Raw genomic sequence first — 983,804 nt, forward strand, 5'->3', positions numbered from 1 at the left:
CGGGCAGGGCGCGAGTGGGGGAGGGTCAGCTATATTTCCCTAAAGCGACCTGGGGGCGGGGCCCACACGTTCGTGCGGGGGGACGCACACCCAGTCCGCCCATGTGGTGCGGCGCACTGGAGGGAGAAGTCCCCGGGAGGAAGTGACTGGTCTCGGAGCGGGGAAAGCAGCGTCCCACCCAGGGACCCGTCCCACCAGGATTTTGGTGGACGGGGGCGGAGCGTGAACGCGGTGTTCAGCTCTATATTCTGTGGTGCTACACTCCTAGCTCTCTGATCCCTCCCCCACCCTCCCCAGCCGGCTCTATTAACATCCGAATACCCGGAGCCAGAGGGAGAATTCAGATAGGGATCTGACTGCACTTTTTTTAGCTGACTACCTGGAAAATCTAGTTTCCCAGTGATGGCTCGGAGACAGCAGTCCATATCAAACCACATAAAGAAACAGACCATGACAGCTTCTCCACCCGCCCAAACAAAAGAATCAAAATCTTTCCCAAATGAAGATACAATCCTGGAATTATCAGATACAGAATATAAAAAACTAACTTACAGAATGCTTAAAGATATCACAAATGAAATTAGGATAAATGCAGAAAAAGCCAAGGAACACACTGATAAAACTGTTGAAGAACTCAAAAAGATTATTCAAGAACATAGTGGAAAAATTAATAAGTTGCAAGAATCCATAGAGAGACAGCATGTAGAAATCCAAAAGATTAACAATAAAATTACAGAATTTGACAACGCAATAGAAAGTCAGAGGAGCAGACTCGAGCAATTAGAATGTAGACTGGGACTTCTGGAGGACCAGGGAATCAACACCAACATAGCTGAAAAAAAATCAGATAAAAGAATTTAAAAAAATGAAGAAACCCTAAGAATCATGTGGGACTCTATCAAGAAGGATAACCTGCGGGTGATTGGAGTCCCAGAACAGGGAGGGGGGACAGAAAACACAGAGAAAATAGTTGAAGAACTCCTGACACAAAACTTCCCTGACATCATGAAAGACGAAAGGATATCTATCCAAGATGCTCATTGAACTCCATTTAAGATTGATCCAAAAAGAAAAACACCAAGACACATTATCATCAAACTCGCCAAAACCAAAGACAAACAGAAAATTTTAAAAGCAGCCAGGGAGAAAAGAAAGGTTTCCTTCAAGGGAGAATCAATAAGAATAAGTTCAGACTACTCAGCAGAAACCATGCAGGCAAGAAGGGAATGGGACGACGTATACAGAGCACTGAAAGAGAAAAACTGCCAACCAAGGATCATATATCCAGCAAAACTCTCTCTGAAATATGAAGGAGAAATTAAGATATTTACAGATAAACACAAGTTTAGAGAATTTGCAAAAACTAAACCAAGACTGCAAGAAATGCTAAAGGACATTGTTTGGCCTGATGACCAATAATATCAGGTACCAGCACAATACAACGTCACAAAACAGAACGTCCCGATATCAACGCAACTCAAATAGGGAAAGCACAAAAACAAAAAAAATTAAGACTTATTCTAAAAAATAAATAAATAAACAAAATAATACACATAACAGGAAATCATGGAAATCAATAAACGATCACAATAATCAAAAAGAGGGACTAAATATAGGAGGCGTTGAACTGCCAGACGGAGAGTGATACAAGGCGATATAGAAGGATACAAGTTAGGTTTTTACTTAGAAAAATACGGGTAAATAATAAGGTAACCACAAAAAGGAATATCAATTCCATAACTCAAGAAAAAAGCCAAGAAAAACGTAACAACTCAACAAACATAAAGTTAAACATTATGAAAATGAGGATCTCACAAGCTACTAAGAAAAACGTCTCAGCACAAAAAAGTATGTGGAAAAATGAAATGGCCAACAACACACATGAAAAGGCATCAAAATGACAGCACTAAAAACTTATTTATCTATAATTACCCTGAATGTAAATGGACTAAATGCACCAATAAAGAGACAGAGAGTCACAGACTGGATAAAGAAACACGATCCATCTATATGCTGCCTACAAGAGACACACCTTAGACTTAGAGACACAAACAAAGTAAAACTCAAAGGATGGAAAAAATATATCAAGCAAACAATAAGCAAAAAAGAAGAGGAGTAGCAATATTAATTTCTGACAAAATAGACTTTAGACTTAAATCCACCACAAAGGATAAAGAAGGACACTATATAATGATAAAAGGGACACTTGATCAGGAAGACATAACCATATTAAATATTTATGCACCCAATGACAGGGCTGCAAGACACATAAATCAAATTTTAACAGAATTGAAAAGTGAGATAGACACCTCCATATTTATAGTAGGAGACTTCAACACACCACTTTCGGAGAAGGACAGGACATCCAGTAAGAAGCTCAATAGAGACACGGAAGGCCTAATTACAACAAACAACCAACTTGACCTCGTTGACTTATACAGAACTCTCCACCCAACTGCTGCAAAATATACTTTTTTTTCTAGTGCACATGGAACATTCTCTAGAATAGACCACATATTAGGTCATAAAACAAATCTTTGCAGAATCCAAAACATCGAAATATTACAAAGCATCTTCTCAGACCACAAGGCAATGAAGCTAGAAATCAATAACAGAAAAACTAGGGAAAAGAAATCAAATACTTGGAAAATGAACAATATCCTCCTGAAAAAAGACTGGGTTATAGAAGACATCAAGGAGGGAATAAGAAAATTCAGAGAAAGGAACGAGAATGAAAATACTTCCTATCAAAACCTCTGGGACACAGCAAAAGCAGTGCTCAGAGGCCAATTTATATCGATAAATGCATACATACAAAAAGAAAAAAGAGCCAAAATCAGAGAACTGTCCCTACAACTGGAACAAATAGAAAGTGAGCAACAAAAGAATCCATCAGGCACCAGAAGAAAACAAATAATAAAAATTAGAGCTGAACTAAATGAATTAGAGAACAGAAAAACAATTGAAAGAATTAACAAAGCCAAAAGCTGGTTCTTTGAAAAAATTAACAAAATTGATAAACCATTGGCTAGACTGACTAAAGAAAAACAGGAAAGGAAACAAATAACCCGAATAAGAAACGAGAAGGACCACATCACAACAGAACCAAATGAAATTAAAAGAATCATTTCAGATTACTACGTAAAATTGTACTCTAACAAATTTGAAAACCTAGAAGAAATGGATAAATTCTTGGACCAATACTACCTACCTAAACTAACACATTCAGAAGTAGAACAACTAAATAGACCCATAACAAATAAAGAGATTGAAACGGTAATCAAAAAACTTCCAACAAAAAAAAGTCCTGGCCCAGACGGCTTCACTGCAGAGTTCTACCAAACCTTCAGAGAAGACTTAACACCATTACTATTGAAGGTATTTCAAAGCATAGAAAAAGACGGAATACTACCCAACTCATTCTATGAAGCCACCATCTCCCTGATACCAAAACCAGGTAAAGACATTACAAAAAAAGAAAATTTTAGACCTATATCCCTCATGAACATAGATGCAAAAATCCTCAACAAAATTCTAGCCAATAGAATCCAACAACACATCAAAAAAATAATTCACCCTGATCAAGTGGGATTTATACCAGGTATGCAAGACTGGTTTAATATCAGAAAAACCACTAATGTAATCCATCACATAAATAAAACAAAAGATAAAAACCACATGATCTTATCAATAGATGCAGAAAAGGCATTTGACAAAGTTCAACACCCATTTATGATAAAAACTCTTACCAAAATAGGAATTGAAGGAAAATTCCTCAACAAAATAAAGGGCATCTATGCAAAGCCAACAGCCAATATCACTCTAAATGGAGAGAACCTGAAGCATTTCCCTTGAGAACGGGAACCAGACAAGGATGCCCTTTATCACCGCTCTTATTCAACATCGTACTTGAAGTCCTAGCCAGGGCAATTAGGCTAGACAAAGAAATAAAGGGTATCCAGATTGGTAAGGAGGAAGTAAAGCTATCACTATTTGCAGATGACAGGATCGTATACATGGAAAACCCTAAGGAATCCTCCAGAAAACTACTGAAACTAATAGAAGAGTTTGGCAGAGTCTCAGGTTATAAAATAAACATACAAAAATCACTTGGATTCCTCTACATCAACAAAAAGAACACCGAAGAGGAAATAACCATATCAATACCATTCACAGTAGCCCCCAAGAAGATAAAATACTTAGGAATAAATCTTACCAAGGATGTAAAAGACCTATACAAAGAAAACTATAAAACTCTGCTACAAGAAATTCAAAAGGACATACTTAAGTGGAAAAACATACCCTGCTCATGGATAGGAAGACTTAACATAGTAAAAATGTCTATTCTACCAAAAGCCATTTATACATATAATGCACTTCCAATCCAAATACCAATGTCATACTTTAAGGGAATAGAGAAACAAATCACTAATTTCATATGGAAGGGAAAGAACCCCCGGATAAGCAAAACATTACTGAAAAAGAAGAAGAAAGTGGGAGGCCTCACCCTACCTGATTTCAGAACCTATTATATAGCTACAGTAGTCAAAACAGCCTGGTACTGGTACAACAACAGGCACATAGACCAGTGGAACAGAATTGAGAACCCAGATATAAATCCATCCACGTATGAGCAGCTGATATTTGACAAAGGACCAGTGTCAGTCAATTGGGGAAATAATAGTCTTTTTAACAAATGGTGCGGGCATACCTGGATATCCATTTGCAAAAGAATGAAACAGGACCCATACCTCACACCATGCACAAAAACTAACTCCAACTGGATCAAAGACCTAAACATAAAGACTAAAACGATAAAGATCATCGAAGAAAAAATAGGATCAACCCTAGGAGCCCTAATACAGGGCATAAACAGAATACAAAACATTACCAAAAATGATGAAGAGAAACCTGATAACTGGGAGCTCCTAAAAATCAAACACCTATGCTCATCTAAAGACTTCACCAAAAGAGTAAAAAGACCACCTACAGACTGGGAAAGAATATTCAGCTATGACATCTCAGACCAGCGCCTGATCTCTAAAATCTACATGATTCTGTCAAAACTCAACCACAAAAAGACAAACAACCCAATCAAGAAGTGGGCAAAGGATATGAACACACATTTCACTAAAGAAGATATTCAGGCAGCCAACAGATACATGAGAAAATGCTCTCGATCATTAGCCATTAGAGAAATGCAAATTAAAACTACAATGAGATTCCATCTCACACCAACTAGACTGGCATTAATCCAAAAAACACAAAATAATAAATGTTGGAGAGGCTGCGGAGAGATTGGAACTCTCATACACTGCTGGTGGGATTGTAAAATGGTACAACCACTTTGGAAATCCATCTGGCGTTATCTTAAACAGTTAGAAATAGAACTACCATACAACCCAGAAATCCCACTCCTCGGAATATACCCTAGAGATACAAGAGCCTTCACACAAACAGATATATGCACACCCATGTTTATTGCAGCTCTGTTTACAATAGCAAAAAGCTGGAAGCAACCAAGATGTCCATCAACGGATGAATGGGTAAATAAATTGTGGTATATTCACACAATGGAATACTACGCATCGATAAAGTACAGTGACGAATCTCTGAAACATTTCATAACATGGAGGAATCTGGAAGGCATTATGCTGAACGAAATGAGTCAGTTGCAAAAGGACGAATATTGTATAAGACCACTATTATAAGATCTTGAGAAATAGAAAAAACGGAGAACACATACTTATGTGGTTACGAGGGGGGGAGGGAGGGAGGGAGGGAGAGGGCTTTTTATTGATCAATCTGTAGATAAGAACTGCTTTGGCTGAAGGGAAAGACAACACTCAATACAAGGAAGGTCAGCCTAATTGGACTGGATTAAAAGCAAAGAGGTTTCCGGGATAAAATGAAAGCTTCAAAAGTCAGCGGAGCAGGGGCTGGGGTCTGGGGAACTTGGTTTGAGGGGACTTCTAAGTCAATGGGCAAAATAATTGTATTATGAAAACACTCTGCATCCCACTTTGAATTGTGGCGCCTGGGGTCCTAAATGCCAACAAGCGGCCATCTAAGATACATCAGTTGGTCTCAACCCACCTGGAGCAGAGGCAAAAGAAGAACACCAAGGTTACACGACAACTAAGAACCCAAGAGACAGAAAGGGCCACATGAACCAGAGACCTACATTATCCTAAGACCAGAAGAACTAGTTGGTGCCCGGCCACAATCGATGACTGCCCTGTCAGGGAGCACAACAGACAACTCCTGAGGGAGCAGGAGATCAATGGGATACAGACCCCAAATTCTCATGAAAAGACCATACCTAATGGTATGATTGCGACTAGAGGAATCCCAGAGACAATGCTCCCCAGAACTTCTGATGGCACAGGACAGGAACCATCCCCGAAGACAAATCATCAGGCATGAAAAGGACTGGTCAGTGGCGGGGAGAGAGATGCTGATGAAGAGTGAGCTAATTAACTCAGGTGGACACTGGAGAGTGTGTTGGCAACTCTTGACTGGAGGGGGGATGGGAAAATAGAGAGAGAGGGAAGATGGCAAAATTGGCACGAAACGAGAGACTGTAAGGGCTGACTCAATAGGGGGAGAGCAAGTGGGAGTACGGAGTAAGATGTATGTAAACCTACATGTGACAGACTGATTGGAATGGTAAATGTTCACTTGAAGCTTAATAAAAATTAAAAAAAAAAAAAAAAGGCTTTACCAAAAAAAAATGAAAAGACAAGCTACTGACTCGGAGAATATCTTTAGAAACCATATATCTGATAAGAATCTAATAACCAAAATATATATAAAGCTTCCATTACTTAACTACAAAAAGACAAATAACCCAATCATAAAATGAGCAAAGGACTTGAATAGACATTTCACCAAAGAGGACACTCAAAAGGCCACGAAACACATGAAAAGATGCTCGGTGTCATCAGCCACCAGAGAAATGCAAATCAAAACCACAGTGAGATACCATTTCACTCCCACTAGGATGGCTAAGGTAAAAAACAAAGCAAAACAAACAAACAAAAGCAGAAAATAACAAACGCTGGCCAGGATGTGGGGAAACTGGAACCCTCATCCATTTGCTGGTGGGAATGCAAAATGGTCCTGCTGTTGTGGAAAACAGTGTGGCAGTTCCTCAAAACACTAAAAATAGAACTAATATATGATCCAGTAATTCCACTCCTAGATATATACCCAAAAGACTTGAAAGCAGACACTCAAAAATAGACTTGTACACCATTGTTCACTGTAGCACTATTCACAATAGCCAAAAGGTGGAAAAACCTAAATGCCCATCAGGAGATGAATGGATAAACAAAACGTGGTACATACGTACAATGGAATACTACTCAGCCAGTAGGAGAAATAAAATCTTGATGTATACTGTAGTATGGATGGAGCTTGAAGATGTTAGGCTGAGTGAAATAAGCCAATTACAAAAGGACAAATATTGTACCATATCGCTTATATAAAAAGATAAGAAAAGGTAAATGTATAGAGAGTAAACTTTATTAGTGATTACTAGGTGTGGGAGGCGGGGGGAAGGGGTGAACAGTGACAGAATAATCACATTGATTAAGGATAGGGTTGCACAGCCAATTATTGTAATTACTATCAATAAATTGTACACCTATAAAAAGTTGAATTGGCAAAAAGTTGTGTGATAGATATATTTACAACACAGACAAAAAAAAAAAAAAAAGAAGGTAGCTGCTGAGGCTGTTTATGTACAAGCAAATACCTCATGGGATTTGGTTCCTTGATTTGCAGGTTTAGGGCCATGGTTTCATGGGACAGTGCAGTTAATTGGCCTGATAACGTGTTTAGGGCTTCTGTTCTACCTCCTAGTTTGTTGTGTAGTCCCTGGGGTCTTAAAAACTTTAAGTGTCCATCCAAGGCACAACAATTGGTCTCTATTCTTCTGGAGCAACAGAAGGAGAGTCAGGAATAGAAGGAGGATATGGAATGTGTGGCTAATTGCCTCCAGGAAGAACTGCCTCCTTTGCCATGAGACCAGAAGAACTGGATGGTGCCCAGCTACCATTACCGAACATTTTGATCAAAGTTTGCATAGAAGAATCCTAATCAAAGGGGGGAAGTGAAGTACAGAATTTAGAATTCTTATGGATTCCAGACTTTTTGGAGCCACAGAGGGTGGACAAACCCCTGAAACTATTGCCCTGAGATAATCTTTAAACCTTAAATCAAAAATATCCCTGAAGTCATCTTAAAACCCAATAGTAGTTTAGCTTAACTAGTAAAAAAAAGGTCTGCCAATTACAAAATTGTAATTTTGTAACTGTAATTGTAATTTTGATTTGCATTTCCTTTATTACTGTTAAGATTGAGTGCCTTTTTATGTTTATTGACTGCTTGGATATCATCTTTTGTGTAATGCCTATTCAAGTCGTTTGCCCATTTTTATATTTGAGTGTCTGCCTTTTCCTTATTGATTTATATGAATTCCCTATACATTCTACCCTTTGTTGGATATATATATATATGTATATATATATTTCAAATATTTTCTCCTACAAGAGAATGTCTTATCTTTTCATTCTTTTAATAGAGTCTTTGTTGAAGAGAAGTTGTTGTGCAATTTATCATCATTTCCTTTGTGGTTAGTGTTTTCTGTTTAAAATCTTTGACAGAAATCTTTGCCTATCTCAAAGTAATCAATTTGTTATTCTGTGTTCTATCAGAAACCCTGGTGGAGTAGTGGTTAAGAGCTTGGTTGTTAACCAAAAAGTTGGCAGCTTGAATCCACCAGGTGCTCCTTGGAAACCCTATGGGGCAGGTCTACTCTGTAGGGTTGCTATAATTCGGAATCCACTCAACAGCAATGGGTTTGATTTTGTTTTTGGTTTTATGTAATACTTTAGGAACTTAATTTTTTAAACTTGTAATACTTTAGGAACTTAATATTTTAAACTCACCCTTTTAGATATATGATTCACTTGGAGTTGATTTTTGCATATGCTGTAAGATGGGGTAAAGATTCATTTTTCCCATATGACTGTCCAAATGGTCCAGCAACACTGTTGAAAAGGCCATCATTTCCTCAATATTGTTTGGTGTGACATTTGTCAACATCAAGAATACATTTATGTGTGAGCCAGTTTCTGGGCTATTTGTCTAAAATTGCACCATAATGACCCCCATTTAATTAGGATAACCATATAATAAAACTTGATATCCAGTAGTGTAAGTTCTTTAGCTTTGTTCTTCTTTAAATGTTATGTTAGTTACTCTCGGTCCTTTGTATTTCTATATAATTTTAGAATCAGCCTCTCTATTTACATACGCACCCACACACACACACACACACACATACTGCTGGTAATTTGATGGGATTTCATTCGGGGTGAATGGGCATCTTTTTAATGTTGAATCTTCTCTCATGAACCTGCCGCTTCACTACAAATTGACTTATTTGATCTTGTGATTAAAATCATCCACATTCTCAGTCCACCACTCATCTGTCCGTTTGTCATACTGTGGTGGCTTGTGTGTTGCTATGATGTTAGAAGTTATGCCACAACTATTTCAAATACCAGCAGAGTCACAAATGGTGGACAGGTTTCAGCAGAGCTTTAAGACTAACAGACACTAGAAAGAAAGGCCTGGCAATGTACTTTCAAAAATTAGCCAATGAAAACACCATGGGTACCAAAAGAATGTTGTCTGATACAGCACTGGTAGATGAACCCCCAGGTTGAAAGGCAATCAAAATACACAGTGGCCTTAACAGTGGACTTGAGCATATCAGCAAACATGAAGCTGGCTCAGGAGCAGGCAACATTGTGTTCTGTTGTACATGGGATTGCCTTGAGTTAAAGTCAATCAGTGGCAATAATATATTCTCAGTGGTTGTTGATTTGCTTGTTTTGTTTGTAGATACTTCTTTAATTTCTGTCGGACTGTATTTACATTTTCTGAGGTCATATTATTAGGTTTATGAATTTAGTACTATTATATCTTCCTGTCAGATCAATGCTTTTATCGTTATGAAATGTTTCTCATTATTTCTGGTAATGCTTCCTTTTCTGATATTTTTATGAAGTTTACCTTGTTTTCTTTGGTTCTTATTTGCATAATATACTTCTTTCCATCACTTATTCTTTCAACATTTTGTACCTTTATAGTTAGGTGTATTTTTAGTATGTATTACATAATTTAGGTTTTTTTTTTTTTTTTAAATCCAGTCTGAAAATCTTTCTCTTTTAATTGGAATTTTTTTAATTTCTACTAAATTGGGTTTAAATCAGCCATCTGTATTACATTTGTTCAACCTGCTTTACTTTTTGCTCTTTTTTTCTTTGATTTCTTTTGCATTAATTGAGTAGTTTTATTACCTCATTTTCCCCTCTGTTAATTTATTAGTTACACGTTATTTTACTAATCTTTTAATGATTATCCTAGATAATACAATTTTTATTCTTGACTTATTATAGTCTAAATGGCCATGGGAAACCCTGGTGGCATAGTGGTTAAGTGCTACGGCTGCTAATCAAAGGGTCGGCAGTTCAAATCCACCAGGTGCTCCTTGGAAACTCTATGGGGCAGTTCTACTCTGTCCTATAGGGTCATTATGAGATGGAATTGGCTCGAATGCACTAGGTTTGGTTTGGTTTTTGTTAAATGGCAATGCACTTCCAGGCATTTTTCCACTTACCAGGCAATGCAAGCACCTGAGGACACCAACTCCTCTCACCATCGCCCTGGACTTTAGTGCTGGAAGATGTTACTATGTTGCCTCCAGCTTCCATTTTATCTGTTGAGAAGTGAGCTTTCATTCCTACTACTACCTATTTGATGGTAATGTGTCTTCTTCTTTGGCTGTTTATAAGATTTTCTCTTTTTCTTTCATTTTTAGCAGTTGTATTCCATGTGCTCAATCTGGTTTTCTTTGCATTTATTCAGTTCGAGGTTTGTAGAACTTTTGAACATGTGAGTTGAGTCTTTCTTCAGTTTTGGAGACTTGACCATTATCTATCCAAACATTGCTTTTGCCACATTCTCTTCCTCTTCTCCTTTTTGGACTCCAATTACATGTGTGCTAAACCTTTTCACCGTGTTCCATTTGTCTTTTCTGCTCTTTACTGTATTTCCCGCCCTTTTGCTCTCTATACTTTAGTCTGGATATATTCTACTGACCTATCTTACAGCTCACTAATTTTCTCTTTAGCTGTATCAATTGCTTTTAAACTCATCTGTTGAGCCATTAATTTCTATTACTGTATTTTTTTAGGTCTAGAATTTCCATGTGATTTTTAGAAATAGATTCTAATTCTTCAATGAAATTGTCTATTTTGCCGTTACTTCCCTGAACATATTACATAGTTTTTAAAAACTTCAATATCTGGATCTTCTGATAGACTGTTTCCATTGTCTGTTTTCTTCTTATGGTTTTTTCATTAAAGTATCTTTTCAAAATTAAGTGCAAGGCTATGTATGAGAAATTGTAGATATAATTTAAAGCTCTGTAGGATATTATCTTCTTCCAAAGGGTATTTTTTTTTTTTTTTTGACAGGCAAGGCAAGGCCAATCATTTTAGTCTTGGTTTGTTAGTATTTCATCTTGCTTTCTGAGGGATATTTTGGCACATATAGAGTTTGCAGGTAACAAATGTAGTCTATTTACTCTCAGTTGTTACTCCTAAGGTATAACCCTTTACAGGTCTCAGCTGAAGGCCTAGACTGTTTATCAGGACCACTCCGCTCTTCCTTGGCAGGCCCTGTAGTCCAATTCTGTCTCTCCCCTACCCCAGACCTATAAAAAAAAAAAACTATGGGACTGCTCAAATCTCTGCCCAGCTTCTCAGCTGCCATTTTCTTCTTAGCTTCTGCTCTAACTGGGATTCATTCTCTCTCTCCCTACAAATTGGCAAATGCCTAAATGGGAAAAGCAGCAACAAATTTGGGTTCAACCCTTTGCTTCCCTTCTCTCCTATATCTTAGTCCCTAATATCCTCCCTGCCTTGATAGCTCTTTGATGCCTTGAAAGAAGTGTTTTAAAAATATTTTATCTAGCTTTTCAAGTTGTTCTGGATGGGAACATGTTAGTCCATCATGGCCAGAGTAGAAGTTTGCGTCATTCAAATTTATGTGCTCATTGACAACATTAAATCAGAAGAATTCCTTAAGCAGGAATGGTTTTCCAAGAAACTCCACTGTGTCAATCTTATTTTAAAAAGTCTAAATACTGAGTTGTTTAAATTGAGGAGGTACAACATGGAGGTCAGAGATGTAGGTGTAATTTAAAAAAGATTTTCCTCTAAAAGAAAGTGTTTTGCTTATCTTACGTGTTGAGTTGGTTTCCATAGCCACCATATATTGAAATAGTTTAGGTTTTGAAACAGATAGCTCAGATAGTCTTTGATTTCAATAGTGACTTCCACGAAAGGTTAAATGTTAAATTTTATTTCTTTTCTCAAACTATTTACCCTTCTAGTTGATATACTCAAAACAGTATATTATAAATTCAAAAATTTAAGCCGGAAGTTTAAAATAACATTAAAAGCAACCCTAGACAAGATATCAGTCTAAGAAATAGAAGAAGAGGAATTTTATGTTCAATTTATGGGCATGGTACTCAGATTACAACTCTGAAATAAGCTCCACTTGATGACAGCTTCTTTAACATTTCATATTTTGGAGTCATGCCCACAAAAGACTGCGATTCCATAGGTCTGAGGATATCTAGATGATTCCTTTGTATGTAATCTGAAGACACACTTTGACAAATGCTGCTTTGTGTAGTTTTTTTAGTGGTTGCTCAGGTATTATAATATACATACATAACTTATCAAGCCTACTGATAATGATGATTTACCACATTGAGTATGGTAGAACTCTTACTTCCATTTAGGTCCTTTATCCTCCTTTCTTTTTAAATATGATTGTCTTAAGTATTTCCTCTAATTACATTGAGACCACATCAGATCACATCAGGTGGTGTTATAATTTGTGCTTCAACCATCGAATATGATTTAAGAAACTCATGAGAGGAGGGACAATTCTATTTATTTAACACTATTTTTACCCATTCCAATGTACTTCTTTCCTTTCTGAAGTTCAAGCTTTCTTCTACTATCATTTCCTTTCTGTTTAGAGAACTTCCTTTAACCATTCTTTAAGGATAGGTTTGCTAGTAACAGATTCTCTTAGTTTTCCTTCATCTAAAAAAAAACTAAGAATGTCTTTATTTCACCTTCCTTCCTAAGGGATATTTTGGCACATATAGAGTTTGCAGTTAACAGTTCTGTTCTTTCAGTACTTGAAAAATGTTGTGCTGCTTCCTTCTGGCTTGCATGGTTTCAGATGAGAAATCTCCTGTCATTCCAATTGATATTCCCCTACAACTACTGCACCATTTCTTTCAAGCTGCTTTCAAGATTTTTTCTTTGTCTTTAGTTTTCAGCCCTGGTGGAGTAGTGGTTAAGTGCTACGGCTGCTAACCAAGAGGTCAACAGTTCAAATCCTCCAGGCGCTCCTTGGAAACTCTATCAGGCAGTTCTACTCTGTCCCATAGGATCGCTATGAGTCAGAATTGACTCGACAGCAGTGGGTTTGGTTTTGGTTTGGTTTAGTTTTCAGAAGTTTAACGATGATCTGTCTCGGCATCAAGCAGAAGGATTTCTTTGGGGTTATGTTATATGGGGTTTTCTCAATTGTTGATTATGTGGGTTTATGTCTTTCATCAAAGGTGGGAAGTTTTCAGCCATTATTTCTTTGAATACTTTTTTCAGTTCCACTCTCTCCTCTTCTTGTGGGACTTCACTGATACAGATGTTATTTCTTTTGTTATTGTCTCACAGGTCCCTGACACTCTGTTCATCTTTTTTTTCCCCCCTCTCTGTTGTTCAGAATGAGTAAATTCTATTGATCTGTCCTCAAGTTCACCAAATCTACTCTGTGATTTCTACTCTACTGAGTCCATCCACTGAGTTTTTTTTTATTTTGGTTGTTGTATTTTTAGTTCTATAATTTCCACTTGGTTCTTTTTTATAATGTCTATTTCTTGGCTGAGACTTACCATTTTTTAAATTTGTTTCAAAAAATTTGTAATTACTTGTTGAAGCATTTCTATGGTGGGTCCTTTAAAATTCTTGTCAGATAACTCCAGCATGTCATATTCATCTTGATGTTGGCATCTGTTGATTTTCTTTCCTCATCCATGTTGTGATTTTTATTTGTATTCTGGACATTTTGGATATTAGATTATGAGATGCTGGATCATATTATATCTTTTTTTTTTTTTTTTTGAAGCAGGCAGTCCCCCTGTTGAAGTGTTGAGAACTGGGTTAGTATGTATGGTTAGCTTCCCCCGGGCCCTGCCAAACCATCCTGACAAAAGTGGTGCACTAACTCATACTGCCTCGTTGCAGAGGTGTAGGTAAGAAGGAAAATTGATTCCTTCTTTGCCCTGCTGACACCTTCCCTGTGAAAGTGGGGCACTGACTTTACCATCTTTATGCCACCAAATGAGCGTATAAGTTCAGCTCCCTACCGGGCCTCACAGTCACCAGGGAGAGGAGAAGCAGAGGGCTGACTCACACCACTTTGTTGCTGCTGGAGAGTCAGAAGCTCGGCTTTCCACAGGGCCCTGCTGAAACCATGGGAGAGGATGGGGGGGCGGTGCGGGGAAGCAGAAGGCCATATAGACCTACCTTCCAATACCTCGTTCTCCTTAGTTGTTGCTGAGTGGGTGGAGCAGCTCAGCTTCCCACTGGGCTCCACTGACACCAGAGATGGGGCTGAAGTAGAGTGTTAGCTAGTCCCAACTTCCACTGCCTTTTTAGGTCTCGTTGATGTCAGGTGGGGGTAAAGCCTCAGGTTGCTGCTGGACCCTGCTGACCCTATCCTGGTGGGAGAATCCAAGCACTGCCTGCTCCCACTAGGTGGGAAATGAAAGTTTAACTCCCTGTTCAGCCCCACAGATGCTACTGTGCAGGGAAATTGGAGCATCTCCACTGCTTCTGAAGGGACAAGGGTTGGGGAGGAAGATCAGTTGAAACCATAGGGGAAGGGAGATGCAGTCTTTCCATTACCGTTTGGCTGGAGTAGGGCTGATGCTGCCAAAAAAGGTTTTCTGTTATGAGTCCACCCTTTTTGCAGTCCTTTGACTAGGAGGAACAGGCTTTTTTTGGGGTGGGGGGGGGCTTTTTGGCTTGTGCCTATTTGCAGTTCCAGTTTGGAAGCTTCTGTGGCACTCTCTCTGGGATATGTGGGAAGCTGGGTAGCACAAATAGTTTGTGCCCAATTACTAACCTAAAGGTTAGCAATTCAAACCCACCCAGCAGTGCCATGGAAGAAAGTCCTGGCAATCTGCCTCTGTAAAAGATTACAGCCAAGCAAGTACTGTGGAGCAATTCTACTCTGTAACACATGGGGGGGGGGTATGAGTTGAAATTGACTCAACGGCAATGAGTTTGGGTTTTGTTGTTGAAGTTGATTAAAAAAGAAACCCAGGGAACTCACTGCCATATTGTTTCTCAAGTTCTGAGATCCATAGGCAGCCGTCTTTTTTCCTACCTTTCAGAGTCTTCCTATGGTTGTTGTGTTATGTTGGAATTTTGTCATTGTAAGTGGGAGGACCTGGGAGAGATAGGGCTGCTCCTTCTCGACCAGAACCAGAAGTCTGGTCTATACTTGATTTTTAACAGAAACAAATAGATGACAGATATGCTGATACCAACAGTTAATTCATATAAGCAGCTTTTCAGAATGTTATAGTTTTGCTTTAGCCCAATGCTTTAATGTTCTGCATCAGTCATATTTATTATACCACAGTACGTGACAAGAATTAGTTTTCAAAATGAAAATATTCTTTAAATAACTCCTGAAACATCAAAGAAAAATCAAATTATCTTCTCTGTAGTTTTGCTTGGGTGTATTTAGATGAGTTTAATTCTCTGAATCATGGTAGTTGTTTTCAACTTAACCAGAAACCCAATCTCTAATCAATTTGACTGAAGGAGATTTTATTGTGCATGGAAAATCTGAAGCAGAGTTGATTATAGCCCAAATATGAAGAAAGTTTTAAAAATAGCACCGCTGGTGAAAAAGATCTGAAACAACACTGAGGGATGAATATCTTTTTCAAATATGTAGAAGCTATTGTGTAGAAATCTCCACTGGGTAAACAAGACAAAACCTGCTTGAATTTCAACAAGAGGATGTTAAATTAAATTGCCTTCTTCCTTTCTTAAAATTATAAAATTAATACATGCTTCTGGAAAAATATTCAAACAATATATAAGTATAAAATGAAAAAAAAATGTATTGGTCCCTTCCTCCTTGCCCTTCAACACTCTCTCCACTGTTAACAGTTTGGTGTGTTTGATTACATTTTTGTGACAGCCTTCAGCAGTCAAAAGTTTCTATATGCAGGTGAACTTGAAATCCTTCACTCGCTGGAGATTTTCAAACCAATTGTGGGAGATGACTTGGGATAAATGGGGAAATTTCTCTCAGATGCCTAGCAGGTTTCAATTCATGAAGAGTTAAGATGTAGCTAGCTTTTAACACATGTGCACATTTTTCATTCCAGAAGACTTTCAGTGGTGCCTTCAAAAGTGTGTTTATTTCTGACTTTACATGGGACTTTAATGTTGTCGTCTCAGAAGTACGGCATGTGGCCCATAGTAGTCCTTCAATAAGTATCTGTAATTATTCCAAGAGGGAACAACATATCTGTTTTTGTTTTCTTCATTAAAAAAAATGACTAGGCTAAAAAATAATTTCACCAAAATAGCACAATAGACTAAAGCTTAATACTAATTGTTTCTCCCCAGTATTTTCTTATCTTTGAAGTCTCACCTGCCATCGGTAGTCCTGTCCTCTTTGCTAATTTCTTTGCAAAATTATGTCAGATTCATGAGTGCTGGGACTGGAAAGGAACCTATTAATCAATTAGCCCTTATAGGCTCAGCTGAAAATCTATAGACAATGAAGACTTGCTCAAATGCCTTAATAGGAAGAATACGCTCCCTTTTTCCAATTCTGCTCCCTCCCACCCACCCCCCAGCCTTTGTTTAAGACTTTTTTGTGAGGCTTAGTGTAGATCTTTGTGGTGGATGTCTCAGTTTGTGTATTGTATTGGACTTGAACTGCCAACCATTTGGTTAGCAGCCATAGCACTTAGCCGCTACACCACCAGGGTTTCTGTGTATTGTATAATATAGTGTAAATGTGTTCTTGGCGAGCAGGCACCGTCTCATTCATTCTGACATTCCCTGCTGTACCTGGTATAATGCCTTGAGCAGAGAAGGCATTCAATAACTATTGATTGATGAAGAGATTGAATAAACCACATTTTTATTCTAAGAGAGCCACATTTAGCCACTGTATTTCCTCTTGTTCATATCTATGTTTGCACAATAAGTATTGCTATTTTGATTCTATTTAGTTAAAAATTATGCCTTTTCGAATCAAAGAGTTTATTCACCTGAGATGTTTTGCTAAGTTATTTGCAAAAATGAGAGACTCAGAGCAAGTTTGAGTTTCCACATAGGTGAAAGCAAACCTTGGCTCTCTCAGAGACATCATCTGAAGTTCTTTGTTCAAAATCAATCACTGAGAACTGGTTGTCTTCTTGGTTAACGCTGAGAATTTAAATAATGTTCAGAGAGACCAGGTGGGTAAAAGACACTTTGTTGGAAATAATACACGCTGTGACAATAGGATCCTGTATTTTCCTAACATGCTACATCTCTTTGTAAAAGGTATATACATATCACATTCTCAGCATTATCTAGATCTTATACACTCACAAATATCTGAGAAAACAAAGAACATTTGTTCGTTATTAGTTGTTGCCCAACACTAATCTTAAGATTTTCGAAACCCTGTCTACATGATTGTGACTGAATCAGATGTTTTGGAAAGATGTGCTTGATCTAATCGTATGGCATCTATATGACATGGAGGAATTAGAGGCAATAAACTCACTCAAGACTAATTCTCCCAGATTTGCACAAGCCTCTTCCAGGTGAGAATGTAAGCAAACTTAACATTTAACTTTTCACATTTAGTCACAATAAGGGCTCATTTCCAGAATAGATCTAAGAGAAATCTGATTATACAAAGATATAAATTATACAATGATATGTTATGGTTTGGTATTTAAGCCTGAGGTGTGGACACTTCTAGAAGGAACCAGAACATTGAAGCTATCCTAATACTTATGGTTTCTGCCTAATGGGATCAATTTTGCCTTTTCTGTCACAATTTTGGAGAACCTACCAAATCAGCGTAGTTTACCTAAGGTTTTCCACTGCATCCCTACCCCCTCTCCTCACCCCTACACACTGCCTTGAGTTAGTAGCTTAGTGATGTGATACTTGGGTGGACACCAGAAATGATCAGTTATGCCAGTCAAAGAGATCAGGCTTGGTTTAGGATTTGAGGGCTCTCTCTCTGCACTCTCAGGAGTGGGGCTCTGGACTCTAATATCATGGAACAAAGGACTCAGAAAGAAGATGGCTATACCCATTAGTGCAGAGATGAGCCTACTCCATAAATATTTTCTGGCAGCTATAAATATTGAGAAATATTAAACAGCAACTAGAATCTCTCCTTGGGGAGTTGCATATTTAAACAGAGCTTGCAAAAGGGTTAACTGAACAGAGAGTACCCTTCTTGTTTACCCCTGATGAATGTTCTCACCTTAGGTCTAATCAATCATTGAAGGTATTTCTTTGATGATGTAATGCTTTGCTTTATTGTATCCTTTGGGTCATGCTCAGGTTTGCTCTACCACATCATGGTTTCATGGCTGATTCTTTTCTCAGTCCTTGAAGGTTGATTCCTCTCTCTAAAATGCCATAAGCCCCAGGCCTGTTTATCTGTATGAGTGCCAACATTTGTACTTAAGTAACGGTTAAAAAGACTTTTTGGCTGTTCCCATTTTGTTCCCAGAAGCACAATCTCTGATTCCTTCCCCTGCTTAATACAGATAATTGGTTGTAGGCAAAGTCTTTATTATTATTAATTTATGACGTTAAATTAGCAGCTATGAAGGTAAAATGAATTCATTGTTTCTAGTCCTAACCATAAAGACTTTGGAAATAATGACCATAAAATTGCTGTAAAGATTTTCCCTAAAACAACGACTTTCAGACTCTCCATGTAAGAACAAAGCCTTCAGCAATATATTTATGTATTCTAGTTTTATATTTGTGAGTAGATCACTGTTCTTCTTAGACTGCAATTTTGAAAGAGTTCAACAGCTGAGTGGGAAACTAGAGCCACCCTCTAAAATGTATAAATGAGATATGGGTGGTACAATCCCAAGAGCAAAGCCACTCCCAGTTTAGCGTTCTTTGGTTCCAGCTGTTGAGGAGAGTGAATTTAGATTATAACAGTAGGACCAAGAAATGCTTTTAATACAAATTCTTTGCATTGCATGTCTCTCTTTGATGAACAAGTGGACATTCTTGCAAACTACCAGAATAGGAGGCTGTTTGTCATTTCTCAGTTCAGTGGCTGTAAGTATATATGGAAGCCAAGGTCTCAGGAATTCTGTGGTGCATTTTTGTTTTAGTCTAGGCCTTTAAAAGCGTGCTCATATATGTCATTTTCTTTGTATCTTTCCATTCAGTGTTTCTAGTTTAGCATAATAAGCATATATTATTCTTACAATGGAGGAAGTTATTTTAGATTATCAATTGCATTTGCTGTGATTTTAAGGGGAAAATCAAAATGATAAGACACTTTATAGGTAGTGGACACTTTCATTAAGCATAATATGCTGTAATTGGGATGAAAGGAATATACAGACATAGGCAAGTCATCTTGAACTCTTGGCTACCTGTACAGTGATCACTGCAATTCCAATTTCAAATATTCTGTCTCTTGGTTCCTATAGGTTCATTTTTATCAACCTATCTATCTATATGGAGTCCCTGGATGATACAAATGGTTAGGTGCTTGGCTACTAATCAAAAGGTGGTTTGAATCCACCCAGAAATGTTCAGAAGAAAGGCCTGTGGATCTGCTTCCAAAAGATCACGCCCGATGGAGTACGGTTTTACCCTGACACACGATATCGCCATATGTTGGAATAAAATCAATGGAAATTTTTTTTTTTAAATCTATTTAGCCCTGGTGATGCAAAAGTTTAGGTGCTCAGCTGCTAACCGAAAGGTTGGTGGTTCAAACTCATCCAGTGGGTCCATAGGAGAAAGACCTGGTGATCTGCTTCCATAAAGATTACAGCCAAGACAACCCTATGGGGCAGTCCTAGTCTGTCACATGCGGTAGCTATGAGTTGAAATAGACATGATGGCACACCACATCTATCTATCTATCTATCAATCATCTATCCATCCACTCATCATTTGCTTTGTTTCATAAAATATTTGTGTCATCTTACAAAGATGGAAAAATAAAAGTTAAAATTGGATAATAGTTTAGCTTAACTAGTAAAGAATGTCTGCCTTGAGCATTGTGCTCTTTTAAGACCTATCTATATGGGATCAAACCGACAACACCAACTTGAAAGATTAGATAGGAACCTTAGGGGGAAGTGAGTTTATATTAATGGGGGAGGAACAACTTGGAAAAGGAGGGCGAGAATGGTTGCACAACTCAAAGAATGTAATCAATGTTGCTGAATTGCACTTGTAGACATTGTCGAATTGGTGTATGTTCTATTCTCGATAACAACAACAAAAAAATAAATTTTTTTTTAAAAAGTTAAAATTGGAAGAAAAAGAAAAATAAATAAAGTTGGGCATCTAAAATAGATCATATTGACTTACAATCACATTAACAGTTGGGCCACACATGCGATTTTCTAAGATTTTTCTCAGCCACCAGTGCAAGGGAAACCTGGTCGGTCACTTGATTGAGGGCCCACAGGTCAAAACAAACCAATTGCTCGTGGAAGTGCTACTGTTCTTGGTACAAAGCCAGACAGGAAATTCTTCCAATAGGCTCATAAAGAAGACAGTGTGTACTATGATGAATGCCATGACAATGTCCTCACATAGAGGCTGTGACCTATTTCTTGCCCAGTCCTTCAATATAAGCAGTTCAGCAAAAATGGATTCTGCAGCCAGCCATCAGTCTGGCTTCATCTAGAAGTTGGTCATATTGACCACACATTTATATAAAGTCTCAGGAGAGTGCTCAGTAAGTGTTGCCAATTATTATTGCTGTTACTATTATTGTTTGTCAGGTGTGCACCTGATGTTTAATTGGGAAGAGAAGGTCTATATTTGGTGCAGGTAAGTGGAAGGCTATCTGGAGTCTCTCTGAGCTCACAACTCTCATCTCCTACACAAGCCCTCTAGCACCTCTGCTGCTGGAAACATGGCCAGGCTTAGGTTGGAGAATGCCACATTTGGGCTCTCTGGGAAAGGCCGGCTCGCTCCAGGTAACACTGGAAAAACAGAAACTCCATAAATAGAGTTACTACCAGTGTGGGGAGCAAGCCAAACCTGAGCTAAGAGGAATACCTTCCAAGCAGGAACCTGCATTTCATTCTTGAAGGACGAACTCCTTTTAAGGAATTAAAACGTCTACCTAGAAATCCTTTGTGATTTCCCTAACTCACACCAGAATAGGGAGCAAAAATGCAGACTTTAGGTAATTAGACCCAGGTGACCCCAGGAGCCAGTAGAATCTTGTTCCCCTCCCCACTTCTATCCTCCTCTTTCTCAAAAATGCATGAAATGTTTCATCACAGTTGGTCCTATCACGTCAGAAAGCAGTGATTGCTGGAATCTGCTGAGAACAGAATCCACTTTGCGGTTCTATACCCACCCTCTGGGTTAAGCTCTTTGGTGGTTGCATGTAAAACACGGGGCAGCATGCGGCAGAGATTAGCCATGGTTTGGTATCAAATTCTGAGCACCAGGATGTGTGGGGGCCTTCATCCCTCTAGTCACGTCACTTGCTTCTTTTAATGAAAACTGAAACCCAGCTCCAGCCAGAGGGCAGTGAGGGTGAACAAATGTGTAGAGAAAGAAAATAGAAAGGTTTAGGAAGGCTGGCTCCCCCGACCTGTGGTCTAGTCAAGAAAGGGCCTCTCCCTCCCGCCTAGCCCGTGGAATGCAGGAGGGACAGGAGGCTACGATGAAGACTCCTGGGGAAGAATTAAGTGTGGCTCAGTCTGTTTGTGGCTTCTGTGTGAATACTGGGACACCTCCGAATGGAGGAACAGCTGAGATAAGTTACTGCTAATCCCCCAGTGCCGGGGAGGAGGCTGGGCTGCTCCCTTCCAGATCCCAGCAGATGGTGGATGAAACAGGCTTCCCCTGAGGCAAGGGCAGCGGGGACTGTCCCACCTTCTGTTCCTTCAGTTTGCCCTGCACGTCTCCCTCACGTCCTGACCCTACCAAGAAGGGCCTTGCTGGCCCTCGAGAGCCCTGGGGACATTCCCTGGCTTTGCTGTCCCACTGGGATGCACAAGGTCAGCCAGGCTGGACTCCTGCCAGCTCTGGCGGCTTGGGTGGCATCCAGCAAAGCTCCGTGAGCCTGGGGGAGAACAGCCAGGCTGTGCTGCCAAATTTCTTACCCTGAATCACCTGGGGAAGAAGGGAGGTGGCGTATTTAAATGCAGATTTCATCTTCCAGGGTGGAACTTGGGAATGTGAATTTCTATTAAGTATTCCAGGTAAAATTTGGCTGCAAGTAGTTCTAGCACCAAGCATTCAAGACGGATTCGGAAGAGGACGTGGAACAAGGGATATTATTGCTGATGTCAAATGGATCTTGGCTGAAAGCAGAGAATACCAGAAAGATGTTTCCCCGTGTTGTATTGACTATGCAAAGGCATTCGACTGTGTGGATCATAACAAATTATGGGTAACACTGCAAAGGATGGAAATTTCAGAACACTTAATTGTACATGGACCTAGAGGCAGTTGTTCGAACAGAACAAGGGAATACTGCATAGTTTAAAATCAGAAAAGGTGTGCATCAGTGTTGTGTTGTTTCACCATACTTACTCATCTGTGTGCTGAGCAAATAATCCGAGAAGTTGGACTATATGAAGAAGAATGGGCATCAGGATTGGAGGAAGACTCATTAACAACCTGTGTTATGCAGATGACACAACCTTGCTTGCTGAAAGTGAAGAGGACTTGAAGCACTTACTGATGAAAATCAAAGACCACAACCTTCAGTATGGATTACACCTCAATATAAAGAAAACAAAAATCCTCACAACTGGACTAATAAGCAACATCATGATAAAGAGAGAAAAGATTGAAGTTGTCAAAGATTTCATTTTACTTGGATCCATAATCAATGCCCATGGAAGCAGCAGACAAGAAATCAAACAATGCATTGTGTCGGGTAAATGTGCTACAAAGACCTTTTTAAAGTGTTAAAAAGCAAAGACGTCACTTTGAGGACTACGGTGCACCTGATCCAAGCCATGATGTTTTCAATCACCTCATATGCATGAGAAAGCTGGACAACAGATAAGGAAGACTAAAGAAGAACTGATGCCTTTAAATTATAGTGTTGGCAAAGAATATTGAATATACCATGGACCGCCAGGAGAATGAACAAATCTGTCTTGGAAGAAGTACAGCCAGAATGTTTCTTAGAGACAAAGATGATGAGACTTCGTCTCACATACTTTGGACATGTTATCAGGAGGGACCAGTCTCTGGGGAAGGACATCGTGCTTGCTAAAGTAGAGGGTGGCGAAACAGAGAAAGACCTTTTATGAGATGGATTGACACAGTGGCTGCAACAATGGGCTCAAGCATAACAACAATTGTGAGGATGGCACAGGACCAGGCAGTGTTTCATTCTGTATATGTACGGTCACTATGAGTCAGAACTGACTAGATGGCACCTAACAACAACAACAAGTTCTAGCATCATACTCTGAGAAAGAGCAGTCCAAGTAGACAGGAAGGCATTTGGGGTGGTGGGTAGTAACAGGGCTTAAAGTCAGGTTGCCTGGGTTTGAATCCACTTTACCATTTGCTCATTTATGTGACCTCAGGCAAAACAGGCCCAGTGGTTCCTTGCATTATAAGATATAATTTAGTCTTTATCAAACTGGATGTTGCAAAAGCCTAACACACTAACCAAAATATTGGAAGTCTGAGTCCATCTAGAGGCACTTGGAAGAAAGACCTGTTGATCTACTTTGGAAAAATCAGTCATCGAAAACTCTATGGAGACCAGTTCTACTCTAACACACGTGGGATCACCACGACTTGGAACTGACTTGATGGCAACTGGTTTACCTGGTTATTAAACTGCAGGACACAGCCATTCCTGAGTCTTGATATCAATTTAGTCAGTCATAATTGGCATTTTAAAATGAAATTGAATGGCATAGAAAACATTTTTTAAAAAATTAAAAGCAAATGTTGTTTCATGAAACTTTGATGTCCGTCCTCCACTGACCTACCCAGCCCCCAATAGGGCACACTGATCCAGGTGTGGGTGAGCTGGAATTGGTCTCCTGAGCCCTGGAATCAGTGCAAGGGATTCAGGTCATCGACTGTGGTGCTCAGTGTGCTGGACTTCCCAGGGGCATTTGCACATATGGCAGCAAACGTGGGAATCTCCCATCAGCCACTCCCAGGTAGAAATTGTCTCCCACACAACTGTTGATGAACTTCAGTTCTACCCTGCTTTAAAAACAATTAAATGACACTTCCTCAGTTAGGCTTTCTCTGAGCCTTCCTTCAGACCCCCTTCCCCTCTTTGGTGGCACATACCATAGCTCTCTCTTCAACTATTCTGTAATTGCCACAGAGGATGAGTCCTGCTCTGTTTTGTCTAGCACAGTTCTTGGCTGAATCAATGAATGAGTGAAATTGACCCGATTCTTCAAAAGTGCAGGCTGCTGTCTCAAAAAGCGTCATTATTATTGAATTGTAATGCTGACAATTTGCTTTGTATCTTCTACGTGCCTTGGATCGTTTGATTCTAATGATTATAATAATCATAAGAGAGAAATTGTTGGGTCCCTTTACAGAAGGGAAAATTGAAGCTCGTGAAGGTTAAGTGACTTGTCCAAGGCCAAAAATATAGGAAGTGATAGAGACAGGATTTGAACCAAGGGCAACCCTTTCCCCTTTTCTTTAGTTCATTCACATCTGCCTGGACCAAGGCAGCTCTACGATTTTGCACTCATTGTAAAATGCCTATTGCTCTGCAGGGCACGGACCCAGCCAGTCCTCTCACCTGGCTCTGTTGCACAGCTGTCCCCAGACCAACCCAAACATGGTTGGGGAGCTCAGGGGGACGCCTAGCATTCCCCGGTATGGACAAGTATCTCTAATCAGCAGGCCTCCTCAGCATATCAATCCAAGACCACTCTAAAGAGGGATGCCTGTGCCCAGTTTTCTATTTTTAACTGGTGTGAACTGGAGGAAAAACACAAGCCTTAAAAATCAATGTGCCAGTCAAGAACTGAGAATACAGGGCACGCCAGGGCAAACCAGTGGCCTGCATCCTTCTTAGGGCTCTCCCCGTCTCTCTGCCTCCCCCTTCCTCACTTCATGCAGCCTTTCCTTTTCCTCCTCAAAAGCCCCTGAGCTTTCAAAATATATTTTCCCTGAAGGAGTGGATATCAGTCATACATGCCAACGCTTCTTACATTTCAATGCACGTATAATCAGTTGGGTGGGGTGCAGGTCTTGCTAAAACACAGGCCTGATTCAGCAGTTTGGGTGTGGGGCCTGAGATTTTGCATTTCTAACTTGTTCCCGGGTTACGTGCATACTGCTAATCCACAGACCACGCTTTGTGTGGGTTTACACGTTAGTATGATTTAAATTGCTGTTATCATCCCGACCAGAGCACAAGTAGCCCCCGGGGTATGAACGTCTGACTTACATACAACTACTTAGGAACCAACCTCTGTAAAGTCTATTATATTAAAAATCCGAGGTATACACAATGGTTCATAATAGCAAACAGGTGCTATTTTGCGACTTGCATGGAAACATTATTATTCCCAAAAGCAAAGATGAAAAGGCGGAAGGAACAAGAACTGGACAAATGGACACAGAGAACCCAGGGTGGAAAGAACAAGGAAGATGGCGCTGACGTGTTGCCAGGATTGCAACCGATGTCACAAAACAATTTGTGTCTATGTTTTTGAATGAGAAACTAATTTGCGCTGTAAACTTTCACCTAAAACACAATAAAATTAAATATATATATATATATCATTATTACTGCATTATTATGTTAAAGATGTTTTAATGTACCTGGAAGTGTTGCCTTAATGTTTTTTAATGCATACAAAGGTACGCTATATGCTATATACTAAGACAAACATTTAACTAACTGAAGTTAGAGACCAAATGTACCTAACTGTTTCGATTTACATACAAATTCGACTTAGAGACAGATTTAGGAATGGAACTCATTATTCAGGGACTGCCTGTATTTGATTATTCAGTCTCATCTTTACTTGGAAGACAGGCTTTTACCTCTAGATTAAAATGTCCACCCGTCAGCAAGTAGGCAAGCTACTTCTAGCATTTCTTTCTTCATTTACTTTGATGACCAGGGATCCTTTTCTGGCTTAAAGACCAGAGCCTAAGTTTGAGCAAGTGTCTCCTTTCCGTCCACTTCCCAGTATGGATGAGGGATACCTCATATCTGGGTTGGGGTAAACCTTGTTCCCTTCTCCAGCAAGACTTAAGCAAGCTCTCACACCAGTCATTCAGACTCTGCCCTTCTCAGCCTCTTCCCTAGGGAGACCCTGAGCCATGCATGGGTTGAGGGCTAAGGTGGTGTTTGCTAATCTCAGCTTCTGACCTTGAGGGGCACAGCCCTAATTCCCAAAGTAAAGCCACCCAGGTTGGTGGGGACTAGATCAGAAGGTTCCCTGTCCCAGGGATCCTTTCCCAGCCACCCAATGTGCTGCTGGGGTGCCCTTTGTGCCCATGAGGACTGCCAGGGCTCTGCTCCTCCAGCTCCCAGTCCTGGAAGATGAGAAGCTGCTGTCGCTCTTCTGCTGCCCTGGCCCAGCTGTCGGGACCCCTCAGCAGAGGGCAGCACGCCAAGCCTTCCCACTTGTATGTATGTGGCTTATTGTCCTCTTAGGCTGGTGGGCTGGGAGGAACAAACCCACAGCACATCCTGGGAGCACCCAACCTAGCAAGGGGAGGGGGTGGGTTGGCGTCACTTTGTCTTCCCCTGCCCCCTACCCTTCACCGCCCGCCCCTCCCTAGTTCCCTATTTGGCCATCCCCCGGCTGCCCCCTCCCCTTCCTTACATGGTCTGGGGGGCCCCCGGCTGATCCTCTCCCCTGCCCTTGGCTCCATGAATGGCCTCAGCGCTCCTCGATAGTGCGAAGCCGACCAAATAAGGCAAGGTGGCCGGCCGGGCCCCCCACCCCTGGCCCCGGCCGCTCCAACTGACCCCGTCCATCAGCGCTCTATAAAGCGGCGCGCCCGGCGCCCCACGCCCCACACCCAGCGCCAGCCTCACCGGAGCCGAGCCGAGCCCGACCCGCGGACGCGGTGAGTCAGCCCGCCCCTGCGCCCTCCCTTCCCCGCCCAGCTCCGCGGGCTGCGCCGGACACCAGCCCCGCAGCAGGACCCGGTCCCCCGAGCCCGCCCTGAGCCAAGGCTTTGCGCTCCCGCTGCCCAAACTTATGCCCAAACTTTTAGATTGAGTTCTAACTGGCCCTGGGTCTCAGTCATCTCAGGAGAGGAGCGGGCGCACAGAGGGAGAGCCCTGTGCAATCCCACCGGCGTTTGGGGATCTAGCGCTCCGCGCGCTTTTTCCTCTAGCTGAGGCACCGGCATGGGGCGTGGTAGGTTCCCGGTTGGTGAAAAGACGCAAAGTTAAAGGGTTGGGGAGGACCCGCTAAGGGGCTGAGTCTCCTGGGTCTCTAGTACGGTCCCTCCTCGCACCTGGAACCGAAGCTGAGACTCCCGGCCAGGGAGCCTGGGTGGGTTCCTCTCCCCTTCTCTAGGCATATACCACCACCACCCACCCCACCCGCCTCCCGCCTTAGTCTCCTCTGAGCCTTCTCCCTCCTCCCCCTTCTGTATTTGCCCCGAGGGAAGGAGAGATGGCAGGCGTTTTCCCCAGGTACCCCTTCCCTTCTGTCCCCTCCTCCGGGGGCGGTAAGGCCAGCCTCCACAGGCACTGAGCATGGGCCACTCTGCTCCCCTCAACCTGCAGACCCCGCTGAAGCTGTGCCAAGATGTGCGACGACGAAGAGACCACCGCCCTGGTGTGCGACAACGGCTCCGGGCTGGTGAAGGCCGGCTTCGCGGGCGATGACGCGCCCCGCGCGGTCTTCCCCTCTATCGTGGGCCGCCCGCGCCACCAGGTAAACCTTCCCCTCTCCTGGCCTGCTCCGGCCTGGAGCAGGCCCCAGTCCCACTCCGTGCTCCTTCCCTTCACCTCCTTAGTTGAGCAGTCTAGGAAATGACTCACCTGACCCTCCTGTTCCATGAACACTTTAGGTCAAATAAGGAAAAGATGGATACGCTTGAAACCCAGGCCAAGACAAGCAATACCCATGTCAACCCCCAACATACCAAGGAATGTACCCTTTTCCCCCAATCGACTCCAGTTGCACATTTCTCAAAGGATCCAACTCAGTGGTCTGAAAAGCCACCAGCTTCTCCCCTCCACTCCCAACCTTCTGCATTTTTAATCCTCAGCATCTTCTCTTCTAACTCTTACACACTTCACTTCTTCCCTGCCCTCCCTGCTCAGTCCTGTTCGAAACTTACAATAATGTAACTTCTCTCAACCAACCAGGATCCAACTGAAATTCCTCCCTCTTGTTCACAGTTTACAGGGCTTCCAAAAGATGTAATCTATCTCCTTTCTGGCTGTTGCATTTTTAGAATCCAGGCATGACAGTGCCATGGTGATAGTGACATACCACCTTGTTTATTAAAAGAAATGCCATGCTCTCTGGGTTTGCAACATGCCTGTCCAGACAGGCTACGAGGGCAGGAGAGCTGCATTCCTCAGTGTCCGTGACTGATGGGTTCTCCAGGACAGCTCTGGGCAGGCTGGATTTCACTGTCAGGGTGATAATGGCATAGCTGTCCATCTTTTTAAGTTCACTTGATGAATGTCAAAACCCTTTCCTAGCAGAGATACAGTGTGCCATTAATTCAGTCATTCTAAAGTGTAGCCATCTATATTTTGGTTGGCATGGGTGATGAGATTACTAATTTAATGAAGGCATTACAGTACAGTATTTTTAAAATGAGGTAAGGACCTGCTTCTTCAGGGAAATAACCCAGACTCAGTACCCAAGTCCCAGTAATATTCTGAACAATAGAATTATACCTCTTTCAGAGGAAGGGGAGGAGAGGGTACAAGATTGATTTTAAATGATTTTTCTAAGTTGGTGTAAAATCCTACAGTCATTTATTATTGATGGTATTTATACTAAAAAAACTAGTTAGAAGTAAATTGGTAATTCATGAATTATATTAGTGACGTGGTCGAAGTTTGAGTTTTGCATCTTTTTTCTTCATATAGGGAGTTATGGTGGGCATGGGTCAGAAGGATTCGTATGTAGGCGATGAGGCCCAGAGCAAGCGAGGTATCCTGACTCTCAAGTACCCCATTGAGCACGGTATCATCACCAACTGGGACGACATGGAGAAGATCTGGCACCACACCTTCTACAACGAGCTCCGCGTGGCCCCTGAGGAGCACCCCACCCTACTCACTGAGGCCCCGCTCAACCCCAAGGCCAACCGTGAGAAGATGACCCAAATCATGTTTGAGACCTTCAATGTCCCTGCCATGTATGTGGCCATCCAGGCGGTGCTGTCCCTGTATGCTTCTGGCCGTACTACAGGTATGCTTGGGCTATGGAGACAGTCACTGATTAGTCACATTCCCAAGTCATTGGCCTTGCTGTGAATCAGTCTCTCCAGTTGGAGAAGGAATGGTCCCTTCCTCACATGCCCTGACATGACTTTTATCTGTGCTGAGAGAGTAATAACAATAGTACCCCAAAGTTAGCTTCAGAGCGTGCCCATTTCTAAGAGCTAGAGTATTTTGGGTTAGATTCTTCCCGTATCTAAAGTATCTGTTGTCACACATAAAGGCTCTGTATAATGTAGCACCCTGGAATGCAGCTGTCATTTATACCATCACAGCCCCTGGGCAAACATCTTCAGAGAAAATCCACATTCCCTACAAAGTGAGTGAAAAAAGAGAGAAGCGTGTAAGTTAGACAGGAGAAGGAAAAAAAAAAAAAGGACTGGATGCCTACTTAATGTGCTAATGGCTGATACCAGAGGTGGCCATTTGAAAGTGCCTGGGGGAAATTTTTTACAGCAGTATTTAAAAGGATGAGCTCTCGCCGGCTTCAGGTTTAGTAACCATTAGGCTCGTTTTTCTTTTTCATGTGTTAGAGATCTGATATTATCTAGATCAATGCTCAGTGCTTGCATCTCTTAGCCAAGGTTGAGCAGCAGGTTTTACCTTGTTTTGGTCTGTTTCATCTGACAGGCATTGTTCTGGACTCTGGGGATGGTGTAACCCACAATGTCCCCATCTATGAGGGCTATGCTTTGCCCCATGCCATCATGCGTCTGGATCTAGCTGGTCGGGACCTCACTGACTATCTCATGAAGATCCTCACCGAGCGTGGCTATTCCTTTGTCACCACCGGTGAGTCTTTGTACGTATGTGTGTGTGTGTGTCTGTGTCTGTGTGTGGCCTACCACAGATGTGTCTGCTTTTTCCTTTCCACGACGAATCCACCTACCTCCCCACAACTGACTTCATTATTCAGAGCTTGACTGTGACACCCTTTATTTCTGCAGCTGAACGAGAAATTGTCCGCGACATTAAAGAGAAGCTGTGCTATGTCGCCCTGGATTTTGAGAATGAGATGGCCACAGCTGCCTCTTCCTCCTCTCTGGAGAAGAGCTATGAACTGCCTGATGGCCAAGTCATCACTATTGGCAACGAACGCTTCCGCTGCCCAGAGACACTCTTCCAGCCCTCCTTCATCGGTGAGTTGTAGGGTCTGATGCAGAGCCACAGCCTTCCCCTGAGAATCTTAGGGTCTCCTGGAGTGATCTATCACAACCAGGAAGGATTAAGCAGTCCTTGAGTTAGGAGAAGTCATAGCTTTGAGTCCCACAGAGCTCAGTCTCAAGCTTTGATGTCACATTAAATGGACAGTCCATATTCTGCTCCAGTGATAAAATAAGGGATGACATACTGAGTTGATTTCAAATAAAAGATGAGACAGAGTAGTAAGTGAATATCACATATCTCCAGGAAAGGAGGGACAGTTAGTCAAGAGAGCTGACTTACTCCATTAAGTTCCAATTACCAAGTAGCTGGACTTTTCTTCTAAGTAACTCGTCATTAAATGCAAAAATCCTACTCCGAGTAATACATAGACATGTCTCTGTCACCAAACATCTTTTCATAAGGAATAATTTCCAAGAGGAAGCTTGTTAAGCTCTTATTTTAGTCCATAAATAAGAAATGCATTAATTTAACTTAAATATGTGTCTTGTCCTTGACCAAAGCATTCGCCATCCATCTGATGGTTACGGAAGTGTTTGCTCCAAACAGAGTGCTAAACACAGTTGTTCGTTTCTTGGCAGTCTGTGGTGGATTAACTGTCAGCCCTTTTAAGAAACACCTGTTCCACAAATGCCCTGGAGTGTATTTTTTAGGGGAACATATGTTTCGGAGACAAATGGTGACACAGAAGTCCTTTTCTCTTCCCCCCTACTCTGGCCTGAGTGCACTGTGATTTTTTTTTTTTTAAAACTTGTTCCTAGGTATGGAATCTGCTGGCATCCATGAAACTACTTACAATAGCATCATGAAGTGTGACATCGATATTCGCAAGGACCTGTATGCCAACAACGTCTTGTCTGGAGGCACCACCATGTACCCTGGTATTGCTGACCGTATGCAAAAAGAAATCACTGCCCTGGCTCCCAGTACTATGAAGATTAAGGTAAAGATCATCTGTAGGTGGGAGAGCCAAGGCAGGTCTTGATATTCCAAACAGAACTGGACTCTCAACTCCTTTCCTCCACACTTAGCTTCCTGTCTCCTATACACTTCACCTTTTAGCTTCTGCAGCATCTGGGTTTTCTAGCACCAGTTCCAAGATAGGAAATTTTAAAAATGCTTTGAAGCAGTGGATAAAAATATATCTTTGGAGGAAAAAAAAAAAGAAATCTTTGAACACATTTTAAAAGTCCTCAACACTTGGGCTAGCTTCCACCATACATAGTTATATGTAAGTTAATATTGCTCCGTTATACTCTAGTTCACAGAACAGGGGAAGTTCTTATTTTGTAGACCCTTTGATAATGGAAATGGTGAAATAGGGGGAAGTTCACAAAACTCAACCTGGCCATATTGTTTTGCAGTAGGAAATATCCCACATTACACTGAATCAATAACGAATATTTTCTTCTGCGAATCTTTCCTACGTTCCTCTTGCTCAGTTGCTGCGAACTTGGAAGTTCATTGTAATTCTTTTTCTCGCTCTGCAGATTATTGCTCCTCCTGAGCGTAAGTACTCTGTTTGGATCGGGGGCTCCATCCTTGCCTCCCTCTCCACCTTCCAGCAGATGTGGATTAGCAAGCAAGAATATGATGAGGCAGGCCCATCCATCGTCCACCGCAAATGCTTCTAAGGTGCCTCCCCTCAGAGTGTACGTACCATTCAGGATGACAACAGTATTATGCTTCTTGGAGTCTTCCCAGCCACCCTCCCTCTTCTCTCATCAATCATTGTACAGTTTGTTTACACACGTGCAATTTATTTGTGCTTCTAATATTTATTGCTTTATAAATAAACCAGACCAGGACTTGCAACCTACGAAAGCCTTTCATTTCTTTTTGGGGGTGGGCATGATGTGGGGCAGTTGTTTGCTTACTTCATTCAGCTTGTCAACTTGTACATGAATGGCTTGGACACCATGAGCAATGTACAGTATTACATTCCATTGTATATATTATACTGTATAGCATTACAGCACCATAAAGTTCATTGGATGAACTAGTGTGAGATTTAGCTGGGCGTTACAGTATTAAATTTTAATTTTACACTTTGGAACAGAATCAAGAATATATTGCATACCTGAAAAGTAGATTAGATTTATCTCCATATAAGCAAGAAATGGAATCGGATAAGGCAATTCTATGAGTTAACTTTTGGATGACACTAAAAAATTGTATTAGTGTATGTTCCAATTGTTTTTATCACTTTGCAAAAAACACACATATCTTGGTAATGGAAAAACAAGATTATTTTAAATGAGTTCACTTAAATTTTCAATTTTTTGGACATCTTTCTAGAGGCTAGGTGTGTTAATGGTGAAACGCTGATGTCAGCCGACAGTTAAGCCGGGCTGCTTCCCATTCCAAATGTCCTCTAAACAAATTGAGACCACTGGGCATGTTCAAAACAAGTGAGAGAAAACTATGGCCACCAGGTACTTCCTCCTAACCATGGGACAGAGATCCTCTACCTTCTTGTTTCTTCGAAATCTTGGAATCTTAGGTTGGGTGGCATGAGATTATGAAGTCCCAAGGGAGCAAGGGGAGGAGAAATCCATGATATTCACTTTCCTCCATGCTGGGGCTGTCTGCAAAATATGGGGGGCGGCATCAAAATGAATCACACTCTGTCCTTGAGGGGCTCACATACACAACACATAACGTTCCAATGTGCTAAGGGACACTGCTACCTTTTTTGGAGCTAGGGGTTGTCTGGGGGGCTTCAAGGAGGTGTGGACATAGATCTGGGTCTTGAAGAATGGTTTAGAATTAGAAAGGTGAGAAAGCAGGGGAGAAATATTAGCAGAGGGAAATTGGGGCAGAGGCCAGGGTACAAGGCACAGAGCAGGCTGCTGGGAGCAGAAAAGACATGCTAATGAATTTTAGGAAATCAAGTTGGAAAGGTAAATTTCAACCTGACTGAAGAATCCTTCAAATTTTTCATTTGCAAATTAGTTGTTCATGAACTGTTAGAGCCCACAGGGACGTTCAAATGAACTTACTTCATCTTTATTATAATGGAATCAAGACACAGAGATTAAGCAACTTATATAGTATTATACAGTTTGTGGAATAACCAGACCAGGAACCCAGATTTTCTGACACTTAATCTGATGGTGGAGTCCTGATGGCGTAATGGTTAAAGGCTCAGGCTACTAACCAAAAGGTGGGCAGTTTGAATCCACCAGCTGCTGTTTGGAAATTCTATGGGGCAGTTCTACTCTGTCCTATAGGGTCTCTATGATTTGGAATTGACTCGACTTTGACACAAAGGCAACAGGTTTGGTTTTGGTTTGAATCTGATGGCGCCTCTGAAACTATCTTGTCTTACTTTAGGCATAGTTTATCAGGAGTTATCCCATTCTTTCACACACCCTTTTGGGAGGTTAGCATCAAAGTCTGGAGTACATTGGGCTCATCAGACATCCTTAATAAGTTGCCACTGTCATTAGAGTTCCTTGTCATAATTGCATCTTTATGTTCATACAGAAAGGAGCTCTGGTGGCGCAATGGTTAAGCGTTCAGGTGCTAGCTGAAAGGTTAGCAGTTCAAATCCACATGGCAGCTCTGCAGGAGAAAGACCGGGCAATCTGCTTTCATAAAGGTTACAGCCAAGAAAACTCTATGAGGTAGTTCTTCTCTGTAATGTGGGGTAGGAATGAGTCAAAATCAACTCAATGGCACCTAACAAAACCAACACAGTGTGTAAGTCTTTAGTTAAAATATAACGTACAAAATCTACATAGATCATATTTCTTCTCAATTTATAATTAAAATAGTGTTTTTTAATAATTGCTAAGATCCCAAAACACAATTTCTTCCTTTTTTTTTAAACCAAGCAATTGTGATTACGCAAATGTGTTTAAATATTCAAGAGAGTAGAGTTAGAGGTAAAAAAGGAAAATTACTGAAGAAAATGTAGTATCTGGGGAGGTAGGGCTGATTTGCGGGATCCAGGGCCTCAGAAAATGTCACTGGTGCCCCACCTTTGTCTCCATTATTGGATGGCATCTCTCCACATGTTGAACATAATGGCCTACCAACTTACCAGTCCCTGGGACAAAAGAGTGTCTTCCCATGCAATTTCGGCAAAAGTTCCAGGGAAGTCTCTATGTCTGGCCGGGCTTGGGAACTGAGTCGTACCATCCCCACCACAGGTAACAATCAATATTATTGAGTGGGGAGAGGTGATTCTCCAAAGGAAGGGAGCAGAATGGCTCAAATACGTCATATCCAATACACTAGAGCAGGAGGAAAATGATGCAGTTTGAAGGGGAGGGACCAATTGTTGGAGGGCTCCAATATTCATATTCAGGAGTTTGATTTGATTTGTCAGGTCCTGAGAGGGTAGTGACTTTACTCACAACTAGGAGGCGAGATGAAGAACTTTTAGATAGTGGTTTATATAAGATTGACAATTTTTTTTTTTTGAACCCAATGTGGCCCAGAGACCCCGGAACCCCGTGATGTCTATATGACCAGATGAGCCAACTTTTTAAGAGAAAATAACTAATAAGTCAGTTTCACTTTATGGTTAACATGCTATAAATGCCATAAGTATTTTCTACTAGCTGATAGGCCTAAAACAACAAGGGTTGCCTACATTCACCTTAAGGTCTTTCAGGCTCTTTATATAAGGAATTCTTCCCCCGGGCAGAGTTTGGCTGTTGCCATACCAACCAAGCTCACCCTCTTTGAAAAAAGCTTGGAGGAGGCTATCAAAGCGTTCTGGTCACAGGTGAGCTTGTTGCTAGAAGATTTTCATTGCAGTTCACTCACTAGCCATAGATGCAAGCAAGGCCAACTATGAGGATAAAGAGCCTTAGTTCAAATAAAACTGCCCTAAGTCCTTCTCGTTCTGGGCCCGCTCCCCACCCTGGTGGAGGCCAAAAAAGTGGCGCTGAGTCAGGAGACAGTTAAGCAGGTGTGGTCTGCATGGCCTTCAGTATCTGTGTTGGTTTATTTTTCTGCAGCTTCTACAGAAATCAGGGGTGGGGAGGGGAGATTTAAAAAAAAATAGACCCAAGGGGAGGTTGTAGTAAAGCTGAACTAAACATGGCATTAATAGGAGATGAGAAGTGGACCCAGGAGTCAAGTGTAAGTGCACAGAAGGCAAGGAATTAGATCAACAAGTTGGACGTTTAACCCAGAACTTGGGGAACTTTTACAATACTACTGGATAGTGCAGGGTAGGCATCATGTAGCGATAGCACAGGCTTCCTGTAGGAAAGTTAAATGCAAATCTACCTTAGGCAAAACCATGAAATTTCCCCAACACATCGTGAACTCTAGAGTCTAGTGCTTGGACATGCCCAGCGTTTCTCATCCCTAGACACTAAAAAAAAAATTTAGCTACTAGAAACACTCCCTACCACTCTCCCATGTTGAAACTTACCTGTCCTTTCCTTGCTGCCCTTGGATAGCAGAATCTGCTAATCAAGGTATTACTTACCTAATCTATGTCCTTGGGAAAAAGCTAGAACAGATCTTTCTGCCAGTGAACACAAGTGTAATTTAACAATAGTTTCCTGCACGTAATATTTTATTAGACGAACTTGAAGTGTTGATGTTGCACTGGCTATGGGTGGAAATGTTTTGAGTTGGAATTCGAATCCTAGTGTTGCCACTGATTAGTTGAGTGAACTTAAGCAAATCACTGAGCCACTCTGAACCTCAGTAAACAGGGGCTAGCTGAAATTCTGTTCTTAGAGTTGTGATACGAATGTAATGATATCCTGCACTTAAAACACACAGTGCAGTGGTCAGCTCGGAATAAAGGGTTTATCAAAGTTTGCCTCCCTTCCTTCCCCTTTTTCTTTGTTTCTAGCATGGACTTTGGAGGCTGAATCTGGAGGGGGTGGATAGAAAGAAGTGTATTAGACTGGATCTTGATAGAGGTATTTCTGGAGAGGTGAATGCGTTGTCATGGTAGCTCTATAGATTCTGAGTCTTTCTTGAGCCAAATAATCAAAACAGGAAAATTGAAGGAATAGAAAGCTCAGGAGGGAGATAGCAGCTAAAGGGGATTTGAATGAGGAAGCAAAGGAGGGCAAGGTGGAAACCAGAGACCCTTTCGTGGATCCCTGAAAGATATTAAAGAGAATTGTGGTGGAGGCCAGAGAAGCAGAGTCCCTGTGTGTGTGTGTGTGTTTGTGTGTGTGTGTGCGTGCACATGCGCAACGATTGTACTCCCACACATAAAACGGGCTGAAACAATCAACAAAGAGCTAGGATGTTGGCCATGAGTATTTTTTTGTGCTCTTCATCTTCCACCATCCTCGTCGTCCCTCCTCTCATCCCCATTCAATAGCCTGGCTTTCCTCTCTTCACTTTGTGTCTATAGAATCAGATTAGATAGACAAGCAGATTCACTCAAGTAAAGCTGACATGAGAGGAGTTGACTCCCTAAACCAACTCGTTCAATGAACTCCTTCTCCAATCAACTGGGCTCGTGGAGGAGGTTTCCTTAGGGAGAAACATTGCCCCATCTCTAAGTTCACTCAGCTTCCTGGCTCTGTGGAACATTCCAGTGTCGTGGGCTTTCTCTTGATTTCTTGAGGGGTCGGATTCCATATATGGTGGCTCTAGGTTCTAGCCAAAGCTCATTTAGTGTCCAGGAACAGAGCATCCCTCAAACTAGATCAAGTTAGGAAGGGAGTTTATTGAATATAAATAAAGGAACTTCTAGAACCTGAGGATATGAAGTAGAGTAAGTCTTCACAGGAAATGAAAAGTTAACAACTGGAAGGCCATCAGGAACTGAGCTACCCCTTATATAGGAACTGTACCCATCTCACACACACTTACTCATATAACACCCCTAGGGATGGCCATAGGTAGGCAGGATTGTTTCATGCATGGCTCTAGGACTGATGGGACCAGAGGGGGATATATGTGATTGAGGACTTGTACTTTTTTCTATTTCTCTAGTTTGAACTAAGAGGCACAGACAATGCTGTTAGTTGTTCCTGGTGTCTGGAACTGACACATTGCAGGTGGTGGCTATGATGGGTTGAGAAAGCAAAGGAAGTTAAAACCTGTGTTGAGAAACAAGAAAATGAAGTTGTTATATCTCAGGAGACAAACACAACTACTTAAACCCATTTCTTTGGTAGGGGTTGTTTGTGTGTCTACATGAGATAGTTATTACGGGAGGGTTTAGGCAAAACACTATCCCAGGATCTTAAATCCCTGTCAGAAATTTAACTCAAAACACATTCAAACTTAAGAGTGAGTGATTGAGAGCAACTCATGCTATCATACTTCCTAGAGGATTTGTATTTAACTCCAAATAAATGAAGTGACTGTGGCGGGATTTCAGATATCTTTAAGCAAGTGGGAAGGACTAGTGTGTGTGTTGGGCTTCTAAAAAACTATTTCATTTCTTAGTAAGTCTGACTCCAAGGTTTTAATTCTATCACTTATATCTTTTCTTCGTTTTTCCCCAGACTAGTGTTTAGATCTCTGAAACTCAGACCCTGAATTGTCCAGATGCTCATTTATCCATATTTGGAAACATACCTTCTGTCATAGAGAAAGTACAGATGTTAGGAGTCTCTCCTTTATGTTCCCCTAGCATCCGGTGTTGGACTCTGCTGAGCACTTATCACATTAAATTATTATTGTTGGTGTACTTATGAATCCCCTCTAGACCATGGAGTTTTTGAGAGCAGGAGGCTATCTTATTCATATATTTATTCAGTATTATGAGTTGCTTAGTGAGGGCTTACTGAATGATATAAGACATTGACACTATCTTCATTATATTAAAGATGCTTATGAAAGGTATGTTGACATCTTATTCTGGGCTGCTTGGCTTAATTAATCCAAAGAGTCAAGGTATTTTCTCTTTTAGAAAAACCGTGAATATGGCTCTGTGCACTATCTGTGGTTTTGGGTAAAGAAGAAGTTATTCCACCTCCAGAACTGATTGAGAGACTGGCCAGACAGGATGAAACTTTGTCCTCCTGGACAATTGCAAATATAAAGCAAGCAGGCTCAGTTGTTGGCAGTGTAGTGGCCAGATAGAAATGTCCATTGACCTCAGACTTTTGGGGGAAATGTTTATTTCTCTAATGTCAGATACCTGGGTGTATTTTTTTTTTTTTCCTGTTGTTCTCCCCACCACATCTGACATTCTCAATTCTGAGTTCCCACAAGTTGTAAGAAGAGCTGGAGTGGATAAGAAAGGAAGCAACTTGAGGGCCTTAATGGCATCCCATTGCTTTTTTTATACCCCTAAAAACCCTACTCCCCTTGCCCAAACAGTTCCTTATATATCCTCTGAGCTGCTGAGAGGGCAGTGTTATCATTAGCAAGGGTAGCTGGTGTATAGGATATATTTTTGTTTTGCTGAATTAAATTGGGTAGGAGATAAAATACTCACATAGAGGGAATCTTTACTGTTTCCTGGAGTGAAATAGACATGGCTTCTCCGCTTAGGAGGTTAGTTTTGGGTCTTTGTGCTTCTCTCATTGGCTTCCTCAGACATAAACAACCCCATCAATAAACTGGGTGCCTAAAATAATGATTATAATAGTACTGCTACTAAGCTCTTCAAATATATCTAATTTAACTTTACAACAAAACAATGAAGTACTGAGACACAAAGAGGCTACTTGCTCTAAGTCACACTGCTAGTAAATGATGGAACCAAGATTGAAGATCAGAGTCCACATTCTTGAGGCCAGTCTACTTCCCTATCAGCAGCCTGGTGAATCTCGTCAGCAGCAAGGGTAGCTGGAAACAAGAGGACATGTTTTCAGCATGAATTCAAACCACCAGTAAGGAGTTTTTTGAATACCTGTCATATTCTCAGTATTTGGTCAGATGCTTTAAGAAGAAGAAAGTAACAATAATCCCTCTCAATCCCTTCAATCTATTTGGGAGGATTGTTTGTTTGATTGACTGATTAATTTGGTCAACATGTACTTATTGTGCTCCTCCCACTGGGTGCTGGGGACACTGTGATGAACAAAAGAGACATGGCACCTGTGCTCATGCGCCTGACAGTCTTGTGGGGGGACAGGCATTAGTCAAGTAAACAAATACACAGCCCATGGAGAGATTAACAGGGTGCAGTGATAAAAATGTGTTACTGAACCCTAAAAAGTGGGTCCTTGTCTGGTGCACTTAGACTTGCCAATTGTCTGGACACCAGTCTTTGAGAAAGAGACAGTAATTTTGTTGCAATGCACACAGCAAGAAGCCAGGAGGAAGTTCCTCACATCTGGCTCTCTGAGCTACAGGGAAGCAGGGCTTATATGTGATCTGGGGAGCAAGATGGTGGATGAGCAGGCGTACTGGGGAGGGAAAAATCTAGATGGTGGCCAGGAAACGGGAGGTGACGTGGTTCTTGTTGGACCTCTCTCTTCAGAACAGGGTCCGGGTGCTGATTTTCCTTCTGGTTCATTCTACCTGTTGCTGAGTCTTCTGCTGAAGTCTATTAGTGGTCACAGCTGGCTCTTCTGTGCGTGCAGGGTGGGCCAAATCTGGTTTGGGCTAGTTTAAGGACTAACAGAAATTTATTGGCATTCGTAAGGTCAGGTTACAAATGGAGAGGAGGGTAAGTTTGGCAGGAAAACCCTCTCTGAAAAGGCAACATTAAATCGGAGACCTCAAGAATGAGAAAAGCGGGCAGACGAAATAGTGTTTGAAGTGAGAGAAGACCAAGTGGATGGAAAGTGAGGGGGAAGTGAACTGAGTGACTCTGGAAAGGTGACTGTCAAAGGGCAGACCACATGGATCGTGTAAGAAATTTGGATTCAATTCTAATTAGAAACTAACAAAGTTGCTAAAGAGTTTTAAGCATGGAAGTGATGTCCAACATACATGTTCAAAGATCATTCTAGGTTGCCACATGGAGACCGGATTGGAGAAGTGAATGACAGTACCGCTAGGCTCTGCTGCTCCAAATCGGATGTGCGACATGGCAAATCTGCATTGTACCCTCAGGTCGTCCCCATTTTCTAGCTAGCCAGGAAGCCATTAGAAAAAGAGAACTAATAGCTAATATGGATTGCTCCGTAAACATCATGTCCTTCTCATCAGAATCTGAACACGTATTAGCACATGGAAAGTAGCTTTTATTACTTATAACAAGAACTGGACAGAATACAACAGAGGAACAGTGCCCCTGGCTCGAAAGCTGTCCGGGCAGAGATGATAATTTTTCCATGCCTACCCTACTTTGTGTCATGGATGAGACACTTAAATTGGACAGTAACACTACATGTTTCTGGGAAATGTCCTGCTGGAATTCTTCCATGCAGGCCCTGGGGACATATTGAGTGACACAATGGGAACCTACCTTCTGTCGGCCTCCCCTGGCCAGGTAGGCCCACTTAGGCTGGCTGTAAGCTTAATGTTGTGTGTGCTGCCCATTAACATTACAGCTGAGAAGACAAAGAAAACTACCTCTACCAGGTATTTTATACCCCCACCTAAGGCTGACTAATTTTCTTTTTTTTTAACCCTGCTAACAAACACCCTATTGCATCATGCTCTCCTGACTTCCTGAGGACTGGGAGTGATTAGCCTAGAATTGTCTCTTTTTTAACCCTGCTAACCAAAAGGTCAGCAGTTTGAATTCACCAGGTGCTCCTGGAAACCCTATGGGGCAGTTCTACTCTGTCCTGTAAGATCGCTATGAGTCGGAATCGACTCAAAGGCAACAGGTGTACGTGTGTAACAAGAATCAGTCCTCAAACAAGGTGAGGAACAGAGAAAACCATAGTCGTCCGCCTTGTCTGAAGGACTATCTCCTCACAAGCAGCAAGACTGGAGGCAAGTAAACCATTGGGAGGCTCTTATATTGATGCAGGTAAGGTCCACAGCTTGGACCCAGCAGTAGCTGTGAAGACAGAAACATGGACAGGGTCTAGATGTGCAGGTAAGCAGCAATTACAGCATGTGCTGGTGGCTTGGATGGGGGCAGGAAAGAAGAGGGAGGAACCAGGGAGACTACCCAGGCTTCTGACTTGAACAAGTGTGAGGGCTATATATTTACAATGGAATTCAAGGCAGCTCCAGTCCTACATCAGAAAGAGGGAGTAGCCTGATGATAGGATTTGTGCTGGGTCTTGAAAAGTGCTAAAGTTTTGCTGGGAAAAAAGGGAGAGAAGCTGTGTAAGTGAGCAGAGACATATTGGTTTGGGGGACAGGCAGATGGTATTGGGATGCAGAAATCAGGTATATTGGGACATGGTTTTAGAGACACAGGTGGGCAGTGTTCTTGCCTATAGAACATGAATGATGATGAAATCAAAAAACCAAACCCTGTTGCTGATTCCGACTCTTAGTGGCCCTATAGGACAGAATAGAACTGCCCCATAGGGTTTCCAAGGAGCAGCTGGTGGATTTGAACTGCTCACCTTTTGGCTAGTAGTGTAAGCTATTAACCACTGCCTCACCAGGGCTCCAGCACCTTTTATTCAGGTTTGCTGTAAGCATTGTTGTTGTTAGTTGCTGTCAAGTCGATTCCTACTCTGACCCCAGGTGTGATCAGAGTAGAACTGCTCTGTAGGGTTTTCAAGGCTGTGACCTTTCAGAAACAGATCAGCAGGCCTGACTTCAGAGGCACTTCTGGGTGGGTTTGAACAGCCAACCTTTCAGGTAGTAGCCCAGTGCTTCACCATTTGCGCCACCCAGGGGCTCCTACTGTGACTTTGCACATAGTAGGACCTTAATTAACACTCTATAATCATTGTTATTAACATTATTATGGGCCAACTGAGCCAGATTGTGGAAGAACTTGAAAGACAGCCACAGGAATTTGGATTTGATACGAGAGAATATATGTTTTTTGTTGATGACATTTTCTGAGAGAAGTGGTCCACTGAAATGATGTTTAAACAAGATGAATTCTGGCAATTGTGTCCAGAATAGTATGCAGGAGATCCTTATTAAATAATTTAACAGTCCAAGAGTCACTACTAGAAAATTCAGGGAGCAATGCCTCAAATACCATGAATGTAGAGCTAGTTTCTCCTTTGTCTTCCAAAGGAAAGACTGACCTACATAGCTTCTTGAAGGAAGAAAAACATGTGGCTTCATGATACAGGGTTTAAGGAGTTTGATTAATAATTACCATGACCTTACGATATGGGGCCTTTTATCTAAATTGACTTCCTGAATTCTAAGTGTAGGAAGCACTTTTCATACCGTTTTGAGTCTCCTCTCAGTTGAAGGAACTTATTTAAAACTGTTTAAGTTTTACAGTAAGGAAAGCCATATCCCCTTTTATATCCACTGCCCTAGAGTGTCAATGCCATTGTGTTATAATAACTGGTTAGATTTTAATACATAAAAGGGAGCTTTCGTCACTGAAATATGGTATAAGGATTCCAGTTTTTAAAAAGAAACCCGTAGGATGGTAGGGATGAGGGGTTCAGCAGGAAGAACTTGATGAGTGTTTACTCCAAAACCAAATCTTAATAAAAAAAAAAATCTTAATAGGGAGGATAAAAAAAAAAAGAAAGAAAATATATATCCAAACTGTAAGAGAAGGAAGCATGGTCTAAGGAATCCAAAATCTGCAACGCTCCCATGTTGAGTTGGAGCCTCCATCAACCTGGGAAAGGTCCCTGCAGACTTGAAGCATGAGTGAGAAACAAACTGTTAGCTTAACCACTTCAAAACCCAGCCCATTCTGTTAGTTTTCATCCATTTTGGACATTCACCCCCACTCCCCACCAGGATTTAAAAAAAAGTGATCTCATGCCAGCTGAATAAAATATTTAAAACAATAAATGTTATCCAGAATTTTTCCTGTTTCACTTGGGAGGGATGTTCAGGGTATCCAAAGTGCCATGTTGTCAATTTATTGGGTAATCTTATTTCATTTTGAGGGGAGGAGTTTTTCTTTTTTTGCTTTGTAAATATGAATGAAATAGAAAATATATCTGAAGTTACTCCAGGTACTCGATGAATCTGGTTGGTCCAGCATGGGTGACAGTAAGAAAGTCAAAATAAAGGGTTTCATCCAGTTTACTTTGGCCAAAGTTTGCACCCTAACTGGCTCATCATGGAATTATTTTTTTTTAAAAAAAAAGCTTTATTGATATATAATTCTCATACCATACACTTCACCCATTTAAAGTATATATAATTCAGTGGTCTTTAGTACATTCACTGATATATCCAACCATCACCACAGTCAGTTTTAGAACATTTTTGTCACTCCCCAAACCCCATATCCTTTAGCTATTGCCCTCTATCCCTCATTCCCACCAACCCCTGAACAACCACTAATCTACTTTCGGTCTCTGCACATTTGCCTATTCTGGGCTTTTCATATAAATGAATCATACAATATGTCACTTCTTGTGCCTGGCTTCTCTCACTTAGCATAACGTTTTCAAAGTTCATCCATGTTGTAGATGTATCTGTTTAACAGTTATAAGATATTAAGTATTATTACAGGTTCTTTGGATAATGGGATACAACACAAAGACACTCAGATAGATGAAAGACAAAACTCTTTGTTACTAATAGTTCCAAATGAGAGAAAGCTGCCAGGAGGGCCGCGCAGGAAGTTGTACCTGGTACAACTGGTAACAGCAAGTTGGAACTGGAGAAGATGGCTTAGATATGCAAGTAGGGTGGGGTTAGCTAGGTTTCATGGGCTTCCTGAGGATTGGGTATTTGGAATAATTCCATAGGCCCAAGGAAGAAGAGGCTGTCCCTGGATGTTAGGTCTCTAGGGGATCATAACAGCTGGATATGTGTGATGTGGCCTAGGGATGCTGGAGCCTGATAAGGGAAATAGTTGGGTTGCAGGCTTGGCAAATTACCTGCAAAGGGAAGTTTAGAGTTCTTAGCTGGGACCTTAGATCTGAGTCACCAACAAAAAAACAAACAACCCAATTAAAAAATGGGCAAAGAATTTGAGTAGACATTTCTCCAAAGATATATGAATAGGCAAAAACTAGGTGAAAAGATGCTCAACATTGTTAGGGCCTTTGTGTGATTACTTCCGTGTGGGCCTCTTTCCTTCTCACGATAGAGAATACCATTTGCATAGACAGGCCTCTTCCACACACCTCTTCTAAATTGGAATCCAGCCCCTCTCCATCCCCATTACATTGGTTTGTTTCCTATCTAGCATGTATCATATTATTTTTTGTTTTAAATTAGTTTTTTTGAGATGTCATCTATATATAACAAAATATACTCATTTTAAGTGTACAATTTCATGAGTTTTAGAAATGTATGTACCCAGTCACCACAACCTTAATCAAATTATAGCATATCTCATCACTCTCCAAATTCCTTCTTGTTCCTCCAACTTCAATCCTCTCCATCTCAACCCCAGGGAACCACTGGTCTGCTTTCTATCCCTATAGATTAGCTTTGTATGATGGTTAAGGTTGTGTAGCAACTTGGGTAGGTCATGATTCTCAATGGTTTGGCAGTTATATAATGATGTAATTACCTCCATGATGAGATCTACTATGAGCAGCCAATCAGTTGAAAGGGAGTTTCCTTGGGAGTATGGCCTGCATCCAAAATATATAGACTTTCTGGCAAAGCTTGCTGGCTTTTGCTCTGCTCTGGATCCTGCATTTGGCTCATCATCATCATCTGAACTCCAGTTTTGGGTACTTGAGCCAGCAGCCTGCCATCTGACCTACTGACCTTGGGTCCGTCAGCCCCTGCAGCTACATGAGTCAGGAGAAGCCTCCAACCTGCCTGACCCATAGACTTGGGACTTCCAGCCTCTACAACTGTGTGAGCTATTTCCTTGACATAAATCTTTCTCTCTCTATATACATATCCTTTAGAGAACCCAGCCTAAGCCACTTTGTCTGTCTTGGAATTTTGTACTAATCATAATTATTGTTTATTTCTTCTCTGTCTCTACTACTAGACTTTTTTTTTTTTTTTTCGAGTCAGCATTTTCCCAGTGTTTGGCACAGAGACAGTGCCAGAATATATGACTCCCAAAACATTTTATCTATCAACTTTGATTTAAAAAAATTGAACCACCTGAATATTGGAAGTTAATAGTGAGGAATTCATTGCTAGGGTTAACAAACAGGGGTCTCCTGTTCATCTCTTTTGCTTTCACTCCTTCCTTGCCCCACCTTTATCATCACAACAGTGTCAAAGGCAGCCTTCAATGGGTGAGAAAGTCATGGCAGGGGTCACATGCCTTTGCCTTTGGGAAAAAATATGTCATCATTTTGAATAAACAGGTAGGAATAGCCTCATTCAATTATAATGTTTTGAACTTTGTTGCACTTGAGAAATTAGTCCATGAGATTGTTTTGTAGATAAAGACATTTCTAATGGCAACTTGCAAATCCATGCCCTTGGTAACAGGACATGAGATCAATCCAAACAATATCCCCACCTCTGAAAATACATTCAAGGCATGTATCGCACCAGCAATGCCATAACAGCTCTGTTAATACTTGACAAAATATTTCTCTTACTACAGTATAATCAAACCTTGAATCATATAACTGCATTTCTCCAAAAGTATTTAAAGCCCATGAACTGGCATCTTTTATTCATGCACAAGGGAGGAAGGGGCCATGTTCGACAAGTCTATTTTGAGGATGGAGAAACTGAGATTCGGATGTCCTTTTATACTGTGCATTTTCTTGCTTCCCTTGCATCCATTCATTTCCATTTTGGCTGTATGGGCATCCTCCTTCAGCTGAAGTTCTAAATCTCTTTCTCTCTCAACTATCTAGGGCACATGAGAATTAACATACTCATGTAGATTACAGGGCCCCAACCCTCATTAACCTTAATTTTGAAAGAAATGCAGCTCTTGCGGTAGGAGAAGCAGAAATACCCTTCCACTCAAGACAAATAGCAACGTTTTCATGAACTAAGAATTGGAGTTTTTAAGGGGCTAGTTCATTCAGTGCAAATGTTTGTTTCCCGTTAGTAAAAATTCCACATATATAATGTTCTTGGATTTGTGAACCCATTTATAAAGCATTTAGAGTCCCTGGGTGGTGCAGTTAATGTGCTTAGCTGCTAACTACAAAGTTAGAGGTTTGAGTCCACCCAAAAGTACCTGGAAAGAAAGGTCTGGTGATCTATTTCTGAAAAATTATCCATTGAAATCCCCATGGATCACTGTTCTAATCTGACACATGGGAGGTTGCCATTAGTTGAAATTAACTCAACAGTACCTGTTTTTTTTTTTTTAAGAAGCATTAAAAAATTTAATCCCTGAGGTTATTTTATGATAGATCAAGGTGATGTCTATTCTGTATTTCTTGATGTCCTTTGAATTAATGGCTTGGTCCTGAAATTCTCCCCAGCAGGCATTTGACTGCTATTTATTGAAGGAATAAAGAACAGACAGTTCATTCTTAGATACTGGAGTCAAACCTATCCTACACCTCCTCCTTTACAGCCATCAGGCTCTGTGTCTGTACCTGCTTGCCCTGGTTTGACTTTTCTTTAATGGCTTTTAAGTACTGAGCAAATCTCAGTCATGTCCTCACACCTCCTCTTTGGTAGATGCTGCTTTTGTCGATGACACTGAGTTCAGAGAACATTTAGGAAGGATGGTGGAGGGTGTACACAGGACAGGACATAAATTCATAACCCTGGCATGTTAGAGGAATGCCTGAGGATACGCTGAATGAACTTTGGGGTGTAATAGTGAAAAAACGACAAGTCTGTTTAAATTAAAAAACAAAGTGTTTATTAAGGCAAAATGATGTTTTGCAAAACAGGGAAAACTCAGTGTCAAGATGCTCTTGACAAAGTGCTCCAGGGAGATGCAGTGATACAGAAGTTTATGAAGGAAAAAACCACAAACAGGAAGGTACAGATAAAACATTTGTGATTGGTTGATATTTACAGAGTTTAAAGAGGGTCTTAGGACATCTTCTTCTTCTAGGACAAGATTATGGAAAAGTACTGGGCTTTGTAAGGACTCAGGCACAGGTTAGGAAAACAGTTTTTGAGGGGAAGAGAAGGGTGAACTTTCTGAGAATCAGCTGACCTCCAAAGTCACATATTTAACACCTGTAATAGCTGAATAATCTTCTCTTTACATCAGCCATTTCTAACCACAAGGTCATCTTCTTAGACCTTCTGGAAAAGCAGAATAGGGTGGAAAAAAAGCACATTTTTTCTCTAGAATTGTTTGTTTCTAGGTCAAAGTTACAGTGGAGGTTTTTACAGAAGTGACAGGCTGCATTATATGACAAAAGCTTCATTTAGAAATTTAAAATGGAATGAGTTAGAATCTTTAATTCTGTCAAATGCCTTAATTTTAATACTCTTTATCACTACCCCTTTTTGATCAAGAATTCCTCTGGGAATTCTATGATCATATTTAAGAGTACTTTTTTCTGCACTGACTTAGTTTGTCTAAAGTTGGGATGGTTACCTTGCTATTAGCAGGGCCTCATCTTCAGGGAGAGCTAGTTTCATGTCACCCATAAAGGAGTAACTCGTCTTCTGCAAGTGTTGAGTGGCCGAATAGGTGGTCACTTATACTGAAGTTGTTTAAGACTCTGGATGCTTCCAGATGAATGATGGAGCTTGGATGTCACCAGATCGATAGATGGGCAGTTCCATAGGCATCTTTAATGTTGCTATGCCATTGTCAAAGAAATCAAAGAATTAGGAGTCAGGTTTAGGATTATTATGTAACTAGTAGCTTTTTGTCAAATTTTTCTAAGATTTTGTCCTACGTGTCTGGAGGTATTGATCTAGGTGCAGTATGAGGTGTTGGCTATAGCACAGAGCTTTCTTAGTTGTGCTACAAGGAAAATTCTAACTGATAAAACTATTTTAAATGTAGTATTAGGCATAGGGCAATGACTTCAATAGCCTGTATTAAACGTGAGGGATTTCAAGGAATAATATTAACTTGAGATGATATAGTAATCAAAAGGAGAATGGTAAAAGTATGAAACTGATTCTAAGAATATTGGTAACACAAAAGAATGCAATAGCAAGAAAACTTGAAAGAAAAAGAACTAATATGGATTCTAATTGTTTATGGTTACAAAGTATGTAATTAGTTTTAAAAGTAGTATTGATAAAAAGAGGGCTGAGCTCACAAGGGAAAATGTATTAAAACAAGGAATAATGCTTCTTAGCTGGAGTTTAGTGACAATAAAGAAAAGGATTAGGATAATTAGAAAATAAATTCTAAGTATTTCTACATGTAAATTCTTTGCTATTCTGAAAGTTTTTTATGCAACAAAAGTTATTTCAAAAGCAATGAAAATTTAAAAACTATTAAACATATAAAATAAAGCTGGATTATTTTAAACAAAAATTTCTAAAAAAAAAAAAACCCAGATAAAACATAATAATGCAATGAGGCAAAAAAAATGAGAATGATTATAACTATGAAGTGAATTGCAAATATATCAATTGTAATTCTTACCAGTCCTAATTGATCACATGCAGTAATTTCAAAAGCAAAAAAAAAAAAAATTATTACTAATTGTTAGAATAAAATTGTCTTTAGAGAACAAGTAGTACTAGTGAGGCTATTATTACTTACATGGAAAGGAAGGGAATTATAGGATAAAAGGGTAGCAAACTATTAAAATAACAATGATTTTTTTTAGCTAAAGAAGAATTTTTTTAAAGAAAAGAGTAAAACACTGTTTAATGATTTCAGATTAGTGGGTTTGCATACAGACCTGGTCCTGGAATCTTGGGAATGTATGCCAGCTTCTTCTCATCCTTGGGTTCAGCTGTTTTCCTTAAGATTGTCTGCTCTTGGTCTGTCTGCAATTGACTTTTAGTTTTAGTCCTTTACCAGGTTCATAAGTCCAAAAAGATTTATCCTTTTCCAGTAAGAATAGTTTCCAGACTAAATAGAAGGTAATTTAGATATACTTGGCTTTTGAGTGTCAAATGCTTCTTTGACCTGTGAAGGATACTTTTTAAAGTAAAATTAAGCATGGCTGTTGTAGTATTTTATAATAACAGAAATGATGAAAAAGATTTCAAAGTAAATTAGTGGCAATAACTCTTAAGATGAAAGCTAATTATTTATAAAATCAGTTAAGGAAGGAAAAGGATTGTTAAGATTCAGCATTAACAATCAGTTTTAGTAATGGCATAGGTGTCTCTTGGTGCAGTAGTAAAGATGTTGAGGGCCATTCAATTTTGAGGAACTATTTTTCTCATCATAGTTATTTCAGCATTTGTTTCTTGTAGTCTATGAGTGGAATAATTTAGAATATTCTGAGTATGCTGTTCTTCTATTCACAGGCTACAGGGTATCTTACAGATTAAAAGAAAATATACTCAAAGTGCTCCAAAGTTTTAAAATAATTGATTCTTATAAAACAAAAAAAAGGAAACAAGTTTTCTGTATAAAAGTAAAATACTGAATTCTAACAATATTTTCTTATAAGCCTTATAGTAATCCTTTTATTCTGTGCAGTCCTGAATTAATAGTAGTTTGAAAATTCCATTTTTAAAATCTTGATTTAGTCCAATAATTTCCATATTTGAACTATTATAATCCTTTCTATAAATTTAATATGGTCCAGTTTTGTTGAAATATTTTGTTTAGTAGTGAAGTAACATCTGTTTGTAGATGACAACTGAAAATGTTCATGGTTAGCTGTGACAATATTTCTCAAAAGAATTATAGAAGCAATGTAAAACTAAAAGGAATTTAAACAGAAGAAAATACCTTTGGACATAATGATTATCCCCGTTTCTTAAAGAGGTTTAGATATAACTTATAACAGTCTGAAAACACACTATATTATCATGTGCTCATATATCTGAAGAGTAATAAAAAAGTTATGGGTAGTGATGTTAATTCTTTAGTTAAACTATAAAAAAAACTATAGGACCAAATTAATAATTAAAATTATGTAATGCATTTCATGTAACATATTAATTATTTTTTTTTACTACTTATTTCTTTGTAAAACAGAAACAAATCTTTCATGGCTTTTTCTAAACTCGTAATGACTCTTAGAAATTAAAACTTGCTAAACTTTTTCTTATAAAATTTCAAAGTTTTCATGGGTTTATCACAGGTTATTGAAATATGATATTTGCTTAAGAACAAGAAACTCAACTCTTAGTTATTTGACATTAAGGCTCTTAAAAACTTTTGTAAATTAATTCATTAAACTTATAGTTGCAGTGAATGAGAATTTTGACTATATTAAATAAATCCCTTTTTAATAAACCTTTTAAATTTTCTTGTTTCTACTACATATTTTTATAGTATACTTTTTTAAGTGACAAAAATGAATATATTTATTACTAGACTTAAAAAAATATGGTCCTTTTCTGTGGCATAAAAATAAGAGCCTATATTATAAAACACAGTGGTTTTTGGAATAAAGTTAGTATAGTTTATATTATTTATTTTATTTCTTTGGTAAGCAGTTTAGTCTTCTTATTAATAAAAATTACTTTTTCTTTAAATAAAGCACATTTTATATAATATTTAGTTTAAGTTACTTAGAAAGCTTTTACTTTTAAGTTTTTTTTTTTTTTTTTTTTTGGTGAAAAGTAAGACAGTATACAATATTGGGGAAGTCTGCACAACTTCACCAAAGCGAATTCATGGAAGCTTCATGGACACATCCAAACTCCCTGAGGGACTAAATTACTGGGCTGATGGTTGGAGAACGTGGTCTTGGGGGTGCATAGCTCAGTTGGCATAACATAGTTTATAAAGAAAATGTTCTATATCCTGCCTTGGAGAGTAGGGATCTTAAAGCTTGTGAGTGGCAATCTAAGATACTCCACTGGTCCCACCCCATCTGGAGCAAGGAGGAATGAAGAAAACCGAAGACAAAATGAAAAGATTAATCCAAAGGACTAATGGGCCACAACTACCACAGCCCCCACAAGACTGAATCCAGCATAACTAGATAGTATCCAGCTACCACCACTGACCTCTCCAACAGAAATCACAATAAAGAGTCCCAGAGAGAGCTGGAGAAAAATGTAGAAAAAAATTCTAACCCACACAGAAAGACCAGAATTACTGGTTTGACAGAGACTGGAGAAACCCCAAGATTATAGACCTTAGACAGCCTTTTAACTTAGTACTGAAGTCACTCCTGAGGTTCATTCTTCAGCCAAAGATTAGACAGGCCCATAGAACAAAATGAGACTAAATGGGCACACCAACTCATGGACAAGGATGAGAAGGCAGGATGGGACAGGAAAGCTGATAATGGGGAAGCCAAGGTTGAGAAGGGAGAAAGAGTTGACACGCTGTGGGGCTGGCAACCAATGTCACAAAACAATGTTTATTTGTTTAGTAAGAAACTAATCTGCTCTGTAAACCTTCATCTAAACCAGAAACCAAACCCATTGCCATTGAGTCAATTCCGACTCATAGCAACCCAATTGGACAGGGTAGAACTGCCCCATAAGGTTTCCAAGGAGCACCTGGTGGATTTGAATTGCCAACCCTTTGGTGAGAGGCTGTAGCACTGAACCACTACCCCACCAGGATTTCCAAACCTTCATCTAAAGCACAATTAAAAAAAAATTTTTTTTTTTGCTTTTAAGGTTGATATAAACATATTTTTGTCAGAAAAAATTTGTTTTCATTTGTTTCTGGGACTGTTAGGACTATTTAACTTATATAAATGCTTATTTATCATTAAACTAATCAGAGTAAGTTCTTTGAAGAAATATTATAGTCTAATTTTTTTAATTTAGTAATACCATCGGACTATATAACTTATATAAATGCTTATTTATCATTAAACTAATCAGAGTAAGTTCTTTGAAGAAATATTATAGTCTAATTTTTTTAATTTAGTAATACCATCGGACTATATAACTTATATAAATGCTTATTTATCATTAAACTAATCAGAGTAAGTTCTTTGAAGAAATATTATAATCTAATTTTTTTAATTTAGTAATACCATCCTGAAGTGGGATGTTATATTTTTATAACTCTGTTTTAGCATGCATTATAGAATCCTTTAGAGAAGCAATTTAGAATAATTTGCCTCTTTTAAAGAAAAATCAGTTTTTCCCAGAAGAAGAAACAAACAAAAAATGTAAGATTTACAAGAGTGTTTTATAAGAAAAAACAAACAAAAAAACCTAGTGAAGGTCATGGTCCCCAGACCTTCTGTTAGCCCAAGACAGGAACCATTCCCAAAGCCAACTCTTCAGACAGGGATTGGACTGGACAATAGGATAGAAAATGATACTGGTGAAGAATGAGCTTCTTGGATCAAGTAGACACATAAGTCTGTGTTGGCATCTCCTGTCTGGAGGGGAGATGAGAGGGCAAGAGGGGGTCAGAAGCTGGCTGAATGGACACGAAAAGAGAGAGTGGAGGGAAGAAGTGTGCTGTCTCATTAGGGGAAGACCAATTAGAAGTATACAGCAAGATGTATATGAATTTTTGTATGAAAGACTGACTTGATTTGTAAACTTTCACTTTAAGCACAATAAAAAAAAAAGTATAGGTAAAAAATACCCTAGTGATTATCAGTCATGACTTCCTGAGATAAGACAAAACTTAGATATAAAATGAAACAGAAAAACCACACATATTGTTATGAAGTCAAGGAAAACTTGAGGAATATGCTATAAACCACACACACACACACACACACACACACAAGATAAAACTTTTTGAAATATTTGAAGGTTATTATTTTCTCTGATATCTTTTTATGAAAAATTCTGAAAACAAGTACTAGTTTCCAATTTTTCTGAATCTATATAAGCACACACAAAATTTTTTTTTATATAAGCATCCGGAATACATTTTTTAAAGTTTTAGTTCAAGAAGAGCTACAATTTTACTTTTCTTTAAAACAGCCAAATTTTAACTGTGAAGAAGATAAAATCAGTAAAATAAGAAACTTGAGAAATAGAAAAACCCACATGAACTCACTTATATTCAACATCAAATAAGACCAAACATATGGGGAACCCAGTTTCTTTAAAGTGATTACTGAGATTCTAAATTCAAATATATTTAAGAACCCCAAACCAGTGTCCTGGTAAGGGGGGGATCCAGGCTTATTTATTTGTGATGTTAAGAATAGGTTGAAATTTTGGTTTCCCAGTCAAATATAATTCTTAGCAAGTGTCTTGGTTATCTAGTACTGCTATAACAGAAATACCGCAAGTGGAGAGCTTTAACAAATAGAAGTTTATTTTCTCACAGTCTAATAGGCTACAAGCCCAAATTCAGGACAGCAGCTCCAGGGGAAAGCTTTCTCTCTCTGTCAGCTCTGGAGTAAGGTCCTTGTCATCAATCTTCCCCTGGACTAGGAGCTTCTCTGCACAGGAACCCCAAGCCCAAAGGATGTGCTCCGTTCCTGACACTGCTTTTTTGATGGTATGAGGACCCTCTGTCTCTCCACTCACTTCTTTTTTTATAGCTTAAAAGAGATTGGCTTAAACTGTGATTAGTCTTGTAGATTGAGTTTTCATAACTGCCGCTAATCCCATCTCATCAACATCACTGTATTTACAACACATAGGGAAATCACATCAGATGACAAAATGGTGGACAATCATACAATACTGGGAATCATGACCTGGCCAAGCTGACAGATATTTTGGGGGGACACAATTCAATCCACTGCAGCAAATGTCTTAGTTATCTAGTGCTGCTATAACAGAAATACCACAAGTGGATAGCTTTAGCAAACAGAAATTTATTTTCTAATGGTTTAGGAGGGTGAAGTTTGAATTCAGGGAGCCAGTTCCTGGAGAATGCTTTCTTTTTCTGTTGGTTCTGGGGGAAGGTCCTTGTCATAAATCTTCCCCTGGTCTAGAAGCTTCACAGCATAAAGACCCTGGGTCCAAAGGACACGCTCTGCTCCTGGCACTTATTTCTTGGTGGCATGAGGTCCCTCTCCACTCTACTCGATTCTCTCTTTTATATCTCAAAAGAGATTGACTCAAGATACAAGCTAATTCTGTAGATTGAGTTCTGCCTTATTAACATAACTGCCTCTAATCCTGCCTCATTAACATCATAGAGGTTAGGATTTACAGCATACAGGATAATCACATCAGATCACAAAATGATGGACAACTACACAATACTGGAAGTCATGGTCTAGCTAAGTACACATTTTGGGGGGATGCAATTCAATCCATAACACCAGGGTTTGCCACGTGGTTGTTGGTTTGTGGCTTAAAGACTCTGAGATTCCTCTGTAACAGGCATATGATACCTGGTTTCGTTCATTTGAAACTATCTTATTTTGCTGACAAAAGAAACTGAAAAGTGTGCTAAAAGATCTTTGTGCATTTAGAAAATTGAAAGTAACTTTCCAGCCATTTTTGGCTAGAGAAGCAGAAATTAAAAGACATTTGAGCAGTTTAAAAATGAAAATGATTAGCAGCCACATATTAGCTCTGTTCACATGACACTAGTTTGGAAAATTCAGACCCTATCTCTAGAGGTCTGAATAGATCACTTGCTGAAACATTAGATTTTCACCCTGACACACAAACTCTAGTTCTCAAGGCTCAGCTTCCGAAACCCCAAATCCTAGTTTTGAAAATCTCAAATTCTAGTCTTGAAGCTTAGCTTCTGAAGTTTCAGCTGCTGAAAATGCAGCAGGATGTAGATAGTGAACATAAAACAAAGGAGACAAAAAGAGAAGTGACAGGCGTCTGAGATTTTAATCTTCTAGGAAGGGAATTTTAGCATCCTGATGTTTTGGATGCCCCCTGGTACCAATCAAAAAGGTAGTCTTTATATTCTAATTTACTGTGTAGAAAAAATTAGTTTAGACATGTCAAAAGTTCTCCATATGGCTTGGTTATTTTGTTCTTCATATGTGGCATTTGTCCTTTAACCTGTCTCCCTCTCTTAAAGATAGATTTGTGGAAAATTAAACTGGTCTTCCTTAACTTTCTCTCACAAAAGTAGTTCCTATCTTTATTTCACAAAGATAGAATAGGTATGCATGCAAATTATCCTTTTAAAACCTGCTCCAGAGACTTGAAAGGTGGACAAGAAGACCTAAATTCACACACTGAACACTCCAGTGGTGTGTAAGGTGCCACCCAAGGAAATGAAAGCACATGGCAAGACCAAAACTGTTTGAAACAGTTTTTTGAAACAAAACTGCAGTGGCCAGACCAAACGCACAACCTTGTTAAGCTAGGCACAAAACGGACAAACTAGTGAACAGAAAATAAAGAAGATAGAATTTTGTTCAGTTAGGAAACAGAACTAGTGAACAGAAAATAGAAAAACAAAAACATTCCATAATAAACTGGAAAATCTCAGCACAAATACATGAGACCCTATCTGAGAGGTCACTCACCGAAGCTCCCCATAAATGTTCCAAAGTTGGGGAACCCAAATGGTTCCACTGGCCAAGCTCAAATTCTCCGGAATCTTGCCAGGGAGGGCGGGAGGGTTGTAGGGAGATACCACAGGAGAGTTTGGATCCCACTTCTGACACCAAAATTGTAGTAGCGGGAAAAAAAAAAAAAAAGAGCCTGTTTAAATTTAAAAACAAAAAGTTTATTGTGGTAACATGGCATTTTGCAAAACAGGGAAAACACAGTGTCAAGATGCTCTTGACAAATTGCTCCAAGGAGCTGCAGTGATACAGAAGCTTATGAAGGAAAAACTGCAAATAGAAGGGTACATTTGAAACACTTGTGATTTGTTGACATTTACAGTTTAGAGGGGGTGTTAGAATAATATTATGGAAAAATATTGGGCTTTGTAAGGACTCAGGGACAGGTCGGAAAAACATTTTTTTGAGGGGGAGTGAAAGAGGCATTTTCTGAGAATCAGCTGACAACCAAAGTCATGTGTTTAATACCTATAGTAGTTGAATAATCTCTTTACATCAGTCTTTTCTAACCACAAGGTCATCTTCTTAGAACTTTTGGACAAACAGAATAGGGTGGGCAAAATCACGTTTTTCTGTAGGATTGTTTATTTTTAGTCAGAGGTAGAGTGGAAATTTTACAGAAGTGACAGGTTGCATTATATGACAGAAACTTCATTTAGAAATTTAAAATGGAGTGCGTTTGGTCCCCAGTTTAGTTAGAGGCCTTAATTCTGCCAAATGCCGTGAATTTTAATACTCTTTATAGGAGCAAAATGAACCAGAGAAGGGAGAAACAGGAAGAGCAGGTAGGGAAGAAAACCTTCTTAGAAGCTGGCCAGACCATGACCTCTGATTGGAAATACAGTTTCTAGAACCCAATAAGCCCATGTAGAAAAGGTTGGGAGTCCCTGGGTGGTGCAAACTGTTTAAGCACTTGACAGCTAATTGAAGGTTTGGGTGTTGAAGTCCATCCAGAGGTGCCAAAAAATCAACCATTGAAAATCCTATGGAGCACAGTTCTGCTCTTGGCATATATGGGATCACAATGAATTGGAGTCAACACAACAGTAACTGGTAAGAAAGTTTTGGTAATTGGGCCATGTACATAGAATAGGTAGCTTGTGAAGTATTCTCATTTTGATAAGACCCTCCTAAATGTGAGTGAAAAGAAGAAGTTCATGAAGCCCGCTTGATCAAAATAAAAATTATTGAATTAACCCAGGCCCCTGATGCATTCAACAAAATTAGATCACACCTTTAACAATGCCTGACCTTTGGGCTCCTTATCTGGCTAGCAACCATGGTACCTAAGGAGATGTTTTCTCTGTGGTCAAGCCAGGATGTGGAAGGGAATGCATCCCAAGGAGAAGGTCTTGACACAAATACATTTATGTAAGATAGCCTTAAATATTCCTTCCTTGATAATCATGTAGAAACAAAATCTCAGGAAAATGCTTTTGTGTCAACCCATTACCTAAGTCTCCCAGGCAAGTAAAAGGATTTTTACTTTTCTAAGGAAAGGGACCCTGGCACCAATGCCTATCACAAGTCCTGATATTACACATCCCCAAGAAATGTTCTATATCAAACAAGACCTGCTCTGGAAGTATGTATTGTAAGCATCCTGTCACTGTGATTGTAACCTCTGTGCACACAATCACTCCTGTAATTAACTCCTGCAACCAATCAATGTGGCCCATTTATGATATGCATCCAATGGAATACCTTTCCAGATTCGCTTGACCTTCCCCCCCTTCTGACCTCAATGAATTTTTAACCAGTCAGTGATTTTCGTTGTAAATTCCTCTTCTAGCCCTATAACCATCCCTGATCAAGACCCTTTCTTTGGAAATTGCTAGTTCTCACTTGTGTGAGCTAGTGATTTTCCCCATTTGAATGCATCTTTAATACTGAATAAATCCTCTGAATTTTCATTTAAGTTTTGAGTGGTTTTCTCGCTACAACACAGGTAAGACTTTTTCAAGAAGACTGGGCAAATTTCCACAGCTGCTCCTTCTCTTTCAATCCTCCCAAAATAGCCATTTCCTCTCCTCCTGACTCAGGTCAACAGGCAAATAAATATTCAACTGCCCACCATTTGACACTGTTTAGAACTGTGCTTTTAAAAGTGGAGGTCATGACCCAGTAAGTGAGTCTTAAAATCAGTTGAGTAGGTTCCAACTAGCATTTAAAAAAAAAAAACAAAGCAGGGAAGGGAAGAGAAGAGAAAATATCAGAGCCTATTGTACACTGTGAGAGTAAATAGTGTTTTGTGGAACTCTGCTTTAGTGTATATGTATGTATACCAGGTTACAACAAAAACTGTCTTTTTGAGGATCATGGTGAAAAGAAATTTGAAAACATCTGCTTTACAACAATCAACTTTCGGATATACCTTTTTTTTTTTTTAAAGAATTTTATTGGTAATAATTATCATGAAACTGATGAATTAATAGTAACAAATATGGGGGAGATACAAAGAATCTAAAATCGCATAAAGTTGTAATAATGGTTACAGGTTCATAGTTCTTAACTCTCTTCTGCCTCTGACCTTTGCTTTTGTTTCTGCCCTGAAGTTGTGATCCAAGTAGAGAAAAAAGATCCTTCCTTGCCTCAAGGGGAAAATTTACATTTCCAAATGTAGTACCTATCCTGATAGCCCTCTTCCTCATATGTTCATTTCTTCATAGACTTTAGAAAAAAATGAAGTCCAACTTATTGAATTCACTGTTTTGAAATAAGATAAATGCTTGTGTGTTGGTCTCCATTACAGGAAAATAAAAAACTTTTATTAAAGAAATTGTCAAATACACATTAAAGTAGTGGCAATAGTTAAAAAAAAAAAAAAAAATTACCATCCAATGGATTCCAACTCATAGGACAGAGTAGAACTGCCCTATGGAGTTTCCAAGCTGTAGTCTTTACGAAAGCAGGCTTCTAAATCTTTCTCCTGCGGAGCAGCTGGTGGATTTGAACCACCCACTTTTGGGTAGCAGCTGAGTACTTAACCGCACCACCAGGGCTCCCCAACAATAGTTAAATGGACCCCATTAGATCCTCATTCAGACTCTAGATAGCCCTTTGTAGGTAGTACAATCCTACTCGGTTCCCTCAGTCATTTATTTTTCTTATTTCTTTACTCCAGACAGAATTGAAGTAATCCTTCCTGATGGTGGGAGTTGTAAATAACTGGAGACAATAGGTGAGAGACACCAGAGAAAAAGACACTTAGAAGCCTCAGGAAACCAGTGGGCAAAACAAGTTTGGGAGAATGCCTGAAGTCAACCTCAGGAATGCTGGTTACAAGGGCTCTGTGTCTCTTCTGGAAGAGATAGATCACTTGGTTGAGTTCAAAAGCTCCCTTCCTCCATCCCACTTTTACAGCATCCTTGGAGACAATGGAATTAGAGAATAGAGAAGGTTAGAGCTGGGCTGGACCTGGGAACATCTCATCCAACCTTTTTGTTTTACAGGTGAAGAAACTGAACTCTTGGGGTAGAAACTGAGTTACCCAAGAGTCTCTCGTTTAATGCTGTATCTAACATCCCCGTATGATATCAGGAGGATCTGGCACTGGAATTGCCCTTTCACAGACAGGAAGCCAAGATACTAGGAAGTCAAGTGCCTTTCCCAGAAACCAAAACATCATTAGTGAATCAGGAATAAACTCGAAGTCTCCTCCTTTCCTTTCAGGACTTTGGTTCATATGACTAGACTGAGCGAATCATTATTTGGATGTGGGGTGTGTGGGGGCTGGGGGATGGAGGAGGAAATCACCAATTTCCCTTGTGGTACTGCCCTTTCTCAAAGGCCACTTCTACCTGCAGCGACCCAGCCATATCATCAATATTGTTCCTTCCACCTCTATACAGTCACACTTTTTTAGGTTCTGCTAGACAACACTTGGAAACCCTGGTGGCGTAGTGGTTAAGTGCTATGGCTACCAACCAAAGGGTCAGCAGTTTGAATCCACCAGGCGCTCCCTGAAAACTCTATGGGGCAGTTCTACTCTGTCCTATAGGGTCACTATGAGTCGGAATCGACGGCACTGGGTTTGGTTTGGTTTTGGTTTAGACAACACTTCCAAGCATGTTATCCAAGAACAGCTCTAGATGGCTTTAGAAGTTACCTATAGAACTTGGTCATCATTTCATAAATACCAGCTCCATAGTGCATTGTGGAATTTGAACTACAGAGAGTGATCTAAACAGAGAAAACAAATCTGAACTAAACAAAGACTTCACAATATTGGAGAAATCATTTCAAGGGAAATCTGACTGTATGTAAAGAGATGGGTAGTGCAAATCATTAATGTTCTAGGCTACTAACCAGAAGATTGGAGGTTCAAGCTCACGCAGAGGTGCCTTGGAAGACAGGCCTAGTGATCTACTTCCAAAAAATCAGCCATTGAAAACCCTATGGAGCACAGTGCTATTCTGACACACATGGAGTCACCATGAGTCGGGATCAACTTGACAACAACTTTTTTTTCTTTTTCTTTTTTTTGCTTTATGTAAGGAGATAATGCATGTAAGGTTAAAGATTAGTGTAGTGCCTGCATATAGTAAACATGTAATAAAGGGTAGTCATTACAAATCTTGTACCTTAAGCTTTTGAAAATTACTCTCCCTGGTCTCCCCGTCCTTTTCTTTGTCCTTCATGACAAACTTCAAAAATAAAATAGAAGCCATGGGCTGAGATTCCCTCAGTTACTCACACCAAGCATGCAGGTTCAAGTCTTTCCCTTAGAAAATGCTCTGCCTAAGCCCCATGTGCCATTCCAGTGACTGCTGTCTTCTTTTCACAATCAAACCCCTCCAAAGGGCTTCCTCATTTCCTCACTCACCACTTGTAACCTTACTCCACCAACACAGCTCTTGCAGAGGTCTCCAATGGTCTCCATGTTGCCAAATCCAGATAACATTTTTCAATCCTTGTCACAACTGACAACTGCATGTTGTTGAAACACTCCCTTCCCTGGCTATACTCATGATTTTCCTCCAACCTCTAGCTTTTCTGTATTCTTTGCAGGTTTATCTTCTGTCTACCAGCCATAATGGAACTTCTCCAGACCCTGACTCAGGCCATCTTCCCATGCCACAGTTTCTCTGTAAGTTAGTTAGTTCTTCAAAATTCTTTCAGCAAGAGTCTCAAAAGCAAATTTGTATTTTGCCCTCTTTTTTTTTTTTTTTTCTTGAACATAATTGGGTATATAGGTATAGAAAAATAACTGCAAGGCAGTTTTCATATCTGAGTGGAGACACTACTAATAGTTTCTTTTTTAAAATACCTGCATATTCTAATTTCTCTATCCTGAATATTATTTGTGTTATTTCTTAAAAGTTAAAAAATACACACCAAAATATGATAAGACATGGAATGTTTTGATCAGTGGTTCATCAATCAATGCCAAGTCCTCATGTATTCCGGTCATGTTTCTGTGAGATTTTTCTTCAAAAGAACCACTGAAGGTGCTACTGTTGCCATGGCACCATACAAGCCGCCCCCTTAGATGTTAAAATGGAGGAGTCACGTCATTCTAGGTGCAGGTTTTGGCTCCTCTGGGCTGCATTTATTTGTACAACTTCGATGCAAATGTGTCCTTAATCTGGATTCCTACTTGATGTGAGAAAATCTCTTTCCCAGTGATGGAATGTGATGTCTGCCTTCATGGAAGACTTGAAGCTGGAGTGAGATGAATCATAGCCAGTGCCCATTGTACCTGGGAAGTGTGGCTACATCCCTTCTCTGTTTTCCACGCAGATTTTTTTCTTTTTAATGCAAGCGATGCTCCACTTGTCATTGAGAGCAGCATCTGTGCATGACAAGGAAATCCAGAGCACGATCCACGCCTCTTCTGGGGTCACCAGCATTCAAAGGACAGTAGTGACAATCAGGTATCTCAGGAGAGGTCACAGCTAGTGACATTGACCTAACATCTGCTTGGGAAATTGGTAAGGTGGAGAAATCTAAATTCTGTTCAAATAGAACTTCAGTTAGTATATTATTCCACGCTGCTGTTTTATTTTTAGCGGATTGTGTTTCGATTCTTATTTTCTCTTCATTTTAGGTTTTTTAATTTTTTTCCTGCTTTTATCATATTGAATCTACTTGTGTTCCATATTGTCTTCTTGGGTATTTGTAGTCAGTCTATTTCTTTAAGGGGGTGGGGGGGTGGGGAGGGAACTGAAACAACCATACAACTCCTGACATCAAAATCCATCTGGTAAGATGCCCTCCAAACTGGCCATGAGAGAATCAATGTAATGTAGGTGTGTTGAGTTACGTGTGGTAGGCTTTCAATACAGATGTACTGTTTTCATCTGATAATCGGTGTATTACATTTAGGGCTCTGCTATTAAAGAATACAGATGAATGCTTCAATGTAAAAAATTACATTGTAGGATATCCATATAACAAGAGGGGGAATAAGCACACGTGTTTACTTTCATTCCCTCCAGAAATCTCACTGCTATGACAGCAAAGGGATTTTTAAGTGAACATAAACCTGTAAGGACAAAGAGAACAGAAAGTTGGAAACAGATACACAAGTGATAACGACTTAGTAGTCAGCTGTAGAAAAAGCTGAGGAGCAGTGTGTTTTATACAGCAGAACCCTAACGGATCCAGGAACTTGGGGTGAAGAGGGGGTAAGGATGTAGCTGGGAAATAGGGCCTTGAATTCAAACTTCTAGCCTCCTAGGCTGTGAGAGAATACATTTCTGTTTGCCCAAATCATTCGCTTGTAGTATTTCTGTTATAGCAACACTAGATAACTAAGACAGAATTTGCTGTCAAGAGTGGGGTGCTATTCTAACAGATACCTACAATGTGGAAGCAGTTTTGGAACTGCATAATGGGTAGAGACTGGAGGAGTTTTAAAGTGCCTAATAGTAAAAGCCTAGATTGCCTTCAAGAGACTGTTGGTGGAATTATGGACATCAAAGACAATTCCGGTGAGGACTCAGGAGAAAGTGAGGAGAGCTGTAACACTGGAGACAGCACGGATGGTAAGAAGCAGCAGCAGAGAAATGGCAGCAGCAGAACCAGGAGGCTGGTGCAAGACACTATAGGAGCCAACTCACGGAGCAAGAGAGCTGAGTGCCTTTGCACAAGAGGAGTACTAGCAGAGTGGGGTGCCTCCAGGCACTTATCAGCAGAGCTAAAGAGCTTTGGAACACTTACATGAGCAGGGTACACACCGGGCTGGCCCAAGAGGCCTGAGCAGCTGAGAGGTCAAGGAACCAGGAAGCAGAGGCTGAAGAGATGTGGAACATAGGCAGCAGAGCTGCCTCAGTCTCAAAGGGTAAAAGCCATGGCCTCTGAGTCTTCAAAGGGTGGGGCAATAGCCTCTGGGATTTCAAAGAGTCAGATCTTCACCAACTTGGTTCCAAACTGTGGGGTTGCCTTTCATGAGGGCCAGCGGCATCAGGCCAGATCTGCTGCCCAAAGCCGAGGGTGCGGGGCTGCCATGCCAATGGAGCAGAAGAATGGGCCTGCTGGGCCTGAGGGAGTGGAGTCACCACTCAGGTGGACTAGGAGAATGGGACCACCAAAATGTGAGGGAGTGGTGTTGCTGTTCCAGTAGGCCTGGAGGGTAGAGCCGAAGCCCAGGGCCCAGGGGCCACCATCCAGAATCTGGAGGGTGTGTCCCACACCCAGAGTTTGGGGGCAGGGCCATTGCCTAGATGGTCTCAGAGAGCAGAAGATTATTTTCAAGCCTTGAGAGCTAATGTAAATCATTTTGCTGGATTTTTGACTTGCCTGGTCCTGGCTATCCCTTCTTTCCCTCCAATTTCTCCCATTTGTAATGGAAATGTCTACTTTGTGCTTGTTCCACCATTGTTCTTTGGAAGCAGATAACTTGTAGATTTCACAGATGAAGAGGAGTTTTGCTCCAGGATGGAATCTGCACTTGGAGTTGATTTAAGAATTTTGAGATGATAAATGAGGGGTGACCATGTTTTACATATGGCAAGGACATGAATTTTGGGGAGCCAAAGGGTGGAATGTAATGGATTGAACTGTGTCCTCCCAAAAATGTGTATCAACTTGGTTAGGCCATGATTCCCAATATTGTGTGGTTGTCCACTATTTTGTGATCTGATGTGATTATCCTATGTGTTGTAAATCCTAACCACTATCCTATAGGGTTGCTATGAGGCAGAATCAACTCGAGGACAACAGGCACAGGTACAGGTACAGGTATAATGTTAATGAGGCAGGATTGGAAACAGTTATGTTAATGAAGATTAGGTTGTATCTTGAGTCAATCTCTTTTGAGATATTAAAGAGAGAATCAAGCAGAGAGGAGATGGGACATCATAACACCAAGAAAGAAGTGCCAGGAGTGAAGCGCATCCTTTGGACCGGGTGCTCCTGCACTGAGAAGCTCCTAGACCAGGGGAAGGTTGATGAACTTTGCCTAGAGCTGACAGATAGAGGAAGCCTTCCCTGGGAGCTGGAGCCCTGAATTCAAACTTCTAGCCTCCTAGATTGTGAGAGAATAAATTTCTCTTTGGCAAAACCACCCACTCATGGTATTACAGTAAATAACTAAGACAAGTTCTATTCCCTTTCCCACTCCTTATAGCCAAGTAACTGCTGTCCTCCACCCTGGCAGAACATTGGATATTTAGCCTCTGGAGAAGGTCTCTGGGCTGGGGGAATATCAGCCATAGTTGAAGGTGGGGAAACAATATTTTCAACAAAGTGATTGTCTTAGTCATCTAAAACTGCTGTAACAGATATATCACAAGTGGATGGCTTTAAAAAAGAGAAGTTTATTCTCTTCATAGTTCAGTAGGCTAGAAGTCCGAATTCAGGGCACCAGCTCCAGGGAGAGGCTTTCTCTCTGTCTGCTCTGGAGGAAGGTCCTCGTCATCAGTCTTTCCTTGGTCTGGGAGCATCTCAGAGCAGAAACCTCAGGCCCAAAGGATGCGCTGTGCTCCTGGTGCTGCTTTCTTGGTGGTATGAGGTTCCCATGTCTCTCTGCTCACTTCTCTCTTTTATATCTCAAAAGAGATTGGCTTAAGACACGATCTAATATTGTAGACCTCATCAGTATAACTGCCACTAATCCATCTTATTACATCATAATGATAGGATTTACAATGCATTATGAAATCACATCAGAAGATAAAATGGTAGACAATCATACAGTCATACAAGGGAATCATGGCCTAGCCAAACTGACAGATATTTTGGGGGAACACAATTCAATACATGACAGTGATTTAGTGATATTTGCTTACTGATTGTTGGAACCACTAGCCCTCTTCTTCCATTTGGCTCTACCAGAGGTTGGCAACCAGGTCTGTACCCTCCAAGCAGGACATTGGTGGATTCTTGTCTGCAGAATCTGACCAGTCCAAGAGGAAAGATTAAACAAACACACCTAACATCAGGGATTTCCTACCTAAGTGGCCAGTGAGATACTCTACACCAGGGTTTCTCAACCTCCACCCCACTGACATTTTGGATTGGATAATTCTTTGTTGTGGGGGGCTGTCTTGTGCACTGTTGGAAGTTTAGCAGCATCCCTAGCCTCTACCCACTAGATATCTGTGTAGCATCCTCCCACTCTGGTCATAAAAATCCGCAGTGTTCTCTGTTGAGAAAAACTCTTCAGCCCTGGTGATGCAATGGTTAAACACTCAGCCGCTAACGAAATGGTTGGTGGTTTGAATCCACCCAGCAGCTCCATGGGTGAAAGACAGTGATCTGCTCCCGTAAAGATTAAACCCTATGCGCAGTTCTACTGTGTCACATGGGGTCGCTATGAGTAGAAATCGACTTGCTAGCACACACAACCACCACCCCTCACACACAACAACAACCCCTACTCTGAAGTTCACAGTTAGAAGATCCCACTTGTACACTCAAATTTCCAATCAGTTTCTTGGTGCCTTACTCTTAAACGCGAGCTCACAACCAAAGGTGGGCAGACACCCGAGGAAAGCCTCTAATGTGAAATATGGAGATCAAAACAAACTTAAAAAAAAAAAAAGCAATTTAGAAGAAACACAGGCTATGCATGGAGAAAGAAACTTCAAAATTTTTAATTACCCTGAGTGAGAAAAAAGACAGTGCCAAAAGAAATAAATCTATGACTACGAAAAAAAAAAAAATCAAACTCATTGCCGTTGAGTTGATTCTGACTCATAGTAACCCTACAGGACAGAGCAGAACTCTCCAACAGGGTTTCCAAGGAGTGGCTAGTGGATTTGAACTACTGACCTTTTGGTTAGTAGCCATAGCTTGCCTGTAGCTCTCAACCATTGCACCACCAGGGCTCCAAATATATGACTACAGAAATTAAAAAAGTGCAAAAAAGGGAATGCAGGAAAAATTGAGAAAATCTCCCAGAGAGCGAGGAGATGGAAAATTTAAGAGGAAAAACAAAAATGAGTAGTCCAGAGAACCAAGTTTCAAGTGATAAATTCCAGGAAGAGAGGACAGAAGAATGGGGAGGTTCATTCAGTCAACAACCAAACAGCGAGCATTTACTGTGGCTACTGTGGATATAGAGATGAAAGATACAACCCTTGACATCAAGTCCAAATCCCACCGAGGGAGGCAGACAAGGAAGCTGATGGTGCTGTATACATGTGCTGGGGGAGCACAAAGGAGGGAGAGAGAATAACGCTTCCTGAGTATTTACTCTGTGCCAAGTAATATGTCATGGAATCCTCCCAGCTGGCCAGCGATGCTCAGTGTTTTACAGTAGAGGAAGCTGAGGCTCAGAAAGGCTGAGCAATTTGGCCCAATTGCTAAACACTAGCTACAGAGCAGGATCTAGGCTCAAGTCTTTCATTTCTCTGACGTCATTCTCTCTTCACAAACACGTGCCCCTAATTAGGATTACCAAGCCAAAGCAGGACAAGGAAGAAGTCAAGGTCAGAAAATATTCCTAGAGAAGATGCCAGAGGGGAGATTGATGAATGTATTCAGCTGGTCATGGAAAAGCCTGGATACTGAACATCTCTCCCTCCTGGGCCAGTATCTTATAGCTGCTTTGTTTATGAAACCTTATTTAGCAAACACTGAAGTGCCTATTACATGCTAGGGACTGTGCTAGGTACTGACGGGTATTAAAATAAAATAAAAAAAGCAAAAAGAGTTCCTACGCTGGATGGGCTATTATATTACAACAGAGCCTGGAAAACAATAGCTAGGAGGGCCTCTAACACAAATGTGCAGGGGGCGTGGTGGGGCAGGGTGGCACAGAAGTCTTCTTGGAGGACATCCCTGCACTGAAGCGGCAGGGACAAGTAGGAGTCAGGAGAAGGCTGCAGCCAGGAAGGGCTGTATATAGAGGGCACAGCACATACCACCCTCTGAGGCTAGAGTGTTGTAGTAAATTTGAGAAGCTGCAATTAGTTTAGCTTGGCTGAAGCTTAGGATTTTTTTTTTTCTATGACAAAGTTTTTTTTAATTGTACTTTAGATGAAGGTTTACAGAACAAACTAGCTTCTCATTAAACAATTAGTATGCATATTGTTTTATGACACTGGTTAACAACTCCACGACATGTCAACACTCTCCCTTCTTCACCTCGGGTTCCCTATTACCAGCTTTCCTGTCACCTTCTGCCTTCTAGTCCTTGTCTCTGGGCTGGTGTGCCTCTTTAGTCTCATTTTGTTTTATGAGCCTGTCTAATCTTGGCTCAAGGGTGAGCCTCAGGAGTGACTACTTTATTGAGTTCAAAGCATGTCCGGGGGCCATGATCTCAGGGTTTCTTCAGTCTCTGTCAGGTCAGTAAGTCTGGTCTTTTTCTGTAAGTCAGAATTTTGTTCTACATTTTTCTCCAGCTCTGTCTGGGACCCTCTATTGTGATCCCTGTCAGGACAGTCAGTGGTGGTAGCTAGGTACCATCTAGTTTTGCTGGACTCAGACTGGTGGAGGCCATGGTAGTTGTGGTCCATTAGTCCTTTGGACTAATCTTTTGTGTCTTTGTTTTTCTTCCTTCTCCCTTGCTCCTGATGGGGTGAGGCCAGTGCAGTATCTTAGATGGCTGCTCAGAAGCTTTTAAGACCCCAGGAACTACTCACCAAAGTAGAGTGTAGAACACTTTCTTCATAAACTATGTTATGCTAATTGAGTTAGATGTTCCCCGATACCATGGTCCTCACAGCCCTCAGCCCAGCAATTTGGTCCCTCAAGGAGTTGGGATGTACCCATGAAGTGAAGCTTAAGATTTACGGAGAAGCCGTGAAAGATAAAGGAAACCCTGGTGGTACAGTGGTTAAGTGCTACGGCTACTAACCAAAAGGTTGGCAGTTCGAATCCTCCAGGCGCTCCTTGGAAACTCTAGGGGGCAGTTCTACTCTGTCCTATAGGGTCGCTATGAGTAGGAATTGAGTAGGAATTGACTCGACGGCAGTGGGTTTGGGTTTTTTGGGGAGGGCAAAAGATAAAACTGAAGAGATAAGCAACAGCTGGTTCAGGTAAAGCCTTGCATACCTTGCTAAAGAGTTCAGACGATTTTTTAAAAAATATTATTATTTTTTAATGGCAAACTATAGATAGAGAAGGACTGGACTTTGCAATGTAGAAAGATCACTCTGGTGGTAGTGTGAATGGTGAATTGGAGGGGAACACGACTGGAGACAGGGTGTCCAGTTAGGGGCCTGATGAATTGTCTGGGGAAGAAATGATAAGTGGCCTGAACTAGGGGAGTGGCAGAGAGATGAAAAGAGAGGATGGCCTTGAGAGCTTCATAGAGATGTTTTGCTCCCAAGGAGGCTTACTCTAGCCCCGCTAAGATTTCTGCCCAAATCCCCCTGACAGTTGCTTGTCTGGAACCTGTGAGAGCAGGAGGACTTCTTTGCAGCACAACTTTGTCCTCTACATGCCCTCATACATGCCATAGTTCACCACTGAGGTTAGAGCAGGGAAGGGGGTTTGGGACCAATGCATTAGAGGCCATTACTGGGAAAGGCGGGGGATGGGCATTCTCAGTGGAGGGAGCGGTACATGTGAAAGCATGGCTGTCTGCGAGAGGATGGTACACTGGGGACACACACAACGTTCTGTATGGTTAGAGTGTAGGGAAAGGGATAGGCAATGAGCCTAGATAGGTAGGTACGGGACAGATGCTGAGGATCCCTTCTTGTAGGCTCGCTAAAGAGTCTCACTTTACCCAGGAGGGTATACCCCCCTCAAAAAAAAAAAAAAAGAAAAGAAAAACAAACCCGTTGCGGTTGAGTCGATTACAACTCACAGCAACCCGGTAAGACAGAGTAGAATTGCCTCATATGGTTTCCAAGCAGTGTCTGGTGGGTTTGAACCGTAGACCTTTTGGTTAATAGCCGAAACACTGCCCGGTCATGAGCCATTTCACAATCGTTGTGCAGCCACTGTGTCAATCCACTTCGTTGAGGGCCTTCCTCTTTTCCTCTCACCCTGTACTCTGCCAAGCATGATGTCCTTCTCCAGGGACTGATCCCTCCTGACAACGCTTCCAAGTATGTAAGATGCAGTCTCGCCATCCTTGCTTCTAAGGAGCATTCTGGCTGTACTTCTTCCAAGACAGATTTGTTCATTCTTTTGGCAGTCCATAGTATATTCAATATTCTTTGCCAACACCACAATTCAAAGGTGTAAATTCTTCTTTGGTCTTCCTTATTCATTGTCCAGCTTTCACGTGCATATGATGGACTGAAAATACCATGGCTTGGGTCAGGCGCACCTAGTCTTCAAGGTGACATCTTTGCTCTTCAACACTTCGAAGAGGTCCTTTGAAGCAGATTTGCCCAATGCAATGCATCTTTTGATTTCTTGACTGCTGCTTCCATGGCTGTTGATTGTGGATCCAAGTAAAATGAAATCCTTGACAACTTCAATCTTTTCTCCATTTATCATGGTGTTGCTCGTTGGTCCAGTTGTGAGGATTTTTGTTTTCTTTATGTTGAGGTGTAATCCATACTGAAGGCTGTGGTCTCTGATCTTCATTAGTAAGTGCTTCAAGTCCTCTTCACTTTCAGCAAGCAAGGATGTGCCATCTGCATAACGCAGGTTGTTAATGAGTCTTTCTCTAATACTGATGCCCCGTTCTTCATACAGTCCAGCTTCTCGGATTATTTGCTCAGCCTACAGATTGAATAGGTATGGAGAAATGATACAACCCTGATGCACACCTTTCCTGACTTTAAACCACACAGTGTCCCCTTGTTCTGTCCAAACAACTGCCTCTTGATCTATGTAAAGGTTCCTCATGAGCACAATTAGATGTTCTGGAATTCCCAGCCTTCACAATGTTATCCTTAACTTGTTATGATCCACACAGTCGAATGCCTTTGCATAGTCAATAAAACCCAGGTAAACGTCCTTCTCGTATTCTCTGCTTTCAGCCAGGATCCATTTGACATCAGCAATGATACCCCTGGTTCCACGTCCTCTTCTGAAACCAGTCTGAATTTCTGGCAGTTCCCTGTTTTTTAATGATCTTCAGTAAAATTTTGCTTGCATGTGATATGAATGATATTGTTCTATAATTTCCATGTTGGGTTGGATCACCTTTCTTGGGAATAGGCATAAATATGGATCTCTTCCAGTCAGTTGGCCAGGAAGCTGTCTTCCATATTTCTTGGCATAGACGAGTGAGCACCTCCAGCGCTGCATCTGTTTGTTGAAACATCTCAGTTGATATTCCATCAATTCCTGGAGCGTTGTTTTTCGCCAATGCCTTCAGAGCAGCTTGGACTTCTTCCTTCAGTACCATCAGTTCCTGATCATATGCCACCTCTCAAGACGGTTGAACATCGACTAATTCTTTTTTTTGTTGTTGTTAGGAGGGTTGTTAGGAGGACTAAATATGATAGTAATGCCTGACTTAGTTACCTAGTGCTGCTATAGGAGAAATACCACAACTAGACGGCTTTAACAAATAAGCTTATTTTCTCACATTGTAGTATGCTACAAGTCCAAATTCACGGTGTCAGCTCCAGGGGAAGGCTTTCTCTCTCTGTTGGCTCTGGAAGAAGGTCCTTCTCATCAATCTTCTCCTGAACTAGTTGCTTCTCTGAGCAAGAACCCAAGGACCAAAGGACCTGCTCTGCTTCCGGCACTGCTTTCTTGGTGGTATGAAGTCCCCCTGTTTCTCTGTTCACTTCTCTCTTTTATACCTCAAAAGAGATTGGCTTAAGGCACTATCTAATCTTGTAGATCTCATCAATATAACTGCTGCTAATCCATCTCATTAACATCATAGTGATAGGATTTACATCACATAGGAAAATCATACCAGATGGCAAAATGGTGGACAATCACACAATACTGGTAATACTGGCCTAGCCAAGGTGGCGGTTACTTTTGGGGAACACAATTCAATCCATGACAATGCCTCGTAAAGTGTTTTGGAAATGCTAAGACACTAAGATACCAAGCAACATAAGGTGGTGGTACTGCGGATACTGTTATTGTAATGATATTGCTAAGAAAAACATTTTGAATAAGTAGTGAACTCTTCAGGGATGACTAGACCTGCGATGAATGGAAAATTCACCAAAAAAGCCATGTGGACTCCTGCCCCATCCCGTCAACACACATACCCTTAATGGTGTGACCGATATTTCAAAGTAGCTCACTGGAAGATCACACATTATAACGTACTGCCACCACCCAGAACATTTTAGGAACTCACCTGCTGCTTGTTATTTGTTTGGGGCTGGTGAACATGCTTATTAATATCTTCCAAAACCATTGCTGTTGAGTCGATTCCTACTCAAAACGACTTTATAGGACAGAGTAGTACTGCCCCATAGGGTTTCCAAAGAGCAGTTGGTAGATTTGAACCCTTTGGTTAGCAGCCAAGCTCTTAACCACTGCGCCACCAGGGCTCCTATTAATATCCTTAGCGAGGGCAAATCCATTCTCTGAGGGGGAATTTGATTTTGTAAATAGCCAAAAATCTTTCAGAATCCACTTATGAGCATAAATTGGGCAATCAAACGACTCATACAGGTCAAGAGGATTTTCTTATACGGCTAATAAGGATCTCTGAAGACAACTCACAAGAAAGGGACTCAGAAATAGTTTGGGATATGGAACCGTCTTTGGAGTAAATTTGTATTTTTCTAAGGAGACAACAAGGAGCCCTGCTGGTACAGTGGTTGAGCACTTGGCACCTAACTGAAAGGCTGAGGGTTCAAACCCACCAGCCACTCTGTGGGAGAAAGATATGGCAGTCTGCTTCCACAAAGATTTCAGCCTAGGAAATGCTGTGGGGAAGTTCTACCCTGTCCTACAGGGTCTCTATGAGTTGGAATTGACTTGATGGCAACAGGTTTAAGAAGATAACTTTCGTTTTTTGTTCCGTTCATTAGCATTTGCTTATCGACAGCAGTGTTGATCTCCTTAGTCCTATTTGATAGCTGTTACCACCTTTAAACAGTGTTATTCAAAAAAAATGACCAAAATCTCAGGGAATTCCCAAATAGTAACGTTTCAGCTTGCTCTTCTTCCTGTAAAGAAGGCTCCCTTCCACCTGGAGTTTACTCTGGCCTCTGCTGAGCAGTAGAACTCGGGCAAAACCTGAGTTTCTAAGACAAAAAAAAAAGTGTGCAGAGGAGGCCTGGCTTCCCTAATTGGGGGCCCACTTTGACCATTTTCTCTGAAATTACTAGGTGTTAGGGGCTGCCTTCCACAATATGCTTGGTGGACCTAGCCTTGTCTTGAACCAGCAAAGACCTTCCAATTTCTTGCATGTGCTACTCTTTCTTACCCCAGGGCCTGTTGACTGCTGTTCTCCCCTCCTCCCCTCAGAGTGCTCCTTTTCTCCACCTTTCACCTGGTTTACTGCTACTCTTCCTTTAGATCTCAGCTAAACAATGCCTTTCACCCTAATTCTTCCCCACAAACTAGGTCAGCACCTCCTTATTATATGATCAGGGCTGCTGCGTACCTCAGAGCTATCCATTAATGCTACTTATCACCATTTTTGGAAACCCTGGTGGCGTAGTGGTTAACAGTTAGGGCTGCTAACCAAAAGGTTGGCAGTTCAAATGCCCCAGGTGCTCCTTGGAAACCCTGTGGGGCAGTTCTACTCTGTCCTATAGGGTTGCTATGAGTAGGAATCGACTTGACAGCTGTGGGTTTGGGTTTTATCATCATTTTAAAATTATTTGTTATCATTTGATTAATTAGTATATGTCTCTCTTACTAAAAAAAAAAAAAACTTTTGTTTTTTTTCTCTTACTAGATTTTAAACTCTATGAAGTCAGGGGTCATGTTATTTTTCTTACTGCTATATCCCAATTTCACCTGGCTACTACCTGAAAGGTTGGCAGTTCAAATCCGCTCAGAGGCATATTGGAAGAAAGGCCTGGCAATCTGTTTCCAAAGGTCACAACTGTGAAAACCCTATAGAACGCAGTTCTATTCTGCAATACATGAAGTCACTATGAGTCAGAATCGACTTGATGGCAACTGGTTTTTAACTAGTGCCTTTTTTACCCTCCGATTTACCACAGAGATGAAGCTTAGAGAAATTAGAGGAACGAGTAACTAGTTCAGCTATTAGGTGATCCCTCTTGAATATCAATTGTCACAACTTCCTTACTAGTATAAATTACATGGGACAGATTTTAAAATGGAGGCCACTAACAAGTATTTGATGTAAGAAATTCTATGCTTTTGACTGAAATATTTATATTGGAGTGATCTGGCAGCATAATTGAAATTACATTGTGAGCATTAGCACATTTGATGTATACCCTGACCTTAAGGGAACACCATCCACCTCTGCGTGAAATAGAAAGACTAACTTAATCATTGACATCATGACAGAAGCAGTGATGCTGGGGAACAAAATTCACGGGCTGTTCTTCTTGTGCTCTGAACAGAAGATGTAATCGGATGCAATCATTTCATTAATACACACATGGCCCTGTAATGGGAATACAGAGGACCAGATGGCCATGAGTGAACTGAGATGAAATGAGATGGGTGTTTGCAGTTTAGCAACTAACTACTTAGCCTGGGTGGATTATCCTAAGTACTTACAGAACCACAGGAACACATTTTCAGAATGAAATTCTGGCTTTATATCCAGAAGCAGCATTCCCAGTACCAGGAGAAAGCCTGCTTTACCAGGGCCCTGATGTTCCTAAATAGTTGATAGTGTGTATGAACACACTAGTGTTCAAACTTGACTACACATTGGAATCACCTGGAGAGTTTTTTTTTTTTTTAAATACCAATGAGTGGGTCTCATCCTCAGAAAGGCTAATTTAATTGGTCTGGGGGATAGCCTTGGCATTAGAGTTTTCCAAAGCTCCCCGGGTGACTCTAAGGTGCAGTAAATTTGAAGAACCCTCCTGTTAATGTAATTCCTGTGTTTCCACAGTAGGACCACTTTATAGATCAATAAAAGAAGCAAGAGCCTATGTGGCGTGATTTGGGAGGGCTCAGAGCATCCCTTGGCCCAAAGTAGCTATTCTTTCCATCTGTACAGTACGTGGAAAACTATCCAGAAAATTTCATTTCTTTGAATGAAAGCTTTGCAACTTAAATGAGGATAATTCCTCTGAGAGGGATAATACATGAAGTGGTTATCAGTTATTAACACCCTGGTGTGTGTTGGTTTATCGGATTACTTTCCTTTACGGTGGTGGAGGGAGGACGGGAAAGTAGGTGGCGTACGATGGTGGGAGGCACAAAGGTCAATGCGGTGTGAATTCCAGGTGGGTTCCAGGTATGGGAGATTTGGTTGAGGGCAGTCTGCAGTCAAGGTGGAATGATGGGTGTATACCAAAAAGAAATTCAGTGTGAGGGATCTGAAGGTTAAAGAAGACAGAGAAACGGATTAAATGGGCAAGTTGGAGTTTGTGTTCTTGACAAACCCTTACCTGGTTTTCAAGGGAGATGGCCATGTGGTGAATGACAAGTGAGATGTAGCCCTTTTGCAGCCTTACCTCCAGCTCCAGAAATGAGAGGCTCTCCATAGCAGGCTGGGACCTCGGTGCCCAAGACTGACTGGAAGGCAGGGAGGTTGATAAGAACTGAAAAATGCCAATGGGCTAAGTAAAGCCTGAGCCCCAGAGTCCTAGCAAAAACAGAAATTGACTAAATTTCAGGAGGTAAAGAAATCAGGCAGCCAGGGGAATCCATATATGATGAGGAGAGCAAGGAAGGGCCTTGAAAATAAGCTCCAGGCCTTAGGAAAAGTTCCTTTGGGGACAGATACCAATTCTGCATCACTGTCTTGGCTGTAGATGTGAAGTACTGAGTGGAAGCTGGCGGATGCTGCAACTTTGAGCAGCACTCTCTGACCTGGAAGGAGTGCCGGAAGGGCGCAATGGGAAATCACATCTACCTTTCCAGCTTAACACTTCAGTGGAGAGCAGGTCCTGCAAGTTCCTCATTTCTATTATGCAGACTGGAAGCGAACTCGGCAGGAGCCCCAGCTGTATCCTGTAGGGCAGAAATTGTGGCTGGGACTCTGGGCTGGATGGTGACAATGGGAGCCCAACAAGACGGTGGATGAGGCAGCTGCCCAGACCCCAGGCAGGCTTTCTTCTGCACTGTAGCTGAATGGCTTTTGAATAGAGTTGACTTAAAAGAAATCTCTGCATGCAGGTTTAATGAGCCCCCCTGGGAAGCTCCCGTTGTGAACGGAATCACGACTTGACATCAAAGTGAAGGATTCTGTGTCAGCAAGGCTGATTTGATTCTTAATAGACTGTTAGTTTATTTGCTGTGATTTCACACCTCTGCTTTGGTCACAATGTCATATTACGTTAATCCCTGAGCTATTACTACACGTAGGTGTATACGGGGTGGGTGGAGAATGAAGAATTTGTACATATGATTGTTCTTAAAGGGGCACAATCTTTTATTCAGAGGACTAGGGGCAGAAAATGTTAGATTTCCCCACCATTTGGATACACTCTTGGGGCTAAGACATGACTTGGCATTTGGGTCCCTGAGATTGCAGATTTTTGAAAGCTACAGGCTCTGGGAAATCTTAGGCCTTCAGAAGGCCGCCATATTTAGAGCTATTTACAATTAGTGAGTTGGGTAGCTTTACTGCTTTAGGAAATATAATTCTATAGATATTGTCTGAATAGCAAAAACAAAAGTGTTTCCCTAAACATTTGAGCTGGGGTTTAAAACACAGGTAAGGAGACACAACAGAAAAAAGACAGAAATCACTTCTGTGCAGCTCTCTGGAGTGGGTTTAACCTGCCACTTACGCTCTTCTAAACCTCACAAGACAGGTTCGGTTTGCCCTTTCGGAAGACAATTTGGTGGCTTCATTAGGAAACAGATGTATGTAGGCCACTGGGAGAGGTAAAGCTCCGTTAATCCTAGCTGTTTGTGAATGAAATGTGGAGGACTTTAATGCAGAGACCAATCCCAAAAGGAATTCACTCCCTCCCAAGCCTCACAAATCCCAGGAGGCTACAGATGCTGGCGCTGCCTGAGGCAGATGCAAGTAGGGCTGTGATCAGCTTCCCAAGGTGGCCTTTCTGATGCCTCAGCCCAAGCCCTGCATGCTCAGTGGCATCCCTGGGGTAGTTCAGCAGGTGTTGGGTCCACAGTGAGTGAGAACAGCATGGAAGTGAGGGCAGGAGGCCAGTAGGAAAGCTTTCTGTTGAGGGCTCCAGGCTGCCCAAGTACGCAAGTACTTTCTCTTGGCAAAGGGAACCTCTCTGACTTCAGCGTTACTCATGGTCAAGGAAGAAAGCCAAGACCCACCTCTACTCAGGGAATGTGCAGCTCTTCCAGATTAAGGGGGCTTGAGAGCCAGAGTAGCTATCCTCTTCCTCCAAAAATCTTTGTGTTACCACATGCTAAAGGACTTTGGAAAACACTATGATGTCTAAAGCGCGCCCTCTGCTCCACAAGAATGTATCATCTAGTGGAGGAAAGGTCAGAGTCCCTGGGTGGTAGAAACAGTTAACATGCTTAGCTACAAACTGATTGGTTGGCAGCTTGAGTCTATCCAGAGGCACCTCAGAAGAAAGGCCTGACTATGATAAGAACTGGAGAAATAGTTTAAACAAAGAAGAAAATACTCTTTGATGGTTACCAGACGGGGGAGGGAGGGAGGAAGGGAGAAGGGTATTCGCTAATTAAATAGTAGATAGGAACTACTTTAGGTGATGGGAAAGACAACACACAATACAGGTGAGGTCAACACAACTGGACTAAATCAAAAGCAAAGAAGTTTCCTGAATAAACGGAATGCTTCAAAGGCCAGTGTAGCTGGGGCGGGGGTTTGAGGACCATGGTTTCAGGGGACATCTAAGCCAACTGGCATAATAAAGTCTATTAAGAAAACATTTTGCATCCCACTTTGGCGAGTGGCATCTGAGGTCTTAAACGGCTAACAAGCAGCTATCTCAGATGCATGAACAGGTCTCAACCCACCTGGAGCAAGGAAGAATGAAGAACACCAAAGACACAAGGTAATTATGAGCCTAAGAGACAGAACCCAGTGCCCTCGAGTCGATTCTGACTCACAGCGACCCTATAGGACAGAGTAGAACTGCTCCATAGAGTTTCCTATGAGCGCCTGGCGGATTCGAAGAGACAGAAAGGACCACATAAACCAGAGACTACGTCAGTCTGAGACCAGACGGTGCCCGGCCACAACCGATGACTGCCCTGACAGGGAACACAATAGAGAGCCCCTGAGGGAGCAGAAGAGCAGTGGGATGTAGACCCCGCAAATTCTCATAAAAAGAGCAGACTTAATGGTTAGACTGGGACTAGAAGGACCCCGGAGGCCACGGTCCTCAGACCTTCTGTTAGCCCAAGACAGGAACCATTTCCAAAGCCAACTCTTTAGACAGGGATTGGACTGGAATATGGGATGGACAATGAAACTGGTGAAGAACAAGCTTCTTGGCTCAAGTAGACACGTGATACTACGTTGACATCTCCTGTCTGGAGGGGAGATGAGAGGGCAGAGGGGGCCAGAAGCTACCCGAATGGACACAAGGAGAGAAAGTGGAAGAAAGAACTGTGGTATTTCATTAGAGGGAGAGCAATTAGGAGTATACAGCAAGGTGTATGTAAATTTTTATATGAGAGACTGACCTGATTTGTAAACTTTCACTTAAAGCAAAATAAAAATTAATTAAAAAAAAAAGAAGCAGTAGGTTGACACAGTGGCTGCCACAATGGGCTCAAACATAGCAACGATTTTGAGCGTGGCTGAGGACCTGGCACTGTTGCGTTATAAGTAAGGTCGATATTAGTCAGAGCCAACTTGACGGCATCTAACAACACAGGTTGAGGCTGAGAATAAAAACACTTTTTTTTTTAATAAAAAAGAAGAAGGAGAAAGGCCTGGCAATCTACTTTAAAAAATCCCCTACTGAAAACCCTGTGGAGGGGCACAATTTTTCTCTGACACACACGGGTCACCAGCTGGTTCGGATATTTGGTTAGGGGTGAGATCAGCAGATTAACTTTCATTCTTATACCTTATGTGAAGCCCCTGTGAGGTTTCATTTACCAAACAGTTCAAACTGCAACGCTGACAGGCTCACCTGGGAATCTGGCTGAGAAGAGAATGAAGTTCCAAGGGACATATGAGAATCAGGGTAAATCCAGATATACTTACGTAGTAAATTGGGTCATTGTTAGTAACTCTACCTTTCCTCCCTGTGTTAGACTATTCAGCCACATGCCGTGTACCTCTACAGCTCTCCCCACCAGAGGTGGAGAACATTTCCCTGTTCCATGACAGGAAATCGCTGTTTGGTAAAACACGGATTTGCAAAGCCGGAAGTCCAGGTATTACAATAAGCTGCTTCCAGGATGCTGTGTCCTCATGATCCAAGCCACCTTCATTGCCTTTTCTTCCTCAAGGATCACATTTTCCTTCCTTTAAAATTATTTTGGTTCTCTTTCCCAGGACTCTTAAACACCACTTTTATCATGGCTTTTTCCTTAGCTACTGTTTTTTTTTTTTTTTTTACCTGTCTAACTTTAGGCAAGCCACTTAATCCCTTTGGGTCAGTTCCAACATCTGTGAAAAGAAGGGCTGGGATTCCCTGATGTTTAGGAGCCCTTCCTCCTCTAAGATTCATGGAAATAAACCTCTCAAATATTGTTACCAGAGCTACTGGGGAGAACTTACTTAAAATGCAAATGGTTATGTACTGAATTATGTCCCCCGAAATATGTGTTGGGATCCTAACCCCTATCTATCCCTGTGGATATAATCCCATTTGGGAGTAGGGTTTTCTTTGTTATGTTAATGAGACCCTAACAGTATAGGTATGTTTTAAACCTAATGTCTTTTGAGATATAAAAAGCAGATTAGCACAGAAACAAGGGAACACAAATTGGGGAAGACAGAAGCACACGTGAGGATGGCCAAGGAACCCAGGAACACCGGGGTTACAAAAGCTGAGACAAGGATCTTCCCCCAAGGCGGACAGAGGGAGAGACTTCCCCTAGAGCCAGTGTCCTGAATTCCTCCTCCTAGCTTCCTAAACTGTGAGAAAAGATATTTCTGTTCTTTAAAAGCCATCCACTTGTGGTATGTCTGTTACAGTAGCACTAAGAAATTAAGACAGCAGGTATCTGGACCTCACTCTCGTAGATTTGAATTGAGCAGGATTGGGGTGAGGTCGCAGCATCAGCATTCTGAATGAGTATCCCTGGACGGTCTGATGTACACTAAAGCGATTTCTATGCATATGCTATAAAAGCTCCATTGTTTTTCATCCAAACCCATTATTTCAATAGAGTCGAATGGGTTTTTAAGAAGAGCTAAAAAGAAAAAAACTTCCAAGTTGACTTAAATGGGGATCTTCTTCCAGAGGGGAATGGCGACAGGGTCTAGCGGGGTGAGACAATGCCCTGAGGAAACTCAGAGATGCCCAGATTTACCCAGACCCTTCTAACATTTAAAGCAGCACAGTCAAGACAATTATTAATTGAAAGCGGAGTTGATTGGGCTCAAAAAAAGGAAGCACAACAAAGTAAGTGTACAACAGCTTATAAATAATTTTTTAAAATTAAAATAGTTAATTGTTTTCAATGTATAATGGTGAGAATACGGTTTTTATTTAAAAACAGGTTACTTAGTGTAATAGCAAGGGCACTGGTGGTTCAGTGGTAGAATTCTTGCCTTCCACGCAGGAGATCTGGGTTCGATTCTTAGCCAATGCACTTCAAGTGCACCTACCACCCATCAGTCAGCGGAGGCTTGCGTGTTGCTACGATGCTGAACAGGTTTCAGCAGAGCTTCCAGTCTAAGATGGACTAGGATGAAAGGCCTGGCAATCTACTTCCAAACATCAGCCAGTGGATCACAATGATCTGATCTGTAACTGATCACGGGGATGGCGCAGGACTGGGTAGTGTATCTTTCTGTTATGCATGGGCTCGTCATGAGTCAGGGGCCTAATCGAAGACAGCTAACAACAACAGTGTAATAGATTTGAGTCTTTTAAAACATAGGCTCCATGTATAGATGTTTTTGTGTGTTTACATATCTATATGATATACAAATATGTGTTCATATGTTGAATCTATACAGTACATTAAAGTATATTTCAAAACAATAAATGACCAACAACTCAGTCATAGCCTTCAAAAACCAAAAACCTGTTGTCTTCAGGTCAATTCTGAAAATAGCCACCCTATAAAAAGAAACCCAGTGGCGTTGATTTGATTCCAACTCATAGTGACCCTATAAGACAAAGTAAAACTGTCCGGTAGAGTTTCCAAGGAGCGCCTGGCAGATTTGAACTGCCGACCCTTTGGTTAGCAGCTGTAGCACTTAACCACTACACCACCAGGGTTTCCAATAGTTCAGAGTAAAACTGCCCCATAGGATTTCCAAGGAGCAGTTGGTGAATTCGACCTGCCAACCTCTTAACAATTTTGCCACAGGGCCCACTGTGCCTAGTGCTGGAAAACTGCATAGTGAGAACATTTAAAATGTATTTCCTGTGACTTATGTCCTTAGGATCACCACGCTGTTTGGGAGAACCAAGAGTGTACAACATAATAGTTGTGAGTTGTGAAGCCTGTTTGGGGACGTTTAAAGCGATGGAGCAGGTTTCCCTTGGGCCTTTCTTGCCCCATTCACTCCTTATCTGAGATCCTTTACTTGGAAAGTGTCTGCCAGAAAACGTGGGAATACAGGGAGCCAGGGCCGAAGGCAGCAGGAGAGAAGCTTGTGAAAACATAACAAGTCAGAGTTGGGGATCACCATTCCATCTAGTGGCCAGTTGAATAATAAAATACCTACCCATCCCCCACTCACACCTCCTCCCTGCCCAGCAGGTGACAAGACAAGCCTGCCTAAGCTTGCACCCTGTACCAGTCTCCAGTTTGGTGTGACTCTTTACTCCTGTGCAGTGAAAAGCCGCTTCCTTGGGGTAAATGGGTCAGTCCAGCATAGAGGAGTTCCCACTGATACCTCTGAAGCCAGGGTGTGCCTTTGAACTTCAGTGTATGCAGAAGTGCGTGATGAATGGACTCATGCCCACCCCCTGCACCCTTCTTCCCAGGCCCTGGCTACCAGCTACCCAACCACCTTGATCGCTCAGGAACTGAAGGGTCATCATGGTACGGCTTATGTGATATACTATGTGCTATGGTTCCCGTGGATAACTGGGATAGCACCATACCCTAGGATGAGTTACCAACCCTTTCCCAGTTGTATTTTTAAAAGGGTTACAACTACTTACCCCTTGTGCTTTTGGTACAATTCTACGAAACTGGTCCTGACTATTGTGTTTCTTAATACTGACCCCCGAGCTAGTTAGCAGCCTGCTGTGATTGTTTCAGTTTTCAACAACCAATTAAGCAGTTGCTCTAGACAGAACTGACAACAACATGAAAATTAAAAAACTGAAGCCAGGATCTGCTGGTTGAGAGGAGAAAGCCAAGACCGGATAAGGAAAGCGGGGGTGGGTGAGGTTGGTGAGGGGTTTTATTTCTGCCAGCAGAATACTGGGTCTCCTTAAATTCAGAGTAGGCCAGAGTTTACGAGGAAGACCCCTTCAACCCACACTGGTTAAAAGAAAAAAAAAAGAAGAAAAGAAAGAAAGAAAAGCAGGGTGCCTTGGTTTGCCCTGGGAGAAGCGAGACCTTTAACCACAACGACCGCACTGGCTCGCAGCTGGGCACCTGTTTGGTCCCCGTTTGTGTTTGGATCCCCGTTTGTGTTTGGATCCCCATTCTCAGAGGCACCTTCACACCTACTTTTACGTTTCAACCTAAATGGACTCTCATCAAGTCATTCTCGCTCCAGCATCAGATGCACGGAGGCACCGAGCCGCAGGCTCGCTCCTAGACTGATGGTCCTCTCCACGGAAGATTTAAAAGCGCCTCACTTGTCATCCTCCACTTCCACCCCCACCCCTCCAGCATCTCCATTTAGAGAGGGAATTTTAGTTGCAAAGGCAATATATGAAAGGCGAGGGATGTGCGAGAAAAGATAAACTACCTACTGAAACCCCTCCCCATTCACCCACGCGTCTGCTCCCGGCTCCCCCTCCTCTTGCTGGGGGCTGGCGGTCAGGTGAGGTTACCTGGGCGCCGCGAGAAGCCCTGAGGGGCGCTGCAGTCCTTCCTCTCGAAGTCGCCCCACTCCCCGCAGGGCCCCCGGGTCTCTTGCCCTCTCTCCCCCCGCGCGCTTTCCCTGCCCCTCGGGCTCCGGCGCGCAGCGACAGTCGCACACTGCGCTCGGCTCCCCTCCGCGGACCTGGCGTGACGCAGACGGAGACTACTTAAGGGCGGATTAGAGGCGGCGGCCTCGGATTTCTGAGCCCAGCAGCCCGCTCTGCGCGCTCCGCCCCGGCCTCGCAGGCGGCAGCGCGCGACTGCCCGGTGCCCACTCAAGCGCCAGGCGCGGGGGCTGCAGCCCCGGACCCTCCCCCGGCTCCCACCTCTCAGCGGCGAGCGGTGCAGAGAGACCTCTCTCGGGCGGGCGAGAGCTTGCGGACCTGCAGACTGCCAGCCCCTCCCCTCCTCCCGCCCGGGCATCCGCGGGATCGAGACCCGACCCCGGACGGCGCCCTAGATTCGTGCCGGCTCTCTGAACCGCGCCATCTGCCTTATTTGTCGGGACGCACTTGGATTTCTTTCCCCATTTCCCTCTTTTAAGTACAGTAAAAGGGAAAGGGGATTTTTTTTAAATTTGTTTGATTCTTTAATTGGGGGGCAATTCGCTCCCAGTCCGGAGGTGCGGCCCGGGGAGGGGCCAGGAGCGGGAACGTGCCCGGTGCTGCCCAGTCTTTGTCTGCTGCCTCCGGATGCGCAGCGATGGGGGAATGGACCATCTTGGAGAGGCTGCTGGAAGCCGCGGTGCAGCAGCACTCCACAATGATCGGGAGGTAAGGCGCTGAGCCGGCCTTCAGCGGGTCCCGTCGGGCGCCCCTGGGGGAGTCTCTTCTCATGTCCTAGATCAAACCCCACAGCCCCCTGCTCATCCTCTGCACCCTCCCTATCGCCCTTGGTCCATGCGCCTGCCCGTGTTCCCGGCGTTGAGGGATCACCCGACGCCCCGAGATGGCCCCCCTCGTCCAGCTACTCCTGATCAGCTCCCGCATCCCTTCCCTATGAATTACCACCGGGGTTCACTCTTCCCTCATCAGAATGAGTTGCTGTCTCAGCCTTGGTCCCCCGCTCTCCAGAGTCTGAGCCAATCTCCATCCGGTTCCCTGAATAGAATCTACAAGGAAGAATTGTATTGGGACAGAGACGGGCAAGTGGGAAGATGGATTCGTTCTTCTGAGCAGCTGTATCTCTTCCCAGTAGATGTTTATTAAGCTAAACTGAATTGGGCGTTAAAACTTACAATTTCAGGAACTCACACACCCTATTGACACATGCACACATGTAAAAGCTTAGATCTCTACATTATATAAAGCATTAAGTTCAATGTTCATGTTGAAAATAAACCGAGTATACACGTGGAGTGGCTCTGCACACACTGCACGTAGGTCTGGACACATGCACACTCTGTACAGACCTTCCGTGTGCATTTGCCACAACTGCAATGAAGGTGTATTTGTGCCTCTGTACATTCCACATAGATGAAATCTCTCTGTTGTGTACACACCATGTCCCGTGTATGGAGACGTGTACCTGGGATCCGTGTAATATGGAGTGTTCCCAGTCTACCAGCATTCAGGAGGGGAAGAGACAAAAGGGCTTTCCGGATCCAGTTCCCCACAGGGGTGGACAGCTCTGGAGTCAGAGGACCCTGTACATGCTCCGGCAGGGAGGGGAGGAGCCAGGGTCTCCTAAGCCAGTGACTCAGCCCATGAGAACCTTTCTCCCTCCCTCTTCCCTGCTCAGGATCCTGTTGACTGTGGTGGTGATCTTCAGGATCCTCATTGTGGCCATTGTGGGCGAGACGGTGTACGATGATGAGCAGACGATGTTTGTGTGCAACACCTTGCAGCCCGGCTGTAACCAGGCCTGCTATGACCGCGCCTTCCCCATCTCCCACATACGATACTGGGTCTTCCAGATCATTATGGTTTGCACCCCCAGTCTCTGCTTCATCACCTACTCTGTGCACCAGTCCGCCAAACAGCGAGAACGCCGCTACTCTACTGTCTTCCTAGCCCTGGACAGAGACCCCCCTGAGTCCATGGGAGGTCCTGGAGGAACTGGGGCTGGAGGTAGTGGTGGGGGCAAACGAGAAGACAAGAAGTTGCAGAATGCCATTGTCAATGGGGTGCTGCAGAACACAGAGAGCACCAGCAAGGAGACAGAGCCAGATTGTCTGGAGGTCAAGGACCTGACCCCACATCCGTCAGGGCTGCGCACTGCATCGCGATCCAAGCTCCGAAGGCAGGAGGGCATCTCCCGCTTCTATATTATCCAAGTGGTATTCCGAAATGCCCTGGAGATTGGGTTTCTGGTGGGCCAATACTTTCTCTATGGCTTCAGTGTCCCAGGGTTGTACGAGTGTGACCGCTACCCCTGCATCAAGGAAGTGGAGTGCTACGTGTCCCGGCCCACTGAGAAGACTGTCTTTCTAGTGTTCATGTTTGCTGTGAGTGGCATCTGTGTTGTGCTCAACCTGGCTGAACTCAACCACCTGGGATGGCGCAAGATCAAGCTGGCAGTGCGAGGGGCCCAGGCCAAGAGGAAGTCAGTCTATGAGATCCGTAACAAGGACCTGCCCCGGGTCAGTGTTCCCAATTTTGGCAGGACTCAGTCCAGTGACTCTGCCTACGTGTGAAAAGGTAGACTCTGGGAAGGACTGGGGGATGACAAGCAGCCCCAAGGCACATGACTGCATGAGGATGGCTGTATCTGCCTTCCTTTATGTGATTCTTGCCATTAAGATGTAGGATAAGCCTGGTGAGGAGAAGATCTTGCATCGATGGGAGAGGAGAGACCGTAGAACCATTACTACATGTCACACCATTCGCCCTACAGAGACAATTGGGTAGAGTGATGAGATGGACTTCTTTGGCCCTCGTCTTTCATGGCCCAGACTGATCCTGACAACAGTGGACTTGCATAGCTACTGTGTAGGACTCAGTTCTGCTGAGCTCTGTATCCTGGTGATGTGAGCCAAATACTTTATTGGTACAAAATTTGTGACCTATCTTAACAAATCCCTTCATCCTGGGCTGCAGGACAAACATCCTTGAGGCATCCTTCATGTAGCTCCATCAGCATGCCCCTCTTCCTCAACCCAGGATAGCATGCCAGCTTTTTCTGAATCTGGCCTTACAGTATACCTAACAGTTTTATCTGCCAGATAGAGGAAATTACATGGGGTTGCTTTTTGGAGGATGGCCATGGCAGAGCTTAGCATTAGAGCACGCTCAGACTGGCCGCTAGTCATTATGAAGACCTTAGGAATGTCTCAGTATTTCCAGTTTTCTAACTCAAACTGCACTGGTGCTGTTTATTAGGGTTGGGGAATGGGTGGGAGGGAGGGAATTGCGATATGCAACTACAACACTTCTGTGCAATGGTTATGGCACCGTTAGGCATGTGGTTATGAGGTTCAGGATATTTCTGCCTTCTAGATTGTGGACTTTGGGTAGCATTAAAAGGATCTCTTCTTCTTCTTCTTTTTTTTTTTTTTTCCTCAATATTGAAGATCTCTATCCTGGTGGCGTGGTGATTAAGTGCTATGGCTGTTAACCAAAAGGTCGGCAGTTCAAATCCACCAGATGCTCCTTGGAAACGCTATGGAGCTGTTCTACTCTGTCCTGTAGGGTCGCTATCAGTTGGAATTGACTCAACTGCAACGGGTTTTTTTTTTTTTTTTTTTTCACCCAAGCCACAGAGTTTCTAACTGGTGTATCTCACTCGTTTTCTTACAGTTTTGTTGTGCAACACAGCTGTGCTTCGTTTTGCCATGGTTTGAATTTACCTGTGTGCTCACACCAGAGACCTTAATCAGCACAAGTCAGTTGTAATTTACTGTTTTATCAGTTATTTTTGAAATACACAAACACATAGTAACCAGTTTAAAAAAAAAAATCTGGAACTAAACACTATTGGCTAACGTGTTTACGATGCTTATTTGAGAATATACCATACGATGCTTATTTGAGACATATACCAAAGGTTCAAAAACCTGTCCTTTGGACTGTGAATATGTTTCTTTTTCTCTGCTCTTATTAATTTAAGTGCCACTCCACTGTGTGTTTAGTTAAAGCATTGGCCAAGAGTAACATTTGGATAATGTGTGCTTATGAAGCCCTGTTTCCTTTGCATTATCATTACGATTTTTGATTTAGATACGGACATGGTGTAATACATGACTGAGGATTTATTTAAAATAAAGTTCTTGCCTTTTTTTTTTGTAAAATGGGAGGAGACTCCATTTTTCTATTTTGATCGTGGTTCTCTTTTTTAAAATAGATATTCGAAAATGTTACAACTAGCAGAACATTGGGGGCAGGAAGTGAACAAAGGATGAATAGCATTTAAGGGAGGAACCCATAAAACCATTGCCATCAGGTCGATCCTGACTCATAGTGACCCTATAGGACAGAGTAGAACTGCCCCATGGGATTTCCAAAGAGTAGCTGGTGGGTTCGAACTGCTGACCTTTGGTTAACAGCTGAGCTCTTAACAATTGCCCCACCAGGGCTCCAAAGGGATGAACAATAAGAGCCAATCAGCCGTGAACAGATGAGGAGAGATGGGTGTATATTATGAATGCTTGGAAGAATATGGTGAGATATTCAATTAGTAGTATTTACTGACTCTTTTCCATTTTGGAAATAGTGGTGGCGTAGTGGTTAGTGGTTAAGAGCTACAGCTGCTAACCAAAAGGTTGGCAGTTCGAAACTACCAGGCGCTCCTTGGAAACTCTATGGGACAGTTCTACTCTGAGTCAGAGTCGACTCGGGAGCAGTAGGTTGGGTGGGTTTTCCATTTTAGCCCCAAATTTCTCTGCTTGTCTAAGGACACTTTCTTGTTATACAGATGTCAGTGCTGTGTCATATCAGCCCATTCCAGGAGCAGAATTTTATCTCTTTCCACCACCCTTTTCCTGCCATGAATTATCACAGATCATGGGGTGGGCTGTGTTGCCCATAATCTCTTTACGGGCTGATGTTTAAAATGATGCTAACTCAATAATCACATAGGACCGTTTAGATCAGCCCTGTCCTGTGATGGTGGAAATATTCAACTATCTGTGCTGTCCAAATATGGTAACAACTATCCACACGTGATTATGTTGTTTTCGTTGTTAGTTACTGTTGAGTCAGTTCTAATTCATGGCAACCCCATGGGTGCAGAGTGGAACTGCTCCAAAGAGTTTTCAAGGCTGTGAACTTTTGAACGCAGATCACCAGGCCTATCTTCCGAGGTGCCTCTGGATGGGTTTGAACTACCAACCTTCCAGCTAGTAGTCGAGTGCTTATCCATTTGTGCCACCAAGGAACTCTTTTATGTGACTATAAAACCAAAAACTAAACCCATTGCCGTCAAGTCTGATTCTGACTCATGATGACCCCATAAAGCTCTTAAAATGTGACTAGTACAACTAAGGAACTGAATGTCTAATATTATTCAATTTTAATTAATTTAAATATGAATAGCCACTTGTGGTTAGTTGCTACTGCATCATACAGCCCAGTTCTAGGCTTTTAACCAAGCCTTTCTTATAGGGGTCTTTCAAAGATGGCTGATACTTTGCTTATGTCATAAGACCTTATGTTTTAGCCACAACGTCGTATTACTATCGTTTTTGGCGACTTGCCAAATGTGGTCCCAGTTCAGTGGGTTCATGCGCTTCCTCAATATGCTAATGTTTTCACCTTCTAATTCTGATGAGCACTTAGCTTTAACTTTGCAAAGTAACCATGGAATTGCCTAGATGATTGGTTCTTAAATACAATTCTTGCAGTCTTTTTTTTAACCTATGGCAGCACAGATGCTAATTTTAGAATGAAAATATGTTTATTTCAATCTATCAGTTTCTACCTGCAATATAAATAGGCAGTAGAAGATGATCATCCTTGAGTAAGGGCAGATCCTCCTCTGTTTGGCGTTTAAAAAGCTAAAAATATTTTAAGACACCTCCCAGAGATGGAGAAAGAGTATTGCTTGACAGCTCTCAGCATATGTTTGGGTGTGAAAGAAATAAGAATCTGTGTGGAAAACAAGGGCTGTTGTATTTATGCCTTGATGTAGGATTAGAAAAATGGTAGTGTTTCCTGATCGAAATGCATCCCAGATCAGTGGGGTTGATCTATTTCCGTTTCCAAACATCGGAAGATGACAAGATTATTAATTCATTTGTCAATAATGGAGATGGGAACTCCCCTTCTCAGCATATAGAGTCATCCCTCAGAATGACAGATGTGGGTAAGCCTCTGATTCTTTTGCTTTCTATTTAATAAAGAAGTATATTGATGGTTTGATGGTTCGTGTAACGATGTGATGGACGTGGCCTTAATCTACTTTGTGAGAGGGCAGTGCTGATATATTCTCTGAAGTTTAAGAGCCCTTCAGTGAAAGACAGGCCCTCTTGGTGTGTTGTGTGTGTGTATGTGTGTCCACATTGGTTGGGTATTGGGAAACACTGCATGAATCGGGTTTAAAAATTTGGATAATAGGCTGGAGAAACTGAAGTTACTTAACCTGGAGAAACTAAAAGCTAAGATATGGGATTTGTTAACAGTCCTTAAATATTTAAAGAGTTAAAAAATGTGAGGGATAGCAAATGTATCCTCTGACCACAGAGAATGGAGGAAAAAGACTGGATTTAAAAAAGAGGGTGGGGGAGGTGGGGTCTGGGGGTGGTTAGGAAAGCACTAGAAAGAACATGGTTTCTCTTTCACCTCTGCTTCTTCAATGCTGTTTCTTCTGCCGGAAATACCCTTCCCATTATCTCTTTTCACTGGGCTTTTTCCTCTTCACCCATGAAAAATCAGTTTAACTGTTCCCTTGCCAAGAGTTTATTGTCAGCTCTCCTCCTCTGGGCCTTCATAAAAATCTTCCTGTTGCTCTGCCTGTTGCCTGCTGTATGGAGATGAGAAGTTTCCAGATCAACGTGTGGTTCATTGAGGGCAGTGACTGTGACTTACCCATATTTGACATTTATTGCCCCATCACATATGCTATCAGAGAGCTAGGCACTTAAGTCTTCCATCTGGGGGCAGTTTTACAGACTCAGAGTGTATGAAAGCTGAAAAGGTCTTATGAACTCAATAAGGCAAGCCCTTTATTTTACAGATGAGGAAACTGAAATATCAAAAATCAAGGTGGTGAGTTTCTTGGAAAATGGTGTAAGCATTTATCTCGGAGAATTGTAGTATTTAGGAAACAATCAGATTGAGTTTACTTTCCTTATATTTTACTATTTTTAAATCTTTAAGTACTTTTATGAATAAACCCACACCGTTGAGTCAATTCTGACTCATAACGACCCTATAGAACAGGGTAGAACTGCCCCATAGAGTTTCCAAGGAGCACCTGGTGGATTTGAACTGCCGACCTCTTGGTTAGCAGCTGTAGCTCTTAACCCCTACGCCACCAGGTTTTCCACTTTTATGGTTAGGGGGACTATATTATTTATTGTATAAGCAGGGACACCTTTGAGAATGCAAATAAGGGGAAATAGCTTAATCGAAGGAGCCCTGGTGGTGTAAAGGTTCAGCACTGGGCTGAAAACCGAAAGGTCAGTGTTTCAAACCTACCAGCCACTCCGTGGGAGAAAAGACCTGGTAGTCTGCTCTAGTAAAAATCTCAGCCTATAAAATCCTACGGGCAGTTGAACTGTCATATAGGGTCTCTAGGAGTTGGAGTCAACTTGAGAGTACACAACAACAACAATATCTGAATAAAATACCAGGGCAATGGGTGTAGAATGGGTCTGTCCCAGCAAAGCAAGTTGTGTAGACCCTGTGCATATGACAATAAACAGCCGTTGAGCTTCTGCTTCAGAGCCTGGAACTCAAGATACAAGAATAATAGCACCTACTTCTCACTCTGTGCATCGGAACCCATGGCACCCAACAAGTCTCAGCTCCTGAGAAAGGCTGTCAAGGCAACTTGTCCAATAAATAGGTCAGAATTTGTGTCAATAAGAATGGAAAAATACTGATAATTGTAAAAGGTGAGTGTTGGATATATAGGAGTCAATTTAATCGTCTCTTTATTTTTGTGCATATTTAAAATTTTCCTTAATAACTCTTTTATTTTTTCAAACTTGCTGTAAGGGAAGAAGCACCTGATCAAGTCAACTCAAAGATAGCTCTCTTGGGGGAAGCATTTGACAGGGAGTGGAGAATGGGGAGAGGTTAGATAATCTTTGGTAGACTGGATACAGGGAACGGTGCCTACTTAAAGGTTGTTAAACCTCCTCTGTTGTTGTTACTCATGGTGACCCCATGTTTGAAAGTAGAACTGCTGCTTAGGATTTTCAAGGCTGTGATCTTTTGGAAGCAGATCACCAGGCCTATTTTCTGAGGCGTCTCTCGGTGGGTTTGAACTGTCAACCTCTTGGCCCCTTTGGGCCACCCAGGAATTCCAAATTTCTGCCAGGACTGGTTGAAGATCAATAGGCTTTTTCAAGGCTGACAGCTGGGGGCATTTTCCAGGAGGGACTCTTAAGCTTATTGAAGTCTACTGGGAACTTGCTAGAACATTTTATCAGGAATGCTGATTGCTTCCTCAAAGAGGAGCTAACCATATTGACTACAAAGCTTGTCTAGTTCTGGGTGGATCACTTTTCTGCCTCTGTCAGTGCTCTGGGAAAAGAGAGGGTAGAGGGACCCACAGTCTATGGACGTTCAAAGGAAGGCTTCCTTAAGGGTATGAAATCTGAGTTTTCTTGAAGTAAGATTTACAACATGAAGAAGTACAGTAGGTCATTCCGGAAAGGGCGTTGTGTGTTCAAAACATGGATCTTAAAAGGAACTGTAGAATCTGGGGGAACAGTAAGAAGATTAACCTGACTAGAGAGTGGAGCCCCCCAGAAGGCAATGAGGTGGAAAGATGGTCAGGACAGATTGTGAAGGGCATGTATATCCAGCTCAGAAAGGTGGGTTGTATCTTATGGAGAACTGTTGGTATGGGGTGGGGTAGGGGGCACAGAAACTTTCATGTAAGGGAACGAAAGCTTTGTTTTTTAGGGGGTAACTAGTTTCTCTGTAGGGGGTGGTCAGAAATGGGGTTGTTGGGGAGCCTTAGTTAGGAGGATGTTGTAACAGCGAAAATAAATAATGAAAGCTCAGAATAAGTTACTGTTGTTAGTCAGGATAGCGGAGGAAAAGGGAGGACCTCTTCAAAGTTAAATACCTTTTAGCTTTAAAAGTAATGCATATTTATAGCTCTAGAAAAAATCCAGACAGTACAAGGGTACACAATAAATAATCCTCTTTACCTACCAAGTCCTTCGTTTCCTGTTGGTAATCACTGGTGATCACAGATAAGTTTCTTGGGTGAGGCAGGGCTGGACTCCAGTGATTTTTATGATGAAGAATTGACAGTGTTTGGAGACCGACTGGGAGGTCGAGATGGGCTGCTGAGTTTTACAGTGTGGTTTCTCTCTCATGAGCACCTGGATGGGTAGCAACTTCCTGTAACATTTGATCCATTTCTTTTCCATTACTCCTTTTTTCTGGGGAGCACTCATGGTCTGCACTACACTGATAGAAGGAGAAACAAGTTATCACTTCTAGATGGATGAGAAAATGAATATCAGAGCCTACCAAGTCCAGGGGTTCTCCAAAAGAGACCATGGCTGTTGTGTGTGAAAGCATTTAGCCCATAACAAGTGTTCAGTAAATGCCAGATGAATCTGAAAGCCAGGAGGCCAATAAGCCAAGTCATTGTCCTGCATTGGTTCAACTCAGATGACTTGCAATAGTGAAGAATAAGAGATAGGAAATGCCATGAAACTGTAGAGGGGGCACCTGGCTGAGCTGACCTGGCTGGATAGAGAAGTGGTGTAGCCAGAGGATCATCTCCTTAGATAACCTGGGACTTACGAATCCACATCTCTGGGTTTGGACTCCAGAGGTCTGTACTTCTAATGAGTTTCTCTGGTGATGCTTCCATGAAGTGAAGTTTGAGCACTAGTGGATTAGAAAGTTCTGTGAGTCTCAAACAAACTCTGCAGTTACAGTGGTTCTCAGCTCTGGCTGCACATTTATCAGTTAATATCTAAAACATACTAATGCCTTGGCTACACCTCAGACCACTTAAATTAGAATTGCTGATGTTGTAACCCAGGGATCGGTATTTTTTATCTTACCATTTGTAGGGGATACTGATGTATAGTCAAGGTTAAGAACAACTGAGTCAAAAATGTTAGCATAATATCATGAGAATCAGATATTTGAAGGGGAAATTAGGAAAGGAGGAAAAGGGAAATTGAGGGGTTCTTATAACAGAGCTGTCCTTGTTTAAGTTGCATCAGAAGCTAGAGAAGAGAAACTATAGATGGACGACTAACAGCAGTTTCCAGAGCTTTGAGAGTAGAAGCAGTGGCCACGCTGGTGGTGAGAGAGTCTGACCAAGAATAGAGCCTGGGATGGACAGAGGAGGAGGAGAAGCCCAGGAAGGAGGCTGAAAAGAGCCAGCTAACAAAGAAAAGTTGGAAAGTGGTGTCATGAAATTAAGGGAAGTAGAATCTCAAGGAAGATGGCTTGTTATTAGTACTAACTGCCACAGAATAGCTAGACAAAAGACTCAGAAGTACCCTATAGATTTGGCAACTGGAGAGTCAACGTCAGCCATTGTAAAGCAGTTATAGCCAAGTAAGAGGGTGGAAGTCTGCGGGCTGGTGAGTGAGTGGGAAGTGAGAAAGTAGAAACAATGAGCTCAGGCTATCTTTGCCTAGATACCAGACCTCCTTAAGGCTGGATGGAAGCAATTAAAATAAGAGTAGGCAAAATGTAAATTATCAGCTCTGTTCTAGCCAATGCTCTGCAATTCACTCAGATGTGGCTAGCTAGCTTTGTGATTACTCAAAGGTTATGTTCATTTAGCAAATTGTATATTAGCTAAAGCAGAATCAATTGAACCAAGTCTGCATGAGCAGTTGTGGCTAAAATGTACACAGTGACTTTTGCCCACTTTGGTTCTTAAGGTCTATAGGCAAGGGCAAAAGCACATAGAGGCCTCTGGAAGGATGCTGGTGCTGAGTATCAACATATAACTTCCTACTGTGAATTTAGTTCATGTTCTGTCTCTGACTGCTGTGGCAAATGGAGTTGTGAGGATTGGACCAGTTCTTCTTCCTGATTGCTGTCTCAAAGACATGGGATGTCCTCTAAAATATGTTTATTTAACTTAACAGATCTATCGTCTATAAATATACTCCAACTCCCCAACTCCAGCCTTTTCTTTTGAAAGGCCTAATGTCTAACAACATCCAGCGGTAGAACGCCTTTCAATTTAATTCACTGGTCTCTTGAGCACTGATGGTGTACAAGACCCTGGACTGGGCATTAGAGGAAATACAAGTATGAAGCAGTCCTTTCTTTCATGGTGCCTGTAGTCAACCTGAGCGGAATAGGACAGTCTCATAAGGCGGAATGCGATCTGTGCCATATTCAAGGCTCAAAGTATCTAGTTTTGAAGAGGTGTATGTAGGTGAGTTGGGGGTGGAGACAGGTACAGAAAAGCTTCACAACAAGGTGGTATTGAGCTGGGTCTCCTTGAAGAGGATTGATGCGAATGGTTACGAAGATTGACTGCTAACTGAAAGGTTGGAGGTTTGAGTCCAGAGATGCCCTGGAAGAAATGCCTGGAGATCTACCTCTGAAAAATCAGCCATTGAAAACCCTATGTGCAGACATGGGGTCTCCATGAGTTGGAAATGACTGGATGGCAACTGGTACTAGTCTGGTATAAAGTTCAGAAAGAGAAGTAGTGAGACGTGAGTTTGGAAAGGGAGCTGGACCATGTTGTGCACCAGGCGTTGGAAGCCACACTGAATTTCATAGACAATGGGAAGAGACACCTTTCAACAAAGCCCCTTAACACTGTCCTTTTGAGTGCTTCCAGGTCCCCAGGCATCAACCTCATATTCCCTGTCTGACCATGCAGAGGCTTCTTGACCCATCTCAGGATAAGCTTCGGTTTGGAAAACACATTTCAATCTCAACAGCAAAGGATTGGAACAAATATCCAGGGTGATGGTTGGGGATTTGGCAGCATGGCCCCATTAACATTAGTGGGAGTTAGTCTGCTAAATCCCAGACACTGAACAGAATGTTCATGTTTAGTCACCACGATGACCTTTCTGCTGTAAATTGATATAATACTTTAGAATTACTTAGAACCGATTAAGCTTCGTAGCATCTCCCTGCCCTAAAAGGGAAATCTTTCTGAAAATTGCTGCTGTGTGCACTGAAATGTCCGTATTTGTGGGCAACTCTGGCCAGCAGGAACATATGGGCACCTAAATATGGAATGGGTGAATTTTGATACCTCTGAGACATTGGATCTGGGGAACTTTATCTGTTGTACCTGTCTTCAGGTGGGGGCCAAGCTTTTTGCAAATGATTGTTTCCTCCAAAGAACTTCCTTTTTGCACAATTTTACCAAAGACAATAAAAGAAAAAAAAAATCCCTGAAAACATATGAAATCTGAGTGGTTTAAATATTCTATTCCTGATCTCAATAAAAATAGCAAATATGTGTTATGTATTTGCCATGTTCCAACCCCCATACTTTACATGAATTACCTCAGTCAACCTTTGTAACAGCCCTGTAAGGAGAGTGTTAGTTATTATTACACTCATTCTGAAGATGGGAAAACCAAAGCATGCTGATGCTAAATCAACTTGCCTAGGTCACATAGCTGGTATTTGGTGGTGTCTAGATTCAGATGCAGGCAGAGTGATGTTGAAGCCAAGTTTTAACCACTTCATGATACTGTCCTCAAGAAAGCTCCACAGGATGAGGTATCAGAAAACCTAGCATATACATCTGCTTCCTTGCTTTCGGCACATCATTTGTTGGAACATTACTCCTACATCCCTGGATTGAATTGTATCCCCCCAAAAAGATAGGCTGAAGGCCTAATCCCTGTACCTGTGAATGTGACCTTGCTTGGAAGTCTGGTCTTTGAAGATGTTATCAGTTAACATGAGGTCAGACTGGAGCAGGTGGGTTCTAATCCCATCTAAGTAGTGTTTTATAAAAGAGGAGAGCAGACACAGAGACACAGAGAGAGAGAAGGATGGTCATGTGACAATGCAGGCAAACTGCAAACGCAAGCCAAGAAACGCCAATGATTGCCAGGAGCCACCAGAAGCTAGGAGAGGCATGGAACAGTTTCTCTCTCAGAACTCTCAGAAGGAATCAAGATGGCCGATACCCTAATTTGGACTTCTGGTCTCCAGAACTGTGAGACAATAAATTTCTGTTCATCAAAGCCACTCATTCTGTGGTTTTTTTTTTTTTTTCACAACAGCCCTAGGAAACTAATACACTCACCACCAAAGTTTCTTTTCTTGGTGTGTCTCCATACAGCACCAGGTTCTTCAGGAGAGTGCTGTGTTGTAGTCATCTTCATATCTGTAGTTCCTCGTGCATAGTGAGGCTTCACAAATGTTTCTTAGTCAAATAAGTACATGAAATGATGGAATCACAGGGCCTTAAGGTGGATGAGAAAGGAAGCACCTTGGACATCTCCAGCCCCTCCCCAAGAAATGGTGTTCTTGGCTGCTTCGTGGCCACACTGCAGGGGTTCCAGCTGGAGCTCAGGCTCTCTCAGGTCATGAAGAGGACCCCTGACTCCCACTCACCCTGAGTGCAGCTCCTTTGCAGGCTCTTTTCTCTCCCTTACAGAAGCCCATTGGTGCCCCGCACTGCATGCTCGTTGGTTAGCATTGCCCAGTGCTATTTAGAGGCTCTCTCCTTCCTCATTTTTACCAGCAGTATCCACTACCTCAAAGAGGATGCTATGCACATTCATTCACTCTTTTAGCACATATATACTGAATGCATATGTACTTGTCTGTATTTGACTCTGCCCTAGACACTAGGAGTATAGAAGATGGATGAGCGAAAACCAGGGAAAAGAAACAGAGGTGAGGGACAGCCAATAGTGGATGAAAAGAATAGGAACAATAAAGCTCTAGAGTATTCTCCCAAAGAAGCAAGCAGACTACATACATTTGACATTGATAAGGCAAATTATACATTAAACTGTGTAAGAGTGTAACCTCAGTTGATGCCGTAGGCCAAGGGTAGTAACTTGATGACCTGAACTTTAGGAGCATTCTTTCTCCCTTTCTAGAAACTTAAGTTAAATTGTAATCTCATCTGCTGTTTTCTTTAGTCATGAGAACAGTGATAATAATAATGATAACCATCATGACAGTGATAGTAAACATTTGAAACCTCTCCCTCATCTATTATCTTATTCGGTCTTTGCAACCTCTGTCTATAGAGTGGGAAGAATAGAGACAATGGGTAGTACTCGTTTTTCTTTCGAGGAGCAGTACCTCAGAACTTCACTTTTGGTGACTTGACCAAAACTAGTTAGCTCTGACCCAGGTAGAATTAGAATCGAATTCTATGACTTATATAGTTCAGAGCACTTTCCACTCTGCTTTTTGATTCATCAAATGTTAAGAACTAGATAGGTAATAGCCCTGGTGGTGCAGTGGTTAAAGCGCTGGACTGCTAACAGAAAGGTCGGTGATTCGAAATCACCAGCCCTTCTGTGGGAGAAAGATGTGGCAGTTTGCTTCTGTAGAGATTTACAGCCTTGGAAGTCCTATGGGGCCACTAGGAGTCGGAATGGACTCAACAGCAGTGGGCTGTCTATAGTTAATAGAGAAATCTAGAAATGTTGATGAAATATATGCATTCTCAAAAAAAAAAAAAAAGGTTTTCTATACTTCTGAAAAGGTTGTAAGGAGTAGTGGCAAGCCAGTCTTTAGAGAAGGATTGTGGACTTAGTCTCTTGGGAGTCAGAACACAGTGCTTCCCTCTAGATGGCAAACCAAGTGGAAGCTGGAGTGAGCACCCTGGACAGGCAGCCAGGTCTGACATGTGATCCTCTCCTTAGCTAGTTTTCATGGTTTCAAAAGATGAGAGAGGAAACTAAAAGCAGAGCCCTTAAAAACACACACACACACACACACACACATTCATTTTTTCCCTAATAACAAAAATGCTCCTTAGAAGCAAGGATGGTGAGACTTTATCTCACATACTTTGGACATGTTATCAGGAGGGAATCAGTCCCTGGAGAAGGACATCATGTTTGGTAAAGTAGAAGGTCAGTGAAAAAGAGGAAAACCCTCAATAAGATGGACTGACACAGTGGCTGCAACAATGAGCTCAAGCATAACAATGATTGTGAGGATGGTGCAGGACCAGGCAGTGCTTCATTCTGTTGGACATGGGGTTGCTAAGAGTTGGAACTGACTCAACAGCACCCAACAACAACAACAATACAACAATTACATATTCAGGGCAGAGAAAAGCATAACGAAGAAAATTCTGTCACCCAAGGAGAAATATTCTTAGCTTGTGTCTGCCTTGTGTTGTATACCTTGTAGAACTCCTATGAGATAGATGGATGGATGGACACAGAACCACAGATGTGGGTTTTTCAGTGATAGCATTACAGTGTACGTACTATTTTGTAGACTTTTTTCCACTCTCAAATAGATGGTTAATATTTTTCATGTCAACAACATGTTTTTGATTAATGGGTAAATGTCCCATGATAATGGTAGCATCGCAATTGCTTGAGCAATTTCCTATTTTTGAATATTTGGGTTGTTACCAGTTTTCACTATTATATACAGGAGTGGGGTGAACATCTTTGTCCACTTACAGATTGCTTCCTTAGGATAGCTAGATTACACAGTAGGCACTTCTTAATTTTTTTGTACATTTTGCCAAATCCTTTTTCAGATAGTCAATATGAGAATGTCAGCAGCTAATGAGAATGTTCAAGAAGCAGATAATTTCTGAGATTCTGGTAAAACTAGCTTATAAGACAGAAATGCTCAGAAAATCTCAAATTTGGTGGGGTGGGCAAGGATGGACAGAAAATGTATTCTTAGGTTCATTTCTGTCTTTAATTGAAAGACTCAGTAAGTGTGTGTGTGTGTGTGTGTAATGGAAGCCAACTCTCCAAACACAAGGTGTCAGAACAAAGACTCTGGGAGGCTGTGACTCATGGCTTTGAGACAGATACCTTGGTCCAGGGGTTGCCGATGAACGTGATGCTCATCCAGGTCAGGGCAGGCTCCTGGAGAACCCATGAAATGATGGCAAAGGGGTGAGTGAGAAAACAAATGAGTATAATTAAATTCTGGAGGCTAGCTCAAGTCATCGGGTCAGGCAGTAGCCTCAAAGGAATCATATCACTGGGACTACGCTGAGATATAAAAACCCAGCTGGTGAATCACAGGGACGAGGTGGCCATGGAGGTGATGATCCATCTCAGCCACAGAGCTTTTCTGTGCTTCCTATCGGGCCTATGCTGAGGCTAGACCCCAAAGGCAAGTGGCTGGGATGGAGACAAATACAAAAAGTTACTCAGGGATCTTTCCAATCCAGGTGTCACATGTCTGGAGATAAAAACCAGGTTAGAAGGACACATAAGATAGCCAGTCCTTATTAGAAGGAACAAAAATTTCCAAAGAAGCCCTTTTCTGTCAAGTTACTCTAAATTTATTTAAGTGAGGGTGCATTTGATAGAAATAGCATTTTCCTTCTCTGTGCCTGGGTGCTAATGAGCACGGCAGGCATTTGTTCCTCACTTTGATATATTTGCTTTCGTTACCACACCTCTCTCTGGCACTCCTAGGGTCTCAGGGCGTTGAAATGAGGGTGGCTGGTACTTAAAGAGACTTTCCCAGGTGAGAAAACGCAATGATGTAATGATTTCTTTTTTAAGGAGTGAGGGGAAAAGGGAGGTGGGGTTGGGTAGAAAAAGCAGTATTTTAAGGAAATCAGGAAGCAAACTATAACTTCCTTCTCTGCATATTTCGTGGGGATAGATTTCAGTATTGGGCCGTCTAGCATGTGCTTGGGGGCTTTCTGGGGTCAAACGCATTAAATGAGAAAAAATAGGAGGATGACAGGGAGCTGGAGAGTGGTTACAAGCACAAGCTTTAGAGTCAAACTGGCCAGTAAAAATAGTGGTGACCCATAATAATTGTAGTGTCCCATGATCAGCTCTCTCTGATTAAATTTGAATTTTGTTCCTGCTACTGACACTGAGCCTTGGCTGTGGGTAAGGCATTGAATTATCTTCTTAGCTCTTTTACTTTCTAGCTGTGTGATCTGGGTGCTTACTTAACTTTGCTAAACCTCAGTTCCCAGATCTGTAAAAGGGGATAATAAAAGCATCCACTCATTGGGTTATTAGAAATTTTAACTTGGTTATGTTTGTAAAGAGCCTTTCACAGTGCCTGATACCATCATGCTCAACAAATGCTGTTGATTTATTATAATAATGATTATTATTATCAATGGACTCTAGGTGATTGGAGGTGGCCACTGGCACACTGAGTTCATCACAGCCCTTTCTGCAAGACGATAGTGAAAGACGATACTGAAAGACGAGAAAGAACATAGAAGTGCGGGGCCTAGGGTGAAGTGGTCAGTTTTTTCTCACTCCACAGTTTTGTCTCAGCCCAGTGCTATGGGTCCACTGACTGGAAGCAGAAGGTGAGATACAGGGAGCATACGAAATAACTCCGCTTTGACAGCAAAGAGGGTGTTCTGGGAAACCAGGACGTCAGGTTCCTTGCTGAAGGAGGAGTGGTTAGGAAAAGGGTATGGAGGAGTGTGGAAATTCGTTTTTACTTACCTAGAATTTGGCTCTATTGTAAGATCTAAATGAATTACTTCCATTTGTGTTGCCCCTTGTAGTGTCTGACAAGACACCACCACCACATTCTGAAATGATCCTCCCTCAACAACCTTGTGAGATAGGGTAGAAACCATTCCTACCACACAGATGAGAAAGTGGGGTGTAGAGAAGCTTATTCTTCAACGTCAAACATCCAGGCACAGAGTCAGGGTTGAAACCAAAGGCTCCTCTAAACCCAGCTCTCTAGCTTCTAGAATGTTCTGCGGCTTCTAATACTGAACACTTTATAGTTCACAAAGCCATTTCCTGTGAATACTTGTGCTCTTCAGAAGACTGTGCTAGACAGAGGCAAACTCACTTTAACCTTGGCCTGACAAAAACATGATTAAATAAACAATTGAGGTTTTTTTGTTTGTTTGTTTTGAGACACTGCAAAGCACGTGGAACAAATTCTAAAAGCAGAAAGAAATGTGAAAATGTTATTATTGTTACTTTTTATCCATGCCCTTTAGCTTGGCATTTGGTGATGATAAGGAGGCGCTGACAGCAATTTTCCTTTATTCATGGACATTTTGGGTACTACCAGTGGACTCGCTCATTGAATTAATAGACATGAGGCTCTTATGGACAGTGTCTGACACGTAGCGTGTCTTCAGTGAACTCATGTATTGTTGAGTGAAAAACAAATAGCTTATATTTACTGAGTGCTTATTAAGAATCTTACATATAATAATAATGCATTTGGTAACAACAACAACCCATAAGGCCTGTTTTAGAGAAGAGGAAACTGAGGCCCTGAGAGATTACAGAATGCTAAGCATGTATGAACTCTTTATGGTCCACATATATTTGCATGTGGAAAAGTCATTCTTGAATGCAGTATTCTTGAAAGAAGGTATTTAGACTCAGTTTACAGGTGGAAAAACTGAGACTGGGTGGTTAACTTGCCCAAGGCCATAAAGAGAGTCATGAGAGTCGAATAGCAAAGCCTCTTGTTAATTTTGTTTTCCCCGAGTCTTGTAATAGCCTTAGAGGATCAGAAGGAGGTGGGAGGGCAGAGGTGAGAGCTCGAGTCATGGACAGTTAAAGAGAAAGAAGACTCTTAGTTGAATTTCCCTTCCCAGGAATAATCCTAGAAATACCACACTTTTTTGTAGGGGTGGGTGGGAGGGGAGTGTGGGGTGCAGACCGGGGCGGTGCTGGGCAGGTGTCAATCTATACTGAGAATGGCCAGGAAAGACTGCAAGATGATTGAGATGTTAAACAGGAAATATTTGTAAGACATATCCCACAAATATTTGAGAAATTCCGAAGACGTCTTAGCCCTTGTCAAAACTGGCTTCAAATAATTGCGGTATGGGTAAAAAATTTCTCTTAGTTTTTTTTCCCCCATCCCCCCCCTCTTTTTTTTTTTGTTTTGCTTCCCACTCAGTGATTTTATGGTCTTTTCACCTTTTCTCTCAGGAGAGGGAAAAGAAAGTTCTTTCAAGAACGAAGTTTTAAAATTATTGCTCCTTTCAAAAAAAACAAAAACAAAAAAACCTCAGAGAAACAGCAGTGCTTGTCCCAAAGAAAAAAAATTACCGAGGAGGGAATTTTAGGTGTCATTGAGGAAGATATTTTTAAGCAGGATTTTCAAACAGTAAAGGGGGCCTCCTACTTTTTGTTATGAAACCATTCAGCTCTCTCGTAGACTCAGAGACTCCCAGGGCTGGAAAGGACATTGTATTGTGTACAGCTAGTCCAGCCTCTTGGTGTACATTTGAAATCCCTGTACAGCATTCTTTCCAAGTAGCTGCCCATACCTGGGTGGTAAGGAACTGGTTCCCTTTGAGGGAGTCCACTCTATCTCCCAGAAGCTCCTATTGCTTCAAAGTTCTTCTTTAATGTTGAGCAGAAACCTGCCTCCCTGTAGGTGAAGCACCTTTCAGATCAGACAAGAGCCCAATAGACAAGGTATTTTTGGTCTTTGGTATCTTTCGCTATAAATCGGAATCGACTCAATGGCAGTGGGTTTGGTTTGGGTTTTGGGTATCCTTCTATTCAGATTCACTGACAGGATTCACTGCCTGAGGTAGAGTAAACAGCCACATGCTTTTTATTTTTCTGGAGAAGATTGTTACTGCTGTGATGCCTGATACAATGTGCCCAGTAGGGAGGAAAAGTCAAAAAGTTCAAGGATTTTGAATTGAAAAAAAGGCAAGGCAGGGAGTCGTGTGCTGGAACGTTGGTGGACAAACATACTAGATTTACGGATTCTCTCTTTGCCAGGAATAAAGATTTCGTTTAGAATAAATAGAAACAACTAATAAAACACAAATAGCAAGGGCATTGTTTACCCACACAGACAAGCAACAATAATGGTACCAGGTTCACATTTGGGGAAAAAAAAAACAAAATTTTTTTTTTTTTTTTTTTTTGCTTGTTCATTCAGCTCAAATTGGTATCAAATAATCGCAAGTTCCATATGTTGCTTTTTCTGTTTTGGTTGCTAGGCACAAGGAATTCATGAAGAGCTTGCTAAACAAGTTTGACACATCGCAGCATGTGAATTATAAACAGTGGCGGATTCTTTTCAGGGGAGGCTGTCATTCAGAAATACATCCTGAATGAAGCTCTTCTCAGGAAAGAGACTCTGGATTTCAGGCTGAATGAAGGAATGATTGGCTGTGGGAAGCAGGTCCCCAGGGATGATGCCTGAGTATGGGAAGTGAAAGTCCTTTAGGATTGCATGGCACCTTGCTGTGAACAAAACACCTCCCCATTCATAGCCTTATCTGATCCTCACAACTGCCCTTTGAGAGAGGTATTGGGACTGGCGGCTGCCTGCCTCCATCTCAGGAATACAGCCATGGGCACCCAAGCGATGTGATGGGAAGAGAAACCCCCGGATGGGAATCTCCTGAGAGTGACTCTAGCTCGTCTTGGCAGTTCTGGGGCTGTGCTCAGTCCGTGTGGGAAAATGCACTCGGTCACTCTGCTGAGCCCAGCCAGTTAGTTTCTTGTCTTGATTTACTCAACGCAGAGCCACTGGTGCTTACATAAATGTCCTTCTGTCATGAGTGGGAGAGAGAGAGAGAGAGGAGAGGAAACAGCAGCTGTCAGCAGAGTGTCAGGCTGCGGACCTGCCATCTCGTTGAGCAAAGCTTTGGTCAGCTCCAACAGTAGCCTGGGTGCAGGTCTAATCGGGGTGTTGGCATTGCCCCCAGGCTCAGGATTGCTTCCTGCCCTTAAAGAGAACAGGGAGAGAGGGTCCCTTAGCCGTTACCAAGGTGTAGCCTGTGAATCATTAACCAGGAGCAGAGAGGACCAGAGCGAGGTCAAAACAAATAAATCCTGATACTGAGGCCTCTCAAGACCATACCTCAGGTGGTAATATCTGAACATTAATCTTACCTGGTTATCATAAACATGCTATATGCTTGTGTAGGAGAGGCGAGCAGCTTTTTGCATTTCTTTTAACTCTAATGAGTCCCCCAAAATTTAGCATCTTCTGCTGGTGATCTAATCCATCCCCTTGCCTCTGGACGGCTCCGTGGACCATGTGGCTCCTGGCAGCTGAGCCTCTTGAGCTAGGTGTTTTTTTAAATTTTTCTGCAGTTCTTTGTGGAAGGAAAATGCACAGTCCCACCGCAGGCCTCGCTTCAATGCCTCAAATTCCCCAGTTTTCTTCCTGATGATCCACTGCTTGAAAGGACACCAAGAAACAAGAATGGTGAATGTGGATAATGGCTGAAAATGGTGGACCGGTTCATGGAGGTTCAGTATATTATTCTCTCTGCTGTGTGAGTGTTTGAAAATCTCCATTAAAAAAGTTAAAGAAAAAAGCATCAATACAATTGGACTAGACTGAATCACAGATTGGAAGTCTTGATACAAGCTGTGGAGTCAGGCTGGCCTGAAGTCAACTTCCAGCTCTGAAACTTTTCAAATGTGTAATTGGACAAGCTCCTTAACCTCCCAGAGACTTCCCGTCCTCCTCTGTAATATCAGAGAAAGATTGGCTCCGTCATCAGGTTTCTGTCAGCACAACCTAATCTTGTAGATTTGAGTCCTGCTTTGTTAATGTAACTGCCGCTAATCCTGCCTCATTAACATCACAGAGGCAGGATTTATAACACATAGGAAAATCACATCAGATGACAAAATGGTGGACGATACTGGGAAATATGGCCTAATCAAGTTGACACACATTTTTGGGGGACACAATTCAATCCATAACACCTACTTAAGTAAGAAACCCATTCCTGCATGTAATAGTGAGGGCCAAGAGCTGGCATCACACGTTGTTAACATGGAAGCTCCCATGGTGGCCATATGGATGGAGTTGGCAGGAAAGAATTCTCAGAAGAAGGGCAAGCAGTCTCTAAATGGTGGTCAAGGGTGGGAAGGTGGTGGTGCTGGAGAGACAAAATTGAGTCCACTTCAAAATGCTTAGAACATAGTAGTTGACAGATACGTATTAGGTCACATGCCTTTTAACAGATCCATTTTCATGCCTTCACTGCAAAGTCTTAGTTTATTAGCCCATATAGCAGGAAGTAGAGGAGAACTGTAATTGTGATTAGCAATTCTTTCTCTCACACCAGAGTGCCTCCTGGGTACCAAGTGAAGGGAATACAGCAGTGAGCAAAGGAGACAAAAATCTCTGCCCTTATGAAGCTTCTAATGGGATGATGCAATAACAAAAATTAATTAAAATGTATAATAAGGTGATGAGCACCTTGGAGAAAAATTAAGCAGGAAGGTGGGGTAGGAAGTACTGGGGGTTGTAGTTTTAAACAGGTGGCCAATCAGAAAGTGACATTTGAGCAACCACTTGCAGAGGGTTAGGGAAAGAAAAATGTGTCTTTTTGAGAGGAGAACATTCCAGGTAGAGAGAACAGCAAGTGCCAAAGCCCTTAGGCACCAAAAACAGCAAGAAGGCCAGTATAGCTGGAGTAGAGTGAGAGAAAGGAAGTCTAGTAAGACATGTATAAAACCAGTGACTTTCATCCTGACCTTCAGGAGTTTCCTACTTGAACAAGGGAAGGAGAGATGGGGTATTAGATCCTAATGTTTGATAGTCAGATCGTCGGTCTCATCCATTCTTTAGTGGCCTGTAAACAAACCATTTCTAATGGGAGACAGTCTGTGGTAAGTCTAAGACAAGGTCCCAGGCTGTGGAAAATTCCACTGCCTCAGGCAGCTTGCTTGGCACACCCTGTAGCTTTACATTAAAATCCTGGTTCCCTCTCCTTAACAGCCGTCCAAATTGAGAAGATATTGGCGGAAATCAGTTTAAGTACCATGTTGACATTCTGGGTAACCTTTTAGCTCATTAAGTGCTTCATACATAGTAACTTCCCTGCCTCTGGGTGGAGTTTAACTGCCATTTTCATAACACATAATGTATGAAGTTGTATATAAACCCCATTGCACCTGCGTAGTATGATTAAGAATGTTGCTGATGTAACTTGTATGAACTTCCTACTTGTAAACCCCTTAAAAGTAACCTTCTTCCTCACCCTCACTGAGCAGTCTTGGAGGCAGCAGCCCCAACTGTTCCTTTCCTTGTGCAACGAAATAAAGGAGCCTTTATATTTTCGCACCTTGGTCTCTCATTTATTGGCTAAGACAAGTCACAATGAGCAGAACCTGGGTTTTCCACCTGGGAACATTTCAGTTTCTCACACTGTAAGAATAACAGGAAACCATGGGCACGGCTGAAAAATGGAGGTCCAGTTGCATGGAAATGCCAGCACAGCCCTTACTTCCAAGGGGCTGTTCTTTATCAAGTAAAGGAGAGCATTGTTTAGTGCTGGTGGGAGAACTGTAATATTTGTGAGTAGTGAATGTCCTTTTGCACACAGATGGACCACTCAAGGAAGAGAACACAAGGCCAGTAGTTCCAGAAAGAAATAAAAATCCAGTAACAATTAGATGGTTGATGTAGTACCAGAGGAGAAACTACTGTTATATGATTGTGTACCACAGATCTTTGTGCAATAATCATGCTGAGTGTTTTGAACAAGGACATTAATTAATAAAGACTCAGGAGGAGATGAAAAAAGAGAGCCAGAGTTCATGTAAGAGAAAAACCAGTTGCTGCCAAGTCGATTCTGACTCATGGCGACCCCTTGTGTGTCAGAGTAGAACTGTGCTCCATAGGGTTTCAATGGCTGATTTTTCAAAAGTAAATCACTAGGCCTTTCTTCCAAGTTGCCTCTGGGTGGGCTCGAACCTTCAACCTTTTGGTAGCCAGCCGAGTGTATTAACCATTCGTACCACCCAGGCAGCCCTTCCTTACTCCCAAGAAATCGGTAACAATTCAAAGCCCATGCTGATGTGCTCTTCTCTTGAGGCCATGATCTGTACAGTTCAAGGGTAGACTCTCATGGAAAATTCAGTTTGCTTTCGAGCCTTGAACAGCTAAATACAAGAAAAAAAAAAATACAAGAACTTGGGGCTAAATGGGTGAGGGAGTCCAGAAGTTAAGCACCTGTCATGAAGCAGCTGGGCAGAATGAAAAAGGCAAATGTAATTTAGACAGAGGAAATGAATTACAAAGGGGACAAGCAAATCCAATCCTCTTGTAGCAGGTGGTCCAGGAAAGAACGGGGGTCAGGGGAGCAGCATAAGCCTCCTGAGGGGCCTAGATTAGTAATAATATTCTCTCTCCTTTAATAACGGATCCTGATGACCAGGAGAACAGGAAACTTCTTTTTGTAGTTTGGAATAGGTGGTATCTCCCTTAAAAAAGAGCCATTTCAAACAGGCAGTTTGCATTTACCCTTAAACTCAGGTGACAAAATGTGCAAACAAACCCCAAAATATTGGTAACTTCAAAGAATGGAATGAGGCAAGGAAGAGGAACTAAGGTACTTTTTCCATGGCTTTCTCATATATGTACATTTTGGAATGCTCACGCAATACTTGAATTTGTCTTTCTAATTGTGATACAGATTATGGTAACTATTATTCCTTCTCCTGAGAATACTCCATAGAAAGGACAGATGATTTTTAGGTAAAATATACCAGATCACAACATATCACATAACAGATCTACCTACCTACCTATCTGTCATCTATCAATCAAATAAGCAATAGAAACACACATCACAAAACTCAAGTGTTATGTAGTCTTTCTCCTATCCTGCCCACAGTCACTCTCCCTAGAGGCAAGAAACATTATATGCTTTACACATACATGCAATATATATACATTCCTTTGATTAATGGTGCCAAATATACTGTTCTCACATTGCTTTTTTTCATTTAACGCAGTAACAATGATATGGTTCCATATCACTATTGTGCCTTATTTTTTGAAAAACTACATAAACTCCCCTCAAAACAAACAAACAAAAAACCACTGCCATCGAGTTGATTCCAACTCATAGTGACCCTATAGGACAGAGTTGAACTGCCCCATAGAGTTTCCAAGAAGCTCCATAGAGTTTCCAAGGAGCTACATAAAAAAAAATACATAGTATTCTATTATTCTATGGTATGTTTATTCTGTAATTTATTCTCCTAGTAGTGAATTTTTCCTTCCTTTCCAAGCTTTTGTCAGACAAACAATATTCTACTTTTGGATTTTAGGCATTATGTAAAGACATCCAATTTAGAAACTGCCCAATTTGTTGATAGATAATGCTTAACAGTTAAACTGAAAATGCGGAGTGACAGTCTTGTGACTCTGCTTGATTTAATGAGGAGTAACAAACACTATGTTTTTCTACCATGTTACCATGAAATAAATGAACAATGTCAGGAGGGAAGAAGAGAAACATTCTTTTTTTTTTTTTTTTGTAAAATAATATTTTATTGTGTTTTTGATGGATGTTTACACAGCAGTTTCAATACAAATAGTTCAGTGACATTGGTTATACTTTTCACATTGTGTCAACATTCTTGTTATTTCTGTTCTGGCTGTTCCGTTTCCTGTAATCTAGCTTACTTGCCCCGCCTCTCCCTCCCCTTCTCATCTTTGCTTTAGGTTAAGTATTGACCATTTGGTCTCATATAGAAGATTTTATATATTGGTTAAGTGCTACGGCTGTTAACCAAGAGGTTGGCAGTTCAAATCTGTCAGGCGCTCCTTGGAAACTCTATGGGGCAGTTCTACTCTGTCCTATAGAGTCACTATGAGTCAGAATCGACTCAGCGGTACTGGGTTTGGTTTTTTGGTTTTTTTACATACACATTACCCATGGGTGATGTTTATGAATCACTCCATTATTTAGCTGAAAGGTGACCTCTGGAAATGGTCTCAGTTCAGAGTTTGAAGGGTGTCCCAGGGCAAAAACCTCAGGGGTTCCTCCAGCCTCCACTGGTCCAGTAAGTCTGGACTTCTTTTAAGAATTTAAGACTTGTTCTACTTTTTTCTACCATTCTATCTGGGACCATCTATTGTGTCCCTGGTCGGAAATCGCTGGAAGTGGTAGCTGTGCACCGTCTAATTCTTCTGGTCTCAGGATAGATAAGGCCATGGTACGTGTAGGCTATTAGCCCTATGAAATAGTTTCTTCTTTGAGCCTTAGGTTTGCTTCTTTCTCTTTTGCTGTAGACAAGTAGAGAACAATAACTACATCTTAGATACCCACTCACAAGCTTTTAAGACCCCAAACGTTACTCACCAAACTAGGATGTAGAACATAAACTTTATGGACTATGTTGTGTCAATTGAATGAGTCGTCCCACGAGACTGTGGCCGTAAGCCTTCAAACCTGCTAAACCAATTCCATGAGGTGTTCGGTTATGTCTGGGAAGTATCTGTGACTGTACCCCCTCTGTACTCTATTATATATATGAGTATGTATGCAGCATTCACAAACATGTATATACATATGCCTACATGTATATTTATACGGTCACACATTTGCCTTCCTGTATGAATTTATGCATACATATCTACCTATGTAACTACACATGTATTTTTGGATTGTTATTGTTGTTGTTGTAAAATTGTATATGTTATAATATTTACCGGATATGTCCCTTATTCTTCTGTACTTCTGTACTTCTCAGTGTCATCATTTACCTTTGTCAAGTTTTGATGATTTTACCCACATTTGATATTGTCGTTCCCAGAAGAGAAATATTCTTGACTATTATTTTTTTTTCTACTCGAAGGCACTGGGCTGGGTTTAATCAGTTTTAGATCTTCTCTTCACCTGGATAGGGCAAGAATAGGATGGATAACAGCTTTATGTATTCAGATTTAAGAAATATTTCTAAATTCTTTATTTAAGATTTAAGATTATATCTAGATATTTAAATGCAAGACACAGAAAAGTAATACAATATGTTGGGTTGTCCTGTTTCAACATGGTTTTGCTGGAAACTACATGGTACAGAGTTAAAGATGCCCAAAAAGAAACTTGTGTGAGATTTGGAAGACGGAACCTAAGCAGGAGCCATTACTCTCAGAAAGTTTCATGTTCATCATATGGTGATAGACAGAGCAGAGGTGTCTGGTAAATTCCAGGTGGTCCTTGCTTTGCGCTGCTCTGCTCCCAGGTCATCTTTTTAACTGTTGGCCCTGCTGACCAACAGTGGTCCAGGCCCCAAATAGCCCTGGTGGCGCAGTAGTCAAGAGCTACAAATGCTAACCAAAAGGTTGCAGTTTGAATCCACCATCTGCTCCTTGGAAATCATATGGGGCAGTTCTACTTTGTCCTATAGGGTTGCTATGAGTTGGAATTGACTTGACCACAATGGGTTTGGTTTGGGTATGGCCCCACAGATGCTGTAGCTACACAGAGGCATGTCCTCCCTAGAACCTCTTCACAAACCCAGTACCCCAGTGCCATCTAGTCGATTCCAACTCATAGCGACCTAATGGTTCTACCCTGGCAACTGAATATGCTTGGCTTTTAGGATTTCCCCCAAAGCTGCACATGTCTACCCATGCCAGCGCTTCAACTGGATTAGTTAGTGACTCTTTCTTTGACCTTCCAACTCTTCCATCCATAGCTTTCTCAGTTCCTCCCATACTGGTGTATGGTCTCATTCCTATAATAAATCCCTTAATCCCATAATAATCATCTCAGCTCTGCTTTCCTGACTGAACCCTGACTGATACATTCAAGAAATGCAAGGCACTATTACCTTCATGGAAACCCTGGTGGTGTAGTGGTTAAGAGCTACCACTGCTAACCAAAAGGTCAGCAGTTCGAATCCACCAGGTGCTCCTTGGAAACCCTATGGGGCAGTTCTACTCTTTCCTATAGGGTTGCTATGGGTCAGAATCGACTTGATGGCAGTGTTTTTTTTTCTTTATTACCTTCATCCTTCCTGAAATACCTTATCCATTTCTAGGTTCTGTCTTGTGAAAGACAAATGAGAAAGTTAAGAGACTAACGACAAGATGGTGGTGGCTTCCAATCTACCTATAATTAGGCAAGAAAAAAGGAGTGGTTTCAACTCCCATGTAAGAGATAGGTTAGACATCCAAGGGATCATTTTGAAGCTCTTCAGAAAAAGTATAAGTTCTCGACTTGGGATGGTTTAATTGTGATCCTGCTTCAAATCAAAAGGATGAATAAATGGTCCTGAAAGTGCTCTCTAGTACTAATGTCATACTGCAGCCACAAAAAACTTAAGAAATGCCACATTAAGTCAGTTCACTGGTTCCAGCACGGCAGTCTTTTTCTGCCAGTGGCCCCAAGAGATGTTTGTAAGATGATACAGTAGTACTCTAGTATATTACCAAAAGGTGAGGAATGCCCTCTAGCAGTCTTTTCCAAATGCTACCAACATTCTTTCCTCTGCCTCCTCTCTGATGTCACTGGTTATTAGTTAATTGCTGTGGTTTGGAGGAAAACCTTATTTCCCCATAGGATATTACTTGTCAAAATTCAAGTCTTGAAGTTAGGTGTTTTCAGTATGATTTTGCTAGGACAAACACTTAAACTTGCCTGTTGGCCTCTCCTAAACAATGCTATTTTTCTTTTCTGTGAGGTCTACTGGGTTGTCCAATTCTTTCATTTCTTAAGATCCCCAAGTCCTTCTGTTTAAGTTAAATATTATAAAGTTCTCTCTCCATGTTCTTGGGAATCTCCTTATGGCTTTATTTTATCTTAAATGTCACCCTAGGAAGAGGAAATGAGTCCAAAAAGGTAGGGACTTATTCAAACATGGCCCTCTAACAATATAAAATGGTAAAGAAATAAATTCAACAACATGAAGTTACTCTTTTGAAAGGCTAAGTAGTCTTCAAAATTACTACCATTCAAATGAAATGTCAATAAGAAATTTCTTTATATGTTTGTATTGAGACAGTTGAGGTCATCCCCAGTGCTGTCGAGTCGTGGTCATAGAGCTACTGATATAAATAGTATTTCAAGCCTACCAAGCTCTTGACTATCTCATAATGGTCAACAAGTACTTAAATGCATCGCAGTCCTCAGACAGTGGCCATTCCAAAGAAAGGTGATCCAAGAGAATGAGGAAATTATTGAATAATGTCATTAATATCACATGTAAGTAAAATTTTGCTGAAGATCATTCACAAGTGGTTGTAGCAGTGCATCAACAGGGAGCTGCCAGAAATTCAAGCTGGATTCAGAAGAGGATGTGGAACAAGGGGTATCATTGCTGATGTCAGATGGGCCTTGGCTAAAAGAAGAGACTACCAGAAAGATGTTTACCTGTGTTTTCTTGCCTATGCAAAGGCATTTGACTGTGTGGGTCATAACAAATTATGGATAACATTGAGAAGAGTGGGAATTCCAGAACACTTAATTGTGCTCGTGAAGAAACTGTCCACAGACCAAGAGGCAGTCATTTGAACAGTACAAGGGGGCACTGCTTGGTTTAAAATCAGGAAATGTGTGTGTCAGGGTTATATCCTTTCACCGTATTTATTCAACCTGTATGCTGACCAAATAACCTGAGAAGCTGGACTATATGAAGAACGAGGCATCAGGATTGGAGGAAGACTCATAAACAACCTGTGTTATGCAGATAACACAACCTTGCTTGGTGAAAGTGAAGAGGACTTGAAGCACTTACTGATGAAGATCAAAGACCACAGCTTTCAGTATCAATAACACCTCAACATAAAAAAAACAAAAATCCTCACAACTATACCAATAAGCAACATCATGATAAATGGAGAAAATATTGAAGTTGGCAAGGATTTCATTTTATTGGATCTATAATCAATACCCATGGAAGCAGCAGTCAAGAAATCCAACTACGTATTGCATTGGGCAAATCTGCTGCAAGAGACCTCTTTAAAGTGTTAAAAAACAGAGATGCCACTTTGAAAACTAAGGTGTGCCTGAACCAAGCCGTTGTATTTTCAATCACCTCATGTACATCTGAAAGCTGGACGACGAATAAGGAAGACTGAAGAAGAATGGATGCCTTTGAATTATGGTGTTGGCGAAGAATATTGAATATACTCCGGAAGTGTATTGAGTGTACTGCCAGAGGAACCAAGAAATCTGTCTTGGAAGAAGTACAGCCAGAATGCTCCTTAGAAGTGAGGATGGCGAGGCTTTGTCTCACGTACCTTGGACATATTATCAGAAGGGACCAGTACCTGGAGAAAGACATCATGATTGCTAAAGTAGAGGATCATCAGAAGAGAGGAAGACCCTCAACGAGATGGATTGACACAACGATGGGCTCAAAAGTAGCAACGATTGTGAGGATGGAGCAGGACTGCGCAGTATTTTGTTCTGTCATCACAAACAACTGGATAGCACCTAACAAAAACAGCAGTCCTTAGAAAATGAGAGTGGTAACATGTCGATGTACCTTTAATGCATGATTGATCTTTTTTGACATTTCTCTTCAGCTTCGAAGAAGACAGCTGAATTTGCTTATGGCTGCAATGACAGTAACTTATCTCTTTCCCTTTCATTCCTGAAGGGAAATGTCAAAATGAGAATTCACCATTAAATAAAACATGTACATTACAGATTTTTTCTTTCTGGGAGAAAGAGACTGACCTCAGTCAGAATGAGTTTCTACTGAGCAAAGAAAAAATTAGAACTAAATTTAGAATCTTGTTTGTTTTAACATTTGCTATCTTTTCTGCAGCAAGCAAACTAGTCCAGAGTGTACGACAACAGGAAAGTAGATGTTCCCCAACTAGGTAAGTACTATAGATGTAAAAATATTAGCACTGTAACTTGTATAATTTGGTTCATTTAATCATTTATTCATCCGTCCATCAATGGGTGCTACGAAGTGTCTACTTTGTGCAAGGTATTGTGCTAGGCAATGTCTGCTCTGTCGAACATGGTGGCCATTAGCCACATGTGACTTTATAATACAGATTAATTACAATTCAATAAAGTAAAAAGTTCAGTTCCTCAGGTGCTGTAGCCATGTTTCAAGTTCTCAATAGTCACATGTAGGTAGTGGCTACTGTATTGAACAGTCTAGCTAGTAGGCCATTTCCATCACTGCAGAAAGTTTTATTGGACAGCTCTGGTGTTGAGGTATAACGTAGTATAAGACAAAGTTCTTTCCTTAAAGGAGCTTGCAACCTGGAAGAGGAGACTATATTTGCAAAGAAAAGGAGTGCAATTATTGTGTCATTCTGCAATGTACGACAGCAATAAAATAGTAGTAGCTGTCATTTGTGGGCATGGACTATGTGCCAGGTATGCTAAATTCTTTACACTTGTTAGAACAAAAATATGTGAGTATCTGTCTTTTCCCTCTGCCTCCTCATTAAAGAGAGTCCTGACTTTGCTTGTGTGGCCTTTTCCTTTTTTCCCATCCTCCCAGTGTGTGTGGGACGGTGTCCTGCCATTGCCAGATCCGCACTGCAATACAGATTTACAAGAATAAGGAGGCAGATACAGAACTGGAGAGGGAAGAGGAAAGGGGTGGATAAGAAAGCAAGATCCTTGACTTCTAGGGCTGGGAGAAGTTAGTTGGAAGTCGTGAAAGGTCCTGAGCAGCTGTGGGGGGTAAGGGAAGTGTATAGAAAAAAGAAGAGGCATTGTAAATGCCTATATATTGGATCTATGCATGTATACAGATATGTGAGTAAAACTTAAGTTATTCGGAAGCAAATATTTTCTTATTAGACTGTGTTTCTTTGATTGTAACACTACTCTGGGACCATGTAAGTCACTGATAAGATTTTACTACCACTATTCTCATTAATATAACATTTACTACTTCTCTGCAAGGTAGAGTATCGTCATTTTTACTTTACTCATGAGCAGCTTGAAAGTCAGAGAAGTTAAATACCTACCTGGGGTCATACAGTTAATAAGTGGCAAAGTCAGATAAGAACCTAGGCATAAGTGACTCCAATGTCCAGGCTTTAATAGTTATGGCTTACTGTCTCAGTACAAAAAGATCACAGAGTATGTGATACAATGCCAAGAAAGCAGTATGGACAGTAATGAGGACTATCAAGCCAGATGAAATAGAGATGATAGTAAGCTGGAGTGACTAGAATGTGCTTCACGAAGAAGGTGAAATATAAACTGGACTTGGAGGAAGATCATTAGGATTTAGATGGCAAATGGAGAGAGGTGTATGTAAGCACATGTAAAACAACCAGAGATTCTGGCTACAACGGAAGGCTCGTTGTCTGATAATGACATTCTAGAAGCTGGACCAAATTAGAAAATAGATAGATGATAGATAGATAGACAGACAGGTAGGTAGGTAGATAGATAGATAGATAGATAGACAGACAGACAGACAGACAGACAGACAGACAGACAGACAGACAGACAGACAGATAGATAGATAGATAGATAGATAGATAGATAGATAGATAGATAGATAGATAGATAGATAGATAGATAGATAGATAGATAGATAGATAGATAGATAGATAGATAGATAGATAGATAGGTAGATAGGTAGGTAGGTAGATAAATAGACAGACAGACAGATAGATAGATGATAGATAGGTAGGTAGGTAGGTAGATAGGTAGATAAATAGATAGACAGACAGACAGATAGATAGATGATAGGTAGGTAGATAGGTAGGTAGGTAGATAGGTAGATAAATAGATAGACAGACAGACAGACAGATAGATGATAGATAGAGAGCCCTGGTAGCAGCCTCGGCTGCTAACCTAAAGGTCGGTGGCTCGAACTCTCTGTAGAAAGAAAGTTGTGGCTGTCTGCTTCTGTAAAGATTACAGCCTTGGAAACCCTATCGGGGCAGTTCTACACTAGTCCAACAGGGTCGCTTTCAGTCAGAATTGACTCACTGGCAATCAACAACAACAACATACACACACACATACACACATATATAGCTTGATAAAATTGCTGTTTAAAGATGATGCTAGAGATATTACTTAAATTTGAGACTAGCTGAAAATTCCTTAATCCTCCTTGGGAGTCTCCCTCAGGGGACAATATGTGTGGTGCTAGCTCCGTTTCCTCTCTCCATTAGATATTATGGCTTCCATGGTTGATCATGATAAAACAACCAATCGGGAAACTCAACTGTCTCGAATTCAGTGTCGGGCATAGGCATTCCTGCCCTCTCATACGTCTCTGGTCAGAAGCCAGAGGGACAATTATAGATCTGAATCAACAAGATCTAGAGGCTAAGGTTTGGGTCTGAGTGACCTTCGTATGCCCTAGCCTCGATAGTCTCCCCAGCCTTTTAGGCACAACTGAATCCAAACAGCATGACTTTTTAAAAATTATTTATTTATTTGTTGTTGTTTTTGAGAATATACACAGCAAAACATACTGCAATTTAACAGTTTCTCCTGTACCATTTAGTGACATTGATTATATTCTTTGAGTTGTGTAACCATTCTCATCTACATTTTCTGAGTTGTTCCTCCCCCATTAAAATAAATTCACTGCCCTCTAAGGTTTCTATGTAATCTTCTGAGTTGCTGTTATTAATTAGATCCCATACAATAGTTCTTTAAAGAGCATAATACTCAAGGCAGACAATTTTTACTAATTAAGTGAAACTGTTGTTTGGTTTAAACAGGGCTTCAGAGAATATTTTTTGTTAAAGGTTTAAAGATTATCTCAGGGCAATATTTTCAGGGTTCATCCAACCTTCATGGTTCCAGGAAGCCTGGAGTCCAGAAGAACTGGAAATTCTGTTCTGCATTTTCCTCCTTTTGATCAGGATTCTTCTACAGAATCTTTGAACAAATGTTCAGTAACATCAAAATGTTCAGTCCACCATCCAGTTCTTCTGCTCTCATGGGAAAGGAAGCAGTTGTTCATGGAGGCAATTAGCTACACATTGCAAAAAAAAAAAAAATTTTTTTTTGCATGTTGTTGTTGTTGTTTTTAGGTACTGTTGAGTTAGTTCTGAATCATAGCAACCCTATGTATAACAGAACGAAACACTGCCTGATGCTGTGCCATCCTCACAATCATTGCTATGTTTCAGCCCATTGCTGCAGCCACTGTGTCAATCCATCTCATTGAGGGTTTTTCTCTTTTTTGCTGACCCTCTACTTTAGCAAGCATGATGTCCTTCTTCAGGGACTGGTCCCTCTGGATAACATGTCCAAAGTCCATGAGACAAAGTCTTCCTGTCCTCACTTCTCAGGAGTACTCTGGCTGTACTTCTTCCAAGACAGATTTGTTTGTTCTTCTGGCAGTCCATGTTATACTCAATATCCTTAGCCAACACATAATTCAAGGGTATTAATTCTTCTTTGGTTTTTCTTATTTGTTGTCCAGCTTTCGTATGAATATGAAGTGATTGAAGATACTGTGTGTTGTGCCAGGCTCACCTTAGCCCTCAAAGTGACATCTTTAAAGAGGTCTTTTGCAGCAGATTTGCCCAGTGCAATACGTCCTTTGATTTCTTGACTGATGCTTCCATGGGTGTTGATTATGGATTGAAGTAAAAGAAGATCCTTGACAACTTCAATATTTTCTCCATCTATCATGATATTCCTTATTGGTCAGGTTGTGAGAATTTTTATTTTCTTTATGTTGAGGTACGATCCATACCGAAGGCTGTGGTCTTTCATCTTCAGCAGTAAGTGCTTCAAGTCCTCTTCACTTTCAGCAAGCAAGGTTGTGCAATCTGCATAACGCAAGTTGTTAATGAGTCTCCCTCCAATCCTGATGCCCTGTTCTTCTTCATATAATCCAGTTTCTTGGATTATTTGCTCAGCATACAGGTTGAATAAATGTGTTAAAACGATACAATCCTGATGCACACCTTTCCTGAATTTAAACCATTCAATATCCCCTTGTTCTGTTCAAATGACTGCTTCTTGGTCTATGTACAGGTTCCTCATGAGCACAATTCAGTGTTCTGGAATTCCCATTCTTTGCAATTTTATCCATAATTTGTTATAATCTACACAGTCGAATGCCTTTGCATAGACATTAAAACACAGGTAAACATCTTTCTGGTGTTCTCTGCTTTCGCCAGGATTCATCTGACATCAGCAATGATATCCCTTGTTCCATGTCCTCTTCTGAATCCAGCTTGAATATATGGCAGTTCCCTGTCAATGTACTGCTGCAGCCACTTTTGAATGATCTTCAGCAAAATTTTACTTGTGTGTGATATTAATGATACTGTTCAGTAATTTCTGCATTCTGTTGGATCGCCTTGCTTTGGAGTAGGCACAAACACAGATCTCTTCCAGTTGGTTGGTCAGGTAGCAATCTTCCAAATTTCTTGGCATAGATGAGCGAGCACTTCCAGCAGAGCATCTGTTTGTTAAAACATCTCCATTGGTATTCCGTCAAATTCCTGGAGCCTTGTTTTTCTCCAGTGCCTTCATTGCAGCTTGGACTTCTTCCTTCAGTACCACTGGTTCCTGATCATATGCTACCTCCTGAAATCATTGAATGTCGACCAATTCTTTCTGGTACAGTGACTCTCTGTATTCCTTCCATCTTCTTTTGATGCTTCCTGTGTCGTTCAATATTTTGCCCATAGAATCCTTCAAAATTTCAATTCGAGGCTTAAATTTTTTCTTCAGTTCTTTCAGCTTGAGAAATGCTGAGCATGTTCTTCCCTTTTGGTTTTCTAACTCCAGGTCTTTCCACATTTCTTTATAATATTTTGCTTTGTCTTCTCAAGCCACCCTTTGAACTCTTCTATTGAACTCTTTTACTTCATCATTTCTTCTTTTCCCTTTAGCTACTCTACACTCAAGAACAAGTTTCAGAGTCTCTTCTGACATCCATTTTGGTCTTCTTTTTCTTTCCTGTGTTTTTAATGATCTTCACTTATGATGTCACTGATGTCATCCTACAACTCATCTGGTCTTCAGTTATTAGTGTTCAATGCATCAAATCTATTCTTAAGATGGTCTCCAAATTCAGGTGGGATATACTGAAGGTCATATTTTGGCTCTTGTGTGTGTGGACTTGCTTTAATTTTCTTCAGCTTCAATGTGAACTTGCATAGGAACAATTGATGGTCTGTTCCACAGTCAGCCCCTGGTCTTGTTCCGAATGATGATATTGAGCCTCTCCATTGCCTCTTTCCACTGATGTAGTTGATGTGATTCCTGTGTATTCCATCTGGTGATGTCCACGTGTACAGTCACCATTTATGTTGTCAAAAAAAGGCATTTGCAATGAATAAGTCATTGGTTTTACAAAATTCTATCACACCATCTCTGGGGTCTTTTCTGTCATGAAGGCCATATTTTCTAACTACCTATCCGTCTTCTTCTTAATATCTTTAATATCTCATACAAGTAAAATTTTGCTGAAGATTATTCAAAAGTGGCTGCAGCAGTATATCGACAGGGAACTGCCAGAAATTCAGGCCGGATTCAGAAGAGGAGATGGAACAAGGGATATCATTGCTAATGTCAGAAGGATTCTGGCTGAAAGCAGAGAATAGCCGAAAGATGTTTATCTGTGGTTTATTGACTATACAAAGGCATTCAACTGTGTGGATCATAACAAGTTGTGGATAACATTGAGAAGAATGAGAATTCCAGAACTCTTAATAATTGTGCTCATGAGGAACCTGTATATAGATCAAGAGGCAGTTGTTCAGACAGAACAAGGGGATGCTGAGTGGTTTAAAGTGAGGAAAGGTGTGCATCAGGGTTGTATCCTTTCACCATACCTATTCAATCTATATGTTGAGCAAATAATCTGAGAAGCTGGACTATATGAAGAAGAACGGAGCATTAGGATTGGAGGAAGACTCATTAACAACCTGAGTTACGCAGATGACACAACCTTGCTTGCTGAAAGTGAAGAGGATTTGAAGCACTTACTGAAGAAGGTCAAAGACCACAGCCTTCAGTATGGATTACACCTCAACACAAAGAAAACACAAATCCTCACAACTGGACCAATAAGCGACATCATGATAAATGGAGAAAACTTTGAAGTTGTCAAGGATTTCATTTTACTTGGATCCACAATCAACACCCATGGAAGCAGCAGTCAAGAAATGAAAAGATGCATTGCATTGGGCAAATCTGCTGCAAAGAACCTGTTTAAAGTGTCGAAAAGCAAGGATGTCACCTTGAAGTCTAAGGTGCCCCTGTCCCAAGCCATGGTATTTTCAATTGCATCATATGCATGTGAAAGCTGGACAATGGATAAGGAAGACTGAAGAAGAATTCACGCCTTCGAATTGTGGTGTTGGCGAAGAATATTGAATATACCATGGACATCCAAAAGAACAAACAAATCTGTCTTGGAAGAAGTACAACCAGAATGCTCCTTAGAAGTAAGGATGGCAAGACTGCGTCTTACGTACTTTGGACATGTTGCCAGGAGGGATCAGTCCCTGGAGAAGGACATCATGCTTGGTAAAGTGTGGTGTCAACAGAAAAGAGGAAGACCCTCAACAAGATGGACTGACACAGTGGCTGCAACAATGGGCTCAAGCATAACAACCATTGTAAGGATGGCGCAGGACCGGGCAGTATTTTGTTCTGTGGTACGTAGGGTCGCTATGAGTTGGAATCGACTTGACGATGTATTCCTCTGTTTCTTCCTCCACCTCTGTTGTGGATTGAATTGTGTCCCCCTAAAATATGTGTTGTAAATCCTAACCTCTGTCTATGGTTATAAATCTCACTCGTGAATAGGTTGTGTTTGTTATGTTAATGAGGTGGGATTAGAGTGTATCTTGAGTCAATCTCTACTGAGATATAAAAGAGATTAAACCACCAAGAAAGAGGAGCTAGGAGAGGAGTGTGTCCTTTATACCTGGGGTCCCTGCACCGAGAACCTTCTAGAACCAGGAAACAAAGAGCTTTAACACTGGAGACGGCACAAGACAACAAGAAGTGGTGGCAGAGAAACAGCAGCAGCAGAACCAAGACACTGACACGAGACAGCGCAGTGGTCTGCTGACCCACGGAGCGAGAGAGCTGAGCACCTTCAGGCCGAAGTATACTTGTAGGGTAGGGTGCCTCTGGGCACTTATCAATGGAGCTGAAGAGATTTGTAATATGTCCCCGAGCAGGTCAGAGGCGGGGCAATTGGGTGAGAGAGAAGCCTGCTTGTGGGCATGGCTCAGAAGCTGTCCTGACCGAAGAACTGTATCCTGGGTAATTTCTTACTCTGAGTTGTAAACTGTTATGCCAGGACACATGGAGACCTCCAAAGAATGCCGGGCCCACAGATGTTGAAAGGAGATAAGGACCTTCCCCAGAGCCAACAGAGAGATAAAGCCTACAGCTGGCACGCTGAATTTGGACTTCTATCAGCTTAAATTGTGAGAGAATAAATTCCTGTTTGTTAAAGCCACCCACATGTTGTATTTCTGTTATAGCAGCACTAGATAACGAAGGAAACAAGGCCGTTAACCCTCTGCCATAAAGCCCATTCTTCCATGTCAGTCATCAAGTGAAAGTATATAAAATGTGAAATTAGAATCAAGTATATTATATTTATTTTTATAAATTATATATATATGGATAGAGAGAAGACAGCCAGTTGTCCCTGCAGTTGGCAGGACAACTGGCTGATGGGGAGAGCTTGGAGCAGGGAGGGGAAGGTGTTGCACTGGAATGCTAAAGCTCAACACTCAGTCATGCGCTCGATGCGCAACAGCTGAACGCGTGAGCTATTCAGATGCCATCCACGTTTCTTGAGTCTCTTATTTTTGGCTTGATTTGGCTTGGGTCTCTCTGAGCTCATATTGGGTGACACCTCCTTCCTTTGTGGTTTAGTGACTCCAGGACAGGCACTGGCAGCTGGATCTGAGCAATCCTTTAGGCATTTGACTTTCAAAGGGACATATCAAGAGACTGATTGATCCAAAATAAATCTCTTGGGCACACACTGCTATTCATCTCCTGGTTATCAGTTGAGAGCGGAGTCTCTTGGCATTGGAAGTTCAAAGTGGTTTAAGTCAAAACGAGATTCCTCTACTCTTCATACTCTGTTACCTTGGTCACTACCATTTAGTGAGATCTGTGTCCCATGGCTTCAATAGGGACAGCATAATTCTCTATAGCATGGGGGTTAGAATATGAGTTTTGGAGTCAGATCAGTTTTGTCTGAATTCCACTTATGCCACATCCAAGCTTTGACCTTGGTTGTATTCCTTCTTGAACATCAATGTTCTTTTTTTGTAGAATGAGGATGGTGAGAGAATCTATCTTCCTGAGCTGTTGTGAAGATTAAATATACAGTGCATAGTGTTGCAGCTGGTACAAAAAGTGCACCATAAATAGCACTATTACAATCATCATTATTATCTTATTATCATAGTTCGCATTACGTACATTAGCAACCACCATAAGACCAGGGTGAGAAGTTATGTCTGAAATTTCCTTAGGGACTGTAGTTAAATCTCACTTAAGTATACATGGTGTTCTGTGCAGGTTGCTTTGAGGTACTTTAAGTGCGAATAACACAGGCACCCGCTTCTTAAAAATAGCAAGTACGTTTACTTAAACACAGGCATCTCGGCTCCTGGGGAAATACTCTTTCTGAAGAAAAATGTGCAAGCCATAGCTGTCTTGGGTGATTCTTAGGAATAAGAGAACGTACAGCAACAAAATGAAAGTTCTAATGCAGAAGGATTTAGCATTGTATATACATTTATTTAAAGAAAGCTTATTCATTGCAATCATTTTTGAGCCATGCTCTAGTTCCAACCAAGTGCTAGAATGCATTTACTGTCCCCAGCCTGCTGAGTTTCCCTTTGAAAGTTCCAACTCGGCCCTTACTGGAATGAATGCCAGAGCTTGAAGGCAAAGAGTCTGAACCCCCTGATGCCAGGTTATTCTTGGCAAGAACCCACCTTGGCCCAGATGGAGTCCTGAGGCTCTGTCCTCTTTATTCAGGGCTGGGGCCAGGAGAGATGTCTTCTGCATGGAGTTATGCAGACAGGGCAATCTTACCTGGGCACTCCCAGGGACTGGGGCCGTCTTGTGGATAATGAAGGCCTGGGGAGGGATCATTATCATTTTCACTTTTTTTTCAACAATATTACTCTTTAACAAAAAATGAAGTTCCCCAACACCTAAGACAGGTGACAATGGATTTGCTCTGTTTGAAAAGGATGTATGTGGTATAAAAGACCCTTAGAGGCTGTATTTTTCTAGATGTCACTGCCACCTTCCTCCCATACACATACACGTATAGAGTCAGTGGTCTCTGTAGTTTGCCACCAAGAATCCCAAGGCTCCTTTGAACATCGTTTAAAAATCACTGCACTAAATGATTTCTAAAGAAGCTCTGGTGGCATAGTAGTTAAGCATTCAACTATGAACTGAAAGGTTGGCGGTTCGAACTCACCAGCCACTTCGTGGGAGAAAGATGTGGCAGCCTACTTCTGTAAAGATTACAGTGTTGGAAATCTCATGGGGCAGTTATACTCTGTCCTAGGGTCTCTATGAGTTGAAATCAACTCGATGGCAACGGGTTTGGTTTTTCTGGTTTTAAATGATCTCTAATGCATAGTCAGCTCCTGTTTTCCATTATACCAGTGAAGCAAATATGGCTTTGAGGGGGATGAATAGGAGTTACGTGCGCTGGGGTGAGGATGAAATAGAGTCTGTAAGAGAAGCCAAGGCTCAGAGAGAGCCTAGGGTAGAAGCAGAGAAAAAGCCGAGGGTCCGGGAAAGGGTGAGCATCAGTGGGACAGGTCGGGAGCCTCTTTAAGAGCAAAGGAGGCAGTAGGACACTGATTCTGTTCTCTGAGTCCTGAAACAAATGCCATGAGCTCGCCAAGGAGGCGTTTATCACCCAACCCTGGCTTGGAATTGTTCACGTGCCTCAATGTACCAAATATGTTTCCCACGCCCGGGCCAACAGAACATTTGTCCTCTGTGGTTTGATTCCCACGTAAGCCAGTAAGTGGGCCTGGGAGGTTGGCACAGGGTCGGACCAAGTTTTCATCCACAGAAGTCCAACTAGGACCCAACAACCCTGGGCCCTTGAATTACTTATTATTTACATCTATAAAGTGTGTGTTTGAGAGCATATTAGAAACGTCTAGTACTTCCTGTGGTGTTAGTGAAGAATACCAAATATACCGTGGACTGCCGAAAGGACGAACAAGTCTGTCTTGGAAGAAGTACAGCCAGAGTGCTCCTTGGAAGCAAGGATGGCAAGATTTCGTCTCACGTACTTTGGAAGATGTGTTATCAGGTGGGACCAGTCCCCAGGGAAGGACATCATGCTTGGTAAGGTAGAGAGAGGGCCAGCGAAAAAGGGGAAGACTCTCAATGAGATGGATTGACACAGTGGCTGCAACAATGGGCTCAAACATGGTAACAATTGTGGGGATGGCGCAGGACTGAGCAGTGTTTTGCTCTGTTGTACTTAGGGTCACTATGAGTCAGAACAGACTTGATGGCACCTACAGCACCAACAGTACTTACTCTCAGCCCTGGGATCTATAAGTCTGACGTTCAACCAATCAAAGATCCTCATTGACTAATCTTTAGAAAGCCTGAGTCTTAGAGAAACGATTGGTTTAGATAAAAATGGGGGGAAACATCCAGTAGAAATTGGGTTAGGCAGAGTCTGGCAGGATTAGAATATTTAGGGAAAAATAATCCTAACCACTTTTTTAAAACCAAACCCCCAAAATTCCACAAAAAACAAAAGCACCCCTTCCTCCTCCCAAATGTCGTAAATTTCACTTAAGGTATTTATCTATTTAAAGTTTTAGATTTATAAAACTTTTTTCACAGTCTCTAGTAAAGCCTGCAAGATGCTCTTCTCCGTGATTAAAATATGCATCTCTCTGGCTGGGAGGAAGTGAGGCCTCCAAAGAAGCTTTCAAACCATGGAGACTGAATTTAAAAAGCAATTTCATGTAGAAGTTGTGCTTTCTAACTCCAAGCCTCTGACTCCTGTTTTTAATTCCTTTTCCTCTCATCTCTGAAATATCTTGGGAGTGCAATCTCTGGGCTGCTCTGTCCAGTTCTGTGTAAACAGGAGATCAAGGGGTCATGGGAGGGGGAGGGACAAGAGCATAATCTCAGTATGGGGCACAGAGGAGCTGCTTCACTAGGCCTTCCAGCCACTGAAACTCCCTGAGAAGGAGCCCTACCTGGGGACAGTACCAGTGAGTTCACTTCCTTTTCCTCACGTACAGGTTGGTGTGGTAATTTGCACCTAATCACCAATTTCCATCTTGGAGTCTGGACTTGGGGCGGTGAATTTAGGTGGTACATTTGCTTCCGTGTGGAAGTCAGGGGGTTGGAAGAGGGGAGGTGGGAGGGCAGGAGGAGAGGTAAGGGGTGGGTTGGATTTGTAAGGCAGGTGAGGTAACTGAGGTGGCTTTTCCAGGTTCTAAACATCCCCTAAGTAACAAAATTGGGTTACTCAGAAGGGCCCACCTAAGAAATTCCACAGGCACCAGCAAGTCTAGTTGGGATGCTACTCCGGAGCCAGCAGGGACCTGGCTGCCTCTGTCCCGTTCCTTTCTCCTTAGACTACGAAGTGGAGTAGTGAGTGCAACTGTGTGGGCGCCCTGTGTGCCGCCTCTGCGAGGGTGCAGGCACCAGGCATCTGCTCTCGCCGCCTGCTCAAAATAGACTGTCTCGCTGTGATGGACTAATCCTTTGGCTTGGATCCTGCTCCGGTCACCAGCTCACAGCGGCCTGCTGGGAGGTGGGGGAGGGGAGGGGGCACTTAACTCATTTGGCATGTCCCCCCTGCTCTCCACAGAGGTGTCCTGCGCAGTTGCTCAGCCCTTAGGTAGAACCTGAGATGGGGCTGGCAGCTGGACGGGTGGGAGCCTCCAACAAGGAGATTGTTGCTTCCTTTTAAGTGGCTCATGTACCCCTGGGGGCAGAGAACCAAATTAAGGGAGCTCTTACTTTCTCTGAGATGCCCTGGTTAAAGCGCTCGGCTAGCCAAACCGGTCAGGGGTTCAAACCCACCAGGCTTCCTTCGCTCTTCCCCAAAGCTGTGACAGTCTGCTTCCATAATGATTACAGGCTTAGAAAGCCTGTGGGGCAGTTCTACTCTGTCCTATAGCGTCACTGTGAGTCGGAATCAACTCAACGGCAGTGGGTTTTGGTTTTCCTTACTCTGATCTCTCTGAGCGTTTATCTTCTATTTCCCACTTAACCTTTGCAAATTTCAACCTCCTTCTCTGTAAAATGGGTGTAATTATGCTACTTACCTTGTACCAAAAAACCAAACCCTTTGTGGTCCAGTAAATTCTGACTCGTAGCGACCCTATAGGGCTAGTACTGTGACTAAATGAGTTAATATACATAAAGTGCTTCAAAGTGTGCTGAGTCTACAATAGGTGCTTTGCAAATGTTAGCTAGGATTCATTATTATTCTTCTCTTATAATACATATAGCTTCTCATTTTATTTTATAAAAATTTGTGTGCATTTATAATCTCTGTTAAAAAGCCCCTTATGCAAGTGTTTAGGTCACTCACTTAATGTAGCACTCTTCATCCACCACCACGACCAGTAACAGCTGGAGTTGAGTTCACTGCAACTCATAGCGACACTGTATGTTTTTTGTAGGGTTTTCAACGGCTGATTTTTTCAGAAGTAGATTGCCAGGCCTTTCTTCAAGATGTTCCTGGGTGGACTTGAACCTCCAACCTTTTGGTTAGCAGCCGAGCTCATTAACTGTTTGCACCATCCAGGGACTCCATTCTGCTCATAAAACAAAACAAACAAAAACCACATTGCCATCAAGTCAGTTCTAATTCATGGTGACCCCATGTGTTACAGAGTAGAGCTGCTCTGTAGTATTTTCTTGGCTGTAATTTTTATGGAAGCAGATCACCAAGTCTTTCTTCCTCAGTGCTGCTTGGTGAGTTCAAACTGTAAACCCTTAGGTTAGTACGTGAGCACAAATTGTTTATGCCACATGAAGACCTAAAAAAAAAAAAAATACCATTGTCATCAAGTCAATTCCAACTCATAGCGACCCTATAGGAGAGCGTAGAGCTGCCCCATAGGGTTTCCAAGGCTGTAAATCTTTATGGAAGCAGATTGTCACAACTTTCTCCTGCTGACAGGCTGGTGGGTTCAAACCAACAATCTTTTGATTATCTGTTGGGCACTTAACCACTGTTCCACCAAGAACCTCAGGCAGCTTTAAAATTGAATATTCCAAAGTAAATTCTGTTGCTCTTTACCTCTTGAGATCATTAAGGTTTTGTGGTTGTGTGTCAACTTGACTGGGCCATGATTCTCAGTGGTTTGGCAGTTAGGATGTAGTTTGGCAGTCGTACGAGGATGTGATCATTACCATGATGAGATTTGGTGTAATGTGATCACCTCCATGATGGGATCTGCTGTGAGTAGCCAGTCACTTGAAAGGGAGTTTCCTTCTGATGAGATTAACCCAGCTGTGTCTAAAGACCCTTTGTCTGATATAAGCAGACATTCTGGCAAGGTTTGCAGCTTTTGTTTGCTTTGGATCCTGTAGCTGGCTCCTGTTCATCTGACCTCCGATTCTTGGGACTTAAGCTAACAGTTTACCTGCGGTCTTACCTGCCAGTCTTGGGATTCATCGGTCTTCACAGCCTGTGAGCAAGAGCCTTGCTCTCTGACCAGCTGATCTTGAGTTTGCCAGCACCCATGGCTACCTGAATCAGGAAAGGTCTCCAGCCTGACCCATGAACTTGGGGCATTCCAGCCTCTACAACAGCATGAGCCATTTCCTTGATATAAATCTCTCTATATATATATTTCTATGCTTTACTGGCTTTACTTTTCTAGAGAACCCAGCCTAAGGCATTTGGTACTGAGAGTGGTTATAGGGAAACAAAATTGTAAGGATGAGTTTTCTAAATTGATTCTAAAGTCTGTTTAGTCTTCAAGATGTTGATGACTCTGTTTCTAGTAGTAAATAAAAAAACAAAATAGGGTGCTGCTAATCCATGGCATGAGATGGCAATAGAAATATGCAAAATATCACCACCAATAGATAGGTATTGGTGAAAAGTAAAGCTCTGGGTGATCAAATGTTTGATACTTTCTACAATTTTTTCATAATGAGAAGTAAAAGGAAGCTGGTTGATTGGTCCTACTTTTGCTAGACAAACTGGTGAAAGAAAGAGATGAGCTCAGGGCTTCAAAGTCAAAGCTCAAGTGCTGCATAAATAACTTCAAAGTTTCTACTAGTGCCATGAAAGAAAGCCTTATTTCTTGTAGTAACAGAGTTGATATTGCCAAAAACCAAACCCAGGATCTTATCATAAGAGTGGCTAAATTACAAGAGCAACTCAATTCCCAACCTTGAGTGGTGCCTGATGTTAAAGTGAGGGCATTGATGGGGAAAAATGGGATCCTGAAACTTGGGAAGGAGACGTATGGGCAGATAATCAGGAAGCTGGGACACTGAGCCCCTAATTCTGTTGAATCACTCCTGCCCACAGAACCAATCCTCTCACTTCCATCTGAAAAGATCATGCCATCTTTGCTAAACCACCCTCCCCAGTAAAACCATTAGCCCCTCCACCCCCTTCTGATGAGATTAACCCAGCTGTGTCTAAAGACCCTTTGTCTGAGTAATTGTCTGGGGCCTCACCTGAGGCAGATGCCTTACAAGACTTTGCTGAATGTTCTCAGAAAACATCTCTATCACCCATTTTGGCTTCTAGACCTGTAACTAGACTTAAGTCTCAGCAAGCCCCAAAAGGTGTAGTACAAAGTGTGGCCCAGGAAGAGGTACGCTACACTCCAAAAGAACTGATTGACTTTTCTAATATGTACAAACAGAAACCTGGGGAATATGTTTGGGAATGACTATTAAGGATGTGGGATAATGGCACAAGGAACATAAAGATGGATCAGTCTGAGTTTATTGATATGGACCCACTAAGCACAGATTCTTTATTCGATGTTTAGCTCAAGAGGTTGGAAAAAGATCTAATAGTTTATTTGGTTGGGTTGCTGAAGCATGGATTACGCAGTGGTCTACACTAAATCAAGTTGAAGTACCAGACTTGCCTTGGTATACTGTAGAAAAAGGTATCCAAAGGCTTAGGGAAATTGGCATGCTAGAGTGGATTTATCAGGTTAAACCCACAGACCCTCACATGGAGTGCCCAGAGGACACAACTTTTACCGCAACTGGGAGAAACAAATTTGTGAAGGGAGCCCTAGCATCCTTGAAGACTGCTGTGATTGCTATTTTATGGAAGTCAGATTTGACAGTGGGAACTACCCTAACTAAATTAAGATACCTAAGTATAATTGGGCTGATTGGATCTCATAGTAGTAGGGGCAAATTAGCAGCACTTAATGAACAAACACAAGGTGGGCAAGGTTACCATAATGGACAGCAAAATCAAAGCAGCAATCAGAATAGTCTGACTCATGTGGACTTAAGGCGTTGGCAACTTAGTCATGGTGTCCCTAGGAGTAAAATAGATGGAGTCTTGGACATCTAGTGCTGCTATAACAGAAATACCACAAATGGATGGCTTTAACAAAGAAAAGTTTATTCCTTCACAGTTGAGTAGACTAGAAGTCCTAATTCAGGGCACCAGGGGAAGGCTTTCTGTCTCTGTTGGCTCTGGAAGGTCCTTATGATGCATCAGTCTTCCCTTGATCTGAGAGCATCTTAGCACAGGGACTTCAGGTCCAAAGGACACACTCTACTCCCAGCACTGCTTTCTTGGTGGTATGAGGTCCTGATTCTCTCTGCTTACTTCTCTCTTCCACATCTCAAAAGAGATTGGCTTAAGACACTATAACTGCCAGTAATCCATCGTATGACATCATAGTGGCAGAATTTATAACACATAGGGAAATCATGTCAGATGACAAAATGGTAGATAATCATACAATACTGGGAATCGTGACCTAGCCAAGTTGGCAGACATTTTGGGGGGACACAATTCAATTCATGACAGATGGGACATCTACTAAATATTTACTTGACCTGTGCAAGTGGATGAATTCTAGGTCAAGTGAACAGCAATCTAACTTGAGTAGCCAGAATAGAGAGTCACTGACAATCAATTTCCAGATTGGAGCAAATTTACAGACCCACAATCCCTTGAGTGAAGGGGAGGCCAGGTCCCCTTGAGGAAGGACTCCACTACACTGCCGAAAACTTACACTGTTAATATTTTTCCCAGCCTTCCCCGAAGAGATATATGGCCTTTTACAGGAGTGACTATTCACTGGGAAGAAGGAAATAATCAGATTTTTCAGGGATTACTGGATACTGGGCTGACACTAATTCTAGGAGACCCAAAATGTCACTGTAGTCCACCAGTCAGAGTGGGGGCATGTGGAGGTCAGGTTATTAATGGAGTCTTAGCTCATGTCCATCTCACAGTAGGTTCAGTGGGTCCCTCAACCCATCTGTTAGTGATTTCCCCAGTTCCAGAATACATAATGGGGATAAATATTCTCAGCAACTGGTGAAACTCCCACATTGGATCCCTGACAAATGGAGAAAGTGCTATTATGGTAAGAAAAGCCAAGTGAAAATCACTAGAACTGCTCCTACCTGGAAAGTAGTAAACCAAAAGTAATACCACATTCCCGGAGGGATTGCAGAGATTACTGCCACCATCAAGGACTTGAACGATGCAGGGGTGGTGATTCCCACCGCATCCCCATTCACATCGCCTGTTTGGCCTATGCAAAAAACCAGATTGATCTTAGAGAATGACGGTGGATTATGAAAATTTAACCAGGTGGTGACTCCAATTGCAGCTGCTGTTCCAGATGTAGTTTCATTGCTTGAGCAAATTTGTATATCTCCTGGTACCCGGTGTGCAGCTGTTGAGCTGACTAATGCCTTTTTCTTCATACCTGTTTTGAAGGACCACCAGAAGGAGATTGCCTTCAGCTGGCAAGGCCAGCAATACAACTTCATGTCCTACCTCAGAGCTACATCAACTCTCCAGCCCTATGTCTTAATTTATATTTATATGCTCCACTGGTTTTGTTTCTCTAGGGAACCTAGCCTAAGACACCTCCTGTCTTAAAAAGGGGGACATATTCTTCACCAGTGGGTAATCCTGAAGGGCCACAACAAAATGATATCTATTACCGATTCTTTGATTTTCTTCTTGGCACGTTAGTTCTGAAGCTTAGGAATGACCACAGTCAATTCGAAAGTGTTGCTCAGGGACCCACACCAGGGTCATCCTGTGTTTGGAGGGCTGGTTGGAGACTGGTCAGAATGGCAGGGTTTGAGTCCATCCTAGGTGTGGCCTTGAAGTTCTATTCAAGATTTGTTCTTGCCAGTCTCCTAGGACTGGCCCTTAAGTAACCTGATCTTGGAGGAAGAAGCAGAGAGTTATGCACCCAACACTTACTAAAAAGTTTATCCTTTCAGTGGGGTAAACTTCCTCCTTCCCTCACCATCTTTTTTCACCCCATCCAAAATGAGCAAGGAGGAAAGAGCCTGTCTGTAGTTGGTAGTAAACGTTCTAAACCTAACTGTGGAGATCTTAAGAGATACCGTAAAAAGGCCCTAGGGATCCCCTGAATGAATTCTTTAGGAATATCCAGAAGAGATTGCCTGCATCTAGCAAGCAAGAGAACCAGAAGGAGCAGCTTTGGGTTGGGTGTATGAACACTGTTTAGTCTCACACAGTGAGCATTTTGCTATTTTTGTATGGAATATTCTCACAAGCTCATGGGAGGGTATAAGACTTCTTCAGAAAGCAATAATTCACCTTGTGGAAGACTAAAGTTCACTTTGGGGGACCTTAAACAACCTTTGGCCCTGGCTCAGGAGGCTGGGGAAAGAAGAGGGGTTGTGTGATCCTGCGCAGCAAAAACAAAAAGCCAGAGGCAGGTGATTAGCATGATGGCTGAAAAGGCCAGTAAGGAAAGATGGCCCAAAGGCTTGAAGATTATGAGAGCATCAAATGCTGTTGGAATGGGTCAGGGGACAAAAGGCAAGTTCCAGCTCTGGCCCCGACCCTTCCCCTGAACTGAGTAGTTTCTGTCCCAAACTGACCTTCAATTTCACACAGTTTGGTCTTCTAGAATGGGGTTTGTGTAAATTCCCAGTTAGCTAGAAATTACAGATGAGTCATTGCGTATAAAGGGCTGTACCCTTTGTGCCACCTTGGGCAGGCACATTCTGCTGAGCAGGCTCAACTCCGTGGGTGACAAGTCGATTCCTTCTCGTGGAGACTTCCTCCCCCTGGGGCCTCTGCAGAGATGAGGGCAGGGCAGTATGTTGGAGCTGGGGAATGTGAGCCTGATCTGAGAAGCTGTGACTTTTGCTACCTCATGTGGAATTAGATGTAAAGATGGTGCCCTGACAGGTGTTCTGGACCCATTCAGGCTCTCAGGATTAGCTTTATGCACACACGGACACACACACACACCTCACAGCATCTAAGATTAGCTTCTGAAGCCCAGCCTGTCCTGGAGGAGGATGGAATCGCCCACTAGGACTAGCAAGCTGCTTCTTTAAGCAAAGCAACTGAGATGCACAGTCCAAGTACCCTTTGCGTGCAGACAGAACCCCAAAATAAAAATTAATTCAAATAAAATATTTGACATTCAAGTTAAAAAGAGGAGAGGCAGCCTGGCTCAGTGCCCAGAGAATCAAGAAGCTCTCAATCCTAAATCCAATTCTGCTGCTGGTGACCTCAAACAAATTGTTTCACCTCTCCGTTCTTTGATTCCTCTAAGGGTAAATCAGGAGCTATAATTCTGACTAGCCAATCAGCTATAGAGGAAACCTGGTGGCACAGTAGTTAAGCGCTTGGCTGCTAACCAAAAGGTCAGTGGTTTGAACCTTCCTGCTGCTTCTCAGGAGAAAGGTGTGGCAGTCTGCTTCGTAAAGGTTTACAGCCTTGGAAACCCTATGGTGCAGTTCTACTCTGCCCTGCAGTGTCGCTATGAGTCAGCATTGACTTGGCTGTAATGGGTTTTAATGGAGTCAGTTATGTGAAGGATAATTGGGGGTGAAGAGAATGTTAGTAAAATCCTTTTACCTATATGTTTTTGTTGTTGTGTACCATTGAGTCGATTCTGACTCATAGAGACCCTGCAGGACAGAGTAGAACTGCCGCATAGGATTTCCTAGGCTGTAGTCTTTACAGGAACAGCTTGTCAGGTCTTTTCTCCTGCAGAGTGGCTGGTGGGTCCCAACCACTCACCTGCAAGTTCACAGCTGAGCTCTTTAACCATTGTGCCACCAGGACTCCTTTTGCCTATATATGTGACACAAAATGTTAAGGAATGCTATAAATTAAGGAGCCCTGTTGATGCAGTGATTAAGTGCTTGGCTGCTAACCAAAAGGTTGGTGGTTCAAACCCACCAGCTGCTTCGAGGGTGAAAAACCTAGTGATCTGCTTCCATAAAGATTGCAACTTAGGAAACCCTATAAGGCAGCTCTTTTCTGTCACATGGGGTCGCTATGAGTAGAAAATCTACATATGGCCCCTAACAACAACATAAAGCATTCTTAGAGACATTCAGATATGCACGTTGTAACTTCCTTTCTCCATCACGTGCCTTCGGGCTACATGCTCTCACCAGCTGAAGCTGAAATACGCCCACCCCCCCATGCTGAACACCCCACAGACAAGCTTGTCCCAGTGGTAATGATGAAATAGAGTGTACCACCTGAGGTGCCCCAACCCAGAACTCATTTGCCAACTGATGGATGGGGCAAGTCTTAGTATGAGACATCAAATGGAGAGAGAGTTCTGGAAAACCAGGCACAGAAATCTCTGCTTCAGGCTCCTTGTTTTGCTCAGGCTTCGCAGAGATTTTGTTTTCTCCAGACTTCCACAAGTGCATTCTTCACATAAAAATTAAAAATTCCACCGTGCTATTAATTTTTGTTTAATTTACCTATGGGCTGATCACTTTGTGATTTGCATCTGGAAGAGTTCAATTATTCTGCACTTGTCAGAGGCAGAAAAAATGCCTTCTTCTGAGCATTACTTTCATATTCTGCTCGAGGGGATTGTGAATTACAAACCAGCTTTCATTCATTCCGCCCAAATCACATCTGCTATGAACCTCCTCTTAATGGTTTATGTATTTAAAATTGCATGGGGGTGAGGTGAGAGAGAGACTGAAGGATGAGCAAAAGATCTAGAACATTCTATCAAGGGAGGAGGAGAGTCACCAATGTAAAATGTTCATCTGTGTCTGATAACCGTTTGTTTATACAATGAGACCTCCACAGAGAGACTAATCTGGTATATTTCTAGTTCACTTAGGATCCAGGCTCCCAAACTTAACAGCTAAAGAAAGCTGCTTTGAAATAAAATTTGTTTCTCTTTAGCCATGGAATTATTCTCATTGACTTGAACACTCTGTGTGTCTGTGTTATTTTCTGCAGCATTTTCAATATAAATATCTAACAAGGTGACTAGAAATAAGAAGCTCTTGACATTTACCTCCCCATCTCAAATAGAATCTAATTACTCCCAGACACCAACTTCCCTGTCAGGAGAGTCCCACAGAGCTCAGAAGCAAGGACATTTTAGCCTTTACAGATTAGCAGAGTTGAGGAATTTGTACGTGTAGCTTTAAAATAGCTGAGGTGTCAAACAGGGGTCACTTTTCCCATAGGACATTTATGGTGAAGAGTCTGGTAAGTCGCTCACATTGCTTTGAGTATTTATTTATAGTAAATTAACTATTGCAAAGCTTGGTCCCGGGTTATTCCTGGTGCTGTGTGGAAGTCAACCTCACTTCAGAGGGGGGGAGGTAGCAGTTGCACAAACACACAAGCAGACACACACAGGCACGTGTGTATGTACACGTAACAGAAACAGACATCATCTAAACACCAGTTGAAGTTTATTCTACCTTCTAATAATGACTTAGAGAAATTTAGAGGAATGGTTTAAATCAAACGCCAGGAGAACTGATTTGGAAACAGGGTTTGTGCTTAAAAACAGAAGGATGTTTGTTGTTTTTTGTTTTGTTTTGTTTTTTAGCCATTTTGGTGGATTTGTGCCTACCTTAGTGTGGGTTTGCCTGGTCAGAGTAGGGAAGGCTGTTTCTTTAAACCTTCCCAATTCCCTGTCTGGGTCTCTTTACTCGTTTCCTCCTCCCATGTCATCCTATAACCATCACTTTCTTCCATATACCCAGAGCTCTCAGGAATGAAAAGCAAGCTGAAAAATTCGTGACCAATAAGATATTAAGGAGATGGTGTGGAACTGAGTTTAAGAGAACTTATATTTTAATAGAAGGAGCCTAGTGGTAGAGTGGCTAAGCACTCCACTGCTTAACCGAAAGGTTGGAGGTTCAAACCCACCAGCTGCTTTGTGGGAGAAAGATGTGGCAGTCTGCTTCCGTAAAGATTACAGGCTTGGAAACCCTATGGAGCAGTTCTACTCTGTCCTATAGGGTCTCTATGAGCCAGAATTGAGTCGATGGTAACGGGTGTTGGTATATGTTAAGACTAGAAAAGGTGAAATGTAGAAGGGTTATATTGCTAATGATGGAATTGTTGGGGTCCTGGCAGGATGGGTGGAGAAAGGTTGTCTTGGGGAGAGAGCCATTTTCCAGGTGGCCTTAAAAAATATAGTGCGACATACCTGCTCTGTCCTGTATGGTCACTATGAGTCAGAATCGACTCGACAGCAGCAGGTTTAGGTTTTTTGGATGTAATCGTCTATTCTGCTCACTTAAAAAACCATGGCTTGGCCACATAAATGAAAGGCAATTTCAGTGTTTTAAAAAGCTAAGTTCAGTTCCATATTGCTTGATTCTTCTCCAAAAGCACTTCACAAATGTGAAAACATGTTTATGGGTAAACATTGGACATGCTTTTAGCAACAAGCTGTCTGGTAAACCTTTTCAGAGTTTCTGGCAGACCTGCTTGCTCTGTGTACCCCATTTCTGTTCTATTTTTCTTTCCTAACGCAATTCGCCTTCTCTAGGAGAACCATCCCCAACCCAAAAAGGAGAACCACCCAGTCCTATCAAATTAGACCTCTCCTGGGCCAAGTGGATCAAATGGCTAAAGAGTCCAAGTTCAAGGAGAAATGTACATATTGTTACTCAGTCCAGTGATCTGCATGGGAGAACTTCAGACATGCCCAGGACCATGAGATTCCTGCCTGAGGGGGAAGGGTGTTGTTCTGAACAAAGAAGGACAGTGTGGCCACCAGGGAGGGCTGAAGGGCAGGAAACACCATTTGCTTTTCAATCTCTGTCCAAGTGGTCCCCACATCTGGCGGGGCAGAGATGGCTGGAGGCAGGGACGGCACGTCTGTTCACCAGCTCTGAGCCTCTTGAGCCATAGAGTTCAGCCACAAGGACACATGTGTCACTTCACACATGTGGCTTCCCTCACCCATTTACAAAAAGCAGAGTCCTGAGATGACTGTCGAGCATATGGATATGGATTTTCCAAGTTTAGCACTGAGTTTCATATTTAGGCACTCCCAGGGAAGTGTGTTAAGGTGCTGCACAGCAAGGTAAAAGGTGCGATTTAATTCAAATTGCTGAACGTGTTCTATACACTGTTGGTCTAAAAGGAATGATGGCCGATCCTCAGGCTCTTATTGAAGGTGTTTTTTTAAGTAGATGCAGCATCTTTTACCACCCTGCAGCTTAACGCAAACTCCTCTACCCCCAATTCCTTTTTTGAATGAACTCATTTTCTACGGATTATTTCTGTTGAATTAACTCTGCCTGGTTGACCTATTTTTTCTTTACGTTCCTTCCCACATAATTGATATTTCCTTTATGTCACTGAGGTAGAAGGTCTTAAAAGGCGTTGTTTGCTGTTATTATCTGTGTCTTGGTTGCAAACCATTTTTCATGGGACCCCCATATGATGTAGGAGCCCTGGTGGTGTACTGGATAAGAACTCAGCTGCTATCCAAAAAGTTGGCAGTTCAAATCCACCAGCTGCTGCTTAGAAACCCTATGGCACAGTTCTACTCTGTCCTGTAGGGTCGCCATGAGTTGGAACTGGCTCAACAGTACCTAACAACAACAACAACATACGATGTAGCTCACAGAGCCCAGAATTCTGATTCTACCTCTGCTGTTAGATGTGATTTGAGAAAAAGCCTCCCACCTTTCTGTGCCTTGGTTCTCCCATGTCTGAAATGAGGGTAGTTGCCTCCCCGGGGAAAAACTGAGGCTATGACACTAAGGTCCTCCAGGAAGGGGGGGTTGCCAGAGGAAAGTCACTTTGGCTGGAAGACATGGCGTGGCTTTATTTCCATCTACACAACTTCTTCAAAGGCAGGAGGGATCAGGCAGCAGCCTGGAATTGTGTGTGGTGTGAAAGGGGTCTTGTTATTACACATGCTCTACCGCCAGTGTGTTCACCCCATTTTGTGTTCTTCACCACTGGGTCCCCTAAACCTGGCACATAAGAGGTGTTCAATAAATACTTGCTGAATAAGTGACCAACTGAATGACTCCAAAAACCCTTTTCTGGACTTCAAGTACAGTGCCCTATCTACACACCAAAAAAACCTCATTGCCATCAAGTCAATTCCAACTCATAACAACCCTACAGGGCACAGTGAAACTTTCCTTTAGAGTTTCCAAAGGACGCCTGGTGGATTTGAACTGCTAACCTTTTGGTTAGTAGCTGTAACACTTAACCACTGTACCACCAGGGTGTCCCTATCTACACAAGACAATAAATGCTTGGTTGATGATACACTGTTGTTTCAACCCAGTTTATGAACAGAATTCGGAACCTGCTGTTGACTGCTTTGACATGGCATCTCCTTAAGATGATTGAGGGGCGGTGCTCAGAGCCACCTGCCCCACCACCGCATCAGCTGTAAAAAGTGCAGATTTCTATTCAGTGCCTGGAACTGTACCAGTGTTCTGTGGCTTCTGTGGCTTGCAGTGTGGGATTACAAGTATAACCACATTGCATCCTGTTTTCATTTGACAAAAAAGTCAACGTGTGGAAATTAGTATTAAAGGGGTAATTATTTTGGTTGCCAACAAATTCAATGGCCACCGTATCTGTTAAGGTGAGAGAAAATAGGCCAGAGAAGTAGGGATTCCAGTGAACAGAAAAGACGCCAGGTTTAAGGTCTTCATCATGAAATGAAGGCAAAACAGCATTGAAATTATGATACAAGGCAATGGGGAATTAGGACGGGATTCATGTAAAGTGATGTGCACCTGAATACAAGGATTTGTGAAAAGCTTAAGAATTTTTGTTTTAACCTCCAGCCTATTGGAATAAATATTTTATAAGCCTCTTAAGGAGGCTGCATAAACGTCGTGTCTCTTTCCAGCAAGATGAGCACAGCTTGCCTGCATCTCTGAGTTGTGATCGGTGTAGTCTAGCTGATGAGTGCTTCATAGGGACAATTAATATCAACTTACTGGAATAACAGTGTGTTTTCCAAAAGCTGCTCTGCCTCCTCTACTCCATCTGCTAACTATGCTTGGGGCATTACATGGTTCGGCATTTAGAACACTCCAATCATTTGAGGAGAAAATGACCTTCCCCCAGGCTGGAGAACCTTGTGCTGGGACCTAATGAGGACATCCCTTCAGACCTGAGAGCCAGGAACCCTGTCTTCTCTGGACCCCAATGTTCTCGTGCCATCTGTGAACCAGCTTGGCTCTCCCACTCCTGCGTATGCCTTCACGTGTAGTGGCCCAACAGTAACCAAATTATAGGCACCTTTTATATGTGCAATGGTTAAGTGTTCGACTAACCAAAAGGTCAGCAGTTCAAACCCACCAGCTGCTCCTCAGGAGAAAAGACCTGGCAATCTACTTCTGTAAAGATTTCAGCCCGGGAACACCTATGGGGCAGTTCTACTCTGTCCTGTAGGGTCACTATGATTTGTAATCAACTTGACAGCACACAACAAGTATAGTAATGAGGAGTCCTTGAGTGGTGCAAACATTTAAGCACTCAACTACTAGCTGAAAGGTTGGTGGTCCAAACCCACCTAGAGGTACCTGCTTCCAAAAGGTCACAGCCTTGAAAACCCTATGGAGCACAGCTCTACTCTGAGACACATGGGGTCACCATGAATTGGAATCAACTCAAAGGCAACTAACAGCTGCAATATAATAAGGAGGGTAAGCCCATAAACTACATCTGAAAATCAGTCTCATTGCTATAGTTACACATTGTTAAGTATTGAGTTGTGTTCCCCCCCAAATATGTGTTGGAATCCTAACCCCTGTACATGTGGATGCAATCTTATTTGGGAATAGTGTTCTTTGTTATGTTAATGAGGTCGTATCAGTCTAGAGTATGTCCTGAACCGAATCAGTTCTGAGTTATTAAAAGAGGAGATTAGTCACAGAAGAAGCACATATGGGGGAAGGCTGACTCTATCTGATCATCATGGACCAGACGAATCTACAAGCCCAGGAACTCCAAGGATTGCCAGACACTAGATGCTGAGCTAAACAAATTTAGACTGAATTTAGACTTCTAGCCTCCTGAAGTGTGAGAAAATAAATTTCTGTTCTTTAAAGCAACCTACTTGTGGTATTTCTGTTATAGCAGCACTAGGAAACTAAGACACACGTCGTATGCTGAAATGACGTTCATCTTTTCTCTCCTTTGAACTTATATGTGCCTCGTGGAAATGAGTCCTTTACCTGGTGTATAACACTCCCTCCTCCTTCCTTTCCATCCCTCGAGTTCCACTTAGCTCCAGCCTCTATCAGCGCAGACCTAGATGCTCAAAAAAGGAGTCTCCTTATTTCCTCCCTGCCTCTGGCCTCTGACCCTCCAAAGCCAGCCTGAACTCCCTGCTATATTAACCTTCCCAGGGCACTACTTTGACCATACGCTTCCCTATCATGGAACTGTCAATGAACCCAGTTGACTACTGATACAAGCCCCAACTCCAGGGCCTGGCATTTAAGAGTCTTCCCACCAAACTACCAACTTCTCTTTCTAGGCTGATGTCTATTTACACTGCACACTCCCATCAAACAGAGCTACTCACAACTTCCATACACACTTTATACTTTCCCTCTCCATACTCACCTAATTCCTTATCTCCCAGTTCCATCTTTTGAAATCTCCCCATCTTTCAAGGTCGAGTTCAGGTGCCCCTCCTCCACAGTCTTCCCAGGTTGCCTCAGCTTTATAACATAACTTATGTAAGTATTATATATTTGTTATGGAAAATAAAATATATTGAAACATGTTGTTATTGTTGTTGTTAGGTGCCATCAAATCAATTTCAACTCGTAGTGACCCCATGTGACAGGGTAGAACTGCCCTATAAGGTTTTCTAGGCTGTAATCCTTAAGGTCTTTCTCTGGTGGAGCCACTGGGTGGGTTCAAACTGCCAACCTTTCGGATAGCACTTGAGTGCTTTCTTACCCCTATCCCCCAAAGATAAGCTCATCTCTGTATAACATCTTGTCATGTCCACTTCTAGAACTTTTCCACATACACATACACACACATTTCACACACTCTATATCACCAAATTGCTTGGGTATTTTTCAAATCATAAATATTGCATGAAAGTAACACAGCCTGTACTAGTCTGTAATCTACCCACACTACACTGGTCTGTAATCCTCCACAGCACTGAGTAGAGAACTGTAGTGAACACAGTTATGTAAATGATTGTTGAAAACAATGAATAAATACACTTCCCTAAACAACTGGGGAGCCCTGGGGGTACAGTGGTTAAGAGCTCAGCTGCTAACCAAAGGGTCAGCAGTTCAAATCCACCAGCTGTTCCTTAGAAACCCTATGGGGCAGCTCCACTCCGTCCTATAGGGTCACTACGAGTCAGAATTGAGTTGATAGCAATGGGTTTTAAGGGTAAACATCTGGAGAAGCCTCAATAAACATTATTGGGCTCTTTTATTAGTTAAGGAGCTGTTATGAAAACATTTACTCCATTTATTTAATGCACTACTTTTATTAGTTGAGTTGTGATGAAATGTTCATGTTTTGAACCCCATGCGGGTCATGGGAGCCAATAAATTAAGCCAGGTGATAGTCTGCACTGATTGTTGAATTCTTAGCGGTTTCACAGGCACCCATTCTTAGTTTCTTAACTCAGGTGGGGAAGATCTAGGAGATGTGCCTGGGTCCTTGGTGGGCGTATGTTCTGGAAACTCCTGCTTATAGCCCAGATTTTAGTTTCCCAAATCAGGATGAACAACCCAGACCTTTCACAATTGCCAGTGCAATGTATGGATTTTAGTTGAGAAACGGAGGGTTCTAGATATCTTAAAGCACACATTTTTTAAAATACCTGGCCTTGTTTGGTACAGGAGTGAAATGGCCATTCAAGAGCTGAGCTGCCCAGTTAAATTTTTCAGATGTTTCATGTGGTAGGAGCTGAGTGACCTGAGGGAGCTGGCAGCCTGGGTGCAAGGCTGCGAGATGAGGCTCTGCCCTGGCATTAGGTTGCAACTGGAAGTCAGTGGTGTCACATTCATTTTTAAGAGCTGTAGAAAAATGGGGAAATTGCAGCTCCTAGAACCACTCTAAGCAACTCTTAGTAAGGGGAGAAGACTCTAGCATGGAATGGTTTGGTGTCTGAAAATGCTGATCGAAGAGGAAGGCCTGAGACTCCTGAACCATGAAAACTTTGATAGTCTGTTTTACTGGTGTTGCTGTGTTTGTTCATTTGTTTTGGAAAAATATTTTAAAAACAAAACAAAACAATTCAAGGTACAGAGAAAAAAGAGTAATTGTGATTAATTTAGAAAAAGTGTGTTTATGAGGAGGAAGAGGGATAATGCATTTACCACAAATGGAAGGTTATTGTTGCCGCTAGGCCTAGGATGCTTTATGTTTCTTTTAATGAATTTTCACGTTACTGCTATTTTGATCAAAAGATGACCTAGTAACATAAATCAGAAAAAGAGACTGCTCATGTTTGATGAGCTTTCAGAAAGCATGTCATTTTATTGGAGTTGTACCAAAGTCTAGAAATGCAGCGAGGAGTCACTTGTAGGTCATTAGGGTCTAATTTGTTTGTAAACCAAAAAAATAAAAAAACAAACCAGTTGCTGTTGATTCCAATTCATGGCAACCTCATGTATTGAACAGTAGAAGTGTGCTCCATAGGGTTTTCAATGGCTGATTTTTTCAGAAGTAGATCACCAGGCTTTTCTTCCCAGGCTCCTCTGGGAGGAGTTGAACCATCAACCTTTTGGTTAGTAGCTGTATCCTTAATAGTTTGTGCCAACCAAGGACTCCTAGTTCATCTGTCGCTCTTCTTCATTACAGGTCAATTTTTGTGTCATTACTGCGAGTGTTTCTGGTTTCCATACGTAGCATGGACCATCTCTTCGGTCCTGTAAATTTGTAGTGAATGAGAGAATTAATCAAATAGGAAATTAGCATATTTTCTTTCTCCTCTTGGATTAATTCTTCTTCTCCACTGGATTCCCAAGACATACTGTGTAAGTACGGGGCTCCTACAAGATGCTACATAAAGCAGTGTCAAGGCAAATGGGTTCCATGTCAAGTCGTGAATGCCATTCTTCTTTTAAGAAAGGACCAAAGAGGCAAATATATTCTGTCTACATGAATTAGGCATTAAAATACAATCTCAGTTACTCTGAATGCCCTTCATTTACAATGTGGACTATCTCCATGCACAAACATGTGCTTCAACAATACCTTGTAAGTGGCGATAGTAAAAACAAGCTGGCAGGGGCAGTATCGTGTTGTGCATCTTCATCTGTAAAATGGGAATGTAGACAGGAATGTATCTTAGAGCAATAAAACTTATTTTCTTATGGGTCTTATGAAATTTAGCTCACTGTTCTATAGAAGTATCTTATAGAGACATTACTATTTTAAAAAGTCTTGGAAGCATTAAGCAAAGTTCAAAATAACTGAATGGGAAACATCCACCCTCTTCTTTGGGGAGACAAACTCTGGTAAATTGTGATATTGGGGACAAATTAAAATAGATCAAAGTGTTACATAGATCTCAGCTATAGGGACTTGGCTGTTGTTTTGGCCTGAGCAATTCTGCAAAGGCTTGAAATATGCTGTTAGAAATTACAATTGATTCATTTGCCCAGGTGAGTCAGGAATAAAACCAAAAACCAAACCCATTGTCCTTGAGTTGGTTTCAACTCATTGTGAGCCTATAGGACAGAGTAGAGCTGCCCCACAGAGTTTCCAAAGAGCACCTGCTGGATTCCAACTGTCGACCTTTTGGTTAGCAGCCATAGCTCTTACCCACTACACCTCCAGGATTTCCTGTCAAGGAATACTATCCCTAAATGTCTCTGGGATAAGCAGTTTCCTTCTCAGAGGCAGTGTAGGCAGGAAGTTGTGTTTCCTGGAAACTAGTTCAGAACATGAAGCTTTCTGATCTCCTTCACCAGTCTCCTAATATTTATTAAGTAGTTGCTCTCTGCAAGGCACTATACTTGGTGCTGATGGTAAATGGCCTGGTTATTGGTCTTTCTTCCACCTCACCCTGGTTTTAAGGCTTTGTAAGCAAGTTACTAGGAGACAGCCAGACTTAATAAGTTCTGTTGAAATCTGCTAGGGTTCTGCGTCATAATGACCAGGTTCATGTGATGACAAAGAAGCTCCCTTAGATCAGACCTAATGACTGAGCAAAGGAGTTAATGACTGGGTAGGCAGCACAGTTAGAGGAGAGATGGGAAAGTCTGACGCCTAGTGGTCACCCTGGGGGGCCACAGCACTGACCACACATGATTCCAGGGAGGAAAATGTTTAAAGAGCATCCCTGAATCCGAGGTGTGGAAGGAACTTAAAGAGGACCATTTCCTGCTAAAAAATTAAAAAAAAATATGCCATATCTGAGATCTTGTCTATGCTTTAACTGTTGGTCTAGATAATGGGGTTGGTTAAATTGTGGTGGAGAGGACTGATTACTAGAAAAACAAAGAATTGTTAAAGAAAATCTAAAGCTTTTAACACTGGGCTTTTTGGATGTTTCATGTCAAATTGCAGATACTGTCCTTCAATTCAAAGAAGGACCGAAATGAGAGACTCTTGCCTTCTGGAATAAAACACCTTCTTTCTTTAATTTTCTCATCTATAAAAACTGAAGATGTGGACTGAGTAATTTCTGTGGGCCTCTCCAGCTCAGTGAGTAATTGAATGACTTTCAACAAGCCCTGAATCTTTCTACACCTTGGTCTCTACACATGGAAAGTGGCAGGAATAATTTCTATTCCCTCAAAACCTTTCTGGAGGGTAACTGGGCAATAGTTAACAAAAGAGTTTAAAAGTGTAAAAACCCTTTGTATCTAGGGATACATCCTAAGAAAATACTCAAACAAGTGGTGAAAGATGTACAGCTGAATTTATCGTAAAAAATTTTTAAATATTCATCAATAAGGGTTGATTAAATAAATTGAGCATCTTCACATAATGGAATACAATACAAGCATTTTTTTTAAAGGTTAAAGCAGGTCAATATTTTATAACTCTATAAAATACTGAGAATATCTGTGAAAAAACAAATTACAAGACAATATGATTTTTTTTTTTTTACAGTATTGGAATATATGAAAGGCTCGACACTAAAATGTTAGTCACCTTTGAATGGTGAGATCTTTTCTGCTCTTTATACCTTTTGTATTATCTGATTTATTTTTGGCAACAATTTTTACAACAAAAAATCAACAATAAAGCATTCCATAAATTCCATTCCTGTCCTTATATCATCAAGAAGATGCACAGACAACAGGAGATAATAGATATGAAAACCTGTAAGCTTTACTCTAAGGCACATGACCTCTTTTACTTTTACATATTTATGTTATTTATTCGGAGTAAAGAAGCGCTTGTAAATTTTGTAATATTTCACCAAGGCAAGCAGGGCTGGCCACAAGATCTGTCTTCTTTACAGATGAACAAGATAAGAAGGTACAACACTGATTTCAAAGACTTTCCACTGTCTACTCTTGGTGCTCTTGTCTTCAGGAAAGTTGTGATCTAGGTCCATTGGGGCTGGATGACTGGAAGCCCCCTGTAAATACTTGAAAGAGAGAAGAGAAAATAGAAAAAGTCATCTGCTGAAAATAAAGAGACTGCATTTCCCCCTTTCTATCAGTCTTTTGGTTAGGCACTGCACACTATAGCGAGAGTGGTTCCTATGCTCTTCCTTTCTGCTCCACCCAATGGAATGAAGGCGACATTCATTTTATCAGTCTAACTGCTGTGCTGAGCTTTGTTGCCTGAGTAGCACTCACCAGGAGATGTCCACTCATAATGAATGGCTCTCCAAGGTATTCTCCTGCTGTTGGGTGGAGGTGGTAAGGATGAGAGAAGAAAAGGAGAGTAATTCCTCTGTGAGGGAAGGAAGTCTGTGTGAACATAACATTCAGAAGAGGTTGAGTGGGTGTGATCATGATGTGGCAGGAGAGGACAGTGGCAAGAAGCAGGGAGATGGAACAATAGCTGTCCCCCAATGTAGAACATCTCACTGAAATAGAAGCATGAGTCTAAAAATGACCACCTTTGGGGAAGTAGTCAAGGTCCAGCAAGGTCATTGCCTAGAAAGATCTGAACAGAGCAGAGTTGGCTTTCTGTTGCTGTGTGGGTCCTCTGAACTAAAGTTTTGCCTCATTCCCATTTCAGAGATGTCAGGCACGAGGGAGGGACAGACATTCACATGCATTTCTCTTCAGTGTTTGCTTTGTAAGCTCTTCCCGGGCTATTTTGCTTATTGTTGGGAAAAACCCACTAAACAACTGCCATCAAGCCAATTCCGGCTCATAGCAACGCCATAAGGTTTCCAAGGCTGTAAATCTCTAAGAAGCAGACTGCCATATCTTTCTCCCGAGGAGCTGCTGGTGGTTTTGAAGTGCCAACCTTTCTGTTAGCAGTCGATGGCTTTAACCACTGCACCATCAGACCTCCTTTATTGTTGGGAAGTAGCTAATAAATCGAATTTCTCAGATTTCAGAGGTTTTTCTTTTCTTTTCTTCCCTTAAAAAAAAAAAAGTTAAGATGAGCTGCCCACCAAAAACAAAAAAAATCACTAAGGGAAACCAAATTCTGTGAGCATTTGTAAGCCTTGGGTCATGATCTCCTGTCTTTATAAGCATTGGTGGTAATGATATTGATGATGATGGTGATGATGCCCAGATAGGATATGCGCTAAGTACTTTTGATAATTATCTCTTTTAACCCTTATAAAAACTCAGGTGGAGCTAAACCCATCTTACAGATGCAGAAACCAAGGCTCAGAGAGATTGCCATAACCTTTTCAAAGTAACGCTTGTCTCTTCTCACCCAACTCTACTCCTGAATATATTATAAACTCCCCTTGAGTAGGGTCTCTGTCCTACCTACCCTGGACCTCTTGGTGCAACAGTCCAAGTTGGGCGAAACTGCTTCAAAATTGCTACTTCACAATCTAAACCAACTTTTGAACTTATGTCAGGAGTCAGCTATCAATAGCAGCAACCTGAGCAAATAACAGTTACTGGTCAAGATGAGAGGCAATTTAGCACAGTAGTAATGAGGTTCGCCTCTGAAATAAGAATTCTGACTCCACCACTTACTACCTGTCCAAGTTTGTGCAAATTACTTAATCTTTTATTTCTCAGTTTCCACAACTGCAAAATGAGGAATAGAGCCCCTACTACATAGGGTTGTTAGGAGGAGTAAATGAGTTAGTATCTGTAAAGTGCTCACCAGAGCCTAGCACCCAGTAAACATCAGTAAATGTTAGTCATTATTCTTACTATCATTACTATATTTTAATGCTTAGAATTTTGCATGCATTATCTCATCGAACCTATGGAATGATTCTATTTAGATTACGAAGCTAAGGCTTAGGGAGGTTAAATAACCAGCCAAAGAGAAGGTAGCTAATTGGTGGGAGGGCTGGGATTCAAACTCAGATCTGGTTCCAGAGCTCACACTTTTAACCACTACAATGTATACCTTACCAACGTTGCTTGCATAACCAAAACAATATCAAAATATCATGAGATAGAAGGGACTGTCAAAATTACTCCCACGTGAACATCTAGCTCAATTGGCATAACATAGTTTATAAAGAAAATGTTCTATATTCTACATTGGTGAGTAGCATCTGGGGTCTTAAAAGCCTGTAAGCAGCCATCTAAGATGCTCCACTGGTCTTACCCATTCAGGAGCAAGGGAGAACGAAGAAAACTAAAGATACAAGGGAAAGATTAGTCCAAAGGACTAACGGACCACTACCACAGCCACCACCAGACTGAGTCCAGTACAACTAGATGGTGCCTAGCTACCACCACTGACTGCTCTGACAGAGATCACACTAGAGGGTCCCAGACAGAGCTGAAGAGAAATGTAGAGCAAAATTCCAACTTGCAAAAGAAGACCAGACTTACTGGCCTGACAGAGACTGGAGAAACCCCAAGAGTATGGTCGCCGGACACCCTTTTACTTCAGTAATGAAGTCACTCCCAAGGTTCACCCTTGAGCCAAAGATTAGACAGGCCCATAAAACAAAATGAGACTAAAAGGGCACACCAGCCCAGGGGCAAGGACTAGAAGGCAGGAGGGAACAGAAAAGCTGGTAATAGGGAGCCCAAGTTCGAGAAGGGAGAGTGTTGACATGTCGTGGGGTTGTTAACCAATGTCATAAAACATGTATACTATTTAATGAGAAACTAGTTTGTTCTACTTCATCTAAAGTACAATTTTAAATAAATAAAATCTTTAAAGCCCCCAAAAAATTACTCCCACTTAGAAAGGTTTGTGTTTCAGAGAACTTTCATAGAAACACTCGAACTGGTTCCTGGGGCCAAAACTACGTGGTGTATTTTAAACATGCCCATGTAAGTCAGAACTTTTTCAATGCAAGAGATAGCAGCCTACTTTCAAAGATAGATCTACCCCCAACTTTAGGTGTGGCTAGATCTAGGTGTTCAAGGCATGCCATTATTTCTCTTTCCATTTGTCTTTCCTTCTCTGTTGGCTTCTTTTTCATGCAGCCTTTACCTTCTTAGTGGTAAGATGGAAACCAGGAACTCTGCCTTATATCTTAGTAGTCAGCATCTCCAAAGGAAAAGGACTTCTCTTTCTCGATTGTTCCAGCAAAAATCCTAGGATGGCATTTCACTGGCCTGGGATTCATATGCCCATCTCTGAACCTAACACTCTGGTCAGGGTGATGGAGTACTCTGGTTGGCCGGGTTTTGGTCAAGTGACAACCCCTCATACCCTAAACTAAAGCTTTACTGACATTTATCTGTAAAATGATGAAATTGGACAAGATTATCTCTAAGGTCTTTTTTTTTTTTTTTTTTTTTGCCTTGGTATTCTGTATTTAGAAAAGAAAGAAAGGAAAAAAAAAAGAAGCTTCTCAAAAGTCCCATTTTACTGTATTAAGAAATCATTTGGCACTCCACTCTGTTGAGAGGTTTCTGGGGTCTTAAACACTAGCAAGCAGCCATCTAAGATGCATCAATTGGTCTCAACCCACCTGGAGCAAAGGAGAATGAAGAACACCAAAGAAGTATGGTAAAGATGAGCCCAAGAGACAGAAAGGTCCACATAAACCAGAGACTACATCAGCCTGAGACGGGAAGAACTAGATGGTGCCCGGCTACCATCAATCACTGCTCTGACAGGGAAAACAACAGAGAATCCCCAATGGAGCAGAACAGTAGGATGCAGATCTCAAATTCCTATAAAAAGACCCAACTTAATGGTCTGACTGAGACCAGAGGAACCCTGGAGATCATGGTCCCCAGACCCTTTGTTAGCCCAAGACTAGAACCATTCCTGAAGCCAACTCTTCAGACAGGGATTGGATTGGACTATGAGATAGAAAATGATACTAGTGAGGAGTGAGCTTCTTGGCTCAAGTAGACCTATGAGACCATGTAGGACTCCTGTCTGGAGGTGAGATGAGAAGGCAGAGGGGGACAGGAGCTGGTTGAATGGACACAGGGAATACAGGGTGGAAAGGAAGAGTGTGCTGTCTCATTAGGCGGAGAGCAGCCAGGAGTACATAGCAAGGTGTGTATAACTTTTTGTATGAGAGACTGACTTGATTTGTAAACTTCCACTTAAAACACAATAAAAAAAAGTCCCATCTTACAATAAATGCTAACAGATTTGGTCTCTCAGTTTCACGCATTCTTATCTTGAGTGGATGTTCTCTCAGTGTATAAGCTGCAGCTCTATGATTTCTAAGTGAATTTTGAGTCTACCTTTTATAATAGCCAGAACACCAAGCTCTTAACTCGCTATCAATTTAGTTTTAGAAATCTAACGATTTCTTCGTACAATTGCATAAAACACATTATGTAATAAAAACTTGATAACTGAATACGATTATGAAGGAGCTATTTTTCTGCCTAATAATAACTTTTTTCATTGTGTCCTTTTAATGAATTATTGAGTAAGCATCAAACTGCCTTAAACATTTTCCTGCTTTAAGCTGCTTATCTGCGAAACCTACTTTCAGAACTATGCTTTGTCACTGGATGACTTCAGGTAAAAGCGGTCTATAAATTAATAAGTTACATCAGAGTGAAAAGCAGCTACTTAATGTTGAATAATGAATAAGGCAAAGACTTTTCAGGTGGGCAATTCAAGGTTAGATAAATAAAAATAGCCTGGAGGTGAAAAGTTAACTTACTTTAGATGGTTCAATCATATAAAAAGGTTCAGTATAGCCTTCGGTATAGATATGCCAACATTAAATGTAAATTCTGTTCAGTTTTAATTGATCCAGCAAAAAAATACTTAAACTTCTTGGTGTCTTATAGAAATTTTTATGTTTACAGAGTCTTCTGGCTGGGTGTTATATGTTCCAAATTATCCCCTTCTTGTTTGGTATGATTTGTTCAACCTTCCCACCAACATTACATATTATGATTTTTGAAGAGGTTACAACTGGTATCACGATTCTAATTATGTGTATGACATGCATGCAATTTTGTCAGTCCTGGAAAGAATTTAGCAAGCATGCCTAATGATTTCCTTCTGTAGAGCACCCTTCCTAAAAACACAAGAGTGGTATATATAATAATAACAATAAAAATAATGGCAACAAGTACTATTTATATCAGGTTCTGTGTTAAGTATTTTACTTACCTGTACTAACTAACACAATTCTAACAAGTCTGTGAAGTAGGTATTATTATACTCATTTTATAGATGAGGCTCAATGAAGCTCATTAAAATTCTCATAATCATACAGCTACTAAGTGGTGGACTTAGAATTCAGACCCAATCTATTTTTATAAAGTTTTATTCTGAGACTGACTTTGTCCTCGTGGGTTCAGATAAATTTACACTCTAGACTCTGACACAGTACCCTCTTGCCACTGTGTTAAGAGCATACAAGCTCTTGAACAGAGAAAAGTGTGCTTTTTTGTGACTTCCCAGGGACTATGAAGAGAGTCATAGCCCCTTTGGTCATCTTTTCCAGAAATAATCTTGGGCGTGAAGGAAGGTAACCATGGTTTGAGGCCTACACAGATCAGATGTCATGTTGAAACTGCTGTGATCAATGGGAAATTTTGCTCTTGAAACCCCTGGCATTGACTTTTTTAGTACAAAACACCACATGTATTATGCTGTCATCAGAGCCATCCTCAGAGATAATTGCAACATGCCAGCAATGAAAACACCCAGCCTTGGCTCTTGTGGCCTACTTCTGAAAGGAACTGTGTGGCTTTACAATGATCACTCAGACTGGCAGGGAGAAGGGGAGGGTGGGAGAGCAGCAGGAGAAGAGCTCTTTTCAATCTGGATGAACAGATGAGCTGCTGTGGATGCCATGCTGTGCTGGCCGAGCCAGGGTTCCTGTGACATCATGCCTCACTCTCATACTGTCAGCAGAATTCCCTGAGGACAACAGCTGCCGTGGCCCGCCTACAAGTGAGTGTTTCTGTTACTCCACTGGGGAAGGCATGCCAATTCCTCCTTTCCATGGGGTTGCCTGGCTCCTTCTTCTCCTAGGGTCCCCTCTCTCACTCAAAAGTCTTAGGTCAGTAAAGATGCATATGCTGGAAGAATTTGTTTTCATGAGACAGAAGACAATGGAAGAGGTGCCCAAAACTGGCCATCTCCAGAGCTTCCGTACCAGGGAGACACAGAGAGTTATCAGTGAGCAGAGATACCATGTCCTCTACCCTCAGGCCAGCAGGAAGGGGCATTGGGAGGTCAGAGCCCTAGCAGCCTCCTCCGTTGCCCATGCTTGCCAGGGTGTGAAAGAGTTTGGAACTGCTGATGAGATGGTTGGAAAAGACTCAAATATTATTACAGTTATCATTAATTTCAACAATGTGAAAATACAAAGAACCTCAAAGATGGCTAGATTATTTTTATTTCTTTGAAAATAGGGAGAGATGTCAGATATCTTAATTCTGCCTCTTCATTATTCATTTTGTGATCTATTATATGACTGCAATTATGCCCAAATAACCAGAAAGTGCCAAGGACCAGGTTTTCATTGTAACTGACTCAAAATGAAGATTCTTAAGCATAATTGTAGGGTACTACAGGATTATTGAAGGCCTCTTAATGTTTAAAGAATAAAATGTTTCCTGTCATTGTTGGGTATTTGATAGTCATCACATCTATCATGTGATTATAATCCATTTATGATATGACATTAGAATACTTTATCGCTATCGGCTTAACCCTTGAGAGGATATTTGCTTCTTCTTAGGGACTTTACTGGTAATTAAGGTAAGCTGCCAAGTTCTCAGTAATAAAACAGTGATTGTACCTTGGTGTCATGGATTGAAATATGTCCCCCCCCCCAAAAAAAAACATGTGTATTAACTTGGTTAGGCCATGATTCCCAGTATTCTGTGGTTGTCCTCCATTTTGTGATTGTAGTTTTATATCAAAGAGGATTAGGGTGGGATTGTAACACCCTTACCGGGTTATATCCCTGATCCAATGTAAAGGGAGTTTCCCTGGAGTGTGGCCTGCACCGCTTTTATGTCTCAAGAGATAAAAGGAAAGAGAGCAAGCAGAGAGTTGGGGACCTCATACCACCAAGAAAGAAGCGCCAGGAGCAGAGTGTGCCCTTTGGACCTGAGGTTCCTGTGCTGAGGTGCTCCCAGACCAAGGGAAGACTGATGACAAAGACCTTCTTCCAGAGCTAACAGAGAGAGAAAGCCTTTCCCTGGAGCTGGCCCCCCTGAATTTGGACTTCTAGCCTACCGGACTGTGAGAGAATAAAATTCTCTTTGTTCAAACCATCCACTTGTGGTATTTCTGCTATAGCAGCACCAGATGACTAAGACACTTGGTTATCAAATCATGATCTTATCAAGCAGGTTCTGTCATCAACAAGGTTAATGGGGCAATTACTATGTTTTTCTATACAATAGTCCTTAATTTTGTCTGAAAATTAAGCACGGCAAATTTAAAGATGCTGTATTTCCAAAGGACGATACCTAAGGAGGAAGTGTAAAGAAATTAGACTTATACTTGCTTACTAATCCTTAACTTCTGTCAACCAGGGCTTAAATCTGTTGTCTCTACACTGCAATCAAATGCTTCTTTCCTTCATTCTAAAAACAGATCATTTCTGGGAATTTGTCCATAGGTTCTGGTACTCCAAACCAGTTTCACAACAATAGTCTCTGGGCTGATTTTCCCAGACAACAAAACAACCTAACACTATACACATTTGACTGTTGGTTCTAAACCAACGCTCTTGCCACTGTCTTGGATTCCACCAGCCTTCCTCTTATTTACCTAACTGCAAGAGTTAGGACAGATTGTCATGTTAGTACTCCCTATATATGCAATAAGAAGCCCTGGTGGGGCAATGGTTAAGCGGTGTCAGCAGTTTGAACCCACAGTGCTCCACGGGAGAAAAGACCTGACAATCTGCTCCCATAAAGGTGACAGCCTAGGAAGCCCAATGGGACAGTTTTACTCTGTTATATGGTTGCTATGAGTTGGAATCGACTTGACGGCACACAACAACAACATACATGCAACATTCTCCCATGTTCTTTTTCCAATCAAGAGTTCTTCTGCTTGGTTTTCAAATCAAATTTCTTCTCCACCTCTCCCTTCCCACATTCATGAGTCTAGTTTCTAAATTGTGTTTACTAGTAGTTTGCATGTCCTAAGTAACCAGCAACTTGTCTGCAACAAAACTCTAGTTAACAAAATCTTAATTTACACTAGAAGCTATTTTCTAAAATCGCTAGTGTTCGAGAGTAGTGCTATACAAAGATTCTAAGGCACCTCACATATGGTAGATGCTAGCATCAATAAATATTAAAATACACAGATACAGCTTATATGATATTCGCTCTGCTGTCAATCAATACAAAATTTTAGACTGTATCATCCTGCACAGAACTCTGGGGAAATGGCAAGGTATAAATATTGCCTCTGCCTGTATTGAGTTGGCAATCTAGTTAGAATTAAAAACCAACACTTGGCCAGCAGTAAAGAATACCAAACTAATTACATCTTAGCCCAGCCTGTATGTATAGCAGAACGGGGAAGAAAGGCAGATTTCTTAAGACCTGGATCAGTCAAGTATGGGTTTACGGAGGGAGGCAGATAGGCCTGGAAGACTCTCAAACATAAAAAAAAACATAAGGAATGGAAAAAAAGGGGGGAGGGGCAAGAATCAACACAAAAACCACCCAGGCACTAATCATTCTCAAAAAAAAATTGTGGCTAAATTAATTTAATTCAACTTAAAAGGAAAATACATGATCACTTGATTAGGAAAGATCTCAAAAGACTACCTAGAGCTCCTCCTGTTTTCAAACAGGTTTTTCTTAGCCCACTCCCAAGCAAGTACGAATTGGAGCTATTTTTAATGACCTAAAAAGGCAGATTTTACAACCTCCTTAGGTAACCTGGCGTGCTAATAGCCCTTGCTAAGAAGCAAGCTCTCCTGAGAAAATAACAGTATAGTCCTGCTTCTCTAAGCATGTCTGTTTCTTGTTTTGGCCTCTATGGCATTGAACAGAAATACTGATTGCTGTTCTTTTGGTCAGGTACCCTACATGTAACTAAGTATTCCTCGGTTTTCTCTTCTCTTATTTGTCCCAAACTATTTCTATATTCCAGCATGCCTCTCCCTTTGCTGCGTGGTTTTCCCTTGTTCTGATTTTGGCAGTGAGAGGCCCCTGGTCCCCTCTATTCCCTGGAGGAATGAGGGCCTGGCTGAGTGAGGACAGACTCAGACCTCACTGTGCCAGGCACCGCGGGCACCCAGGAAATGTGGCAGATGAAGAGGGTAGTCTTGTTTCTAGCTATGGCTACAAAATGAATAGATTATAGCTGAATCTCATTAGCAACCTTTGGAACATCTAGCAAACCACATCATTGCAAATCTGAAAGCTGAGGGTTACAAAGCGAATGAGAACTGTGAAAGGAGGGAGAAATGCCTTCAGCTCCCGTTTCTGTGCTTCACATCTAGGCTACAGGAATGTGACTTTTCTACTCTATCTGGAAATGTTCGGTTTCATTAAGGTGTCTGTGGAATGAGAAGGAAGGTTCACCTTCGTTGGAGATGACCACAGATTTGTTTATGAATGTCCTTCATAGTGTTTCGTGACTCAGGATCATGGCAATGGCTTGCTTATGGCACCAAATTGGAACTCCTCTGCCTGATTTTCAAGGCATCTGGTAACCGAACCTAGTCTTCTCATCCAGCTACATTTCTCACAATTTTGTGGAGGGTTCTTTTTGCTCTACTGGTGATACCTACTCACCTATCCCAGCATAAGCTACTATTGCTCCTACCTCCATCCATCACTTACATGATGTGAAAAGCTCTCCCTTAACGCAATAGAGAATCCCTGGCAGAACAGGAGAACAGTGGAATGCAGACCTCAAATTCTCTTCAAAAGACTAGACTTAGTGGTCTGACTGAGATTAGAGGGACCTCAGAAGTCGTGGTCCCCAGACCCTCTGTTAGCCCAAGACTGGAACCATTCCCGAAGGCAACTCTTCAGACAGGGATTGAACTGGACTATAACACAGGAAATGATACTGGTGAGGAGTGAGCTTCTTGGCTGAAGTAGACACATGAAACTATGTGGGCAGCTTCTCTCTGGAGGTGAGATGAGAAGGCAGAGGGGGACAAGAGTAGGTTGAATGGTCACGGGGAATACAGGGTAGAGAGGAAGAGTGTGCTGTCTCATGCGTGGGAGAGCAGCCAGGAGTACATAGCAAGGTGTGTATAAGTTTTTGTATGAGAGACTGATTGATCTGTAAACTTTCATTTAAAGCACAATTAAAAAAAAAAAAAAAAAACTTCCCCTTCTTTTCTCCTCTCTATAAAATCCAATTATGTTCTTCTAGGCCCATTTCAATTTTCTCTTGGAATTGTAAATTCTTAAAATTGGGATCTTTAAGGTTATCTAACCCAGCACCTAGCTCATAGCAAGCACTTCATGTATCAATGTATTTGTGAATAAGTTAATGAGTCACACATCCCTTAAAAACCCCAGGCGAGATTCTCTCATGGATCATACCTATTCACAACATATTTGTGTATCAGGATGGAGATGAGATAGATTCTCCAGAATACCCACCCTGAAAAGGTTCAGTTCCACTCTTAAAGATATGAGAAAGGCAACTTATTTGATGGCTGGTACTGATTATCATAATTCACTATACTTATGGACATGCACAATAAATTGCATCAAATGGTTAGAATGGACTATGGAGAACACCCTGGGTCAATAAACTCTACATATATAATTTAAGAATTTTAGACCAAGAAATTATCTATCAAGGGCATTTACTCCTGCTAATTCTTTCACTTTCACAGGCACAAAAAGAGGACAGATAAGGAGTAGAGGGTGGTGTTATGGATTGAATCATGTCCCACCACATATGTATTGAATTCCTGGCCCTTGTACCTGTAGATGTGATCCTGTTTGGAAATAGGGTGTTGCTTTTGTTATGTTAATGAGTCCATACCAGTGTAGGGTGGGTCCTAAACCCAATCACTTCTGAGTTATAAAAAGATCAGAGTAGACACAGAGACTTACACGAAGGAAGACACACCATGTGAAGATTGTTTATAAGCTGTGATGCTTAAGATTGTGTATCAACTTGGCTGGGCCACGATTCTCAGTGTTTTGGTAGTTACATAATGTTGTGATCACTTTCCTGTTGAAATTCGATACATGATTACCCCCATGATGGAATCTGCTGAGTGGTACCAGCAGGGGTGAAATCTGTAGTGGCTCACCCACCCCTCAGCCTTCAACTCCCTGCCCTCTGCCGCCTACTTACTTCCTGCTTCCCTTGCCAAGGCTTTTGGCTTGTTCTCAACTCAGCAGCTGCCTCTTGTTCATCTGACCTCCGATTCTTGGGACTTGACCTAGCAGCTTACCTGTTGATCTTGGGATTTGTTGATCTTCACAGCCTGTGAGCAAGAACCCTGCTCCCCAACCTACTGATCTTGGGTTCGCTAGCCCCTGCAGCTACATGCATCAGGAGAAACCTTGCAGTCTTGCCTGCCAATCTTGGGATTTGTTGACCTTTACAGCCTGTGAGCAGGAGCCGTGTTCTCCCACCTGCGGATCTAGAGTTCACCAGCTTCTGTGGTTGTGTGAATTGGGAGAGACCTCTATCCTGATCCATAGTCTTGGGACTTTCCAGCCTCTACAATCACATGAGCTGTTTCATTGATATAAATCTCTGTCTACATGTATTTCTATGCTTTATTGGTTTTCTTCTGTAGAGAATCCAGCCTAAGACACAAGCCAGGGAATGCCCAGGGCGATTGACAAAGAAAGAATTGACAAAGCTGAGATCCTGATTTGGAAGTTTAGCCTCCAGAACTGTGAGAAAATAAATTTCTGTTCTTTAAAGCCACCCACATGTGGTGTTTCTGTTATAGCAGCACTAGGTAACTAAGACAGATGCCTTCACAGGATGTGACTGAACAGAAGTAATGTTTTCTGGGGAGGAAAAAATGGATGTGCCAGAGTCATGGGACAGCCTAGATATTCACCTGCAGGGATCTTGTGAACTATGGGGAAACAGAGGGTATGATTTCCTGTTCTATAGAGCTTAGTGATAAGTAGTTTTGGAGTGAGAATTCCTAGGTTCAAATCCTGCCTCTGCTACGGTGACTATGAACAAGTTACTGTGACTTAGTTTTCTCCTGAGAAAAGTAATTTGATGGGCTTGAATAATAGTACCTCAGGATTTTTAAAAAGAGAAGAAAATGAGTTGTTTCAGTAAAGTATTAAGCACTGTACCTTCCACATGGTAGCTTTTCATTAAACGTGAAACAAAAATTATTCATTTTATGGAAGGGAAATGATGGGCAGTAAAAGGAAAATAGTAAGAATGTCTTACTTTCTGAAATATATATCTCTTCCCACAGGCAGGGCAGAGGTTAAGGAAATTGGCCAAGGTAAAGCACGTATTTCGCCTGTGCCGTCCCTGAGCTCCTTAAGGGAAACGGACATTCTTCCAAGGGTGTGGGTGAGAATAAATTAATGATTTTGAGAATCATGAGACATGAGGTCATATGAAATGACTTGACGTGGTTTCACATTGACAGAGCTCAGTGTTGTACAAACAATATGGAAAGTAATGGGTGTTGTTCTTATTAGGTGCCGTCCAGTCAGTTCTGGCTCATAGTAACCCTCTGCACAACAGAACGAAACACTGCCTGATCCTCCACCATCCTCACAGTTGTTGCTATGCTTGAACCCATTGTTGCAGCCATTGTGTCAACCCATTTCATAGAGGGTCCTCCTGTTTTTCACTGACCCTCTATTTTACCAAGCTTGATGTCCTTCTCCAGGGACTGATCTCTCCTGATAATACGTCTGAAGTATGTGAGATGTAGTCTCACCATCCTTGCTTCTAAGGAACATCCTGGTTGTACTTCTTCCAAGACAGATTTGTTTGTTCTTTTGGCCGTCCACGGTATATTCAATATTCTTTGCCAACACTACGATTCAAAGGGGCAATTCTACTTCTGTCTTCCTTATTCATTGCCCAGCTTTCTCACACATACGAGGAGATTGAAAATACCATGGGTCAGGTGCACCTTGGTCCTCAAGGTGATATCTTTGCTTTTCAGCCCTTTAAAGAGGTCTTTTGCAGTCAATTTGCCCAACGCAATGGGTCTTTTGATTTCTCGACTGCTGCTTCCAAGGGTGTTGATTTTGGGTCCATGTAAAATGAAATCCTTGGCAACCTCAATCTTTTCTCTGTTTATCATGATGTTGCTTATTGGTCCAGCTGTAAAGATTTTTGTTTTCTTTATGTAGAGGTGTAATCCATACTGAAGGCTGTGGTCTTTGATCTTCATCAGTAAGTGCTTCAAGTCCTCTTCACTTTCAGCAAACAAGGTTGTGTCATCTGCATAACACAGATTATTAATGAGTCTTCCTTGAATGCTGATGCCCCGTTCTTCTTCATATAGTCCAGCTTCTCGGATTATTTGCACAGCATACAGTTTGAATATGTATGGTGAAAGGATACAAACCTGACACACACTTTTCCTGACTTTAAACCATGCAGTATTCCCTTGTTCTGTTCCAAATCCTTCCTCTTGATCCATGTACAGATTCCTCATGAGCACAACTAAGTATTCTAGAGTTCCCATTCTCCACAATGTTATCTGTAATTTGTTATGATCCACACTATGCCTTTGCATAGTCAATGAAACAGGTAAACCTCTTTCTGGTATTCTCTGCTTTCAGCCAGGATCCATCTGACATTAGCAATGATCTCCCTGGTTTCATGACCTCTTCTAAATCTGGCTTGAACTTCTGGCAGTTCCCTGTCAATATACTGCTGCAGCTGCTTTTGAATGATCTTCAGCAGAATTTGGCTTGCATGTGATATTAATGATATTGTTTGATAATTTCCACATTTGGTTGGATCACCTTTCTAGGAAATAGGCATAAATATGAATCTCTTCCAGTGGGTTGGCCAGGTAGCTGTCTTCCAAATTTCTTGGCATAGACTAGTGAGTACTTGCAGCACTGCATCCATTTGTTGAAACATCTCAATTGGTATTTTGTCAATTCCTGGAGCCTTGTTTTTTGCCAATGCCTTCAATGCAGCTTGGACTTCTTCCTTCAGTACCATTGGTTCCTTATCATGTGTTACCTCCTGAAATCTTTGAATGTCAACCAATTCTTTTTGGTACAGTGACTCTGTGTATTCCTTCCATGGGTGTAGGGTTAATGCATGTAGGATTAATACAAAGTGAGACCAGATCATTTGGAGGCTGGGGCTGGTGGTGCTGGCAGAACATTAGTGTTGGGAATTCTATGAAAGGCTTGAGGAAGGGAGAACTAGGACCATTCCTGGGTATGGGAATATGGGAGAAAAAAATTCAAACTTATTTTTATAAACCAATGGCCAAAAGGCTTAAACTCTCTTGGTGACCACTGAATTGGCCCATAACCCATTGCCATCGAGTCAATCCCAACTCATAATGACCATATAGGGCAGAGTAGAACTGCTCCATAGCATTTCCAAGGAATGGCTCATGGATTCCAGCTGCTGACCTTTTGGTTAGAAGCCAAACTTTTCACCACTGTGCCCATAGTAAATGCTTAAGCTTCTGGAAAATAGTGCATAGAGGAGATGAGGCAAGTAAATGGGGGTTGAAGGAGATAAAGGAGGAACACAATTGGGAGGCCAAGACAATCTCATGGGTTTAGGGACCCCAAGATATCATATTGTTCTTTGGTTGAGGTTTGATATTTAGAACATGGTATCTTAGGGAAGAAGTGGCCCCAGGGCCCAGTACAGGAGGAATTTGCCTGCCTTACTTTAGTGTTCCTCCTAGGGCATGGTCTAGGCAACTCAATGAGTTCTAGCAAGGCCTATATTTCTAAATTCATGTTTGGATACTCACATTCTGAGGTCACTGACACCTATTGGTCCATCTTTGTCCTTGGTAAAAGATTCTGCATTGTAAGCTCTGCCTGAGCTGGTCCCTGAGAAGCCATAAGATCAACAGATGTCAATGTTGGCTCCTTGTGAGAGGTCAGTTTGCTTGGTGAAAGAATATAAGTAAAAATAGAAGCCCCAATGTAGCCTCCTGGGCAAATGACTTATTCATGGGTTCTAAATTATTGAGGTCATTGAAGAGAGTGATATTTTTAACCTTTGGGAGAGAAAAGAGAGGGGTGAATTGGGTTTTAAGGAAGGCTGTACCTTTATAGGGCAAAAGGTAGAAGGCGTAAACAGTAACTGAAAGGCAAAGAGGGGGTGCACGCACCCTAGGATGGACAGTGGGTGACCCTAAGAAACTTCTGTTTGTAGACCAGCCTGCCTCATTTGCAGCCAGAGAGCCATGAGGAAGGGCCCTTTGCAGAGCTGGATTGGCATTGCAGTAGGTGCTTTATCTAGAGTGATTTTACAGAGTGCTGGGAAGAGGTATGGGCCACAACATGTCCCCACCTCTTATCATTGTTCCAGAACTTGAAAGCTTTGTTTTTCTCTTGAAATGCAAATGTTCCCCGGAAGAGTTCACACATTAATGGCCTATCAGGTGCTCAATTATTGGTGAACACCTTTGCAAGAAAATGAATCGATAATTTATTGCGAGCAAAATGAGATGAAGAATTGTGGATGGTGTGTAGGGTTTGGGAGAGGAGAGTTGCAGTAGATGAAGGGCAAGGACACTGAGAAAGGAGAGAGAAATTGGCCAAGGCAAACTTTTGTTTGAAAACATTGTATTTCCCCTACACTGCCCCTGAGCAACTTAAGCAATTCTAGACGATTTCTTCTTTTCTCCATTTTTCATGCTCTTATAACAACTTCTCACACAGACTTGATCAATAAGTATTTGTAGATAACCTACAATTTGTTCATCCTTATGTACATGTAGATTTGCTGGTCCTTTCGTTTAATATTTTTATTAAAATCCTTCTTTCTTGTTGCCCTCTGCCCATTTAGCATTCATTTTGACTTCCCAGTGTCGGAATCTCAATTCTAAGATTAGGAAATTCCCCAACTTATGAGTCAGAATTCACCTTCCATTATAGGAGTTCCCTTGTAGCCATGACCCACCCCATCCCAAACCTGAGACTCCACCCACTCTAGACTGATGACTTGGAAGTTGATGACCCAAGAAAGCAGATTCTACAGAATCCCTTCTGGGGTGAGCGGAGGTAGCTACCTCCAACTTCTAATGAGTACATCCTAGGTGTTGTATTGTGGCAACAGCAGTGCAAGCTGTATTGTCCGCCAGTATCTGTGCTCTTCGTGCCTATGTCTTCATGGGACCAGCTCTGTGGCCTGCCATCTATTTCTTCTAGACATTCTATGAGCTAGTATCCTTTTAACAAAGTCCAAAACAAAAAACGAATAAACAAACAAACAAAACCCATTGCCCTCTAATCAATTCTGACTCATAGCAACCAAATTGACAAGGACTAAGAGTTCTGATTTTTCATTTATTTAAAATAAAAAATTTTATAAAAAATCTTATAAAAATTTTTCTGTGTATGGGTGCTTTACAAGTATTAACTCATATACTCTCATACCAAGCCTCTGAAGTAGATACTATTATTACTCCCGCATTATACATAAGAGGTTTCCCTGGGGCATGCAAAGGGTTTGCACTCAACTACTTACCAAAAGGTTGGCAGTTCAAATCGACCTCATGGCAGTGGAAGAAAGACCTGGTAGTCTACTGCTGTAAGACTGCAACCGTTGAAAACCCTGTGGAGCACAGTTCTCCTCTAAAACACATGGCATTGCCATGAGTGGAAATCGACTTGATGTCAGTGGGTTTGGTTTTTTTTTTGGTATTATAGATAAGGAAACAAGGCACAGAGAGGATGTGTAATCTGCCTTACACAACTTAGTTGGTAAGCAGCAGAACCAGGATTCAAACCCAGGCAGTCTGTACTTTTAACCAGTCTGTTCCCCTGTCCCCTAGACAGATCTTTCTTCATTATCTTCTCTCGCAATTCCCGCTCTGATTCTGCCTGCCCTCATGCTTGGGTATTCCCCATTGTATATGTCTCAGATCTGCCTGGTTATTTCACCAACCCTAAGTCATTTAAGAAAGGGTAGATACTTTCTTCCTGAGACCTAAAAACTCTTCATTACAATTGTGAGAAATAATCTTCTGAAAAATCTTAATGTCAGCCTTAACTAAGTAGCTGTGAGAATGCCTACTACTTTTCAGATATAAGGAAGAAACACTACTGCCATTCAGGGAACAGCAAGGTCAAAAGAAATACTGACATTAATTCAATACAATTTATAAGACCCTGCCCTGCTTGCAATACCAACTCATAGCAACCCTATAGGACAGACTAGAACTGCCCCCATAGGGTTTCCAAGGAGCGGCTTGTGTATTCAAACTGCTGGCCTTTTGGTTAGCATCTAAATACTTATCCACTGCACCACCAGGGTCCCTGTGTGCAATAGACGATGTTAAAATTTGGAGTACAGTCAGTTATTTCTGTGTCAGAAATTGAGGAGAAATTTGTAAAAAGTATCAATGCTGGTTTGGATGGTTTTCCTGGTTTCTGTTTTTGATTGCCTCTTTGTCTTTCTCTTTCCAAGCCCTCTGTCTTCGCATTAATTGGCTCATGATCCTGAGCAAGGCACTAGTTTGTAGGTATCCTTTCACTGGGCAGGGAACCAAGGAAGGAGAACTGCAGTCCCAAAGACCTGTCAGTGCTCTGATGCCATTTGTTCTTCTGGACCTGTCAAAGCTTCTTAACAGCTCAGTTCCTCCTGCTGGCTGTTGCCAAGTGTCTATCTTCTCCTCTGCGGGGGATAAAAGCAAACTGGTTACTTTCCACTTAGGTCACATATACACTTGAGGAATTTGCTGGAAGGTGGCTCCACTGTGTGAAGGGACTTTCCATAAACACAAGGGAACAGTTGTTGAGGACTGGACAAGAGAAAAAGTGGTCATACACATGAGCAATGGGGATTTTGGTGAAAAGTGGTAAGGAATTCTCAGACAGTGAGAAGTAGAAAGGTATAAATATTGTACCAAGGGAGAATATGAAATCTCTTTCTTGGCCTTTTTAAAGAAAAATACAGGTCTTTGCCAGTAAGAAAGGATAGAATGGCCCTGTCTCAAATCAGGAGGGTAGATATCCCATTAGGCCACCTGAATTGGCACTGATAAGCTGAGGGAATATAGAAAGAGACAAGGGAACTGGGAAGGGAAAAGGAAAAAGGAAAAGAGTTGAGAATTAGGCGTATCTGCAATGCCAGATTGATCAGGGGAATTTTACATAATTACTTTTTGATAATGGCTGTGTTTAAACATCAGCATTCAAAATTTCTGAAAATTTATTAGTTGTAAGCCTGTGCAGGGCAGCTCCAGTACACCACTGGCTGTCTATCCAACATTCATTCTCCTTCCTTCCTTCCTTTTGTTCAAGTATCTCACCTCCTCCACCATCACTACACAGGCCTCAGAAGAAGATAACATCTTCTGCAGTTCTAGGGGCAGTTGACAGTGGATCTTGGTAAGACTGGGAATGGTGAGCCACGGGACTTTCTTTTTCTTTTCTGTTGTAAAAGGAAAGTGGGAAAGGAGAACGTTTGAGAGCAGAGGAGTTCTCAGGCTGATGGTTTTAGGAAAGTTTCATATGGAAGTTGAAAGCGTGAGAAGTTAGTCTCATAAAGCTTTCAATATCAGTTTAAAAAGTCTTCATTACTCCCAGCAGAAGCAAACCCTGTTTGAAAACTGCTATTCCAAGCCATGTACACCAAAAAAAAAAAAAGTGTTGCCAGGACAGTGAGTTTATAAGTTTCTGGATCTTCTTTCCTTCCTTTTCTTTCTCCTTTCCCTTCCCTTTCACCTCCCTTCTTCCTTCCCTTCCTCCTTCCTTTCTTCTTTCTTCTCATCTTGCCTCCTTCCTGTATCAGCTGATGAGGTAGAGAGCACTTGTCTCTCTTCCACTACATAATGGGCATTTGCCATACTTTATGGCTGACATTGAAGTCCCTGGGTGGTGCAAATTATTAAGCTTTTGACTACTTGCCAAAAAGTTGGAGATTTGAACCCACCCAGAGGCATCTCATAAGGCAGACCTGGTGATCTGCTTTCAAAATGTCACAGCTTTGAAAACCCATTAGAGCAGTTCTACTCTGCATACACAGGGTCAGAATTGATTTGATGGCAACAAACAACAACAACAGGGCTGACATACAGATTTCACAGAGGCGAATTTATCATCAAGCTCTCAAAGCTAAAGTGTCAGAGCCCTTCACTTTCATAACCTCCTCCAAGATTCCAGAGCTCTGGTGGTGCAGTGGTTAAGTGTTTGACTGCTAACCAAAAGGTCAGCAGTTCGAATTCACCAGCCTCTCTTTGGAAACCCTATGGGGGTAGATCTACTCTGTCCTATAGGGTCACTATGAGTCAGAATCTACTTGACGGAAATGGGTTTGGTTTAGTTCCAAGTTTCCAGGAGGGTCTCTAAAATGTGTTTACAATGTCATATACTTTTGTAAATTTTTCAGACTAAAGGCATTTCAGTATTCTCTTTCTTGAAGAAGACCCTTCAAACTGTATAAACTTCCCACCACACTAAGGTTATCAGATTTAGCAAATAAAACATAGTACACCTAGTTCAATTTGAATTTGAATGTCAGATAAACAAAGAATATTTTTTTATTATTTCAAGTATTGAATGGAACATACAACTTATGTATTTTGTTTGTTTTTATTTTTGTTTTTTAACTGCAATTCAAATTTAACTGGGTTTCCTGTATTTCATTCAGTAGCCCTACACCTCACAAAACCTGGATATTCTCCTGCTTGGATGCTGTAAAGGTAAGCCTTCCTGATCCAGAACCAGATAAAGATGTCTTTTGACTTCACATAGGAAACTCTTCTCAGATTATAGCTTGAGACTTAGAAAGGTCCATGCTGACGGATCTTATGCAACCTTGTTTTCTTGGCACATTTTGCTACCGAAACACAGATCAAAATAATTTCCCAACTCTGTGGGGAAAAGAGAAACTTGTTTGTTCTCTAGTGAGAGACAAGAGAACTGTGAAATATCACTGCTGTGCTTTGTGTTGGGATCCAGCATGGAACATGTGTGTTTGGAAAGGAGGCTCAGGAAGTGGCTGCAGAGAAGCAATAGCTATTGGGGAAGGGGAGGATGGGGGATCAAGAGGACTTTGGTTGAGACAGGAAATACTAGAGCAATATTTCTAAAATGTTTTGCACCCTGGCCTACAGTAAGAAATTCATTTTCCATAGTGACTGTCTCAGGCTGGGTTCTCTAGAGAAACAAAACCAGTGAAGTGTACATACCTATATATATATGGAGAGAGAGATATTTATCTCAAGGAAATGGCTCATGCAATTGTAGAGGTTGGCAAGTCCCAAGTCCATGGGTCAGGCATCAAGCTGGAGGCTTCTCCCGAGTCACATAGCTGCAGGAGCTGATGAATCCAAGATTGGTAGGTTCACAGGTTGTAGAGGCTGACAAATCCAAGATCAGCAGGCAATACAGCAGGCCGCCAGCATAAGTCTCAAGAACCAGAGGTCAGATGATGAGAAGCCAGATGTAGGATCCAGAGCAAGAGAACAAGCTTTGCCAGAACATCCATATATATGTTGGATGCAGGTCACACCCTCAAGGAAACTCCCCTTACAACTAATTTGCTGATCACATCAGATCACATCATGGAGGATGACTGCATCATTACATAAATGCCAAATTACATCATTACATAACTGCTAAACTACATCATTACATAACTGCCAAATCACTGAGAATCATGGCCCAGCCCAACTGATGTTCTAAGAGGCATTCATCCATTTATCCTTCTGTAAAAACAGCTTCGAGAAGGTGTCTCACCTCCTTGTGGGAGAAGGAGAACCAAGATCAACAGCCCAAGACTGATTCCTATGAAGTGGAAGTCAGACATGCCTCCTCTCTCGGCCATCTCTACGAATTCTGACACCAACTGTCCCTCCCACAGCACTCTCTACTGGGTTGATAATTCATTGCAATGGCCACAGAGAACTCACAGACCATACTAACAATTATGGGTTTTATTAGGGATGTAACAGTTACAATTCAGGCTGAAGTACACTTAGGATAGCCTCTCCTCAGCTGTGTTCACAGGCACGCCTCTCCCGGGCCCTCAGTCTCTTCCCAAAGGCACTCAGGTTTCTCTTTCCAAGGGCCAGGAAGCCCACTGTGTCATCTCCTGCTGCCGGGTCTCTGGGGTTGGGTATCTGGGGCTGGGTCTCTTCCATTGGTCTCTCCTTCCTTGGGGGTGGTGGATTCCTCCTCTTTGCTCTGGAATTGGTTCTCTTTTAAGGCAAAAATGACCAGTCCTCTTGATAGGCCACAATTATCCTATCACACAGTCACCTGGGTGGGAGTTATAAGACCATGGGTAGAAAGGCCGCATGCAAAAATAATTAATCCACCACACCTTCCTTCTCTCTCTTCATGCTCTGGTCTCCATCTCCTCTGTGCTCCTCGGGACCCTTGCTCCATGGGCGATCTCTTCTCTTCTGCATCATGCTAGTGCCCACATGCAAACTGTTTGCTCCTTATCGTGACAAGATAAGGAGCTTGCATGAGAACATAAATCAACTATGTCACTAAGGGCTCTATTTAGCTGACATTGTTCGCATAGCAAGATTTTCTCAATGAAGGAAACAGCTCATTGATTTACATTGTGATACAAGCTCCTTTTGCATAAGGGTTTTAGCAAGGTTTTTCTGCTATAAAATAAATCTCTACTAAAAAAACAATTGCCATCAAGTTGACTCCAACTCATGGGGATACCATGTGTGTCAGAGTAGAACTGTGCTCCATAGGGTTTTCAATGGCTGATTTTTCAGAAGTGGATCACTGGGTCTTTCTTTCGAGGCACCTCTGGGTGGACTAGAATCTCCAAGCTTTTAGTTAACAGTGAGCACTTTAACCGTTGGCACCACCCAGGGATTTCCTTTACAAAATTTTGTAACTGAAAAATTACCTCTATGCTTTTTTTGTTTGTTTGTTTAATATCTGTTTTCTTTGTTTAACCACATGACCCATGAAGTTAGTGGCTAGAACAGTACCTGAAGCATTAGTAAATGTTTAAATTATTTTAAATGAATGAATGAGGATATATGATGACTAATAGTTTTTAAATGCTATGTTAAATATTAACAAGCTATATCTCTTTCAGCTTGAAGCTTGCAAACAAATACACTTTACACAACGTATGCACACAATGGGTCAAATATTTGTTTCTTAGTGTCTACCAGTGGTGTGCTTGAGCTGCCTCATATGGGCTTGGGACAGCCGATTCTGGGCATCTCTTCCCAATTTCACGTTCAGTGACATCATGTTGGTAGCCATGGTGGGAATATTTATATCCCAAAAATCTGCAAATGCTACAAATGAGGGCTTTTTTTTCTCCCTTCAGAGAGTCAATTTACCAGCACACTACATCATGTTAGGTATAATGGAGCTACCATAAAAAAATAAGTCATATTTCTTGTCCACCGAAAGTTTCTAGTCTAGTTTAGAAAATATGAGATATGTTAAGAACCAAGAATCAGGGTGTAGTTGTGCAGTGCTAGTGCATTCGTGGTCAGAAAAGGATGAGACCAGTGTGGGCTGGAGTAGGTACCAGTGGACATCCAGGAGGTGGAACCAACCCTAGGACTGGTGGATGAAGAGGATCTCTGTAGCCGAACAGAACCATAGAGGACACTCCCAACAGAGGTACAGCAAGCATCCAGGGCGAGTAATGAGCCAGGGTAAATGTAGTTGGAATGGAGATGGGAAGAAGAAGAGGAGAAGGCTATCTTAGTGGAAAAACTTGTTCTTGAAATTTTCTTTTCAAATATAATTTTAGTAAATTGAATCATGTATTATTAAATGAAGAATTCCAAAACTGAAGAATGTTCAAGGTAAATTCTTTTTTTAAGGTAAAGTGTTTATAAGGTAAAACTCTTCCTCTGTTTCTCAGATTCAAGGGAATATTTTCTTGAAGAGCTTTTCCTTGAATCCATACATATCTCCACTGCGTCCTCCCAGTCATGTCTCTAACCTGCTGCATGCTCTAGCCACTGGAGGGCTTCCTTCTCCCTCTGACCCTCACTTTCTTCATCGGGGAAATGGTCCAACTTGTTGGTCTCTTTTTTGAAGGTGCTTTCTAATTCAGGAAAATCCCATGATTCTAAACCGTTACACAGTGTGAACCATATTTCTAAGTGTATAAAAAAGAAGGCCAGGAAAATACCATTCTGGAACATCTTTTCTGGTGATTAAAGGACTCTTGGGGAATCCATTTGGGGGGTACAAGGGGTGAAGTAAAATGACCCTTTTGCTACAGAGTTAGGTTTTTTTCTTTTAGCCAAAGAAGAGATTCGGCATCAAGGGATGGTAGGAGGTCTCAAGAGTTTTCCTCCTGAGTACTATTAGATAAATCTAGTGACCCTTTGACAGGGAAATAAGGTCACTATTTTTAAATCAAAAGGAAAAGAGCAGTGCAGCAAAATAGAAAGAGGATTTATCCTGTGGCCAGTGTGCATAAAATTGACTGGAGAAACTAATCGAATCAGACTTGATAAAGCTGATGCAGCCTTATACCCCCGGTGCCTAGAAGCCTTGTCGGAGCTGGTCTGCCACCAATCCTGACTAAGGATACAGGCTGACTGCTTAGCCTTTTCTAAGTAGCAATCAAGCTGCATACATTTCAATTATTGTGCCTTTTTAAAACATCTTTACTGTGAAGTATAGTAAAAGGCTTTCGATGATGCTAAGTAGTAGCAAAGGTTGGTATCTCTATGCAGGAGACCTGCTCCCCGTCACCCATACAACCCTCAGGTAGGGCTGGTTCTGGGCTCTTTAGGTCCTCTTTTCCCTCTCTCTCCTTATCTCCCTCACATCCCTCAAGGCAGGAATGGTTGCTGCCAGGTTGGCTTGTTCAGCTCACTCATCCCAAACCACCCTAAAGCTGCAGCACAGCAGGAAACTGGCCTGACATCATTTTCTCCATTCAGCACAGCCCAGCTGTGGCTCTGTGGAGCTACAGGCAGCCATCTTGACATCTGGCTCAGAGAGAGGCAAGGCTGAAGTCTTTCAGTCTGGAGTTACCCAGCTCAGCTGTCTGTGGCCGTGGCAAAAAATAAAGGTCAGGCATGGTTTCCCCAGAGGGTAACTAAACATTTGTTTTAGCTTGAACCTTTTGATCTTTTCAGTTGGAGAATGAAGACAGAAAAGATCTGGAGCTCCGGGATGGTTCAGTTCAACATATATTTAATGTGTGGAGCTCTGGTAGCGAAGTGGCTAAGAGCTCAGCTACTAACCAAAAGGTCAGCAGTTAGAATCTACCAGCCGCTCCTTGGAAACTCTATGGGACAATTCTACTCTGTCCTATAGGGTTACTGTGAGTTGGAATCGACTTGACAGCAATGGGTTTGTGCAAAGGATATAAAGATGAGTAAGGTGGGCCAAGGGGAATAAAGACAGAGTTGCTGCATTTGAGGAGCTCATCATCTAATAGGTGAAATTTTATATAAACAAATGCTTTCAATGAAACACAGTATGTGATAATATGAAGGTATGCACAGATTGCTATGGGAACCCTCAGGTGGGATCTTAGATCAAAAGGAGCTGTCACTTGAGCTATATTGTGAAGAAGGAAGAAGAGTCAGAGGAAACAAATTAGAATGAAAGTTCCAGACAGAGGGAAGTGCACAAAGCATAAACCACATGGAGGTGGGATGTAAAGTAGAAGAGCAGGCATGGGAGAGACACAGCTAGAGAATAAGGCAGCAGCTAGATAAAAAAATAAAAATAAAAAAATAAGATAAAGGAGGGACTTAATACTTGAATATCAATATGTGACAGTACACACAGAGTATTGACAGTTGGGAGGCTCACCTGAAACTCAAAGTGCAGAGTTTTTTGGGGGGTTTATCACCCAGGCATGATTGGTTGACTGAATGATTGGCTAATTAATTGTCCACATGACTGATCGCAGTAGCCAGGTTGACCTGGTGACCCAAGCCTCTACTCTAAATCACGTTGTTGATCTTTCTGGCTTAGCTGGTTCCCAACTTAAGGTGTGGCCAACCCTAACATAAATCATATTGTTAGACTATCCAGTGTGACCCAAGGCCTCCAGGTAAACAAAGGCATTCCTATTAGGCATGGCATTCCAAGGGCCTAGAAATCAATTCCCAATAGCAGAGATCAAAGCTATACCTTTTGAGGGGCAAGGTTAAAGTGTTTACTATAAAACAAAAGCTCCTGGTAAACTGTGATACCTCCATGCAATTGGTACCCCCATTATTATTTTTTTATTATTATTAAGGAAGCCCTGGTGGTGTAGTGGTTAAGAACTATGGCTGCTAACCAACAAATCAGCAGGTCGAACCCACCACACGCTCCTTGGAAACTCTATGGGGCAATTCTACTCTGTCCTTTAGGGTCGCTATGAGTTGGAATTGACTCGACGGCAGTGGGTTATTATTATTAAGGAGCCCTGGTGGCAGAGTGGTTAAGAGCTATTGCTGCTAACCAACAGATCAGCAGTTCGAACCCACCACACACTCCCTGGAAACCCTATGGGGCAATTCTACTCTGTCCTTTAGATTCGTTATGAGTCAGAGTCAACAGCAATGAGTTTGATTTTGGGTTTTTTTTTTTTTAATATTATTATTAAATATATTGAATGAGTTCTTGGCACATACATTGAAGGGAATAAAATAGAAAACAAAAAAAATCTGACTAAGAGGGTGCTCTGTGGTGTCAATTTTCTTGTAGATTAATTCTTTTGTCCATAGCATCAGAGACGTGGTACAGCTGATGGAGTCTCATTTTATGATGCAATAATGACAATATAATGGAGTAACATTGTTAGTAATGTAATGGAGCAACATTGCTCACTTCGGACACGTCGTCAGGAAAGACCAGTTGCTAGAAAAGGACGTCATGTTTGGTAAAGTGGCAGGTCAGTGAAAACAAGGGAAACCCTTAAGGAGATGAACTGAAACAATAAGCCCAACAATGGACTCAAACATATCAAAGATCATGAAGATGGCGCCTGAACGTTTAGTTCTGTTACACATAAGGTCGCCATGAGTGGGAGTCGACCTTGAAGGCAACTAACAACAAGTATGGAGTAACAGGGCAAAAAACAGCCAGAAGGTGTCTTATGCAACAGGCACAGGAAAAGTTTTATAGTGTAATAGTTTGGACTCTCAAGATCAAAGGAAGGAGATGACAGTAGAAATGAACCTGGTTGATATTTCATCTGCTAGTGTTGAAAGGCTGGTGACAAAGGAGTGCTATGCTGACGAGGAAAGTTTTCAAAAACAGAACGGCGCAACCTACAAAATGCTGTGAGAGAAGTTGCGGAGAGGCATGCAAAGGCCAAGGACCTAAAAAGGTAAAGTAGGCCTGGGGGGAATGGGGGCTGGAGAGGCAACAAACGTTTATGGAGCACGCAGCTGCTCTGTTGACTGCTTTCACAAGTCAAATCATTTAATCAGGAAGATATAATTTCAAAGCCATATCAGATAACATTTATACTTATAAAACAGAATTTATATTGCAGGCTAAAAGCGATATCAAGTTCTAGGGGAAGCAACACAATGTTTGCCCAAAAGAGAGATGTGGGAAGAAGAGCCATAGCAATGATTGAGATGACCCATAATAAATGATTCTTGGCCAAGGTTATTGGGAAAGCAGCAGATAGGCTGTGGTTATAAGCAAAGATTTATTGGATCTTATTAAAGAGCTAGTGCTGTGGAAACAGGGTGATTTCTTCCCCCTGTTTTAAGTGGAGGGGGCTACAGCTTCTTGTTCCACCAATTCCTCTTTCTCTTCTCCAAGAAGGGAGAGTAGCTTATATGATTGGTGAGCTTGGGAGAAGCTGAAGATGCCTGTCTCAGCTCTTTCCTCCTTCCTCTTTGGGGATCTGCTTGTCCACAGAAAGTACATGTTCTACTCTTTTCCCCCATGGAATCCAGTGGTACTGGTTAGGCCCCACAAAGGAGAGGCCTGCATATCATTTATAAAGAAAAGATAAGCATAATTTGGGGGCAGGTTCTCAAAATATTTTATTGATGGAATTCATGATCAAAACAGCATAAAGACGTCTAAGATACTCCACTGGTCTCATCCCTTCAGGAGCAAGGAAGAATGAAGAAAACTACAGATACAAGGGAAACATTAGAACAAAGGACTAATGGACTACATCTACCATGGCCTCCACCAGACTGAGTCTGGTACAACTAGGTGGTGCCTAGCTACCATCACTGACTGCTGTGACAGGAATCACAATAGAGGGTCCTGGACAGAGCTGGAGAAAAATGTAGAACAAAATTCTAACTCACGAAAAAAGACCAGACCTACTGACCTGTCAGAAACTGGAGAAACCCCAAGAGTATGGCCCTCAGATACACTTTCGGCTCAGTAATGAAGTCCCTCCTGAGGTTCACCCTTCGGTTAAAGATTAGACAGGCCCATAAAACAAAATGAGACTAAAGGGACATACCAGCCCAGGGGTGAGGACTGGAAGGCAAGAGGGGACAGGAAAGCTGATAATAGGGAAACCAAGGTCTAGAAGGGAGAGGGTTGACATGTTGTGGAGTTGTTAACCAATGTTATAGAACAATGTGTGTACTGACTGTTTAATGATAAACTAGTTTGTTCTGTAAATTTTCATCTAAAGTATAATAAAAAAAATTTTTTTTTTAAAGGAAAAAAAAAAACAGCTTAAAGACCACTAATTTATATTATAGTGCTAGTTGCAGGTCCAGTAGGTGTGGCCAAGACTTCCCAGGTCTCTTTGCCCTCCAGGGCATTCTAAAACAGAAGTGGAAGAAGACTGGGCAATTAAGAGGCAATTAAACCTGAAGTGAATCTTCCCAGACCTTCCTATTTAAAGTAGCAAGCCACGCCATTCCCTATGGAGTCCCTGGGTGGCGCAAACAGTTAAAATGTTCAGATGCTAACCAAAAGGTGGGAACTTTGAGGTCTTCCGGAGGCGCCTCAGAAGAAAGGCCTGGTGATTTACTTCTGAAAAAATCAACCACTGAAAACCCTGTGGAGCACGGTTCCGTTCTGACCCACATGGGGTTGACATGCATTGGAGTTGACTTGATCGCAACTGGTACCATTTCTTATGCCCCTCCCTGCTTTATGTTTCTCCAGAGCATTTATCACCTTTTAATATTTTATTTAATTTCTTTATTCATTCTGTTTATTGTCCACCTCCATTTTATCCTACTAGGCTGTAAGCTCCAGGAAGGCGGTTATTTTTGTCTGCTTTATTAATTGCTATATCCCTGAGGCTCAGAACAATGCCAGGCACATAACAAACTCAGTAAATGTTAGTTGAGTAAATTAATAAAATATCCATTACTCTCTGAGAAGCAATTCCAAGAACATTCCAGGCTTGTAGATTCTGTAGCAATTCTAAGACTCTGAGTTTTCAGAAGGGCTTGCCTTAGGAAAATTGCCAAGGTGGGAGGTCTTTGGCAGATTTCCAGCTCTGTTGACCACGTTCTCATAGCGTTTCCTGGCTTCCCACAGAGAATATGGTGTCCCACCATCCCCACTTCTGCCACTTGGGTGGTAGCGTGCTATACTTCCATCTCTCCTCCTTCTGCCCTGATTCACACACACCCTAAGTTTTTGTTTTGATTATCATTTCCTAATGAATCAATGTACTGCCCTGGGCCATCGAATTGGTTGTGATCAGGTGCATGCCTGCATTATAACCCATAACTGATCCAGCAATGCCTACGATGGGGGGTGGCATTGTAGGTTCCATGCATTTTGGGGAGTTTGGGGCATCCTTCAAGTCACCCTACCTGGGCAGCCACCATGCTGCCAGCCCTGACCCTCAGAGGCTTGCAGACCACTCACTTGCTGGCTGCTCCTGGGTCTTCCGGAATCGCTGTACTGAGAAATGGGCTGAAGACAATCAGTAGGCATCGGATAGGCGCTGCTATTCCTTGAGTGGGTCTTTACATGAAGGACCAAGGATGAAGTCTGGGATGCAGACTTCCTTGCACTGGGTGATCGGTGTCAACAGAGGCAGGGAAGGGAGTACTCACGGTGTGTTTCCTTCTGCTCTAGTTGGCAGGGAGTACTGGGCACACTAACCAGGACTGAACATAGTACCCCTTACACTCAGTCTTATGGGGTAAGATTATTGAAATCTCCACACGCCTGAAAACCAGTGACTTGTTTTTCTAGCCTGTGCTTGGTTTCTAAATAAAGCAACAGATGTTTTGTTTTTGTCTCTTTCCTCTCCATCCGTGCCTCTTAGCATGGTGATATTAACCAAGTGTGACAGGTTTCAGGTTTTTATTTATAGCAGTGGAAAACTGTTTGCAAGCAATTGCAGAGTTCTGGACCTCTGGGCCTGAGTCTTCCTACTGCCTCAACCTAAAACGTGAAAGGTGGGGATGTAAGAGACTTGAAGTTTTTAAAGGTAAGAAGCTGCATTCAGAGTGTAGAAGAGAACATGAGGACGCTGAAGAAACTTCCTTATCCCTTCATAATGGCATAGCTGGAAATGTGGGGCTTATATTTACAAAAATCTTTACGTTGTTAGAGAAAGCCTCTCATCCAAGCCCACCAACATTGCTAGCAAGACTGAAAACATTTATTAAATCGGGGAATCATAAAATGATGATGTCTCAATTATCTAGTGCTGCTATAACAGAAACACCAAAGTGGACGGCTTTAACAAACAGATGTTTATTTTCTCACAGTTTAGGAAGCTACAAGTCTGAATTCAGGGTGCCCGCTGTAGGGAAAGGCTTTCTCTCTCTGTCAGCTCTGAGGGAAGGTCTTTGTCTCTTCAGCTTCTGTTTCCTGGTTCCTTGCAGATCTCCATCTATCTTCCGCCATCTCTGCTTCCTCAATCTGCTCCTTTTATTTTCTAACAGATTAACTCAAGACGCACCCTATGCTAAGCCTGCCTCATTGACATAACAAAGACAACCCACTCCTAAATAAAATTATAACCACAGGCGTAGCGGTTAGGATTTACAGCACATATTTTTTGTGGGGGCACAATTCAATCCATAACAGATGCTGTCATAAACATTTTATCTTAGTTCACATAAATATTCACTTGCCAATCGTTTGATGTACAGCCAAAGCCTCTTGTTTTGAGATGAGTCTGATTATAGCTCTATATTATTTTTCTTACATAAGCCATACCTATAATGCATTTCCTTTAATTTACAACCATCATTTCTCTAAAGTAGAAAAATAACTTCAAAACACTTGCAAAGCACTCTAAGTACATCTTCCTCCTGGGTTTTTTAAAATAAATTCCACTCACCTTTCTTCATCATCAGACATATGCTGCCCAATCTTTAAGATTTATTTCTCCTGCACTAAACTGATAACACAGAAATGTAATTGATTTTCATATGTCGATCTTGTATCCTGTGACCTTGATAAACTCAGTTATTAGTCCTAGTTTTTTTTTTTTTTTGTAGATCAATTGTGATTTTCTACTTAAACAATCAAGTCACCTTCAAATTATTGTTAACTGCCATCAGGTTGCCCAATTCATGGCAGCCCCATGCACAAGAAAACAAAATGCTGCCCAGCCTTGTGCCAACCTCATAATTGGGTTTTCATTGGCTGAGTTTCAGAAGTAGATCATCAGATCTTTCCTCCTAGTCTTAGTCTGTTCAGCATCATAGCAACATGCAGGCCTCCACTGACAGACAGGTGGTGGCTACGCATGAGGTGCGCTGGCCAATAATTGAATCTGGGTCTCCTGCATGGGAGGTGAGAGTTTTCTACCACTGAACCACCAACAACCACCTCTTCACCTGCAAAAAGAGATAATTTTATTTATTCCTTTCAAATTTCTATGCCTTGTATTACTTTTCCTTGTCTTATTGTGGTGGCTAGGACTTCTAGTAATATGTTGAAGAAGACTGGTCATAGCAGACATTCTTGTCTTGTTCTTAGAAGGAAAACATTTAGTCTCTCACCATTAGGGGCTGAAGAACCAAAATCAGGTGGTCAGATGACAGGCTGACGGCCTGTGGGCTGTAGAAGCTGGTGAATTAGGTCAGACGGCAAAGTCCTGGCTCACAGGGCTGAAAAAGCTGGTGAATCAGGTAAGACAGCAGACTGTTGGCTCATAGGACTTCAGAAGCTTGCAAATCCCAGAATTGGCAGGTCAGATGATGACAAGCCAGATGAAGGATCCAGAGCAAGAGTGAGCCTTGCTGGACATTCATTTATACAGTGGAGGCAGACCACACACCCAAGGAAACTCCCTTTCCAACATATTGGGTGCTCACATCAGATCGCAAAATGGAGAATGATTACATCAGATCACAAAATGAAGGATGACTATGTAAGATCACAAAACGGATGACTGCATCATTACATAACTACCAAACTACATCATTACACACCTGCCAACCACTGAGAATCAAGACCCAGCCTAGTTGACACACAACCATAACCATCACATGCCCCATAGCATTTCCAAGGCTGTAATCTTTACAGATGCGTGTCTTTCTCCCACTAAGCCTCTGGTGCATTCGAACCACCAACCTTTTGGTTGGCAGTCAAGTGTTTAACCACTGCACCACCATGGCCCCTTTGATCTACAGGTATAAAACCTGTTAACCAAACTCGTTGCCATCGAGTCAATTCCTACTCACAGAGACCCTGTAGGACAGAGTAGAACTGCCCCACAGTGTTCCCAAGGCTGTAAGTCTTTACAGAAGAAGGCTGCCACATCCTTCTCCTGCAGAATGACCGATGGGTTTAAACATACCCATAGGCACCATCTTAGTGGTGCTACTCATTCTGTAGGACTTAATAAAGTAAACCCAATGCAGATAAAGATCACTGGTAACCAAGTACTGAGACATCGTGGAGAATAAAAATTTTAGAATTGAATGGAGTTTTATTTGAATCCTTGAAAAACTTCATTGCTTCGCTCTGATACTTGAAACAGAGGTACTCAACACTCCATATTCTACAACCGGCTGAGCAGCTAAGCGCTTAACCACCACGCCACCAGGGCTCCTATCTACAGGTGTAGGGGTTAAGATTTACAACACATATTTTTATGGGACACAGTTCAATCCATAATAACTGGAAACACCCATATTACCAGTACCCTCACCAGTGTCACCCAGAGGGAGGGGGCTCCTGACTTCCTTTCAGTCCTTCACCTTTCTGCCTCACTTTCCCTTTTGCCCCATGCTTCTTACTTAGCCATCTCAGTGGTTCTCCTTCATCACTTTCCTGTCTTTTTTTCCCATCACCATCAGTCCTCCAGTGATCACTCTGTTCACCTGCTTCTCTGACCCACTCATATATTAATCCTTTTCAAAAACACTAATCTAAATCTTTTTTTAAATCATTCATCTTAACTGCCTTGCTTTTGTGCCTTTTGGCGGAAGATATAGAGCTTCTGGAGCAGCCCAGATCAGCTTCTAGTCATCAGAAATATCTGATAAAGGACTTTTAGCTGTCTACCTTTTTCTTGACACCAAAATATGTGTTTCTAACTCAGGTCTTTCTTCCAAACATTAGAGGATTATAGAACTGCCAATTAGGCACAGTCAATTTGGATGACTGCAAAGCCCTCAAACCCTAAAAAAAAAAAAAAAAACCAAACCCACTGCCATCGAGTCGATTCCAACTCATAGCAACCCTATAGGACAGAGTAGAACTGCCCCATAGAGTTTCCAAGGATTGCCTGGTAGATTCGAACTGCCGACCTCTTGGTTAGCAGCTGTAGCACTTAACCACTGTGCCACCAGTCGAACCCCAAAGGTCACAGCTAATTCATATTCTTTTCTTTTACCTAGTCCCTGTTAAGCTGATGAACCTAATTTCTCATCTCAGTCTAAGGCCTCTGCTCTAATTGATACGTAAGTATCCAAATTGCCTATTGCTTCCTCTACGTGGATGTCTCACTGGCATCGCAAACTCAGTACATCCGAAACAGAACTACTGATTCCTAGCCTCTAGCCTTCATCCTTTACTAACGTGTCCTCCCTGTCTTCCTGACCTTGGTAACTGACACCATCCATTCATCCAGCTGCTCAAGGCAGAATCCTGGGAGTTATCTTAGACATCACCTTCTTCCTCTACTACACTTCCAGTGTGATAGTGTTTCTGATCCCGGGCTTCTATACCTTTCCAAGGTGTTTTAAACCTGTCCACTCCTTTTTATCTCCACAGCTTAGTCCAAACCCCACTTATATCCTATGTATTTTCATAGTACTTTGTTTTTATATGTAGCCCAATACCTATTGCACTATATTGTAATTTTTTTTTACTCGTTTGTCTATTCTGATAGACTATGTGTGCCTTAAGAGCAGGGAAAATGATTTTTATATCTTTATTCCTGGTGAAATATAGTTCCTGACACAGAAAAGATAGCCCATAAATGTTTGTTGAAATTGAGTAAATAGGTGAATGACTCAATGTACTGTGTAAATAGCAGAATTGAGAATTGAGAGCTAGGTGCTACTTTACTATATATTATTTAAAAACTTATCATTCAGCTCCACAGACTTCTATTTTCCATATCTTGCTGTGGATCCACAAAAATGCAATTCTTTTAGCACTCTTTTCCCAAGATGTATGAACAAAAACTACGATCGATCCCAGGTATCACACCCTTTACTTTTTAAGGCTTAACTTTTGCATCTTATTTAAGGTACGACCATAGGGACTTCCGCAGCCCTTTCCACACACTACCTCAGTGTCCCTTTTCTTTCTTGATAAGACAGACATGGAATTACAACTTAGAACACAAGGAGGAAAGTCAGGACACATTTTTATTTATTTATTTATTTTTCTATTTCACGGGCTACCATGTCCATGAGATTTCCTGCCTGAGAATCATTCTATGGGTCTATTAAACCTGTCATCTGGCCCAAGGCAGTCCTCCTCCTGAGAAGTGAGAAAGGAACCTAAAATGTATTCAGCCAGTTGTAAAATATGCAGTGGTGAATGCCTCTGTTTCAAGCGTCAAAGGAGAGCAACTAAGTTTTTCAAGGATTCAAACAAAACTCCACTCAATTTAAAAATTTTTAATCTCCACGATATCTCAGTACTTGGTTATCTTTATCTGCATTGGGTCTACTTTATTAAGTCCTACAGAATGAGTGGCACCACTAGGACAGTGCCAACGGGTGTGTATGGGATTGGATGGACTACCTGTGGGAGTGGGAAGCTGCACAGTTGAGAGCAGCCACAGTAGTTAAGAAAGTATGAGGCAGGTGTCAGGAAGTGTTAAAGGATCATTTTAAAAAGAGGATATAATCATGACCTTCACAGAGATATAAAATAAACGTGTCTCAAAGATTTAATTTAACTCACAAATGACTGAGAGAACTAGTAAGATGTTACAACCGGTTCAAATGAGCACTTGACTTAAAAGAGGACTTCTCTTACAGAGACTTATATTCCCTACTGTACAGAGCTTGTTTGCATTACCACATACAGGAATCATTTCTACAGCTATGAACGGGAAATATTTGTATTACTCTCAGTTTTCTACAAGTTAACTTCTACCTCTATAAACGTCATCAAGTCGATTCTGACTCAAAGCCACTTTGCAGGACAGAGTAGAACTGCCCCATAGAGTTTCCGACAAGCAGCTGGTGGATTCGAACTACCAGCCCTTTGGTTAGCAGCCAGTCTCTTAACTGCTGCACCACCAGGGCTCCATAGAGTTGTAAAATTGTTGTTTTTAGGTGCTGTCTTCAGATCTGACTCACAGTGACCCAATGTACAACAGAATGAAATATTGCCCAGTCCTCCACTGTCCTCACAATCGTTGTTATGCTTGAACCCATCGTTTGCAGCCTCTGCATCAACCAGCCTTGTTGAGAGTATTCCTTTTTCCTGGCCCTCTACTTTACCAAGCATGATGTCCTACTCAAGGGACTGATCTCTCCTGATAACCCGTCCAAAGTATGTGAGATGTAGTCTCACCAACCTTGCTTCTAAGGAGCGTTCTGATTGTACTTCTTCCAAGACAGATTTATTTGTTCTTTCGGCAGCCCATGGTATATTCATTATTCTTTGCCAACACCATGATTCAAAGGCTTCAGTTCTTCTTCAGTCTTCCTTACTCAACCTACAGCTTTTGTATGTATATGAGGTGACTGAAAACACCCTGGTTTGGGTCAGGCATACCTCAGTCTTTGCTTTTCAATACTTTAAAGAGGTCTTTGGCAGCAGATTTGCCCTATCCAATGCGTCCTTTGATTTCTTGGCTGATGCTTCCATGGCTGTTGATTGTGGATCCAAGTAAAATGAAATCCTTAACAACGTCAATCTTTTCTGTGTTTATCATGATGTTGCTTATTGGTCCAGTTATGAGGATTTTTGTTTTCTTTATGTTGAAGCTTAATTCATACTGAAGGCTGTAGTCTTTGATCTTCATCAGTAAGTACTTCAAGTCCTCTTCACTTTTAGCAAGAAAGGTTGCGTCATCTGCATAACACAGATTATTAATGAGTCTTCCTTGAATGCTGATGCCCCGTTCTTCTTCATATAGCCCAGCTTCTCGGATTATTTGCACGGCATACAGATTGAATAAGTATGGTGAAATGATAGAACTCTGACGCACACCTTTCCTGCCTTTAAACCAATCAGTATCCCCTTTTTCTGTTCAAGTAACTGCCTCTTGATCTATGTGGAGGTTCATCATGAGCATAATTACGTGTTCTGGAATTCTCATTCTTCACAGTGTTATCCATAATTTGTTATGATCCACACAGTCAAATGCCTTTGCATAGTCAATAAAACACAGGTAAACATCTTTCTGGTATTCTGTGCTTTCAGCCAGGATCCATCTGACATCATCAATAAAATCCCTGGTTTGACGTCTTCTTCTGAATCTGGCTGGAATTTCTGGCAGTTCCCTGTCGATAAACTGCTGCAGCCGCTTTTGAATGATCTTCAGGAAAATTTTACTTGCATGTAACATTAATGGTATTATTCGATAATTTCCACGTTCCGTTGGATCACCTTTCTTGAGAATAAGCATAAATACGGATCTCTTTCAGTTGGCCTGCTGTCTTTGAAATTTCTTGACATAGATGACGAGCGAGCACTTCCAGGTTTGCATCCGTTTGTTGAAATATCTCAACTGGTATTCCATCAATTCCTGGAGCCTTGTTTTTTACCAATGCCTTCAGTGTAGCTTGGACTTCTTCCTTCGGTACCATCGGTTCCTGATCATATGCTACCTCCTGAAATGGTTGAACGTCAACCAATTCTTTTTGGTATAGTGACTCTGTGTATTCCTGCCATCTTGTTTTAATGCTCCCTGCGTCGTTAAATTTTTTCCCCCGCAGGATCCTTCAATATCGCAACTCGGAGCTTGAATTTTTTCTTCAGTTCTTTCAGCTTGAGAAATGCTGAGTGTGTTCTTCCCTTTTGGTTTTCTAGGTCTTTGCACATGTCATTATAATAGTTTACTTTGTCTTCTCAGGCCACCCTTTGTAATCTTGTATTTGGTTCTTTTACTTCATCATTTCTTCCTTTCACTTTAGCTACTTTATGTTCAAAAGCAAGTTTGAGAAGTCTCTTCGGACATCCATTTTGGTCCTTTCTTTCTCTCCTCTCTTCTAGTGACCCCTTGCTTTCTTCACATATAATGTCCTTGATGTCATTCCACAACTAGTCTGGTCTTCGGTCATTAGTGTTCAATACGTCAAATCTATTTTTTGGGGGGGGGTGCGGAATTTAAAAAAAATTTTTTTAATTGTACTTTAGATGAAGGTTTACAGAACAAACTAGTTTCTCATCAGTTAGTACACACGTTGTTGTTTGACATTGGTTAACAACTGTATGACATGTCAACACTCTCCCTTCTCAACTCTGGGTTCCCCGTTACCAGTTTTCTTGTTCCCTTCTGCTTTCAGTCCCTGACCCAGGGCTGGTGCACCCCTTTATTCTTGTTTTGTTGGTGGGCCTGTTCAATCTGGTGTCAAATCTGTTCTTGAGATGGTTTCTAAATTCAGGTTGGATATGCTCAAGGTTGCACTTTGGCTCTTGTGGACTTGTTTTACTTTTCTTCAGCTTCAACTTAAACTTGCATATGAGTAATTGATGGTCTGTTCTACAGTCGGCGCCTGGCCTTGAGCTCTTCCATCATGTCTTTCCACACATGTAGTCAGTTTAACTCCTGTGTATTCCATCTGGCGAGATCCACTTGTATAAAAAAAAAAAAAAAAAAAACTGTATAGTTACCATTTATGTTGTTGAAAAATGTATTTGCAACGAAGAAGTTGTTGGTCTTGCAAAATTCTATCATGCGACTTCTGGCATTGTTTCTATCACCAAGTCCAAATTTCCCAACTACTGATCCTTCTTCTTTGTCTCTAACTTTTGCATTCCAATCACCAGAAGTATCAATGCACCCTGATTGCATGTTTGATCAACTTCAGACTGCAGAAGTTGGTAAAAATCTTCAATTTCTTCATCTTTGTGCTTAGTGGTTGGTGCATAAATTTGAATAATAGTCGTATTAACTTGACTTCCTTGTAGATACGTGGATATTATCCTATCAATGACAGCATTGTACTTCAGGATAGATCTTGAAATGTTCTTTTTGATGGTGAATGCAATGACATTCTTCTTCAAGTGGTCATTCCCTGCATAGTAGGCCATGTGATTGTCCGATTCAAAATGGCCAATACCAGTCCATTTCGGCTCATTAATGCCTAAGATATCAATGTTTATGCATTCCATTTCATTTTTGATGATCTCCAATTTTCCTAAATTCATACTTTGTACATTCCATTTTCCAATTACTAATGGATGTTTGCAGCTGTTTCTTCTCATATTGAGTTGTGCCACATCAGCAAACGAAGGTCCCTTGAGCTTGACTCCATCCATGTGATTAAGATTGACTCTACTTTGAAGAGGCAGCTCTTCCCCAGTTGTATTTTGAGTGCCTTCCAAACTAAGGAGCTCATCTTCAAGCACTGTATCAGACAATGTTCCACTGCTATTCATAAGGTTTTCACAGGCTGATTCTTTTCAGAAGTAGACCGCTGGGCCCTTCTTCGCAGGAGTAAAGTAAGCTCTGTCAAAGACAACCAATGGCAGAAGCCATTAGATGGATGAGCTAAACAAAACACCCACTTTTTTTTTTTTTTTTTTTTACCATTTCAAAGGCTCTCATGACTTTTCTTAATAGAAGCTCATGGGAAAGTATTGCACTCCTAAAGACAGACTGGAGAATGTAGGCCTTTTCCATATATTATTTCATGTTCCTTAATAGTCTAGTAAAGAAGGTAATACAGGCAGAAAAAAACTCACTGATGTTTGGAACCATGCCCAAGGACAGCTGAGTCTAGACTGAAAATTAAATTCTCACAGGATTTTAGGAAACTAGCATCCCTATCCCCAACTGTAGTTTTTGTATTTGGAGCAACAGGGAAGTTATGATTTTCAAGGTATTAAAAGTTCAGAACTCTGTGCTTACCCCTTTGCTTATCAGGTGTGGTGTCGAAAGAACTGAATTAGGAAACAGAAAAAATAGTTCTATTCTGTCATTACCCAGGTGTGTGATCTTGGACAAGTTGGTTAACTGCTGAGATGTTACTTTACTTTTGAAATGGCGGTGAAGGGGTGGAGTATCTGATCTACATAAGTTATGGAATTCTTCAAAAATCAATTGAAAAAAATATGTGAAATATTTTGGAAATATAAAATCTAGTGTGGGTGTTAGTTTTCCCTATTATTGAATTTTGAAAATGAAGGCAGATGCTGAAAGTGAGATAGTTAATGGAATGGGCTGTAGAAACCTTTGAAAAAGGCTAATATATATATTTGCAGCAGACAGCCAGCAACTTCTGAAAGAAGAGACTATCTGAAAACTGAAAAGCCCCAGAGGAATGCTGACAATGTCTCAGAACTCTTCAGCCCATATTAAAAATGAAAAAGGTGAAGTGGGTGATAAGTGTAAGTGGCTCCTGTACTTGGGCTCTCTCATGTTTAAATTATGGTGCACTCTGAGGCAGCTTCTGATTCTGATCTGTCTAATAACCTCCCCACAGCCCACACAGGGCTCAGCAACAAGCTGAACAAGGAGCTGCAATGGAGCCTTCAGCCCTCAAATCAAGTGGTGAGTAGTACCTGTGGTTCACAAGAGGATTGATTCTACAATGTGTCTGCCCCTGCTACATAGAACTTTCATGAGCATCTTAGCAAACTAAGCACAAAAGGTATTGTCTTAGCCCTCATAGCCCTTCAGCACTTTCAAAGCCCTGATAGCATAGCAGTTAAGAGCTATGACTGCAAACCAGAAGGCCAGCAGTTCAAATTCACTACGTACTGCTTGGAAACTTTATGGGGCAGTTCTACTCTGTCCTACAGGGTCACTATGAGTTGGAATCGACTTTATGGTAACAGGTTTTGGTTTTTTAAGCAGGAAAATTCCAGCAGCCTGGATTTCTTGGCCGGGGGGGGCGGGGGGGATTGCTGGTTCTATTTTAAGCCAAAACCAAACTCACCGCCCACCAGAAATTCCGACACATAGTGACCCTACAGTACAGAGTTGAACTGCCCCATAGGATTTCCTAGGAGTGGCTGGTGGATTTGAACTGCCTACCTTTTGGTTAGCAGCTGAACACTTAACCACTGCACTGCCAGAGCTCTCATATATTAAAAAAAAAAAAAAAATTAGGCAAGTTAGATATGAAAGCAATTAAATTTTCTGATAAAAGAGGTGTTTATTCCTATAAAGAGGATTAATAAGAAACGGTTTTCACTGAACCCTTTTGGACTTGTTTTAATTAAGAGAAAAAGGCCATGAAGAATAGGCAAGTACAATTCTACTGCCAGCACCTAGCAGTAATTCAAATTTGTGAATTCAAAAAAGGCACCCCTTGCATGCAGACAAATTGCAAAAGGTACCCCAACTGGCCATGGCAATTAGACATAGGCAACCCTCAGACTAATTAGAAAAAAGTGCCAATTCTTGTGACCTGCCCCATCCTTCCTCCCTCCCTCCTCAGTGACTGTCAGGGGCCCAACATGCATCTGAGAATCCTGCTGTCAATATTCCCAGCCTGTGGGGGTTACTGAGAAATCCCAGATTTGAGAGCACTCTTCTTACTACTAAGATTCCTGACCTTAAGGAATGTAAAAGTTTTGAGTAGGTGGAGTCAACCCCAATTATGAAGCTAACAGAAGTTACTGCACATAAAAGCAATGAAAACAAAACTAGTATCTAATACATTTTCTCTTATATTTATTTTACAATTTCCAAGTGCTTTCATCCATATTATTTCATGTGTGCCTCCCAGGAACTTGGATATTAGGCTCAAGAAGCAGTATCTCTATTTCACAGTTGAAAACACAGAGCACCTAAGAAACTTGTCCAAGGACACAAGACTGGTAAGTGGCAAAATCAGGATTCAAACCATGATCTCCTATCTTACAATGCAGTGCCTGTGTCTGACCTTCCTTTTTCCTTTCCCCTCTTCTGGGAGGAATGTTTAAGGAGCAGAGGGAGAGACAAGGGGATTCCTTGATAATGGGAATGGTGGGCTATCAAAGTGTCAGAACCTGGGTTTAACCACCAGTCTATATGACATTGACATCTCCCTGGCTCTGGGCCTAGGAAGTCTGAGGGAAAAACTCCTGAATTCTCCCCATCCTCAAAACATATATGAGGTACTATCACAGAAAAAGGAATTCTGAAGATATGCTATCTCAGAACTCTTCATCTTACCAAAGTGCTTCCCTCTAGATCTTTTTAAGTCCATGATTTAAAAAAAAAAAGGAAAAGTTTTAGCAGTGGAATCCTTTTTTCGAAAGGAGATCTCACACAGAATCAATGTGTATCTAAAGCAGGCCTTGTTGTTGTTGTTGTTGTTAGCTGCCATTGAGTCGGTCCCCGACTCGTGGCAATCCCAGGCACGATAGAATAAAATGCTGCCCGGTCCTGAGCCATCCCCATGATCAGTTGCAGATTGAATCATTGTGATCCAAAGGCTTTTTATAGGCTGATTTTTTGGAAGTAGATTGTCAAGCTTTTCTTTCTAGTCTGTCTTAAACTAGAAGCTCTGCTGAAACCTGTTCAGCATCTTAGCAACATGCAAGCCTCTATTGACAGATGACTGGTGGTTGCACATGAAGAGCGATGGCCAGTAATTGAAGCCAGATCTCCCACCTGGAAGGTGGGAACTCTACCACTGAACCACCACTCTACCACTGAACCACCACTCTTCCAAAGTGGATCTGCTTTGGTTGAATTGAATGTACAGGTCCCAGAGCCCTCACTACAAGGCATTCTCCTCCCACCTTCCACAACAGCCCCGAGACACATCTGCAGAATACTGGGCTCCATGGAAAATGGATGGAAAAGAAATCCATTTTTATTGAGGTCTTCATGAAGAGGTAACTCAAGGAACTTACATCATCTTTCATGCAGCTAAATTTCCTGAAGTACTATTTCCACAGACAGCTGCCATTTTTCTCTTCTTATAGTCTGAAACAATTTTAGCTTCTCTCTCAACTCATTGTAGCCCCCGTCTTCTCTGGCCTCATCTCCATGTTTACATCTTCCATTCTTCATCCCATTCTTATGTAAAGCAATCCCTCCCTCTCTGAAAAACAAAGTCCATTCCTCAAAACCCAGCCTTCTTGTCCTGTATATATGTATAAACCCATTGTTGTCAAGTCAATTCCAACTCAGCTGTCCCATAGGGTTTCCAAGGAGCATCTGGTGGAATCGAACTGTGGACCTTTTGGTTAGCAACCAAGCTCTTAACCACTATGCCACCAGGGCTCCATATACATATATATATATAGAGAGAGAGAGAGAGGTTTATATCAAGGAAATGGCTCACACAGTTGGAAAGTCCCAGACCCTGAAAAGTCCCAAGTCCATGGGTTAGACTGGAGGCTTCTTCTGCAGGGGCTGACAAACTCAAGATCAGTAGATCAGACAGCAGGCCTCTAGCTCACAAGCTGCGGGGACTGACAAATCCCAAGATCAGCAGCTAAGATGCTAGCCCAAGTCCCAAGAACTGGAGCTCAGATGAACAGAGTGAGAAAAAGCCAGAGAGCTTTGCCAGAAAGGTGCACATATATTTGATGTAGGCCACATCCCCAAGGAAACTCTCAGTTGATTGGCTGCTCATAGCAGATCTCATCATGGAGGTGATTACATTATATCAGATCGCATTATGGAGGTGATTACATCACTACGTAGCTGCCGAACTATGTCCTAACTGCCAAACCACTGAGGATCATGGCCCAGCCAAGCTGACACACAACCTTAACCATCACACTTCTTAAGAGGCTAATGATGGAGGATGGAGGGTGTATAAATAAGTAATACTTTTTCTTTCTACCATAGCACTATGGCTGACACAACTACAAATGACAAATAATAATGATAATATGCTCTGGAGAGGAGGAACAGGTGAGCGATGTGTCAGAGGGCTGGAGGAAGAGGGAACTTGATGGGAAAAAGTTCTTGGAGTAAGTGGACATTGAAATGAGATCCTAGGGGAGGGAGGTAGCAAGAGGAGAGAAGTCCTATGAATATGAACAACTTGGGCAAAAGCTCTGAAGTGATGAAGAGAAAGCCATTTGCGGAGGTCACAGGAAGGTCGGATTCACTGGGAGGGAGGGGCCATCAGAGCAGAGTTGGACCTAACATCAGAGAGGTGGTAAGCTAAAGAATGAGTACCTCAAAAAGGATGGTAGGGCCTTCTTCAACCTAATAGCCCTATTGCCTAGCACAGAACTTGGTTCAGCACAGTTGATTAATAGAGTTTTAGGCAGTGACAGATTGATCTGGAAGTCCCAGTGGTACAATCGAAGCAGCAGGTGGAGCCAACCCCTACTCTTTACATGATGGCCCAATTGGTCACTTCTACATTCACACTGCAGCACCCACACCTACCTGTGACTTCTGCACCTCCAAAACCCCCAGTTCAGATCAGTGATTTCAACCAGCCATTCCCAGAACTAAGTAAAATTGCTGAAACACCCAGGGGATGTATCTTAGTTATCTAGTGCTGCTATAACAGAAATGCCACAAGTGGATGGCTTTAACAAACAGAAATTTATTTTCCCACAGTTTAGGAGGCTAAAAGTCCAGATTCAGGACACCAGCTATAGGAGAAGACTTTCAATGCCAGCTCTGGAGAAAGGTGTTTGTCTCTTTGAGCTTCTGCTCCTGGATGATCTTCATGTGCCTTGGCATCTCTCTTCCATCACATCTGTTTTTCAAATGTTTGTTTAATCTCTTTTATATCTCGAGAGATTAACTCAAGATGTACCCTACGCTAATCCTGCCTCATTAATATAGCAAAGACAACGCATTCCCAAATGGGATTATAACCACAAGCATAGAGGTTAGGAATTACAACACACATTTTGGGAGGACACAATTCAATTCATAACAGAACGTTTAACAATATGATACTGGGTCTCCAGGTGCTTCTAATCATCAGCCAGGTTGGAATCATTAATTTAACCAATGACAGGCCCAGGAAACAGGCAAAGATGTGGAGCTTCTGTATAAGGACAGTGGGAGTTTGTTGACTTTGGACTCTGAGTCCTCCCTCCCTCTGGTTTTCCTGGTATCCTCCCCCTCCACATCACAGTTTCCGGCATTACCTAATGTCAAGGTTATAGCAGCATCTGGACTACTTCCGGATTGACAACCTTCAGGACCACAGTACATGTCAGCTGTCACTTTGGATTTGCCCTAGGTCACCAAAGTAATCCTCTGTGCAGAAAGGCAGCAGAGTGCTCAGGACCCAGCCCTCTAGAGTGGTTCCATCTTCAATCCTTCCTATCCAGGACAGCACCTGAGCCAAATCACTTTTCCCCTAGGCTATTTGAAAATCTTCCTCCCTCCTAACCTGCATAGTCATTACAGGATACTCCCAGGTTACAAAGGGCTATATTCTATAAATTACTCAGTTAATTAGATGTTTGGAACTCAAAGTACATTTCCCAGAAAAATAACAGCTGACAGATTCTTAGGCCCACGCATAAAGGTCTATTTAGCATACAGTTCATTAAATCATGACATTTTACTCTATTTGTTCCTCATTTAGTTGATGGGCAAACCAAGGCCCAGAGCAGAGAAGCCCATTACCCAACTTTATATGAAAGTAATTGAATTTTATTTTGGGAGTAGGGGAAAGAGTTCCCCCCATCACTAATTTTATAATGTGCTTCAATAATACTGGAAGGTACTTTCCGTTTACAAAATTAGGGGTCTGAATTAGGTGATTTTTATGATCCCTTCCAAACCTAAGATTTTATGGTCGACGCCTAATCGGATGATTTTATAGTTCTACTCTGTCCTATGGGGTCACTATGAGTCGGAATCAACTCGATGGTACTGGGTTATTTTCTTCCTTTCTTCCCTCCAGCTCAGGATATACCCCCATGCCTGAATCTATACCCAGAATTAAGTACTTGAGCTCAGCTCCCAGGGCCCTGCTCACACAGCAACCATAGGCCAATAATGAGAGGAGTGTCCCGCTACTGCCATCGGGGAGCACAGACATCAGGGTCATTGGATCTGAAACCTCTGACCTGGAGAGTCTGTAAGGGTGGATAGAATTTTAACACTGAATATCACAAGCTTTATCCCTCACTAAAGGCATAAAAAGACCCAAGGAATGTGCAACTACTATGTTGAAATTGCCATGGCAACTTACGCCGGGGTCATAAGCATCTGAAAGTTTCATTACCGTGTTCTCTGATTCTCCAGCAGCAAATTGGGTGATTGTTTCAGGAGAATGAAAGGGCAGCAATCCATACAGTTGGAACAAGTGTCTACCTTCCATCATTGCCCACCTGCACCATCATCTCTGATTTGAAAATTTCTCATGGCTGGGCCATCCATGACTGGACATACCCCTTCTTCAATGGAGGAGGAGGTGTTTTCCATTCATGCCCTGACTTGTGCTCAGTGTGTAGATGTCCTGAAAGCTGGGAGCCCCTTTGCTAGCACCTACCATGTGCCAAGTAGTTCCATTCTGTTTCCTTTAGTCCTTGAAGTTTGGTTTAATATGATTCTACCTATATAAAAGTAATTGAATTTTATTTTGTGAGTGGAGGGAAAGGGTTCCCTCCCACCACTGATTTTATAAATTAATATTTATTTTACAGTGTTTATGTCACAAGTACATAAAGAATGCCTACTATGTGCAAAACACTGTGGTAGGTTGTGAGTCGTGGCAGGAAGTAGGAAATGATGTGACTACAGTCCTTTGAAAGGGTTTTCAATTGAAATAGAGACTATATGGGCTGCAAAGCCTAAAATATTTACTATTTGGCCATTTACAGAATGGCCCTCACTTTAAATGAGTGCCTAATAGTCCATAATTTATTTTAATAGTCCCCTATTTAAAGATTTAAATAAATAAATAAGTGCTATGGCTGCTAACCAAGAGGTTGGCAGTTTGAATCTACCAGGTGCTCCTTGGAAACTCTATGGGGCAGTGGGTATTTAAAGATATGTAGGTTGTTTTGAATCTTCTGTTATGGCAAATACTGCCACAGCTCATATGGTAATAAACGTGTCATTCTGACATATGTGGGTATATCTGCATAAGTGCCCAAGAGTGGGATTGCTGGACAAAAAATATCCTATACTGTTTATTGATGTGTTTTTATAATCAAGTCCCACCAGTATCAACAACATTGATGAGGGCTGGGGGCCCGAGGACAGACGAACAGCAAGGATCAGTTGAGAACTCTTTGCTGCTGGAAGATGAAAGGAAGAATATTACTTCAAAGGAGAGTGAATGGGGGTTACTTTCAGCCAAACCCCCACAATGGGACCGTGAGAAGCCAATAGATGGAAAATATTTACTTCCAGTCAAAATAAACCTACTGATGTATCAGGATTGCAGAAACCAATGTGAGAGCATTCATTCCTGTTAAGGTCACTCTTTGTCCTAATTGCAAACTCCTCATCTCCCCCCACCCCCAACACCCCTGTTCTCATTTCCAAAAAGAGCTGTGTCAGAGCCTTGGAGGCAAACATGTGTGGTTGTTGGACCTGCAGCTTTTGGAGACAGCTGTGTAGCTCACTGGGATCACCAAAGGGTTTGACTTTGTGGGGACAGGTTCACTTGACTCTTGACTTTGTTAGCACAAACAGGCCTTGGCAATGTTGGTCTGGCTTCCTGGCCCTGAGAGGCCAGTTTCAGATCCTCCTTAGGAGAGGAGAACCTGGAATAAACAAACTTCGATTTTGTCCTAGGAGACTCAGAGGAGTCCAGATCTTCTGTATACTGAGAGGTAGAACCAAGGCTTAGGAACAACTCAGACTTATAATTTCACCTACTAGTTCCCTTCTATGTGCCAGACACTATGCTACATATGAGGATATAAGGATGAGTAAGAAAATTTCGCTGCCTGCCAAAGGGCTCACAGCCTAGTGGAGAGAAACAAATAGACCTGCAGTTGCCAAACCCTGCATATCTTTTAAATTTTCAAGGAAAACACAACAGAACTTCACATCTCTCAGATGCTGCATGAACATCTAACTCGAGGAAATTCACAGTTCCAGTACTGATCACATTGCATTCCTTTGGATAATGCCATATCTTTGCAAGGCTAAGTTTTAAGCCGTTGCCATGCTAAAAAGGAAGTACCATGCAAAAATCAATGTGGAACAGGAAATAAAGGGGTGGTCTTCATCTCGATTCCAAGCTAGAGAAGATATAGGTGCCAGCAGGTGCACCTATCCCGTTAGTAAGTGTGGTTATTTAAGAGTAAAATAGGAGGCGGGGCCAAGAAGGTGGAGTAGCCAGACACTTCCTGTGATCCCTCTTACAACAAAGACTTGAAAAAACAAGTGAATCAATTATATATGTCAATCTAGGAGTCCTGAATGTCAAAGTCAAAGTTGAGCAATCGGACTGAGCGGCAAGGGGAGGAAGAGAGGTTCTGAAGCAGCGAGGAGTTATCAGACCTGACCCAGTGAGAACTGGCTGGATCTGCTGGTGCAAATGTGATGAGGCAAGCCATGGCATTCAGACACGTTTACCACACTAGGACAGATCAAGTGGTGGAGAGCCCACTCATGCCTCAAGAATCAGCAAATAACAGCACTCAATCAGCAAAAGAGGAGTACATATGTCTAGTCTACCACATGGATCAAAAAATACCTCTTTGGGAAAAAACTCTCTCCCATTTACCTGACCCCGCCCTGATCTGCACCAGGTTCCGAGTTGGCTTCAGTGATAGCGACTTTCTCCAGGCTGGAAGTTGTACCCGTAGCACGCTCTGAGCCATTTTCCTGGCCTGAGAGAGGGAACAAATTAACAAACAGGGAAAAAATAATCTGCTGGCTCCCCTAAGCTGGGAACTGAGGGCAGGAACAGCTCCTTTGCCTAGGCATAGGCATAAGGGGTCCACAGACTTTGAATGCCTTTCACCCCTGCATAGACCTGTGTAGGCCCTTTCCAACAGCATAGGCGCTCATTAGCACACTAGAACAGGGTGTATACCTGAAGTCTAACTTCAACCATTTCAGCTACATGGTGGAGAGGAAGGTTCATGACATTTGACACCACTCTGCCTATTAAGCAGGGTCATCACCTACCCATATCAGGGGCCTGAGGACTGGTGGCACCACCCACACCACCTAGCCACTCATGACAGAGGTTCAAGGATAAGTGGTGCCTCCCAGTCCTTACAGCCAACAGCACTGGGTCCTCATAGTCCAGCTGCAGAACCCATCCAACTATGCTCTCTAGGGAGCAGGGATACACTTTCCTCACAGACACTCGGGGTGGTTGTCTGCCCCCCTACCTTGCTGAACCTGTGACCCCCTACTGCAGCCAGATACCTCTGCCTACACCAGTCATCCCTGCTCGACTAAGGCTGTAGGTGAGAGTCTGCACCACACACGTAGTGACCGACTACCTGGACACCTGAACTGAATCCATATAAGAAAAGTAAACAGGCTCCTGGGCTCACATACCTAGTAACAGCTCTAACCACCTGGTGATAGGACATTAGAGGTTCAAAGGCACCAATAATCAAACTAGCACACTCAAGCAGCCTATTTGGGCCTATCAAAACACAACAAGAAGCTAGGACACAGTAAGCAAACATAAAATAAATACATAAATAACTTTTTGATGGCTTAGAGACAACAGTCGATTTCAAATCATATAAAGAACCAGATCATAATGGCTTCAGCAAGCTCCCAAAACAAAGAATCAAGAAATCTTCTGGATGAAGAGGATTTCCTGGAATTACTGGAGATAGAATACAAAAGATTAATATACAGAACTCTTCAAGAGGTCAGTAAGGAGATCAGGCAAAACTCAGAACAAGCCAAGGAATACACAGACAAAGCAGTAGAAGAACTTAAGAAGATTAGAGAAAAGCATAATGACAAATTCAGTAGGCTGCAAGAATCCATAGACAGACAACAAATGGAAACTCGGAAGATTAACAATAAAATTTCAGATTTAGATAACTCAATAGAAAGTCATAGGATCAGAATTGGGGAAATGGAAGTCAGAATTAGTGAGATTGAAGATAAAACACCTCACACCTACTTATTTGAGAAAAAATCAGATAAAAGAATTTTTAAAAATGAAGAAATTCTAAGAATTATGTGGGACTCTGTCAAGAGGAATAACCTACAAGTGATTGGAGTACCACAGCGGGGAGTGATAAGAGAAAATAGAGAAAGAATTGAAGATTTGTTGGCCTAAAACTTCCCTGATATCATGAAAGATGAGAAGATACCTATCCAAGATACTCATAGAACTGCACACAAGGTAGATCCCAAAAGAAAGTCACCAAGACATATTATGATCAAACTGGCCAAAACCAAAAATAAAGAGAGAACTTTAAGAGCAGCTAGGGATAAATGAACAGTCACCTACAAAGGAGATTCAATAAGACTAAGCTTGGACAACTCAGCTGGAACCATGCAGGCAAGAAGACAATGGGATGACGTATATATGGCCTTGAAAGAAAAAAATTGCCAGCCAAAAACTATATAGCCAGCAAACCTGTCTCTCAAATATGAAGGCGAAATTTGGACATTTCTAGATAAACGGAAGTTTAGGGAATTTGCAAAAACCAAACCAAAATTACAAGAAATACTAAAGGGAGTCCTCTGGTTAGAAAATCAGTAACGTTAAATAACAACCCAAGACTAGAACACAGGACAATGCAACTGAATATCAACCCAGATAGGAAAATCACAAAAATAAATCAAAGCTAAAATGCTCAAAAAAGGGAAACAGTGATGTCATCGTGTAAAATACGACAGCATTAAAACAAAAAAGACGGACTAAAAAATGTAGTCATAGAGCTTTCATATGGAAAGGAAGTCAAGGCAATAAAAAGAAATACAAGACTGGCTTAAACTTAGAAAAATAGGGGTAAATATTAAGGTAACCACAAAGGAAACTAACAATCCTACACATCAAAATAAAAAACAAGAAAAACATTAAGACTCAGCAAGTTCAAAATCAACAGCAACGAAAAAGATGAAAAGAAAATACATTTAAAAAAAAAATGACTCAGCACAGAAAATTAAGTAGAAAAATGAAACTGCCAACAACACACAAAAAAAGACATCAAAATGACAGCAGTAAACTCACACCTATTCATAATTATGCTAAATGTAGGTGGACTAAATGCACCAATAAAGCGACAAAGAGTGGTAGGATGGATAAAAAACACGATCCATCTATACGCTGCCTAAAGAGACACACCTCTAAAACTCAAAGCATGGAAAAAAATATATCAAGCACACAACAATCAAAAAAAAAAAAAGCAGGAGTGGCAATATTAATTTCTGGCAAAATAGACTTAAAAGTAAAATCCACCAAAGGATAAGGCAGGACACTATATAATGATTAAAGGATCAAGACACTGGGAGGATATAACCATAATAAATATTTACACCCAATGACATGGCTCCAAAATACATAAAACAAACTCTAATAGCATTGAGAAGAGAGATAGCTCCATAATAATAGTAGGAAACTTCAACACACTACTTTCAGGGCAGGACAGAACATCCAGAAAGAAGCTCAATGAAGACATGGAAGATCTAAATGCCACAATCAACCAACATGGCCTCACAGACATATACAGAACACTCCACCCAACGGCAACCAATTATATTTTCTTTTCCAACTCACATGGAACATTCTCCAAAATAGACCACATATTAAGCCATACAGCAAGCCTTAACAGAATCCAAAGCATCGAAATATTACAGAACATGTTTTCTGACCATAAAGCCATAAAAGTAGAACTCAATAACAGAAAAAGCAAGGAAAAAAAAAAAAAAAGATCGAACACATGGAAATTGAAACACCTTTCTCAAAAACTCCTGGGTTATAGAAGAAATAAAGGATGGAATAAAGAAATTCATAGAATCAAAATGAGAATGAAAATACTTTCTACCAGAACCTTTGGGACACAACAAAAGCAGTACTCAGAGGTTGGTTTATAGCAATAAATGCACACATCCAAAAAGAACAAAGGGCCAAGATCAAAGAATTATCCCTACAACTCAAACAAATAGAAAGAGAGCAGCTAAAGAAGCCCTCGGGCACCAGAAGAAAGCAAATAATAAAAAATAGAGCAGAATTAAATGAAATAGAGAACAGAAAAACAATTGAAAGAGTTAACAAGACCAGAAGTTGGTTCTTTGTAAAGATCAACAAAATCGATAAACCATCGGCCAGACTGTAAAAAGAAAAACAGGAGAGGAAGCAAATAACCCGAATAAGAAATGAGATGGGTGATATCACAACAGACCCAAATGAAATTAAAAGACTCATAACAAAATACTATGCAAAATTGTACTCTAACAAATTTGAAAACCTAGAGGAAATGGATAAATTTCTAGAAACATACTACCTACCCAAACTAACACAAACAGAGGTAGAACAACTAAAGAAACCTATAACAAGAGATTAAAAAGGTAATTAAAAAACTCTCAACAACAACAAGAAGCCCTGGCCCTGACAGCTTCACTGGAGAACTCTACCAAACTTTCAGAGAAGAGTTAACACCACTACTATTAAAGTTATTTCAGAGCATACAAAAGATCAGAATATTTCCAAATTCATTCTGTGAAGCCAGCATAACACTGATACTAAAACCAGGTAAAGACACCACAAAAAAAGAAAATTATAGACCACTATCCTTCATGAGGAAACCCTGGTGGTGTAGTGGTTAAGTACTACAGCTGCTAACCAAGAGGTCAGCAGTTCAAATCCTCCAGGTGCTCCTTGGAAACTCTATGGGGCAGTTCTGCTCTGTCCTAAAGGGTCGCTATGAGTCGGAATCGACTCAGTGGCAGTGGGTTTGGTTTGGGTTTGGTTATCCTTCATAAACATAGATGCAAAAATTCTCAACAAAATTCTAGCCAATAGAGTTCAACAACGTATCAAAAAAGTAATTCTTCATGACCAAGTGGGATTCATACCAGGTATGCAAGGATGGTTCAACATTAGAAAAACGATCAATGTAATCCATCACATAAATAAAACAAAAGACAAGAATCATATGATCTTAACTGATGTAGAAAATGCATTTGACAAAGCCCAACCCCCATTCACAATAAAAACTCTCAGCAAAATAGGAATAGAAGGTAAATTAGTCAGCATATTAAAGGGCACTCATAGCTATGAGTCGGAATCGACTCAAGAGCAACAGGTTTGGGGCTTTTTTTGTCTGTTTGTTTAGTAAAGGGCAATTATACAAAGCCAACAGCCAACAGCATTCTAAATGGAGAGATACTGAAAGCATTCCCCTTTGAGAACAGAAACCAGACAAGGAAGCCCTTTATCACCGCTTTTATTCAACATTGTGCTGAAGGTCCTAGCCAGAGCAATTAGGCTAGAAAAAGAAATAAAGGGCATCCAGATTGGTAAGGAAGAGGTAAAAGTATCTCTATTTGCAGATGATATGCTCTTATATGCAGAAAACCCTAAAGAATCCACAAGAAAGGTACTGGAACTAACTGAAGAGTTCAACAAAGTATCAGGATAGAAGATAAACATACAAAAATCAGTTGGATTCCTCTACACCAACAAAGAGAATGTTGAAGAGGAAATCGCCAAATCAGTACCATTTACAATAGTCCCCAAGAAGATAAAATACTTAGGAATATGTCTAACCAGAGATATAGAAGACCCATACAAAGAAAACTACAAGATACTACAGCAAGGAACTAAAAGAGACCTACATAAGTGGAAAAAACATACCTTACTCATGGATAGGAAGACTCAACATTGTGAAAATATCTATTCTATCCAAAGGGATCTACAGATACAATGAAATCCTGATCCAAATTCCAGTGGAATTTTGTAATGAGATGGAGAAACAAATCACCAACTTCATACAGAAAGGAAAGAGGTCCCAGATAAGCAAAGCACTACTGAAAAAGAAGAACAAAGTGGGAGGCCTCACACTATCTGATTTTAGAACTTATTATATCACCACAGTAGTCAAAACACCCTGGTACTGGTACAACAACAGATACATAGACCAATGGAACAGAATTGAGAATCCAGACATAAATTCATCCACTTATGAGCAGCTGATATTTGACAAGGGCCCAAAGTGTGTTAATTGGGGGAAAAGACAGTTTCTTTTACAAATGGTGCTGGCATAACTGGATACCCATGTACAAAAAAAATGAAACAAGACCCATACCTCACACAGTGCACAAAGACTCAAAATGGATTGAAGATCTAAATATAAATTCTAAAATAATAAAGGTCATGGAAAAAATAGGGACAATACTAGGAACCCTAATATATGGCATAAACAGTATACAAAACATTACTAACAATGCACAGAAGAGAAACTAGATAACTGGGAGCAGCTAAAAATCAAACACTTATGTTCATCCAAAGACTTCACCAAAAAAGTAAAAAGACAACCTACAGACTGGGAAAACATTTTTGGCTATGATAAACCTGATCGGCGCCTAATCTCTAAAATCTACAAGATACTGAAAAACCTCGACAACAAAAAGACAACCCCGTTAAAAAATGGGCAAAGGATATGAACAGGCACTTCACCAAAGAAGACATTCAGGCGGCTACAAGATACATGAGGAAATGCTCATGATCATTAGCCATTAGAGAAACGCAAGTCAAAACTACAATGCGATGCCATCTGACACCAACAAGGCTAGCATTAACCCAAAAAACACAAAATAATAAATGTTGGAGAGGTTGTAGAGAGACTGTACACTGCTGGTGGGAATGTAAAATGGTACAACCACTTTGGAAATCGATTTGGCACTTCCTTAAAAAGCTAGAAATAAAAGTACCATATGATCCAGAAATCCCACTCCTTGGAATATATCCTAGAGAAATAAGAGCCCTCACAGTAATAGATATATGCACACCCATGTTCATTGCAGCACTGTTTACAATAGCAAAAAGATAGAAACAACCACAACGATCAACAGATGAATGGTTAAACAAATTATGGTATATTCACACAATGGAATACTGCACAATGATAAACAGCACTGAAGAATCCGTGAAACATCTCATAACGTGGATGAATCTGGAAGGCATTACGCTGAGTGAAATTAGTCAGGTGGAAAAGGACAAATATTGTATGAGACCGCTATTATAAGAACTCAGGAAAACATTCTTTGATGGTTACGAGGGTGGGGAGAGAGGGAGAGGGGTATTCACTAATTAGATAGTAGACAAGAATTACCTTAGATGAAGGGAAGGACAACACACAATATAGGGGAGGTCAGCACAACTGGACTAAACCAAAAGATAAGAAGTTGCCTGAATACAACCAAACACTTTGAGGGACAGAGTAGCAGGGGCGGGGGCCTGGGGACTATGGTTTTTGCAGACATCTAAGTCAATTGGAAGTGTATTAAGAAAATGTTCTGCAACTCACTTTGGTGAGTGGCGTTTGTGGTCTTAAAAGCTAGCATGAGGCCATCTAAGATGCATCAATTGGTTTCAACCCACCTGGAGCAAAGGAGAGTGAAGAAAACCAAATACACAGGGAAAATATGAGCCCAAGAGACAGAAAGGGCCACATAACCCAGACACTCCTTCAGCCTGAGGCCAGAAGAACTATGTGGTGCTCAGCTACCACCAATAACTGCCCTGACAGGGAACACAACAGAGAATCCCTGATGGAGCAGGAGAAAAGTGGGATGTAGACCTCAAATTCTAGTAAAAAGACCAGACTTAATGGTCTGACTGAGACTGGAGGGACCCCAGAGGACATAGCCCCTGGACTCCCTGTTAGCCCCAAACTAAAACTGTTCCCGAAGCCAACTCTTCAGAGAAAGATTAGACTGGACTATAAAACATAAAATGATACTGGTGAGGAGTTTGTTTCTAAGCTCAAGTAGACACATGAGACTATGTGGGCAGCTCCTGTCCAGAGGCGAGATGAGAAGGCAGAGGGGGACAGGAGCTGGTTGAATGGACACAGGAAATACAGGGTGAAGAGGAGTGTGCTGTCACATTGTAAGGAGAGCAACTACGGTCACATAACAATGTGCGTATAAGTTTTGTATGAAAAGCTGACTTGAATTGTAAACTTTCACTTAAAGCACAATAAAAAAAGAAAAAGAATAAAATAAATGTTTTCTTCTTTCAATTTATCCTTTTTTTTTTTTTTTTTCAAACTAAGTAGTTAGGATAGAAATATTTACGGTTTGGACCTAACTACTTAATAAGTGGAACTGTTGGGTATTTCTTTTGGCCTGTGTGAACTGAGAAAAAATTACTGAGACAGAGCACTGTAACCCCTAAAGGTTTGGGAAATTCTGAGATGAACATTTAACACTGCATACTAGGGTTGGAGGTCCCTGAGTGGTGCAAATTGTTTGCGTTTGACTATTAACCTAAAGCTTAGTGGTTTGAACCCACCCATTGGCACCACGAAAAAAAATCCTGGCACTCTGCTTCTGTAAAGATTACAGACAAGAAAACCCTATGGGGCAGTTCTACTCTGTAACAATGGGGCGCCATTGAGTCGGAATCAACTTCATGGCAACAGGTTTTGGGTTTCATTGACAATGGGATTTTGGAAAAGTTAATACCCTCGGCTCAATCTGTTTCCTCAACTATAAAATAGAAGTAAGAAGTGTAATTACTTTGGGGTCTATTATGAAGATTAAATTAGATCATGCAAGTAAAGAATTTAGCACAGCCTTGGTATATAATAAGTGCTTAATAAACTATTGTAAATCCACAGAAACCTGGGCACTGTTAGAGAAGTAGTACATAGCCCTAACTATGCTGATTACCTCATTCAAATTCATTTTTAAACTGCAGCTTCTCAAATGAAGTGCTGTTGCCATGGTGCTTGTAATGTCTGGGGATAACCAAGTCATTCTGAAACGAGGAAATTCACAATCCATCTGAGGCTTATCACGGTATCATATGAATGATTTTTATTGTCAGCCTTCTGTTAGGGCTTTCCTCCTTATATTAGTTCACAGATTGCTTTTTCTTCTTGTTAAAAATAAATAGGGTCTTAGTAAATCCAGTGATATTTTAAGAAGCAAATTTAAGACAAATTGCCTCAAAATTACTCTCTGTGTTTCTGAATATTTCTATGCTTCAAGATGCTCTTATCGTTTGGCTGTAGGATGGTTTTAGTGTGGTTCGCACTTTGTTAAAACTAATTTTGGATCTAAGATCTTTTTTCCCCTCAAAAGATAAATTTGTAGTAAGATTCATGACTCCTCATTTTAGAAAAAGAACAACAAAAACATTTCATTTTGGATACTAGCCTAATTCCAAAGCATTCATGAATATAGTGTTAATGACTGAATTGAATTGTGTCCCCCAAAAACATGTGTCAACTTGGCTAGGCCATGATTCCCAGTATTGTGTAGTTGACTTCCATTTTGTGATCTTATGTAATTACCTATGAGTTATAAATCCTAACCTCTACGATATTGTTGAGGCAGAGTTAGAGGCATTATGTTAATAAGGCAGGACACAATCTACAAGATTAGGTAGTACCTTGAGTCAATCTCTATTGAGATATAAAAGAGAGAAGCATAGAGGAGAGGGACCTCAAACCACCAAGAAAGAAGAACCAAGAGTGGAAGGTGTTCTTTGGACCCAGACTGCGCTGAGAAGCTCCTAAACCAGGAGAAGTTTGATGACAAAGACCTTCCCTCAGAACCGACAAAAAGAGAAGGCTTTCCCCTGGAGCTGGCGCCCTGAACTAGGACTCCTAGCCTTCTGGACTGCTAGAGAATGAATTGGGTTGGTAAAGCCATCCCCTTGTGGTATTTCTATTACAGCAGCACTAGATAACTAAGATATATGACTACTTTCCATCATTAAACAGAGCTTTCCTGGCCTTTCAGCAAAGCTGCTAACATCCTGCCAGTTCCAGGTTCTTTTTTAATCATTTTTTGTTGTTGTTGTTGCTGAGAATGTACACAGCAAAGCTTACACCAATTCAACAGTTTCTACATGTACAATTCAGTGACATTGATTATATTCTTTGTGTTGTGCAACCATTCTCATTTTCCTTTTCTGAGTTGATCCTCCCTCATTCACATAAACTCACTGCCCCTTAAGCTCCCTATCTAATCTTTCCAGTTGCTGTTGTCAACTTGACCGCATATAAAAACCCAAACCCAGTGCTGTTGAGTCAATTCTGACTCACAGAGACTCTATAGGACAGAGTAGAACTGCCCCATAGAGTTTCCAAGGAGCACCTGGTGGATTTGAACTGCTGACCCTTTGGTTAGCTGCTGTGGCACTTAACCACTACGCCACCAGGGTTTCTGGTGACCCCATATAGGTAGATCTTAGAAGAGCATAATGATCAAGGCATACATCCTTTACTAGCCCTGGTGGTACAGTGGTTAAGGGTTCAGCTGGTAACCAAAAGGTTGGCAGTTCAAATGCACCAGCCGCTCCTTGGAAATCTATGGGGGCAGTTCTACTCTGTCCTGTAGGATTGCTATGAATCAAAATTGACTCGACATCAAGGGGTATTGTTTGGTTTTAAGAAAACTTCAAGGGATATTTTTGGTTTAACATTTAAAATTATCTCAGGGCAATAGTTCCGGGGGTTCATTCAGCCACCATGACTCTAGAAAGTATGGCTTCTGTGAGAATTTGAAAACTTGTTTTTCATTTTCCTCCTTTTTGTCAAGATTCTTCTATACAATCTTTTATCAAAATGTTCACCAATGGTAGCCAGGCACTATCCAGTTCTTCTGGTCTCATAGCAAAGGAAGCAGTTGTTCATAGAGGCAATTAGCCACACGTTCCATATCCTCCCCCTATTCCTGACTCTCCTTCCTCTCCAGGTGAATACAAACTAATTGCTGTGCCTTGGATGGTTACGTGCAAGCTTTTGAGACCCCAGCACCAAGGAATCAAGTCCCATGTGGTGTTCGGTTGTATATAAGCAGCCTTTTCAACTACTCTTTTGTTGTTGTTGTTGTTGTTGCCATAAGTATATTTACCACACAACTTTTGCCAATTCAACTTTTTACAGGTATACTACTTACTGACAGTTAATTACATTAATTGGCTATGTAACCCTATCCTTAATTAATGTGATTTTTCCATCACTGTAAACTGAAACTCAGTACCTCATAAGCAACAACACCCCCTTTATCCCCTCGCTACTGCCCCTAGTAACCACTAATAAACTTTGGTCTCTATACATTTGTCTGTTCTTGTCTTTTCAGATAAATGAGGTCATACAATATTTGCCCTTTTGTAATTGACTTAATTCACTCATCACAATGTCTTCAAGCTCCATCCATTTTGTAGCATGTATCAAAACTTTATTTTTCTTACTATTATTCCTTTGTATGGATGCACTACGTTCTGTTTATCCATTCATCCATTGATGGGCATTTAGGTTATTTCCACCTTTTGGCTATTGTGAATAGTGCTGCAATGGACATTGGTGTACAAGTTTCTGTTTGAGTCTTTTGAAGTAGAATTGCTGGCTCATATTTTCAGTGTTTTGAGGAGCTGCTACACTGTTTTCCACAATGGCTGTACCATTTTGCATTCCCAGTAGCAATGGGTATGTGTTCCAGTTTTCTCATATCCTCACAAACATTTGTTATTTTCTGTTTTTTTTTTTTAATCTTAGCTATCCTAGTGAGAGTGAAATTGTATCTCACTGTGGTTTTGATTTGCATCTCTGTTGGCTATTGACGTTGAGTATCTTTTCATGTGTTTGTTGGCCATTTGAATGTCCTCTTTGGTAAAACGTCTATTCAAGTCCTTTGCCTATTTTATGATTGGGTTATTTATCTTTTTTTTTTGTTGTCTCCTGATGGGTTTTAAGAAATTATTAGGATTGTTAATTTAAGGAAAGACATATCAGATTTAGATAAGGCAGGGAAGAAAACCCACAGTATAATCGTCTATATCAGTGGTTCTCAAACAGGAGAGGGCAAAAGAATTTTACCCCCAAGGAGGCATTTGGCAATGAATGGCTGGAGACATTTTTGTTTGTCACAACTGGGTGTGCTAATGGCATCTAGGGGGTGGAGGCCAGGAATGCTGCTAAACGTCTTAAGTTGCAAGGGCAACCCCTCACAAAAAAGTATTATCCTGTCCAAAATGTCAATAGTGCTGAGGTTGAGAAACCTAGGCTGATACAGATATTATTATTTTTCTTCACTTAACCAGTTTTTGATTGTTCTTTCTAATACTCCTCTCTTAATCTATGGAGTGTTTTTTTGTTTGTTTGTTTGTTTAAAGGTTAGCTTCTCAGATTAGAAATGAGCAGCAGCAGCTGAAAAATGCCAAGTTTTTCTCCAAATTAGTGGTTCTCCACCCTTTCTGAAGGTTAGAATCATCTGGAGAACTTGCAAACTATGTCGATGTCTGGGCTCCACTCTCAGACCCATTGAATCAGAATCTCTGGGCCTGGGACCTAATCATTTGTTGTTGTTGTTGTTGTTAGTTGCTGTTGAGTTGATTCCAACTCATGGTGACCCCAAGTGTGCTGAGTAGAACTGCTTCATCGGATTTTCAAGGCTGTGTCCGTTCAGAAGCAGATCGCCAGCCCTGTCTTCTGAGGCATCTCAGAGTGGGTTTGAACCACCAACCTTTCTTTTAGTAGTCCAATGTTTAACTATTTGCACCACCAAGGGACTCCAAACTGATCATAGAATGTTTTAAAAGTTTCCCAAATGATTCTAATGTGCTGCCAGGGTTGAGGACCATTAATCTAAATAAATAGAAAAGTTATTTTCTATATTAACCATGCACCCACAAAGAGAGAATTCAGTTGTGGGAGGGGAAGATAGTGATGTCTTTATCATTAAGGACTTCTTTTTTTCCTAGGCATTATGTTGACTATTTGAGATTTTTTTTCATTTATTTGTCTTGATCACCCAGGGTATTCAACATTTTGTGGCTGATCCATGCATAGCCAAAGTTTTATTTATCTACAGATTCTCAAAGGTTTTTAATCTTTTTCACAAAATTACAAGGGCAAGAGAATTATAAAGCCCTGCTCTGATGCTCCAAAGCTAGACTTGAGTCTAAAGAGGACAGGATGACTCTGCTATGAATCTCTTGCACCAGTTGAACCTGGATGCCTCTGAGCATCCTGAAAGGCCATAGGAAGGTTTTCCACTTACGCTTTCTCTTTCACCCCCACCCTCAACCCCCCTAGCAAATACTGGTTAAACAGATGGTTTGGTGTGATGCCCCAGGGTCAACAGATGTGAATTCTGATGGAACAAGAGGACAGAGCTTTTCCATGCTGTACTCAAATCGATCACATGGTGTGCTCCCCAACAAACAAACAGTGCTTCATATGGCTGACTTTTAAATACACCACTCCATGGTCAAATGACTTCCCAAACTAAGAGGAGAAGTAGAAGGCATCAATAAGAAAGAAGAGATTTCAACATCACGGGAAACGAACTTCTCTTAGCAAGCAATCTTCTTATTTCTGAAAGGGCTCAGCACTCCATACTGTAGAGTCAGAGTCATTTATTACCAGCTTATGGCTATGCCCGATGCCATCCTTGAAGGAAAACAGATGTTTATTAAAATAGGTTTCTCTTTCCCTTTATGGTCTGTGATGGATCAAAAAAGAGTTTTTTTATAAATGGAATCCAGGTCTAGAGTTACATTCTCTGGGGCCGAGACTTTTGCTTTTAAATAAATATTGTCTCAGTTATCCAGTGATACTGTAACAGAAATATCACAAATGGGTAGCTATAACAAATAGAAATTTATTTTCTCATGGTTTAGGAAGCTAGAAGTACAAATTCAGGGTGCTGGTTCTAGGGGAAGGCTTTCTGTCTCTGTCAACTGTGGAAGAAAGTCCTTGTCTCTTTTGAGCTTTGCTCCTTATGTGATCTTCACGTGGCTTCCATCTCCACCCATCTCTGTTTGTTTCTCTGTTCTAATCTGCTCTTTTTATATCTCAAAGGTGACTGGCTTAAAACACACCCTACCACAGGTATAGGGTTTAGGATTTACAACAAATGTTTTCAGGGGACATAATTTAATCCATAACAAATATATTTAATATTGAGTTGCCATTTTATTCTAAACTGTATATTTAACACTTTGATCATCTGAGTAATCACCTTATAATTAAGTCCCCGCTCATCAGTGCCTGAGGTTGTGCTTTTGTTTACCATTGAACTCTACAAAAAACAAATGATATTACAGAGGGCTGCCCTCTCTTACAGGCTGATTAGAGAAAAGGTTAGGAGAATTGAGTCATCACATGCCACAGAGCACAGCAATCCTACAATACTCTTTGTGAGTGGACCCACTGCATAGATCCCAATCGTGTGTGTATCACCTTGAGACAACATGATAGTAATACTGAGTTACAAATAGGCAAGAAAGCATTAATTTATTCCTGATTCAATAAAAATGTTTGGTTATTACAACCCTCAACAAAATCCAAAACATTGAGTTAATACAAAGTATCTTCTCTGATCACAACACCATCAAAATAGAAATTAACAACAGGAAGAGCAAGGAAAAAAAAAAATCAGTTACAAGGAAACTGATTAACACTCTGCTTAAAAGCTACTGGGTAATAGAAGAAATCAAAGATAGAATCGAAAAAATCCTAGAATCACACAAGAATGGAAACACACCATGCCAAAACTTTGGGACACAGCAAAGGCAGTGCTTAGAGGTCAATTTATAGCAATAGATGCACACATCAAAAAGGAAGAAAGAGACAAAATAAAAACATTAGCTACAAAACTTGAGCAAATAGAGTACAGCAAAAGAAGCCCACAGCCACCAGAAGAAAGGAAATAATAAAGATCAGAGAAGAAATACATGAAGCAGAGAATAGAAAAACAATCAAAAGAACCAACAGAACCGAAAGTTGATTCTTTGAAAGGGTCAACAAAATTGACAAACCACTGGCCAGACTGGCAAACAAAACAAAACAGGAGAGGATGCAGATAACCAAAATAAAAAATGAAATGGGGACATTACAACAGACCCAACTGAAATAAAAGAGATCATAACAGAGTACTATGAAAAACTATACTCTGAGAAATTTGAAAACCTAGAGGAAATGGACAAATTCCTAGAAACACACTAACTATCCAAACGAACACAAAATGATGTTGAAAATTTGAACAGACTCATAACAAGAGAAGAGATTGAAAAGGTAATTTAAAAAACTCCCAACAAAAAAAAATAAAGCCCTGGCCCAGATGTCTTCACTGGAGAATTCTGCAAAACATTTAGAGAAGAAAAAAAAAAAAAAACTTTTTTTTTTTTTTTTTTACACCAGTACTACTCAAACTATTTCAGAACGTAGAAAAGGAAGGGATACTTCCGAATTCATACTATGAAATCAGAATACCCCTGATACCAAAACCTGGAAAAGACACCACAAAAAAAGACAATTACAGACCAATATCTCTCATGAATATAGAGGCAAAAATTCTCAACAAAATTCTAGCCAATAGAATTAAGCATTGTATCCAGAAAAATAATACACCATGACTAAGTGGGATTCATAGCAGGTATGCAAGGATGGTTGAGTGTTAGAAAATCAATCAACATAATCCAGCACATAAATAAAAGAATCACACAGTCATCTCAATTGATGCAGAAAAGGCATTTGACAAAGTTCAACACCCATTTGTAAAAAAAAAAAAAAAACCCTTAATAAGATAGGTATAGAAGGGAAATTCTTCAACATAATAAAGGGAGTCTTTATACAAAACCAACAGCCAACATCATTCTTAATGGAGAGAGGCTGAAAACATTCCTCTTGAGAACAGGAACAAGGCAATGATGCTCTTTATCACCACTCCTATGCAACATTGTGCTGGAAGTCCTAGCTAGAGCACTAAGCAAGAAAAGAAATAAAGAGCATCCAAATTGGTAATGAAAAAGTAAAACTGTACCTATTTGCGGATGATACGATACTATACGTAGACAACCCAAAAGACTCCACGAGAAAACCATTGGAACTAATAGAAAGATTCAGCAGAGTAACAGGATAAAGCCAAACACAAAAATCAGTTGGATTCCTATACACCAACAAAGAGAATGACAAAAAGGACATTAAGAAAAAAAATACCATTTCTAAAGCCCCTAAAAAAATAAAATACTTAGAAAATCATCTAACCAGCAATGTAAAAGACCTACACACACACACAAAAAAAAAAAAATACAAAGAAAACTACAAAACACTACTGCAAGAAACCAAAAGAGATCTATATAAATGGGAAAACATACCATGCTCATGCATAGGTAGACTCAACATTGTGAAAATGACAATTCTACCCAAAGCAGCCTACAAATACAACGCAATCCCAATCCAAATGCCAACAGCATTCTTTAAAGAGATGGAAAAACTAATCATTAAATTAATATGGAAAGGGAAGAGGCCCCAGAAGTAAAGCATTATTGAAGAAGAATGAAGTAGGAGGACTTAAAATACCTGACCTCAGAACCTACTATACTACTATGGTAGTCAGAACAGTGTGGTACTGGCACGATGACAGATACATTGATCAATGGAATGGAATTGAGAACCCAGATGTAAATTCATCCACCTATGGTCACCTGGGAAACCCTGGTGGCATAGTGGTTAAGTGCTACAGCTGCTAACCAGAGGGTCGGCCATTTGAATCCGCCAGGTGCTCCTTGGAAACTCTGTGGGGCAGTTCTACTCTGTCCTGTAGGGTCGCTATGAGTCGGAATCAACTTTACGGCACTAGGTTTGGTTTTGGGTACAGTCACCTGATCTTCAACGAAGGCCCAAAATCCATCACATGGGGAAAAGACAGTCTTTTTAACAAACGGTGGTGGCAAAACTGGATGTCCATCTTTAAAAAAGAAACAGGACCCGTACCTCAAACCATACACAAAAACTAGTTCATAATGGATCAAAGACCTGTATATAAAACCCAAAACTATAAAGATCATAGAAGAAAAAATAGAATCAACTCTAGAGGCCCTGATGTGTGGTGATACACGGCATTAAACGATACAAACCATAACTAACAACACAAACCCTAGATGATAAGCTAGATAACTGGAATCTTCTAAAAATTAAACACTTTTGCTCATCCAAAGCCTTCACCAAAAGAGTAAAAAGAGAACCTACAGACTGGGAAAATTTGGGGGCTATGACAAATCCAACAAAGATCTAATTTCTAAAATCTACAGGAAAATCCAACACCTCTACAACAAAAAGACAAATAATCCGATTAAAAAACAGGCAAAGGAAATGAACAAACACTTCACCAAAGAAGACTTTCAAGTGCCTAACAGACACAAGAGGAAATGCTCGAGATCACCAGCCACTAGAGAAATCCAAATCAAAACCACAATGAGATACCATCTCGCCCCTGCATTATGGGCATGAATCAAAAGAACAGAACAGAACAAATGTTGGAGAGGCTGCAGAGAGATTGGAACTCTTATGCACTGCTGGTGGGAGTGCAAAATGGTACAACCATTTTGGAAAATGATATGATGCTTCTTTAGAAAGCTAGAAATAGAAATACCATATGATTCAGCAATCCCACTCCTAGGAATATATCCCAGAGAAATAAGAGCCATCACACAAATAGATATGGGCACACTCATGTTCATTGCAGATTTGTTCACAATAACAAAAAGATAGAAACAACGTAGGTGCCCATCAACAGATGAACAGATAAACAAACTATGGTACACACACACAATGGAGTACTACCCAACAAGAAGGAACAATGATGAATCTGGGAAGCATCTCACAACATGGATGAATCTGGAGGGCATTATGCTGAGTGAAATAAGTCAATCACAAAAGGACAAATATTGTATGAGACCACTTTTATAAAAACTCATGAAAAGATTTACACACAAAAAGAAATAACCTTTCGTGGTTACGAGGGAATGGAAAAATACTATAGACAATAGATAAGCGGTAACTTTGGTGAAGGGTAAGACAGCACACAATACTGGGGAAGTCAGCACAACTTGTCCAAGGCAAGGTCATGGAAGCTCCATAGACGCATCCAAACTCCCTGAGGAATCAAATTACTGGTCTGAGGGCTCTGTGGACCATGTCCCAGGGAACACCTAGATCAATTGGCATAACACAGTTTATAAAGAAAATGTTTTACATTCTATTTTGGTTAGTAACATCTGGGGTCTTAAAAGCTTGTAAATGGTCATCTAAGATACTCTACCGGTCTCGCTGCATCAGGAGCAAGGGAGAATGAAGAAAACCAAAGACACAAGGGAAAGATTAAGCCAAAGAACTAATGGACCACAGCTACCACAGCCTCCACTAGACTTAGTCCAGCACAACTAGATGGTGTCCGACTACCACCACTGGCTGCTCTGACAGGGATTCGGACAGAGCTGGAAAAAAGGGAGAACAAAATTCTAACTCAAGGAAAAAGACCAGACTTACTGGCCTGACAGAGACTGGAGAAACCCCAAGAGTATGGCCCCCAGACACCCTTTTAGCTCAGTAATGAAGTCACTCCTGAGGTTCACCCTTCAGCCAAAGATTAGACAAGCCCATAAAATAAAATGAGACTAAAAGGGCACACCAGCCTAGGAGCAAGGACTAGTAGGTAGGAGGGGACAGGAAAGCTGGTGATTGGGAAACCAAGTTTGAGAAAGGAGAGTGTTGACATGTCATGGGGTTGGCAACCAACGTCACAAAACAACATGTGTACTAATTTTTTAATGAGAAGCTAGTTTGTTCTGTACACCTTCATCTAAAGTACAATAAAAAAAAAGTTAGAATCATCTATAGAAAAATCCTGATCAAATGGGGGGAAATGTGGGACAGATTTTCAAATTCACATGGAATCTAGACTTTATGGAGTCACGGAGGCAGCTCCCACCTGAAAGAGAGACAAGAAGGCAGATGGGGACAGGAGCTGGTTGAATGGACACAGGGGATACAGGATGGAGAGGAGGAGTGTGTTGTCACACTAGGGGGAAAGTAGCTAGGGTTACATAGCAAGGCGTGTACAAGTTTTTGTATGAGAAAGTGACTTCAATTGTAAAGTTTTACTTAAAGCACAATAAATTAAAAAAAAAATTGGGGTTTGGTTTTATATTTACATAGGAGCCAGAAGCATATTTATGTTAATACTTAGGTAATGTAAAAAAAAATTAATGCTTGAATTCTGTGAACACATTTGTTTCTTTTCAAAAGGACTCAGACATTGGTTAATTTTGAGACATACAGGACTAGAAGATTCCTTTTGAAAGTAGTCAAGGGGAAACCTCAGATTTAGACTAGATCTGTGCTTGGAGTCTGGCTGATTCAACTTAAATTATATTTTCCACTCTGTTAAGAGGATTTGAAGGCAGATTTTACCAAACTTCCACCATCTTGACGAAGGCAAAAGGCTGAACTTCCTTTCCATAATCCCTAGGTAGGACAGAGGAGCCCTGGTGGTGCAATGGTTAAGCACTCAGCTGCCAACCAAAAGGTTGGTAGTTCGAATTCATTCCAGCTCTCCAGAAGAAAGACCTGGCAATCTTCTTCCATAAAAATTACAGCTAAGAAAACGCTATGGGGAAGTTTTCTGTCATGCGGGGTTGTTATGAGGCACTCAACAACAATAGGACTGAGAAGGTGGGCAGTCTCTCTCCTACCTGCTAACTATCTTTTCATAATAAAGAGAAGGAAGAAAGAAGTAAATAAAGAAATTTTAAAAACCTGCAAATAACATTGAAAACAAGAAGACTATATATAGATCTTAAATTTTATTTACTATTGGTGTAATTTCAAAGCTAATACCCGTTACCCCTTTTTCTAAAGTCTCGGGTAACTTCTGTTTTTCTGCCTGATCTCAGCCCCTGCGAAAGTCCTCCTAACCAATTATTGCAGGATGTTTTCAGTCTTCCAGACTCTGGTGAAGACATCTGGTCAGGTATCATGTCCCGTTCGTGGCTGTTTTCCCCTCTCCTGGTAGCTCTGTAGCAACCAGTCCTCCAGTCAGTCTCAGGTGCCATTTTTGCTAGACATCACCCCGATGCCTTTGTTGTTCTTAGTTGCCTACTCCTGGTGACCCTGTGTGTGCAGAGTAGATCACCAGGCCTGTCTTTCAGGATGCCTCAGGGTAGCTTTGAACCATCAACATTTTGGCTGGTATCCAGTGCTAGGGCCATTGAGATCTCAAAGCAGTAAATTAAATGAGAATGCCTCTCTCTTTTTTTATGTAACATTCTCTTAGCAGGACCCCAAGGAACTATGGCCTTGCGCTTTGGTGCCTTTCAGAATTTCTATTTAAGGGAAAAGAAAAACAAAACAAAAACGTCTTTCATTTTTTACCTGTATCTTTCCTTTCCTAGGATCGAAGAGTAGAATTACTAGGTTAAAGGTAGAAAAATCTCTACAGTTCTAGTGCAATTATGCTAATTTCACTCAAAAAAGATGGAAGCAATTTGTATCAATCACTTCGACAAACCTTCAGTGAAGCAGTTTCCTACAGCCTTGGTGGCATTTAACTTTTTTTTTTTTATTATTATCTTACTTTATTTTGTAATTTTAAGTATTGTAACTCATGGTTTTATCTATTCACATTTACTAAAAAGTTACTGGGTTTCCAAGGAGCCGCTGGTGGATTCGACCTGCTGACCTTTTGGTTAGCAGCCTTAACGCTTAGCCACTGAGCTAGGGCTCCAGAAAGTTACTTGAAAGGTCGAAGTTGTAGAAAATGATAGCAATGCATAGGATTCTTGCCATAAAAATGTAATTTGTGCCTGGCAGAATGCAAATGAGTATTGCCTTGTGGATATTGACCAGTTTCATATCTATTAAGCAAATTTACTCCAGTATTCCTGATGGGCTTATGTATTTGTCTGCTCTTAGGATTCTCCTTTGAACTGAAAGTAATAGCTAACTTGTTTCCTGTTGATTAATGAGTTAAGTTTGACACATGTTCATTCTATATTTATATGAGAGGCACAACTTTATCTTTAAAAATTATCCTTTATTCTTTAACATAGCTTTCCTATGATCATTTTAATAATAATAGAACTGAATTATTTTGTTCTCCTCAGAGGTGACAGATTAAAGGGGGATGGGGCAGGGAAGGAAGGAGGTGAGGCATGGCTGGTTTTTCCAGATTTAAAGCCAACGGCAGTGCAGTAGGAAAAGAGCTTCGCTTGGAAGAACAAGGCTAGGTGGGGTAAGGAAGTTAACAACTCTAGGCCCCTCTGAGGAAAATTTCAAAACTAAGATAAGACTAGAAGAGCAAGAGGGGGTGGGTAAGTGGAGGGAGCAGAGTGGAAGCTGTGAAAGAGCTGTGTTTATGGACAACCAATGTAGTATTGAAGGTACTGTTGCAGTTTTTGTTGGTTGCCATCAAGCTGATACCAACTCATGGTGACTCCGTGTGTGCAAAGTAGAACTACTCATAGGGTTTTTGAGGGGCCGTTGGATGGGTTTGAACCACCAACCTTTTGATTAGTAGTCCAACTCTTAACCATTTGCACCACCCAGAGACTCCTGAAGTTCCAGGTATGCGGTACCAATCAAAATTCTAGGTGTAATCAAGTAATTCATCAATAAACTTACTTAATACCAAGTGAAACATTGGTTCCCACTACTTCCACCCCTCCTGGTGGCATAGTAGTTAAGTGCTATGGCTGCTAACCAAAAGGTCAGCAGTTCGACTCCACCAGGCTCTCCTTGGAAACTCTATGAGGCGGTTCTACTCTGTCCTATAGGGTTGCTGTAAGTTGGAGTCGACTCGATGGCAAGGGGTCACTTCCACCCCAAGTTCTGCATGGGCATCTTACTTGTACCATCTTGGGTTGAAGTGATGTGTTTTTGTTTGTCCATCACTAGACTATGAACCTCTCAAAAGCAGAGAGACTATGGCTTACTAAGGAGTGGCACCTAAAAGATAGCAGGCACTCAACAAACGTTTGTTGAACAAAGGATTTGGTAGGTGAATAAATTAATGGAAAATGCTACTTTAAGCCAAAAGATAACTTGGAGTTATTTCTGGAAGATTTTGACATAACTCTGTAGAGCTTTTTTAACCAGCTGCTGTCCCATCGATTCCAACTCACAGTGACCCCATAATGTCAGACCAGAACTGCATCCAAAACCAAAACCAAACACATTGCCGTTGAGTCTATTCCAACTCATAGCGACCCTATAGGACAGAATAGAATTGCCCCATAGAGTTTCCAAGGAGCACGTGGTAGGTTCAAACTGCTGATGTTTTGGTTAGCAGCCATAGTTCTTAACCACTACACCGCCAGGGTTTCCAAGGTTGTGGTGGCAGCCAGGCATCAGAGGGGAACAACACCAAAAGCCACTGCACATTCATCCGGCCATGGGGGAGATAATCTGCACCTTGCCCTAGTGAGGGTTTTGGAAGGAAGCTGCCCTAATGTCTATGGCTTCCCATCCCTGGGGTATCATTTAATGCTGGCAAGGGAGATGCTAGCTGAAGTAAAAGCTTTGCTCACTCAGACACATTTGTTGTTAAAAGGATAAATCTTTTCCCTTATGATATGCTTTTTCCTTGGGAGCTACTTCTTGCTGTGTAACAGTTTCCTCAGAACCACAGGGTGGCAAACTTTTCTGTAAGGGGACAGATAGTAAATAATTTAGGCTTTGCAGGCCATATACTCTCTATCACAACTACTCATTTTTACTGTCATAGAGCAAAGGCAGCCTCAGATAATACATAAGTGAATGAGCATGGCTGTGTTCTAATACAACTTCATTTGTGGACGCTGAAATTGAAATTTTATATACTTTTCATGTGTCACCAAGTATCTTCTTTTGATTTTTTTCAAACATTTAAAAATGTAATAAAACCAGTCTTAGCTTGTGTGTTATACAAAAACAGATGGCAGGCCAGATTTGGCCCACAGTCTGTAATTTACCAACCCTTGCCCTTAACCAATACCTTCTTCTCAGCCTTGTCTATTTTCTCTCCATGTCTATTCCTACCGCTCCATGATATTCATATGTGAATATTTCTAGGAAGCACTGCGCTCTCTCATCAGTCATTTACAGCTCAGTGTGAATAAATGTACACCCACTCATCACTTATTGACATGGTTAGGTGCCAAAAATCAGGTCATTAGGTGAACATCAGCATTATGTGAAAATGGAGGATAACCACATCACATCATAAAATGAAGGATGACTACATCATTACATAACTGCCGAATTACATCACTACATAACTGCCAAACCATTGAAAATCATGGCCCAGCCAAGTTGACACATAACCTTAACCACTACAGCCAGTATTACTCTTGCCTTACACATCAGTGTTTGTTTCTGCCAGATGTACATCGTTACAAACAAAACAATTGGATAGTAGATTTTTACCATTGTCATAAATGCAAAATGTCAGATAACAAGATGGTTGATAAGTGAGGAGTAGGTGTATATCAGGCTTTTCCTCAGAGACTGGGGAGAAAAATAAAGATCCAGGATACTCAAAAGGAAATAAGAAGACTAAGCTAAGTTTAAGCCAACAAACCTTTGTGTGGGAATAGCCTCCCTTACAAGCTGAAAAATTTTAGAGTTCATTTTGTTTGCTGCTCAGGTCAAGTTGATTTTTCTGTAAAAAAGAATGAACTATGAGGGAAGCCTTGTTTCTCTCATCAGAGTCAATGTTCTCATTTCAAATTGTGACGGTTCATTTTATGCGTCAACTTGGCTAGACTGTAATAGGGCCCAGTTATTTGGTCAAACACTAGTCTAAATGCTGTTACGAGGTAGTGAAACCAGTAAAACAAAGGCAGTTACTGTTGAGTCAGTTTTGACTCATGGTGACCACATGTTTGTCAGAGTATAACTGTCCTCCATAGAGTTTTCAGTGGCTGATTTTTTGGAAGTAGATTTGACCTTTCTTGGAGGTGTCTCTGGGTGGACTCAAACCTCCAATTCTTTGGATTAGCTACCAAAAGTGTTACTGTTTGTACCACCCAGGGACTCCTAAGAAGTCATTAAATCAGTTACCTTTCAGTAAGGCAGATTACCTTCCATAATGTGGGTGGGCATTATCTAATCAATTGAAGGTCTTACTAGCAAAGAGGGAGTTTTCCTAGGATGTAGTCTGCCTCTGGAATACAAATAGACATTTTGCCAGAACTCCCTTACTTTTCACTCTTCCTGTCTCCTGAACTATGGCTTTTGGACTTGCCAACTCCCCACAATTGCATAATCCAATTCCTCAAAATCCCTGTCTCTCTCTAAATATATATATATAAGCCCATCACTGTCCAGTTGATTCCGACTCATAGCAACCCTATAGGACAGAATAGAAATGCCCCCATAGAGTTTCCAAGGCTGTAATCTTTTTTTTTTTTTAATTGTGCTTTAGATGAAGGTTTATAGAGCAAACTAGTTTCTCATTAAGGAATTAATACGCACATTGTTTTATGACATTGGTTGCCATGCCCATGACATGTCAACACTCTCTCCTTCTCAACCTTATGTTCCCCATTACCAGCTTTCCTGTCTCCTCTTGCCTTCTTGTCCTTGCCCCTGGGCTGGTAGGCCCATTTAGACTCATTTTGTTTTATGGGCCTGTCTAATCTTTGGGTGTAAGGGTGAACCTCAGGAATGACTTCATAAGGGTGTCCGGGGGCCATACTCTCAGGGTTTCTCCCGTCTCTGTCAGATCAGTAAGCCTGTTTTTTTTTTTTGTGTGTGTGTGTGTGTGTGTGTGTGTGTGAGTTAGAATTTTGTTCCACATTTTTCTCAAGTTCTGTCTGGGACCCTCTATTGTGATCCCCATCAGAGCAATTGGTGGTGGTTGCTAGGCATCATCTAGTTGTGCTGTACTCAGTCCAGTGAAGGCTGTGGTACTTGTGGTCCATTAGTCCTTTGGACTAATCTTTCCCTTGTGTCTTTGGTTTTCTTCATTCTCCCTTTCTCCAGGGGTGGGACAAGTGGAATATCTTAGATGGCCACTCACAAGCTTTTAAGACCTCAGATACTACTCACCAAAGTAGAATGTAGAACATTTTCTTTATAAACTACGTCATGCCAATTGAACTAGATGTTCCCTGAGACCACGGTCCCCACACCAAGGCTGTAATCTTTACTGAAGCCGACTGCCACATCTTTCTCCCAGAGTGGCTGGTGGACTCAAACCACCAACCTTTTGGTCAGCAGCCTAGCACTTTTAATCACTGTGCCACCAGGGTTCCTCATATATATAGCTTCTTACTGTTTCTGTTTCTCTAGACAACCCTAAGACATAGACAAATGAGAAAAGCCGTTGGTGTTGTCTTGGGTCTCACACTTCTATGTGTGTGACTTGCTGACCTCAAAATCAGTGAATGCCCATGAGGGGATGGCCTGAGCCTCGGTGTAAGGGAAAGATGACTTACAACTGACATGATCTGATGTTGTGCCCGTCTGCACAGAATTAGAAGATGGATTATTGTGGATTTGTTTTCCTTTGGGAATTAGGGCTGGCACTGGCTTAGCTTCAATGCTGCTGAGGTATTAACTGAAATGCATTTCTATCTTAACAGCCACATCCCATTTAGCCATGGTGACTTTGGAGTGACTTCCAAAGCAATCTCATCAGAATGAGTTGGCAGATTAATGCTAACTTTCGTGTCAGAACTGTAGGCAACGAGAAATGTAATGCATTGTACAAGTCTTCCCACCACTAAAAATAAAGCCATACTGTGTGAGGTGGGCTAATGAATGTTGGTTGAGCTTGTAAACGGACCATTTTTAGTCAGTTAGTTACAAAAAAATTCAAAATAATATAAAACATTAATGCTTGAAAGCATCAAGCTTGAATCTCTCTTCATTTTTTTTTTTTTTTTTTTGCTATCAAATCTCATTTGAAGTCCCATAGCCTATCTCCTGAGCTGTTTGGAAAATTCACTAAGTTTAATTGGAGCAAACATGAATATGTACTCTGAGGACAGCTCCCTTATACGACCTTCCTCCTTTTACCTGAAATTCACTTAACCTCCAGGAGCTTTAGCTTCCTCATCTGAAAAATGAGCTCATAGTCAATGTCCCAGGATTGTGGTGAACTGCATAAAGGTAGCTTTACTAACTCTACAAATACTGGCTTTTGTTTTATCCTCTCTCTATGCCTACTAACCCAAACAGGAATATGTCCTACTCAGTTGACTAGAAGCTGGGGAGTGGACAGTTTTGAGTTAGCTACCCAGGGAAGAATTGCTCTCTGGTAACCTTTTTTCTTGCTCCCACCAATGTTGTCATTGTTAGGTGCCATCAAGTTAGTTCCAACTCATAGCGAGTGTATGTACAACAGAATGAAACACTGCCCAGTTCTGTGCCATCCTCACAATCATTGCTATGTTTGAGCTCATTGTTGCAGCCACTGTGTCAATCCATCTCACTGAGGGTCTTGCTCTTTTTTGCTGACCCTCTAGTTTACCAAGCACCGTGTCCTTTTCCAGGGACTGATCCCTTCTGATAACATGTCCAAAGTATGTGAGACATAGTCTAGCCATCTTTGCTTCTAAGGAGCATCCTGGCTGGAGTTCTTCCAGGACACATTTGTTCATTCTTTTGGCAGTCCATCGTATATTCAGCACTCTTCGCCAACAACACAATTCAAAGGCTTCAGTTCTTCTTAAAACCAAAACCAAACCCGTTGCCATTGAGTCAACTCTGACTCATAGTTCTTAGATCTTCTTTATTCATCGTCCAGCTTTTGCATGCATATGAAGCAATTGAAAACACCATGGCTTGGGTCAGATGCACCAACAAACACTTGTAAAAAGGGTGTGTGTATGGAGCGGGAGACAGATATTTTGTTTACAGAAATGTGGATTTCTTAAAGAGCTAAAACTGAAAAATTCTTTTTTAGATGAATGTCAATTCGTTAGTAGTGCCTCATTTTTACCTGTCCCATACCTACCAGGCAAATTTTGTGCAGATTATCTGTCCTTCTATACTTCAAATAATAGAAAATATTTTTAAAAATAATTTTAAAATCCCCAATTCACTATCATATAAATAAACATTACATACACACGGCCTGACAATAGACAGTAACTACCCATATTCTGTTGCATAAGGGTGTTAGCAAGGTTTTTCTGCTATAAAATATATCTCTACTAAAAACCAATTGCCATCAAGTTGACTCCAACTCATGGTGATCCCATGCGTGTCAGAGTAGACCTGTGCACCACAGGGTTTTTAATGGCTGATTTTTCGGAAGTAGATTGACAGGCCTTCTCCCTAATCCACCTCTGCATGGACTTGAACCTCCAGCCTTTTGATTAGCAGCCCAGCATGTTAACCATTTGTACCGGCCAGAACCTTCATCTCTCTTCTAACTTGGGACATATAACCTCAGTTCCACCACCATTAAGGAGTCATTCATTTAAATCATAGAATTTCTTTATCACAGTCTTTCTAAAGTAGGCAGCCAGAGGCTGCTTTGAGGCTAGTGGAATGGGGGTGGGGACATGGCACAGGATAGGAAGTAGGATACATCAAAAGAAGGAAAAAGAATCCCAGAAGGACCCAGCACTTCCTTTTACAGTTTTATCTCAGGCTATCCCTTATATCCACAAACTCCTAGCAAATATTTATTGAGTGCCACGTATAAATCAGGATTCTTGGTTGTAAAAGCAACACATTAATTCAAGCCAATTGAAACAAAAGAGGAGCTAGTTGATGTGATATTGAATAGCACACAGAATTACCCAGAAGGCCAAAGAATAGGGCTCAGAAACAGGAAAGAGTAAGGGAGCTAGAGTGCATGCAGGACCAGAGGCAAAACCACATCAGGGCAGGACTCTATACTTGCTAGTTAGTTGGTTTATTTTGAACAAGCGAGTAACCTTTGAGTCTCACCAGTCTCAGTCTGTCATCAGCTTCCCATCAGGACAGGAGCTAAAAATGTGAGGCAGATAGATCTGATAAGGCCCAGGGAGGAGACTCTATTACCTCAGGGTCCAGCTATTTCCCCCATAACCCATGCATTCACTTTAAATGTAAGCTACGTTCTTACTGCTGGCAGAGCCTTGCACTAGATTCTATGGGGGTCTCAGAAGCAATATAAGACACAAGCAGCACCCTAAAGGAAATTACAGTTGAAAAGAAGAAGGAAAGGAAGGCAAGAAGCCAACAAGTGTCTATTCACCCTAGAGAACAGTTACGATGCTCCACAAGTCATCACAGTATGATAGCACTGCATGGAGCAAAATGAAGGAAAACAAAGCATTGGACAGGATAAACCAGAGAAGGCTTCTTGGAGAAACTGATGCATGTGCTGGGGTTTGGAAAAAAATGCAGGATGTAGATTCCTCAGTACAGAAGAAAAGGAGGCATGTTCCAAGTTGGGGAATACCGCAGGAGCAAAGGCACTGAGGCAGAGGCAAAAAGGCAGTGGACAGAAACAGTTCAGAGACTGGCTTGACTTGAATCAGGTGGCTGTGTAGAACAGTAGCAAGAGATGAGATTGGAGAGTATGGTGGGCCTAGCCAATGAAGAACTTCAGTTACCATGATGGCTAAAGGAATTTTTGATGTAATGCCACTGAGAGTTCCTATGTGGGTAGATAGCAGGTCAAAATATATTCAAAGGAGATTAATTGAGGGATTGATCTGCAGCTGGGCAAGAAGAACTCAAGATCTGACCAACTGGGGTTAGCCAGTGTGATACAAGTGGCCAAGGGCCCAGAAAAGGGCAAGGGAGGTGGAACGAAAAGAAAAAATCAAACCCAAGAGCAAGTGTTCTTGATAGGATCAGAGTTTGGAGACAAAACCCAAAAAGTTCCAAGGGTTAGAGCCTAGGAATCTTGGAGAATGGTAGTACCTGTGACAACAATGAAGAAATACCAACTTGGGTGGGGAGGAAAGACTGGGAAGTCAGATTTTGAAATGTCATAAATGGAAATAATAGAAATTAATACGACCTGGACATATTACCTCTGAAGACCATACATGTTTCTATCCTAACTGTGGAGAGAGAGGGGGAGTTTATGGAGAAAGCCATGTTATTTTCCTGCTTTCATATTTGAGGATGAAACCCTCAAATATTCAGACTACGTGTTTTGATCTGTATAGGAACCCATCATTTCATATTAATCTCTTGCATTTGTGACCTACTTTATATTTTTCAAAAGTATTTCCCTTTGTGTTATTTCTTGTGAGTTTATAATAACTCTGTGAAACGAATATGGCAGGCATCACCAAAAATTAGTTCTGTTGGAGACTGAGATACAAGCAGGTGAAGTGGCTGGTCCAGAATCACCTAGCTAAGAAAACTGGTCTACTGATTTCTGGGAGTGAATTTTTGCCATTGACCCGAGTTGCCTATCTCATGGGGCATGGCCATACCAATTATTCTTTTACTACAGCAATTACTGAGAGCCTGGTATGGTCTGGCTGCTATGCTACTCCATCATTTAATTCTTCTACCAACCCTGAAAAGTAGTTGTTATTTTTATCTATTTCACAGATCAGAACACTGAAGTTCAAAGGGTTTAGGTAACTTACCCAATGTCATGTGCCTGGCGAGTGGCAGAGGCAGGATATGAAACCCAGCCTGATTCCCAGGTCTGTGTTCTTGGCCCATACCGTATTGCAAAACACCTTCTTCCGGCCTAGTGCCATTATGCATGTCTGCACTAAGTTCCTTTTTTTTTTTAGCCTTCTCTTTCTTTGACTAAACAAATCAAATCATTTTAGCTTTCCTCATAAGTTCTGCAACATTATCTTTTAATAATACTGAACTCAAAACTAGTTGGGGCTAGGTGGTTGGTGAATAAGCATTGCACACACACACACACATATTTGTTATATATACATACATATGTGTACATATAAATACGCTTCTAGAAACTTAAACCCTAAAAATAAACAACAGATACATAAAAACTTTTTTTTTTTTTTTTTTTTACTTTTTGGCTTACGAAGAGCTTAGATTTTACTTAACAATGTAATGTGTGAGCACTAACAAGGTAAGCATTAAAGAAAGGAAAGGAAGGAGTTAATGATTGACCGGCACTGGGCTAGGTGTTTTAGATATGTTATCCCATTTAATCTTTACAACAACTCTGTGAGTTGCTTTTATAGATGAGGAAACCAAGGATTAGAGAAATTAAACCACTTTGATAATGTCATGAAGCTAAAAAGAGGCAGAGCTGGGATTTGAATTTTGGGGAGTCTGGTTTCCAGGCCTATGGTTTTCCATTGTTTGACAATACCTCCAAATCAGTATCAAAGAGCTGATTTTTTAAATCTGCATAATAATGATCTGCATAATATAATTACATGTTGATGTTGTTGTTAGGTGCTGTCGAGTTGGTTCCAACTCACAGCGACCCTGTGTAGACCAGAAGAAAACACTGCCCCGTCCTGTGCCATCCTCACGATCTTTGCTATGCTTGAGCTCGCCGTTGTAGCCACTGTGTCAGTCCATCACATTTAGCGTCTTCCTCTTTTTCACTGATCCTCTCCTTTACCAATTATTACATGAACCCTGTGAAATGGAGCTGGATTTTATAGACAGTATTTTTTTTTTACTTGCTGTAGTCTGCAACCAAGGTGCTTGGGACTAGGGGATTTTGTGATGGAGAGAATGATTTTAATTTTCCTTTCCCACTTTTGAGGGCTACAGATCAGTCCACGATACTCTTTTTTTTTTTTTTTAACATATTTCTACTCTCTCTTTTTTTTCCCCAACTTTTCCTTCTCTTTCCACTACATTCCCAAAGCTGAAGCAAAAATGCTCATCTGCAATGATTTTATCCTCTAAATTAAAAAAAAAAAAATCATAGATTACTTCCTTGGCCATGTGTACCTGGTATCCAAGATTTGTATTGCAAGAGATCATCCTAAAAGGAAATGAAAGATCCTCATAAGCCTGGGGATTTATTTTCTAATATCATAGATCTGGTTGTTGCAATAATTAAACCCCTCTAGAATCTCCATTTCAAAAACCCCAATCCATCACTATCTCATTCTACCTTTTGAAGGGGGAGACGTCTCAGCGTCCACATCCTTTTACTTTCCTGTCTCTTTGTAGCAAACACATACCTAGTATATAGCATGGGCTATCTGAGTCTTGGAAACCCTGCTGGCATAGTGGTTAAGAGCTACAGCTGCTAACCAAAAAGTCAATAGTTCGAATCCACCACGCATTCCTTGGAAACTCTATGGGGTAGTTGTACACTGTCCTGTAGAGTCGCCATGAGTCAGAATCAACTCGACGGCAACCGGTTTGGTTTTTGGTTTCTTATCTGAGTCTTACTACAGTAGAATGGTGGCCTCTTTAGCTGCTACTTACTAGGCAAGTAAATTGAGCTCACTAAGCTTCCAAATGGGTATTAGAATGTATTTCATAGCATTGTTGTCTGAATTAAAGAAACCTTTTTTTTAACACAGTGCTGACCACTAGGAAACATTCAATGAATGGCTATTACCTGAAGAAAACACCAGAAAATAGTCCCCAGGTGTTACACACAAAATGGCTTTGGGGAATTGTCTGGCTTAATGAAGAACCCTATTGAAACTAGGTGTCTAGGAGTCAACACCAACTAGATGACAGTGTACAGATGCTGGTGAAGTTAAAATCCAGTAAGCTGAGTTCACACACATATCCCAACCTCACCCTTTTTTCCGAGAGCAGAACACATTCAGCCCTCCTTCGAGGCAGCCATGATGCCAGACTCAGAGCTAGGAGGCCAAGCACACAGCAGCTCTGCAGCCATGGCAACCCTGGGTCCACCTTTCCCGCCCCGTGGAGCCACAGAGTACACCAAGGCTAACACCAAGTTTGCGTTTTGACACTGGCGTCTGCTGAAATGAATGGATTGAAGCCTAATAGTGAATGGAGACAAAAAGGAAGTGTTCCGCTTTTCAGTCAGGGTTAGAAAACCCCAGAGCAGATGTTATTTTAGAAAAAGAATTATCAAATCTCTTCCACGAAAAAGCAAGCTGCATCATGAATGGAGTTAGCAAGGCCTCCATCCCTGCCTCAAAGGGTATCAGTTTCTCTGTTGACCAGAAAATTCTACCACAAGGAGCTTGGTGGCTTCATCAGCACTTTCCTAGGGCCTGTGAGGAGAGGCTTTCCTACCCCAGGGTGTGATAGCTGTCGTTCAGTGTTTGGAAGGCTGTCACGTGAGAGACAGAGCCACCTGTGTGACTCCAAAGGACACAAGTACCCATGCACTAAAATTACATAGAAGGCATTTTTCACTAAGCCTAATAAAGATCATTGTAAATCTATGCAGCCAAACAATTGCCAGGCAGTATAGTAACAGAGGAGCCCTGGTTGCGCAGTGGTTAAGAACTTGACTGCTAACCTGAAGGTCAGCAGTTTGAATCCACCAGCCGCTCCTTGGAAACCCTATGGGGCAGTTCTGCTCAGTCCTATAGGGTCACTATGAGTTAGAATTGACTTGATGCCAATGGGTTTCTTTTATAGTGGTAGAAAGAACACCTGTGTGATGCTTTCCAATTCCAATTTTCTTGAAGTCAATAAAGACTAGACTGCCTTGAGAGGACAAGAAAGATTCTGCACATCAGAGGGTTGTAAGTCAAACAGATGTTTAACGCTCTTTAACATCTAGAGTGTTCTCCTGTGAAAACCGAACAAACCTGAGAAATCCGGCCGGGTAGCATGGGCCTGGGAGACACAGCTTCCCTGGAACTGCACGTAAAATGCCCTCTGATCTGTGACTGCCTTGGCTCAAGCACGCTCACTAACCCTTCTGCCTGTCACCTGTGTGACTGACCTGTTTCAGCTCTGTCTGGAGCTTGTCTGGTGCCTGTCTCACCCTGCACTGTATAATGTCTAACCTGACACTTCGAGTAGGTCCTGCCTCAGCATCCTGAGCTCCCGGTCTAGTCCAGAGCTGCAGCCACACCTGGCCTAAAACTGAGTGGGGGGAAGTGTGGAGGGGATGTGGAAAGAGTGGTCCCTGACATTCAGAAGCTGACCTGGAACTCACAGCTGGGCCGTGCTGTTCTTCTATTAGATATGAACAGTCTCACAGAATACCAGCCTCAGGCAAGGCTACCCTGAGATCATAAAAAACAAAGCTACTTCATAATTTTGGAAGCCCTGATGGCGTAGTGGTTAAGTGCTATGGCTGCTAACCAAAGGGTCAGCAGTTCGAATCCACCAGGCGCTCCTTGGAAACTCTACGGGGCAGTTGTACTCTGTCTATAGGGTCACTATGTGTCTGAATCAACTCGACGGCACTGGGTTTGGTTTTTGGTTTACTTCGTAACTTTGTCTAAGCACAGACAAAAACAGGGTCACTGGAGCCCTGGTGGTGCGGTGGATAAGAGCTCAGCTGCTAGCCAAAATGTCGGTGGTTCGAATCCACCAGCCGCTCCTCAGAAACCCTATGGGGCAGTTCTACTATGCCCTGTAGGGTTACTATGAGTCAGAATTGACTCAACAGCAACAGGTTTTGTTTTGTTTTTCGTGCCGTCCACAAAATACCAAACATCCTCCTCTTCTGGCTAATGTGAGTGGCTGCTACTTCTTTACTAAATACAGCTTTAGCCTCACTCTCATCTACCTTTCTTATCAGTAAGATTTGTTGGATACAGAAACACAAAACTATCCCCATTTTCTGATAGCACCAAATCTGGAGCAAACCTCCACTTTGTTGAACCCAACCAAAGTCCAAATCCTACTACAGGTTCTTTCTTACACCCTCTTACTGAGATGCCCGAAGGTTCCCTAGGATGTGCAGTCTTCTCGCTGCAACGAGTAATAAACCTGACTTGTTCAACTATAGGTGTGCTCCTGGTGGTCTTGTGCTAGAGGATATCAACAACCCTTTAACTAGAGAATGAATACCAAATTTCCTGGTCACCATTATATTTTGCTTTTGATTTAGAGGTAGTTTCAATAGGACTGTGCCACCACCCAGTGGACTTAAAACTGATCATGTTAACACATACATCAGCACTGGTCTCATCCGAGTGTCCACTTCCACAAGCTGGCCTTTCTGTATTCATCATTTCTCCAAGCCATGCTACATTCATCAGCCAAAACCCCCTCTTCCATCAGGATTTGCAGTTGTTGATATCACTCTCATGGAATTATCTGATAAAATGAAACCAGAACCAGAATTCCCAAATCCTTGAATACTGTCCCATTACCCACCATTGTTGTCACTTCGTGAGGAGAATGTGTACCAAAGGCCCTCTAAACTGTGACTTGTTTGAGAATGTTTCCCTGTCTTATTCTTGCTTAGCATGGCCTCTGGGACATACAGTAACATAAAGAAAATAACATGTTAACCTTGCAAATCTTAGGTGGTATCATTGCTGTTGGGTTGGCTTCACTTCACGGTGACCTTACGCCTAACAGAGCAAACTGTTGCCTGGTCTTGGACTATCTTCATCCTCCTCGATACGTTTGAGTCTATTGTTGCAGCCATTTTGTCAGTCCATCTCACTGAGGGTTTCCCTCATTTTTGTTGGCCCTCTTCTTTACCAAATATCCTGTCCTTTTCTAGTGATTCATCTTCCTGATGACATGTCCAAAGCAATCAAGTTGAAGCCTTGTCATCCTCACTTCTAAGGAACTTCCTGGTTTGTTCATTCTTTTGGCAGTCCTCAGTATATTCAATATTCTTCCCCAACACCACAGTTGGAAAGCATCAATTCTTTTTCTATCTTTTCAAACTTTCTTGTTCCGTTATGTAAGTTTCACACGCATATGAGACAATTGAAAAGACCATGGCTTGGGTCAGATGCGCCTTAGTCATCAAAGTGACATCTTTACTTTTTAAATTTTTGAAGAGGTCTTTTGCAATAGATTGCCCCCAATGCAATGCATCATTGATTTCTTGACTGCAGCTTCCTTGGTCAAAGTAGAATGAAATCACAAAAACTTCAGTTCCATCTCCATTTATCAGGACATTGTTTATTGGTTGCATTCAGGTATAATCCATACTGAAGGCTGTAGCATTTGGACTTCATTAGTAAGTGCTTTGAGTCATCTTTATTTTCAGCAAGTAAGGTTGTGTCATCTGCATGTTGCAGGTTGTTAATGAATCAGTCTTCCTCCAACTCTGACACCATGTTCATAAGTGTTATTGTTGTCTTATTCCTGTTGTTTTGGATGCAAAGCATAAATGTCTCCCTCCTTGCTCAAAGGGAGGCATTTTGACTAAGGTTTGTACAAGTCACCAAAGTCCTTCTCTGATTACAGAAATTCCTAATCTCTTTCCAGTTTAAATTATTGTCCATCACCTCCTATTTCTACCACCCATCTATCAGTTTGTCATACCGTGGTGACTTTGTGTGTTGCTATGATGCTGGAAGACATGACACTAGTATTTCAAATACCAGCAAGGTCACCCATGGTGGACAGGGTTCAGTGGAGCTTCCAGGCTAAAACGGACTAGGAAGAAAGGTCTGGCAATCTAAGTCTAAAAATTACCCAATGAAAACCCCATGGATCCCAACAAACATTGTCCACTATAGTGCTGCAAGATAAGCCCCCTAGGTTGGAAGGCACTATACAATGGCTGCAACAATGGACTCAAACATGCCGGTGATCGTGAAGATGGCACAGGACCAGACACATTTTGTTATGTTGTAATAGGGTCACCATGATTTGGAGCTGACTTGACAGCCACTAACAACTACCTATTTACTAGGATAGGTTGCAGGTGAAATAGCAAATAAGAATGGCAAGAGTCAGCCTGTCAATATAATCTTCACCACCAATTTGGAGATGTTTGCCTTCAGAAATCCTTCTCCTTGAGAACCCTCAGCATCTTGTGACATATCACATGTTTTCCTCAGCTTAATTCACCTTCAGGCACCAAGGTTATCTCTGAGGTCCTCTCCAGTGTCTAGCTTCAACAGATCAGACAAACATAAGCGCTATGTATTAACTAGACAGAAGCCAAAAGCAGACTATTCTAAGGGGGAAAAAATCCTAGCAAGCTGTTTTGTTGAGTAAACAGGGAAATGCAAGATGACATAGGGATATAACTGTGTTTACTGCTGGGAAACAGAGGGAAGAGACAATAACCTGCAGCTTTGGCTCCAATCTTGTCAGCTTAATTGAAGATCCCAGTGTAGACTCCCCAGTTCTATTTGAAGCCACCGTCAATACAAGCAAACGCCCACCGTTTGTTATAGATTAGGGATTTGGCTCCAAATCCCTAATCTAATGAAGAATTGGAATCTAATGAAGGCTCCCTTTGCCTAGAACAGAGGAAATTCAGGTGGCTGGTTCCTTGGCTCCAGCTCTCTTCATTTCTCTACTCCACAGACCACAGGTATAGAAATTAGAGCCAAAATAGAATCCTTCTCCTTAAGCTTGGTCACCAAGGTTCCTTTTCTCTTGGCTCCACCCTGATCCTTCTAGGCCTACCCAGGATGGAGGGCAAGGATCTCCCCAAAAGGGCACAACTGAACCTCCATAATCAGTTACATTAATTGAGTGTTAGCCATGGGCCAGCACTATTCTGAGAGATTTATATACTTGAATTCATTTAACTCTAACCAAAACCAAGACAAATCCATGGCCATGGAGTTCATTCCAACTAATATCGACCGTATAGGACACAGTAGAACTGCCCCAGAGGGTTTCCAAGGCTGTAATTTTTATGAAAGCAGACTGCCATATCTTTCTCCCGTGGAGCAGATGGTGGTTTTGAACTGCTGACCTTTCTGTTAGCAGCCGAGCACTTTAACCATGGCACCACCAGGGCTCCTTAACTCTCTCATGCACCCACAATTATTCACATTAGTAAATTAAAGCACAAAGTTAAATAACTTGTGCAAATTTATAAAACAGATTAGTGGGATAACAGATTTAAACCCTGAAGCCTGACTTCAGGAGCCATACTCAGTTGAGACCCAGGAAAGGAATAAAGGAAAGAAAACGAATAATCCAAAAAAACTTTGCCCCTTGGCACTGTCCACGTGGGTGTCTTAGAGCGGAGGGCTCCATTGTGCCCCTGCCTTGGAGCAAAACTCCTCCGCAGGGTCAGGAAATGGTCTTCACACCGGTTTACGCAGAGGCTTACCGATGAATATGTGGGCACAGTTAGTTTTAAGGAGCCCAGTTTCCCTGTCCTAAATTTCCTAAAATGGATCTCTTGAGCACTGACAGGTGATGAGGTGTAGGTTCTCTCTCCCCACCTCCCTTACAGAACAGCCCTTCTCCCAGTTTACGAAAGGAAAGCACGTCTCTCAGCCTTCCCAAACACTGATAAGGTGTCTTCCTCCAGGCTGTAAACCTGTGAAGCACAAAGGGGCAATTGGAAATTTTGGAGTTGAGAAAGTGAATAACTCTGAAGACTGGCGAATGTTCTTTTGGAGATCAAATGGTTTCTAATTCTTTGCTTTTAATAAAATTGAAACAGTGCCTAACTGAGCTCATGGATCATTAAAAATAATTTTTGAGGCTAGATCACTACATGACTCTTGACATATAATTCAGGGGTTCAAGTAATGAGTGACAGTGCTATTACAATGCTCCTTTTCAGATATTTTTGTGAACAAGATTACTCAGTGCTTATATCTATTAAAAAATGGAAATAGAAATAGAATTTTTCATTCATTTGTAATACTCATCCATGGATATGTAATAATATCCATCTATATTTTTTTAATAGATATGTGACTAATTGCATTTCCAATGAAGTTTTATTGTTTAGTCTTTAGTAACTATCAAAATTTATAATATATTATTTTGATGTATTGCATACTAGTAGTCATTATGATAATAATTCAGAAGATTAAGGCAGAGATTCTCAAACTTTCTTGTTTCACGATACCCTTGGTGAATCGGCGGTAGTCCCACAACACCCCAAACCAATAGAAATGCCTATCAGTTGCATTTATTAACTGCTTAGACATAAACAACTTTAAATATTTATGTGCTAACAACACCACAGCCTTTTGAAAGAATAAAACACCTAAAGTGAAAGAAAAAAACACCATTTTTATTTCATTCTTAAATAATCACTATGCCTGTTGCACACTGCAGAACTTCTCAAACTTGGAGTCAGATTGGGCAGGACCACCCTCACTTCCTGTTCTGCTCTGGTTTTGATGCTCTTTATCACAGCAAATGCAAAAAAAACCAACTTTGCAAAAATATGATGATGTCATATTACCCTCAGTTGAGAACCATTCTTTTAAGAGGTATTTGAGGAAAAAAGGTATAAAGACTACAAGCTGAACTTATATGGGATGCAACAAAGCATAATCCTTAGGAACTCAGGTGTTGGAGCTTCTGGTCCTACTCCTACTTGCCTTGGCCAAGGTAGCTACTGTATCTAAGCCTATCTCTTTATCTGTAAAATGGGAATAAATTTTATCACCACCTTAGAGAGTTGTTGTGAGAATTAAATGAGAATATACATGTTAAATCCTTAGCAGATCCTGACATAAAATCGTTATTGCAAACACTTTTCCAGTGACTTACTTCCCTACAGAAGTAACTGTGTATTGCATTTTCTGCCTGAACTCATCTGTCTGATATTCACAGAGGCGGGACTCCTTTGCCTGATATTCAGACCTTTTACCCATACAGCTAACCTCATATCCAAGTAAGAAAGACACTGCACACAGACTCAAAATTATACGACCTAATTCCTTGTTCCAAGTCTAGTTCTGTGTTCTATCAAAGATCTCCGTGCCCTACTCAGTCTATCTCCTGTTCTCTCTCTGTGTTGTGAGTAGTTGCACCAGGTGATCTATATTGTCTCTTTGAACTTCAGAAGGACAAGGAGGAGGATAAGAAAAAGGAGGGATCATTCTGTAGACCCATCTCACACTGTTCTCTTAGAGGTCATACTCTTGCCTTTTTTTTGTGCTGCTCTCTGCTCCTCTCTGTCTGTTCCAATTTCTTCAGGGCCCTGCTTAGATTCCACCTTGTGAAAATGGTATGACAGAGGTGTCTGACCTCCTCTAACTTCACAAGAGGGAAGGAGAATCAAGATCAACAGCCCAAGGCTGATTCCTACTAGGCCGAGGTCAGACATACCTCCTCTCTCCAAACTTTTTACCAATCCTGACACCAGCCGTCCCTCCCATGGCACTCTCTACTTCTCTGCTGGGTTCAATAATTTGCTGCAACAGCCACACAGAACTCACAGACCATATTCACAATTACAGAGTTTATTAGGGAAGTAACAAGTTACGATTCAGGTTTAGGAGCGCTCAGGATACAGTTATCCTATTAGGACAGCCTCTTTCCAGCCATCCTACAGGCATGCCTCTCTTTGGCCCCTCGGCCTCTGCCCTGCTTGGACAAGTATTATAAAGCCCTTTCAGCTCCACCGAAAAGTGCCCGGAGGCACCCCTCTCTACCAGCAAGCCTCGGCTCTGGCTCTGTGGGTTGGCAAACCTAGCTCCACCAAGGGCTCAGAGGCACCCTATTCTGCCAGCAAGCCTCCTGCGCAAAGGCACTCAGTTTTCGTGCTCCGTAGGCCAGGAAACCCATTGTGCTGTCTCCTGCCAGTCTCTTGCCAGTCTCCTGCAGGTCTCCTGCCTCTGCTTCTGTCATTTCTCTGCCACCGTTTCTCGCCATCTTTGGTGTTAAAGCTCTCTCTCTCTGTCTCTGTCTCCTGGTTCCAGGAGCTTCTCAGCGCAGGGATCCTGGGTCCTTGGGATGCACCCCACTCCCGTCTCTTCTTTCTTGGTGGTGGCGAGATCCTCCCTTCTCACCTCTGGGATGGCTCATTTTAAGCCCAGCTGGATGGTAAAACTGACCAATCCCCTCAACAGGGTTCCATACACCTCATTCGCATGGTCCCACTCCATCACATTGTCCCTCCTGATAACATCTCCAAAGTATATGAGACAAAGTCTCGCCATCCTCACTTCCAAGTAGCATACTGACTGTACTTTCAATACAGATTTATTCTTCTGGCAGTCCATGGTATATTCAATATTTTTTGCCAACACCATAATTTCAAATGCATCCATTCTTCCTTGGTCTTCTGTATTCATTGTCCAGCTTTCTAATGCATATGGGGTGAATGAAAATACAATGGCTTGGTTCAGGGGCACCTTAGTCCTAAAGGTGACTTTTTTTTTTTTTTTAACACTTTAAAGAGGTCTTTTGAAGTGGGTTTGCCCAACACAATACCTAATTTGATTTCTTGACCACAAAGTTTAGCACTTAATCATACACTGTCAGGTCACATTGGTCTCCACTTGTTCCTGTGTCCATCGTGTGGTCCCATTGAGATTATAACTTTTGTAGGGCAGGGAGCATCTCATATCCTTTTTTTTCTTGTATTTGTTTGACACTCAAACTACGTAACACAGAGCTGAATGAATACCTGTTAATCAGTTAATTGTTGGGATCATCACATTTTGGTGTGTGCTACACATTCAGTGTATGTCCTAGAAGAGCTTCTTTGGAAATTATCACGGGGTTTGAAAAGAAATAGCTACTTATAGTTAAATAAGCATAATCAGACAGAGCTACGCCATGGTAACTCCCCAGTTGTTTCGCACTTAACACATCCTTCAGTGACTGCACACTGATGGGAGGGTCAGGGAACATTAGACCTCCAAGCTAAGCTTGTTCATGTGCTTTAATGGACTCTAAGAGTGCTCTCCTGAGTGATTCCCTCAACTGTGCTTCATTAACAGCTGTTAACAATCCCCTTCTGGCCTTAATTAATTACCTTGCCTTGGAGTTGGAAGGCGGAATGGTTGTCAAGGGTATTACTTGCTCAATTACCCAAAAGCTGTAGATAATGTGTGGTAATGAATTGGAAGACGGAACACTCAGCCTTTCTCTGATCCCACAACTCTAAAACCTTGTTCTGCCCTTTAAGGTGTGTACCTTCAGACCTTACAGAGAACTTGTATTCAGGGAAGTCCTAAATGGAATAAAAGGATATAATGTCTTCATTTCCCTTTCAACCAAAACACTGAAATTCCACACTAATGACAAGACTCAGCTTTTTAGTTAATTCAAGGATGAATTACCAAGGCTGCTTGCTTTTCTTTGTCTGCTCAAAACCCTCCTCATAATCTGCTTTTTGGCCACTTCATAGCCATTTCATAGCTGACTTCACCCATAGACCAGTTATAGCCTGTATGGTATAGTTAGGCCTTAGCTTAGAAGGCCTTCTGTTACAATATCACATTTTACTTAGGTTTGTGTTTAAAAATCATGTTCTACTAGGCTTGGGTTTATAATTATAAGAGAATGCTTTCTATCCTTTTAAAGAAAGGAGGAAAGTAATCTTCACCAGAGAAGAGGAAAATCTGATCTTGATCTTGTTTGAGATCGTTGCTAAGGAGATATGTGGTATCATGTTGGAAATAACAAAGCTTCAGGGGGTAAAGAGCTAAAGTTAAGAAAAGTAATTTAGAGACCAAGCACCTCTTCTATGACAGGGAAAATAAATCACAGCATTTCTTGTTGATATGCTTGTGTCTGTGCCCGAGACCATTCTCTTTTTACTTGAACCAAGGGAATGGAAAACGAATTTTTTCTGATTAAACCAGAAGCTGTCAGTAGTCTGTGGCTTCCTTCTACTCACCTGCAATAGATCTTGACCTGTAATTGGCTTACAGTCCTAGAACTATGACAGTTCTAGGGTCAACGGGGGAGAATGAAATTGGGTTAAGCAGTGGTTACAAACCCCTGTAGAATTCATGCCACTGGAAACGCTCTGATTGGGCACAATTTCTTCATATCATTATAAGGAAATTACTATTTAAAATTATGTTGTTGTTGTTGTTGTTAGGTGCCGTTGAGTTGGTTCTGACTCATAGCGACCCTATGCACAACAGAACAAAACACTGCCTGGTCCTGCACCATCCTTACAATCGTTGTTATGCTTGAGCTCATTGTTGCAGCCACTGCATCAATTCACCTTGTTGAGGGTCTTCCTCTTTTCCGCTGACCTTATACTCTGCCAAGCATGATGTCCTTCTCCAGGGACTGATCCCTCCTGACAACATGTCCAAAGTATGTAAGATGCAGTCTTGCCATCCTTGCTTCTAAGGAGCATTCTGGTTGTACTTCTTCTAAGACAGATTTGTTCGTTCTTTTGGCAGGCCATGGTATATTCAATATTTTTCTGCCAACACCACAATTCAAAGGCATCAATTCCTCTTTGCTCTTCCTTATTCATTGTCCAGCTTTCACATGCATATGATGCGATTGAAAATACCATGGCTTGGGTGAGGCGCATCTTAGTCTTCGAGGTGACATCTTTGCTCTTCAACACTTTAAAGAGGTCCTTTGCAGCAGATTTACCCAGTGCAATGCATCATTTGATTTCTTGACTGCTGCTTCCATGGCTGTTGATTGTGGATCCAAGTAAAATGAAATTTAAAATTATATGATATGGGTAATAGTAGAGACATGTCAACTTGCATTGCTAGCATTGAGAATGGGGTCCTCAGTTCTGTGGTGTTTGTGTGTGTGCTAGAGTGTGAGTATGTGTGTGTGTGTAGGGGATGTGTGTGGTATGTGTGTGAGTGTGTAGGAGATGTGTGTGGTATATGTGTTGAGTGTGCATGCATGTGTATGAAGGCTTCACTGAGAAAGTAACTCCTGAGCTGAGTCTTAAGAATGAGCTTTCCAGGTGAGTAGGAAGGGTCAGGACCTTGAGGGAGAATAAATAGCACTTCAACAGTTACAGAGATATTCAAGAAGCAGAGGGTAGGTCCTGCTAAAGCAAAGTGTGCAAGCTGGGAAATGAGGCTAGATGAGTGGATGCAGTCCAGGTTATAAATGGCATTGTGTGCCCATATTCAGGCAAAATACATGAAACTTCAGGAAAAAAGCAGTGTAGACTTTGATCAATGATCATACATCTATTAAACTGGTGTTGTGGAACTTGCCCACCTGTACTGAGTCTTGGGAAATTGTCCCTGGACCTACTGCTCCCTGTCTGTCTTCTTGGTTTCTCTGATGCTAATCTTACTCAATTTGGATTCAAACTTTGGTCGATTTACTTATTTGGTCAGTAGTGAGGTGTTTGGCTGCTACCCAAAAGATCAGCCATTCGAATCCACCAGTCGCTCCTTGGAAACCCAATGGGGCAGTTCTACTCTGTCTTATAGAGTGGCCATAGGGTTGCTATGAGTCAGAATCAACTCTACTGCAACGGGTTTGCCTTTTGGTTTTTTATTCCCTCCCGGCTTGGCAGACACTTTAGGCTCCAAAAGACACATTTGTATCCCATCTTAAGATAGCTGATTTCTAAATCATTCCCTTTGTGCATACCTCGCTTCCGTATCTTTTATATCTACCTCTTCAACCTAAATGTTCATTCTGGACATTCTTTTTAGCCCATGACCCAAAATTTTTTTATTATTTTTATAATTTTTATTGTGCTTTGAGTGAAAGTCTACAAGTCAGTCTCTCACACAAAAACTTATATACACCTTGCTTCATACTCCCAGTTACTCTCCCCCTGATTATACAGCCTGCTCCCTCCCTCCATTCTCTCTTTTTGTATGCATTTTGCCAGCTTCTAACCCCCTCTACCCTCTCATCTCCCCTCCAGGCAGGAGATGCCAACATAGTCTCAAGTGTCCACCTGATCCAAGAAGCTCACTCCTCACCAGCAACCCTCTCCTACCCATTGTCCAGACCAATCCATGCATGACCCAAACTTTAAATGCTAACCTGTTTGAATAAGACATTTTTTTTGTTTGTTTTTTATAGCACAATTAAATAAAAAACTATGTCTCCCCCTCCACCAACGATTAATCACATTTGGCCATTTAGACCAAAATGTCTCACCAACACTGCTCCCCCATCCTCTGTTCAGTCATGGTTAGGCACAGTCCTCCTTGAAGCTAGGACTTGATGAATTCAGAACCTACCAAAGTTTCTCCAGGTCTTATGAGTTCATGGTTTTATCCCTAGATTTAATTATCTGTAGCCCATAAACGCTACTGACAATAAAAGCTAAATAATACTTTTTCAATTATTTCTTTTCATATTTCTGATTCCTGTAGATCAGTTTTCCGTGCTGGAGGAAAGCATGTCAACACTCTCATAGAAAGAAGAAATGTCACCAGGATCTCACCTGCTGACACCCCCTGAGGATAATGAGTGCTGATACCCTGATGTCAGCATCAAGGCACCATCAGTCTGGAATGCTTGCTCTGGGGCTCCCTCATTCTGAGCTGTAATGAAAACAGACAGGCTTTCTGACTGCAGCCGATGTCTGCCATCCAAGAACTTTGACTGTTGTATTGCAAGGTGATTTTTGTCTCATGGCTCACATTGCACTCTATTTCAGCACCTGGTTCAGTTTTGATGGCACTGTCATCTTAATCACGGCATGCATGGCACAGTGCCACGGTATCCCATTTAGACTGTCTTGGATAAATCCACGTACCTGCCGTTTGCAAAATGAACAGGCCTCTGACATGATGGGGTTGAAGTGGTTTACCTTTCGTGGATAGTTGCATGAGATAGCTCACTTGTTTTGAGCTATGTGAGTGTGGGGTAAAGGTGCTTAGCGAGAAGTCCCCTGCCCTTTTCTATCCACAATATTTTGTAATAATAACTCCATTTCCAGTTTTGTCTCCTGTGTTTATTTGTTTTTTCTATCCATCTACCAATAAAATTCTTCTCTATAAGCTGCCAAAGAGCATCACAGATGGGCATTAGTTAAAATGTCAAGTATAAGTTGGTGTCCAAAGAAAAAAACATTTACAATGTTGGGTAAAATACATGTCAAGAAATGGTGAGACAAAGTTCAGAGACGATATGTAAGGAGGCTCCACTGAAAGATGGGGGAGTAAAGAATTGGGGGTAAGGGGCTGACTCCAGAGACCCAAATTTTGGGTCCTTTGTTGTTAGCTCATACATCGTACACCCAACTGAGGGAACTGCAATCACAAATAACACCTGCACAGAAGGAGCTGCTTCATGTCTGATTCCACTTCATAGTTTTATAAGGTGAGCTCTACTTGTCCATCCATCTCCCTATAAGCCCCAGGGAACAGCTTGGACTTGCTTTATCATGGGGTTGGCAGAGTAGGGGCTTCCTCAAACCCAGTACAAAGACCTTTTGCTACACTAATGTTCATTGCAGCATTATTCACAATAAAAAAACAAAAGCCATTGCCATCAAGTCAATTCTGACTCATAGCAACCCTATAGGACAGAGTAGAACTGCCCCATCGAGTTTCCAAGGAGCACCTGGTGGATTTGAACTGCTGACCTTTTGGTTAGTGGCCATAGCACTTAACCACTATGCCACCAGGGTTTCCTTATTCACAATAGCTGATGGAAACAAATCAAGTGTCCATCAACAGATGAATGGATAAAGAAAATGTGGTCTATCCATACAATAAAATATTATTCAGTCATAAAGGTAAGTGAACTACTGATACGTGCTACAACATGGATGAACCTTGACAACATCATGCTAAGTGAAATAAGTAGGCACAGGAAGAAAAATACTGTATGAGCCTACCAATAAGAGATATCTAGAATAGGTAAATGAGGAGAGACAGAAAGTAGATTGGTGGTCACCAGAGACTGAGGGCAGAGGAGAATGAGTGTTATGGCTTAATGGACACTGAATTTCTATTTAGAGTGATGAAAAGATTCTGGAAATGAACAGTAGTGTTGGTTACACAACATTGTGAATGTAATTAATGCTACTGAATTGTACATTTAAAGTGATTAAAATGGCAAATTTTATGTTACATATTTTTTACTGCAATTAAAAAAAATATGAGAGGGGAAAAAAGGTCTTTTGCCCTGTCCCTCTCTATGTCCTTTTTTGATATGGTTGTTTTGTTCTCTTAACAATTAGAAGTGTGAGAGGACAACTACATAACTTCTTAAAGAAGGCACCACTTTAAAGAAATTTAATTAGGGCTTGTGGTAGCTCATCTCCAAGATGGTCCCCAATGAACCCTGCTTCATAATATGCAGTCTATTCACACATTTGAATAGGGCTGACCTGTGTAACTAATAGGGTATTGCAGAAATGTCACAGGGAGACTTCCTAGGCTAGGTCATAAAAGACAGTGCAACTTCCACCTTGCTCTCTCTCTTGGGTCACTCACCATGGGGGACACCAGCTGCCATGTTGTGAGAACACATATGCACCCTGTGGAGAGGCCCACATGGGGAGAACTGAGGCCTTTGACCAATAGCCCTTACCAGGTGAGTGGACCATCACAGAAGGGGATCCTGTAATGCCAGTCAAGCCTTCAGATGAACTGAACCCTAGCTGACATCTTGAAATCTTGACTGTAGCCTCAATTCAGGACCACCTAGCTAAATTGTTCTTGAATTCCTGAGCCCACAACAACTATGCAAGAGAATAAATACTGTTGTTTTAAGCCACTAAGTATTTGGGTAATTTATTATGCAGTATAGATAACTACTACAGAATTTTCAAAATTCAAGTCTAACTCAGTAATTTAGATTTATCATAAATTTCCCAAAGAGATATCTAGAATAGGTAAATGAGCAGAGACAGAAAGCAATCTGTATATTCTTAAGCACTAAGCAATCTGTATATCCTTAAGCACCTGGCCATTACTCCTTCTTCAGAGCTCTCATCAAGATGTACTGTAATTATTTATAGATCGTTACTTTCTAGATGGAAGTCACAGAACATAGCTCTGGGGGCAAATTCAACTTGCAATCTGCAGGTCCGAATGATTGTTACATAACAGCATTTAAAAAAGATGTGTTTAGTTGCCAACATTTAAAACTGAGGAATTTCATTAAACACAGGTTTAGGGGTTCTCTTGTTTTAAAAATGGAATATGGCAACACTGAGCCTGTCTTCCATAATGACAACAGTGTGATGGAGCTGAGTAGTGGCTGTCTATTTAGATGGGCCATATGTTCTCTCCTTTGCCCACGCCTTACTGGTCCACTTAACTTACTTCCATTACTTGTCTAGTCTCCCTGAGTGTTGAGGCTTAGAGTACTGCACTGAGCTGTGAGCTTCTCCAGGTAAAGGGACATCTTTAGTCCTCTCTGTATCCCTAATTGGCTTATCCTCTGGCCCTTAATACATGTTCATCCAATGATAGATATGTAGTAATGACAATTTTGTATTGGGAACTTGCACTAATTTTAGACCTATTTGTCTACATAAATTGTATTAAAAGTCTAACTACTTACCCTTATATGTGGTTGCTATTGTGATAACTTATCCTAAAGCCTAAATGCTTCCTTCAGTCCCTCTTCAATTTGTGAATGTTCTTGTAACTTCTATGTTTGGTGTTATTGCGATGCAGTGGATCACTTTTGTATGGTCTTTCTTAGCTATGGTCTTGTAACTCCTACCCAGGTGACTGGGTGGAATTGTGCAGATAGGGTAATTGTAGCCCACCAAGGGGATTAGTCAGTTTTGCCATCCCGCTGCAGTTGAAATAACCCATCTCAAAACTGGGAAAGAGACGATCCCACCACCACCAAAGAAGAACAGCCAGGAGCCATTGTGTCCTTTGGACTCGGGATCCCTGAACTGAGAAGGGAGACAGAGAGAGAGCTGTAGCACTGAAGAAGATGAGAAGCAGTGGCAGAGATGCAGCAGCAGGAGATGGAGCGGTGGGCTTCCAGGCCCAAGAAAGAGAAAGCTGAACGCCTTTGGGCGGAGGCCATGGGCCAGGGAGGGTTGTGCCTGCGAGCATGGTGGGGAAGAGGCTGTCCTGAGTGTTCCTGAGCCTGAGTTATAACTGTTACTTCCCTAATAAACCCCATAATCGTGAGTATTGTCTATGAGTTCTATGTGGTCACTGCAAATCATAGATTCAAGGAGGGGAAATGTTAGTCCACCTCTTCGTGGGAGAAGTGGCTAAGTCCCATGGCAAAAACGTGTGCACTATGGAAGATATTGTTGTGACCATATTCGGGAGCAATTTATGCCTCTCTGAATTCTTTTAGGGATGAACCTGAATCTGATCAAGATTCTAGGTGTATCTTATTAATATCAATTAGCTGTTTTCCTTGTTGGACCCCTTTAGATGGTAGAAATGCCTTCATTATTTTGAGGTGAAGTCTGCCCCCCTTAAACTTGTATCTAGTGTCCCTCTGTATATCATTTAACACAGTACAGAATAAGCCCATACTTTTCTCTATTAAGTCTCCCCTTTTGGTCTTTAGGCCTCTACCGTCAAGAGTAAAAGATGTTTATAGACCCTTCGGGATTCGCATTCTTCTGTCTCAAAGTAAGCTCAAGTGTGTCAATGTATTTCTCTCAAAACGTGGAGCCCATAACTAAATAAAAAGGCTCTAGATATTGCTTGATCAGTACAAAATAGAGTGAGAATATTATCTCCTATAATTTGGAAATTTCCATCAAAAAAATGGCCTGAGGGTGTATAAAATTTTTGCCAGCCTCACCATGCTGTAAGTTCAATATTTGGATGAGTAATAAAGAAGCCAAATTCTGCTTTATAATAGCCTGATGGAAATACATATCCATGCTAAGCAACATACCATAAATATCTCTCCTTGGTAGAATATTCTGCATGGAAACTTTAATTTTAAAAAAGCACAGCATATTATCATTTTGCTCAGAACTTCAAACATGCAAGATGACCTACATTAATAAGGCTGATCAAGCTTTGAATTTAACAGAAACAATAGACAAAATGGGCCCCATATTACCTTAAATAAAGGCAAGCAGATTCTGACTACACATTTTACTTACAAAGTGTCTATTTCCCAAAGTTGTAAAATAAAGATCTTAAGACTGGGAAGAAAACTAAGGGATCACCAGGTTTCACACTACCATTTGAATGAGGATAAAACTGAGGCTCAGAGAGGCCAAGTGACTATCCCGGTGTCACACAGCCTGCTGGAGCTGGGCCTGGAGCCCTGGTTCCTGACCTGAAGCAAGCGTGTTGTATATGACACCATGTAACTGCACTGGTGCTCTCTGTCTGTGTACCTCTACAGTTTTTATGTCGCACAACTGGAAAGGTAGAGACTCTCCCATGTTCCCTTTCTGATCCCTGTCCCTCATTAACCTTATTGAAACCCTGGCATCAGAAGCGTTCCATCTTTTACACTCTCTTTAAATAAACATGGCCAGTGTTTGTTTGTTTTTCTCTTTAAATTTGGGACAGAGACAGTTTGCATGGCATAAAGTTACTCTTAAAAAATTGTGAGAAAGACAATGGAATACTATGCATCGATAAAGAACAGTGACAAATCTCTGAAACATTTCATAACATGGAGGAACCTGGAAGGCATTATGCTGAGCGAAATCAGTCAGAGGCAAAAGGACAAATCTTGTATAAGACCACTATAATAAGATCTTGAGAAATAGTATAAACTGAGAAGAACACATACTTTTGTGGTTACGAGGGGGGGAGGGAGGGAGGGAGAGGGTTTTTTACTGATTAATTAGCAGATAAGAACTGCTTTAGGTGAAGGGAAGGACAACACTCAATACATGGAAGGTCAGCTCAACTGGACTGGACTGGACCAAAAGCAAAGAAGTTTCCGGGTAAACTGAATACTTCAAAGGTCAGCGGAGCAAGGGCGGGGGTTTGTGAACCATGGTTTGAGGGAACTTCTAAGTCAATTGGCAAAATAATTCTATTATGAAAACATTCTGCATCCCACTTTGAAATGTGGCGTCTGGGGTCTTAAATGCTAACAAGCGGCCATCTAAGATGCATCAATTGGTCTCAACCCACCTGGAGCAAAGGAGAATGAAGAACACCAAGGCCACACGACAACTAAGAGCGCAAGAGACAGAAAGGGCCACATGAACCATAGACCTACATTATGCTGAGACCAGAAGAACTAGTTGGTGCCCGGCCACAATCGATGACTGCCCTCACAGGAAGCACAACAGAGAACCCCTGAGGGAGCAGGAGATCAGTGGGATGCAGACCCCAAATTCTCATAAAAAGACCATACTTAATGGTCTGGCTGTGACTAGAGGAATCCCGACGGTCATGGTCCCCAAACCTTCTGTTGGCACAAGACAGGAACCATCCCCGAAGACAACTCATCAGACACGAAAGGGACTGGATAGTGGGTGGGAAAGAAATGCTGATGAAGAGTGAGCTAATTATATCAGCTGGACACTTGAGACTGTGTTGGCATCTCCTGTCTGGAGTGGGGATGGGAGGATAGAGAGAGTTGGAGGCTGGCAAAGTTTTCACGAAAGGAGAGATTGGAAGGGCTGACCCATTAGGGGGAGAGCAAGTGGGAGTAAGGAGTAAGATGTATATTAACTTATATGTGACAGACTAACTTGATTTGTAAACATTCACTTGAAGCTCAATAAAAGTTAATAATTAAAAAAAAATTGTGAGAAAGAGAATAAACGTAAGGAAATTAAAAAAAAAATACAAATCTCTTGAAATGCACTAACTGAGAGGAGAAGCTAGACAATTAATGAAATATTCAGACTACTGGGGGTCTAGTGAGATACCTAAATGCTGGGGTAAAAAAATACTTCCTCTTTTGGGGAATATAATAATGACTAAAGAGATGTAACGAGATATTTAAGAAAATATATCAGAAAGTAGCATCCGATATGTATGAAAATGGACAAAGACACTCACAGTATTAAAACTAGAATGAAATTGCTTTTCTTGTTTCAACTAGGTTTCTCTAACTGACTGAGGTGCAGTAAATTACTTGACATGGCCGTTTTAGCCACAGTCTGTAACTCCCACAAAATGATTAGGTCAGACTATGTAAATCAGGTGCTCGTGGCCCACCAATGGAATTGGATAGCTTGCCAATCATGTAAATAAGGTACATGACACCCTGCGGGCGTAGAACCATACAAATAAGGTGTATGGAATCCTAACAAGGGGATTGGTCAGTTTTGCTATCCTGCTAGGCTTAAAATGAGCCATCCCAGAGGTGGGAAAGGAGGATCGCACCACCATCAAGAAAGAAGACCCAGGAGTGGAGCATGTCCTTTGGACCTGGGATTTCTGTGCGGAGAAGTTCCTGGGACCAGGAGAGAGAGAGAGCTGTAATACCTAAGACAATGAGAAGTGGCAGCAGAGAAAAGGTGGCAGCAGAGGCAGGAGATGGCGCAGTGGGCTTCCTGGCTATGCCTCAAACTTTTTGAGCTGCAACCATCAGGATAGCACTGCTAGGTTTATCTTTCCACAACACCACTTACTACCTACTTCAAGTTTTAAAGTTTTAGAAGAAAAAATGAGTACTGTGTTTGGCTGCTCAGAGCAACCAGGTCTGAGGTGTGCACAGGGAGGTGGCATCTCAGGTATGTGGCGACAGAAGCCTTCAAAGGAGCCTCCGCTTGCTGGAAAGGGTCAGGAGGTTCTGCTCCCGCTGGCAGTTGGAATAAATAGGTATGCAGTGTGACCCCACACATCCCTCCACCGTCCCCAAATCTTCAGTGCATGGGACTGCGTTCCTGCCTGGCCACTCTTCCCCTATATTCTTTCAAAGATGTTTCAAAGGTTTTTAGCTTTTGTGATTTCTCCCTTTAGTTTGTTTTTTTCAAGGAATTCACTTTTACTTGGTTCCACCTGCATAAACACAGGTGGGCCTCAAGAGGATATTCTACAGTGTGACGGATCTTCTCCCATCCACTTCCCTGCCTCTGCACAGAGGGAAGAAGGCTATTTCCTCTTCTCCCAGGTGAAGTTGCTGGCAGTAACAACTGGATGCAAAATGAAATTTGTTAAGAGCAGCTGTGATGAGGAAGGTGGCCAGCAAGCCACAGTAACTCAAGGAAAATGAAAATCTTTAGCTGAAATAACAGGAATCTAGGCAAGTGGCCTCATGGATGCTATTTTTATTTTAAGCATTTCAGGGTAACATAGATTGAGTTAATGATGTTTTCCCGTAGCTCCAAGGCAACTCAGAAATGGGAGGGCTCAGACTAGCAGAGACGCAGTTCCTGCAGAGTCAGAAGGGATGAGGGGCCAAACTAGGATTGTGCTGAGTCCTCAAACTGCAGATACAGAGAGAAACAGTACTATGGTTGGGATTTTCTGATTCCGTCCTTGGCACTCAGCAATTGGCACAGGTCCTCTCCTTGTCAGTTTCACTGCTTTGAATCAATTGCTCAATTTCAGTAGATAAGAGGTTTTTATATTGAAGTAACCTCAGAGGCTCAGTGATGGAAAACGAGCCATATTAGAGTAGGGGATCATTCAGGAATCCTGAATTCCATTTCAGCCCTGGTGTTTATGCTTTCCATGGGATAGATAAAAGTGTGTAGGTTCAGAAAAAGGAAATTTCAGAAACCCTACTGGGAAAGCTTGAGATGTTTCCTGCTGTTAAAAGACTGTTAAAGACCAAACAATAAGCTCAAAATGAGGTTCATTTTTTGGATGACTGGTAATTGTTATTTGGAGGTTTTGGGCCAACTTTTGGAAGTCATTGAAGGTTGGTAGAGGTACTGTGAAGTGTCAGCATGGCTTTCTCTTTAGAAATGTTTCCCCAAAGTTTGCCTTTTATGGAAATACTTAATTATTATTTTCAACATTATTTACTTATGAAAAAACCTGACTCATAATACTGCATAAACTTTGGGATGCATGTGTGCACACACACACCACATGCACATAAACTTCTGTAGGTTTTTCTAGATAAGTGTCTCCATTTGGGGTCATATTCTTTGGATTATAAGCTCTAAGAGGGCTACTCCTAGGTCAGTTAATACTGAACTCTACTATGTGGTACTCAAAGAGCAATATAATGGAGATAATGAAATGTAGAGCACCCTTCCTGAAAAGAGAAATGGAAATTTTTGTTATTGATATTAAAGTCTTATTTTATAAAAGCAAGCATTTGGGATAGATTATATGGTATTCATCCTTAGATAGCCTAGAAAGGCCGAAGTCATCACCATTTAGTCTTTGCATTCAGTCCTTGGTCTCCTGACAGCATCTATTCCATGTCAAATCTATGGCCTTTCATGCTCTTGCTGATTTTTGACCAGCAGATTCCACATCTTCTATTTGGGTCTATTTCAGTGGCCTGTGATCTTCGCTATTGAAATATCTTACTCTACGTTTGCTCATTCATTCACTTAGTCTTCATTTAGCCCTTACTCTAGCCTAGAAATAAGGGGATATAAAGCCTTTTTTTTTTACAAGGCATCTTGCCTGCTGTCAGGGAGCTGACAGTCTTGTCAGGAACAGGCATGCACATACATAATCATGATAGCAATGCGATAAGCGTCAAAATATACTCAAGCTACAATGTGACAGGGCAGTAGGAAGTAGGGGGTGCCTAACTGCCTAGGAAGGGGAATCCCAAGGAGGTTATGGCTGAGCCGATCCTTGAGGCATAAGCTTCACAAGGCCAGAGAAGGAGAAAGGAAAGTTCTAAGGGGTTTGCCGGTACAAAGGATTGGAAGAATATTCAAGTTCAGGAAACCACCAGTTTTTTTCTATGGACATAGAGCCTAGGATGTGTGGTGGAGCATGATAAAAGGGTAAGGGAAAGAGAGAGATGATGCAAAAATGCAGACAAGAGCCAGATATGAAGGACATTGTATGGCATGCTGTAGAAGAGGATGTGAATGGAAAATATAATGGGGCTGCAGATGGGGTAAGGAGGACAAGACTGAAGATATGGAGGACAATTCAGAAATTTAAATTGTCCTTATAATAGATAAATTGAGTAGGATGTTAATGATTCAAAAGATACATAGGGGTTGAATATATGTGTCTTAGCCTGGGCTCTCTAGAGAAGCAAAACCAGTGAAGCATATGTATAGAGAGAGAGAGAGAGATTTATCACAAGGAAATGACTCATGCGGTTGTAGAGGCTGTCAAGTCCCGAGTCCGTGGGTCAGGTATCAGGCTGGAGGCTTCTCCTGATTCACATAGCTTCGAGGGCTGACAAATCCAAGACTGGAAGGTCAGACAGCAGGCTGCTGGCTCACAGGCTGAGAAGGCTGATGAATCCCAACATCAGCAGGTAAGATGGCAGGCCACTGGCTCAAGTCCCAAGAACCAGAGGTCAGATCATGATGAGCTAGACATAGGATCCAGAGCAGCAAGCAAGCAAATTTTGCCAGAATGTTCATATATATTGGGTGCAGGCCACACCCCCAAGGAAACCCCTTTTGCAACTGAATGGCTGATCACATCAGATTACACCATGGAAGTGATTACATTGTATTACTTATGGGAGATCACAAAATGGAGGATAATTACATGAGATTACAAAATAGAGGATAATTACATAATACTGAGAACCATGGCCTAGTCAAGTTGACACATAACATTCATCATCACAATATGGGATCTGATGAGCCATTACAATATGGGATCTGATGAGCCATTATACAAGTGGCACATAGTGTAAGGTGAGGAATCCAGGATGTCTCTCATATTTCTGACTTGGGAAACTAGATGGATGGTGATGGCATTAAATTAGATAAGCAAATAGGTTGAAGAGCAAGCAATCACTCTATTGGTGCTAGTTGGGGTGGGGACACCAGGCAGAAGACAAGCAGCTAGAGAAGGTTGTGAAGTACCTACAAGATATATGTACGTATATACATATATATATAATATACACATATATATTTTATATATAAAAAATATATATGTATATATTATATATATATAAAAGATGTTTAGGGCAGTAGTTGGAAAAATGAGCCTGTAGCTGCAGAATGAGGTCGAAGGCAGGGCAACATAGATTTGGAAGTCACCACTGACAAGTAAAACTGTGGGAGTTGATGACATCACCTAGGCAGAGCATGCAGAGTAGGAGGGGATTGAGGACAAAACCCTGGGGAAGCCCAGCATTTAGGGTGAAAGGCATAGGAAGAGGTTAGAGGAGAGCCAGAAGAAAAAGAGTTCTTTAGCTGGTCAGGAAATGAGTTAATGAATGAAAACTGTCCGGTGAATTTGGTAAACACTTTGCTAGCCACCTTGGCAAGAGCGTTTTCAGTGGATTGATGGCTGTAGGACTCACATTGGAGTGACCTGAGAGGGGTGAGGAACTGAAAACCATAGTGTAGAATACTCTCCCAGAGTTCATTGTAAAAGGGGAGCAGAGGGTGGGAGGAATAGCTGGAGGAGCTGTAGAACTAAAAGAAAGATTGATGTTTTATTTATTTATTTATTTTATTTAGGGGGGGTGGATTGAGACAACTGTGTTTTCAGGCTGAAAGAAAGAAACCAGTGGAGGAGAAGAAATTGGAAATGGAGAAGGGAAAGTTGAAGGTCTTGAAGTGAAAAACTGTATGGGCTCAGAAGGCACAGTGAAGACATTAGCATTGGGCAAGTGGAGAATACCTTCTTCAAAGGCAAGGGGTTAGATCAGATGTTCTGGGGCACACACATCTCTCTTATGTAAGTACAATCATACTGTGGAGGCTTGTGTGTTGCTGTGATGCTGGAAGCTATGCCACCAGTATTCAGACACCAGCAGGGTCACCCACGGAGGATAGGTTTCAGCTGAGCTTTCAGACTAAGACAGACTACGAAGAAGGACCCGGTAGCCTACTTCCAAAACGCATTAGCCAGTGAAAACCATATGAATAGTGGTGGAACACTGTCTGATATAGTGCTGGAAGATGAGCCCCCCAGGTTGGAAGGCACTAAAAAGACAACTGGGGAAGAGCTGCCTCCTCAAAGCAGAGTCGACCTGAATGACATGGTTGGAATAAAGCTTTCACACCAACCACTAAGGCCAAAGATGAAGAAATAGAAGATTTTTATCAGCTGCTGCAGTCTGAAATTGATTGGACATACAATCAGGATGCATTGATAATTACTGGTGATTGGAATGCTAAAGTTGGAAACAAAGAAGGACTGGTAGTTGGAAAATATGCCCTTGGTGATAGAAACTATGCTGGAGATGGAATCATAGATTTTTGCAAGACCAACGACTTCTTGCAAATACTTTCTTTTACCAACATAAATGGAGACTATACACATGGACCTCACCAGATGGCACACACATGAATCAGTTAACTACATCTGTGGAAAGAAATGATGGAAAAGCTCGATATCATCAGTCAGAACAAGGCCAGGGGCCAACTGTGGAACAGACCATCAATTGCTCATATGCAAGTTCAAGTTGAAACTGAAGAAAATCAAGGCAAGTCCATGTGAGCCAAAACGCGACCTTGAGTATATCCCACGTGAATTTAGAGACCATCTGAAGAATAGATTTGACACACTGAACACTAGTGACCAAAGACCAGACGAGTTGTGGAATGACATCAAGGACATCATACATGAAGAAAGCAAGAGGTCATTGAAAAGAAAGGAAAGAAAGAAAAGACCAAGATGGATGTCAGAGGAGGCTCTGAAACTTGCTCTCGAATGTTGAGCAGCTAAAGCAAAAGGAAGAAATGGTAAAGTAAAAGAACTGAACAGAAGATTTCAAAGGGCAGCTTGAGAAGACAAAGTATTATAATGACGCGTGCAAAGAGCTGGAGTTAGAAAACCAAAAGGGAAGACCACACTCGGCGTTTCTCAAGCTGAAAGAACTGAAGAAAAAATTCAAGCCTCGAGTTGTAATAGTGAAGGAATCTATGGGGAAAATATTAAACGATGCAGGAAGCACCAAAAAAAGATGGAACGAATACACAGAGTCATTATACCAAAAAGAATTAGTTGATGTTCAACCATTTCAAGACGTAGCATATGATCAGGAACTGATGGTGCTAAAGGAAGAAGTCCAAGCTGCTCTGAAGGCATTGGCGAAAAACAACGCTCCAGGAACTGACAGAATATCGATTGAGATATTTCAACAAACGCATGCAGTGCAGGAGGTGCTCACTTGTCTATGCCAAGAAATATGGAAGATAGCTTCCTGGCCAACTGACTGGAAGAGATCCATATTTATGCCTATTCCCAAGAAAGGTGATCGAACCGAACGTGGAAATTATACAACGTCATTAATATCACATGCAAGCAAAATTTTGCTGAAGATCATTCAAAAACGGCTGCAGCAGTATATCGACAGGGAACTGCCAGAAATTCAGGCCGGTGTCAGAAGAGGACAGGGAACCAGGGATATCATTGCTGATGTCAGATGGATCCTGGCTGAAAGCAAAGAATACCAGAAGGATGTTTACCTGTGTTTTATTGACTACGCAAAGAAGTTCTACTGTGCGGATCATAATAAATTACGGATAACTGCGAAGAATAGGAATTCCAGAACCGTTAATTGTGCTCATGAGGAAACTTTACATAGATCAAGAGGCAGTTGTTCAGACAGAACAAGGGGATCCTGAGTGGTTTAAAGTCAGGAAAGGTGTGTGTCAGGGTTGTATCCTTTCACCATAACTATTCAATCTGTATGCTGAGCAAATAATCCGGGAAGCTGGACTCTATGAAGAAGAACGGGGCATCAGGATTGGAGGAAGGCTCATTGACAACCTGCGTTATACAGATGACACAACCTTGCTTGCTGAAAGTGAAGAGGACCTGAAGCACTTACTAATGAAGATCAGAGACCACAGCGTTCAGTATGGATTACATCTCAACATCAAGAAAACAAAAATCCTCACAACTGGACCAGTGAGCAACATCATGATAAATGGAGAAAAGATTGAAGTTGTCAAGGATTTCATTTGACTTGGATCCACAATCAACAGCCATGGAAGCAGCAGTCAAGAAATCAAATGATGCATTGCACTGGGTAAATCTGCTGCAAAGGACCTCTTTAAAGTGTTGAAGAGCAAAGATGTCACCTTGAAGACTAAGGTGCACCTGACCCAAGCCATGGTATTTCCAATCACATTATGTGCATGTGAAAGCTGGACAATGAATAAGGAAGACCGAAGAAGAGTTGACATCTTTCAATTGTGGTGTTGGCAAAAAATATTGAACTGCCAAAAGAACGAACAAATCTGCCTTGGAAGAAGTGCAACCAGAGTGCTCCTTAGAAGCAAGGATGTCTTACCTACTTTGAACATGTTGTCAGGAGGGGTCAGTCCCTGGAGAAGGACATTATGCTTGGCAGAGTACAGGGTCAGCAGAAAAGAGGAAGACTCTCAACGAGGTGGACTGTCACAGTGGCTGCAACAATGAGCTCAAGCATAACAAGGGCTGTAAGGATGGTGTAGGACCGGTCAGTGTTTAGTTTTGTTATGCATAGAGTTGCTATGAGTCAGAAATGACTGGAGGGCACCTAACAACAACAAGAAGACATTGTTCCTTAGGATTTTCCAGCAAAACTAGAATCCTGAGTTCATTGATTGCAGAGTTGTTAAGCAACCATGTCACTAGTTACCAAAATGGCCCGACACAGGAAATAATATTACTTTTAATGCAAATTTAACTCCGTAATCCACTTTGCCCACCCCCTCCCTTCCCCCCATAAATTTGGCAGTCTTTCCAAAAGGGAAATTTTGCCATTAAGCATATTTGTTTCCTTAACACTGAAATTTGTCAGGTCGTTTCGAGCATGATACAAAAAATAATACCCATGGCCAACCCAAAACAGAAACACAGAAAATTAAGAGTTGTTAGAGTGCTTTCATTAGAAACATTCCCACCCACTATACAGTTGCATCAGGTTTTATAACTGGAGAAAAACAGAATAGATTTGCCAAAGAGAATTAGAGTCAAGACTTAAGTATAAACATTTTTTATGAGTTTCAAGGGACTATTTTCTTCAGCACAGAGCGCAAGGTGGTGTGCAAGATTTGTTATTTGTGTTATTTATTATTAAAATGTCTGATAATAATGTACTTTGAGTCATACACTCAGATTTATCACATTTAATGCTTACCTATGGCTTTTTTTTTTTTAACGACAGTATTTCTAAATTGGAATGCAATCATTGGGGGAATGGAAAGGAAGCTAATATTGATTGGTTACCCACTGTAGTCTGGAAACTTTGCATGCATAATCTCATCTATCTCCCAAACCTATGAAATAGTCATTATCCTTAGCTATTTGACACATCTACGCTTATTAATTTAGGGAGAGGAAAATCTCCTAGAGTTGCTTCTGGGAGTATATGTTATTCACGACTGTCCTGTCTCTGGAAATCCTGGTGGAGTAGTGGTTAAGAACTACAGCTGCTAACCAAAACGTCAGCAGTTCAATTCCAGCAGGTGCTCCTTGGAAACTCTATGGAGCAATTCTACTCTGTCCTGTAGGGTCACTATAAGTTGGAATTGACTTGACCGCAATGGTTTTGGCTTTTTTTTTTTTTTTTTTTTTTGGTCTTGACTCTTTTTCCCACGTTTTCTAGTAGAAAATTCCTTCAACTGCGGAAGACTACATGATCTCTGCTGCGTGGACATTTTCATTACTCCTCGTTCTTTTCGTTCCTTATAGGAGGCCTGGTGGTGCAGTGGTTAAGAGCTCAGCTCCTAACCAAAAGGTCTGCAGTTCAAATCTACCAGCTACTCCTTGGAAACCTCTCGTCATGTTCTCCTAGTGTATTCCTGCTTTCTTACTTGCTAAGCAGTTTCTTTTACATGCCATGTAGCCCTGGTGGCACAGTGGTTAAGAGTTCAGCTGCTAACAAAAAGGTTGGCAGTTTGAATCCACCAGGCTCCCCTTGGAATTCCTATGGGGCGGAACTATACCCCGTCCTATAGGGTCACTGTAAGTCAGAATACACTGGACAGTAACAGGTTTGAGTTTTCTTTTTTTCATTATCTTTAAGGAGTACCTTTTCTTCAAGATCCAGCTAGCACTCCATTTTCTCCATCCGGCCCTCCCCAACAGCCCCAGAATTCCTTGATTGCCTGGTATGCTGAACTGCTAAGGCCTTCACAAAGACCAGTAACAAACAAAGGCTATCTTATCAACGGACAAGATATTCTGGGGCCATGGAATGCCAGTGGATAAGATATCAAGCCCTTTTATCAAGGCCTGACGTTCTGGGACTGTAAAACATCAACATGAGTAGAAGACCTTCAAAGCTGCCACGCAAGGTAAGTAATGATGCATACATTACATCTATTAAAGCCAAGAGGTTGGTATTAGTCCTAGACCCTGTATAAAAAGCCCATGAAGATGAAACTGGTGGGCAGACATTTCATTAAAATGAAATCTGAAGTTGGCATTTTCTTTCTCTGATCTACCCAAGTAGAACTCTCTGGCAAGAGCACCAACTTAAGGCTACCACTCTATAAGATTTACTAGTTGAATGAATCTGAGGGAGAAACTTGCTGAATAATGATTTCAGCTGATATTGGAACCCTGATTTATTGGTAACTGGTCCTTGTTGTAGGTTGAATTGTGTCCCTCTAAAAAATATGTTGAAGTTCTAACCCCAATACCTGTAAATGTGACCTTATCTGGAAATAGGGTCATTGCAGATGTAATTAGATAAGCTAAAGTCATATTAGAGGGCACTGGGTTTAAAGTCATATTGGAAACCCTGGTGGCATAGTGGTTAAGTGCTATGGCTGCGTAACCAAAGGGTTAGCAGTTCATATCCTCCAGATGCTCCATGGAAACTCTATGGGGCAGTTCTACTCTGTCCTATAGGGCCTCTATGAGTCGGAATCCACTCTACAGCACTGGGTTTGGTTTGGGTTTTTTTTTAAGGTCATATTGGAAACCCTGGTGGCATAGTGGTTAAGAGCTAAGTTTGCTAACCAAAGAGTCGGCAGTTCAAATCCACCATGTGCTCCTTGGAAACTCTATGGGACTGTTCTACTCTGTCATGTGGGGTCACTATGAGATGGAATCGACTCGATGGCAATGGGTTTATGGAAGGCCTTGTTAGAGTATACCACCAGGTACCATCGAGTGTATTCCAACTCATGGAGACCCCATGTGTTCAGAGTAGACATGCACTCCATAGGGTTTTCAAGGCTGCGACCCTTCAGAAGCAGATCACCAGGCCTTTCTTTCGAGGCTCCACTAGATGGGTTCAAACTGCCAACCTTTAGGTTAGTATTTGAGTGCTTAATTGTGTCACCCAGGGACTCCAGTACTGAAGTGTGGTGAGCCCGTAATCCAAGATGACTGGTGTCCTTATTAGAAGAGAAGAGACACAGAGCAGACACAGAAGGAGAACAACATGCAATGAGCAGGCAGAAATTGGAGTGATGCGTCTGCCAAGCAAGGAACACCAAGGATTGTCAGCAACCCCAGAAGCGAAGAGAGGAGCATGGAACAGCTTCTACCCTCAGAGGCTCCTGTAAGAACCAAACCTGCTGACCCCTTGATTTCTGACTTCTAGGCTCCAGAGCTATGTGAATGAATTTCTGTTGTTTTCAGTCCCCTGGTTTGTGGAAATTTGTTACAGCAGCCCTAGGGAACTCATACCTTCTTTGTCTTTCCTACATGAGAAATCTCAGGGCAAAATATATTCTCCCTTATCTCCTCAGTTAGAGTATTCCTACTCAAGGCAATGGCCTCGCCTTCTGTATCTTTGTGTCTCTAATGTCTAAGTTTGGGAATCATTCAACACGTACTTCAGGTTGCTGGCAATGACTGTTTCTAATCCCTCTATTTTAGGGTTCATGCATTCTAATCTATAAACTCACCTTCCCTCAAGCCTTTTTCAAGAGAAAGAGGCTTTGGAAAATTAACTGGCATCCGTCTAGTGGCAAATAACTGGGTTCTCAGAGATGCGAGTGTGTTTGTGTGTGTGTGTTGTGTGTTTTTCTGGTCTGTTTGAACAGGCTTCAGACTGTGTTCTCGTATCCCCTCTTCATCTAGATGAAGACTGAGTATGTTTGAGATCTAGTTTGCAGGAGTCCAGTTTTCTTTCACAGTCATGTCAAGCAGACTTCATTCTAAGCAAACATTCAAGAATAGGCATGCAAAACTAAGAAAAAGAAATTGATTTTACTATAGTGTCAAGAAACTTGGAAAATGCCAGTGCCTTTGTGATCTACAAATCTGTTTGTTTGCCCTTCATTACAGACTGATCTGTTAATAAAATGTAATGTGCTCACATGGATCCACTAGCTAATAAAAGAGCATGGGTTAGAGGACATGGTTGCCCTGTTTATGTACAAAAGTACCCTAAATTGAGAGATATTTTGCATTCCTTGACTCCCCTCTACTGGTAAATTCTAATATAGCTCTTCAAAAAAAAAAAAAAGATCAAATTGGTAGAATTATCAATTGTGTTTTTAAAACATTAAGAGCAAATAAAGTTGAAATTCATGAAAAATGTATTCAACATTTTCTTAAATCACATTTCTTTCAGTCTGAGACAGTAAACACTGTTTTTGAGAATAAACAGATCTTTGATTTATATAATTTATTTCTAATGCCCAGGCATATTTTCTTTTTCCATTTGTATGTGATGCTTGGTCAAGAGAATGGAGCCAGGTGGAACAGGAAGAGTGTCTTTGGCCATAAAAATTCAATTTGCCTGCAAATTGAAATACTATCTCACCATACCTTCTGTTTGTCATTTATATTACAAAGCTGTCTCACATACAATGTGTCATTTATTTCTTACAATAATTGCACCAGATAGTTATCCACATTCTAAAATCTAGAATTTATTCTTCCTAAAAAGCAAAAAGAGACCACTGGGGTCAGCCCTGGGTAAAATTTTGGAATATACTTATGAATTTGGTTCCTTTTTTACCATTGCCTTGCGTAAGCCCCTCTCTCTTCCTCAGATGACCCATGGTCTAATGCTGTCAAGATCTGCCTTTAGAAAATAAAGTATCTGAAACATTTATTCACAGTGTCTCATCCCTCAAGATTATTTGCATTTAAAAGAGAGAACTAAAGCCAAAGCAACCAGCCCCTAAAAGGAAATGACAGAGATTAGTGAAGGAGACATTTTTCGATGGGAAGTTTTCCAGTTGTCGCTGGAATCAAACGGTGGCTTGTAAATAATGGCTGCTCCGAAGTCCACAGGGAAGGTGGTATGATCAGCATTAAGATGTATTAGACTGAGCTTGGCTTTTTGGAGACAGGCGGACCCAGATTGGAATCTCACCTCTACTATTTAACAGCTCTAGAACCTTAGACAAGTTTCTTAAACTCTCTAAACCTCAGCTTTCTCATCTATAAAATGGGAATAATAATTACCCCACAGGGTTGATGGGAGGGTTAATGTCTGGCATATTATATAGAATAAATGCTAGCACCCTTTGCCTCTTCCCTTGATGGAGTGTCTCAGGCTGCAGTGTAATTTAAAGTTTTGCAAACAATTAAAGATAATAGCACAAATAACATCAGTTATGAGGTTATGCAAGTGAATTGGCTCTTTCCTAGGTACATTTCCTAGGGAATATTTCCTAGAAATGTTTCCAAAGCAGCCCCCATAGTTGCTTGCAGTCCAAGAATTCCTGTAGGTATGAAAGACTGCATTCTGAATGTGGTGTCCACATAGCTTCACATGTTTTTCTCCATCCACTTTCTTCCTGAGCTCTGAAGCTGCTGTCTTTGGTTAGCAACCAGTTCCAATTGGTGGGTGGTACAGAGGTACAGAGCCTATGCAGAGCTGTCTCTGCTACATTTTCAATGGAAGGACGGGTCATGCCTTTGAGCCAGTCAATGTCATAGACAGACCCAGGGGTCAGGTGACCAACATCGTTGAGAAGCCAGCAGCACTACCTTAACCATCAGCCCAGTCTCAAATGTGAAAAGATGCCTCACCCACTAATTGTATTATCACCTATCCCTTGTCTCTCCTTCAGTCTTTCTGGAAGGTTCTAAGGCAATACAGCTCCTCATCCCACCATTGGGTCACAATGAGACAGGATTCCGGGAGCATAAAAGGTAGTTCAGTGAATTTAAGACGGCTGGAAGGGGTTAAGCGAATTCACTCTCGTTTTAATTTGGCCGTAAAAATGGACTGAGGTGGTTCATTCTCCTCATCTTCTATAAATTCCGATCAAAAGCCGAGGCATTAGGATTTTAATGCCTCATATATTCTGTAGATTATAGGGATGTGCTTTACTGCAAAGACCTTTTCAATATTCGGTAATTTGCTTGACTGATCTGGAGCTCTCCTCTGTTTACAGCCTTATTGACCTCCATAGGAAGCACACAAATAAATGGGTAAACACACTAAACTCTGCAAGGGAAACTTGCAAAGGGGGGTGTCTCATACCAGGGACGTCGATCCAGCAGGGAAATGGGGCTGCTCTCCCTTTACCATATGTTTTAAGCCTTTGGAAGTGAAGTTCAACAGGGAAGATCTTCACCATTCTGAGGGGCAAGGAGAAGGGATAACATTCTAAAGATGCTGGAGAAGAGTTCTGTACACATTGTGTGGTACAATAAATAAAATAAAATAAAAACTAAACCCATTGCCGTCGATTTGACAGGGTAGAACTGCCCCATAGGGTTTCCACAGAGCATCTGGTGGATTCAAACTGCTGACCTTTTGGTTAGCAGGTGTAGCACTCAACCACTGTGCCACCAGGGCTCCCTATGGTATAATAAGTAAAGGCTTTCTCCCACATCGCAGCATTTCATCCACCTGTAACAATTCCGAGAGTTGAGGCTTCTGACCTTGTACCAGCTACAAGCTCATTTACAGGTAATCGTAACAGAGAACATTTATTCAGGTCTAACAACGTGCCAGGCAAAATGCTAAGAATTTTACAAGAGTTATGCTATTCTCACAACAACTCTTGGAGGTAGATACTTAAATAGTTTCCATTTTATAGATGAGGATTTTGGGGCTCAGCGTGGTTAGATAACTTTCCCACAGTTAAGTGGTAGAGCTAGAATTCAAACCCAGGTCACCTGACTTCACTTCCCGTGGTAGCCATAAAAACATACCACCCAGATTTCCTGCTGTAAGGAGCACAGCTGACCAACGGCCCCAGCTGTCACCCCTCTGGATCCACCACGGCATGTGCTCCTTGGGCTGCTTCAGCCAATGACTGAGGTTGCTGGTGCTGGCCCATTCCTGTGGGATGCACAACTACTCTAATAAGTGGCTTTGGGTCAAAACCAAAAACCAAACCCACTGCTGTGGAGTCAATTCTGACTAATAGCAACCCTATAGGACAGAGTAGAACTGCCCCAGAGGGTTTCCAAAGCTGTAATCTTTAAGGGAGCAGACTGCCACATCTTTTTCCCTTGGAGTGGCAGATGGGTTCGAACTGCTGACCTTTAAGTTAACAGCAGAACAGCATATCGCTTAAACACTACACCACCAGGCTCTGACTTTGGGTCAGCCTGGCCAAAACGTTTTTAGAATTACCCAGAAGTCTGAGATTCTTCCTACTCAATCTTTCCTCCCTTGTTGCCTTCCACAGGGTCATAGCTGCATAGGTCTAAAGGCGCTCCCTGCTTATTTCTGCTTCTCCCTTACTCTCCCAAGACACTACCCCAATAAATCTCTTGCACATCTAACCCTGTTTTGGCATCTTCTTCTTGGGCGATCCAACCAACACACCACCCTTGCCGTATTCTAGAGAGTGTCATATACCTGCCTATCCTGTCTGCTTACTCCAGGGGCCAAACAGGAATTGCCAGTAGATTTCAGATAGGTGGAATGTCTGTCTTTGGAAGGCCTCTGATGGTTTCAAATTATTTCCCTCTATATCTATTCTGGCAACCCTGGTGGCATAGTGGTTAAGAGTTTGGCTGCTAACCAAAAGGTTGGCAGTTCGAATCCACCAGGCGCTCCTTGGAAACTCTATGGGGCAGCTCTACTCTGTCCTACAGGGTCACTATGAGTCGGAATTGACTCAACAGCAACGTTTTTTTTTTTTTTTTAATACCTATTCTATCTCCTTCTTCTCCAATTGACCGTTGAGGGGGTGCATATGTGATGTACAATTATATCCAAGTTTTTAATACCTGAGAGACCACAGGAATCTGATTTAACCATGGAGACAGAGTGTGAGTGCAGTGACAGGAAAGTCCACTGTCTGAAGAGCAGCCCTGGAGGGTGTTCTCCATGGGCTTGTATGGCCACAGTGCAGAGTGCACCAAAGTCTGCTCCCCAGCCACCAGCACCTAATGCAATAACTGCAATAAAATAACTCAACAATCAAATACTGCAATGCACAGCCTAATTCCCTCGTCTTATTGGAAAGTCCCAGTGCACAACGGTGTGTTAGAGGCCCCTAGAAATCCTATGGCAACGAAACTGGTTTAAGTCCCCGTATTTATTTGACAAGGGGTGTCTTTTTAACATCCCACAGAACTATAGACCTGCAGGCCGTACGTTGGGACACACTGTCCTATAGTTTCCCCTCCGGCCCCTGTTCTTCCTCTGTTTCCTAAATGAGAATCTTTTCATTTTCATCTTTATGAGGTTTTCTTGATTTTTTATAAGAGTGTGGTTGAAAGCTGTCCTTATTAATAGGAATTGCTCATTCATTCAAAAAGCATTCATTAACAACTTCCTTCAGAGCTCTGGACTAGACTCTGTGTGGGGAGTAAATATGAACCTGGCCCCTGCCTTCTCTAGGGATTTCCACTTAGCAGAAAGGTAAGGTGTGCAAACAAATCACTGAACAGTAGCACTGTTTAGGGAAAACTGTGGACTCTGTACCTTAAGCCTGGTTGTATGAAAAGCAGACACTGAGGTGGAGATTTTGTAGAGGCGGCTTACTGGGAGAGCCCTTGGGATAATACCTGTAAAGGAGTAAAGGAAACAGGAAGCGGCGAGGGACAGGTTAGCTGTCATGCAGTAGCCACATAGGTCGCAACAGATCCTACAGGAAGCTCTGGAGCTGGGACGCCCTTGAGTGGCCCTGAATTGAGGCAAGGGGGTCAGGCCTTTGTTCCCCAACAGGGACCAGCGAAGCCATGCAGATTGTCCCAGGGACAAGGCGTCATCTAGGGTGAGGCAGCTCCCTTCAATGAGAGCAATTCTCAGAGGGGACTCAATTGCAAACTATCAGAAGCCAATTGTGGAAGTGATAAGAATGAGAGCCTCAGCCTTGGAGGGGGATCTAGGTGTCCACTGCACCGGTAAAAGCTCCAAAAAAAAAAAAAAAAAAAACCCATTTCTGTTGAGTCAATGTGGACTCATAGTGATTCTATAGGACAGGGTAGAACTGTCCTATACGGTTTCCAAGGCTGTAATCTGTATGGAAACAGACTGTCATATCTGAAATGGCTGGTGGGTTCGAACCTCTGACCTTTTGGTTAGCAGCTGAGTGCTTTAACCACAGCACTGCCAGGGCGCCTTACGGTAAGAGCTCCAGTGACCTGATATAATCGGTATTTAACTTTCTTAAATTCAAATTTAGCACAGAATATAAATGATACTTCCCCAAATGTTTGTTTTATTAACAAATGGAATCACAGTTCTGTGGAACATGCTGGGCCTGGAATAGCGATTCCAGGGGCAATCATTCTGGCTTTATAGAGAAAAGCCCTGGATCTGATTTGAGAAGCTGCACAAGTCATCTTATTCCAAGCATGGATGCAGGGAGAACATTGAGGGAGGCTCCCTGGCAGATACTTTATCAGCTGAGCCCACAAAAAAGGCTGCTAGCTGAGGTAATGTCCAAAGGAAATGATGTGTGCCATCTAGTGGCACTAATTAAAAGCAAAACCTAAATTTAAATAAAGGTGCTTTCCCTTTTCCCCTCCAAGGTACTCTTTTCAGTAATAGTGCCTTGCTACTTTTAGAAATAAGTGTGGAAGTTCACTGAAATGAGATAAAATAAAAAGGTGTAGGGCTAGAGAGCCACATGGAAAAAGATAAAATTCAATCCGTTCTTAACACTGTAAAAAAAAAAAAAAAAATTCCAAATGGATCAGAGATCTAAATACAAAAAATTGAAAGCATACAAGTACTATTTAAAAAAGTGTAAATTTCTTTATAACCTGGGAGTGTGGAAAACATTTCTAACTATGACTCAAAATCCAAAAGCAATAGGGAAGAGATTAATCACTTTAATTATAATCTAAACAAATGAAAAACAAAGGAAAAGTTGAATTACAAACTGTAAAAAAATTATTGCCAATTTACATCATAAAGGGCTAACATACAAAAGGCTTCTAACATTTTTTAAAAAGAAAGCCATCCTGATGGAAAAAGGGGCCAAAGATATGGAGAATGCAAATAAAAAGAAATGCAAACAGTCCTTAAACATGTGAAAATTCATTTATTTCAGTTTGTTTTCCATTGTGGAGGTTTGTCTTAGTTATCCAGTGCTGCTATAACGGAAACACCACAAGTGGATGGCTTTAACAAAGTTTATTCTCTTCACAGTCCAGTAGGCTAGAAGCTTGACTTCAGGGCACTGGCTCCAGGGAAAGGCTTTCTCTCTCTGTGGGCTCTGGAGGAAGGTCCTTGTCATAGGTTTTCCCTTGGATCTGGGAGCAACTCAGCACAGGAACCTCGGGTCCAAAGGACACGCTCTGCTCCCAGCTGTTTTTTTGGTGGTTATGAGGTTCCCAACTCTCTTCTTACTTCCCTTTCCTTCTATTTCTTGAGAGATAAAAGGTGGTTCAGGCCACACCCCAGGGAAAACTCCCTTTATATTGGATCAGGGATGTGGTAAGGGTGTTACAATTCCACCCTAATCCTCTTTAACCTAAAATTATAATCACAAAATGGAGGACAACCACACGATACTGGGAATCATGGCCTAACCAAGTTAATACACACATTTGGGGGGAGGGACGTAATTCAATCCATGACAGGGTTGCTTTTAACTTTCATTTTGTATTTTAATCATGTTAAATATTTATATGATTCCAAGGTCAAAACTATCAAACAAGATCTACTCAGCAAGAGCTAGCTTCTATTCCAGCCCCCTCCCTCTCATGTTCTTGCTCTTTCACCAGAGGTTATCACTTTTGGTAGATTTCGTTTTACCTTTCCATTGTGTATTATGTATTCACTGCCCCATTTCCACACCAAAGGTGGTCTACCATACACATTCTTTGTTCCTGGCTTTTTTTTTTTTAACTTCACAATAGATCCTGGAGATCACTTCATAGAAGTTAACATTCCATAGCTTAAGAGCTTCATAGTAGTTCATCGCATACATAATCAGTCAAAAAGATACTCCATCTCATTCATAAAAAGATAAATGTAAAGCTATACCAAATACTGCTGCCTACCTATCAAATTAGCAAAACTTCACGAGTTTGATAATCCACTGCGTCGGAGAAGCTGTGGAAAACAGAGGTGCTCATGTGCTGCGAGCGGAAATACAAAATTATACAATTTATAGGAATTTGGCAATATCAAGTAAAATAACATGTTATTTTACCCTCTGACCCAGCAATTCCACTTGTAGAAATCTATGCAGAAAATATTGATTCCGATGATATAAACATAATTACTCATTTGCTTTATCCATATATGTAAACACACATACATTCACCCCCACATACAGATAACAGTATAATGAAAATAATACTGGCAGACCTCGGCTTACAAACGAGATCTGTTCCTAAATCTGTCTCTAAGTCAGACTTGGAGGTAAGTCAGAACAGGTGCATATGGTTCCTATTCAGCGTCAGTTAGTCAAATGTTTGAAGCTCTGGGGGCACAGTGTTAAGCACTTGGCTGCTAATCAAAAGGTCAGCAGTTTGAATCCACCAGCCACTCCTCTGAAATCCTACGGGACAGTTCTACTCTTTTATAGAGTCGCTAATGAGTTGGAATTGACTCTATGGCAACAAGTTTGGCTTTTTAGTTAAATGTTTGTCTTAGTATACAGCACATATTTTACCTTTCTATGCAAAAAAAAAAAAAAAAACTGCACAATGTGTTCATGAATGTCACAAATAGTACGTGCACTCCTTATTATGAACCACTGTGTTTAACTCTTTACTGCACTCTGTTCTTAAGTACTAGTTGTCTGTAAGTTACCCGGAGGCTGCCTCTACTGCCAACATAAGACTGCTGAACGAAGTTCATTTGTGTGTACCACCATGTGTGGGTCTTTTTTTTTTTCTTCGTGTGTCTTAGGCTGGGTTCTCTAGAGCAAAACCAGAAAAACGTATAAATATGTACATAGAGAGGCAAAAAAAAAAAATTTTTTTTTTTTCTATCAAGGAAACAGCTGATTAGATCGTAGAGGCTGAAAGGTCGCAAGTCCATGGATCAGGATAGAGGTTTCTCCTGATTCATGTAGCTGCAGGGGCTGATGAACCCAAAATCAGCAGGTCAGAGAGCAGGGCTCTCGCTCACAGGCCACGAAGATCGACGAACCCAAAATCGACAGGCAAGACCACAAAGCTACGCCTGATTCACGTAGCTGCAGGGGCTGGAGAACCCAAGATCGGCAGGTGGGAGAGTAGGACTCTTTTTAAAAAAAAAAAAAATTTTTATTGTGCTTTAAGTGAAAGTTTACAAATCAAGTCAGTCTATCATACAAAAATTTATATACACGTTGCTATATACTCCTAATTGCTCTTCCCCTAATGAGACAGCACCCTTCTTCCCTCCACTCTCTCTTTCATTTCCATCCGGCCAGCTTCTGGACCCCTCTGCCCTCTCATCTCTCCTCCAGACAGGAGATGTCAACATAGTCTCACGTGTCTACTTGATCCAAGAAGCTCATTCTTCACCAGTATCATTTTCTATCCCATTGTCCAGTCCAATCCCTGTCTGGACAGTTGGCTTTAGGAATAGTTCCATATTGGGTTAACAGAGGGTCTGGTGACCATGACCTCTGGAGTCCTTCTAATGGAGAATAGGACTCTTGCTTACAGGCTGTGAAGATTGACAAATCCCAAGATCAGCAGGTAAGCTGCTAGCTCAAGTCCCAAATACCAGAGGTCAGATGAACAAGAGGGAGGTGCAGGATCCAAAACCAGCCAAAAGCCTTGGCAAGGCAAGCAGGAAGGAACTACGCAGTGGAAGGTAGAGAGATGAAGGCTGAGGGGCAGTGAGCCACCACAGGCCCAGCCTCCACTCGTACCACTCAGCAGATTCCATCATGGGAGTGACCACATATCAAATTTCAACAGGGAAGCGATCGATCACAACATTATACAACTGCTGAAACACTGAGAATCATGGCCCAGCCAAGTTGACACACAATCTTAACCATAACATGCTATATTTCACTGCCTCCCTGGTGGCACAGTGGTTAAGAGCTCAGCTACTAACCAAAAGGTCAGCAGTTCAAATCCACTAGCCACTCCTTGTAAATCCTGTGTGGCAGTTCTGCCCTGTCCTATAGGGTTGCTGCAAGCTGGAATCGACTCCAGGCTTTGCTTGTTTGTTTGTTTTTGCTATATCTCACTAGGAAAACATAGTCAGAAGGCTATATTTTAAAGGGACTGAGCATAATTGTTTTCTGTGGGTGTACATGGATGTAGTTTATTTAGCTAGGCCACCCTTGATGGCTATTTTGGGCTGTTTCCAGTCATTTGCTATTACAAAGAGTTGCTTGTGCATACATATTCTGTTTTTGCCCATATGTCTTTGGCACAGATTTCTATAAGCGGGATTGCTGGGACATGCCAGGAGGGGAAACAGCTATGCCATTTATTACATGACCTCTGTTTTTTGGAGGAAAAAGAGAGGAGAGGATGGGGGGGTCGGTAATAATCTTTGTCCTGCCTAATTCACAAGATTTTGTGAAAATTAAGTGCTATAAAATATATGAAAGTGATATGTCCATTTTAAAGCATTATTTTTTTTTTGTAAAGCATTATTCATTTTTTCTGGTTCTGAGAAGAAAAGTTCAGATGATAAAAACTACTTACGTGTCAGGTTCTTTTAAGCATTTTTTTTATTATGTTAAATATATATAACATAAAACATGCCATTTTAACCATTTTTAAGTGTACAAGGCAGTCTGTAACAGCTATTAGATTCGATTTAGGAAAACCCTGGTGGCTCTTGTGGTTAAGTGCTATGGCTGCTAACCAAAGCGTCAGCAGTTCGAATCTGCCAGGCGCTCCTTGGAAACTCTATGGGGGCAGTTCTACTCTGTCCTATAGGGTCGCTATGAGTTGGAATCGACTCCACGGCACTGGGTTTGGTTTTTTTTTTTTTGGTTTACCAGTTTCTTACTTTGACTAATGCTAAACTAAAGCTTCCTAGGAGTCCCTGGGTGGTATCAACGGTTAATGTGCTTGGCTGCTAATCCATAGCCTGGAGGTCTGAATCCACCCAGAGAGGCCTTGGAAGGCCTGGCAATCTATTTCCGTAAAATCAGCCACTGAAAACCCTAGGAGCGCAATTCTACTCTGACACACATGGGGTATAGGCTCCACGGTAACTGGTAGTAGGTAGATAAACCCTCCCAAGAAACGTTTTTGCAATTATTTTGACATAATCTACAAGTCTAGGTTCTTAAGTTAAAAACAAACCCAGGGCTACTTAAACATCTTTGGCTACTGTGCTGTTTGTATATAATGTTAATGTTAACCCTTGTTCTCCTTTAAGGGCACAGAAGGGAGATTAGCAAGTGTTCTATGCCTGAAGAAAACATGCAATACTCCATCCTTAACCACTCCAGAAAGCTTTCACCAACTAAATGGAACGGCTAAGGAGAACTTATACAATATGTTACTACGGCAATTTTTTTTTTTTTAATTCCTAGAAAACTACATTCTTTTTTTCTCTCCTTCTCAATCTCTTTCCTTTTCTCCCTCTCTCTGTTACCCTTCTTTGTTGTTAGTTGCCATCAAGTCAATTCCTATGCATGGGGACTCCATGTGTTACAGAGTAGAGCTGCTCCATAGAGTTTTCTTGGCTCTAATCAAAAGCAGATCTCCTGACCAACTTCCATGGTACCACCGGGTGGGCTTGAGTTGCCAACCTTTAGGTTAGCAGTTGAGCCAGAGGCATTATCGCGTGGTGGTTACGAGCACCAAACTCTGGAGCCATACTACCTGGGTTGGAATAATAGCTTTGCCAAATACTGCTTGTAACCTTGGGGAGGGGGGAGGTTAATTAATCTCTTTACTCCATTGGCACAGCTGTAAAATGGGGATAATAATATTAACTAACTCAATGCATGTAAGTGTTTGCTATTATTTTTGCACGTGCTCTAATGAAAGTACCAAACTTGTGTATGTATCTATTTAATCTATGCCCTGCACAGAGATCATGTGATCACTATAAAAGAAATAGGCAGAAAATCTTATCTCAGTGATGATGTGCAAAGAGACTGAATGATTTTGGAAGTTCTTTATCCTTGTGAGGTGAATGAATCCCTCCAAGAGCCCAGGGTTCCATTTACTATCATATTAAACATACGATCATGACGTTTCATAGACAGGTGACCTTGGCGCTGTGTTAGGCACTCCATAGAGTAGAACATCACAAGGAGAGGAAAGGAACCAACACACAGGTCACAATTCAATTTCTCCACACCTTACAGATATGCAACTTTATATTCAAAATTGTCACTAGACACTATTTCTGACAATTAATAGAAGTGGAAGAGACTGGAGAGTACATAAAGAGAGGTTGCTGAAGTCTGAATGAGAATGGAAACTTTAACAGGGAAATACAGACCAACCCTAAATCAGTGCAGATCATTCAGCTTATTTTTAATAGAACAAATTTTAAAGATCAATTTTCAACTATCTATACAACAAAATGTACCCAGTTAGAGAGAGATTCAGAGCAGAGTATACAGTATCAGATCAGTTTAATTTTCTCTTTCCAGTATTAGAATCTTGGACAGTGAAATCTCAAAAAAAGAATAACTGGAAAATAGCAAAAGTAAAAGATTCATTTAGATGTTCTCCACATTTTACTCTCTTTTTTATATCTTCAGAAGGATCCAAATCCAAGTAAACGCTCATTCTGTTCATTCATAAACACTAATTACTTTGCATCACTTATTTAACATGTTGTGACAAAACCTGACTGGATTGCCTTTGCATTCTGCTTTGAGTGCAGTGTATAGTGCTTTACACAGAGCAATAACATATAAACTTATTGACTGCATGAATTAATTTTTCTAATTATTTAGAGAAGAGGGTGTCTTCTAATTACAAGTCACTAGATATCCTTAGGAGTCCCTGGTTGGCACAAATGGTTAAGTGCTCTACTAACAAAAGGTTGGCAGTTCGAACCCACCCAGAGACACCTCGGAAGACAGGTCTGGTGATCTGCTTCTGAAAGGTCAGAGCCTTAGAAACTCTATGGAGCAATTCTACTCTTCATACAAGCGGTTGTCATGAGTTGGAATCAACTCAATGACAACTAACAACAAATATTCTTAGTTTCACTGCTAAAAAAAAAACTAAACAAATACTTCTCCACTCCCATAAACCACACCTCTCCAGGAAAAAGGAGGACATATCAAATTATTTTATCAACTATTAGATATCTCATTTTCAGGGATCGACTTAATGACCCAACCAAACCAGTTACTGTCTAGTTGATTTCGACTCATAGCAACCCTATATGACAGAGTTGAACTGCCCCGTAGGGTTTCCGAGGCTGCATCTTTACAAAAACTGACCATCACATCCTTCTCCCTCAGCGAGGCTGGTGGATTTGAACTGCCAACTTTCAGTTAGCAGCACAGTTCTTAACCACTGCGCCACCAGGGCTCAATGCCAATCAGGAGCAAATTCACTTACCTGATTGTATACCTGATTCCCACCTCTCTCATAAGTCATTTTTGGTGCTGCTTACTTTCACTGCAAATAGGGGAACTACCCTCCAGCAGAAATATTTGTGGGTCAAGTCAGAGCAGTCACAGTCACTCCCTTGTTCTTTCTTTTCAGGCTAAAGGGACATTTAGATGTCTGCCAGAAGCTGAAAGTCTAGAGGATTTAGTCACCTAAATCTCAGTTTGTTTTAGTCAAACAAAAATCCTACTACTGCTTTTTTTCTTTCTTCCTAGTAGCCGATTTTACCCACCTCAAAACTCAGGAAATTCCCCAGTGATTTCATTTGGGTAGTATGTAGTTTGGTAAATTGGGAATTGTGCAAAAAGGTGAGTTGTTGTATTACTAGGTCCAAGTTGTCTTCTCAATACCTGATGAACAGAGCACTGGGCCAGAGACTAGATAACACTGTTTCTAAGAGCTGTTACATGAGGTCAAGTCTAATTTATAGGGATCCCAAGTGTCAGAGTAGAACCCATAGGGTTTTCTCTTCTTCTTTTTTTTTTTTTTTAGTAATATTTTATTGTGTTTTTAGTAAAAGTTTGCACAGTAAATTAGGTTCCCATTTAAGAATTTCTATACAAATTGTTCAGTGACATTTGTTACATTTTTCACAGTGTATCCACATTCTCATTATTTCCATTCTGGTTGTTCCATTTCTATTAATCTAGTTTCCATGCCCCACCCCCAATCTTTACAGTGGCCTCATATAGATGATTTTTTAAAGGAGTACAGTACATGGGTGCAATGGATCACTTTTGTGTGGTCTTTCTCGCCATGGTCTTTTAACTCCCACCCAAGTGATTAGGTGGGACTGTGCAAATAGGGTAACTATGGCCCACCAAGAGGACTGGTCAGTTTTACCATCCCAGTGGGCTTGAAATGAGCCATGCCAGAGGTGGGAAAGGAAGTATCCCAACACCACCAGGAAAGAACAGCCATGAGCGGAACCCTTTGGACCCGGGATTCCTGCACTGAGAAGCTCCTGGAACTAGGAGACAGAGAGCTGTTAACACTGGAGATGGCGAGCAGGAGTGGCAGAGAAACAGTGGCATGAGACTGGCAGGAGAAACCAACAGAAGACGGTGTGGTGGGCTTCCTGGCCCATAGAGCTAGAAAGCTGAGTGCCTTTGGGCAGGAGGAGGCTTGCTGGCGGAATGGGGTGCCTCTGGGTACTTATCAACAGGGCTAAAAGAGCTTTGTAACACTTGCATGGGCAGGGCAGAGGCCTAAGGCTATGGAGAGGCCTGCCTGCCAGCACAACTGGGAAGAGGCTGTCCTGATTGACAAACTGTATCCTGAGTGTTCCTCAATCTGAATTGTAACCTGTTACTTCCCTAATAAACCCCTTAATTGTGAGTATTGTTTGTGAGTTCTGTGTAGCCATTGCCATGAATTATCAAATCTAGCAGAGAAGTAGAGAGTGCCACGAGAGGGACGGTTGGTGTCAGAATTCATAAAAAGTTTGGAGAGAAGAGGCATGTCTGACCTCTGCCTCATAGGAATCAGCCTTGGGCTGCTGATCTTGATTCTCCTTCAACCTTGTGAAGTTAGAGAAGGTCAGACACCACTACCACGTCATTGTTACAGTACTCAAGACATTTTTTTTTTTTTATGAGCCAGTATGTTGGGATGTTGTTTACATGAAAGGTGACCTCTCAGTGTAGCTTCAGTTCAAAGTTTAAAGGGTATCTCAGGGCCATAGTCTCAGGGTTTCCTCCAGTTTCAACCCATCCAGTAAGTTTGGGTTTTTTTTAAAAGAATATGAATTTTGCTCTACATTTTTCTCTTATTCTGTTAGGGTTCATCTATTGTATCCCTGATCAGAATGGTTGGAGTGGTAGCCAGGCACCATCTAGTTCTTCTGGTCTCAGGGTATATGAAGCTGTGAGTCATATAAACTATTTGTCCTAGAGTTTGTTCTTTGAGTCTTTAGTTTGTTTCTCTTTTATTCCAGAGTAGTAGAGATCAATAGTCGTATCTTAGATGGCTGCTCGCAAGCTCTTAAGACCTCAGTCAATGTTGATTGAGCTGCCCTAGAGTTTTCTTTCTTTCTTTTCTTTTTCTTCTTTTGCTACAAGAAGAAGTTTTATTTTTTCCATTTGGTCCATGGCTTGGGAGAGTGGTTCCAGGGCGGTTAAGATGCTGCCTTGTGGGTGGAGAGAGAAGTTCAGGCTGAAGCCTGATGACAGAAGGGGAATGCGGAGGGGCCCTCACAGGTGGCTAGGTTTCGGGGGCTCCTAGTCGTGTGCTTGAGCGTGACCCTCTCAAAGAGCTACTCACCCAGCACAGCCTGAAAGCCAGTCAGCCTGAGGAGGTTGGTCAGGTGGTCATCCATCTTCTTGAGGAGTTTTACCTCATCTAGGAAATGGTTCTCCAGAAAGTCACAGAGATGGGGGTCTGTGTGGGTAGAATCCATGGCATGCAGACCCAGAAGGGCCTGGTTCAGGTTCTTCTCTACGGCCAGGGCAGCTTGCAGGACATCCAGAGTTCTATCCCGCTCATCTCAAGATGGCTTCTGCACGTCCTGGAAGAGGGCGCAGCCGCCGCACTCATTTTGCAGTTTCAAGAGACACTCACACCCTCATGCTTCTCCTTCGCCATCTCACAGAAGAAGTGTCCCATGCTTTCAAGGCCACATTGTCGCAGTCAAAATAGAAGCCCAGGGAGAGGAAAGTGTAGGAGGTCTGCAGATGCGGGTTGACTAGGTAGTTGACACCAGCCTCCCTTTCGGGGAATAATTCTGACAGATCTTGGGAGCTCATGGTTAGTCAACAATTAGGGGCTAACCACAAAAAAACTGTTAGCTGGTCCTGGAAACAGGAGATGGCCAAGAAGATGGTCCTGGAAGTTGTGCCTGGAGAGGAGGTTGGAGGATAGTCCAAGGCTGGAGGTGGGGAGTCTTCAGGTCTGTTCCACCCAAACGCTGTTGAAACAAGAGACAGATCCACAGGACCACTGGGTGAGCTACCATAGGGTTTTCTTGACTGTAATCTTTACAGAAGCAGATTGCCAGGTCTTTCTCCTGTGAAGCCAGTCGCTGGAGTCCAATGTCAACTTTTCAGTTAACCATTACGTAAGCCTAAATAAATCATCCAAGAAATTGAAATTTAAAAAAAAATATGGATGCTGGCTATTTACTAATTTAAACAGGTTAATTTCTTTTTATTTCATTCAGTTGGTATTTTTGTGTTAAATCAAGTCTGAAAATACTCTACCCAAAATAGCCATAAATTGGTTGGTGAAATGAAAATGATGGAAAACATGAAAGTGACGATGTCTGCTTAAAGTCTGAGGCAGCCAGGAAGTTTTCCAATGAGCCCAGGGTATTTGGAAAAAAAAAAAAAAAAGATTTAAAGAAGGTTTAGGGCATGAAATAGAAAAGGGGACCCAAAAGCGCTTTGGAAGATGCCTGGCAATCTGATTCTGAAAGGTAACAGCCTTGAAAACCCTATGGAGCAGTGCCACTCTGCACACACGAGATCACCATTAGTCACAATTGACTCCATGGCAACTAACAACAAACAGGTTTTAAGAAAAGGAAACCTGGGACATGTAAAACCCAGAATGATGGGGGGCTATGTGTGGGTGAATGGTGCCAAAGATAGTAATTTTTAAAAGTTATGTCTGAAATAAGAAGAAAAGACAGGGAATATGCTCAATTTTGTCTCTGATGAGCAGGTAAAATTGATGGATTCGACTTCTACTCAGAGTGCTGTCTTAGGCTAAGTTCTGTAGAGAAACAAAACCAGTAAAGTGTATAAGTATATATAGAGAGATTTATATCCAGGAAACAGTTCACTTAATTGTAGGGGTTGGAATGTCCCAAGTCCTTGGATCAGGATAGAGGCCCTTCCCAATTCATGGAGCCACAGAAGCTGGTGAACCCAAGATGAGCAGGTTGGGGAGCAGGGCTCCGGCTCACAGCTGTGAAGGTCAAGGAATCCCTAAGGTCAGCAGGCAAGACTGCAAGGTTTTCTCCTGATTTAAGTAGCTGCAGGGGCTGGTGAACCCAAGATAAGCAGGTCAGGGGGCAGGACTCTTGCTTGCAGGCCATGAAGATCCATGAATCTCAAGATGGACAGGTAAGCTGCTAGCTCAAGTCCCAAAAACCAGAAATCTGACAAGAGACAGCTGCTGGATCCAAAACAAGCCAACAATCTTTGCAAGGCAAGCAGGAAGGAACTAGGCGGCAGAAGGTGGAGAGATGACAGCTGAGGTTGGTGAGCTGCCACAGGCCCCACGCCCGCTGGTACCACTCCGCAGATTCCATCATAGGGTGATCACATACCAAATTTCAACAGGTAAGTGATCACAACACTATACAACTGCCACGACACTGAGGATCATGGCCCAGCCAAGTTGACACACAATCCTAACCATCACAGTGACCTTATAGGATAAAGTAGAACTGCCCCACAGGGTTCCCAATACTGTAAATCTTTAGAAGCAGGCTGCAGCATCTTTCTCCGAAGCAGTGGCTGGTGGCTTCCAGGCAACTGGTGGTTAACTGCCAACCTTCTGGTTAGTAGCTGAGTGCTTTAACCACCGTGCCACCATTGATGCAATTACATAGTAATAATAAACCAAAGCTGTTGTCATCCAGTTGATTCCAACTCATAGTAACCCTACAGAGAAGAGTAGAACTGCTCCATTGGGTTTCCAAGGAGCAGCTGGCAGATTTGAACTGTCAACCTTTTGGTTAGCAGCCATAGCTCTTAACCACTGCTCCACCAGGATTCCATAAGTTACATAATAGGCACTCAATAAACAGTTGTTTAAATGAAGCAACATGACTAACTTAACATTTTGTTCCTATAACTTCAGTCAGAGAATCTTCTTTAGAATTGGGAGAGTACAACACCTAAGGACTTGAACTCCAAAAGGGACAAAACGATTTTAAGAAAACGTTCCCTACTTAAATTCATTCTTTCGGCAAAAATTCATTTAGCCTTTGCTACAGCTAGGTGAGAGAGACACAACAGTGGACAAGGCAGATAAAATTCTGTCCCTGTTCTTGGCAAGTAGGTTTACAAGGGGACAGAGTAGTAAATGTATACTATATTGCCTGTATTTAAATGAATACAAGTCTCCCGCCCTAAATGAACAATGTAATACGCCCCAGAAAACAAACAAAAATCACCTAATGGGATCATTGACTTTGAAAATGGAAAAGCACCCCGGAGGCAGGAGCTGGGCGTATTGCAGTCCAAACTGTCAACAGGTAACGAAGCTTTTAGCAATCTATGGGCCGGGAGCCAGGCTTTGCCCGGGTTTCCTAACTCCAGCTACCACCTCCCCCAGGCTTCAGATTCCTCCCGCACCCTATCTCCATAAGGGGTATTCAAGATTTGGGCGTCACCAACAGTCCCCCAAATATAGACCAGTTACCATACCCGAAGTTCTCACCAAAGCCCCTGGGTTAAAAAAAAAACTGAATTCAGCGTTTGTGACTCCTAACTCAGTCAACCTCAACTGGGGTCTCCTACATAGGGTTTCTCTGTAAGAGGGTCTTCAGCCTCAGCGAAGGTCAGAAAAAGGAGATGTCTACTACATTTGCCCGAATATATTCTCTGAAGCGCCCGCCCGCTGCGAAGGTCAGAAAAAGGAGATGTCTATTATATTTGCCCGAATATATTATCTGAAGCGCGGGCTCCCTATATTCAGTCACATTTTAAACAGTATTTCCTCCAAAACTATAGCTATGGAGGAGCAAGTGAAACTCATCTTTCTTTTCACGTTTCTTTGGTTTGCCTGCCACGCCCACTGCGGCCGCCCCGGCCTGCGCCTCCCCGGACAGGCAGCTTCTGGCCACCCTGCGGGGGTCCTGATTTTGAAAAGAGGAGCGGGCCAATCAGAGCGCGGAGCGCCGCTTGGCGCTGCCTTTTGAGCCTCCTCTGGAACTGCGGGCGCGGCGGCCACGGTGGCTCCGGGTGTGCGCAGCGGGAGTGGGGGTGGAGGCACGAGAGCGCGTCGTGGCTTCTGTGAGCGCACCAGGATGTGCAGGCCCGGGATCGGAGACAGGCTGACGGAGGAGGGACGGAGCAGCCTGTGAAACGGGGTGACGGCGGCGCCCAGCCCGGGCGGGGACCGGGACTGGAAGAGGCCCCGAGCAGCCGGCTGGTCCGGAGGCTGGGCTAGGGCGGGGTGGGGGGTGGGAACGGAGAGGCGGACGCCTAGCGGGGCCTGGGGGGTGGGAGGGGCGGAAGAAAAGGTCTTCTTTACGGTTGGGAGAGAGACGGAGAGCGCAAGGTGAGCTTTGGAAGTCGCCGGAAGTGGCAAGAAGCTGGCAACAGGCGGAACCGAGAAGAACAGCGAGAAAGAAGGGAGGTCTGTGTAAGTGGTTGAAAGGATCGAGTGACCAGAAAGAAGGTCGGTGTAAGTGAAGGAAGGACGAGGTGTGGCTGGATCAAAGGGTCAAGAGAAGAGGGTCAGTGTACGTGGGTAGAGAGGATCAAGGAAGGAGCCGTGGAAGTGGCCGCGGCCCGGGGCCGGAGGAGTTCCGGACGAGGCCTGAAGGCAGCGGAGCAGAGCGCAAACCTGAGGGTGTTTGGAAATTGGAAGGCTTGGTGGTGTACGAGGATCAAGACCCGGATCCTGCCTCAGAGAGTGGGCGAGGTGTCCGGGATGTGGGATCAGAGGCTCATAAGGTTGGCCGTGCTGCAGCAGCTCCGGGCTGTCTATGGCATTAAAGTCAAGGGCGGCCGTGGGCAGTGCGATCGCAGGAGGCCGGAAACAGCGGCCGCGGAAGTCAGGGTAAGTCCTGGGAAAGGGGATTTAGGTAAAAGGGCATACCCTCTACCACCACGTATTACCAGGTCTTGCTAAAGTGTTCACTCTGTATGGATCAAAGAGACAATGTGGGTTATGTCAATTTAAGTGTGTAATTCAATCCAAATGATCAACCGCTGAAATGTAAAGAATGACATTCTCGATTCTTTTCAGGAATTTGGTCATTGAGAGAAGGTTGCAGAGTTTAGAGCAGGGTTTTTCAATCTGAACAGTACTGACATTTTGGTCTGGTGGCATAGTGGTTAAGTGCTACGGCTGCTAACCAAAGGGTCGGCAGTTCGAATCCGCCAGCCACTCCTTCGAAACTCTATGGGGCAGTTCTACTCTGTCTTATAAGGTCCCTATGAGTCGAAATCGACTCGACGGCACTGCGGGTGGGGGAATCCTTTATTGGGAAGCGGGTAGGGAGGCTGCCCTGTGCGTTGTAGAATGATTAACAGCATTCCTGGGGCCTACCCACCAGATGCCAGTCGCATCTCCCTAGTTGTGACAATCAACAATGTCTCTAGACACTGCCAATTTATTGTATTTTGAACTAATATAACGTGGGAGTGAGGCAAAATCTACCCCAGTGTTATAGAGTGAGAGTTGTAGAGGGACCAGGGGACCAGTCCCTTTTCTAAATGAATCAGTAGATGAGGTGTGACAGGTAAGTAAATAAATAAGCTTCAGATAATACCTTCGAATAATAGCTCTACTACACTAATTTGGGAAAACAAGCTTTTTGTTTGGCCACATCATACGTTTGAGACATAGAATTATTTCTAAAAATGAGTAAAGGAGAAGCCAGAGTGGAAATGATTGAAAAGCTGTCGATGTTTAGGTGGTGGAAGTAAGGAGATCTTGAATGAGATTTTAATAGCTCCACCACATAATCAAGAATTTCATTGTGAAAAAATACAATCATTAAATATAAAGTATTTTCTTTTTAAATCTATTAAATGCCTAGTTACATGGTACTTTCTAGGTCCTTGGAGACAAAAACAAATACAACTAATTGTGTAGTTTTAAATAGTTCATGAATTCTGAAGAAGAAGCACTTGGAGAAGAAAACTAACAAAAATAATTTGTGTACCGCTTAATTTAAGTTCTGGAGAAATTGCTTTTTGTTTGCAACTTGGTGACAGCATGTGTGTTTATATTTAAAAACTACAGCGGTTGCTTCTGATTCTAAAGCTGTCTTTCAAGATCTCAAATATAACAGGTCTTGTAAGTATATGAAAACGTTTATATTCCCAGATTTTTTTTTAATAAGCAACTGACACCTGCCTTTAGAATTGATACACCTGAGTTTGGATCCTGCTCAACACCTATTAGCAGTGTGATTTGGGGCTAGTTGTTTAATTTCTTTAAGCCTTGGTTTCCTAGTTTATAAACTGGGGATAATGGTGTCTCTCCTTGGGTTGTTTAGGGGATTTAAAAACAATAACATCTGTGGATAGGCTTAGCTCAGAGCCCGTCACATGCCACTTGTTCAACTAATGATGGTTGTTGTGGTAATCAGCGGTCTGCGTCCTAATTGATAATCACAGTATATGAGTTTAGACGTTGTCATTGTTGTTGGGTGCTGCTGAGTTGATTTCAATGCACAGTGACCCCATGTGACAGTAAAACTGCCCCATAGGGTTTTCTAGGCAGTGATCTTTATGGGAGCAGATTGCCAGGTCTTTCTCCCCTGGAACTGCTGGGTGGGTTTGAACAGCCAGCCTTCCAGTTAGCAGCCAAGAGTGTAACTGTGCATTGTGGAATGCCTAACAGCATTCCTGGCCCCTACCCACCAGATGCCAGTTGCATCCCCCTAGTTGTGACAATCAAAAATGTCTCCAGACACTGCCAGTTTATTGTATTCTGAACTGGTATCACGTGGGAGTGAGGCAAAATCTACCCCAGTGTTTTAGAGAAAGAGTTGTAGAGGGACCAGGGGACAAGTTCCTTTTCTAAATGAATCAGTAATGAGTCAGGGCTCCTTATAAGTTTAGATAAAACTAAAAATTCCATTGCCATTGAGTCGGCCTGATTAAAATAGTCTAATAAAAAAACATGGAAGATCATTTTGTTATGAAGATGGGGTCTACCAGGATAGGGGATTTGAAAACGAGATTTCTTTAGCTCTTTGCTGTTTGTTAGCTAGTTTTTGAGCTTTTTAAGAAAAGTACTGAGAATCTCTTACAAAATGATATTATAAAGTGATATTCCAATACATTAAGTGCACCAAGCATGTTTTTAGTGTTATTTTATGAGATTAAATTATAGCAGTTAAGTGTGATGTCAATCACTGAGAACAATGGGACCTTTAAGGGGGAAAAAAACAATTCTAGCTCTGTGCAACAGTCGTGGTCTTATATTAGTTTTAGCATCTGACTTATTTTTGCATTGTTTTGTTGTTATTGCAGAAATTCTGATTTACCCAAATAAGGGGTTACCCATGCAAACTTTTTTTTGATAGCTCCCCTTGAAATGATAATCATAACAACAAAAATATTCTTTGAATGCTTACTCTGTATCAGACAGTGACAACGTGTTTTACTCGTTTTAATTTCTTTAATTCTCTCTACAACTCTGACTTAGGATCTATGTGAAGACACCAAGGCACAGAGAATGTTAACTTGATCAAGGTCACTAAGCTAATAAGTGGCAGAGCCAGGATTTAAAACCAGCCTATCTTGACTCTAGAAGCATGCTCTCTTGAGCAGTATACTGTACTGTCTTTCCGTCTTGGAATAGTCACCAATTAAATGGATTCAGGTGCTTGAAAGAGGACTAGTAAATTTTGTTACCATGTTGAATCATTAATGCCAAGTGATTCCTTATTGTAAATACACAGGTAAATACAATGCTTTTAAAACGTAAGAACACTCATGGAGAGCAGGTGTGTCTAAGGTAAATTAACATGTATGAGATTATGTGTACCCACTTACTTAATTTTTTATAACAGACATATGTGGGTTTGAGTTTATTTTTAAGAACAGTGAAAAGTCACAACCTTCCAAAGCAGCAACACATTTTTAAGAAGTTAAAATGCACGCACAAAGATAACAGATTCTTTATTCAGAGGTACACAAAAACACCCAAGTTAACCAACACACAAGTTTACTGTTGGGATCTTCAAAGTATTAAAATTTGAATGTGAGTAATACATTTGAATGTGAGTTTTTTAAAAGATGATTTCAAGATAGTTTTGTTTGTTTTTTTTAATGAAAATTGAATGTTTGTATAATCCGTGCCTTGGTTGCCTCAAAGCACAGTTTGAAAAGCAGTCTAATATAGAGTGTGAAAAAAAAATGATCAGGTTTAACCATGTCTCCTTTGCCATGAGACCAGAATTGGATGGTGCCTATCTACCATTACTGAACATTTTGATTCAAGATTCTCTAGAAAAATCCTGATCAAAAGGGGGAAAATGAAGAACAGAATTTCAAATTCTCATGGACTTCAGACTTTCTGGAGCCATGGAGGTGGATGGACCCCTGAAACTATTTCCCTGAAATAATCTTTAAAACTTATACCAAAAGTATCTCCTGAAGTCTTCTTAAAACCAAACAATAGTTTAGCTTAACTAGTAAAAAATGTCTGCCTTGAGCATTATGCTATTTAAAGAACTATCTATATGGGATCAAACTGACAGCAGCAACTCCAAAGACTAGATAGGAACCTTAGGGAGCAGTGAGTTAATGATAATAGAGGAGGAACAACTCAAAAAAGGAGGGTGAGAATGGTTGCACAATACAAAGAACGTGATCAGTGTCACTGAATTGTACATGTAGAAACTGTTGACTTGGTGTATGTTTTCCTGTGTATATTCTCAACAATGAAATAAAATAAATTATCAGGTTTAAAACTACTTCTGAGGTAATTTTAGGAAACCCTGGTGGCATAGTGATTAAGTGCTATGGCTGCTAACCAAAAGGTCAGCAGTTTGAATCCACCAGGTGCTCCTTGGAGACTATGGGACTGTCCTATAGGGTCGCTATGAGTAGGAATCAACTTGAGGGCAGTGGGTTTGGGTTTTTTTTTTTAATGAAGTAATTTTAGGAAGTACTCAATGAGTAACAGGGGTTACAATTTTTGCTTAACAGTTGACTTAGTTTAATTGTTTAAATAGTTGAGTATTTATAAGCTGACTAAAGGAAAGAATAAGTCCATATTTATAAAGTCACTGAAGGAACCTGTGGTATTTTTTTTTTTTTTTTTTTGGAAAATGTTAGTGTTTGGGGCCAAATTCTGTTTAAGAATTTCCTAATGAAGCACTGATAGGATTTATTTCTCTAGTATCATATTTAAGATGGAATTTACTAGAGAGTTTGAGGAAAATGATTTTATCTTGGTCATCTTTGCACTATTAGCACCTAGCATAATGTCTCATATAGTGGTTGCTTGTTACCAAATACACTGAAATGATTGTTTTGACTTAAAGTTTATTTCTGCTATTTCTTTTCCCCTTGTGGTTTTAATTTGCTTAATGTTTAAGAAAACTTACATTATGCCTGGTATTTGTCTTAGAGTAACTGAATTTGCCATTTTAGGGTAAAGTATTTGGAGTACCTTTTAATTCATTGCCCCATTCTGTTGTACCAGAATATGGACATATTCCAAGGTAAGCAAAGTTTGAAATGAAGAATAAAATCTTTCAAAATGATGTTAGGACTTTTAAAAATAGTTAATTAATTCAGACATTTGTTTCAAACTAACAAATGATTCATCTCTCTCAACACCAGCTAATGTAAAAAAAAAAAATTTTTTTTTTGTTTTAACTTTTCCATATTTTATTATAACTTGGTAATTTGTACTTATTCCCAGGATTAGATGTTAAGGGTCAGAAATGGATAAATGTTAGGAAGCAGATTATTTTTGTTCTATTACGTAAGAATTTTCATTTCTATCCTAAATTTTTGCCATAGCTCACATCTATAAAACACAGTAATAACTTTGATATTTTTTGTTGGTTTTAGAAATGTTAGAGAAAGGAATATTTAAGCTAAGAATTGGAGTATTTGTTAATATAAATTATTTAATAGCTCTTCTATGCCACTTACCTTTTATAAATAACCCTTTTGGACTGACTGCATCAGAAATTACTGGGGAAATGACTTTAAAAAATAACTTAAAAATTCATATAAAGAAACTATCTTGGATCTTACCTGATTCATTGGCTGTCTATCCAAAGTAGGGTTTAGGTTGGCTGGTCTCATGTAATAACCTAGACCGTAACTGGTACCTCATCCAAAAGCGTTTAGTGAACACCTTGTCGCCTTAGGATAGCTTTTCTCCCATTCATCCTACAGGCAGATCCTGACTCCCAGTGACCCTGTGTGTGTCAGAGTGGAACTGTGCTCCATAGAGTTTGCACTGGCTGGTTTTTTTAGAAGTAGAACACGAGGACTTTCTTCCAAGATGCCTCTGATTGGACTTGAACCCCCAAGCTTTCAGTTAGCAGCCGAGTTCATTAATCATTTGTATCACCCAGGGACTCCTTTCATTCAACTAATGGGGATAAAAGTCTGATTGGAGAGGGTTGAGTAGAGACTAGGATACGAAGAAGTGCGGGCAGTTAAGAAGTTAAGTCTTGTACCCTGAAGGAAATGACAGAAGAGTGATAGCCTGAGAAGGTTGTAGGATTGAGAGAGCTTATTGAAGTTGCATGGGGGAAAAAAAAAGATAGGCCTTAGAGAAGAATCTTAAGAAGCAACAGGGCCAGCTAAAAGTAACCTTTTATCACAAAGATTAAAAATTTGTGGCATCAGAGCCTCTGAAACGGGACATAGTACTTGGGCAGAGTAGGATTTGGTAAGATGTGTTTCTGGTCAGCTGAAAACGTTTCTCTCCTTAGCTTTCTTGTTGATGCTTGCACGTCTTTAGAAGAACATGTTCATACAGAAGGACTTTTTAGGAAATCAGGATCTGTTATTCGCCTGAGAGCACTAAAGGTAAGCATGTTTTTCAACTATAGTTTTTCATTTGTACCATTCTCATGTTCGGTTTTTACAATTGAAATGTTTAGAACAACTGCATGAATAATTAACCAAAATTAAATTGGTAAATAGCTTTTTTTCATGGCAGAAGAATCTTTTTTCAAAGGATATTACATATCCTTTACATAATTTCTTTAAAAGTTTACAGGGTACTTTTCAAATTATATTCATTTCTATAAAATACTATATGAAATGAAAAAAAAAATGTTAAATTTTATTGTTTTTAGCCTTCTAAGAAGAAACGAGTTATCATTGTTAGTTGCCGTTTGAGTAGTACTACTCCACAGGGTATTCAAGACTGTGACCTTTCTGAAGCAGATTGCCAGGCCCATCTTGCAAGGCACCTCTGGGTGGGTTTGAACCATCAACCTTGCAGCTAGTAGTCATGCGCTTAACCATTTATGCCATTCAGGGAGCCTCTAGAAAGGAGTAGTGTACGTTAAAACAAGTGCTAAGAGACGTTTATTAAAGAAAGCTTTTTATAGGCAAGGGTTTTATTTGTGATAAACTCTTAAATCCAAAATACGCTCAAGATCATTGCATTTATTTCAGAATAAACTGGATCATGGGGAAGGTTGCCTGTCTTCTGCACCGCCTTGTGATATTGCAGGACTTCTTAAGCAGTTTTTTAGGGACTTGCCAGAGCCCATTCTCCCAACTGATTTGCATGAAGCACTTTTCAAAGCTCAACAGTTGGGATCGGAGGAGAAGAATAAAGCTACATTGTTGCTCTCCTGTCTTATGGCTAACCACACGGTTGATATATTAAGATACTTCTTTAACTTTCTCAGAAATGTTTCCCTCAGGTAAGTGCTAATTAAGTCTTGGGACATATTTGTCAACTAGGTAAAGATTTACCCTTGTAGATAATAAATCGGATTTTATTTGGAATGGAAAGTTTTCTAGAAGGTATTACATATTTCCTTGCTATGAAAAGTATGTTGTTGGGTGACCTCACTGTTTTGCACTCATAGAGACCCCATGTGACAGAGTAGAACTGCCTCATGGTTTCTTTATCCCAGGGAGCCGATGCTTGCCTTTGAATTGCCAACCTTTAGGTTAGAAGCCGAGCACTTAACCATTGTACCACTAGGGCTTCTTATCCTGTATAATTTAACAAACAGGATACTAAATGATTTCATATTTCCTTGCCGTCTTAAAATTATCATTATGAATACCTTCATGGTTTATTGGTATTTACAGGACTCTCTGTCTACTGAAAGTCTTTAGATTACTGTTTTTAAAGTATTTGTTTTGCTTTTTAAAATTGCTTCATCCTGTCCCACCCCACCCCACCCTATCCCTCTCCTTCTCTTTAGCTTTCCCTTCTCCCTGGTGTTAGAGAGCCTGCTTATTCTAGACATATTTGCTACCTTCTAACACTTCCAGTTTTCTATGTGTGGGTTTGAAAATCAGATAAGTATGTTCAATTTGTATGACAAGCTGAGTATGGACCTGAAAAAACTCCATCTTTAGAATGGTTTTTATATGTTTGAACACACAGAATCTGTATTTCTAGTTCTGTCTCTTCTACAATCATGTGGTTCCTATATTTTGACTGGTGTGTGACTGATAAAGTAAGGAGTTATAAAAATGTTATCAGTGCATTATTTTAACTCTGTTTTCATCTTTGGCCCCATCCCATTAAATATTTCTATCTTTCAAGATCCAATGAGAATAAGATGGATAGCAGCAATCTGGCGGTAATATTTGCACCAAACCTTCTTCAGACAAGTGAGGGACATGAAAAGATGTCTGCTAACACAGAAAAAAAGCTCCGATTACAGGCTGCTGTAGTACAGACTTTTATCGATTATGCATCAGATATTGGTAAGATGTTGATATTGGCACTATTAAATGACAGGGTTTATTTAAATGAGGGAAGTGCCAGCTTCTTCCAAGCCAATTATGAAGACAACTGTTAGTTAGAAAAGTTGGTGTATACCATCTAAACGTTTTCTGGGCGATGGAGAAAGGATGATAATTGCCTCGCTTGTGAACATTTTCATTTAGGGCGTGTCCCAGATTTTATCCTAGAAAAGATACCGGCTATGTTGGGTATCGATGGTCTCTGTGCTACGCCATCACTGGAAGGCTTTGAAGAAGGTGATTATGAATCTCCTGGTGAATGTAAGAGAAAGCGACGACAAAGTGTGGGAGGTAAGCGGCAGTCCCAACTTGTGGAAGTACCGCGATAGACTTTGATCTAAAACCGTACTCTCAAATATGTCTGAACGTAAAGAAGCGTAAGTTATGCTGCATGTCTTTTGGGTGCATACAGCATAGTGGCGAAGACGTGGCATGCGTGTGAAGAGTTAAAATGGCAGTGCAGTCTAGTATTAAGTGCCAAATCAGTAGCACATGCATAAAATGTGTCCAAAGGAGAAAAGTTTCCTGGGCTGTGGTGATCAGCAGCCTCCTTAAAGAGGATGCTGGACTTAATTAAGCCTACTCAAAGAACGGGTAGAATCTGAGGGAATTGGGCGGGGGTCAGAATGCTTGTATTGTATTTTAGATGGGAAGGATGCTACAGAAGAAAGATGTGTGTAGGGAAGAAGTCATTTATGTCTGTGTCTATAAATAGACCAGCCTGACTTGAGTGCAACATTCATAATAAGGATTAGGATTGTATTACGGTGAGCCACGCTAAGGAATTAGAACATTAAATTAGGTATTGGTGAACCATGGAAGGTTTTTGACTAGAGGAATGACATGATTAAAATATTTTAGAAAATTACCTGATTTGAAGAATTGAGACTTGGAGGTAAAGAGGACAGGCAGAAATGTGCGGCAATAGTGCAGGTTCCAACTAGTTGTGACATGAATTACTTAGGAGCATAAACTAAATAGGAACCCTGGTAGCACAGCAGTTAAGCACTTGGCTGCTTACTGAAAGGTCGGCAGCTTGAATCCACCAGCCACTCCGTAGGAGGAAGATGTGGCAGCTTGCTTCCCTAAATTTACAGCCTTGGAAACCCTCTAGGGCAGTTCTGCTATGTCCTATATGGTTGTTATGAGTCCCTTTTGGGTTTCATTTATAAACAAAATAAGGAAGGAAACATTACAAAGGAAAAATAAAAAAAGCCAAAAGTTTCATCATGGGTGAAGTCAGCAATAAGAGTACTTATCTCCTTGATCAAGAAGATTTAGGCCATGCCTCCTCCAACTGCCTTAGGAAATTTCTTGTCTTCTGAGTTCCACAACCAGTTGTTATTGTTAATTATATCATTCCTTTTTTTAATCTTTTGGCTTACATGGTATTGCCTTCTTGTGTTTCTTTTTTGACTCCTTTGTAGATTCCCCTTAATCCTTCCTGCATCAAAGGTAGATGTTTCTTAGATACAAATCGTCTTTCACTCTTTCCCTTTGAGATCTCATTCATTCCTATAGTTTTCATTTATCAGATCCAAACAGAAGAACACCAGATCCCTCTCACTAACGGTTATCTGCCAAAGTCAGTTCCTCTTTATTAACTGTCTCCCCACTGGCCATCTTCACTTCTGCTTCTTGGTGCTTTAAGCTCAGCATTTTGAAATGAACACACCCTCTTAAACCTGTTCTGCTTGAATTCCATTTTCAGTTGATGGCATTACTGTTCCCTGGACACCTAGTCTTTAAAGCATGAGTTTCTAAACTTTTTTTTTCTTTTTTATCATAGTTTAGATGAAGGTTTACAGAAAAATCTAGTTTCTCATTAAACAATTAGTACACATATTGTTTTATAACATTGATTTACAACCCTGTGACATGTGAACACTCTCCCTTCTTGACCTTGATTCCCTATTACCAGCTTTCCTGTCCCCTCCTGCCTTCTAGTCATTGCCCCTGGGCTGTTGTGCCCGCGCAGTCTCATTTTGTTTTATGGGCCTGTCTAATCCTTGGCTGAAGGGTGAACCTCAGGAGTGACTTCATTACTGAGCTAAAAGAGTGTCCAGGGGCCATACTCTTGGGGTTTCTCCAGTCTCTGTCAGGCCAGTAAGTCTGGTCTTTTTTTTGTTTTGTTTTGTTTTTTTCCTGTGAGTTAGATTTTTGTTCTACATTTTTCTCCAGCTCTGTCCAGGACATTGTGACCCCTGTCAGAACAGTCAGTGGTGGTAGCTAGGCACCATCTTATACTGGAGTCAGTCTGGTGGATGCCATGGTACTTGTGGTCCATTAGTCCTTTGGACTAATCTTTGCCTTGTGTCTTCAGTTTTCTTCTTTCTTTCTTGCTCCCAAAGGGGTGAGACCAGTGGAGTATTCTAGATGGCTGCTCACAGGCTTTTAAGACCCCAGACACTTCTCACCAAAGTAGAATGTAGAACATTTTCTTTATAAACTATGTTATGCCAATTGAGCTAGATGTTCCTCAAGACCATGGTCCCCTCAGCCCTCATCCAACAATTCCACCCCTTAGGGAGTTTGGATGTGTCTGTGGAGCCACCATGACCTTGCCTTGTACAGGTTGTACTGGCTTCCCCAGAATTGTGCACTGCCTTACCCTTCACCAGTGTTACCACTTATCTATTGTCTTATTTAGTGTTTTCCCATCTCCACCCCTCCCCCCCCATAACCATCAAAGATCGTTTCTTCATGTGTGTAAACCATTTCATGAGTTTTTACAGTAATAGTCTCAAACGATATTTGTCCTTTTGTGATTGACTTATTTCACTCAGCATAATGCCCTCCAGATTCATCCATGTTATGAAATGCTTTGCAGATTCATCACTGTTCTTTATCGTTGCATAGTACTCCATTGTGTGTGTACCATAGTTTGTTTATCCATTCATCTGTTGATGAGCATCTAGGTTGTTCGAAACACTTTTTCTTCGTCTACATTTTATTTATTTCGTTGTTGTTGTTGAGAATATACGCAGTAAAACATAACACCAATTCAACAGTTTCTACATGTACAATTTAGTGACATTGATTACATTCTTTCAGTTGTGTAACCATTCTCATCTTTCTTTTCTGAGTTGTTCTTCTGTTAACATTAAGTCACTGTTCACTAAGGTTCATAGCTAATCTTTGGAGTTGCTGTTGTCAGTTAGATCCCATATAGATAGTTCTTAAAAGAGCATAATGCTCAGGGCAGACTTTTTTACTGGTTAAGCTAAACTATTGTTCAGTTTTAGGATGACTTCAGGGGATATTTTTGGGGGATATTTTTGGTTTAAAGATTATCTCAGGGCAATAGTTTGAGGGGTTCATCCACCCTCCATGGCTCTAAAAAGTCTAGAGTACATGAGAATTTGAAATTCTATTCCATCTTCTCCCATATTGATCAGGATCTTTCTATGGAATCTTTGATCAAAATGTTCAGTGTTGGTAGCTAGGCACCATCTGTTCTTCTGGCCTCATGGCAAAGGAGGCGATTGCTCATGGAGGCAATTAGCCACATATTCCGTATCCTCCTCCTATTCCTTGCTGCCCTTCTTCCTCTACTGCTCCAGGAGAATAGAGATCAATTGTTGTATGTGCCTTGGATGGCCACTTTCAAGCTTTTAAGACCCCAGGTACTATGCATCAAACTAGGAGGTAGAACAGACGTACTAAATATGTTATTAGGCCAATTAACTGGGATGTCCCTTGATACCATGACCCTAAAGGAACCAAGGAACCAAATTCCGTGAGGTTTTTGGTTATACAAAAGCAGCCTCAGCAAACTTACGGGGTGCACAGGGAGGCAGGTAGAGTGCTAACTATGGCAGCAAACTCCACTGTGGAAACCTTCTGTAACAGTTTGCAACAGCCTGGCAACCAGCAATTACCAGCTGGGGGAGGAGTTGTCACATTCTGGTCAAATCCCAATAGAAGCCTGCCTTGTTGCTATCAGAATCCCCCCGGTAGATTGTTGGCTGTGGGTGCAGCCTCCACTCAAGACTCCTGTCCCTAACACAAAGCAGCCTGTCAGCAGTTGTCAGCACCAACTGCAAGTGGGGGTAGACTAACTCTAATTGACCCTCAGGAAGGTTTGTCCTGTTGGTTTCAGAGGCCAAAGCTATGAGGTGCAGAAGGAGACAGGTAGGGTGCTGAGTATGGGAGCAGACTCCACTCAGGCCTTCTGGAGCAATTCGCAGCAGGCTTGCAGCTGACAATGTGTGGTTGGGGGAAGGGTTGTCGCACTTCAGACTGACCCCCAGGAAGGTCTACCTTGTTGCTATCAGAGCTGTCCCTGTAGTACTTGGCTGTGGGTGTAGCTTCCACTAGAGATGCCTGCTTCTTAGCACCAGCAACTTCAGTCAGCAGTCCTCAACACTGACAGAAAGAGGAAGCAGACAGACCTAAACTGACTCCCAGGGAGGTCTGTCCTATTTGTTTCAGAGGCCTGAGCTATGGGTTGTGCAGGGAGACTGGTAGAGTGTTTATTGTGGGAGCAGACTCCACTGCAGGGCCTTCTGTAGCAATTCACAGTAGGCTTGTAGCCAACAGTGTCCAGGTAAGGGAGGTGCTGGCACACTCTAAACAGACCCCAGGGGAAGTGTGCCTTGTTGATTTCAGGGTAGAAGCTTGGGGTCCTGTCTCTGCACTGGCAGGGGCTGTGGTGGTTAGGGAAGCAGGCTCTTTTTCTCAGGCCATTACCCTAATTCACAGCAGGGAGCAGCCTGCATGGCTGGGGGAGGGGCAGAGACTTGGGAGAAAATATTTTCCTACTGTATGCAACCCATTGTTAATTTGTTGATTCTTGTCTGTCTGCAGTTCCCTGCTGCTTTGTTCTACTCTCTGATTCAGAGTCCCTCAAAGCAAGCACCATTTCCTTGTTGCATTTGTGGGGGAGAGTCAGAAGGATGGTTTGTTTACATCATCTTCCCAGAATTCCTAAACACTTTACTGAACCTGAAAACTTCTCACAGTTTTCAGGCTCTGTAAGAGTCCATCTCTGAGGTGTTTACTTTATCCTTACTGAAGAATCCTGTGGTCTTTGTCTTTGTGTCTCTTCCTTGGAACCCTCTTACTTATTGCTATTAGGCTGACATTCTTAATGTATAACTTTAACACACACCCTTCAGCAACTTTTATTGATAACACTGATATTTATAGCCTGTCTTTTAAGGTCTTTCATAGAATTGCTTTAGTGTACCGTCCTAGCCATTTCCTGTCTTTCCTTTACTCATCCTATATTTTAGCTGAATTGCATTTTTTACTGTTACTCCAGATACTTTTGTTCATTTGCCTATATTGTTCTTTAATATAATTTTATTTCCCTCTACACTTGCTGTTCAAATTGTATTCGGTTATTAAAATTTAGTTTAAATGTCAAGCAAACTTCTCCTTTCTCGTATTTTTTTTCTCTTTGAGAAAATGTTCTTTCTGCTCTGACATTCTATAATATTTTGGAATTTCACAGTCTTTGTTTTATAATTTCCTTGAGCATGACTCTCTTACCTATTATATTTAAAGCCCTTTGAAGCCAGGGACTATGTTTTTACATCATTATATTCAGCCCAGTGTTTTTTACGAATTATTGAGCTGTTGAATGATTATAATGTGTGGAGTTATCAATATTTAGCTTGAAACTGCCATTTCTGAACTGGTGATGCCCAGATTTACCTCTCTAGTCCTGATCTTTCCACAAACTGCGGCATACTCATTTTGGTGTCTCATAGGTATGTCGTCTGACTCTTTCTTGCATAGCTGCCTTCTTCATTTGGTGGCACTGCTGTCCACTCAGTCATCAAACTCAGAACTTTTGGAGTCTTTTATCTATTCATTCTTCATCTCCACATCTCACTGATCTGCAAGTATTGTCACTTTGATCTCTTACATGCGTTTATTCCTGCTTCCCATTTCTACTGCTTCTTCCTCAGACCTGACCTTCATCTCTTGCCTGGCTGATTTCTACTCTTGCTTCAGGTGTCAACTAAAATATCACTTCCTCAGGGACACCTTCTCTGACTTCTCAGTCTAATCTACATCTCTGTTGTTATATTTTTACTTTTCTCAGACTACGTATCCTATTTGTAATTGTATATTTATTTCTTTATTATGTTTAATGTTTGTTTCCTCCACTAGAATAAATTCCATGAAGACAAAGACCGTGTCTATTTTGATCACTATTGTATCCCCGTTCCTAGCATTGTACTTGACACATAGTAGACACAAAATAAGTATTGTTGAATGACTACATACTTACAAGAGCCTTGAACTGGTTTACCTCTAAGGAGGCTTACACCTTAAAATTTATCTGTCACACTACTGCCAAAGTGACTTTTCTAAAATGCAGAACTGACAGTGTTGCTTCACGTTGCCTTTGGAAAGTCCAGATTCTTTAAAATGACACACAGGTCCTGTTCTACCTAATGTACAAGGCTCGTCTCTTATCACGTCCACACCCACTTTTTGCTCTCGCAACATCAAGCTGGTGTCCAGTGTACGTAAATCTTGTTTGTACACACGTGTCTTTGTATACACTATTCACTTTACCTGGAACCCTGCCTTCTTGTCTTACCCAGCTCTACTAGTCCCTCAAAACACTGTCTGGGTTTGACTTCCTCTGCAGTGCTCTTTCTCATGGCCATTTCTTCCCTTCGTCAATAAGTAATGATTCCCTCTTCCATACCCTTTCTGTACATTATATGTGCTTGATAATGTTTCATTCCATATTATATGTTTTTTTTTTTTGAGGAATTATGGGAGCATAAGTGGGGAATGGACTAAAAATATGTCCTTTAGTGTTTCTATCTTGAAACAATACCTCTTAAATGATATTAAATGACATTAAAATGTATAAGCAGATATTAAAGTTGGATGTTAAAAGAGGACCACAGGTAGCAATATTGATTACTAGTGGCAAAAGATAAGTGAATGTTAAGTTGTAATTAAGTATGCGATTACATGTGCCTTGCATTTCAGATTTTGTTAGTGGAGCGCTAAGTAAACTTAAATCTAACAGGACACCCTCTTTTACACCTCAGCAGGAAAGAATCGGTAGGTATTTTATGTATTTATTTAAATGAAAATTTGTCTAGTATTCTACAAAATAATTACAATAATGATTAACAATTTGATTTAGTCAAATACACATATTTTCAGTGGAGATGTTGTACTATGTATACTATCTTGTGACATTGCTGAATACGTATTGGATGCAATGGACTAGATGAGAATTTCTTTTAGTCTGTTGTTTTATCTTTAGTCTTCCTAATTATGCTTTTCTGTTGCTTGTAATTTGGATATTATTGAACGTGTGGACATAGCTCCGATGGACTGCCTGTCTTATTTACGCTCTTTCTAAAAACAAAGCATGTGCATTTAAACGCACACACGACTTCATTTTTGTTTTAGAATCAGAAGATGAATTCTAATATACCAATTTTTCATCCTAGTTTGCTTGTGGCTGAAATTGTCCAGCCCAATAGATGAACAGACTGTCATCTTTTATTTTGTTTTCCATATTGAAGGAGTAAACTGAAGTTAATATTCAGTTATGACGAAAAGCAAAAATAATACTTAGATTAGTTTTCTATTTGAACTCCTTCATTTTAATTCTTTCCTGCATTAATATTCTTTAATGTGTGTTGTGTCATTTTTTAGTCTATTTGGTTTAAGTTACTGCTTTTTTTTTTAAGAATCTTCCCTGTTTGTGGTGTCACTATTTTCATTTTAAGTAACTGCACAGAGTTCATTTAGTTGCACGGCATGGATTGACATTGTAAATGTATCCCTCCGCCCTTTTTGGTTAGCTCTAAGTAATAGCTTTATAAGAAGAAATTACATAAAAGTTTTCTATTTTATCAACTCTGGGAGAAACAACAAATTGGCTTTTTGTTTTTTTTTTCTTTCAGCCCAGGTGCCTGTATCACCAATGATTCTTACACCAAGTGCTAAGCGTAAACTGCCAGTAGATTCTTCTCATGGTTTCTCAAGTAAGAAAAGGAAGTCCATCAAGCACAATTTTAACTTTGAGTTGTTGCCAAGCAGTCTCTTCAGTAGCAGCTCTACACCAGTCTCAGGTAGCTAACAGAATTTACATAATTTGGTTATAAACATTGACATGCCTATTCTGGGCAAAGTCTATTTTATATTAATATCACCCTTTAGTAGCCAGAACTTTATTCCACGTTTTATCAGATCTCTAAATTTTTGTAAGGTCCCCCGTCCTTTAAAATGTTGTTGTTGCTGTTGTGTGCCGTCAGGTGGATTCCAACTTATAGCAAACCTATGTGACAGAGTAGGGCTACCCTATAGGGTTTTCTAGGCTGTAATCTTTATAGGAGCAGATCTCCAGGTCTTTTCTCTCATGGAATGGCTGGTGGGTTTGAACCACTGACCTTTTGGTCAGTATCCAAGCTCTTAACCATTGTATCACCAGGACTCCTATATACATTACAGTAATATTTATATTCATTATATTCACTGAAGTCCTGTAGTAAGTGATGGGGCAGATTTAAGTGTGTCTGGCTGCAAAACTTGTTCTTTCTCCAAACTGCAAAAGAGCCCACCCTCGCTTGTATTATTAAAAGAGCTTAAAGCAAAAGCCTTAACGGTAATGTTTAATCTGACTTTTAATCGGCAACTAAAAAGTGAGAAATAGATATATTTTTTTCTGTGTTGAGTTGGGTTAGATGGCACCAGAAGCCTCTAACCAGAAATTATGTGATTCTTGTGTTTGCCTGAAGGAGCCCTGGTGGTGCAGTGGTTAAGCACTTGGCTACTAACCGAAAGCTCAGTGGTTCAAAGCCATCAGCTTTTCCGCGGGAGAAAGATGCGGCAGCCTGCTTCCGTAAAGACTGCTGCCTTGGAAACCATATGGGGCAGTTCTACTCTGTCCCACAGGGTCACCATGAAACAGAATGGACTGGATGGCACTGGGTTTGGGGTTTTGGCGGTTGCTTGAGGGAGGAAGGTAGATTAAGGCTTTAAATCTTGTAAAATTGCTACTATTAATTGTTTATACCTTGAAAAGAAAATAAGTACGTGTGATATTATTACTTTTGGTTATTTTTATAGTTCACTTTGATACAAGCCCCGAAGGGTCATCTCAGAGTTCACTCTCTCCTGTGGCCATCAATGGAAACCAGATCAGTACTGGTGTCCAAAGGAGAAGTAAAAGGATTGCAGGCAAGAAAGTTTGCAGGTAATTTATCCAGAACATTTTCTTTTATTGCATAAATGTTTGGGGTGTGTGTGCGTGTGTGTGTACATGTACATATATATATCTTTTTAATGCGAATAATGGACTTTACATGTTTGACAACCATGCAACCCCCCCGCGCATTATTTTCGTAAGTGCACTGTGCTAATTTTTTTTTTACATATTACTGTCTTCAATTTCTATTTCTGATCACGTGTAAACCACTTAAGGTAGGTATTATCAACTTAAATTAAGAGAAACAAACTCAAACAGTTTTAATTGTTTAGTTTCTGATTACTGAGGGACTACCAAACTCATCCATGACTTCTTAACCATAGTTTATAGCTTTATTATGCAATTATGATCAGAAGTAACATTTTCAAATTAGTTTTATACACATAAGAGATTAAAGAAAATGAACAGAATGAAAGAAAATGATTTACCTGTAATATGGGAGGATGGGTGAATGAGGCTGAAACTCACTTCCGGAAATGTTAGGAGATTTGAGCGGTATATGCATGAGCATGCTATGCCAGAACTGTTTTACTTAATTTCGTCATTTCCGCATGTTATATGTATGGGCACATTATTTATGAACAAAATATAGTATACGTATGTGTGTGAGTGTATGTGTGTTTAATAAAACATTTTATTCATCTCCCTAAAGAGAATCATGTTTAAATTATTTGAACCATAATAAAAAATAATTTCCTGCTACCCTCATATTCGTACAATAATGAAGTGTTTTGTATATTTCCATCAGAAAAAGATTTCTAATCTGAGTTCACTTTACTTAAAATCCTGTTTTGCAGCACTGGGTTTTTGGTTTTTTTTATATAATTTTAAATTTTCCTGTTAGTTTAAAGCAAATCTATTCCAATGATCCCAGTTTAGAGATGACTAAGCTTAATGATAAACAGGAAAGATCATTCTTAAGTATATACAGTAAAACCCGTGAAAGCCAGAACCTGTATAAGGCAGAAACTCGTCAGAGAAGGAAAACTCAAAATATTTTTCACTAAAACAAGTGGGAGAAAAGTGGTACCTTGCCAAAGGTGAAAAACTTGCGAGACCTGGAAAAACAAGGCAGTCCCGTTGAGTTCCGGCTCTCACAGGTTTCACTGTATAAATGCAATGTACTCACATATATGTTTTTTTAAAGTTTAACTAATAATAGAAAATTATTGCTCTATTCAGTTATTACCAATATGATTTGCTGTAGATTTTCTCTCAGATTTCAAAGTGTAAGAGTTTCTCTGGTGTTTTATGCTCTAGGAATAAACTGACATGTTTAATTCTACTCTTTTTAGGGTAGAATCAGGAAAAGCAGGCTGTTTCTCTCCTAAAATCAGTCGTAAAGAAAAGGTTCGAAGATCTCTACGTTTGAAATTTAGTCTGGGGAAAAGTAACAGAGATGTGGTAAGTGTCTTTCACCATAAAAATGTTGGCTTGATGCTAAAAAGACACACTTTACCCTGCCTCTCCTCCAGCTACTGTCCCATTCTCTACTCCCCTTTACTGGACTTGATATCTCCAATTCCTCTTTGTCACTTTGCTTAAACCTATTCTAGTCAGCCTTTCATCATCAAAGTCACTGATGAACTCAGCCTTGTTCAAGCCAATGGTCAAATGTTGTTAGGGTGCTGTCTAGTTGATTTTTGACTTATAGCAACCCCATGTGACAGTAGAACTTCCTCATAGGGTTTTCTAGGCTGCGATCTTTACAGGAGCGGATATTCAGGTCTTTCTCCCATGGACTCTCCGGGCAGATTCAAACTGCCAACCTTTTATTTAGCAGCCAAGGGCTTAACCATTGGGCCACCAGGACTGCTTGGTCAAACATCAGTCCTTATTTCACTTGACCTGTCAGCAGCATTTGACACAGATGATTACTTCTCTTTGGTGTACTTTCTTTCCTTTCGAGGACACTGCACTCTCATGATTTTCTTTCTTCTTCACTCATTACTTCTCTCAGATTCCTTTGCATTGGAGTACCCAAAGCTTAGTCCTCGGACTTCTTTTTATATCTCCACTCACTCAAGGTGCTCATCTTATATATTTGCTGAAGACTTTATATCTTCAGCACAGCTCTCCAGAAGAGCTTGACTACTTTCTTACATCTGCCTACTTGACTTCCCAGTAGACATCTCAAATGTAGCCAGTCCCAAACAGAGCTCTGAGATGCACTTCTTTCTGCTGCCATCATCATCCCCCCATCAAAACACACTTCTCCTTGCACACTTCCTCCTCTGAGTTGTGGCAGGCACCTCCATTCTTCCAGTCATGTAGGTCAGAAACCAAGAAGGCATCCTTGACTTCTTTCACATGCCATGTCTAGTCCATTAGGGAATCCTGTCTGCTTTAACTTCCGTTTTCAAAATATATCCAGATTCTGATGACTGGTTCTTGCTGGTGCTACTTTTCCCACCTTCCCTACGTTCTGTCATCTCTCCTAGATTACTGCAATCAGCCCTACTAACTCCACTGATTGGTCTGCCTGCTTCCACCCTTGCTGAAGTACTGCAGCCAAATTTATTCTTTCAAAACCCAAGTTAGATCATGTCACTCCTGCTCAGAACTCTCCAGTGACTCCTAATTGCTCTGAATAAAAGCCAAAGTTACCGCCTTGTCCTGCAAAGCGCTGTATGACCTGTTCCCAGCCTACCTCTCTGACCTCTTCTCCTGCCTCTCCCCTTGCTCACTCTGCTCCATCCACCCTGGCCTCCTTACTATTTGTCAGACATGCCCGACCTTGCTCCAGCCTCAGAGACTGCGCAACATTTTCCTCTGCCTGGAGTGTTCTTTCTTCTTATAACTTCATGGCTCTCACTCTCATCTTCAATTCTTTACTCAGAAATCATCTTCTTCCTGATCTATTTCTAATTACACTCTCACTCCTCAATATCCTTCTTACCCTGCTTCACTTTTCTCTGTAACATTTTTTACTTTGTATATTATGTAATATAATTTACTGTATTTCTCGGTTTTGTCCAAGTCCTCATCTGGAATGTAGACTCCATGAGAGTAGAATTTTGCTCTGTTTTTTCACTATTGTGAAAAGGCCATGTCATAAAGTAAGCCCCCAGATTTGTGTTTTTTAATTAATATTCAAGCCGGTTTTTATTTTAATCAAAAAACAAGATATCAGCTTACAATTTTCCATAGCATGCAAGTATATTTATGTTTGTTATAAAGTTGTTTCCCAATTACATTAATCAGCAGTAGAAGGTTTTGATAAAAACAAAAAACTACTTTGTCTTAATATTTTGAATTAACCAGGGTTGTTTCTTAAGCGAACTCTTTCACTTTTTCTTTTCTGTACAGAATGGATGTTCCCGTCCTGGTGCCAATAGATGTGAAAATGTTGGTCGGCGACTTGCAGATCAACAAAGCTTACAAAATGGGATTGAATCTGTAAAAACGGGTCTGCTTTTTAGCCCAGATATTGATGAAAGATTAAGAAAGAAAGGTACATTTAGATGATATTGGAGTTTTACTCCAAAAGCCTATTTTAGTTGCTTTTGAATGGTAAAATACATTCATTTTCTGTGCTAGAAACTGAAAGTTCATGTTTGAATAGTGAAAACATTTGAATTGGCCATGTGTTTTCTCTCAGCAATTTGAGGATTCTAATAATATGAGAATATTTGATGCTTTTATAGTAAAAAATTATTTCTTCTAACACAAATCCTTAATTTATCAGAATTAAACACTCAGAGCCTTTATTTGTCATGTGTTTGGGTATTATTTCAGAACTAGGTTAAATATAAAGGATTAAAAGTACTCAACTGCTTTATTTTAGGTTCAAAAAAGATCAGTAAGTCTGAGGAAAACTTACTAACTCCAGAGCGACTGGATGGAACAAATTATCGGATGTCTTGGACAGCACCTAGTAATTCAAGTTTTCAAGAAATAGATGCAAGTGAAACATCTCTGATAGCAGGAAATCTCGAGGTGGAAAACTCTTCTTTGGAGGCCGACCTTGCAGTTGAAAAGTCACCTGTTACTTCACATGATCTCCCCCCTTCCGGTGTACACAGTAATAGCAGTGTGACTGGAAACACCCTTAGTGGGGATGAAACTAACTTGACCACAGAGACCTTAGTGAAAATTCAGAAAGCATTTTCTGAATCTGGAAGTAATCTTCATGAATTGATAAATCACAGGCAATTATCAATAACGAATGAGGAGAAAGTAAAATTGAAAGAAACATCTTACGTAGAATACAGCCCAGAGAAACATCTATTTGAAACTAATGATTTGACGGTGATAGAATCAGAGGAAAAGTATGAACGCCACCCTAGTAAAGATGAAAACAGTTTTTCAGAGAGAGACTTCTCACTATATCAAACTCCAAAATTGGGCAAAGAAACAATTATAAAATGTTATTCAACTCAGACGAAGATGGAACATGAAAAAAGTGTTTGTTCAGATATACCGCAAGATTACTGCAGCAAGCAAGAACTCCCCAGTGATGAGCAAATGAAGAAACGGGAGTCCCCAAGAGATCAGCTCCATACTAAATTAGAAGAGGAGGAGAATGTAATTAAAGAAAACTTACTAACACATGCATTTTCTGGGGCCGATGTGGCTAAATCACCTTCCTCAGAGCACACGACATGTCGCATAACAAACTTATCAAAGCCTCGGCCTGTGAGAATCGTCAAACAGCAGTCACTGGTGGGAACACGCGACACAATGATTTCAGGAAGTGTACAAGTGACAGAGCACGGCAAGGTTTCAGACCACATACAGTGGTTTAATAAGCTTTCTTTAAATGAACCAAATAGAACAAAAGTTAAGTCACCTCTTAAGTTTCAGCGTACCCCTGTGCGTCAGTCTGTCAGACGAATTAATTCTTTGTTGGAGTATAACAGACAATCTGTAAACCCTAAGTCGGTGAGTCATGGAGATGCTGCTTCTCCTCTGGTTAAGGCAGTAAGCTGTGACAGTGCTCTTTCTTGTATAGAAAATATGTCACAAGAGTCTTCTATTACATGTAACAAATCGGGTGCTAAAGAAGAGAAATCTACATCACACGAAGAGCCAAATGTTGATGCAATTTCAAAGTCAAGCATGGAGTTCACTTCTAAATCTTTCTCAAAGATGAAGAGGCACCGAGACCCAGTGAATGCTTCTCTTGGGTCTACTAGAATTTGTAAACAGGAAGTGGTATGTCGTGACCAAATTAAGGTTCCTTTGGAGGACCTGACTAATTATGATATATTAAAATCCGTTGTAAATAACAATATAGGCTTTTCTCCTGGGGTAAATAACAGAGTCCTTAGGAAACCCTCAGAAAGAGAAAGGGCTTGGTATAAAGGTTCTCCCAAAGCTCCTATCGGAAGAGCTCAGCTATTACCAACCAGTAAGCCTGTAGACTTGTGATTGGTGAATGGTATTCCTGTCATTAATGTGAAGAAAATTAGCAATCAGTGATATGACTTGCAGAATAATCTGCATGTTATTTGTAGCTGGGGTGATTATTAAGTCATAGATTTTTCTCTGAAACTTTTTTATTTCACTGCACAAGCAACTTGAATTTTATACGTGTATAAATGACAACTTTGTTTTTCTTAATTATGGCAGTATTTAAACTTCTTTTAATTTTACCATGATCTCTCAAGGCAGAGATTACACCTTAGCTTTTTAAAGAACTTGTTGACTGGGTTTATAAATAATTAGTGTTTGAAATATGCATGAATTTTATTTTTATGTGTGATGGGAAGAGTGGAGCGAGCCTCTTTGCTGTTATTCCTCCTATGTCAGAGAAAGTTTCTTCAAGAAGTTTCCAGACACGTAAAGGGAAAAGATAAACCCTGCACATTTCATTACTTGACTTACATAAAATTAATGTTTATTGTATTTACTCAAAATTCCTAGAAATTCATTTGGCCAATAGTATCCTAACACTTGATTCCAATTTGGGACAGAGTTATTTGGTTTGTATTGTCTATAGATTTGTGTAATATATTCATTTGAACTGGGAATGACTAAAACAGAATAATGATTAAAGTGTGCTCCCGAATTATGATGATGCAGAAGTAACTGATGACTTTTAAGCCATACTATGTTTAAAGTTAATTTGCACAAATACATTTGTATCTGTTTTGTCCAATATAGAATTTAAATTATTTAAGGAGGAATAATTAAACTTGAAAAAAGTTTGATCAAGGTGATTTCTTATATGCGGATGCTTGATTTTAGAATTTCAAATAGTTGATGCATCTGTGTATGTTTAGGATAAAAGTCTTCAATGGTTTTGTCTTGTGTGTAAATGTTATTTATTTAGCATAGACAGTAAAAAGAATTTTCTAGAATATGACTTGCCTGAGACTCTACTAGAAATTCAAAGTGCCATTTAATACTTGACCCCAAATGTCAAACAAATCTGTCTAAATTTACATTTTAAATTATTAAATGAAATCTGAGAAACTACAAACCTTTAAGAAAATAGTGTGATGACTAATAGAACATATTCTCCAGGTTTTGGAGGAAAGAACAAGCAGGCAGAACTGACCACTTACGATTGTTCTACAGGTCACTTGTCAGAGTGCCGTATGCAGATGTTGGAGCAGAGTAGAACAGAATCGCACCCCTGCTCAGAGCTACCAGACTTACACATGAGGAAGTTCAAGTCATACGTTTGCTTTACCAAGTTCTGCTTGGCAACAGTACATCTGTTTTATTTCAAAGCAGTTTCCTGTCTCTGTATTCCAAATCCATTGTCATTGATTGGATCCTGACTCACAGTGACCCTATAGGACAGAGTAGAACTGCCACCAGGGTTTCTATATTCATTCCATGGGAATTAACCCTAACTCAGAATTAGTAAGTATTTGACTATATAGAGTCTGTGAAAATCTGTAAACATCATGTTTACCTGACATCAAAAAGGGTTTATAATAAAAGACTGGGTATGCATTTCAGATCTTTGTGGTATTTCTAGTTGCAAGTAGAAATAGGAGATACTTGTGAACTCTGAGATATATGTTATCTAGTTTAAAGCAATTTTTTTTCAAACTTTCGAACCTCTTGGGATCCACTTTATATCATAGGGGATGGAATGAAATGTTGAGTTGGAGCGCTAATTTGGTAAGAAAGCATATGAAGTTAACTGTACAAATCAGCTGAAGTTGTGGCTTTTCTGATGGATGAATCAATAAAGATGTTTACAAAAAAAAAAAAACTACCCACATGTCACTCCCATTTTTGTTAGCTGAAAGCTGCAATGCAGAATAGGAAAATGAAAATGAATAGCTTGGAGGCGGGGTAATTAGAGAAAGCATCAGGAAAGTTGAGTTTTAGAATGGACAATCTCTGTTTTTGTTTTTTCTTATAGAAAATGGAGATGATAATGTCCTAGCTTACTAACCTCGAATGACATCGTAAAGGTACAAAGGTACTTCACCAAGTTTTACATATGCAGTAACTTCAAGGACTCTCTTCTCTTTACTCCTAAGTATAAATGAAGGTCTCGTATTAATCATCTTATGAGCAACAAGTGGTACAGTCACGGAGAACTTAAAGTAGTAGTCTGCTTGGCAACATTCTATCGCAAGTAAGAATTTAATATAGGATTTTGATAATCATCAAGCCCTGGGTATAGTTGATGTTTCTTTTTTTTTTTTTTTTTAATGTGAAATTTCACGTGGAGCATAGACATTTTAGAATATTTCAGTCACATCTCCATTTAACACAAAAGCAGTGAATTGTAATGACTTCTCCATATTCCCAAGCACAAAATGAAGAAAACAGTGCTTAAGTAAAATTCTGAATTGAAAAACTGTGGATAGTAAATATTAAGGCTCAGCACGGTCTTAGAGCCTAGCTCCATATATAAGTCCTGATGACTTAGCATGCACTGGAACAAGCAGGAGACAGCATCTGTGGGACAGAAAGCTCTAGGGAAGAGTTGCTTGGCTTCAGACCAAAAGGCCACGTGCTCATGAATGGCGTGGAGTCCCTGGGTGGCACGAATTAGCTAAGCATTCAGCTACTAGCGAAAAGGTTGGTGGTTTGAACTCACTCAGAGGCAGAAGATCTGCTTTTGAAAGGTCACAGCCTTGAAAACCTTGTGGAGCACAGTTCCACTCTGCACACATGGGGTCGCCATGAGTCAGAATCGACTCAACAGCAACCACCAACAGCATTCATGGCATAAAATCGCCGTTGGTGATAATGGATTTGCTGCAGAACGCTAAGGTAAAGAGCCTGGGGTTCTAACATCAGGTTAGTCACTCTCGGATCTCCTAGGTACCTGACTCATCTCCAGCCCTTGACTAATGAAATTTAAAGTACAGTATTATATGGCTTTACAGTTCAAATTTTATATTTGAACACATTTCAAATGTTCAAAACTGCACAGAGTAGGTGCTCTGTAAACCATTATTAACAGAAAAATCCTGCATCTACCTGGATATATTTTCTGCAATATGCTGTAAATCCTGGGTCTCTTCAGGCCAAAGTTTCCTAGAGGTTTTCAAGTGCTCTTGATGTATTATTAATTTTTCCAGCATTCTCTGTTAAATACCTTTCCAGTGTTCCTGATCAATGAATGGGGTCATGAAAGCAGTATGTCCCTTATCACGTCATTCCCACCATTAAAAGTTCTTAGAACCTCTCAGCTTGTTTCTGTCACACCTACCATTGCTTCTTCCCTCTTCAAGCCAAAGAATTTTTTTTTTTACTTTTTTTGGTACTTTACATGGTTCACAGAGCAGATTAGTTTCTCGTTAAACAATTACTACACATTATTTTGTGACATTGGTTGCCAACCCCACGACATGTCAACACTCTCCCCCACTCGACCTTGAGTTCCCCGTTACCAGCGTTCCTGTCCTCTCCTGCCTTCTTGTCCTTGCCCCTGGGCTGGTGTGCCCATTTAGTCCCGTTTTGTTTTCTGGGCCTGTCTAAGAATTTTGTAAGCTGTTCTATAATGGAGGAGGAGAGTCTGAAGGAGGTGTTCCCAGTGAAGAGGTTTGTATGCTGTTGTTGAGAGACCCATTTATCCCCGTTTGCGTCCTGGCCAGGCGGCTTCCACCTGCTGGAGGCGGGGCGCGGGCGGAGCTAGGATGCGGAGGGAGCTGACGCACGGCCACCCAGCTCCCCCGACTGCCGGCGCGACCCCGACCGAGGCCCAGACCGCAGCAGGCTCCCCGGCCGCCCCTCGGTGAGTACCCGCTCCACCTGCTGCTGCCCACCCGAGATCTGCGGCTCCTTGGGGATCGCGACTGAGGGAGGGCTTCCTGCTGAAATCCTGGAGCTGGATGGAGATCGGGGCCAGACAAAGGATGGGTGAGGGGTCAGGAAGATCAGCTATGTACCAGGGGAAAGGAGTACCGAGGGAGAAGATTGGGGGCTCATCAGATCAGAACGGTGTTGGCTGGGGATGGAAATAAGACAGACATCTTGGATTCAGAGCGAACTGGAAAAGACAGAAATGGACCGAGAGACTGGTGTCTGCCTCGGGCCTTTTCCATCACAACCGCAGGCTTTGCTGTTGCAGCAAAGAGCTGCCTTCAGCTCTTAGGGTAGCAAGGTTTTATATCTGCAAGTGACTAGAGGAAGACTTTCCGTTTACAGAAAAATATATAGGGGGTATGAATATTTCCATTTCAGGGAAGAAAATATGTGGTTTTGCCTCTTCAGCCATCCCCCTCAAAAAAAAGAAAAAAGAGAGGGGTGTTCAAAAAGGAGGGTTTGCTGGGCTGCTGCCTGGAGAATCCATCCTCAGCAGGGCAGGTGCCTGCAGAGGGCGGTTGTGTGAACACTGTCCGCTTGTTCTCAACGCATCTGCATAGGAGCCAAAATCTAGGACAGACGGACTCCCCCGACCAGGGTTCTCCCTCTCCCCCACCTGCTCTGTCTCCCTTCTGTCTTCACCACCCTTCCCCAAATTCTCATTTCCAGAACTGTAGCAATAAATAGGCCAGCCTGAGGTGATAGTGCCAACACAACAACAGCAAACATTAGAGGGGGCTCACTCTGCCTGGCATTGTTCTAAGTCCTCTTACGCGTGTTTGCACAATTACCCTCACAACAGCCCTATAAGGGACATACGCTTATTATCCCCTTTTTGCAGATGAGAAAACTGAGGCACTCACCCGAGGTCACCTGGCTAGTGCCAGGCTGAGCAGGAGTATCTCATCTCCCTGCCAGATGGCAGGGCAGGGCCTGAGTGTGTATATTTCCGTTCCTGTCAGGACCGCAAATATAATAGGTGTTTGATAAGCAAAAACGTTCTTTTCCACCATCCCCTGACCTTTCCACCCTGCTTTACCACTTGTTTCTCTGAAAGTCCTCTTCCTATTTAGCCTTTTCTCCCCTGAAATTGGGAAAACACAGAATATTGCTATCCCTCTACGTTTCTCAAAATCGAGGGAAGATTTTTCTTTTTTCCTTTTTATATTAGGACGAGATGGTGTGAGTGGTTGGGTTGAGGTAACGCAGAACATTCTGGGAGATGCAAGGAGAATAAAAAATGAATGAGCATGAAAACACTGTCTAGACCAAATTTACTTGCCCTGAAAAAAAAAAAAAGAAGAAGTAAATCAAAATCAGACTGCTCACATAAAACACTGCTTATCAGTGGGTTAATTTTTCATAAGACTAGCTAAGGGCTGAAATGAATGGCTGGAAACTGTTGATAATTTTGAAGCCGAAGTGTAATGTAAAGGTAGAGGAAAAGGTTACTTTGGAAAAAAATTCTCTGCCTTTCCCTGTTAGGAAAGGCAGACTGCTGATCTAGGGAGAATTATTAATCTGATAGTTAATCTAGGTTATAACTATGAACCAAAAATAATTATAAAGCAATGAATTGAATTCCAAGTATATAGTTGGGTGAATCTGATATCCATGCTAGATTAAACCAAAAACATTGCTGTCAAGTCAATTCCAGCTCTCAGAGACCCTGTAGGACAGAGTAGAACTGCCCCATAGGGTCTCCAAGGAGCGGCTGGTAGATTTGATTTGCCGACCTTCTGATTAGCCACCGTAGCTCTTAACCACTGAACCACCAGGAGGCCTGTGAATATTGCCAGCTACCATTTTTATGGCAGACTAAGCTTGTCTCATTAGGTCAAGACTGTGTTTTGTATGTATATATGGTTAAGTCATATGTGTAGAGTGGGTGGTACCCCATGTTTACTTTATATTTTGAAATACAAGTATATGTAAATGTAAATATGAAATTTTATACTTTGTAATACCTGATTCTTCTTACAGACCATAGTAACCAATGACATTTTTAGAGTTATGACAGAAATTTCTTAAATTTCCTAACTATTCCTGAGAATGGCCCAGAGTTCTCCACCTAGGCAAGCTTCCATCAACATGGGCAAATATTTATTGCCTTTGATTGTTCTGTATAGTCTTTAAGTTGCAAACAAGAAAATAAAGGCTATAAACATTAAAAGAAAAGGAAGGAGAACTGCTATCCCAGGCAAGCCTTCCCAAAAATGCAGGTACAGAAAGAACTGGATACCTCAGACTGTTTTTTTTTTTTTCTTTAATACCTTCCCACAGCAGATGTCCTGCATAGGGTAGACACTTAAGACAAAAGCAAAACTCTTAACGATTTCGTCACTGTGTCCCCTTTCTGGGTAGTCCTTGGAGTGGTTGCATGATTGCATTATCACGATTGCCAATTGCGGCCAATCTATCAATGTTTGGTCTTTTTTCTGCAGGTTAAAAATGGTCTCCCAAAGGGCGTTTGCCCTGCTATCTGGCCTACTGTTTTGGTTGGCATTTGGATGGACCCCGACATCTGCTTATAGTCCTCGGACCCCTGACCGGGTCTCAGAAACAGATATCCAGAGGCTGCTCCATGGTGTTATGGAGCAATTGGGCATTGCCAGGCCACGGGTAGAATATCCAGCTCACCAGGCCATGAATCTTGTGGGCCCTCAGAGCATCGAAGGTATTTATCAGTTTAAAGTTTTATTAGTGTATTTAAATTGTTAGTACATTTTAAAAAGATTCGATTTCCTCTCTCTACTTTCCCTTTCTTCTTTATCTACACAGTATATACACACACACACCCACACGAGACTCTAAATCCCATGAGGGCAGGGACCTTATCTAATTCCCAGCTCTAGCCCCAGGCCCCAGCACAAAGTCTGGTACATAATGGGTGCTCAATTAGTATGTGTTGAGTGAAAGAGGTAGCACCTAAAGATAAATTGGAACCCGCACCAAATGTTTTCACCCACTACTGATCTTAGGGAAATTTTGTCCCCAGCTAGTTGCCTCTTTGAGCCACTGCCAGCTGGAATTTGTAAAAGATTCCTGAAATGTAGGACTTGCAGGATCTGATTGGATTCTTAGGGCTGACTGCAGATACCCCCAAGAGGAGTATGAACCGCCCGTGATGCAGCATCAGACAGGAGCCTTATATCCGTGCTTTGCTTTGGTTCCTTTCAGATTCTGAATGATCTCCTTCCCCACTGAGGTGGAGCCTAAAGCAGTAGCTTGGTTAATTTAGGTTAAGCGCAAAGGAGCACTTCCTTACAGTTCAATTGTTTGCCTGTCAGAGGGGTCCTAGAGACAACATATTGAGGGATATGAATATTTTCTCAATATAGTCTCAAAACACACCCAGCTAAATGACATTCCCTATGGATCGATGATGCATAATTTTGCCTGAGTCTGTGATTGCCAGAAATGCTATCTGCCTTGAGGGCCTGTGAACACCATGAGTGTTATTGATACGTGATTCATATTTCTGTCTTGTAACCCAGTTTTTTCAAATTGTACTTTAGGTGAAGATTTACAGAACAAACTAGTTTCTCATTAAACAGTACAAATATATTGTTTTATGACATTGGTAACAACCCCACGACATGTCAATACTCTCCCTTCTCAACCTTGGATTCCCTATAACCAGCTTTCCTGTCCTCTTCTGTCTTCTAGTCCTTGCCCCTGGGCTGTTGTGCCCCTTTAGTCTCGTTTTGTTTTATGGGCCTGTCTAATCTTTAGCTAATGCGTGAACCTCAGGAGTGACTTCATTACTGAGCTAAAAAGGTGTCTGGGGCCGTACTCTCAGGGTGTCTCCAGTCTCTGTCAGGCCAGTAAGTCTGGTCTTTTTTTGTGAGTTATAATTTTGTTCTACATTTTTCTCCAGCTCTGTCTGGGACCCTCTTGTGATCTCTCTCAGAGTGGTCAGTGGTGGTAGCCGGGCACCATCTAGCTGTACTGGACTCAGTCTGGTGGAGGCCGTGGCAGTTGTGGTCCATTAGTCCTTTGGACTAATCTTTCCCTTGTATGTTTAGTTTTCTTCATTCTTCCTTGCACCCGAAGGGGTGAGACCAGTGGTATATCTTAGATGGCCACTCACAGGCTTTTAAGATCCCAGATGCTACTTACCAAAGTAGAATGTAGAACACTTTCTTTATTAAATCATGTTATGCCAATTGAGCTAGTTGATCTCTAAGAACCCAGATTTTTAAGCCACCGAGTAAAAATAACTCTCTAGGGTTGTTGTCTCTTTGGGTTGACATTTGATTTCAGGAAGGGACTAAAACAGACATTTTGAATCAGCAAGCATACAACCCTAGCATAGGGCTTGAATGAGAATAAATCAGCTGGGCTTTTCTCCACCTCTTTTGGGGAGAACCTAAATCCTTGCCAGCACCTGCCATCTGTTGCTTCAAGCACACCTATCCATTTCAGACCAGCTCTTTTAAGACAGTAAATATCTGCCCTTTTAACACAGTAAGTGCTTGGTCAGTCACCCCGCTGTTGTCACGGAGAAAGCTTTTCGAGTTTCCATTAATGCCTGGAGGCCTGATCATCTGTACTGGAACAGAAACTGCAGCTCCCTGGGCTTCGAAAGCCTGTGTTCACCCAGAGCCTCATTTAATCCACTAGGATCCAACTGTTTAGCCCCCGGGTGGCACAACCGGTTCACATGCTTGGCTACTAACCGAAAGTTTGGCTATTCAAACCCACCTAGAGGCACCTTGGAAGAAAGGCCTAGCTAGCTGCTTCCAAAAGGTCACAGCCATGAAAACCTATGGAGAGCAGTTCTACTCTGCAACCCATGGGGTCCCTATGAGTCAAAATCAACTCAACAGCAACTGGTTTCTACGCCAGACATTGCGCAGGAGTCCAGAAACCCTGGTGGTGTAGTGGTTAAGAGCTGCAGCTGCTAAGCAAAAGGTTGGCAGTTCAGATCCACCAGGTGCTCCTTGGAAACTCTCTGGGGCAGTTCTACTGTGTCCTGTTGGGTCACTGTGAGTCGGGATTGACTTGATGGCAACAGGTTTATTTATTTATGTTTTTGTGTGCAGGAGTCTGGGGCACCTCTGCCCCGAGAGATTCAGATTCTGGGGTGGGGGGGGGAATGTTGTTGTTAGTTGCCCTCTGAGGTGATTCCAACTCGTGGAGAGCCCATGTGTACAGATCAGAACTGTGCTCTGCAGGGTTTTCAAGCTGTGATCTTTCGGAAGCAGTTCACCAGGCCTGTCTTCCAAGATGCCTCTGGGTGGATTCCAACCTTTCCATTTGCACCCAGAGACTCCCGGGTAGGTGGTGGTGGTGATGGTGGCGGGGGGATATAAAAAGTTACTGTTTTGTATCACGGCAAGTGTTTGGGAAGATGTATAAGTAAGTGGCTGCCATGAAAGCAAGGAGTAGGAGTTAACTTATTCGGCTTAGGGGCGGATGGGAGTGGTTGTAAGGGAATGTTCTTTGAACAAGCAACATTTGCCTGGCTTTTGAAGTTTGAGTAGAATTCATCTGAGGTGGCCGGGCATTCTAGGCAGAGGGACCAGCAAGTGAAAAGGCATGGAGGTTTGGAAGAACGTGGATTAGGACAATCCAGAATTAAACATCTCCTTCCATTATTACCCATGGAATAATACCAGGGCCTAGCAATTCTGGGTCCCCTCTAACAGCCTCAGCAAGGAGTGAATGTTGGCTTGTGTTTTAGCTTTCTCTTGCTCTATAACAAATCAATCACTGCATCCTTCTCAGCGTGAAACCATACCCATTTATGACCTGTTTCAGTGGCACAGGAGCCATCTGGGCACAGGTTAGCTGGGTGCCCTGCTGAGAGTCTCCCCAGGCTGAAGTCAGAGTGTTGGCAGGGCAGCAATCTCAGCTGGAGCTCCAGGTCCCTCCAGGTCCTCGTCCACCGTCATTCAGGTTGCTGGCAGAATTCAGTTCCTTTTGGTTATAGGACTAAGAAAAAAACCCAACTCATTGCCGTTGAGTCAATTCCAAATCACAGCGACCCTATAGAGCAGCGTAGAACTGCCCCACAGGGTTTCCAAGGCTGTAATCTTGCAGAAGCAGACTGCCACATCTTTTTCCCATGGAGCAGCTGGTGGTTTTGAACCGCCAACTTTTCTGTTAGCGGCTGAGCACTTAACCACTGCGCCACCAGGACTCCCCTGGGTTATAGTAGTTCTTAAAAATAGAATTATAACTAGCTTTTAAGTATATGAGATAACGCCTGTATAAATTACCAGTAGGTTACTGAGGTATATAAAAACAAACAAAAAAAAAAAAAACAGTGCATATATCCCATTTTAAAAAAAAAAAAAATCTCTCTTTCGATACCATATTCCCTCAACCACCAACCTTTCAGTTAGCAGCTGAGCGTTTAGGTACTGCACCACCAGCCCTCATCTGTTATAGGACTGAGGTCCCCTTTTTCTTGCTCAGTCCCTCTTAGCTCTTAGAGGCTGCTTTCAGGTTGTGGCCCTCTCACAACATGGCAGCTTACTTCTTCAACACCACAGAGAGAATGTCCCTAAGGCTTGCTAAGGTGGAGTCTCATATAATATAACAATTAGGGAGTGACCATCCCATCACCTTTATCGTCTAACAAGGGAGTGCTATCCCATTATGTTCCCAGGTCCCTCTTTACTCAAATGGAGAGGATTACGTACGGCGTGTAGACCAGAGGGTAGGAATCGGGAGCCATCTTAGAATTCCGCTTACTACAGCCTAGATGGAAACCCTGGTGGCGTAGAGGTTAAGTGCTACAGCTGCTAAACAAAAGATGGGCAGTTTGAATCCACCAGGCGCTCCTTGGAAACCCTATGGGGCAGTTCTACTCTGTCCTGTAGGGTTGCTATGAGTCGGATTTGACTTGACGGCAACGGTTAACAACCTAGATGGAAGCTAACAGAAAATAGTCCAAAGGCATTGGGGGGAAAAGACACAACATAGGAAGTCCAATTTTTCCCAGTCTTGGGCCCTGGCGTTTATTTCATTGGGTATCTTATTCTGATTCATGTGCGTGTAGCATGGTTTCAATTCATCCGTTTATTTGCTCCACAGCAGTGGGTGTTCAGACATTCACTCAGGCTAATTCCCAGACTTCCATGTAAACAAACCCCCTTCAATGGATACATAGAGTTTCTACTGTACCCCTTCCAACATTTATTTTAGGATTTTATTATAAAGACTCAATTAGAAAGTATTTTCTAGTTTGCATAAAAGAATATACATAATACATGTATTCTGGTGCAAAATTTAATACAAATTTAGCATGGTAATTTTGAGCATAGACTTTATTCTTAAGATACCTGGATTCCAATGCCAGCTCCATCATTAATTAGTGGTGTGATCTTGAGCAAATTACTTAACCTCTCTGTTTGCATTTAGCCTGAAGGCAGGATTTAAATTCAGTCATCTGCAAGCAGATAATATTCCCGTTGTTGTCGAGTCGATCCCGACTCACAGCAACCCTATAGGACACAGTAGAACTGCCCCATAGAGTTTCCAAGGAGAGGCTGGTGGATTCCAACTGCTGATCTTTTGGTTAGCAGCCGTAGCTCTTAACCACTATGCCACCAGGGTTTTCAATATTCTCATCCAGAGAAGACAAAATAAAGTTTTAGCATGCATGACTGTACTACAGTGAAATCATTTCTAAGTAAGTCTTTATCGTTGTCACTGCAGGTGAGAATTTCTAGTTCCAGGTGCCTATTGAGTCAATTCCAATGTGTGGTGACTTCATGTGTGTCAAAGTAGAACTTCACTCTATAGGGTTTTCAATGGCTGATACTTTTCCTAAATAGATTGCCAGAACTTTCTTTCTACGTGTCTCTGGGTGGACTTAAACCACCAACCTTTTTGTTAGCAGTCAAACACATTAGCTGTTTGTACCACCCAGGGACTCCAGATGAGAATTACAGGACTTTTAAGTTCCTGGAGGGCAGTTTTCTGTACTATAAGGTCACTGAGTCAGAATCAAAACCCATTGCCTTTGAGTGGATTCTGACTCAGCAACATCGTAGGATGGAGTAGAACTGCCCCAAAGGGCTTCTAAGGCTGTAATCTTTATGGTAGTAGACCGCCATATCTTTCTCCCGTGGAGTGGCTGGTGGGTTCAAACTGTCAAATTTGTTAGCAGCTGAGTGCTTTGCCACTGCACCACCAGGGCTCCTCTGGATTATATTAGTTCTTAACAATAGAATTATAAATTAGTTTTTAAGTATATGAGATAGTGCCTATATAAATTACCATTAGGTTACCAAGGTCATATATCCCATTTAAAAACAAAAAACTCTCTCTTGATCCCATATTCCATCAACTTTTACTGTACTATTTTTCTGCTCCCCTTCACAGTGAACATTCTACATGTGATAATTATACTTACTCCCCTCCATTCTCTCCAAGTCCTTTGTAGTCCACTGTTCCCACTGCTCATTCATTACTTCCACAAGTATTTAAGTGTCAGGCACTGTTTTAGGTACTGGGAAATAATCCTAAACCTCAAAAAGTGGCAAGGCAGGATAAACAAATAAATAAAATACATAGTATGTCAGGTGGTTATATGTGCTTTTAAACAATTAAGCAGGGGTGAGGGCTGGAGGAAACAATGTAGAGGTTGGGAACTCCTCACTGAGAAGATGAGCAAAAATCTGAAAGAGTTGAGAGTAAACTGTGGTATGTGAGGGAAGAACATTTCAGCCTGAATTGTGTCCCCGCCCCCACCAGAAAATGTGTCAGCTTGGCCATGGATCCCAGTTACGTGTGATTGGCCACCATTTTGTCATCTGATGTGATTTTCCCATGTGTTGTAAATCCTACCTCTATGATGTTAATGAGGTGGGATTAGCGGCAGTTATGTTATGCTAATGAGATATAAAAGAGAGAAGCAAGCATAGAAACGGGGGACTTCATGCTACCAAGAAACGAGAGCCAGGATAATAGCGTATTTTTTGGACCTGTGCGTCCCTGTGACGAGAAGCTCCTAGATCAGGGAGAGATTGATGGTGAGGACCTTCCCCCAGAGCTGACAGAAAGAGAAAGCCTGGAGCTGGCACCCTGGAGCAGGCACCCTGAATTCAGACTTCTATCCTCCTAGACCGTGAGAGAATAAATTTCTGTTTTTTAAAGCCATCTGCTTTGGTATTTCTGCTACAGCAGCACTAGATAACTAAGACAGTTGTTGTTGTTAGGTGCTATTGAGTCAGTTCCGACTCATAGCGACCCTGTGCACAACAGAACGAAACACTGCCCAGTCCCGAGCCATCCTTACAATTGTTGTTCTGCCTGAGCTCATTGTTGCAGCCACTGTGTCAATCCACCTCGTTGAGGGTCTTCCTCTTTTCCACTGACCCTGTACTCTGCCAAGCATGATGTCCTTCTCCAGGGACTGATCCCTCCTGACAACATGTCCAGAGTATGTAAGACGCAGTCTTGCCATCCTTGCTTCTAAGGAGCATTCTGGCTGTACTTCTTCCAAGACAGATCTGTTCATTGTTTTGGCAGTCCATGGTATATTCAATATTCTTCGCCAACACCACAATTCAAAGGTATCAATTCTTCTTCGGTCTTCCTTATTCATTGTCCAGCTTTCACATGCATATGATGTGATTGAAAATACCATGGCTTGGGTCAGGTGCACCTTAGTCTTCAGGGTGACATCTTGGCTTTTCAACACTTTAAAGAGGTTCTTTGCAGCAGATTTACCCAGTGCAATGCGTCTTTTGATTTCTTGACTGCTGCTTCCATGGCTGTTGATTGTGGACCCAAGTCAAATTAAATCCTTGACAACTTCAATCTTTTCTCCGTTTATCATGATGTTGCTTATTGGTCCAGTTGTGAGGATTTTTGTTTTCTTTATGTTGAGGTGCAATTGCAATCCATACTGAAGGCTCTGGTTTTTGATTTTCATTAGTAAGTGCTTCAAGTCCTCTTCACTTTCAGCAAGCAAGGTTGTGTCATCTGCATAACACAGGTTGTTAATGAGCCTTCCTCCAATCCTGATGCCCTGTTCTTCTTCATATAGTCCAGCTTCTCGGATTATTTCTTCAGCATACAGATTGAATAGGTATGGTGAAAGAATACAACCCTGACACACACCTTTCCTGAATTTAAACCAATCAGTATCCCCTTGTTCTTTCGGAACAACTGCCTCTTGATCTATGTAAAGGTTCCTCATGAGCACAATTAAGTGTTCTGGAATTCCCATTCTTCGCAATGTTATCCATAGTTTGTTATGATCCACACAGTCCAATGCCTTTGCATAGTCAATAAAACACAGGTAAACATCCTTCTGGTATTCTCTGCTTTCAGCCAGGATCCATCTGACATCAGCAATGATATTCCTAGTTCCACGTCCTCTTTTGAAACCGGCCTGAATTTCTGGCAGTTCTCTGTCGATATACCGCTGCAGCATTCAATATACTGAATGACCTTCAGCAAAATTTTGCTTGCGTGTGATATTAATGATATTGTTCTATAATTTCCACATTCAGTTGGATCACCTTTCTTGGGAATAGGCATAAATATGGATCTCTTCCAGTCAGTTGGCCAGGAAGCTATCTTCCATATTTCTTGGCATAGATGAGTGAGCACCTCCAGCGCTGCATCTGTTTGTTGAAACATCTCAATTGATATTCCATCAATTCCTGGAGCCTTGTTTTTTGCCCATGCCTTCAGAGCAGCTTGGACTTCTTCCTTCAGTACCATTGGTTTCTGATCATATGCCACCTCTTGAAATGGTCAAATATCGACTAATTCTTTTTGGTATAATGACCCTGTGTATTCCTTCCATCTTCTTTTGATGCTTCCTGCGTTGCTTAATATAATATTTTCCCCATGGAATCCTTCACTATTGCAACTCGAGGCTTGAATTTTTTTGTCAGTTCTTTCAGCTTGAGAAATGCCGAGTGTGTTCTTCCCTTTTGGTTTTCCACCTCCAGCTCTTTGCACATGTCATTATAATACTTTGCTTTGTCTTCTCGAGACGTCCTTTGAAATCTTCTACTGAGTTCTTTTACTTCATCAATTCTTCCTTTTGCTTTAGCTGCTCAATGTTCGAGAGCAAGTTTCAGAGTCTCCTCTGACATCCATCTTGGTCTTTTCTTTCTTTCCTGTCTTTTCAGTGACCTCTTGCTTTCTTCATGTATGATGTTCTTAATGTCATTCCACAACTCGTCTGGTCTTCGGTCACTAGTGTTCAGTGTGTCAAATCTATTCTTCAGATGGTCTCTAAATTCAGGTGGGATGTATTCAAGGTCATATTTTGGCTCTCGTGGACTTGCTCTGATTTTCTTCAGTTTCAGCTTGAATTTGCATATGAGCAATTGATGGTCTGTCCCACAGTTGGCCCCTGGCCTTGTTCTGACTGATGATACTGAGCTTTTCCGTCGTGTCTTTCCACAGATGTAGTCAATTTGATTTCTGCATGTTCCATCTGGTGAGGTCCATGTGTATAGTTGCCCTTTATATTGGTGAAAGAAGGTATTTGCAATGAAGAAGTCCTTGGATTTGCAAAATTCTATCATTCCATCTCCGGTATTGTTCCTACCACCAAGGCCATATTTTCCAACTACTGATCCTTCTTTTTTGTTTCCAACTTTCTCATTCCAGTCGCCAGTAATTATCTGTGCATCTTGATTGCATGTTCGATCCATTTCAGACCGCAGCAGCTGATAAAAATCCTCTATTTCTTCATCTTTGGCCCTGGTGGTTGGTGCTTAAATTTGAATATTAGTCGTAGTAACTGGTCTTCCTTGTAGGCTAAGGGATATTATCCTATCACTGACAGCGTTGTACTTCAGCATAGATCTTGAAACGTTCTTTTTGATGATGAATGCGACACCATTCCTCTTCAAGTTGTCATTCCCAGTATAGTAGACTATATGATTGTCTGATTCAAAATGGCCAATACCAGTCCATTTCAGCTCACTAATACCTAGGATATCGATGTTTATGCGTTCCATTTCATTTTTTTTTGTTCTTAATAATATTTTATTGTGTTTTAGGTGAAAATTTACACAGCAAATTAGGTTCACCTAGAATAGTTTCTGGGATAATAGTTTCTGGTGGTGTAATAGGTAAGAGCTACAGCTGCTAACCAAAAGGTTGGCAGTTTGAATCCACCAGGTGCTCCTTGTAAACCCTATGGGGCAGTTCTGTTTTGTCCAATAGGGTCACTATGAGTTGGAATCGACGACAACGGGTTTTTGGTTTTTAATAGTTTTTATACAAATTCTTCATGCCATTGGTTAAAGTTTTTACAAAGTGTCCACATTCTCATTAGTTTCATTCTGTTTGTTCTGTTTCCATTGATCTAGCTTCCCTTCCCCTCCTTGCCATCTCATCTTTGCTTTTGGGTAAATGTTGACCATTTGGTCTCATACAGTTAATTGTTTAAGGGAGCACATTACTCATGGGTGGTAATTGTTTATTTTATAAGCCAATCTATTAGGCTAAAAGGTGACCTGTAGAAATAGCTTCAATTCCACGTTCAAAGAGCATTTCAGGGCAATAGTCTCAAGGATTACTCTAGTTTCCATTGCTCCAGTAGGTCTGGCCTTTTTGTGGAATTTGAGTTTTGTTCCACGTTTTTCTTTCATTCTATCCGGGACCTTCTATTGGGTCTCTGGTCAGAAGGGTCGGTAGTGGTAGCCAGGCACCATCTAGTTCTTCTGGTCTCAGGTTTGAAGAGACTATGGTTCCTGTGGGCTGTTAATCTCATGGACTTGTTTCTTCTTTGAACCTTTGATTTCCTTCATTCTCTTTTGCTCTGAATGAGTAGAGACCAGTAGTTATAAGGAAGGTGACTTTTTTTTTTATTAACTTTTATTAAGCTTCAAGTGAACGTTTACAAATCCAATCAGTCTGTCACATATAAGTTTACATACATCTTACTCCGTACTCCCACTTGCTCTCCCCCTATTGAGTCAGCCCTTTCAGTCTCTCCTTTCGTGACAATTTTGCCAGCTTCCCTCTCTCTGTATCCTCCCATCCCCCCTCCAGGCAAGAGTTGCCAACACAATCTCAAGTGTCCACCTGATATAATTAGCTCACTCTTCATCAGCATCTCTCTCCCACCCACTGACCAGTCCCTTTCATGTCTGATGAGTTGTCTTCGGGGATGGTTCCTGTCCTGTGCCAACAGAAGGTCTGGGGACCATGGCCGCCGGGATTCCTCTAGTCTCAGTCAGACCATTAAGTTTGGTCTTTTTATGAGAATTTGGGGTCTGCATCCCACTGATCTCCTGTTCCCTCAGGAGTTCTCTGTTGTGCTCCCTGTCAGGGCAGTCATCGATTGTGGCCGGGCACCAACTAGTTCTTCTGGTCTCAGGATGTTGTAGGTCTCTGGTTCATGTGGCCCTTTCTGTCTCTTGGGCTCTTAGTTGTCGTGTGGCCTTGGTGTTCTTCATTTTCCTTTGCTCCAGGTGGGTTGAGACCAATTGATGCATCTTAGATGGCCGCTTGTTAGCATTTAAGACCCCAGACGCCACATTTCAAAGTGGGATGCAGAATGTTTTCATAATAGAATTATTTTGCCAATTGACTTAGAGTCCCCTCAAACCATGTTCCCCAGACCCCCGCCCTTGCTCCGCTGACCTTTGAAGCATTCATTTTATCCCGGAAACTTCTTTGCTTTTGATCCAGTCCAATTGAGCTGACCTTCCATGTATTGAGTGTTGTCTTTCCCTTCACCTAAAGCAGTTCTTATCTACTGATTAATCAATAAAAAACCCTCTGCCTCCCTCCCTCCCTCCCCCCTTCGTAACCACAAAAGTATGTGTTCTTCTCAGATTTTACTATTTCTCAAGATCTTATAATAGTGGTCTTATACAATATTTGTCCTTTTGCCTCTAATTTCGCTCAGCATAATGCCTTCCAGGTTCCTCCGTGTTATGAAATGTTTCACAGATTCGTCACTGTTCTTTATTGATGCGTAGTATTCCATTGTGTGAATATACCACAATTTATTTACCCATTCATCCGTTGATGGACACCTTGGTTGCTTCCAGCTTTTTGCTATTGTAAACAGAGCTGCAATAAACATGGGTGTGCATATATCTGTTTGTGTGAAGGCTCTTGTATCTCTAGGGTATATTCCGAGGAGTGGGATTTCTGGGTTGTATGGTAGTTCTATTTCTAACTGTTTAAGATAACGCCAGATAGATTTCCAAAGTGGTTGTACCATTTTACATTCCCACCAGCTGTGAATAAGAGTTCCAATCTCTCCGCAGCCTCTCCAACATTTATTATTTTGTGTTTTTTGGATTAATGCCAGCCTTGTTGGTGTGAGATGGAATCTCATCGTAGTTTTAATTTGCATTTCTCTAATGGCTAATGATCGAGAGCATTTTCTCATGTATCTGTTGGCTGCCTGAATATCTTTAGTGAAATGTGTGTTCATATCCTTTGCCCACTTCTTGATTGGGTTGTTTGTCTTTTTGTGGTTGAGTTTTGACAGAATCATGTAGACTTTAGAGATCAGGCACTGGTCGGAGATGTCATAGCTGAAAATTCTTTCCCAGTCTGTAGGTGGTCTTTTTACTCTTTTGGTGAAGTCTTTAGATGAGCATAGGTGTTTGATTTTTAGGAGCTCCCAGTTATCAGGTTTCTCTTCATCATTTTTGGTAATGTTTTGTATTCTGTTTATGCCTTGTATTAGGGCTCCTAAGGTTGTCCCTATTTTTTCTTCCATGATCTTTATCGTTTTAGTCTTTATGTTTAGGTCTTTGATCCAGTTGGAGTTAGTTTTTGTGCATGGTGTGAGGTATGGGTCCTGTTTCATTTTTTTGCAAATGGATATCCAGTTATGCCAGCACCATTTGTTAAAAAGACTATCTTTTCCCCAATTAACTGACACTGGTCCTTTGTCAAATATCAGCTGCTCATACGTGGATGGATTTATATCTGGGTTCTCAATTCTGTTCCATTGGTCTATGTGCCTGTTGTTGTACCAGTACCAGTACCAGGCTGTTTTGACTACTGTGGCTGTGTAATAGGTTCTGAAATCAGGTAGAGTGAGGCCTCCCACTTTCTTCTTCTTTTTCAGTCATGCTTTGCTTATCCGGGGCTTCTTTCCCTTCCATATGAAATTGGTGATTTGTTTCTCTATCCCCTTAAAATATGACATTGGAATTTGGATCGGAAGTGCGTTATATGTATAGATGGCTTTTGGTAGAATAGACGTTTTTACTATGTTAAGTCTTCCTATCCATGAGCAAGGTATGTTTTTCCACTTAAGTATGTCCTTTTGAATTTCTTGTAGTAGAGCTTTGTAGTTTTCTTTGTATAGGTCTTTTACATCCTTGGTAAGATTTATTCCTAAGTATTTTATCTTCTTGGGGGCTACTGTGAATGGTATTGATTTGGTTATTTCCTCTTCGGTGTTCTTTTTGTTGATGTAGAGGAATCCGTGATTTTTGTATGTTTATTTTATAACCTGAGACTCTGCCAAACTCTTCTATTAGTTTCAGTAGTTTTCTGGAGGATTCCTTAGGGTTTTCTGTGTATAAGATCATGTCATCTGCAAATAGTGATAACTTTACTTCCTCCTTGCCAATCCGGATACATTTTATTTCTTTGTCTAGCCTAATTGCCCTGGCTAGGACTTCAAGCACGATGTTGAATAAGAGCGGTGATAAAGGGCATCCTTGTCTGGTTCCCGTTCTCAAGGGAAATGCTTTCAGGTTCTCTCCATTTAGAGTGATATTGGCTGTTGGCTTTGCATAGATGCCCTTTATTATGTTGAGGAATTTTCCTTCAATTCCTATTTTGGTAAGAGTTTTTATCATAAATGGGTGTTGGACTTTGTCAAATGCCTTTTCTGCATCAATTGATAAGATCATGTGGTTTTTGTCTTTTGTTTTATTTATGTGATGGATTACATTTATGGTTTTTCTGATATTAAACCAGCCTTGCATACCTGGTATAAATCCCACTTGATCATGGTGAATTATTTTTTTGATGTGTTGTTGGATTCTATTGGCTAGAATTTTGTTGAGGATTTTTGCATCTATGTTCATGAGGGATATAGGTCTATAATTTTCTTTTTTTGTAATGTCTTTACCCGGTTTTGGTATCAGGGAGATGGTGGCTTCATAGAATGAGTTGGGTAGTATTCCGTCATTTTCTATGCTTTGAAATACCTTCAGTAGTAGTGGTGTTAACTCTTCTCTGAAAGTTTGGTAGAACTCTGCAGTGAAGCCGTCCGGGCCAGGGCTTTTTTTTGTTGGAAGTTTTTTGATTACCATTTCAATCTCTTTATTTGTTATGGGTCTATTTAGTTGTTCTACTTCTGAATGTGTTAGTTTAGGTAGGTATTGTTTTTCCAGGAATTCATCCATTTCTTCTAGGTTTTCAAATTTGTTAGAGTACAATTTTTCGTAGTAATCTGAAACGATTCTTTTAATTTCATTTGGTTCTGTTGTGATGTGGTCCTTCTCTTTTCTTATTCGGGTTATTTGTTTCCTTGCCTGTATTTCTTTAGTCACTCTAGCCAATGGTTTATCAATTTTGTTAATTTTTTCAAAGAACCAGCTTTTGGCTTTGTTAATTCTTTCAATTGTTTTTCTGTTCTCTAATTCATTTAGTTCAGCTCTAATTTTTATTATTTGTTTTCTTCTGGTGCCTGATGGATTCTTTTGTTGCTCACTTTCTATTTGTTCAAGTTGTAGGGACAGTTCTCTGCTTTTGGCTCTTTCTTCTTTTTGTATGTGTGCATTTCTCGATATAAATTGGCCTCTGAGCACTGCTTTTGCTGTGTCCCAGAGGTTTTGATAGGAAGTATTTTCATTCTCGTTGCATTCTATGAATTTCCTTATTCCCTCCTTGATGTCTTCTATAACCCAGTCTTTTTTCAGGAGGGTATTGTTCATTTTCCAAGTATTTGATTTCTTTTCCCTAGTTTTTCTGTTATTGATTTCTAGTTTTATTGCCTTGTGGTCTCTGAAGATGCTTTGTAATATTGCGATGTTTTGGACTCTGCAAAGGTTTGTTTTATGACCTAATATGTGGTCTATTCTAGAGAATGTTCCATGTGCGCTAGAAAAAAAAAGTATATTTTGCAGCAGTTGGGTGGAGAGTTCTGTATAAGTCAATGAGGTCAAGTTGGTTGATTGTTGTAATTAGGCCTTCCGTGTCTCTATTGAGCTTCTTACTGGATGTCCTGTCCTTCTCCGAAAGTGGTGTGTTGAAGTCTCCTACTATAATTGCGGAGGTGTCTATCTCACTTTTCAATTCTGTTAAAATTTGATTTATGTATCTTGCAGCCCTGTCATTGGGTGCATAAATATTTAATATGGTTGTGTCTTCCTCATCAATTGTCCCTTTTATCATTATACAGTGTCCTTCTTTATCCTTTGTGGTGGATTTAAGTCTAAAGTCTATTTTGTCAGAAATTAATATTGCTACTCCTCTTCTTTTTTGCTTATTGTTTGCTTGATATATTTTTTTCCATCCTTTGAGTTTTAGTTTGTTTGTGTCTCTAAGTCTAAGGTGTGTCTCTTGTAGGCAGCATATAGATGGATCGTGTTTCTTTATCCAGTCCGTGACTCTCTGTCTCTTTATTGGTGCATTTAGTCCATTTACATTCAGCGTAATTATAGATAAATAAGTTTTTAGTGCTGTCATTTTGATGCCTTTTCATGTGTGTTGTTGGCAATTTCATTTTTCCACATACTTTTTTGTGCTGAGACGTTTTTCTTAGTAAATTGTGAGATCCTCATTTTCATAGTGTTTGACTTTATGTTAGTTGAGTCGTTACGTTTTTCTTGGGTTTTATCTTGAGTTATGGAGTTGTTATACCTTTTTGTGGTTACCTTATTATTTACCCCTATTTTTCTAAGTAAAAACCTAACTTGTATCATTCTATATCGCCTTCTATCACTCTCCATATGGCAGTTCAACGCCTCCTGTATTTAGTCCCTCTTTTTGATTATTGTGATCTTTTACCTATTGACTTCCATGATTCCCTGTTATGTGTATTATTTTTTTTTTTTAATTAATCTTAATTTGTTTTTGTGATTTCCCTATTTGAGTTGATATCAGGAAGTTCTGTTTTGTGACCTTGTGTTGTGCTGGTATCTGATATTATTGGTTTTCTGACCAAACAATATCCTTTAGTATATCTTATAGTTTTGGTTTGGTTTTTGCAAATTCTCTAAACTTGTGTTTATCTGTAAATATCTTAATTTCACCTTCATATTTCAGAGAGAGTTTTGCTGGATATATGATCCTTGGCTGGCAGTTTTTCTCCTTCAGTGCTCTGTATATGTCATCCCATTCCCTTCTTGCCTGCATGGTTTCTGCTGAGTAGTCAACTTATTCTTATTGATTCTCCCTTGAAGGAAACCTTTCTTTTCTCCCTGGCTGCTTTTAAAATTTTCTGTTTATCTTTGGTTTTGGCGAGTTTGATGATAATATGTCTTGGTGTTTTTCTTTTTGGGTCAATCTTAAATGGGGTTCGATGAGCATCTTGGATAGATATCCTTTCGTCTTTCATGATGTCAGGGAAGTTTTCTGTCAGGAGTTCTTCAACTATTTTCTCTGTGTTTTCTGTCCCCCCTCCGTGTTCTGGGACTCCAATCACTCGCAAGTTATCCTTCTTGATAGAGTCCCACATGATTCTTAGGGTTTCTTCATTTTTTTTAATTCTTTTATCTGATTTTTTTTCAGCTATGTTGATGTTGATTCCCTGGTCCTCCAGATGTCCCAGTCTGCATTCTAATTGCTCGAGTCTGCTCCTCTGACTTCCTATTGCGTTGTCTAATTCTGTAATTTTATTGTTAATCTTTTGGATTTCTACATGCTGTCTCTCTATGGATTCTTGCAACTTATTAATTTTTCCACTATGTTCTTGAATAATCTTTTTGAGTTCTTCAACTGTTTTATCAGTGTGTTCCTTGGCTTTTTCTGCAGTTTGCCTTATTTCGTTTGTGATGTCTTGAAGCATTCTGTAAATTAGTTTTTTATATTCTGTATCTGATATTTCCAGGATTGTATCTTCATTTGGGAAAGATTTTGATTCTTTTGTTTGGGGGGTTGGAGAAGCTGTCATGGTCTGCTTCTTTATGTGGTTTGATATGGACTGCTGTCTCCAAGCCATCACTGGGAAACTAGTTTTTCCAGAAAATCCGCTGACTGGTACGCTGGCTCCAGGCTCTGAAAACAATCGCTGCTTCCCCGTATTTGTTCGTTCTCCATCTCTAAATCTGTGTTTGTTGTTCAGGGTTCGTAGATTGTTATGTATGTGATCGAGTCACTTGTTTTTCCGAGTCTTTGTTGCAAGAGGGATCTGAGGTAGCGTCTACCTAGTCCGCCATCTTGGCCCCACCCAGGAAGGTCGTTTCATTTCATTTTTGATGATTTCCAATTTTCCTAGATTCATGCTTCCTACATTCCAGGTTCTGATTATTAATGGATGTTTGCGGCTGTTTTTTCTCATTTTGAGTCATGCCATATCAGCGAACGAAGGTCCCGAAAGCTTTACTCCATCCATGTCATTAAGGCCAACTCTACTTTGAGGAGTCAGCTCTTCCCCAGTCATCTTTTGAGTGCCTTCCAAGCTGGGGGGCTCATCTTCCAGCATTATATCAGACAATGTTCCACTGCTATTCGTAAAGTTTTCCCTGGCTAATGCTTTTCAGAAGTAGACTGCCGGGTCCTTCTTCCTACTCTGTCTTACTTTGGAAGCTCAGCTGAAAGCTGTCCTCCATGGGTGACGCTGCTGGTATCTGAATACTGGTGGCATAGCTTCCAGCATCACAGCAACATGCAAGCCCCCACAGTACAACAGACTGACAGACAGGTGAAGGTCTAAGACAGTAGGGGTTAGGAACTCCTCACTGGGATGATGAGCAAAAATCTGAAAGAGTTGAGGAAGTAAGCTGTGTAGTACGTGGAGGAAGAAAATTCCAGGCTGACAGAACAGCAAGTACAAAAGACATAAGATGGGAGTTATTTGAGGAAAAGCTAGAAGGCTGGTGTGGCTGAAGCCAAAAGATTCCAGGAGAGTAGTAGGGGATGAGATTGGGGTAATTGCAGGAAGGCAAAGTGGGAATTTGAGTGTGTGGGGACAGATCACATGGGGACTTACAAATAACCTGTTGCCCTTAAGTCGATTCCCACTCTATCGCGACCCTATAGGATAGCGTAGAACTGCCGCATAGGGTTGCCGAGGCTGAAATCTTTACAAAAGCAGACTGCCACATCTTTCTCTAGCGGACCGGCTAGTGGGTTTGAACCACTGACCTTTCGGTAAGCAACCGAGGGCTTTAGAGGCCTATAAAAACTGACTTTTCCTCTGAATAAGTGTAGCAATTAGAGGGTTGGACAGAGTAAAGTGAACAGCCTTCATTTAAAAAGGACCACTCGGAATGCTGTGTTGAAAATATACCTGTAGGGAGGGAGAGGAGGTAATGCCCCAGGCGAGAGATGTTCTAGCGTGGTAGCTATGAAAGCGAGGAGAAGTGGTTGGACTATGGATGTATTTTGAAGTTAGAGCCAACAGGATTTGCTAATGGGTTAGATACAGGAGCTGAAAGAAAGAGGAGTCAAAGGTGACACCAAGATTTTTGACTTGAACTGGAAAAATGGAAGACTGCAAGAGGGGCAAGTTTTTATGGGAAGATCAGACGTTCAGTTTTATGCATGTTTGATTTGAGATGCCTGTTAGATCGTTCATAACAAGATCAACAATTGCCATGCCAGATTCACCTATATTCTCTGCCTTCTTCAGTACACTTGACCATTCCCTTAAAACCATTTTCTTTCTTGGTTTTGATGCCAAGATATACCAAGATGGCATACTTTTGGCTTTATTCCTTCCTTTTGCTTTTTCCCTTTAATTATTTCTTCTCAGTTTTGTTTACTAGTTTCTCCTCGTCCTGTAATGCTGTCTTTAATTGCTAAGTTCTCCGGGGCTCAGTGCTCATCTGCTGCTCTTGTTCTCCTAAATTCCCTGCCCAGGTGATCTCATTCATTCTCCTGACTCTATACATTATATCTTTGCCAATGACTCCAATATTTGTATTTGCAACCCAGACTTCTTTATTATATATCCACAAGCTTGCATGAATCTCCAAATTACTATTCCTTAATCCTGATTTCTGCATCCACCACCTTCCCCAATCTGTTCATATCATTCTTTTATATCTCAATCAATAGTGCCACCACTTAGCTGTATACGCCATGCAAAAACCCCGGGAGTTATCTTTGATTTTCTCATCACACATTATACCCAAACTATAAGAATTTATTTCATTTCTCTCTCCCAGATGTATCTGTAATTTGCCTGTCCTTTTCTCTAGCTCCACTTGAAACACCCTGGTCCAAGATACCATTGTATCTGGTATGGATTTTTGAAATTGCCTTCTAACTGCTCTTCCTGCTTCTTCTCTTGGTCCTTTCCAAATTGTTCTCTTCAGGAAAGACAGAGTTAAATTTTTTCTTTTTATTATTATTATTGTACTTTAGGTGAAGGCTTACAGAACAAACTAGTTTCTCATCGAACAGTACACACATTGTTCTATCACATTGGTTAACAACCCCACAACATGTCAACACTCCCCCTTCTCAATGCTGGGTTCCCTATGACCAGCTTTCCTGTTCCCTCCTGCCTTCCAGTCCCTGCCCCAGGGCGGGTGCATCCCTATAGTCTTGTTTTGTTCCATGGACCTGTCCAATCTTTGTCTGAAAGGTGGACCTCAGGAGTAACTTGATTTTGGAGCTGAAAGGGTGTCCAGGGGCCATACTCTCAGGGTTTCTCCAGTCTCTGTCAGGCCAGCAAGTCTGGTCTTTCTTTCTGAGCTAGAATTTTGTTCTACGTTTTTCTCCAGCTCTGTTGGGGACCTTCTATTGTGATCCCTGTCAGAGCAGTCAGTGGTGGTAGCCAGGCAACATCTAATTTTAATGGACTCAGCCTGGTGGAGGCCATGGTAGATATGGTCCATTAGTCCTTTGGACTAATCTTTCCCTTGTATCTTTGGTTTTCTTCATTCTTCCTTGCTCCCTAAAGGATGAGACCAGTGGAGTATCCTAGATGGCCACTCAACAGACTTTTAAGACCCCAGACGCTACTCACCAAAGTAGAATGTAGAACATATTCTTTATGTTATGTTATGCCATTTGAGCTAGACATTCCCCAAGATCATGATCCCCACAGCCCTCAGCCCAGCAAGGTGGCAAACTTGTGCTGCCTTAGCTGATAAGGGACCTCTGCACGTATCTCTCGTCGTTCTCTGTTCTCTGTCTGTCTCTTATTCTATGCAGTGTTTGGCTGAGTGTTTTATCTCTTCATTTGACACTTCAGGTTCTCGAAATGACGTTTGTCTCTGTTTTACTTAGTTTTTCAGGTCTTTGCTGTGGAAGGACGGCATGGTGCTTCTGTCTATGGTGCCATGTTGGCTGGAAGTCCAGAGCTGCATTTTTTAAATAAAAGGTTTAAATCAGATCATATCATTCGCCTGGTTCAAACCTAATTGGTGGCTTCATACGGCACCTTGAATAATAGTAACACTTCTTGCCATGACTTATAAGGAGCCACACGAGCTGACGTCTCCTTTCCTGCCAGGCTCACCCTCTCATACTCTGTCCCAGGCACCCTGGCCTCCCTGCAGTGCTTCAGTCACACCAGTCTCTTCCCATCTCATGGCCTTCACACACGTTGTTCCTCCCGCTGTATCTTTCTTGTGTTTAGGTGTTGGCTTCAAAGTCACCTACTGAGAGAGGCCTGCCCTCACTGCTCTGAGTAGCCCCTCATTTTCTGTTAGAGTGCCCCATTTTTTAAACTTTCATAGCATTTCTTGTAATTAGCAGTTAATGTTTACTAACTCACTGTCCATCTCCCCCACTGGAAGGTGAGCTTCGTGAGGCTGTGTCTGCTTTATTCACTGCCTTATACCCAGTCACATAGTAGGCACTCAGTAAAATAAATTTGAGGAATGAATACATAATACCAAGGAAAAATAAATATTTCTAGTGACAGTAACACTGCAAAGAATGGGAATCCCAGAACACTTAATTGTGTTCATGAGGAACCTGTGCATAGACTAAGAGGCAGTTGTTCAAACAGAACAAGGGAATACTGTGTGGTTTAAAGTCAGGGAAGTGTGCGTCAGAGTTATATCCTTTCACCGTAGTTTTTCAATCTGTATGCTGAACAAATAATCTGAGAAGCTGGGCTATGTGAAAAAGGCATCAGGATTGAAGGAAGACTTATTAGCAACCTCCGATATCAGCAGTGGGCTCCAGCATAATGATTGTGGACATGGCACAGGACCGGGCAGTGTTTTGTTTTGTCGCACATAGGGTCACTATGAGTCAGAACCGTCTTTACAGCACCTAACAACAACTACTTGATATCTGCATCTGTTGAGACTTTTTTCATTTCCGTTCAAAGAAAATATTCCGTTTTTATTCTGTGTTAAAAAATAAAAAAATCTACCTGGAAGTCCTTGCAATGAGTTCAATGATATGTGCTCAGCAAAAATGTCTGTTTACGTAGACAGATTTTTGACTGTGATCATCACTGCGTGAGGTTTCTGCCCGTTGTACAGTTGTCTGTCTAGAAACAGGAAGGACATTTTGCAGTTCTGGACCCAAACCAGCAGAGGGCCAGCTAGAATAGAAGTTTATCCCGGAGGATTTCTGAAGCCAGGGAGCCTCCTGGTTGTTAATAGCTCTAAGTGGTCGCTGGAGGAAGCCATTTGCCAAAAACATCTAGAGAGGATTGGGGGTTATTTTGTACTTCTGGCTTGGCATCTTAGACATGGCTTGGTAAGCAGCATCTTTCACATGTATAAATTCTTAGCCCAAAGCAAAATAAAAACACGAAGACAAACAGGGGCCCACTTGGTGTTACACAGGGAAAATAGTATGTGTTTTGATGGCTAGGAAAACTAGGATTGAGTCTTGGCCATGCCATTTACTAGCTGTGTGGAATCTTGGCAACTTTCGTGAGCCATAGTTTTCTGGTGTCAAAGGGGGGTTCCAGCGCACTGTCTGGCACACAATAAGTAGGTGCTGTTAGTAAATGAACTGCAGATATACCTCCTATGACTTTGTGGATTATCAGCAGCAGGTTTTAAATCTTTAATGGCTTTCCCTGATCTTACTTTTGATTACTCACTCGGTTAGCAGTGTGGTTCAGGTATGGCGCAGTACGCTGTGTATTTCAGCAGTGCTCATCTCCCCCAAGCCCGAGCTTGCTCCTTGTCCCTATAACGTAGCTGAATGGCTGTTGTTATGCTATTCCCAGAGGCAGTAGAGCTACCAGCCATCCAAGGGACTAACTCAGAGAGCCATTCATTTTAACTTTAATTAAAAAATTTTTCTTTTCTGTTTGCTTTCCTGTCCCCTCCTGCCTTCTCATCCTTGCCCTTGGGCTCATGTGCCGCTTTAGTCTCATTTTATTTTATGGGCCTGTCTAATCTTTGGCTGAAGGATGAACCTCGAGAGTGACTTCAGTACTGAGTTAAAAGGGTGTCTGGGGGCCATACTCTTGGGGTTTCTTCAGTCTCTGTCAGACCAGTAAGTCTTGGCTTTTTTTTTCTTTTTTGTGAGTTAGAATTTTGTTCTACATTTTTCTCCAGCTCTGTCTGGCACCCTCTATTGTGATCCCTGTCAGAGCAGTGGGTGGTGGTAGGCAAGCACCGTCTAGTTGTGTTGGACTCAATCTGGTGGAGGCTGTGGTAGTTGTGGTCCATTAGTCCTTTGGACTAATCTGTTCCTTGTGTCTTTGGTTTTCCTTATTCTCTCTTGCTCCAGACGGTGTGGGACCAGTGGAGCTCTTAAGATCCCAGATTTACCAAACTAGGATATAGAACATTTTCCTTATAAACTGTGTTATGCCAATTGAGCTAGATGTCTAATTTAAAATTCAATGTTAGTTTCCTCCACAGTTTTAGGCCACCGGATATCTAGCACACTAATATCTATCGATATAGAAATTTATTCAATTTTAATGTTTGATAATTTTGAATAATTTTAAATCTAGCCAAACACAAGAGTACCAAAATTCCTTTGGCCTCCAAAATTTGCATATTAAAGTAATCAAGATTATTTTCTTAATAAATATCACATGGAGAAGAGTCCTTTGTAAGATACAGCCTGTTTCAAGACACAGATCCCCAGAAAGCCTCTACTAGCCAACGTTTGGCCTCCGTAAAGGGGCTGCAGTACCCTATTAAGCCACAGGGTGGTAACAATTGCTTCCTATTTGAAGGATGGAATGTAGGCTGAAGTGAATACTGAAGAACAGTATCTGAGCCTCCCTTAGTTCCTGGCTACTTTTCTCTGCAATTCAAGGGGAGGGCAGGGCTAACTCTTGACCCAGGTATCCTGACTAAAGCCTGTTTCTAGGCTATCCCAATCCTGGGGGAACCAACCAGAACAATGGAACTGAGGGGTACTTTAGGCTAGGCTGGGGTCTCCAATTTGGCCCATAACCTTTGTGATCACCTTGAGCCTACCCTTACTCGAAACCTTAAAACATCCCAGACCAAGAGGCACTTGTTTAAACAGAACAAGGGATACTAAGTGATTTAAAATCATAAAAGGTATGTGTCAGAGTTGTGTCCTTTCACCATACTTATTCAGTCTGTATGCTAAACAAATAATCTGAGAAGCTGGACTATATGAAGAAGAACGTGGCATCAGGATTGGAGGAAGACTCGTTAACAACCTGTGAAATGCAGATGGTACAACTTTGTTTGCCGAAAGTGAAGAGGACTTGAAACACTGATGAAGATCAAAGACTACAGCCTTCAGTATGGATTACACTTCAACATCAAGAGAACGGAAGTCCTCACAACTGGACCCATAAGCAACATCGTGATAAATGGAGAAAATACTCATTTTACTTGTATCCACAATCAACACCCATGGAAGAAGCAGTTGAAAAATCAAAGTACGTATTGCATTGAGCAGATCACCTCTTTAAAGTGTTGAAAAGCAAAGATGTCACTTTGGGGACTAAGGTACACCTGACCCAAGCCATGATATTTTCAGTCACCTCATATTCATAGGAAAGTTGGACAATGAATAAGGAAAACTGAAGATGAGTTGATGCCTTCAAATTATGGTGTTGGCAAAGAATGTTGAATATGCCATGGACTGCCAAAAAAACAAACAAATCTGCCTTGTTAGAGGTACAGCCAGAATGCTCCTTAGAAGTGAGGATGGCAAGACTTCGTCTCATGTACTTTGGACGTGTTATCAGGAGGTAACAGTTCCTGGAGAAGGGGATCATGCTTGGTAGAGTAGAGGGTCAGTGAAAAAGAGGAAGAACCTCAACAAGATATATTGATGCAGTGGCTGCAACAATGGGCTCAAACGTAGCAAGGATTGTGAGGACAGCACAGGACTGGGCAGTGTTTTGTTCTGTTGTACATAGGGTCTCTATGGGTCGGAACCAACTCAGCGGCACCTAACAACAACAACAGGGCTGTCTGTGTATGCCTGTTTAATGCAGTTGCGTTTTATGTGACTTTGCAATAGTGCAATATAAAATATTAGTGGTCTCACTGCATGCATAAAATGTGAATACGAGTCTTCCAAAAATAACAGTTTTGCAGTAACCACAATTTCAAACTAGTAGGCTTAGTAAATTGTAAACAAAGTTTATTGCATTTTAGCTGATAAGCAGAAATAGTCATCTTTGATCAGGGTTGTTTTTGAATTTTGTGAATTTTGGATCATGTGAGATCTTAAATTCATTCCTTAAATAAAATGTGAGTGTCATGTAATTGCAAAGAAAGGCACAGGAAGCACAACTACGGAAATAAAGTTTACTGTATAACAATTGTGCCAGTTGTCTGACTCTAGGACAGTCATTGTGAAGTGCTCACTGACTACTAAGACGTTATTTATCCCAGGCTCAGGGCCGGTCAGCCTGACTCCTCTTGCCTGCAGCTTGAGCCTTTTCTCAGGAGGTTTCTCAGTTCCTCCGGCAAATAGGTTTCAGGCAGTGTCCTCCCAGACACGCCAGTCTGTCTGAAACCCAGAGTAAGTTCAGGCTGGGGCCGCTCATTCTCGTCACCTGAGCTGTGCCGTCTGGAAACAGGGTGAGGCCACAAGAAGTGTGCTGAGTCACCAGAAAAGCCGCAAAGAACAATTTTCCACAGATAATTGACAAAGTGGATCATGCACATGTAGGAAATGAAATCGTGGTAACTAGATTTTACATAATATTTCATGGTTTGCAAAAATACTTTCCTGTACTCAGTCTCATTTGATATAACCTTTATAAAGGTTAAAAAAAAGTTTCCAGGTGTCCATAGTCACACAGCTTAAGCATTTATGAGTTTGTTGGTGAATCAGCTGTGTCAGACTTGAATGTCTGTCCCCAGCCAGCTGTTTTCCATCCCTGTAGACTTGTGTAATCCTGTGCTATTTAGCTGAGAAACTATAATGATGCTGGGAGTCGTGGTCAACCACATGTGGATTTGGTCGGATGGTGTTTCTGGGACGTGAATCTTCAGGAAACAAATACTCTGACAAACGGCCCTCTTGGAACAAATTGATGTAAATACCTTGGGCACTGCAGTTCATAAAGAAAGCTATTGAAGCAGGCTGGGCAGGTTCAGCAGACCACAGGTTGGCACCACAATTAAGCTGAGCGTGCACTTTTGACCACGGTGTGCCATGTGGTTTCAGTAGAGGTAGGGGTTCATGTGTGTCGAGGGGAGGTGGGCACATGCTGTAGTATAGTGGGAAGACCACTGAAGCAAGAAGCCCAGAGTTTCAAGTCCTGGCTCGGACCATCTATGTTGTACAGAGCAAGTCCCCTAAACCCTATGAAGTCCAGTTTTCCAGTCTGAAAATGGAGATGAGCTGTCCGGTCCATCTCACAGGATTGATACGGGAGTCCCATCAAATAATGCATATGGAAGTGGTTTGGACCTGTATAAGACAAGGTCATGGTAGCTCCATAGACACATCCAAACTCCCTGAGGGACTGAATTGCTAGGCTGAAGGCTCTGGGGACCATGATTTCAGGGAATATCTAGCTCAACTGGCATAACATAGTTTACAAAGAATATGTTCTACATTCTACTTTGGTGAGTAGCGTCTGGGGTCTTAAAAGCCTGTGAGCGGCCACCTAGGATACTCTATTGGTCTCACCCCTTTGGGAGCAAGGAAGAATGAAGAAAACTAAAGATACAAGGGAAAGATTAGTCTAAAGGACTAATGGGCCACATCTACCAAGGCCTCCACCAGACTGAGTCCAGAACAACTAGATGTTGCCCAGCTACCACCACTGACTGCTCTGACAGGGATCACAATAGAGGGTCACTGACAGAGCTGGAGAAAAATGTAGAAAAAATTCTAACTCAAACAGAAAGACCAGACTTGCTGGCCTGACAGAGACTGGAGAAACCCTGAGAGTATGGCCCCCAGACACCCTTTCAGCTCCATAATGAGGTCACTCCCAAGGTTCACCCTTCAGCCAAAGATTGAACAGACCCATGGAACAAAACAAGACTAAAGGGGTGCACCAACCCTGGGACAGGGATGCATGGAGGGCTCATGGCACAATTGAACATTTCCTCAGCCACCTATAAAGTTTTCCTTTGGATGAGACAGAGATTGCGGCTGAGGGGGCAGCCCGTCCAGATGGCCGGGCTGCCTGCAGAGGCCCAGGGGACCTTCCTGATGCCCTCGTTCTGGTGTGACAGCTCAACAGGCCTGTGTTAACCAGCCCTGCATGGTTTAGACACGTGAGTGACTGATGTTTTCCTCCAAAGCAGCAGGACTGGATGGGCCTGCTGGGAAGAATTCCTTTGCAGTTAACTCCCAAAGATGACTGTCTCCTGAATGAACCAGCGGGTTTCTTCTTCTGCTCTCGCTTTCTTTCCTTTTTTTTTCAAATCCTTCAGCAACTGATGGGAGGGACCATTTGCTGAGTCTGTCCAGACTCCCTGAATAGTCCTTGGTCGCTGAAGTGTGCAAAAACATGGCAACAATGCAGGTGCTATTATTGTCTGAGAATGTTTCCGAAGGGAAGGAGGAAAGAGCCTTGTCCTGACAGTAAATGATACATGATACTAACATTGGAAGGACTTTTTTTTTTGCATGCGTGGTCAGTGAAGAGAATTTTTTGGCAGTCAGCACTTAGTTAACTAGGTCTGTATACAGTACACTGGAGCCTGGTAAGCGCCTCTGGCATTTTTTGCAGGCAGAGTTTTGGTGCCTAGGGGTCTGGGCTCTGGACAGGCAAGATGTGTCTGCAGGCAGGGAGTGGTTAGCTAGCTCCCAGCTCTCCAGGTCCGTGGCTGTGACAAGTTCTTAGTACCCATGCCACCGCCTGCCTGCCTGCCCACCCAGGCCATCTTCCCCAATTGCACATGTCCTTGCTCTGAGGCGCGTCTGATCACCGCTGTCGTCCTCCGTCACAGCACTGAGGAAAGTGCATTAGTGACTGTCCTCCTTTCTGCACAAGGTAGCTAAGACACGGCTGATGGAGTGTAGTCTGAATACTGCCCCCTATAGAGGCAGGGGGGATTAGAGTATCTTGGGTTTAGAGTTCCACTCTCTCTGGATCATTTTTAATTTCTATGATCAGATTTATAAATAGGGCTCCTTTGGTGGAAGAGAGAAATATGAGCAAGTGAGTGAATGGACAAGCCCCCAAATCCTTCACGTGTAGCTTTGGTTGATAATCCAAGATGCACACACAAGACACCTGAGCTCATGTCTCCCTATGCCCTGTGCCCCCCTCCGTCTCTCTCCAGGCTCAGCCTTTCCACTGCAGGGCAGCCCCAGTGGGCAATGTCAGGGCAGGAGACCCAGCTTTTCACCTGTATTAATGCTTAGAATGTTCACCTCCAAAAGTCATTGATAATCAATAGTCTAGAACCAAAAATTCATTTTTTCATCCTAACAACCTCATATTAGAGCCTTAGAGCCTGAGAAGAACACATCAAAGCTGAATTGACTCTAAAATTATGTTCAAAATGGGTAACTAGATGTAACCAAAAAGTTAGAAAGCACTTTTTATAATACCTTGCAAAAGGAAATACAACATTGAGCAATAGTTTTCTTTTCTTTAAATATCGTCCTAGGGAACCATAGTTTCTACTATGTGCCAGATACTTTTCATATTGTTCTTTTGTCCTCAGAAATCCTATATGGATGATTCCCTTTTTGAAAAGAGAAAATTGAGGTTCAGAGCAGGTGAACAACTTGCCCAAGATCAAACAACAGAGGGGGACAGGCTCTGGATTCAGACCCATAAGTGTCTGACTCTTGGGCAGGGTTTCTTAACCTCAGCACTATTGACATTTTGGGCCATAGGATTCTTTGTTGTGGGGACTGCTGTGTGCATTGTAGGATGTTTAGCAGCGTTCCTGGCCTCTACTCGCTAGAAGCCTGCAGAATCCCCCCAGTTGTGACAACCAGAAATGTCTCCAGATATTGTCAGATGTCCCCTGCAGGTCAAAATCACCCCGGTAGAGAATTACTGAGACTTTGTTCTTTCTGCCATTGTACAGTCAGAAGGAAATGTTGGGGTCGCTTAAAGGTTCTAGTTACAGATTACTTATTTTATAGTACTTTTTCTTATTATAAAAGTAACAAAGGCCCTTGTGGATCTTTTGGTAGATAAATAAAATCAGTTGTTCATAACCTTACCACTTAGAGATACCCACTTGCAACTTTCAACATTTGAGTGTGTTTCCTTCTAGTCTCTCTCTCTCACCATCTTTCTCTCTTTATCTTTATTTATTTACCTATCTATCTTTCTAGCTATCTATCTATGTAATTTGTTACACTGTTCATATCATACTGTATGATACTTTATTTGGTGTTTTATATTTAATATTATACTAAAGAAAATGGTATGTCCATACAATGGAATATTATTTAGCCATAAAAAGAAATGAAGTTCTGATTGATACAGACTGCAATGTGGATGAACCTCAAAACATTATCAGAAGTGAAAGAAGTCACACACAAATGGTCACCTATTGTATGTGACCTAGATCATCGAAAATCAATGTAATCATCACTTTTAATAACCACATTTATCCCATTTTATGTTTATACCAGAGTTAAAGTTTTGCATTTCCCAGATGTTGGATGTTTAGAATTTTTTTCAGTTTATCCCATCATAAGCATTGCTTCAGTGAAAATATTTGCACATAAATCTCTGTGTGGACTCCTGATAAATTCTCTAGAGTCAAACTGTGCACATATTTTTGAGGCTCCGTTTACTAAAACCAAAAAACCAAACCCAGTGCCATCAAGTCGGTTCCGACTCGTAGCGACCCTATAGGACAGAGTAGAACTGCCCCATAGAGTTTCCAAGGAGCACCTGGCGGATTCAAACTGCTGACCCTTTGGTTAGCAGCTGTAGCACTTAACCACTATGCCACCAGGGTTTCTGCTCCATTTACTATGTACCATCAAATTGCTTTCCGTAAACGTTGGACCAGTACCTTTGATTTTTCTCTCACTCTGTTTGTGGAAATCTCTTCTTGCTTGCTCTGAGAAAAGGTTCTGTTTTCTGATCTTCTGATGGTCAAATTTACATGATATCTCGTTTTAATCTGATTACTAACGAAACTACATATCTTTCCATCTTTTTTGTTGTCATTGAGATAAAATTCACCAAACATAAAACTACCCAATTTTGAAGTGTACAACTAATCTGCTTTCTGTCTCTGAGTTTACCTCTTCTGGATCTTTCATATACATAAATGGAATCATAACAATATGTGATCTTTTGTGCCTGACTTCTTTCACTTCTGATAATGTTTCAAGGTTCGTCCACATTATAGTAATGTATCAATCATTCCTTTTTATGGCTGAATAATATTCCATTGCATGAATGTACCATTTTCTTTATTCGTTCACTTACTGATGTGCATCTGGGTTGTTTCTATCTTTCGGCTACTGTGAACAGAGCTGCTGTACAAGTCTAACCACTTAAGATTTTCTACTTTCCTTTTTCTCAATGCGAATTTGTAATTGAAGTTCATTAAGCTTTTTAAGAGCAATGGATGCTACACATTTATGTACAAGTATTTGAGTATCTGGTTTCAGTTCTTTCAGGTACATACTTAGGAGTGGACTTGCTGCATCAGACGGTAGTTCTGTTTAACTTTTAGAGGAACTGCCAAGCAGTTTTTCATAGCAGCCCATTTCACATTTCCGTCAGCAGTGCACGAGCGTTCCAGGTTCTCCACATCCTCACCAACACTTGCTATCCATCTACTGTTTAGCTATTTTGTTTCTTTGTTGCCGAAACACTTGTTCACTATATACATCGTTTCTTTATTTGATCTAATTTTGTCTAGCCACTTTAAGATTTTCCACTTTCCAGGTTTAAAACTGAAGCTCCTTAAGCTTTTTAAGAGCTTGTTAGAAATGTAAATTCTCAGCAGGAGTTCAAACTGGAACTAACCGGCTGGAAACCCTGGGTGTATGCCTGCTTCACTCCAGGTTGTGAGGACTGTTGCGTGCCATCGAGTTGATTCTGACTCATAGCGATGCTATATGACCGAGTAAAACCAGGAGTTGGGACCTGAAGAGATGGAAAGAGATGCTTTTAAATAATTTGGAGATTATATAAACTAGAATTAACTGAGCTCTGAAGTCAGAAGAAGTAAAGAGGAAGAATGACTTGTGCATGAGCTCCATAGACAGTGAGTGGGAGGTAGTAGAGGTATCAGGTCAGGGAGTTCCTGTGCTGGCCACCAGGTGGTGCCATGTGCCCAAGATGATTGACTGCTGTGGTGTGGGAGGGCCAGGGGAGGGTATCAGTAAGTGATCATAAGGTGGGTGAGTGATAAGGAGAGTGCCGTTCACACACACATAGTTCACAAGTTGGGTGTTTGTAATTGACCAGCTGATGTCACGAATAAATGTGTGTGTGTGTGTGTGTGTGTGTGTGTGTGTGTGTGTGTGTGTGTAGAGGGGGGAAGAGGGTCTAGAACTTAATACATATATGTGTGTATATATATCAAAAAAAAAAAAAAACCCAAACCCATTGCCGTCGAGTCGATTCTGACTCATAGCAACCCTATAGGAGAGAGTAGAACTGCCCCATAGAGTTTCCAAGGAGCAGCTGGCGGATTTGAACTGCCAACCTTTTGCTTAGCAGCTATAGCTCTTAGCCACTACACCACCAGGGTTTCCATATATGTATATGTGTGTGTATGTATACATATAAAATAGCTTTGTTGAGATATAATTCATATACTATACAATTCACCCATTTAATGTGTATGATTTAATCATTTTTGTATAGTCACATCATCGCAATCAATTTAAGACCATTTTCATTATCCCAGAAAGAAGCCCTCTCCCTTAGCCATCATTCCCTAAGGCCCCCATACACCCTTCATACGTAGCAACCACTCATCTACTTTCTGTCTCTATGGATTGGCCTATTCTGGATATTTCATATAAATGGAATCATGCACTATATCGTCTTTTGTGAGAGGACTGTTTGTCCCAGCCAACACTATACCAACTTGACTTTGTGGCAGGAGACACAAAAGTAGCTAGGCAGACAGCTTGTGTCTAGTGTAGAGCATTTCCAGGGCTGTGGGGACAGAGCAGACTACCTAGAACAGGGTCTTCCTGGCCTGAGGAATCACCTGGGAAGATTTTAAAACTAAGGATTCCTGGCCCTGAGTCTTTCTGCGTATATAAATGGGCTTTTTGCGGGGCGGGGGGGGGGGGGAGGTGTATTTATGATTTTTTTCTGTGTCCCAGATCATTCTCATGGTAGCCCAGCTCTCAGCCATTCTGATGAAGGCCTAGCTGTCACAGTGGGGAAGAGGAAACCTGGTTTTGAATAGAAGCATGAGAAAAGGCCTTTCTTTACAGACTGGCTCTGCCAGCTGCAGCTTCAAACCCAGTGCCTCTGTGGGAAAGGACCAGCCTCTCATTCACCACACCTACGTGCTGTGACACTGGCTTATGCCAGAGTGTCATCTTTGACTCAACAGGACAACAGTGCAGATCTGAAGCCAATACAACCAATGATGTCAGCCTTATTTCATAGTCCGCTGGCAGATATCTGCAGTATGGTGTAGTGGAAAGAACACAAAATTCCAAGTCTGAAGTTGGCCAGAATATTCCACTAAATACTCTGGGCCTATTGTGAGCATTAGTAACAGCAGGTGTGAGATGTGGCACACTGTGGAAATTAGGGCTTTGGGATTGCAGGACAAGATGCCCCTTTAGAGGGTGTCTTGTCCAACTGCCTTATTTCACAGAAGAGAAAGCTGAGGCCCTAAGTGGGGAAGTTCCTCACTGAAGATCATATACCAACTGTTAGTCCCTCAGTCAGGACTTGGGCCTGAGGCTCTGATCCTTGCCTCCTTCTCCTATGCCTTTCCCAGATCTCTCAGAAGTGAGAAAGCCTGCCTCAATAAGTTAAGAGATTTGTCCCTGGTTACAGAGCTAATTTATATTTGCTTTGGATGAGTGAGGATTAAGATGATGACCGATGGAAAATCCAAAATGGCACCCCTGGACCGCTTTTAAGAACAACCAGGAGCAGATCCAGGTTTTGTGAATCCTGAAGCTTATACAATTTGGAAACCTTCTTTAAGAAAAAATAATACAAAAATACAAATACAAAATTAGGTATGGGGCCTTAGAAGTGGCCTGTGCAAGGGAGTGAGAGGGGCCTGAGGCTTAAGTTTTATTTACTTCACTTCTACGAACAATAATAACTAGATCCCTAGTAAGGTGTATTCTGCTAGATTCTTTTATTTGCGTAACACAAATCCTGCTGAGAAACACTTAGTCACCTGCACTCTGACAGAATGGAAGTCGCTCAGTCAACAAATATGTACTTAGCATCTACTGTATACATATATATATATATTCCTTGTATATAAATAATACTGAGGAGGAGGTGGAGGTAAGGTGGTGACAGTCTAAGTCAGGAGATGAGACACAAGTGCATAAAGGCAGATAATGCCACCAGTCATACTGCCCAGCTGTGGGCTGGGCCAAGGACAGCGAAGAGAGTTTAGCCTTTATTTGTGTCTCTAACGTCGGTCTTGGAGACTCTTCTTCCTCTCAGAATCATATATCTTCCTCTGTCTATAAAATGGAAAGGCAAATGTTGACATGAATAAAAAGGCCTTTGGGGTTTCTGGATGAACGACTTTTCAAGATTTACATGACATTTTTGTGGTTGTGCCCCCCAAAAGCCTCTTAACTCTTAAATCACTGCCTTGAAGTGAGTGACAAGTGTACTTCTTCCTCAGGCTCACTTTTCTCTTCAGTGTCCCTAAAGCCCCTAAAACACTTAGAATAACATATGGATATTGATTAATCTGTGCATATTCTCCAGAAATTTATTCCCAATTTGGGAAGATAGGATCTCTTTATCCAGCTCTGTTTGTTTAAATGACCACATCAGCATTAGGTCTCATATTTTAAAAAAATGATAATAAAACAAAAGCCCAGTTTCTGCCATTTTTCAGAAACATACACCACTGAGACTCAGAAAAATCTAGGCTAAAAAAGGGCGGCTAGTTTAGAGTGTTTTTTAAATGTTTATTTTATGTCATTTTGTATTGTTACATATAGTTTTCTTGAATTCCTGTGAAGATGAGGAGGAGGAGTCAGGGCTGAGAGGTGGTAAGTCCCTTTCCACTGGTGGGAGACATGGCCAAGCCCTCGGTGTCATCCAAAACTCATTTTGCTTTTCATGACAGTTTTACTGTCCTTTGGAAATGAGCCTTCTGAAAGGTTTAAGCACAGAGGGGCATTAAAACCTTTGCAGGGTTTACAACATCTTCTCGAAGTACAGGGTGGAAGGTCCCAAGTCGATGGTTTGAGGAGTGCGTGGTTACTTCTGATGTCATGATCAATGCCTTCCCCCCGTTCTGAATCACGGATTTCAAACATCCTCAAAAGCGCTTCCCCGGTGATTCCAAAACTCTTAAAAAATCAATCCTAAGAAAAAATAAACAAATATGCAGAGGAGCAGAGAGATATTTACTACATGGTTTTAATTAAAATTTTTAAGTTTTCCTTCTCAAAATCTAGTATGCACCATTAAATATGGGGGAAAAAAAAAAAAAACCTCTGACTGAGTAGGAGAGCAATAAAGGTCATTACCGTTTACAGATTTTGAATTCTGTAATAATCAAGCCCGTCTCCTTTCCCCAAGTGCGTCTTCTTACCAGCACTAAGGGAGTCATGGCTGTTGCTTTAAAATACTAAGGATGGCTGTCCACTGTATTAGGCATACAGAGGAATAGGTCACATAAGATGCAAATACACACTCTGTTTATCAGCCTGTAAAACAGTGGACCCGCTTGCTGTTATATAATTCATAGCTAAGGAAATGCACAGGAAACACAACTAGTGGCTGCTATCAAACTGCCTGACGTGGGATGGAACCATCTAGATGGTTACCTATAGCATAGTTACCTTGTGACTATGCAGTTTGCCAGTTATCCAGGTCCTGTTCTCTATTCTGGAAACCCTGGTGGCATAGTGGTTAAGTGCTACTATGGCTGCTAACCAAAAGGTCAGCAATTTGAATCCCCCAGGTGCTCCTTGGAAACTCTATGGGGCAGTTCTACTCTGTCCTATGTGGTCACTGTGAGTCGGAATGGACTCAATGGCAATGGGTTTTGTTTTGTTTTTTATTCCGGATTCTGGATTCCTGGTGGTGCACTGGTTAAGAGCTATGGCTACTAACCAAAAGGTTGGCAGTTTGAATCCACCAGCCGCTCCTTGGAAATCCTATGGGACAGGGTCACTATGAGCTGGAATCGACTCAACTGCAATTGATTTTTTTTTTTTTTTTTTCTCTATTCTGCTCCACTGGCCCTTTGGCTATTTCTGTTCATTGGGAAGTGAATCCAGGGGAAAAGAAATGAACATTTGGTAAGTGCTATGTTTGTACCAGTTAATCTTCTCAAGGAAGTATTATTATCACCCCTGTTTTATAGAGAAGGGAACATTCAAAGAGTTAGAATAATTTGTACAGGATCGCACAAACGATTCAGGTACAGAACTTGTGCATTACAGTATGACAGCCACAGCTAACGTTTATTGAACATTCACTATTTGCCAGGATTTATTCAAAAAGTCTTACATGGTATTGAAGAAGAATAGAGTAGGAGGACCCACACTACCTGACCTCAGAGCCTACTATACAGCTACAGTAGTCAAAACGTCCTGGTAGTAGTACAACAAATACATTGACCAATGGAAGAGAATTGAGAACCCAGTTATAAATCCATCCACCTACAGTCACCTGATCTTTGACAAGGGCCCAAAGTCCATCAAATGGGGAAAAGACAGTCTTTTTAACAAATGGTGCTGGCACTACTGGATGTCCATTTGCAAAAAAGTGAAACAGGACCCATACCTCACACATACACAAAAACTAATTCAAAATGAATCAAAGACCTAAATATAAAACCAAAAACTATAAAAATCATAGAAGAAAAAATAGGATCAACTCTAGAGGCCCTAATACATGGCATTAACAGGATACAAACCATAACTAACAACACACAAACTCCAGAAGTAAGCTAGATAACTGGGATCTTCTAAAAATTAAACACTTACACTCCTCAAAAGACTTCACCAAAAGACTAAAAAGAGAATCTACAGACTAGGAAAGAATTTTGGGCTATGACAAATCCAACAAAGGTCTACAGGAAAATCCAACACCTCTACCACAACGACAACAAAAATAATCCATTTAAAAAATGGACAAAGGAAATGAACAGACACTTGACCAAAGAAGACATTCAAGCAGATACATGAGTAATGCTCGCGATCACTAGCCATTAGAGAAATGCAAATCAAAACCACAATGAGATACCATCTCACCCTGGCATTACTGGCACTAACCAAAAAAACAGAAAACAAATGTTGGAGAGGCTGTGGAGAGATTGGAACTCTTATGTACTGTTGGTGGGAATGCAAAATGACACAACCATTTTGGAAAACTTTTTTCACTTCCTTGGATGGCTCTAGAGATAGAAATACCATATGATTCAGCAGTCCCACTCCTAGGAATATATCCTACAGAAATGAGCCGTCACATGAATAGACATATGTACATGCGTATTCATTGCAGCATTGTTCACAATAGCAAAAAGATGGAAACAACCTAGATGCCCATCAACAGATGAATGGATAAACAAACTATGGTACATAACAATGGAGTATTATGTAATGATAAAGAGCAACAATGAATCTGCAAAGCATCTCACAACATGGATAAATCTGGAGGGCATTATGCTGAGTGAAATAAGTCAGTCACAAAAGGACAAATAGTGTATGAGACCACTACTATAATAACTCATGAAAAGGTGGAGCCAAGATGGCGGAATAGACAGACGCTTCCATCGAGCCCTCTTTACAACAAAGACCCGAAAAAACAAGCAAAATGAGTATATTTGTGACAAGCTAGGAGCCCTGAGCATCAAAGGCAAGCTTAAACAACAAACTGAGACTGTTCAGAAGTGGAGAGGAGTTGCTGGACCTGAATCGCAGGGAGCCCTCGGGCACCATTCCCGGAGCATTGGCGGCAGGGGGCTGGTCCTAGCGTTTGGGCTGCAGTTTCCTCAGGGAGAAGCAGCCAGCCACACAGCCCATTCACACCTCCGGAACCTGAGGAGAAGGGCGCTCTGGGCAAAAGCTAAGTACTTGCATATATTTTACCGTGCCCTCCCCACCCCCAAGCCAGCTTCAGCGGCTGAATCCCCAGGCCTGAGATAGACCCTGGTGAGCACCGGAAGCTGTACTCCCAGCCTTGGGAAGGAAAAAATTTCCAACTGGGGAGAAAAGAAAATTTGCTAGCTCCATTAACTGGGGGAGCTCAGGACAGAAGCGGCATCTGTCTAGGCATAAACCGTCCGTGGACCTTGAGCACCTTTCCCTTCTGCATGGACCTGTGTGGGCCTATTTTGGGAGAATAGGCCCTTGTTGGGAAACTTCAACCATTTCAGCGGTGTGGTGGAGGGGTGGGTGTTTGACATTTGACATTGCTTTGTCTATTAAACAAGGTCCTCACCTACCCACAACAGGGACCTAAGGACTGGTGGCTCCACTTGGGTTGCCCAGCCACCTGTGACAGGGGCCCAGGGATAACTGGTACTTCCCAGTCCTTACAACAAAATCTTTGGGTACCCATGGTCCCTCTGCAGAGCCGACCCAACAGCACGCTCTAGGGAACAGAGACACGTTTTCGTCAGAGACAGTTGGGGGTCAGTTCTCAGCCTCCTGCCTTGTTCAGAGCATGACCCCCTGCTGCAATCAGATACGGGTATATACACCAATCACCCCTGCCCCTCTAAGACTGTAGGACAGAGCCTGTACCACACACTTGATGATCAGCTACCTGGAAACCTGAGCTGAATTCATACAAGAAAACTGAATGGACTCCTAGACTGATATACCTGATAACAGCTCTAGCCAGCTGGGGACAGGACACCAGAGCTCCAAAGGCAAAAATAATCAAGCTAGCTCACTCAAAAGCAATCCATAAAAAAAAAAAAAAAAGAGGGTATACCAAAACAAAGCAAGCAGTTACGACACAGTAAGCAAGCATAAACTAATACAATAACTTCTAGATGGCTCGGAGACAACAGTCAATATCAAGTCACATAAAGAAACAGGCCATGATCACGTCAACAGGCTCTCAAAACAAATAATCCAGGGATCTTTTACATGAAAGTGCATTCCTGGAATTACCAGATGCAGAATACAAAAGTTTAATATACAGAACCCTTCAAGACATCAGGAAGGAAATGATGCAATACGCAGAACAAGCCAAGGAACACACAGATAAAGCAACTGAAGAACTCAGAAAGATTATTCAGGAACATAATGAAAAGTTTAATAAGCTGGAAAAATCCATAGACAGCAATCAGAAATTCAGAAGATTAACAATAAAATTACAGAATTAGATAACTCAATAGAAAGTCAGAGGAGCAGAATTGAGCAAGTAGAAGCTAGAATTTCTGAACTCGAAGATAAATCACTTGGCACTAATATAATTGAAGAAAAATCAGATAAAAGAATTTAAAAAAAATGAAGAAAGCTTAAGAATCATGTGGGACTCTATCAAGAGAAATAACCTACAAGGGACTGAAGTACCAGAACAGGGAGGGATAACAGAAAATACAGAGAAAATTGTTGAGGATTTGTTGGCAGAAAACTTCCCTGATATTGTGAAAGATGAGAAAATATCTATCCAAGATGCTCATCGAACTCCACATAAGGTAGATCTTAAAAGAAAGTCACCAAGACATATTATAATCAACCTTACCAAAACCAAAGATAAGGAGACAATTATAAGAGCAGCGAGGGATAAAAGAAAAGTCACCTACAAGGGAAAGCCAATAAGAGTAAGCTCGGACTACTCGGCAGAAACCATGAAGGCAAGAAGGCAATGGGATGACATATTTAAAAACTGAAGGAAAGATTGCCTGCCAAGAATCATATATCCAGCAAAACTGCCTCTTAAGTGTGAACGTGAAATTAAGACATTTCCAGATAAACACAAGTTGAGGGAATTCGTAAAAACCAAACCAAAACTATGAGAGATACTAAAGGGAGTTCTTTGGTTAGAAAATCAATAATATCAGGTATCGAACCAAGACTAGAACACTGGGCAGAGCAACCAGAAGTCAACCCAGACAGGGAAATCCAAAAAAAAAAAAAAAAAACAAAGCAAGATTTAAAAAAAAAAAAGCCCAACACAGGGTAACGGCGAAGTTATTATATAAAAGAAGACAACAGTAAAATAATAAAGAGGAACTAAGAAATGTAATCATACACCTTCCATATGCAGAGGAAGATACGGCGATACAAAGAAATGAAAGTTAGTTATAAATTTAGAAAAATAAGAGGAAATAATAAGGTAACCACAAAGGAGACAAACTATCCTACTTATCAAAATAAAATACAAGGGAAAAATACAGACTCAGCAGAAACAAAACCAAAAACAACAAATATGAGGAAAAGACAATATATAAAGAAAATCTACTCAGCACATAAAATCAAGTGGGAAAAAGAAGCTGTCAACACACAAAAAAAGACATCAAAATGATAGCACTAAATTTCATACCTATCCACTATTACCCTGAATGTAAATGGACTAAATGCACCAATAATGAGACAGACAGTGGCAGAATGCATTAAAAAACAAGATCCGTCTATATGCTGCCTACACGGGACACACCTTAGACTTAGAGACACAAACAAACTAAAACTCAAAGGATGGAAAAAAATATATCAAGCAAACAACAATCAAAAAAGAGCAGGAGTGGCAATATTAATTTCTGACAAAATAGACTTTAAAGTTAAATCCATCAGAAAGGATAAGGAGGACACTATATAATGATTAAAGGGACAATACACCAAGAAGGTATCCTAGTGCCTTCGAGTCGAGTATTTATGCACCCAATGACAGGGCTGCAAGATACATAAAATGAACTCTTATCAGCATCGAAAAGTGAGAAAGAGAGCTCCACAATAATAGTAGGAAATTTCAACACACCACTTTCGGTGAAGGACAGGACATCCAGAAAGTTCAATAAAGACACGGAAGATCTAACTGCCACAATCAACCAACTTCACCCTGTAGACATATACAGAACACTCCACCCAACAGCAACCAAGTATACTTTCTTTTCTAGTGCACATGGAACATTCTCTAGAATAGACCACATATTAGGTCATAAAGCAAGCCTTAGCAGAACCCAAAACATTGAAATATTACAAAGCATCTTCTCTGACCATACGGCCATAAAAGTGGAAATCAATAACAGGAAAAGCAGGGGAAAAAAATCAAACACTTGGAAACTGAACAATACCCTGCTCAAAAAAGACTGGTTTATAGAAGATGTTAAGGATGGAATAAAGAAATTCATAGAATCCAATGAGGATGAAAACACTTCCTATCAGAACTTTTGGGACACAGCAAAAGCGGTGCTCAGAGGCCAATTTATATCAATAAATGCACACATCCAAAGAGAAGAAAGGGTCAAAATCAAAGAACTATCCCTACAACTTGAATAAATAGAAAGGGAGCAACAAAAGAAATCCACAGGCACCAGAAGAAAACAAATAATAAAAATTAGAGCTGAACTAAATGAAATAGAAAACAGAAAAACAATTGAAAGAATGAACAAGACCAAAAGCTGGTTTTTTGAAAAACTCAACAAAATTGATAAACCATTGGCCAAACTGACGAAAGAAAAACAGGAGAGGAAGCAAATAACCCGAATAAGAAATGAGGTGGGCGATATTATAACAAACCCAACTGAAATTAAAAGAATCATATCAGACTACTATGAAAAACTATACTCAAACAAATTTGAAAACATAGAAGAAATGGATGAATTCCTAGAAACACACTACCTACCTAAACTAACACAAACAGAGGTAGAACAACTAAATAGACCCATAACAAAGGAAGACATTGAAAAGGTAATCAAAAACCTCCCAGCAAAAAAAAAGCCCTGGTCCAGACGGCTTCACTGCAGAGTTCTGCAAAACTTTCAGAGAAGAGTTAACACCACTACTACTAAAGGTATTTGAGAATATAGAAAAGGATACCAAACTCATTCTATGAAGCCACCATATCCCTGATACCAAAACCAGGTAAAGATACCACAAGAAAAGAAAATTATAGACCTATACCCCTCATGAATGTAGATGCAAAAATCCTCAACAAAATTCTAGCCAATAGAATTCAACAACATATCAAAAAAATAATTCACCATGACCAAGTGGGATTCATACCAGGTATGCAGGGATGGTTCAACATTATAAAAACAACTAATGTAATCCACCACATAAATAAAACAAAAGACAAGAATCACATGATTTTATCAATTGATGCAGAAAAGGCATTTGACAAAGTTCAACACTCATGATAAAAACTCTCAGCAAAATAGGAACAGAAGGAAAATTTCTCAACATAATCAAGGGCATTTATACAAAGCCAACAGCCAACATCACCCTAAATGGAGAGAGCCTGAAAACATTCCCACTGAGATCGGGAACCAGACAAGGATGCCCTTTATCACCACTCTTATTCAACATTGTGCTGGAAGTCCTAGCCAGAGCAATTAGGCTAGATAAAGAAATAAAGGGCATCCAGATTGGCAAGGAAGAAGTAAAAGTATCTGTATTTGCAGATGACATGATCTTATACACAGAAAACCCTAAGGAATCCTCCAGAAAACTACTGAAACTAATAGAAGAGTTCAGCAGAGTATCAGGATACAAGATAAACATACAAAAATCAGATGGATTCCTCTACACCAACAAAAAGAACATCAAAGAGGAAATTACCAAATCAATGCCATTTACAGTAGCCCCCAAGAAGATAAAATACTTAGGAATAAATCTTACCGGAGATATAAAAGACTTATACAAAGAAAACTACAGTACACTTCTGCAAGAAACCAAAAGAGACTTACATAAGTGGAAGAACATACCTTGCTCGTGAATAGGAAGACTTAACATTATAAAAATGTCTATTCTACAAAAAAAGCAATCTATACTTTTAATGCAATTCTGATCCAAATCCCAACGACATTCTTTAATGAGATGGAGAAACAAATCACCAATTTCATATGGAAGGGAAAGAGGCCCCGGATAAGTAAGGCATTACTGAAAAAGAAGAACAAAGTAGGAGGCCTTACTTTACCTGATTTTAGAACCTATTATACCGCCACAGTAGTCAAAACAGCCTGGTACTGGCACAACAGATACATGAACCAATGGAACAGAATTGAGAATCCAGACATAAATCCACCCACATAGGAGCAGCTGATATTTGACAAAGGCCCAAAGTGTGTTAATTGGGGGAAAAGACAGTCTCTTTTACAAATGGTGCTGGCATAACTGGATACCCATGTACAAAAAAAAATGAAACAAGACCCATACCTCACACAGTGCACAAAAACTCAAAATGGATTGAAGATCTAAATATAAATTCTAAAATAATAAAGATCGTGGAAAAAAATAGGGACAATGTTAGGAGCCCTAATTCATGGCATAAACAGTATAGAAAACATTATAAAGAATGTAGAAGAAAAACTAGATAACTGGGAGCTCCTAAAAATCAAACACCGATGCTCATCCAAAGACTTCACCAAAAGAGTAAAAAGACCACCTACAGATTGGGAAAAAGTTTTTAGCTATGACATTTCTGGTCAGCGCCTGATCTCTAAAATCTGCATGACACTGCAAAAACTCAACTGCAAAAAGACAAATAACCCAATTAAAAAATGGGCAAAAGATATGAATAGACACTCACTAAAGAAGACATTCAGGTAGCTAACAGATACTTGAGGAAATGTTCACGATCATTAGCCATTAGAGAAGTGCAGATCAAAACCACAATGAGATTTCATCTCACTCCAACAAGACTGGCATTAATCCAAAACACACAAAATAATAAATGTTGGAGAGGCTGTGGAGAGATTGGAACACTTACACACTGCCGGTGGAAATGTCAAATGGTACAACCACTTTGGAAATCGATTTGGCACTTCCTTAAAAAGTTAGAAATAGAACTACCATACGATCCAGCAATCCCACTCCTTGGAATATATCCTAGAGAAATAAGAGCCTTTACATGAACAGATATATGCACACCCATGTTTATTGCAGCACTGTTTACAATAGCAAAAACATGGAAGCAACCAAGGTGCCCATCAACGGATGAATGGATAAATAAATTATGGTATATTCACACAATGAATACTACGCATCGATAAAGAACAGTGAGGAATCTGTGAAACACTTCATAACATGGAGGAACCTGGAAGACATTATGCTGAATGAAATTAGTCAGTTGCAAAAGGACAAATATTGTATAAGACCACTATTATAAGAACTTGTGAAATAGTTTAAACTGAGAAGAAAACATTCTTTTGTGGTTACAAGAGGAGGGAGGGAGGGAGGGTGGGAGAGGGGTATTCACTAATTAGATAGTAGATTAGAACTGCTTTAGGTGAGGGGAAAGACAGCACACAGTACAGGGGAGGTCAGCACAATTGTACTAAACCAAAAGCAAAGAAGTTTCCTGAATAAACTGAATGCTTCAAAGGCCAGCGTAGCAGGGGCAGGAGTCTGGGGACCATGGTTTCCAGGGGACATCTAAGTCAAGTGACATAATAAAATCTATTAAGAAAACATTCTGCATCCCACTTTGAAGAGTGGCATCTGGGGTCTTAAACGCTAGCAGGCAGCCATCTAAGATGTATCAATTCGTGTCAACCCACCTGGGTCAAAGAAGAATGAAGAACACTAAGGGCACAAGGTGATTATGAGCCCAAGAGATAGAAGAGGCCACATGAACCAGCGTCTACAGCATCCTGAGACCAGAAGAACTAAATGGTGCCCCGCTACAACCGATGACTGCCCTGACAGGGAACACAACAGAGAACCCCTGAGGGAGCAGGAGAGCAGTGGGATGCAGATCCCAAATTCTCATAAGACCAGACTTAATGGTCTGACTGAGACTGGAAGGACCCCGGTGGTCATGGCCCCCAAACCTTCGGTTGGCCCAGAATAGGGACCATTCCCGAAGCCAACTCTTTAGACATGGATTGGACTGGACAATAGGTTGGAGAGGGATGCTGGTGAGGAGTGAGCTTCTTGGATCAGGTGGACACTTGAGACTATGTTGGCATCTCCTCCCTGGAGGGGAGATGAGAGGGTGGAGAGGGTTAGAAGCTGGCGAAAAGAACACGAAAAGAGAGAGTGGAGGGAGAGAGCAGACTGTCTCATTAGGGGGAGAGTAATTGGGAGTGTGTAGCAAGGTGTATATGGGTTTTTGTGTGAGAAACTGACTTGATTTGTAAACTTTCACTTACAGCACAATAAAAATTATTAAAAAAAAAACTCATGAAAAGGTTTACATGCAAAAAAATAATCTTTGATGGTTACAAGGGAAGGTAGGGGTAGGGATGGAAAAACACTAAATAGACAATAGATAAGTGGTAACTTTTGGCGAAGGGTAAGACAGTACACAGTACTGGGGAAGCCAGCACAATTTGTCCAAGGCAAGGTTGTGGAAGCTCTATAGACATATCCAAACTTCCTGAGGGACTGAATTACTGTGCTGAGGGCTGTGGGGACCATGGTCTTGGGGAACATCGAGCTCAACTGGCATAACACACTTTATAAAGAAAACGTTCTGCATTCTACTTTGACGAATAGTGTCTAGGGTCTTAAAAGGTTGTGAGCAGGTATCTAAGATACTCCACTGGTCTCACCCCTTCAGGAGCAAGTGAGAATGAAGAAAATTGAAGACACAAGGGAAAGATTAGTCCAGAGGACTAATGGGCCACAACTACCACAGCTTCTGCCAGACTAAGTCTAGCACAACTAGATGATGCCTCGCTACCTCCACCGACTGCTCTGACAGAGATCCCAGACAGAGCTGGAGAAAAATGTAGAGCAAAATTCTAACTCACAAAAAAAGACCAGACTTACTGGCCTGACAGAGACTGGAAAAACCCCGACAGTATGGCCCCGGAACACCGTTTTAGCTTAGTAATGAAGTCATTCCTGAGGTTCATGCTTCGGCCAATAATTAGACCGGCCCATAAAACAAAACAATACTAAAGGAGCACACCAGACCAAGGGCAAGGACTAGAAGGCAGGAGGGGACAGGAAAGCTGGTAATAGGAAACCCCAGGTCAAGAAGGGAGAGTGTAGACGTGTAGTGGGGTTGGTAATCAATGTTGCAAAACAATATGTGTACTAATTGTTTAAAGATAAGCTAGTTTGTCTGTAAAGCTTCGTCTAAAGTGCAATAGTAAAGGAAAAAAAAAAAAAGCCTTACATGGATTAGTTTATTTAATCCTCATACCAAACTCTTGAGGTTGGTATTATTGTTGTTGTTGTTAGGTGCCGTCCAGTCAGTTCCAACTCATATCGACCCTATGCACAACAGAATGAAACACTGCCCAGTCCTGTGCCATCCTCACAATTGTTGCTATGCTTGAGCCCATTGTTGCAGCAACTGTGTCAATCCATCTTATTGAGTGTCTTCCTCTTTTTCGCTGATCCTCTGCTTTACCAAGCATGATGTCCTTCTCCAGGGACTGATCCCTCCTGATAACATGTCCCAAGTATGTGAGACATAGTCTTACCATTCTTACTTCTAAAGGGCATGCTTGTTGTACATCTTTCAAGACAGATTTGTTTGTTCTTTTGGCAGCCCATGGTATATTCAGTATTCTTCGCTAACACCACAATTCAAAGACGTCAATTCTTCTTCAGTTTTCTGTATTCATTGTCCAGCTTTTGCATGCGTATGAGGCGATGGAAAACACCATGGCTTGAGTCAGGCACATCTTAGTCCTCAAGGTGACATCTTTGCTTTTCAACACTTTAAAGAGGTCTTCTGCAGAAGATTTGCCCAATGAAATGCGTCTTTTAATTTCTTGACTGCTGCTTCTATGGGTGTTGACTGTGGATTCAAGTAAAATGAAATCCTTTACCTGAATCTTTTCTCCGTTTACCGTGATGTTGCATATTGGTCCAGTTGTGAGGATTTTTGTTTTCTTTATGCTAAGGTGTAATCCATACTGAAGGCTATGGTCTTTGATTTTCATCAGTAAGTGTTTCAAGTCTTCTTCGCTTTCAGCAAGCAAGTTTGTATCATCTGCATAATGCAGGTTGTTAATGAGTTTTCCTCCAATCCTGATGCCCTGTTCTTCTTCATATAGTCCAGTTTCTCAGATTATTTGCTCAATGTACAGGTTGAATAGGTATGGTGAAAGGATACAACCCTGATGCACAACTTTTCTGAATTTAAACCATGCAGTATCCCCTTGTTCTACCTCTTGATCCATGTACAGATTCCTCATAAGCACAATTAAATGTTCCAGAATTCCCATTCTCTGCAACATTACTCATAATTTGTTATGATCCACACAGTCATATGCCTTCCCATAGTCAATAAAGCACAGGTAAACATCTTTCTTGTATTCTCTGCTTTCAGCCAGGCTCCATCAGATATCAGCAATGATATACTTGATTCCACGTCCTCTTCTAAATCTGGCTTGAATTTCTGGCAGTTCCCTTTCATTTCAAGATCTATCCTGAAGTACAATGCTGTCAGTGATAGGATAATATCCATATGCCTATAAGGAAGACCAGTTAATATGAAAATTATTCAAATTTATGCACTAGTCACTAAGGCCAAAGATGAAGAAATTGAAGATTTTTACCAATTTCTGCAGCCTGAAATTGATCTAACATGCAATCAGGATGCACCAATTATTACTTGTGATTGGAATGCGAAAGTTAGAAACAAATAGTTGGAAAATATGGCCTTGGTGATAGAAACAATGCCAGAGATCACATGACTGAATTTTGCAAGACCAATGACTTCTTCATTTCAAATACCTTTTCCACCAACATTAACGGTCACGATACACATGGGCCTCGCCAGATCGAATGCGCAGGAATTAAATCGACTACCTCTGCAGAAAGAGACTGTAGAAAAGCTCAAAAGCTTCAGTCAGAACAAGGCCAGGGGCCAACTGCAGATCAGACCATCAGTTACTCATATGCAAGCTTGAGTTAAAACTGAAGAAAACTAGAACAAATCCACAAGAGCCAAAGTATGACCTTGACTATATCCCACCAGAATTTAGAGACCATATCAAAAATAGATTAGTGTCGAACACTAATGACCAAAGACCAGATGAACTGTGGAATGGTATCAAGGACATTGTACGTGAAGAAACCAAGAGGTCATTAAAAAGACAGGAGAGAAAGAACAGACCTAAAGGGATGGAAGAAGAGACTCTGAAGCTTGCTCTTAAACATCGAGTAGCTAAAGCAAAAGGAAAAAATGATGAAGTGAAAGAGCTGAACAGAGGATTTCAAAGGGGGGCTTGAGTAGACAAAGTAAAGTATTGTTATGACATGTGCAAAGAGCTGGAGGTGGAAAACCAAAAGGAAAGAACAAAGCTGGCTTTTCTCAAGTTGAAAGAACTGAAGAAAAAATTCAAGCCTCAAGTTACAATACTGAAGGATTCTGTAGGGAAAATATTAAATGATGCAGGAGTGGAAGGAATACAGAGAGTCACTTTACCAAAAAGAGTTGGTCAACGTTCAACCATTTCAGGAGATAGCATATGATCAGGAAGTGTGGTACTAAAGGAATAAGTCCAAGCTGCACTGAAGGCATTGGAAAAACACAAGGCTCTGGGAATTGATGAAATATCAATTGAGATGTTTCAACAAACAGATGCAGCGCTAGAAGTGCTCTCATCTATGCCAAGAAATTTGGAAGATAGCCACCTGGCCAACTGACTGGAAGAGGTCCATATTTATGCCTAGTCCCAAGAAAGGTGATTCAACCAAATGCAGAAATTATCAAACGGTATCATTAATATCACATGCAAGCAAAATTTTCCTGAAGATCATTCAAAAGTGGCTGCAGCAATATATGGACGGGGAACTGCCAGAAATTCAACCTGGATTTACAGACAAGAAGATTCTAAGGGATTAAGTAATATATCCCAGGTCACACAGCTAGTGTGTGTGAAGATTCAAACTCAAGCAGTTGGATTGCAGAGCTGGCACCTTTGACCACCTGCACTTTTGACATACTCCTGATGGCACTGTGGTTAAGAGCTAGGGCTGCTAACCAAAAGGCCTACAGTTTGAATCTACCAGCTGCTCCTTGGAAACCCTGTGGTGAAGTTTTACTCTGAATTGACTCGGCGGCAATGGGCTTGGGACTCTGTATACCTGCACTATCCATATGGTAGCCACTGAGCACTTGAAATATTACTGGTTCTAATTTCGATGCACTGTTAGTGTAAACTACACCCCAGATTTCAAAGACTTAGTATGAAAAAAAAAAAAAAAAGAATGCAAACAATCTCATCAATCATGTATGTATTGACTGCATGTTGGGTTGACAATATTTTGGAAATGTTGGGTTAAATAAAACAGTTAAAATTAATTTCATTTATTTCTTTTTACTTTTTAAAGTAAGGCTCCAGACAATTTTAAATTATGTATGTGGCTTATATTATATTTCTATTGCACAGTGCTGCTATGTACTGCTCCAAAGAAAGAGAGATTGAAATTTACTAGGCCATTACCCTGGTGGGACATGGGTTAAGTGCTACGGCTGCTAACCAAAGGGTCGGCAGTTCCAATCCACCAGGAGCTCCTTGGAAACTCAATGGGCAGTTCTACTCTGTCCTATAGGGTCGCTATAGTTGGCATCGACTCGATGGCACTGGGTTTGGTTTTTTGGTTTAGGCCATTACAGTCTCTCATGAGCAGTTATAGTTAAAAATTTGGTTGGTGGGTCAGAATGGCAGTTGAAACCTTTTTTTTTTTAATGTAAGTTTTGGGTTATTTTTTAATTTGAATTAGTTAAGCTTTCTTCACCCCCATAAGAGTGGTTGAGTTTTTAAAGTTGAAATATTTAAGTTCTATTTTCAGCGTCCACCTGGAGAGCTTATATATTACCAGATGCCCTTTTCTGAACTTTGATGGCGTGAGCAGCTTACCTCTTTCCATGCAGCTCTGGAACGGCTTTTTCGTCCCTGTCTTCCAACACGCTATTGAGCCTTAGCTCCATTTACAGCACCTGGCACTTAGTTGGCACTCAGAAAAAAAGTAGCTGAGTGTTTATTGTCTTGTTTTAATACCTATTTCCAGGCAAGGATTGCATGGATTCAAAAGGAAGAAGTTGAGAGTATTTGTGTGAGATGGGAAAACTATAAGTCAGAAACACATTACCAAAGGTTGGCATACAATTTGGTCTGAGCAGCCCCAACTCCCTCCTCCTCCCACCCCCACACATATACCACCTGCCTTCCCATCCAAAGGCTGGAAAAAAAAATTTTTTTTTTAAGTAATAACTGAGTCCCAGACAGAGCAGGAGAGAAATGTAGAACAAAAATTCAAATTCACAAAAAAAGACCAGACTTACTGGTCTGCTAGAGACTGGAAGAACCCCCGAGACTATGACCCCTGGATACTCTGCTAACTCAGAACTGAAACCACTCCCAAAGCCCACTTTCAGACACAGATTAGACAAACCTATAAAACAAACAATAACACACATGAGGAATGTACTTCTTAGTTCGATCAAGTATACGAGACCAAAAAGCAAGGATGAAAAGGTAGGAAGGGACAGGAAAACTGGACCAATGGATGTGGGGAACCTGGGGTGGAAAGGGGGAGCGTGTTCTCACATTGTGGGGATTGCAACCAATGTCACAAAACAATGTGTGTATAAATGTGTATATAAATTTTTGAATGAGAAACTAACTTGAGCTGTAAACTTTCACCTAAAGCACAATGAAATTAAAAAAAAAAAGTAATAACAGCTAGAAACTCATAAATAGAAAAGAACGTCCTACCAAGAAATTCATCGTTTGTCCAAAACAAATGTTTGTGCCATTTATTTACTAAGGACACAGACTGATCTACAGCAGCTCTGAGTGGAGGAGGGGAAGTTGTTGTTAGTTCTGTTGAGTTGGCTGGAACTCATGGTGACCTTATGTATAACAGAAGGAAACACTGTCCAGTACTGTGCCATCTTCACGATCCTTGGTATGTTTGAGAACATCATTGTGGTTATTATGTTAGTCCATCTCATTGAAGGTTTCCCTTATTTTCAATGACCCTCCACTTTACCAAACATGAGGTCCTTTTCTAGCAGTTGGTCTTTCCTGATGACATGTCCAAAGTAAGCAGGTTTAAAGCCTCATTTCTAAGGAACATTCTGGTTTTATTTCTTTTAAGGCTGGTTTGTTTGTTCTGGCAATCCATAGTATGTTCAATATTCTTTGCCAACACCATAATTCAAATGCATCAATTCTTCTTCTGCAATTCTTCTGTCTTCCTTTTTCATTGTCCAGCTTTCACATACATATGAGGTAATTGAAAAGACCATGGCTTGGGTGAGGTGCACCTTACTCATCAAGGTGACATCTCTGCCTTTTAGAACTTTAAAGAAGTCTATTGCAGCAGATTTGCCCAATGCAATCCTTCACTTTATCTCTTAACTGCTGCTTCCCTGGATTTTGATTGTTGATTCAAATAGAATGAAATTGTTGACAACTCAAGTTTTTCTCCATTTATCATGATGTTTATTGGTCCAGTCACAAGGATTTTCTTTTTCTTCACATTCAGGTGTAATGCATGCTGTAGACTGTAGAGGAAGTAAAACCAAAAAGCGACCTATAGGACAGAGTAGAACTGCCCCCATAGAGTTTCCAAGGAGCGCCTGGCAGATTAGAACTCCCAACCCTTTGGTTAGCAGCCATAGCACTTAACCATTACGCCACCGGTGTTTCCACAGAGGAAGTAGGAGATGCTAATTAATGTGGATACCAATTTGTAAGGTCATAGGTGAGAAAGTGCTTTGTCATGGCCCAGAAGGCCTTCCCTGACTCAAACTGAGTTTCCTAGTCTTCGTCTATGGAGCCCTGGTAGTGCAGTGGTTAAGAGCTATGACTGCTAACCAAAAGGTTGGCAGTTCAGATCCACCAGCTGCTCCTTGGAAACCCTATGGGGGCAGTTCTACTCTGTCCTATAGGGTCACTATGAGTCAGAATTGACTCAAATGCAATGGCGTTGATTGGGATTGGTTGTCTTTGTCTACAGACTGATGGATGGAACCTCAGAAAGGAGACTGTCAACACTAGACTAGCTGATAGCAGGGCACTCTGGGCTGGTACCTAACAGCTCTGTCTGACCCAGGATGTGCCCATCACGGTCTCTGCCACCTCTTATTCACACCCTCCTCTCAGCTGTGTTCCCAGTGACCTGCTTATACCCTGTAAAGCCCAGGCTGGCTGGGAGAGTTCAGCCTTAACAGAAACCATCAAAGAGCCTTGGGTATGGGGAAGATGATCACCTGTTATCACAGTGACTTGGTGTTGATGCCATCTATCTGTTCTCCTAGTCATTGCTTCCCTGTTTCCAAAGCTTCTACCAGAACCAGCTGACATGGAGTCAAAACCAACTCTGGGGACCCCATGTGAATCAGAGTAGAACTGTGCTCCATAGAATTTTCAATGGCTAATTTTTTTTTTCTGGAAGTAGATTGCCAAGCCTTTCTTCCTAGGTGCCCCTGGGTGCACTCTAATCTCCAACCTTTTGGTTAGCAGGTGAGCATATTACCTGTTCGCACTGCCCAGGGACTTTTTCCCTTTTGTACTGAAACCTATCTCCTCGGACACTTGATCACTAGTTATTAACTTATACATTTACTGGCTCTAGTTTGGCCTCTGACATCCTACTTACCTTGATTTCTGCCTGCTTGTCAGGTTTGTCACTGCCATCGCATTTTCTCCTTACCCAAGAGCCTGACACAGCCTGCTTATCTCATTACTTGGTACATCAAACCAAAAAAACCCAAACCCACTGCCGTCAAGTTGATTCCAACTCATGGTGACCCTATCAGGCAGGGTAGAACTGCCCCATAGAGTTTCCGAGGCTGTAATTTTTACAGGAGCAGACTGCCACGTCTTTCTCCTGCAGAGCTGCTGGTGGGTTCAAATCACCAACCTTCCAGCTAACAGCCAAGCGTGCAACCACTTTGCCACCAGGGCTCCTTGTTGATATACCAGAGGGCCTGAAATTTCTGCTAGTGAATATGATTATGTCCAGAAATTCTCTAAGGTACAAATATACAGAGCAGAGTAAACCAAAACCAAAAACCAAACCCTGTTGCCGTCAAGTCCATTCTGACTCATAGCCACCCTATAAGACAGAGTAGAGCTGCCCCATAGGGTTTCCAAGGAGCGGTTGGTGGATTTGAACTGCTGACCTTTTGGTTAGCAGCTGTAACTCTTAGCCACTGAGCCACAAGGGCTCCAGAGCAGAGTAACATGTGTTAATTAGCATCAGCTGTCATGTTAGTAGAAAGTCCTACCCAAAGGAATGACATACAGGATGTAAAGTCCAGATCTTGGACAAAAAAAAAAAAATGTCATCAAGTGAGGTCCAGAAAGGAGGATGCACTAGCGGCTCTGAATAGCTGGAGGCAGCAAGATTCTTGGTGGAGCCAGGTGCTGGAGGACCTGTCTTAGTTATCAAGTGCTACTGTAACAAATGCCATGGTGGATGGCTTTATCAAATAGAAATTTATTTTCTCAGTTTGGGAGGCTAGAAGCCTGAATTCAGGGTGTCGGCTCTAAGGGGATACTTTCTCTGTCGGCCCCGGGGGAAGGTCCTTGTGTCTTTTTAGTTTCTATTCCTTGGCGATCATGTGGCTTGGCATCTATCAATCCCCCATATCTGTTTGCTTAATCCTTGCTAAATCTTCTCTTTTATATCTCAAAAGAGATTGGCTTAAGACACAACGTACACGAATACTGTGTCATTAACATAACAAAGAAAAACCATTTCCAAATGGGATTATAACCACTGGTACCCAAACACCCAAACCCATTGCCATGGAGTCAATTCTGACTCATAGTGACCCCTTGTGACAGAGTAGAGCTGCCCCATAGGGTTTCTTTCCAAGGCTGTAAATCTTTATGAAAGCAGACTGCCGCATCTTTCTCCTGCAAAGCAGCTGGTGGGTTCGAACTGCTAAACTTTTGGTTAGAGTTGAGAGCTTAACCACTGTGCCACCAGGGCTTCTCAACCACAGGTATCACCAAACCTAACCCGTTGCCATGATTCTGACTCATAGCAACCCTACAGGGCGGAGTAGAACTGCCTCATAGAGTTTCCAAGGAGCAGCTGGTAGATTCGAACTGCCGACATTTTGGCTAGCAGCTGAGCTCTTAACCACTGAGCCACCACAGCTCCACCTCACATATTTTTTGGAGGGCACAATTCAATCCACAGTAGGGCCCAAGTTCATATTTTGACTATTCCACAGTTTTGTCTATGTCCTCACCTAATCCCAACCATCACCACAATTTTGTTTGTATGTCTGATTATTTGTCGACAATAATTGAAAATTTTAAGCTCCACTCTGATCCGTAGCTAAGCCATATAATTTCAGCAGGAATCATAGAATAAAGTTTTTAAAGGAGCAAAAATGGCCTTAACCTCAATGCAAAAACATTCTTGGCCACCAGACAAATGGCCGAGTCAAACACTTCATCTCAGAGCTATACGAAGGGGCCTGGGCGGGCTACTGTAAATGACCTATTCTAAACAACTTCTTCAAACCCAACGAAATTCACAGCTCCCCTAAAAATATCTCATTTTCAAATTATTGTACTTTATTTTCATTTTGGGATGTGTGTGTGTGTGTGTGTGTGTGTTTGTTGGGGAGAGCTGGGGTTTGTGGTCACGGCAGGGAAATTAGTTAAATTCACAGAATAAAAGTTGAACTTTTGCAAATGAGTAAACAGCCAAAACAAACAGCACTTTGGAAAAAAATACACATATTCTCTTTTTGAAAAGCAGGCAGCGCCTCAGCAAAATACCTTAAAAGTGAACTAAAAAGCTTTTCTAAAATAAACAACTCTGCTTGTGATCCTAAATTGAGACCACATGGAGACGCAAAGCTACAAACGCGGTTCATTTCGCCAGTACTCCACACTTGTGCCTTCAGTGTTTGCCTGTCCCAGGGTGGATGACGCCTTTGGTCCCGGAGGAACTGGAGTTTTTTAGCTCCTAATATCGGGGATGGGGAGTAGAAGAAGAAAGAAAGGGAATGAAAACAAATGCCTTTCAAGACAAAATATCCTACCAAGGAGTTTCACTTTGCTTGCCTGCCAACTGGCTCGCCTCACTCCTGGTCTCTTCTGCACACACTGGTGGTGTGTTTGCCATGCTGGCGAGTGGGGAAGTCCTTGTGAAGGACCAAGCTCTCACTCAGAGCCTTAGGATAACTCTGGCACACTGCAGGACCAGCGACCTGCAAATCAAGCCATAAGCCAGTTTAGCCTAGATCTTGTCATTCCTTTGTTTCCCTCAACTACCAGGTGCTGTGTGCTTTGGGCTCACACTTGTCATGGGTTTAGAGAATGTGGGTATTGTAGCATAAGCCTTCACCATTCCAAATAGCTTAAACTAGATTCTGCTGCCGGGAGGAGGGAAACTGAGGCCATAACATCCGTCTCTACGTATAAATGATCACATTCTCGTTTTTCATTCTGAAACACATCTTAGTGTTCATGGCCTCTTTCACTAACCTGGTACTCACGTTAGATATGTATTTATGCGGACTTGCTTTGTCCCCTATAACTGGATTGTTAATTCCTTGAGATAAGGGATTAAGCCACCTGGGTGGGGATGGAGGAGGCCTGCCCTGACAAAAACAAGATGAGCAAAAGTAATAGTTTATTTTTCTTTAAATTGAGAAGGCGCTGATGTTCGCTCAGTTGTTTTGAGTCTCTTGTTGCTCACTGCCTCAAATAGAGTGTGATCACCAGAGTGAAAAATGTTAGCATCTTTAATTTGGGCTCTGTTAACTCTGCCGGAGTCACTGGTGATATAGTTACGTGCTCAACCACTGGCCGAAAGGTTGATGGTTCAAACCCACCCAATGGTGCCTTGAAAGACAACCCTGACAATCTGGTTCCAAAAGGTTACAGTCTTGAAAACCCTATGGAGCAGTTCTGTTCCGCACTTGCCAAGAGTCAGAATCAACTTGACAGCAACTAACAACTTTGCTGCTGTTAGGAACTGTCAGTTGAACAAGAAAAACAGCTAACGTTTATTGAGTACTCCCTACAAGCCAGGCACTGAGCTAATCATTTTACATACAATAGCTTACTGATCCTCCCCTACAAGGATGCTATCCCTAGGCTACAAAAGGAGATTTGGGATGAGATCAGCATCACTTACCTGTGTGACAGAATGTGGACTTGAACCTGGGGCCCTAGCAACAAGAAGCTGTCAAGATTCTTTCTATAGAAGATACACTGTTTATTGTGAGTCCTCTGTAAATGAAAATTAGTTGCTTTTTATAAATATGTTTGAATCTTAGGGCTTTTCTTTCTCACCAGGAATCAAGCAAAACAACAACAGCAACAAAATCCTAATACACAAAATTAATTTTGAGGAGGGACATGTACAGAAATTATTTTTAATTCTTTTCATTTCTTCCTTTCAGCCAGCTTAAATTATTTGGGTTGAAGGAAGCAAAAACATGGATGTTAAAATCAAAACCAAACCAAACCCTTTGCCATCAAGTCGATTCCGACTCTACTCACAGAGTAGAACTGCCCCATAGAGTTTCCAAGGAGTGCCTGGTGGCTTCGAAATGCTAACCTTTTGATTAGCAGCCACAGCTCTTAACCACTATGCCACATGAATATTAAAAAAAGAATCTAAAAATTTAAAATCGCACCTTTATGTCGGCCATTTCTTTCAGATGTTTTTTCCATTAAGAAGGGCTAATTTGTTTGTCTTTATCCAACTCTTTCTCCTTGCTTCTGTCTTCTCTGTTTCAACGAAGACAAGAATGTACAAAGAAACCGCCTAGGCAGATACTAAGAAAGATATATACAAGGCTTGGATTGTGCAAAAAGTAACTGATTAGTCTTCCAGTCTTTGGAGGTGATTGCACTTTTTATCAAATGTGTGTTTACCTCAAGTCGTGGACAAAACAAAACTTTCAGGGCAAGTCAGACATGCCTCAGTAAGGTCTTCAGGATTTCCTGGGACATTGGAGTCCCTGGGTGTTGCAAGCAGTTAACTGGTTCAGGGGCTCACTGAACGGTGGCAGGCACCTCGGCAGGAAGTCCTGGCAACCCACTTCTGAAAGGTCACAGCATTAAAAGCCTTGTGGAGCATAGTTCTACTCAGACACACATGGGGTTGCCATGATCTGGAGTCAACTCAGTGGTAACTGGGTGGGGCTCCTCTTGGTCTCCTGGTGCCCACCCTGACCGCATCCTGCCTCGTTGCCTTTCACACCTGGCCTCTGGATGAGATGCCAGTCACTTCATCTGCTCTACTTTACTTTCCCCTCCTCCTGACTCCTGCTGGAGGATCCTGTTCTGTCTCTCCACTTTTCTTGCCTCATTTCTTCATGTGCTCTTCTTCCCTTGCACCTTCAGCTCCCTCTCAGGAGTCTGAGGAAAGAACCAAAGGAGAACAGACATCAGCCTGAATAACCTATCTGAATGCTTCAGTCTCCCAGACTGTTAACAAAAGACAGACTGGCCATTGCTTTATAAATAATGTATTGAGACTTGCTGGAGAAATGAAGGATGAGACCGCAGTGTATTTTTAGCATCTGCAGCTTGTGGTAACATAAGTGAAAACTGCTGGAGCCTTTCCCCTTTGGCTGAATGGCACATTCAGGAGGCTGTGCCCACTCCCTGCCAGGCTCCCCTCACGGAACTCGCTTTTTATGAGGTGGGTGACTGGCTTCTTTGGCACCAGACTACCTCACCAGAATTCTTCATTGCCTGGTGCCAATGCCAGGTTGTATGGTTCTATGGAGAGCCCCAGCATGGGGTGGCAGGGGCGAGGGGCCCATGGATGAGACTCTGCTGGCTGCAAGCTTGTCAGGGTGTTACCAAATTGTGAGGCAGAGTCTGCAGGGCAGGGGCTGTGTCTGGATGCTGTAAACCTTTGGCATGGGGCCGGCGCTCAGACACGAAGAACCTCAGCAGTGAGGACAACGGTTGGCTTCCCATCTCAGAGTCATCCTGTAGGTGCCTGGCTACAGAGAGAGTGTGACTCCCTGGGCATTGACACTGTGGGTCCTCAGAGGGAGCTAGAAAATAAATATAAGAGAGGTTTGTTAATTTGTTTGAATAAGAAAACCAGTTGCCATTAACTTCGACTCATAGTGACCCGTCAGGGTAGAACTGTTCTCCAGATGATTTTCGATGGCTTTTTTTTTTTTTTTTTTTTTTAAGGAGGTTGCCAGGCCTCTGGGTAGACTTAAACCTCCAGCCTTTTGGTTAACAGCCATGCGCATTAACCATTTGAAATAAGGTCCTCATTATTCTGAGAGGCCATTCTACCAACTATAGCTCTGGAGCTAGAGCTAATCTTGGGAAGACGGAAACCCATGGTAAAGGGTGTTAATGGGCTCTGTAAGGCCCTGTCCTTGTGGAGTGGACACACTGCTGGGATCCAAGTTTCCAAAATAGCACCAACTCACTGAGTGGTTTTGCCAAGTACTGATCTTCCAGGATTCACTTTCTTACTTAAAATTATGAAGTAAAATTCTTGTCCCACTGACCTTGCTAGAAAGTTCTTAATAAAGATGTGAAAGCACTTTGAGGACATTGAAACCATTACATTTTAAAAAAGAGGGGTGGTGGTCCCAGGCCCCACTTAGTTTCTTGGTTGATGACCAACCTTAGCCCTCTGTAAACATTGTCCCAGCAGCTATAGCCAGGAGGGGATCCTGCATCAAGGTGTGATGCATCGGACTCCATGTAGGACATGGCTTGTACCTTGAGAAAGCTAGCATACCTTTAAGGGAGGTATTTATCCCCAATTCCCACAGAATTAGTGTGGATGAGAAAGCATGCAGTGGGGTCCCCTTCTTGTGAAATGTAGGTAAGTACCCCTTTAGAGTACAATCTTAAACAAACAGACTTCAACTGTAGCTCCAGTTCTTTTATCCTCTAGCCCCTCAGCAGCCGCACTGTTGTCACCCGGATGTCTGTGGGCCAAGATCATGGCCCCAGGGTCTCTCTGAGGCAATTTAATCTTATTTTACATTCTACTGTAATTTCTTATTAAGTATAATAAGCCTGGTTCTCTTATTTTCTAGTCCCTTCCTACTCAAAGTGTGGTTTACCTGGGAGCTTGTTAGAAACATAGAATCTCAGGCCCCCACCCTCCTTACTGAATCAGAATCTGCATTTTGACAAGACCCCCACCTGAGTGATTCACATGCACAGTAAAGCAAATTAGAAGGACTTCCAGAGCTCAGATCCACTTTTAATTTATTAATTTATATACAGGACATCAATACAAAAAGTATGTGGCACAGAGGTTAAGTGCTTGGCTGCTAACCAAAAGGTCAGTGGTTCTAACCTACCAGCCACTCCATGGGAGAAAGATGCAGCAGCCTGCTTCTGTAAAGACTTAAAGCCTTGGAAACCCTGTGGGGTGCTTCTACTCAGTCCTATAGGTCACTATGAGTCAGAATCAACTCAGTGGCAATGGGGTTTATGTAATATAAGGAGTAATGGCTTACAAGAAGGGAAGAGACAAAACTTTAAAAATCATAGTAGCTGGGCCATTTAATATAGTTATATCATTGTATACACTTTAATACTCTAAGGAGACATTGTTATAAAACTGAGTAGTCGTTGATATTCTCAATAATAGTCCCATATTATCAAGAAGAGGCAAAGTCATGTTCCAAAGCTTCCTTTTAAAGTATTTAGCTAAAATTTATGTGAATTTTTTCCTTTAAAATGATTAAATAAATGAATATTGATCTCTAAGGGGATGCTTCAGTGATCTGGGTACTCATATGGAAAACCGTATTCTCCAGTAAATAGGTTAAGTGAGATATTACTGTAATTGGAAACCTCAGTTAACTCATATTTTATTCTTTATGCACTACATTTAGGAGAGCCCAGTAGCAACAAGATAAGGTGTGATTGATAGTTCAGCTTAACTAGTAAAGAATGTCTACCTTGAACATTGTGCTTTTTCAGTATTTACCTAAATGGGATCAAATTGACAACAGCAACTGGAAAGATTTGATAGGAACCTTAGCGGGCAGTGAGTTTATATTTATGGGGGATGAACAGCTCAGAAAAGGAGGGTGAGAATCCTCGCACAACTAGAAGAAGGAATCAATGTCACTGAATTGTACATGTAGAAACTGTTGAATTGGTGTATGTTTTGCTATGTATATTCTCAACAACAACAACAAAAAATTAAAAAAAAAAAAAGTGTGATACTCAAGATTTACTTTAAAACTAAGGAAGCAAAAAGCCCAGCCAATACAAGGAAAAGCCCATGACTGGAGCCAGGTAAAAGTTTTGGGGTCAGTAGGGATACAATTTCCATATTTTCATTTACCAGAAGCTGGCCACTGATATTCAAAATCTCTAAGACAGGAAAATGAGTTTGAAACTGAAAGGAGCTTTTGATGAACCAGAAAAGTTAGTGTGCTGTTCTGGAAAAGCAAGTGTTGATGGAGCTGGACCTAGCCTGGTGGTCCTCAGGAGTTGTTATGGATTGAACAGTGTCCTCCCAAATTGTGTGTTGTAAATCCTAAGCCCTGTGTCTGTGATTATAATCCTATTTGGGAATGGGTTTTTTGTTACGTTAATGAGATACGATTAGTGTAGGGTGTATCTTAAATCAATCTTTTTTGAGATATAAGAGATTAAACAAGCAAGCTAGCAAGCAGAGACGGTGAAGATTGGTGCCAGGCCACATGGAAATTTCCAAGGAGCCAGGAAACAAGCTGAAGAGACAGGACCTTCCCCTAGAGCTGTCAGAGAGAGAAAGCCTTCGCCTAGAGCTGGTACCATAAACTGTGAGAAAAACAAAATTTCTGTTTGTTAAAGACATCCACTTGTGGTATTTCTGTTATAAAAACACTAACCAAGACAGGAGTCTTGCTGGGAGTTGCATAGAGTCCAGACAAGCACATGGGTTGCAAACCGTGGAGCTGAGACTGATCAGATAGCAGAGGCTAGGAAGAGACTGAAACCAACAAGGGCAACCACCCAGTTGAGATGCCAAATTAAAAGGATGGGCAGAGGAGGGAAAATGCAGCACAAAGAAAGGGGACTGGAATGCAAGCTGCGGAAGAGAGCCAGAACGTGGTTGGCAGCTGTTGGAGAAACTTCCCCAGTACAATTTATTGTGGTAGAGACTGTGAATGCTTTAGGAATTCAGGAAACAGGGAACCTTCCAGGAAAACCTCCATGGAGAAGATAGCACCTGAGTTACATCCTGAAAAACAGAATCAATCGATCTTTACAGGTGGCAAAAGGAAAAACGACAAGTGAGAGCACAGAGGTGGGCTCGAGCATGGGATATTTGAACCTCAGTCATGAGCACCACTGTGGGCGGGAGGAACTGGGCGGCAGGATAGAAAAGAGCCTTGGCAGGCTTTTACAGAGGGTTCATCAGCAGCCAGGACAAGACCGAAGGGTGCAGATTCAGATCAGACCAACTCAGGTGCCCTTGCCTTCTCCCTCACTCCCTCTCCTCCCATTGCTTCTAAGCAATACAACTGATTGACACTTCATTGCCATAAGAATACAAACGAAATCTACCAATGATTTGATATCTAGAGCTTGGAAAGAAAGAGCTGTGTGGTGCCCATTTTGTTTCATAAAGCAAAGTTTATATAAACAAAACTGGGCTTAAAACTTTTTTGGCAAACGTTAAATATTTTCCATTTATTCTAGAAACATTTGTAGAGTTCTGTGACTGTGGTGGAAACAGATAAATAAAACAATCACAGGATAGGATTAATTATTGCCTGAAATAATTTCAAAGCTGTCTTTACCGATGGCGTTATTTTCCCAAAGCAACAGGCCTCTAGACTTTGGAAACATCATGGATTTTTTTTTTTAATCGTGGTAAAATATATATAACTAAACACTTGCCATGTTAACCATTTTTAAGTGTACTGGATTGTATTCCATTGTAACTGTATTATATTCACTATAGTATATAACCATCACCACTAACCATTTTCAAAATTTTTCGTCATCTCAAACAGAAACTTAGTTCCTCTTAGACAATAATTCTCTGTTTTCCCCTCCCACCCGCCCCTGGTACCCACTAATAAACATTTGCCTCTCTGCATTCACCTAGTCTAGATGTTTCATGTAAGTGGGATCATACAGTATTTGTCCTTTTGTGTCTGACTTTACTCAGCGTAATGTTTTCAAGGTTCATCCATCTTATAGCATATATTAGAACTTCATTTGTCTTTATAGGGGAATAATATTCCATTGTATACTACATTTTATTTATCCATTCATGTCTTAGGCTGGATTCTCTAGAGAAGCAAAACCAGTAAAGTGTATAGATATATATATAGAGAGAGATTTATATCAAGGAAATGGCTCACTCGATTGTAGAGGCTAGAATGTCCCAAGTCCATGGATCAGTATAGAGGCTTCTCTCAATTCACCTCACCTCAGGGGCTGGGGAACCCAAGATGGGCAGGTCGTAGGGCAGGGCTCCCACTCTCAGGCTACGAAATCAATGAATCCCAACATCTGCAGATAAGTCCCAAGAGCCAGAGGTCAGATGAACAGGAGGCAGCCACAGGATCCAGAGTGAACAAAAGGCCAGAACATCTGCTTATGTTTGGATGCAGGCCACACCCCCAAGGAAAAATCCCTTTCAACTGATTGGCTCCTCACAGCAGATTCCGTCATGGAAGTGATCACATACAAACACTGAGAATCATGGCCCAGCCAAGTTGACACACAATATTAACCATCACAATCCATCTGTTAATGGACACTTGGACTGTTTCCATTTTCTGGCTGTCGTGAATAATGCTGCAATGAACATTGATAAACAAGTATCTGTTTGAGTCCCTGCTTTCAGGTCTTTTTGATGTGTACCTAGGAGTGGAATTGCTGGTTCATATGGTAATTCCGTTTAACTTTAGAAGGAACAACTAAACTGTTTCCATAGGGGCTGCACCATTTTTTTCATTCCCACTAGCAATGGATGAGGGTTCAAATAAATGTCAACACTTATTTTCTTTTTTCCTGATAATAGCCATCTTAATAAGTATGAAGTGGTATCTCATTTTGGTTTTGCTTAGCATTTCTCTAATGCCTAATGCCATTGATCTTCTTTTCATGTGCTTATTTCTTCTTTGAAGAAATGTATATTTCAGTCCTTTGTTCATTTTTTAATTGACTTTGCCTTTTTGTTGTTGAATTGTAGGAGTTCTTTATGTGTTCTGGATATTAGATCCTTATCTGATGTGTTCCCCAAATACTTTCTCCAATTCTGTATGTTGCCTCCTTACTTTCTTGATGAAGTGCTTTGATGCACAATTCTTTTGTGAAGTCCAATTTTCCTATTTTGTCTTTTGTTGCTCGTGCTTTTGATGTCGTGTCTAAGAATCCGTTGTCAAAAACTAGATCCTGAAGCAATACCTCTATGTTTTTGTCTAAGAATTTTATAGTTTTAGTTCTTATATTTAGGTCATTGATCCAGTTTGAATGAATTTTTGTATATGGTGTGAAGTATGGGTCCAACTTTATTCTTTTGTACTTGGAGATCCAGTTGTCCAAGCAGAAACCTCATGAACTCTTGACTAATCTCTCTGCACCACGTGAAGCCTCTCTGATTTCTACTCATGTTGCAGCCACCCTAATCCCAATACCTGTCACTTTACCATGAGCTTCAGCAATAGCTTTATAACAGACCATTTAAACTTCCCTCTGATTTACCTTCGTTCAATGGTCTCCAGAAGGTTACTTTCATACAGTGGATCTGGGTGGGAGCATCTGAATTTTTTAAAAGCTCCACAAGTGATCCTAATGTACACCCCTAGGTGGGAACAAGGGCTCTATACTGTTGCAAAATTAACATTCCACACAACTTTCAATTTTGACATCCATTCCCTGCCCAGAAACTTTTTGTGGCTATTTATTACCATATTAATGAATCTGCTCAGCATTAGCCTTCTCCCCTCCCGTCCAGCTCTTCTTCCCTAACCACGCTTGTCACTGATGCTCGCACGTCCCATGCTCACTTCCACCTCTATGCTGCCATTTGTGGTGTTTCCTTTTGTCACCTGTAAAATCAATCCTGTTTTTCAGGATTCTGCTTACCTGTCACCTTTTCCCTAGAGGTTTTCCTGGAAGCTTCTTTGTTTCCTGAATTCCTATATCATTTATAGTCTCTACTACAATGAATTACCATAATGAATGTATCGCTGTTATTTTCCACTGGCTTATTGTGTTTGTCTTGAATAACCAACTAGAGTGAATCACCCTGAGAGCAGGAACTCTGCCTTTCACATTTTACCTTCTGTAACACCTATGACGTCCGCCGTACCCATCTACATTATACGTGCATTACATCTGTCTGCACTGTAAGTGCTAGTTGCCTTTTGTATCTCTGTGAGCACTATAAACCCACATTTATGTGGTTCCTCATTGACCTTCAAGTGCCTGGTCCAGATCTTAATATATAGAATGTGCTGAATAAGTATTTAAAAAAAATTTTTTTTTCTAACAGACTATCTTGATCGTTGGAATGGTTTTAGAAAAACATTAAGTGTAAAATTTTTTATTATGAATTCTTTAACTGACTCTCATTTGCCCTGTGTGTCAGTCTCTCCCATTGTAAAATTAAAATTTATATGTATATCTACCTTGACCCGGTGGGAAGAGAATCAGTGAAGAAATGTGAAGGTGATCAAAAGTCTGAAAATTTATAATGATGCAGTCTCTCTCCTTTTAAAAAAGAATCCATAGTATCAGAGATGCCTTAATTGTCCCAGAGAATGAATCGAGTACTTTAGGCTGCATATATCAAAGAGGAGTATCTCATTTGATGAGTTTGGAATCGACTCGATGGCAACGAGTTTTTATATATGCAGCACACACAAATGTATATATACATATGCCCACAGATACACCTATATGTGCACACGTGTTTACTGGAGTATGCCTTTCTATACTTATATAAGCATCCGTACCTTCCATGTAACCGCACACATATTTTTTGGTTGTTTTCACTGTTGTTCCAAAATTGTGTATGGTATAGCATTTACTGAAATTCTCTCTTTTTCTCATGTACTTCTTAATGTTTGTATTTACCTTGGTCAAGTTATGCTGACTTCCCCCATGAATACTTTCAAAATTTTAGTAGCATTTTATTTAAACCAAGATATCCAAAATATTGTCATTTAACATATAATCAACACAAAAAATTGTTAATGTGCTATTTTACAGGGTTTTTTTTTTTTTGCACATCTTCAAAACCCAGTGTGTATTTTCAACTTATTAAAAAAAAACCCATTGCCATCGAGTTAATTCTGACTCCTAGCGACCCTATAGAACAAAGTAGAACTGCCCCATAGGGTTTCCAAGGAGTGGCTGGTGGATTCGAGCTGCCAACCTTTTGGTTAGCAGCCATAACTCTTAACTACCACACTACTGGGGCTCCAGCTCAATTTGGACATGTCAAGTTCTCAATAGTCACATGTGACTAATGGCTACCATCTCAATAAATATTTTTAATTGACTTAATAATTGATGATTTTTTAATGTGTGTTTGCTTGTTAGTGCAGTTAATGTAAGATGATTAAGGAGACTGGGACTAATGGACCTAATAGCATCCACAGCACCAGGACATTTTGGTAGACTTGGCTCTAGGTCTAATAGATCAGCATAAGCTAAACATTAGAATGAACTAGATAGCTAGCATCTGTTTGTCTACTCAGCTATATTATTTTCAAGTTATTATCTGTATGTAGTTACAAGCTCCTGGAGAGCAAAAGATAGCATTTTTTACTTCTACATGTTTTCCACAATGAGCATTTCTTAATTTGATGTCAGTAAAAGTGGTTTTCAAGGAGTCTGTGTTATAATGGAGCTACCTGGTGCTAAACATCTGTTGCTTCCGAACAAGTGCTACATTCAGTATAATAGCCCTGGTGCACAGAGGTAAATAGAGCCTTGGCAGGGCTTCTGTAAGGGAAACTGTGTTTGCTTCCTTCGTTAATTACTAATGGAGCGTTAACACATGCATTCTCCCTTGAGCCAAGTTGGATAATTCCTGGCACAACTTTCAAAAGTTGAGACATGTATTGACACACCAGAGAGCATGCCCTATAGCAAGCACAGTGGTGGCCAAAGTGCCAAGACTGTACTGAGCTTCAAATATATCAGCATCAAATGTATTGATAAACCTGTCTTACCTTTCCCAGTCTTGGGTTAATGTGGGGTACTAAATGTGAATCCCCAGAATGTCTCTGGAAGCAGCCACCCCAGTATGAATTAGACAAACTATCAGAAATATGCAGAAAGGTTAAAAATGAAAGGATGATCAAGGATTTGCCAATCAAACACAAATCAAAGGAATGGAAGTGGCAATGCTAATGGAAGAAATATGAATCAAAATTTGATTTTTCAGTTTATTTATGTTACCCACCAATTTATGTTACTTAACAGCCAATTAATGATACAATTAAAAATGAAGAATTTATACCTTTGGACATGCCAAATAGCACAGCATACAGCATAGCATAGCAAGGAGTAAAGCAAAAACAAATTAGAGACATACAGACATTTGTTGGTAGTAACAGATTTTAAGGAGTGCTGGTGGTATAGTTGTTAAGTGCTTAGCTCTAACCAAGAGGTCAGCAGTTTGAACCCACCAGCTGCTCCGTAGGAGAAAGATGAAGCAGTCTGCTTCTGTAAGAATTTCAGCCTTGGAAACCCTACGGGGCAGTTCTCCTCTGTCCTATACAGTTGCTTCGGGTTGGAATCAACTTGACAGCAATGAGTTTAGCTTTTTAGTGCATTTTAACATATAACCATCAGACTGAGAATTCAAATGCATAAAATATGAATAAGGACATAAAACAACAAAGCTAATGTAGGATAGTTAGCTACATTTAGAAGTTTGTGGGCTATATAAAAATACATCTTATTTTAAATATTCACATGGAAAAATTACAAAAATAATTGTACGGCAGAGCACAAAAGAAATGCCATTTTTAAAATGCAGACATTTTTCAGTCTATCCTCTCTCTTCACAAAACAATAAAATACAATATAAATATATAAGCAAAGCAACTCAGCCACTTGGTAGCATCTACATTTGGGGGCTGTAGGAATTTGGAATTAAAGGGAATAAGGTTGTCTTTTTAAGGCTAAACTTTCATCAGATACAATAAATGAAGACAGGATAATGTAAAGTCACCTCAAAGAGATAATATGATTCCCAGGATATTAAGATCTAGCCATGATCCTACTGAGTATATTGACATTGCCTGAGGTAAAAAAAAAAAAAAAAAAGTCAATCCAAAGGGAAGCTGGTTTAACAAACAAAAAAAAAGCAAGCCTCAGAGGCACACATTGGCAGTACCCATCCAGGCAAGACAGGAGCCTCATCCGACTAGACTTAAAATAATATGGCCCTATTGGCAAGACCAAGGAGCCTTGGTGGTGCTTGGTTAAGTGCTTGGATGCTAACCGAAAGCTTGGAGGTTTGACTCACCCAGTAGCTCTGTGTAAAGATTCCAAAACCAAGAATCCACTGCCATCAAGTCAATTCCGACTCATAGCAACCCTATAAAACAGAGTAGAACTGCCCCATAGGGTTTCCAAGGCTGTAAATCTTTACAGAAGCAGGCTGCCACATCTTTCTCCTGTGGAGTGGCTGGTGGGTTCGAACCACCGACCTTTTGCATTGCAGCCAAGTCCTTCAACCAGTACACCACCAGGGCTCCTCTGCATAAAGATTACAGCCTAGAAAACCCTATGGGGCAGTTCTACTCTGTCACACGGGGTTGCCGTGAGTCAGACATCGACTTGATGGCACATAACAATAATATTGACAAGACCATTTTGCCAATGGAGGTGGAAGCACAGAGTCATTTTAGCCTGAAATAGTTCTGATTTCTTGTACACCAAGGCATATTTTGATTTTATTTGGCCTCCGTGTATAGGTCCATAATCAGGGTGGCTGTGCATTAAGGGAGGTGTGAGAGTGAGGCCTCTGGGTCTCAATAAAAAAAAAAAAAAAAAATCTGTTGCCGTCGAGTCGATTCCGACTGTTGATAAACATGAATCTGTTCCAGGAAATGTTTCACTTTTGTGTATACAAGTAAAAGAAGTTACACAACGTCAATGGTTCTTGTTCACCGCTTTGCCTTGGTGCTCAGAGAGGCTTTTGGTATGCATGAGTGATTGAAATATTTGTTGAAGGAATGAAATCAGTGGGGAAGGACAGGCTCATTTAACAAATGCCAGTGGGATTATTGGTGAACTATTCCACATCAATAGCCATCACCCATTTGACAGTTTGTCATACTCTGTTGGCCTGGGTATCACTGTGATGCTGGAAGCTATGCCATCAATATTTCAAATACCAGCAGGGTTACTCATGATGGACAGGTTTCAGCAGGGCTTCCAGACTAAGACTGGAGATCTACTTCCAAAAATTAGCCAATGAAAACCTTGTTGATCCCAACAGAACATTGTCCAACTTGTATCAGGAGGGACCATTCACTGGAGGAGGACATCGTGTTTGGTGTAGTAGAGGGCTAGTGAGGGCTAAGGAGACCCTTGGTGAGATGGATTGGCACAACAGCTGCAATGATGGACTCGAACATGACGGAGAATGTGAGCATGACCCAGGGCCAGCAACATTTCTTTCTGTTGTACATAAGGTCACCATGAGTTGACATCAACTCAGCAGCAGTTAACAACAACAAAGCAAGTAGCATATGGTTTAAAGAGTTAGTCTAAAAAAAGTAAAACTAACAGAAATATCCAAATGTTGATTGTACTGCTGAAGGGACAAAAACTTTGTAAGCTAAGAAGGACAAGAAGAAATCACAAGGGCAAATAACAATAACAAATTTGACTACATAAATATTAAAAACTTATGTTAGCAAAATATAATCATAACCAGAATTCAGACAACATACTAAAATATTTGCAGAAAATGTGACAGCCAAAGGAGGCCTAATATCTTTATCATGTAAAACATGCCTTCAAATTGATAAGAGAAACACTGAAATTCCAAAAGCATGAAGACAATTCACAAAAAAGGAATGAAAACTAGAAAATAAGCACATTGAAAAATATTTGACCAAGCTGGTAATCAAAGACATTCAAAATAAAACTAAATTTTAAAGCCTCTTAAATTAGCAAAGAATATTAAAAAAAAAAAAAAAAAGTTTTAAACAAAACCCAGTGCTGGCGAAGATGTAAAAGTGGTATTCTCATATTTTGTTGTTGAAATTTTATAAATTGGCGTAAGCTTTTTGGAAAGCAATTTGGCAATATAATATTAAGAGCCATAAAAATGTTTATAGCCTTTGACCCAGTAATTTCACTTCTGGGAATCTATTCTGAGGAAAACCAATCCAAAATATGGAAAAAATTAAATGCCTTAGAGCAAATTGGGAAACACAAAATGTCCCACAATAGGGGAATGGTTAATATGTTATGGAAAAAAAAAATGGATAGAAAACCACTAGATAAAAAAATGCATAAACCCATTGTCCTTGCTGTCGAGTTGATTCAGACTCACAGTGACCCTATAGGACAGAGTAGAACCGCCCTGTAAGGGTTTACAAGTAGTAGCTGGTGGATTCAAACTGCAATCCTTTTGGTTAGCAGCCTGAGCTCTTAACCACTGCACCACCACGGCATAGCCATTTATCATTATGGGAATACAGAACATGCAGCCACATGGAAAGATGCTAATGCTTTAGTGTTAAGTGAAAAACAGAATAAAACTGTATATGTGAAAAGACATGCCAAGAAGAAAGGATTGAAGGAACTCACCAGATTTCAAGTGGTTGAGCTAGAATGGCGAGATATCAGGTGTATTATTTTCTTTATCACTTTTGTTGTTTTATTTCGGCCTGTTCTTGTGTCTGGATGGCAGTTACCTGCCTTTCTAGTGCCCATCCCCAACTTCATGTCCAGTTTCCACAGCCTACCTATCTGTGACTATGCAGTTCAAGTTCCAGCTCATCCAAGAAGCCTTCCCCATGCCACAGCCAACTGAAACTCTCATTCCTATGCCTCCATAATGCAGTGTTAACTTGTCTATTATAACCAAACCAAACCCATTGCCATCGAGTCGATTCCGACTCATAGTGACCCTATAGGACAGAGTAGAACTGCCCCATAGAGTTTCCAAGGAGCGCCTGGTGGATTCGAACTGCTGACCTTTTGGTTAGCAGCCGTAGAACTGAACCACTACACGACCAGAGTCTCCTGTCTATTATAGCATGTATACAATTTGCCTTGTGTGGAAATATATGTACAGTATGTTTCTGTTTCTCCAACTAAATTTTTTAATCCTTGGAGGGCAGGGTCTGTTCCATTCATTTTTCCTCTCTCCACAGCATAGAAGAAGATGCTTTGCCTTTATGGTGCATCTGAATAAACATGAGCTTAAGTGAATTTAAGTGAAATGAACTACTTCTGATTTCCTGGCAGGTGGCGCTCATGAAGGTCTGCAGCACTTGGGCCCTTTTGGCAACATTCCCAACATCGTGGCGGAGTTGACTGGTGACAACATTCCTAAGGACTTCAGTGAGGATCAGGGCTACCCAGATCCTCCAAATCCCTGTCCCGTTGGAAAAACAGGTAATGGACAAGCCCTTGGGTTCCCATGGAAGATAGAGGTTTGGGAGGAAATTAGAAATTCCAGCATCAGCTACTAATATTCCAAGAAGTATAATTTCTATTTGGATGAGCTCCTATGTATTTGCAAGTGGATGAGAAAGGGAAATTCATTCCAGAGCCCTTGTGTGAGTTCTGGTGTTCAGATAAACCCATGTTGGACTCACTTGCCAAGGTTTTACCTTCCATCTCTTTCCCTCTTTTGGAATTGATGCTCTTGTTTTGCATTTGCTACTTTTTTAATAAAAAGGGAGAAGATTTTTTTTTTTTTCCAACTCTTCTGCAATACAGCTGTTGCCTTTGGAAGCAGTTATTTAGTCTGTACGTTATCCATGTCCTTTTATTTTCCTCACTTCTCTTAACAATCAACATTTCAACTCTGTCACATCCAGTTACTACCTGCTTAAAATGTTTATTTGAAGGGGGGTGGAGTGGGAGAGAGGGGGTCCAGAGAGGTAAGAGATTGGTTAAGAAGAAGGTTGAAACTTTCCATACTATAGGCACTCCTGGGGTTACTAACGTAACTCCTACTTGCCCTTTAATGTTATGTAAATTCGCCCTCACTTTGAAAGGATTGAGCCAACTCCTACTCACAACAAAGCCTTGATCATGATTACCTTCACTTACTGCATCAGCAGCTTTTAACTTATTGAAAAGTCTTCAAGCCTTTTCTTGCACTAAAGTAGGCTAAATAAGAACTGGATGGACCTGTTCCGACTTACCTACAAATTTGACTTAAAGACACAGTTAGGAATGGATTTCCTTGGTAACCCAGGGACTGCCTGTACTCATGTGTCCCTCTCATTTTCTCCCCTTCTTACCCCTGATACCAAAGTGGATGGTAGGTGGGCTACACTTATGTTGGGCTTTCAGCAGCTTACCTTGATGGGTGAGAGTAGTGTCTCTAGACTCAGACTAAAAACCAAAAAACCAAACCCATTGCAGTCGAGTCAATTCCGACTCATAGCAACTCTATAGGACAGAGTAGAACTGCTCCATAGTTTCCAAGGAGCAGCTGGTGAATTCAAACTGCTGACCTTTTGGTTAGCAGCTGAGCTCCTAACCACTGAGCCATTAGAGTTCCAGACTCAGACTACCTGGATTCAAACCCAACATCAAGTTATGTGACCTTGAACCATTGTACTTGGGGTGTCTCATTTGCAAAATGGGGATTGTTACGGGAATTAAATGAAACTATCCATGTAAAGGACTTAGTACAGTACCTATCACACTGAATAAATTTCGTCCTGATTATAATTAGCTAAAGTTCCTTTGCCACTAGTAAATAATGGAGCAGTGGTTAAGAGTTACAGCTGCTAACGACAAGGTTGGTAGTTCAAATCTACCAATGGCTCCTTGGAAACCCTATGGGGCAGTTCTAATCTGTCTTATAGGGTTGCTATGAGTTGAAATCGACTCGACGGCAATGGATTTCTGTTTTCTTTTTTCTGTTTGGCTAAGGGGCCCTGGTGTTGCAGTGGTTAAGTGCTTGGCTGCTAACCACAAGGCCAGCTGTTCAAACCCACCAGTGGCTCCTCAGGAGGAAGATGTGGTAGTCTACTTCTATAAAGATTACAGCCTTGGAAACCCTATGGAACAGTTCTACTCTGTCCTATAGGGTCACTATGAGTCTGAATTGACTCAACGGCAATGGGCGAGGGTTTCTTTTTGGTTCTGTTGGGCTTGTGTTAACTTCTAGCACCAGAGTAATCTTTTCCCCCAAGCCCAATAATAATACAAGTTGGTATTTATCACCCCCATTTTACGTATAATAAGGAAACTGAAGCTTGGAGAGTAACTTGCCCAAGGCTATCCACGTATCAGTGAGCTGGGCCAAGACTCAAACCCAGGTCTGTGTGATTCAGGACTCTGCGTTCAACCATCATGACGTACTGCCTTAGTCTGCCATTTGCAACAGTCCTGGCCCCTCAGTTTTTCTTGAACACAGTGTAGGCTCTCTCTGAAAGACAGTGTTCCTCCTGTAGTTTAAGGTAGGGCCTGTATTTTCCGTGGGTCCTAGAGCCTCCTTCTTGGGACAGAACAACCAAAATTGTCGGACGTGGCCAAGCCAAGAGGGACTGCTGGCACAGGGCTGTAGGAAAATGTAAATCACTGTGCAGCTCCATCACTTCAGCCACATCTTACATACTTGATTGTAGGCTTTTGAATGAGTAAGAGGAAAGAACTGCTCAGAGTCTAAAGAGCAACAGTTTCCTTGGGGACCTGGTTAAATTGATTAGACACAGCGTACTACGATGGTTCTTAAAGTGTGGTCCCAAGACCAGCGGTATCGGCATTATTTAGGAACGGGGAAATGCATGTTCTCAGGCCTTACCCCACACCTATCCCTGGGTTTTGCAGATGGTTAGATACTAGGCTGCTTACCCAAAGGCTGGAAGTTCAAGTCCACACAGAGGCACCTTGGAAGACAGCCTTAGCCATTTACTTTAGGAAAATTAGCCGTTGAAAACCCTATGATACAGAGTTCTACTGTGACACACAAGGACAGATTACCCAATAGGCAAGGTAAGCACTGAGCTTAACTTGTTTACCAGATCGTCTGTAGTGAACAATTCCACATGAGTTTCACCACATCAAAGATTTCTGATGTGGTGAAGCCCATGTGAAATTGTTCAGTACAGATTAGTAAATACAAGTAAGCCTGTGCTCACGTTGCTTACTGGGTCATTTGCCCTTTTCAGAGACTGTAAATTTGAAAAAAGGCTTTGATACTGTAGGAAGGTGCTGTAGGGTTGGGAGAGAGACAAGCTACCAGCCATACCTAGAAGCGGAATCTTCGTTGTGGTGAAAAAATGTGTTTACCTTTTCCTGTTGGATAATCCTTCTCTGCTGACACATAGGGAGTTGCCATGAGCCAGAGTCAACTTGAGGTCAACATACCATGTAAAAACAAGAAACATATCTATATATCTCAAACAGATTACTATGTAATCATACACTACATACTGTGCACTTAGGGGATGCTGGGAGAGCAATCAAGATGGCTGATGTAGTTGGATAAAATCCCAGCCCTGGGGTCCTGTTTTCTCACATGTTGTCTGCCATTTCCTTTGGTATTCTTCCATTAAGCTAACATATTTCTCAATCTTTGTTCTACCACAGTTTGCATTCTGAAAAGGAAATCGCTTGCTAAATTTAGTAAATTTATAAGAAATTACTTGAACAGGGCTTTATCTCTACATCTCAGTCTGGGCCCACTCGAAAGCACTTGAGAAGCAATTATGCAACTATTGTAAAGCTGCCATATGCAGGCTGTCCCTGAACTCTCTCCGTTGGGTTTTCCTTTTCTACATGTTAATTGCTGTAGATGAAGAACTTAAATAGCTCAGTGAAAGTGGGGACACACTTTAAAGCCACATTAGGGATTTGTTCAAAATGCTAGTGACTTCCACACTAGCTTTGTACTTAGGGCTAAGAGCTGAGAGACTGTGGATGTTTAAAGTTGCTGCTCGAAGTCTTTGAACTGTCTCAAGAGACTAGACTACCTGGTCAACTGTAGATAGACCCTTTTCAGGATTTATTTTGATGCCTTGTTACCTTTTTGAAAAGGGAGCTATTTCCTTCCCCTAGCCCTGGATGAAATTCACACTCCCCCACCTCTTTTTTTTTTTTTTTTTTTTTCCGCTGTTGTCTAATTATTTCATTTTACTGACAGGAGACTAAGGCACAGGCATGTTATTATCAGAACTAGGGCCCTGATACACGAGTAAAACTCCTAGCAAATAAAACAGAGACAACTGAAAATGAGGCTATGGAATTTTTTTTTTTTTTTTAACTAGTTGAGCTCTCAATCTGGGGTCATTACTGATCTTCTGAGGTTACCTTTTTCCAAATAAGCTGTAGTAATCTTAACCTAAGAAACCCCGGTGGTGCAGTGATTATTAAAGCGCTCAGCTGTGAACCAAAAGGTTGGCAGTTTGAGCTCACCAGCTGCTCTGAGGGAGAAAGATGTGGCAGCCTACTTCTTTAATGATTACAGCCTAGGAAGCCCTGTGGGGCAGTTCTACTCTGTCCTGTGGGGTCACTATGAGTCGGAATAGACTCACAGCACACAACAACAACAACAAGACACAATAGAGATGGAGAAAATGACTCATCTCTAAAGCATTGTGCCTAGTAACTGTAGGGCTTAGAAAAAAGCAGCAGCCAAAAGGGATAAACTTCTTTCTTGGATTTCAGTGGAGAGCATGTTTTATTTCAAAGACCAGTCCTAGTACAAACTGGCATTTAAAGGGAGCCAGAAATAAGCTACAACATGTTGAGACCCTACTATGTGCTAAGTGCTCTGTGTATGATCACTTCTAATGTTCACAACAGCCCTGTAAGGTAAGTTTTTTTTATTATTCCCGTTTCACTGGTGAAGAAATGGACGTGGAGAGGCTAAGTTAACTTTCCCAAGGAATGAAGCCTATCTATTACTTACAAGCTGGGATTTGAGCCTTGAGCCCTGGTCTGTCTGACTCCAAAGTTTACCCCATTACCACTATAACACACAATGTCAAGTACTGCCTAGTGATTGTTATTGTACTTGTTGTATAATGTACTTTCTCTGACAAGCTGAAGTTGTTTCTAAAGAGCTCACAACACCCAAGAGAAAACAGTGAGACATGTAGGCTGGAAAGAAATATTTGATGTTAAAACAGACAAAAAAAACTTAGTGGCTTAACACAGGGGAAGTATATTTCTCACTTGTGTGAAGTCCTGCCAGAGGTGGGTGAGGTGGGGGTGGAAGGTTCAGATCCTACCGGAACCCAGGCTGCCATCTCCACACTTGGCTTCCGCAGTTGCCCTGGTCAGCAACATTAAGCAAGCAGACCAGCAGATGGGGCCAGAGGGTGGGCAGTAGAGGATCACGGGGAAGTTTTTATGGGCCAGGTCTGGAAATCAAGTACATCACTTCTGACCACTTTTTATTGGCCCAAACTCAGACATATGACGCCACCTCATTGCAAAGCAAGGCTGGGAAATTAGTCTAGCTGTGTGTTGAGGAGGAAGGGGAAATGGGTTTGGTAAACAGCCAGCCGGCATCTGCCACAGGTAGGAGGAGAAGTGAGAGGTTGGGATGAGCAGTCCCATCCAACAAGGAGACCAGATCCAGAGAGAAAGTCAGTGAGAGCAGGTGATATGAATGGAGTCTGACTTTTGGGTGTCTAGTTTCTTTAAATAAATTAACTCTTATGATAAAGATAAATGCCCTGGCCATTCCTCAAAAACCTTTGGCTGTTTGCAGTAGATGATGATGGATGTCTAGAAAACACCCCTGACACAGCTGAGTTCAGTCGAGAATTCCAGTTGCGGCAGCATCTCTTTGATCCGGAGCATGACTATCCAGGCCTGGGCAAGTGGGTAAGTCCAATCTTAATTCCCAGTAGATTTTACACTCTGGCGTGCTGAAGGTACTGATGGCAGAGATGAGCAATATGGGTGAGGGACTGAAGAAAAATTATTTAGAAGCTGATTTTTCAGAAATCTCTGGCCAAGAGGCACTTCAAGTCATTGCCATTCCAAACCACTCTTGGGCATCTAGACAGCAATCTGGACCAACCTCATCAGCTACAGTCTCCAGAGGCTTCTACTCTGGTCTACTCCACAGCCTGTATCATAACATAGTCTAAAGTCTCACCAGTGTCTCATGTAACTCTTACCGGATTTTATCCAAAACTATGATTTTTTTTAAAAAGGTTACTGAGAAAATTTGCAAATTTGATCTCTAGACCAAGGGAGGCGATCGCTGCAGAATCAAGGAAAGAAATACCAGAAGTTTAGAAACAGACATAATTCTACTTTACAAAAAGAGAAGAAAACTTGCAAAATGTGTAGTACTGACCTTGCTCTCTGTCCTAGGCAAGAATCTGTGGCTGTCGTTTGAAGGGTTGTTTATCAACACTTAACACTTGGAAAGAGAAATTATGACCATTTGGCATAGGTTTGCTAAAAACAAATCTTGTCAATCTAATTGTGTTCTTTTATTTGCCGAAGTTATTAATTTACTTGCCAGCTTGATGAGGGAATGAAGTGAGCACGGTGCACTTGTACTTCACCAAAGTATTTGACAAGAACTCTCATGATCTCCTATTGGGAAAGGTGGAGAGATACAGCCCAAGTGATAGAACACCACCAAAAGGGAGTTTGTCAACAGAGTCTACATCCACAAGGAGGGCGGTTTCATGTTTTATCCGCATGTCTTAGCGCTATCTAACTCCACATTTTACCCATGTTTATAATAAAAACATAGAGCAGGTACTTATTAGGTTCTCAGAGGATGACATGAAGTTGAAAGGGATAGCGCTGGTTGACAGAGTTGGGATTCAATAAGATTCTAACGTGTGGGAAGAATGAGCCAAAGAAGATCAAAATTGCATGGGGATATATCTCTGTTCCACATGGTGAAGCTATGTGGGCAAAGTGGGAAAATACTTTGGAGTGTTAATTCACAGATAATAGTAAGTGTTCAATACATCTCTGGAATGAGCGGATGAATAAGTAGATGAGCAGATACTCCAAACTACATAAGCCCTGCCAAAGCTCTCTGTCCCTTTTCAGCTCATGACTGGCAGATGACCTTGCTTCCTATTTTGCTGAGAATACTGAAGTCTCAAGCCTAAACTACCTGTCTTCCTTTTGTGATGTTTTAGAGCAAGATGTCCCTCCTCATTAATGACCACTTTCATTTTCTGGGCATCTTGCATCAACATTGCACTGAGTCAGTTCACTCTGCCTTCGACACGCACAAGTTTCCCATCTTAAAACAACAAAGGAACACCACCGCCTAAGTTAGTTTTACTTTTTCTAATATGCATTGGAGCCCCCAGGTGGTACAAATGATTAATGTACTTGGCTGCTAACCAAAAGGTTGGAGATTCGAGTTCACGCAAAGGCACCTTGGAAATCTGCTACTACCCAAAGGCCTGGTGATCTAATTCCAAAAAATTAGCCATTGAAAACCCCATGGAGCACAGTTCTACTCTGACACACTTGGGGTTGCCATGAGTGAGAATTGACTTGGCAGCAACTGGTTTTTAATATGCATTATTCTATTTCTCTTCGTAAGCAGGTCTGTTAGGCTGGTTTGTGGAGTCATTTTCAAGGCTACTGGTAAAGTTTAAACTTGTTGGAAATGAGCAAAATGAAGCAAGAGGGCTGCCTAAAAAAAGTCAGAGTGAGGGTGGAATGCCCGCTTGGTAATGTGAGGAGCAGGAGAGATATGGGGACTTGTCTCTTTCCAATTTTCCTCCTCTTTTTGAAAGCCTTTCCAGATGTCTTTCACCAGGTTCCACACACTTCTAGACCTTCAATAAGAGCCCAATATCTATACTTTATTCTTACCTTCTGTAAATAATGATTTTCCTCTGTCGTTCCCATTCATTGTCTACATCAGAGCTAAGACTGGAATTTAGAACTCTATGCAAAAGGAGACACTATTAGAGATCAATGGTCAGAAACAGTGTTTACGTAGCCTTTATTATCTGTAATCATGTGTTTGTTTAAACTGAAGTTTCCTTAGTTTATTTTCCCATTACCGCCTAGCCATAAAGCATGATTTGCTTGATCTTCACGTGGAAGTGTGAATTGAGTATGTTTTGCTTTTCTAAGCTTGGGCTCACAAGCCTTCAGCAGTGTTTATATAGCCTGATAGCGTCAAGCTTGTCCACAACATCCTTTACGTTAACAAAATAATTACCTTCTACAATCAAACTGCACACAAGGTCTTGATTCCTCATTTGCGAATATGTAATGCTGCCTTGTTTTTGACATTTGCCTAAGCTGAGTCTTCAGCAGTGATGCATAGATTATAAATATCACCGTCCATCTTGTTCCCTGTGTCTCTGTTCATGTATCAAGACACATTTAATAAATGCAGATTATGTGCCTACCAGAGCCTGTGCTAGATGATGAGAATACAAAGATGAATAATAATAAAAATCAAACCCATTTCTGTCAAGTCACTTCTGACTCAAAACTACCCTGTAGAAGAGTAGAACTGCCCCCATAGAGTTTCCAAGGCTGTAAATCTTTACGGAAGCAGACTGCCACATCTTCCTTCCCTGGAGTGGCTGGTGGGTTGGAACTGCTGACCTTTCAGTTAGCAGCTGAGTGCTTAGCCACTGCACCACCAGGACGTCTATGAATAATAATAGCAACTAATATTTATTAAGCACATACTATGTGTCAGGCACTATGCTTGATATTTTCCATGAATTATCGCCTTTCATCGGCCCATCCCTATCATTCTCATTTTATAGTTGAGAAAATGCAGGTTTGGGGAGGTTGAAGAGCCTGCCCAACACTCAGACCTGAGTATTGGCAGAGCTGGGATTTGAACCAGACCATCAACACCAGCACTCTTTAAAGACTAGATAAATCCCCTTGTCTTTTCATGGCTTATCCCTTGTAATGGGGTCCCAAGCTAGTCCTTATCTAGTCCTATCTAGGACTGATTGCCTTTTGGGCAGCCCATACACCCCGAGCATGGAGTGGCTATAACCAAAGACTAGCTATGTTGGTTACCCTCCTTCACACATCAGTTGCCAAGTGTTATGCTCTTGGGAAAAAGATGTCTCATAAAGTAAATGTTTTTCCTTTCCAAAATCTTTGCATTGAGGTCTCTTACTTAAACTGAAGCAGTTGATCATGGTCAGAACCTGAGCCATGGGTGAAACGAGGGGCAAGGACCCTCTTTCACTGCTGCAAAAATGCTATTCGAAAACAGGACGTGTGGTTGTGTCTATCATAAACAGGGAAGGCTGTGCCCAGACATCCCAGCCTATCATTTATTTGTCCATCTTAGGCAGCTGAACAGGGAGCCCTGGTGGTGCAGTGGTTAAGCACTTGGCTGCTAACCAAAAGGTTTAGTTCTAACCCATCAGCTGCACCAAAGGAAGGAGATGTGGCAGTCTGCTCCCGTAAAGATTACAGCCTTGGAAACCATATGGGGCAGTTCTAGTCCGTCCTGTAGGGTCATTATGAGTCGGAATTGACTTGACGGCAATGGGTAATGGGTAGGCAGCTGAACATGATGGTGCACAGAAAGATACCTCTGGACTCAACACACTGCCCCACCCAGCTTTGGCACTGACTCCCAGGACCTTCTCTGTGCATCAGGAGGTGTTTCATCTACAAAAAGGCAGCTACAGACTGAAGGGAATGAGCCTCACAACCATACCCTCATTCCTCAAGGAAATGAGCTGCACATCTGCCTTTCCTCCCTTCTAATATTCCCCGAGTGAGCAGGAGGGAGGGGCTGTGGCCAGACCAAGAGCAGCTTTGGCAGTGGCAGCTTCTTTGCTCCCTGGCACAGCCTCCCTACATGGCTGAGGTTGGCAAGAGCTACACATTGGAATTGTGGGTGGGGTAGATTTTAATGAACATGAAAATTAGGATGCTTATTCTTGGCATTTGTCATTTTCACCTCCAAATCTATCATCAAAAAATTTTTCTTATAACCAGACAGCTCAGAGGATACAAGCATTGTATAAACTGGCTCCTTACCAAAATGTTGTCCCCCCCCCTTTTTTTTTTTAATCAATATCAGGGTATTTTATTTAGAGTAAGATGACTCACCTCTGTTATACATTATTTCCCTTTTGATTAAAAATGCAAACAAATAAAACAGTGCAAACTAAGCCCCCCAGCTCCCCTTCTCCCACTCTGCCTTCAGGTTAAGCGCTCTGTCTTTTACAATATCAATAGAAGGGAAAATCTGTCGAGCATGTGTCTGATATTCTAGAGCTCATTTAAGTCCGCTGTGTGTTTGAAATCCAGCAATATGTGGAAACCCTTACACAAACTGTGGTAATGGAGCTCTCCTCCGGCCCCGCCCCCCAACATAACTTTCCTTTCTGCCAAGAAGTTTTTTGGCAGTTTTTAAAAGGTTTACTCTATTAAAAATGTTATAGACCAAATGGTTTTCTGATTGTCTCGACTGGGGGCACTGACTTCAGCCACAGAAGGAATGGTTGCAGAAGTCAGAATGTCTCATTTGTTGACATGGAGGATTGGTGTTCAGAGTCTGACAGTCCTCTAGAGAACAATTAACGTGTACAGTTTGTAAAAAGGGAGCAAGATACAAAAATACAATGAGATAAAATTGTTCGCTCTAGACAAAAGCTGGTCAAAGCGAGGAGATGGACTTCCAGTGCCCCTGTGTTTAGCATGTCGTATTTTCCTGTTTATAGGCTTGTCGATGACACTGGTGTGCCCCAGGGCTTTGGAGAAGACTTTATTAAAAGCTACACAACCACCAGCTTTCCCCCTGTGGCCTAGCTTTCTGACACGACATTCTTTTCATCCAGTTTTGCTCCCAAAATACATATATGCAAATGTCCAGGGGACTCACCAAGCATTGCTTTTATAATAGGCATTCACCGAATTTGATCCATGCTTTTCTGCGTTTGTGTTTTCTCTTCTCTCCACCCTAGAACAAGAAACTCCTTTATGAGAAGATGAAAGGAGGACAGAGACGAAGACGGAGGGTAACAGTTGGCCGGCCGGGTTGTTGTGGGGATCCCTGGAGCTTCCTGAGGGGCACAGTTGACAAGCTGCACCCCACAATTTTTGGCAATTAACAGAATCCTTTCACATGCAGCCCTGAGAACTCAGGCAGAAAGGTGGCTCTGTGTAATGACAGCGATGTCCAGAGAATGTCCACCCTTGGTGTCTGCCATGGTTTCCCCAAACTTTAGCACATGGTTTTTTTTTTTAATTTTTTATTGTGTTTTAATGGGTTTTAAGTGAAAGCTTACAAATTGTCAGTCTCTGACACAAAAACTTATATACACCTTGCTAAAAAAAAAAAAAAAAAAACCTTGCTACACACTCCCAATTACTCTTCCCCTAATAATACAGCCGCTCCCTCCCTCCACTCTCTCTTTTTGTGTCCATTTCACCAGCTTCTAACCCCCTCTACCCTCTCATCTCCTCCAGGCAGGAGATACCAACATAGTCTCAAGTGTCCACCTGATCCAAGAAGCTCAGACCTCACCAGCATCCCTCTCCAACCCATTGTCCAGTCCAATCCATGTCCGAAGAGTTGGCTTTGGGAATGGTTCCTGTCCGGTGCCAACCAAAGGTTTGAGGGCATGACCACCGGGGTCCTTCTAGTCTCAATCAGACCATTAAGTCTGGTCTTTTTCTGAGAATTTGGGGTCTGCATCCCACTGCTTTCCTGCTCCCTCAGGGGTTCTCTGTTGTGTTCCCTGTCAGGGCAGTCATCAATTGTAGCCGGGCACCATCTAGTTCTTCTGGTCTCAGGATGATGTAGTCTCTGGTTCATGTGGCCCTTTCTGTCTCTTGGGCTCGTAATTACATTGTGTTCTTAGTGTTCTTCATTCTCCTTTGATCCAGGTGGGTTGAGACTCATTGATGCATCTTAGATGGCCACTTGCTAGTGTTTAAGACCCCAGACACCACTTTTCAAAGTGGGATGCAGAATGTTTTCTTAATAGATTTTGTTATGCCAATTGACTCAAATGTCCCCTGAAACCATGGTCCCCAAACCCCTGCCCCTGCTACGCTGGCCTTTGAAGCATTCAGTTTATTCAGGAAACTTCTTTGCTTTTGGTTTAGTCCCACTGAAGCACATGATTTTTTAGTGGAACCACAGTCCTGCAGGGATTCCATCGCCTCCATTCCATTCAGGAAATATGTATTGCATCCCTCCCGTCTGTGTGGGAAATGCGGGAGGTCACCAGGTTATACCTTTCCTGAAAGGGTACAAGGGCCACTGGGGGCAACTGCTCACATATCTGCATCAATTGTATGCAAACATAGGGCAGGAACAGAAAGTGCTAACTTGCATGCCCCAGGCAAGAATTTGGAAGGAATTGGGTGCAGAAGATGGGGTGAACCAATCTCATCCCTCGTGCATATCTGTTTTTTCTCGGCCTAAACAGACTAACGTGAAATCTACTAAATCGATTCTGTTTGTTTGCTGACTGTTGAATTTACTGCAAGTGTATTGATTAACCTTCCCAGGACTGCCCAGTAGGGGACCTTGGTTTCGGTGCTCTGCATTTAGTTCCTATAATTTGCTTTGGGTTCCCAGTGCATTTCATGCCACTGAGCCTTAACAAATGATCAACGTCCATTCTGCAAATCAATTGGTACCTTACGTGACAGGGCCTGGCCACCTGTCATCATCATTTTCTGTTCAAATAGAGGGGAAAAAAAGCCCAGCTACTACATGGCAAGGGGGCAGTGGTGTATCGGTGGTAAAATTCTCGCCGTTCACGTGGGAAACCTGGCTTCGATTCCCAGCCAATGCACCTGATGTGTGGCCTCCAACCATCTGTCCGTGGAGGCTTGCATGTTGTTATGATGCTGAACAGGCTTCAGTAGAGCTTCCAGGCTAAGACAGACTAGGAAGAAAGGCCTGGTGATCTATTTCTGAAAATCAGCCAGTGATAACCCTGTGGACCACAGTGGTTCGATCCTGTTGTACATGGGGTCACCATGAGCCAGAGGCCGATTTGACAGCAATTAACAATCACATGGCAAAGTGCTAGGGGTAGTCACCATTTTAGTTAAAACATACAAATGGGAAACCATATACCAAAGGCCACTGTTTATTCAGAATAACAAGTGCCTGGATCCTGGCCATATTTGGGAATCTGGACCGCGGTCATCGTGGTCATTCTGAATAACTTCGCCTAATCCAGTCAGAAAGTGTTTTAAGAGGTGTGGATTTTCTAGCTTCAGCATTAATCTTCATGTCCCCACAGCAGAGGGTTCCAAGCCCCTTTGCTGCTTGACAAAACCCAGACGACCCACAGCCAGTTTTCTATGTGAGAAGCTGAACGTTTTGACTTCTGGAAACACATCTTCTTTGGGAGAGTTAGCTGGGCTATTAGGGGTTTTTCTTGGGTGATTACAGCTTCCAGTAGCAGGAAGGGTCGAAGGGTGTGATGTGGTCTTGAGAGAACCTCAAGAAATTCTATCCTCAGAGCTAGAGCAACCTGAATATCTCCATGGCACAGCAAGCACGTTTCCGAGTAAGACCAATGACTGACCCAAATGAAATGAATAAGCTCTAATCGTCTCTACTTCCTGGCCCACCATCCCTTTTGCCCTGACTTAGTGAGTGACTGTGGGTCACCATTTAGGTCATTTTTCCATGAAACCAGCGATTACCAAGACTCGGAATCTTGGTGAAGACGCGTTATACAGATTTTTAATTTAGCCTCAACTTCCTCTATACAGGAAAGGTTTTAGAATTTATGAAAATAAAGGTCACTTTGACCCGGAGGTATCAAGTTCCTCTTTTTCTCAAGCATCTACAAAGACCCATGCTCATGCCATAAATCATGGGCCTCTCGAACTTGATGGAGAAACAGAGTTGCTTCCCCTGTTATTATGGCTGAGATGGTGTTCCCATCTTGACTGAAGACCTTTACCACCCCCCTCAAGTCCATGAATCAACATAAAGAAATTACAGATTTTCTCTTTTTTAAAAAAAATCAAGGCTTCCTCCAACAAAGTTCAGCATCTTATGCCGGTTTTCGGAGGACATTCAAAAGCAAAGGTCCCATCCCAGTGATGCTTCCAGATGAAAATCCATGGTCTTTTGCATGGTACCTGAGGGCTGCACTTGGCTTTACTTGGATAAGTAGTTTGATCCAAAGCCTCTGTATTTTTATCTCTACAGTTGTGAAATGGGAAGAATGTTCTCTGTGTAACATAACTGGTCTCTGACGCAAGTGAGAAGATAAATATATAAGTGCTTTGAGTTCTTCAGAGGATAATTAAAGCCAAGTACCTCTATTATCATTACTGTTAAGTGTTGGATTCAAAATCAGTAGCTGAACATTTATCAAAAACATTCAAATGGTTGCTTCTTTTTTTCCTCATTAATTTACTTCCTATCTTCTCTAACCTTTAGAATTTCTGGGACTGGGCAGTGAGAGGAATATGAAAGTCTCCCATGAAAAGGCCTTACCATGGGGAATTCTCCCCAAAGTTACAACAAAGCCCCAGGTTTTATGTGACTTTTTATACTTATTCAAATCCAATTGAATTCCTAGTTGCTTCATGAATTAAAGGTCAAAAATCTATGTGGTGACTTTGCAAACTTTTAACTCTTGAGATGTATCTTGTTAACATTTAAGATCCACCATTTATCTTATTATGGGGGCAGTGATGATTCAGTGGTAGAATTCTTGCCTTCCATTCGATTCCTGGCCAGTGCATCTCATGCACAACTACCACTAGCCTGTCAGTGGAGACTTGTGTGTTGCTATGATGCTGAATAGGTTTCAGCAGTTTCCAGACTAAGATAGACTGGGAAGAAAGACCTGGAAATCTGCTTCCAAAAATGAACCATTAAAACCCTGTGGATCACAATGATCTAATCTGCAGCCGATCACAGGGGATAGCACAGGACCCCACGCTTTGTGCGTGGGGTCAACACGGGCCAACTGTACAACGTCCAACAACATTGATCTTCGTAAAAACCAACCTTTTAATCTCGTGCTTGATAAATATGAAAATCTCATATCCTCTTTTAATATGCTTGAAATTTCAGAATAAATATTACTAAAAATCAATAAAAATGTTTTTGATATTGAATATGCTTTTTCAGTCCACACTTGCTCCACCTACCCAGAGGTTCTGATGTGGTTCCATGGAGTGGGCCAGGCTACTCTTGTTGACAATCCCCAGTGTAATAGCGTTTTTGTTTTCCTAAATCTTGTAAAGATTACTTCCCAGCAAGATACTGTCTTTCTGTGACATGTCTCCTTTCAAAGACTTGAGGACATTTCACACTTTGTAATTTAATTAGTTCTCCACTTGTTGGTGATGCACCATAGTCTTGCAGAGTGAGTTGAGCCTTTTATGACTTATGCTTTTACCTGTCAGAGTACAGAAGGGTGTTCACAGATTCTAAACTCAGGCTCCATTCCTTCTCTTTTGGAGAATGAGTGCTCGCTCTTCAGAGGCAAGGGAGATCTCCCTATGAACGGTCTCCATTTGTTCACCAGGACTTGGCATGTAACTGGATAAGCTAATCATTTGTAAATACAGCTTCTTTCTTATATTTTTGTTGAGTTATTGGAGGTCATATTTAATAAACAAATATCTTCCAAAAGTTTTGAAATTTTTTTCTGCTTGCTAAAGACTGTGTTTTCAAGTTCCAATTACTAGTTCAAATCCAAACCTCGAGGAATAGATGTGTATTAGAGAAGGAATGGAAAGACCTTGAGTTACTCAGAATACTGACTGATGAAAGAGATTTCAGAGCGTGGAGCCTTGAGTCAAAAATAAAGGAGCCTTCTGGATAACTCCCTTCTTTTCTTCAGCTTTTGGATTTGGCTGAGGGAAGATGGAAATAAACGATCGCTAGAGTCCCCGTTGAATGCTCTTTAGCAAACTGCTGGCATGCAGGAATCCATCACAGCAGCGGGATGATCCTGTGACCAGGCTTCAGATGCTAATTCCCACATGACCCTTCCGTGTCATCTTTAGGACATTCTTTTTGTAAAAAAATTTAATGAATTTCAGATTTCCTTTTTTACCTAAACGGGGCCATAGAATAGGGTTTCTCCTTCACACAAGGGATTAGTATCCAACTTAAAAAAACTTAATAGCAAGAGTTTATTAGCTGATTCGCCCCAAATCTTTGCACCAAAAAAAAAAAAAAGCAAAAAACATTTCATCTGATAAAGAAGGAACTCTGTAGTTGTGTGGCAGATGCAATTAGACACATCCATTTGTCAATGTTTCTTAAGCCCCTAAGATATTGGTAAGTGCCCTGGAGTAATCATTTAGTAGGTGGTAGGTACCTCATTGGAGCCCTGGTGGCACAGTGGTTAAGAGCTATGACTGCTAAGCAAAAGGTCAGCAGTTCGAATCCACCAGCCGCTTCTTGGAAACCCTTGGGGGCAGTTCTACTCTGTCCTATAGGGTCGCCATGAGTCAGAACCGACTTGACAGCAGTAAGTTTGGGGTTTTTGTGGTGTTTCGGTTCCCCATTAACCTTGTCGTTAACCCTCTAATCCAGAAACAATTCTCTTTCACTTCTTTTGTGAGATACTTGTATCCGATGGTCACATCTAATATCAAACCATATATATTTTTTCAGAGTGTCAATCCATATCTGCAAGGACAAAGATTGGACAATGTTGTCGCAAAGAAGTCGGTTCCCCACTTTTCAGATGAGGATAAGGACCCGGAGTAAAGTGAAGATGCTGCATGGAAGCCCCCTCTGCCCCTTCGGCCTCAGTATTGCTTCTCTGCATGTGCTATTAAAGCCCCTGTGAATGGCAGCAGGTTTCTTCTTTAGATGATAAAAGCAGCTGTATTTTTGATATTACCTTGTCATTGACTTTGATGGCTCTGCTTTCTGCTAAACTAGGATAGAAAGCTTTTGCATGTGTGTGGACCCGCAATGAACATTAAAATGAAAATGCATATGTCAACAGCATTAAAAAAGCAAGACTGTGAAAATGTCCTCAGATATGTTGCAGTTTAAAATGGTGTCTTGGGCTGTACTATTTTGGCCGATTTTGTGAAAACCTGGCATTTGATTTTTATTATCGAGTTTATCTGGCCATTGGGCATTATTGCACACCTGTAAATGATATTGTACTCACAGGAAGAGCTGACCTGTTTCACTTGGCTATATCTTTTAAAAAATAATAATTTTTAACTGGTGTTTAATAATTGGTACACAATATTATGCACAGGTCTTAACTATTCAATCTGATAAGTTTTGACAATTGTATACACCTGTGTAACCACCGCCCCAAACAAGATAGAGAACGTTTCCTTCAGCTCAGAAAGTTCCTCCATGCCCTCTCTGGTCAATCCCTCCCCGTCCCCAAGAATGAACTACTTTCTGATTTTTATGGTCATCCTAAGTTTTTTTTTAAGTTAGTTTTGCCTGGTTTAGAATTTCGTACAAAGGGAATCATTTACATGAACTCTTTTGTATCTGGATGTTTTCCTCGTAATGTAATGTTGAGATTGTTCTGCTTAGCCATGGTTCATTCTTTTTTATTGCTGAGTAATATTCCATTGTCTGAATATACCACAATCCATTGATCCATTCTCTAAGTAGTTGTTGTTTGAGCAAGTGAATGAGGGATCTTGATGATCTGATGGGCATAGACCATCCTGGGCACTTGGAGGACAGCATCAGTGACAGCAGAGAATGGTTCGTTTGGTTGTCATCATGGACCCTCAGGGCCTAGGGGTTACTGATGGTAAATGGTCCCAGATTGACCTGGTATTTTTATTGCTTTCTTTTTCTCCATTGCTGTATGCTTTCTGCTCACAGTGTGCCTGCTTATGACATTTCTCTTTCTAAGTTTTGCCTTCTGTGTTGCAACAGAGCCCAGATAGCCAAACATCTTAGAATCATGTAAAAAATAACAGCAGATTTCGAGTACTGGTCTGAAGTGGGCTGTATTACGAGGACTGTGATATTGATTTGGACTGCTCTGAGGTCTTTTCTCCCCTTCATATTTCTAGTTCCTCAGCCATTACTGGACTATATCTTAATAAATGTTTATGCAAGCATTAGTGTGTGAAGTTTTTTATTTACAGTGTTATAAAAGCAATGTCTTTGTTAATAGTGCACCTTCGCATACATGATCATATCTGATCCTAACAATTATGCTGTGAAGTAAATGGAGGCTGGAGTTCCCCCCCCCCACAATATTTTATTGAGCTTTAGGTAAAGGTTTATAGAACAAGTTAGTTTCCCAATTTTTTTACATACAAATTGTTTCATGACATTGGTTGCCATCGCTGCAACTGTCATCACTCTCCATTACCACCCTGACTTGCCCGTGTCCGTTCATCCAGTTTTCCTGCCTTCTCATCTTTGCTTTTGGGCAGGTGTTTCCCTTTTGGTTTCACATAGACAGTCTTTCTAAGGAGCACTTTCCTCATGGATGTTATTGTTTATTTCATAGGCCTATTATTTGGGTGAAAGGTTATCTCCAGGAGTGGCTTCAGTTTCAAGTTAGAAGGGTGTCTAAGGACCATAGTCTTGGAGGTTTCTCCACCCTCTGTAGGACAAGGAAGTCTAGTCATCTATATGAATTTGAGTTTTGTTCTACATTTTTTCCCACTCTAACCGTGACTTGCTATTATGATCCAGGTCAGAGCAGTCATAGTGGTAGCCGGGCACCATCTAGTTCTTCTGGTCTCAGGCTAGTGGAGGCTGTGGTTGCTGTGGTCCGTTAGTCCTTCAGACTAAATTGCTTCCTTGAATTTTTGGCTTTCTTCACTCTACTTTGCTCCAGATGGAAAGAGACCAATAGAAGTATCTTAGATGGATGCTAGCAAGCTTTTAAGGCTCCAGACGCTACTCACCAAAGTAGGATGTAGAACATTTTCTTTATGAACTATGTTATGCCTGTTGACCTAGGTGCCCCTGGAAACTATGGCCCTTAGCCTTCAAACCCAGTAACTCAGTCCCGTGAGGAGTTCGGTTATTTCTAGAAAGTTTCCATAACTGTGTCCCCTATGTGCTCTATTATATGTATAAACATATAGCTCATACAAATATATATGTAGAAATATCCATAGCCAAACCTATATATGCATGCAAATGTACTCCCATGTGCCCTCCCACACCTTGCAGGATTGTATATTTTATAGTATTTACTTCAGTTGCTTTTTATTCTTACATACCTCTCAGTGTCTTCCCTTGCCTTGGCCGTGTTGTGCTGCCCTCCCCATTATTGTGTGTTGCCTTCCGCTTCAGCAAAGTTAACACGTGTCTACTCTCTAGTTAGTGATTTTCCCTCCCTCCCTCCCCCTCCTATCCCTGGTAGTCACCAAAGAATGTTTATTTTTGTGTGTCAACCTTATCTTCACTTTTTATGATACAATATTTGTCCTTTTGTGATTGACATTTCACACAGCATAATGTTCTCCAGATTCATCCATGTTGTGAGATGCTTTGCGGATTCATCATTGTTTTTTTATCATTGTGTACTACTCTGTTGTGTATATGTACCATAGATTGTTTATCCATTTATCTGTTAATGGGCACTTAGGTTGTTTCTATCTTTTTGCTACTGTGAATGATGCTGCAGTGAACGTGAGTGTGCATGTATCTATTGGTGTGACAGCTCTTATTTCTCTGGGATATATTCCTAGGAGTGGTATTTCTATTTCTAGCTTTTTAAGGAGATACCATATCATTTCCAAAATAGTTGTACCGTTTTATGTTCCCACCAGCAGTGCATAAGAATTCTAATCTTACTGCAATCGCTCCAACATTTGTTATGGTTTTTTTTTTTTTTTTTAGTTCATGCCAGTAATGTTGGGATGAGATGGTGTCTCGTTGTAGTTTTGATTTGCATTTCTTTAAGAGCTAGTGATCGCAAGCATTTCTTCATGTGTCTGTTGGCCGCCTGAATGTCTTCTTTGGTGAAGTGTCTGTTCATTTCCTTTGCCCGTTTCTTAATTGGATTATTTGTCTTTTTGTTGTAACGGTGTTGGATTTTTCTATAGATATTAGAGATTAGACTTTTGTCAGGTATGTCACAGCCAAATTTTTTCCCCCAGCCTGTAGGTTCTCTTTTTACTCTTTTGATGAAGTCTTTTGATGAGCATAAGTGTTTAATTTTTAAGAAGATCCCAGTTATCTAGCTTATCTTCTGGTGTTTATGTATTGTTAATTGTGGTTTGTGTCTTGTTTATGACATATATTAGGGCTGCTAACATTGACCCTATTTTTCTTCCATGATCTTTATAGTTTTTAATTTTATATTTAGATCTTTGATCCATTTTGAATTAGTTTCTGTGTATGATGTAAGGTATGGGTTCTGTTTCATTTTTTATAGATGGACATCCAGTTTTGTCAGCACTATTTGTTAAAAGGACTGTCTTTGGACCTTTGTCAAGATCAAGCGGCCATAGGTAAACAGATTTACATCTGGGTTCTCGATTCAGTTCCATTGGTCAATATGTCTGTCGTTGCACCAGTACCAGCCTGTTTAGACTACCATAGCTTTATAGTAGGTTCTGAGGTCAGGTAGTGTGAGGCCTCCTACTTTGTTCTTCTTCAATAATGCTTTACTTATCCAGGGCCCCTGAAAAAGATCATTCTTGGTTTCAATTTTAATAAGTGCACATTAAGTCTAAATGTAAATGATTTGTCTAATAGAAATGGCTTGACCATATTTAGTTAATAGGTGAGTTCATGTTGTCGTGACACAAAAACGAAGAAAAATATGGCCACCTTTTTCATAGCGTGAGGTATTATTCCTAGGGAGTTTCAGCAGGCAGTTTCTCCACACCACGTAGCATGATTTCAGAAGCACTCTTTCCACCTGCTTCCAAAAGATAGTTCCCTCACATTCTTGAGACATAGAGCTGGGAGGAGCTACTTTATCAACTGGGTAGTTTGTAGCTATTTTAGTTATACAGTTATACAGCTATTTTAGTTAGACAGGTATATTGCTGTCTGTTAGTGGAAAATATTTGAGTTTTCTTTCTCTGACAGGTTTCCACCTTACATAGGTTCCAGCTTCCTCAGGTTTTACTGTATTTTATACTAATCCTCATTCTCCTAGAAAATTCAAATGATATATTTTTCGCTGAGATTGGGCAGAAGGAAGAGAAAATAGCTAAAGACAGATGGCTTAAGGTCATGAGGAAGGAAGAGAAGTTATTACCAAAGGCACTGGTAGGTCAAGGAGGAGGCAGCAAGGCCAAACTGCCTGTGTTTAGCCTGTTTGCTCTCCTAAATATTCTTTTCCTTCCTGTTGCTGTTCTCTGAGCAGCAGGTTGGGTTTTCCAGGCTCCCTAGTCAGCTGTCTTCTAAATGGGTTTGATATGAGGTCACTGAGAGGAGAGGGTGGGAAGACGAGATAAACAAGGCCATTTTCTTTCTCTCTCAGTAGTCATTTCTTCTCTGAGCCTCCACCTCCTTCCAGACAGACCTGATGCAGCTCTTGTTCCTGCTAAGGTGACCCTGGCCCCTGGACTTCAGTCACATTGCCTCCTCCCTGGACCCTACAGCCTAGGGAGGCCATGGCTTCTGCCATATTGTTAATCTCTGAGTTGTTTCACCAATCTCTGTTTGGCTTCCTGTCTCTTCCATTACTTGTGCAACAAATTTCCTATATTAAATGTCCTCTTTTTGATACTGGAGAATTTTTTTTTTTGGAGAGAAGACTTAACACCACTACTACTAAAGATATAGAAAAGGATGGAATACTCTCAAATTCATTCTATGAAGCCAGCATAACCCTGATACCAAAACCAGGTAAAGACACCACAAAAAAAGAAAATTACAGACCTATATCCCTCATGAACTTAGATGTAAAAATCCTCAACAAAATTCTAGCCAATAGAATCCCACAACTTATCAAAGAAATAATTCACCATGACTAAATGGGATTCATACCAGGTATCCAGGGATGGTTCAACATTAGAAAAACAATCAATGTAATCCATCATATAAATACAACAAATGACAAGAACCACACAATCTTATCAATTGGTGCATAAAAGGCATTTGACAAAGTCCAACACCCATTCTTGATAAAAACTCTCAACAAAACAGGAATTGAAGGAAAATTCCTCAACATAATAATGGACATTTATACAAAGCCAACAGCCAACATCATCCTAAATGGAGAGAGTCTGAAAGCATTCCCCTTGAGAATGGGAACCAGACAAGGATGCCCGTTATCATCACTCTTATTCGAAATTGTGCTGGAAGTCCTAGCCAGAGCAATTAGGCTAGATTAAGAAATAAAGGGCATCAAGACTGGTAAGGAAGAAGTAAAAGTATCTCTATTTGCAGATGACATGATCTTATACATAGAAAACCCTAAAGAATCCTCAAGAAAACTACTGAAACTAATAGAAGAGTTCAGCAGAGTATCAGGATACAAGATAAACATACAAAAATCTGTTGGATTCCTCTACACCAACAAAGAGAATGTCAAAGAGGAAACCACCAAACCAATCCCATTTACAGTAGCCCCCAAGAAGATAAAATACTTAGGAATAAATCTAACCAGAGACATAAAATAACCATACAAGGAAAACTGCAAAACACTACTGCAAGAAACCAAAAGAGACATACATAAGTCGAAAAACTACCTTGCTCATGGTTAGGAAGACTCAACACTGTCAAAGTGTCTATTATACCCAAAGTGATCTATGGATACAATGTGATCCCAATCCAAATTCCAATGACATTTTTTAATGAGATGGAGAAACAAATCAGCAACTTCATATAGAAGGGAAAGAGGCTCCTGAAAAAGTAAAGCATTACTGAAAAAGAACAACAAAGTGAGAGGCCTCACACTACCCGATTTTAGAACATATTATACCACCACAGTAGTCAAAACAGCCTGGTACTGGTACAACAGTTGCATAGACCAATGGAATAGAATTGAGAATCCAGACATAAATCCATCTGCATATGAGCAGCTGATATTTGACAAAGGCCCAAAATCTGTTAAATGGGGTAAAGACAGTATCTTTAACAAATGGTGCGAGCATAACTGGGTATCCATCTGCAAAAAAGTGAAACAAGACCCATACCACACACCATGCACCAAAACTAACTCAAAATGGATCAAAGACCTAAATGTAAAATTTAAAACAATAAAGATCATGGAAGAAAAAATAGGGACAACACCAGAAGCCTTAATACATGGCATGAACAGTATACAAAATGTTGCTAACAATGCATAAACACCAGAAGAGAAGCTAGATAATTGGGAGCTCCTAAAAATCAAACACTTATGCTTATCCACAGACTTCACCAAAAGAGTAAAAAGATTACCTACAGACTAGGAAAAAGTTTTTGGCATGACAAATCCGATCAGCATCTGATCTCTAAAATCTACATGATACTACAAAAACTCAACTACAAAAAGACAAATAACCCAATTAAAAAATGGGCAAAGGATATGAACAGGCGCTTCACCAAAGAAGACATTCACGCAGCTAGCAGATATGTGAGGAAATGCTCACGATCATTAGAGAAATGCAAATCAAAACTACAATGAGACACCATCTCACTCCAACAAGGCTGACATTAATCCAAAAAACACAAAATAATAAATGTTGAAGAGGTTGTGGAGAGACTGGAACACTTCTACACTGCTGGTGGGAGTGTAAAATGGTACAACCACTTTGGAAATCGATTTGGCAATTTCTTAAAAAGCTAGAAACAGAATTACCATATGATCCAGCAGTCCCACTCCTTGGAATATATCCTAGAGAAATAAGAGCCTTCACACGAACAGATATATTCACACCCATGTTCATTGCAGCATTGTTTACAATAGCAAAAAGATGGAAGTGACCAAGGTGCCCATCAATGGATGAATGGATAAATAATTTATGGTGTATTCACATAATGGAATACCATGCAACGATTAAGAACAATGATGGACCCATGAAACATCTCATAACATGGAGGAATCTAGAAGGCATGCTGAGTGAAATTATTCGATTGCAAAAGGACAAATATTGTATAAGACCACTATTATAAAAACTCAAATAGTTTAAACTGAGGAGAAAATATTCTTTGATGGTTACAGGGGTGGGGAGGGAGGGAGAGGGTATTCACTAATTATATAGTAGACAAGAACCATTTTAGGTGAAGGGAAAGACAACACACAATACAGGAGAGGTCAGCACAACTGGACTAAACTAAAAGCAAAGAAGTTTCCTGAATAAACTGAATGCTTCAAAGCCCAGAGTAGCAGGGACAGGGGTCTGAAGACCATGGTTTCAGGGAACACCTAGGTCAATTGGCATAACAAAATGTATTAAGAATACTTTCTGCATCCCGCTTTGGTGAGTGGTGTCTGGGGTCTTAAATGCTGGCAAGCAGCCATCTAAGATGCATCAGTTGATCTCAACCCACCTGGAGAAAAGGAGAATGAAGAACACCAAAAACACAAGGTAAATATGAGCTCAAGAGACAGAAAGGACCACATAAACGAGAGACTCCATCAGCCTGAGACCGGAACATCCAGATGATGCCTGGCTACCACCAATGACTGTGCTGATAGGGAACACAACAGAGAATCCCTGATGGAGCAGGAAAACAGTGGGATGCAGACCTCAAATTCTAGTAAAAAAAACCAGACTTAATGGTCTGACTGAGACTAGAGAGACCCAGAGATCATGGTTCCTGGACCTTCTGTTAGCCCAAGACTGGAACCATTCCCGAAGTCAACTCTTCAGACAGGGATTGGACTGGACTATAAGTCAGAAAATGATACTGGTGAGGAGTGAGCTTCTTAGCTCAAGTAGACACATGGGACTATATGGGCAGCTCCTGTCTAGAGGCAAGGTGAGAAGGCAGAGGGAGACAGGAGCTGGTTGAATGGACACGGGGAATACAGGGTGGAGAGGAGGAGTATGCTGTCTCATTAGGGGGAAAGCAGCTAGGACTACATAGCAAGGTACATATAAGTTTTTGTAGACTGACTTGATTTGTAAACTTGCACTTAAATCACAATAATTTTTTTAAAAAGATTCCTCTATTTGAAACCTTTAGAGTATTTTCTCTTTTCCTTATTGGATCCTGACTGATATGGTTATCCATGGGGAAAATCAAGCTTTAAGTTTTGTGGGAAATATTTAGGACAACCACTGTGGGGAATATGACAGGATAGTGCTTCTTGATCTTTAATATGAACGTGACTCACCTGGTGATATTTTTAAAATGCATACTCTGATTCAATAGGTGGGGCCTTAGGCTTTGCATTTCTTACAAGTTCCTAGGTGATGCTGATAGTGTTGGAACACAGACAACGTTTTGAGTAGCAAAGAGATAGTGAATTAAGAAAAGGTGAATGAAAGTGGTTGAACTGCACAATGAGCCCAGTTTAACTTAGTCTGGCTTTGTAAGTACTCTATCAGCATTGTTTGATAACATTATTCACTTACTTAGCACCTTGGGAGGAAAAGCAAATGACGACAACCATTGAGAGTGAGTCCCATGGATATGGCACATGATAGAACATCAAGAAGTCAGAGAGTCTAAAACACCAGTGAAAGAAACACTCAAATGCCATTATAGACTTTAGGCTTTGTGGTGGGTCAGGCTGAGACTGATTATCTGAGAAAGGGCAAAAGAATGAAGGAAATGATATAAATCAAAATAAGCGTCAATGAATATGAAGAAAAAAGAGAAGGATAAGTCAAGGACTTGGTAATCAGAGGGAAGTTGGTTTGAATTATTGGCAAAGGAATAATTTCAAGTGACAATAAATGATGTCTAAGTTGTGACAATTACAGTGAGTAGTTGGAGTTGAAGAGCCCTGGTGGTGCAGTAGTTAAGTGCTTAGCAGCTAACTGAAAGGTCAGCAGATTGAACCCACCAGATACTCCACAGGAGAAGGATTTGGCAGCCTCCCTCCTTAAAGATTTACAGCCTTAGAAACACTCTGGGGCAGTTCCACTCTGTCCTACAGGGTTGCTATGAGTCCGAATGGACTCAATGGCAAAGAATCAAGTAAGAACTGAGTGGAGGTGAAGAGTCGTGGACTTCGGGAAAAAGAAAAGTCTTGAGGTCGGGGAACAAAGACAGAATCATGAATGTGGGAGGTGAAGTCCTCATGTTAGAGGGGAAGGTCAGGGTAGGCAAAGTTTTGTACAAAGTCAAAGCTGCCCAGCAAGCCTGTACAGTGTGGAGTAAACCTAAGATCCAAGAGCTTCTAACACTCAATAGAATTTTTTGTGCCTATGCACACAAAGGAGTCCCTGGGTGGTGCAAACAGTTAATATATTCAGCTGCTAACTGAAAGGTTGGAGTTTGAGTCCATCAGGAGGTGCCTCGGAAGAAACACCTGGCAATCTACTTCCAAAAAATGAGCCATTGAAAACCCTTTGGAGGTCAGTTCTTCTCTGACACATATGTGTAGGCATGAGTCAGAATCAACTTGAGGGCAACTGGTATATCCACATACGGATTTTTTTTCTTATGAAAAAGTTCCAGATTTTCAGAAGAATCCGTGACCCCAAAAAAGATTAAAAGTCACTGCTGAGAGAAATAGTATGAGCGATGTCAGCTGTCATGGAAAAATATAAAAGTTCATTATGAGGGGCCCTTGATAAAGAAACAAGAGGGTAGAATAATTATATTCTCTTACATAGATTTCAAAAGGAGATTATAATCGACAATAATCAATGGCTTCTTAAACCACTGAGTAAAAGACAGAGGGGTTAATTCCTAATGGATAGATCAGATTAGCAGCACCTAAGTCCTCTGATCAATCTTAACAACAAGAAAAAAGAGACAAGTGATGTTATGTGCCTCCTGGTGGGACCAATATGGAGCAAAGCAATGCAATATTTTTGCCAAAACAATCTAGCTTGAACCTCTATATTTAAATACCTGCTAATAGAAAATATGGAGCCCTGGTGGTGTAGAGGTTAAGAGCTTGGCTGCTAATCAAGTGTCTGCAGTTCAAACCCACCAGCTGCTCCTTGGAAACCTTATGGGGCAGTTCCACTCTGTCGTTTAGGGTCTCTGTGAGTCGGAACCGACTCAATGGTACCCAATGACAACAACAACAATAGGAAATACGGGAAGTAGAAAAACATGTTAAACACACCACGGAGACACAATCAGCAAAATCCGGAATGTGGGAAACTCCACCGGGCAAGTGACCACGTTTTTGTTTTGTTTTCTTGTGTTTTAGGTGAAAGTTTACAGCTCAAGTTAATTTCTCATACAAAAATTTATACACGTATTGTTATGCGACCCTAGTTGCAATCCCTATAATGCAACAGCACACTCCCCCTTTCCACCCTGGATTTCCTGTGTCCATTCAACAAGCTCCTGTTCCCCTCTGCTTCTCATCCCACCTCCAGACAGGAGTTGCCCGTTTAGTCTCATGTATCTACTTGAACTAAGAAACACACTCTTCAGAAGTATTATTGTATGTTTTACAGTCCAGTCTAATCTTTGACTGAAGAGTTGGCTTCGGGAATGATTTTAGTTCTGGTTTAACAGAGAGTCTGGGGGCCGTGTCTTCTGGGGTTCCTCTAGTCTCAGTCAGACCATTAAGTCTGGTCTTTTTACATTAAATTGAGTTCTGCCACAGTTTTTTCTTGCTCTGTCAGGGATTCTATGTGTGTTCCCTGTCAGGATGGTCATTGGTGGTAGCTGGGCACCAACTGGTTTTTCTGGTCTCAGGCTGATGGAGTCTCTGGTTTATGTGGTCCTTTGTCTCTTAGGCTAATATTCTCCTTGTGTCTTTGGTGTTCTTCATTCTCCTTTGCTCCAGGTAGGTTGGAACAAATTGATGGTAATCACGTTTTTTCGACAAATAAATGGGAAGAAAAAAAAAAGGGGGGAACTATTATAAATTTAAAAAGACTCAAGAGACATATAAACCAAATACAATCTTCTGTGGGCCTTATTTGTATCCTGACTCAAACAAGATAAATGAAAAAGACATTGATCAGACCATTGGGGAAATTTGAATAGGGACTGGATCTTTGATGGTATTTTTTTTTTTTTTTAGGTGTTACATGGTATTATGGCTACATTTTTAAAAGAACCCTTACTCTTAGGGATCAATATAGAACTATTTACAGATGAAATCATATGATGTCTGGGATTTCCTTTAAAGTAATCCAGTGATGGTGCTTGGGGTGCAGGGAGCAGATTGACGGTATAGATGAATCAAGATTGTCCATAAATTGTCAACTGTTGAAATGGAGTCATTGGTACATGGCGGTTCATTGTATTTCTACCTCTACATTTGTGTATATTTGAAATTTTCCACAATGAAACTACAATTGAAAGCTAAAAAGGAAGTGTAGAGGCCCATGGTGGACATCAGCCTGGACATAGCAATGCAGGGCAATGTATAAATCTTTACTGGATTGGAGTGTGGACAATGTGAGGCTGCAAAAGGAGAGATTAACAGAGTTTCCCTAGGGTACTGTGGAAGGAAGTAGCAGAGGAGTCCATAGGACAGAAAATCTGGTGGTGAAGCCAGGGGAGGTGGGCAGGGCAGGGTTTGAACTGGATGGTGAGGTGTCAGAGTGTCTGGAAAAAGAAGGCATGTTCATGGAAAAAGGAAGGAGACTTGGAGGCAGTAGAGATGGAGACCTCTATCAAACTGATAGACTCAAAAAGGACTTTTTTTTCTAGATGTAATCTGGACTTGCATCTGTAGCAGAAACACACTGGTTTTCCTGGGAGTGGGAGAAGTCCTTACCTTACCTCTTGGGGTCTATCAGTCTTTCTACAATGTTCCAGGCCAAGGATCTTTGAAACTGAGAAGTGGTTGTAGCCACATGTGGAAACAAAGAAGAGAAAGCCCTGCACAGTAGCTAGAAGGAAGGCATACGATGCTAGCACCATCAGCCATTAATCCTGATTGAACTCCCATTGTGAGTGTGGCCAGCTAGAGGCCCTGGGGAGCACTTACACAGCATAAGGATAGCCCCAGACTTGGAGGAGTTTACAGTGGGGCCATTTTAGAAGATAATTTCTTCCAGTCTTGCTGCTGGGAGACAACAACAACAACAAAAATGCTGCCCAATGTTTTCCACATGTGAGTCAAAAGCTAGTTACTTTCTCCTCCACCTCCAACCACATTCAAAGTGAGCCACGTGCCAGGTCAGCAAGCTGGGTCCCCTAAGGATGGCTCTTCAAAACGCCATTGCCTCCCACAACGCAGAATGTTCCAGGACTTACCTGGGATTCCGAGAGGACCAATTCTGAGCTTGAAGCATTTCTGCTGAGGAGATGGGGTCTGTCTGGGCTGGGCAGCCACCCGGAGGGGATACGATCTTGGACAACTGGTGTCCTCCACTTGATCCACAATCCCATACTCACTGCCCCACAAAGAGAAGCAGCATGACCACCACCCACACATCCAAAGCCTTCTGGGACAGAATTCTATTTCTTTATTCAGCCTTCAAGGAGTACCTTTCCAGTTTAACCAGTTAGGCACAAAGGCAGCAGAACCATGCTTTTCTCCTCCCCCTCCCTTTGAAATCTTTCAGAGACACCAGGCTTCACCTATAAATGTTACAGATACCAAGCATAGCCACAAGCCAAGGCCTGGGAACAGAAGTCTGTATCTGCCACAGAACAACATGGTGGTCACCAAGGTGCCGCTGCCTCGGCCAAGGCATTTGGAGCACCCCTTTCATTGAGGACCTGGGGGGTCAGTTCCATCACCTCTTGAAAGCAGCTCCTAGAATGTTCATGAAATCTATTGAAAGCCAGGCCTATTTAAAAAGGACTGTATCTTGAAAAAGCCAGAAAGCCTTCTGAGACCTGGGTTTACCAATGGCCTGGGTGCATCAGGATTTGGGGTTGCTTGTCTTCGCATACCTAACTTTCTAAAGGAAAAAGAGGACTTTATCATGACTTTCTGGCTGTCAGGCAGCTCTCTCAAAACAGTTTGGTGACTTAATTGTAGATGAATCAGAAACATATGGAACAAATTTCCTCCTAAAATACACATGGGTTTGGCAATTAAAAGAAAATGTGTTGAATAGAGCAGATTTGGTGGCCAGAAAACCCCGTGAGAAGGCAGGGGCCACTAAAAATTATCTTAACTATTTAGTGAAAACGTGATTGCTAATGGGCACAGAAGGAGGAAATTCGCAAGAGATTTGTGGATGGCACACCTCAGCTTTTAAAGTTTATAACCAAAGGCAGAGCATTTGCAAAGATTCTAGTGGAAATGTGCCCTTGAATGTGGGTTTAGATGCATATTAACTTACAAGTTATAAAGATTTTTTCTTTCTTTTCTTTTTCTTTTTTTTCTTTAGAAAAGAACAGCTACAGGATTGGCTGGAATGAACCAAAACACCAAACCCGTTGCTGTAAAGCCGATGCTGACTCATAGGGACCCTACCAGACAGAGTAGAACTGCCCCACAGGGTTTCCAAGGAGCAGCTGTGGATATGGAACTGCTAACATTTTGGTTAGCAGCTGAGCTCTTAACCACTGTGCCCCCAGGGCTCCTGGCTGGAGTAGACAGACCTAAAAGCACATCCTAATGGACTGAATGTTCTATTATTTGATGAAACTAATGTGGCAGTAGGACCTCCCAGTCAAGTCATTCCCCCCAGTAGAAACCAAAAATATGTACACAAGGAACAGAAGCTTTTAGAAGAGGCTGTTGAACACATGAGGGGTGAGAAACATCTTAATAAAGTCATTTGGCAACTGCAGTGATTTCCCCAGAAGCAGGCCATCATATGAATTCTTTATCTTGTGCTATTACTTTCCTTGGTAGGACTCATCACAATACCTTGTTTGGTGTCAAATACTGATCTATGCTCTGGAGTTTCGGAGTCTTATGCGAAAATGTGTTAAGATATAGATACTTCCGTCGTGTACTTCATAGCGTGGTTGATAAAAACAACTGTTCAGTAAAAATACATTATCATTATGTACTTGATCCTGTATCATCACAGTGCAAGGGAGCAGTTAGGAGCAAAAACTTTGTAATTGGATTTGCACTTGACCTTGGTTTCCGCCACTCGCAAGGTGTGTGACCTTGAGCAAGTTCTTTCACCTCACTAAACCTTAGCTCTTTCATCTGCTTAATGGGAAAAATGATACCTGCTTCATCATGTGAGGATAAATTCCCTGCATTACTGCACCTGTATTGAACCTCAATTTGGATGTCAAATTCAGAATTAGTCAGGTATCAGTGCAAGAAATAAGTAATTTACTCTATTTCCAATAAGGGAACCCTGGTGGTGTAGTGCTTAAGTTCTAGGGCTGCTAAACAAAAGGTCAGCAGTTGAAATCCACCAGGCTCTCCTTGGAAACTCTACGGGGCAGTTCTACTCTGTCCTATAGGGTCGTGGGTTTTTTAACGGGTATTTCCAATGAAAGGGATTTAATGCAAGGAATTAGGTGCTTACAAAATCACTGGACAATATGGAGGGGCAAGAGGCAAGGAGCTACAGCTGGGTTTAGCCAGTTTAAAATCATCATCATATCTGGGACCCAGAGATCAGGAAGTAGAGGGCGATTCCATTGCCACCACCATACTGCTACGAATGCTGTGTGACACCCCCAAAACCAGTGCCTTGACACAAGAATTCAGCAACTGTCTCTCACAGAAGAAGCAGCAGCAGAAAAATACCTTCTTTTTCTTCCACCTTCAAAATCTTGAGCGAGTGCATCTATTGGGTGTTCCAGTTTGCGTCCAGAGTTCTACCCGTCAGGAAGTCAGGTAAATGTAATTTTTAGCTTTCTATCCGCTGCAAACAGAAGGCACATAGAAGGGGATGGAAATAGATGCTGAATACCAGTATCTAAAGAACTTCTTGTAGAGCTCAGGTCCCTGGGCAGTATGAACGGTTTGTGCTCATCTTACTAATCTAAAAAGTTTCACGGTTGGAACTCACCCAGCAGTGCCATGGAAGAAAGGCCTTGTGATTTGCTTCCGTTAAGATTACAGTCAAGAAAACTCTATGGAGCAGTTCAACCCTGTAACACCTGGGGTCAGTATAAGTTGGAATTGACTCCATGGCAACAGGTTTGGTTTGGGTTATCACAGAGTTGTGTATGATAGGGTCTTAAATGATAACTGTTTTCATTAATGAAGTCCCAAGGTAGTGGGTTTTTTTTTTTTTTTTTTTTTAAGGTAGTGCAAATAGTTAATGCCTTTGGTTAAAGACCAAAACGTTGGAGGTTTGAATTCACCCAGAAAAAAAAAAAAAATTTTTTTTTTTTCACCCAGAGGCACCTCAAAAGAAAGGCCTACTGATCTAATTCTGAAAAATTAACCATTGAAAACCCTATGGGTCACAGTTCTACTCTGACTCTACATGAGGTCACCATGAGTTGGAGTCAACTCCATGGCAACTTTTTAAAAAATTATTATTACTATTAATAGATATACATATTTAAGCCAGCATTCATCTAGTATTCTTAGAAATGAAGGCAGCCCTCAGAGTTTCCTCACTTACCCTGTCAAGCATGTTGTTGTTGTTGTTAGGTGCTGCCGAGTTGGTTCCGACTCATAGCGACCCTATGCACAACAGAATGAAACACTGCCCCGTCCTGAGCCATCCTTACTATCGTTGTTCTGCTTGAGCTCATTGTTGCAGCCACTGTGTCAATCTACCTCATTGAGGGTCTTCCTCTTTTCCACTCACCCTGTACTCTGCCAAGCATGATGTCCTTCTCCAGGGACTAATCCCTCCTGCCAACATGTCCAAAATATGTAAGATGCAGTCTCACCATCCTTGCTTTTAAGGAGCATTCTGGTTGTACTTCCTCTAAAACAGATTTGTTCATTCTTCTGGCAGTCTATGGTATATTCAATATTCTTCACCAACACCACAATTCAAAGGTGTCAATTCTTCTTCGGTCTTCCTTATTCATTGTCCAACTTTCACATGCATAGGATGCAATTGAAAATACCATGGCTTGGGTGAGGCGCACCTTAGTCTTCAAGGTGACATCTTTGCTCTTCAACACTTTAAAGAGGTCCTTTGCAGCAGATTTACCCAGTGCAATGCGTCTTTTGATTTCTTGACTGCTGCTACCATGGCTGTTGATCGTGGATCCAAATCAAATGAAATCCTTGACAACTTCAATCTTTTCTCCGTTTATCATGATGTAGCTCATTGGTCCAGTTGTGAGGATTTTTGTTTTATGTTGCGGTGCAATCCATACTGAAGGCTGTGGTCTTTGATCTTCATTAGCAAGTGCTTCAGGTCCTCCTCACTTTCAGCAAGCAAGGTTGTGTCATCTGCATAATGCACGTTGTTAACGAGTCTTCCTTCAATCCTGATACCCCATTCTTCTTCATATAGTCCAGCTTCTCAGATTATTTGCTCAGCATATAGATTGAATAGGTATGGTGAAAGAATACAACCCTGACACACACCTTTCCTTTAAACCAATCAGTATCCCCTTGTTTTGTCCGAACAACTGCCTCGATCTATATAAAGGTTCCTCATGACCACAATTAAGTGTTCTGGAATCCCCATTCTTCGCAATGTTATCCATAATTTGTTAGGATCCACACAGTCGAATGCCTTTGCACAGTCAATAAAACATAGGTAAACATCCTTCTGGTATTCTCTGCTTTCAGCCAGGATCCATCTGACATCAGCAATGATATCCCTGGTTCCACGTCCTCTTCTGAAACCAGCCTGAATTTCTGGCAGTTCCCTGTCAATATACTGCTGCAGCCGTTTTTGAATGATCTTCAGCAGAATTTTGCTTGCATGTGATATTAATGATATTGTTCTATAATGTCCACATTCGGTTGGATCACCTTTCTTGGGAATAGGCATAAATATGGATCTCTTCCAGTCAGTTGGCCAGGAAGCTATCTTCCATATTTCTTGGCATAGATGAGTGAGCACCTCCAGCGCTGCATCTGTTTGTTGAAACATCTCAATTGATATTCCATCAATTCCCGGAGCCTTGTTTTTCGCCAATGCCTTCAGAGAAGCTTGGACTTCTTCCTTCAGCGCCATCAGTTCCTGATCAATGCCACCTCTTGACGTGGTTGAACATCGACTAATTCTTTTTGGTATAATGACTCTGTGTATTCCTTCCATCTTCTTTTTGCTTCCTGCGTCGTTTAATGTTTTCCCCATAGAATCCTTCAGTATTGCAACTCGAGGCTTGACTTTTTTCTTCAGATCTTTCAGCTTGAGAAACGCCGGGCTTGTTCTTCCCTTTTGGTTTTCCATCTCCAGCTCTTTGCACATGTCATTATAATACTTTATTTTGTCTTCTCAAGACACCCTTTGAAATCTTCTGTTGAGTTCTTTCACTTCATCAATTCTTCCTTTTACTTTAGCTGCTCGACGTTCTAGAGCAAGTTTCAGAGCCCTCTCTGACATCCATCTTGGTCTTTTCTTTCTTTCCTGTCTTTTCAATGACCTCTTGCTTTCTTCATGTATGATGTCCTTGATGTCATTCCACAACTCGTCTGGTCTTCGGCCGCTAGGGTTCAGTGCGTCAAATCTATTCTTCAGATAGTCTCTAAGGTCAGGTGGGATGTACTCAAGGTCATATTTTGGCTCTCGTGGACTTGCTCTGATTTTCTTCAGTTTCGGCTTGAACTTGCGTATGAACAATTGATGGTCTGTTCCACTGTCGGCCCCTGGCCTTGTTCTGACTGATGATGTTGAGTTTTTCCATCATCTCTTTCTACAGATGTAGTCAATTTGATTTCTGTGTGTTCCATCTGCTGAGGTCCATGTGTATAGTCGCCATTTATGTTGGTGAAAAAAGGTATTTGCAATGAAGGAGTTGTTGGATTTGCAAAATTCTGTCATTCGATCTCCAGCATTGTTCCTATCACCAAGGCCATATTTTCCAACTACTGATCCTTCTTCTTTGTTTCCTACTTTCACATTCCAGTCGCCAGTAATTATCAAAGCATCTTCTGTCAAGCATACAATCAAGAAATATTATCCTGTATATTTTCCATCTAGGGGTAGTCAAAGCACAAGTAAGTTGAATGCTCTTGCAAAAGTCGGTGTATGTACCGGTTGTTTTGATTCTCAGTTTAGCCATCAATTCACTAGATTACGTTGAACCCATCTTGTAATAGTTTCAAAGAAAAAAGTGTGGGCAAATTATAATTGGTAGAGCTTTAGAGACTATTTTCTCCAACTTTCTTGTTGGATAAAATAAGAAAATGTATTATAATGAAGATGAGTAATTGTTCAAAGTTGTGCATCCAATGCACAGCAAAGATGTAAATCAAACCCAGTTTTTATCTTTAGTAATGACACAGGAATCCCTCTACCAGATATACATGATGTGAATAAAAAAGGTAAAGATGGAGCCTGATATTTATAATTTTTCAGTATGTTTTGGTTTTTTGTTGAGTTTGGGGTTGTGCTTTTAACTTGTTTATCCTTCACAGCTTTTGGAAGATTTCCGTTTGGATAATGCTATTTTAAGAGTTGTCTGACAGGAAAATAATGCATTATATTTAGCTGGCACCAGTTATCCAAGAAGGACTTTACAATTAGTTAATCATATCTCTGAGAGAGGCTGGTCCAGGGGAGAGGGAGTTATTTTATTGTAACAGCAGATGAATTTAGGGAGTGACAGGGGCCAATAGAAAAGCTAGAAAGAGAATAGAAGGATACCCCCACGCTGTATTCACTTGCTCCACCAACAACCAGTGCAATGAGTCCAAATGATTTTTTGCATATACCTTGACAGTTGATTCATCAGAGTTGTCTTCAACAGATTCACACTCAAACCACATTGCAGGATTTTTTTTTAATAAAGAGGATTGAAAAACGTGAATATAGTCTTCTATTTTTACAAATAGATGTATTCAATACAAGACACTGTCAGCAGCTAATACTTGTTCATAAGTCAGATTGTGATGGTTAAGGTTGTATGTCAACTTAGCTGGGCCATGCTTCTCAGTAGTTTGGCAGTTATGTAGTGATGTAGTTTGGCAATTAGGTAATGCTGTAATTTGGCAGTTATGTAATGATGTAGTCATCCTCCATGATGGGATCCGATGTGATCAGCCAATCAGTTGTAGGGGAGTTTCCTCAGGGATACGACCTGCACCCAATATACATATGGACATCCTGGCAAAGCTTGTTTGCTTGCTCTGGATTCTGAATCTGGCTTGTCATCATCTGCTCTCTGGTTGTTGGGACTTGAGCCAGCAGCCTGCCACACTGCCTGCCTATCTTGGGATTTGTCAGCATCTGCAACCTGTGAGCCAATGGCCTGCTGTCTGGCCTGTCCATCTTGGATTCATTAGCCCCTGCAGCTATGTGAGTCAGTAGAAGCCTCCAGCCTGATGTCTGACTCACAGACTTGGGCCTTGCCAGCCTCTACAACTGAGTGAGCCATTTCCTTGAGATAAATCTCTCTCTATGTATTTTTTTTTTGTATATATACATATATATACATACATATACATTTATGTATATGTATATATATATACGCTTCACTGGTCTTGCTTCATCTAGAGAATCCAGTCTAAGACACAGATCAATAAGGTGCACAACCAAAACTGTAACATTCCAGAATAAAAGATGTTCAGATACTCTTCACATGAAATTTGGCTTCTCGCACACCATAAGAGAAAGGGCTTTTTTGGATATATGTTGTGAAAACTAAACACACAGAGTAAACAACTTTCTGAACAAGCCAGCGTGTTTTCCTCCTGATTCACTGTGGATGTTGTTATGGATTGAATAGCATCCCCCAAAATACGTGTTGTAAATCTTAACCCGTATACCTGTCATTACAATTCTATTTGAGAATGAGTTTTCTTTGTTATTTTAATGAACATTACTAGTGTAGGGTGTGTCTAGAGCATCTCTTTTTTTATACATGATTTTATTTATTTTGTGGTTGTCTTTGAGAATATACACAATTTCTACATGTACCATTTAGTCACACTGATTACATTCTCTGAGTTCTGCAACCATTCTCATACTCCTTTTCTGAGTTGTTCCTCCCCCATTCACATAAACTCTCTGCCCCCTAAGGTTCCTATCTAATCTTTCAGGTTGCTGTTGTCAATATGATCCCATATAGATAGTTCTTGAAGGAGCACATGCTCAGGGCAGATTTTTTTTTACAAGTTAAGCTAAACTATTGTTTGGTTTAAGAAGACTTCAGGGATATTTTGGTTTAAGGTTTAAAGGTTATCTCAGGGCAATAGTTTCAGGGATTCTTTTGACCTTCATGGCTCCAGGAAGTCTGGGGTCCATGAGAATTTGAAATTCTGTTCTGCATTTCCCTACTTTTGATCAGGGTTCGTCTATGGAATCTTTGATCAAAATGTTCAGTAATGGTAGCTGAGTACCATCCAGTTCTTCTGGTCTCATGGTAAAGGAGGTAGTTGTTTGTGGAGCCAATTAGCTACACATTTCATATCTTCCTCCTATTCCTGACTCTCCTTCTTCCTCTGTTGCTCCAAGAGAATAGAGACCAATTGTTGTGCCTTGGATGGCCATTTGCAAGCTTTTAAGACCCCAGGCCTATGCATCAAACTAGGAGGTGGAACAGAGGCACTAAACACATTGTTAGGCCAATTAAGTGGGAAGTCCCATGAAACCATGATACCAAACCTCCAAACCAAGGAACGAAATCCCTTGAGGTTTTTGGTTGTACATAAGCAGCCTCAGCAGCTACTCTTTTTTTGTTTATTTGTTTCGTTGTTGTAGACATAACTATCACACAGTTTTTGGCAATTCAACTTTTTTACAGGTGTACATCTTATTGACAGCAATTACAATAATCTTCTGTGCAACCATGCCCTTAATCAATGCCAATCTCTTTGGATATATAAAGAGAGAAGGTTAAGCACAAGCAAGCACACAAGCAGAAATGGGGGAGGAAATAGATGCCAAGCCACTTGAAGATCACCAAGGAGCCAAGGAATAGAAGCTGAAGAAACAAGGACCTTTCTCCATAGCTGACAGAGAGAGAAAGCTTTCCTCTCAAGCCAGCTCCCTGAATCAGACTTCTAGCCTTCCTAACACTTGTAGCATTTCTGTTATAGCAGCACTAGATAACTAAGACAGATGTTTATAAGAATATTTCCTTGTAAGGTAAAGCAAAGGTACAGCAGTTAAACATTCAGCAGCTAACTGAAAGCCTGGCTGTTATAACTCACCCAGCCTTCCCACAGGAGAAAACACAGCCTTGAAAATCCTATGGGCAGTTCTACTCTGTCACATGGTGTCACTGTGAGTCCAAACCAACTCAACAACAACAAGCTAGGACAATTTACAGATTCTTCCTACAGAATCAATTTACATATTTTTCACCACCTCTATTTAAAAAAAATTTTTTTTAATATTTTATTGTGTTTTAGGTGGAAGCTTACAGAGCAAATTAGGTTCTCATTCAACAAAATTGTATACAAACTGTTCCATGGCATGGATTGCAATCCCCACACTGTGTTAACACTCTCCCCATTTCCTTCTTGGGTTCCCCGTTTCCTTTCATCTGGGTTTCCTACTCCTTCCTCCCTTCTCATCTTTACTTCTGGGCAAATGTTGCCCTTTTGGTCTCATATAATATTTTGTTCTACAGGGCATGTTCCTTTCAGGTGTTATTGTTTATTTTATAGGCCTGTCTACTGCATGGCTGGAACGTGGTTTCCACTTGTAGCTCCAAGTCAGAGGGGAGTCTTAGGGCCATAGTCCCAGGGATTCCTCCAGTCTCTATTAGGCCAGTAAGCCAGTTTTTAAGATTTTGATTTTTTTGTTCTACATTTTTCTCCTGCTCTGTCCAGGATTCTCTATTGTGATCCTGGTCAGAGCTGGGAAAAATCACCACTATTTTTAATAAGTAACTTTTCTTGCTGAAAATGTATTTCACTTTGTCCCAATCTCCCCGTGATGCTTGGAGAAAAAGAACAGTTCATTTAAAACACTCTTGTTTATGATGGATGAAACCACAAATTTTTTGTGACAGACAGAGAATCTGAACTTCAAAATATTTTATTGTTTATTTGTTTGGAGAGAAGACACACCAAGGAGAATGGGCTTATTTCAATTCAATATTTCATAGGAAGGAAAAGATCAAGGAAGAGCTGGTCTTAAAACTGTCAAAATATGAGAATTTGATGGGAAGAAAGAAGGAAAACAGAACAGTTGGAAATGCAAAGATAAAAGAGTTGGATCCAGACATGTCTATGTAATTTCCCAGAAATGGAAACTGTGCTGGCAATTTGGAAAGAGATATCGAGAAACAATATGCATTAAATGTTGAGTGCTTCTTGCAACAATGAACTTGGAAGGCTCTTAGAACACATGGCATAATGGCCTTGTGACTCATCTACATATGGCCTTATTCTTAGTGACTGACGAGGGGAGAGACCATGCTTCATAAGGAATGAAATACAGAAGAGGAAGCTAAACCATAAAAACAGAAAAAAACTCTGGTAAGCTTCTCAGGTCATCAACCTATTAAACTCACATTGCTAAAGATCTCATATGTCATCTTTAATTCTTCAACAATTCTGTGATGTAGGTGTCATTTTCCCTGTTTTTCTGATAGTCCAAAAGCTGCCTTGTCTAAAGTTGCTTAGGTAGTTGGTGGCTGAGCACGGGTGCAGATAAAATTGTTTCTACTTCCCCAGTGATTCCCAAACAGGCTGCTTAGCACAGTCATCTGGAGAGCTTTGTAAAATACAGATTCTTGGGCCCCAGGCCAGGAAATTTTGATTTGGTAGATCAGAGCAAGGTCTGGGAATCTAATTGTTGAAAATTTCCTCCGGTGACTCTAATACACAGTAAATTTGGGAAAACACTGCACACAATCATGACCAGAGATGGTGTGAGAATGAATGGGTGAACATACGAGCACAGGAGGGAAGGGGGTAGAAAACAGGAACTCCTCTGCTTTATGATCCAACTGGCTATTTGAATCAGTAAGCTGCCTGCTGAAATACACCAGCTAATAGTTTTCTTGAGTAATTGCCATTGTTGTTTCGTGTCGTTGAGTTGATTCTGACTCATAGCGATCTGATATGACAGAGTAGAACTGCCCCGTAGGGTTTCTAGGCTGTAATCTTTATGGGAGCAGATCACCAGCTCTTTTCTTCTGCAGAGCTGATGGGTGGGTTCAATGGGTGGGTTCAAATAGTAGACCTTTCGGTTAGCATTAGCCATTATACCACCAGGGCTCTTTTCTTGAGTAATTAGTCTCACAAACTTCTACCAGATCTGAAAAATACACTTTGGCTTCACCCGAATCTATCTCTAAGATCCCCAGATTTTCTTAGCCAGCCCACCTCCTCCCAGATGGTTACCAGATACTCCTGTGGTTGGGAACTGTGCTTTCAGGAGCCACAACAACCATGATAATGCTGTTGCCACACGCTGTTCTTGCAAGATTAATTAGGATGAGATACTTAGACCCTCATTAGTAAATAGTAGAGGAAAAGGCATTTGGAACTATGGATGCCCTTCAAATGTATAAGGCTAGTTATTTGACCCTGTTTCGAAAAAGTAAATAAAATCAGTTGCAAAATGTGGATTATTCCTGGCCACATATCCAAATGTTCTTTCTCTTATTCAGTAATACCTTCTTCTTTTGTGCCCTATTTCACTGGCTGAGAAAACAAAAACAGTTTTAAGTTTTCCCAGAAACATAAGGGGAATGTCGTTGTTAGTTGCCAGCAAGTCAGCTCTGACTCATGGTGACTTTGTGTATAACGGTACGAAACCTTGCCCAGGCCTGCGCCATCTTCATGATTTTTGGTATGCCTGAGCCCCTTGTTGAGGCTATGGTGTCAACCCATCTCACTGAGTGTTTTTTTTTTTTTTTTTATATTTTCATTGACACTCTGCTTTACCAAACATGGATGCCCTTTTCTATCAATTGGCCTTTCCTGATGACATGTCCGAAGTAAATGAGCCAAAATCTTGCTATCCTTGCTTCTAAGGAGCATTCTGGTTGTATTTCTTCTATATATACTAGAAGAAATATATGAGGGGAATAGGGCATTATTAATTTCCCACTGAACTTCATTGTGATCATTTTAATGGCATAGATCGTATCCTATCTGACAGCCATGAAACTATACTCCTCCCACCTAACGAAACCAAACTCATTGCCATCGAGTTGATCCTGACTCATAGCAACCCTATAGGACAGAGTAGAACTGCCCTGTAGGGTTTCTGAAGCTGTAATCTTTATGGAAGCAGACTGCCACCCACATCTTTCTCCCATGGAGCAGTTGGTGGGTTCTAACTGCTGACCTTTCAGTTAGCAGCTGAGCCCTTAACTACTGCACCACCAAGGCTCCTTACTCCTCCCACAGCCCTCCCCAAATACTTACTCTCTTCTTTGGGGTCTTAGGAATGTTGTCTCATGATTGGTTTTAAAAGTAGAACTTATGAGAGATGTAGTTGAAGTCTGTAGAGCAAGTCTAGGCCATCATTGCCGTGGCTGTTATTCAATGGGTGGGGCACACGCAGAGCCCGGAGCTGTGCTGTCTGACTCTGCAGCAAAGCCAAGGACTGAGGCTCCATTTGAGCACTGGGATCCAGGTACCATACCTTCCACATTACTCCAGTGAGTTCCAGTTAAAATGCAGAAACCAGAAGCAGGGGAAGGAAAATGGGGTGCAGAGCAAGGCTTACACCATGAAGGAGAATGATAATGACTCTGCACTTTATGTGTGTGTGTGTGTGTGTGTGTGGTAAAAATACATATACGAAAACACTTGGCATTTCAAACTTTTTTACGTGTACAATTCAGTAGTGTTATGTTCACCATGTTGCACAATCATCATTATCCGTTTTGCACTTTTTATTTATTCACTTGACAAATGTTTCTGAGCATCTTTTGTCCAAGTACGATGCTAGAGGCTGAGAGACAGTGAACCAGACAGAGACAGTCCCTCCTTTCATAGAGCTTACAGCATGTGGAGGATATAGACGAAAACTAAGTAAATTAATAAGTAAAAAGTTTGGTAAGCGCTAAGGGGAAAGGGTTTTAGGCAAAGAAAGGGCAAGATCTGATATGTGATGTTAATAGTTTACTCTATCTGCTGTGTGTCAGCAACAGTGGAAGTGGGGGGAACTGAAAAGAATTGATTGCAACAATCCAGATGAGAAAGGATGATGACCTGGACTAGCCTGGTGGTAGTGGAAAACAGATGAGATGGACTCAGATAAACACCTAAGCTGCCACCAGCAATCAAATTTTGGGTGAACCGTATCACTCAGTACTTCTGACACAGTTCCTATAGATGACGGAATAAAATGGAAGATTGAAGCAGAAATGATGAGGAGATTTGGATCACTTCGTTATGATTCAACTCTGCCTCCTTTATTTTAAGCTAAACCCTCGCTTTTGGTTCAACAAGTATTGACTGAAAGAGCATCTTCTTTGCTAGACCCACGGGAACTCAACAATGAGGAAAAAGATCCTTCCTGCATTCAAGGAGTCGAGGAGTCTACATCCCATTAAAGAAGATGCATGAAGTATACAAATAGCTACAATAAAGCAAAAATGTGGTAAGAATCATAGAATATTCTAAAGGAAGAGCTGGAATTCAGCAAGAAGAGATGAGGATGGGAAATTTAAAGTGGTGGGTGCAGCAGGAACAAAGATATGGAGGTGGGACTCTGTGGGATGTACTCCAGCATTAGATTTGCAGAGAGAAGTTAGACTGAGTCCATTAGGCAAGCATTGAACATCAGGGTTAGAAACTGTGCTTAATGCCCAGCTACTGGTTCCTTTGCCATCTTTTGTCTTAGGTTCTGAATTTTCCCCATGAACCTGAGTGTGTGTGTGTGTGTGTGTGTGTATAGTGTATGCATGTACACTTGTCCACGCTGGGGCTGTGGTAACAAAACAGGAGGAGTTCAAGGAAGAGATTTGTTTCTGTTTCAAATATGGGAAAGTAGAAATGAATGGAATTGTCCGTGGCTGCTCTAGTAAGAGTGTTTTTTTAATAGATATAACATTATTTGATGAAAGAAAAATTTCTTCTTCTTTTTCATTAATCGTGTCTACTGGTGCCCAGATATTCAACCCATGAGGCAACAAAACATCAGTGTATGCCTGGTGGCTGTGTCACTCAGTGAATAGCAAAGTACTCAGGAAAGTAAATTAAAAAAGGCATCTTTAGATGCAATCTTGAAAATTAAGCACACAAAATAATGGCGACTGTTACCAACAGAAGAGCTTTTCTTTCTTTCCTTCCTTCCTCTCTCCCACCCTCCTTTCTTCCCTTTTTTGTTTTTTGAAGATTGGAGACCTAACATGGGGCTCAGGCTAGTGACCCGAGGTCTTGGGTAGGCGGGCTTCTTGAGATTGCTGGTGCCAAGAGGCAGCACAAAGACTCTTCTTGGGGAATCGCATTGTAACCAGGCCACAGGCATTCCTGTATTATTCTGGCAAGCAAAGTGGCTGCTGCAGGATCATTATGATTTGCTTTCAGAAGGTTTTTCTTCTTTGTCTCTACCAGAGTCACCAGGAAACCACAGCTCCAACTGGGAGGTTCACGGGAAATCATCTGGAAGCCAATACCTGGGGACGCGTACCATGTTGTCCTCTTGTCCTATTGACATTATCATGTTGTCGTTCTTTTTCTTGTCACATAGAAAAGTAACAAAAAGTATAGAAGAAAAAATTACAGACAAAGTTACCTAGTCACCTTAGGAATGCTTTCCTTCATATGTCATAGACTTCAGCATAGGGGAAAATGTAGCTCTACGCTCATTTGGGAGATTCCCTTTCACCGTTATGGATGCGAGTATAAAGAAATTTCTCTTACCATTGGTTTCTTCCTTCTCTGATCCTCTCTCCAAAGGCACCGCATTTCTCTAGAGAGTGTGTCCCAAATGCCTTATGTCTATGAAGCTCTTTACAAACATTAATAGACGAATGGTTAGTTTATATAAAGCACACATGTATTGCTCTGACATAAGCAGTGAGGAGCCCACAGTTTACATTTTTTGTCTATCTTTTGAAAAGGAATGAGAAATCATATTCCAGATGATCCAACCTTTCAAGCTGGAGAGGGAAGGGGGTGTAAAAGGAACCCAGATTTAAAAGAGGTTTAAATTTGGACCCTTTGTGACCCGAGTGCAAATATGAAGGCTGGCATCCAGGCTCACACTGATCGTTAGAAGCATAAGTAGATCTCAAAATCATTTTCCCACCTTCAGCTCCATGCTTCTCTGCCTTGAAAAGATCCCAAAATACTGCACTTATTTCTGAGCTCTTAATTAAACACACACACACACACACTGATACAGTCACTAATAATTATAATGGCAGTAAGGCAGGCTTGAGTTTTTATACAAAAGCCAAGAAGACATGGTATCACTGCATATCTCAGCTTTATTCTATTGGCCATGTGTTCGGAATTCTTTATAAGTCATGTGGTATGCAAACTCATGTTTTACATATACATCTTCATATTTTACACAACCAAATGTCTTGACAATGCCAGCTATTAAATTATTTATATCACTTGAAATTTAGGAATTTTTTGGTGGAAAGAGTGTGGTGTTTGAATTTCAACTCTAACACAGTGTACAGTGTAAAAGGTGAGTGTAAGGGGCATATGTGTCAGCCTGGCCACGAATTCCTCCTCTGCCTCAGAGAGCTGTGTGCCTTTGCGATAGGTACACAACCTTTCTGGACAACAGTTTCCTCAACTTCAATAAGAGCAAATAATAATAGTACCTCACAGGATCATTGTGAGGATTAAATATGATAATACATGTGAAACCTAGTGTTTGGTACATATTATGTAGTTCACGAACACTTCCTTTGTCCTTGTTGTTAGTTGCTGTGGAATTGATTCCAACTGACGTGACCTCACATGTGCAGAGCAGAACTACTCCACGGGGTTTTCAAGGCTGTGAATTTTTAGAAGCAGATCACCAGGCCTGTCTTCTGAGAAGCTAACTTTAAGAAATATTACATATATATATACTTATATTTCTTGTTGTTGTTGTTGTTAGGTGCCATTGAGTCGGTTTCGACTCATAGTGATCCTATGCACAACAGACTGAAACACTGTCCTGTGCCATCCTCACAATCGTTGTTATGCTTGTGCCCATTGTTGCAGCCACTGTGTCAATCCATTTTGTTGAGGGTCTTCCTCTTTTTCAATGACCCTCTAATTTACCAAGCGTGATGTCCTTCTCTGTGGATTGATCCCTCCTGATAACACAATCAAAGTATGTGGGTGTAGTCTGACTATCCTTGCTTCTAAGGAGCATTCTGGTTGTACTTCTTCCAAGACAGATTTGTTTGTTCTTTTGGCTGTCCGTGGTTTATTCAATATTCTACACCAACACCACAATGCAAAGATATCAATTCTTTGGTCTTCCTTATTCATTGTCCAGCTTTCACACGCATACGAGGCAATTGAAAACACCATGGCTTGGGTCAGGCGCACCTTAGTTCTCAAGGTGACATCTTTGCTCTTCAAAACTTTAAAGAGGTCTTTTGATTTCTTGACTGCTGCTTCCATGAGTGTTGATTGTGGATCTAAGAAAAATGAAATACTTAGCAACCCCAATCTTTTCTTCGTTCATCATGATGTTGCTTATTGGTCCAGTTGTGAGGATTTTTGTTTTCTTTATGTTGAAGTGTAATCCATATTGAAGGCTGTAGTCTTTGATCTTCATCAGTAAATGCTTCAAATCCTCTTCACTTCCAGCAAGCAAGGTTGTGTCATCTGCATAACGCAGGTTGTTAATGAGTTTTCTTCCAATCCTGATGCCCCGTTCTTCTTCATATAGCCCAGCTTCTTGGATTATTTGCTCAGCATACAGATTGAATAAGTATGGTGAAAGGATACAACCCTGACTCACACCTTTCCTGATTTTAAACAATGCAGTATCCGCTTGTCCTGTTCAAATAATTGCCTTTTGATCCAGGTACAGATTCCTTACAAGCACAATTAAGTGTTCCAGAATTCCCATTCACCCAAATATAATCCATAATTTGTTATGGTCCACACAGTCCAATGCTTTTGTGTAGTCAATAAAACACAGGTAAACATGTTTCTGGTATTCTTTACCTTCAACCAGGATCCATCTGACATCAGCAGTGATATCCATGGTTCCATGTCCTCTTCCAAATCTGGCTTGAATTTCTGGCAGTTCCCTGTCGATATACTGCTACAGCTGCTTTTGAATGATCTTCAGCAAAATTTTGCTAGCATGTGATATTAATGATATTGTTCAATAATTTCCCCATTTGGTTGGATCAGCTTTCTTGGGAATAGGCATAAATATAGATCACTTCCAGTTGATTGGCCAGGTAGCTGTCTTCCAAATTTCTTGGCATAGACAAGTGGGCACTTCCAACACGGCATCCAATTGTTGAAACATCTCAACTGGTATTTCATCAAATCCCGGAGCCTTGTTTTTCAACAATGCCTTCAATGTAGCTTAGACTTCTTCCTTCAATACCATCAGTTCCTGAATATATGCTATCTCCTGAAATGGTTGAATGTCAACCAATGCTTTTTGGTATAGTGACTCTGTACTCCTTCCATTTTCTTTTGATGCTTCCTGCCTTATTTAACATTTTCCCCCATAGAATCCTTAAGTATTGCAACTTGAGGCTTGACTTTTTTCTTCAGTTCTTTCAGCTTGAGAAATACTGAACGTGTGGTTTTCTATCTCCAGGTCTTTGCACATGTCATGATGATATTTTACCTTGTCTTTTCAAGCATCCTTTTGAAATCTCCTGTTCAGCTCTTTTACTTCATCTCTTTTCCTTTTGATTTTGCTACTCAACATTCAAGAGCAAGTTTCAGAGTCTCTTTTGACAATCATTTAAGTCTTTTCTTTCTCTCCTGTCTTTTCAATGACCTCTTCCTTTTTTCATGTATGATGTCCTAGATGTCATTCCAAAACTTGTCCTGTCTTCGGTCATTAGTGTTCAACGCATCAAATCTATTCTTGAGATGGTCTCTAAATTCAGGTGGGATATACTTAAGGTCGTACTTTGGCTCTCGTGGACTTGTTCTAATTTTCTTCAGTTTCAACTTGAACTCGTGTGTGAGTGATTGATGATCTGATCCGCAGTCAGCCCTGGCCTTGTTCTGACTGATGATGTTGAGCTTTTCCATTGTCTTTTTCCACAGTTGTATTCGATTTGATTACTGTGTATTCCATTCTGGAGGTCAATGTGTATAGTCACCATTTATGTTGGTGAAAAAGGTATTTGCAATGAAGAAATCGTTTGTCTTGCAAAATTCAATCATGTGATCTCTGGCATCGTTTCTACCAAGACCATATTTCCCAACTACCAATCCTTCTTCTTTGTTTCCAGCTTTCAAATTCCCATCACCGGCAATTATCAGTGCATCCTGATTGTAGGTTCGCTCAATTTCAGACTGCAGAAGTTGGTAAATACCTTCAATTTCTTCATCTTTGGCCAGTGGTTGGTGTGTAAATTTGAATAATAACCCTGTTTAACTGGTCTTCCTAGCAGGTGTATGGATATTGTGCTATCACTGACAGCACTGTACTTCAAGATAGATCTTGAAATGTTCTTTTTGATGATGAATGCAATGCCTTTCCTCTTCAAGTTGTTATTCCTATTGTCTAATTCGCAATGACCAATACCAGTCCATTTCAACTCACTAATGCCTAGGATATTGATGTTTGTGTGTTCCATTTCATTTTTACTATTTCCAATTTTCCTAGATTCATACTTCGTAATTCCAGGTTCTGATTATTCATGAATGTTTGCAGCTGTTTCTTCTCGTTTTTAGCCGTGCCACATCAACAAACGAAGGTCCCGAAAGCTTGATTCCATCCACATCATTAAGGTCGACTCTACTTTGAGGAGGCAGTTCTTCCCCAGTCACATTTTGAGTGCCTTCCAACCTGAGGGGCTCATCTTCTGGCACTATATCAGACAATGGTCCACTGCTATGCATACAGTTTTCAATGGTTAATCCATTTCAGAAGTAGACTTCCAGGTCCTTCTTCCTAGTCTGTCTTAGTCTGGAAGCTCAGCTGAAACCTGTCTGCCATAGGTGACCCTGCTAGTATTTGAATACCAGTGGCATAGCTTCCACCATCACAGCAACACAAAAGCCCCCACAGTAAGACAACCTAACAGATGTGTTCTGTTCACCTCTGTACACATGGGATTGCCATCATATATGTGATACTTCATATATGTTTTTGTTGTTGTTAGGTGCCACCAAGTCAGTTCCAACTCATAGCGACCCTATACACAACAGAATGAAACACTGCCCGGTCCTGCGTCATCCTTACAACCATTGTTATGCTTGAGCTCATTGTTGCAGCCACTGTGTCAATCCACCTTGCTGAGGGTCTTCCCCTTCTCTACTGACCCTGTACTCTGCCAAGCATGATGTCCTTCTCCAGGGACTCATCCCTCCTGATAACTTGTCCAAAGTATGTATGATGCAGTCTCACCATCCTTGCTTCTAAGGAGCATTCTGGTTGTACTTCTTCCAACAGATCTGTTCGTTCTTCTGGCAGTCCATGGTATATTCAACATTCTTCGCGAACACCACAATTCAAAGGTGTGGACTCTTCTTCAGTCTTCCTTATTTCATTGTCTAGCTTTCACATGCATATGATGTGATTGAAAATATCATGGCTTGGGTCAGGTGCACCTTAGTCTTCAGGGTGACATCTTTGCTCTTCAACACTGAAGAGGTCGTTTGCAGCAGATTTACCCAATGTAACGCGTCTTTTGATTTCTTAACTGCTGCTTCCATGGCTGTTGATTGTGGATCCAAGTCAGACGAAATCCTTGACAAATTCAATCTTTTCTCCATTTATAATGATGTTGCTTATTGGTCCAGTTGTGAGGATTTTTGTTTTCTTTATGTTGAGGTGTAGTCCATACTGAAGGCTGTGGTCTTCGTTCTTCATTAGTAAGTGCTTCAAGTCCTCTTCACTTTCTGCAAGGAAGGTTGTGTCATCTGCATAATGCAGGTTGTTAATGAGTCTTCCTCCAATCCTGATGCCCCATTCTTCTTCATATAGTCCAGCTTCTCGTAGTATTTGTTCAGCATACACATTAAATAGGTGTGGTGAAAGAATAAAACCCTGGCGCACACCTTTCCTGACATCAAACCAATCAGTATTCCCTTGTTCTGTCCGAACAACTGCCTCTTGATCTATGTAAAATTTCCTCATGAGCACAATTAAGTGTTCTGGAATTCCCATTCTTCATAGTGTTATCGATAGTTTGTTATGATCCACAGAGTTGAATGCCTTTGCATAGTCAATAAAACACAGGTAAACATCCTTCTGGTATTCTCTGCTTTCACCCAGGATCCATCTGACATCAGCAATGACATCCCTTGTTCCAGGTTCTCTTCTGAATCTGGCCTGAATTTCTGGCAGTTCCCTGTCAATACACTGCTGTGACCACTTCTGAATGATCTTCAGCAAAATTTTGCTTGCGTGTGATATTAATGATATTGTTCTATAATTTCCACATTCGGTTGGATCACCTTTCTTGGGAATAGGCATAAATATGGATCTCTTCCAGTCAGTTGGCCAGGAAGCTATCTTCCATATTTCTTGGCATAGACGAGTGAGCACCTCTAGCGCTGCATCTGTTTGTTGAAACACCTCAATGGATATTCCATCAATTCCTGGGGCCTTGTTTTTCACCAATGCCTTCAGAGCAGCTTGGCCTTCTTCCTTCAGTACCATCGGTTCCTGATCATATGCCACCTCTTGAAATGGTTGACTATTGACTAATTCTTTTTGGCATAATGACTCTGTGTATCCTTCCATCTTCTTTTGATGCTTCCTGAGTTGCTTAATATTTTCCCCATAGAATCCTTCAGTATTGCAACTCGAGGCTTGAATTTTTCCTTTAGTTCTTTCAGCCTGAGAAACGCCGAGTATGTTCTTCCCTTTTGGTTTTCCATCTCCAGCTCTTTGCATATGTCATTATAACACTTTACTTTTTCTCGAGAGGCCATTTGAATTCTTCTGTTCAGTTCTTTTACTTCATCAATTCTTCCTTTTGCTTTAGCTGCTCAATGTTCGAGAGCAAGTTTCAGAGTCTCCTCTGACATCCATCTTGGTCTTTTCTTTCTGTCCTGTCTTTTCATCAACCTCTTTCTTTCTTCATGGATAACGTCCTTGATGTCATTCTACAACTTGTCTGGTCTTTGGTCACTAGTTTTCAATGCGTCAAATCTATTCTTGAGATGGTCTCTAAATTCGGGTGGGATGTACTCAAGGTCATATTTTGGCTCTTGTAGACTTGCTCTGATTTTCTTCAGTTTCAGCTTGAACTTGCATATGAACAATTGACGGTTTGTTCCACTGTCGGCCCCTGGCCTTGTTCTGACTGATGATGTTGAGCTTTTCCATCATCTCTTTCCACAGATGTAGTCAATTTGATTTCTGTGTGCTCCATCTGGCGAGGTCCATGTGTATAGTCACTGTTTATGTTGGTGAAAGAAGGTATTTGCAATGAAGAAGTCGTTGGTCTTCGAAAATTCTATCATTCTATCTCTGGCATTGTTTCTATCACCAAGGCCATATTTTCCAACTATTGATCCTTCTTCTTTGTTTCCAACTTTCGCATTCCATTCGCCAGTAATTATCAATGGATCTTGATTGCATGTTCAATCAATTTCAGACTGCAGCAGCTTATAAAAGTCTTCTATTTCTTTATCTTTGGCCCTAGTGGTTGGTGCATAAATTTTAATAATAGTCGTATTAACTCACCTTCCTTGTAGGTGTATGGATATTATCCCATCACTGACAGCGTTGTACTTCAGGATAGATCTTGAAACGTTCTTTTTGATGATGAATGCAACACCATTTCTCTTCGAGTTGTCATTCCCAGCATAGTAGACTACATGGCTTCATATATCTATGTATATATGATACTTCATATATATACATATAGATATATATAAGCTCATTGCCACTGAGGTGATTCCAACTCATAGGGACCCTATAGGACAGAGTAGAACTGCCCTATTGGATTTCCAAGGAACTGCTGGTGGATTTGAACTGCCTACCTTTTGGTTAGCATCCCAGCTTTTAAGCAGGGAGCCACCAGAGCTCCATATATACATGTATATGTGTGCGTGTGTGTATATATATATATATATATATATATATATATATATATATATATATATATATATATAAACAAAATCAAACCCATTGCCATCGAGTCAATTCCGACTCATAGTGACCCTGTAAGACAGAGTAGAACAGCCCCATAGAGTTTCCAAGGAGCACCTGGTGGATTTCAACTGCCAACATTTTGGTTAGCAGCCGTAGCGCATAACCACTATGCCACCAGGGCTGTTTGAACCCACCATCTATTCTGCAGGAGAAAGATATAGCTGTCTGCTTCTGTAAAGATTACAGGCTTAGAAACCCTATGCAACAGTTCTACTACTCTGTCCTATAGGGTTGCTATGAGTAAGAATTGACTTGAGAATATTGGGGGTTTTGGTATGTGTATGTATATATATATATATTTGAACACTAGTGACAGAAGACCAGACAAGTTGTGGAATGACATCAAGGACATCATCCATGAAGAATTCAACAGGTCATTGAAAAGACAGGAAAGAAAGAAAAGACCAAGACGGATGTCAGAGGAGACTCAAACTTGCTCACGAACATCAAGCACCTAAAGCAAAAGGAAGAAATGATGAAGTAAAAGAACTCAACAGAAGATTTCAAAGGGCGGCCCAAGAAGACAAAGTAAAGTATTATAATGACATGCGCAAAGACCTGGAGATGCAAAACCAAAAGGGAAGAACAGGCTCAGCGTTTCTCAAACTGAAAGAATTGAGGAAAAAATTCAAGCCTCAAGTTGCAATAGTGAAGGATTCTATGGGGAAAATATTAAACGATGCAGGAAGCATCAAAAGAAGATGGAAGAAATACACAGAGTCATTATACCAGAAAGAATTAGTTGATGTTCAACCATTTCAAGAGGTAGCATATGATCAGGAGCCGATGGTTCTGAAGGAAGAAGTCCAAGCTACTCTGAAAGTATTGGTGAAAAACAAAGCTCCAGGCATTGACAGAATATCCATTGCGGTGTTTCAACAAATGGATGCAGTGCAGGAGGTGCTTACTCGTCTATGCCAAGAAATATGGAAGATAGCTTCCTGGCCAACTGACTGGAAGAGATCCATATTTATGCCTATTCCCAAGAAAGGTGATCCAACCGAATGTGGAAATTATAGAACAATATCATTAATATCACACGCAAGCAAAATTTTGCTGAAGATCATTCAGAAGTGGTCACAGCAGTGTATTGACAGGGAACTGCCAGAAATTCAGGCCAGATTCAGAAGAGAACATGGAACCAGGGATGTCATTGCTGATGTCAGATGGATCCTGGGTGAAAGCAGAGAATACCAGAAGGATGTTTACCTGTGTTTTATTGACTATGCAAAGGCATTTGACTGTGTGGATCATAAGAAATTATGGATAACATTGCGAAGAATGGGAATTCCAGAACACTTAAATGTGGTCATGAGAAACCTTTACATAGATCAAGAGGCAGTTGTTCGGACAGAACAAGGGAATACTGATTGGTTTGAAGTCAGGAAAGCTGTGTGTCAGGGTTGTATTCTTTCACCATACCTATTCCATTTGTATGCTGAGCAAATAACCCGAGAAGCTGGACTATATGAAGAAGAATGGGGCATCAGGATTGGAGGAAGACTCATTAACAACCTGCATTATGCAGATGACACAACCTTCCTTGCAGAAAGTGAAGAGGACTTGAAGTACTTACTAATGAAGATCAAAGACCACAGCCTTCAGTATGGATTGCACCTCAACATAAAGAAAACAAAAATCCTCACAACTGGACCAATGAGCAACATCATGATAAACGGAGAAAACATTGAAGTTGTCAAGGATTTCATTTGACTTGGATCCACAATCAATAGCCATGGAATCGGCAGTCAAGAAATCAAACTACGTATTGCATTGTGTAAATCTGCTGCAAAGAACCTCTTTAAAGTGTTGAAAAGCAAAGATGTCACCTTGAAGACTAAGGTGCGCCTCACCCAAGCCGTGGTATTTTCAATTGTATCATATGCATGTGGAAGGTGGGCAATGAATAAAGAAGACTGAAGAAAAATCAACACCTTTGAATTGTGGTGTTGGCAAAGAATATCGAATATACCATGGAGTGCCAAAAGAACAAACAAATCTGTCTTGGCAGAAACACAACCAGAATGCTTCTTAGAAGCAAGGATGGCAAGACTGCGTCTTATGTACTTTGGACATGTTGTCAGAAGGGATTGGTCCCTGGAGAAGGACATCATGCTTGACAAAGTACAGCATCAGCAGGAAAGAGGAAGACCCTCAACAAGGTGGGTTCACACAGTGGCTGCAGCAATGAGCTCAAGCATAACAACGATGGTAAGGGTGGCTCAGGACCAGGCATTGTTTCGTTCTGTTGTGCATAGGGTTGCTATGAGTCAGAACCAACTTGATGGCACCTAACAACAACAACAACAAATATATATATAGGAAACCCTGGTGGCATAGTGGTTAAGAGTTATGGCTGCTAACCAAAAGGTCAACTGTTCAAATTCATCAGGCTCACCTTGGAAACCCTATGGGATAATTCTACCCTGTCCTTTAGGGCCACTATGAGTCAGAATCAACTCAGTGGCAATGGGTTTGGTTTTTTTGGTTTAATGCTCTAAAAGGGAAATAGTTAAAAATGTTATAGTTCATTTATATAAGAAATATTATACAGCTGTTAAAATGATATTTTTGAAGGATTTTAACAATGCTTGAGAAAAAAATTATGATATTAAGTGAAGAAGTTACATAAAGCACTTTATTATATACAGCATGATATTTCTCACACACTCGCACACTTCATATAACTGTAAGGAAATATATATGCATATGTATATACACACACACCACAACACGTCTGTCTGCTTGTCATACTGTGGTGGTTTGTGTGTTGCTGTGATGCTGGAGGCTATGCCACCAGTATTTCAAATACTAGCAGGTTACCCATGGTGGACAGGTTTCAGCTGAGCTTCCAGACTAAGACAGAGCGGGAAGAAGGGCCTAGCAGTCTTCTGAAAAAATTGGTCAGTGGAAACCTTATGAATAGCAGTGGAACATTGTCTGATATAGTGCTGGAAGATGATCCCCTCAGGTTGGAAGGCACTCAAAATACAACTGGGGAAGAGCTGCCCCTCAAAGTAGAGTCAACCTTAATGACATGGATGGAGTCAAGCTTTGGAGACCTTCATTTGCTGATGTAGCACGACTCAAAATGAGAAGAAACGGGTGCTAACATCCATGAATAATCAGAACATGGAATGTATGAAGTATGAATCTAAGAGAATTGAAGTCATCAAAAATGACATGGAAAGCATAAAGATAGATATTTTAGGCATTAATGAGCTGAAATGGACTGGTACTGGCCATTTTGAATCACACAATCATATAGTCTACTATGCTGGGAATTGTAAACTAAGGAGGAATGGCATTGCATTCACCGTCAAAAAGAACATTTCGAGATCTATCCTGAAGTACAAGGCTGTCTGTGATGGGATAATATCCATACACCTACAAGGGAGATCATTTAACACTATTATTCAAATTTATGCACCAGCCACTAATGCCAAAGATGAAGAAATTGAAGATTTTTACCAACTTTGGCAGTTTGAAATTGATCAAACATGCAATCAAGATGCATTGATAATTACTGGTGATTGGAAACAAAGAAGAATCTGTTGTTGGAAAATATGGCCGTGGTAACAGAAATGATGCTGGAGATCACATGATAGAATTTTGCAATACCAATGACTTTTTCATTGCAAATACCTTTGTTCTACAACATAAACAGAAACTATACACGTGGACCTCACCAGATAGGAAACACAGGAATCAAATCGACTACATCTGTGGAAAGAGACGATGGAAAAGCTCAGTAACATTGGACAGAATAAGACCAGGGACCAACTGCGGAACAGACCATGAGCTGCTTAAACTTGCTTAAATGCAAGTTTAAGTTGACACTGAAGAAAATTAGAACAAGTCCACAAAAGCCAAAGTATGACTTTGAGTGTATCCTAGAATAGATTTGATATGTTGAACACTAATGACCAAAGACTGAAGGAGTTGTGGAAAGGACATCATACATGAAGAAAGCAAGTGGTCATTAAAAAGACAGGAAAAAGAAAAAACTAAAATGGATGTCAGAAGAGACTCTGAAAATTGTTCTTAACATAGAATAGCTGAAGCGAAAGAAAGAAATGACGAAGTAAAAGAGCTGAAGAGATTTCAAAGGGCAGCTTGAGAAGACAAAGTATTACAATGAAATATGCAAAGACTGGAGTTAGAAAGCCAAAATGGAACAACACGCTCAGCATTTCTCAAGCTGAAAGAACTGAAGAAAAAATTCAAGCTTCGAGTTGCAATATTGAAGGATTCTCTGGGCAAAATGGAACCCTGTTAGCATAACGGTTAAGATCTCGGCTTCTAGCCGAAAAGTCAGCCGTTCAAATCCACCAGTTTCCACTCCTTGGAAACTCTATTGGGCAGTTCTACTCTGCCCTATAGGATCACTTGAAGTCAGAACTGACTTGACAGCACCTAACAACAACAACAAGAACAATGGGCAAAATATTGAATGACACAGGAAGCATCAAAAGAAGATGGAAGGAATACAGAGTCACTATACCAAAAAGAATTGGTCAAGGCTCAGCTATTTCAGGAGGTAGCATATGATCAAGAACTGGTGCTACTGAAGGAATAATTCCAAAATGCACTGAAGATATTGGTGAAAAACAAAAAAAACAAGGCTCCAGGAATTCACAGAATACCAACTGAGATATTTCAACAAATGGATGCAGTGCTGGAGGTGCTCAACTGTCTGTGCCAAGAGATTTGTAAGACTGCTACCTGGCCGACAGAAGAGGTCCATTATTTGTGCCTATTCCAAAGAAAGGTTACCCAACAGAATGTGGAAATTATTGAATAATACTACTAATATCATATGCAAGTAAAATTTTGCTGAAGATAATTAAAAAACAACTGTAGCAGTACATTGACAGGGAACTGCCAGAAATTCAAGTCAGATTCAGAAGAGGATGTGGAGCAAGGGATATCATTGTAGATGTCGTGTGGATCTTGGCTGAAGGCAGAAAATACCAAAAAATTGTTTACCTGTGTTTTATTGCCTATGGAAAGGCATTTGACTGTGTGAATCACAACAAATTATGGATAACATTGCAAAGAATGGGAATTCCAGGACACGTATATTGTCCTCATGAGGAACCTGTGCATAGACCAAGAGGCAGTCGTTCAGTGGTTCAAACAGAACAACAGGATGCTGTGTGATTTAAATTCAGGAAAGGTGTGCGTAAGGGTTTCATCCTTTCACCCATGCTTATTCAATCTGTACCCTGAGCAAATAATTGGAGAAGCTGGGCAATATGAAGAAGAACATGGCATTAGGACTGGAGAAAGGCTATTTAACGACCCTCAATATGCTGATGGTACAACTTGCTAAAAGTGAAGAAGACTTGAAGCACTTACTGATGAAGATCAAAGACTACAGCCTTCAGCATGGATTATACTTCAATATAAAGAAAACAAAGATCTTCACAACTGGACCAATAAGCAATATCGTGATAAATGAAGAGAAGATTGAAATTGTCAAGGATTTCATTTTTCTTGGATCCACAATCAACGCCCGTGGAAAAAGCAGTCAAGAAATCAAACGATGTATTGCATCGAACAAATCTGCTGTGAAAGGCTTTCTTTATAGTGTTTAAAAGCTAAGATGTCACTTTGAGGGCTAAGGTGCACTTGACCCAAGCCATGATATTTTCAATCACCCATGCATGAGAAAGCTAGACAATGAAAAGGAAGACTGAAGAATAATTGATGCCTTTGGATTATGATGTTGGCAAAGAATATCGAATATACCATGGCTGCCAGAAGAATGAACAAATCTGTCTTGGAAGAAGTATAGCCAGAGTGCTTCTTGGATCGAGGATGGTGAGACTCTGTCTCCTGTAATTTAGGACCGGTACCTGGAGAAGGACATCATGCTTGGTAAGGTAAAGCATCAGTGACAAAAAGGAGGACTCAGTGGCAAAAAACAGGATGCATTGACACAGTGGCTGGAACCATGGGCTTAAACATAGCAACGATTGTGAGGATGGTGCTTGAATGGGCAGTATTTCATTCTGTTGTGCATAGGGTCACTGTGAGTTAGAATCAACTCGATGGCACCTAACAACAATGACACACACACACACACATATACAGTGGTTATTTTGGGGGTGTGGCATTATAGGAGATTTTAATTTTCTTTATACTTTTCTCTATTTTCCAAGTTTCCTCAGATGAGTTTGCAATCTTTCAGTAAAATTTTTATAATTCTATAAAACCTTGAAAAAGATTTAATGAACCAGTACAAATGACTCATTAGGACGGTTACAGCCAAAGCAAAATTACATGTATACTTACAAGTTTAAAAAAGGGACAAAAAGAGTGAGAAGATAAGTCCTAAACATTTCCTAGTAAAGAGCAGAGTCCTCAAAGGGATCAAAGGCTGGAAACGAGTTAAATAAGCCAAAAAATAAAAAATAATAAAAAAATAAGGAGAGGGCAGCCCCAGACAATGGGGTAAAACCCAGAGCTTTTCAGTTTACTAAGCACTTTCAGCAGATCTCCAAGGCACTGGTGTCTTAAAATTGCAGAGGAATAAACCCTGATGGTGTAGTGGTGAAGAGCTTGGCTGCTAACCAAAAGGTCAACAGTGCAAATCCACCAGCCGATCCTTGGAAACTCTATGGGGCAGTTTGACTTTGTCCTATAGGGTTGCTCTGAGTCGTAACCCACTCGATGGCACCTAAAGTTTTCTTGGAAAGTGTACCCCCCTCCAAAAAAACACAAGATTTAGAAAATGAAGAACTACAGTAGTTCAAGCTCTAAAGGAAAGCAGGAAGTCAATAAGTGAGGAATTCCCATCAATTTTTTTCTAAAAGAACTTGAAACAAACAGAAATTTTCAGACTTAACAAAATTCACCCACTTTGCAGACAAGGATGGAAGCCTCATTTGGAGCGGTTTCCATTATATTAAAGCACTGGTAAGCAGCTTTTTGCTGAGGAATAGGGTCCTGTCTCTGCCTGTCTGGTTCATTTCACTCCCAACACGCCTGTCTGCAGTTCTCCGTAGGAGAGCTCCAGCCTCTCTTGCTGCATGTCCAGCCACCTGCTGCTGTTTTTCTCTCCTGTTCTGTCACTGCAGCAGAAACATCCCCCAAACTAACTTTGGTTAAAGTGATTCTTAAGGTACAGGCAGAAGAGAGCCAGAAATGTTTGCTGTTCTTTCTGCCTGTGCCCCTCTGTGGGAGTTATACCCGTTAACTACTAGCCACCCAGAGGAGCCTTGGAAGATAGGCTTTGTGATCTGCTTTGAAAGGTCACAGCCTTGAAAACGCTATGGAGCAGTTCTACTCTGCACACATGGGGTCACAATGAGTTGGAACAGACTCTAAGGCAATTAACAACTGGTTTTAGCAAAAATTGGAGAAGTTACTGTGCCATCTTCTGGAATGGTGTCACTCATTTTCATTTATTTTTTTTCCTTCCTCCTTTCCTTCCTTTCTCCTTCCGTCTCGCCCTTCCTGCCTCCCTCCTTCCTTCCCTTCTTTTCTTCCTTATTTCCTCCCTTCCTTCCTTTCTCCCTCCCTCCCTCATTCATTCATTCATTCACCTATGCAAGTACTATCTTAGTAACTTTATCAAGCACTTACTGTGTGCCATCTACCGCGCTACGCACCAGGAATATAAAGATACATAAGACATGACCCATTGCTGATATTGTATTTTTATTGTCTTTGCTTTAACTCCCAATGGGACTCTAGTATCCATGCAGACAGTGAGGTTTATTACGTATCTGTTATATGTCAGGTACTTTCACAGAGCTTATCTTACTTAATTCCATCACCCACCCAGAGGTAGATATTAGTACCATTCTCTAATACAGGTGATGAATTTAGGCTCAGAGGGTTTAACTGTCTAACCCAAGGGCACTCAGTTCCTATGAGCAGGAGTCAAGCTGTGATTCTAATTTCTCTGACTTCAAGTTCAGTGCTTTTTCCACTGTGCCTGTGTTTTGGCTATGACGACCATGTTCATACCTTCACGCTTTTACCTTTTGTATACTGGGCTGCCTATGTAGTGTGCACAATTCATACATGTATGGAGTCAGGCTTCTTTCACATGGTTTAGAATTTGCACACACACATGCATTTTTCATATTTAGGAAACTGGTAAAGATTTTACTACTTCAGTGTACAGAGCCAGGTACGTAGGCAGGAGACGACCTCAGGCAGATCAGCAAACATAAACACACCAGGGGAGGCTTGTACGTGTTCTGAAGACATACCCGCCCTGCTTGGAGCTGGTTACAGAGGACACACGGGCAGGAAACTTTCCCAGTGTACGAACGATGACCAGGATCACTCTTGAAATCATGACAGAAAGATCAGATTCTTCATTTTAATTTTGACGAATTACAAAAAAAAAAAAAAAACCAAGATGTACAGAGAATATCATGACCCGGAAACGAAAAGTGTCATTTTGACATATTTGAATGAAAAGCGTCATTTGTCATATTTGAATGAAAAGTGTCATTTTGTCATAGTTGTCTCAAGATTTTTAAAAAACAAACGAACAACAACATTATGACATTGAACTCTCTTTTGTCTGCCAGTCCCCATCCTCCATCCACCCACTCCGTGCTGGTGAGCACTGTCAAAGGTCTGGTTTCTGATCCACTGTTTGACACATTTACGTGAACATGTATGTTTTCATTAAAATTTATACTATTGTTTCGTGTGTTTATTATAAAATATACAGAATGGTGTCATGCTACAGCTTACATTTTCTTTAACATAGCACTATGTTTGAGAGCTCTATGCCGAAATATAAAAATCCAGTTCATTCCTTTTAGAAGCTGTAAGCATTTTGTCAAATGAATAGAAGAATTTCCTGTGTCTCTTCCTACCCCTGTTGATGGACACTAAGATTGCTATAAACGATACTGCAATAGAAGAGCTCACACAAATTTCTAGTCCTCATAAAAGTGTTCAAGTTCCTGTGTTTACCTAGACCTGGGTGGCATGCTAGATTCAGGTTTAATTTTATCAAGTACTGATAAATTACCTTCTGATATAGCCGTATACCCCCATTAACACTGTCACCAGCAATCCATTTGAGTATATGTTCTCTATGCCCTTTCGAATACCAGATACTGTCAAACATTTCAGTCTTTGCTAACCTGATAGATGAGCAAAGGTATCTTCTTAAGTCAGATTGCATTTCCTCAAATTACTGGTGTGAGCATCCTTTCATATGCTTGTTAGTTGTCCAGCTTTCTTCTTTTTGTGAATTTCCAGGCTTTGTCAATTTTTTTTCCATCTGTTTGTTTATGGGTATGTGTTTAACTTATAAGATGAATCCATTCTAGATATGAATCATTGAACTGTCATTTGACTGCTGCAAATATTTCCTTCTCTAACCACTGTCAAATTTATTATCATTATTGTTTTATTTAGAAAGAGCATACAAGGTCAATACCAAATGTATAAAGGGCTTTATTCTTTTTAATCCAGTGCAAAATGGCACACAGAGTCTCTGCACTTGGGTGAACACCCATAAGCGGCTTCTGCAGATCCAAGCAAAAACTTCCCTACAAAAGAAAAAAGGCCTTCAAAATTCATTCCCCTGGAGATCAGGCCTCTCTTAGCATCTTGTGAGTTGGATGGAGACAAATATATTCTATACGTAGGTGAGCAAACCAAGTGGAATGCACTTTACTTTTACAAGCCAGTAGCTGAGCAGGATCTACAATTCTCACAAGAGCCCCAAAGTAGTTTGAAAGTTGTTTCATTAAGTAAGATAAAGTGGCCTTTGTTTAGGCACCTCAGATTTAACATTTTCACCTTGACAACATCTAGTCCTTCCTTGTAAGTGCAGGATTCATTATGTAATTGTGCCTGAAGAGGCCTGAGGAGTTTTTACTCCTGATTGGATAATGGTTGGCACTGACTGATTGAGAGGTGTGAAAATACAAATATGAGACAATCAGCTGGAGTATCTATGGCGATGCAGATATTCTAGACTTAAAGTCTGTGAAGTCAAGGTCTGTGTCTATTGTATGCTCAGCATTTGGCTCCGTTGATACTCCAGCAGTCAGTGGGAACGTATTGAACATTCTCAATCCATAACTATTTATTGAATCTCAATTCTGAGTGAGGTACTCTGTGATCTATTGCCTGATGTCATCAAAGTGACCAAGATGGAAAAAGTCTCTGCCCTCATGAAGCTTAAGTTTGAGGGGCAGTGAAAACTATGCTACCAGGGCCAGATAAAAGACCACGAAGGAAAACGATGCACTAACACAGGACCGAAAGTTGTGTGTGTGTGTTTCTATTGTTCATAATGTGTTCTGAGTACCCTCCTGAGGTGGGTCATAGTGATTATCAACATTTAGGTAAAATCCAGTTGTTGTGGCATCACTTCCCACTCACAACAACCCCATTTATGTCAGAATAGACCTGTGCTCCGCAGGGTTTTCAACGGCAGATTTTTTGGAAGGAGATCACCAGGCTTTTCTTCCAAGACACCTCTGGGTAGACTTGAACCTCCAACCTTTCTGTTAGCAGCAGAATACATTAACCCTTGCACCACCCAGGCACTTTGAGATAGAAATATATAAAACTGGCAACAGGGTGATTCTAACTCAGGAGCTAAGTGCCACCCCTTTCAATTTTTATTTGGGTCAGGTTATATGAGCCTTGAAAAAGTTTTTTTTCTATGAGCCTTGAAAAAGTTTTTGACTAAAACACTGAGTTGTGATACATGCTACCATCTGAAGAAGTTAATGGATTTGTGAAATATGCTCCCTTTGGGGAACAGTTTACATATTGAGAGAGCAGCTGGTGGTGGGCTTTGGCAGAACTGTTAGTTGTATATTTCTAAGTACCTATCTCTCTGAGAGCCCACGCCCACCAGAACAGGTCTCTAAGCCATGTTGAATGTTCACATCCCGCAGGCATCTATAAGCTATGGCCCACGAAATATTTTCACAAGAAATTATTGAGAAACTCGTAAAGTGGAGCACTGAGCTCATGTATGAAAATTGCTGTTTGCACAAACAAAAAATTCAGACGACTAGGATTCTCTAGCGATTAATTTAGTACAGACTTCCTTCTTGCTTCAAATACTTAAAAAAAAAAAAAAATCCATTTCAAGTTCCTAAGAGTGTTCAGTAGGTGTTCAATATGTGACTTGCCCCTGCTTCCTAGTACCTACTCAAGGAGAAAATATCCCGTGTTCTTTTTTTCTTTTTTCTCTCCCTTTAGCCACGTACTTAAATCACAGATGTTTCACAACTACCTTTTGAAGGAATTCATTGTTTTGTTTATTTTGCTTTAGTCAGAACAGACACCTTTAAATTTCCTTGTATTACAAATCTTTTTCAAAGTCAGCGTCTGACCTGGCTAATGGAGCCGGTTTGCAGACCTTGCAGACGGGTTGATTTTTGCTTAGACCGTAACTTCGACACACAAAACTCACGGCCTCGTTGAGGAACGCATGCTCAAGCTGAGAGAACAAATGAAGTGTTCGCTCAGCTTTCGAAAAATATTTATACGCTTGACATATTCTTCAACCTTATTTCATCGAGCTCTCAGTGATCAGCACAGAACATGACATCGGCTTTCCCCTACGTAGGTTTTTGTCTGAAATTTCTGGAAAGTTATTTTCTCGTTTAACGTTTTGTTTCCCTAATTTATTCATCTTTAACGTGCTACTTGAAGAAAACCCCTTCTAACCTAGCGATTGTTCTCTTCCTTTTTTAAGATCGCTTAGCAATGGAAACCTTGACTTTTTGAGAGTCCTTTTAGGGTTTTTTCTCCCCAGTTATTGCCCTCTCTACACTCACAGACGAGGTTGCCGGCCTCGGAGCTGAAAGGATCTTGGCGGGCGAGGAGAGGAGGGTGTCACGTTGGCGACGGGGCTCTTGCTGGCGGCGGGCGAGCACGCCGGGGTTAACCGGGGCACCGGGGTCAGCGCCCTCGAAGTTGGAGGCCTAGGGCGGAGCCGCGACAGAGCCGCGGCGACCGCTCCATCACAGGGTCCCGCAGCCCCGCTCCCTCCAAGGGAAAAGAATCGCTTCATCTGTCCCGATCTCACAGGGATCTTGCTCTTCCCAGGGCAGGCTCCGCGACAGAGCGCGTCGTGGGGCCGGCGCAGGCGAAGCTGAGCGGGCGAGAGGAAAAGCCCAGGCCTGGGGCGAAGGAGGAATGAGGGGCCGGGAGCCGGGGGAATTTCCTCCCGCGCTTCCCCCTCCAACGGGAGCGGAAAATGTGATTTGCTGTGCATTCCAGGCGCGGTTCCCTGGGGTGACCTCTCCCAGCCGGCCCGGGCGGGGGGAGCAGACAAAGAGGCGAGGCGGGCGGAGAGGGGACCCCGCGGGGAAGCAGGAGGGGTGCAGGGGGCGGGGGCAGTACCGGGAAAGGGGGCGGATAGCGGGTCCGGCGGCGGCGGCGGCGCCTGGCCAATGGAGAGGCGCGGCTCCGGACGCTGCGCTGGGCCGCCAGCATTTAAACCCGGGACGGCGCGATGCCCGGCACTCGGTGCGCCCTCCGCGGACCTGGCGACCCAGTGCGCCACGGGTGCATCGCTCCCCGTCCGGCTGACCCCGCGCCGAGCCCCGGCGGCTCAGGCCGCGGCCGCACGCAGCGCCACGCGTGGAGAGCGCAGGCCCGGAAGACCCGCCGCAGTGACAGGTGAGTAAGGAGGTCAGGGACTGGGGTGGGGTCCGCCAACAACCGGCGCGCCCCGCTCGGTGCAGCCCTCGGTGCACGCAGGCCCAGGCCCCCGCGCGGCGCCGCTGGGTCTTTCATGCTGAGGTCGCGGCTGCCTTGACCTCGCGGTGCGCCGTCTGCAGGCAAAGGCGGGGAGAAAGCATGTCAAGAGAGGGCGGGATGACCCCACATCCCATTTTGACCCCTGGAGCCCCGTTAGCATGCCTTTGGTGCTAGTGGGAGCCACGCCTGCGAGAGCCGTCTGCACTGCAAGGCCGCGAGCGGGGCGGTGGGAGCGCGGGAGAAGCCGGAGAGCGAGCGGGAGACGCGAGGACCTTGCGGATTCGCCGCAGACGGAGCGGCAATTTGCGCGGAGAGGGCTCCCAGGTGTCTGAGGCACTGTGCGGGGGCTGCTGATATCTTGGGCGCTGGTCAGAGCCCGATGCTATCCAGCTGTGGACCCGAGGATCCGGAGAATGGGCGAATTGGCCCATTCCCCCATCCTCGAGGTGAGATGGAGAAGCTGGCAAGAGCGCGCTGGAAAGAGCGGAGCCGCCGGGTCCGGCCGCGGTAAAAACCCGAGAGTCGGGTAAGTGGACAGCGGGAGAGCGCTGCACGGCCCGGATGGGGTCCCGCGAGCCCGCAGTGCTCACCCGGCACGCCCGGCGTACACACACGTGCTGGCTGGGCACACGCGAGCGCTCGTCCCTCTTCGGGGACTGTCCCGGTTCCCCGAGTGCCGTGGCTGAACGACGTCAGGAAAACCACATCCAGGCGCTGGGCAGCGACAACCGGCCAGGTCCTCCTTGCGCAGGTACCATAATCTCTGTCCTAGAGGCCCCAGCCTCGTCTCGCTGTGCTTTGCTGGCGACGGAAGACGTGGGACTGGCGGTGGGAGGCTGGTGTGCGGCTCAGACGCCCAGGTCGCCCCGCGTCCTCACGCGCCGCCTGGCCTTGCCAACCCTGCTGAGTCCTCTGCAGTTTGAGGAGTAAAGCTAGGGGTCTGTCTGGGCTGTCACCTCTCTGGCCGGAGATATTTGTAGACTACAGGCTTGGGAAGAGCAGACGAGTTCGCCGCTCTCTCGCGGCATTATCGTCTTAGTCCCCCAGCTCCACTTTGGGGGCTCCCCAGCCAGCGTTTCTCTGCGTCTGGCTTTGGCGACCGTCCCCGGGCGATGCGGCGGGTGGACTGGAGGTGACCAGCCTCTGCTGTGAAGCCCTCCGCTCGCGTCCAGACCTGGCTTGAATGCACTCCCTTCGCCGAGCCCGGCTGTACCTCCCCGGCCGGCTCGGAATCTGGGCTCTCTTAGACAGAGATCTAACTTCGAAGTTAGGGGTTAAAATCACTTCTTAAATCGTTCCGGGGGCAAAGGGGCGACCATCGGTAGGTAATCGGATCTCCTGTTGGAGAGAGCAAATCCAAGCGGTGTACGCCTGTTTATATTTCCTTTTGAGATGGTGCCAGGACACGAGTTGAGTAAAATACAATCTACTGTGTTAAGTGGATCACCAGGGTTTTAAGCTGTCCCAGGGACCCCAGAGTAGTGGCTTTTTTTTTTTTTTTCCTGGCTGTACACACAAGTTAAATAAATAGCTTAGAAGAGGTTAAGATAACCCCGATCCTAGGGTGAGGTGCCTTCTTTCACTCGTATGGCTCTCCCCCATCCCTTTTATTTTTTCTTTTTGGAAGGGAGGGGGGAAGGGGAACTTGAGATGGACTTTTCAAAGCAAGCAAGCAAAGATGTTAAGAAAACTACAGATTCTCATCTCTTCCAGCACACCCCTCAAATCCACAACAGTAAGTAATTTGATTACTGTCACTGGGTAGGCTTAGTTCCCGCAGAGTCCATTCCCAATGGTTAGTATTAACAAATTATTGAAGCGTTTTTTTTTTTTTTTTTTAGAACTGTAGTTGCAATGTGTGTGTGTGTGTGTGCTTAACCTCTAGGTCATTGCAGGAATTAGAGTCTTTTGTAAACTTTGTAATTTCACAGATTTCCTATCTTCTTTTTATATATATATATAATTTTTATTGTGCTTTAAGCGAAAGTTTACAAATCAAGTCAGTCTCTCACACAAAAACCCATATACACCTTGCTACACACTCCCAATTACTCTCGCCCTAAGATTTCCTGTTTTCTTTAAAGTTCATTGTGAACCAAATATTTTGGTAACGTACCATCTGTAGGAAGTCCAGGTGGGCTCATGTGGTCCTTATCTGAGTGGCTACCCAGGGAAGAATAGAAGACTCGGGACCTATTCTGTGCCCCCATCTCTGAATGAGCCCCCGTCTGCCCTGTCTTCTAAACTGAAGGTGAAGATGCGTTCACTAAAAGTGATTATGTGTAAAGTTACGTATTGACTTTTAATTTAAGTGATAAAATGCCAGGAATTTTTATGTCACGGACCCGTTCTCCCAAGAAATTCTTGTCGACAGGAAAGCTGTGGAGCAAGTCCTAGAACGGAGAAGACAGAGGGAAAACCTAGCCTTTTCTGTAAAGGAAAGGGGAGGGGCGGGGAAGGGACTGCACCGTCTAACCGAAGGCAAGTGTTATCAGCCTCTGCCTTACATCTGCAAGGGATTTTCTCTAGTTTTAACATATGCTCTTAGAAATGCAGAGTACAACAGTAACGCTGGGGGCTAGAGCAGTCTTTTTTCTTCACATGTGAGACTGAAGCTCCAAAATAGATGATTATTTGATTTACAATATTCCTCAAACCCCACTGCATTAGAAAACAAATCCATGTGTCCCTTCTTAAATACTGTGCTGGATAGAATAGTGGTTCACGATATGCGTTTAGGGGTTAGACAGAACTGGGTTCACATCCTGCCCTCTCCCACTCACGTGCTGTGTGACCTTGGGCCGATGCCTAGCCTTATCTGAGTCTGGATTACCTGATTGGTAAAAGAGGAGACAATTTTATCCACCTCATAGGTTGTTGTGGAAAATAAATGAGAAAATTAAGTCAGAATTTTAGCATAATGCCTGGCATGGTAAGGGCTCAGAAATAAAGGTTAGGTCTTGTAACTAGTGGTGGTGTTGGCAGAAATAGTAACAGTATACATCACCAGTATGTATTGCAGAATTTTCTGGAATCGAATCCTGAATCCCACTCACACCATGATTAATACACATCTTTCACTATACTACAGACCTGTAAGTTGGTTGCCTCTCAGTAGTGGTGTTCAGTGGACATTTACTATTTATTACCTTCTAACTTGTTTCCTGTTGACCTCAAGGATTGTATACAATCATTAACTTCACTAAAAAATCTTCTGATGAACATAGAGCTCCTGAGATATTTAACTTGTTTCCTGTTGACCTCAAGGATTGTATACAATCATTAACTTCACTAAAAAATCTTCTGATGAACATAGAGCTCCTGAGATATTTAACTACCAGGTAGTCTTCTGCCTGCTGAATGGATGCTGGGCCCCAGCCTGATTTAGCCTGAGCCTCGGTGGCACACTGGTTAAAGTGCTTGGCCACTAACCAAAAGGTCAGTGGTTCAAAAACCATGAACGGTTTCTCTGGAGAAAGATATGGCAGTCTGCTTCCATGAAGATTTACAGCCTTGGAAACCCTGTGGGCAGTTCTACTTCATCCTATAAGGTTGTTATGAGTTGGAATCGGCTCTGTGGCAGTGGGTTTGGGTTTTTTTGTTTTTTGGGGTCTTTACAATAGGAAGGTTGTGGTTAGGGCACTCTAGAGATGTAGGTAGAGAATGAGACTTTATCCTCCTCCACCACTAGTGTTCCAGCCATTAGCTTTTCTTATCACCTGGGTAAGACTTGTCTGGGGTGGGGGGGTGAGGAGAAGAAAAAATCAACCCAGTATATAATTAAGAAGTTCTCCCCTTAATTTCTAAAAGTTGATTATCTTTTTTAAAATTAATGATGAAATTAAAAATAACCCACATACTATCTCCTATCTACTTCTACTTTGCCCTTCTCTAAGATTTAGTCCTAAGAGCAGGTTATACTAAAATCTGGCCTACACTTAGGGCACTTTCCGTCACTTCCATTACATTTTATGTTGGAAGAATAATTTGATGGCCTGTATAATGTCTTTCTAAAGCTTGATTCATCAGGAGAACTTAATTAGAAATTCAGGCGCAGACTTCTGGTTTCCTGACCATTCTCTCTTTACTGTAATCCCTATTCAAAACTCCATTTAACTGATCATGAGTGGGTTTGTTAGTTAACATGAGAAATATGATGAGAACAGTGGAGAAAGGAGCTGGCCTGAACTTTACCTAAGACATCAGATTCCACTCTTGTGGAGTCAAGAGCACTGGACACAGGCCACATATCCTATTTTTTATTTCTGAGTTCCCCAGAAGTAGAAGATGATGCTCTTAGAGATTGGAATAAATCACTCAACCTGCAAAGGACAGAGGTGATTAATATGGCTTATCTTGCCTGCAGATGTTTACTCTTGATCACTAAGAGAAACCGGAAATGGTCAGGGAGAGAAGACTTAAAAAAAAAAATACACTTGATCACTAAGAGAAACCGGAAATGGTCAGGTAGAGAAGACTTACTTTGAGAATATTTATGTCCTCTGGGGCAAGTGAATTGGAGGGAAGGAGAGTGGTAAAAGAAAAAAGAAAAAAAATGTAGGGGTGAGGTGAAGCTTGCTGGTGGAGAACAGTTGTGGAGAAAGCTCACCATGAAAATATGATCATATTACTTGCAGAAGCAGACATGCATTAAGGGGAAGTTGAGTCAATATTTGAAAAGGATAATACTGTCTGCAAAGGAGACTCAAGGGAAGGCTTTGGGGGTCATTATGATGTGCTCTGGGTCCATGAGATACAGCTGTAGCTTAATGATGTGGGTCATTTCATGAATAGAAATTACCAAAAAATGTTTGCAAATCATGGTTGGGTATGGGTGATAATTGATAGGAACCTAAACCTGGATCAGCATTTGGAATGGTTTTTTTATTATGGGGCACCCTGTTAGGCGTTGGTGTGGCAAACAGTGAGAAGACAGTCTTTGTCCTCAGAGGATTTCCACCTTCCTGATTTTCTCCATGCCTGTGATACTTACAAACTGCAAATTGTTTGGTGGCAGTACAGTAGGGACTTCCAAAGCAAAACGTTGCTGTTTCCATCAATGAGTAATCAAGACCAGTTTGGAGGTGGGGGGTGTAGGGTGACTTGACCACAATGAGTTGACAGAACCCTAGTTCCAGTACTAACTATAGCCCCCATCCCCTTCCTCTTACTCGTTAACATAACCAGTACCCTTCAGAGCACTGGTGTTCTCCCAAAAGTTAAGGTCTCTGTTGATTAAGATTCTTGAAGCTGGCCTTTACTTCTGACTATTTAGAATGTTTGAGGACTCAAAGGCTTCACAATCAGTGCCTGAGATCTTTAAAGAGCAGACATTTTAAAAAAGAAAAACCATTTCGTAATATTTTCCAGAGCTAATAAATCTTATTTTGAGAAAAAATTTAATTTTTGTAAAACAAACAAAAACCAGCAGCCTGTCACTCGAGATCCCTTTGGCTTATGGGGTATGTTTGCTCCCATAGGAACAAGAAGTCTGTCCAAATTAAAACCGAAAACCACAATTGACCAATTTTTGAATTTACTGCTTTATTGTTGGTTTCAGCCATAGTGGAAAAAATTACTTCAATTAGAAAACAAAACCCACAGCATCGAGCTTGAGACCAAGTGAAAAACAAGGGACTCTGGAGTTTTCCTAGAAAAATGAAGGCAAGTATTAGGCTGCTCCCTAGTCGGGAAGGGGTTTGCCATACTGTGGGTCAGAAACCGGAAATATTGCATTTGGCTTCACTGCTTATTTACATCTGTGGAGCCATCTTAAAAGGCAAAGAATGGAAAACCTGAAAATCATTATGGTCCACAGAAGTCATTCATTAATGAGCCCCCACTCTGTATGCCAGAAACTGAGGCAATGATGATGAACAAGACTTCATGAATCCTTATACAAGGAGAGATGTGAAAATGCCAGAAAAGAAAGGTTGAATATAAAGAAGGTCCTCAGCTTGTCTGAAGAAAGAAAATTGCATTTTTGACAGATGTTTGAGGGAAGGAATGGCCTCATGAAGTGAACCCGACATATACAGTAGACATTCCCAGTAGGGCCATGGTCTAGGAATGCTGAGTTGGCCGGTTGGCCATGTTTAGTGTGTGTGGGATAAGATCATGGGCCTCTACCTAGGGCCAGTTTCTGTACTCCTCCTTTGAAATGGGCAGTGATTGAATTCTGTTTCGGATTCTGGCCCCAAATTGTGTAAACAACAGAAACTTGTGAAAGCCGCTCACATTTACAATGTATTTGTCCGGGAGATGGGTCAGTCACAGCTCAAGTGATCCGGATCTCTGGAGAAAATCAGCACTCTTTTATAACCGGACTTTTTTAATCAGTGATTTTTTAAAACGGCAAAGCAACAAAATTAATTTCTTGTTCCTATTGGGCAAAAAAGGCTCTGTTTGAAGAATGGGGATGTTGTAATATAAACTGACAAAAACCGGGGAGCCTTAGAGTCAAAACAGGAACTAAATGTCACATTATCAGCTCCAAACTTGAACTTGCCCCAGTGTATTAGGCGAATGTTGGGAAGATGGTGCCATCTAAGGATATTTTGATTGTCATGTTTAATTATCTTAATTCCACATTATTCTTGAGCTGGATGGCTTTACTTGCCAGGCCTGTCCTTCATAGAACACAGATTACACACGGCCTTTGTCTGTGGATAATTGCTGTAGCTAATAATGCTAACTTGTACAGTCCAGGGAGGGAGGGGATGATAAGGTTACTATTAAATTGCACTGAGTGGTTATCATAAGGAGCCCTGGTGGCTCAGTGGTTAAGCGCTTGGTTGCTTACCAAAAGATTGGCGGTTTGAACTCGCCAGCAGCAACTTGAGAGAAAAGGCCTGACGATGTGCTCCCATGAAAATTACAGCCTGGGAAATGCTATGGGGGCAGTTCTACTCTGTCCTCTAGGGTGGCTATGAGTCAGAATCGACTCGACGGCACACAACAACAATAGTGATTATCACGTGTAATATTGCTGCGCAGAAAGAGGGCAGGGATATAGGTACTTACGGTTGTGTTCTTAGGCTTGGAAAACCATGGGAGGGAAAGGGAATGGGAAGATTCATGTCAGACTGGTGTGATGTCCTGAAGAGGGAGGCCCAGTGATGAACCTGAAACGCACTCATTGAAAAGAAAAGGCTTCCACGTTTTAATAATTTCTTCTGTGCCCCCTGCAAGCGCTATAGGTCTTGCTACTCAGAGCTTGTTAGGACGGTAGACCTACTGAATCAAAACCTGCATTTCAGCAGCCACCCCAGGTGATTCATCTGCACTTTCAAGTTTGGGAAGCACCGTCTTAGGCCAATCTGAAGAATCTGGACACTTCTCTATAGCACCCTCCTTTGCAAAAATACACACCTCTCCCCCTTCCTCCTCCTCTGTCTGTCCTACTTTCTCTGAACACCTTGCCTCTAGAATAGTCCTTTTTTTTACATCCCTGGGTGCCACTAACAGCTTGCACTCAACTACTAACCTAGAAGTTGGTGGTTTGAACCCATCCCGTGTCACTGCGGAAGAAAGGCCTGGCAATGTGCTTCCGTAAGAATTACGGTGAAGAAAACCCCATGGAGCAGTTCCACTCTGTAATGTATGGGGTCACCATGAGTCAGAATTGACTTGTTGGCAATGGATTTGAGTTTTTTTTCCCTCTGATTTATGTTCCATTCCTTTTTTTCTCTCCATCTTTGTTTTCCTGCTTTGTTTCAATTTTCTGTATACCTCCCCCTCCCTTTTTTTTTTCTTTTTGCCACTGTTTGTACAGCATTGCCCTTTCTGACCCATATCTAGCTCCAGGCTATATATATGTTATATATATGTATAAATTATATATATGTGTGTGTATATACATATGTATATGTATATATGTCACTATGAGTTGGAATTGACTCAACAGTGAGTTTTTTTTTTTTAATATACGTATATAAATCAGAGCCCTGGTGGCACAGTGGTTAAGAGCTATGGCTGCTAACCAAAAGGTTGGCAGTTTGAATCTACCAGCTGCTCCTTGAAAACCCATGGAGCAGTTCTTCTCTGTCCTGTAGTGTTGCGATGAGTCAGAATCAACTCGATGGCAGCAAGTTTGGTTTGGTTTTTATATGCATCATGACGTATTTCACACTGAATGACATATTTCACAATTTAAAAGGTAGAAAAATGTATATGTTGTTTTTTGGTGCTGTCAAGTTGATTCTGACTCACAGTGACCCTATAGATAGAGTAGAACAGCCCCATAGGGTTTCCTAGGCTGTCACCTTTACAGGAGCATATCACCAGGTCTTCTCTCCAGCAGAGCAGCTGGTGGGTTCAAACCACCAACCTTTCAGTTACCAGCCAAGCGCTTAATCATTGTGCCACCAGGGCTACTTAGAAAAATTACATATCATAGTATAAAGAAAAATATAATGAATGCCTGTGCCTAGTTCCAAGATGAGAATATGCGAGGGGTCAAGGAGCCTTATAAATTAGGTGATCTTCCTGGTAGTAATCCGTTCCATCTGTAATACCCATCTCCTATTATGGTTAGCTCTCAAATTACTTTTGCTTTTATATCCAATTTGATCTTCACAGCCTGTCTGGGGAGGTGAGGTATTTGTGTCTTTGCTTAGATGAAATCATTTATTGAAGAAGTAAAGTGACTTTCTTGAGCTCAGATAGCAGCTGGAAGGCTGGTCTTGACTTCCGGGAATCCAGTGTTCTTCCTGTTAAGTTGTTCTCCCTCTGACAAGTGCTTCCTGGTCTTCTCCACTGGTCTCTCCTTCCCTCCCAATGCCTGGTAACAATGGAAATTCTTATAAGCATTCAACCAACTGAACAAGGCACAGCTCAGAAAACACTCAGGCTGGCTGAGGAGATAGGCCGAGACTTTCCTGGACAATGAGGCCCTCTAGGCAGTGAAGTTAACTCATCGCGTTTATAAAGCAAGGTAGGCACAACATGGATGAACATTGAAAACGTCTTGCTGAATGAAATAAGTCAGTCCCAAAAGGACAGATATTGTGTGATCCCACCTACATGAAATGTCTAAAATAGGCAAGTGTATAGAGACCAAAGTTTATTAATGGTTACCAGCGGTGGAGCAGGAGTTAGGGGAGAAGGGAGACTCCTTGCTTAGAGGACACTGAGCTGTTAAGGTTAATGAAAAAATTTGGAAACGGATAATGGTGATGGTTGAGCAACATGATAAGCCTGTCACTGAACTGTACATGTGAGGAATTTTGAAATGGCACCTGTTTTGTTACATGTGTATATTTACCACAATAAAAAAAAAGTAGCAAATATGTTCCCCCCAAAACTCCTGAAAGTAATATGGTACCAGTATAGTAGGAGCTCACTAGATATTGTCATATACATGAGTGAATACAGTTATGTGACTCTAATACAAAGCCAAAGACGGGAAGGAGAAATTCCTGTGGAAGTACAAGCGTTGAAGAGATAGTCCCTGACTGAGTTCAAATACTGGCTTATTACCCTGCGTGACCCTGGGTAAGTTACTTCATGGCTTTATGATCAAGAGAGCAGTAACATAATAGCAATAAAAATAATGGTATTGAATTCATAGAGATATTGTGAGATGTCAATGAAATATTTTACGGAAAGTGTTTAACAAGTGCCTGAGAAAAAAGTTGAAAGTTCCTGGGTGGTGCAGACAGTTAACTTGGTTGGCTGCTAACTGAAGGATTGGAGGTTCAGTCTACCAAGAGGCTCCTCAGGAGAAATGCCTGGCAATCGACTTCCGAAAAATTAGCTATTGAAAACGTTATGGAACACCATTCTACTCTGACACATGCGGGGTCGCCATGAGTCAGAATCAACTCAAAGGCAACTGGTTTTTGGTTTGATAGAAATGTTAGCTGCTGTTACTCATTTTGTAATGAACTAACTTCTCCATTTTTCATGTCTCCCCGCCTGTGCTTCTCTCCTTTAGCATGAGCCGCACCGCCTACACGGTGGTGGCCCTGCTTCTCCTCTTGGGGACCCTGTTGCCGGCTGCCGAAGGGAAAAAGAAAGGGTCCCAAGGGGCCATCCCTCCGCCAGACAAGGCGCAACACAATGACTCAGAGCAGACTGAGTCGCCCCAGCCGCCAGGATCCAGGAACCGGGGAAGGGGCCAGGGCCGGGGCACTGCCATGCCTGGGGAGGAGGTGCTGGAGTCCAGCCAGGAGGCTCTGCATGTGACCGAGCGCAAATACCTGAAGCGAGACTGGTGCAAAACCCAGCCCCTTAAGCAGACCATCCACGAGGAGGGCTGCAACAGCCGCACCATCATCAACCGCTTCTGCTACGGCCAGTGCAACTCCTTCTACATCCCGCGGCACATCCGGAAAGAGGAAGGCTCCTTTCAGTCCTGCTCCTTCTGCAAGCCCAAGAAATTCACCACCATGATGGTCACACTCAACTGCCCAGAACTACAGCCGCCTACCAAGAAGAAGAGGGTCACACGTGTGAAGCAATGTCGTTGCATATCTATCGATTTGGATTAAACCAGCACACCCAGCCTGTCCTGGGGATGCAGCCCCAGGCGGGCTCGTAGCCAGACATACAAGCTGATTCTTACTTGGCTTAAACCTAAGGACACGAAGAACCACCAGCTGCTTCTTGGCAGGAGCCTACTCGTTTGTAATTTGTGTGCATGCGTGCATATGGGTGCCTGTGGGTGTTTAGAGACACCAGAGAAAACGCAGCCTCTGCTAGAGGGCACTCCCTATTATGTAAACATACCAGCTTGAATCGGGGATGGCAACAAAAACCCACACTGCCCTGAGTCACATGCAAAGGGGCAGGGCTGTGATCCGGTTCTGCCTTTCCCAGCATGTGCCTTCCTGGGGACCAGAATCTCCCTTCAGAATGAGCATTAACGGAAAAGGCTACTCTGGGCGTGAGAGACCTGTTTCAGTGCCACAGTAGACTTGGAAAAGTTATTTCCACCTGTGCTTGCTTCCTGCCTTCTTCTCCCTTCCACAGCCTTCCCCTTCTTAGGTTCTCGGTGACTATTTCAGTTTAATTCCATGTCTGCCAAGGCCTCTAAATTAATTGACTTGACTGGATGTAAATGTTTTCCATTTTGTGAAGATCCTCCAGACCCTGGGGAAGGCTGGTCAAGAAGGATGAGAAGGATAGAGGAGTGACAAAGGAAGGGATTGAGAGTGAGGCCAGGTTGGGCTCAGCAAAATTGTGCACAAAAATGTGCAGAGGCTTAGCAGGCAAACCCCAAAATACAATGAGACCTGTGGTCTCCTGTTTTGTTTTACCTTTTTTTTCCTGGTTTTTAACGGAACCCAAGGGAACACAAGAGAAATGAAACTAGTCCAGAATCATTAACTTTGGCTGACATTGTGATCTGCTAAAAGTAGCTGTGACCCAACACCAAACTTAAAACATAAGTATGGACCACTCCTATTTTCAGAACCAAGTAGGGAGCCAAACCAAAACAGCCCCACCTGCTTTGCCCCTTAGGTGGGCAAGAGGTGTAGCTCAGAATCCCCTACACAGGCAAAAGACAGAAACCTCTTAGGCAGAAGGTCCTAATATCTATCCTTTTTCTTGGTTATAATCACCTCTTTCCCAGTTCATTATTCTGCATAATGTTTCTGAGAGCCAAGACTCCGTATTCTAAAGGTTCTGTTTCTTGTGAGTGTACCTGATATAAAAGAACCCATCAAAGATTATGGAGTTCAAGGCCTGCCCTATTATGTTTCCAGTCTTTTTATTATTTTAAATAGAGATAGAGCCAGAGAGAAGAGGACAGTAAGGAAATAGAGAAGTAAGGAAATAACTACTCCTGTGGCTAAGGAATAAACCAGTTCCAGTCAAGTTGACTCCTACTTATGCCACCCCATATGTGTCAGAGTAGAACTGTGCTCCATAGGGTTTTCAGTGGCTTATTTTTTCAGAAGTAGATTGCCAGGCCTTTTTTCTGAGGCCCCTATGGGTGGGCTAGAACCTCTAATAATACGCAGCTGAGCTTATTAACTATTTGCACCACCCAGGGACTCTGGCTAAGGAGTTATTGCCGTCGAGTCAGTTCTGATGCATAGTGACCCTATATACAACAGAATGAAACAGGAGTAGTTAGCTCTTAATATCTAGGAGATGGTGTGAGGGATATGGAAACCCCTCTTCAAGCAGATTATTTGGGTGGATTAACTGTCCACTGCTGCTGGTGGGATCCATGTAGCTTTGTAACTATTCAGTACCTACTGATAGGTGCTCTTCTCTGATTAAACTGGGCTGCTCTCAGTGCCTACTTAAGCTGTATCTAATGACCAAAGTGAAGGATGTGTTAACCTTTCTGCACTTTGGATTTGGCTAGCCTGTTCTGTTCAGATCTGTTTTATATGTAAATCCGCGAAATACACTTTTTGCCTTGTATCTTCTCACCTCACTATCCAAGTCATGTGTAATATGGGAAACAAACACCACAGACTTGGGATTCAGTTGCCAGTTGTGGCTCTGGCATTCAGAGAACCATTGAAACCAAAGAGGCTGTTTTTGTTTTGGTCCAGTGCTTTCCCATCTAACAACAGGAACCATACTTTGAGGCAGCAGTTATCTTGAACACCCAAAATGTTGGGTCTAATTTTGAACCTTTTAAACTCACTACTGATAATTCTGCACCGGGCAAGTTTGTACAGACGCATAGTCTGTGCGTTTTGTATACACTGTATGCCCCTGTCACTTCTCTCAATCTTTGTGTCACCCACATCCTCCAACAATAAAGCACAGAATGGATCTAATTAAGCACACAAACGCTAAGCCAGAATTTTGAGAGCGGGGGAGAGGAAGAGAAAGGGCAGGGAGCTGAAAACGTAAACCCACACCAGAAAGGAAAAATGACATCTAGCACCAGCAAACATTGAATTTCTTTTGTTGTTTTAAGTCTGCCACAAGCATGCAATGTTGTTAAAAAGAGATGACTTTAGTTGGCAGCAGTAATCTTCTTTTAGTAGCTTGTACCATGGTCTTGCATGTAAGTCAGATTTGGCTCAAGTAAAGAGAATTTCCTCAAAATTAACTTTACTGAGATAATCAGCAGCATAACTACCCTAAAGCATTAGCCAAAAAGAAATGTCTGCTTTTCTTACTGTGCCTATATTAAGACTAACATGAGTATGGTGTGTCTTCCAACATTTATTGAAAATGCCATATCTGTTACATATTGTATTGGAGTCACAGATGAGGTCATGATATATTTTTTTCATTATTATAGTAGATTTTTTTTTTTATGGCGAGATATTTGTGATCTCAATCTTTCCTAATAAAATAATGCCAAACACCAAATATGAATTTTATGATGTACGCGTTGTGCTTGGCATTAAAAGAGAAAAACACATATTGTAAGCCTGTAAGTTGTTTCTTTGTTGTTGCCGCTCTTCAAAGTTGAAAAATGTAAGTGAAAAACCTAGAAGAAAGGATAATTTCCACTGTGTGGAATGTGAATAGTTAAACAAAAAGTTATGGTTATTTAATGTAATTATTAATTCAAAGCGTTTGGTCACTGTGATTTCAAGCATTTTATTTTTTCTCTTTTATGTAAGTTCCTGAGTTGGGCAAAGAAGCTGGCACCTTGTATGTTGTGGGAGGCTTTTAACCTGAGGTTTCAGGTCAAGGAAACTGTAAATCCTGACACATCTGAACGTGTGTTACAGAGTAAAGACCTGAGTTTTTATTTGTTTAATTGAATGTTCCTTAAAAATGAACATTTCTGAAGAAATATTAAGAGCAACTTTAGATGTTGTTTTGGACGACTTATGATGTGCGTTTATGCAAATAAAGAGCAGATAACAACAAATAGTTCACAAGTAAAGTCCTTTTAAGGAGAAAATTTAAAATGGAAAGGGTATGTACAGAACATTTATAAATGACCAGTTAATGCTTAAGAGTGAAAGTAGTTCTATTAAGTTGTCATCCACCCCCCCAAGATATTTAATATCAACTGCGTTATGTATTATGTATGCTTTAATCATTTAAAAACAACAAAGGATCATATAGATTATGACTGAGGTACCTTGCTCTGTATGAGGTTTAGAAGGGAATTGATAGTCTTATAAAAGCTAATTGGGTTTAAAGTAAAGTTTTATGCATCTGTAACTAGAATTTAATTTTCACCTCAATAATGTTCTAAATAATCTTTCCCAATGAGCAGCCAATAAATCAAACTCTTCTCTTTGTTTCCACTTTTCTTTTTTTTTTTTTTTTAAACTGGTAGTGTTTACAGGGTAAGGGTGGAGCGGGGACTCATTTGTCATGGGAAAACCCAAACCACAGTTATGATTGAGTTGATCCAACTCAGGGTGACCCCACGTGTTGCAGAGTAGAACTGTGATCCATAGAGTTTCCATGGCTGTGACCTTTTGGAAGCAGATCTCCAGGCCTTTCTTCTCTGGGTAGGTTTGAACCGCCAACCTTTTGGTTAGTAGTTGAATGCTTAGGCTTTTGCACCACCCAGGGACTCCTTTGTCCTGGAAAGGGAGAAAGAAAAGAGAATTAGGTTTGTTGTGGGGTTTATGCATTTTACAAACAGAATTTATCCCTTCCACCTAGACCTTTCAGATAGTGCTTAATTTCAATAGGACATCTCAGGCTGTGGTAGTTAGAGGCAGGGAAAAAGCTGGTCTGTAATTGATAGCACCAGTCTCTTGCCCAGAGCACAGCTAGAAAGAAGAGTTAGAGAACCTTACGAAAGAGGCCTTCACAGGGTAGAAAGGCCACATAGAGATGACAGTAGCCTTATTTTGAGTTGTTTCAGAGGGAAAATGGAAGAAAGAATCAGAAAGAAATGCTTTCTAAGAGTGACAGTGATTCAGCAATGAAATTAGCTGCCCTGTTTGTGAAATATCTAAACATAAACCAAAAAACCAAACCCACTGCCGTCAAGTTGATTCTGACTAATAGCGACCCTAGAAGACAGAGTAGAACTGCCCCAGAGGGTTTCCAAGGAGCGCCTGGTGGATTTGAACTGCCGACCTTTTGGTTAGCAGTCGTAGCTCTTAACCACTACTCCACCAGGGTTTCTTTTAAACATATAACCCAGTGCTGTCAAGTCTATTCATATATAGTACATAATATTTGTTAGGAATGTGAGGTAGAGTGAATTATTGCCCTGGTATACAACTGGGATACAATTGAAGAATGCATTTCTGAGACCCTTTCCTACTAGGCCATGTAATACAGGATTTCTACTAGGTACTATTGCTGCGGCAGTGATAATACTGTAAAAATCCCAGCAACTATGTGTGGAGTGCTTACGCCAGAGGCTGTGCTAAGGATTTTATTTGAATTGTTTCTCACTTAATCCTCAGGGTAGCTGTATGAGGTAGGTACCATTTTTACCAGTGCCAGGAAAGAGTGAACTCAGATGGTTTTCCTGCAGATTCCGTGCCCTTAACCACTATGCTAAATTGTGAAAATTTTAACTTTGCTATCAGTTCCCTCTTTTAAGGACAGACTGCAGCACTCTAAAAACAGATCCAACTCTTCATTATTCACATCTGTTGATTAAGGCCACCCGGAGGTTGTAGTTGAGGCATTGGTGGTTCAGTGGCAGAGTTCTTGCCTTGTATATGGAAGACCTGGCTTCATTTTCTGGCCAGTGTTCTTATGTGTAGCCACCATTTGTCCGCCAATGGAGGCTTGTGTGTTGCTATGATGCTGAACAGGTTTAAGCAAAACTTTCAGACTAAGACAGAATAGGAGTCTATCTACGTTCAAATGTCACCCAGTGAAAACACTGTGGATCTCAATGGTCTGATCTGCAGCTGATGAAGTCAATGGCACAGGACAGCATTTTGTTCCACTGAGCATGGGGTCACCTTGAGGCCAACTTGAGGTAGCTGACAACAGCAACAAAGGTTGTAGTTGGTGTCATCAGAAGCCCAAGCTCTGGAGCACTTAGTAAAAGCCTCCTTGCCACCTGTCTTTTTGTTATGGCCTCCTTGGGCTTGGAGGAGACAAATGGCAACAGGGACAAGGAAAGGTATCGACAGAGAAACTACAGCCAGAAGGTAACATCTGAACAAGGCTTGAAAGCTGTGTGGGACTTGATGCAGATGGGTATTCCAGGTAAAAAGGATGGCATCTGGAAGGAAGTCAGTGAAAATGGTGGAGTGGGGACCTCTAAAAATTCCTCCATAAAAGCAATAAGAAAACTGGCAAAAAAAAAAAGTTGTCCGAATCAAATTTCTGAGAACTCTGGAAATTAAACAAATGCTTTCAGAAAGAAAACCTCCTGAATATCAACAAGAATACTGAACTTTGTGTCATCGTAGTTTGCTCTAGTACCATTCCCCTTTCTCTAGCTCTAAGAAGCCTTGAAAACCAATAGCCCACAATCGCGGTGGGGAAAAAACAACAAAACCCCAGCCTTCCAGCTGTCAGAGGGGGCAGAACAGGGTGGGTGCTCCTTTAAAGCCTCATTTCCATAGAACTGTCAGTGTTTGAACTGACTGTTGATTTCTTGGAAGGCCCCACTGGCAAGGCTATCATTATTCGACCTGACTTGGAGTTTAATGTGAAAAGCCTTGTTGAAAACAATTAGGCAATTGATTATCTTCTTCATTGCCTGAGTCAGTGAATTAACAGTTGGGGAAAACAACAGGCTAACCAAAAAGCTTAGAAGAAAAAGCTGGGGGATAAGATGTTCATGTTGTTGTTGTTGTTAGGTGCCATCAAGTTGCTTCTGACTCATAGCGACACTATATACAACAGAACGAAACACTGCCTGGTCCTGTGCCATCCTCACAATCATTGCTACATTTGAGGTTTGAGCCCTTTGTTGCAGCCACTGTGTCAATCCATTGCACTGAGGGTCTTCCTCTTTTTTACTGACCCTCTACTTTACCAAGCATGGTATCATTCTCCAGGGACTGGTCCCTCCTGATAACATGTCCAAACTACATGAGATGAAATCTCACCATCCTTGCTTCTAAGGAACATTCTAACTGTAGTTCTTTCAAGACAGATTTGTTCATTCTGTCTGTCTATGATATATTCAATATTCTTTACCAACATCATAATTCAAAGGCATCCATTCTTCTTTGGTCTTCCTTATTCATTGTCCCGCTTTTGTGTGCATGTGAGGTGAGATGTGCATAGGGGCTTTGAAAAGCTCCAATATATTACTAGAAATCTAGAAGGCCAAACACACCAGTAGGATTGTGTGCATTCCCTGGGCTGTGTGCGTGCTTAAGAAAGACCTGAGGAGGCCGTATGTTCTCATATTGATCTGACCTTGAGGGTCTGCAAAAGCAGGAAGTGAAGGCAAACGCAGAGTTTTCAACTACCTGGCTGAGTGTTGGAGATATGCCCCATCATGCACACGGAGTCCCTTGGAAAACACTGGTAGACTTATTGATTCTTGGTATTTAAAGAAATCTGTTTAATCATTAACTGCCTACTAAGCTAACCAGGCAGAGATTCTAGTGGCCACACACAACAAACAATTCAGACTTTACAGAATTAGTTCAGAAAAGTCACAAAACAAAACAAACAAACAAAAAACAAGCAAACAAACAACAACAAAGAGCAACAACAGCATACCCTGGAGAAGGGGGGCCCTGAATTCTAGATTTGCCATGTTATATTACTTAAAATATCTAGTTTTCAACAACAAAAAATTATAGGACATGCAAAGAAACAAGAAAGTATGGTCCAACCCCTCAAAAAACTTATTGCCATAGAGTCAATTCCAACTATTAGTGACTCTATAGGACAGAGTAGAACATCCCCATAGGGTTTCCAAGGCTGTAATCTTTATAGAAACAGACTGCCACATCTTTTTCCAGTGGAGTAGTTTGTGGGTTCAAACCACTGGCCTTTTAGTTAGCAGCTGAGTGCTTTAATCACCGTGACACCAGGGCTCCATACACAGGAAAAAAAACTGTTCCTGAGGAAGCCCAGATATAGGACTTACTAGACAAAGACTTTAAAACAGCTATTTTAAAAGTGGTCAAGAGCTAAGCAAACCCATTTCTACATAACTAAAGGAAAGTACGAGACTAATAATATTTTGCCGAATAGAGAATATCAATAAAAAGATGCAACTGTAAAAAATAACCAAATAGAAATTCTGGAGTGGAAAAGTATTAGAACTAAAAAGAAAAATTCACTTGAGGTGCTCAACAGCAGATCTGAGCAGGCAGAAACCAGATTCCTGTTTCTCAAACTGAATAATCTTAATGGCCATCCATAGAGAACTCCACCTTACAACAGCAAAATACACATTATTCTCAAGTGCACATGGAACATTTTCCAGAACAGACCACATACCTTAAGATAAGTCTCAAAAAATTTAAAAGGACTGAAATTGTACAAAATCCTACAAAATGACCACAATGGAATGAAATGATAGATCAGCAATGAGGAAAAAAATTGCAAATTCACAAATATGTGGAAATTAGAGAACATACTCTTAAATAACAATGGGTCAAAGAAGGAATCACAAGGGAAATCAGAAAATATTTTGAGATGAAACAAAAATACAACACACCAACGTTTGTGGATGTAGTAAAAGCAGTGCCCAGAAGAAAATTTATAACTATAAATGTCTATATTTAAAAAGATGTAAGTGCTCAAATCAATAAACTATTCTCTACCTTAAGAAACTAGAAAAAGGAAGAACAAAGTAAATCCAAAACATGCTGAATGAAGGAAATAATAAAGATTAGAGCAGAAATAAATGAAATGGAGAATATGAAAACAATAGAGAAAAATCAATAAAACCAAAAGTTCGTTTTGATCAACAAAAAGATCAGCAAAACTCACAAACATGTAGCTAAGCTGACCAAGGGGGGGAAAAAAAAAAGGAATAAGACTCAAACTGCTAAAATGAGAAGTGAAAGAGGGGACATTATTGTCAACTTTACAGAAACAGATTATGAGGAAATGCTGTAAACAAGCGTATGCCAACAAATTAGATAACTTAGATGAAATGAACAAATTTCTAGTGTAATAAACAGCTTGACTCCATTTTATGAAGTTTGACCACTCACATCTTTTAAGCCTTGCCCACCTCACCCCACTCTTCTTCTACCCCACATCTGGGCAACCTGACAAGAGACCCTGGGTGCTACTTCCTTCATTGTTGGTAGGAGGATCAAGCCATGCAAGCAGGCACTTAGGAACCGTCATCCTTGCCCCTCCTTCTAACCAGCGTAAAAACCCAAAGCCGGTCTCCTTTCTATGCTCTCTCAATCCATTTTTGAATCAGATTGGGAGTCCTTCCCTGTTCTCCCCCAAATCCTCATTATATGAATATAAACTTTTTCATACTCTCTTGGTATGAGTGCGGTGTCATCAGTCTCGACATCCAAACCAAATTTAGGTAGGGCTTCATCTTATTTCTGAAGGTGGCCACATACCTAGAAAGACACTGAAAGTACTGAAACTGAGTCAAAAAGAAACAGAAAATCTGAATAGACCTATAACAAGAGGCTTAATTAGTAATCAAAAAAACTTCCTAAAAAGAAAAGCCCCAGGACCAGATGGTTTCATTGGTGAGTTCTACCAAATGTTGAAAAATAATCAACAAACAATCCTTCACAAAGTCTTCCAAAATATAGAAGAGAAGGGAACTCCTCTTGACTCATTCGATGAGGCCAACCAAATACATTACAAGAAAACAAAACTAGAGACCAAAATCCCTTATGAATACAGTTGCAAAAGGCCTCATGAAAATACTAGCAAACTGACAACAACGTATATAATACAAATTGTACATCATGACCAAGTGGGACTTTCCCTAGGAATGCAAGTTTGGTTTAACATATGAAAATCAATCAATATAATGCACCATGTTAATAGTACAAAGGACAAAAATCTGTGATCATCTCCATGGATTCAGAAAAAGTATTTAACAAAATCCAACACTGTTTCATGATAAAAATACTCAACATGTTAGGAATAGAAGGGAACTTCCTCAACCTGAAAATGGATATCTGTGAGACACCCATAGCTAACGTCGTATTCAATGGTGAAAGACTGAAAGCTCTTCCACTTAGATCAGGGACTAGCAAGGATGTCTACTCTTGCTATTTCAACAATTCTGAGAGAAAGGCAGAACAGATATTTAAATGATCCCTACTCTTATAGGTGAATAAGCTGAAATCAGAGATGAAAAATGATTTGTTCAATGTTACCTTAGTGCATTGCTTTCCTTTAAATCCTCTATGGAAATGTTCTGGAATTAAATCTAAAGATGACAAGGGCAAGCCAAAGGAGAGAGGAAAAGTTGTCTATTTCTGGGAGTGGGGGGTGTTGAGGGTGATGCAGTACAAGGAGTTCAGAAAAACTAGGATTTGTGTAGCACTGGAGTAGCCCATCCACAATCTGGGATTTTTATACAAATGGGTAGTTGTGGTAAGTGGGTCAGGAACCCATTTAGGAAGACTTTGGTGCTCATCCTCATCCTCCTACTTTAGACCACACTGCTCTTTCTGCTACTTGATCCATGTGCTGAGATGTGAGAATTCTTTCCCACAGCCCTTTGCAGGAGCCTATTTTGGCTGTGCTTGTGGATAGCGACAGTTTCAAAGAGGAAGAACCCATAATGTCTCCCAGGCATACTACAAAGGAAATATAAGTCAGCAGATAGTTGGATCTGGATCTGGGCCAGGATAACTCGACTCTTCTTGTAGAAGGTGCCATGGGATCTATAGTGATGGCAGGTGGTAGAAGAAGTGGGTCCCCTCAGCTTTATGTCTTGCCTGAAAGATGATAACCATGCTAATAAATTTAGTGCCACATTCTTTACAGTGTGCTCATGCGACCCCTAGAACAAGGCCATAAACCATAATGGGGTCCATGATGCTTTCAATTATTAGACTTTCATTTCTCTGCTCTTCATTTTTTTTTTCCCCCCTCTTCTTCCAAAATTTGGCTTTATTGGTTTTGTTTTCTGGATGGATGGGAGAGGGCAGGGGTGGAATAAAGGCCACTTTTAAGAAATCTGAGAGAACTTACATGTCTTTGATAATAAAACTTAGGCTCCCTAATGGGGGAAGACATAACATTTTTGTCATCGTATCTGCCATAAGTGCATAGACATATTAGACATATCCTAATGAAAAGAGCTGGTTTGGGGCCATTCCTGGGTCTTTCCAGAGCCATAGGCTATTTTATGCTATCGATATCCTAATTAAGAGAAGCATTAAGCTTTTCTTTTAGTGGCTAATAGTTTGGATATGTACAACTCTGTCCCTCTAACATTTCTGAGAGCAGCAAGGCATTCAGGAAGTAGTTTATGGGATACAGTGTGGTACTGAGCCCTAGAGAGAGGTTGAGACTTTTTTTAATGCAAAAAGAACAGAAATGGGTGTTAAAGAAGATAAATTATTTACATTTCTTGCCCTGATACTACACATGGAAAAAATTGTCAGTTGTTGGAAAGGAGGCCGGAAGAGTTAGTTTTTTTCTGCTAGTCTCTTCCTCTGTATTTTATTAAACATTTCAACTCTTCACTTCCTCCCCAGACACACTGCCAACACTAGAATGCCAGACCTATACCAAATTCTCACCACTGACACTCCCCCATGATTCAAAGGAAACTGGGCACTATTTACAAAGTAGAATTAACGAGCCATTCATATTGATGAAATTTCTAGATGGAAAAAAATCACAATTCCTACCTCCTCCAGGAACTGAAGACCCTCAAATACCCTTCTACTCTGAGACTCCATCATACTAATCAAATTAAAAATTCCCCATTCATTTATTTTCACTCAGCATAATGTTTTCAAGTTTCATCCCTTTTGTGGCATGTATCAAGACTCCCTTCCTCTTTATAGCAGAGTAACAGCCCATTGTATGCATATCCCGCATTTTACTTATCCATTCTTCTGTTGATGAGTATTTGGGTTGTTTCTACTTTTTGGCCATTGTGAATAGTGCTGCAAGGAACATGTATGAAGTACCTAGAATTGGCAGATATATAGAGATCAGAGTTTAATAGTGGTTACCAGCAGTAGGAGGGAGGGAGAATGGGGGGAATTATTATTTAGGAAGCACTGAATTTTCATTTATGGGGATGGAAAAATTGGCAAAAGATATTGGTGATGGTTGCACGTGATTGATATAAGGGGTCTCACCTAATTGTATATGTAAAAAATGTTGAATTGGCAAATGTGTAATCTATATTTTTATGACAAAAAAACATTTAATAGAAAAAAAAATCAATGAGATTAAAAAAAAAAAAGTCCCATTTACTCTTAAGTCTCACAGAAGATTCTTCATGTTTGTGAATGACAGTCTTTCATCAGCAACAAAATGGGCATAGCTAGTTGTAAAAGAAGAAAAGACTGTGAAGGAGAATCACATCTCTTGGAGAAGATTATCCAGCTACGATTATACCAAACCTGATGATTTTCTTTTTTAAACTTTCGGTTGGCAGAGAAACTTTCAATTGAAATATTGGGGTAAGCGAGAATATGTGAGAAGGAGAGAAAGTTTAGGTGAGAAGTGAAGACAGAACACTTTGGTTTGTTTTGTAAGCTTCTGGAAGGCTCTTACAAAATCTGTGGATGGAAACTGTAGTGGAAGAGAAATATGTGAGTGGGACTGAACAATACCAAGTAACCTGGTGGGGACACTACAGTGGAAGCCTTGTCCATTGTATTGGAGAGTGAGTGAGGCAGGTCAGTGTTTACAAATATTGCTGGAAGCTTTATCTGATGTCCTCATGAGAACAAATGAAGTCAGAGCCAGGTACTGATTCAAGAGCTGCTAGTCTTTTCTTTCTTTTTTTTTTTTTTTTAGTCTTTTCTTTAGTGTGGGAGTCGGAATCAACTGGGATATGAAAAAAAAGGCCTTTAAATTGCTATAATTCCCCTATCTAGGCTACAAGGGAGAATTTATGCACATAATTTTAAACTGACTCCTGTATCAAATTTGTACAGACATTAAGTAAATTTCTAGGCCAAAAGTCCAGTTGACCTTTCTTACAAAACTGTTGTTATGAAAAATTTGGGGTAAGACAAATCCACGCTTCTATAACCAAAATGGAGGAAAAGGAGCACACAAGTTTTCAGCTAAACGTTCAGTGACTCAGCCCGAAACTGTGATTCAGGCAAAAAACAGATTCAAATAATCTAACACGGATGTGTATCCTCAAGTATGAAGCTAGCTTTGGAAACCAGAACATTGGAGCTTTGGGGGATGGGGCTAGAGAGGAGTGGTTGCTGGGCTGGGCCATGAGAACACTGTGTAGCCACGGCCTTGGGCTCTTGGAGGCCTCACAGGTGCCCAGAGGTGCAGGGGGTTGAACTAGTCTACATATTTATATGATCCCATGGAGCCTCTCTCTTTTCCAGAGAATTAGAAGGTTTGACTGATTCACTCAGTGTACTTCACTGGGAGCTGAAAAGGCCACGTTCTCTAGACCCCAAAACAGAGGGTGGATGAACCCAGCGATTGGTAGGTAACGTGATCTGACTTTTGTAGCAAGCCAGAAGCCAGATGTCCCCTCCCCTTTGATCTGAATAACACTTTAGGCTGCAGACAATAAGATTGGTTTTAAATTTATTGTCTCTTTGATTTCTGCATTCTAATGCTTTTTAAATTCTTTACACAAGACAGGGCTATATATAGGCAACTTGGGGTGGTTCGACAGAGGCCAAAAACATGCCAGTAGCTTATGAGAAGTGCTGGGCACAACCCCGTGCACATTTCTCTGCAAGGAAACAAAGCTGACTGACTTGGGGGCAGGAAATTTTTTTCTTTTCCAGTTGTTTCACTCCAAAATGAAGCTTCCCGCTTTTGATTCCAGCCATAACTGTGGAAAGTTTCTTGGGGAACAACCCTCTTAGCAAAGCACTATAGCAGAAGAATCCAATTGAAGTGAAGGAAGCTAAATCCAAATGTCTTCCTTCTCTAAGCCCTCTGTCATATTCACCCAGCTAACGTTTTATTGCTGTCCTTCTTGATGATGCAGCCTGTGTTGGGCAATCAGCTGAGGCCAAGAAGGGGATTTCACCAGACCTGTGGATGATGGAGATGCAAATGTCTGAACCCGACCTCACCCTGGCAAAAGGAGTTAAATGACATTCGGGAATCTCCTTCAAGTCATATTAAGTGACTACATATTGATGAGGCACTCAATTAAAAGAGTAAACACATTTGGCACAATTCCTATCCCCAGGCGGCTCAGACCATGGACAATAGCACCAAAAAAGGCAGGCTGTCCTGGGAAGAACACTAGTTCAAAGGCAGGAAAAGGGATGCAAGTCTCAACATGCTTTCATAGCAGCAATGTGACGTTGAGAAAGTCATGGCTTCACCTCCTGTCAGTTTTCTCATCTGGAAAACTGTAAATTTACATTGACCTAGCATTTTATTAAATTAAAAAGTACTTTCACAGCCTGAAATCTTATCTGAGTCCAATAAACCACCTCGTACAGTAGCCAGGGGCATACCTGGGTAGTGGAATTGTTAACATGCTTGGCCACTAAACAAAAGGTTGGAGGTTTGAGTCCACCCAGAGATGTTTGGGAAAGAAAGTCCTGGCAATCTACTTCTAAAACATCACCTATTGAAAACTCTGTGGAGCACAGCCCTACTGTGACACACGTGGGGTCACCGTGAGTCGGAATCAACTCAACAGCAACTGGTTTACAGTAGCCAGGCAGCACTGCCTCCATATTTTAGGATGAGAAAGCAGAGTTCAAGGGACCATGGGAGTTGCCTGAAGCTTCACTATTTGTCTGAGAAAGAGGTGAGACTAGAACCCAGATCTCCTGACACCTTTTCCAGGGCTCAATCCACTTAATAAAACTTGCCCTGCCTCTCTGCCTCTCTACCTACATACCATGAGGAGCCAAGGAGGTTTCCTCTGTGCAAGGGATTTGCAAACAGATATAGGAATCACAGCAAAACTCAGATCCTTCTCACCAAGAGTCCCCTATGCACTTCTCCCAGAAGAAAGAGCAAGCCAGGAAAGTACTCAGTGAGCTGAAGATTGAGAAAAGAGAGCAGCAAACGCTGGCCTTTCTTTTGCCTTCTGCGGGGAGCTCACCTTTGCAGCCAGGGAGCTGAGTTCCAGAGCAGGGTTGGGGCTGGCCCTTTGTGTCAACATTGTCTATCAGATTTTCCAGTAAGTTTTCAATCAATTCCTTGGATATCAGGTATTAGGCCATAAAGCACTTCTTTCTACTTTATGGTTCTGAAATATGAACTGTGGCCACAGCTGAAGCTTTTAAGTCTGGTCGTGATGGCTCCCAAGAGAGCCTCTTCAGAAACCTAAAGGAGAGTTAGGAGGGGGTGTGAAGCTGGAGGAAAAGCATTCCCCTATCACAACGGTCTCCCTGATATATCAGATCTCCCTAATCTATTTTTGCAGTGGGCACAAAGCTCTCTACTAGATGTTTTGAAGAAAATATAAGACCTGGTCGGTACACTTAAGCGCATTACAAACAAAAACGGTAAGAAAAACATTTTTTAAAAATCTGTGAAGTCAGCCACTGTAGGATTATATTCAAACAGGTATACACAGAGCTATACATACTCACGAGCAGTAATGGAATGGCTGATGTGACTGGCTTCACTCATGTTTTGAATGTGGTTCTTAGTTGCCATGGAGTCCATTCTGACTCATAGTAACCCCATATATACAGAGCAGAACTACACCCCATAGGTTTCCAAGGTTCTGACCTTTTGGAAGCAGATTGCCAGGCCTGTCTTCCTAGGCACCTCTGGGTGGGTTTGAACTGTCAACCTTTCTGTTCATAGCCCAGCACTCAACCATGTGCACCACCCAGGGACTCCTATGTTTTGACTGGAGGTTTTTAAAGGTGATTGCCTCAAGGTGTCCTCTCAGATTTGGGGCCCACCTGCCTCTTCTCTGAACTTTGCATCCCTTTCCAGAAACCTTAGAATTCATCCTGTCTGAATGAAGACTTCCAATGTGTTCAATGAATACCAAAGAGGTTCTAACTACATGATCAAATTGTTAGTGAGCTTGAAAAACCATTGTATAGGGAATATTGGATTTTATCCCAAAAGACCAGAACTCCTCTTTGTACTCAATGCCTGAGAATGAATATCAGTTCTTAGTTCAGACATGCAGGCTCCCCCCTCTGGCTCCCCAAATGGCAGATGGATGTGGGTACTTTCAATGGTGAGGGCTGGTCAGACACAGTGGGCTATGGGAGGAAAGCAGGGTGCTACTTCTGGGATTCTCCATGTGGGAGACATCACTGCTGGGAGCTGAGACTTTATTTGGATACGGACTTTCCAATCCTGGAATTCAAATGCACATGGGGTTTATAACGCACATCGTCAGGCCTGACGAAACAATCGCCCTCCCTTGGTCTAGCCCAGAACAAAATACGAAGAAAGTATCCGTAGATACCATACAAAACTTGTTGCCCTCGAGTCAATTCTGACTTGTGGCAACTCTATAGGAGAGTTGAACTGCCCCTTAGGGTTTCCACGGAGCGGCTGGTGGACTTGAACTGCCGACCTTTTGGTTAGCAGTCATAGCTCTTACCCACCAGGGCTCCACAGACACCATAGCAAGTTGAAATCATCTGCTGTCCACAGCATGTTGTCGTTAGCTGCCTTCTAGTCAAATCCAACTCATGTGACATAAACAGGAAAGTGCTCTACTACTAGCTGGAAAGTTGGCAGTTAGAATCTAACTTAAGGTGGCGCAGAAGACAGGCCTGGTGATCTGCTTCTGAGAGATCACAGCCTTGAAAACCCTATGGAGCGATTCTGTTCTGTACACACGAGTTACCATGATCCATAAAAAATAGCATGTGATATTTAAACATTACATTTAAAGCATAAAGGATATTCTAGTAACACTATCTTACATTTGTATAGCAACTCATTCTTTCTAAAGTGCTATTTATCTGACCTCATTTGATTCTGATAACTTCGTGACATAGGAAAACGAATGGAGTTCCTTTTTGTGGCCTTTTGCCTTGGTTCTTTGGAAAAACAACTTGAGAGATTTTTCCTCTAAGCCCTGAGGAGTTACCTTTGCCCTAGTTTTCTACCCCAGAGGGCCTATTACTTTTGCCACCTTGATTGACATTTCCTGGGTAAGCTGTAAACAAGTTGGTTTGATACTTTTTATCTGGTTGTAGACTACAGCCTGCCTTGTGATTAGTGTGCGGCTTACAGGGATTGGTCAATAAACCATGCAAATAAGGTGAGTGGTAGCTCAGACAGGCCTACTATACAAATGAAGTGTCTGTGGCCTACTGAGAGGGGATTGGTCAGTTTGGGGCCCTAGTGGGAGTGCCATGCCTTGAAATTGACAAGGAGTTTGTGTATTTAAAAATCCAGTCCCATGAAGTTTTTTTGGGAGACAGAAATAAACAAGAAGAGAAGCAGCAGGAAGAAGCAGCAGGAAAAAAAGCAGAAACAAGAAGCAGACAGAGGAGGTAGGGAACTTCCTAAAAGGGCTCTAATACTGGTCAAAGGCTATAGCATTGAAGGCAGCGAGAGGCCTGAAGGTGGCCCAGCAGCAGAGCTCGCGGTGACAGATGGCAGGGCCAAGAGGAGCCTGTTCTCAGGGGACTCAGAGGAGCCTGTCCTCAGGCGGCTGAGAGGAGCTGAGAGAACTGTCCTGCACTGAAAAAAGGAGACTCTGCCTACATGCCTTCTGATTCTGATCCTGGGTTGTAGCCTGTTGATCTTGATCACGAGTTGTACCCTATTCCTTAATAAACCCCTTAACTATAAGTATGTTCTGTGAGTCCTGTGTGGCCATTGCAATGGATTAGCAAACCCAAAAGAGAAGTAGAGCGTGACAGGGGAGGGACAGCTGGTGTCAGAATTGGTAAAAATGTTGGAGAGTAAAGGTATGTCTGACCTCTACCTCATGGGGATCCTCCTTGGGCTGATCTTTTTTTTTTTTCTATTTTCCGTGATAGTAATGGTATTCTTTTTTTTTTTTAATTGTACTTTAGATGAAGGTTTACAAGACAAACTAGTTTGTCATTAAACAGTACACATGTTGTTTTATGACTTTGGTTAACAACTCCATGACATGTGAACACTCTCCCTTCTCGACCTTGTGTTTCCTATTACCATCTTTCCTGTCCCCTTCTGCCTTCCAGTCCTTACCCCTATACTCGTGTGCCCATTTAGTCTCATTTTTTTTTTTGATTTATGGGCCTGTCTAATCTTTGGCTGAAGGGTGAACCTCAGGAGTAACTTCATTACTGAGCTAAAAGGGTGTCTGGGGGCCATACTCTTGGGGTTTCTCCAGTCTCTGTCAGGCCAGAAGTCTGGTCTTTTTTTGTGAGTTATAATTTTGGTCTACGTTTTTCTCCATCTCTGTCTGGGCACCTCTATTGCGATCCCTGTTAGAGCAGTCAGTGGCAGTAGCCGGGCACCATCTACTTGTACTGGATTCAGTCAGGTGGAGGCTGTGGTAGTTGTGGTCCATTAGTCCTTTGAACTAATCTTTCTCTCGTATCTTTAGTTTTCTTCATTCTTCCTTGCTCCTGAAGGGGTAAGACCAGTGGTGTATTTTAGATGGCTGCTCACAGGCTTTTAAGACCTCAAACACTACTCACCAAAGTAGAATGTAGAACATTTTCTTCATAAACTATGTTATGCCAATTGAGGTAGATGTTCCCTGACTTGGGCTGATCTTGAATCGCATTATCCCCCCTGAAGTTAGACAGGTTCAGACAGTACTATTACTACTGCTACTCCCACACCATTTTTACACTTGCCTAAAGATGGCGCAGTGGTTTGAACCCAACAGCCACTCAGTGGAGAAAGATGTAGCAGTCTGTTTTAGTAAAGATTTACAGCCTTGGAAACCCTATGGGGCAGTTCTACTCTGCCCTATAGGATTGCTATGAGTCAGAATCAACTCCATGGCAATGAGTTTGGGTTTTTTTTTTTTTTTCCTCTTTAAGTTACAGTAGAACTAAATCATGAACCCAGCCTCCTAATGCCTAATTTAGTGCCCCTTTTTCTTTCTTCAGAGTCTGATTTGTATTGACCTCCTAGGCTCCCTGGTTTGGCATGACACTGTGGCTCTTATGTTTTATTTTTTTTTTATGTTTCATTTGGTTCTGTTCTTTTTAAAATTTCTTGTTTAAAAATCATGATGCATTATACATACAGAAAAATATATAAAGTAGAGCATATGCAATTATCATAAAGCAAGGACCTGTGTAACCTTGCCAGCACTGTGGAGGCTTTTTTGCCTGTGCCTATGCAGGGCTAGCTTCATACGTGTGGGGCCTGTGTAATAGCACAGGACCCTGGGCTTAGAAGGGCCCTGCACTTGGTTTAATGCTCTGCTGTCGCTATTTTGAAATTCTTAATTTATGAACAAGGGGCCTTGTCATGGATTGAATTATGTCCACCCCAAAATCTGTGTATCAACTTGGTTATACACATGATTTCCAGTACTCTGTGGTTGCCCTGCATTTTGTGATTGTAATTTTATGTTAAAGATGATACAACCTGATCCAACGTAAAGGTAGTTTTCCTGGGGTGTGGCCTGCATCAACTTTTGTCTCTCAAGAGATAAAAAGAAAGCAAGCAGAGAGTTGGAGACCTCATACCATCAAGAAAGCACTGTTGGGAGCAGAGCTCGTCCTTTGGACCTGGGGTCCCCGCGTAGAAAAGCTCCTCGACCAGGCAAAGAATGAGGACAGTGATCTTCCCCCAGAGCAGATAGAGAAAGCCTTTGCCTAGAGCCGACGTCCTGAATTTGGACCTTTAGCTTACTTTACTGTGACAAAATAAATTTCTCTTTGTTAAAGCCATCCACTTATGGTATTTCTGTTATAGCAGCACTAGATGACTAAGACAGCCCTCATATTTTCATTTTACCCTGGGTTCTGCAAATTATGTAGCCCGTCACCCTCTTACCCAAACTCATTCTCTCCTCTTCCTCCAAATTAACCGCCGACATAACTTTTATGGTAACCTCTTCCGCACTTTATGATTTTATCACTTCATTATGCATTGTAAACATGGTAGTTTATTTGATCTGCCTTTGAATTTTGTAGAAATGAATCATATGGCACAGTATCTTACATAGATGGTTTCTTTCACTCAATCTTGTTTGTGGGATTCATCCACGTTTTTACAGGATTCATCCATGTTGTAACTGTCGTTGCTGTATGATATTCCTATACATGAATGCGTCACAATTTTTTAAAAAAAATTCATTTTACTTTTGATGGAGATTTTTTTTTTTTTTATTACTACTTGTTGCTGTCAAGTCAATTCTGACCCATGGCGAACTTATAGGACAGGGTAGAACTGCCCCATCGGGTTTCCAATTCTGCAAATCTTTACGGAAGCAGACTGTCACATCTTTCTCCCTCAGAGCAACCGATGGATTCAAACTGCTGATCTTTCAGTTAGCAGCCGAGCACTTAACCACTGTGCAACCAGAGCTCCCTTATTATGACTAAGGTTGCTATAAACATCCTTGTATGTGTATCTTTGTGCAAGAGTGCGCTCACTTCTATTGAGCATTTACCTAAGAGTGGAACTGCTAGGTCATAAGGTATGCGCTTGCTCAGGTTTAAAAGATAATGTCAAATTGTTTTCCAGTGGATCGTTTGTTTTACATTCCCCGCAACAGCTTAACAGAATTTTCTTGCTTCACATCCTCACTCAAACTGCTATTACCTTTTTAATTTCAACCATTCTGGTGGGTGTGTAGTGATATCTCAGTGTGATTTTACTTTGGATTTCCCTGAGCTGTAATGAAGTTGAACATCTTTAGGAAAATCTGTTGGCCATTTGGGATATCCTCTTCTGTGTAGTTTTTTGCTGATTCTTTTGTTGTATTATTTGGGTATTTTTCATATTACTTTGCAGGAGTTCTTTATTTATTCTGCACAGGAGTTCTTTATCAGATACATGTATTATAAATACATATTTGCATTTGTGCCTTAAAACCTGCACCTTAATGGTATCTTTTGATGAAGAGACACTGTTAGTTTTAATGTAATAAAATTTATCAGTCTTTATGGTTAGTGTTTTTTGTGTTCTGTTTTAAAATCTTACCCTTTCCCCAAATCATGAAGATAGTCTTCTAAAAGCTTTATTGCTTTGCTTTTACATTGGATCTATAAACTACCTGGAACTGAACCCTGGGTACAGTATTGTGTAGAGGTCAAGTTTTCTTTTTCCTATATAAATATACCATTATTCAGGCACCATTTATTGCAAGTATTATCTTTGCCCTGCTCCTCTGGAGTGCCACCATGTCGTAGATCATATGTCTATATATGGGTCTGTTTCCAGGCTCTCTATTCTATTCTATTTTCCTATTTATCTATACGGCACCAATACCACACTGTTATAATTAGTATAATTTTTAAAAACCTTGGTACTTGGTAGAATACGTTCTTTTACCTTGTTCTCTTCTTCACGAGTGCCTTGGCTATTCTTGATAGTTTGAAATTACACTCAAATATTAGAATTGTGTCACAAATCTGTTAGAATTTTGGATGGGATTGCATTGCATCTATTTATCAGTTGAGAATGAATTTATACCGTAAAATACCAAATGCATAAATATGCTTATATCCTGTTATTTATTTAGATCTTTACTCCCAGTACTTATTTACAATTTTCTATATAGAGGCTCTGCACATATTTTGTTAAATTTGTTCCGGGGTACTTGGTATTTTTTTATGGCATTGCAAATGGTATTTTTTAAAAAATGTTTTGTTTGTTGCTGATATATACATATATGTGTGCATGTGTATATATGTATGTGTTGTATTTATATATGTATGATTAATATATATTTATATATGTGATATGTATAAAAAAAAACAGTGCCATCAAGTCGATTCTGACTCAGAGGGACCCTATAGGACAGAGTAGAACTGCCCCATAGAGTTCCCAAGGAGCGCCTGGCAGATTCGAACTGCCGACTCTTTCATTAGCAGCCATAGCACTTAACCACTATGCAACCAGGGTTTCCATGTGATATGTACACATGATTTTTATATGTTTACTTTGTATTGTACCCAGCAACTTTATGTTCTTATTAATTCTAATTATCTATAGATTATTTTGGATTTTTATATATGTTGTTGTTGTTAGGTGCCATCCAGTTGGTTCTGACTGATAGCGACCCTACGCATAACAGAACGAAACACCGCCCGGTCTTGCGCCATCCTTACAATCATTGTTATGCTTGAACTCATTGTTGCAGCCACTGTTGTCAATCCACCTCATTGAGGGTCTTCCTCTTTTCCGCCGACCCTGTACTCTGCCAAGCATGATGTCCTTCTCCAGGGACTGATCCCTCCTGACATGTCCAAAGTACCTAAGATGCAGTTTCGCCATCCTTGCCCTAAGGAACATTCTGGCCGCACTTCTTCCAAGACAGATTTGTTTGTTCTTTTGGCAGTCCGTGGTATATTCAGTATTCTATCCCAACACCACAATTCAAAGGCGTCAACTCTTCTTCCATCTTCCTTATTCATTGTCCAGCTTTCACATGCATATGATGTGATTGAAAATACTATGGCTTGGGTCAGGCGCACCTTAGTCTTCAGGGTGACATCTTTGCTCTTCAACACTTTGAGGCATTCGACTGTGTGGATCATAACAAACTATGGATAACACTGCGAAGAATGGGAATTCCGGAACAATTAATTGTGCTCATGAGGAACCTTTACATAGATCAAGAGGCAGCTGTTCAGACAGAACAAGGGGATACTGACTGGTTTAAAGTCAGGAAAGGTGTGCGTCAGGGTTGTATTCTTTCACCATACCTATTTAATCTGTATGCTGAGCAAATAATATGAGAAACTGGATTATGTGAAGAATGGGGCATCAGGATTGAAGGAAGACTCATTAACAACCTGCGTTATGCAGATGACACAACCTTGCTTGCTGAAAGTGAAGAGGACTTGAAGCACTTACTAATGAAGATCAGAGACCACAGCCTTCAGTATGGATTACACCTCAACATAAAGAAAACAAAAATCCTCACAACTGGACCAATGAGCAACATCATGATAAACGGAGAAAAGATTGAAGTTGTCAAGGGTTTCATTTGACTTGGATCCACAATCAACAGCCATGGAAGCAGCAGTCAAGAAATCAAAAGACGCATTGCGTTGGGCAAATCTGCTGCAATTTATATATATATACAATAACATTATCTGTGAATAATATGTTTTATTTCTCTCTATTCGATACCTTTTCTTTCATTGTAGCTGATTAGGGCCTTTATAAAGTATAAAACAAACAAAAAAACCAAAATACAGTATAAAGGTGATAGAAATGATGACAGTAGCATCCTTGTCCTTTTCTCAGTCTCAGAGGGAAAGCTTTCAACATTTCACCATTAAGTATACTATTTGCTCAGTTTTTTTTGATAGATATTTTTATCATTTATTCTAATTCTAGTTTTGTAAGTATATTTTTTCATTATTAATTCATGGTATATTTTATCAAATGCTTTTGAGGGGCATCAATTTTCCCCTTTATTCTGTTAATATAGTGGATTAAATAATTTTCCCGTATTAAACAACCATAGCATTCCTGGAATAAAAAACCCAATTTAACTATGGCATTTTATCTTTTTATATATAAACTAGATCCAGGCTGCTCATACTTTGCTTAGGATTTTTGGATCTAAAGTTATGACTGAGAGTCATTTGTAATTTTCCTTTATTGTTTGTCATCAGATTTTAGGATCAAGACTATTTTGATTTGAGAAGTATTTCTTCCTTTTTTATTTCCTGGAAGAGTTTGTGTACAACTGATGTTATCTCTTCCTTAAACGGTTGATAGATTTTACTAGTGAAGGCTTTGGAGTTGGAGTTTTTGTTATGGTTCAATTTCTTTAATAATTTTAGGAATATTCAGATACTTTATTCTTATTCTTACATTAGTTTTGGATAGTTGGATTAAAAAAAGATTTTGCCTATTTCAACTAAATTTTTAAAATATACTAGTGCAGTGGTTAAGGATGTGTATCACCTTGGCTGGGCCATGATTCTCAGTGGTTCGGCAGTCATATGATATTGTGATCACCTCCATGATGGAATCTGCTATGAGTAGTCAATCAGTTGAAAGGGAGTTTCCTTGGGTGTGTGGACTGCATTGAATATAAGTGTACATTCCAGCAAGGCTCATGGGCTTTTTGCTCGTGCTGGATCTTGCAGCTGGCTTCTGTTCATCTGACCTCTGGTTCTTGGGACTTGAACTAGCAGCTTACTTGTGGTCTTCCCTGCAAATCTTGGGATTCATTGATCTTCGCAGCCTGTCAGCAAGAGCCCTGCTCTCTGGCCTGCCGATCTTGGGCTCGCCAGCCCCTGCAGCTACATGAATCGGGAGAAGCTTCTATCCTGACCCAAAGATTTGAAACGTTCCAGCCTTTACAACTGCGTGAGCTGTTTCCTTGATATAAATCTCTCTCTATATATATTTATATGCTCTACTAGTTTTGCTTCTCTAGAGAACCCAGCCTAAGACAACTGGTATAAAGTTTTTCAAAAATAAATTATCTTTTTATCTTCTATAGATTCTATAGTGATGTCCCTTCTTTCATTCCTAATTATTGATATAGGTTCTCTCCCGCAACCCCATTGTTTGATTCAGTCTTGCCAAAAGTTTAAAAACTGTATTGGTCTTTTAAAGAATCAACTTTTGGCTTTGTTGCTCTTCTTTATTGAATTTATTTCTTCATTCTATTTTCTTTAAATTTGATTTACCGTTCTTTTTCTAATTTCTTGGGATGGATATTAACTCATTAATATTTAACCTTTCATTGCAATTATGCATTTAAGATGATCTCTTTCCCTCTAAACACGTATTTTGCTACATTCCACAAGGTTTTATGTGAAGTAATTCTATCACTCAGTTCAAAAGATTTTCTAATTTCTATAGTGATTTCTTTTTGCCCATCAATTATTTAGAAGTATAGTTTGCAATTTCCATACATAAAGAAACTTTATAGGTTTAAGAAAATGATTCCAGTTTAATTGCATTAGATTCACAGAGCATATTCTAAAAATTCAGTTCTTTAGAGGTTGTTGAGTCTGCTTTATGGCCCAATACCTGCCAATTTTTGTACATGGTCTGCCTGTGCTTAGACAGTTTTTGGGTGCTGTGTTCTATATACATCAGTTAGGCCAATTTATTAAGCATGTTGTTCAAATCTTCTCTATCCTTCTTTCTTTCTCTGTGATCTATCAGTTCCTAAGAAAAATGTGGTAATTATTTCCTACAATATTTTTCTTCGGAGTTCTATTTTTCCTTTAAGTACTTTGAGGTTATGTCATTAGAGAAATACTATATAAAATTGCTTTAACTTCCTGCTGAGTTATACCTTTATCGTTGTGAATTGTGTCTTTTAGTCTATAATAATACTTTTTGCCATAAAGTTTCCTTTGATATTAATATAGCTATACAACTTTTGGAAACCCTGGTGGTGTAGTGGTTAAGTGCTACAGCTGCTAACCAAAAGGTCAACAGTTCGAATCTACCAGGCGCTCCTTGGAAACTCTATGGGGCAGTTTTATTCTGTCCTATAGGGTCGCTGTGAGTCGGAATCAACTTGATGGCAATAGGTTTGGTTTTTGCTTTTTTTTATACCATTTCGGAGCCCTGGTTGCACAGTGGTTAAGCAGTATGGCTGCTAACCAAAAACTTGGCAGTTCAAAACCACTAGCAACTCCTTGGAAACTCTTTCGGGCAGTTCTGCTCTGTCCTATGGGGTCAATATGAGTTGGAATCAACTTGACAGCAATGGATTTAGTTTTTTATTTTTATACCATTTTTAGAGCAGGGCTTCTGGTGACAATGTCTCTCTTGTTTTGTTTGTGTGTTATTTGAACACTGAAGAAATCATGCCATTATTTTCTGGATTTCAGTTTTTCTGTTGAGAAATCATGTGTATTAATATATGTTAATCAGCTATTCATCTAATTTTTACATCTTTAAATGATGTATTTATTCCATCTTTTTACTTCCATCCTCCTTGAATCTTTATAATTTAGGGGTTCTGGGATCTTGTCAATAGCTATAGATTTTTTTTCTCAAGAAATCCAATCTGACAGAAATTGTCTTTTAATTGGAGTATATAACCCATTTAGTTTTCATTTAATTACTGATATTAAAAAAAAAAACAAATAAAAAAACATATTGCTGCTGAGTTGATCCTGACTCATGGCAATCCCATGTCTTACAGAGTAGAACTGCTTCATAGGATTTTCTTGCCTGCTTTCTTTACAGAAGCAGATCACCAGGCCTTCTTTCATGGTGCTGCTGGGTGGGTTCCAACCACCAACTTTTAAATTAGTAGATGAGTGCAAACAGTTTGTGGCACCCAATAGGTTTAAATATACCTTCCTGTTATCAGGCTGCTTTGATTTTAATGTATTTTTCCTTTGGATAATTTTAAGATTTTGTTTTTGTTTTTCTTAGGTTTAACTGATATATCTAGGAGTGAATTTCTTTTCACTTATGCTACTTGGGGTTCTTACAGCTTCTTGAATCTGTTGGTTGATGTCTTTCTTTAGTTTTGGAAAACTCTCAACTCTTAATTCTTCAAATATTGCTTTATTCACCTGGATTCTTACTCCTCTATATTTCTTACCTTCTCCTAGAGTCACCATAGAGTTGCTATGAGTTGGAATCGACTCAGCGACAATGGGTTTTTGGCTTTGTCATTTTGGATATTTTGCCTTCCAGTTCATGAACTCTTTATTAAATTGTGTCTAATTTACTGCTATATCCATCCATTGCATTCTTCATTTGAATTATTGCATTCTTCAGTTCAGTTTTTATCTCTCCCAAATCTGCTCTGTAATTTTTTATGGTTTTCAGTCACCTGCCAAAATTTTCAATCTTATCTTTTTTCTTCTTGAACGTAGTAAGTTTTTTTTTTTTTTTTTTAAAGTATCTCTGTTCCAATATCTGGAGCCTCTGCATATCTGTTTTCATTGAACATTGTTCCTACTGATTCTCATTCATAATTTTTGTTTCTTTTTATACTTGTTTATTGTTCTATGTTTTGAGTGCTTCTATATGGATAATGTTTTATTCCTCCAGAGAGATTTCCCCCCCCCCTTCTTCTGCTATAGGGTCGCCATGAGTCGGACTCTACTCAATGGCAATGGGTTTGGTTTTTTTTTTCCAGGCATTTGCTGGCACTAGTAACCTGAGATCTCCTTAACCCAGGGTTTCTTAACCTTGGCACTATTAATATTTCATGCTGGATAACTCTTTATTATGGGAGGATGTCCTATGCCTTGTAGGATGTTTTGCAGCACCCCTGATCTCTCCCCACTAGATGCCAATAGCACTCTTCACCAGTTGTGACAATAAAAAATGTCTCCAGATATTGCCAAATACTCCCTGGTGGGCAAAACGGACCCCACTTGAGAACCATTACCTTAACCACTGAGCCCTGGTGGGGTAGTGGTTAAGAGCTCGGCTGCTAACCAAAACACTGGCAGTTCAAATCCACCAGCTTTTCCCTGAAAACCCTATGGGCAGTTAGTTCTATTCCATCCTATAGTGTTGCTATGAATTGAAATTTGCTTGACAGCAATGGGTTACCTTAACCCAAATCAAGGGGACTTTATCAGGTTTAAATATGTGGACCCTGATCTCCACTTTTGTCTAGCACATCAAGGCTGTCAAAAGTATAGCCCAACCTCTCAGGCATCTCTTTTGTAATCCCCAGGTGGAAAGCTACACCAAATGCCATGTTTATCTCTTTGGTTTTTAATATTCTCTCAAATATTAGTCCAAAATTTTTTATAACCTCTCCAAAGTTTTCAAGTAGATTAAAAAAAAAAAAAAGTTTTATCCTTCTTTTCTAATTGTCCTCAGCAAAGGGCTCATCCACATTACCTACCATGCCTTGACATAGAGACGCATAGGTGTACACACATTCCTGCTGCCTAGATAATATTCGGCCGTATCCTTTGACTTCTCTGCAACTGTGGATATGGGCCATCTGCCACCTAGTATAGGCTCTCTTTTTCTTTGCCACACCGAAACCCTTTTCACTATTGAAAGATTCAAGACAATTTCCAAAGAACCAATCTTCCAGTCCCTAAATTCCATGACCCAGTCTCAAATATTAACAAGTATTTATTGCATCTGCCTGTCCATTTTCATTAGTGGTATGTTTCCCTTGGTATATCTCAAGTCTTGAAGACAGGGCTCATAGGGTGCTTTCTATAATACCTGTTCGCAGAGAAAGGCGGGATCTTAAAAATCGTGTAGCTTGAACATACGTGGGAATCGAAGGGCAAAAAGCCCAAGTGCATGACTAATATACTGTTGTAACATAACTAGATGTGGAAGATGATACCATCCCTACAGGGCCCCTAATGTGTGTTCTTATGTTACAGAGGGAAATCATGTTTATTACTTTGTGCCAGAAATGTTTGCATTTTTTCTTTTTACTCTTGACAACCTTATGCAATCTGCTTGAGATTTTTTTTATCCCTACTTTTAGATGAGGAATTTGAGGCTTAGCATGCTGTATCTTTCCTCAGGTCACCAAGTTAGTAAGTGGCAGAGCTGGGATACAAGCTTGACTCTGGCCTCAAAGTTCATGGTCTTTTCTTATGCTTTGCTGCCCCTACAGTTCTTTTAGGGTCATGACTGATCATTTGAGGACATGTAAATAAAAACGTGCATCCCTGGGTGGTGCAAACGGTCAATTCGCTCAGCTCTTAAACAAAAAGTTGGAGGTTTGTGTTCACCCAGAGGTGTTTTGGAAGAAAGGCCTGGTGATCTCCTGAAAAAAATCATCCATCGAAAACCCTGTGGAGCACAGTTCTGCTCCGACACACATGGGGTCACCAGGAGTCGGACTTGATGGCAACTTTTAAAAAATGTAAATGTGTATTTTAGGAGACCATCCTTATTTAAGTTATTGTTGAGTCTTAGAGGGGATCCAGTGGGAAGAGGGGACTTCTATTATATCAGAAAGATTCTATGGAGGGGCTGTCAGATGGTCACTGGGAGAGCCGGGCAGGATCCTTCATATCCTCTCCCAGAAGTGGAAGCTAACGAGCAGAGGGGCCGTGACTTTCTAGATCTGCACTCTTTCTCCACTACTTAGGCCCATGTTCTTCTGTGGGACAAATCCCCCGAAATGCAGTGATTTCTCAGAGGTGGCCAAACCACTGTAGTGTTTCAAACTGGGCTGGAAGTCCTGGAAGATAAGGCAAAGTGACTGGATATTTTGATAACCCTGGATGTCTCCTAGAAGTTGAAGTATGAGGGAGGGCATTACTTTTCTTGAAGCATTTTTTTCTTGCCTTTCATGTCTGGTTCTGGCCAGCGTAAGTAGACTGAGTACAACTATCTGTTCATTTGTGGTTCTTTCACTTACAGTAACACGTTCTTCCAACAGAAAGATTTAATTTTAGCAGGAAATATCTTCAGAAATGACCCTGAATGACTCTGGGTCTCAGTTTGGCTTCAAACAAGCAATGGACATAGCCACAATATTGGTAGATGTGTCTGGGAAATTCTGAGCAGTATATGATCCACTTTTTTTTAAACATTCTTTTCTGTGGAAAGGATACTGTTCTACCTTGTCAGATACATTTCCACACTGATTCATTATGAGGTTATGTCAGGATAACAACTCAAAGGTTGACAGGATGACTGCTCCTCTTAGTCCCACAGTATTCCCCATACGGTTCTCATCAATTTCTGCTCACTTTTTGTATTGTGTTATACTTTGCTTCTCACCTATAGAATGAAGAAAACTCTGGCAGGTGTGTATTAACTGTTCCTTGAAGGAGATTTGAAATATATGTATACCCTGGTGGCGAAGTGGTTAAGAGCTTGGCTGCTAACCAAAACATCGGCAGTTTGAATCCATCGGCAGTTCCTTGGAAACCCTATGGGGCAGTTCTACTCTTCCTATAGGGTCGCTATGAGTCAAAATCAACTTGAGGGCACACAACATATATGTATATGTATGTATATATATATAACATGCACCAGACACCCATACATATGTGTATATCTGTATATACATATACCTGTGTGTGCATGTACACACACACAACTCTATTAATTTATTTGGATTTTACCTAAATGCTGGTGTCTCTAAAACTCTTGGGCTAGGGATATTTAACTTGCTCACAAAAATACACTAAGGTTTGAAAGAGCAGTGATTTATGAAAAAGAAGCATTTACTTAGATGATAGATTTTCACCGTATCTAAAAAATGAAATTATATGACAATCCATATGTCGAGACTTTATAATATTCTTCTATATGTCCTTCTTTCTCTTGAATCAGCAAATTCTATTTCTATGACCTTTAGAGATAGGATTGTGGCTGACAGTGTTTCTTTGGAGTGTCCGAATCCTGATTTCAACATTTACCAATTGATGGGAAAGTTACCAAACTTCTCCAAGGCTGTTTTCTTATCTGTAAAATGGGGGTAGTGGTAATCTTTACCTCATAGTACTGTTATGAGGATTAAACAAATTAATGCGTATAAAATGCTTAGTATAGCACTTTGCATATAGTAAGCCCTCAATACATACATAGTGTTATTATAATAGTTAAAGAAAGCTATTCTAAACCATCGAACAGGTGTGCTTTCATTTACTTATTGGCCAAGACCCAGTTTCAGTAGGGATCAGCATCTGTATTATTCATATGATAAATGCAGACTTAAATTTTTGGAGTAAAATTTCAGAATCATCTTTGAGTCTGCCCTTTCTCCACAGTGTTAAAGTCCCAGTTGGTATATGCCTCAGACTTTTTAAGATAAGGAATGTTTTTATTTAGGAGAGCAAAAAAAACTTGTCTGTGTTCTGATTTGCAGGCAGAGGGAGAAAAGATTTGGGGACAGGAGGTAGGGAAAATCTTGAAAAATAAATCTGAATTTCAATTTTAGGACAAAAGTAAAAACAAAAAAAAGTCAGGGTGGAGGAGGTGGAAGAACAGAGGGAAAGAACAGGGTAAACTACTGTGAAAGATTGTATTTTCCAAAGATGGCTTCACCAATATATATCCTATCCTACATGCTCTTCTCACAATCTGGTATTGACATCCCTCCATCAGGTCAGGTCTATGTTCCCTCCCCCCTGCACCTGAGCAGACCTTTGTAAATGCCTCAACAGATAGAATATGGTGAAAGATACAATGATTTTTTTGACATAGGCTCAGTATCTTTCACCTTGATCACTCAAGCAGATCTGTGGAGAGGCCCACGTGGAGAAGAACTGAGGCTCCCCAACCTACAGCCAGCACCAAGTTGCCAGACAAGTGAGCCAACCGCCTTGGAAGTGCATCTTCCTGCCCAAGTCAACTTTTCAGCTTTCAGATGACTGTAGACTCAACTGATGTAGAACTACAACTTCATGAGAGACTCCAAGTGAGAACTGCCTAGCCCAGCTCTTCCTGAATTCTTGACCAGCAGAAACCGTGAGAAATAATAAGTGATTATTGTTGTTTTAATCTGCTCGGATTTGGGGTAATCCGTAATGCGCCATTAATAACTAATAGGGTTACCTTTTCTTATCACTCATCATCACAGAATAATGGGTAGGAAACAAATGTTACTTTGAGAAGGCATTCAATGTGAAAAGCAATGCAGACTGCCAAGTCTTTTATGAAAGTGGGCAGCTATCTAGGGTCTGAAATGGCATTTTGGCTTAGGAATATATGGCCTGTTGGTAAGAACCATCATACATAGAGTATTTAAAGCATAGGCAAAAATGTATACATACAAATTCAGTAAGCATCAGGCTGCCTAGCAACAGAGAGTAAATCTTCATTAAGATTTACCACAGACGAGGTCCTTCCCAAGGTGGGTTAACTTTCTTCTCCTACACCTGGCACAGTGGTTAAGTGTTAAGTGTTTGGCTGCTAACCAAATGGTCACCAGTCACTCCCTGGAAACCCTGTGGGGCAGTTCTACTCTGTCCTATAGCGTGACTATGAGTTGGAATCCAGTCAATAGCAATGGGTTTGTGTGTTTTTCAGATTCTTATAATGCACAGGACCCCACCCTCTCCCAGGTACTCTAATTCAGAACAGAACCGTACTAATATTTTCTGCAGGCTGCTAGGAGCTTCTGGACTCTTTTTCCAAAGGAGAGTTCTAGAACATTTCTCTATATTTTGATGAAGAGAGAAGTCTGATTTGATGAATGAGTCCAGCAGTGGAAGAGCTTTAGTCTGGGTGTCAAGAGATTTGAGTTCTAGCCTTGATGTGCTCGCTAACACTGAGTGTGTCTTTCAGCAAGTTCCTTAGGCGTTGAACTTCAGTTGTTTTTACTGTAAGACAAGGAAATTGTTGTCTCCAATGTCTGAAGATTTCTGCAGCTCTATGACTCTGTGATTTAAAAGATCTCCAGGTGATGAAAAGTCTCCTCCAGATAAAAACTGTTCATTAAAACACACACACACACACATTGGGACATACGTCAGTAAACATCTCAGAACTCAACAAGGCCTGGCTTTCAGGAACACTGAACAAATGAACCAAAACACACACACACACACCACACTTGTATTTACAGAGAAGAGCATTTTGCTTAAAATGTTTGTTTTTTGTTCATAAAATACCCACATGCTTCAAATCATCTCTCAAAAAGAATTTGTACCTTGTATTTTATGCCAGAACACATACAATTATACTTCTGTTATGTTTCCCTATTTTATGTTTTCCCAACCCGTAACTCCATGTCCCCAATCCCTGTGTTGCTCCTTGGGCACTTTATGTTCAGGCAGTGGTTGCTTTTGGGTCAGCCTAGCTGAGACAGTGCCTGGCTGGGTTTGTCTGTTTGTGGTTAGCCTTCAATGCACAGCCAGACTGCCCGCTGTCAGCAGTGTGGACAGAAGATAAATATGAATGATGAACTTACTTACACCCAGCTCCCAGAGTTTAGCAGCAGTAATGTACCTGATCAATAATGCACGTTAGAAATGACTGGTAATCTCCATACTCGGAGTATTATTGCTGGGATATTATTTTAAATGCAAAGAGATGCTTCTTGAGAACAAATCTGCATTGCATGCCAGATAGACATGAAACCAAGATTTATTAAAATACCCTTAGCATACTTACAATTGGAAGCCATGAATGCAATTCTCTGCAAATTCCAAAAAATATAGTTCTATCTCTTAAAACGAATTAACAGAGGTATCAACAGATTAGGATATAGTCTATGACAGAGATAGAATTCTTTGAATAGACAATCTACATTATTTAACCAACATATATTATGTACAAAAATACACTTGACATGACCAGTAGTGCCGAGGAGGAAAAAATGGCATATGTACACAAATAGTTTTCATTATGTACAAATCAATTTTGGTTCTTTCACCCTTTCTTTTTAAAAATAAATACCTCATTTCGTTGCAAATGACATTTACAAATTCAACTCATGAGCATGCCTCAGCTTTGATAAAAATTAAATATGCAAATTAGAAATACATATTTTTAAAAATTTAAAGGGAAAAAAAATACCTGAATCCAATTAGCTTATTACATTTCAGAATATCCAAGAGCATGAAAGCAAGGTTTCATCCTTCTTGCCTTCTCCTTTCTCAAACTGTCTACATTACTGCTTCTAATTCTTTATGATTACATCTACATATTGTTCTCATACTTAATGAAACAGCAAAGCCAACAGGTCAAAGGGTTGACTATGTAGGACAAGCTTACACTTTCTAAGTACTTTAAAGAGTGCAACAGTTACTGTTAATCTGAAAATAACTACACAGTGTCAACATCCTGAGTCAGGTCTGGGGTAGATGCTTGAATCAGGAGTGGTGGTAACAATAGAGTGGTGATTAAAAAAAATCCTTATGATTCAAAAAGTTTGCACAGAATTAAGTCCATTTGTCCAGCAACATAGGAAGCCATTTGAGATTCAAAAAATTTAGCCTTATGCACCATAGATGGTGACCAGGACTGGTTAATAATTTATCATAAGAATGACTTCTCATTAGACAGTTTTGAAGTAAAATCTGTTAGAAACTGAGAAGGACTAGAACAACCCTCCCCTCAACCTCCTTAAAATAAAGTACAATAAAAAGGAAACGCATTTCCCATCTCCTTTTTGGATTTTCCCCTCTTTGGCTAAGTGATGAGATGGTACTGATATTAACAGAGGCACTCACAGCAGTGTCTTACGTGGGCTCGTTGGTGACAGCAGTGCTCCCTGTCCAAAGGGCTGAGGGATGGAGCAGAAGGTGTGAAAGAATGGAGTCGGGACAAAGGGAGACATTTGGTTCTCTATGATGGAGAGAGGTGAAAACGCTAGGTCCTGGAGAAGCTGTACGGGTAAAGGAAGAATGGCTGTGTGGTGTGAAGGAAGGGGAGCTGGAGGAGAAATACTGAAAGGAGAAAATGGAAATGAAGCCAGATGCCCACATGGCTTTTGGAAAGGCAAACAGGAAGGCCACGAGCAACCATTCCCATGGGAATGAATCCAAAGTTGAATAGTATCATTAAGCCAAGAACAGGCCAGTCTCATTAGGGTACCTGCCTTTTCAGCATGTTGTCTGGCACTGGCCAATACAAGATACGGGGCACCCCCATTTGCTTAATACAGATTCCTTGAGTTTCCATTGAAACCCTGCCAACATACCCCATGGCAGAAAATCACCAGCTCTCCAACAATGTGCCACATCAGCAAACGTGCACTTGTCCAGATTTTCCTTCTCCCCCATCTCCTGTTTTTCTCCATCAGCCCATTGCTTGCAATCTCACAAGGCCAAGTGGAGACAAACAACTGCATGGCTCAAATGCAGTCAGTAATCAGTGTCTAAGGTGTTGCTAAGGAAGTTAAACCCTGAAGGACTTGAAATAATTTACATTTCTCTTGGGCCTAATTAGTATTAGCATGCTGACTGATTTCACGTAGGTTCTGGGCATGCAGACCAGTGCTTGTTTTCCAGGCCAAAGCACAATTCCCTAAATCAAAGTCCAGGGGTACCTTGCTTCCCATGCTTGTTTAAATTAAAACTCAATAAAAGGAAAAGGTTATGATTAATCAATGACATGTTTTCTCCACAGTCTTAAAAATTATTCAAGTTTAAAATTTAAAAAGTTTACAAGTTGTAAAAGTTTCTGCCTTTTGAGGAACATCTTAGATTGTTTCTCTAGAGGGAAGTCCTTTTTTCTTAATGCTTATAAATTTGAAGATTACACATCCAGCCAACTGACAGGAAAGTCACATTATTTATATCTTGGGATTCTGTATAATTACAGGATTATAAAATTAATGATTTAAAATAGTCTCTTTGGTAGACGGCCCCCGCCCCCCCCAAAAAAAATCCTATTTGTGTCACCCTGGGCAGACAGGAGAAATGATACTAGACCCCTCCCCCACCCATGGATATGTTTCCAAAGGAAATGGACATCTTTGGGTTATGCAGAGTAAAAGCTCAGTGGAGCTGAGACTGCCTTCTTTATGCCTTGGTGATCAGATCTGAAGAAATAAGATTACAGGAAGGGATACGTTGCCAAGAAGGGAAAAAAATGAGCTATTTATAGTTCACTCCAACTTATCTAAAATGTAAAGATTTTGAATCCACTTCTAGTCCCTTATTTGGAAGAGTAGTATTTTTGTATGCTATATACCTCTTTTATACAGCTAACAGAAAAAGTTTTGGAATTCAAAATCCATTCCAAGACTTCCCAGGGAGTTGTTCATTCCTGAACACATCCATTGTCCATGTCATGGCGAGGTAGACAGCAATCTCTCCGTATACTCAGTGGCCCGTGGGATTTGCCTTTCATGTTGGAAAGGTGGACCTGGGAAGCTGACCTAGCTGAACAATCAAGAATACATTTGATTCACAAGATGAGGATGGAAGGACCTAGAAGAGAACCATGAAGAAAAGTAGGTACGACTTTGCCAGAGACATTGACTTCACCTGAAAACATTTCGTTCCTTTCTTGATCTGCTAAGATAATGCACTGAAAGCTCATACTACTCATGAAGAGAAATGTCAATTTTCTTTTCACACATTTTTACAGCTTCAAAGAGAGAGGCCATTGGTATCTGCACAGATAGAATATAGGGAGCTGTTCAGCCTAGTTGGCAGCCTAAGAGTGGTAGGATGCTGTTTACTCCACGAAGGATGCCAAATTATTTGGAGGTGAATCTCCAAATTTGGAAGCTGGAAGTGACGGCTTCATTTGCATTTTGCTAGCACAATGCTGTCAGGTTTCACAAAAAAGCAAGGAAAAAAAAAAAAGTCCATGAACTATTTTGATCAGTCTATGGAAAAGGAGACATACTGGAGTTTCTTAGCCTATTTAAGAGAAGATTAAAAAGAGAAAATTATATGAACATACATGAAGTGTAGAAGAATAAATTGATGGCTTTATCCATCACTTCCATATAAAAAAACATTAAGTCAGCGTGCCCAAGGTCTTAGATTGGAGAAGATATTCACTAACAAGTACTTCAAAGATGTAAGGTGGAATAAAGTCTGGAGTTCATTTGAGCTCTTTACTGAAGTGAACCACCATGTCATGGAATGGAAGAATGAGGAGGACAATGTCCTGTATGCTACCTTTACCACCAGGGTAGCTGGGAGAGGGCTGAGGGTAGAGAGGGAAATGAGTGCCATAAGCTCCAGTTGAGGACAGATGACTTGGTGAGTAAGGCTTGCTTTGCCTCCCTAATTTCTTCCTTGGTACCTGCGTGGTGAGTTATGAGACAGAGTCAGCTAACGCCATTTTAATATCTTCATGCTTCCAAATAAGTTAACTATGCAAATTTCCCAAATGCTAAATTTATATCACAGTGTTAAGAGTCTTGGAACAAACAAGACTACCGAATTGGCTTCAAGTCTGACATGTTAGAACTCTCTTAAATTTACTACTTTCCTAGCAAAGTGTTGATCTGAGAGAGCTTGGTAGATTGCCCAACTCCTTGGGAGGAGAAACGAATTATGGAACTAAAATTCAGTGTCTTTAACAAGGTGTCAACAGCTGACAGGGTGTGCAGAAATGACCAAAATGGGCCTCTCAGTCACGCACAACTCTGCAACCGAGCCTGGTTGTAACTGGATTAAATTGCTAACGGAGTTATAAATACTGTTATGTAAAATCTAAAGGAAAAAGATCTGTTGAGGCCTGTTTCTGCAGGTGCTTTCCTTTAAGCCACTGCTGCACAAATAATAAGAGAAGTTTCCAAGTGGCTGGATTGTTTCTCGCTATAGAAAAAAACAGATTAAAAACAGAAAGATATCCAACAAGCTATCTGCAGTTTGGAAATGCTAAAAATTCTCTGTTCTTTTTTAATCCTAACAATCTGTCCACATAGACTTGTCTCACTTTTGTTGCAGATTTCTATTTGAGGACAAAATAGCAGACATGAACAAAAGTTCATTTCTTTATTCGATCTTCTTGTAGTTACTTTTTCAAAAGTAAACTATTCAGGTCAATCCTTGGCTCTTTCAGATCCACACTCTAAAAGATGACTGGTTCAGGGTGAAGGTGGGCAGTAGACAGCTCTGACTTTGTTCATGTCCATCAGCCATCACAGCTGTTCAAATCCTTATGTGCTTAGTTAGGACTTCTACGATGCTGGATTTCATAGTAGAGAGACATGCAATCACAGGCCAGTGGGCAACACTTTACTAAAAATACATTAGAGTTTTTCTGCTACATCTGACTGTGGTCCTTGGAAGAACCTATTGACTGATTGCTTCTCTATCTGGCTGAACTGTCCAAGACTACTAGAGTTTTATTCCTTCCATCAGTTCCAGCTTCCCCATCAGGAGCCCATAAGCTTTTTGTTTAAGAAATGCCCTTCTTTATGGAGCTTCTGGACAAAGGAGGGGCTTGGCAGGCTTGCAGCTTGTATTATCCATACTGGGGAAAAAAAAAAAAAGATCAGCACCCAATGTGACATTCAACTCCTCAACCATGTTGGCAATTTGTTTCGGCTAGACCATTTAAAGATGTAATAGCACCATGAGGTTCCTTATTCTGCTTCCTAGATTTCAGAAATTCTCTCTCCCGAGTTCCTAAGTAGTTTCAGGAAACATCTGAAGAGACATCAGAGACATAATCTCAAGGATTCAAAAGGCAGCTGTTTGACAGCGGGCCACGGTGTGTGACCTCTGGGCCTTCCATCATCATCATCCACTTCCATTTCTGCTTGGCCACACTTCTCCTTTTTTATTTTTATGATAAACTGCCTCTTCTTAGATTAAAAGCCATACAGCATACCTCCTTCTAACCTGAGCTTTGACACCTCCTGGGACTGATGATTTCTACCCAATATGTTTGAATATCTCAATGCTTCAGCGCTAATATATAAAATATCCACATGCTTGATGATTACTGCCAATTGCTCCTACAAGAATATGAATTACTATCCAATTCTACCCTCAGATTTAATGACTCCTGGACAGGAAGAGATCAAGATGTGCTTAAGTTATAGTTTATTACAGTCTTACTAGTAGTAAGTCAGGTGTGTCTGGTTAAACACAGGTAGCAATCCTGGCCACCCTGCTTTCTAGTTCAGGGAGGGTTGTGCCCAGAGGCAGCCACTTAAACCCCACTTGCTTGAAATGCTCACGCTCTGAAGTCGTCTCCCAACCACCTCCTTTCCATGAAAAGTGCAGAGACACCTCTTGTATTTAACACAACCCAACTGCATTTTAGAAGGATCATTTTAAAGGGCTCCAAATTGTTTTAGATGGCCCACCTTGAAAAGACTCTTGCGAACCTTTACTGAGCACCAACTTAAGTTTGACATGAAGGCTGTGTCAACTATGCAGTGCACCTGTGCAGTTGGGCGGGGCATCACAGAAATCTACTGCATGGTTCGATGGTGTCTTAAAGCCCTAACACTCTTTGCTATATTGGACTAGTGTTACAAAGCCACCAGGCTTCCCTGACAGAGGTAGGTTCCTTAAAAATAGGCATTATACTGCCAACTTCTACTCTGTCAACTAGGATGAAATCCAACTTGGGTTGCATTTGTCTAACTTTCAAATTAAATGTTTCCACTCCTTATTTTTCAGCATTGGTTCCCTGAGAGCATGTCCTTGCAGGGTTATACGGCCAAGGTAATATGCCTGCTTACCTTCAATGGTTTACTTGTGAACATCTTATTTAAGAAACCTGAGTGGATCACAGTGATTCCACTGAAAACCTCCTGCTGCTCTCTCCCGTATGGGTCTAGGTCCTTATGGGTCTTTATAGAGACCCATAAGGACCTAGACTTATACCCATCTCATTGAACTCAGAGTTGATTTCCATGGCATGGGTAGGATCTGGTACTTTTCTTCTGCATGATAACACTAGAAGGAACGTCATGAAGCACAGGATGGCTCTAAGTGGAATTTGTTTTAAATCGATGTTTTCCCTTGGCTTTCTTCACAGTTAAGTGAAAATAAAGAGAAACCACATAAGAAAGCAATATGAAAATCTTCTCACTTGGAAGCAACGTCAAGCCTTTTTCGCCACGGAAGTTCTATACCAATTTTTCTATCTTGCTTTTCTCTTCTCGTTATTTTGAAGAATAGTAATAAAAACCAACATGTCATCATATTCCGTTCTTTTGAACTGCTGGAGAAGGCGTTAGCACCTGCATGAATATGGCTTCTGGGATATGATTTCATCCTGATTGTGCACTCTTCATTCTGGAGAATTTCATTAGATTAGAACACAGTGCTGTTCTGATTTGTTGAGTCTATTATAGTGATCCCTGAGGGGGCTGATGACTAGCAGGCATATCCTGGGGAAGCACCTGGTAAGTTAATAGGCTCTGAAAAGATGCTGGGGCAAAGGGAAGGCTACATGCGGCAGTGGGATAGGGAGGAGAGTCAAGGTCCTTGCTCATCTCTAGCCTGTCCTCCACCAATTGGAGGAGAAAGCTTGGACCCCTCTCCCTTCAAGGCCTAGAAATGACAGCCTTTGAACTTGTTCTCAATTCACACTCAGTCCTCTTTTTTCCTCCCTGACAAGACAGATTCAAAGGGTGGTACTTGTTTAAGGAGGAACATGTCAGAGGAGCTGTCAAAGGTGGTTACTCTCTGTGACTCAAGAGGCAGTGGTTATACAGGTTCCAGGGCCAGGAAGATCTGTCCATGTAAAACATTCTACCCAAAGTTTAATATTAAAGTAATCACCTTCTTTTCATTTTGATGTAATGAACTTTTTTTCCTGAACTTATTTTTTTCGACATCAAAGACCTCTGCATCACCCTACTTCACATGTCAATCAGCCAAGGTCATTATCGAAGACTTTGAGTAGCATTTGTTCTCCTGTCTGGAAACTGCCTCCTGGGTGTGGAGGGAGGGGTCCAGCCACACAGTCACAGAATAGGATGTCTGTGGAGATGAGCTGTACGTCAACAAGGCATTACCCATTCACAACTGGCCTGAAATGTAAAAGGTGCTTCTATCACTGGGTATCTTGTCCAGCAGGTGCACTGACCCCATGGCTGTCCTGGCTCAGGTGTCACCATTTCTCCTGGGAGTTGGGGCGCAGAATCCCTGCTGGTCCAGAATACCACATTACACTGGCATAAATAAAAACAATGAGCCTCATTCATTGGCTGATGTCCACTCCCTGTATCATAACTCATTCTTTGAGATGAAGTATATGGCTATTTCTCCCTCAATTCCATTTTCTCTCCCTTCCATTAAAAAAACCCATTACATGAACAAAATACTTCTCTAGTCTGCAAAATACACTGACTTAGACTTCTTAAGAAATAGTTTTGGTAAAATTTCATCTTTTTTTAGTGAAAAAGATCATTCAGGATTTGCTGCAACAAAATTAAGATAAAAATTAAGACTAATAATCAAAACAGCAATGTGTAAAAATCTGAGGCTTGAAATATCACAAGCCAATTGTTATAAAGGGTCCTTCTCTTCTTTTGTGACAAGTTTACATATATCAAGCTTGGGTTAGAGAGGTTGATGTCTCAACTTCTTCAAAAATTTGAAAAACCTTGATATTTTCTCAGCTCTTATACCGGAGTAGATTTTGGACTTCTCCAAGAAACAAATATTAAATACTACTGCAATGTCCCCTTAAATAGCTTTTCATTGTTCCTATGGCTTAATAAGGAACTTCTTTAAGAAGGCATAGGGTGCTCTCCTCAGATGACTTCAGAAAGAGATGAACAAAACAAACATTTAGTGACAATCTTTCAAGCACTCCCGTGCCACTGTTGTTGCGAAGGATCATGCGAGGAACTACATCCCCACTGTCAGCACTTCATGAATCTCTGCTTTAGTTGGTGGTCACACTAGCTTCCTTCTGACGCAGTCTTTCTTTCTGTTATTTAAGAAAAAACAAGAGTTTATTATCAATTCTCTAATTTTTCATCTCTCACAAATTCGGACAAGCATATAGTCTAGAATGGTGAGTAGAGTTGTGCCAAACACCCTAGAGATGAGAATATCTCTATCCTTTCCCTAAACCCTTGGTTATCTGCCCTCCCAACCTATCAACCTTATTTTCCAAGCAAGCAAACAAGCATGAAAAAAAAAACAACCAGTCGATCAAGCAACTATTTCCCATCAGAACACCAACCCTTACCATGTCAGCTCAAGAGCTGGTGGGCTGCTTTATTCTGTTCTCTTCTTTTGGGACAAAGACCCTAAATGGGTAGTGTTATTCAGGGACCAAGCCCTACCCACCCACTGATGGAATTAGGGTATGCTCAAGAAATAGTTTCTATGGAGACTAGATATGAAAAGTCACTATTTCCAAGTTGAACATGTCTGCATACAATCAACTTGGCAGAACTGAACAAAGAGCATATGAAATGAAAGATGACCAGGTTTAGTGTATGCGGAAGGGCAGAAGTTCCCATTTTGTTATGAATGTTCTGCTCTGCTCTTTCTGAGCTTCCTTTCCCAGGGACAGTCTTCTGAAGAAGAAGAGGATGGAGGTTTGTTGGGAAGATGTAAAAATAAATGAGTATACAATATAGAAACACAGACCATCACTGTTTCTATGACTCTAGAGAAGTAAATGTATTAAGCATGGTAAGGATGAGTGTGTCCTGCTCTTTGGGAAACGCTAATAGAAAAATAAAAGGAAAAGGGAAAAGTATATTCCTTGGGAAAGAACAGAGGCAGAGAGAAGTCCCTTGAGAACTACATCCTCAGTTGCTTCTGATCTATGAGATATAATGTTGCAATGAATTACTAAATTGGCCTAGATATAAATTTAAAATGATTTTTTAAACATCCATCCTGGACTTGTGAACTTAAATTTAGGAATCAGTTTGCAAACACTTCCCGACTTCCACCAAAACCAACCAATCAACCAGCCAACCAACCAACCAACATAAACAAACAACAAAATAAAAGGTCCTAACAAGCTGAGGATCACAACTAGGAACTTGCTCAGAGTGGAGGTCAACATATGAAAGAATGCCACAGCATTCTCCCTTTGTCTACAGGGATGACCCCACTTGCTCTGCCTTGGGGAATGAAGTTTGACTGTAAAAAGTTAGGTTAGGGGTCTATGTAAAGGGCCTGGGGGAAGGAGTAGAGGCCAACGAAGAAGGACGATAAAAATCAGAGTTGCCACCATGGATGTGTCCATTCAGGTAGGGTCTGTGTGCACCAGTCTCACCTTTGTCTGACCAGGCTGTATGGCCCTGGCTTCTTCTTGGTTTATTTGTCATCCATCAACCTTAAGCAATATACATTTAGCTGTTGATAGGGTTGTTATTAGAGCCACCATGGTCAAATAATCTCGCTTTATAACTTATACTCCACTTAGATCTTCAAAGGAATTAAAGAACCTTGCAAAAAAGTACTTGTCACACAAAAGGATAAAATAACTAGTCGTGGGACATCAGGGCATAGGGAAGGTAGGGTTGAAAATCAAAGTGAGCGGAGTGAGTGATACTCCCACTTAACATTCATTGCTGTTCTGCATTGCAGGGTCAACAAAACTGCTAGAATTTGTAATAATAAGAAAAATATTTAGCATTTACTGAGTTCCTCTTAAGTGCTAGGCATTTTACATGTCTTTTCTCAGTTAATACTCAAAATAACTCTACCCAAGAGAAACTGAGGCCCAAAGAAGCTAAGTAACTTCACTAAAGTTTTACAACTAGTAAGTGACAGAGCTGGAATTTGAACCCAGGCAGTTGGCTCTTAATGATTAAGTTATTCTGACTGCTGGTTGCGACATACATGTGAAGATTCATTGTGATCCTTCCTGACAATTGGACTTCGGAGAACAATTTTCCCTCAAGGCTAGGAGGGCCAACCAGCCCATGTATAGACACCAGGGAACCCAGATTCTGGTACTAGCTTTTATTATCCATTGCCAAATGACCCCAGGTAGGCTGTGTCTTTCTGCATCTCAATTTCCCCAACTATTGAAAGATGGTAACTTCTTCCCTTTTCTTTAACAGGAAAAGGAAATGATAAGTGTGAAAATACTCAGATGAACATTTCAGGAGAAAAGAGCTTTGAGATAAAAAAGATCATGGGACAGGGTGAGGAGAAGAATGTGAAATGGAAAGTGACTAAATTTGGTTGATTCGAAATGACCTTTTCTGAGTTTGTAGAGAGAAAACACAAAGCTTTGTTTTGCTTTTTTTTCCTACATATTTCTTTTTACCATAGCCTACTCTGTGGGGAAAATGAGATTTTATATACTACCAGATTCTGGATACTCTCCAGATTCTCTAGATACTACCAGTCATTCTTCTGAGTTTACTCCTTTAAATTCAGACACTCCTGGGTGCACCTCACTAATAATTAAAAATCTTGAGATCAGGTTGAAAAATCCATCTCACCAGACTAGCTGTGGGATTGATTTTCTTCGTCTCCACTTTCTTCTCCGAAGTCAACTTGCTAACTGATTCCTGAGCCATTTTCAATCTGAAAAAATAGAAACACGAGTGGGAAAGGGGAGAAGGAAAAGAAAGGAAGAGAGAAAAGGAGAAAGGAAAAAGGAAAAGGTCAGGTTAAACAGAAATCCAACTGCTTTTGAATGAACCAATCAAGCAGTTTGAAAACATAGGAATGGTTTTCCAATGTTTTTCTTTAATAAATTCAAACTAATTAGGTCTGTAGACTTCTCCTCTTTTATCAAAACAAAAATTCTTTCACTGGCTAAGAGACTCACCTAGCTGACCTCAGGGAAGTCTACATTTTTGTGAACAAGTAGCTTCTGATAAACAGAATATGTGTGTTCACTTTTCTCCAAGTGAACACTTCATGGCTATCTGGCTTGTGATCTACTTGGCAGGTATACTGAAGCAATTTTGGAAATTAAATTTTAGAGAAAAATTTATAAAAACTACAAATATTAAAATTCACCAATTCACATCATACAACAGAACGGGAAAAATATTTGTAAATCATGTATCTGATATATGATATATATTAGCATACATGAAGAACTCTTACAACTCAAGTAAAAAGACAACCCAATTAAGAAATGGGCAAAGGATTTGAATAGATATTTCCCCAAAGAAGACATAAAAATGGCCGATAAGCACATGAAAAGATGCTCAACGTCATTAGTCATTAAACCAAAACCAAACCTGTTGCTGTTGAGTTGATTCCAACTTGTAATGACCCTACAGGACAGAGCAGAAGTGCCCCGTAGGGTTTCCAAGGTGCGCCTGGTGGATTCGAACTGCCAGACTTTTAGTTAGCAGCTGTAGCTCGTAACCACTATGCCACCAAGGTTTCCCATTAGTCATTAGGGAAATGCAAATAAAAATCACAATGAGATACCACCTTGCATCCATTAGGGCAGCTAAAATAGACAAGACAGTAACAAGTTGGAAGTGAGGATGTGGAAAAATTGGAACCATCATATATTGCTGGTGGGAAAATGGTGCAGAGACTTTGGAAAATGGTTTGACAGTTTTCTCAAAATGTTAAACAGAGTTACCAGATGACCCAGCAATTTTATTGCTATATATATATTCATATTCCCTAAGAAAACTGAAAACATATGTCCATACAAAAATTTGTACATGAGTGGTCATAGCAGCACTATTCATAATAACCAAGAAATAGAAACAATCCAATAAATGGATAAATATAATGTGATATATCTATACAGTGGAATATTATTAGGCCATAAAAAAGGAAAGAAGTGCTTATACATGCTACAACATGGATGGACCTAGAAAACATTATGTTAAGTGAAATAAACCAAACACAAAAGGGCAAATCCATAGAGACAGAAAGTAGATTAGTGACTGCCAGGGGTTGGCGGGAGTGGGGAGAATGGGGAGTGACTGCTAATGGGTGTAGTGGTACTTCTGGCATGATGAAGATATTCTAAAATTAGATAGTGCTGATGGTTGCATAACCTTGTGAATCTACTAAAAACCACTGAATCTTATACTTTGAAGAGGGTTAATTTTATTGTTATATGAATTATATTTCAATAAACTTATTATTAAAAAAAAAAAAAAAAAAACTACTGCCCAGGCATGATCAGTAACCTGAAATTTGCCTCCAAAAATGGAAGGTGCTGAAAGATTGAAGAAAAAGGCAGGCAACTCCAGGGTGGCAGCAAAGAAGTTTTATTAAGGAGATTTAAAGGCCCGGCCCTGGGCAGCAGCAGGACCAGAGCACATATCTGCATGCAGTGGGAGGGCAGAGGTTTTGTAGTGGTAGTGGACAACAGCGGCTACATGCCAGGGACTTACATAAGGATCTGACTTAGCAAACTGTAGTGAACTAGTGGACCACATAAGGGTGCTCGTATCTTGCCTCACAAAGCCTGTTTCCCCTTAAGTTCACCCCTGGAGGCCAGCTCTTATAATCTGGCACCCTCTCCTTCTTGTGCTGCAGCACGATTCTGTTCCCTCCCGGCTGGGAACAGATATAGAAGTGTAGTTGGCCAGGTGCCATATGGTGCCCATGCATATGTAAGAAACAGAGAAAGTTACTGTGTGCCCAAAACAGGGTGAAGCCCTTCTCTGATAAAGAGAAGAAACCAGGAGAGAGAAGGTAACCCAATTCCCAGCCTCCTTATCTGAGACTGGAAACCCTGGTGGCTTAGTGGTTAAGTGCTACGGCTGCTAGCCAAAGGGCTGGCAGTTCGAATCCGCCAGGCGCTCCTTGGGATCTCTATGGGGCAGTTCTACTCTGTCCTATAGGGTCGCTATGAGTCGGAATCAACTTGACGGCACCGGGTTTGGTATGTCCTTGGTTTATCTGAGAATACTCTGGGCCTAAGGCCTTTACTTAGGCAGCGTGGATGAGATGTGTAGAGGCAGACCATTTCCCCAACAGAACACCCCCAACTCCCCTCTAGGTGCCAGAAAAAGAAGCAAAGCAGTACCAAATACTGGTATGCACATCACCCATTCTGGACATTGAGCTGAGCAGCATGTCCATGGTTTGCTGCATAACTCTGTTGGATGCTGTATCTGTGCATCATTTGAGGCAGCATTTAATGAGGGTTACTAGTAGGACTGTCCCCAGCAGATCAGGCCTGCTTGGAGGAGAGATCCCAACCGGCCTCCCCAGTGTGGCTTACTCTAAGCTTACTGAACACATCAAAGGGTGCATTTGTCCAATCATATGTATGTATAACATGTCATGATAACATTAGAGTCCACATCCGTTTTAGAGGGCAAGGCTATGTCATGTATATTGGTATGACAAACCAAAACACCAAACCCATTACCACTGAGTTGATTCCAACTCAAAAAAAAAAAAAAACCCTATAGGACAAGGTAAAACCGCCCCATAGGGTTTCCAAGGAGCAGCTGGTGGATTTGAACTGCTGACTTTTTGGTTAGCAGCCTGGTATGATAAAAAAAATAATAATAATTTTTTTTTTTTTTTTTGGTATGATAGTAGGTCTTAAATAATGCTTTCACCTGAAAAGAGATTGACTGATGGTCATTCGGTTGGTCCAGCTACCGTATCTACCGACCTACCTACCTACCTATGTATATAGGTCTTCAAAAACTGTGGTAAGGTGTCATATGCCTGCTGATGAAACTACGGTGGCTGCTGTTGCTGGTTGCATTAAATTCACTCAGAATCAGTGTTCTAGCAATTATGTTGGAAAAGTCTGGAATAGAGATTGCAAACTGGAAGTCTGCAGTTTGATCAACCACAGAGTTTAAATACATTTAAATTCAGTTTTGATCAATCATAGGAGGTTTAAATAAACTTGAATTCAGTTGCTAACATTTGTGAATATAGATTTCACATAAGAATTCACATTTCTGGCCTCTCTGATAAAATTGGAAGGTCTGGCAACATTGCATGGCATTATGGGGAGGAACAATCAGAGGGGGCAGGAGCTTCTCAGTTCTTGGCACTTCCCATCACACTCTGTTGTATCCGAAACCCCGAGGTTGTTCAGCGGTGCCATCTATCAGCTTGTTTGCACCTAGCGTAATTCATTCATGTTGCCTGTCTCAATTCTGCAAGCTTTGAAGTTATGGACGTGTCTTGGGGAGGCCAAGAGACTTGTTGAAGGATTACTGTGATAGTCCAGGACTGAAGAAATTAGAGCCTAGACAGCTGAAATAGTCTTCTAAATAATTTAATTCTCCCCAATCCACCCTACTGATTAAAATGTTCTCAATCAACATGTGTAACTCTGAGAATGTCACTTTCCTTTTCAAAAATTTTCAATGACTCAATCAACTATAGCAGGGGCTGGTAAACTTTTTTTTTTTTTTGCCAGCTAGATAGTAAATATTTTATTTTTAGGTTTTCATATGGTGTCTGTTGCAACTACTCAACTCTGCCATTGTAGTGTGAAAGCTGCTACAGATAACATGTGAATAAATGGGTGAGGCTACTTTCTAATAAACTTTACTTATGAAAACAGGTGGTAGGACAGCTTGGTCTGAAGGCTGCAGTTTGTTGACCCCTGAACTATGACATATGACTCAAATTCCTTAGTCTAGCAATCCGAGCTCCTTCTCTTCTAAACTCAGCTTACTTTTCTATCTTACCATTTCAGGTGCAGACCTGAGTTCATACTCATACTCTGTCAGTTTAATTAGCTGGGTGCCCTTGGACAAGTCACGGAATCTCTCTTAGCCTCAATATCCTCATCTTTTAAAAGTGAGAATAATACCACCTAGCTAACACAGTTGCTCTGAAAATTAAAGGAAATGTTGTATGTGATTACTTATCAAGTATCCGTTCTTTCGCTTCACTTCACTGGTACACGGTGCTTCATGCATCAGCCAAACTACTTAAACCACTTTGGGCTCATGGCTTTTTTTTTTCGCCTCTGCATCTTGCTCTTACTGTTCCCTCAATGACTTTCTCACTCATTTCCAAGTGTTCAAATTCTTCCCATTCTTCTATTCCCAGCTTAAGTGCCAAAGTCATGAAAGCTTCCTTCATCTCTCTTAGCCAGAAGTAATTGCTCTTTTCTGAAGTGAAAGGGCATTTTGTGCCTCTCTTAAGGCACTTAGCACTTTTCATCTGAGAACTGTGTAGGTGTCTTATTTCCCTTAAACCACTGGAACTACTTGAGGGCAATGATCACATCTTATCCGTATCTGGGTCCCTTGCTGTTCCTGTTATCTAGCACTGTGCTGTGTACAGGTTAAAAAAAAAAATTAGTTCCTAGCAAATATCTAAGTGACAAACAAATGCCCTGCATTCATAGCTTTTATTTTCTACTTTAAACAAGTCTAAACGTTTAGTTAATACTCAGAGTAGTTGAGCAGTTATCTTTTGCATTTATCCTTGGGGGAAGAAAACTACAAACACGCTAAAAAAAAAAAAAATCTAATTCCAGTTATTGATTAGCTGATTGAGTCCTAAATATGGAAAGAGAAATGGTGCTCCAGGCCACCCAAATGTGCTGAATACTTATATGTGTCACCTTATGTATACATTCTAGGGTTCTAAAAATATCCACATGACTTTGCCCACGAGGAGACTGAGGCTCAGAGGGGTTATATAATCGGTCCCAAATCTGGAATTGGACCTTTTTACTTAGGAGGTAAGAACTTTTCTCCATTTAGTCAGAGAACCCTCTGGTTACACAATTTCTAGCTACGTACATGCACAACCTCCACCTTGGCTCCCCAGATATTTGTTGTATTTTTGCTTCTGGTTTAAATATTTGCCTCTAGAATATCACATGAGGTTGTTCGTAAGTACTCACAGACAAGTACCTAGGCTTGATCTTAAAGGTTATACAGCACTCTCTCTCTAAAAAAAAAAACACACACACACACACACACACACACACAAATATATGACAAATATAGCTTCAACATGCTAGAGAAAGGAAATAAATTCATAAATGTCTCAACAAAATTGACTTCTGAAAACTTAATCTCTTCTTTTTTTTCACTATGATGCACATACCCTCTAAGGAATTATTGGGGTCCCACTAAATTGCAATTCCTGCTAAAGTCTAGAAGAGTAAAGACAAAGTATGAGTTGGCAATGTCAAGAAACCCACTGAGACTCACGTCTAGTTCTTACTCTACAGACGTGGTTTGCAACTTTGGTTTCATATTAGAACCACCTGCGGAGGGAGTTTCGCTTCCAGTTAGGATGTAGAAAGCTGCAAGAGAACGTAGTTCCTATCCTAACAATGAGAAAAGCTGGATAACGTATAAAATCACATTTTTTCCCTTCAACTTATCAGAGAGCTGAGGTCACACAGCAGCTACATGAACTGCATTCTAAAGAGGGACACACCTTTCCATGTAGAGGCTCAGGCTCCCTGCTATTCCAACTTTATTTTCTGGGGAGACCTTAAAACTGGGACAACCTAGGCTTTCCACAGGAAATCTATACCAGCAGCTAGATCAAATCAATTCAGAACCCTGCCATCTGTGGGAACTGACAAAGTACATCTGAATTCTTTTGACAATCCAGTATTTCATCAGTTTATGGTGCACAAGGCAGAAATCCTCATCAAGTTTATAATAACAGGAGTACCTTCATTTTTAGCCTTAGGACTTCAGCACTCTGGCCAATAGGGAGAATGAGGAAGATACGAATTCAGGCTGTTTTATACTCGCTGTCACTAATGGTAAAGCCAATAGCTTAGAGCTGTGTTTTCATAAACTGTGTTCTAAAAAGCCTTAACCTTCAGAGGAGGTGCTTCAGTGCAAGTCCCTGCTTCAACCAGAAAAGCTTTACTTTATCTCTTTTATATATTGGGGTTGCATGTACATTTTCATTTGAAAAGAGCCCTGTTGTTAAAAAAAAAAAAAAAGAAAGAAAAAGAAAATTGGAAAACCACTGTGCACGGAACTGAATAGAAACTATGAAACTCCAAGGGGGAAAGAGAAAATAAAAATAAACAGCTTTCCTCTCCAGGAGAGTGACAGCCAACAGAAGCCTTCTTCCTTTCTTCCTAAAGAACTGCCCAAAGATATCTTGGAGATGAACAACTGGTTAAGAAGATTAGTTCTTTTAAAAGAACTAATAGCCCCAGATTCCAGCTTCTGGGCTCTAATAAAATCTCAAAAATCAAAACATGGCAAGCTCTTCCACTGTTGCTTTCGACAGCCTCAGAATGAAAATGAAATGGATCTTTTTGGTCATATCCTGCTGAAAGTTCTCCCCAATATAATTCTGAGACTGCAATTAACATTTTTTGGGGGGGGGGCATCTGTTCTCTCCTCTTTGCTTTCTTTCCCACTCTGAATTGAAAAACAAATGAACCAATTGTCTCAATTGTAGCAAGGCTGCCAATCTATTAACTTTTGAATAACTCTTAAGTATGCGGCTGAGTTATATTTTGTATTAGAAAAGGTCACCTAGGTAATTAGTTGGTATCTGGACACAACTGATCTCAAATCATGGTTTAGGTTGGGGTCTACGTTATAAATGGTAGGGTTAATTTTAGTTTTAAAAATGGGTAAATGACTTTCCCCCCAAATTCCATTTTGTGTTAAACTCCTATTGGTGATATTTATTAGCCATTCTCTTAAGTGATGATAAACAATTCACTTCAGCCAAGAGGAAAAATACGATCTGGTAATATTACCAGGGCATACTCGTTAACAAACCACTTATTTTTGTAATGCAGACAAAAGGAGCAAGGAAGTGACTTGAGGGGCAAAGAGGTAAAAGTTTGGGCCTGTAATGGCATTAGCTTCAAAAAGGAAGCTCTATTAGCCATGCAGAACAGAGTCACCTAAAAACATTAATCACTGCACGACCTAAACAATGCACACATCTACATCCAAAACATTCAAAGTAAATGGCGTTGAAAACATTGGTGGGTGAAGGCAAAGAAGAGAGCGCCATTGCAGGGAATACATCTCATAAAATGCGTGTTGGGAGAAGCATGAAATTTGACCAGCTGCAATGAGAATCTGTTTTAAAGAAGACATAGTATCACTCATCGCTAAAGAGAGGAGGTCAAAACAGTCCAGACAATGGACAAGACAGGCTCTGTGTGCCAAAATGTACAATAATGTGCCTCTAGGTTAGTATGCCACAGGGAATAACCAAGTTCCCTAAAAAGCAGGATGATAAAAGATGAAGGTCAAAACCACTGTGCATTAGATTTATCCTAACATTTAAAAAATGTGAACCAGAATCTTTCCAACAAATAGAAGAACGCTTTAATCTGGTGACTGTTGTGATACATTATGCTGGAAATATGTAGACCAACAAAAGAACATGAGATAAACATGCCTTTGTCATGGGCCCAGTAAATTTGGGCCTACGGTTCTTTTGAATGGTAGATAAGGTTTTGTGAGATGGAAAAGGTGCTGGTACCTACTGTTGACCACACCTGTAACATAAGTGAATCGCCAGTCTTTAATCCTGCTCCCAGTCTGACTACCCAGTATGACTGGCTCTTCCAGTCATTAGTAGGGACAACTTCTCCTATAAGCAAATGTTGATACTTTTATGATCTCTCGTTAGGAGAAGAAAGTCAGAGAATGGGTATAAGAAGCTGTAAAGATGACATATCAACTGGCTATCCACTTCTTTACCCTGATCTCCTTGTAGCTCTGAACCAAGTAGCATCAGGCCCAGGCACAAAGAATACCATACAAAGAGACTCTGGGGGACGTGTGGGGGTAGCTTCCTTGTCTAAGAAAGGTCCATGCCACCTACTTTATGGCACTTTATATAGTGCTTTTTTTTTTTTTTATATATAGAGAGAGAGAGAGTGGCATATATATACAGAGAGAGAGAGAAAGAAAATTGAAGCAACAACTTGATATTTTCCTCGTTAGCATTACCTGAAAATAGGTAGTATTAACATTGTAGAGGCTGTTTTTAATTTTGGGCTTTCAGAAGGAAGTAGCCATGTCTGGGTATCCCTCCAGTCAGTTGCCTGGTAGCCTGAATGTCAGAAGCAAAGTTTTATCCATTCTGTGGAGTTTGTTTGAATTATGTAGACACTCCCCAAGTCTCTGCAAGGTACAGGTCCCAATTCATTGAGTCAGGCTGTTTCTTTACAGCAAGGAGGAAAAGCAACTAGTGCTCAACTTTGGTTCTAAATAAAATGCAATCATGAAGACCTATCAGGGGCTGCTGAAACCGTTCTTATTACTATCCAACTTGACAACATTCCCTTACCAGATATTTTTGATACAACTACTGCACGTAGTTAAGAGTTGTGAACATCAATAAAATAAGTAAACTCGCTCCTCACTAGTGACAGTAAAGAACAACCAACAGAAAGACCAAACTCATTAACTCATTGATGTAATGAGAAATTTCTTTCTCATTGCAACGGCTGATGAAAACATCACTGATTAATCTATGTGGAATGCTTCCAAAGGGTAAGTAAATGAAAGTCAAAAAAACAAGTCCTGGACAGTATGAAACAATGCTGTGGTTGTTACTAGGTACTGTGGAGCCGGCTCCAACTCATAGAGACCCTACCTACAACAGAGCGAAACACTGCTTGGTCCTGCACCATCCTCACAATCCTTCTTATGTTTGAGCCCATTGCTGCAGCCGCTGTGTCAATTCATCTTGAGGGTCTTCCTCTTTTTCGCTGACCCTCTATCAAGCATGATGTCCTTCTTCAGGGACTGGTCTCTCCTGATGACATGTCCAAAGTACATAAAGTCTTACTATCCTTGCTTCTAAGCAGCATTCTGGCTGTACTTCTTCTAATTCAGATTTGTTTTTCTGGCAGTCCGTAGCATAGTTAATATTCTTTGTCCTGTTGCGCTGTTTTTGAATAATCTTCAGCAAAATTTTACTTGTGTGTGATATTAATGATATTGTTTGATAATTTCCATTCTGTTGGATCATCTTTCTTTGGAATGGGCATGAATATGGATCTCTTCCAGTTGCTTGGCTAGGTAGCTGTCTTCCAAATTTCTCAGCATAGACGAGTGAGCGCTTCCAGAGTTGCATCTGTTTGTTGAAACATCTCAATTCCTGGAGGCTTATTTTTTGCCAATTTCTTCAGTGCAGCCTGGACTTCTTCCTTCAGTACCATTGGTTCCTGATCATATGTTTCCTCCTGAAATGGCTGAACACTGACCAACTCTTTTTGGTATAGTGACTCTGTGTATTCCTTCCATCTTCTTTTGATGCTCCCTGGGTCATTTAACATTTTCCCCATAGAATCCTTCACTATTGCAACTTGAAGCTTGAATTTTTTCTTCAGTTCTTTCAGCTTGAGAAATGCTGAGTGTGCTCTTCCCTTTTGGTTTTGTAACTCCAGGTCTTCGTACATTTCATTATAATATTTTACTCTGTCTTCTCAAGCCACCCTTTGAAGTCTTATGTTCAGCATTTTACTTCATCTTTCCTTCCATTTGCTTTAGCTAGGGTACATTCAAGAGCAAGCTTCAGAGTCTCTTCTCACATCCATTTCGGTCTTTTCTTTCTTTCCTGTCTTTTTAATGATCTCTTGGTTTATTCATGTATGATGTCCTTGAGGTCATCCCACAACTTGTCTGGTCTTCAGTCATTACATCAAATCTATTCTTGAGATGGTCTCTAAATTCAGGTGGGATACACTCAAGGTTGAAGACCAAAGACCAAAGACTGCACCTCAACATAAAGAAAACAAAAATCCTTACAACTGGACCGACAAACAACATCATGATAAACGAAGAAAAGACTGAAGTTGTCAAGAATTTCATTTTACTTGGATCCACAATCAACAGCCATGGAAGCAGCAGCCAAGAAATCAAAAGACGCATTTCATTGGGTAAATCTGCTGCAAAGGACCTCTTTAAAGTGTTAAAGAGCAAAGACGTCACCTTGAAGACTAAGGTGCACCTGACCCAAGCCATGGTATTTTCAATTACATCATATGCATGTGAAAGCTGGACAATGTATATGGAAGACAATGGCACCTTTGAATTGTGGTGTTGGTGAAGAATATTGAATATACCATGGGCGGCCAAAAGAATGAACAAATCTGTCTTAGAAGAAGTACAACCAGAATGCTCCTTAGAAGCACGGATGGCGAGGCTGCGTCTTATATACTTTGGACATGTTGTCAGGAAGAATCAGTCCCTGGAGAAGGACATCATGCTTGGCAAAGTACAGGGTCAGCGGAAAAGAGGAAGACTCTCAATGAGGTGGATTGACACAGTGGCTGCAACAATGAGCTCAAGCATAACAACAATTTTAAGGACAGTGCAGGATCGGGCAGTGTTTCATTCTGTTGTGCATAGGGTCACTATGAGTCGGAACTGACTCGACGGCACCTAACAACAACAACAACATACTTAAGATTGTACTTTGGCTCTTGTGGACTTGTTTTAATTTTCTTCAGCTTCAACTTGAACTTGCATGTGAGCAATTGATGGTCTATTCTGCAGTCAGCCCCTGGCCTTATTCTGACTGATGATATTGAACTTCTCTGTTGTCTTTTTCCACAGATGTGGTGAATTTGATTCCTGTGTATTACACCTGGAGAGGTCCACATGTGTAGGTGCCATTTATGTTGCTGAAAAAAGTATTTGCAATGAAGAAGTCGTTGGTCTTGCAAAATTCTATTGTTCAATCTCCGACATCATTTCTATCACCAAGGCCATATCTTCAGCTACCAATCCTTCTTGTTTCCAACTTTTGCAATCCAATCACTAGTAATTGTCAATGCATCTTGACTGCATGTTTCATCAATTTTAGACTGCAGAAGTTGGTAAAAATCTTCAGTTTCTTCATCTTTGGCCTTAGTGGTTGGTGTGTAAATTTGAATAATAGTGGTATTAACTGGTCTTTCTTGTAGGCATATGGATACCATCCTATTATTGATGCCGTACTTCAGAAAAGATCATGAGATTCCCTTTTTGATGATGAATGCAATGCCATTCCTCTTCAATCTGTCATTCCCAGCATAGTAAAGTATATGACTGTCTGATTCAAAATGGCCAACACCGTCCATTTCAGCTCACTAATGCCTAGGATATAAATTTTTGTGCATTCCATTTCATTTTTGACAACTTCCAATTTTCCTATATTCATACTTTCGTACAATTCACGTTCCAGTTATTAAAGGATGTTTGAAGCTGTTTCTTCTCATTTTGAGTTGTGCCACAGGTGGCTCTATCTATGTCATTAAGGTTGACTCTACTTTGAGGTGGCAGCTCTTCCCCAGTCATATTCTGAGTGCCTTCCAACCTGAGAGGCTCATTTTTTGGCACGATATCAGATAATGTTCCACTGCTATTCATAAGGTTTTCACTGGATAATTTCCTTAAGAAGTAGATTGCCAGGTCCTTCTTCCTAGTCTGTTTTAGTCTGGAAGCTCAGATGAAACCTGTCCACCACAGGTGACCTTGCTGTATTTGAAATACCAGTGGCATAGCTTCCAGCATCACAGCAACATGCAAACCACCACAGTACAACACACTGACAGATGAGTAATAGATAAAACAACGGGTAACCCCCAAATCATTTATCTCGTGCAGGTCAACAGGGCCACATTCTTAGACAGGCACAGACACTCTTCTATGCTTAGTCATTTTCTCTTCAGAGTTTGACCTCTGACCCTGTCCAGCCCTCCACCCCCTAATGACATTCTCCCCAGGTCAGTCTTACTAGCAGCTCATGGGAAGGCAGGTCAGCAGGAAGTAATAACAGGTCTTAGGTTTAAAAGTTAGCTCCTTACACATTAGAATCTAGTCTCTAAAAGTTAGTCTGTGATAAATTATCCGATCATTCCTACTTCCTAAATTTGACACTTTTCCTTATGTCCTTCCTAAATAAGGCATTTTTCTATTTAAAATGAAGAGAGTCCTCGTGGAGACCAAATTTCACCAGCCACAAGACCTGCCACTTCATAGTTTTGGTGGGCTATCGCTTGTAGTACCCAAACACATTTTGACTTAAAGTGATTAATTGCAGAACAAAGCCCGCTTCCGTTTGTAGAGCTTCTCCCCCAAGTCACAGGGGAGTGGAAATGGGGGGGGGGGAGGGGAGGTCCCTGGACTTGCCCTGGAATGCAGAATCAGTTAGAGCCAATCACTCTGCACTGGGTAGACATAACACCCCGCGCCCGCCCTGCGATCTAGGTGCAGAGTGAGAGCTGAGCGCATTGCGTTTCCTTGCTCAGGGACAGAGAGGCGTCTGGGAGACAGCCTGAAAACCCAAGTCGGCCCCGTGTCAGAAGTCTGCAAACTTAACTGCAATGCATGGCTCGACTTGGGAAGACATTTCCCATCCTGATAATGAAGACGTGCATGTGCCTGCAGACGCCAACTCCCCCCTTTTTGGTTTTGAAACCTATACCACCTACCGAGTCTCACCAAAGCCCAGAACTGATCAGAGCCTGTGTGAGGGGTGACTAAAACAAAGCGTGAGGAAACAGGGGAGATTGTCTGGGGCAGGGAGCCTTTCTGGCGCCCCTCAAATCACACTACTCAGGCAACCCCCTATCCATCTATGCCCAAGGCGGGAGCTGTCATGAGTCCCACAGATAAGTGATTTAGAAATATTCTAGCTGAATGAATGAGGCTCACTTTGGGTTTCCATGCTCTCTGCCAAGCTAGGGAAACAGAGTGCAGACAGATACTCTCTAAGCTTCTTATGTGAGCTCCAAAGAAGTCTGAGGCTTGGCACAGCCATGAGGTCCCAATGATCTCCACTTCCTTGTTTTCTTCCAGTATTTTTTTTTTTTTAAACAAATTGAAAGTAATCTTGCCAAGAACAGAGAAGGTGATTGTTTTACCTCATTAACTAATCTTTCTTGTTCTGAAACATGTCTATCCTCTTTAACAAAGCTATTAAGGTTTTAGATGCTTGGGCAAAAGCAAGCCATATGGGATATATTTGGGGAATCCTATTTTTTTTACCACTAAGATCCAAATAAATAAAATGTCTCATTTAGCAGCAGACAGCAAATCCTGTAATCAGTTTCAATATGGGAACAGAAAACAGTGTTTATTTGTCCAACAAATATTAACTGAGCACCTACTATGTATAAGGAAATAAAGGTGCTAGAGAGAAAACAAAGACATAAGAACTTGCCCTTGTCTTCAAGTGGACTATGATTTATTTAAGAGTCCCAAACCCTGGTGGCGTAGTGGTTAAGTGCTGCGGTTGTGAACCAAAAGGTCACCAGTTTGAATCTACCAGGCACTCCTTGGAAACCCTAGGGGGCAGTTCTACTCTGTCCTATAGGGTGGCTATGAGTTGGAATCGAGTCGATGGCAACGGGTTTGGTTTTTTGGCTTGGTGCTGGTGCAAATGGGTAAGCCTTCGACTACTAACTGAAAGGCTGGCTGTTCACGCCCATCCCCAGGAACCTCAGAGGAAAGTCCTGGCCATCTGCTTCCAAACAGCCACGGCCTTGAAAACCCTATGAAGTGCAACTCAACTCTGCACACAAGGGGACGCCATGAGTCAGAATCGGCTCAATAGTAACTGGCTTTGGCATGACTTAAGGGAGAAAATATCTGTAAGCAAAGGAATGAAAAATGAATCAGTAAATGCCAAAATAGAAGAGACACCAAATCCCCAGAATTTTGGAGAAAAGACAGCTCACAGAGATTGGGGAACCTTCACGAAGGAGGCAGTATGTGATCACTAGATTAAATTCTCCCAGAATAGAGTCTCACAACTTCTATAGCACTTGATACATAACAGATCTTTTACAAGTGTTTGACTCAAACTGCTCAGGTGCTGCAGATTTGTATAGAAGGAGTGCTGAGAAGTGAGAGGCTGGTGTGCACAGGGCACCCAGAAAAGGACTCACAGAGCAGGGGAGGTTGGGCTAGCCCAGGAATAATCACACGAGTGATGCCTCTAAAACGTGCGTTCAGTTTCCCAGGACTACATCTTTGCCATACGATCGCCCAGAACGTCCTCGCTCCTTTCTTCTCTAAGTAACTGAATTCATCTGCTCTGTCAATGCCCAGTTCATCTCATGCCTAAAATCTCAGGAAATCAGGGTTCAAGAGCACCTAAGTCTGGCAGTTCCTAAACCTGGCTGAACATCATAACCATTGGGATATTGTCCTCCTCCCTCCCACCTGCAAAGCTTACCTGATGTTCGGCCAAGGCATGGGCAAAGCCAAGGCATTTATTGAGGCAACCAAACACAGATGTGTTCTTGTTCTACATCTCTGTGGGGAGCCTTCGATTCAGTAGATCTGTTTACATTGTTATAAAGCTCTCCAGGTGATTTGGAAGATCTGCCACGTTTGGGAGCCTCTGATTTCTTCCACTCCTCCGTTGGCTTTTGAATCCCTTCTACAACTCTCTGCTAGGGGCTGGCCCTGTTGATGGCCAAAGTCTTCCCAAAGCTATCTCTAGCCTCCACCCTTCCTTGTGATTACCTCCTCCTCCAATCTCTTACACCATCCAGGATCTTCAATGCTCATGTAGTATCACTTTGCACTCGGTTGTGAAGTCCTTTCTATGTCAATAAACACATATCAGGCACTGTGCTGAAGAATGTACAATGCAAGATATAACGAGGAATGGGTTTATGTCCTAGAGGTGGAAAAAGACACATAAACCACTAAAATAACAAGTTGGAATGAATTAAGTGCTAAAGGATGGTAAGAAAAACATGCTGTCAGAGATCAGAGGAAGAGGTGGTTACTTAGGGGAATTTCAGAAGATTTCTAGAGGAGCTGGCTTTCGAAGTGGTCCCTGAAGGATGACTATATTTGGAGCAGCAGGAAATAACCAGGGGCATTGCAATATAAAGGAATTATCCACAAGGCAAGAAAAGTACATGTACAAGAAGCAGTTAGTGGTCATTATAGTGGGGGCATGAGGGACATGAAGAGCTATAGGGAGTGAGGCTGGAGAGGTGAGTCAAGGGCGGGTTTCTGGAGGATCATGCTATAATTTGAGAGGGAATATGGAATACCTGAAAGAACTCAATCTTTAGAGTTAAAAAAGGCTTAGGCTCTTCTCCTTCTGCCACTTACTAATGAAACTGTGACATGGGCAATTCATTTACTTTCTCCTTTGTTTATCTGTGAAATAGCAATAAACCTTCCTTTTGGGGTTGTTGTGAGGACCCAACAAGTTAATGGATTAGTAGCTAGCATGACTAATTCTCTTCCCTTTATTTCATCAGCACTGGAAAACAACTGAATACTTTTAAAGGAATAGGTGTGATCAACTTCTGTTTCAGAAAGACAACTGAATGCAATATTAGCGGAACATTAAAGAAGAAATAGAGAAAACACAGGCAGAGAGAACAATCAGAAGGATGCTTCAGTAATCTAGGCAAGAGATGACAAGGTCCTGAATTATGGCAGTATCACTGGGAATGCATAGCATAGAAGGACAACCATCAAGGAGGTGAAACTCAGAAGGGTTATCAATGGAGAAAATTAATCTTGAAGCATTGAGGATGACTCAGGTTTCCAACCAGCCTGTGTTACTTATAGGAGAATGGTGGTACAACTGACAGGGAACCTGAGAGGAATAGGTCTTAGTTGAAGTAGAATAAATTCCATCTGGGATATGCTGAATTGAGGATGAAGTTTGGGCATCCTGTAAGAATATTTAGTGTGCAAAAGATTTAGGTCTAAGACTTCCTACCAGTTTTGGCCTCCCAAGAGGTAATAGCTGGAGCTGGGAAAACGGGGGGGACTAGCTATGGAGAGAGTATAGAGCAAGAAGAGAGGAACACGAATCTGAACCCTGGGAGAATGTCCAGAATTAGGAATAGAAGAAAAAGAGAAACTAGTGAAGGAGACTGTCACCTATGGAGAAACAGACCCAGAATACTATCAGGGCAATGAGGCATTTCAAGATGGAAGAGACTATAACTAAAGCCAAAAGCTAGTGTGCCAAGGAGTTTGAAGGAGCCATTCCATTTCAAAATTAGGAAATGTGGCAAAGTTTTGGCTCCCAGTTAAGCCTACATTTCCCACTCTCCCTTGAGTATGACCATGAGACTAAGTTCTGCTCAATAGGCTAAGAATGGATGTGATGTGTGAACCTTCCAGTTCATGTACTTAAAAGGAGGTGTACTCTTCCCACTGGTAAGAGGAAGCCAGCAGTAGTGGCAGTAGTGGATGTGACATAAGCCATCTTCAACGTTGTGTAAAAAGGACCACATTTTAAAGATGGCAGTCCCAAAAGAGTAGGGTCCCCAACCTTTAAACAATTTGTACTCAGACAAGAGAAAAATGATCTTTGTTTGTTTAAGCAGAAACTATTCTGGTCTTTGTTATGGCAGTCAAGCCTTACCCTTACTGATAAAGAGTGAACATGTGGAAGGAAAAGAAAGTGAGGAATTGAATATAAATTATTCTTTCAGGAAGCTAGAGGGGAAAGGAAAGAGATGGAATGATAGTTTATAGAGGAAACAGGGCCAAGAGAGGTTTCTTGGTTTTTTAAAATCAATGATCCTGTCATTCTTACCATTTTTAGTCCACTATCTCCCCTCCTTATTCATGGATATTTTTAATTTTGTGAAAGTAGTTTTACAGTTTGAGAAGTAAGTAGGGTTAATTCTTAATGATTTTGATACTCCCATTTCTAAGTTAGGCCTTTGGGACATTTCTATATTTGTACAGAACTTTCAGATGTAACTTAGGGAAATTAAAAGTTTTGCCAATTAACTAGAGGGTGATTATTTGTATTATTAAAAACCCACTGCCATCGAGTCGATTCCAACTCATAATGACACTACAGGACAGAGTAGAACTGCCCCATAGAGTTTCCAAGGAGTGGTTAGTAGATTCGAACTGCCAACATTTTTATTAGCAGCTGAGCTCTTAACTACTGTGCCACCAGGGCTCCAATCTGTATTATTAAGGGAGTACTTAAAAATATTAAGCTTCTTAGCAGTTAAGTGTATATAAACCATCTGAGTATATAACAGAGCTAGGGAAGAGAAAGTTAATTTACTAGAAGTTACGCAATGATCACACATGTATGTCAGTAGAACAGCAGAATTGAATAAATACAAATTTTAGCATATGGAAAATGTTCCAGGATCACTTTATCATAAAAAGAAAAGAATTCCTGCAATGTCTACACTGCAAGCAATGGCTCCTCAGCCCCCAACTCCTGGTCCTAAAGTAACCTGAGCAGTAGGGGACCCTGAAGACAGCCTTTGGGATATGCCCCACAACAGCACCGGACTATCTGCTGTGGCAGGTAGGGTAGTTGTATAATTAACCATAATAGTTGCAAGTAACTTAAAACAAAACTCCACTGGTATTTAGCTGGATTAAAAAATAAAGTAACTATCCATTTTCTCATGGTGTAAATTATAGCTATATATAATGAAGTTTCTTGTTTGTATTTCACATAAAATTCATCAAACTTCTCAGTCACTCATTACTTTTCCATTACGGGTTCTTTAAATGGCACTTTTAAAGTCTGCATTGGTTCAGGGTGATTATTTACCGAAACTTTACTCCTGGAGTCATGACTTCCCTGGAACTTCTTTACCTTTTGCAAATTTGCAGCCCATTTTGTGGGTTGTGGTGGTGGTGGTGTGGGGCCCCTATATGTGGGCATATGTGGAGGGCAGTCTTAAGATATCCTAAATGGTGGAATATTTTACAAGGAAGAGTCCTATATCCGAGAGTAATTAAAGAGCGACAAAAATAAAAATGGCAGAAAATGAGTAAAGAATAGCCAATAAAGGTAGCCACAAAAATTAGTTAACCTCCTTTAAATTATGCATATATTTGACAATCTGTAGATTTAATGGGTAAATGTGGAGACCCAGAGTTCATTGTATGTTTGGGTATCAAGAGGCACAAATGTAAAAGTGCAGGAGATAGTAAAATTGAGGCAAAGTTGCCTCTGAGGATAAAAACCTTGATGAACTATAATAAACTGTAATTATGATGTTAGATATAGATAAGCAGAAGAAAATACATTTTGCATTTGCACTCTCAATAAAAAATGTGATCTTCAAGACCACCATTAGTATTTTATGGGAAGAATTGGAGGAGGAGGCAAGGTAGTTGTAGACATCTATTAATGCCAAGAGGGCAGTGAAAATTCTCCCTGTCACCAAGTGTTTCCTCTACTCACCTACCAGACCTTGGCTTGAAATGCCCTCCAATACAGTCTCTAATGAACTCCAGTAAAGGTGAGGGGTATTATCTTAGAAATGAAACACATAACCCCTCAGAATATTAAAAAGGTCATTTCTAGATTCATAGAAAATTCAAGCTAGAGGAGATCTTAGTTCCTACTTCATCCCAATACACACATTTTACAGATTTGACGACTGGGTCCCCTAGGCAGTAAGCGATTTGCCCAAAGTTGCACAGCATGTTGATGGTGGAGAGAAGGATTAATATGCTGATTTTCGGCTCTCTGTCTAGAGGTCATTTTTTTTTTTACACAACTGAATACTGCTGAGTACTCAGAAGGGATAAGATGAAAAAAAAAAAAGAGAAGGGACTGGTATATTTCACTGGGGAATGAGTCCCAGTGCTACGGGCAGCAGAGGGACTGGGTTACAGGCTGAAGGGCTAAGAAGATGGGGCATTCTGAATTTGTGCCTACATACCATTAAACCAGTTGCTGTCAAGTTGATTCTGACTCATGGTGACCCCATGTGTGTCACAGTAGAGCTGTGTTCCATAGGGTTTTCACTGGCTGATTTTTTTTTTTACCATACCTTTCTTCTGATTGCCTTTGGGTGGACTCAAACCTGCAATCTTTTGGTTAGCAGCTGAGTGTGTTAACATTTGCACCACCCAGGAACTGTGCCTAGACACAGAAATTTATTATTTTGCCTAAGATTGGCTTAAATGCCAAGGAAAACGTAATGCTGTAATATACCATTATATACTAGGTTGCCCTTCTACTGACATGGGTAACCTGCAGGTAAACCATATGCCCAGTGAAATACGTCTCCCCTATTCAAACACAACTGTGGCTGACATCAGATTAATGACAGGGTTTATTATGCAGTTACATGGCACAAGAACACTGAAGGCTATTTATATAGTCATGCGTGTGTTTAGAGAACGTTCCAGGGTAGTTGTTACCCTGTATGGAGACACATCCATCTCAACTATGCATTAAACTAATATGTATTCACAGAAAGAAACCATGCTAAACAGAAAAAGAAGTAAATATTTTCTACCACCTAAAAATAGCCTCGAGTGGCCTAAATTAGTTTTCACCACTTCCATTTTATTTGGAAGTAGAGTTTAAATGAAACATCATTTGCCATGGAATCTGTTCCTTTGAAAATACTATTATTAATCCTTAATTTTTCCCAATGATTTTTGCAGTTTTTAGTTGGCTTTCAAATAAATTTAAAAATCAACTGGGTTAAACTTCTTCTAATGGGATCCAGAATGATAGTTTTCTTTTCTAGTAATTATAAGCTATCATGTTTCAATTTGGTTATGGATTTCATTTTTTAGGATGTCTTTGAACTGTTCATTTTAATGCTGTTAGGTTACCTCCAGATATTTAGTGTTGCTTAGATTTACTGGATTTCTGGGAAAAGCATAACTTAAAATCACAATATCAAACGTCACTGAATGGATATTAAAACAAAGCAAACATCTTGTTTCTCATTTAATTATTAACAGAAGAATTCAAGTTAAGTTACCTGTTTTGCCACAATGAGTACCTGATTCTAATGGTCTAAAAGCTAAAATCTTAAAAAAGAGCACAATTAAAAAAAAAAATCCTCACTTCATAGGAAAATCCTGGGTATTAATCAGTTTGTTTAACCAGATAAGCATTAATATACACAACGTGCTAACATTTCTTAACCAATAGATTTTTCTAAACGAGCTGCTTCCAAAAATATTTAATTAGCCATCATTAACTTTCAGAGATGTTGTGTTAGGTTGGAAACCCTGGTGATCCATCTCGCAAAGCGTGGCTGGAATGAAGAGACCCCTGAAATTGCTCAATGGCAAGAACTGAAAAGGGTCCTGTGAAGTCATGACCCTTTAAAGGTGTTGGTTTACAGAGTGTGAAGCAGGCAATTCGCCAGCTGTACCCAGGAAGCGCCACTGCAAATGTCTGTCGCTGGGAATCAGAGAAAATGTCATTCTGAAGGACGGTGGGATACCACCGCCACCCACCACGGTCGACCCACAATTAGTGTGGACCAATGTCTCTAACAGGGGAAAAAAAAAAAAAAACAGGGAAGCACTCCTTAATTTGGGACACAGTTCAGTATTTGAAGAGAAGATTATTAAAATGAAAAACAATTACCCTCTCTGCTGTGTGTGTGTGTGTGTGTGTGTGTGTGTGTGTGTGTTTAAACCACTTTTAGGGTTCCAACTACAAGGACAAATTCACTAAAGATTGTGTTAAAAACTTGAGGTGCAAATTCTTAAGCAAAGACTGCACATTAAGGGCTCATTGCTGGGCTTTCAGGCTGTAGCATGTACGCATGGAGAACTGGCTGGTCAGCGGTTCTACTGTTACGCGAAGAGGACCTTGATACTACCACTCTTAAAGGAGGCTCGTAAAACACAGAATTTATTCCACAGAAGCCTACTTTTGCTTACTTTAAAGGGCTAGAGAAGTAACCGCAGAGCAAGAGCAAGAGTTGAGTGTCAACATCTTTAGGACTTTTTCATACTATTATGAACAACCTATTTTCTTACTAAGGTCACTTAACTTTCCTCTGTCTCAGTTTACATACACAATGGATATGCTCAGTTTAATTCCTGGGTTCCCCAGGGGTAACGGTGGGAAGATGTGCTGATGAGTATTTTCAAATCTTACTGATTTCTTTGGAATGCAAGAAAGTTTTATTTTTTTTCTTAATTCCCTGAGAAAATATTTAGAGATTCGGTAATAATGGCTCAAAATCTCTAAATTCTGATGTCCTTCAAAGCAGCTTCCTAAGGTGAGGCATATTAATGTTTGTGTGTATGCATATGTTATTTATATACCTTTCCTCTGATTACAAAATAAAGAAAAATACTGGCATTATGAGATTTCAAGTCTCAATGTTTAGTAAAATATAGATGCTATATTTAAATAAACTGTTTCCCATACTTTGTAGTGTTTTTTTTTTTTTGTCTCCTTCCACTCCACTTTGAGTGACATTCCTGTACATCTGTTCTGCAGGAGTAGTGGAAAGACCTGTTTGAAGTTGAAATCCATGACACCCTTTATAGAACAGTGGCAACCTGATCAAAACAATGATCAAGTAGAAGTGCTTTTTCTTCTGATCAACAGGGCCAAACTCCGTCTCTCTCAGGAGAACACACACCCATACCTACACACCCACACCTCATATCGGAGATGAGGTGTTCCCTCAACCCCCAACTAATAAAATCAGGAGGCTGCAATGAGGCTGAGCGGCACGAAGTTTGATGTCCTCAGCAGGATACGGGGAGTCAGAAGTGGCGCTGTAAATCCAGTACGGGGCTTCAACACTGTTAAGTGTGGCCTCAGTCTCAGGGATTTCCCTTTGATGCAAGTTGAGTATATTAATGGGAAAAGCATTCACTTTTATTTGTCCGTACTGTCTGCGACAGCAAGGCTACCTCATTTAGACTGGGCCAACGTGAAAATACGCAGAGAAGCAATCTGTTGCAAATTAGCACGACTCCCCTTTCATTTACTAGCTAGTAATTGGAAGGGGTTAAGAAAGTGTAACTTATCAGATCACGTGAGCGTGACTGCTGTGTGGACAGCAAGCCTTCACCGAGGTTCCCTATGAACACCCAGGCAATAATCTTTTCTCGGTGTCCACTTGGTCAGAAGGAAGACACCGACGCCTGGGAAATACAGGAGAACACTTCATTAGGTTTGAGAAGGTGGTTTCCTCAACTTTATTAGAACCTTACCTTTCTTTAGATATGTTTTTACTCTCCCTTTTCCAAATCGTCTTGAAGTCACTGCAGAACTCGTACCACACGGTAAACACATAGCTGGGCGTGATCTCCTTCTCACCAGATTTGGGCTTCATCCCAAAATATCCTACTGTTGTTTCAAAACTGCAAAAGGTAGGGAAAAAAAGGGAGTGAGGTAGAGGGTGAGAAACTGTCAATGCCAAATCCCATTAGGTTGGCGGAGGGGGCGGGGGAGACAGGAGGGCAGTTTCCTGAAGGTCTGTTATTTAACACAGCAGCCCATGCCCATAGTTCCCATAGCTCACCCTAAGCCTCAGAAAACCTACTTGCCCAAATCAATGTGCCAAGAAATGTAGCTTTATTGGGGATATTCTTGGCATGTTTTGTCTGTCTAAAAACTAGCGTGTATAACTCCAAGGCGTATGCAGGTTAAACCTTTTGAGTTTGGTCTTCACCTCAAGTCCAAGTCATTTATTTGCTCTTCCCTTGATGTTTAATGGTTTCCTGTAAGACTGATGACATATTGATTCTGTAGCATTAGCAGTGGTCAGTTAGATGGCCCATTGGGAATAATTAACCTAGTGAATGCTTTATGAAAAAATCAGGAGAGTGTTCTATCTTTACTCTGGCATGGGTGGACTTTGTAGCCTTTGCTTAATCACTCAGCATCTCTGACTCTCAGTTTTCTCAAGGGTAGAACAAGAGACTGACTATATGATCTTTAAGGAGGGGGTAGGAGTCCCTGGGGGCACAAATGGTTAACCGCTTGACCACTTGCTGAAAGGTTGGTGCTTAGAGCCCGCCTAGAGGTGCCTCAGAAGGCAGGCCTGGTGATCTGCTTCTGAAAGATCGCACCTTGAAAACCTGGTGGAGCAGTTCTACTCTGCACACATGGGGCTACCACGAGTCAGAATTGAGTTGATGGCAACTAATAACAACACATTTTAGACCTTGACATGCTCCAAGAATATAAACCACCAACTGAAACCAAAAACAAAACCCAGTGCTGTCGAGTCAACTCCGACTCATAGCGACATGCTATAATAAACTGTGGGCATAGCAAAGTTTGATAAAAGACCCTCTCTGATTTTGAAAAAACATCTCCAATCTGGTCAGAAACAAACCCAGGTTTGCCAAAGTGTTACCCAAATATCAGTAAGAACCTCCCAACCTACTCCATGAAGGCTCACTGTATACCAGACTGCCCAGGCCTCCCAAGCAGCCCTTCTTGGAGGCACTAGCTTTGCAGCAATTTATAGCTCTGAACTCAGTCTTTCCCCCTCACCCCCACCCGGCCCAAGCCTCACAAGCTCATTTGCCATGAGCAAGAACACTTAAATAAATGGCCCCCTTTTCTAGGGTGTTGGAAACTAATCAAAGCAGGAATGGCTGGCCAGGTTTATTACTTTATGCTCTATCATCTGTTCAGACACAGCGTGTTTTGTGGCCATCCTGAATACAGAGTTTCTAATGGAGCTCTATTCGATGGTGATTGTAAAACCCTGAAGCCCCGTTACGATTATGGAGCATACTTTCATCTCGTTTGCAGTTATTGGGCAATATGTATCTCATAAGATTTTATCACATTTCACAGATGAACTGTTAATTGATTCCATGGCTATGATCAGGCGAGATCCAAGCTGGAGCTGCAGCTCCCAGGCCCATAAATTCTTCGTGCTTCTGTAAATAATAAATCTGTTTTTAATGCAAATTAAAACTACTGCTCAGGGAATTTTGGCTTCTAGTTATTAAAAGACTGGAAGTGCATAAGTGGAGAAAGGCAATAACTGCAGTAATCTCTTAAGGGACCCACTTATAATTCCACACCTACATATTTCAATTGTTGGAGCAAAACTAGTAATGGAAGAAAGACTTGATGCTCACTTTCACCCCTGACAGGACTCTTAATTCTGTGGCAGTCAAAATACTGTTAAAATCAAAGTATACTCTATCGCATACACCTTTATTTCATTCAACATGAATGAAATTTATGCAAAATATGAAAATTATATTGCTTGTAGCCCAGAAACACATAAGTAGAGGGTTATGTAGTCTATGGAAATAGGCCACACGTTTCCTAGAGAGTCATTGGATTTTAGAATTGGAAGAGACAGGTCATCTCGTCCCATTTTCTCATTTTGTAGATGAGAAAACAGAGACCTGGCAAGGCTGACTGGCCTTATTCATTCGCAGAACTGGGACTAGACCTCAGGTCCCCTGATTCCCACTGAAATGTTCTTTCGCTCTGTCTTTCTTTTGTTCATGCTTGCTAACAGGCATTTATGGAATAAAATAGTCATTTTAGGGGGCGGGATTGCTACTTTAGACATAATTATCCTCTGTGTAATACCCAACATACATTAACCCCACTTAAAAAACAAACAAACAAACCCGTTGCCATTGAGTAGATTCCAACTCATCGCAACCCTATAGGACAGAGCAGAACTGCCCCATAAAGTTTCCAAGGAGCACCCGGTGGATTCGAACTGCTGACATTTTGCTTAGCAGACGTAGCTCTTAACCACTGTGCCACCAGGGTTTCCTGGAAAATTCCACTAGACCACATCTTACTACTTTTTCTCTTCTTTATGCTTATCTTCTATACAGATACATTTTTATTAGTATGTTAACAGAAGGGAGAAAGTCATTCACTTTTTTTATTTGATATATAACTAAATTTATCATAAAATGATCATTACTATAATTATATTCTGCTACAGGAGGAAATATATAGTTCCATAAACAGGGCATAATACATTAGTTCTTTTTTTTTTTTATTGTGGTAAATATATGTAACAAAACATTTGACGTTCCAACAAGTAATCCATTTTTTGTATTCAGAGTAATAAATTCTTTCCTTATTCTCCAGCAGGAGACAGGAAGGAGGACAGAAAGACCAGCTGTGCTTCACGGATCACCCCAACAGTCCTGGGGTTACTTCCAACATGTTGCAAATACTGCTATAGTTACAGAGAATGACAGTGCTGTTTGGTTGTTATCACAGGGTCTGAGAAAAGCATGTCATCATTCCTGGGGGCCTTACTTTTCCCAGCTCTCAATCGAGGCTAACCACATACCCTCACCGCCTCTCCCCATGGGGATTTGTGAAGCCCTCCTTGCTAACCCTCAAAGGGGGGTGAAGACTAAAGGAAATACTGAATTTCAGCATTTTTTTCCCTATGTGTTTTGGAAACTAGGAAAGCAAGCGAACCTCTTCAGAGGAACCAAAGCAAACAGATTGTCAGGGGATGGCCTCGTTTTGGCATGCTGCAGCTTGGGTGAAGATGAAGTTGCTCCAAGGGTGTGCCTTATTTGATTTCAGTGTTATCCCTTTGTTCAAGAAAAAGCCAAAAGCTAGAATATGGACCTACAACGATCTCATAAAGTCTACACTATCGTACTCCTCGAACAACTTCTCTTCCTTTCATATTCAGCTTTGATTCACCGAAGGCTAATCACTGAAAATCTTCTGAAACTTGGGACAGAAAATTGTTGATAATTAACGACCAGGCGGATTTTTCTCCGACAGACAGGAAACAAAGGGGCAGTCACGCTTTCTGAGATTTCTATTTGTCAGCAGATAACTCTAAAATAGCCTTCAACTTTCAAAAGATCAATTTCTAATCATATGTTTTGGTTTAGACAACTTTTTTTTTTATTTCACTCGAAACTATTCCCTGACTCCCTTTCTCTCTGCTATAATTCTTTGCCTGATTTGTATCTTTTTAACTTGGCCAAGCATTTTTAAAGCACAGACAATGATTCTATCAGAGAGCCCATAGCAAAGTGAGCTGTTTTACTTTTGCAGGGCTGGGATGGCAAAGCGGAACACATTCACTTATTGTTTTACATGCATGCTTTCAGAAACTGCTTAGGAAAAGCAAATATTCCTTAGCCTCAGAGTAAATTGTTTCTCTTGAGAATAAAACACAGGAATTTACCAAATCTCACACGAATATTGCAACACTGACCACCAACCTCCTTAAAGAGTGTAACCAAACAACTGTGGTTTCTACATTAAAGATGGGATCTCACATATTTCATGTATGACATGAAAGTTAGACTACCTTCTCCACAAAGCCACGGAAAATGCTGACAACCAAAATTTATGACCCCCCTCAGCATAGCTAATGCACAGCAGCAGCCGCGGCCCCTCTAAGGTGGGCCCCCTTTTCCTTAACCAAGAATCTTGAAAAAAAGTATTAGAAATTTGACATCTTCCCTGGAAGCAGCATTTCTCTTGGGACTGATACCCATAAGCCCTTGTTGATGATCTCTTCTCTATCTGTGGGATGTTTCCATATGACAGAAACACTAGTCTTACTCACTGAGGAAGGAAAGCTTAATGTGGGGATAACCAGTTGCTATTGAGTTGAAGCCAACTCACAGTGACCCCATGTGTGTCAGATTAGCACTGTGACCCATACAGTTTTCAGTGGTAGAATTTTTGGAAGGAGATTGCCTGGCCTTCTTCTGAGCCACCTCTGGGTAGACTCAAGCCTCTAACTCTTTGGTTAGTGGCCGAGTGTTTTAACTGTTTGTACCACCCTGGGACTCCAATATAGGGAGGGATGAGATCAATCAAAGAGCACAAAAATCTAAAAAATATAGCCAAGTCATTACCTTGGTTTTCAATGATTATCAGGATAGGATGGCAATCATAATTCAAGAACATGTTTGCGCTTAGAAAAGTCCAAGATTTGCCTCCACCTTGCTTTCATCTACATTTCTTCCCATTGGCAGTTGCTGTGGGAAGCAGGGTATGATGTCCCTGTCTATGTGGGGCAGCCAGTCCTCTCTACAGGCTTCAGAGCTCTTGGGCACTGTGACTAGACACAGCCTGATGGTAGGAGGAAATGGCTCACTTCTAGAGTTTGTTCACTTGCATTTAAAATCCTAACTCCTCTCTCCATGTACCTGTAAAGCACATTTTTCCTTATATGCCGTTTCCTCTCTCTACTTCTTATTTAATTTCTAGTACTTTTAGAGTCGGCACCAGAAAAATGAATCTCAGCTTTCTGCCCTGACAATGAGAATGCCTCAGTGTATTCTCACTCACTCCTCTAAGAGGGGGGATTGTTGCCAAGCTGACTACATCGGCCAACTGACAAACAGAAAAACCCCTGCGGGATCAGGCTCCATGATTACTGCTTTCTGATGGGTACATGGTTCCATTCTGATGTCTACTGAGAGAAGGAGAAGTGAGGAAGAGACCTAAAGTGAGCTGAGAGGTTGAACAGAGTACCTCTGAGGTCTCTTCCAACTTCTGGGAGAGTTTTCCATACATACAGGTCAGTCTCCTCTCCCCTCCTATCCCTCTTTTACCTCTACCCTGGTCTGTTTACAATATACTCTAGGATTTGAGGAAAGACTAAGTCTTTTAGATGTTTCCAATAATTGGTTTAGTTTAGTTATAATAATAAGGAGCTCTGGTGGTGCAATGTTTAAGCACTCAGCTGCTTAAGGGAAATGTTGGTGGTTCAAACCTACCCAATAGGTCCATAAGATAAAAACCTGGCAATCTGCTCCTGTAAAGACTACAGCCTTGAAAGCCCTATGGGGCAGTTCTGCTCTGTCACATGGCATCACTACGAGTCAAAATCGACTCAATGGTACCTAACAGCAGAAACAGTTATATGATAAGAAGGATCAAATTGTTGCTTACTTCCTTGAAGCTGTCAGGAAGACAGTGAAGGAGAAGAGGCAGACACATGGCAATGGTGGCGTGAACTGTGTGTGAGGTAGGTGACCCAATTCTGAAGTGTCCCTTGCTTCCTAAAAAGCATATCCCTGACTCCTGTTATAGTGCTTCCATTCCAGCTCCCAAGAGAATTTTATGAGTTATGGGACCAATGCAAGAATGGCTATTCGAAGAAAAAACTGGTACCAAGCAGGGTTGCTTACCTCTTCTGTGCATTCTCCAAGTGACCTTCTTCCATTTTATGTTCCTTTTTGGCTGTGAAAAAAAAGTAATTACTATTACAACAGCATCTTCTTCCATTATACTCTTTGCTTCATCTTACTGCTTTGAGTATATCCATTTATTGTTGCAGTAAGTCTGAATTCAGGGCTGGCAACCCTGACCACGAGTCCTGGATAGAGCTACAATTTGCTACATGTACCACCTGGCTTTCTGATAATGGCGATAGCTACAGGTGACCATATAATTTATTGTTCTAGGTGGGACATTTCTGAGAGTGAAAGGCAGTGACATTTAAATTGGAACAATCCTGGGCTACCTGGGACACGTGGTCCTGTAGCGACAGCTGGCCTCCTTGTGAGCCTGGGCATGTACTCAGCATCTTCTCCTTCATCCCAGTGTAATATACCAATTAGCATTTCAGCAGTTCTGCTCAGATTCAAACAAATTCATAGAAATCCTTGTACGTACTGCTACCAGACCCACTGGCAGTCTGGGGAAGCTTATGAACTCCTTCTCAGAATGAAGTTTTTAAATGCATTAAAAAACAAAACAAAACACTAGATTACTAAGGAAATCAAGGATATTGAGATACAATCCTAAATTTTCAGATTAAGGACCCATGCTTTGTAGAGAATATTTACCTAAGCGATTTCATGTTCTTCCCTCTAATCGGAAGAAAATATTAAGTATGATAATATCATCTTTATACCTCAAAAATGTCCTGGAAAAACAGGCAAGTCATATCATAATTTATATGACCTTAAGATTCCTTTATTTTACACTACTCCAAGAAACCAAAAGAGACCTATGTAAGTGGAAAAACATACCCTGATCATGGAAAGAAAGACTCAACATTGTAAAAATGTCTATTATACCAAAAGCGATCTATAGATACAATGCAATCCCGATCCAAATTCCAATGACATTTTTTAATGAGATGGAGAAACAAATCACCAATTTCATATGGAAGGGAAAGAGGCCCCGGATAAAGTAAAGCATTACGGGAAAAGAATAACAAAGTGGGAGGCCTCACACTACCTGATTTTAGAACATATTATACCACCACAGTAGTCAGAGCAGCCTGGTACTGGTACAACAACAGATACATAAACCAATGGAACAGAATTAAGAATCCAGGCATAAATCCATCCACATATAAATAGCTGATATTTGACAAAGGCCCAAAGTCAGTTAATTTAACAAATGGTGCTGGCATAACTGGATATCTATCCTCAAAAAAAAAAAAGAAAAAAGACCCATACCTCACACCATGCACAAAAACTAACTCAAAATGGACCAAAGACCTAAATATAAAATCTAAAACAATAAAAATCATGGAAGAAAAAATAGGGACAATGCTAGGAGCCCTAAAAGATGGCATAAACAGTATACAAAACATTACTAACAATGCACAAACACCAGGAGAGAAACTAGATAACTCAGAGCTCCTAAAAAACACCTATGCTCATCCAAAGACTTCACCAAAAGAGTAAAAGATTACCTACAGACTGGGAAAAAGTTTTTAGCTATGACATTTCTGATCAGCGTCTGATCTCTAAAATCTACATGATACTGCAAAAACTCAACTACAAAAAGACAAATAACCCAATTAAAAAATGGGCAAAGGGTACAAACAGGCACTTCACCAAAGAAGACATTCAGGCAGCTAACAGATACATAAGAAAATGCTCATGATCATTAGCCACTAGAGAAATGCAAATCAAAACTACAATGAGATTCCATCTCACTCCAATAAGGCTGGCATTAATCCAAAAAACACAAAATGATAAATGCTGGAGAGGTTATGGAGAGACTGGAACACTTATACATTGGTATGGGAATGTAAAATGGTATAACCACTTTGGAAATCGATTTGGTGCTTCTTTAAAAAGCTAGAAATAGAACTACCATACGATTGAGCAATCCCGCTCCTTGGAATATATCCTAGAGAAATAAGAGCCTTTACACAAACAGATACATGTATACCCATGTTCACTGCTGCACTGTTTACAACAGCAAAAAGATGGAAGCGACCAAGGTGCCCATCAACGGATGAACGGATAAATAAATTATGGTATATTCACACAATGGGATACTACACATCGATAAAGAACAATGATGAATCCGTGAAACATTTCATAACATGGAGGAACCTGGAAAGCATTATGCTGAGTGAAATTAGTCAGTTGAAAAGGTCAAATATTGTATGAGACCACTATTTTAAGAACTCAAGAAATAGTTTAAACAGAGAAGAAAATATTCTTTGATGGTTACAAGAGTGGGGAGGGAGAGAGGGAGAGGGATATTCACTAATTAGATAGTGGACAAGAACTATTTTAGGTGAAGGGAAAGAAAACACATAATACAGGAGAGGTTCAGCACAACTAGATGAAACCAAAACCAAAGAAGCTTCCCTGAATAAACTGAATACTTTGAAGGCCAGAGTAGCAGGCGTGGGGGTTTGGGGACCATGGTTTCAGGGGACATCTAGGTCAACCTGCATAATAAAATCTATTAGGAAAACATTCTGCATCCCACTTTGGTGAGTGGTGTCTGGGGTCTTAAATGCTAGGAAGTGGCCATCTAAGATGCATCAATTGGTCTCAACCCACCTGGAGAAAAGGAGAATGAAGAACACCAAAGACACAGGGTAATTACGAACCCAAGAGACAGAAAGGGCTACATAAATTAGAGACTACATCAGCCTGAGACCAGAAGAACTAGATGGTGCCCGGCTACAACCGATGACTGCCCTGACAGGGAACACAACAGAGAATCCCTGAGGGAGCAGGAGGGCAGTGGGATGCAGACCTCAAAGTATCATAAAAATACCAGACTTAATTGTTTGACTGAGACTAGAAGGACCCCAGAGGTCATGGTCCCCAGAACTTCTGTTAGCCCAAAGCCAACTCTTCAGATAGGGATTGGACTGGACTATAAAACAGAAAATGATACTGGTGAGGAGTGAGCTTCTTGGCTCAAGTAGACACATAAAGACTATGCAGGCAGCTCCTGTCTGGAGGGGACATGAGAAGGCAGAGTGAGAGAAAGCTGGCTGAATGGACATGGGACTACAGGGTGGAGAGAAGTGTGCTGTCTCATTAGGGAGTGAGCAACTAGGAATACATAGCAAGGTGTATATAAGATTTTGCATGAGAGACTGGCTTGTAAACTTTCACTTAAAGCACAATAAAAATAAAAATTAAAAAAAGAGCAAAAAAAAAAAAAAAGGATTCCTTTAGTTTAAGTCTACGTGACATGAATGAAACAAACATATCTAGTCTACGCTGTGATACTCCATGGAAAGGTATTAAAGGATTTTTAAACACTATCACTTTATTAAGCCTGGCTCTGCTGCTTACTAGCTGTGTGAGTGTGGACAAATGGTTATCGACGGCCTCATCTGCGATATGAGAATAGTCACAGTGGCTACTCCTATACTATTAAAAGACTAAACGAGATAATATATGTGAAGTGCTTAGCACTCAATACACGCTCAATAAATTACGGCTATTATCAGCACCTCCTCTGCCTCATCATCATCACTGACTTTAAAATGCATATCTTATCAAATGACTTCCCTGCTCAAAACCTCCAAACAGCTTACCATCGCCCTTGACACACAATCTAAACTCTTCACAAAGTCCAACAAAGCCTTGCAAGTCTGGTCCACGGCTCCTGCCGGACATCTCCTCTTCCCCTCTGCCCCTTCCTGTCCAGCCTCGCTGGTCATCTTGCTGCAGCTTCAGCAAGTTTCCCAGTTAGAGTTACAGTGATGAGAAGGCTCCAGTTATTAACTTCCATGAAGCTGTTCAGGGGCAGAGTGATGGAGGAGAGGCAAACAGATGGAAATTGTGTCCTAAAACCTGTGTTAGGCAGGTGAGTCCCTTCTAGGTTATTCTCTGCATTGGAGGTTCTTTGCTCTTGCTGTTCCCCCTTCCAGAAATGCTCTGCCCACCGTCCCTGCATGGCTGGCTCTCTCACTTCATTCAGGCCTCTGCTCAAATACCACTTTCCCTCTTGTTGCTGTTAGGTGCCATCCAGTCGACTTTCAGTTCACAGAGGCCCCATGTGACAGAGCAGAACGGCTCCATAGAGTTTCCCAGGCTATAATCTTTATGGAAGCAGATTGCCTGATTTTTCTTCCTTGGCGCCAATGGGTAGGTTTGAACTGCCAACCTTTCAGTTAGCAACCTAGTGCTCAACTGCTGTGCCACCAGAGCTCCTTCACCTTCCCTGACACCTCTAAATTAGCATCTATCTACCTGATGGGCTATTTGTTTGCTCATAAACAACTGAATGTAAGTTCCAGGAGACAGCAGCTTCATTTGGCTTGTTTTCTGCTGTAGCCTCAAAATGTGGAAAAGTACCCACATGTTCAATAAGTTATTTCAGTTTAAGAATGAATATGCTGCAGAAAGTCTGCTTAAAAGGAGAGATCTTAGTTTTCCTAAAAATAAAATGTTCCATTTAAAATATAATCATAAGCTAAAGAAGAAAAAAAAAAAAAGAAGACTGAGGCTAAAATCACACATTGTTATCTCTAAATGTTATAAATTTCAACTAATAACCACGGTTCTTTTACATTAAAACTATTTGTCTTTGATAAGTACATCATTTTATGCAGCTAAGGCATAGACATGGCCATCTTTTGTTGTATGATTTTCCCGATTCTCCCAGCAGGAATGTTTTTGAATTAGTCTGGCACTTAGCCAATCAGATACAGAGAAGTGACCTGTGTCTCTCACAGGCCATCAAGTTCTCCAGAAGGACACAGTTACAAAATGTGAGGTCAACTAGTGGTTTGTTTTTATCCAGCGATTTTAAATTATACGCAGAGCCAAACGGGAAGAAAAATTCCTTTGGTGCCTGAGTGATCTTTCTGGAACACCTCTGCCGTTCTCTGTCACCAAATGGTTTCTAACTGGCTACTTACATGCTGTGTTAAGGAGCCTACGGCCAAGTCATCATCGCCTATGATGGCAGTGACAAGAAGTACCCAATTCAAACTGAATTAGGCAAAAGATTTGTAATAGCACTATGAATACGGTGATTTGAAAAAAAAAATACATCCAAATTCAAAAAGATGTATTATGAGCCAATGTGCACTGCAGAATCTCTGAGGGTTTGGGGAAAAGAACCTTCACGAAAATGAGAAGAACCTGGACATCTCAATTTTTCTTAAACAAAGGGCTTACATGCAGACAGAAAAGGTAGCCACCTCCATGGTGTGATATGGAAACTCTATCAGCCTAAAGTATTTCTCCTGCCACAGTGTATGAAATTTCCAACCCATGGCATGATACATTTTAAGTCTTCAAATTGATCTAAGCAAAATGTGAATATATTACCTAGAAAGAAAATGTCTTAAGACTGGAGCCACAAACTCAAATATCTAATGTCCCCAACGAGAAAGGTAATTGTGGGCCAAGGATAAGAATCCTTATATTCTAAAATTCTATTCCTGGTTTCTCAGTTCTGGAACTGACACAATCTCATTGTGAGAACACCAACAGAGAGTGGTAGGGTAGTGGGAAGGCTGTGCCCCATCAAAGAGAGGGTAGTCATTGTTACCAGATCTCCTACTTTTTCAAGAGAGGCTAGAAAGGGATTTTTAAAGTGAATGTTCCAATTCTCAAAAAATGTTTTCAAACACTATGTAGGGCAAAAAGAACATTCCTGCTGGCCATATCTCCCTGAAACCTCTAACATAAGTAAGCCTTTAGTGTAGCTATCTATATGATGACATAGATTGGTTTATTCTTTCATCCCATGTGTCAGACCCTATTCTGTCTATGTGCTTAGGATCCACCAATGCAGAAAACAGTGGAAGTAATTTTTCATAAGGGGCAGCAAAAATATTCCAAAGCATAGATTGCTGCCTATAGAAAGAGACTCATATCTGGGTTGCTGAAGGAAGGGTGGCCTGGGCAGCCAGAGCACGTCGCATAGGCACTAGGCACAAAAAAGGACAATGTTTAAATTGAAGATGACAAGTCTTAGATGAAAACTGCCCTTACTCTACAACTTTGACTAGCAGTGGCTCTGAACCTACGTGTGGGATATACTTAATCTTCCATTCTACAGGAAACCCTGGTGGCACAGTGGTTAAGCGCTATAGCTGTTAACCAAGAGGGTGGCAGTTCGAATCTACCAGGCACTCCTTGGAAACTCTACGGGGCAGTTCTCCTCTGTCCTATAGGGTCGCTATGAGTTGGAATCGACTCGACGGCAGTGGGTTGATTGGTTGGGTTGGTCCAATCTACAAAGCCACATTGACAGTAGTATTTAGGTGCTTCTTTTTTTGGTCCAAATTGTAGTGCTATTAGTGTGTGTAGAGGGTAGGTAAAAACCAAAAAACCAACCCCAGTGCCGTCGAGCTGATTCCGACTCATAGTGACCCTAGTTAAGCTTCCTAGAAAAATAAGTTTGGAGGGGTTGTCAGATACTGACACAGCACTGGGGAAAGAGAAACAATACATATCCCTGACTTTAGTCTTCTCTCTCTCTCTCTCCACAAGAATCTGTCTTGTTGTCTGCAATGAGTTAAATATAGTTCTCTTCCAAATCAGGGCACAAAATAGCTTCTTGGAATAACAGTGTCACATTTTCAAGATAATACAAGTAAAACAAATCAGGGCACTGAAATTGAGAAATTTTGCTGTACATGAATCCTCAGTCTTCCAAATGTCTTTATCATGGCCATGAACAGACTTGATGGTGAAGCCCTGTAGATGCTTGGAGAACGCTGAGTTGTAAGTTTGCTTGATGACCTACCTATGGGATGCTGTCATTTTTCTGTTATTGGTAGAACTCTGATGCTTTTCTTGGACATTAATTTTATCTTTTAAAAAACAATATTTACTTTTCATGATTCTATACCACAGAGACAGTAATCTGGCTTCTTCAGAAGGTGTTTTTCATTTAACAGATATGTGGATTTTATTTAATGCAGCATTTACTGAATAAAGGGGCCCCGGTATATGGAGTTGCTATGAGTTGGAGTCGACTCAATGAAAATTGGGTTATTCTTTGTTTTTTGGTTGGTAGCACAGTGGTTAAGAGCTCAGGCTGCTAACCAAAAGGCTGGAGTTCAAATCTATCAGCTGCTCCTTGGAGACTCTATGGGGAAGTTCTACTCTGTCCTACGCGGTTGCTGTAAGCTGGAATCAACTCTTGGCAACAGGTTTTACTGAATAAAGACCGCTTGCTTTTGTGTAAATCTTTAACGCCTTAGGATTCTGTTCCCTGGTTCATTTGATGGCCATTGTTTCATTATTTATCATAAAACCACTCCCCAATGATAATTCTGAAATTCATAAGTACTGTGGTCTACCAACTGAAGCAGAAATGCACTTTCAATTCAATAGTTGGGGGCCCAAGGACTGCAAATCAGAATTTGAGATATTTAAATGCTGAGTTTAAGCCTAGTTCTGTCATTTAAAAGTGTTATGGAAAAGTTACATGTATCCTATCTTTCAGTTTCTTCCTCTGCAAAATGGAGAGGATGATACCCACCCTCCATGTAGTTAGAAGGGTTATTGAAATAAACATGTGAAAGTATCTTGTTAAGTCAGAATCTTTTCAGTCATAAATTTGATGATCAATGTCATGTTGAGGCTGCTGAGCATTCAAGCTTCAGTGATGTAGGGAATACTCTTCTGGAAAAAAGCATCACAAAGCACGGTAAGGACATTGGCCTTATGAGTGAAATGGGAAAATATTGTGAGGTTTTGAGCAGAGAATACTTGATCTGACTTGAGCAGGACCACAAGCAAATTTCTCGTCTACTGAGAGTGTTGTGGGCATTCTAAAGAAAGAAAAGAATTTTGTATGAAAGTTTCATCAATTCCCAAGTCAGAGAGCTGAAATAGTGACTGGTACCATTTGCTTCTAGTCAGTCAGTAATAAATGGTTGCCATTTTGCGTACCCATCGCATGCTCGTTGTTGTTGTTAGCTGTCACTGAGTCACCTCTGAAGCATGGCGACCCCATATACAATAGAAGGAAACGCTGCCCAGCCTTGTGCCTTGTGCTGTGATGCTGGAAGCGATGCTGTTGATATTCCAAATACCAGCAGGGTCATCCATGGCAAACAGGTTTTAGCAGAGCTTCCAGACTAAGACAGACTAGGAAGAACCTGGTGATTTACTTCCAAAAATTATCGAATGAAAACCCTATGGATCACAACAGAACATTGTTTGATACAGTGCTGGAAGATCAGCCCCTAGGTTAGAAAGAACAACACAGGTTAGAAGGCACTCAGAATACACACTGGCTACAAGAATGGACTAAAGCACATCACTAATTGTAGAGATGGCACAAGGCTGGGCAACATTTCCTTCTATTGTATATGGGGTCGCCATGCTTCAGAGGTGACTCAGTGACAGCTAACAACAACAACGAGCATGCGATGGGTACGCAAAATGGCAACCATTTATTACTGACTGACTAGAAGCAAATGGTACCAGTCACTATTTCAGCTCTCTGACTTGGGAATTGATGAAACTTTCATACAAAATTCTTTTCTTTCTTTAGAATGCCCACAACACTCTCAGTAGACGAGAAATTTGCTTGTGGTCCTGCTCAAGTCAGATCAAGTATTCTCTGCTCAAAACCTCACAATATTTTCCCATTTCACTCATAAGGCCAATGTCCTTACCATGTTTTGTGACGCTTTTTTCCAGAAAAGTATTCCCTACATCTGACCTAAAGTCTTTTTATTTGCAGTTTTAGACAATTTTGTTTTATTTAGCCCTCAGGAGAGGGAGAGAGAAATGGATTTACAATTTATAAATTACATTTAAAATACCCAGAAGTCAAGGGGCGTATGAAGGTTGGGTTCTTTATGATTATTTTTACCTAATTCTTTTTTTCCACTTAATGATCACTGAGTTATGTAATCTTTGACCTGGTTAATTGGGTCACTTCTCCAACACCAAAAGAAAGATAATGATGCAAGGGTCTATTTTTAAAAAGGTGAGTTTTCTGAGAGCCAAGATTCCTTAGTTAGGCTCTAGCTTTCATTTAGTGACCTGTAACAAGTTCTCTGCCCTGTACCATGAATCCAGTTCTCTGCATTGCTACCAAAATTGCCAACTTAAAATGCAAAGTGAATTATATCACTTCTTTGCTTAATGATTTTCACAAACTAGTACTGGCCCAAATGGCTAAGGGCTTAGCTACTAACTGAAAGATCAGTGGTTTCAGTCCATCCAGAGTCCTGTGGAAAACGGGTCTGGTGATCTACTTCTGAAAACTAATCAACTGAAAACTCTAAAGAGCATCAGGACTGGAGGAAGACTCATTAGCAACCTGCGATATGCAGATGACACAACTTTGCTTGCGGAAGTGAAGAGAACTTGAAGCACTTACTGATGAAGATCAAAGACTACAGGTTTCAGTATGCATTGCAGCTCAACATAAAGAAAACAAAAATCCCCACAACTGGACCTATAAGCAACATCATGATAAACATAGAAAAGACTGAAGTTGTCAAGGATTTCATTTTACTTAGATTCATAATCAACACCCATGGCAGCAGCAATCAAGAAATCAGATGACATATTGCAAAGGGCAGATCTGTTCCAAAAGATCACTTTAAAGTGTTGAAAAGCAAAGATGTCACTTTGAGGGCTAAGGTGTACCTGATCCAAGCCATGGTATTTTTAATTGTCTCTTACGTGTGCAAAAGCTGGACAATGAAAAAGGAAGACTGAAGATGAATCAATGCCTTTGAATTGTGGTGTTGGTGAAGAACACTTAATATACCATGGACTGCCAGAAAAATGAACAAATCTGTATTGGAAAAAATACAGAGTGCTCCTCAGAAGCGAGGATGGTGAGACTTTGTCTCACATACTTTGGACATGTTATCGGGGGGATCAGTCCCTGGAGAAGGACATTATGCTTGGTAAAGTAGAGGGTCATCAAAAAAGAGGAAGACTCTCAGGAGATGGACTGACACAGTGGCTGCAACAATGGGCTCAAACATAGCACAATGATTGTGAGGATGGAGCAGGACCAGGCAGTGTTTTGTTCTATTATACACAGGGTTGCTTTGAGTCAGAACTGACTCCATGGCACCTAACAAAAACACAGGATCAAGTACATTTGCACTGCTCAGTAAGCCCTTCACAAGCTGGCCTCTGCTTAACTTGCTGACCTCCCTCTTGCTACTTCCCATTAGGCACCCAGTGCTCTTTTCCCTTGGGGCTCCTTCCCTGTACTCACCTGGTTCTCTCTTGCCTCTATTTTTGGGGACACTGCTTCTTCCACTTGGAATGTCTCCTCCTCCCTGCCCCCGTCTCTTCCTCTACCCTACCCCTCATTGCAAATTTCCACTTTGAAAAATCAAGCTTTATAGTCACCTTCTCTATGAAGACTTCCTTGTCTCTCCCCAGAAAGTGGTGAGCCACTCTTTCTGTGGTGCTCCAATAGCACTTCATTCATACAGCCTCATGTCTCAGCACCTGGGACACTGTCCTGAGGTCATCTGCTTGCAGTCTGCTTCTTGAGGTTTACAACCAAAATTGATTGCACAGTGTTTCTCTCAACTAACGCCTAGTAGACATTGTACTTGCTTCACAGGTGGATGACTGAGGCACGTGTACTAACAGAACACAGTCACTGTTGTCTGTCCATTGGAGGACCAGAGCTCATTTCTTGGCATAATTTCTAATCTTCCATTTTTGTCTTTGCAACAACATAGTAGAGTCTAGTAGAATGAAAGGGCATTATGCCCTGTTATATCTTGTCTGAGATTAGTACAATTTTCACAGGAAGAATGTAAAAGTTCACCTAACCAGGGAGGCACAAATAACATTAACCCTGAGTTTCATCTGTATCAGACTATGTTTTTAAAACCTGGTAATTCTGCCAGAAATTACTACTGAAAAAAGTAAAGTTTACACAAATGAAATTATACTTCTGGAAAATATTCATACTGTGAACATCCATCAACTAAATAAACTAAACTATCTAATGTCTTATCCTCAAGAGAGTAGCACTCACACCACAAGAGTGGCCAAGGAAGGAGGTCACTCTTCAAGGAAACTGGGATTTTTATGCCAAACATAATTAAGCCATATTTATGGATACCCATCTAAAAGGTAGTAAATTGTGAAATGAGGGCAAGGGATGGAGGGCTGGACTATCTTCCTAGTATTCTTTACACAGTCTATTACACTTAAATATACCATGGTTTATGGACCTGACATGGTTGGTATAAACCAACAGGACACACAGTAAAGAAGCTGTTTTTATTACAGCTCTACAAATGGAGGTGATGCTAATGAGGAAACAAAGGGACTGCGCTCTACTTCATGTGGTATCCATCTGATATGAACGCAGCAGTCATTTTTCATTTCTTAGAAAATCGCCCCGTCATGCACTTCCCAGGAGAAAAGAATGCTTTTCACCAACAGAGGCAACAGCACACTGACATGGGAAAGAGGGAGGGCTTTTTAAAATTTATTTGAGAGGAAGAAAAAATACAAATATATGGCATCACTGAATTATGGAGATCTTTGACCCTTATATTTTTTCTCTTGGTATGCTTGTCCATGGAGAGTGACCTTCTTATCTAGTCTTCCTATGTTGGTAGTTTTCCTAAAGGTGGTTAAATTAGAAGAATGATCATTTCTGCTTGGTCACAAAGTTAACATTTGCAAGTGTCTGGCAGGATGGTAGAGCTAAAGAACATAAGGGGTCATTCGTGGGACTTTCTGTTTAAATTGGTTGTGGGATTATTTAAAGACATGGTATTAAGGATCTCAATGTATAGGTATGAATAGATTTCCAGGTCACCTGCCTAAGGCTAAAGTGACCTGGCTATTTCCTAAAGTGATCAAAATTACCACTGTATCAGAAGACTTTCAAGAGGTCTTTAGAGCTATAAAGTCAGAGAAATCTAGATAAAAAGAGCCTTAAAAGTCATTTAACCTAAAACCTAGGCTGATGTTTGAGCCAAGATCTTCTTGGGTTCAGACTTTCCAGATCTCATAGATTTTATCATTTTTATCTGCCATTTTCAGTTGTCTTTTATAAATGAGTTTGAATACTTTTATGGGCATCAAAGAAAAGCAAAATTGTGGTATCGCCTAACTTGACCACCTGGAACTATTGTTAGCCAGGATCCTTGATCTCAACAGAGAACACAGAAAATGATTCCAGAGGCTATTTTCTCAGCTTCCCCAACACTGCACGTAACTAGTACCATTCTAAATGCACAGAAGAGACATCATTTCGTTACACACAGTGATGGCCCCAGGGCATTAGGGCTTAATTCTCTTCACCCATTGAAAAAGGTGAGTCCTGATGCAGTCAAGCACACAAATGACTTATGATCTTAAGTCATTTACATTTTTATACTTCTAAATCCATGCATGATAATATTCAAATTCCTCATAAAATATCTTATTGGTATAATAATTTGAATCATAAAATACTATAAAAATCTCCCTACTTAAATCTGATGAAAAGAACTATATATTTTTTTATAGTCAATGTTGACACTAATAATTATTTGTGTAGGTGAGCACAGTTTAAGGTATCACAATATAATCTTAAGTATTCATCAGATTATATATCTAGTCTGTGATCCATAGTAGCTACTGGGGAAGTAAAATGCTTTATCAAGTCACAGTTCTAGGAGGCAATTAGACTACAAACATAACTGGGGTCTAAATAAAGTAGATTTATCCACACTTCCCAAGTCAACCCACTTTAAAGGCGTTATGACTATCTTTTTTCAATACATCTTCACCTCAGATGAGATTTTTGCTACCATGGGTGAGTTTTTCAACCATATACAATATTGACACAACACTCAGAACTTCAGGCTTTATAATGATTTCAGTTCCTTTTTCTTGAAGGCAACTATTTTATTAGCTGTTTATGTTCTATTACCTTTTCTCCTCTGTTTCTGCCTAGTCCAGTGAAATCCCTCAATGCAGTACTGCTACCTTATAACATCTATTCCTTTTGCTGGGTACCACTTGGCTTTTAGGTGATGCAGATTCAACTACTCGAAAAAGCGGCAGGGATGGTGAGTCTCTCAGCTATAATGTAGTCCAACCATTTAATCTTACAGATGAGAAAATGGACAGCCAAGTTGATGAAGTGACTTTCCTGGGTCACGCTAACAGTGGCAGAATCAAGTCTCTTGAACCATAATCAGTACATGTCCCAACACATCCTGCCTCTGTTCAAGTGATGGTGTGTTCTCCAGAATCCCCAGACACTGAAGTGGTATCTCAGAAACCCTGGTGGCGTAGTAGTTAAGAGCTACGGCTGCTAGCCCAAAAGTCGGCACTTGGAATCCATCAGGCGGTCCTTGGAAACCCTATAGGGCAGTTCTACTCTGTCCTATAGGGTCGCTAGGAGTCGGAATTGACTCGACGGGAGTGGGTTTGGTTTTTTTTCAAGGTGATGTCTAAGAGCTGCACTGTACTGCACATTTTCTACAGGAATATACACATGAGAGAGAAAGTTCAACATGGAATTTCAGCTTTCACTCTAAATTTCCTGACTCTTGATGCTTTAAAACAGACCATGGGGGTAAAATTTTAGAATGACCTGGTGAGAGGCTCATTAACATTAATGGGAGTCAGGTGGTGGCATTCTCCAACAGGGCCTGAAATTCTCCAAGTCATGCCATCTTCTAGGCCCATATATGCCTTTAACTTATCAGCATTAATAGAAGTGACATGCCTTTTCGTGAAAATGCTTTTTCTTCCTAGTTATTTTTCTCACAGATACTTCTAGACTAGCATATTTATAAAATCTGATTTTCACTTAGGAAATAATTTGACATAAATTCTGTGTCCTTGTAATGCCTACCCTTGTCTCCTGGCCTTCTCATTCCCAATGAGAGGGTCAGACCTGCCACAAAGCTTTAGAATTTTTCCAGGTGTATGTTGGGATTGTGAGCCCTGTAGCCTCACCATTCTGGGACACCAAATAAATCACTGTTTAGGAAATATTAGGAAGTGCATAAAAGCTAGAACAGGAACTTTGGTGAAATTCCAAAAGCAAAGGGATTTAGAGTCATGGCCACGATTGGCAGAAAATTTTCTTTCCCAAGCAACTCTTGTCCTATCTTGGTATCATCACTAGCTGAAAGGGGCACAATTTCTAAAAGGCATGAACTTAGCATTTTTTTTTTTAAAACACTGTATTCAAAATGCTTAGCATTTGACACTATAAACCTTGTTGTTGTGTGCCGTTGAGTCAATTCTGACTCATAGCAACCCTATACTGACAGGGTAGACCTGCCCTGTAGGGTTTCCTAGGCTGTAATCTTTACGGGAGCAGACTGCCAGGTCTTTCCTCCCATGGAGCCACAGGTGAGTTCGAATGGCTGACCTTTCGGTTAGCAGCCAAGGACTTAACCATTGCGCCGCCAGGGCTCCTTACTATAAACCTAGCATTTGTAAATCAGCAATTGTTGCACCATTAATTAGTGAGAATGACTACAAAAGAAACTGCTAGTCTGAATTTGTAGCAGGTTCATGGGCAAAGTGGTAATAGGCTACATGCTCCCTTTTCTCTTTACAGTAATGCTCTTCAATAGCAAGGCCTCATCTATTTGTTTTTTTATCTTATAGTGTTTTAGTATTTTACAGTCAACAAAACTAAAGAAAGTAGTTAAATAGTTAAACACTTTCCTAAGAAAGTGTTTTAGTATTTTATAGTCAACAAAACTAAAGAATGTGTTAAACTTAAATGGGAAATCGTCCGTATTAAAGTCCTGCATTTACACCACACACAAACACACACACGCGTGAAATTTTATGATATCTATAAAGTGATCATCCCATATAGCTTTATAATTTGTCCAGAAAAATATCAATATGAGGAATGTTTTTAATCCCCTTATAAAGAATAATAAAAATAAAACACCATTTTGCAAGGTCAGAGTTTTAAATAGCTTAAGATTGGTCTTAACTATTCAAAAACTAAGAGAGGGGGAAAAAAAAAAACTCATGGTCTTAACTATTCATTCCCACATTTAAAAAGAAATTCTACAACCAGTTTTGGGTCTCCCATAAACAGTGCCGCTGATGATTATTCATGTTATTTAGGGCCATTTCTTGATTCGTTGTGCCTCAACTTGTTCATTTGCACACTAGATAAAATAAAACCTTATGCCTGATAACTCTGAAGCTAGAAGAAACCTAAGAATTACCTAGTGTCAATCCCTCATGTAACAGTTTAAAAATGAGCTAAGTTAAATAAACCAAAAACTAAACCAAAGCCGTTGCTGTTGAGTCAATTCCGACTCATAGCAACCCTACAGAACGCTGCAGAACTGCCCCATAGGGTTTCCAAGGAGTGGCTGGAGGGTTTAAACTGTTGACCTTTTGGTGAGCAGCCACAGCTCACTGTAGCTCTCAACCACTGCACCACCAGTGCCCCAAGTTTAACAATACGGGGTTAAATAAATAAATATTGGCTTTTCAGATTGCAGAGTAGTGTACCGGACCTGCTACTCCACCTTACCACCAGCTGCAGCTAGTAACTGCTGAAGCGGCCTGATACAGGCGCCCAGAATAATCAGACTGCTCGTGGCGGTCGTAGCGGTGGTGGTGGTGATAGTGGTGGCTCCCTGAGTGCTCAGTGTATGTCAGGTTCTCTGCTAGTGATTTATATCAATCACTTCATCATTCCAACACGTCTACAAGGGGGGTTCTACACTGTGGATAAGAGCGGGAGCCAAAGTGTCAAACTGCTCCATTACTTTCTAACTACTTGCCTTGGGCAAGTTGTTTAGCTTGGCTAAGACTCAGTTAGAGCCCCGGTGGCACAGCGTTTAAGAACTCCGCTGCTAACCAAAAGGTTGGCAATTCAAATCCACCAGCTGTTCCCTGGAAACCCTATGGGGCAGCTCTACTCTGTCCTATAGGGTCGCTAACAACAACAAGACTCAGTTTTTTAATCTTTAACTGGAGATAATAATAAGACTTATATTAGATAGTTGCTGTCATAATCAAATGAGATGTTTGTAAGGTGTTCAGCCATCGCACCTGGCACATGAGTTCAGTAAATACTAGTTATTACAATTACTGCTACCATCATCAAAGCAATTCTTAGTCATCCAGTGACATTTGGTTTTCCAACTTCTCTTGGGTTCCTGTAATACTCGTCTAAGTGGGCATCCTGTTTTCCTTTAGTAAGATGTGTATCCTTACAATAAACTCCCCAAGACTTGACACAAACTTAGCAGAAAAAACATGTACCTCAAATCATGCTTTGAAAAAATATCCTTGAAAAATGATATGACGTAATTATAAGTGAAAAAAAACTCAGCATACAAAGCAGTAGATATGGTATGACTAAAATTGTATTAAAATGTATATCACAGAAATAAATACCACAGATATGATCAACTCGACGGCACTGGGTGGGTGGGTGTGAAATATAACATAAGGTGATATCTCAAAATACTGTAACTGCTATTTCTGCCTCCCTAGTTGACAAGAATTTTTTTGTTTGTTTAGTACCATTTAATATAATCAGAAACAATGCACAACCCAGGGTGTTTGGAGGCAGAAACAGAGATACTTAGAAAGTGAGTGACTTCCCTAAGGGCATGTAGCTAGACTTGGGCAAAACAGAAACAACTTTTCTCCTGACTCCAGTCTGGTTTCTGCTATTCCACACTATTATTCTTTATAGGTTCCTGCTTAAAAACTATAAAACTGTATTTCATTACAGAGTGGAGCAATAGGGAAAAGAGAAATCATAATTGAAAAATGAGCATTTGCGTGAATGTGTTAAACTTAAATGGGAAGTCATCCGTATTAAAGTCCTGCATTTACACCACACACAAACACACACACACGTGAAATTTTATGATATCTATAAAGTGATCATCCCATACAGCTTTATAATTTGTCCAGAAAAATATCAATATGAGGAATGTTTTTAATCCCCTTATAAAGAATAATAAAAATAAAACACCATTTTGCGAGGTCAGAGTTCTAAATAGCTTAAGATTGGTCTTAACTATTCAAAAACTAAGAGAGGGAAAAAAAAAACTCATATATATACTAGGTAAAATATAATATGGAACCCATACCTTTACAAAGGGGATTTTTCTTAAATCTAGTTTGTTTACACTAAACCTCTGACATCTTTGTAGCTTAAGATTTTTGTTAAATAATGAAAGCTCACCCTGTAGAAAAGTAAACATTCAGATATTTAGCCATATCAATGAATAGAGCACCAGAAGGTCCCCTTGCGACAGTCTTCATCCAGAACCCTGGCAAACACTAAGTGTGCTCAGGACACTGTGGATATACAGGGCCACTGTAACTGGGGTGGAGGTGGGGGAAACTACCTTTCCTGGTACCTGCTATTGCTCTGAACATAAAAAAAATACTTTCAAATCTGTTTTTCCTTCATATGGTCAAATATTTGTCATAGCTGGGTGTTTAAATAGGACCACTAGAAATGGCACCCAAGAATTACCATGACTTAGTTAGGGGAAACCCTGGTGGCATAGTGGTTAAGTGCCACGGCTGCAAACCAAGAGGTTGGCAGTTCGAATCCACCAGGTGGTCCTTGGAAACTCTATGGGGCAGTTCTACTCTACTCTATAGGGCTGCTATGAGTCGGAATTGACTCAACCGCAGTGGGTTTGGAATTAGTTAGGATGCTACCAAGAACTGATGTGCAGAGGAGGCAGCTAATAGTGTGTTTCTTGGGAGTTATTTCCAAGAAAAGAAAATACTGGGATTCTAAAGAATATGCTGCATAAGATATATTCCAAATGAAAGCACCTTCTATCTGTTCTACTGGTAGAAGAGATGCAGAACCACCAATGGCACAAGTGATGATTATCTGAGCCAGTAAAAGGAAACAAAGAAAAGAGGCTTAGTTTTAAAAGTGACCACACCACTTTTAAGTCTGCTGAGGCAAAAGTGCTAATGGTGAATTTAACAGAATGTGAGACCTCATTCCTCCAAAGCCACTATTCAACACTATCTGTCATACACTTGTAGGAAAAAGCTTTGCTGAAGAACAATTTGTACAAACATTGAGTAAACACATTGTTATGGTAACAAATTAACATTGATTCAACCAGAATAAAAATTATAATGGGTTACCCCATTTTAACAAACCTTTGTATTTTTTCCTGGACTTTATAGGTTACAAATGTTCACTGGAGAAAGAATAAATAACAAAAAATAGTGTATTAGGCTGTCTCTGAGTAATGGCCTCTATTAATATTTTTTATTTATTTTCTTAAATGACGATTATACATATATGTATCATCATATTCATTTGTGCTTTGAAATGATACTAAAAATATAATTCAGTTTTTTTTCTTGCTTTTTCATGTAACTTGTCAAGGTGTAGGTCAACTTTTAAACTAATATTTTATAATTTCTAATTTCCAATTAATGATTATCTAAAAATAATTGAGAAATAAAACCTTTATATCAAAGTGAATGTGGAACCTATCCAAGTAAAACAAAATAATTGTCTAGAAATCCAAGAGAGCATTTCGAAGTAATTTTCTGACGGTATTTGTTAAGTGAAATCTTACAGGAGAAAAATGTTTAATTATGAAGCACTATTAAAATTTTACCAACTATAATAAAAGCAGTTTTTATCTTTTAATTTAATTGGAAATCAATCCATTGCTTTATCTCTTAATTTTCTTCTTTTTGTTGCTTAGTACGGAAATGTTTTTGATGGCTATAAGTACTAAAATAGTGTTAGTACTGCGGAAAAAAAAAAAGCTAAAATTACTTTTCAATATGCTTAAATCTAATATACCTGTTCTGTATTTGGAAAACGTATAAGATAAAGGAATTTCAATAGTAGGAGAAAATAGTGAAGGTCAGTATCTTCCTGGAAGCCCTTGTAAGGCATTTAGCATATGACTAGTTTCACTAGTGTTTCTCTCTCTCTCTCTCTCACACACACACACACAGAGAGAGAGAGAGAGAGAGAGAAAGAGGACTTGGTGGGAAATAGGGAAAACTGAGAGAGGTGGAAATGTTCAAACATTAGGTAAATTAGAGAAGTGCCACCAGGCTCCTTTAAAGTAGGGGCCTGAAGCCAATTGTGCAAATGGTATGAAGCTGATTTCAGAAAGGAGGAAAAAAAAAAAAAAAAGCTCATGAAACCAGAGGCTTGAAATGTTTTACTGGAGAAAAACCATAGCATTACCTCCTCCTGTGGGATGATAACAATGATTTATGAAGCTGAAGTCATTTCTTGAGATTGCGCTTTGGGGAGATTGGTTTCACATGATCGTGGAGCCAGGCAACGCGGGCTGAAGAACAACCCCACATGTTCAACGGAGGCTCAGCTCTGCCCTCTTCAAGGGGATTCCAGAGCTTGAGGAGGGGGAGGAAAAGCTGTTGCTTTTGGATCCATGCAAACCACCTCCCCCACTCATCCACCCCACAGACTCATTAGGTGGACGCGCGGCTCCCTGATTTTCTCCTTTTTAAAAGCATTACTACTTCTGCTGGGTAGGAGTAGAAGCTCATTGTAAATTCACAGCAGGATAGGAGCAAAGCTGAGATTAATTCCCCATGGATTTATATGGGGCGTTCTCACCCACGATGACTTGTAGTGTTTCAAAGGTGCTTATGCTGCCGTTTTTATTGCTGGTCACTAACTTTATTCTGGCATATGGCGGCTGGCGCCATGACACGAAGCGGACATTTTATACCTGAATTAAAGTGGCTATTTGACAGTTTCTGTCAGAAAGTTCAGAGCAAAGAATTTGTGAGACAAGATTTATTGCATATTTTATATAGGACACATCTGTTTCTTTGCTAGCTTTGTTCCTTGCCTTAAAAAAATTTAAAGACGTTTCCTAAAGAAATATAACGACTGACGGGGGAGGGAGGGAATCCCAAGCAGAAGAAAAAATGTAGTCAAAAATTGGGTGTTTAGGACCTAACTTGGAAAAAAAAATCACTTCTCATTTTGAGGGGGAAAAATGACTCATAGTCATGTACAAAAAGCTCAGTACAACACTGCTGTTATTATTGGCAATAATTTTATGGTTGATTTAATGCCATTTATATAACGAAGCTAAACATTTCAGCGCACAACCTACGGTTTTCTCCATACTTGAAACGGGGCCGGAGAGAATGATGCACCTTTGATGTGCGTTTTAAGATTTCACCATCCCAAACGGTGGGCTGAAAAACCACACCAGTGTTAAAGCAAGGAAATTACAGATCTTTAAACATTTAAAATTGATATGCCTAAAGATAAACGCAGGCAACTTCCAACCAAAATCCATCAACACAATGTGAAGGGTGTGTATAAATTCCATTCTCATCTTAAAACCCCTCCTATTGTAGCGAGTGAACACCATAACAGAGACCCGTGATGACGTAAACACTGGACTCAACCTGGAACCTTGTGTTAACAGGCTACTATTTCTTTTTAACTGCTAAGGGACAGACTTTGATTCTGAATACTCTAAAATTGAAAATAAAACTTCCACTTCTACAGATTTTGAAAAAAATTAATTTTTAATTACTTTAGATAATACACAAATGCATTCTCCTTGTAAAAATATTAAGCTTTACAGATGAAGTCCCCTTTGATAGCCCTCTCTGCCTCCCCACTACCCCAAACACACATTCTAGTCCTCTCCCAAGGACTTAACTACTGCCCTGGTGGCACAAGGGATAAGCACCAGGCTGCTAACTGAAAGGATGTGCAGTTCGAACCTACCCAGGGGCTTCAGGGGGAGAACAGACCTGGTGATTACAGCACAGGAAAGTTTATGCGGCACCTCTACTCTATCCTATGGGGTCTCTATGTAGGGTTGTTATGAGTCGGAATTAACTCAATGGCACACAATAACAACAACATCAGTTTGGGATTTATCCTTCCAGAACTTCTACAAGTGTCCCTGTGCAAATGAGCAAGGTTTCTCTAAGATAGAAAGCGACTTGCTTGTGCATCAGGTATGCACAAGTTTTAATTTTAGTTGAGACTGTCAAATAGCCCTTCAGCCAATACATGATACTATCAGACTTCCTAATTTTTGCAAATAACATATATTTTGATCTTGCTCTTATACAAATTAATTTGTAGTCATACATGTAAACAGACATATATTTATAACACACACACATATATATATATTTGAATGGTACACATCCTTGGTTACATTATGTTTCAAATACTTTTCCCATGCTGTTGCTTTTCTACTCCTAAGGTTACTAAGATACCCTATGTTTTCTTACAATACTGCTTATATTTTGGTCTTTGCATTTTATTAATCATTTGAAATTATGTGAGGCAAGAATCTTTTTTTTTTGAAAACGGTGCAAAGGACTGGTCAAACATCATTGATTTTCTAAAAAGATATCAGAGTATGCAAATAATTGCTGTTTTTCTTGTCCTTTCTCATATTTAAATACCATTTCTTTTTCCTTCACATTGACCTGGCTAGGGCTTTCAGTTGGCTGGGTAAAGTTGACCTATTCTTATTCATTGTGAATATGAATGTTTTGGGACTTATCCCCACCATATTTATCTTGCAGTTCTATTTACCAGGCTTTCTGGCCATTTCCTTTTTCTCCTTTTCCTGACTTTTGTTGGATTGATTCACCAAATTTTCCTCCTTCCATTTTCCCTTTACTGGTTTAAAAATCGTAAATTTTAGTTTCTTGACTAGTGAATATTTTTAAATTTCAACACTCATAACACAAACATCTATGATTCTAAGAGTATCTGGACTTAATTACATTACCTATACTGTAACCCTGAACATCCTACGGTCACATCTCATGTTGATATCAACTACAGTTTTAGTTCCAGATTATAAAAACAAATGTTTTAGAATAATTATGTAGATTTAACCATCATTTTATGACTTTCTTTGCTCATGTTTTGTACTCCATTTCTTCCTGGATTCATTTTTCTTCTTGAAGGAGTGCAACCTCAAGAGTGGATCCATGAATAGTAAATTAGCTAAGTCTCAGCATGTCTCCAAATAATTTACTTTTCTCTTTAATGACAGTTTGGCTAAATGTAGAATTCTAAGTTCAAAATTATTTTCTCTCAGCATTCTAAATTTATTGCTCCATTGTGTTCTTCTATCCAGTGTTGCTTAAAAGTTTAGCCCTCAGAATTTTTCGAAATTCTTGATTTCTTAAAGTTCATTGTGAGTTAAGGGTGTGTGTATATGTGCTTTATCTTGTATTGTCCTGGTGGGTTCTTTCATTAAAATATGCAATGACTTTTTTCATTTCTAGGAAGTAATCTTTATTACTTGAGCATTTCTTTCTCTCTTCTCTTGACTTGCATTAAATAGGTGTTGGAACTCCCTAATCCTCTTCTTACATCTCAGAATTCTTCATACTTTACATCTATTTATCTCTTCACGGTCAATTGCAGAAGAATTCCTTGGTTGATCTATCTTTGAGTTCACTAATTTGTTTTTTAACAATGTCTATGTTTTTTTTTTTTTTTTTTTGGATGTTACCATTCCTACCACCCACCTGTTTGTTGTACTGTGGTGGCTTGCATGTTGCTGTGATGCTGGAAACTATGCCATCAGTGTTTCAAATACCAGCAGGGTCACCAGTGGACAGGTTTCAGCAGAGCTTCCAGACTAAGACAGACTAGGAAGAAAGGCCTAGTGACCTACTTCTGAAAATTAGCCAATGAAAACCTTATGGATCCAACAGAACCTTATCTAATTTGCTTGCTTTGGACATGTCCTAAGGAGGGATCAATTGTTGGAAGGGGACATAATGTTTGGTGAAGCAGAGGGCCAGTGAGGGTGAGGGAGACCCTTGGTGAGATGGATTGGCACGAAAGCCACAACAATAGATTTGAACATGCCTGCAATTATGAGGATGATGTAGGACTGGGCAATGTTACTTCCTACTGTACATAAGTTCACTATGAGTCTGAGTCGACTCGATGGTACCCATCCATCCATCCATCCAATCTATACTACCTATCCGAGCTATCTCCTCATTCAATCCATCTACTGAATATTTTTATTTCAACAACAAAACTTTCATTTCGATCATTTCTACTGGATTTTCTTTTCATGGAGGTGACCACCTCTTCTATTTCTGATACATTAAAATACACGTCTTGAAGATCTGTTCTGTCTATGTGCTTTCTTAGGTATAAGTACAGCTATTTGTTGCATTTTTTAGCTTCCCTCAAAATGTTTGTTGATTATGGGTAACAAGCCAATCCCTGTAGTTGAGTTCCCCATTAAGTACAGGGCTGGAATATTATGCTACAGCTTATATTCTAGCTGTTTAGGGTAGATTAGGGGATAGGCAAAACCAAGAATTCACCTCAAATCCTGAAACATCATCAGCCACCCACGGCCTTTCTCTGACTCACCCACCCAAGAGCCCCTCTCACGGCCTTGTCTCAGGATAGATACTTTACATTGTGGTTGTCTACCCTAAGGTGTGACCGAAGGGGTTGTGCAGAATCAATTCATCAGGCTGCTCCTGCCAAGATGCATTACAAATCACCCAGGTCCCCTCTTGCTTCCAGGAGTTATTTCCTCAAGGCAGGGATCACTCTTGGAGTAATCTCTACCTTTTTAATAGTACTCTCCTCCAAAGCAGTTGACTATGGTTTCCTTCTTCATTCTGATCTTGTTTACTTTATGTATTCAGGGATTCCTCACAGCTTCTGGTCCTTGATTCTGAGGGCATTTATGTCTTGAAAAATATTTTCTATCATTTCTAAGGATGTAGAGTGGAAGGACAAAGCTGTAGTATGTACTTGGTCATCTTGAAACAGAAGTTAACATTTGAAGTTTATGATAACATCTCTATGTTCAAAAGCAGATTGTTTAAAAGACAGAAAATGGTTAACAAGCACCCACGAGTGCTGTATGGTATAATGATGTGGTAATTAAATAACTCTCTGACCAACTTCTTTCAACAATCAGGATATGGGTAACATGGTGATACAGGCTTTCCGTCTTTTTTAAAAAAGTCATCTTCTAGAACCTCACAATTTCCTTCATATCTGTTGGCAAGATGCTCTCACATATGTCTGCTGAAGCAACAGGTAGGCTATACTTGTAGCTCTTGGCACTGCAGTGAGTCCTGCTTATCAGATCTGCTCTCTCTCCTTCTGGATTAGCTCCGGTTTTCAGCCTTGCACGGTTAAAAGTACCTTGCTGGTTGTTTTACTCACCAACAACAGACTGAGTTGTTTCTAGTCCCGAGGACTCAAAAGTAAAAAAAAAAAATAAGGCAAGTAAAATCCAGGGTGTGGGCAGCAGATAGAGCCTGGACAGCCAACTTCTAGCCTGAAAGCTAGTAATTACATTCATAACATTAATATGGCTTACACATAGGACAACCCTCAGCTTGGTTGTGATCCCCATGTTTGAATATATATATATATGTATATATATATATATGTATATACATATATTTTTAAATCAACTTTCTTGAATTATACTTTTCATACAATAAAATTCACCCATTCTTAGTGTATAATTGTGTATGTGAGTTCTGACACACAAATACAGTCATGCAACCACCACCACAATCAAGATAGAGAATACTTTCAAAAAGTTCCCTTGTGCTCCCTTACATTGAATCCCCTCACCCTGTACCCTGTCCCTGCCCTGATCCGCTTTCTGCCACTATAATTTTGCTTTTTCTAGAATCTCCTATATATGAGATCACACACCACGCAGTCTTTTGTGTCTGTCTCACTTCTTTCATTTAGCATAATGCTTTTGAGCTTCATCTTGTTGTTGTATGTATCAGTATTTCTTTTTTTTTAATTGCTGAGGAGTATTCCCCTTGTACGGGTATGCCACAAACTCGTTCATTCATTTGACAGTTACTGATAATTTGGGTTGTTTTCATTTTTGTCTGTTTTGAATAAAGCTGCAATGGACATGAACTCACAAGTCTTTTGTAGACATATGTTTTCTGTTCTCCTGGGTAAACACCTGAGAGAGAATGCTGGATTATAAGTAAGTTATTGAAGTAGTTGTCTCACCATGCATTCACATCAACACTCTAGGAGAGTTCCAGTTGCTCCACATCTCCACCAACATTTGTTTTTTTCAGTCTTTTTAATTTTAGCAGGTACATAGTAGTATCCCCATTAAGATTTTAATCTGCATTTCCCTAATGCTGTTGAGTGGAGCCCTGCTTGTGCAGTGGTTAAGAGCTACAGCTGCTAACCAAAAGGTTGGCAGTTCAAATCCACCAGCTGCTCCTTGGAAACTCTATGGGGCAGTTCACTCTGTCCTATAAAGTCACTATGAGTTGAAATCAACTCAATGGCAATGGTTAAAGATGTTGAATACATATGTTTATTTGCATTCATATGTCTTCTCTGGTGAAGTGCCTGTTCAAGCATTTTGCCGCTTTTAATCACGTTTGTCTGATTAAGTTATAAGAGTTCTCCATATATTCTAGATACAAGTTCTCTACCAGATGCATATTTTGTAAATATTTTCTCAGTCTGTGGTTTACCTTTTCATTTCTTAACAGTGTTCATTTAAGAGCAAGTTTTTTATTTTGATGAAATCCAATTTATCAATTGTTTCTTTTATGGTTTGTGTGTTTGGTATCACATCTAAAAACTCTTTGCCTAACCCAAAGTCAAAAAGACCCTCTCTGATGTTTTATTCTAGCAGTTTTTTACTTTTAGCTCTTAGGTGTAGGTTTATAGCCCATTTAAAATTAGTTTTATATTTGGTAGGAGGTAAGAGTTGATGTTTATTTTTTTGCATACAGATATTTAGTTGTTCTAATACCTTTAAAATAATTAGAATTTCCTTGTCCCTATTGTACTGTCTTGGCACCTTTGGCAAAAATCAGTTGAACATAATGTGGGTCAATCATATAGAGTTAACAGGATCTCCATTCTATTCCAGCAATCTATACCTCTACCCTATACAAATACCATACTGTCTTATTACTGTACCTTTATAGCAGTGGTTCTCATCAGGGGCATTTGACAGTGAGTGAAGACAATTTTGGTTGTTACGGCTTGGGAAGTGAGGTGCTACCGGTGTATCTAGTGGGTACAGGCCAGGGATGCTGCTAAACATCCTTGAATGCACAGGACAACAAAACAAAGAATCATCCAGTCCACAGTCCAAAGTGTTAGTAGTGCCAAGGATGAGAAACTGCTTTATAGTAAGTGTTGAAATCAGGGAGTGTGATTGTTTTAATTTTTCAAAGTTATTTTCATTATTCTAGGTCTTTTGTATGTTTACGTGAATTTTCAAATTAATTTATCAATTTCTATAAACAAGTCTGCTGGGACTTTGACTGGGATTATGTTGAATCTACAGATCAATTTGGGGAGAACTGATATCTTAACTATGTTGAATCCACTAAGGTGATATGTCTCTTCATTTATTTAAGTCCTCTCTAATTTCTCTCAGAAATGCTTTATAGTTTTTAGTGTATAAGCCATATACACAATTTGTTAAATTTACCCCTAATTATTTCATATTATTAATGCTACTATAAATGGCAACATATATGTGTGTGTGTGTATATATGTATATATACATACTGACCTCATATCCTGCCCTCTTACCAAACTCACTTTGAACATACTTTTTTTTTTCTAAAAAAAAACCCACTGCCGTCGAGTCGATTCCGACTCATAAAATTTAACATGCTCAAGTTACCTTTAGAAATAGTTGGTTCAGAATTTAATGCGTTGCTGCCTGTTATGGATTGAACTGTGTACCCCCAAAATGTGTTAACTTGGCTAGGCCATGAGTCCCAGTATTGTGTGGTTGTCCTCCATTTTGTGATCTTATGTAATTATCTTGTGTGTTGTAAATCTTACCTCTGTGATGTTAATGAGGTAGGACTAGAGGCAGTTATGTTAATAAGGCAGGATACAATCTACAGGATTAGGTTGTATCTTGAGTCAATCTCTTTTGACATATAAAGGAGAGAAGCGAGCAGAGAGCAGAGGGACTTCATTACCACCAAGCAAGAAGAGCCAGGAGCACAGCGCATCTTTTGGACCTGGGGTCCCTGCACTGAGAAGCTCCTACACCAGGGGAAGATTGATAACAAGGACCTTCTCCCAGAGCTGACAGAGAGAGAAAGCCATTTCCTGGAGCTGGCACCCTGAAATCAGACTTCCAGCCTCCTCAACTGTGAGAGAATAAATTTGTTTGTTAAAGCCATCCAATTGTGCTATTTCTGTTGTAACAGCACTAGATAACTAAGACACTGCCCCTGAGCAGCTGTGTTTGTGTATCTGTTGTTTTCTTGTTAATGATGGGGTTGGGGTAATACCTCAGAAACAGTGGTTGAGAAGTTTGAGGATTGTACCAAAAAGGCTCTAGACTGGAAACTTACTTTAATTGGTCTCATAAAATACCAAAAGTCTGTCTCTGGAGAATGAGAAAACTCCTGAATGGTTAAAATTCCAAGAAACTGCTTACATTTCAAAACTCAAAGTCTTTCATTTCTTGACCCTTAGATCAATGATGTTAAGATAGATCATGCATGCTTACAGCTTTTAAATTATTATTGTTGTAAAAATATAACATTTGCTAATTCAATATTTTTCACGTGTACAATTCCGTGACACCAATTGCATCAATCACATTGTGCAACCGTCACTGATATCCATTGCCAAATTTCCATCATCATAAACAGAAATTCAATGCTTCCTAAACAATGGATTTTAAAACCAAGCAAAAGTCCAAAGTAGCAAGCTTACTATTACTATCTTAAGTAATGATGTGGTGATGTAAACAATCAAAATTAACCTTTTAAAAAGTAACATCTATTTTAGAAGAGTTAGCTGGAAACAATGTCCCTGAGATATAGTGTTCCAACTCACACTGGAGGTCCAGCCACACAGATGGTACAGAATGCTTTATGGGTAACTTTCACATTCAAAAACTATTCTTCACAGAATAGTTTTCTCTGAACTTAATAGGGAGAAGGCATAGAGCCTGGAGCTGTAACATCCTACTGCAGAAACAGTGGAAGGCCATGTTGGAGCTGTGTGCCTCTACCAAAAGCCATGTGCTTGCTTTTTTACAGTTCTATAAAATGGCATCTGTGAGTAAACAAGATTTCATTTGAGTGCTGGAAGCCACACACAGTTTGAACGGGGGTTGGGGATGGCAGCACATGCCACCACCAATGGACACCACATTCTAGTCACTGGGAAATTTGGGAGTGGAGTAAGAGAAGGGGTAGATAAAGAAGCATTAAAAAATTACCTGGCCACTTTATTAATTGTATCATCAAATAAATGTGAGCATCATTTGAAAAGAGGCATGTCCCAGTTCTTTCATGCCATTAAATGCAAGTCTACGATGGTAGAGCCTGGAGTCCTGCAGCGATCTGCAGAGGCTCAAATCCTTACGTACTTTCCTTAGTTCCACACATCATACACATGATGGCTACATCACCACATAAAATTTGACAAGTTACACACAAACTTGGAAAAAGAATTTTTTTTTAAGTAGTTGAAAAACAATCTATGTCAGATGGACCTTATCTGAATAAAATTAAAAAACAAAAAACATGGCCTATTCTTAAGAATCTCAGTATATGAAGCCAAGTTGCTCTCATGATGCATTAGCTATATCCAAAAACCAAACCAAACCCAGTGCCGTTGAGTCAATTCCGACTCACAGCAACCCTATAGTACAGAATAGAACTGCCCCATAGAGCTTCCAAGGCACGCCTGGCAGATTCGAACTGCCAAAGCTTCGGTTAGCAGCTGTAGCACTTAACCACTATGTCACCAGGGTTTCCATTATAGGTAATGCTTTATAGTTTACCAAACACTTTCAGAAGCAGTATTTCTCTGATTATTGTGAAAGACAGAACACTTTTCAGTGGCAAGTCAGGCAAGTTCATGCTTAGTACTAGTCAAGATCTCAAACATTCTGATCACTTTCTCAGTCCCCTCAACTGGCTCCTCTTTTTGCATTTTTTAAATGCATTCACCCCCCAAGGCTCTTGCTTGACTCCCTTCTATCTTCATATAATCTGTTTTCATGAACACAGCTACATACACAGCTATCATTCTTTTGCTGATGAATCTCAAATCTGTATCTTCAACTCCAAACTGCATTCTCAACACAAAATGTGCATTTTTACTGCCCAGCTGGACACCCTAACATAAGTAGTTGTCCAAGACTTCAAATCACCTTCTGAGATCCCTCCATTAAATAAACGTGTCCCTTTCATGATCCTCCCTACTTTAGTAAATGGCATCATATCCACTAAGATGATTAAAATCTGGGAATTATTTTCTGTTCCTCCTTTTGGCTCAATTCCTATGTCTAAATTGTTATCAAGCTTCTGTCTTTTCTTTTTCCAAATACATCTTGAATTCGGCCATACTTTTCTATATCAACTGCCACCACCCTGGTCCAAACTGCCACCATTCTTCACCTGAGTTGCTTCATTCATCTCCTTATATATACTCTTGCCCCTTACCATTTATTTGGTAATCAGGATATTCTTTTAAAACATAAATCCAGCCAGGTTACTTCCACTTTACAAATTCTTTTAAAGCTTCCCATGGAATACTGAATAAAGTCCATATTCCTTCCCAAGGTCTTCGGGGTTCTTCATGGGTGGCCTGCCTTCAGCTGCCATGATCCAGATGTACTAGCCCATTTGAGTTTCTCAATATGTCAAGTTCTTACCCATCTCAGGGGCACCACCCATGATATTCCCGCTGCTTGTGATGTTTTCCATCCTATGTGTCCCATGGCTGGATCCTTCCGTGGCTTAAATGCCATCATTACAAAGGGGCCTTCTCACTCTTTTAAAGCAGGCTTCTTAAAACTCTGTCCCCACCAATCTTAAACTTTCCACAATTTTAAATTCATTGGGCTACAAATTTGTTTGCCCCTTTCTCTTGCTAATTTTATCTATTTTATTCATGACTATACAAACTGCTTAGCACAGTACCTGACAAACTGTGGGCGCTTAAAAATTGGTTGAATGAATTTTCTCTATTATTCTTTGCACTGCAATGGCCCTACTATACAGTCATCTGTTTAGAAGTAGCTCTCCCTGCTAGATTGTGAGGTCTTCAGGCCAGGGATCTATCCCCTTCCTTTGCTTGGCATAGTATCTGACACACTGTGGGCCTATACATAAAGAATGAATGGTTAATCTTAGGTACAGTCATCCTTTTTCAAACTGTATTAGACCTCACATACAAAGTCACCTTGGGACATGTTGTTTAGCATAGGTAGTCTTAAGTGGTAAAAAAAACAACATTGCTAGAAATCAGAGGCCAAGATAATCATGGATAGGGTCTGTTCGGATGACAAAACTTAAAAGATGGAGCATCAATTGGTCCCAATGCACTTGCATCAAAGGAGAACGAGGAATACCAAAGACACAAGGCAAATAACAGCCCAAGAGACAAAAGATCCATATAAACCAGAGACTCCACTAGCCTGAGACCAGAAGAACTAGATGGTGCCCAGCTACCACCAATGACCACCCTGATAGGGAACACAACAGAGAGTCCCTGAAGGGGCAGGAGAAAAGTGCTGAGCAGAACTCAAATTCATGTAAGAAAGACTAGACTTAATGGTCTCACAGGGACTGGAGGAACCCCCGAAACTATGGCCCCTGGGTGCTCTGTTAACCCAGAACTAAAACCATTCCTGAAGCCCGCTCTTCAGACAAAGATTAGATAGGACCATACAACAAAAAATAATACTTGTCTAAAAAGAAAAAACTTAAAAGATGGAAATAAGTTTGAAACAGTAGTTAGAAGTAACTCAGAAATACCCAAGGGAGCTGACATTCACTCTGGATGTCTGAGTTGATCACTGATGCAGTGTGGTCTCTGGAGAAGGAGCATCTCTTAGAGCATACTTTCCTCCTATGCAAGAGGCTGCTTCTTCCACAAGGGAAGTGGAGGACAATGAAAGGGTACAGTGTCAAGTGCTCTGCAGGCCACTGGAGAAAAAGTTCTGTGGAGAATGAGACACTGCGAACCCTGCCTACGGTGGCCTGAGAGGCTATACACCAATGGTGACGGTGCTGGAGAAACTGAAGTTTAATTCCCTGGGGAAAAAATATTTCCCTAAGATTAAAAAAGAGAAAGGATCTCAATAAAACATGGTTTATTCATGCAATGGAATAATCTATAGTGGTTAAAAGGAGGGAGGAATAGAGGGAGGGAGGGAGGGAGGGAGGGAGGAAGGGAGATAGACTGTCATGCATTGAATTATGTCCCCCCCAAAAATGTGTGTATCAACTTGGTTAGGCCACGGTTTTCAGTATTGTGTGGGTGTCCTCCATTTTGTGATTGTAATTTTATGTGAAGGGAATTAGGGTGGGATTGTAACACCCTTACCCAGGTCACATTCCTGATCCAATGTAAATGGAGTTTCCCTGGGGTGTGGCCTGCATCACCTTTTATCTCTCAAGAGATAAAAGGAAAGGGGAGCAAGCAGAGAGTTGGGGACCTCATACCACCAAGAAAGCAGCACTGAGAGCAGAGTGTGTCCTTCGGACATTGGGTCCCTGAGCCTGAGAAGCTCCTCGACTAGGGGAAGATTGAGGACAAAGACCTTCCTCCAGAGCCTACGCAGACAGAAAACCTTCCCCTGGAGCCAACACCCTGAATTTGGACTTGTAACCTACTAGGCTGTGAGAGAATAAATATCTCTTTGTTAAAGCCATCCACTTGTGGTATTTCTGTTAAAGCAGTACTAGATGACTAAGACACAGACCAAAAGGGTATGCTCAGAAACTGATGGAATGGGTTGATGCTATCAGATCAAACCAAGGAAGATTTAGTGAAAAGAGAGCAAAACAAAATCAAAGGGTACCAGGGAAGCACAGACCAATTTAAAGAGAAAAGCAGGGAGGCAGTGATAGAAACAAGGGTAGAGTCTCTTGTCAGTCTTCCTAAACCCACTGTTGAATCCAGACTTCTTGATGTTTAACTCTAATGATTGCCCCATTTCTAAGTCATGTCTAACCAATGAGTTTATACTGAAATTTTCGTGTAGGAATCAAGAGAGACCCACCTTACATTAGGACATTAGGAGATACATACATAACAGCTTACTTAAAAGGTTCCTGGTGGTTTTCAGATAGCAACAAAGCTGTGGGTATACTATTGTATAGGTACTTGCCAGTTTTTTTTTTTTTTTTTTTTTTAGTGTTGTCTCCTTCCAAAGTTACTTATTCTTATCTTCTTCAACAACTTTCTGGATAAACAAGTTCAGAGAGTACAAACTTCTGCCTACAACTGATACATTCACCCTGTCTTGAAACTAAATAAAACTAAAAGGGAATTAAAAGAGAGGCTGAAGGGATGGCATTTCCCTCAGGCCTGCTGCCATGTCTCCATTAGGGTCTCGGTATGTGTTTATTTTTATAGCTTTCTTTCTTGAATACATGATGTGGGACAGAAGTCTTATTTCCAAGGTTCATTTTACTGAGTAGCCTCTAGTTAAATCCTTCCAACAAGAAAGACGGAAAATTATGGTTCAAGGAGCATTACTGTCCATCTAGGGACCAAGGAGAACTCTGGACCTCATCCACTCAAGAGCTTAAACTATCATTTATGAGCAGCATCTTGGGTCCTAGCAGCATTACTGTGGGCTGAGTTTGCAGCATTAAGGCCCAGCTCATCATATTTATCTAGCTTTACATTCTCATCACTTTCACGTATGGACTATCACTACTGGTATGATTTAAACAGGAAAAAAAAAAAAATGCTGGAGGAATCTTTTCCTAGATGGAAAACATAAAGTATAATAAAGTATAATTCATTTTGACATATGTACCACTCCGTAACAAAAGAGTTTTAGTCATTTCATGTAGCATCTTGTGTATCTCTCTAACCTCCCAAGGAAGAAGAAAGGGTATACAGATTATTGCCTGTTGTTTATAGTGGAGGTCCAGATCATTGTGACTAACTTAAAAACAGAAGGAAAAAAGGATAAAGAAAAACATGGTTAACTCATACCCCAGAATAATCCATAGCGGTTAAAAAGTAACTTGATCCATATGTATCGATGTGGATAAATTTAAAAACAATTTTGATTGAAAAAGTAGGATGCTTAATGATATGTCCAGTATGATTCATCCTATCTATTGTACTTTTATTGTCTTCCCTGAGAAAGCCAGGACTTCTTATTCTTAATTTGGTCAATTTTGATCAATAAAAGTCATCCAAAGGGAAATTCAATTTTCTGAATTAATGGAGTAAAAAGAAAAAAAAGTAATTTCTTAGCTTTTTATCATTTAGCATTTTCTTTCATCAGTAGGTTCTTGTAATAGTGAATGGTGTTTTCCTGGATGTAAGATCTAACAACGTGGGTGATAGTTCTGCACAGGACCTACTGTATTCTGTAGAGGACAATTCAAAGAGGCTGCCAACTGCTCTGAGAATAAAAGATAAATATTTGTGGTTAAAATATTGTCAAGATTGTCAGATAAAAGGCGAGATTTAGATCTACCACTTGGTTCATGATCCCTTATAACCAAACCATGATTTTTCAGTAACTTAATAAGATAAACTTAGTGGTGAAAGAAAACACAGTCTCTGACGACTAGGAATACTGACACAATAAATGAACACTTCAGTAGTTTCAATGTCTTTTATTTAAGGGTTTCAGAATTCCTTCATATGCTACCTTTTCCAGTGAACAGAGAGATATGTAAGTAAAACATAGCATTTCTCAGTAGGTGGCCTGAGGCAAACCTCTTTATCTGCTGGTGCATTTATACATGTGGCACATATCACATACTTTGTCATTCCTTGGAGGAAAGGCCCTGGTCAATGGCAAGCATGCTAATATTTGCTTTCTTGTAGCAACAGTTGGCCACTTGGTTGCCAACTCAAGACAGTTTGTAAGAACACACAAACAGGACAACAAAACTCCAGCTAAACTGAAGAAAAACTTCCTCCTCTGCTTTCTCAAGGTGTACCGTAACTTAATGTAACTAGCCAGGCATCCAACAACATAGATTAGTTATGCAACGCCAAGCTGAAGACTGTAGGACAGTTTCTGAGACTAATCTGATTGCCTAGCCCTCTGCCTGGACTAGGTACGCCATCTGCTTTCCAGCTGCTAGTGTTTCCAGCTGGTGAATAACGCAGGCCCCACCACAGACGAGTTGGGGATTGTTTTCTAAAAATGAAAAATGTCCTCCAACTTTTACTTTAATTAATATTAAGGACCCCATACATGGCTGCCGGAGTAGAACGGTGGGAATCGACAGTGCAGCCCGTGCCTTGCTCTGAGGCCAGCTTCCTGGCACTGGCTCTCAGCACCTGTATTGTACAAACTGAAAGCGTATGGATGCTTTCACATTCCAAGCCACCTTATCTGGTGTCCTTATGGGCTGGGGCTATTGTTTCAGCTTACAAAAGCAATAAGGATTCTCAGAGCTCTACCAATCCATGGAAATCACCCTTTCTTCTGTTTAAAGTGTAGGATTCTTAAGTGATAAAAATACTTACGACTGTCACAAACAGTTTGAAAGATTAAAATAATCCTGTTGCTGGCATATAAGACCATGTTCTACATCTAGATACAACTCTCCAAGGTCTGAGACCTTAGTGGTGGGAGGAAAGGGGAGATTCAGAGAGATACCCTCACAGAAAGGGGGGTGGGGGTGACATTTCTCTCACGTGTCAAAGTTAGGAGGTGCTGAATCCAAATTCTGTACTTACGTGGAGACCTTACGCTGACTGGGAAGAAAAAGAAAAAGAAGTAACTAAATAAGCATTAATTTTATCTGCAACTCACTGTAATGTTTCTTTTATTTTTAAAGGCAACTGGACAAGTGAAGGGAACTAGATTTCTCTGGGCAATACAGGATCCTCACTCAGGTGACCCAAAATTACCGAGAGGCGGAAGTTATTAGACATTAATTATGTAACAAATGATGAGCTATTAAAATCTCATAATCCTTGTGTCTGACTAGACACTGACCATTAGATAAACACAAATTTTTAAAAATCACTCTGTGTCTTCGCTGTAGGGGGTAGTCGTTCCTGACTCACTGACTCCATTTTTCATTTTTTTTTTCTTCCGTCCTGATCACATCTTTGGCCTTGTTCTTCTGGGAAGACAGTGGTAAGAAGAGTGTGATTTTCCTTTATAAATCTTGTTTTTAATCTCAAGATGAATTTCTTTCCTTTTATGATCTGAATGAGGAGTGGGTTGTAGCCTCTAAATACCTCTTACCTATTAGCTCTCTCTACTCGCTCCACCTCTATTCTAGTCCAAGTCACCGAAATCCCACACTCAGTTCTTTGTTCTCCTTGGGGTCCTTCTTGGAAATTGAATAGATACAGCCTGTCTGAGTTCAGTCTCCTCATCTGTAACATGCAGAATAATAGTAGGGCTTTCCTCCAGAAGTTTCCATGAGAATAAAATAATTCATTAATATCAAACCTGGCTGATAGTATTAAACATATGTTAACACTATTTTTGTTATGCTTAATAATAAATTACAAATATAAAAAAAAGCCTTGGAAATTTCTGTAGAAGAGGTGAGACTTGAGGGCAGTTTTGAAGGATGTATGTACCTTGACTAGAAAAGGCAAGTAGAGCCTGTTACTCAAGGAGTCACGTGACCAAGACCCTAGACAAGGCTGGAGGCAAGAGTGGCAAGGTGGCATGTGTGTACTTGTACGTGTATTTGCGTGTGTATGTGTGTGTGTGCAGGGTGTTGCAAGGATTGGGGAGGCAATAGGGAGACTCACTAGACTGGAGAAGAAAAAATCTTTTGTGGGAGCAGTAAGCTTGGAAAAGTCGAATAGAGTCCATGAATATTATTTCCCAGAGAGTGACACAAATAATTCACTCATGCAAATAATCCCAAAGAATGTAGCTTTCTTTCATCACTAACTTCTGATTCTTGAGGGTAAGGGGTGGGCAGGGTGGTGTAGTAGGGCAGGGATGCTTGCTCCTGAAGTTAATAAATAAAATCTTCTGGTGAAGAAATATTTTGAATATAATTTGTAAGAAAAGCTTAGTGTTCTCCAAAACGGGGTAACAACTGGTATCAGGGATTTCCATATATTTGCCTAGAAATCCAGGGCTTTATTCTATGGTCCATTTGAATTTTTGCAACTCTTTAAAGCACCATCTTTCATGAACGATTTCAGACTCTGTTGAAAAAGCTTTTCCATAGGTCAGCACCAGACTAACAACATGGGGTTCCTGTGACCACTTATGATCTAAAACACAAACTCAGCCTTTGCGTGTTTTTAAAAGTCATTCCTGTAACTATGGGTTGTTTAAAAATAGCTATACCCCAAAGAGTTTATTTTCAACATCTGACATGATTGCATTTTACAGCGATTTGTTATGTAAATAATGGTAGCAGAGGAGAAATACGAAAAAAAAATTGCCCCTTCTCAAAGCCTGATGGATTTAACGCTTTTGTGAACTCTGGATTCCAAATCTGGGGGTTGTTTGTTTGTGGTGTATAATGTAAAATACCATATGCCTGCCTCAGCTTTTCTTCTGATGCTGCAGCAATTTGCAAAGGAACTATTGTTTCTCTATGGCTTCCTTGACTTTTCTTCACAGAAAAACAACTGGCTTCAGCGTGGAGAGGGGTTTCAGTACAGTGGTTGTTGAGAGGATGCTGCGAGTATTTTCAAAGCAAAGGGAAGAGCTTTTTGAGAGGGTGAGTCAAGGAGTGTTTAAAACTGCCGATAATTCAGGGTTTGATGATATGTAAGCTACTCGCTGTCGTTTCTCTTTTTTCAACTCTTAGCTGTGACCCAGGGTTACCTGAATATGGCGTGCTTTCTGATTTTTTTTTTCCTTTTTTTGTGAAAGATGAGAGGTAAGGCAAACCTTCTATTCTTATATTGACTGTCAATGAGAGAAAAGTAAGGGAAAGACTTTTTTGCTCAAATTCTGTCCTTCTGCCAAAATACTATCTTCCCCTTCGCCACTTACTCTTGTCCTTCCCTCCCCTCCTCTCCCCTTATTCTTCCCTCTACCTTTCTTCCTTCCTCTCCCTTCTTGCTTCTTCCTCTGCCCACCCCCCATCATTACTGAGTAGACACTGAATAATGGCTTAAAATGTGGTCCCTTTAATGGATGCTACCACTTCTAGATCAGACGTAGTGTACAATTCTCTTAGAGGATGAGTAGGAAAGACATCTGGGGGAAAAATGGTTTGGTCTTCCAACAGATAAGGGGAAACTTTGGTGAAGGGTGAGACAGTACACAATACTGGGGAAGCCAGCACAACCTGTACAAGGCAAGGTCATGGGAGCTCCATAGACACATCCAAACTCCCTGAAGGACTGAATTGCTGGGCTGAGGGCCAAGGGGACCATGGTCTCGGGGAACATGTAGCTCAATTGGCATAACATAGTTTATAAAGAATTATGTTCTACATTGGTGAGTGGCGTCTGGGGTCTTAAAAGCTTGTGAGTGGCCATCTAGGATACTCCACTGGCCTCTCCCCTTCCAGAGCGAGGAATAATTAAGAAAACTAAAGATACGAGGGAAAGATTAGTCCAAAAGACTAATGGACTACATCTACCATGGTCTCTACCAGACTGAATCCAGTAAAACTAGATGGTGCTCAGCTTCCACCACAGACTGCTCTGACAGGGATCACAATAGAGGGTCCTGGAGAGGGCTGGAGAAAAATGTAGAACAAAATTCTAACTCAAAAAAGACCAAGCTTGCTGGCCTGACAGAGACTAGAGAAACCCTGACAGTATGGCCCTTGAACACTCTTTCAGCTCAGTAATGAGGTCACTCCTGAGGGTCACCCTTCAGCCAAAAATTGAAGAGGCCCATGGAACAAAGCAAGACTAAAGGGGCGCACCAGCCCTGGGGCAGGGACTGGAAGGTAGGACAGAACAGGAAAGCTGGTAATAGGGAACCCAGGGTTGAGAAGTAAGAGTGTTGACATGTCGTGGGGTTGTTAACCAATGTCATAGAACAATGTATGTACTGTTTGATAAGAAGCTAATTTGTTCTGTAAACCTTCATCTAAAGTACAATAAAAAAAAATGGTTTTGGTGTTCAATTAATGTAACTCATAAGGAGAAAAGGGTTTGGGTCACGAGATTGTCTTTTGAAACAATTGCTCTGTTAAGGGGTTTGTTTGGAGAAGTGGGACGAATCCCATATTGATGAGAGAGAAGACCCACAGAAAGCCAACTGGTATCAAAAAAACAGAATCAAAAAGCCAAGGGCAGGGGAAATAAGCCTTCTGACCTAGGTCATCCAATATGCCCTGAAATTAGCCCATGGGGGAGATGGAGCAATTTCCCAGGGAATGGCTTGCTACCCACATCACTGACCTACAAATGTAATGGACTTTGCTTTATGATATAGCTGAGTTAAAGGGGTTAACAAGTCTGAATATTTCTCTGAAATCTAAGGAAATATCTGAGCATCTCCTTTCTGAAGGTCTCCAGAAAAGTAGTGGAAGATGGTATTTTCATATTTCTCTATGAACCAAGTACTTTTTTTTTTTTTTTACTTTCAGCAAATAATCATAGGTTTTAAACTTATTAAAGACCTAACCCAAGTTGAACCTCTGGATTCCATAGGGAAAAGGAATTTAATTAAATATGAATTTTGATATCCATTCTCATTTTCTCAGGCTTCTTAATCAGGACAAATCTTATACTAAAAGGCAGATACTTCTGACACTACAGTAGCATTTTGAGAATGAGAGCCCTTCATAACTTTTTTTGGTTCTTAGGATCTCCTGGCATTTATTGCCAACACAGCTCTACATGATCTCATACTCTGATGAAAACCAAATTAAACCCTTGGATTGTGAACTCCCTCTTCTTAAGCTTCTGCTTTTTCTTCACAGAATTTAGGAAAAAATGATATTGATGACATATCAACCAAGATCTTGAGTCCAGCTCAGGATCCTCTGTCCCTTGACAAACAATCTGAAGAAGCTACCTAACTTGTTTTAACCTTTCTCATCCTCCCACATGGCTTCTGGGACAGAACTTGGGCTTCCCCAAGTTTTGGTAGTAGAAAATTGAAGTAAACCTTTAATTATGTATGTATCTCATCAAATGTCGGCTCTGCTCCTTCATCCTTTCTTTTCAAGCTGCCTCAAGGAGGGGAAAGAAAAAAGTACATAACAAGCCACAAATAATCAACAAAAAGATAGAAGTCAAAACACCAAATCAAGACTACAGATAACTTTCCCTAAGCAAAGAAACTCAATTGTCATTCCCCAAGCTCTACACACCTGATTCCTCCCTCTCCTCCAAAACATGGCTGAAATCCATCTATCTCCTGGCCTTTTCTCATGCCCTTTCTACCATTATTATTTTCACCCTTTTTTTTTTTTTTTTAAGTAGAAGAAGCAACATCAAGAAATGAGCAGATACAACAAAAGACTTCTACAAAGAAGTACAAAGAGAGCCTACAGACAGGGAAAAATGTTTTGGCTACCAGATATTTGACAAGGGTCTAATCTCTAAAATTTATAGAAAACTTCGCCACCTCTACAAAAAAAGAGACAAATAATCCAATTAAAAAGTGGGCAAAGGATACAAACAGACACTTCACCAAAGACGACATTCAGGCTGCTAACAAACATATGCAGAAATGCTTTCAATAATTAGCAATCAATTGAGACATGCAAATCAAAACTACAGTGAGATGCCATCTCACCCCAACATTACTGGCACTAATTTAAAAAAAAAAAACAGAAAATAACAAATGTTGGAGAGGTTGTGGGGAGGTTGGAACTCTTATACACTGCTGGTGGAATGTAAAATGGTACAACCACTATGGAAAATGGTATGGTACTTCCTTAAAAAGCTAGAAATAGCAATACCATATGATCCAGCAGCCCCGCTCCTAGGTATATATCTTAAAGAAATAAAAGCTACAACATGAATAGACACAAGCATACCCATGTTCACTGCAGCATTATTCACAATAGCAAAAAGGTGGAAGCAACCTAAGTGCCCGTCAACAGATGAATGGATTAACAAACTGTGGTACATACATACAATGAAATACTACACAAGGATAAAGAATGATGACGAACCCACAAAACATCTCATAACATGGAAGAATCTGGAAGGCATCATGCTGAGCGAAGTAAGTCAATTGCAAGAGGGTAAATATTGTATAAGACCACTATTATAAAGTAAAAACAAAAGATTTATATATAAAAAAAAAAAAAAAAAAACAACTCTTTGATTACCAGGGATGGGAGGGGAGTGAGGGAGAATTACCAAAAAGAGAGTAGACACATGTTAATAATGGTGAAGGGAAAGACAATACACAATGTGGGAAAAGTCAGCACCATATGACCAAGGTAAGAGAAAGCACTGAGAGGAAAGCAGAAATAAAGGACAACAATGGTAACTACTGTAGCATAGACAATACTGTAACAGTGGTATTAACAATAATCTTCAAATGGATAGATAGATAGATAGATAGATAGATAGATAGATAGATGATAGATAGATTAGATAGACAGATGATAGATAGATAGACAGACAGACAGACAGACAGACAGACAGATAGATAGATAGATATGCCAAGAGGTGAGGGAGGGGGTAAGGGAGCACACCCACCAGCAGATACAAGTTTGGTGGTGGAAATTTCTAAGTACATAACTGTAGGTGCTCCTCATATATTAGCATAGACAATGGAGCACACAAGTGGCACAGTCAGGGAAACCTCATAGACATAATCAAACACCTCATGAGATGAAGCTCCTGGGCTTGAAGGCAAAGGACCATAGACTTAGGGGATATCTACATCAACTGGCACAACATAGTTCTTAAAGACAATGCTATATATCTTACTTTAACGAGTAGTGTCTAAGGTCTTAAAAGCTTGCAAGCAGCCATCTAAGATACAACTATCAGTCTCTTTTAGTCTGAAGCAAAGAAGAGTGAAAAAAAAAAAACTAAAGACTCAAGGGAGCAATTACTCCAAAGGACTAATGGGCCACATGAATCACAGTCTACACAACGCTGAGACCAGAAGAACTAGGTGGTACCCAGCTACGACTACTGATTGCTCTGACTGGGATTACAACAGAGGGTCCCAGACAGCAGGAGGAAAATGTAGAAGATCAAATTCCCAAAAGCGACCAGACTTAACTGGTCTGACAGAAACTGAAGGAACCCGTAGGACTATGGCCCCTGGACACCCTTCTAACTCAGAACTGAAGCCACTCCTGAAGTCCACCTTTCAGCCAAAGATTACGCAGGCCTATAAAACAAGCAATTACACATGGCAGGAATGTCTTTCTTAAGTCAATCAAGTATACAAGACCAAATGGGCAAAAACAAAGAAGGCAGGTAGGGACAAGAAAACGAGACAAATGGAGCTGGGGAACCCAGGGTTGGAAAGGAAAGGGGGAGAGTGCTGACACATTGCAGGGATTGCAACCAATGTCACAAAACAATTTGTGTATAAACTTTGGAATGAGAAACTAATTTGCTTTGTAAACTTTCACCTACAGCACAGTTAAAAAAAGAAATGAGCAGATAAAGGTAATCTAGATAGCACCTTTCTCTGAAAAAACACTTTCCTTTTTTTTTCCTATTTCTACTGATTCTGAAAATAGAATCACTGTTCAAAAAAAAAAAAAGGAGGGCCCTAATTCACCACTGGTTGTCTTTGTTAATTTAAGAACAGTTGTTTCTTAGTTCCTGCATAGAGAAGTCTGAAGCTTTTACTCATTTAAACCCTTCAAAATGCTAACCTTATGATACCAAAAATGTTCAAAGCTTTGCCTCATATAAAACTACCATCAAGTTGCCAGTGTGGCTTTTGGACACTTGAAAGGGAAAGGCATCACCTTCGTTACAATTTGTGAATCTGAATTCAGTAGAGACCGTTTGGAAGAAGAAAAGCATCAAGAAATCCTGGTTCTTTCTTCTTAGAAGTACACACTGCTAGAAAACCCATAAAGAAGGGTTGGAGAGGAGGGTGGAGTGTAGGGGTGTCACCCAGCCTGCCTAGGATCCATGTCAGGCTATGACCACATAATCACAGACACTTATAGGCAAGGGATAGTAAATCATTCGGGTAAAATGAAAACTGACTGATTTTAAATCAAAGATTTATTAAATCATGACTTTCAAAAATAAACTTATAATTATTTTCCTCTTCTAAACTAAAATACCACTTCTCTTCCTGGCTCAGACCACCAACCAGGTTTCTACCACTGGAAATGGGGAAAGTACTGGAAACCTTATCAGGAAGCCTGATTGAATGCCCTATTTTTTTTGTTTGTGTGTGTGGTCTAAATTGCAACCTCAAAAAATTTGGCAGTTTTCTCATCAGGGACTGTGATCTTGATGATGTGATGGTTAGCAAGGGTTTTGTTTTCAAATAGATGTTATGGACAACTCCATGGCAATCTTATTTGAATCCCCATGAATTTATAACCTTTCCTTCTTAAGTGTAACGTTGGGGCCCAGATAACCTTGGGACACAGACAAGGGCTCTCAGTGGTAAACATCTGTCTGGTGCAAGGGGAGAAGAAGAAAATAAAGCTTGTAGATTCACGGAAATAAGAAAGAGAACTTTTCATGTATTGTCTGTCCTTCCTCCTGCTCTTTCCATTAGGATATATAATTATTTCCATATTTCCTCCTATTTCACTTGTTTTCTTTATTGTAGTTTATAATAAAAATAATTTATCTCCTCTTTTTAAAAACAATTTTACTTATTTTGTGCTGTTGTTGAGAATATACACAGCAAAACATGCACCAATTCAACAATTTCTACATGTATGACTTAGTGTCACTGACTACATTCTTTGAGTTGTGTGACCATTCTCATCCTCCTTTTCTGAGTTGCTCCTCCCCCTAAGGTTCCCATATAAGCTTTCTAGTTGTTGCCGTCAATTTGATCCCACATAGACAGTTCTTAAAAGAGCATAATGCTCAAGGCAGACACTTTTACTAGTTAAGCTAAACTTTGTTTGGTTTTAAAAAGACTCCAGAGGATATCTCAGGGCAATAGGAAGTTTGGCTCCAGGAAGTCTGGAGTCCATGAGAATTTGAAATTCTGTTCTGCACTTTCCCCCTTTTGATCAAGAGTCTTCTATAGAATCTTTGATCAAAATGTTCAGTAATGGTAGCCAGGCACCATTCAGTTCTTCTGGTCTCACGGCAAAGCAGGCAGTTGTTCATGGAGGCAATTAGCTACACATTCCATATCCTCCTCCCACTCCTGACTCTCCTTCTTCCTCTGTTGTTCCAGGTGATTAGAGACCAATTATTGTGTGTGGATGCTCTCTTGAAAGCTTTTAAGAGCCCAGGTACTACACAACGAACTAGGAGGTAGAACAGAGGCAATAAACATGTTATTGGGCCAATTAACTGGGATGTCCAATGAAACCATGACCCTAAACCTTCAAACCAAGGAACCAAATCCCTTGAGGTATTTGGTGGTACATAAGCAGCCTTAGGAAACCCTGGTGGCATAGTGGTTAAGTGCTAAGGCTGCTGACCAAAGGGTTGGCAGTTCAAATCCGCCAGGCGCTCCTTAGAAACTCTACGGTGCAGTTCTACTCTGTTCTGTAGGGTTGCTGTGAGTCCGAATCGACTCGACGGCACTAGGTTTAATTTTTCTTTCGGAAGCAGCCTCAGCAGCTATTCCTTTTTTTTTTTTTTTGTCATTACTATTAATATATCTATCACACGACTTTTGCCAATGCAACTTTTTACGGGTGTACAACTTATTGACAGCAATTACAATAATCGGCTGTGAAACCCTACCCCTTACTCAATATGGTATTTCCATCTCTGTTAACTATCCCCTTGACCCGTCCCTGCCACCCCTGGTTAGCACTAAGAAACTTTGATCTCTATACATTTGCTTTTTCTTGTCTTTTTATGTAAGTGAGGTCATACAATATTTGTCCTTTTGTGATTGATTTATTTCACTCAGCATAATGTCTTTCAGCTCTATCCACACTGTAGCATGTATCTAGACTTCATTTCTCCTACTGGCTGAGTAGTATTCCATTGTATGGATATACCATATTTTGTTTATTCATTCATCTGTCAATACACACTTAGGCTGTTTCCAACTTTTAGCTACTGTGATTAGTGCTGTGATGAACATTGGTGTACAAGTCTGAGTCTCTGCTTTCAAGTCTTTGAAAGAAGTGGAATTGCTGGGGCATATGGTAGTTCCTTTTTTTTTTTTTTAATGGTAGTTCTATTTTTAGTTTTCTGAGGAACCACCACACTGTTTTTCACAAGGGCTGTACCATTTTGCATCCCCATCAGCAATGGGTACGGGTTCCAATTTCCCCACATCCTCACCAACATTTGTTATTTTCTGGTCTTTTTCTTTTTTTTTTTTTATCTTAGCCATCCTAGTGGGAGTACAATGATATCTCATTGTGGTTTTGATTTGCATCTCTCTGATGGCTAAAGACACCAAGCATCTTTTCACGTGTTTGGTGGCCATCTGAATGTCTTCTTTGGTGAAATGTCTATTCAAGTCCTTTGCCCATTTTATGACTGGGTTATTTACCTTTTTTGTTGTTAAGTTGTTGGAGTTTTACATATATTTTGGCTACTAGGTTCTTATCAGCTATATGGTTTCTGAGGATATTCTCCCAGTTGGTAACTTTTTACTTTTTTGGTAAAGCTTTTTGATGAACAAAAGTTTTTAATTTTTTTGAGGTCTCATTTATTTTGTCTTTTGCTGTTTGTGCACTAGGCCTGACAGCACTGCCCCTGCTTTTTCTTCTAAGAATTTTATGGTTTAGTTTAGGTCCTGTCTTAGTTAAGTAGGTATCTTTAGCAAACAGAGATTTATTCTCTCACGGTTTAGGAGGCTAGAAGTCTGAAATTCAGGGCACCAGCTCCAGGGGAAGGCTTTTTCTCTCTGTCAGCTCTGGAAGAAGGTCCTTGCCATCAATTTTCCCGAGTCTAGGAGTTTCTCAAAGCAGGGATCTTAAACCCAAAGGATGCATTCCACTCCAGGTTCTTCTTCCTTGGTGGTAATGAAGTTCCTCTCCTTGCTTTTCTCTTTTATATCTCAAAAGATGCAACTTAATTCCATAGATTGTGTCCTGCCTCGTTAGTATAACTGCCTCTAATCCTGCCTCATTAACATCATAGAGGATGGGACTTACAACACATGGGATAATTATGTCAGATTACAAAATGGAGGACAGCCACACAATATTGGGAATCATGGCCTAGCCAAGTTGACACACATTTTAGGGGGACATAATTCAATCCATAACAGGTCCTTAAATCATTTTGAATTTGTTTTTGTGTATGGTGTGAGTCATGGATCTTGTCTCATTTTCCTGCATGTGGAAATCCAATTTTTCCAGCACCATTTATGAAGGAGACTCTTCTTTCCCCATCTAATGGACTTAGCACCCTTGTAAAAATCTGTTGACAATAGACGTATGGGTTTATTTCTGGACTCTTAATTCTATTCCATTGGTCTATGTGTCTGCTGTTATACCAGTACCAGGCTATTTGATTACTGTAGCTATATAGTATGTTTTAAAATCAGGAAGTGTGAGTTCTCCTACTTTGTTCTTCTCTTTCAACATTGCTTTAGCTATTCGGGGCCTCTTGCATTCCACATAAAGTTGAGGGTTGGTTTTTCTATTTTTGTAAAGAAAGCTGTTGGAATTTTGATCAGGATTGTATTGAATCTATAGATCACTTTGGGTAGTACTGACATCTTAACATGGAACATCTTTTCATTTATTTAAATCTTTTTGAACCTCTTTAAGCAGTGTTTTATAGTTTTCATTGTGTAAGTCTCTCATGTTCCTGGTTAGATTTATTTCTAGGTATTTTATTCTCTTAGATGCTATTATAAATGAATTGTTTCCCTAATTCCCCCTTCAGATTTTTCATTGCTAGTATACAGAAACCCAACCAATTTTTGTTTGTTGACTTTGTACCCTGCAACTTTCCCAAATTCCTCTAATTAGCTCCAGAAGCTTTCTTGTGGATTCTTGGAGAACAATAATTTATATTCTAATTTAGCTGTCTTTTAGCAACTCCTTTTTCATCTTATCTTTGGTCTCAGTACTATAAATGTCTAGGTGCTCTCTCCCCATAACCAAGTCTTTCACAACGTTCTACCTAAACTGTGTAAGTCTCACAAACTTTGCACTTGATTAATGCTAAATTGTCTCCCTTATTTGGTCAAGAACAGGATAAACCCATTCCTCAAGCACATGTCTCCTTTGGTCTCTGTATTGTACACCTAATCAGTAAGAAAACACTCAAGATTTTACCCACCTCACCAGAAATCCTGATGGTAAGGCAAAAGCGCTTCAATTTAGCAACATGACAACAGTAAGAACCGAGCGGGGTCCTGCTGTGATGGGGTGACTGCGGTGAGTGAGAGTAATGATGTCTACGCCACACAGCTATGCCCACAACAGCTGCTTTGTGCCTTTCTAATTTGTCTTTTAAGCCCCTCATCGAAGTGTAGTCATATAATTGAAATCAAAGATGGCAACTTTTTTTTTTTCTTTTGTCTTCTTTGAATAGTAACAGTAGACAAATGCTTTAAGGTTGCAAAAAGCATGTCATCAGATTTATTTCTCTCTGTAAGGGAAATAACACTCTTCTGGGCATGCTTGGGTCTGAGATACAAACATGTGCTTGATCAAGAATCATCAGCCAACAAGCAGCCATCTAAAATACATTAATTGGTCTCAACCCACCGGGAGCAAAGGCAAAGGAAGAACACCAAGGTCACACGACAACTAAGAACCCAAGAGACAGAAAGGGCCACTTGAACCAGAGACCTACAATATCCTGAGACCAGAAGAACTAGTTGGTGCCCGGCCACAATTGATGTCTGCCCTGTCAGGGAACACAACAGACAACTCCTGAGGGAGCGGGAGACCAATGGGATACAGACCCCAAATTCTCATTAAAAGACCACACCTAATGGTATGATTGCGACTAGAGGAATCCCAGAGACAATGCTCCCCAGAACTTCTGATGGCACAGGACAGGAACCATCCCCGAAGACAAATCATCAGGCATGAAAAGGACTGGTCAGTGGGGGGGAGAGAGATACTGATGAAGAGTGAGCTAATTAAATCAGGTGGACACGGGAGAGAGTGTTGGCAACTCTTGACTGGAGGGGGGATGGGAAGATAGAGAGAGAGGGAAGAAGGTAAAAATGGCACGGAACGAGAGACTGTAAGGGCTGACTCAATAGGGGGAGAGCAAGTGGGAGAAGGGAGTAAGATGTATGTAAACCTACATGTGACAGACTGATTGGAATGGTAAATGTTCACTTGAAGCTTAATAAAAATTTAAAAAAAAAAAAAAAAGAATCATGGGCATGGCTATGGAACTATTAAAGAATAATATGATTTAACTACTGCCTCTTGAGCCCAGAGATTAGACTCCTCCTGTAATTACTATCAATACTGTACTGACAAGTCTGCCACTCCTATCACCAGTCTCCACGTTCTCATATACTCAGTTTGGCTTTTGTTGACATGCAACCCCCCACCTTCTTCAACCTCTTTGCAGTAGTTAACATTGCTGAGAATCAGCTCCTTGGAATTCTCTTCGCGTTAGTGCAGTGTGCTGCCTTAGGCCGTCTACTATATCTTCAGACCCGTTTTCTTCTATCTCTTATGGTATGTCACCAACCCCAATTCTCTCTATTGCTTGCTTCTTTCTCTGCTGTTATCTCTCTTTTCAAACTCATTATAGCTTCATTATAATCCCAATTATATGTGGAACCAACTATGAGTGCTGGGCTCAAGTACCCACTGCCTGCTGAACATATAATTCAGTATATTTCAAGCATGTTCCTAGATTGAAGTCTCACCAGGATGTGATCATTTTCCTGCATTTACTTTTTATTTTAATGGTATTCTATGCATTCAGTCACTTAAGCTCTAAGTCTCATTGTCATTGTAAGCTCCTGCTCTCCCACTTCTAATTACTCATCTATTCAACAAATATTTAGTATACCTATTACATCCTGGGTACCAGGGATACGGCAGTGAACAAAACTGAGACAGTCTGGTATTTATGAGATTTATATTCAATCAGCTGCCTAATCCCTCGAGACATGGCCATATTCAACATTTCATATTCTTTCCCATAAAATGTACACTAGTTCAAATCCTTATCATCTTTCCCTTATATTATTCCTATGACCTCTTAAATGATCACTCTACTTCTAGTCACTATCCCTCCCACCTCTAGTTCATTGTACATACTGATCAGGATCATCTTTTTATTCCTCAGTCCTTATCATATTAGTTTCCTGTTCAAAACTTCAACAGCTCCTTATTACATATAGTATACAGTTCAGATCATTTAGCCTAGCATTCCAGACTCTCCACAATGTAGACATATTTTTCACTTTCTGACTACTTCTTATTAAGCTTTTCCAACTCTATTTCCTACTACTCATCAGTACATAGAATGTTATAAATAAGATAACAGAGGCTAAGAGAAACTAAGTATGTAAAGGAGTCAGTGGAAGGAAAGCCTAACATGGAATGGAGAACTTAAGAGGTGAGGTTCAAAGATGGGTGGAACTTAGGTAGATGGAAGGCTCTGATTGATCCAGAGGTGGAATATCATTTTTTAATTTTCAGTTTTTTAGAAGTATATCTAGATGGCTACAAACCACTGATTCAATCTTCATTGCTTCTCTATCTACTTCCTTTCATTCACCTCAAAGTGATTCTTCAGGTAGTTGTGCCAAGAACACCCACTGGTTCTATCAGAGGCCTCCCGTTTTTTTAACCTCCCTCTGGATCTAACCCTGGTTGATCAGAAACCTGATATATGCAAGAAAAATGCACCTAGGTGACAGTGGCCAGAAAAAAAAAGCTGAAATTACTTGGCCTTCTGGCCTATACCCAGGACAACTGGGACTTTGGGTATATAATGCTCTAGCCACACTGACCACGTTCACTGTACAATGTATTTGCTCACGGAGGCAATTCCCTTGCCATATTCTTCACATTCCATCCATTGATGCTTAGCTCATAAACCACCCACTCTCCTGATTTCTTTTACCTCTGAGTTACATGGTACCTTGTACGTACCTCCTTGAAGGGACCTCTTTTATTCATTAACTGATTCGAAATTATTATGGTATGCTCACTATATGCCAGGCATTGCTAAAAAAAAAAAAAAAAAAAAAATTTTTTTTTTTTTTTTTTGCTAGCAGTGAGTAAAATAAAATTCCTGTTCTCAAGAAACAATACATTTTGTGGAGGGAGACAGAAAATAATCAAATATATAAATACTTTATACGGCAAGACTGCTATGAAGCTATGTAATACAGAGAAAGGAGGAGAGAGAGTAACAGGGTCAGATGAAGTGATATTTTATACAGGGTAGTTTCTTTGACATCTGAGCAAAGACCAGAATGAAGTGTGAGAGCGAGTCATGTGGCTACCTGGGGAAAGTGCATTCTAGCCAGGGGGAAGAGCCAGTATAAGGCCCTACAGCAGAAGTATGGTGGCCAGGCTCAACGAAACAGCAGGAAGACTAAGGGTGTGGGAGAAGAGAGAACAAGGGGAGTGGTAAAAACTGAGAACAGTGAGCTAGTGGTGGGTCAGATCCCATAGGGCCTTACAGGTCTTAATAAGGACTTTAAACTTTATGATAACTGAAAAGACTCTGGAGACCTTTAAAAAGGTGGCTTAATCTGACATTAATTTTAGAAGAATCTGAAGGGCAGGGCTGGAAGAAAGAAGACCAGTTAGAAGTCATTACAATAGTCCAGGCTAGAAATGATGGTGGCGTAGACCAAGGTGGTAATAAGAGAAGTAGAGAGTACTTGTCAGATTCTGGGTATGTTTTAGAAGGAAGAGGTGACAGGATTTACTGATGGATTGGTTGTGGAGTGAGAACAAAGGCTGTGAGTTTCAAAGATTTTTGGCTTGAGTATCTGAAAAAAATGGCAGTTCCATTTACTAGGGGAAAACTGATGTGTGAGGGCAGTGGCATGGAGTAGGAAAATCAAAGTTTGGTTTTAGACACAAAGTTTTAGGTGTTTATTTAACATTCAAGTGAAGATGCTGACCAGGCAGTTAGATACAGAAATCTGGAGTTCAGCGGAGAGGTATGGGATAGACATAAATGTGGGTGTCACTGGAATAAAATGGTGTCACTGGGTCCTCTAGAGAAGTAAAACCAGTGAAACATTTATACATATATATAAGCCAAAACCAAACCTGTTTCTGTCGAGTTGATTTCTACTCATAGCAACCCTACAGGACAGAGTGGAAATGTCCCCTAAATATAGATGTATAGGAGCCCTGGTGGCATAGTGGTTAAGAGCTCAGCTTCTAACCAAAAGGTCGGCAGTTCGAATCCACCAGCTGCTCCTTAGAATCCCTATGGGGCAATTCTACTCTGTCCTATGGGGTTGCTATGAGTCGGTATTGACTCCATGGCAATGTTTTTTTTTTTTTTTAATACACACACACACACAGATCTATTTCAAGAGAATGGCTCACCTGGTTTTAGAGGCTGGCAAATCCCAAGTCCATGGATCCGGTGTCAGGCTGGAGATATCTCCTGACTCACACAGCCACAGGGGCTGACAAATACAAGACTGGCAGGTAAGATAGCAGGCTGCTGGCTCACAGGCTGCGGAAGCTGATGAATCCCCAAGTCAGCAGTCAATATGGTAGGCCACTGGCTCAAGTACCAAGAACTGGGGGTCAGATGATGACGAGCTGGATACAAGATCCAGAGTGAGCAAAAAGACAGCAAGCTCTGCCAGAACATCCATATATACTGAATGCAGGCCACACCCCCAAGGAAACTCCTCTTATAACTGATTGGCTGATCATATCAGACCACATCACTGGAGGTGATTACATCACTACATAACTGCCAAATTACATCATTACATAACATGCAAACCACTGAGAACCAAGGCCCAGCCAACTTGACACACAACCTTAACTTCACAGATGGTTCATTTAAAGCCTTGAAGAAATCACCTGGTAAATACATGATATTTCAGATGATGATAAGTGGTATGAGGTAGAGAGAGGAGGAATTCAAAGGCTGAGTCCTGAAGCTCTTCAAAGTTTAAAGAAGGAAGATAAGGAGAAACCAACATAGGAAGTTGAGAGGCAGTCATGAAGTAGAAGAAAGACAAAAGACAGTAATGGCCTAAAGCCAAGAGATGGGAAAGTTTTCTAAAGGGTGAAGTGCTCAGCTATTAGAATGCTGCTGAAAAGTAGAGTAGGATTTTGTGTTAGAGCTATGGAGTTCCTGAGGCTAGAACTTCTATTGATTCATCTTTTTATCTCTCAGGGCTTCACACATAGGAGATGATCTATAAATGCTGAGTGAATGACTGAACAAAGAATAGCTGTCGTAGGTCACAGAGAACAGGATGCTCTCTGTCGTATCCCCGCCCATCAAGAGATGCCTGTCCTAGGGCAAAATGGGGGAAAAGATGACCACCTTCAAAGTTCTCATGCTGGAAGGATCACCAAGTGCTCCTGCCTCGGCTATGTGTAACATTCCAGAGACACTCCCAGTCTGAGGAACCTCAAAGGTTCTAGGAGGTTGAAGTGGAGGGCTGGGGGAAGAAATGAATACAAGAGAGAAAGTGGTGAGGAAGAAGAAAAAAAAGACCAGACTAGCTGGAATGATGCTGAAGAAAGATACTTATTCCTGGATAAGAAAAAAAATCTGGAAAATAAGTCACAAGAAACCAAAAATATAAGGAGGGTGCAGAGGAAAAACAAGAAGCTATGAAAGAAGGCTGAGAAAACTGAGGTAGGGGGAAATGGAAAATCAAAAGCAGAATGAGAGAAAGAAAAAAAAAAAAAAAACCCTGAGGGGGTGATGTTGATGTCTGGAGAAGAGCAAACAAAACACAGTGCCATCAGCTTGTCATGCTCAGAATGGTCTGGGTACTGTGGGATTGGTGTCGAATTTCTGTGCACCTCAAGAAAAGACAAACGGTAAATTGAGGGGAAAAAAAAAGCCTCTAGGCATTTTGAATCCAAGAAGAAACACGCTGGCCAGGGTGAAATGCTCAAGTAAACACAAATGGCAGCAGCCCCAGGGCTACAAGTGACCTGACTGCATGTTCTACAAGGCCACGGGTGGCTAAGCAGCCCAGCAGGCTCTAGTCACGACTCACCCTCCTCTCCTGGCCTCCAGTGTGTGTGGACAACATTCACAGGCTGCTTAAAGGGGGAGAGGAAAAACTGCACTCAACTGGGTGACCTCTCTTGTCAGCATTCGGCTAATTAAGGAAAGATATTACCTACAGAACTCTATGTCTCAGTCCTATTTCCTGCTCATTAAAAAAAAAAAAAAAAAAAAGATTTAATGAAAAATCAAGGCAACAGAATATAAATTGTTTTCTTCCAAATGAGCTGAGTGGCAGTGGTTGCTGTTGCCAAACGTTGCTTGAACAATAGGATTTTGACATGAAGGCTGAAATCTAAACAGCATGAAGAGATCTCAAAAGCCGAGCAGTCCCCATTATCTCATGCTTGCACGACTCTAGGCCAAAAGATGAGTGATCACTCCCCATTTGTGCAAGCAGAGCAGTGGTCCAAGGCCCTGACAGGGCCACTAATTGCCCATCTGATTGTTTACAAAGCCCAGAGATGGTGACCTGACAAACAGCTCATTTCCCTTGAAATTGGATCAAACCAGAGGGAGGGGGCTATCCTATGTAACAGACGAGGAAAGGAAGAACCCTCATGGGAACACAACTCCAGATCAAAGCAAAGGGCCAGGGAGTTGAACAGAAACTGGATCACACAGTTGGCTTTCCATAAGCAGCTTTAGGTATACCACTTTCCGCACCCTATCCCCTCTAACGTGTCCTCCCCATTACAAGCTGTCTTAGTCATTTAGTGCAGCTACAACAGAAATACCACAAGTGGATGGCTTTAACAAAGAGAAATTTATTTTCTCGCAGTCTAGTAGGCTAGAAATCCAAATTCAGGGTGTCAGCTCCAGGGGAAGGCTTTCTCTCTCTGTCTGCTCTGGAGCAAGGTCTTTGTCTTCAATCTTCCCCTGGACTAGGAGCTTCTCTACGCAGGAACCTCAGGTCCAAAGGACATGCTCTGCTCTTGGCACTGCTTTTTTGGTGGTATAGGGTCCCCAACTCTCTGCTTACTTCCCTTTCCTTTCATCTCTTGTTTAAGGATAAAAGGTGGTACAAGCCACACTCCAGGGAAACTCCCTTTACAGTAGATCAGTGATGTGACCTAGCAAGGCTGTTATATCCCACCCTAATCCTCTCTCACCACAGGCAGAGATTTTGATTTTATAACACGTAGGAAAATCACAAAATGGAGTATAACCACACAATACTGGGAATCATGGCCTACCCAAGTTGACACATATTTTGGGGGGACACAATTCAATCCATGACACATGCCCTCTCCTCTGCATAGGGTGGACTCCCCGCTCCCTGAGGTCAGGGAACTTTGATATATTCATATGTAAAAAGCAACTGGAGAGTGTCATCCCCAAGCTCACTTCTGGGCTTCTGCATCTAAGATGATTCTATTCAACTGGACTTCTTACCTCTTTCAACCTTTGGCTTGGCACTTAGTACGTGCTACACTGTACAACTGTTTTTCATTTAGTGTCCTCCTTGTTACCTAGACTGTAAGCTATTTGAGGACAAGGACCCCGAATACCATAGCAAGGTAATGTCTATGGTTGTTAGTGATGATTAATGACTCCTAATATAGCTTATGCATTTTTTTCTTTGGTTACATTGAAGGTTCGTTTCTTGAGACAAGGGATCCAGCCTTCTTAGTTAAGCCTTTGGCTGACTGTGGAGATCGATAATGGTTGGCATCTAATAAGACGATGAAGATTCTTTCCAGACCTACTTCTTGAATGAGATTGGGCTTAAAAAGAAAGAAAAAATCTACCTCCCTAATGCCCAGTCCCTAGGTATGGTGCTAGTGAGCACTAATATGGCCATGAAGTAGGAAGCAACAAAAATGTCCTCAATAACTTGCTTCTGCTTACCCAGAACTAACTATGTGTACACTGAAAACTGTTTACTCAAGGGGAGAGGAACCTACTCTGGTAAGCCAATCACACACACTTCACATTTTGCCCTCTGAGCAATTGTTGTTGTTGTTGTGTGCTGTCGAGTCCATTCCAACTCACAGCAACCCTGCAGGACAGAGTAGAACTGCCCCATAGGGTTTCCAAGGAGCAGCTGGTGGATTTGAACTGCTGACCTTTTGTTTAGCAGTCTGAGCTCTTCACCAGTTTACCAATCTGAGCAATTGGAGAGCCACATATTAGGAATTTAATAATTGAGTGTTGAACACGCCTGAGAATGGACCTCCTAGGGAAGAGGTCTGCAGCCCAGGAGCTCACAGCAGACTAAGGCGAGTGGCAGCCAGGGGTCTGTGGGTAAAACTTAGCAGTCCCAGCTGAGCACACCACTCACCAGCCAACTCTGAGCCTTCTGCTCATCACTGATGGGTCCCAGGCCTTGGTGAGCATCCATGCGGCTCCAACTTTACTATTGGAGCAGCTGTGGCAGTGAGAGTGCAGGGGAAAGTTCTTCCTCCAGCTTTCTGGAGAGAGCTGAGGACTACGCTGCCTGCAGTATTATATTCACAGAAGTTGTGATACTACGTGCAGATCTTGCTGATAGTAACTTTTTTTCCCAGATCACTAGTAGAGTGGGAGGGTTTGGTATCAGTACCTTAAAGATGCCTCCAAGACACAGCATGATGAAAAGAAAATCAAACCAAGCTCATTGCTGATAGCAGATTCTGACTCATGGAGACCCTATAGGACAGAGTTGAACTGCCCCATGGGGACACCAAGGTTGTAATCTTCAAGGAAGCAAAGTGCCACATCTTTCTCCTGCAGAGTAGTTGGTAGTTTTGAACTGCCATCCTTTTGGCCAGCAGCTGAGCACTTAACCACTGTGCCACCAAGGTCTCCTGTAGTAGCATGATTACAGCCTCTAATCTGCCGATAACTGTGTGCGAAATGACTAAAGCCACTTTGCTCCAAATGTACAGCAGCTGTGTGAAAGGCATTGTAAATATCTGGGATTCAACACTCAGGCAAGTTACAGGGAGCCCTGGGCTTTGTTATTTCATTAAGCACCAAAGCAAGGACAGCTGCTTGGTGGGAGAAGCAGTAGTTTGGCAGTGCAGCAATTCTTAGGATATCTAGGACAGTTATCCAAGAGGGAGATGGAATGCAAGGAAATAGTACAAATACAAAAGAAAGTTGTGCCAGTTGATCTGCATGTCCCATTTGTACACAGCAATGAGTGTGTTGTGGTTTTGGACAACTAGGGTACCAGAAACAGAGTATGTGCACATCCAGTTAAATGCTAATAGAGTGAGAAATCACCTCTTAAAGAAGAAAATACAGTACAACAACAGACACATAGACCAATGGAAAAGAACTGAGAACCCAGAAGTAGATCCACCTACCTATGGTCTGCTGATCTTTGAAAAAGGACCAAAGTTCATTAAATGGGAAAAGACAGTATTTTTAACAAATGGTGCAGGCAAAGCTGGATGTCCATCTGTAAAAAAATGAAACAGGACCCATACTGACACTATACACACAAACTAACACAAAAAGGATCAAAGACCTAAACATAAAACCTAAAATGATAAAGTTCATGGAGGAAAAAGTGGGGACAATACCAGGGGCCCCAATACATGGCAAAAACAGAATACAAACCATAACTAACAATGCACAAACACCAGAAGATAAATTAGATAGCTGGGAACTCCTAAAAATTAAACACTTATGCTCATCAAAAGACTCTGCCAAAAGAGTAAGACGGGAACCTACAGACTGGGAAAAAAAAATTCACTGCAACATATCCAACAAGGGTCTAATCTCTAAAAACTATAGAATACTTTTAACACCTCTACAACAAAAAGACAAATAACCCAATTAAGAAATAGGCAAAAGATATGAACAGACACTTTACCAGAGAGGCTAACAGACACATGAAGAAATGCTCAGGATCATTAGCCATTAGAGAAATGTAAATTCAAACTACAATGAGACACCATCTCACCCTGACATTACTGGCACTAATTAAAAAAAAACAGAAAATAACCAATGTTGGAGAGGTTATGGGGAGATTGGGACTCTTACGGACTGCTGGTGGGAACATAAAATGGTACAACTACTTTGGAAAACAATATGGCATCTCCTTAAAAAGCTAGAAATAGAAATACCATATGATGCAGCAATTCCACTCCTAGAAATATATCCTAGAGAAACAAGAACCTTCACACAAAAATACATATGCATATTCATTGTAGCATTATTCACAATAGCAAAAAGATGGAAATAATCTTAGTGCCCATCAAAAGATAAATGGATAAACCAAGTTTGGTACATACACAGTGGAATACCATGCAAGGATAAAGAACAATGATGAATCTTTGGAACATCTCACAACATGGATCAATCTGGAGGGCATTATACTGAGTGAAATAAGTCACTCACAAAAGGGCAAATATTGTATGAGACCACTACTTTAAAAGCCCAAGAAAAGTTTTACATACACGCACACACACACAATCTTTGATAGTTATGAGGGAGGGAAGTGGTGGGGAGAGGAAATCACTAATTAGATAGTACACAAGTGTTAACTTTGGTGAAGGGAAAGACAACACACAATATAGGGGAAGTTGGCACAACCTGATCAAGGCAAAGTCATAGAAGCTTCCTAGACACATCTAAACACCTTGAGGGACCCAGTTACTGAGGCTGAGGGATGGGGATCATGGTCTTGGGGGACATCTAGATCACTGGCATAACAACGTTCATAAAGAAAATGTTCAACAGCCTACTTTGGTGAGTAGCACCTGGGGTCTTAAAAGCTTGCAAGCAGCCATATAAAATACATCTATTGGTTCCATCATATTTGGAGCAAAGGAGAATGAAGAAAACCAAAGAAACAAGGGAAATATCAGTCCAAAGGACTAATGGGCCACATGAACCACAGCCTCCACCAGCTTGAGGCCAGAAGAACTAGATGGTACCCAGCTACCACTGCCAACCACTCAGTCAGGGATCACAATAAAGGGTCCCAGACAGAGCAGGAGAAATATGTAGAACAAAATTAAAACTCACAAAAAAAGACCAGACTTATTGGTCGGACAGAAACTGGAGGAACTCCTGAGACTATGGCCCCAGCTAGCTCAGAACTGAAGCCACTCCCAAAGTCCACCTTTCAGCCAAAGATTAGACAGGCCTACAAAACAAACAATAACACAAGTGGGGAACGTGCTTCTTGGTTCGATCAAGTAGATGAGACCAAATGGGCAACACCTGCTCCAAAGCAACGATGAGAAGGCAGGAAGGAACAGGAAACCTGGATGAATGGACACGGAGAACTCTGGGTGGAAAGGGAAAGGGGGAGAGTGCTGGCACATTGCTGGGGTTGTAACCAATGTCACAAAACAATTTGTATATAAATTTCTGAACGAAAAACTAATTTGCACTGTAAATTTTCACCTAAAACACAATAAAACTAAAAAAAGAAAAATGAAATACGACTTTTCCATCTGCCTCAATTTTTGGAAGAGTCACAGAGACAGGAGCGTCATACAATACAAAAGGTTTATATAACACAGAAACTGTTGCTCAAAGAGGGACTTACGTACTCAGAGGAACAAAATTTAAAAACAACAAACCTCCAACATTTATCACGGTTTACCCAGCCAGAGGTTTTCTTTATCCCTTTGGCTATTATTTTAGATATTCTTGCTTGGAATTTTTTTTTTTTTTCCTGACAGCTCATTGATTTTGGGTTTAGATCACAGCTTATGGAAAACAACACAGGCTACTTTTTTAGCCTGTTGCTGCTTAGATGCCTCTTGGATGTTGTCCATTTAATATTTCTGAGTGTGTGTATATATATATACATACACACACACACACACACACACACATATGGTATTCTAATCTCAGAATATATGTTGTATGGCCCTGGAGAGGAGGTCACATATATCCAAATGAATAATTTCATTATTTTAAATTAAGACAGGTGGTGTTTCAAATCAATCCACCTGGAACATGTAATCAAAACTCATAAACTTTCATATGAATTCCAGATTCTGGTTTCTTATGTATATTTTCTATAACAGAAAATCGGTAGACAAACTAGTAATTGAAAAACAAATTGTTTTCAATGTGATTTAGAAATGGCTCTTAAATTATACATTCCATCAACCCCTCCCTTGCCCCCATCCCAATCAGAAAGCATTTTGTAGTGTTTGAATGCATAGTGTTGATTATATACGAAGTATAATTGGTCAGGTTTATTTCCTCTGTTATTCAGTAGCTCACAGTTAAGACTCAACTACAACAACCCTGACAAGTATAGAAAAAAACTCATTTAAGTACTAAGGACATATCCTGATCCTACATGATGGTAATTGCCTGCCACAGCTAAGCAGAGCCTTGGTAAATCTGTCTTTAAACATTCTTTACCCTCTGGAGAAAAAAAAAGTCAACTCTACGGATTTATATGTAACCACAATATGCAGCAGCTGGTGGTTTCCGCTTTCCTGGCAGTGGAACTTTGCTTTGGCCCTGTCAGAGGCACAATCACCAACCTGGCCATTCGGGTGCCAGTCAGTAAATTGAGATCTACTGGAAATACATGTAGAACCTACCACTGGGCTTCTGAACAGGCAATCTTATTTAAAGGAGGAGTACAGACAAGGAAAGGCCCAATTTTCCATTTTGTTCCCCAAGCCAAGCAATACCTGGGCCAACATCTTGTCAATTTTCTAATAATTTATTCCTTTGAAAGGTGTAAAAATAGTTAAATCTGGATGTTAGAGTGAAAAACATTTATACTGACAAGAATGTGATATACTAAACTTTCTCTTTTCTTTCTCATGCCTATGCTGCAAAAGTTAATTTTCTATGCACTGAATTTTTTAAAAAGTACACTGAACTCTATTTAAAATAAGATATATGATCACAGATCTAAACTATATTTAAAATAAGATTACATGATTATATATGATTATATGATCAAAACAAGAAAGAGTCTAGAGGAGTAGATTAAAGGCCCTGGGAAGTTAGGGAGAATAAAGTCTTCATAAAGTCAAGTGTATTCAGTGTTGAACCAACCAAAAAAAAAAAAAAAACACCAAACCCAGTGCCATCAAGTCGACTCCGACTCATAGCGACCCTATAGGACAGAGTAGAACTGCTCCATAGAGTTTCCAAGGAGTGCGTGGCCAATTCAAACTGCCAACCCTTTGGTTAGCAGCTGTAGCACTTAACCACTATGCCACCAGGGTTTCCAGTGTTGAACTAGGAGAGGACATATATATATATATTTATGCTCCAACTACAAGGAGACTATCTCAAAAGACATGGAGTAGAAATTGCACCAAATGAAACTTTAAGTCCCAGGAAATACATTTGGATTGACGGTGATAGTTTTCAGATGATAAAATAGGTGTGTAACATGCGGTCACTTTGCAGTCAGATTCATTCTTCCTCCCATGTAGTCACACAGAGAAATAAGGAGTTTTGAGGAGAGTGGTGAAGTCTCGTTCCCTGGAAACACCATTTGTCCTGAAGAAGTTATAAGGATCAGAGCAACCACATCTATATTTTGCTATCTGTTATGGCTTAAATTGTGTCTCCCTAAATGTGTGTCAACTCAGCTAGGCCATGATTCCCAGTATTGTGTGACTGTCTACCATTTTGTCATCTGATGTGATTTTCTTATGTGTTGTAAATCCTACCTATTTGATGTTAATGGAGCCCTGGTAGCGAAGTAGTTAAGAGCTACGGCTGCTAGCCAAAAGGTTGGCAGTTTGAATTTACCAGCCACTTCTTGTTTTTTTTTCTTGGTGGGGCAGTTCTACTCTGTTCTGAAGGGCCACTATAAGTTGGAATCAGCTTGAGGGAAACGGGTTTATGATGTTAATGAGGCAAGATTAAATGCAGTTGTGTTAATAAGGCAGGACTCAAAGCTACAAGATTAGGTTGCATCTTGAGTCAATCTCTTTTGAGAGAAGTGAGGAGGGAGATAGGAGCACCTCATACTACAAAGAAAATAGTGCCAGAAGCAAAGTGTGTCCTTTGGACCCTGGGCCCTTGCACTGAGAAGCTTCTAGACCAGGGGGAAAACTGAAGGCAAGGACCTTTCCCCAGAGCTGAGAGAAAAGCCTTCCCTTAGAGCTGGCACCCTGAATTCAGACTTCTATCCTCCTAAACCGTGAGAGAATAAACTGCTTTTGTTAAAACCATCCACTTGTGGTATTTCTGTTATAACAACACTAGGTATTTAAGACATTAAGTATCTGAATCCTATAGGCAACACAGCTCCCTTTTTCCTAGGGCAAGGACTAATGATCAGGACTGCAATCTTGATGGACCAATTAAGTAAAAGCCAGAACCTACTAGTTAAAGAGTTCAGATATCAACAGACAAGAACATTAGGAACAACCAATAATACACTATGGGAACTTATCTCTAAAATGGCCACTATCAATTCTTTGCTTCCCTGCTCATATGTCCTCTTCTTCCATTGAGAAACGGAGTCTATTGCTCTACTCCCTTGAAACTGGCTAACTTGATTTATTTAACCAAAAGTGACACTATGCCTTATCCCTCTGCGGTAGGAGGATTCCAGCAGCTCTCATTCCCTTCCTTTTGGAATGTTTGCTCTGGTCATGCCACCAGGCTGTAATTTCTACTGACAGATATAAATTTCAGAAGCAGAGATTATGTTCATCTTGCTCACCACTGTATCAACAGCAATTGGCACAGTGCCCAGAACATAGTAAGACCTTAATATTTGTTTAATAAACACTTTGAATAACTATATCTGTGCTAGAATGGGAAAAGAAAGACCCATGGTCAACAAGGTATTTTAGATGAAATTAAATTCTGATTTTGTCTAAGAATCGTAAGTCACAACAAAACAAGGAACCATAAGGGGAGAGTAAAAGTAAAGCAGAGAACAAATATTGTATATGATTAAAAACCAAAAAAAAACACCCCAAACTCGTTGCTGCGGGGTTGATTCCGACACATAGCAACCCTATAGGACAGAGTGGAACTGCCCCATAGAGCTTCCAAGGAGTGCCTGGTGGATTAGAACTTCTGACCTTTTGGTTAGCAGCCATAGCACTTAACCACTATGCCACCAGTGTTTCCTGTAAATGATTAAGCACTCAACTACTAACAGAAAGGCTGGTGGTTCAAATCCATCCAGAGGTATCTCAGAAGGCTTGGTGCTCTGCTTCCAAAAGGCCATAGCCTTGAAAACCCTACAGAGCACGGTTCTTCTCTTCAACACATGGGGTCTCCAATGAGATGGAATCCACTTGACAGCAACTTGTTTGGTTTTTGGCTTTTATGTTAGATATTATTGTGGGTAGTTGACATATATTATCTGATTTGACCCTCACAATACCCTTATAATGTTGATATTATTACCTCTAAAAGTAGAAGGACTCAGTTTGGATGACATTTCCCAAGGTCAGACAGCCAAGGGAAGAGATCTGAACTTGAACTCAGGTTTGTGCAATTCCAAAGCCACCCGCTTTTCACTACAGTCTTCCAGGAGACTACCACAGAAACACTGCGAAAACAATTTGAAAGATGCAAAACCCACCCCCAGAATCTTACCCAGGACTACCTAGATCTATTAACTGCCGCCAACATGTTGGAACCTATTTCACCACATGAAGCTCAGACCAATTACAATTAATGCTACAGCCATGACGATAAACTGGCAACCAATGCCAGGAGGCTTAAGATTAAGAAAGCAGATGATCACGTGCATATGTTATGTTAGTAATTAGACCTAATCCTAGACTTATGAAACCTAAGGGAAAAAATTAAGGGAAGGATAGTGCCCTCCTTGTAAGAACAGAAATTGCAAATAGATTTTTCAGTGGATTTCCGTATTAGCTACCTGATTATGTACCACTTCCCTAGAATTACTGTAGAATTATTAGACTACAATTACTCATCCTGTACTTCATCTCTTATTTCGGCAAGGAACTGGGATGGTGTGAGGAGCTCAGTAGGCAGATGGTTTGTTCATTTCAATGAATAATTTGAATGTCAACAAGTTGGTAGAAGTTAGGGGGAGAGGCAGAGGGGAAAATAACAAAGATCCTGGTGCCTGATTCGGGGGCGGGATAAGGACATGCTATCAAGGCCCGGCAATTCAAGAAGCTAGGCACTTAATATTTGCTAAATTTGTAAAAGGACGCAAGCTGACAAAGTGAGATAACCACTGCTGAGCCCTGTTTAGACCCATTCTGATCTACTCAAACACACGTTTACTTTTCAGAAGAAAAATGGCATACATAAACCAAAACTTACATTTGAAAAACTGGTAGAAAAAGGAAGGCTCATTTCTTCTGTATTCAAATGATTAACAAAATGAGTAAGGGATTAAATGATTACCTCCTCACCTTACAACTTCTTAAAGTTGCAATTTCTCAAAAAAAAGGAAAAGCAAATCTGATTCTCTCGTCTGCTAGAAAGCAGAGTTTGAGTACCATGGTGACGAGCAATTATCGAAGATATTTAGACCTGTTTACTCTAGTGGCATTTACTGTTATTTTCTACAATGTAGCCACTGGGACAAGGTACTCAGACTCTTGGTGGGTCCCAAGGATCATGTGGAAGCCCTGGTGGTATACTGGTTGAGAGCTATGGCTGCTAATTAAAAGGTCAGCAGTTCAAATCCACCAGGCGCTCCTTGGAAACCCTGTGGGGCAGTTCTACTCTGTCCTTTAGGGTCACTATGAGTCAGAATCAACTCGAATGCAAGGGAAAGTTTGGCTTTTTTGGTTTAAGGATCACGTGCTCGCAGTTCAATTCAGCTGCCACTAGATGGTAATATTGTGGATTTTGGTAGCCATAGTATGTGAGCCATAAGACATGCCATCTTTAGTGGAATTATGTAAGTCCCTTCTGGCATTAACATACAACTACAGAAATTACAACAATGCTTGAAAATAAAAGACTTTAATGACAAACGAATGCAATTCTGTAAAGAAGCTCCATGCATATCTGGTACCTTTCAGGCTAACTCTACTTACTGATTTTCACTCTAATTACATACTGGTGGTCTATAAATTGTAATTAACACAAAAGGGAAGGTTCAAGTTCTAGAGGAAGCCAGCTTATATTCATTGCTTTTGGCTTTTAGAGGAGATAAATAAGATGAACACGGCTTTCCTTGTAGTACTTAAGACCTTTCTCTGTGATTAGTAATTATTTGAACCCGAATTGCTGCTATTCTCACCCTTGGGAAAGTAAATCTTTGTGACTGACTTTCTAAGCATGCCCCTCTGAACCATCTCATCAGACCGTGATAAAATGACTGAGAATGTAACAGCAGTAGCAGCTGACATGTATAAAGCAAGACTGTGCTATATATGCGCCGCATACATTATCTCATTTAGTCCTGAGCTCCTATTAGTGCTGCCATGATTCCTCTAAAACCAAATGAACTCTGCAGGAGAGAGAGGCCTGTATTACTTTAAAGACTGAGATCTTTCCATTGTCTGCAAAACTACCTAGCATATGTATTCTACAAAATAACTCACAGAAGGCAATCTAGGTGTTAAGTTCTCCCATTGCAGAGAAGACAATAATTGGATAAGGCGAAGAGAAGTCATGTGATAGCAAGGGCAATCAATCACTGATTAAAAACTCGATGACAGTTGTAAAGAATCCAAAGAGGAAGTGGTAGCTGGGCCAAAAATTACATGAAGCAATTTATCATGAAAACAACTATTATGCAAGAATGCAGGGCTCAATACTGATTCCATAAAATACTTGTCACCACAATTCTTTACAAAGAACAATCAAAATCTTTGTTGTTATTGTTGGAAAGGTAGGAAGGTGTCTATTAGGACTCTAGGAATTTGAGTCCCTGGGGCTAAGCTAGATGGAGAGAGGAAACACTTATTTCTATTTACCCACAGGGATCTTGGTAAAGAGAGAAAATAAGTGATTTTCCAAGTTATCAGGATAGGACAGTAACAACACCGGGATTGTGATCACACTGATCTTGAGTAAGTTACTTAAATCCTCAGACTCAGTTGCCTTACTGGAAAGTAAGAATGACAAAATCAGCCTCACAGGATTGCTGCAAAGATGACATGAAGCACTATGCACTGACTGTTGAATCCAAGAAAATTCTGAATTGAAAACTCAAGAGGGAAGTTGGTGTTTCTCACAGAGGGTGGTGATGAGATAATAAACATATCAATGAAATATGAAATGGGAGAATTGATAAGTGGACAAGAAAGCCTATACATAGAGAGAGAAGAGTTTGGCTCACTTGGCTCAATCCCCTACACTTCTGTTCTACCAGGGGGATGTTCTACTCATCAAAAAGGGGTTACTGAAATTGCAGCTCAAGAATTTCATCAAATGATCTTGGATTCTGCCATGACAAAGGGAAATGAAGGGATTATTTAACATTACCACCACGAGGTGGGCCCTAGTAATACCTAAATGGTTAAAGGTTCTACCTAAACTTGTAAATTATCAATTTAAGGAACAGTCTTTGTTCTACTAAAGCAATCTGGTCTCGTGAGCTTAGAGCCATCATTTGTGTGTATGGGGCGTGTGTGCGTGTGTGTGTGTGTGTGCGCGCGCGCGCAAGTGTATGTCTAAATATCTGCTGTTCTGGAAAAGGCTCTACAAAAATTTATGATTTTTGTCCTTACAACTATTAATAACAATTAACAGGCTTTCTGGTATCATACCATGTTCACATTTTGGGAATAAATTTCATTTGTTCATGAAATGTGCTATGTTTTATTTAAGATTTTAAAACTATAAAGTGAAATTGGTCTGTAGTTTTCATTTTATTTTGGTGCACACTGGTTGCCAACCCTGTGATGTGTCATCATTTCTCCCCTTCTCCCACCGCAGGCTCCCCATTTTCATTCGTCCAGTTTTCCTGTCCCTTCCTGCTGTCTCATCTTTGCTTTTGGGCTTGTGTGCCCATTTAGTCTCATATACATGACTGAACTACAAAGCACGTTCCTCACATGTGTTATGGTTTGTTTTAAAGACCTGTCTAATCTTTGGCTGAAGGGTGAATTTCAGGAGTGACTTCAGTACTGAATTAAAAGGATGTCTGGGGGCCATACTCTTGGGGTTTCTCCAGTCTCTGTTAGACCAGTAAGTCTGGTTTTTTTTTTTTTTTTTTGTGAATTTGAATTTTGTTCTACATTTTCTCCAGCTCTGTCTGAGATCCCCTATTGTGATCCCTGTCAGAGCAGTCAGTGGTGGTAGCTGGGCACCATCTAGTTGTTCTAGGCTTAGTCTGGTGGAGGCTGTGGTGGTTGGTGGTCCATTAGTCCTTGGAGCTAATCCTTCCCTTGAGTCTTTGGTTTTCTTCATTCTCCTTTGCTCCAGATGAGGTGGGACCAGTAGATGTATCTCAGATGGCCACTCTCAGGCTTTTAAGACACCAGATGCTACTTACCACAGTTGGATATAGAACATTTTCTTTATAAACTATGTTAAGCCAGTTGATCTAGATGTCCCCTGAAACTATGGTCCCCACAGCCCTCATCCTAATAATTGGTTCCCTCAGGGAGTTTGGATGTGTCTATGAAGCTTCTATGACTTTGCCTTGGTCAAGTTGTGCTGGCTTCCCCAGTATTGTGTACTGTCTTATCCTTCACCAAAGTTATGACTTACCTACTATCTAGATAGTGTTTCTCCATCCCCAACCCTCCCCTTCCTCATAACCATCAAAGATTGTTTCTTTCTGTGTGCAAACCTTTTCTTCAGTTTTTATAATAGTGGCCTCATATTCTGTTTGTCCTTTTGTGATTGACTTATTTCACTCAGCATAATGCCCTCAGATTCATCCATGTTGTGAGATGTTCTGCAGATTCATCATTGTTCTTTATGCTTGTGCACTATTCCATTGGGTGTATGTACCAAAGTTTATCTATTCCTCTGTTGATAGGCACTTAGGTTGTTTCCATCTATTTGCTATTGTGAATAATGCGGCAATGAACATGGGTGTGCATATGTCTATTCGAGAGACGGCTCTTATTTCTCTAGGATATATTCCTAGGAATGGGATTGCTGGATTGTACAGTATTTCTATTATTTCTATTTCTAGCTTTTTAAGGAGGCACCATATAGTTTTCCAAAGTGGTTGTACCATTTTACATTTCCACCAGCAGCGCATAAGAGTTCCAACCTCCAACATTTGTTGTCTTCTGTTTTCTTGATTAGTGCCAGTAATGTCAGGATGAGATAGTATCTCATTATAGTTTTGATTTTCGTTTCTCTAATGGCATTTCCTCATGTGTCTGTTAGCTGCCTGAATGTCTTCTTTGGTGAAGTGTCTGTTCATATCCTTTGCCCAGTTTTCAATGAGGTTATTTGTCTCTTTGTTATAGAGGTGCTGAATTTTCTTACGGATTTTAGAGATTAGACCTTTGTTGGATATGTCACAGGCAATTTTTTCCCCCAGTCTGTAGGTTTTGCTTTTATTCTTTTTTTTTTTTTTCAGGTTTTAATATCAGTATTACATATACATAAAAATAATTTAGAAGTTTTTCTTCTTTTTGCAAAATTTTTCATTGGCAAGAATGAAAAAGAAGAGTAGAGTTACTAAGAAGACAAAAACTATTAGATGCCTAGCCAGAAATGTAGAGGGGACAAAGGGAGAGAGAGAGAGGGAGAAAGGGAAACTGACAGGAGGGGAGGAGGAGGAAGGAGAGGAAGAAGAAGGAGACAGGCATAGACTGCCTTCCTGGGAACAATACAGTCTCTTTGCAAAAATCTGGAAAAAAAAAGTGATTCAAACTGTTTCAGATAAGAGTCCTCTTAATAAACCTCTGATAAGATAGGTTTCTCCCCTTTCCAAGTGTCTTGATCATCTAGTGCTGCCATACCACAAGTGGATGGCTTTAACAATGAGAAATTTATTCTCTCACAGTAAAACAGGCTAAAAGTCCAAATTCAAGGTGTCAGCTCCAGGGGAAGGCTTTCTCTCTCCACCAGCTCTGGAGGAAGGTCCTTGTCCTCAATCTTCCCATGGTTGAGGAGCTTCTCAGGTGCAGGGACTCTACGTCCAAAGGACACGTTCTGCTCCTGGCACTGCCTTCTTGGTGGTATTGAGACAGACAGGGTTAACTGTGCCGGTGGCTGAACAAAAGAGCTTTTAAAAGATTATCATCTAGAAGTTGGGTAAACAGGAACCACATCCTATCTATCTTGAGACAGATAGGGTTAACTGTGCTGGTGGAACAAAAGAGCTTTTAAAAAGATTACCATCTAGAAGTTGGGTAAACAGGAACCCACCCTGTCAACATGAGATAGGATTGGGGCAGCCCAGTGAATTACAATCTCCTTCTTAGTGTCTTTCTAGTCCCGTCCTCCTTTGCAGGCTCCCTATGCGCAGAGGAGCAGAGTGTGACTGCTGTGTGACCTTCCTTAACTATCTGAAGATGGCGATGTAGTGCCAAAGATCAAGTGCACGTGCGCTATATCCCATTAGTGATGCCAAGGGCTGCCGAGAGGACTCCATCTTGAATATCAGTGGGTTCCATCTTAGATTCCAGATGCGCCCACAACCTAATTAACATACGCCACCATTCTCAGAAGTACCCGCCCCTTGAAAGAAGCCCACTAAATATTCATTACTCTGTTGTCTCCACCGAACCCATATAAACCCTAGCCTTGCTTTCCTTTTTGAGTCAGTCTTTTGGAGAGGCTTAGATCTCCCCTGACTCCTTCTGCTTGACTCATGCAAAATAAAGCTTGCTGAAGATAAAGTTTGTCTTTCGTGTGTATTCTTACTCAGGAAAAGACAAGGATGCTTTGTGTGAGATTGGCAGTTGGTAATAGTATGAAGTCCCCAACTCTCTGCTTGCTTCCCTTTGCTTTTGTCTCTTTAGACATAAAAGGTGGTGCAGGCCACACTCCAGGGAAACTCCCTTTACCTTGGATCAGGGAGGTGACCTGAGTAAGGGTGGTGTTATAATCCCACCCTAATCCTTTTAACATAAAATTACAATACAAAATGGAGGACAACCACACAATACTGGGAAACACAGCCTAACCAAGTTGACACATATTTTGGGGGGGACACAATTCAATCCATGACACCAAGGATTACTGCTTGTTTACTTCAGTGATCCAAAGATCACAACAGGTCATCTTCAGTGTTGGTCATTTGATGATGGTTTAGAATATCCATGCTTGTACTTTCTTGAATGGCAGTGAGTTACTCAAGAACCCATTTTGGCCCATGCAGAGCACATGTTCTCCCAGCCATAATTCTTCCTTCTATGTGCTCTGCAAAGAATGCAAGAGCTATTTCCTCTCACAGGTCACACTGTCTGGACCATTGACTCTTCCTGATCTCTGTAACCTTAATGCTTAAATATAACGACTCAGATGGTTTTGTTTCCACATTTTTGGGAGATGAACTGAGGAGATTGCCTAATACCCTATTCGTATTCTGCAGTTTGGAGGTTCAATTGTGGCCTTTGTCAATCTAATCTGACCTAAGCATTTCTTAAGAATGGATTATATGCATACACCAACATAGAAAGATGTTTTGGCATCCAAGAGGGCTGACTACAAGGTATGCATTCATACCAAAAATGCATCTTACCAGAATCTGGAATGATTTACCAACTCTGAAAGGATTTAAACAGGAAACGTACAGAGGGAGAAAGCACACACACACACACACATATGGTGTCTCCAGGCACTTTACAAGATTTGGGCTGTTTGTTCATTAATTCAACAAATGATTATTAACACCTGCTGTGGGCTGCGCTGAGCATATAGTATGTTGGGACAAGAAAGTGAATATGACAGGCAGATATGGCACCAGCCATAATGGAGTATTCAGCTATTTATATAATTCTCTTTGCAGCATTCGATGTAGGGGGGGACACCTTCCCCGCTTGGTAAGTTCGTTTATTCATTCGTTTTTTGACTAGAAAACAGTTTCTTGAAGTTAAGAACGTCTCTAATCTCAGCCGGTCAAAGCACCTTAGAGGGCAGAGTTGATAAATGCAGACCAGCCTGGTTCATTCAGACTCATTTTGAGTTTGGTTCCATTCATGAATGCCAGGTAAAATTAATGCAGGAGATAGGGCCAAATGTGGGAGTGCTGGCGTTAGAGCCAGTTTAGGTTCCAGCCCTCCCTGCCAAAGCTATAAATACAAATGACCAGTTTAACAATGCGAAAAGACCACCTACAAGATCTCTACCTGGGGTGTAATCAGTTACTCTGCACTTTCTTTCAATTACAGAATCCCTGCCATGTTTATGGGGACTTTTAATGTGAGCATCACATTTTTGAAGGCCATATCATTATGACCATGTTTGATCTGAGGCTGGGAAAACATAAGCCGAAATAATGCCTGCCCAGGGTGACTCTGGCCAGAGCTGTAAACTGGAATCAACAAGAGCCTACTGTGGAAAAGAAAAACATGTAAGGAAGAAGGCTTAGATGCCATGGAGACAGCAACTCTGAAAAGTGTTGCCATTAAAATTACTTTCAATTCTGCTCAGGAAATGAAATTAGCTAAGGACAAGCACCATGGTTTTGTTGAACAACACTATTTAAGGGCATTTTTGAGAAGGGAAGGACAAGACAGACACAAGTGTAGCAACAGGATATGATTTGCAAAAGAAAAATTAAATCATCATGATTGTTAAAAGAACTGAATTGCAGCTCATGTAAAAATAAGCCTGTCCATGAATCAACTGAGTCACAATGCATGTGATTTCTCAGGCACGAATAACGCAATTGCTAAAGAAGTTATGAATGATCCAAACAAAAAAATCCATTACGGTCGAGTTGATTCCAACTCACAGTGACCCTATAGGACAGAACAGGACTGCCCCATAGAATTTCCAAGGCTGTAATCTTTACAGAAGCAGATTGCCACAGCATTCTCCCTGGTAGTGTTTGGTGGGTTTGAACCGCTAACCTTTTGGTTAGCAGCCAAGTGCTTAACCACTGTACCACCAGGGCTCCTTTTATGAACAGGGGCCCCTAACAGAAAACTAGTGTTCCTGACAAATACTCTGTATAAGCTGTTCTATAGAAGCACAGGAATCCCTTCTCTGAATTGTGGTTATTACATTATACCCTGTGCTCAGATAGTCCAATGCTTCAGGGACCTTCTCATTCTACACTCCTTCTTGAGGGCTGTCTCATTCATTCCTATGGCTTAAACTGCTACCTTTAAAGTCTCATTCGGATCTCTTCCAGCAACTCAACAACTATACTTGTGTGTGTCCCATATATATGTCAAAATTAACATATCCAAAGTTTACCTCCAGATGTTGAACTCCATCCCAAACCTGGTCTTCTTTATCAGTATCCAGCCAATTGTATATGCAAGAAAATGGGAATTATCCTTTTCTCCTCTCTTTCCTTTCTTCCAATGGCTTATCTAGTTCTGGAACTCCTTTTAAAAGCTTTATAAGTATGTTCCTTCCTTATTTTTACTGTTACCGCTTTTGCTCAAGTCCTTACCATCTGGTGTGGATTGAATTGTGTCTTCCAAAAATGTATGTCAACTCAGCCTAGGTGACGATTCCTAGGATTGTGTGATTATCCACCATTTTGTCATCTGATATAATTTTCCTATGTGTTGTAAATCCTACCTCTATGATGTTAATAAGGCAGGGTTAGAGGCAGTTATGTTAATAAGGCAAGACTCAATCTATAAGATTAGGTTGTATCTTGAATCAATTTCTTTTGACATATAAAAGAGAGAATTGAGCAGAGAGAAGGGGGACCTCATGCCACCAAGAATAAAGAACCACGAGGGGAGTGTGTCCTTTGGACCCAAGGTCCCTGCACTGAGAACCTCTGAGACCAGGGCAAGATTGCTGGGAATGACCTTTTCCCAGAGCTGACAGAGAGAGAAAGCCTTCCCTTGGAGCTGGTACCCTGAATTCGGACTTCTAGCCTCCTAGACTGTGAGAGAAGAAATCTGTTTGTTAAAGCCATCCACTTGTGGTTATAGCAGCACTAGATAACTAAGACACCATCATTTGCCTGGATTGCTATAAAATAGCTTAATGGACTGATCTCTTACTTTTCTAACCCTTCTTTAAATTGCTGTCAGGACAACAGCAACATGATCCCCCTCTCAAAGACAAACAAACCCAATGTGACCATTTCACTCCCATGCATACTATTTTTCATAGGCTCTCTGTTGCCTACAAGCAAAGTTGAGATTTTTTAGCTAGTCATGTAGACTCTTCCCTCCATTTCTGGTCTCATGGTCTTCCCATATGCCTTGTGATCTAGCTACACCGAATCTCTTGCCATGTCTTTCATCCTTCTAAGACATGCGGTGCTTTTCCTCTGCCTGGGATTCCCTTCACAACTTTGTCTGCTGAGACCTTCTAATCCTCAGTTTCCTTATCTGTATGGTAGGGTGATAACAGCGCTTACTTCAGAGGGTTGTCATGAGAACTAAATAAGAAAGGTGACCTGCTCCCCACAGCATCCTCATATAGAGGCACTCAGTAAATGTTAGTTATCATTGTTGTCATCATCATCATCTTTGTTCTTTTTCAAGTATGAAGAAAAATATTTCCTTTGCTGAGAGTCTTCCCTGACTTACTTGGAAGTATTAGGCATTCTTCCTCTCTGATCCTATATACATGATAATAGTACCGTATTTCATTAATTCCAAAATTGATGGAATTTTTACATTTTAGCATCTCTTATAATCTATGAGATACCACAGTTTAACTGGCAGCAACTTTTCCCTCTTAGTGTTGTTGTTGAGTGCTGTCGAGTTGATGACAACTCAAGAGCAACCCCATGTGTCAAAGTAGAGCTACCCCATACGGTTTTTGGGGGTGTAATTTTTGTGTAAGCAAGTCAAGGTCTTTCTCCTGTAGAGCCACTGGGTGTGTTCCAATAGCCAACCTTTCAGTTAGCAGCTGAGCGCTTAACCATAGTGTCACTGGGGCTCCTTATTTCTTAGTAGTACATATAATAATGGTGCCTCTTACAATGACTGGCATCTTATACTACATGAAATACTTAAGCTGCATAATAATTACTGTAGTAATATTTTAATTATCCAAGGGTGGATAGTACATATTTGTGGTGGGGTGAAAATCTTAAAATTTCTATGAATCAGTGAAATAGCTACATAAAAAGGGAGTATTATTTGGAACTCAAGAGTAGCCATGCAATATTTTGAATATACTGCAAGTTGGCAAAGCCTCACCCTCTGAATCATCAGACTCATATCCCGATGAAGTAGAATGCCATCTCCTCCCTTAGTTAAGTGGACCTACTTGAGAGCCAAACCATGGCCAGATCCAGAGCAAAAGTGGAAATGGGGTTAGTTCATGAAACACTGCATTCTAACAGCCCGAGTTCCAAGCTGACAAAGTGGAGAATAATGTGACACAGAGAGTGAAGGAATGGCATGAGGAAGGCCTAAGGACCATGTCTCTAGACCAGCATTGTCAAGAGAAATATAATGAGTCACAAAAATAATTAAAAAATTTCTGGTAGCCACACTAGAAAAAGTAAAAGAAATAGGTAAACTAGTATTAATGATATATTTTGTTTATTTAACCCAACAGATCTAAAATATTATCCATGCAAGTAAATAAAAGAGCCTTTATATACTTTATATACTAGAGGCTTGCTATGAGTTGGAACTGACTTGACGGCAATGGGTTTGGTTTGAGTTTTTTTTATATACTTTGGGAAATTCCTATCCAATCACCTGTCATTTTCAAAGCTAGCATTCTGGAACTTTTACTATAAGCAAAGCAACAAATGTATCAGCCCTATACTGATTTTAACATGTAATCGATATTAAAAAAATAACGAAATATTTTACTGTTTTTTTTTTTTTTTTTTGTACAAAGTTTTCAAAATCCAGTATGTGTTTTGCACTTTCAACACATCTTGATTCAAGGCAGCCACATCTCAGTTGTTCATCAGCCACATGTGGGTAGTGGCTGCCATACTGGACTGTGTTTCTGACCAGCTCAGTTAAGAAATGAGATAATAGTAACAGGCTATTGGACAGTGGTCCTTTTCATTAAGCAATTTTGAGATGTTTAAGATTCCTACAATATTTAATTTTTATATTTTTAAATTCTTTCATAGAATGGTAAACGTTTCCTTTAAATTCCTTTTGTGCCAAAAATTCCTTTTTTAACTGATTTTGTTTTAATCACGATTTGTACTTATCCCGAATATCCTTCCCACTTTCCCTTCATTATGTTGGTTAAAGGGGAGCTGATTGTATTCAGTTAGTCCTTGGGAGAGGGATAGGAAGTAAATGATTTGTCTTAGTATTCCCATTTTCTACCACAGCGCCTAACATGTAGCAGGTTCTGAACAAATACCTTTGAATACACATTAAAAAGTGAACTGAGCTTGACAACAGTGGTTCTGGACTTGGGCTTCACATGGGAAGGGAAGTAAAAAAAAAAAAAAAATGCTGATGCTTGGTCCCATCCCCAGAGATGCTGGCGGCAGTAGTCTGGAGTTTGGCCTTGGTGTCAAGATGTTTTAAATATTCCCCAAGTGATTCCAGTGTGCAGCCAGGGTTGAGAAGCATTGCTCTAGGGCTTTCTTAGAGCAGCTCTCTGTGGCCACACCCTTGTTTCCCTAAAACACAATCCAGTTTGTCTCACCAATTTCTTCTCTCTGAGCACAGCAAAAGTTTCTTAAGAAACTTAGCAGAGAAGAAGCTAACGTATAACTCCAAACTGTGATTTGCAAATTATTTACCCAAGTCACTGAAGATGATTTCCAAGGTTCTGAATCTATCCATATTTATCTTCTTTTTTAATAAAAAGGATAAGATTCACACTACAAATGCTTTAAGATGCTAGCCTGTTTGAAGAAAAATATTACAAAGGCATTACAGCATACAGGCAGATAACACCCAGGTATACATACATACACACTGCAGAATTATTCAGACAAAGAAAACAAGCAATTAAAAGTAAAGATAGAATCTAAGTACGAGTCTAATTTCAAATTAATTCTACGTATGTCAGAAGCCGAAATGATTAATTAGGGATAAGCAAAGAAAAATATTTTATATGTTTCTACACACCATTTAGGTTGTATTTACATATTATAAAGCATTATAAAGCAATGTGCTTACTTTGCTAAACCAGCTATAAAACCTACTAATTATAGTCACGTAGCACCTAAGTGTTGGTATCCCTGCTTGCTCTCAAGATGGCACTTTGCCTGACAGCATGACTTCCATCATATATGAGGTTCCACAATGGCCAGAAGAGAACTCTGACATCTCTGGCTTCAATGCTAACATGCGCTCATCATGCAGGGGCTGAATGACCTCCACATCAAGGCAGCAGCTGGAATGGAGTTCCTCTGACTCAGGGACTGAGAATTTCTCCGCCAGTTCCCAAGGTGGTTTGGCCATAATTCATGGATTCACCCTGATTAACAGTTTTGTTGATGGTGTGGTATCGTGGCCTTATTCAGTAAGAGAAACAACATGCTGACACATCCCCAAATGTTCCTACATGCATTTCCTCTAGCTTTCTAGCAAAGACAAATGCTCCCTCCAACCACTCCACACTTTTATTTTTGTTCCACATCTTAAGTAGAATTTGAGAAATTAGAATAGGAAATATCCAAAAGGCATGAAACTTCAAAGCTCACTAACAGTGATCAGCAAAAAAGTTCCCAGTTTTGCCAAAATCTTGGAGGAAGGCACGTAACCTGGTAAAATTTCTAAATAACGCACTGGGTCTCATGTATATCACTTCCATTGACTAACTGCAAAGGGCTGATGTGTGCCGAGTGATTGGCTATGTGACATCCACCTGGCCCCAATTGTCCTTTCTGCAAAGGAATGGAAAATACAACACAAGTCTCCAGGCTGCTAAACTCATAAAGCCAGGAAGGTAATTGCTACCCACCTGTCCCTGACTGTATCAGCCTTGCATGTACATCACATGTCAGTTAACATGGACAACTCCATCCACACTGAGTGTGTAACCACTATGGGAAGATGGACGAATGGAATCATTACAACTGTTTGAGGTCAGCCGTGGTGCACGGGGCAGGGAGCCTCAGAGAAAGACCTGTGCAATAGAAGATATTCCAAAGTATCATGGGTGTGCAGCTGACAAAGATTCCTACCTTTCTGGAAGAAGTCTTCTAACTTGTCCTTGAAAGGCTGGAGGTATTCCTTTGGAGACTCCTTGCATACCACCATCATCTGCTTCTCACTGGCTGTGAAGAGAAGCTCAGAATTAGGCTTAGTGAAGAACACCCATTTGCTGAGTTCCTACTATGAGCCAGGCATTGGGCTTTTTAGCGCTTGAGTACCAATTGTGCAGAATTCTTATCAATGTTCATCCACATTCCAGAAAAAAAGCACAAAACCAGAAACAACATGAACAAATAAGCCCTAAGATAAACAAACAAGTAAACAAAGAAATAATAATAATAAATTTACTCTACACCTCTCTTCAGGAACGGGGAAATGAATCACCTTCAGCTTTCCCTTAAAGATGCACAAAAATCTCTGACTTGAGACAGGTGAAAAGTATTCTGCTCGTGGTTGCCCCCAAATAAAGAGAGGCAAAACTACTTCAGGAGTGTCCCAGGGAATTATGAGCCCTAATTCTCTTCAGATTCATACCCCAAAAGTAGCCGGAAATAGTTTTTGCAGAAATTCTTAGGCATCCAGGTTGTATGAACAGTCAAATTGGCAACCCCTCAGGGTGACAGACACACCTCAGAATGAGAACTGAGGCCAGCTTAATCAGTTACTCAGGTGTCACTGAGTCAACTTCAACTCATGGTGACCCCAAGTGTATCAGAGCAGAGCTGTGCTTCACAGAATTTTCAATGGCTCATTTTTTGGAAGTATGTGGCCAGGCCTTTCTTCCCAGGTGCCTCTGGGTAGTCTTGAACCTTCACCCTTGCAGTTAGCCACTGAGCTCATTAAACGTTTGTACCTCTCACAGACTTCGGAGGCCCGGTTAGAGAGGACCATATCTGCTCTTCATGTTTCCCATCTACCTGTCCTTCCCATTAGAATTTTCCCAACACACTTGAAATAATTTTATATGTGCTTTATTTCAGACACTTTTTATCTGGAATTTATAACAGAATTGCTTTTTTCATAATCAAGCCACCTCACAAACTGGATAGTTCTGATTTGGCTACATGGAAACTATAATAATGCACAGTTCATTATCACAAAGGGTATATAATCCACGCAAGAAGCATTTCCCCAAGGTTTTTAGATGCCTGTGTCAGCTGCTGAAAGAACTGGGGAAAGAAAGACTTCATTCCTCCAAAGCTATAGCAAGCATTATAGATTTGTCTGTTGACCACCGTCAGAAATTACTGACCTGTCCTTGTGCAAGGGTGCATACTGAAACTTTGGATTTTCACCATAAATAAATAATGCCACCTGATTAAAAAAATATAGAAACACTCATTCCAGATTTTGGAGGAATCTACAGAAGCACAGGGGTAACATATTTTGGACAAAAAGGGTTGGAAAAAAGAGGTCTTCATTTACTCTGGGAAACTCCCATTCGATAATTTGGCATTTTCAAAACTAGCAACCTGGAACATTACAACATTAGCAAAGCAACACACATGTAAGTCCCAGAGCACAGAAAATTCAAAAGAGGCCACTCAAGTGTCCCATGAAATTAGTTACCTGCCACTTTTATCATGTAAAATTGCCAACTACATTGCTGAAATCCTACATAATTCTGGGAGTCTGTAAGACTGTGCTGAAGAAGACAGCACGACTCGAGGGAGCCCTTTGCCATTTTCTGAGTCAAATTCAGAAAAACCCACACTCTCAGAGGTTATCCATCAGATAGGTCAGGAGACATGCATGCTAGATCTCAGCACAGGAGAGTCTAAATTCAGGCCCTGTCTACTGACATTGCTATTTTCTAAAGGTTTTAAATACAGTGTGCCTCAGTTATCTAGTGCTGCTATAACAAATATAAGTAGATGGCTTTAACAAACAGAGATTTATCCTCTCACAGTCTAGGAGGCTAGAAGTCTGAATACGTGGTGCCAGCTCCAGGTGAAGGGCTTTCTTTCTCTGTCATTTCTGGGGGAAGGTCCTTGTCATCAGTCTTTCCCTGGCTTAGGAGCTTCTCAGCGCAAGGACCCCAAGTCCAAAGGATGTGTGTTCCTGGCTCTTCTTGCTTGGTGGTAATGAAGTCCCCTTGTCTCTCTGCTCACTTTTCTCTTCTATGTCTCAAAAGAGATTGACTCAAGATACAACCTAATCTTATAAATTGAGTTCTGCCTCATTAACGTAACTGCCTGTAATCCTGCCTCATTAACATCATAGAGGTAGGATTTACAACACATTGGAAAATCACATCAGATGACAAAATGGTAGACAATCACGTAATACTGGGAATCATGACTTAGCCAAGTTGACATACATTTTGGGGGGACACAATTCAATCCATAACATAGTATATTCTGGAATATCTGCTATTAGCTATCCTGATAAACATTCCACTGTCCACTGGGATGCAAAGATTGATTTTTTTTTTAATGGCCTACCTTACTAAAAAGGCTCTGGTGGAACAATGGTTAAGTGCTCAGCTGCTATATGAAAGGTGGACATTTTGAACTCACCCTACAGCTCTGCAAGAGAAAGACCAGGTGATCTGCTTTTGCTAAGATTACAACCAAGGAAGTCCTATGGGGGGCAGTTCTACTCCGTCATGTGGGATCACTATGAGTCGAAATCTACTCTCGATGCCACAACATCTAACAAGAACAATCACCACCTTACTAAAGAAATACAAATCCTGCCTTGGAACAAATGAGAAACAAATCACTCAAAACCAGCAAATCATCATTTCAAAACATTGCTTTTTTCCATATTCTTATCTTTCTTTGGGATTCTTCCAACAGAAACACAGACACTCTCGAGCAACCATGAAGGGATTCGAACCCTCAATCTTCTGATCCGAAGTCAGACACCTTATCCATTAAGCCACATGGTCCCTTTCTTTAGTAAGCGTATTTGTCCTTTCTGCAACAATTACTTTATAACCTCTACTATTATCAGACCTTCCTTCACCTCTTTCCCAGGAGATGGATCTGTAGTTGAATGAGAGCTACGGCCTTCCCACCACTAATCTCTTCTCAAAGCAGTGGTACTCTGGACTAGAGTGGTAGCAGAGGAAAGAGAATGTTACAGTAGGAACAAACGACTTTATCACAATAAAATAAAGAAAATGCCAGCTGATATAGTTTTGAACTTTCTTTTAATTACAAAATTAATACCTGCCTGATACTAATTATTTAGAGACATTTAAGAAAAAAAAAAATCCTTTCCTGCATTACTTGAGTATATTAGTTTGAAAAGAACAGACATCTGATGAACAGTAAATATTTACACCCAGGTATGCGATAAGTCTCTCGATTTATCTAGTCCTTATTTTATGTTTTTCAATAAAATTTTATAGATTTATTATAAAGGCCTACATTTTTCTTATATACTTTTTTACATAGTTTATAATTTTGTCATTTTGTTTTTTACCCATTTCTAACTGACTACTTTTGGCAAAAAGAAGAACTATTTATATTATACTTTTGTCTCATATTCGATTTACTGAATTTTAGTATCAGCCCTGATATTTCTATTTGTTCTTTCCAGGTACAAGTTTTGAGTCTTTAGCTATTACACACCAAAACTCTGTTGTTCATAACAGAGTTTTAAAAAATTTAATTGGTTTATTTTTAACTGTTATTTAGCTCTCCTTTGTATAAACTGAAGCCCTGGTGGTACAGTGGTTAATAGCTTGGCTGCTAACCAAAAGATCAGCAGTTCAAATCCACCAGCCACTCCTTGGAAACTCTATGGGGCAGTTCTATTCGTTCGTATAGGGTTGCTGTGAGGACAGCAATGGTTTTTTTGGTTTTGTATAAATTACATATAATTTCTACTGGTAATACAATTAAGTATTAATTATAAATTAAGTGGAAACCCTGGTGGTATAGTGGTTAAGAGCTACAGCTGCTAACCAGAATGTGGGCAGTTCGAATCTACCAGGCTAGGGTCGCTATGAGTCGGAATCAACTCGATGGCAACGGGTTTGGTTTTCGGTTTTTATAAATTAAGTATTTCTTAAATACAATGCATCTTCACTAATAATCTCACTACATCATCCCATGGGATTCTGTTTCTCTCATAAAATTACGTCGGTTAATAGGTGGAGGACTCTTTCTAGTAGCAAAAGAAAGGCGAGGACCTGAGAGTTAAAAGATGCACTTGGCATCTGAGCAAATCACAAAGAGGCAGCTTAGCTTTACATTCTTTAACCCTCCACTACATTCAAATTTCAACAAGTCCATTTACAGAGAGCTGTTTTTCATAAACACAAATAATAAAAGGTAAGGCATGCCTGCACCTGGGTAACAAGGATATAACCGAAGCCAGGACGACAATTTCTTCCAGGTTACTTCTCCTCGCCAAAGCAAAGCCAGAGGAAGAGATTATTTTCCCAACTACAAAAGCAGAACTTCTACTCTGGCTGGATTAAAGAGCTGGTCACCGTAGCTCTCCCTCTGTCACAGCTGTGGTGACAGGGCCTGTGGGGTGCCCATCAAACCTCTCCAGACTTCACGGGGCCTTAAGTGGGGTGGGGAAGAGCTTGTGCTTGGAAAGAGGCCTACCTGGGCTCGGGTTCTGACTGCTCCTTATTGGACAGTGGAGACCCTGGGCTGTGGCTTGTTTTTTTCATAAGCAAAGTTGGGACCCCCTCAAAGACATGATAAAACCCAAACCAAACCCACTGCCATCGAGTTGATTCTACACATAGTGACCCTGCTGGACAGAGGAGAACTGCCCCATTGGTTTTCCAAGGCTGTGATCTTTACGGAAGCAGACTGCCACAACTTTCTCCCACGGAGTGGCTGGTGAGTTTGAACTGCCTATCTTTCTTTCTGGTTAACAGTGCTTAACCACTGCATCAACAGGGCTCTTTCAAAGGTATGATAGGAGAATTGAATGAGATATTGCGTGTAAGTGCTTTTCAGGATGCCTGGCACTAGCAGCCACGCCCACTTATTGTATGATTCAGTAAAATTGGTTAGGAAACAAGTCACAGTGAGAGTTATGACAAATCATTTCATAGATGCTGTGTGATATTTATGGCAACAGGCCACATGGTGAATCTCCTGCTTAGAACACAGGGACAACGATTTTCATGCCTTTACTGAAGTGCCACCACCCCATTGTGAGAATTCACTGAAGAATGTGGGCAAACTCCTGGGGAGAGAATAAGCAAATGTAAAACAAGCCCCCAGGCCTCTGAGCCTCATGGTCTTGAAATCAGAAACTAAAGCCAGTACAAATGAGAGCAAGTACCACTGTTGAGCTCGGTGGTGGCGGTCCTCTCTGTACCGCCACAGGTTGGGACTCCCATGTGGTCTGCTAGAATTAGACTTCTCCACACGATCAGAGAGCCCTGCCCTCTGACTGTCTCCACACAGCCACACGTTCTGGTGGCCGGGCAGCTGGTCCTGCTCCGATTTATTAACTCGGCTTAGCCCAAGATGCTTTCTAGCAGACAGATGGGAGACCTGAAGACTAATTAACGATGACAGTGGAGACTGGCAGTGCAGAAAGGAGAGAGGTCATAGACGAACCCACAAATACAGTTTACTGTCCAGTTGGTAGACACGTATGCAGTATTGCTAGACCACCAAGGTTGCCTCAGACACTGGCTATGCCAGGAGTTCCAATGTTAAAAGTCAAAGTCACCATAGGCTCTTTTTTTCTCTTTTCTTTCTCTCTCTATAAAAATTTTGAAAGAATTTTAAATACACACTAATTCCTAAAATTAGCTCCTAATAAGTGATCATTGTGAGAGATGGCAAGAGATCAAATGTTACAAACCAACATATAATGAAATAATAGGGACTAAATTTAGAGTATATTCCTTAAAAGTTAAGCACTTGGGAATCATTTCAGTGAAAAGAACCTGATGTGGCTGGACTGTCCTAAAATCTCAGATATTAGACGGTTAAGGCCATAGGTGGTGGTTTGTTGTTTGTTTTTCATCACTACGAAGAGAGGAATAAAATGTATTGAGCCACTTAAAAAGTATGGGTACTACCTTACACCATACATAAAAATTAACTCAAAATGGATCAAAGACTTAAATGTAAGAACTAAAACTGATAAACTATCAGAACAGAACATAGGAGTAATGCTTTGTGATCTAGTTTTCAGCAATGGATTCTTAGATACGACACCAAAAGCACAAGCAGAAAAAGACAAAAATAGATAAATTGAATTTCATCAAAATTAAAAACTTCTGTACATCAAAGAACTTTATCAACAAAGTGATGAGACAACCTACAGACTGGGAGAAAATACTTGTTATCTAATAGGGGTTTGATATCCAGAATATATAAAGATTTCTTACAACTCAACAACAAAAAGACAAACAATCCAATTAAAAAATGGGCAAAGGACTTGAATAAACATTTCACCAAAGAAGATACACAAATGACTGATAAGCACATGAAAAGATGCTCACCATCATTAGTCATTAGGGAAATGCAAATCAAAGCCACAACAAGATGCCATTTCACACTCACTAGGATGGCCATTATTGGAAAAGCAGAAAATAACAACTGTGGGTGAGGATGTGGAGAAATTGGAGCCCTCATCCATGGCTCATGGGATTGTAAAATGACGCAGTTGCTGTGGAAAACAGTATGGTAGCTTTAAAAAAAAAAAAAAAATAGAATTACTATAAAAAAAAAAAATGACCCAGAAATTTCATTCCAAAAGAACTGAAAGCAGGGACTCAAATAGATACTTGTACATCCATGTTCACTGCAGTATTATTTACAACAGCCAAAAGTGAAAACAACCAACGGCTCCATTAACAGACGAATGGATAAAAACTGGTAGATCCACACAATGGAATATTATTCAGCCATAAAGAGAAATGAAGTCCTGATACATGCTACAGTACAGATAAACCTTGAAAACCTTATGCTGAGTAAAGTAAGTCACAAAGGGACAGATATTATATGGTCCCATTTATGTGAAATATCTAGAATTTTTTTTTTTTTAGCTAGAATAGGCAAATGTACAGAAACTAAAGTTCATTAGTAGTGGAAGGGGGAGATGGGGAGAAACTGAGTTTCTGTGAAGGTGATGAAAAAATTTAGGAAAGCATAGTGGTGATCGTTGCACAACATGGGAACATAATACCACTGAACTGTACTCGTTAAAATGACTGAAATAACAAATGTTTTGTTACGTATATCTTCCTGCAATTAAAAAAACGAACAAAAAAAAAACTGCATGGGTAAATTAGATATAATTAATCAAAATCTAAGACATGTTTAACTGCTTTAACAGGACAAACATACATGGGCAATTTTTAGGAGTCAGAAGGTCCTTAGTGGCTAAGTCAAACATATCCTTAGAGAAAAGAAGGGATTTACGTAAGTGCTCCACTTGTCTGTGTGGTGCAAATGGTTAAGCGCCTGACTACTAGCCTAAAGGTTGGTAGTTCAAACCCACTCAGAGGCACCTCAGAAGACAGACCTGGTGATCTGCTCCTGAAAGGTCAGAGCCTTGAAAACCCTATGGAGCAGTGCATGGGGTCACCATGAGTCCGAATTGACTCAACGGCAACTAAAAACAATAAACAATCCACTCTTCTAATCTAGAATTCTCTCTTTTCTTCTCTCTGCTTACCTAATTCCTATGCCCCTCGTTTTATGGGTCAGTGCCAACTCTATCTCTTCTTCATTTTTACAAGATCCCTGTTTTTTCCAAGAGCTCCAAGCTAAAAGGACCATAATAGAGGATTGTTGTACCAACATACAGGACTATTTGATTAAAGTAAGTTTTTGTGGGATATCAGTGGGGTTTAGGTGAGATGCACTGCTAAGAGTCAGATTACAGAAAGCCCAGACTGCTGGGTTAAGTAGTTTAAGCTAAAGGAATCTACCATGGGTTGAATTATGTCCCCCCCCCACCCCCCCAAAATCTGTGCATCAACTTGGCTAGGCCATGTGTGGCTGTCTTCCATTTTGTGATCGTAATTTTATGTTAAGAGGACTAACACCACTCCTTACTCAGATCCAGCGTAAAGGGAGTTTCCCTGGGGTGTGACCTGTACCACCTTTTATCTCTCAAGAGATAAAAGGGAAGGGAAGCAAGCAGAGAGTTGGGGACCTCATACCACCAAGAACGTAGCACCGGGAGCAAAGCAAGTCCTTTGGACCTGGGGTCCCTGCACCTGAGAAGCTCCTCGTCTAGAGGAAGATTGAGGACAAAGACCTTCCTCCAGAACTGACAGAGAGAAAGCCTTCTCCTGGAGCTGATGCCCTGAATTTGGACTTTTAGCCTACCTTACTGTGAGAAAATAAACTTCTCTTTGTTGAAGCCATCCACTTGTGGTTTTTCTGTTACAGCAGCACTAGATAACCAAGACAGAATTCATTCAATACATTCATCAATTCACCAAATACTTGCTGAGTGCCCACTATGTGCCAGTCATTGTAGTAGACATCATCACCCTTAACATGTATGAACAAAAGCAGGCGAAAATCTGTGCCCTCAGACATTGTCCCGAATGGGTCAGCATTAAAAATTTCTAAACGAGTATGTCATGTAGTAACTATTGCTTCTAGTGATCGTAACTGCATTCAGACATGTGCTGTTGATGAATTCTCTCCTTTCATATCCACATATTCTACTCGAATCTCTCTTAGTAAAACAGGACAGTACAGTATCCTCCCTAGTATGTTTGTGACATCAGAGAAAGATAGAACTTGTAGGTTTTTATCCAAAATACACTTTTATTACAATAAACTTAAACACGAACTCAGAAATCAAACTTGCAACCTAAGCACAACAAAGCTACCTAAGCTTTTTTCAACGGTATCAGTATTTAACTGAATGGTTAGGAATTACATTAAAGTCAATGATTTCAATGTACCAAAGCAGTAAACAAAACAAAGGCAATATTTTATCTTGTCAAGCAGCAATTCAGGGACTTCTGTGGATGGAGAAAATGATACATAAAATAGTAAAATATTAGTTTTTTTATTTGCTTATTGAAAATTAGTACAAATAAGAGGTTGCTATTTTGTGGCTATCATCTGTATATGAGATATACATGTACATATATATATATATTTTAAGGCCAGGTAGAAAAGATCACAGAAAGGAAGTTTTCAAGTTGATTTAAGTCAAAAATAAATTATAGAAATTTGAAATAAAAAGCACTCATCTCAGGTTCTTAAGCTCTGGTGCTCAATACTAGGGCAAGTTAAAGTTCAGTGTGGAGAAGAGTGCTGAGCGGTGTTGGAGGGAACCGGGACTGGGGGTACAAATAGGACATCCACTCTGGGTGAGATTTACATAGATTCAATTTCAAAGGAGACACTTGACCCATTTTCTGACAAATAGCCCCTGAAAGACCAAATTTCTGGGCTCAAATCAGAAAACTGGATTAATGACCCATGAATTAAAAAAAAAAAAAAAACTACCTATATATAATTAAACGTATTTTCATTCTTTAACTTTGGTTTAGGGATAATTAGCTGAAATAATTATCATGCTCAAAACCTTTTCATTTTTCCAAAAGGTAGGAAGCTGTATTCAAAGTGGATAAAAAACTTAAAACGGGCAACTGGGTATTAGGAGTTATAACACAGGCCTTAGACACATGGCACATGGGTCAGAAATGCTACCTCAGAATAAAGCAGGTGCACTGACGAACTTAAACGCTCCAGTGTCCGTTTGTCTTTACACATGAAGTATCTGGGCCTCAAAAGCTAATGAGGCATTATGCTATGTGAATGAAGCCCGTCACAAAGGACCACACATTGTATGATCCCATGTATAAGAAATATCCACAACAGGCAGGTCTTTAGAGACAGAAAGTAGGTAAGTGGTTGTCCACAGCTCGAGTGGGGTGGGGGATGTGGGACAGAGGGATTAGGAGGGTGATGGCTGTGGGGAGAGGCTTTTATTTTTTGGTAATAAAAATGTTCTAAAATTGATGGTGGCAATGAGTGTACAATTCTTCGAATATACCACGAGCTACTGAATTATGTAGTTGAAGTGGGTGAACAATATGGTGTGTATTATATTTAAATTAAAAACAAAAACTCAAATCCATTGCCTTCCAGTGGATTCCAACTCATTGTGACCCTACAGGACAGAGCAGAACTATCCCATAGGGTTTCCAAGGAGCAGCTGGTGGATTTGAACTGCTGGACTTTTGGTTAGCAGCCGAGCTCTTAACCACTGCGCCACCAGGGCTCCTAATCCTGTATTTCAATAAGGTTCTTAAAAAGTTAGTTGGAGAATCTGAGCTTTAAAGTGGAATTATATGATAAATGAAGAAATGTACTATTTGTGCTTCTCTTATACATTATAGTAATTTTTCAAATCTTAGGTGAAACTGGCTTACATTATAAGAGCTGTAATATTTATTAAATCAGGGACCTGAAATGGTGAATTGGTTTGAAACACACATATAACTGAGAAATCAAACACACTACGCCTACTCTTCATTTGTCTGCTATCTCCTTATCCGACATTTTGCATTTACAACAACTTTGGAAAAAATTCTCAAGCTTCACCTCTGATGGTCTGGGCCCTAAGAAGAGGCCTGGCTAGGCCCTGGGCACCCTCTGTGGGTCACCCTGAATGATATACCAGAGGACCCGGTGACAACTGGGCCACCTAAGGGACGGTGGCTGACCAGCTGCAGGACGCATTCTCCCATTTGTCTGTGGCGTTTTGGTCTGGACACGAAGGGTGCAGGTGGCAGCAGCATGATGCGAGGCCGGGCAAGGGCCCTAAGGTGCCAGGGAGGCCAGTGGGGGAGGTGGGAAGGGAGCTACAGGGCTGGGGCAGACGGAAGACGAGCAGAATCCCTGCCCAGAGCAGCAATGCGGGGGAGACAGTGGGCGCAGGTGGCAGGGAACACCCAACCACTACCACCACCACCCTTAACCCCCATGGGCTCCATGGTGGTGAGGCAAGTGTGGTGGGAGGGGGGCCCACCATGCCCTGTGCATCCCAAAATGCGTCAGTAGCGTCTGATGGGCAGTGAGCAACTGGGGGGACGCTGTCACTAAAGACGGGGCGAGACCTCCAACTCATGCATAACACCGATTTCACGTTAACAACCCAATCTTTGGAACCTAACTATGCTGATTAAGTGAGGAGTGCATGTAGTCTATCTTTAAAAGATACCAGTACATGTTATCAAAATAAAAGACCTATTGAACAAATATTTGGTCTTGACAAAAGAAATAAAAGCAAGACATTTAAATTAAAGAATCTGGTAACTTTTAAAAAATAAAAACAAGATCTTTGTTATCCTTAATTGCAGGATATAGCTATGTGTATGTGTGTCCATACATGTATATTGGAATTGACTCTATGGCAGCTAACAACGGTATATGTTGTCCTAGTTACCTAGCGCTGCTGTAACGGAAATACCACAAGTGGGTGGCTTTAACAAACAGAAATTTATTTTCGCACAGTGTAGGAAGCTACAAGTCTGAATTTAGGGTACCAGCTCTAGGGGAAGGTTTTCTCTCTTCACTGGCTCTAGAGGAAGGTCTTTGTCTCTTCTGAGCTTCTGCTCCTGGCAATCGTCACGTGGCTTGCGATGTGTCTTCCCCCATCTCTGCTCTGCTTGCTGGCTTACTTGTCTGAATCTCTTTTAGATCTCGAAAGAGATTGACTTAGAACACACCCTACACTAATCCTGTCTTATTGATATAACAATGAAAACCCATTCTCAAATGGGATTATAAACACAGCCATAGAGGTTAGGATTTACAACACATATTTTCGGGGACACAATTCAATGCATGACACATGTATATATAATTTACACATACGTATTTTTATTTTTAACGAAAACATCTTGCTGGGCAGGGGGGAGGGTGTGGTTGGTAAGCAAATGTAGAAGGTATGCATTATTTGCATAAAAATACGCTATACATCAATAATCAATACATTACAAAATTTTCCCTATTTGAACTACTTGTTACGGATTAAATTGTGTTCCCCATAAAAATACGTTGAAGTCCTATCCCCAGTACCTGTGAATGTGATCCTGTTTGGCAACAGGGTATCTGAAGATATTATCATTAGGTTAACTCGAGGTCATACTGGAGTAGGGTTGATCCTAATCCTACATGATTAGTGTTCTTGTAAAAGAGAAGATACACAGAGACAGGAAGGATGCTGCTCTGTGATGCGGTAGCAGCAAGCCAAGGAATGCCTGCAGCTACCAGAAGCTAAGACAGAAACAAGGAACAGATTCTCCCTCAAAGCCTCAGAAGGAATCAACATGGCTGACACCCTGACCTTGGACTCTTGGCCTCCAGAGCTGTGAGACAATAAATTTCTGTTGTTTAAAGTTACCCACTTTGTGGTATTTTGTTACGGCGGCCCTAGACAACTAATATACTACCCTTAGCCAAAGAATGTACTTATTTATTCTTAGTATTCCACAACAGTATTGGTTGGGATGGTTCATATATCTCCCTTTAGTTTCATGATATAAAAACCTCAAGAGGACTAAAATGAAATGTACATGAAAAAGCACTTTGTATCTTAAAATAGGAAAATGCTATCCAAAAATATTCTTTCAACTTGTAAAATATTCAAACAGTGCTAAGCCTGGCTAGATAACATATTGTAAATGGGATTATTCTTTTAGCTTCCAAGAATAGCTAAACAGTAACAACAATCCCACAAACTCTTTGAATAAGTTGACATTCATAATATTTATGTGCTTAGAAAACAAATCATGATGTTATAAACAGGCTAATACCTTTAACAACCAAACCATCTTGAAAAAATTGCCCATATTCCTTTTTTCTATTGGTTATTCCCCAATTACTTCTAGACCCATTGATATTTATTTCACCCCCAATACGACAAGGTAAAAACTCTCTAAAGCTACCAATAAATGCCTTTCGTGATCAGTGTCCTTTTTTTCTTTTTTGGTATCTCATCTTGCTTGACACTTCCTAGCAGTCTTCTACTGTGTTGACCACTTCTCCCTTTCTTGACTATTTCTTCCATAGCGTCTATGTCCACCACTCCTGGCTTTCCGTCTACTTCTCTACCTCCTTTGCAGTCTCTTCTTCCTATATTTAGCCATTGAATATTGTTGTTGTTGGTATGTTCCATCTAGTCGATTCTGACTCATAGCAACCCTACAGGACAGAGCAGAACTGCCCTATAGGATTTACAAGAAGCAACTGGTGGATTTGAACTGCCGACCTTTTGGTTAGCAGCCTAAGCTCTTAGCTACTTCGCCGCCAGGGCTCCTACTGAATATTAGGATTTTAAAACAGCACAAGTTTATCTTTTTCTCATGGTATACTCTCTCCCTAGACACTCTCATTCAGGTAAATAATTCAGTAACCATCTCTAGAAACTGACTCTCGAGTTTATATGTCTAGCCCACAATTTCATCTCCAAAGGAGACCTTGAATTCATCACTCCCTGTCACAATGCTGCAATGCCTTCCTAACAGCTCTTCCCAAATCCACCCTTGTCACCTTTTGATTTGTTCTCCACATTGAAGTCAAAGTGACTTTTATAAAATACTCATCTGATCATGCCAGTCCCCTGCCTGAGCCCAGCAGTGCCTCCCATAACTCTTAACGATGGTCCGCAACTGTCATGGATTGAATTGTGTCCCCCCAAAATATCTGTCAATTTGGCTAGGTCATGATTCCCAGTTTTGTATGAATGTCCACCATTTTGTCATCTGATGTGATTTTCCTATGTGTTGTAAATCCTATCCCTATGATGTAATGAGATAGATTAGTGGCGGTTATATTGATGAGATCTACTAGATAGCGTCTTAAGCCAATCTCTTTTGAGATATAAAAGAGAGAAGTGAGCAGAGAAACATAGGGGACCTCATACCACCAAGAATGAAGAGCAGGTGTGCGTGTTCTTTGGACCCAGGGTCCCAGTGCCGAGAAGCTCCTTGACCAGGGGAAGACTGATGACAAGGACCTTCCTCCAGAGCCGAGAAGAGGCCTTCCCCTGGAGCTGATACCCTGAATTTGGACTTGTAGCCTACTGGACTGTGAGAGAATACATTTCTCTTTGTTAAAGTCATCCACTTGTGGTATTTCTGTTATGGCAGCATTAGATAACCAAGACACCAACCCTCAAGCTGACCTATAATGCTCTGTATGGCTGGCTCCTGCCCATCTCCCCAGCTGCAAGTCATCTTTCCTGCTGAACCCCATACTCAATCACAGTGGCCATCTATCAGCTCCTCAAACACGCTAAGTTCCTTCCCTCCACCAGGATATTACTTTGGTCAGTGACTTTTTTCTCTGCTTCCTAGTAACCAGGGCCTCCTCGCTAGTCGCTATTCCATCTAAGCTCAAAGGTCATATCATTGAGACTTCTTTTCTCCTTTGTTGCCCAGTCTTATAGCACCGTACACTTTCTCTCTGCTGTAACTTTCACTATCATTTGACCACCTCCCCTATTAGACATAAAAGGTGTATTTTGCTTACTGTTATATCCCCAGCATCTAATGCAATGTCGAGCCCACAGAAGACACCCAATGAACATTTGCCAAATAAATGAATAAACTAACAAATAGGAAATAGAAAGCTTATATACATGTAGCACAGATGTTAGTACCTTGGGAGAATCTGGCTCCAGTGTACGTGTGTACATACATATATACACCCACATAAGCATGAATAAATATATTCTCTTTATATGTACATGCATAATACATGTAGATGAATGCAGGATCTGGAGAAAACACGATACCATAAAAAAAAAAAGAAATTAAATACCATTCCATTATCATTCACATTTATTCATTCATTTAGATAGAACATAATATGTATTTTTAAAAATCTCACCAGCTAAATTCAGAATTGTGAGGAAGGAAACAGTGATGTATGATTATATAGTATAGTATGTCAGATGGTAATAAGTGCTGTGAAGAAGAAAAGAAGGGAAAGCAGGCTAGAACGTGCCACAGAAGCAGGGGGTTAGCAATTTTAAATAAAGTGGTCAGGAGAAGCCTCATCATGAAGATATCTGACTAGGATCTTAACCAGAGTAAGAGAGGGAGCCAAGGGGGTATCTGGGGAAGACTGTTCCAGGCTGAGAGAACAGAAGGGCATGAGCTTTGATGCCCAGTAAGGAGGCAACGTGGCTGATGTGGAACAGCACAGGGAAAGTGGCAAGGCTTGGGGCCAGATCATGTGGGGTCTTTTCGGCCCTTTTCCTGACTTTGGTTCTTACTCTGAATCAGGCGAGGCCTTGTGGAGAGTTCTGATCAGAAGAGTGACATGACCTGTTATAAAGGAATCACTTTGGTTATTTTACTGGTAACAGACTACAACAAAACAAAAAAACCTGTTGCCATCGAGTTGACTTCGACTTATTGTGATCCTATAGGACAGAGTGGGACTGCCCCCCATGGTCTCCAAGGCTGTAATCTTTACGGAAACAGAATGCCACATCTTTCTCCCACCAGAGCTGCTAGTGGGTTCAAGCCACCAACCTTTTGGTTAGAAGCTGAGCACTTAACCACTGTGCCACCAGGGTTCCTAACAGACTATAAGGGGGCAAAAGCAGAAGGAAAGCAAGCAAGGTGAGAGATGCTGGCCTTGACCAGGGTGTCAGCAGACACAAGGCCAACACGGCTGAAGCGTGGTGAATGAGGGAGAGAGTACAACCTGCTAAGGTAGGTCAAATTGGTAAGCAGGGTAGGATATTATGGGTTTTGTAGGCCAGGATGAGAAATGTGGGTTTAATTCTGAGACCAGTAGAAATTAACTGGATTTTAAGTAGGCTTTTGATGGATGTTGGTGCCATTAAAAATATGGGGAAGACTAAAGAAGGAACAAGTTTGAGGGAAATAAACCAATAGCTCTCTTTAGGACATAATACATTTGAGATGTTAATTATCATAGTTTTCCACAATGAGGCTACATAAATAACACGCCCACACATACAATGCTGCAGAAATAACTAAATTAAGTAAAATGGTTCTGGCATATGTGCCCATGCATATACTGCACACGTCTTGTGACATTTCCAGAAGTGAATTCCTCATTCACCCATCTTCCCATATTACAGGTAAATCATACCATTCTGTTCATTTTGTTTTGTTCTGTTCATGATCTTCAATCTCCTGCTTATGTCTATAAAAATAGTCTGAAGGTGTTACTTTTGACCATAATTATATAATAAAGGTGTAAGCCATGGTCAACAAGTCACAGATCGACTTTGGTAGTTCCTGGGAATAGGTAAATAAACTATTGAAACTTCTGTTTCTATTAGGTTGATAGTCATAGGGTATTAGCTCCACAGTTGAATGCAAAAACCTTATCACACAGTCTTAAGCGAAATCATTAGCTTATGTTAAAAACCAAACCAAACCCACTGCCCTTGAGTGATTCCAACTCACAGCGACCCTATAGGACAGAGTAGAGCTGCCCCCATAGGGTTTCCAAGGCTGTAATCTTTATGGAAACAGCCTGGTTTGCCTATTTCATAGTTTAATTATGTCTTCTTAGTGTCACTTGAAGTCAGCAACATGTAAAAAAAAAAAAAAAAATTGGCATAGTGTGTTTATGAAAATAACGCACAAGGGGAGGGTGTTGTGCAGCTGGCAAAAAACGTACAACGTGCGTGTTATTTGCAAAAACAATACAGTTTACTCTAGCAGTCTGCAGTTCTATGGTAGGAATATAAATGTACACTAGGGAGTTGTCATGGGTTGAATTGTGTTCCCTCAAAGATGTGTGTATCAATCTAGCTGGGCCATGATTCCCAGTATTGTGTGGTTGTCCTCCATTTTGTGACGGTAATTTTATATTAAAGAGGATTAGGGTGGGACTGTGACACCCTTACTAAGGTCACACCCCTGATCTAATGTAAAGGGAGTTTTCCTAGCGTGTGCCCTGCACCCCTTTTATCTTACAAGAGATAAAAGGAAAGGGAAGCCAAGCAGACAGCGCGGGACCTCGTACCACCAAGAAAGCAGTGCTGGGAGCAGAGCACGTCCTTTGGACCTGGGGTTCCTGTGCGGAGAAGCTCCTAGTCTGAGGGAAGATTGATGAACAGGCCAACAGAGCGAGAAAACCTTCCCCTGGAGCTGATGCCCTGAATTTGGACTTTTAGCCTACATCACTATGAAGAAATAAATTTCTCTTTGTTAAAACCATCCACTTCTCGTATTTCTGTTATAGCAGCATTAGATGACAAAAACAGGAGTCAATGTCATACAATTGGTATTTAAAGCCCTGGAAATAGTTGAATTGCTAGGCAGAGACTGTAGCCAGAGAAGAGAAGCGGCCACAAACAGTGAAGGAGGGGACAGCAGAGGACAGAGAAGGAGCAGGCGAGTACAAAAGCAGGCGTGTGCGGCGACCTGATCTGAGAGGAAAAACAGTATTACAAGAAGGGAGGAGCAGTCAACCCTTTGCAACTGTTGAGATGTCAAGTAAGACAAGGACAGAAAAATGATCACTGGGTCTAGCAACGTAGGGGTCACTGCTGATCTCAAGTGGTTCCAGCGGAGGGAGGGGGGTGGGCAGGGAGAAGGTGCTGGAGAAACCCAACTGGAGATGGGTGAGGAAAGTGAAGTCAATTCTTTAGCCATTCGCTTAAGAAGTTATGCTACAGAGAGAAGAGCGAATGGGGGAAGTAGTTAGTTAGAGGTAGGCCTACAAGATAGCTCAGTTCCCCTGCCAAGTGTTAAAGGGCAAAGGAGGCCCTGAACGGCCTGCTTTCTTGTTAACAGAATCAGTTCTCGTCTGCCCTGGGTGTTTTAGATGTAGTCTCTTTGGCAACAGTAGGATTCCTTAGGAAGATTCTTCTTTAAATCCTTCAAGGAAACTATTAAAGCCTCATCTCATGAAAATCATTCCCTACGAGAAGATAGTCTCTAGGGCATCTCTGTGCCTAGAGGAGGCATAACCCTCCAGTGAGTGGGCGTCCCTTTGCCCAGAGGTAGCTGTGTGAAAATAAACCCACCAGGAAGCTTGAACCCAGGGGAATCCCATGATGCTGATTCACTACCCAGAGGGAGGCTGACTGAGATCAGATTCACCTTAATGTCCCATGATCATGAGTATTCTCCATGAAAAAATTTAAGCAGAAGTGACAGGGCCAAGTGAGGACATGCCGACATGCTTTAAGACTTTTGGGAAGACTTGCGAAGCAGGGCACCGACTACAGCCTTTCCACAGAATTGTCTAAAGCATTATTCAAAGGCCTCTCCTATCAAACATCACAGCTGAGTCAGAATTTCCACTGTGATGATTACGTGGTTATGGACAAAGCCTTGGTCTGGGAGACATTAGCATGAAAAATATTCATTAATCACCTACCCATGACGAGGCCTAAATATAGATGGATTGGGCATGGTTTGATTTATAGGGTATAAGGAGAGCCATCCATTTATTCAAAAATATCCCATCCACTGGTTCCTGTGGAAATGGTCACCAGTAGAACTCTTCCATTGAACTGAAGACACGAACTGCAGAGGATCTTTTTAAAAATGCATACGTATTAATTGAAAAAAGAAACCGTATAAAAGAAGAACTCATTAACGCTTTTGTATAAATTTCTTTGTCAGATTAGGCTGGACAGGCTAGGGATTTCAAAGCAATAGACAGGAGAGTTGTGTTATAATGGAAGGAGAAAGGCAGAGTTAGCAGGCTGTCATCTCTAGGTGGACTGTACTAGGAGGCCCTAAGCAGGCAACCTGATCCACAAAGCTCCTGGGCATCTGAAGGGAAAGGGAACTGAATTTGGGAAGGAGAACACCAATCAGTTTCTAAGAAGCATTATGAAGGAACCACTACCAGAACACAGCCACCATTCAATACTTCAGTACATTTCTTTTTGTGTTCCCATCCCAATATTACCTCCCCTTCCCTGTAATTTTATGGGAGTTGCCTTTATATACCTTTTCTTATTGTTATAAAAATATAGGTAAGACAACTTTTCCCAGTTCAGCATTTTTGCACATGTACAATTCAGTGACACCAATTATATCAATATATGCCCTTTTTAATATACCTATATTCAATGAAGACATTTTTGTACCTTTTTTTTTTTATTGTACTTTAGGTGAAAGTTTACAGCTCAAGTTAATTTCTCACACAAAAATTTATATACATGTAGTTACGTGGCATTAGTTGTAATCCCCACAATGTGACAGCACACTCTTCTTTCCACCCTGGGTTCTGTGTGTCCATTCATCCAGTTCCTGTCCCTTTCTAGCCTCTCATCCTGCCTCCAGACAAGAGCTACCCATTTGGTCTTGTGTATCTGATTGAACTAAGAAACACTCCTCATGTGTATTATTTTTTGTTTTATAGTCCTGTCTTTGTTTGAAGAGCGAGCTTCGGGAACAGTTTCAGTTCTGGGTTAAAGGTGCTGTTTTAGGGATTCCTCCAGTCTCTGTCAGACCATTAAGTCTGGTCTTTTTACATGAATTTGAGTTCTGCTCCACACTTTTCTCCCACTGTCTGGGGCTCTCTGTTGTGCTCCCTGTCAGGGTGGTCACTGGTGATAGATGGGCATCATCTAGTTCTTCTGGTCTCAGGCTGGTAGAGTCTCTGGTTTCTGTGGACCTTTTGTCTCTTGGGCTAATATTTTCCTTGTGTTTTTGTTGTTTTTCATTCTCCTTTGTTCTAAGTGGTTGGGACCAACTGATGCACCTTAGATGGCAGCTCACAAGCAAAGTGGGATGCAGAACATATTCTTAATAAACTTTGTTATGCCAGATGTCTCCCGAAACTATGGTCCCCAGGTCTCAGCCCCACTACTCCATTCCTCAAAGTGTTTGGAAGCATCCAGGAAACTTCTTAGCTTTTGCTTTGGTCCAGTTGTGCTGACTTCCCCTGTACTGTGTGTTGTCTTTCCCTCACCGAAGTCGATCCTTATCTACTACCCAGTTAGTGAATTTCCCTCCCTCTCCCTTCCCACCCTTATAACCATCAAAGAATGCTTTTTTCTGTGTTTAAATCTTTTCTCAAGTTATTATAATAGTGGTCTCATGCAATATTTGTCCTTTTGTGACTAATTTCACTCAGCATAATGCCCTCTGGATTCATCCATGCTGTGAGATGTTTCAAGGATTCATCATCGTTCTTTATCACTGGATAGTATTCCATTGCGTGTGTGTGCCATAATTTGTTTATCCATTTGTCTGCTGATGGGCACCTTGGTTGCTTCCGACTTTTTGCTATTGTGAACAATGCTGCAATGAACACGGGTGTGCATTTGTCTATTCGTGTGACAGCTCTTATTTCTCTAGGATATATTCCTATGAGTGGGACTGGTGGATTTTATGGTACTTCTATTTCTAGCTTTTCAGGAAGCACCATATCGTTTTCTAAAGTTGTTGTACCATTTTACATTTCCACCAGCAATGTATAAGTGTTCCGGTCTCTCCACAACCGCTCCAACATTTATTATTTTGTGTTTTTTGGATTAGTGCCAGCCTTGTTGAGGTGAGATGGTATCTGATTGTAGTTTTGATTTGTGTTTTTCTCTAACGGCTAATGATCGTGAGCGTTTCCTCATGTATCTGCAAGCTACCTGAATGTCTTCTTTGGTGAATGTCTGTTCACATCCTTTGCTCATTTTTAATTGGATTGTCTTTTTGTTGCTGAGGTGTCACAGTACTCTCTAGATTTTCGAGATTAGATGCTTGTCAGACACGTTGTAGCCAAAATTTTTTTCCCAGTCTGTAGGTTGTCTTTTTACTCTTTTGCTGAAATCTTTCGAGGAGCCTAAGTGTTTGATTTTTAGGCGGTCCCAGTTATCTAGTTTCTCTTCTAGTATTTGCGTATTGTTAGTTATGGTTTGTACACTATTTATGCCATGTATTAAGGCTCCTGGCGTTGTCCCTAGTTTTTCTTCCATGATCTTTATTGTTTTAGATTTTATATTTAGGCCTTTGATCCATTTTGAGTTAGTTTTTGTATGTGGTGTGAGGTATGGGTCCTGTTTCATTTTTTTTGCAGATGGACATCCAGTTACGCCAGGACCATTTGTTAAAGAGACTGTCTTCTCCCCATTTAATGGACTTTGGGCTTTTGTCAGATATCAGCTGCTCACAGGTGGATGAATCTATGTCTGGGTTCTCAATTTTATTCCATTAGTCTGACATTTTTGTACCTAGATTTTTTCCATTAAAAACGTCATAAGCACTTTTCCAAATTATTTCACAAAATCCACAAGCATCATGCTTAACGGCCATATAAAATTTCAGCAAGTGGATATGCCATAGTTTACTTAACAATTTCCCTGTAGTTATCTACTAAAGTTCTTTCTACTTTTGCCATAACGACTCAGACTTTGAGTAACATCTGTGTCCATAGAAATTTATTCTAAATTTAGGATTAGTTATTTAGGATAGATTTAAGAAGTGGAATTGATGGGTAAAATAGGAAGAACATTTTTAGAGTTCTTGATAAATAGTCACTAAACTGCTTTTCCTATGGGTTGTATCAAACTAGCAGAGATAAAGGGGAGAGAGACTGAAAATAAAATCATGCTTTCTGTACTGCTCTGCAGAGGTGGCTGGCTCCATACAAGCTAGATCTATCCCTGTCACTATAATATAAGGGCTATGGTCCCTGTATTGGAAGTGAGTACAGTCTAGATTAGAAAATAGTAATACACTGAGGCGCTTTACACAAATGGAGAAGGATAACTGATGATATAAAAAATCTGATATAAAATAGTCTGGGTCAACCACAGCGTAAGACTAGGTTTGAGGCATGTCCATTGAACAAGCTTTTTTGAAAGACCCTAAAGTACCACATATAAGCTGAAAATAAACTAAACCATTGTCAATACCAGTGGAGCAACGTGGTGCGGTAGTTAAGAGCTATGGCTGCTAACCAAAAGGTCGCAGTTCGAATCCACCAGCCACTCCTTGGATACCTTATACCCTGTAGGGTTGCTATGAGTTGGAATCGACTCAATGGCAACAGGTGTTTTTGTTTTTGTTTTACAGGCAAATTTTCTTCAAACACTCAGATTTCTGTCACACACATTTATATAAGTCCTCATAATTTTAAGATGCTTGGACCTGTCAATGAAAGATATCAAGTGATGATCTGGATGCTTGATTTTGATTCAAACCATCTGAGCAGAAGAGACAGAGCCTGCATTTTCAGGGGACCAATTAAGTGCTATTTAAAATGCACACATACCATCAGTGAAAATCAGTGGGGGCAAATTAGCCGTGGCTGATGGAATCAGAAAAGGAAAAGCAAAGGTCTGTGGGGTAGCATGCCTTACTCCCACAGAAATCACACCTGAGATACAGCTATACATCCTGACCATGGCTCAAATCATGTAGCTGTTTTCTACACGAATGCTTAATTATAAAACACCTCCTCAGGAGCCAAAATGGTTATTTCACAACAGTTTTTACTAGAATTAAGTGACAGACTCTCTTATACCAGACCTGCCTCTCTCTATGATTCAAAGAAATCAGTAAGTGGAAGAGGCAGCGATACTGATTTGAGGGCTATTTTCCAGCAACGTAACACAGCTGGCTACAAAGAGGCCAGTTGTTTAAGAAACATAAGACCATTAGCAAGAAGCAACCTGCTTCCACACTGCTCAACCAGGACAGCTGCAAACCATCTACCACCTCTCCAACCTCTGGGTCCACGTTCCCATTCCAGCCTGTGCTGTTAGTCACATTCACTGGAATCTTCTACTCTGCAAAGTGTTTATAGCTAAATGAACCACGAGGAGATAGAGAAAAGGCAGAAGGAGAAGAGAGAAAAGAAAAGGATGGAAAGTTATTTTAAAACACGTAAGCTAAACTACAGGATGGATTCTGGCATCTGGCCTTGGCTACAGGAATCACTGGCAAAGTGTGAAGCTGGCAACTCCTGCTAATCAGTTTGCCACTGTCTTCAGATTTAATGTAATATTTGGCTCAGAAGTTAAAAAAAAAAAATCCCCTATTCCAGCTAAAATATTTACAAAGTCCTATGTGTCTCACTTAATGCCTGTTAGGCAATCGTCTTTTTAAAACTCCACAGACACTTGTAAATCTGTCAGGAGAACTGTAGCCTATAAACAAGGCTTCACATAAAGAGGCTGCATTGTCAATTTGCTGGGAGTCAGGATTTCTTAGGATGTGTTGGAAAACAAGATTGAAAATCAGAAATAGTTTAGAGGGGGTAACAAAGTGGTCAATAGCCTTGCTCACTGGATGCTGTTAGTGGTATTAACGGGAAGGCTCCTGACAATGACCTCAGCTATTTAAAGCCATGCTCTTCGGTAAACCTGTCAGTGATCCTACCTCCCTCTTGAGTTATGGCCCAGGGAAAGTTCCTGGTCCAGTAGCCCCTGGTAGTTGGCACCTCTGAGCCTGGCAGGTTAGAGAAGGTGGGTTAGTGATGTCTGTAACAGGGGCTTACTATCTGGTTACATGGGAGGTAGGTTAGAGTGGTAGGAAGGGTGGGGGACAGTCCTAGTTTAGTTTCCTAGTGCTTCCATATCACAAATACCACAGTGGGGAGCTTTAACGAACAGAAATGTATTTTTTCACAGTTTAGGAGGATAGAAGTCCAAATTCAGGACTGTGGCTCTAAGGAAAGGCACTTCCTGTCAGCTCTGGGGAAGATCCTTATCTCTTTCAGCTTCTGTAGCTCCAGATTCCTCAGGTCCTTGGTCATCTTCATGTGGCACCTGTCTTCCCGTTTATCCTCACTTCTGTGTCTAATCTGCTCTTTTTGTAACTCAGAAGTGATCAGGTTTAGGATGCTACCTACACTGATATGGCCTTATTAACATAACAAAGAAAATCCTATTCCCAAAAGGATTACACCCACAGGTATAGAGATTAGGATTCTAACACATATCTGGGCGGGGGGGGGGGGGGGGGGACACAATTCAATCCATAGCAGGGCTTTTAGGGCAAAAGGGTAGACACTGAGAGAAACAAGTGGCCTGAAATAGTGACAGATAAGAAGTTTATCTCTTGGGAGGGGCTGGTACAATGGATTCTGAAATGCCTATTTTCATCTCATCCAGTCTCAGCCCTGCTGTTAATGACCCTAAGGGGTAAAATTCAAGGGCAAGGGAAGCCCATCAGAGCTACCTCCTGCTGTCCTGGGAACCCCAGAGAATTGTCTCTGATTTGAAGACAAACCAGGCACCTGATATGACTTTCAGAAAATTGTTCAATCATTTAATTATTCCTATTAGATTTTTTTTTTTTTAATCCATTTCATTGACTCAAATGTACCACTGATGGATTCACAATTAATTTGGTAAGAGTTTTCAGGAGGAAAAATAAAATAATACATTAATGCACACATTTATTTTAAAACTCAGCTCAAGCTTAAAACATTAAATTTTGGAGTGGAGTTGGGGGGCTAGGGGAAATACATCCTAAAATGAAAAAAGAAAAAAATGAAGTATTTGTAATTTCAAGATCTACCACTTGACTGGCAGTTCATTATACGGTGACAGCTTGTGTGTTGCTATGATGCTGGAAGCTATGCCCCTGGTCTTTCAAACATCAGGAGGGTCACCCATGGTCAGCAGGTTTCAGCAGAGCTTCCAGACTAAGGCAGAACAGGAAGAAAGGCCTGGTGATCTAGGCCAGTGAAAACCCTATGGATCATAACAGAATACTGTCCAATATAGCGCTGGAAGATGAGCCCCCCAGGCTGGAAGGCACTCCAAATAGACAGTGGATGCAACAGTGGACTCAAGCATACCAATGATTGTGAAGACGGTGCAGGAACCGGGCAGCCTTTCATTCTGTTTACATGGGGTCACCGTGAGTTGGAGCCAACTCGACAGCAACTAACAATTCCAAAGTATGAAAAAAAAAAAAAGTATAGTGCCTTGAAAAACAGGAGGCGCTAAATATTTGCTGATTCTCCTTCAAGTATCACAATTAGGAAGGGCTTCACAAATATTTTTTTTGTGAATCTGCAGAACAGCTGGAGAGCAAACCCCATGAGCCTTCTCACCCGTGTCAGAAGAGGGGGAACTTTAGTCACTGTTTGTAGTGACAGTAGGACTCCTGTTCCTGGCAGAAGTCAGAAGACCAAGTGGGAATAAATTTCTCCCCTAAAAAATGGGGGTAACACTTGCTCTGAAAATGTGTTTATAAATGATTGGTATTTTAGTGAGTTTATTTAAAACAAGCAGCTAACTCAGTGCTTTGAGTAAATATTTGCTGAACAAATGACCTGACTGAAAAGGCTACACAGGGTTCCTTCTCATATTTTGATTTTTTTTTTTTTAAATACCTGGAGATCTGATGGGACCTTTAAAGGGAATCAAAATAGCCAGGGAAAGCAGCTTCAGAGCACAGCCACATTAGCAGCTCTAGTTCATCAGCAGCTACAGATTTTCCTCGGGCTTTTTCTCTTCATATTTGCTTGGACATATTGCCTTTTCTCTCTATAGCCAATAATTCCTCGCAAACCATATCAAATTCTCAACTTGTATGACTGAAAACAAATGGCCTTAGTGGTCAAGAGTATCTTGGGCCCAGTCTGCTTTACCTGTATTATCTCATTTTAGTTTTTACAAGAACTCTATGGGCTTGGTCCTGCCATTATCCCCATTTTTAGGTGAAGAAGAGTAAAGTCACACAGAGAAGTGGCTGAGATGGTTTCTGAACCCAGGGGTGTCAGACCCCTGGCCTTGTGCTATTCTGCCTCCTGCCCTACCATCTACAGGGAAGGTCTACTAAAAATGTGCGTACCTGTGAAAGTGCTTTGTCAACTGTAAGGAACTAAGCAAATGTAGCTAAAAATCCTGAAGTGCTAGCATTGGAAGAGGCTATAGAAGACAGATCATTTGACCTTTCATTTCCTTCCTTCCTTTCCTCCTTCCTTCCCTCCCTCCGTCCTTTTCTCCCTCTTCAAGTAGATTTTATTTTTTAGAGCAGTGTAAAGTTTACCGAAAAAGTGTATAGAATTACAGAGTTTCCATACACCCTTCCTGAGCACAGTTTCTCCTGTTATTAACACCTTGTATTAGTGTGGTATATTGGTTATAATTGATGAGCCAATAGTGATACATTTTTATTAACTAAAGTCCATAGTTTACATTGTTGTTGTTGTATGGTTGACACGTGCAGACTCATAGGGACCCTATACGACAGAGTAGAACTGCTCCCTTAGGGTTTTCTAGGCTGTAATCTTTATAGGAGCAGATCACCAGGTCTTCTCTCCCTCAGTGCTGTTGGTGGATTCAAACTGCCTACCTTTCTGTTAGCAGCCAAGCACTTAACTGTTGTACCACAGGGCTCCTTATATTTACATTAAGGTCCACAATTTCTGTTGTACAGTCCTATGGGTTTTGACAAATGTATAAGGTCATGTGTTCACCATTACAATATCATGAAGGATAGTTTCACTGCCCTAACAATGCCCAGTGCTCCCCCAGACCTCTTCCTTTTAAATGGGGAAACAGAAGGTCAAGGGGAAGTAGGTGGAGCTTAAGTGATTAAGTGGTACAGTGGGGATCTGAGCAAGGCTGCTGATTTCCAGGTGGGTCGATAACCTTCCCATAAAAAAACCAAACCACACCCACTGCCGTTGAGTCGATTCCGACTCACAGAGACCCTATAAGACAGAATAGAACTGCCCCATAGAGTTTCCAAGGAGTGTCTGGTGGATTCAAACTGCCAACCTTTTGGTTAGCAGCCATAGCACTTAACCACTACGCCACCAGTGTTTCCAACTTTCCTATGGGTACCTGTAAAGCAGAGTCACAGTCCATGGCCTCTATTCATCTAAGAGCCACAATGAGGCTAAGAAATTTGGGGGAGAATCAGATAAGGACATTAGCAAAAAACCCAACCCCCTGTGCTGGGGCTAACAAGGTTGCCCTCTAACTTTACATGAAGGCCTGTGATTGTGAATTGTGAATCTTCCATGAAGTCCAAGATACACAATTTACTTGGGCAGAAACTCATTTTAATATTCACAAAACCACCCACAAATCTATTTCTGTGAAAAAAATGTTTTGACTTGACACAAGTTTATGGTAATGTAGCTGAGCTCTGGTTTGACAATCAAAAATCCAAGTCCTGTGCACGGCCGGCGGGTGAGCCTGGCTGTACTGCTTCCTACTCTGGAGACCCTGTTTTCTCCCCTAAATATGCCTGCCCTTCCCACTTCAAAAGAAGAAGCTCCATACACAGGTAAGGTATCACCATCATAAACACATTAATACCTTTTTCTTTTTTTTTTTTTTTTTATAAAGTTTACACTTTCGAATGGGAAATATAAAAGATACTCTGTTAATAAAAACCAAATCTGTTGCTGCGACATCGATTCCGACTCATGGCAACCTACGTTTTACAGAGTAGAACTGCTCCCTAAAGTTATCTGGGCTGTAACCTTCACAGAAGCAGATTGTCAGGCCTTACTTCCATGGCACTGGTGGGTAGGTATGAACCATCAACCTTTGGGCTAGTAGTCACGTGCAGATCCTTTGCACTACCCAGAGTCCCTGTGTGGTACGAACAGTTAATGTGCTAGGCTACTAACCAAAAGGTTGGTGGTTCAAATCCACCAGAGGTGTCTCGAAAAAAAAGGCCTGGTGATCTCCTTTTGAAAAATCTGCCACTGAAAATCCTATCGTGCACAGGTCTACTCAGACACTCACAGATGAGGTCATTGTGAGTCAGATTTGACTTGATGGTAATTTTTTTTTTTTTTTTTTCCATTCCTCCTACCTGATTCCTGAGGCATACTAAAAGCTTGCAGTTAAAAGCCTGTTATCTGGTTTCCCTGGGCATTTCTTCCCACTGCTGAGTAAAATCCTTATCAAGGGAAGTTGTGCTGTTTACAAACTTGTTCATGCCAGTTATTGGTTTTATTGCAATTACATACTTCAATTAATCAATGGCAAACTGTAGAAATACGACTGTGAAAAAAAAGATTTCTATAAATTTAAATGGAAGAAGATAAAATATTTCTGTTAAAAATAGGTATGGAAAACCAGTGGAGACCTGGGAGACAGGAAGTAAATGCAAAGCAGATGGAAAAGAAAGAGGACATTAATGGAAAAACTGACAAGATCCAAATAAAGTCTGAAATTTAGTTAACAGTAATGTATCATTGTTAAGTATCTTAGTTTAGACAAGTACATCATGGCAGCGTAAGATGTTAGCAATGGGGGAAACTGGGTAAGGGATATTGAGAATTCTCTGTACGGTTATGAGTTACGGCAGTTCAAATCCACCAGGCGCTCCTTGGAAAACCCATGGGGCAGTTCTGTTCTGTCCTATAGGGTTGCTACGAGTTGGAACTGACGTGATAGCAATGGGTTTGGTTTGGTTTTGGTTCTGTACTATATTTGCCATTTTTTGGTAAATCTAAAATTATTCCAAAATAAAAATTTAAAAAGTTCATTTAAAAAATGGGTGTAGGCAAGACAGTTCCTTAAAGATCAAGCACAACTATAAATATCTAGAAAGATTTGGTGGTGATATTTGCCATAGCCATCACTCCAGTTAAAAGGAAAATACAGGGAAACCACAGATGATCTGTTACGGACGTGGAGCATGTAGAGAAGACCCACAGAACTCCATTCAACAGATCTATAATTCAAGAAAAGGCCTCAGTTCTTCATCAAAAGACAGACATACGATGCCACGTTTAACTCACTTTCATTTAAAAGGTTAAGGGGTGCAAGTATCATTTTCTTTGGTTCTTGATTTTGGCCAACTTTTTTTCCACTAATCAACCACTCTATAAAGAGCTTCTACTCTATAGAGATCACTTCTAGATAGTATCAATGCCAGAATTTTTAAGGCATGAACTAATTCAGATCTTTATGGGTCATTTAGGAAAAAACAAAAACAAAAAAACTTGATAGCATTGCACAGCTGAATTTTATATCCTGTAAATTCTCAGAATTCTAGGGGTTTTTAGTTGGTTTGATTAGCTAAGTCTATGGAAGAATCCAATCACCCTTACTGAATAAGGGGAACTGTAGAATGCACTGGAGCCCTGGTGGCAGAGCGGTTAAGAGCTTGGCTGCTAATCAAAAGGTCCATAGTTCAAATCTACCAGCTGATCCTTGGAAACCCTACAGGGCAGTTCTACTCTATCCTATACGGTCACTATGAGTCAGAATTGACTCAACGGCAATGGGTTTTGTTTTGGTAGAATGCGATGAAATAGCACAATAACAATCTTAGAAACTCAGGGTTGGAATGTACCTTCAGGATCCTTTAGCACAGCTACTTTTCTAATCACCTCTACCCAGTATGCAGTCTTCCAGTCAGTAGTTAGGATAAATCAGTGGTGAGGCACCTACTATCTCATAAAGCTATCACTTTTTTTCCTCTGGACGGCTCTAAAATCTGATTCCCTGTACCCACTGATGTTCATTTGACATCTTTGGCCATAAGGAAGTAATTTAGTTTCTCTCCAATAAAAGGTCAGCAATTAGTTGAAGTTGAGCCTTTTCTACCATTTATTCATTGGTCCATTCATTCATTCAGCAAACACTGACTGAGTACCTATAATGTGGCAGGTACTGGCTGGTGTTGTAGATATAAACAATAAAAAAGACATATTAGATCCCTACCTTTGTGGAGAAGGTTTATACTCTGGTTGGGAGAGGAAGAAAATACACAAATAATAAACAGAAAATAGCAACACCAAAATAGGGAACGTAATACAGAGTGATGGGTGGCTGCTTTAGATTGGGTGATCAGGAACGGCCCAAGACACTGGAAAATCTCAGAGAAGAGCACTCTAAGCAGACTGAATAGCTACTGCAAAGGTCCTAAAGAAGCAAGCTCATCAGGTTGGAGTAGGAGGAAGGTCTATGAGTCTGGAGTGTCGTGGGCAAGACACAGAGTGGTAGCCTAGGACGAGACAGGAAAGGCAGAAGTGGCCAACTCATGTAGAAACTTGTAGAGTGTGGTTATGAACCTGGAATGTATTCCAAGAGGAATGAATGTGAAACAACAAAGTGGCATGATCTGTCTGGTAGATGGGGACTAGATTGAAGGGAGGGCAAGAGTAGAAGTAGGGAAACCTGTAAGAGGTCTACTGGCCAGGAAGGTGGTGGTTTGAACTAGAAACATGTGAAGCTAGAACACAACGGACTGATTCAGGACATGTTTTGAAGGTAGAGTTAACAGGACTTGCTGACAGTCTGGATGTCAGATATGAGGGCACAAGGATATGTACTAGGTTTTTGGCTTATACTCTGCAAAGGGGTTTCCTTCATATGATCCCAGTTACTCCTCAAGAATAATCAGTGAGGCAGGTTGTAATGCTCTCATTTTTATACGAGGATACTGAGGTGAAGGCAACAAATGACTTGCCAAGGGTTAGTTACACAGCTTGTGAATAGACCTTTGAGTTCAGGACTTCTGACTCAGACGTTTCCATGATAGTAGCTTTTATTTCAGTACTTTGTTTGTCAAAAGGGGGGGTAAACCCCAACACGATAAATTCTATTAGCCATGCTGATTTATAACATACAGGGTAGAAAGAGAGAGTGCAAATGGAGAGGAGGAAATCAAGACAATATAACTCATCCTTCCCACCTAGAGATGTCAAAATCATGGCTTCAAAGGAAAACACAAACTTCTTTCATTAATTAAATGGATGAATCAGGTTTCAGTTTCCGTATTCTCTCTCCTTTCTGAGCAATCTGTCTCTGAAGGCATTCCATTTGGGAAATGTGTGACCTTTACCCACCAGGCTGTACTTAATTGAATGCTTTGCATCAAAAGTCACCATGCTGATCAACATTTTACACCCACCGCCTTTCTGAAATGCTTAACCCAGTTCCTTAGGTCTGTTTTGTTGAAATCGTTTTACAAAAATAAATCATATCAAAAGTTTTTCTTTTATTATTTCTAAAACTTTGCTTGCAAAACTAAATATTTTTAACACCATGGCAACATGGTCAGGAATCTGGCTAATGTACCCGGTCTCGCACCAGAGTTCAGACTCAGCGGACTACAGGCAGTCCCCAGGTTATGAACGTCCGATTTATGTACAACTCATAGTTACAAACAACCCCCCCAGGGCGGCCCAAAGCCTATTATATTAAAAATTCGAGGTACATACAATGGCCCATAAAAAAAAATTGGTGCTACTTTGCAACACACATCAAAACATTATTAATGTATTATTAATATTAAAGATATTTTAATGTATCTGGAAGTGTTTCTTTAATGTTTTTATGCATAGAACTGTACACTATATACTAAGGCAAATATTTGACTAACTGACGTTAGATTATGAACTGTACCTAGCTGTTCCTACTTACGTACAAATTCAATTTAAAGACAGATTTAGGAACAGAACTTGTTCGTAATCCAGAGACTGCCTGTACAGCCACAGACAAAGGGCCTGCGAGAGAGAGGAAAAAGCTAGTAAATTAGGTAGTCAATAATTATTCAAGTCATGTCCTCCGAAGCTTCCTAAAAGGTGATACGTGAGCCAGACTTCTCCTAATGGATCAGCCCCTTTCCCTGCTTTAAGACACACCAGTATGCATTGAGCAAACTGTGTGGCTTCTGAATGAGTTTCAATAATATTTCCAATACCTTCTGAAGTACTTCCTTATACACGATCCCATCTGATCCTTGCGATATCTCTTTAAAGTAGGCACAGTAGAGAACTCTGATTGCCTCCACTTTCTCAGATGAGGCTCACAGAGGTTAAGTGATTTGTCAAGAGTCGGGTGGCCTGTCACGTGGTTACTAAGTGGGAGAACTAAACTTTAAACCTGCATCTCCTAAATCCCAGTCCAGTGCTAATTTCAACACGCCAGCCTCTGCTGTTGAACCTTAACTAAACTACCACTTGAAAATTCTTTGGCTTATTGCTCTTTTTGTTTTCAACTGTATATTTATCAAAGTTATATATACAATAAAATCTAAAACGATAAAGATCACGGAGAAAAAATTGGGACAACGTTAGGAGCCCTAATACATGGCATGAACAGTATACAAAACATTATAAAGAACGTAGAAGAAAAACTAGATAACTGGGAGCTCCTAAAAATGAAACACTTATGCTCATTCAAAGACTTCACCAAAAGAGTAAAAAGACTACCAAGAGACTGGGAAAAAGTTTTCTGCTCTGACATTTCCGATCACCATTTGATCTCTAAAATCTACATGATACTGCAAAAACTCAACTACAAAAAGACAAAATAACCCTATTAAAAAATGGGCAAAAGATATGAATAGACACTTCATTAAAGAAGACATTCAGGTAGCTAACAGATACATGAGGAAATGTTCACGATCATTAGCCATTAGAGAATTGCAGATCAAAACTACAATGAGATTTCATCTCAGTCCAACAAGGCTGGCATTAATCAAAAAACACAAAATAATAAATGTTGGAGAGGCTGTGGAGAGATTGGAACACTTCTACACTACTGGTGGGAATGTCAAATGGTACAACCACTTTGGAAATCGATTTGGCACTTACTTAAAAAGCTAGAAATAGAACTACCACACGATCCAGCAATCCCACTCCTCGGAATATATCCTAGAGGAATAAGAGCTTTTACACGAACATATATATGCACACCCATTTTTATTGCAGCACTGTTTACAATAGCAAAAACACAGAAGCAACCAAGGTGCCCATCAATGGATGAATGGATAAACAAATTATGGTATATTGACACACGGGAATACTACTCATTGATAAAGAACAGTGAGGAATCGGTGAAACATTTCATAACATGGAGGAACCTGGAAGGCATTAAAACATGCAGGAACCTGGAAGGCATTACGCTGAGTGAAATTAGTCAGTTGCAAAAGGTCAAATATTGTATAAGACCACTATTATAAGGACTTCAGAAATAGTTTAAACTGAGAAGAAAACATTCTTTTGTGGTTACGAGGGGGATGGGGGAGAGGTATTCAGTAATTAGACAGTAGATAAGAACTACTTTAGGTGAAGAGAAAGACAGCACACAATACAGGGGAGGTCAGCACAATCGGACTAACCAAAAGCAAAGAAGTTTCCTGAATAAACTGAATGATTCGAAGGCCAGTATAGCAGGGGCAGGGGTCTGGGGACCATTGTTTCAGGGGACATCTAAGTCAATTGGCATAATAAAATCTATTAAGAAAACATTCTGCATCCCACTTTGAAGAGTGGTGTCTGGGGTCTTAAACGCTAGCAAGAAGCCATCTAAGATGCGTCAATTTGTCTCAACCCACCTGGATCAAAGGACAATGAAGAACACCAAGGACACAAGGTGATTACCAGCCCAAGAGACAGAAAGGGCCACATGAACCAGAGACTTACATCAACCTGAGACCAGAAGAACTAGATGGTGCCTGGCTACAACCAATGACTGCCCTGACAGGGAACACAACAGAGAACCCCTGAGGGAGCAGGAGAGCAGTGGGATGCAGATCCCAAATTCTCATAAGACCAGACTTAATGGTCTGACGGAGACTGGAAGGACCCCGGTGGTCATGGCCCCCAGACCTTCTGTTGCCCCAGGACAGGAACCATTCCCAAAGCCAACTCTTCAGACTTGGATTGGACTGGACAATGGGTTGGAGAGGGATGCTGGTGAGGAGTGAGCTTCTTGGATCAGGTGGACACTTGAGACTATGTTGCCATCTCCTGCCTGGAGGGGAGATGAGAGGGTGGAGGGGGTTAGAAGCTGGCGAAAAGGACATGAAAAGAGAGAGTGGAGGGAGAGAGCGGTCTGTCTCATTAGGGGGAGAGTAATTGGGAATGTGTAGCAAGATGCACATGGGTTTTTGTGTGAGAGACTGACTTGATTTGTAAACTTTCACTTAAAGCACAATAAAAATTATTTAAAAAAAAGTTATATATGCACACAATTTAAAGACTGAATGCACTCTATGCCTTCAAAGAAGAGCAGTTCCTTATCTCCATCCCAACACCTTCCCCTACCTTCTCCTTCCTAGAGGCAGCAGCCATTTCTACCAATTTTGCCTGACTAAAAAAAAAAAAAAAAAAAAAAAATTTTTTTTTCATTTGGTACTTAATCCCATATCTCCAACAAACTTCTATCAGTACTTCTTTGATTTTTCTGTTTATGTACTATAAAGGATGCCGCTGTCTTTCTTCTCCCCAGTCCCACCACACGTATGTACCTGTCTCATCCCTTACCATCCAATATGGCACCACCATGACTTAGTTAGACCAGGATTTGGTGCTGACATTATTATGAGTGTGCAAAAACAACTCGAAGTACCAGTGGATACATGTAGTTAACTCTGATTACTTCTCCTTTCCTGCACATTTTACCCCAAGTCTCCTCCACCTCCATCCATGGAGTTAATGATTTTTTCCCCTAAATTTCTCTGTTTTGTATGTATTCTTCACTAAATGAAGCTCAGACTCATCACCAGTTGGGTAAATCTCTTGTCAAAACATTCAGCTACATATGATGCATTAATTGCTCATTCCTTAGGAAACTTCTCCAGGATTCTTTTTACCTAATCTGGAACATTTGCTCTTTGTGTCTGTTCTATCCTGGAGATTCCTTTATCTCCCTTCTATGTTAGATTTCTTATTTCCTGTAACCTGGGTCTTCCTCTGTCTTGGTAAAGCACATTCTCTAGTAGCATCCTAAGGATAGGTGAATGGGAGATAAGTTTTTTCAGAATTTAACATGTTTGAAAATGTTTTTAGTCTGTCCTCATATTTGATTGATAGTTTGGTTGAGTATTCTAGAGTATGAATAATTTTTCTTCAGAGTTCTAAAGATAATGGTCTATTACTAGCACCCAGTGTTACAGTTGAAAAGTCTAAATCCTTTCTGCTTCCTGATTCTCTGTGTGTGATCTATTCTCATACATATCCCTTTCCCTTTCTAGAAGTGTATAAGCTTTTTTTTTTTAATCTGAGTATTCTGAAACGTCACAAGAATAGTATGGATCTGTTCTGCTCTACTGTTCTATGTTCTCTGTGGGCCTTTTAAAATTGGGAACTCGTGTCTATCATTTTGGCTAATCCTCCTGAATTACTTCATTGATGATTAACATATTTATGCAAAAATTTGTATTCTCTTCTGGTAAAACTGGACTGCTTCTCAGACTTCTCCACTCTTGGGTTGGCTAATTCCTTTACCACTTGCCCATCTACTTCTTGAGCTTCAGACATTTTGTGTTTTGTGGCTTTCTTTCTCATTTTCCCTCTGCTTTTGAGTTTTTGCTTTTGAAATAACTCACTTTGCTATTGTTTTAGTAATTTGGGGGAGGGACTGAAATGCTAGATGTGTGTTCAATCAGCCATCTTTTCTCTAAGTCTTCTAGAAGTTTTCAAAGTGATTGTTCCCTCTTTACTAGAGCCGTTGTGCTCACAGACCATGTTTCAAATGAGTAAAGAAAATATTCTCTCATCAGGAGGTCAAGTTCTTCTTTCTCTCTTAGGAAAGACTTATACTCTTGTGGAGAGAAAGCCACTTGGTAATGGTGGTGGTAGAAGTCATGAATCTTGCACCCAGTCAGGGCTCCTCCTGAGCACAGGAAGAACAATCTGTTTTGAGTGATGTGACCAGTCCTGAAAGGTCTCCTCATCCTCATCTACGTCAGAACCCCATGACATGTAATCTCCACAAATGGAAGAGATAACAAAGGAGTCAAAACCAACCAGGTTGCCTAGTGGTGGCCCTGGCCTCCTCTGCAATTAGTGTGGGTAACCACATCCCACTAGTTTGCTTATCTTCTGGGTCAGGAAGGGATAAAACGTAGGCTAGACAAAATGTCAGAGAGGGAAACACAGACAGAGAAACAGATTGACAGGTAGGAGGTGAGAGGATAGAGATAACAACAGGTAGACTGGTTGGGTGGTTATAAGTAGACATGACAAAATACCTAAATTCAATTCATGTGTTACCTTGTAGTATCTTTATAGAAGCCCTGGTGGTGCAGTGATTAAAGTGCTTGACTGCTAACTGAAAGGTCGGTGGTTTGAAACCACCAGAGGCTCCTTGGGAGAAAGATGTGGCAGTCTGCTTCCATAAAGATTTACAGCCTTGGAAACCCTATGGGAGTCACTGTGAGTCAGAATTGACTCAATGGCAGTAGGTTAGTGGGAGTATCTTTAAAGAGGGCAAACTAGAGAAATAAAAGGGGCTTACAAAACAAAACAAACCCACTACTGTTGAGTGATTCCCACTCATAGCCACCCTAGAGGACAAGGTAGTACTGTCCCATAGGGTTTCTAAGGCTGCAAATCTTTATGGAAGCAGACTGCCACATTTTTCTAGAAGTGTCTAAGTGGCTGATGGGTTCAAACAGTTGACCTTTTGGTTAGCAGCTGAGTTCTTTAACCACTATGCCACCAGGGCTCTAAGAGGGGCTTATTCTTCAAGATTTATCATTCCAGATCACATTGCTAGTGATTGAGGAGTGGGCCTATAAACAGTAAGAGAATAAGCATGGCACAATGGAAAGAGTACAAGCTTATATTCTAACAGGCCTGCTTCAAACCTCAGCTTTGCCATTACTAGTAAAGTTGCTTCAACTTCCTTACTGTTAAATTGCCAAGAAATAATACTTCTTTGAAGTAGTTTTAAGAAATGGAAATGAGATAAGCACACTGGCTGGTATTTAGCAAGTGCTCATTAAATGGTAACTGCTGTCATTAACGACAGTGGAAGTAGATACCCACCACACTAGTGACTGCCGTTCCAGAACGTGCGCCCCATGTCGGCCTTGGCAGGGAAGAGTATTTTATGACTGACGTTGTTTAGAATTGCCAGTGCATGCTGATAAAGAAAAACACAAACCAACTTGTAGCTGGTTTTATTATTGCTTTTAAATTCTCTACAGACATACAAGATCAGAGACAGGACACCAAGTTAAAGGTGAATTTAAGATAAACAAGGTATAGTTTTTTTAGTATAAGTGTGTCCCATACAATATTTGAGATACACCTGTACCCCCTAAATTCCTTGTTTATGTGAAATTCAAATTTAACTAGGCCTCCTGCATTTTTATTTGTTAATCTGGCAGCTCCAAGAGCATCCCCACATTGCCTACACCTGGGTCAGAATGCTCCATTAAAGCCCCCTACTTGTGGGGGTAAGGATTCCCTGGGTGGCACAAACAGTGAAATGTTTGACTACTACCCAAATGTTGGTGGTTCATACGGAGGTGTCTTCGAAGACAGGCCTAGTGATTTCTCCTGGAAGGTCATAGCCTTAATAAACCTAAGGAGCAGTTCCACCCTGCACACATGGGGTCGCCATGAGTCAGATCTGACTGGAAAACTAACCACCACCACTACCTCTGGGTAGGCCCCTGGCAGCATCTATTGTAAATTCCAAGGGACAGCTATCACAAAACTTCTTTAAACTGTGTCCTTTACATCCTAAGATAGTATTAACCTAAATTCCATCTTAGGCTCAAAAGTACTGACTTCTAGGTCAAGTGAATAGAAGTCTAACTTAAACCACCAAATCAGAGCCATGGCACCTTAATCAATTTCCAGACTTGAGCTAGCTCACAGACCCAGAGTCACCTGAATGAAGGAGAGACCAGGTCCCCTTGAGGAAGAACCCTTCTACACTGTCAAAAACTTATACTGTGAATCTTTATCTCAGCCTTCCCCAAAGGGATCTACAGCCTTTTATCAGTGTAGCTGTGCACTGGTGAAAAGGTGATCACACTTCTGGGGGATTACTGAATGCTGGCTCTGAGCTGACTAATTCCAGAAGACCCAAAACATTATTGTGGTCATCAGTCAGAGGAGGGGCTTATGGAGGCCAGGAGCTTTATGGAAGTCAATGGACTTTTTTAGCTCAGGTCCATCTCATAGGGTCCTGTGGGTCCCCAAACACATCCTATGGTTACTTCAGCAGAATGCATAATTGGAATAGACATAGTCAGAAAATGGCAGAATCTCCATAGCCAAAGGCCATGCTTTGGTTTGAGTGGTGGACAGATACATCGATTCCTGACCAAGGAGACACCAACATGGCTGTAAGAAAGCCAGAGTCAGAGGATAGTGATAACGCAAACTCACATTAAAGAGCTGGACAGGGAAGCAGTGACAGAATCCTTCTCTTCTCCCAATGACACCAACCTGAGTATCCATTAGTAGATTAGCAGTATCAGTTACTAGCTTTGTTATAGTCAACCGTTGATTAACTAGGGTGTGATCATTAAGGTTGTGTGTCAACTTAGCTGGGCCATGATTCTCAGTGGTTTGGTAGTCGTATGATGTTGTGATCACTTCCATGATGAGAATTGATATGATATGATCACCTCCATGATGAGAATTGATATGATATGATCACCTCCATGATGGAATCTGCTGTAAGTAGCCAGTCAGTTGAAAGGGAGTTTCCTTGGGCGTGTGGCCTGCATCGAACATAAGTAGACATTCTGGCAGGGCTCGTGGGCTTTTGCTCGCTTGAGATTCTGCAACTGTCTCCTGTTTATCTGACCTCTGGTTCTTAGGGCTTGAGGTAGCAGCTTACCTGCAGTCTTGTCTGCTGATCTTGGGATCTGTTAGTTTTCACAGCCTGTGAGCAAGAGCCCTGCTGTCTGACCTGCAGATCTTGGATTTGCTAGTCCCTGTGGCTATGCGAATCAGCAGAAGTCTCCAGCCTGACCGAGATTTGTGATGTTCCAGCCTCTACAACCTTGTGAGCCATTTCCTTGATACCAATCTCTTTAAACAGACGTTTAAACATTTTATTGGTTTTGCTTCTCTAGGGAACCCAGCCTGAGGCGTGGGGTAAGAGGAAGCAGGAAGGACATCACAGATAACCCTCAAATCAATATGAAAACAAAATTAGTCAAGGGCAAGATCAAGCACAAAATGATGTGTGGACTTGTTATGCTAACTAGTCCCTCTTCCCTCCCTATCACCAATGCTACCGACTCTCCCGCAGGCAGCTCCCCGATGTCATCAGTGCTGAGTCTCAAACCCCACCTCCCACATTTCACCCTTCATCACTTCACTAATATTGTCTCATCAACTTATTTGCCCAGACACTTAATTTGTTCGTTAAGTTAAATGAGCTAAATGGTAAAGGAGATGACTTTTTCCACCCTGCAGGAGAAACAAAAGGGAGTCTATTGCTTACCATGTGGTTTCAAACAGTAAAGGGTTTCCAACATGTAAACAGTTTAGCTGACTCATAGTAATTAATGTGAAAAACGTTTTTTTTAAAAAACCATTGCTAATCCTCAACCTCATTAATTTACCTACCTATAATAAAAGCTGATGGTAATTTATTATTTTAACCTAGTTTTGTCAAAATTTCATATGCATATTTAAATAGTTCAACTATTTCCACTACGCCAGTCTCTGCCCAGGCTCATGATAAACTACCATTTAAAAATGTTCTCCTTTCCTAGTTTTATATAAGTAGGTTTGTGTATATGGACAGATTTAGTGATCTTCGTTTCTTAAAATTTTTTATCAAAGCTCTACATACACATAATTTAGTAAATCTAACATTCTTTAAGTCCTTTTTTTGTTTGTCTGTTTGTTTTGTTTTTTTTTAAGGTAGTTCCATGCCCTTACTTCCTAACTCCTTCCTCTCATTTTAGCTGATTATATTTGTATTACCCTTATGCCTCTACATAACACAGTGCTATTTTTTTTTTTTTTGTGGGCCTTTGAAAGGGAGCAGATTTAAAGGAATGAATTCAATCTGCCATTTTCATATAAAAGATATGTGGACTACAGCTTAGAAGATCTAACCAAAATAGAAATACCTTTCTTTTCTTTTCCTTGACTTTTCTTTTTTAAATTGTACTTCAGATGAAGGTTTACAGAGCAAATTAGTTTCTCATTAAACAATACATTGTTTTGTGACATTGGTTGTCAGTCCCATAACATGTCAACACTCCCCCCTACTCAACCTTGGGTTCCTCATTACCAGGGTTCCTATCCCCTCTTGCCTTCTCATCCTTTCCCCTGGGCTGGTGTGCCCGTTTAGTCTCATTTTGTTTTACACGCCTGTCTAATCTTTGGCTGAAGGGTGAACCTCAGGAGTGACTCCAGTACTGAGTTAAAAGGGCATCCAGGGGCCAGAAACATCTCTTTCTAGAGCTGTTAATGTATGAATTCATACCCTCTTGCAATTTAGATTTTGAGATAGACTGTTTGGGGACGAGTCTATACAAAACAGAGGTTCATCTGGATGGCTCCGGCCTAATCCGGTCACTCCACTAAAATACGGGCACAGGGATTGAAAATGCCCAAAGAAGTGATGGGTGTACTTCGATATGAAGTTAGTCTAGAAATATTACTACTCTTCGAACTTAGAACGAAGAACTTAACATTTACTGAATACCTGTACTATGCATTTATCACAGTTTCTCAGTAATGAAGGCTTAAAAGTGTTAGGATATACATATATAAAGCGGTAACAGATATCAAGAGATCAAAAGAGACTCTTGTCTTTCCTAAACTTTGTAAGTACACTACCAGATACTTCTAGATGATGCATAAGAAAGTATATGCTCAAACATATAGTCTTAAAAATTTAGAGAAGACATCAGAATCATTTAAAAATCAAAACACACATATAATTGTGACTCTCAGCCAATGTTCTCAAACGTGTTTGAATATCTTGAACTGAGGGTTAACCACTAACTACATTTTCCCTATTTCTATAAGCAATAACACAGCTAATAATGCAAGATTTTGTAAACAGTTGATAAAGTAGCCAGTCTTAATAATATGGGATACTAAGTAACTACTGTTAACTAATAAGGGCAATTTATTTTTATTCTTAGATAAACCTTCCAGAGTGTAATGACTTCTCAACTGCTGTCTGAAGAGTTCTTGTCTCGTACACCAGCAAAATTCATTGAACTTTCCTACTTTCATAGCCAGGATGAATTTTTCAGGATAATATGCTGTCACTAGATTGTGTCAAACAAATGTGCATTTTCAGGAGGTGACACTAGAATAATTTTGAATACTACTGTTATTTATTTCAGGCCTCAAGACATCAGAGAGGATTTGACCCATTCTGTTTATTTACGTGGACAACACACCCACTAAGGACAGTGTAGCCAAAGGAGTATTAAAAGCAATACTAAGGGTCACAGGTTGTAACTGTTTGTCTCAGGTTCTCCTATTAGGGTCACCCTATGATGATCATTTCATCAACAACTGTGTTCTCAGAGACACTCTATTTTATTTAATTAACTTTTATTAAGCTTCAAGTGAACATTTACAAATCCAATCAGTCTGTCACATGTAAGTTTACATACATCTTACTCCGTACTCCCACTTGCTCTACCCCTATTGAGTCAGCCCTTTCAGTCTCTCCTTTCGTGACAATTTTGCCAGCTTCCCTCTCTATCTTCCCATCCCCCCTCCAGACAAGAGTTGCCAACACAATCTCAAGTGTCCACCTGATTTAATTAGCTCACTCTTCATCAGCATCTCTCTCCCACCCACTGACCAGTCCCTTTCATGTCTGATGAGTTGTCTTCGGGGATGGTTCCTGTCCTGTGCCAATAGAAGGTCTGGGGAGCATGGCCGCCGGGATTCCTCTAGTCTCAGTCAGACCATTAAGTATGGTCTTTTTATGAGAATTTGGGGTCTGTATCCCACTGATCTCCTGTTCCCTCAGGAGTTCTCTGTTGTGCTCCCTGTCAGGGCAGTCATCGATTGTGGCCGGGCACCAACTAGTTCTTCTGGTCTCAGGATGATGTAGGTCTCTGGTTCACGTGGCCCTTTCTGTCTCTTGGGCTCTTAGTTGTCGTGTGGCCTTGGTGTTCTTCATTTTCCTTTGCTCCAGGTGGGTTGAGACCAATTGATGCATCTTAGATGGCCGTTTGTTAGCATTTAAGACCCCAGACGCCACATTTCAAAGTGTCTATTTTAAATTTTTGATAGTACTATCAACATCCCTTCTTAAACTATATTTCACAGAATGCATGTTCTGTGAAATATTACTAAGTATTCAGTGAAAGGAAAAAAACCCCAATGTTTCATGCTTTAAGTTAGGAAATGCTGCTTTATTAGGGTTAAGCATTCTCAGAGCCTTTAATAAGCTCACGCACACTATGAATCCCTATGATAAGATTTTAGACCTGAACATTTCCAGGTTTATGTGACCATAAAACAAAAACTAAATCCATTGCCACTGAGTCGATACCGACTCATAGCGACCCTACAGGACAGAGTAGAACTGCCCCATAGGGTTTCCAAGAAGCGCCTGGTGAATCTAAACTGCCAATCTTTTGGTCAGCAGCCGAGCTGTTAATCACCGTGCCACCAGGGGTCCTATTTGACCACAGAGCTCCCTTTTAGAGAGCACCAACTTTACATTTCATGCAATACTGGTATGTACCACCACTTGGGAAATCCTATGAGTTTAGCAATGATGTCTGTGTGTATGTGTGTGTGTATCACTGTTATTAACCGACACAATCAGAATGAAGGATTTGTTGCATAGTGTATTAGTTTCCTATTGGTGCTGTAACAAGTTATCACAAATTTAGTGGCTTAAAACAACACAAATTTATTATTATAGAGTTCAGTATGTCAAAAATCTGATATGGGTCTCATTGGCCTGAAATCAATATGTTGGCAGGGCTACATCCATTTCTGAAGGATCTAGGGAGAGTACTTTTCCAGTTCTAGAGGATTCATTCCTTGGTTCATGGCCCTCTCCCTTCATCTTTAAATCCAGTAATATCGCATCTCTATGATCATTCCTCCGTTGTCACATCTCCCTCTGGCCACAAGGTCCTATCCTTATATGATTAGATTGGGTCTGCCTAGACAATGCAGGATAATCTTCACACCTCAAGGCCACATCCTTAGTCACATCTGCAAAGTCCCTTTTGCCACATAAAATAACATAGTCTCAGATTCTGGGGATTAGGGTGTGGACATTTTTGAGGCCGTTATTCTGCTTAGCGCACATGGGTTGGTAAGAATACCTTGAGAGTTCTGGCCAGAGAACAGGTCAATGAGTTAAAAAAAAAAAAAAAAAAGCAACTATTCCCAGCTCTCCCCCAACCCCAGCTGTTGCTTAAAAAAAAAAAAAAAAAATAGCATCACAATATCCAGGAATTAAAAAATCTTGTCTGATTCAGGGATGGGGAACAGTAAGTTATATATGGAGCATGTTACCAGGCACCAAAAACTTGGTTCTGGCTTCACAATGTACAGAAGACAGCACAAGTGCTCTGAGAATTGAATACAAACACAGCCAGCTGGCCCCTCAACAACATGGGCCTGATTCTACAAACCATGCATTTTCCAGTCAAACTACACACCCTAATGAGCTTTACTGAAGCTTCCTTTACTAAGGGACCATGCGTTTATTATCTCCCACAAGGTAGATACCTTAATTGTCCCACTTTACAGGTGAGAAAATGAAAACTTTTCTACGGTTAGATTACTTGCCAAGATCTTCTTTTCATCAAACCAATAAAAAAGTACACATCTGATTCCAAAGCCCAAGTTCTTAATCCTATGCAATGCTATGACTATTTGCTTTAACAACCTGTCTACCGTGTACTTCCCCTACCCTACCCCAATCAAAATTAAGTTCTTTTCTGTGTCTCCTTCTGAGTGTCTACATATGTGGTCCTGGGGGAGAGTGAGAGAGTGTGCATGTGTGTGTGTGTGTGTGTGTGTGCTCGTGTGTATGTGCGTGGGTGTGCACACATGTGGGCGTGCATATGTATGTGTGTGCACGTGTGTGTGCATGTATGCACGTGTGTGCATGTTCCAGGATACTATTTATGTCACTTGTATTTTCATGAGGCTTTATGCCTCCACTATACGCCTTTCTATTCTGATCTTCAGTCAGATGTGGAGACTTTTAGGCCAGAAGCAGGATATATTATAGAGCTGGTACATGCTTTAGAGTCATATCCAGTTTCAAAAGTTGGCTAGGTCACCACTGGTGAATCCCTGGTAAGTCACCTGAGCACCATGAACTTCAGTTTCCTCACCTTAGAAAAAAGATAATAATAATATCTGCTTCTTAGGGTCACTATAAGGATTAAAAGAAATGACATCTGCAAAGCTGACAGATAGTAATTACTCAAATTGTAGTTGATATCATCACTTCCTCGCTAGTTTATCTGCATAAAAATGCTATTCAAAACTCTTGTCTTCCTGAAAGATGTTTATTGACAACTCCACATTTATCAATGACCTTTATGTGACCCATACCATAGTTTAGTTCACATCCTATAGTTAAGCCGTGGTTAACATGATTCACAACAATTTTCTTCAAAAAGGCTGTGCCCGTCTAGAGAACTGGGGCCTGATACTTCTTGAAATTTGCTAATCACATCTGGTTTAGCTTTAGACATTTTCTGGGATTTTGCCAGCAGCCACGGCATTTTAATGGCTACAATAAACCTCAGAGCCTCATCAAATCTTTGCTGTATGTGTGAAAATTATGTCCTCTTCAATTAAACATGCAGCCTAAGCTTAAACCAAGGCCTTATGGAAAAGGGGGTTAAACCTGAATGAGAACATTAGATGAAATGAACCGCCACAACTCTGGTCATCTTGCCAGATGGTATTTAGAAGAAAAAGAAATTCATTAGAGAACCAATGGTCTGTATTTTCTTTAAATATTTACTGGGTACCTTTCATGTGTTAAAAACACTGGCATCTCTAAAGATTAGCAGGGCATTTTTGTTTAAATACGCAATGTGTGTGGGAGGGAGTCATAGCCTACTCAATCGCCTTTGTGGTACTTCAGATCTTTTGGTGGCGTCCAGTACAGAGAAAGAAAAAATAACTGAGGCAATGTTCAGTTTTCCTTTTTTTTTTAATAAGGCAGCTCCACCAGCTTCAGGAGCTCTTGTATTTCCTTAAAACTGACTGGGAAAGTGTCAGTTGTGTACTGGAAGATCTGAATGACACCTAAGAGCCTCCCTAGACAAAACAAAGTATACCAAAGGGAGGAGTTTCAGGGGAGCCCCTACCTCTCTGTGCTCTTCCCAGTTCACTCATCTTACTCCCCTTCTGGAAGCCATGGATGGTGCAAATGGTTAAGGTGCTTGACTGCTAACTGAAAAGCTGGAGGTTCAGGTTTACCCAGAAGTGTCCTGGAAGAAAGGCCTGGCGATCTATTTCTGAAAAATCAGCCACTGAAAATCCTATGGAGGGCAGTTCTACTCTGACACACGTGGAGTTGCCGTGTGTTGGAATTGACTCAACAGCAACCTGGGTGGTACAAACAGTTAATGTGCTTGGCTGCTAACTGAAAGGTTGGAGGTCTGTGTCTACCCAGAGGTACCTGGGAAGAAAAGCCTGGCGATTTACTTCCAAAAAACCAGCTACTGAAAACCTTATGGAACACAGTTCTACTCTGACACACACAGGGTTACCATGAGTCCAAGTCAGCTCGACAGCAACCAGTTTTTAGTCCCCGTTCTATTTATCCTCAAAGTCTCAGGGATGTCAAGGGGGAGGCGGCTGAGCCTGGGTATCTGAAAAAGGCAGCCCCTGGAAGCAGGGCTGGAGAAGAAGAAAGATCAAACAGAGATCAGGTTTCTGCTCAAAAGACTATGGAGAGGGCAGGCTAAGGGTTTTACAGGGGCCAAGAGACAGGAGGGGATGGGCATTCAGTATGCCTGTAAACAAGCATGGCTCTTCCTGACCACTGCTGACCCTTCAGCTGTCCCGAGAACTGGCCTGGGCCCTAATTCTGCTGCTGGTGGGAGAGAAAAAACTGCTACCCAATGGCTTACTCTACTTTTTTACAGTAAGAATCAGTGCTTCATCTTAGACAAAGATAAAACTGTTGGTTCTTTAGTAGAGGGAATAAAATGACCACAAGTTCACATATCATATTCCTAAATGGAGCATCCATTTGGTTGAATTCACTCTCTCAACCACATCAACTGGAGGGGGGGAAAAAAAAAAAAAGAAACAAAACCCACATGTTCCTTTAAAAATAATTTACAAGGTACAAATATTCACTTGTAACCACTATCCTTATTTAAGCAAGTTTTATGCCCAAAGTAAAAATAAATGGCTCTCCCCACCACCAGGAGCAGATCTTTCCCACTTTCCTTCCATTTCCAAGCTGTTCTTGGTCTAAGACTTAGGTTTCTGAGCACCCTTTCACAATAAACATTTTAAAAATGTTTATTTTATGTCTTAGTGTAAAAATATTCCTGGTTGCAGCTCTTCATTTCCTCAAACTCTCCTTTTGGCACTCTGGGCTCCATTTCCACATTAACACGCTCCCTAAATCCTCTGCAGAGCCCTTCAACTGGAGTTAGACAAGCTCCAAGGCAAGTATTTATATTCTTGGACAAGGAGATGTCTCCACAGTGAAAACACAAGCCTCTAGAAATGCCAAAGGAAAATTCCTGCCCAAGCGAGACATATTTGCACCTTTTAAAAAAGCCAAAAAGGGGCTTTCAACATTTGGTTTTGAATAATTAAAAATGTAAATCAAACTAAAATAGAATATTTTACTGTGGGTCTTACCATCATTATCAGACTCATATACATAAACCAAGTATACAAAGGGGCGTGTATGTGTGTGTGCGTGCACATGCGAGAGTGAGAGAGAGAAGGCAGCATAGTAAACTAAGAAAATACATTAATTCTAATCAGACACACCTGATCAGAGCTGGGATTTGAACCCTATGTGGCCATAACTTGTCTGTCTCATTTTCCACATGTGTAAAATGGGTTTAATACAGTTTTCTATCTATTAGGGTTGTTATAAGAATTATATGAGGCAATTCCAGAAGCACAATAAGTTCTTCATAAATGATTGCTGCTATTATTATTAAATTCTCACTATCAAACGTGGGCAGACGCACCTAGGTTCCTAGGGAGTGTACACAGTTTGTACCTGGCTACTAACTGAAAGGTTGGCTGTTTCAACCTACCCATTGGAGCCTCGAGAAAAAGGCCTGGTGATCTGCTTCCATAAAGATGACAGCCAAGAAAACCTCATGGAGTTCAGTCCTACTCTGTGACACATGGGTCTGCCATGAGTCAGAATCACCTCAAGTGCAATGGCTTTGGTTTGGCTTTTCTGGTGTGGTGGGAAAATGTCGGTAGATAAAACAAGCAAATGAACAACACTAATAAAAAGAAAAAAAATAAAATAAAAAGAAGGACTGGTAAATACAATGCCCTCCAACGCTCCTTAGAGATAGAAAGTTTCATGGGGGCTGCAGTGTGCCTTAAAGGAACTCCCCACCAATTCTACTCCACGAGACGATTGTAAACAATTCACTTAATTTTTTTTTGTTTTCAAAAATAATCTTAGCTATTATCATAATAATGGAAAAGTTCTTCTTACCTTCTAGTTGCCTCTTCAGTTTCCTCAAATCTTTTATGAGATCTTCAAATTTGACTTGGGAGGCCAGAAAGAAATCTTGTGGCTCAGGCAGGGGGAAAATACTCTTTTCTGTTCCCGCTTCCTAAAAGATATACAAAAGTACGTTATACTTCCCAATCATCGCTTCCTGTTGAAATTCCAAAGGATCAGTCACTCTCACACACACACACACCCCCCACAGTCTTTAATGGATGTCTGAATAAGAATCATAGCAATGTTCCTCTTCTGTTCCTAATTAGGACTGGTTATGTCGAAGTGCTTTCTTACCTTTCACACCGTCCTTTAGGTCTTGTTGACACTGAAGGTGGCTATGGCATGGGCATCTATTTTGCTTCATGAGTCAAAGAGAAAATTGTCAGCTATGCCCTGATCTTGGACACTACCTTCCCGTGGAAAAAATGCACAGGGAAACATGTGAACATACTTAAATTTTAAAGGCCCTGCTTGCATTTCACATGTGAGCAATTAGGTAAATCATCTCAGGGATATGCCAACTGGTGTGAATTGAAAGGTGCTGGATTAGAAGGCACCGCCATGGGAGAAGCAGTCACCCACCTGTACACTTTTACCCACCTTCTACAGCTCAAAGCTTTGTGTGTGCATGGGTACATATGACCACGTGCCCGTACATCTGTAAAGCTTTTCCAAATTTGTTCAGCTTATTTTAAGAGACATTTACTGAGGGCATGGTGGGTATAGTTTTGACAAGCTCCACAGCTATACCTAATAGAGGATCTTAGCTAAGAAACATCTTGAAGGACAAAACCTACAGGCACACTGAGGAAGATAAGCTGAGCCTCAAATGTCTTTTCCAGCCTAGCTGCTTTCTCCCTGAGTTGTTTAACGTAAGCTTTGTATCTTGCATATCTCAGGCAGTCTTCAGTTATTCCTCTCTCTACTCAGGCTGCTTTGCCAGCTTCCCTTCGCATTCCATCTTTCCTACTGCCATTAGGACTATTTCCAAACTCTAAAATTGCTTTACAAGGCACTTTATGATCTGGCCTCTGTCTACTTCTCCCGTCTTATTTCTACCTTCCTTCTATTTCCAGCTCATTCCCTCAAATTTCTGTTCAATAATAGAAGAGGCCATGATCTCTTGCCTCTAGGCCTTTGTCTGAACTGTCCCTCTCCAGCCCCTCCCAGACTCTCCACACACCTCCTAATTATACTCATCCTTCAAATCTCAAAACAGATGTCACTTCCTCAAAGGTTTCCTCTAACCCCAGCACTTGAGTGTTTCTCAAATGTATTCCAAGAGCCCCTGGTACTTACCATTATCACAGTGCTTATCAACATACACTTAAAAATTGTCTTGTTAGCTTGTATGTCTTTCGCACTGCATTATTAGCACGTTGAAGGCAGGCACTGCGTCTTGCTCTCAGTAAAGTATCATATTTTTATGCAAATAGCACGTACCTTCTACGTTTGTTTGGTTGCCAAATGTAGAAGACGCACGTTATTTGGGTAAACACACAGTATATGATGTCTGGCATATCAATAAACTTCGTGTTTAGTTGGTCAGCACCATTACTGAGAGCCTATAAAACACTGTTCAGGAAAGTCTGGCATCTAATTTATCATATTTTCTTTTGGTTTTGGAAATCCCTTGGGCCCTTCCCCTTCAAGAACTTTAACTTCACTTGGAATGTTAGGAGAAGGCGGTTTTCTTCATTTAACAGGACAGACATTTTCCGTGATCAATTTACTTATTTTTTCCTCATCTTTCTATACTTATTTTACTTCTTTAAAAACAATGGAAGAAGCAGTCTAGTCTGAGTGCCAAGATGGAACGACATCTAAGCTGCTTACCAGAAAGCTCCAAGGTAATCTACACTGGAGGGACTCAGGAATAATCTCTTTCTAGTTTCCAAAATTTTTTTTATCAGACTCAGTCCTGGTTTCAATTTTTTTTTTTAAGCTGGAAAAAGCGAAAATGTTACTAAGCAAATCAGCTTGGTAGCAGCTCTTGTGAAAGCTGCTAAATTAGAGTTCAAAAGACAGGGCTTAGACAGGTTTCTTTAAACTCCACAGACCTAGGCTTGGACCAAAAATCCGGCATGAGTGGAAGGAAGCTTGGAGCAGGATCTACCTTGCTTCAGCTAATTGCTCATCACCACTAACCACAAAAATCATCGCTTACACTCTTGGGGGGAGGGGATGGTTTAATAAATCATACAATTCTACACTCCTGCTGAGTGCAACGTGTTCTGCACAGCAAAAGCCAAGAGAGCACTGCAGAAATGTGAACTTTATTTTTCCTAGACTGGGCCATCCCATGTTTGAAAATATTCTTATTGTGGGATTTTCCTCTGTCTAGTTGATTCTTTTGGGTTCACCTCTCTTCAGTGAGAGTCATACTTTAGAGGCAAATTTCAGCCTTCTTATGCAATCCATTTGATTTGGCTGAGGCAGGCACTACCAGGTAAATTTGCTGATGCCAAGATGCCAGATGCCAAATTAGGACTAGAAAATTCACTTCCCAAGATTCTTCAGGATAATTTTTCTGCCACACTGGAACCTGCTGTCAGAACTTAGGGTATGCTCTCACCTCCTCAGGCCTAGTTCTTTACAGAGGCCACTGATTACACACTTGTAGATATTTACAGTGCATTCAATTAGGCAACTGTTTATTAGTATCTACATTATAAAACTAAAAAAAAAAAAACCCAAACCCATTCCTGTCGAGTCAATTCTGACTCACAACGACTCTATAGGATTGGGTAGAACTGCCCCATAGGGTTTCCAAGGAGCACCTGATGAACTTGAACTGCTGACCTTTTGGTTAGCAGCTGTAGCTTTTAACCACTGTGCCGCCAGTGCTCCCATTGCTCACAGATAACTATGTAAAGGGCAGAATAAGATGCATCATGAGAGAAGCCCAAATAAAACGTTCCTGAGCTTTATAAGACAAGGAAATGAGTAAATACTTCATGGAAGAGGTTGCATGTAATACTGGACTTGCAGTCTGGCTAAATGATTTTTTATTATGTGTATACGTGTTCATTACACTTGGTAATTGAACGAAAGAAGAAAATGAAAATCTCTTAAAATCCTATCATCTAGAAATAATCAAATGTTTTAACATATATCTTTCCAGATTTTTCTGTGTTTGTGTGTATTTATATTTACATGTTCTATATATTCACCCTGGTGGCATAGTGGTTAAGTGCTACGGCTGCTAACCAAAGGGTCGGCAGTTCAAATCCTCCAGGCGTTCCTTGGAAACTCTATGGGACAGTTCTACTCTGTCCTATACGGTCACTATGAGTCGGAATCGACTCGACGGTACTGGGTTTGGTTTGTTTGGTTTATATACTCACAAGCAGATCAAGAATACTTTCCAATGCCTCTCAATTTTCTCCTACACACTTCCCATGGCAGTATGCCATTCCATTGCATGGATCTACCATAATTTACTTGACCTTAGTGTCTACTGCTGGACATTTAGGTTCTTTCCAATGAGTTGCCATTATAAATTATTATAAAGAAAATGATACACATCCTTATTTATTTCCTTTGTATAAAAATTTCTAGAAAAGTTTTACATCTTTCTCTGGCTTTTGATAGAGAAAGGTCAAAAATCATGCTAACCCTTACAGCACCTTCGTATGAATTAGGAAGAGGTACCCCTGTAGGGAAAACACTGGTGGCACAGTGGTTAAGAGCCTATGACTGCTAACCAAAAGTTGGGCAGTTCAGATCCATCAGGCACTGCTTGGAAACCCTATGGGACAGTTCTACTCTGTCCTACAGGTCACTATGAGTCAAAATCGACTCGACAGCAATGGATTTGGTTTTTGGTTTGACCCCCTGTAGGTAGGCACAGATCCTTGGGAACACCAAATGACAAGCAGATGACATCATTTGTGAATTTTTAAAAGTGCTCTTTACAGGGTCAGAGTTTGGTGAGTCAAGGGCAGGCTAGATATGAGTCCTATTTGACCTAGAGACCCTAAACAGAATAACCTGGTCAACTGTATATGATGGCCCGAGAAATGTTTGACCAATTTAGATTCCTATTTTCCTTTATCTTAGCAATATAGGGCTTTATCATTTTAAAACAAACAACAAAAAAAGAAACCTTTCCCTATTTACTAAGTAAAAAACTGTATTTCATTATATTTATGTATTTGATCTTACTACATTACTTAATTGGCTATTTCTATCTTATATATGTCTTTTGTAAGTTGTGTGTGGTCTCTTTTGACTTTTTTTTTTTTTTACAAGAAGAGGCAGGTTGTTTTTTCTTGCCGATTTTGAAGCGCTCTTTATGTATTATGCTGCAAATATATTCTCCAGTATGTATGTAATTTAGCATTTAGCTTTGTTTGAGTCATTTGTGAGATGCTTAAGTTTTTTTTTAAATTTTAATTAGGTATTAAAGTTTTTTTACTTTTATGCATTCAAAGTTATTGATCTTTCCTTTTATGATTTCTGCCTCAGCTTGAATGTTTTGAAAGAACTTTGCTACCCTAAAATCAGATAAATACGTATTTGCCTATTTTTTGGTATATCTTTTATGATTTTTTTTTATGATTTCATTTTTTGTTTGTTTGCTTTTTATTTTTAATTCATTCATTCTTCAAAATTTATTTTAGTCTCTGTGATGAGGTAGAGGAAATAATTTCTTCCTCTTCCTGCTTACTTGAAATTTCTCTAGCTCAGATCCATTTCTGGGATTTCTATTTGGTGTCCTTGATTTTTTTTTATCTGTTCTTCTGTCATGCCATCATTTTAATCATTATATAACTTTACGATATATTCAAATACACAAATGTATAAAAATATATTATTTTTAAAAATATGCATCAAATTATGCCCAATTATTTTCACATATAATATTTAGAATCATTTTGCCAATTTCTAAAAATTGATGAGAATTTTGACTAGGGCAATATTAAACACATATTTAGAAAGAACTGACTGTTTATGAGTATTTCCACCAAAGAATATGATATGTCACTCTTTTTAAGTCATTCTTTATATGACTGTCAGTAAAATTACGTATATTTTTTCCTAAGTGTCTGTACTTTTCTGGTTTATATATATATATCAATCACTGGGAACTTTTTCTCAATAGATCTTTTAATTTATTATTTCCAGACAGAACTCATAAGAAAAAGGGGAGATTTTATAAAAAGACTAGAGGCAAGGATAGTTCTAAGTAGACAGACTATTAGAAGTAAAAGTACATTAATAAGGAAATACAGGGTGTGTTTGGAAAACATCAAGTCTTTAGTTAGATCACAGAATACGGGTAAAGGGAAAATAAAAAAGCATGGTTATAAAAGATAGGAATTGCATACAGTCTTAATTCACTGGAAAATGGGGAGCCCTTTGTTTTTTGAGTGAGAAAGTGATGTGATCACAACCACACACACAAAGAGTAATCAGGCCACAGGGTGTGGGATGGACTGGAACAGGGAGTAGCTAGAGGTGGGAGGATGGGCTGAAAGCCTATTGCCATTCTCTAGGTGAGCCATCTTAAAGCCTGAATAAGCCGGGGTCAGTAGGGATGGGGAAAAAAAAGGAAGGACATAATTTAGTTAAGGGACAGAGAGAAGCCAAAGGGAATACAAGGCTTCATGCCTGAATGACCAAAAATATGATATCCTTAACTCTTTATTTACTATTGGTTTAACAGTATACCAGCCACTATCTATGCCTCTGGACCTCGTCCGTACATAGTATGTTATTCCAGTTCTAATGCATTCAGCATCAAGATGGGTCCCTTCTGAAACATGTGAAGCTCAAAAGGCTGGAGCTGGAGCTTCATCCTTGTGTAGGTTGAGCATTCTATTAGGTGATGCTTCCTGGATGTGTTAGTTTTGTAAACTTTTGCCGTTTTTTCCTTTATTCTGTGAGATAAGGTTTGCAGGCATATTTATGGCATTCTTGTGTGATAGTTAGGGAGGCTGATGGGTTTTTTTGGGTTTTACTGTGTCATATTTGGAAAACCATAGGTTCCCCATGCAACCGAATGGAAAGGCGCCCACAATAAATTCTCTATTTAGTTCTCACTGATATACTGTCATACCACAGATCAGTGGCACCAGAGCACCACTCGCCTTATTGGTGGCTTGTGTTATCAGATCGTATTTCTCAAAATCCATATTACCAACCAAAATTTAAACACACTCAATTAGTAAGCATGTATACCAATACAGAAAACATATGCCATCAAAAAAAAAAAAGAAAGAAAGAAATTGGTAAAGAAAGAGTTTTAATATAAATAGGGAAGAAACTGGGGAGAGGTAGAAAATAGTAAGGCTGGCTGTAGGTATACTGAGAACTGTTAGATAATTCCACCAAGAGGTAGGAAAAATTAAAGTTTCTCCATTATCTTTCATCAGTGCTTAGACTGTCTTCTGGATGAAATTGTAAGCCTTTGAAAACAAGGCATTACGTCTTTACTTTTCTCCCCTCAGCGCCTAGGCAAAACTCTGCTTACATGGATAATTATGCAGGAATCCTGACAACATTTTCCTGAGACTTTTCCACTCATACTGATTGCTGTATTTTTCAACAACTTACAACAGGACCTCTTTCTTCTCAAAGTTAGGACTCCTCGTTCTCAAATGTTATCCAAGCAGAGAGGGCAGATTTCAAATTCCATGTCAACTTATTCACAGATGAAGATTACTGATAAAATACTGGGCATTACTCATCTTGTTGTTGTTAGGTGCTGTTGAGTTCATTTTGACTTATAACAGCCCTATGTGGCAGAGTAGAACTGTCCCATAGGGTTTTTTTGGTTGCAATCATTGCAGGAGCAGATCGCCAGGTCTTTCTCCTGTGGAACTGCTGGGTTGGTTCAAACTACCAATCTTTCGGTTAGCAACCGAGTGCTTAACCATTTCACCACCTGGTTTCAACTATAACTGATTATTGAATGGCTCTAAATTTCATAAAGTACCTCACAATGTGGTCGTCAGGCTCAGGGGTAACTTGGGGTCTCTTTGAAGAAGTATTACATAGTGAATTGAGAGTCAGTAAGCTTGTGCCAATGAATAATGCTTCTCTTTATAAGAGTCAACTAAACCCTCTTGGCTTCAATGTCCTCATCTGTAAACCAATGAGGCTGGACAGCTCTCCAATTCTGTGTTGGACTTGAAATTCATCCATCCACCTATCCATCATCCAACTTCTGAATGCCAACAATGTGTAAGAGTTCAAATGCCATTAGGGTAGTTTTCCACAAAATGCTGTATCTTACCTGGTCATAGTAACGCAGGTAATACTTCACAACATAATCCACCAGATTAATCCCAGTATTCTAGGTTTAAAAGAGAAACAAATGAAAATTATTCACACGTTACATAAAAATCATTCATACATACATGTTATATAGGGAGAGCTGAAGTCTCAGTCTGTGATCCAATACTTCTAATTTGTGATACCTGTTCCTAATTCTGTTTGAGGCTAGCAAGATTTTCCTCCTTCTTCTTTGTCCTATCCCTTTTTTTCACGCAATCTATGCAAAGAAGTTTTATTTTATGCAAAGAAGTAACACTATACCACCCTTTATGGAAAGAAAAATAAACAGATAATCCATAAAACCTTGGAGGTAATGGCTAAAACAAACAAACAAAAATGGTCCCCTAATATTTTCTGGCATAAAGGCAAGATAGAAGGGGGTGAGGAGGGCTAAAGGGAACCAAGGACTAGAACAGAAAACTATCCCTCCCTTCCCACCTTTAAAAAAATGGTGTGTTCTTAATGGCGTGAAAAAAAAATCAGGGCAGCTTAAAAGGGACGCCATGCCACTTTATGACCCTGGGCGGCAAGGGGTGAGCAGGCCCTCCCACAAGACAGCCTTTGTGTCTTGTTCACATGGGCTTAATTCTAATTTGCCTGTGCGTCTCCCCTCCCTCCCTCCCCCTGACCCCCATGGGACTCCTAGATCTGGGCTGGTTGTTTCTAAAGAAGTAGCTCTGCAGGGGTGTGGAGCCAAATGATAATCAGGCTCAGGGGGTTTGACAGTAGACCCCCAGCCCAATTGTTGTTGTGGGCAAAAGAATAATTCAAATGCTCAGCTCAATTGGTGATTCAGCACTGCTCTGCCGCTCAGGAATGACCAAATTACAAGTAGCCGGTGCTAATTCAAACTGACTCAAGCCTTGTGTTACAGCCAGCATTGTACTTTATCTGTTTTCTGCACTCACTGTAGTAGCAGGTCTACACCTAACAGTGTATTTCAGAGCAAGCGAAGGCTGGAGGTTTTCCCAACGAAGATAAATGAAAAACCTATCTTTATCCAGAAGTTGAAAGAGAGCCAAGAAAAAGCTGCATGCTCTAAAATAAATGACTGTGAACGGAACCATTCAGAATATTTTTTATAATTAAAAGTACAGAAGGAAATTAATAATAGATCATAAACACTTGTTATGAAGAACGAATAAATACTTAACCCGACTTTTGACATCCTTGAGTTTAGGCAGAATTTCTAAGCTGTATCCATCTGCTTGTCCCCGAGTCCTGTTTCCTCCATTCATATAATTTCCAAAAGCCAGAATGAGAGCTAAAATATCCTTCACACTCTTCATGTGCAGCAAACCCTGTGACGGCAAATATCAATTATCGTGGCGTTGAATTCCAAATGACAAAGTACCTATGTTCATTCAACAATGAATATTTACGGAGTGCCCAGAGGCTGCAGCGGGGCTTATACCAACAGGATCAGTAGCTGGTGAGATGGAAAATACACTTTACCAAGCCGTAAGTCTTAAAAAATACATTCACAGCATTATTTCCTACCCATTAAATGAATTAATTAGCAACAGTCCATGTTGTAATATTGAGGATTAAATATCGGAGTTCAAAGTTCCAACTGAGGCAGTTTTATTCTTTTTTAAATAGTTATTTTAAGGAATGTGTAAGTTGAAAAAAAAAGAACTGTTATACTTAGGCTTAATTAAGCTTCTAAGTAGAAAGTGGTTTAGGGTCATTTACCGATCTGTCTTGGGACTGTGCATCTATAAAAATATAGGAATAGTCTATTTAAACGTAAGACAGATATAATAGTAAGTACGTTCTTCCCTCTCCCTGGTATAATCCTCAGGAAAGAACTAATAATAATGTGTTTTAAGGCAACAGGCTGTGTTTATTAAGTGTTTGCTGATATGCCTATTAACTTGTACAGTTTCAAGCTGCTTAGAGTTTTCTTCAGCTCCCAATCTCATTTGTTTTCCCTCTCATTTTTCTGCTCCAAGTGGGTATTTTCAAATTGGAATTCTCCCCATCCCTATCCTTCCCTATGGTCTTGGTTGATTTTCTTTTCTTTTCTTTCTGGGTAAAGAAAGAAAGCAAAATTCAGCTCTAAACAGACTGCTGCTCTTCCTTTTCAGGGCGTTACGAGGGGAACTTTACTATACTTTGGTAATATTTATGATTTCTTTATTGAAATCTCTAATATTTTAGAGGACAAAAAACCATGCTCCCAGAAAAGTAACTAAATACCCGCAATATCTGGAAAGAAGAATCTCATTTTCTTAGGGAACTGGGTCGTTGTGAGGAAAAAGCCAAACCCTAGAATTTAACTTCATAATGACTGCCAGTGTGGTTGAGCCAACAAAATTTTATTTGCCAGTCATTTATTATCATTATTTCATTAGTCAATTCTCTAGAATCATTTATTTTACCATGTAGACACATGGTTTGGGTAGAATGCAAAATCTCATTTGCAATCCAGAAAACAAGCTAGACAATTTGGGCTGGTTTTAAGAGGCCGGAATGTACATTGGTACCTTTGTGGAATATTTAAGAAGAAATCTCTTAAAGTGTCATTTTTTCCTCCTTCTTTTCCCCAATCTCAGTCTCCATCTCCTTTTCTCTCTTATAAACTCACTCATTCTCATACTTGAGCAGGATAACCATCATAATTATACTTAGAAAAACACATACTCTTAAGTTCAAAAGGTTTTCTGCAGGGGATTCTAGTCGGTCTCTTCCCCCTCCCTACTTCCTCCCTTACTCCCAATGAGGGCAAGGCTATCTTTCAAATTAAACAACAAACATACCTTAGAAGCTCCTGTGATGATTTCTACCTTTCGGTGCAAGGAGGTGATACCCTCAGAAAAGACAGATCTGAAGATTATACACTGGGCACGTTCAGCAAAATTGGGGATCTGGGCTAACTCGTGTAAAAATCTGTAAAGATAAGAATGAATTATCTAGCTTCATATAGGCTCTCAAGGAAAAGAAAAAGGCCAGCTGGAAAAACAAAAGGTATTATAGGCAGACTCAAGAAACTTTGAGGGTATGTGTTCGGTTAACAACAGAGCTACTTTTTCATGGGTTTCTATGATGATGAATAAATAGATGGTAGATAAATGATTTTAGGAACAGAAAGTTAATGAAAGTATACGGAAGCACAACAACTTATCTCCTGCTACTCTAGTCTTTAGTGTATGAGAAAAATTACACAATAAACTTTCTTTATAACACGGTATTCTCTCAGGGTGTCTTTATACAGGAGAAGTAAAGGGGTAAAGGGAAGACTTGAGGCAATAATGAATGAGTTTCCCATATATGGGTTTACTTTCCTACTGCAACTCAGCTGTACAGACATAGTTCCTAGCTCAGTGCTTAGAACAGAACACGCACTCGCTGAGTGGACACAATCTAAAGTTTCTTAAAAACTATGGCAAGACGGATCTTAAAGGCTAAAGGTGGGTACTGACCCTGCACACAGTAGCTCACTGTCTGAGCGGTCGGGCACTGGTGCCCTCTGCAAAATTACGTTGGAACAGCTATATACTCTCCAGTCCAAGCATCAGAAGAAGGGGTATAAACTAAAATTGGTGGAAACTGCTGGACACGAATTCAGCAGAGAGAATCAACTAGCAGCCATTAATTTCATTTCAGAGTTGAGATGGCTAACAATTATTTCTGAAAGTCTCGGTCAATGCATAATGTCATCGCCCTGACATTCTGCAGTCTTTCACCAAGAATGCTTTTATACAGGAGCAAAGTTGGAATACCCTTCTTTGCATATCCAATGAAACGTCCTTGACTCGTATTCTTTGCCTCTTTTATCTTTAGGAAGACTTGGGTTTAATAAATTTCTAATTACCAGCTGTTTTCCTTACTTATTCTAGGAACCCTGGTGGTGCAGTTGTAAGCTCTTGACTGCTAATTGAAAGGTGGGCCGTTTGAACGCACCAGCCACTCCCCGGAAGAAAGATGTGGCAATCTGCTTTGGTAAAGATTACAGCCTTGGAAACCCTATAGGGCTGTTCTACCCTATCCTACAGGGTCACTATAGCCGGATCATAATCCTTTCTTCTTTTTTTAAAGACAGTTACGACGAAACAAGAAATAAAAGAAAACATACCTTATTTTAAAGCTCTACAGCTCTATTTACGAAAATCACATGATGAAATATGAAAGCGGAAACCCACAGAAATTCTGTACTAGGACAAGGAAAAAAATTACATATTTTGCTCTATGCATGAATTTTTTTTTTCCCCATAAAAGCAGCATTAAACAACTATTCCCAGGGACTGAAATTAGTGGTATCACCAGTTTTCACAAATGAGTGGGAAATAAAAAGCTCGTGGAGCTGGTGGCACTTGGTCCTGTGGTTATAATCAGATGGTAATAACAGCTGCCTTGAAGGTAGCACCCTGCATTTTTCTCCTTTCATATGTGACCATAAGACACTACTGCCCAAGCAGAACCTGAACGGATGTATGCTTCCTGGTTAAAATGGACACACAGTGAGGGAAGCGTTTTCCTGAGATGGCCTAAGAGAAGACATAGATCAGCACCTCAGCTCATCAACAAGGACAGGGATAAAAAGGAAGACATGCTGGATGCACGATTACTTTAACTAGTATCAAGACAGGAGGTTTAGGACCAATATGAAGACCACTGGCTCACCAACCTCTGCTGTCCAGGAAAAAGCAAAAGGGGCAGCACTGCAGGGCTCCCTAAGATTAAATCCTGACTGAGATTGGGCAGGCTTTCGGGGGGAGCTTAAATTCCAATGTCTTCTGCAAGGAGAAGGGTCAGAAACATATAAACAGAGTTGGAGGAGGAAGGGAAATTCAGGAATTTTGCATTACTTTTGTATAGGACTGTAGGAGATGTGTCACTGAAAATTAATTCTAGACAGCATCAGTCCTCAGGAGTTTCAGTGAAGCACTCACTGTGTGTTAGGCACTGTGTTAAGACCTGGGGACATAATCCTAATTAACGCACAATCCCTTCATGAAAACCTGAAAAACAAACCAATGGTTACCATGGAGAGTGAGTGGTTAAGTGGCATCGCTGATGGAGTCTATAATGGGAGCTTGAGATGCCATACACCTGCACGTAAGGCGGAGCCCTGGAGGGAGGATGTCAGCCAAGGCTTCCTGCAGCCCCCTGGTCCTTGTGCATGGCAAATGTGAGAAACTGCCAAGCAGAGCACAGGCAGGCTGAATGATATTTGTGGGAGCAGTGAGTAGAGGTTGGGTGCTAAAGAGGTTTTGTGTTCTAAAATAAGAAGTTGAAAAATTTTCTGCATGAATGAAGGGTTTTAAGAAGAAAAGTGATACTTCAAGCTTTTTGTTTTAGAAAATCACCATGGCAGTGGCTGGGCTGATTGATTGGAGGTGGTGACGGACTTGAGGCTGGAAGACCTATTCAGCCTTTCCTAAAATGTTCCAAGAGGGAAGTAAGAAGGCCTATACGGTGAATGTAAAGGAGCAAATGGATGAGGAAGCTATCGAAGCACAAGACCCAGAGTAAAGAACAATCAAGGCCTTTTGAGAAGAATCTAGGATGACTTGGGGGTTTCTGGCTTGGAAGATATGAAATACTGGAGGAGAAAATTTGGAAAAATATGATTTTCTGTCATTTTCACCCAAAAATAGCCATGCAAAGGCTTGAGGAAGATCATCATAGCTCCTTTCCCATTTATCTGGGCAAGTCCCAGAAGTATAGGTTATCTCAAAGGCTGTGAAGCAAGGGTCTGATAACTATCTTATCTCTCCAACTGTTTTAAACTCTACCTTTATAGGCAGAGAGAATAATTCTCTTAAATATCCCTAAGCATAAAAAAAAAAAAAATTTTTTTTTTTTTTGGAATTTAGAAATATTTATAGATTGATTTTCTTGGGTTAGCCTATCTTTATACCCTATGGGCAGTAACAGAGAGGACTAAATATCCCCCCAAGAAGCCACAAGCAAGGGATCTTTCCCTTCTTTCCCCAGTGCAGACCTACTTCCCTAGGCCTGTAACTTCAGTCTGTGTATAAGAGAGAAGTTCTGAGCTGTGGGTCACACATTCCACAGCAGCTCCTCGGCTGATAAGTGTATTGATGCAATGTGACCCACTGCTTCTGAGGAGCTAACACTTGGTTTATCGTTCTCTAAACTCCTGAGTGGTATTATCTCAGGTGTGTCTTTTTAGTTGAGGCTGTGCATACAGCATCGTTTCATGTTGTAACCTATGTCTGTCTGTGGATGAGTACACTAATCAAGCCTTGTTTTACAAGTCAATGTGTCTTCTTTGTGGGGGCCCCAGGGCAGCTGTGGACTCTGAATGAAGCACCCCAAACCCAGCAGAACCTTGCCTCACTTTACCATCAACACAAGACATGGAGCGAAGAGAGTCGAGGACCATCCCTGCAGGAGGTGGTTTCTGTCAGGCTGGTCTTAGGCATACGACATCTCTGTGAGAAATGGTCTTCTAAATCTGGCACTGGGGTGTAAGAGAGCTGATGAGGTGAGTGATGAGGACAGCCTCTCCACACTATAATTTACAGGTCCGGGCACCGCAGGGCTCAGGAAATTGCAATGCTAAGACTATAAATGATTCATATTTTCCAGTATGTAAAACTTGCTTATAGTCAACTTACTGGAGCTAATGGCAAATAAATTGCCAGAGAATCAGCCTCTGGTATAAGTCAAACAAATGCTTCACTGTGCACCAAACATGGCATTCATTCCATGTGACTTGGCCCAAGCACATCACCTCACCAGTGCAACACACGAGTCCTCTTTGTTGCAATGGCTTTTACTTGTTCAGAGAGCCATTACGATGACCAATACTAACTTTTTTTCTATCAAGATCATCAATAGAGAAAACAGCAAGAATAAGTTGTCTGTTAATTTTTCTGTGTCCTGGAAATTAATCTTGAAATATAATGCTACAAAGGCAAAGGGGAATACTTCAGGTAGCAGAATAGCACAATGCCTCCCCCACTGTTCGCTTTGCTGGGTAGGCCACTCCCATGGCTTGAAACAGGGATTGGCAAGCTACAGCCCACAGGCCAAATCCAGCCTATAAAAAGTTTTTGTATGGTCCATGAACAAGGAATGGATTTTGCATTTTTAAATGGTTGGGGAAAAAATCAATAGGGAGATAACATTTTATGACATGTGGAAACGATAAGGAATTCTAATTTCAGTGTCCATAAATAAAGTTTTATTGGAACACAGTCATGCTGATTTTTCTATGTGTTGCCTATGATTTCTTTCATAAAATAATGGCAGGGCTGAGTATTATAACAGACTGTATGACCAACAAAGCTTAAAATATCTGGCCCTTTACAAGGAAAGTCTGCCAACTGCTGGCTTTAGAGTATGACTGCCCAACTTGATACAGCTGGCACTAGTGAAATGCTCGATAGGCCCAATTGTCCCCAAACACTTCACCATGGCCTAGTTGGTGTCCAAATATCCCATTACTAGTCACTTCATTATCAGTCATCAGCACATTAGCAGGAATTAACTTACTATATTAAGAGCAGAGCACAGGATTGGTGGGGGTGGGAGTTGGTAAGAGAATGGTTTCAGGAAACTGAACAGAGGGGCATAAGGACCCCATCTGCACTGATTCACAAAATTCCTAGACCATGAACTAACTTTGGTGGGGGATGGGTTCTGGCCCACACTCCATGTGAGAGCGACTCATCCAAGGCTCCCAACGTCATCATGAAGGTTGTCAATACCTAAGTAAACCTAGATGCCACTGCCACTAGTCACTTAGAAACGTTCTTCTGGGCCTGAATGTCCAGGCCTCCACCAGTAGTGGGGAAGCTTTAGAGAACCCAAGGGCAAGGTATGAAGGCGTCAGTGCACTCCACATAACCCTGGACACCTCTAGAGCTGGCATGTTACCCTGAACCTGATCACTCAATTTCTTCTTTCTTTTCCACCTCTGTGCCTCATCTCCAGGTTGAGAGGAGTGATCTGAAGTGGACATGAGGCATTCAAGGCAGCAACAAGCAATGGAGCCTCTGGTCACTCTGGACCTATTCTAATTCTTACAGAGTTCTGGGTCCTGAAAGGCTGGGTGGGGTCCAGGGGCTGATCTGTGGCTTGCAGGCTCCAGGAAGTCCAGCCAAGGATAGGAGTCACGCGCTAGAGTTTTGAGATTACGAAGAGGGTGGAATGACACTTCAAATATAGTAAACAGATCTAAATAGAGGAGGGACAGAAGAACAAGCACGTGCAAAGGGACGATGGAAAAGTCACATTTAAACTGGGCATAGCAGGTGGAGCCACTGAGGGAACGCTGGCTCATTTAGGCTGCATTTACCGGATAGGGCATTTAGGAAAATTAATTTGAATTCTGTGGCTCTGATGTCATCTTTTTAACTGCATCAGCAGAACCTTAAACAGAGCAATGCCTTCTCCCTTCCTTGGTTACCCTTTTGGCCAAAATGTTTAGTCTAGGAGGAATTAACAAGTTGCAAGAACAAGAAAGGGGAGTGATGAGGGGGCAGAGGGAGGGGGTGAGATAGAGTATCCAGCAGCTCAGATCTCTGGGCTGTTTTCCTGGCAGCCGGGTCATGCTGCTGCATGCAATAGGTCACGGGCATGACGTGTTATGACTTAGCTCACAGCACAACTTAGCCTTGGTTATTCCAGGCTCGGAGGCAGGAAGATGCAGACCACAGCTCTCCTCTTGGCCTAACAGAAAAGTGTTCAAGTGTCCTTACTGTTCAGGTTTATCCAGCAGTTTCAATTCTTCTTCTTTGGATGTCTCATAATACTTTCTTATTTTAACCAATTCATCCTCTTGGGCTCTCTGTATTGAAATAGAGAAGGAAAAAAAAAAAAAAAAAAGGCCACTGAGAATCTGCACAAAGTAGTGATCTTAAAGTTTGGTCCCTTGACCCCTGTCACGCATCACCTGTCATTTGTTAGAAATGCTTCAGCATAACTTGTTAGAAATGCAAATCACTGTCCATACCCCAAACAGAAGAAAGAAATTCCGGGGATGGGCCCAGCAAGCCCTCCCATGCTTCTGAGGCATACTAACGTCTGAGAATCACTGGTCTGATGCAAATGGTCCTAACAAGTGACCTGAGCTGGACGCAGAGGCCAGGGCATCTGATGCTATCTTGGAATCCCCTGTACACAGATATAGGGCAAGTTGTCCATAGCATTTGTTTCCTTACCCCCAGAACAGCCATCCTGACTTACACAGATCCTCGATTCTTTTATTTCTAGTCACCATTGTCCCTTTTTCTGCATTTGGAAAGCACTCATTACATAACTTATTTTGGCATTTAGTCACACACTTTCTCAATTTAGGGGCCCTGGTGGTGCAGCAGTTAAGTGTTTGGCTGCTAACCAAAATGCCAGCAATTCAAATCTGCCAGGCGCTCCTCAGAAACCCTACAAGGCAGTTCTACTCTGTACTATAGGGTCGCTATGAGTTGGAATCGACTCCACAGCAATGAGTTTTGTTTTTTGTTTCTCTTCCCTCAATTTCTACAACTGTTTCAGTTGTGTGCAGCTTGCCTCTACTATGAGCTAACAAGTACTGACCATGTGCATGGCGCCGTGCCCACAGTAATGACAAAACGTATCTAGAAGACTTTCACGAAGTCCTTTAACATCTATTGTTTCATCCTCATTTTATAAATGATTCCACTAGGGCTTGCTCTAAGTAACTGGTAAATCCCACTTTCCCCTACTATACTGGGCTGCCCTCCAGGTGCTCCATAAACGCACTATTAGTCCCTGGTGGTTTGATGTTGTGTGGTTTCCTGTCTATTCATAGAAACCTCACTAATAGAAATTAGTGAGGAGTTCCCACCCAGATATACCAAACGGCTCCTGGTATATATAAAGGGAGGCACCCTGGTGGCTCAATGGTTAAGCCCTTGGCTGCTAACTGAAAGGTTGGTGGCTCAAACCTACCCAGTGGCTCCACAGGAGAAAGACTTAGCAATCTGCTTCTGTAAAGATTACAGCCAAGAAAATCCTATGGGGCAGCTCTCCTCTGTCACATGGAGTTATTACGAGTCGAAAAATCTACTCAAGGGCACACAACAACAATATATATAAAATGAGCAGGGAATTGGCAATCCCACCAGGCCTGGAATATTACACTATGGATATTTTCTACAGAAGAGACTTAAGGTACCAGGGGACCATAAATATTGAAATGAATCATTTTTTGAGCTCATAGTGACCTCAGCACACTACAGAGCCCCAGGCAGCTTCCTGGGAAACACCATTACTTAAGTAGAAGAGGATCTGGTTCAATCCGTGTTTTCACAGTTAGTACATCAGAACAGGTAACAACTGTGGGCATTCTGACTCTCCTGTGTCATCTTAAGAGAGCCTAGAGGTTCTACTGGTTATTTCTACATATAATCCAAATCAAAAGACCTTATATGTGTACAGTGCTGTTGACTTTTCAAAACACATTGCTACTGCTTTAAATATTGATTTCTCATTTAATACTCATATACACACAAAAAATTAGGTAGAACTCATTACAATCCCCATTGTACGAATGATCAAACAGGCTTAGGGAGTTCAGGTAACTGGTCCACTTAGACTTCAAGCCTAAGATCCCAAATACACACTCATCATTCTATACTGCTTCCCACATTCAGCGTCATCAGCTCATTCGATTTGTAGTAATCATCCAAGCTGGTACTAACACCCCCACTCCTCGAAAGGAGACACAAGTGTATAGTGACATTAAATAGGTAGCTTAACTTCACTGTGATGGTAAGTAACAGGGCTGGGTTCCATGGCATGTAAGTGGTCTTCACCTTGAATCACCTGTAGGTGTGCAATGAGATTTCCTAATCCAGATCCACAGTGGAAGCTAGGAACCCAGCCCTCTTCTCACGCCTAGTCTCATTCAAACTTGTGTTTCTGTACTGAAATTTCTTATGCAAGGTGAGAGTCCTTACTACCAAAGAATATGAATGGCTCAGTGATTTTTCAGGTGGAAGGAGTCACGTAGAATCAATTTTTAGACCTTAACATTTCTGATTGGTGAAGATGTGGCAGGACAGAAGTGTCAGCTTTGTACGTCTTTGACACTCACGTTTTCATACAGGGCCGCCAGCGTCTCCAGATCCACCACAGAGTCATCCACATTGAAAATGGCTGCCAGACATCCAAAAAGAAGAAGAAAAAAGGAAAAGGGATTTGGTTAGACCTCCCATACCAACACTTTCTCCAAGTTCAGCTTCCAAGCAATATGATAACACACTTTGTTACACATGTTGTGCCTTTCAACATGTTCCAACTCCCCTTCGTTTTGCATCAGAGGGCACAAATGAAAAGAATCAGAATGGTTCCTATCAACGGCCTGAGCCTTGGCCCTGCCTTGTTTAATTCCTCAAGCTCTGTGTCCTTTCTGCAGCTTAATTTAGGCTCCACAGGAGAAGTGTTTGTGCTTTAAAACTAAATCAGTTTGTAAGTTTGAGGCACAATTTTAAATCTTCCTTCCCAGCTGGTAATTGAAGAGATTTAGTGCCTAATGCACCAGAACTGACTCTTGCCCATTACGAGGAAAGGGTGGGGGGAGAGACAATGTTAGCAAATTAAATGAATTCGGGCATGTGATTTGAGGCACCTTTCCATGGCCATTGCCAACATCTTGTTTGGGTTAAAAAGATAAGAAAAAACAATAATTGCATCAATGGCAAATTAAGATTATGGAAACCTCCCATGAGCCAGTCTTTAAGGCAACTTCTCATTCCTACGGTTTTATTAGGATTCTTGTTATTCCGTATCTTAAATAACTCACTTAGCTATTAATTAATGTGCATATTATTTCATCTAGGGAGGCTCTTACCCATATGTACTGGGGCACAAACACTGAGATTTTAAAGCCATAATGGCTTTGACTCTCAAAGATGTTTGGAATGGGCAAAGTCCACATCTTTAAATAATTATTCAAAACTAATAAGGTTTGTTCCTTCAACTCTACCTCTCTTCTCTGACTTTACACTGTGAAATTAACCAGCACGCTAGTAAATTTTCTCTGTGGCAGGCTAATTAATTTTATTAAAACAACCGGTGATATTTAGAAATGTCTTAAAATTTTGCTTGTCCACCATTACTCTGTTCACTGGTATTACATGTGCTTTTTGGAGAAAGTAGGGGTCAAGGTAAAGGGTTGGTTGGTTGTGGATTGTTTTGCTTCTTCTGTAGTTTAGAATCATATAAGCCCCTTTATATCATTTTAACAAAGTTAATCAACTGAGCTGAGGTCAAACTCTATACAAAACACTGAGAAATGTACTTAAAATTCCTTCACAGGCCACCTTCTCTAACTTACGAGTTAGTCAGCAAGCTATTCCCAGATATGTGGGGTTGTGAGAAAAGAAGGGGTTAATATGCTCATGACAAAGTGAGTCCTCTCAGATTCCGCCAAGACAAAAGGAAAATTACACTTCCAAACAGGCCAATCTGAAACCACTAAAGAAAAATGTAGTCTGAGGAAAAAAATGAAAGAATTTACCCTCCCAGGACTGTTATTTTATGTGTGGAGATGATACGAACTCACTAATCTATCAGACAGACTATAGATGTTTAAACTTCTAATGCTTTAAGACAAAAACAAAATGGCCAGGAACAATTCCTGCTTTATGGAAATTCCAATATTCTCCTACAGAAATCAGCTAACATGAATGCAAAAGAGAAGATAAAATTCTAAAAATAATTTATCTGAAGTTTTTACATCTAGACTAATCACTATGAATGGGAACCGACTTGATGGCAACAGGGTTTTTTTTTTTTTTAACTAGTCACACATCCTAGGTGCTATACACGAACTACAAGCTTACGATATAATCATGGAATCTTAATTAATGAGAAAGTGAATGATCTGTGGGTATCTTTTCTCAGTAAGTAGATCTTTGGTTTTAAAAAGCTCATCAGCCTGGATCTCAGATACACAGTTTCATGAGATATGTAGTTGGTCAGCAAGTTTTCCTCCAGTGTGCTAGGTAGTAGAAAGAAAAACAAACAAAATGCCTAGTGAGGATCAGACCAGAGGTTAAACATGGGCCTTGGAGACACTGATCCACCCATTCACCTACCTATCCCTCGAATAAATAATTACTGAACGTATACCGATGTCTAGAGACTGCTCCAAAATGCTCTGGATACAGAAGCGTATACGGCATGTAAAGTACTTTGTCTCATGGAATTTATATTCTAGTGTGTGGAACAGAAAATAAATGAATAATTTCAAATGATGACAGGCTATGAAGGAAGTAAAATAGGAAAAGGCACAACATGAGATAGGATGGTCAAGGATAGCTTCTTTGAGGTGGTGCCGTTTAAGCTAAAACCCAAAGAGGTCAGTTTGTGAAGACCTGGGAGAAGGACATCTAGGCATCAGTTCTTTTTTTCTGATGAAGGAACAGAAACAGGCACAGAAAAAGGCCAACACGGCTAAGGGCAGAGGGTAAGAGAGTGTAAGGAAGTCCTGGTCAGAATATTCAATCCCTTACTCACTTGCTATGTGATCCTGGTAGGTTAAATTGTCCAAGCTTCAGCATATCTGTAAAATGGGGTTTACACAATGTACTGCAAGTACTGAGGTCCTATGTACAAAGTGCTTAGCAAATCACATGGATCATGCTATGAACTCAAAATGGTAACTATGCACTATGACTACTATGATTTGAGACATACACATTGTTAATGTGCTTTAATGTTTGTTAGTGCCTTATCTCCCTTAACACATGTAAAGAATTAGAAAAAAAAAGACTGCAAATGCTGAGTAGTTGAGTTATGCTATAAATGCAACTTTCAAGAATTCTGGGATGCTTTTTTTTAGATAAGAGTAGTTGCTACTAAACCCATTCTGTCCTTTAAGACTTCACTGAAGGTCCAACTTCAGCAAGTATTATTGAGGGCAGAGTCAGATACACAAATAACTCCAATCACAAAAAATAATGTATCAAATGTTTTAAGAGAAATCGCATACCTCTGGGTCCACTGAGGAAGTCACCTAATTTCTACTTCAGCCTTTCCCATCAATCCATCCCTTATCATACCACCAAGTTATTATTATTATTTTTTAAAGACAGAGTCTCAAAGTTTGCTTTGCTGTTTAAAGCAACTCAGAGGAGTCTACTTTAAATATTGGGTGAATTCCAAACTCCCTGGGCTGCTTTTTAAGCCCATTCCTTGCCTGGCCCCAAGCTATACTTCCAATCTCATCTTGCACTACTTCCTCCATGTGCCCTATGCTCCAGCCACATTGGGCAATTCCCCATTCCTGGACACTCCATGGCTTCCGCCCTTCCCACATCACATCCTCCAAGGCCCAGGTCAAATGTTCCCTGCCTTGTAAGGGGACCCTTGGCCTTGGGTTTATTAAATTCTCACTCCTGTCCTCCGCCGTGGCATTCACTCATATCTGACCCAGGGTGAGGGCAGTAGATTTTAAGAACCTGTATTATGGCACGCTGTATAACTCACAGACTCCCTCCTGTGCTGTGTGAGCCTTGTAGTGAAGGATGGTTTCTTATGCATCTTGATAACCCCAGCACCTAGCATAGTACCTGCTATTTAACGGACATAAAATAAAGGTTTGTGGATGGGACAGATGTCACAGGACTCCCAGAGAACAAAACCCTGGCCTGAGTGTCAGGAAAAGTTTCTTGAAAATGAGCATATAGGCGAAAGAAGGAGTCACTGCTCAAGGGGCAGGAGTTTCTGTTAAGGATGATGGAAAAATTAGGACAGAGATAGCAGTGACGGTTGCACAACGTGATAAACATAATTAACGTCACTGAATTGTACATGTAAAACAATGTTAAAATGTGAAATGTTCTATTATATGTATTTACCACAACCGAATAGTTTTTTAAAAGAGAGAGAACACAGGGATTTTACAAGGGGACAGAATGTCATCAGATGAACATATTACGGGGGTGGGGGGAGGGCGGGTATCTGAATTGAGGTTGTTCCCCTCCCCTCTACATTTTCCCATTAAAAAACAAAACAAAACAAGGTTTAGTCAGTGGAGGTGAATAATCATGTCCCCGGCCATATATTCAATACAATCAAGTTTGCCTGAATAGTCCATACCAAAAGATAATGAAGTGTAACAAATGAATTTCCTCATTTTCAATGACACCATTTCCTTTAGTCTTACCTCTAAAAAAAGCTTTTAAACAGCAGCATCGCATTAGACAAAAAACGTCAAAAGCAAAAGTTCAACTGTTACGTTGCTGCAGGCAGACAGCCCTTGAGTAAACCCCATGAATTAAGCCACGCTCGTTCTAAGCAACGAGAATTTGTACATTTCCAGTGAGTGCCAACGAGCATCAGCTGGAAGACCTTCCAAGCAGAAGAAGCAGATATAGAAATGCTCACGGAATGGTCAGGCAATAGCAGGCAGTCCAGTTTTGGCTTGAAGACAGAATTCATTAAGGCGACCAGGGATTTAACGCTCCAAACAAATCTCGGGGCAAGAATGTGTAGAATTTTATGCCATGATAATTTTATGCATTCAATGTTTTGCAGGGACTTGTTGAGGAGTTTCAGGTCGGGAAGTAAACTGAACCGATTTAGGTTAAACCCGCTACCTGCTGCCGTCGAGTCGATTCCGACAAACCCACTGGCGTTGAATTGATTCAGCTCTTGAGCCCACGGGTTACACAGTGGAACTGCTTCATTTGGTTTTCTTGGCTGTAATCTTTGCAGAAGCAGATCACCAGGCCTTTCTTCTGTGGTGCCACTGGGTGGGTTCAAACTGTCAACCTTCAGGTCTGAAGTTGAGTGCAAACCACTGGCACCACTCAGGGACTTTATGTTACATAGGGCAGGTCAAAACTTGGAAAGACCAGTTTAGAACCTACTGCAATCAATGAGCAAGAGGTAGCAAAAACCCAAACAGTGTGGGCAGAAATAATAGGACAGAGGAGGAGGACTCCATATTGCAACTCACAGTAATATTACTAACTAGCTACGGGAACCGAGGAAACTGGAATGTAAGGCCATTCTGAGATTTTAAGCCTCGATCTGGGGAAAGAGCTTTGTGGCACCCACAGAAATAAGCAGTCATGCTTAAGAGTTGGACATAACAGTTGATCTTTTTCCCAGAGACTGGGGGAGGAGTGGAGCCCTGGTGGTGCAGTGGCAGTGGTTAAGAACTCAGCTGCTAACCAAAAAGGTTGGCCGTTCGAATCCACCAGCCACTCCTTGGAAACCCTATTGGGCAGCTCTACTCAGTCCTATAAAAATGCTATGAGTCGGAATCGAATGACAGCAACAGGTGTGGCTTTTTTGGCTTTGTGGGAGAAGTGGGGTGGAAATACAGGACTGGTGAAGCAAGAGGTAGATAAAGAGATTAAGGCCAATGCCAAGTATTCCACCAAGATTTTATCCTCTTCCCTAAAAGGATATTAAAAAAAAAAAAAAAGTAAAATAAAATTCAAAGGCAGAAGAAGCAATATCAAGAGATTATCTGGTTGGGCCCAGAAGCTTAAGGAAATTGGTTCTATTATTTCTACTCTACAGAGTGGCCAAGGAAGGTAAGGTCATTGGCCAAAGGTCTGAGAGGTAAAAACTCTCAAGTCCTAGGAATCTAGGAGACTTGTCTTGCATGGGCACAATTCTGCCTCGGGTTCATCAAACATAGTTTCAATTCCTAGAGGGCCAGACCTGATAATTCTTTCTATTTCCAAAGTACTGGAATAGTGTATCAGAAAATCAATAAATGCTCTCTGATTAAATAATTCTCGAAGACACAAACTTATAAACCATTAAATAAGCCCATTTAATTAGTTAATGCATAACTACAATGTAGACAGAAATCATTCTCTGAATAAAATATTTTTGGAGTCACCTAGGATCAGCCAGACCCTTCCATTTTACACTTTAAAAACTCTCTCAGAAGGAGTGTACTGTCACATTGTAGGTAGAGCAACCAGGGTCACATAACAATGTGTGTATAAGAATTTTGTATGAGAAACTGACTTGAACTGTAAACTTTAACTTAAAGCACAATTCAAAAAAACTCTCAATCTCTCCCTCTCTTAATCTGCCTCTCCCTCTCACACACATACACAAACACATACCTTTTATTTTATAAGCTGAATAAACAAAAACCAGCCTACACAATTCTACAGCAAGCCTCAAAGCCCTGATACAGTAATTCCAGCTTTCGTTCCCATCTGTATAGGGCTCATTATACCAACACTCCTGCAGATGGTGTCAGAAAGGTGAAGTGTCAAATCCACAAAGGGGAGACCCCAACAACTCATTGCTACTGCAATATCAATCATTGCTGGTAGTTTTTACTTTTATCTCCCTCTCCGCTTAGTTGTCCCCGCTCACACTGTCAGTTTAGTTAGAATATTTCACCTACACCTCACAATATGTCGAAAGGAAGTAGACACACGCTGGGAAAAGCTGGTAATTTTATTGGGTTCCTTTACCTTTAAAAATCTGTTACTTGGTCAAGTCTGGTTTCTGGGCTCCTTTTTTGCAGGGAAATTGAGGCAAACATTTTTATGTGGCCCTCTGGTGCCTGCTCTGTACTACAAGAATTATATACACAAGGATCATTAGAGTAGCGTTTCACCCATTAAGATATAATAACCGTCAGCAGAGACAAAAAACAGATCAGTATCACAAATTCAAGCTAACAGGCGCACATAAAAACTACGCGCCTGCTTCAGGCACACGCACGGGGTCAGGGTCTTGCACGACAGGCAAATTCCCTCTCTGGTGTGGAGACTGCTTTTCAGGAGACCAGGGTAACTAGGAAGAACAGGCAGGAATTCTCTCAGCCCTCCAGCCATTTTTTAACCCTTAATACTTTCCTATCCTCAGGTGCACCTTGTCCAAATAAACAAAGAATGATTGAGCATGCTGTTTGAAGGACTCCTAATTTGTAAAAACCAAGCAGAGTTATTTAAGTAAGCTGTTCTTTTTGACTTGGCCTTTGGGCACAAAACACTGGGGTAGGAGAGGCACACCCCTTAGCCTGTCAGATCAGCCAAAGTAAATCTGGTCACACAAGGTGTGGAGGATGTGACAGACAGATGGGGTTGGGTTGGCTCACCAGGCTTTGGCCGATACTGGTTTTAACAGTAAGCCCTATGTACCTGTTCCATGCTTCTCTGTATTTCCTTAAGAAGCTGACGGGTCAACTTGCAAAAACTGAGTGTGGAGTCACTATTTGCTGACTAGATTCATTCCCAATCCAGGAAAGCAAAGATTAATAGGATTATTTGACTTCATGAGTGGAAATTATTTTGTTAGCAGTGTTAACTTCCAAATAGCTAACAAATTAGCTGTATTGTTCAAATTACTAATTACTTTTCAGGCTCAATAAAAACTCAATTTGGAAAGAAAAGAGAGTGGAAGGGGAAAGTCACATAGAAGCTCTCAAGATTTAAAACTTCCATGTAACCCGCCCCACAAAACTCCCACAAATCTCCCCTGACTTCTATCAAGGAAAAGGAAAGGAGAATGGAGGAGGGGGAGGGATGAGAAGGGACAGTGGTAGGATCTGAGCACTGAAGAAAGGGAGAGCAGGAACAGCTTCCCATAGTCTCCACCTGCTAGGAACAAGGCCATCAAGGGACAGAAGCCGGAGTTCATGATGGGAATTGGGCAAAAGGCGAAAAGGGGGCGGGAGGCAGAGAGGTATGCGGAAGGCGGGAGAAGAAGCACTCAGAGACCAGGACAGGAGGCAGCACAGTCCTGCCCCCACTAAAGAGCTCTGTAACCCGGTCTCTTCATTATGGTCATAGCTCTATGGAAACTCTCCTCAACAGGTCCTGCTATCCCCTACTGGCCACTAGGGCCCACCTTCAATCAGTCACAGATACATGTATTACCTCATTCTATGCATGTATACGAAAGAAATGCTAAAGGGCACCAGTTATGAAGTAGCTTAAAGGAATCTCTGTGAACTACATCAGACAGTGGGCACAGCAAAATAAAAAACCAAACCTGTTGCCACCGAGTTGATTCTGACTCATAGTGACCCTAATAGACAGAATAGAACTGCCCCATAGGGTTTCCTAGGAGCAGCTGGTGGATTCAAACTGCTGACCTTTTGGTTAGCAGCTGAACACTTGACCACTGTGCCACCAGGGCCAACCTTACTAGGGATTAATTTCTAATAATTAATAGCTAGCACTTATTGGGAAACCCTGGTGGCATAGTAGTTAACTGCTATGGCTGCTAACCAAAGGGTCACCAGTTTGAATCCACCAGGCAATCCTTGGAAACTCTATGGGGCAGTTCTACTCTGTCCTATAGGGTTGCTATGAGTTGGAATCGACTCAACAGCAACAGGTTTGGTTTTTTTTTTTTTTAGCACTTATTGGGTGTCTCCTCTGTGCCAGGCATTGTTCTATGTATTTTACATTTAATTGTACCAGGTAAGTACAAGTGTTGGCCTCAGTTGGGGAGATAATGAAACTGGGGGCACAAAGTTCTACACCTTGATTTCCCAAGCCCAAGTTTGTAACGACCCCACTCTCCTCCAAGGCAGTGGGAATTTACTGGACTGAGACTGTACTTCTTTCATCTTTTATAAGGCTGAGGTACAAATAATCAGTCCACTAATTCCGCACCACCTTAAAGGAAAAAAAAAAAAATCAATGAACCAACAAATTACAAGAATTTACATGGAGACCTTGGCCTCCAAATGGAATCACATGCTTTTTATATCAATAAGCGGTATCTGAATGGGAGCCACATACAGCCCATGTTATGAAAACTTCAGTTGAGTACTGTATACGTTCATAACTCCCCCATTATCTAATTATCACCAATAATTCAATTCTAATATGCTATTTCAATATCTGTAGTAAAATGATTCAACTTAATCTTTGTTAGCTATTTGCGGTTGAGGTCGTACCAAAAAGGATTTCTAAAAAAAAGAAAACTGGAACCTAAAAAGGTTTTATTTTGAATAAAAAGAAAACAAAGTCCACATAATATAAATTCTAATTTTCTTGAAAAAAAAATCTTGACAAGATAGGAGTAATTGCAATTTTATACTACATGCCAGCATTGATTAAAAAGGAAAGTACAGCCACACAAAAAATGAAGAGGCACAGACAAAAGATGCTTCCAGACACATAAAGAATAAGAAATATCAAAGGATTTTACAATCTTAGCTACATTGCTAAATGCCTGCTGGTACAATGTGTTACTTGGTAAAGACCTTAATTTGGGCTCTGATGGAATAGGAGGCAAGTGTAAATGACACATTAAACTGGAGCTGGCTGGGAGGTGGAAGAAATGACAGTCACAAAAGAGATACTTTTCTAATATATTCCAAAAGCTCAAAATCACTCAATCTTTTAAAGCAAAAACTCCATCTCTTACCTAGGTCCAGGCATGTACTATGCCCGAAGGTGCCCAAGGTACCACTTTATAGGTACTATTTAAATTGTCCATGGTTCAAACCTCAAAGAAGGGCATACAGCATAGAATTCACAAAACCTCCCCCTTACATCCTCTCTATTCTCTGTAGGGCAGTGGAATGAGAAACAGTTTGTGTTAAGCTGCTTCTGTTCTTCCATTAGTTCTGGTTCTTTTAAACCAAAATTACATTCCAGGCAGATTGGATGGTTTTAGCCAGTTGCCTGAAGGTAAAGTACAAAGAAATACCACCCTCTGCTTTCTGGACTCAGCTCGGTGAGTGAAGGAATGCACAGTGGTTTAGAAAAAGATGGGTGGGATTCCTGCTGCTCAGGTGGTTTTGACTCAGTGGGAGGAAGACAAAGGTGGGAAAAGAAAGTATTAGAACTATTTTTATTTATTTTATCTGAAAAAAAAAAGAACGCTTCCAATATTTAACATATGGATTGACGCTGGCACCCTCGTTCAGCCGTACATCAGCAGATCACGATCACACATCATGTTTGGTGGGTAAGCGCCTTCATCTGTGGCACCCCCAATTGTTTGCTTTCGCAACCTGCAGGGTTTTTTTTTTGTGTCCAATTAAATGAATTTTTCAGATTCTAAAGTCTGGTTTTAACTAGATTAAACTTCACCAAACAAACAAATTGGCTTCAAAAGATTCCTACAGGGAAACTCCAAATTGAAGATAATCCGTCAACAATAAGGAAATGGCAGAGCTGACACTTCTGTTGCTTGTACAAGCTCTTCATCAGTCATGGAATGAGGTAAAAGCAAGGACAATCAAATCAGATTTGCCAAACAGTTGCCCCCTTAAAAACAACAGAATTGATCAAGATGGAAATGTGACTTCATATCCACTCTTGTTAGTAACGAGCCACCTCAACTTCTAAATCGAGCCTTGAGATGTTAACTAAAAGCCATCAAAGTCAGAAAGACGTTTAAAAATATTATAGATCCCCTTTAACTCACACTTCAGCATGTTTTATAATGAATGTGTCAGTTACACAGCACATTTACAGAAAGTACATGTTTTAGAACACATACACTGAGATGCATGCTCTAAGCTTTTTGTAATAGAGGTGCAAAATAAGAAAATTTGGAGGCCACTGTCTTTAAGGGTAGGTTCTTCCAGGCTGGAGTCAGACTGTTCCTCTGAAAGTCCTAGGCAATTCACAGAGAATTTCAGAGGCCTGGTCAAATTCATTACGTTTTAGACCGCTAGCATAAACCCTGACAGAGATTTCTGGAAATTATTAAGCCAAAAAGCAGTGAGGTCCAGTGGGCATTCTCAGATTTGGGACCTTGGGTTTTAGACTCTGGACATACAATTAAATTGTTTGTCTCTCTCACATTTTGAATTGAGAGTCCTAAACAGAAAGATAGTCTTTGATGGAGATAAATTCCAAACTGAAATTCTGAACCAGCAGGAACTAAACTGAAAAATGTTTTATTTTGATTTTAGGTTAAATATTATAAATACGAATTCTGAGTGTACGGGAATTTCCAAATGAACGCCAGGAGGTTTCTGGCACCTAGTCTGTTGCAATGCACATGGAGGTTTATATCAAGAATAGTCAACAGCAATTTTCCATTTCCCCTGGGAAAAGAATAAGAGGAAATCACTAACATGGAATGAAAACACTAATTTGCAATCATGTAGGCAGTTAGTGTGTCCAAGGATGTCAAAATGCTTTTAAATACAAGTCATCCCCATTTAGCAGATGGAAACACGCAGTTAGTAAATCACTTATTCAGAGTCTCTCCTGGACCAAATACAAGAGCTGTGGGTATTATGGTCAGCCTCCTGAAACCATTCTTCCCCTACAATCAAGGACTTTCTTTTAGTTATGCAGTGTTTTAAACTTTAGTCAGGGTAGGGATTTGGCTTTCTCCCACAAGATGTCAAACATCATCTTGGGTAGAGAGAAACAGATAAAAAGGGTTACTTTCTTAGAGATGTTATGTCTTCAAATTATCCCTATCCACTTAGCACCAGACTAGGATTTTCAGAAGCTTATTGTACACTTTAACATAAATGTCCCCAGTCATCTCAGCCAAAATAGAACTGTTTTCTACTTCTACCACTGTGTCTTTTCCTCTACTTCTAGTTTCTACTTTTGGCACCATTATGCACAGAGTTGCTGAATCCAGAAACCCAAGGTACATCTAAGACTTCTCCTCCATCACTTCTTGCATCTCATGTGCCTAATTCTAGCAATTCTCTCTCCAAATACCCCTTGAACATATCTCCTTTACCTTTCCTGTACATTTCTCCTGTACCTTCCTATCCACACTTCTGCAGACACAGCCTTAGTTCAGGTTTTTGTCATACATAATCTGAACCATTAAGACAGCAGACTTTCTGCCTCAGTACTAGTTGTGTTTATTTATTCAACAAACACCTGTAGATCATCATCTATGTGCCAGGTACAAGTATAAGACGCTGGGGACACATCAGTGAGCAATTATCTTCTTCAATCTACCTTTTGGAGCTCATATTCTGGTGGTGCAGGTAAACGAAAACGTACATAGAAGAACACATAAAATAAGTGCTATGAAGAATTTAAGAGAGAATTGCCTAGGTGACTTACATTAGGGAGAGGTGTCTGGGTGGGCCTCCTTGAGGTGACATTTAACCTTAAACTCCAAACAAGAAAAGGAGCTAGCTTTGGACATGTCATCAGGAAAGACCAATTGCTAGAAAAGAACATCACATTTGGTAAAATGCGACAAAATCCAACGAAAATGCTGGAACCCTCAATGAGATGGATTGACACACTAGCCTCAACAATGGACTCAAATGTATGAATGATCATGAATATGGTGCAGGATTCAGGCAACGTTTCATCCTCTTACACATAAGGTTGCCATGAGCTGGAGCCAACTCAATGGCAACTAACAACAACAACATATAAAGAGTGGAACGGAAGAGCATTTCAAATAGAGGGAACAGCACACTCAAAGATACAGAAGAAAGAGAGTTTGACAATTTTTAAGGACCCAAAGAACACTGTAGCTCGAATGTAGTGAGGGGGAAGCAAATACAGCGAGGTGAAGTAGAAGATACAGGGCGTGGCCAGAGCACTCGAGGGCTTGGAGGTCAGTCAGTCTTCCATACTATAGCCTGATGTATATTTCTGTACTCAGGATCAGATCAAAGCACTTCCCCCCTGATATTTCTTCTCCCTGTTACTGATAGGATAACATCCAAATGTCTTACCGTGAGATTCAGGGCCCTTCCTGGTCTGGATGCTAATTATGCTTCTAGCCTTGTGCCCTGAAACAACCCACATTCACATGCAATCTATACACTCTAGCTATGCCTCCTTTTCACAGGCCTTATTTTATGCTCTTTCCTCAACTGGAAAAGCTCCTTCTCTGGGTGATACGACCTCTGTGAAGATCTTCCCTGAATTTACAGGTAGTGTCAGTCAAGACATTGCACTCTCATTCCACAGCCAACTCTACTGTAATCTTGGGCTACTTGAATATTTCTCAGCATCCTGTGAGCTCTTAAGATGAGAGTCTGTATCTCACGTGTTGGTGTAGTCACGGTACCCGATACAGAGATGGCACTCAATACATGTTTACCGAAAGAATGAATTCATGAATGAAGTGATGGTAGTTTTGCCCAAATGTACTGGGATGGAATACGTGACTTTATCTGATTTCATCTAGTCTAAAGTTTAGTCTATTTTTTTTAAAGAAATCCTATCAAATTTAGTGAACATATTGAATGTCTTCTATATGCTAACCCAATTAGTTATAAACAATGTTCAATTATCAAGAACAGAAAAAATCCCTAGCAACATGACACAAAGGAACAGACACTGGCTCTGCCACTCATGATCTGTGAGGTATAGGGTGAAGCTTCTACTTCCTGAATGTGCATTATAGGCAGTGCCTAGTGAGCAATGGAGAAGTTGCATATGAGGAAAAGAAGGCTGTTCTTAAGGAGCTGAACCAGTAAAAGCCAGATTATTCATCTGTGGGAGAAAAGAGTGGACTAAAATATCCAAAATGGTTATCAAGATACCCAAGCTGTAATCTCAGCGAGCCAGAACTGAAATGTCGGTGTCATTTAGAAAATGGAATGCTTGAAGTCCTCCGGGATGCCTGTAGACACTTCTCTTTCTACTGAGTAATATGCTTTACAAGATTCAGGTGTTTTGTTTCCAAATTTGTTTATGCCTTTCTCTTTATACTCATGTCTCCATCTCTTCAGTTGTTCATGCATTCATTCAAAAACTACCTATAATGCATGTGACTGGCATAGAGTGATGGAATTGACATTTTAACGTAGAAACTAGCAAAAACAAATTGATATAGTCAAGTAGAGGTAAGTGATAGGAAGAAAATAATGAAAACAAACATTTTAGTCATGAGAAAGGAATAGTCTCCTCTATAAAAAAATGAATACATTAGCTTTCTGGTTTATACATCTTCTTCTGAGTTAGGAAAGTACAAGTTAGTGGTTCTGCTTTTGTGTACTCACAAAGATGAATATGTGACAAAGGGGATAAAGAGCAGCCTCAGAACTGTGGTCATTTCACCATGGTTGATGTGCTGTGAGGCCTTGCCCAGGCTGCCAGCTGGCCTCCCCTGAGCCCATCTCACTGCACCCCCCTTCACATTAAAATAAACATCTTAAGCCAACGACAGCACAGGGAATCCTTTCATCAGGATGACAACACAAGGCCAAGTGCATTCCATTCACGACCAGACATGGATTCAGAATGAAATACAACTGACACAGCTCGGGCATCTAAGTGACCTTCAGATGCCAATGTCAGTCAAATGATTCCAAAGGAAGATTAAGCTCTGGTTATATTGCCATATTCATCTGGAATGTATTACTAAATGAAGAAATGGAATGGAGTTTTTTGTTTTAGAACTTAGGAGCCAGATCTCTGAGGTGGATAGCAGAGGTGATTGAGTCAGAATACAGAATTACAATGGTGCCCATAAGTCCTCAAAGTTTATGACGCTACAACTGACATTTCCAATGCTGAAATAAAAGTTCACTTCTAACTTCGCGTAAGCCTATCCTTGGCCAGAGAAGAATACTGGAAAATGTCTGGGTGAACTAATTTTCTATTCAACTCACCATGAACATTCAGTCCAATAAGACTGGGATGCCACGGAAGATGGTTTGTGGTCCTGATCTGGCAACTAACTAGAATATCACATGGCTGGGATCACTCTTATCCATGTGGTTGTCTGATACACTACAGCAGAAAACGCCTAAAAAGGACGTTCTTGTTACTGCTGCTGTTAGGTGCCGTCGAGTTGGTTTCTACTCATAGAGACCCCACGTGACAGAGTAGGATTTTCCATGAGCAGATCACCAGGTTTTTCTCCAGCAGAGCTGCTGGGTGGGTTCAAACCACCAGTCTTTCGGTTAGTAGCCAAGCTCTTAATCGTTGCACCACCAGTGCTCCTTAAAAAGAACATGATGTTAATAAAGTCTAACGTGATGTTGCATTGGGAAGACTCATATCCATGGTGTTTCACCAGATTCATGAATAGTTATTGTTTACGACAAGAATCTGCCGCTATACCTCAAGAATCCCTAATTTCAATGCCTACATCAAAAAAGTTAGTACCCTTCCCAAGTAACTATAAGCTTCTCTGTCTAGACTTTTTGTTTCATCTTTTTTTTTTTTTTAAACCCTAGAATCACATTCTTCTGGTTTAAATTCACCAGAAACTCAATTCTTTCAGAAGATATAACACCTAAACTTACTGAAAGATTTCTCTGGGTCGACCTTTTTGCCACCCTTTGCCCCAAACTCAGATCAACTACTAGAAACATATTCTGAAGCTTAATATTCACACTTATATATTCAGTTCTATTAAAAAACCTATTACTGATTTTAAATACTGAAAATTGACCAGCTTATTTGAATACCGTGTGATTATCATCTAATTTAGGAGATTTTTAATTTTCTGTGGAATTTGTACAGTTTGTAATACACCAAAATTTTAAGCCACCTCCCCCAAAAGAATGTTCCCCTGAAAGGAAAAGTTGTATGTGAAAGTATGTGTCTTATGGTTCTGAACCTATGGGAGTCTTCTGCTGTGAACCAGAGTAAAATACCTTTGGGTATTCACAGACTGAAACCTAAAGGGCAGTGTGGTTTGAGAGCGTCTCCGCTGTTGAACCCATGTTTAATTCTCCTGAAACCATCTAAGAGAGATCGTATTACAACTCAGACTATATTATAAGTGACATGTCAAAATAAAGATTTACATTTAGTTCATTACTGAGAAAGGGGAGTATTGTTTTCATGCAAGACACAGATTTCAAAAAAGTAGGATGGCTGCTGGTCCACTTTTCTAGAGACTAAGGAAAATATATACAAGTAAAATTTCATCTTTTAAAATGCATTTTATTTAAAATTGAGCCAAAGATAACTAAGTAGAAACAGTCTCATTTGGAAAAAAAAAAAGGGCGGGGGAGGGGATTAAGAAACAATGACATAACCAAATGGTTGATGAAGGAAATTGTCTTTCCATAGAAGTAGTCCAGCTAATGAAGAAGAAATGATGGCATTAGTACAACATTGTTCTGCAAACTTCTAATGAAATGATGGATCTGGGCAAAGATCATTACTAACATCACATAAACAGACAACCAGGAATTATGTATATCCTGATAGAATGTGAAACATCTACAAGGTATTCTTCTTCCCAAATTAAACCAAAATCAGATCAAGCTAACAGTTCACAGGAAACACAGGAGTAGAGGAACATGATAAATGTTAACACGACAATGCAATCAGCAAAACTGAGGATGTGGGAAATTCTATAGGACAAGTGACTTGGTTTCTTCAACAAATAAATTACAAAGAAACAGAACAAAACAAAAGAAAAAAGATGAAGGGTAGGAACTTCTAGATTAAAGAAACTGGACAGACATGCCAGTCAAAGGCATGCATGAAACTTGTTTGGATCCCCATTCAAATTAATCGGAAGTGAATGGATGAACAATGAATATATGGACAATCAGGGAAATTAGAACTACGTATTTAATGATACTGGGAAATTATTGTTACTGTTTTTAAAAGCATGATAATGGTATTTACTGGTGTTTGAAAAAGTATCCTTATCTTTTAGAGATAGCACTAACATTTTTAAAGGATGAAATTACAAAACGTGTGGGATCTGCTTCATAATAACCCAGTTGGGGGGAAGCTGCTTTTGATGAAACAAAATGAGTTGATGATTTTGTGGCTGGGTGTTGGGAACACAAGGTATATTATAACACAGGTTCATTTTAATATTCTCTGCATTAAGTTAGAAATTTTTCATGAGAAAATGCTAAAAAATTAAAAAGTTGGAAAAAAGTGACGGAGGAGACTTACCCTGCTGGATGTCCTTCATTTCTAAATGCAAACTAGATATCAAGATCCCCACAGCTTGAGACCGTTTTCCGTCCAACAACTTGATGATCTGGGATTTTAAAGACATGAACACAAGCTGAAAAAGCCATGCACTCTTCCAGAAAGCATACCAAAAATGTGAAGGCTTTCAGTACCCTGGCGGATGAGCTAAACTGATACTACAGGCACTCTGTTTTAAATAATACTTGGATTTGAAAGTAACTTAGCCACAATAGACATTTTAGAAAACAAAGAAAAAACAGCATCCAAAATTCCACCAGCCTAATACAAGCATTACAATCTTTATATTTTCCTCTTATCTTCTTACCCAAATGCATCTTAACTAAGTCGTAACTGTAATACATGTTCAATTCTATCTAACCTTTTCACTTATCAGAGGCATATGTTCATGCTGCTACTTCTTTACTCACTTCATAACCTCTGACCTTTTGGGCTATGTTGTCCACTGAGTGGTTTAGTGGAAAGAACATTCTGATCTTGCCAGCCCTAAGACCCTGGGAAAGCGACTTAACTCCCAGGAGTTTGACTTCTCCATCCTGAAGCACAAACTTCCCCGTTATTGGACTTGACTGAACTGTTGCTTCCCATTTGTGCTATTATTAATACAAACAGTGTAAGACTTTGCACATAAAGCTTTGAATTTTAAATTGTTTAATATTGCTCTTGTATAATAAACTTTTACAAGCTTTTCAGAAACTTCAAATACCTCACTGACAATTTTTTCAACCTTCATGAATATCCCTTGGAGAGCTCTTCCCAGCCCTGTGTTTCTCTAGACCTAGTAGAATGAATCAGCTCCTGATAACATATCACAAAGGACTCACTAAGGAAAAAAAAAAATGATCTTTTTTCTCATGTGGCAGAGCTACAAAAATCAATAGAAAGTACACACAAGCCATCACCAAACCTTATAAATGCTTCTAATGCACTTTGCTGGATAAAATGCAAACTCAACAACCACGTTACCCCTCCCGCTTAGGTACATGCAGACTCTCCAAAATTCAGCAAAGATGAGACTCAACAGTAAGAAGCCCCTATATTTATACTGGTACCAGATTATCACAGTTGTCTGCTGGTTGGACAGTAAGATATAACATGAGTTTGTTCTAACTAAGATTATCTAATTGTCTAATTACCTATCTAGCCATTGAAACTGAATCAATTACTGTCTGTCCCTTGTTTTTTCATTTCCTGCTCAGAACGGCTACTTTCACATAGCTATTAGACCTAAAGTAAACACTAAGTTTTATCAAGATGAAAGGAAAATTTGATTTTTCAGTTCAATGTGTTTAATCATTTCAACATTAGCTTTGGAGAAAGATTCTCAGGGGACACAGTTTTTCAGAAGTTTTAAATAGAAATAAGCGCTTAACTATTTTACAAAAGGAAAAGCAAAGGAGGGAAACATTAGGCACAATCAAATATATTCTTTAAAAACTCAATTTCTGGCTTTTTAGAAATTGAAAACCAAAAAAAACCAAACCAAAGCTGCTGCTGCCATGTCCATCCCAACTCACAAAGACCCTAAAGGACAGAGTAGAACTGCCCCGTAGGGTTTCCAAGGCTGTAAATCTTTACTGAAGCAGATTGCCACATCTTTCTCCCACAGAGCAACTGGTGGGTTCAAAGTACTGACCTTTTGGTTAGCAGCTGAGCATTTTAACCACCAGGGCACCAGGTCTCCTTCTTTTAGTAGATGTTGTTGTTGTTAGGTGCTGTAGAGTCGGATCCGACTCATAGTGACCCTACATACAACAGAATGAAACATTGCCTGTCCTGCACCATCCTCACAATCGTTGCTATGCTCGAGCCTATTGTTGCAGCCACTGTGTCAACCCATCTTGTTGAGGGTTTTCCTTGTATTCACAGGCCCTCTACTTTATCAAGCATGATGCCCTTCTCCAGGGACTGATCCCTCCTGATAACATGCCCAAAGTATGTGAGACGTAGTCTCTCCATCCTTGCTTCTAAGAAGCATTTTCGTTGCACTTCCATGACAAACTTGTTCGTTCTTCTGGCAGTCCATAGTATAGTCAATATTCTTCGCCAACAGCACAATTCAAAGGCGTCAATTCTTCTTTGGCCTTCTTTATTCATTGTCCAGCTGTCGTGTACATATGAGGCGATTAAAAACACCACGGCTTGGGTCAGACGCACTGTCATGGATTGAATTATGTCTCCCCAAAAAGTGTATATTAACTTGGTTAGGCCATGATTCCCAGAATTCTGTGGTTGTCCTCCATTTTGTGATATTCCTATGTGTTATAAACCATAATCTCTGCCTATGGTTAAAAGGATTGGGGCTGGATCGTACCACCATCCTTACATCTCCCTGATCCAATGTAAACGGAGTTTCCCTGAGGTGTGGCCTGCACCACCTTTTATCTCCCCAGAGATAAAAGGGAAGGGAAACAAGCAGAGAGTTGGGGACCTCATACCACCCAGAAAGCAGTGCTGGGAGTAGAGTGAGTCCTTTGGGCCTGGGGTCCCTGTGCAAAAGAAGCTCCTAGTCTGGGGGAACTGGTGAGAAGGTTGACAGAGAGAGATAGCCTTCTGGAGCTGATACCTTGAATTTGGACTTTTAGCCTGCTTTACTCTGAAGAAATAAATTTCTCTTTGTTAAAACCATCCCCTTGTGGTCTTTCTTTTACAGCAACACTAGATAACTAAGACACGCACCTTAGTCTTCAAGGTGACATCTTTGCTTTTCAACGCTTTTAAGAAGACTTTTACAGCAGATTTGCCCAATGCAATGCATCTTTTTTTTTTTTAATTATACTTTGGATGAAGGTTTACAGAACAAAGTAGTTTCTCATTAAACAGTTAGTACACATATTGTTTTGTGACGTTGGTTAACAATCCCATGACATGTCAACACTCTCCCTTCTCAACCTTGGGTTCCCTATTACCAGCTTTCCTGTTCCCTCCTACCTTCTAGTCCTTGTCCCTGGGATGGTGTGCCCCTTTAGTCTTGTTTTGTTTTATAGGCCTGTCCAATCTTTGGCTGAAAGGTGAACCCCAGGAGTTACTTCATTACTGAGCTGAAAGAGAGTCCGGGGGCCATACTCCCAGGGTTTCTCCAGTCTCTGTCAGGCCAGGAAGTCTGGTCTTTCTTTTTGAGTTAGAATCTTGTCCTACATTTTTCTCCATCTCTGTTTGGGACCCTCTATTGTGATCCCTGTCATGGTAGTCAGTGGTGGTAGTCGGGCACCATCTAGTTGTACTGGACTCAGTCTAGTGGAGGCCGTGGTAGATGTGGTCCATTAGTCCTTTGGACTAATCTTTCCCCTGTATCTTTAGTTTTCTTCATTATTCCTTGCTCCTGAAGGGGTGAGACCAGTGGAGTATCGTAGATGTGGCTCACAGGTCTTTAAGACCCCAGACACTACTCACCAAAGTAGAATGTACAACATTTTTCTTTATAAACTATGTTTTACCAATTGAGCTAGATGTTCCCTGAGACCATGGTCCCCATAGCCCTCAGCTCAGTAATTCAGTCCCTCAGGGAGTCTGTATATGTCTATAGAGCTTCCATGACCTTGCCTTGTACAAGTTGTGCTGACTTCTCCAGTACTGTGTACTGTCTTACCCTTCGCCAAAGTGTCTTTTGATTTCTTGACTGCTGCTTCCATGGGTGCTGACTGCGGAACCAACTAAAATGAAATCCTTGACAACTTTAGTCTTTTCTCTTTTTATCATGACGTTGCTTATTGGTCCAGTTGTGAGGGTTTTTGTTTTCTTTATGCTGAGGTGTAATCCATACTGAAGGCTGTGGTCTTTGATCTTCATCAGTAAGTGCTTCAAGTCCTCTTCACTTTCAACAAGCAAGGTTGTGTTATCTGCATATCACAGGCTGTTAATGAGTCTTCTTCCAATCCTCATGCCCCATTCTTCTTCACACAGTCCAGCTTCTCAGATTGTTTGTCCAGCATACAGACTGATTAAGTACGATGAAAGGATACAACCCTGATGCACACATTTCCTGACTTTAAACCATGCAGTACCCCCTTGTTCTGTTCGAACGACTGCCTCGATCTATGTACAGGTTCATCATGAGCACAATTAAACGTTCTGGAATTTCCATTCTTCTCAATGTTACTCATAATTTATTATGATCCGCACAGGCGAATGTCTTTGCATAGTCAATAAAATACAGGCAAACATCTTTCTGGTATTCTCTGCTTTCAGCTAGGATCCATCTGACATCAGCAATGATGTCTCTGGCTCCATGCCCTCTTCTTAATCTGGAATGAATTTTTCTGGCAGTTCCCTATCAATGTATTGCTGCAGCCGCTTTTGAATGATCTTCAGCAAAATTTTACTTGCGTGTGATACTAATGATGTTGTTCGATAATTTCTGCATTCAGTTGGATCACTTTTCTTGGGAATAGGCATAAATGCGGATCTCTTCCAGTCGTTTGGCCAGGTAACTGTCTTCCAAATTTCTTGGCATAGACGAATAAGCAGTTCCAGTGCTGCATCCATTTGTTGAAACATCTCATTTGGTATTCCATCAATTCCCAGAGCCTTGGTTTTCACCAATGCCTTCAGTGCAGCTTGGACTTCTTCCTTCAGTAACATCGGTTCCTGATCATATGCTACCTCCTAAAATGATTGAAAGTCGACTAATTCTTTTTGGTATAGTGACTCTGTGTATTCCTTTAGTAGAGAGGGAACCCGAATTTAATGTAAAATGATTAACAAAAAGCCCAACATAACATGAAGGAAACACACATAAGTCTCATGTAAATATTCAGCCTTGAGTTCATTCAGTCAATAAATGTTTGCTGTGCACCTGTTATATGCCTGGCACTGCTGTAAGATCTCAGGGTACAGAGATGACTGAAACAGACCCAGTCTTTACCCTCAAGAAGTCTGTCGCTTAGTGACTTAAGGAATCCCTTTGGTAAAATTGCTGTTAAGGGTCAATAAGGCTAATAATATCAACACCTGAACCAACTGGGGAGCAAATTCACAAAGAGAAGGGCCTTGAGGATTGAGTAGATTTATTCTGAATGTCCAGGATAGTGACTGACACAACCATAGTCATGGTATATACTTAGATGTAAAGGAGGCAGACACAGGAACCAAATTCATGACAAGATTACAAGTGAGTTGCAAAAGTTTCTTCAAAAAAACATGGGCCAAGCTATCCAGTTAGGGCTGTGAAAACCACTGGTAGCACATGTGCCTACAGGAGAGACAATGTTCAAATGCAAGCTGTTCTAATAGCCAATGAAAACAGGAGATATGGTATCGAATTGACAACTCCAACTTGAAAGATTAGATAGGAACCTTAGAGAGCCATGAGTTTATGTTAATGGAGGAGGAACAACTCAGAAAAAGAGGGTGAGAATGGTTGTACCACTCAAAGAATGTAACAATGTCACAGAACTGAACGTGTAGAAACTGTTGAATTGGTATGTGCTTGCCGTGTATATTCTCAACAGCCACAACAAGATGTATAAATAAATAAAAGTAGGTGAGAAAGCAGCCATAAGAGCTGAGAAAGAACTGAAAGAGAGATTGAAATTGAGATTCTGTCTGTGTTTGAGCATAAACAAGCAAACCTATGCCTACTTCAGTGTTCAGGCAGGTTGAACTACTAGAGAGGCTAACTGGCCCCCACCTTCTTATTCTAGCAATGTGGAAGGGATGTTACTCCCGTCAGCCACCCCTTAAATTTCGCCTAGTGACTTGGTGTGGCAGGTGTTTGGAAACAGGGTGTTGCCTTTAACTGGACTAAAAACTTATAGAGAGTTTTTTTCTGAAACGTGATACTGCCTCTCTTCCCTACCTCTGATTAGCCTGATGCCGTCCAGTAGATTCTGACTCATACAGACCCTACAGGACAGAGGAGAACTGTCCCATAGGGTTGCCAAGGGTGTAATCTTTACAGAAGCGGTCTGCCAAATCTTGCTCCCTCAAAGCCACTGGGAGCTCAAACCGCTAGCCTTTCAGTTAGCAGCTGAGCATTTAATCACTGTGCCACCAGGGCTCTCCCTACCTCTGATTAAAACCAAACCAAACCTGTTGCTGTAGAGTCGATTCCAACTTGTAGCAACCCTATAGGACAGAGTAGAACTACCCCACAGGGTTTCCAAGGAGCAACTGGTGGATTTGAACTGCCGACCTTTTAGTTAGCAGCCACAGTTCTTAACCACTGTGTCACCAGGACTCCTACCTCTGATCTGTTGTTGTTGTATGCTGTCGAATAGATTCCGACTTCTACTGACCCTACAGGACACAGGAAAACTGCCCCATAGGGTTTCCAAGAAGCAGCTGGTGGATTCGAACTGTTGACCTTACAGTTAGCAGCCTGAGTTCTCACCACCGCACTACCAGGGCTCCAACCCCTACCCTTGATTAGACTTTAAGAAATCACCTTCTAAGTCTCCACACACTTTTATTAATTGTTGGATAATACTATGTTTCTCAAAACCAGCTAAAGTGGCAGGAACACAATGGACCGAACGGATGTATGTTCTAACTCCTTAGTTTCTGAGAGGCAGATGGTATCTTATCAGTGGGACTGAGAAGCTCAAAGGGCTGGGGCCCAGCAATCAAATTCTCAGTCACCAGTGGGCTTGAATGGCTCTGGCAGTAGTGAGTGTAAAAGTAGACCCATGTGAAACTGAGTAAGGCTCACCTGAAAGAAGCCTGGCTTCCCCTGTGTGACTGATGGATAATACCAAACAAGTGACAGTGGGAAAAAATGAGGAGTGAATAGGGAGCAAAAAAAGAAAGGGTGGAATAAATATATATTTTAAAACACCCTTCCTAATCAAGACCAGGTATGCAAAAAACTAAAAGGAAACAGAAAAAAACAAGACATTAGATTAATAAACTGACTAAAACCAGGTAAGGGTTCAATCAGCTTAAAAGGCATTTGTCTGACCCAAGACGTTGGTATATATTCAGATCTTTCTGAAACTGGTCAAAGATTGGGCACTGCTGGTGGAATAGGGGAGATATTTGAAGACGGGGGAAAAGAGGGAGGAAAAAAAGAAATTTGAGGACTGAAAAGGAGAAAAAGAAAAAGAGAGGCTTTGTGGACCTCTGGTCACATTTTATTACCTTCCGGAGGTCCTAGGTGGTGCAAACAATTAAGCTCTTGACTATAAGCCAATAGGCTGGCAGTTCGAATCTACCCAGAGGTGCCTCAGGAGACAGGCCTGGAGATCTGCTTCTGAAAGGTCATGGCCTTAAAAACCCAACGGAGCAGATCTACTCTGCACAGATGGGGTTGCCATGAGCTGAAATCGACTCTACAGCAACTAACAACAACGAGTCCCAACCAGCTTGGTCACGGAAGCACAGCCTGGGATGCAAGCGAGAGTTTCTTCATTCAAAACACACGCGTCAAATGACTGCCATTTCCCACGTATTGAGCTAGGAATGGAAGATGTAGAAGGTTCTTCCTCTGGAGAGGTGCCAAGTTCACAAATACATTCTATTTTTTCTCTTTTCTTTCCTGTGCATCCATGAGTTTTAATTACAAAAGCAATAAATGTTCACTTAAAATATATACATACAAATATACAAGCTATGTTGTTGATTCCAACTCATAGCGACCCTACGCACAACACAACAAAAGGCTGCTCGGTCCTGTGCCATCCTCACAATCTTCGCTATGTTTCAGCCCATTGTTGCAGCCACTGTGGCAATCCACCTCGTTGAGGGTCTTCCTCTTTTTTGCTGACCCTCTACTTTACCATGCATGATGTCCTTCTTCAGGGACTGGTCCCTCCTGATAACATGTCCAAAGTATGTGAGATGAAGTCTCTCCGTCCTCACTTCTAAGGAGCATTCTGGCTGTACTTCTTCCAAGACTGATTTGTTCATTCTTCTGGGAGTTCATGGTGTCTTCAATATTCTTCACCAACACCATAATTAAAGGCATCAATTCTTCTTCGATTTTCCTCATTCATCGTCAAGCTTTTGCATGTGTATGAGGCGATTATAATACCATGACTTGGGTCAGGCACACCTTAGGCCTCAAGGAGAAGTCTTTGTTCTTTAACACCTTAAAAAGGTCTTTTGCAGATTTGCCCAATACAATATGTCATCTTATTTCTTGACTGCTGCTTCGATGGGAGTTGATTGTGGATTCAAATAAAATGAAATCCTTGACAACTTCAATCTTCTCTTCATTTGTTATGATGCTGCTTACTGATACAGTTATGAGGATTTTTGTTTTCTTCATGTTGAAATATAATCCATTCTGAAGGCTGTAGCCTTTAATCTTCATCAGTAAATGTTTCAAGTCCTCTTCACTTTCAGCATGCAAGGTTGTATCATCTGCATATCATAGGTTGTTAATGAGTCTTCCTCCAGTTCTGATGCTGCATTCTTCTTTATATAGTGCAGCTTCTCGGATTATTTGCTAAGCACACAGACTGAATAAGTATGGTGAAAGGATACAATCCCGATGCACAACTTTTCTGATTTTAAATCACACAGTAAAACTACACAGAATGCAAAAAAAGTAAGAAGTAAAAATACTCTTTCTTTCCAAATGGAAAAAATGATAAAGTAAAAGAGCTGAACAGAAAATGTCAAAGGCGGCTCAAGAAGTAAAGTATTTTAATGAAATGTGCAAAGACCTGGAGTTAGAAAACCAAAAGTGAAGAACATGCTCAGCATTTCTCAAGCTGAAAGAACTGATGAAAAAATTCAAGCCTTGGTTGCAATTCTGAAGGATTCTATGGACAAAATACTGAATGACACAGGGAGCATCAAAAGAAGATGGAAGGAATACATTAAGTCACTGTACCAGAAAGAACTGGTCAATGTTCAACCATTTCAGGAGGTGGCACATGATCAAGAATCAATGGCACTGAGGGAAGAAGTCCAAGCTGCACTGAAGGCATTGGTGAAAAACAAGGCTCCAGGAATGAACAGAATACCAACTGAGATGTTTCAACAAATGGATGCAGTGCTAGAAGTGCTCACTCGTCTATGCCAAGAAATTTGGAAGGCAGCTACCTGGCCGAACGACTAAAAGAGATCCATTTTGTGCCCACTGCAAAGAACGGTGATTCAAGAGAATGCGGAAATTATTGAATAACGTCATTAATATCACATGCAAGGAAAATTCTGCTGAAAATAATTCAAAAACAATTGCAACAGTGTATCCACAGGGAACTGTCAGAAATTCAAGCCAGATTCAGAAGACGACATGAATCAAGGGATATCATTGCTGATGTCAGATGGATCTTAGCTAAGAGCAGAGAACACTAGAAAGAGGTTTACTTGTGTTTTATTGACTATGCAAAGGTGTTCGACTGTGTGGATCGACAAATTTTGGATAACACTGGGAAGAACGGCAATTCCAGAACACTGAATTGTGCTCACAAGAAACCTGTACACAGACAAAAAGACTGTCGTTTGGCCAGAACAAACGGATACTGCGTGGTTTAAAGTCAGGAAAGGTGTACGTCAGAGTTGTGTCCTTTCACCACGCTTATTTAATCTGCATGCTGAGCAAATAATCTGAGAAGCTGGACTACATGAAGAGGAACGTGCCATCAGGACTGGAGGAAGACTCATTAACAACCTGTGACATGCGGATGACACAATCTTGCTTGCTGAACGTAAAGAGGACTGGAAGCATTTACTGATGAAGATCAAAGACCACAGCCTTCAGTATGGATTACGCCTCAACATAAAACAAAAATCCTCACAAATGAACCAATAAGCAACATCATAACAAAGGGAGAAGAGTTTGAAGTTGTCAAGGATTTCATTTTACTTGGATCCACAGAAATCAAATGACGTATTGTGTTAAGAAAATTTGTTGCAAACGACCTCTTTAAAGTGTTAAAAAGCAAAGACTTCACTTTGAGAACGCAAGCCATGGTATTTTCAACCGCCTCATATGCATGTGAAAGCTGGACGATGAATAAGGAAGCCTTTGAATTTTGGTGTTGGCAAAGAATATTGAATATATCGTGGGCTACCAAAAGAATGAACAAACCTGTCTTGGAAGAAGTAAAGCTAGAATGCTTCTGAGAAATGAAGACTTCGAGACCTGGCCTCATATACTTTGGACATGTTGTAAGGAGGGACTAGTCCCTGGAGAAGGACACCATGCTTGCTAAAGTAGAAGGTCAGCGAAAAAGAGGAAGAACCTCAACAAGATGGATTGACACAGTGGCTACAACAATGGGCTCAAACATAACAACGACTGGGAGGATGGCACAGGACTGGCCAGTGTTTCATTCTGTTGCACACAGGGTGGTTGAGCCTGCTTGTGTAGGGTCTTACCTTTACAAAAATGGCAAGCTGTACATTTTGTACTGAAACTTTTTTTTTTTTCATTCAGAAATATAGTACTGACATCTTTCCGTATCAGCACAGGCAGAACCACTTCTGAGCATGTCACATATTTATTTAAGTATTCCCCTATTAGTGAACATTTACAATTTTTCCCAGTTTTGTCAATTACTAGCAATGCTCCTGTTAATGTTCATGCAGATCCATATCTGTAGTCGATTGTGCTTCTTCCTACAGGACACGTTTCCAGAAGTGGGTCAAACAATATGCCCTTTTATTGTCAAATCGTTTCTAAAAGGCTGTATCAATTTACACTCCTGCCAAGTACTGGAGAGTGACTGTTTTCCTGTTTCCTGAACCCATCTGTGTACTATTAATTAAAAAAAAATTTGGCCAATATGATAGGTAAAATGGTTTTTCACTATTTTATTTTGCATTTTTAATTATTTATTAGTAGGATTAAACATTTGGCTTATTGGTCACGTCTTGTGAACTGTTGGTTGATTTCAGTTTTGCTATGTTTTAGAATTACTAAATCCATTAGGCTGGCACAGTGCAAAGGTATTTAATAAGGACAAGGAGGAAGATGGACATTTACAAAGAGACTGCTGTGGGTAAGAGGCAGTTTCTAAGGAAGGAAAAGGGAAGAAAAGTACCTTTTACTGCCCCCCTACTAAGCGCTAGGTATTGTGCTCCTCTATATAGTGGCCCATCCAAATGGGCCACAATGTCCTCAGCTGTAAGCTTTTATTCCTTTACTGGCAGCCTGTGGACTTCCAGAGCCATAACAATACTTCATTCTCAAGAGTCCTGTAAAAATAAGTGGGGCCACCTCAGTGGTAGAGGATTAAAGCAATGGGTACAGAATGGCTCCCTCCCAGAAACAAGTGCTTTGTCCTGCTAACCCAACTGTCATTTTTGATCTTTGTGACCCTTACCCAGATATAGACCTATCATCTGAGGCATTTAACTTTACAGCAGAGTAGCTGGGAACAAACATTAGAGAGGGGAAAAGACAAGAGCGAAGAAAAGTGATGGAGAGATCAAACGAGGAAAAGAAGAAGGGAGAGTAAAGATTTGGAACATAACAAAAAACTTTTTAAAAAGATGCGCAATAACCCTGGTGGCACAGTGGTTAAGAGTTTGGCTGGTAACCAAAAGGCGAGCAGTTTGAATTCACCAGCCACTCCTTGGAAACCTATGGGGCACTTCTACTCTGTCCTATAGGGTCACTACGAGTTGGAATTGACTCGACGGCAACAGGATTTGGTTTTATTTTTATAATTTTTTTCCCAGAATTATTAAGTTTCAAATAACAGAACTCAATTTATGTACTGAAAACTACCCTGGTTTTGCTTTTATGGCATTATATTCATACTTGGTAAGCTAACCTCTAAAAAAATAAATTTCAAAAATTCTGCTCTGAAGAGAAAGGCATGTGACTAGAATTTAAACTAATATAGGGTATTTATTCTCCCAAATCCACTGGCTTCTCTAAAACATCCTGGGTTTGGAAGGAAACTAAACTCAATCAACTATGCCTTTCATGTTTAAATATTTAGTTATGAGCACTGTGGACTGGTGAGCATAATTATTACCTGGAAAATCTTCAGAATCCTGAGATTCCCCAATATTTAATATTCTGCTCTATTCATGTACAAAATTTAACTGATATATTAAAAGAAAATTAACCATGTGATTTCAAACACAAAAGTTACATCAAACTTCCAGTAATCAAAAACGTAATTCATGAATACCAACCCATTCTTCAAACGTTCTAATTGTTATCACCCTGTGCTATTTTAACAATTTTATTTTTCAGTTGTATGGCCTAATTCAAAGGTTCCTGACAACATAACAACCTAAGTAGAAATATAAATGAAACAGGAACTATATCCATAAAGACAAGTCATTCCCACCTGCTTATATGTAACTTTAGCGTGCTGAGCTGTCATGGTCCCTTGCCGAGCTCTGAAAAGTGATAGCATCATGCTCTGGTGTAGTAGTCGTTAGGAGGAAAGTCAGGAGACCAGCCCCCTATTTCCAGGCCTGCCCTTACTCATTATTGCACCAATACTGAAATGCAGTCAGCCCAATTAGACAGCACTTATAGTATGCAAACTTTTATGTTGCCCTTGCCATCAAGTTGATTCCAACTAATAGTGACCCTATACAACAGAGCAGAGCTGCCCTATGGGGTTCCAAGGAGTGGCTGGTGGATTCGAACTACTGGCCTCTTGGTTAGGAGCTGAGTTCTTAACCACTGCGCCACCAGGGCTCCATATATATATATATATATAAAAACACACACACACATATATATATATAAAACTCTGATATATAAAAACACACACACATATATATATATATATAAAACTCTGATATAAGAGAGGTAGTTATACGGATCAGTAACAAAAACAGCTTCTAATTGTTCCTTAGGAGTCTTGGTGGCACAGTGGATAAGTGTCCACGAGCCTCTCAGGAAGAGTAAAGATTTACATCCTCGGAAACCCTATGGGGCAGTTCTACTTTCTCCTACAGGGTCGTATATGAGTTGGAATCAACTTGATGGCAATGGGTTTTTGGTTTTAATTGTTGCTTAGGTATGTGGTCCCTGAAAATGCCAGGACTCCTACTGAAAGTGGGAGTTTGTAACCACACGGCTGTTCCTGGCACAGTCTTTCTCTGGGTAGCCTGAAAGTATTCTCAAAAGAGTGTTACGTTTTCCTGAAGCAGAAGTCCAGGTATCACCTTCAGAAAACCTCTCCATGAAGAAGAGCTGAGAGATGATACAGTCAAAAAGCTTTGTAGAGCAAGAACCTCAAACCACACTGTAACCCATGTTCTGGTCATCCATAGAAAAATGGCATCATTTCCATCCTGCATGGCCACCAGGATGAAGATGCTTCCAGGAAATTAGGACCAGTCAGCACTAGGGGCTTTCATACTATAGAGAACCACAGGGTTAGTCCACCACATTTGAGTGTTGGAGATTGGTGAGATTCCTGACTTTATCAGTCCACAGCTTCATAGTACGAATGCCAAATTAACGGACTTTCATGCTTATGTAGAACCAGCAGGCAGAATTTACACCTTGAAGCTCCCAACATGATTTTACTCCATGTGGGTTCATGAAAAGAAGTGCCTACTCCAAGCTGTTTGGGAAAACTATTTAAGAAAACATTTACTGGAGATTATAAGTAGTTGTAAAATTCTGTGCATCCAGCATGTACTCTATAGGGTCGGTATGAGTTGGAATCAACTCGACAGCAACAGGTTAATGTGTTGTCTGGTTGAACAGGATTTTGGAATCATTTAATGCATAGTATTGAAGACACTGGGAAATACTGACTAATTCACCCTTTGGTCTTTGGGATGGTTCAGAAGCCCAGGCACTTAAGGATGAACTTTACTTTAGAAGAAGGTTCACACTTTTAAGAAATTATTAAGGTTACATTCATACATACATACATTCAGACATTCTCTAACAGCAAATAAATTAAAAAACAGTCCTACCTCCGCTTATGACAAACACAAACTAAATTTTGTATCCTATTCCTTATCTACAACCCCTCTTAATGCCCATTTTTAATTCTTCCTTGTCCTCATGTACATATTACTTGACCTGTAAAAACCCTCAAAACCATTTTGCAGTATTAAGTAATTTTTGGTGCTGGACTGTTTTACTTTACATCTGACTCGAATTCCTCATGCTTCCATTTCACACCATCTTTTTTCTGCTCTCCATGAAGGCAGACAACAGCTGGTCACCATCCCCTACATGCACTTCAAGGCCATCATTTGTTTAATAAGACATGCTTTACATCAAATCCTGAAAAAGCCGTTCTTAAAGAATGTTAGCAAGCCCTCAGTTTATCTTATGCCTATCTGGAGTCAGCTGAACTTGGCAACACATGGGCTTCTCCCGGGTATAATTCCAGTCTGGAGGAGAATGCAATTTGTATAGCGTTCCGCTGACCTACGGGCTGACCTTGTGCAGGGGCTAATTCACAGGTTGCGTTAAACCCCATTAGACATGCCTAGTTTGAGGCAAAGCCTTTCCAGACTCTCGCCGCATGCCAGGATTAGGGCATGTCACACATGCGGACTATTACATCGCCTTCCAGAGAGGGAAACGCAGGCCCACACCCCATGCTGCCTAAACCTGTGCCTCGAGCCAGTGTATCCAAATGATTATCATTTCTCAAATATGAGGATTAAGGAGAAAAAAACAAACAAAAAAAACCTGCCTCTTTGAATAGGTATTAAGACAGAAATGGAAAGACTAATTTCCTACACTGGAAAAACCTACACCCTGGCCACTCAGCTTGAAGAGCCTTGCCAGGCTGAGAAAGAATTCTTGCCACGTCTAGTGATATTTTCACATCTACAGATAATCCATATATGTTGTCAGCTTTCTGCCTGAGCTTGGCAGAAGTAAAAATAAAAATATATGATTCTGAAGAGGCCATGAATGCTGGAAGCACGCTGGGCCCTGTGAGGTTGACACAACCACGAAATGAAGAGAAGCATAGAGGCCTTCTTCTTTCAGGGAAGACTTCCCCGTCAGGAAAGAAGTGTGATTAATTTCTACACCTTTGCTAGTAATCAATACATTGAAATCTGTACAAGAGCAAGTGGATTATTTTGTTCTTTGGCTTAGTTCTCACATTTGAACTTTCTCAGATTTAGCAGATTTTCTATCTTTAGTCTATTTTACTGTAAAAGCCTGGATAAAACACAGCCAACACATATTATCACCAATAAACGGATTTTGATCACTTCAGGCAAATAAATGTATGTGATAGTTTCTGCCATTCCTGCCCAAATCACCCTCCCTCCACCAAAGACAAATAAATGAAGGATCCCCACATGTGGGCAGATAACATTGGTGACTATGTAGAACAAATGGGCACAATGCTTGCCTCTCTCAAGGAGATTTAACATGTTGGAGAATACACAGAAGGTAAACAAATTAACTCTCCAAAGCCAACATTTTAAATTACATAACTCCTGTTTCTGTGCCATCAGACTGGCGTTATCTTCTGCTCATACTTTATATCTCTGAATTCTGCTACATGGCAAAACTGCAGACATTAAGGGGCTTGTGTGAAGTACACGTGCTACTGATGACAAGTCAGGTTTTCTCATTAAAAGTAATCTTCTATGTTTCTAAGTCACTGGCTTCCAAAAGTGGTGTCACACTGACTGTTGCATTTGGCTGTGAGATACTCTTGTAGACTGTTACTCTTTGAAAGCACATAGAATTCAATGTTAAAGATGTGGAAATTGATATACCTATCCAAGAGCACTACAAGCTCAGATGGCTGAGCTGATAATGTACACCAGATACTTCCAAAGCACAAATACAAATGAATATGGGGTCGGAAATTGGTCTGGATTAGAGAACAGCATCTTCTAGGGATAAAATACAGAATATCAGGGAGCTGATAAGTTTAATTTTTATTCTCATTTAACTGTCACCCATCTACATACCCCCACACTGAAAAATCTTATTCTATTAGTAATAGAAAGCTAATTTGGAAAATAAGAGTGAGAACTTCCCAATGAAGAATCCAAGAAGTGACATAAGATGGCACAAGGCAATGAAGAGAGGTAACCCATAATGGGGGGAATCAACTGACACAATCACCACATTATAGCTGTGGCTATTCCTGTGCTTCCCTGCCATTGCCAGTGACTGGAGATGGGACAGGTAAGCAATTACTCTTCCCAGCCCATGCCAGGAGCAAGTGCCAGCTGGAGGGGAATAGTAGGACCAGACTTGGCAGCCATCTTGCTTTCTCTCCTCAGGTAGAACGAGCGCTCTTTTGGAAACATGCGATCGTTTCTTGGCAGGTGCCTGGGAAAATGAATGCTGACTCAGGTTCCTTGTCCCCCTGCTTCTCCCGTGCTCCACCCCCTGCCATTCTTTGGCATCACACCCAGAGGCGCCCGTTGGCTGGCTCCATGGTGCCATATTATGAAATGTCATCTGACTTGGTGCAAACAAGCCCTTGCTGCTGATGGCCAGCACAGCCTGGTATGCTTCTGGGCAGAGGGCTCCGTCAACTAGCCTGATAACCCCATTAAAATAAGCTTTCCACACACAGCCTGATAATCTTTCCCATTAAATGTCTCAAGGAAAACTAAGCTTAACTGTTCTGTCAAACTGTTAGGTCTGAATCTCCTCCATGGCCTTATTTTTGGGGACACATAAAATTGCTCAGACAAAGTTTACTTTAAGGGTTTTTAGGCCCTTCACCAAGAAATGTGAAAAGGCAAATTGTCGTGCTGTCCTGCATCTGAGAATGTGTTTGGCACCCCATCTCCACACTGATGAGAAAAACCCTTTTATTAGTTTTCAGGCTAATGAATGCAATTCAGAAAGCAAATATAGACGAGGCCACAGCAGTGAAGGCTGTGGCTGGGGTAGAGGGGGGCTGCAGCAGGGAGGAGGGGAGCTGCAGCAGGGTGGAGGGGGGCTGCAGCAGGGTGGAGGGGGGCTGCAGCAGGGTGGAGGGGGGCTGCAGTAGGGTAGAGGGGAGCAGGGGAGCATGGGCAGGAGATGCCTCTGATGGTTCTAGAGCTTTGTGTCACGCAGAAAACCAGCCCCAAAACAAAGTCACATGCACTTTCCCACACCATCACAGACAATTTGGGATGGAAATGACCAGGAGGCAGCAGCACATTCATTGCCTCGTCTTCCGATAGGACCAAGGCCACCATCACAGAAAGCTATAGACAAGAGTAGTCATTCTATTATTTTTAGAGTTTCAAATCCGTTGCTGTTCAGTCAATTCCAACTCATGGCAACCCCATGTGTTACAGAGTAGAACTGCTCTATAGGTTTTTCTTCCCTGTAATCTTTATGGAAGCAGATTGCCAGGCCTTTCTCCTTGCCATGCTGCTGGGCAGGTTTGAGCACAAACCATTTGTACCACCCAGGAACCTTCCAAGGCTCCTGAAAGAGCATTTGCGTATAATGAACTTGAATTGGTTCTAAAAGGTCCTAAAGCACTGACAACTAACCTAGTGAGAAGCAACTGGGTAGAGGGATCCATGGCAGGAAAAAAATGAAAGAGAATAGAAGACTATGTGGTATAGAAAGATTCAAGTTCCGGTTAAAAGCAAAAAGCAGACAAAAATCCAGGCCAACCCATACAAGACTCTGACTTTCACTGCTAAACCAAAATGGCCAGAAGGTGGGTGGAAATAAGGACTCACTTTGGCAGAGATGTTAATACTATCAGGATATCCTGGAAAAATCTGATTCCCTACCCTCAGGTGGCCTCCAAGCATCATGGCTAAAATTTCCACGGCCAGAAATTTCTTTAAAGTATATAATTCAACCTTTAGAAACAGGATGAAGGGTTTATTTATTTTGTTTTAAGAGGGATGGGAGTACTGCCTTATCTCTCAAGATATACCTGAGACAAGGCTTGCTTTTTTAAAATTTCTGTATTATGATCTCACCTAAAATTCCTGTCCCAACCACCAATCTGCATGGCTATCAATGACAGGTAGAGGTAACGTTCTCTCTCTCCCGCTTCTCACCCTACTGGACTTAGCATCAAGAAGATACTTGCTTGGAGAACATCCCCATCCTACATACCTTAGAGAAGCCTGGGTGAAATGCTAGAAAGCTGTCGACAGTATAAGGCAATTAAGCGTTTGCAGGATATCCTTTAAAAGTTTAATGTGCACGTGAATTAACAAAATCTTGGTTAAAAATACAGATTTCAAACCAGTAGGTATGGAACGGGGCCTGAGTAGTGAGGTGGCTGCAAGTGAATATTTATTTTGCTTACTTTCACTGAACCATAGCACAGTGCCTGAGATATATGCATGTATTATATCATCATGGATTCTCGGAGCTTTTTCTCCTAACTAGCTGGCTGGGAATGAGCCCCTTTCTCTATCAGCCTCCATGGTGTCTTCCCTAAAGCTATGTGGTTAGTCAGGAAGGATGATCTTCCCACAGGAAGCCAATACCAAGCATGCAAATAGCCACACTGCTGCCCTCCTAAATCCTTCAGATGACAAAGTTGGCATGACCTTTGGGCTTCCTGCCTTGTCTATATAATTTTTCACTTAATATGAAGACCTTAACCCAGTCTCATATATATATCCTTGGTGGCTCAAACAGGGCTTTTCTTTCCAATATTTAGAGTGTGTTGGGCTTTTGAAAAGAACACATGCTAATAATTACTCCAAGCTGGTCAGAGATAATGGACAACAGAAAAGTTATTATCTTCAATGTCATCGCATGTCTTTGATATGATAATCATTGCATTCAAGATATCAGAAATGATGGATGGCCTTTGATTTAAAGTGTATCCATGATGCAAATTACCTAGCTCTTTCCCACTCCTGCTCAGAAGGTGAAGAGCTAGCGACAGTGAGCACTCCTAGCTAGCTTCAGGGCCTCAACCCACTAGACGGCAAAATCTGTGACAGAACTCAAAGGGAAACACTTCCTTCTTAAAAGCCTACTTTACATTCTCCTTTTATGGACAGACTTCATCTAGAACAACCCTGCACGTACTCTTAATTTGCAGCATTGGCTTGCAAAATGTACACTGTTTATAACCCAAGTCATTCTCCTCTATTAACTTTCTGGGTGACAACCGTTGACATAAGTACTATACTCATGTCATTGAGTTCCTTCCATAAACACATGAAGATTCCAGGAAATGTTAAAAAAGAGAAGAAAGTTGAAGGGCATTGCATATATAGCTTCAAAACTGCTGCCAGATTCTGTTAAGGCCCATCCTTCTTACTCTGACAGCACCTCTGTCACAGGAAGCTAGCACACGTTAGATCCTTCAGTTTTCCATGGGAATGGAGTACATAGGGACCCAGAATGTCTGCTCATCATCATCCATGGTGAGTGAGCCCCTGCCTCCGTTCTAAGAGAATCACAAACAATATGTACCCTGAGGTCCTCACATATGGACAAGTCACCTTTTGATAAAAGAAGAGCGTTTAACACACATGTCGTAGGTGATTTCCCCAGTCACCCAGGATGTTGGAATTCTATTGCTCCGTCCTTTCCCTAAGGAGCCCTGGTGGTGCAGTGGTTAAGCGCTCTGCTGCTAACTGAAAGGTCAGGGTTGGAATCCATCTGCTGCTCCATGGCAGAAAGATGTGGCAGTGTGCTTCCATGAAGATTACAGTCTGGGAAAGTCTATGAGGCAGTTCTAGTCTGTTCTACGCGGTCACTAAGAGTCAGAATCGACTTGACAGCAGTGGGTTTGGTTTTGGGTTTGGTTCTTTCCCTTAAACTACATCTCACTCCAGCAGAGATGTACATCCCTGACCAGTCATGTTGCAACAATGCAATAGCCTCCCAGACATGAAAGTCAAAACCACTTTGAGTTTTACAACAGCAGAGTAAAGGCCTTTCTATATCTTTTTCTCCTATAAAGTCAGCCCCAAATTATAAGACTGAAAATCAGAAACACAAAATCTGTCTTCAGTGGGACTAGACAGTATATGTAATCTCAAAACAGAAAATATGAAGGCATAAGTAGTTGGAGGAGTGGCAAATTCCTTGGCAGAGTGGTGGAAGGACAAACCTAACTGCAGAGGAAGGCAGAAGCCTGGACGTGTACCAATTAAACCCATCATGTGCTGGGGAAGGCAAAATCAGTGGGGAGCTAAAAATAAGGTGCTTACTTAAATGTTTGTATACAGAGCAAATGGGTACCTGACCATAATTCCACCTACCATGGTCAAAAAGTATAGTTTCTAGGAAAATTAAACCTGACAGGCTTTGGGCTCAGTGACATCAGGCACAGCCAAGGGGTGGGCTGGGGTCTTGTATTGGAATGGGGTGATTAATTGAATTTTTTTTTTTACTTGGCTTCCCTCTGAGAATGCTGGCAGGCAGGCTGATACCAACTCCCCAGCCCCCAGTCATCTTCCTGTAAGAATTCCATCTGGAAACACTCATCAGTCTACTCTCCATTGCTTTTTTTAAAAAAAGTTTTATCACAAATGTATGATTCCATATAATTCTTTAGTTTTTCCTGTTTTTGAACTTCAGAGCAATGGGCTCATTCTTTGGTGACTTGCTTTTTTCACTGAAGATCATGTTTAAGAATCAATGAGGGTTCTTGCAGCTGCAGTTCATTCTTTTTCAAGGCTCTGTAGTATTCTACCATGTGAACACACCTCAGTTCGTTTATCTATTTAATGTGGATGGCCATTTTTGCAGATTTTTGCCATTACAAGCAAAGCTTTTTAAAACATTCTCATAAATATCTCCTGATTCAAATGTGCAAACGTTTTGGGTAGAGGATGTTCACATTAACCAGATGGAGTCAAATTGTTTTCCAAGTAGTTGGAATAACCGATCCTTCCACCACCAGTAGTGATGAGCATTTCTAAGCTCCACACCCTCTCAAGATTTCATAGTGCTAAACTTTTTAATTTTTGCCAAGCTGGTAGGTCTAAAACAGTATCTTCAATATAGTTTTATTTGCATTTCCTAATTCCGATTTTTTGATCATCTTTTCACATGCTTACTGGCCATTCATTCCATGACAAGCCTGTTCTTACCTTTTGCCCATCTTTCTATTTCAATCTGGCCTTTTTATTACTGATTGGTAACAATTCTATATATATTTTGGACAGTAATTCTTCTTCAGGTATATATATTACAAAGTCTTTTCTAAGCTTGTGGCTTTCTTTTCATACTCTTCATGGTGTGGGTTTCTTTTATTATGATTATAAAAATATATATAGCACAGAATTTGCCAATTCAACATTTTTCACGTGTATGATTGAATAACACCAATTACCTCAATCATGTTGTGCATCCATCACCAATATCCACTGCCAATTCTCCTTTATGGTGTTTTTTGATGAAAAGAGTTCTTTCTTTTAATTTAGTTTTATTTTTATGTGGTCATATTTCTTATTTGATTTGTACTTTTTGTGACTTTTCCACATGAGTACAAAAGATACGTTCCTGTATTTTTTCCCTAAAACAATTAACTTTTTCCTTTCTCATTTATGTGCTTGGTACATTTGGAATGGATTTTCATGCAGGATGTGAGGTAGGGATAATTTTCCTTCTTTTTTTTTTTGCCATGTATATACATTTGATTTTTAATATACTTTTTTATAGTCCACTTTTGCTCAGATCTGCAGGACCACATTTGTTATATATCAGTTTTCACATATGCATGGATCTGCTTCTGAACCCTCAATTCTTTCTACTGATCTTTGTTTGCTTTTTTTATGTACCAAATACTACAATACCATAGCTACCTTAGTACCCATTGCCTGTTTTTCCTTCTATCTTTTTTTAACCCATTTCTCTTGATAAGAGGTAGAACAAGCCTACCATCTCTTTTTCTTCTTCAGGAGTTCTTTGTTGTTGTTATTTTGGAATCTTTGTATTTCCATTCAAATTTTTAGAATAAGCTTAAAATACTATTTAAATTTGACTGGAATTACTTTGAAAGAAGAAGTCAATTTAGGGATGACATCCTTATAATATTGGTTTTCCTTTTCAAGAAAAAAAGTGTGTCTCCTCTTATTTAAGTCTATTTTGATGTTTTTAGTAAAATTTAATAATTCTCTATATTTTTTATTTTCTTTTCTATTGTGCTTTCGGTAAAAGTTCACAGCTCAAGTTAATTTCTCATACTAAATTTTATAAACGTATTGTTTTATGACATTGGTTGCGATTCCCACAATGTGACAGCATGCTCCCCCTTCCCACCCCGGGTTCTTGTGCCCCTTGATCCAGTTCCTGTCTCCTCTTGCCTTCTCATTCTGCTTCTGGACAGAAGCTGCCCATTTGATCTCATATATTTGACTGAACTAAGAAGCAAGTTCCTCACATGTGTTATTTTTTGTTTATAGGCCTGTCTAATCTTTGTCTGAAAAGTGGGTTCGAGAATGGTTTCAGTTCTGGGTTAGCAGAGCATCTGGGACCCATAGTTTTGGGGGTTTTGCCAGTCTCTGTCAGACCAGTAATTCCGGTCTTTTTACTTAAATTTGAATTCTGTTCTCCATTATTCTCCAGGACTCTCTGTTGGTGACTCCTGCCAGGGCAGTCATTGGTGGTAGCCAGGCACCATCTAGTTTTCCTGGTCTCAGGCTGGTGGAGTCTCTGGTTCATGTGGTCCTTTAGTCCCTTGGACTAACATTTTTCTTGTGTTTTCTTCATTCTCCTTTGCTCTGGGTGGGGATCGGCCCAAGAGAGGTATCTTAGATGGCCTCTCACAAGCTTTTAAGACCCCAGGCGCTGCTCACCAAAGTGGGATGTAGAACATTTCCTTATGTTATGCCAATTGACGTAGATGTTCCCTGAGACTATGGTCCCTAGGCCTCAGCCCCTGCTACTTGGTCCCTCAAAGTGTTTGGATGTGTCTAGGAAACGTCTACGCTTTTGCTTTGGTCCAGATGTGCTGACTTCCCCTATATTGCATGTTGTCCTTCCCTTCACTGAAGTTGACACTTGTCTGCTACACTAACTTGGCTCTCTACCATAATACTAAAAAGAAGAGACAGAAGTGGGCATTCCTATTTGGTCATGACTTCAAAATGAAAGCTCTCACATTTTCACCAAATAAGAATTTTGGCATATGATTTTGTTTTTCTTTTTTGTAGAGGCTCTTCATGGGGCTATAGATGTTTACCTCCATTTTTAATTAGGTATAACATTTCATTGTAAATCATTATCATATTTAAGCAAATACTTTGAAATTATCTTTTGAGACAATACTCTGGTTTTTTCTTCCCTTAATCCATTAATATCTACTAATTTATGGGTTTCTTAATTTTGAATCAAATTTGCCTGCCTGGAATAAACTCTGTTTAGTCATCAAGTAACTCAATTTAGTCATCAGTCTTCATACAATCCTAGAATGAATTTGCTAATATTCTGTTTAGGACCTTCACCTCTATATTTATGAGAAATTGGCCTGTAATTTTTCTTTTACTTCCTGTACATGTAGTGCTATCAAGATTATATAACAGCCTTGAGCGTAACTTCCATTTTCTAGTCTCTAAAATATTTTGTGTAAGAATGAATTATCTGTTCCTTAAATATTTGATGTAATAAAACCATTTGGGCCTGGTACTTTCTTTGTGTAAAGATTTTAAACCACTGATCCAATTTCCTTAATACTTACAGAATCACTCAGGTATTTTATTTCTTCTTGAATCTCCTTTGGTAATTTTAATTTTTCTAGAAATTTCTTTATTTCATGTGTTCTTCACTTATTGGCAAAGTTTGTTCAGGGTATCCTCGTACCTTTTACATTTCAATTGCATCTGTAGTTATGTTCACTTACGCGCCTAATATCTTTAGTTATGGCTGTAAACTTTATGTTTATTTGTTTTGCTCACTCTTGCCAAAAAGTTTTCAATTTTGTTATTTTTTTTCCAAAGGATAAACTTTTGGCTCTACTGGTCCTCTGTCTTGAGTTTTTTTTTTTTTTTTTAATTAAATTTCTACTCTCATTTTTAAAATGTATTTGGTGGAGTTATATGAAATTGCCAATATTTGACCACATCTGACCTGTAAAAATGGTTTTTTCATGTGGGTCAACCTAGTAATTTCTTCTAATTTCTTTGGTTTATTCTGTTTTTCTATTTCCAGCTATTAATTTTACAAGCTTAATTTATTTTTGATCTATCTTTTTTCTTTTCCAATATAAGCATTAATGACTATACATTTCTGTTGAATCCTACGAGTCTTGATAACCAGTGTTTTATTCTTCTGTTGTATTTTTTTTTTAATTTCAATATTATTTCTTCCCTGACACATGACTTATTTACAGCCATGGCTATACATTTTTATAACGTAAGGGGTTTTGTTACAGACATGTTTAAATTGTCTTTTTAAAAAATGATATATGTTTTCTAATTTAATTTCATTTTGATCACAGGGTATGGTCTGTATGAAAGATTTCTTACAGTTTATTGAGATTTGCAGAACCTTGGTTTTTTTCTTAAATCTCTTCATAGCATTTGACATTTAAAATTATATCCATGTAGTACGTTGATAAAATCTAATAAAGTTTAATAGCTATATATTTATTAATAAAGAAAACCAAACCCCCATTTCATTATTAATATAGAGACCAACCTAAATTAGTATTATACTTTAAGAGCCTCGCTGTCACCCAAATCAGCCATTTTATATGTTCACATGTACATATTTATAGCCTATCAAGTTCTAGAAGGATTTAAGGAGTTCACCTTATGTTACATGCCAACACCTGGCACACTTAAAAAAAAAAAAAAAAAGGGAAAAAGCACTAGAAATTGGAGGCAAATATTATCATTTTGCTCTCCTGATTGTTTTCTTTTGGCACACCTTGAATGCATGTATCTCTGGGCATCTGGCTAAAATTAGTTTAACCACTTAGTTGCGTTCAACTGGACACACACACACAAAAAAAACTGACAGAGTAAAATAGATCTTAGGTAGCCCTCTAGGAGACCAGAGAAGGAGAGACGGGGCTTCTCATTATGTTCAACCTTCTGTTCGCTAATAGGGGCGATGTTAGAGGCTTTTTGATGAATCTTATTCCTATTCCTGATGATAGCAATGATGGTGGTGATGACAGTTCAGGGCAGTAACCATTTATGCACTGGCACCAAGTTAAACACTTCACTTAGATGATTTATTTTAATCCTTACAACAACCCTGTGGCGTTGGTATTATTACTATTCTGACTTTACTGATGAGGAGCCTTAGAAAGTTCTGCCCCGCGGATTAAGTGATGTCTCAGAAACACAAAGACAAGCCCGGTGGTCTCCAAAAACCCCTTGCTGCACCACACGCTATCACACTCCGTACTTAGACTAGTCGTGACTCTCAGCATGCTGAAGAAGCAGCTGGTAAGAAATCTGGAGTCCGAGCCCCTGCGACTGCCTTGTCACTAGCTTCCTGGTGGCTCTGAGGCAAACATCAAGACAGTGGTTGATAGACATGAACTGCTTGTGCTGGTTTTTGAGTTTGTCTTCTTCTCCGTTCACTTACAGTCCCACGGGCTCATTTCTTCCTTTGGTGAAAGCTGAATGGCTGTGTCCTCTAGGGCTGAATATTTCAGGTATCTGATCACGACCACACTTCACACCCCAAGAGTATATGTACGCAAAACAAAACAAATCACATGGCCCCGTTTCCCCATATCTTAGTAAGGCATACCAAAGCACACTCTGCTTTAGGCCATTTACTGCTACATTCTGAATCACATTCTTCTCTGAGCAACCATCTCAGTGTCTCATTTTTTCCATTAGTAAGATGATTATAGTACAGAATGATCTACTTATAACGAGGCCCAGCTCAAGTGATGTGGCTTTCAGTTGGCCTCCTTTTAAATAAATCTTTCTTTGTTCACTATCGTACCTTATCCCAGTGTTGTAAATAACATTGACTGACGTTCCCGAACTGAACAGGGAGGAGGAAAGCCACACCCAAAGTGGAGGATCCAGAATCTTTAGAATCAATACGAATGCAATAACCCTTGGAAAGCAAAGTCTGAAGTTTGTTTTGGTACTTGTTTTAAGCTATGGAAGTTGTACATAGTCTACAAGAGAGTAAAAAGTGCTGTGATAATTAGGTCATAAATTAACCCCCTGGTGCTTGCAGCTCCACAGTATTTTTCAAGACCTCCCTCTCCTTCTCACCTCCTAGGATATTTTGCAAATGCAAAATGCCTAATGTGACTAACAAGGTACCAAGCGTAAAGTTTAATTAATGAAAATGAAAACACTAAAGTTCACGTTAGTTAGTAACCAGGGCCTGGGAGCCATATTCCAGTTAAACCATTCTTATGGTGAATGAGGAAACCCCAGTGGTATAGTGGTTAAGTGCTATGGCTGCTAACCAAAGGGTCGGCAGTTCGAATCCGCCAGGCACTCCTTGGAAACTCCATGGGGCAATTCTACTCTGTCGTATAGGGTCGCTATGAGTCAGAATCAACTCAAGGGCACTGGGTTTGGTTTTGATGGTGAATGAAGGGCTCAGAATGCCCAATAGATTTCATCTGGCTGTTCCTGTGGGTCAATCAAGAGCATCATGTCCCATATCAAATTAGCCTTCCACCCTCTTCTTTCCATTCCAATGAGGAGCTAAGGACAGTCCTTCTCGCACTGTACTGGGGAACTCCCAGGCTCTCCCACTCACATGTAAGGGGCCTGGCAGCTCAGGAATCCAGTTGGAAGAAAGCATGATTCACTAGGTCTTCATTGCACAATCCCTTTTGTCATTCATTCCCCTGGAGGGGCCCCTAACCCTCCAATCCCATTTGTACCCCACAGAGGAGATCTGATAATGGTCCTGGTAGAGCTGTGGCTTTTCATAACTTCTGGCAGGGGCCTCACTGACCCATAACAGGGCTACACACATGATTTCTTCTCATACTGTCTTTGTAAATTGACCATGGTTAACCTTACTGCCCTAATCAGATCAATCGGAATAACATTTCTTTAGCTGGTGCGTGCTGGCAGCCTCCTGGGCTGAGGCATGACTCAGAGTCAGCCTTGGATACTGAAGGCAGATTTTTGAGTTTCCAGTGGTCTCAGATTTCCTTTGCTTTTATCACAGTTGGTGAGCTTGGTATGGCCCGTGTTTACGGCCATGCAAATTAGCCTCAGCTGGAGAGGAATCAGGTTAGGCCTAAATGAAATCGAACTCTGGGCCAAAGGGTATTTCATCAAAAATTGTATGGGGGTCAAGTCAGACTATCTGAGGAAGCAAGCTGGCAGTTCTGTCTGGTGTAACCTGAACACCTGGCTTGGCCTCCAGGCCCTGGAGACTGCTAAGGCATGGAGGGAAGGCCACGAAGGGTCACATCAACTAGATGGGAGTGACCAACTAACCAATGGCGGCTGCTGCCGCCAAGTGCATTTTTGCCAGACAATCGTGAGGAGGGCAATATTCTATCTATGAAGGAAAACACATTGTGGCTGTGAAGCAGATTTGTAGTGTATCCCGTCACTCACTGGCTAAGTAAGTTCCAAATTCATAGTCTGATTCTACCCACACACTTGGACACATGCAGCATGAAAATACACATGTGAAAGTGTCCACATTTGGATATGATCTATTTTGTACCTGGAAAGCATCTGAAGCAACATCCACTCCAGATGCCATGTTCGCTATAGAAACAGCCCAGAGTGGTTACATGGTTAGACACACAACAATGACTATTTCCCTTCAGAAGAGGCTCTCTCATCTCCTGATTTCCACTGCAGAGTTTCCCCCCATGGTATTTTCAGTCCTTTGATACCAAGGCACGTAAAGAAACTGGGTTTATTTAAAAATAATTCTCCATTCGTATGCCTCTTAAAATTGGGAATTTATTAAATTCATAACAATTATTCCCTGAGCTACACATACCCATGACCTCATATGACATGCTGATGGTTTAAGGCAGCTTGATCTACCAGAGTGAGGCTGGATCTGAGAGCTAAGATGTCTATTCACATGTGATTCCCTTGTTGATCTCTCTCTGATAGGTAAAATGAAAGTTGGTGGATCTTGAGTATCTCCAACTGCAAAGTAGAAGCAATGACTAGATCCTTGGAATTCATCTAATTAAAGTTTATCTTTTGACAGATGAGCAACCTGAGACCCAGAAAACTGAAGGGACTTGCCCACAATTCAATAGTTGGCTTACGGCCAGAAACAGAACTGGAAATCAAGTCCACTGATGACAAAGCCAGGGCTTCCTTCACTATATGATGACCAGGAAATAAGCTACAGACTTCATCACATGAATTTAAAGTCAGGACTCATAGTTAAATTCAGACAATTTGTCAAGGAATTAAGAGCACAGGCTCTGGGATTGTTGCTTGATTCGTTTCTTTGCCCTGTGAGTGAAGAGCTGTATGATATTGGCCAAGCTATGTAACCCTTCTAACCTCCATTTTCCTCACCTGCAAAATGAGAATAATTACAGTAACCACTTCACTGGGTTCTTGTGAAGATTAAATAAGTTAATACATATCCATCATGTAACCAAAAACCACTCACTTAGCATTATTATCATTAATATTGCTTGCTAGTGAAATCCTCTGATATCTTCAATTGAAGGACACTAAATAAATTCAAGGTTACTAAGATTTCTCTCTGTTCATATTAAACAATTTAGTTACCCCTGAGAGCATGTGCGCATCAAGGGCTATTCTGACCTTTGTGTTTCTTGGAGATACGTTCGCTTTGCAAGTATTTATGAGTTCAGTCACAAGAGTCTCCACATAACCTAGATTTGGTGGGAATGCATAAGCACATATATCAGATCTTTTCCTATTCTTGTTATATCCTCACACACTTCTAGCTCAGAACTGGAGGCCAGGGTGGCGGCGTATCTAGGGTATTGCACCTGCCCTGGGTGCCTGGCACCACTGAGCAGTTTCTACTAAACAAGTACCACCCAACGTCCTTCCTCAAGCACAGTAATGTGTTAATTAAATGATTAACAAGCTTAACTTGCATTTTTGAGCCAATGTTACGTTAAAGGTATCTAAAACAGGGGTGTCAGGTGTCTGGACAGGGACACAATTTCAGTGCTTGCTATAGATGCCATTTTCCATAGACATGCTGCTGGCTGTTATGGATTAACAGAAACTGTTCAGTGGTGGCACGTCCCCAGGGCTGGTGCAATACCTGCCATACCTTAAGTTATGCCTCTGTTAAGTCACCTCTCTCATCAGGCTCCCATACAAGCACTCCTCCTCATGTCACTGTCATAGCTCCAGCCCGTGTCAGTCTTAAAAAAGGGCCTGGTATTCAGGATAAATGGATGAGGTCCAGGAAAATACAGGCAAGGCTATAAAACTGTCCTCCACTAAGAGAAAGATACTTTCTTAAAAAATACAAATACTCAGAATGGTCCTCTCATTGCATATTTTGTACTGTTTAATCAGCTTCTCTGTGTTTGCTAATTAAAAAACAAAAAACCCATTGCCACTGACTCAATTCTGACTCATAGCAACCTTATAGGACAGAGTAGAACTACCCCATGGGGTTTCCAAGGCTGTAATCTTTACAGAAGCAGACTGCCACATCTTTCTCTCTCGGAGTGGCTGGTGGGTTCAAACCACTGACCTTTCAATTAGCAGTCAAGCACTTAACCACTACCACCAGGGCTCCCTGTTTTCCAGTTGAAACCAAAAAACCAAACCTGCTGCCGTCGAGTCAATTCCGACTCATAGCGACCCTACAGGACAGAGCAGAACTGCCCCATAGGATTTCCAAGGAGTGGCTGGTAGAGTCCACTGCCCTTTTTGGTTAGCAGCCAAGCTCTTAACCACTGCGACACCAGGGTATTCACATAAATTTTCACTCTCTTTAGATATGGAAGATTAAAAAAAAATATGTGCATGTATGGTGGGAATTCCAGAATCAGTCCCCAAGGGACAAGGTCGATGCTGCATACATTGTCTAGGCACTGAAGTATGCCTACTAATGATTTCTAGTCTACTAATACGCACAAGGAAACGCTGGTGGCATACTAGTTAAGAGCTAAGGCTGCTAACCAAAAGGCTGGCAGTTCAAATCCACCAAGCGCTCCTTGAAAATTCTACGGGGCAGTTCTACTCTATCCTATAGGTTCACTATGAGTCGGAATCGACTTGACAGCAATGTTTCGTTTTTTTAATACCCACAAACCTTTAATGTTTGCTTAGCTTCCAGTACTTTCTGTGGAAATTTTGCTGTGAAATTTGGCCTCATGGGCCACAATTAAGAGGTTTAAGGAGACTGAAGAGGGTACTGAGGGGCAGGTACTCTTCTCTAGGTTCCCTTTCTCTGTGCTCTAGGATAGGCGCCAGCTTAGCTTTGTATCTCAGCATTCTAAGGCGCCCTCTTGTGGTCTGGGGTAGTAATGAGCATCTCAGTGATACTGCAGCTGGCTTGAGGTACAAATTGGAATTAAGTTACTTTTTAATGGCTAACGAGAGAAACATACTTGAACTCCAAAAATAATATTCAGATTCAACATTCTGAAAGAATCATTGATTTCCCTACTTGACAAGTTCTAACCACTTTTTTTTTTTTAAATAAGCAAATAAAATAAAAGTACAACTTAACTTTTTGGGCCATCTTATTTCCAAATAAAATTTACAAGGTAGTTTTTTTTTTTCTTCCCTATAAACCGGTGCCTGTCATGGAGTAGAAGCTCCTGTTTCCTTGGGTAAGTTTGGCAAGTCAAGGGCCTTGAAGCCGTAGAAAAGGAAAGCCCTGATCTCTCCAGATACCACTCAAGGCCATTTACTGTTGCAGTCAACACAACCCTTTGACATCAAGTTGATTCTGACTCATAACAACCCTATTGTGACCCTACAGGACAGAGGAGAACTACCCCATAGGGTTTCCAAGGAGTGCCCGGTGAATTCAAACTGCCGACCTTCTTGTTGGCAGCCAAATGCTTGGGCCCCGTAATCAACACAAGGACAAGTTATTTCACTCACTTCTATAGATGATATCTCTTACCCCCACCACCTGTCTTTCAAACACGTGAGAAGTCTGTAGGGTTGACAAACTCATCCCTACCCCTGAGGGGAAAAATAATGCAAAGCACACACCTTACCAAGGCAGCCCTGAAGAATTATCTTTGAACACAAACAATGAAATTACATAAACTTGGAAGACAACAGGTTATGAAAGCTCCATAAATTTATGCTCAGGCTTCCAAACAACGTTCTCCCCTTCCACCCTCCTCTCCTCCTAAATAAACTGAGACATGAAGTCTGTGATTCAAGAATTACAGCCATGATCCCCACCAAAGTGACCAAATTACAATCAGTGCCGAAGGCTTTTGGCTCCAGGGAGTTTTAACAGACCAGTGTCTGCAGAGCTATCACGCTCCCCACCCCTATCCACCAAAGTGCTGAAGGAATAGGCATTATCTCATTAATTATTAAGAAATATCTACTAAAAAGGCAGAGAGAGGGAGGGATTCTTTTACATGTCATACAGGGGAGGAAACAAACACAAGAGATGATTTATATAATACAAAGTGAGATCCTGGCACCTCAAGAGAGGAGAAATGCTGGCAGGTCATACTGATGTCCAGAAAGTTGTTGGGCAAGTTGAGAATGCAATTGGAAAGTTTATCTGAGTAGCTGCTTCCTTGACAGGCACCAGGAGAAAGAATCTCAGACAACAAAAGGAGATTTCTGGCTCCTTGTCAAGGTATTGACCTACCTCGCCCAGGAGAAATATAGCTTAGAAACAGTGTAAATATGGGAATATTGACAGTGGAATCTCTTATTTTGTAGTGCAAGGGTACTATATAAACTAACTGGAGATGAACCGTTAGATGTCCAAACATGTCATTAGGGAAGTTGTAACATTTTCCTGAAAACTGAAAACAGGAATGTTCTAGAGATTACCACTTGCAGATAGTTTCATGAATGAAGTGACGTTTTAAGACCCTCAAAAACCACGGGAATCAATGGTTCTCAAGAATTTCTTCTCAAAGCTTTCCCATTACTTCATAAACTAAGAGTAATCTTAGTTTAATCTTAATATATGAAACTCTAGAGAATACTTTAAGTACTTTCGTAACCATAATTTCATTTTATCCTTATGACAACCCTGTAAAGAGCTGTTATACCCAATTTTATAGAAAAAAAACCAGCACAGGGAGGTTAATGGCTTTCTCTGAAGGTTATGAGGGAGAAAACGTGAGATAGTACCAAGCATTGGTGGTGCCACCCAGGGCTGATGTTCTGATCTCTGGCTACAAATTTGGTCAACATTCAACCATTTCAAGAGGTAGCATATGATCAAGAACTGATGGTACTGAAGGAAGAAGTCCAAGCTGCACTGAGGGCAGTGATGAAAAACTAGGCTCCAGGAATTGATGGAATACCAACTGAGATGTTTCAACAAACAGATGCAACGCTGTAAGCGCTCACTTGTCTATGCCAAGAAATTTGGAAGAAAACTACCTGGCCAACTGACTGGAAGAGATCCATATTTGTGCTCATTCCAAAGAAAGGTGATCCAATGCAATGCAGAAATTATGAAATAATATCATTAATATCACACACAAGTAAAATTTTGCTGAAAATAAGTCAAATATGGTTGTAGAGACACCTAGTAGGTGCTTAATAAATGTTTGCTAACTAAACTAATGCTTCTCTAGGATACCTCATAGATAACTAAACTAATGCTATGATCTCTACGTTCATTTTCTTTCTTCATCTGTGGCTATCCTTTGAAAAAAATGACTGAAATTACTTAATGATGTCAATGTCTTCTGTCCTAGGCAGCCATTTGAGGGGTCTTAGCATTCCTCAGGTGACCACCAGATTTGCATTCCTATGAAAACTCTGCTTCTCTAGGATACCTCATAGAGTTGTCATAATACAACATGATAACAGATACATAGGTAAAGAACCTAGATTTTACCCTTGTTTTGTGAAAATCTATTTGTGTGACTCTTGGTAGCCTTCCTTTTCTGGGTCTCAACGTACCATTGTGGTGAAGAGTATGCGCTCTGGAATTAGTCTGCCTGGATTTAGATCTTGATTTAGTTGAGGGGTTTTGGGAAAAATATTAAAACTCTCTTTGTCTTACTGCACACTTTTGCAAAATGGATATAATAAGAGTATCTACTATACGGGAGCCCTGGTGGCACAGTGATCAAGAGCTCAGCTGCTAACCAAAAGGTTGGCAGTTCAAATCCAGCAGCCGCTCCTTGGAAACCCTATGGGGCACTTCTACTCTGTCCAAGAGGGGCACTATGTGTCAGAATCGACTCGACAGCAATGGGTTTGGTTTTTGGTTTTAGTTTGTGTTTGTAGTAGAAGCCCTAGTGGCACACTGGTTAAGCGCTCAGCTGCTAACTGAAAGGTTGGCAATTTGAACTCACCAGCCACTCCATGGCAGAAGGATGCGGCAGTGTGCTTCCATGAAGATTTACAGCCTTGGAAGCTCTATGGAGCAGTTCTACTCTATCCTATAGAGTCACTATGACTAGCAATCAACTTGACGGCAATGGATATTGTTTATGTTTGTAGTGGCAGGGTTTGGTGTCACTTATAAATGAGATGGCACCTACAGAGTACGCAACATAAATTTATCATAACTAGTATTTATTTTATTATAGCTAATATTTAAAATGGAGTTGAGAAAGACAAAGAAAAACAATAGCTCTATAGCAAAATCTGGAGCCCTGGTGGCACAGCGCTTAAGAGCGTGGCTGCTAACCAAAAGGCTGGCAGTTTGAATTCGCCAGCTGCTCCTTGGAAACCCTATGGGGCAATTCTATTCTGTCCTACAGGGTCACTATAAGTTCATATCAACTAAACGGCAACAGGTTTGGTTTTGATTTTAAAGCAAAATCTAAACGTCTCTTGGTTGCAGCTATATATTTGGCTTCCTTTTAGAAGACTTTGAAGAAAACTTTGGATAATTTCACAATGTGGAAAATATTTCAGATTTGCACAAGTGTAACTATTTTATCAATGACATTATTAATGGCTACTCCCACTTAAAAATTTCAAATCAAATCATTCTAATAAAACTTATTACCATCATCAATGTGGCAAATTATTATTTAAATAAAGAAGGCATGTATACGTATGATGAGATTCTTGTACATCCCCTCAAGTGTTCACCGTTATCAATGTCTTCCCAGTTAAAAGGGTACAAATCCTATAAATCACTTAATCCTTTTCTAGGCCTCATTTTCTCATATGCAAAATGTGGGGATTTAATGAGATGATCAGCAAAGTTCCTTCTAATTCTTAGGTTACATGATATTACAGAACAAGATCACTACGCTGTTGCTTGTGTGTATGTGTGTGTACACATACAGATTATAATACACACACAGATCTACCCATCCATCCACCCATCCACCTAACTACATACACAATTGTGCTGTTAGTTGTCAAGTTGATTCCGACTCATGGCGACCCCATGTGTACAGAGTAGAAATGTCCCACAGGATTTCAAGGCAGATCGCCAGGCCTACCTTCTGAGGCACCTCTAGGTGGGTTCTAAGTGCCAACCTTTCAGCTAATAGTCAAGTGCTTAGCCGTCTGTGCCACCAAGGGACTCACACACATCTCGCTGACAGGCTCGTTTTAAATCAATACCAGTAATGGAAACTTTAAATACTATTAGGGAAATTGAAACTAGTGACTAACTTCAGCAGACTCCTCAGGGGCCACCAGCACCATTCTGGCAGTTGTTTCCGAAATATGAATGTGGAAGGAGCAGAGGGATCAAGACTGGCTCCATTTAAAACCTCACTTAAACACACATATCTTTCAAAGTTGACTGAGCCCCTACAGCCAAGAATCGGAACGCTGGATGTTTTCATCTCCAACACACACAGTTCTTCCTCTACTTCAGCCATTACATATAAAAACAAAAACAAACAAACGAAAAAAATGATTTGGCAAATGTTGTTCTAATCATCTCGTATGGGAACCATTCTCTGGCTGAGCTCAAGGAATTGGGCTCCAATACTAAAACTCCTCAGCTGCTCATAACCTCTAAAATTCACTTGCATTTCCAGAAGAAAGAAAACAAACATCTGACCTTTGGAAGAGATCAAGGGATCCATCCTGATGTTGGAAATCTGGTCACCAGGGTGTAGCACAGGCTTACAGGAGGCAGGTTTGGAGTTTTATGGCATTGATTCGTTATTTTCTTTAAAACCCAAAACTTCATCTCTAAGGTAGGCCACAAAGCTTACTGAAAACTCCGAGCATCTTCATGACTACAAAGCCCAGTAAGTCTACATTTCTGCCTTCACTTAAAGAAAAAACTAGGACCACACATGTGTAAATTCTATGGGGTAACTGCAACCTCACTGTTCAGTAAGATTAGGGAGTTCAAGTGAAGGGTATTTTTCTTCCCTCAGACAGAGAAACAAAATAAACACATCAAGTACTAACTGCCTTAGTTAAATCCTTTGTTGAACAGGCAAACAACTATGAGATTAAAAAAAACAGGAATACATGACCAAATGCTAAGATGTTTTAAAAACAAACACTTTGATGTTTTAAAAGCAAATACTCATTCACTAAAACAGAAATAATTAGTTTTATGAGTAAACAACATGTTACCAAGCATCCAGAGAGAAATGAAAGGATTAACAGAAATCTACTGAGAAATACAGAACAAAAGCAAACCAAATATGATATTGCATAAGAAAATGTTCGGTGGAGTTTCCCGTTAATCGGAGAAGTCTTCCTGGAAGAGGCTGCCCTGTCCCCAGCCACTAGCTCTCACTATGCCACCATTATTTTTTCTTTCTTTTCTTTCCCCCTCCCGCCTAGCCCTGTATGCTACCTCTCCTCCCTTCCCACTGGTCCTCAGGTCCACCCCACCCCCACTCACTGGCCCCTGCTATGCAGCCAGTTCTTTATTTTAAATTAAAAAAAAAAAAAACAAAACTATTTTTCTTTCATTTCTCCTTCTTCCTTTTCTTTCTCCCTCCCACCTAGCACTTTATGCCACTTCTCCCCCATCCTACCAGACCCCAGCGCAACTAGAGAACAACCGGCACACTGGCTTACTGCTGCCCTGGGTTTGTCCCACCCCAAACTGCGACCCCCCCACCATGCCACCATTTTTTTCTTTCTTTGCTTTCTCCCTCATACCTAGCCCAATAAGTCATCTCTGTAGGCCCCCACTGCAACATCACGGAAAGAGACACACTGGCCTGCTGCCACCCTGGGTTTGCCCTGGCCCCACCCACTACCCCCACCATGCTGCCATTCATTTTATCATTCTTCCTTTTCTTCCTACATCCTACGTAGCTCTGTACACTGCCTCCTCCTCATTCCTGCAGGTCCCAAGATCTGCCTTGCCCCACCCCCCAGATACCTTTCTTTTCTTTTCTTTGTCTATCTTTTCTTTCTTCCTTCTACCTATCCCTGTACATAACACCTCCCTTCCTGCTGGCCTCTGCCATTCCACCCTAGCTAGAGTATTCCCAGTTTAGGCTCAGCGCCACACCAGGCCTGCACTTCCCCTCCCCTCCTGCCACTCAACCAGCTGCTGAATGGAGGAAAATGAGCCTGTACCACTCCCTGTCTGACACCCCTGCCTATCAGCCTAGCAGCTGTGAATGCTCCCACACCTGTGGACTAACATCAGGAGGTAGACAGTGCCTGCTAAGTCTGCCCTCAGTTACCTCATCAAACCAGTGTAGGCCAAGGAGGCTTGCTATGCCTGCTGCTGCCCTACCCGCCTAGACAAGGTGGTGAGAGCTATTGTGCCCACAGACGAGCAAGCAGTGAAGCATGCCTGGCCTGCCCACCCTGACATATCAAAACAAAACAAAGAAGTCAGATGAAACAAATGAACACACAATCAATGAATATAGAAAATAATACCTAAATGTTTTGGAGACAGCAGACAATACCAAACCATAAAAAAGCAGGACAAGATGGCTCTAGCAAGTGACCAAAATAAAGAATCAGGTGACCTTCCAGTAGAAGAAAAGGCAATGGAACTATCTGACATGGGATTCAAAAGGCTGATATTCAGGGCTCACCAAGAGATTAGGAATGAGACCAAGAAAAATGGCCAAAATCAAGAAAAAACAGACAATAAAAGAATTCAGAAAAAATAAGAACAAAACGTCAAAAAAAAATTAAAAATCATACAAAAACAGCAACTAGAAATGGCAAAAGATAAAAAACAAAATTTCAGAAGCAGACAACTCAATAGAAGATTTTAGGAGCAAATTTGAAACAAAGGAAGACAGAATTAGTGAAATGGAAGATAAATCCATGGTTGCTACTCTGAGGAAAACTCAGAGAAAAGAATGAAGAAAACCTAAGAATTATCAGGGACACAATCAAAACCAAAAATTTTCATGTGATCAGGGTTCCAGAGGAGGGGGAGAAATGGAAACACAGAGAAGACTGCTGAAGATTTGCTGGCAGAAAACTTCCCAAAAATCATGAAAGACAAAAAGCTGACCATCCAAGAAGCTCAATGAAGCCCAAATAGGGTAGACGCCAAAAGAAAGTCACCAAGACATATCACAATCACACTTGCAAAAACCAAAGACAAAGAAAGGATTCTGAGAATAGCCTGAGAAAAACGAAAAGTCACTTACAAAGGGGCAACAATAAGACTAAGCTCTGATTACTAAGCAGAAACTAAGCAGGCAAGAAGGCAATGGGAGGGCAAATATAAAACCCTGAAAGAAAAAAACTGCCACCCAGGAATAATACATCCTGCAAAACTCTCTCTCAAATATGATGGTGATACTAGGACATTTCTAGAAATTAAGGGAATTCATAAAAACAAACCAAACTTATAAGAAATATTAAAGGAAGACCTTCGGTTAGAGAACAAACAAAATCAGACAACAACTGAAGTCTAGGACACAGGACAGCATCAGCCAGATACCAACCTAGGTAAATAACTCTCTCTCAATAGTAAAACGATGCTAAAAGACTTAAAACAGGGAAATAGGGACATCAATACGTAAATGACAACAACATCAAAACAATAAAGGAGTGACTAAACGGTGTAGGTACAGAACTTTCAAATGGAGAGGAAGTCAAGTTGATATCAAGTAATAAAAGGCTGGGTAAAACTCAGGAAGAAAATGGTAAATTTCAAGGTAACTACAAAGAAAGTTAACAAACCTACTCATCACAATAAAAAAGAAAAACAAAGATTTAGTAAACACGAATTCTATAATAATGAAAGAAAAGAAGAGAAAATCCACAAACAAAAGGTACTCAGCACATGAGAGTAAGAGGAACAAAGAAAATGTCAGCACCACACACACAAAAAAAATGCACAACAATATGACATCAATAAACTCATGCCTATCAATAATCACACTGAAAGTAAACAGCTTAAACACACCTGAAAAGAGACAGCGAGTGGCAGAATGGATACAAAACATGATTCATCAATATGCTGTATATAAGAGACACACCTTAGACACAAAGACATAAATATATTAAAAATCAAAGGATGGAAAAAATATATCAAACAAACAGTAATCAAGAAAATTAGAGGAGTAGCAATACTAATCTGACATAAAATAGACTTTAAGGCAAAATCAGTCACAAAAGACACGGAAGGACATTTTATAATGAATAAAGGGAAATATCCACGAAGAAGAAATAACCTTAATAAATATCTATGCACCTAACAACAGGGCTCCAAAATACATAAAACAAACTCTAACAGCACTGTAAAGGGAAAAAGACAGTTCTACAATAATAATAGGAGACGGCAACATGCCACTCTTGGTAAAGGACAGAACATTTAGAAATAAACTCAACAAAGATTCAGAAGATCTAAAGACCAAAATCAATCAACATCACCTCATAGACATATACAGGACACTCTACCTAACGAAATCAAACTATACACACTCTTCCAATGCATATGGAACATTCTCCAGAATAGACCACATTTTGGGTCACAAAGCAACCTTCAATAAAATAAAAAACATCGAAATAATACAAGCATTCTCTCTGATCATAACATCATAAAAGTAGAAATCAATAACAGAAAGAACAAGGAAAAAAATAAAATACATGGAAACTGAATAATATCTTGCTTAAAAACAACTGGGTAAGAGAAAAATAAAGAAGTAATCAAAAATTCCTAGAAATCAAATTAGAATGAAAACACATTATACCAAAACCTTTGAGATACAACAAAGGCAGTGCTCAGAGGTCAAGTTACATCAATAAACATATACATCAAAAAAGAAAAACAGACCGAAATAAAAATGTTAGCCCTACAACTCGAACAAACAGAAAGAACAGCAAAAGCAGCTCACAAGCATCAGAAAAAAAGGAAATAATAAAGATTAGAGCAGAAATAAATAGAGAAAAGAAAAACAATAAAAAGAATTAATAAAACCAAAAGTTAGTTCTTGGAAAAGATCAACAAAATCGACAAACCATTGGCCAAACTGACAAAAGAAAAACAGGAGAGGAGGGAAATAACTGAAACAAGAAATAAGGGGGGACATTACAACAGAACCAACTGAAATAAAAAGGATAATAGAACACTGTAAAAATTGTACTCTTAACAAATTTGAGAACCTAGAGGAAATGGACAAATTTCTAGAAATACACTACCTACCTAAACTAACACAAACTGAGATAGAAAATCTGAATAGACTCATAATAAGAGAAGAAATTGGAGATTAAAAAAACTCTCAACAAAAAGCTCTGGCCCACCAGCTTCACTGAAGAATTTTACCAAACATTCAGAGAACAGCTCACACTAGTAATACTCAAGCTGGTTCAGAGCAAAGAAAAGAATACTCCCGAATTCATTCTATAAAGTCAGCATAACCCTGTTACCAAAGCCAGGCAAAGACACCACACAAAAAAAGAAAATACAGACCAGTATCTCTCATGAATATAAATGCAAAAATCCTCAACAAAATTCCAGCCAACAGAATTCAGCATCATAACATAAAAATAATACACCACAACAAAGCAGAATTCATACCAGGTATGCAAGGATGGTTCGACATTAGAAAATTATTCAGTGTAATCCACCACATAAATAAAAGGAATCACATAGTAATCTGAATTGATGCAGAAAAGGCATTTGGTAAAGTCCAACATCCATTCCCAATAAAAACTCTCCAGAAAACGGGAAAAGAAGGGAAATTCCTCAACATAATAAATGGTACCTATACAAAAATCAACAGCCAATGTCATTTTCAGAGAGAGGCTGAAAGCATTCCCCCGAGAATGGGAACAAGCCAAGTATGCCCTTTATCACCATTCCTATTTAACATGGTGTTGGAAATCTTAGCTAGAGCAATTAGGCAAGAGAAAGAAATAAAGAGCATCCAAATTGGAAAGGAAAAAGTAAAACTATCCCTATTCACAAAAGATATGATCCTATACATAGAGAAACCCAAAGATTCTACAAGAACACTATTGGAACTAAAGAAAGATTCAGCAGAGTCACAGGGCACAAAGATCAACACACAAAAATCAGTTGAATTCCTAATCATTAACAAAGAGAACTTCAAAAAGGAAATCAGGAAAACAACACCATTTATAGCAGCCCATAAAAAGATAAAATACTTAGGAATAAATTTAACCAGGGATGTAAGAGACCTATACAAAGAAAACTACAAAACACTACTGCAAGAAACCAAATGAGATCTACAAAAATGGAAAAAACATACCACACTCATGGATAAGAAGACTCAAAATTATGGAAATGTCAATTCTACTCAAGGTGATCTAAAAATATAATGCTATCTTGATCCAAATACCAATAGCATTTTTTTAAGGAGATAGAAAAACTAATTAGCAACTATATATGGAAAGGAAAGGTGCCCCAGATAAGCAAAGCATTATTGAAAAAGAAGAACCAAGTAGGAAGCCTCACATTACCTGATCTCAGAACCTACTATACAGTCACAGTAGTCAAAACAGCCTGGTACTGGTACAATGACAGACCCACTGACCAAAGGAACAGAATTGAGAACCCAGACATAATTCCATTCACCTATGATCAGCTGATCTTTAACAAAGGACCAAAGTCTGTTAAATAGGGAAAAGACAGTCTTTTTAACAAATGGTGCTGGCAAAACTACGTGTCCATCTGAAAGAAAAAAAAAAAAAAATGAAACAGGACCCATACCTCACACCATACACGAAAACTATTTACTCAAAATGGATCAAAGACCTAAGTACAAAATCTAAAACACTAAAGATCACGGCAGAAAAAATAGGGCAATACTAGGGGCTCTAATACATGGCATAAAGAGAATATAAACCATAACTAACAATGCACGAACACCAGAAAAGAAAACAGGTAACTGGGAGCTCCTAAAAATTCAACACTTATGATCATCAAAAGACTTCATCAAAAAAGAGAATCTACACGCTGGGGAAATACTTTTTGGCTACTACATATCCAACAAGGGTCTAATCTCTAAAATCTACAGAATACTTCAAACCTCAACAAAAAAAGACAAATAATCTAACTAAAAAAACGGGCAAAGGATATGAATGGACACTTCATCAAAGAAGATATTCAGGTGGCTAACAGACACATGGATAAATGCTCACTATCATTACCCATTAGGGAAATGCAAATCAAAACTATAATGAGATACCATCTTACCCTGACAATATTGGCACCAATTAAAAAAAACAGAAATAACAAATGCTGGAGAGATTGCAGGAGATGGGAACTCTTACACACTGCTGGTGGGAATGTAAAATGGTACAACCACTATGGAAAACAATATGAACCCTCCTTAAAAAGCTAGAAATAGAAATACAATACGATACAGTAATCCCACTACTAGGAATATATCCTAGAGAAGCCTCATCACAAAAATAGACATATGCATACCCATGTTCACTACAGCATTATTCACAATAGCAAAAAAGATGGAAATAACCTAAGTACTTATCAACAGATGAATGGAAAAACAAATTATGGTACATATATACAATGGAATACTACATAATGATAAAGAACAATGATGAATCTGTGAAACATCTCACAACATGGATGAATCTGGAGGGCATTATACTGAGTGCAATAAGTCAATCACAAAAAGACAACTATTGTATGAGACCACTACTACAAAAACCCAAGAAAAGGTTTACACGCAGACAAAAAACAATCTTTGATGGTCAAGAGGGAAAGGAGAGATAAGGAAGGGAAATCGCTAACTAGATAGACAAGTGTTAACTTTGGTGAAGGGAAAGACAACACACAACATAGGGGAATTCAGCACAACTTGACCAAGACAAAGCCACAGACGCTTCCTAGACACAACCAAATACCCTGAGGGACCAAGTTACTGGGGTTGAGGGCTGGGGACCATGGTCTTTGGGAACATCTAGGTTAATTGGCATAACATAGTTCACAAATAAAATGTTCTACATCCTACTTTGGTGAGTAGTGTCTGGGGTCTTAAAAGCTTGCAAGCAGCCATCTAAAATGTATCTATTGGTCTTATTACGTTTGGAGCAAAGGAGAATGAAGAAAATCAAAGACACAAGGAAAATATTCATCCAAAGGACTAATGGGCCACGTGAACCACAGCATCTACCAGCCTAAGCCCAGAACTAGATGGTACCCAGCTACCACCACTGACTGCTCTGACAGGGATCACAATAGAGGGTTCCAGACAGAGTGGGAGAAAAATGCAGAAAAAAATGCAAATTCTCAAAAAAAAGACCAGACTTACTGGTCTGACACAGACTGGAGGAATCCTGAGTCTACAGCCCCCTGATAACTTTGCTAATTCTGAACGAAACCGCTCCTGAAGTCCACCTTTCAGCTAAAGACTAGACAGGCCTAGAAAACAATAACATACATGAGGAACATGTTTCTTAGTTCAATCAAGTATAGAAGACCAAGTGGGCAACACCTGCCCCAAAGCAAAGACGTGAAGACAAGAAGGGGCAGAAAAGCTAAAAGAATGCATAGTGGGAATTCGGGATGCAAAGGGAAAGGACGAGAGTGCTGACACATTGTAGGCTTTGCAAACAATGTCACAAAGCAATTTGTATATAAATTTTTAAATGAGAAACTAATTTGTGCTGTAAACTTTCACCTAAAACACAATTAAAAGAAAAAAGCCACCAGCCTAGCTAAAAGGCACACTTATCTCAATCTTGTATCAACCTCGTATCAGTTGACTTCTTGATCGGAACTTACTGCTTTATTAGAAAAATTCAATTTCTTCTGTGGAATATGCGATCTTAAAATATTTGCTCTCATGTTTATTTATTATTGGGGTCATTATTTTCCTCATGAAAATCCAATTCCAGCAAACTTCAGAGGTGAAAAACATTCATCAGGATTTTCACCCAAAATTCAGGCCAGTGGGAAAATCTGCTTTGATTCACAGAAAACAGCATTCAGACTTTTTCCACGCTTTGCACTGTAAGGCGCAATTGCTTTCATAATCATAACATTACTTGATATATTAACCAATGAATTAATCCCTACTGTATAATTTTAAGAGGGAATGACTAGTGATAACGGTATCATCAGATACTACACACTTCAGAGCACTTCCTCAAACCCTCTGAGATTTGAACTTCACAACACCCTGCTGGGTCAGGTAGACTCAGATATTGTTAATCCTGTTTTATGGAAAAAGGAAACCGTGGCCTAGGGAAAGAAGACAAGCCCAAGTTTACACAGCAAGTCAACAGGAGAAGCAAGTTCGATACTTTTCCTGCAACTCTGCACCAATTCCAACTCCTCGCAACCCTGTAGGACGGGGTATAACTGCCCCACAGGGTTCCCAAGGCTGTAATCTTCGTGGAAGCAGACTGCCCTATCTTTTTTCCACAGAGCGGCTGGTGGGTTTGAACTGCTGACCTTTTGGTTAGTAGCTGAATGCTTAACCATTGTGCTACCAGGGCTCCTTCCACATCTGTGTTACTATCCATACGGTAACTCAGAAAAATAGCATCAGTGGCAACAAGAACAGCAAAAACAAGAGCAGTTAGCATTTGCTGGGTGCTGACTGTGTGCCAGGCACTATGCTGAGTGTGACATAAATGACTTCATTTAATCACCGCTTAGAATAACATTATGAGTAGATGTCATCTTGTGTTATGGTTAAAGGACAGAGAATGAAGGAATTTCACTCAGATCACACAGCCAGTAAGTGGCAGAGGTGTGATTTAACCTCAGGTCTAACGGCTTGAGACTCTTCAACCTGTTCTCTGGCAGATGGCTGCTGGTTGTCAGATTTCAAGTTTTTGCTGAGAAGTCACTTTCTCAATAAGGTCTACTGTGAACACTTAATTAAAAAATGCACCTCCATCCCCACCCTGCCAAGGCTGAGCCTCCTTATCTTGCTCTACCATGTGATTTACTATTTTTGCTTCTAATGTCGATTGTTGATGTAAGTTTCTCAAGGGCAGGGACTCCCTCCTCCTGCCACCAACACACCCCAAATGCTCAGACAGTGTTGTCTACTAGAACCTTTTGTGATGATGAAAATGTTTTACATCTGTGCTATCTAAAAGAGTAGCCCCTAGTCACGACACTTGAAATGTGGCTCATGTAACTGAAGGACTGAATTTTTTATTTTTATTTTTTATTTAAATTTAAATAGCCACAGGGGTTACCATACTGGGATGTTGCAGGCCTAGAACAATGCATAGCACAAATAAACCCCCAACGAACATTTGTTGAGTGAATAAACTTATAAATACATGAGTAAGATCTATTACAGATAGCTTACAGACTACTTTCACTAAATACAAATTAAGTTTTATACTTTTTTCCACCAGAATAAATTACTAAAAAAGTCCAGATTAAAATTACATTAAGAAAATAATCTGAAAATTCAGATGATATGACCAAAACAGCAAGCACGAAGGTCTCAAATGATTCGCTTTTTTTTTTTACCATGGCGACTCAAAAACTTCCCATTTTCTGAAACCAGAGAGAAAGCAAACCAGCAGCACATAATGAATTCCCATGCAGAACAAAAAACATATATAATTATGACTATTATTATAATCACTCAATACCTTTTTAACCTTGTTTTTTTTCTCATAGGTCTCTGACAGGGGTTTTTTCTTCTGCTGAGTTGTGTCTTTGGAGAATAAATACTCAAATTCGCTAGTATCCCGAATATCAGGTTCTTCTAAAGAATCCCATAAGGTTGGTGTAGCATTTTGGCTTAAAAAAGAAAATGACAAGTGAAACTGAAGAACTGAAATAGAAGAGAATATAATTAAATTTTTCTCAATTCACTTTTTTTAAAAACAGAAAAAATCCTAATAAAGCTCAGAGAAAGCATCCTCTAACATTATAAATTTCTTTATAAAAGTCAAAATATACTACAGAATATTAAAGCAAACACACATTCCCCAAAAAGGACAAGCGGTAGATATCATCAAAGAAAGAGGTCTAGAGGAATCCTGTAGGACACGACGCCCCGGGATTCAGGCTGTGGGGGCCAGCCACACCGCTCCTCCCTCAGTTTCGCAGCATATCCACAGTGCCTTCTCCGTACCCTTCCCTAAGCTGCCCAGAACCTTCGCGACCTCACCTGAGCAGCCCATAACACGCTGCACGCTCCAAAACTTCCTCTCACTCTTTCCCAATCAAGATTCCCCTTCCTTGGTGCAGCTGAGACAAGCACTTAACATCCATGATATTCTGAGTTTAAAAATGAAGTGAGGTGACTGGACGAGCAGGATGTCTCTTTCCCATTCTAGAACCAGGTTTAACAGTCACCCAAGAATACCAAATGGCAAAAGAAAAAAACCAGTTCATGCTAATTTTGAAAAGCAGTCTAAGTGGACGAGAAGCAATGTACATATAAAATCTGTATTTTGTTCCTGGTCTCCAGAAGATCAAAATATATAATGTGCCCATTATACAAAGTGCTTACCCTTTTGGGTGCGTGAAATATCAAGCACCATTTCACCTCCTTTAAAAGGACACGTCTAAATTAAGTTTATTTCTGTCCGTAAGTGAATATTACTATCCAGAATCTTTAGAGCACTATAGCTTAAAAGAAGTAGCAGAGCTTAGGGGTACAAAAACATTTTGAGGATCCATAATAAATCAGACATGAGACGTGTGGTTGCCAGCAGGAAGTGGCCATGTTGAAGTCTTCACATGTGAGAGAGGGGAATCCCCCCCCATTCTCCATCCCGAACTCAGGCTCAGAGCTGACACATTCACCAAGCAGGGCTCTCCTGATGTCCTGGATTGGGAATGTTACATACATTCATCTACTTTGCGTTTGGCTCCAAGCTGAAGGCCTAGACTAAGGTGAAACCAGTTAGAGTTTGAGAATTCAATTGCTCTCCTCCTCAAAATGGCAAACTGAATAAGGAGGAAAAAATGGAGAGGATGATTATCTCCACCTGAACGGTGGGAGAAGGGTCCATATCTCCTAGTGGTACTATTACACCGCTGCTATGGCCTACGGTGTTGGTCACTCAATGAAGTGGATGCAGGCTAGTGGGCCCCAGGTGTGGGACAGTAACATGTTGCTGGAGCCTTCCACTTGAGGGCCAACAGGTGGGATTTGTCAGCTTGGAATGACCGCTCACTAATTTGAGAACACTAATAAGGGAACAAGACTCAAAATAAATATTCTGGGAAATTCTTTCTTAGAAAAGTGTCACCTGAGTTTTGAATGGGAAAAGGAGCATATTAAGACTTTCGTTAATGGTAGGAGCTATTTCAAGATCATCTTATGTTTTCTTAGCTATTCTTTTGGGAAATTAAAAAGTATCAAGATTTTCCAAAAAATAAACTCTTGGCCCACTCTTCTTTTGTGAGAGGAAATCAACCTAGGTTCACAATATGCTTAGTTTTAAGGTATTCCCCACTCCTTCTGTAATGATTTCCAGTCGCTTTATAATTGTGAACTGCATGTTATTTTGTTCAGTACTCCTCCTGTCCCCAAGGAAAATTCTATAGAAATTGAAAAATTTACCTATACACCTTGATTTAGGGAATAAGCTCAAAAACTGAAGTTTAAAAATGTGTTCTGTATTTGCTGTTCATTGCAAACCAATGGACTTGAAAACTAGTGAGTGGTCACCAAGCAGCTCACTATCCCTCTGCTATCCTCCTGATAGGCTCAGAAATGAGGCAGAATAAATCAGATTCGAATCTGTTTGAATGGAAGTTGCCAAACAGCCACATCTTGCTGCCTTAGAGACTCAGCTTAACAAACTATACAAATGCAAAATGCTTGTTAGCTACTCACACAACAACGCTTCCTCTGAAGGGCAACAAGGGATACAGATGTGAGTGCATTTACCCTTTAAGGGAACCAGAGTTCAAGAGGAGAGAATTTGTATTTCAAGGTGCCCCTCTGGCCTAAGACTTAACGACTCAGCTACGTCTGGTTCTTTCAGTAAAAAATGAAAAAAATACACAAATCTGTTAAATATCCAGATCATAAGGTTGATGATACCATCTAAAGACAAGACAATGAATCATAAAAGATACTCTGACCATTTTCAGTAAGACTATCCTATAGATTTAGCTCAATTCTTTTATGATTACCCACTAATTGCAGGGATGTTGAAGAGGGCCCTAGCTTAGCCCTGGACTCTGCTTCAGTCTGTAAAATGGAACATTTTACAGATCTGAGACTAAACACTCCATTTCTCCCACCATCAAACCACAGGAAAGAGAGAGAAGACCTGATGGAGACAGACATTCTCCCCCCAACACTCCAAATGTGTTTACCCAAGGCATTCATTACACCACATTTGAGAATGAGTGCTGTACTAAGCAGATACTGAGCTGGTAAGAATAAAACATCACTTGGGAAAAATCCTGGGAATTCACAAGCTGCAAATTGGCCAGGGGAGTTAGCTTACCTCCTATCACTTATCTGTATTCTAGTCCAATACAAAGGCTTCATGGGACAGCTGGGCTCAATGGCTGGCTTTCGAGGACACTGGCTGGAAGGAGATCCAACTCCAAAGAAGAGTCCAGGAGGAGGTGGGGGTACAAGTCCTGGGGGTGTTGGAGCAGGAGGGGGCCCCCCGCTGTTAGGCAGAGGAGGTAAGTTAGGAAGTGGAGGCGGAGGAGGAGGTGGGGGAGGCCCAGCACTTGGAGGTAGAGGAGGTGGGGGAGGCCCAGCACTTGGAGGTAGAGGAGGTGGGGGAGGCCCAGCACTTGGAGGTAGAGGAGGTGGGGGAGGTGGCGGTGGTGGCAGCCCAGCACTCACAGGTGGTGTAGGAGGTGCTGGTGGCAAAGGTCCCAGTCCAGGTGGAAGTGGAGGAGGGGGAGGGATAGGGGCTGGCAGAGGTGGTGCAGGAGGGGGAGGTGATGCCTTCTGCTGATTAGATGAGATGCTTTCCACAGACTGAAGTGGGGCATGGATGTCTTTGTTGTCACTCGTGGGAGAGAGCTGGCTTAAAGAGGAGATATTCAGCTTTTTGGGTATTATTTGGTTACTTTTGGTTGTCTTGCTTTCACCTTCGCAGGGTTTGAGGAAGGTCTCCCTATCTGTCTGGACGCACACATTTCTGTAGGTCTTTGGAAGGCTGTCGTCGTCGGTGGAGATGCACGCATCTCTCATCTCTCCACACCCTCCTCGCCATCGGTGTTCTAACTCATGCTTGAGATTCTCAATGGTCTCTTCTAGTCTCGCCGTTACCGCTGCGTGCTCGCCCCGGATATGAAAGGCTTTAAGTTCAAATTGGGTCTGGAGGGGTATCAGTGGGAAAGAAAGTAAAGAGTTTATGAAAAACAAATACAAAAAAACACAACACCACTCCTGTGTCACTATGGCACACCCCAGGTAAATGAGGGACACACAGAGACATTCTTTCAAGAATCCAAAACGGTATAAATTTCACTTTATGAATTTTCCAGGGACTTAAACAGTTGAAGTGGAAGCGTAATTTCATCCAATCTGACTGACCTCACGGGGAATAATTACCATGGATTAAGGTTTAAAATAAAACTTGTCACTTAAGAACTTTCACCCGGTTTTAATATCAAATACAAAACTTTTAATAAAGCTTTAGACATGCTTGCATACATCTTTTTTAACTTCTGGTTTGGGTTTGGAAAAAGAAAATCGTAAGAAAAAAGTAGGTTTGGAGATCCTTCTGGCCTGAAGCTCCTATTCTCACAGTCATCCTTAGAATGCTTGCCTTTATGGGGTTTCCAGGCCAGTAGAGCAGAAACAAAAGGTGCAAAGAGCAAAAATATACATTTATTTTTTAAAAGTCACCATATCAAAGCTCCTCGTGGTCAGTATGTGTGCCTATTTCATCATCATTTATACTGTAGTAATAAATAAGCAATATAAATGATATAAATACATATAAAGTATGAGAATAGTAAAACTTGCTACTTTTTCTCTTCTACATACTGAATGTATTTTAAACTATATTTAATAAGACATCAGCCTTTATGATACACATTCCTTCAGTTATTTTAATACCTTGTTTTTGGTTTTATATTTATTAGCAGAGCTGGTGTACTCTCAGTAATTAGCTCGTCTATTTTCCAGCACTCAAGGCTGTTTAGCCTATTACAGTTAACTAGGAATCAATCAAATTTAGAATTTTACGAGAGTTTCCACAATCCAATTTGACAGTAAGTGTTTTTGGTGAACTTATTTAATTTATTCCTCCCTCCTCAGATTATGAACTCCACAAGATATAATCAGTGACGACAGTATGTTTTTACTTCTGCATCCCAGCAGCTAGCAACAGCAAGTACACAGCATTAAATGGATAGATAAAAACCACTGCAATAGCGCTGTCCACCTTCATTTCCTCAAGAATCATCCTTATGGCTAACCAACACTTTCTTCAGCTACAATTTCAGCCCACAAATATTTAAAACACAAAAGTATAAACAAGCGCAGTTTCCTTTCACATTGAAAAAGTAAAGAAATATTTTTAAAGCCTAGTCAGGCAAGGTAAAGAATCAGGAAACTTCTCCAGTTCCATTAACAATAATTTTAACTTTTTTTTTTTTTAACTAGGTTTGCCTTTTACCTAATATTCATTCTCATGAAAACCCAGTGCCGTCGACCAGCTCCCAAATAGCTGTGATCACTAGAACTTAGGGACAAGTTTTTTTTTTTTTTCCTAACTGTAATTTTCCCATATGGGGACAAGGCTGTCCCAAGCCAAGGAGTTGAAGAGCTCAGGGCACTGTCTATTTCTGAATAGCACAAAGGGCTAAGGGCCTGAGATTCAGATTCAGACCATCTGGTTCACATCCTGGATAAGCTATTTAACTAGCTCTATGACCTTTGGCAGAGAACTTTGTGTCACCATGCCTGAGTGTCCTAAGCGTAAAATCAGGGTAACATTGAGCCATCTCTAAGGCTTCTATAAAGATAAAATTGTTACCAATTGCCAATCTGACAGAAAAGGTCCTTGTCCTTTCCCAAGTAAGAATATAGGCAAAAGGTAAACTTTATCTTCAGCAAGCTTTATTTTGCTTGAGTCAAGCAAAAGGAGTCAGCAGGGGACTAAGCCTCTCCAAAAGGCTGACTCGAAAAGGGAAGCAAGGCTAGGGATTACATGGGTTCGGTGCAGACAAGACAGTAACGAATAGTTAGTGGGCTTCTTTCAAGGGGCGGGTACTTCTCAGAATGGCGGTGCATGTTAATTAGGTTGCATGCGCATCTGGAATCCAAGATGGAACCTGCTAATTTTCAAGATGGAGTTCTCTCGGCAGCCCTTGGCATCACGTATTATGGGATATAGCGCAAGCGCACTTATCTCTGACAGTACATCACCATCTTTGGAGGGCTAAGGAAGGTTCAACAGCGGTCACACTTTGTTCTTGTGAGCATGTGGGAACCTATAAAGGGGGAAGGGACTAGAAAAACACTAAGAAGCAGATAGTAATTCACGGGTTGTTTCAACCTTATCTCATGTTCACAGGGTACAGTTCCTGTTTACCCAACTTCCAGATGGTAATCTTTTAACAGCTGTTTTTTTTTTTTTTTTTTGCCAGCACAGTTAACCCTATCTGTCTCAAAATGACAAGACACCTCATGCAAAGCATTTGTCAGCCCCAAAAATGTGTGTATCAATTTGGCTGGGCCATGATTCCCAGCATCGTGTGGTTGTCCTCCATTTTGTGATTGTAATTTTATGTTAAAGAGGATTAGGATGGGATTGTAACACCCTTGCTCAGGTCACATCCCTGATCCAATGTAAAGGGAGTTCCCCTGGGGTGTGGCCTCTCGGGGTGTGGCCTGCACCACTTTTTATCTAACAAGAGATAAAAGGAAAGGGAAGCAAGCAGAGAGCTGGGGACCTCATACCACCAAGAAAGCAGAGCTCGTTCTTTGGATCTGAGGTTCCTGGGCTGAGATGCTCCCAGACCAAGGGAAAACTGCTGACAAGGACCTTCCTCCAGAGCTGAGAGAGAGATAAAGCCTTTCCCTGGAGCTGGCACCCTGAATTCGGACTTCTAGCCTACTGGACTGTGAGAGAATAAACTTCTCTTTGTTAAAGCCATCCACTTGTGGTACTTCTGTTATGGTAGCATTAAATGACCAAGACAGTTGCTAACCAAAAGGTCAGCAGTTGTACGCCACCAGCCACTCCTTGGAGACCCTATAGGGCAATTCTACCCTGGTTTTTTTTTTTTTTTTTTTTTTTTTTGGTTTTCATGAATTCTACAATCAATTGCCTGAAAGTAATTTCAAACTTTATTCAACTATGTGGTCAAGATGACCTTTCTCTCTCTCCTTCCCCCAACCTATCCCCGATTTCTACCCTGAACTACTGGCCAAAAATTTAAATTTATTTTAATGACTAGTTCAGTTCTGCCAAAACAAACTTAAACTCTTGGCTGTTGTTCCCAACAAAACCTTATTCCAAGAAGGTAAAGACTCAAGTAATTTTGATGAACCAATAATTTTGTCCAATCCTCAACTTCGTAATTATACGAAAAATTGCAAAGACATGTTCCACAGAAAAATGTCTTTAGCAGACAGCTGACCTGTATCTACAATAAAGGCCTTGGTCCGCACCTTTCATCCTTTCTATCTCTCAACCATCCATCTACGAAGCTGCTGAAGCCAGTGTGTATTCCTATGTATTATTTTGGTGGCTCCAACTTAATGCATTATTTAGTGTCATAAGTAGAGCACAAATTGAGGAGGTTACTTAACCTTTCTGTATCTCTGTTTCTCATAAGTAAAACAGGGATAACAATAGAATCCATTTCACAGGTAGTTATGAGAGGTATTTAATACATGTAAAACAACATATAAAAGAGCATTTGGAACACAGTAAGTGTTGTACAAGTTTGCTATCGTTGTTATTGTCTCATCACTCTCTGCCAGATCATAGAAGCTAGTGGCCACATCAACTTGCTTTGAACTCTTTGCATGCTTCCCAGACCCATGTTCTATCCACACTGTTCTATCCATGTAAAGCAAAAATTGTTGTTGTTGTTAGCTGTCACTGAGTCGGCCCCAAGTCATGGCAACCCTATGCACAACTAAACGAAACTCTGCTCAGTGCTGCCCAATCCATTCCTGTGAAAGGTTGTAGATTGGAACACTGTGATCCCTAGTGTTTTTACTGACTGATTTTCAGAGGTAGATTGCCAGGCCTTTTTGCCCAGTTCATCTTAGTCTGGAAGCTCCACTGAAACCTGTTCTGCATCACAGCAACGTGAAAGCTTATGCTGACAGATGAGTGATGGCCGCACATATGGTGCATTGCCAAGGAACCAAACCTCGGTCTCCCGCGTGGGAGGCGAGAATTTTACCACTGAACCACCACTGTCTCAATGGCAAAAATAGATACCAAAATGCTACTTTAAATTCTCTGTCACCCTTTCTCTTTCTCACCTTATCTCTTCCTTCACAGCAGAGCTTTTTGAAATACCACTGAAACCCTGCTTTATCTACTTTCTCATCCACTCACTTCTTAAACAATTACAGTTGATTTCCATCTCCACTGTCCTATTGAAACTCCATAATCTGATTGCTACATTTGCTCAGTATTTTTCAGTGACTGCCCTCTCAGTCACATTTGTTAAAGCTGACGGTTGCCCGTGCCTTGAAATTCTCTCTGCCTCCCTAAGCTTCTGACATACTCCTCCCTTTCCGTCCCCTTTTCCTCCAACTTCTCTGCTCTCTTCAGTGTACCAGTGGACTCTCTTCCTCCAGGCACCCCTTAAATGCTCCCCAGGCATCTTCCTCAGCATTTTTTCCTCTTCACACAGTCTTTCTAAAACCCACAATCCAAGACCACTGCTGTTGAGTCAATTATGAGTCACAGAGGCTCTATAGGACAAAATAGAACTGTCCCATATGGTTTCTCTTCCAAGGCTATAAATCTTTACAGAAGCAAACTGCCACATCTTTCTCCTGTGAAGTGGCTGGTGGGTTTGAACTGCCGACCTTCTGGTTAGCAGCTGAACTCTTAACCACTACGCCACCAGGGCTTCGAGATTACTGATAATGATTTGCTGAGTCCCACACAAAGGGTTAGAACTTTCAGTATAATATCCATGTACTCTCAGACAATCGTTGCTCAGGACCCTGGAAATCTTTATGAAATGGCAAGCTCAGGCCTCTATAGCCAAATCTGCAGAAGAGGCGGGGTCAGGTAAATATAATGCTTTCAATCCTGTTGACTCTTTTACTTTCACATTGAATACAGTGGTTGTACATGGTAGATGAAACAATTATAAATCCATCATTCATTTTTGGATAAATGTTCTTTAGAATATATAGAGCTCATGAGTTTCCCTCTCTCCCTCTTCCCCACTCCCCATCTGCTGTTTTCCTGCATTCACCCCAACACATCGTTTGAAAGAAGACAGGTACTGAGATTTGACATCTTTCTAGTCTTTCCCTCTTGGACTTCACCCAGCTTTCACCTACATTCTTTTACTCAATAACTTGTTTGCTGCTGTTGCATTCATTTTTAATCATATCTTCTTCCTACCTGCAATAGTCTGTTGCTAATCCATATGCATTTTTTATCTAAGCAACATTCAAACACCTAATCTTTAAGAGCTTCATCCAAATTAAATCCATTCTATTCCATTCACTCTTTTCCTTCACTGGTACTATTTTTAACTAGGGCCGCTATGAGTTGGAATCGACTCAAAGGCAACGGGTTTTCTTCCTTTTTTTTGGTTTAATGTAGTGGTTCTCAGACCTGGGTCCTAGAAAACTTTAAAAAGAAAAAAAAATACTGATGCTCAGGCCCATGCCCAGTGTTCCCGATTTAACTGGTCTGAGAGGGTGTCCTTGTAGTAGTATCCTTAAAGCTCCCCAAGGGATTCCAACACGCAGCCAGAACTGAAATCACCAACAACAGCCAACATACCTGAGAGAATGTAGCCCCATGCTCACAGCAATATCAGTTGATTCTCTGGCAGTGATTCTTGCTTGGGTTATTTCAGAATCTCCGAAGAGGCATTACTTGAAAAAGCCCCTTCCTAAATGTGGTATGTATGTTGTCATAAAGGTGATATCCCTTCATTACCCATATTAAGAATAATTATTCTACACAGCAGACAATCCTAAATTATTTTCATGATATTCATGGCTTTCAAAAACCTGGTCTCTGCCTAAATTTTCAGGCTCATTCTCAGACACTTCCCACAGTCTCCCTATATTGTGCACTATGGACTTTCATGTATGTTACATGAAGAAAGCAAGAAGTCATTAAAAAGACAGGAAAGAGAAAAGACAAAAATGGACATCAGAAGAGACTCTGAAACTTGCTCTTGAATGTAGAGTAGCTAAAGCAAAAAGAAGAAATGATGAAATAAAAGAGCTGAACAGAAGATTTCAAAGGGCAGCTATAGAACACAAAGTAAAGTATTATAATGAAATGTGCAAAGACCTGGAGTTAGAAAACCAAAAGGGAAGAACACGCTCAGCATTTCGTAAGCTCAAAGAACTGAAGAAAAAATTCAAGCTTCGAGTTGCAATAGTAAAAGATTTTATGGGCAAAATACTGACTGATTCAGGAAGCATCAAAAGAAGATGGAAATATACAGAGTCACTGTACCAAAAAGAATTGGTTGACGTGCAATCACTTCAGAAGGTAGCATATGATCAAAAACTGATGGTACTGAAGGAAGAAGTCCAAGCTGCACTGAAGGCAATGGTGAAAAACAAGGCTCCAGGAACTGATGGAATAGCAATTAAGATGTTTCAACAAACAGATGCAGCGTTGAAGTGCTCACTCGTCTATGCCAAGAAATTTGGAAGACAGCTACCTGGCCAAACAGCTGGAAGAGATCCATACTTATGCCTGTTCCAAGGAAAGGTGATTCAGCCGAATGCAGAAATTACCAAACAATATCACTAATATTACACACAAGTAAAATTTTGCTGAAGATCATTTAAAAGCAGTTACAGCAGTACATTGACAGGGAAATTCAAGCTGGATTCAGAAGAGGATGTAGAATGAGGAATATCACTGCTGATGTCAGACGGATCCTGGCTGAAAACACAGAATACCAGAAAGACGTTTTACTGACTATGCAAAGGCATTCGACTGTGTGGATCATAAAGAATTACAAATAACATTGCGAAGAATGGGAATTCCAGTACACTTAATTGTGCTCATATGGAACCTGTACACAGATCAAGAAACAGTCATTCGAACAGAACAAGGGGATCAAGGGGATACTGCATGGAAAGGCATGTGTCAGCGTTGTATCCTTTCACCACACTTATTCAATCTGTATGCTGAGGAACTAATCTGAGAAGCTGGACTACATGAAGAAGAACGTGGCATCAAGATTGGTGGAAGATTCATTAATAACCTGCAATATGCAGATAATACCACCTTGCTTGCTGAAAGTGAAGAGGACTTGAAGCACTTACTGATGAAGATCAAAGACTACAGCCTTTGGTATGGATTACACCTCAACATAAAACAAAAATCCTCACAACTGGACCAGTAAGCAACATCATGATAAACGGGGGAAAGATTGAAGTTGTCAAGGATTTCATTTTACTTGAATCCATAATCAACACCCATGGAAGCAGCAGTCAAGAAATCATATGACATACTGCATTGGACAAATCTGCTGCAAAAGACCTCTTCAAAGTGTTAAAAAGCAAAGATGTCTAAGGACTAAAGTGCCCCTGACCCAAGCCATGTTGTTTTCAACTGCCTCACATGCGTGCAAAAGCTGAACAATGAATACAGAAGACCGAAGAAGAACTGGCGCCTCTGAATCATGGTGTTGGTGAAGAGTACTGAATATACTATGGACTGCCAAAATAAAGAATAAATCTGTCTTGGAAGACGTACAGCCAGAATCATCCTTAGAAGCTAGGAAGGCGAGACTTCATCTCACATACTTTGGACATGTTATCAGGAGGGACCAGTCCCTGGAGAAGGACATCATGCTTGGTAAAGTAGGGGGCCAATGAAAAAGAAGAACACCCTCAATAAGATGGATTGACACAGTTGCTTCAACAATGTGCTCAAGTATAATAACAATCATGGGGATGACACAAGACCCAGCAGTGTTTCGTTCTGTTATACATAGGATCGCTATGAGTTGGTACCGACTCAATGGCACCTAACGACAACATGCACTGGAACATATGACCAACTCCCACATCTTTAGGATTTTGTACATGCAGTTTCTTCTATTTATAACACTCTCTTCAACACTCAATGCAAGCCCCAAAGGAAACTTTGGTCAAGCTCAATTGTAAACTTCTGGCTTTAACTTTCCTCAGCTCTTCTTCTCGACAAAAATTTTCCCTTGTCTTTGCTGCCAAAGAACTTTCTAGGTTCACATTGTATTAAAGTTATTTATGTTTATCTTCTTTGTAAATCTAAAAGCTTCAGGAAGATGAGGACCACACCTTATTCATATTTGAACTTTCAGAACCTTGCACACTGCTTTGTTAGTGATTCGCAAATGCTTCTTGAACTGAATTAAATTATTTCTTTATGCTTAAATGTGAAGACTTCCTGTGCCTCTGTATTACCCATTCAACTAGACAGGACTCCAAACCGAAACCAACTTCGTTGTTGTGTTGATTCCAACTCATTGCGATCCTATAGGACAGAGAACTGCCTCATAGAGTTTCTAAGGAGCAGCTGGAGGACTGGAACTGCTGACCTTTTGGTTAGCGCCACCAGGGCTCCAAGACTAGACTCACCCTCCCCCCGAAAACAAAACAGAGAGGCACAGCCCCCTTCCTGTTCTGTATTCAGATGCACGGTATAAACTATAAAACCAGCTGCCGTCGGTGCCGACTCCTGGCGACCCCGTGGGTATCGGCGTAGAATTGTGCTCCACAGGGTGTTCAGCGGCTGGTTTTTTTGGCAGCAGATCCACAGGCCTTCCTTCCGAGGTGCTTCTGGATGGACTTGAACTTTCAACATTTAGGTTAGCAGCAAAGTATGCTAACCTGCTTGTACCACCACTTCATAAGTGTTATCGCTCAGAAAATTCAGGTAAAAGACTCAGGTTTTTTTTTTTTTTTTTTTAAGTGCAGGCACTATAAAAATGAGGTTGATCCTACTTGGTTTTAGTGACTCAAAACATTTAATATAGATACATGTTCTCTCCACAGAAAGCTCGAAGGCTGCTCCCATAAGTGTAATAAACTATCTGGTAGAATTGAACCACATTTGTGATTCTAATCTGATTAGGAATCGAGCTCTAGGCAACTTCCCCAGCCTCCTCGGGGGCTAGTCCTCCCTTCCCCTACCAAATCCTCATTATTTTTTAATATCCTCCACATTACCACTGCTGAGAGATATCATCGAAGGAACACACTGTACTGAAACCCAAGCAAGAGAGGGAGACTTTTGCTTGTCTGGTCCCCACAAGCACGTCTGTCAAAAAGAAGGTGGAAAAAATGCCTGCTGGTGAAAGACATCATGTTGGTGCCAAGCACTGTGGAAAAATCATCCATTAGTATTTTGTAATGACTGTTCTTTCCCAAAGATGCTGCCAGAGCTAGTAAAAAGTCAGGTTATCTGCTGTACAGCCTGATTAAGTCAACCTTCTCCAGGGATTCTTCCCAGCTCTACATCCCTTGGGTCTGGGAAAGCTAGACAATTTCCTGGGGGCTGTGCAGAAGCACAAGAAAGCCTTAGCACTTCAGAAGAGTGTACTGTGAGCGGAGGTGAGGAAAGGAAATGGGACTTGATAGCATTCAGTTCTAACCGTACACCCAGGTTTTTCTGTTTTGTTTTTAAAGGCTGTGCAAAAGATTTCGACAACCCTCTATTTAATTGGTTTACACTTTGCCACTGTTTAAAAAAAAATTCTATATTAATGAAAAGAATGACACTGGGTTTAACGAAAACCCCATAAATTAACAATACCTGATTTTAATTAACTATTATCAATAGATATTTTATTCTTATCCGAAATTAAAGCACATCATGTTACAACTAAAAGGCTATCTCAGGGATACTCAGAAACATGAGGCATACTTGATATATCACTGTAATAAGAACTTCTTAAAAGAGGAGCCCTGGTGGCCCAGTAGATAAGAGCTTGGCTGCTAACCAAAAGTTCAGCGGTTTGAATCCATGAGCCCCTCCTTGGAAACCCTATGGGGCTGTTCTACTCTGTCCTATAGGGTTGTTATGAGTCGGAATCAATTCGATGGCAATGGGCTTGTTTTTTTACGAAAGAAATAGAAAAATTGGGCAGGAAAAGAAGAGCAATTAAAATGACAAAATAGCACTTAAGTTGATTCTGGAAACAAAACATTGTATGCAATGCCAAAGGGCACAAAGCTGAATTATACCCCCACCCCTCAAAAAACAAAAACAAAAACGAATCCACTGCATTGAGTTGATTCCAACTCATAGTGACCCTATAGGGCAGAGGAGAACTGCCCTATAGGATTTCCAAGAAGAGGCTGGTGGATTCAAACTGCCAATCTTTTGGTTAGCAGCCGTAGCTCTTAACTACTATACCACACGCTGAGTTTAAAAAGAAGAAAAAAAAAAAGGGGTGCTGCTCTTCAGTAATCTTTATCCAGACTGAGAATTATAACAATTATAAAAACGGCACGGGGGAGGTGTCTAACCTCCCCAAACCCCACAAGGGGGAAGGAGAACCAAGATCAACAGCGCAAGGCTGATTCCCATGAGGCTGTAGTCAGACATGGCTCCTCTCTCCACCATCTTTATCCATTCTGACATCAACCGTCCCTCCCATAGCACTCTCTACTAGGTTCGATTATTCATTGCAATGGCCACACAGAACTCACAGGCTACACTCAGGATTATGGGGTTTATCAGTGAAGTAACAGTTACAATTCAGGCTCAGGATAGCCCCTCCCCAGCTATGCTCACAGGCATGCCTCTTCCTGGCCTTCAAGTCTCTGCCCAAAGGCACTCAGCTTTCTCTCTCTGTGGGCTGGGAAGTCTGCCACGCTGCCTCCTGCTGCTGGGTCTCTCCTTCTTTGGTGGTGGTGGGCTCCTCCTCTTTGCTCTGGAATTGGCTCTCTCTTAAGGCAAAATTGACCAGTCCCCTTGGTAGGCCACAATTACCCTAGCACACGGTCACCTGGGTGGGAGTTACAAGACCATGGCTAGAAATGCCACACACAAAAGTCATGAATCCACCACAAGGAGGGAGACAGAATTGACAATGAGTGAGTACGCCAGATGCCGTGTACCAGGTGCCTTCATTTAATCCCTGCAGATCTGTACGGTAGCTACTGTGGGAGAGGCAGTAACTTACACAAGATGCCACAGCTTGAAAATGGTAATAACAGAGCTAGAATCCTCATTATTTGATAATAAAATACATGCTCTTTACACTGTACCACCATTTTGAGTTGATTATCAATTGACTCATTAACTTGACATTAGGTAAATTAATAATACTAATTTCTAACTAATAACATTATATACTACTTATGGTTTGCAATGCATTTGTATCTCATTAGTGAAGAAAATTATTGCAACAACCTATGAGATTGCTAGTATTATGCTGTTTTCCAGATGAGGAAAGGCAAGCACAGAGAAATTAAGTGAAACGCCAGTAAGACAGAGAGACTCAAATTCAGACCTTCCCACTTCAAATCTAGTGCTCTTTTCACCTCTTCATAGATCCTCAGTAACTAGTAACTCTTCCCATTTTATACGCTGTAGGAAGTCAGACTGTCAACAAAAATAGATACACTTTCTAATCAAAACTGCTTTCTTTAAAATATTTGCCCACGTACTTCTGGGAAATAACTCGAGTCATTCAGTAAAGAATAAATCTAAAGTTTATATATACAAAAATTTATACACATATTGTTATGTGACCCTGGCTGCAATCCCTATAATGTGACAGCACACTCCCTTTCCATCCTGGATTTCCCGTGTCCATTCAAGGAGCTCCTATCACATTCTGCCTTCTTATCCCGCTTCCATACAGGAGCTGCCCATTTAGTCTTGTGTATCCACTTAAACTAAGAAGCACACTCTTCATGAATATTATTTTATGTTTTATAGCTCCGTCTAATCTTTGTCTGAAGAGTTGGCTTTGGGAATGGTTTTAGTTCTGGGTTAACAAGAAGACAGTGTGGGGGCCGTTTCTTCTGTGGTCCCTCTAGTCTCAGTCAGGCCATTAAGCAGATCTGAAGTTGTTAGTTTCCAGGTATGTGTTAAGAAAAGCATTGGCTAAGAGTCAAAAGATCTTGATTCTACTCTAGGTTATCCCAGTCATTAGCTACTTGCCTTTAGCCAAATCACTTACTTTCTCTCAGCCTCATTTTATTAATGTTGAAATGAGAGGTTTAACATAGATAATCACTAAGGTTTCCTCTAGTTTTAAAATGCTAATGATTTCCACACCCCTGACTTTATATCTGTTTCTCTCAAAACTTCCTTGAGTACTGCTCTGCTCATGAATGCTTCATAAAGGCTTAAAGCACAGTATAACCTAAGACAAAAAAGAAGGTATTGCAACTCGAATTTTTAATGCAAATGCCCACACACAGGCAAACAGACTCATTAAGGTGCTCTAAAATCACACCTGTGGCTGAATATACAACTCAAATAAAAATTGTTTATCATTTCTGAAATGTGACAGTTATTTCAATTATTCAGGAAAACACTTTCAAAATAAACAAGCAAAGGTAATTATGGCCAAATCATTTGAGGAAGTAGTGGGAATGTAAACCAGAAAACTTTTCAAATCTGGACTGAGTTTCCTACTTGGGAAACAACACAAAACCAGTCTGCAGCCAAAGTGCATTTTGTAAAATAAAAGAAAGACGTCATTACTCATAGGGAACAACTTTGGTAACATTTGAAAGTTATTAATATCACCAAATACAGTGTAAGTCACAGAACAGGTACACCTTGGGATGCCATGGAAATAATTTTCAGACTTCATTTTTTCCAAAAAGTAATTTTAAACCGTAGAGCAAATCCAAGACTGCACATTTTTAGGCCATGAGCCAATATACTAATTCCTTCTCTATTAGGAGAAAGGACTTGGAATTGTATGTATTATTATTACCCCTGAAGTTACAGCTAATCCAATGAGTTGTGACCCATTCCAGAACACATGTGAGTTCAGAGGCAACAGACGGTAAACTCTGGTGTTTAATACTGTGACAGATTGGGGTTCTCCAAGTAATTACAACAATCACTTTAATATTTCTCTCTCAATTACTTGAGAGTTTGTCTATTAAGGGACACTATCGTCCCTGTGCCCAACAGTATCATTTTGAAAACGACGACGTGATTTCTTCAATTTTGTTTGCCCCCATATACTCTCAACTTTCTATTTTCTTTTTTGTAATTGGAGAGGGATAGGAAATGAAAAATATTATTAGCTTACTGATAATGAAAAATATTATTAGCTTACTGATATACCTTTATCAAATGGGTGCCAAGAAGGAGGGGCCAGTTGTTGAGTTCTTTCTGATATAAAAATGAAGACAAAACTTTCACATAAGACAAAATATTATAAAATAATGCAAAAGTTTTTTCTTTGCTTTTATACCAGAAAGAACTATTTTCTACATCTTTTCAAATAAGAGAGCTCTCTGGTAGAAAAGAGAGGCTCAGAGGAGTGGTAATGATAAATTCCCTACTTATGTGCTTACTCTTCATAGAGGTGGTGTACAAACCGGGTCTTCATGATATCAACATGAGGCGAGACTATCCTTGCTCTACCATCTAACATTCAAACAAGAATTTAGTGGATATCCGCAATGTACTAGTCTTATGAAAACCATCAGAGAAACGATCATAAATGAGAATTGACACTTCGAGAAGCTCACATTTTAGGTGAAAATAGCAATATGTTTGTGAGCTATTTCTAACTTTCAAGATGGTTGAGCTGGTATGGGTTTCACAGTCTTCTTATTTCTGTTATTGTTGTTATTATTATTATTCTTCACACATAACTGATTCCTTGACAACTGAAGAAAACCAAGGACAGGTTGATTTGTCTGGCAAAGGCATCCCATGTTGTCTGTGCTAGTTTTATGATGCCAGTCACAAGCCACACCAGACCCAGACATTTATAACCAACCTCGTTGAATATATTTTTATGAGTAAGGAAGGAGGTATTTGGCTTCCTATCTTCATTACTTAATCAAATGACCAATGATGTATGCCTAGGATACAACCACCCTCTCCTTGCAACTTCAAGACTCCCGGGGATTAGTCACTTGATAAATCTGCCATTGAATAGGTTAAAGATTACAGGCTATACCAACAGGAAAACAAACAAGACGGTTTACATGTTTTTCATTATGATCTAGCTCTGGCTTAGGACTCCTGCTCTAGAGGAAGCTAGGAAGGGAAATGTCTTAAATTTCCAAAGATTGCTCACCCCAGCCAAAAGGCACACTCATTGTATAATATGTAAGTTGAGAGGCCAGAAAAAGGCTCACAAAATTGAGCACAGTCTTCATTGCCTAAGTAATGGGCCTAAGGAGAAATAATTTCTGCTGCAGTTTGAGAGTCTGGGTCAGGTAATGGAAAAAACACTAAAAAAGTGGTCAGAGTGCCTGGATTCAGTTTAGTATAAGGCTGCTGTATCACCTTAAACTTTTTTCATATCTCTGGCTCTCATTTTTTCATCTGTAAAATAAACAGGTCGGAAAAAGATCAGGGGGTTTGCAAACAGCGTTTTCAGGGATCCATGGTGGTACTTCGGCTCTGCAAGCACTTTGTTTTAACATTATTTTTGGAAGAAAAAAAAATTAGCCTTAAAAACAACTATGACTTAAATTAAAAAATGAACACGTAATAGTTACACAAAAAATATCACACATTTGGATACCACTAACACATTCACTAGTAGGATACTTGTTTTGGACCTATTTGGAAATCTTAAACTCTTGTATTGATCTATTTGGAAGTCTTAAACTCTTATATTGATCAGGGAAGTAGTATCTTTACTTTTTTTCTGTTAATTCAGGCTTGTGTATACACGGGCACGTATACTGCTATATGTAGTCCACATACACCATATTCAATTAAGCACCACCGAAGGCTCCGAACCCTCTGTTCTGTGCAGGCCCCTGTTACGGCCAAAGAGTCAGCTGTGCAATCACAAACGCATCACTGTGTAGAGTAGCAGTACTGCTTAAACTTCTCCTTAGTGCTTTTGGACTGAGTAACGTTTACGATCAAAAAAAAGACTCAAGCAGTTAACTGCTATTGCTTCAACTGTAAAATAATTTCCTACGATGCACGTTTTAATATTTTAAATGAAAATAACCCTGGGATTATTAGTATTCCTTAAAAACCTGTTTCCATATGTAACTACATATTTTGTAAAATGTACTTTTAGAGGTTTTCTATTACTGAAGTATAATATAGAAATGAATTGGACACCATGGCTGATAAGACTCAACAGTTGAAAACCCCTAAATTCAAATGTGTGTTAACCAAAAAGCATCTTCATAAAAACACAGGAGAATATATATGACCTTGGGTTAGGCGAAGTATTCTTAAAGATCCCATCAAAACCATGATCAATTAAAAAAAACTGAAATTGGACATTACCTAAATTAAAATCTGCTTTTTGCAAGACACTTAAAACAATGAAAAGAGGAGGCATGGACTAGGAGAAAATATTTGCAAAACACGTACCTGATAAAGAACTTATCTCCAGAGCATATAAAGAACTCTGTTAACACAATAAGAAAACAATCCCCCCCAAATAGGCAAAAGATCTGACAGACAATTCACCAAAAAAGAGATATGGATGGCAAATAAGCACATAAAAGAAGTTCAAATCATTTGTTGGCAGCTGTCGTTGAGTCAGCCTCTGACTCATGGAGACTCCATGCACAATGGAAAGAAATGCTGCCCCATCTGTGATCAGTTGCAGATCTGACCATCATGATCCACAGGATTTTCACTGGGTGGTGGTTTTGCACATGGTGCACTGGCCGGGAATCGAACCTGGGTCTCCCGCCAGAATTCTACCACTGAAACCACCAACGTCCCCATTCATTAGTAATTAGGGAAATGCAAATTAAAACACAGTGAGATACCACTACATGCCTACTAGAAAGGCGGGAGGGAGGCTGACTGACCTGACAATATCAAATTTTATTCAGAAATAAAAAGGAATGGCCACAACAACATGGATGAATCTCAAATGCATTATGTGAAATTAAAGTAGTTAAACTCAATACTACATGATTCCGTTTATATGAAATTCTGGAAAAGTATAAGGGCAGAAACGACATCAATGGGTACCAAGGGCCAGAGGTCAGGGGAGGGGCTGCCTTGAAAGAGACACAGGAAGTTTTTGCAGTGATGGAGCTGTTCTGTGTCTTGACTGCAGTACAGCTCAACTGTAGTATGTGACTGACAGCATGTGTTTGTCAAAGCTTATTGAACAGTACACTAAAAAAGGGTGACTTTTTACTGTATGTAAAATAATATCTCGACCAAAAAACTTCTGAAAGATTCTCATTATAATAAATAAAAGATAAATTTATATAAATTTAGAACTGTAAAATAAACCCATATTAATAAAATGCCACTTATTGGAATGCCTTCCAAGCAAGATTTTGCTTGCAACGAAGTCTTCTCTGTTGAAAAAACACATTACCAGACAGTAGAGTAATGAGTCCCAAAAGCATCTAAAGAAGTGTCTATGTCTTAAAGAAATGTCAATGTCCAGATTCTCTGAGGTAAAAGTTTAAGCTTTTTGATCAATACTACACATTTTCACTCCTATGGCCCACTTTCCAGAGCTCTTCTGGCTTTCTAGGTCAGGGCTGGGACAAGGTTAGTGGTAATCATTTATGATGGTACCCACATTCAGCATCATTTTACCATTACGGCTAAGTGGACAAATGGGCAGGGAAGTGAGTGAATGACTATTAAAAGCTCATAGCATTAGGCAGAATGTTACGTTGCCTTTAACATCGTGATGTCTCGTATCTTCCACTTTCTCAAGGTCTGTTTCCTAGCACATTACTTACAATGCTCATATTTTCTCATAGCAGTTGATTAATAAACTCTTTCAGTAAGAAATGTCCTAATCTGATTCTGTAAGGAAAACGAACCTAACGTCTTCTATTCCCAGGGCAACTTGAAGAGTTTTCTTTATTAGTGTGTGTGTGTGTTTTTTTTTTAAAGCCAGATTCCAATGCCAGGATCAAAGTATTATGTTGAAAGAGTACCCTGAGCATTCCATTTTAGGCAAGAGATTCATGGGTTTTTCTCAATTGCAAGGAATACCACCTACCGAAACAGTCTATTCCCCGTTCAATTAGAACAGTTTCCTCCTTTATAATACGGGGTATCCAAAGGGATGGTGACTATTTTCCCTCAGTATAGTAAACTGAAAACTCTCCCTTGGCTTCCTATTCTGTAAAATGACGGTGACTACCCCTTCCTTGCTTCATAATATGCTTCTCATGGGAAGTAAATGAAAGAAGTAATGTCTTCAAAAAAAGTAAAAAATACTCTGACTGAAAAACCTGTGCAGAGTTTATATAATACAACAAACTAATATTACTTGAGTTTATAGTGTCTTCTAAGAAACTAACAACCCAGGCATCCTTTATGTATAGGTTTATATGCATGTTTAGATGGTGGCCTTAGAGGAAAAGAAGGGGGGGGCAGAGAAAAAAATACCATTATGGCTAAATAAAATCCAAACTTTCTTCTAAATAAATTGCATTAAATAGTATCCATATGTCATGAGAATGTATATTGAAATAAACTAGCATTATGTCAAATGATGTCATGGATTGACTTGTATCCCCCAAAAATATGTGTATCAATTTTGCTAGGTCATGATTCCCAATATTGTGTGATTGTCCACATTTTGTCATCTGATGTGACTTTCCCATGTGTTGTAAACCCTACCTCTACGATGTTAATGAGGTGGGATGCATGGCAGTTGTGTTAAGGAGGTAGGACTGAATCTACAGGATTGGATTGTGTCTTTAGCCAATCCCTTTTGGGATATGAGAGAGAAGTGAACAGAGAGATGGGGGCCCTCGTATCACCAAGAAAGCAGTGCCGAGAGCAGAGCACATCCTTTGGACCTGGGGTCCTTGCGTGGAGAAGCTCCTAGTCCAGGGAAAGACTGATGGCAAGGGCCTTCTTGCAGAGCCAACAGAGACAGAAAGCCTTCCCCTGGAGCTGACACCCTGAATTTGGACTTCTAGCCTACTAGACTGTGAGAAAATTAATTTCTCTTTGTTAAAGCCATCCACTTGTGGTATTTCTGTTATAGCAGCACTAGAAAACTAAGACACATGACAAGATGCTAGTACATCACTTATGTACAAGACACACTGATGCTTATGTTGAGATTTTTCTCGTGATTTTTTTACATAAAAAGTACTCAAGTCCTCCTTTCCTCTCATACTTGCCCCCTCCCCAAAAAAACCAGAAGGTTTGCCTTAACTGTCACTTCCTCAAAATAACATCTCCTATTGCGTTCATTGACAAACATTGCTCCAAAAGATTTATAATTGCCTTGGTATCTTTACCATACCCTTTGTAGGATTTCCCAAAAACTTGGTTTAGACTGCCACCATTCTACTGAAAATACTCACTAAAATCACCAATTGTTTTCTAAATTACCCAGCTTAGTGATTTTTTCCTCATTCTCTTTTGGAACTCTACAGCTCAACTTGAAAAGGGCCTCTCGGTTTCTCTAACAATACACCATCCTGGTCTTCTTTCTATCTTTGTGATTATTCTCTCTCTTCCCTTTCTCCTTCTATCATTTAAACATGTCAACTTTACGAGGACTCACTTTTTTGTCTCTTTTGATCACTAATACCATGAATAATGCCTGGTCTGTAGCAGATTGTCAGATATTTGTTGAATGAATGAATGGATGAATTTCCCAAGGTCCCTAGCAGACCACTTAGAAGTCCCTAAAGCTATTCTGCCTAGGAATACTGAGTTCAGTTAGCAAAAAAAGAGAAAGGGGAAGAAACTATTGAGTTGCCACCACACAAGGCCCATTACATATAAGATGAAACCCTCTAATTTGTATAATCACTGCTATTACCCCCCATTTAATAGAGGAGAACACTAGGCTTATCAAGGTCATAGCTGGTAAGTGCACAGCTGACTGAGACTACATTCATTCCAACAAACATCATGAAACCTTAGCAGGTACAGGTCAATCTCCATACAAACCAGGTACATTCAGTGGCCCTCCAGACTGAGTTATCCTACAATACACACAGGGCTCAGGTGAGAGTCGACAAATTGACCCCAAAGGAGTCAAAATAAACATCCTACACCAAAGACATTAATACTGCTGTCGTGGTGAATGCATGCCACGTTTTCATTGGTGAGAATTTTTATAATTCTAAATATATTTCTGTTTCAATATCGTTAAGGAACCCAGAAAGGTATTTTATTCCTCGTGTTAGGAGTTATTTTCCAACCCACCCTCTCTGGGATACACACCAGAACAACTGGAACACGGCCACGGAAGTGTCTTGAGCCACCAAGAGAGCCTTGAAGCAACACCCATGGTGGTGTGGATGTTGGGTTTCTTCTTTGTGGCAGCAGGGCTTTTTTTTATTTTCTGCCCATAAGCAATCAAGCTTACCGGACATCTCCAGTTATGGATCTATCCAGGCAGAGGCAGAAATGTTTTGGAGCTGTACTTGTTTCACTTGGAATACTTGTAATTGAGGATGCATTGTGGGATGAGACTGCACAAGTGATAAAGTGCATCCACACCACTTAAACTCAAAGGCTTGAAAATGACTCAGAATAATGGTGCTTGTGAATAACAACAGAATTCTGAAACCCCCCAAAGAAGGTTTCCTGACCATAGGGCATCGATACCCATCATTTTTCTAAACAGTTTTGGCAAAGGATCACACTGATTTATTTGAGCTCACAAAGATCTGATGTAATATTTAAAAAACAGATCTCTTCTTCGTGTAAACACAGATTAAGAAAAATGTAAATCCTCCATCTAGATTTATTTTTTTAAGTAGGGACTTTAATTATATATTTATAAATCTAGGGTACTCAATGCCTTAAACAGTTAAGATAATAAATGGAATCTGGCAGAACATTTGTTCTGATTACTAGATGTTTAATGATACTTGGAACATCGAGATACATGTGAAATTACATTCTAGTTCGATGTACACAGAATAACTTTGGAAAGGATCAGATCTCATTCTGACTTGGTTTTTTTCTCCTGGAATACAGACAAACCACATTCTTGTTTTCCTCCCATACCCTCCCCTTAGATTAAACTCTATTACTTTTGATTGATATTCATTTCCATTATTTGTGCTTTGTGAAAGGATAATTGTTACAAAAATTACATATTTCAGTTTCTTCCAGTCACTATTCTATTCCCTAACATAAAATATAATTCATAAAATGCTTTCAAAATAAATGTTTAAATAGTCTAGGCAAAGTCTATCTAAATGCCACTTCAAATTTGGTTTGACAAAGGGTTACAGATGGCTGTAATTGTTTCTCTCTAGCAATTTTTCTATTGTAAATGTTACAGCCACACGTATTAATAACGTGGAAAGACAGGTAAAGTATTCCCTGAAAATGCATATATAATTTCTTCATGAAACATTCAAAGGTTAATGACAATAACTAAGTATACAGGTCAATGACGACACAGGGTCAGCTGTATAATGTCTAAATCAACTCTCACGGCTGCTCTAGTTTTTCATACCATCAACATGTTGCTGTTTTATGGAACGTGTATGTCAGTTACAAGAGATTATACATGCCAGTTTTGTGCCATGCACCCTTCATGAAAAAATGAACAGGCTCAAGTATCCACCCTAGTCATCTATTCTAAATAATTACAAACTACTTACACTCTAAATATTTACATTACTAGGAATCTCAGTGTTGGACCATCACCTTTCCCCTCCCCTGGACATCACAGCAATAGCAGCCTTTCTGATTACATGTCCTTGAACACAATATTAATACACCATATGAAACTGATTAGAATGGCTGAGGTGTTTGAAAGAAAGGAAATGTGATTTTTATAAAGAGTGGCATGAAGATCATTTTTCTTGGTCCAGGTTTATTTTGTTGAAACACACACCCCCATCTCAATTGTAGTTTCCACGTGTAAAAACAAATGCCCATTTTCTTCAGACTCACTTTCTTTTGTATATTTTTTCCTCTGTGTGTTTTTCACATTTTCATGTCGACATGATATAGATAAGAATAAAAGTGTATAATTAAGTCCAAACGTGATGTACCTGTCAGGAGAACACTTAACAGCCCAGTACTAAAAACTGGAGTTAACGATGCACTTGTCTTTCAGCGTCTCTGGGTGTAATTGGTTTTAAAAGCAGATCTTTTGGATCACTATGCAAAATCTTCCAGCACCATGTGCAGCTTCTCAGTAGTGGTGCTTTTAAGAAGGCTTTGTTATATGTGGCGCTTGGTTGCAGGTTTGGGGAAAAAAATATGAAATCGCTCCAAGAGGCATTCCTGACAGCTGGCAGCCTCTCTGTCTCCCCACCTCTTTTTTTAGGTAATTAGTTTGCTAATGAGTGAGAAGTGAGTGATGCTGTTGGAGCCCAAGGTTTGAGTCTGGGTCACAATGGATTAGAGTCAATCTAGACACCAATCCATATCTCACAAATCTAGAAAATCTAGTCCGAGAATTATACCATAATCCCTTAAGCTTCTATTTATAACCTCTGGATTCAATTCTTATATTTATGGAGATCAAGAGTTAGGAAAGGAAAACAAAAGTATCAGACAACTTTCTGACCTTAAAAAGCAACAAAGTTGAAATTAAATTAAATATGAAAAATGTAACCTTGATTTGTACATCAGAGAAACATGTTTACTTTTGTTCATATGTCTGAAGGTTTTCTCTTTACAAACAGCTATTTTAAACCCCAAAGAGACATTCTCAGCACCTACCACTATAGGCTACCTGATGGTTTTTCTTCACACCATTTAAATCAAATAGTTAACCCTTTCTTCACCTTTCACAGAGTGATCAACATAAGGTATAAACAATGGAGCAGTGAACTAAGAGAAGACCTGGCTTCCAGTGTGTTTCTATCAGCTGGCCACACAGTCTTGGACTCTATTATGGCTAACAGACAGTGAATCTCAATGAGTAGGTAGCACGATCCCTGGCGGTGGTCTTCATTCTCACCAGAGTGAACACTCTTGCCCATAAACAAACTCATATATTAGAAGCGTGTTGCCTCCCTTAGGTACATAGAGGAAGAAAAGGATGACAACCATTGAGCCAGATTCTAAGTCCAGTTCATTCAGCCTTCAGTTCCTCACCTATAAAATGAATTATCTCAAAATATCTCAAATACTTATGAGTCCATATTATTTTCACCTAAAACTAATACAAATGATCACTCACCATAAGCTGTCCAAACACGCAACATCTGATCGATGTGCATTTAAGACAAGCAAGATTAAACCCCATTTACCCAGGGAAAAGTAATAAACTATCAACTATCTTGAAAAAAATCTGGTAACATAGTTTTGCTAGTATAGTTCTCCCATGTCTCTGAATTTGAAAAACACTGTGCAATAACTTGGTTTAAATCCAATTTCCATTAAGTGAAAAAAAAAAAAAAAAAAGGAAAATCAACGATGAATTTATGCATTAATATTTGTAATACTGTGATCTATAACTATTTGCTATTTATTAAAGGTTTATGCCCAACATGGATTCAACACTGGAGGTGAAAGGGAGGGGGAAGTACCTCTGCTTTCATGAATAATAACTTGAGAGTCTGCTAAGTGTCTAAATTGGGCATAAGGAGTCTGAGATTCCAGAGCAGAGAGCTTGGGAAATCAGGGTTGTTTTCACGGGTGGTGTGGCATCCTTGTTGGGCGTTGGGCCACAAAGGATTGGTGAAGGTAAAGCGGTAGAGTGTGAACAATCCAAGTGAAAGAAAAAGGCATGGCAATGGAAAATGTAGGGGAGCAATGGAAGAGAATACTAGGAAGATAAATTGAAATCTGATTTTAAAGGGCTTTAAATAACAGGCTAAGGACTTAATTTGAAAAGCAGTAACAAGAAATTAGAGGTGTTTACCAGTTACAGACTGCTATATTACCAATCTGTAACTAACTTATAATAGGGCTTCAATGTGGGCAAGGTAGGATAAAGGTTTAAACGAGAATTATGGCAGTAAGGTGCCAAAGATCAAGTGCATATAAGAGACCATGGTGTTAAAATTAACATAATTTGTCAATCAACTAGATGCAGAAGCCAAGGGTGAGGAATTATCAAAGATACATCTGACTTTTTGGTCTGGACTTTTAGGAGAACAGTGGGACTTTGAATACACAGGGCAGCTGAGAAAAGAGACAGTTTGGTGTTGTGTTTATATTGGGTGTAGGGAAGGTCAGATGGAGACAACTAGATGAAACTGAGAAGCCCTTTCAACCCTAGGATTATAAAATCTTTCTGATGATCTTGGCTTTGGAATTTTTAAGTCTGAGATCCTGAAAAATATCCCAGTGTACTTTTCCAGAAAAAAAAAGTTAGAAATGTGCAACGGAAGTTCAGAAAAAGTTTGAACCCAAATAAATAAGTCTGAAAAGCATTTATATAAGACACAGTTGCAACACTAAATGAAATCTCCAAGGGACAAAGGCAGACGACCAAAGGTCACCTTCTGGAGGGTCACATTTGGGGGGTGTTGTAGGGGTCAGGACTGAGGAGGTAGCAAAGGAGGTGGAGCAGCACACTGGAAGGAAAAGAAAAGGATGCAGGGTAACTCAGTGTTGAGGGAGGAGATCGAGGATTTCAACACAGACACTTCCTCTAGAATCAAGGTCAAGGAAGACTGACAGGGAGCCAGTAGCATTTGACAATTACTTCATCTGTGGTCTTGAGAGCTGGTTCAATAAAGTGGTAACAGAAGGCAATGGCAGAAGAATCAAATGCATGTAACTAATGTTTGAAAATATTTGCTGGTGCGAGGACAGAGACAGGAAGCATAAAAGCTCAAGGAAGCAGTACAGTCAAGGAAAGGGATTTTAAAGTAAAGGATACTTGAATGTATTATTAGAAACAGAAGATACCGCCTGCCAGAAATGGAACAGTGAATGAGAAAAAGGGAAGAAGAGGCAGTAGAGGATTAATAGCTAAGAGACAGTGTGGAAAAAAATCAAGTGCTTTGGTTTATTTTTCTGTGGAGTGGGGAGAAGGCTAAGAACCACGCAAAGAAATAAAGGTGTTAATAGTTCATACATAATGGCACCCATTCTTTAATTTTTTGAAGGCTAATTTAGCCTTCTGGTTAAATTGTCTCAGAGCCAATTTAGCCATATTTTAGGCTTCAAATTTCATTTAACTGATCAAATCTGGTTCTCTGATTTCACCTTCTTCCATATTCTCAAGAACATTTTTTTTTTTTTTCTTAATTCACTCATCTCTGGCTGGCTTCCCCTTTACCTATTCAGGTCTCCTGTTAAAAATCCTGGACTGAGTGGGATGCAGACCCCAAATTCTCATCAAAAGACTTAATGGTCTGACTGAGACCAGAAGGACCCCGGTGGTCGTGGCCCCTAGACCTTCTTTTGGCCCAGGATAGGAACCATTTCCAAAGCCAACTCTTCAGACAGGGATTGGTCTGGACAATGGGTTGGAGAGGGATGCTGCTGAGGAGTGAGCTTCTTGGATCAGGTGGACACTTGGGACTACGATGGCATCTCCTGCCTGGAGGGGAGATGAGAGGGTGGAGGGGGTTAGAAGCTGGTGAAATGGACACAAAAAGAGAGAGTGGAGGGAGGGAACGGGCTGTCTTATTTGGGGGAAAGCAACTGGGAATATGTATCAAGGTGTATATAGGTTTTTATGTGAGAGACTGACTTGATTTGTAAACTTTCACTTAAAGCACAATAAAAATTAAAAAAAAAACAAAACACTGGACTGCTCAGGCTGGTCTTATGTCTAACCTAGGTCTAGGGCATAGCCTGCCTCACTGCTGGACAGTAACTTCGCAGATACTGCTGCTGTTGTTAGCTGCCATTGAGTCTGCCCCCAACTCATGGTGACCCATGCACAATGGAACAAAACACTGCCTGGCCCTGCAGTATCCCCACAACTGATTGCAAATCAGAGCACTGTGAGCCATAGGGTTCTCATTAACTAATTTTCAGAAGTAGATCGTAGTCCTTCTTAATTTGGACACTCCACTGAAACCTGCTCAGCATCATAGCAACATGCAAGCCTCCACTGACTGGCAGTGGTAGATACACGAGGTGCATTGGCTAGGAATGAAACCTGGGTCTCCTGCATGGAAGGTGAGCATTCTACCACTCAGCCACTAATGTCCCCACAAATATTGCCCTATCTAATCTGAACAACACCAGTGAAGGCAGGACTCTCGTTTTATTGACTGTCCAAAAACACAATCCTAGGAAGTGTCAGGGCTATGACTCATGCTCAGGTCTTCTGACACTCAGTCTTGTATTCTTTCTCCTATGTTGAACTGTCTTTTGATTCTTGTCAAGACTCCATTTCTGTCTAAACATTATAAAGTACCTAGGTGGCTGTCAGAGACCAAATTTTAAATGGGTGAAATAGCTTGATAAATTGTGTGAAAATTTTATGGTCCTTCCGTCAGACACCATAATTTATTATCACATAATACACAGTTAGAAGAACCAAAAGAAACCATCACAGAAGGGCAAACAATGTGGAGGTGATGGCCCTTTGACACTCTAAGGCCACAGGCATTATATGGATCCAATAAGAAAGCTGCTTCTATGAGCGAGAGAACAACCTCTTGATCTTGCAAAACGTTTTTGGACACCTAAAGGCTCTTTTATTACTGTGGCTGATTAAAATGAAAAGCTTAAACGACTAAAATGTTCTTTTTGATGAGTTTTTGCCATGAACTATGGACCTTGTAGTCCAGTGGGATTCCAGCCCTTTGATCCTGGCACTCACATAAATTCAGGGTCATAAAACAACATTGGATTTGATTTTACTAGCGTGGCTGATGTTGCCAGATTTGTAATGCAATCTTGTTTTCTCCCCTCCTCACTTTCGGGTCCATCCACCATTATTTTAAAGCAAAAGGAAAAGAATTTCAGTTTGTTTTTGGCCATCAGGGCTTTAAGATTAAGCCACTTCCCCGAATGTCAGGGTTTCACAGAAAAATGACGACACTGTATTATACTCATCAACACTGAAATCAGTGTTACTCTATGTGCTGAAAATAAAACCTCCTTTCTGACTTAAAGTAATTAAAGATTTTTACTATTCAAGGTGGTTAGAAGGTACCAGTTTTGAAGTAGGCAAAATATGGTCAGATTCATAGTTTATAAATTTCCAGCAGAACTGAAGAAATATTAAAAAAATTAAAAAACGAGTTATTTGTTAACCAACAGCAAGCCATTATCTTAGTTCTCAAACTTCATTTAACTAAAAATAATTAGTATGTGTGGGAGAAGTAAAGAAAACATTCCATGAGAGGTTTATTTAACAAAGAGACAAGAAATATATTAGATGTTTAAGTTCATTTCCTTTCCTATCTCCTGAACATTTTCCTCTGTATGAATGTGCATCACAATATCATATTGCTTAACTCCCAATCTCAGAAATAAAATTGGTACTATAAAAGGTCTACTAAGGAACAAGAATATAAATAATTTTGCAATGACCTGTATCAGTAAAAAAATAGTGGGCCCTTCGTTATTCATGTAGTGAAACATCAGTTTGGCTTCAGTTAGAAAGATCAATAATATATTTAGCCTCTCCGCTAGGCCAGGGCATACTAATTTAAGTATGTAAATAAATTTAAGAAAACAGTTTTCATTAATTTTATTTTTTTTACAGAACGGAAAATTGCTCACCAAAACTGTTCTAATTTGAAGAGACACTCTCCGTGGAATGTGTGCCTCACTCTCCTCCAGTGACTGCTGCGTGGCATTTCTAGCTGCAAGCTCTTAATCCTCGCTTCAGGCCCCAGTGAATATTTCAGAGTATGGTCCACCCGGAGGAATGTAACTCCATCTCATGTGCACCTCCTTGCCTTTTGGTGTGAGTATCTTAGATTGGGCCAGAAGAAATTGCCATTTTATAAGTCAAAATAGGTCAAATGTCAGCAATTTCCTACACTTCAACTTATCAATTTCATTCATCGTACTTGAAAAACCATTATTCTGTTTTCTCAATACTCTAAATTATGTTTATTGTATCTGCTTGCAACAGATATAAGTCCTGCCACACATAGGAGTAAAACAAAAATGAATAGCCCTTTATTACACAGATACCTCTAGCAGCTTCCAGAGATGGTACAAGACATTGCCACCTTCTTACGAAGGGAAGTAATTGTCTTTGGCTGTGTGCTTATATTCAGCTACGGTGAGAGAGAGGTATGCAGGTAACAAGAAAGAGCTCTCTCATTTCTGGCTCAGGAGGGTAATATACTGCCAGCACCTTCTTCTTCCCTATTAATTAATTCAACAAATATTTATTCAGTGCTTATTATGTGCCAGGCAGTGTTCTAGGCACCAGAGGGAGAACCAAGCTACAAATATTTATACAGAAGCAACAATGACAAAACTTTTTCTTAGTTCCAATTTTAGTAGAAGCAACCATCAGCAACTAATACAAAGTCAATGCTTGCCCTAAAAGAGCTGTGAATTCTCTCTCCCATGCCCCATACCCTTGTCCAAGCCACCATCGCCTCCTACTTGGACTATTGCAGTAGGTTCCTAACTGTCCTCCCGGCTTCCACTCTTGCCCCACTACAGTCCACGCTCTACAACAGCAGCAAAAGGAGTCTTGTGAAAATGCAAATCTGCTCGTGTCACATACTACTCTGCTCAGAATTAATCAGCAGATTTCTCATCGTTCTTAGGATAAATTTGAGAAACCTTAAAAAGACCTAAAAGACCTTCAAGAACCCAGTCTCTTGCCTTCCTCCACTGCAGTGTTTTTATAACTGAGGACCATGATCTCCTAGTGGAATAGCAAATCAATCCACACTGTTATTACCAGCATTTTCTAAATAAAGGAGAATTGAATATATCAGAGTATATATCACATTTAATTAGTTCTGTTTTAGTAGAACTCTTATTTCACACCCATACACGAACATGTCATCTGCATCTAGATGTAAAACCCATTTCTTACTCTAGGTTGCAGTCCAAAGAGTTTGAAAAACACTGCTCCAGAGCTTCATCCCCAACCTTTCATCTAGTTGTCACTTATTGGGCCCTGGCTACACGGGCCTCACTGAAGTCCTTCAAACAAGCCAAGTTCCTCTTCACCCCTCAGGCTTCTGCTTAAGTGTCACTTCCTAAAAGTATCCTTCCCTGAGCCCCCAAATCTAAACTATATCCTATCATAGCATCTTGTATTGGATTCTTCTCCACAGCACCCGTTTATGTCTAGGTAGTGATTATTTTATCAATATTTGTCTCTCTGTCTAAACTGCAAGCTTGAAGAGAGGAGAGAACATGTCTATTTTGTACCCTGTAGCACCTACCCACTGCCTGGCACCCAGTAGGTACTTAATATGTGTTGAATGAATGAATGATAGACCTCTGATTTCCTTCTGATGACATTTTTTTTTAATTGTACTTTAGATGAAGGCTTACAGAATAAACTAGCTTGTCATTAAACAATTAGTACACATATTCTTTTCTGACACTGGTTACCAATCTGACATGTCAACACTCTCCCTTCTCGACCTTGGGTTCCCTACTACCAGCTTTCCTGTCCCCTCATGCCTTCTAGTCCTCGCCCCTGGGCTGGTGTGCTCCTTTAGTCCTTCAGTCTGATTTTATTTTATGGGCCTATCTAATCTTTGGCTGAAGGGTGAACCTCAGGAGTGACTTCGTTACTGAGCTAAAAGAGTATCCAGGGGCCATACTCTTGGGGTTTCTCCAGTCTCTGTACAGCCAGTAAATCTGGTCTTTTTTTGGGAGTTAGAATTTTGTTCCACATTTTTCTCCAGCTCTGTCTGGGACCTTCTATTGTGATCCCTGTCAGAGCAGTCAGTGCTGGTAGCCAGGCACCATTTAGTTGTACTGGACTCAGTCTGGGGAAGGCTGTGGTAGTTGCGGGCGGTCCATTAGTCCTTTGGACTAATCTTTCCTTTGTGTCTTTAGTTTTCTTCATTCTCCCTTGCTCCAGATGGGGTGAGACCAACAGTGGAGTATCTTAGATGGCCGCTCACGAGCTTTTAAGACCCCAGACGCTACTCACCAAAGTAAAACCTACAACATTTTCTTTATAAACTATGCTATGCCAACTGAGCTAGATGTTCCCTGAGACCATGATCCCCATAGCCCTCAGCTCAGTAATTTGGTCCCTCAGGGAGTTTGGATGTGTCTATGGAGCTTCCAAGACCTTGTCTTGTTTGTACAAGTTGTGCGGGCTTCCCCAGTATAGTGTACTTACCCTTCATCAAAGTTACTGCTTATCTATTGGATGACACCATTCATAGATGAAACACAAATGATTGATGTCATAGCCTGTTGTCATGTAGACTGCTCATGGATATATGACTATAAATACATACTATATTGCTTCCTTAAGTACATTAAAGCATTATTATGACCACGAGTATAGACCTATATACATATATCTGTGCATGTTATTCTGCAAAATAAAGAAAAAAATTTTTTTTTCATGTGTTTAAAGCAAAGCTCTTTCCTTAGCATAAAACTGGAAGGCTGTCTCCATCAAAAGAAAATCTGCTTGGCGTTTTATTCAGAGAAAAAAGATCGAGCTGACCTCTAGTGGTAAGAGGGAAGAATGACTTCTAAAATTACTGTCAAACACCCAGATTACCTCTCACAGACCCATGTATATATTCAATAGTGCTGCCAGGAAAATTTGAGACTTGACAAGCCTCTCAGTTGAGACAGAAGACCTGAAATTAACAAATTCCATAAAAAGCAGATAATTTAAAGATGCTAACACATAATCTTTCCCTTTATTAGCCTCTTAGTAACATTAGGCACTTAGTTTAAACTGTCATTATTTAGGAAACCCTGGTGGCGTAGTGGTTAAGTGCTATAGCTGTTAACCAAGAGGTCGGCAGTATGAATCCACCAGGTGCTCCTTGGAAACTCTATGGGGCAGTTCTACTCTGTCCTATAGGGTTGCTATGAGTAGGAATCGACTCAACGGCAGTGGGTTTGGTTTGGTTGTTATTTATCCTTTATGGTAAAAATTCTGCTTCCCCAATTAAACAATAAACCCTCTGAGGGAGCGTGTATGTGAAGATTAAATCAAATGATCCATGGAATATGCTAAGTACAGTGTCTGGAACATAGTAATAGACAACAAATGTTAGCTTTTATGATGTTTCTTATAATCATCATTACAATGACTTATGACAACAACATAGAATGACTCCTCCCGAGCACATCTCTTATATTTGATAAGTACCCAACTAGTGCTTATTGACTATAAAAGAGATGAAGTATAAAAAGTACAGTTATGCATATGAAATTGTATCTTAAGAAATTAGTTTTTATAGCAAAAACAATTTTGAAATGCAACATCTTACTTAGGGGCCCTCCAAGCCTGTGCTATAACTCTTAGGAGTACTTTGATATATTCGGATGTTTCTTGCATAAAATCATGGCAGCAGCTATGGTTCCGTTAACAGGCAGTAATGGAAACTAGGTGTCACACCTTTACAACAGAGTGAGGGAACTGCATGTAGTGCAAAATATTTTCATCTCAGGGTAGCACGGCTGCTTTCCTTTGCCTCCATTTTGTAGATTGACTCAGAGAGTGAAAATTCACCTTAATATTAGTCTGGACAAGAACAATTTGGGATGTAGGTCTTATGTTGCCGAAACTATATGCTAAATTCTAACACAAATATTTGAATTTATGTTGGTTTGGGTTGTCCGTGATGCTGTCCTCTATTTCCTCAGGTGTGTAGATGGGTGACCCTTGACCAAATCCTGCAGGGTACTTTTAGAACACTTCCTTATTTGGACTTTGGCTTTATTCTCACAATGGCTTTATTCTGGTTTTCTTCTACTAGAAAAATCACTCACTTCCCCCTTCTTCAAGTCCTCCTACCAAGAGGGATAGAAACACAATCACTGCCATATGCCCCATATGTCATCCCTGTGCCTACAGAGATTCGCCCATTCTCAAGAGACAGCCAACATCGTCAGTGCTAACCCATTGCTATCTTACCATATAATCACACACTCTTTGCTCCCTGACTCACCCATCTAGTTCTTTTCTAATTGGCCTCGCTATTTACACTGTACACAACGATCAGCTTTTGAGTAACTCAGGGAGTGGTATGTGTGCTGTAGTGAACTGCAGAGACAGGACAAGGGGAGCAATGCCAGCTGAGACGGGAACGGAAGAGGCCTTTAGAGAAAGCAGTAGATGAGGCCTTTCACTGATCTCATCTGCACCAGTACCCCACTCTCCTCCCTGAGCTATCCTCTCTCACTGACTCCCTGTACCACACCAAATTACAAAAACTCTAAATGGCTGCATAAATAATGCTACTGTCCGTGTGCAGTAAGAATATAAACAAGTTCTCGCTTCCTAGAAATGGGAACGAGAATGGTCCACCCAAGAACCAAGTGTTTAGTTGTCTTTCAGAAAAAAAGACAAGTAAATCCAAAATATCTTTATCATCATCATCATTTCCATTGATTAATCTTTTGTGTTCCTAGATGAGTTTAGCTAGACATACAGGCAGAGTGTCTCTCCTTCCTGAAGCTTGTCCCGAGACTCTCAAGTGCCCACTCTGAGAAAAGTGCTAACGGGAAATGCTTCCCTGTCCTGTACCCTCTGTTGTCCCAGGTCTGTTTGCTTTCATGCTGATAAACCAAAACCCGTTGCCATCAAGTTAATTTTGACTCATAGCAACCCTACAGAACAGAGAACTGCCCCACAGGGTCTCTAATGCTATAATCTTTATGGAAGCAGATGGCCACATCTTTCTCTTGTGGAGTGGCTGGTGGGTTTGAAATGCTGACCTTTCAGTTAGAAGTCAAGCACTTAACCACTGTGCCACCAGGGCTCCTTTTCATGCTGATAAGTTGGCATCAAATACCCATAACTATTCAAATTTGGTGTAACAGAAATCATTTCAGGTTATGCATCAGAAAACCTGGGATCTAGTGTCCTTTCCAAAACCAGCCACATAGCCTTGAGAAGCTAATTTAACATCTTAACTCTTACCATTCTCATATGTAAAATAGGACTACAGCTTCATGATCTTTCTACCTCACGAGGTTGTAGTGAGGATTGAGTATATGAGAAATTACTTGTAAATTATGACATGCATTAGATATATAAAGCCGTATCATTACTGATTTCTTTGGGAGCATGCCCTGTTACAATGCACCTGTCACCTGTTCAAGGGCATGCTTAAGAATAAACCATGAAGAAATAACTTCTTTCAGAATTTCAGAAGAGCACTGTAAGAAGCAGAGACATAACTCCTTAGGAAATTTGGCTACATCTAACTGGTAAGGGTCTGATTTGTAATAGCTTAGTTTTAAAATACCAAAGAAACCAAACCCATTGCTGTTGAGTCTATTCCAATTCACAGCAACCTTATAGGACTGAGTAGAACTGCCCCATACGGTTTCCAAGGAACAGCTGGTGGATTCAAACTGCCAACATTTTGGTAAGCAGCCAAACTCTTAACCACTGCGCCACCAGGGCTCCTGCAGTTTTAAAATAGCTATGAAAATCATCATTCCATGTGCTCCAAGGGGAAACCCATAAAGAAAAGGCAAAACCTATAAAGGCTTTGAGAACCTGAACTGTGCTGACCAAGAAAACGCCTTCCAAAATAATACACAATAAAAGCAATGCTCTTTGAAGTATTAGATACAACATTAAGTGCAGAATATTTTTCTGTTACACAGGCACATGGTTTGTATTGAAAGATGTTTACCATCAAAAAAATGCACTTTGAAAGCCAGTGAACTTACGGTAAACTAAACGTGCTGCTCTCAGAACAAACGTGAGAGTTATCATTCACTGGCTCTCTACCACATACCATTACACCTCCCGTCCCATACTTACATGTCACAACAATCGTTACAATCTGTGTCTTAACAACCATGTTGTGAGCAATATCACCACGCCTACTTTAAAAATGAGGCTCTGAAGCTCCAAAAGGCTTAAGGAATTTGTTCATAAAAACACATCTAGCAGGCAGTGGAGGGAGGATTCAAACTGAGGGGAGAGTCCTCACCTGTCTTCCTACTCAGCTCTCCCGACTAGAGTCACACTGCATTTCATTCAGTGAGTGTTTAGTCATCTTCATTACATGAGTTCACTTTTTTGCATGCTCTGTTGCTAATGGCCATCACTCTAAAGAACTGGTCTACCCAAAGACGGATCACGGTAAATGGTAAGCAAGTACCAATGCCATTGTTACTCTTCCTCCAACAGGGTACCCAGCAAGTTAGAACACAGTGCAGGGAAACAGGCAAAGCACACACAGGCGTGAGCATGCGCTCACACACACATTAAATTCACGCTATGCATTCCAAAGTTCCTATGAGGCTGGAATTGTCAGAAGAGGCAACACATGCAAATTACCTTACCTGGGTGCATCCTAAAACTACGTAACAGCAGAGGGAACACAGCTAGATCCCTCCTTTATGCTCCTTAAGGGATCAGTACCACCAGGTCGTGGTGGGGGAGATAAGGGGAAAGACAGCTGAGGAGCACCTCTATTCAAATTGAGGAAATCATAATGAAGAAGTTAAGCAGCTCTCAAGGCACATAGAAGTTTTGCCCCAGTATCATCTTACTCAGTCTAGGATCTTGGAAATAGACTTCTCTGAAACTCAGGTTTCAAATCTCTAAGATGAATACAGTTAAGTCCCAGGGTTACAAACTTCTGTAAAGTACAGACAACTTGTACTTACCCTTTAATGTTACGTAAATTTGCCCTCACTTTGATATGACTGAACCAACCCCTATTTACAACAAATTCTTCATCACAATTACCTTCAGTTGCTGCACATGTAGCTTTTAAATTATTGAAAAAGCTTTGAGCCTTTTTTTGCACTAACCAACCCGAAAAAAATCAAACCCATTGCCGTTGAGTTGATTCCGATTCATAGCAACCCTAAAGGACAGAGAAGAACTGCCTCATAGGATTTCCAAGGAGTGGCTGGTGGATTCGAACTGCGGACCTTTTGGTCAGCAGCCTGAGCTCTTAACCACTGCGTCACCAGGGGGCCTCTCGCACTAAAGTAAGGCTAAATAAGAATCATAAGCAATTGTTCCAACTTACCTACAGATTCGATTTAAAGACACAGTTAGGAATGCATCTTGTTTGTAACCCAGGGACTGCCTGTATAGACCAGTGTCAAGATTACAGTGATAAGTACTAGATGCTCTTCCTCAAACTGGGCTCAGGACTACCTATGAGCTGGGGAGAGGAAGATCTACTTTCTACTCTTCCCCTTTAACCTTAGTTCTTTTATGTCCTGCCTGCTGCTCCTTTCTTCTATGCCTATGTCTGAAGAACATTTTGTCATTTTTGAGATCAGTAAGATACAAAGGACTAGTCTATATTTCTCCTTCCCAACACCACAGATGTGTCGTCATTGTTTTATTACCATTTGGAAAGCTTGTGTAGGTAAGAACAGGGGGTAATCTGCAGAGGTCTTTGCCACAGGGTGAGGGAAAGAAAGAAAATTAAAAGTTAGGAAACCATCATAATAAAGATAATGAATCAAATTAGTTGACAGAGGAAAAAGAACAGATTCAGAAGTCGGACCTAGTTAGAAAGTCTACCCATCCCACTAACCAGCTGCAAAGCCTCAGAAAGCCCTTCAAGTCTCCCTTGATTAGCGATGATTGATATGAAGCTCTTAGCAGTGCCTGGCACAGAGTTGGTACTTCGTATTTGGTAACTACGGTTATAAACATCTCCTACTAAGGCAGAAAGCACAAGGGACTTGGCATTTAATTTTTTAAATCCACAAAATTCCTTTCTATCCCTTTGTAATTATGTCCAAGAACACAGAAAATACACTTTTTTTCTCTAAGCGCTCACCTTTTCAATACCGCTGCCCTCTCTAAGCCATTGGTAGATCTTTCCGGAATAATAGGAAGGAGGGAGAGTGAAAAGGCAGGATGAAGGGGGGCGGGGAGGAAAAGAAATGCAAAATTCCATAAAGATCTAAAAGCTCAAGGGACTCTTGCTTGGTATTACTGAGATCATGGAGAAAGCGGATGAGCACATTCTTACTCAGTGTCCCTATCCACTACACCAGAGTTCAAAAACTCAGATGTCTATGGGGACAGGCAAGCAACATAAACAAGCCCAGATGTAAGACAAGAGGAAACTAGAATGTATATCCCATTAAAAACCCCACTGCTGTCGAGTAGATTCTGACTCATAACCACCCCATAGGGCAGAGTAGAACTGCCCCATACGGTTTCCAAGGAGCAAGTGGTAGATTTGAACTGCCAACCTTTGGTTAGCAGCTGAACTCTGAACTAGTCACCATCATGGCACTGGAATATACATACTCATTTAAAATTATTCAAAAGCAACTTTTTAAAAGGACACTCTACTGCGTGTCACAAACAGAAGAGCTCAACTACTAACCGATAGGTTGGTGGTTTGAATCCACCCAGAGAAGCCTGGAAAAAAGGCCCAGTGACCTGCTTCCAAAAGCTCACAGCCTTGAAAACCTATGGAATGCAGTTCTACTCTGCAACATATGCAACACATTGACCACCGTGATTCAGAATTGACTCAATGGCAACTAGTTTTTTGTTGTTGTTTTGATGCTGGCCAAACAAACTTTTGGGGGCTGTGTTTGATGGCAGCCACCAGTTTAAGGACTGTGGCTCTCTTCATGATACCTTCAAAATACCACTCGACCTAAATAATGTGAGTCATGAAGGAATTTATAGCAATGCCCGGTCATATCAATCAACAACTATTCACTAAATTTCAACTTGTTGGTTAGCCCTGGTACTAAGCGCTGTGGCAGAAGGGGATTTCAAAGATGTTTGGATCAAGTTGAGAGAGACCCACTCTCTCCCCAGGCCAGAGATAACAGAACTTTAAAGCTGGAAGGAAACTTACACCACCACCTACTCCTATACTATTATTTTAAAGCTGAAAGACCTAATGTTTAGCTATGATACATGATTGTTCAAAACTTGCAGAAGGTGTGAGCAAAGCGGGACAAGTCTGAAAAGAACTGAACATTTTCCACAGTGCTCTACCACATCTCACACTCTCCTATTTCAAAAAGAGTCAAAAAACAAAAGTCACCTGTTTCAACATCAGCCTAAAGTCAAAAAACTATTGAACAAAAATGGTCACGGCCCACATGTATTGACTCACGTTCAGAGTAAGACTGAGCAGGGACAATGGAAGCTGATGGTGCACGAAGGAAACATACGAAACCAGCCAACTGCCAACATGATGCAAATGATTAATGAACAGATTCTTCTTCATTCTACAACCAGCTTCTATCAGGAAACACAGCTTGACATAATACCTGAATTATGTGGGACAAGACAGCACCGTGAAGACTGAGACACAGAGGTCCTGGGCTGCTAAGTCAGCTAGGGAATTAACTGTTACCTGTTATGCACCAATATTCACCTCCAAATGTATCTGTGAGTTTTTAGGTAGCTAGTGCCCAAGAGATGACTCAATACCAGTAAGCTAGCAAATCTACTGAACTTAAAATATCTTATTATATAGCCATAATGAAATGAGTTAAAATGTTTCTCAACATTTAATTTCTTTTTTCTTTTTGGCATTTCAGTAATGAATTAGACTAATATCACTGTTTAAGGGGAATACCATGGTTGTTTTATGAAAGCATCATATTTTATATTTCTGAAAGTTTTGTTTATTGGTCTACAAATTACTACTGTTCGCTTGCAGTATTCTCCAGGAATTAAATGATTTAAATAAATCGTGTTGACAACAATGAACACAACAAATGGCAAAGGCTCAGGATTTATATGTCTTGATAAACATAGCTGTAACAGCTCCAGAGTAGTTTCTACTCAATTTCATCAGCAATGTGAAATCTATTATAAATGGACCAGTACGGCGGGTTAGATATATAAAAGAAAGGAAGTCTTTTCTTAATGGAGGCTGACATACCATTTGGTTCTCTTAGGGACAATGAGATAAAACATTTAGTTAATGTTCAATTTGGCATCCATATCTGGCTCATGTTGCAGTGGGAGCTAGCATTGCACAATGAGCAGGGGCCTGCCAGAGGTCACCACTCAATGAAGCTTCCCCCTCAGTTAAGGACTGTGCGTGTGATAAACGGGGTAGATGAAAAAGGCTCCCTATCGGCTGGTTCTTCTTCTTCTGTTCTACAACCCAAAAGAACGCTAGTTAAAAACAGACAAAACCACTGTCATTTCCACAGCACCTATTTCTAAACTGCTCAGAGTGCTAGTCAATAACAATACTCTTCAATTATCCAGCTCCTTACAAACCAGAAAAGGTGGCTGCACTTTTTCCCTATCTTTCAAAATAGAGGTAATTGAGAGTCAAAGCAGTCATACCCATCCCACGCTCCTGGCTTCCCTCCTGTCATGAAGAATGGGGCCTCCTACGGAACTTCCACCTACCATTATAAGAACTGCACCACCTCACTGAGTAGGACATCTGAAGTGCCAACAGAGTGCTAGGGTGGTCCATTCAGAATATAACCAAAAGCCTGCATACACTGTTCCAGAGATTCGAGCAGAGTCAAGAGACAAGTCTCCCTGTTAGAAAAGAGAAGCTCTAGAAGTAACTAAAAAGGGGGAAAAAGTGTGTGCGTATGTGCAGAGGGTGGTAGATAATATTTAGAAATTCTGAGTCAGATCATTCTAAGGCTTAAAGCACAGTGTGGTAAATAAAACTTTTTTTTTTTTTTGGTAGTTGATGGTACCAATAATAAATTCAAAGGATTATAGATTATATGGCCTGGTCTCTCATTTTAGAAACCAGGAAACTGAGCCCAAGGCACTGCCTCAAGTTTACGCTGCCATACTGCCAAATATCAGACTAGAATCTAGACCTTCTGATTCTAAACCTAATGTTCTAGTCATTAAAGCTGCATTGATTAATGGAAGAGGATAAGCTTCAAAATCCGACCGACATAGTGTGGGTTCAAACTCAGTTTTCCCTTACCTGCTAGTCAAGAACTTCTGACAAGTCACAATCTCTGAGAGTGTCGTTTTTCTTTTACTATCTGTAAAAGGGAGACCAACCTATTTCTTTGTTTATATTGCTACATTTGCCCTTTATAATACTAATGTTAAAAGCCTAGAACAGAGGTTGGCACAGAGAAGGGATAGGATCAATATCAGGTTCTATCATTTTTCAATCATATATTATTACAGAAGAAATATTTGTGTATTATCTGTATACCAAGCACTTTGCTAGGTACTCCAAAGGACGTGGAGAAAAAGAACACCATCTCTTCCTCCAAGAAGCCTACAATCCAGTACATTAACTCAACCGATTAATAAATAGAACCCTTGTAGCATGAAAAGGATAATGAAGCTACTCAAGAATTCAACTTGAACTCAGAAAATGGATATACAATGAAATAAGATTATCTGAGTCAATCTGTAGCACTATTAAAAAAAAATTCAGGTTATCTGGGGGAAAAATTATGTGGTCAAATTCAGGGAACATGCTATACGGTTTTCTCTGTTTTAGTTCTTTATACATCATAAAGCTTTAGGAAGAACTAAGGAAATTTCTCTAATTTATTTGACCATGAAATCCTTTTGTTAGGGAGTGCCATGGATTGAACTGTGTCCCCCCCAAAAAATGTCTGTCAATTTGGCTAGGCCATGATTCCCAGTATTGTGTGATTGTCCACCATTCTGTCACCTGATGTGAATTTTCTGTGTGTTGTAAAGCCTATCTCTATGATGTTGATGAGGTGGGATTAGCGGCAGTTACGTTAATGGGGAAGGACTCAATTTACAAGATCAGGTTTTGTCTTAAGCCAATCTCTTTTGAGACATAAAAGAGACAAGCAGGCAGAGAGACATAGGGACCTCATACCATCAAGAAAGTAGTGCCAGGAGCAGAGCACATCTTTTGGACCCAGGGCCCCTGTTCTGAGAAGCTCCTAGCGCAGGGACAACTGATGACAAGTACCTTCCTCCAGAGTTGACAGAGAGAGAAAAGCCTTTCCCCATAGCTGGCACCATGAATTTGGACTTCTAGCCTCTAGACTGTAAGAGAATCAACATCTGTTTGTTGAAGCCATCCACTTGTGGTACTTCTCCTATAGCAGCACTAGATAACTAATACAGGGGGTGCTGCAAAAGATCACGGCAGAGTGGAACGAGCTTTGGGAAAGCCTGATTTAGAACATTCTGATATAGACAACAGAGGCAGAAGAACAGCAGAAACATTAGTTAAACAGTCATCCTCAAAGGTTAAGGCAAACCTCTCAAAGAAGTCCTCAACCAAAAAAGCCCAAGGGCCACTCTAAATTTGAGTTGCCTAATCAATATTTTTTTTTTAATCATAAAAAGAGACTTATGACATGTACTGAGCATGTGGTACATAACCTGTACCATTGGGTGTACATCATATTGAACAATCCTAGAAGGAGTAGCATGATCAAAGAATTATTATTATTGTACAGTTGCTAAAACTGACAAAACTAAATCCCAGAGAGACTGATTAATTTTCAAGATCACAGTACAATGTCACAGTGCAAGAATTTGAACCCAATTCTAACCCCCAAACTCAAGTTCTTTCACACTGTATTCATGCTGCCATCCACTGAGGTCATTACTAGATCCACTGAGACTGGGGGAACCCCCAAATCTATTGCCCAGATATAATCTTTAAACCTTGAAACAAAACTATCCTATGAAACCATAGTTAAACTAAATAACAGCTTAGCCCAATTAATAATGTGTATTTACCTTGAGCACTGTGCTTTTATAAAGAATTAGCTATATGAGTTCAAACTGACAACAGTTCATCTAAAGTACCGCTTAAAACTTTAAGGGGCAGAGAGTCTAAATTAATGGTAATTAAACAAATTGGGTAGAGATAGTGAAAATGGTGACACAATGTGAAGTATGTAACAAATGTCACTAAACTGTACATGCAGAAATTATGAATGGATGTATGTTTGGCTGTATATATTGCCACCAAAAATAAAGAAAAATCATTGAATCTCACGCATAAAATAATACCATACCTGATTGTCTGGCTACAATATAGGAAAAGATCAGATACACAGGGAAAAAAGAAAAAAAACAAACCCACTGCTATCAAGTTGATTCTGACTCATAACGACCCTATAGGACAGAATAGAACTGCCCCATAGAGTTTCCAAGGAGTGCCTGGCAGATTCGAACTGCTGACCTCTTGGTTAGCAGCCGTAGTACTTAACTACTACGCCACCAGCGTTTCCAAAGGTTTTATAAAACATCTGTGATTGTGATTTTCAAATCCTTTCTCCTAAGCTACCTCAAGGAACTATTTGTTCCTTGGGAAAATTAGTTTTATCATACGTCTTAGTATGGCTTGTCTGAACTGTGTTTCTATGGTGTAGGAGCCCCCAAAACTGAGGCACTTGACCCTAACAAAATGGCTAGTCTGGCTCTGAGTCAGGACTCTAAATGTCTACTAACTTCTCTAACATTCAGTGGCTTTTGTACAGACTTAAAAGCCTGTAACTAGGAAACATTTCTCTTCGTGAGTAAGCCAAGAATAAGGGAAGAATGTTCCTTCGAGGGTCCTGATGCCCTTAAATTTACCAGACATGTCCAGAGCCAACTGCTCTCAAAAAACGTATTGTTCCCCTAGCTGTTTTTTTAAACCTAATGTCCTCGGAAAGAAATACTTCATAATCATTTTGTGGCCACTGTACACCACTATAGTCACTACTTCTGCGATTATCCTGTATAACCAACCCAATAACCCACATATGTACTCCAAACCAACACCCCTTGTTTTCCTGCTTTGAGATACCCTGCCTCTAACTATTTTACCTCACCAAGCACCAATCACAGAGTTGCAGTTAGTTCCTGATTTTGCCAGAAATTGTACCCTTTTCCCCTCCCCTTCTCAGGAGCATTTGTTTCACTTTATGAGATCAGATGTGCCATGGATTGAGTTATGTTCCTCCAAAAATGTGTGTATCCACTTGGTTAGGCCATGATTCCCAGTATTGTGTGGTTGTCCTCCATTTTGTGATTGTAATTTTATGTTGAGAGGATTAGGGTGAGATTGTAACACCACCCTCACTCAGGTCACCTCCCTGGTCCAATGTAAAGGGAGCTTCCCTGATGTATGGTCTGCACCACCTTTTATCTCTCAAGAGATAAAAGGAAAGGAAGCAAGCAGAGAGTTGGGGACCTCATACCACCAAGAAAGCTGTGCCAGGAGCAGCACACGTCCTTTGGACCTGAGGTTCCTTGCTGAGATGCTCCCAGACCAAGGGAAGACTGATGACAAGAACCTTCCTCCAGAGACAACAGAGAGAAGCCTTCTCCTGGAGCCAGTGCCCTGAATTCAGACTTCTAGCCTACTGGACTGTGAGAGAATAGGCTTCTCTTTGTTAAAGACATCCACTTGAGGTATCTCTGTTATAGCAGCACTAGATGACTAAAACGTTTCCCGGGTCCAAACTGCTTTCCAACCTTCGACAAATCTCTGTGTTTTCACTCCAATAGAGTACACATTCATCACTACCCAATGGTCATGAACTTGCCGAGTAATGGGCAGCACATGCAAAAGACTTCTCAGGTAAGTTAGACCCTGCCAAGGTAAGGTGTTGCCTTCTCAAAAATGAAGATGGTAGCACAGAAGTATCCAAAATTGAAAAAATGAGCCAGATGATGCTGAGTTTCACGAACTGATCACAAAGCTCCAGGAACACTTGGCAGAGTTAGAGCTTGCCCAAGGAAGGGCACACTCAGTCAAATTTCAAGAAAAAATTTTGCTGCGGTTACATTATAAATGACATGAAATAGTGAAGAAAATGTTTGGCCTGCCTGCACTCTCCCACTGGAGATTTGAATAGAAAAGTCAGCCAAGTGCTTTGAGGTTGTGTATAAGGTATATAAACACAAGGCACTAGGAACTGATTCATTCAAGTCATCAATAAATCTTGGCTTTTGAATTATGAAGGGAACATGTATGTAGGTTGCTATGCATTTTGAAAAGTTGGTCCCAGGGCCAAGCCCCATGCCCTTTCCACAGTGGAGCACTCAACATTTGTCAGCTGCAGAGATGCATGAGATTAAAAACTCCAGCCTCCCCCATTTACCAGCCTTGGGACTTTAGGTTAAAATAGTCAAACCCCCTCTTAAATTATTTTAGGTGGTAAGGTTTCCATTTTGCGTGTGGGGGAGGGGGGAAGCAAAACAAGTGACTTCCCTATAAATCTACGGACAAAGGGAGAATAGAAAGCTCATTTTTGGTTCTTTCTTTATTGACTCATGCGGCTTCTTTAAACTCTGAAAACATTCCATATGCTAAGCAAAGTAAGTCAATCACAAAATGCCAAATATTGCATGATTTCACTTACATGAAATGCCTAAGATAGGCAAATGTATAAAGACCAGAGTCTATAGTGGTAATCAGGTGCAGGAGGGAGGAGACAACGGGGAATCATTGTTTAGGAGGCATTGAATTTCTGTTCATGATGATGGAAAATTTGGCAACAGAGACCGTGATGGTTACACAACATGATTAACATAATGAGTTTCACCAAATTGCACATGTGAAAAATCCTGAATTGGCAAGTGCTGGGTATATTTTATATATATATATATATCTTTACGACAATAAGAAAGTTAAAAACAAAAAATTAAATATGATACATATCAATTTTTGTATATGATGACTACTTTTTCCAAGTGTTTTAAACTGGAAACCCTTCTTATTATAGAAAGGCGTGCGACCTATAGGCAGAGAAAGAAAATTTAACTGGCAATGAAGGCTACAGATAGACATCACATAAGAAAATGAGAATCAAAACAGCAGTTCTACCACCCATTGTCTTCCATTAGTCCTGTAACAAGAGATAGACTTTGTTATTTTTTAGCATAAAACAGAGATTATATTCAGTGAGTACTTTTTGTCGTTTGCTTTATGAAGTGCATCTCTTCTGATTGGTTGCTGTTGCTATCAATATAGTTGGGTTTTGTTTGGGTTTGGTTCGGTTTTTAGATACGGGCCGAGAACAGGTGTTAATTAAAGCGTAGGGCCAGACAGGTGAAATGGCCCAGAGTCGGGACAGTGGCAAAGGAGACAGCACGTGGTCCGGCTGGAGTACATGCTTGTGACTCAGCCTTAGCAGGTAGAAGTCACACTGGAAGACAAGACCACTGCTGCCAGATTTTCCAGAATTTTAGCAGTTAGAAATCCAGATTTTTTTTTATGCAGAAATCTCTGTATGTTAAAATATCTACTTCTTATTCAATGTTTAAATGCTGTGTTTGCCAAACAAACACTTCTCTGTGTCAGATCAGGGGTAAGAGTTGCCAGTTTCCTACAGAGGGTTGTCATCTGGGAGAATTCCAAACAAGGAATAAACTGTACAGATTGGGTAAACTGGGTACAATCACCACCCCCACCACATGGCAAGACTTTTGGCAGTTAGGTATCAATCATAAATATGGAGCAAAAAAACATATTTTCAAAGTGTACTGGTAATATCAATAAGGCAGATAACTCTTTAGAGCATATCATTCTTAAAGCTAAAAAAGAAATAGAACATAATTATCAACACTTTCACATTTACTGGAGTCCTGGTGGTGCAGTAGTTAAAGCAACTGACTGCTAACCAGAAGTCTGGTGGCTCAAAACCACCAGGTGCTCCATGGGAGAAAGATGTGGCAGTCTGCTTCCGTAGAGATTTACATCCTCAGAAACCCTATGGGGTCACTGTGAGTTGGAATCAACTCAACAGCAGTGGGTTGTTTGGGTTTGGTCACCTTTACTATTGCCCATCATACCTTGGTCTAACCCATATTCTAAATTTGATCCACATCCTCTTTGCCTTCCCATCCCCAACCTTTTCTTAGTTTGAGATGTAAGATCACAGGGCTTCTGTAGAGATGACACAACGTAATATGGGTAATATGCCTAGACAATGTCTAGCACACAGTAACAACTCAAAAATTGTTAGCAACCACTGTTACTGTTACTGTGAATATTTTTTAGTTATCAAAGCCCTCACAGGCTTGTCTACAACTTGGAGAAAGCTATGGCGAAGTCTTACAACTCAGCTGTTATCTAAAAGTGCTTGAAGAATCACTTTTAGAATTACCCTCTTTAACAATCTGCTTCTGAAATTATTCCCCATCAATTTTAGTCCCTCTGAGACAGCTGAGAACCTCTTACACATCAAAACAAAGACAAAGACAGAGAAGCCTCTGTAGGACATTTTGCAACAAGGAGGTAATGGTCTCCACCTCTCTGTTTCCCTCAGGAGACAGAAGTACTTTTCTACTTTTTTTGTTTCTTTTTGAGATGGACGTGTTCCCTCCTTCTAATTATTACTTAAATCATGCTGTGCAGGTGTGGCTTGAACCCATCCACAATACTACATGACTTGCAATAACTTCACGTATAACCCAACACACAGCATCTCCAAGATCCCACAGGCCCTCCTACAAGTTAACCTGTTTCTTTTAAAAGAAAAAAAAAAGTGTATTATCACTTAATAAAAAGAATATTTGATCCACAAATTCATTAAATTAGCAAGGAATGAAGGTAGCACTAAATAAGCAAGAAGATTTGTTTAATTTTGCTACTGTCACTCCCGATTCAATAATTAGTTTACTTGAAGGTAAGACTCTGAAGTTCCTGTCACAGGCACTGCAAGCAAATGCCAAACACAAGGCAACGGCAATTAGATGGCAGGCCAAGGGGAGGATCCGTGAGTCTTTCTGGGCTTCACAAAGGAGGGTCAAGTAGGCAATTTCCAGGCATCCCCTGGGGATACTGAATGGCTCAGCACAACTCAGTCCCCTTACTGGGATTCCTTTTTTAAGGGCCTCAATCTGTGTGGCATCAAATTGCAGGGATGTAGTGAGACACGCTGGCTTAGGCGTGAACAGGACTAAGCCGAACCAAGTAATTTACACTGTGCATAGGAAAAGCCACTTCGAAGACTACTTCATACAAACAGCAAAGTCTAAGTACTCTCTTTCCTTGTCTTCTTATTGGTTTTAAAAATAAAACAATTGTTTTCCCAATCAAATCATATGCATTTACAGAATTTTTTCAAAAAAAGGAATTGAGATCTATTAAAAACAGAATTCAAGGCTTTCAACCTCAGGACAGATCCAGTGCCCACGGGCAGGTGTAGACGGCAGATGTTACCTAGTTAAAACTTCAACAAAAGGCATATATTCACTTCAGCACAAGAGAAAGCTAAATATCAGTCTCACATAACCAGTTCAGTAGAATCAAAGAGATATACCTGCAGGTTTTCAATTTCTTGTTTGTGTTCTCTCTTCAAGTGTAAAATAGCAGCTTGGTACTCTGTAAGATCACAAAAGAAGCCAATTACAAAGAAGCACAAAATTCAAGTGGCATCTCCGAGATGCTCTCTTATAAGTAAACTGAGCAAATAAGTGCCACAATTAGACATTAGCTGGGCAACAGATGTTGAAAATTGAGGCAAGTGGCTCAGAAAAGAACCAAGTTTTCCTTCCTTTCCACAAATCCTGAATTATGAGAAGGCTGAAATTAAGTAGACAGGAGAGGGTTAAAAAAAAAAAAGAAAAAAAAAATGATGGGTGTTCCAGATAAAGACTGGGTCACATGTTTGTCTTCAAGGAGGAGATGGAAGCTAAGGCCTCACAGAGAACAAATACAGACGTGTTAAGAGCAGACACACAGGAAATAAAACTTTCTATGTGAGATCACACACTCTATTTTTACCTCTGTTTCCCCCCAAAATAAATAAATAATTTAAATAAAAAATCTCTATTTGAATGCAAGACTAAGTAAGCATCTAAGGGTGATTTTAATCTTTAGATAGCCTCATCAAGTCAAGACTATTTGTCATTTTCATGGAGACTCTAGGGTGGGTTGAAGCTGAAAGGAGGACGAAAATAGATTTCTGGTCCAATTTTAGTCTCAGTCTAATCATGTTTATTCCAACATAAGTCCGACATGTGCACAAGAACTTCAGCCAACCACTAAACTTATCATCCACTGGTTAAGCATTTAGTAGCCAAGGCAACTCTATTTCCAGCAGAGCGGCTAAGCATGGTAGGGTCACAGAACTATCCAGGCTGCAGAGAACCACAAAGCAAAATGCCAGCAGTACACATTTTTGTGGGACAGGCCAGTATTTCACAAATGTTTTTGGAGTGGTAAATATGAGTAAGTAAGAAGTCAGTTACACCTCATTTAAAACATGTGGAAAGAGCCTATTTCTCCAAGTGAATTTCAGAAATCAGGCATGAATGTTTAGGTTCCAATTCAATAGTGGATGAGGGAAATATCTAGTAAAGCCACAACAGGAAAGGGGTGTTGCTGCTGATAGTTAGGACTAACCCCACCACTGCTTCTGTGGGGAATGTGCTTCACTGAGCTGTGAATCCATCACCAAGTTCTGTGGGCTCTATATCCAAACCATATCTTGAATCAAACCACTTCTCAACATTTCCACGGCCACCATTATAAACATTACCACCATCATCTTTCCTCTGGACTGCTGCAGTAACCTTCTAATGTGATTTGTCTGCTTTTACTCTTACCAACATGTATAATCCATTCTCCTCACAGCTGCCTGAGTATTCTGTTAAAGACATGAACCAGATCATCTCATCCCTGGCTTTCCAAAGCATTTAGACTGAAATCAAAACTCCTTTCTGCAGCCCATAAGGCCTTTCATGACCTGTCTCCTATGTGCCTCTTCCCTGTTATTTCATACCACTCTTTCCCCTTGCTCATTATACTCCAGGCATACTGGCTTTCTTGCTATTCCTTCAACTTGTGAAGTTCTTTTCCACCTCAAAGTCTTTGCTATTATTGGAGACAATAATAACAGATTATATTTATTAAGCATTAATGATATATCAGGTATTAGTCTAAGTGCTTCACATTTATTAACTTCTTTAACCCCAAAATAATCCTATAAGGTAGGTTCTATCATTTTTCCCATTGCAGATGAGGAAGCTGATTCATAGAGAGGTTAAGTAGATTGTCCAAGAACGCAAAATGAGTTGAAGAGGTAGACAATATGCGTAATGGGGTGGGAGTAGGAGGAAAAGTAAAGAATGATGTACTCCTTTGTACAATGCCTAGATCTCCTTCAAGTTTGTTCTGAGAGACTTCTGTTACCAGGAATATGGCAGGTTAGGTCACCCACTAACCATTCCACTGAAATTCTTAAAAGAATTAAAAGGAGTTCACAAGACAATAAAGAATTACCAAGCCAAAATCTAGAGGAAAATGGAATCTTAGGTAATTTGAGAAGTGAAGCTGCTTTTGCCACTGTGGCATGTGGCACACCTGAACTTTGGTTTTTATGGCACTGCAGAATAACCAAGTCAAGAGGCAAAGTCCAGGCTCTTCTAAACACTGTGAGTCTACAAAAAGAACCTTTACCCTAAAACTGGGACCCAAAAGGGTTATTGCCTCAAAATAAGCCTGAATCAGAAATAAACCTGTTCCACCCACTCCCTAAAAAAATAAACCAAACCCACTACCATCAAGTCAATTTTGACTTATAGCGACCCTACAGGACTGAGTAGAACTGCCCCACAGAATTCCAAAGGAGCACCTGGTGGAATCACACTAATGACCTTTTGGTTAGCAGCCACAGCACTTAACCACTATGCTACCAGGGTTTCCACTCACTCCTTACGGGAACACCCTCACTTAAGGAATGTGAAAGGTTATCCTTAAGGCAGAAGGAAAGAGATTCCAGAAAGAATGCCTGATTTTTAAGAAAATAAATAGTAAAAAAAGTACTAAATAAAAATATATAGGTCGATCTAAATACACATTTACTGGGTAACAGAAAAACAATATTTTGTAATATTTAAAAAAAAAGATTCAATTTAAATTGTGATGATAATGGTAACTAAACTGGAAGAGAAAATACAGAGTTAAAGTGTTCTAAGGAATTTTCTAGGGTGATGGTAATAATATTGACTACAGATAACTTCAGATTTTTATAGGCTAAAGAAGCATGTTATAATTTCTAGGGAAACCAACTGAAATAACAGAAATATAGTGCATACACTCAAATTTTTAGAGAAAGTAAATAAAAAAGCAATCAATTCTAAATAAGGCAAGATGAGAAAATAAAGATACCTAGGCTAGGTAGGACAAATAGAAAGTATAATAAACCTGTTGCCTTCGAGTCAATTCCGACTCATAGCAATCCTATAGCTACAGAACTGCCCCATGGGGTTTCTAAGGAGCGCTTGGTGGATTCAAACTGTCAACTTTTTGGTTATCAGCCATAGCTCTTAAACACTGCACCACCAGGGTTTCCGAAAGCCTAACATATGATGTAAATATACACTCAAATCTATCCATAACTACAATAAAATAAAAAATTACAATAAAAGTAAGTGGATCAAATATCCTGAAGATAAATATTGCCAGATGGATATTTTTAAAAATATACATACACAAATATAATATATATATAGTTTATAAAAAATATGGCTAAAACATGAGGGTACAGAAAAATTGAAAAAAGGATAAAATCATGTACCATGTAAACACTAACCCAAGAGAGCAGATATAACTATAGTAATAATAAAAACAGACATTAAAATTTAATGCACCTCATGAGTCGGAACTGACTCAACAGCAGTGAGTTATTTTGATTAAAAAGTTTAATTCACCCAGAAAATAAAACAATTTTAAACTGCACACACTTAATAACACAGTCTGAAAATAAAGTAGAAATCAATAGAAGTAGGAGGAGAAATAGACATATCTATAATTTTAGAGGAAGACTAACATACCTCTTTCATTGTCTGACAGAACAATCACACAGACATGTGCACATGTGTGTACTCACAAAGGATATAGAAGATTTGAATAATTCTATTAACCAACTTGACATAGTTGATATGTACTCTGCACCCAACAATTGCAGAATATGCATTTTTTTTCATGTTCCCATGGAATACGTTGATAGATTGATTGTATGCTGAGCTATAATGCAAGTCTCAACAAATTTCAAAAAAAGAGACAATCCAGAATAAGTTCTATGACCATAAGGCAATTAATAGAAACTCAGTAATTCATACATAGTTAGAAAATATTTATATGTTTAGAAATCAAGTAAAACATTTCTAAATAATTCCTGGCTCAAACAAAAAGTTATAACTGAAATTAGAAAATATTTTGAACAAAAAAGTGATAAAAATACTACATAGGAAAATTTTTGGATACAGCTAAAACTGTGCTTAGAGGTAAATTTATAGCTTTAAATGAATGTATCTGAAAATAAGAAAGTCTGAATATCAATGCAGAAATTTAAGGTTGGAATAATGTAAAGGAATCAGGGTGGTTCACACAATCTCATAATAAAGGAGAAATACCTCCTTTAAAGAAGAAACATAAAGGAGAAATTTGCTCAATACATACATAAAAAGCATTTGTTAAAATTCAACATTCATTCTTTTTATTCCTCCCCCCATGATTATGGGGCTTATTAGGAAAGTAACAGGTTACAATTCTGGATTGGGATCAACTTGGAGCTAACAGAAACTCAGGATACAGGTCTTCGACCAGAACAGCTTCTTAGCTGTGCCTGCAGGAAGGCCTCTGACACTGGGCCTTGCTTGGGCCTGGACTCTGCCCTGTCCAGGAAAGCGTTACAAATCTTTAGCTCTGCTGTAAGTGCCCCAAGGTACCCCGCTCTACCTGCACGAAGGCAGCTCAGCCTTCTCGCTCCATAGGTTGGCAAGCCCATGGTAGCCACCTTGCTCTGTGTGCCAGGAAGCCCCGTGCTGTCTTGAACTGGTCTCCTGGTTCTGCTGGCACCATTTCCCTGCCACAGGACTCTGCCATGCTTGCTGCTACTTCTTGTTGTCTGGTGCCATTTCCGGTGTTACAGCTGTCTGTCAGTCTGTCTCCTGGGTCTAGAAGGTTCTCAGCGCAGGGACCATGTGTCCAAAGAACATGCTCCGTTCCTGGCTCTTCTTCTTGATGGTAGTGAAGTCCTCCCTGAACCTCTAGGATTACCTCTTTTTAAGCCCAGGTGGATGGCAAAACTGACCAATTTCCTACAAGGGTTCCATGTACTTTATGTGCACAGTCCCGCCCAATCATTTTGTGGGAGTTACAAAACCATGGCTAGAAAGGCCATATAAAAATGAGATTCACTGCACAACAGTGGTATCTATTTGGCAGTCTATATTTAATTTTCTCCATTTTTCCTAAAAATATCATTTATAGAATAAATCTTACCAGAGACGTAAAAGACCTATACAAAGAAAGCTACAAGACATTACTGCAAGAAACCGAAAGAGACCTACATAAGTGGAAAAACATACCTTGCTCACGGATAGGAAGACTTAACATTGTAAAAATGTCTATTCTACCAAGAGCGATCTATAGATGTAACACAGTCTCCATCCAAATTCCAATGACATTTTTTAATGACATGGAGAAATAAATCACCAACTTCATATGGAAGGGAAAGAGGCCCCGGATAAGTAAAGCATTACTGAAAAAAACAAAGTGGGAAGCCTCACTCTACCTGATTTTAGAAACTATTATACCGCCACAGTAGTCAAAACAGCCTGGTACTGGTATAACAACAGATACATACACCAATGGAACAGAATTGAGAACCCAGATATAAATCCATCCACATATGAGCAGCTGATATTTGACAAAGGCCCAGTGTCAGTTAATTGGGGAAAAGACAGTCCCTCTAACAAACGGTGCTGGCATAACTGGATATCCATCTGCAAAAAAATGAAACAAGACCCATACCTCACACCATGCACAAAAACTAACTCAAAATGGATCAAAGACCTAAATATAAAATCTAAAACGATAAAGATCATGGAAGAAAAAATAGAGACAATGCTAGGAGCCCTAATACATGGCATAAACAGTATACGAAACATCCCCTAACAACGCAGAAGAGAAACTAGACAACTGGAAGCTCCTAAAAATCAAACATCTATACTCATCCAAAGACTTCACCAAAAGAGCAAAAAGATTACCTACAGACTGGGAAAAAGTTTTTAGCTAAGACATTTCCAACCAGCGTCTGACCTCCAAAATCTACGTGATACTGCAAAAACTCAACCGCAAAAAGACAAATAACCCAATTAAAAAATGGGCAAAGGATATGAACAGGCACTGCACTAAAGAAGACATTCAGGTAGCTAACATATACATGAGGAAATGTTCATGATCGTTAGCCATTAGAGAAATGCAAATCAAAACTACAATGAAATTCCATCTCACTCCAACAAGGCTGGCATTAACCCAAAAAATACAAAATAATAAATGCTGGAGAGGCTGTGGAGAGACTGGAACACTTCTACACTGCTGGTGGGAATGTAAAATGGTATAACCACTTTTGAAACCTATTTGGTGCTGCCTTAAAAAGCTAGAAATAGAGCTACCGTATGATTCAGCAATTCCACTTCTTAGAATATATCCTAGAGAAATAAGAGCCTTTACACGAACAGATACGTGCACACCCATGTTCACTGCAGCACTGTTTACACTAGCAAAACAATGGAAGCAACCAAGGTGCCCATCAACAGATGAATGGATAAATAAATTATGGTATATTCACACAATGGAATACTACGCATCCATAAAGAACAATGATGAATCCGTGAAACATTTCATAACGTGAAAGAACCTGGAAGGCATTACGCTGAGTGAAATTAGTCGGTTGCAAAAGGACAAATATTGTATGAGACTACAAGTATAAGGACTCGAAAAATAGTTTAAACAGAGAAGAAGATATTCTTTGATGGTTACGAGAGAGGGGAGGGAGGGAGAGGGGTTAATTAGACAGTAGACGAAAACTACTTTAGGTGAAGGGAAAGGCAACACACAATACAGGCAAGGTCAGCACAACTGGACTAAACCAAAAGCAAAGAAGTTTCCTGAATAAACTGAACAATTCGAAGGCCAGCGTAGCAGGGGTGGGGGTTTGAGGACCATGGTTTCAGGGGACATCTAAGTCAATTGACATAATAAAATCTATTAAGAAAACATTCTGCATCCCACTTTGGAGAGTGGCGTCTGGGGGTCTTAAATGCTAGCAAGCGGCCATCTTAGATGCATCAACTGGTCTCAACCCACCTGGAGCAAAGGAGAATGAAGAACACCAAAGACACAAGGTAATTATGTGCCTAAGAGACAGAAAGGGCCACATAAACCAGAGACTACATCAGCCTGAGACCAGAAGAACTAGACGGTACCTGGCTACAACTGATGACTGCCCTGACAGGGAACACAACAGAGAACTCCTGAGGGAGCAGGAGAGCAGTGGGATGCAGACCCCAAATTCTCGTGAAAAGGTCAGACTTAATGGTCTAAGACTGGAAGGACCCTGGAGGTCATGGTCCCCAGACCTTCTGTTAGCCCAAGATAGGAACCATTCCCGAAGCCAACTCTTCGGACAGGGATTGGACTGGACTATGGGATAGAAAATGATACTGGTGTAGAATGAGCTTCTTGGATCAAGTAGACACGTGAGACTATGCGGGCAGCTCCTGTCTGGAGGGGAAATGAAAGGGCAGAGGGGGTCAGAAGCTGGCCAAATGGACACGAAAATAGAGAGTGGAAGGAAGGAATGTGCTGTGTCATTAAGGGGAGAGTAACTAGGAGTAGATAGCAAGGTGTATATAAACTTTTGTATGAGAGACTGACTCGATTTGTAAACTTTCACTTAAAGCACAATAAAAATTTTTTTTAAGAATGTCTTTTATAGCAGTGATTTTAAGATCCAGAATTTACTAAAGGATCACCCATTGCATTCGGTTCTTGTCTCGTTAGTCTCCTTTAATTTAGACCAGTTTCCCTACCTACCTTTGTCTTTCATGATATTGACATTTGCTTTATAGAATGTCCCACAATCTGGATTTGTCAGGTCAGATTAAACATTTTTGGCAACAATACTACATAGATGATCTTGTGTCCTGTGTGCATCAGATTAAAACCAAACCACTTGCTTTGGTTAATTCCAACTCAATGGTGACCCCATGTATTGCAGGGTAGAACTGTGCTCCATAGGATTTTCAATGGCTGTGACCTTTTGGAAGCAGATTGCCAGGCCTTTCTTCTGAGGTACCTATAAGTAGATTTAAACCACCAACCCTTCTGTTAGCAGCCAAGTGCGTAACTTTGCGCTATCCAAGGACTCTTGTATATCACATTACGAAGCACACGATGTCCTTCTGTCCCATTATCAGAAATGTTAACTTTGATCACTTGGCCTGCCAGACACTCTCACTATGTAAGTACTTTTTCTCTACCGTGATTAATAAAAATCTTAGAGGGTGGCACTCCGACTCCGTGACTCTCCTCTTCCCCAACAACCTTTTACCCAATGATTTTAGCAGCCATTAATGATCTTGACTGTACCAATTCTTTTTTTTTTTTTTTTATTAAGGTTAGAGATATATTTATTTTTCGTCTAGGCTGTTCTTAATGTTTTTGCTATACAGGCCATCTACAGAGAAGCAGAAAAGACAAATAACCTTGGGAAATCCTCACTTCTATCTATCTGCAATACCTTTCTGGGGTAGGCTGCAGAGCCTAATGTAAAGTGCTGACTTTTTTTTTTTTTTTAATAGTAGTTTATTGAGTTTTTGGTGAAAGTTTACACAGCAAGTTCGGTTCCTATTTGACAATTTCCACATAAATTGTTCAGTGACATTGTTGCTGTTATTAGGTGCCGTCGAGTTGATTCCAACTCATAATGACCCCGTGTACAATAGAATGAAATACTGTCCCGTCCTGTCCCATCTTCACAACTGTTGTTATGCTTGAGCCCATCACTGCAGCCACTGTGTCAAACCATCTTGTTGAAGGTCTTCCTCTCTCTCACTGATTCTCTACTTAACCAAGCATGATGTCCTTCTCCAGGGACTGGTCCCTCCTGATAATATGTCCAAAGTACATGATAGGAAGTCTTGCCATTCTCACTTTTGAGGAACATTTTGGCTGCACTTCTTCCAAGACAGATTTGCTCGTTCTTCTGTCAGTTCATGGTATACTCAATATTCTTTACCAATACCGTAATTCAAGGGCATCAATCCTTATTCATTGTCCAGCTTTCACATGCATATGAAGTGATTGAAAATATTATGGCTTGGGTCAGGTGCACCTTAGTCCGTGACATTAGTTACATTTACCACAATGAGTCAACATTCTCTTTAATTCTGTTCAGTTTGTTCCCTTTCCAATCTCTAGTTTCCCTGCCCCCTTATCTCCTCATCTTTGCTTCTGAGTAACTGTTGAACCTTTTGGTCCCATACTGATGGTGTTTAAATAACGTATCGGTCTTATAGGTAATATCCTTTATTTTGTGTGCTACTAAAAAAAATTTTTTTTGGAGGGTGGTTCTGCTATTTTGCTAAAAGGTGATCTTGGGACAGGCTTGGTTCTAGTTTTAAAGAATGTTTCGGAGTGACAGTCTTAGGGAGTTCTCTGTTCTCTACTGTTACAGTATGTCTGGCTTCTTTTTCTTCTCCTTTTTAATAAGAATTTGAATTCTGCTCCATATTTTTCTCCTATTCTATCTGAGACCAACTACCGTGACCCTGGCCAGAATGGTCAGTGGTGGTAGCTGAGCACCACCTAGTTCTTCCGTTCTCAGGGTAGATGAAATCATGGCTTGTATTTCTTCTCTGTGCTTTTGGTTACCTTTTTACTGTTCTTCTCCTAGCAAGCAGAGACTAGAAGTTGAGTCTTAGATGGTTGCTCACAACCTTTTAAGCCCCCAACTGCTACTCATATTTCACTAGAATGCCGAACATGGCTTTTTGTAAACTATGTCATGTGAACTGACTGAGTTGTGGCATGAGACTATGGTCCTAAGCCTTCAAACCCAGAAATCAGTGTTGGAAGGTGTTTGGTTAAGTCTGACAATTATCAATATTTGTATATCCATATTTGCACCTTCAATGAATATATGTCCCTGCAGCTACATAATTTTATTTGCACATACTTACAGATACTTCTGTTTTTACCTTATGTACACAGCTATGCATACCAATATGCCTATACCCATCCATATGTGCTCAAACATTCATTTTTACATTGGTTGTGCTGTGCTTACTACATCTACATTTTGTGTCACTTTTCCTATCAACACTCATTCTCGATTAAAAATGAAAAAGTCCTGGCACACCAGAACAGAAGGGACCCTCCTTCACCTGGTAAATGCTGTCTCATAAAACCACCTGTATATGTTTTCTTGCCAGAGTGTCAAAAGCAGCCAGGTTCTGCTACCAAGCACTGTGCAGACCGTGAGATGCTGCAGGACCTCCCAGACTTCCTTACATGGATCCCTCAGCTTCTGCTAATAGCGTTTGTTCCCCATTTCTAGTTCTTGAGTGGTCTTCAGCACTCCACTTGCCAAGGAGATGTGCTCACCACAGTGGCAGCCTGTATTTGCAGCACCACTAGTCTCTGATGAGAAAATATCACCTTGAGTTTTGAGTGCTGGGCTGAATTTCTCTAAGTTCTTCACAGTCTACAAAAGACACATTAAATGAGGTGTCATTTAAAAATGATCTGTGGAGGTTTCGGTTCTGGATTAAGATGGAGTAAGCCACTATGACCTATCTCTCCCATTGAATGTAACTAAAATCCCTGGACAGAATGCATGGAGCAGTTATCTTAGGACTCTGGAATGTAAATGGCAGCAGACAGATGGGGGAAGGAAATCAGAATTCAAAGTTCAAAGTATCCAGTGGTGCTTTTGCTTTGTTTTGTTTTATCCTGCATTTTCAGGCCTGGATTCTAAGCAGAATAAACAGCACAACTGTATACTATGAATGGACAGAAACAATTCCCAAAGAAGCCCCCTCTTTCATCCAAGGAGCTGGAAGGAGGACCCCTATGGGACAAAGAGAGTAGGGAAATCCCTGTTTTGTTGTTGTTGTTGTTTGCCTAGTCTCCAGGCAGGCCCTATTTCAAAAATAGCAACTCTATAGTGGCAGAGATTGGAGAAGAACCTAAACCCTGACAAAGAGGTATCCTTCTCTTTAACCAGAGAAATGGTGGGAAGAATCCTGTTTTTATTTTTTCCCCCATCTCTGACCTTCTGTCACTTGGTATTTGAGGCTAACGCAGTTGCAGAGAAATAAGTAGCAGAGGGGGAAAACTAAAACGGGAGCTTTCCGGCCACAGGACCAGATAATGACGCTAGTGGGAGCCAGAGAGTTTCAAGGAGATCATGGAGAGCAGGGAACTTGAGAACAGAATCCCACAAAACTGTGAGCTCCTGAGATAGTATCTGTAGATGATACCTTAAAAAACCATAAAAAACATATCAAAGGCTTTAAGAATGAAACTGGCTCTGTCTCAAAGTGGCCACTGGGTGTTACCTACACAACATTACAAACCTGAATACCATTACTAAGTCCTTGAAAACAAACTGACATTGGAACCACAGCCCATAGGAAGTAGCTTAGAATTTATGTCCTAAATCAAACCAGGTCATTGCCTGCTAAAACGATAATAATAAAAGCCCTCATAAATAGATACAAAATTCATAGAACAAAAGTTAGCAAACTAAATTAATTTTCAGTATATAAAAGAATAATAAATAACAATCAAGTGGGATTTTTCCCAGGAATTTAAGGCTGGCTCGACATTCAAAAAATCAATCAAGGTAAGGTAATCCACCATATTAGCAAGACTGAAGAAGAAAAATCACCACGATCATATCAATTGTTACAGAAGAAGCACACCACAAAGTTCAACACTCATTCATAATAAACTCTCAGCAAACTAGGAATATAAAGGAACTTCTCTATCCCGATAAAGGGCATTCACGAAATACTACCTATAGCTAACATCATATTTAATGGTGACAGACTGAATGCTTCCCCCCTACAACCAATAACAAAACAAGGATACCTACTCTTGCAACCCCAGCAACATACTGGGCATCCTAGCCAGTGTAATAGGGGAAAAAAAAGAAATAAAAGGAAAACTGGTCAGAAATAAATAACACTGCCTATATTCACAGATGACATGATTGTCCATGTAGAAAATCCCACAGAATCTACAAAATTAAAAAAAAAAAGTCTTAGAACTTATAAGTGAGCTTAGCACATTTGCAGATTATAAGGTCAATATACAAAGATCAACTGTACTTCTAAAAAAAATATACTAGCAATAAACAATTGAAAACTAAAAATTTTTAAAAAGTTACTATTTACAATAGCTCTCCAAAAATGAAACATATACGGATAAATCTACCAAGATGTGTATAGGACCTGTATGCTTCAATCTTCAACACATTGATAAAAGAAATCAAAACAGGCCAAAACAGGTTCACGGATTGGAAAGCTCAACATAGTTAACTACGTGTCAACCAAATTGATCTATAGCTTTAACGTAATTCTGATCAAAGTCCCAGCAAGAATTTTGGCAATACAGACAAATGACATTAAGTTTATCAAAAGGCAACAGAACTAGAATAGCCAAAACAATTTTGGAAAAGAGGAAGAAAGTTGGAGAAGTCACACTAACTGCTTTTATGACATGCCATAAAACTACAGTAACCAAGACAATGTGATATTTGGTAAAGTAAAGAGGCACAGACCAATGGAACAGAACAAAATGTCTAGAAATAGACCCACACAAATATGGTGAGATGACTTCTTATAAAGGTAAAAAAGCAATTCAATGGAGAAAATATTGTCATTTCACCAAATGGTGTTGGAACATTTAATTGAGCACCCATATGCAAAATATTAACCTTGACATATACCTCATACCTTACACAAAATTAACCAAATGGATCACAGACCTACATGCAAAGCATCAAATTATAAAGCCTGTAGAATAGGAGAAGATCTTTGTGATACTGGGTTAGACAAAAACTTCTTAGAAGTAACACCAAAAGTATAATCCATAAAAAAGAAAAAAAATTGGTAAATTGTACTACATCACTATTTAAAATGTTTACTCTGAAAAAAAACATAGAAATGAAGAGACAAGCTTCAGTGGGGAGAAAATGTAAGTCACATGTGTGTCAAAGAACTTTTATAGAGAATATATGTAAAGAGCTCTCAAATTATCAGTAACAAGTAAAAAAATATGCTGAAATTTTTAAGGCAAAAAATATGGACTATTCCCTCGTGAAAATACATTCAATAAAGAGCTCAGCAACACTAGTCATTATAGAAATGAAAACTAAAACCTCAAATATATATGACTGCATACTTTTTAAAGTGACAAAAAAAAAAAAATAAGCAAACAAACAAAAAACCCTGACAATATCAAATGCTGGTGAGGATGCTGGAACTGGAACTCTCATACACAGCTTGGAAATGCAAACAGTACAGCCACTACAACAATATACCAAACTTTTTCCAAAGTAAAACATACACTTTTCACATGACCCAGTAATGCCACTCCAAGGTATTTACCCTCAAGAAATGAAAACTTATACTTACGAAAAATCTGTCCACAAATGTATACAGCATCTTTTTTCATAGTTACCAAAAAGTAGAAACAAGCCAGATGTTATTCAGTGGATAAATGTATAAAGAAACTGTGGTCTACCTACAGAATGAAACACAACTCATCCATAAAAAGGAATGAACTATTGATACATGCATCAACATGGATGAATCTCAAAATCATTACACTGAGTGAATGAACGAAGTCAGTTTCAAAAGGCTAAATACTATCTTATTCCACTTTTATGACATTCTGGAAAAGACAAAGCTACAAGGATGAGGAACAAAACAGAGCAGTAGTTTCCAGAGGTTAGAGGTTGGGTGGGGTATAATTACAAATGGGCAGTACAAGGGAATTTTGGGGGCGATTATTACACAAATCTATGCATGTGTTAAAACACATAGAATCGGGTGCCAAAAACCAAAAATGTTAATTTTATGTTGTTGTTGTCAGGTGCCATCGAGTCAGTTCCAACTCATAGCGACCCTATGCACAACAGAATGAAACACTGCCCGGTCCTGAGCCATCCTTACTATCATTGTTATGCTTGAGCTCATTGTTGCGGCCACTGTGTCAATCCACCTCGTTGAGGGTCTTCCTCTTTTCCGCTGACGCTGTACTCTGCCAAGCATGATGTCCTTCTCCAGGGACTGATCCCTCCTGACAATATGTCCAAAGTATGTAAGGCACAGTCTCACCATCCTTGCCTCCAAGGAGCATTCTGGTTGTACTTCTTCTAAGACAGATTTGTTCATTGTTTTGGCAGTCCATGGTATATTCAATATTCTTCACCAAGACCACAATTCAAAGGCGTCAATTCTTCTTCGGTCTTCCTTATTCATTGATTATAGTATATAAAAAAAAAAGTCCCTCAAACATTATATTTTGAAATATTTTCCCTAGGGGATGCAGCATAACAAAATGATGCTTACTACTACCATTTCTACTCATTATTATTCTAGGATCCTAGCACATGCAGTAGGACAGTGTCATGGATTGAATTGTGTCCCCCCAGAATATCTGTCGGCTTGACTGGGCCATAATTCTCAGTATTGTGTGACTGTCTACCATTTTATGTGATTTTCCCATATGTTGTAAATCTTATCACTGTGATGTAATAAGATGGATTAGTGGCAGTTACATTGATGAGGTCTACAAGATTAGGTGAGAATAAATTTCTCTTTGTTAAAGCCATCCACTTGTGGTATTTCTGTTATAGCAGCAATAGATGACCAAGACAGATAGAAAAAAAAGAAATAAAACATGCATGGATTATAAAAAGAAATGTAAAATAATTATTCACTACGATTGTGATTTAGAAAATCAAAAAGGTTCTACAGATAAAATATTAGAATTGATATACAAGTCTAGCAAAATTGCTGGATATAACATTAGTATACAAAAATCCTAATACCAGCAATAAACACCTTGAAAAAGAAAACTTAAAAGATAACATTTATAATATCTCTGAAAATATGAAGTACGTAGATAGAAACCTCACAAAAATATATAAGAAATCATATGAGAAACAGTAAAAATTTGAAATACATTACCAAGAAAGAAAATGAGCATACCATGTTTTCTGTTTCTAAAACTCAATAATATAAACATGTTAATTCTCCCCAAGTTGAGTTATAGATCCCATGCAATTGCATTAAAAATTTCTTCGGCATTTTTGTCTGGGCCTAAGAAACGCATTTTAAAATTTATATGGAAGCATGGAAGTGCAAAAAGCCAATAAGAGCCAAGACAGTCTTTAAAATATACATAAAGGCGAGACAACTTGCCTGACCACCTAAGGTAAAGTAGTTTTTAATTATTACAACACAATTAAGGTAGAGTGGTCTTGACAAAGGGATAGCAAATACACTAACGGAATATAATGGAGTGGAATATACCATGAATTTATGAACACTTAAAACATGTCAGAAGTAGAAATGAAGAACTGTAAAGAAAAAAAGACTACTGGATGGAAAACTGAGTATTCATATGGAAAAACATGAAACTGGATGCCAACTTTATATCATATACTAGTCAATTCCAAGTATATTAATACCAAACTAAAACCAAACCTGCTGCCGTCAAGTCGATTCCAACTCATGGCAATGCTACAGGACAGAGTAGAACTGCCCCATACAGTTTCCAAGGAGTACCAGGTGGATTCAAACTGCTGACCTTTCGGTTTGCCCCTGTAGCTCTTAAGCACTACACCACCAGGGTTTCCAGTATATTAATAACATTGTTAAAAAGCAAAACTAAGTTTTTCAGAAGATAATATTGCATAATATTTTTACAACCTCAGGATAGAAAAGATCTACAAGATCTTAAATAGTACTCAGTCATTACACATAAAGGAAAAAAAACATAAATCTGACTACATTAAAATTAAGAACTTTTTAATTAGAACACTTAGATAGCACCAAAACGGAATCAAAATACTCCATGGGGGAAAAAAGAAGCTACCAAATGGGAGAATACACTTGAAACATATACAACTGACAACAATCTAGTATAAATATATACATAGAGCCCAAGTGAAAAATGTGCAGAAAACATCAAAAGGTACTCTAAAAAGAGGACATACAAATAATAGACAAATGTATTTAAAAAAATATTCTAAAGCCTGACGAAACTGTTGGTAAAGATGTGGAGCAACCAGAAAGCTCATACACTGATGACAGTAGTGAAACTGGAACAATCACTACGGAAAACTTTGGCATTTTCTAATACAGTTGAAGATAATCAGACCTTCCTACTCAGCAGTCCTATGTACAAATAAATGCTAGACCTATAAAGGAAATACTAACGAAAGTCAGGAGAATGACAATCTCCAGTGGAAGCACAGGTTGTGATTGAGCAAGGTGTTTTTACATGAGTGTTGAATGAAAAATTATCCTTCATGTATGTTGTATGTAATTTTATTTATATATATTTAACATTAAAAATATAAGATATTCTCTTCTGTATCAAATAAAATTATAGAAGCATAACAGTCTCTGAATTCATAAAATAAAGAGCATAAACAAATTATTAGTCTGAGCCTTGTATAAATCATAAGTCCTAAGCCATGTACTGATGAATATCTAAACCCTAATCAATTCCATGACTCAACAAAATAGTCGAAGGAAAGCTAATTAGTTAAGCCAATCCTTTTTGCTAAGTTCATGCACCTTGGGAGTAACATCTACATTCTAAATAGAAATTACAAAGAATCTATTTTGAAATGACTGATTTTGTGTAAATTGTACCTGTAAGAGTGTGACAGATATATTTATGACTGATTCATTAGCAAATCGATAGAGATTATCACAAAACTAACACCTGACAAAATATGATTCATCTCCTAAAGCAAATATTTTTTGCCAACAGTCCCAGGGTAACAGGGGGCAGGAACACACGCTGCAATTGCTGACAAGGATGACAAAACAGAATCTCCAGACAGCATGGAGAAGAAGGAAGTTAATCCTCATTAATGGAATGCTTACTTCCTCACTTTGAGGGTTTATAAGAGTAAAAGATATAGAATAAAACAGTACAAAGGCTATTGAATAATGTTCATTAGTCATGGGGAAGTTGGTCGTCCCCAAATGTGTCTTGTTTATGACAGTCCCCTCTCCCACATTTTTAGGTTTGCAAATGCCTTGGAGTGGACCAAGGCAAGTCCTCATCAACTCTCAGAGGTGAGAATGGTGAGACAGAGGTGTCAATTCAAGGCCAGTGATGTTTGTATTTGTTGAAAAGAGAAATTGGTCCTAGTTTTCAGTAGCTCTGAGACCCTGTGAATGTGTCAGTAGGAGGAATAGGAATTTTGAACATCAGGTCTTAAAGGCAGGCAGGCCCATTTGAAGTCGTATTCACTCCCAGTGGAAATTAATGAAGCCAGTAAGTGAATTAAAATAGTCTAGTTCACAAGAAAGAAGCTCAAAGAACATCTTTCTAAGAAAATAATATGTTGAACAGAAAGACAGAAAAAGGAAAAACGCTCCTGAATGACAGGATTCAACATTAATATATGAGAACGTCCCTCTGTAAAAAGAAAAACAAAACAAACAATAAAAAAAAAAAAGGCAGCTCTTTCTAGTCAAACTGGTCTTAGTCTAACTTAGTCTAACTGGTTACTTAGTCCTTACCCTGTTCATTGCAGACTTTCCATTTTGATCAACTCCCAGCCACAAATCATCCTTTCTACCAGGAGCCATAGCAGAGTTCGTGTCTTACAATTCATCAAGAGCAGCATTAAAGATGATTTCACTAACATGAAGGACATATAATAACTACTGCTGCAGTTCACGACTGAGTGAATGACTTTCTCTTAATTATATGTTGGTACATTTTTTTATAGATAAGATTTTTGAAGACAGAAAAAAAATTGATACATTTGAACTGTAGTGTTGGAGAAGACTACTAAATATACGTACCACAGACAGCCAGAAGAACAAACAAATCACTCTTAGAAGAAATACAACCAGAATGTTCCTTAGAAAGAAGGATGACGAGACTTCAGCTTGTTTACTTTGGACACATCATCAGGAAAGACCAGTTGCTTGAAAAGAACATCATGGATGGTGAAGCAGAGAATCAGAGAAAAAGAAAGAAACCCTCAAGGAGATGGACTGACACAACATCCACAACAATGGACTCAAGCATGCCAACGATCATGAAGATGGCAGAGGACCCAGCAGGGTTTCACTCTGTTATAGATAGGGTCACCATGAATTAGAGCTGTCTCCACTGGACTCAACGGCAACTAACAACAATAAAAAACAAAAAAACAACAATAGGTAAGATTAAATAGGTAACATTACTGAGTGTTATATCCCAGGAACTGTTGTATGCACTTCACACAGATTAACTCATGACATCCTCACAGCAAACTTATGAGATAGACCCTATTATATCAACTAACATTACATCTGAGAAAACTGAGGTGGCATGGGTTGAACAATTTTCCTGAAACGACAAAGCTGTTAAGTATCAATGGCGTCATTCAAACCCTGTGCTGCTTACTTTGCAGAGTATTTGTTGTTTGCTTTCTTGGTTTTGTTTGTTATCATCGTTGTTTGTATGGTTGGGTAAGCATCAGGTGCAAACAAAATTTAAAATCCCTGGAAACTTAAAGGTTTTATCCAATCCCTAGAAATCACTTGTAAACTTGTGAAATATTTTCCATAACTCTTTAAAAGGACCACAGGAGTGTGGATACCCAAGTGGTCTGTTCATGGGATTGTTAGTAACCCAAGGGACGAGGGAAAGACTAGTCCAAAGGACTAATGGACCACAACTACCACTCCCTTCCGCCAGACTCAGTCCAGAACAACTAGATGGTGCCTGATTACCACCACTGACTGCTCTGACAGGGATCACAATAGACGGTCCTGGAGAGAGCTGAAGAAAAATGTAGAACAAAAATTGTAACTCACAAAAAAAGACCACACTTACTGGCCTGACAGAGACTAGAGAAACCCCAGGAGTATGGCCCCTGGACACCCGTTTAGCTCAGTAATCAAGTCACTCCTGAGGTTCACCCTTCATCCAAAGATTAGACAGGCCCATAAAACAAAACGAGAATAATGGGGCACACCAACCTAGGGGCAAGGACTAGAAGCCACAAGGAGACAGGAAAGCTGGTAATAGGGAACCCAAGGTCGAAAAGGGAGAGTGTTGACATGTCATGGGATTGTTAACCAATGTCATAAAACAATATGTACACTAACCATTAAATGAGAAGCTAGTTTGTTCTATAAACCATCATCTAAAGTATAATAAAAAAGTATTACAAAGAAGACTGCAAAGAAATTCATAAAAATTTTAACAGCTATTATATCTGGGTATTAGGATTTTGAAAAATTGCTATGTGCTTCTTTTTACTTTTAAAATGTTCCTAATTTCCCACAATGTTACTTATATGGTAAGAAAAATATATTTAAAAATAAATGCATTAAAAAAAATAACTACTTTGGGAAGGGACATCCCCTTCTGGTCACAACAAAACAACTGGTTCAGATTAGTCCTCCCACAATTATCAATCATACTGAATGAAATACAAGGCAACAACTTTTAGTACTAGACAACAGGCGGTATAGGACTATAATTCCCGAGAGAAGGGAAACTCACGAGGTAAGCCGCATTCTAGCCCCAGCTCCCTATCTAGAGACAACTTCCTAGCTGTGCCACAGTGACCGAGAGCATAAGCAGAGCATGAAGGTTCTACTGAACTAAAAGCAGAAATCAAGAGTTCAGACCTGCTGAAGTGACTGAACTCTTTAAGGCAAAGCATCACAGAGAAGGTAACTGTACAGAGTAGGTACCCAGAAGTATGTATGGGGGATCCCTGCAAGTATCTGGCGAAGGATTGGCCTTCATATGCACAGGGCCAGACAACACAAGCCTTTCTAGACAATAGCTGCTATGGGACTGTGAGGAGAGTGAAGACACAAAAGGTCTATCAGTGCTGGGAAATATTGAATTTCAACTCAGCTAGAACAGAGAGACTTCTTTGACACCGCAGTCATCCACTGAGACATAAGAAAGGCCACTGTCATGGACTCAATTATGTCCCCCAAACAATGTGTGTATCAGTTTGGCTGGGCCATGATTCCTGGTATTGTATGATTTCCCTACATCTTGTAAATCCTGCCTCTATGATGTTAATGAGGGAGGATGGGTGGCAGTTGTGTTAGTGAGGCAGGACTCAATCTATAAGATAAGATTGTGTCTTGAGGCAATCTCTTTTGAGATATAAAAGAGAGAATCAAACAGAGAGATAGGGACCTCATATCGCCAAGAAAGCAGTGCTGTCCTCTGGACCTGGGGTCCCTGAGCGGAGAAGCTCCTAGTCAGGAGGAAGATTGATGAGAAGGCCGACAGAGAGAGAAAGCCTTCCCCTGGAGCTGATGCCCTGAATTTGGACTTTTAGCCTACTTTATTGTGAGAAAATAAACTTCAATTTGTTAAAGCCATCCCCTTGTGGTATTTCTGTTATAGCAGCACTAGGTGACTAAGACAGCCATACACTAAGAGTAAGGATATACTCTAAATGAAGGCCTACTCTAAACTTACCCTAACAAAGCCTCACGCAAACCATCAACAATGTTCACAAAGGAGAAAAAGTTTGGTGGTTCAGTCCTTGCAGATGATGAGCCCGTAATTGCCTCAGACTCACATCCACCATTTTACTCACGGGGACTATACCTCCCAAGATGCAATGTTTTACCCTCACTCTCCTCTACTCCAATTTCCATCTCTTCCTGGAGTTAAAGTTTCTGAATGGATACAGCATGGAGGATTGTCAGTGAGGGGGAAGGTGGGGAGGAGTTCGTGAAGAGTGAACATTTTTCTAGTCTCATCAAAAAGCAGTACCAACTTATGAACAGGATGGCTACCTAGTTTCCTGTTAGAGACACTGGGTTTCTGTGCCCAGTGACAGACAGTAGGGGAAGGAACAATATCTTTCAAGTCAGGAAAGCTAAAACATGAATAGACCCTATTTTCCATACAATCTTCCCATCTTCAACTGTTCTTGGTATTTTCTAGTCCAGGAGACTCTAATTTTACTCTTTCCAGGAAACAGTCCTCCAGTTTTCTATCAGGGTGGGAAAAGGCATTCTACTGGCTATTCTGGGAATGGAAGAGAGCTGGGGTTATGACTGCTTCTTAGACTTTGAACTGCTTCTTAGACTTCCAGCTTCCAGTTTTCAGAATACCAGAATGGCTAAGAATTGCAATCAATTCTTAGCCATTCTGGTATTCCTTCACGTAACTCAGGTTGCTTACCTGTTCTCTCCACTTCCAACTTAGACGTCACCTTTCTCCGATCTGCTAATTCAGTTATTACTAGAGCACTGACTTTTCACATTCTGAAATGTTTATTTTTTATTACTTGTGTGTCCCTTCTACTCTTTTGTCCTTACAGGCTCTTACACTTCTTTTTTTTTCCTTTATTATTGTTTTAGAGATATTTCAGGAGGGAAAAAAAGCTAATGCCTCTGTGTTTAATCCACTGTCTTTAATCAGAAGCCCTCCTATTCCTTCCTCTCTTTAGCTTTTTAAGCACTTATAATATAGTGGAAGGAACAAATGATAAATATTAGCCAGAGGACCTGTCTTTAAGGTCTATCCCCAACAACTGTAGACTATGTGATTCTCATCAAGAAACTTCAAGAGTCTCTGTTTCCTTATCTCTGGTTAAAAATCCTACATAAGCAGACCCACATCATGAAAAAGGATGAACAGCGAGTGCTGGTGAAAACATGGAGCTGCCACAATAGTCGAGGCTGAGAAAGCATGACTTGGCACAACAACTCTGAAGAACCACTTGGCAGCATCTCCTGAGACTGAACACGTGCATCCCCCAGGAGCCAGCAGTTCCACTAGGTGTACACTCAACAAATATGGGCAGTTATGCCCACTGTCTCAGTCATTTAGTGCTGCTATAACAGAAATACCACAAGCGGATGACTTTAACAAACAGAAATTTATTCTCTCACAATTTAGGAAGCTAGAAATCTGAATCCAGGGCACTAGATCTAGGGAAAGGCTTTCTCTCTGTTGGCTCTAGGGGAAGGTCCTTGGGTCTTTTCAACATCTGTGGGCCCAGTGTTCCTTGGAGCTCTGCATGTGTCTTGGCATTCATCTTCCCCCGGGTCTAGGAAGTTGTCAGCGCAAGGACCCTGGGTTCAAAGGATGCGCTCTGTCCTGGCTCTTCTTTCTTGGTGGTAGTAAGGTCCCTCCCCTCTCTGCTTGCTTCTCTCTCCTCTTATCTCTAGTAAGATAAAAAGTGTGACTCAAGCAAGGGTGTAACTTGAGTAAGGGTGTGACTTAAATAAGGGTGCGACTTGAGTCACACCCCCTTGTAAGGCTGTGACTCAAGAGACACCACACACTCATCCTGCCCATTAACATATAGAGGTAACAATTTACAACACATCACAAAATGGAGGATAATAAACATCAAATCACAAAAATGGAGGACAACTACACAATATTGTGAATTATGGCCTAACCAAGTTGACATACATTTTGGGGAGACACAATTCAATCCATGACACTCGCCAAAAGACATGCACAAGAATAATCTTAAAAAGTACCATTCAGAATAACCCCAAACTGGAAACTACCCAACTGTCAAGCAACAGTAGAATGGATGAATGAATGGATGAATGAATGGATGAATGAATGTGGCATATTCAAGCAACGGAGCCCTGGTGGCACAGCAGTTAAGAGCTCAGCTGCTAAACAAAAGGTCAGCAGTTCGATTGTACCAGCCACTCCTTAGAGACCCTACGGGACAGTTCTACTCGGAATCAACTTGATGGCAACAGGTTTGGTTTTGCTTTCTTCAAGCAACAATAGGGATAAATACCACAAACATAATTTTGACACAGAAGAACATATACCATTTGATTCCATTCACATAGAGTTCAAAACTAGGCAAAATCTGCGGTATGAGAAGTCAAGATAGTAATTGCCTTCGTAGGAGAAACGTGATTAGAAGGGGATATAAGAGGGCTTTGTTGGGTGTGGTAATAGCTATTTTTCTTGATCTGGCTGCTAGTTATGCTAGTATGTTCACTTTGTGAAAATTCATTGAACTGTATACTTATGATATATGCACTTTTCCATATACACATGTTACATTTTAATAATAATTTTAATTGCGTGGGATCAATGGAATAATTATATGAGAAAATGACTGCAGCTTTCCCTAGTTTTATCTCCCTTGTGGATGTATGCAAAGGATACCTGAATGCTCCTCACAGCCAGGCTAGGTCCTGGAGCCTCACAAAGCCAGATCTTCAGAGGAGCTTTCTCATCCAACATGCTCACAAGATTCATGGTTGTTTACTAAGTTTATTCTCAGCATAAAGATTTGAGGAGTTAAAAAAATAAAATAAAAACAGAAGAGAAATTGACTATATCAGAAGTTAGAGCAATTATATAAAACAATATACTGTATGAACAATTATAAGCACTATTTAGTCAAGTTGTATGTTCAATCTTGTGGTGTAGTGGTTAAGTGCTACGGCTGCTAACCAAGAGGTTGGCAGTTCAAATCTGCCAGGCGCTCCTTGGAAACTCTATCGGGCAGTTCTACTCTGTCCTATAGGGTCACTATGAGTCAGAATCAACTTGACGGAAGTGGATTTTGGGGCTTATGTTCAATATAAAGACATAGTTCAAGAAATTATCACTAAACTAAAAAGTAATGGATGCCACCTTCAGAAAATAATCATTAAAACCAGAAATAAACTAAAAATAACACTTTAAAGCACTTGAAAAAGTATACCAGGAACCTATTGCTACAGAGACTGCTTGCCCTCCACCCAAATCCAGGTTCTGTCCTTCATCCTAGACACACAGCAAGGCTATATTTTCCACCTCCCCTGAAGTCTGGTGTGACCACGTGATGAAGTTCTAGCCATGGGGTATAGGTAAAAGTTGGTACTTCTAGGCCTTATTATATAAACTTCCTCTATATGCTCTCCCATGCCTTTTTTTCCCTTCCAGCTCTGTAGGATGGAGAAAACCATGGTGAGTTTAGAAGCCATGTGTTAAAGATGGCAGAGCCTCTTCCACCCTGGATCCCTGAGTGATTGTGTGGAGCACAGCCACCCTGAAAATCTGCTAGCCAGTTTAGTACTGATCCATGAGAGAAGATAAACTTTATCATGATTGAACCTATAGGTTTTGGATCTAATTGTTAAAGCAATTCAGTACTGTTAGGCAACTTAGCTAAAAAGGAAAGATGTCAATGTCATATAATGAAACTAAGACATTTAAATCAAGAGGGTTTGGCAAGACACCTAAGTTTGAAGCGTAATTATTGACCTAACTGATGTCTGTGAATGCAGCTAAACCTAAGATTCTATTATTGTATGTACCATATTAATGCACATATTTAAGGAGAAAACAAAAAGTATACCTGTTTAGTAATTTGAGAAAAAGAAATATAACTATCAAGAGGATGAGATCCATTTGTTCGGAGATCATGGTATTCTCTTCCTGTAGGCAAGTCTACCTGGAAAGCTCAACTTTAATCACAGTGAGGTTTGATGAGTCTGGAGTCAGAGCGTGTGGTGTAAATTATAATGGCTGGTACCAGCAATTAACATGATTATGATTTGTCCATCCTTAAACGATAGGGACTTCCAGGCTGGTATTTACCAGTTTCTGCAATTAAATTTTATTTTCATTTATATTCCCTCTCATGCATCTATCCCTGCCCCCACCACACACACATGCAGGCATACATACACACACACTCACACTCACCCACACACCACTGGCAAAACTGGATTACACACACACTTTGGAATAAAACAAAATTTTTAATTTCGCAACTGAATGAGAAGTATGGCTCCAGTCCTGCCCTTCAATTCTGATATCACTTCCTGTGCTTTTTATTAATCATTGTCTCACTTTGTTTAAAAAAAAAAAAAAAAAAAAAACATTTTGAAGGGCATACTTTGTTTTTTAAAAATTTTATTCTCAGAAGAAAGGCCTGCCAATGAACTTCTGAAAACACAGCCACTGAAAACCCTATGGAGCACAGTTCTACTCTGACACACATAGGATCACCACAAGTCAGAACCAACTTGTTGGCAACTGGTTTTTATTCTTCTAAAGCTATTTTAGGAACAGAGAGAAACAATGGGCACCTGAGAGCTGTCTCCTTATTATCCGAACATACATGAATCAGTATGTAGCAAGTAAACAATTAGTTTTTCCAGTAGGCTGCATAGTGGAGCGGAAAGAATTTTGCAGTTGGAGAAATGCAGTACTTAGCCCCAAATTACCCTATGTACGACCTTGAGTAAGTCACCTAACTTCTCTGACGCTCAGGTTCCTCATTTGTAGAATGGGAATTCTCCAGCTGCATCAAGAACTATCATAAACACTAAGTGGGATTAGAGACAAGAATGCCTCTAGCACAGTGCCTGGTACACAGTGGTCTTCTACAAATAGGTTTCTCTCCCACTCTTAACCCTGCTGACCACACCACGCAACTGGTCTCCTCTAACAGGCAGGGACAGAGAGGACATTTCAATCCCTGTGCAGGTATCTGTTGTTGTTGTTGTTGTGATGGTGGTTTAGTTTGTTTGTTATTTTTGTTGTTGTTACTGTTGTTGGGCTGATGGCAAGAGAGATTGGAGATGTGAGCTGAACTGGAAACGCTTAATGGCACAGGGCAGTACTGACATGGCTTTATGTGAAGTATCAGAATTCCATCAACATTCCAGGAATGCACAGGAAACTGGGAACACGGGCAGACTGTGAAAAGAGTGGATCAAGCAGAGAGCTCAAAATTAGGCAAGTGGAATCAACTTGACGACAACGGGTTTGGTTGTTTTGGTTTATGGTTATTCAGTGAGTCACCTGGAATTTGAACACTGAGAAACAGGGACTGGAGGAGGACAGCAACAAATGGGAAAGGACACTATCAGACGAGCTTCACTGCCCCCAAGGAAACGACAAAAACAGAGTAAGAGTACATGTCGATATGAACTGTTTTGGTTGTGAAGACATGGCTCTAACTGAAAGCTTATATGCCCTTAGAGATATGTGTGTGTGAGAGGGCAGCAAAACAACATTGATCCTAACTCACTGCATCCTTACAACTCTGTCTTGTGTCCATACTAAGTGTCACACCCTCCAGATTATCAACTACACCACTTACTACTCTCAAAACCTTATTTTACAGGATCATATCAAGAATTGTCACAAACTATAAAACATAAAATAATACTTGTGAAGAGCGTGCTTCTTAGTTTAAGCAGACACACGAGACCAAATGGGAAGCTCCGGTCCAGAGGCAGGATGAGAAGGCAGAAAGGGACAGGAGCTGGTTAGATGGAAATCTGGGTGAAATGGGGGAGTATGCTGTCACATTAGAGGGATTGCAACCAATGTCACATAACCATGTGTTTAAATGTTTCTATGAGAAACTGAGTTGTAAACTTTCACCTACAGCACGATTAAAAAAAAACTGCCACAAAGTATTTTTGGAAAAAAAAAAAATGTGTTAGGTATGTGAAAAATTATACAGCGTTTTCTAGTATAAAAATATGCTATGCCCATACTTTGGACTGCAAGTTGATTTAGGTTTTTTGCCTAGATTAAAAAGCACCATATACTTCATAGGACTGAGCGTGATAGTCTGAATTAGTCATTATAGTGGTATAAATGAATAGACTGAGTAGGTCACTGTGCACTTATTTCTCATTGTGCATGGAAACCTTTTTCTCTACCTACAATTCCATATTGGTTTCAAAATCAGTATTTTATACTCATGAAGTGCTCACAGCCCAAATTCTCCCCCAGGAACTACTGAGTCTTCTCCCCTGGCACTTCTACTTTTCACAAAAATACACACAGGACATTCTGCCTAAGAAACATTTAAAAGTCCCCCAAAATTCTCTCTTCTTAAAAAACCATTAGAGATGAAAACATGCATCCTTCTCTAAAATGTTGCTTTTGCCCTTGCTTAAAGGGAAGAATCAAGAGGAATTTGTGCAGCATTAAAAGGCAAGCTTACTTAAATATCAGCTTAAAGGATCCCGTACATCTTCTTGTAGAATTGCAGTGAATTTTTTTCCTACCAAGTACAATTTGTCTGAATTAGTAACTGAGAACCAACTGCATATTGTGCATGGTAACCCTTTTAGTGTACCCCCTTTGCAAAGTTACTGGTGGGTTATTAAACAGCATCACACGGCTGAGATTCCCAACATTTTTAGTGCTGCAGTTTGATTTCATTACAGCTCCCCTCTAGTTCATGTACGTTAAATTTAAAATTGATTGTGAGCATTTGGGAATGAATGTCCTCCTTACCCTCAGAAATAATGATAAACATTTTGGAAGTCCTGAGGTCAGGGCTAAGAATCTCTGGAAAAAGATGTTTTAATGCCCATAAATAATACTATTAGTTCTACTACAAATAACAACTAGTAAATTACCCCTACTCCTATTACTACTAGTACTATTACTACTAGTACTATTACTAATACCACCACTTACTGATCCTCAACTGTATGCCAGGCACAGTACCAGGTGCTTTACATATATTATCTTTCCTTGCAAGGTATTATTAGTCCAAATGTTAACAGACGATGGGTCTGTGCGGCTCAGAGAAGTTATGTGTTCCAAGGTCACACTGCTGGTGTGACACTTGTCCATCCAACTCCAAAGCTACCACAACACACTGCTTCCCAGAACCTATATACCCTTTCTAACAGGAGCAAATTGTCAAAACTGAAGCTTTGGGTCTGGGCAAGAGGGCCGTGCGTTGGAGAGTGGCTGGAAGCCAAGTCAGGAAGGGAAATGAAGCACGTGTGGTTGGAGCCAGTGGCTCTAGTGACTCTTATTGTTAGCTACCCAGTAACAGAATAAACAACTTCAGCATTAATATATATATTGTTCTTATCATTGAGAATACACGCAGCAAAACATACACCAATTCAACAGTCTCTATGTGTACAGTTCGGTGACACTGATTATTCTTCGAATTGTGCGTCCGTTCCCACTCTCCATTTCTGAGTTGTTCCTCTCACATTAACATAAACTCACTGAGGTTTCTATCTAATCTTTTTAAATGGCTCTGAATTCTATTTGGAGAATACCCAATCAGTGTATACTTAGCACATATACCTGTGGGTTAATAAAGTCATTTTTCAGTAGTGGCTAGATTTCATTTTGGTAGTTGTATATTTGTCTTAAAGTGAATTAAAAAATCAAACTAGCACAGAAAATCCATGACTTCAGAGATATTATTCCTTTAAGTGTTGATCAGAGTTTGCTCCCTATGTTGGCAGCATCAGCATCACCTGGAACTTCTTAGAAATATAAATTCTCAGACACTGCTTTAAGTGAAAGTTTACAAATCAGGTCACTCTCTCATATAAAAATTTACATCCATCTTGCTACACACTCCTAATTGCTCTCCCTCCAATGAGACATAACAGTTCTACCCTCTACTCTCTCTCCTTGTGTTCATTCGGGTAGCTTCTGGCCCCCTCTGCCCTCTCATCCCCCCGCCAGACAGGAGCTGCCAACATAGTCTCATGTGTCCACTTGATCCAAGAAGCTCGTTCTTCACCAGTCTCATTTTCCATCCCCTATTCCAGTTCAAACCCTGTCTGAAGAGTGAGCTTTGGGAATGGTTCCTGTCGGTGGCTAACAGAAGGTCTGGGGACCATGGACTCCAGGGTCGCTCCAGTCCCAGTCTGCCCATTAAGTCTGGTCTTTTTACGAGAATTTGGGGTCTGCATCCCACTGCTCTCCTGCTCCCTCAGGGTTTCTCTGTTGAGTTCCCTGTCAGAGCAGTCATTGGTTGTCCTGCCCTGACCTTTTGACTTAAAAACTCTGAGTGACTTTAAAGAGCCGCCCAGGTAATGCTGATACATGTTAATGGTTGAGAACCACTGCTTTAAGATAGGAAACCCTGGTGGTACAGTGGTTAAGAGCTACAGCTGCTAACCAAAAGGCTGGCAGTTTGAACCTACCAAGTGCTCCTTGGAAGCTCCATGAGACAGCTCTAGTCTGTTCTGTAGGGCTGCTATGAAAATCGGAATCAATTCGATGGCAAACGGTTTTTTACGGGCCTTACGGTTAATTTTATTTAGGAGCCCTGGTGGCGCACTGGTTAAGAGCTCAGGCTGCTAACCAAAAAGTTGGCATTTCAAATCCACCAGCCACTCCTTGGAAACCCTGTTGGGCAGTTCTACTCTGTCCTATAGGGTCGCTATGAGTCAGCATCAACTCGATGGCAATGGGTTTGGTTTGTTTTGTGTTTTGGGGTGGTGGTTTGGTTTGTTTCTACTAGCCGAGTAGAACAAACCCACCCAGAGACGCCTCTGAAGACAGGCCTGGCGATCTGCTTCTGAAAGGTCACAGCCTTGAAAACTCTATGTAGCAGTTCTGCTCTGCACACATGGGGTTGCCACGAGTCAGAATCAACTCAGCAACAACTTTAAGTGCAAAAAAAGGAAAAAATAAATTGACTTAAAGAAAAAATTAAATAGTGGTACAAGAAGCACAAGTATATGTCAAAAATCAAGAAGCTGGTACATAAAAGATGACATTTGGGAAAACGTGCTAAACTGCCAGGAGAGGAATACACACTCAAGCAAACTCATCCATGAGTGAATGCAGAAACTCTATTCAACCACCTCTCACATTAACAAAAAACAATAATGGTCAAGGCAAGCAGAGTCGCAAACAATTTGTTACAGTGCTTAAGAATACAATCATATTTGAGTTCTCATATCTAATAAGCTAAGAAGCCAAAGTGCCCAGCCAGTTTTGCACAGAGTAGGCCATCTATGCTGCTTTCCTCACCAGATGTCTATGAACAACACAGTCCATAATACAACACCGTTTCCAACACCGCCCACTCATTGCAGTCTTGGGAAAGGAAGAGGTACTTTTATGCCTGTCAAAACAGTAGAGGAAAATTCAAAGCAGCGAAACCAGGAGTAGAGGTTGGGTGTAATCAAAGTCAGGAGCTGCCTGCTGGGCTTCTGAGCAGTGACTCAGCCTAGCAGTTGGTGGGAAGCCATCTCCTGCAATGTCTATACAACACCTTTTATCAGTGGGCCTTCAACAACCACACAGACAGTAGGAAAAGTGTAATTAGGAGTCTGACTCCAGTTTTTTATGTTTGACTGCTGACAGCTTTTAAGCCTTGCCCCTTGCTCTTCCTTTCTGCTCTACATTTAGGCAGACTGATAAGAACGCCCACCTGGTGTTCTCTCCTTTGGCATCTGCTGGAGATTCAAACCACACAGGCCCCTGGGCCTTACCTGGGAACCCTCAGAATGGCCTCACCCCCTAAACATCATAAAAACCCTAAGCCAGTCTCCTATCTTTGTGCTCTCAAGCCATTTTCAGAGCAGCTTAGGAGGCGTCCCTGCTGTGCTCGGAAGCCTTGTTATGTGAATAGTAAACCTTCTCATACCCCTTGGGGTATACATGTGGTGTGTCACCAGTGTCCGCATCTCAATCAAATTTTGGGTGAGACTCCATCCTGTCTCTGAAGACTGGTCACAACAAAAAGAATAAAGCCACATAGAAAGGAAGTGAATAATCAATGCGGCTACCTATTATGTTGTTCTATATATGTATGGAGCCCTGGTGGCTCAGTAGTTAAGAGCTCAGGCTGCTAACCAGAAGGTCAGGGTTCGAATTCACCAGCCGCTCCTTGGAAACCTTATGGGAAAGTTCTACTCTACCCTATAGGGTCGCTATGAGTCAGAATCGACTCGACAGCAACAGGTTTGTTTGTTTAATATATGTATAGAAGGGAGAGAACTAGTTTCCATATAAGAAAAATGCGATATTGAGCAATAGCTGAAAAATATCCCTAAATCCACAAAATTTAGGAATTATAAGGATTTTCTCAGGAAGAAATGTAAAAAAGCCAGTATTAAAAGATGGGGGGAAGCCTGCCTCTCAACTCCAAGCCCACCACTTTTTTATGATGCTTGGGAGCCTCCTTCATTCATGTGGCTTGGTATCTCTATGAGCTAGGCACTGAGCTAAGCATTTGGGTATGTGAAAATAAACAGTGCACACTTCTAGCCTTGAGGGCTTCTTAGGGTACACATCTTTGAAATGTCTAAGAAGCTCTCAACACTCATGCTTCGGTGTTAACTCATTTAGCCAATGTTTTCTTAAAAGACTTTATTTGATTTCACCCAATCGTTTTATATGCAGGTGTGAAAGACTGGGGCACTGTTCAGCAAATACTCATTCACATTCACTCCTTCTTATGCAGGTGCAGGGAATACTTCCTCTGACTTTAGGCTTGGCTGTGTGACTTGCTTTAGCTAGTGGAATGTAAACCGACATGACGCAAGGAGAAGATTTTAATTTGCACACCTGCTATTTGACCTGCAAAGAACATACTCTAGGCAGCCAGTTCCCACTCAGCCTTGGTCCCTGAGAGAGATCCGTGGAGCAGACCTAAACCCTAGCCACATCTGACAGCCAAGTTCAGTCTATTCACAAAAGGAAAAAGCCCAGCCTAGATCAGCTGAGCCACAGGTGACCTACCAAAACCCAAAAACAAACCTGTTGCCACTGAGTCCATCCTGACTCATGGTGACCCTATAGGACAGAGGAGAACCGACCCATAGGGTTTCCAAGCAGCACCTAGCAGATTTCCACGGCCAACCTTTTGGTTGACGGTTCAACTCTTAACCATTATGCCACCAGGGTTTCCCGGTGACCTACAGACCTGTACAAATAAATGCTTGCTACTGAAAATTACTAAATTTTGGCAGGGTTGGTTATACAGCATAGTATCAACAATAGCTGAAGAATACATGTGGTAAGTTTCCAGCCAAGTTTAATATTTGGAAGCTCATGTCACTTTGGAGGCTTTGTATAACTAGAATGGAGTCACATTAATCAATACAGGTAGAAATGGGTCTAAGGGAAGAGGATAAAGGGTTAAAAAAAAAAAGAGCATATTAATATCCCTCAATATACAAAAAATTAGCTCAGAACAGCAAGTGAGTGTTAATGTCCTGAGGGAATGGTATAAATGGGTGCAAAGGTCAGGAAATTCATGGCTTATGTCTCCTCGAATTTGTCCAAAGCTAAGTATTCAGGACGAAGCACCATTTGACTGTCAGCTTCACATGGAGAAAACAGTCACTGAACCAAGTCCTAGCCGTCACTGTTTGATTAACTTGTCTTTTCACTGTGTTCTCTTACATTTATTTTCTGTCCTTTCAGAATGGAAGTGTTAACCATTGTGAAACGCAAGCTCCCTAAACCTTATATTCACCTTTCTACCTATGTAGCTTTAAAAATCATAGTCAACAATTGAATAATCACCTTAGAAACAAATCTAGAAAGGCACTCACTGGTTAGAATAAAATTTAGGTTACAACAGAAACTGCTGATTCCCGCCACTAGGTGGCAGTCACAATACTTATTTAAGCTTTACCGAAGGACACACGAACCAAGAACTGAAGGATTTGGTAGGGGGTGGGAGGATGGGGAGAGGTAAGCGTGGGCCAAAACTGTGAAATTACGACTTTTCTTCGACATGAAAGGTTGACTAGTAAGAATATGGTTAACTATCAGGAAAAACTAGAACAAGTAAGGGGGTATTTTTAGTCACGTTTCCACACAGTTACAAGTGACCCAGTAGAGTCCAATTGTTAGAGGTTCACAGAGGTTCATATTTTTTGAGATCCATCTCTAGGGTACCCTCAAAAACAGCAACGAAAAATACAATATAAATCAATGAAATTAAGAGTCATAGGCCAATATCAAAACAATAACATCTTGGGGGAACAGAAATAGACCAGTAGAGTGGCACTTTGGGCCTGAACCTCTGGGCCTGCAGTGTCCTAGTTCCAAAGGCAGCCAACATCATCCTTAATGGAGAGAGCCTGAAAACATTCCCATTGAGATCGGGAACGAGACAAGGATACCCTTTATCACCACTCTTATTCAACATAGTGCTGGAGGTCCTAGCCAGAGCAATTAGACTAGATAAAGAAATAAAGTGCATCCAGATTGGTAAGGAAGAAGTAAAAGCATCTCTATCTGCAGATGACATGATCTTATACACAGAAAACTCTAAAGAATCCTCAAAAAAACTACTGAAACTAATAGAAGAGTTCAGCAGAGTCTCAAGTTACAAGATAGACATACAAAAAGAACACCAACAAAATGAACATCGAAGAGGAAATCACCAAATCACTACTATTCACAGTAGCCCCCAAGAAGATAAAATTCTTAGGAATAAATCTAACCAGAGACATAAAAGCCCTATACAAAGAAAACTACAAGGTACTACTACAAGAAACCAAAAGAGACCTACGTAAGTGGAAAAACATACCTTGCTCATGGATAGGAAGACTTAACATTGTAAAAATGTCTATTCTACCAAAAGCCATCTATATACAATGCAATTCCAATCCAAATTCCAACACCATTTTTTAAACAGATGGAGAAACAAATCCCCAACTTCATATGGAAAAGAAAGAAGCCCCGGATAAATAAAGTATTGCTGAAAAAGAAGAACAAAGTAGGAGGCCTCACTCTACCTGATTTTAGAACCTATTATACCACCTCAGTAGTCAAAACAGTCTGGTACTGGTACAACAACAGACACATAGACCAATGGAACAGAACTGAGAATCCAGATATAAATCCATCCACATATGAACAGCTGATATTTGACAAAGGCCCAGTGTCAGTTAACTGTGGAAAAGATAGTCTTTTTAACAAACGGTGCTGGCGTAACTGGATATCTACCTGCAAAAAAATGAAACAAGACCCATACCTCACATCATGCACAAAAACTAACTCAAACTGGATCAAAGACCTAAACATAAAGTACAAAACGATAAAGATCATGGAAGAAAAAATAGGGACAATGTTAGGAGCCCTAATACATGGCATAAACAGAATACAAAACATTACTAAAAATGACAAAGAGAAACCAGATAACTGGGAGCTCCTAAAAATCAAACACCTATGCTCATCCAAAGACTTCACCAAAAGAGTAAAAAAACTACCTATAGACTGGGAAAAAGTTTTCAGCTATAACATTTCCGACCAGCGCCTGCATCTCTAAAATCTACACGACTCTGCTAAAATTCAACCACAAAGAGACAACCCAATTAAAAAATGGGCAAAGGATATGAACAGGCACTTCACTAAAGAAGACATTCAGGTGGCTAACAGATACATGAGGAAATGCTCTCGATCATTAGCCATCAGAGAAATGCAAATCAAAACTACTATGAGATTTCATCTCACTCCAACGAGGCTGGCATTAATCCAAAAAATAGAAAATAATCAATGTTGGAGAGGTTGTGGAGAGACTGGAACACTTATACACTGCTGCTAGGAAGATAAAACGGTACAATCACTTTAGAAATCAATTTGGCACTTCTTTAAAGAGCTAGAAATAGAACTACCATATGATCCAGCAATCCCACTCCCTGGAATATATCCTAGAGAAATTAGAGCCTTTACACAAATAGACATATGCACACCCAAGTTCATTGCAGCACTGTTTACGATAGCAAAAAATTGGAAGCAACCAAGGTGCCCATCAACGGATGAATGGATAAATTATGGTATATTCACTATTATTTAATTCACACAATGGAATACTACACATCTATAAAGAACAATGTTGAATCCATGAAACATTTCATAACATGGAAAAATCTGGAAGACATTATACTGAGTGAAATCAGTCAACTGCAAAAGGACAAATATTGTATAAGACCACTATTATAAGAACTTGAGAAATAGTTTAAACCAAGAAGAAAACATTCTTTTGTGGTTACGAGAGGAGGGAGGGTGGGAGGGTGGGAGAGGGATATTCACGAATTAGTTGGTAGATAAGAACTACTTTAGGTGAAGGGAAAGACAACACACGATACAGGGGAGGTCAGCACAACTGGACTAAACCAAAAGCAAAGAAGTTTCCTGAATAAACCGGATGCTTCAAAGGCCAGTGTAGCAGGGGTAGGGGTTTGAGGACCATGGTTTCAGGGGAAATCTAAGTCAATTGGCAATAATAAAATCTATTAAGAAAACACCCTGCATCCCACTTTGGAGAGTGGTGTCTGGGGTCTTAAACGCTAGCAAGCGGCCATCTAAGATGCATCAAGTGGTCTCAAACCACCTGGAACAAGAAGAATGAAGAACACCAAACACACAAAATAAATATGAACCTAAGAGACAAAAAGGACCACATAAACCAAAGACTACATCAGCCTGAGACAAGAAGAGCTAGATGGTACACGGCCACAACCGATGACTGCCCTGACAGGGAACTCAACAGAGAAACCCTGAGGGAGCAGGAGAGGAGTGGGATGCAGACCCCAAATTCTTGTAAAAAAGACCAGACTTAATGGTCAGACTCGGACTGCAGCGACCCCAGAGGCCACGGACCCCAGACCTTCTGTTACCCCAGGGCAGGAACCATTCCCAAAGCTAACTCTTCAGTCAGGGATTGGACTGGAATAGGGGACGGAAAATGAGACTAGTGAAGAACGAGCTTCTTGGATCAAGCGGCCACAGGAGACTATGTTGACATCTCCTGTCTGTAGGGGAGATGAGAGGGCAGAGGGGGCCAGAAGCTACCCGAATGGACACAAGGAGAGAGAGTAGAGGGAAGTAATGTGTTATCTCATCAGAGGGAGAGCAATTAGGAGTGTATAGCAAAGTGTATGTAAATTTTTATATGAGATACTGACCTGATTTGTAAACTTTCACTTAAAGCACAATAAAAACTAATTCAAAGAAAAAAAAAGTTACCAATGAAACCCGCATTAGTATACTACAGGAGAAAACTCTTTTATCATTAGAACAGACATGAAACTATTGGTAAAGCTCAACTCTCATTCTTCACATTAAAAAAAAAAAAAAAACCCCACCTCTTAGCTAATTTAAAATAGAAGGGAATGTTCTAAATCAGATGAACAGTATTTACCAAGAACTTACAGCAAACTTCAAACTTAATGGTGAAACTTCGGAAGGCAAAAATAACAATGCCCACCATCTACCATACTTTCTTACATTATTCCAGAGTTGCGAGTCAGTAAACCCCCCCGCCCCCAAAAAAGACACCAAGAAAAAAAAATGAGACCTAATGGTATGATCGTCAAAATTTATACTATGATACCATTATTACTGTTGTTGCTGTCAAGACAATTTCCACTAACAGTGACCTTATGTGCGCAGAGTAGAACTGCTCCACAAGATTTTCAAGGCTGTGACCTTTTGGAAGCAGATTGCCAGGCCTGTCTCCTGAGGAGCCTCTGGGTGGGTTCAAACCACCAACTTTTGGCTGGCAATCGAGCGCTTAATCGTTTGTGCTACCCAGGGAATCCTACCACTTTTAAAGGGTTTAGATAAAGCATTATATACATTGCCTAGGGATACATGTATAGTCAGTTGTAAATGGAGTTCTGCCTGGTGGTGGCCCCTGCACAAAAATGTCAGGAGAATGATGACCTCTGAGGAAAGAAGCAGACAAATTGGGTCAAGGAAGACTACAAAGGGGGCCTAAATTCTGGTTTTAAAAATCCAAAGAAAAACAGCAAATGGTTTTCAAGTGTAGATGGTTAATACAGAAATGCTCATTCTTGTTTCTCTATTTTTGTATTAGTTTGGAATTATTTGGGATTTTTTAAATAAATGATATTGAATATGTCCAAAATATCAAACATGTTTATATATACACATTTTGAAATAGGATTAAGTTTGGTTTTACAGTCTGTGAGAGAAAAACTGCCTACTTCAAACAGAATGAATACACAAATTACAAATAAGGAAAAATATATACTCTTCGTGTGGCACATATAAGCATTAATTGACTTGACTGAAAATTCTCACTCAAAAACTGACAGAGCCCTTCATTTTAGGCCAACAAAATCAATCTCAGGAGACGGAGGTGAAGGTTAGTCTCTGGAGAGGTAGGTGAAAGTCAGCCAGCTTTAACTTGAATGAGAGTGGAATTTTCTCCATAAACCAGGCCAGACAAGTACCCAGGAGGCTAGGCCACCTGCCCAGGTTTCTAAGTGAGACAGGATACTTGTGTTTCCCACATGGTGGAAAAGTACTTCAAAATACAATGTCTTATACTGACCACTGGGTTTACTGCCTGCCTCTGGGATAGGCATAAGCTCTTAACTTCAATTGCTTCTACCATTCAGAATTAAGAATTAAATGCTATTTTTGCTATTTTCAAGTTTGCATCCCTCAATCCTGACACTATCTCAATCCTGTCACTCATCACAGCAAAACCCAGTCAGGAGACTATCCTTCTTCCCCAGGGCCTCACAGTTTGAGGGGAAAGGCAAACTCTTGATTAGCTCTATTACACAAAATACAAAAACTCCTTAAATTTTTTCAAATGCCTCCTTCCTGTTGATATAATAACAGGCCAAACAATAAGAGATCATTTTCACTAGTAAAAATAGAATGAAAAAGAAAAGGGATCAATTACCGTCACACACACAAAAAAATAATATGCCTTCCTGGCTTCTAGGCAAGTAAGGTTTTTCCTCATTAACGTAAGAAATGACATAGTCAGAAGTAATCTAAAATTAAAGCTAGTTTGAAGAACATAGGATACTTAAATAAAGTCACAGATTCTTAAGGATGGAATTTTAGAAGGCACTTGGGCCAGCAGCTCCCAACGCAGACATGAAAAAATCAGTATCCAAATAAATCACGTCATCTGCTTTGCAGCATCCAGTCTCAGGTCCTTATTCAGGTAGGAACACATTTTATGACCACACAACAACAACAAAAAAAAAACACACGGCTGGTCAGGAGAGTGCAGGTCTCCTACTACTAGTCTAATGCAATTCCTACCATAACTTGAAGCCTCTTTATCACTTACAAATGAAAGAAGACATGGAAAATATTTGAAATAGAAGCTGCTGAGGAAAGAGGAATGCAGACTAGAAACACATATTAAGAGTCTGTGGGCGCAAAAGCAGTGCTCAGAGGCCAGTTTATATCGATAAATGCACACATACAAAAAGAAGAAAGAGCCAAAATCAGAGAACTGTCCCGACAACTTGAACAAATAGAAAGTGAGCAACAAAAGAATCCATCAGGCACCAGAAGAAAACAAATAATAAAAATTAGAGCTGAACTAAATGAATTAGAGAACAGAAAAACAACTGAAAGAATTAAAAAAGCCAAAAGCTGATTCTTTGAAAAAATTAACAAAACTGGTAAACCATTGGCCAGACTGACTAAAGAAATACAGGAGAGGAAACAAATAACCCAAATAAGAAACGAGATGGGCCACATCACAACAGACCCAACTGACATTAAAAGAATCATATCAGATTATTACGAAAAATTGTACTCTAACAAATTTGCAAACTTAGAAGAAATGGATGAATTCCTGGAAAAACACTACCTACCTAAATAACACAATCAGAAGTAGAACAACTAAATAGACCCATAACAAAAAAAGAGATTGAAATGGTGATCAAAAAACTCCCAACAAAAAAAGCCCTGGCCCGGATGGCTTTACTGCAGAGTTCTACCAAACTTTCAGAGAAGAGTTAATACCACTACTACTAAAGGTATTTCAAAGCATAGAAAATGACGGAATACTACCTAACTCATTCTATGAAGCCACCATATCCCTGATACCAAAACCAGGTAAAGACATCACAAAAAAAGAAAATTATAGACCTATATCCCTCATGAACATAGATGGAAAAATCCTCAACAAAATTCTAGCCAACAGAATTCAACAACATACCAAAAAATTAATCCACCATGACCAAGTGGGATTTATACCAGGTATGCAAGGCTGGTTTAATATTAGAAAAACCATTAATGTAATCCACCATATAAATAAAACAAAAGACAAAAACCACATGATCTTATCAATTGATGCAGAAAAGGCATTTGACAAAGTCCAATACCCATTTATGATAAAAAGTCTCACCAAAATAGGAATTGAAGGAAAATTCCTCAACATAATAAAGGGCATCTATACACCAACATCACTCTAAATGGAGAGAGCCTGAAAGCATTTCCCTTGAGAACGGGAACCAGACAAGGATGCCCTTTATCACTGCTCTGATTCAACATTGTGCTAGAAGTCCTAGCCAGAGCAATTAGGCTAGACAAAGAAATAAAGGGAATACAGATTGGCAAGGAGGAAGTAAAATTATCTCTATTTGCAGATGACATGATCTTATACACAGAAAACCCTAAGGAATCCTCCAGAAAACTACTGAAACTAACAGAAGAGTTTGGCAGAGTCTCAGGTTATAAGATAAACATGCAAAAATCACTTGGATTCCTCTACATCAACAAAAAGAACACTGAAGAGGAAATCACCAAATCAATACCATTCACAGTAGCCCCCAAGAAGATAAGATACTTAGGAATAAATCTTACCAAAGATGTAAAAGACCTATACAAAGTACTACTACAAGAAACTAAAAAGGACCTACTTAAGTGGAAAAACATACCTTGCTCATGGATAGGAAGACTTAACATAGTAAAAATGTCTATTCTACCAAAAGCCATCTATACATACAATGCACTTCTGATCCAAATTCCAATGTCATTTTTTAATGTGATGGAGAAACAAATCACCAACTTCATACGGAAGGGAAAGAAGCCTCGGATAAGCAAAGCATTACTCAAAAAGAAGAAGAAAGTGGGAGACCTCACTCTACCTGATTTCAGAACCTATTATATAGCCACAGTAGTCAAAACAGCCTGGTACTGGTACAACAGATACATAGACCAATGGAACAGAATTGAGAACCCAGATATAAATCCATCCACATATGAGCAGCTGATATTTGACAAAGGCCCAGTGTCAGTTAACTGGGGAAAAGATAGTCTTTTAACAAATGGTGCTGGCATAACTGGATATCCATTTGCAAAAAAATGAAACAGGACCCATACTTCACACCATGCACAAAAACTAACTCCAAGTGGATCAAAGATCTAAACATAAAGACTAAAACGATTAAGATCATGGAAGAAAAAATAGGGACAGCATTAGGAGCCCTAATACAAGGCATAAACAGAATACAAAACATTACCAAAAATGACAAAGAGAAACCAGATAACTGGGAGCTCCTAAAAATCAAACACCTATGCTCATCTAAAGACTTCACCAAAAGAGTAAAAAGACCACCTACAGACTGGGAAAGAATTTTCTGCTATGACATCTCCAACCAGCGCCTGATCTCTAAAATCTATATGATTCTGTCAATACTCAACCACAAAAAGACAAACAACCCAATCAAGAAGTGGGCAAAGGATATGAACACGCACTTCACTAAAGAAGATATTCAGGCAGCTAACAGATACATGAGAAAATGCTCTCGATCATTAGCCATTAGAGAAATGCAAATTAAAACTACGATGAGATTCCACCTCACTCCAACAAGGCTGGCATTAATCCCAAAAACACAAAATAATAAATGTTGGAGAGGCTGCGGAGAGATTAGAACTCTTATACACTGCTGGTGGGAATGTAAAATGGTACAACCACTGTGGAAATCTATCTGGCGTTATCTTAAACAGTTAGAAATAGAACTACCATACAACCCAGAAATCCCACTCCTCGGAATATACCCTAGAGAAATAAGAGCCTTCACACAAACAGATATATACACACCCATGTTTATTGCAGCTCTGTTTACAATAGCAAAAAGCTGGAAGCAACCAAGGTGTCTATCAACGGATGAATGGTTAAATAAATTGTGGTATATTCACACAATAGAATACTACGCATTGATACAGAACAGTGATGAATCTGTGAAACATTTCATAACATGGAGGAACCTGGAAGGCATTACGCTGAGCGAAATCAGTCAGAGACAAAAGGACAAATATTGTATAAGACCACTATTATAAGATCTTGAGAAATAGCATAAACTGAGAAAAATACATACTTTTGTGGTTACGAGGGAGGGAGGGTGGGAGAGGGTTTTTTTACTGATTAGTAGATAAGAACTACTTTAGGTGAAGGGAAGGACAATACTCAATACATGGAAGGTCAGCTCAACTGGACTGGACCAAAAGCAAAGAAGTTTTCGGGATAAAATGAATGCTTCAAAGGTCAGCGGAGCAAGGGCGGGGGTTTGGGGACTATGGTTTAAGGGGACTTCTAAGTCAATTGGCATAATAAACTCTATTATGAAAACATTCTGCATCCCACTTTGAAATGTGGCATCTGGGGTCTTAAATGCTAACAAGCGGCCATCTAAGATGCAGCAATTGGTCTCAACCCACCTGGATCAAAGGAGAATGATGAACACCAAGGTTACACGATAACTAAGAGCCCAAGAGACAGAAAGGGCCACATGAACCAGAGACCTACATCATCCTGAGACCAGAAGAACTAGTTGGTGCTCGGCCACAACCGATGACTGCCCTGACAGGGAGCACGACAGAGAACCCCTGAGGGAGCAGGAGATCAGTGGGATGCAGACCCCAAATTCTCACAAAAAGACCATACTTAATGGTCTGACTGAGACTAGAGGAATCCCAGCGGTCATGGTCCCCAAACCTTCTGTTGGCCCAGAACAGGAACCATTCCTGAAGACAACTCATCAGACATGAAAGGGACTGGACAGTGGGTAGGAGAGAGATGCTGATGAAGAGTGAGCTATCTGTATCAGGTGGACACTTGAGACTGTGTTGGCATCTCCTGTCTAGAGGGGGGATGGGAGGATAGAGAGAGTTGGAAGCTGGCAAAATTGTCACGAAAGGAGAGACTGGAAGGGCTGACTCATTAGAGTGAGAGCAAGTGGGAGTACAGAGTAAGGTGTATATAAACTTATATGTGACAGTTTGACTTGATTTGTAAACGTTCACTTGAAGCTCAATAAAAGTTAATAAAAAAAAATAAAGTCTGTGGGAAGCATTGAGGGCCCACTTGTAACTAGAGACCCTAAGTCCATAGTAGCAGAGCCTTCATAGTTGTATAATTTTCTCCAACAGCTTTTGTAGTCCAGAAATAAAGGTAGGAAGAGGCAAATGTTTGGATCTCTTCAAGGCTGGGATTTGCCAGACAACTGCTAAGGAAGGCAATGGGGTAAAGAAATGAAGGGGTTTACCAAGAATGGGACTATAGGCATATATACATCACAGACTCTAAATGCCGCAGAAAAGGTAGGAAAAACAAGAGGGGCTGACAGACATGGACAACAATGAATGGAGTCAAGCCCGTGAGAAAGATAAGGCATCGGTGTTTTGGAAGAACTGAGGGAGGAGGCTGAAATGAAGGACAGGTGGACAGGAACTGGGATGTTATAATTCATCTTTTCAAAAGGAAAGTTCTCTTGAGTAAATTTAAGGTCTAGGATGTAAAAGCAGATAGTATTAGCCCACTGAAATGGAAAAGAATACCACTGGAAGTGAGGAAAGATCGAATTTGGAATGGATTACCCATGTTGGTGGTCACCAAAGGGACCTGGGACCTAGAGGCCAACAGATAAGAGTAATAAGAAAAAAGTTACATAATGCTTCCCTGAAGCCCAAAAAAGACCAGAAAGGTTGTGTGACTTTTTATGGATCAGCGTTCTGACTCACTGGATTTTTGTTTTTGAGAGCTCTCACAATACAAGGATAAAGGACTTGCAAAAAAAAATGTGTTTGGTAAGGAGCCCTGGTGGCGCAACAGTTAATCGCTCGGCTGGTAATCGAAAGGTTGGCTATTCAAACCTACCCAGCACCTCCACGGAAGAAAGATCTGGCAATCTGCTCCTGTAAAAATGTTGTTGTGCGCCATCAAGTCAAATTCCAACTCGGAGACCCCTATAAGGCAGTGCAGAGCTGCCCCATAGGGTTTCCTAGGCTGTAATCTTTAAGGCTGCAGATTGCCACGTCTTTTCTCTCATAGAGCAGCTGGTGGGTTCGAGCTGCCAACCTTTCATTTAGCAGTCAAGTGCTTGATGACTGCGCCATCAGGGCTCCTTTTCCTGTAAAGGTTACAGCCTAGAAAATCCTATGGGGCTGTTCTACTCTGTCACCTGATGTTGCAATGAGTGAAAATTGACTCCAGAGCACCTAACAACAACATCTGTTTAGTACGGTTATTAAAGTCTGATTGTGATGGATCAAGTCTACCCAGAGGTGCCTCGGAAGAAAGCCTGGTGATCTACTTCTGAAATGTCAGCCACTGAAAACCCTATGGACCACAGCTCTACTCTGACGTACTGTATGTTTACACAAATAGTGCATGCCTTCTATGTATGTTTGCCAACAGTGCCCTCCCCAGCGAGGTATTTCTGTAAATGTGCTATGATAATTTTTTTATAGCAACACGTTAAAAAAAATTGGCATGGTGGTGCTTATATAAATACCTTGTGGGGGGGAGGGTGCGGTTGGCAAACAAATGTAGAAGGCACACATTATCTGTGTAAAAATACAGGACATGGGTCACAATGAGTCAGAATCAACTAGACAGCAACTGGTTTGGTTTGTGATTATAAAACCAAATAAATGATAACTAACACTTATGTAGCATTTTCTATTGCCAAGCCATGTTTTAATGCTTTATTAATAAAATGTTTCCTTTAAAGTAAGACACCGCTGACTCTAAGACACATCGGTATTTATGTGTCACACGGAAACCCTGGTGGCGTAGTGGTTAAGTGCTACAGCTGCTAACCAAACGGTCGGCAGTTTCGAATCCGCCAGGCACTCCTTGGAAACTCTATGGGGCAGTTCTACTCTAGGGTCTCTATAAGTCGGAATCGACTCGACAGCACTGGGTTGTTTTTTTTTTTAAGAAAGAAAAAATGCGGCCAATTATAATTGTAAAATGCCATCAGTTGTAAAACACACGCTAACCAGATATTTACATAGAAAATGTGCATCATACATTAGATAAAACATATTATTAACTTATTTTATTAGTATTATTACCCTTATAGTAGAGGCAAGGAAACTGAGACACAGAGAGGTTAAGTAAATTGTCCAAGCTCACACAGGTAATAAGGAAGAGAGCCAGGATTTGAACCCAGGAAGCCTAGTACCAGAATCTATACTCTTCATGTCCACACCACACTACCCCAGCTCAATAAATATTCATAGAGGAGAACAAAAAACATCATGATACACAAACCAAAATTTTCTACTATCACTACCAGAGAAGTCAGCATTGTGGAGCATATCTGTTGCTGCAGACATGGACGCCCTAGACAGGACTGGCATTCCACAGGACAGACCTGACACAGTCTGGTCCTCTCGAGAGGCTCCGCCTCAATTAGTGGTTTCCTGAAAAATAGCCCTTGTGACACCATCTAGTCAGCGCAGACTCATTCTCACATGTCCACAGGTTTTTTCCACTTGGACATTGCTATATCCACTACATTTCCAGCAATGTTTACTCCTTCCTTGCTTCAAGTTGTCATAGTCTGTGCTTCATTTCATGAAGGCCACTTCTAAAGCCACGTTCACAGCTGCCTCTAACAGAGAACCCACAGCTGAATAAGCACCCAGATGCATCCAGCCACCGGATTATACACCCTCAGTCTGCTCCATCCCCTCCGGCTTCATGACCAGTAAACTGGTGGCCAAGTTCCTGAAATTTAAGCATTCCCTTTTTAGCTCACCGCCTTGGTTACTGTGGTAACAGATGTCATGCAATTAAAAAGTCACAGTCATCGTTTCCATAATGTCCTGTGTAAAAGAAATATGAACATCCAATAAACATGAACAAATGCTCAACCTCACTGTTAATCAAAGACATACTAATTAAAATGGTAATACAGCATTTTTATCCCCCGATTTTGCAAACATTTTTAAATCACAACAATCAATGTTGTCTAGGAAGCAATAAATATCATGAAATGTTAACATCATTACTAGCAACAGCTGCAAAAATAATTCCTGCTGCCAGAACTACTGTTACTATTAACATTTATTGACTATCTTCTATGAACCAGGCATTGTGCTAAGAAGCATTTTATTTAACTCACTTTCTCTAATTCACAGAGGTAGCCAACACAGTGTTTCATTTTGTAAGAAGCTGAGGTACTACCTTTTAGGAGGTCATTTTGGCAATGAGTATCAACAACTTAACTTGTGTATGACAGTTTTAACAATTCCTCTTTGGTGAATTTTCCCCCCAAGGGAAAACATGCAAAGATTTACATTCATCACAAGGGTATTATAATGGCAAAAATAAATCCTAACTTGAAAGTCCATCAACAGGGAACTCATTCAACAAATATCTTGTATCAACGCTGTACTGCTAGATAGTTATTTTTAAAATGGACAGTAAATAATTTTTATTTTCTTCTGTCTGTATGTACACATTTCCCAATTTTTCTACAGCAAATGTGTTATTTGTATAATTAAAATAACTTACAAAAATTATTTCAGGTTTACGAATGTAATAGCTGTGATTCTAGTTAAGAGCTGATTCCACTTGGTAAACAAATCCTTACTCCTGTCTGATGGATTCACCAATTTGAAGCACTGCAGCATCATGATTAAGAGCAGACTCTGAACTCAAAAAATCTGGTTTGAATCCCAGCTCTGCCACTCACTGGCAGTGGACCCGGGGTGAGTTATTTCACCTCTATGGGACGTAATTTCCTCATCTGTCAGTAGAGAGAATGCTGATTCCTATCACACAAGGTGGCTATGAACATTAACAAGCTAATATTTGCACAGTGGTTAGAGCAGGATGTGGCACATAGGAATATAATGTTATATATTGTTAGCTGTTGTTATTATCATTATTATGGTGTTTCAATCTCATTCTTAATTGGTAACTTTGATTCCTACTTCACTGACAAAATTGAAGCAGCAAGAAAATTTCCACATCCTCCTGCCACCCCATCCTCCTACCAACCAACATCAATACCCACATTCTCTGCCCTTGGAACTATTATTAAATATGGCTTTCCGTACAACCAAAGCCAACCTTTCTCCTAATACACAAGATTCTGATCCCTCTCGCCTAGTTCACCAAGATCCCCATCCATCTAACTATCAAATTTACCCTTCCTACTAGACCAAATTTTTCTGATCATAATGAGAACAAAAAATCCTTCTTGAGATCCCATTTGACCCACCAGCTACCATTCCATTTTCCTGTTCTCTTTTTAGAGCAAAACTCCTCAAGAAAGTTGTCTGCAATTGTCATTCTCTCTTCAGCCCACTCCAAATTGGATTTTTATCCCCGCCACTGCACCAATATCCTTCAGTATGAAGATCACCAATATTCTCCATGCTTCTAAATTCAGTGGTCAATTCTTAGTCCTTTCTTTACTTGCTCTACCATTTGGGACAGTCAATCACTCCTTCCTTCCTTGATACACTTCTTCATTTGGTATCCAAAAAAAAGCAAAACAAAAACTAAACCTGTTGCCACTGGGTTGCTTATGACCCATAGTGACCCTAGAGGACAGAGCAGAACTGCCCCATAGGGTTTCCAAGGAGCAGCTGGTAGATTTGAACTGCCAACCTTTTGGTTAACAGCCTTATCACTTACCACTGCACTGCCATCAGCCTCCACCAGCCTCCACCCAACATTTGGTATCCAAGACTCCACAATCTCTTGGTTTTCCTCCTACCTCACTGGATGTGCTTTCTTAGTTTTCTTTGCTGATTCCTCCTCTTTGCTCCATTCTCTTCCTGTTGGATATACCCAGGTCAGTTCTGGTTCTACTTCTATATCTACTCTCACCATCTCATGGGGTCCCAGAGTTTTAAATACCAACTTTTATACGTACAGATGACTCCTAAATGTGTATCTACAGCTCAGATGCCCTCTTCTCAAACTCCACATTCATATATCTAAATGCCTATTAAACATTTCTTCTTGCTTGTCAAACTGATGTTCCAAGTTTAACGCATTGGAAACAATGCCTGAGCTTCTCCCTACAAACCCACTCTACGCATAGTCTCTTCCTTCTCTGGTGGATGGCAATTCCATTCTTCCATTGCTCTGGTCATAAATCCTGAAGTCATCCCTGACTTTTTTCCCTCACATCCAGTCTGTCAGGAAATCTCAATGGCTCTACCTCCACACTAAATCCAACCTGATTACTTTTATTGCCTCTATCACTACCACCACAGTTGAAGCTATCATCTCTTGTACAAATACAATCACTTCCCCAGATCTCCATAACCACTGGCTTTCCCGATGGCACTGCATCCACATGCCCAGTCTATATGTCAACACAGCAGCTAGGGTGAGCCTTTCCAGACACAAAGATAAACCATGTCACGCTCTGCTCAAAATTCTCTAATAGCTCATCATTTCACTGAGCACAAAGCCAAAGTTCTACAACAGCCTGCACTGGTCCACAATGCCCTACAGGGGTTCCTTCATCTTTTCTGTGCTACGAACCCCTTCTTACAATGTTTTTAACTTTGCAAAAAAAAAAAAAATGGATTGCAGAGGAAACTTTTTTTGTAATTCAGTTGTCAAAACATTTTAATTGTGATACAGTAATATATGTACTTCCTTATTAGCCCGTTGAATAATAAGATCTAGTTTTTTTTTTTTTTTTTAGTGGTAGGTCTAATAACTAACAATTTTGAAATGACGATGAACATAAATGATCTTTCAAGATTGGAACAAATATAATGTGATATAATATCTGTCATATGCATTGATGACAAGGTCATAGGTTCTATTAAATTACTGAGGTTTATTGTCTACATTCAAAATTGCAGCAAATGTTAAACTTCAGTTAGATGTTATTAAATATAAAAGTGAAGCTTTTTCTTATCCAAATTAACAGACCCATGAATCTATAAATGAACCCCTTGGAAATCCATAGACCCTGGAAGCACCTCTGGCTCTATATAACTTCTCAAACACTCCTTCCTGGCACTCTCTCTCTTAATAACTACTTAACCACTCCAGTTATTCAGAGTACCTAGACTTAAGGCCTTTGCACTGGCTGTACCTTTTTCCTGAATTCCCTTATCTCTTTCCAGTCTTTACTCAAACATCACCTTCTCCATGAGGCCTGGCCCAAACACCCTATCTAAAACTACAATCCGCCCTGCTAAACCCCTTTATCCTGTTTTAATTTCTTTTCCATACCATTTATCACTATCTAACACACTCAGCTCCTAACAAAAAGCTCAGCCGTTCGAACCCACCATTTGCTCCTTGGAAACCCTATAGGGCAGTTCTACTCTGTCCTATAGGGTTGCTATGAGTTGGAATCGACTGAACGGCAAAGGGTTTGCTTTGATTTTTGGTTTTAAGATATTATACGGAGTCTCTGAGTGGCACCAACAGTGAAGCACTCAACTATTAACCAAAAGGTTGGCAATTCAAACCCAGCTGCATCTTAAAATAAAGGCCTGGCAATCTACTTCTGAAAGATCCTAGCCACTGAAAGCCCTATGAGGATCACAGTTCTACTCTGACACACATGGGGTCACCATGAGTGAGAATCAACTTGATAGCAACCGGTTTGGTTTTTGGTTTTAACATACTATGCAGATATTTACTACTGTTTGCATACATCCCCTGGAATGGAAGTTTCTTGAGGGCAGGAATTTTTTTGTTTGTTTTGATCCATTTATGTAATTCAACAGAGCCTGGCACATAGGAGGTACTCAATTATTACCTCTTAAATAAATGTATACATTTCAAACAAAATTATATGTGAAGCCCTTCCCCCACACATAACAATTTCATATAAGAACATGTTACAATTTATCCATTTATCATTATGATAGATCCAATATTCATTTCCCTCAATTCATTCAAAAGTGACTCCCCATTTTAAATCTCAGAAACGTCCCTTTATTTATTCTGAAAGGGATTAGCATGGCCCCAGGTGTGAAATGACATGTCTGTCAGTATAGTTTAATGATGAAAAACAGTAGTTCTGGAGTCAACTACCAGGCTTCAAATATTGGTTCATCGATTTACTAGCTCTGTAGCCAAGAAAAATTGTATAACTTCTCTAAGATTCAATATCCTTATCAATAAAATGTGGACAAATATTTACCTCATGGCATTCTACCACAACACCAGTTGTCGTCGAGTAAATTCTGACTCTCAGCATAATCCAAAACCAAACTTAACCCAGTGCTGTTGAGTCAATTCCGACTCACAGTGACCCTACAGAACAGAGTGGTACTGCCCCATGGGGTTTCCAAGGAGGGGCTGGTAGATTCGATCTGCTGCCCTTTTGGTTAGCAGCCGAGCTTTTAACCACTGCACCAACACTACTTCACCACCAGGGCTCCCATAGCATGATAAAAAAAGTCAGGATAAAATTAAAGTGTTTATCCATATACATCATTTGCCTCATTTCCATAGGATTTGGCGGATGTAAAACACGGTATTCATTGTCGTTGCTATTATTGTCAATGAGATATGGAAATGCCCTCTTACAATTCAAGCGGCTGAGTATCCATTTGTACCATTGATGAGTGCACAGTGCCCCTCTCTCAGAAAGAATAACTTAATCTAGAAAATATTTTTAAATTGTAAAAGCAATAGAAGCATGCCACATACAGTTTAGCAAACAAAGGAAAATCCACCCTCTAAGCTAACCACTGTGGTATTTTTTTTCAGGGCTGTAATCGGCAGCAACTGACTTCTTTAATTCTGATGCCTACTGAAAATTCACAAGTAAAATAAATGAGACAGAAACTGCACTCCTTTCCTGCCAACCTCGCAGAGACCAGCCTCAGAGTTCTGGAACACCAGCTCATAATCTGGGTGCAGAGGCTGAAGGACTCTCCAGGTATGGCACAATAGGACAGAACTTCTTTGCGCCTGAGAGAGGCGTCTGCGTTCCCATTCACCCCCACAGCCTCATCCCTTCAAACACCCTACAGCTGGCTCAGAACTTGGGCAAGGAGGGGAAAAGAGGCAAGGGGGTTTGGAAGAGAGTCGGAAACATTCTTATCTGAGAGCCTGTAAAGGTTGGTGGGGCTGCACAGGTGTGGGGCGGGGGGGGGAGGGGAGTGAGTTCTCGGAGCATGCTCATATTTGAGGAACTTGGCTGTGTCCCTCGTAACCATAGGCTCCAGTCAAAACCAACGAAAACCAGGCAGCCAGCCACAAAGTGAAAGGAACTTTGACATGCCCCTAGGAAAGACAAACAAACTGACATTTCTGTAGACATAAACCAGCCACTTTCACTTGCTTTGGCACATAAAAATAGAGCAATAAATGTCTGCTAAAAAAAAAAAAAAAAAATTTTTTTTTTTTTTATCATCCTGCGTGTTCTCATTCCTGGATGAGATCCAGTAAGTTACATTGGTAACATGGCCACAGGTGACTCTGACACAGTAGTTTTCACAGTGTGAACTAGAACTGGCCCTTTTGCTCATGTGCTAACTAAAAATTTTCCAAAAAATAACATGCTCCTCACACATTTTTCAATTGACATCTAAAATGCTTCATTATAAGTTTAAATAGTCGCGAAGAATAAATTCTGAGAAACAGATAAATATTGATAATTTAAAATGAAACCATTATATCACTCTTAAAATGGAGCCAATGGAAGCTAACGTGATTTGCCATCCAGCATTACCCTTTTATTAAAAAAAAAAAAAAAGTGTATACAAACTCTGCTTTAACTAAAATGCAAAAAATTTCACATGGTTCCTTTTTATCCTTTAAGACATATTTCAGTTTCATTTTCTCACAGACTTTATCATAAAGTAACATAAGCCTTTTATTAATCACCCTCTCATAATTCGCATGCAATGCAAATATAAAAACAATTTGATTCTTTGAAATGTCCTGTGTTAACGAGAATTTTAGTGTTGCTTTTACTTCTGGATTGAGTTCTCTTTATTAGCACAAAGGAAACCCTGGTGGCACAGTGGTTAAGTGCTACGGCTGCTAACCAAAAGGTCGGCAGTTCGAATTCATAATGTGCTCCTTGGAAACTCTATGGGGCAGTCCTACTCTGTCCTATTGGGTCGCTATGAGTTGGAATCGACTCGATGGCAATGGTTTTTTTTTGTTTGTTTGTTTAATCTATGAAAGGAGCCCTGGTGGCGTAGTGGTTAAGAGCTTGGCTTCTAACCCAAAGGTCAGCAGTTTGAATCCATCAGCCCTCCCTGGAAACCCTATGGGGCAGTTCTACTCTATCCTATAGAGTCGCTATAGGTTGGAACCAACCTGACAGCACAAGATAACAATCTATGAAAACAAAATATTAAAAAGTTTATAATTATTAATCATAAAAATTAAAATTTTAGTTAAAATGTATCTTTTGCTAAAAATGGACAGGATGGGGTTTTGGTGCTGTAATAAAAAGGCATCCCAGATACCATTATTTGGAATTAACCTTTCTTTGGCCTCCTGGGGATTTTTAAACCTGAGCAGGATATCATAGCAAGATCGAGAATGGGTTTAAGACTCAGCTCTCTCCTTTGTACACTGGGCATAAAAGTTTCATTAGAATTAAGAGTACTAACAGAAGCTGATGATCTGAACATTAATTTGACCAAAATTATCCATGCCTCCACTGAGCTCAAGGAAAGGTCATTCTGCGTCCCTCAGTTTGAGGCCTGCTGACCTAGAACCCAATTACAGTAAAACCTGTGAAAGCCGAGGCTTGTCTTAGGTGGATGCCTGTTACAGAAGAAAAACTCAAGTATTTTCCACTGAAACAAGCAATAGAAAAGTGATAAGACTGTACCCTGTCAAAGGCGAAAACTTTTGAGACCTAGAAAAACAAGGCAGTCCTGTTGAGCTCTGGCTCTCACAGGTTTCACAGTATACCCAAAATACCTGGCCATGTTGTCAAAAAGGCAGATTCATCGACCCCAATCTGTCTTAGAAGAAGTACAGCCAGAACACTCCTTAGAAGTGAGAACAGTGAGACTGCATCTCACATACTTTGGACATATTTCAACAAACAGATGCAACACTGGAAGTACTCACTCGTCTATGCCAAGAAATTTGAAATACAGCTACCTGGCCAACTGACTGGAAGAGATCCATATTTTTGCCTACTCCAAAGAAAGGTGACCCAACAGAATGCAAAAATTATCAAACTATATCATTAATATCACATGCAAGTAAAATTTTGCTGAAGATTATTCAAAAGTGGTTGCAGCAGTATATCCACAGAGAACTGCCAGAAACACAAGCCAGATTCAGGAAGAGGACATGGAATGAGGGACATCACTGCTGATGTCAGACGGATCTTGGCAGAAAGCAGAGAATACCAGAAAGATGTTTGCCTGTATTTTATTGACTATGCAAAGGCATTTGACCATGTAGATCATAACAAATTATCAATAACATTGAGAAGAATGGGAATTCCAGAACACTTAATTGTGCTCATGAGGAACTTGTGCTTAGGCCAAGAGGCAGCTGTTTGAGCAGAAAAAGGGGATACTGCATGGTTTAAAGTCAGGAAACACGTGTGTCAGGGTTGTATACTTTCACCATACTTTTTCAATCTGTGTGCTGAGTAAATAATCTGAGAAATGAGTATATGAAGAACATGGTATCAAGACTGGAGGAAGACTCATTAACAACCTGTGATATGCAGTTAACACAATCTTGCTTGCTGAAAATGAAGAGGACTGGAAGCACTTACTGATGAAGATCAAAGATTATAGCCTTCAGTACGGTTTACACCTCAACGCAGAAAAAATAAAAATCCAGAGGTGAAGCCAAGATGGTGGAATAGACAGACGCTTCTGGTGAGCCCTCTTTACAACAAAGACCCGAAAAAAAACAAGCGAAACGAGTATATTTGTAACAAGCTGGGAGCCCTGAGCTTCAAAGGCAAGCTTAAAAAATGAACTGAGGGGTAGGGGGAGGAAGAGAGGTTCAGAAGCAGAGAGGAGTTACCGGACCTGAATCGCGGGGAGCCCTCAGACACCATTCCCAGAGCAGTGGCGGGGTCGGGGGCGGTGGCGGCGGCGGTTTGCAACTAGCATCCGGCTGCAGTTTCCTCAGGGAGAAGCAGCCAGCCACACAGCCTACTCATACTTCCAGAACCTGAGAAGAACGGCACTCTCGGCAAAAGCTAAGTACTTGGCGTATATTTTAACACGCGCCCCCCCCCCCCCACCAAGCAAACCAGCTTCAGCGGCTAAATTCCCTGGGCCTGAGATAGGCACTATTGAGCACCTAGAGCCATCCTCCCAGCCCTACCCAGCAACCCAGTAGAAGGAAAAACTTTGCATTTGGGGGAAAAGATAATTTGCTAGCTCCACTAACTGGGGGAGCTCAGGATAGAAGCAGCTCCTGTCCAGGCATAAATTGTCTGTGGACTTTGAGCACCCTTCCCTTCTACTTGGACCTGTGTGGGCCTATTTCGGGAGACTATGCCCTTGTTGGCAGACTCCAACCATTTCACCTGTGCGGTGGAGAGGTGGGTGTCTGACGTTTGACATTGCTTTGCCTATTAAACAAGTCCCCACCTACGCACATCAGGGACCTAAGGAATGATAGCTCCACTCAGGTCACCCAGCCACCCGCAAGAGGGGTCCAAAGATAACTGGTACCTCCCAGTCCTTAAAACCAAAAACTTTGCGTGCCCATGGTCCATCTGCAGAACCCACCCACCTGCATGCTCTGGGGAACAGGTATGTGCTTTCCTCAGAGACACTCGGGGGTTGGTTTTCAGTCTCCTGCCTTGTTCACAGCGTGACCCCCTGCTGCAATCAGATACCGTACATACGCCAATCACCCCTGCCCCTCTAAGATGCGAGGACAGAGCCTGTACCACACACTTGATGATCAGCTACCTGGAAACCTAAGCTGAATTCATACAAGAAAACTGAATGGACTCCTAGACTGATATACCTGATAACAGCTCTAGCCAGCTGGGGACAGGACATCAGAGCTCCAAAAGTGAAAATAATCAAGCTTGCCCACTCAAGCAACCCATAGCAGTATACTGAAACAAAACAAAGCAAGAAGCTATGACATAGTAAGCAAGCATAAACTAATACAATAACTTACAGATGGCTCAGAGACAACAGTCAATATCAAGTCACATAAAGAAACAGACCATGATCACAACAGGCTCTCAAAACAAAGAATCCAGGGATCTTTTAGATGAAAGTGCATTCTTAGAATTACCAGATGCAGAATACAAAAGTTTAATACACAGAACCCTTCAAGACATCAGGAAGCAAATGAGACAATACGCAGAACAAGCCAAGGAACACACAGATGAAACAATTTAAGAAATTAGAAAGATTATGCAGGAACATAATCAAAAGTTTAATAAGCTGGAAAAATCCACAGTCAGGCAGTAATCAGAAATTCAGAAGATTAAGAATACAATTACACAAGTAGACAACTCAACAGAAAGTCAGAGGAGAAGAATTCAGCACGTAGAAGCTACAATTTTGGAACTCGAAGAGAAATCACTTGGCACTAATATATTTGAAGAAAAATCAGATAAAAGAATTTTTAAAAATGAAGAAACCTTAAGGATCATGTGGGACTCTATCAAGAGAAATCACCTACGAGTGACTGGAGTATCAGAACAGGGAGGGATAAAAGAAAATACAGAGAGAATTGTTGAAGATTTGTTGGCAGAAAACTTCCCTGATATTGTGAAAGATGAGAAGGTATCTATCCAAGATGCTCATCGAACGCCACATAAGGTAGATGTTAAAAGAAAGTCACCAAGACATATTAGAATCAAACTTGCCAAAACCAAAGATAAAAAGAGAATTATAAGAGCAGCGAGGGATACACAAAAAGTCACCTACAAAGGAGAGCCAGTAAGAATCAGCTTGGACTACTCAGAAGAAAACACGCAGGCAAGAAGGCAATGGGATGACATTTTTAAGAAATCGAAGGAAAAAAAAACTGCCTGCCAAGAATCATATATCCAGCAAAACTGCCTCTTAAATATGAAGGGGGTATTAAGACATTTCCAGACAAACACAAGTTTAGAGAATTCGGGAAAACCAAACCAAAACTACAAGAGATACTAAAGGGAGTTCTTTGGTTAGAAAATCAATAATATCAGGACTAGAACACCGGGCAGAGCAACCAGAAGTCAACCCAGACAGGGAAATGCAAAAACACAAAGCAAGAGTATAAAAAAATAAATAAATAAAAGCTCAAAACAGGGTAACGGCGATCTTATTATATAAAAGAAGACACCATTAGAATAATAAAGAGAGACTTAGAAATGTAATCATACACCTGCCATATGGAGAGGAAGATATGGCAATAGAAAGAAATAAAAGTTAGGTTTAAATTTAGAAAAACAGAGGTAAATGATAAGGTTACCATAAAGGGGGACAAACTATACTACTCATCCAAATAAAATACAAGGGAAAAATACAGACTCAGCAGAAACAAAACCAAAAACAACAAATATGAGGAAAGGACAATACATAAAGATAATCTACTCAGCACATAAAATTAAGTGGGAAAAAAAACTGTCAACAACACACAAAAAAAGACATCAAAATGATAACACTAAATTCCTACCTATCCATAATTATCCTGAATGTAAATGGACTAAATGTACCAATAAAGAGACAGAGAGTGGCAGAATGGATTAAAAAACAAGATTCATCTATATGCTGCCTACAAGAGACACACCTTAGACTTAGAGACACAAACAAACTAAAACTCAAAGGATTCAAAAAAATATAGCAAGCAAACAACAATCAAAAAAGAGCAGGAGTGGCAATATTAATTTCTGACAAAATAGGCTTTAAAGTTAAATCCATCAGAAAGGATAAGGAAGGACACTATATAATGATTAAAGGGACAACACACCAAGAAGATATAACCATGTTAAATATTTATGCACCCAATGAGAGGGCTGCAAGATACATAAAACAAACTCTATCAGCATTGAAAAGTGAGATAGACAGTTCCACAATAATAGTAGGAGATTTCAACACATCACTTTCGGTGAAGGACAGGACATTCAGAAAGAAGCTCAACAAAGATATGGAAGATCTAAAGGCCACAGTCAACCAACTTGACCTCATAGACATATACAGAACACTCTACCCAACAGCAAACAAGTATACTTTCTTTTCTAGGGCACAAGGAATATTCTCTAGAATAGACCACATATTAGGTCATAAAGCAAGCCTTAGCAGAATCCAAAACTTTGAAATATTACAAAGCATCTTCTCTGACCATAGGGCCATAAAAGTGGAAATCAATAACAGGAAAAGCAAGGAAAAGAAATCAAACACTTGGAAACTGAACAATACCCTGCTCAAAAAAGGCTGGATTACAGAAGACATTAAGGATGGAATAAAGAAATTCATAGAATCCAATGAGAATGAAAACACTTCATATCACAACCTTTGGGACACAGCAAAAGCAGTACTCAGAGGCCAATTTTTATCAATAAATGCACACATTCAAAAAGAAGGGCTAAAATCAAACAATTATCCCTAAAACTTGAACAAATAGAAAGAGAGCAACAAAAGAAACCCATAGGCACCAGGAGAAAACAAATAGTAAATATTAGAGCTGAACTAAACGAAATAGAAAACAGAAAAACAATTGAAAGAATTAACAAGACCGAAAGCTGGTTTTCTGAAAAAAAATCAATAAAACTGATAAATCATTGGCCAAACTGACAAAAGAAAAACAAGAGAGGAAGCAAATAACCCGAATAAGAAATGAGATAGGCGATATTACAACACACCCGACTGAAATAAAAGGAATCATATCAGATTACTATGAAAAACTATACTCAAATTTGAAAACCTAGAAGAAATGGATGAATTCCTAGAAACATACTACCTACCTAAACTAACACAAACAGAAGTAGAACAACTAAATAGACCCATAACAAAAGAAGAGATTGAAAAGGTAATCAAAAAACTCCCAACAAAAAAAAAGCCCCTGGTCCGGAGGGCTTCACTGCAGAGTTCTACCAAACTTTCAGAGAAGAGTTAACACCACTACTACTAAAGGTATTTCAGAGCATAGAAGAGGATGGAATACTACCAAACTCATTCTATGAAGCCACCATATCCCTGATACCAAAACCAGGTAAAGACACCACAAGAAAAGAAAATTATAGACCTATATCTCTCATGAATATAGATGCAAAAATCCTCAACAAAATTCTAGCCAATAGAATTCAACAACATATCAAAAAAAAGAATTCACCATGACCAAGTGGGATTTATACCAGGTATGCAGGGATGGCAGGGATGGTTCAACATTAGAAAACCAATTAATGTAATCTACCGCAAAAATAAAACAAAAGACAAGAATCACATGATTTTATCAATTGATACAGAAAAGGCATTTGACAAAGTTTAACACCCATTCATGATAAAAACTCTCAGCAAAATAGGAATAGAAGGCAAATTCCTCAACATAATAAAGGGAATTTATACAAAGCCAACAGCCAACATCACCCTAGAGAAAGCCTGAAAGCATTCCCATTGAGATCCGGAACCAAAAAAGGATTACCTTTATCACCGCTCTTATTCAACATTGTGTTGGAGGTTCTAGCCAGAGCAATTAGGCTAGATAAAGAAATAAAGCGCATCTGGATTGGCAAGGAAGAAGTAAAAGTGTCTCTATTTGCAGATGACATCTTATACACAGAAAACCCTAAGGAATCCTCCAGAAAACTACTGGAACTAATAGAAGAGTTCAGCAGAGTATCGGGATACAAGATAAACATACAAAAATCAGCTGGATTCCTCTACACCAACTAAAAGAACATCAAAGAGGAAATCACCAAATCAATGCCATTTACAGTAGCCCCCAAGAAGAGAAAATACTTAGGAATAAATCTTATCAGAGATGTAAAAGACTTATACAAAGGAAACTACGGTACGCTTCTGCAAGAAACCAAAAGAGACCTACATAAGCGGAAAAACGTACCTTGCTCATGGATAGCAAGACTTAACATTATAAAAATGTCTATTCTACCAAAAGCGATCTATACATTTAACGCAATTCTGATCCAAATCCCAAAGACTTTCTTTAATGAGATGGAGAAACAAATCACCAACTTCATATGGAAGGCAAAGAGGCCCCGGATAAATAAGGCATTAATGAAAAAGAAGAAGAAAGTGGGAGGCCTTACTTTATCTGATTTTAGAATCTATTATACAGCCACAGTAGTCAAAACAGCCTGGTACTGGTATAACAACAGATACATAGACCAATGGAACAGAATTGAGAATCCAGACATAAATCCATCCACATATGAGCAGCTGATATTTGACAAAGGCCCCAAAACAGTTAAATGGAGGAAAGACAGTCTTTTTAACAAATGGTGCTAGCATAACTGGATATCCATCTGCAAAAAAATGAAACAAGACCCATACCTCACTCCATGCACAAAAACTAACTCAAAATGGATCAAAGACCTAAATATAAAATCTGAAACGATAAAGATCATGGAAGAAAAAATAGGGACAACGTTAGGAGCCCTAATACATGGCATAAAGAGTGTACAAAACATTATTCAGAATGCAGAAGAAAAACCAGATAACTGGGAGCTCCTAAAAATCAAACACCTGTACTCATCCAAAGACTTCACCAAAAGGGTAAAAAGACTACCTACAGGCTGGGAAAAAGTTTTTAGCTATGACATTTCCGATCACCATCTGATCTCTAAAATGTACATGATACTGCAAAAACTCAACTACAAAAAGACAAATAACCCAATTAAAAAATGGGCAAAAGATATGAATAGACACTTCACTAACGAAGACATTCAGGTAGCTAACAGATACATGAGGAAATGTTCATGATCATTAGCCACTAGAGAAATGCAGATCAAAACTACAATGAGATTTCATCTCACTCCAACAAGGCTGCCATTAATCCAAAAAACACAAAATAATAAATGTTGGAGAGGCTGTGGAGAGATTGGAACACTTATACACTACTGGTGGGAATGTCAAATGGTACAACCACTTTGGAAATTGATTTGGCACTTACTTAAAAAGCTAGAAATAGAACTACCATACGATCCAGCAATCCCACTCCTCAGAATATATCCTAGAGGAATAAGAGCCTTTACACGAACAGATATATGCACACCCATGTTTATTGCAGCACTGTTTATGATAGTAAAAACATGGAAGCAACCAAGGTGCCCATCAACGGATGAATGGATAAATAAATTATGGTATGTTCACACAATGGAATACTACGCATCGATAAAGAACAGTGAGGAATCTGTGAGACATTTTATAACATGGAGGAACCTGGAAGGCATGATGCTGAGTGAAATTAGTCTGTTGCAAAAGGCCAAATATTGTATAAGACCACTATTATAAGAACTTGAGAAACAGTTTAAACTGAGAAGAAAACATTCTTTTGTGGTTACGAGAGGAGGGAGGGTGGGAGAGGGGTATTCATTCACTAATTAGTTGGTAGATAAGAACTACTTTAGGTGAAGGGAAAGACAACACACAAAACAGGGGAGGTCAGCACAACTGGACTAAAACAAAAGCAAAGAAGTTTCCTGAATAAACTGAATGCTTCGAAGGCCAGTGTAGCAAGGGCAGGGGTTTGGGGACCATCATTTCAGGGGACATCTAAGTCCACTGGCATAATAAAATCTATTAAGAAAACATTCTGCATCCCACTTTGAGGAGTGGCATCTGGGGTCTTAAATGCTAGCAAGCAGCCATCTAAGATGCATCAATTGGTCTCAACCCACCTGGATCAAAGGAGAATGAAGAACACCAAGGACACAAGGTCATTATGAGCCCAAGAGACAGAAAGGGCCACATGAACCAGAGACTACATCAGCCTGAGACCAGAAGAACTAGATGGTGCCCGGCTACAACCAATGACTGCCCTGACAGGGAACACAACAGAAAACCCCTGAGGGAGCAGGAGAGCAGTGGGATGCAGACCCCAAATTCTCATTAAAAGACCAGACTTAATGGTCAGACTGAGACTGGAAGGTCCCCGGTGGTCATGGCCCCCAGACCTTCTCTTGGCCCAGGACAGGAACCATTCCCGAAGCCAACTCTTCAGACATGGATTGGACTGGACAATGGGTTGGAGAGGGATGCTGCTGAGGAGTGAGCTTCTTGGATCAGGTGGACACTTGAGACTATGTTGGCATAGTCTGGAGGGGAGATGAGAGGGTAGAGGGGGTTAGAAGCTGGCGAAATGGACACGAAAAGAGAGAGTGGAGGGAGAGAGTGGGTTGTTTCATTAGGGGGAGAGTAATTGGGAGTATGTAGCAAGGTGTATGTAAGTTTTTATGTGAGAGACTGACTTGATTTGTAAACTTTCACTTAAAGCACAATAAAAATTATAAAAAAATAAAAATCCTCACAACTGGACCAATAAGTAACATCATGATAAACAGAGAAAACACTGAAGCTGTCACGGATTTCATCTTAATTGCATCCACAATCGATGCCCATGGAAGCACCAGTCAAGAGATTAAACAACACATTGAACTGGGCAAGTCTGCTACAAAAGACCTCTTTCAAGTGTTAAATAGCAAAGATAACCACTTTAAGGACTAAGGTGTCCCTGATCCAACCATGGCGTTTTCAGTTGCCTCATATGATTGAGATTTTTGCTGAAAATCATTCAAAAGCCGTTCCAGAAATATTCTGCCAGAAATTCAAGCCAGATTCAGAAGAGGACATGGAATGAGGGATATTATGGCTGATGTCAGATGGATCTTGGCTGAAAGTAGAGAATACCAGAATGACGTTTACTGGTGTTTTATTGACTATGCAAAAGCATTCAACTGTGTGGATCATAAAAAATTATGGATAACATTGGAAAGAATGGGAATTCCAGAATACTTAATTGTGCTCATGAAGAGCCTATACACAGACCAAGAGGCAGTCATTTGAACAAAAGAAGGGGATATTGTGTGGTTTAAAATCAGGAAGGGTGTGCATCAGGGTTGTATTCTTTCATCATACTTATTCTATCCTGTATGCTGAGCAAATAATCTGAGAAGCTGGACTATATGAAGAAGAATGTGGCATCAGGATTGGAGGAAGTCTCACTAACAACCTGCAATATGCAGATGACACAACCTGGATTGCTGAAAGTGAAGATGGCTTGAAGCACTTACTGATGAAGATCAAAGACTACAGCCTTCAGTATGGATTGTACCTCAACACAAAGAAAACAAAAATCCTCACAACTGGACCAATAAGCAACATCATGATAAATGAAAATACTGAAGTTATCAAGAATTTCATTTTACTTAGATTCACCATCAATGCCCACAGCAGCTGAAGTCAAGGAATCAAATGATGAATATAGGGAAAGTCAGCAAAACATGACCAAGGGAAAGCCACTGAAGCTTCCTAAAACACCTGGAGGGACCAAGTTACTGGGGCTGAGGGCTAGGGACTATGGTTTCAGGAGACTTTAGGTCAATTGGCATAACATAGTTCCTAAAGAAAATGTTCTACATTCTACTTTGGCAAGTAGCCTCTGGGGTCTTAAAAGCTTGTGAGCAGCCATCTAAGATATATCTATTGGTCCCACCATGTTCAGAACAAAGGAGAATGAAGAAAACGAACGACACAAAAATATTAGTCCAAAGGACTAATGGACCACATGACCCATAGCCTCCACTAGCCTGAGCCCAGAAGAACTAAATGGTACCCAGCTACCACCACTGACTGCCTTGACAGAGGTCACAATATAGGGTCCCGGACAAAGCAGGAGGAAAATGTAGAACAAAATTCAAATTCACACACAAAAAAAAAAAGACCACAACTTAGTGGCCTGACAGAGGCTGCAGGAACCTCTGAGACTATGGTCCCCAAACACCCTAACTCAGAACTGAGGGCACTCCTAAAGTCCATCTTTCAGCCAAAGATTAGACAGGCCTTTAAACAAAGAATAACACATGTGAGGAACATGCTTCTTGGTTCAATCAAGTATACGAGACCAAACGGGCAATACCTGCACAAAAGCAAAGATGAGAAGGCAGGAAGGGACAGGAAACCTAGACGAATGGACACAGAGAATCCAGGGTTGAAAGGGGAAGGGGGAAAGTGCTGACACATTGCAGGGAGTGCAAAACAATATGTGTACAAATTTTTGAAGGAGAAGCTACTTTGGGCTTTAAACTTTCACCTAAAACACAATTTAAAAAAAGAAATCAAAAGATGTATTGCATTTGGCAGATATACTGTAAAAGACCTCTTTAAGATGTTAAAAACCAAAGATGTCACTTTGAAGACTAAGGTGCACCTGTCCCAAGCCATGGTATTTTCAATCGCCTCATGTGCATGTAGCAGCTGGACAAGGAATAAGAAAAAGTGAAGAAGAATTGATGCAATTGAATTACAGTGTTGGTGAAGAATATTGAAGATACCATGGACTGCCAGAAGAATAAACAAATCTGTCTTGGAAGAAGTACAGCCAGAATGCTCCTTAGAAGCAAGGATGGCAAGACTGCATCTCACATACTGTGGACATGTTATCAGGAGGGGCCACTCCCTGGAGAAGGACATCATGCTTGGTAATGCAGGCGGACAGCAAAAAAAAAGGAAGCCCTCATCAAAATGGAGTGACACAGCGGCTGCAACAACGGGCTCAAGCATAGCATCGATTGTGAGGATGGTGCAGGACCCGCCAGTGTTTCATTCTGTTGTACGTGTGGTCACTATGAGTCGGAACCAACTGGACAGCACCTAACAACAACAATCCAAGATATCTGAATTATAGCAGGCTGCATAGATCTTTTTCCCCCTCTCACTGAAGATTGAAAATGACTGCACTGAAGGAATAAGATAAATGCATAAAAAGTTAAGAAATGTAAGATTTGGAGAACAATTCAACAATGAAAGAGCTATTACACAGCAATACCTGATGGGTAAAGAAATTCAGAAAGGCTCATGAGAGGGTGGGACGGTCAAAACTTTTATTAAAGGAAGCAAAACTGGAGCTGAGGAAAAGATGGGTAGAAACTGGAAGATGAAAAGGCAGAGGCAAAAAATTTGCCAAGTTTGAAAGGTATATGTAATTGATTTTATTGGTTTGATGGAAAAGTTGATACCCTCAGAAGGTATGTGGCTTATCATGAAGAGACCCTGGTGGAATGGCAGTGGATCATTTAATCTATAAACAATAAAGTCTGTGTTATATATATGATAATTACTTATTGTTAAAAATAGAAATGAGTTATTGAACAAATTAAGTTTTAGGTAATTTGGTTTTAGACAACTGGCTTTATGTAAATGAGTCCATCTGAGGCAAATCAACCTAGAGCCAAACATATTTTATTCAAGACTTGGATAACTCATAAAAATAATAATACATCACTACTAAGTCATACATTCATCCAGGCAGGGCAATGAAATGAGAGTTTAAATTGAAAGTATCCCATTTTATTCTTCTAATAGCGCTGACAACAGGTTTAGCAAGAGAAGAGGAATGAGGCATCAGCTAAAATGCAACAAAAAGTATCTATAGATCTGTATTATCTCTTATCCCACTACCCCTCAGTATCATGAATTACAAACATTTTTTAATATATCTGCTCACAATAAAACAGAAGTCATTCATTGCCTCTCATCAGCTATCCGGTAGACCACTGCAAAGAACTCCAAACTAGTCTTCAGACTTCCCCACCGCAGCCATTCACCCACCTCCAGACCCATATTCATCATCAATAGCTCTAGAGAAACCCAGCACCCAGTGCCGTCAATTGGATTCCGACTCACAGCAACCAGCTCTAGGGAAGACTTAACAAAACTCACATCCAGTCCTGTTACTCCCTGCCTAAAACCTTTTAATGACTCCCTGCATTGTCTACAGCTCAAGGTCCTTAGCATGGCATGCCACACAGCCCCCTTCCCTATAAGACCTGGCCTGTTTGAGTCTCTAGGCATATCACCCTTGCAATTCCATCCCTCTTGTCTCCCATCTATCAATCCTAATAAACTACTTGCAGTTCTTCAGACAAGCCCTGCTCTCTCCTTCCTCTACATGTTTGCTCTTCTTGGCCTCCACCTGACCTACGTGGTTTAATATTGTCTTCCAACGCTGCTTAGGGGGCCTATCCTAATCGTATCTGGTAGGGCTGACGACACTCTCTTTTGTGATCTACTATATGCTATACAGGGTCACTATGAGTCGGAATCAACTCAACAGTAATGGGTTTAATGGAGTCCTGGTGGCGTGGTAGTTAAAATGCTTGGCTGCTAACCAAAAGATCAGCAGTTTGAATCCACCAGTCGCTCCTTGGAAACCCTTTGGGGCAGCTGTACTCTGCCCTATAGGGTTGTTATGAGTTGGAATTGACTCCAGGGCTTTTTTTTTTTTTTTTTAATAAGAGCATCTAGAATTTCTCATTGCACTTAATCTGTGTATATTTCACCTCTCCCCCACTCTACCCTTCTGCCAGCTCCCTCCTTTCTCCCACCCCGCCCCCAATACTGAACTATGAACTAAACCCAGATAGGACAGAGTAAAACTGCCCCACAGAGTTTCCAAGGAGCACCTGGTGGATTCGAACTGCCCAACTTTTGGTTAGTAGCCATAGCATTTAACTTGTACACCACCAGGGTCTCTGAGCTATGAGCTACTTGAGTACAATGACCTTGTCTTATTAATCCCTATATTCCAAGCATCTATCACACTTACAAGCACATAGTAGGAGCTCAGTATATATTTGCTAAATAAATTAATGAATACTTTATTATTTGTAATAGTGAATTAACAACAGCACCAAGAAATCAGACACTAATAATGTGATTGGTGTTATTAAATGAGAGGTACGATCTTAGGAGCATCAACAACTCTGATGTCATGGCCATTTACCTGCAACTTCTAAGATTACAACACAAGATGAATATGTGTTCTAACTAAGTCAAAGGAAATCCCCTGGGAGTCATCCTAGCTGTGCCACGCAGCTCAACACACAATAGTAGCTTTTTTAAATCAAAGTTCACTTCTGCTTATCTTGAATGGTGGTACACTAAAGGGGGAGTCTTAGTGTTGAGAAAAAATAACATCACCAGACGACAGCACAGAGGACACATCTGAAAATCATTTGTTTGTTGTTTCTATTTTAACAAATCTAGTGTTTCCACTACTAAGTACACTGCATACTTTGTTATTTAAGATGCTGAAAATGTCCCCTAGTTTCCTTTAGTTTCCCTTATCTTGAATTCACAAAGTTGATTATTTTTGGCTAAGACTGCCTTATTTAAAATGACCAGAAAAATTACCAAATCAAACTTAGTGCTTCATCACGACCCAACAGGACGTATCTCAAGAATGCAGTGACGGTTCCACTCTCATCTGTAATGTAAATGACTTAGATAATCAGACTTAAGAAGAAAATCACATGGTCATTTCAACAACTATACCCCTAAACCATTAAAACCAAACTTCTTTCTTTGTGATAATAACACTTGGGAGCCTGGCTGTATAAAGAATCTTCCTTAACTTGATGAAGGTTATTAACTAAATATTTCCAACAGAGGTGTAATGTAAACTATTTACAACTTTGTTTTGGAGGTCCTAGCTAGCCACAGGAGAAAAGACGTGGCAGTCTGCTTCTGTAAAGCTTAAACCAAAACAAACCCACTGACACAGAGTTGATCCCCAACTCATAGCAACCGTATAGGACAGAGCAGAACCACCCAATGCGGTTTCCAAGGCTGTAATTTTTATGGACGCAGACTGCCACATCTTTCTCCAGCGGAGCAGCTGGTAGGTTCAAACCGCCAACCTTTCAGTTAGCAGGTTAAAATAAGTGAATCAAGAGAAAATGATAAAGGATGTAGAAATAGACTAGCATATAGAAAGGTATTTGTAATATGAGAGTTGGTCCTATCTACACAGTAAAAATGAACCACTTGCTAAATGTCAGGACAATTGGTTATAATTTGGAAAAAACAAAACTAATAATAGCGGCTTACATTATTTTGGTTTTGCTATGCGCCAGACACCGCACAAGGCTCTTTAAATGCATTATTTCACTGAATACTCAGAATCGCCTTTTTTTTTTTTTTTTTACAGATAAGAAACCTGAGGCACTGCCAGGCTAATTAACTTGTGTGGAGTCAGTAACTGTTGAAGTCTGAATTTGACTCTGTGACATTCAATTCCATAGCTCAAGCTCTCTAATCATTACAGCATACTGCCTCTCTTTAATGCATCCTTACCTATATCACATACAAAAATAAATTCTACCTGGAATAAAAACCTTAACACACATATGTGTGTATATTAGTTGAAAATACACATATTGTTAAAGTTTAGGTTGGTGAAAGCCTTAAGACCAAGAACAATAACAAATCCAGATACCACAAAGGAAAAGTCTTGACTACTGGAACATGAAACTTCTGTAGAATGACACCATGAGATTAAAGACGTGACAAGCTTTGTCTTGCAATATATACAACAGTCAAAGGACTAATTTCCTTAATATATAAAGAGTTCCTTCAAAAGTAAGGGAGAAAAAAAAAACCCCAAAGGGGCAAAGAACCAACAAGCAAGTCACAAAAGAAGAAATCCAAATGGCCAAAAAATATATGAAAAGACTAGTATCACAGAAATACAAATTAGAAACAATAGTATGTGTGTCCGTTTTTTGCCCAACTGATGGGCAGAAATTTAACGAGTGCTGGTGAGATGTGGGGGGAAGACATTCTTCTTTTGAGTTAGTATTAACAGGTTCAGTATTTTGAGAGGACGATTGCACAGTATCCACCAGCGGTTAAAACGGGCAGGGTACACGTAAAACTGGTAACAATGGAACCCTACACAGCATGAAACTAAATGGACCACAGGTAGACGCAGCACCATGGAGGGTCCTCCCGAGCGTAATGTGGAAGGAAAGAAGCCAGACACAAAATGAATCCCTTTATGCAAAGTTAAGAAATAGGTGAAACTAATCTATGGTGTTAGAAGTCAGGGCAGTGATTTCCTTTGAGGAAAAGGGAAGGTGCAGTGATTGGAAGAGGGCAGAAGGTGGGCTGCAGAGATGCTGTTGTTACAACAACACTGTTGTTACATTGCCACTGAGTCCATTCTGACTCTCACAGTGATCCTGTACGTGACAGAGTGGAATGGCCCCAAGGGTTTCCTATGCTGTAATCTTTACAGGAGCAGATCGCCAAGTCTTTTCTGTCACGGAGCCACTGGTGGGTTTGAACCACTGGTGGGTTTTGGTTAGCAGTTGAGCTTAGCCGTTGTGCTGCCCCACTCCCAAACAAAACCCACTGCTGTTGAGTCGATTCCAACTCATAGCAACTCTATAAGACAGAGCAGAACTGCCCCACAGGGTTTCCAAGGCTGTAAATCTTTACAGAGGCAGACTGCCACATCTTTCTCCCATGGAGGCGCTGGTGACTTTGAGCCACTAACCTTCAGGTTAATAGCAGAGCGCCTTACCACTGTGTCACCAGGGCTCCTTAAAAAATGTGGCATAATTAGAGGAACACAGATTAAAACTACGATGAGATTCCACCTCACTCCAACAAGGCTGGCATTAATCCAAAAAACACAAAATAATAAATGTTGGAGAGGCTGCGGAGAGATTGAAACGCTTATACACTGCTGGTGGGAATGTAAAATGGTACATCCACTTTGGAAATCTATCTGGCGTTTCCTTAAAAAGTTAGAAATAGAACTACCATATAACCCAGAAATCCCACTCCTCGGAATATATCCTAGAGAAATAAGAGCCTTTACACGAACAGATATATGCACACCCATGTTTATTGCAGCACCGTTTACAATAGCAAAAAGCTGGAAGCAAACAAGATGTCCATCAACAGATGAATGGATAAATAAATTATGGTATATTCACACAATGGAATAGTACGCATCGATAAAGAACAGTGATGAATCTGTGAAACTTTTCATAACATGGAGGAACCTGGAAGGCATTATGCTGAGTGAAATTAGTCAGAGGCAAAAGGACAAATATTGTATAAGACCACTATTATAAGATCTTGAGAAATAATTTAAACTGAGAAGAGCACATTCTTTTGTGGTTACAAGAAGGGGGAGGGAGGGAGGGTGGGAGAGGGTTATTTACTGATTAGATAGTAGACAAGAACTACTTTAGGTGAAGGGAAGGACAATACTCAATACAGGGAAGGTCAGCTCAACTGGACTGGACCAAAAGCAAAGAAGTTTCCTGGATAAACTGAATGCTTCGAAGGTCAGCAGAGAAAGGGCGGGGGTTTGGGGACTATGGCTTGAGGGAACATCTAAGTCAATTGGCAAAATAAATTCTATTAAGAAAACATTCTGCATCCCACTTTGAAATGTGGCGTCTGGGGTCTCAAATGCTAACAAGTGGCCAACTAAGAGGCATCAATTGGTCTCAACCCACCTGGTTCAAAGGAGAATGAGGAACATCAAGGTTACAAGAGAATTATGAGCCCAAGAGACAGAAAGGGCCACATGAACTAGAGACTTACATCATCCTGAGACCAGAAGAACTAGATGGTGCCCGGCCACAACTGATGACTGCCCTGACAGGGAGCACAACAGAGAACCCCTGAGGGAGCAGGAGATCAGTGGGATGCAGACCCCAAATTCTCATAAAAAGACCAGACTTAATGGTCCAACTGAGACTAGAAGAATCCCGGCGGTCATGGTCCCCAAGCCTTCTGTTGGCCCAGGATAGGAACCATTCCCAAAGACAACTCATCAGACATGGAATGGACCGGACAATAGGTTGGAGAGAGATGCTGATAAGGAGTGAGCTACTTCTATCAGGTGGACACTTGAGACTGTGTTGGCATGTCCTGTCTGGAGAGGAGATGGGAGGGTAGAGAGGGTTAGCAACTGGCAAAACAGTCACAAAAGGAGAGACTAGAAGGAGGGAGCAGGCTGACTCATTAGGGGGAGAGTAAATGGGAGTATGTAGTAAGGTGTATATAAGTTTATATGTGAGAGACTGACTTGATTTGTAAACTTTCACTTAAAGCACTATAAAAATTATTTAAAATTAAAAAAAAAAATGTGGCATAGGCTATGGCATATCAAACTTCATTCTCATCTCCCTGAAAGAGGCTTCAAAGTGGATTTGATGGGCTGGTTCTACTTTCTCTAAGATACAATAAAACTACTAAAATATAACCCATTCCAATGCATAGCAACGCTACAGGACAGAGTAGAACTGCCCCGTAGGGTTCACAAGGCTGTAATCTTTACTGAAGCAGATTGCCACATCTTCCACCTGCACAGCAGCTGGTGGATTCGAACCACCAACCTTTCAGTTAGCAGCTGAATGCTTAACCACTGCACCACCAGGGCTCCTCACTAAAATATACAAGGATTAAAATAAAAAATGTTTGTTCATGTTGACTTAAAATTAGGCCTACATGGATCACGCACTTTAGCAGAGAAGCTGTAGCTCAACAGAGGTTAAGTCAATAAGACCCACCAGAACTTCATAAGGAAACCCTGGTGGCGTAGTGGCTAAGATCTCCGCTGCTAACCAAAAGGCTAGCAATTCGAATACACCAGGTACTCCTTAAAAATCCTATGGAGAAGTTCTACTCTGTCCTATGGGGTGGCTATGAGTTGGAATTGACTCAATTGCAATGGGTTTGGGTTTTTTTTTTTGAACTTCATAAGGCTCCTCAGACCACAAGTATTTTGACTTGCTTTAAGTTACCCTCCCTAGTACTAAAATATCATTAATAGTCCCCTCTTTCATTTTTTTTTTTTATATGAGGGGTCAAAACGGCAGCATGAAATGACCAAGTCGGTTTCTGCAGATGTGTCCAGTGAGCCTCAGATGTTCTCCTTTATATCTCAGATTTGGTTCACTCAGGTCCTGTCATTTTTCATAACCCACATAATTCTTAAATACTCCTGCCCCCACCCCAGTGTTTTCCTTGCTGGATCTTTAAATGACGGTATAAAAAAGTTAAAAAAAAAATCCACTGCCATCTAGTCAATTCCAACTCATAGTGACCCTACAGGATAGAGCAGAATTGCCCCATAGAGTTTCCAAGGAGCACCTGGTGAATTTGAACTGCTGACCTTTTGGTTAGTAGTCATAGCACTTACCCACTATGCCACCAGGATTTCCAAATAATGGTATAGTGGCAGGAAAAAATCCATCACTCTCCACCCTACCCTCCCCCGCCACCACCCCCCCCTTGAAACTGCAGTCCTCTCCAAATCGTAATGCCAGCTCTTTTATTAATTACGTGTGTCTTTCAACAAGTCATAACCTCTCTGGCTCTCATCTGAATGAATAGGATGAACTAAATGATTTCTAAGACACTTGCAACCCTAAATTTTTAATATTCTACAAATCCTGACTCAGTGTTTTAATCTCTTGGTCCTACCCGCTTGTGCCGAAGATCTTTAGTAGTATTTCCCTGAACAAACTATGGGATTCCTCAGTTGCTGATACACACACACAATGGGATTCCCTCTCCTTAACATCAAACTTTAACCCCTGTTTGTATAGGCAGAGTCAACCTGCCCCTCTCTACAGCTTCCAGCTAGATAGTAAGCCAGGCTTAGCATTGTCACTTGTCCTCCAGTTTCCCAATATAACTCCTTCTATGCCCACAAGATACGAAGTTCTCCTGGTCTTTAATCTGTGTGGCTTCCTATTTCTGGTCTCTCACCATTACTCCATGCAAGTAATGGCAGCATGTCACAAAGATCTAAACAATACACAGTGCACACACCCATTGCCTAAACTGTGAAAGAAGACACTTCGGACAATTTATCTGGATGCGTGACCCGAAAGGAAAATTCATTCATAGCTAATGCAGCCTGTTAGCTATGAATGGAGGAATTAAAACTCAAAGTACAGTAGGGTAATGAAATAGTCTGAGATATTTATAGCTCTCCCTGGCTGGTGAAGCAAGGCTGTCTGACTCACCAGGAAGGGTGGTGAACAGCTCTATTACTCTGCAATGAAAGGAACTCAAATTAGAACCAAACCAGAATGAAGGTGGACTTGTACTAAGCTGAGGGATGGTTATTTCTCTATCAATTCAATTCTCAATTCAAAATACTCTAAATAGGAGCATTTCTGAGGTGCTCCAAGGTTCTGCTCACTCACAATAACCACAACAGCCCATGCTAGGTCCCCTTTTCGACAAGAGCCACAGTCCTCATACAGCAAGGCAGTCCTCACACCATCGTCTCCCAGGCCCAAGCCAGCTCTGAGGTGCAAGTGGAGAGAAGGAGAACATCTCCTGAAGCACATTAGAAGAGAAACCAAATATGCACAGTTTATTTTGTTTCAAAAGACATGACAGCTTTTCTTCTTTGTATTTTCTCTTTCTCATTCCATGGGCAATTAAGTTACCGCAGGTTCCCCAAATAGTACCATTTTAATCCCACAAACATTAACCTCATTTCCCCTCAGGATTCTGAGGCACACACTACGACAATATGTATTTTTAAATGTCTTAACAGATAATGAGAAATTTCAGGCAGTCTGTCATAATACGAAATAGGAGGTGAACAGGAAAAGGAAGCCCAAGTGATGGGCTGAGCGTTTGGACAGGGGTTCTTCATGTCAACTGGGGGGGGGGGGGCGGGGGGGCAGATGGCGTGGGGGGGCAGGAAGGTCTGAAACATCTGCAAAATGTCTGCAGTATTTTCTTCTGTAGCTTTCTATCACCGTCAGGTTTTTTAAGGAGTCTCAAAACATTAAGAATCATTGTTGTTAGGTGCCAGCAAGTCGTTTTTATACAGAGTAGAACTGCCCATAGGATTTTCCTGGCTACAGTCTTTATGGAAACAGATCACCAAGTCTTTCTCCCATAGAGTGGCTGGGTGGGTTCCAACCGCCAACCTGCCAAGCACTTAACCATCTGTACCACCAGGACTCCTTAAGAATCATTAGCCAGGGTAAAACAGGGGAAGGTATCCGCTAAGGTCATCAGTCAGTCCAGATGTGTGTCACTCAGTCAAGACCTGGCCCTGGAAAGAAAATCACCTATAGCAAAGCCAGTATTCTTGAGTCACTAGATTCTTCGGAATATTCTCAGGACTTTTAGAAAAAAGAAACAAATCACAAGAAACAAAGTCATACCATGTACTTATTAAAAAAAAAAAAATATGCCTGGGACTATACTTAGAAACAAGTATACACTATACATAAATATACAATTTTTGTATATACTTACGTATAAAAATATATATATACATATAACTTTTAATTCACTGAAGGGCATATAAGAAAATGTGACTGAATAGTTTGATAAGAAAATGTTTCTAGGTAGAAATACTAAGCATTTTAAAGTTCTCAATCGTCAAATTAACTTATAACTGTGGTTTGGCCAACGGGAGCACTGCCCAGAGGAAACAGGGTATTTATTCCCCCAGCGTTCTCCCCACCAGGTCACCATGGATGGGCTGTGTCCCTTTCCTGAAGGCCACAGCTCCTGCATGCAGCTCCCTCCATACTGCCCAGCCTTCCTCTGAAGTTCTGAGGTCCTGGTCACTGCTCCCTTCCCTTAGCGTTGTCTTTAGTATCCAATGATAAGTTCTGAATAAAAGAAAATCTAAGCAGTGACAAGCCCAAGGTGGCTGAGGGCAATACAAGGACAGTGGGGGTTCGGGGGAGGACTCATGGTGAAGAAACACATCTCCTTCCCAGGTTGGCCACAGACTGGGCTTCCATGTCAACATTAAAGAAATCCAACAGCACACTTGAAATCTGAATGCCAGAGTCCTGACCTCCCATTTCACTGATTTAATAGATAACACACTCTAAGAAAAAATAAAGCACGCTGAGGATGTGAAGGCACAAGACTTCAGACACAGAGAACTTCAGATACCTTGAGGTATCTTGAATCTAATTTCTCCGTCTCAGTGTTTCCTACAGAGTGGCAAATTCTGTGTTTCCCTCAGACAGGAAAATCAATGGAAATATGATAGGATGCGTTAAATTTCAAGTTAAATGCTTGTACGACTCCAGTCTTCTGAACGACTGTTTTAGAAAACCAGACATAATGCTAACTTCTTCAAAATGAGCAAAAAAAAATGGCAAGGTAACCCATGCTGGTTTCAAGTAACAGGTTAAAAATGAGTTTCCTCTAGGCATGGGGCATCCTGTTCTTCAGTATTCCCAAAGTATGTTAACAGAGTACTGAGCACCTAGAAGGCTCTCAAGAAGCTGAGCACCAGACCCAGGAGCATGCTGTGCCTGCCACAGTACTGCCAATCCAAGGAGGCTGGCTGGGGAGCTAGCTGAAGTCTCCAGACAATGGCCGGCCCTCTCACTGTGTAAGTGTCTCTTCAGACCACCCAATAGAACCTTTACTGTCTCCCTCCCTGTTCCCATCTCACCCAAGACCTTAGAAAGCTCTCAGAACACATTTCATTACTTAAAAAAAAAAAAAAAAAAGGACTATGAAAGCCAAGGTAAACTAATGTGCTCCTCTGAGACTCTGGAAATGAAGACAGAAACAAGGATGGCAGAATATGCAAAGAGGTATAAAAACCAGTCACCGCTGAGTCAATTTCGACTCATGGCCACCTCGTGTGTCAGAGTAGAATGTGTTCACAGAATTTTCAATGGTTGATTTTTCGGAAGTAGATCACCGGGCCTTTCTTCCGAGGTGCCTCTAGGTGGACTTGAACCTTCAACCTTTCAGTTAGCCGCTGAGCTCGTTAGCCACAAATTCCCCATTATTACTTGAAGTTAACTGAAAAACCATTTATAAATATATTTATAACTAAATGTGACATTTATTTCATTCTCTACTCTGCAAATATCTTATCATTACAAGGAAAATAGCTATGATACACTAGTAAGCACAAGACAAAGGTCACCAACAAAAATTAGGAAGAATTCACGAGATTCTGATTTTTTTATTAAAGCATACTTCAGTACTTTTAATCATTCAAACTAAACCAGATCAAGAAAACAATTACTTAGTATGTCATCCCATATTGCAATCATAGTCATTCCAATTTTGGAAAGTCAAATGTGAGCAAGAAGATTGAGCAGCAAGATACATTATCGTTAAGGATATGATGTTTTCAATCTATAAATCAGGCACTGCATAAAAAAATGCTATGAAGTAATTAATGCCTTGGGGAAGTCCTAAGTTAGCAATTGTGTAAATGGAGGCTGAAAACCATCAGGTTGTAGACCTTGAGATTCAACTAGCATGTTCTCAATCATTGAAGTGATTTGATAATAATGCAGAAAAATCATACATTACTGAACCACCTGTACTTTGATCCACTTACGTCCATCAAAGAATAAACACAGAATTATTTTCCTATGAGCAGACAGATTGATCTTAATATGTACACATACCTAAGACAACCAACCAAATATAAGCCATTTATTGATAATCTTCAAAAAAAAGGAAAAAGGCAAAGGAGTTTCACCAGCGATACATATATGCACACACACATAAAATGAAGATATATGCGTCCTCTCATTTTTCAGTGTTTTTTTAACTTCATGTGAACTTTTCACTTAAAAGAGAAAAAAATATCTCAAGCCCCATTCCATTTAAGTAGATTCAAGTCACGTTCTCGGGAAGGTTTCCAGAGAGTTAGATTGCTTTAAATTGGCCATGCATTAAATAAAGCTTTGTCTAACAGTAGTGGAGGAATAACTGATATGGTATCCGTGCGTTCACTCTGGATGAGGTTCCTTTAGCTCAAAAAGCATTACTCAAAGACAAACAGCAAAGCAGATCACAGCTCTCCAGAGTCATACTCTGCCTCTCTCAGCAACACTGCCAGCTCACACCAACATTATATGAGGGCCAACCACCTGCTTCCTAAGGAATTTGTAATCTACCCTGTCCATTAGCTCCCAAAAGCTTCTCCTACTTTACACGCAGCCCCCTCCTTCGTTCATTCCATTACGCTCACCTTTCATCTCTAAGAGATTTGTTAACAATAAATGTGTAAGGTTCACTTGAACGGCAAAACCGAAAAGACAAGACTTTAGTGTTACATTTTAATAAGGAAACAAAACCCAAATTCTGAGAGTCTATTGAACTAGAACTAAAAGCCATGACAGCAAGAGATTCATTCCTGGGTCCCTGGCTTCCTTTCACTTTACCTGCTTCAGTGTACTTCAATCCCACTTTTTCTTCGGTGTCTTTTGTCTTTGGGGGTGGCCAGACAGCTTGGAGTCTGCCAGGAGTCCTGTCGTCCTGCTCTGTGGGGCTCTGGTCTGGCTGTTGAAAAAACAGGCAAAGAAAAGAATAACTTAAATGAAATATGGCCAGAGTCAATGAATTACTGAAAACAAACATGCTAACTCTAATTCTAAAATTAATGTTAATGGCCAGTTGCGTATCGCTCTCATTCATTGTCACTGAGACCATGTCTTATGACAGTACGCTCCTTTCCCAGAAATATAAAAGTTATCAGTAGAGGTCAACACCAAAAACAATTCAAAGCTAAGCATTTAGAACACTTAACAGATGATTTTTATCATATAACTATAAAAATCACAAACTCACTCTGATCTGGTACAAATGTACCATGCTCAGGTATATTTAGAGGAATGTTTTATAATGTATCCCAAACAACTCCAAGGCTCATTATAGTATAAGACTATTTTGCATTTTCCATGAACATTAGTTATGGGCTAAGACATGCTTCTCCAAGAACTCTGTACCTGTCATTTCAGGTTTCTTTTTTTTTTTTTTTTTCTTTCCTATAAAATACGAATGAGATAGACTTTGTGTTCAAGTTATTTTTTTATGGGAGTTGATATTTACAACTAGGATAATGCTCTCTGTATTGTGCTTAGCTTAGATTTGTTTGGGGGTTTTTTGTTTTGTTTGTAGCTGAAACTTTAAGATAATTTTTCAAGGCTTTTCAATTTCAAATGTTTGAACTAGACAAAACCAAAATCCTGTTGCAGTCCAGTTGATTCCAACTCATGGCAACCCTATAGGACAGAGCAGAACTGCCCCACAGGGTTTCCAAGGAGCAGCTGGTGGATTCAAACTGCAGACCTCTTGGTTAGGAGCAGAACACTTTAAGTACTACGCCACCAGGGTTCCTTTAACAGAATATATTAACTTAAATATACAAAGGAAAATGACAAGCTTACACTGAGTTGATATTAAGCTAGAAATTCTATCCACTGCTCTTATGAACATTTAGTATCCACTGGATAGGTGCTTGCTAGTCTTTACAAATTACCTGAACCAGTGTTCTTTGGATAATATTAATAACAAAAAAATTATTTAAAATATTAATAAAATATTAATAACAGCTCCTATTAATTGGTTGCTTACCATATGCTAACTTTATTTAAATCCTCACAACCACCCTAAAAAAACTTGTTGCCATCGAATCAATTCCGACTTATAGCGACTCTATAGGATGGAGTAGAGGTGCCCTATAGGGCTTCTAAGGAGCAGCTGGTAAATTTGAACTGCTGACCTTTTGGTTAGCAGCCAAGCTCTTAATCACTGCGCCACCGGGGCCTCTTCTTTCCCTCATTCTGTAGATGAGGCAATTGAGACTCAGAGATGATCAAAGTCACTCAGTCAGTAAACGGCAGAGTTAGGATTAGGATTAAAACCCAGTTATCATCCTAAACCCAGGGCTCAGTCAGGATGCCTACCAACCAACATGTCGCATTTCAATCATATCATGAACATGCACTTTGCCAAACGGCGGACTTTCAAAGGAAAAATAAATTTTTCAGAGAGGTGTAATCAAGTGGTGAGGAAATCCCTGTAAATCTGGGTTATACTTCCATATTACATTGCTTCCTCACACTGCTTAGTTTTTATAAGAACATCTACTATAACCGTTTAAGCCCAAAGTCTCCCACTCATACTTTACATTTACCCCTCTATATCAATCCAGAAAAATATGAAAAGAAAAACAGTACTGTACAATTCCATACTCCTTACAAGCTCCATTTAATTTCAATATAATCACCTTTCACCCAAAAGAGGGTCGCTAACAATAGGTAACTGGGATTCACTTTCACAGAAAACTGGAAAAGAAATATCGCAGCATCATATCTTATGGACAAAACGCAAAACCCAATTCTACATACGCTTTTGGAATCAGAGGGACCCTCCGCTGGCCTTGACTTGGACCTTTCAAAAACAGCTCTTAGTGACTCCTTCTCGTGTCTCATCTTGCGCTTGAGAGCTTCTAGCTCAGAGGTATCGGTGGTGGTCCCCTTTTTGGGGGGACGGATGAATAAGGCTTTAAAGGCCTCCAGGGCAGTCTCTGGTGGCTTTGGCTTGACCTCTCCACCCTGGGTTTGGGCTTCTCCAGGGCCGCTCTGGCTCTCCTGGTCAGTGCTGCAGCCCATCTCTCCTCCCCTTGATGGCTCAGGGTCTTCTGCCTTGAGTTCGGTTTTGGGCACGTCAATGTTGAGCAGTTGAGAGAGTTGCTCCAGGAGAGTAGGAGCTGCCTTCAGTTCAGTTGTTTTTTCCCCATTCTTCACTGGCAGCAGCGCTGCCTGAGCTAGGGATTTCTGAACAGGCTGGGTCAATTTGAGCAAAGCCAGGTCCCCATCCTTTGGTTTAATTTCGGTGATGGTCTCTCCTCCCTCAGTCACAGCCCCTTTCTTTAGCACACGAAGCCCACTAAAGAAAGCTGGAAGCTGGAACGTCTTCTCCCCAGGGACTTTTTTGGAAGAGGTACTCTCAGTGACTCCAACGCTAACGCTCTGATTTGCTGCTCCAGGTGGGACGTGGGAACCTTCTTCTCTAGCCTTGGCCTGGTTGGGGCTGTGCTCTGACTGAAGGCCACCATCACTAGATTCTGACTTGCCACTTATCTCAGGTGGAGTCCTTTGCGGACCTTCTGCACAGCGTCCCGCACTGTCTGGCTCTCCAGTGGCAATCTTTTCCCTAGAATCTCCTGGGATTTCTTCAGGCTCTTGGGATGGCTCGGATAAAACAACACCAGAGGTCTTTGAGCTGCTTCCCTCTTCTGGCTCCTGGTCATCATTATCAGTGTCCGAATCACTGGTGGTGTGGACGAGGGTCCCACGAACCAAAATGACATCAGCTGTGTTAACACCCAACGTAGGGAGTGGAAGCTCTTGACCAGGGAGAGGAGTCCCTGCTTCTGCTTTTCCCGGGCTTCCCTCTGACTCAGTCTCCTCCCTTCCAGGATTCCCATCATTTTGGAGGTCAGGTGGAACCTGAGCTTCTGCCTCCTGCTGACCCGAGCCACTGCTGGGGTCATCCTGCCCAGGTGTGGGATCCAAATCTAAGCTTTGGAATGCTTTTAGCACAGCATCTTCCTCTTCTGGCTTCACGGATTCCAATTTACTCGTAAATCCAAACAGGGATTTCATAGAGAACTTACTCAGGATGGACTGAGCCATTTCAAGTCCAGTTTCAGGTTTCTCAGGTTCTGAGACATCACTGCCATTCAGAGAATTACCAACGTCCTCCATGTCTCAGCAATGCCCTCAATGGAAGTTCGGACTTTTGTTACCTTCCCCTGTTTGCTCAGTTCATCCACTCCACCCGCTCTTAATTTACAGGACAGAGAGCGATAGGACCAGGGAGCCAGACTCCTTGGCTGCAGAGAGAGCACACTTGGTTGCTTTCAGGTCACTGTGCCCTCCTTCCGGTTTTGGCGATGAAGGAAAGCCCAGGGCAACTGTAGCAAAGTCTGCGGAGGTTTACCACCAGCAGCAGCGGAGGCTGCGCACCTTACTACACACGGGCCGGGAGGCTGCTCTTCTGGGACTTCTGTATTTATCCCCGTGGATAAAAGGCTTTTTGTCCTAGGGAGAGTCAGCCTGCCCCTGGTAATCCCAGCCGAGAACTTCACCACAAGCTCCGCCCCAGTGCCTGCCCTTCTCCTGGTTGCTTTCAACTTCCTTATTGGCGAGCAAGTTGCGGCTCCTGAAAGTGCTGAGCCAGCAGCGAGCTGATCCTTACAGTCCTGATCCCAGGTCCCCCCCCCACCCCCCGACAGACCCGGAGATTCAAAAGTGATTCAGCAGAAAATTGCTGAAACACATCTTATGGGACCTCTCTTTTCTCCATCTGGATTCCGTTTTGGCCTTTGAGGCCAAAAAAACTAGCAGAGCACCCAGATAAAGAACCACTTAACAAGTCCAAAGCAAAGGAATAACAGTAAAGAAAGAAACTGATCATCTCAAAACGCCCAGAACTCTCAAAGCAGTTAATTTATTGCCCTTGAAGTTTCTTTTTTTTTTTTTTTTTTTTAAGTGTTTTCTCGGCTTCCCTGCAGGTTTCATCTGGAATGCAGATTTTAGCTTGGGGCCAAAGGCAGAAAACCAACTTGACTGGTTTTAGGTTACTGCCCCGGCTGTCTGTGTTCTACAAACAGGCACTTAGGCCAGCATACCCACCACGCCCAGTGTCCACCAGCCATAGGGGTGGTAGAGTCAACAGCCCCAGCCCAACAGGAATGACTACCCTCTACACGCCCTGTGCCAACCTCAGGTCTCCGCTTAGCAGCTGTGGCGTCCAGGCTTTCTTAGGAATCCTGGCAGCAGTAGGGCACTCCTCAATGCTTTATCGTTCTGACCAACTAAATGCAACCTGGTGTGACACAAGGTGACATACAACCTATGCCTTGTTAGGCAGAGTAATTCACCAAAGGTCCCCAAGGATTCACATTCCCCCAAAAGGGCAAGCCATCTGAAAGGTCTTACCTGTCAGGTCTCCATCACAGATCCAATTTGCCTAAAACAAAGCTGAACGGCCAAAACTACTACCAAACATCGCCTCAATGTAGTTTCCACCACTCTGATTAAATGCTGGCAACTAAGCCTGGCAACTAAGGACATGAAAAAATTGCAGCTCTGTTTCCTACCTGCATAGCTGCCTCTTGAGACAGTTTCCTGCTGTACCTAAAGATCTCAGTGTTTTTCAAATCCAGTCCGGTCAGCACGTATTTAATGAGTGCCTGGGATAGTTTTTTTTTTGGGATGGGCAGAGCACAGTCCTGCGCTGGGAAGAGAATCACACTTGCTTAATGGTAATTGTTAGCTCTCTTTGAGCAAAGTGTCGGGAAGACCACGGCCAAGTGTTAAACATAAACAGCAATTTATTCTGCAAAACAGAAGTAGTAGCCACAAGCTAAAAAAGTGTTCATCTGCAGCAGGGAATGGCTGCGGGTCACACACTGATGACTTGAGCCATGTTCCTCAGCCCTAGAAGCAATGAGGATAAGTATGAATTCCGATAAATTCTGATTGCTTTAAGGCATGTCTAGCAATGTGCTCAAAAGTAATCCTCATACCAAAAAAAAAAAAAGATTGTGCATATTATTATACCCCACCAACCGCTATGAGAAAGTTAACAGAGAGAGCACCTCTTAGTCCCTGATTTGACCTGGTGTCTAAATGGACACATTTTTGTTTCTTCCTTATCCTAGCATATTTTGGGATTATTAACTGAGGCATATTTAATGAAAAGGCTGCTAGGACACTCCAGAAAAATTCAGTGGTGTCATTTCAGTCTTAGAACAAGCTTTGTATCTAAAGGAAATACCTACTGATAAAATCAGACTTCTGCTTCTTCATGATTGAGGAAAGAAGGAATCGTCAAAACAAATCAAATAAGATTAGTCTTCTTAAGAGCTACACAAGCCATACAAGAAGGGGGTGGGGGAAGAGTCGTGGCATACACTTAGAAGTAAGATGGAAGGGGTTGGCGTCCCTTCTATACCACAGCATGCAGCAGAATTATAAAGGTTCCCACATCCTCTTGATACCCACAGATGCCAACATAATTTCAGGGTAGTGGGGGAAATCTTTGGTGCCAGAATATTTGATCTTAGCCCCCTGGCTCTAGGTAGGTAAGGCATTATTAGCCTAATTTTAAAAGTTAGGCAACCATGGACAAGAGAAGTAAAGTAACTGATCAAAGTTGCACAGCCAGTCAGTGGGAAGTAATAACAACATCTAATATTTATTGGTTGTTTACTATGTGCCAAGCACCTTCTAGGTGCTTCACATATATTAATTGATTGGATGCTCATAACTACTATATGAAGTTGTTATATTATTCTTATTTTTCTATTAGGAAACTGAGGCATACAAAGATGAACCACCTTGCCCATGGTCACAGAGGCAGTAAGTAGCAGAACTAAAATCTGAATCCGAGAAGCTGTTCTTTAGAATTTACACTTTTAATCACACATCTAAAACCCAGAGCTTCCACTTGCTGTCAAAGTAGGACACCATGTACAATTGAGTCTTGATGTGCACAAGGTCTTTCAGCCCAGTTAATTAGTGGTCTCTCCGAGGAAGTGAAATGAACTTTACCCTCTGAAATGACACAGGAGACTCACCTCATAAAACGTATGTTGAGAATCCCCTCCTGTAACTTTAGGGGAAAATCTAGAGGGATGGGTTAGAATACTAAGCAAAAATTCTAGAGACACTTTGCTTGTTTGTCTACTGCACACACATAAGACACAGAAACCTCTGGATTCATAAACACCTCAGGAGGCTTTCCAGCTTACCCATACCATTCTCCTTCTCTTATGAAGCATGCCTCCTATTACAAAGACTTGTTTTCCTAATACAAGACCTATTCAGTGTGCCCCTCCAAAGATGTTCAAGTCGTAGTCCCTGGAACCTGTGAATATGTTACCTTACATGGCAAAAGGGACTTTGCAAATATGATTGAGATGTGATTGAGACCTTAAAATGGAGGGACCATTGTGGATTATCTGGGTGGGTGCTATGTAACGGCAAACGTTCTGTCAATGTAGAAGAGGGAGGCAGAGAATCAGTGTCAGAGCCATACAGCATGAGAAAGACTTGACCAGGCATTGCTGACTTTGAAGATGGAAGGCCACCATAAACCAAGGAATGTGGGCAGCCTCTAGAAGTTGGAAAAGGCAAAGAAAAAGATTCTCCCCCAGAGCCTCTAGAAGGAACACAGCCTGGCTGATGCCTTGATTTTAGCCCACTGGGACCCGTTTCAGACTTCTGACCTCCTGAACTGTAAGAATAAATTTGTCTTGTTTTAAGCCATTAAGTCTGTGGTAATTTGTTAATAGCAGCAATAGAAAACGAGTACATTCATCCAACAATCATTAATGAGCACCAGCTATGTACAAGGCTCCCTCCCTTTACCTTCAAGAAACAGGTAGTTTAGTAAGGGAAATCAGTCAATAAAGTCTGTTAATATACTGCAACAAAGTACTTTATACCCAAGACTCAGGCTAAACGGCAATAGATGGACCAGAAAACAATTTCGGGTGAAAGCAGGCAGTGATACTTAAATACGAGGATTAGTAAGAAAGAACAGCACAGTAACTCAAACAGATCTTTGAACACTTCCTCCTTCAGGCCACTGGTTCTCGTGACCATGAGAAATGCTACCAACACGAAATGAACTGAAAAACGTTTCAGGGCATAGTGTTCAAATAAATAACTTACAAACCTGACCTAAGTTGGTTGGTCTTGAAAAATGAGTCAATTTAAAGTTTTAGCATTTTGAGGGAGAAAATCATCACTTCCTTTGGTCGTTATTCATCCCAGTGTCTTATTCTGTGTTCAATACTTAGTAAGCACTGTCTACACAAAACCATGAGTCAGAATCTACTCAGTGGCAACTAACAACAATAACATCACCAAACCAGGGACAGTCAAGACTTTCATCCTTTACAACCTGCTACAACCTCAACTGATTCTCTTGTATTCTAACCTCAAAAGACACTTAAACTCTTTACTAGCCACATCTATGCAAAAAGCTAGGTTAAAAATTATCTACCTTAGACAACTAAAGTAAAACCCAGAAAAAAAACAAAACAATCAAACCCAGTGCGGTCGGGTCGATTCCCACTCACAGCAAACCTATAAGACAGAGTAGAACTGCCCCATAGGGTTTCCAAGGAGCAGCTGGTAGATTCAAACTGCCGACCTTTTGGTTAGCAGCTGAGCTCTTAACCACCATGCCGCCAGGACTCCAAGGTAAAGCACACACAATAAATAATTAGGAAGCATTTAACACACATGAAATTCTCTATAAATATGCGTAAAACAATCGGTAACCAGCTACTTAAAATTTGAACACAGTATCTGTGTTGGGAATTCACTACCAGTGAATTCTTCGTGCTTTGCTCATCTCACAGTCCTCACAGCTGCTCCTAGTTTGAAGCCTGAGGCAATTGTACCTCATGGCAATAAGCGTCAGCCCAAAAAAGCAGATACCTACTTAGAGAAGCCTAGGAGAGAGATTACAACAAAAGGAACAACACCTCCTGGTAACAGGAGAGCCTAGCTCCCATAAAAGTGAAGGCAGCATCACAAACATTTTGTTTTGTTTTTTTAGTCGGTTTACAAAAATTGGACATTGCCTAAAAGACACTTTCTAAAGCAACTCTTACCCTTGGTAGCCCCCTCCCCCATATTATTTAGTTCAGATAAACCCCTCCCCCCCACACACACATTCTCATAATACCCCAAAAGCAAAGGGAAAAGTAAGGCAAAGGAGATTCTATTTTATTTTGTTAGACTACTTAATTCTCAGGTTTCTCTTTGTCCAATGTATTTCGAGTTCTGGGCTGACTTTAACGGCTAATTGTTTCCAGCATCTCAAAATGGTTCAGCTAGTTTCACGTGACAATTGCTTGAGATAACAAGTAGAAATGGACTTAAAATTAGTAAGGGTGAGTAAGGGTACAGTAACTATTTCCGCAGAAGAAAGATTTAGAGATAGACTGGGAAATGTAATTATGGGAAAGGTATAAGTGGAGTAGTTGGTGGAGATGGGATTCTTGTTTGTTTTTGGTTCAGAGAATGTTTTATCTTACCTGGTAAAGTCTGGTACAAGACGGGAGATCTGGGCAAATAATGACATCATAAATATTCAAAAACATTTGTAAAGGATGAGGCATTATATATGACAGGAGTGTGAGATCATAAGAAGAGTTGGGAAGAATCAGGTTTTTGGAGGCTGAATAGGACCTCAGAAATATTAGAAACCATCCAGCTTAATCTTTAAAGAAGACATCTGAAGTCAAGAGAAGCTAAATGACTGTACCAGGTCATACTGTTCAAGTGCAGCATCAAATTGGGAAATAGGGTATCCTGTACCTGTTCAGGAGCCCTGGCGGTGACCATGGTTAAGTGTTTGGCTGCTAACCCAGAGGTCAGCAGTTCGAATCCACCAGCCACCCCTTGGGAACCCTATGGGGCAGTTAGTTCTACTCCGTCCTACAGGTCACTATAGGGTCGCTATGAGTCGGAACTGACTCGACGGTTTGGTTTTTGTTTTTTTAACATCTGTTTACATCACCCCACCGACATGACATGAGGTCTTACCCACATCCTCATCAGCATCCTCCTTATGTTCATTTTCCACATATTCAAAATGGAGACAACACCTTGCTTCCACCTAATTCACAGGAATATTTGAGGCCAAATGAAAGAAAAAGCCAGAAGCCCCCAGGACTGCTTCTTCTAGTTTTACGGCACCTCCCAGGCCTTCATAAGGTAGTGTTTCCCTGCCATCTGATGCAATGCTTACCACAGCCCCTCTGGGTCAGCCTATCAAAAGCTAGCAACTGTTTTTCCTAATTCATTAAAAAGAAAAAGGAATGGAAACAGGCTTCACCTGCCTATTGCAAGGACCATGTCCACTGATTAAGGCCTTTTCCTATTGCGCTGTCTTTGTGTAAATATTTTTAAGACTGGTTCCACCGAGCAGAACCAAAGCTTCCTTGGAAATGAACTGAATGTCAATAACAAACTAGAAGACTCTAAAAAGGAAAAGAGAAACTGGGGCATTCTTATGAAGTTGGAGGAAATGAAGAGAGCAGTGGGTACGTGATTTTTCGATTATCAAGAAACAAGGAGCAATGTGGCAGAGTTCTCAAGAGCCTGGCTCTAGAGGCCTGGGCTCACACTCTGCTGTCTCGACTAGAAGTTTAACCTTAGGAAAGTTTCCTCACCTGAAACCTGGGAATAAGAACAGCACCGACTTCATGGGTGTTAAAGGGATTAAAAAAGCCAATATGTGTTTGTCACTCTCAATAAAGCCTGGCACATAAGTACTTTATTTGTACGATGTATTTTCACAGGAAAGGAACTTTCTCTGGGACATCAATCAGCATCTAACAATTTTTTTTCTTTAACCTTGTCAATATGAAACAAGTATTTACTGATGAGCTGACAGCCCAGCCAGGAATTTACCCTCCCTCCCATTCCCTCCTGTATTTACGCTTGGACAGAGGGGCCCTTTGGTCTGAACAACAGGATTGAAAGGCCTACTAAACATGATGCCCCCCACTCTCCAGCCACATCCACACCGTAAGTGAATTAATCTCCAAAGAAAACACTTTCACGGGATCCTTTCAGGTTTTTCAGGGCCAAAGCTCTTGGGATTGGTTTTATCCATTTGTGTCATCTGAAGAGAGTAATTAGCTTGAAGTTTTCTCAGGTGGCCACTCTAGAAACTGTGTGTCAAAGTTCACCCTAACCCATATTACTTTTTCTGGGCTCCAAGATGATTTTTAAATCAACTCAATCATTTCAGAAAAAGATACCCTACAGATTTGGGGTTTCTTTCTATCTTTTCCTCAAGAGTTGTGTGGAAGCACCCTGATAACAACACTGTACGTGTCGTCCCTCAGCATGGTGAAAAGTCTGTTCCCAGGAAATGCTGGGCCTAAGAAAGAGCATAGACGATCAGCAACAGGGCATTGACCGTTTTCTTCTATTTGTCTTTAGGCTATCTCATTAGACTTCAAAGGCACTACCTCATTTAAAATTTTCTTCTCACAAATGCAAAAATCAAGCTTGAAATAGTACTTAGCTAGTTAGTGTCTTACTGTGAAATATTTCTAAGACTGGGTTCCACCAAGCAGTATCAAAGGTTCCCTGGAAATGGATTCAATGTTGATAACAAAATAAAATAATGTGAAAGGGAGAAGGGAAGGTTATAACTCAACTTGTTGAAACTGGAGATGAAAATAAAAACAGAGCCGTCTTTAAGCTGCAGATTTTCCTGGGACACATTTCTGAAGGTTGAGCTTTCCCAAAGTGAAGAGAATCCTACCGACATCCCGTGGGAATAATGACAACAGACAGCATGGGGACCATGGAGAAAGAATTTCACTGTGGCTGAAGCTGCTCTTGATAAAAGTTCTAGATGCAGCCTTGGAACCTAATAAACTCACAAACCTATCTGACCATACTCACTTTCTTCCCAAGTATTAAAACTAGACAGCTACTGACTACTGCTATAACTGGCTATCTTTTTTTTTCTACCTTAATTTTTTTTAATTCAAAGTTATCTTGAGAATATTAATATAATCTCCAAAGAGCCACGTATCCTTATTCATATTTATTTATTTACTTTAATTTAAAGGAGGTGATAGAAAAATTAGGGAAAGTGGCAATTTCCCTGAAACGAAATTCAGGTTAATGAGCAGAGCAGGTATGCAGGGAGAGGAAGGAGAAAACATACATTTTTAGTGTGCCATTGTTGTCCCAAATAGGCACCACGTTAGGTTCTTTATGCAAGACTTCCTGTACCTTAATTCTCCCCTTAACTATATGAGGAAGTTATCATCAACCGCATCTTATAGCTCAGTGCTGTCTGTGGAACTTTCTGCAATGAAGGAATACAGGAACTTTCCGTATCTGTGTCATCCGGTGTAGTAGATAATAGCCACATGTGACCTCTGAGCACTTCATTGTGGCTAATGTGACTGAAAGGAGCCCTGGTGGCCCAGTGGTTAAGCACTGAGCTGCTAACTGAAAGGCCAGTGGTTCAAACCCAACAGTGGCTACCTGGGAGAAAAGACTTGATGATCTACTCCCATAAAGATTACAGCCCAGTAAACCCTAAGAGCAGTTCTACCATGCACATAGGGTTGCTATGAGTTGGAATTGACTTAATGCAGTGGTTAAGCACGGGCTGCTAACCGAAAGGCCAGCAGTTCAAACCCAACAGTGGCTACCTGGGAGAAAAGACCTGGTGATATGCTCCTATAAAGATTAAAAAAAAGATTACAGACCAGGAAACCCTATGGAGTAGTTCTACCCTGCACATAGGGTTGCTGTGAGTTGGAATTGACTCGATGGCACACAGCAGCAACAATTGTGACTCAAGATCGAATTTTTTAATTGTCTTTACCGTATTTTTACATAAATAGCGTACACTTTCTACGTGTGTTTGCCAACTGCTCCCCCTTCTTGAGGTATTTTCACTGCTAATTTTTTTTTACAGCTTACACGTAAACTGGACACTGCTGTAGCTGTTAATAATAAAGCCCAAAGAAATTAGGTAAATTCCAAGATTATATAATCAATGAGTAGCAAAACCAGGATTTGAAACCAGATCAACCTGATTCTAAATATTTGTTCTTTTCATTACAATAAGCCACACTGTATTTTATAACAGTTCTTTTTCATATTGAAACATAGGCCAGCAGGCAAAATAAATCACCTCATTACCAGAATGAAATGGTTAATGAAATTAGAATAAATTTGCAGAGAAAAGAAAGGGCACAAAGATTATGAGCCCTGCTTTTGATGGGTAATGGTTCCTTGAACTTTATACCCATAGAATGAATTTAGTCATTTTAACAGAAAACTGCGGGAGCAAACGTTATTGCATGAAATTACAGAGCAGAAAGTAAAGCTAGGTGTTGCTGCAACTATGATCCTATTCTTGAACACAATTAAAGAGGAAGCAGGAGGGGGACAAGGGCTATGGCTTTAAAGGGGGACGTATTTCGGTTCAATATGAGATATAACTTACTAGTCACACAGTTGCTGTGTTATTTTAGGCAAGTTTCTTAACATCTCTGAGCCAGTGTCTACATGTACAAAATGGAAAAAATAATACTTAACTCACAGGATTATTCTAAAAAATAAATGCGTTAATATTCCCAACCCAGTACATGATTGATTCACCAAAGACAATATGTGGTGGCCATTGTTATTATGGAGTGTGCGTGGTTTCAGGGAAAGGAACACATTTCTAGCTTTGAAATGTATTCACTATTGTCTCCACTTGGTACATCATTTTAATTTGAGATTTAAACAAAACATGTATGTATAGCGCTATTACCATTTTCGACACTTCAAAAAGTATCATGAAACATTCTGGAGAAAGTTATAAAATGTCCCTAGAATCAAGGCCACCTACTTTCTACAGCTGGAGAGGGAAGTTTGTGATGTTCATACACAGGACATTATGTAGTAGCCGCAGTCCTTAATACAATTTAGAAATAATGGTGTTAATAAATCAGCATGGCTTAATTAAAAGTCTGTAAAAATCAAAAGAAAAATAACTGGACCATAAAAACCTGAAACTTTATGTTAACGCAGAAGTGTTCTCAAACATCCTCTATGCAAATACGACTGCATTCTCATTCTAAATGTGTCAGTGAGATTGTAATTTTAACCACAAAATTCCCATTTTCATCCTGGCGAAAGAAGAAAATATTTTTATAAAATCCATACATGGAATATGAAAGATATGCGTAGAAAGAGACCAGGGTTTAAAGAGACCATGGGAAGCTTGTTGCACTCTTAGGTCCAATAAATGCACACAGAACTGCAATATTAAGACAGAAAAGGAAGACTAAAAATATGGAACTTGTCCAAAGAAGGTGTCTTAGTTTGCAGTACTACAGTAACAGAAATACCACAAGTGTGTGGTTTTAAAGAACAAACATTTATTTTATTGTACTTCAGGAGACTAGAAATCTGAAATCAGGGCATTGGCGTGAGGGGAAGACTCTCTGTCCACTTTGGGGGAAAATCCTTGTCTAAGCTTTTTATCAGCTGCTACAGTCTGAAATTGATAGAACATGCAATCAAGATGCATTGATAATTACTGGCGATTGGAATGCAAAAGTTGGAAACAAAGAAGAAGGGTCAGTAGTTGGAAAATACAACCTTGGTGATAGAAACAATGCCAGAAATCGAATGATAGAATTTTGCAAGACCAATGACCTCTTCATTGCAAATACCTTCTTTCACCAACATAAACGGCGACTATACACATGGACCTCGCCAGATGGAACACACAGAAAACAAATTGACTACATCTGTGGAAAGAGACAATGGAAAAGCTCAATATCATCAGTCAGAACAAGGCCTGGGGCCAACGGTGGAACAGAGACCATCAATTGCTCATATCCAAGTTCAAGCTGAAACTGAAGAAAATCAGAGCAAGTCTACGAGAGCCAAAATATGACCTTGAGTATATCCCACCTGAATTTAGAGACCATCTGAAGAACAGATTTGATGCACTGAACACTAGTGACTGAAGACCAGATGAACTGTGGAATGACATCAAGGACATCATCCATGAAGAAAGCAAGAGGTCACTGACAAGACAGGAAAGAAAGAAAAGACCAAGATGGATGTCAGAGGAGACTCTGAAACCTGCTCTTGAGCGTGGAGCAGCTAAAGCAAAAGTACGAATTGATGAAGTAAAAGAACTGAAAAGAAGATTTCAAAGGCCTCTCAAGAAGACAAAGTATTATAATGACATGTGCAAAGAGCTGGAGATGGAAAACCAAAAGGGAAGAACACACTCAGTGTTTCTCAAGCTGAAAGAACTGAAGAAAAAATTCAATCCTCGAGTTGCAATAGTAAAGAATTCCATGGGGAAAATATTAAATGATGCAGGAAGCATCAAAAGAAGATGGAAGGAATACACAGAGTCATTATACCAAAAAGAATTAGTCAATATTCAACCACTTCAAGAGGTGGCATATGATCAGGAACCGATAGTACTGAAGAAACAAGTCCAAGCTGCTCTGCAGGCACTGGCCAAAAACAAGGCTCCAGGAATTGATGGAATATCAATTGAGATGTTTCAACAAACAGAGGCAGTGCTGGAGGTGCTCGCTCATCTATGCCAAGAAATATGGAGGGCAGCTTCATGGCCAACTGACTGGAAGAGATCCATATTTATGCCTATTCCCAAGAAGGTGATCCAACCGAATGTGGAAATTACAGAATAATATCGTTAATATCACACGCAAGCAAAATTTTGCTGAAGATCATTCAAAAACGGCTGCAGCAGTATATCGACAGGGAACTGCCAGAAATTCAGGCCGGTTTCAGAAGAGGATATGGAACCAGGGATATCATTGCTGATGTCAGATGGATCCTGGCTGAAAGCAGAGAATACCAGAAGGTTGTTCACCTGTGTTTCATTGACTATGCAAAGGCATTCGACTGTGTGGATCATAACAAACTATGGATAACACTGCGAAGAATGGGAATTCCAGAACACTTAATTGTGCTCATGAGAAACCTTTACATGGATCAAGAGGCAGTTGTTCAGACAGAACAAGGGGATACTGATTAGTTTAAAGTCAGGAACGGTGTGCGTCAGGGTTGTATTCTTTCACCATACCTATTTAATCTGTATGCTGAACAAATAATATGAGAAGCTGGACTATATGAAGAAGAATGGGGCATCAGGATTGGAGGAAGACTCATTAACAACCTGCGTTATGCAGATGACACAACCTTGCTTGCTGAAAGTGAAGAGGACTTGAAGCACTTACTAATGAAGATCAAAGACCACAGCCTTCAGTATGGATTACACCTCAACATAAAGAAAACAAAAATCCTCACAACTGGACCAATGAGCAACATCACGATAAACGGAGAAAAGATTGAAGTTGTCAAGGATTTCATTTTCTTGGATCCACAGTCAACAGCCATGGAAGCAGCAGTCAAGAAATCAAAAGACGCATTGCATTGGGTAAATCTGCTGCAAAGGACCTCTTCAAAGTGTTGAAGAGCAAAGATGTCACCCTGAGGACTAAGGTGTGTCTGACCCAAGCCATGGTATTTCCAATCGCATCATATGCATGTGAAAGCTGGACAATGAATAAGGAAGACCAAAGAAGAGTTGACGCCTTTGAATTGTGGTGTTGGCGAAGAATATTGAATATACCACGGACTGCCAAAAGAACAAACACATCTGTCTTGGAAGAAGTGCGGCCAGAATTCTCCTTAGAGGCAAGGATGCCAAGACCACGTCTTACATACTTTGGACATATTTTCAGGAGGGATGAGTCCCTGGAGAAGGACATCATGCTTGGCAGAGTACAGGGTCAGCAGAAAAGAGGAAGACCCTCAATGAGGTGGATTGACATGGTGGCTGCAACAATGAGCTCAAGCATAACAACGATTGTGAGGATGGTACAGGACCAGGCAGTGTTTTGTTTTGTTGAGCATAGGGTCACTATGACTTGGAACCGACTCGATGGCACCTAACAACAACAACAACAAAGCTTCTTTACCCCTGGTTTTCTTCTATTCCTTAGAGATCTCCATGTGGCATCTATCTTCCCCCTCACATTTTTGCTTGCTGGTTTCTGTGCCTAATGTCCTCTTTTTATATCTCAAAAATGGTTAGGTTTAAGACACAAGCTAGGATAGCCACAGTAGTCAAAACAAACTGGTACTGACTGGTACAAGAAGAGACACATAAACCAATGGAACAGAATTAAGAAGCCTGAAATAAATCCATCCACCTATGGGAAGTTAACCTTTGACAAAGGGTTGAAATCTATTAAATGGGGAAGAGATAGACTCTTTAACAAAATAGTGCTGGCAAAACTGGGTAACCATTTGAAGAAAAATGAAACAGGATCCATACCTCAGACCATACAAAAAAACTAACTCAAGATGGGTCAAAGAACTGAACGCAAAACCTAAAACCGTAAAGATCATAGAAAAAACAATAGCAGCAAACCTAGGAGCCCTAATTTATGGTATAACTAAATTTATAAAATATAACTAAAAAAGCACAAACAGCAGAAGATAACCTAGATGATTGGGACTTACTGAAAATCAATACTTATGCACATCAAAAGACTTTTTCAAAAGAGTAAAAAGGGAAACCACAGACTGGGAAAAATTTTTGGCTATGACATCTTTGTCTAATCTCTAAAATTTATAGAAAACTCCAACAACTCAACAACAAAAAGACAAACAACCCAATTAAAAAATTGGCAAAGGACTTGAACAGACACTTCACCAAAGAAGACATCCAGGTAGCCAACAAATACATGAAGAGATGCTTGTGATCATTAGCCTTTACCCAGAATCCAACCAAACCCGTTGCCATCAGGTCAATTCTGACTCATAGTGACCCTATATGGCAGAGTAGAACTGCCCCATAGGGCTTCCAAGCTATAATCTTTACGGAAGCAGACTGCCACAGCTTTCTCCTGTGGAGTGGCTGATGGGGTTAAACCCCTGACCTTTCGGTTGCCAGCCAAGCACTTAATCTCTGAATAGCCAGGGCTCCTCATTATCCATTAGAGAGATGCAAATCAAAATTACAATGAGATACCATCTCACACTGTTAATAACACAACTGATCAAAAAACCAGAAAACAAATGATGGAGAGGCTGTCGGGAGATTGGAACTCTCATACACTGCTGGTGGGAATGTAAAATGGTACAACAACTGTGGAAAATGATATAGCACTTCCTCAAAAAGTTAGAAATAGAAATACCATATGATCCAGCAATTCCATCCTAGGAATATATCCTAGAGAAACAAAAGCCATGACACGAATAGACACGTGCACATCCATGTTCGCTGAAGCCTTATTTACAACAGCAAAAAGATGGAAACAGCCTAAGTGCCCATCAACAGATGAATGGATAAACAAACCACGGTACATATACACAATGGAATACTGTGCAATGTTAAAGAATGACAACAAATCCACAAAACATCTCACAACATGGCTGAACCTGGAGGACATTATCCTGAGTGAAATAAGTCAATCACAAAAGAACAAATATTGTATGAGACCACTGTCATGGACTGAATTGTGTCTCCCAAAAATGTCTGTCAACTTGGTTAGGTCATGATTCACTTCTATGATTGTCTACCATTTTATCTTCTGATGTGATTTCCCCATGTGGTAAATCCTCTCACTATGATCAAATAAGATGGATTAGAGGCAGTTACATTGATGAGGTCTATAAAATTAGATAGTGTCTTAAGCCAATCTCTTTTGAGATATAAAAGAGAGAAGCGAGCAGAGAGACAAGAAAGCAGTAACGGGAGCAGAGCACATCCTTTGGGCCTGAGGTTCCTGCGCTGGGATGCTCCCAGACCAAGGGAAGACTAATGCATCACAAGGACCTTCCTCCAGAGCTATCAGAGAGAGAAAGCCTTCCCTTGGAGATGGTGCCCTGAATTTGGCCTTCTAGCCTACTGGACTATGAGAAAATAAACTTCTCTTTATTAAAGCCATCCACTTGTGGTATTTCTGTTATAGCAGCATTAGATGACTAAGACAATCACCATAACAAAAAGTCAAGAAAAGATTTTCACACAGACAGAAACATTCTTTGATGGTTACCAGGGATGTGAAGGGTGGAGAAAGGAAAACCACTAACTAGATAGTAGACACATACTAACTTTGCTGAAGGGAGGGATAATACACAATACGGGGGAGGTCAGCACAACATAATCAAGACGAAGACACTGAAAGGCACTCAAGAATAAAAGGCAATAATGGTAAATACTGATACATATGCAATCCTGCAACAACAGTAATAACAAACAATGATGTACAAGTGGATACATAGGTAGATACTTAAGCTGTACAGGGAAGGGAGGGTATATGGAAGTATACTCGTGTACATATATATGTGTACATGCTACAAATATACCCACGTATGCAATAGTGTGCACAGCGGTACAGTCATGAAAACTTCTTAGCCATAACCATACACCTCCTGGGACTGAGACACTAGGATTGAGGATTAGGGACCATAGCCTCAGGAGACATCTAGGTCAACTGGCATATCATAATCTACATAGACAATGTTCTACATCCTACCTTGGTGAGTGGCGACTGTGGTCTTAAAAGCTTGAGAGCAGCCATCTAAGATACAATCGGTCTCTTCTAGTCTGGAGCAAAGGAAAATGAAGAAAACCAAAGACTCAAGGAAACAATTAGCCCAAAGGACTAAGGGACCACATGAACCATGGCCTCCACTAGCCTTAGATCAGAGTTAGATGGTGCCCTGCTACCACTACCGACTGCTCTGACTGGGACCACAATAATAGGTCATGGACAGAGTGGAAGAGAAATATAAACAAAATTCAGACTCATAAATAAGACCAGACATACTGGTCTGATAAAGACTGGTAGAACCCTCGAGATTATAGCCCTTAGATACCCTTCAAACTTGGAACTGGAATCATTTCCAGAGATCACATACAATACAACCGAAACTAAACCCACTGCCATTGAGTTGATTCTGACTCATAGAGACCCTACAGGACAGAGTAGAACTGCCCCCGTAGAGTTTCTAAGGAGTGGCTGGTGGATTTGAACCGCCAGTCTTTTGGTTAGCAACCTGATCTCTTAACCACTAAGCCACCAGGGCTCCAGCATCCAATAGGCCTATAAAGAGAACAATAACACCAGTGAGAAACGTACACCTCTGAGCAATCAACTATACAAGACTTACAGGGCAGCATCTGCCCAAAAGCAAAGTTCAGAAGGAAGGGGCAGGAAAGCTGGGTGAATAGACACAGGGAACCAAGGGAGGTAGAGGGGAGAGTGCTGACACATTCAAGGGTTTGCAACCAGTATAATGAAACAACAAACAAAAAAGCCAAACCCATTGTTGTCTAGTGGATTCCGACTCCTAGCAACCCTACGGGACACAGCAGAACTGCCCCGTAGGGTTTCCAAGGAGAGGCTGGTGGATCAGAACTGCCAACCTTTTTTTTGGTTAGCAGCCACACTCTTAATCACTGCGCCACCAGGGCTCCAAGTCTACAGGTTTAGGGGTTAGAATTCCAACACACATTTTGGACAGATATAATTCAACCCATAACAAGGAGCAAAAAAGCAACCATTTGTATTTTAGAGAATTTGAACAAAATATTTAAGCTGCAATATTCACTGAAGTAAAATTTCTGGACAACTTTCACACTATTTTAATAAAACTCAGCGCTATTCTGTGTTGTCTCTGGCTTTGAAAGTATAATATAAAGTTTCCTTTGCATCAACAGTCCAAATGTTACATGAACAGCTATCATATTTCATGTCAAAAAAGACAAAGAGGACATAAGGACAATGCGTGTTTTTAAGATTTTTTTTTAAAAGCTAATTTCAAAGTTTCATTAACGTTTAAGGGAGTTCAATGGTTAAGCCAAGCTAACTATCCCTTTTGTTTTATAAAGAAATCTGAGACATTACTAGATTTGTCATTATCTTGCAGTATATAGAGAAGACAGGTGGACGCCAAGGGAAGTGTGGGAAATGGCAGGAGAGCTAAACTTCGTGACTGGCATAAAGGAGGAATTCTATCTAAATGTGGTAACAACTTTTCACACCAATTCCAAAATTAGAACTAATTTGAGAAAGAAAGGTAGTTAAATTTCATAGGGTTTAGGGAAAAAACAGATTTTTTTTAACTGCTTCATCATGATTTAAAGTGATACACAGTGTGTTAAAAAAAAAAAAAAGTGATTTTCCAAATGGATCAGTAATTCTTATTTCCAACTGTTTTTAACATTGACCATTTCTTGATCATTTATCATACAGCCAACAGAGACACGTGATCTCTCTCTCTTCCTCTCTCTCTCACACACACATACACACACACACTCATATACTCACACACATACCACAAATGTAAACACACTCCTTCAGAAAACTGGTTACCTTACTATTTCTGAATTCAGTCCACTTGCAAATACAAGCCCCATTGTCATGAACATCCTAATGATCTCGGTAAGTCAAACCTGTGGGCTTTAGCTTTAAGTGGTAGGCTCTCATTGGCATCCATGAAAACAAGACAAGAATGTAGCCCTTTCCATGTACTGCAAAGTCCCCGTATCAGAGAAAAATCTGTGAATTCATTGATGTTGAACCTAATTTATGCCATAGGGTTTGCCATTTGTGAGTGAAGAAAGGTGGAAGAACTAGAATCTGCTCATGTTCCCATCCATGTTTCACCATTAATTGTAAAAAAAAAAAAAAAAATCATTGCCATCAAGTCAATTCCGACTCATGGTAGAACTGCCCCATAGGGTTTCCAAGGAGCAGCTGGTGGATTCAAACTGTGGACCTTTTGGTTAACAGCCAAGCTCTTAACCACTCCACCATCAGGGCATAATGGAGAGACCCAGGGTAACTGGTGCAAGCGAAGGCTTCTAAGGTTCCACGGTAACAGCTGCAGAATCTTCACTGGATGAGTTCTGGGGGGTGATTTTGGCTGTGGTTCTGGCTACCTAGTTCTGAGCCTGGTTCTCAGTGCTTCTCGCTGATTATGGGAGTTAATTCATGTTGATTTAATGCATTTCTTTTATTTTTAAATTAAAAACGAAAAAAAACACACAAAAAACACCCCAGTAGTGGAGAGGCAGAGGGGCTTAATGCTTAAGAACTTGAGTCTAGACTCAAATAGACCTGTGTTCAAATCCTGCCTCTTATTGGACCTCTCTTTTGGTTTGTACAACAGGGATGAAAATACCCCAAAGGATGGAACCTGACACTTAGGAAGTGATCAATACATAGGAAGTGAAATTTACATGTTGTAAATCTCTAAGGAAACAGGCCTGCCACATCTTTCTCCGGAAGAGCTGCTAGTGGTTTCGAACCACCAACCTTTCAGTTAAGAGTTCAGCACTTTAACCACTGCACCACTAGTAAATAGGCACTGCCCTGAGCCTTGCTACTCTCTATTCTATGCCAACTCCCTCTCCAACCCCCTCAAAGAACCCTTGGGTCTTCTTACAACTCAGTAACTAATAGATGAATGCCCGGCTAAACATGGGGTCTTAGCAGAGCTCCAGCCCTGGTGCCAGTGTCCCTTCTGATTTGTGGGTGCCAAACTCCCACCACTCATTAATGTTTTAGACACCAGCCTTTCACATTAGTGAGAGGCAGCACATCCCTAGAAAACAGTTTAGGAAAGTGACATCCTGACAATGATACTACAAATCAAGTTCAAAACTGAGAACAGAACAGTCTAGTCCCACTTCTAATACTACACAGCAACATACTCCACCCTGGCCCTTACTGTTCAAAGCCCCAGAGGAATGATGTCCTTGTCACTGGTGCAGTGATCATTAAGTTGCAAACCTTTTGTAAACCAGCAGCACCCTTTCAGATGGAAGTCTTATTTAAAATATCAATCTATAAGACATATGAGTCAAATTGCACCATCTGAAGAGGTGAAAAGGTGTTGGAGGTGAGGAATCTTACCAAACCCATCTCGTCGAGTTGATTCTGACTCACAGCAACCCTACAGGAGAGAGCAGAACTGCCTCATGGGGTTTCCAAGGAGTGGGTGGTGGGTTCAAACCGCTGACCTTTTGGTTAGCAGCAGAGCTTTCAACCACTGCACCACCAGGGCTCCTGAGGAAACTTAAAGCCCCAAAATAATCCAAGAAAACTATTCCCTTTTTTTAATTGTTATTAATGGAGAACAAAGACATATATAAATATATAGCCACTAAAGGCTGGCTCAAGAAGTAGGACTTTTTTAACATGGTGATATGTATCAAAAATGTTTACAGACAATAATTTTGCTTTCAGAAACCTATCTTAAAGAAATAATTCTAGATATTAAAAAAGGTACAGCACAGAATTATGTATATGTTAGTACTATTGTGAACTGTAAAAGCTACACCAACAAAACAAGGAGCCCTGGTGGTGTAGTGGTTAAGCACTCAGCTGCTAACCAAAAGGTTGGTCGTTCGAACCCACCAGTTGCTCCACGTCCATGAAGATTTATAGCCTTGGAAACTGTATGGGGCAGCTCTACTCTGTCCTATAGGGTCCCTATGATTCGGAATGGACTCAACAGCAACGGGGTAGTACTACTTAACACAATGAAAAACTGGAAGCTTTAACATCTAATATTAGAAAAATAATTAAATAATTTTAGCATACCACTTAGTGGAAGACTATTCAATTATTGGAAATACATCTATAAAGACTTCCCAACTATATAAACAGTGTAAGAGTAAACGGTGAAAAGAAAAGAATAAGAAAGATATAAAATCTAGGATGCTTAAAATCTATATTTAAAAAAAAAATCACTCACTGAAAATAAATCACATACATAATGAAAAATATACAGAAAAACCTACCAAATTTTAACAGTTGCCTTCCTTGGCTGTTTAGAGTATGGGTTATTTCTTTCTTGCAATTTATCTACATGTTTTGAATTTTCTAAAATGATTGTATGTGATTTCTGTAATTGTAATAAATTAAGTAAAGTTAAGAAATAATTTCATTCATGGGGAGGGGGAAACCAGAAATACATATTTTAGCCAATGTCCAAGGTTCAAAAAACACACAAAAAGAAAGCTTAGAAGAAAAAGAAAACAGTCTTTCAAAATCCTTTTTAGCACTTTTATACTCCAGGCCTGCTGTTTGCTGCAAGCTCAACTTAAAGTAAATTTGACCAATAGATGTCACTGTTATACTTCTTACTTGGAACACATCTCTCAAGTTGCACGACATCACTTTGTAGGTCTGCCAGTTTTGCCAGTTGCCTTCAAGGCAGTTCCGACTTATGGCAACCCCAGGTGTGTCAGAATAGAACTATGTTCCACACGGTTTTGAATGGCTGATTTTTTGTAAGTAGATCACCAGGGCTATCTAGTTTGTAGATAATGGAGTCAAAAAACAAAACTTTATACATTTCTATGTCATCTCCTGAAGGGTTTGTAGATCTGTCATGTTTCAGGTCCATTCGCAATCTCTGTTTACAACTAGGATGTAGAATGCTTTTCTAAGATGACATACAGTGACTACGGTTTTATGGTTGTGAAAAGCACGCGTTTTCCTGCTTTTGGTTACTTGAGAAAGTCTCCACGCACACAAACATCACAGACCTAACTAAAGCTTGTCAAACACACAGTTTGAGGTATGAAAGTTATTAATTGGGAGAAATTAAAATAAATCAAGGACACAAGATTGTCAATAGGCATTAAAGTTAATGGGGGGGAGGGGGACAGGGGAGCTGTGCTGCTTGAACCCCTAATCCTCTCCCGCATCTGACAGGAAGCCGGGAGACTACAGGGGAGCTATGAGAATCATGATACTCACATCAATTCTATCAGGCCATCTTCAATGTGAAGCAGCTAAAACCCAATCCAATGCTTTGTATAGGGTAGTAAACGCTTCTGTGTCAATGGATATGTGAATGAACAAGAAAGGAGAAGGCTGTGTTTTTTAAAAGGATCATCCTATATTCAGCTGGTTTCCTGCTGACCTGTTCACCTGTTACTGAGAAGTTAGAAAGAAGGAAACATTTATGAATGTGCAAGGAAGACAGGATTTCACTTGAGAATCAAGAGCCTATCAGCCCACCAACGTATCTTCACAAATTTTTAGTGAAATGGTATTAAGAGATGACTAGCAGCAAGTGGGAACTCCCACAAAGAGGTTATGCAGTGAAGCTGATGTAAACAGAGTACTCTGAAAACACTCAGATAAACTGTAAAGTCATCTTTTTCAAGTTCACAAATTTCAAATCATCAAGATATACCTGTTTTCTGCAAACGGTTGCTTTTTTAAACAATGACCCACACACCAAATGCAGCCTCAGCAGCTTTACATACACGGATTTATATTAAATGAGCCTTTGTTGGCCTTAAAGAGTCATAGCACAAACACAAAGGTTTCTACTTACGTGAAGATCCAAGTACAATTCACTTTTGTTTGGCTTCTCTTTCTCCTCATGGTGCAGAAATGGATGGGCTGGTCCTGATCTATAGCCCAGGACCCATGAACCTCCATCTCTATTGGGAAGGTCTTTAGTCGTCTGCTCCTTGGAGCAGTCCCGGGAAAAGCCCTTGGAGGAGATGCCTAAACAAACACACAGAGGACCATCAGTGACATGGCAGCTAGAAAAACATCAAGCCACATTTGGGGAACTGCTGTGTGGTCTTGTGAGACTACCTCATTACTTTCCCTTCTAAGTTATATGTTTAGACTTTGCTTTCCTCCAAAAGTACTCCTCTCAATTATTCTCTCAGGATCACACTAAGAATTAAAACAATGCCCTCAGCCTCAATTTTAAATGGTAAGTCTATAAGCTATACTCCATGTTCCCTAGTCTTGAGTACCAATTCCAGCAGCCCACATCATTCTCATTCGGAATGGGATCATAGGAGGAGCTGAGGGGCAGAGCTCAGGAAGACTGGGTTGTTGGCTTTCCTATTAATAGTGTCACCTGAGCCAAGTCACTAGTGTGCGTGTTCTTCCAGGGCAGGAGCTGTGCCTTGCTCGTCTTCACTTGTGGGAACAATTTCATCATGCACAGTGCACACTGGCCTTTGCATGACTTGTTGAATGAGTGAGCGCTGCATGAGTAATCTGTTTGGGACTCATTTTTCTCATCTCCGGAGCCCTGGTGGCGTAGTAGTCAAGAGCTCAGCTGCTAACCTGAAAGGTCTGCAGTCCCAATCCACCAGCCACTCCTTGGAAACCCTATGGAGCAGTTCTACTCTTCCTATACGGTCGCTATGAGTCAGAATCAGCTCAATGGTTTTCTCATCTCCAGAATGAAGGTATTAGGCTAGCTCATTCTTACTTATACTGTGTTACTATGATAATAGCTACCTATGTGCCAGGAACTGTTCTTAGCCCTGTTCTTCAATTTTTAAAATAACCTATAGGGTGGGTATCATTAGTGTTACCATTTTAAATGGAGAAACTGAAGCACAAAGGGATTTGAATCCAGCAAATTGCCCAACATCATAATGACAGTAAATGATAAAGCCAGGATTTGAACCCAGGCAGTTATGGGCTAGAGGCCATGATCCCAATGCCTATACTATAGGGCCTCAGCCTGGCATTCCTTGAGATGGCAATAATGGTTCTACGACAAAAGGATGCCACAGTCAAAGAAACGTGAGACAACCTGCAAGCTGTAGCCCCTTGGAGAACCATGACTCATGTTAGCATATTAGAGACCTTCATGCTTCTTTTAGTATAGAAATCTAACACTGTATAGAACCCATTTTTCAAGGGACACCTATTAACTTGTTGCAGGTCACTAATGCTCTACTGGAACACAGTTTGGAAAACAGTATACTGGATCATCTCTAAAGTCCCACGTAGCTCTCAAATTCCTAGTATTTTAACTCCTGGTAAGACACCTTGGAAAAATATTAAGCAACCAGACGGAAGTTAAGGGTTTAGGCTCAGTCCAGTTTTACAATAGAGATCACTCTTGAATATACAACAGGGTGTTTATTACACATAATCCCTGTAATAGTGTCTCTTGGGCAATGACCCAGGGTCAGCCAACTACTTCAGCCATGCTGAAGAGCTGACTTACAAGTAACTTGAGCTGAGAAATAACTTACCTAACAAAGGGACTGTGGGATAACATGCTTCTCCTTTATATTTGAGCAGCATTTTAGAAGAAAGAATATTTGAAACAGCTAAGGTTTTGCTTTTTGTTTGCTTGTTCAGTTGGTTGGTTTCCAATCACACTTCTGAGTGAAAGGTGATGCAGGTCATAGTGTCTACAGTTCCCCTCTGGCAGAATCTCCATAAAACACCTTTCTGTGGCCACTGAGAAAATGAGGCTCCATGGCCTCACACATCTACTGTTGCCTCTACAGATTAGGGTGTCCAGAAGGTGTCTTCCTTCACCCTGGCCAGGTGCATCAGAATGACTGCCATTTTCAGTCACCTGGTTTCCCCACTTCCATGTGTCCCTTGCTGCCTCTAATCTCTAGACAGAACACCTTTTGGGCCTTCAATTACAGCTTCATATTCTGTTGAGTGCCCCAGCCCTGCCTGGAGGACACAGAAAAGATGACTAGAAGATCAAAGGGCGGAGGCACTTTGCTAAGCACCTCTACTTTAGCCTCATGGTGACCCTGAGAAGAAGGCAGTGCTCGCCTTGCTTTAATAGATGAAGCCATTAAAGCTCGGACCTCTTTAACTTCTATTTATATGGCTCAATATGCTCCTGAAATACTTCTGTTCATCTTTTGCAGGATATAAACCTTTTGTATTTATGGCATACTCCTACCATGCTACCTCATCTGCAGATATTTATTAATTTCTAGTCATATCGCTCACTTTAAATCCCTCTACTTTTCATTTTTATTTTGCAGGAGCTATTGGATTTGGGCAAAGTTTACACAGATTAGCCAAACAATATAAAGCATTATATTTACACCACAAAGAACACAGTTTACAACGAAACACCAAATGTAAGACATCTGTATCATCAAAGGCACATTGTCTGGTGAGTATAAGTTCATCACTTTGGTATAAGAGCGTAATGTTGTTGTTAGCTGCTGTCAAGCCAGCCCCCGACTCATGGTGAGCCCATGTGTTATAGAGTAGAATTGTTCCATAGGGTTTTCTTGGCTGCAATGTTTGGGAAGCAGATCGCTAGGCCTAATTTCACAGACCCACCAAGTGGGTTTGAACCACCAACCTTTCAGTTAGCAGCCGAACTGCTTACAGCACCCAGAGAGTCCCCACAATAAAAAGGATTTGGGGTCCTTAGATAAAGCACATATGTACACACAAACACGCTCACCCACCCTATAGTGGCTATTCAACACTGCATCAATGAGGTGAGGTGTACGATCCCATTTGCTCTTGATGTGGACAAAACACAATGTAAACTTTAAGCAGAAACAATGCAAAGTAACTTCATTTTGGAAATTGTTTTACTTGTAAAGGGCCAATTTCTAAAACCCAATATTTAACCAGACAATATCCCTTAGAAGGAGACACGCAAGGTAAAACCATGACATGTAATGATTTTGGCAACAGTCATTATGACAGGAAATGACCAAGAGCAGAAATAAGTAACATATAAGCTGTTATTCTCGAAAGCCTGACAAAGTAGGTTAGGGCACAGGACATATTTACCATTTCAAAGAACAGATCAGATGTATATTAAAGTAAGTTTCTGAGTAGATTTTGGAGTGTTAGACTTCCATTGATCATTTTGTGAAAAACTTAAAAAATGCTTATCGAGTTAATCATATGTCTATCCCTTTCACGTGCATATTAGAATCAAATCTGTTTTTACTCAGTATTTTTTGGTTATTTGGTTTCCCAAAGACAATTCAGCAGCTTGATCACACGTAGACAGACAGGTTAATTCTACACCAACCACTGTTAATGCGACATACAGCACAGTCACAGTAAAGGTGGGGTGACTTACCTGGGGACCACTTTGAGAGTCTGTGCTTTTCCCGACCACTCAAATGATGAGTTGCACCTTCTGATGCTAACCTATAACATCAGACTGGGGTTTTGCTGTCAATTACCAAAACAACAGAAGCAGACAGAAAGGAAAATATGCCATTTAACGCTGCAGGCAGTGTCCACAGTTCATCTTTCCAAAGTGGAATCTGTATCTCTCCCTGCGGTACGGTGGATTATTGTTCCCACTTCTTCACTCCCTCCCTGCATTATGATCATGCAAAGGAGGCCTTTCCATTTGCCTTTGTAGTTCCTCCCACTGGACGGGGTGTTGTATACTTCCCCTGCCCCATGGATATCAGGCCTGCCCATTGATTCGCTTTGCCAGCTGAGTGTGAGCGATGTGACCATGTGCCAGTTCTGAGTCAAGGCCTTAAGAGGCATTGTGTGTTTTCACTCCCTGCTGTGTGCTTCGGCTGTCACCAGGAGAAAAGCACATGGTGGGTAGCCTGGATTTCCACAAACAGAGCTACCCAAACACAATCCTGCAGCCTGGAGCCAAACTCAGCTGAATCCAGACAAGACTGAGTGCATTTTAGCCAACCCATTAAGTCAGTGGGAATGAGAAAATAAATACTCGTTGTAAGCCATTGAGATGTTGGGTTGATTTGTTGCAACAACTGCCTAATACCTCTCTCATCATCTGCCTTCACCCAAAGCACCATAGCTTTAAACCATTTCAGCTGAGAGGCCTTAAAGAATGCAATATTGTTGTTTTGTAATTTGTACTGAAAACAATTATTTGATGTATAAAGTTTTGAAAAATCAAGTGAGAACTTATGGCATGCCTATTTCCTCATTCATACCAAGATCCACACGCAAACTCCATTTCATAAAAAAAAAAAAAAAAAAATTTACTTACCAGCCATTGCCTTTAATCAGCTGAAGAATATATATATAAATCATTTTCTAAAGCAAAGTTTGTAAACATACTATATAATCAGCTCTGGACAAAAGTCCCTAAGAAACAAAATTACAGTGCCTTTCTAGCTTTCTCCTCTAATTTTATCATCATACCAAGCCCTTGCTTGACAGCAATGATGAAGTGGCTATGCCTTTAAAAGGAGAAGAGGGAAAAAAAAAAAAATTCAGCCTGAAACTCTCATGAGTTTTAGCTCCTGTGCTGTAGTTTTCAAGGCCATCCATCAAGTTTGACTTAAAATGAATCCAACGAAGTTTTCTCAACTGTGAATATCAGAACTGATAAGTAAAGGTAGACAGGTTGTCTTCTGTTATGTTACTCAAACATGTTCTTACAAGCAAGAGAGACAGCAATCTAGACGTGTAGCTAATGGAGAGTGACATTGTTCAGTACTCATGGCGAGGGTGTGTGCCTGTGTGTATAATTATTCATGTCTATATCTAGGAAGACAAGGCTTTAGCAAATATATAGTCTGGTAGTACAGGCTGGTACCTGCCAATTAGACATCAAAGCTTGCCAATGCCCATCTCCATTCTCGGTGATGTTAAATGATAAAATGGCACTAAACCACCTAGTGGATATAGATGTAATCCACTCAGAATTAGATATAATTCTGAGACAATGTCCTATCTATCCATCCCCACCTCTCCTTACTAGAGAAATTATAGGTAAGGACAGACAGGTGGAAGTGGTAGAGAGGCAGAAGAAGGTGGTCAGTGGATCAAGAAGTAGGAAGGATTGGGGAGCAGGCTATGTCAGTTGGAGAATCTATGAAAAGAGCATCTAAATTCATCCAATGAACACAATGTTATTAGAAATTCTAAAATCATATTCAAGTTCAAATGAAAGATAATAGGATTTAGAGTTGGAAGGAATCTTACATATCTCCCCCCACCCCTGCCTACCTGCTCAAGTTATTTGAGGGAACTGAAACCCAGAAACATTGTGATATTTCCAAGATACACTGTTAGTAGCAGAGGCAGGACTTGAAACTGGGTTCTAGGGAAACATTTTATGTTATTTAGAGAAGGATATTATTGCCAATACATGAATCCGAGAGGTGAATGGTGACGATCATGGGCACTGGGGTTTTACTCAGTATTTTTTGGTTATTTGGTTTCCCAAAGACAATTCAACAGCTTGGTCATGTCCTGGCCATGATATTTACTAATTGTATGACCTTGGTGGAGTTACTAAACCCCCCTGAGCCTTCATTTCCTCATCAATAAAATAAAGATAATGAGAGTATGCCTGATATTGAGCTGTGCTCAAAATTGCTCTCTCCCAGGAAGCTTTTCCTGAGCTGGAGGTAGTGGGTTGACGCACACAACAAGGGCCTGTTAAACATCACACACTCATATTAAGGACCATTTTTGGTCAAAGAAGACAAATTGAAGAATAATTAAGTTCATAAAAATTCACAGTAGCACTCTAGTGCAGCAGATCCCAAATCTGCTCGAGTCCTAAAAATAGAATTCACGTCACACATGTTCCAAGTAAGTGGCTTATCATCTTCAAAAAGAGCAGCTCCTTAGGGTCTCTCATAGGCAAACTATGACACTTCTTCCCTAAAGGTCAAACACATGAGCCTTGAGCCATGAATGGAATTATTCACAGGCACAGCTGTAAATGAAATAGCATTTTAAAAGGTGTATAAATATATATTGCTATCATTGTTACAGTACATTTCATTATTTTTCCTCATTAACCTCCTTCCCTGGTCTTATTCTGTGGAGAATGCAGATGTTACGTGAAAGGCAATTATTACTCAAGTCTGGAAACTTGTTTTTTGGCTACAGTTACACTGAATATTTTAACACTTGAAAAACAAGGGCACATCTGTAAACTAGCAAAAATGATGCTAAGTCATTCTTTTTTAGACTGAATAGAAGGTAGGGGCAGTTGGATTTAGGCAAGGTTTGGTGCAGAAAAGGCCAAGAACAGATCAAAATTGAGAGGCTACAGGATTCACTGAGACATTAAGGGACTTTGTCCATTCTCAGATGATAAATGTTCAGAAAATCAGATGTCAGTATTTCAAATGCAGAAATTGTGGGGAAAAAAATCTGTATCTAAAAGAGGGTGTTCCCTGATTGGTATGAACAGTTAATGCACTTGGCTGCTAACCAAAAGGTTGGAGGTTCGAGTCCACCCAGAGAAGCCTTGAAAGAAAGGCCTGGTGATCTACTTCTGAAAAAATCAACCACTGAAAACCCTATGGAGCACAGCTCTACTCGGACACACATGGGGTCACCATGAGCTGGAGTCAACTTGACAGCAACCAGTTACACCGAATCTAAAACAAGGGTTAAAGACTATTGTCCAAGGGCCAAATACAGCCCAAGACTATTTTTTACAGCCTGCATTTTTACATTTTCAAAGAAGGATGAAAAAGAGCAAGGAAAAGGGAAGAAGGCAGAGGAGGAAGCAGAGGAGGAAAAGGACAAACAGCAACAGCAGTTACAGAGACTGTATGGTTGGCAAAGTAAAAAAGTATTCACTATTTGGCTCTTTTCAGAAAAAGCTTGCTGACCCCTGTTCTAAAATATAAACATGTCCTTATCCTTTAACCAGTAAAAATCCACTTGTGTACATCTATTCTAAAAGAATAATCTTTGTTACTGAAGATACATTACAAAGATATACCAAAAGCTGTCTACAAAGTATGATTTCTGAGAGAAAAATGTGAGACACTAAATGCCCTAAGTATGGCATAGCCAATACTATGGAATATTAGGCATTTATTTAAAATCATGTTTTCAAATAATATTTAAGGACATAGGAAATTATTCATGATATTATATGAAGTGTGGCATGCAAATTTTCCCCTAATTTTAATGCGTAAAAGGAAATAAATCAAAATGTTAGCAACAATTTTAATTTTTTTCTTCATATTTTTCTTTACCTTCTCCACTTTTTTCCCACAGGTCTTTCTAAATTTTATCCAATGAACAAGTATTACTTTTATAATCAGAAAAAAAATATTTTAAAAAATAAGTAAAATGGTAGGAGATAGGTTTGGACAGCTTTAATCACCCAAACGATGGTACCCAATAAGTGCTACAAACGATGGTGGAACACTAAAAATTCTCCAGTCAGTTGAAGCTACATAGTGAGCCAAATCAGGCAGGTCAGTCCAAACCACTGGCTGTCTGCCAATGATGCTTTTCTTCGGGATTTACAAATTCAGTATAGTGGAGAAGGCTACCGATTAATTTGGTAAAGTCAGGACATGTATTCTAATTTTAAAACTATAACTACACTTATCTCCATAATTCTTCTCAGCTTCCCTGCCTCCTACCTCATATCCATATCCAAAGCACAGAATAAATTATATTTTAAACCAGGAACACAGCTCTCTTTACCCACCATTCTTTAGTAGCATGAGATTCAACATGTGTTGTTGTTGTTTTTTTTAAATCCTATCCCTGTGGCCCTATGCTTATGACACTTTCCTCCTCACAAACCTTTATAATCATTTCTTGTTGCATACAGAATAGAATTCAAATTCCTTGGTTGAATACAGATGGGAGGACCCTTTATGACTGGCTTTAGCATACTTTTACATATCCCCCTCTATTACCTCTACTACCTAACATATACATCTACCTTTTAGTTGTTCTGGGCTGCTTTCCATTTCCCATATTACACTTTCATATCTATATATTTTACCTGGAGTGATCATTCACCTGGAATGACCATTCACTTGCATGTGAATGACGAACTCCTCCCTACCTTGACGTTCAGGGCCTTCCTCAAATCTCAGCTCCTCCATCAGGTTTACTCATGACTTTCCAGGCTAAATTGGTCCCCCTTTTCGGTCATTTTATAGTACTTTGTACATACAAGTTAACTTTAGTTACACTTTTCTATGTGTTAGTTATTTCACGTGTATGTGCTTTACCATGAGGCTGTGAGTCTTCAGAGGCTTCTCCCACTGCATCCCTACTTCTGAGCAAGTCCCGTCATGAGCACTATAGAGCAAGTTTCAGAAGCATTTATACTGATATTCAGAGATGTCATTTTCTCCTTACTTCCCAACAAAGAAAAGGGCTGTAGGGGAAATGGGAAAATGTGGGGGAGGGTGTCACTAAAGGAGCAAAACATTAGGCGGCAGAAAGACAGAAAGCCAACACTTTGGAAATGGATAATGGTGACGATTGAACAACAGGATGAATATAATTAATGTCACCGAATTGTACATACAAAAATGTTAAAATGGCAAATGTTTCATTACATATATATTTACCACAATAAAAATTTCATAGTTGATTACTCTCATAAAACTGAAATTAAATAAATGGAATCTAGTGTTTTTTTTAGTGCCATCAGGTGGCAGATAAGTTCAGTCTTAAACCACCCTTTCTTTCCTTCCTTCCCCTCTCTTCTCCTCCTCCTTCCATCTTTCTGTTATCTCTCCCTTCTTGACAAAGGAAAGATTCTACCAGGAAATTAAAATGCTGCTGAGTATTACTGAGACCACAATGGAGATTCAAATCTCACCAAAGATGAGGTCATCTTGCCAGAAAAAGCCCAAGGGGTTTCCCTCATCAAGTGTAACCCATGACCAAACCCAAATAAGATGCCCTTCCATAAACCTCCTAAAGTTGGAGATAAATTATGGGAACATTGGCTTAGGTTTTATTTCATTTCGATTAGGTGAAATTTTACAATAAAACTTCATCATATGGGCGTTAAATATGAAGAAATCTACTTTTGCCAACTTTTTCATCCAGGTAACTAATTAGGCTTTCCCTAATCTCCCTGTTTAAGAGTTGTCTCCAGTGGCTATTCTCACAGCAATCTAATTTTTCCTCTCTAGAATGTATTTGTTTACTTGTTATTTGTCTCTAAGGACCATTGGAGAGTTTTATGGGGGACAGAATCTTACCTGTCTTATTCTCCAGTATCAATTCAGCACCTAGCCAAGTGTCTGCATTTAGCAGAAATATAATAGTATTCATTGAGTGAATTAAACATACATTACATAAACAGCATATATACAGAATATTCAGGTTTATCAATTAATAAGCTCTTTTTTTTTTTTTTATCTTTGTTATCAGTCCAGACCCTGGAGTAGAACAACTTGGGTTTGAATCTCAGCTCCACCTCTTATTTGCCAAGGGACATTCGGCAATTTGCTTAACCTCTTTATGTCCCAGTTTCTTCATCTATAAAGGGCAAAGTAATGTTACTACCTTCCAAGTTTACTATAAAGCTTAAAGAGTTAATATATATGTTAATATATGACATGGTGGCCAAAGCAATGGACTCAAACACAGCAACAACGATCATGAAGATGGTGCATGATCGGGTAACATTTTGCTCTGTTCTACGTAAGGTCACCATGAGTAGGAGTCAGCTGCACAGCAACTAACTTCAACAGGGACACGTAACATGCTCAGGGCAATGCCTGCACCCAGTGAGCACATATAAACCCTGGCTGCGGAAATCATTACTCTTCGCTCAGAGCTGAGTTAGACACCTGAAAAGGAGAAAGGGAAAAATAGGAAAGAGCTCCATTTTTCTCCAAAGGGTTTGAGTTAGATTCCAAATAGATGGTTCAACTAATATGTTCTCATATATACATATTTTCATTTTGAAACATTTCTGTTGTTTCTGCATCCTGCCTTCAGATTATAAAAGAAAAAAAAATCTAAGCCACCAAAATGAGTTTCATGTTTTCATACACTAGATGTTAGAGGATTTATTGAGAGTCAGGGTCTTTTCCGAATGTATTATTCAGTTAAGTTGTCATAGTTGTTTATTCTTTATACCTTGAATCTACTTAGCCAACATAAAATTAACCTTTAATCATCTTCAACTTTGTGATTTATGTTTAGCTTATTATCACAATCTAAAAATTACCTTTTTTTTTTTCCCAAGGGGATTGCTATAACCTAAAAGGTGATTTTCCTAGGTCTCGAAGCTATTATCCTACCAGAAAACACAGCAGATAGTTTAAAATGCATGACAGTAGAAAAATCAATTTACTAAAAGCAAATTAATTTAATAGGTAATTTTTTCAGGAAAGCAACTGATCCAGAAAGTGAGCTAAGTCTGTACAAAGAATTCAGTTGAGTTTGTCACACATTTCTCAACCTAGAAGAACTTATCAATATACTCAAGTTCATGATAAACATTCCCTGGAACAATTCCACCAAACAAGTAATAGAATAGCAACCTCTGAGTACAGTATTGCTGAGGAATTATAAACAAGCACACGATTGTTAATATGTCTTTAGAACAGCAAAGAGGATTAGACTGAATTGTGTTGTGCTCACAGTTATTTCACAAGTAAGGCTTTTATTGTGGGCTTACATTTTATTTACATAACTAGATATGGAGTTTCTTGCTAAACTTTCACAATTTATCATTTAAAATAATAGCATGGGTCACAGTAGTGCCTCGGTACTAATGAATGGAAGCACCAAATAATTTATTTTCTCTTTCTTTATTTGAAATTACAGTCATATATATTAATGATAGGTATGTAGAAAATTCCTAGGGAAAGCTGTACCATTATGTATAAGGTGAGGGGAAATGATATATCAGGGAACTCAGCACAATTAAATCATGAAATGTGCCCAAGGTGGCTCTGGCCATTGAAAACAAAATCAGCCAATGGAAACGAAAATGCTATTACTAGGAAAACTGGTAATATGTATCTATTCCTGCAGCAATATCTTCCAGCTAATTTCATTCTAAAACAGTTCTGTAATTTGCCAAGAATAGTATGAATTAACTGAAAAAAGGAAAATAAAGAAAAAAATGGATAAGTGTAAATTAGCAAAGGCATTACTTTGCTAAAGGGATCTGACACTTTTGTCTTTGTAGAGTTTTTTAAAAATAATTTCCATTTTTAAAACATGCTAAGTCTTAGTATCATATAAACAAATTTCCATTTGAATTAAGCTTACCAGAATCAGTTAGTTTAAATCAGTGCCTCATAAACACCAAAAAGCTAAGCAATGAGAATACCAAATATTTTATCTGGTGTTGCCTCTATAGGGTTGCTATGAGTCAGACTTGACTCTACAGCAATGGGTTTGGGTTTTGGGTTTTGGTCTACAGCTTAAACAAACAAAAACAAAAAGCCAGCTTTCTTTAATGTGTACAGGATTTTAGAAAAGTTTATAAATTCCATTATTTGAGTGTATTAGCTTTCAAATGAATCTTGAATCCTACTGGTGCGTCTCAAAGTCCTTTGCCCTACAAAAGCCAGTGGTCAATTCTCAGTTCTCGTGTCACTGAACTTTCCTCCTCATTCACTGCTCTCTCCTCTCAGTCGCCTTTGCTTGCTCCTCTCATCCTTCCTACTTCTCAATCAGGATTCTTAACCTCCACACTATTGATATTTGGGTGAGATAATTCTTTGTTGTAGGGAATGGCCTGTGCTTTATACAGGGTGTTTAGCAGCGCTCCTGGTCTCTATCCACTAGATGACAGTAGCACAGCTTCTCCTTTGCCTCCTCCACCCCCCTGCAAGTTGTGACAACCAAAAATGTCTCTGGACATTGGCAACTGTTCTGTGGGAGGAAAAGTCACCCCTGGTTGAGACCCACTGTTCTCTATATTTCAGCACCCCCAAAGATCTGTCCCAGATTCCCTTTTCTTCTCCATCTTCACTCACTCCTTTGGTTATCTCATTCAGTCTCAAAGCTTTAAATGCCATCTAAACTCTATTGACTCCCAAATTAATATTAGCCATGACCTTTCTACCCCATCTCAAACAAGCCTCTGAACACTCACTGCGTGGCTAACATGTATCCCAAACTCTTCATTCCCTCCTTGAAACTTGCTCCTCCCTTAGTCTTCCCCACCTCAGAAAAATGCATCGATATTCACCCCATTCCTAAGATAAAACACCCAAATCACCCTTTAATCCTCTCTTTTTCTCACATTCCTCATAAACTTTATGAACAAGACCTGTTTGTTCTTTCACCAAATAGTGTCGCAAATATGACCACTTTGCCTATCATTACCAGCCAGTCCGAGCCACTATCTACTCTGACCTGGGCAACTACAACAGTATCCTAGATCTTCTCTCTTCTTCCATTTCTGACCCCTATAATATTCACCACAAATATCCACAGGATCTTTTTAAAATGTATTCACACTATTCCTTGAATCGAAATCCTCCAACGGCTTCCTATCACAGTTAAAATAAAATGCAAATTTCTTATCATGGCCTTAAAGAACCTCACCTGATCCAACACCTGCCTACCTTTTTCTCCCCATCTCCTATCCTAGCCATGTCAACTTTTCCACTGTTCTGTGAGCACACCGACCTCACGCCTGCCTCTGGCATTTACACTTGGTGTTTCCTCTGCTGAACTCTGATCCTCAGATCGTCACATGGTTTATATCATTCAGGTTTCTGTTCAAGTGTCCTTTCTGCAGAGAGGCCTTCTTATCACTGCCCATCTGCCAACATTTTCTCTCTGAATTATTTTATCCATATTTTACTCAGGTATTTATCAGTACCTGAAACAATATAATTAGTGAGTCTCAACATTAGCAGAAGCAAGTCAAGGTATTAGGTCAGATTTTCTTCTCCTCTGTAGGTGGCATTATGGTGGGTCCTGGTAGAATTTTCACCTTCCATTGCATGTCCCAGCCATTGCACTTCATGTGAATCCACCGCCCATCTGTCAGTGGGGGAGTGCATGTCACTATGATGCTGAACAGGTTTCATCAGAGGTTCCAGACTAGGAAAAAAGGAATGGTGATCTACTTCAGAAAATCAGCCAACGCAAACTCTATGGGTCAAAACAATCCGATCTCATTGTGCATTGGGTCAGCATGAGTCACAGGCCAACTTCATGGCAGCTAACAACAACATCGTGGTCCCTCTTTTAAGAACTTTTATAAGAGAAAAAAAAGGAAAAACCTGGTATATTTCAGGTATTTCGTGTATGTAACTTCTCAATTACAATCAACTCTTGATGCCCCAAAAGTATGTTTACAGGTCTTCTACCAAGGAAAGAAAACAGGCTGGAAGTGAATGGCTAGAATGACAGGAATATTGACGAGGATTCTGAGGTCATGTTCAGGTTCAGTGGGAAACAGTCTTGTGATCTATTAGCAATGCCTTCCCTGGAACAGGAGGGACAGCGGTGGTGTGTGTGTCATTTTTCACCATCCTTTGACTATGCCCTTGTTTCCTCTTTTGTCTGCTCACTTTTTTGGCAGTTCTTACTCATTGGCATCCTCATAGGCTTAACAAAACAGAAGAGATAGAAAACTCAATCAGACAACTTAACTAGGTAGTTACTGCTTTGGTAAAAGTTTTTTTTTTTTAGTTAATTTTTATTGTGCTTTAAGTGAAAGTTTACAAATCAAGTCAGTCTCTCATACAAAAATTTATATATACCTTGCTATATACACTCCAAATTGCTCTCCCCCTAATGAGACAGCACATTGCTTCCCTCCACTTTCTCTCCTCAAGTCCATTCAGGCAGCTTCTGGCCCCCTCTGCCCTCTCATCTCCCCTCCACACAGGAGATGCCAACATAGTCTCATGTGTCTACTTGATCCAAGAAGCTCATTCTTCACCAGTATCATTTTCCATCCCATATTCCAGTCCAATACCTGTCTGAAGAGTTGGCTTTGGGAATGGTTCCTGTCTTGGACTAACAGAAGGTCTGGGGACCATGGCCTCCGGGGTCCTTCTAGTCCCAGTCTGACTGTTAAGTCTGGCCTTTTTACGAGAATTTGGGGTCTGCATCCCACCGCTCTCCTGCTCCCTCAGGAATTCTCTGTTGTGTTTGCTTTGGTAAAAGTTTTGATGAAAGAAAAAAATACACATAAAGCTAAAGAAAATGCTGAGATAATCAGTGGGTGTGAATCATCTATATATCTCTGACTCCCATGAGTACAGAGAGGAGATAATGGCATTTAAGAGAAAAGAAAATTAATTCAGATATCTGTTTATAAGAGGATGAAATTATTTTACTTTCCTTGCCCTTCAACAAGCAACAGATTAAGTTACGAAATTATGAGATCATAGTGTGGGAGATGCTTCAAGAGTCTTTGCCCTTAGTAAAACATTTTCTAAATCTCTAATTCTGCTGTTGAATAATTAAGCAAGACAGGCCTAGAGAAATTGAGCTTAGGGAGAGAAAAAAAAAAAGTGAAAGAATAAAAGCGGCTACTATATAAGAGAAACTTCCTAATTGACCAAACTCCTCTTTCCACTCTTAACAAAGGTCAAGTGATGGCCCCTGACTCCTGAGATGTAACTACATCCTACTCCTCTTTTGATGTTCTCACCAAGTGGGACTTAACTGCACTTTCCTTGATTCATTACATGGTCACTTCAAAGAGACCCCAACGAGCAAACATTTACCCAAACAATTCCCTTGTTTTAGTAAATGCAGACAAAGCCCAAAAAGTAATTCATCCTCAATTTCACACATTATTGTTTTTGGCCCCTGTCAGACCTCAGCCTACAATATTTATTGTCACTCTGCCTCCCAATATGAATCTTTCAGATGATCAATCAGTTTGTAGAATAAGGAGTTAGTCAGGCTAGTACTAATCATTTCCAAAGACCCATGATTAACCCAAGAAGAGACCAAACAAACTAGTAAACTTGTCATAATTTTACCATTTACAACCTGGTTCTTCCCCCAAAGTCCAAGGGGGAATTATCCACACTCAGTCTAGAGTATGCTTCAAGACTCCATTCAAGAGGAAGATGGGTACTAGGTTTAGTAGCAAATACACCAAAAGATCTTACTAGATTAACAAATGTTCTCAACTACTCTGTTGTGGTTGTGTGCCATTGAGTCGAAGGCTTGTGATGGCCCTGTGCAAGGATCACATACAAATTCATGATAATATCCATAAATCTGTTAAAACCTTAATAGATAAATGGGCAAAGGGCAATAAGGATAAATGACCAGTGAGTACAGGGAAATGTTTAACATCACTATTAACAAAAGAAATGCAAGTTAAAACAGCAATAAAATAAAACATTCTTCTATCAAATCAGAAAAGGACAAAAACTTGAAAATATGCCATGTTGGTAAGAGAACACTAAAATAGGTGCTCTGAGCCCATCTCATTTGCTTAGGTAGCTCCGGGACTTCATGCAGTACCTAGCACATAGCAAGTTCCCATTAAATATGTATTGAATAAATATGGGAATAAGTGCACGGACGCTCTGCTAGTGGTAGTATGCTGATTAAACTCTGGAGGAACAATTTGATAATATATGTTAAAAGCCAGATAATGGTCGTGATTTTGGAAGCATAATTCTTCTCCTAAGAATCTACTATAAAGAAATTCTCAAAAACGCAAACATTCTGTGCAAAGGTGCTTATCACGTTACTAAAACACTGAAAATTTATAAACTAGCCAAGTGTCCAAATTAGGGAAATGATAGTAAATGATGACCATTCTCTCAGTTCACAATAATTTAGATAATATTTATGAAAGGTTTGGTAACATGGGAAAATGTCTATAACATGTTAAACCAAAAAAATTATGTATCAAGTATAGGGTTTTTCCTTAAAGCACTAAAAAAAAAAAAAAAACTGGACAGAAATGTAAATTTTAACAGGGATTTTTTTCTCTGAGTGGTGATTATGGGAGATTTTCTTTTTTCTGACCTTATAAATCTTTGTATAAGTTTCTATAATGGCCAAGAACAGTTTTTGTAAGAAGGTCAAAATTAAAATTCTATATTAACAAAATAGGAAGAGTACTTTGTGAGGAAGGCTACTCCATCACACACCTCAGCTAACACTGATGGGACATGGACCCACAGCCCCTCACATTATCACCTCACTTTTCTCTGCTTCTTTTCTCTTCTTTCTCTTTTTAATGTTTGTCTATGTTCAGGATATGGGATTTCTATACATGCAAATCAAAAAGGTATTTTTTATGATTCATAAGCTATTTATTTTAAAATTCATTAAATCTCAATTAAAATCCTCCTGCTACTCTTTTGGATATTTTTGGTATTAGTGAAGGTAGAAATAATTTGTCAGTATTTCCAATCACCAAAATTTTCCACATTAAAATAATTTTTAATGCCTTGGCAGGCAGTAGGTTCATTATTAACCTTAATGCAAGTCTAGAAGCAAAGTCTTTATATTTCTTAAAGTTATCTTTGTATAGTGGATCCCTGGTGGTGCAGTGGTTAAGACCTTGGCTACTAACCAAAAAGGTTGGCAGTTCGAATCTACCAGCTGATCCTTGGAAACCCTATGGGGGCAGTTCTACTCTGTCCTATATAGTTGCTACGAGTTGGAATTAACTCAATGGCAATAGGTTTGGTTTTGGTTTTGCATACCACCAAAGATGGTAATTACTTAGAGTAAATGAAGTAATATATATATATATATATATGGGTTTATATACATATATATATATGAATAAGTGCTATGTAATTTAAAACTGCTATTCAAATTTTAGTTTTAATTTTTTATGGCATGTCATTTCTGACCTTATATTTATTTCTGATGCCATATTTCACCTACACTCTATAAGCTGTTTCATTTCTGTGTGTTTTCCAAGGTGCTTTGCATATATGTTCTTGTCATATTGATTTTTTTTACATGTATGTTGTTAAAAGGTTTTCAACTCTACACAGGTAATACAAATGTGGAAAAAAAAATTTTAAGGACCCTGTGAAATGCAAATCAAAACTACGATGAGATACCATTTCATGTCCACTGTAATGGCTATCCCCCACACATCTGTCAGTTTGTCATATTGTGGGGGCTTGTGTGTTGCTGCGATGCTGGAAGCTATGCCACCGGTGTTCAAATACCAGCAGGGTCACCCATGGTGGACAGGTTTCTGCTGAACTGCCTGACTAAGACAGACTACAAACAAGAACCTGGTGGTCTACTTTTGAAAAAATGTATCCAGTGAAAACCTTATGAATAGCAGCAGAACACTGTTTGATATAGTGCCAGAAATGCGCCCCTCAGGTTGGAAAGCACTCAAAATATGACTGGGAAGAGCTGCCTCCTCAAAGTAAAGTCAAGCTTAATGACATGGATGGAATCAAGCTTTTGGGACCTTCATTTGTTGATGTGTCACCACTCAAAATGAGAAGAAACAGTTGCAAACATCCATTAATAATTGGAATGTGGAATGTACAAAGTATGAATTTAGTAAAATTGGAAATCTTTGAAATGGAACGCATTAACATTGATATCCTAAGCATTAGTGAGCTGAAATGGACTGGTATTGGCCACTTTGAATAGGGCAATCATATGGTCTACTATGCTGGGGATGACAACGTGAAGAGGAATGGCAATGTATTCATTGTCAAAAAGAACATATCAAGATCTCTCCTGAAGTACAACACTGCCAGTGAATGGATAATATCTACATGCCCACAAGGAAAACCAGTTAGTATGACTATTATGCAAATTTATGAACCAACCACTAAGGCCAAAGATGAAGAAATTGAAGATTTTTACCAACTTCTGCAGTCTGAAATTGATCAAACATGCAATCAGGGTGCAACAATAATTACTGGTGATTGGAATGTGAAAGAAGGAAGAAGGATTGGTAGTTGGAAAATATGGCCTTGGTGACAGAAACATTGCCAGGTATCAAATGATAGAATTTTGCAAGGCCAACAACTTCTTCATTGCAAATACTTTTTTTCACCAACATAAATGGTGACTACATATGTGGATATGGCCAGATGGAATAAACAATAATCAAATTAACTACATCTGTGGAAAGAGCAATGGAAAAGCTCAACATCATCAGTCAGAACAAGGCCAGGGGCTGACTATGGAAGAGACCATCAATTGTTCCTATGCAAGTTCAAGGTGAAGCTGAAGACAATTAGAACAAATCCACAAGAGAGCTAAAGTACAACCCTGTGTATATCCCACCTGAATTTAGAGACCATCTCAAGAATAGATTTGATGCATTGAACACCAATGACAGAAGACCAGACGAGTTGTGGAATGACAACAAGAACATCATACGTGAAGAATGCAAAAGGTCATTAAAAAGACAAGAAAGAGAGAAAAGACCAAAATGGATGTCAGAAGAGACTCTGAAACTTACTCTTGAACATCTAGTAGCTAAAGCAAATGGAAGAAACAATGGAGTAAAAGAGATGAACAGATGATTTCAAAGGGTGGCTCAAGAAGACAAAATAAAGTATTATAATAACATGTGTAAAGACCTGGAGCTAGAAAACCAAAACGGAAGAACATGCTTGGTATTTCTCAAGCTGAAAGAACTGAAGAAAAAATTCAAGCCTGCAGTTGTAATATTGAAGGATTCTATGTGGCACAGTGGTTAAGAGCTATGGCTGCTAACCAAAAGGTCAGAAGTTCGAATCCACCAGCCATTCCTTGGAAACTTTATGGGGCAGTTTTACTCTCTCCTATAGGGTTACTATGAGTCAGAATCGACCTGATGGCAATGGATTTGGTTTTTTTGGTTTATGGGCAAAACACTGAATGACACAGGAAGCATCAAAAGATGAAAGGAATGCAGAGAGCCAGTGTACCGCAAAGAATTGGTCAACATTCAGTCATTTCAGGAGGTAGCATCTGATCAAGAACTGATGGTACTGAGGGAGGAAGTCCAAGGTGCACTGAAGACATAGGTGAAAAACAAGGCACCAGGAATTGACAGAATACCAACTGAAATGTTTCAACAAATGGATGTAGTACTGGAAGTGCTCACTCGCCTGTGCCAAGAAATTTGGAAGATAGCTACCTGGACACCTGACAGGAAGAAATCAATACTTCTGCCTATTCCAAAGAAAGGTGATCCAATCAAATGCAGAAATTATTGAACAATATCATTAATATCACATGCAAGTAAAATTTTGCTGAAGATCATTCAAAAATGGTTGCAGCAGTACCTCAACAGGGAACTGCCAGAAATTCAGGCCGAATTCAGAACAGGATGTGGAAAGAGGGATATCACTGCTGGTATCAGATGGGTCTTGGCTGAAAGCAGAGAATACCAGAAGGATGTTTACCTGTGTTTTATTGACTATGCAAAGGCATTTGACTGTGTGGATCATAACAAATTATGGATAACACTGCAAAGAATGGGAATTCCAGAACACTTAATTGTGCTCATGAGGAACCTGTATATAGAAAAAAAGGCAGTCTTTGGAACAGAACAAGGGGATACTGCATTGTTTAAAGTTAGGAAATGTGTGCATCAGGGCTGTATCCTTTCACCATACTTATTCAATCTGTATGCTGAGCAAATAATCCAAGAAGCTGGACAGTATGAAGAAGAATGTGGCCTCAGGATTGGACAAAGACTCGCTAAAAGCCTTTGTTATGCAGATGACCCAACTTTGCTTCCTTAAAGAGAAGAGGACTTGAAATACTTCCTGATGAATATCAAAGCCTTCAGTATGGATTACACCTCAACATAAAGAAAACAAAAATCCTCATAACTAGACCAATAAGTAACATCAAGATAAACATTGAGATTACCGACTGGGGCGGAGCCAAGATGGTGGACTAGGCAGACACTACCTCGGATCCCTCTTACAACAAAGACACGGAAAAACAAGTGAATCGATCACATACATAACAATCTACGAACCCTGAACAACAAACACAGATTTAGAGACGGAGAACGAACTAATACGGGGAAGCAGCGATTGTTTTCAGAGCCTGGAGCCAGCGTACCAGTCAGGTACGGCATAAGCACAGAGAGCTGCTCCACCCCCCTGAACTAACCCCAGGAGGGGGACCAGCTGGTTCCCCGGGCGGCGTGGGACGCAGCAGGTAGGAGAAGTCCCTGGGAGGCAGTGACTGGTCTTGGAACGGGGAGAGCAGCGTCCCAGCCAGAGAACCATCCCGCCGGCATTTGGACTGGACGCAGGTACGGCATAAACACAGAGAGCTGCTCCACCCCCCTGAACTAACCCCGGGAGGGGGCCCAGCCGGGTCACGCGAGAGGCGTGGGACGCAGCCGGTAGGAGAAGTCCCCGGGAGGCAGCGACTGGTATTGGAGCGGGGAGAACAGCGTCCCAGCCGGGACACTCGGTCACGGCACAAGCACGGGGAGCTGCTCCACCCACCTGAACTAACCTCAGGAGGGGGCCCAACCGGTTCTCGGAGGCGGCACGGCAACGCGGCTCGAGGGACGAGAAGTCCCCGGGAGGCAGCGACTGATTTTGGAGTCGAGAGTGCACCATCCCAGTAGGGGAGCCTTGACGCTGGGCGTGGGGCTGGAAGCGGAGGATCTGACCGTGACTCCAGCGGGCCAGACCCCCCGGGGGCAATCTCCACACAGCCAGCACACATAGGCAACGCGCCCCGCGGGAATCTCAGATATAATAGTCATCCCAAGCAAGACAAGCAACTCTGGCTATATTCTGAGGTGCTACTCTCCTATCTCTCTGTTCCCTCCCCCACCCTCCCCAGGCGGCTTCATTAACATCCGAATAGCCTGAGCCAGAGGGAGAACTCTGATAGGGATCTGACTGCATTTTTTTTTTTAGCGGATTTTCTGGAAAAACTAGTTTCCCAGTGATGGCTCGGAGACAACAATCCATATCAAACCACTTAAAGAAGCAGACCATGACAGCTTCTCCAACCCCCCAAACAAAAGAATCAAAATCTTTCCCAAATGAAGATACAATCCTGGAATTATCAGATACAGAATATAAAAAACTAATTTACAGAATGCTTCAAGACATCACAAATGAAATAAGGCAAACTGCAGAAAAAGCCAAGCAACACACTGATAAAACTGTTGAAGAGCTCAAAAAGATTATTCAAGAACATACTAGAAAAATTAATAAGTTGCAAGAATCCACAGAGAGCATGTAGAAATCCAAAAGATTAACAATAAAATTACAGAATTAGACAACGCAATAGGAAGTCAGAGGAGCAGACTCGAGCAAGTAGAACGCAGACTGGGACATCTGGAGGACCAGGGAATCAACACCAACATAGCTGAAAAAAAATCAGATAAAAGAATTAAAAAAAATGAAGAAACCCTAAGAATCATGTGGGACTTTATCAAGAAGGATAACCTGCAGGTGATTGGAGTCCCAGAACAGGGAGGGGGGACAGAAAACACAGAGAAAATAGTTGAAGAACTCCTGACACAAAACTTCCCTGACATCATGAATGACGAAAGGATATCTATCTAAGATGCTCATCGAACCCCATTTAAGATTGATCCAAAAAGAAAAACACCAAGACATATTATCATCAAACTCACCAAAACCAAAGATAAAGAGAAAATTTTAAAAGCAGCCAGGGAGAAAAGAAAGGTTTCCTTCAAGGGAGAATCAATAAGAATAAGTTCAGACTACTCAGCAGAAACCATGCAGGCAAGAAGGGAATGGGACGACATATACAGAACACTGAAGGAGAAAAACTGCCAGCCAAGGATCATATATCCGGCAAAACTCTCTCTGAAATATGAAGGCGAAATTAAGATATTTACAGATAAACACAAGTTTAGAGAATTTGCAAAAACCAAACCAAAGCTACAAGAAATACTAAAGGATATGGTTTGGTCAGAAAGCCAATAATATCAGATATTAGCACAACACAAGGTCACAAAACAGAACGTCCTGATATCAACTCAAATAGGGAAATCACAAAAACAAACAAATTAAGATTAATTAAAAAAAAATACACATAACGGAATCATGGAAGTCAATAGGTAAAAGATCACAATAATCAAAAAGAGGGACTAAATACAGGAGGCATTGAACTGCCAGATGGAGAGTGATACAAGGCGATATAGAAAAATACAAGTTAGGTTTTTACTTAGAAAAATAGGGGTAAATAATAAGGTAACCACAAAAAGGTATAACAACTCTATAACTCAAGATAAAAGCCAAGAAAAATGTAACGACTCAACTAACATAAAGCCAAACACTATGAAAATGAGGATCTCACAATTTACTAAGAAAAACGCCTCAGCACAAAAAAGTATGTGGAAAAATGAAATTGTCAACAACACACATAAAAAGGCATCAAAATGACAGCACTAAAAACTTATTTATCTATAATTATGCTGAATGTAAATGGACTAAATGCACCAATAAAGAGACAGAGAGTCACAGACTGGATAAAGAAACACGATCCATCTATATGCTGCCTACAAGAGACACACCTTAGACTTAGAGACACAAACAAACTAAAACTCAAAGGATGGAAAAAAATATATCAAGCAAACAATAAGCAAAAAAGAAGAGGAGTAGCAATATTAATTTCTGACAAAATAGACTTTAGACTTAAATCCACCCCAAAGGATAAAGAAGGACACTATATAATGATAAAAGGGACAATTGATCAGGAAGACATAACCATATTAAATATTTATGCACCCAATGACAGGGCTGCAAGATACATAAATCAAATTTTAACAGAATTGAAAAGTGAGATAGATACCTCCACAATTATAGTAGGAGACTTCAACACACCACTTTCGGAGAAGGACAGGACATCCAGTAAGAAGCTCAATAGAGACACGGAAGATCTAATTACAACAATCAACCAACTTGACCTCATTGACTGATATAGAACTCTCCACCCAACTGCTGCAAAGTAGAATTTTTTTTCTAGCGCACATGGAACATTCTCTAGAATAGACCACATATTAGGTCATAAAACAAACCTTTGCAGAGTCCAAAACATCGAAATATTACAAAGCATCTTCTCAGACCACAAGGCAATAAAACTAGAGATCAACAACAGAAAAACTAGGGAAAAGAAATCAAATATTTGGAAAATGAACAATACCCTCTTGAAAAAAGACTGGGTTATAGAAGACATCAAGGAGGGAATAAGGAAATTCATAGAAAACAACGAGAATGAAAATACTTCCTATCGAAACCTCTGGGACATAGCAAAAGCAGTGCTCAGAGGCCAATTTATATCGATAAATGCACACAAACAAAAAGAAGAAAGAGCCAAAATCAGAGAACTGTCCCTACAACTTGAACAAATAGAAAGTGAACAACAAAAGAATCCATCAGGCACCAGAAGAAAACAAATAATAAAAATTAGAGCTGAACTAAATGAATTAGAGAACAGAAAAACAATCGAAAGAATTAACAAAGCCAAAAGCTGCTTCTTTGAAAAAATTAACAAAATTGATAAACCACTGGCTGGACTGACTAAAGAAATACAGGAAAGGAAACAAATAACCCGAATAAGAAATGAGAAGGACCACATCACAACAGAACCAAATGAAATTAAAAGAATCATTTCAGATTATTATGAAAAATTGTACTCTAACAAATTTGAAAACCTAGAAGAAATGGATGAATTCCTGGAAAAACATTACCTACCTAAACTAACACATTCAGAAGTAGAACAACTAAATAGACCCATAACAAAAAAAGAGATTGAAACGGTAATCAAAAAACTCCCAACAAAAAAAAGCCCTGGCCCGGACGGCTTCACTGCAGAGTTCTACCAAACTTTCAGAGAAGAGTTAACACCACTACTTCTGAAGGTATTCCAAAGCATAGACAATGACGGAATACTACCCAACTCATTCTATGAAGCCACCATCTCCCTGATACCAAAACCAGGTAAAGACATTACAAAAAAAGAAAATTATAGACCTATATCCCTCATGAACATTGATGCAAAAATCCTCAACAAAATTCTAGCCAATAGAATCCAACAACACATCAAAAAAATAATTCACCATGATCAAGTGGGATTTATACCAGGTATGCAAGGCTGGTTTAATATCAGAAAAACCATTAATGTAATCCATCACATAAATAAAACAAAAGACAAAAACCACATGATCTTATCAATAGATGCAGAAAAGGCATTTGACAAAGTCCAACACCCATTTATGATAAAAACTCTTACCAAAATAGGAATTGAAGGAAAATTCCTCAACATAATAAAGGGCATCTATGCAAAGCCAACAGCCAATATCACTCTAAATGGAGAGAACCTGAAAGCATTTCCCTTGAGAACGGGAACCAGACAAGGATGCCCTTTATCACCGCTCTTATTCAACATCGTGCTGGAAGTCCTAGCCAGGGCAATTAGGCTAGACAAAGAAATAAAAGGTATCCAGATTGGCAAGGAAGAAGTAAAGTTATCACTATTTGCAGATGACATGATTATATACACAGAAAACCCTAGGGAATCCTCCAGAAAACTACTGAAACTAATAGAAGAGTTTGGCAGAGTCTCAGGTTATAAAATAAACATACAAAAATCACTTGGATTCCTCTACATCAACAAAAAGAACACCGAAGAGGAAATAACCAAAACAATACCATTCACAGTAGCCCCCAAGAAGATAAGATACTTAGGAATAAATCTTACCAAGGATGTAAAAGACCTATACAAAGAAAACTACAAAGCTCTACTACAAGAAATTCAAAAGGACCTACTTAAGTGGAAAAACATACCTTGCTCATGGATAGGAAGACTTAACATAGTAAAAATGTCTATTCTACCAAAAGCCATCTATACATTTAACGCACTTCCGATCCAAATTCCAATGTCATATTTTAAGGGGATAGAGAAACAAATCACCAATTTCATATGGAAGGGAAAGAAGCCCTGGATAAGCAAAGCATTACTGAAAAAGAAGAAGAAAGTGGGAGGCCTCACTGTACCTGATTTCAGAACCTATTATACAGCCACAGTAGTCAAAACAGCCTGGTACTGGTACAACAACAGGCACATAGACCAATGGAACAGAATTGAGAACCCAGACATAGATCCATCCACGTATGAGCAGCTGATATTTGACAAAGGACCAGTGTCAATTAATTGGGGAAAAGAAAGCCTTTTTAACAAATGGTGCTGGCATAACTGGATATCCATTTGCAAAAAAATGAAACAGGACCCATACCTCACACCATGCACAAAAACTAACTCCAAGTGGATCAAAGACCTAAACATAAAAACTAAAACGATAAAGATCATGGAAGAAAAAATTGGGACAACCCTAGGAGCCCTAATACAAGGCATAAACAGAATACAAAACATTACCAAAAATGAGGAAGAGAAACCCGATAACTGGGAGCTCCTAAAAATCAAACACCTATGCTCATCTAAAGACTTCACCAAAAGAGTAAAAAGACCACCTACAGACTGGGAAAGAATTTTCAGCTATGACATCTCTGACCAGTGCCTGATCTCTAAAATCTACATGATTCTGTCAAAACTCAGCCACAAAAAGACAAACAACCCAATCAAAAAGTGGGCAAAGGATATGAACACACATTTCACTAAAGAAGATATTCAGGCAGCCAACAGATACATGAGAAAATGCTCACGATCATTAGCCATTAGAGAAATGCAAATTAAAACTACGATGAGATTCCATCTCACACCAGCAAGGCTGGCATTAATCCAAAAAACACAAAATAATAAATGTTGGAGAGGCTGCGGAGAGATTGGAACTCTTATACACTGCTGGTGGGAATGTAAAATGGTACAACCACTTTGGAAATCTATCTGGCGTTATCTTAAACAGTTAGAAATAGAACTACCATACAACACAGAAATCCCACTCCTGGGAATATACCCTAGAGATACAAGGGCCTTCATACAAACAGATATATGCACACCCATGTTTATTGCAGCTCTGTTTACAAGAGCAAAAAGTTGGAAGCAACCAAGGTGTCCATCAACGGATGAATGGTTAAATAAATTGTGGTATATTCACACAATGGAATACTACGCATCGATAAAGAACAGTGATGAATCTTCTGAAACATTTCATAACATGGAGGAACCTGGAAGGCATTATGCTGAGCGAAATTAGTCAGAGGCAAAAGGACAAATATTGTATAAGACCACTATTATAAGATCTTGAGAAATAGTAAACCTGAGAAGAACACATACTTTTGCGGTTACGAGGCGGGGAGGGAGGGAGGGTGGGAGAGGGTTTTTTATTGATTAATCAGTAGATAAGAAATGCTTTAGGTGAAGGGAAAGACAACACTCAATACATGGAAAGTCAGCTCAATTGGACTGGACCAAAAGCAAAGAAGTTTCCGGGATAAACTGAATGCTTCAAAGGTCAGCGGAGCAAGGGCGGGGGTCTGGGGAACATGGTTTGCGGGGACTTCTAGGTCAATTGGCAAAATAATTCTATTATGAAATCATTCTGCATCCCACTTTGAAATGTGGCGTCTGGGGTCTTAAATGCTAACAAGTGGCCATCTAAGATGCATCAATTGGTCTCAACCCACCTGGAGCAAAGGAAAATGAAGAACACCAAGGCCACATGACAACTAAGAGCCCAAGAGACAGAAAGGGCCACATGAACCAGAGACCTACATCATCCTGAGACCAGAAGAACTAGTTGGTGCCCGCCACAATCAATGACTGCCCTGACAGGGAGCGCAACAGAGAACCCCTGAGGGAGCAGGAGATCAGTGGGATACAGACCCCAAATTCTCATAAAAAGACCAAACTTAATGGTCTGACTGAGACTAGAGGAATCCCGGCGGCCATGGTCCCCAGACTTTCTGTTGGCACAGGACAGGAACCATCCCCGAAGACAACTCATCAGACATGAAAGGGACTGGTCAGCGGGTGGGAGAGAGACGCTGATGAAGAGTGAGCTAATTATATCAGGTGGACACTTGAGATTGTGTTGGCAACTCTTGTCTGGAGGGGGGATGGGAGGATAGAGAGAGAGAGAAGCCGGCAAAATTGTCACGAAAGGAGAGACTGAAAGGGCTGACTCAAGAGGGGGAGAGCAAGTGGGAGTAGGGAGTGAGATGTATGTAAACTTATACGTGACAGACTGATTGGATTTGTAAACGTTCGCTTGAAGCTGAATAAAAGTTAATGAAAAAAATAAGATAAACATTGAAAAGATTGAAGTTGTCATGGATTTCATTTTGCTTGAATCCACAATCATGGAAGCAGCAGTCAAGAAATCAAATGATGTACTGCATTCTGCAAATCTGCTGCAAAAGACTTCTTCAAAGTGTTATAAAGCAAAGATGTCACTTCTGGCACTAAGGTGCACCTGACCCAAACCATGGTATTTTCAGTTGCCTCATATGCATGCAAAAACTGGATAACGGGCAAGGAAGACTGAAGAAGAATTGATACCTTTGAGTTATGGTGTTAGAGAGGAATATGGAATATACCATGGACTGCCGAAAGAACTAACAAACCTGTCTTGGAAGAAGTACAGCCAGAACGTTCCTTAGAAGCGAGGATGGAGAGACTTCGTCTTACATATTTTGGACATGTTATTAAGAGGGACCAGTACCTGGAGAAGGACATCATCCTTGGTAGAGGGTCAGCGAAAAAGAGGAAGACCTTCAATGAGATGGACTAACACAGTGGCTGCAACAATGGGCTCAAGCATAACGATCATGAGGATGATGCAGGACCAGGCAATGCTTCATCCTGTTGAACACAGTGTCGCTATGAGTCGGAACTGACTCGAAGACAACTAACAACAACATAATGGCTATAATAATAATTAAAAAAAAAAAAGCAGACGACATGTGTTGGTGAAAATAGGGAAAGTAAAATCCTAATATATTGCTAGTAGGAATGTAAAATGGTACAACTGCTTTGGAAAACAATCTGGCATTTTCCCAAAAGGCTAAACACAGAATTACGATGTGACCCAGTAATCCCACTTCTAGGCATATACTGAAAAGAAATGAAAATATATGTCCATACAAAAACTTATACAGAAATGTTCATAAAACCATCACTTATAATAATCAATAGCTAGAAGCAACCCAAATGTCCAGCAACTAACTTATGAATGGATAAACAAAATGTGCTATATCCATCCATACAATGGAATATTATTTAGCAATGAAAAGTAGCTACAAAACATTACGCTAAGGGAAAGAAGCCAGCCACGAAAGACCACATATTGATTCCATTGATATGAAATGTTCAGAACAGGTAAATCTATAGAGACAAAAAGTAGACTGGCGTTTGCTTAGGGCTGGAGGGGATTGAGGGGAAATGGAAAGTGATTGCTAATGGGTAAGAAATTTCTTTCGGGGGGATTAAAATGTTATAAGGCGCCCTGGTGGCACAGTGGTTAAAAGCTTGGCTGCTAACCAACAGGTTAGCAATTCGAGCCCACCAGCTGCTCCTTGGAAACCCTATGGGGCAATTCTACTCTGTCCTATAGGGTTGCGATGAGTCGGAAACCCTATGGGGCAGTTCTATTCTGTCCCATAGGGTTGCTTTGAGTAGGAATTGCCAGTAACAGTTTTTTTTTTTTTTTGGTATTATATATTAGTAAATTTTTGGAAATAAATGTGGGACTAACATGATAGTACATCTTTGGCCCACATAACTTATTTCCATAAATTTACCTAAAAGAAATAATGAACAAAAAATCTGTAAATAAAGATGTTAACTGTATTTCTATCAGTCTCAACTTGGAAACAATTTAAATGTGTAACAGTGGATTTAGTATAATGGTTCATCTATGGGATAAATTATTATCATCCATGAAAATTGTAAAACTGCAATTAAGAAGTTCTATAAAACCAACAAAGAAAACAAAACCACTGCTGTCCAGTTGACCCCCTAGGGTTTTCCAAGGCTGTAAATCTCTACCGAAGCAGACTGCCACATCTTTCTCCTGTGGAGCCACTGTTGGTTTCGAACCACCGACCTTTCAGTTTGCAGTCAATCACTTTAGCCACTGCACCACCAGGGCTCCCTAAAATGTCTTCAGAAACATTAAAAAATACGAAATAATCTTAGGTAGATAGGGTAGTATACAAATATAAAATACACTGATTTTAGTTCTTTAAAAACACATAAACCCACTGCAGTCAATTACAACTCATAGTGACCCTACAGGACAGAGTAGAACTACTCCATAGAGTTTCCAAGGAGTACCTGGTGGGCCTGAACAGCAGACCTTTTGGTTAGTAGCCACAGCACTTAACTACTACGTCACCAGGGTTTCCTTAAAAACACGTATGCCTAGGTAAAGTCCTGAGGTGGTTGAATTACGGAAGATTTTTATTGTTGTCCCTTTGCTTTCAGTATTGGTTTTTTTTTTTTTATGTAATCGTTTCAGTTAAAAAAAAGAAATTGAAATCCTTATTGCTCCATTAAACTAGTAGTAAGCATAGGAATTTGATAAAAAGAGTATTTGGTACAGGTGGGGAAGAATTTCCGGTACCAGTGTTTAATATAAACTCTATCACAAGAAATGCTCTGATGATTTCAGAGGCAAAAAGGTAGTTACAAAAACTCAGCACATTGAGCTACCACACATAAGCTACTGTATATCTAGTGTACATACATTTTTTCACCAGTATCTATCAAGTAACAGTCATTTTTGCTCAATCTGTTACTACTCACCACCCTTTAGACAGGAGTCCCTTGGATAATAATACCAGCCACAACCAAACTCGTATTTACCACACCCTTTGAACATATGTATTGGGTTTTTGGCCCTCTACCTCAGAAGCCAAGTCAGTTCCTTCCACCCTGATTCCTTCCAGATCGTGTCCTTATAGTACAGTTCCTGAGGTACCACCATACTTCAATGCAGAGCCTCCTTTAATAATAAAGCCTTGACTGAAAGCAGCTTCTGTCACTTTAATTATTCTCATTATAATTTTATCTACAAGTGTGGGAAACCAGATAAATTGCCACCTGCCTTTTCCTTAGCTCAAGAATTGCTCCAGGCTCTTAGCTCCTAAAGTCCAAATCAAATCTCCTCACTTGTCAGCTCTCCATGCTTTCCTAATCTGGTGTCATGTCTTCTTTTTGCACATCCCTCTTCAGAATGTCAACCTCAGTTCCCCCTGAAGTTTCTCTGATCTGGAGGACACTACTGATGGTGCCTGCCCTTCATGTTCATGCTCTGCAATTGTGGACAGAAGACTCCACAGCCACTGCCCAGTCCAGGCCTCAGGGCTATCACTCCTGCCAGTCCCCACTTGACCAAGGAGGAAGAATCTAGCAAAGCAGGACTCTAAGCAAAGCACCCTAAGAGCCTAACTTCAGGACAATGACATAAGAAGAAATAATTGGCCTCTTGCTTCCTGAGTATTTAGACCTAAATATAAATATACAAAAATGATGAAAATTTAAATCTTTTCCAAGAAATTCTTAACGGAGTGTCAAACATGTAATGTGTGGTCAATGGATTCCAGGAAGCCTGTCTCTGTTACCTCTGTTACTTTTCTGGAACAAGTCATTGCTTATTCAACTGCCTGAATCATCCAGCTGTATCTGTACACCACAGCAACACCACGCAAATCTGAGTCTCTCCTTGTCTCATGACAAAAGCACTTAGGATTTCCTTCCCCCGCCACATGACCAACAATGCTCCTTTCTTGGAGAGAGCCAGTAAATAAAGACTAATGGCTCCCGCAATGTCTCATCCAACCTAGAGAGTCTGTATTTCTCATCACCTTACTGAACGCACACCCCAAATGCCCAGAACATACTATAATTAAAAGAATGAAACTCATCTTACTTTAGCCGGTAAACTTCTGAAATTTTTTTTTCCTCCTTTATATCGCATATAACGATTTGACCAAAAAGATGCAAACATCTCTATAGCTCTGATCAATCAGCCACTTGAAAAGTTTAGGGGTCTGGTTGCTGAACATATCTTAGAAGATAAACTGTGACCTGCCCTCATCTATTAATGCAATGTATAATCTATGTATCGATTTAACAAGTAATATTTCCATGGTCATCAAAACTTATTCATTCAGTCAAAATACTGATAAAGCACCTTAAAATATATATATATATATATATATTTTTTATACCAGGCACTCAATTATGTGATACAAAGATAACTAAGATAAGTCCCTGGCTTCAATGAGTCCAGGGTCCCATGGAAAAATTGAGATGTATATAAATCCTTGCAATGTAAATCCTAAAGTAGCCCTAAGGTAAGGTTGGGGGTCAGGGATGTAATACTTCTCAGGGAAGATAATACTTGATACTTGAAGAATGAGTAAGATTTAACTTGGCAAACTGGAAGAGACAGGTACACACAGAAGAATGTATATGTACAGCAAATGGCATATGTAGCAAATGGCGAATGTTTCAATATGGCTGGAACCTGGGCTGCTTATGGAAAAGGCAGGCATGGGTCAGGTTGCCAAAGACCTTGTATATAGCCTTGCTAAGGAGATTGGATTTCATCCTCAAGTCAAGAAAATATCTCAATCAGGGAAAGACTTGATGTCTTGCCAACCTCCTCTTCTAAGTGCAGATGGTTCTTCCATGTACCAGGATGTACTGAGTACCTGAAATCCAGCTATGCACAACACCTGCCATCAGGTAATTGTCTGGAACTGCTTACCTGTTTCCTCTAGACCTGTTGTTTTTCCTCACCCTTCCTTGCCTCTCAAATCCCTAAATCTCTTCTTGGCTCCCACATTGCTGCTCCGGGCCATGTGTTTAGTTACTATTTAGGAGTTCCCTTTCTGCATTACTGCTTAACTATTAACTCTTTATGGTCAGGTGATTTTATTGGCCTTAGCAGCTTCAGGTTACAGGCATTCCTCATTACCCTAACCCATGGCCTCTATGGGCAGATCACTTGCATCGCTCTTCATTTCAGTTAAACTCCCTGACAGACCTGCTTGCAACAACAACGATGATATTAATACGTTTCTCAGGCAGCTCTAGGCTGACAAGAGTTAAAGAGCCCCTTTGAGGTGGATTGGGATTGTAGTTCGTACCTCACAGGCATAAAGGAAGACTAGAGATTTAACCATAAGTAACCAAAAAAAACCATGGCTGTTGAGTCTGTTCTGATTCATACCGACCTATAGGACAGAGCAGAACTGCCCCATAGGGTTTCCAAGACTGTAAATCTTTATGGAAGCTGACCGTCACATCTTTCTCCCGCTGGAGCAGCTGGTGGGTTCAAACTGCCAACCTTTCAGTTAGCAGCCAAGTGCTTTAACCACTGCACCACCTGGGCTCTCTTATAAGTAAACCAAACCAAACCCATTGCTGTCGAGTTGATTCCGACTCATAGCAACCCTACAGAACAGAGTAGAACTGCCCCCATAGGGTTTCCAAGGAAAGGCTGGTGGATTTGAACTGTCAACCTTTTGGTTAGAAGCTCTTAACCACAATGCCACCAGGGATCTCTTACCATAAATAAAAAAATAAATAAATAAAGCAGTCCTAAATTTTAGCTATGCCCTTGATGTTTGGTTAACGCTATGATCTTCCTTAGCTCTATTCAATAAAATGAACCTCCATTTTATTGAGGAAAACAATGAAGGCCTAGATTAACCTCCTCACTAGATTTTACTTATAGACTAGAAAGTCTAACTTACTGCCTTCTTTTATATCTAGTTGTAGAAAATCTCTAGCTACTTCAAGTTTTCTTGGTTCATACTAATCCTTGCTTCACCAAAAGAAAAAACTTGGAAAAGCCTAGATGTGCATTCAGTCTCCCAGGACTGAACTACTTTTGTTTACCATTTGGCACTCCAGTTACTCCTTGGATTCAAAGAGCTTATTATCCATCCAACTTTGGGCAGATTCTTTACCTATAAAATAGAGATAATAGAGATTCCCCCAACAGTTTTGTGAAGATTAAACAAAATGAAATACTTAAAGTACCTTATATACAGGGGCGGATTACCCAATAAGCAAGGTAAGCATGGGCTTACTTGTGCTTCCCAATCTGTAGTAAACAATTTCACATTCTGTAAGGAGGGATCAGTTCCTGGAGGAGGATATCATGCTTGGTAATGTAGAGGGTCAGCGAAAAAGAGAAAGACCCTCAACGAGATGGATTGATACAGTGGTTGTAACAATGGGTTCAAGCACAGCAACAATTGTGAGGATGGCGCAGTACTAGGCAGTGTTTTGTTCTGTTGCGCACAGGGTCACTATGAGTCGGAACCAACTTGACGGCACCTAACACTAACAACAACACTACTACTATCACTATTACTACCAAACCCATTAATTATGGCACTGCAATCAATTACCCAACTTTAATATAAGCTAATGGATGATCCTGCAGTAACTCAAAAATATCCTATTTGAAATTAAAGTTAGTCTCTGATCCAAGTATATCACTTATTTATCAAGAAGGGTAAGAACACATACCACCACCCAGCTGTCAATTTGTCTTACTGTGGTGGCTTGCGTGTTGCTATGATGCTAGAAACTATGCTGCTGCTATTTCAAATACCAGCAGGGTCACCCATAGTGGACAGGTTTCAGAGGAGCTTCCAGGCTAAGGCAGACTAGAAAGAAAGGTCTAGGGATCTACTTCTGAAAATTAGCCAAGGAAAACCCTATGGGGATCATGACAGAATATTGTTCAATATAGTGCTAGAAGATGAGCCCCTTAGGTTGGAAGGCAAGAGTGGATTCAAACATGCCAGTGATCATGAGGATAGCGCAGTACCTGGCACTGTTTCCCTCTGTTATACATGGGGTTGCCATAAATTGGAGCCAACTGGAGGGCAACTAACAACAACAACATGTAAGGAGAGAATAAAGGATCTAGTTTGGGGCCTTTTCCAGTAGTCCAAGGAGACAGGTCTTTACTAGTAGAGTTTCTGGATGACTAATATAAGAAAAAATGTTTCAACTACTATGTGTTGGCAAAGAATTTATTCCCCTCCACCAGCTCTCACGTGCCCTCAACTCCCACTCCAAAAGTGAAAGAAAGAAAACCAATCCAGGTGTCAGTGCTGGAAGCTATACACCCTCTGATTCTGGCAACAACAACAAACGCGTTGGTAATTTCCCACCATAAAGAGGACAATGTACAAATCCCGCATCTACTTAACAGTGATATAAAATCTGGAGGGTATGAAAACCATAGCTGGATTTTGATTACTGGCATTCTGAGAAATACAGGGGCTGTGAGATTTACAAGGCAGCATTCATTTCTTGGAATATTCTTATTTAATTAGGATACACTGTTGCACATCTTTTCCCCAAAACAAATGATTTTACCTTGACAATTGCTATTGGAAAATCTCAGCTATGAACTGAGTTGAATATCTGTTCCTTACACCTCAGTAAACATACCAGGTCCACTTCGGAGATTCAGAGGTACATGGAATAAGAAAATAACATTAGTAAATGTTCTGCAGTGGTTTCAGTAAGTGGACGACATTCACCCCCGATATGCACTTCATCTACATCTCCATCCACATGCGTATCAATCTGAAAACAGCATGTTTTTACTCATCTTGATGAGACAGATAAGATACAAAGATTAGCATCCACTGCCTTAGAGGAAGAACACTGAAGCTATCAGTGGTTCGCTTACAATGGTTTGGTTTGCAGTGGAATAAAACTCTGGGCTCTCCCTGCATTCAAATGCCTATTCTTCATCTAAAGTTATTGATGACAAAGTGGTAGTAGGAAAGGAAATAACATTCTCCTTCACTTCTTAGAAAGAAAATCTTTGTATTCCCAAATCAAAATAATAATATAATGTGTTGTGAATTTGTTCAGACTTTCATCATAGGATGAAATCATATGAATTCTGCACAAATATGAATACATTGCATATATTTCTTTATGAAATCCGTATAGGTCACAAGATGTAGCTTCAACCTTAGAATTATTTGACTCATTGCCTAGTATCCTCCATAGGAAACTTTAGCTTTTCTGTTTTAATTACTAGTTCCCACTAAGCAATTATAACATAAGGAATTTTCACACTGACTTCATTAATAACTTTCTTCAGAGTTTAATATCCACAACCATTTGGAACTGTTTATAATCCCTCTCCAGAGAATGTCAAGGGCATACTAAGAAGTCAATGTAAAAGGTAAGAACAAACCAGAAAAATATAGGTTATAGCTTCAAATAAACACTGGGAAATAGGGAGAAATGAGAGCTAAAAATATATAAATTTCTCCCTTAAGGCTAAAATTAATTAACTTTATATAGTCAATTTGTTTTTCTTATATATTTTCTCCAAACTGAATATAAATTTGGCAAGTATCTACCTTACCACCATAAAAGGTTGTTTGATAGGTAGGGAGGGCAGCTCTTGTAGGAAAGAACAAATCAAAAAAAATCTTCCTCTCATATCCTAATAATGCTCATATTAGATATTAAATACAAAGAACATTACTTAAACAATGTCTGTATTAAATATTAGTACAATGTGTTTTCACATACTTTAGTTAAATAATCTAGATCAAATATTTTTTAGTATTCATATGGCATTTTATTACATCAACCTGTCTTTAAAGAACTATATAAAATCTTAATATCTCAAAAATAAAAGTAGTCATAGTCACACTCCAAAGTGTGATGAAAATAACCTCTCTAGAGGAAGAATTAAACATACTAATCCTTAGTAATTGCCACAGAAGTTCGATATAAAAGAATGAATAAATAAATATTCAGATGGTATTATTTCAAAAAGTTGAGATCAGCAACTCTGTACGTTACAGTTGATTCAACTTGTCATTTTCCAGACAATGGCTTTTCACCAAGAATTCTTCTTTCATAGATCAGCCCACAAAGGCTAGCAAATTAAAAGCACTTAAGAAGAATTTCAATTCCAATAATCTAAATAGATTTATTCCCACCAAGAGTATGGGCTTTAGCGTTCAAGCTTATCTTCCTCTGGGGTTACTGACCTCCTGTGTCGGCACTTCCAGATCTTGGGAACTGAAATTGACTGTTCATGTCTTCGGTTATAGTGGTAGAGTGCACCCATGCTGCCAAAGGGTGGGGAGCCTGGGGCAAACATGATGGATACGCTGGACGCCCATGAAGAAGGAAAATCTAGAGGATGGACTTCCCCTGCTCCATCATAAGAGCAACTGGTAGAGAGCCACCAGGAAGACAGTCTGCCAAGCATTAATGAGTCAACCTTTCTTATGCACAGTGGGTCAGACAGGTTTCACCACTTTACAGTCATGTTAATGATAACACTTTTCTTAAAAACCTACAATATTCTTGAAAATCTTTCTTTTATTCTCTTTCTCAGGGGACAGGAGTAGCAACCACTTTCCTTTACAAAAGATGTTTTCATTTAAACACAGGAACTTCTAATTTTTTTTTTTTTTTTTACTTTCATTCTTTGATTTGTCACTGAAAACTTCTAAAAACTTAATGATTCTACCATTCCCACCTTCAAAATGTGTCAGGAATTTTATTTTCAGAGTTTGAAATCCAATCTCCTTCATTGCTCCCATAAAATGAACTCAATCACTACATACAGCCTTGAATGTAAACTTGAACTATGAAAAACAGCTGTGTAATTATCTTAATGAGACTCTGTGTTTATGTTGCATCTTTTATCTAAAGAGTTCAAAGCATTTTGCAAACATGGTCTTATTAAGCTTCATAACACCTCACTTAGGAATGTGTTGGTAAGGATTATTATTTTCAATTTTAACAGGCGGGGAAACTGAGAAATTAGGACTTAAGTGACTCAGTTTGAGGTCACAATGCTAGCTGAAGGCACAGAACTCTGACTTCCTTTTCCAAAGACACATCCGACTGACCAACAAATAGCTTCACTTTGAAATGAGAATTACTTTTCACTTCTCAAAAAGAGTCTGTTCTTTCACTCTAAAGCTTTAAAGAACAAAAAAAATTAAAGTATGTGCCTAAGATAGCAAGTGTGCTAAGTTGAGTCACTTTACTTTCCTTCCTACCCTTTCCAAAGCCCCCACCATCTTGCCCACCAATGGACCTAATCATAGCCGGCCTCACCTTGCCTATCTAGTGTGGTTACCAAGGGCACCTTTTCCCATGCACCAGTATGAGTATCACAATGACTGGTCATTATGCCTCTGCTACTTCATTCTCATCGACAAGTTCCAAGATCAAAGACAAGTGTACCAGATGACATAGGAGATTCGGTGTCATATTCAAGTCAACATGAATATTGTTTACAATACTCTGCACTGTTTATAAATTGAGAGCCCAAAGGGAGTGATTTATTCCCTCATGTTGAGTAAGATTTGCCCCAGTATCACATTCATTTCCACATGGTTATCCTGCGTCTATTATCTCACTGTTCCAGTGAAGTACATAGTTGACAAGAATTACTGCCCTATTTTAAGAACTGAAGGAGGAAGAGAAAGTAATAGACTTAGAACTACAATAAGAAAAATCTAAAACTTAACTAGGTCCCCATCATTGCTTTCCTATCAATTAATACGTATTGCAAGCAAAGAATGTAATTAAGACACAGTCGCTGCTTTCAAGGAGCTGACAATTCAGTCAGGGCAACAGACAAAGGACAAGAGGACATACTCTGCAAGCACAGGAAAGGATTCCTGGAAATTCTTATAGATACCTTTTACAGAGAAACAACAACAACAAAAGACTACTTTGCCAAAAGAACAAAGCACAATGTTCTTAGTCATACGAAACCTAAAAGTTGTTAAAAATCTTGGCCTCCAAAAAAGTAAACTGAGAATTTTTATTTATTCTTGTCATATTCCAATTTTATTCATTTCTATCCCTTCTTAAAGTATTGTTCCATTCTTTAAGTCCAAGTAAGCAAGTAACTGTGTTTTTAAAGAAGGGATTAAAAAAAAAAAGTCATTTATTTTCTCCTGAAAAATACATCCCACAGTGGGAAGGTAAATAGTGCAGAGTAGGTTTGTTATGAAATTAATCTGGGTTTTATGCTGCGCATATTTGGCTCACTCTTTAAATGTCCATCCCACAGTAAATTTCATACATGCCTTCTAGGTGTCCTGAGTGTATAAATACAACAGAATGAACGAAATATGATCCAGGCCCCTACTCTGATATCTACTTCTAAATAGCCCCACTTAATAACCCAGCAACATCCAAATCTCAGTGACCACTGACCACCAGTACAATGTGCAAGAGAGAATCTCCGACTCTGTGTCAAATCCATGAATGCTGAATTATTCCATTCTGGCCCATCCAACTCTAAATCTGATCCTCAGAACAGTTAAAAATTAGGATCTTTGTTCAGATTGCTGCTACCATCTTGCTACATAATCTAAAAGGAGAAGAAACTGGTTACGTTTCTTATAAGTAAGAACGGTGGGAGATGGGCATGATGCTGATTAACCTTCCTTAATAAAGAAAACTAATGTTTATTTAGTGTGTACTAAAAAAAAAAAAAATTTTTTTTTTTATATGCCAGGCATTGAGCTGGATGCTTTACATAGATGGCCTCACAACGCCCTGTTAAATTACTATTAATGTCACTTACGAATGAAAAATAGGCTGAGAGAGGTTAATTTTTTCATGTTCACACAACTACATGGGTTTGCAGCACCTCCATGTCCCTATAATAAAGCTCAAATCTTGGAACCACCTCAACCCCCTCTTTCTCTCAACACCAGATTGTTAAACCTTGTGGATTTGTTTCTGCGATTATTTTTTCATATACATCCCCTTCTTTCTAGTCCCAGTTTGAGTTTTACATTGTCAACTGCAACAATCCCCAACTGACCCAGGTAATCCTAATGTGTAGCCAGAACTGCAAATCATTGGAGTAGAAAAGCACTTGGTCCGCACCATTCCCACCTACAAATATCGCTTTGATCTCACAGTACCCTTTGTATTCAACCTAATCACTTGTGTTCTTCTGGAAGAGGAATCTTAGATGGTTGCTTTCATTTTCAGAAACCAAACTGCCAAGTCTGGAGGAAGAAGGTGTCAAACCGAGGAATGAGACACCAGACTTAACAGCACTCTTTTGTCCCCCCTCACTATGTGCTTTGCACTAGATGAAAAAAAGGGGGGGGGGCTTAATTTTTATTTTTCAGATTTTTTTTTTTAATTTGGAAGGGTAAACAGATTGTGAACCCTTGCTTGCCACTAAGGCACACTTCAAAAGTGCCATATGCCACTCTCACCTACTCAGGCCTTGACTCCTTTGAAATTAGAGGTTAAAATTCAATGAGTTTATATCCCCAAAATACACCAAACTTCTTTGCAAGCCCACTTCTACCCTACAAGACAATGATTTAAAGGGCCTGGGTTTCTCTTTATCATACCTTTCTCCAAAATAGCATGAGAACTTACAATAAGATTATATTCAGGGAGGCCACATGATATAGTCGAATGCAGAATGGGAATTCTTGATCCAATATTCACTAGCTGTGGGCACTCAGCTTAAGCAGATTATTTCTGCCTAATTTTTATCATCCATAAAATGGACGTAATGAATAACCTCTCTCAAAAACTGTTGGAAGATTTAGAGATAAGGCATAGAAAGCATGTGACTTCTTGTTACTTGCCATCAAGTTGGCTCCAACTCATGGAGACCTTATGTTATGACAGAACAAAACGTTGCCCGGTCCTGTGCCATCTTCATGATCATTGAGATGTTTGAGTCCATTGTTGTGGCTGTTGTGCCAATACATCTCATCAAGGGTTTCCCTTGTTTTCACTGACCTTCTACTTTACCAACCATGATGTCCTTTTCTAGAGATTGGTCTTTCCTTATGATGTGTCCAAAGTAAGTGAGCCTAAGCCTCTCCATCCTCACTTCTAAGGAGTATTCTGGCTGCATTTCTTGTAAGATTGATTTGTTTGTTCTTCTGGCAGTCTACAATATACGCAATAATCTTCACCAATACCACTATTTGAATACATTGGTTCTTCTTAAGGCGTAAATAAATGCAAGCTATTATCATTTGGGAAAATAATCTTGTTTGAAAATCCAATCTGAAAGATTAGTTCCAATAGAAAGTTAGACTTTTCTTGGATCATCAGTTGGAGTCTGCTCAACAACAATGTATTTGGTTTTTGGTTCTGGATCACAACTACCAAGGCACTAAGTCAACACATGTGAACAATTATTTAAAGGAAATATCTAGTGGAATTCACAAATTATAATGGGGTTTATAGATGTTTATTGTTTGAACAAATGCTTCTCCAAATTTGTATACCTAAATTACAGTTTTGTTTTATTGTTTTTTAATAAAACAAACTTAAGAATAAAGTCTATTAAATGATCAACTTTGTATGATGAAGTTTTTAGAAAATTCCCACAGTTTCAGTGACTGAGGGCTTCTTATCTCCATTTGAGTTTATCAAGGAAGTGTTTCACTATTATTACATCCCTAAAAGTTTAACTTCCTTAGTATGATTGATTGGCTATTTATAGCCCATTGAAAAAAGCTGAATATCTTCTAAAAACCACCTCTTTTTAATAATCCATGATTAAAAGCTCTTCTTTTCAGTAAGTCACTAAGCTGAGACAGTGGCTTCTAAAGATCTAAATACAAGATGATAATACCAACCTCACAGTGCACTTGTGAAAATGAGATGCCATAATGTACATGAAAGGGCTTTGTAAGTGAGAAAGCACTATGTGAATGTTAGGCATTTACAGCTGAGGCTGCCTCTGCCGCTGCCACAGCTGCTGACTAAAAGGAGTTTATCCCTGGTCATGAGGAGTGTACATCCTCATTAGAGCTGTGGTGTGTGATTTTTTAAAGAGATACGGAGAGTTCTCCTAGACTCCCAAGGAGGAAGAGAGGGGTGGAGTGACAATTCTTCCACTGTGAATGACGCAGGATGCCAGGCTAAGACTCACGGATGGGCAAAAGTTGAATGGAGAGGAAGCAGAAAGGCACCAGTGGGCAATCTGTCAGGCAGACCATCATGGGCTATTCAGAAATAATGAGGAGCCTTGAGGCACAGGGTTTGTGCAAGGAAGCTGAGTGTGAGATCAAGCTAGAAAGGATGATGGGTACAGATTGTGGTAAGTCATTAAAAAAAAAAAAAGAAACCCTGACACACAATGTCCAGATTTCTTTCAGGACAGGCCAATTCTACATCTTCTTATTATTCACTGAGTTATTTATATAAATAAAAAAAATATAAAAAATAAAAATAATTTTTTTTTTATTTATATTACTTGTATTCAGTGTTATCATATATCAACCCTCAAAACTCATTGAAAAAGGTTTACAGGTTCAGCTGAGGATTCTTATGCTTGTGCTCATTGTGCAGTAGGGTAGAAGAAAAAGGGAAGGGGCAAGAATATGTTGACGAGAGAGTTGCAAGTCCTGGCAGAATGCCTACAAGGGAGGCCATTCAGCAAACCAGAGGCAACAAAGGGAGGATGTAGGCCCCAGGCAGGTGGGAGCAGAAAGGGAAACGGAGGAAGACAGATTACTCTAACAGCCAATTTGCAAGGCCATGAAACCTGAGCTCTTCTCGATCCACCTTCCTGGTGAGTCTTCTGGCTCTGAAACTTTGGAAGGGAAAGCTGATACCCGTAAATAACTGTGGCTGTGTAACTGCAAAGGGGGATAAATGTTTCATCTTGATTAAAGGCAAGGTGGCTCCTGACAAAGAATGAACTGGGGCTGGCTTACTTTGCAGTGAGGTTTACAAGATGCCGTCATGGTTACACGTGGGCATTAGAGAAAACTACAAAATACATGTTGCAAAAAGACATGTTGAGCTTCTGCTGTTTGCAAGGCATTGTATTAGGAGCTGGTTAAGGGAGACACAAAGAGTTAGGGTCCCGTTGACAAGGAGCAAGGAGAATATTTCATTTCTTACATTTCCTTAAATACAGAGACGGTCAAACTGGACCTGCTTCCCTTTGGGACAGAGGTGTCAAAGTGAACCAAATTGTTGGCTGGGTCATCATAACCCAACCACAGACATCCTTCCCTGTTAATTTTCAGAACAAAAATCACTCAAATAAATATCATGGTTAATGTACCTCTGGGTTTAACCTGGAGCCCTAAGACCCTATAAGCAGCTCAATCTGTCCACACAATGACCACCTAATTACCCACAGTCTCAAGGGACAATTAATAAGCTGGATTAATATGTGAACTCAGATCTAACTAATAAAAATAGATCACCATCACTTACTAAATGAAATCCAAGTGTAACTGTCTTATATCAACTGAAAACTAAAATTTTTTTTTAAAACAGGTGAAACTTTAAAAATAGAAAAGAGGCACCAAATCTGCAACTGTCCTAAAGCTACTCCACCAGGATAAAACATGAAATAAAAATATTTTCTGGCTAATTGCCTCCATGAACAACTGCCTCCTTTGCCATGAGAACAGAAGAACTGGATGGTGCCCGGCTACCATTACTGAACATTTTGATCAAAGATTCCATAGAAGAATCCTGATCAAATGGGGGGAAATGCAGAACATAACTGCAAACTTTCATGGATTCTAGACTGTCTGGAGCCATGGAGGTGGATGAATCCCTGAAACTACTGCCTAACTGGCTAGATAATCTTTAAATCTTAAACCAAAAATATTCTCTGAAGTCTCCTTAAAACCAAACAATAGTCTAACTTAACTAATAAAACATCTTTGCCTTGAGCATTATGCTCTTTTAAGAACTATCAGTCTGGGATTAAAGTGACAACAGCAACTCGCAAGATTAGACAGAAACCTTAGAGAGCAGTGAGTTTATGTTAACGGGGAGGAACAACTCAGAAAAGGAGGGAGTGAATGGATGCACAACTCGAAGAATGTAGCCAATGTCACTGAACTGTACATGTAGAAATAAATGAATTAGTTTGTTTTGCTCGGTGTATTCTCAACAACAAAATTTTTTTTTAATGGAATTTTTTTTTTTTCCCCAAAATCAAATCCAGCTCCATTCCAAGCTAAGCCCCTTTCTCATTCATTTTATGCAGCTCCCTGTTGGGGCTGTGAAACTCCTTCTGCTGTGCTGAGCCTGGGAGATAATTTCAGGCAGGTTTTATTGTAACAACGCTTATGAGAACACCAACTACACCACATGCACTCACAGTGTCTGTGGAGAAGCAGACACAACAGATTCAAGATCCTATCCCTAGGTCTCCCTGGAGAACTGCGTAGGCAGAAGAGAGGGTAGCAAGGACGAGACAGTGGCTATGCCTCCAAGGGATCTCATGCATCTGCTCATTCTATGGGAAGATATGGAGTGAATGTGGAGAGAGAAGGCAAAGTGGCAGCAACAGGGCAGGAGGAAAGAGAGAAGCAGATTGTGGCTGAATGCCAGAAGTGGAGGCAGGCCAAGGAGACAGGAAGAGAGAGCAATAAAGGAGAGGTATAGGCTGCGGCAGGTTGGAGCAGAAACCAAGAATAAGGTATGAGAAGAAAGAAGAGGAGAGAAAATGAGAATGGGACCAGGAGTGAAACATAACAGAAGTAGGATGGAGAAGCAGAGGAAATGAAACAATGTGCCCTAGAAAAAGAGAGCAAAAAAACAGTTGTGTGAAGGCCATAACGTCCAACAGCCTCAAACGGGCGATGAGAAGCTGGTCAGTAGAAAATGTGGTCATGGCAGTCATCGCTATCGCTTAGACCAGCAATATAGGGTTCTAATTCTGGGTCACTGATTCTTACCAAATCCTAAGGACTCGACAACCTCTATCTGTGCTCCCATCACCTGCCATTTGTTCATCAGTGAAAATACCCTTTCTGCCTCCTAAGGGAAGGTTTATATCCCTATGACACGTCAAGCTACATGTATAAAAAGCCTCACAGAAGTTATCATAGTCATTACACTGAGGATGAGACATCAATGTATTTTATGTATGAACATATTTTAAAGCCCCATTAATACAACTCTTAGTGAAAACAGCAATTAGGCAACACCACAATGAGATTAGTTACCAGAACACCGGGGCAAGACTTGAAACCTTTCAGTGAGTCTAAAACTGCAAATTTTAAATACTTACTTTAAATATAGATAATTTCATGAGTCATACTTTTTTTTTTTTTTTTCAAAATTAGGAAAACCACTAAACTTAGTTGAGCTGTCATAAATCTGCGGCTGGAGTAGCAGAGTGTATAAATAACCTTGATGAGATTATTGACAACACTGGATAAAACTGGGTATCTTTGGGAGCTTTGTTAGTACCTGCACCTCCTCATCAGTAAACTGAAATATTTCTTATTTCCAACAAACCTCTCAACTGACAAGCTAAACCGGCATTTTCTGATGTCTACATTATGACAGGCGCCATGCTAGACACCCCATATGCGGGACCGCATTGAGTTTCACAACTGTCTACTGCGGTAGGTATTATTATCCCAATTTTGCAGATGAAGAGACTGAAGCTGGGGGTGGTTAAGGTCACACAACTGGTAACTGGTAGAGCCAAGATCCAGATCGAAGTCTCTGACTCCAAGTATGGCACTTCTTATACGATACCATGCTGCCACCATTGTTCGTACTTCTGGCCAGAAAGGAATTGACTGGCATCCAGAAGGTAGGATACTGGAAAACAAACATTGCCCTCTTAGTCATTTATGAGCATGTCAGATACTTCACAACAAAAATATGTCTGGAGTACCTATGATGTACCACACACTGTGCTAAGTGCCATTATTATTACAGTAAATAAGACACGTCCCAACTCCCAAGAGCTCACAGTGCCAGAAGAGCCACTCGAAAGCTAAAAGGCAATTAGAATATGGCATGGCAAGTTCTGCACAGGACAAGGGCAGGGTAGGATGGGACAGGTGGGAAGAATGTGAAACCGATATTGATAAGTATATGAGAGAGGGTGATGTCTAAGTTGAGATCTAAAGGGGTTTCTCCCATACACCTGGAAGAGCCCCCAATTCCCATTAACCAAATATCTTTCCAGTCTTGATTCAAATTCCCTGAAATTCCAAGAATCTTTTTGTGCCAGTCAGCCAAGACTGCTCTGCTAACATTTTGTTTCTATTATTTATCATACATTTATTTATAATATTAAGGGCAAACTCACTGTGTTCAGACCCCAGAATATTGCCCTACATGTGTATGTGAATACACACACCTCAAAAACTAAACATACATACACCTTTCTAAATGCTTAAGTCTAAGAATTGGTTTTATGAAATGATTCAGAGATGGAAGCAAATATTTAGACAAAAAATTGTATGCTGCACTATGGTTTATGACAGCAAAGACTGACACAATGAGTCGGAATCTACTCAATGGCAACAGGTAAGAAGGCAACAAGGAAGTAGTTTAAAAAATCATGGTGAATTTACACAATGAAATATATGCAAACATTTAATTTTAAGAAATTTTAATAACAGGAAAATGTGGTGATATAACACAAACAATTATAATTTTGTAATATAAATACACATTTTTAAAAGTTCAAAATATTAAGTGGTTATTTAAGATATTTAAGATTTGCAGGGTTTGTGGCAGTTTTTATGTATGAGTTTTTAAAATAATTTGTTTTTCCAACATTTTCTATAATCATATACATATATATGTTTTTACATATACACACATTTATATGTTTGTGTGTGTGTGTAGATGTTTTTATATATACACACACACACACACACACACAAACATTTATATAAGGAGCCCTGGTGGCGCAAATGGTTAAACAACTGGCTACTAACCAAAAGGCTGGCGGTTCGAACCTCAGTAGGAGGAAGACCTGGCGGTCTGCTCCCATAAAGATTATAGCCTAGAAAACTCTACGGGGCAGTTCTACTCCGTCACATAGGGTCGCTATGAGTCAGAATTGACTCGACGACACCTAACAACAAGAACATACATATATATATATACACATTTATATTTCTTTTTAATGAGGTAAAATATAAACATTTTTTTCCAAAAGGCTTGGGAAATTATCTTTCAGTCCCTCTGTAGTTCTTCCAGTTTTTAGAGCCAAAATATCCATATTAACTATCATAAATTTATAAGATGTTATAATTTAACAAACTATACACACACATACATACTTGTACTAAGAAAACCTAGATATGTGTTCTGGTGCCATCTCTTACTAGCTATGTTTCCTTAGTAGAGTTTACTTAAATTCTTGGTTTCAGCTTCTTCACCTGTAAACAATAATACTTGGGACAACCATCACAGGGTCGGTGGGAGGATGAAATAAGAATACTGTCTTTATAAAGTAAAATATATATATATTATATATATATATATACACACACACACACACACACACACACACACACACACTATAGCTTCGGCCTCACCAGCTAGGGCTATCGTAGTACTTCTCCTTCCTGGTCTCTTCAATATTCCCCGCAGGAGAAGTAGATATCCTTTTTTTTTGCTCAGAACTCTATCTTGATTTACAGTGGTCTATTTTCTTTTATCACCATAACTAAAGATAAAAGAATCAGCTGTTTTTTTCTAGTCCTCAGCACGCAGGCTTCAGGTGAGAAGAAGTACCTGTATGGAAATGGGTGCTCAAAGGAGATAACGTATTTCTTTCTAATGCAGTCACATTATGTTATTTGGAACTGGCATGATAATATGCTGCAGAGCTCTGTATGCCACAGATAAATTACAGGCCACTTGCCATATTAATATTCCATGCATATTTTATACCCCAGATACTCACCACACTTAAGAGCAGGGGTAAAAAACACAACAGGAGCATCCAAACTGACAGCTTCCCAGCCCGTAATTCTTCTTGGTGTGGCATTAACCTACAAGGAACTTCTGGAGCCCTGGTGATCCGTTTCCTAGGAATATCTTTAATTTTCCTTTCTATTCCAAAGAACACAACCACCTGAACTCTCCCACCAACATCTCCAGCTCCTCCCACTTGGTGTCGCTGCTGAGGCTTATATCTCTTTAAACATGCCCTCCATGTGTCTCCAAGTTTACCCAACCTGGAGGCCAGAGGAGCCTCTAGTCTGTGAGCACACACCCCCTCTACTGGACAAAACACGTGGAAACACATACATCTAAGAACCGCTCCCCCCCCTAAAAAACCCAGTGCCTTCGAGTCGATTTCGACTCATAGCAACATCTAAGAAAGGACCACAGAATTCCAGAACAGAAAGGAACACCTAATTAATTCATTGCCCTCACTTTGTTGATGAGAAGACCAAGGCCAACAGAAGTGCAATGAATTGACAGAATCACAGAGAGAGCTGGAGGTGGAAGACTGCATTTTTCTACCTCCCAGGCTAAGTGTCATCATCATGTAGAATTACTGGTCTTTCAGTAGTTAATTTACAAGGAAGAGAGAACTATGTGTCTGAGTTTATGGGAGTCTTTAGGCTATGAGCTCAAGCACCCCTCAGAGTGCAGCCATCAACCCAGAAGCAGAGTGTTATGGTTGGAAGGCCGGATCTCTGGTCCCAGTTCCGGCCCAAATAACCTCTCAGGCTCTGGGAAAGACTCAACGTCTCTGGGCTTCCATTTCCTCATCTGGCAAGCAAAACAGAACAGATGATACCTAAGGGGACCCTCTCACAATATGAACCCATAATGTCTATGATGCTCTGTAAATGAGTGGACAAACAGTGCAAACAGGGTCATAGCATTATACAGGCATGAACTTCAACTTGTATGCTGGAGGCCTGTGTCCTACTCCTGGCCCAGTTGCCAAACATCTAGCGACCTTGGGGCAGTCACTTCATCTCTCTGGAACTCTGAAGAATAGGCTAGAAGCTAGATAATATTCTAGGGAGGAAGATGATCCTTTTCAACCCTGAAGATTCTATAATTACAAGTATTGACAACTAGTACTGATGCTTTCTTTCTTTAAGGGCCCTAAGAGCCCCAAGGTCATACTCATATACTTTGGGACAAGGTAGGGAATACTAACTTCTCTTCCTGTTTTATAATAAGTATAACTAAGAGTAAATATATCAAGCCATTTGTTCAGAATTCAGAAGGGCATGAGTAGGCACACATACTTCCAACCTGAGCTATGGCGATACCACTAATATAGTGAAAAACCATCTAACCACAAAGCTTTTGTAAACCATGCTAAACAACAGGTAGAGAGCCACTGCTTTACATGTAATGATAACTAGACATAATAAATTATCAAATCTGAGAATTAATTCCCATAAGCTTAAAATGAAAATCTGCCCTGGTGGTGCAGTGGTTAAGTGCTCAGCTACTAATCAAAAGGTCAGAGGTTTGAACCCACCAGCCAATCCTCAGGACAAAGGTACGGCAGTCTGTTTCCATGAAGATTACAGCCTTGGAAACCCTATGGGGCAGGTCTATTCTGTCCTATAGAGTCCTACAAGTCGGAATCAACTCAGCAGCAACAGGTGGTTTTAAATTAGGCTGTAAGAACTGGCATGGAGTTTAAAAGATGAGTCAAAGCCAAGGGTGGAGCCCAAGGATGGCTCAGGAGACAATAGGGGAGGGAGGCTTCCTCCACCTCACCCACAAACTACCCAGTAAACAGCAGGTTAAATAAAAAGTGTGCGCTTGCCATGCAAATGTAGTTTTAAAATGAGTTCTCCAGTGCATCGCCACCCCATCTCCCACCAGGCTGCTGCGGACCTAACAGGAGACACCAATGGACTTGAGACAGCTTAGTAACTGACTGCTGGAGGGGGACAACAAGTGCGCTGAATAGAGAAAATTATGACCCTAGAAGAGGTGCTTTACATCTCTGAAACCCAGCTTTCCTTTAAAAAAAAGAAAATACATCTGAGTCACCACCACCCATTGCCTTTGAGTTGATTCTGACTAATAGTGACCCTACAGGACACAGTAGAACTGCCTCATAGGGTTTTCAAGGCTGTAAACTTTACGGAAGCAGACTGCCACATCTTTCTCCCATGGAGTGGCTGGTGAGTTTGAACCACCAACCTTTCAGTTAGCAGCCAAGTATTTAACCACTGCGCCACCAGGGCCCCTTAGCTAAAATAAAGGCAGCCTATAAATTTGAAATCTGTTGTGTACTGAGTTTTTCCCTTCAAGTTATCTTCCAGTGCTCCTCCTTTTTTTGGTCCCCCAAGGAATTCAAAAAGTATGCTAAAATTCAAATGAAATGCTGTTTGACCTGCACACACCAAGACCAATAAGTGCTTTAAATATTAACTGTTAAATCTTCAACTGTTTGAGGACCCTGTCCTAAAGTTTCTTCCAAAAGACCAATGTAAAGTTTTGAGAGCCTTTAGAATCCCACCCCCTCTCCTAAGTCCTCTTTTGTAGGAATATGTCCCTGAAAACAATGAGAATGTTGGTTTTCAACGCTGGTACAAACTGAACAACAGGAAGATGTCAAAATAAGATAAACTATGGCACAGCATAATCCGGTTAGAGATGAGAATGTCTGCTCTGTCCACCTGTCTTCCTTAGTGCTTCTTCTCCTTAGCATCGCGTAGGAAAGATCCCTTTCACACCTGACAGCAGTAGGCACTGTCCTTCCGAAACATGAGAAGAGCACTTCCCTTGGGAACAAGGAGGCCCCTTGGCAGGGGTGAGCAAAGCAGGAGAGAGGGTCACAGCTTAGCTGGCAAGACCTGTGGTCACTGGAATGCTACTAGAATCAGGCAGGTGGCTTCCCCAGGGTCATGCAATATTCTTAAAATAGATTACTTTAAACTGGGCAGAACTACAATTGTGGATCATGCACTCGCACTAAACTTCCTGTTAAATGAGCTAAAAAAACATGGGACAGACATAGGCACTCCCTGTCCCTGTCCTGCTTTGCTTTTCCCCATCACATCTACTCCCTGCTAACATGTTTATTATATAACTGACCAATTAAAACCCCTGGGTTCAGACTCACGGTGACCCCTTGTGTGTCAGAGTAGAACTGTGCTCTGTAGGGTTTTCATGGCTGAGTTTATTTTTTGGAATTAGATTGCAGGACTTCCTTCTAAGGCACCTCTGGATGGATGTGAACCATCAACCTTTCAGTGAGCTGCCGAACTCGTAAACCATTTGCATCACCCAGGGACTCGAACTGACTGATCACTTTGTTCATATTTCGATCTTTGCCCCTTAAGAATGAATGTAAGGAAGCTCCAAGAAGACAGCAGTTAACTTACTTTCGCCTGTCTTGCCCACTGCTGTATTCACTGTACTTAAACTAGGGACTAACACACAACAGGTTTTCAATAAGTATTTGTTCAACGAACGAGTGACTGTTTAGTGACTCACAGATATAACCACAATCATAATGACAACTGTGTTCACTGTTAAGATTCAGAGAAGACAGGTTCATGGCACGGGAAACATCACAATTAACTAGCAGTGTGGTGGAAAGGGAAGGACACGTTTACTTAACATCAACATCCTGAGTTAAAGTCTTTGCTCTTTGCTTAGCGAGTTATTCTCTTTGTCTCTTAGTTCCAGTCTCACTTAAACAGTGATGATATTATCTGCTTCAGGGACAGGATTGTTAGTAACTGCATATAAAGTACACTATATGATCTCAGCCTTGAAGAGGTTTAAATCTACTGGGAGAATATGAAAAGTATAGATTTTTTTTGTTTGTTTTACTCTTTCTTTTTAATGCATTTATAATTCTTGTATGTATCTCTGTACAAGCATGGTTGATTCTACATTTGGCTAAAATTACAAATTTTTTTTTTTTAACTTTAAGCTTCAAGAAAACGTTTACAAATCAAGTCAGACTGTCACCTATAAGTTTGTATACACCTTACTCCATACTCCCACTTGCTCTCCCCCTAATGAGTCAGCCCTTCCAGTCTCTCCTTTCGTGACAATTTTGTCAGCTTCTAACTCTCTCTATCCTCCCATCCCCCCTCCAGACAGGAGATGCCAACACAGTCTCAAGTGTCCACCTGATACAAATAGCTCACTCTTCATCAGCATCTCTCTCCTACCCACTGTCCAGTCCCTCCCATGTCTGATGAGTTGTCTTCGGGAATGGTTTCTGTCCTGGGCCAACAAAAGGTTTGGGGACCATGACCACCAGGATTCCTCTAGTCTCAGTCAGACCATTAAGTATGGTCTTTTTATGAGAGTTTGGGGTCTGCATCCCACTGATCTCCTGCTCCCTCAGGGGTTCTCTGTTGTGCTCCCTGTCAAGGCAGTCATCGGTTGTGGCCGAGTTCTTCTGGTCTCAGGATGATGTAAGTCTCCGGTTCATGAGGCCCTGTCTGTCTCTTGGGCTCATAGTTATTGTGTGACCTTGGTGTTCTTCATTCTCCTTTGATCCAGGTGGGTTGAAACCAATTGATGTTTCTTAGATGGCCGCTTCTTAGCATTTAAGACCCCAGACGCCACATTTCAAAGTGGAATGCAGAATGTTTTCATAATAGAATTATTTTGCCAATTGACTTAGGAGTCCCCGCAAACCATGGTCCCCAAACCCCCGCCCTGGCTCCGCTGACCTTTGAAGCATTCATTTTATCCCGGAAACTTCTTCGCTTTTGGTCCAGTCCAGTTGAGCTGACCTTCCATGTATTGAGTATTGTCCTTCCCTTCACCTAAAGCAGTTCTTATCTACTAACTAATCAGTAAAAAACCCTCTCCCACCCTCCCTCCCTCCCCGCCTCATAACCACAAAAGTATGTGTTCTTCTCAGTTTATACTATTTCTCAAGATCTTATAATAGTGGTCTTATACAATATTTGTCCTTTTGCCTCTGACTAATTTCATTCAGCATAATGCCTTCCAGGTTCCTCCATGTTATGAAATGTTTCACAGATTCTTCACTGTTCTTTATTGATGCGTAATATTCCACTGTGTGAATATACCACAATTTATTTATCCTTTCATCCGTTGATGGACACATTGGTGCTTCCGGCTTTTTGCTATTGTAAACAGAGCTGCAATAAACATGGGTGTGCATATATCTGTTTGTGTGAAGGCTCTTATTTCTCTAGGGTATATTCCGAGGAGTGGCATTTCTGGGTTATATGGTAGTTCTATTTCTAACTGTTTAAGATAACACCAGATAGATTTCCAAAGTGGTTGTACCATTTTACATTCCCACCAGCAGTGTATAAGAGTTCCAATCTCTCCGCAGCCTCTCCAACATTTATTATTTCGTGTTTTTTGGATTAATGCCAGCCTTGTTGAAGTGAGGTGGAATCTCATCGTAGTTTTAATTTGCATTTCTCTAATGGCTAATGGCTAATGATCGAGAGCATTTTCTCATGTATCTGTTAGCTGCCTGAATATCTTCTTTAGTGAAGTGCGTGTTCATATCCTTTGCCCACTTCTTGATTGGGTTGTTTGTCTTTTTGTGGTTGAGTTTTGACAGAATCATATAGATTTTAGAGATCAGGCGCTGGTCGGAGATGTCATAGCTGAAAATTCTTTCCCAGTCTGTAGGTGGTCTTTTTACTCTTTTGGTGAAGTCTTTAGATGAGCATAGGTGTTAGATTTTTGCGAGCTCCCAGTTATCTGGTTTCTCTTCGTCATTTTTTGTAATGTTTTGTATTCTGTTTATGCCTTGTATTAGGGCTCCTAATGTTGTCCCTATTTTTTCTTCCATGATCTTTATCATTTTAGTCTTTATGTTTAGGTCTTTGATCCACCTGGAGTTGGTTTTTGTGCATGATGTGAGGTATGGGTCCTGTTTCATTTTTTTGCAAATGGATATCCAGTTATGCCAGCACCGTTTGTTAAAAACACTATTATTTCCCCAATTAACTGACACTGGGCCTTTGTCAAATATCAGCTGCTCATACGTGGATGGATTTATATCTGGGTTCTCAATTCTGTTCCATTGGTCTATGTGTCTGTTGTTGTACCCAGTACCAGGCTGTTTTGACTACTGTGGCTCTATAATAGGTTCTGAAATCAGGCAGAGTGAGGCCTCCCACTTTCTTCTTCTTTTTCAGTAATGCTTTGCTTATCTGAGGCTTCTTTCCCTTCCATATGAAGTTGGTGATTTGTTTCTCCATCACATTAAAAAATGACATTGGAATTTGGATCGGAAGTGCATTGTATGTATAGATGGCTTTTGGTAGAATAGACACTTTTACTATGTTAAGTCTTCCTATCCATGAGCAAGGTATGTTTTTCCACTTAAGTAGGTCCTTTTTAGTTTCTTGTAGTAGTACTTTGTAGTTTTCTTTGTATAGGTCTTTTACATCCTTGGTAAGATTTATTCCTAAGTATTTTATCTTCTTGGGGGCTACTGTGAATGGTATTGATTTGGTGATTTCCTCTTCGATGTTCTTTTTGTTGATGTAGAGGAATCCAAGTGATTTTTGTATGTTTATCTTATAACCTGAGACTCTGCCAAACTCTTCTATTAGTTTCAGCAGTTTTCTGGAGGATTCCTTAGGGTTTTCTGTGTAGAAGATCATGTCATCTGCAAATAGAGATAATTTTACTTCCTTCTTGCCAATCCGGATGCCCTTTATTTCTTTGTCTAGCCTAATTGCTCTGGCTAGGACCTCTAGCACAATGTTGAATAAGAGCGGTGATAAAGGGCATCCTTGTCTGGTTCCCATTCTCAAGGGAAATGCTTTCAGGCTCTCTCCATTTAGAGTGATGTTGGTGTATAGATGCCCTTTATTATGTTGAGGAATTTTCCTTCAACTCCTATTTTGGTGAGACTTTTTATCATAAATGGGTGTTGGACTTTGTCAAATGCCTTTTCTGCATCAATTGATAAGATCATGTGGTTTTTGTCTTTTGTTTTATTTATATGGTGGATTACATTAATGGTTTTTCTAATATTAAACCAGCCTTGCATACCTGGTATAAATCCCACTTGGTCATGGTGGATTAATTTTTTGATATGTTGTTGAATTCTATTGGCTAGAATTTTGTTGAGGATTTTTGCATCTATGTTCATGAGGGATATAGGTCTATAATTTTCTTTTTTTGTGATGTCTTTACCTGGTTTTGGTATCAGGGATATGGTGGCTTCGTAGAATGAGTTAGGTAGTATTCCGTCATTTTCTATGCTTTGAAATACCTTTAGTAGTAGTGGTGTTAACTCTTCTCTGAAAGTCTGGTAGAACTCAGCAGTAAAGCCATCCGGGCCAGGGCTTTTTTTTGATGGGAGTTTTTTGATTACCGTTTCAATCTCTTTTTTTGTTATGGGTCTATTTAGTTGTTCTACTTCTGCTTGTGTTAGTTTAGGTAGGTAGTGTTTTTCCAGGAATTCATCCATTTCTTTTAGGTTTGCAAATTTGTTAGAGTACAATTTTTCGTAATAATCTGATACGATTCTTTTAATTTCAGTTGGGTCTGTTGTGATGTGGCCCATCTCGCTTCTTATTCAGGTTATTTGTTTCCTTTCCTGTATTTCTTTAGTCAGTCTGGCCAATGGTTTATCGATTTTGTTAATTTTTTCAAAGAACCAGCTTTTGGCTTTGTTAATTCTTTCAATTGTTTTTCTGTTCTCTAATTCATTTAGTTCAGCTCTAATTTTTATTATTTGTTTTCTTCTGCTGCCTGATGGATTCTTTTGTTGCTCACTTTCTATTTGTTCAAGTTGTAGGGACAGTTCTCTGATTTTGGCTCTTTCTTCTTTTTGTATGTGTGCATTTATCGATATAAATTGGCCTCTGAGCACTGCTTTTGCTGTGTCCCAGAGGTTTTGATAGGAAGTATTTTCATTCTCCTTGCATTCTATGAATTTCCTTATTCCCTCCTTAATGTCTTCTATAACCCAGTCTTTTTTCAGGAGGGTATTGTTCAGTTTCCAAGTATTTGATTTCTTTTCCCTAATTTTTCTGTTATTGATTTCCACTTTCATGGCCGAAAAGTATAGATTTTTATGCACATATGCTGTATACCCACAGAGACAAGGACAGCAACCTAAGCATAAACACAAGTGACAGAAGTGTTTGGGAACAACTCCAAAAAGGAATGGAAAATAAGTATTGATTTCCTATAACTACGGAAGTTCTGTTTGTACCCTTTCTATATCATTATAATTGGTGGCTCTTATCCACAGCAGTCTTTTAGCCAATGCCACTACTATTGTCCGCTCTCAGTCCCTGTTGCAGGGGCACCCTTCACTACTGCCACCACTCTGGAAGCTGGGTGGCTCTTCCACATTTGTCTCTCCTACCTGAGATGGAGGGACACCTCATGGGTAGCAGTCTGAGATGGAGAGACAAGGGACTGCGTTTACAGCTGGTCAGGTCTGGGTTTGACTCCATGGTCTGCCACTTACACATGTCCCTGGGTGGCGCAAGTGATTTATGCTCAACTGCTAACCTAAAGGCTGGTGGTTCAAACGCAGCCAGCCTCACCACAGAAGAAAAGCCTTGCGATCTGCTTGCATAAGATTACGGCCATGGAAATCCTGTGTAGCAGTTCTACTCTTTAACACATGGGGTTGCCAAAAGCCAAATCAACTCAGTGACAATGGGTTTGGGTCTTTTGTTTTGGTTTTGTGCCAATGACTAGCTGAGTAACCTGGGCAATTTACTTCTCTTTCTCTTTCGTCATCTGTCTATTGTGTAGATTGTGGTTTGTATTAAACACAGGTCGTCCCCGACTTACGATGTATCTGAGTTATGGTGAATTGCACTTAAAACCATCTGTTGTTGTTTTTTTGGTACATCATATTGTTCGTAATATGTACTACACACAGTGCTATAGCTTGTAATTTGTTGATCATATCATTCTCAGGTGTTCACACACAGATGTTTATATGTTATGTTTCCAACCCTCAAAGATTGGATTTATAAAGATCCTAATAATAAAAGGCAATAATAATGACTTTTTTTTTTTTTTTTAAAGGAGGTATTTGACTTACGTCAGAAATGACTTACAAAGGAATCATCGAAACAGAGCCTCATCGTAGGTTGGGGACTATCTGTATAACATTTATGAGGCATCCAACTCAGTGCCTGGTACTTAGTAAGTGCTCAGTAAAGGACTGTTGTTACTGTTAATGCTATTTATTAGCCAATATCTACAGGTACAACCTGTTTGCCGTGGTACTGGCAAGGCTAAGTCAATACAGGAAAATGAAAGGAATGAAGGAATATGAGGAGACAAAAGAAGCAAGTGCCAACATGAGGAAAAGGCCTCCAGGAAATGCTCTGTGGGTAGGAAAGCTATCATTGACTGTCTACACTGGTGGGAATCAGATTTCTATCAGGCAACCTAAAGACGAGTGGGTTGAAGATGCATCACTGACTCTTGGCTGCTGGACTCTGCAGCTGTCATTCCTTATTCCCCCTTGCTTCCTCCTGTCTCATCTTCCTCCCTCTTGCCAATACGATGTGTAGCCTATGCAGGTGTCCCTATTTCCCCATTGTTTTCTCCTTTGCCATCCCCTCCCCAAGCACAGCTTAGTATGTCCCCCAAAGACATTCCTCGGTGAGATACCGCCTTCCTCCTGTCTAACCCCTCAACACGGACACACAGAGGCTTGAATTAGCCAAGCAATTCCGCATTTTCATAGTTTACTAGACAGCCTGACTCCTCCTAGCAGTGAGGATACCATCATTGTTTGTGTTTGTTTCACTGGGCACACAGCTTTGGTAATTCTAATCAATAGAATTCCTAAGTATGGGAGCTATGAATTAGGGCTCCCAAGCCCACTCAGGTGTAACAGTTTATACCATCATGCTTATGCCTCTTCCTGGATGAGGAGATGGTGACAATAGCAATAGAGATGAGAGAAAGGGTTCAGGCCAAATGCCAGGAGCAGCACTATCCCCAGCTCTCCTCTGGACCTTTGCCATCTCTGACTTAACCTGAAAGGCACCTCATATTTCAATTCCTAGATATCTTCTTCATGAAATTTCATCCTCCACTTACTTTATCAGAGGGTGATGTGTTTGGGCTTCAGTCATCCCAGATGGGAAATGGATGTAAAGCGAGTGAGGGTGAGGAGAAGAAAGAGAGAACACACACATACACACACACACACACACACACACCATACTTCAGACCTGAGAAATTCTGCTGAGGAGCCTGACCACTCACCTGAATGTTCAGAGAATCAAAGAACATCAGGCTTGCAAGAACCTCTGCAACAGGTCACTTACTGAACCGCCATCATTTTACAGATAAGAATGATGAGGTTCCTGGAAAACTGACTTAGCTTGATCACCCAGCTGGTCAGTAGCAGAGCCAGGAATAAAACCCACATCTTAGGGAGGTGAGGGCAAACTTGAAGATCTTATAAAATTTAAAACCAAGTTTTTCTTTGTTTTCTCTGAGAAAGATTCCTCCTTTTAAGTGTTGTAAGGTTTCAAATAAGGAACTCCCGTGGCACAGTGGTTAAGTGCTCTGCTGCTAACAGAATGGTTGGCAGTTTGAACCCATCAGCTGCTCCACAGGAGAAAGATGTGGCAGTCTGCTCCTGTAAAGATTACAGCCTTGGAAACCATATGGGGCAGCTCTACTCTGTCCTATATGGGGCTGCTATGATTTGGAATCGACTTGGCCACAATGGGTTTGGTTTTTTGTTTTGTTTTTTGGTAAGGTTCCAAATATTTGTCCTAATGAATATTTTCAAACATACACAAAATCAGAGAGAACCATATAATGAAGTCCCATATTTGCATTAATCTCAGTGAAACAATTGTCAAGATTTTGCCACACTTGCTTCATCAAACCCTTTTTTTAATCATGATAGAACATATAAAACAAAACATTTGCCATTTCAAAGTATACAATTCAGTAACATTAATTATATTCTCTTTGTTATAAAATCAGAAACCCTGGTGACACAGTGCTCCTTGGAAACTCTATGGGACAGTTCTACTCTGTCTTATAGGGTCACTATGAGTCGGAATTGACTCGACAGTAACAGGTATTTTTTGTTGTTGTTGTTATGAAATCATCATCACCATATGTTTCCCAAATTTTCTTCACTCCTAACAGAAACTCAATGCCTTTGAAGCAACAACTCCCCATTTCCCCTTCTGTTCTACCCCTGGTAATGACTAATAAACTGATTTCTATGCATTTTCCTATTCTAGATATTGCATATAAGTATGATCATTCAATATTTGTCCTTTTGTGATTGAGTTGTTTCATTCAGGATGTTTTCAAGCTTCATCCATGTCATAGCATGTATCAGGACTTCAGATTACAAATGAGTTCCATCCCTAAATCTGTCTTTAAATTGAATTTGTATGTAAGTCCGAACAGTTGAGTACGATTTGTATCTAATTTCAGTTAGTCAAATATTTGTTTTAGTATACAGTGTACATTTCTAGGCATAAAAAAATTAAAGAAATGCTTCCAGACACACTAAAACATCTTTAATACATTAATAAAAATAATATTTTGATGTGCATCATAGAATAACGTCCGTTTGTTATCATGAACCCATGTATTTACCTCCAATTTTTAATATAATAGGCTTTACGGGGTTGGTTCATAACTAAAAAAAAAAAACCAAGCCCAGTGCCGTCGAGTCGATTCCGACTCATAGCAACCGTATAGGACAGAGTAGAACTGCCCCATAGATTCATAACTATGGGTTGTAAATAAGTTGGATGTTCACAACCCAGGGACTGCCTGTACCATATTTTATCTATTTATCTGTTGATGGAGACTTGGGTTGTTTATACCTTTTGGCTATTGTCAGTAATGCTGTAATGAACATTGGTGTTTAAGTAGCTAAATCCCTGCTTTCACATCTTTTGGGTATACACCTAGAAGTGGAATTGCTGGGTCATACAGTAATTCTATGTTTAATTTTTAGAGGATCTGCCAGACTGTAGTCCATTTACACTGAAGGTACGTATTGACAAGAAAGTGTCTTATATCTTTTTTGTCCCTCATTTCTGCCAATACGCCATCACTTATGTTTAGCTACTTTTTTGTAATGAACCATTCTGATACACTTCTTCTTACCTTTTATGTATATCTTTTAGATGTTTTCTTTGTGATTAGCATGAGGATTACATTTAACATCTTAAATTAATAACAATCTAGTTACAGATACTGATTTAACTTCAGTAACATACAAAAACTCTATTCTGAGGTGGGGCCAAGAGTGCAGAGTAGTAAGACACTTCCTGTGATTCTTCTTACAACAAAGACCCAAAAAAAAAAAAAAAACAAGTGAAGTGATTATATATACGACAAGTTAGGAGCCCTGAACATCAAGGGCAAGCTAGGAAACTGGACAGCACAGCAGGGGGAGGGAGAGATGGTTCAGAAGCGGCGAGGAGTTGCCGGACCTGACTTGGTGGGAACTGGCATCCCTCAAGCATGATCCCCTGGGACGTGGATTCCTCAGGGAGAGACAGCAAGCCACACAGTCTACTCACACCTCTGGAATCAGACAAGAACAGCACTCTCAGCAAAATATAAGTACGTGCATCTAATTTACCACACCCCCAGCCCCCGAGTCAGCTTCAGTGGCTGTCAATTTCCCTGGGCCTGAGATAGATCCTGCTGTGCGTCCTGAGCCATTTTCCCAGCCTTTGAGAAGGAATAAATTAACAATTGGGGGGAAAGAAATCTGCTGGCTCCCGTAAGCTGAGAACTCAGGACAGAAGCGGCTCCTGTCCAGACACAAACGGTCCACAGACTCTGAATGCCTTTGACCCTTGCATAGACCTGTGTGGGCCAATTTCAGGAGCTTAGGCCCTTATTGGCAGACTGCAATGGTGTATGTGCCTGAGATCTGACTTCAACTGTTTCAGCTGTGCGGTGGAGAGGCGGGGTTTTTGATATTTGACACCACTGTGCCTATTACACAGGGTCCTCACCTACCCACATCAGGGGCCTAAGGACTGGTGGCTCCACCGATGCCACCCAGCCACCTATGACAGAAGTCCAAGGATAAGTGCTGCCTCCCAGTCCTTACAACAAAAAGCACTGGGTGCCCATGATCTGGCTGCAGAGCCCCCTCACCTGAGTGCCCTAGGCAACAGGGACACATTATCCTCACAGACACTTGGGGGATGGTTGTCAGCACCCTGCTTTGTTCAGAGTACGACCACCTGCTGCAACCAGATCCCTGTGCATACACCAATCGCCCCTCCTCCTCTAAGACTGTAGGACAGAGCCTGCACCACACTCTTGGTGACTGACTAACTGGATACCTGAGCTGAATCCATACAAGAAAAGTGAATGGACTCCTGGGCTCATATACCTGGTAACAGCTCTAGCCATCTGGTGACAGGATTTTAGAGCTTCAAAGGCACAAATAATCAAGCCAGCTCTCTCAAGCAGCCTATTTGGGTATATCAAGACAAAACAAAGCAAGAAGCTAGGACACAGTAAGCAAACATAAAATAAATTAATGCAGTAACTTACAGATGGCTTGGAGACAACTGTCAATATTAAATCACATAAAGAAACAGACGATGATTGCTTCAACAAGCTCTCAAAACAAAGAATCAAGTAAACTCTGGACAAAGAGGTCTTCCTGGAATTACCAGAGGCAGAACACAAAAGATTACTTTACAGAACTCTTCAGGAGATCAGATAAAATGCAGAACAGGCCAAGGAACACACAGATAAAGCAGTGCAGGAAATTAAGAAGGTTATTCAAGAGCATAATGAAAAATTTAACAGGCTGCAAGAAGCCATAGACAGAGAGCAATCAGAAATGCAGAAGATTAACAATAAAAATTTCGGAAATAGACAACTCAATGAAAAGACAGAGGAGCAGAATTGCGGAACTGGAAGTCAAATTTAGTGAGATTGAAGATAAAACACTTGGCATCAATATATTTGAAAAGTCAGATAAAAGAATTTTTAAAAATGAGCAAACCCTAAGAATCATGTGGGACTCTATCAAGAGAAATAACCTACGAGTGATTGGAGTACCAGAACAGGTAGGGAGAATGGAAGATACAGACACAATTGTTGGAGATCTGTTTCCAGAAAATTTCCCTGATATCATGAAAGATGAGAAGATATCTCCAAGATGCTCATGTAACCCCACATAAGGTAGATCCCAAAAGATAGCCACCAAGACATGTTATAGTCAAACTTGCCAAAACCAAAGATAAAGAGAGAATTTTAAGAGCAGCTAGAGATAAGAGAAAAGTCACCTACAAAGGAGAGTCAATACAAATAAGCTCTGATGACTCGGCAGAAACCATGCAGGAGAAAGGTAATGGAATGATTTATATAAAGCACTCAAGGGAAAAAAAAAGCCAGCCAAAAATCATATATCCAGCAAAACTATCTCTCAAATATGAAGGCAAAATTAGGACATTTGCAGATAAACAGAAGTTTAGGGAATTTGCAAAAACCAAACCAAAACTACAAAAAATACTAAAGGGAGTCCTCTGATTACAAGTCAATAACGTTAGATAACAACCCAAAAGTAGAACACAGGACACAGCAACCAGATATCAGCCAAGATAGGGAAGTCATAAAAATAAATCAAGATAAGAAAAGTTCAAAACAGGTCAATAGCGATGTAATTATGTAAAAGCTGACAACATTAAATCAATAAAGAGGGACTGGAAAATATAGCCATAGATCTTTCATATGGACAGGAAGTCAAGGTGACATAAAGATTTAAAAGTTTGGTTTAAACTTAGAAAACTATGGGTAAATATTAAACTAACCACAAAGGAGACTAACAATACTACACATCAAAATTAAATACAAGAAAAACATAAAGACTCAGAAAAAAACAAAATCAACAAGAATGAATATGGGGAGAAGAAAATATTTAAAGAAAAACTATCCAGCACAAAAAAATTAAGTAGAAAAAAGAAACTGTCAACAACACACAAAAAAAGACATCAAAACGACAGCACTAAACTCATACTACCCATAATTACGCTGAATATAAATGGGCTACATGACCAATAAAGACATAGAGATTGGCAGAATGGATTAAAAAAACATAATCCTTCTGTATGCTGCCTACAGGAGATGCACCTAAGACTTAAAGACACAAACAAATTAAAACTCAAAGGATGGAAAAAAATATATCAAGCAAACAACAATCAAAAAAGAGTAGTGGTACCAAGATTAATTTCTGACAAAATAGACTTTAAAGTTAAACCCACCATAAAAGATAAAGAAGGACACTATATAATGCTTAAAGGGACAATATACAAGGAGGATATAAACATATTAAATATTTACATACCCAATGACAGGGCTTCAAGATACATAAAACAAACTCTAACGTCACTGAAAAGTGAGACAGACAGCTCCACAATAATAGTAAGAGACTTCAACACACCATTTACAGTGACATACACAACATCCAGAAAGAAGCACAATAAAGACATGGAAGATCTAAATGCCACAATCAACCAAAATGACCTCACAAATATATACAGAACACTCTATCCAACAGCAGCCAAGTATTCTTTGTTTTCCAACACACATGGAACATGTGGAATAGGCCACAAATCAGGTCATAAAGCAAGCCTTAACTGAATCCAAAACATCGAAATGTTACAAAGCCTCTTCTCTGACCATAAAGCAGGAACCAATAACAGAAAAAGCAGGAAAAAGAAATCAAACACTTGGAAACTGAATACCTGGCTCAAAAACAACTGGGTTAACAGAAGAAATCAAGGATGGAATAAAGAAATTCATAGAATCCCATGAGAATGAAAACACTTCCTACCAGAACCTTTGGGACACAGCTAAAGCAGTGCTCAGAGGTCAATTTATATCAATAAATGCACACATACAAAAACAAGAAAGGGCCAAAATCAAAGAATTATCCCTACAACTTAAACAAATAGAAAAAGAGCAACAAAAGAAACCCTCAGGCACTAGAAGAAAGCAAATAATACAAATCAGAGCAGAATTAAATGAAATCGAAAACGGAAAAACAACTGAAAGAGTTAACAAGATAAAAAGCTGGTTCTTTGAAAAAATTAACAAAATGGATAAACCATTGGCCAAACTGACAAAAGGAAAACAGGAGAGGAAGCAAATAACCTGAATAAGACATGAGATAAGCGATATTACCACAGACCCAACTGGAATTAAAAGAATCATATCAGATTACTATGAAAAACTGTACTCTAACAAATGTGAAAATCTAGAAAAAATGGACACATTTCTAGGAACATGCTACTTACCTAAACTAACACAAACAGAACTAGAAAGAACTAGAACAACTAAATAAACCCATAACAAAAGAAGAAATTGAAAAGGTAATTTAAAAACTCCCCCTAAAAAAAAAAGACCTGGCCTGGACGTCTTCACTGGAGAATTCTACCAAACTTTCAGAGAACAGTTGACATCACTACTACTAAAGATATTTCAGAGCATAGAAAAGGATGGAATACTCCCAAACTCAATCTATGAAGCCACCATATCCCTGATACCAAAACCAGGTAAAGACACCACAAAAAAGAAAATTACAGACCTATATCCCTCATGAACTTAGATGCAAAAATTCTCAGCAAAATTCTAGCCAATAGAATTCAACAACATATCAAAAAAATAATTCACCACGACCAAGTAGGATTCATACCAGCTATGCAGGGATGGGGAAACCCTGGTGGTTAAGTGGTTAAGTGCTACGGCTGCTAACCAAAGGGTCGGCAGTTCGAATCCACCAGGCGCTCCTTGGAAACTCTATGGGGTGGTTCTACTCTGTCCTATAGGGTCGCTATGAGTTGGAATCGACTCGAGGGCACTGGGTTTGGTTTTTGGTTTTTATGCAGGGACGGTTCAACATTAGAAAAACAATTAATGTAATCCATCACTTAAATAAAACAAAAGACAAGAATCACATGATCTCATCAATTGATGCAGAAAAGGCATTTGACAAAGTTCAACACCCGTTCATGATAAAAACTCAGCAAAATAGGAATAAAAGAAAAATTCCTCAGCATAATAAAGGGCATTTATACAAAGCCAATAGCCAACATTATCCTAAATGGAAAGAGTCTGAAAGCATTCCCAGACAAGGATGCCCTTTATCACCACTCTTATTCAACATTGTGCTGGAGGTCCTAGCCAGAGCAATTAGGCTAAATAAGGAAATAAAGGGCATCCAAATCTGTAAGGAAGAAGTAAAAGTATCTCTATTTGCAGATGACATCATCTTTTACACCGAAGACCCTAAAGAATTCTCAAGAAAACTACTGAAACTAATAGAAGAGTTCAGCAGAGTATCAGGATACAAGATAAACATGCATAAATCAGTTGGATTCCTCTACACTGACAAAGAGAACGTCAAAGAGGAAATCACCAAATCATACCATTTACAGTAGCCCCCAAGAAGATAAAATACTTAGGAATAAATCTAACCAGAGACATAAAAGACCTGTACAACTACAAGACACTAATGCAAGAAACCAGAAAAGACTTATATGAGTGGAAATACATACCTTGTTCTTGGATAGGAAGATTCAACATTGTAAAAATGTCTGTTCTACCAAAAGCGATCTATAGATACAATGCAATTCCAATACAAATTCCAATGGCATTTTTTAGTGAGAAGGAGAAACAAATCACCAACTTCATATAGAAGGGAAAGAGGCCCCAGATAAGTAAAATATTACTGAAAAAGAAGAATAAAGTGGGAATTCCATAGAATTCCATTGTGTGAATATACCATAATTTATTTACCCATTCATCCTTTGATGGGCATCTTGGTTGATTCCATCTTTTTGCTATTGTAAACAGGGCTGCAACAAACATATTGTGTGTATATCTATTCATGTAAAGGCTCTTAGTTCCCTAGGATGTATTCCAAGGAGTGGGATTGCTGGATTGTATGGTAGTTCTATTTCTAGCTTTTCAAGAAGCACCAAATTGATTTTCAAAGTGGTTGTACGATTTTACATTCCCACCAGCAGTGTATAAGCGTTTTAGTCTCTCCACAACCTCTCCAACATTTATTGTTTTTTTTTTTTTTTGATTAATGCCAGTCTTGTTGTTGGAGTGATATGGTATCCCATTGTAGTTTTGATTTGCATTTCTCTAATGGCTAATGATTGTGAGCATTTCCTCATGTATCTGTTAGCTGCCTGAATGTCTTCTTTAGTGAAGTGCCCGTTCATATCCTTTGCCTATTTTTTAATTGGGTTATTTGTCTTTTTGTTATTGAGCTTTTGCAGTATCAACGATGAATCTGTGAAACATCACATAACATGGGGGAATCTGGAAGGCATTATGCTGAATGAAATTAGTTGCAAAAGGAAAAATATTGTATGAGATCACTATTATAAGAACTCAAGAAATAGTTTAAACACAGAAGAAAATATTCTTTGACGGTTACGAGGGTGGGGAGGGAGGGAGAGGGGTATTCACTAATTCATAGTAGACAAGAATTATTTTAGGTAAAGGGAAAGACAACACATAATACAGGAGAGGTCAGCACAACTGGACTAAACCAAAACCAGAGAAGCTCCCTGAATACAACCAAATGCTTCGAAGTCCAGACTAGCAAGGGCAGGGGTCTGGGAACCACAGTTTCAGGTGACATCTAGGTCAACTGGCATAACAAAATGTATTAAGAAAACATTCTGCAACCCACTTTGGTGAGTGGCATCTGGGTTCTTAAACACTAGCAAGTGGCCATCTAAGATGCATCAATTGGTCTCAACTCACCTGGAGCAAAGGAGAATGAAGAAAACCAAAGACACAAGGTAATTATGAGCCCAAGAGACAGAAAGCACCACATAAACCACAGACTACATCAGCCCGAGACGAGAAGACCAGATTGTGCCCTGCTACAACCAATGACTGCTCTGACAGGGAACACAACAGAGAATCCCTGATGGAGCAGGAAAACCATGTGATGCAGGCCTCAAATTCTCATTAAAAAAACCAGACTTAATGGTCTGACAGAGTAGAAAGACCCCAGAGGTCATGGTCCCCAGACCTTCTGTTAGCCCAAGACTGGAACCATTCCCAAAGCCAACTCTTCAGATAGGGGTTGGACTGGATTATAAGACAGAAAGTGATACTGGTGAGGAGTGTTTCTCGGCTCAAATAGACACATGAGACTATGTGGGCAGCTTCTGTCTTGAGGCAAGATAAGAAGCCAGAGGGGAACAGGAGCTGGCTGAATGGACACAGGGAACAGAGGGAGGAGAGGAGTGTGCTATCTCAGGGGGAGAGCAAGTAGGTGTGCATAGCAAGTTGTATATAAATTTTTGTATGAGAGACTGACTCAATTTGTAAACTTTCACTTAGAGCACAATAAAAATAAACAATAAAAAACTCTATTCCTATACCTCTCCTCTCCCCCTTTAGATAGTTATTATCATAAATTACATCTTTAAACAGTATGTGCCCAATAGCATAAATTTCCAATTATATTTTGTGCATCTGTCTTTTGAAACCTTGTAAGAGGTAACTACTAAAGTAACAAACCAAAAATACTATAAAATTTGTCCTTATATTTGCCCATGAGATTACCTTTATCAGAGATCTTTCTTTCCTACATGTGGCTTTGAGTTATTATCTGGAGTCCTTCAGTTATATCTGAAGAACTCCTTTTAGGATTTCTTGTAAGGCAGGTCTAAAAAAGGTCTAGTCATCACAAATTCCCTCAGATTTTCTTAATCTGGGAATTCTAAATTTTCCCTCATTCTTGAAATACATTTTTCTGGATATAAAATCCTTGTATGACATTACTGCGTTTCAGCATTTTAAATATGTCATTCCACTGCCTTCTGACCTTCACTGCTTCTATGGAGAAATCAGATTTATGCTTGTATGTGACAATTCACTTTCAGGATTCTTTCTTTACCTTTGTTTTATGAGAGTTTGATTTGTCTCATTGTAGATCACTTGAGGTTTATTCTACTTGGAGATTATTGAGCTTTTTGGATATATAGATTCATGACCTTTGTCAAATTTGGAAAATTTTCTGCCATTAATTCTTCAAAGGTTCTTTCTGTCCCTTTCTTCCTTGTCCTTTTGGGATTTCCATGATGTATATGTTGGTTCACTTGATAAAAAATAGTATCCCATAATTCTATTAGGCTTTCCTCAGCTTTCTTGATTCTTTTTTCTTTTTGCTCTTGAGACTCAGTCATTTAAATTGTCTCATTCTCTAGTTTCCTGATCCTTTCTTCTGTCAGTTTTAATCTGCTGTTGAGTACATCCATTGAATTTTTCACTTCCGTTGTGGTATTTTCAGTTCCAATAATTCTGTTTGGCTCCTTTTTATAGTTTCTATGTTTCTTAATATTCTTGGCATGTTTGTGTATCATTTTCCTAATTTCCTTTAGTTCTTTGCCCTTCCTTTCCTTTAGTTTTTTGAGTACGTTCAATACTACTGTTTTAAAATCTTCTATCCTGTCCAGGTTTCCAGAGATGTTATCTCTTCCTTTGTCTTGTTCTTTTGAATTGACCATAATTTTCAGTTTATTTGTATGCCTATGTTATTTTTTGTTAAATCTGAGACACTAAAATATTATAATGTATTAGCTCTGGACATATGTGTGAATTTTTAATTCCCCCATACACACACACACACACACACACACACACACAAACTCAAACCCATTGCTGTTGAGTCAATTCCGACTCACAGCAACCCTATAGAACATAACAGAACTGTCCCATAGCTTCCGAGGAGTGCCTGGTAGATTCAAACTGACACCCTTTTGGTTAGCAGCCACAGCACTTAACCATTATGCCACCAGGGTTTCCCCCATATACACAGTGCTTTTGAAAATGCTAATTTCTGCAAGAAACTCTGAAGTCATCACAGCCTTCAGTCTTTGCATGATGCTCTCTCTCATCCTGTATGAACTCTGATTCAGGCCAGACTGAGTCATCAGTCCTTCAGGAAGCTCCCAGGCAGATTAGAACAACATGCTGAACAGTCTGCCAGCAAAGTCTTCCCTGTTCACTCCAGAGCCAAAGATCAGCCCATGCTGAGGACACAAATTGTGATATGCCTCTGCTGCACCAGCAGCCACAGATGCCACGCCAGAATGAGAAGAATGAGCAGAGACAGTAGAAAAAATGTTTTCCTCCCACTTAAAATTTGCCTTTCTCCTGTTTAAGCTTGTAATTATTTGCTGCAATCCTCTGTGTACCTTTCAGAGTTCTCACAGAGTTGAGATTACAGGCTTCTAGTTGATTTCCTTGGTGCTCATGTGGGAAGGTCAGGATCTTAGCTCTGCTCATGCCACCATCTTCCTGGAAGTCATTTTCCTTCATTTTAAACTGAAGTATTTTAAAACCATTCCCATTTTAAAACCATTTCACCTCTACATAACTCCAATATGTATCTCTTTATACAAGCAATCATATATATTCTTCTTTTTTTATGATTTAGGTGGAAGTTTACATAGCAAATTAAGTTTCTCATTAAGCAGTTAATACAACACAAATTGTTTTGTGACATTGGTTTTCAACCCAGCAATGTGTCAACACTCTCTCCTTCTCCACACGAGGTTCCCTGTTGTATTCATACAGTTTTCCTATCCCTTCCTGCATTCTTGTCTTTGTTTCGGGGCTGGTGTGGCCATTAGTCTCATATATATGATTGAACTATGAAGCAGGTCCCTCAAGTGAGTTATTGATAGTGCTATAGATCTGTTTAATCTTTGGCTGAAGGGTGAACCTCAGGACTGACTTCATTACTGAGTTAAAAGGGTATCTGGGGGCCACACTCTTGGCGTTTTTGCAGTCTCTGTCAGACCAGCAAGCCTGGTATTTTTTTGTTGTTGTTGTTCCTTTTGTGAATCTGAATTTTGTCCTGCATTTTTCTCCCACTCTGTCCAGGATCCTCTATTGTAATCCCTGCCAGAGCAGTGGATGGTGGTGACCAGGGACCATCTAGTTGTTCCGGGCTCAGTCTGGTGGAGGTTGTGATAGTTGTGGTCCACTAGTCTTCTGGACAAATCTTTCTCATGTGTTTTTGGTCTTCTTCATCCTCCTTTGCTCCACCTGGGATGGGACCAGTAGATGTATCTTAGATGGCCACTTGCAGGCTTTCAAGACCCCAGTCGCTACTCTAGAGTTGGATGTGGAACATTTTCTTTATAGATTCTATTATGCCAATTGAGCTAGATGTCCCCCAACAAACATATATATTCTTACATCAGTGATTTTACTGGGCTCCCACCCTGGAGTTTTTTATTCAGTACACTTGGGATGAGGCTGAGAATTTTCATTTCTAAACTGTTCCTAGGTGATGCTGATACTGGTAACGGATCACACTTTGAGAACTACTGTCTTGTATAATCAAAATGGCATTATAACACCTAACACATATAACGATAATTCTTTGGCATCATTTAATATCCAGTACACATTCAATTTCCCTGATTGTCTCAAAATATCTTCTTACAGAAGACTTGTTTTAAATATATTACACACCAAGTCCACACATTATATTTTGTTGTTATGTCTCTTAAGTTTCTTTTATATATTTCCATTCTCCTTCCTTCATCTCATTCTATTTGTTAATACATTTGACTTGTTGAAGAAACCAAGTCAGTTCCACATGACAGACTGATCTGTTGGCTGGCTCATGGTGTTGTTTAACTTATTTCTCTATTCTCCAGATTTCCTGTAGGCTGAAAGTTAGCCTTAGATTCCTCATTAGATACAGATTGAGCTTTTTTGGCAAGAATATTCCATGGTGGATCTGTGGGTGATAAAATCAAATTTTAAATTTAAATTAAGGGAAATGTCCCTCATGTGTCTGTCAGTTTCTCGTACTTTGGGGGCTTGCGTGTTGCTGTGACACTGGAAGTTATGTCACCAGTATTTAGATACCAGTTAAAAAAAAAAAAAAAAAAAAAGGGTCACCCATGGAGGACAGGTTTCAGCTGAGCTTCCAGACTAGGACAAGGTAGGAAGAAGGACCCAGCAGTCTATTTCTGAAAAGAACTAGCCAGTGAAAACCTTCTGAAAAGCAGCAGAACACTGTATGATATAGTGTCAGAATATGAGCCCCCTTCGGGTGGGAAGGCCCTCAAAAGACAACTGAGGAAGAGCTGCCTCCACAAAGCAGAGTCAACCTTGATGATATGGATGGAATAAAGCTTTCAGGACCTTCATTTGCTGATGTGGCACGACTCAAAAGGAGAAGAAACAGCTGCAAACATCCATTAATAATCGGAACCTGGAATGTGCGAAGTATGAATCTAGGAAAATTGGAAATCATCAAAAATGAAATGAAATGCATAAACATCAATATCCTAGGCATTAGTGAGCTGAAATGGACTGGTATTGGCCATTCTGAATCAGATAATCATATAGTCTACTATGCTGGGAATGACAACTCGAAGAGGAATGGTGTTACATTCATCGTCAAAAAGAACGTTTCAAGATCTATCCTGAAGTACAACACTGCCAGTGATAGGATAATATCCATCAGCCTACAAGGAAGACCAGTTAATATGACTATTATTCAAATTTACGCACCAACCACTAGGGCCAAAGATGAAGAAATAGAAGACTTTTATCAGCCGCTGTGTTCTGAAATTGATCGAACATGCAATCGAGATGCATTGATAATTACTGGCACTTGGAATCCGAAAGTTGGAAACAAAGAAGAAGGATCAGTAGTTGGAAAATATGGCCTTGGTGATAGAAACAACGCCAGAGATCGAATGATAGAGTTTTGCCAGATCAATGACTTCTTCATTGCGAACACCTTTTTTCAACAACATAAACAGCGACTACACACATGGACCTCACCAGATGGAACACACAGGAATCAAATCGACTATATCTGTGGACAGAGACGATGGAAAAGCTCAATGTCATCAGTCAGAACAAGGCCAGGGGCCAACTGTGGAAAAGACCATCAGTTGCTCATATGCAAGTTCAACCTGAAACTGAAGGAAATCAGAGCAAGTTCATGAGAGCCAAAATATGACCTTGAGTGTATCCCACCTGAATTTAGAGATCACCTCAAGCACAGATTTGACACATTGAATGCTAATGACTGAAGACCAGATGAGTTGTGGAATACATCAAGGACATCATACATGAAGAAAGCAAAAGGTCACTGAAAAGACAGGAAAAAAAGAAAAGACTAAGACGGATGTCAGAAGAGACTCTGAAACTTGCTCTCAAACAGTGCGCAGCTAAAGCAAAAAGAAGAAATGATGAAGTAAAAGAACTGAATAGAAGATTTCAAATGTTGGCTTGAGAAGGCAAAGTAAAGTATTATAATGACATATGCAAAGAGCTGAAGATAGAAAACCAAAAAGGAAGAAGACATTCGCCATTTCTCAAGCTGAAAGAACTAAAGAAAATATTCAAGCCTTAAGTTGCAATAGTGAAGGATTCTGTGGGGAAAATATTAAATGATGAAGGAAGCATCAAAGAAGGTGGAAGGAATACACAGAATCATTATACCAAAAAGAATTAGTCGATGTTCAATCATTTCAAGAGATAGCATATGATCAGGAACTGATGGTAATGAAGGAAGAAGTCCAAGCTACACTGAAGGCACTGGTGAGAAACAAGGATGAGGAATTGCCGGAATATCAATTGAGATGTTTCAACAAACAGATGCAGTACTGGAAGTGCTCACTTGTCTATGCCAAGAAATATGGAAGACAGCTTCCTGGCCAACTGCCTGGGAGAGATCCATATTTATGCCTATTCCAAGGAAAGGTGATCCGACCAAAAGAGGAAATCATCAAACTTTAATATCACACGCAAGCAAAGTTTTGCTAAAAATCATTCAAAAGTGGTTGCAGCAGTGTATCGACAGGGAGCTGCCAGAAATTCAGGCCGGATTCAGAAAAGGATGTAGATCCAGGGATATCATTGCTGACGTCAGATGGATCCTGGCTGAAAGCAGGGAATACCAGAAGGATGTTTACCTGTGTTTTACTGACTATGAAAGGCATTCGACTGTATGGATCATAACAAATTATGGATAACATTGCGAAGAATGGGAATTCCAGGACACTTAATTGTGCTCATGAGGAACCTGTACATAGATCAAGAGGCAGTTGTTCGGACAGAACAAGGGGATACTGATTGGTTTAAAGGCAGGAAAGGTGTGTGTCAGGGTTGTATCCTTTCATCATACGTATTCAATCTGTATGCTGGACTATATGAAGAAGAATGGGGCATCAGGATTGGAGGAAGACTCATTAACAGCGTGCGTTATGCAGATGACACAACCTTGCTTGCTGAAAGTGAAGAGGACTTGACGCACTTACTAATGAAGACCAAACACCACAGCCTTCAGTATGGATTACACCTCACAATAAAGAAAACAAAAATCCTCACATCTGGACCAGTAAGCAACATCACAATAAATGGAGAAAAGAATGAAGTTGTCAAGGATTTCATTTTACTTGGATCCACAATCAACAGCCATGGAATCAGCAGTCAAGAAATCAAAAGACTCATTGCATTGGGTAAATCTGCTGCAAAGGACCTCTTTAAAGCATTGAAAAGCAAAGATGTTACCTTGAAGACAAAGGTGCACCTGACCCAAGCCATGGTATTTTCAATTGCATCATATGCGTGTGAAAGCTGACCACGAATAAGGAAGACCGAAGAACTGATGCCTTTGAATTGTGGTGTCGGTGAAGAATATTGAATATCATGGACTGCCAAAAGAATGAACAAATATGTCTTGGAAGAAGTACAACCAGAATGTTCCTTAGAAACAAGGATGGTGAGACTGCATCATACGTACTTTGGAAATGTTGTCAGGAGGGATGAATCCCTGGAGAAGGACATCATGCTTGGTAAAGTAGAGGGTCAGCAGAAAACAGGAAGACACTCAATGAGGTGGATTGATAGTGACTGCAACAATGGGCTCAGGCATAACAATGACTGCAAGGATGACAAAGGACCGGGCAGTGTTTTGTTCTGTTCTGCATAGGGTCTCTATGAGTCAGAACTGACTCCTTAGCACCTAACAACAACAACAAGGGAAATATTTGGAACATACATTTAAAAACACTACCTGCCCTGGCAGTGCAGTGGTTAAGAGTTCAGCTGCCAACCAGAAGGTCAGCAGTTCGTATCCACTAGCTGCTCCTTGGAAACCCTATGGGACAGTTCTACTTTGTCTTATAGGGTCGCTATAAATCAGAAACAACCTGACAGCAATTTTTTTTAACTGCATCAAAATAATTCATGGCAGGAGGCAGAGCCAAGATGGCAGAATAGAAAGATGCTCCCGGCGAGCCCTCTTTACAACAATGGCCCAAAAAAACAAGTATATTTGTGACAAGTTGGGGGCCCTGCAGCTTCAAAGGCAAGCTTAAAAAAAGAACTGAGGGGCAGGGGGAAGAAGACACCATCCAGAAGCGGAGAGGAGTTATCGTACCTGAATCGCGGGGAACCCTCAGGCACCATTCCTGGAGCGGTGGCAGCTCCGGGCTGGTACTAGCGTTCGGCCGCAGTTTCCTCAGGGAGAAGCAGCCAGCCACACAGCACACTCACAATACTGGAACCAGAGGCACTCTCAGCAAAAGCTAAGTACTTGTGCATATTTTAACACCCCCCACCCCCACCCGCAAGCCGGCTTCAGCGGCTGAATTCCCTGGGCCTGAGATAGGCACTATTGAGCACCTAGAGCCATTCTCCCAGCCTTGGGGAAGGAAAAAATTTGCATTTGGGGGAAAAGATAATTTGCTAGCTCCAGGAGAGAAGCAGCGCCTATCCAGGCATAAACCATCCACGAACTTTGAGCACCCTTCCCTTCTGCATGGACCTGTGTGGGCCTATTTCAGGAGAATACGCCCTTGTTGGCAGACTCCAACCATTTCAGCTGTGTGGTGGAGAGGTGGGAGTTTGATGTTTGACATTGCTTTGCCCATTAAACAAGGTCCCCACCTACCCACATCAGGGACCTAAGGACTGGTAGCTCCACTCAGGTAACCCAGCCAACTGCAACGGGGTCCAAACATAACTGGTACCTCCTGGTCCTTATGACCAAAAACTTTGCGTGCCCATGGTCCCTCTGCAGAACCCACCCACCTGCATGCTCTAGGGAACAGGAACACGCTTTCCTCCGGGACACTCGGGGGTCGGTTCTTAGCTCCCTGCCTTGTTCACACCGTGACCCCCTGCTGCAATCAGATACTGGTATATATGCCAATCACTCCTGCCCCTCTAAGATGCGAGGACAGAGCCTGTACCACACACTTGATGATCAGCTACCTGGAAAACTGAGCTGAATCCATACAAGAAAACTGAATGGACTCCTAGACTGGTATACCAGGTAACAGCTCTAGCCATCTGGGGATCAGACATCAGAGCTCCAAAGGTGAAAATCATCAAGCTAGCTCACTCAAGCAACACATAGGGGTATACCAAAACAAAACAAAGCAAGAAGCTACGACACAGTAAGCATAAACTAATACAATAACTTATAGATGGCTTGGAGACAACAATCAATATCAAGTCACATAAAGAAAAAGACCATGATCACCTCAACAGGCTCTCAAAACAAAGAATCCAGGGATCTTTTAGATGAAAGTGCATTCCTGGAATTACCAGAGGCAGGATACAAAAGTTTAATATTCAGAACCCTTCAAGACATCAGGAAGCAAATGAGACAATACGCAGAACAAGCCAAGTAACACACAGATAAAGCAATTGAAGAAATGAGGAAGATTATTCAGGAACATAATGAAAAGTTTTATAAGCTGGGAAAATCCATAGACAGGCAACAATCAGAAATTCAGAAGATTAAGAATACAATTACACAAGTAGACAACTCAATAGAAAGTCAGAAGAGCAGAATTGAGCAAGTAGAAGCTACAATTTCTGAACTCGAAGAGAAATCACTTGGCACTAACATACTTGAAGAAAAATCAGATAAAAGAATTTTAAAAAATGAAGAAACTTTAAGAATCATGTGGGACTCTATCAAGAGAAATCACCTACGAGTGATTGGAGTACCAGAACAGGGAGGGATAAAAGAAAATACAGAGAGAATTGCTGAAGATTTGTTGGCAGAAAACTTCCCTGATATCGTGAAAGATGAGAAGATATCTATCCAAGATGCTCATCGAACTCCACATAAGGTAGATGTTAAAAGAAAGTCACCAAGACATATTATAATCAAGCTTGCCAAAACCAAAGATAAAGGGAGAATTATAAGAGCAGCAAGGGATAAACGAAAAGTCACCTACAAAGGAAAGCCAATAAGAATAAGCTTGAACTACTAGGCAGAAACCATGCAGGCAAGAAGGCAATGGGATGCCACATTTAAAAAATTGAAGGAAAAAAATTGCCTGCCAAGAATCATATAGCCAGCAAAACCGTCTCTTATATATGAAGGTGAAATTAAGACATTTCCAGATAAACACAAGTTGAGGGAATTCGTAAAAACCAAACCAAAACTACAAGAGATAATAAAGGGAGTTCTTTATTTAGAAAATCAATAATATCAGGTATCAACCCAAGACTAGAACACTGGGCTTAGCAACCAGAAGTCAAACCAGACAGGGAAATCCAAAAAAACAAAGTAAGATTTAAAAAAAAAAAAATAGCCCAACACAGGGTAATAGCAATGTTATTATATAAAAGAAGACAACATTAAAATAATGAAGACGACTTAGAAATGTAATCGTACACCTTCCATATGGAGAGGAACATATGGCAATACAAAGAAATAAAAGTTACTTTTAAATTTAGAAAAATAGGAGTAAATAATAAGGTAACCACAAAGGAGACAAACTATCCTACTCATCAAAATAAAATACCAGGGAAAAATATCGACTCAGCAGAAACAAAATCAACAAGTATGAGGAAAGGACAATATATAAAGAAAATCTACTCAGCACATAAAAATCAAGTGGGAAAAAGAAACTGCTAACAGCACACAAAAAAAAGACATGAAAATGATAGCACTAAATTCCTACCTATCCATAATTACCCTGAATGTAAATGGACTAAATGCACCAGTAAAGAGACAGAGAGTGGCAGAAGGGATTAAAAAACATGATCCATCTATATGCTGCCTACAAGAGACACACATTAGACTCAGAGACACAAACATACTAAAACTCAAAGGATGGAAAAAAATATATCAAGCAAACAACAATCAAAAAAGAGCAGGAGTGGCAATATTAATTTCTGACAAAATAGACTTTAAAGTTAAATCCATCAGAAAGGATAAGGAAGGACACTATATAATGATTAAAGGGACAATATACCAAGAAGATATAACCATATTAAATATTTATGCACCCAATGATAGGGCTGCAAGATACATAAAACGAACTCTATCAGCACTGAAAAGTGAGATAGACAGTTCCACAATAATAATAGGAGATTTCAACACACCACTTTCGGTGAAGGACAGGACATCCAGAAAGAAGCTCAATAAAGACACGGAACATCTAAAGGCCACAATCAACCAACTTGACCTCGTAGACATACACAGAACTCTCCACCCAACAGCAGCCAACTATACTTTCTTTTCTAGTGCACATGGAACATTCTCTAGAATAGACCACATACTAGGTCATAAAGCAAGCCTTAGCAGAATCGAAAACACTGAAATATTACAAAACATCTTCTCTGACCATAAGGCCATAAAAGTGGAAGTCAATAACAGGAAAAGAAATCAAACACTCGGAAACTAAACAATACCTGAATCAAAAAAGACTGGATTATAGAAGACATTAAGGATGGAATAAAGAAATTCATAGAATCCAATGAGAATGAAAACACTTCCTATCAGAACCTTTGGGACACAGCAAAATGGTGCTCAGAGGCCAATTTATATCAATAAATGCACACATCCAAAAAGAAGTAAGGGCCAAAATCAAAGAATTATCCCTACAACTTGAACAAATAGAAAGGGAGCAACAAAAGAAATCCACAAGCACCAGAAGAAAACAAATAATAAAAATTAGAGCTGAACTAAATGAAATAAAAAACAGAAAAACAATTGAAAGAATTAAAAAGACCAAAAGCTGTTTTTTTGAAAAACTCAATAAAATTCATAAACCACTGGCCAAACTGACAAAAGAAAAACAGGAGAGGAAGCAAATAATGTGAATAAGAAATGAGACGGGCAATATTACAACAGACCCAACTGAAATTAAAAGAACCATATCAGATTACTATGAAAAACTATACTCAAACAAATTTGAAAACCTAGAAGAAACGGATGAACGCCTAGAAACACACTACCTACCTAAGCTAACAGAGGTAGAACAACTAAATAGACCTATAACAAAAGAAGAGATTGAAAAGGTAAACAAGAAACTCCCAAGAAAAAAAGCTCTGGTACAGACAGCTTCACTGCAGAGTTCTACCAAACTTTTAGAGAAAAGTTAACACCACTACTACTAAAGGTATTTCAGAGCTTAGAAAAGGACAGAATACTACCAAACTCATTCTATGAAGCCACCATATCTCTGATACCAAAACCAGGTAAAGACTCAAGAAAAGAAAATTATAGACCTATATCCCTCATGAACGTAGATGAAAAAAACCTCAACAAAATTCTAGCCAATAGAATTCAACAGCATATCAAAAAAATAATTCACCATGACCAACTGGGACTCATACCAGGTATGCAGGGATGGTTCAACATTAGAAAAACAATTAATGTAATGCACCACATAAATAAAACAAAAGATAAGAACCACACGGTTTTATCAATTGATGCAGAAAAGGCATTTGACAAAGTTCAACACCCACTCGTGATAAAAACTCTCAGCAAAATAGGAATAGAAGGAAAATTCCTCAACACAACGAAGGGCATTTATACAAAGCTAACGTCCAACATCATCCTAAATGGAGAGAGCCTGAAAGCATTCCCCGTGAGATCAGGAACCAGACAAGGATGCCCTTTATCACTGCTCTTATTCGACATTGTGTTGGAGGTCCTAGCCAGAGCAATTAGGCTAGATAAAGAAATAAAGCACATCCGGATTGGCAAGGAACAAGTAAAAGTGTCTGTATCTGCAGATGACGTGATACTATACGCAGAAAACCCTAAGGAATCCTCTAGAAAACTACTGAAACTAATAGAAGAGTTCAGCAGGGTATCGGGATACAAGATAAACATACAAAAATCAGTTGGATTCCTCTACACCAACAAAAAGAACATTGAAGAGGAAATCATCAAATCAATGCCATTTACAGGAGCCCCCAAGAAGATAAAATACTTAGGAATAAATCTTACCAGAGATGTAAAATACTTATACAAAGAAAACCACAGTACACTTCTGCAAGAAACCAAAAGAGACCTACATAAGTGGAAAAACGTACCTTGCTCATGGATAGGAAGACTTAACATTATAAAAATGTCTATTCTACCAAAAGCAATCTATACATTTAATGCAATTCTGATCCAAATCCCAATGACATTCTTTAATGAGATGGAGAAAAAAATCACCAACTTCATGTGGAAGGCATAGACGCCCTGGATAAATATGGCATTACTGAAAAAGAAGAACAAAGTGGAAAGCCTTACTTTACCTGATTTTAGAACCTATTATACCACCACAGTAGTCAAAGCAGCCTGGTACTGGTACAACAACAGATACATAGACCAATGAAACAGAATTGAGAACCCAGATATAAATCCATCCACATATGAGCAGTTGCTTTTTGACAAAATCCCCAAAACAGTTAAATGGGGAAAAGACAGTCTTTCTAACAAATGGAGCTGGCATAACTGGATATCCATCTGCAAAAAAATGAAACAAGACGCATACCTTACTCCAGGCACAAAAATGAGCTCAAAGTGAATCAAAGACCTAAATATAAAATCTAAAACGATAAAGATCATGGAAGAAAAAATAGGGACAATGTTAGAAGCCCTAATACATGGCATAAACAGTATACAAAACATCATTAACAATGCAGAAGAAAAACTAAATAACTGGGAGCTCCTAAAAATCAAACACTTATGCTCATCCAAAGCCTTCACCAAAAGAGTAAAAAGGCTACCTACACACTGGGAAAAAGTTTTAGCTATGACACTTCCAATAAGCTTCTGATCTGTAAAATCTACATGATACTGCAAAGACTCAAGTACAAAAGGACAAATAACCCAATTAAAAAATGGGCAAAAGATATGAATAGACACTTCACTAACGAAGACATTCAGGTAGCTAACAGACACATGAGGAATTGTTCATGATCATTAGCCATTAGAGAAATGCAGATCAAAACTACAATGAGATTCCATCTCACTCCAACGAGGCTGGCATTAATCCAAAAAACACAAAATAATAAATGTTGGAGAGGCTGTGGAGAGATTGGAACACTTCTACACTACTGGTGGGAATGTCAAATGGTACAACCACTTTAGAAATTGATTTGGTGCTTCCTTAAAAAGCTAGAAATAGAACTACCATACGATCCAGCAATCCCACTCCTCAGAATATATCCTAGAGGAATAAGAGCCTTTCCACGAACAGATATATGCACACCCATGTTTATTGCAGCACTGTTTACAATAGCAAAAAGATGGAAGCAACCAAGGTGCCCATCAATGGATGAACGGATAAATAAATTATGGCATATGCACACAATGGAATACTACGTATCGATAAAGAACAGTGAGGAATCTGTGAAACATTTTATAACATGGAGGAACCTGTAAGGCATTATGCTGAAATTAGTCAGTTGCAAAAGGACAAATATTGTATAAGACCACTATTATAAGAACTTGAGAAACAGTTTAAACTGAGAAGAAAACATTCTTTTGTGGTTACGAGAGGAGGGAGGGTGGGAGGGTGGGAGAGGGATATTCACGAATTAGTTGGTAGATAAGAACTACTTTAGGTGAAGGGAAAGACAGACAACACATGATACAGGGGAGGTCAGCACAACTGGACTAAACCAAAAGCAAAGAAGTTTCCTGAATAACCTGAATGCTTCGAAGGCCAGTGTAGCAGGGGCAGGGGTTTGGGAACCATCATTTCAGGGGACATCTAAGTCCACTGGCATAATAAAATCTATTAAGAAAACACAACGCATTCCACTTTGAAGAATGGCATCTGGGGTCTTAAATGTTAGCAAGCAGCCATCTGAGATGCATCAATTGGTCTCAACCCACCTGGATCAAAGGAGAATGAAGAACACCAAGGACACAAGGTAATTACGAGCCCAAGAGACAGAAAGGGCCACAAGAACCAGCGACTACATCATCCAGAGACCAGAAGAACTAGATGGTGCCCGGCTACAACCAATGACTGCCCTGACAGGGAACACAACAGAAAACCCCTAAGGGAGCAGGAGAGCAGTGGGATGCAGACCCCAAATTCTCATTAAAAGACCAGACTTAATGGTCAGACTGAGACTGGAAGGTCCCCGGTGGTCATGGCCCCCAGACCTTCTCTTGGCCCAGGACAGGAACCATTCCTGAAGCCAACTCTTCAGACATGGATTGGACTGGACAATGGATTGGAGAGGGATGCTGCTGAGGAGTGAGCTTCTTGGATCAGGTGGACACTTGAGACTATGTTGGCATCTCCTGCCTGGAGGGGAGATGAGAGGGTAGAGCGTTTTAGAAGCTGGCGAATGGCCATGAAAAGAGAGAGTGGAGGGAGACAGCGGGCTGTTTCATTAGAGGGAGAGTAATTGAGAGTATATAGCAAGGTGTATAAAAGTTTTTATGTGAGAGACTGACTTGATTTGTAAACTTTTACTTAAAGCACAATAAAAATTATATAAAAATAATAATTCATGGCCTTTACACTAAAGCACACCTTTCTCACTTGAATCTTTTTGGATTCCTCTTTTTTCCCAAGGAAATAAATAATTTACAAAATTCCTCCAGCAAGCCACGCAGCTTGGATCCCATTCTTGATCACACTGGTAAGTTTACACACTCGGCCCAAGTGTAATAAAATCCTACACGAGTTAACATTTATTCCATGAGTTTTAGCCAAGTAATCATTCCTCTCTCCCACCTCAGATCTACCAAAGAAAACATGGCCTTTAAAAGAACAGTGATGAAGTATGACTTCTTTCTGATCAAATGCCTAGATCTAATGAGGAAAATGATTTGGTTTGTAAACAACCAAGACCACTATTTGCATTTCCCACTGTTTTGAAACCCACGTCTAAGATACTTAGATGCCAAGAGAAATACTCTCTAGCAGACACCAAGAGCCTGTCTCTCAAATGAGCATAATTCTCCAAGTGGGAAAGTTGATGTCCTGGCAATACCTTCAAACACAGAAAAAAACAAAACAAGCTGTTCTGGAATAAAATAAATTTTAATGGATAAAAGTATCAGATGGAGCAGCAAGTAGACTTCTCCTTGAGAATAAATTCTGATTCCTAGAATCTAAAAAGCACGGATAGCATTTTAAGACAGTTTGGCAGCTTAGACTTTTATTAAAATGGTTTACGTTGGGGAAATTACCTTCTCAGTCAGAAAAGACATTTACCTAATTGAGCAATTTTTTTTTAATTCAAAAGATATAAATCCAAAAGCCAAAAACAAAACAAAAACTGTATTGTTAAAAATCATTCTCCTTCAAAGGATCTCATTTCTCGTTCCACATATACACAGGGCATGAGGTTGTGGGAAAATCACAGGCTTCTAAGGGTTACAGGACATCCCATGCAATTAGCCTACCACAGTTGGGAACATTGTAATATGTGACAATTCCCCAGGTCTTACTCCATTTTATGAAACTTATTGTTGGTTTATCAAAACTCTATGCCTAGGGAAGGGAGTAAAGAAGAGCTGGGTACTTTGCAGTCAATTAATTAGCAATGAAGAGATTCTACTAATCTCTTCTCCTGGTGAGATGGATGAATAGGACAAGATGAGAGGACACACTGGCAAATGTAGGCAGAGACACATTTATATACACTGGAGGAAATTTTTGAAAAATAACCTCTAGTAATAATCAACTCTGAGCTGCAGTGGGGTATTGATCAAAAACTTAATTTTAGATAAAAATTTTCATAGACACGAATGAAATGCTTCAGCAATGCAAAGTCGTACTTGTTGAACCAGTATTTGAATAAACAGTATGGCTGAAGGAAAAAAAATTATGAGAGCATTTTAATATTCTAATACTGAAAAAAAATCAGCACTGATATAACATTTAACATACTTTGTTAGAATAATCCCTGTTAAATACTGAAGTTGTCAACGATTTCCACTTTCTTGGATCCACAATCAACGTCCATGGAAGTAGCAGCCAAAAAATCAAATGACATACTGTATTGGGCAAATCTGCTGCAAAAGATCTCTTTAAAGTTTTACAAAGCAAAGATGTCACTTTGAGGACTAAGAGGCATCTCACCCAAGCCATGGTGTTTTCAAAAGCTGGACAATAAATAAAGAAGAATTGACACCTTTGAATCATGGTGTTGGTGAAGAATATTGAATACACCATGGACTGCCAGAAAAACGAACAAATCTGTTTTGGGAGAGGTACAGCCAGAAAGCTCCTTAGAAGTGAGGATAGCGAGACTTCATCTCATGTACTTTGGACATGTTATCAGGAGGGACCAGTCCCCGGAGAAGGACATAGTATTTGGTAAAGTAGAGGGTCGGTGAAAAAGAGGAAGACCCTCAAGGAGATGGATGGACGTAGTGGCTGCAACAATGGGCTGAAACAAAGCAACGATTGTGAGGATGGTGCAGGACTGGGCAGTGTTTTGTTCTGTAGTACACAAGGTCGCTGTGAGTCAGAACCTACTCGATGGCACCTAACAACAACAACAACAAAGTAGCAGTCTGTAAGAGTTATTGCTTAGTTCTTTCACTTACTCTGGGCATCAAAATCTTGTTCACAATAATTAGGTGAGACTCCCTAATCGGTTATTGTAATAACCAAAGCAAGGGCTATTCTTTAACTTACACCTTTATGACGGCAACCAGACAATGAAGAACTATATACAATTCAGTACAAATTAACCTAAGTATAATTATACGCCACAAACTATAAATGATATATGCTAGGTCTTCACAGAATGTTCTAGGTCCTCTTATTGAAAAACCAATGAAAACCCACTGTGAGTATGTCTAATGGATCAGTTTCAATTGAGGTCAAATCAGGTGTGGAATCTACTTCATCCATTACTCATTCACTGCGATCATCTCTTCCTGTGATTCCATGCCAGTGTGCATTGATTTTCAGCTGTTCCTTTGTATGAGAAACATTACAAATATGGCAGAAGGTTAACTATTCTCACTTATGGAACTGATTGAAGTTCCTTTTAGGTACCAAATCTTTATCATCAGAATTTGGAAGAAGATTTGTTCCCTTCCATATGCTCTGCAAAATGCTTGCTACATGATTTATTTATGTTGGTTGGGTAGTGAGAACACAAACATGGAAAAGATATAGCTCTACAGTAAAGGAATTCCAGCTTCTAGGGAACTGGCCTAGTGGTCTTTTATGAACATTTTTACTGAAATCCAGCAATCCTTTTTCTACGAAGTTTCTACTGAAAAGAGTGATGGGGAAGGGAAGTAGAGGAATTTGTCCTGGAAATCAGAAACATATACTCCTGTCTTCGCCAGCTATCAAATTTATGACCAATTGTTTTAGATATACAATCAAAAGGCAATTTTTTTGAAAATACATACCCTAGGACAGAAAGAGCAAAGTACTTAAAGCCTATAGTGAGATCAGTCGGGAGAGTGCATATCAGAACTGAAAAGAGCAATTTCACTAGCCGCTGTAGTTTCATTTGGCATACTCTAGCAACGTGATTAGGAGTCCCTGGGTGGTCCAAATGGTTAAGCACTCGAAGGGTGGTAGTTTGAATCTACCCAGAGGTGCCTCAGAAGAAAGGCCTGGTGATCTACACCTGAAAACACAGAGCCATTGAAAACCTATATATGTCGCGTTCTACCCTGAAGCACATGGGGTCTCCGTGAGTCGGAATCAACTCCACCAGGACAACTGCTTTTGTTTGTTTGTCTTTTCGTAATGAAGTGATTGCCTGACATTGAGCTTGACACGTCACATTGGCTATCTTACTCACTCTCCATAATAACCCTAAGAAGTACGTTCTGTTATTGCTATTGTAGAGAAGAGAAAGCTGACACTAAGAGAGGTTGTATAACTTTCATTAGACTATAGCAGCAGAATTCAGTATTCAAGCATGTTCTTCCATGATAATCGTCTTCAAATCCACCCAGTCAAGTACAGAGAAACCACAAGGATTGAACACTTACAACTTATTTAGTTTTAATAAATCAACAGTCTTACCAAGTAAATGAAGGACAGTAAAAATACATATGGAAATTAGTGAATGAGACCGCTAGGAACCTTTCAGAAAGACAAGACAGCATTTTAGTCTTTTCCAAAAAATAAAATAAAGCATCAATTATATCATGAAGAAAACCTTCTTTGTTTGCTTCAGGCATTAGTTAACTTTGCAAGACAAGCAAAGTCTGGGTGCATGCTCTGTTCTTGGAACCACTGAATCTGAATATTTAGAGTTAAAAGATCCTCAAAAATGTATTGTCCTCAGAGAATCATTCTAAGTTTTTCATTTTACCATGAGCAACTGGAAGATCAGTGATATTATTAATGATATTTAAATTATTATATAAGACTGTGAAACTTTAACGGAATTTTTATCATAATTTATTTAATTGGTGAGCAACTAACTTCTTAATTTATTTTTCAAAACTTTTCCTCTTACTGAATGGGCACACCTGCCCAAAAGCAAAGACAAGAAGGCAGGAAGGGACAGAAAACTGGACAATTGGAAACAGGGAAGCCAGGGTGGAGAAGGGGAAAGTGTTGACACAGCACAGGGTCGGCAACCAATGTCACAGAACAATTCGTGTATTAATTGTTCGATGAGAAACTTATTAGCTCTGTAAACTTTCACTTAAAACATAATAAAAAAAAAAAAAAACTTTCCCTTTTGCTTCATATTAACCATGAGTCTAAATAATTATATTACTCTGGAGTACCGCTGCATATCCCCTTGAGTTTAGGTACTAATAAGAGTTAATCATTAATGTCACAAAGGCCACCAGGTAATTGCCTCTTGGGGATGTTTCAAGGGCTCCAGAATAATACTGAAGTAGTTAATATAACCCAAACTCAAAGTCACTAAAAATCCATGTTGTTGTGTTGTTTGTCGTCAAGTCAATTCGACTCATAATGACCCTATATGACAGATCAGAACTGCCACACAGGGTTCCCTAGGCTGTAATCTTTATGGGAGCAGATTGTCAGGTCTTTCTTCCTGTGGAGCTGCTGGTGGGTTCGAACCACCAACCTTTCAGTTAGCAGCCGAGCACTTAACCATTGCGCCACCAGGGCTCCTTTTAAAAATTCATGTTAAGTTTCTCCAAACTGGTGGTGGGAGCAGCATATAGAGAAAAAGGAAAAAAAAAAATTGGAGTTAGAAGATCTGGACTATTCTATCATTAAACAGTTATGACACTTTGGATGGAACCTCCTTTTCATCAGCGGTAACATGAAGGCCCTGGATCAAAGGATTCCTCCCCGCTTTAATATTTTATAATCACTGTAAGAGGCAGCAAACACCAACTAAATCATATATTTCCAGTGGAGTTTGTAGAACTGCCACTGGCTTTTAAAAAGGAACTTAGAAATTTCTCAAATGCCTTGCGCGTCTATGTTTCCAAAGACTTAGATTTCCTGGGGGGAGAGATTTTATTTTTTTTTTTTAATATGTCAACATATTTTATCTCTCTAGGCAAGTATACTTATTTCATTTTTTCAGCTTGGAAGAAAAGCAATGAATAACAAAGAAAAATAAAATTTATTTTGTCCATCTGCAACTTTCCACACATGGCAAAAAGAACCAGTTTACCCTGTGTATCCCATTTTAATTAAATTGAGGGGTGGCGACCGCATTCACCCATATGCTCCACTGTAGGTGATGAGCAATGAACACTGTTCAAAAATAAAGTTCATCTTCAGCTAATTTCAGTGGGTACATCAAAAAGAAAACAAAACAACTATTAAAGAGTACTTGACTTTTCAACTCTCGTTTTGAACGGGTTCTCATCTTATGGAAAAGCCAGTGGGGCAAAAGAACCGGTTCATTCACCCATCCAATATCTACTAATTAGTCAAGTGCCAGATAGTAGGGTAAATGCCAGAGGCTCACGGATAAACATTCCACGATTCCTGCTCTTCAGAGGGTCACAATCTAGCGTGAGACCCACTTGCAAACAAATAATTACAACAATGCAAGTGTGTTAAATGGAAGGTACGCAAAGAACTACCTGGAATATATGAGAAAGTGCTTAACTCTTACGTAGCTGCAACAGAGCCCTCAGCCCATCTCATAGCGAGCTCTGAAGCTGGGACAGCCTCTCGGAGTTGTCCTGCGTGTGGCAGGGGACTCAGCCTTTGTACCATCATGCACAGATCAGTGATTGGAAAGGGCTTCCCCTGAGGAGGCTGTGTAACCTTGGGTGAGGCATCTCCCTTCGGTACAGGGCAGTTCCTGGGGAGGAACTCAGCACGAGCCATCAGGAGGCAACACTCCCAGAAGCGGAGGGAATGGATGCCTCGATCTTGAAGAGGGGATCTGGATGGCATACAGAGCTTCTACTACACCACCTTTGTCATTTATCAACTATTCTATTGGACTTTTTCCTGTGGAATAATTTGCACACGTCTCCATCTTAGTCCCCTTATTCTGCAATTTGTCAACAGCTCCGTTAAACTATGTACACGTAAACCTGTTGCTGTCAAGTTGATTCCGACTCACAGCAACCCTACAGGACAGAGCAGAACTGCCCGATAGGGTTTCCAAGGAGGGGCTGGTGGATTCAAACTGCTGACCTTCTGGATAGCAGCTGAGCTCTGAACTACTATGCCACTAGGGCTCCCTGTATATACAGTTAGACCCAAAACTCCACATTTGTCAGGCTATATGTAGTAGCACTTCCTCTCTGTTCATATGAATATCTATTACTAATGTAGTCTGGCTCATTTTTTTTACAACAGCCACATTACCCAACCAACTCAAAATCAATATATTGGCAACTAAAACTGAAGCCAAGGTCTCCTATAGCCTTTACTTGCAAATGGATATTTTTAATCTAAATTCAGGATGCTTCCATTTTCGTTTTGACTTTAATCTTGTTCCATTTAGCACAGGAAGGATTTAATAATCTTTGATTCTGTTATCTAACGCCTCTCCCCATTTGAGTTTTTCTCTAACTCTGATGAAGAATGCCTACCAGATTTTTAAAGGAGAAGATCTGAACAGGCCACCAAGCAGTGATGAGTCTTGTGGCATGCCAGTGATGCCTTCTGACATCCTGACACAGATCCACTATCAACAATCCGAGTGTGGCTGTTAACTGGCTGCAGATCCAGCATATTTTAGTGTAGCAACTGTTTTCCCAGTCATTCGGGGCGGGAACCTTACAGTGATCCTTGATTCTGCTTCCTCCCTCAACTGCAGATCTAATAATATTCACTTAGTTTTGAGTCCAGAGGGTTTTGGAATCTATTCCTTACAACCTCTAACAACAAGACTATTGCAGACCCTTCTAATTCTTATCCCTGTTTTCAATCTATCATGTTCTTACTATTGCCAGAAATATTTACCTTGGAATACAAAATGATAAAATTATTACCCTACCTGGTTCCCATCCCTGGGTAAGTGTAAACGGTTAACACACTTGGGTATTAACCAAAAGGATGGGTCGAGACCACCCAAAGGCACCTGAGAAGAAAGGCCTGGTGATTTACTTCGGAAAAATCAGCCACTGAAACCCTCTGGCACACTTAGAGTGACTATGAGTTGGAGTTGACGCCAGGGCAACTGGTTTTGTTTTGTTTTTACCTAGTTCCCAGCTGGAAGTTCCCTTTGTGTTGTTAGCTGCCACTGAGCAGACCTCTGACTCATGTTAGCCTCATGCACAAAAGGTAGAAATGCTGCCTGGTCCTGTGCCAACCCCATGATCGGTTGCAGATCAGGCCACTGTGATATATAGAGTTTTCACTGGCTTATTTTCAGAAGTATGCCAGACATTTCTTCCTAGTCTGTCTTAGTCTGGAAGCTCTGCTGAAATGTGTTCAGCATCAAAACAAGAAAACGCAAGCTCCACTGATGGACGGGTGGCTGCTGAACAAGAGGTACACTGGCTGGGGAATTGAACCCACGTCTCCCACATGGACGGCACGAGCTCTACCACTGAACCACCAACACGATGCTGATAAATAGTGCTCATTGAGGATGAGAAAATAAATGCAGCTATAACGGATGCCCATTTATCTTTGCTCCTCTTTTACATAGAGGACATTGGACTCACTAAAGATAACTGAAAGCTGATTGTTCTTTTTAAAGCTGCCATTTGTAATCATAAAAATAATTCTTTACATTTGTAAAGTACTCTCCTTTACTCTGTCTCATTTAATACTCACAACAAATCTGAAAGTGACATTAACCCGCTGTTGGACATGAGAACATGAGAGCTGGAGATGTTGTGTTTGGCTCAAAGTCATACAGCTAGTAACTGACAGAGGCAGGATTTATAACTTCAATTTCCCAATTTCAAGGCAGGGGCTTCATCCCCAAACCAGCTCAGCTGAATGGTTGTGTGAATTAGGACCTGTTCAGCCCAAAAAGGGGAAGACAAAAAAAAAAATCAAAAGGAGGTGAGTTCTGAGAGGATAGCCCCCAAATCTGTGAAAGGAAAATACTGTCCAAAGGACATAAGAAAGTGATTTTTCTCCAATAACGCAGGAGCCTAGACTTAAGAGTTTCTGCAGCAAAGGGGCTGGACTAAATGTTTTCCTGACTCAGGCTCCTTGTGAGATGAGTCACATATTATCATAGGATTTTCCAAAACATTTGCTCTCAAATTAGAAAGATGAAAACAAAATAGTAGTTTTCTTCTTTAGAAGAAAGTTGCAGATATGTGATTGTAGTATCTTAATTTTATAGTAGGTGAAATCCTGTAACTCATCCAATACTTGGCTGATAACATAAAACTGGTTATAAAAGCTAAACATTGTAAGACTAATGGATGCTTAGATACAGTTTGGAAGAGCAGTGTCTTGGACCACATGGCAGCAGCTGGCACTTGGCAGGCATCAAGATTTATTTGAGGCCAGAGAACTTAATATTACGATTAACAGTTTAAAAAAGTTGTGATCGCGGCAACAACCGTCAGATGAGAAAACATGCCAGAACAGCTTCTACTTTCCTATATTAAAGTAATGCACAAGAATTGGTTGGCAGTAGGTTACTAAAAAAATTGAGAAACTCTGTTTGTAAGTGTGTAAGTCGCTATACCTAAAAAGGTCTACAACAATTATTCAAAATCATTACAAAATGGCTGAGTGGGAATTCAATTAGTTCTCAAGGATAATTCTACATAATTTCGCTTTAATAAAATATTCGAGCTTACAGGACTTTGTATTCCTTTAACATAGCTATATCTTGGTATAATATTTTGTGTTTTTATCTTGGTCTCCCCTGAAATGGTTAAACACAGACTGCTTGGCCTAGCCCAAACCCAGAAATTCTGATTCAGTAAGTCTGGGGATGGGTCTCAAGAAACTGCATTTCTAACAAGTTTCCAAGTGAGGATAATGCGACTTGTCCTGGGAACACACTGTTCTAACCATGCTCACTCTCCCACAGTTGAGAATTTCCTATAATCACATCCCATTTGGCCACTTAGTCAATCTCTTGTGCACAAAAAGCAAAGATTAATTCAATAACAATTTATTGAGTCAGAATTTATGTAAGTTATTTCAAATATGGTGATATATATTAGAAATACAAAGATGAAGAAAACATGGTGTCTGCTTCCATGGGATTCATATTCTAGACAGACATGGAACCAGATAATTATGATGTAATATGATGAACTCTATGTGTGAAATTCCACGTGAGTATGGAGGAGGATTCATTCTACAGTGAGAAGAATCAGAAGGCTTTATAGTGGAGATAAAATTTTGGATGTTTTTCAAAAAGCTTTTTTATTTTGAAATAATTCTAGACTTGGACAAAAGTTGAAAAATAGTACAGAGAGTTCCTGTATACCCTTCACCCAACTTCCCCTAATGCTGACACCTTGCATAACCATACTTAGGATGGATTTTGAAGGACACATATATATTTATCAGGATATCCCATGTGAGAAATAATGCAAGAATAAAACCATTGAGACACTAAAGAGTAAAAATAATATCTATACTTGTTGGAGTATTATCTGCCAGACACCATGCCAAGCACTTTAAATATATCACTTCACCCTTACAACAACTAAGTAAGTAGTTAACTATAGTGTCTATTATATTATCACTTCATTTACAGATGAGGAAATAGAAGCAGCTGCAAATTTTCTGACATCAGAAAGGTCAGTGCTAGCATGCACACCTGTAGCCAGTACACCTGTGATTAGCATGATCCAGAAGTGGAGAACAGTCTACTGTGGTACAGATTAGGTTACATTACAGAAAGTTGTGGGGATAGAGGTCTGAGGGTGGGAGCAGAAGACAAGGTGAGAAAAGGCAAGGACAGTCCTAGATAATGGGAGGATTCTTTGGGAGGCAAAATTGTAAGATGGTCCCCAAGATTCCCATCCCCTGGTAAACGTGCTCTGTATAATCCCCTCTCCATGAGTGAGGGTGAAACCTGTGAATGTAAAGGTATATCACTCCTAGGATTAGGTTTTGTAATGTGACAAATGTAAAGGAATTTTACAGATGTAATTAAGGTCACTGGTGTTCTGACACTGTCTCATCAGTTCAGGGTCTCAAATTCTCATGCCATTATCTAGGTTTGCCCATTCCCTTCCTAGCCTTGACTTCTGTTTCCACTCTCAGAACCCTGTCCCATAACCCATTCCCTAAGTATCTTGCCATCCTAGGTAATAACAGACGTTTCATGGCCAAATTAATAGAATGACTTAGAGTTTTACATAAAGCTTTTGGAAATCAATCATACAACTTCAACTTACATTTGTATTATACACAAATTTTCTAAAAACAGAAAAATTTCAATGGTGAGCATCAGGTGGGCCTTGCAGGACCCCCCTGAATCACATCCTGGAAGAGTTACAGGTGCCCATAACTAGCCCCTTCTTTACAAACGTGTTGTTCGATCATGAAGCGTACCTCAGTGCAAATGTGCTGGCCTTTGATCATGCATAATGCAACACAGTTAATCTGTGACCAGCAAAATGTATGAAACGTTAAGCTGCCTCTGGTTTCTATTTCAATTTTGATCACTTGGCTACCCCTCAGTGACTGACTTTGGCAATAAAGTTAAGGCTCATTTTAAGATTAAAAAGGTCCGTCCTGGTAAAGTTGATCATGTTGCAAAGTTACTTCAGTTAAAAGGGCAGTTTCTTTGTTCACAAAAGCACTTCACTTAGAGGACCCAAATTTCATTTAATTTTATTCTAGTCCTCTGAGTACATTCATATCCCTAAACCCATGCCAAGATGAACAGTTTTAATGTTAGTTTAAAAATAAAGCACTATCTACCAAAATGTAGTAAAAATAACCAACATTGATAAACCAAAAAAAAAAGCCTGTTGTCAAGTTGGTTCTGACTCACAGTGACCCTACAGGACAGACTAGAACTGCCCCATAGGGTTTCCAAGATAGTAATCACATAATACGGCATGAAGCCAGTTTCATTCTTGACACAGGACAAGTGGGGAAACTTGGCCACTGTTACTAGTTTGCAGACCGAGTTTTCTCATCCGTTCATTTATTCATTCATTCAGTAAAACACTTATTGAGTACATGCCTTATATCCGTTACTGAACAGACTCCAGGTACATAATGATAAATGTCGCACCATTCCTGTCTTTGAAAAGGCCTTTTCTAAAAGTAAAAATAAATCAACTTCTACTTCAGTTCTGGTGTTTTCTATCACCAGCTGAAACAGGCTCCAAATGAAGATTGAACACCAAGCACATGGCAGGGACAAACCCATGTCACTATTCTGTGTGGCACACCGGCTGAAGGAATTTCCAACCATCCTATTTTGTCTGAGAGATCTGTCACTCACAGTCACTGCCTTGTCACTCCAAATTGGGACACTGTTTTTAATTAAAGACAACAACCAAAAAATTTAATTAAACCAAGACACAGTGACTACCCTGTGACCTACTATTTTAAGAATTGCAAGTCATTCATCCAAAGTACAAGATAGGGTCCTGGATTCAAAAGCTTGATGGGAGCTCAAGACTTATACACGAAACAATAAGAGAATATTATAAAGTTATACATACTAATGTGATAAAATAGACAATTAAGGTCTAAAACCTGTTGTCTTGACCACAAACAATATGGAAATCAGGAGGGGCAAGATGAAAATATTAGCTATAGAAATTGAGAGAGTTTTGTAGAGGGACGATGTGGCTTGAAGTGGTTCAGAAGTAATTAGTAAGGAAAAGTGGAATTGGGTTTTTTGTTTTCTTTTACGAGTTCATCCTTAAATCTATGATTTCATATTGGAATGACATAAGTAATCAGACATGCAATCTCAATTTCTTTGCTACTTAATTTAAAAATAAAACCACCCTGATTAAATTCAAAAGCTACTGAGTCTTAAAAACTCTCATTCATCAAAAGACTTCACCAACACAATGAAAAGACAAGCTACTGACGGGGAAAATATCTTTGGAAACCATATATCTAACAAGAATCTAATAACCAAAATATATACAGAACTTCAACAACTTAACAAGAAAAAGACAAATAACCCAGTCATAAGATGGGCAAAGGACTTCAACAGACATTTCCCCAAAGAGGACATTCAAATGGCCACCAAATACATGAAAAGATGTTCAGTGTTACTAGCTGTCAGAGAGGTGCAAATCAAAACCACAATGAGATATCATTTTACTCTCACTAGGATGGCTCTGGGTAGGATGGCTAAGATTTAAAAAAAAACAGAAAATAACAAATGTTGGCAAGGATGTGAGGAATTGGGAACCCTTATTCATTGCTGATGGGAATGCAAAATGGTATAGCCATTGTGGAAAACTGTGGCAGTTCCTCAAAAAACTAAAAACAGAACTACCATATAAACCATCGCTCCTAGGTATATACCCGAACGACTTGAAAGCAGTCTCAAACAGACTTATACATCAATGTACATTGCAGCACTATTCACAATAGCTGAAAGGTGGAAACAACCTAAATGCCCATCAACAGATGAATGGATAAACAAAATGTGGTACATACATACGACGGAATACTACTCAGCCAGTAGGAGAAATAAAGTCTTGATATGTGCTACAATATGGATGGAGTTTGAGGACATTATGCTGAGTGAAATAAGTCAGTCACAAAAGGACAAATATTGTATGACCTCACTTACATGAAAGGACAAGAAAAGGCAAATGTATAGAGAACAAAGCTTATGAATAGTTACCAGGGGCTGGAGGAAAGGGGGAAAAGGGAGTTACAGTGATGGAAATGTTGCATTGATTATAGGTAAGGTTGTATAACTGAATATTGTAATTGCTGTCAATAAGTTGCATACCTGAAAAAGCTGAATTGGCAAAAGCTGTGTGATAGATGTATTTACAATAGGAAAAAAAAAAAGAAAAAGTAGCTGCTGAGGCTACTTATATACAACCAAAAACCTCATCAGGTTTGGTTTCTTGGTTTGGAGGTTTAGGGTTATGCTTCTTGATACATCACAGTTAATTGGCCTAATAGGTGTTTAGTGCCTCTGTTCTACCTCCTAGCTCGATGCATAATGCCTGGGGTCTTAAAAGGTTGCAAGTGGCCGCCCAAGGCACAACAATTGGTCCCTATTTGCCTGGAACAACAGAGGAAAACGGAGAGTCAGGAATAGGAGAAGGATATGGAATGTATGGGTAATTGCCCATACATAGGGTTCCTTTTCCTCACATGTCAGTTTCTCCAGAATCATTCTAGCAATTCCACGTGCTAGGAATGTAACCTTCCCCACCATCACCGCCATCCTCTCCTGCTTTGGTGGCAGAAAGTGCCTCTCGATGGTGCTGGAGCTATCATCAGGGCTGCTCGGCCAATGGAGCCAGGTGCCCTCACCCAAGACACTACTGCCTACCTCTCCACTACTCCTGAGAATGAGATAAGATTGGTCTAGTCCCGCGAGGTTGGTTCCACCATGTTCCTTGTCACATTGTTCTTCCACAGCACCTTCAGTAGGGAAGGGACTCTTTCTCCACACATTTGCCACACTCTATTAAGCAAACTTTGCGTTCCGTGCCTTAAAGAATTTTTAATGAAATTACTTTTTCAATTTTCATTCCGCTTTTTAACTGCAGTCCTCTCTGCCTAGGACCCAGGCATGGGTCCATGCGGGTTAGGTCAGTGGAAAATATGGAAGACATACATTGCTATTTTCAGTGCTGCCCCTCCCTTCTGAAGCTGGTACTCCCTAATGTGCCTCAAGTCCTGATTTCCTTAGGATGAGCTCTTTCCTGTGACAATCCTCTGAGCTCTCAAGCCAAAGACTCTTGACAGGCCCAACTCTAATTATCCTGACACGCCCAGGCATGCCTGAATCTAGGAAGAATATAGCTCAGGCTCTAGCTACATGTATTATTTACTCCCTCCATAATTCCTCTGTATTTTCTGTTGTATAACCTGGAAACCAACAGCTTTAATCAGTCACAAGATTATTTCTGGGTTCTCCCTCCAAACTATAAACTCAAAATTTTAAGTTAGGGGAAAAAAAAAACTTTTAGGGAAAAAATGTGAAATCTGGATGATGCAACTTTCTTATTGTCAGTAAAACTGGGTTACATGATTTAAAATCGGAATCTCAATGTTTGAAGCCCTTACTCACTTGCTTATCACGACATCCAGTCTTTCCTCACAATTGGGGATCTTTCTCCCCAATTATGCCCTCCAGGGGTCCCCAGAGGAGCCCTCCGAGAACAATAAGGAAAGCTCCTCACAAGGGTTCTGAACCTGGGGGGCCACTGCTATTGCCACTCTCCTGCTCCGTTCTCTTGTCACTCTGTTACCCTTGGGTTGCTACCAACTTCTTCCAGACCACTGAAGAAGGGCTTTTCTCTCCTCCTGGACAGCAAGAAAGTTTGCTTCTCTTCAACAGCTCTTCTACACTGCAAAACTGTTAGGCTTCTAAAGACAAAGTTCTTCCTTCTCTTCATGCCAAAGTCCATTCTCCCAAGGATGTAGGGCACTCCTAGGAAGACGTGCAAATGTTTGTACACAGGCATCTTGGCCTAGGCTTGTTTTTTTCTCATAGTACTTCTCAAACTATCCAGTTTTCCTCCCTCTTGACCGACATCTTTCAAGGACCTCACAAATTTCTCTACATCCCGTGTATGTCTGAATCCTAATTCTAATCTGGGTTCTTTTCTATAAAGCTCTGAGCCCCATGGAAAGCATTTGGTTCAACGTACCAGAATAATACATGAATATGAAAAAACTTCTAGAGCTTTCTAGGAGCACAAAGAAACTCCATAACACATTATGACAGGAAGCTGAGGTGCCAGGGTAAACAGAGAAACTCAAGGGTGGCCTAACACCGCAGCCCGGTAGCCAAACAGATGCATTAAATATGGTTCTTTTCCCATTTGGAACCCCTGATGGCATAGTGGTTAAGAGCTATGGCTGCTATCCAAAACATCAGCAGTTCAAATCCACCAGGCAGTCCTTAGAAACTCTATGGAGCAGTTCTACTCTGTCCTACAGGGTTGCTGTGAGTCCAAATCAACTCAACAGCACTGGGTTTTTTTGTTTGTTTGTTTGTGTTTGTTTGTTTTCCCCTTTAGGAATAACCTAAAAAAGTGACTATCATTATAACAGATCAGAAAGTGGATAAAGTGAGACAGGCAATAACAGAGCTATTTGCCTGATAACAGCTATAAAAATGAAGAGGCTGAGCCCAGAGTAGTGTCTACTGTCTCTAAAAAGCCCCCTCTCACTCCATGAGGAATAAAACAAAACATAAACCTTCAATATTCAGAACTTCATCAATGATAAAATACATGTAATCCAATTTCAACCTCAAAAGTTTAAGTCTTTTTTTTTCCTTTAATGCCCCAACCAATGATGCTCTGAGACAGACTGGTTGATTAGATGAACAAGTATGCCATAAATTCTTCTTCAAAATTTAATAGCTATTTATATAATCTGGGTTTCTCTTTCCCATTTTTCAATGGCTATTACTATTCATTGCAGCGTTAATCCTTCCATTTCTGTACTTCTTTAGGAGTACTTTAGATGGTAGTGTATGACCTAGGACCATGCCTTTGCTTTAAATTTTTTGCTTGGAATCCAAGAACAGAAAAAAGACCATTGAAAAACAGTATCAGAATATTAAATAGAAGATGCTACCCTCAAAGTACAATTTAACATTAATTGGGAAAAAAAATTCTTTTCTATGTAGAGCTGGTTTGGGATTTTAAAACGTCAGATCTTGGCCATAGTCCTTGCCTTTGAAACAGTTTCCCTTTTGAAAAACAAAATTTGAATGAGAGAAATACTCATCATTTATTTTATATGGAAACTAACTTCAAAACAGAAATTTTTCATGGGTAGAAAACTTATTTCATATTTCATATGCTAATTAGCTGCTCTTTGAGATAATTGGGAAGATATTTTTAAATTCTTTTTGTGCTTTTCACAAAAAGCAACAAAGCACAGTGTGATACCAATCGTCATTAAATATAAGAGCTTTGTTCTTAGAAATGAGATTTTTTGTTTTATTTTCTAAATCCATGGAATGAAAGCTGTATTACAAGATCTTTGAATTCTTACACTTCATCCATGTTTGAACTTTTAACAATAAAAGAAACATCCAATCTAATTACATTTAGAGGTAGGAAACTCACAATACAAAGAAATGCAACATTGTAATAATCATTTATTATCAAGATAACCACCGTTCAGTAACAAAACATACACCACACATATACACATACATTCTTCTTTACTCTGCTACCCATTTAAAATACCATTCTATCTTTCTATAGCCACTCACCAATTATTCAGAAAAAAAAATACAGTCACATTATACTTCCTCACCACCTATTCATATTTAGCCTCTTATAACTGAGACAGCTTTCTCAAAGGGGCTACATGCAACAGTCCTTTCTTCATCTTAATAAAAAACCAAACCCAGTGCCGTCGAGTCGATTCCAACTCATATTCGTCTTCATGGCCCTCAATTTATCTGCATCATCTCATCTTTGCCCCTCCAGACCCACTCTCCTCCCTTCTGCACTCTACTCTTGGTCTTGAGAGGCTGACCTTGTATAAACTGCATTTACCTGCTTCCTTACACTCCACCTCCTGGTCCATTCAGTCAAAAGGGGTTTACAGGCAGATGATCAAAGGAGAGTGAGGTCAGGAGATTCATTGCCCAGTTTCCTCCCTGCTTTTTTTTTTTTTTTTAGGTGTCTCTACCGCAGCCACTGTTCCTGCCAAGTGGTTTTCTCCACTAAGCTCTCCTCTCTGGGACCCAGTGAATGCTTGCTTCTCTTGCTACTTCAGGCCTGGAGGAGTTTGCTGTCAGGATCCTGTCGGATCCAGGAGTCTTTCTGAGTTGCTTTCTTCTCTTGGTTTCTGAATTATGCTTTACCTTATCAATGTGATAAAATGTATGTAATCCAATTACAATCTCAAAAGTTGAATAGTCTTTTTTTTTTTTTTTTAATACTAATTCTACCTCCCTGACTACTCCTCCTTGGCAGTTGTTTTCACAGTTCTCTGGCAACTTTCATTTCCTTTGGTAACAATGCTACAGTCTTAGCACTGAGCTTCTTTGCCTCATTGAACGACATGGGGAAAATACAGAAAAATCCTACCCTCCCCAACACATACACAGGGGGTATGCACACACCTTGAGGGGGTATATTTTTTATCTTAAAAAATAATCTAATCACTCTTCGAAAATTATAAAAATGACACATTCACCACAACCTGAGAAGGAATGCAAAAGATATGTAAAGAAAAAAAGGTAGTGCTCTTCCCCAGTGCTTCCGCATCCTTCTCATTCACCGCATTCCCTACACCCACAGTGCTATGACCTGGACAAGAATATCAACAACCCAACTGGTCTTTTTCCACACCTATCTCCATGGTATTCAACCCCATTCCAAACATATATACATGAGGAAGGGAATGCTTGTTTTTACAAAAACTGAGAGGATTCTATATATTATTTTTCAACTTGTTATCTATAAATCTAGTTTAATACTTTGAATAGCCTTATAATATTACAGAGTAAAATGTACAATAACTTAATCATTTCCATCCTGGTAGACATTCAAATTGTTTCTGGCAGTTTTTGCCACCACAAACAATGCTGCAGTAAACACCCTGATGCATATATATTACTGGTGCATATATTTATATAAGCTAGACTCCTAAAAGTGGGATTGCTGGTCAAAGGTACATATATATACATATCTTTTCAATTATGATCCTATTACTTTCTCAGGAGTGTACAGCAATACATTTCCTGCCTATTTAATTCCTATGTTGTTTTATATGGGTGTAATACGGTATATGCAATTTTAAATCATATTTTCTTTCTGAACAATTAACTACAGATAATTGTCTACATATTATACACTTTCTGTAATAATTTTACATGGTTTCATATATCCCTTAATGCTGCGAAGCTTCTTTAAAATTTTACTAGAAATGCATCAAACATCTACATTAATACGGGAGGAATATATATCTACACTTCATAATGTATGCCCAGAGAAAAATCACAGCTTTCATAGTAGTATTAGCTACAATAAAATATATTACAATTATGCTTCCTCAACCCTGAACCAGTTGACATTAACCACATCTTTTGATGGGCACAAGAATTGATCAAATGATTCACAGTATCAAGAACTATGCCTGGGGCAAATGGAAATTCCCCCTTCCATGACTTCAATCAAAGGAAAGTGATCATGAAATTGTTCGGGAGCACCCTAAAGCACTGGGCATTTTTCTGAGTATGGTGATTCAAGCTCCATGTGATTCTTCTGGCATTAGAAGGGTCTATTCAGATCAAAGGTAAATGAAAGCCAGCAATATGGAACGCAATCCCAGTACAAAGCCCCACAAACACTGCTGCACAGGTTAGCACAAGTCCCAGAGTCCCTCAAAGGTCACAGAAAATATCACATTCCACAAAGGCTTGGGAACATTCTAGAGCAGGCTCATCATCACAATGAAATACTATAAAAACAATTCCAAAGTTAACAGGGAAAAAATCACCCCTTGAGAGGACAACCCTGGTTGCCATTCACTGCTAGTATAGTCTGTTTGATCATGTCATCACCAGACAAGGCATTCCTGCACGCAGGCCTTAAAATGAAGAGTTGGGCAAATTACAAAGCCAACTGTGGGTGAGTCAAAAGCCTCTGTGATATCTCTATCCTATTTCTTTCTTGTGTGGATGGTAACGTTGGCTTTAACTGCATGGTTCTGTGAGAAGGAAAAGTGGATTTCACTGTTTCCTGGGAATTACTACTTGCCTGTAACACTAAAGTCTTCCAACTGGAAAGGGATTTGATTACTTTTGCCAAACTTAATCTTTCACTTGAGAAGTTAATGAGACCTTTTGATAATCGCAATCACATCATTTCAATAAAATGGCTAGATGTTATTTCCACAGGAAATAAATGTCTACAGGCCATAAACTCAACCTGGTTAATAGCTAACATGGGAGAAGGTGGAAGTTGGAGTCAAATAAGTGGCCAGGATACGGTAATGATAAATGAATTCTATCCCTCCATCTGGGCTTCTGGGGGCTGTCTGAGGCCATTTCTGGGGTTGGTAGGAGTAGAAATTAAGTGAAAGACATAGGCAGTTAGAATCAGGAAAATTCTCCCTGTATGGACCCACCAGCAACAGGAAGTCTTGAAGGATCCAGAATATAAAGGGGACTCAAGGCTACAGATAAGGGTAATTAGAGGGAGGAAAGGGGATAAGAACACAGGATACAGATATTTGGATACAAATCAAAGATACTATCTGGAGAACTCCTTCACTCATTCTTCTCAAAGAAGGGCCAATAAGAGAGAATTCTTGATGTCCTGGCAGAGAGTGTCCAGTTAAAAGAAGTTACCCATGTCAGATAAATAGGTTTCTTCCACTCCCACTCTCCTTCCCCTTCCATACTCTGCTTTTACAAGGTTAGAAGCCTGAGAAATCTCCCTGGCAAGGAATTTTATTATTCTTATGCCTGGCTTCTGAAAGTACTAAGGAACATCCTCAGGAAAGACAGTGTCCAAATTAAAGGAAACGGTTATGGGCAATTGTATGGAGACATCAAGGGAAAGTAAAATCATCCATTGCACTTATCCCTCAGTGGGCTCATGGTCAGCCACCAAGAGAAACTAAGTATTCTCTGTGTGCCTGCCTTGACCCAGATACAAAGGAGCTTTTATAGTTTCTTATATAGTAAAAGGAGAACAAGACAATAAAACCCATTGCCACTGAGTCGATTCCTACTTATAGTGACCCTGTAGGACAGAGTCGGACTGCCCCACAGGGTTTCCAAGGAGTGGCTCTGGATTCAAACTGCTGGCTTTTTGGTTAGCAGCTGAACTCTTAACTGCTGCGCCAGACAACCCTAAATCAGAAAATAAAAGAGTTATTAAAGATCATTGTATTTAAGGAAAAGTTTCAGGATAAGGGGCTCACACAATCCTAGAATTTGGTGTGATTTCTAAAAAGAGCCCTCTAGAGTTAACGCATGGGCTATTCCATGCCCATGCTTCCAGAAGTCTCTCGCCCAATAATTCTGGAGACATTCCTTTCGAAGTATTTCCAAGGCTCCAATGTCCACAGAGGAAAAGAATTTTCATCACCAGGGTTCTGTGATATACGATATAAAACCTCCAACTCTATGAGTTTACTGGTGGAGCAAACTGGTTATATACTGAAAGTCCCAAGTCTTACCAAACTAAGATTGATATATCACAAAAAGAAGATGAAAAGCATTTGCGCTTTTAAGGAACCATCCCCTGGATCAATGGTTTAGATAGAGAAGCTCATAAAATGTCAAGAGTTCAAAACACGCAGAGAAATTTTGAAATTCCTCTTTCCTAGATAGGTATTTTTATCTCAAAACGACAGCCATGATGTTTTCTCTAACATTTAACAGACCATATATCACATTACAAGTTACGCTCTAGACAAAGGATTAGCCATATGCTGTTAAAGGATCGCTGAAAAAGAGCATATTACCTACACAATGGCATACAAAACCCCAAGCATTCAGCCATACCAGCCTAGAAAAGGTAATGAATACAGGAGTGACATTTCTTACATACTGTCTTTTTTGGTCTTTAGGCCACTTACTGAACCCCCAAAATTATTTTCACGTAAAATTTTCAATCACATTAAGAACACAATCCAGATTAGTTCTGCAGCATCTTTTGAGTAAGAAACTATGTTATAACAGTAAGAGTAGAAGCTCATAAATGAAACGTTAACTTTCAAATAAACAGTTTCACCATGCTTGTTTTAGGAATGAAAAAATCAGAGTAAAAACATGTGAACCAAGCTTCTTCAAAGTAGACTAAATTCATCTCTGTTCTGGTAAAAAGAAAAAAAAAAAGTTTTTGCCATAAAATAATGGAGTTTATAGAGGTAATTATCAAAAACAAACAAACAAACAAACAAAACCCTCCAAACACAGACAGCTGAGAATAGACACAGTGTGCTGCGCTTTTGCTCTTCTGCTCAGAGTATCCCAGCAAACACAACTATTTACTACTCCAGCTGCACAAACACGGGACGAATTTAGGTCCAGGAGCCAATTACCCAGTGTTAGCCATAAAGGCAATGACAGGTTACTACATCTCTTGGCCTGTTCCTGTTTCTTTCAGAGTCCTGTGTTAAGCAACCAAGGAGGTAGCTTTACAGTGTGCCAAAAAAAAAAAAAAAGTTATTTAAAAAGCACTGCTTCTGGAAGCAGCTACACCTCCTGCCCCCTAAGTCAGCACCATTTTCACCATCTTCACACTCTCCTGTACCATTCTCAGTTTTCTTGCCACAAGCCTAGAGGTTTTAGTTCATTGTTTATTAGCTAGTCTCTGAATAGCAGAAGCAGAACAACCGTCTTTGAATTACCCAGGAAGAGATTTAAAACATCTTAAGCAGGAACTAACCTGGAGGTGACTGGTGCTGGAGCCGATCCGTGGTCTTCCCTGGCCCCAGGCTCTTTTCCAAAGGTTCCCCAGGCACCAACCGAGGTTCGCCTGCTCTGAGGGAGGCTGAGCTGGCTCCTTTGGGCTCCGTGACCTTCGCAGAGGATGGTGGCTCCAACGTGTCTGCAGAGGGGGGCCCAGAGATGGCACCACGCTTCCTAGCAGGAGAGTCATTAAGAGCCGCTTCCCTCTCACCAGGCAGTGAAGGGAGCCGGAGGATCCTGTGATGTTGCTGAGGGCTGGGGAGCCTTGGAGATAGAGGAGAAGAAACAGGTGGCTTCTGCCTGTGTGTGCCGGACTGGGGCTGAGGGGATAAATTATTAAAGACCATGCCAAAAGTTGCCAGCACCGCGGACGTCAGCCTCTCCTCATCACCTCTGGGTTGTGAGGAGTCGTGGCCTACGCTGTGGGGCAGATTCAGAACCAAGGTTTTGTGGCCACTCAGAGGCAACCCCATTTTTCTCTTGCTTCTGGTTTCTGGGAGTGTGTGGGTGGCTTTCATGCTGAGGAGGAAGCCCAGCCTTTTCCCTTCAGAGGCTTCATCTAACTTCTCGCTCTCTATCACCTTCAGGAGTACCTTGTTTACAGCCCCCTCGGCACTGGCTGACGTACTAGAAGTGGAGACACTTAATGTGGCTGACAACTGGTCCCCTTGCTGCTCTCTGCTCCACAACCTGGAATACTGAGCCCTGGCCTCAGCTCCTGGGAGGGTGAGCAAGTTGGCTTTGGATACAAACTCAGCTTGGGGTTCTGAACCAAGAGCAATCCTTTCCTCGTCCTCAGCGTGCGTTTGAACTACTCTTTGCACCCGAAAAGACAGATTCTGGACTTTGGCCACCACTTTGGAAACAGGTTTCTTCCTGCAAGTCTGCTCGGCTGACTTCTCCCTCCAGCCGCTCTCTGCCTCTGGATGCTTCTCAGGGTCCTTGTGGTTTTCAGACAAACCTGTCTGCTGATGCTCCAGCCTTTGAGGCCTCCTCTGTGGTCCCTGAACACCATCAACTCCTGCCTCGGGGAAGCTGTGGTCAGGAGGCAGTACCCCTCTCCCAGGCCCAGTGTCCTCAGAAGCCACCCCAAAGCTCCCAAAGCCAGGGTCTGCATCCAGTGTCCTGGGAATCTCTGGGGGGCAGCTCTCTCTCCTCTGCAGGGATGTGGTACGTGCCCCATTTGGGACCAAGTTCCCTCTTTCCTCCAGGAGACCAGGCCTGGCTTGAAAAGGAGGAAAGGAGTTGCTGGAATAGATGTGATCCTTCCCCAACTGAGCAGCAGATTTCGGGCCCCCATGCCCTTTTCTTCTTATCCTTTTCTGTGGAAGTGTCTGAAAGCTCTCTCTCCTCCCGCCGAACCTCCGGGGCTTTTTATTCCCATGGGTGCTCCTCTTATTGAGAGAGCCCACTGGGGGCTCTCCTTGCCAGTCGCCAGCACCCTGGAAACAGTCATCCTCAGGTGCCAGGCTGACGGACAGCTCAGGCAGCTTCCCCTCCTGGTTGCCCATTGCAATCCCCAGGACGTGGTCGGAGCTCAGCAGGCTGGCCAGCAGTCGCTCCCTCTCCGCTGTGAGGTTGTACAGCTCAGTTAGAATGTCTTTCGTGGGCGTTCGCTTGAAGAAAATGTCGCCTGGATGTTCGTTCGGCCACTGGCTGAGGCTGATGATGTCTGACCCCTCCCTGACTTGGTAGCAGTTATGAAAGCCTTTATTGGATTTGTCTAGAGTTACAGTGCCCTTGTATGAGAATCCTCTGACTTCCCCGCTTGGAAGACAGAAGCTGACGTAGCAGAGTTCGGTAATGGGCTTATGCAATTGGAGGGTACAGTGAGTGCCTTCCATTATGCCTAACTAATTATTCATGCCTCGGAGATGTCGGTCTGTGGTCAGGCCTCCCAGGCTCCGGTGGTGGGGCATGTGATGGCGGGTATGCAAGGAAAGCAGCTGACAGTCATTTCCAGCAATGAGACTGCCTGTTAGAGGAACAGGGGAAGAAAGCAGCTTGTCTAACAGAGTGCACACACATCACACGCCACAGTAAATCAAAGCAAAGCCATGACTTCTCTTTCCTCTCTGGCAGACCTCAACTGTCTCAAGATACAGGTCAAGAGGCTGATTTCAGCCTTTTCTGCACTCCTACACCACCCTTGAGCAACAGAGCTTTTCTAGAGCTGAGAGATGTGAGAGCACTCTTACCTTAACCCCAGTACAAAAGCCCTCTTTGCCCACATGGGGATTCACTGTATAGCCTAGTGCAGATTTCAACTTCTCCAGGTCTGTTTATGTTCCATAAAACAGAGCTATCATATCTCCCACAACTCCTGAGGAGAGGGGGCTTTTGAGATCCTTAGAAAACATGGCCATTTTAATAACTCACGTTTAGAATACTACTTTGCAAAATGAGTCAAGCCTTTTACTCTCCAAAAAGTACCTTCTAACATCTGATAGTAGTCCCTGGGTGGTGCAAACGGTTAACACACTCAGCTGCTAACCATAACATTGGTGGTTCAAGTCCATCCAAAGGTGCCTCAGAAGATAGGCTTAGCAATTTACTTTTGAAAAATCAGCCATTGAAAATCCTATGGAGCACAGTTCTACTCTGACACACACAGAGCGGCCGTGAGCTGGAATCAACGTGATGGCAATCAGTTTAATATTAGGTATTAATTTTCTATTTAACTTAAAGCACAATGTGAGGGAAATGTATTAGGCTAAAAATTTGGATTCTCTTTTGAACACAACTCATATTTTTTTTCTCATATATTCACTTTTAGCTAAAACAGCTAAAAGTGAACATTGAAAAGGCCCTAAGTAACTAACTCATTAGAAGTCTTAATCAAGATTTTTGTTTGTTTTCTACTTCTTGTCTCAGAGGGCAAATGGTATGGCATAAGGCAAGCAAAAATCTACAAGCCACCACTGGCCTTGTGTGGATTTTCAGTGACTTCACCGCAGAAGTGGTTGAAATGACACATAAGCAGTGGAGGTGGCAGCTCCCTCGTGTGATTTGAGGGATATCATTAAAGCCTCCACAACCTCTAATACCAGCATCCCCTCACACAAATATGGGGCTTAGAATTCTATATTGTAAAATATTTATTTTTTTAAATTAAGGTATTACCCAGTCTTCAAGAGTAGCTTACTTAAAAGAAATATGGGGCTTTGAATTCTGTTTTAAAATACAGGAAGGGTAACACGATAACCATTTGTTAATCATTGATATCTCTGGTGAATTGTTTTCCTCAGGTCTTTCCTAACTGGTTCTAAACGGGGAAAAGCTAAATAAAAGTATATTTTGAGTAGAGAAGAGAAAACGAAGGGAAAGTTTTGTAGTAGACACTCCTTGAAAAAGACAGACCAAACTAAGAGTGATAAAGGTAAAAAATGGAGACGTGGTCAACCCAAAAGTGTCTGAAGGAATTGAAGTGCCCACAGAAAGGGTTAGAAGGGCATGAAGCGAAAAAGCACACAAGATGGGAGGCCAGTAGAGTCTTCACCTCTTTCACAATTTTCTAAGCAGCCGTTCTCATTCATGGAGCTCTGGTGGCACAATGGTTGAGCACTGAGCTGCTAACTGTAAGATTGGAAGTTTGAATCCTCCAGCTGCTCCTTGGAAACCCTATGGGGCAGTTCTACTCTGTCCTATAGGGTCACTATGAGTCTGAATCAACTCAACATCAATAGATTTAATGGGTTATTCTTATTTACGTAGTCATACTTCTAAAACCTTTCTAAAATGTTCACCACTGGCCTTTCCTAAAGATGGACACATATATAGATACCTAGTAGTTAACTGGTACAAACTCTGTGGATAATATATACAAGAACTCACTTGGGCTAGTACTTTTAAAAAAAATTTTTTTTATCATGTATTTTTTAGTAACTAGTTACACATGCAATTGCTGAGTTGCCAACAACCACTGTGCACCATTCTGAGCACTAAGCATCAGGAGTTCAATCTATGAATGCTTGGGAAAGCTGAAGGGAAGCAGCAGAAGTACTATTCTGAGGTACGTAAAGGTGGGAGGTGCCCTTCGCTATCTTCCAGCATCATTCTCCTCTAGCTCTTCTTGCCTCCTGAGAGTTCCTGGATTAGGAGAAGTCTGTGGTGTGTGATGTGGGAAGAGTTAAAATTTTTTGCAATCTGTTCAAGGATTTTGTGTTCAGCACAATGTTCACACCAAGATTTCAAAGAGGAACATGACTGCTTATTCCAAAAGCCTAATTCCCTGAAAAAGGAAATTCTTACACATAGAGACATATGTGTGTATGCCTTCATTCTGTTATCTTATTTAATCAGCAAATACCTCTTTTACAGATGAGGAAAATGAAATTCAGGGACATCAAGAATTTATCTAAGGCCATATGGCTTGGAAGAAGCAAGTTCCAAACCTAGGTCTGTCTCACTTCATTGCTTCATAGATTTACTCATCTACTCCCTTCTATTGAGGAAACTGACTTTTCATTAGGTTTTCAGGGAAGTTTGAGTAGAGGAGTTTCCTTTATTTTGCTAACTTGGCTTTACTCATACAGTTTCTCAGCATTGTCTCTCATTGTGCTACCTTTACCACTCGCTGGGTAGCTTCAGCATGTTTGATCAGATAAAGTACTGCTCCCTAAGGTCATCCTTTAAACAACATAATCTAGGGCAAGGGCACTAGAAATTCCCTGGTGCTGGAAGTGAAAACTGTGTCTGTCAAGTGGAACCCAAATAAGACTTTAATTCAGAAATTAAGGGGTGGGGAGTTTCATATGAAAGCTATATTCATTGTGAGAGATGGTTATGCCAGACCTGTGGTGCTCTACTACAGGGGTAAGTACTTTTTCTCCTGGTCTTTATAATTCTTGGTTACCTAAATAGAGGAAATATCATGTTTAGTACTCTGTGTATTATGGATGAGAAACTAAAGTCAAGATTTAGGAAATTATAACATTCTATTTTATAGCATAAAGCCACCTTCCAAGACAAAAAGCTACTATTAAGAACAAACCACTTCACATTATTGAGTTTTCAGCCCAAAAACTGAGAACCAGAAGTGTGTAAGAGATTCATATTGGACATAGGCTAAGGAGATTGGACACCCCAGAAGCCATGGGTAGCCACTGAAGGATACTAAGCAAGGAATGTTCCTTAATTAGGTTTGTATTATAGAAAGATTACTCCAGAATCAAGGTCAAGAATAGATCAGTGAGGGAAGAGGCTGGAGGTATAAAATATCCAGACGGTCCTTTCAGTGGTGCAAAAAGAAGTTTTATGGGCTGAACTAAGGCAGTGACAATGTGGATGGAGAAGAGGCAATCGATTTAGGAAGAGAGAATTGATTGGATATGTGTGAGAAAGAAGAGTTTATTTCCATGTTTCTAGATTTAAGTGACTAGACAGATTGTGGTGCTATTCACAAAGGTAAGAAATGCAAGATGATGAATTCAGTTTTAGGTACCTTGAATTTGAGGTATCAGTGGAACATCTAAGCAGACATGTTGAATAGACTGTTAGATGCAAGGAACTAGAGCTCAGGGAGGAGATCTAGACTTGAGTTATACATTTAGAAGTAATCATACAACATGATGGAGTTTCAACTCCAGATAAGATTACATAATCATACCCTATCCTGTCTCTCCCACTGAATATAGCTATAGAACGCACGGAGCAACTGTACGAGTACTCTGAAAAGTAAACAGTAGCAAGCAGGTTGATGAAAAAAGAAAAAAAAAAAACAGGATTTTGACGTATCACCCAACTGTAAAGCAGCTGAGTTTACCAATTTTTTCTTCCAGTATCCCTCTGGCCTGGACTCAAACCAATTTGAAACATGGAAGTGAGTATCAGCACAAAGAACGCTCCAGGAGACATTCTCTAGTAGATGATCAAGACTGAAAAAAAGGTCTCCTAACACCAGTGGCAGCGGGAGCCTGTAGGCTTTGATCAGAGGAGGTGTACTCCCAAGAGGATGAGGGCGAAACTTCACTGCTTTTTTTCTCTCTCTGTTCTCCCACTGCTTGACCTTAGACATAGCACACTTGCAAGAAGTATGCAGTAGAACAAGATGATGAAAGTTCCACCTTTCTGGCTGGAATACTGAAAAGCAGAGTTCCAGAAATTCCAAAACTATGGAAGAGATTTCAGAAAGGGAAGAGCTTAGAAAGTGACGCCATAAGATGTTTAGGAACTTCTAGGTTCTGTACAGATGTGGATCTGGTCCTAAATAGAATATAAAGGATTCTATTTAGTTTCAAAACTAACCTAAGAGAGATCATTGCCCAGGCCCAAAATACAACATTTAATTTGAAAACTAAACTCAGAGAGACCATTTCCCAGGTTCCAGACTGGTCACTGAGTGTTACATACATGGGACAGGTCCAAAGCACCTTTCAAAGGCTTTCAAAATGAAACTGACATTAAAACCACAACCAAAAGAAGGTTTATTGGAACTTGTGGTCTGAACCAAACTATCTACTTGTTAAAAATAAATCAACGTTTTCCACAGAATGTAAACAATATCCAGAGTTTTATAACATAATACAAGTAGTCGATTACAACATGTTCAAGTTATAACAAAAATTACTTACGGCTGTCTGTTTTTGTTTGTTTCTGGTACATTTCATTGTTAGTAATATACGGCAGCATGTAATTTGCTAATGTTATCTTTCTTGGATGTTCCCTCACAGACGGTCAATTTTATGATTTACTGCTCAAAACACTGCTGTATTTATAAAGATACTGATGATAAAAGGCAATAATGATGAAAACTAAGAAAAAAAAACAAGGCATTTGACTTACATCAGAACCAACTTACAATGGAGTCACTGGAATGGAACTCCATCGTAAGTCAGGGACAACTTATATTCAAAATATTCAGGAGACGATCCAATGTTATTTGGCATACAAAGAAACAGGAAAATCTCAACTCACATGGGAAAATCAATGAACAGAACAGATGCCAATTTTGAAATGATACAGATGTTGGAATTGTGTGACCAAGGCTTAAAGCATCCCTAAAAAAAAAAATGCTCCAAGAAGTAAGGGTAAACACTCTTGAAATAAGTGGAAAGATAGAAAGTGTCAGCAAAGAAATAAGAAATATAATAAAGTCCTGATACATGCTACAAGGATGAACCTTGAAAACATTATGCTAAGTGAAATAAGTCAGTCAGAAAAGGAAAAATATTCTATGATCCCACTTATATGAAGTATCTAGAATAGGCAAATGTATACCTCACTGCCATCAAGTTGATCCCAACTCAAGGTGTCCCTACAAGACAGAGTAGAACTGCCCCATAAGGTTTCCAAGGCTGTAAATCTTTAAGGAAAGACTGCCACATCTTTCTCCCACACAGCAGCTGTTGATTTCAAACCACTGACCTTCAGTTAGCAGCTGAGCACCTAACCATTGCACCATCAAGCCTCCTGGCAAATGTATAGAAACCAAAATTACCAGGAGTGAGAGAGAAGAAGAAAGAGGACGTAACTTCTTGGGAGGCACTGGGCATCTGTTAAGAATGATGGAAAAATTTGGTAAGAGAGAGTGGTGATGGTTACATAACATGATAAATGTAATTAATGCCACGGAAGTGTACAAGTAAAAAATAATGAAATACGAAGTGTTTTTTTTAATATATAAACTTACCACAACTAAAAAAATGAGAACCAAAATGGAAATTTTAGAACTGAAAAAATAGCAATAAAAAACTGATTGGATGGGCACAATAGAAGAATGGCGATACAGAGGAAAGAGTCAATAAGCCTGAAGATAGCTTAATAGAAACTACCAAATCTGTGCAACAGAGAGAAAAATGAGGAAAAAAAGAAAAAGAGATTTGCAAGGATCTAAGAGACAAAAATGAAAAGATTAATATTTATGATCTCAGAGACCCACAAAGGAGGAATAAGAATCTAGTACGGAAAATTTTTTTTTTTTAAATAATGGTTGAACACTCCTAAAATTTTGCAAAAGATATAAACCTATGGATTGAAGCATCTCAGTGAACCCTAAGGAGGATATACCCAAATAAATCCATGCCCAGACACATTATAATCAAACTGCTGAAAATAAAAGACGAATACAAAATCTTGAAAGCAGCAAGAGTAAAATGGTGCACTACTTATGGAAGGGGGAGGGAGACTTCAATCACTGCAGATTTCTCATCAAAAGCCACAGATGCCCAAAGAAAGTAGAACATTTTTAAGTACAAGAAGAAAAGACCTGTCGACCCAGAATTCCATAACCCCCCCCAAAAAAACCTGTTGTTATGGAGTTGATTCCAACTTATAATGACCCCACGTGTTACGGAGGAAAACTGCCCTATAGGATTTTCTTGCCTGTGATGTTTATGGAAGCAGTTTGCCAAACCATTCTTCCATGGAGCTGGCAGGTAGGTTCAAATTGGCAACCTTCAGGTTACTAGTTGAGAACAAACCATTTGTGCCACCCAGGAACCTTCTTAATCCCTAGAGCCTCCATAATAAAAGTACATTTTTCTTCTTCAGTTCTCTAACAGTAACAGAAGTAATATATCCAGTTTTAAATCCTTAACTTCTTAGCTTCAGCCTCTTGTAGCACTTCATTTTAGAGACCTGTTACATTTTTCTTATATAATTTTCTCTGCTACATATTCTTTTGCACAGGAATCGTGTAAAAAGAGTGACAATCCCTGAGACCAGAAGAACTAGATGGTGCCTGGCCACAACCGATGACTGCCCTGACAGGGAGCACAACACAGAGAACCCCTGAGGGAGCAGGAGATCAGTGGGATGCAGACCCCAAATTCTCATAAAAAGACTGAAACTAGAGGAATCCTGGTGGTCATGGTCCCCAAACCTTCTGTTGGCCCGGGACAGGAACCATTCCCGAAGACAACTCATCAGACATGGAAGGGACAGGACAATGGGTAGGAGAGAGATGCTGATGAAGAGTGAGCTACTTGTACTAGGTGGACACTTGAGACTGTGTTGGCATCTCCTGTCGGGAGGGGAGATGGGAGGATAGAGAGGGTTAGAAACTAGCAAAATTGTCACGAAAGGAGAGACTGGAAGGGCTGACTCATTAGAGGGAGAGTAAGTGGGAGTATGGAGTAAGGTGTATATAAGCTTATATGTGACAGACTGACTTGATTTGTAAACTTTCACTTAAAGCTCAATAAAAACTATTAAAAAAAAAAAAAAAAAGAGTGACAATCATAGCCATGGTGTTGTACCTACAGATGATGAAGCCCATTTCAACTAGGACCACCAGGGATTAAACCACAGGGTATGGAAAATGAATGGAGTGGTTTTTGGGTTGTAGATTTCAACACTGGTCATGTGGTTTGTGGCAGGATACAGGGCAAAAATAGGTCACAGGGAATCATAAAAAATAAATAAATAGTGTCTCACCCTTGGAATTCTGAAACATATACATTTCAAGAGTTGTGTTCCAGTTCCAAGGTAAAATACTCTTATACCAGGTTCTGAAATCAACAACTGGGGGCAAATGGACTTCTTCGTGTCATGATTTTGTAACTTCTGTAATCAAGTAGGGAAGGTGCCCACAGTACTGCAGTCTCAAGGCCTCAGCATTTAACGAAGAATTTCAAACAAAAGTCACTGACATTGAATAGTAGAAACTAGCAGGTGGAATGAACTATTTTAATTGTAAGGTAAAATCACTTGGAAAAAACAAGTTTCTCCTCTGAACGCACAAGAGCACAGGTATTGATACATCAGTGGCACAAAAACATCCAGCTTCCCTGAACTTTTTTTTTTTTTATTAAAAAAAAAATTTTTTTTTTTTTTTTCCCTCAACTTGACAACCACAGGGCATCTTAGAGGAAACTTGTGAAAAATGACTGTTTCATGTTTTCTGATCCCGGGATGTGTTTTTTAATTAGCTTTTTTTATAATCGTGGACATCCAGAGTCCAAGCAAATTAACACAGATTACTGCAAAGAAACACAAACATTTCTCAAACACTTCAACTTCCCTTCCATAGTTTGAAATTATTTTTTATCAAAACAGTTCTGCATATCCTCCACTATCATCAATGAAAATTTATAGAGTTTATTCTGGAAGCACAGAGTAACTGTCTACAGTTCTTTCTAAATACCTCACTCTCAACCAAAGAAAAGGCTGCCAGGATTCAACTATCAGTTAGCATCCCTGGCCATCTCTGCTAGTGTCAGTACCTGGATATACGTACCACATGCACTTTCTTCCTACAGACACCATGTCCTTTGTGGAATGAGAAATTTAATCTTAGATTTCTAACTCACTAACAGCTTATTACTTGATGACATCTACTAGATTACCAAGAAGCTGTAGAAGTCTTCCTCTTTGAAGTAGAAAAATGTCTGCCTTGAACAAACGATCTTCAACCTCAACTCTCTGGCAGTGCACCATGTCAAAAGAAATTTCAGGGCAGGGTAAACTCCTCTCTGTGACAATCCATTACGAAGTCAGAGAGCAGAGCTGAATCGTCACATGTATTTTACATCTGAGAAACCAGAGGAAAAAGAACTGTAAATCTTAGGAGGAAAAAGAACTGTAAATCTTAGGAGGAAAAAGCAGAGTAGGGTTAAATATACCAGCACTACAATTCCATGCTGGGTTTACAGGACTATTTCAAGCAGCATTGCCTCAGTTTACCTCGAACAAAATGCAGTAGCTCTGTAGGGGCCACACGTTAAATTATACATCTTAATTTGGTCTATGAAGTGACCTTCTCTAGCTGTGCTCCATGCAAAAGCAGTTTGATTCCTGGGGAGTCTTCATGTCTTCCATTTCCTCTGGCAAGCTCCAGGCTGACATTCTCTCCACAACCACAGTGCTGTGGTGATTTGTTCCTTTGACTCTTTTTCCAGTAAACAAATAGATTATTTCATGATACAACAATGGAAGTATCTGTTATACCTCATCATAATGGGAAATTATTGCCTTTTAGTAGATGTTATCCAGTGTCCGTAACATATTTCACCAATGCCTAAAATTAGATCCAAGAATTAGCTGCAGTCATTCTGTCTTCTTAGTGTAGACTTCCTAATTGAGTTTGGCCATAAAAGGCCAATGCAAAGCTTTCTTTGCTCGGCCAGTGGCACAGTCATAATTTGTGATTCCATTTGAGCCCAATTCTGGTAAGATAAATTATGGAACTTTTCCATTTGTCTGCTCAGATTCATGCTCCACACTTTTCCACACCACCCTAAGCAACAGGAGACTGACCTTTATGGGCTCAATCAACAAGCTTCCTTGCTCTCTGGCTTCCACTGCAAAATACCAGCAGCAAATCACAGGGCAGAATGGAAAAGGAATCAGGATATTTATTCCTCTGGCTCCCTCCTTCCTGGGCTATGGTTTGGCAGTAGGCATGTTCTCTAATGACAGCCACAGCTCCTCTTAGGTAGACTTCCTTCAGCTAGAGCTACTTTCTCTAGGGACCAGTTACTGCTCCCTTCCCTTGCTCTTCAGGCCTAGGTAGCTCTTAATTTTGCCTCTCATGTGTGAATTTGGACATGGTAATGCCTGCCTATCTCCTTTCCACAAACCTTTGGACTGCAGTTACTGTTCTTCAAATAGAAGAAATAAAAAGAAAGGTATGTTTACAATAGCTTCCTAGTTTTTCTCCCCCAGAGATATTGTTACTTGCCTTCAAAAAACCTACAAACTATAGGAGTAATAATAAAATTATCTACATTATAAAGCAGAAAGATTCATTCTATAAGACGTCAAAGAACAAATCACAGGGGTTCAAAGATAGGAGAGACCGCATCATGTCTGTAGGATCAGGAAATTTTTCAAGAAGAAAAAAGCATTTGAAATAGTTCTTCACTAAAGGATGGGATTTTGACAGGTGGGGATTAAAGAAAGGGAATTCCAAGAAAAGGGAATATCATACAAGATTGGAAAATCAGCTAACACGTACAAAGGGAAAAAATGATTCTCTGTTTTGTTTTTAAGTATGTATCAGGAGAGATAAGTCAATAAAGATAGAGTAACATCACATTGTAGAAAGCCTTGACTCTAGCTTGGTGGAACGTTAACACTAATTTCATAGATGAATGGAAAGCCATTGATGGGTTTTGATCAGGGAAGAAGTATAATCAGCATTAAACTTCAGGAAGATTAACTTGGCAGTAGTGTCAGAATAGATTGAGTAGAAAGAGATCAGGTATGAATTTGAGAATGAGGAGCTAGGGGCATCAAATTCTGCAAAGAGGTTGAGAGAGAAACAAATTAGGAGAGAAGATTATGGACAGAGTTTCAGACACAATTTTAATATCGTAACAAACCCGGTAATTATGAGCCCAAAAGACAGAAAAGGCCACATAAACTAGAGACTACAGCAACCTGAGACCAGAAGAACTAGATGGTGCCTGGCTACAGATGATAACTGCCCTGACAGGGAACACAACAGAGAACCCTTGAGGAAGCACGAGAGCAGTGGGATGCAGACCTCAAATTCTCGTAAAAAGACCAGACTTAATGGTCTGACTGAGATGAGAAGGACCCCAGAGGTCATGGTCCCCAGACTTCTGTTAGCTCAATACAGGAACTATTTCCAAAGCCAACTCTTCAGACAGGGATTGGACTAGACTATGGGATACAGAATGATACTGGTGAAGAGTAAGCTTCTTTGATCAAGTAGACACATGAGACTATGCGGGCAGCTCCTGTCTGGAGAAGAGATGAGAGGGCAGGGGGGTCAGAAGCTAGCCGAATGGACACAAAAATAGAGAGTGGAGGGAATGCTGTCTCATTAGAGGGCGAGCAACTAGGAGGACACAGCAAGGTGTATATAAGTTTTTGTACAAGAGGCTGACTTAGTTTGTAAACTTTCACTTAAAGCACAACAAAAATTAAAAAAAAAAAATTATGTCCACAATTCCTGCAGCTGAAGGCATCACACAGAAGGTATCTTAGAGTTTTTTTTCACACTATTTACATATAATTTTAGAAGTATTCCCAGACGATTCCATAAATTCACTGTGAACAATCTGTTAATTGATCCCAATAGAAAGGGAAAAACATAAAAAGGATATTACTATATCAGAAGCCAAAAACCGCAGCTGGCCAAATGCAGGCTTAGAAAGAATAAAAAGGAAGAAGATAAGTATACATTTATAAAACTGATAGAAAAGCCAAAGCTTTGAGGTGTAGACTGTTGCCCTGAAAAGCTTGTCATTGCAGCCTCATTGCTTCTTATGTTTCTGGGATTCAAAATAAATTAAAAAAAAAAAAAATTCTTTCAAGTTTCTTCTAAAGGCATCCTTTGAAAAACATATGACTTTATGAAAAACAGTTCTGAATTGCATATTTCTAACACTTCTAGGTAGATTTTAAAAATAAGCATATGCAGTAAGAAAATCAAAATTGAATTTTGAGGCAAATGGCTGTTGTTCTGGTTCCCAATGGGAAGAGTGGCAGATCTCTCCTTCACCAGCACACAATGGAATCCCTGGGAACTGAATGACTACGTGCACAGTTCTGGTATCAGGAGGATTTTATATTGACTGTGACAAGTTTTGGAAAGCATGCTGGCGTAGTGGTTAAGAGCTACGGCTACTAACCAAAAGGTCAGCAGTTCCAATCCGTCAGGCGCCCCTCAGAAACTCAATGGGGCAGTTCTGCTCTTTCCTATAAGGTCACTATGAGCTGGAATCGACTTGACGGCAGTGGATTTGGTGTTTTTTGGTTTGGTGGCAAGTTTTGGAGCCCTGGTGGTGCAACGGTTAAGAGCTCAGCTGTTAACCTAAAGGTTGCAGTTTGAATCCACCAGCCACTCCTTTGAAACGCCATGCGGCAGTTTTACTCTATGTTATAGGGTCACCATGAGTCGGAATCAACTCAAAGGCAATAGGTTTGGTTTTTGTTTTTTTTGTGGCAAGATTCAAAGAGAGTATGAAATAAAAGCAAATATTTAATAATAAGTTCAGCAAAACTAGGTCTGCAATGGTAGTGAGAATGCAAAATGAGGAGGAAACTAGACCTGGGGCTCTATAACTTATTATGGCCATTTAAGTTGTAATCAGCACCAATTTCTGTCAGGTAAATTGAAAAGTAAATCTGTGAACCAGAGGAAGCCACCAGGAAACACACTATTAAGTACTCCTTTGTCATCCCATTAAATGATAAGCTTGTCTGAATTGGATATATTACTAGAACAATAAATCAATTTTCCAGTTGGGAAGATTCTGGATAGATTAAGAGATCAGAATTTGCCAAAAAAAATCTTTCTCAAAGCAATTAACACCATCAGGAGAAACACCCATTTGGATGCACTGGGGGCCTATTTAAGCCAATAAATTTACAGCTTTCAAATCATATTTCTAAAGGGCATGTTTTGGAACATTAAACACTTCAATAAATACCAACATCTATAATATAAGTAACCTCAAGGCATGCAATTCTAATTCCACCAATGGATCTTGGAATTCAACTATTAATGGACAGAAAATGAACCATGGGGTTTTCTTAAATCTTGATGTCGGGAGACAAGATTCAACATTTTCCTATCCCTTTTCCTCAGTCTCAATTGCCTTTCCAAAGCCCAAATGTCTCTACTGCAACTAAAATATAGTCAGTTTTTCCTCACATCTAAGGTGTTTCAGTAAAATATATTCTAGCTATACAATACTGACAAATGCCATTAAAATGTGGTCTTTCATACAAATATTAACTACGTGTTAATATCACTAGCTGCCATTACAATGTATGGCCAAACATGATGTTTAAAACAGAATGATTCAAGTGGGAGAATTGTGTTTTACATATAAAGTACTGTAAATTTTACAGTATTGATGAAAATTTGACACCATTCTAGAGTACGAAGAAGGGGAATACATGAATTTATGACTAAGTGATCAACCTACATACTAGCTTGAGGTTCCATGATAAACTTGAGGCAGAAGTCATTCGTATACTCCTTTACTGGGAAGAAGAATAGCAAGATGAGACAAGGCACAACACAGGCTGTGTGTTATGTGTATCTTCATGCAGTGATAAGCCACAGCCAGGTGTATACTAAGTTCAAGTTGGTCACCAAGAGATAGAGCAGCAAACGGAAGAAGAGGAGGGAACTGATGTTGGTTATGTGCTTTGACACTGAGTTGGAAATTCTACATTTGTTATCTAACTCTAGCAATTATTTTCTACCTCATAAGGTTATTATCTCCATTTTTTGCATCATAATAAATGAGGATCATAAGAAGGAAGTGACAGAGTTGGGCTTCACAACAAGGTCAGTTTAACCCCAAAGTCAGTAGTCCTCTCAGTATCGCGTATTCAGGTAGAAGGAGTTTCAGGACTGCCTCTCACCACTCAACCAACCAGTTGCCACTGAGTTGAATCCAACTCATGGCGACCCCACGTGTGTCAGCGTAGAAATGTGTTCCACAGGGTTTTCAGTGGCTGATTTTTCAGAAGTAGACTGCTGGCCCTTCTTCCAAGGGGTCTCTGGGTAGAGTTGAAACTCTAATTTTTTGATTAGCAGCACAGCATGCTAATCATTTGCACTACCCAGGAAGGATACAAAAAAAGCGGGAAAAAAGGAAAACAGAAGTCACAAAATCCCAGTAACAATGAAGAAAATATAAAATATGGAAGTTAAAGAATATAACTCTGAGGAGAAAGAAAATAGATGTGGGGAGAGCCGTATCACTGAAATAACGTAGCAAGTACTGGATGATCTTCCCAGAGATTTCCTGACAAAACAGTGACATCACACATCCCACAGGAAAACGATGCAGCAGCTAAAGGACATCGTCTAAAGTTGCTGTGTAGCAGCGCAACCTACCTGAGCTCTGCCTGAGATGCTCAGTCCACCTCTTTGTGAAAATGATGAACTAGGCCTCTTTCAGGAGCTTACGATACATGTGGATATACAGGGAGAAGTTTCTCAGAATAGAAGGACGGGAAAAAAAAAAGAGGAGATATTTGGCTATATGGGTTTGGAGAGAAAGGGTGAGTCATGAGGAAGGGGAACGAAGGAAGAGAGATGAAGACAAAAGAGGGAAAAGGGACAGTATCTGACCAGGCAAGAAAAAGAAGGCAGGGAGATTTGTTTGTATTCATAAAAGACTTTGTGAAACCATGAGACAAAGCAGTGTTGCCTTATTGTTCAGGTGAGAAACCACGGACAGGGCTAGAGAAGGGGCCATTCTTCCCCATGTACTCACTTCTTCAGTGCCCTAAAAAATCAAAAAGCCATCACAGAAGCTTGCTGTACTCAGCAGAAAAAAAAATCCATTGCCGTCAAGTCAATTCCAACTCATACTGACCCTAAAGGACAGAGCAGAACTGCCCCATAGGGCTTCCAAGGGCACCTGGTGGATTCGAACTGCCGACCTTTCGGTTAGCTGCCATAGCTCCTAACCATTATGCCACCAGGGTTTCCAGCAGAGCAGTATGTTGATGGAGGGGCCCCACAGTAGAGTTTGGAAGAAGGTGCCATGAGGAGGAGGCTAGAAGAGAAAAGAACTAGGCTGATTGGTGGGCACATATGAGACTCCAGGAAATAAATGATGGTGGTTTTGAGAGAGGGAAGAAGTCCTCCACAGATACGAAAAAGAACTAAGATTCGACAATAACAGAGTATTATTATTAATGTGGCCTCATTTGAATTTAGAAGCAAGTGATTCTTGAGTTGTTAAGATTACGTAAGGATGAAGCAGCAAGTGACACAGTAAAGAATGAGAAGAAATTCTACCATCAGGAAAAAGATGATAAATACGGCTTCCATTCCAAAAATGGGAAAATCCAAGTTATCCAAACAGAATGGGTTTCTTTGGAAGTCTTGTCATCCCTTGACATTTTTAAGCATTATATTGGATGACTATTTGGTACAGATTCTGAGGAAATTACATCATTATCCATTCAGTTCCACAGACCTATAACCC

General features: G+C 40.6%; 6 protein-coding genes, 1 non-coding gene and 1 pseudogene across 12 annotated transcripts; 5 read left to right on the plus strand and 3 right to left on the minus strand.

Annotated features, from left to right (window-relative positions):
• The first annotated feature begins 27,434 nt into the window (after positions 1-27,434).
• Positions 27,435-32,802, plus strand: ACTC1 (actin alpha cardiac muscle 1). The gene is made up of 7 exons (XM_049897863.1): positions 27,435-27,482; positions 28,153-28,303; positions 29,479-29,803; positions 30,463-30,624; positions 30,780-30,971; positions 31,758-31,939; positions 32,487-32,802. The coding sequence occupies exons 2-7, from the start codon at positions 28,175-28,177 to the stop codon at positions 32,628-32,630; spliced, it is 1,134 nt and encodes a 377-aa protein (XP_049753820.1). The 5' UTR covers positions 27,435-27,482; positions 28,153-28,174; the 3' UTR covers positions 32,631-32,802.
• Positions 32,803-83,516: 50,714 nt separating this feature from the next.
• On the plus strand, positions 83,517-85,449 carry GJD2 (gap junction protein delta 2). The gene is made up of 2 exons (XM_049898866.1): positions 83,517-83,587; positions 84,555-85,449. Exons 1-2 carry the CDS (start codon positions 83,517-83,519, stop codon positions 85,447-85,449), a joined length of 966 nt encoding a protein of 321 aa, XP_049754823.1.
• Positions 85,450-267,560: 182,111 nt separating this feature from the next.
• On the minus strand, positions 267,561-268,155 carry LOC126084413 (ferritin light chain-like; annotated as a pseudogene).
• A 3,454-nt stretch (positions 268,156-271,609) lies between these two features.
• Positions 271,610-296,513, plus strand: ARHGAP11A (Rho GTPase activating protein 11A). 3 transcript variants are annotated; one of them, XM_049898506.1, is made up of 12 exons: positions 271,610-272,146; positions 276,706-276,776; positions 278,010-278,106; positions 278,704-278,957; positions 279,818-279,981; positions 280,165-280,311; positions 286,984-287,058; positions 287,916-288,083; positions 289,081-289,207; positions 290,515-290,623; positions 292,529-292,673; positions 295,745-296,513. In XM_049898506.1, exons 1-12 carry the CDS (start codon positions 272,018-272,020, stop codon positions 295,948-295,950), a joined length of 1,692 nt encoding a protein of 563 aa, XP_049754463.1. In that variant the 5' UTR covers positions 271,610-272,017; the 3' UTR covers positions 295,951-296,513. The 3 variants fall into 3 exon arrangements, with proteins under 3 accessions (XP_049754463.1, XP_049754461.1, XP_049754462.1); XM_049898504.1 differs by having other exon boundaries at positions 293,007-295,829; XM_049898505.1 differs by lacking the exon at positions 276,706-276,776 and having other exon boundaries at positions 293,007-295,829.
• Positions 296,514-298,268: 1,755 nt separating this feature from the next.
• Positions 298,269-387,191, plus strand: SCG5 (secretogranin V). 2 transcript variants are annotated; one of them, XM_049898507.1, is made up of 6 exons: positions 298,269-298,376; positions 300,892-301,124; positions 369,478-369,627; positions 374,915-375,030; positions 380,103-380,156; positions 385,760-387,191. In XM_049898507.1, the coding sequence occupies exons 1-6, from the start codon at positions 298,279-298,281 to the stop codon at positions 385,853-385,855; spliced, it is 747 nt and encodes a 248-aa protein (XP_049754464.1). In that variant the 5' UTR covers positions 298,269-298,278; the 3' UTR covers positions 385,856-387,191. The 2 variants fall into 2 exon arrangements, with proteins under 2 accessions (XP_049754464.1, XP_049754465.1); XM_049898508.1 differs by having other exon boundaries at positions 374,918-375,030.
• Positions 387,192-432,776: 45,585 nt separating this feature from the next.
• On the plus strand, positions 432,777-447,145 carry GREM1 (gremlin 1, DAN family BMP antagonist). 2 transcript variants are annotated; one of them, XM_049898993.1, is made up of 2 exons: positions 432,777-432,918; positions 442,937-447,145. In XM_049898993.1, exon 2 carries the CDS (start codon positions 442,938-442,940, stop codon positions 443,490-443,492), a length of 555 nt encoding a protein of 184 aa, XP_049754950.1. In that variant the 5' UTR covers positions 432,777-432,918; position 442,937; the 3' UTR covers positions 443,493-447,145. The 2 variants fall into 2 exon arrangements, with proteins under 2 accessions (XP_049754950.1, XP_049754951.1); XM_049898994.1 differs by lacking the exon at positions 432,777-432,918 and adding an exon at positions 433,669-433,750.
• A 31,317-nt stretch (positions 447,146-478,462) lies between these two features.
• On the minus strand, positions 478,463-968,901 carry FMN1 (formin 1). 2 transcript variants are annotated; one of them, XM_049899607.1, is made up of 17 exons: positions 842,480-844,213; positions 840,512-840,629; positions 765,910-765,971; positions 719,935-720,767; positions 717,109-717,259; positions 672,304-672,391; positions 655,620-655,681; positions 653,263-653,351; positions 647,347-647,476; positions 645,739-645,885; positions 644,544-644,603; positions 637,289-637,409; positions 590,119-590,211; positions 514,967-515,018; positions 509,057-509,206; positions 486,719-486,803; positions 478,463-484,227 (listed from the first exon to the last, which is right to left on the minus strand). In XM_049899607.1, exons 1-17 carry the CDS (start codon positions 843,839-843,841, stop codon positions 484,183-484,185), a joined length of 3,648 nt encoding a protein of 1,215 aa, XP_049755564.1. In that variant the 5' UTR covers positions 843,842-844,213; the 3' UTR covers positions 478,463-484,182. The 2 variants fall into 2 exon arrangements, with proteins under 2 accessions (XP_049755564.1, XP_049755563.1); XM_049899606.1 differs by lacking the exons at positions 840,512-840,629; positions 842,480-844,213 and adding an exon at positions 966,914-968,901.
• On the minus strand, positions 592,910-592,982 carry TRNAR-UCG (transfer RNA arginine (anticodon UCG)). The gene has a single exon. It is a non-coding gene; the product is annotated as a tRNA-Arg (tRNA).
• Positions 968,902-983,804: the final 14,903 nt, after the last annotated feature.

Source organism: Elephas maximus, chromosome 10 (genome assembly GCF_024166365.1).
Source record: "Elephas maximus indicus isolate mEleMax1 chromosome 10, mEleMax1 primary haplotype, whole genome shotgun sequence".
NCBI classification, from domain to species: domain Eukaryota; kingdom Metazoa; phylum Chordata; class Mammalia; order Proboscidea; family Elephantidae; genus Elephas; species Elephas maximus.

Excerpts from the sequence above, each read along its gene's own strand:
- ACTC1 (XM_049897863.1), top strand. The coding sequence starts at position 28,175 with ATGTGCGACGACGAAGAGACCACCGCCCTGGTGTGCGACAACGGCTCC. Across the intron at positions 28,304-29,478 it reads TGGGCCGCCCGCGCCACCAG|GGAGTTATGGTGGGCATGGG; the intron begins GTAAACCTTCCC and ends TTCTTCATATAG. Across the intron at positions 30,972-31,757 it reads CTTCCAGCCCTCCTTCATCG|GTATGGAATCTGCTGGCATC; the intron begins GTGAGTTGTAGG and ends ACTTGTTCCTAG.
- GJD2 (XM_049898866.1), top strand. The coding sequence starts at position 83,517 with ATGGGGGAATGGACCATCTTGGAGAGGCTGCTGGAAGCCGCGGTGCAG. Across the intron at positions 83,588-84,554 it reads CACTCCACAATGATCGGGAG|GATCCTGTTGACTGTGGTGG; the intron begins GTAAGGCGCTGA and ends TTCCCTGCTCAG.
- ARHGAP11A (XM_049898504.1), top strand. The coding sequence starts at position 272,018 with ATGTGGGATCAGAGGCTCATAAGGTTGGCCGTGCTGCAGCAGCTCCGG. Across the intron at positions 276,777-278,009 it reads GAATATGGACATATTCCAAG|CTTTCTTGTTGATGCTTGCA; the intron begins GTAAGCAAAGTT and ends TTCTCTCCTTAG. Across the intron at positions 278,107-278,703 it reads TTCGCCTGAGAGCACTAAAG|AATAAACTGGATCATGGGGA; the intron begins GTAAGCATGTTT and ends CATTTATTTCAG.
- SCG5 (XM_049898507.1), top strand. The coding sequence starts at position 298,279 with ATGCGGAGGGAGCTGACGCACGGCCACCCAGCTCCCCCGACTGCCGGC. Across the intron at positions 301,125-369,477 it reads GGGCCCTCAGAGCATCGAAG|GTGGCGCTCATGAAGGTCTG; the intron begins GTATTTATCAGT and ends ATTTCCTGGCAG. Across the intron at positions 369,628-374,914 it reads CTGTCCCGTTGGAAAAACAG|TAGATGATGATGGATGTCTA; the intron begins GTAATGGACAAG and ends GGCTGTTTGCAG.
- GREM1 (XM_049898993.1), top strand. The coding sequence starts at position 442,938 with ATGAGCCGCACCGCCTACACGGTGGTGGCCCTGCTTCTCCTCTTGGGG.
- FMN1 (XM_049899606.1), bottom strand. The coding sequence starts at position 968,780 with ATGGAAGGCACTCACTGTACCCTCCAATTGCATAAGCCCATTACCGAA. Across the intron at positions 590,212-637,288 it reads ACTGAAGAGGCAACTAGAAG|CCAGTGAGAAGCAGATGATG; the intron begins GTAAGAAGAACT and ends TTCTCTTCACAG. Across the intron at positions 484,228-486,718 it reads TCAATCCCACAGCTAGTCTG|AAAGAAAGACTGCGTCAGAA; the intron begins GTGAGATGGATT and ends CTTAAATAACAG.